Raw genomic sequence first — 886,471 nt, 5'->3', positions numbered from 1 at the left:
CGAGTGTCCGAGAGGGGTTATGACGCCGGATAATTTGTAGCGCAGCACATTGAATTTGAGCAGCAGATGGTGGAGAATAAGCCTGATCTAAGGTATCGATCCATAGAATTAATGCCTTTTCTTGCTCGGTTTCCAATGCTTTGTTGGGTGAGGCACGGTCGTTTCGAGACTTCCGACCTTTAAGCCGTCCTCTTAATATGCCGTAGCTAATACCGAATTCCTCAGCGATGGCCTTGATGTTTGGCTTCGTTTTAGCATAGCAAGCTATTAAGGCATTGGTAATACGATCTTCCAAATCTGGAGACATAATATGAAGAATTGAGGGTGTAGTGAATTTTTAAAAATAGGTGGTTGGGAAAAAATGCAATTAGACCCGGGAACCCGGACACCGCGAAGGCGGTGGCCGCAGTTCGACGACCCGGTTAGCTCCTTTAGCTTAATCCTTAATAGGGGATAGATAGAGCTATATAATAGTATCTTTCTATCCTTAATTTTAATAGTATAATCTAATACTTTCGAGATTAGTAGAATACTTACTTTCTTATAATCGAATATATCGAAATACCCTTCTAATTTAGAGGGTATTTATAATAAGTCTATTACTAAATCGGTGGTATCTTTATCTAGGAGCTAAACTTACTCTAGTATTTTTTACTAGGGTATAAATAACTATCAAGTTTCTTAACAGTTTAGCGAAACGATATCGATTTTCTAACTTAAATAACTTAGTACCGAACTACTAGTAATTTACCCTAGGGTAAAGGGTAATATTAAATTAATTGATAAAGGTATATAATAGAAGTATTAAGCTTCCTTCTATATATAGGTCTCTATTAATATCTATATATAGTCTTTCTATCGTTTTCTTAGTACCTCTAGAGTTTTTTTATTATAAATTCGATCTAGAATACGCTATAGGTACGTATCCGTTCTAGGGCGACGCCTTTTAGAGATAGAGACGAAAATAGAGTAGCGAATTCCTTACTAACTATATTATTTTCCGCGCCTACATTTAGATCTATATAGGTTTCGATACCGTTTCTAAGGGTAATCGGTATATAAAGACGTACTATAGTCCCGATCTATAGGTATAGAGCTAATATATCGGGATTTACTCTAGCTCTTTTACTTTTCCTAACTATCTTTAATTAGTAGAGTAACGTATTCGGTAAGCGAGCGGCCACCCCAACAATACATACTAATTTCAAACACATATATCAACCAAAACTCCATTAAATTAAATACACTAAATTGATCTATTTTCTGGACATACATTTCTTTTATAACCCTGGTTTTTGCACAACCCGCATATTAGTAATGCTCTGATTCGTGGCTGTAAAGGTGGCGATGACCTTCGTGGAGGGGAGGGAGGTGCTTCAATTGCTTCCACCGGCTCAGTAATTAATTGAGAAGCTTCTTGTACTGTTAAGCCTATATCGGTAGGTATCTGTCTCCGGGATCTAGTATACTTTTGTTTCTGCTTCTCGTTAGCGGTACGTAATTCCTTATTTTCTTTGGCGAGTAAGATTGTACCTTATATTATAGGATAGAAGCCTTTTATAAGCTGGTTTAATATACGATCTAATAGGCTAGGCGGGCTTCGAGATCTTATACGAAGTAAAGCTTTAATTGATAAAGCCTACCGACGTAGTTCTTTCTCTATAGCTAGTATTTTTAGTATGAAATTTCGGCTTAATTTACTCCCCCTACTAGGGGGGGGGGGGGGGGGAGTAGGTATTCGAAGCTATATATTAAGCTTTAAAATCACTTAATTAGGTATAAATAGTACTAAACTAGCTACTATAAAGCTATTTTTAATTGCCTCCGATTTAAAAGCTTTAATTCGTACGAGATTAATATTACCTTAATTTACTTATAGATTTTATTAAATTTAGGTATTAAATAACTTCTATAACTATTAAGTATTAAAAGCCGGTATACCTCTTTAATACGCGAAGTACTAAGAATAAAGAGCATTTTATACTAATAAAATCTAATTTTATTAGAAGTCTAGCTATTAAGACTAACTTTAAAGCGCTAATCCTCCGGAAGGCTATCGAACTATAATTTAATAAAGACTTTACCTTTAAAAATTATATACGGAGGAAGTACCTATCTAGAAGTATTTATATATTTAACTACTATTACCTATTTACGATTTCTAGGTTATCAAACCGGCCTCCGACTATAGTATTTACTCTATATAATAACCTTCGTAGTTATAGTTAATCCTATCGCGAAACTAATCTCGTTAAAGTTATAGATATTATAGGAGTCGATTCTAAATTAAAGAATTATGTTTTAAACTAAATCGAACTACTCCCTAATAATTTTAGGGTCTTCGTATTTTATACGCTTATAATTATACCGTTTCGAGAATCGGGAGGAGAGGAGAGGACGTCGTTTTATAAAGTTATATACCTATTTTTCGCCGACCGAAAGTACCGGGGTAGTTCTACGCTTTTAAAGAAGAAGATCCGCTATATCTCGTATTATAGAGGGCCGGGGGGCTGCTCCACGTAGATCTATAGAGAGAATCCATTTTTGAAGCGATTCCTCCTCAATTTCAGTCAATTTAGATAAATTGGCGCGTACAATCCCGCGTTATTGTACTCTATCAATTCGGCAGCGGAGAGTTGTACGTGGGACCGCAAATGTACGTGCAGCAAGAGAAACAAAGCGAATATCTCCATTTTTGAAAGCCTAGATAGCTAATAAAACCCTACCCTCTTGCTCTATCAAATTTAAAGAGGATTGAGAGCGAATTGGTGGCATAGTGGGTGGTTGAATTGACTAAGTGCTAATTGATGGACGCGTTTTTTTGGTAGGGTGGCCGCTCGCTTACAGTGGCCGCTCGCTTACCGAATACGTTATAGTACTTAAATAAGTAATTAGACGGTAGCCCTTTCTAGATATTCGTTTACCTAATAGTTCTTATCCCTATAGGTATAATAAGCGCCGCTTAATATCGAATCGGTACCGTTTCTCTTATTGGTAGGTATAGTTAGTATTCGTACTAGAGGCGGGGGATTTCCCCGAGTATCCTCTATAGTCTCGGCCTCTATCTCTAGTTTAGCCTCTACCTTTATTTAGTCTAACCTTTACCTTTAATTAGACTACAGCACGATCCACAATATCCGCGGATATGGATATTTTCATTGGATATTTGCGGATATCTAATGGATATCAAACAATACAAATATGCCTAGACTCGTGACCTCGAGGGGTATATATTAATTTTATGTTTTCCTCTATATTTTTCGTGTAATAGTATATTATATTAAATAATTAAAATCTGGATCTTTTTAGGTTATATGAATTTAAATATTCTTATTTATTTATATATACTATTTATAGATCTAACTAGAAGCTATCTAGTAACCTTAGCTGTTTTCGAATCCGCCCTAAACGACCTAGTATACTCCTATCGACCGGTATCTCTAGAAACTTATTATCCTCTTTAATAGCCTCGTATAGTCGTTTTTAAGGTTATTTTCCTTTTACCTATGTCGCTTAGTACTATTATTATCCGAGTTATTATTACCGCCTTTAGTATACTAGCTAGCCTCGAGTCTAGTCTCTTAATCCTCCTCCTCGTTATTACTAATAGGCTCTAAGAACTTAAGCTATAGTAATAATCTCCGGGTTTAATCTAGTAAAGTAGATTTACCTTAGGATAGATACTCTTTAATAATCCCTAGCTCCTCTTGCCGAATATTAAAGTTAGTAGTAAACTAATATAGTATTAGGCTACGGATTATACTCGGCTTTAATTAACTACGATAGTAATAATAGATATTACGAGTATAGTTAAATAGTCGTTTAATACTAGTACTACTAGTAGGGATAGATAGAATATATCCCTTACTATCCTAGCTAGGGTTAGGAAGCTCTTCTTATATTCTTTCTAGGAAAGTCGAGGTTTCTATCGCTTAATTCTATAAGTAAGATATCGTATAATCTCGTTATTATCTAGTTCTATAAGCTCTTCTAATAGCTAGTTCTAAGATATATAAGCAGTATTAAGATTATAGTTATTATTCTTATCGATAGCTACTCTAGAAATATCTAGTACCGCTAGGTTATTAGTATTATATATAAGTATCTTCTTATATCGATTAAATTCTCGGCTTAGGATCTCTTAATAATAATTCGTATAATTAATATCGCCCTACTAATTAGTTAAAGAAAAGTACCGAAGTTTTTTTAATAGAGAGAAGATTATTACTAGAGTATAGATATTATTATAAGGCTTATAGTTAGTAGTAGTATAGTACTTAGAGAGCTTTTTCTTTACTATTTAAAGTATCTATAATATCTATTTCTTCTAGATTATACCTTTATTCTTAAGCTTCGCCTCGGCTATATTAAGATAAGAGAAAAGCTTATTATAGATACTGTTAGCATACTAGTATATTATTATGTAAGATATATACTATGGTGTGAAGAAGAGTTGTATATATTTTACCGGCACTATCTAAATGATCCCTAGATGGATGATATATGGTAAACTATATTGTGACTCACTCAATATCGCCATAAGTATTGAAGTCATCTATATTGTCACAAGACAATATAGCATCATTTGGAGGCAAAACCTCTCTTATAATTGCCTCCCAACTAGCTATATAAGGAATCAACATTTCCTACTAGCTGGTATGTTAATTAAGAACAATATGAACAATCGACTTGCCTTTTGCTTACTACTATTGCCTATTCAGCTAAGTATAACCTCTCTCTTACACCTTATATAAACCTATTATATAAGATATAAGGCTTACCTAATATTACTTCCCCATATAATATTATAACCTACTGTTAGGCTATAATATATTATCTGCGTGAGTGCTAACAATAGGTAATAGCCTTACTAAGATACGACCTAGAATATATACTAGATAGTGGCTCGAAGCTAAGGAGAACCTCTCGGTACTCTTAATCTTCGTTAAGAAAGTAGCCCGTTACTACTATAAACGCCTACTAGAATGGCGATGTCTAATAGTCTAGCGTAAGGGAAAGCTTTCTATTCGGTAGTAGACTCTAAAGGAGCCTTTCTTAGTATTTATTAATAAATGCCTTTAACCGCTTACGGATGGTTCGTTGTAAGGGAATAGTTAGTATAGCTAGAGTAAGGCGTGCGTATTTGATTATATCGGCAAACTCCTAGTATTTAAGGAATAAAAATAGAAGATATAATATAGTAATAAGGTTCAGTAGCTTCTACTCCTAAACATCCTACGAGAAGATAGGAGCCGGTATATTTGCTACCTATAGATAAGTTAGTAAAGAAGGTAATATATAAAAATATAATATATAGCTTTCTCTAGACTGCGACATCGCCCGTCCATGGGCACTAGGAAGTGTCCACGGCCCGTGGGCCTTTTGGAATTTAACGCCCATCGCCCACCCTTATGCAAAAATAATGCAAAAATTACCCTATTAGGCTATTTAATGTGTATAATTAGTTCTTGGCAGTACCCACCTTGCCAAGAGTGCCCGCATATGTCTTGGCGACGCTAAAAGTGTCTCCACTTTCATGGGCGTTGTCGCAGTCTATCATGGACCACCCGGAGGGTCACTGCCAGGTCTACCGGGGGGTATATATTTAATAGTATACCCTTCGTTTTCGATTATAGATTCGACTCTATTACCTATACTTCTTTTATTATTATAATAACAGACCCTAATCTTAATTTTTAACTAATTTCGGATTAATACTAAGAATTTACGAACTACTATCTAATATTTATTCTTCTTATATAGGTAAATAAGAAGTGATACCTTATTCTATTAAGATAGAAATAAATTATCTATATATAACTATTATAGGTAGGCTAGTTTTATACTAAATCGAAGTATACTCTCTCTAGTATATTATATATCTAGCCTATTTTTCGGCGAGAGATTTACCTTAGGGTATCTACTAATTAATAAGCTTTATATATCTATAATTCTTTACCTAGATTACTTTTAATAGTAATACCCTTTATTATCTCTACTAATTTAATAATATATACTTTACTAATATAGCCTAAGCGATAGTACTAAAGCTTAATTAAAGCCTCTAATTTTAGCTCCTATTTTAATTTCTTTATTATAAACGTTTATTTAGGCTTTAAATCTATTAATTTTAGGGGTATAAACCCCTTTACTTAGGTAAACTATAATAGCTTCTAATTGTAGTAGATCTTATAGATCTATCGATAGTTATTAATTATCTTAATATAATTAACGTATTCGGTAAGCGAGCGGCGGACGCAAGCGAGTGGCGGACCCCAACCAATGCATTAATTTCAAATATAAATATGTCAACCAAAACTCCATTAAATTAAATACAGTAAAATCATCTAGCTAGCTAGGCATCTATTAATCTTATGTCCTATTTCTCCACAACCACTGCACTTTGGCGGGGCCCGCGTACGTGGTTGTAAAGCCGGCGAAGGGCTTCTTCGTGGAGGGGAGGGAGGTGCTTCAATTGCTTCCACCGGCTCAGTAATCAATTGAGAAGCTTCCTGTACTGAAAGGCCTGCTTCTGCCTGTATCTGCCTCCGGGATCTAGTACGCTTTTGCTTCTGCTTCTCGTTGGCGGCGCGTAATTCCTTATTTTCTTTGGAGAGTAAGATAGCACCTTGCATTGTAAGACGGAAGCCTTTCACAAGCTGGTTTATTGCACGATCTGACGGGCTAGGCGGGCTTCGAGACCTTGTACGAAGTTAAGCTTTAATTGATGAAGCCTGACGACGTAGTTCTTTCTCTGTAAAGGGGGTTTTTGGAGTAAAATTCCGGCTTGATTCACTACCCCGGCTGGCTAGGGGGGTTGGGGTTCGAAGCCGAATATTAAGCTTTAAAATTACTCTTTCCGGGTCAAAAGGGACTAGGCCTTGACAACTCCCATGGGACTAAAAAATTTTTGGTCCCATAACCCTGGTAGTCCTATGGGACTCCCGTGGGACTTATGGGACTCCCATATGGTCCCACGCTAGCATAATTTTGCCAAGAATTTCCTCTTTCGGCTGCACAAATCTGCAAAGTAATCAGATAAAATACTGTTATTTATAGGTATATGAGCGTCCCTACCTTCAATGTCAACCAACGTGGTTTTTTTATATGATATATTCTACAATTAAGTGTATAAATGACTTAAGTCTATATTAAAAAGTATCTTCCTTTGAGATAAAAAGTTGTATAATGGACCATTATCGCCTATAGGTATAAAAGAGATATAAACATTGTATTTAGTGGAAGTGGTTGAGTAAGATATATATATTCATATAAGGTACTAAACTACATTTCTTAAATATTATTACGATTGCAAAAATTCGACAGATATATAGTACAATATAATTAATTCTTATACTATAAGAAACGTTACCCCTAAGTTATTTACTTTCATCTTAGAATTACTATTCTCTACTATATAGTTGTTATAGAATTTTAGGATAAAGTAGGTTTAAAAGTGAAGATTTTCCAATTGAAGTTATAGGGGATTCTAGATACCCCTAGATCTATTAACTTCCCCTTTATATAGGAGTCCTATAGGAGTCCTATTAAATAAACTAATAAGTGAGATATAATAAGTGGGTCGTTACCTATTTGTGATATATAGTCGCGCTACTTATTATTTAGAATCTACTAGTAGCTAGACGCGACTCTCCTAATTATAAAGGTAGGCCTTAGAGATATCCTTTTTATACCCTCTTCTATTTTAATAGAATTATTATTCGAGTATGTCTTAATATAAACTATATACTAAGGCTGGCCCTTTATCCTAGGTTTCGTTCTCCTAAGCGGGAAACCCTCTACCTTCTTCAGTCTATAGTATTAGTATTATTAATAAGCCCCTTACGCTAGATTATTCAATTAGCTAGCAGCCGATCTATAGCGGGCCCGAATCTTCAATCCTCTAAATAGAGCCGAATCCGATTCCTCTAACCCTCTGTCGTATCGGTCCTAAATATCAGAAGTTCTAGGTTCTTTAGACTTTAATAAATAAAACCCACTTTATTAAGTAGTAGCGTTATATAGTAGGTATATAACTATACCCTCCGCTACGTAAAGTGAACTTTGATATAAGGTATACCTCTACCGCTTAGGAGTACTTTGATTAAGTAGCCTACTTCTAAACTAGAAAACTAATAGTACTCTATCGGAGATATAGAAAAGTAATCTTAAATCTATCCTTATTAGTAAATAGTTTAAAGTCACTCGCTATATATTATTTATTTAGTCGCGTATATATAGCTATATCGAAAAAGGGGTTTATATAATAGGATATATAGTAATCACTCGAACTTACGGTATTATATATATCTAATTCTATATTCTATCTATCTAATACTAATACTTTTATTATATTTAATCTACTCGCCTAATTACCTATAATATCTTTAACTAATAGCAATTCGAAAGAGTTTAAGTTAAATTTATAGCGAACTTACGTCTTTTATTTGAGGTCCTTTAGTATAAAGAATTTAAAAATCTTATTATAGAGGCTTAGCTTTCTTAATAGAAGCTTACCTTTCTATTACTAAAAATCGCGCGGTATCGGCTCTAGTTAATTATCTATATAGAGTAGTAAAAGCTTCTTTCTCTACTCCTAGCGGGAGTAAAGTTATTAATTACCCTTAATTATTAGACTTCGCCCTTCTAATAGGTATTTATAATAGTTATAGGCTATTTTATAAATACTAATTAGGATTATTATAAGATCCTTCTAGGTTTTATACTAGTTTATAGCTAGTATATAGGCTCTAATCTCGTAAATATTTTCCTTAAGGTTCTTTAGTAGTAGAATATTATAAATCGAGTAATTATAATTACTATAGATAACGTGTTAAATAATAAGACCTTAGTTAATAGTCTATATAATTTAATCGAACGGATAGAGCTTCCTAATTTTACCGAAATTATATAGATTCTATATCTTACTTATATAATTTAATTAAGTCTAAAAGATCTCCTTAGCCTACCTAATAAAGGCTAATCTAAAAAATAATAAAGCGGTAATAGTCTAGTTAGAAGAAAATAGGAGTATTCTTTAATAAATAAAGAGATAAAAGGGAATTATTTATATACTAGCTAAGGTAAAGTAATTAAAGTATTCCTATAATTTTATTTTATACTAACTACTATATTACTAGATACGGGCCTTTAAAATTTTTATTAATACTAGTCTATAGCGATAGGAGGTATTTCTAAATCTATAAAGTAAATAACCGAGGCTTACTCTAATTTAGGATATACGAACTCGGTAGAACTTAATAGTATAGATTCCTCCTAGTATAATATATATAAGACGTCTCTTTATAAGTATTTAGAGGAATACTTAAAACGCTAGCTAGAAAAGTAAGTACTTACGAAGGTAAAGTCCTTCTTGTATAGTATAGATATAATAATAAGTCTTCTCGAAGAGGATTAGCTAGAGCTACTACTATAGCCGAAGACTAGATAATAAGAAGAACTAAAGGAATATCTTACTACTAGTATATTTATATTTATATAATTATAAGTTAACTAATCTAACCCTATATAGAACGGAGCTTAATTAACCTATACTACTTTTAGAACGAGAACGAGTATCGGTTTCCGATATTTATAGCGGTCGTATAGGATATTTTCTCTATCCTAGCTACTAAGTTTGATATTAAGAGCGAGGAAACTAGTCAAGATTTCTAACCTAAATCTATTCTAAATCTAGACGAAAGGACGGAGGTTAATAAGGGAAGTAAATCTTCCTAAGTCTATATTAGAGGGAATTAGCGAGGGTAAAGATAATAAGGGCTTAGATAAAGTCGGAGGTATTAATATTAATATAGATTAGGAGGCTACTAAGGAGTTAGAGGATGATTCGGCACTATATCTATTACCTCTTATTATTATTAATAGTATAAGTTAAGCTCAACTCTAAAGAGATTGTAAGAGGCGTAGGGATAATAATCTATACGAGTATACTAGATAGTTTAATTATTAGATTCTATTCTACCCTATATTCTAACCGCGGTTAGAAATCCTAGTTATAGAAAGTATGGTTTAGGTTTACGGTTTTTAGCGTACTCTACTCTTACTATAAGCCAAATACCTATTAATATAGGGTATTTCTTTATATCTTATATAGGTCACGTTTTTCTATATGTTTATATTGTTTACAGTCCTATAGGAGTCCTATCATAGTCCTATAGGACCGGACTGGGTACCCTAGTCCCATCTCTTAGCACTCCTATGGGACCATATGGGAGTCCCATCTAGTCCTATGGGAGTGGTCCCATGGGACCAAATGGGAGTCCCATCTAGTCCTATGGGAGTGGTCCCATGGGACCAAATGGTGGGAGTTAGCAAGGTCTACTACCCGCTAAATCATTACTAGCCTTCGTAAAAGTGACCTAGATTTATATATATTACCTAAGGATATTAATAACCTACGAATAAAGCTAAACTAGGACTTCCTTAGTAGCCGTACCCTAATCTAGGCACTACTATAGGAGCTTCCGAAGGATAGGAATTAGATATTTAAGTACGAACTTAATAATAATCTATATATAACTGCCCTCTTTTATATATATAACCTATATAATAATACTTTAGATAAATCCCTAGGTTATCACTATAGACTATACCTATAAGATAAACTAATATAAACTCCCCTTACTTAATATTATTAGCTTTACCTCTACTAGATCGACTATATACTTAGATTTATATTTATTTAGGACGAGAAATAAGACACTTACGAAGTTATTCTTAGTTGTCTTACCGAGGTATATAATTCCTTAGATCTTAAATACCCCTATATAATTCTTACTAATAAAGAAGACGGGCTTATCGCTATAATTAAGACCGTCTTTCCTAAAACGAAGTCTATAGTTTATATCTAGTATATTAATATAAATATTATAAAGAAGGCCCGTCCCCTCCTCTCGGAATAGATCTAATAGGCTATTTTATAAGCTAATTCCGAAGCTACTCCCTCTTAATAAAGGATAAAGGCCTAGATATTAAAGGAAGTTCGGGAGTAAGTTAATAAAGGCTAGAAGAAGATACTTAAACGGTAGAATCGTATTATATACGCTATTATACCCGAAGTAATAAACTAATAGTAGGAATACTTTAAAGAGAATTATAATAACCTAATATTCTAGCCTCTTATTTAATATCTCGAAGATAAATAGCTTAATAATTACCCAGAGCGGTTTCTCTATATTTATACTAGGTAATACCTTTATTTTAATAAGAGAGCAACCTCTCGGGTAGAGGGATCCTATTAGCTTCTAAAGTATAATCTCTATATCTCGATAAATAACCTCCTTATCGTTCTCCAGTATTTTAAGCGGGTTATTTAGCGTTAATTTATAAAGGCCTAAGTAGATATAAGTAGACTGCGGCACGATCCACAATATCCGCGGATATCCACAATCCATATCCGCAAACTGCGGATTTGGATATCAAACAATACAAACATGCCTAGACTCGTGACCTCAAGGGGTGTGCATTATTATTATACATTCCTATGTATTTTTCGTGTAATACTTGGTACTCGAGGTTATTGAATATCACCAGGTAAACCGTAAGTATAATTTCTGACTAGACCTTGCCAACTCCCATGGACCCACTCCCATGAAAATATCTTGGCATGCCAAGAGTGGTGATCTTCGTCTATTTAGGTAATTTTATTACTTAAATAGGTTTAGCTTAGTCCCATGGGAGTGATGGGACCAGGAAATGGGACCAAAATTTTCTTAGTCCCATGGGAGTTGGCAAGGTCTATTTCTGACCTCGGTCAGAAATTATGGGTAGAAGGTCAAGTACTGTTCTACTCACAGTAGTATACAATTGGAATCTCTGACCACGGTCAGAAATTCAGTCTATGCATTTTTTAGGGGGTTTATGAATTTGGATCTTCTAGGCCCTATTTGCTATTCATAGATCTAACTAGAAGCCATCTGGTAACCTTGGCTGTTTTCGAATCCGCCCTGAACGGCCTAGCATACTCCCATCGACCGGCATCTCTGGAAGCTCATCATCCTCTTCAACAGCCTCGTATGGTCGTTTTTGAGGTTGTTTTCCTTTTGCCCGTCTACGTCGCTCAGCACTATCATCATCCGAGTCATTATCACCGCTCTCAGTGTGCTGGGTAGCCTCGAGTCCAGTCTCTTGATCCTCCTCCTCGTTATCACTGATAGGCTCCAAGACCTCAAGCTGTGGTAATGATCTCCGGGTTTGATCTAGTAAAGCAGCTTTACCTTAGGATAGATGCTCTTTGATAATCCCTAGCTCCTCTTGCCGAAGATCAAAGTTGGTAGCAAACTGATGTAGCATTAGGCCACGGATTGTACTCGGCTTCAATTGACCACGACGGTAATGACAGATATCACGAGTACAGTTGAATAGTCGTTTAATACCAGCACCACTAGCAGGGATAGATAGAATGTCCCTTACCATCCTAGCTAGGGTCGGGAAGCTCCTCTTATATTCCTTCCAGAAAAGTCGAGGTTTCTGTCGCTCAATTCCACGAGCAAGATATCGTGCAATCTTATCGTCATCTAGTTTTGCAAGCTCTTCCAATAGCTGGTTCTGGGATGCACAAGCAGCATCAAGATCACAGTCATCATTCTTATCAATAGCTACTCCAGAAGTCTCTAGTGCTACTGGGTTATTAGTATCATAGGTAAGCATCTTCCTATGTCGATCAAACTCTCGGCTTAGGACCTCTTAATAACGATTCATATAATCAATATCACCCTACCAATTAGTCGAGGAAAAGTACCGGAGCTTCTTTGATAGAGAGAAGATTGTTGCTAGAGTATAGATGTTACCATAAGGCTCGTAGTCGGTGGCAGTGTAGTACTTAGAGAGCTTTTTCTTTGCTGTTTGGAGTGCCCGTAATATCCGTTTCTTCCAGATCATACCTTTATTCTTAAGCTTCGCCTCGGCTGCATCGAGATGAGAGAAAAGCTTATTATAGATACTGTAGATATTATATACGGTAATATCTTTTATCTTTAACAGTATTATCGTGAAATTAAAGAAGGGCTTTGTTAGAAGAAGAAGATACTCGACTTAACGCCACTCTTCTAGATCGAGCTTAGACTTCCGCACGACCCAGTTTGGGTCGAAGGTCTCGACCCAGAACCCAACCCAGTCTGGGTCTGGGTCGAAACCTCATAACCCAGGCCCAACCCAGACCCAGTGACTGGGGCCCCAGAAAACCCAGTATAGCCCCAGTTCGACCCAGTTTCTGCATAAATTATGGCATAAATATTTAAATAACATACTGTCATTTTCCCCTGTTATGGTTTCTATATCGAAATGCTACACTCTCTACCAACAAGGCAAAGGAAATTTTAAGAAATAACCTCGTTCTTCAAAGCAATATATCTGGTTCAAGATTAATTACTTCTTCAAATGCTTTATTTCATATGGAAAGGTGGTATGTGTTGGCTGCTGGTTTTCTCAAGCGTAGGATAGCATTCCATTTAAAATACAAAGTATACCCTAAGTTGCAGATATATATATTCAACATACATCAACATAATATATATTTTCATCTACAGAGTAAAATAATTTTTGAATTCATTTATTTCTCTTCTTCTGTTTAATTTTAGAGCTTATATAACTATGGATAGATATCTAGTAAACTTTTATATTCAAAACTACTTACTACCTCTTAATCTACTTGGTATATGCGACTTGAAGGGAGGGTAGGAAGAAATATTTTGAGAAGGATTAATGGAACTGGGGTGGGAATTGGGGTTTGACTGGGGTTTGACTGGGTTTACTGGGTTCTTACTGGGTTCTTACTGGGTTCTTACTGGGTTAAATGGGTTAAATGGGTTCTTACTGGGTTCTTACTGGGTTAAATGGGTTATGACTGGGTCTTGACTGGGTCTTGACTGGGTTATCTCAGGGGTATTTCTTTAGACCCATATAATTTTAGTATAATAGACCAATCAACAAGAGTAGGATAATTTACTATATTTGATATATCAATATTCCTAGACACTTCTACAACTTTAGTGCATTTCTACCTTTGTACGTTAAAGAATTTCTCCCCTTACATCCCTTTGTATATATTATATGTCATTCTTATGTTATGTCTCAAAGCCAACTTTCCGACTTTGCATCGTCGCTCTATGGTGGTGATCTTGACGATCTCTCATATATTTCAACTGGACAAGTCACACCATCCGCAAGTCAACACACAATCGACTCAAACTTCCGAAGACCAGATGATCCCCTCCCAATCCCCCCTTTATTGAAACGCGTTGGACCCGACCGTAGGAAAGGGTTTATTCTATACGATACAATGTCACATAACGATTTTGTGGACTGGTGGTTAGAGACTGACTATGGGAGGAAAAGCAAGCTTAAATGGGATTCGAACCGCCATACAGAGATCTGGAATAGCTACCATCAGGTAGCTCAGGGTATTGATGGCGCACCAAAGGTTATGTGCAAGCGCTGTGGGAAGATCCTAGAGCATCCTTATACACTAAGCCCGAACAGTATAGGCAAAGCGCAGTATCATGGCACATCAACCATCCAGAAACATCGGAAAACGGCTGGTTGTTTACGGTCGGAAAAGGGGAAGAAAGCAGAGATTACAAACTTCCTACAAAGAGAGGTATATTTTATATCATAAAACTAAGTAACTATACTAATTTATTATTATTCTAGGGAGAAGTTTCAGCAAGCATACCCTTCTTACAAGAAGATTGGGAGGAGGATCTCCTCCAATTTCTTACTCTCAACCGGCTCCCATTCCATCTGATCGAGCATCCATCATTCAAACGCATCATCAATAAAGCTCGTTCCGCCCCATCCCCTCCAGTGATCCCATCTGCCGATACCATCCGTCGCCGATTGGGCAGTCTAGTCAAAGACCGGCAGCAGCGTATCCTTCGTACGCTGCCTTCTGGCTCAAAGATATCCATTGCGCTTGACTGCTGGACATCTCCATTCTCGCAGGCATTTATGGCTATTACTGGCTATTTCATTGATAGTGATTGGGTATATCGTGAGGTACTACTTGGGTTTAAGCCGCTTCATGGTACACATACCGGCTCTTACCTGAGTAGTGTTCTTATAGAAACCCTAGTAGAGCACAATATTGAAGATAAAGTATTCGGGTTAACAACAGATAATGCATCAAACAACAAGACATTAGCTACTGCTCTCCAACAGGCTTTGTCAGATGATACTATTATCACCCGAATACCATGTCTTGCCCACGTTATCCAGCTCAGCCTAAATCAGCTTCTTGCTCGGATCAAGGCAGTTCCATTAAATGAATCAGCCGAGACAAGGTGGACAGAGAAGCAGTCAAGGCTAGCCCAAGAAAATGCGAAGCAAAGTCAGATCTCCTCCACACTGAACAAAGTCCGTTATCTTGCGATTTACGTCAATACAAGTCCCCAGCGCAGAGAGACCTTTTACAATCTTCAGACAACTAATATCAAGATCGTTCCAATCCAAGATGTAAAGACACGATGGAATTCTACGTTCCTCATGCTTCGCCGGGCAAAGAGGCTACGTGCTATCTTCTCTTTATTCTGTACAGAGTATGATTGTGAGGAGATGCTACTCAGCGAGCAAGAGTGGCGTCAGATCGACTATCTTCTTTGTATCACCGAGCCCTTCTTTGATTATACAACACAGCTATCAAAGACTCGAGATGTCACTGCCCACTATGTGTTCAAGATCTACAACAAACTGTTTGATCATCTTGAGCGATCACAGGCACAGCTACGCCGAAAGCGTGTCCCATGGAAGAAACAGATGCTAGAGGCCCTTGAAGCTGGTCGGTCTAAGCTTGATGAGTATTACTCCCAAGCTGATGATCTTCGAGGGAATATCTATACAATCAGTACAATGCTTGCACCGGTGAACAAATTCAAATTCTTCCTCTCCAGTGATTGGGATCAGAAATGGCGAGATACCTATCGACTTACTTTTGAACAAGCCCTTGTTCCATATCAAGCACAAGTTAGAACAAGCAGTCGTGATCTACAAAGCTCTCTAACGATAGCCCATCCAAGCTCAAGGCTAGAGGAGATGCTTGATGGAAGGGATATACAACCACGAGCCATTACTGATGAAATCAGTCAATATCTTGACAGCGGTAAGTAAATACAAAGAGTATATGCAATAATAATACTAATATATATATAGATACTGTTTCTGTTAGGCCGCTTACTTTCTGGAAAGAGCACCAGGCTCGCTTTCCGGCCATTGCTGCCCTTGCGCGAGATACACTCTCATTTCCAGCAACTGGCGCAGGAGTTGAACGCCTCTTTAATACCGCTCGAGATATTTGTCACTATCGTCGTGGTAGAATGAAGAGTGAGACTGTCGAGGCATTAATGATGTTTCTTTGTACAACGAAATTTGATATGGAGGAGCAGGAAGCAACACTTCTTGAGAAATTCTTCTCCCAGGATGAGCTTGAGGCGGCAAAAGAGGAGAGGGAAGAGAAGCTCAGTGAGATTGAGGTTGATCCAATTAGTGATACAGAGGAGCAGGAGAATGAACCGGAAGATAAACCAGGGGATACAATTGAGATTGTAGTTGAGGATAGACCAGAGGATGTATCGGAGGAGAGGCCCTTACCTACAAGTGAACATGGTCGTCCTTGCTCGCCATCATTACCACCAACCTGTACACAGACACGAGCATCAGGGAGAAAACGTAAAAGCAGGGAAGATGATTTATTTGAATACCATTAGCTTGCTTGACAAAGAATCCTCAATTATACGCATCTCTTTTACCCTTTTTACAAATAAAATTAGATATAATCAAGTAAAGCAAATACTCAAAATTACCGCGAACAAATGCATAAGTTATACATTTAGAATCCTTAGCATGTTTGTTTAGTTTGTAACCCAGTTTGGGGCCCCAGACCCAGTACTGGGTCGAACCCTCCGACCCAGACCCATTACTGGGTCGAAGGGTTCGACCCAAAACCCAACCCAGACTGGGTTGGGTCTGGGTTGGGTCTGGGTTTTACTGGGTCGTGCGGAAGACTAATCGAGCTTAAAATAAAGATATTGATAATCAGTACAATACTGATTATAGAATGGCTGGAGCTTCTTAGCCCGGTTGAGTATCAAAAATGTTGAATTCTATCGTATCCGAATATTTTAGATTAGAATTAATACAGGCTCCGGCTAAAGGGCCATAAATACCTCCCGACGTTATAGGCTTACATTAATAAAGACTGCTAGTCCTCGGATCTTCTATACTTTTATTAGTCTAGCTATTATAAGGATCTAGGGGTAGAAGATATACCTTTTTTAATATATCTATAATCTGGATACCGCCGGAGGTATTACGCTTATTCTGGAAGGAGTGGGTTTTTTCCTCGGACCACTCTAACTCGATCTCCTTATTACTTAGCACTACCTTAAGCTTCCTAAGAAGCTCATTCAGACTCAGCTGGATCACATACGCGATACATAGGACACGGAAGATTGAGATATCTAATAAATGCTGAGACTGAAGGTAGTCCTAGATACTCTGCATTAAAGTATTGTTGTTAGTTGCGTTATCTGTAGTCACTAACAGGACACGATCCGAGATACCATACTCTATTAGGATCTAGGTCACGGTTTTACTGAGATTTTCACTAGTATAGGAGCCATAGAGAGGCTCAAAGCCTAGAAGAACCTTACAGTAATCCCAGTTATAATCGATAAAGTAACCAGTGATAGCCATAAAGGCCTACTAGAAAGGAGAAGTCCAACAATCCAAGGCTATTGATAGCCGACACCCCTCTGGAAGTCTCTATAGAATCCCCTTCTAGTTATTCTGGATTGTTATATCGAGATGACGTCGAATGGTTCGTACTAATAGAATTGTAAGTTTAGTGGATGATTGTTAAGCAACCTCTAATATACAGTGGAATTGGGGGTGTTCGATCACTCGAAAGGGTAGATATACAGTCGAAATAAATCTTAGAATAGTATTAGAGAGATAGTCTTGGGTAAATAATATACTAGTAGTACCTAGCTAGATCAAAGTACTTAATATTAGCTGCTAAATTATAAAGAACTTAACTACTATAGTAATACTAGTTAAGTGCCCTAGTTAATATACCATTCTTTTAAGAAGCTGGTCGATTCTTAGGCCACTTTTTTTTGAATATACTCTAGTTTTGAGGTATACTATTATAGGCGAAGAACCAACACGCCGGAATCTTAGATAGCCAATCGTACAGAGACATACCTTATACATAACCTTCGGCTTTCCATTTTTATCATTTGTAACCTAGTAGAAGCTGTCCCAGATATCCGATTTGCTTTTTAATTCCCATCGAATTGTATTCTTAATATTAGACTGAGATCTATACTCAGTTATAAGCTACTAACTAACGAATTTATTACGTAAGTCCTCTATATCATTATATATAGAATCAGATAGATATAAAACCCAGTGCTTTTAAAGGGGAGGTCCGACGCGAGTAAGGGATAAGGGCGTAAGGGTTAAACAAGTTAAACGAGTCGGCGATATCGATAGGACTAGTGTTTGGATACCCAAAAAATCGGAGAAGTTGTTAGGGTAAATCCGATTAGAAGCTAAATCTATATCTGAATTAGTGAATGAGAACTGTGATTGAGACATTAAGAAGTTAACAATTATAATATATAGTATAGTAAGGTACTTAAAAGAATAGAGAGGCTTATATCTAAAGTAGTAGAGGTTTTCAGGGGTAAAGTAAGCGTACTAGGATATTCTAACTTAGACTTACTTTTGATATAGTTTACCTAAATGATTGGCTGTATTGTATATTAGTGCGGATAATTGGAGGATATCCTACGGATTTTGAGGATATCTTACGGATATTTTGTGGATATTTTGTGGATATCCACAAGATATCCGCAAGACCTCGAAACTCGCAAAGTCCGTATTTCAAGAACTTCTATCTCGGATTTCTCAAGTTCTAGTAGTCAGAATAAATTAAAAAAATAATCAGTAGATAGCTAGGACTCTCGGCTTTTATTTAAGCCTAAGGTTGAAATATTTCATCCAATAATAAAGGTTTTGATTTTCCATATTCTGTTTCTTACGAAGTTCATTATTGTTAACAGTAGTTAAATATATATTTCTACATGTAACTTATAACAAAATCGTCAATCTACGGCTATCTTTACAACAAAACGTCGGACTAAGAAAACTACGACACTACCTACAAATACTGTATAAGGAGACCTTCGATACATATCTATTTCCTAAAATTTTAAAGGGCCGACCGTTGATTAAAGGGGTTGGTTCTGTCAGGACCAAACATGCGTTTATTTCAACGGTAAGGAAATATTGGTAAGCTGCATTAAGATCATGTGACAGGCTATAAGGGGGAAAGTAAGCGAGAGTTATGCTAGTGCGGATGTGGATATCAACTCATATCCAATATCCGCAAATTGCGGATATAAGGATCGATCTGATATCCATTGGAGCGGATATGCCGCAGTCTAGATATAAGCGAGAAGTAGACTGCGACATCGCCCGTCCATGGGCACTAGGAAGTGTCCACGGCCCGTGGGCCTTTTGGAATTTAACGCCCATCGCCCACCCTTAGACTTCGCCATAAACCGCAAAACCCATAAACCGCCCCACCCCAAACCGCAATTGGGGTGGGTTTTGGGGCGAGGTCTGTAAACCGCAATGGTTTATGGGTTTTTACTTTCAAACCGCAATGGTTTATGGGGCCCCAATTGGTTTTTAAAGTGGAGTAGAATTGTAGAGCATGTGACCTTCATAATTTATGCAATTTTCCTTGAATTCTTCTGTATTTCATTTACATATCTAAGATTATTTTGATAAAAAAACAAGATTGTATGATTGTATTCTCTCCCTAATGATAATCATATACATCCTCATCGCGTCTCACACGCTTACGAGCTCGTAAATTAGCCCGTAATTGAGTACTACTCTCCGAATTAGAAGGTAGTGTAGGCTCAGCTGTGTGATCCACTATATCAACTGTACTATCTAGATCCTCTATATCCTGCCCTTCTTCGTGACTAGTATCTTCCTCTGTATCACTGATTAGATCAATATCAACCATATCAGATGTAATCCCCTTCTCTTCCTTAGCTTCTTCAATCTTATCCCGTGTAAAGAACTCCTATAACAATGCCGAGTCCTGTTCTTCTTTGTCGAACTTCGATATACATAGATATATCATCAATTCCTGGATTGTAGACGTATGTAGCCTACCACGGCGGTAGTGACAGATATCCCGAGCGAGAGCTGAAAGAGCGGGGAAGCGAGGTACATTAGTCCTCTAGAACTCCAAAGGGGCTATATTAATAGTAGCTAGATTAGTTAGTTTAATAGAATAAAGGGCAAAAGCAGAGGCGAGGACATACCACTATCTAAGTACTATATAATCTCATCGCCCGAAACCGCAAGATATGGACGGTTAGGCTTTAACATAGAGGTAAGGCGGGACTGTGATCCGATTGACGAAGGCGCTTCGGAAGAATTTGGCTAAAGATTTAGGCGCTTTTTGTATGGAGATAGGTGATCTTCTAGACTTTATCGGTATATTACTCGCCAATCATTATCCCAATCGTCAGTTTGAAAGAACTAGAACTTATTAATAGGATTAAGCATTATACTGATCGCATATAGATGTCCCCGAATATTATCAGTCTCAGAGTAGTACTGACCGAGCTTCTTCCGGGATACTTATAAGGCCTATAACATCTATCGCTTCCAGCTAGTTCGTTTCCTAGTAAGCTAGGAGATTGATTTCTCAAGGTATTCAAATAGCTTATTATAAATCAGGAAGACATAGTGTGTTATAGCGTCACGTATCTTCGAGAGTTCAACTGTAAAATCGAAGAACGGCTAGGTGAGAAAGAGAAGGTAATCAACCTAACGCCATTCTTTATTACTAAGCGCCATATCAGCTCGCTCATACTTATCACAGAAAGGCTGGAAGATTAGCCGTAGGCGCTTTACACGTCGAAGCATTAGGAATGTTGAGTTCCAACGCGTTTTCACATCCTGTAAAGGCATAATCTTAACAGTATCGCTTTATAGGTTATAGAATGTCTCTCGGCGTTAAGGGCTTACGTTTATATAAATAGCAAGATTTCGAATCTAATAGTAACAATAGTTAGTAATATATATTAAGAGAATTAAGGAATATATATTACCTTCGAAAGTATATAAGCAATATCAATCTTCCCCGAATTAGTATACGTGGACAGTGATCTCTGCTCATTCCATCGCGTATCTGTTGATTTATTAAGCGGGCAAGCCTTAATATAACCAAGCAGCTCATTCAGACTAAGCTAAATCATATATATAAGGCATAGAACCCGAATAAGAGTAACGTCTTCAGACATAGACTCTTTTAAGGCATCAACCATTGTTTGGTTATTTAATACATTATCTATCTATCATAACTACAAAGACTCGGTCCTCAATCTTATACTGTTTTAAGATATTAAGGAGGACGACACTTAGATTCATACCAGTATGCGATCCATAAAGTGGTTCAAACCTAAGAAGAACCTCACGGTATCTCTAGTCTATATCAATAAAGTAGCCGGTAATAGCCATGAAGGCCTATATAAAGGGTGAGGTCCAGCAATCAAGGGCAATAGATATCCTTATGCCTTAAGGAAGTGTTCGTAAGATCCCTTCTTATTAGTCTTATATAGAGGCCTTAAGCCGGCGCCGTAATGTCTTTGCTGAGGGGATAGATAGTATAAGAGGGGCGGATTAGGCTTACTAAATCAATTTATAAAATACGGGATGTTTAATCAGCTAAAAGGGAAGCCGTATATCCGTAATAAAGGTAAGAAGGCCCTACTCCTAGCGTTCCTAAGAGAATTCTTCGACGTCCGGTATATTCTACTTATAGTAATTAGAGCCTAAGTAATTATGATTGTATAGAATATCTACATACCTTTTATAAAAACCGAGTAATATCCGATTTCTAACCCTATAAGGCCTTAATATAAGCTACAGTTTTAAGGTGTGTTTTCATAGTCGAGGTTCCTTAACGCGATTTTCTTCCATCCTTAGTCTCTCGGACAAAGTTTGGATACTTAAGAATCTGACCACAGCGCTTATATATAACTTTTGGTGCTCCGTCCGAGATATTTGCTACTTATTAGAAATCATTCTAAGTAGTAGATTGATATACTACGTCCCAGGGTATATTATACTTTTTCCCAAAGCCAGTTTCAAGCCACCAGCTTACCCATTCGTTATAAACCATCCCGTCGTAAAGAAGATAGTTTTTCACGCGATTAGGGCCAACACGGGTTAAGTACGATAGAATTAAGAAAGAAATAGCCGGTCGGAGAAAATCCTCGGTTAGTAGAGTCTCCTAGCTCTCTAAGAAATCGGGAGTAAAATGATTATATAGAATAAGATTGTCTAAATCACTATCGTAGATAGACGAAGAGAAGGTTGACTGCTGAGTTTAAGACATAATAAGTTATAGAAGGTAAAATATAAGGGGAAAATAATAGAACGGAGGGAATAATACCTATAGAAAAGCTTTAGATCCTTACAAACGCGACTAATAAACAGGAGAAAGAAGAATTAGTTGATATATCGCGTTTCTAGCCTATATCTCGCTACTAATTAGTTGACTAAGTGGGTCAAGCTCCACTATAAACCGTAATAAACCACTATAAACCACTACAAACCGCAATAAACCACTATAAACCGCATATAAACCGCAATAACCCATCGATAAACCGCAATAACCCATCGATAAACCGCAATAACCCATCGATAAACCGCAATAACCCATCGATAAACCGCAATAACCCATCGATAAACCGCAATAACCCATCTATAACCCGCAAAAAACCACCAACTCCTCTCAACACTTCGCAACCATATATGATCATCAAAACAGCAGCTTTAAACTTAGATATAGCCTTACCTCTAGTACCTTTCTAGTTAAAAATAATACCTGATTTTAAACTATGGAATTCCCTATCGAATGATACTAATAAGGTATAATAATAAGGGAAATCATAAACTATAGAACCCCAGCTTTTACTTCGAGGAAAATCACTCAGCTTACACTATATCAAATATATATCTCCATGGCAAAACATATAAAAAATTACAACACTTAATTCAACACACTACTTTTGCTCAAAACTAATAGGAAAAAAGGCCAAATAATACAACTATAACTAAATTTTAATAATATCTGTAAAGCAATATAAAATTCGAATGTTTTGTAGCCCATCCAAGATAATAGTTGGAAGAGTACCTAATACAAGGTTAAAAAACAGTAATTTATGGTGATAAATAAGCAGAATTATGTATGCCAAGACCTTGAGTTTATGCAAAAATGGGTTGTAAATGGGTTTTTTGGGGCCCCAACAGAACCCATCAAAAACCGCAGTGCGGTTGCGGTTTGGCCGATTCCAAACCGCACCCAATGCGGTTTGGGGGTTGGGGCGAAGGTTTGGCCCCAATTGCGGTTTATGGCGAAGTCTACCCACCCTTATGCAAAAATAATGCAAAAATTACCCTATTAGGCTATTTTATGTGTATAATTAGTTCTTGGCAGTACCCACCTTGCCAAGAGTGCCCGCATATGTCTTGGCGACGCTAAAAGTGTCTCCACTTTCATGGGCGTTGTCGCAGTCTAGCGAGAAGATATACTAGCTAACTAAAGTTCTCCCGCTTTATAAGCTAATTAATACCTAAGTATCCTATATATTTATTTAATTAAGTAGTATTATAATAAAAATAAGAGTCTTAAACCTTCACTTTTCTATTAATAATAGTACTTATATAGCTCTTGTGACGATCGGGACTGGACCGTACTTTCTGCCGTAACTAGCCGCCCTGACTTTAGAGTTTTCTGCCAGATGTTTCCGACTTGTAGATGTTTGACATGTTTGTACGAAGAGACAGGACGAGGATCTACAAAGGTCCTGTCGCACACGTTTCCTCTCTTCTTCTTCTTTTCCTTCTTTGTACTTAGTATTTTCGTTTAATGTACTCTTTACTTTGAAGAATTGGCTGGTAATATAATACTAAGTACCATTCTCATTTCTAATAAAGCAGTACGACTGTACAGACTATCATCCTAATTGGTCTCGGTCACGCTTTACCCCACTCTCCGTTCCTTGGCACCGTACAGCCAAGACTCGAACCGAACCTAAACTGAAATCCGACCAATCAAGATGGTCGGACCGAAACGAAACCCACCCGCGACCCGCGGTAAGCAACCCGTTGTTGTGCCTGATGAAGAAGATAGCAATGAGTAGGATATGACTGCTTACGATCCGAATACCCCGAGTCCTGAGACACTGAGACTAGTTGGTACTGGTAGACTTGATGAAGAAAATGATGCTAAAGAAGGGTCCTCTATACGTGAACGATTGTATAAGACCCTAATAAAGGAGCGATTCTATGAACTCGCAAAAGAATACTAGAAGCTGAAGGAGAGAATTCGCGAACTCGAAGACGAGGTCACTGTCCTTTATACCGAAAAAATTGAGACCGACATTGTTATCGAGTCACTTAGTTAGGAGCGCGACGAAGCTATCGCTTACCGGGATATCGTAATCCGTAAGAGAGGTGACCTTGCCTACCGTTTTGTCAACCTCTAAACTTAGAGCAGTTCCGGTATACCGATTGTGGAAGCCGTTACTACTCGGAAGACTATAAAGATGTTAGATACTCCAATGCTTAATAATGGTAAGGAAGTCCGATTCGAGACCTAGGAGACCGTGATACGATAGAAGCTCGAAGTAAATGCTGATTACTACCCGTTGCCTGTGTACCGTAAGCTCTATGTGCAGAGCCGTTGTAAAGGGAAGGCTCAGCTATATATTGTACCCCGAATAAGTTCCGACTCAAGCAACCCGTATATAGACGCCGAAGATATGATTGTCTACCTAAAGACCGTTTTTACGAATCCGAATCGACGCGCTGAAGCCTATACCGTATACTATAAACTAATAATGAAACCGAAGGACAACTTTACCGACTTCCTTACTGAGTTTATATAGCTTACTAAAGAGGCTGCCGTGATTGAAGAGAACCGTAAGCGTGATCTATACTCGAAACTGCTATACCTACTCTAAAGCTAGGTGATATGGGCGGTCAACCATAACACCATAACATTCGAATCTTTCTCTAAGACCTGCCAGAGTATGTCTTATAAGATTAACCTCTAGTAGGAGGTAAAGACTACTTCCCGTACGCGAGCTATAGCCATCCTTAGCAGTAGTGTAGGAATAGGAACAACCACGAGGTCGATATATACTCCTCGTATAAAGCGCGAAGAAAGTTCTAACCCCGGTAGACTTTTAAATTCCGAACGAGATACCTTAATAAGAGAAGGTCGATACTTTAGCTGTAAGGAATAAGGATATATAACCCGTAAATGTCCGAAGAAGAAGCTAACTGGCATTATTACTATAGTTCACCTATCCCCCCGTATTATTGAACTTAACGATAATGAAGATAATAACTAGGGAAAAGTCAATACCTAGGCTAAGTCTCCTGCCTAGGTAGATAGAAGGTATTACTGTACTCGCTAGATTTATACAAATTAATTAGCGGTCCTAGAGATAGTTTAGTTTTCAATACTAGACTAATACACAATAGACGCTCTTTTTCTATTTTAGCACTAGGTGATACTGGAGCAGATAGATATGTGTTCTTAAACCGAGGATTAAGTGTACTCCTCGGTAAACGATTCGGATTAAAAGCAGAAAGCATAGGACAGGAATGTCCTATTTAGACTTCGGCACAACCCACTCTAACCCGGACCCAACCCAACCCAACCCAACCCAACCCAACCCAACCCAACCCAAAATGGGTTTTGGGTCCATTGCTTCGACCCAACGATGGGTTTTGGGTTATAGCTCATAACCCAAAACCCATTGGGTAACCCATTGGGGCCCCAATATAGTGTAAACCAGACAAACAGACTTCTAGCGTGTAGCTGCATAATTAATGTATTTTTTGCTTGTAATATTTAGTATTTTACTTACAGCGCTCTTCTAGAATAAATTGAGAATAAATTGAATAATTGAATCAGGATGTATTTCTCTAATATTGCTCGAAATCCTCATCTGCCCTGCTCTTACGCTTCCTCCCTGAGGCCCGTCTCTGAGTTGCAGTCTCTGGTAACTTAGGCTCTGTTACCTCTATATCTATATCTATTAAATAAGGAGATGTCTCTTGTAGTCTATTATCTACTCCTTCTTCCTCTTTATTATTACTAATTAGGTTAAGCTCAGTATCCTCTGTATATTCATCGTTCTGCTCCTTCGCCGACTTAATCTCAGCTAGTGTAAAGAACTGCTTAAGCTGCTTTGCCTCGGTATCCTTAATATTGAATCTTGTTGTATATAGAAATAACATAAGCTCCTTGATTGTTTTAGACTTCAGACGACTACGGCGGTAGTGACAAACATCCCGAGTAGTATTGAAGAGCCGTTCGATACTAGTACTAGTTGCTGGAATAGAGAGAATATCGCGAGTAAGTAACGCGATCGTAGGGAAACGAGATTGGTTCTCCCGCTAGAATTAAAGAGGTTCAATATCAATTAGATCTAGTAGTATAAATATATTAGTATTATCCTATATAGGGAAGAAATAGATTATGAATATACCACTATCGAGATATTAAGTTATCTTATTACTAGCTGGCTTTATAGATATCTTATTACTCTTTAGTATCTTGTTTAGCCTAGAACTAGATGATACTACTGTTAGAGTATTGGTCGATCCTTGATTTATTATAAGACGCTCTTAATACGGAATTAATAATTCCTAGAACGATTTCCGGTAGGTATCACGCCAGTGAGGCTCCTAATTATTAGATAGAAAGAACTGAAATCTGCTATCAGGTGCCAGCATTGTCCCAACTACATAGATATGTCCTTTAAGATTGTCGGTTTAAGAGTAGTACTTATTAAGTTTTAAGCGACTAGCTATGAGTGCTTTGAGTATATCTGATTTCTATAGAATACGCTTACGTTTAAGCAGCGCCTCTGCTTCAAAAAAGTGATTAAAGAGGGTATTATAAATCTTAAAGATAAGATATATAGTGACCTCTTTTGTCTTCGAGAGCTCTGTTATATAGTCAAAGAATAGCCGAGTGATTTGTAGAAGATAGTTAATTTGACGCTATTCTTGATTATTAAGCAACATCTCCTCACAGTTATACTCCTTATAGAAGGGCTGGAAGAAACTACGTAGTCTCTTTACACGACGAAGTATTAAGAAGGTAGAATTCTACCGAGTCCTTACGTCCTGGATTGGAATAAGCTAGGATCCCTTTTCTTAAAGTCGGAGAAAGGCCGCCTAGCGTTGCGGACTTATATAGATATATATAGTAAGATAACGGACCTTATTTAAGGTATATGAGATCCTCCGTGTCTAGTGCTGAGTATTTACCTTTGCTACAGATGACTTCTAGTCAGTCCACTTTGTTTCTATATTCTTATTTAGAGGGATGGCCTTTAAACGATTAAGGAGCTAGTTCAAATAAAGCTGGATAATATAGGTAAGATAGGGTATTCGGATTACTATCATATCGCTAGAGAGCGCCTACTGAATAGCCTCAACTATTGTCTTGTTATTGGTTGTATTATCAGTTGTAACTCTAAATACCCGATCCTAGATCTTATGCTTAACTAGAGTTTTAAGGAGTATATTACTTAGATTTAAACCGGTATGGGAGCCATAAAGTGGTTTAAATCTAAGTAGAACCTCTTGGTATACCTAGTTACTATTAATAAAATAGCTAGTAATAGCTATAAACGCCTAGTTATATAGAGAAGTCTAGCAATCTAATACGATCGAGATTTTTATATTGTTAGGTAGTGTTTAGAGGATAGATTTCTGTCGTTCTGTGATAATATTATATAAACGACGACGTATTGTGGGGAATTGATAGGGACACCCCAACTTTTGTTAAGGACACCCCATATTATGTAATTTGAATTATTAGATAATATAAAATATCATGTGATATGTATCTGAAATACCCTTATTCTCTCCATTATTTACACAGTACACGACCTTCGTGTATGCCCAACTATACCGCATGCAGTACATTTTGATGGTGCTTTTTTCCTCTTCTGTATAGGCTCTTCAACTTTCTTTTGCTCTATCTCATCCCGCTTACGCTTCTTAGGCTTCGGCAATGGAACCAGGGGCTCTAAGAGTGGAAGATGCTCTAATATGTCCTCTGTATCACAAAGGCCAATTCGCCAGAACGGGTGGATATCTGATAATGGAATAGCTGCATTACCCTCTAGTAAAGTAGCAATCTGATGTGCGCAAGGTAGACCCATCGTTCTTGAGAATGTATTTGTACAGGGAGGTATAGGAGCTATTTCTGTAGCTCTTTTAGCCTTTGAAACTTGCTCACTAATTCGTCGGATTGAATATCGAGAGGTCCTAGTCATGATATTAGTATAAAGCTGTTGTGATGGTACTATTACCTTTTCAATTTGATCTCTTATAAGGTCATATTCAAGCGTAGCATGTTGGGCTTGTAAAGCTTGTGAAATCCTTTCAAATACAAGTAACATATCCCCTGTTGAAGCTCCTATATGCTTTTTTAGAAAGGCATGCGAGCCTTCAACTCGGGATGTCGCAGAATTACCTAGGTGTAGGTATTGTTGTGTCCACGCAACTATAAATTTCTCTTTATAAATTAGCTATGTATCTTTAATATATCGAAGGGGTAGGGGGGAGGATTGATATTGCTTTTCAAATTCTAAAAGCCTTATATTATAGATATCCTCGGTACTAGAATAGATTAGCTGAATCCACGATTTGAGAAATTCTTGATGCTTATTATTCGTATCGAAATACTGCTTTGTATTTTGTGTCACATTTTTATTAATATGCCATATACAAAGTAAATGCGGATATCTAGGGCATACAACCCTAAGTGCACCTAATAGAGCGAGATCTCGATCAGTACAAAGAACTGGTTTAAAGGGTAGGGGATTTAGGAAGGAGAAAAAGGTCTTTAAAGCCCAAATATAGCTCTCTTCCTTCTCATTCTGCATAAAGCAGAATGCAATACTAAATGTCGAATTTGAGGGTGATATGCCAATGATATGTAATAAAGGCATCTGATATCGATTCGTTTTATAAGTACAATCTAGTACGAAAACCCTATTATACTTATTAGCATACTTGATTGATTCTGGATGCGCAAACATAAAAAAGAGGATATGGCCTTCGTGATCCTGCTTAATAGCATATTTCCAATAATCTTCCTGTAGAGTTTTGATTAGAAGCTCAAGGGGAGTACTATTACCAAGCTTTTGTCTTCGTAAAGCACTTCGTGCATTATAGATATCCCTAGGGGTAACTAGGGTATTAGGATGCTCTCTTTTAATTAGAGCAAGGATATCACGGGGCTTCGATCCAACCTCAGACATATGAAGGATAATTTGAAGCTGCTCCTCTGTGAATTTGCGAGCTATAGGGTGACCTATCATATTATTAGTGGTATGATTATGACTAGGGTTACGTACCTTCAATTCCCACGTCTCACTATTTGGAATTCTTCTTCCATATAGTCTAAATGGACAACTAATTCGACGTGTAGTTGTTAATCGTCGATTTGCCCCATCTGGCGCATTGATTCGATCATAGTAGGTGCCACCACGATCACAACCTAGGCATATATTTCGATTCGCATTTGATCGTATAGTAGTGATAGCATAGCCGTGGGAGAGAGCATGCTGACGTACAGAGGCCATTAGTAGCTCTCTACTATCAAAGATCTGCTCTTTAGGGGGCTCCATATCTGATAAATCTGAGAGGTAGAGATCTAAAGAGCTGAGAGAATTAGGGGGCGGAGCTAGGGGATTTATACTAGACTATGGTATAGGCATTTAGAATGATGTTGCTATGGTAATTCTAATACAGATCACATGATATTTTATATTATCTAATAATTCAAATTACATAATTTGGGGTGTTCTTAACAAAAGTTGGGGTGTCCCTATCAATTCCCCGTATTGTGGTAGTAGAGGGTATCGGAGGGAGAGATAGTGCAGAGCGGGCTAATCGGAATAGCTTATAAAGTGTTAGATGTTCGATAAGGTGGAATGGAAGTCGATTGAGGGTGAGAAATTAGAGAAGATACTCTTCCTATACTAATTGTGAAAAGGGAGCCTCTAGTAAGCTATGATCCTATATATCTAGGAGTATTAGGGAAATCGGATAACTAAATAAAGAGGTAAGGAGATACTACTTTTTAAAGGAACTAGGTAATTTCTCCTTTCCCTCCCTATTAAGCTTTGTGACAGCCTACTGTCTTTAAATGCTTTAATATTGTTGATATACTATAATAGCCCTTTCCACTAGGTGATAGAGAATAGGGATGCTCTAGGATCTTTAAGTAGCGCTTATATATTACCTTTAGCGCTCTATCTTTAGTATAGGCAACTTGGTCGAAGTTACTCTATATATTTAAATTGCGATTTGAATCCTAGGAAATCTTACTTTTCTGCCTATAGTCGGTTTGTAGCCACCACTTAACCCATTCTTCATATACTATATTGTTATAAAGTATATATGCCTTTCTCCGATCGGGGCTAACGCGAGTAAGAGAGTGTGGAATCGGTAGAAGGGAGGGCCGAAGGAAGCTAATATCAATAGCATTAAAAGGCTCAATTGTGAGCTGGCTACTAGATAGGGTTGGAACTCGAGAAGAGGGTATAAGATAGCTAAGGTTATCTATATCCGTATCGTAAAGAGTAGGTAAAAAGTCAGAATGCTGGCTTTGGGATATTGCGACTGAAAAGGGGAATGCTATAGAGGTAAGGGGGAGAGACAGAGAGAGTATATACTTATAAGAGAAGGGTATATAAATAGTAAATACCTTAGTCCTATAGTAAAGTAGATAGATTAAAAGGTAGAAGCTATAATATTATATGATTGGCTATATAAGCTCTATTTAAATGGGTCTAACCTAAGAGAACCTAATAGGACCCAACGGGACCCATCGAAACCCGAGAGAACCCATTCATAACCCATCGAAACCCATAAGAACCCATTCATAACCCATCGAAACCCAAGAGAACCCATTCATAACCCATTGAAACCCAAGAGGACCTATTCATAACCCACTCCCTAGAAGATTCCTTAAAAATGTTTCATTTACCCTCCCAGAAGAGCTTTTCTAACCGCGGTTATAAGTTATAGTAAATACAACCCCCCTAAGAAGAGCTTTTCTGACCGCGGTCAGAAATAATGACATATACACCTGCCCTCCCAGAAGTGATTTTCCGACCGCGGTCAGAAAATATAATTTAGAGCACGTATAAGAAGTTAAATATAAGAAAAGAGAAATATAGCTTTAATATAATATCAATTATATATAAAATAAAATAATAATAAGATATTTCTATTTACATTTATAGTTATAGTTATCCTGTAATATATACATACTCACCTCTACCACAAATATATATTTTCAACAGTCCACAGTCAATAAATACTTAACTTAATAGAACACCACTATACCATGATTAATGTCAATTTTTATCGGTAATCAATATAATATAAAGCCTATTAGCTTCAAATTCAGAGCAATTACATAAATTTTCCAACTCAATATTGTGATAATGTAGCAATATTCGATGAACAAACCAGAACAGTTGTAAAAAACAGTCATTTATTTGAATGACTTAGCATCGTTATGAACGCCAAGACCTATATTTTATGCAAAAATGGGTTCAAATGGGTTATTATTGGGTTATTGGGTTTAACCCATTGGGTTTTGGGTTGGGTTTTGGGTCGGAGACTCCGACCCAAAATGGGTTCTGCCGAAGTCTAGGTAACAGCTCTAGAAGTACTCCGCTAATTAATCCTTTACTCTTAATCTAAGATCCTCTCTAGATATAAAGCTGGGGGTATCCCTATAATATAAGGAATTCTATATAGAATACCTAAGTTAGCTAAGTACCTAGGAAGCTACCTAATCTTCCCCTAATCCTCTTACTTAGGATCGATTAACCCGACGAGACCTCTCTAAATTTAAATATATACTATTATAGGAACGGGGACGGGGGCGTAGTCGGCCGCGAGGATAGGGACGCGGATAGGGGCGTAAAAGTAGACGTAGATATAGACGTAGGGCTAGTATAACTATAACTTCGGGTACCGAGAGTAGTACTGAGAGTATTGATACTAAGAGGACGTGGTCGAGGACGAAAACGCGTATAGCGAGGGGTATAAAAAGAAAAGAAGTATATACAATTTATAGAGTAGATCAGTATAGAAACTAATAAAATGTATGATTTTTCCTAATTAGAATGTAGTGTTTTTTACTATATAAACCAGAATTATATAGGGTGGTAGAATATATGGCAGAAAACTCTGCACCTAGCAGAAATGTGGCAGAATCTAGTGTCGCATCCGATTAGGAAGGCGGTTACTGAATTTTCAGGCAGGTTGGGGGGGGGGGGGGGGTCGCTGTAGTTATAAAAGGAATAGATCGATAACTACCCGGAGAGATTTCTTTATTACTATACTGTATAATACCTCTATCCTAATAAGATCGCTATATCCTATATAGAGAGCGCGTATTAGCTACTAAAGTAGGGTCTCCGGGTCTTAAAAATCATGATTTACTAGGAGTTCTCCGTAGCTTTAACCGGTCTATAAAGTATTAATTCTCTAAAATCTAGTATAGAATTAAGGAGTAGAAGATTCGAAGGCTAGTATATATCCTATAGCTTTATAAGCTCCTTTATACCCGGATTTTAATACGTATAATTAAGCTTACTAAAGAGGTTTATATACAGTATCTACCGCTAGGAGATAATAAACCCCTAGTTCTACCAATTTACACTTATAATTCTAAAGAAACAGCTGGTTTTCTATATATCTATATTATTTAGCAGTACAATATAGAACAGCGATCTTTAGAACTAGTGCTAGACCTTGCCAACTCCCATGGACCCACTCCCATGAAAATATCTTGGCATGCCAAGAGTGGTGATCTTCGCCTATTTAGGTAATTTTATTACTTAAATAGGTTTAGCTTAGTCCCATGGGAGTGATGGGACCAGGAAATAGACTTCGGCAAAACCCATTTTGGGTCGAAACCTTCGACCCAAAACCCAATGCCAAGAACCCAAAATTAAAGTTTAGGCATAAAAATGCCAAGACCTGCCTAATTAGGTATATTTATGCAGGTTTTGTGCAGGTTTTATGTATTTTGGGTTCCGATGGGTTCCGATGGGTCCTTGGCATGCCAAGAATGGGTTATAAAATGGGTTCTGCCGAAGTCTACCAGGAAATGGGACCAAAATTTTCTTAGTCCCATGGGAGTTGGCAAGGTCTAACTAGTGCTATACCACTAGTATTAGCACTTAGCTAGTATCAATACCCCCCCGCTTAACCCGATACTTCTAATCTAAGATCCCCTTCTAGTACGTCGACGAGGGCGCCCTCGCGGTACTAGGAACCTTCTAAATATATAGGCAAGCATATAGGCAAGTACCTAACAACCGCAGTCTTCCCCTGATCCTCTTATATAGGATCGTTCTGTATACCGAGATCCTTCGCTATAGAAGGAGAGCCGAGGATAAGGACGAGGACGGCCGCGGGGACGGGGAAGGGGACGTAGGCGTAGAACAAGCAGTAGTGATACCGAGACTAGAGGATAGGGACGGGGGAATCGCGTGCGGCGACCTACATAAGAAACCTATTCAACCCGTATAAGTATACAAATACTTAAATCAATGAAAATGTACGATCTTTTCTGATCAAAATGTATGTTCTTTTACTATGTAAACTAGAATTATATGGTGGTGGCAGAATTATATGGCAGAAAACTCTGCACTAGTAGAAAGTATGGCAGAAATCCTAGTCGCACCCGATCGGGAAGGCGGTACTGAAAAATCAGGCATTTTCAGGCAGAGGGGGGGGGGGGTCATATTACCAATCCCCTATAAATATGAAGATTTCTAGTATCCGGTATCCGGTAGTATTCTATTTAAAGACAATATAATCTATAGAATTAAATTATAAAGTCCGAGATAAAGAACTCCTAGTAATTATCTATATATTATAGGAGTAGAGACCTAAGCTCGAAGGATTATTATAAAAGGATCGTTTTAAGATCCTTATTAACTACTAGTCGTTAGAATACTTTATAATAACTTAATAGATAAACTAGCGGTAAATAAGATAGAGTAAGTTCTTATTATAGTTCTACTTTATAATTAAGTATTATCTAGGTAAGAAGAATATTAGTACCGATTCTTTATTAAGAAAAGAAATACCTTATATAGATAAGAGTTAAAATTTTATAATATTATTAAAAAGACTATCTAGATAAAGGAGTTCTATTAGCCTATCTAGCTCTAATTTAACCTAAAGAACTAGAAATTACTTATTAAGAGAGTTCGAGAATCTAATTATTGAAATTTAGAATTAGATAAGTTCCGCTAGATAGTATAAATAGGAGATAGTTCCTAATAGATAATATAAGATAGATTACTCTTCTATAAAGAACGATTTAAAGTACTAAATAAAAGAGATCTCCGTACCCGCCTACTTAATAAGATATACTAATAGCTATTAATAGCTTATCCCGGAATTAAGAAAATAAAGAAGCTAGTCTCTATAAGATATTACTAGTATAGATAGGTAACTAATATAAAACGATATATTAATAATTATTTAATCTATAAATATATAAAAGCTTAGAGAGATTATATACCTAGACTACTATAACCCCTATGGGTACCTAAATAACCTTAGTAATATATCTCTATAGATTTCCGATTATTCTCGAAAGACTATTACGGATATAATACTATTTTTATAATTATAGACTACTTAAGTAAAAGACCGATATCTATCCCTTATTAAAAGGATATAAAGGCTAAATAGATAGCCCGCTTATTTATTAATTATATTATCCGAATCTTAGGAATCTTAGAGACAATTATATTAGATCGCGGAGTATAGTTTATCTTAGAATTCTAGATTAAGTTCTATAGGATCCTTAGGATTAGGAGAAAACTATTAATAGCGTATTATCCTTAAATAGATAGATAGTAAGATTATAAATTAATATATAGCTTAGAGATTACGCCTATATATTAAATAAAACTAGGATAACTAGTCTAAACTCCTATTAATAGTTAACTTTATAGTATTAATCCTTCCTTATAATATAATAAAGAAATCTCTATTCTTTATAGAGTAAGGTTATAAACTAGTAATAACATTTAATTAGAAGGACTAAAGAATAATAAAGCCGAATAAATAAGAGGCTATCTAGATACTTTTAGATTTATAAGAGATTTAGACCTAGATAAAGAAGTAAATTGTAAAGTTAGTAATTAACGTATTTCACCACCGAGCCACCACCTCACCCAAAACGCGCCAATTAATTTAATCCCTTCTTCTTCAACCACCCACTATGCCACCAATTCGCTCCCAAAGCTCTAAAATTTCAATAGAGCAAGAGGGTAGGCTTTTATTAGCTATTCAGGCTATTAAGAAGCAAGAAATTCGTACTATTGCTGCCGCTGCCCGTACTTTCAATATACCCCGTTCTACCCTACGCGATCGTCTTGACGGCCATACCGAACGAAGCACTACACGCGCAAATCCATATAAATTGACAGAGACTAAGGAAGAATCTCTTCAAAAATGGATTCTCTCTATAGATTCTCGTGGAGCAGCCCCTAGACCCTCTATAGTATAAGAAATGGCGGACCTTCTTCTTTAAAAGCGTGGAACTACCCCGGTTCTTTCGGTCGGCTAAAATTGGGTTACGAAATTCGTAAAACGATATCCTCTCCTCTCCTCCCGATTCTCGAAACGGTATAATTACGAGCGTGCGAAATGCGAAGACCCTAAAATTATTAGGGAGTGGTTTAATCTGGTTTAAAAGACGATCCTTTAATTTAGAATCGACCCCGACGATACCTATAACTTTGACGAGACTGGTTTCGCGATAGGATTAACTGTAACTACGAAGGTTATTACGCGGAGTGAATACTACGGTCGGAGGCCTATTTTATAACCTAGAAATCGTGAATAGGTGATAGTGGTTGAATATACGAATGCTTCTAGATAGGCCCTTCCTCTGTATATGATTTTTAAAGGCAAAGTCTTTATTGAATTATAGTTTAACGGCCTCCCGGAGGATTGGCGCTTTGAAGTTAGTCCTAATAGCTAGACCTCTAATAAGATTAGACTTCGTTGGCTTAAGAAGCTCTTTATTCCTAGTACTTCGCGTACAATAGGGGTATACCTACTTTTGATTCTTAATAGCTACGGAAGTTATTTAACGCCTAAATTTGACGAAATTTGTGAGCAAAATAAGGTAATACCAATCTGTATACCAGCGCATTTATCTCATCTTTTACAACCTCTGGATATTGGTTGTTTTGCGGTATTAAAACGTGCCTACGGTCGGATAGTTAAAATTAAGATATGGAGCGGGTTCAATCATATTAATAAACTTGACTTCCTTAAAGCATACCCTCTCGCACGAATTGAAGCTTTTAAATCGGAGACGATTAAGAATAGCTTCGGAGCAGCTGGTTTAGTCCCTTTTGACCCGGAAAGAGTGATTTCAAAGCTTAATATTCGGCTTCGAACCCCAACCCCCCCCCCCTGGCTGGGGAAGCGAATCAAGTCCAAATTTTACACCAAAAATACCAGCTACAGAGAAAGATCTACGTCGGCAGGCTTCGTCAATTAGAGCTCTACTTCGTACAAGATCTCGAAGCCCGCCTAGCCCGTCAGATCGTACATTAAACCAGCTTGTGGAAGGCTTCCGTCTTACAATATTATTTTCTAATAGTTTATAAGATATAAAAGGGGCTAATAAAGTAAGATATTAATTTTTTATTTTCTTTTAATCTAAGGTTTTTAATTAAAAGGCCGATAAGATCTCCTTTTTTAAACTATAGAGGAATATAGTCTTTATTATATTATCTTACTATAGTTTCGTTTACTTTTCGCTAATATTCCTTTTATCTCTAATAAAGTATTTTAAGTTTTTTAATTTATATAGATACCGCTAGGACCTTTCTATAAGATGTTTCGCCTTTAAAACGCTATCTAAGATCGGGTAAATATCTAAGGCTTAAAATAGAGCTATACTAGTTATTATATTAATAGTATTATTATATATAAATTTAGTAGATTTTAACTAAGATAGCTAAAGAATTTATTCGTTAGTAATAAAGTATCGAAGGTAATATTCTAGGATCTAGTTTATATATTCTATTTAGCTATCGGTTTAGGGGTAAAAGGTAGTCGAAAGTAGGCCTTGACAAGTCCCGCAGCACCAGCCAATTTTTGGTTCCGGTGCTGCAGCACTAAATAGAATTCTGGTGCTGTGGTGCTGCGACCATACCTATTTAGGTTAGAATATTACCTATATAGGAAGGTGATCGGCACGACAATACCAAGACAACACTGAAACTAGCGCCTTGGCGCCTGCTTGGCGCCAAGGCGGGACCAAATCGGCGGGACTTGTCAAGGCCTAGTCGAAAGCCTAAGATATATTCGTAATAAATAGTATAGATTTAACTAGAATTTACTTATAAATAATAATCCTTAGTTAGATATAATACCTTTAGATAGGCTAAAACGTAATTCGATATATTTATAGAAGAGTTCTACAAGTTCTCTAGTAGTAATCGTTATAGAAATAGGTAAGAATAGTAACTATTTCGTAAATCTATTAACGATAATAAGGATTATATCGACTAAATTTCCTTTATAAGTTACTAGAGGTAAATCTATAATAAAGTCTATTAATAATTCGATAAAAGGTTATAAGGGAATTAGGAGAGATTATAATTCTCTATAGAGTTTATATCTTTTTAATATAACGCCTTAATACATTTAATAATCCTAGATATATTCGGTAACGTCTAGATAGAGATTCGGCTAGTAGTATTTTCTTTTTATTAATTTAAGCGTTTTTATATATCTAAAGTAGTTAGTAAGGGGATTATTATAGTAGATACTTAATAATTTACTTCTTAAGTTACTCCCTATAGGGATATAAATTCGATTTTTAAATCGTAAAAGGCCCTTAGGTATAATACTCTAGCCTTTAGACTCTAGAGTTAATAACTTTACGGCGGTCTTTCGGCGCTAAGTCTTTAGGTCTTCCTTCTTCTTAAAGTCGCCTAATAAGCTTCTTAAGGTCTATATCTACCTCGGTAAGGTATACCTACTCGGAGGTATAAGCTAGCTCGAGCTATATATTAAGGAGATAGCGCGTACGCCTAAGCTCCCTTTAATCGATTAACCGGGTCGTCGAACTGCGGCCACCGCCTTCGCGGTGTCCGGGTTCCCGGGTCTAATTGCGTCCCGGGTCTAATTGCATTTTTTCCCAACCACCTATTTTTAAAAATTCACTACACCCTCAATTCTTCATATTATGTCTCCAGATTTGGAAGATCGTATTACCAATGCCTTAATAGCTTGCTATGCTAAAACGAAGCCAAACATCAAGGCCATCGCTGAGGAATTCGGTATTAGCTACGGCATATTAAGAGGACGGCTTAAAGGTCGGAAGTCTCGAAACGACCGTACCTCACCCAACGAAGCATTGGAAACCGAGTAAGAAAAGGCATTAATTCTATGGATCGATACCTTAGATCAGGCTTATTCTCCACTATCTGCTGCTCAAATTCAATGTGCTGCGCTACAAATTATCCGGCGTCATAATCCCTCTTGGACACTCGGTAAAAACTGGGCTTACGACTTTATCGCTCGTCTACTACCACGCTTTGAGTACCTTACCTAAAAACTAATAGAGAAAGTACGGTTTTAGGCTGCAGAACCTGGCTATATTGTCACTTGGTACGATTGTCTGTAAATTACGCTCAAAAGCTACAATATTAGCCCGAGAAATCTATATAATTTCGACGAAACCGGGTTTCGAATTGGCGAAGGGAAGGCTCAAAAGGTTGTTTCAGCCCGGGGCAATTTATATAATAGTACCGGTAGTCAAGCTGAATCGCTTACCGGTACTGAATGTATCTCAGCTACGGGTTAGGTTATACCGCTATGGTTTTTAGTAAAGGGACAATTCTATATAGAAAGTTAGTTTATCGATACCAATTTACTAGATAACTACACAATTTGTCTAACCCTAAATAGCTGGACTAATGAAATCATTAGTTTTATATGGCTCTAGGTATTCGATAAATTTATATTATTACGTATTAAAAAGGGGGAATATCGTCTTCTTTTAATAGATAATTATGGTTTATATTTGACCTATGATTTTATTGAATTTTGTTAGATAAAACGTATTATTCCTTACTGCTTTATTCTATATATAATATATAGTTGCTAACCTCTCGATGATATACCTTTCTCGGTCTTAAAGTATTACTATAAACAATACAATAACGAGACTGCTTTTTGGGGTAGTAATACGAAATATAAAGCCAATTTCTTCGCGGGTATTTATAATATACGTATACGATTATTAACTGAGCGGACAATTCGATATAGGTTCCGAGAAACTAGAATTTAGCCTATCAATTCAGATAAAGGTCTTGAAAAATTGAAGTTGATAGACAATGATCTTCCCGAAATACCGGGGTTTATAGTTCATAATATTATATCTAGAACGACACCACCCCCACTATCAAGTTTACTACCAAATTCACTACCTACGACCGTTTAAAAACTCCGAAAAGCGAGTAGTAAGGTCGTGAAGCATATATAAAACGATGCTATAATTTCTCCGAAGGTACGGGATAGTCTTTCTCGCATTTTAGAAGGTAGACTCGCTCTTGCTGAGGTTAGTGCTCAATTCGCGGAGGACAATGTTCGCATTTTACGACGGAAAAAGCAGTCCAATACTGCTAAAACAAAGCGTAGGCTGCCTGAACTAGGCCCTCGTTTAGTAAAGGACTGCAAAAAACATATCTCCGACCGTGCCGACCGAGAAAGACTACAGATATTCAACAGATCTAAGAAAGCCTGGCGGGAAGCAGCTATTTTGAAAGCGATTGACGACGGCGACATTGAAAACCCGGGTGATATTGAGAATGATGATGGTGCAGAAATGGCCCGGGAATGGATAGATGATCTTTATTGTGTTGATTTAGAAGGTGATGCTATTTAAATTCAATGAATTAGTTGGTGTTGGTGGACAAAAATGCAATTAGACCCGGGATGCAATTAGACCCGGGAACCCGGACACCGCGAAGGCGGTGGCCGCAGTTCGACGACCCGGTTATAGATAATTTAACCCGAATCCTCTAAGACGAATTTATAGAGGAAGGTATAACGATTTGATTGATATAAAAATAATAAGATTTTAACTATATCCTAGTAGTTTTCTTTAGACCTGGCTTTGAACCGCCCATAGGTTCCAAATCTCAGAACCTAAACCTAACCTCAAGAGGTTAGGTTCTAAACTTTTTAACCTGAACCTAACCTTAACCTTAAGGAGGGTCGTTGAGGTTCAACCTCATGAACCTACATAAACCTGTATATACATAATTTTTCGACGCTTTTCCTCTTTTAGCTGCATAAACTTTTATAGCTATTTCGTTGATCTGGCGGTATTTATCTGATTACTCTGTCAACGTGGTGAATTATAAAGAAATAATTATTTAGAAGTAAATAGAAGGCACAGTTATTAATAAATTACAAGTAATATTCGATGATATCGACGTGGTAGGTAGTCAATAGAGGTTATTAGCGAAATTGTATATAAAGATATAGATATATATATTCTGAATACTATAGCCTATATGTATCTTTACTAACAGAACTACAATTTATTAAGAAAACCACTAGGATATAGTTAAAATCCTATTATTTTTATATCAATCAAATCGTTATACCTCCCTCTATAAATTCGTCTTAGAGGATTCGGGTTAAATTATCTATATATATTATAAAGCTAGTTTAAAGGTTCTTATTATTAGACTTAGCTAATTTTAATAAGACGATTTTCCTAACTCGAGGTTAACCTCTAGGTTCTATACGGGTAAGTTAGGTTAAATTCTAGGTTCTTTACGGATAAATAAGGTTAACTTTTAGGTTCTATACGGGTAAGTGAGGTTCTCTTCTAAAATGATCCACTATAATAGCCAATTAGATATAGGTCGATAGATATAAAAGACGATAGATCAATTCTAGTACGTAGAATAGGGTCAAACGGATCCCCTAGGAATATCGCGTATCTTTTTAAAAGAACTAATAAGTGAGTTCCTTATTCTCTTCCTCCTTAACAATTATACCCTTTACTAGCTTACTAAATCTATTATATCTTAGCCCTCCGGCGCCTACGCGTCGTCTAGCTTCGATACTATAGATAGTTTACTATTTAACGCGCTCTAATACCTTCTCCCTAACGATTTACTATCCTAACGCGAAAGCCAGAGCTAAATACTATCCGAAGGCTAATTTGACTTAGTTCTAGACCTTCTAGACTATTAATATCGCGTAGTATATCGGGCCCTAAGTACCCTACCGCGAATTAAGCCTAATTGTATTAACGAATTTATTATCTATATACCCGAAATAACAGCGGAATTTATAAAGTAGTAGCTTAATACTAGCTATAGTAAGTCGAAACGGATTAACTAGGATATAAACCTAATAAATCGTCGAGCAGAGTACTAGAAAGGGTTCTAATAAGTTATAAATGCTAAAGATAGTAAGCTAGACGTTATATATAATAAGTGCCGTATAGTTCTTATATATCCTACTACGAATTATACTAGAACGTTATCGATATAGAAATATCTTAACAGTCTAAGGTACCGAAAGTAACTACCGAAGAGGGGTACTAGTAGTATCTAATAATTACTTAGTGACGCGGTATATTCTCTATAGTCTAAATCCTATATTTATACTAATAATGAATTTACTATTAAATAGGCTAAGAAAAGACTAGCGCCTACCTTTACTTAATAAATATAGGAGTAGATACTTCTTAATCTTATTACTATATCGAATTTACCCTTTCTATTCGTCGAGTATCAAAAATTCTATAACCTCTTTTCCTTCGTACGGCTAGTACCTAAGCTACCTAGCTTTCTATCGAGAAAGGTAATTCGCGAGCGCCTCCGGGGTTTCGTGCTATAATATTAATAAGAGATACTATAATTACTCCTATCTAGAGTAAAGCTATCACTCGCACTTAACTATTAGACTTTACTATTCTATAACGCGTTTATAGCTATAATAGGATACTTCCTAGATAACGAATAGGAGTATCGCGAGGTCCTCCTTAGTTTCGAGCTACTTTCTAGAACTTATTCTGGCTTAAACCTAGGTAAAGTTATTCTCTAGATTCTATAGAAGTATAGAATCACAGATCGTATACTAGCGGTAATAACTAATAATACGTCTAATAATAAGACGCTTATAGCCGCGATTAATGATTCAATCCGGGAACTATAACTAAATACGGATTTAACGATCATTTAAGTGCCCTACCTTACTTATATTATCCAATTGAGTCTAGTTAAATTACTTAGTAAAATCAAGGCCTCGCTAAAAAATAATAATACTGAATTATAATAGTCTAAGGATCGTATTCGATCGCTTCGTACGCGCTAGTAGAAGTGAGATATCGCTAATACCCTAAATAAGGTATACTTCTAGTAGATAATATTCTATATATTTAATATACTAACTATTATTATAGGTTCGAGGTCTTATAGTCTTTATTAATAGAAGTCCTTAACGTAAAGAAGGGTTTCTAAAGCTCGAGTCTAATAGGTAAAAGCTTATCCTAATCTAAGACGTCTATACGCGATAGAATTTAACGTTTCTTATACTTCGCTAGGCGAGAAGGCTTTATACTATATTCGACGAGTACTATTCTATCTCGTTTTTTAACTAACCCTATTTTATATTAAGTACGGAGGGGTAGCGGTAAATCGACTATCTACTTTATATTCTCTAGCCCTTTTTTATATATACCACCCTAGTCTACTAGACTAATAACTCGAGTATTTATCTTATCTTTAGTATTTATAATAGGCTCTTTGATTATCTTAAAAGATTGATATATCAGCTTCGTCGTAAGAAAGTTGCCTAGAAATAGCTAATGCTTTCCTCCCTTAAGGCTATAAAAGATAAGCTGTTAAAGTACTACGGTTAAACAGATCTTATTAAAGGTGATCTCTATACTATTAGAACGATCCTAGATCTATCTAATAAAATAGAGTTCTTTTTAATAAGTGATTAGGCCCTAGATAATATAGGAAGAGACTATAAAAAGGAATACTGTCGGAGTCTCCAATCCCTTTTTAAGAAATACCGCCTTCGTATACTATTAAATATATCACCGTCTAATAGTTTATTATTCCTAGCTAAATCAGCGCTCGAGAGGATGATTAAGGGCGATTCCTTATAACGATCAACTAGTAGTCCGTAGTAGGATAAGCTTACTAGGTACCTCTAGAGTGGTAAGTAAGGAAGTGTTCGATATAAAGTATAATACTAATCTTCTTAGCTACTATTAATAAATCCGCTTAGATCTTCTAGAGAAACCACGAGAGGGAGTTCCCTATCCTTATAAGTATTACTCGTGATATGATATCTATCCTAGCGACTGGTACCGGTGTTAAGCGTCTTTTTAACTCTACCCGGGACATTTGCTACTATCGCCGGGGGTCGTTAAGCCCAGAGACTATCCGTGATATCATGTTATATATATGTACAATAAGATTTGATACTAAGGAGGAGCAGCGGCAGATTCTCTAAGAATATCTTTCAGAGTAAGAGATCGCAGCTACGTCCGAAGAGCTTTATATTGAAACATATTGTGCCGAAGCTATCAGTGACACTAAGGAAGATATCGAAATGCACCTTGATACCCCGGCCTAGACTTCGGCACGACCCACTATAACCCGGACCCAACCCAACCCAACCTAACCCAAAATGGGTTTTAGGTTATAGGTAATAACCCAAAACCCATTGGGTAACCCATTGGGGCCCCAATATAGAGCAAACCAGCCAAACAGCCTTCTAGAGTAGAGCTGTATAATTAATACACTTTTTGCTTATAATATTGAGTATTTTGTTTACAGACAGGTCTTCTAGAATAAATTAGAATAAATTGGATGATTGTATTAGGATGTATTTCTCTAATATTTCCTAAAATCATCATCTGCTCTACTCTTACGTTTCCTCCCTAAGGCCCGTATCTGAGTTGTAGACTCTGGTAACTATGGCTCTGTCACCTCTATATCTATATCTATTAGATGAGGAGATGTCTCTCGTGGTCTACTGTCTACTCCCTCCTCCTCCTCCTCCTCCTTATTGTCACTAATCAAATTAAGCCTAGCATCCTCTGTATGATTATTAAGTTCCCCCTTTAATGACTCGAGCTCAGCTAATAAAAAGAACTGCTAGAGCTGCTTTACCTTAGCTTCCTTAAGATTGAATCTTATTGTATATAGAAACAATATAAGCTCCTCGATTATTTCGGACCTTAGACGACTACGGCGGTAGTGATAAATATCCCGAGCAGTATTAAAGAGCCGTTCGATACTAGTACTAGTTACTAGGATAGAGAGAATATCGCGAGTAAGTAACGCGATTATAGGGAAACGGGATTAGTTCTCCCGCTAGAATTGAAGAGGTTTAATCTCAATTGGATCTAGTAGTATAAATGATTAGTATTATCCTCTATAGAGAAGAAATAGATTATTAATATACCGCTATTAAGATATTATATTATTTTATTACTAGCTAGCTTCGTAGATATCTTATTACTCTTTAGTATCTTATTTAGCCTAGAACTAGAAGCTATTGTTAGAGTATTAGTCGATCTATAACTTATTATAAGACGCTCTTGATATAGAATCAATAACTCCTAGAACGATTTCCGGTAGGTATTACGCTAGTAAGGCTCCTAATTATTAGATAAGAAGAATTGAAATCTACTATTAGGTATTAGTATTGTCCTAACTGTATAGATATATCCTTTAAGATTGTTAGTTTAAGAGTAGTACTTATTAAGCTTTAAGCGACCGGCTATAAGTGCTTTAAGTATATCTAACTTCTATAGAATACGCTTATATTTAAGTAGTGCCTCTGCTTCGAAAAAGTGATTAAAAAGGGCATTATAAAGCTTAAAGATAAGATATATCGTAACCTCCTTTATCTTCGAGAGTTCTATTATATAGTTAAAGAATAGCTAAGTGATTTGTAGAAGATAGTCGATTTAACGCTATTCTTAATTATTAAGTAATATCTCCTTATAGTTATACTCCTTATAGAAGGGCTAGAAGAAACTATATAGTTTCTTTATATAACGAAGTATTAGGAATATAGAATTCCACCGAGTCCTTATATCCTAGATTAGAATAAGCTAGGGTCCCTTTTCTTAAAGTCGGAGAAAGGCCGCTTAGTGTTAGGGACTTATATAGATATATATAGTAAGATAGCGGACTTTATTTAAGGTATATAAGATCCTCCGTATCTGATACCGAGTATTTGCCTTTACTACGGATAACTTCTAGTCAGTCCACTTCGTTTCTATATTCTTATTTAGAGGAATAGCCTTTAGACGATTAAAGAGCTAGTTCAAATATAGCTAGATAATATAAGTAAGATAGGGTATTCGGATTACTATTATATCGCTAGAGAGCGCCTACTATATAGTATTAACTATTATCTTATTATTGGTAGCGTTATTAGTTATGACTCTAAATACCTGATCCTAGATATGATACTTAATTAGAGTTTTAAGGACTATACTACTTAGATTTAAACTAGTATAAGAGCCATAAAGTGGTTTAAATCTAAGTAGAACCTCTTAGTATACCTAATTACTATTAATAAAATAGCTAGTAATAGCTATAAACGCCTGATTATATAGAGAAGTCTAGTAATCTAATGTAATTAAGATTTTTGCGTCGTTGGGTAGCGTTTAGAGGATAGACTTCTATCGTTCTGTAATGATATTACGGAGGCGACGGCGTATTGTAGTAGCGGAGGGTATTAGGGGGGTGGATAGTGTAGAGCGGGCTAATTGGAATAGCTTATAAAATATTGGATGTTTAATAAGGTAGAATAGAAGTCGATTAAGGGTAAGAAATTGAAGAAGATGCTCTTCCCAAACTGACTGTAAAAAAGGAGCTTCCGATTAGCCGTTATCCTATATATCTAAGAGTATTACTAAAATCTGATAACTAAATAAAATATAAGGGTTTACTACCTTTTAAAGGAACCTGGTAATTTCTCCTTTCCTAGACTGCGCCAAAACCCGAGAATGGGTAAGAGAAATCGACCCGCAACCCGAACCCGCAAACCCGATGGGTAGACTCGACCAACCCGCAACCCGCCCCGCAACCCGCGCGGGTTCCCGCAAAAACCCGCGGCTACATAATTTTCCCAATCAAGCCATGGCGAAGTGTATAAAAATGCTGATTCATACTAATAAAATACAGTAATCTACGGCAGTTTTGTTTATACGTCTAAGGCACTCTTCGACTACCGCTATTTCTGACCGCGGTCAGAAATTACGTCTTTATTAGAGTTATTATAGTATAAGCTAGAAACTATAGGTAGAGTTAGAAAAATATATTTTGTAGATATATATTTTGACAGGGTATTGTAGTTTTCGTGATTTTCTTAGTTCTTACGGGTTTTTACGCGGGTTATACAGGTTTTCGCGGGTTATTTCGCGGGTTATTCGGGTTATACTACGGGGTTTACGGGTTATTATAGGCATTATCGCGGGTTTCTGCGGTTTTATATAGGTTTATACGGGCTCTACCCACTAAAGCTGAATCAGATAAGCCAATTATTATCGTATAAAGGTTTAGTACTACGATCTATCAACCCGCATTCAAACGCGATATAGTACCCTAGGATAGATTGCTAGGGTCTTTAAGATTCTTCCTATACATAAGGTCCTTCTACTAAAATCTTTAACTCTACCCTTCCCCGATACGATATCTCAAAGCCAATATTCTAACGGGTTTTCATTATCTCTATATGATAGTGATATCAACCTTACCTACCTTACGCCTAAGAACGAGCAGCTCGCTACTATTTCCGAACCCTCTACCAGCCAGTTTACAATCAATTCATTTAACCCTAAGTTTCTACGTCTACTAATTCCACTCTTAGTCCCTAAAGGTCTTATACGCGTAGGCCCGGACCGCAGAAAGGCATTCGTTCTTTATAACGAAATAGTTAATAAAGAATTTATAGATTAGTAGATTAGAACACAATATAGGGGTCCTAGTAATACTAAGATCAGATGGGACTCGAAGCATTAGTTAAAATCTTAGGATAAATTCAATCAGGTCGTACATAGCTCCGATAGCGTACCTAAGGTAATATATAAGCGATATAGAGCAATCTTAGAGTATCCTCAATCCCTATTATTAGGGATAACAGCACGCTAAGGCACCTCTACGATAGGAAAGTACCTTAAAGGTACTAGCTATACTAAGGCAGCTCGACACCGTATTTAGAAGTTAGGGATTACTCGGTTTATAAAGGCTACCGTATACTTATACCTTTTATATTTAGTACTTTACTATTACTAATATATCTACCTTCTAGAACTAGGATTCCTTAGCACGGATAACGTTTAACTAGATAGCCTAGGAGGACTAGCTACTACAATTTCTTACGGTCGCTCGCCTCCTATTCCGGTTAATTAAATACCCTGAATTTCATATATTAGTCGCACTTATATAAGCAGCGGATTCCCTACCTAAAATTCCCTCCGCGAAAACAATTAGACGCCGTCTTCAAAGCACTATATAAGAGCGCTAACAAAATATCCTACGAAGGCTACCTCCTAGTGCAAAACTATCCGTTATACTTAATTACTAGACCTTACCGTTTATATAGGCCTTTATGGCAGTTACTAGCTATTTTATTAATAAGGACTAGTAGTACCGTAAGATCCTTCTTAGATTCGAACCTCTCCACGGAACCCACTTTAGTATAAACCTTAGTATTATACTTATAGATATTCTTAAGAGGTATAATATCAAATATAAGGTACTTACGATCATAACCGATAATACTTCGAATAATAAAATATTAGTCGAAAGTCTCTAGTAAGCAATACTAGAAGATACCACTATTATTAGAGTTCTATATATTACCTATATCCTCCAGCTAAGTCTTAATAAGCTACTTAGATATATAAAGGCGAGCCTAGTAAATAAGTTAATAGAGACTCGGTAGATAGAACAGCGGTCTTAGTCCGCCCGAACGAACGCGAGGTAGCATAAACGAGAAATTGTCAATACTTTAAGTAAGGTCAGTTATATCTAATTTTATAATATTATCACCGTTTCTTATACCTTACTAACTATTTTACTAGGTTCGAAACCTCGCTATATACATGAATATAAGCCCCTAGCGACGGGATACATTTTACGCCCTTCAGACTAAATTAGCTAAACTCGCGCCAATATAAGATATTAAAACGCGATAAAACTCTACTTTTCTTATACTCTAGCGTATAAAGCGGCTTCGCCCTTATTTTATACCGTTTTATAATAAGTATAAGCGATCGGACCTTACGTTAGATAACGATAAATAGCGATAGATCGAGTACCTTCTTTAGATTATCTAGCCTTTCTTTAAATTCACCCTTAAACTATTAAAGATAAAGGATACTACTACCCATTATATATTTAAGATCTATAATAAGCTCTTTAAGCACCTTAAGCAATCTGTTATATAGCTCCGACGTAAAAGGGTCCCTTAGAAAACAAATATACTATAGGCTCTTAAGGCTATATAGTAGAAACTTAAAGACTATTACGCCGAAATAGATAATATCCGAGGTAATCTTTATACAATTAGAACTATACTTACTCCTACTAATAAGCTTCGGTTCTTTCAAACCGATAAATAGGAAGAGCAATAGGCTCAAAGGTATCGACGAAGCTTTCAAGACTACCTTATATTATATAAGGCACGTCTTAGAAGTATACAGACGTCTCTACCGTACTAGTCTTCGAAAAGGTCAGGGTCTCGCCTCGATATAATACTCGGAAGTTAGCAACCTAATAACCTATCGCATAATAAGCTCTCACAGTATCTTAAAAGTAGTATATATAAAGTACGACTACTAGTATTATAAAATATAGTACTAATATATAATAGATACTATTAATATATCCCCCCTTTTATTCTAGAAGGATAGCTAACATCGATTCCTAGCTCTTATAAGCCTAGCCCGAGATATGCTTTCGATTCCAGTAACCGGCGCGGGTATCGAAAGGCTATTTAACTCTACTCGGGATATTTATCACTACCGCCGAGGTAGACTTAACGCCGACACTATTCAGGATCTTATAATATACCTATATACATCGAGGTTTAACTTCGAAGAAGCCGAGTATACGTTTCTGAAGGAATTCTTCTCTCGCGATAAGGTCGAGACAGCCAACGAAGAGTAGAATAATGGTCTTTATATATACGAGTTTAATCCGATTAGCGATGATAAGGAAGATGGGATAATAGTAGAGATCAGTAATAGAGGGGAGACCGAGCAGCCTACTCTATCAACTAGTAACGATAATCAAGAACCAGAGTGTGATACCCCACTACCCATACCCAAGGAAGGGAATACTCAGGTACGTGGATTTGTTAGATCCCGGAAACGTACAAGGCAGGATAACGATGAATAGGAATACCATTAGCTTCAAATTAATAACTATATTATTTACAATCTAAGTATATATAGGAAATATAGTATAATAGTAGTAGTCGAGGGAGGTTTTAGGCTTGATTTCTAACCGCGGTCAGAAACAGTATAGACTAAAGTGGCTTTTCACATATAAGTAATTTCTGATAGCCGTTAGAAATAGTAGTGGTATATTGGAATTAGAGCGGGCTGTAGGAGCTTTTACCCTCTTAAGGTGAAAAGGAAATACAATAAGATACAGGTAAGAAATGCACAATTTATATAGATACGACTCTTCCTATGTTTGCACTGTTTAGTAATCCGCATGGGTAACCCGCAAACCCGCGCGGGTTACCCAAGCTAACCCGAAACCCATTGCGGGTTATGAAAGTCGACCCGAAACCCGACCCATTTGCGGGTTGGGTTTTTTCGGGTTTGCGGGTTTGCGGGTTTGCGGGTTTGCGGGTTTGCGGGTTTGCGGGTTTTGGCGCAGTCTATCCTTTCCCTCCCTACTAAGCTTTATAACAGCCTGCTGTCTTTAAATGCTTTAATATTGTTAATATACTATAATAGCCTTTACTACTAGGCGATAGAGAATAAGGATACTCTAGGATTTTTAAGTAGCGCTTATATATTACCTTTAGCGTACCGTACTATCTTTAGTATAGGCAACTTGGTCGAAGTTACTCTATATATTTGAATTGCGATTTAAGTCCTAGGAAAGCTTGCTTTTCTGCCTATAGTCGGTTTATAGCCACTAGTCAACCTATTCTTTATATACTATATCGTTATAAAGTATATATGCCTTTCTCCGATCGGGGCTAACGCGGGTAAGAGAAGGTAGGATCGGTAGAAGGTTAGAGGGCTGAAGGAAGTCGGTATCAATAGTATTAAAAGGCTCGATTGTGAGTTAGCTACTAGGTAGGGTTAGAGCCCGAGAAGAGGGAATAAGATAGCTAAGGTTATCTATATCCCTATCGAAAAGGGTAGGTAGGAAGTCAGAATACTAGCTTTAGGATATGATTATTATAAAGATGAATACTATAGGGGATGTAAGGGGGATAATTAGAGGGAGTATATACTTATAAAAAGGGGGTTTTAGATAATAGATATATAAATAGGCTAAGTAAAGTAGATATATTAAAAGATATAAGATATAAGATCAATTGATTGGCTATATAAGCTATATTTAAATGGGTCCGACCTAACAGAGCCTAATAGAACCTATTCATAACCTATCATAACCCATCAAAGCCTATCAAAACCCAATATAACCTATTAATAACCTATTAAAACCCGAGAGAACCCATTCATAACCTATTCCCCCCGAAGATCACTTAGAAATATTTTATCTAGAGTATATATAAGAGTATAGAGATCATTTATAAACCACCTCAATTTATATAGTATATTAATTACTAGATATATTAATTAAGAATATAAGAAAAGAGATATTTAGCTTTAAAATAATATTAATTATATAGAAAATAAACTAAGATTAAGAAATTTCTATTTCTATTCATATTTATATTTAAATATATATAGACTTACCTCTGCCACCAATATATATTTCTAATAGTCTACATTTAACAAATATATAAATTGATAGAACACTACTATACCATGATTAATCTCAATTTTTATTGGTAATTAATATAATATGAAGTAAATTGGCTTCAAATTAAAAGTAATTATATAAAATTTCTAACTCATTACTGTGATAATATAGCAATATTCGACAGACAAACCGGAATAGTTATATAAAACAGTAATTTTGTTCGATGACTTAGCATTGTTATGAACGCTAAGACCCATATTTTATACCAAAATGGGTTCAAATGGGTTATTATTGGGTTATTGGGTTTAACCCATTGGGTTTTGGGTCGGAGACTCCGACCCAAAATGGGTTCTGCCGAAGTCTACCCCGGCCGTAGCACCACTCTTAGCCGTTGCCGCTAGAAAGGGGCCGGCTATCAATTCTGACGATGAGGAAGACCCTAATACCGATAACATTACGGATCCAGAAGAGACCTCGGAATTACCCTTACCTGATACGCAGCAGCGTGTATCAGGCAGAATGCAGAAGAGGTCGAGACTGTTGGATGGGTATATAGTTTAACAGTTCAAGTCTTAAGAACCTTGTATTCTAGATATAATATAGAAAACTGATATTTGAAATCCCTATCGAAGATAAAGCTACAATATGCAATGTTAGATATACAGTGTCCTTCTGTAAGGCTATAAAGTATAAAAATTTTGGTTTACAGTTATAATGCAATACAGCCTGTTTCTACATAATTTATGCAACTGAGCCTAGACTTCGCCATAAACCGCAAAACCCATAAACCGCAATTGGGGTGGGTTTTGGGGCGAGGTCTGTAAACCGCAATGGTTTATGGGGCCCCAATTGGTTTTTAAAGTGGAGTAGAATTGTAGAGCATGTGACCTTCATAATTTATGCAATTTTCCTTGAATTCTTCTGTATTTCATTTATATATCTAAGATTATTTTGATAAAAAAACAAGATTGTATGATTGTATTCTCTCCCTAATGATAATCATATATATCCTTATCGCGTCTCACACGCTTACGAGCTCGTAAATTAGCCCGTAATTGAGTACTACTCTCCGAATTAGAAGGTAGTGTAGGCTCAGCTGTATGATCCACTATATCAACTGTACTATCTAGATCCTCTATATCCTGCCCTTCTTCGTGACTAGTATCTTCCTCTGTATCACTGATTGGATCAATATCAACTATATCAGATGTAATCCCCTTCTCTTCCTTAGCTTCTTCAATCTCATCCCGTGTAAAGAACTCCTATAATAATGCCGAGTCCTATTCTTCTTTATCGAACTTCGATATATATAGATATATCATCAATTCCTAGATTGTAGACGTATATAGCCTACCATAGCGGTAGTGACAGATATCCCGAGCGGTATTAAACAATCGTTCAACACTAGCACTAGTAGTAGGGATTGAGAGAATATCCCGAGCGAGAGCTAAAAGAGCGGGGAAGCGAGGTATATTAGTCCTCTAGAACTCTAAAGGGGCCATATTAATAGTAGCTAGATTAGTTAGTTTAATAGAATAAAGGGTAAAAGCAGAGGCGAGGACATACTACTATCTAAGTACTATATAATCTTATCGCCCGAAACCGTAAGATATAGACGGTTAGGCTTTAATATAGAGGTAAGGCGGGACTGTAATCCGATTGACGAAGGCGCTTCGGAAGAATTTAGCTAAAGATTTAGGCGCTTTTTATATAGAGATAGGTGATCTTCTAGACTTTATCGGTATATTACTCGCTAATTATCATCCCAATCGTCAGTTTAAAAGAACTAGAACTTATTAATAGGATTAAGCATTATACTAATCATATATAGATATCCCCGAATATTATCAGTCTTAGAGTAGTACTAACCGAGCTTCTTCCGGGATACTTATAAGGCCTATAACATCTATCGCTTCTAGCTAGTTCGTTTCCTAGTAAGCTAGGAGATTGATTTCTTAAGGTATTTAAATAGCTTATTATAAATTAGGAAGATATAGTATATTATAGCGTTACGTATCTTCGAGAGTTTAACTATAAAATCGAAGAACGGCTAGGTGAGAAAGAGAAGGTAATTAACCTAACGCCATTCTTTATTACTAAGCGCTATATCAGCTCGCTCATACTTATTATAGAAAGGCTAGAAGATTAGCCGTAGGCGCTTTATACGTTAAAGTATTAGGAATATTAAGTTCTAACGCGTTTTTATATCCTATAAAGGTATAATCTTAACAGTATCACTTTATAGGTTATAGAATGTCTCTCGGCGTTAAGGGCTTACGTTTATATAAATAGCAAGATTTCGAATCTAATAGTAACAATAGTTAGTAATATATATTAAGAGAATTGAAGAATATATATTACCTTCAAAAGTATATAAGTAATATCAATCTTCCCCGAATTAGTATATATAGATAGTGATCTCTACTCATTCTATCGCGTATCTATTGATTTATTAAGCGGGCAAGCCTTAATATGACTAAGTAGCTTATTCAGACTAAGCTGAATCATATATATAAGGCATAGAACCCAAATAAGAGTAACGTCTTTAGATATAGACTCTTTTAAGGTATTAACTATTATTTAGTTATTTAATATATTATCTGTCGTAACTACAAAGACTCGGTCCTCAATCTTATACTGTTTTAAGATATCAAGGAGGACGACACTTAGATTCACACTAGTATGCGATCTATAAAGTGGTTCAAACCTAAGAAGAACCTCACGGTATCTCCAGTCTATATCAATAAAGTAGCCGGTAATAGCTATAAAGGCCTATATAAAGGGTAAGGTCTAGCAATTAAGGGCAATAGATATCCTTATACCTTAAGGAAGTGTTCGTAAGATCCCTTCTTATTAGTCTTATATAGAGGCCTTAAGCCGGCGCCGTAATGTCTTTACTAAGGGGATAAATAGTATAAGAGGGGCGGATTGGGCTTACTAAATTAATTTATAAAATACGGGATATTCAACTAGCTAAAAGGGAAGCCGTATATCCGTAATAAAGGTAAGAAGGCCCTACTCCTAGCGTTCCTAAGAGAATTCTTCGACGTCCGGTATATTCTACTTATAGTAATTAGAGCCTAAGCAATTATAATTATATAGAATATCTATATACCTTTTATAAAAACTAAGTAATATCCGATTTCTGACCCTATAAGGCCTTAATATAAGCTACAGTTTTAAGGTATATTTTTATAGTCGAGGTTCCTTAACGCGATATTCTTCTATCCTTAGTCTCTCGGATAAAGTTTAGATACTTAAGAATCTGACTATAGCGCTTATATATAACTTTTAGTGCTCCGTCCGAGATATTTACTACTTATTAGAAATCATTCTAAGTAGTAGATTAATATACTATATCCTAGGGTATATTATACTTTTTCCTAAAGCTAGTTTTAAGCTACTAGCTTACCTATTCGTTATAAACTATCCTATCGTAAAGAAGATAGTTTTTTATATAATTAGGGCCAATATAGGTTAAGTACGATAGAATTGAGAAAGGAATAGCCGATCGGAGAAAATCCTCGGTTAGTAGAGTCTTCTAGCTCTCTAAGAAATCGGGAGTAAAATAATTATATAGAATAAGATTATCTAAATCACTATCGTAGATAGACGAAGAGAAGGTTAACTACTAAGTTTAAGATATAATAAGTTATAGAAGGTAAAATATAAGGGGAAAATAATAGAATAGAGGGAATAATACCTATAGAAAAGCTTTAGATCCTTATAAACGCGACCGATAAATAGGAGAAAGAAGAATTAGTTAATATATCGCGTTTCTAACCTATATCTCGCTACTAATTAGTTAACTAAGTGGGTCAAGCTCTACTATAAACCGTAATAAACTACTATAAACCACTATAAACCGTAATAAACTACTATAAACCGTATATAAACCGTAATAACCTATCGATAAACCGCAATAACCTATCGATAAACCGTAATAACCTATTAATAAACCGTAATAACCTATCTACAACCCGTAAAAAACCACTAACTCCTCTTAACACTTCGCAACCATATATAATCATCAAAATAGTAGCTTTGAACTTAGATATAGCCTTACCTCTAGTGCCTTTCTAGTTAAAAATAATACCTGATTTTAAACTATAGAATTCCCTATCGAATGATACTAATAAGATATAATAATAAGGGAAATCATAAACTATAGAACCCTAGCTTTTACTTCGAGGAAAATCACTTAGCTTATACTATATTAAATATATATCTCTATAGCAAAACATGTAAAAAATTACAATACTTAATTTAACACACTACTTTTACTCAAAACTAATAGGAAAAAAGGCCAAATAATACAACCATAACTAAATTTTAATAATATCTATAAAGTAATATAAAATTCGAATGTTTTATAGCCTATCCAAGATAATAGTTGGAAGAGTACCTAATATAAGGTTAAAAAACAGTAATTTATAGTGATAAATAAACAGAATTATATATACCAAGACCTTGAGTTTATGCAAAAATGGGTTGTAAATGGGTTTTTTGGGGCCCTAACAGAACCCATCAAAAACCGCAGTGCGGTTGCGGTTTGGGGGTTGGGGCGAAGGTTTGGCCCCAATTGCGGTTTATGGCGAAGTCTAGCAGCACCGGAACCAAAAATTGGCTGGTGCTGCGGGACTTGTCAAGGCCTATATAAGAATATAGGTATAGTTTATAAACCTCCGGAATTCGTATACTAGATATTAGATATATTAAATAAGAATATAAGAAAAGAGAAATATAGCTTTAATATAATATTAATTATATAAAAAATAAAATAAGAATAAGATATTTCTATTTATATTTATAGTTATCCTATAATATATACATACTTCCCTCTATTATAAATATATATTTCTAATGGCCTATAGTTAATAAATACCTAGAATAGTTATAAAAAACAGTTATTCATTATAATGATTTAGTATCGTTATAAATACCAAGGCCTATATTGTATATAAAAATAGGTTCAAATAGGTTCAAATAGGTTCAAATTATTAGGTTTCAGGTTGGGTCGGGTTTTAGGTCGGGTGCTCCGACCCAAAATGGGTTCTGTCGAAGTCTAGCACGGTGAGTTACTGCATACTACTATAAATAGTAGTCCTAATGATACTCAACCTCTACTACTTTTTAGTATAGTTATATAGTATCTTTGTTCTTCTATATGGGTATCCCTACGGAGGGCTATGTAATTTGAATTCCAAAGTAAATGGACTCCTTCCTCCAACAAGACCTAGCCGGCAACAATCCGAACAAAGCGGAGTTTATTTAAATTAGTCATCGGGGTATTCATCCTTCATGTTACTAACAAACTTCCTGTCCCTCTCATCCCATCGTTTGAAATGCTTACCCGCAATGGCAGTCAAACTACTCGGCAATTCCGTGAAACGAGGCAGAATTATTCCAATATTTTCCTCGGCCACATATCGGACACTTCGATCCGCCACACTATACATCCATTGTTAGCCATTAGCCAAGAAGAGGACACAGGTACAACCCACAGCACATGATAGAAGCTTTGGTGCCTGCCAGCCTCTAATCGATCGATCCCCATTCTCCTCATCCACTGTTCGTCGGCGCCACATTCCAAGTCCCAGCCCGTGATAATAGCCTCGTAATGATAGCGACGATGGCGGAAAATCTGGCCCACTTTGTATTTTATATTTGCATTGCCACCGGTTCGCCTCCGAATCTGTTTTGGGATCTCATCCACAGCCCTCATCACATGAAGGCTCTCCAGTATGTGCTCATGCTCGAACAGTCCATGAAACAGAGGAGCGATGTACTGCTCGACTAGAAACACATCAGAAGGAAAGTCTGTAGTGAACAGTTCCATGAGCCATGGCAACTGATGGCGTAGATCCATCGGCCTCGAATCGCCCGACAGTAGCATCACAGACCAGAGCGCTGCGTACTTTGCGCTCACAACGTCCATCGAGGTGGGTCGCGAGGTCGGATTTTGAGGCTGGACACGAATCGAGTTCAATATGTTCCTACCACAGCGCAAGATAACGCCCGAGGCTGATGCTTCACCCAGAGTTGCGGTCTGGTCCACGTTGGGCATACCCAGGAATGTTAATTGGCTGCGCAGGTTTGAGATAGACGTTTCTTTCGCACCCCGAAACGGGTCCAAATAAAGGGGCTCCCCTGGCTCCATCCCACTCAAAGCATTGCCATTGATGTCTGAGCCCACCTGGGGGGTAACGATCACATGTACATGGAACGGAAATCCACAAGGACGGGCGTTTAAGCCTACCCCCTGCGCAACAAAGCAGTATATCGCAGCTGACACCAACGGCAGTGAGTTATGCTCTGGATCCTTTAGAGCCAGCCCTAAAAAGTTATGCTCCAAAGAATGATATTCCCGCTCCGGATTTATCCCTGTGAGATCATTCACCTCTAACCAGGATGCTATGGCTAGTGCCTTCCCACGAGGGGTGAAGAGGTAAAGGTCCGGGTGAGACGCGACAAAGCGGTTGAGGATCTCATCCAGAGAGTCTCGTATCTGGATCAGAGTCAGGTATAGATTTGTCTAGGGGTTACACTGGGATAAAACCTACTTCATCCAAATCCCCAGTTCCACTTTCAGGTATAAAGAGATCAAAGCAGGCCAAGGCTCTGTCGAGTGACACGGGTTCTCCGCGTTTGAGTTTCGCCCATTCCGGTAGGGCAATGCTTCGGTGCAGGCAAGTCAAGAGCGCGTGGGCATAGTACCTTTTGTGATTGGCACAAGGCACTGGTCAATTCAAGGGAAACACATGCCAACTTGCATAGAATCAGTAGCCCACCTTCTGGCCAAAGAATCCTCCCCGGACTCTATCAGGCTATATCGCAGAAGAGTATCCTTTGTATCGTATCCCATATCGACAACACGGCGAAACTTCTCGATCCGGCCGATCTGGCTCACAAGAATACTATCAAGAAGCCGAGTGACAGATCGATCAACCTGATATTTGAACACAAACAGGGCTTTCCAATTGGTTGAATTCACTGGGCAGGCAAGCTTTCTGGGCATATCATGTCGCCCATCCCAGAACTTGTAATGCGACTGGCAATGGTGACGCCATAGTAAACGCTCATTCGTTACATTTTGAAATCGACTATTGGTTTGTTCGATGGCAGCGCAGGATTGAGGAGAAGAATAACATAGAATCGAATGCAGGATCTCGTCTGGAAGATGGATTAAAGACCGAACCATCCCTGAAGGTGGAATATTGATGATGGTTGGGGGGAGGGTAAGAAGACAGGAAAAGGCAATCAGAACGGAAGAAGAGCCGGTTTACATTCCTTAATAAGTGCAAGAGAAGAAGATCAAATTAAAAAATAGATCAGAGAGTTAGAGGAAGATAGGAAAATAGGACAATAAGAAAATAGTAGAAGGTAAGAAGGCCCACAGGCCTGAAGATGTTTCTCCCCGCTTTTGTTATCTCTCTCTCTCTCTCTCTCTCTATCGAAGACGCCAAGCCTTGAACTCTCATCGTTATGTTTTTTTTTTAACTTCGTTTTTTTCTTCTATTCTTTTGCTTATAGACAACCTATAGACAGTACTTCCACTCTTCGTACCAATGATCTCTTTGAAATATTTGAAATTAATTACTAAAACAAAAAAAACGTTTTGTTTCAACCGCGAGCGAGTATTGCGGTATTCACCATCTTCCCCCCCCACCCCACCATTCTTTCTCTCCCTCTCCCTCTAACACATCATGGGTCAATTCCATTCCACTAGCCAGGCTAGCTCAGGCACTTCAGAACAATCAGGCCAGAAGACCGACTATTATGAGCTGCTTGGTATAACCCGTGGGGCAACTGATGAGGAGTAAGTTCACATGGATATGCAGTTATGGACATAACTAAAAACTGGTCCGACCTCTCAGGATCAAAAAAGCATATCGAAAAAAAGCACTTGTATTGCACCCAGATCGAAATTATGGGAATGTTGACGAGGCTACGAAGCTGTTCGCCGAAATCCAATCCGCTTATGAAGTACTGGCCGATCCCCAGGAACGAGCATGGTACGACTCCCATAGCGATGCATTTTTAGGGACCAGCGGAAATACCGATGATCAGCACTCGTACAATGTTCGAATCACAACAGCCGAAGATGTCCTCAAACTCTTTTCGAAGTTCAGTCCTCGAATGGAATTCTCCGACTCCCCAACCGGATTCTTTGGTGGTTTGCGAGAGCAATTCGAACAGCTCGTGTTGGAAGAAAGATTGGCCTGTCAGTGGGAGAATCAAGATCCTATCGAATATCCATCATTTGGATCTGGTAATGATGATTTTGAGACCGTTGTACGGCCCTTCTATGCCGCATGGACCGGATTCTCCACCCAAAAGTCATTCGCATGGAAAGATGTTCATCGTTACTCCGAAGCGCCGGATCGTCGAGTGCGACGAATGATGGAAAAGGAAAACAGACGTCTTCGGGAGGAAGGCATCCGAGAATTCAACGATGCTGTCAGGTCCCTCGTGGCTTTTGTCAAGAAACGTGATCCACGGTACAAAGTCAATGCCCAAAGTGAAGCTCAACGCCAGGAAACTCTCCGCCAGTCTGTGGCTGCACAAGCTGCAAGATCACGAGCTGTGAATCAAGCCAAGATGCGGGATCATTTCCTCCCCGAATGGGCCCAGTCAGAGCAACCAGTGGCAAGTGAAGACCAGGAGAGCGAAGAGAGCGAAGTCGAGAGTTTTGAATGTGTGGCATGTCACAAATATTTCAAAAGTCAGAAGCAATTCGAGGCGCATGAACGTAGCAAGAAGCATTTGAAGGCAGTCAAGCAGCTATGCTGGGAGATGCGAATGCAGAACCACGAATTGGATTTGGAGTCCACTGATGACCCGAGTGCCAATGCAGTTACAACTAAACCTCTTGAGGTTGATGACGGGGAAGATGAGGTTTCTGCTGCCTCGGATGTCGATCTGGGATTAGATACCTCTGTGAAGAACCACAACATTGATGCTGAGGATCGAGGAAGTTCACACGGTCTAGAGAAAACAACTCCTCTTTCCGAGCTAGAGGCAACAAGTCCTCCTTCCGAACTAGACACCCCAACATCTTCGCACGATGACGATTATGCCTCCAGGGAATATGTCGAGACGAGGCTCCGTGCGGATATGGATTCTTTATCCACGGGCGCCGGAGACTCCTCTGATATACCTGATAATCTGGTCTCTTCGGACCTCACTGAGCAGTCACCAGCTCTCAAAATGGGCAAGGCCAAGCAGAAACGGGCGAAAAAGGCCGCGAAGCAGGCGGGTCAACCCACGGGGTTCATCTGTGCAAATTGCCAGGCTCCCTTCACAACCAAGTCTAAATTATTCGATCATATCAGAGACCTCGACCACGCACAACCCTTGACGGGGTCTGTTGCTAAGAAGGGGAGGAAACACTAGTAATACATACGTGAGCCTCATTTACCGTTTTTCCTTGTACAAAAAAAAAGTCCATCAACTCTTACATTTCTATTTTCTATGGGTTTAACAAGGTATATATGCCGGGGAATCTTCCCTTTCTTCCTAACACAACCCCAAACACCTAACCTAAGCCAGCCCGTGAGTTCTTCACGACCTGCGCGACAGGCTGCAGAATTCCCTTGTTGTCGGCGGCACCCAGAGCAGTACCTGTACTCCACCCCATCTTCTCCAGCATGGCCCGCCCTCGGTTTTCAGCGCCGATTTCCGGAGCAGAGGCGCCAACCACATCGCCATCCATATACGACGCAGCACCGGACTTTCCACGCTTGGCTTGGGAGAATTTCGGCACTTCCGTGCCCCATGACTTGAACAACCGACGGTTGAACTTCCTCCCGGATAAGAGCTCGTCAACGTTGGATATAGTCTTCGGTGTGTATCGCGGGGTGCGTGCCGTCTTATTGAGGACCGGGAAGCGAGAAAGTCCATGGCCGCGTGATTGTGATTTCAAATTCAGCGCATTGGCCAATTCATGTATCAGCTTCCTGCGTTGCTTCGTCATGGGCGGCAAGGACAGGCTATATTGAAGTTAGCTAGGTCGATGAGGATGAGCAGATATAGAACAAACCTATTTTTAGCAGACATGAGGAATGAGCGAATCTCGGTCATAAATTCCTCCATGTTCATTTCCTTGGGGTACTTGACCTTGAGGTCTGGGTGTCCTGCTTTTCTGCCCAGTAATCCCTGCGCCCGGAGCTCTGCTCGCTCCATCTTCCGCAGCTTCTTTTTGGTCCGGTCATTCTGCCAGGCTTCCTGTAGCTCGACTTCAAACTCACTGTCGGATAGTACCACGTCAGGGATGGATTTCTTGCCCTTGGCTTTTTTCCGTAGACTTGGCCGGTCAAAATCCATAATGTCAAACCCGAAATATGGGTCAGACTCAAGAGCATCCGCAAGTGCCGATGCCGATGGAAATGAAGGCTTTCCATAACGGGATGCCTTCTTGGTGGACCCAGAATATCCGATCGCCAAGTCCTCAAGCAGCACGAAGTCTTCCAGTGTGTCGTCATCCGATCCAGATATGACCATATCGCCCTCGTCATCTTCGCTTGATGTTGGGATCGAGTCATGTTCGGTGTCGATTTGCATTTGAGCTAATGATCTTGGCGATTCAATTTTGGAGCCTGTGTGGCTCGGCGCCGACAAGTCTAGTTGTGTTGCGGCTTTTTCGACGTCAATGCCACCTTCCAGGTCAATCTTTGCACCAGATTTCACTTCCTCATGGTAGTCATTGTCGATGTTGGCAATATAATCGGCTAGTGGGTCGGTCTCTTCTTCCGGTGGCCAGTCTGGTCTCTCTGTGTTGGATTCAGGGTTGTCTATAGGGGTAGCGGCGGGCGAAGGATCCCGGGGCGTGGAGCCCAAGGTTGGTGTGTGCGATTTTTGCCTAAATGCAACAGTAGTCGTCTGCACGATTTCTTGAATCTCGTTCTGATGCGTTTCGATGAGAACGGGTTTTGTATTCCTCCTACGGCCGGTGAACACAACCTCATCCTCACTCGAGTCGTCTATGTCCGATAAGTTCGACTGCAATACTGGGTCCGGGTGTTCGGTATGAACAACTCCTTGTCCCTTTGAGTCGAAAACGAATGGGACCTCGAGGCTGGCCTTTTTGTCCTGTATATTGTCGGTCTTTGGTTCTTCCCGGTCCGTGTCTGATTTTGTCTGCTCCTCCTCTGCTTGTTCCAATGTCGGTTCCAGGCTTCCCGCGCTCACAAAGTGAACGGCTTTATGGCGAAGGTTACTATCTGACCATGATCGCTGATGGGTTTCAGTATTCCGAGCTTCCTGCTGCATAGTAAACTGGTGTGGTGATGGGTCTTTTTTTTTAGAAAAAAAAAAAATTAGTATTCATCAAAGGAATAGGAGCACATTAATTACCTCTGCCCATCGGTGCCCGCCTAGTACGGGCCTTGAATTTCCCATGTCGGGCCATGTGTGTTGGTGAATCTGATCTGTTGGGGAAAAAGAAGTGACGGGGGGGAGGGGATTCTTTTGCCTTTGGGTCGGGTCCGGGCGGTGACGGACCTCCAGGGCTGCTACAAAAAGTGTAACAATAACAATCACATAGATAAGTTCTATAAGACCGATTTTTGTCTTTTCTTTTCTGAATTTTATACATTTTATATATTTTCCGCTAAAATGACTTCAATTGTAGAGTATAGAGCACATGTCAAGTGTAGATTGTTGTTTACATTGTACGGAGTACATAGTCGGTGACGTCTTGGCTCGTGACTGAAGATGACCCCCTCATCTGGAGCATCATACCCCCGAGAAAAGGACGAACTTATTGTCTGCATTTACCGTTGGTCTTTTGTATCTTCCTTTTTGTTTGGGTTTTTCACTTGTTCTTTTTATGGTGATCTGGGTTGGTTGCTTGATTTCGAATCCCCGAATTAACTTCCAAGTTGGAGAAAGACGGATATATATATATCTATCTATCTATCTATCTACTCACCTCCGATGTTGAATCACCCACAATAATTATCATACCTACAACCGATCCACCACAGAAAACCAGCACCAACCATGACCGTGGACATGGAAAAATGCAAACGCATAGTACAATACTTTTGGGACCCAGAACCCAGAAATGATGTACCTGCGGCGTCGATATGGTGCCTGGGCAGGGAATATGCCCCCCCGCAGCCATCCAGTGACCAGACCAGTGAGTCTAGATCAAGTGAATATATAACCCCGTACCCTACATCTAACACCCCATACAGCCAGCAACCCACATAACCCCTCAAGGCAGCCCGATGCTAGCACATTGAATGACACAGCATGGCCAAAGGCATTTCTCTCTGATTTTGGATCGAGGATCTGGATCACGTATCGATCTAATTTCACACCGATCCCACGAACAAAGACACCAGAAGCAACATCCTCGATGACACTGGGGGTACGCCTGAGAAGTCAGCTGATGGACCCCCAGGGCTTTACATCAGATACGGGGTGGGGCTGCATGATCAGATCTGGACAAAGCCTTCTGGCAAATACTTTCTCAGTTCTATTACTGGGACGAGGTGAGAGATGCATCCAATCAAAAAGACCCCCCCCAAAATAGAGCTAATCAGATATACTAGACTGGCGCCGGGGGGAGAAAGTGGAGGAAGAGTCAAAGCTAATATCGATGTTCGCCGATCACCCCGAAGCTCCCTTCTCCATACACCAATTTGTCAATCGCGGGGCAGAATCATGCGGAAAATACCCAGGTGAATGGTTTGGGCCCTCGGCAACTGCTAAATGTATCCAGTGCGTGTTACCAAAACTTGAGCCATGGAGGTGATGCTGATGGCGATAGACTACTTTCAACCCAAAGTGAGACCCCCCAACTCAGGGTCTATGTAACCAATGACACATCGGACGTCTATGAAGACAAATTTGCACACGTGTCACACGATAGCTTAGGTCGAATCCAACCAACACTCATCCTGATCGGAACCAGGCTGGGGATCGATAATGTCACCCCAGCGTACTGGGATGGACTCCGAGCAGCACTGACGTATCCCCAATCCGTTGGCATTGCAGGGTAGGTCCATGCACCTGTTCGTACGCCCGATATAAAGTATGCGCTAACGAAAATAGTGGACGCCCATCTGCATCGCATTACTTTGTTGGGGCTCAAGACTGCCACCTCTTTTTCCTTGATCCACATACCACTCGACCTGCAACCTCCTATCGATCAGATGGGCTTTACACCCAAGAGGAACTGGATAGCTATTACACCAGCAGACTGCGGAGAATCCATATCAAAGACATGGATCCCAGCATGTTGATTGGATTTCTCATCAAGGACGAAGATGATCTGGAGGACTGGAAGAAACGAATCCAATCCACGCCTGGACAACCCATCGTGCACATCTTCCCCAGTCAGCATCAGTCAGATCATGGCCATGGTCGGGCGGAGGCTCTGGATGAAGTTGAGGCGCTGGACGATTCAGATGAGATGGAGTGAGGGTTCTAGACAAACCAGAAGATGCAGATTGCTTCTTTTAATTTGCGTGGGGAAATGTTTACCAGGAAAGAGAGAAATAGAATCATGATGCAATGCAATTAAGCATTTGGAATTTCGCGTTCTAGTAGGGGAGGCCAATCCATGCCTGCCCCAGACCCGAGTTATGTTACACCGCATTCACGTATCGAGTGGTAACCATTCAAAAAAAATCACCCATCGGGGAAAAGAAAATTCAAGCCATCCCATGACGCATTAGAAACCCGCAAAACACCCATAACCGACCACCTCAGAGCCCATAACAGATCAAGAGGTAGTAAAAACAAAAGCAAGCTGGAAAGAAAACGTAAAGAAGCCGCTTATTTGGCGGAAGAAGAGTACTTGGTCACAGCCTTGGTGCCCTCAGAGACGGCGTGCTTGGCCAGCTCACCGGGGAGGATGAGGCGCACAGAGGTCTGGATCTCCCGGGAGGAGATGGTGGACTTCTTGTTGTAAGCAGCCAGCTTGGAGGCCTCGGTAGCGACACGCTCGAAGATGTCTGGAAGATGAAGTCAGAAAACATGACGTGACAAGAAAACGCGTGTACGCGTTATTTTTTTTGGGTTATGTGAAGAAAAAACATACCGTTGACGAAGGAGTTCAGGATGGACATGGCACGAGTGGAGATACCAGTGTCAGGGTGGACCTGCTTGAGGACTGGAAATGGAGTCAGTAATGGGCGCGTTTTCACTTGGCCGGGAGGTTGTTTTCAAGAATCGACTCACCCTTGTAGATGTAAGAAGAGTAAGTCTCCTTGCGGGTCTTGCCGCGCTTCTTCTTCTCGCCAGTGGCAGCGGTGGCAGTCTTCTTGCCAGCCTCCTTCTTCTCAGCGGGAGCCTTGCCGCCAACGGGGGCCTTGCCACCGGTGGAGGGCTTCTTCTCAGCGGCCTTAGGGGGCATTTTGAATGTGGTTGGAAAAGTTGGTTGGAAAAAGAGTTGGAAGAGTTAAAAGTGAAGATGGATGAAGCGTGTGGTTGAGAAACAGAGATGGAATGTGGAAGGGTAAGTTAGAGAGACGCGGTGACGAGGGGAGAGAGCATCTTTATACTCGTGTTCCAAAGGCCAGTTGATCCTGGAGGGGGGTGCAAAGGAGGCCGAATTTCAATACAGTAACGCCTTGGTATGATCTGTATGATTAAACTGACATTGACGCGTCTTAAGGTGGTAAAGGTGGGGTATAATCACGCTCAGCTGACTGTCAGGTATGGTAAGGGAGTTAAATTACCACACTATTCCTAAAGCGGAATATCTGATCTGATTGATCATTGGCTGCAACGTCTAAGCGAGACCGTGATCTGGAGGGCCCATTGATGCTGCCCCAACGTCACCCTCACCGCGTCCTTATAAAGGTCCTCCGCTTCCACACGCTCTCCCACCTGCTCTTGCGACTTTACACCATAACTCAAGCTCTCCACCTTCAAACAACTCTCTTCTTTCCCACCAAACCAGCTCCCCTTTTCCAAAAACAAACCATCAAAATGACTGGCGGAAAGTCCGGCGGCAAGGCTAGCGGCAGCAAGAACGCGCAGTCGTAAGTTGTTTACATTTCGCGTCCTATATATACGTTTCATACTGACATCAACATCTTCAGCCGTTCCTCCAAGGCTGGTTTGGCCTTCCCCGTTGGTCGTGTCCACCGTCTGCTCCGCAAGGGCAACTACGCTCAGCGTGTTGGTGCCGGTGCTCCCGTTTACCTCGCTGCCGTTCTCGAGTACCTCGCTGCTGAGATTCTCGAGTTGGCTGGAAACGCCGCCCGTGACAACAAGAAGACCCGTATCATCCCCCGTCACCTCCAGCTTGCCATCCGCAACGATGAGGAGCTGAACAAGCTCCTGGGTCACGTCACCATTGCCCAGGGTGGTGTTCTCCCCAACATCCACCAGAGTACGTTATCTCCTACCAACTGTCCATTTTTATATATATTACGGTACACTAACCTTGTTTCCAGACCTTCTTCCCAAGAAGACTCCCAAGGCCGGCAAGGGCAGCCAAGAGCTGTAAGGGTTCTCTCTTTTTTCGCGGGTTGTTTGTTTTCTTTTCCGGCGCGGATTGGTTCTTTGACACGATAATGGGGTTATGGGACGGGCACGTTATGGCTCTGCGTTTTCTCTTTTTTTCATCAATTTCCTGGTTGTACATTATGTCTACGGACATGGAATGATACCGACGACCTTAACTCGCTTGAGGGATTTCAACTTTCGGATACTAGCCCTGGGCATGAGCCCAAATCAATGAAAACTCCAGGTCTTTCAAGTGTTAACATCTACCAACTTACCTTTCGTACTTCGTACAATGTACAAATAAATGGGATTCCAAAGTTGCCGCGCTTGAGGTGGTTATTGTACATAAAACGAACTTCTTGATTCTCGATTCTGTTTTGGTACTCTACATCTGCAGGAAAGACCCATACTTTATATTGCATAGTTCATGTTTGCAATTGGCCCAATCCTCATATTGTCTTTTGCGATATTGATTTGACTTAGTGTGCACCGGGAGGTTGGGCATCTATATTGTTTCATAGTTAGTGCAAATCCAAAAAAGGTTGCCTGTGGGTGTAAACGTACACGGCAGGATTGGGGCCGGCAGGTTGCGCTCCCATTTGTTGCCGCCGGGCGCAGTAGGTGCCCGGTATGGGTCAGGGTGCTTCCAGGTTACTAAGAGCTTCTCTGTCTCGCGCAGCAAAACCTAGAACATGTGTCAGGTTTGTCACTCATGGATTTTGGTGTCGCATACCTGTTGCTGGCGAGGATCGCGGACGTCCTTGTTGGCTTCGAAAAGGGATCGGATATAGACCGCTTGTCCACGCCAGATCTGTCGGTGGACAGCCCAGTCAAGAGACAGTTTCAGAGAGCGCCGGTAGAGCGACCTATAGTAGATCAGTGAATAGTCCACTAGGGAGACATCAGCCTACTCACTTAACAGCGGAGGTGGACATTGTGCTCAAGTTTTGTTCCGGGTCCAATTCCGGGGAGCTGGAACAGGGGAAGGAAAATAAAAAAGGGTGTATGTTGATAAAACTGGTCTATCAAACAGAAATGACAACCTTGGGGATTGTTAGGGTTCCTGGTGGACAATGGGTCGGGGTTGAGGGTTTCAATGTCGTCAGGTTGACTATTCTGGGCTTCCTAATTCGTTCGGCATCAACTTGCTCAAATGGTCACTGCCGGTCCCCGTACCTTCAAAACTGCTTGAATGGTCTCCCCCCGTCGCCGTAGTGTAAGAAGAATAGTCCGCCTCTGCCGGAAGGGTGCCCGGTTTACCTCAGAACCCGATCCAATCCGAGCTTCATCTTCTTTGCTTCCTCTAATTTTTAGAGTTGAAGCTTTCTTTCCCTCTTACAAACCCCGGTTTGGCTTTTCCCCAACTGAGTAAATTTTGCTTTAATTCATCATGGCTTCCCGAATCTCTATTGCGCGCCTCTCGGGCCAGCGCTTCTCGGCTGTGGCCAAAACCGCTCCTCGGGCATCAAGCCAGTTCCGCAATATCAAGGGATTGTCTACCCTCACGCGGAAGACTTCAGCTCGCTCAGCTTCGGGCTTGCTGCAGGTCTCTTCCTCTGGGTAAGTATCCATGTCATTACCACCTGTCGCAATTTTAGCTCATACAACCCTATAGCATCAATGTCTCACGACTCAACCTTGCTCCCCTAGGAGGCTACCAACTTCGCACCTATGGTAATTACCTTTTCTGAAGCAGTCTCGTTGGTCAATTGCTAATAGTTCTTAGCCGACTCCATCATCAAGGTCCCCAGTATGGCCGAGTCGATTACAGAGGGTACCCTCAAGCAATTCTCAAAACGTATGGTGCTTTAGCCGTGGTTGAACATTTGACGTTTGCTTATTCTGGTATATAGAGGTTGGCGATTTTGTCGAGCGCGACGAGGAGATTGCGACAATTGAAACAGACAAGGTAAATACCACCAACTCTGTCCCCACCCCTCACGACTAGTTATGTCGCTGACACATTTTGTTATTAGATTGATGTTTCGGTTAATGCCCCAGAGTCTGGTACCATCAAGGAGTTCCTCGTAAATGAGGAAGATACCGTTACTGTCGGCCAGGATCTCGTCAAGATCGAGCTTGGCGGCGCTCCCGAAGGTGGAAAGAAGGATGAGGGCGCCGAGAAGCCTAAGGAGCCCGAACCCAAGGAGTCTGAGCCCAAGAAGGATGCTTCGCCCGCTCCCGCCGAGACCGAAAAGCCCAAGGAGCCCGAACCTAAGAAGGCTGCGCCCCCCAAGCAGGCTCCCAAGGCGGAGCCCAAGGCCCAAGCCGCTGAGCAGCCAGCTCTTGGTGACCGTGAGGAACGCCGGGTATGTTGACCGCCGGTAAACCTTTGACCTTGTCTTCAAACTAATTTTTGGTTTAGGTCAAAATGAACCGTATGCGTCTGCGTATTGCCGAGCGCCTGAAGCAGTCCCAGAACACCGCCGCTTCTCTTACCACTTTCAACGAGGTTGACATGTCCTCACTGATGGAGTTCCGGAAACTGTACAAGGACGATGTGCTCAAGAAGACCGGAGTGAAGCTTGGTTTCATGAGCGCCTTCTCCCGTGCTTGTGTGCTTGCCATGAAGGATATCCCCGCTGTCAACGCTTCCATTGAAGGTCCTAACGGCGGTGACACCATTGTCTACCGCGACTACGTTGACATCAGCGTTGCAGTCGCCACTGAGAAGGGTCTTGTCACCCCTGTTGTCCGTAACACTGAAGGCAAGGATCTTGTTGGAATCGAGAAGGCCATTGCCGATCTTGGAAAGAAGGTGAGTAGTTGTTCTTCTGGAGGGGATGTCCAGTTTACTGACATGTAATAGGCTCGTGACAACAAGTTGACCATTGAAGACATGGCCGGTGGTACCTTCACCATTAGCAACGTATGTTTCCCCCCCCCCTGTCTTTGTGTGTTTAAGAATAACACGGCTAACTTGTCCCAGGGTGGTGTCTTCGGCTCGCTGATGGGTACACCAATCATCAACGTTCCCCAAACAGGTCAGTTCTCTCGTACTATCTTTAGGGTTCGCATCTAATTGTGTCTAGCTGTCTTGGGTCTCCACGCCATCAAGGACAAGCCTGTCGCTGTGAACGGCAAGGTCGAAATCCGTCCCGTATGTACAGACAAATCCAGTCACTTTTTCTTCGATTTACTGATGTTTCTAGATGATGTATTTGGCTCTCACCTACGATCACCGTCTCCTGGATGGTCGCGAGGCCGTTACTTTCCTTGTCAAGGTATGTATACCTCCTCGTCCACCCGAATCAATCACTAATCCCATCACAGGTCAAGGAGTACATTGAGGACCCCCGGCGCATGCTGCTTGGCTAGATAGCATGAGTGTTTTGTCCCGCGCCTTTTATTATCTATGTTCTCGTACCTGGAGCGGCCTTGCGCCCTTTGTAAATTATTATGTTCCAAGATATAAATGCCATGTCAAGGACAGGTCTTATAGTGGGCTTTAGGTACTATTCTACTATACTATTCTTTTGTTATGCGTGTATCGCTTTCGATCTTTATCGGCTGTTGAAAAATTGGTTGAGATTGAACGATCAATATGAAGATCGAATTAGTGTACATGTGGTATTTTCACTTTAGACAACTCGTGATCCACGGCGTTGGCTTTTCCTCATGTGGCTGCTTGAATTGGGATCATTACACATCGAAGAAGCACACGGGATGGCATGTTCTCGTATCTTTTGAGTATGAATATCAAATTCCACAATAGTTTCGAACCCACTGTGTCTCCTCCTGGGTCAGGCCTTCCAGTTGACCACGCTCCAGCTGAAGAAGAAGGGGCGCATCCAGGACCTCCATGAGATCCTCGAAGAAATCGACGTAACGATGCTGTAGCCATTGGAGAGGCCACACCTCATCGAGCTCTTCTCGGCTCATTGGATCCACCGTACCAAATGGGGGCGGCATGTACTCCAGGAACATGGTACGGCTAACCTCCCACCATATATCGAGTTCACTGTCGTTTGTTCTCCAGTTGCAGAATCTGTGAAGCTGGTCTGGGAAGCGCACTTGTTCTTCCAGAATCGCATGAACCATGAAGTGGGCACCAAGGTCGAACCAGCGTCTCCGGGATACGTGGGCGACTGCAGAGTGACAGAAGTCCATGAATTGAACTGCGATATCAGACAGGGGGACAAAGTGACCGAGGTCGCGATCTTTGGGAGGGTCCCAGTGGAGAAATTGATTGGACAAGTAGAAGATGCGCAATTTGAAGTCCAGGTCCCAGGGCAAGGGGCCTTCGAGACGATGACCGAGAAGCCGCCGGTGGAATTCTAGAGCTGTAGTCAGTATGAATGATCTGTTGCTGGGAAGTTCTGATGCTTACGTTCAACCAAGAGCGCAGACCATTCAATATCTTCGGTTGGTCTTGCTTGACGAATTGCTTCTATGATCCCGCTGATACACAGGCAGACCAGGTAGTCGAGGATCATCAGATCCACGGTGGCATGAATGGCAGGGCTTGGTTCCGCCATTTTGAAGTCCACACTGAGGCGGGAGAGGGTATCAATTGAAAGGTATGTGGATGGTCCTAGGGGGGGTCCATGGTGCCCTAGAGGTGCAGCTGTCTCCCACGGCGATTGTGTCAACACGCTTAGTCGGCGCGATTGGTCGGCGATTAGTTCATGTCGGACCACTCCAGGGTGTTTTGATATTCACCTTCACGTGACTTGATCCTATCATTCTACAGAAGTATATATGATTGGATATAATTAGATAGTTATATTCACTTCTGATACGTTTAGGGCATACATTATTCCTTTTTTTAAAAAATATTATATTGTATATCACATTCAAAATATAGATTTAACTATAGAAAACTGTTGTAGGGGTCACGTGTGGTGAATGTGAATATCATGGCGTCATTTATATATAACCCGACCTCGTATAGAAATGAGAGTCACACATATGTACATACTATGTAATTAACCACAGACAGGAACTCCTTCCCTCCTACACCCCCCCTCCCATTCCCCAAAAAACCCCCTTCAGTCCATGCTGAATCTATCCATCAAACCAAAATTTAGCCTTAGTAAAGCACGGGCTATGACCATGGCGTGGTATTGTTCTGGATCCACCAACACCGAGTTGATTGAGAACCTATCCAAGGCTGGACTGATCTATAATGAGCGTGTGAAAGAAGCCATGATAGGAGTGAGCTCTATTGATTATTATCTGATTCAATGTCCTCACTAACATATGACCAAGGTTGATCGAGCCCATTATGCTCCATCACGACCATATTCGGACTCGCCTCAACCTCTTGGATATGGGGCCACCATATCAGCACCGCACATGCATGGCCATGCCTGTGAGTATCTGATTGATCATCTCAAACCAGGTGCTCGGGTGTTGGATATTGGATCTGGTTCAGGATACTTGACCCATGTCCTTGCCAATCTGGTGACTAGCCCATCCGGCAACGCTCAGGGACAGGTGATTGGTATTGACCATATCCCCGAGCTGACAGAAATGGCTCGTACCAACATGGACAAGTCCAAGAAAGGTAGTGAGTTCCAGGCATCCTCAACTGTCAAGTTTATCACCGGTGATGGACGCCTTGGATGGAAAGAAGGTGCACCGTACGATGCCATCCATGTTGGCGCCGCGGCCGACAAGCTTCATCCAACCCTGGTCGATCAGTTGCGTGCTCCTGGGAGACTTTTCATCCCAGTGGAATCGGAAGACGATGGGAGTGCCATGGATGGTCTCAGCGGTGGTCAATATATCTGGGTGGTGGATAAAAAGGAAGATGGATCCATTCACAAGGAGAAAGTCTTCCAGGTGAGCTACGTGCCCTTGACGGATGCTCCACAAGGATGAGATTGGAATTCAGACACTTTTCTCTCGTTCTATTTTACAGATGCCCTGGATTTTTTTTCTTCTTTTTTTTTCGAGTCAAAATCAAAATAAAATGACTTCTTCTGAGCTTACGAAAACTATCCATTTTCTATATCGAGAGACTCCAAGAACACCTTGGTATGTGTTTCACACAGCAAAAGACAATTAAATTAGCGGAATCCACCAGGGAATTTGAACCCTCCCTGGAATTGTGGACCACCCTGTTGGAAGAAGAACTGTTGACCACCGCCACCGAATGGGTTGCCTTGGAATTGACTGCCCCGTTGTTGCGATTCAGGATCATTGGGATCGTCGCCGTTGTCAAACCGTGTCCGGAGTTCGGAGTCGGATAAAACCTCGTAGGCTTCATTGATGGCCGCCATCTTTTTCTCTGCTTCCTCCTTGCTTACACCCTGGGCGTTGGCCTTGTCAGGGTGATGTTGCTTCACTAGCTTGCGATACGCGCGCTTGATCGTCCGATCATCCGCATCACGGCTAATACCAAGGACCTTATAGTAATCTTTCTGCTTGGAACGCTTGAGTAAAGTCTGAGCCTTTTGTTGGAGAGATTGCGCCTCTTGGGAACTGGGGTGGTGTTCCTTGGCCGATTCGAGCGTACGTATGGCGTCCTCGAATCGATCCTCGTCCAAAGCGATCTGGGCTTTATACAGGAGCCCGGCAAGCGAGTGAGGAACAAGCTGGAGAGCTTCGGCGCAGTAAGGGCCAGCCTTTTTGATCATACGCATCTGGATATGTTAGTGACAGAGAAACCAAGCTATATGACCATACGACGGTGGGTACTCACTTCACGGTAAGCCTCGCAGGTCTTCTCGACCAGGAATGTGTAAAGATTATCGGGTGCCAGGCGATGAATATGGTTAGCCTGTCTTGCTTCTTCAACATCGGCTTTGACGTCTGCAATCAGTCCAGTGGATTCACTATCGCCGACCATGAGATTTGCCGCATTGCTGAATTTGCGTGCCCCCAGGGCAGTATGCAATTTTTCTAGCTGTTTGGCAAGCTTCCGTTCACGTCGATAGAGACGGTTGCACGGTTTTGAGTCGGGATCCGCATGGAGACATTTACGGATTTGAGCAAGGCCACGGTCACTATCTCCTAGAGAGTAGAACAGCATGGAAGACATCTGCAGGTGAGGTTCGACCAAGTTCGGGGACATTTGCAAAACATGTGCCAAATCACTAAGCCCTTCTTCCGTCTCGCCTTTTTCAAAGTGACAATGGGCTCGAGCTTGTCGCAGAGACAGTGCCGTATTTGCCTTTAGGATGGCCACATTTGCCTCCGAGACACACGTCTCCCAGGCGCCCTGCTTTTCGGCATTGAGAGCCAAGGTTGCCGCATCCCGTGCGGCTTCTAATTCCTTGTAGTCATCCGTTAACTTCTTTCCGGCCTGCTCGAGATCTTGCAAGGCCTCTTGCCAATGCGCGGAGCGTGCGTTCAAACGAGATCGCTGTAGAAGAGCACCCTCGAAGTCCGGCTTGAGCTCTAGAACTCGATCAAAGTCACTCGAGGCTTGTGAGTTCTTGCCGATAGACAGATAAGCCGCGCCCCGCTGGAAGATAGTGATATAGTTGGTTGGGTCGCGCGAGACGGCGGCGTCGAAGTATACCACAGCATCTCGGGGTGAGCCCTGCGCGAGGTGGGCTTTGGCGGAAGAGATTAATTCAGAGAGAGGTGTATCCGAGGGAATTTGAAGGGCGTATCCAGCCGAGAAACAGGCCAGAAAGGCTGTGAGTGATTCCAAGGAAACGAACATCTTGGGAGGTATGCGACGCAGTAACGATGTAGTAATTGGGAGGTGTAAAACGAGGGATTTGGTGTAGAATGAGTCTCCCTAGGAGTACAAGAAGAGGGACATAATCCAAAAAGAAAAAGAAAAAAAAGGTGTAAAAGCGCAAAGAACAAAGTTGGAGACAAGGAACTCGAAGTCGGATTGAAAGCCACATGTGCATACTCCGTGGCCTTTACGCCTCTCGTATTGTTCCGTTACCGTCATGTGACATCGAATTATCTCCAATTGCTTTCGCTCCGAATTTTGGGTCTCTTCATTACTCTGACTCGAAGTATGCTCGTCAAGTCAATATGTCAAAGTATCTTGCGGCCTAGGCTTGGTCTGAAATTGTCGCCTTTGCGAGGTGTACATACCAGTAAGGCTAGCTTGGTTACTCTGTCCGATCAAATGCTAATTGCGACTGCAGCATCCGATTCTGCCTTGTCTCCAGCTCTTTTAACCAGAGCACGTCTACTTGCAGCTGAACATACAAAGCTTGCAGAACGACTGGGAGAGTCCTTTGACGCAAAAACTGCCAAGCGAGCCGGGGAATTAGCACCGATTGCAAACATCTTGAAAGAATGGGTCAATGCCAACGATGTATGCGCCTTGGAGACCTTCATTGGAGCCCTACTAATACCGCCAGTCTATCGTCGAGCTCAAATCTCTATTAACCGACCCCAGCACCGATGCCGAACTCCGGTCTTTAGCAACAGAAGACCTTGAAAGCAGTCGCGATGCCTTGCCTACAATATCAGACCGACTGAAGAAGGCGCTCGTTCCGCGACATCCATTTGCAGACCTTCCTTGCTTGCTCGAAATCAGACCTGGCGCAGGCGGAGATGAAGCAGGCTTGTTCGCTTTTGAAATGTTACGGATGTACGTTGCCTTTTGCTCCCGAAGGGGCCTCCGCCCAACAATCTTGAAGCAGGACACAGAGGTCGGCCCGTCCGACGACCGTCTCAGTGAAGCGGTAATTGAAATTGAGGCCAATGGTGCATACGATATATTACGGACCGAATCGGGGGTACATAGGGTGCAGAGAGTACCTGCAACCGAGACCAAGGGTCGCACCCATACCAGCGCCGTCAGCGTAATGGTCTTGCCGAGTTTCCCAGAGGACGGCAGTGAGATGGATAGTGCCCTGAACTTTGAAGATCCCAACAGCGATTACTATATTGACCCGCAAGAGGTGCGGGTTGAAAAGATGAGGGCCGGAGGTGCTGGTGGCCAACACGTCAACAAAACCGAGTCCGCCATTCGACTGACCCATATCCCCACGCATACGGTCGTCTCCATGCAAGACGAACGATCCCAGCAGGCCAATCGGAGAAAGGCGTGGCAGATGCTTCGGGCAAAGCTGGCCGAAGCCCGGCAAGAAGCCCGCGAGCAAGAGCTTATGCAACTCAGACGAGGTATACTGGGTGGTGTGGCCAAAATGGGTCGAGGCGACAAGATTCGAACCTACAATTTTGGTCAAAGTCGCTGTACCGACCATCGCACAGGCCTCACGATCCACAATCTGGATGGTATTCTTGATGGCGGTGATGGTTTGGAGACTGTAATGGACAGTGTGCGGACCTGGATGGCTGATAGCGAAGTTGAGGCCATGGTTGCCGAGGACATGGCAAAAGCAAAGAGTAAATAGCAGAGTCATTCTTTTTTTTTCATGTACAAAAGATATACCACGTATTCTATTAAGGACCGAGTCTATTGATGTTCTACAAATACTTTCGCTCCGGATCCAAGATATCCAGCCCATCCATAGCCTTCTCGTACCTATCCAGCAGTTAGCAACTTTCATAGTATGACTTGGGGTCGGCCACAAACATGGTGAACACAATTCCTCCACTCATGATCAATCTCGCAAGTCGCGGCATAGCGCCAGACCACAAAGTGAAGACACCTTCATCCTTGACGATTCTTGTTGCGCAAACAATGCTATTCTTGTAATGCTTGCTGGCCTCGAGTGATTGCATTCTGATATCGTTAGTACCTTATATATATATATATATATATATATATATCGCTCTCTCATTAGCATGTGGGGATATTAACCTTGTCTTGACCGTGTCCAATGGTTGAGTCACATAACTGATTCATGTTAGTTTGGATTTGTCTTTTTTTGGATCTCATCTTCTTTAGGGACCATGTCTTACACAGTGATGAGCCCTGCAACTCCACCAATGCCAAAGGTGGCTGCAGTGCCCAGCTTTTCGCCTGGCGCCGTATAACCCTCTGCAAACTGCTTCAATGTTGTGTAGGCTGTGAATCGGGTTGCCGAGTTGGCGGCCTGTCTGGCCGTGGTGGGCACAAAGCCTTGGAAGAAGCCCTTGACACCTCTTTCCTTGAAAATGAGCTTGCTACCGTGCAAGAAACCACGCATCCGAGGGTTGGCAGACTTCCGGTCGTCGATCCTATAGTTTGGTCAGTAGAGCTCAGCAGAAATAGGAGGGGAACTTGCAATTGAGTCTTAATGCTTTCAAAGGGAGTGACGGCGAAAAGAGACTCGGTGAATCCAGCACCAAATCCAGCAACAACCGTCCTTGGCCCTGAGATCTTGCCGTTCTCATCTTGGAGAACCGATTTTATGGCATCGAAAGCGACGAATCCTAGTATGTATTGTATCAGCGGCGGCCCATATAATGCCACACAATGGGGGAGGTAGACGGACGAATTCCAGCCTTGAGTGAGTTTCCGATAATCAGTGTTGTACATCCTGCATACCACTGGCTTCCGAATGGTGGCCATGGTAGCTTTTGGCCTTGGGTAAGCTGGCGATTGAGTTGAGTCCGGGTCTTCGCAACTGCATAGGATTAGCAACAATTGTTGTAAGACATTTGAAGAGTCATACATTCGGCCGGGTATGTGATCGCTGTCAGTATACGGTTAGCTAGTGGCCTGGTAGGGGTCATTGAGCTCTTTACCGATCTCCACGGCTCCGGCAGTGGACCCCGCAAGGATGGAGCGAAGGGCGCTGGGCTATTTATTGGTGAGCATCAAACAGAATATATTATTTCACTGGAGAACGAACCTTTGCCTTTTGATCCTTATTCACCGTCGCCATTTTTCTTTTGGGGTAGTTTGGAGGAATTGTAGTCGCCGAACCTCGGAGATCCAGCGATATACGGCCTTCGGCACGTGCCATTACCGCAGTCGATGTTGGATTAGTATAGAATCAGCTCTTTTACACAACCCTTCATGTATGTATGTATTTTTATATATATAATAAATGTACGAAGACTGCATTGGGTTAATTCAAATCCTACAACTTATTACAGTGGAACAAATTAGAGGGTTATTGTCAATTCACTAGCTGAATCTACTTAGATCCGTTAAGCAACTAGTGCTCCTCCATTTTTTCTTCTTCTTTTTTTGTGGTTTTTTTTTTGAGGGTGAGAGATTGGTGTTCACCGTGTCTCTAACGGTAATCACACAAAGTGAGTGTAGACAGGAATGGGGTTAAGCATGGTTGGTGGGAGGACTCCAGGCTGCCAACCAAAAGTTGGTGAGATCATCACTCGTTGCATAGGGAAAATAAAAAAGAGCCCCCCTGGGTAAAAAAAAAAGAATCGCATGAGACGCTTGTCCTGTGGAACGCCATTTGCCTTGCAAATCCCCGAAACATAGAATACAGCCTCGGAAAAACGTAAGCGTAGGCGCCGAAAATGCATTTTCCTCAAGGATCCAACTCATAGGACCAGGGACCGGGACGGAAAAGACATATGATACATTGCACTCCCGTATCATTATGACCGGATATGCCAGGATAGCCCGGCAAGATCTCGAAGATAGAGCGGAATAGAATAAGAGAATCCAGGAAACCAAAGCGCAGCGATATAAAAATAAAGGGGGGGTTGTTCGGGTGTGTTTGGGGCTAAGAGATGGGCGCCTGAGGTTGACCCGGATTTGGTTGACCAAAGGTGATCCGGTTGGCGTCATTTTGTGCCCCACGACGTTGACCTTGTCCACGACCACGGTAAGAACCGCGTCCCCGATTATTGTAGTATTGGCCGTGTTGTCCACCATGCTGTTGGCCCTGCTGTTGACCGTGTTGTTGGCTATGCGGTTGGCCATTGTGGTTGTTCCGACGAGGTTGACGGTCTCCGTTCATGTTCACGGATCCAGCTCCAGTCTGAGGTGGAGGGTTGGAGATGGGCCGAGGGATGTTCTCGGGAGAATCATAGACATAAAGCTTCTTGTCAATATTCTGAGGGATGGGCTGGATTTCAGTGCCTAGTTCTTGCTCAATCTTGTACAGATTGAACCGATCTTCCCAGTTGATGAGGTTAATGGCGAGACCCAAGTGTCCGAAACGACCCGAACGACCGATGCGGTGAAGATAGGTCTCCGCATTCTTCGGGAAATCAAAGTTGATCACAACGTTGACTGCTTGAATATCGATACCGCGAGTCAATAGGTCGGAGCAAACCAAGTTGCGGCATACGCCATTGCGGAAGTCATGGAAGACTCGGTTACGGTGCTGCTGAAGCATCCGAGCATGAGAGTAAAAGCACGAATAGCCGAGTTCAGTGATCTTTTTGGCCAGAAGCTCAACCCGGTTGGTCGAGTTGCAGAAAATGATCGATTGATTGATCTGAAGTTTGGAGAAGAGAGTGTTCAAGCAATGAACCTTTTGCTTCTCCTCGACGAAAGCATAGTACTGAGTGATACCACGTAGGGTAAGTTCGTCCATAAGGTTGATCTCGTAAGGGTTGCGCATGTGCTTATCCTTGAATGACTTGACAATCAAAGGGAAAGTGGCACTGAAGAGCATGACCTGGCGATCCTTGGGGTGGAAGGACATAAGTTGCTCAATGACAGGAGTGAACTCGGGAGACAGCAATTTGTCCGCTTCATCCATCACAAATGTCGGGCATTCGGCCAGGTCGGCGACACCTTTGCTAGCCAAATCCAGTACTCGTCCGGGGGTTCCCACAAGAATATGAACAGGGTCATTCAACCGGATAATGTCATCCATCAAACCAGTTCCACCGGTGGTAACCATGACATTGATACCGAGGTGTTTGCCTAGGGTCTTGCAGACCTGTGATGTCTGGAGGGCGAGCTCTCGTGTGGGGACCAAGATCAAGGCCTGGGTCTTTGTACTTTTGGGGTTGATGCGCTCGAGGGTGGGAATAACAAAGGCGGCGGTCTTTCCAGTGCCGTTCTTAGCTCGGGCCAAGATATCTCTGCCTGTGAGGGCAACTGGTATCGTCTCTTCTTGGATTGGGGATGGCTTTTCAAATCCAGCCTCAAAAATGCCCATCATGAGTTCACGTTTGATGTAGAAGTCCTCAAACTCGAGGCCTTTCGTAGCAGTAACATCCTATTCAGAGTCAATATTTTGGGAATTGACTGACACCAACAAAATACTCACTTCAGTTTGTGGGCGAGCATCTTTGGGGGGGAGATTCAATGTGTCCTGCAGTCTTTGCTCTGAGGTTGCTTCCCTGGTCAAGTCAGATTTATTTCAGTCCCAAAAAAACCTGATTGACTTACAGCTTAGTATTGCCGAGTTGTGCAGCAAGCGCGTCGGCCATTGTGACGATAAGGTGCTGAGGAGTTGGGAAGCAAGTGAGGTGACCGATTTTGTTTGCGATCAAGGGTGGGTGGGTGTGTGTGAAAGGATGTGTGCGGAAATTGGAAGAGGAATATTTCAGAAGAGGTTTGAGATGGAAATATGAGGAGAGGGGGATGTTCGTCAAAACCAATAAAGTTAGGTTGTAGGGGACGGGGAGATCGGGTATTCAATGATTCAATGAAATGAAGCTTCTGTGTGGAACCAAGAAATATCTCTGATACCAAAGCTGGGAGAGTTCACAGGATAAAGAATGGTAGAAACCAGATTTGTTGACAAGAGAGAGAGAGAGCAAAAGAGAAAAGATGAGGTAGGAGAGGTTGAGATTATGATGGCGGGGAGCGAAGAGGTTTGAGGTAAAGAGTGAAGCTAAACGTTCCACTGGGTAGGGTCACGTGTCACTCCACTACTAGTTATTTACTAACTAACTACATACTAGTTAACTATGTACTATGTACGGAGAGTACACACGGGCAGATTCGCTTAAAGAGAAAGAATTTCAAACATGGCATATCTTCAAGGGTATTTCGCTACAATCAATATTTAACGGACAATTGGTCATTTCAGCGCCGGAAGGTTAGTGTCGTTTGGCCACGCTCTGGCTCTGCCAACTCCTTCACCCTGACATCCGCAGAGATGGTGATATCGGTTTTGCTACCAGGTGTGATCAGAATGAACTGTCGCCCGATAGATCGTCTAGCGGCAACCATCTAGAACAGTTATCAGTCAGCGATAATCCTTAGGAAGGAGAAGGGGCACTTACAAGCATGTCAATCGCCATCTTTCGGTTGATATGATCCATGTACACATCACTTGGTAAGGTCAGCAAGGTAACAAATCAAAATGTGAAGAAAACTTACAATTCATCAAGACAACGGATTGGTGACCCCATGGCTTCCCAGAGAGACAACAACAGACAAACTTGCGAGAACGATTTTTCTCCACCGGACAGTGTCTTTGCACCTCTCCCGGTGCTATCATCTTTGGTAATATCAGGTTCAACCTAGACAGGAGTTAGCATTCATTAGTCCATCCCCCCCCCCAATGCTTTTGTGAACAGGCTTACTTGTAGATCCAGAAGTTTGTTGGTATGGTCCGCCAAAAGCCGACCACGGAAACTTCTCTCACTCAAGAGATAGGTGAACTGAGCTTTGGCCCGAGACGAGATGTGGGATCTGAAGATCTCCCATCTCTTCTTACGGTTCTGGAGGGTATCTTTCAGGGCCTAAACAAATGTTAGACTAGGCCAAAGAGACTAAAGAAACCAAAAGAAATAACACAAAAGGGTAATTACCTGACTCAAGGCTGAAAACTGTTCAAGTTGCTGCAAGGCTCGATCATAGGTTGCTGCAGTCCTGGTTGCCTCAGCAGCAATTTCCTCTCGAGAGCTCCCCAACCTATTGACAAGTCAGTTTTGTGGCAAACAGTAAGCTGCAAGAGACATACTCCAAGTTGTAACGATTCAGATCACGACTTAGTTTATCAAGCTTTTTGTCGAGGCTGCCCGGTGTTTCTCCTTCATCCACAGGAACTCGAGAAGAAACCAAGTTGGCCTTTTCATTGTATTCAATAACCCGTGCTTTTACCACCTCCTTTCTCGCCTCGATTGCAGCCTTGGTCTGTTTATCGTCGTCAATAAGTCTCACAGCTTCGTTCTTCTCGTCAAGGATTTTGGCTTGTTTCGTTTTCACAAGATTTTGCTCGCTTTCAGCAACTTGTAGTTTTTCTCGGAGCGCCCCAAGTTCAGCGTCTTTGGCGGAGAGTTCCCGCATAATTTCCTTGACAGTCTGCAACACGGCTTTCATGGCTGCCTCACTATCTTGGTATGACCCCTCAATGAGCTGCTTATCATCTTCCGCTTCTTTCAATGCTGCCTGAAGGGCGTCAATGCGTCCATCCTCGGCGTTTTCTTTGTCCAAGGCGTCTCTGAGTCCCTCGGCATGATCTTCCATTCTTTGCATTTGAATTTGCAGATCTTTCTCGGTTCTTCCATGTTGAACCAGTGCCTGTCTGCAGGCCTTGACGTGCGACTGGGCAGTTACCAATGACTGTTCGATGTCTTTCTGTTGGCGTTTGAGGTCGGCGATGATGTCGCGTTGTGCGCTAGAGCTGTTAGCCAGTGTCACAGGTTCAAAGAGGGCTTACTTACTTGATTTGCAAGGCCACATCGGATTTCATGCGCGGGCCATCGGTCCATCCCATAACAGGAGCCTGACTCGGTTCTCCGGCTCGGCTGTATGAAAGATGGAGTCCTCGACGTCGATCTTTTGGATCAATGGAGTAACAACGCTTAACGTTCCTTGGTCGTGTACCGTCGAATAGTACAGCAGAGGCTTCCTTTACGTCCTCGATCAACAACATTTGTTCAATCCCATGGTTGATGATCAGCTGTCGCCGCACCAATTCGTTATCGATCTGAAAGGTCAGCACATTCCATAACTTGTGGAAGGGGCGAGGATCGGTACCTGAAGTGTTCGTAACACAGTTTTGTATTGGGAGTCTGGTTCGTGTGCCGAGGTATCCAAATGGCCACCAGAGCCGATGAAGATTGGACAGTTGCTGTTAGGTCAGCTTCGGTTTCAACATGAACCTCTGGCCAAACTCACCATTGAACTCGTCGCATGATATCGAAAAGAAGCTTCATGTCATTTTTGGACGAAACAATGAAACTGGCCAGTGTACCACCAAACACTCTTTCCAAAATGGACGACCACTTTGGTTCGAGCAAAGTGACATGGTAGCCAATGGGGCCGACAGGGGCCGACTCCCAAGACTTTTCCTGCTCAATCGCTTTGAGCAGTGCAGGCATTTTAAAATGAAAACCGGACTGCCTCGACCCCCCTTCTCTAGTGAGGTTTCCAAGTTGTTGCTCCGCTTGACTGATCTCGTTTTTCTTTTGCTCGAGTGGACCTTTTGCTTCGGCAAAGCTTCTCTCGGCGGTTTCGACATCTTCGCGTAAGCGAGCGGCACCTTGCCGATGCTCCTCGTATTCCCTTTGGGCAGCAGAAGCGTCATTGGCGGCTTGTTCACACTCTTCTTGTTTTCGAGCGTAGCCGCCATCGCTCACATCAGCGAGACGCTGGTTCTCATCGTCGACTTTTTGCTGGGTTTCCTGGATTCTCGACTGGGCCGCTTTGAGATAATCCCTAATCTGGCGTTGTTCCGCCTATACAAAACAGTCAGGGAAGGGATTTCATGCTGATTGGAAGGACGTACTTGTAGATCATGCCGGCCGGCCACTTCAGCGTCCAATTTTTCTTTTATTTTGTCCCTTTCATCTTGGGCCTCATTCACTGCCACGGCAGCTCTCCAGGAATGTTCACCTGCGGCTGTTTCCTCCGCGGCGACTCCATCAAAGGCGGCATCAAACCGAGTAAGCCGAGACTCGGCTTCAGCAATTTTCCGATCTGCCTCGGCGATTTGTTCGGTGAGTGAGATTTCCATCTGTCTTGTCAGTCAATCATCAAAAAGGCGGCAGGGTGGGACTGACTCTTTCTTGCTCTTCAACTTGCGCCCAAGCCATTTGGCCTCGGATATTTCTGATCCGTCTTCTCAGAGAATCGTGCTGGTCAGAAATGTCGAGCTTTTTCTTAGCCAGTTCCTTTCGGTTTTGGAGGACTTGTACGTCTTGGGACGATGTTCTGAGCTTTTCTTCAATTGAGTCGAGGGATTCCTCCACCAGCCGATAGTCGTTATCAAGCTGTTCCAACTGGACACCTTTGACAAAGAATTTGTACTTCTCAGCTGGGCTTGATGTACTCAAGAATTGACGGGCCATATCTTGAGAGAGTACGTTCATAGGGTTTTCGATCTGCAGAGAAAAGTAGTCGGTGATAGCATCCAGGTCGCCTTTTTTGGTCGAGACGATGCGCCCATTCTCTGACTTGATCTTGAACCCACTGGTGCCGCTTCGGGAGAAATGACGCTCGACAATAATGGTTTTCCCAAAATCGTCTGACAAATAGGCACCGTCGCCTTGATTCTTGATATGAACGATGATCGCGCTATTTTCTTTGCCCTCTTTGATAAAATTCTTCAGGCTTTGGCCACGATTTGTCGCCGAGGCTTTGCCACCTAGACAAAGGGTGATCGCTGTCAGGATTGCACTCTTGCCGCTGCCATTCTTTCCAACAATGAAGTTGATCAAAGGGCCCAACTCCACGTAGAAGTGATCATGGCACATGAAATTGTAGCACTCGACGCGTTCGAGAATTCCATGTTCGGCGGGCACGTTGGCTTCGTCGATCAGATGCGAATACTTTTCTTGTATGATCTGAGTTTGGCGGAGCTCTAGCTCGTCCTCGTCGTCGAGAAGCGCATCGTCATTGACGGCTAGAAGTGAATCGGCGGCGTTGGTAACAGCGCTAGAAGGCGTGGGAGATTCCGAGTTTGATGAGCTCTCTGAATTTGTCCGCTGTCGTTTTTTCTGTGACTGTTAGTTCTGCTTAAACTCATACTTTGCTGGAATCGTACCGAGGAACTCATGGCTGGCTGGCTGGACCCATCGCTTTCCTCGTCGGAGTCCGGAGACGCCTGCACACGCTTGCGGGATGGCATTTGAAGAAATACTTATCAAACAAAGCCAGTAGCTAGCATAGCGAGCAGACTCGTCAGTCTTAGCTGATTGTCGCGGTTTTCGGCCACCCCCACGAACTGATAGTCCCGAGGTCGCGTCGCGTCCGCGTCAAATAGACTTAGTAATCAAATGGGCACACCTGCCTGGGCACCGAGTAAAAATGTAGCCTTCAGCGTTGTTTTTTGTGTTTTGCTGTCGAATTTAAGAAAGAAGAAACTCGCAGGAGGAAATTGAAGTGCCCTTGGTTTATGAGTAGAAACCGAGGAAACGACGAGATCAAGGTGTTTCTTTGTTCAGTGACCACAAAGAGAATCCGACGCCCAAACTATAGACGAAGTATGTACTCCGAGTACTATGCGAGTACCTGCTGCCTCAGGCAATCTCTACATGTGTTGATGAGACCGATAGGGGAATATTAATTTGATTAACAGCTTTGCTCGATCTACCGCCAGATTACACCTTCCTTCAACTAGAGGTACGCGAGTTGATTGCGCACGTTCTCTAGCCCATCAAAATTAGCCTGTAGAGTAGTGGCAATGATACTTGAACTCTTAATATGCCCATCACTTGCCCATTCATCGCACGCGTGACGAAGCTGCTGATACGCAGCTGAAAATGCACTTTGCAACTCGAACGTCCGTGTACATGACCGGCCTAGATCATTCATGTAATGGGTAGGGTCTTGTATGCATAATCGTTGCGCAACAATCAAATTCCGCTTCGCCGCAGCGGTCCGCTTGGCACTGATCAGCGAACGTTGACCGCGCTGGTGGGCAGGTTCATCACCATCGGAAGCCACAGGTGACATGTCTGCGCCGAAAAGTCCTGGAGGATCCACGGCGACCCCGACAGACTGGAGGTCAACCTGAGTGCCATAGAACCGTAGAAGAGCAAGGAACTGGTTACCCAAGTTATTAGGCCCGGGGAACCGGCCATGGTTCATCTTTAGGAATGCCACGATGAGCATGGCTAGCGCATCCGGTCCAATGCTCGCCTGCGGCGAGCCAAAAAGGCCACGCGCCTCTAGCAATGTGCGTGTTACTGCGTACAGCGGTCGCAGGGCAGGATATTCGGCCTGATAATCTTGCAGATACTCCGTGATCGCAGGGATACCCTCGCCACAATAGAATTCTAGCAACAGTCCAGTCGGCTGGTGGCGAGCGGATAGCGAGGGGTTTCGCTTGTCAGATAGTTTGACATGGTCGCCGAATGTATCGGTGTGCTGTAGAGCTCTTTGGACTTGACGCAGGAGGCGGATGTGAGCATCTTGGATCTGAGGCCGCGTGGGGCTCGGTCTTCGATCACGTTCTAGTGATCTAGGAAGGTCTTCATATGGTAGTATAAAGTCGAGGTCGGAGTGTGCCAGTACAAGACCCGTGCAGTGGGATCCAATCACTCTTGGAGCACGTGGGACCACTGCTTTGAGAAGTGAAGCTACCTCTATCCTGAGCTTCTCTACGCGATCTTGTTCCTGGGCTCTTGGGGTCAGGTATTGATCCAATGCTCGAATTTCTGCATCCAGGGTGATCTCGGCATTGGCACGAGGCAACTCCAAATTTCTCAGCCATGGATTCTGTGCCGGACGACCTGTTCCTGCAGGTCGAATCGGATCTTCTCCATGGCGATTAATGAGTGATTGGTGAGATGATATATCCACATGACTTTTGCGCTTTTTCTGTCGTCTTTTAGACACCGGATCAGGAGCATCAGGTGAATATTCCGAATTCGGTAGCGCTGGTTCCGCGGGTGGTTGGTAGTCGGCACGACTCTCAGGTGGAATCTCAGGTCGCCAGAGTCCCGCGGGATCATCAATGGGGTAAATTTTGCGGATCAAACGAGACCGATTGGTGGACCGATGGGCTTCTAGGGTTTTTCGGAGGCTGTTGGCAAAGACGGGAGTCTTGGCTGCTGCAACGGAGCTATGGAATGGGCGAAAGAGGTGAGAGGGACGAATGCGTAAAGGTACGCTCGAAAGCTGCATAACAGTATTAGGGCATTTAAAGAGAGCAAAAGAGGACACCGGAGTGGATGTCACCATGCCGAGGATGCATGCAGCATCCTAAGATTATTTTCGGTCGACTTTATCCAATGGGTGTGTGCCTCAGGCAGAAACAGCCATGTGACAAAGGGGTATTTACAGTGGCATTTCAGGATACCACATATATAACACTATATACACTATATATACCATATAATAATACATATTCTACATCTATCTCAGTATGTTCAAATGTACCAAATGTTTCATATAGGTCAAAAATATATAAAAGTACGAAGGACTAGTTATACAATATATATGATATGCAATATAGAAAGAAAAAGAAATACATACATGACGTAGCACTGAGGAAATTCCACAAATTCCCCCTCCATACTCTCTCTCTCTATCTTCGTCTTAAAAACAGTTTCTATATTAATATTGTATGAATCTGTAAACCTGGAAGATCTCACCTTAAGGTGGTCTAATCGGTTCCCCCCAGGTCATTTCCTTCGATAACTCGATAACTCTCGATAAGACAACCTCACTTCACCGCTTGCCCCTCCATCCTTACTATCTCCTGTTCCTCCTTCCTTTACCTATAGTCTATCTGTTTTTGATTTGATTATCCTCCTTACATCGTCCATGGCTTTCTTGCGATAGTCCATTTACCCCCCCGAACGTTGCTTATCGACTCAATCCTAACTCCCCGAGGTATGTACTCTTGATCATCTCCTCATCCCCAACCCACCGATGTCCAAGGTTTCCCCGGACGTTGGTGCATGTGACAACTGCAGCCTAACTCCCGCAGTCTAATTGAAACACATCGGATCTCATCCTCGATCTTCCCGTCATATAAGCGCTACTCGGCTGCTCGTCATGTCCGAAGCAGAGAGCCCCGCGCAGGTACCCGATGACCAGCCAAACCCTGTCCTCGTTGGGCCTGGATTAAAGGCTCTCAAAGATGAAGCATATACCGAAGCGACAAATGCGACACCTGGTCTAGAGAAGATGTCGAACGAGGCACCTTCATACTTTGACAATCTCCCCGGGACCAAAGCTGTAACCACCGACTCGTCTGAGACCAAGCCCCAGCCAATGCAGACTGAAGGGAGAACATCATCCGGCGTCGATTTGCTGCGCCGCTTAAGCTTGACTGCAGACTCTCCCATGTCCCCTGAGACCGATCCACGCACGCAACACCCGGGACTTCATTTGAGTGGCCGCCTCATCAGCGCCGCTTTCTGCATACCATACAAGCTCAACTTTCGATCGGGGTCAGACTGGGTACGTGGGTGATTCTTTTTATTTGGAAGATAGTATTGGCTGACCGGATAACAGACGCTCAAGTCGCGCTCCGGTACTTCAGCACTGTTCGATTCATTTGCACATCTTGCATCGGATGAGACTTCTTGGTCACACACATTGGTAGGCTGGACCGGAGAGGTCGAGCCTGATGTGGATGTGAAATCACCTTTGCAGCAAATACATCCCAATTCTGCAGTCAAGGCACCTCTAACCCCCAGTAACCTTGTTGCTAACCAACAATTGAACAAGGCTGCTGCACCGGTCCCCGTGGATGGAACCAAGAAGACACCCGCACATCCATTGGTGGAGGGGATCAGTGTCACCCAACAGGATCGAGAACGACTCGATGAACAATTGAGCTCGGGTCGTCATGGCCGGGTATTGCCTGTGTGGTTGTCGGATGCATCAGAAGAACCAGAAGAGACTATTCTGCTGAAAGACCAAGGGAGATGGCGTCGTTATGCCGAACGTGAGCTATACCCTCTACTTCACTACAAGCAACATGGCCCGACAGATGGCCGGTCTGAGCGGCGGTGGTGGGCCGACTATGTGCGCCTGAACCAGTTGTTTGCGGATCGCATCGTGCAGGAATATCAAGAAGGAGACGTGGTCTGGGTTCATGATTATCACTTATTCCTTCTCCCCAGTCTGCTGCGGCAACGTATCCCGAACATTTACGTGGGATTCTTCTTACATTCGCCTTTCCCCAGCAGCGAATTCGTCCGGTGTCTTGCGAAACGCAAGGAGATTCTGGAGGGAGTCCTGGGTGCCAACATGATTGGATTCCAAACGTTCTCCTACTCGCGACACTTTACTTCGTGCTGCACGCGTGTTTTAGGCTTTGAGTCGAACTCTGCCGGGGTTGATGCCTATGGGGCCCATGTTGCAGTAGATGTCTTCCCCATTGGTATCGACGCACGTTCGATTCAAAAAGCTGCCTTTGGGGCTCCAGATATCGAGAAGACTGTGTTGGGTATTCGCAAGCTCTATGCTGGAAAGAAAATCATCGTCGGCCGCGATCGGCTGGACAGTGTTCGCGGCGTCGCGCAGAAGCTACAGGCATTCGAAATTTTCCTGGAGCGCTATCCGGAATGGCGTGACAAAGTTGTCCTCATCCAGGTGACGAGTCCAACTAGCGTGGAAGAGGAGAAGGAAGACCCAGAAAACAAGATTGCTGGCCAAATATCCAATTTGGTGTCGACCATCAATGGAAGATTTGGCTCTTTGAGTTTCTCGCCCGTCCAGTACTATCCACAATACTTGTCCCCGCGCGAGTATTTCGCTCTGTTGCGTGTTGCCGATGTCGGCTTGATTACTACGGTGCGAGATGGCATGAACACAACGAGTCTGGAATATATTGTCTGTCAGCAGACCAACCACAGCCCTTTGATTCTTTCTGAATTCTCCGGAACGGCGGGCACCCTACCCAGTGCCATCCACATCAACCCATGGGATATGGTTGGGGTGGCTGGGGCGATCAATCAAGCATTGAATATGCCAGCCGACCAGCGGAAGGAGCAACATCTCAAGCTATACAAACATGTGGTGACCAACACGGTTTCTATGTGGTCCAGGCAGTACCTCAATCGTCTACTGACCAACCTTTCGTCCTTTGACCAATCGGTCGCTACACCTGCACTCGATCGCGCAAAACTAATGAAGCAGTATCGTAAGGCTCGCCGACGACTGTTCATGTTCGACTACGACGGCACATTGACACCAATTGTCAAGGATCCACAGGCGGCCATTCCTTCAGATCGGGTACTCCGTACTCTGAAGAGCCTATCAGCCGACCCACGCAATGCCGTGTGGATCATTAGTGGACGGGACCAGGCTTTCCTGGACGAGTGGATGGGCCATATCCCAGAGCTCGGATTGAGTGCTGAGCATGGTTGTTTTATCCGAAAGCCCGGATCTGAGGATTGGGAGAACTTGGCCGAGAGAAGCAACATGGGATGGCAGAAGGAAGTGGTTGATGTTTTCCAACATTACACAGAGCGAACACAAGGTTCATTCATTGAACGGAAACGGGTAGCATTAACCTGGCATTATCGTCGCGCAGACCCAGAGTACGGTGCGTTCCAGGCTCGCGAGTGTCGAAAGGCCTTGGAGGATACTGTTGCCAAACGGTGGGATGTGGAAGTCATGGCAGGTAAGGCCAATCTAGAGGTTCGACCAACCTTTGTGAACAAGGGATTTATCGCTACTCGATTGGTCAACGAATATGGCACGGCCCCAGGGAAGGCACCGGAGTTCATTTTATGTTTAGGTGATGACTTCACTGACGAAGGTAAAAAAAAAAGAAAAGAAATCCTCACCTTGGCCAGTGCTGAACCAGTGAATTGACATGCAATTTAGATATGTTCCGAGCCCTCAAGAAGTTTGATCTACCACGCGACCACGTTTATTCAGTTACGGTGGGTGCCAGCTCAAAGCAGACCGATGCTAGCTGGCACTTGTTGGAACCGGCCGATGTTATTGGGTCAATTCAGATGCTTTTTAGCAGTTCCAACCAAGATCATTGAGATTTGCATATTCTGGACCAACAAACCCATGATTACCCGCCACAGCCAAAGTATACGCCATGCTCCGGGGAGTCTGGCCTTGGCATCCGTTTCAGTTTCAGAATCCACATGGGAATTATCACCACACGGTCTTGATGATGGTTTGATCTATTGCTAGAGGACCATTAGCCCTCATACCAAAGACACTCTGAACTGGTTCAAAGGTTATACGAGCGTTACCTCTTGCCATTGTGTTAGCTTGTTCGGCTTGGGTTTATGCTCTCCTGTTTTTACCCTCCCTAAGACAGGTCCTTTGCCATATTTTTTTTTGTATAGACTCACATGTATGTACATGTTAAAGATAGCTATTGAATTTCCTGAAGTTTTATATCCTTCATAAGATAGAATGTGTAACTCCATGTATCCGAGACAGCCGGTTTTGCGGGGACCCCGGGATTGCGCCATATCAAGTGAGTGTGGGGTCAATATAAGATATATACCTAGGTAGTATATAGTAGATATAGTTTATATAGTATAGCTACATAATATAGATATCAAAGGCTATTCAATTTAGCAAATGGGCGAGGGAAAGATGAGAAATAGTTGGAATAGACTACGATACTACCATCTTATTACCTATATACTCCATACCAACTCTACAAAAGACTAAGATGGTACTAATCAAATCGGATAATCAAATCCTATCTATATGTAAACCACCTAACCACATCACATACATGGGCACATAGAACATAGAACATAAAAAGATATGCTCAGTCGGAAGTGGACCCGTATGCCATCCGAAGGGCGCGGCCATCTCTGCGAATCGGCGAGCAGACAATCGGAACGATCCCCGTTATAAGAAATTTTCCGCTTTGATTTTTGACTCATTGGAAAAATTATTTTGTTATAAGTCTTGCATTTACAAGGCGTCTTAAAGGAGATAAACCATGTCAACTTCGAATATGGTCTCCGATCTCCCACCCTCAAGTATGACCGAAGAACATGAACATGGTCAAGAACAAGCCAACGAAAAGAGCATAGATCCAAGCCATGCTCGCCACTCCTCAGATGAAGAATCAACTATTGGTTATGAACCCAACCTTTCCCACGTACCTACCAACACCAGCGCCTTGACTCGCACATTATCGGCGGTGCGCACTCGGGAATCTGGCAAAGATCTCGGCCCACCCCCGGACGGCGGATTTCAGGCTTGGTCGCAGGTTGCTCTCGCACACTTCGTCATCTTCAATACATGGGGCTACATCAATAGCTTTGGTGTCTTCCAGACATATTATTCCCAGACACTGGGACATCCACCTTCGGATATCTCTTGGGTTGGGAGTATCCAGATCTTTTTGTTGTTTTTTATTGGCACTTTCTCCGGTAGGGCCACCGATGCCGGCTATTTTACATTTACTCTGGCTTGCGGTGCTATCTTGGAATGCTTCAGTATCTTCATGACCTCGCTCTGCACCAAGTACTGGCAGCTGTTCCTGGCACAGGGGGTTGGCCAAGGAATCGGGTGTGGCCTCATGTTCTGCCCAACCTTGGCTTTAGTCTCGACTTATTTCGCCAAGAACCGTGGGATCGCGATTGGAATCGTTGCGTCGGGTTCTGCCACGGGGGGTCTGGTCTTCCCGGCCGTTATCATGAAAATGCTGCCACAGGTCGGGTATGGGTGGACCATACGGACGTTGGGCTTTATCTCGGTAGCCACGCTGACTCCGTGTGTCCTGTTCCTCAAGCAGCGTCTTCCTCCACGCAAGAGTGGTCCGATTGTCGAGTGGGCTGCCTTCACCGAGCTGCCCTACTTGCTGTTCGCGATTGGCATGTTCATGAACTTCTGGGGCCTATATGTTGGGTTTTTCTACATTGGCAGTTTCAGTCGTAACATCATCGGTGTCTCCAGCGATCGATCCATTGATTTACTCCTGGTCATGAACGGAGTCGGATTGGTTGGGCGGTTGGTCCCCAACCTGCTTGCTGATCGGTACACCGGTCCTCTCAACCTGTTGATCCCGTTTAGTTTTGCGACAGCCTTGGTTGGCTACTGCTGGGCAGCAGTCAACGGTATGTCCGGGCTGTGGACATTTGCCACCTTTTATGGACTCTTTGCGGCGGGTATTCAATCCTTGTTCCCAGCGACCCTCAGCACCCTCACGACTGATATGAAGAAGATCGGTGTCCGCATGGGTATGGTGCTCAGTGTGGTCGCCGTGGCAGCCCTTATAGGGTCTCCTATTGCAGGTGAACTAGTTATTCGTGATGATGGCGAGTACCTGTATGCCCAAATGTTCATGGGATCTGCGATCTTGCTTGGCGGATTGACCTTGATTGGGGCTCGAGTGACCAAAGTGGGCACTGGATTGGCTCGAGTTTGAAAAAAAGAACATAGTATAGTATAGATTATATGTATATATAGATATATTAACATAGACATATAATATATCATGATCATAGACATCTGTAGCAAAGGAACAAAGTAACAAATCAACGAGTTGTGGTTTGACGAGAGAAAACCCCACATGTGATTAATGCGAGCGCGGTGACTCGCGGTCACTGCGGTCACTCGTGACGGTGACGGGGTGAACTCCGAACTTTCCCAATCTTGTGTTTATCTTCTATACATTTTGACGTCTTTGCAATACTTTCTATTCTTTAGGTAGGTCCTTTTGGTTCCTTTTTTGGTTTCGATTCTGGCGCAGGAACTGTGAAGCGACATCCCACCTTTGCCCCTCCATTGTGTGCAAAACTGGCGAAACCCCTTGAAAACGTTGAACATCGCTAACTCCCTTCTTAATATAGAGAAACATACAATACTTGAGCCTTCTTTCAAAGTTCTCAAATATTTCCTACATATCAATATGGCACCCCGTGGTCGTGGAGGAAAGTTCTCCAAGCCCACTCGAGGAGGTATGTCGTGTGCGCCTGCAGAGTACGAGATATCTGAAAGCTGATCAGATAATGAATAGGAGGCAAGCACTTCAGCAGAGATCTTCAGCCATTAGACAAGGATGGGAACCAAATGGGTCTCTGGCGGGTATGTGGACTTCAATCCCAACTCAATTTCCACAACAGCACCCTGACCATGTTTATTTTTTTTTTCATAGGAACCCGGTGAGCAAATCAAGTCATCGGGCGACGAAGATTCTTCGTCTGAAGAAGAAAGTTCCGAGGAATCCAGCGAGGACGAGTCCAAGCCCATCGAGTCATCCACAGCTGCTGGAACCCGCGAGGAGCGCCGCGCAGCTGCCAAAGCTAAGAAGGCAGCCGCATTGAAGAAGCGAGGCCAAGGACCCGCCCAACCGGGCGATTTACCCCCTTCAGACTCGGAAGAATCCGACAACGAGCTCCCCGCCAACCCCAACCACACTGCCAAGTCCCGCTCGCAGACTCTGAAGGCCGTCGAAGAGCCCGCCGCTGAGCCCAAGAAGCCCGCCAAGGTCAAGGATATCTCGCAGTTGTCCCGACGTGAACGGGAGGCCGTCCAGGCCCAGCAGGCCCGTGAGCGTTACCAGAAGCTGCACGCCGAGGGTAAGACCGATGAGGCGAAGGCGGATCTGGCTCGTCTTGCCGTTATCCGTGAGCAGCGTGAGGCGGAACGCCTGCGCAAGTTGGCGGAGAAAGAGGAGAAGGATGAGCAAGCCAAGGAGCGTGCTGATGCCGCTCAGGAGCGGGAGGACCGTATGCGCGCCGCAGCTTCGGGAAAGACTGCTAAGAAAGTTGGTGGAAAGAAGAAATAAACTCGTGGATACCGTTTTATATGTTGGTCATGACTTGGGTCGAATTGTTGTTTACACATCTAGACAACAAAACAAAAAACAAAGCAAACGGTTTGAGATATTCCTCACATTGGACATCTGAAATCACTCCGGCAGTAGAAAATATGCCCAATCATGTAAATTGAAATCATGTACACCGACGCCCCCATAGCATTAGAGAAACACCTCTTTGAGCTGGCCTTCCTGGGAAATGCATGAGCCAGTCTCAAAAGAAAAAGAAAAAAAGTCAAGGGCAAAAACATATTTCAAGTTTCATACACGGGATTGAAATCCCAGGGAGAGAATAGATAGCCAGGAAAAAGAGGTCTATTTGCGGGGAGGCTTGATACTTCACACACCCCAAAACAACCCTTTAACGCTGTGGCCTTGCATGACAATGCCCCAACCGGCAATCAAGCTGACTAGCCACATGACGGCAAATATGAGGATGGGCACAAGTAGAAGTTCTGTGTTGTGCAAGAAGGGAAGAGCATTGTACCCTAGAAATGTGATATAGGTGTAGTAAATGAGAGCGGAGAGGTAGAGCGAGTTTCCGAGGAAAGTAGCCAGGAAATCACTCGGGCTACGGGTGAGGAGCGGCAGAAGAAGGAACTGCACCACGTAGAGGTGGAGATAGAGAGGAAAGAAGGCCCGGTTGGATACCTATCCAAGGATAGTGTCAGAAGGTCAGCAGTTCCACAGTATTTGTGGCAGAAAGTCTTACATCAAAACAATATCCAAACTCCAATTGCTCTTTCTCCCCTGGCTGCGTAAACAATCCCTGGGCAGCACCTCGTCTTCGGCCACGAGAGCCCCGCAGGCCAGCCAGAGAGGCGGCAGCTCCATTAGGACCGAATAGATGGCCAATGATAAAGTATCCAATTGTTGAGACGAGCAGTGAGGAGCCGATGAAATGCACGAACACGAAGAGGAAGGTGAGGCGTATGATTGCACCGAAGCCCGGCCTATAGGCGAGGCCCCATGCGAAGGCTGTGAGGAGGAGGAAGAATGATAGTAGGTAGGTGAATGATGGATCAGGCCGGTGCCATGTGTTTTTGGTTTCTGTTCTTGAGTGTCAATAGCTGCTCAATTAGGGCCACGGTAACCTGTCATTGCCAAGGATTGTATGTGTTTGTTTGATCGAGGCACGACCCGAGCTTGGGATAGGTAGACTCACGTTTCTAGATGCGGGGAAGGGGGGCATGGTCAGCACAGTTCGAGGGCCAAGCCAGTTAGAGTTAGGATAGTCCAGGACACTTACATGGTAGTATATCGATTTGAAGACCTTCTTGGGTGCGATCAACAAGGAAGTCATTTCCCAAATGGCCATCTCAAAGTCCATTTGTGGAAATTTGAAGAGCCTGTCCCACATCAGTGGTTGTTTCTCATGTCGAGGTTCTTTGGGTTCCTACCTCTTGAAGAAGCGCGGCATGCGGACACTAGACCGGGTTGCGGGCGTTGAGCCGAAGTTGGCAGGGCCGGCATGTTGGCGGGGGACGGAGATGTGAGGGTTCATGATCTTAGACCCCGTTTTTCGAGAAGGGAAATCAGTCTCGGAGCATACACAATGCAGTCCGGTTCCAAGGTGGTTGTACGTGTATCCGATGCAAGTTGGGCCCGGTTATGTCATCTTGGTCACGTGCTGTGTATATCCCCGGTCTTGATCTTATCCATGGATACTTACATCCATAGTAATAGTACTTAGTTAACTAGTAGTTTAGTTTCCAATACACTATTCCGTATAACATACTCCGTACTCTCCTCTATTGAAATTTGAAGTTTAGATAGATCTTAACTCATGTGTCTTCCGAACAAGTGTCATTTCCGCTGGAAAAGGGTTTCTATCTAGATAATCCACTCTGCAAGGGGCTATAGGATACATATATAGTCAAAATGGATAGATAACCATAATATCAATACATGAATACATGCTTATAAGTCTGGGATTCATATCTGTTGATGCACACATAGTCAGCTATTTAAGTGTCTCTTTCTCTACTCCGTACGGAAGTCAACATCCGATATACAAAGTAGCTCCATCCCCCCACGGCTCCACTTGTGTACTTCTTATACAAAATTGTATGGGAAGGGATTATAATGTAATATTGATAGACTTGTATAATATGCTTATAATGTAATGGTATAGGTCACTAAAATGAGAGTATATAAGCATACACTTAATATATAATATACAATATACAATATACAATGTATAAATGAAACCCCTGAATCGATGCGTTGGCACACCCTAAAAACCACAAGTAATTTCCCCTGGCACATGCATTTCTATTCAATTTCATCATAGATTGCAATCTCTCTTATTCAATACTATATATGTATCTTTCTCATACCTACATTTAAAAAAAAAAAGAAACACCAAAAAGAAAAATACAAGTCCCACCGTTCACCGGAGTTTAAAAGTTCCCGTCAAACCTGACTCTCAGGAGTTCTCGTTCCACCCCGGTTTCTTGTCTCTCTGCATTACTCGGCCCTGTTACCAACCTGTTACATTCCTTTTTTTTTGGGGGGTTCTTTTTCTTTTTTTACATCCCTTGCTTCGTGGGACAATGACCAAGTGAATTAATTACCCTTCAATCCGTCAAATCGGATACTGCAGGGTCGAGACCATCAGTTTATCCAGAACCCCCTCTCCAAATCACTTTGTGAGACCTGCAAGATATCAGGTACGTCGCAGCAGACCTATGTGGTACCATTGGCTCTGATTCCCCTGGATCCCTACTATACTACAATGACCCTGCCCTTTCCCTCGCGTGGATGGGAAATGATCAGCCTGGAATACAATAATTGACTTCTGTTAGCGCAATAATGTCCCAACGGGGAGCGTACTCTCCTCCCCATACACCTCCCTCCCAAACCGCGAGATACAATCCCTCCAAGCGTGGATACCCAGCTCGAGCATCCATCCGTGATGCTTTCCCAGACGTCATGGATAATCCCACGAGAACCAGTGAATCGGGAGATGATCGAGACCCGCATGACCTGTCTCTATCCCCGCAACATGCTACACGGACGTCAATCGTCGACAACATGCTGCTTTCGCTCGATCAATTCGCTCCTAGTTCATCTGTTCTAGACGACTACCGTATTTTCAATTCCGCATTCGAAACCGACCATCACAGTCATTACTCGCAAGAATCTGATTCGCACGGCCGGTACCGCGGACACACATTCTCCTCATCAATGTCCTCAGAACCAGACTATGGATACGAAGATGGGAATGGTCGCTACGCAACAATCATGGCGACCAAGGGCCGGCGCAGCAACAGTAGCTCTAATCACCAGACGACACCGAGGCAGATGGGAAGCTCGCGCGGTGGTACCGGAACCATGCCACGAACAAACACCGCCCGAAAAGGCAGCAAAGGAAGCTCATCCTCCGCCGCGGACTACTCATATACAATTCCCAGAGCACGAACGGATCAAGGCTTGGGCCGACGCTCAGCCAGCTTCGATTGTGGACCCAAACGAGCGTTCGCACCTTATGCCGATTCCAGTGTCGGTCAGGACTCAACCCTGTACGACGATCACGATGCTGCACCTACCCCGAGTGTTCCGGCGGGACCGCGGAAGGTTCACGAGTATAGTAGGACACCAACAACTGCTGCCGCGCGGACACCGGTAGCATCACGACGGAATAGTATAAAATCTGCTCTTCCCCCTCAGGTTCGAAAGGTTCGGCCTGAAAACATTGGTACGGGGACCATCAGAGCTCGGGATAATGACTTCCAAAATATGGATGATACGGAGCTTGACCCCCCTCCGGCCATCGCGGCATCGTTGGATCCTCCCGCTCCCAGCCCGACCATCTCCTATAACAAGCCGGCTTGTCCTCCCCCAGAACCAACCGCAGCTACCACAATCTCAACCAACATCCCAACCAACGTCCCCATCAACCATCCTGCTCCAAGCACAAAAGAACGCCCAGGTTTCTTCCGGCGTGTCTTTGGATCTAAGTATCCGTCCGCTGGACCGGCAGATGCAGCAAGTATAAATGCCACCGATCCATCACACCTACAAGAAGCCGAGAGGAGAGAAACCAATGGGACTGCCAGCCCAAAGGCACGACCGCAGCAGGCAGCCAAGAGCTCTGCAGGTGCTTCTCCGTCCTCCGCTCGCCCAGGACCCCATCAGGTCGTGAATAAGAAATCTTCGTTCTTCCGTAGACGGAAGAGATCGGTGCCTGACCATGCGCCTCCACCAATTGTAATCCCCCAACATCTTGCACCGCAGACTATAGATATTATGACGGCTCCAAGTCCTGTGAGCAGCCTGCGGCAGGTCATGAATCCTTACCTCGACGAGGAATTAGACCGGAAAGAAAATGCAGACTGGGAGGCCAAAATTCGACAACCGGCATTTTTGCAGGCGCAGAAGAAAAGAGAAAGTGTTTCAGCTCCTGGGGCTCCCAAAACGAAGCCTTCTCCTCAGCCCTCTGCTGCCTCTCATGGCCAAGACCTCTCGCCCCTTGCAGAGAAGGATCGATCTTCGAATGGCGAAGTCTCCACAGACATTGCTTTGCAGGAGAAGTCTCATAATGTTGCTGCTTCTGGTACTCTGTCCCCCGTCGCGGAAGATTTTTCGCGCAGAATCAAACCACAGGTCGATATTCCTCAAATCAACATAGCCAGATTAGCGCTTCCATCTGAGGACAGGGCTTGTGAATCTCCCGTTGATTCTATATCAACAGCATCGAACTATCAGACTGCTGCGAACACCCCACTTATTGAGCAGGAAGAGTCTCAACCAGATGATGACACCGAGGATCAGACAGATGGGCCTGGCGAAGCTATTGAAGATGGCCCCACAGCTGCAGACCGAGAACAAGCTCAAAGGCTCTTCGACAGCCAGGATCAGGTGGTAGGCAACGAGCCTGCTGCCGCTTGGCTGGGTGACCCTGATCGGGCAATGGTTCGCGAAGCATATATGCGACTGTACAACTGGTCTAATCTCAACATTGTTGCCTCGCTTCGGGCTCTTTGTGATCGTTTGGTGCTCAAGGGAGAAACCCAACAAGTGGATCGGGTGCTGGATGCCTTTTCGACTAGATGGTGCGATTGCAACCCGAGTCATGGCTTCAAAGCTACCGATGTTGTCCATACCATTTGCTATTCTATTTTGCTACTAAACACCGATCTGCACTTGGCTGACATCGATTCAAAAATGACCAAATCCCAATTCGTTCGAAATACCATGCCCACTATCCACCGAGTGGCAATGGATGCCGCACCGGAAGGATTTGAGACATTGCGTCCAATAAATCGCTCCAAGACCCAACCCCATGAAGCGCACTCTGCCCCTGCATCGGCACGATCTGCAACTTTCCCCCCAGAGGTCACACACAGCTCGTTTGACAACGAGAGTGATGCCAATGTTGATGCTGGGCCTTTGGTTAACACGCCATTCACTGGAACAGTGCGAGCCTGGGAGCAACAAGTTGAAACGGTACTGAAGGAATTCTACACCTCCATCCAAAAACAAAAGTTGCCACTGTTCGGTGCTCAACCAGAACGTGAAGTATCTCGCATGTCGTCCAACAACTTTTTAGGCCCCTCCAGCGGTACTCTCCGTAGGAGTCCCAGCACAATTAGCAAGAGTGGTTCTGATATCTTCCCTCGCGGTCGTTCTGCCAATTCAAGCCATGGAGCTGCGCGATGGTCATCCAAACCCCGCTCCCGGGCTGGGAGGCTTTATCCTCCGTCCATGATGGGCTCCAGCCGTACCAGCCTAGATGACCAATCATCTGTCTGGAGTCCGACTGGGTCTAGTACCTGGAGTAAATATTCGTTGGGCAAGTTCACTTCAGCGTCTGTGGACTCTTTTGGCTCAGACTTCCCTCGCGGCGAATACCAGCAATCTATCGGGTTTGCCAATGCTCTGAGTCAGGCCATCATTAGGGAGGACTCTGCTCCCTCGGTATATAGCTATGAGGAGCCCGAGCGAACGACCCCTCTGCTTGAAGATGACACGTTGGCTCTAGCCGGAGCTCCGTGGGCTAAGGAGGGAAGCCTAAAGCATAAGCAGCACCTAGATGCGGTGGACAAACGGGCGAAGGACCGGAACTGGAATGACTGTTTTGCGGTCATACAGCAAGGCTGGATGCGTCTTTTCTCGTTCAACAACTCCACCAAGTCGATGCGGCAAAAGGCCAAGCACCCCGGAGGCGTTATAGTCGGTGGCGGCAACTGGACGGAAAATGCAGAAGAGCTTTGGAAGTTTATGCTGCGCCAAACCATCGCCAGTGCCTTACCGTCGCCTGGATACTCCAAGTCTCGTCCTCATGTCTGGGCCCTGAGTTTGCCTACTGGGGCGGTTCATCTCTTCCAAGCTGGAACGCCTGAGATTGTCCGAGAATTTGTCTCAACGGCCAATTACTGGAGCGCGCGTCTATCCAAGCAACCACTGGTAGGAGGCATCAGCAACATTGAATATGGATGGAGCGACAGTGTCATTAACAGCGCGCTGATCGGCGGTGAAAGTCGATCCCCGCCGCCTTCGTCAGGCGCACGGCCGAGTATCCAAAGCTCCATCCGAAGCTCCATCGATCATCAAGGTGTGCGACCCCGACTTCCCGCCGATCGGGTCAACATCAGCGACTGGAGCCCACCGCAGCAAAGTATGGTCGCCTCCAACCTGACAGAGGAGGAACAGTGGAAGGCTCTGCAGGCATACGTGCAGAACGTGGAGGATGATCTCTCTCGCCATAATGAACTGCGTTCGGCGATGAACCTTGCATTCTCTCCACGCCACCCCAACGCTGCTAAAGCCATGGCAAATTGGGAACGGAAATCATCATATCTGTTGCGTGAGATAGTTAAGTTCCGCACATATATTGACTCCCTGCGCAACGCCATCGGCTCCAAAGAGAGAATTTTCGCTTCAACCAACTACTCTCAAGAGGATGAGGAAGCAACCGTGGAACCTACCGAGGCTGCAGCGTAATTGCACACCCTTCACCTTCCTTGACTTCGAATGCACTGGCTGTACATACCCCTCCCCTTTTCTTCTTCTTTTTCTTCTTTTTCTTCTTTTTTATTGTGACTTTTGTTTGATACAGCTTTGTCTCGTATACCTTCTTTCCTTCTAATGTTCTGTGATGGCGTGGATTACTGATTATTCCGTTTAATGCTTGGGACGGTGATGTGATGCTATGGATACCATGATTGTCGTTTTTACATGAATATCATCGATTTGTATATTTCCTATCTCCTTCCCACTGTACGGAGTATATAATTAGGTGGTTAGTCTACTTACATACAATGAAGTGATATACGTGTGGCATTAATGTAGTTGATGTTGATAGTGCGTGGCAATACCACTACATAATTTTACCTGGCCGTGTCCATTACCGTTGTATCCCAACCTTGGAATTGCTCTTGCCCGATGACTTTCAGATATGTTCGAATTGCAATTTAGACCCTTTCACTCCCTTGATTTGAATAATACAATAGCTTCATGTTTCTCTCTCTCTCTCCCTCTCTGTGTCAACTTTCTTAACTTGTTGATACATCAAAAATACCACAATGAACGCTCATTCGCCGATCGAAGCGGGTAGCGAGAGGGAGGGAGTGGATACCCAAACACTGGGCGTCATCTCCCCCGTTACAACTACAGTGCGCACCCCCTCTGTGTTGGCATTCCAGACGCCAGATCAGACCTTGAATGATCTCAGTTCAGAATACTTTATGGCAGAGGACGCACCGGGGGGTCTCCCCCGAACTCGGTAACACACTCGGAATACGCGCAACCTCCTTCAGAGCCGGAAGAAGACCAAGACCAAGATCATGAACATGAACATGAAGACCCTGAATTTACCATGACATCGACCCAACTAGATCTAGATGATCACAGCTTTATTCCTTCCTCCGTCGACCGCGACGAGAGCAGTCTATTCCATCCATCGAGCGAAAATGGCGACCACGAACGCGGCAATAACCAAACCTTAATCGAAGAGCACGAAATGCGCCGCAAACTGATGGACATTGAGTCGAGCTTTCTGCCGGAGCCCTCAACAATTGACGTGGCTGCGACCGGTCCTGCTGCTGGCGCGGATGATACCTACCTGGTTGGGGTTCCAAAGAATAATGTTGCAGACACAACACAGGACTCCTCACAGCTCTCATTCATACAACCAGCCGAGACAAACCCGATGGAAGACGAGGGACACAGCGAGGAGGAGCAGCCGAGTACGAATTTGGACTCGGCACCTGACCCTACAGAACAACATGCGGACAATTCCTTGCTTGGCTCCCTCTCCTCGTCACCTACGGCAGCTGCAGCGCTGCGCCGAAATCAATCTACATCGTCCGATAATGCGCGAGAAACCAGCCAGCTCTCCCAGGATGAGCGCCCCTTCAGATCCGAATTTTCTATGGCCGAGAATGAATCGCAACTCACTCCCTCGAAGCTTCGAAACACCTCCCGCAGCCTGTCGCCCGGTGCGTCGCACCAATTTAGTGACCAGAGTGGCAGTGCCCCTGGTAGTCGTAGAGCCAGCCGACCGAAGTACCTAACTAGTCGACAATCAGCCCATCGTCTCTCACATTCCTCGGTCGCAAGTAACAACACTGAAACAACCAACAGCGATGCCACGCTGGGCGCGGACTATGCTCTTCAAACTGGAGGCGCGACATCTGACAGCTATGGAAGCTTGCACCCTGGGAGGCGCGCGCAAATGGCCAGGACAACCAGTCTCGGCAGCATGGCATCTGGGATCTCCGGGTACAGCGAAGAAAATCCACTGGAGAAGAGAAATACGCCTGGTCCAACAGATGGCGGCCTACATACGCTGGAGGAGGAAGGCTCACCACCACATTCTCGTGCCGGTCCGGTTGAACACGAAGACATTTCAACACCAGTGACGCCAAAAGCGAAACCACAAGACAGCAATGTCCCTACCGATACCGCAATTGCTGAGCGACTTAAAGGCATTCAAATTCCCACCACGTTTGCACAACGGTTCCGGGAAGACTTCCAAGCGTCCCCGGAGAAGCGTTTAGGGGCCTCAACCCCTGCATTTGCGAAAAGTGGCCGGAACTTGACCCTCAAGGAACAGAGCAGCACCATTGATCGCCTGGCGAAGGAGAACTTTGACCTGAAAATGCGAATCCACTTTCTCAATGAGGCGTTGAACAAGCGATCCGAGGAAGGCATCAAGGAGATGATCTCGGAGAATGTTGAACTCAAATCAGACAAGGTCAAACTCTCAAAGGACAACCAAAGCCTAAGACGCAAGATTCGGGACTTGGAAAAGCAAGTGAAAGACCATCAATCGGACAAGGACTCTATGGTCAATCATGACCCCGAAGGATCAGAGGAAGGTGATCGCGACTCGCCCCAAGATGAAGAGATTGTCTTCCTACGGGAACGGGTTGAAACCTATGAACTCGAGATTGAGCGAATGAGGTCGGAAACAATTGCACGGGAAAGTGAGAAGCGACGGTTGGCCGAGATGGTCAAGTCGCTCAGCGACAATCGTGCGGGAGAGTCCGATGCAGGCGCGAGAGAAGAGCGAGTAAGTCAAAATCAGATGGGCACAAAGCAATCAGATCAAGCTAATTAGATATGCAGGAGATGTGGAAGGATATGCTCGACGCAGAAACCTCAGCGCGAGAGCAAGCCGAGGAAGAAAATCGAAGACTCCGGGATGAGTCGATTCGTTTGCGGAGTGAGATGTATTCCGTCACAAAGCCTGGCCAATACGACTCTCTTTCGTACACGTCTGATAGAGATGGCAACCGAGTTACCACCGCCCCCAACAGCACGCTTGTGGTAGAGTTAGGGCTCCTTAAACAGGAGAACGCAGAACTAAGAAAAGAAGTTAGTGCTCAGACTTCAATGCTCACATCTCGCAACCGAGAAAAGGAACGTCTTTATCAGGAGATCGAAGAATTAAAGCTCGGAGAGCGTCGTCATGTTGGCCGATCTATAGCTGGAGATAGTATCTTCGACCGTTCTGCCTCACGCAGTCATATCCGTCCATCGTCTCAGGCTAGCGACGGAACAGGTATGTCACGCAGCGACATGGACCGCGATGAACTCGAAGCCCGGAATGGACAACTCCGGGACCTAGTGTCCACCCTGAAGCTTGAGAATCAAGCCATCCGAGCCGAACTCGAGGACTATATTGGAGAACTAGAGGCTCTTGACAAAGCATACCAGGCTGATGTTGATCAAGCTGAGGAAGAGATGCAAAATCTACAGCAAGAACGAGATCAGGCCGTGCATATGGCGAACGAACGAGATGCCGCTTTCCAGGACCTGCGAGCCGAGGCGCAGGAAGAGCTGGATACACTTGGAGACGAACTCGATCAGAAGATTGTAGAGTGCCAACGCATGAACGAGGACCTAAGAAACCAGGATGAAAACCTCAGGGTTTTGCAAGCCGAGATGCGGTCTGCCAGCGAAGGCATCATCCGCCTTGAAGAAGACGCACAGAACAACCTGGCCGCATACAAATCTGTGCAACAAGAGCTTGAGGAGACCAATCGCGAGATGGAGTCTATGGAGAAGAGCCTATTTGAGGCCAACACTAAGGTGCAGCGACTGACGGTGCAGATTGAGTCAAGCCAGAATGAAATTGCTTTCCTTCGTGAAGAGCAAGACGGCGATAAGATCCGCATCGGAGACCTCGAATCGGATCTCAAGAACTACCACATGAGTTTGGTCAGTGAAAAAGAGAAGACTAGAGAACTCGAGCAGCGATTGGCAGATGAACGTCACCAGCGAGAGGTGGTTGGAAGCAAGGAGAAGCAAGATGTTCAGCGTATCATGAATGAATTGAACCGCGAAGCTTCAGCTTCCAAGGAGGAGGTCCGACGTCTGAAGAAGAGCCTTTCAGCCCAGGAGATTGAAACCTCCACCTGGCGAGAACGGTTGATGGACCTCGAAAACAATTTGAGAGAAACTCTAGGTGACCTCAGCGGCAGTCGGTCTAGCTTGATCACCAATATCATGAAGCTACAAAAGGAACTCGAGTCGACCGCCCTTGACTTGGAGAGCATCCGCTCGCAGCTAGACGAGAAAGAATCTCTGCTTCGAAACCGTGACGCTCTACTCGAGAGTCATGGACTTGAGTCACGCAAACTCTCGGAACTCTTGGATCGCGAACGGCATGCGCGCCGAGCTGACAAGCAGTCGTTCGAGTCGTCACTCAAATCTCATCAGCAGGCATCCCGGACCATTACACAAAGCAATTCCCGCATCACAGATCTAGAAAAAGCGCGGACCGAGGACCGCAAAAGATACGCATCGCTGGAACAGCAATTCAAGGACCAGCTTAGCGAGAGGAACGTCATGTTCCTTAACATTTGGAAGAGAATATCCGGGCTCTGCGGGCCGGACTGGGCGCACTCCAACAGTCTTATCAATGGCAATCTTCCGAGCCAGGAGGTCATTGGTAATATTTTGTTCTGGCCTGGCTTCAGCCGCAACCTTCTGCTTGCAATGAAGACTGTCGAGGCCGTGATGGCGAGTTTCAAGACTCGCATCAAGAGCATCGACCACGAGTTGACTAAGCGTTATCACACGCTTGAGCTGTCATATAACGGACGGATCAAGAAGCTCGAGCGCCTCGAGGAGGCTTTGAAAAATATGCGATCCGATCGCGGACAGTCGAGCTCCACCCCGGAGATGTCTAAATTGCGTGGCGAGAACCGTCTGCTGAAGGCTGAACTCAATCTACTTCAATCCAACTCGCGAGGACAGGGTCCTGCATCTGCGGCTGCGGCTGCAGTCATGGCATCGGGACCCCGATCCCCTTCTTTGACGTCAACCGCAGAGTCGGAACGATCCTTGGGACGTTCTAGCTCAACGGTTGGCACTGAAAGACCTCGCCCCGAGAAAGGCCTCGCTCGCAGTGTCACGGGACTCCCGCAGCCCTCTCACTCCTCTTCTAGCAGCACACTGACCAACAACAATGCTGGTACAATGATACCACGCACGCGTAGTTCGCACAGTGGCTGGGATGGTGGCGATGAGAAATGGATTCACAGGCTGCATGAGCTGGAGAAGCGACTCAAATCTGAACGTGAAGGTCGCCTCCTAGACCGCAGTGGTGCTCGCAAGCGACTCGAGGAGCGCGATGCCGAGAACCAGAAACTTCGAGATCAGCTCAGCCGGGAACGTACGCGGCGCGGACCTTCCGGGACCATTGCAGATGGCGGCAGTCGCAATCGCCCTTCTGTCTCAGATGAGGCTCCCAGCTCCAGTGAAGGGGAGGGCATCACGGTCGACATCGAAGTTTGATTTTGTTGTGGGTTTTTTTCCTGTACCATATATACCCCACCGTCTGTTTGTGTTTCGCTTCCACATTACACTTATCGCATATGCTTGTAATGATCATTTACGAGGGTCACGAGACGAAGAAAGGCGTTTTATTTCGTTTTATTTCGTTTTATTTCGTTTTATTCGTTACCAACATCTTATCTTGTTGATGGGATTGTCGGATTTTATTTTTGTGCATTTTATTTTTTGTTTCGTTGTACTTTATACACGTCCATATGCTCTACCAAGACGAATCCAACCTTTGTATGATACATTCCAATCTACCGCAACGATACCTTGAGCGAGAAATCCACGATCCCCGTACCCTGGTGGATTGAGCTGGTAGACAAGATATCGATATCGGCACAGACATATGCCGGCGCATTCTCTTCCGTCAACCCACCACTCACCTCGATCAAGAACGCCTTCTTCGAAGCCCATTCGCGCTTCAGCTGCGCCGCAGCCTCTCGCACACCCTCGGGGGTAAAGTTATCCAGCATGATAATATCAGCTCCAGCGCCAATCGCCGCATTCGCCTCCTCCACACTCCGACACTCAACCTCGACCTTGGTCGAGAACCCACCAGTAGCCTTGGCTGCCTGCACAGCGCGCGGGATCGCTGCCGCAATGGACTCAATCGACGACGGGTCCGCAATACCGCCGTCCGCTGCAGCCCGGTTGTTCGCGCATGCCCACACGTGGTTATCCTTCAGCATGGTCATGGAGCTCAGATCATGGCGGTGGGGATCGGCGCCGCCAGCAAGCATTCCGTATTTCTCTACCAGCCGGAACCCAGGCGTTGTCTTCCGTGTACCAGCCAGGGTACCTTCCCATCCTTGCGCACGCAGCGCAGCAAGCATGGAGGCGCTCTTGCTGGCGATGCCCGAGCAACGAGCGAGGATGTTTAGGGCTACGCGTTCGCCGAGGAGGATCTTGCGGATGGGGCCGCGGACGGTTGCGCAGTGCTGGATTGGGGTGATTGCTTCGCCTTCTTTGATGTGCCATTCGATTCTAGATGGGTTAGAGAGGCTGGGGTTTGAATGGAGGAGTGGAGGACTGGGACACTTACGTGCAGCCTAGTTGGGAGAAGACCTCATCGAAGAATGGTACGCCTGCGACGATGCCCTGGGGGTTGATCAGTTAATGTTCTTCTCGTGGAATAGGTCGGAATGCCGTGTTCTAGACGTCTGCTGCTTTACCTTGCTCTTTCCTAGTAGTCGGGCCTCACCCTCTGACTCGCCGACGACAAAGCCGCCATAGTCCAGACTAGGGCAGTCCTCTTCCAGCCAGGATGTTATGAAGTGCTTGTAGTTGCCAGGCAGTAGATGACGCAGATCTCCGTGAGCCGAGGCCATTGTAAGTATATTTGGAACACCGGAATTAGATCAAGTATAGAAGTTCAGTGTATAGTATGTTGATCTGCGAGTTCGCACGCAGTTCCCCCGCGCGGGGGTGAAGAGGCTCGGGTTGGCCCGGTTTCCGATTGTGGCCGAGGTCACGTGGGGATATACTATAGACACAACACATAGTATAACTATATAACTTGAGTATACCATTATACAATTCCAGGTACGCATTAGGCTAGTATACACAAAAGAGTGAGCCCATAATAACCATACAATTACAGTTGTGCCGTCTTGAAATGGCTTAGATTATTGCAATATAGTTTAACTACATATGTAACTACAGAGCATAAATCATATATATCCGTAACTCCAGTAAAGATAAAATAGTAAATACTACAGTAGTACATATCTTATAGCGCCACATTTCCGGGAATACGGCACACTAAAAAAAAGAAAGAAAAAAAAAAAAAAATAGATCGTCACGGACTTGACATTCCCAGTGGAGATTCTTCTGGAAGGGAGCGGGTCAGTATGAATTGGGAAACTTGAATTGGGTATTGTTGTACTTCTATAAATATTACTATCATACTTAAAAGGTATGTAGTTACTTAGTTAGGTAAGTAACGGGATATCTACCTAGATACATATGTAGATAGATATATTCACATGTCATATCATAACGTCTTACACATCTTAAACATCTGAGTAGGAATTCAAATCCCGGCCCAGAAACGGGCTGCCGAGGACCCGGGACGGAGATAACTTGGTCGGCTTCGGCACTTTTTATTACTTTTTTATTATTTTCTTTTATCTAATACCGAGGTTGTACGGAGTATAATAATCAAATATTGCCTAGGGCCAAGTCTCCACTTATCTGGAATGTAAAAAGGAAATACACTTTATGTACTGCTATACCCATTGGGATCAAGCCTTCCATGCCTTGTAAACAGTCTTGCAGCCAAACAACTGACCCTTCTTCAGCAGAACCATAGACCGCCACTCAGGCTCGTTGATCGCATTCACGAACCGGCTAGGTTCCACACAGAATCCAGCTCCCTCATGGTGTGCCGGTGCACCATTGATCGACGGCACATCGACGTACTTGCCAGTGTAGAACTGGAATGCAGGCTCCGTGCTGTGCACCTCGAGATGCAGGCCCGTGCTTGCGTTGCTGAACTGTGCCAGGCGGCGTAGCGGTAAGCCACGAGTGTCGATCGGGATCTTGCTGGGATCGGACTCCAGCACAAAGACGTCGTCGATGTGTGCGCCCGTTGCGGCGAGCGTGAATGGGGTTGTCACATCGCGGGGGAATTTGGCGATCCCACCTGAGGGGATCCCCGTGCTATCGAGGGGCAGATAGTCGGCTGTAGCGAGTTGAGCGGTGGTGCCCGAGATATCGGGTCCATCGCCGATGTTGAAGTAACTGTAAGAGGTGGAAGGGACGCTTGATCAGCGGGGGATGGCCTCTCCAATTTTGAAGGGGGGGTCAAAGGGTCTGGATCTTTACCTGTGGTTGGTGAGGTTGACTACAGTCTCCTCGCACTCATTCCCAACGAATTCCACCTCGTACTCGGCCGTCAGGACGGACTTGGCGTCACCCTCCTTGCTGGCGGTGTACCACACGCGCACCTCGACAGTCCCGGGGTACCCCTCCTCCCCATCTTTGCAGAGGTACTTGAACAGCAAGGCGTTGTGGCCATTGCGCTGAACGGTGTGGGGACCGTCAAAGACGCGCTTACCCCAACCCTTCTCACCACCATGCAGGGAATTGGGGCCGTTGTTCTTCGTCAGTTGGATCTTCTGGCCATTCAAATCCTGAATCAGGCCATCCTTGATGCGGTTTGCAACGCGGCCGATGGTGGCACCATAGTGCGGGGAGTTGTGCTTGACATAATCCTCTTGCGTGGGGAAACCCAGAACGATGTTCTTGCCACCGACACGGAACTCTTGGATGATGGCGCCCAAAGGCAAAAAGGTGAATGCAGCTTGTTCGGTGGACATGATGGTTTTATTTTATTTTTATTTTTATTTTTTCCCGAGAGAATGGATGGAAAAACCCTTGGGAAGAGTCGAGAGGATGTACATTTTCATTTTAAAGGACATGACGTTACAACCCCGCAATCTGCGGGATCAATCACCGACAATGACACCTTGCAATAACTTTTTTTTTTGGTTTTGTTTAGCATAAATGTTGATATTCAAGGCGTCGAGAAGGATGTTGCCCTGAGAGGGGGCCTGATTTTAAGGTGATTAGGCTAAAAGAGAGAGAGGGAGAAAAAGAGGGAGCTTTGAATTAGCCGGGTTAGGGTTCAAGCTCAACCCGTGACCCGTTGATTCATATAAAAAGCCTCCCGGGTCACCTGGGCCACCTGGGCCCGTCCAAAAGCTATACTTTGTCTACTCCGTATACTTTGGATAACAACCATCCAAAAGGTAAAATGGTAAGACTGTATTGAACTGGTATCCTCCAATCAGAACTTTACACGGAAACTACAATATAATCACGCATAAAGCGGACATAACACTTCGGTGTTAGGGTAAGCCTGCATCCGGTCGGAGGAAACGGGCCCCGGCGTCCGAAGGGATCTATACCCCGGACTCGTGTCGGCCCACTTGAAAGAAACGAAAAGGAAAAAGAATAGAAAAAATAGGAGATATGCCAAGGTTTTTTTTTTTTTATAATTGGCAGGTACCTAAATATTGGAGGGTTGGCATTGGATTGGCATTGGATTGGCATTTGTATTGGATTAACAATGTATTAGGCAGGCATTTTCTTGTTCAACTCAGTTGACAGCAGGTTTGATAACTGGGGCTGTGTCAGGGGTTTGGCAAGACCGAATACGATATACGAATACTTATACGATTTCTATGTGATTATCGGATATGTAGTTCTATAGTTCTATATTCTAATATTTTAGAATTCTAGTATTCTAGTATTCTAGTATTCTAGTATTCTCGTCAATAATAATACGAACATGCATCAGAATCGGAGCAATTGCCCCATAACGGCATATCGGGATTTCGGCGACTTAATGGTTTTGTACGCCCGACGGGTTATAAAGCAAAAAAAGGGTCTCACGTAAGCAGCAAAAATCGCTCAAAAGGTGGGGATTTCGGAGAGAAGAGCAAAGAAAAGATATATCCGCTGAGTCAGAAGATCAATAATCAACTCAATAATCAGCTTGGAAATTAAATATAAAAAATATAAAAAAATCAAACTCCGAATTATTCCCGTTTCATCGATATTAGTCATATTCAAGAACCCTGGAGCCCTAGAGCTAGGGCCCCAGGGAACAAATCGGCATTTTCCTCCGCAAAGAGCTGCTCGATCTGAAACGGGTACCTGGGCCAGATAGAGATAGAGAATGAGATCATTTCCCGTTTCGGATGCTGTAACGGTGACCTCAAAAACTTCAAGTGAAATTGGATTTGGAATTAGAAAGATAAAAAATAAATAATCCAACAAAAACCAGAATAGACGCCGCCTGGAAACCCCGTTTTAAAACTCCAGAGAAAATAACCAAAAGACAAAGAATGACCGAAACTCCAAATCCCCAAAAAAAGTCGGTGCACTGTACAGAGGTGATTAGGATCCCGATTGCGCCTGAATCCAGTCAAAGAGACCTTGGGGGAAAATAGCCCCAGAAGAGAAGAGAGAGAAATCAGAACATGTATAGTATACATGCATCACGTCATACGGCGTTAAAAAAAAAGAGTCCAAAAGAAAGTAACCTTTCAAAGAAAAGAAAGAAAGTGAAAGGCTTGAGACAAGGCTCAGATCGAGGTAATCTCCGTGGGATTTGGATTGAGGAACTGGTTGAAATCCTCATAGTCATTCTTGGAATCCAGATATGACCCTTGAGATAAGCAGTTCATAGGTACTTGGCGATTGAACATAGGTGATGATAACTGCTGGTCGTCAAAGGGCAGATTAGAGTAATCGGCTGTGGACATCAAATCCATCTCGTCGAAAGGATTGAATCCGTTACTAGGCCATTGTTGCGGACCCTGCAAAGCCAATGGGTTGACCACCCCTTGCATGGACATGGGTTGGGCAAATTGCGGGGTGCTGGGCATCTGTGGTTGATGAGGCTGCTCGGTCTTGATCGGCGCATGTGTCGAGGGACTATAGGTGGGTGGCGTGGGTGGCATGTGTTGCTGGGAGAAAGCGTCGGAGGAGAAGCGCGAGCGAGGCACGGGTGACTGAGGGCTATCGGAGCCACCGTCGGAAGATTCCTGGCGTTGCATGCCGGCATTGGTGTGCCATAGATCCTGTTGTAGGGCTTCGGGGTTTTCTTCAAAGCGCTCGCCCTTGGAGCCGTCGAGGGCGCCGAGGCGCATAAGCAGGTCGTGAGTAAGTGGGTGACCGTTGGGTTCAAGTTTCAGGTGCTCGCCGGGCCACCCTTCGCCTTCGATGTTGCGTCGATAGAGTTCCTGGAGGCCATTGACGAGCCAGGATTGTTGCTGTTCGAGCATCTCAACGTATCTATGGGGGGAGATAATGGTCAGTGGGGGATTCTTTAGGGTTGTGAATATAGCTCTGTAGCTTACCCCTTCGGGTACACTTTGTCATGTGCCTTCTTGCGCTCTCCAAAGACACAGATGGCATTATCTGCTCGACACCGGGAACAAGGGCTGGATCCGTCACACTGTCCGGGTCAGTGTATGCTGGGACGATTGCTCGTCTTTTTATGTTTTACATACCTTGGATTTCTTCAAACGACACCGATCGCATGCTTTGCATACTCTTTTACGGACATTGCTGTCAGAATGCGAGTGCTCCGAGGTTGGTGTTGATTGGCGAGCTGCCATGATTTATGAAGTCGAAAGTGTTGATATATAGAGAGAGAGAGAGAGAGAGAGAGAGAGAGAGAGAGAGAGAGAGGTAGAGAGAGGTATAGTAGGGGAATTTGACCCTTAGCTATACTATCAAGCTCCGAGTAGGATCGACGTCAAACTGGGGTCAATGATATAATGATGTTCACAGATCATTAAACGAAATTGAGTTCAGTTCAAGTAGACGGATGCAGGTAGGTAATCCTTGGGACCAAGAATCAGAAAATAATCAAGAGAATGTACCTAGTGTATAGATAACAGGATGGAAGTAGTATGAAGTAATCGAGTAAAAAAGTAACACTTCCAGGTCACCATGGGAGTAGATGTGCATATATAGGAATCATAAAAAAAAGAGGGGGGGGGGCTTTTCTAGTTTCGGATTTATTTTTTTATTAGGATTTATTATTTTCTTGTTTTAGTATTTTATTATAATTTTATCATTTTTTTATTAGAGTCATGGATTGGTCTCCATACGGAGAGTACTTTAGTCTACTCCGTCGAGGCATAAAGGGATCGGATCGAAGATCATAAAATACCATACAAATCAATACAGAGAAAAATTACAAGGATGACTCGGCATTTGCTGACGGAACTCGGAGACTTGGAACTGACGTATATCCGAGTGGACTACATTTCCAGCCACACAGGTGATTGATGCTTATTAAATATAGGATATAGCCTGGAGCCCTGGAGGATATACGAACTATTTTATTATTATTATTATTATAGAATCTAGAATCTAGATTGTACGGAGTAGAATATAACGGTTCATCAAAATATAAAAAACAAAAATTCATAAAACATGAATTCATATTCTTGGCAGCATAACCCTATGTACAGGTATAAAAAATAAAAAAATAAAAAATCGGCAAGCCCATGCCGAATTGCATGTTGCACCCGAGACTCTCTTCATTATATTATGTATTATGTATTCCGCGGCATCTGGTCTCTACAAGGTATCTTCTCTTAACGTGTTAGATAGTTTACAATATACCACCTGAACGGGGATTACAATTAAATAAATAATACGGTTTCAAATGATTCATCACCCTCAACCTTCAGGGCAGGTATTACCAATTGCCAGGGAAAAAAAAAAAGTCCATGACGTGACCATTTGGGGCCTAATAAGGAACTATGTCCCTTTTGAGGATATACTACATCGTGACTGTATTATCAAAGGGCTAGACCGAATTTTTTTTCTTCTAGAAGATATCTGTTTCTCAATGTTTCCTATATTTCCCTATATTTTCCTAATTCCCCCTACCCCCCCAATTTCTCTCGGCTGATATTCCGTGCAGTTCAAAAGCTTAGCTGAATACTTACTACATTTGGAAATATGTGACGACCAGGGCTAAATCCAATCAGATCCAATCAGATCCTATCAAATCCTATCTGATCCCGTCAAATTCAACGCAACTCAAATTCAATTCTCTCAACCCGCGGGAACTCTATCGAGCATCATCTCTCGTATTTGGCGGAGACACATTCCGAGTCCATTCACCATAATCACTCCATTCACCCTATTCACCCCGAAGGTGGGCTTGGGTTGCTCCATGTTTCTCTACATGTTCCCAAGTCAACTCCACACAGATATTGCCCAAAAATATATATGACAGGGTATAGTATAATCTACATCTTTTTTTTATATACAGCCTCATTATCCATCAACAAGAGCAGTGAAAGCACCAGAGCTGACAGACACAGCAACCCCGATAGCACTTTTCACGGGATACCTTCTGTTTTTCGATTCTCTGGATTTCACTTGGTTCCTGACTCTGTTTCCCGTTTGGTTCCGTTGTCTTCCGGTGTTTGATAAACTCCCATGCCCGACTTCGACGAGATCGGGTCTCGCCTGCAATTGCGTCTTCGGTGGTTGTGGGTAGGGAATTGTGCGAGGGCTCGGCGCACTGAGGAAGCGCACCGTGTTGGCCATGAAGTCGGCGGGCTTCGACAACGCGACGGACTAAATCTATCCAGTCATTAGCTCTACTCTCTCCCCCCTCTCTTCCTTGCGGACATGTCATACGGGCAAAGGTCTCCTCAATGTTGACCGTCTCGCGAGCGCTGGTCTCCATAAACCCGCAGCCGTGCTTGCGTGCATACTCGAGTCCATCGCGGGATGTCACCACACGATTATCCTTGAGATCGCATTTGTTGCCCGCGACGATTTTCACTGGCGGTGGCAGGCCAACCTGGCCGACATCCCTTCCACCGGATTTCTTTCCCAACTCCTGGCGCAGTCGCTCGTTGTCCTCGACACGTTGCTCCGCCTCCATATTGATCATGTCCATGAAATGATCCAGCGTTTCAAGACTCGAGGGGTTGGTGATATCGTAGACCAGGAGGAAGGCGTCTGAATTCAATGTCGTGGCGGACCATAGCCCACGGTACTCCTCCTGGCCTGCGGTATCGGTGATGGAAAGGACGTAGGGGCGGCCATCGACGTTGCGGGTGACAGAATAGGAATCCTCTGGGCCCGATTAGAATGGGAATGGCATCGATCGGATGGGCGTAATACCGATAGTTGGATCATATCTAGAAATGAGATATTAGCGCTAGATTTTTAAGATCAATTCGGGGGAGAAGTTCTCACTCGTGAACCCATTGACTACGGACCAGCCGCATGGTGATGGAGGATTTGCCTACATCCCGATCTGATCAGATCTCGATCGCGCGAAACCCGGAAACGTGGCACCGAATCACGGAGTCAGGATATTCCCAGGAGACAAAAGAAACAACATACCACATCCACCATCTCCGCAGATGGTGATTGAGATCTTGTCCATGGCCAATGGACATTGGAGAGAGAGAGAGAAGAGGGGGAAATGGGGAATTGGCCCGGAAAGTATGTTGACAGGGGTTATTAATTATAATAAGGGGGGGGTACTATTTAAGTATAGCTTACTATGTATAGTCATTAGTTTGATATCTCTATCTCTATCTCTCCATCTTCAAGTACCTCATAACGCCATTATTGAATACTCTCTCTATAATTGTCATTGTGATATATCTCATGGGATTTTCTTTTTGGCCTGGCATGAACACGGCAATACTAGAACACTGGACACAATTTCTATAATTGATAATATATATATATATATAGAATAGAATAGAATAAAGAGAAAGAGAAAGAGAAAGAATAATATACATCTTTATATACAAATATAAAAATGTATAGAATAAAAAGATAGACACGAGGCGTATAAGAGATCTATTGGCGAGTGCTTCCCCACATACATTTGTACTTTGGAGACATCAACTCTCTGTCTATCTCTCTCTCTCTCTCCCTCCCCATCTCCCTCTCCCTCTCCCTCTCTCTCTCTCTCTCTCTTCTTTCTTCTACAATTACCCAACACATTCACTTCTTATAAACATCCACACAAATCGGATATTTCAACGCGAACTTCAACTTCTGCCCAGGTTGTCATCCCGCGGGGCGATGGAACTCGGTCTGGGCCTCAGATATTTCAATCATGACCAACATGAACAGCTTCAATTTGGAATATGACGATGAACAGGACTCAAACCCCCCAAACCCTTTATATACAAGCTTTCCCAATCAGGGTAATTATGCCTTCAGTGCTATGCTACCCCAGAATGCCGATCTGCCTCTGCAGAACTTCGCACGATCACAGCCTTCGGACCTGGAAGAACCCAGGTCTAATTTAATGCTCACATACGACGGGCTTTCCACCTCGGGGATCTCAATGCCAATGAATATGAACGCCACAAATGCCTATACCTCCAATATCCCAACCACCTACTCGCCCACCACCATGGGAATGCCTCCGCAGATAGATCATTCACAGTTTCAATCTACATACCCACCCTTCCAACCCTCCATGATGATACCCAATTATCCCCAGCATGCTCCTCCAGCCCACAATGAAATATACAATACAACCACCGACTCGACGGCCAATTTCGAGGATTCCGACTTTTCAGGTCGCACGAGCGACTGGTCACATGCGCAGGCGCATGTGCAGGCGCAGCGGGCTCAGCGACAACCTCTGGAGCGCCGCCTGCCTGCTGGCCAGCCATACCGTGTATCGCAACCGGTGGCTATCCAGCCCAAGAAGCCCGTTGCTACCAAAGGTAAGTTGTGTCTGTGTCTGGCACTCCCTGTTGGACTCTGGCCTATGGTATGACTGACGTGGGAACACGCAATCAGAAGATTTCTCGCCGGGCTTGGAAAAGCCCGAGATCGGCAAGACTGAACATACCGGCATCTACTCAACAACTGGCTTTGACGTGCTGGGCGCGTTGGTATGTCTTTTTATTTTCTCATGGAAGAGTATCTGACAACATATACTAACCTTGTTCAGGGTCGTGTGGCTATGCGACCCAACCCTAAAATCAACATTGGCGCAGTCGACCTCTCATGTGCCTTTGTGATGTGTGATATTTTGATCGAGGATCATCCAATCGTTTATGTATCAGAGGCCTTTGAACGATTGACCGGCTATACTAAAGATGAAATCGTTGGCCGGAATTGCCGATTCCTTCAAGCGCCCGACGGCAAAATCAACGCCGGGGCTAAGCGGACCTTTGTCGATGGACAAACTGTCCATCGGCTACGGTCAACCATCGACGATCGCAGTGAGATCCAGGCTAGTATAATTAACTACCGCAAGGGTGGACAACCCTTCATGAATCTCATCACGATGATCCCCATCCAGTGGGACTCGGGTGTTTATCGGTACTACGTCGGCTTCCAGGTCGATCTGGTTGAAAAGCCCGAGGCCGTGAGGGGAAGAAATCCTGGTATGCTTGGCTGCATTCTTCGTGGCGAGTGCCCTCACTAATATTGTATAGATGGTAATTACAGCATTAACTATCAGCGCGATCAGCTGCCACAGTATATAGTCCCTCCACCAGATATCTACTCCTCACGACCAGACCTCGGGTTGCGATATGGCCATGATGAAGTGACTACCGTTCTCAGCGCCATGAGTTCAGCCGGCAATGATGTCAACCGGCACTACCTGGATCGTATTCTGGTTGAGAATACCGATGATGTGATCCATGTGCTTTCATTCAACGGCGAATTCTTGTATCTCTCGCCCTCTTGCCACAAGATTCTAGAGTACAATCCGGTCGAGCTGATCGGCAAGACCCTGTCCACCATCTGTCATCCCAGTGATATTGGTCCTGTAATCCGTGACTTGCGGGCGAGCACGACAACCGCTCCAGTGAGTGTTGTGTATCGTATCAGGCAAAAGCACAGAGGATATATGTGGTTCGAGAGTCACGGCGCATGGCACATCGACCCAAACCAAGGCCGGAGGCATCTTGTCATGACTGGCCGCCCACGACCCGTCTACACCTTGGATCAGATTGCTCGTCTGGGATCATCCGCCGCGTTGGCTGAGAATGACGTCTGGGCCAAGATTTCTTTGTCTGGCGTCATTCTATTCGTCACGACCAAGGTGAAGCCAGTGCTCGGCCGTTCGCCTGACGAGTTAATTGGTAAAGGCCTACAAGAGATCATGAAGCCCGAGACTGGCGGCACTGCCACGATCACACAAGCTCTGGAGGCCGCCTGTGGTGGACAAGGAGCTGGCATGGCCACCGTTACGGGCAGCGGCAAAGAAACAGATGAACCACCCTCATTCAAACACCAAATGCGGCATAAGAAAGGCCATGCCATTTCAGCGCATACCACATTATACACCGGCGACGCACGGGAGGGAACCAAACCTACGTTCCTCGTCGCCCAGATACGATTTGCTCGATGCTTCCCTCCATCCGCCACCGCTGTCTCAGCCGCCGAAGACAGTAGTCTCGCTACGCTTACCGGCACTGCACGCAACACAACGCTTACTGTCAATAACCCCGTCCCGCCCCAGCAGTACGGTGCCCTTGGTCAACGCATGCCCGATCTACCAAACCTCATCGGCCTCAACGGTCTCCCCACTGGAAACCGCAGGATTTCACCCTCTGCCGACCCGGCAACCTTCTTTACAGAGCTCAACCCCACCCGCGGATCGAGCTGGCAGATCGAGCTGCGTGAGCTGGAGAAGCAGAACCGCACTCTGGCCGATGAATTGCAACGCCTGCTGGCTCGCCGCAGGAAGCGCAAGCGCAAGCAGGGTGCTATGGCGGTCGAGAAATTTTGCGCCATGTGTAACACAAAGAACACCCCCGAGTGGCGACGTGGTCCGAGTGGAAACCGGGACCTTTGCAATAGCTGTGGTCTGCGGTGGGCGAAGCAAATCCGTGGCCAGGCGCAGGCGCAGGCTGCGGCTTCTTCGTCTATTGCGGTGGACTGATGGTAAGTATATCAACTATTTCTTTTTTACTTTCTTTTTTTTTTTTTTTTTTTTTTTACATAAATTGATTTCCTTCTTTGCTTGAAGGGTTGGTTTCTTATACCCCTCCGTTTGACTGTCGAAATAGACACATGCTACTTTTGAGCGCTTGGATTTTTGGATTTTTCTTTCTCACATGTCTTTTCGCATGCAGTCTTGGAAATTGAATGCAGAACAAACATGTTGGCTAAGACTGTAGGATCTACGGCTAGTACTATGGCTGGCAATGACAGCCAAAGCTCGACAGGAACAAGCCTCTTTTATGAGCCGAAATGTTGGATATAATATAATACAAAGGATCCCTATGAAGTATCTACTGTGCAAGCAGGGGCCTCCAGTCTGGTTTCAAAAACCTACGGCTTCTTGGACTTAGAACTGTTTCCACGAACAGCCAGCCACTGCTCCAACCAGCGCCTCTCCAATTCCTCCACCCGTTTTCGGTTTTGAGTGCCAGAAGAGACATCTACACCACCTCGTTCCTCAACTGCGATTCGCACCTCAGTAGCATTCATAGCCTTAACCCCTCCACCAACACGAATCATCCCATCGTCAATAGCCAGGTACTCGGCATACCGCGCCAGCCGAGGCCGGTAGATCAAACCAGCAAGCGATTCGCCCGCAGTCTTGTCATGACGCTTAACTAGACCAAAAACCGCACTGGCACGCAGCACATCAGCGGAGCTCGCATCAGCGACCCAGACAGGATCAGCAAAACGCCCAGCAAGCAGAGCCAACTGCTCCGCACCGCCCGCCTTGAGCAAATGCACAGACCGATCCTTATCCCCAGCAACAAACACATCCAACGCCGCGAGTTTGCGCGCCGTAGCAGCAACGCGCTCCTTCTCTACCTGCGAGGGCACACGGCACGTCGCGGGCGTAATAGCAGAGCCGAAGATCGGGACGATCAGGGGTGTGAACTCGCCGCAGACGATCAGGATCAACGTGAAGGGGATCATGCGGCGGACATCGCGGGCGGAACGACGGATGAGCTGGAACTGTGCGCGGCCGAGCTTGGATTCTTGTGTTATTGATGGCGCGCTGCGGTTGTTGTTGTGTGTGCTTGTCCGCGGCGGGGATACAGGGATGTAGGCGGGTAGACCTAGTTTTCTCCGTAGAGGGAGTGAGGCGCGATAGTTGCGGTAGACATTTTTCAGGCCCGTTTTGTAGAAGGTCACGTATGCGCGGCCGAATTCGACATAGCGTTTTAGTTTGTCTGCTGCGCCTGCGGAGGAAGGTAGAGGAGAGGGGGTTGTGAGGGGAGCAGGGTGTGTGCTGATTGGGGCATTTATTTCGGATTTGGAGGGGACTGAGACGGTGGTTGCTGTAGGGGGTGATGGGGAGGGTCGGCGGGATTGCTGGCTCGGGGCGGAGGTTGAGAAGAGTTGGGATTGCGCGCAGATGGGCAGTAGTTGGGATCGGAGGTGAGAGTGGGAACGAGAGTGGTTCCAAGGTTGGAATTGAGCGTGTAGGGCTCGCCGGCCCCGAGTTATGCTGGCCATTGTTGAGTTGGTGAGAGAAGATGAAACCCAAGCTGATGGTTGCACATGTTGTCAGTGGTTGACACCTTAGGCATCAATATCAAGATGCGAGTGAGATGTTCAGGACTAAGAGGATCAGAGTACTAGAGAATCCTCATATTATATTACTTGAGGGCTAATAGTTTGATCATAATATCTCTCATGGTTCTGGGTTGAAGAAAAACGGAATTCGTTAGAAGCTACTATATATATGCTCGAACTATTTTGTAGGGTAATTAATGTACACCAGTTTGAATCCAAGACACCATCTATTCATCTGCACGGATCTCAATGTTTTCGATGAGCCCATTGCCCAACCGCGCAATCTCGTTCAGAATAGCAGTCTGGTTGATTACGACCTGGCCCTCGGTATCACCTGGGGCAGTCGAGTATGCCGTCTTTAGGTTCCAGGTTCGCGACTTTAGGGTTTGCGGGTTCCAAAGGCCAGCAATCACTGCACAACGATCGTCTCCGTGGAAGAGCAAAATGTTCTGGCCGTAGCAGGCTTGTACATCACAGACAAACGACTTGATGGTCTGCATCATTCCAGCACGGGGCTCGGCCAAGTTCTTGAACTTGGGTGCCGAGGAACCGCTAAACAGCTTTGGGCGAAGATGAATGACAAAGTCGTAGGGGGCAAGCGAGGTATCGAACAGCTCGGAAACATCCATATCGTGGGTCTTGCTTCGTAGTAGGCTTACTGCTGCTTTGGTCAGGCTGGACATCCGGGCAGCCACAACCTTGGAGGGCATCTCATATTGGGTCCAAGTCACTCCTTCAGTATCGAGGTCAGAGGCGACGAAAAGGGCTAGACTGTTCATCGCAGGGTCGATGCTGCGCCAGGCTGTGAAGCGAGTACGGATATTTTCCGTCACTTGTGGGGTCAGATCGCCTCCTAGGTCAACAACGAACGGCTCCTGCTGCCAGTCCCACCGAGAGAGGGAATGGAGAGTTCTCAGGAATCCGGTCATGACAGATGAAGGACATTCCCAGGGGTTAGGTTGGGTGAAGGTGCGAATTACCAGCAACTCAATCAACTCGTCGCTGATCTGGGCAGTAAACAGGTGGGAATTAAACCATTGTTTGGTAAGACGAATGGTGGGCGACAACAAGGGGAAGCGTGTGCACAGGCTTCGGAGTGCTTGTGTTAAGCGCGGGGTTTGGACAAATGTCTTCTTGTAGGCGAAGAGAGCATAGGCGGCCTCTTCTCGTTCCCGGGGGCTCAGATTCCGGTCCTTGAGATTGCGCTCGAGTAGGGTTTGTTCACGTTCGTGGTGGATCCTCAACCGGAACAACACGCCAGAGGAATGGGGAATTTCCAAATACGCATTGTTGATCACCTTGCTCGATTCATTTTCGAGGCCTACACGGCAAGACGAGGCAGCACCGGATGATTCCAGAGAGTCTCCAATCTTCAAAAGGAATGCAATCTTGGTCATTTGGATAGCGGCGAAGTCATCAGGCCAACGCGAGGAGCTTTCAAACTGAAGAACAACGTCGGTGGGCCCCGTTGGTCTGAGGGAGGTATAACGAAGAAGCGAACTGGCCGGCGCCAAGTGACGAACCTCCAGTGGCACTTCATCCATACCGCGAATAGATCTCTCAAGGTCCTTGAAGGCATCGTCGATTGACTGGAAAGCAGGGCTGGAGTATGCCAGTATGCCATCGCCATGCTCTTTGAGGAGCTCGTCATATTCATCACCAACAAATCTGAATTCATCGGTGGTGATCTTGAAGTGCCGTTGGAGTATGTACTCCAAGATCTGGTAGATGATAGATGTCTCCGACTGGTCAGACCACACAAGACTCTCCAGGATGCTGCCATCCTTGAATCGTCGAAGCTCCGACTTTTCACCCCAGAAAGCTTGGAATGAAGCAGACTCTTCTTTTTCTTCGGCAGCTGGGCCGTGGTCGACAATTCGTCCGACATTTTCAGCATTCAACAATAGTCCTACAGACACACCTTGACTTGACCGTTTGGGCTGCTTGGATTTGACTGACCACGAATCAATGGCGTGGCTCGCAATAGAGACAAGCTTGACTCTGTCTCCCAGGGCCCGGGAAAGAACATCATACAAAGCATTCTGTTCGTGAAGAGAGCGGAGCGTGTCTCCGTTGAATGACTTGGGGAATGAGATCAGGCGGTCAAATCGGAGGGCTGGCTCGTCAACCTTGAGAATGAAAACCCTATCGAAGTTGTCCTCTCGTGACTCATTGAGCATTTTTAGGGTGATGGCGGCTTCATGACGCAGTGTTGTGTATGACCAAGGCGTCATTTTGTAAAGAATGTTCAATCCTCTGCGGCCATCAAAGACAACAGGTAACCCGGAAGGGACTGGAACCTCTTGGCCAAAGAATAGAGGAGTGGTCAAATCCCTGCCGGCCAAAAATTGAATGGTGGCCTTGAAAATTTGGTAGCAGCTGTATGATGGCAGCAGGACCGGTTGTCCAGTCGGACCACCACCTTCAAACAGCAAAGACAGAAGTACAGTCCATTCGAAGCCACCAAAGCCTCCATTCTGGAAGGGGGTGTGGAAGCCTCGTTGTTGCAGCCAAGTGCGGCCAAGAATGCATGCATCGCTGAAAGAATCGCACTTCTTGGAGGCCGAATAGATAGACTTGTGATAGAGAGATACTGTGGCGTCGGAGCGGAGGCTGGCATTGTAATACGAGGTCGGTTCGCCGATCTCCGAGTTATTGGAGCCCTGGCGGATATTGCTCTTGAGCGGAAGTGTTCTTGTGATCGGGAACAACGTAGGGTCGATTGCGGTCAGAATTCGGATTGTAGGCACGGACGATTCGGCTTGACGCGGTTCCAACAAAATGAGAGGACGGAGACTGTCTCCATCCTGAGGACCAAATTTGATATCAAACCCGAGGGTGTGCGCGGTGTCTTGAATCCCAGCGGCCACGCACGCGATATAGTAGGCCCGCTTGTGGAAGTATCTGAAGTTGACGTAGTCCTTCTCCTGGAAGAGCGAACTTGGCATGGTGACTGCCAGATCAATTGGGCGCGACTCCAAACTGCGAGCGCCTGTCTTGAGCGCAAAGCTACCTACCACATTGATGTTTGCAGGCTTTGCGTACGCCATGCTGTACTTGACATCCTTGCTCGGCCGAGGCTCAGGCCATGGAACCACCAGACCAGAAGCACGTAGCTCCTTCTCGGCATCGGGAACAGATTGTGGAGACCTTTCGGGCAGGCCTTCAATTGCGGTTTTGATCTGGTGTAGTGTTTCCTGAACCTTTGATAGTTGCTTGCTGAAATTAGGTCTCAATCCTGCCAGTAGATCATCCATCTGCAGTTTGAAGAAACTGGACTTGTAAAAGCCACTGGCCATTGCAAGCTCTGCGGAGCGCTCATCTTTGCCTCGAGTCGGGTTTCGCTTCTCGGTCAATTTCGATGTCTGATTCGTTGAAGGGCTAGTAACAGCATTCTCCGGGGAAGGACTGAGCTTCCTGCGCTTTGATGTGTGGTCCGACATTTTGTGAGCGTAGCAGTTGTTAGTAGAGAGGCCGAGATTTTTTTTTGGGCGATAACGGTATTGTATCTGATACCGTACAGGCTGACTCATTCGTAATTTATTAGGTACCCGGAGCATCGCCGAAATCGCAAGTGGAGAGGGATGGTATCATTTACAACTTTAAGTCTTTTGTTTTTTTTCTCTCTCTCTTTCTCTCTCCTTCATTCTAAAACAAATATCTATAGAATAGATCATATTTTCTTCTAATTTCTATTTTTTTCTTTCAAATTGAACAATGTTGCAGGCTTGTGGAGGACCTGTACCTCCAAACACTGACCATGTATGGTTCAAACTCCCCGCAACCCCTCCATGACTCTTCTAACATTTATAAGGCTGTCAGTGTATCGCTTCCATCATGGCGGGAAAATGTCGGCTACGAAGAAGGAGAAGATTGGGTCATAAGCAAGATGCAATGCGGTTATCCCCGATTCTTCGTTCATCCTATTATCCAAAAGCTCGCCCAGGAGATTGTTCGCCGCGTTGGTGACCCCAACCTCGAGTCCGCAACCCTATTCGCATCAGTCAAGGCAGCTCGCCTCTGTCACTCCTTTCTGCTTAGCAAAATCCCCGCAGATCAGGCATACAAAACACGGATCGTCAACTTCATCCCATCCCCGCATACCGAAGCCGGATCAACAGTGACGTCTTCCTTGTCGAGTGTCATTTACCCAAAAGAATACGCCCCCATTACCAAGCAGGTATGGCAACACTCGGGCAATGGAATCTCCAGTAGACGAGGCGAGTTCTGCCTTAGGGCATTGGAGGACGGGTTTTTGGTGGAAGACAAGGGCCTGGCGACGGCGGAGTCAATCTCCCAGCGTCCTTGCAAGGGACCCCGCAGATACCAAAGCGCCAGTGGAGCGAGAAAGGGCTCTGTTGGGGAATCTCCTCCCAAGTCAAACAACGAAGACGGCCGTGACTATGCTCAATTTATTGAGGAGCGCTTTGGTCGAAACCTCAGCACTTCTCTCGCCAATCAGGCCAAGCTGGCTGTTCGCAAACGTATTGCGGGTGTCTTGACAGCCGATGTTGAACTGCCAGAAGCCCTAGAGGCAGCTTCATCGGAAGGTCGAGTTGCCGGCATTTCTGAGGAGGATGTCCTTCTTTACCCTTCGGGAATGAACGCCATCTTTAGCGCTCATCAGACCTTGCTGGCTACCAGAGGCGATTTGCCGTCAATTTGTTTCGGCTTCCCCTACACGGATACATTGAAGATTCTCCAAAAGTGGGGACCAGGCTGCGTATTCTATGGCCACGGCTCCTCGGAAGATCTGGATGATCTGGAATCTCGGCTGAAGGCTGGCGAGCGTTTCCTTGGACTTTTCACTGAGGCACCAGGTAACCCTCTTCTCAAAACACCGGATCTCAAGCGGATTCGCACTTTGGCAGACCAGTATGGCTTTGCCGTGGTGGTTGACGAAACCATCAGCAACTTTGTGAACATCAACGTTTTGCACCTGTCAGACATCGTTGTCAGCAGCTTGACCAAGATTTTCAGCGGAGATAGCAACGTCATGGGAGGAAGTGCTGTGCTCAACCCTCACGCACAGTATTATGCAGCCATCAAGGAAACTTATAAACGGGAATACGAAGATATCTACTGGGCAGAGGATGCCGTTTTCCTGGAGCGAAACAGCCGTGATTTTATTGCTCGCATTGAACAGATCAATGCTACCTCTGAGGACATTACAGCTATGCTGAAGGAGTCCCCCCTAGGTAAGGGATTCATTTCCTTGGATTGAGATTTATACTAACAATTTCACAGTGAAAGATGTTTACTACCCGAAATACAGCCCCACGAAACCACTATATGATAGCCTCCGCAATCCCAATGGTGGTTATGGTGGTCTCTTCTCTGTTACGTTCCACTCCCAACCCGAGGCGATTGCCTTCTTTGACACCATCGAGGTCTTGAAGGGACCTAGTCTTGGGACCAACTTTACATTGAGGTGAGTACGCAGGCCCCCTACCTTGGATTTTGCTAACTTTTCAGCTCTCCGTACGTTCTCCTGGCTCATTACGGCGAATTAGACTGGGTATGTACACCACTCGTATGTTGACCAGGCCATAACTAACAGGTGTTAGGTGAGATCCTTCAATGTCGATCCGGATCTAGTGAGAATCAGTGTTGGATTAGAAGATGTACCTGATCTGCGCTCCAGGGTACAACGGGCCCTGGATGCAGTGCAAAGTGTTCGGCAGGCAAGTGCATAGTCTACCGCAATTCAATCCAAGGTGGCATCTGTACCACACAAGAATTCGGACTTTTCTTTTAGTATATCCAGATCCGTAAATTGCAGTATATATCACGATATAAAGCAGACTACCATAGTTATCACACTGTACCCATGAAGAAAACGAGATCCTGCTCCGAGCCCCTCACTGTCCAACGCCAAACAAAAGCAGTTTGATTTGACCTGCTAAAATGTACGATCTAGCAGGTCATCCCCTATGGTACTCACAGCTCGACTTGTGATGCCCAGGTCTCCACTGGCGGTTTTTCTCAAAGCCTGTCGCATGGTCTCTACATTGAGGTCTCCCCCAAAACTGGAAGAGACTGGGCTTTGGGCAGCACTAGCAGTAGGGAACCGAGTGGGAGACACATCAAGCCCTCTGAAGGAGGTCGCAATGCTTGTTGGCGGCGAAGTACCAAGTCCGTGCGAAGAAGATGGAGAGCGCAATGGAGACGGGGATTGGTTGAGATCTCCTAGACGCTCCCGAGATATTATGCCAGGATGAGCTTCATGTGTTTCTGCATGCTCGGCGTTGACAACGTCGGCAAAGGAAATGAAGCTCAGCCGACGTACATCTGTCGTGTCTAGTGCTCCATAACTGGACGAGAGTTCATCTCCCTCGGTCTGGCCCAAGAGATGATCGATGCCCGAGGACGACATCGATTGCTCTCCCGATAGGCCACCCGCTGGCTGATGTAGGCTATGTGTGACAATTTCGACCGAATCTGGATCGAGGCGGTCATCTGTGATCGCGACCGAGGATGCTTCTAAGACAGGTGGAATATAGTTATCGGTTCGAATATGCGCGGGTATGGAAGGCGACGCCTGTGTCGGCACTATATCTTCCTGGACATCTCGTTCGAATATCTGAGAGGCGGGGGAATGTATACGGGGTGGCAGATACGATGAGCTTTCGGGCGACGAGGGGTGTCTCATGTATTTGGTCGAATCATAATTTGGTGTTCGCAGAGCTTCGGATGATCTCACGGGTGATATGCAGCCGTCGATTTGATTCTTGTCCCATGTGAGAGCAGCGGGCTTCGGGGCTCGTGTGCTCGCTCCAGCCGTATTTAGCTTCTGATCTGTCTGAACTGTATAGTCTGACATTGCGATATGATAAACTATCAAAATCCGACGGCCATGATGAATGAAGTAGAGTAAATGGGAGTTAGTAAAAGTCTCAGTGATGACATCGGTTGGGAGACATGAGACCAGGTGACGGGTGTCCCAACGGGGATTATGTATTACCTATATGTACTTGGGTACATTAGTAGATTACCTCTTGTATCTGGTACTTTTGATTAAGCTGTGATGAGAAAACATTTCCAATGTACTGGATACATGTGGACTTTAAAATACGGTATGGTAAATACACCCAGGCCAAAGGGGGAGTCACGAGACCAGGGGAAAAAGTTCGGGTTCGAAGCGCGAGAGATGCCAACACCGTCCAGTCCTTCAAACCCCCCAAGTTCGGTCTTACCTTTAGGTCAGTTCATACCATTCCACACAATATCTATGAACATGGACTAACTTTTTCTTTTCTATTATTCCAGTTTCTGATCAATTTCCCTCCTCAATTGACCAGAAGCAATGGCGACCTTCATTGCCGCGACGAAGCGGCCATTTCTCACATTGCCATTCCTTATTCCCTCCTTGTCGGATTCATTGGCACTAGGATTTCGACGAAACCAATCTTCATACCGACGAACCAAGCAACGACTACGTGTGAAGCCAGACTCCTCCTTTGACCCGTCCAACCTGGGTCACGATCATATTATCCACAATCCACCATCCAGTGCTCCCAATGCCTACCACACCCCATCCAAATTCTTGCCTTCCGATGATGTTCGGAAAGCATCTATCCTTTCTTCCACTGCGACCCCCAACGCCGACGATCTTCCCGGTGTCTACAAGTCTATGCCCGAAAGAAAATATCACCTCACCCCTTCAGACATTGAAGAAATCCGCAATCTCCGCAAGAACGATCCCATGACCTGGAGCCGAAACAAGCTCGCTAAACGTTTTGAATGCTCGCCCGTTTTTATTGCCATGGTCTGCCAGGCAAGCCCAGAGAAGAGAGAGATTCAGGCCCGGATCTTGGAGGCGGTGCAATCCCGATGGGGACCTAAGCGCCGCATGGCCAGAGAGGATCGTCAACTGCGGCGCGAGGCCTGGGGACGAGATGCATAGTGACCTGGTCCAAACTCATTGGGGAGAGAGGGTCTGGTCTGTTCTTTTTTATTTTTGTAAAGAAAATCCATGTATTCTAGCTTATTTGTAGCATTGTTTATGTATTCCATACCAAATATCTTTAAATATCTTTTTATTTATTCTATTTCCAGGGTATATAAAATATCAGTAAACCTATAAAAGATATATAAAAGATACCCAACACAGATGTCTCAGACCAAAACCGCCCCCAGTCACATCGCACCAATAAAAAATTACGTGATAAGAAGTCACCTTTCCTTCCCTGCGGTTACCTCAGGGCAAAGACGGCAATGCCCCTCTTTCCCCTCCGTCGTGTTCCATTCAAACTTGCTTCTTTTTCCTCTCGATTTTCTCCAGCTCTTCGTTCTTCTATCTCCTCTCGCCGTTTCTTCTACGGTCATATCAGTGATTCCAAAATGGCGCCCTCTTTAGAGCCCTTTTTCAAGCAGTAAGTATGGCTATCTCCACACAGAGACTCTAACTAACTGTCAAATAGGGTCGACGACTCGTCCAACGATTTCATCGAGCGTATGTAATACTGCTTTCTCGCTTTTTGCGACTTCTCCCAAGGTCCTCGCTGATGCTGGTCAAAAGGTCTACGGAAGGCGGTTGCGATCCCATCTGTCTCGGCACAAGATGAGAACCGACCGGATGTGTTCCGCGTGAGTCTCCCGGCAGATATACAAATTCAGGGTTTAACATTTCTAGATGGGACAATTCCTTGCCGACGAACTCACAGCTCTTGGAGCCGAGGTCGAGCAACGTCCATTGGGCAAGCAGCCTGGCAAAGAGCACCTCGAGCTGCCACCCGTGGTGGTTGCGAGATACGGCAACGATAAGAACAAGCGCACCATTCTCGTCTACGGACACTACGATGTGCAACCTGCTCTGAAGGAAGACGGCTGGGCCACCGAGCCCTTCGAGTTGACCATTGATGAGAAGGATCGGATGTATGGCCGTGGCTCTACGGATGACAAGGGACCCGTTCTGGGCTGGCTCAATGTCATCGATGCCCACCGCAAGGCTGGTATCGAGTTCCCCGTCAACTTGTTGTGCTGCTTCGAGGGAATGGAGGAGTATGGATCTGAGGGTCTGGATGACTTCATTCAGGCTGAGAGCAAGAAGTACTTCAAGGACACCGACGCTGTTTGTATCTCTGACAACTACTGGCTCGGCACTGAGAAGCCCTGTCTCACCTATGGTCTGCGCGGCTGCAACTACTACTCCATTAGCATTTCGGGCCCTGCTCAAGACCTCCACAGTGGTGTCTTTGGTGGCTCTGCCCACGAGCCTATGACTGATCTGGTCAACGTGCTGTCCAAGCTGGTTGACTCCCAGGGCAACATCCTGATTCCGGGTCTCATGGATCTGGTGGCTCCCCTGACCGAGGAGGAGCAGACTCTCTATGGAAACATCAGCTACACTATGGACAACCTCCACGAGTCGTTGGGTGCCGAGACCGGTATCCACCCCAACAAGGAGCGTACTCTGATGGCCAGATGGCGTTACCCCTCTCTGTCCATTCACGGTATCGAGGGTGCTTACTCGGCCCCCGGTGCTAAGACAGTCATTCCCGCCAAGGTTATTGGTAAATTCTCTATCCGCACCGTGCCCAACATGGAGAGTGAAGATGTGAACAAGCTGGTCTTTGATCATATCAAAGCCGAGTTTGCCAAGCTAAACACGAAGAACACTTTGGATGTTTGGCTGCAACATGATGGCAAGTGGTGGGTCGCCAGCCCCAAGCACTGGAACTTCTCAGCTGCTGGCAAGGCTGTTCAGCAAGTCTTCGGAGTTGAGCCTGATATGACTCGCGAGGGTGGAAGGTAGGACTCTGTTTTTCCACTAAGATAGTTTCACGGCTAACCATTGATAGTATTCCTGTCACATTAACCTTCGAGCAAGCCACCGGCAAGAACGTCTTGCTCCTCCCCATGGGAAGCTCGACCGATGCTGCCCACTCTGTCAACGAGAAGCTTGATAAGAGAAACTACATTGAGGGAACCAAGCTGCTGGGAGCTTACCTGCACTACGTTGCGGAAGAGTCAACCTCCTCATAGATATAATCATAGATCCAATCTTTCAACTGCTATTTTTGCAGTCTTTTACTAAAGTACAAGCCATTTCATCATAATTTTGGAGAATAATATATCTATTTGCTCATCACACGGAGAATATACTATCCCTGTATTCGAAAATGGTTGATTACTTATATCACGCTACTTAGGTAGGGGGGATACAACGAAAAACCCCCATGAAGCGCAGACAACTCCAAAGGATGACTAGCCAAAGAGCCATCGAGGAAGATCTATGAAAATGAAAATGCATCAATCGCTGTAGCGGCGCTCGAGAATTCCAACGCAGAAACCAAGTAGACAAACACGAGCAAACGATTAAATCAAGAGCAAGACGCCGTCAAGTGCAAAAGCAATTCGAGATTAGTTGCTATACATCCGTTAGTATCATGTCTAGGAACCAGTAAAGAGGGGCAACTTACTAAATCTCCAGAGGAGAGATCTGATCCAAAGCATAGAGCCAGTTTCCACCTTGCTCCTCTTTCTCGAGCCTGTAAATAGAATTCGTCAGTGGATATGTCCTCGGGTCTAATGGGAACGAAGGGGAAATATACCAGTCATAAGGCCACATGATGAGATGGCCTTGAGTGTTGTTGAGGAGGTCCTCTGCGCGACCCTTATCCAAATACTCATCTGTACCGTGGGGGTCACGCTTCGAGCCAATCGTTGTAGCTCTGCGTCTACGTCTCCGAGACTGGCTCGTCGAGTTCAGATTCAGGTTCACAGCTTCGGAGTAATCGACATGAGCCGGGGTTGATCGTGACTTCTCGATGTCCTCCCCGGCGGCGACGCCATTCTCGTCACTGGTCCCGTTCGGAACATTGGCCAACAGGTTCGGGTCGGACGCCGTCTTGAGTGTGGCCTTCTCATCGATAGACGATAATGTCTCCTGCTTCGCTAGCTGCTCAGACTGAGGACGACCAGCTTCATTCCCAGATCCGACCTTCTCGTCAATTGTCTGGGGGCTCTTCGGGTCTGCCTGCGGTCCTTCGGCCCTTGGGGTAATGAAAGACATCTGAGAAGCGATCGACATAGGAGAGCTGACCGGAGCACCAGCTGGGGGAGGGCCACTTTGTTTCTGTTGAGGCTGGGCTGGCTTGTTGCCTTGTTGATTCTGCATCTCTGCAAAGCGCTCGCCATATGTGGCGTACTCCTTGTATTCCTTCCAGTTCTTCACCTCGCTGTCGGGCATGCAGCGGAACACAGATCGGTAGATTTTAGTGTTCTTCTCGGCGACGGCTTGCCATGTGTCCAGGTAGAAGCCATCGATGATCGGGTCTCTCATGCAGTCGTTATCGATGAAGATATGCTTGAGGTCTGGAACAGACGGATGGTTATGCTTAGGAGTTTCATTTTCTTCCCTGGGCAGGTTCAAACCGGTACCGTTAGTCTCGGACTCGCGGCTCGACGACCCATTAACTCCATGTCCTTGTGATGGTGCATGCGCATTGATCTCGGAGTTAGGATTGGTCTCGCTCGATGACCCAGGTCTGCGGTCCTTGCGGGTCAAGGGTGTTTGAGGAGGCTTTTGCTGCTGCGATGATCTCGGCCGCTCAATAGTACCCCTCCCTTCAGGAGCGATGGGTGAAAGCAGGGCTTCCTTTCCATTGGCCTCTACCTCCGAATCACGACCAACGGCTAAACCAGCCCGAGCAGCGGCTGTCAGATGATCGGGGCCATCCCCTTCCACGTCTTTCCTGTGATCAGGATTTTCAGTGACGCGAGGGTCGGTAGTGAGTTTACGGTTCGATTTGAGGTTAGGGTTAGCACCCTGCTCCCAATCGATATCATGGTTGAAGCTATACATGTCCTCGGAGCGAGAAAGGAACTCATCCTGGACACGATGCCGACGTTCGACCATATCCCTCTCATCTTGTCGTTCGATAGCCGAGGACGCCGAATTTCTTCGCTCTCCGTTGCCAACTGGGTGTTCACTCCCCTCTGCGACCTGGATCTTGCGTAGCTCTTCTTCAGTAGCAAAGTCATGTTCCATGAGTTCATCGACATCAATTCCGAGATGTTCTCTCATCAGACGCATACGCAAAGTATGTGGGAATCGGCCAACAAGGTATGGCTTGCCATTCATGGACGACATGATCATATCAGTGTCTCGCACGACAGATGCAACCTCCGAATCACGCGAACCCAACATGGATCGTTCGTTGATGTTGGCAGATCCAATGATAGCAGCACGATCGTCAACGACCATGCATTTGGCGTGAATATAAAGCTGCTCAGTCACCAGTGCCTTTTGCGGTCCAATCTTGCCCCAAGTTCGCAGACTGTAGAACTGGATATAGTCCTCTGGCTCGATTCCAAGAGCACGAAGACGGCCAAAAATAGATGTCTCGCCACGGCAGATACTGCGGTATTGACACTGCATGATAAGGCGAACACTTGTTCCACCTTCACTATCCACGGTGTTCTGGAAGCCTGGCATCAATGGGATGACAATAACGGCGCGCCATGCTTCCTCATTTTTGGCAGCTCGGACAATACGTTCAACTAGAGCATCTCCAATGAGGTTCTCGATCTTCCGGCCCTCAATCTCACAGGTGCTGATGAAGAACTGATTCTCGATATAGACGAAATGCTCCGATTCCTCAATCAACTTTACATAGGCATTCATGATGCTGTGCTCGACAACATCGGGTGTTCCCGTCGACCACATGCTGCTAGAACGGAGAATTTGTACCTCACAGGTTCCATCAAGACCCAAAGCTTCCAAATCAGCGGGGTTGAAATCGGGTGGCGGCAACAGGAAGGGCGTCGGCCGCGTGGGCTTTCGCTGGCGAAGAATGTAGTTCCAGCGTTGCACGAAATGACGAGTAAGATCCCGGGCAGGCTGGCCCACGACATGCATGGAAATGTCGTGCCATGGCATCCGGGGCACAACATTGCGATCGTACATCTCCTCGTACGGCTTATCCAGGTCATAGAAATCTTGGATTCTAGGATTGGAGTAGTCCTTGCCCGGCCAGAGTTGACAATGATCTGCATCCTTAGGGCCATCAGTGGTTTCAAAGCCAGTAGGCTTGTCATCGGTCAACTGATGCTGAGGAGTATCCCAACGCCCAAAGCACAGATCGATACCTCCAACAAATGCGATGGTGTGGTCAATCAGACAAAGCTTCTCGTGATGGGCCCAGAAGAAAGTGTTTTGGCGGAACTGATTTGGTGATCGCTGAACAAAGATATTGGGGTGAAGATCAAGGAGAGAGAACTTGGAATACTCCGAGTCAATGGGGATGGCGGAGTTGATGTTGCGGTACATGATCACAAAGACTTTGACGCCTTCCCGAGCTTTTTGTTGCAGGAGACGGTCCAATCGCCATTTCTGGCTGATGGCGGCAGGCCGACGCATGTAAAGCTCTGGACTCAGCCACCAGTCATGGATATAAATGACATCCTTTGCCTGGTTGATTGCTCGTGAGACAACCCACATGTGATCTCGTGCATCAACCAGCCACTGCGCAAAGCAGTTTTGTCGCACAGGTGCGAAACTGTCGAACCGGTTGGGGCGCATCCATGGAGTATTGGCAACCATGAAGCGGATCGAGTCCTCAAACTGTTGGAGTTGACGCTCATTCCGGGCCAGCAGTTTGAGCTTGCGTTCAGAGTTCTCAAGTCGGAGAGTGTGGTGCTGAGGGTGTCTCGCAGACTGCTTTGCAGACTTGGCAAGATCCTTTGGATTTTGCTTGCGAAGACTAAGCTTCGGCGTCTGAATCTTGAAATGGGCATCCACCAAGAAGACATCATAAATATTCATCTCCTCGGGAGAGTCCACACAGACTACATAGCTGTGCCTGACCAAAAACCACTTGGGCGAATGGCGCTTTTTGACCAAAGATGGGGTAAGCGCCTTTCGGAAATCAAGACCCTTGGAGGACTGGATTATCAGGAATCCTTCCTTGCCATGGTAACTGCCCTCTGCGGCCAGGCGGACACCGAGAGCGGACAGTTCCAAGAATTTGCACAGGCGATTGCTGTCAGCCCTAAAGATCAGGAACCTAATCATCTTTTGCAGATAGACCTCAAGCTTCTTTCGCTGCTTCCCAGGGTATGTCTCTTTCTTGGCTCCCGACACACCTTCATGGGTGGATGAAGGTCCTGCGGCTGAGTCTCCTTCTTGATTCGTAATACTGGACTTCCTTCGAACAAGTGGACCAGAGGCCCGACGCTGGTGTGGTTGTTGATTCTGCTTTTTCTTTGTCGGAGGCCTCTCTGTACCACTCATCCCCTCCGCACCAGTCTCATAGCCACCTTCTTCATCTTCATCCTCGAATTCACTTTCAAGGCCGCGCACACCTCGCATGTAGGGGAAGGCACTTCGAGGGAATCGAGGGAGACTTGGGCTGTTTTCACTCGTGCGTAGTTGAATGTACTTCTGAGTTCCCAAATGAAGCTTATACTTGAGATGCAGATTGGCAAAGTCTCTTAGCGTGCGGAAGATGATCCATTTCATGCGAGTCATGCCACTTCCGTACTCCATTTCAATTCGGAAGACCAGATGACGGTCACCAGAGTGGGAATCAATCCGGCTGTCCGTGACACGAACCTTCAATTGCTCTAAAAGAATCGGAATTCTTCTACTGCCATGCTCATCTCGTTGGAACGCGCTGGCCAGTATAAGTGCAGCAGGCACGGCCGAGGCGAGTTCAGCAAGCAGCTCTGCGGATTTTTTATTGTCCACTGTGTTCTCTGGCCTTCGTCGCTGTCCAATGAGTTTCAGACCAGCTTTGATTTGCTTCCACCGCTGAGCACTGGCACTGGTGCCTCGCTCGGTTCGATGGCGTCTCCAGCTCGCCGTTAGGCTTTCATCGTTTCCAGATGGTCCGGCGAACCCGGTCAATCGCCTCAAGTTGCTCGGGCGCTGTTCGTCCGGATTGCCATCTACGCGGTCAGTGTAGCTGGCAACCCGAGTATTTGCCCATGGGCGGCTCCTCATCCGCCGGCTGAGCCTCTCACGGCCTTCATCTTCGGAAACACCTTCGCGCGGTTGAGGTGTGAAGTCTGTGGTGCTTGCTCTTCGGGGGAACAAATTAGTGCGATAGTTCTCGAAAGGTGCGAAGGAGGATGAGAAGTGGAAGGATGGTCTGCGCGTTGTTTTGGGTGTTGTAGGGGCGGTGTTGGAGCCAGCTTCTTCCTCCCGTTGCTTCTTCCGCCGTTGCATTTTTCTCTTTTCACGAGGATCACGTTCCTCGGCGCCACTCTCTTCCGCATCCGCATCGATTTCACTGCCCTCTTCTTCCAGAGGCTCCGGGAAGCGGAATTCCCCCCTTTCCGACCCCGGGGTAGCTATATCGCCCGGTGCTGAGCGGAAGTCCGTACTCGCGCCGCTGGGAGACCGTGAGTGTGACGCAAAGTTTGGTGCAGTAGCGAGTAGTTTCAGCTTGCCAAACAACGATTGCTTTCCTTTCACACCCTGATCATCATCGTCACCATGTTGGGAGGCGGGTCGAGAGGGGGGTCGAGATTGCGGCCGGGAATGGGGTGCATCGGGAACCTCTGTGTCTGTATCCCTGAATTGTACACTTTGAGCACGGGATGGAGGAGACATTCCGGGGTTAGACGACTGGCGTTGATGGCGACTCCATGGTTGGTGGTCCTCGGCTGACCGGTTTGGTGGTCGCGTGCTCAGGGATGACCTGCCCCTCGGTGAGCCATGTTTCAAGGATGATGGACGCGCATTTTCCTTGTCGCCTAGTATTCCACCTGTTTCATGATCGTCCGTGGGTTGGGTGGGTTGGGTCTGCTTGATGGAGGCCGGTTTGTTGGATTCGGTGGGAGAAGGCAACGGGGATGCCAATTTTGATTTGTTTAAAGTCAAAGGAGGCTCTTGCTTCTTGGTGTCGACCTTCAGTGAGCCAGTTTCCACATCCTTGTGAATTGAAGAGGCCGACATGTTTGGATTCTGGGACTAATGCACGATGATTATCAGTTGCAGTTCACGAGGGGAGGATCAACCACTTCTACTTTGTACATACTCGATACACGGTCGAAAATGACTATGTAGTGATCATTGTCCTTCTCTAGGAATCCAAAACAAGAAAATGCAGTTTTAAAGAGTTTAAAGAACGTGTGTTGACATTAAAAGGAGCATAGCTAAATTGGTTTAGAGTGGAGTTGCCCAGCTGTTCTCCGACTGGAGAAGATGCGGGCGGTCAGTTTGGGAAAAAGGGGGTTTACGTCTGCTATTAGTGGAGTTATCTACGGAGTGTTAGGAGTACGGAGTGCATATGTGTCTATGTATAGTATTATCTAGTAGTATAGAATACAAACTATTGGATTACATTGAGTCATTCCAAAAGGGACTTTTCCTTTAATTTGAAATAAAATTGTCATCTATGGCCTCAATTGAGGACCTCGGGGTAGCAAAGTAGAATTCAAATATATATATTAAAAAAAAAAAAAAGGATCAACTTATAATGGTGATGAGAATATAGAGAAATATAAGAAAATACATCAATACATCCTAATAATCCCGGAACTACGGAGTATGTTAACCTTGGAAGAGTATCAAGCGAAGGCCTCGGCTTTGGTGTAGTATATACCCGAGTTGCCTTTTCAAGATACTCTCCCATCTTATCTCCCCGCTATTTAACCCACCTTTCTTCAACATATTTCGCCTTATACCTTGTGGTCTTCATATCTATTCAACCATCATGACTGATCCATTAAAATTCTTGAATGATCCAGACAGGCCCATCCCGGCCGCCATCTCCCAGAAGGTCTACGCAATTGCTGGTATCTCAGTAACCGTCTTTGGACTGGAAGAGCTTCGCAAAGAGGCCTCAGAGGTCGCATGTCTCTGGCTTCTTCACCCCAGATTAGCCACTCAGGAGCGTATGACTGGCATTGCCAATTCCGCCATCACCGACTGGAACACTAGAAACCAGGACACACCTTCGGCCAAAGGTCTGATTGCTGTCTCGTTCGACCAGCGAAACCATGGTACTCGGAAGGTCGACCCTCTTGCCAATGAGTCTTGGAAAAAGGGGAACCCTCGACACGCCCAGGATATGTTCTCCATCTTCCGTGAGTGAAAAAGACTGGTAAAATAAGATACGACATTCTAACTATAACTAGAGGGCACTGCAAGAGATACATCGGTCCTCATGGACTACCTTCCCTCCTACACATTCCCCAGTGGTGAGCATAATATCACCGAGAACTTAGTTCTGGGAGTCTCACTGGGCGGGCATGCAGCATGGAGCTGTCTTTTGCACGAGCCTCGAGTCAGTGCCGGGGTCATCATCATCGGCTGTCCGGATTATGTCAATCTGATGGCAGACCGCGCACGGCTGTCGAAGCTGCCATCATGGACTAAGAGTGACCCGCCTGGCGCGGAGGTCCTTGGCTCAGAAGCCTTGCCGACTTCTTTCCTAGAGACCGTCAATCGATATGATCCCGCCGGTATGATGCTGAAGCATGTGGATTGTGGGCCATCGACTGGTCCTTTGCGCGAAGGCCCATTGCCTCAGCCTTCAGAAAGTGAGCAGCAGGTGCTCCGGCCAATTCTGACTCGTGCCTTGACTGGGAAGCGCATTTTGAATCTGTCTGGTGGCAAAGACAAGCTTGTTCCCTATCATCGTGGAGAGCTGTTCCTCAACTGGTTCAAGCAGACTATCTCGTCCGATGGGTGGTTTGGCGATGGTGCGGTGTCGTTTGAAGATATCATTGACCGGGTGGCGGGCCATGAGGTCACTCCTAAGATGGCTGACGAGGCTGTTCGGTTTATCAGTGAGACATTGGCCGCGGGTCCCGAGAAAGCGGGTCGACGGGGTTCGGTGCGAGAGTCGAAGATCTGAGCACTAGGCCATGAACGTTTCGATGTCTACATAGAATGAAATTAGATGTGATATGATTATACTTATCAATTCGGTAGTTTTGCAATCGTAATCGGACATATTGGTAGACCCCAAAATCTACGAAGATAACCGTAGCTTTTAACAGCGAACCTGCACAGTAACCTTGGGGAAGCCTTTCATGTCCCAACAAGGTAGCTTCAGTCATCCTACACGAGCGTGGTTCAAGATGTCAGAACCAACACTTTGCCCTCCAATCATGACAATGGACATGAACAACAGTTGAAAAAAATCCTCCTTATGGTATTTGTTTAACACACTGATGAAATCGTAAGGGCATTCGGAGGCCATATGCTATGCTGATTGCATACAAAAAAACCCTTTTTATTTTCGACCGCCCGAACCGACTTGGTTTCGGTTCGGGCAGATCTCATTTTGAGTTCCGATCGTCCTCCATGCTGGCGAACGAACACAGCTAGGGCTTCAAATTGCCCCTATTCACCCGCCTTCCCCAGAAATTTCTCGACGAATCAACGCTTATGCGACGAGCTCAACAACACCACCGGCGGCCTTGATCTTCTCCTCGGCGTCACGGCTGACGTAGCGGGCACGGACGACGACGGGGATCTGGGGGAGACGGCCCTTTCCAAGAACCTTGGAGTAACCGAGGGGCAGGAGGTCGATGACGGGGGCGACATCGGTCTTCTGACCGCTCAGGTAGGCGTCACGCTGCTCAGCGGGGACGAGGGACCAGAGCTGTAAAAAAAAAAGTCGCAAGTCAGCGATAATTGTCCTTCTCTCAATAAAATTTCCGCAATTCTTCATAATTCTTGTCGATTGGCCTCCCTCCTCTTTTGCATATTGTCGCCATTTGCGCTTCCGCCTCCAGACCAATCCAAAATTTCTTCTCCTTCATATCCGAATCGACTCGCAAGATGTAGATTTAACGTACCTTATCGACGTTGATAGTGGGCTTCCAGAACTGCTGGTTGGTCTTGTGGAAGTAACGCATACCAACCTTACCGAAGTAACCAGGGTGGAACTTGTCGATGTTGGTACGGTGGTGGTGTTGACCACCGGCCATACCGCGACCACCGGGGGACTTGCGGTGCTTGCCGACACGACCGTAACCGGCAGACACATGGCCGCGGCTGCGAGAGAATGAGAGGTTAGTGATATGTTGGTGTGATATTGCGATTGGGCTATGACGAATTTGGCTCTTCTGGTCGCGATCGACGAGAAAAGAATTCGATTCAGACGGCACAGGAAAGGGTGTCGACTCACTGCTTCCGGGTGTTCGAGAAACGGGTAGGCATCTTGTCGGCGGGGGTGTGACAAGACCGTTGATGTTTGGCGTTGAAGGGATCGTTCCGTCTACAGGATGTTGAAATCCAGGCTTAGAGTGTGCGCTAACAAATTCGCTTGTCCCGTGATCGTGGAACCCTAGCCCTGGCTTTGTCAGAACTTATGTCATGTGCGACACACACCGCCCTTTTTCAATTCTGCCAGTCTTTTACGGCTTAGGGCTTTTGCTACATTTGCGCATGCCAAAGTATCCAATGAGCGCGGATTTTGTGCAGAAAATATAATGCTGTATCCTTTTGTAGTGTTATTTTTATTTTTATTAGAGTGCCTATCTCGCTATCGCCCTTTTTCAGCGAAGAATTTAGAAAGTCTTTGCACAGTCATCTGAGCCGCTCGCGTAGGAGGTGCTGGCACTAAGCTTCCTCTAATCCAACCAGGCAGTTTTTGCTGGATCCGTGGCGACTCATACCGGCGGTCAATCATAATGATAGCAGCGTAGTCATTCACGTGTCTGATGGCTCGACCGATGCACTGGTTCACTGCTCGCATGCATGAATTCTCGTAAAAGTCCCTGCCCGCTGCCTTGCCTGCTGCTTTCCTTTCCGGTTCGGACCCAGAAGCCTGTTTGTAGGTTTTCTCTTCCAGGTACTGGATTTTGGCCTGCCATACAGGGCTGCGGATATTGGGAAATGGTAGGCCGATGATAAAGACACCCCGCCCTAGCTTGTCGGAGAAATTAATACCTTCTGACAACTTGCCACCCACGATAGACAGAAGCAAGGCTCCTGATCCTGATTCAACAGCTTCGGTATACTCTCGCAGCAAATCGTCCGTAGTTGTCACTGCTTCGCGAGATTCGTAGAGAATCTTCTTCTTTCGTTCCAGTAGATTGAGAGTACTTTGGCCATTCCCGTTGGGAATGGGCTTCTTCCAGACGCTCAGAACCTGACTGAGATAGTCATAGCTGGGGAAGAACGCGACCACCCCGTCTGGGATGACTTGACAGAGGGTTGCTATCGTACGCCCAAGGTCGGTGATCTAGTTGACATGTAAATAACAAAACTTTCCGTAGTATGGACCTTGGTACATACCATCTTTTCGGAATTTCGTGCCTCATATGTAAAATCAAATTCGTTTCCCATCAGTCCTTGAGTCAAGGACTGCGCCACCAGGTTGGATTTTGGAATAACGTGGCCATAACTAAATGTCCCTAGTCGTTCTGGGGGCAGATATGAAAACAAATGATTCACATAATCTGACATCTGTTGAAAGCATTAGAGAGCTGCGATATCAAAATACGAGCCGTACTTACAGGAGACATAGTACCACCAGCTAGAATGACGGCCCTAGCATCTTCGGCAATTTCTCGAAAGTGGTTCGTAGGGTCAAGAAGCATGTATTTCAACAACACATCGTCTTGACTTTTCTGAAAGAAGAGTCGCCCCTCTTCTGAGGGGTTCATAAGAGGAAGAAGGAAGCTTTGAATATGAAACAAAACCGGCATTGTTGTTTTATCCTTAGGCCGACCGGGTTGTGGCTGTTGCGAGGATTCAAGATAGCCGTCAACTTTCCGGGCGAGCTTGCTCTCTTGCAGATATCTAGAGAGCTTGTAAGGGTTGATTTGGTCAACTCCCTTTCCAGCCATGAGATCTGACGTTTGCACCGAGCCTTCCAGTGGTCCTTTTTGCTGAGAGATTGACTTCATATGCTCCGCAATGGAGCTCACCAACCGGATGACTTGAGCAACATAGTTCCGATTCTTCCCTTTTAGTCTGTTCTTGAACTTGCGGGCATATGTTGTCAGCTGTCCGATGGCAGTCTGCAGTTGACTTAGTGAAACAGTCACTGAATGAATGCCAGATATTGCATCCATGAGGTTGTGAGCTTCGTCGATGATAACAATGTGACCTTTGACGGAGAGATTGAGGGCCTCGCGAGCTGATCTTTGTAGCAACAATGGATATGGAAGTGTGACGATCTAGTCTTGGGTCAGAGCCGATGTTATATCTGTGACTGGGGGAAACTAACCTCGCTGTGTTTGATAACTGGACGAGATGCATAGTAGGGACATATGCCGAGCTTTTTCCCAACCTGGGCAATGTCTTCGATGTCTTTGACCGTCGCCAAAGCATGGTCCCTGAACTCAAGCGCCAGAGCCTCGGTGTCTTTGGAGGGAATAAAGGAACACTTCTTGTCAGCTGCAACACCCGCTTGCTGTAATTCTAAACATCTTTCGTTAATTGCGGTGTTGTTCTCCAAGGCCCGGACTTTTGGGTTGATGCACAGGTTCTTTCTGGACCCTAGCGACAGGTGTTTCACACGCTCTTCAAGTTTGGAAAGGTCGTCTTTGCTCTCTGGATCGAGATCGCTAGGTATACTAGATGGGAAGGTGACTCGTCGCAATTCACCGGAAAACTGGCTTAGCTGGGAATGTGTTCTTGAGCAAAAAAAGATCTTGATCTCGTCATCTCCCTCATCTTCTTCATCTTTCTTTTGTGTTGAGAATTTCCCTTGAAACCGTTCCAGCAAGGCTAAAGTGCTTGCAGAGAGACCATCGGAATTCCCAGAGTCATTCTGTTTTTTCTGATTGTCTGTGTCGCTATCATAGTTGTCAAGAACAAATTGATCGTCATCGTCAACAAATTCCAGTGCTGAGTCGTCAAGTCGCTATTTTCTAGTTAATATGACGATCTTGCATCCATCGGGGGAACACATACATACCTGCTTTTTACGGGGTCGGTCTGCGCTGTCCTGGGCCTGTTTCAGACGTTCTTCCTCTTGTCGAATCTTGGCCAATCGGGCCTCGAATTCTTGTCTCTTTTCGGTAATGGCACGCCTGGATTCCCTTTTGGCATGTTCTATCATCCACTCGGGCTCATCGTCATCGCCTGGAATGTCAGATAGCTGATATGTAGTCATATGTTCCACAGTGGGACCCACATGTTGCATCAACGGTTTCCTGGAAGGCCTTGCGCTTGTGATCTCGAAGCCAGGTCAAAGAACCACAGATTAAACTTAGAGATTTTCCAGTCCCTGTATAACATGTTAGATAAAGATAAAATAAAAATAAAAACAAGGTTACAAGTAGTTCTAGCTTACCAGTAGGGGATTCAAATACAGCGATCTTGCTATCTTCCAGGCAGGCGTAGAGGGCCTGCATAAATTGTAGTTGAATATCGTATGGCGTATAGGGATGGTGGAAATCCATAGTGGAGATGATATCCAGTAAGAAAGGAGGTACGGAGTACTCTCCGTATAGTCTCGTAAAGGAAGGAAAAAGGAAAAGATTAAAATAAAATGGGTCTGTCTGTAAGGCAGAAGGGAAAAAGAAGGAACATTGAAAAAAACAGAATTACATTACCTATACAGAATAATGTTGTGGTACGGAGTAGTACGGAGTACAGTACATATGTTGGAAATATGAGAGACCTGCCACTTGTTCGTTTTAGTCCTCAGGCCTTGCCGCTTTTTGCTCAGTACAGTTGAGCATGGCCCCTCTCTGACCCACCGCTCATCATCTGAGAGTCCTGATTCGTCAAGCCTGAGCTGAGCCACCCTTGGACGGTTCCAAGGCTCCACGGAATGCACCTGGGCAAACACGCTAGTTCCATCATTTTAGCCTCCCATCACGAAAGCCCTGGCTTCATCAACGTGATTATTCATCCTAAACTGGCTGCTTTAATTGTGCTATGGAATCTGCTACTTGACCACCTAATCAGGACATTTGTCGCGCATAAGCTATATTGGTCAGACCAATCTAAATATATTGTCTCTTCTCTCAATGCAATGGAATCCATGGAATTTGTCAAAACTCTAGTCACTTCTTACCAGTTGCCTCGGAATCATGACAGTATATTTCAGCACAAAATGCCCTCAATTCACCTAGCACTCGCATTGCAAGAGCGCTATGATCTTTGATATACTCAAAGAATGAGAAACAGGTTTGGATTCTGTCAATATATTCCTCTGCTGCGTTTGAGTCCAGGCGCTTTGCCTCTGCTGCAAGGGTCAAGGCAGCAGAAAATAAGGCAGAGGTTGTTGCCCTAAAGGAAAGAAGAAGTGGAATATTTAGTTGACCGGGTCTAATGAAAGCAGAAAAAGAATTGAGACTCACCATGGACGATGGCGTGCCAACACAACCTTGTGCTGCTTGACCATGGACACAATCGTGTTGGCCGAGTCTAAACATATTGCCTTTGACCTCGCAAGAAGGACATCTGAAGAGGAGGCCCATCGATGTTGTAGGACTCGGTTGACCTTCATTCGACAGAACAGAAAGGAGAGAGACAAGGTGGTTTGTTGCCACAATACCCAGGGCGGATATTGTTCCCTGTCTTGGCCTGGTCTTCCAGAGATCTCGAGAAGATGAGATGGCAATTGTGAGATGATATTGGCCAGGGCTTCATCCGTTGTCAGAACAAGGTCTTCAAGAAGATTATCTCCACCTAGACTTTCAATGGCCGACATTTGGATTCGAAAACGATAGTTCGATTGTGCTAATAAGATCATAGCATTGTGATAATCCACTGGACGTGGTCTTTTGATGGCTGTATTGGGCTTGTCAATTAATTCTGTCGTTAACTCTTCATCTGACAGGACCAGTGGTAGCCTGACGTTGAAGTCCGCTTCGTGGATGCAGGGTGGATGCGCTGGTATGGACAGCCATTCACAGATGATCAAGGTCCACCAAACTCGTCGACTGATCTCTTGCATAACAGGGTCGCTGGATACCATGGGAGGCTCCTGATCCATTCCCAAGATCTGTCCTATCCGTATTCCTGTTACCTGGAGAACTGGTTGAAGATTAAAGTCCCCAACATTTTTGGCCAGTCCGATAATTATGGCAATGGCCTGTACTGTCTTGAAATCAGGATTCCGCATGAAGTCAGCCTCGCTGAGGAAAAAAAGCGCTGTGCTATACCAGTTTTGAACAAGCTCAGGTGTATTTTCTATAATGCATTAGACTTGAGAAGTATTGACTTGACTGGGGAAAAGCGTGGGGAGTCAAACCTAGAGGTAGTCCCGCTTTCCTAGCTTCATCCTCGTCCATAAACATAAGACTCATCTATGATCAATCAGATTCGTTGCTCATACAAAAAAAAGAGGAAATATGTTCTCACTGCTATGAAGCCAAAATATATAGCAAGCCAAAGAGTATCGCCATCAAGGAATACCCCGCTCATCCAAGCAGACTCGTGCTCCAGCTCGAATGTTTGCAGATGAACAGCAAAATGGATCCACGAGGTCCATGTAAAGCCATGATGCAATAGAACATCACTGCAGTCTTTGCTTGGCATCCGGATGTCTGTTCGATTCCACACCTTCTGATGATAAGCGCTTTTGCCATGTTGCAAATTCGTCTGGGTTTCGAGCATTTCAACAGAGTTTTCCCATCTAGGGTATGTGGAAGAAGTTGATTTCCGCTGTCTAAACAGGTTGGGTTTGAATAGTTCAGCTTTTAGTCGATTATTTTCTTGTTGGAGTTCAAGATACGATAGAACTGGCTCTTTCTGCTTCCCACTGTCTCTATTTTAGCACCGGTTTATATACCATATTGCTTGACACACCTGGTAACTTGGCCTTTGACATTGACAACTTCTCTTGCACATGTGGTTTCAAGGCCTCTTGCAAGACAAGTTCCACATGGGATCTGCTTGTCGCATCTCACCCGACGTTTAGCACAGCTAGAGCAAGCAGTGGGTGCCCTTTGACTCTTTCTGGCTGCCATTGAGAATATAGGGAAAACCAAAAACCCCCAAGATATAAATGCAGCCCTGGAGGTATTTATCTATGACTTGGAGGCCTCTTTCCCAAAGTCTGGGGTTGAGCTGATTGGTCTTGATAACCTTGGGACTTTCGGTGATTGGCTAATACCATTACCCCTTATCGAGGCCGTAGGGCCGCCGAGGTCAGGAGGTCACCGCCAATGTTGGAAGTCATTTTGCTTATAGTGTGATAGAGGAAGTATATTGTGAGTAGTACTACGAAGCCAAATAAGAGTAGTGGGCATCGTTGGCTACGACTGAAATGTGTATAATATCCCTTTAATTAAAAATTCTCGGTTATTCTTTTCTCTTTTTATTATAGAAGTCACGCTCTGAAAAGGATTCAAAATATACACTCTCACGTATGGATGAGACTAGTAACATGAGAGGCCAAGGGTTTAATGTTACGTCAGAAGTAATTGATTGAGATGGGAAGAGGGTAACTATCCATCTAAAGCTGTGGAGGTAGAAGATATGAGCTATGGGCGAGCCAGATGATCTGAAATCAAATATTTAGTAAGGAATTTTCCCTGCCAACTTTAACACCAGGTCTGTCTCAATCGGCTCTTCATTAAGACGCTTTGTCAAATCCCCTTCTTCCTCTTCTGGGCGGTGTTCGTCACTAGTTTCCGTGAATAGATTGTCATGGGGCCAATGGGTCTATTCAAGAAGTCAACAAACTGATCGTTTATGCAGAAGATACAGGATACTTACCGTTCCAATTCGCTGGTCGAACAGTTCACCCTTTTGCTGCAAGATATCAGCTGTTGCAAAGGAAGCTGGTGTATAGCATGCATCTATGACAGTTAGAAAGAGATACCACTTGGATAGAAGAGGAGTACTCACAAACAACGGCGCGTACATTCTGAGTTGATGGAACACAATTGAAATGCATAGTGCGAGAGTCCCAGAGAATCAGATCCCCGGCTTCAGCAGTGACCTTATGAATCTCACATCCTCTTTCCTCGAACCACTTCACCTCACCCTCGTCAAAGCCAAACCAATCGCTAGGTCCCCACGTTTCTCGGCCAGTTGTACCCGAGTGAGTCTTAAAGAACTCGGGCATAAGCTTGGTAGATCCCTTCATGACGAGAAGACCCCCATCCTGAGGACTATTTGGGGCAAAATTGAGAATACCCTGGACACACTGCATGCCCTCTCGCAATGGGCTTTGATCGATATGTGGCCAAGGTTGCGTTTGTGGCAGAGTAGTACCAGATGGAAGCGTAAAGTTCATTCCATCAAAAGAGACCAGAAGCTTGTCTGTTCCCCACAGTTTTGCAAAGGCTTCGATCACTCCGTCCTCCCTGGTAAGATCGATTCTTAGATGTGTATTGTTAGATATGGGAATTGAAGACTTACGTTCGGGCCTCCCATATAAACTTCTCATGTTGGATACGATATCCATGATACATTCCCCCCTTGATGTGTGTGGGTAAATGTTGTTCAGTCCAAGTTGAGCGATTGTTCCTATCAAACCCCAAAGGGAAACTTTCCAACCACTGAAACATCTTGTCGATGTAGTATTCACATCTCTCTGGCGAGATGGCGTTTTTGACCACAACGTATCCATTTTGGAACAATTCATCTCGCCAATCTCCGTGAACTTTAGAATCGTCCACGGTGAGTTGATTGGCCGTTCGATGAGGCATGGTATAGGCGTAAAACTGGTTACAAAATGAAGTGCAAAACCGAGTGATGATGATGGAAATAATTAGACAAAGTATCTTAAAAGGTATTTTATATTTTTTACCTCTTCTTTATTTTAAAGCCCGAGTGTTGATAAACCCGGGGATGTCCCTCGGACTAGTTGACGGAAACTGCCGCGTAGATAAGCCAAAACTCGCGCGAAACTCGCGCGAGTTATAAGGTTTCTCTGTTCTTGACAATTTTCATGGACATCGATAAGTTCTTTGACCATCCTATAATTGTACTCTCGGATACCGTTGATCATGACAAGATATAGGTTTGATAGATTCCTTGGTTCTTCCAGATCAAATCTTAGAGAGATCAACCTCCACTATGACTGCCCCCGTTCAGGAATTCCAAACTCAACGCTTCGCCAAATGGTGGAAAGATCTTGGTCTTCGCAAGCTACTAGCATGGCAAGCTACTATCCTTGTATCACAAATGACCACTGGTTATGATGAAAGCGTGGTCGGAAGTTTCCAGTCTATGAAGCCCTGGGTTAAAGGTCCATAGCTCATTTGTACGATTCTCGAGATAGAAGCTGACTATGTTACTTTCACTAGATATGGGATACCCCGATTCGTCTAGAATTGGACTCATCACATCTATTGTCTTCGTTGGGGGTTTTGTTGGTGCTCTGGTTGCCTCACCCACGGCAGACTACTTCGGACGTCGAGTAGGCATGTTTGTTGGATCAACCCTGACGTTTGTGGGAACTATAATCCAGACAGCTGCACAAACTGCTGGTATGTTTATTGGTGGTCGCTTTTTGATTGGCTTTGGGATTAGCTTCACATGTGTTGCTGGCCCCTCGCTGCTCTTCGAACTGGCTCATCCGGCAATGCGTGGCACAATCTCTTCTTTAGTAAGGCAACCCCTTACTAATAAACCCCAACTCTTCATCACGCTTTCTGCTAATCTGACATTCCTTTTTAGTTCAATGTACTTTGGTACGTAGGCTCCATCATCGCGGCATGGACAACGTTCGGCACGGGATACATGTCTACCAGCTGGTCATGGCGTATACCGTCGCTCATCCAAGGAGTTCCCGCACTGCTCGTCATGATATCTGTTCTTTGCGGTCTACCCGAAAGTCCGCGATGGCTTTGTGCAAACCAGCGTGTAGAAGAAGCCCAACAACTGCTTGCAAAATATCACAGCAACGGCAACTTGCACTCGGCTCTTGTGATCCATGAGATGGAAGAGATACATATTTTGTTGGAGGCTGAAACAGCCGCCCAAAAGAGTGGCCAAAATAGCTGGAGCGTTCTCTACCGGTCACCGGCAAACAGGAAACGAATTGCTCTGGTGGCTACTATTGCCCTCTTGACACTCTGGAACGGCCAGGGTGTAATCGCATACTACTTCAGCCCCATCTTGACTAGCATTGGTATCACCTCTACACCTCAGCAAACCGGCATCAACGGTGGCTTGCAGGTCTGGAACCTGCTCTTCTCCCTCGCAGGAGCTTTACTGGCGGACCGAATCGGCAGACGAACTCTCTGGATGATTTCATTCGTCGGGATGACCCTCGCCAACGTCCCATTGACTATATCATCGGCCATGTATGCCCAACATGGATACAAGGGAGCCTCATATGCCGTTGTTGTATTTCTTTTTCTCTACGATGCGGCCTTTAATTTGGCCAACAATCCACTTCTTTATTGCTATCCGACGGAGCTTCTGCCGTTTGCAATTCGGGCCAAGGGGTTGAGTGTTCAAGTGGCCGTCTCACAGGCAGCACTGACTGTTAATCAATATGTGAATCCCATTGCACTGGATAGCATTGGATTTTACTACTATATTTTCTACCTAGGAATGCTTATCCTCGGGGTGAGTGCAATTTCTCCTACCCTCTCCATTTCTATACCTCGTGACGTTAATGCTCTCTACACAGACTTGTATTATATTTTTCACGTTTCCAGAAACGAAAGGAAAAACCGAAGTTGAGCTTGCAGCTCTTTTCGAGGATCCCAAACTGGATCGTGCAGACCCAATCACGCTTGAAGGGTTGGAAGCAGCACTCGATCATGACCCAAAGCCCTTCGAGAAGAGTGCGGTGGTTACCAAGAATGAGGCGTCGAACTCACTCTAATGTGAGATCTGAGTGTGGAGTGATATGTTAGGTTTACGAGATGGTGTTGTATACCCGTGGACATTGTATACATCGTGTAAATAACCATAGTTTGAATTCTGGTTATGCACATGTGATAATCTGATTGTAGACATATTAAACACTCCAAGGTTATGAAACTGCCTCAATATCCCAATCTACTCCGTACTCCGTACTCTATCTTAAAACACCAACACGCCCAGCTAGTAAGCTGATAGGCACCCCCGAATACATAGCCGGTTTCTCCAAATCAGTCTGCTCCACAGCCCCAAAATAGACCTGTGGGGCTCTAACTATGCCCCATTGGGTATATATGTACATATGTATGTAGGTATTCGTATCGACTGAATATGGACTGGGTACCCAGGTGCTTCGGTAGATTACCTTTGAAATATCAAAATTGGTCAATGCATCGTAATTACTGCATTGCTTACAATATTACCATACCAACGACTTTTTTTGGTAATTATAAGAGGTATAAATACGATGATACGATTAGTCATTCCGTACGACCTCGGAGGATCCATGGATGGACTGAAATTTACTGAGCCTCCAGGACCGGAGAGCCTTAAAGCGGCAGGAGATATACAAAGCCCCACCAGAGGGAATCCTCTACGTCCACGGGTACAAGTCAGGTACCTCATGAGGCTGAAGAATTACATGTATGTGTATACATATATAACTATTATATTATATTATATATATATATATAGTATAGATCTTACAGGTCAGCTCGATTACTATCACTGTATTAAGTGTATAAGAGTGCCTAGATACTAATAATACACTATTAATAACTTCTTATTCAATCCCGTTTGGCCGTTTGACCTGGCGGGGGTGGGGGTCTACTTTTTTTCCCTTAAACCGCGTTGAACTCCTCTTTTCATTTCCCCCTCTTTCTTGACATTCGACTTGAACTATCATTGGGGGGATTGCACAATTTCCTAACAAAATTACAATGAACAGACCACCACAGGGTGGTCAGCAACGCTTAGGTGCAACATGGTATCCAGGGGGGCAAGATGACTTCTACATGCCAGAGGTCATATCCCCATCTCCTCAGAGGTATGGATCTTGGATTCACATCTATTCTGCGATTTACGATTCCCGCGGTCTCTACGATTTTTGCGATCTCTGCAAAATCTGCAAATGCCGAAAATACGAGTACTAATTCATCCCAGAGTGATGCCAGAAGTACCTGAGAACATGCAGGACAATATCGCTGAGATGGAATACCGCGCTGACCCCCGCCGCGGGCAACAACAACAACAACCGCAACAACCGCAATACCAACGCGCCCACACCTATCCTGAGCGCACCTCCTCCGCCGTTCAAGGTCAACCTCAACACACTCAAGCTCACGATCCCAGTTCCTACGCGCAATCCGCGACCTATGACAGCATGGATCACCCCAACTTTTCGCCTTTCCCGGTCTTGCGGAACCCACCACCTAATGTCCCGCCCACCGATGAACAGAGAGAAGCGAACCTAGAGCGCGCGCGAATGGCCGTGCTATCGACTACAGACCCGGAGATGCAACTCGCATGGGCCTTGGATGCCCTCGCCTTTGTCGAGGTCGCCGCGCAGAACGATGTCCGCCTCTGTTTGACCCAACCGCCACGCCCGCAGACCCCGCAGGTGGAACGGCAGCTACGAGTCGACGCGATGAACATCGTCGGCTTTCTCGCCGAGCAGCGCCACCCCAAAGCGGAATTCATCAAGGGCATGTGGCTCGAGTTTGGCAAATTTGGCTGCCCTGTCGATCGCAAGGAGGCATTCCGATCATACTCCCGAGCCGCTGAGAAGGGATATGCGCGTGCCGAATACCGGATCGGAATGCAGTTTGAGAGCTCGGGGGAGCCGGAGAAGGCGATCAAACATTACCAGCGGGGTGTTGCGCGGGCGGATTCTGCCTCGTACTATGTGGGTTATCAGATAGATCATGCAGGGCAGTGGAGACACTAACATACTTGCAGCGCCTCGGAATGATGATTCTTTTGGGTCAGCATGGACAACACCAGGATTTCAACACTGGGTTGGAATACATCCGTCTGGCAGCGCAGTCATGCGACCAGAACGCACCTCAAGGTGCATACGTGAGTTCTATATGACATTTACCTTGGAAAATTATTCTAATAGAGAAAAGGTATACGGCATGCTCTTGGCTCGGGAGCTCCCTCAAGTGAGCGTTCCGGAAAGCTTCCTACCCCTTGATCTGAACCTAGCACGTGTCAATATCGAAAAGGCGGCATATCACGGGTTCGCCAAGGCTCAGGTTAAGATGGGTGCGGCATATGAACTCTGTCAGCTGAGTTGTGATTTCAACCCCGCGCTGTCTCTGCACTATAATGCACTGGCTGCCCGCCAGGGCGAGCCCGAAGCCGAGATGGCGATCAGCAAATGGTTCCTGTGTGGACATGAGGGAATCTTCGAGAAGAACGACGAGCTGGCATTTACATATGCCCAGCGCGCGGCCCAGAGTGGTCTTCCGACAGCCGAATTCGCTCTGGGTTACTTCTATGAGGTCGGTATCTATGTGCCGGTGGATATCAAAGAAGCCCGCTCTTGGTACGCCAAGGCCGCTGCCAGTGGCAACAAGGATGCATCTAGCCGGATTGAAAGTATCTCGCGATCCAAGACTCTGTCCAGAAAGGACCATGAGAAGATCGCGATCTCACGCATCAAGTCCACGCGATATACCGCTCATCAGCGAGGTAATTCCCTGGAATCAACCCCAGAGAATATCCAAATGCCAGATCCCTCAAGAATGAGCTTGTCTGACGGCCCACCATCTGGGGCTCCTTACCCCGATCGTCCTCACTCTACTCGTCCCCGGCCCCAACAAGGTTATCAGCTGTCAGACACTCGCCCAAGCTCTGCTTTCGGCGTCAACCCCAACCTTCGATCCAATGCACCCTCGGGATATGGTGGCCCACCCCCCCAGGGCCAGGGGCCCAGATCTCGCACTCCATCCTATGGGCCTGGTGGACCTGTCGGACCTGGCGGACCCATGAACTACCGCCAGCCTGGTCCTGGAACCCCTCTCAGCGCTCCTGCTGGGCCTGTAAGCCCGCAGGCTAGTAACATGATCGGTCCCGGCGGGGCTCCTCGTCTCGATATCGGCTATTCTGCACCAATGCCCCCTCCAGGTGGTCGACGCCCACCACCTCGACTTGACCCGGTTCCGGATCGCAAGCCTATGAGGCCTCCTGTTTCTGGCCACCCTCCCGGTTCTAGCCACTCCGGAATGTCCTCACCCAGTGTGACATCTCCTCGTCCGCCTGGTTCGCCCTCGTTTCCTCCGCGCATGGAGTCCCGGCAACAGTCTCACGGTTCGGGTGCTTCCACGCCTCAGCCGGCACCCTCAGTCGCGCCCTCAGTCGCGTCGTCGACTTCATCCGCGCCCCAGCAGAAACCCGCTAAGCCGCCAAGCAAGGGACCCAAGACCTTTGAAGAGATGGGCGTTCCTAGTGCGAATAAAGACAGTGATTGCGTATGTAAACCCTACTTTTTGGCCATTGAAACTCGAACCAAAGCTGACTTTTGCAGATTGTGATGTGATACCCCGGGGCTTCCCTTTTTATCCAAGCATGTTTGGCTGTCTCCGTTCAACTTGCGTTTTCTCTACTTTCTATAATCTCGGGGTTTCAAAAAGTTTTTCGCCGTCCGGGAGGCGAATGGTCTCAATGGGTCTCCTTGTTTCCACATAACTGCATTTGCACCCATTTCATTTCTTGAGCTTTGTTTTTTTTCCCTGGACATATTATCATTCGGGTTGTAAGTTTGAGCATGAATTAGATATTAGGAGTAGTTGTAAATCTATTGTTTTCATTCTTGAACCCTTCAAATTCTTCCTATTTGTAGTGTCACTTCCACGTGAGGTCGACGGGTGTAAACTTCATCTATTTGGACCAACTCAGTGAACTCAGTGCAACTTAGTGCAACATCTTCCCAATCTTTACACCATGGCTCCGCGGAAGCCCAAGAGTGATGTTTCTGCCGGAAATGATGGTTAGATATTCTCTGGATCATAATCACCGACTCTGACCTGCTAACCGTGGCCTTCGCAAAGATGCTTCAATGATCCAGGAATACCTTCGTGGGTATTCGGACTGAATCTGAATCCTGACATATGTTCAATGACTTACTTGACGAGCTTGCAGGTCAGCAAAAGTACGTTGGCTCTGATGAGTTGTTTACTCGAGGTGGTGGCTGACATCGCCTGGCACAGTCGTCCATATTCAGTTCGATCCCTCTTCAGGACAGCACAAGGAACAAACCGCTGAGCAAGCATTGTTTAGGCCATTGATGTTTCTGCAAATCTTCACAACAGAGTGACCAAAAGTAAGACTAGTCCTGTGAGCTTGTCTATGCTTTACCTAAAATATGGGTTACTAGCGCAAGCCGCAAAGCTTCTCCGGGATTTGCATGAGAAGAAAGAGATCGAAGGAAGAGTTTCTGGTAAGTTGGGTATACGTCCCAAAAAAAAAAAAAAAAGACATACTAAACCAAATGACGTATAGGCAAACAGACAGTCTACCATGCTCTACAAGATCCCTCGGATATCACAATCCCGGAGGTAGCCGCGGCTCTTAAGCTTGACATTGAAAACCTCGAGGGTGAGATTTCAACCCTGAAGGCAAACGAAAAGAAGGCCCGAGCAGAGTTAGCCGCCCTACATGCAAAGCCCCGGATATCTAATCTCCGGGAGGATATCGGCCGTCTTGAGATCGAGAAATCGACGATCCAGGCTCGCCTAGCAAGTCGTCACGAGGGTGACCCCGTTCAGATATCACCAGAAGAAACAGAAAAGCTTGAAAAAGAATGGAAATACTGGCAGCGGCATGCCAACGTGCGCCGTCGGATCTGTCACGATCTCTGGGGACAATGCTCTGAGGTACTTCCGGATGACATGACTGCGGCGGAGTTGTGGGTGAGTTTTTGAAAATGACGAGTGACGAGTGACATAGCCCGAAGGCTCTCCAATCATCAATTGCTCTGGAATTCTGACAAATGTTTATCAGGAATCTTTGGGGCTTGAAGGAACGCTCCAATAAGAAGTTCTCATGGAGTGGTGATCTTTCTACCTCGTCCCCACTCGGGTCACATCATTTGACATCTACGATGTACACGTTTAGTACGGAGTACCGGAGCTACAGAGGGGTTCTCAAGGCTTTACAGTAAGGCTGTGTATTCTATTTCCGATTCACATCTGATTCGCTGGTATGCATGAGCAGTTCGAGTATGGAATGGAGGCAACGGGAAGAGGCGAACCGTAATATGGGACAGGGTGTGGTGAGATTGTATAAGATAATGGTGTTATATGTTATGTTATTTGCTTCAATTTTTATTCTTTTTTATAATTATATTACTACCTTTCTACTCTATACAACTTCACCTTTTAACAACTTTTTTGTGTTGGGTGAATCATCCAATATCTCTCTTCCCCACCGCCCCGAGAGCCTATCTCTCTTTCCCCTCTCCAATCTCCAACCCCTCCCACTTCTCCATGCAGGTGTCTACTCGTCCTCCGTCATCTCGTCGAACCAGTCACTCAGAGATGAGAGGTCGTGCACCTCTTCCGGTTGCTTCTGGGGCGCCCCAGAATCCCCAGAATCCCCAGAATGGACATTCTCGCAATCCTTCGGCACTTGACGTTGCCCGCAGCCCGCCAAATCAAAGCAATAAGAGTAAGTCTTAACTTGACTTCCGAGTTATTCATATCCATTATTGTAGCTCCCAGAATGCGAGCTAATCTTTTGCAATCGTCTATCCAGACACTAAACATGTTCCGTGCAAATTCTTTCGCCAGGGTGCCTGTCAGGCAGGCCCCGCTTGTCCTTTTTTACACTCCACCGATGCCGGAATTGACTACGCTCCTTGCAAATATTTTGCAAAGGTATGAAATTGGAAGTGTTTCGAAGTTCTCCCTTCGGTACACGTTTTCCGAGGCTGTCGGAAGTTAACGGGGCAATGGATTTTAGGGAAACTGCAAGTTCGGCGCAAAATGCGCACTGGCGCATATCCTACCAGATGGACGAAGAGTCAACCGGCCGACTGGGAACATGGGAATGGGAAGCGGCCACCTCAATCTGGGCGGCCGAGTGAATCCGCAGGCCTATGTCAATCAGGACTCCGCCTTGACCAACTCGGTGCTCTCCCAACAACGCATGAACGGTCACGAGCAGCCTCGATATGCCCCACAGCTGGCCCCGCAGGAGGAGTATGGATCCCTGCATGGCCAGCAACAGCCATCCTATGATGGAATCCCCACGATCGATACGGGCCTGGCCTCCGATGCCGGCTCCAAGTATGGATCTCCCGCAGAAGATGTCCGATATCCCATGTCGCCTAATAACAACCACCTGAGCGCTCTCGATGCGGGTCTCCCGGCTTCATTCGACAGCCAAGGTATTTCTCACGCTGCCCGTTATGGTCCAGTGGCTGCTTCCATGCCCTCGCAGTTTGGATTGGAGTCGCCGCCACCCCAGAGACTGGGACAAGCAGATGTATTCCGGAACCTGCGCGACATCGGCTATGCTACCAGCTTGCGCAAGCCTTCATCGCACATTGGATCTTCTCCTCCTGCTCCCGAAGATACAGTCGGCACCCGGTTCATGCATTCGTCACGCCCCGTCAAGCCACGCATGCTTTCCGCTAGTGTTCCTCGTCCCATGGCCCTAGAGGACTGGGATGAGAACTTCCCTATGGAAGAGGATTACCTACCAGTCAACCTGCATGACGATGTTCTAACTCCGCAGGAAAAACTGCGCCGTCTCTCCCGTACCGACAACGACCTAAGCTCCAGCCACCGCGACATCACCGGCCTTGGTATGACCAGCACCAGCTTCTCTAAGACTGGTTCTCCTCTGGCGTCGAGCCCGTCTCGATTTGGCGCATTGTTTGCCAAGCAACGCCAGCGCAAGGAAGAGGAATCTCATGGCTCTTCCTCTTTCCACATCGGTTCTCCTCTCCGTGAATCATCACTGAACCCAATCACCAGTCCTAGCCTGGGACCCATTGGCAGTAGCCGGGCATCCCACGAAGGGACGTCGTTTATCTCGAGCCCTGGACGTCAGTCCTCCATGTCGATGATTTCTGAGCAGCTTGGCGGGATGGGCCTTCACCCTGGTTCTGCTCGTCAGACGTCTGCCGGTCCTAGCGCCCGCCTTGACCGAATCATCTCCTCTCCTGTCAACACAAGCAAAATTGAGGAGGAAGAGCAGAGTGACCTGGTCTTCGACATGGAGGAAGAGGTCGGCAACAAGCGGAACAGTGCCTCATGGAGTGAGAACAAAGAAAGCTCCTCTTAATCTGTCCTCTTTGTTTCAATTTTTATTACGATACATCAAGTCCAAGTCCAACGTTGGGACATGTTCATATTCACCAAAAACACAGGAAAACGGTTATTGGAGTTCAATTGGGCAACATACATCAGAGACAAAAAACAAAAGAAGGGTCCAAGACAATACATCCTTTTCTTCTCTTCAAGTGAGATGTCTGGTTCGGCAAAAAAACGAAAGGCGACAAAAAGAAAAGCTTCACATCCCCTCGCATAGACTGGCACTCAGCCATCATCTGCCTTGTTTTATTCCTTCGTTTGGAATCATCTAGACCAGTCATATGTGTTTCTCCCGGGCTTTCAGAGGGTTTCTCTGAGCCATTTACTGTATTAATTTCTGCCTTTTCTCTGTTTTTATTTTCCATTTTCTGGATATCGCACTGTGCCTGGGTTGACATATCTCGACTTTTTTTTTACATCTGCTTTTCATGATTTCACGACCACTGCGATCTCTGGTGTTTCCTTGGTGCTTTGTCTTCTTCTCCCTTGTTCTTTGTCCCCTACTGTCGGAATATGTGGTCTTGATTCTCAGGACTGCAGGCATGTACAAACTGGAGATGTGCAAATAAACAATTTCTTGATACTTCTGTAATCATTCAGTAAATAATTATGTAGTGGTTTTCTTGACATGAAGCACGTTGGTATTCAAACAGTCAGGGTGAAAAGAGAGAGATATATATAACAGTAATATCTCGAGTTAGAAGTGACAGAAAGGGAGATTCAGTGAGAATTGCAGACAAAACCTACATATTCTCTTTTTGATAGTATATGAAGGACTAAAATAAAAACCATTTCATGTTCTGCCTAATAATACACCCTAAACTAAAATAGACGCCTCGAGGATTACGCCTTTGAAACCGAATCATGAAACCATGCCAGTATGTTCACCTTTCTTATAACTAAGCCTCATCCAGGTACAAAGCGGTACCTTTCAAATTGACCAAACCATCCGTCGTAGTCTGAGCCTGAATCTGTTGCGTCTGTTGCATAGCCTGGCGATCCGCCACACCACGCTCCCGCGTTCCATCAAGATCCATAGAATCATCCTCCCGAGCACGATGAAGATATCCATAGAGCTGATTCGTACCCGTAATGACGTGTTGCACCAACGTCTCAACCGCCTTACCAGTAAGTGCCTCAGCACGGCCCATAAGCTCAGTCTCCACCTCAGCGCGCCGGCGCTTCGCAGCTTCGTCACGTTCCGTCTGCTCATCGGCCAGTTTGCGTTTCCGCTCCTCGACCTTCTTCTGATGCTCCTCCTTGGTAGCAAGGTATTTGAGGGAATGGCCGAGCTTGTGCTTTGAGGGCGGGATGAAGTCCACCGGCGGCGCGGAGAAGAAGAGCACGCGGCCGTGGTCATCGCAGTGGAATTGGTTGCGGATGTCTTCTGGGATGGCGGCGTTGGCTGCGTCGCTCAGGTGGAAGACTTCCACGGGCCGCGGTGCGTTAGGGTTGTACACGGCTGGCGGGGCTTGCATGCGGTTTGGGGGGTAGCCGGTGTAGGGGGTTTGCTGGGCCGCTGAGTATGGCTGGGCTGGTGGTGAGGGCTGGTATGCGCCTGCTGGTGTTTGCGGGGTGGCGGCAAGGTTGCTAGCGCGGCGTTGGAGGGATGCTGTAAAGGCTTGAGACGGGGTCATTTGGTGGAAGCCTGGTGGGCGGATGGGGGCGGGAGTAGTGTGTATGATGATTGGGGGTGTTGCTGGAGTACGAACGCCTGGGTCGATGACCGTTCTGGGGAGTGGTTGACGAGGTGCTACGGACTGGGGTAAGGAGGGAGGAGGAGGGGATGGGGTTGGCTCGGGTGGTGGGGATTCCTAATGTTGTCAGCTTTCAATGATCTTTTCTCATGTGGAAATAAATGAAGACTTACATTCTCATCTCGTGGACGGCGGTGAACAGCGCCGGCAACAGGAGGTGCATTGTCGGTTCCCCAGGTCGGCCGAGGAAGGTCATCAGTCTCCTTGGAATCCTCTTTCAGCAGATGCTTGATCGGACTAGGAATTTTCTTGATCTTGCGTGGCACATCAAAGAGATCCATCTCGTAGTCTTTCTCTCGCACTTCATCGGGCAGACAGCTGGCCCATGTCTTGATCTTGTTCAACTTGTGCTTCTCTTCATTGTACCGAGCCTCGCACACGTAGATTTCCTTATCCGGTGCGAGATCTCTTGGGCGGCCACGGCTGTAGCGGGTGAAGAACATAACAAAGCAGCGATCCACAATCTCGTCAATCCGGTGGTCTCGGTATTGCCCAGTCTTCACAACTTCGTTAGGGTAGAAGTGCTTCTCGAAGTGATGCACCGTCTGCTCAGGGCGATAATACCAACAGGCGTTGATCCATTTCTCCCCATCGGAGTCCTGCCAGGTTCGGTAGATCTGTGCAACGATGGGCTTGCTCACATCGTTTTGGTTTTGGATATGAACCCAGTCGCCAACCTTCCACAGTTCACCGCGGTGGAGAATACCATCAGGGAGTGGGAAGCGTCCGTCTTCCATCAAGAACTCGCTATCAGGCTTCTTCTTCTCTTGCTCGGCCAACTTTCGTGACTCAGTTTGCAGATCAACTGCATCCTTGAAGATCTGACTGTCGGACTGGTTGTAAGCCTTGGCGTTTTCAAACATGAGATCAAGATCGCGCATGAAATGGTCGACGGAGTTGTACTTCTTGCGCTTGGACTTGCGCTTGATAATGTCGATGGCGATAGGTTCCTTGGTCTCCATGTAGTAGTCCGGATAAGCAGCTTTGTCGGGGAGGCGTTCAAAGTGGGTGATCTTCAGGTGGCCACCGGCGCCTTTGAACTTCCGAATTCCCTTTAGAATTGTCTTGATGCGGATTTCCATAGGTGTGTCCACGCGGGGAGGACGGCCTCTTTTCTTGCGAAGGTCGGGTTCGTGCTTTTGAGTCAATCCACGCTTGAAGCCGGGCTTGGGACCGGGCTTCTTCCTTCGTCGGCCCTCATCCTCAGAGTCGTCATCCTCATCTTCTTCTTCTTCCTCCTCTTCCTCATCGTCGTCAGGGAGCGGATCGGCCTCTGGGATCTCTCCAAGATCGGGTAGCTCTGCCTCATCAGCGGGAATTAGACCTTGGGCGGCCAGCTTTCTGAACTCGGCGGCGAAAACTTCCTGGAAATTGTTAGTTGAATGCATAGGGTGGCCGAGTTTAGTCAAACATACCTTGACAACTAGCGCATCTTCATAGGCCTGCGATCTAGGTCTGTTATATGTTTGCGCATTGTGCGGGATCTAGATCGTTAGCTAGTTGCCAGACCTGGAGGGGCGCAACCACTTACCAAGGCGCAATCGCGAACAAATTCGGAAAAGTGTTTGTATTCCCGTTTGTTGATGCGCGCTTTCAAAATACTCAGGGCCATCGGCTCCTTGATGATATCGTAGTAGTCGGGAACATAGCGCTTGTTGACACTGCGATGGAACAATCGCGACGGGTCGTGGCCACTGCGCAAGATAACCATTAGCCATCGATCATTGTATATCTCAGGGTTCAATCGTACTCTTCTTCTCGGTAGTCATAAATTGCCATGACCACATCCATCATCAGTTTCCATGTTTCGCGGGTGATCGCACCGTCATTCTCGATGGAGTTGACGGGTTGTTCACGCGGGGGTTGCGATAGCTCTTTCTCGGACTCCATGTCGTTGGCGACAAGCGCGTTTCCACGCGGTAATTTTGACAGCCTTTGAGATCAAAGAAATCGAAGCAAGCAAGGCAGAATTCAGGTAAGACAGTAGGGAAGCCCTGGAGAGGTCGGAGAATGTTTTACGAGCGCGTGAAGCTGTCGCTGACTCAGCGACCATTTGACGTTACATACGGTAATTTCATTGAAATGTCATGAAATGTCATGACGATGGTCTCACCTTTGGACATTCTGGACATCTCTTCATGAGAGAGTACCATATCATTTCTATTTGCATCTCTTCTATGGGTCTCTGTGATATGGCTACCTATTGTGGCCAGGGGTTGAAGTTGTCACTCAGGCCCAATGTACTTTCAATATACATAGCTCTTCAGCTATGGGTTGCTATGATTGGCTTGGTACCTGGGTAATCTCACCCTGCTTGCGGCTGTGTTTGCGACTTCAATGTTTTGTTTTGCATCTGAAGGAATAGAGAACTGACTCATATACCAGTCCTAACTCTTCTCAGGGCCTAAGAAAAGGGAATCGTATACTATTTGGCTTACATCGCAGCCTCAGGTATACCCAGGTATACCCCACACGGCAAGTCGTCATATCTTCCTATCAGTGGAACTTCCCACCTGGGCAGGTTCTTGAGATCGTCCAGCTCACAGTTCACTTCGCCTCTTCAGGAATTTATCACAATGAGAATTCGAGTCCGTGGGCCTTCAGGCCAGTCAACTGTTACCTTGGATGACACCGCAACCATCAAAGATCTCCAAACCCAAATTGCGGAAAAGACCGGTCTTGCTACCTTTGACGTCAAATATGGATACCCTCTCAAACCACTTGAGCTTGACAGCTTCCAACCAGACCAAAGGATCTTAGAAGTTGGGGTAAATCTAAATGGAGAGTCACTCATCGTCGCACAGAAAGAAGGGGCCACCCGAGGCGTGAGCGACGATGCGCCAACAGCCCCTACAGCACCCTCACAACCATCACAGCCATCGCAGCCATCGATCTCGCAAAGACCACAAGAGAACACCGCCGAAGACCCACCAGAAATTGCCTCCCCAGACCATGCCGGGACGTTCGTTCTCCGGGTGATGCCCGACGACAACTCGTGCCTTTTCCGAGCAGTGGGCGCTGCAGTCATGGGCGACATGGACACGATGGTTGAGCTACGATCGATTATTGCAGGAGCTATTCAATCAAACCCGGCGGAATATACAGCGGCGATTTTGGGCAAAAAGCCGGACGAATACTGTACCTGGATCCAGAACGAGGACTCGTGGGGTGGCGCCATCGAGCTCAAGATTCTCAGCGAATACTTCAATATTGAGATATGCTCCATCGATGTACAGACTCTGAACATGTTCCAATTTAATGAGGGAGCACCGACACGGTGTATTGTGGTGTACTCGGGAATTCACTACGATGTCCTTGCGCTATCCCCCTCTCGCCCGCCTTATACTCGTGCCAACCCACTGCCGCATGGAGACACAAAGATCTTTGAGGCTGTGGATCCGGTTGTTCTGCAAAAGGCCAAAGAATTGTGCCGGGTATTGCAAGGCAAGCACTACTACACGGACACTTCTGGGTTTACTGTTCGCTGTAACATCTGCGGAGGCACATTCACTGGAGAGAGGGGTGCTACGAAGCATGCCGCGGAGACCGGGCATTACGATTTCGGAGAGGCAAGCTAGTATTACATATAGGATAGATAAGCATACTGCGGGGTTGTTTAAAGTCATATGAAGGCTGCTTCATTGTCATGAATAAAGTGTTATGCAGTGTATGGCATAAAATCGATCTCACATATCGTACAAATGGTGTTGGATCTCATAGCATGGCGACCTCGTCTGCATCATCTTCCTCCTCCTCTTCTCCCGATTCTGCGCTTTCTTCTGGATTACCTCCCCATTCCACGTCATGGTGCACAGGATCCGTGAAGAATTCATGCTGCAGGGCGTCCGCGGCACTGAGGCGCTTAGACGGGTCCAATTCCATCAGTCCAGACAAGAGGCGTGTTGCTTGCTGCTCGCTTTCCGTCAAATCTTCCACGCAGCTGGACCATTTCACCAGCTTCTCCCAGCTGTAGCCTTTCTCGCCGATGGTTGGGATATTTGTTTCGAAAATCTGTCCATGCATTGCTGCGGCGGTCTTCATACGTTTGGTGCCGAAGATGCTCGACATTTCGATCATCGCATCAATGTCGTCGGCAGAGTTGAAGAAGGGGAACCGACGTCCCAGCAAAGTTAGAAGGATGACACCCACTGACCACATGTCAATTTTTGTGGTTTGTGATGTGCATTTAAAGAGAACTTCTGGAGCTCGGAAGCCTCGAGTTCCAGCGCGGTTCGCTCGTCGTGATGGCCGTGAATCATTCTTGGGGTAGCCGGCTGAAAATCCCGTGGATGGGGGGTTCTTCGAGTAGTAACTTGAAAGGATACGGCTTCGCCGGACATAGCTTTGGTGTGTACATAGACATGGGCTGGTGTATTCTGAACCTTGGCGCTGTTGGGACAGTCAGTAAGTGCATCAACATATGGCAACCACGAATCATACCTCTGCAAGCCCAAAGTCAACCAGGACACCTTCTTTCAGGTCTGGGTTGTAGAGAAAGTTGCTAAAAGACATTAGCATAATTCAGGTCACCGATAATGACACACTTACGTTGGCTTGATATCTCGGTGAAGAATTTCATGTTCATGTACCGAGTTCAAGGCGGTCATGAGGGATCGTAGATAATGGCGCATGTCTGCAACCATGAATGTGCGGTATTGAATGCGAAAGTCGGTATGGGGGAAATAGGGCAACACAGCTACCACTTGATCCTGGTATCGGAAAGCAGTGATCAGCGGGCAGACAGACCCGCATCCTCGGAGATCGTGCAACAGTTCCAGCTCGTTCTGGATCCGCAGCGGGCTACTCGTGACATAGATCTTCTTCAATGCGACGAATTTTGTTTTTTTCCGCCCGGTTGGCTCGCCTTCCACTCGCCGTCGTTTAGATGGAGGCTCCGCATAGTTGTCTTGGGCTGGTGTTGAGACATCCCAGTCGTTTTGGTGCGCATCATAATGAAGGTCCTCTGCTTTGTAGACTGTGGAAAATGTACCTATTAGGCCTGTCAGTAAAGAGGCCTACTAATAACGGCTGAACCATTCGTACCTTCTCCGATTCTATTCACTAGACGAAACCGATCCGAGATTCCTGGGAATGTGTCCTCGAGCTTTCTCATATCCTCTCGGACCGATTCGTCTACCTCTTCCTCGTAATCACTCTCCTGATGCGCGTCGCTTTGTGAAACTGGTTCATCATCATGTCCTAGCGAGTATTTGTGCTCTTGGAAGGAGTTGCTGCGCTTTAGCTCAAATACGCCCGGGGCAGCGCGGAGACCCGACATGGTGGCACGGAAGACAATGATGAGTCTATGACTTGGATCTATTGTGTAATGAAGTGGAAAAACAAAGTCATAAGATCGTGTCGCGTGTAGGTCAAGGTCAAGTTCTTTGAATGTTTATCGCAATTGCCAAACACAACAATTACCATGCGGTGACAAATATGACAATACAACTGCCGGGTAAATCGGTCAATACAGGGCGGTGAGAAACAACCTTGGAGGGGTCTGCAGGACTTAGCGGTAAAATGATGACCGTCTGATTACATAAGTTGAACCAAAAAGGGCAAAAGCCAAACAAATGGAGCTTATCAACAAATCGGCTTTCCTCCCCGCTTTCACCTCTTTTTTCTCTCGTTAACCACAATGGAGGACAGAATACAATTCAACATAAATGAATCACTCAAGTACTACTTGAGTGATCCCGCTTCGATCCCGACTCCTGATGCGGACCCGGAACTGCTGGATTGCGAATCGGATCCTGATCAACTTTCGCCAGCGCTGATTGACAGCATCTTGAACCCGATCGTGGATGCCGTGGCGGAGAACCCTGAAGGATTAACACGAGCGTCATTGTTTGACTCGTTACAATTTTTATTAAAGTGCGCACCGGTCCCTTCCCAACTTGCCCATGGAGGCTGGCGCCCGCCTGGACTCGAATCTGACGATCCTTTTCACTCTTGCAGATACGCGACCCTTCTTCCTGCAAAGTACCTCAGCAAACTTTTGGATTTGGTTGTTTCAGGCCTGTCTGTTGAGGCGGATATCATCCATGGAGACCTTGAATCCGACGAGCAGGATGCCATTCAACACCACAAGCAGCTTTTGGAGATGTACGGGTTCCTTCTCCAGTGGGCCTTGTCTGCCGTAGAGGTCAAGGCCGCAGAGAAGCCCACCGAAGCAGCACCCGTGCGACGAGGAGGACCCAAATCAAAGAAATCAGCGAATAATGGCCAGTGGGATTGGACGCCCCAGATCCAAATATCCATGGAGACCATGTGCAAGGTGATGAAGCTCAAGCTAGGGCGTATTTTTTTGACTACTTCGGATCGTGACACTTTTATTACCCTATTCACGCGCACAATCTACCTGGTCCTCGAGAGCGAGCAGCGGGTGAAGAGCATGGCCATTCGCATGCATGCTTTCAAGGTTCTTTGCATCGCAGTCAAGCATCATGGCCAAGCCTTTGGTAGGTGTCCTGACTTGTGCCACGGTTGAGTGATAGCTGACTTGTAGCATAGGAGCTCAAACTTCGATTGTGCAGAGCTTGACTTACTTTGAGCATCTCTCCGAACCTATGGCCGAATTCCTCCATATTCTGGCAGAACAATACGACTATCCACAGCTTTCTGATGAGATCCTGAAGTGAGATTTATACCAGCAAACTGGTCGGATAGTTGCTAACTTTACATGCAGGGAGCTTGGAAACAAGGAGTTCAATTCTAATGATACGAGAGGTCCCAAGTCTGTGTCGACATTTATTATCAAGCTGTCCGAGCTTGCTCCCAGATTGATCATCAAGCAAATGACCCTTCTGGCCAAACAGCTAGATAGCGACGTACGTGACAACTTGCAGTTTCTCCAAAGCTCCACTAACTAGTGCAGGCATATACTCTCCGCTGTGCAGTGATCGAGGTCTGCGGAAACCTCATTTCCGATCTCAGCCGACAGGAGGAACGCAGCGATAATTATAAGACCCAGATCAACGCCTTTTTCGACGTACTAGAAGAAAGATTCCTTGATATCAACCCTTACTGCCGCTGTCGCGCGATCCAGGTATTCATGCGAATCTGCGATTTGGAGCAGAAGTTCCCGAAGAGGCGACAGGCTGCAGCGGAACTTGCTGCTAGAAGCTTGGAGGATAAGAGCAGCAATGTGCGACGCAACGCGATCAAATTGCTGTCCAAGCTTGTTTCTACCCACCCCTTCAGTGTTATGCATGGTGGGCTCCTCTCATACAAGGAGTGGACAGATAGATTGGACACGGTTGACGCCGAGTTGAATGCCTTGCGTCCTCCTGAGACGCCCGGCTTTGAGGGGGGCGACATGACCCAGGTTGACCCCGAATTGTTGGATGACGCCACACAGATCCCAGATGAATCTCCATCGAAAGCGCCCCGGATGAGTGATGAAGAGAAGGCCGCTGCCGTGCAGAAAGCCGCAGAACAGGCGGCCACCTCTGAATTGATGACACGCCTCCAACTGACGAGGAAGTATTACAACGAGGCCATCCGGTTCATTGAAGTGCTTCACTCCGGATCCACCATCGTCACACAGTTGCTTTCATCCCGGAACAAGAGTGAGGTTATTGAAGCCATGGATTTCTTTGTTGTTCTCGATGCATACAAAATTGAGACTGCCCGCAGTGGGATTCGCCGTATGCTGCGCCTGATTTGGACCAAGGGCAACAGCGACGAAGGAAAGGGCGTCCAGACACATCTAATTGATTGTTACAAGGGCCTCTTCTTCGATGCACCAGGCTCTTTCACACCCAACGATGCTGCGAACTACATCGCCCGCAACATGATCAGTTTGACGTTTGGTGCAACCCCTGCAGAACTGACCTGCCTCGAGCAGTTGCTCAGCACGATGATGAAGGCTGGAAATGTATCCGAGGCAGTCATCGCCAAGCTATGGCAAGTTTACAGTATCCAAAAGAAGGAAATCTCACGGACTCAACGTAGGGGCTCAATCATTGTCCTCGGAATGCTTGCCCTGGCAGATCCAGAAGTTGTGGTGAAGGAGATTGAAGCTATGCTGCGAATCGGTCTGGGTGGCTTTGGAAGGGCCGACCTTGTGCTCGCTAAGTACACTTGTATTGCTTTGCGGCGCATGATCCCTGGACGTCAAGCCAAATCAAAGGAGGTTGTTGGCATTCCCAAACTTGCCAGCGACCACTCTGTTTTGGTCAAGCTGGTGGCTATGCTTGAGATCGAGACAGCTAGTAAGGAATGGTATGGAGTGGCAGAGCACGCGCTCAACGCCATCTACACTTTGTCCAAGCACCCCGACGTTCTTTGCTCTGATATCCTCCGGCGAAAGACGAGATTCGTCTTTGCGCCACACCTTCAACAACGCCCACCTTCCTCCCATGCCTCTGTCAGCGGAGATGAGGAGCAACAACGACCTGGGACTGCATCCATTGACGGCCAGGAACCCAAGCCCAAGCCAGCATCTGCTGCACTCTCGCAGCTGCTGTACGTTGTTGGCCACGTTGCAATCAAGCAGATCGTGCATCTGGAGCTGTGTGAGCTCGACTTCAAACGCCGCAAAGTCGAACAAGAGAAAAACAAAGCCGCCACTGCTCCTCAGAAAGAAGACGACGCCGAAGAAGACGAACTTGATCTCATTGGCGGAACGACAGAAGACGACTTCCAGGATGCCATGGCCCATATCCGAGAACGTGAGCTACTCTATGGAGAGAACTCCCTCTTGGCCAAATTTGGCCCGCTAGTAGTGGAGATCTTGGCCAACAACAACGCCTACCCGGATCGTGACCTGCAGGCCTCTGCGACCCTATGCCTTGCCAAACTCATGTGCGTGTCTGCTGAGTACTGTGAGAAGAACCTGCCACTCCTCATCACTATCATGGAGCGGTCCGAAGATCCTATCGTTCGTAGCAATGCTGTGATTGCGCTGGGCGACATGGCCGTTTGCTTCAATCACCTCATCGACGAGAACACCGATTTCCTCTATCGTCGTTTGAATGATGACGATGACTCCGTCAAGCGCACCTGTCTCATGACCCTTACCTTCCTCATCTTGGCTGGTCAGGTCAAGGTCAAGGGGCAACTAGGCGAGATGGCCAAATGTCTGGAGGATGATGACAAGAAGATTGCTGATCTGGCTCGCATGTTCTTCACAGAACTTGCAACCAAGGACAATGCCGTGTACAACCACTTTGTTGACATGTTCAGTCTGTTAAGTGCAGAGCGCAACCTGGATGAAGCGTCTCTCCGCCGTATTGTCAAATTCTTGATCGGTTTCATCGAGAAGGTATGTTCCCCCCCTCTTTAACTTTCTAATGATCCGTGCTAATATTGGCCCAGGAAAAACACGCTCGCCAGCTTGCCGATAAGCTAGCCGCTCGACTTCCTCGCTGCGAAACCGAGCGACAGTGGAACGATGTTGCCTATGCCCTGTCTCTTCTGCCGCATAAGAATGAGGAGATTGCCAAGACCGTCAGTACAGGGTTCAAGGTTGTCAGTGCCGCAGCCTGAGGCTGATATCTGAGATGGATTATGTGTTGATGTACTTGATGATTGGAGTCTGGCGGCGTTAGTCTTTTGGGCAAGAGGTTGTAATTCTTTTTTTTTTATGAATAGGATTAATCGTTCTATTGATCCTATGTATGATATACTATTCTGTTCAAATTTTGTAATTACCATAATAGAATGGCATTGCAGCTATTCACGAAACAAATTTCTAGGGAATAATGTCTAAGTATGTGAGAATAAGAGTATAACCAAAAAAAAAGAGAGATCAACAAAGAGACGCCGAGTTCAATGTTTGTATGGTCGCATGCCAGATACGCCAAAGTTGCTTACACTGTCAAGGGAGAACACAATTATATCTATGCGCCCTGCACTGTACTTTCTGTCAAAGCGAATTCGCCCGTGCGAATCCCCTCCAGAACCTTTTGTCCCTCCTCGGTGAGCTCTGGCTTACCCAGCGGCGTTACCGCGCCAGTGAAGAACCGGGGACTCCACTCAGAACCCTTTTCAATGCGCTCCGCAGCCCGCTGCCGTTGCCGTTCCTCAATATCCTGCTTGAGCTTGGTAGCCTGGTTGAACTGCTTCTCGACAATGGCGTCCGTGACACCCGACCAGAACTTCAATGACTCGTTGGAGAGCTGTTCTTCAGATGGAGGCAGGTCCTTTGTGACGGGGTGAAGCGGGGTGATGTCGATGAGCAGACGGGGCTCCTTGGTGCCCGCCGGAGTGAAGTAGATCTTTCCATGCCAAGAACCGGTAATGCGAGCGACGATGTCGCTCGCCGGTACATCTTTCAGTCGAACGATCGTATCCTTGTCCGGGTTATAGCGGAAGATCACACCCTCGAGCTTATTCTGAGACCGGCCAATCCAGCCTTCCTCCAAGTACTGCAGGATCGCCTTCAGGCCCGTTTTGGGGCAGGTGACGTAACATGTGTCCGCGACTGTGACTGAAAGCGCTCCACGCAGTATTCCTCCCAGGTGAGCGTTTGGGTGAGTCAACTGGTATTCCTCATTGTCCCTCTTCTCGATATTGACGAAGATTCCAAGGTTGTGCTGGCCGGGGCTCACGCGGATACTGGTGCCGGTGAACTTGGCGCTGATCTGGTCGAATCCGCGCGCTGAGACGCCTCGTTCGGGGCAGTCGATATAGAACGCTGATACTGGGGGGTGGTGGGAGGTCTGTTCTGTGAGATAGCATACTTTGACTTTCTCATCGCCGTCGGTTACGGTAGAGGAACCGTTGGAGCTCGCTTTGATGCCGGGGAGGTTTCCTTCTTCGGGGATATTGTCGCTAACTTCCCAGCTGCACTAAAGGGTGTTAACAATGAATTGCCATGAATGAAATGCCGAAGACACTGGTACTCACTCGGAAGAATTCACCCAAAGTTGAGTTGTATGGTTTGCACGGTTTCCCCTTAACGTATTTCTACCCGCAAGATCAGTAAATGGTCAGATGAATTTGAGCATCCGAAACATACCAGATCCTTCGTAAACCAGAACCGCAACACCTCTAACATTCGACCTAGCTCATCATCCGACTTGCCAATGCTGTAGCTCTTGGGTCAGCACATAAGCTTCCACCAAATATGGGCACATTTGCTGACCTCGCAAACGTCTCCGGTCGATCCAAGTAATGCCAGTATTCTTGTCGCCATCCACAGTCAGCACCAACCCCGCACAGCGTAACACGAATAATGACCTACCCAGATTTGGTCGAGGCTCCAGCAGTTGCGCTGGCAGTGAAAAGCGAACGGAAGCGATATCTGCCACACCGACGAACCTAGTTCCCAATCATATTAGCGTCTGGCGTCTGGTTATCTGTGTTGCGCAGCGCAGGCGGTGCGGGGGGGCCAAGGAAGGGTTGCCTACTTTCGAAGGATGGAGAGGAAAGTCTTCAGCTTGGAGGAATCATCTGGTGCCTTTTCAGGCACTGCGGTGGCAGACATGGTGTGTGTTCAAGCAAGGATTTATAGAGAAAGAGAAAGTGAGAGAGATAGGCGTTCAGTCGAATAGAAAGGGTGGCAAATTGAGAGAGGTCGGTGATGAGGGGGGTTTTAGTGTCTCTCGGGCCAGCCTCTATACCGAAACAAGGAAACCAGGGTAATACTGAGGTTCAAGGTCCGCAAGAATCTCACACAAGTCACAGAAACATCCAAAAAAGGAGGTTGGAAAGAAGAAGCAACTCAACAACATTCGAGGCGGTGACGTTTGAACTATTTTTTGCCCGGGGTGGGGTACCTCAGGCCTTAATTTTCCAAGTTTATATATTTTTGATGTCGATGATATTCTTGTTCTTATGTTTCTTTATAATTCTTATGATTCTTATGATTCTTATATGGCTTATTTTTAGAATGGTGGCTGCCTACATGTATATTAGGAACTATTCTCAACACCTTGCAGAATATATATTGAAACGAAATCATTTAAAAAAAGGGAGGTCATCTCACTACGTCACCAGATAAGAACCAGAATCCATATGGATGTCATATTAAGATAGGAAAAAAGGAAGGAAAAAAGGGAGAAAGAGGAATATCCGAGGGTATAACGTGATTTTGATATTCCAAGGTCATCCAATCAGTAGGCCACGAGGGCGGACAGTTCCTGCAACTGCTGTTTCTGCGCCAAGCGTCGAAGCCACGTCCGTACCGCTGGCCCATAGTCAAACCGCCGTCCGGTGGCATACTCGTCATCCGACCGGTGGGATTGCTGTTCTTCACGAATGCGTCCACGAAGTCCTCGTTGTTTCCTGCTGATCGTCTGCTGATACTCCTGCAGCTTCTCATCGGAGCATGTCTGATAATCATCGAGGGTTTCCTGGGGGATCACTGCCGCATCGATATCTTCACGTGTCAGAGATAGGGAAGGGTCAGGACCAAGGACAGTTTCATCCAAAGCGAGTGCATCTGATGATGGGCACAGGGACGTGGCACGCTGGTTGAGAATTTCCAAGGTTCTCACGTTGGCAGCCAAGTCGTTGATGAGATCAGGCAGAGGATCCCGCACGAGTCCTAAAATTGAGAATTCAATTTCTTCTTCTTCGTATGCAGCCATTCGATCCAGAAGATTGGGTTTGACCAGTTCCAACCAGTCGTCTTCAGAACATTCCCCTACTAGAGTTAGCAAGGTCGTCCCAGCAGGTTTGTTGCGGTGCGTACCAAGTGCTCGTGGCTGTCGCTCCAACCCATCAAACTTCCATAGCTGGCCCATGACAGGCATAAATGCAATGAAATGGAAGGTGGCATCAGACTCTTCAGCAGCCGGGCCCTTGGACCCTTTCTTCCTAGTGGTGGCTTCAGTCTTCAGCTGCAGATCTGAATTGAGAATGTCCATTTTTCTAATATAGAGTCAGTATTTGAGTAATAACGGTCAAATCCAAATGGCATACCGGGCATACGAGTTGTGTATCCTTTTGACAAACTCAAAGTTGTTGATTGCATCCCCACGCAGGGCTGGAGTGAAAGGCATAGTGAATTCCTTGAAAGACCGTAGATTCTCTCCCAGATCAATATCCGGGATGTTGTTGACAATGTTTAGTAGTGCTACGCTGGCACAAGCATTGTTGGCGGTCTATACATGTATAATTAGCAGGGAACACATTCAGCAAAAGAATAGGGGACTGACCTGGTTTGCGAACCACAGCCCGTCAGGGCAAGTTGCTTCCTGCTTTCCATCGTTATCTTCACGCCAGCGGAAGAGAAAGATCAAGCCGTAAACTGGATTACTGCTCACGGTCAGCTATCGAATCCGTATGTAAGAGCACAGTGAGGGGTTGCGAGCAACATACTCGAGGAGCGCCATCATTTCCTCATCAAGAGAAACGACTTCTTGGATCTTTACACCCTTGACCCCAAAATCACGTAGCATCACATTAAACAAGGCCTAAATCCCCGTAAGTAAAGAGCTGCTAATACCATTTCCAGACACACACACATACCGGTTCTGATTCGATTTCGCAAAATCCATTCCAGCTGTCTTTTTCCAACTGGGACGCAGGCTGGCAGATATCGTCGCTGAGATCTTCCGGATCCGTCAGGCGGCGCCTTTTGACTCGAGGACCCATGTTGGGGGGGGGGGGGGGGGGGTTCCCCTTTTCTTTTGTTTTCAAAAAATAGAGGTAGAGAGTTGTAGAGCTGAAGCCTTTTAGCTGTTCAGCATGAGATTTAAATGTGAAGCTATGATAAAAGGAGTCCTGAGATGATAATGGGGGGTTTTTTTTTGCTCTTCTCTGCTGAAGGAAAGAGAAACAGAATATTTATAGAAACAGGATAGACACAGGATAGAAACAGGTAAATGATAGATGTAGTCAATCGACTGTAACACATAGAAAAGAGAAGAGTAGGTCATAGGTGAGTGGACCGAGCTTCTCCCGACGCGCTTCCCGCGTCTCCAACATTTTTTTGTTTCTTTCTTTTTCTATCTGCCATAGGCGCGAATTGCCAGAGAGCTTCATACAGCTTCAGTCGGCTTCATTCAACTTCATTTAGACCCTAATACAGCTTTAGAAGGACCACCATTGCGCCCTAACTACATCCCTCATCTGTCGCCAGCTTCGGCAACCACAGCATGCCATGAACGGCACTCCCCTCCTCCCGTCTGCCTTTCCGCAGACGCCTAAAACAATCCCTGGAACTGGAAGGAGAAAGCTCTTTGAGACTCCTTCGCGATCGCAGCCACGAGAGCCCCGGGCTGTGCGAACGCCACTCAGATCAGCATCCAAATCAGCCTCGAAGGCGTCGAGACTACCACCCCCGAATCCGAACGATGTGCCACTGATCCCCACCAATGTGATCGATGCTCCCTCCCAACGACTCTATGTCGTTGCAATATATTTTGCCTTGAATGCCTGGAGGATTTATGAGTCCTTGACCGCATCCGATGACCTGGATTCAACCTGGCTGCTGTTGAAATGGGCCACGATCGATGGAATCTTCCTGGTCGGACTGCAGGCTCTGCGCATACCTTGGCTGGAGTGGGCATTCCCGACCACGCTCACACTATTTCTGCTTCACGCCGTGGGCAATGTGTTTTTGATGTTCCGCATCCCAGTGAGTTTTTTTTTTTTCTCTTGCTTTCTTTTTCTTAGACTGCCGACCGACCCTTGCTAATAGCTACAGATTCCTTGGGCTACATGGATTACTGGACTAGTAAAAGTGGCATACGATCGCGAATTATCGGTTTCTGAGCGCAGAGTCAAGCCGGGCGATATTATTCACAATGCGTCATTGATTCTGGGAAAGCAAATTGTGCATATTCTACCAGAGGGGTAAGTTTATCCGGTCCATATATACCTATCTATAAGATCATGCTAACTTTATAATAGATCCGCCATCCTCAATCCGGATCGGAACTCGCTTTGCCTTGATTCTCTGCAATCCACGATTGACCTGCCCATTCGTGTTAACCAGACCGACCCGGTCCTGATCGAAGTGTTGCGTCTGGATCTTAACACCGGCGAAAATGAAACAATCAGCATTCCGTCGAAGCAATTGAAAACTTTGAAAAAGAAAGCGGAAAAGAAGCATGCTCCGGGTCAACTCCATCGCGACTTGCTCTTCCCCGTGCGCAAGACTGGTGTCTATCGTCTTCAACGGGTGGTGGACGAGTCTCAGCTAGATGTTCATACACGAACATTTGATGCGCTGGTGGTCTCTTGCCCGCGAGCCTTGATCAAAAACTCACACATCGACAAGTGCAAAGGAGAGTTGTCCGACTTCAAACTGGAGGTGGAAGGCACACCTCCGTTGAAGATCAAATACAGTCGCCAGGTCAACAATCTCGATCGTGGATTCTCGGTTCTCAACATCCAGCCCGATCATCTGCGCTCTCCGCTGCTCAATGGAAGAACTACTGCTGCTCTGTACAGCATCAACCAGCCCGACGTTTCGTGGGCGCAGAGTCAAAAGATTGAGGTCCCATTGAACGAATCATTGAATGACGGCGGAGAATGGTTTTACACCATTGAAGAGGTCCATGATGCTATTGGAAACGTGGCCAATTATTCTACTATCTTTGATGAAGGTGACCGACCATCCACCAAGTCGCAATCTCAGTGGTACCAGTTCTCCGTTCACGAGCGCCCGCAGTTGTCATTGCAAAACTGCAATGCTCAGAATCCGCTGCAAGTGGCCAAGGGAGACAGCACGAGGTTCCCCCTCAGCTTCCATCCTGATGGACACCCATATGCTAGGGATGGTCCGTTTTCGGTTGGTTACTCGTACACAGGCAACAACCAAGAAGCAGCACATGAACAAACAGTCGACCTCAAGCATATGAATCAGACTTTGGACATCAAAGAACCTGGTTTGTATGCCTTGACATCAGTCTCTACCAAGTTTTGTCCAGGAGAGATCCTCGAGCCTTCATCTTGCTATTTGCACAACCCGCCTGAGCCAGAATTGACAGTCAAGGCCGAAAAGATATTTGACCGCTGTGCCAACAACGCTATTGGATTACTCGTGGATTTGGATCTCACGGGATCCCCTCCATTCTCCCTCCGATACAGCATTGAGAGCTCCAAGGGCGTCGTTTCCAAAGTACAAGCCATCAATGGAATGCGCACGCAGCTCGATTTCACCCCGTCGGAAGCTGGCTCATACACCTATCGTTTCATTGATATCGAAGATGCCGTCTACTCGCCGCGGTCTCTCAAGATACCGGTGCTTGAACAAGATGTGAAACCCCCGGCTTCAGCTCATTTCCTATCAAGAAAATTGAGAACCGCCTGTTTCGGTGAAGCGGTTTCTGTGGAAGTGTCTTTCCTCGGAGAGGCACCTTGGGTCTTGCAATATGAGATCGTCCACAATGGAAAGAGATTGAAGAAGACACTGGAGTCTGATACCGACGTGGCAACTATTACGACTGGCAAACTGATCAGTGGTGGTGACTACACCGTGTCTCTGACCAGCGTCAAGGATAAGTCTGGTTGCAAACGGACTCTCAAGGACAGCCTCAATATTGAAGCCCGATCACAGCCCCCGCATGTCTCTTTCGGTCAAATTGACAAGAAGAGAAGTGTCTTGGCTTTGCAGGGCTCCAAGATTGAGATTCCGTTGAGGCTGAGTGGCGAACGCCCTTGGACTGTCAAGTATAAGAATGTTGACGTGGACTCGGCGCCCATCCAGAAAAACTTCTGGGATGAAAACAGTATCTTGACTGTTGACAAGCAGGGTCTTTATGAGATCAGTGAAGTATTTGACGTCGGTTGTCCTGGAACCGTGGACCAGTCTGCAAATGAGTTTGAGGTCTCGTGGATCCCACGGCCCCAAATCACTGCCCTGGACGGCTCTCCCATCGGAGCCGCTAAGGAGTTTGCAAAGTCCGAGGTCTGCCAAGGCGACGATGATAGCCTTGAGGTTCGGCTGTCGGGCAATCCTCCATACAGTGTTCAATACGAGAAGCGACGCAAGGCGGACCGTGGAGGATTCTCTGCGGCGAAGCCACGGGCTTTGAGGTCCGCCCTTCATGTGACTTCGATGGAAATGGATACCTCCGAGGCTGGAGAATACAGCTACAAGTTCACACAAGTTGGTGACAGCCTCTATGATCACGATCCCAAGAGCAAAGCTCTGGTTGTGACACAAAAGGTCAACCCGCTACCGTCCGCTAAGTTCGACCAACCTGGCCACGTCTTTGGCTTCTGCAAGGAAGACATCAATGGCGAGGAATCCATCCCCATTACTTTGGAGGGTGTCCCACCGTTCTCCCTAGAGATCAGCATCAAACACCACTCGAACGCCAAACCGGAGATTGTCACGATTCCCAAGATCAATTCCAATCGCCACAAACTGCTGATTCCTCGTCGCCATCTTGACTTGGGACAACACCAAGTCAGCATCCACAAGGTTCGCGATTCTCGAGGATGTCAAAAGACCACCGACCTCGAAGCCTCCTCGGTACGGGTCGCCATCTCCGATGTTCCTACCATTATCCCGCTCGAGTCCAAGGTGGATTACTGTGTGGGCGAACGACTTTCCTTCTCGCTGTCAGGCCATGCTCCATTCGATGTGTTCTACACGTTCGACGGGGCCAAGCGCAAGGCCACTAGTCAAACTGCCAACTTCCGTCGTATTGCGGAGCTTCCCGGTCAGTTCACCATCAACGCCGTCAGTGATGGAGCCAGTGGGAAATGCAAGGCCCACAAGGACATCACCAAGGTCATCCACGCTATGCCCAGCGTGCGGATCAGCAAGGGCAAAGAATCAGTGGTGGACATTCACGAGGGCGGAGAAGCCGAGCTTCACTTTGAGTTCTGGGGTACACCACCATTCGAATTCACGTAAGTCAATAACCTCTACGCATGCCTTCTCTCTACCAACACAGTCTGCTAACATTTCACAGATACATCCGAAGCTCCAATGTCCGCAAGGGAAAGAAGTCGGAGATCCTTGATATCAAGCATGACATCTCCTACGACAACATCAAGACGATCAAGACCTCTGATGAGGGAACTTACGAGGTTATCGCGATCAAGGACAAGTTCTGTTCATTCTCTTCCCAGACTCCATCGGGCAAGTCAGACAGATGAAGATAAATCAAATGATGATGAATGTGGTGTAATACTTGGTGTTTTTATGAATCTTGTTATTTACCTTGCCTTGTGGCTTTCTATTTTTTTTATTTTTTTATTCCAATTTGTTGCATTGCAGCGGCGCTAGCACTTCAATTTCAGATATCTACATGCTTTCTGTCAAACTAATTCAAATTTGTCTACCAGGATGGTCATATCTGACTTTCAAATCTAAGCTCTGTTGGAAGACCATTTCATCTACTCAAGCTTAAACTATATTCCAAAGCTCGGGTTCCAATCGAGACAATGAGGAATATACTTGACTCGGAAGCCTCGATGCACCAACCTATAGAGGAAGTTGTTTAGCGTATATCCACGATTATGGACCAAAAACGAACCCCTTTTTGAATAGTCTTTCCCTTTAAGTAGATGCAAACATTCTGCGCAGGGCCACAACCAGCAGAGATGATATTATATATAAAAAACCAAACAGACAGGCAGTGATGGGCGGCTCGGATTCAGGACTCGTATATAAACTTGTAAAGCAGGATGAGTGCACCCTGGGCATTGAAACCATCAGTTGACAGCCTGGATATTGGCTCTGAAGCTATATAGATGAGGATACATCTCTGATATGAGTGTTTCCAGTCCCAGTTTTTTTTTTTCGTGAAGATGCTCTATGGGGATTTGTTTGCCTTTTTACGTTCAACTGAGAATGGTTAGTATACATATCTGACATATTCCCTTAACTCGGTCATCCACGAGCTCACTCTGTTGGATGCTTCTTCGAAGCGGGCATGGAGCGGCCATGTCCATACACTCCCCGTTCAACATTTAAATCATCACGTTTCTGGTGCATTCACTCGACGTGGGACGATTGACTGATGCTTGAGGATGGATTCCAGGTAGAAGAGGAAATATATAAAGCTTTTGATATATTGTGAGATAGATGGAGGAAGGTTGAATTTGGGGATCAAGTGGTTGGAATTTATAGCACCTAAGGCAAAGAACAAACATTGTTTGCTATTTGAATGCAAATTCTATCGAAATATTTACAATATCTACAGCTCAACCTGTACAGCCACCATACTCTCCGACATGAACCCAGTAACAAAGAGCCAAGCAAGCTTCTTACCACCAGCCTTAGGCTCAATCGGCACCAAAACAGCCGCACTTGCAGTCCGAAGCCTAGACCCATCATCCTCAAACAGCACCTTCTTCTCCCAGACCCCAGTACGCGAATCCAGAGTCGCATACCACACCTGAATAGGATCCAAAGCATTCGGATCCTTAGAATTAGCCATCAAGTGAATAGCCTGCGAGACACCGGCGGTAAGGAATCCACTCGCATCATGCGAGTCGGTGCTATACGGATCGTGGTAGTAAGACGGGTTATCCGCGAGCGAGCTAAAAGCGACCGAGGTATCGATGGAGATTGAGTGGTTGGACTCGTGTCGAGTTGCGAGGAACATCTCGCCACCCATAGCGCTGCAAATGATGACTTCATTATCGGTGCGGCCGTGTCCGAGACCATTGTTGTTCCATAGACCAGTCAGCGCGACGGAGGCTTCGATGGGAGCGTCTTTGCTTGCCAGGTCGGCGATCTGCACGTGGATGATGTTGGACCACTTGGCTGAACGCCAGATGTCTTCGATGAGTCGCATGGGACCCTCACGGTAGAAGTGGTCGTTGGTGACGTAGAAGGAGACGGGACTGATGGCATAGATGTCGTTGGGGGTTTTGATGAGCGGGTGGTTGATTGAACGCACATGTCTGATGGAATCGGAGTTTAGGATGTGGTGGAAGAGCTCGATCTGAGATTGGGCTTTGGGGACGTCTTTGGGCTCGTCGGCTTCAAAGTATGCCGGGTTGGACAAGTGGTTGACGGCGTAGATATAGACTGCGTTTGACTGCTCGGGATCCTCAATGACATCGATTCCATGTGTCAGGAAGGGACCTTGGAAGTTCTCGAATGCCAGACGGGTTGATTTCATAGTCTATGTTTGGAGTTAATTTTCTGAGATTTGTTTTCGATATGAGACATGTTTAGAACAAACTCACCTTGGGATCCACAACATGGATAGAGCCTTGGGCTGTGAGTGGCAGCATGTGGCCCAGCGGCGGGAACCAGCTCAACCGGGTGCTCTTGTTGTCCTCGCAGGCAGTGAATAGCAGGTTCGCCGGGCGGTAGTAGTGTACATCCTCGCAGTGAATAGTATCCTCGATGTAGATTGGGCCTTGGCCTTCGCCTAGTGCTGTCGGATTGGGAGTGAGGAAGTATCCTGTAATATGCACGAAATGGCTTATTGGGCCAGCTAGAAAGGCGACCAGAGCGACAAGGCTGAGGCTGAATGCGGTACCGAATGCCATGCTATTGAGTATCCAAGTGCGAATGAAGATTCTGGAGCAAAGTATGAATTGAAAAAAATGAAAAGTCCTTATTTATGTGCAACTCCATTCTAGCCCCTCACTAAATTGGACCTCGGGAAATATCCTCGGGAATCTCCAGAGATCAGCAAAATTTGTTGCTGTTTTTGACGTTAAATTGAATTTAACATATTCCAGATTGTATAGAATATATTGTGGGGAGTATAAAAAAAGACCTGGGAAACCCTGGAGATGCCCATGGTTATATTTATGCTTAACCTGGGGATGCCTAAATGGGATTAGCGCATTTTATATGCAGAAGAATGAAGAATGAAGAAAGAAGAAGAAGAAGAAGAAGAAGAAGAGTTCAAATGATTACAATAAACAACCTCAAAAAAGAGCAAAGTGCATTAAACTATCCTAGGCAAAAAATGATGCAACTCTTTTTTTTTCTTTGTCAGTTTTCGTAGGCCAGTAAAAAAACCCCCCATTTCTCATTAAGTCTAGTCATGCTCGGAGTGACTAGACCTCAGCGGCAAAGTCCGAAAGAAAAAAAAAGGAGAAGAAAATAAATAAAAAGAGTGCAGTGGCGCAAATTCCCAATTCCATATCGTGTCATGATCAATTTCCACAAACATTTTTCAGTTTGCGGACTGCTTGGCCTCAAGATATTCCTGATCACTGGCGTCAAGAACGTCATATTCTTCGTCAGTCAGGAAGCCAGTGTCGGCATCAGTGGAGGCATCGTCCAGAGTCAGGCTCTCGACATCCTCTAGAACATCCACCTCCGAAGCATTCGACAAGGTCGGTGCCTGCGGCGCAGGAGCCTCGGCTTGGTGAGTGCTTGACTCCGGAGATTCCTTCTCCAGCTTGGGGAAGATCATGCCACTGCCGGCAATTTCAGATACGGCAGGGTATGTCTCGTTGGTGCCGGCTTCTTCTAGAGAAGTAGTCTGTACCTCGACATCACACCACAGACGATGACCGATGGCCACACCGTTAGGGAGTTTCAGACGCCAATAGGAGATAGCAGGGCCTTCGTGCTGAGAGCTGCGGAGGTTGACAGTAAAGTCAGCACTCTCGCCTGGCTCCACAGGGGCAAGCAATTTGTTGCTTTCCATGGCCGAGCGAATAGACTCGACGCTAGATGGGTGGCAGACATCGACGTTGAACATCTTGTCACCGCCGACGAAGCGCACATCACAGCCAACGGGCCATGCTGCAGGACCAGGGTTGTAGAGAGTCCAGGTCTGGCGGAACATGGTGTTTGGAGCCATCTTTGTACCGTCGGTGATAGTGTCGCGGATAAAGAATGCCTTGTAGTCCGACATGATAGAGCCATCGGTCTCGGGAATGGGCTTGCTCATGAATGGCTGGGGCTCAACCTTCTCTACAGGCTTGCTGCTAGCATCTACCTCAACGGGTTCCTGCTCCTCAACTTCGGCCTGGTCAATGGGCCGAGTGGGCCGAGTGGGGACATGAATTTGGTCACCCAGGGGAACTGCTCCACTCAAGCCGTCATCGCCTATGGTGCTCACAGTCACATTGCGGACGGGAGTGTTGAACTTGACCAGCGGATGAGTGCGGTTGTGGTGCTCAGTTGGAAGAGCCTCGCAGCTCGCACAGAAGTCGGTGTCATCACAGACAGCGCACTTGTAGCGAACTCCGCTGATGTAATTCTGGGCAGGTTTGCTCTTGCACAGAGGACCGTCACAGAAGATGCCATAGTGGATTTCATGTTCTCGAGTAGGTTCACCAATAGTATCGTAAACCTGCACGAACCGATGAGTCGGGTGGCTCTGAGGAGCAGTCAAAATGCATTCGGGGCAGAAGTCCCAATCGGGGCAGGATAAGCACTTGTGACGGACACCAACGATACGCTAACAGAAAAATAAAATTAGTCGAGAGCCTCCCAAGTGCGCAGAATGAGTAAATACCTTGTCACAGCCGTCACAGACAGCGGCATGTCGGAACTGCCGACCGGGAAGACAGCGAGAGGTGATCAGATTCTTCAAGCAGAAGTTTCGGTCAGATCCCAGGTGGAAGGTGTGGCCCGGGTGGTGTCCATGCTTATTTCGGAGGAGGCAGCGAAGGCAAAGATCATAGTCCTCGCACTCATTGCAGCGGACGAGGTTGCTTTCGTCGGCTTCTGTTTATTGTGAGCAAAGAGAAGAGAGAAAGGAAAGTGAGAAAGAGAAAACTTACCACGGCAGCATCCATTGCACATTGGCTTGTCATCACCCTGAATGGCTGCATCCAAACAAGCCGGCGGGGCCGCTGGCTCTGGAATCGACTCCTGGATTGACTCTGGGATTGATTCCTGAATCGACTCAGGGACTGGCTCAGGGACCGACTCCGGGATGTGGACCATTGGCTTGGTGATCACCTCGCGCTGAATCTGAGTAGGCAGCATGGGGTTGGACTCCACTGCCGATTGATCCCGAGGAGCAATAGTCTCGGTGGTACTGTTTGTGACGACACCATCCTTGACTGTCCTCTTGATCAACCAGTGACCTTCGCCGCGGCAAGACGCCCCGGCACTGATGCATTGTAGGCACAAGTCATAGTCCCCATTCTCGCAAATGCTGCAGTGATAATGCGCATTTGCGATAGAACGACCACAGTGATTGCAGTCAATGCAGAACATCCCGTTGGACGAGCTGTGGGAGATGACCGGGAACTGATGCTTTTCTTGGTCCATCTCGAATGTGCGGTAGCGAGGTTGATCGAGAGGCAACTCTTTCTCATCGGTGGAGTGAGGAAGTTGGGCCGACTCAATGAGAGGGAGGGTATCGGGAGGTGCTAGAGGACTCATGACCGTTTCGAGATAACTGTGACGAGTGTGGTTGGTTGATTCCATCGGCACAGTGGGTTCTGATGGTACTGGTGATGGTGCAGATGTGTTTTGGGAAGGAAGAGTAGTAACCTTGATACGGAGTTTGGACTTGGCCTTGGCAGCTCGGTAGAGTTGTTTGTAGACTGCGATGTTGTCACAATCTAAGCGAACGTAAGAACCAGCACTGTCGGAATAGCGTTCAAGGATGACGTTGACATCCGCCGGAACCCCGAGCAGTTTCCTAAGCTAAACCAAAAGCGTCAAGTCAGCTTGCGAAAGAAAAAACAAAACAAAAACAATGTGTATCCTTTTGGTTACGGTTGGAAGAAAACATTTGGAAGACATAAAACATGATCTGATGATCGCTGAAGATAAGGAATGGAGTCGGACTACAGATCCGGAGCTTGAGCTTGAGTGGAGACTTACCATCTGGGGAAACACCTGGGCCTTCAGCTCCCTGAGAGGCATCTTGAAGCGACGGTTACTGTCATTGTAAAGTACTTTGACGGTAACCAGATTCTCTGGAGCCGAATGAGAAGTAGTAGATGGGGTTGTCATCGTTGACGATGTGAAAGTCCCAGGGTGGATACACCTTTGAGATAAGGCAACAGTACTAGGGTGATGGGTGGGAAAGGACAAACACAGCAGTTTACGAGTCAGAAAGAAATGCTGGAAGATAAAATGATGATGATTTTTTTATGAAGGAGGAAAAGAAAAGAAGTAGAAGAGAGTCCAGGAAAATAAGAGGGGAGTTGTACAAGAGGCCGTCGAATTGAAGGGAAAAAGCGGAGAGAACGGTCAGCTGCTGCTCACTGACAGGGAAGGCGGTGAGTGATTTATTTCCCTTTCAGGGTGGATTACATAATATCATATGACGTGTTCAACCCGGAGAGAATGCCAAGAGATACAGTGGCTATCATATGTAGTTAGGTGACCTAGGTACTCCGTAGAGTGTCTAGAGTTGTCTACATCGTGGACTTGGTGGAAAGAAGAAATTATTTACAGTATTGGCTTTTTTTTATTCTTCATCAGAACCCCTCGAGAGGGAGTACAAAAAAAGATCATCAAAATAGAAAACAGGAAAAAGATGATGTAATGCACTGAATGCAGAACGGGGATTCGATCGCCCGATTGGAGGAGATTGAGGGGGGTTGGGCTGATAAGGGCTAGAACCAAGACGTGATATTCCCAAGTCTTCGAAGTAAACGTGGGGAAAGTTGCGGAGGGAAAACGCTCAAATGCATTGAAATCCAAAAGGGCCATGAATCAAAACTAGGACAAAAATTAAGGGAGAAAAAAAAAAAAAAAAAAAAAGGGAGCAAAACCTGGCTAGAGAATGTGTGGATGCTGAAAAAGAAGAAAAAAGAAAAAGCAAAGTGAACCAAAGACCCCTGTAGGTCTTGGAGAGAGGTGAAAGAAAACTGAAAGAAAATTGAGAACAAAGAGAGAAGTGGTGGAAATTGAAGATGTGGTGAGATCCAAAAAAAAAGAAGAGAATAGAGAAGATAAGAGAAGAAGGTGATTCATCACTGCCCATAATATTGACCGGATTGTTGAGGATAGTAGAAGGTCGTGCCTGGCGGTGTCATCATCCCACCCATGCCAACCACACCCCCAGGCCCAGATCCTGATCCTGGTGCGGGACCTCCGTACATATTGTTGGCATCATAAAAGTAGACGGTGCCCCCAGACTCATGAGCAACAGTACCCGGTGGAGGGGGTTGCTCCCCAGCTAAATAGGGTATTGCTGGCTGGCCCGAGAAATTTGGCACAGAAGCTCCGGGCCCAACGGGTCCATTGTAACCCGCATAATCGGGCCCCGAAGGCGGGTAATACATGCCCGAAGGATAACTCGGGGGGTAGAAGCCGGGCTGATGATAATTGTAAGGTTGGAAGGGCGGTGCGTGGATCGCCCGCTCCGGAATCTGGGAAAGCGGAGTGGCCGAAGGCTGGCTGGGTGGCCCATGGGCTGGAAGAGGGACTTGGTGGTGGAAAGGCTGCTCATGCTGGGGTTGAGGCGGGTTGAAGGCGAACGGGAAAGTTGCTGGACTTTCAATGTCCGCAACGGAGACCGTCTTTTGAGGACGAGGTTGGTGCATGGGGATCGGGGCGGGGCGGCTTTCGCGATAGGCCGGATGAGGAAGGGACATGGCCATTGCGGGCCCAAATGGTGGGATCCCGACAGGCGGACGAGGTGGAGGGGGAAGGCGGACAACGGGCTTGGGGTCGGTAGGAATTATAGGTCTGGAGTAGACAGACCCAGCAGGTGATGGCCACCCATCCTGAGAAGGCGGCATGCCAAATGAAGACCGACGGCTGACAACACTAGGCGTGTAAGAGGAGTTGGGGTAGTAGCTGGGACGTCGTCCACTGTACCAGCCGCCACCACGACCGCCTCGACCACGAGAGACTTGGTTCGGCCGCAACGCGCGGGGGATGAAGATAAAGGAACGTTCAACCGAGGGGAATATGTATCGGGCTGGCTGGCTGGGAAGAGAAATTCGTACCGGCTTGTCGCGTCGCAGGGGGGGTCGGTGTTGAGGTAGCCGGGTGTGGAGTCTCTTGGGCACGGAAGAAAAATGAATTGGATTGGCCATGCCGGGCAAGGAAACAACGACAGGTACATTCCCAACCAATGTTGTGCTAGAAAAGGACCGGTTGGGCGGGGAGGATCTAGGAGCGGTGGGGACGGATGCGCCAGTATTAGGCATCGCGGATGGTGTTGGGCGCTTTGCTGTAGGTCGATCCTCGCCAGCCACGGTATCGTGGAGATCGTGTGCCCACTGCCCTCCGCTGGCATCGGGCTTGGAAGACCTGAATCATGTTTGTAAGAAACATGATTGGGGGATGGAATGGAACATAACATACCTGCGAGAGCTGCCGTCTACGATCAAGCCGTAGGGGCGAGACTTGCTCTTGAGCCGGTGACCGTTGTCGGTGGATCGCTTGTCATGAAGGAAAAAGCTGCCGCGAGTGGGGACGAAGGCTGGGTTCTGTTCTCGTTCCTTGACATACTTGTCATTCTCGCGGCGCTTTCTGGAAGCCAAATTGTTTCGATTTGGCTCGGTTGGAGGGGCGGAGGGCGTTCTTCCAGTGTGAGCGTCTTGTTGTTCCTTGAGATCGTCGAAATGAACCTCCGCAGCATCGCCCGCACCGTCTGAGATCTTCAGGCCGTTCAACATTGCCTCTGTATCTGAAACAGTTGTCTTGAGTCCCCCTTTTTCAGGCGATGCAGAGCTACTCCGTGTAGATTTGTCTACCCCACGACCGTTGACCTTGCCCGCCTTATCCAACGTAGAAACCTCGTCCTCGCTCTCGTCGCTGACTTCTCCGTCTGCATCTTCGTCCTCTTGGTGACTGTCCGCCGAGCCTTCACTCAAGGAGTCGTCTCCTATGTCACCAGCCATTGAACCCTCTTCTTCACCGTCTTCCTCCCGTCTCTTTCTGCGGCTGGCCCCGATATGACGTCGAAGAGGAGCCATGTTGAAGATGCAAGGGATTAATCACTTGGGGGAGGCGTAGATGTTTTCTGCTGACACACGCTTGACTTGATGATTATCGGGACCGGGTTGGGTTAGAGAACGGAGTATGGTGAAAACAGTGGGCGTTGAAGGACGATAAACCAGTGGAATATAGCAAATGAAATCAAGAAATATCAAAATACCAAGATAGGCTAGAAGAAACAAAAGGACACCTTGTGCAAGAATTATAACCAAAGTGAAGAGAAAGAAGAGAAAGAGCAAGGGGGGGAAGAAGAAAGGAGATGCAGCCCAAGAGAGATGAGAAGTACAGAGAGACTCGAGTACAGAGGAAGGGCATGACATCGCGGGAGACGTCAGGCCTGATCGGGCCTAGTCCACAGGCGGTGAAACTGTTTCTGCCATGATGGGGCCTAGAATTGCTGTCTTAGTTAAAAGGTTACTTGATTTGGTTAGTGCCTGGCAAGCTAAATATTGACATCTATAGAAGGCTTGGATATAAAATATGGAGCTTGTTTGAAAAATTTTGCTTTATTTTTGGTAAATTCGAGGTTGCGCCCTAGTATGCAGGCCGGGATGTTGTGATATCCGGAAGTATACATGCATTTCTTTTTTTGGCGCATTCCACTGCAAGCAGTGCCACCGAGTAATGGACTCGATGACCATGGATATCTGAGAAATCGTACAAATATTGAAAATTATGACCCAGAGGTCCCGTTTGAGTCACAGGGTAGACCACGGTCGGAGTTTGATCCCAATGCCACCTTCGATTGCAGGCAGATCATTGACAGGTATCAGAATTTCACTGATACATAATGTGTATGAGATGATTGAATGGTCCTGTAGAAAGACCGCAGATGATACTCCACGAACCGCAGATGAGTAACTTAGTCAAACGTGGTCTTCTGACCTTGGGCCTCGACAATGGCACCACTGAGCTTCTGGACGGTTTCCTTGGTGTAGCGAGAGTCATCGATGGATTCACGTCTCTTCTTGTGTCGGGGTCTTTCTCGTGATTCGCCATCGACTTCGGTGATAGCGGGTTCATCCTTCTTCTCGGCATCCTTTCCAAAGCGCTTCTTGTATCGTGTAGACGCATCTTCGGCAAATTCCATTCGCATACGGCGGCCCATAAGCTGGTTCACCCAAACCCTTTGCATGCGAGGCTTTAGCTTCTTCGACGTCTTTTTCTTCTCGGATGCTGAGTCGGAATCACTGTCGGAGGAATCCTCTTCACCGTCGTCCTCCTTGACCAACATGAATCCTCTCACCGCTGCTTCTGCGGCAGCGAGTTCTTCAAACTCCACCCACGCATAACCCTTGCATTTTCCGGTGTCTTGGAAAGTCGCCATATGCACGTTGGTAACAGTCCCGCATTTGCCGAAGTTTTCTTCGAGGTTTTCCTTGGTCACATCGAAGCTCAGGTTGCCGACGAAAATTCGCTTGGAGGGGGGGTGGCCAGACTTGGCTGCACCCGCAGCATTCTCTTGGGTTTCGGATTTCTCAGGGCGACCTTCAAAGTTGTTTGCATCCTTAATGAGCACGCGGCGGCCGGTCATGAGCTGCTCGCTTAGGCCAATTGCTTCTTGCAAAGACTTCTTGTCGGTGAAGTCGACATAAGCAAAGCCTCTGTTCTGCGCCCTCCCAAATCTTTCGGGGCCCTTGGGGAGATGGATTCGAGTAATATCGGACTCGGAGATGTCGGAGTTGACGGTGAAGAACATGCGCAGCTCTTCTCTGGTCACAGTGAACGATAGGTTTCCAATCCAGATACCATATTGGGACCGCTTCCCCTCTGTTTCGGCTTCTTTGGATTCGGGTTTGCTGGACTTGCTGGACTTGGGTTTTTCATCATCACCCGCATCGCCTCCTTTGTTCTTTTTCGCTTTGCGCAGGGCCTTTTTTGAGACTGGCTCGGGTGCAGAGACATCGATTTCAAGCTCAGGACCGTCCTGCAGCTTGCGTTTCTTTTGACTGACTTCGGTGAGTTCCGACATGATGCGACAAGTATAAATAGTGTGATGACGACTAGAATAATAGTCAATCTATCAAAAGTCTGAGATTATTTCCGGTCACAAGAAATTCAAAGCAATAATTTAATTTTTTTTACGGCGGCCAGGACCCGCCTCCAACGCAGCCCGATCCGCTTCTTGGCGCGAACGCGCAGGGTGACCACATCCCCTTCATCTCTTCTGAACTTCTCTTCGTCATAACACCATGGCAGAACCAAACGATAACCGTGTGACCGAAAGTTTGCCAAATGCACCAACTGCTGCACCGGCTCCTGCAAAGCAATCAGTCCGATCATTCAAGTACGAGTCCTCACAATCAGCCCATCGGACAATGCTGACTTCTCTTTTCTCTCCAGGAAGAAATATGCCAAGCTGAAAGTCAGGTTCGAGCTAGGAACTCGAGAGAGTGAGAGTTTGATCCGGGAAGAATTGCGCATAGAGGACCTGTCCAAGCGCATTCAGGAACAAAATGAGTATGGGACTTACAAATCGCCCCCCCCCCCCATGTATGAATAATTACTAATGCCTTGGTTCTAGTCAATTGCTAGAGGTTCTCCTCGAGTTCAACGATAGCTTACATGTTTCTCCCGACGTGCGATTCGATCTGAGCATGCCAACCGACCCTCCCTTGCTACCTACTGCCGAGCAGGAAATTGTACCTTTGATCAACGATGCAACACTCGCAAAACAAGCATGGAAGGAAGCCAAAGCCGGCTTGACTGCGGGTAGCATTGATACAAGTGCTTATCGTATCATTGAAGACAACATCAAACGAAACAAGGCGTTTGCACCCGCCCAGCAGTATAGCACCCTGTCACAGACCCATCACATCACGACAGACGCCGTTGAAAAGAAGCCCGACAACGATTGTGAACGCCAACTTGGATACTTTACGCCCGAGCATGAGACTGAGTACTATCTCGCCTTGGACGCCAAGCTTGGCGATGAGGCGGCTGCTACGCAGCTCGCACGCATTCCAGATCGTCCCACGTTTGCGGAGCGTGAGCGGGATCTTTCCATGCGGAATCCCGCATCGGTATACAACTGGCTGCGTCGCAACCAACCGCAAACTCTCCAAGATAATGAGATTGCTTCTGAAAAGTCTGCATCACGACCTTCCAATCAGCGATCTTCCAAGCGAGCGCCGGCTCAACGCAAGGATGAGGACCTGTATGATGAGGATGGGACAGAGGCCCAGCCTACTCCTAAGAACAAGCGCAAGCGTGAAGAGGACACTGGTTATAGACCCAAGGGCGGTAGCAGCCGGTCGAAAAAGAAGAAGGAAGAGCCTACTTCCAACCCAAGCAAAGTGGCCAAAAAGCCTTGAGCAGTTGCTTTATAAAGGGAATTATTCATTTTTTGTGTATTAATACTGGCGTTGGCTGGATTCACTGGTTTCAAATGATATGAATGGATCATTAGTATTTTTTCAATTTCAAAATATAGTATGAATATGTAGTCTCCATGAGATATCTAGGTAAGAAAATACATTTTGTATGGTGTGTCCATATATAAGATACCTAGGATACAAAACTCATATTTAATAACCATTTTTATTAACTCTAGAGCTTGCCAAAAAAAAATAAACAAGAGTACTGAGGTATGGTGTGGGTATAAGTAGATCGTTCTAACACTGAGATCCACATAGTTAACTACAGGGACTTTACATCAATTGATACAAAGTAGAACATTGAACTTCAATATTCTGTTACTTTACTTATATCTTACCGATTATTTATACCAAATTAATTAAAATTCTTTTCAATAACATTGTATATAGATCTCTAATCTCCCTATGTAGCTAACTAGAGAAAAAATACTCCGTACATGTGTAAATATTAAGATTTTTATACCTTTCTGACGACAAGGACACCGACCTATGGGCTCAGCTCCAGTCATCCACAATCGGTTACGGGGCGGTTCCTGGCTCCGACCGATCACGAGGGAATATGGCTACCTTGTACTCCGCTGAAGTACCAAATCTCTTACTGAAACCAAAGGTGTTGATTTCCAGGGCTATGTTCGCATGGAATATGTTTGTGAAACCAGAACACTCGAGATCGGAGTAGAGCGTTTAAACCAATTCCTAAATGACGGTTACGAAGAGGTACCAGTGTCAAAGAAGGTACTCGTGGCGCTGTAAAATATGAATATATACATGTGAGAAATTACCTTTTGAGAGAAGCCAATCAACCTACATCGTTCTTTAGTACAATAGGTAGGTATGTGGATAGATTTCATTTACCCTGACCATTAGCCGGGGCACAAGTTCTGAATTGAAGTACTGTACAAGCCTGATATTCTCATTCTATCTATGAAAGAAAAAGATGAAGCTATTCGTAGTCCCAGCTGCCTTTCTACTGCATGGCGTAGTGGCAGCCTATTAACTTGCCACTTCTAAGCAATAAAAGGAATAAAAGAGAAAGAGAAAAGCGAAGAAGTGGCAGAGGAATTCAAGTACATCCATGTATGTAAGTACCTCCAATCCAATGTGCTTTCCCTTGGAAAGAATGTAGATCTCCTTAAAAGTTCATGGCTATAGTGGAGCTATCACGTGATCTTGATTTTCTTCTCTCGAGCAACCCATCGGGATGCCTCCACTCCCATTTTGAAGTCACCCGCAATCACAGACAACATCCTTTGCAATGGCGATTACTATTCTCCCCCCGGTGGTAGAGGACACCCGTCCCTATCAAGTTGACTCGGATGACGACATCTCCATGGACTCCGAGGAGGACATTGAAATGACTGGCGTCTCTCGGCCTCACAAGCGACCCCGTTTACAAGGAAACTCGAATATTGGCGCAGGAATTGTCACACCAGGAGAAGTGGTCACAGATGATCCACAATGGATGAGGTTGGTGCAACCTTGAGGACTGCGCAGAAAAGAAAAACGCGGGGCTCATATCGTCATTTTTTTTTTTTTTCAATACTAACAATCTCTACAGAGGTCACGGCACCTATATGAACCCGCTCTCGACATCTATCATTGCTACCGTTGCCGGTACAGTTCAAAAGACAAATAAGCTACTCTCTGTTCACCCTCTGCGCGCCCGCTATACCCCCGAGATTGGAGACCTCGTCGTTGGCCGCATTGTTGAAGTGCAATCACGACGTTGGAAGGTCGATGTCGCCGCACCGCTACTTGCTCAGCTCCCTCTTTCCGCGATCAACCTGCCCGGTGGTATTCTGCGTCGACGAACAAGCGCCGACGAGCTCCAGATCCGAACATTTTTCAGCGAAGGCGACCTCGTAGTTGCCGAAGTGCAGAGCGTGCACCAGGATGGGTCGGCATCACTACACACACGATCCTTGAAGTACGGAAAACTGCGCAACGGTGTGTTCCTTGCCGTTACAGGAACCGGCGGCAGCGGAGCGTCTAGCTCTAGCGTTAAGGGCGGTGTTGGGGCTGGGAAGTCGGCTTCCGGCAGCGCGTTGGCTGCTCCTGGAGGTTCTGGTACTGGCGGTGTGGTGCGGTCTCGTCGACAGGTATGGACGGTTCCCACTGCCAATGGTGGTGGTGAGGTGAATATTATCCTCGGAGTGAATGGGTACATCTTTATCTCCAAGCATTCCGAAGGGGAAGATGCCGCATCCTCAACCACGGAGAATGTCTCGATTACGCGCATGGAAGAGATGGTGTCGAGTTCAATCTACTCTAGCCAGAACGACGATATCTCACCACAGACCCGTCGGGAGATTGCCCGGTTGGCACAGTGTATTCGAGTCTTGGTACAGAGCGGAGTGCGTGTGGATGAAGAGACGGTTATGGGTGCCTACAATGCTAGTTTGCAGGTGGATTTGGAGATTGGGGACGATGAAGACGATGAAGATGAATGGCGACAGGAAGGTCGGGAGTATTTGGAGGGCGCCAAGGCCCAACAGATCCTCGAGTTGGTGAAGCAGCAGCTGTAATGGGTTCTAGCTGCTCGGATGTATGATAATGATACCCCTCAAACATAAAAGGGAACACTTAGCAGGCGTAATGTCAAAGTCCATGTTCATACTACGGCCTGAGATTCCAGATTCCAGATGTCACTATATCAACCCGTCTACCCCAGTACTCCAGGTAGATGGAAGAATCCAGTCCACCGGTCTTGTCTTGTAGGATACTGATGTGTCATCGCCTTGACAACCTTGGAAGTGGAAACCTCTGCCGTAAGTGGACCAATAGGCCAATATAAGCCAATTATCAGGGCCCGTGGGGTCAGATCTACCCAACCAGGTAGCTGTATTTTGTAAGAAACGTATGACTTGACATGACTTGGACATGGGCTCATGTGTGAACAATGACGATGAGGGCCCCCCCCTCCCAAAAGAGAAAAATGGTTAGGACAATAGTCCAATAGAACAATAGCCACAATAGGCAATGGATATCTGATTGGAAATTCTGACAATAGCCTGGACAATAGCCTGGAATAATACCCCCAGGGCTACTATGTACAAAGTAGTTATGTATATGGAGTACAAAGTACTGTAGGTGATTAAAAGCAGCCATCTGATAGGCTTACATACGCAGTCACGAGTCCCGAGTCAACTTAAGATTCTATTGTTCCTTTGTTCACTTCTCTTTTCTTTCTTTTCTTTCTTCTTACTATACTCGAAAATCCCTTTTGAGAACATGCCCAATCACTTACTTCTTTCTCTTCTAATTCTCGACTATTGTCCAGTACCCATAGGTTAAAAACAACCCTTTTTTCCGGCTTGATCTTTTCTACTACTTAAACCCACTGGGTTCCCCAATCTACTCCATCTTTTTCAAAGAACTTTTCTTCCCCATCATCTCATAGTCAAGATGCCCGATCTACGTCGCCAGATCTTCGAGAGTGGCAAGACTGTCTCGCGCAAGGCAGCATCTCGTGAAGCATCCCGCACCAACTCCCCCGCCAGTTCGAAGCCGACCTCGCGCCAGGGCTCCCGCAATGCCAGCAGAGCTCCTTCAGACGAAGAAGACTCGGGTTTCCTCTCTGATGAGACATCTATGAGGTAAGCACATATAACCCCTTGCATCTTTTTATCTTTTGTGTGTTTGTCTTTTTTTTTTTTTTTTTTTTTTTTTTTCTTTGGATCTTCACATGGTCCCCACTCCCGTGGCGGGATGATGTCACCAATGATGTCGGCAAGTTTTACAATCAAGGCACTAACCAAATTGGGATAGCATCGGCAGCATCGGATCTCTCGATGATGAGCACCCCGAACAAGATAATCCCGATTGGGAACAAGAACTCGCCGACCGTATTCAAGAAATTCTCGATCGCAAGCGCAGCAGTGTCCAAGGCCGTGAAGAGGCCCTGCAAGCATTCTGCCGCCTGACCAAATACCACTACACAGTGGAAGAAATCCACGGCGCCATCCCAGACCTACTGGCCGCATTTGAGCGAAGTGTCCGCACCGAGATCAGTGTGCGTGAAGCAACCCTTGGCTTGCGCGCTATCGAGTTGCTTGTCATCTCAGCTTTCGATAACACCGTTTACGAAAACACTGAACCCTTGCTCACCCGCACCATCCGTGACTCCGCCTCCCCTCTTGTCAAGACAGCCGCCATTCACTGCCTAGGAGCATGCACTATCTTCGGAGGTGCCGGTGAAGATGGCATGCTTGAACAGATGGGTTTCCTCCTGGACATCATCGCCTCTGATGGCCAATCCATCGATGCCACAGACGACCCCACCATTGTGACCGCCGCGCTCCAGCAATGGGGATTCCTCGCCACCGAAGTCGACGACTTCGAAGAGGAAAGCGAAGAAGCAGTCCAGATCTTTATGGATCAACTCGATAGTTCGGATTCCAACGTGCAGATCGCAGCAGGTGAGAACATCGCCCTACTCTATGAGAAGAGCTACAGTCCCGAAGAGGACGACGAAGACGAGGAGAGCGCAGAGTCAGACGACGACAGCGACGAGCACGAGCACGAGCACGAGAACGACCCCACATCCGGTCCCAAGCTTGTGAAGCGGTACAACGCCTACCACAACACTCCCGAGCTGGAGAGCCAACTTCAGAAACTGGCCACCATCCACGGCAAGCAGATCAGCAAGCGCGACAAGAAGTCACTCCACAGCAACTTCGCCTCGATCCTCACCACTGTCGAGAATCCACGCCGCGGTCCTCGCTACAACACCGCCATCGACCAGAACACCAACCGCCACTACGGCAGCACTCTCACCGTCAAGATTGGCCGCCACGGACTCATGACTATCGACCGCTGGTGGAAGTGGGTGCGACTCAATTCTTTGCGCCGCATCCTGCAGGGCGGTTTTTCCGAGCACTACTTCCAGGGTAACCGTTCCGTTCTCAACAGTCTTCCTGTCATGATGCGCATGGCAGATCAGGGTCACGGCTCGGCGGATCGCCAGAGTGCACGCAAGGCAGCCAAGATGCGCAACTCGCGTCGCTGGACTACTTATCAATCCGACGATGAGGACGAGTAAATGAGGACCTCGTATGCTCACATCGGTGATGGCTTAGCAATTGAATGATGAATAAAAGGAGGAATCAGATCCTTTGCAGTTGTTCTATTTTCGACATGGATGCGACGATAGCTTAGGGTTTTATGCCACATGAAGGATTTCAGCTTCTTTTCTTTGATATTTCTCTGTTCTTCTGCTTTCGTGTATTTTTTCATTTATTTGTCTCTATCCACTCGACTTGTTTTTCATGCAACTTTGTACCCAACGGAATGATACTGCGCATTGAGCATTCAATGCACTTATGATATTCAATAAACTGTCCAAATAAACAACAATCCCAAGGGAAAAGTCCGTATTTATCTTTATATAGAGTGAAGAAGGTCCTGCCCAAAACACCTCGCCCACAGAGCTAAGCCCCATCTCTCGTGTATGTATGATCTTGGTGCATGTCCAATGAAATATAACCAGTAGAATAACCCCCTCCCCCCAAAAAGGTTAACCAACATCAACAACCATCCAGTCCAAGCATCTAATCCTCAAACACAGGCACAACATTAGACCAGCTCCCCCTAGCCCTCTCCTCCCAATATCCATCCTTGCCACCCTTAAGTCGCCAAGCAACCTCCCCATCAGAGTCATCACTAACCCGCGTAAACCAGCGCGGAGTCCAACTCTCCCCAGCATTTTCCATCTCGCGCCTGCGCGCACGTTGGCCCTCCTCAAGCTGCACCTTAACCTCCTCCGCATGGTCAAGGTCACCGTTCTCCAGCGCGCGCTGGTCAGGACGCAGACGGGAGTCCGTGACAGGCAAATGCTTATCCTCGATCGAGGTGATTTCATTCAACGCGGCGGCAAAGGACGTGAGACCGTAGTGCTTTGGCGCGGAGGGAACGAGCGAGCCGGCAGTCCAGATAGTGGTACCGGTGGGGTTACCGTCGCGGGTGAGAGTCAGCGAGGAAGGCCAGGAGCCGGATAAGCCGAGGGATACGGGGTTATTATTTGAGTCGACGGTGCGAGTGGAGACCTCCTCACTGCGACCGGAGAACATGCCGCCGGCTTTGAAGGTTGAGATGGAGCGGTGGCCGGTGGACTCGTTTGTGACGGCTAGCTCGCCGACGGGCTCGACGTATTTCTCGCCTGCGATGATGTTGCGTAGGAAGGATGTTGCGGGCGTCCAGCTGTAGCGGTCGCCGGTGCTGTGTAGGGTAATGCGAACGCGACCTTCGGTTGTGATCTCGGCGGATTTGCCCCAGAATTTCTGGCTAGGCATCGGGGATTGCGAGATGCTCCATTCTTTGCTGTCGGCTTGGTAGGCTAGTTGCACCGGTCGGTGTGAGACTTTCTCTGCGATGAAGCGGAAACCTCGGTCTTCGCGGACGAGCTCGTAGGTCTCGCCTAGCATTGGGTTGAATGGTTTGCGGATGGAGCGCTCGCGGACACGGTTGCTTGAGAGGGAGGATACTGCGAAGGCGGTTACGTACATCAGACGCTCGACAGGGTCTTTGGATTGGGTGGCCTGGTCAAGCAGATTTGAGTACTCCAGGACCTCGGCGGCGCGTTGCAAGAGAGACATGGGCTCGTTTGCGGACACCGGCATCGAGATTGTGGACAAGTCCTTTCCGACGTTCTTGCGCAGGAACCCAATCAAGCTTGGGGGCAAGACTGTTGGGGCGAGGATATTCGCGCGGCGTTTTATTGGGTCCAGGGGCAGCGGGATCAGCGATTTGGGTCTGACTGGGAACAGGCCCGATGCGCTGCTGCTTTCCTGGCGAGTTGCTGCCGCATCGGATTCACCGTCGCTATCAGAGGGGGCGTCGTCCTCGACTTCCTCGGCGGCAGAGGCAGGCCGGTCCTCTTCAGGCCCTTCGTCGTCGCTGTCGTGGATGGTCAGGAGGGGAGATCTGTTACCATCTCCATCTGTTGCATCAAAGAATTCTTGTGACATGTCAGACTCCATGCTCCGCCGTGGGACCATAGATGGCCGAGGCGGGTGCCGTCGCTCCTTGCTCTCGGTAATCAGCGTGGAGAACTCAGAGACTGCAGTGTCAAGATCGCGTAGTACCGCCATCAAATGGTCATGGATCTCATCCATGCTGTCTACGTGACTAGTGACACTGGCAGGCTTCCCCTTGCCGTCAGTTGCAGGTACCACAAGCTGCGAGGAGCTGGAGTTCGTGGTCATGGCCGGTGGTCGCTTGCTGTTGGGATTCGACGGTCCACTTGTCTTGCGCTTCCAGAACGGACGTTTAGCCTCCGCCTCACTAGGAGTAGTCTCATGGGTACTGCGCTGGGGACTAGGGGATCGGCCACGCGAACGAGGCCGGTCGACAGGAGTTGGGAGGGGCGAGGCAAGATACTTGGGGTCGGTATCCTTGGCAAGTCGGCGTATCGCATCTCGCGATCCGGAAATATGGCCGACAAGGCTCTCAATCCGAGTCCATTCACTCTCCTCCGCCGGGGAGGGCTGTGATGGAGCATACAGCCGCAGCTCCGGAGGGGCGGCTAGACCAGCATTGTGTTTATCCTTGGAAGCCTCCTTGGAGGAAGCTTTCTCGAGGGCACTCTTCCACGCACCAAATTCATGCTCGTTATTAGCACGCAGATGCCAGATCTCAGTTCCGGAATCAATAGAGATCTCACGGGTCTTTTCGTTGGTCGCAACGGCCGCTAGCGAGAGCGGGATCGCACCTCGCAGTGCGGACGAGTTGCGGTCGTGATAATATGAGAGCGTGCACGAAGAAAAGTCTAGCGAAAAGAACCGCCGTGCCCAGCCCTGGTGACGCTTTCGTCGCCGCTTCTGCAGCAGTCCCGTGTGGATATTTTGGTTCGACACGTCGAGGTGCTGCGAGTTGAGCGTGGCTCGGCTGTTGCCTCGTCGGCGGGTCTTGGGCTGTGGTAGCGACTCGGTCGATGCCCCTGGCTGAAAGCGTGTGGCAGTCGATGCGGAGCTATGTGGCTGAAGGCCGGTCGGATAGGTGAGGAGAACAAGTGTCAAGGTCTTGGAGATTTGTTTGGAGAATGTGTTATCGAAAACGAGGGCATAGTTGCCTCCTTCGCTGAACGGCACATCGTAGGTCCCCTGGGTAATCTTGTCTGCCTCACACTTGCCCGTCCATTTGATTGTTTTGAGCCCAATTCCCGTCAGCTTCTCGATGATGGCAGATTGTTGTTGCCGTGCGCCGGCAGTCGCCGCCGTTGCGGGGAGGTTCTCGGTGGAATCGGTGCTCTGGGAATCAGAGGCAGGAATATGGGTGCTCAGAGTAGAGGATTGACCGGGGTGTTTGAAGATGCCAAAGTTGACAGACTTCTTGTGAGGTTGAATACTCCAAGAGATAGTGTGGTTGGCGCTGACATTGATCCAACGTACAAAGTACGACTAGAAGAGATTAGTTGAGACCAAGTCTTTTGCTGTAACAAACCCTACCTTGCTGTGAATCTCCAGCTCTTCCATGGCCGCCATAATTGCGCACTGAAGGGTTGCAAGAACCGCAATGTGTCCGTCGCGGTCCGGCTGCGGCTGAACGTGGCGATGCGGGGGATAAGCCACACGATGTCACAGGAACATTCGGGAAGGGCACAGCTTTTTAATCAAAAGGATATACGAGGAATCCGATCAAATACAAGTTAAAATGCAAGGGAAAATAAAAGAGGGGAAGTAAAAATAGAAGTTGAAACCGAGGCTGATAAGTTCACATGGTAGATCTCTGTCTCAGTTCTTTCAGCCCTTTTCGCCTGGGCACCTGAGCACCGGGGCCTATACACAGCCTATACAACCCCGTCTCTACACATCCACAGATGTAGGTAACTCCATAAATCGCTTGAAATTCATTGATAATGGTTACATGTCATGCCAAAGGTGTATCAAATTAAAAAAAAAAAGTAGGAAATTCCATCCCATCTTTTCTGGGGTTTTGGGGTTTTTTGGGAATAGATAGTACACTGTACAGACGAGAAACGCTCATCTCCGGCCGCCCTTGCTCATGTTGCTGAACATCAGCTTAAAGCCGTTGCACAGAGCATGCATGTCCGGGTAGGGGTTCTTCTGCAGTTCATAGCCCTGAGGAATCACCTTGACCGGCCAGTTCTGAAGTCGCGCATGTTCGCCTGCCTTGAAGCAAAGGCAAAAGTAACCGGGGTATTTGGCGTTGATGCAGAACGCATATGCCGAGCGGCGGGGATTGGCCTTGGTATAAGTTTCGAGCCATTGATCTATTGGATTGGATGTTAGTTGGATGCTAGTTGGATGGATAAATTGCCAAAAACATACCTGTCTCGGTCTTGCTGCCTTCTTGGAACTTCTCGTGCAGAATCATCTCGCTAACCTTCTTGGCCATCGCTTTGACGTGATTGACGATCAGGTCATCCAGGTCACTGTAAGTGTACCGGCCACCGACCTTGAGGACACGGCCGACAGAGAACTCGTTCTCTTTGTCTAGCTCGAGAACATCAATGTGCTGGTACACACCTTGCGCCACCTTCCAAGTGACAGCCAGGTGATCGTGGCCCCGGGAGGATGGGCGAATGACAACATCGCCTGGGCTTTGAGAACCTAAGAACTCCTCGGCTTGGGTGGAGTTGAACGGCCGGAAAAGCGGGTGCTTGATAACACGCATAGCTTGACCGCCGCGCTGCGTCTTCTCCTGGAGCGACTCCTTATCGGCTCGCTCCTGCTGCTCGTCCCAATCGCCGAAGCCATGATCCTGGTTTCGATGAGATGGGTGGCTGACTTGATCCTCGCGCAGAGAGACGTTGCAAGAGAAGCCCTTGCGGTTCAAGAACAGGATCTTGGCCGGGACTGTCTGGTGGACTTGGTATGCGTTGCGTACAGGGATGTCGTAGGGAACACCGAGTTCGGTCTCAGCCACAAGCACATCAACTCCGCAATCCAGTTTGGCCTCAATGTGATCCTCAAATACCCGCTTGATGGCAATGGGCACCACCATACCAGGTGTTAAAGAGTCGGGCGTCTCGCCAGTGAGCATTGTGAAAATGTCGTCGGTGCCGAGGAAGACATAGTGCTTGCGCAATTCCTCGTAGGGTTGTTGTAACTCGGCTCGGATCGTCTCAAGGGTGGCACGCTTGCGTTGGTTGAGGTTCTTCTCGAGCTGCTCTGCATACTCCTCCAGAATAAGATCGTTGACACGGTCCTGTGCCTCTTCCCGGAACAGCTTCCGCATGATAGCCCCAGTGCCGTTCTCGTCAGTCTCGGCCTTGATATCTTCCTCGTCCAATTCCAGCGCATCAGCGGCCATCTTACGCGCAATATCGTAGTCTTCGGGATGCACACGGGTGTTGTCCAGCGGATCAGCATCGGGATCAGCATTCTCGAAGTCGATGTAGACGAAACTAGCACAGTTGTTCCAAACCTTGACACCCATAGCCGGGTATGTCGCGTTGACACCAAGCAATTCCACCCGGTTGTTTACAACTCCGCCGTTCATGTTGACAATCTTGAGCAAGTGAGCCGCCTTTCGGGGACCAAGGCCGCAGACATACGGTAAGAGATTGGCTGTCCCCGGGTCGGCCACTGCCTCGTTGAGATCAACACCGACCAAGTTGACCATGTCCACCAGGGCGGTTTCCAACTGCTTGAGAAGCATGTCCTGGGAGACTAGTTGCTGGCCTGGTTTAAACTGGATGGAGACAACATCACGGCCCAAGGACGCATATTCCTTGAGCGGGCTCTGCAAGTACCGGCCTAGAGCAACACAGTAATGGGTCAAAGGTCCAAAGCCTGGATTATCACTTCTGGCGCGAGGGCTATTGTGGTACAACCGGGCAACCTCATCATTGACAATGACCACCTCCAAGGGGTCACTGATCTCCTCATCATGCTCATTTGTGTAGGATGCACCACGTAAGTCTTTTTGGTCGACAATTTCGGATACAAGCTTGTACAGGCGGCGCGTCTCTGGCGTCATGCCTGAAACACCGATGACATCTGGTCGACGACGATCTATCAAATCCACAAAAGCGGCCACGTTGTCACCGTCGGCAATGTCACGGCTCTCATCGCCCACTGAAAGATCGATGAATTTGCCATTTTCCAAGACACGGCCATCTTCTTCTGTGTAAGCCCAGTGAATGGGGTCCCGGCCCACCTGACCAGATCCGGTGGAGAGAGTGAGAACACGGGGCACTGTGCCTAGGACCATGCCCTTGGGTTTGTAAGGGGCCTGGTCGAGACGTTGTGAGAACGCTTCGCGGCACTCCTTGGCCACATGGTTCTCACATTCCTGTCGAATGTTTTCCTTTACACTGCGATTGATCAATTTTTCCAGTTTGCCCACGGCCAAATCCAGCACCTCACGGCGAATACGGTTCCAAGCATCAGCAATCTCACTGTAGTTGTCTGACTCAATATCGGCGTGGAGACGTTTGCGGAATTGCTCAAAGTTTTCAAATCGCACCCGGACATCAACAAGTCCTTCTTCCTCGGCCTTGAGCATGCGCAAGAACATCTCTGGGCGACGAGCAATATCGCTTAGCTGTTGGTTCCGCAGATATTTGAATTCGGCGTAGGGATGCTGCTCATCAATCCGGCGAAGTCCTTTCTCTGTGCGGAAGCAATCGACTACTCCGTTCATGTAGTAGGCCTGACGAATCACCTTGCGCATTTTAGGGCTGACAGCAAGTTCTTCGGCGAACATCGACTTGGCAGCTTTCAGAACATGCGAACTGTTGGAAAAGTCGTTGTCGACAAACTGATCTGCCAACTCTTCGGGCGGCACAGTGGGATCTTCTGTGTATTGCCGGCGGCCTTCCTTGGAGGCATTCTGAGCAAACGCATCTGCAGTGATGCCAAAAGCATGCACGAAGCCATAAGCCTTGCCATTCCGAACCCGCTCAAAGAAAGACCTGCCAGTGGCTTTTCGGCGTTGTGTTTCTCCAGTAGCCTCGCCGTTGACCTGGTTGAGATCCCGTAGTTGTGAGGAATACTGGAAATGGATATAGTCCTGCACATCTTGGAGTTCCTCCATGGTCGCGGCCGCAGCAAGTTGATCCTCGACGTTGGAATCATTCACGTTGAAGAGACTTTGCAGGTTGTCGTATGTCTTTTTAATTGTACCACGCTTGTCGACCAAAGCGCGGAATTTGAGATCATGATCGAAGATATCCCATAGATCAGTCATATTGAGGAGTTTCTCGGCACGGATGCTGTATTGGGCGGTGTCATCGTCGGGATCGGCGCCATTGGCCATATCTTTGACAGCATGAATCATGTAGTCCTTGCGATGCTGGAAAATGAAGGGCACTTCCCAATCGTCCGTGATTAGGAATTCCAACATTTTAGCAACAGAGCGCTGGAATGGTTCGCGCAATTCTGGATCCATGCGCTTCTTGAGCAACATCAAGTTTGCGATCCAGACTGCCTCCTCCCGGAATTGATCCTCGGACAATGTCACATGCTTGTAGGGCTTTCGAGCAACCTGATGGCGTTCGGGTTCGTCGAGGAGACGAATTTCGTTATCATCCTCCGTCAGCATCCTCTCGGCCAGCTCTGATGGTTCAAAGACATCCTTCAAGTCTAGGTGACGTTCTTCGGTTTGTTTGTCTGCGTCTTCTTGGTCTTCCATTTGTAGTGCGAAATCGTACTCTGTGCCGTCACCGAATGCAGCGCGCATATCATCGAGTGCATTTTCATCCAAGCCCGAGGTATCAGTCGGAATCAAGCCGGTCTTGTTGACTCTGGAGGCAGGCGCAACCCCAAGGTCATCCCGTTCGCGCTGGGCCTCGTCGTCGGAGAAAGTGTCTTCTTCAATGAAGTCGTCCATCTCATCGCGCAGGCCGCGGCGCTGGCCTGGTCTAGCATATTGTTGCGCTTCTTCCTCTTCGTCCGAGTTGAAAATATCGTCGACGCCTTGAGACGGTTGGTGGCTCTCGCGATCCTTGCCTCGCTTCAAGCGCTTAAACTTTGACTAATATCAGAGTATTAGAATCTTGTCAAATGATGAGATGCAGCTTACATACCTCAGTGGCTGGTCCACGGTGTTGACTTGGACCATGTCCAATGAGTTCCAGATCTTCTTCATCAAGGTGCTCCTCTTCGCGAGCAGCGCGCGGACGTTTCCTGTGTTTGCGGGCGGCACGTTCGTCTTCTTCGTCCTCATCGACAATGAAACCTTCACGGACCTAAAAATTTCGTCAGTAAAGAGATACAGCCTGGTGAAAGGTCGAAACTCACGGCGCGAGCAGCCTCCTCGTCATCTTCTTCTTCGTCTTCCTCCTCGCTCGAGTCATTGTAGTGATTGGTTGCACCTGCGCCCGGGCGGCCCTCGGCATCATAGTCGTCGGCGACTTCCTCATCGTCGTCATCCATGACCGCCTCACCCTCGATCAGGTCGCGAAGGCTCATCTTGAAGTAAGATCCCTATTGCTAGGGACCGAGGAGAATGCGGTTACGGATGAAAGATTGAAGATACAATTGCGTAAATGTGACACCAGGTAGTGCCCAGCTCGTTGAGACGGTCAAAAGTAAATCAGGGAAGGTGAAATTGAAGCAATAGTTGTCAAGAGGAAGAATCACGGCCATCGGCGAGGAGAGGATGCGGGTGGCGGTGATTGGCTAGTGCTAGTGTGGCTAGACGCTAGTCCTATTGGGGTAGCCTAGTTGTGGCTTGCCCTGTCCATGTCACGTGCAGATGTCTTTTTGTGTACATCGTACATTGTACATTCAACGATGCCCTGGTCGGATCCTTAATATGCAATATATCGCTTTATACTATTGATGTAAGGTCGAGACTATCGAATATGCCCAAGTTCGAACATTATCACCCATCACATTTAGCCATAAACCCCGTTGCGTAAATCCACAAGTACCCAAAGCTAGCCCAAAGGACTGGTGGAACCCCGAAACACTTGTCGTTTCATTGATTATTATAGTGGCTTTCATAGTTCTTGAAGATCATCTCTCATTTTCTCCTCATATCCCCCGTAAAAAATCCAACATACTTCTGTTTGGCGCCGACCGACACATTTTGGTCATAGTTGGTCAAATCGACGCGCCCGCAAGGTCCAATCAGCGTCGCCAAGAACATCGCAAGGTGATATCGACTTCCCCGCTGTTAGCTCGGGGGTTCGTTCTGACCACTCTGATCCCATCGGCTTGGGTAACGCGGACTTGATATCACTCAGGCGACTGGGCTCTTCGTTTTCTTTCTTTCACAACTTTCCCCTTGTGCAACTCCAACCCCTCCAAGCGCCATGACGGACCCGTTTCAGGCTCGGACATTGAAACGCAAGAATGTCAAAGGTCTTGCTCTCAATGCAGCCCCTAAACCCACCTCCAATCCTACCGATGGCGATGCACAAGCGCCTGGGCCTGTTGGGAATAGCGAAGTCAACAACACAGACACGCTCGAAATCGGACTGGAGTTTCGCCTCGATCTTCGCAGTGAAGACCTGGTCACATTGAAGGAACTCGGCGCTGGAAATGGAGGTACTGTTTCCAAGGTGATGCACGCATCCACGAAGGTGGTGATGGCTCGAAAGGTGTGTATTGTGTATTGTGTGTTTCTGCTTGTTGGCCAACTCTAATTTCCTCGTCTCCCCCGCAGATTATCCGTGTGGAGGCCAAAGAGAACGTACGGAAACAAATTCTACGAGAACTTCGAGTCGGACATGACTGCAACTGTCCAAATATTGTCACTTTCTATGGTGCATTCCAAAACGAAGCGAGAGATATTGTACTATGCATGGAATATATGGATCTTGGGTAGGTGGACCCATTTGGGAAACAAAGAGGAAATACCTGACGGGCAATTAGATCTCTCGACCGCGTTTCTAAAGATTTCGGCCCTGTTCGAGTCGATGTGCTGGGGAAGATCACCGAGTCCGTCCTGGCCGGTCTTGTCTACTTATACGAAGCCCACCGCATCATGCATCGTGATATCAAGCCGTCTAATATCTTACTGAACTCCCGTGGCAACATCAAGCTCTGTGACTTTGGTGTTGCTACCGAGACAGTTAACTCGATTGCCGATACATTCGTTGGCACTTCCACATACATGGCTCCCGAGCGAATTCAGGGAGGCGCCTATACGGTCCGTTCCGACGTGTGGAGCGTGGGCTTGACGGTCATGGAGCTGGCCGTTGGAAAGTTCCCCTTCGATCACTCCGATTCTGCTGCCGGAAACCGTGCTAGCGCAGGGCCGATGGGGATTCTGGATCTACTCCAGCAAATTGTGCACGAAACAGCGCCCAAGCTACCCAAGAGTGATGCCTTCCCGCCTATCCTACATGACTTTGTTGGGAAGTGTCTCTTGAAGAAATCCGAGGAGCGCCCAACCCCACGAGAGCTTTATGTATGTTCATCTCTCGTTTTGACCTGCAGCTCTTTTTCACGTGTACTAACTCCTTCCAGGACAAAGATGCCTTCTTGCAGGCCGCGAAGCGCACACCAGTCAACCTCGAAGGATGGGCAACGAGCATGATGGACCAAGAAAAGCGCAAGTCTTACTTGGGACCACCAATACCAACATCGCTCCCTAGAGAGGCCTCGACATCTACCTCAAAATCGACATCATCTCCCGCCGCAGCACCCACATCAACCAATATCGGCAAGCCCCCTCTCGTCAGCAAGCCAACACGGACCCCACAGCAGTCACCATTCCCGTCAAACCCAGTATCAGGCGACATCCCTCTAAGGATCGCCAATGAGGTCCCACCCAGCCACCGTCACTACCCCCAGTCCCAACCCCAGCCTCAATACTACTCATCGTCCTCGTCCCGAGCCACGCGTTCTCCACCACCCCCCTCTCTGGAGCACCTCTCGCTGGAAGCAAACGACGAAAATAGCCGATCCGGTCGTCGCGCGATGCGTCAGCACCTCAACGAACCCGTTTCTGCTGTCGACGCCCCATCTCGCCCATTCATGAGCCCCCGCTCCGCCAGCTCCAACAACTCCAATCCCCGCACGAACCTGCACTCCACGACGATGCCCATCCGCACTGCGCCCCCGAACGGCCCGCCTCCCGCGCCGCCTGTTTCAACGGGCGGAAACTGGCGCATCCAACCAGGAACTACGCCCCGGTAATGTGGTGATGACTAGTTAATGTACTCGGATATGTCTTGGTTCTATTTCCTTTCCTTTGCCGTGTTTATGTTCAGACAAACATGCATATACAGACGAAAAACCGATGCAACACGGTCTCGGCTTTGGCGAATGTGCTATTTCCTTGCTGTGTTGTTCTGTCTGGGGTTTACTCATGGCGCTCTTGATGGAACAAAAGTAGGAGCCACGACAAGCTGCCCTAACAGCACTTTTCTTTTCTTCGATCTATGAGTATTCCTCTCTATTTTTCTATTTTCTCCTTCACTTCTTATTCAATGACTCTGCTTCGATTTAAACATCTGGCAACGAACCCTATTTTGTTCATTTCTGACTCTGTCTTTATCTGCTGGGATGTCTTCCTGCATTACACGGCGTACATAAATACGTGCAATTTCATACTCTTTCAAACTCTGGTAGAAACACCGGGATATGCGTCCCTTCGATATAACTTTCCAATGAAGCACATATATCAATCAATCTAAATTCCAGATTCCTCAGTCACCCAACATGCGGGATATTCGCTGTCCAGGTACCTATAAACGCGCCTGGAGGAAGAAAGGCCGATGAGCGAACGACCTCAACTGTTATAAACAGCCTCGCCAGAATAAACACGACCACGGTGAGGATCAACAAAGAGCCCTCAACCAATTCTAGTATCCTTGGTTGGGTTTCCAGTTTAAACACCTTCAACCAAAATGGATCCAATATCAGATAGGCAATTGGCAAGGCAACGGCCGTTACAACCGAACTCAGACGCCATAGCAGTCTCTCTACGGCTGTAGGGAACTCAAAGTTCCATGCTATGCAGTGGGTGGCACCAAACGCAAAGAAATAAACCAGGCTTATCATGTACCCCGGCACTTTCCCCACGGCATCTCTATGCATGGCGTCATTGGGGATCCAGACGTTAGACTTGAAAACATTACCCACCGGGCCGGCATTGGCCATACAGATCAAGTCTTCCGCAGAAGGATGTCTGACAGCTTTGATAGTACATGATGTCCGGACATCTTGGGGCTTATCGATCAACATGATATACGTGATCGAGGAGCAGATTGCGAAAGACAAGGTAAAAATCTCGAGCTGGCTTGCTGGGAGATTCCGGCCTAGTCTCACGCCGAGTTGAATGAAGATCCACGAGATCTGAAGCAATGCTAAGATCTTGACGACAAGATCACCATTGTTATGGTCATCCAGGGAATCCTGCGGCATGTAGGGCAGTTTGTCGACGATACCAAGCTCACGGGCAAGGAGAAGCTGGTTCGCATCTACCACCCATAGATTGCCACAAAGAAGAGTGAGGTTTCCAACCCAGTTCGTGTATGACATGTTTAAGATCCTTTCTTTCTTTAGGTAGCCTTGAGAAACCATGCTGTTTGCTTTCTCAATGGCAAGGATGTTGGATCTATCCAATTCCCAGTCAACTTTTCCAATCGCATTCGAGATCTTCTGCATTGATCTCTGAAGTACCTGTGGGGTTCGTATTCCCTTCGGGAAATCTTTTATAGAAGGTATCTCTTGAGTACCGGCGGTAACATTGGAGTCGACAAACTGAATAGGGAATCCACCCATGTTAGCATAGTGTATATGGGAGTCGGACCATGGGGCGCCATCTCTCTCCTGAATATCTGCAAATCGGGCCTTGAGCATCCTAACAGAGGACACATCACTGTAGGCGCTCCCGAATGCCCACTCTGGAGCGATAATGTTGATCATCGTCCATTTGAGTTTACTAGAAAACCGCCAAAGCGTTCGCAGATATTTTTGGCGTTTCGTGGACGGTGTCGACTGGATTGGGACATTGAGATGGAGCATGGACCAAGTGCAGAGACCTATCACGCTGAGGCAAGACCAGACAATATCCAGAATCCCTTGAGTATTCGGCGAGGAAACAAAGCCTGCCGTCTCTGGAGGATATGTACAGTTGGTGTGGAATATCTGCATTCTGCTAATGGCTCTCGAGTCAAGGGGGCCGCTATTTTGATATTGCGCGGGGATTTGTATATAAGACCAAGGTGCTATGGGCGCAGCAAATAGTTCAGCCGTTGCAACTAGCCATTCTGTACTGCGCGTCAGCATGGTTTCTTTTGTTCTTTGTGCTTATAGGTTAACTCAATCGTGTTGGGCGGCTAGGTAAAAGAGGGGGGCGAAGTCTATAACACGAAGGAATATAAATATAGAACAGACCAACCCTTGTACTTCTCGTATGTAGAGCGTTTAGTTAGGCACCTGTCTACTTCATGAGCTACTATATCACATATTGGTTCATATTATAGAACATGAAACACTACTGTTGTTTCATAGAAATCAACAACTAAATAGATAACAGCACAACAGACTCCATAGCCGAGGCGGCCGATGATGGCGTAGTCTACAATGTTTCATTAGAAGAATATTGAATGACTGTCTGAAAATTGATATATCCAGCCATAACGACATGACCGAGGTGTACATAAAGAGCTCATGTGTTCGCAAAGCAAACGGTTTCTCGAGACCGACAACTAAAAAAAAAACATAGAATAGACGCAAACCAAACCCATGAGCAAAATGATAGCGCAAATGAATAAGCCAAACAAAGTTATAAAGCTCTGAACACCAAATGAACCCCACAACAAATCAATCAACATGTTCTCTATTTCATCATGAGCTCTGGACCAGCTAGCGGACTAGGAGCAGGGGGTCCATGGATAACACTCGGGGTCGATGGCGCAGGAGCAAGGTCTGGCATCGGGATTGATATAGATGACTTTCCACCCCGAGTGCTGTTAGTCCCACCGCGGCCAGAGGTCCCAGTGCCGCCACCACGGCCACCACGGCTTTCATGGGTAGCGGATGCAGTGGTAGCAGCACGGTCGCTGCCGCCGCTATCGGCCTTCTTATTGCCTCGCGGACGGCGCGAGGTGCCACCCCGAGAGCCGGGTCCACGCAATGGCAGGCCAGTATCTTGGGAGACAGGCACGGCAGCTGCAATAGGAACGTGCGGGTGCGAAGTCACGGTTCGACCCCGACCCGTTCCGCGCCCACGGCCACGGCCACGTTTGATTGTACCGTCGGCGCTGCAAATAATTAGTAAATCTGTAATAAGAAAGTAGTAAGTAGACATACCGTTCCACCTGGACCTTTTCTCCCTCCGGAACTAGTGGCCCACTGTAGACAAAGAACCCATCCTTGCTGGCAGCAGCCTGCTCCTGCCACACCATTTCGGTGTCATCCACAAATGGATCATCACGGTCATATTCCTCGACCTTCTTGCGTCGCTTCTTCTTTCCATCGCTAGCCTCCGAGGGCGCACCGTTGGTTCCTGCACCAGTGCCGCCCATGGGAACATCACCATCCATATCACTATCACGTTCCGCATCGAGGCTCAGGTCCTCGTCAGCACTCTCGCCGGCAGAGATTCCTTTGGCATTTTTATCATTTCGTTCCAACGCGGCCCCGGCAGCTGCCACACGAGCCATGCGTGCCTTGTGCGCGGCCAGACGAGGGTGCAAGGCAGCGAAGCCATATTGCTCTTCTGCAAGTCGTGCAAAGTTAACAATTTGGTTGCCCTTCTGTAGCGGAACATGAACGATGATGCTGGGTGTGCCCCGCGAGTCAGGCGACTTTGCAGAATCATCCCCTCCGCCGAACAGCGCGTTTGTGATCAAGCCAGATCCCTGAGGCAGCTGAGGGGCTTCTTTGGCAGGTCGAGCTGGCTTGGGGGATGAGGCCTTTGATGCTGGTGCAGTAGCTGTACTCTTTTCCTTTTTGGCGCTGGGCGCGGAATTCTCTGTGTGGTCGATTTCCATGGATTCAACTGGTTGCTGTCTAGGCGGAGTCGGCTGCACAGCGGGTTCGGGTTGCGCTGGAGGTTGAGGTTGGCGCACCGCCGGCGGAGACGGTTCGAGTTTAGGGGTTTGTGATGGCGTCGGCCGCTGCTCGGTAGGTGGGTATGGGGTGGTGTATGGGGTGGACTGCGACATGGCCTGCGGGATATGCATGGTTCCACGGGAAGCAGAGGAAATGGGAAGGGGCGATGGTGCTAAGGACGGATGTGAGGGTGTGGAAACCATCGCAGGCGGTGCCGGCGAAGACAAGCCGGACACATGGCCAGAGGAGGAGCGTTGAAGTGTGTTGTATATTGGTTGAGAGTTCTGGGCTGGTGGGTCGATGATGCTTGAGATCGCTGGCGACGCACTGGCACGATAACCATTGCGAGGGGAGATTGCGCGAGCGGGAGGACTATATGATGGTGCTGGAGATGGATTGTCAAACGCAGAACGAATAGGATCGAAGTTTTGTCCGCTGGTTCGTTGAGGTGGTGGTTGCGGCACTGGAGCTTGCGATTGCGGTTGTGGACGAGAAGGTTGCGACAGCTGATACGAAGCTCCTGGAACTGTAGGGGGGTGTGGATTTGAGTATGAAGTTGGAGTATGTTGAGTATGTTGAGTATGTTGAGGAGGTTGAGTAGGTTGAGGAGGCTGAGGAGGCTGAGGAGGCTGAGGAGGCTGAGGAGGTTGAGGAGGTTGAGCTATTTGAGTAGGTTGGGTTTGAGTGGGCTGAGGTAGAGCGGGTTGAGCAGGTTGGGGCGTTGCAGGGGCGTGTGGAGGGCTTCGGGCGTCTACTGGAGCCCTCGTTTCCTCTGCCGCAGGTTCTAGCTTGGGCTTTTTCCGGGAAGTAGTGTTGTTTGATTTCTCCCGTGGGCGACGAGGAGCCCGTGCCGGTTTTTCTTTGACTTCTTTTGGTTCCTTCTCCTTCTTCTTGGTGTCGGGGTCGTCATCCTTCTTACGACGCGACCGCCTGGCGGTACCGGAGGCACGTCGGGCGCCTGTGCCGGGTTTGACATCAGTGCCAATAGACCCTTCTTCTTTAGGTATACCCATATTAGGAGGATCCGACATGATTTGACAAATCACAATCAATAAACTGAAAATTAACAAATTGATGGAATTTGGTCAAAATCGAGATGAGGGATGAGAGTTGAGTCGAAGTGGTGAAACGTGTCGGGTATCACGTCGGCAAACAGAGATTGGGAGGGGGAAAGAGGAACACAAGAAAGATAAGATGGTGACGGAAGAGAGAAAACACCAAGAAAACGCGGGAAAAGCAGAAAAAAAGAGAGGGACGCGGAAAGGGAGAAGGGGAAAATGACAAGAGAAGAGAAGAGGGTAGAAATAAGAAAGAAAGGGAGAAGAAGAAGAAAAAAAAAGGGAAAAAAAAGGGAAGAAAGGGGAGAGAGAGAAAGCAAGCAGGATTGGAATTAAAGCACATTACATGAAGTACTGGATAATCTACTATTTGATATGTCAAGCTCTATACTACTTGGAAATATGGGGGAATTACTATAGAACTCGTCTATAGAGTTATCATAGAGCTATACCTCTTCCAATATTGATGTTGAATTATATTTAACTTGAGGTCATGGTTGAGTATTGGAGATCATATCCATGATTCTCCCCTGCGGATCGTTTAGCCTAGAACCGTAAGTTGTACCTGATACAGGAATGGCTTCATTTACCGAGTGATCTCGTGTTCTTCAGATCAGGTGCTCACTATATTCTGAGGTTTAGATCTGACTTTGCCTTCTTATTTCTTTCCTTTTGTAGATAATATGTTTAAAGTAGTACATGTATTGATCCTGCTTGTGTATCCCAATGGGAGCTTATGATAGGTACGACAAATATCGACTTCCATGTTCGTAAAAACTTTCGACTTAAGAAGAAGGGAAAAATAGACAAGATTCCTCTTTCTCTATCAATCGATATGAATGACCCAATCAGTATTCAATTCGTCATCTATAGCATAAGAAATGATCGATGCGAGCTGTACAACATATAGATGCCGCGGATCAATGTGAGGAACCCAATTGGGACTAGCACATCCGCCACCTCCCACTAGCCCATTCTGGTTAGACTGTTCTGCAGCCCCATTTTAGCTTTGGGAGCCGCATCCATGGGATCTCCCCGCGCTGACATAACTTTTTTTTCCTCCTCTTCACCTTATTTACGCATCATGGCTTTTCGAGGTGAACGCTTCCTCCTGGACCTAGATGAGGAATCTGGTGCTCCAGAAATCCCTTCTCCATTCTCTCTTGTTGGCGAGATTCAAGAACGGGCTCCCTCCACCGCCATTCCCCCCGCGCCTAAACTGCCGACCTTGTCGGCGTCATCAACTGGGTTCCCTGCCCCTCGCCAACGCAAGCCATCTTCTTTCAAACAGCGACGAACAAACCAGCCCACTCCTCCGGCTCCTGTCCCCACTGAACCGACCGCCCAAGATGACAAGAAATCCATCGACGAGGAGAACCGCCGGCAGCTGGCGGCTATGTCGGACGCGCAGATCCAACAGGAACGAGAGGAGCTGATGGAACAGATGGATCCAGGACTTCTGGAACGATTCCTCCGCAGAGCGAACATTGAAGAGGACCAAAAGACCGAATTTGAACCGCCGGCACCCGTGGCCGACGAAAAATCCAAACCGAGGAAATCAGTTTCGTTTGATATTCCTTCGACTGCACCAGTTTCTGCACCAACCGCCCAGTCTCACTCTCTACCCAAACCACCAACTAAACCGCACCCCCGCAATGAAGATCTCGCTCCATCCTCCCTCCCTCAAGACCTCCACCCGGCCTCTGAACGACCCTCCCTCGACCCAGCTACTATCGAAACCTTCCACTTCCCCCAGCCAACAACGCCGATGCCAGTCCTGGACCCTTCTTCGCCATCTTTCCTATCAGATCTCCAGTCTCACTACTTCCCCGAAATAGCCCAGGACCCATCAACGCTCTCCTGGCTGCAGCCCCTCTCCGCCGACGAAGAAGACCCAGACTCGACGTCAGCCTACCACCCAGCCAGCAACGCCATCTCAATGGCACCTTCGGCAATCCGCTTCTCGTTAAGAGGCACCATTCTTGCTCCCGAAACATCCCTCTCCCTCCCGACAACCATGGGCCTGCACCATCACGGGGAGGATCCGCATGCCGCGGGCTACACGATCCCCGAGCTGGCGATTCTGGCGCGCTCGACGTTCCCCGCTCAGCGATGCATCGCTTGGCAGGTTGTAGGCCGGATCTTATTCCGTCTCGGCCGGGCAGAGTTCGGAGAACGGGGCGGGCAGCTCTCGGATGGACTATGGTTTGTCATTGAAAAGGAGGGCATTGTTGCTGGTATGCTTGCCGAGGCCGATGGCGCTGCTGGTCAGACCCAGGGTAGAGATAAGGGCAAGAATACACAAGATGCCGAGGAGGGTAGTAACTTGCCTCTTGCCTCCGGTGTTGGGCGTCATGCTAGTGCTGCTGCATGGGCAGTCGAGGGTATCTGGTTGTGGCAGAAGGGCGGCGGTGGTGATCGTGGGTTGTTGAAGGAAGGCCAGCATCGATCTCTATAGATGGTGTTTTTTTTGCTGCATTACATTTCGATTGAGGAGTAAATAAACACCAGAAAGACTTTTATGAATATAGTAGAAAAAGCCATGATAATGTTCAATTGTAAACCTACAGATCTACAGGTTCTAACTGAAATGTCCCATTATTCCCATTATCACTCGCATCCAACTTTGGCCATCCCCTCCTCTGCCCACTGCGGCTATCGATGTAAGATTCGTCAAGAGACAGATCGGTATCCGCAGTAGAACAGAGACGAAGATGGAATTCCAAAGCCAAACACGAGAATTGCAACGGAATGTTGCATTGCAACATTCAATTGCAATATTAGGGGGTCGTGCAATCGCAGAACTTGCAATGGTAATTGATATATCGCATCCGATACAGAGCTTATTCACCTCCGAAGAAGGAATTTCAAGGCATTGATCTCGCCTTGCGCTCCACCTTACAGCGCGAATAGTATCCTATGATGGGAGAAACGTGAGCACAGCAGAAGCAAGAAACTTGGAGTATGGGTATTAGTAGACTATGACTGAGATTAGGCGAAAACACGGGTCCGCTTCACAGGGCTGCCCATGCGCATGGACGCATTTCCACCGGCCATACCATTCAGTAGACGACCCATTCCCTCCACATCCAGTTCACCTCGTCGGAGCATCAGCTGGTCGGTGTCTTCAGTTTCCTCCTGTTTCACTGCAGGTGGGGTTTCTTCGACGGATTCTGTCAACTTAGGAGCGAGAATCATGATCTGGTGCTCTGCTGCCACGAGTACATCAAAGACTTGCCGCTCTGCTTGCCGGGATCGGCGTGCTGGTGCAGGTAGGTGTCCAATTGCCTGGAAGTTCTGACCCATCAAGTTCACGTCCTGGAAAGGAGAAACGCGGCATCGGTTTGAGGAATCAAATGTGCCGGTGGCTTTGACAGCGTTGCGCCACAGAGACAGTAAACTCGTGATGACCGCGCTCTGTCGGCCGTGACGGAGCAGGATCGACTCGTCGGGCAATACGTCCGAGGATGGATTTGTTTGCAAGACAGAGATTTGGCCGCGGTGGGATGGACTGGCTGTGCTCATCGATCCCTTCAGCAACCCATCTTCGCGTACACGTCTTGTGGATGGTGTCATGGGGGCGAATCGGGGTCGCTGCTCTGTTTCGGAATTGGTGTTGGAAAGTGGAGTCATAATACGACCGCAGACAGCGTATGCCGTCAATGAACCGCCCGTCACACCTTGGACACTCGTCTGACGGTGTAGCGGGCCCTTAACAGCACCAGGACCGGCGCCTTCGATATCCCATACGCCCCATTCGCCGTCTTCGAGAAGTACCATAACTGCTCGGCCGCCTAGCACCCAATCGGCATCAATGATTCTCTTCCGTCGGGGAAGTCCGGTGGGCCCTTGCTCAAAGCCGGGGTAGAGACTGATCAACCAGCGACCTTCCGTGTCGATACTTTCGTAGTCTTCTTGGGGGATCGAAGCCCGCCGTGAGGATTTCGAGGCCTTTTTGACGAAGCAGGAATAAATCTTGACACATCCGCTGTGGAATGCGACAAGCAGGTTGGCATGACGGACGGATGGCCATGTGGACGGGTTAAAGGCAATCGTCTGTGCAGGTGCTGGCAAGAGGCGCCGTTGGGAGACGATATCTTCTTCCGCTAGACGGAAAGAGGATTCTTCGTGGATTGGAATTCGGTGCAGCAACAGCGCACCACATCCCTCAGCAGAATGCGTGGCTACAAGCAGATCCCATTTACCAAAATTTCCAAATCGACCCCGCGACTTGCGCTGGTCTTGCTCATCCTCAAATTCATGACAGGTGAATGCGATAGATACACCTCGTGGAATATCTTGGTGAGTGGTGGCCCCATTGACCGTAAGAGTTTGAATGCGCCAGCTCTTAGAATCCGTCTGTGTAGGGTGAGGAGGCACGAGTGGCAGAGTCACAACTTTCGTCGATAGGTCGGAACAAACTACCGACACAACGATTGTGTTTCTCAGGATAGGTGGGAAGGGGTCTAAAGGCGAGCGAGATTCCTCGGGGAGAACACGAGGCACCGCCACATCCAGCACCCGGCTTCCAAGGGGAATATCAATTTGTCGCAGAATCTCTTCGTATGGAGCAGCAGGATCGACCTCGCTCTCCTCCAGACTGAATTCAACCACGGGCTCTTCTTGCGTTGGTTCAGGTTCCTCTTCATCATCGGAGTCAATAATCATGACTGAATCGGGATCCGCATTGTTTCCTGCAGGCTTCGGCTTTGCTTGAGGCCCAGTCGGCTTTAGTTCTGCAAACCGTTTGCCTCCTCTCCACACAAATTTTAACCCAGTATCGTAGCCGTAAATAATGACCGAGGAGCCATTCGGAGCTCGAAGTGGGTAGCCTTTGGCTGTGTGGATGCGATGGGAGAGCGGATAGCTAGAGATTTTGCAAAAACGAGATCAGCGTCAATCCAAGGATCATAACTAAAGCGCATCACCCGTACCTGATCTGCAAGCCATCTTCCCTAGGCCGGACCAAGGGAGTAGTGGGAAATGAGGGCATTGTGCTAGTTGCGATGCTGTCGAGCTACAGGTAGCTTCAAGCACAGGCGCCACAGGGCACCGTAGGGGTGATAGACAGTCGAAGATTTGTAGTCAAAGTAAGATCTGATAACTGAATGCCTGTTTCTAAACAAAAGCAAACAGAGAGAAGGGCGTTAGAGGTAGGGAGAGTGGAGGGTTGCGTAGATGGAGAAAGGAAGTTGTTTTGGTCGGGAGAGCAAAGACAGTCGATCCAATCCGCGTTCCAGCGCGTCTTCCCAACTTCGACATTCAACCACTCGGCATGTCTTCTGGGCGCACCGCTAATTAATCTTACATGAACGATGGAAATGATTTCAACGATTTTAACCGCAGAACTGATTGTGACGGCGCACCACGATCGCTACCCCGGCTGCTAATCAGCCCACCATGGCGTCAGTTCGCTCTTTGGGCGTCCACGAACCCTCCGCCGTCTCCTACCTAGTCTCGGAGGGAATCCTCCCTCCTGAACCCTCGGAAGACCATTATAACTGGACGTTATGCGTCGACGAAAGCGGATTGACTGGCCCCGTGGACGATGAGTTAGTATGGACGAAACACTGTGTCGTATGGTCCCGCGCAGGGATGGTGAAGAGAGTATTTCGAATGGACCCCGAGAAAGAAGAGATTCGGCATGCTCTGTTCACTCGGTTTGCAACGGAAGATACGAAACGCTCCAAAACCGCGCCTTCAAGTCGACCTGAAACAACTACTAGTACGCAAAAGCAAAAGCGGACTGAAACCTTGTCAACATTGGATCTACATGGAGATGCACGAGTGGCGGTTGTAGCTCCCCAGCACTCCAACGAGGCTCTTTCTAGGGCTTTGGTGGTAGTCCTCAAATCGCAAGCTCATATCTTCTTCGTGGCGGGCAATAGCCATACAATTCCCCTTCCATTTGAGGTTGACTCCATCTTTGCTACACCTCGAGGTCTTATTTTCCAAAGAAAGGTCCAGGATGAAAATGGTGACAGTCAACACCCAACTGCGCCAGCGAATTCCTTCATGTCAGCCTCGCTATTCGACCCCGGTGCCTCTCAGTCATTTTCCCTCAGCAAAAACAAGCGCCCATCAACGAAATCGCCAGCTGCCCCAGGTCCTTCCTGGGTGCCAAATGCCAGCTCAAGTACGGACTTACCCCGGGTTTTCTCTCTCATTAACCCTCATTCCGAGATGGGTCTGGTTGTGACATCGCAAACATCCCGCTGGCTTCAGAGCAGCGTCAATAGCACCAGAAGAAGACCATCCGGGTTAGAGGTGCTAGACCCTGTAGATGAGATTGTGTATATCTCTCCAAAAGACGAACTCTCGGGCACCAACAGACCAAACAGTGGCCCTTTGATTCTAGTGGTTACCATCAACACAACTACGGGTATCTATACGATATGGACTGCGCGCTACAAAGATGATGAATCAGGTGGCTCAATGAAAGATAAAGCCAGGCGGGAAACTGGAGGTACCCGGTCAGTAAGGCGAAGCTCGCATTTCGGGATGGCGACTGGCGCGACAACACCGGCCGCTCGCTCTGGAGCAACCCGAGAGAGCTTTGGGCCTCGAACCGACAACTGGCCTTCCACTCAGTTATCTGAAGGGAAGACTGATGCTGAAGACGACTTGGCTTCGAGGGTAGCCCAAGACTTCGGGGATGTCGGTGTTCCCCTCAAAACATCCAGACGAGTCAGCTCACTGCTCGCCCGAACAGACCTTGCAACTAGTCAGGACCGTATCACTTTTTCGGACTTGGCCACTGGCAGTCAGTCCAGCACCATGCCTCATGGTGCTGGATTCAGACAGTCTGTTGGAGGAGCAAGCACTCGTGCAAGCTTTGGTTTCAACCCTCGGGGCTCTCTGCCTCCAGGCACGGGGTCTGTTTACAGCACTGCAGGCAGCTTTCTGGATACCCCAGTGGACAAGCTACTCGAAGAGCTCAACAATGACAGTCTATCTTCCGGGTTCGAGAACATTGCCCTACGCGAATCGACATCCGGACTCCCGGAAGAACTTATATTGACCAAGGTTGAAAGTTTCTCGTCCCAATTCTCGGGAAGCTTCCAAAAGGAGCCAGCATCCCGCCGGTTGAAGGTCTCTACGTTGGCCTCCACCGAGTTTGGAAGCGCCCACAAAGGCAATACAGCTTCCTTGGCAGTATACATCGTGGACCAAGAGGCGCAGAAATTAACTATTGTGAATCTGAGGGCCGACCGAGAGCCAACCCCCAAGAACCGGAAGAAAAGGTCCAAGGCCGCCGAACAGCGTCCGTTACTCGTGCGTGCGGTAAGGATCCAAAATGTCTCAAATGTCTTGGATGCTTGTAGAATCTCCGATGGGGATCTTTCGCGAATACTCTCACTAAGTGAAACGGACAGCGGACACCGCGAGCTATCATTGCAAACGCTGTGGGGTAGTCCCGTCAAAGTTGAGGTTCCTGTGCCACTGCAGCTGTATGAACCGGATGGCATCTCTGCCAATAAACTCGAGAGTCGCCCGAGAGAAAGTGGTGTCAATCGGGTTATGGCGGATCCCGACCTCGTCTTCAACAAGTTTGATCACGGGTGTTCTCGAGGGAAGATCGACCTGGTAGACACCGATAAACAGCGCCACAGACTCCAAATCCGAATGGAGCCCCGCAACGAACTGGTGAAGAAAATACTCAAGATCTGCAAGTTTGCCTTGCGTGAGTCCGAGAAAGCGGGTGATGGCATTATGGTCGCATGGTGGGAGGTCATGAAATGGCTTCGGGGCAAGGAGGAAAACAAGATTGAGTGGACCGCCATGACAGTCGTCTTGTTGAGTCTAGCAGCCCCATTCGTCGCCCCTCCACAAACGCAGACTCCCAAACGAGCGCGTCGCAAGAAGGGTCTACTCAGATCGAGTAGTGGAGGACACCTGGACCTGGAAAGCTGGGAGTCCATGCTGGACCTGGAGTCTGGCTCATCCGGTGTCGTGGCTCCGTGGATGATGGACAGTTCCTGGGGGTGGATCGTTGAACAAGACGCAATTGAAGGTCTTGCATCGGGAGATGCACATAAAGGTGCCAATGCCAGTCGGTCTACTTATCGCCAGAATTCGTACTTGATCCGGTGCATCGCCCTCAGCCGTGAATTCCTTCAAACTCCTCAAGGCCTCAGGGCTGCTGGTCGTGACGGCTACCTCCCTATCTCTGAAGCATTCTCAGAGAATACAAGATGTACCGCATTGTGCAGTGTTCTTGTGGCCTTGCATCTATTGCGTGAAGAACAGAAGCTCTCCACCTGCGACTCGGAGGAGTCCCAAAGACCTCTGGGGCTGCTTGCTCCTGTCATCGCACAATTGGGCGGCTGGCTAGGATGGGAATCCTGGAAATGGACCGAGGATGCCTATTATGGCACCGAAATGGCCAGTATGGAGCGCTGGCAGTTTGAGGATAATACTCATATCACTGGGCTAAAAGTTCCTGCCGAACCCTTCCCGCCACCGTCCATATTCGAATTTTTAATGGGTGCTGCTGCTCATCGGAGCCCTACGCCGTTTGTTTCTCTTCTCGATATTGTGAATGCATCTGAGCGAACTCCCAGAAAAGGGCGAATGTGGCGCGAATGTTTCAGCATTACACCAAGGACGTGTGCGTTGAATGGTTTCTTCGCCGAAGTTCACAGTGTCTCAACACCCTTAGAAAAAATCAAGCTTTTGCAGCGCTGGGGGTTCACGAAGAGTGTCATTGATAGCTTCCCAGAAGGTGTCAGCGCCCCGCTTTATGAAGCTGTTATGCAATGCCAGATTGAAGCCTCCACGTCCTGGAACGCGACGCTCCTAGAGCTGATTGACAGAGAAGACCTTTACATGTCGATGAACCCGGCTCAAACCAATTCATTGGCAGCACCACAGCAACCTAACCATAATGCCATCCGAGATTTCCATTATATCAGCAGCTCGGCATTAGATATTGATGCCATCAACGCCTTTGAAGCATCTGCAGAGGCTGACCGATACTCAGTCACCAGGCTGATATTCCGAGATGATAAGCGATTTATGGAGGCAGCTAAACTACTCAACCAGTCCAAAGCACCGGTGGCAGAGTGCATAGCCGAACCTGGCTGGAGTGACTCGGACTTGTTAGAGGCGCAGAAAGAAATTGTGCAGCTCGTAACAGTTCGAACGTTGTCTACTCCAGCGGGTCGTGCAATGCTCACTTTTAGTGGCCGATTGCCTTTGTTGACCGAGAAGCTGCCGATCCCTTCATTTTCCCTGCAGTGCGTCATGAAACCGGACAATGTGACTGTCAGCGCGGATAGATCTGCGTTCTCAGAAGAAAAGGTCTGCTGGGCCTTCTTCCACAACGGAGTATCAACCGGTCTGGCAATTTCCAAGGCTTCGAAGGGTATTGACACGTCGTGGATATTGTTCAACAAGCCACAGGATCTTACCAACCGACATGCCGGGTTTTTGTTGGCTCTGGGTTTGAATGGCCATCTTAAATCGTTGGCCAAATGGGTTGCTTTCAAATACCTCACTCCCAAGCATACCATGACATCGATTGGTCTCCTGCTTGGTCTCTCTGCGTCGTACCTGGGCACAATGGATACTCTAATCACACGCTTGCTTTCGGTACATGTTACAAGAATGCTTCCACTTGGAGCAGCTGAGCTAAACCTGTCGCCGTTGACCCAGACTGCTGGAATTATGGGCATCGGTCTACTTTACTGTGGCTCCCAGCATCGTCGTATGAGCGAGGTCATGCTCTCGGAAATCGAAAACAGTGAACAGGACGAGCAAGCCGCTGCCACCGGAGAGGAACTCCGCGACGAAGGATATCGTCTGGCCGCAGGCTTTGCCCTTGGTTTCATTAACCTTGGCAAAGGCGATGACTTGCGGGGCATGCGCGATATGCACATTGTTGAACGGTTATTGTCAATCGCCGTGGGCACCAAGACCGTCGAAATCGCCCATGTACTCGACCGTGCTACGGCTGGCGCGACCATTGCCCTCATGATCATCTTCATGAAGACAAACGACTCGGTACTAGCCAAGAAGATTGATATTCCTGATACCACTGTTCGCTTCGACTACGTGCGGCCAGATCTGTTCCTGTTGCGAACACTGGCACGACACTTGATCATGTGGGATAGTATCAAGCCCACTGCCGAGTGGATCAGCCAGAGTCTGCCCGAAATCTACCGGGGGCGATCACGACTCACGGATGTGCGCCGGCTGCGCAGCGAAGACATGCCATTCTTCAACATTATTGCAGGCCTCTGCTTTGCCGTTGGTCTCCGCCATGCTGGATCGGGACAAACACAGGCCCGAGATCTGTTGTTGTTTTATCTAGACCAGCTTATCCGCATTTCACGGCTACCTGTGCGAAGCTACGATGCTAGACTTGCCCGCAATTCGGTTCGGAACTGTCAAGATGTGGTGGCCCTATCTGCCGCGGCAGTCATGGCTGGCACGGGTGACCTAGCTCTCTTCCGGCGCCTGCGATCGCTCCATGGTCGGATCGACGCGGATACGCCATATGGCAGTCACATGGCGGCACACATGGCTGTCGGAGTACTCTTCCTCGGAGGGGGCAGCTACACACTTGGAACATCCAACCGCGCTGTGACCGCGCTCATCTGCGCATTCTACCCGATCTTCCCAACAACGGTCCTTGATAACAAGTGCCACCTCCAAGCCTTCCGCCATCTCTGGGTTCTCGCTGCTGAACCACGATGCCTCGTCCCTCGTGATCTTGATACCCGCCGCCCAATCTCTATCCCCATCACCATAACATCTCATGACGAGACCGCCCGCACTGTCAGTGCCCCCTGTCTACTGCCAGATCCTAGCAGCATTGCCCGTATCGAGATACGCGGACCAGACCACTGGCCGCTCGTTCTAGATTTCAGCCAGAACGATGCCCTACGCGAGAAATTCCTTCGCGGCGACCCATCCGTCTACCTTCGCCGCAAGGCAACCTACAGTCCAAGCTCCTCAACCTCCGTCTTCGCGTCCACCCTGACCGGCCTCAGTGAAGCCCAAGATATCCTCCCATCAACCACCGGTCCTCTCTCAAACCCAACCAAGGGCCTCCCACCCTCGGCATGGCCCACCCGCACGGCGCTACTCACCGGAAAGCCATCTGCAGCGATGACTCCGTCCCAAAACCCTTGGGACTGGGTCTTCCACCTCCCCTCCCTACAAGACCTCGACATCCGCGAGCGTTCCCTCGTCCTCCCGTCTTCCTTCCCGATGCGCTCCACGCGTATCACCACCGATCTTGTCTCTGTGCCACCTTGGCTGCGTACTTCAGCGGTGGATGCGAGACTCGCTCTATCGCATACTGTACGCAACATCGTGCAATCCGCACGCGGCCGCGGCGCTGATCCGGACCAAATTCGTGATCGGATCTGGCAGCTTCGTCTGTTGTTTGATTGGCTAGATCGTACTCACCCCGGCGATGAACGCGACCATATTTCGAGTAGAGGGCTGCTATCCCCGGCGCAGGGTCAGCCGTCTGGGCTGTGGTTGCGGAGAGACTTTGTTGAGGAAGCTAGGTGGCAGGTTTGGGGTGTGCAGGTTGGTGATCATGAGAGTGAAACTCAAATATAATTGTATTCGCATTAGGAAAAGAGATCAAATCCCCAATGCTATGTGTATTTTCTATTTCTCGTCTGTCTTCTTCTCCAATATACATTCCCCGGAAGTTCATCTCCGCAGAGGGGTAACTGATAACACAATCCACAGCTTCCATCCCGCCATCGCCCTCTACTTCTCTTAGAATCATCCCGATTTAAGTCAATTCAAGCCAATTCCTGTCTATACCTGTCGCAGTCCCAATTGCAATTCCAATTGCAGTTCCAACCATCAAAACCATGACCAATCAACCCCAAAAACAATCCCCTCCGAAGCGGAGTGAGTCTCCAACTCCAACCTCTCAACCAAAACACAAAGACACCGCAGAACAAAGAACTCCAAAACTAACCATCTCAACAGTATGGGCCTCCCTAATAACAAACATGTCCTACCTCCCAGGCCTCCTAACCCTACACCACTCCCTCAATCACCCCTCCCCAGACCAAAGCATTACAAACCAACCCCAACCCTCCCCATCCCCAACCCCATCCCCATCCCAAGGAACAAAATACCCATTCGTAGCCTTCTATACCTCAACCTTCCCAGCCGAAGGCCTCAAAATCCTCCAAAGCCGCAACATCGCATCCCAATGGGTCCCCTCAGTGACACCCGCCGGCACCCGCAACTACGCCAAAGACCCGCGCTTCGCCGAAACATGGAACAAGCTAGTGGTCTTCTCACTCGAACAGTATGAGCGCGTCGTCCTCCTGGACGGCGACATCCTCGTCCGTCGAAACATGGACTCGTTAATGGAATTACCACTCGACGATGAAACCGATGCCGAGGGAAGCCGGGTGTTTGCGGCTACGCATGTTTGCGCCTGTAATCCCATGAAGAAGGCGCATTATCCTGCTAATTGGTATGTAACACCACAACCAACACCAACACCAAAACCAAACACTCTACGCTACTACAACTACCACTACAGTACTAACATGCCTCTCACTAGGATCCCATCGAATTGCGCTTACACAACGCAACACTCCACCCCCGCCGACGCGCAGAACATCGCCCCACCTCCGGGCTCCGGTGTCGGGATGCTGAACAGCGGGGTGTTAGTCGTGCGGCCTTCGGCGCGTGTATATGACGAGATCACAGCTGCATTGCAGGAGACTGCCCGGATTGAGCGGTACGACTTCCCCGATCAGGAGTTGTTGTCTGATGTCTTTGCTGGACGGTGGGTTCCGTTGCCTTATGTTTATAATGCGCTTAAGACGTTGCGGATTGCGGGGGTGCATGATTCTATTTGGCGGGATAGTGAGGTTCGGGCGGTGCATTATATATTTGCTACGAAGCCTTGGCATGAGGAGGTTGTAGAGGGGGATTTGTCTGGGTTGGATGAGACGGGGGTTTGGTGGTGGAGGGCTAATTGGGAAAGGATGAGGGTTGAGAGGGGCGTTGGTGTTTTGGATGAGTTTTCTGGGTCTGGGTGATGATATTTTTTGGATATTATTCTTCCCTGTTAGATAGATTTTACTGTTGTACTTCTTTGTTATAGATTTGTAGATGGGTTATAGTTTTAAAATAGAGATACTCTGTAGAGACATTTCAGTTCCAAGTTCCATATTGATAGTGAGTGATATTGATATTGATATGGATATCCATGTCAATCTGAACAGCTCCTATAACCAAATGCTATACATGCAGGTCGATCTAAGTATATCCATGCAAGGGGCGCAATCTGCATCAACGTCGTCAGGCGTCAAGCATCACGCATGATGCATTCTCATCTGTTCAATTCCAATCAACCATCATACCCAACAGCCTGGAGCTCTTTCCGCACTGCATCCTCAGTCTGGATCTTCTTCATCTGCGTATCCTCCAGCTTCTCACCACCAGCAAGACGCATCTTAAGCTCATCAATGGCGCGGATCTTCTTCAGCAGGCCACGGATCTTCTTATCCTGAGCAGAGGGATCATCGACAGGCACGGGAGCAGCGACAGGGGCAGGAGCCGGGGTAGGGGCAGCAGCAGGAGGAGCAGGGGCAGACTTGGCCGCACCGTTTCCATTCGGGAGGCCAGCATTCTTACCACGGTTACGGTTGCGGTCGGGGCTGGGTCCAGTCGGGGTGTTGGCAACAGGAGCATCAGTTCCATCTTCCTTGGCCTTCTTGGCCGCCTCGCGCTTCTTCTTGTTCTTTGCAGCGGACTTGGACAGGTTCTCGGCAGGCAGGGCGACGCCGCCGCCGGGTGCGGCTCCGGGAGGCAGGTACTCCTCCGAGGGCTCAGCACCGGGGATCTCACGACGGCGGGGCTTGCCGAAAGTGTTCATGCTGGCGCCGGGCACACCGTCGCGGACAAAGGCGGCACCGCCTTCGTCTTCACGCTTGAATGCGAGCGGGGTCAGTTGGCCACGGGCGCCGGGGGGACGGTAGGCACCTGCGGGCTTGACGGGGGCCTTGCGCGTGCCCATGTAGGCAGTGGCGGAGGGGTGGGGCACAGGCACCTTGGTGAGCGGCTCACCCAGAGGGTGCTGCTCGATGCTCTGTGGGCGCCAGGTGACATCGTAGAGCTCGGTCATCTCCTCGTTGTAGGTGAGACCGCCGCTAACGTGCCAGATGCGCACTCCGTTGTCGACGCGCAGGCGGGGGCTGGTCGTCGCGGTGAGGATGTACTGTCCGTCGGGCGACCAGGCGCACACGCTGGCGTTGGAGGCCTCGACGGTGGTGATCTTGTGGTAGTTCTTATCCATGTCGTAGAGGTCCATTTGTCCTGCCAGGTTACCGAAACCGGCAACCAGCACGAAGCGGCCATGGGGCGAGAACTGGATAGTGTTGCGCGGCGCGAGGGGGAAGTTGTGCTTGGGCACACCGCGGAAATTGAAGATGGTCGTCTTAGCGGGCATGTAGCCGTACACAACACCGAATTCCTTCGAGTTGGGGTTCCAGCTAACATCGTGAATAGGACCTTCCTTGTCTGCTGGTTGTTAGTTGAGTTCAACAAGTAGTAAACCAAAAGAGAAAAAAAAAAAAGAAACATACCAAGATCAATGCGCGAGTCGAATGCACCACTGGCGCTCAGCAAGTACAGGGTCGTCTCGCCGTAGTAACTCTTGCCAGTACGATCCACCTCAGTCTGCGCAAGCACGATCAAAGTAGTTCCAGAAGCGTTCCACTTCAGCTGAACCTTATCGCCCTTGAAGAAGCTCTTCTGGGACACGGGGGCAGTGAACTGGGGCACAATGAACACCTTAACCTGGGCAGGCTGGCCCTTGCGCTCAGGAATGAACACGGCAATAGACTGAGTCTGACCAGGCGACAATGCAAAGTCCGCCACTCCCTCCACGCGCAACTTGTTCCAAACAGTGGAGAGGTTGTCGCTCTGGTAGAACTGAACCTCGTTGGTCACGGTGCGGGCGCACAGCCGCTCATCGGCAGTGTACTGCAAGTTCCAGCCGGTCTGCGACTTCTGGACGAAACTTCCCACAACCGAGTGATCGTCTCCGTCCTCAATGGCACGCCACACCTTCAAGTTCTTGACAGCGTCTCCGTTCTCGTCCTTGGATGTGCGCTGCCAGGTGATCACATAAGTGCCGAGTGGCGAAAATCCAAGCTCGAACACGTTATCGGCGGGGATGGTCCCAACGACTTGGCCCACGGAAGGGTCGATAATGGTAACCCTGTGTTGGAGAGGAATGTTAGATTTTGGACGTGAAAGTGGGGGTTAACCAACTTACTTCTCGGGTGATGCCCATGCGAAGTACCGGCCACACGGCGAGTAGGCGCTACAGCGGAGGTTGCCCTCTGGTCTGGAAAACAAGTCAGCGATATCTCCTTTTTTGTTATCTGGCTCAATTCTTACTTCGCGAACCCAGAAAGGGGCTGGTAGACAGGGGCGGCATCCATGATGCTAATGCCCTTGAGCGTGCGGACTGTGCGACTATCAGCAACCATTCATCTACTCGAGGAATGCGGCCCAAATTCAGGAATAAGGATGGGGAAAGGAAAACCACATACAAGCAAGTTGCGTAGGAGCAGCCATCTTGATTTCGACTCGCGGGTCTAGAATGAATCCACCAAAAGAGAAATCGAGTGCTTTTCGGGAACACTAGGTAAAATGGATTCTTCTAGGAAGAATACGAATTCACAAAGCGAACTTATAGGACCAAAATAACCTCGTAGCGAACAACGGACCCGGTGAAATAACGGGGAGTCGAACAAAGGCGAAGCAAAAGGCGAAGCAAAAGGCGAAGCGAAACGGGCTTTTCGGGGGTATTTCTCGGATTGGGATCTCGTGTGGGTTTCTGGGCAAGTGAAAACAGCAAGTCGGCGGAATAGAAGACTGCTAGACAAGTCAATGCCAGCAAAAGAGGTCGGGCGAAGAAAGGTAGTTGGGGTGGTTGAAGAGTGAAAGGAAGAAAATTCGGGTTTGGCGATGTGGCTCAGGCGGCATGCCGTCATCTGCGGTATACGCGTTGTGCCGGGAATCACAACTGTATAGATTGTATGCTTCGGGTTGGATTGGAGCATGGATAGAACTATATACTAGCTTGGTAATTCAGTATTCTATATGTCTAGATATCTAGCTAACCTGAAAATAATACATAATGTGTCCGGATTTACGTGGAAAAGACAGGTGGCAAGGGTCTTTGGAGGGGAAGACCCAATCAGGTACAGACGACACTTGGATATTTGGAAGATATCATGTCTCAATACACAGTTTGCTCTGTTTATAATTACATTCATAGTCATAGCTACTTTGAAACAAAGACACAAAAAAAAGAAGCAATCCATTCGAGGCATCAAGCCACTAAAAAAAAACGCCTTCGTAACCTCTTGAATCTACCAAAACATCAACCAGACTCTAATCCCGGCCTGGCGAGCCAAATCCACTGCTGCTGTGCCCAGGTGTGGAAACCAATCGTGGAGTTCTGGCAGTAGTATCAACAACATCCGAGTCAAAAGTCATACCATCAACCATGCGCGCATCCTCATTCACAGGCTCGGGGGTCACCGACCCAGCCGGTGACGCTGGCATCATAGAGCTCTCCCCAGCATGGTGCTGTTGTTGTTGAAGATATGAAGCCAGCGGAGTCGGGCGGTTGACATTCGAGCTACCCATAGAAGTAGGTCGTGCCCCGATACCTCCAGAAGACACACGGTTCATTCCAGGAGGACGAGAAATCGGTCCACTGTAAGTACTGTTGGCACCCTCGCCAAAACCGACCAGACTGGCATTACCCTCGTCACTGACGTTACCGACACTGGAGGTGCCGTCGTCCTCGTGATACTCGCTCATTTTGTCGGCGTCGTATGTGTCGCTACTACTCGCCCAGGTGGTGCGTCCGGCGATACTTCCCGTCGCGCTAGCGCTGCCAACTGTGCTGCGCTCCTTCAGTGCTTGACTCTCAAAGTATCCTGGAGCATATGGCGGGAACACTTGGCCGGATGTTTGGCCACCGGCGCGAGCTGTGGCAACGCGCTCAAGACCGGCTAGGCGAGAGATGCGGTCTGCGCGCTCGGCCTCTAGGGTTGTGGTGGAGGAGGTGGAGGACTGGTGCGCATGGTGGCTGTGAGGGAATGGTTGGCCCTGGTGGCCGTCTTTGATGGCTGTGGTTGAGAGAGCAGATAGCGACGTAGTGCCGGAGTTGGGGGTGCCTCTGATTTCCCCGTTAATTAGCCAAGTCAGTTAACTCTCCATGTTATATGCAGACACAGGGAAGACGGAGTTATAGAGAGCTCTTACGGTCCCATATCCGATGGAGTGACGGGGTCCGATGGGGGAGGAGGCAAATTGATCAGCGTTGGAGTAGTCATGATGAGATATGAAGATGAATTAACTCTCTGAAAATTAAGCAGAGTCAGTAATTCAGTGAGAGAAGTCCAAAGAGATGGTGGTTGGAGAAAGAGAGAAGGAGAGATGGTGGACTCGAACTTGAGAACTAAATAATTAATTTCCCCCCACGTCATACCTCGGTGGAGACTACGGTAAAGTTTAGTGGCCATTGGGACAATAATGCGGGTCACCATGTTATACAACATATGTAGTCCCAACATGTCTGAGCTAATATATCTAGTATTTTGCTTATAAGGCTCTATCCTGGACGAAACATTGAATTATCCAATTTATTTGGTGGAAGAAGATATTAATTAGTTATATTTCACCTATATTTCACCTATATCATTTATGTCTTTTATACAAACCTAGAGCTCCACTGTCATAGTGGACACTAATTACCACCATACAAGGTCAGTCCCGTCTTTCATCTTTCCCTATATAAAGGTCATTGTTCGGAATTTACCAGAGATCCAATACTGGTAAACACACGCCAAATTCATGCATTCGTTCATTCATGTATACAGTCCTATAATAAAATGTAGAAGAGAAAACAGCCCGCTGCTCCCCCTAATCCCTAAACCTTTCGATTCTCATAATGCCCCCGAAGATCATCCACCTCTTTCTGGAGTTTGGTGAGATCAGCCAGGATGTCAAGGGCATTGGATGGTTGTGGAGCGGGTGTCTTGTTCTCCTTCAACCCCATCACATCACTACTACGGGTAATGGAATCTCGAGTGCGCCGAGGCGGAGGGGGCGGAGGTGGTCCAGTAGAGCCACCCGGTACACTCCCATAAGATGATGCCCGCCGCCCAGCCTTCAGTGATGATGGTCTGGAATTAGTGGGGGGAGACAGGTTCAGCGAGATATCTCCCAACGGGGCAGTCGCCTGGAAGTCTCCCGATGATGGGGGAGGCATGCTGATTCTCTTGTTTTCCAGTGCCCGACTGGAAGGGCCCGGACTGGGAGGCAGAGAGCTATCATTGCTCTCCGAGTCGTAAGAAATATTTAATCTGCTGCTAGTTTTGGACTGTGTAGACTTGGATCTCCGCATCTGGCTGTGTCGGCGACTGAGAGGTGGCGTCGGAGGACGCTTATGCTGAGACTGGCTGCGCTGAAGCGAGTCCGCCGACCCCGTCGCTCCGGGGACCGAGAAATAGTCCGTAGCCGCTGATAGAGACACCGAGCTGGGATGCGAGGCGCCGGGCGTCACATTCCCAGAGCCATGGATTGACAGGCGGTTAGTAGACCGAGACCGGGCGGTCTGGGAGGATTCTGCGGTGGCTGTAGAGCCGATTCTGCGGCCGTGATGACTCCTAGGCGGAGGCGGCGGCTTCTTGTCTTTGGCTCGGCCGAGGGGGCTGCTTGCGTCAAGCTCTAAAGACAACCGTGCTGCAGGACGTCCTGCATAGGAGCTATCTGCAGCTGCTGCAGACCGCATGTTGTGGTCGGGTGATATTGGGGATCCATCTGCTGATGGAGCTTGGTGTGGAGCTGACCCAAGAGATTCTGGTCGATCATCCTCAAGGGGAGCTGGGCTCTTGTACCGATTGGTTTCCTCCTCACTATCGGTCGCAGACACCACCAGATTGAATGGGTTTGTCTCTTCGTCCGAGGAGCTCGAGTCATCTACCTCGCGTTCGAGCGATATGGACGACTTCCTGGGGTGACCGTTCAGGGCTATAGGTGGAGTGGATAAAGGCTTGGAGGGCAAAACAGGGACAGAAGTGCCCGAGTTGGTAGGCAATGGATCTGCGGGATTGCCTGTATATCCAGATTCATCAGCGTTATGTTGGGGATGATCTCCCCGTGTTACCGGAGAAGCCTCAGGAGGGGAAAGAGGGGGAAACAATACTCACCCGGATTTCTAGGGCGAAAGGGATTTGATCTAGACATCGCGAGAATAAATCTGTTAGAACCGAGAGAAAAGGAAGAGAAGAATTGAGGGGTCCCCGCCGAGTTTCTTATCCATTGAGGTTCCTAGTTACCTTACGCGCCGCGTTCCGAGATCGAGTCCGGCTTCCCCGAGAGGCTTTTTTGAATCAAATGCATCAAAGTATACAACCTTGGAAGTTCTTATATTAAGATAATAGTTCAGTCAAATTGGAATATTGAAACGAATGCGTCCCAGTTCCCTATTTTACATGGGAAAAGGGTCCAGGTATGGTACAGAAGCATATAAGAAACAGAAAGAAAAAAAAAACGCTCTCCAGAGAATACAAAGCCCCCCCATATGCCTCACCCAGTGCTGTGAAATAATAATAAAAAAATGATCCCTCCCATATCCAAGCCCCCTCACCGTTCGTTATAGACATGCCATGTCTCTTCATCCTCGAAAAACTTATGTGCCAGGCGATTGCCACTCTCCGTGGGCTGGCTGAAGGCAATTTGACCCTTTGTTATTTCCATTCCGTAAATAAAGTTGATAACCACGCAGTCGAGGAGATCCAAAGCGATTCCCTTTCGTCGCGAAGATCCAGAAGTCCAGATGCGAGAGACTCCGACAATGGCCGGGCGGATTTCATCTCGCGTCGAGACAGAGGAGCCGTTATGCGCGTCGCCATTTGGTTCCTTTACCACCGGTCGCGATTCCCAGATGCGTTCGGTCAGACAGAGCCCGACACAGCGGCTGTCCTTCATGTGTAGAAAGACCCGGTAGCGATCTACTTTCTCGGTCGGACCATCCTGCAAATGTTTGGGTGGTTCCGTTTGACTCCAGAGGGTCTCATCATCGATTTCCGGTGATGAAAGCTCTTTATTGACGACCTCGAGAACCTTCTTCGCTTGGCTCTTGGCGCTAGGCGACGCCTTGCGGTCCACAATTACCACATACCCCTCGTCGAATCGAGTCGCTTCGTAAACCCAGCGTGAGGCATTCGCACGCATAAATGCCTTGCCCAGGTCGATCCCAGTCGCATTCATCTCGTGGAACTTTTTATGCAGTGCTGCATCCTCTGTATTGGACGGGATATATTCCATGCCACAGGTAGCACAGGTCTTTCGTGTATCATTTCCCAAGTCGATCTGCATCTGGCGCATCACGGGTTGTTTCTGACCTTTCTGCTTGGGTGGGTCCACGGATGCGCGTACGCTATTCGAATTAACCTCTGTCAAGGGCGATCCGGCGGTGATTTCCTTGTGCTTGCGCTTGAGAAAGGCAAATGTCGGCTTGCGGGTATTTGCTGGTGGTGGAGTTAACCGTGGAGGTGGCGAGGATGGGGGTGTGGTGAGATCGTCAATATCATCGAGCGTGCCTTCCGATAACAGGGAGTTGCGACGCGACGGGCTCGACAGCACGGCGGCTGAAGACTCGCGGATAGCATATTGCAGGTTGGCCTCAGCTTCATCGGACTCATCCACGCGTCTTTTCTTCGCGGCGCGCTCATCGTCATAGACGCGCCATGTTGGTCGTCCGTAAGTTTTCATAAGTCCTCTTGAAGGATGTTAGTTCTCACCCCCTTGTAAATTGAACCCAATATACATACCTCTTAAATGAATTGGTAACTGTCCACGGCATGACCCTGACTTGTCCAAAATTTGTTCAGGGCAAGGTGGGATGAAGAAGTTGACAAAGTCAAGCTTGACCGGAGCACGCGTGGGACGCTAGTCTTGTTTAGGTCATATTGTTCCAAAGGGAATGACTAATCTCACTGACCTTCAGAGCTTGGGATGAGGTATCCCTTGTCTTGTCTTGTCTGTTGTTTTTGTTTTCCTTGGGATTTTCAGGGCAATTTCAAGTTCAAATAGGAAACAAAAAAAAAGATGATGTGGAAATGATCAACAGTTTCCGGTGGAGAGCTGGGTTTTTGTAGTTTTTTTAAAAAAAGGAGAGTCTCGCCACCAGCCGGGATTAATACCGGGCCAAGGAGAATAGAAGATAAAAAAGAGTCAGAGAAGTGAAGAAGTAAAGATGCGAAATATGTGAAGATGGTGAAGTGCAGATAAACGGAGTATAATAACAATCACACCAGCCTTGTCAAATTCCTGTGGTTGGTATGTCGGGCACTTCTTTTTTTTTATTTTTGCCCCCTTTCTTCATTGATTCACAATAATATAAAATAATGTTTATGGAGTACGGATGGAGTACACAATTGGCAGTTAGCAGACAGGCTCCAATCTCCAAAATTCAACCAATGAGACTATCTTGTGTGCACTGGTGAAAGTCTACCAGGGAGATTAAAAGATGACGCTCTCCTGAGCCCCCCTTGGCCTCTGATTGCCAAGGTGTGCAAGGCTTCCACCCAGTAGGACCTTTCCCATATTGCATTGTGCAAGGAAGTGCACGTTGGGATTGTGATCATCACTATTGACCGCTTGAATACTTCCCGTTCAGCGCTTACAGGATACAGGTTACAGGTTGCAGCAATTCATTTCATCTGAGGGAATATACCGGGCGCTTGGGGCCAACCCAACACGAACTATTCCGTGCTGATTGGGTCAAGACCCGACAGAGATCTTGGATCTTGTCAAGTGATTGGCTTAATGTTAAGCCAGGTTACGAGGTTACCCATCGATATATGGGAGGCCTGGTCCCCCTCCCCGGATTTCACACAGACTGGCCACTGATCACTTGGCATGTCAGAGAAGTATGAGCATTCAGTGCTGGAGCCTACGGAATACGCATTCATTCCGGTCGCTACCGGACCGCGGAGTCCGTATCCACGAGAGGCGTCATAAGCTCCAACTCTGAACAAATGTCTCAGGATTGCCTGAAGAACTACTCCTTCAGGACCCTGGTGACAAAGCTTCCTTGTACCACCTTTGCCATTCTCACCCATTCGTGGCCTTCATATCTGTGCTGACCCTTCTCATCCACTGGATAGGAGCCCCTCGGTGTACGGAGTACGCTGCCCCCTAAGAGGCAATGCTAGGCATGGGCCAGTCAGATCTGTTTGTTCTGAGTCACCCACGCAATTTAATGCATATAATGTTACACATCCTCATCATCTGGTCTAACCATATCCTCCAGTGGTATTCATTGTGCTCCGGGAAGTACTGTAGCTGCCGAAGTTACCAATCTACTAGGATCTGGTCCAGAGGCAGATAGTCTCGACCAAATTTAAGTCGATGTTTTCTTGTCGGGTGCTATGATGTTGTATTGAGAGGATGTTGGACCTATCAACCTATAAAAGAGAAGCCTTCATGTGGCTTTCCTTAGCCGATTATGGCTAGTTCAAACAGAGCTAGGATCGTACATATCATACATTAGTACGGAGTACTCCGTATAAGCATGATACTCCGTAAACGGCAGAACCGGGGGGGAGTATAGTGTCGATCTCTCTGCTGAGTGGCACTAAGCACTAACCGTTGGAGCTAACATTAAAAGGGAATTAAGGGGGAATTTCTAGAAGTATTGAAGATGGGTTATAGTTATACCTATATAGAGTATGGAGTTATATATATATATATTTACTATTCTACTATATCGGTATTTAAAGATTTCCATCTATAAAAAGTCCGAAACATACACTCTGATCTATAAAGAATATAAATAATAAAAAAGAAACATAAACAGGGTTAATATGCAATGTCAGATTCTATATAATTCCATACTTCCAGCTGACTCCGAAGTCCAGGACCTCCCGCAGAATCTCCCGGGGGGCCATTTGGCCGCTTTTCTTTTTTTTTTATCTTCCCCGAGTTTCCTCCCCCCAAAACTCTTCAACTCCAACAACTTTTTGTCAATTATATCAACAATGTCTGACCAAGAACAAGCTGCCGGCAAGAGAAAGCGTGCGAGTAAGTATTGGATCTGCTTTTAATGTTTTCCTCCCTTGCTTTATATCTCATTCGGGTTGAATTTTTCTTTCTTTTTTTTCTCCGGAACTACACTTGAATCACAATGCTTCAACAATCACAATGCTTCAACCTCAATCTTCCAGAATCAATTTTGATCTGGCCCGTGTGACATGTCGCTGGGCACCAATCCATTCGGATTATATCCCAGCCACATCTGTCACATTTCCCCCCTTCCCTTTACCCCTCCCCCGCGCCTAAATCGCAATTCCATCATCTTAAAAAACTTGAACATGTCTAACACCTCTCCTCCAGGGACTCAGTCATGCCCTCCTCCGGAGCTCCCCCAGCTGGTTGCCGAACAGCATGTGCCAATTCCATCCCATGATAAGGACACCCAACGCTTGATTGTGGTTCTGTCCAATGCGAGTCTGGAAACCTACAAGGCTGTCTCCAGTGGACGCTCAGGGACCAAAGATGAGAAATTCTCTCTACTGAACAGCGATGAGCACATCGGTATCATGCGCAAAATGAACCGTGATATCAGTGAAGCCCGACCGGATATTACCCACCAGGTACGATTCAACATCGCCAGTGGCAATACCAAGGTCAAAAAAGAATACCCACTAACTCACCGTAGTGTCTGCTCACTCTTCTCGATTCCCCCGTGAACAAGGCCGGTCGGCTCCAAATTTTCATTCACACCGCCAAGGGCGTTTTGATCGAAGTCAATCCTTCCGTCCGCATCCCGAGAACATTTAAGCGGTTCGCCGGTCTGATGGTCCAGCTGCTCCACCGACTCTCCATCCGTTCGACCAACTCACAGGAAAAGCTCCTTAAGGTTATTAAGAACCCGATCACCGACCACCTGCCCCCCAACTGCCGCAAGGTGACCATGAGTTTCGAGGCGCCCGTGGTCCGCACTAAGGACTACCTGGAGTCGCTGAACCCCAACGAGAGTGTCGCTATTTTCGTCGGTGCCATGGCCAAGGGCCACGATGACTTTGCCGACTCTTTCAAGGACGAAACTATCAGTATCAGCAACTACAGTCTTAGTGCCAGTGTTGCCTGCAGCAAATTCTGCCACGCTGCCGAAGAGGTTTGGGATATCCTCTGAGAACCCCAAATAAAAAAACAAAAGAGAAAGAAATCGCGCCCAGAGAGCGCGCGTCCTTGTTGTCTGTACTGACGGCACATTTGCACCTTTTTTTTTAAATACGGGGATTGATTCGCAGAACGAAGGTATCGGTATCTCTGCATATGCCTGTCCTTTTGAGTATTTTGGCTGTTATTAAGCCCAACTCTACCTTTCTATCTCGGTTTTGTTTGGGGGGGAAACTGGGAATACTGGGACAGCTTCCAAGCATCGGGATTCATCCCAAGGTCTATGGTTTAGAGAGCACCTGGTTCTTTTTTCCTCTTATACGTTACGGGTCGGATGGCATTTGGTTCCTTTTCGCCAGTCCTTGATCCATCTTGCTTCCATCCAGCTTCAACCTCGACTGCTGTGATGTGTAGACCAGAAAAAGTGAACAGCACATAGATCAGGGCCCATTCATTTGGGATTTTCCTGAGACACATATCTTCAACTTCTGTGTTCAATAAAAATATGGCTTTTTTATTTTTTTTTAACTCGTCTTTTTTTATCTTTTCTTTAGTCAAATACTTATAAACTACTCCGTAATAATAATCCTGATTCTTGACGTGGCATGCAATTAGCCCTCGCCTCACTTTGAATGTGCGAATCGGATCGACGGTGGCGATATGAGATGCACTTCTACCCATCGTATATTGGTGATATATATTGTCGATAGATATTGTAGATTAATATGTATTAGATATCATATTATTTCTATATAAATCATATTATTACTTAGAAACCGATGAAAAAAAAAAGCAATCAAATTCTCAATGTACATACGTGTATGACTCAACCATAGCCGTAGCGGTCAGCACATCTACCCAAGTCCACCTGGCAGGACTTTTTCTCCTCCCCCCTCCACTCTCAAGTCTACCATTTGCTCACGAGAGAACAAGTAAGCAAAAAGCCCACTTAACGTCGATAGGCTCCTGCACCTCGCTCAGGGCATCCAGAGCAGACGCCCCATCCGCCAACAGGAATCCACATTGGCTCCCCGCGATGACCTGGCAGGGACCCATCTGCACCCCTCCAGCCATAGAGCGTTTCACCCTGCACGGAGTTGGGCCCCTAGATATCCCAAAGCAGCCAGGAACAGGAACAGCATTCGGTCTGACTACTGTGCCATTGGAAGTACGGACTGACCTTCTTTCTATTCTCACCAAGTACGAAGTACAGAGTATGGGTTTAGGCCTTGAACACGCCTCGTCCTGGGGCTGTTTCAACTTTCCCGTGCAGATCGGGTACTGAGCATTGACTTGATCGTTGGGCCAATCGTCTATGGACCCCCCACTTGCCTGACTCCATACAGAAATCACACGTCCTCAAGTGTCCACCAACGTACTCCGTCCTCCGTACTATCGGAAGACATGCGGTGTTCTGGATGACCCCTTTTTAGCTTGGGCAGGATTTTGGAGGCTAATTTATTCTCTGTTTTTGGATTAGAGTCACACAGCATTTATTCTGACTGGCTCTTGGGGAGCATCGTTCATGTGGCCTCATTTCCTGGCGTCATAGTTCTGGTTATAGACTTGGATTCCCTCACCGTATATATCTTTACCGGTTCCATTTAATCTCTCTCTTTCTCTTTCCATCCACCTTCGTTTTTCCCATTCTTTCTCAACTGTTTGTACGTGCTGGTAACCCAGGCACGTCGACTTCCAACCTTCGCAATGCCCGTTTCGCATATCACCTTGACCGTCTCTCACCTCCCGACCTCCACCTCTTTCTTCTTATCATGTTTACAGCCATTGGGATACCAATTCATCGGTCGACATGACGACTATATAGGGTTCGGGCAGAAGCAGGGGGAACCTGCTGATTTCTGGATGACCGAGACTAAGCCTGGGTGAGTTCTATATACATAAAGAAAAAAACACTCCATCTTTCGACAAAGCTAACATGAACCAAAGATCCCCTCCTGGTGCAGTCCACGTCGCCTTTCCAGCCCCGTCGAAAGACGCAGTCGGCTCGTTCTTCATAAGTGCCCTAAAAGCGGGCGCGAAGATCCACGGCGAACCCAAGATGCGAGATTCGCAGTCAGGGTACTTCAGTGCAGCCGTCATCGACTTCGACGGCAACAGCATTGAAGCCGTGTACCGGCCCAGCAATGCCTCTGTCATATCATCGGAGGCTAGCGGACCGACAATGGCTCTTATAGAGAGTTCCAGCCGCTCTGTGGTCTCAAAGGCGAGCAGCAGAGCTAGCACAATTAAGACAGAGAGCATCGCACCTCCGAGGTCTGAGGTGTCCGAAGCCAGGTCTGTGGCAAGATCTGAGGCAAGGTCCGAGGCACGATCTGAGGCAAGATCTGAAGCTCGATCCGAGGCAAGGTCCGAAGCCCGATCCGAGGCCAAGTCGCGTGCCATTTCCAAGGCACCCACAACCTTTGAGCGGTCTGCACCAACAGTCGTATCCCGCCAATTCCAAGGCCCGCCGCCACCGTCATACACGGTGCAAGCGCCCGCACCGCCCCAGAGCGACGACGGCAGCAAGGCAGCCAAGACGATCGTGGGAACGCTCATTGGCGCCGCGGCAGGCGCAGCCATCGCCTACGCAATGGTCAAGGGTGACTCCCAGTCAACAATCCAAGAACCCGAACAGCCAACGCAGTTCGTAAGCAACTTCCCTCAAATCAAAGCCGCGGCTCAATCCTTCTTCGGCAACGACGACCAGCAATCCCAATACCGCGCCATCGAAGCACCCTCACCACCACGCAGCTCTTACACATCCGCCTCAAACCCCCGCTCAACCCTCACGCGCAGCGTAACCTCCAAGAACCCCCGCGCCAGCACAGTCTACGAGGGCACCGAATACATGCACGATAACCCCCGCCGCGCCTCAGAAGGCAGCATCTACAGTATTCCCGAAGACACCCCGCTCCGGGCAATCGAGTACCCACCAGCCAGCAACGCTTCGCAGCAACGCTACGCCTGTGCCCCGTCAACCTTCATCAGCAGCTACCACGACGAGAAGACCCGGGCTCCAAGCAGCGTGCACAGCTCCTCAACGATCAAAGCATCACAAAGCACCCACCGGCGCCACAGCCACGACGACCGCGACGGATACGAGTCCGTCGTCTCGCAGCGTTCGCAAAAGAGCCAGCAAAGCACGCACTCGCACCGCGCGGCCTCAGTGCGCTCTTCCTCACACGCCGGCAAAGACAACGCTAGCGTTGCATCTTCTTCCCGCTCTGCACGCAATATCCCCCTCCCCGCTGGCTCAAACGCTACATACTACTCCAGCCCGAGTATCCACAGCAAGGATGGCGGGAACTCATATTTGTCTGCACGGAATGTCCCACTTCCCGAAAGCGTGGCGGATCTAGATGTCGACTCGCATGTTTCGCCTGATGACTCGATTAGCCAGGTTGGATCGCGTGCTCATCGGCATCGCTCGCATCGGTCTTCCAAGGGGTCTAGGGCTGATGATCATGTGAGTCCGGCGGACTCGGTGAGTCAGGTTTCGAGGGCTAGTCAGAGGACTGCTAAGGCTGGGGAGGGGTCGAGGGCTGGGAGTCGACGGGGGAGTCAGGTTGCTTGATTGGTGATCATCCTGTCGGGGGGAGATTTTGAATTTTGATACGACAGATTTGATTTGATGCGGTTTCCTACTATTAATCTTTTTTTTTTATTTGCATTTACACAGATAGATATACATACATACATACATGGTGTTTTTGGGAGTTGGGCAATTGGAATGCATTATTCGAGAGTCAGTGTTTTGAAGTTGTAGTTGGTATACCAATGAAGTCCAATAGTTACTAACTAGTCCAATACTACACGATGTACAAACTACAGCCTACAAGTACCGAAAAGCTCATTAACACATAGACGGGCCTGCCTAGATTGTGTTATTTAAGGAAAAAGATAGAAGCCCCTAAACGCAAGACACAAGACACATAATAGGTGATCTCGAAATACTCTCCGAAACCCCCCAAAAGCATTACCCACCGAGTCCGAAGCATCGCCTAGTACAAAGAAGCAAAAGAACTGGAGAAAAACTCGGCAAAGTCCATAATTCAATCCTAGACGCATGTAGCGTTTTGCAAGAGAGAAGAAAAAAAAAATGGATGCCATGAATGCATGAGAATTTGTCATAAGGATCGTTGGATATGAAAAGTCCCAGAAACTCAGCCCAACAAGACAAGGTCAAACCCGGCGCAAATGGAGTTTTTAGGCACGAAAGCAGGAAGCAAACGCGCGCAAGAACAGGTGCATTTGAAATCAACACAGAGAGTTTGGGGGGGGGGATGAAAAAAAGACTGAAAACGTTTCTACGACCACAGGTACGCCAGGCTTTCGCGAATTCTGAATCTAGAGCGGGGGGCAAAGAAAGCGGAAAGATGCAGAGCGACGTTGAGATGACACCGATGAAGAGTGGTCGAGCGAGATAGAAGCCGCAAGGAGGGGGTTATTGAGGGAGGGAGAGATAGAGAAGAACATAAGCGAAGAAGGAATCAGATTTGTCGTTTCACTCAAATAGCGTACTTCCGTGTCCACTCGCGAGCTGTCGCCTCGTAACGGGGTCGGTCGGTCTTGTAGACGTGCGCGATTTCGGGCACAAGAGGATCGTCCGGGTTGGGGTCTGTGAGCATCGAGCAAATGGAGAGCAACACTATGAATGGTTAGAGATTGTGTGTGTGTGGCAGATAGTGAAAGGTGTGGTCTTGCTCACCTTTAGAGATGGTGAGAGCAGGGCTCCATTGGTCTCTCAGGATGTCCAGACAGATGCTGCCGTTGGAGTTGATGTTGGGGTGATAGATGCGAGTGGTGAAGTTGACCTTGGGAGGCTTGAAGGGGTAGTCGGTGGGGAAGTGAATGGCAAGGAAGAAGACACCGCCAGAGTATGGGGAGTCACCCTATATGATCTGTTAGTAAAACGAATCTGGTGATGACTCTGGATTTCGCAGAGGGCCAGATGGCCCCCCAAGGTCCTCCAGAGCAGAGATGAGAACGACTTACAGGACCCATGATGGTCGCTTGCCAGTGGAACTGCAAGAAAAAAAGACAAGTCAGTCATCCATGATCCTCTCATTGATATCAACCTGGTTCAACACCGGGGCGGTTGTGCCCCGCCACACGGCGCCAACCAAGAAAACGAGTATTCATACCAGATCATCTCCAACGGGGCCAGCGGAGCAGGAAGAGGGTGGATCACTAGAGGAGAGTCAGAGTCATGAATCGCAGATGATGGTATCAGGATAGGCTTACCGGCCGAGGTCAGTGAGTTCCTTGTTAATACGCTTGAGAGCCATGACGAAAGAGTGAGAAAGGTGTAAAAAGTAAAAAGAAACTGGGTGATGGATCGTCAGTTGTTGATTCAAGTTAGAGAGGAAGTAAGTCGACTTACGATTACGTCTTTGTGTGGAAAAGAAGAGGGAAGAAGATAATTGGGAGTCTCAAGAGGGGGAAAAGTGCCCCCAGGTGGGCGGAATCGATTCTGTCGGTATTGTACGACCCAATACGGAAATACCGGGCGCCACACTGAGATGACACATCATGATTCAGCTTTGAGGCTTACCTATTATTTAAGGCATTGAAGAATGAGGTAGAAGTAGATAGAATTTTGGATATATATATGTACATATGTCCTTTGAATTAGAATCGTTTGTTTCATGAAAGAAGGCAAATCTTTTGATAGGGCTGAATCATCGAATTTGGCGGGGTTAGGCAAAGGCATGTACACAAGACAGCATTTGCAGATACTAGTTACATATGTATTTCAAATGTTCAGCCTGGTGAATGGAGAGCAGTGTCTAATCAGATAGATCTTATATGTAATACATACATACATATAATTTCAAGTTAAAATCATATTCAAATCTCTTTCTTTCAATATACCTCTGTATTGAAAATCCGTATTACACCGCATGATACTGATACACTGCCCCTCGATGATGTCACGTGCGGGTGAGGCGCCCGCAATTTCCCGCTTGGCCTAAAGAGGAAGGAAGTATGCTTTTGATAGCGTGACCATATACTTATGTTGTACTCAAGGCTACTACTGATGTCCGTACTGGCTACATATGTATTATTATTATAAGTACCGATATAACTCTTTGAATCATTTGATTGGGATATATTCTATATACAAGTACGTTCTTTTTATTTTTAGACAAAGGCCTGCTTGCCCGTAATGGCACGGCCCAAGATCAAAGCTATTGGAATATGCATTAGCCTCAGCCCAACACAGTCAGGCAGGAATCACTTACCATGGATATCACTTTGACCCTCGTAGGTCTGCACCACAAACAGGTTGGCCACATGGCGGGCAATGTGATACTCGTCACTGGCAGCATTGCCACCAAAGACTTCTTGCAGACTAATACCAATGTTAGTAAAGCAAACCAAAAAAAACAAAGCCAAAACAGAGAAACCTACGTTCTGGAATTAGCCAGGGCACGGTCACAGTTCTGACGCTTGATCATCGAGATCATCTCAGGCGTGGCCTTGCCAGCATCCTTAAGACGAGCCACCTGAACCGCAGCCAGGGTTCCGTAAGCAGCATCCGTAGCGGCGTTAGCCAACTTCATCTGAATAAGCTGATACTTGGCAAGTGGGTTGCCCTTGAACTGCTTGCGCTCCAGACTGTACTCGCGCGCACGGGCAAGACAATCCTCCAGGGCACCCATGGCACCAAAGGCAATTCCCAAGCGGGCACTGTTCAAGCACGTAAAGGGGCCCTTGAGACCCTCAACGTCCGGCAGCATATTCTCCGCCGGTACGGGGCAGTTATCCATATGGATCATACCAGTGATGGAAGCACGCAGGGCACTCTTATTCTTGATGGCGGGCGTCTCGTACGACCCGGGCGTCGCACGCTCACGCTCCACAATAAACCCACGGATCTTTCCCGTGGACTCGAGCTTAGCCCAAACGAGGGCAAGGTCAGCGATGGGCGAGTTCGTGATCCACGTCTTGCTGCCAGAGAGCAGGTACATGCCCTTTTGGGTGGGGTGCTCGCGAGCCACGGTCTCCATGGACCCAGGGTCCGAGCCGTGGTTGGGCTCTGTCAGACCGAAGCATCCGGCGACTGTACCCTTAGCGAGGCCAGGAAGGAAGCGCTGTTTTTGCTCCTCTGTGCCAAACTCGTAGATGCCGGTCATGGCTAGCGAGCTCTGAACTGACATGCCTGATCGGTATCCCGAGTCCACGCGCTCGACTTCCTTGGTGATGAGGCCCGATGCCACAGTGCTGACACCGGCGCATCCGTATCCTTCAATTGAAGCTCCGAGGAGGCCCAGGTCGCCCATCTCTTCTAGGATTCGACGGTCGTAATCCTCGTTGCGGTAGGCCTCTGCAAGAGATCACTGACGTCAGTTCACCATTTCATAACAAAAGCAGATTGAACATACCCAAAACGCGGGGCGCAAGCTTATCCTGGCAGTATTGGCGTGCTGTATCCTGGATTGCCAATTCCTCCTCTGTGAACAGCTCCGCTGCGGCGAGGGGATCTTCCCAGTTGAAGATGGCCGAGGAGGCATATCGGCGGCCTGCCACGGAGCTAGGACCAGCCTGAATTGAGCGCGCAGCTGCGCGAAGCAGAGATCTGTTCATCATGGCTAAAATAAAAAAATATACACAATTGTACAGAGTGGAGAGAGAACAGAAAGTTAGAATTGTTGCGGGGGAGCTCAATCAAATATAGCACTAATGGCGGAGACCTCGGCAGTTTGGCAAATTTGGGGTAAATGAAATCACCGAGTGCAATGTACACAGAAAGGATAGAATTAAAAGATCAACAGTATCTCGGCCTTGGAATTTATCCAGGTCAATATGACCAGGCCAATATGATTCGACAGAATCCCCGAGCAATGGCTGTTTGGTTCCGCATGTTCGACCGACTCGGACTTTTTCGGTCAAACCGGGTCTATGCCAAGCGCCGAGATGTACTATGTACGCTCAACCTACATGTAACTATAACTAGGTCTCTATATATGATCAACAGTTGCTATGTCGACTTTGAAGGGTGTACTTCGGCATTTCCAATCCTTGTTGGAATGCGTTTGAGGAACGGTTACCGTCGCGAATGGCCTGATAAATCCCGGAAATGGCGGTTTGGGAGTTTAGCCGCATGGTGGCTATGAAAAAGGACCATAATAAAAAATAAAAAAAGTCATCGCCCGTAGGCGATCCGGCAACTTGAGATCAAACGGCACTCAAGCTGAGGAAAGACGGGGATCCAAAGTAGCGGTGCGCCAAATATCACCAACGACAACCACTAAGCCAAATGCCCGTCCATCCGTTCATATATACCGGCCAGTGCCATTTAGCAGAGAAATGAACTGTTTTTTTTGGGGGATATGGAGATATAGCTCGACTTAATTAATAGTTCACTCTAAATATATGTTTCTAGTATCCATATTCCCTGCAACAACTGTGATCGTCAATCATAGGCTGTTAGTTATCTATGTACAAAGAGAATAATCCAAGGAAAGCATTCCAAGTCCTAGGTAGATCACGCTGGCATCTGGCTCTGAAGGAAGTCAAACACTCCTGTAGGGAAATAATCCTCGTCAAATCCCCAAAGATCTGCCATCATAGGGTCATCCGAGCCCTCTGATAGACCGGGCTCCAGCTTTCCTAGAGTCATAGGAGGCTCAAACCCATTGCTGCGTTCAGCCGATAGCGGCGCAACTCCAAGCAAAGGGGGTGGGTGATTCAAGATGGTGTCACGCTCACCCAGCATTTGCGCTCCGGGGATGACCACCGGCTTGAAGAGAGAATGGGCTTCCTGCGCAGTTGACCCCATGGAATGTTGGGTACCAGCAGTGCGCTTCTCCCATTCCTCAAGCCCAGTCAGCATTTTGCGAAGACCCCGGGCGATGTGGTGGCTCAGGTGGCGCTCGCTTGCCCGCTGGCTGCAGGACACCATGAGCTCGACGACCCGCCCAACGAGAACACGCACGTAGCTCACGTCGACGTGTAGTCCTGCTGAGGCGATAGAGGTCCGTTTGCCCTGGCTCCCAGGAATGGCCCCGTTCGAGCAAACCTTGGCTGCGATTTTTAGCAGAAAGACTGCAGCAAATGTGATCATACTGTGGAGATATAGTGGGACGCCGACAAGCGCCAGCTGGATATCTCGCTCATCCAGGCAAACCTGCAGAGTCGCAATGGCTGATTCAACAGCGATATTGGCACGTTTCCTGCGTTCAAATGACATTTGTCCAGAGGAGGTGGATGAGTGGTATGTGCGCAGAGCAACGGAGTTTAGCTGCAGTCGAGAAAAATGATAATGCATATACACGGCCTTGTAGGGATATGCGCCGACGTATCGGCTCCCCGCTGTATTAACGTATCAGATGATGTAGTTATGTCCTAGGGAGTCAAGACTTACCAAGTCTAGGAAGCCATGCCGACTTCCAGTCCCCGATATCAACGTCGTATTGATCAATCTTGGGGAAATCGCTCTCGGGAACCTCCAGGTCAACATCTGGACCGAATGCAAAATATATACGGGTGAGAATAATGAATAGGTCGACCTGGCTGTGAAGTCGAAGGTCTCCTTGTGAAATTGATGGATTTTGTGTAAAGATATTGTGTTGAGTGATGCTGGCATCTTCGTGTATCATCGGTGGTCGACCGTATGCAATAGAAAAGTGGTGTTCCAAGGTCTGAAAAATATGAGCAAAAACAACAACAATTTGGGTCAAAGATTACTCACGTAGAGGAGATACCATAGCCTCGCCTGTTCCATGTGTTCCGGCGACCCTTGTGTGGCTTTCCGAAAAAATTGGTGCAGGTTGCGCTCAGTTGCAATACGAACTGCATAACCAGAGAGCTTCCAACTAACATCCGCAAGCCAAAATGCTCCAATGCATAGTGCGCGGATATCATCTAAAGTATGATGGTGGCCCAGCATAGACTCCGATGCCAATCTTGCAAACTCGGTATAGCATGTATCAAACGTGCGTTCTTTAGTCGGCATGTGAAGCGCGGTAACGGCCAAAATAGCGGCAGACAGCATTGATGAAGATCGTCGTACAGACGTCAAGTCTTTATGTGCTAGCAAGGCTCCATCCCATAGGTAGCGGTTGAGTACCTGGTCGAACTGATAGAACAGCTCCTCCGCTTCTTGGATATCGACCACTCCGCGCGAGATGAGATCAGTGACTAGTGCTTGGTCGGGGGCAAGTTTTTGTCCGGGCGAGCTCTCGCGGTTTTCACTGAGCTGCGTCACCTCGTATAAACTGCCCATTGGTGCTGTGACCAGAGAGGTTGCGCCAGCTTCCTCCCGGTCCAAAGAATATCGTGGCTGCTGTTGGGGGAAGCCATAGTTTGACCTTGCAGCTGTGCCATTTCTTATTGTATTTTCGACTGGCTCAGCTCTTCTATGTTGTACAGCTCCATTATCATCAGTCGAGACGGTGGAGTCTTTCCGGCCTCTCTTGTTCGAAGGCGTCTCGATTGTACCACCGCCTGCTTGGTAGTATGATAGCTCCGGCAGCTGGGATTTCCTGAGTAGGTCCGTCATTGCCGATTCGATCATTGATTTCCACCTGTCGTAGCCGGCGCAATCAGTATGTGTTACCAATGTAAATAGTGAATATAAGGCACTCACTCAGCTTCGTCCTCTAGTAATGTTTGGAGGCTTTTATTCACAACACACTCTAGTCCCATGCGCTGACATCGAGAGCACACCGAGTCAGTTGCCTTCATGTCACAGCGCACCTTGTGCCGCTTACACTCAGTGCATGCCCGTATCCGTCGAGAGATCTTCGGAACATGGTGAGGGCGGTCTTCCGGAGTGAAGGCACTCTGCGGGGAGAATCGGACGAGGCTTCGCCATTGGCCTCGAATTGAATGCGATTCCGCTTCATATTAGTCTAGAGTGGACTCATCCCCCTGGCGCATTCCGGGGAAGATAGAAAGGCGGGGTCGGAGCAGCTTCACATCCATGGACCGGCCGGTTCTGGCCCGAATTACTCATTGCCGGTTGGCCGCCTGAGGCATACATGCATATTAAGGCAGAAACAAGGCTGGAATTGACCGGTCACCTGATCCTGAAATACACTATACCCAATTGGGTTTAAATGGTGTCGCGCTTCCAGCCCAGCGCGTTCGCGTATTGCGACAGGTCAAGCTCAACTCTCTACACAGACAACAAGATTCCAACTTGAGACAACCTGAGCTCACATTCAAGATGGGTATTAAGCGTAAGTATCTTACTTTCAATTATTCACGCCTCTTTGCTAAATAAATACCAGATCTGTACCAAGTGATCTCCGAGAATGCCCCAGATGCGATCAAGACGGGCGAGATCAAGAACCACTTCGGCCGCAAGGTCGCAATTGTATGAATTGTATAACCTGCGATATATCTTCAGATGCTGACATATAAATTCTTCAAATTAGGATGCGTACGTTATTGGATCACCGTCCCGGTAGCTCAAGAATCTCTAGTCACTAACCCAGAACAGGTCGATGAGCATCTACAGTTTCCTGATCGCCGTGCGCTCGGAGGGTCAACAGCTCATGAGTGAGTCGGGCGAAACCACATCCCACCTGATGGGCATGTTCTACCGCACTCTGCGAATGGTGGATAACGGCATTAAACCTCTTTACGTTTTCGACGGAGCTCCGCCGAAGCTCAAGTCTGGTGAATTGGCCAAGCGTGTTGCACGCAAGGCTGAGGCAACCGAGGCCCATGAAGAGGCCAAGGAAACTGGAACTGCGGAAGATATCGAAAAGTTCTCACGACGGACTGTCCGCGTCACCCGTGAACACAATGCGGAGTGCAAGAAGCTCCTTGGGCTGATGGGAATTCCTTTCATTAATGCGCCGACGGAAGCCGAAGCCCAGTGTGCTGTACTGGCTCGTGCGGGCAAGGTGTATGCAGCTGCATCAGAGGATATGGATACATTGTGCTTTGAGTCGCCAATTCTCCTGCGCCACTTGACGTTCAGTGAGCAGCGCAAGGAACCTATCCAGGAGATCCACTTGGATCGTGCGCTTGAGGGTCTCGATATGGACCGCCCACAGGTACGGTATCCTAATTATGATACGTGTAGTCACAATTGCTGACTATATCTACCATGCAGTTCATCGATCTCTGCATTCTTCTAGGCTGTGATTACCTGGAGCCTATTCCCAAGGTGGGAGCCACCACTGCTCTCAGCCTAATCAAGGAGCACAAGTCTCTGGAGAAGGTTTTGGAGTTCATGAAGAACGACCCGAAGAAGAAATTCGTAGTTCCTGAGGACTGGCCATACGAAGATGCACGAGAACTTTTCGTTAACCCAGACGTCCGGCCTGCCGATCACGCCGAATGCGACTTCAAGTGGGAAGCTCCCAACATTGAGGGCCTGATTGAGTTCCTGGTTGGGGACAAGGGCTTCAATGAAGACCGTGTGCGCAATGGTGCCGCTCGTCTGTCGAAGCACCTCAAGACCGCTCAGCAATCCCGGCTGGAGGGATTCTTCAAGCCCGTCGCCCGCACTGAGGACGAGAAAGCATCTCTCAAGCGCAAACATGACGAGAAGCTGCAGCAACAAAAGAAGAAAAAGAAGGAAGATGCCAAGGCTAAGAAGGAAGCCAAGGCGAAGCCGCGTGGAGCGGCCTAGTTTCTTAATGACGAGAGAGGCATTCTTCTTTTTCCGTCAAAAAACAACTTATGATACAAAATTTTTTCCTGATCTAACATGAGCTGGACTGGCGTGGGCGTTCTGTGGTTTATTTGTTTCATTGTTTCTTATGGATTATTTTCCATTGCGGGGAATGTCCGCTTCGCCTCGGGGATCGGGACAGGGCATGAAGTTCGGTATATCATAGCAAAGTGTGGTCTGATTTAAAACAAAATTGGAGAAATATGTATTCTGATGGTTCTCTATTGTTCCAGTGACCTTTTCCAGCTCCTTGGAGGCCAGGATCAGACAAGATCAAGCAGAGCAGACACGGGAATTTTGTCTGATCCTAGGGGCCACATTTGATAGAAAAGACCAAAAACTGTATATTTGTTATCTTTTATTTGTTCTCTACGCATGAGCATATCAAATTGTCTTTTCAGATGTTCTGGTGTAGCTATATTGTGGGTGTCAATACTCAGCGTTCGCGTAGAAAGTTGTATAGATCGGGTCCGATTAGCGAGATTAGTCGAGGCCTCCCAACACCAACCACGATTGATCTTCATGATGGAAAGCAGGAGACACTTCGAATGCAGAAAATATACGCTGGCACCAGTTACCATGAACAATTTACACCATTCAAATATGTAGCAAGAATTCGTGCAGTGCAGGATCAGCGTTGTCACCATCTGAGCCCTTGATTCGACGCGCCGGTTGCGGATGCAGATACGATGATCCCCGTTACACAGTTATGCTGATGGACCAATAATTGGGGTCATACGGTATGGAACGAGTAGTTTGGTCCAATGATTGTGTATTTTTATTATTATCCGTCTGTGTTGGTTCGGTGTTATGACAAAACGTGCTCATCATATGGGTCCCTATACATCTGTCCCGGGTCGATCCCAGGCCCCCCCTCCCAAGGTTTGTTCTTCCCGGTAACTTTATGAGTGCGAATCAGCGGGGAGAGGTGGGATCGGGGTTATTCTGTGTCTTTTATTGGTTGTGTCTGCTGATCCTGATGTGATTATGTAGTGGCGTTCCCAGGGTTTCCCCTCTCTTGGGCGATATATATCGCGTGCCCTGATCTTGGAGTGAAATTGGGCTTCATAAATCTTGTGGTTTGTTATAGTACTTCTAGTATCTAGCTCTCCTGATAAAATGTATTAAAAAATTTAATCATTTCTCTTTTGGTTTTGATGATATATATGTGGTCATCTGTGTTACTCCTGGTGTAAATGCTCCTTTCTCCACTATCTTTCCTACTATCTTCCTATTATTCTCCTAATAAAAAGACTGAAGTCGAATTATTATCAGTCATATTTCAAATTCGCATCACTTTGGGGTAGATATGCTATAAAATGTTGTTCAGCGTAGACGCGTTCAAAGAGCCGAGTCTCGACATCATCTAGGGGTTGTACCATGGAAATCGAGTCACAAGCCTTTGAAGTCTACAACGTGACCTTTCAGCACGAGGTAATGCAGGTCCAGGTCCCCTCCAAGTAAGGAGGCTTCAGTGCATCAACGTTATAAGTATAAAAGGTCATAATATAACTCCAACTATCTTATCGCTTCTGGATTCCAAGTCTCAAGAAGGGTTCCTGGATCCTCACAAAAGAGGGAATGGTTACCCCAGACGGCATTGGAATGTGATTATAGGAAAAGGATCTCCCAGGCCCTCTCTGAGACGATATGGGCCCCAAAAGTCTCCAAAATAGAGTATGCGCGATTTCCATCGAGGGGAAACGAGACGCGTAGAAGCACCAGCCTACTAGTTGATATGATTATTGTCGCGTTATAATCTTGCAGAATCTTCTGTGATTCTAATAGATATTAAAAAAAGATAATAAAGTATCCTGATATTCTTAAGTATCTCATATCAAAGAGAGAGAGAGAGAGAGAGAGAGAATGTGTAGACATCAACCATCCTTCCAGTTGGGATACGCGAAGGGATACTCGCAAAGAACACAGCAAGACAGGAAAGAAACACAACATTTCATTAAAAAGAAGAACCGGCTAAAAGATAATTTTTCGAAAGAAAATTAGAAAGAAAGTGCTTTTTTCTCTCTCTGATGATCTTCTTGTCAACACCGGTCGCCTATAAATCACGGATGCCCCGCGGCCTTCCCTTTCCCTTCTGCTCTTTTTTCTTCCTCTTCTGCTTTCACTCCCACTACCCTTTTTTTTTTCTAAAGTCTTCTCATCTTTTGATAACTTGACCTTCTTCATCGTCTCCCTTTCTCACTTTAAATCAATCATCATGCCCCCCAAGAAGGTTACCAGCGCGCCCAAGAAGGCGGCGCCTACTGCTGCTCCTCACACCTCTTACCGTGGTATGTTTTCACTGATCCTGAATGTCCACCATATCGCGTAAAAGCGATATGGACATAAATCTAGTCGCGAACATCTGCTGATTCGGTCAATACAGATATGATCAAGGATGCCATTATTAGCGTGAGTTGATCACTGCCGGCGCGAGCCAACCTGGTTGTTGTGATTCGGGTCGCGCGCCCGACCGTGACACGTCTTTGCCTTTGGGCATAGACAACCACAACAAAACCAGTTCGTAGTTTTTATTCATTTTCATTGCTGACTCTTGCCCTTTCTGCGTATAGTTGAAGGAACGCAATGGTAGCAGGTATGTATTCTGGTGTTCTCCTTCGTCGCCGATGCCTCTGGGATCCGTCCCGGCATTTCGGCACCATTTATTCGAAAAACCAGCCACTGACTGAATCTCCCTCTATTTTAGTCGCCAGGCTATCAAGAAGTACGTTCAATCTAACAACAAGATTAACGTCACTTCCCAGAGTGTCTTCGACTCTCAGTTCAACAAGGCCATCAAGGCCGGTGTTGAGAAGAATGAGTTCACTCAGCCCAAGGGTATGTTCCTATGTACCCTGCCTGCGCGCATTGATTCTATCCTACTCTGCGTGATCTGATTCAACTTCTGCATTTCGCCGCATGAGTTTCGGATAGTTCCATCCGTTATTTGACCATTTAGCTGACGCGTCATCCTCTAGGCCCATCTGGCCCTTTGAAGCTTGCGAAGAAGGATGCTCCTGTCAAGGCCGCTCCTAAGCCTACCGTGAAGCCTGCCCCCAAGGCCCCTGCTAAGGTAAGCTCTCATCGAGGATGTATTTCTATGGTCCCTGCTAATTGTGATATAAGGCCACCACGACTACTGGTCCCAAGAAGGCCGATCCCAAGAAGACTGGTCCCCAGAAGACTGATCCCAAGAAGACTGTCACAAAGACTACCAAGACTGCTGCTCCCAAGAAGGCTGCGGGCAAGAAGGCCGCCGCCACCAAGCCCAAGGCTAACTCTGGCAAGGCTCGCAAGACCTCCACTGCCGTAAGTCCATCTGCCCCCCTTGATCGACCCGTTACTGACGAACATTCCAGGCCCCTGCTGTCGTTGAGCAGCCCAAGATTCTGGGAAAGACCAAGTCTGGCCGTATCACCAAGACTACTGCCCCGCAGCCCACAACAACCCGGGCTGCTCCCAAGAAGCGGACCACCAAGAAATAGAGGCTTCGATGTCCTCTTGTCTTTTTCACTAGGTTGAGCTCTCCCTATATTTTCACGTGCGCATTTCCAGGGAGAGTACCTGGTACTGATTCCTTTGTTCTTCTCTTGTAATTTCTTTCTTTGGACTCATTGATCTCTGTGGCTCCAATGGTTTCCTTGGCTTTTTTTTTGCTTCTCTTTTGATTTTTTTTGGGATATCTTTGTTATGATGGCTTTGCTTCTTTCCAAAGTCCTATGGATGGCGTCCTGCGGTGGGGTTTGCAATGGGGAACTGCAGTCTTCTTATTACCTTGATATCGTGATTAATTCCATTGTCACTGTGGAATTCAAATTGATTTTGGCTGAATAAGGGAGGTTAAACTGTAGTAGATACTACCTAGACTGTCGATCGCGTATATTGTACGGAGTAGTCGTAAACAAACTGTAGATCTCTCCACATATTCTCCCGTGTCAGTGATTTATTTTTATCTTCGTATCTTTGTATCATTCTGTTGGACTGAAACAAGTATTATTACCAGAGGATGCTTAGAGTCCTAGCTAAGCCCTGGCTTGAGCTATTTTGACAATAAACCCTCTGAACCCGAACCTGAATATGTATAATACCCGGAGTTTACGATCTCATACTGGGGCTTTATTTAATACATACCATCAGTGGGTAAAGAAACAGTAAATGAGTGTAATAAAACGAGCAAGTAGTCAAGCTATGCCAGACAGAGAGGCTGCGAAAAAGATGACCATCACATCTTTTCTACCATCATTTCTTAACATCAGGGACATATATCGCGACCATGGCATGTGCCACGGAAGAAGCCAAACCAGCACTCAGGCGCATCATCCAAGGACATTTAGAAGAGTCTGAGAGACTATGCCATTTGAACGGAGAACATTTGCCAACATGCCAAAAGCCAGGGTATAAACAAGGCATTCAAACAGGAAGACAACAAACCCGATGGTTTCCACCGGTCTGAACCGGGAGAGGTCGATGCCTGTCTTAATCTCTCTCTTGGTGAATTTGTTCAGCTGTGGTTGGTGAGTGAACTCGAATTTGTTCCCTTCTTTCAAAATCGACGCCCCAAACACGTTGACGAGGACGAACTTCTTCAATACCTGTGAAAAGATATCAGCAATCTGCTGGTAGCTGAACTCATTATTCTTTTCCCGGGAAGTCACCTTCATAAGTATCCGATCAAAGGCTGGAGACAACCGCTGAATAGCAGCAATAACCACAAGAAGTTGGCACCAGCCTCTAAACGAGGCCCTGTAAAACATCCCAGGCCTGGAAAAGCCCACCTTATCCCCCAACTCGTCGCCGCTTAACACACGACAACCAACCTCAATCATTGGCTTGGACACATTGATGCCTGGATAATCCTGTACAGCAGCGACAAAATTCGCTGCAATAGACTTGGAGGACTCTGTTGGCTCAGGATCACACATCATGACACTCTCTATAGTAGCCTTTGATTGTTCAGTGCCGTCGAAGAAGCTATCTGGAGTCCCCATAACATAAGCGATGTATCGGAACAGCGCCAGGAAATCCTCCGTCTCCTGTGGACGGGGCTGGATACCGATCTTAGGGAGTTGACGGAAAAGTGGCATGCAGCAGAAGATAGCTATTGCATGGATTGCGTCTCTAATACTGACAGCTGCGCCATACTTGGCTTCATCAAAGTATGCCGGGTCTTGGTCCATGAGCTTTAGGAGGCGGTTCCGAACCGTAGCGTGCAATAAACGGACACGCGCGGTCGAAGTGTGTCCTTCTCCACCTGGTTGAATAGACTTTAGATCCATTGTTATTTGCAGTAGCCAAAGGAAGGTTTCGACGAATCGTCTAGGTAGCACTCGAATAGAAAAACCTCCTGTTCTGACGAGGGCTTCTATTCCACCTGCAACTGTCTTTTGAAAGTTAGCAATATCCTGTAAACAAATATGTCACCGGAAGGATTTGCTCACTGCAGTGCCTCCTAGAAATCCCTGAAGAGCAAGTCCGGTTAGATTGGGCATTAAGTAACTAGCGGTAGAGAAACTCTTGTCCTCGCTCAATCTGTGCCCAATCAACCCATTCAGGGACTGTGTTCACTTCTTCCCAGAGCTCTTGTAACACACTGTCTGCTCCATGATGTTCCTTCAAAACACTGTACATATCAAATCGACCAAAACATTGTCCCGTATTGCTTTTTTGTTCTTTACAGCAACAGCCTGCAGTCGGCTCACAGCATCAACGACCAGGTCATCGGTCTGCTGTCTCAACGGTAGCAGCTCTTCGGGTGTGAAATGCTTATCCGTCCAGGTGAACTCATGGTTCCACACCTTTCAGGCATTGTCACTGGGCGATTTGTGTGTAGACATGGTAGTTTTGGTCAATATCACACAGTGGATAAAAGTCTTGAAGGGATTGTATTGAAGGATGAGTAGTTATTGGAGACTGTTGCTGGCAGGTTAATGTAAGAACTAAATAGTCCTTCGAAGTTCCCCTGTACACACTGTCACATTCAAGAGCGTTAACCCATAGTAGTGACTCCACCTATTATTGGACGTATAGTTCCTTGTGCCCAGTCGGTTCATGTCGCTTGACTGCGATGGCGGAAAATCGGTGTCCTAGAGAATCATATCACAATCCTACAGATTTGGTGCATGTGACTGACTCAACTGGGAAGCGCACTAGACGACCACGACTGTTGGATTTCCCAAGTTTGAGTTATCACAACTTGGAATATCTGTTCTTACCTGTTATGGGTGCTTGCACCAAGAATCCCTGTAGCAAAAAGGACTTTGGATCCTGCGAGATTTGTTCTGCATTTATTCCCTTTTTTTAAACTTAATTTTGGAAAGATCAACGGTCTACGCCTTGCTTATCTATATCTATGTCGAGTAGGGCGAGTAGGTTGAGTATAGGGCACAAGTATAAAATCGAGTTTGACGCCCAACGATGAAGTAGACCCTCGCCCAAGTCGCATATGATATGTGATTTATGCAAGTGAGGCCACAATATCGAGGCAGGATCATGCACTACGGGGATAGTAGGGAATGGGTTGCGGTGCTGCTTTTCTTTGTTCCTAGATTCAGCTAAGACAGAAATGGCCAACTGCATCACGTAGCGGCTGATAGCTCGGCGGCAAATAGGTACATATGTAGGGATGGAAAAAGCAAATCTAATTACTCCGCACCTCCTTCTTGCTCTGTCGGGTGTGATATTGGGATATTATGGGTACTCTGTCTGTCCCGGGAATGGAAAATAACAAGTAAAGCAAAGGGATTTGTAAAACAGCGAGATATCACTATCTCTTTTTTAGTAGACCTTGGGAGTCTATATGGCTTTGGTCTATGAGTTGACCAAGATTCAAACTTGGATGCACTAGATCGGGACTCGGTGGGGACCGAACCTTAGACGCCAACCATATCCTGAGATACTCTTCCATTGGAAATATTTTATATAGATATATCCATTATATCAACAGATTTTGACAATTGGAGGGTCAAGTTAGCCAAGTGAACTCATATACCTTGTGTTCAATATTTTCATAATGGAGAACGTCCAATTCGAGCAGTTTCTTCTAATTCATGAATGGATGATTGGAGGACGTGTGCTACGATTGAGCTAGAAGTCATATGACGAGGCGGACATTGGGATTTTTCGATCCTACCTTGCCATCTGCCTGCACACATAAGGACATTCACCTCCATCGATGTAACGATCCGTAAGGTTTATGATAGCGATCTCTGAATGGCCATGCGGATACTACAGATTCCATATCGGATATTAAGATAAGTTAAAGTTAAATCCGGTAGGGTCGCGTAGAGATGTGACTGCGCCACATGTTATGGTGGAGTAACCAATGAAAAGTGAGAACCAGGATAATTGGTTTGGCGCATAGTACTCCGTAGGAGTGATAGAGAAGAGCGCATATCTTTAGAGATAGCTCCGATATGGGGATTGACGCTTCAAAGGTTCAAAGTTTGATTTGTACGCGGATGCCCGCCAATATCGGTCCCTCTACGGAGTACTCCGTAGAGATTGATCGTCTATTTTTACTATCGGCTCGGATGTTGGAATTTGATCACGGAGCTCGGGGATGCCGGTCAGGGACTATCCTTATTATATTGTATCTTTGTATCTTCGTACAGGAAGTGGAGAATTTCCCCTGTGGCGCAGACGCGGAAGATTTCATTATGGAGAGCCCTATTTTTGGAACAATTGCTTTTACTGGAGTATGTACGGAATATACCTACTTTGTATATGTATATAACTAGTTAGTTACATTATAGAGACAGTAGAAGCAGATTGTCAGATTCTTTATCTCCCCAGGGCTGAAATCCAAAGAAATTGCCCAGGGACAGATAGGCTGATTGACATTGTAATTGGTCCATCTCCACGTGTATCTGTATGTACTGTATGTACGGAATATGGGTATGGGGAATGACCGTACAGTATTATTATGTGTCTATGCCATTGGTATACCTATACTATAACGACTCGATGTACAGAGTTTATGCAACGATCTCCTTGCCTAAACAACTTGGGTATTGTATTGAAATTAGAAAAAGACTAATAAAATGGATAGTTTTATATTGAAAGTAATGGAAAGTAATATAACAGTATAACAGTATACCAAGAAAAAAAAAGAAAAATCGGAAAAATGATGTGATAAACCGCGCTCATTGAACATCCGAGTTTTTTTTATGCAGCAGCCTGATACATGTACCTAGCCTAGTATTTACCATATTACATACAAACCACAATAATTATATAGGTACGCATATTCTCTAGGTACATAAGGAATTGAAATAAAAGTGTCTATTCTATGTCTATCGGAATATAATATAAACATTTAACACACACGTATATTTATATATATATATATATATATATATAAAAAAAATCTCATGTAGAATAAACGGTGGAGTTATACATTTCGATGTACTCCGTACATACGTGTAATTCCTTTTCTCCCAGACAACCAACCTTCCACCTCCCCTTCCACACCCCCCATATTTTCCCCATTTTAACAACCTCATTTGCGTCTTCCCCTTTCCCTTGCATTGAATTATGTTGATCGGTTGAATATCCTCGCCCTGGGCAACTGGCGCTATACTCTCTTTGTTTCCTTTAATCATCTGGAACTCCGTCCGGTTCACAACTTTCCTCGATCTCCGCCAATAAGGGCGACTGCCGTCACTTCGGGTTGCCGGTCCACGCAGAACTCACGTCACCCCCGTTCCCTGAAAATTCAACATGCCAGCCTTCTCCAACGACGTCTCCTACCAGACTGCCACTGCCACGGCTACCCACCCTCGCTCCTTCGAATCCTCTCGAAAGTCGCACGACAAGACCCCCGTCGGAAATACTTTCCTGTGGACCAACTGGCCCAACGAGAACGACGCCAATCACGACTCCCATCAGAATGACCGACAACTGTTGACCGACCTGAAGAACGGCAGTGCATACTCCCTGAATGGCCCTCGCTCTAGTGTCGGCTCATACACGCGCGAACTGCCCCTGTCCAAGGACGGCAGCATGCATTCGGTAGGCAATGGATCCACGAGGGATCCCCGCGAGAACAGCCGCCCGTCCGCCATGCTGGACCGTAAACCTTCGGACACTGGCCCGGGAGCTATTTCCACAACAGCAGCCCCTTCCAGCCAACAACCCAATGGTACTGCAAATGGCCGACCTGTCCAAGGGAAACTCATGGTCAACGGAGACGCTCATCCACCCTACGCCGATGAGTCTTCAATCTCGCCATCGGCCTCACTCTTACAAATCCCGCAGCAGGATGAGAACGGTCGCTATTCTCCAGACCCTGATCGCCTGACACCTAATTCAAAGCCCGCCCAACCACGCCACTCCTCCCCTCCCGCCTCATCCATACTCGACGCTGCCTCGGTGCCAGAATCGCAGAACTCGAGTATGCGACAACGACATTCATTGCAGGTTCCCAGAACGCCCAGTGTTCGACGAGATAGCCGAGAATATACCGATGATGCTGCGTACAGCAGTGGCCGAATGTCACCGACCACCGGCTTCCGACGCGCGTCAGTCGGTCTCATTAGACGGGCAACGAAAAACAGCACCCAGCAAGATATCACTTTGGATGAGGCACCGCCGGATGAAGATGCGGCTCGATGGGCCGAAGCTATTAAACAAAAGCGAGCCTCACGACGACGCCGTGAAGAGGAGGACGATGATCGGGTCATTGTCGGTACCAAAGTGGACCAGAATCATGTCAACTATGTGACGGCATACAACATGTTGACTGGTATCCGCTTCACCGTCTCGAGAATCAACGCGAAAATGGACCGGGAACTCACCCCGGCGGACTTTGATGCCAAACACAAGTTCTCCTTTGACATGTGCGCACCCCTTTTGATGTTGACAACTTGGATATGACTGACAGCAGCAGAACCGGGAACGAACTGATTCCTTCCGCAAAATACGACTTCAAGTTCAAGGACTATGCACCTTGGGTGTTCCGACACCTTCGCTCCAAGTTCCGTCTTGATCCCGCCGACTACCTTATGTCCCTCACAAGCAAGTACATTCTGTCGGAACTGGGCTCCCCGGGTAAGAGCGGGAGCTTCTTTTACTTCTCACGCGACTACAAGTACATCATCAAGACCATCCACCATTCCGAGCACAAGCTTCTCCGGAAGATTCTTCCTGAGTACTACCGGCACGTGGAGAACAATCCGAACACACTTATCTCACAATTCTACGGATTGCACCGAGTCAAAATGGCATACGGCCGGAAGATCCACTTTGTCGTAATGAACAACCTGTTCCCGCCCCACCGGGATATCCACCAGACGTTCGACCTGAAGGGCTCGACGATTGGTCGTGATCTGCAAGAGTCAGATCTCGAGAGAAACCCCAGAGCGACTATGAAGGACCTGAACTGGGTTCGTCGCAACCGTCATTTGGAATGTGGCCCGTCAAAACGAGACTTCTTCATTGAGCAATTGAAACGCGACGTCGTGTTGCTCCAAAGACTCAAGATCATGGACTATTCTCTTCTAGTAGGAATCCATGATGCTGGCAGGGGCAACGAAGAGAAATTGCGTGACAAGACTCTTCAGGTCTTCCAGCCAGGAGGCAACCGCGAAGAGGACACGACTCCCAACAACCTAATGCGCACTCCATCAAAATTGGAAAATGAACGCAAGGCCCGGGAGCTGCGCATGCTTATCAAACGTGAACGGCCTGTTCCATTGGACAAAGCAGCTGCGAAGATGCCAGATGAAATCCTCGATGAACGGAAATACCATGTCTTCTATGCGGATGATGGAGGTTTCCGGGCTACTCATGAGAATGGCCAACCTGGTGACGAGATCTATTACCTCGGTATAATTGATTGCCTGACCCATTACGGAACCACCAAGAAACTGGAGAACTTTTTCAAAGGACTCTCGCATGACCGGACACAGATTTCTCCAATTCCACCCGAGAGCTACGGAGAGCGCTTCATTAATTTCATCAAGGGAATCACTATGTCGAGGGAAGAAGCTGAACGACGACGCGAAGAAGCTGAAGTCTCCGCCTCAGGCGCACCTCAACAATCAACCGAAAAGCCACGCTCGAGATCCTCTTCTGTCGAGCGCACAATGCAGGCAGCGGAGAAGGAGGCATCGAAAGACGTGTCCGTCACACATCCTCGAACATTAGCCACTGTTTGGGACCCAGCAGACGCTGGGGGCCCCGGTCCAACTTCGACTCTCCCAATCGTGGACGAAGCCGGCGAGGCCAGCAGTGTCGGAGGGCGCAGCTCAAACAGTCGACACGGCACTCCAGCATCAGACAAGGAATTGCCTCCTCTTCCCCGCGACGGCCCACCGGCAACTCCCAGCAAAGGCAAGGAAGTTGATCGGCGCAATTTCGTGAATCCCAGCCCGGTCCAACGTTAGCGACTGCCATCCCTTTGATACCTCTATTCGTCTCTTTTTCTTGTTTTTTGTCTTGTTTTGTTTTCAGCGAGATATCCCCCTTGTTGCTCTTGATAGAACCACCTATTTTGTTTCCTCAGCATGGGTCTGCGCGAGGCATATCATCTTCCTATCCTCATACTTTCCCCAAACACTTTCCGCAAGAAACTGATGTTCACGAGTGACATGTGTATAATTTCTGTTGACGGTTGAGCGACCCTTCTCCGTCTCTTCGCGTGTTTCCTATTTACCTTTGCCCGGATTACTCGGAACATTTGGACAAAGCCTGAAACCCGAAGGCTCAACCTCACCGACTCTTTCTCTCTTTTTCTTCGCCGTCTCAAGCGCCTTCATTCTCTCTAGCCTTGCTTACTACGAGTCTGTACTGTCCGCTGTCCACCCATGGACTGTACAGGTTCCACCTTCATTGATCGAACATACCGTTGCCACACTCTCTATATCATAACCAGATCTCATCTCCAGCCCAATAAGTGTTGCTGTCATATTCTGTGCCAACGTCACATCGATGATCCAATCTTTTCACCAACCATCTCATTTCCTTTTTTTCATAATCCCTTTATTTTTGTTCTCAAAGCACGCCCTCACAGCCAAAGAATACCGCCGGCTCCAGAATCCGGTCTTCACTCCGTTCATCGAACGCTTTTTTTTCCTTATTGTATCTCTCTTGTGTATCCCGCTTCTTCTTCTTTTCTCTTTGATTTGCTTGTTCCTTGATCGAGTCTCTCCATACCCTGTACCAATCACTATACCACATGTTTTCTCTCGATATTCGTGCTTCTTATTTGCTGAGAGTAATCAACTTAGCAGAATTCACCGTGGGAACTTCCTTACTACTTCTTTTTCTGTTGGTTGTAACCTTTTGTAGGTGGTAAAGTCAATGAGTTGTGTAGTAGTAGATGCCTTAGAGCGAACTCCGTGGACCTATTGTGCAGACAGTAACTCCCTGAGTATGTTGCACAGGTGGTATAATATGGTGACTCCGCGGGTGAGACTTGATACTAGAGCTTGACCAGCAGTGCTGCAATGTGCCTACATCCTCTCTAGACCAGAGTAAACAAGCGTAGAACCCAAAGCCAGGTGGGCAATTCATTATTCAAGCACAGCATAGACTGAGCCGCAAGAAAGCAAAGATGGACCTAAGTAAGAGACCACTAAAAAAGACCCCATTCCAACCATGATGGAACGCGAGCCAAACAAGATAAGCAAAGAAATGTAAGACCTGCCCATTCATCACGTAGACGCCATATTCTGAAGAGAATCAATAGAAAGGGTAAAATAGAAACAGAAAACGAAAAACAAAAAGAAACACCCCCGATTTGACCTCCGGGAAAGGAACATGAAACGTAAAGCCAAAGCGAACTGTGCAACATCACTAGAAAAAAAAAGAAGGCAGTCCAGACCATCTGGGCGTAAGATCACAACAGAAGCCGTGATGCAAGTTTGCATCTACATCCTACTCGTTCTTACCCTGAGTGACCTTGGCAGCCTGGATAGCAGACATCTTCTGAGTCCAGCCCTGGGTAGGCTGAGGCTTCTTGACAGTGCGGAGGTCATCGGTAGAGAAGCCCGAGATACGCATGTTGTAGTTGCGCTCGAGGACGAGCTGAATATCGCGCAGCTCGAGGGTCGAGGAAGGGCGCAGCTTTGCGAGACGACAGGCCTGGGTGATGACTTCGTCGACGAAGTCGTCTGCCATCTGGAGGATGAACTGGAGGGAAATATTAACATGCTTGATCTTATTTTTATTTCTCTCTCACTTTGAAGAGGGGCAAGCTCACCTCTTCGGCATCTGGGGTCAGCATTTCTCCTTCGCCGCCACCGGTGACCTGGCGCACGAGGATATCGAGCATCTTCTTGCTCAGAACGCGCTGGCCTTCACCTTCGAGGACGTAGCCCGGGTGTTTCTGGATCGCGGGCTGGCCCATCATGCCCATGGCGCCGTGGCTGGGGCCACCGGAAAGAGAGGGACGGGAGCCTGGCATTGAGACGGGCTCGGGGGTTGAGACGTGCAGGTTCTTGGGAATAGCCATGTTGGTGTTGCGGTTGGGGGTTTCACCTGGACGGTTGGCAAGATAACCCTGGGGGTGAGCTTGCTGGTTAACCTGGGCTTGTTGGTTCATTGATTGCTGTTGAGGGGTGGGGTTGGTGTAGGTTTGTGCAGCTTGTGAGATAGCAGCTTGGTGTGAGAGAGGACGAGGTGGGCCTTGGTTTACCTGTTGGGGAGGCCCTGGGGGTGTGGGGGTGGAGCCGTCAGGATGGGGGTTTTGGCTGAAAGTGACTTGCCCTCCTGGAGTTCCTTGCTGGGAGGGTTGCTGTGGACGTTGCACCTGAGGAAGTGGGGCACTGATTGGGACTGGAGTGTTTCCAGCAGACTGGGCAGAAGGTGGTTGTCCAGGTTGGGAGGTAGAAGGGGACATGGCAGTTTGGCGCGCTGCGTTGACCGCTGAGTTGATAGTATGGGGAGCTGGGGGTTGAGGTTGCCCTGATTGCATGGTGTTTGCTGCCGTTCCTGCCTGGGGATTCGGTACATTTTGAGCCGACACAGGAGGTGCGACTGGGGCTTGGTTCAAATTGACCGGTGTATTTGCTTGTGCTGCCTGGTTCATCGCTTGACTCTGTGGATTTTGTTGCGACTGAATCTTGAAGCTTTCCTGCTGTTCCTTGAACTTGTTCAAGAACTCGCTACCCTCTCGGAAAAGCTTTTCAGCCGCCAACTGCCGATTTTTGAATTCTTGCATTTCCTCTTGGCTCATATTGCCTTGGGCCTGCCGCTGAGCATATGACGCACGAAGATCGGCCATACGAGCCCGTCCAACCTCCTGCTTCTGGAGAGCGATACCATATCGCAACCGAGCCTCGGGTATCCATGTTTGTACCTGCTCAGGGGTCACGTTTGGGGGCAGGAAAAAATTGAGCGCGCTGACCCGGGCTTGAATTTGCGGGATGAGCTGATTGATCGTCTGGGGGTTGTTGGATTGAGTTCTCTGGACGGGTTGTCCCTGTGGTCCCTGCGTGCCCTGAGGAGCTTGTTGTACCGGCTGTGTCTGCTGCCCCTGCTGTGGCTGTTGTCCTGGCTGTCCCTGCACCGCTGCCTGCTGGTGCTGGTGCTGTTGCATTGCCTGCTGTCGGTTTTGCTGGAAAACCCGCATCCCCTTCATCAAGTTCTGGGACAGCTGCGAGAGCTTCGTATGCGCCTGCTGATATTCGTGGGTCTGTGGATCGCGGGTGTTCAGCAAATCCCAGAGGCTGCGCACTAGTTGGGTATGCTGGGCCTTCTGCTGGTCACTGAGATGCGGTAGCTTCTGTACTTGATCGGTTCGGATGAGGTTCGAGTGCTGTGGCTGCGGGGCACCCATTGGCTGGCCAACCTGGCCAACCTGGCCCTGAGACCCATCCATCTCTGCGATGATGATGTACTGGTGCTCTGCTGAGGATTCAAGGGCACGAAGAGTTAAACAGTGTTGGAGAGGATAATCGACGCGAAATAGTCTGTGTTTAGGAATATAGGCGGTCGCAGTTGCCTGAATATTAAGCGAGGCTATACTATACCACACAAGATGATAGATTAGGATAGTCCGAATGCAATGGGCTTCAGCTTTGGCAGATTACAACTTTTGACGGCGGTGATGGAGGTTGGGCCCGGTCTTGGCATCCACCCTTTTAACTAAGGTCAGTGTTGTTCTGTGAAACTACAATCTCGCAGAGATCTTTATTATTTGGTGATTGGGATATCTTTTTAATTGTAATATTCTTTGATCTTCCAGTTTATAACTATATAATCTATGTGGTATTCCAAGGTTGCTGGGGCATATCCTATACATCCTGATACGGGGCATATAGTCCACCTTTAGGGTCAACCCCTGAAGAAAGGCCCCGAGAAAGCCTCCAAGGCCCGAGCCCCGGGGGGCTCCCGGGCTCCCGGGCTCTACTAAGGGTTTACCTAATCAATCTCCCGCTTTAACGCTCCAGGGTTGGAAGGCGGTCAATTTCAGGAGTGTGCATGGACCAATATCATGTGCCTACATACATACTCAGGTAGTCAAAGGGCCCAAAGCGGTGATTTTCATTCTGACTTTAGTAATTAAGTACATTTTGCTTGGAATTCACAATGTGGGTGGAGCAACAATAATAGTGGCCGCTTGTGCGGCCTTGTCATATCTTCTTTTTGGTGGTCTTTTTGGTAGTCCTTTTGCCCTGCTTGTCCTGTTGATGCCAGACTTGGTGTGCGAGATTCTCAATATCCTGATGACTGATGACAAAGTCAGTGTCATTTGGCCCTTTGGGCCTGAGGTGGATATCTTCAAATGAGAGTTGTATCCTCCCCTGGATCTTCTCACAGTTTGGTGCTGGGTTCCTTGTGATCTCAAGTTTCTGAACGGGGAATGGAGTGCGGTTGCCCATCTTCCATTGTTCAATGGATATCTCATATATCTTGACTGTAGGACGATGTTGACCTTTCCAGAGGATTTGTTCAACCATAACTTCACGTCTCTAATCATCTTCCCCAGGGCTCTGAGTACGCGATTTCCACTGCATGAGGTCCGGTCTCCATGCCTTTGACGAGAAGCTCGTTAATAGAAGGATCATAGAACTCCCAAGATTTTCCGAGAGCCCGCACTTTTAGTGGAATTCCAGGGAAGATCGCTGTGTAGATATCTAGAATACTATTAGAAGTGAATCAGTAAGCACGAAGATACTACTTACTCCAGAAGATCATAAAGGAGTTCAAGGGTCATAGACGTTGTCTTCCCCTCTGTGATTCAGAGTATTGTCAGAAGTAAATCAATAATCACAAAGATGCTACTCACTCTAGAAGATCATAAAAGAATTTAGTGGTCGTAGACGTCATCTCTCCTATAATCGAAGAGGTTGAAACTTCAGCCTTGAACTATGCCTCGCTCCGAGCATCTGAAGTCTCTAGGAAGGTTGATTGACTTGATGACTGTACAAGGTAGTCGGCCGCGTGTGCAGCCTCTAATTATCTGATTTATCTGGCTTGAGATGTCTTTCCAGATATCATTCCAGATATCATTCCAGACGTCTTTTCAGATGTCTTTCTTAGTAGTGTTATATGGACTCATCGAGTCATCACTCTACATTATACAAAGGCGGTAAAACAACACAAACTGTAGAGAGGGCTTTTCTATATATGTTATTAGATAAAGTCATTCCCAGTCCCCTAGATCGTTCCCCATACACAGAGTGAAGCCGTGATCCAGTTTAATATTTAGAATTAGAAGATCAATAGCTCTCTACTTAAACTAGCTATAAGGTACTCAAGATGCTTTCAGATCAGTGGGCCGAGGCATAATTCAAGGCCAAACTTCTATATCCTACTTATATTTTTTTTTTACGCTTGCTCTGATTCGTTCCTCTCTCCCTCTAAACTAAACCATGGAGGAAAATACGACGCCTAGGATGGCTTAGGCCTCACTAACTTCATGATTCTGGGAAGTAATTGACATTTTCGTGGCCAGTGATTCGCTTCTTATAGTATTTGAGGCTTTGCGCTCCTTTCCCCGTCCTCCAAACTGCATGGGAGTCTTCAATCACAGAGGGGTAGTAACAACTTCGTGGCCAGTGATTCGCTTCTAACAGTGTTCTAAACCATAGCGGGGGAGACGACGTCTATCTACGTCCTCTGCAATCATTCATGAACTTCCGAAGCAACGAGCCATGTTTGACGCCATTTGAATCCCCGCGCCGACAAAGCCTAGCGCCTGTGCATTTCTATAGGCCAAGACAGACCTGCGATGAGACCAATGATGCCCGCAGTCTTCAACGCCCGCGTGCATTTTCGAAAGACTTCGAAGTAGCTGCATGAAGGTATGCCCACAAAAGGCGGCAAGATGCGAGGCCTAACACTGAACGAGAGAGATGACTGGATAACATTGGAAGAAATAATGGAGGGAATCCACTATATTATACGTATTTTCTACTACGTAGTATGTTGTAGGTAATCCTGTTGATACAGAGCAATAATATTGTGAATGATGGATTGATCTTGATACTCATAACTATCGTAAAGCATGAAAAGCTGTATCATGGACATCTCTCATGGGTAACTTGGCATGAGGAATATGGACACCAGAGGTCGCTGGTGGTGATGACCTTGACGCATGGCATGAGGCGTGTTCTTTCATGACAATTAAAAATTACCCGGCTGTAAATTTTGCTCGGAATAATGGCTCAGTATGAACAGCAGCCTGCAGCACTGGGGAGCCTATTCTGGCCGAGTATAACAACGTGTCAGACCCTGTTGTCACCAATAACACATGGAGACATGGCTAGGGGAGGGTAAACCAGGGGAGAGTCATGAACCCGGAAAGCTCTTTATTGAGAGAGAGTTGTGGTATCCAGCCGGAGGAGGTGTCCACAGAGCAAGATGTCCTTTTCTGGTGGGTAGCGAGGCAGACAAGATGTTAATAGAAAGTCTTCCACAAGGCAGGAATATAGCCACGACGAAAGAAAAGAATCAGCCTATCAAGCCACCCAGATCTCGATCCATGCCTGTAACCCGTTCTTCTAGCCTTCGCTTCCTCTGCTCCAAGTTTCGGATTTCGGCCAACTCTCGCTCAATATCCTCATCAGTGACCTCTGGAATTTCTGGTTGTGCCACCGGTGAAGGGGAAAAATCATCTTCATCGTCTCCATAAGAGTGCCTCATTTGATCTAGTTCTGCTGTGTTTGTTGCAACCCGGCCTTCCAACTGTGCTATGGACTCACTGATCATCTCATGCCGATAGCGAAGGTTGGCAATCTTTTCCTGTGCACCGGCAACCGGACTTTGAGCTGATTAGATTGAATCAAGAGTTATTATCAGATATGTGGCACTCACTAAACGTTGCACAGGATCTCGGCGCCTCGAAGGAGCACTTCAACGTTGACCTCCCCGCGGGGTCCTCTAGTTGAGGTGCCCGCTGATCGCTTGATCTCTTCCATCATATCGTGTCCCAGTACCCTTGCCACTGCAGACTGGTTACGGTTGTCCCGCGCCGAATAAATGCGGCTTGCCATTGATTCCCTTTCGGTCTCAGCGGGGAACATAGTCCCGCGTCGTGTGGCACGTCTTTGTGGTCCATGGGCCTTAGTAGAGGGGTCGACCTGGAAAAGTGCTCGTTCATGGGCTTCGGTGTCCCGGATCAAAGCTGTGATATCGTGGGAGCCCAACAGTGCAGTGGTGAAAATACGTGGGGGAGGAAACCTGTACGCGTTAATGGAAGCAATATGGTTGAAGCGATCACAAGCACTAACGGCAAATCGGCAATAGCATTTGAAGAGAGCGTAATCTGCTCTAGGTGGGAATTGAGCAATGACATGTTTGTGGGTAGTTTGAGAGCTCTGGATCGTGAAGGATGAGTGGTTGAATGTTCTACACTGCACCGCAGTGTTTACTCCAGGAAAGCTGCATATATGCCTGAGGCATTAAATTCAGAATATGTCTGTGTATTAGCAACCACGTCTAGCCACGCTGAAATTGACTGAGCAGGATAGCAGCAATTTAATTTTGATTTACAAGTGATACTCCTTTTTTTGCCGATTTTCTTTTCCATTATCTTTTTGTCGTCTTTCTAACAGCTTCGATAGCAAAAGTGCTAAGTTGAGGCCCGGTAAGCTCCACTGACTAAGCGCTCATCTGGTCTCTTGCGCCCGTTCATCCCATCTCTTGACATCACATCACCCATCCACTTCATCCATCTGTCCGCACCAGTTTTTCTTCATCATACTTGTGATATTGGCAGTTTGGCTCTCTAAATTGCTTTTCTCCTTCCTGTCTTCATATCGTGATCACTCGCCCTTCCCCCTACTTCTTCCGATAGCTTGGTGGCTGCCCAGCTGAGCTCGACAGCTTGAGAAAGATGCCGGCCGAAAGGCGTTCTTTGCGATCAAACAATAAATCCGACACCTCTTCATCCGCTAACGGTGAAAAGGCAAACTCGAACTCTCAGAGCTCGGGTGCGAAAGACAAGGCGCCCACCACTCGCGCCTCCGCCAACAAGGCCAAGTCAGCTCCGACCAAGAAAGACGCAAAGGGCGCATCAAACGGCAGCATGAAAGAGGATGATCAGTCGCATACAAATGGATCGAAGTCAACCGAGAACGGTGTGAATGGATCCGAAGATGTTGAGATGGGAGAGGATACGGCAGGTGCGCCTACATCCTCATCCAACACCAGCAAGGACCGCAAAAGTAACGAGAAGATGACTGTTGTAGTGCCCCCGACCAAGGGTTCCAGATCGTCCGGCAAGGATAAGGAGGATGTGACGATGGAAGGTGTGGAGGATGGCGATGTTCAGAACACCGAGCCAGAGGTGGACCCAGCAACCAAGGCCATTCAAGGTTTGTCTAGTTTTCTTCCTTGCTCAAAATAAGTCCAGATTTCTAACGATGAATGCCTGTTTGTTCGGCATGGGTTTAGACATCAAATCCAACTTCACCTTGCTCGAGCGAGCCGTTGCCCACTTCGACCCCAGATTTACCCTCCGTGTTCTCCGATCGATATCGTCGATGCGGAAACACCTCACCCCGGAGGTCCTCGCCGAAGTCATTGTGGAGACCTATTCCGCTTCTAGCTCGACCGCCTCGTTCCTGTTGGAAGCTCTCGGCCAAACCAATGCTTTCGAGAATGTTCCAGCTAGCTCGCAGATGGAGGTTGATTCGGATAAGAAGCCCATCCCTAAGGAGACCCTTGCCGAAGTGGATGCATATCTCTCCATTCTCGTCCAGATATACCTGTTCGACCAACGGGAGATTCAGAAGGGAGTCCAGTTCTCGACAGACTTGATCGAGCGCCTGCGTGCACTGAACCGCCGTACGCTGGATTCTCTTGCCGCCCGCGTGTACTTTTACTACTCTCTCTTCTTCGAGCAAGTCGCTCCGCTTCCTCCTTCTCCCGCAGCGGCTGTTACCACTATCCGCCAGCCACTGTTGGCGGCACTGCGCACGGCTGTGCTCCGGAAAGATGTCGATACGCAGGCTACTGTGATGACCTTGCTGCTTCGCAACTACCTATCCACGTCTCATATCTCACAGGCAGATCTACTGATCTCGCACAACCCATTCCCCGTGGCTGCGTCTAACAATCAGATTGCTCGGTATATGTTCTACCTCGGCCGCATCCGTGCCATCCAGCTGCAATACACCGAGGCCCACAGCCATCTGATTGGGGCTACCCGCAAGTCACCTGCTAGCCAGGTTGCTCGTGGGTTCTACCAGGCTTCCCACAAGTTGTTGGTCGTTGTCGAGCTGTTGATGGGTGATATTCCTGACCGCGCAGTCTTCCGCCAGCCGGCTTTGGAACGGGCTATGCACCCTTATCTGTTGCTTTCTCAGGCAGTCAGTGTTGCTGATCTGGATGGGTTCCTCAACATTGTCAACACCCACAGCGAGACTTTCCGAAAGGATGGCACATACACCTTGATCTTGCGTTTGCGACAGAATGTCATCAAGACCGGTATTCGCATGATGTCGCTGTCTTACTCTCGTATCTCTCTACGGGATATCTGCCTTCGCCTTGGACTCGACAGCGAAGAATCTGCCGAGTACATTGTGGCCAAGGCTATTCGGGACGGTGTCATCGAGGCCACGCTTGATCACGAGCATGGGTTCATGAAGAGCAAGGAAGTGGGTGACATCTACGCCACTAGAGAACCTGGCGAGGCCTTCCACGAGCGTATCCGCGCCTGTCTGGCCCTCCACGACGAGAGTGTTAAGGTATGTTTTCTATCTCCCTCGCTGAACATTCTTAATTTTGTTGCCCTTACTAACATGAACTCGTCCAATTGCAGGCTATGCGTTTCCCCATGAACCAGCACCGTCTGGAGCTCAAGAGTGCCCAAGAAGCTCGGGAACGGGAGCGCGAGCTTGCCAAGGAGATCCAGGAGGGAGACATGGATGATGAAGATGCCGGTGGTGATTTCGATGCCATTTAAAGAGGAGTGAGGTTGTTCCATAATCGATACAGCATTTTTTTCCCTTCCCCCTCTACCGCACTGGTCCCATGCATGGGTCTCTACCTCGTAGCGGCCTTCTTCAACCCGTGTGTTAATTGTTTTGTTTTTCTTATTCTGGCTCTTTATTCGGACGTGTACGAAGGGGAATATGCAGGATGCAGGACCAAGATGGCCGGCGCAGTCTTCTCTGTGTCTATTATACTGGAATCATTTCTTGCCCTGTGCCTTTATTAGAATTATATCTCAACTGAGTGACTAATGGCTTGTAAATTGTAATTTCCCCTAGGATTATTATCCCCTTGATGCTATTTTCTTTTAAAGTACGGAGTACTCCGTACAAAAGTGTCGATAACAGGTCGGCGAGTCATACTTGGCTGCGTAGCACCGGGTCCGTGCCGACCCGAGAGAGCTCGAAATCTTCCCGCCCGCAAGATTGTTCGTCCTTGTACTCCGCAAACACCTCACGTCGGTATCGTTTCCTGGGATTGGGTTCCTATGGTTTAATTTGGATCCTTTCGTTTATAATTGAAAAGCCCTCGCATTGAGCATGGGAGCTCGAACCGCATCGGCCACCGGGCTGATCCTCTCATCACGAACAACTGTCTGTTCCCAATGCCTCCGCGATGACCTCCGTTTCACGCATATTGCTCTCCAATCCCGCAAATACCACCCGACGCGCCGGCGGGATGCCTCGCCATTTGGAGCTGCCGTGTCAGCGGCCCAGGCCATTTTCAAGGGTATGCCAAAGGCGCCTCCAGGAATCTCCGTCGACCCATTGAGAATGGTTGGGAAAGAGCTCAAGTTCCTCACCAAGAACATCCGACAATTGCTTGGATCAGGTCACCCAGCGCTGGATAAGGTCGCTAAGTACTACACTCATAGCGAGGGCAAGCACATGCGGCCCATGCTTGTCCTCCTCATGTCCCAGGCGACAGCTTTGGACCCTCGCAAGCACCACACCTACACGGATAAACCGAGCCCCGTCGATTCCTCCTTCAGTGCGCCATCCATCCTCGAAGACGCCAACCCAGAAATGAACCCGCTCGTGGCCCCGAACGCCGAGAGCAAATACGATATCGCGGGAGATGACAACATCCTACCTTCACAACGGCGGTTGGCCGAGATCACGGAGTTGATCCACACAGCATCTCTCCTGCACGACGACGTCATTGACAATGCCGTGACACGTCGTGCCAATAGCTCCGCAAACCTCGCGTTCGGAAATAAGATGGCCGTGCTGGCGGGCGACTTCTTGCTTGGGCGTGCCTCGGTAGCACTCGCTCGTCTGCGTGACCCCGAGGTCACTGAACTCATGGCCACTGTAATTGCTAATCTAGTGGAGGGCGAGTTCATGCAACTGAAGAACACTGCGCAAGACGAATCGAGACCCGTCTACACCGACGAGACACTTGCCTACTACCTCCAGAAGACTTACCTGAAGACTGCCAGTCTGATCAGCAAGTCCTGCCGCTCTGCTGCGGTTCTGGGACGGAGTGCCCCGGAGGTGATCGAGGCTTCGTATGCTTATGGTCGTAACTTGGGTCTGGCTTTCCAGCTCGTTGACGATATGTTGGATTACACGGTCACTGAGGCGGAGATGGGCAAGCCTGTTGGTGCAGACTTGGAGCTTGGATTGGCGACTGCTCCACTCTTGTTTGCGTGGAAGAGTAACCCAGAGCTTGGTCCTCTGGTCGGACGGAAGTTCCGCAAGGAGGGTGATGTGCAGCTGGTGAGTTTTCAAAATGAGCGCGTGGTACGATAATACTAATCATTTGCTTCCACTAGGCCCGTGAGCTCGTTTACCGTAGCAATGGTGTTGAGCAGACCCGTGCTCTGGCCCAGGAATATGCCGACAAGGCCATTGCCGCCATCAGCGACTTCCCAGACAGTGATGCCAAGACCGGTCTGATTGAGATGTGCGAGAAGACCATGAATCGCAGGAAGTAGAGGAGATTGCGCTCCCATGTACACATATTTTATCTTTCAGCTTGCCCATCCCTTGTTGTTTCTTCAGGTGACTGTCTTTTTTTCTATATGCCTGTGTACACTTAGATGGTTGGATATATATTTGATCTTCACCAATAGAAAGATTTTCTCTTCTCACAGTGTGTATATGCTGGTTCTTATTTCATGGGTATGTATGTATATATTTGGCTGATCCCAAATAAGATAGCTGTCGAAACATGATGATATCTTGTGAACAAAAAGCAAAAGCCGCCCATCACGATGCTCAACTCCATCAGCGTGATCTTTAGAATGTAGGTTTCTGTATTTTAAGTATGAGGACCCTTATCACGCGCTTTGGTATAAGCTGAGTGGGTCTCGAAAGTCACCGTTGCACTGCATAAAGAGGAAGATTATCGACTCTTTTGCTGAATTTAAGTATTCGGATTCAGCTTGGGCTGAAATACCACCATATATCATTTGAACTGACTCAAGCAGTAATAGGTGAGGTTGTTGATTTCCGAGGATCCTTTCACGTTCCTGACAGCTGGTCGATTCAGGCGGGGTACAAATGGATCTACAAGTAATGATACAGCAAGTATCTAAATTACAATATAAATACAAAATTACTGTACTTTAAAGTGGTAATTTAGATGAAATACAAATACAAAACCAGTAATGCCGAGGTACCCAACACCCTCCGTCATCCCGTCGTGCTTGTGGAAGCTGCAACTCCCTGCAACTCACTCTCTTGCGCGCTATAATTCTTTGTCCCTTATATCGCTCGTTTTTATTCCGGAGCCGGTCTCTTTTCCTTTGCCGTGTCCTATCTTAGCTGTTGGAGGTCGCTCTCCCAAACTATGGAGCTTTCGACCCGCCCGCATTGATCGACTGGTTCCCGATGGGTTCGCTCGCTAGCTTCCTCTTCGTTTACGCCCTCGGTGGAATTACTTTCATTCCACTAGTATTGTCCTCAATCATCCTCTACGCCTACCTGACCCTTCCATCGGCGCCCCAACTGCCGCAATCATGCGAGAACGCGGCCGACCCCGTCCGTCAACCTACCGATGACGACTTTAGTCTCAAGTCTGGCACCGACCAGCTGGCGGAGAAATTCCATCGCACTCACGAGTCCGATGTCGCTGCTGGATATTTTGCTGTCTGTCGTGAATATGTTCCCGGTGGTGTGAATGGGAAGCCCCCCGAGAGAACGACGCCCGCTGGGGAAGTCGTTGCGGCCGAAAGTCCTAGCGTGTATCAGACTATGTACCGGAGTCTGTTTGATCGAAAGCAGGCACCAAGTATCGACCCGGCGAAGGCGAATGGAAAGACCACGAAACGGGCGCGTAATGTCTTTTACATTGTTCTCCGGTATGCCTCTCTTCGTCTGAATGTATAGGTTGTTTGTTAAGCGCTGATTGCTGACGTTGGATGATATGTGATCAGACATGGCCACTTGATGCTTTACGATGATGTAAATCAGGTCGAGGTACGGTATGTCATATCGCTTGCTCACCACGACGTGACCATATACGGGGGAGAAGGGGACATCCCAGAAGGAGAGCTGTGGCTCAAAAGAAACGCTATATGCCTCTCTCGGCGACTGGCTTCGCTTGGGGATCTAGGAGGGCCGACTCCGCCGTTTTATCTCTTCTCTGAAAACTTGTCTGAGAAGGAGGATTTCTATATCGCCATGCTGCAGAATCAAAACCGGCTGTGGGACTCGCCTGATCGCCCGCCCAAGCATCAGGAGTTTGATACCAAGCATATTGTCACATTGGTCCAGCGCCTGCATTCCTCCGAAGAGCAATTGCAGACACGTTGGATCAATGCTTTCCTTGGAAGGTGGTTCCTAGCGATGTACCGGACACCTGAGTTGGAGGAATTCGTGCGGAGCAAGATCGTCAAGAAAATCTCGCGTGCCAACAAACCCAATTTCATTAGTAAGATCGGCTTGCAGAGAATTGATATGGGCGAAGGGGCTCCGTTTATCACCAACCCGAGACTGAAGGACTTGACGGTGGACGGTAATTGCTGTGTGGAGGCCGATATGCAGTACACTGGAAACTTTCGGGTCGAAATCTCGGCAACTGTGCGCATTGATTTGGGCCCTAGGTTCAAGGCCAGGGAGGTCGACATTGTCCTTGCCGTTGTGTTGAAGAAACTTGAAGGCCATTTGTTGGTACGCTTCAAGCCCCCACCCAGCAATCGCATCTGGATGTCTTTTGAAACCACACCAAAGATGGAAATGGACATCCAACCCATTGTCAGCTCCAAACAAATCACATACAGCCTCATCCTGCGCACGATCGAGAGCAAGATCCGCGAAGCAGTGGCAGAGAGCATTGTTCTGCCTTTCTGGGACGACGTTCCCTTCCATAATACCTTTGGCCAGGCTTTCCGCGGTGGTATTTGGCAGCGAGACACTCCAGAGTCGAGTGCTCAGGTAGAGATACCAGAGATACCTGACGAATCTGGCGAAGCCCCCCCGACCCCGAAGAGCGTTGTTAGTGATCCCATTGAAACCCTCAAGTCCAAGGACGATCGCACGATGAGCATGCCTGTCCTTTCTGAGTCCGGAACGGCCAAAAAGAAGCCGCGTAAAGGCCTGAAACCTTCCCTGTCGGATCTGCAATCGAACAGTTCCACTGCAACTTCCACTGGTGTCGAGAGACCGGACATCGCAGCCCTGCCTCGAGCTATTCGGTCACAGACCTTCTCTCATGCTGCAGACCCTGTAGTTACAGCGGACAATGCCAGGGTTGACAAACCTGTGTCGGACAAAAAGGGTGAAGAAAAGAGCCATGCAACAAACGCCATGATAGAGATATCAAACCGGTCCCCACCTACATCCCCGCAGCGAACTCCAAGCACCTCGCCACCTACAGGTGGTCTTATGATGCCAGAAAATGCGGTCCATAGCCGCGAATCGTCGATTGCAGATTCAATTGATAGCGCTAGCTTTACCCATGAAAGTGTTATCCAGAGACCTTCCTCTACCCGCATGGAGAGCGGGTCCTTCTCCAGCCTGAGAAACTCTCGGGGTAGTTCCACCGTGTCCGTGGTCAGCGACACGGCTCCACGACGCAGCACAATCGAAACCATTACCAAAACCTTTACATCTTCCGACGACAAGTCTTCCGGCCCAATGACTCTCGGGCAAGCTACTGCCGCCGCCAAGAAATGGAGTTGGAGCGTGTTTGGTAAAGGTGACCCAAATAACGGACAAGATTCGCCGCGGTCTCCTCCGGGCACGCTTAACCAACCGATTGGGCGAGGCCATCCTCATCCACCACTTGGAACGCCCTTGCCGCGCCCAGACAAATATGCCTTAAAGAGGAACGCAGGAACATTACCCAAGCGTAAACCTGTGGCAGCACACACAGTGCCCGAACGCCCCAAGACAGGAGACCAACAGCCCCCACTATCACATTTACCTCGCAGGAAACCAATGGCTCCTGAAGTGCGTGATGACCAAGGCACTGATGAACTTCTCGTGGTGGAGGCACCTCAAGAATCTGAGCCAAATAGCCCGGCCCCTGGGGACCCCGAATCAGACTCCAGTCTGATAGCCCCGACTCCTGTTGAGAGTGAGACATCATCAAAGGCTGAACAGTTTGAGGCTGATTCCGAAGAGCAAGAGGAGTTGCCTGTTGTTGAATCGTTACGCTCTGTTGATCAGGCGCCCTCTTCAACTTTAGGTAGTCATGAGGCCTTGCCATCTACAGGAAGGGTGGAAATACCCTCATCGTAATTCCCGTTGCCTTCGCCCCGACACGAAAGATGAGACTCGTTCACATACATCCATGCAACTAGCGAATTGGATGGCGAAACCCTTTGGACCTTTTGATTCCTTGGTCATATTGCTGTGCTGGACAGAAGTCTCCATGTCGGGCTGGTCATCCCTACATGCGATCACTCTCTTGCATAGAGTATTCCAAGGCCCCTATGCGACTCTTTTATGCTTGTAGCTAATCCTCCGATATTCAATATATTCATGTCGATCTTAAGGCGTTTCGAACGAAGTAGAACAGCAGACCGTAGAGATTGGCCCAGATGAATATTTTATTCATGCTGCCTGGCTTGTAGTGTGTACATCATATATGTTTGACGCGTAGACTCAGACAGCCTTCGTAAGGGATAAAGCCTCAAAATCCAAGCCCATGGCCCAAACCCGCATCGGCTTAGGCGTCGCCAAGACTCCCGACAGGCGCCAGCTTTCCCGTTCCCCATCAACGTCATTGCTCGAACTCCCACGTGTGTCTTTTTTGGTGCTTCACCAATTTCACTTTGCTTTGCGATTCGAATTATCCGCTTGTTCCGGTCAGCGCAACCTATCTCTGGCGTCTGTGCGCTGTCCGGGTTCGAGATCTTGTCAACACGACAACCCTTTCCGATATTCGTCCACTCCCCTCACCCCTGAGCACACACCCCAACCGCCACGATGAGTCGGTAAGCAGAGATGGACTTGGAATTCTGAGAGTGCTTGTCTGATAAAGGATTGCGCAGAACCGAGGCCGATTTGGCCATCAATATCCGCAAGGCCACCAGTATCGGTAAGTCGTTAGTCGGGGATGAGACCGATGCGGGACAGCGGACATGATGGGCTAACAATTTGACAACAGAGGAAACCGCTCCTAAACGTACGTTCCAATCATATTTCATTGCCCTCCATCGAATTGATTGATGCTATCTCGGCTTTGCCCCGTCCGAATCGAACTGACCATCCCCCGCGCCTGTAGGAAAACATGTGCGGAGCTGCATCGTCTATACGTGGGACCACAAGTCATCGGCGGCTTTCTGGGCTGGCATGAAAGTGTACGTTTTGAGATACCCGGAAGGCATGGAAAAAGGTTGTTGTTTTCGAGATGGCTAACACGGCTTTGTTCTTGACAGGCAGCCCGTCCTCGCCGACGAGGTCCAGACGTTCAAGGCCCTGATCACGATACACAAGGTTCTCCAAGAGGGCCACCCCATGGTTGTTCGCGAGGCGCAACAACATTCCAACTGGATTGATAGCTTGATGCGAGGAGTGGGAGGTGACGGCGTTCGAGGTATGGATTTCACGCAGGACGACTGCGCAATTGCTCTCTCGAGAGAGGTGGCAGCACATGTGACGAACGGAATAATGACAGTTCTGTATAGGATATGCGCCGCTCATTCGGGAGTACGTCTTCTTCCTCGAGGCGAAATTGAACTTCCACCGCAACCACCCCGAATTTAACGGTATGTCGTCCACGGTTGACCAGTTCTGTGAAGGGCGGGTGTCTGACAGTCGCAGGCTTGTTTGAATATGAGGAGTACATTAGTTTGAAGTCGATCAACGATCCGAACGAAGGGTGGGTACATACCTGGTTTTCGTGACAATGGAGATAGGTGCTGACAGTCACATAGCTATGAGACCATCACCGATCTGATGGCTCTTCAAGATCAAATCGATTCCTTCCAAAAGCTCATCTTCTCGAACTTCCAGTCCGGCACGAACAATGAATGCCGGATCTCGGCATTGGTGCCACTTGTGCAGGAGAGTTATGGCATCTACAAGTTCATCACCAGCATGCTGCGAGCCATGCACACAAGTATGTTGCACTTAGTTCTTCGATTTGCTTCAACAGCCGCTGACTGATGTTTCTGTAGCCACCGGAGAGGACGAAGCCCTCGAGCCACTCCGAGGCCGATATGATGCCCAGCACCACCGCCTTGTTCGGTTCTACTATGAGTGCTCCAACCTGCGCTACCTAACAGGCCTTATCACCATCCCGAAGTTGCCACAGGATCCGCCAAGCTTGCTTGCCGAAGATGACGATCGCCCAGCTCTTCCCAGACGACCGGCGAGAGAAGTGGAAGCCCAACCCTCGCCGCCACCGAAGGTCGCTGCTGAACCAGAGCCGATTAATGATTTCTGGACAAACGAGGCCAAACGCCAGCAAGAAGAGTACGAGGCGGAGCAGCAACGCTTGCAGCAGCAGTGGGAGGACCAACAACGCCAGCAACTTCTCGCCCAACAGCAAGCCCAGAACGACTTTGAGGAACAACAGCGTCTGCAGGCGGAACAGCAGAGATTGGCACAGGAACAGCTTCTCCGCGACCAGTACCAGACACACACACAAGGCCGGCTGGCGGAGCTGGAGCAGGAGAACCTCAACGCCCGTGCACAGTATGAGCGTGATCAATTGATGCTGCAGCAATATGACCGCCGTGTCAAAGAGGTCGAGGAGCAGATGAACCATCTGAACTCGAACCTCAACTTGCAGAATGCCTCGAAGGACGAGCAGATTCGATCCCTGCAGGAGCAGGTGAACACCTGGCGATCCAAATACGAGGCATTGGCCAAGTTGTACTCACAGCTTCGACAAGAGCACCTCGATCTTCTTCAGACCACAAAGAGCCTCAAGCTGAAGGCAGCCTCCGCGCAAGAGGCAATTGACCGACGAGAGAAGCTGGAGCGCGAGCTGAAGACCAAGAACTTGGAGCTGGCTGACATGATTCGGGAACGTGACCGTGCTCTGCATGACCGTGACCGTTTGACGGGAACCAACAAAGATGACTTGGAGAAGATCAAGCGCGAGCTTCGCATGGCTCTTGAGCGTGCCGAAAACGCAGAACGCTCAAAGGGCACCGAGATCTCGTCCCTACTGTCCAAGTATAACCGCGAGATGGCCGACCTGGAAGAGTCCCTTCGAGTGAGTAACCGTTCATCTTGCTTAAGTTTGTGATTCATGCTGACCTTATAGGTTAAAACGCGCGCGTTGGACGAACATTCTAGTCGCAACAATGACCGCAAGGAAGACCTTGACCTGGCTCTTCGCGAAAAGGACGAGGAGATTGAGGTGTACAAGGCTGGTATGGACCAGGCGCTTGAGGAACTAGAGGAGCTGAGACTGGTAAGTGGTGATATTGATATCATTCGATGTCTGCATACTGACCATGTTCCACTGTAGAGCCAAGGCGATGTCGACCATGCGCTAGACAGCCAGATTGACACTGTCCTCCACGGCACAGTCGCGAAAATTAATGATATTATCGACTCCGTGCTGCAGACTGGTGTGCAGCGTGTCGACGATGCTTTGTATGAACTGGATTCGTCCATGCAGGCCGGTAACCAGAATGCCTCTCCTCCATATGTTCTTTCGCAGATTGAAAAGGCGTCCGCTTCTGCCACCGAATTCTCAACTGCTTTCAACAACTTTGTAGCCGATGGCCCCAACAGTCCCCATGCTGAGATCATCCGGACAGTGTCCATCTTCTCTGGATCTGTCTCGGATGTGCTGAGCAACACCAAGGGTCTCATCCGCTTCGCCACCGATGACAAGAGCTCCGACCACCTGGTTAATGCTGCGCGCAAGTCTGCTCAGGCGACCGTACGGTTCTTCCGTGGCTTGCAGTCGTTCCGTCTCGAAGGTCTGGAACCACTGCAAAAGACTGATGTCGTTATCAACAACAACCTCGAAGTCCAGCGTGATCTGCAGGCGCTGTCGAAGCTGGTTGATTCGTTCGCTCCTAAGAATACCAAGATCAGCACCAGTGGTGATCTAGGTGACCTTGTCGACCAGGAATTGCTCAAGGCCGCCGATGCCATTGACGCAGCTGCCCAGCGTCTGGCCAAACTCAAGAACAAGCCTCGTGACGGATACTCGACCTACGAGCTGCGCATCAACGATGTTATCCTTGCCGCTGCCATTGCCGTCACTAACGCAATCTCGGAGCTGATCAAGGCCGCGACAGAGACACAACAGGAGATTGTTCGCGAAGGCCGTGGAAGCTCGTCTCGCACTGCCTTCTACAAGAAGAACAACCGCTGGACGGAGGGTTTGATCTCTGCCGCCAAAGCAGTGGCTTCTTCAACCAACACATTGATCGAGACTGCTGATGGTGTAATCTCGGGCCGCAACTCTCCAGAGCAACTCATTGTCGCCTCCAATGATGTTGCAGCCAGCACAGCCCAGCTTGTCGCAGCCAGTCGGGTCAAGGCAACATTCATGAGCAAGAACCAGGATCGCCTAGAAACCGCCAGCAAGGCTGTTGGTGCCGCTTGTCGTGCCCTCGTGCGGCAGGTGCAGGACATTATCAAGGAGAAGAACCGCGACGGTGACGAGGGCGAGGATTATGGAAAGCTGAGCTCCCACGAGTTCAAGGTCCGCGAGATGGAGCAGCAGGTATGTGACGTCCCCTTCCCCCTTGTATCCCATCCACCCCATACTAATATGTATCGTCCCAACAGGTCGAAATCCTCCAACTCGAGAACGGTCTCGCTCGCGCCCGCCAGCGTCTGGGTGAAATGCGCAAGATCTCTTACCAGGAGGATTAGGGAAATCGTCGCATGTGTTTCGCTCTTGGCTGTCTGTGTACATTCCGCATCTCAATTTCAAGGAGTTTTGTTTCGTCCGTGTCGCACTTTGCTTTCATCGGCCTGGGCCATTCTCCCCAAACCCCGTAGTTAGTTTCTTGTTTTGATTTCCCATAGCGAATGCAAGCAACTTACCTAGTTCCCTGAATCATTGTAGTCCATATATCCACTCCCCTGAATGTGTATCTATATTCCGGCTCCAGTAGGCGGCCCTGTAGAGCGTAAGGTCGCACGGTCGCACGGTCGGACATGCGTGGCTCGTCTCCGACATGTCCCCGAGGCTGCATGCCAAGCTTTGGCTCCACACTCGAGTAGTGGAACCATGGATGCAGTGCATGCCGATCCGCGGGTAGAGCCGACTAGCGGCGGGTGTCACCAAAGAGTATCGAGACGTCATCTCGTGCATTCAGACAAAGAATCGAGTATCTTGGCGTCGTTGGGTAATTGGAGCCTCGAGATTAAAGTGACAGGTAGACCCAAATAGACCCTGAGTGAGGCGATGGGAATGTCTGGGTTGGAATCCGGAAAACATGTGATTTGGAGGAACGGGTAGTTGTTTTGGTTGTCGAAGGATTTTACTGAATACCCATGAGGAAAAAGATGCGACCGTATCCTCGAGACACGTTTCTACATATCTGTTTGCAATTTTACATGCTACAAGGGAGAAGGCAGTTTGCGCAAACCACTAATTGAATTGCAAGTTAAAGTACATGGAAAAAACGCTCACGTTGCAGGAAAAAAGTGTCTGGAAAACCCCGTGGGAAAGAAAGCCAGTCAACTCAGTTCCTGAGAACTTGTCATGAACGGAAACAAAAGAATGGAAAGCCGAAACGAGTCGGCGGGAAAGAAGCAGCTAGTAATACAGGAGAATTGTGCAACATGGGGGGAAATAACTTTTTTTTTCGAAGTTTTTGTTTTCAAAAAAAATTTTTTGAGGTTTTTGGAGTTTTGAGTGAAAAGAAAATACGCGCGTCCGAATGTCTTGCTGGAGAAAATTTTCCGTGTTGGCTCATAGGTGACCGGTCAGCGAGAGGAGACAGACAAAGGATTGAAATTGTTGATCATGATTCGTTGGCAGTGGTCATATCAGGTATCGCTGAGCCAGGTCGAGATTGAGAAGGAGCCATATCAAAACACGTCAGGGATGAGCATTAAAGCTCTAGTTGTCGTGTCCGAGGAGTCGATTAAGAGTCGCCATCGTGGAAGAATAACAGGGGTGATTGTTTGGATCATAGATGACAGGAAGGCCATGATCGTGCTCAGTATCCAGGGTGGAGTACATCTCCTCAATTTCGAATTCTTCAATTGGCCACTGAGGAACGTCACCGAGGACCCAGTTCTGAGGCTCCGGAATGGTGGCTGTAAACGAGGGCTCCACAGCGAACACGGCTCCGTCTTGGGTGATGTGCTTCTTCCACTCTTCATCGCGTTTCTGGGCGAAGTTGTGATCAATGCAGTGCTTCACAACTTGGTCAACAGCGATGGATGGCGTAACGAGATTATGCAAAGTTGACGAGGCAATCTTGCGCAAGCTAAGGCTGTTTCCAACGGGCTGGACACTCCAACCAGACGAGGTGAGGTACTGTTGACGAGACAGGAAACCCATCAAAGGCAGGCAAAGGTCAACAAAGGCAGAAAGGGATGGAGTGTCGACATCGAAATGATCACGAATGATCGTGTACGCCTTGGCAAGAATAGCCCAGTGGGACTTCAAGGTATCGTCCTGCCACATTTCGCTGATGGCCATCGACTTGACCTTTTGGGGAATTCCGGGAAACATGGGCGCACAAAAACCTAAACATACTGTTAGAGGTGAATCAATGATGACGAAGATGGTACTCACTCCTGAAGATCATAAAAGAGTTGAGTGGGCGAAGACGGCGTTGCTCCAAGGGAGCGGAGAGTACATCCTGCATCGAATTTCCAACACATCCAGTAGTTGACTCTGGGTGGAGTTGCTGCATAGGCAATGCTTGGTCAATACGCTTCAGTTCCAGCACGCCATTCGTGTAAACAAAGCGTGGCCCGGTGGGCAAGAGTCTAGGCTGCTGGAAGTAGTTTGCAGGAAGATCACGTAGAACTTGAATTGCATAATCTTCCATTGGAGAATCCACGGGCAAACGGTCCAGGACTCGAAGGGCGTGTCGGAAGGGCAAGGTTTCGATGTATCGAAACAGAAGCATCTCACTGTGAGTAGGAGAATACCCCGAGGGGACCGGGATAGCAAGATGATCAGACATTTTGAACAATGTAGTAAGGGTTCAGAGTGAAGAGAAAAGGTGTGGAGTGAAAGAAAAAGAAAGTTGGGTGGGGAGGGGAGAGGGAAGAAAGAAGAGAAGAAAGAAGATGGGGGGTAAATAAATACAGTAGCTGAGGTTGTGGAATCAGCTAAGTGAAGCTTAGTGACGAGATAGGTAATTTCTTTGTTTGCGCGGCAACACCAATCACAAGGTCTTATCCTAGTGAGTGACTTCTTTGTTGGGAATAGTACCACTAGAACAAAGAAGGTCAATTATGGAGGGGTAAGCCTATCTGGGAAAAGTCACTGGCGTCGAATACTATTTCGACAACCAGGTCGTACACTACTGCATATACCATTCGGAGCGGTCACTATACATTATTTGATAAATATGTAGTGTCTCTACGCATTAATTCCTGTCATTAACATGCTATGATACCCCATTAAAATATGATTTCGATCTGTGCTAGATCTGTGCTATGATGGATAACATGTGTGTAGGTCGGGTAAGTGGATCATCACCACGTGGCACTGCAGATCCGGGGTTAGCGCCCGCACCCACAGGTAACCGTGGAACCTTAAAACACATCAAACTTTACACAAAATAGCTTCAGGTTAGTGAGTCTGTTTCTGATTGCATAGAGAGTCTCGATTTTACGAAATATCATAAAAAAAAATATGATTAGATGGGAGGAAATCTAAGACACAATTTCAGTCATAGGAGTGTCGATAACGTACCTACCCAATATGTATCTTTACTTGGACATCCCTATAGCAACATGAAGGTAAACAAAGCACGCAAACGAACATCCGACTAATATAATAATATCGAACAAAGAAACCGAACAAAGAAAACAAAGAGATTAAATCAAGGAAATAAACCATCCCTAATTGAGATGTAAACAACAATAAAAGAAACAAAGGAACAATAAAAAAGAAAAGAAAAGGAACTAAGCGAGAAATGGCATCGCGAACGTCGAGTGCTTGAAACTTAAGGCAGCCAATCTTGGAAAGGCCCAGAAGTCTTTGGTGGAATTTGGGCTATTACTTGCTTGCTGCATACTGCTATTTGGGTACATAAAACCCTCTTACCTAGGTGAATATGTAGCATTACAAAGCGTCTTACTCGTTGCTAGGCGTGTCTTGTTAGGACAAGAAGACTTCAGGGCGTTGGAAGCACTATCTAATAGACATGCATGCGTACGTCTACCTAGCTAGCCTTCGAACGTCTCATATTTGGATTGGCCGGGACTCTCGGAATCCAATCAAGGATATTAAATCTACAGTAAGCATATACAAACCAGGCATATTAAGTGAAAATTGATACTAGACTGTATTATTGAGCAAGTTTGTTGACTACCGAGCGATATCCCCTTCCTAGGACGTGTATTTTATTGCTCTTGCGTCGCAACCGGTGAGTTCCAATCACTGGCCCAGATGAAAGTGGGACACCGCCATTGCGTGCCTTTTTCCTTCTCTCCGCTGGGTCCCAATGGCCGAGGACAAATCCAAAAGGAGCGGCCGCGATTCATTCCGGGTTTCTTCGTTGTCAAGCTAATACACGGCTCTTGGTGTCCATCACACGGTGGAACGGGCTTCTTGGTAAAAAGTTTTGACCAATCCTCCTTGCTGACAATCGGGTCAATTATTGTGTCATCAACAAACTTGCTGGCTGTCGGCCATTCGGTAGAAGTGTCAGCTTCCTTCCTTATGATATCTTCTTGGGACCCCGGAGGTTGCGGATTGATTCCTAAAGCTTTCCCCTGCTCTTGTGGGGTTTCTGATGGTTTGCGATTGAGTGATGGTGTCGAGGGTCCCGGTGAAGCCATAGGTGACCGGGTAGCTTCAAATACATCGACAGATTTTGGCTTGAAGAAGCCTGTTAATGTCTTTTGCCCTGCCGTAGAGGCACTGGGAGACGTCAGTGCGGCGGACTTGAGGCGTTTCGCGAATGTGGTGGGTAGAGGCTGGGAGCGTTTGCGGGAAACAATCTGAGGAGTTTGATTTCTCTCAGCGATACGTGTAGAACCATTTCTGGCCGAGTCAGTGGATCGGAAGGTTGTGTGCGTGGCTGTAGATTCCGTGACTTGAGTCGCAGGCATGTTAGCCAGTGTAGCGGCCAGCTCTACCGACCCCGATGGAATGCTGGCTGGTTTGCGAGCGAACATGTCCTTGATGCTTCTGCGCTTATCAACGTCGAATTCGGGGAGTAAACGCCCCGAAGCGGGCAATGCGCACTCGTTTGAGTATTCCTGTTGACGCTTGCCACAGTTAAACATTCCCGGTGGGTTGAGAATATCCCGAATGTTTACTTCGCCTTCGGGCTGATTCACAGACTCCTTGATGATAGCGTATACAGGACAATGATCTGATCCCTATAAAGCAGTCAATTAATGATTCAACACAAAGGAGAGAAGTCCATACCATCAATCCCTCTTGAATGTTTGAGTCGCAGAACCAGTTCTGCATACCCAAGCTGCACAACACATAGTCAATCCTTGAGCCGTAATTCCCTGGTCGAGCGTTGAGCTTCTGGTCCCAGCATGTATACATGCCTGTACGATCTGGATGAAATGACCTGCAGACATCGAAGAGGACAGGATGTTCCCTGTCTTCGTCACGTTCGCCAATAACCACGCCATCCGATATCAAGTGGTTGAATAGACGTCGAGAAGGGGCGGATATAAATTCGTCCTCTGTCATCGTGCCTTTTCGTATGGCCTCGATTCCATGGGCGGCATCGATGCCCTGCTTCGAAATATTGATATCTCCAGCCACAACTACATTCTTCCCCATCGCAGTCAGGTTGCGGATTCGAGAATCTAGGACATTGAGAAAGTCCATGCGAAAGGTGTCCCGGGTCTCATCCCGATAGGCAGGGCAATAGACACCAATGAGGACAAATGCAGGAAACTCCAGAATGACGCACCGCCCTTCGGAGTCAAGGGTTGATGCATCTATTGTCGTATTGGGCATCGAGCTCACATCCTCCTGCTCTTCTTCTGAGTCAGGCCCTTCAGGATTCATAGCGGGCCTGGAAAGCTGATCCGATGTTGGATACCCACCAATCTGCTGCTCTTCTGGAAGACTGCGGAAAGATGTTGAGGATTTCGGTGGACAGAGCACTCCAGTAATGCCCTCTTCTGCCCTTATTGGAGAACATGTGGCATTGCGCGTGTAAATCACAACACCCGAGTATCCTAAAAGCTGTTAATTTTCTGTATATATAGCGCCGGGATAGTAGCTTGCCTTTTTTGACTCGAGGGAGACTAAAATAACAGTCCCATCCTGGAACCAAGACCATGTCATCGCGAAGGTCTTTGCGCTGAATCTTGGTCTCTTGGAGAATTACAATATCCGCCTCCAGTATATCAAACATGGACTTTGGACCAAATAAGCTCGATATACTTGGGAAATCGAAGGATACACACTTACCTCGAATGTGCGCGTTCCTCTCCATGGCTCATAGGAGAACGGATTTCTTTTTGTTATATTAGTGTTGAGCAGGCTCAACTAGCGGGTTTCTCTCATACCGTATACCATTGACTATAGAGTGATGCACGGTTGGTATATATTCATAACTCCAGTTGCCCCCAACAATTCAGATAGAACTTACCGTTCCATGTGGTGATGCGGAATCCCATGTTGGACGCTAGTGTATTAGGGGACAAGGCAGCATTTCCTGCGATGTAAATGATCGAAAGAGGACGGGATACAAATAGAAAAGCCGAGTCAAGCAAGGACCAGAACCTCCTCTAGTTGTTTAATCTAGGTCACGGGTTGCGGGAGTAGCGTGCATCCCGACGTCCATACATATCGCAAAGCAATCACGTGATGTATATGAATTTTGGCCTTATATATCAGGCTCCATGACATCAGGTTACATAATCCGGGAGATCACGGGGATACGCTAAAGGCGGCTTTGGACCTCATCGCACCACTTTTGACCTCCACCACCAAAAGAACTCCTTAGCATCACCCACCATGTTCCCCCAGCGCAATCTTGGTCGCCTTTCCCAGCGTGCTTCGCAGCAAGTGCGTTCCGCTCCGGTCCGCTCCACCATCCAGCGCCGTTTCAACAGCGCCGAGGCCAAGCCTTCTTGGATCGTCGACAACGAATTCAACCGCGAGAGAGCTGCCGTCAAGCACCATGCTGCCTCTACCAGTGGTACGTACCACCATGACTGAGCTCAATTGATTGTGCCGCATGGCCATTGGCCGTAGACAATATCCGTTACTGACCGAATGATTGAACAGACCTCTGGCGCAAGCTGTCCATCTTGTATGTTTCCAATGAATATCAACACTTGATTTGATGCCCTCACCAACAGAGAAAAATCTAATCACTTCACAGTGCCGTGATTCCCTGCCTGATTGGTGGCGGTCTCAACGCCTACAACCTCTGGTCCGAGCACTGGGAGCACTGGGAGCACATGGCCCCACTCGAGGAGCGTACCGAGTACCCTTACCAGAACATTCGTGTGAAGAACTTCCCCTGGGGAGACGGCGATAAGGTATGTGAATCCAATTATGCTATGTGCCGAAGACTCAAGCTAATCTGTATGTGGAATAGACCATCTTGTGAGTTTTGACTTCCCCGACTATGCATCGTTTGCAGAACAGCAATTGCTGCAATCTTAAATGGCTGATCTGCTTTCGAATGGATCGCATGACATTCTCTCATCACCATGCCACCCCCTGAAAAACGAGGACTAACTCATGATTTACAGCTGGAACTCTGATGTCAACTACCACAACAAGGACAAGGCCACCTAAATTAGGTCGCTCGCAATATTCCCATATACTCGAGACTCCCCTTCGAATCCCGCCAGGAAATCATTGAGTGTGTGTCAGGGCTGGCTTTTCCATGTACATATATCACACTGTCGTTCTACGGTAGTAACACAGTCAAATGCTTGGGGAGCTGAAGGTCCAATTGACAGAATGAGGCGAAGCTTACTATGTACTAGTCAACATTCATTCTTGCTGCTATTTCTTTTGTCTCTTTTTGGATCATTCTTATATCTACTGTCTCGAAACATATGTTTCCGAGATTGTGTCGGCTAATGATCGTAGTGGCTCATCCCGCTAAGTAGGTACTGCGACCAGGCTCTTTAAAGAAGGCACGTCTCGCCCGGTGCCCAGGTGCTTCAAATGGCTTAGAATCATGTCCTTTGAATATTAAAGAATATTTCTTGTCATGAAGAAACTGTGGCACGAAGTCTTGAAAGTAGCCCAACCCATAAACCACATGAAAAGGACCATGACGACAAGAGAAGATTCACAGATGGAATAAAAATGCATTGTCTCTTTGTGGCATAGACTACTGCCCACCATCAATGACAGCCCTGGAGGAAAGGCGCACTTGTATCATAGTAGTCAGTATTTCTAAAGGTCGATTTGAGTACCTCATTGGGCTGAAGAGAGGTTCGTAATGCTCGAGAGCGTTTGGTATACCGTGGAAATTTAATTGAATAGCACGGATTGACAGTCATGGCGAACGTAACCTATACGTGTCTAGAAGTACATATATAACCTCAACCCCGCAAACAAATGTCCAGGTATATAGATAGATGATAAAACTACACAAACAAGGAGCTGTTTGGAGCGAGAAGGTCCAGCCCAGACTCACCTTCGAGGAGAGGGAAGAGGCGACGAATCCGATCATCTAGAATAGCGTGCTCAGCCTCCCAGCGTCGACGATCGAGACTCTTTGCCTCTGCACGGCGCTCGCCGCCAAACCAAGCACCCTTAGCCTGATCCCTACTCTCCTGCTCCTCTTTCCGAGCACGGGTAACAAGGGAAGAGACCATGGTTTTCCAATTCTCTAGCCCAACCTTCAGGCACTGTGCGCAGCGAGTTCGAGCAGTGCGGTCGGCCGAATTACCAAGGTCAAGCATTGTGGACTCGGCCATATCGACTGCATCGCGCGTCCAGGCAAGGCCGGATTCCTTTGACGAGGAGGCGTACAAGATCTCACCGATGTAGGTCATCAATCCTGCTTCTTCGCAGGCGGATGCCGTGGTGCGTCGTGGGGGTTCGTCGCCTGATGGGAGGGGTTCTGGATACTCCACGGGAATGAGGACATTTCTGAGCGATTTGAAGAGAGAGGCGAATGGATCGTTGTTTGATTTAGGCAGGGTCGGGAAGGAGGGGCCCATATCAGAGCCCGAGGATAGAGGGAGGCTGCGTCGAGCTTTGAGAACAGATGTGAAGAGGGATAAAGCTGTTGGAAGGTTGCCCTGACGGGCGTTGTGGACGGCGAGAGCCGTGGAGACACGGAGGATATTTTCTGAAGGTAGATCTCCGCCGTTGTTTTTCAAGATGCCGTTCTTCAAATCCACAATTTTGCTAGCATCTCCTTCCAGCCCACTGGTAGCAATGTCCAATGCCCACTTATACATGTCACCCGCTGTAAGGCCCAAGCCTTTGAAATCAAGCCAATCAGCATAGGCCAAGGCAGCATCAAGTTTCTGCCCTGTGTCAAAGCCCTTGGTTGTCAAAACCTTCATGTAGAATCGCTCTGGGGACGGAGACGCCTGCTCACAGTCCTCTTCCTGCGGGACTTTCTTCTGGCCAGCGGGCATGGGCTTTGGTCGAGGGTTTGAGGGTCCAACAACATATTCCGCGGGCGCAGATATCTTCTGCTTGCGATCTGTCAACCAGCCGTCTAAGTTCTCAGCAGCCTTGGCAGCACCCATCAGGGCCTGGAAATATCCGCGGCGCCAAGGCTCACTCTTTGCGGAGACATCGAATCCAGTGCGGCCGACGCCTTCTACCAGGAACCCACCCTCATCTTGTTCAATGAGACCTTTGCCTTCTCCCTCGAGGTTCTCCAAGCGCTCCAGCAGCTCACGAAGATATCCAGCAACCATGGGCCAATTCGTCATTAGCTTGCCGATCTGCTCCGGATTCTGCAGTGCCTGTGCGGATCGCAGACACCAGCGGCTTTTCCATGACCATTCCGGTGGAGTGGGCCATGAGTGCTCAATGTCTTCTTGGTAGATGCCGAGTTGTATCGCGGAGAATAAGACAAGGATGGCAGACACCGATAGGCCAATCTTGACACCTCGCGATACCCTTCGCTTGTAATGCTCACGGCTCTCCGTAGATATCAAGCGACCAAAGTGCTGGCGGAGATGGATTGACAGGGGTGGAAGTGGACGGGTCGGCGCAAGAGGGGATAGAAAGGGCAGTTGAGGGCGACCCGGCGCCGGAGAAAGAAGAAGTAGGCGTGTGCGGTGGGTGAATGGTCGGAGATGTACATTAGGACCGGAAATCCGAGGTAGATGGGTCAGTCGGATATGACTCGGTATTCGACCGATAGCGTTTCGAGGAGGCAACATGATTGAATTACCGAAAAGGTCGGAAATTGATGAAGCCTTAACATGTTGGGGGATTGGTGGGTGTTTGTCGTGTTTGTCTTACACGTGACTTTTACATTTCCCGGAGAGGCGGTATAGATCCGCATCGAGTCTCAACAAATGCAACCTCATATCTCGTCTGCGAAAGCATTTTGCAGAGTGATTTGTGCTTGGGTATCTTGAAATCAACTTTTGTATGGGCAAGTGGATAATATCCCTCCTTTGAGAACTCGGTTTGAAATGGGCCAACTGAAGATAGGATACAGTTCCTTGGTAGATATACACACATCAGCTTTGAACTAACATATACATTGCATTTAAAATTATATGTCGAACTCATAACGTTGCACTAGTATTCTTCTCGTGGTAGACAAGATTTATGTATCACCTAGCGATTTATTGATTTATTGACACCTGTTGAACGGTCCGAGCACCGGAGTCCAGGATCAGTCTCCAAGCCTATGGTCTGTGAGATTTCTAGGTCACAAAATTAGGGGTATGGTAAGCCCCTTTTCTATTTCTACCGTGAATAGGACGGAAGCACTTGGGCTCTTCCATGCACTACAATCTATTAGAATCATAACTCAAAATGGCACTCTATCTGCCTTGGCTGCACGTTGTAAGTCCCCGCTACGAGAATTTCCAATGAAAAATATTTGCGAGGGCTTCTTCGAATGTGAAATTTCACTTATTTCCTTTGTAACTACTCCGTAGCTGGCATGCAAAATGCACATGTACATAGAATATGTACTTTGTACGAAGTATACAAAAGTGGATCCGACGCCAAGAATAGCGTTGATCGACACGATTAGATAACGTTTAATGTACATAGTGGGGCTATTCCACTTTGGGGGCCTGAGGCTGCCTAGTTGCTTACCTAGGTATGTTGTAGATGGTTTTCCATTTGGCTTCCACGTTATTTCCTTCCTCCTTTTCTATTGTCTCCCTAGTCGGTATTCTTCATTCGTTTTCTACCTTTTCTTTTACTTTCTTGCCGTGTTCCCTTCATTAATACACTCGAGACACTTCACACTTCCAGGGTGGATTCTTTGACACCGACTTTCGCGTCTCATTGTTTCTTCTCTTCTACTTCTTTTCAAGCTTTCAGCGCAATCAAATATTATCATGCCCCGAAAAGAGTTCTTGCGAGACCTCGCAGATGCGGCAGTTCCTGGCCGATACTCCTGTATCTCCGATATCAGAACAGGGGACTACGATGGATCAATTTCCTTCACATTCGCAGCACCTGCGGCAGGCCTCATCCTTGATCTCCAGGCCATAGTGTCGGGTAACAAATACCCCTAACTCGTAGTGGAAAGGCTCTAATATTTTGCTGAACCACACACAGACTCTCACGATTATCCCAAGAACCATGGATTTCTGGCCTTCTCGTCGTCCGAGGACTGTCCTAAGACAGTCACCTCCTCCCTGGAAAACGCAATGCCCTGTTTCACAGGTTTAACCATTCATAATTTGTTGAGCAACATCGAGAACATTATCATCAACTCTATTGTTGATCCTGATTCGGCACCCAGTCACTCAGAGGACCCGGGCACTCATGACTTCAACGACGATGAATCGGCTCCCAGTGACACGGAATCTGACTGGCAGTCTGCTGATGAAAATGGAATGTTCACGTCCACTCAAAGTGAGGCTGAATTGCGAGAGAAGATTCGCCGTGACCTTCGTGCGGCCAAGAACGCGGGATTCAAAGTAGGATACCTTGGGTCAAAATATGGCACCATCATTGTATCAGTGTCTTGCCGCATTCCCAAGCTTGGCATTTCCGAGGAAGCTATGAATGCCTGGACCGTCGAACCCTCGGAGTATGTGGTTTTGTTAATCCGTTATCGGCCGACTTACTTTGATCTCCAAACAATTATCGAGGCAGGAGGTGATTCGAAGGCCGCCCCGGTTCAAATGCATGTTGGCCTCTGTGATTCATATAAGCCATCCTTTGAGCACGCCATGGAAGCCATACAGGGGTCACAGGATCAACAGACTAAGGGCCTAAGTACAACTTCAGACAAAACAATGTGTGGTCATTTTCTCAAGCCGCTGTTCATTGGGAAATCGCTCAATTCACTTCTCGGAGAGCGACTACTTGGGATCATCAATCTTCGGCTGAAACATGGGTTTTCATGGACAGGGGCAGAGCTTTTCTTCCAGACCAACCAAGGTAGAATCTATCTCAGCGCTGATGTCTCTTCCGGGGAGTACTATCAGCTGGACAGTTGGGCCACTTCGACGCCAGAAATCCTTGTGGCTGACCACATGACTGAACCGGATCGCAATGTCTCCAATCTGTCCTTGCCTCTTCTTGCTATGCAGTTTACCCTGCGGCATTTTATCAAGTGCACGGAATTCTGCCTGGTTTGTCACTGTAAGACTGGTGATACCTTCGAGTCACTGAAGCCCTATGTCTGCTCCAACGCGTTGTGCCTGTATCAATACATGGCGCTGGGCTTGGGCCCAAGTCTTGAATATGAGATCCGGTCCCAACCCTTTGTCGTTGACTTGTTGACCAGCCTGGCATACTCGAGGGCTTCAGCGGGGCTCCTTGAAGACTTCCCGACTGGTCTTCGGCTGCGTGTACCCGAGAAATTGCTCCCACAAAAAAACCCAGATCTTACTACATATCATACTGGGCAATTTGATGCAGTCAATCTTCAAATTCGGTTAAGTCAGCCGGCTCCGGTCAAAGTGGGTGATTGGATTGTAATCGTTATTACGGTCCCAAAGGAGGAAGAATGGCACTGTCGCATTGAACACGTCGGTGAGACCTCAAACCATATTCGCATCTCATCTCCAATCAGTAAAGGTCATCAATTACAGCCAAAAGACCTGCGAGATCCGTCCCCGGAAGTGAAGTTTGTTGTTTACGACACCAATCTGGACGATTTGGAACCCGTGCAAAAACAGCAGATGATTTCTTGTCTATTGGGCATGCTCCCTAGTATCAAGGAAATGAAGGCCTTCATCGGAAGCCACGAAAGGGGAAAACTTCTTTCATCATGGAGAGACGTCATATCTCCCGCTGGATTGGACCTTTTACGCTGGGTTATTGCCTCGAATCGATCTTTCATCAAACAAGATGATGATGAACCTCAGCATCGGGTAGTTGGAATGGGCGGTTATATGCAATTCAGACTTGTTCAAGGTGCTGCCGACAAAGAGCAGCGCTTTATCGACGCGGTCAGTTCCAATTCCTTGGCCCAGAACCCAAATCATCCTACGATATTCGCTTGGCATGGCAGCCCTGTGAATAACTGGCACAGTATTCTACGTGAGGGTTTTCATTTCAAGCAAATTCTCCATGGCCGCGCCTGTGGTCATGGCGTTTACATGTCGAACCACTTCCATACCTCACTGGGATACTCAGGCACACGGATTCTTCACCCATGGCCCGACACTCGACTGAAGCTCTCGACGGTGATTTCTCTGAATGAGGTAGTCAATGCTCCCCTTATGTTTGTGAACCACCACCCACACTACGTCGTGCAGCACTTGGACTGGATCCAACCAAGGTATCTTTTTGTCAAGCCCCAAGATTTCAATGTACCTGGCATAGCAGAGAGCACAGGTGCATATGCGTACGAGATCATGCAAAAGAGCTCCCAATCCCAGCCGTCATCTCGCAAAAACGATGAAAGATTTACATACAAGCAAGATCGGCGTTATGTGGCTTTGGGTCCCGACGGAAAATCGATCAAAATTCCCATCTCGATATTTAGCGGCCCACGGGGGCAATTTCTTGGTACTGCGGAAGAAACAGGACTTGCAGACCTTGCGCCGGCACCGAAGAGACGCAGATATTCTGTTAAAAATACTGAACAACATGACGACGACGATGACGACAACGTTAGCATTGAGACGACCATGGAGGATCTCAGCATTCTTTTATCCGACGATGAAATGTCTGAAGGTCCCCCAGGCCCCAGCATGCAAGAAGGAGCTATCCCAGAACCTGGCCTGAAAAACGATTTCCGACCCGGAACCCTACAGAACAGTACTTTGCCAACACTTGCTTCGCCCCAGTTTGCGACAACCTCGGCCACAAAAGTCCTACATCAACATCTCCAGGCTACTATCAAAATCCAGAAGCGAGTGCCACTCCACGAACTGGGATGGTACGTCGACCCGGACTTGATCACAACAGTTTACCAATGGGTCGTGGAACTACACACGTTTGATCCATCCCTCCCACTAGCCAAAGATCTTAAAGCCGTCAACCAAAAGAGCGTCGTCTTGGAGCTCCGCTTCCCCCCACAGTTTCCCATGGATCCACCTCTTGTGCGGGTGATCCGCCCTCGTTTCCTCGAATTCGCCGCTGGAGGTGGCGGCCACGTTACCACCGGTGGGTCTATGTGCATGGAACTGCTTACACACTCGGGCTGGCTACCGACGGCTTCGATTGAGAGTGTGTTGTTGCAGGTTCGCATGGCTATTACCAATACTGAGCCAAGACCTGCCCGTCTGAATCTAAAAACAAATTTTAGTGACTATTCTGTGGGTGAGGCGGTGGAAGCCTACAGAAGAGTTGCGTTGACGCATGGATGGCAGATCTCGAAGGATATCCAGCAACTTGCTTGGTGAATTCTTTATCTTTTATTTTCTCTTCTTTTTTTTTTCAAGAAATATTTGTACGGAGCGGAACTTTGCTTTGAACTGGTTTAACCAATTCTCTTTGCTGAACTTTTCATATTAAGAAACAAACTTGCTACTTTCTTCTCATCTCTGTGTGCATACCGTAGTTTGTAGCTTCGTGTCTAGTATCCCTAAGATGAACGCCCGTTGTACAAAAGAATAGAGAGGGAAGCATGAGTTGATGGAGTGAGTTTAAGAAAAAAGTTCCAATTGAAGAATAAAACTAAGTACGTAGTCCTACAATACGATGCACGACGATCCATGATCCCAGAAACCATACGCCTGCCTATTCACAAACATAAAGCCCCCAGCAAGAGGGCTATAAACAAAACCAATGCCATTCATTGTACATTAGGTGGCCGCAGAAAAATGAAACCTCACACATTGTTCATGTAGACTCAGACGGACCAGCCTGTGGGGTCGTATCTGGGAGCTTCTCGAGTTTGTCCTCCTTGGGTTCGCTAGATCGAGAATCTTCCTGCAGCTCTGCTTCGACGGCGACACTTTGATCGGGGACACTTGTTTCGGTTGCTGTCTCTGTCTTTTCGTCTGCGGTGGGTGTTGATTTTTCTGGTAGACTGGGGTCCGCGGGAGCAGCTGTAGTGGACTCCGCTGCTGTGGGCTGGGACTGTGGATTCTCTGCGGTTGGTGGTGCTTGAGACAAGTCTGGTTCCGCGGGAGACTGGGTATCTAGCTCTTGGCTTTGCTCTGGTACCGGGGCATCTCCCATCTCGACATCTTTTGCTTCTTCTGAGTGTAGACTGGGCTCGGGAGCATCAGAGGAATTTGGTTGTTCGCGCTCGGTAGCTATCGAGGTCTGTTCTTGTGTGCCAGGATGGGAAATCGACTCGCTTGAAATTTGTTGAGTCTCTGCCAAGACATCGGTCGATTCTGCGGTCTGCTCGGGTTCTGAATGCTCACGTACTACAGCGGGTTCTAGAGATTTTTTAAGGCTGACAGGTGACAGGGCAGTCGCGTTTTCCTGCTGACTTGGGAGACCAAGTTCTTCCTTCGGTGCAACGTCAGCCGTTGGCTTTATGGCTTCTTCGCCTTGCACCTTGGTATCTGAGCTTTGGGATTCACCGACCGCAGCTGGAAGCTCAGTGGGTTCACTTGTCGTTACGGCAGTTCCGGCGGGAGAAGTGGGAGTCTTGTCATTCTCCGAAATGACAGGCTTCTCATTTGAATCGGTGACCTCAGCATTCTCTGAAGGAACATTGGCGGCAACGGGGGCGAAATCCACCTCCGAGGTCTTCTCAGGCTGGGTTTCCTTCTCCTTTTCGGGGGCAGGAGGCTGGTTTTCAGGGACGGCATCTGACATGTCGACATCAACTGACTGCTCGGCAGGGGTTTCAGATGAAGGCTGATCCACAAACTCTGTGCCAGACAGAGGCTGGGGGGTATCGGGGGTCTTCGCATCTAACATGGAATCGTCACCATCGTCGCTCTCATCGCCCTCGTCACCGTCTTCATCGTCTTCATCTTGGCCAGCCTGGTCAATGGACATGTGCGAGGAATCCTGCTGGCCTTCTCTCTTGACGCCACCATCCCCACTGCCAGTAGCAGGGCCAACTCCGTGTACTGTCGCGGCATCAGCCCCTTCGCCAGGCGCAAACATGACCTTCTTCTTCCGGCCCTTTCCAATGCCTTTGCCCTTTCGCTTAGGTGGAGGCGGACGTCGCTTTGGAGGTGTCATTACAGCTGCTGATCCAGCCTCCGCAACAACAACACCCTCGGCATTGACAATGCCGACCCCCTCGACGACTGTTCCGGGTGCAGGCGCCTCAGGCTTCACGGGCACTTGGCTCTGCTCGGCAATCGTCTGCAAGTCGCCAGTAATCTCTCCTTCGATTCGATGGCCCTCTGGCACCCACGCCTCGTAGATAGAGATGTTGCCTGTTTCGGGATCAACTTTTTGGAATTTCGTCCTCCTCATAGGCCCAGAAGCCGACCCATCTGTGCCAGCAGTGGCGCCATAAAGGGATGAAAGACCAGGGCGCCTCTTTGCTAGAAATTCTACCTCCGCAGGCTCAAGGTGCTTGGGAAGCGTCATCCATTTGCGAGTTGTGAAGCTCCGATCAGCCGTATGAGATGCCGAGCCTGAGTCTTCCGCATCGGCCACGCTTTTCTCCTCATCATCGGCTGCTCGGCTGCCCTGGCGGATATGGATGCATCCGGCACGGGCTGCTCGAAGGAGTGCGCGACTGATTGGCGGCAAGAGCTGGCTGTCTCTTGGCATGGGGAGCTCTGGTAGGGTTGGTCCTCCGCCTGGACCTTGAACGCCGAATTCCGAGTCGGCGGGCTTGGGCGCTTGAGAGAAGGTGTGCTGCTGTCGGGACCAGCGACGCACTGGTAATCCTTCAAAGACATCGTGATCGATTTGGCCAGTTCGGGTGCGGTTTGGGGCACCGTCGAGGTGTCGCCCTGAGCGCGAGGCTCTGAACTGTGGTAGACTTTAGCCAGCTAATTCAGGAATTTCAAGATCTACTATATCTGGAATTGGCATGTGCCTAGGGCAATCATGCCGGGGCCAGATAAGATAGATCACACCGGGGGCAAGTTGAAACGTACCGTGGAAGGCATGGCAGATGCCCCTGTATTGACTCAAATACAAGTGCGCCGGACCAGGAAGCTTGTAATGTCCTTGTGGGTACCTCCCGGGGAGGATTCTTTGGCGGGATGTGGTGGAGTGGGTGATGGTAGCGGAGCAGTGCAACTCCGTCGCGTTGCGATGCTACAAGACCGTAAAGAGACATCACGTGATACATATTTACTGACCATCAATGCAACATCTTGGTATAGCACCCATCTACATCGGGAAGAATATCCCTCACTTGATAGAGATAAATGCAGTTCAACTCATTGGTATGCATATTGTAACTCAGGAGTGAAATGGAGTGGAATGGAGTGTTTCTGGTTGATAAAATATAGCTACAGCTGTAGCTCCAGCGCTGAGTGTATAAATACAGGAAATGAGCAGGTGTTTAATTAGTCCACCATGGACAAGTTATCGAAACAAATAAAATGGAATAGTTACAAGTTTCCATCCGACCTTCAAGGATTAATCCCAACTACTACAGGTTAGTGCATGCAAAAAAAAAACAAAAGTTGTGCATGGAGCTTCAATTGAATGGCTTACCCAGTGTCCTTCTGGCGAACAATGCCTCCGTGGTCCCCAGTCTCCTTTCCCTTTAAAGATAACAATGTAAGATTGAATCCTGGAGCAAGGCCCTAAGCCAAGGTAGGACTTACACTCTTCTGGCCTTCCACCACCAACTTATCCAACTGGTAGAACTGGCTGATGATCGTTTGTCTCTGTAGTTATGTCAGTATAATTATCCCCCGGAGTTGGATTCAATGATTTGTAGGGCATTGTTGTAAGGTGAGACTCGTCGACTTTCGATACGGGAGGTGGAAAATGGATCACCCATATCTGCCATCGATCGAGTTTCACCTCCAAAAAGCCATGTAATACCACTGACCTTCAACAAGCGCAAGCTTTGAAGTCCCTCCTGGATCAGTTCCTGTACCCGGCGTTCCTCTGTGGTGTTTTGGTGCTCGCGGAACGAATCCCTTGTCTTCCGGCGGGCATATTCGCGGAAGTTGTAGTTGGAAAACTGTCCGGAATAGCGCAGAAGGGAGCGGAACTAAGAAAAAGAGAAAAGACCCCGGTTAGTTTGATGTGTTGAGGATGAAGGGACGAAGTCGAAGCGCATCTAGAGCCAAAAGGACATACCAAAGATCGTGCCTGGAAGGCAGTCTGAGGATGCAAGGACGCGACAGACATGATAGCCGAAGTTATGATAGTAGTATGGAGAGGATTTAGACGGTAATAAGAGTCAAAAAGCCGAAGATGGGGAATGCGGGACGCTTGTTTGGTCAACCCCAGGTTATCACTGAAGCCTTGGTCGCGCGGTCGACACGGGGCTGCGGTGGCAAAAAAATATTCTAAGAGCCGCCGTGTTAGAGCGCTGGCTTGTATTGCGATGGTCGAGATACCAAAATGTAGTTCACATACGTTGGGCGCAATGACTCGTATCAAAGACGCAATCGGAGGTGGCGGTTCAATCTTGCAAGAACCAAAGATCCGGGGGAATTAAGTCACACGGGAATCGATGGTTTTGATATCTCGTAACACAGTCTCTTAAAAGAGAAGAGACACAGTGGGTTGAAGTATGCAAGAGATGAGAAGAAGCGCAGAAGTGGGAAATTCTTTTGCGTTCGGAGACGAATGACGGAGTTACCGGGGCCGAGCTCCTTTGCTCCACGTTTCTTCTGTATCTCAAGCTTGTGGATTTTATTGCATTCAACAAGTCCACACAACTCGATTTTGCAGATATTTGCATTGGATTTCTGCTTCATAGACCTTTGGTCTTTTCCTCCATGTCTCAAATACCCACGCCACCAGCGTCGCGACCGGGCTCGGAGGCACCTGAAGTGAAGGTGAAGCCGGTGGCTTTGGAGGATTCGGTCCAATGTTTGGATACACTTCTTGAGAAATACTTGTACCTGCTTGATCGGCAGCAGAAATTACATTCAAGCCTAGCAGAACAGCTGTCATCGGTATGACTTTGTTAATCATGGTTCATGAAATATGCTGAGACAACGTAGGGGTTTTTTGCTCTCGCCCAGGCCAATTTCTCCAGTCCGGGCCGTCGTTATGGTCCTGATTATTATGATGGGCGCATGAAAGCGACGAGGAAGATGTAACTTCACCCGCTATCATTGATTACTGACGCTTGTTAACTGGCCGAAATTGACAGATCAATCCAATCCGAACGAAACACGGAGCAATCCACGAACGATCCGCAAGATGAAGAGGATATCACTGCGCTACCTGATTATGAATACACATTCTCCGTCAAGACCACACCTAGTCATCCACCAGAGGGGGAGGATGGAAACAACGAAACCAAGGCTTCTTCTCCGGTCCCAGGTGGACACCTTGAGGCCGAGGAAACTCGCCCGGCCGAGGCGGCTAGCTCGGAACCATCTGACCATGCAGAAACGGAAACTACCCCTGTCAAAAACCACAAGCCCGTCTCTAAGAAGTTCCGTTCTGCCGATCCAATTCATTGGTATGGAATATTGGTCCCCCAGTCGCTACGCAGGGCGCAAGACTCTTTCGCAAATGCGATAGAGAATCAGGTGCCGGATTTGGCCAGTACAACAGTCGAAATGCGAGCCCTGGAACAGCAAATAAGCCAATTACGGGCTCGGTTGGAAATTGAATCCTCCAATGCAACTGTGTTGTAGTCATCCGTGACCTTGTCCAACATTACGCGGTTAATCAGCCGTCGCAAGGTCAAGTTGACGTTGACAAGTTGCACAGAGCATTTTATTCCTGATATCCCAAGGAGATCACCTTAGGTGACCGGATGTGTTTAAAATTGGGAGTCGCAAATGCCTCGGATCTAAGAATTAGACTTGCAAAACAATCTACGGAGTACAATATATATATATATCCTCCACATGATCCACGAACCGTTCATGTTTAGTGACTCCGTACTCCGTACGGAGTACTGTGGATGTGTATAAAAATCAAGAGCGGGGAATTGCTATAATTGTACACATGGAGATTTAAAGGGGGCGTGATATACTCCGTATATTATGGCTAGTACCAAGTAGGTTTAAAGATGTTTCAGTGCAAAGCCCCAATCTATACTCCGTCCTCTCCGTACGGAGTACGAAGTGCTTCTGGACTATATAGCCGAGTTGGATGGAAAAGTCCCCGAGCTTTGCTTTTTCTCTATTAAATATCTTTTCTATACATTTCCCACATGGTAATACACATGCAATGTATGAATTTCATTGTGTTCAAACCTCAAGTTTCAAATTACAAAAGGGAGTCTTAATGTGAGACGTTAGCGTCCGGAACTAAGTCCAACCCCACTGATATAGTCGACATATGATTCGTCTACGGAGTAATTTGGCCGGGTCTTATGTTGGCCCCGACCTTTCAGTCCTTTTTTTCCCTTTTTTCTCGTTCTTTTTTTATAAAAGTACAATGTTGAAAAGCTATCGACATGTCAGTATAGGTACGCAGTAGATCCGATACTCGTCAGAATGAGATTTGGAGTATGTATCCGGTATACATGAGTACGGAGACCTCGGATATAAAGAACTTAGATTACAGGACTGAAGGAATTCCAATAAATTAATAGTCCAGGGTTGATGTTTAGCATTAATATACTTCCCGTTTGAGAAGTGGACTAGTATCCATGTCAGAAACCACGTTAACCCTGGGGGGTGGCAGGTTCAAGGCCTCTTTTTTTTTTCTCTCTCTCCTTTTTCCCAACTTCCAAAGAGCTTGAGGCTCTCCCCTTTTTGAAGGTGTAAGTCTACAAAGTACCCAGGTCAAAGATTGGGGCGTTAACCCATCTAGCCTTCCTTGTACGCCAGTTTGATACTAGCGGTTTCTCTCGTTTTCTCCCCTTTTTGAACGGTAGGGCTCTCTAAAGACAATTCCATGATCATTTAGAGCCGGCCCTGACTATTATATCTAGTGGCATTGAATGCCCTTCCATTCATTTGCGATCTGATCCTGTGGATCTTGCTTTTCTAGATCGTGTTCATTGCGTTATCCACTTTCTACAATCCTGTAGTCATTTGCTCAGTGGGCCAGACGCCATCTCTCTGATTTCAATCATTTCGGTATCTTTTCATTCTTTTTCAACTCGATCAAGGTATCGAGCAACCATTCATTACCATCCCTCAATATTCGAGAGGCAAATCCCTCTTTTCAACCGCAGTACCACCACGCCACACTGGATACCCTGCGAGCCCTAACTTCTCGCAAACTATACAAGAGCATCCACCCCGGCATTCGATTTGGCCATACTTCTTTCGACCAGATAACCTTCCAATGAGCACAGAAGTACCAAGCTCCGGGCCCTCAGGGGAGCCTTGCAGGAGTGGATCCGTCAAGCGGGCCAGACAAATGCTGGATGCCGGCGTGCGTCCAGAACGAGCCTCGCCACCCCAGCAGATGGGATATCCTCCAGTCCCGAGGAATGTCTCCCATCAAACACAATGGCCTCTTCCTGATTCGGGTCTCCCACCGCACCCGATCAATGAACATCCTAGGTATTTGGTTCCCCGTGGTCCTCCACCTCCGAGACCACCTCATCCGAGTGAACTCCCTTCGCCATCCATTTACTCAGAAATGGATGGCCCAATCTCAGAAAGGAGCTCGAGTCCAAGCCAAAGACCTCCCCGTTCCTTCTCACAACTTCAGCCGCATCCGCTAGCGCAGTCGCGCCGGCCGGTGAATGATGATGCCCCTACCAGTCCCACCAGCACAATCGACATGACTCCTCGAATATCGATTGCAACAGAGGATTTGTTTAGACAATCTGTGGCTTCGTCAACGCCTTCTGTTCCTAATATGCCCCAAGTTCCACCTACTTTTCTGCTGTCCGAGTCCGGTCTTTCTCAGGATGACCCCAGGCACCGGACGGCAGGTCTTGTGGCACCGCTCAATGCGCGAAAGCCTGGCCGGGCTCGTCAATCATCTATTCCTCCCATCCCAGAAGCATTCGCCGACCCTCGCTTTACAAAATGCTCCGTCGCGTCCAGCCGAGCCATCCCTTCAAGTTGGGGATCTGGTCCCGCTGAATCCGAGATTCTCGGAGCATATCTCGACATGGATTCAGACGATGGCCAGCGCTCACCAGGCCTTCAAGAGGATGATACAAGCCTTGTCCGAAGTGCCAGTGTTGGAAAGCGAGGAAAGCCGACAATGCGTACCATCCTCAAGTCTAACCCTGTTTCCGTTGTCAGCATGCCATCACCCACCCAGGAGGAACCCACCAAGAACACAGCAGTACAATCTATCGGGCCGGGAGCTGCTGCAAGACAAGTGCCCCGTATACCAAGCCAATTACGAAACTCGTCTACTACAGCATCGAGTGAATCAGTGAAAGGCGTGGACCCGGAAAAGCCACCTTTTGCCCCGCATTATGACTCGCCCTCCGATGCGCGCCTCGAAAAAGAGCTCGAGGCCTTCGGAGCGCTGCCTCGCGCAGCGCCAACAATGAGTGACAAGAGACCTGACGGTCGCAAGCCTCCTGCTTTGAATATGCATGCGGTACGGGATGCAGAGGCTCGTGGGAGCCTTTCCAGCCTATCTGATTTGATTCGGAGGGCGACAAAGCTCGCATCGAATTTGGATCATGGGAGAACCGCCAGCAAAGCTAATAATCTGGCTGGTGATGAAGCAGGGTTCAGGGCTGGAATGGGTGAGTCTTTGGGATCTAGATCACCATGTGGGAATCTTGAAATAGTACTAACTGCTGTGTGTGCTTAGGACACCGACCACGCAAGTCTGGCACTCTATCGGACATGCTCGCCTCCTTCCCTCCACCGGGTTTGGCGACACCCGAAGGTCGCGCATCACGCACATCATGGCCCTTCTTTGGACGCTCTAACTTGCGTAACGTTGAGCAGCTTAACTCCAGTGATGACGATCCAAACGTTCCCCGACGCAAGAAGACATGCTGCGGAATGCCACGGAAGATCTTCGTGATCCTCTGCATCGTACTGTTCATCATCGTCGTTCTCGCGGTTCTTCTCCCTGTGTTCCTTGTCGCCGTGCCCCGCGAGAAAGCCAACTCGTCCTGTGCTGAAAAGAACGCTTGTGAGAATGGAGGTGTGAGTGTCTCAGCCGGTTCCCAATGCTCGTGTGTTTGTGCGAACGGTTATACCGGCTCAAAATGCAATATTGCGGGTGATAGTAGCTGCACCACCTCCCTGATACGTAACGGATCGAATGCGACCATGGGCAGTTCACTCCCTACTCTGTTCGAGGAATCCAAAGCAAAATTCGACATCACCCTCGACTCCGTCACCATCATGGCTATCTTCAGCATCAACGACATCTCCTGCAAGACCGAAAACGCTCTCGTAGCTTTCAGCGAAGTCACAAATGACAACACGAGCAAGACCCGCCGATCCGTACAGTCGATAGCCGACTCGGTCCCATCTGTCTCGACAACCGACCCCACACCAGTATTGGCTGTCCGTTCTGAGGCCACTATGAACGGAATCCTATACGACGACTCGGCATCAAGCAAGTCAAGTACGACCACGTCGACACCCACACAAACCGAGACCGCGACGACCGCCTCCGCTACCAAGATCAGCGCTCAATCGACTGCCGTCAAGCCAGCCACGTCCACGTCCACTGCGACCAGCGTTCCCGAGAACGTCGTTGAGTTTTCTCGGGTTGCGGTGTTGTATATTCTGCAGAAGACAGGCTCACTTGATACGGCTCTGTCCTCAGAGGATGACATCCAAGGGTACCTGGTCGATTCCTATACGAACACCACTGAGCCGGCCCTGAAGGTGGGAGCATTTAACGTGGATTTTGAGAAGTTGACTATCACGCTTCCCAATAGCACGGTGAAGGCGCAGTGAAAATATGTTAAGGGAAGGTGTATATAGGGTTGTCTATATGGGTCTAGGGTCAATTTAATTATGTATATTGGGTTATTAGCGTATTCAATGATGTACCTTGTACGGAGTACATAGTCGATGTGGTCCAGATTTAGGGTTTTCAGATCACTTGGTCGATCATTGCCTAATTGGGAAAAGAGATATCGGGAAATGTCGTGATTCCGCGCGGAGGTGACGTGCTTCATCACATGACCTCAGCCTCTGCAGATGTGGCGTTGGGCTAAGACGTTTTTGGATGGTCCAAGTTATACTCCAATTGTACGTTGTACATTATCCACGTACTTCTATAGACTTAGATCTTTAAATACAAGTCATGCAGATGAGGATCTTAGTCAAAGGGATCGTCTATTTGCCCCTGAAAATCCAAAATGGCAGTGTACAAAGTACGGAGTACTCCATATAACATAATATGTTGTAGATCATACTTCCGCGGGAGCTTCGTCAACTCTACGTACACTTCTACCAAGTACTTTGTACAATTGCAAAGACCTACATGTGTACATGTACGGAGTACATATATGAATAAAACCATTCAGGATCCCCGCCAGATAATAATAGCCCTAAGATCCATAATAATAAAACATTAACCGCCTGTACCCCCGAGGAAATCGTCCAGCCAAGACTTCCACCGGTCCCCACTTGTTGACGACTTCTGTTGGATGTGGATGGTGCAATCCACACCCCTCTCTCCTACAGGAAATTTCTTGATAAGCAGTACCTTTTCCCTCTTCTTTTTTTTCTTTTCTACTTTGTACATTACTCTTTTCTTTGATTTTACCTTTTGTCCTTTTTATATTCATCATGGCCAACGCCCCTCACGGTGGTGTCCTCAAGGACCTTCTCGCCCGCGATGCTCCCCGCCAGGTTGAGCTCGCCGCTGAGGCCGAGACTCTCCCCGCTGTGACTCTTTCTGAGCGCCAGCTGTGTGATCTCGAGCTGATCATGAACGGAGGTTTCTCTCCTCTCGAGGGTAAGTGCAATTGTCTCTTTTGAGATTCAAAATGTTCTTTTCTTTTTTTTTTGGTGGAGGGGCATGGACAATAGAGGGGCAATAACTAACCTTCATGCAGGTTTCATGAACCAGGCAGACTACGACCGGTATGTGTGACACGAATGATCCTATTGGAATGAGAAATCTATAACAGCGGCAGCTGACAATATGCATAGTGTCTGTGAGGAAAACCGCCTTGCCGATGGCAATGTGTTCTCCATGCCCATTACCCTCGACGCTAGCCAGAAGGTCATCGACGAGAAGAAGCTCCAAGCTGGTTCTCGCATCACCCTGCGTGATTTCCGTGACGACCGTAACTTGGCTATTCTTACCATTGACGACATTTACCGCCCCGACAAGTGAGTTTCACCTCTTTTTCTCTCCATTTCATGATTCGAAACCGGTCGCACTGTCGATCCTTATTTCTGTATCCTCGGATACCTTGTTTTATTATTTTTATTATGGACATTTGATGTCACATACCTCGAATCCTTACCCAATGAAGTTGGGAGTGGCCTGTGCTATGGTGGGGCTTGCTGACGTGGTTCTCCCCTGATTTTAGGACTAGAGAGGCTAAGCTCGTCTTCGGCGGTGACCCAGAGCACCCGGCTATCGTGTACCTGAACAACTCCGTCGAGGAGTTCTACATTGGTGGCAAGATCGAGGCCGTCAACAAGCTCAACCACTACGACTATGTCGCCCTCCGCTGTATGTTCAATTCCCCCCCGTTCCGCTAGTGAATCTGGCTAATATATCCTTTACAGACACCCCCGCAGAGTTGCGCGTCCACTTCGACAAGCTGGGCTGGTCCCGCGTCGTCGCCTTCCAGACTCGTAACCCCATGCACCGTGCCCACCGTGAGCTGACTGTCCGCGCGGCCCGTTCCCGCCAGGCCAATGTCCTGATTCACCCCGTTGTCGGTCTCACCAAGCCCGGTGACATTGACCACTTCACCCGTGTCCGCGCATACGAGGCCCTCCTCCCCCGCTACCCCAACGGCATGGCCGTCCTGGGTCTCCTCGGTCTGGCCATGCGTATGGGTGGTCCCCGTGAGGCCATCTGGCACGCCATTATCCGCAAGAACCATGGTGCCACCCACTTCATTGTCGGACGTGACCACGCCGGTCCTGGTTCCAACTCCAAGGGCGAGGACTTCTACGGCCCCTACGATGCCCAGCACGCCGTCGAGAAGTACAAGGACGAGCTCGGCATCGAGGTCGTCGAATTCCAGATGGTTACCTACCTCCCCGATACCGATGAGTACCGCCCCGTTGACCAGGTCCCCGCTGGCGTCAAGACCCTCAACATCTCCGGTACCGAGCTCCGCCGTCGTCTGCGCTCCGGCGCCCACATCCCCGAGTGGTTCTCCTACCCCGAGGTTGTCAAGATTCTGCGCGAGTCCAACCCCCCTCGCGCTACCCAGGGTTTCACCATCTTCCTCACTGGTTACATGAACTCCGGCAAGGACGCCATCGCCCGTGCTTTGCAGGTTACCCTGAACCAGCAGGGTGGTCGTTCCGTCTCCCTGTTGCTGGGTGACACCGTCCGCCACGAGCTCTCTTCCGAGCTCGGCTTCAACCGCGAGGACCGCCATACCAACATCCAGCGCATTGCCTTCGTTGCCACCGAGCTTACCCGCGCCGGTGCCGCCGTCATTGCCGCCCCCATTGCTCCCTACGAGGAGTCCCGCAAGTTCGCTCGCGACGCCGTCTCCCAGGCTGGTTCTTTCTTCTTGGTGCACGTCGCCACTCCCCTCGAGCACTGCGAGCAGTCCGATAAGCGTGGCATCTACGCTGCTGCTCGTCGTGGCGAGATCAAGGGCTTCACTGGTGTCGATGACCCCTATGAGGCTCCTGAGAAGGCTGATCTCGTCGTTGACTTCTCCAAGCAGAGTGTGCGCAGCATTGTGCACGAGATCATTCTCGTTTTGGAGAGCCAGGGTTTCCTGGAGCGTCAGTAAAAGTTCTATAAGGTTGTGTGAGGCTTGGTGTCGATTATATGTTTTGCTGCACATGAGATAATGTGCTGGGTCTTTTTTTTCTATGGATTCCCCTGACTTAGATAGTTTCAAGTTGCCAATAGATTTGGTTTGATGGTCTAAACTTCCACACTATAACCAAGCTTGGAGTGTATTATTCCAGGATAGATGAGTAGATCCATATTGTAAGGTGGTCACTTTCAATATATAGAATCAATTCCTCGAATCCTCCAGCTCCTAGAGATAGAGAAGAAACATGGACATATTACCTGTAATTGCATATCCGAAAGATATATATGTACTATATCTAGACTACCATAAACTCTAGATCTACAAGAGACTAAGAAATCCAGGGAAAACCATGTTGAATTTAGAGGCATCTACCCTGGCTATATCAGAGTTGATATCAGAGCAACCTCTCACTTTCATAACCATGACGCATAAACCAAAACTGAAGGAATCATGAAGCCACAGTAAAAATAAAATGCAAGGGGGAAAAGAGCGAAGTGAACAGGGGGAAACGCCAGGGGGAACACACGATGTCGTACAAGGGGGTAAATTTGCCAAAAAAAAACGAGTTTTAGCCAAAATAGAAAAGAATAAAAGATTACCGAGGGAAAAAGATTATCAAGTAGAATAAAAAGAATGGACCCCTGACAAGTGTTGAGGTCAACAGAGAATAGGAGAATAAAAGACTTCCCAGCTGTTGGTTGACAGTCCTGGGATTGCCAAAGAGCAAAAGAGGTGTTGCGGAATAAGTCGGTTCTTTCGAGCGAAGTCCAGACAAGTCCACAAACACGAGGTTGTTAAGCGTAGTATGACCAGACTTCAATCATTTCTTTGCTCCCTTGACAGATTTAATAACACGTCGAGCCGCACTCTTGACTCCCTTACCAAAGCCGCCTTTGGTAGTGCTTTTAGCCTTGGGGGCAGGCTTCTTGGCCTTGACGGGGCTCTTGGCGGGTGTCTTTTTCACAGGCTTGCGGGGAGAATCTCCAGAGCCCTTGGAGGCAGCAGCGAGAATTTTCTTCTTGGTCTCAGCGGAAGGCCGCTTGAGCTGGGATGTGGTCTTCTTGGGAGAAGCCGGGGTTTCCTTGGCTGCCTTCTTAGATCGGGGAGCACGGACAGTGGCCTTAATCCGGCCTGTGGCTTTCACGGTTGGTAGCTTGACATTGGTCTTCGACTTGACAGTAGTTGTGGTTTTGCCCTTGGCCGTTGTCTTGGTCGTCTTCTTCCCACGAACGGTAGCCACGGCCTTTTTCACGCTGGCCTTGATGGCCTTGGACTTGGTCATCTTGGGCTTTTTGCCTCGAGAGGAGTCGTCGCTATCATCGCTATCGGATTCTTTTGTGGCCTTTCGCTTTTTGCCGATGACCTTCTTTGTAGTTGCCTTCTTGGTGCCCTCCTCGGCCCTTCGTTTCTCGAGTTCTTTGGCACGTTGCTGCTTATCCTTCAGCCGTGGACCAAGGAAGCCTCGACAGTTCGTTGACCCACAGCGACATTGTTGAACATTCTTGTTAGAGTAAGGACTGAGATAGTATTAGCACATGGTCAAGTGGCTTGATATGCAAATACTCACTCAAAGTTGTAGTCATAGCTCAATTCCTCTCCCGTCGAGACTCCTCGATCCCCAGCGAAGAGTGCCATGCGTGGCTTGCCAGCAACAGTCCACTTCTCCATACGGCAGTTTGGCTCACAGGCATGGTTAACAAAGCGAGCAATAGACCCGCGAGTAGCATCAATGATCATGTTTTGATCGAAATACATGAGATAGTAACACTGGTTGATGAGGTCAATAAATGGTAAAGCACCAAGAGTCACAAAGGGCACATACGTCGTTGTTTTTGTACACTGTCCTCATCCTCTTCTCGCACTCAAGCTGGGTGAGAATCTCGCCGGTGTACTCCACAATAATCTGGTTGGGCTCGAAGGAACGGTTGCTGCGGACGCCATACCCGCGATCTTTTGTCTTGATGACTTCGACTCCAATGTTATACTTGCCTCCGGCCTTGGTCCGATGCTTAAGACCCTCGAAATTCCGGTTACCGCACTCGGGACCCAGCCTGCAGTTGCCGTTGTCACACTCGTAGAACATATAGCGGTTCTGGCAGTTCTCATCACAGCCAGTGTCCTCAGTACACATACAAGTAGACAGCTCGAGGTTCTTATTCGCTTTCCAGAAACTTCCGGCATCACCAACGAAAACATCTAGACTGTTTGTTAGCCCTCACTTCATGTGAGATACTCGACATGCCACTCACTCTTGTTAGTCTTGCGCCACTCGTCAGGCTTAGGCTGACCAGTTGGTAGTGGCGAGAAAATATCAAACGGCAGCTGGTAGTCTCGTCCAGTCTTCAAAAGGCGAGCGCCCTTGAACATGGGCATGGGAAGGATGGTGCGGTGCATGGGACCGGTTCCGGTTTTCTTCGAATTCTTACTCCGACGCTGCTTAGGAGGCGAGTCCGAGGGTTCTTGTCCTGTATAGAGGCCATGCGACAGCCATATCTTGCGCCTAGGTCGCGGTGAAGCAGGTACAGCCGGTTCCTCTGGTTCAGAAGCATCTTGATCTTGGAGATTCGACAAGTCGCTCTCAGATACTCGACGCTTCTTCGATGCAGGCTCGTTGGCTGTCGAAGGAGGCGCCTCGTCTTTCGACGGGGCAATATTGCGAGGGCGAAGACTAGAACGCCGGCCAAGATCCTTGTCTCCCAGACCTCTCGTGCGCTTTCCTAATATACTGCTGGCCCGGCCGACCAGATCCGAAGCTTTATCCATTAGACCGAAGCGACCTGACCGTCGTAGAGATTTGCGAGGAGAGGTTCGGGATGGGAGCGGCTCAGCCGTGGCCGCTCCTTCATCTTCGGCCAATGCCTTCCCCACACGCTGTCGTAGCGTCCTCTGCTGAAGTTTCATATTCATATCCTCAGATTGCAAGTCATGGGAAGACTTTGAGACCGGTGTATCGGGGGCCACAGTGTCGTCGGCCACGGTATCATCGTCGGCTGAAGTTCCGTTCCACAAGGAAGATTCCATCACTGCAATACTGTGGCGCAGAGAAGAGTGTGATCGTTTGGCTTTAGCAAGACTGTCGACGTAGGCCTCGCTAGATGAGGCCGCGGGTTCCTCGTTCTCGGGTGTGTTGTCTAGTGGCTCACCGGGGCGCAACGATGCGCGTGCAACCCGTGTTGACCTTCGCCGTCCTGCGGGTTTTTCGTCGGTCAGCGCGTTCTCGTTGTTGCTTGACGTCTCTGAGCGGCTATTTTCAGGTGTCAAGAGTTGTTGTGGCACGTCAAGGCTCATATTGTCATCGGTAGGCTCGGGAGCCAGGACGTCGGGAGCCGCGGACGCGATGGATCGGGACGTTCGTGGCGCCATTTTCGAGAGAATGAGATAACAAGAAGGACAATTCCACCTGGAACCGCCCTTTCGCTATCGATGTAGAGCAACTGGCGCGTGTGGTCGGGCTGGATGGGGAAATATCAGGGGAAGGTGTCGGATCGAAGAGGATCAGCTTCCCGCGCGCTTCTTATCAATTTGGGGTGAGGGTCTGACGCGTGCAACAACACTTTCGAACACTCCAATCGTATAATTTCCCGACCTAGTAGAGTACCAATGCAATAAAAAGAATGAAAAAAGCAAGGGAGAAGGAGAAAGTAAGCATCCGCTAGGGCTTACAATGTTAGATCTCGTGCCCTGGTGGAATGCCGAAATCCCTCACTCTCGCCCCCACATGAACATGGGAGATTCTACTGAGAAGAAGCGGATATATGGATTATTCTAGCTGTGAAATACACAGGGTGATATCAAATGTCTAAACAAATGTGAACATATAGTCCTACTAGGACATAGAAAGAAAAGGCTGGTTCGGGATAGGGTTGCCCATTCCCAGGTATGTAAGTCACAACAAGTAACAGGATATAACAGGATAAGAAATAGATCATGAAAGATCAGTATAAAGAGGGGATTATGTCTGCGCCAGGTGTAGCAAATAAAACAGAGATGGCAACAAGAAGGGTATGTGTGTAATGTAGTGATTAGAAAGTGATAGATGTGTCCACGGGTATGAATGGTCCCTAGAAGAACAAAAATAGGGGTGAAGAAGAGGAAATCATGAACATCTTTGCAGATCGTAGCCGCCGAACCAAGACCGACAGGCAAAAAAACGACTTTTTTGTTTTTAATCCTGTTGGGGACCAACATGTTGCATCTCAATGCCTTGGGACTCGACATCTGGGACACGGTACCTGCGCTTTTGTGAGTCCAAGCGTTGATCGCCGTCTTCATACCGCTGCTTGAATTGCATGTAGGTAGGAGGCCGAGGACGCCCAAGAACAGCAATCCAATTTTTGAGGATATTTCCTTGGGTGAACGGTCGATGCCGGTCAGTCTTGGAAAACTTGTGCGAGTTGAGATATTCTCTGGTAGTTTCGCCACGGCCAACTAGGAACAGATGATATGCCCAAAGCGACGTAGGGTATGGCACTGCAACCACGCCATATATCACCATGGCCCATGGCACTCTCCATTTGGAGATTGCCGCCCCGAATGATATGCTTTCCTGGGACCGGTAGACCAAGATATGTGCCAGACTAGCACCGATCAAAAAGAGAGCCAAGAGGGTGCAGGAGCTGACGAAAGTAAAGAAATAGCGATAGTTTCGGCGACCAACACAATTATTGAGCCACACACAGTGATGGTCGAGGGTTTCGACACAGTTGTTGCAGACACGGCAGTGATAGCAGCGAGGAGGCCGCCAAATATTGCATGTCTTGCAGTATTTCACAGGCACGTCCATAGCAGCTACATCTGAAGTAGCGAGCTTGACCATAACCCAGTCATTTGTGGGCGGACCAAGCGCCAGAGGGTCGTCTGAGGAATCTGGCTGAGGCATAGGATGTACATTCCGGGGCATAATCTAGCAATATCATGTTAGCGACCACGAAACCCAATCAAGACCGAGTCACTTACTCCAGGATCGACAACAGACGCATGCACAAACGACGAGAAACACACGTAGAAAATGTAGGCAAACACTATGGGAATAGCAGGAGAGATGTTATTCCACAGCCAGGGAGCCCTAATTTCAGAAGTTAGCCATTGGCCTGATGCTCACATCAAGTGGGTTCACATACGAGAAGGCAAAGAACAACGCCGAGGGCACAACGATTAAAAGACCCGTTGCAATATTGACAGGTTTGTCTCTCGAGTTCTGGAACCGCCCCCCGCCGCAGAAGAATGTGTTACCGAGGAAGTACTCGTAATTATTGCCCGGATTTGTTTTTGGTAGAGGGGGCTTTTTCACGTCGAGGGGACCTGGAGAGGAGCCGGCGGAGGAGAGATGTTCGTGGCCTTGACGGGCCCGAGACTCGTGGGCGTGTCCTGCGCCCCTATTTTGCAATGACAGGAATGACAGGGGTGATTTTGGTGGTGCATCCTGCGCGGCATGTCCTGTATAGTTGGCACCCAGGTTGAGACGCTGGGGCTTCTCCTTTTGATCTCGGTCCCGCAGTAGTCGGACGCTTTCACCCAGACTCCTGATAGTTGTGTTACCAGTGGGGCTAGCGTTGGAGGTATTTCGGTCTGGAATGATAGGATCTGTGAACTCTGTTCCTCGAGACGGAGGAGGAGCTTCCATATCAGCCGGAGGCTGAGATCCTTGCGGGACTGTGCTATTAGAGGCCAAGCTCCTCCTGTTGTTGCTTCCGTGCTCTGTCCAGTCATCGATGGATGAAACCGTCCCTTTAGTCACAGGGCGTGTTCCTCGGTGTGCCTGTAATCGTTGCGAGCTCATGGGCCGAAAGAATGCCTGTGCTGTCAGGGACGGGATATGTGATCTACTCAGTCGACTGCCCGAGCTACCAGGTCTGCTGGTCACTTGGCTGGGCGCATTGATCGAATTCCGGGTTGTGGGTGGACCACGCCTGGATGAAACAGAGGGCCGGGACTGGAGGGGAGGGGGAGGTGATGTGTAAGATGGTGTTCGCTCTCCATCTTCATCTGTCACTCGGGACGAAATTCCGCCTACAGAGGGAGGTCGAGGGATCCCTAGTACATGTTGCGGTGCCGATCCCTGGTTTGTGTCGCCATTATCCGGACGATCTGCCGAGTTTTCCATGGCCGTGGAAAGATGTAAATATTAACAATTGCTAGATGGGAATGCGCGCTATCATATTGCGTCCCTAATTGGCAATGGCGAAGGGATGGAAGCGAATCGCGGTGTAACGTAGGCAGCTAATATCGACGGGATAAGGTGAGTGTCGAAGCGGAGCAGAAAAAGGAGTGACGATGGAGCCGAGACAAGGTCTAATGAGCGAAAGTAAATAAACGGATCAATCAAGGTCCTATTAGTCCCATTAGTCTCAAGTCCCAATGCTGAGTTCCACCAACAAACGCGCCGCAAAGCTGGGGCCAGGGTGCAGAGCCCCTGATGGAGAAAACCGGAACAACATACCTGAGGCATAAAACAGCGATCGAGAGGCCAAACAAAGTGTAAAGGCCAATTACATCACAGAATAAACACCGGAATGATCGTATATGCGTCAGCAAGTCGAATAATTCGAACCACAGAATATCAACCAACAGGAAGCTCGAAAGTCAGGACCCAGATTGCTTGAACCGGTGATGACTCAGCGTCACCTGATATGCCGGCAACATCATTCGACGTTCATGATTCTCTCCCACTACCCCGTCTCCAGTTCTCTGCCCACGAATTCTCCTTCCAACGCACGCTCGAATTGCTGCAACCATGTCCTCAATCGCTGCTCTGGCTACCCGCCGGGCTCTGACCCGCCAGTCCCTCCTCCGCGCTCCCCCGCGCCGCTTCAGCTCCTCCAAGGTCGAGGAGGCCAGCCTCGACAAGGCCGGCAAGCGTGATCCCGAGCTCTACGTACGGATCCCACGGAGCAATTGAACCACGCTCGAGCTTTCATACTAACTGCTATGCGTCTAGGTCCTTCTCGGTGTCATGTCTGGTGCTTTCCTGATTGCCGGATGGTGAGCATCCCTCCCGAAATTGCCCTACAATGCCTCAATGCCCAAATGTCTCGCCCCATTTGCGCCACTGTGACGTATCAGCACTTCTGGGATTTTACCCAATCTACCTACAATCTACCTACTCTCAATGGCGCATGCACATACAATGAAAAGCAAGCACCACGATCGCTAATCAGTTCGGTATTCGCCATAATATAGGTACTTCGGCCGCAAGCCCACCTCCGTGAACTCTGAGAGCAACGTTCGCATTGGCGAGAGCGCCATGCCCTGGCACGGCGAGTCCGAGGATGGCAAGGTCTACAAGTACCAGTACCACCCCCACGGTGACAAGAGCCAGCCCCTCCGCGCTGCTCCCAGCGCCATGAACACCGTCATTGTTCCCAATGTCACCCTTCCCGAGGTATGAATTCGCTAGACCTTTTCTTTTTATGCCATACGAGGGAGCACTCCAGAACTTTTTCACACTATCATGTGTGATTGCCTCGGCTATTTTGGTAGGAAATGCTGACATTAGCTTCTTTCTGACAGGATCTCCACGAGAAGTTCAACAAGTACGGCAAGGAGGAGTGGGACTACTGAACGGCTATTGATTAGCCATAAGAAGTGCCTTGAGAAGTCAAATGAAGCGAACCGCCGTTTCTTGCGGCCGGCTGCTGTACACTAAGACCGGGGAGAGGAGAGTGCTACGTGAACTTGCCATTGGGATAGCAAGAGATTTGTGCATAGTATCCGTATTCAGATTAAGAGTCAATTGGGAATAGCTCTCTTTCTTGCGTTATATCCGTATTATGCTGGCTTGGTTACAAGATTTGAATTATCAATCTAGAACCATACCTTACAAACCAGTTGCCTAAACACTAAAAGTGGCCAACTAACTACCTATGATGTTATGAATATAGCACAAAATCTGCGGATATCAGTGTCAATTATGGCAACACTAAAAAAAAGCTAACATGGAATAGAGAAATGGACAAGTACTCTATGGAGTCTCATTATACATGGCAGAATCCGCTCCCCTCCTACACTTTTATCTTCCACACGACCACTATTTAGTGGCTTCATTACCCTCACTGGCAGGCTTAGCTTCCATGGAGCTTGACTGCTCAACAGAGCGTTCGTTGCCATCAGCCACAGACGCGGGGCTCTCAGGGGGGACGGAGTCCTCGGGTGCACTGCCAGTCTCTGGGTTCTGGCCCTGCACATCCGGGTGCGGGGGCGCGAGCTGGCCATCGACGATGGGGACATCGTGGGCATTCTGCAAAGGCTGACCAGGCTCATAGCGAGTCTCGAACTTCACCTTACCTTCTGCTCGGAGCGAGGCTACCAGGTTCTCGTCAAGAACTTTGCCGTTCTGGTCGCGGTACTCAACACGCGCCATGGACCCTTGGATCTTGGGCGCAGTGACGGCCGCTGGGTCCGATTCTTGGGCAGCCTCACCTGCAGGCTCAGGTGCAGGCTCTTGGGCCTGGACTGGCGGCGGTGGTGGTGGGGGTGGTGCTTGAGCTGCGGTTGTAGGGGCAGCCACAGGTGGCAGACTCGGCACGTACTGAGTGATGTACTGACTCAACTATTGGCATTTAAAAGTCCATGTTAGTTGTGGTCTCGTCGATTCGTTCAATGACCTCGCCGGGGAGGTCTCCATTCCGGAACACTTACGTCACTGTGGAAGGTGTTGCAGTCGAAATCCCAAGATCCGAGCAACTTCACCTGGTTGCAGGCATCCCTAGTCCATGGGTTGCCATACACAAGTGGGGCGTAGAGAGTGAACACAACAATGCTAAGACCCAGGAAGATTGTCATCAGAGTCTTGCCGATCAGAGGCTTCGACGCAAGGCCCAGGCTCTTGATGCGGTTTGTGAGGAAGTCAATTTCTTGGCAGAGGACCATAATGGCGAAGTAAAGGGCGGGGAGATAGTGGTGCAAGAAGAGCTGGCGCGCCATGAGGTAGAATGGGAAATAGTGGAAGAACCAGCCCAAAACGCTGGTACCAACCTCGTAGTCAAAGCGCTTGAACGAAGCGTGCTTGTAGTCACCACAGCTTCGCTGCCACCTAACAATGGAGAGAGCCTTGAAAACGAAATAGATTCCAATGGCCAGAGTGGTTGACCACCAAATAAGCGGGTTTCCGAGGAGGTAAATTTGGCGGTTGTCTTTGCCCCAGAAGTTGATGCCACGAAGGAGGGTAGGCCAGGAGGGCGGGCGAGAATCCCAGGCGTGGGACTCAACCAAGCCTGCGTTCGTAGTCCACATGACCTTCTGCAATTCCCAGAACTTTCCCAGGAAGCCGGGGTTCCGGTAGTTGACTCGCTCGGCGTCAGGGGCCATGGCGGGGTGCTGGTTGGACTCAATATACCAAACGCTATTGGGGAGAGTACCACCCTTTGCGCATGTCACTTCCTGCTGCTCCCATCCCCACTCCGGAAGCTTGACCTTGTGGGAGAACAGGACACAGCCGGTCATGACGTGCACCAGCTTGAACTTGGACTGGATAGTCCGCAGGCGTTTCTTAGACTCCGGAGTCTCGGACAAGGACTTAACAATCTCAACCCTCCATAAGTCGTTGGCATCACCAGGGAAGCCTTCGTATCCGTAGGCAGAGACCTCATACTGCCAGTCGGCCTCGGTCACCGGAGGGCGCTCGTCGTGCGAGTGAATTCTCCGGTGAGTGATCACATGGTAAAGTCTGATAGTCGAACCATCCTCAATGAAACCAGGAGCAGTTAGGTTGTCCCAGGCGAATGGGCCCTCGACCTCTCCATAGGATCCTAGAGGCTGGGTCGAGTTCTCCAAAATGAACACATTGTTTTCATCCTTGTGGGGGTAGAGCGTGATTTGCTGCTGCTTGCTACCTGTTGGGTACATGTGAGGGTGGGAGTGCAGGTAGCCACCCTGTGTGTTCAGATGACGGAGGCTGACTCGGGATCCGAATGAGACATCTGCGGGAACATCTTGCATAGACTTCGAATTCAAGGTTGCCTGGAATTCTGACGACATGAAGCCGTCACCTTCTCCGGGGTTGACCAAGCATGTAAAGTGAATGGCAAACATGGCAAGGTAGAAGCCTAGAGGAATAAAAATGAGACAGAAAACCCGGGAGAAGAAATGCTTGAGCCACAGACGCTATAACAATCCTACTGTTAGCATAAAACACAGCATTATCTGAATCTGGAAACACATACCGGTGTGACATTTTTAGCATCACCCAACAGTACCCACAACTGGAGAACCGTGAGAGATCCAACCCAAGCCATAGTGAAGAGACCAACCCACTTCACACTCAGGGTTGCGCCAAGAGAAAGACCGGTACACACCAGCCAGAACCACCACGGGCCGCGGAAGGCATAAGCCGGTCCCAGCTCTTGTTGGTTGGTGAAGCAGCTGAAGGCCAAAGCTGTCAGGGCGGTAAAGAAAATCAATGGGGAGTCGAGCAGAATCAGACGGGACTGGGTGACCAAAGCGTTGTCAAAGATAACAAGACCAGCACCTAGGAGCGAAGTCGAGGTTCGGCACCCGGTAACCTTGAGGGTGAGGAACATCAATGGGACAGTCAAAACACCCAGTATAGCTGGAAGCATGCGCATCGCCACGTAGGGCACACCAGGCTCCAAATAATCCTTTCCGATATCCTTGAAATCGAAGTTTCCGTCGAAACCAGCAAGCCAGCCAGCCAGCGTAAGCAGCAGTTTAGCTAGCGGGGGGTGCACATCCATGAAGAATTTTCCCTTGATGTATTTGGAAGCAAATCCACCGAAGCTGTTCGAGCGCAAATCATTAGTCTCTGTTCGTTTTTATTTCGATGTATAGCACAAGATTGGTGGGGAACGTACTGGACTTCATCGAAGACCACGCTGGTGGGCTGATAGATTCTGAATAGACGAACAGCCGTGGCTATCAGAGTCACCAGTACAATAAGCTTATAGTCCGAGCCGGGGAGTTTGAAGATATCATTGTTCTTCACACCATCCGAGGCATACGTCTTCTGAGGCACCGGCAAAGGCTTGCGGCTCTTGGGTTTAGGAGACCGACTAGGCGAGCGCCTACCACGGCTCTGCGGCCGTACGGCCAATGTGTCTTTCGCTTTCTGGCCCATATTGTTTCGAAACGACGTCAGAGGTTCAGGAGAATGGCGCGGGATTCGGAATGTCGAGGAGAGAAGATAGGAGATTTGCGTGTAGTTTGGTTATAGTTTAAAAATCGTTAATGAGAGGCTTCTCAAGGTTCAATGAACGAGTGGACGCTGTCGAAAGCTGCTTTCGACTTCGAGCTGTCAACCGTTCAATGGCTTCAGGCACCACACCAATTAATGATTGTGTAGCAATGAGGAAAAAGGCCCCATGACAGGGGGAAAAATAAGAGATTGAAGAAAAAAAAGCAGTTGAAGGGAGAGTAAGAAAGAAAAAGGACGTTGAAAAACAAGAATAGAAGTGAACGCAGATGGACGAAAGCGTGCAGTTCCGCCTTGAGGCCAGATCAACGGCGGCTGTGGAGGTCAACATGTGAGCCCCTTAGTTTTTAGCCCCTCGTATTGTGACGGTCTTTACGGTAGTGAGACTTAGAGTTAAAATTCTACACTTTTTTGATAACTATCCATATATAGGTATATCATTAGTGCTTTAGAGGTCAATTGGCTATATCCATGAACAAAAAAAGAAAGTAAACATTCCCTATTCTGGACTGCATTTCAGTGGAGAATGCAAAGTCACAGGAACATGGCCGCGCACGGGATACACCGCCACCATACTGCCACTGTCTGTGGCGGTGACCCAGAGTGTGGCTAGTGAAGCTAGTCAGCAAGTCCTAGATCGTCTGCGATTCTACTACCAAGACCCCCATTCCTTCATATTCTTGCCATTCACCATGGAGTCGTCAAATGGAAACACACCTCGCCCAGAGGCATCTGAGGGAGCTCTAAAGCCCCCAGAGGGCATGGTTCTTCCCCCCAAGGATATCCGAAAAGCCATCGAGACCACAGCAAGCTACGTCGTTCGCCATAAAGGTACTTTTGAAGACCGTATCCGCCAGAAGGAAAAGAGCAACTACAAATTCTCCTTCCTGACCCCTGGAGACGCCTACGAGCCCTACTATCAATGGTACACAGCCGAGTACAAGGCAGGCCGAGTAGCAGGACCAGGAGGGCGAGCTGGCGAGACTGTCGCCGCCGCGGTACCCGAAAAGCCCAAGGGGCCACCTGAACCGTCCCCGTTCCACTTTTCGGCACGCATGCCTATTATCAATGCACAGGATTTGGACGTGGTCAAACACACGGCACTATTTGTCGCAAAGCGGGGGAAGTCATTCATGACCGCACTGTCGCAGCGCGAGGCCAGAAATTTCCAATTCGACTTCTTACGCCCACAACATAGTCTCTATCAATTCTTCACACGATTGGTCGACCAATACACTATTCTGCTTCGCGCCGAAGGAATCGACGAGGCGACTACAGCCACGAAAAGAATCGCAGAATTGGAACAAAATGCAAAGAACAAATTCCACGTCATGGAGCGTGCTAAGCAGCGCGCAGAATGGGTGAAATACCAACGGAAACAGAAGCAAGAGAAGGAGGAGCAAAGCGAACAGGAGCGCATTGAGTACGCCCAGATTGACTGGCACGACTTCGTCGTGGTCGAAACCGTCGAGTTCACCGAGGAGGACGACCACGCGGACTTGCCACCTCCAACCTCCGCCAATGACCTGCAGTCCGCCTCCCTCGAACAAAGAGCGGCACTTTCCCTCAGCACACGACGCATCGAGGAAGCGATGCCCACCGGCCTCGACGAACCCGTCTACTACAACGCCTACCCAGTCCAACCCGCCCCCGCACCCATGCACACCCCCCAACCCCCAGTCTCGGCCTACCCAGCAGGCCCCTACCCACCCGCAGCAGGCCAGTTTACCAACCCAGAAGAGGACCAGCGCATCCGCGAGCGAACCCAAGCGCGCGACCAAGCGGCCGCCGCTCAGGCAGCAGCCCAAGCCGGCCCGGGCCAACAGCCAATGCGCATCCGATCAGACTACGTGCCCCGAGCCCAGGCGCGCCGTCAACAAGTCCAGATGGCAATCTGCCCTTACTGCAGCCAGAAAGTTCCCTCCAACGAGCTGGACGAGCACATCCGTATCGAGCTGCTCGATCCGCGCTGGAAAGAACAGCGTGCAAAGGCCGAAGCCCGCAGTGCCACTACCAACCTTTCCACCGTCGACGTGGTCAACAACCTCAAGCGTCTTGCAAGCCAGCGCAGCGATGTCTTCGACCCTTCTCCCCTCGAGTCGGAGGAGGAAACTCGCCGCAAGCGACTGGCTATGGGTATCGATGGCTCGGCTGGTCCCCAACACCCGAATGCTGCCGCGCAGAATCCCAACCCTCAGAGTATGAATATCGAAGACCAGCTCAGGCATATTCATCAGCTTGCCAAGAAATGATATCCCCCCCCCCCCCCCCCCATCTACATGAAGTTCAGACTGGATGTTCTCGTTCCAAAATTGAGGTTTCGCGGGGTTTTTCTATTTCGAACGTATCTGTTCTGCCATTTGTGGAGTTTGGGAGGGATGAAATCTGGATGATGAGCTTCTTTTTTTCTATTTGTGTACAATAGCCCTCTTTTACTCTAACCTCACGAAACATCTTGTCTGGTCTATGCTTCTTTTCGTCGTCTTTATTATTTAAGTCTCTCTATATAGCGTACGAAGTAGTGCTGATCCTTTGGACATTGGTGGCTAACATGTGTTACTTACATCTTCTACGGTATATGATCCAAGAACATATGTTGTCTATGTATGTATGTATGCAATTTGATTCAAATTCATCTATCATTTGTCACGATATTCCACCACCAACGGGGCCCGGGACCAGTATCGCCGCAAGTCAAAAGGGGAAACAAAAAAAGGGGAAGAAAGAACAGAAACAGTGAAAATCCATAATACCACACCTGGTCCAAATGTCCGCCGAAAAAGAAAGGGACAAGGGAAAAAAAAGAAAACACATTATTATGTATACATGGTCGAAAGTGAAAAGGTTGATAATAATACAACAGGCCATGCCGCTGAAAGTGAAACAAAAAGGATACCCAAAAAGCCAGAACCAATGAGGAACATCATCAAGATGTAACCCAATGAATGATTAAAGGTAGAGGTGGAGATAGAAACAGAAACAGAAGCAGCATCTCCAAAAGGCAGGTCTATATCAATGACCGGATGAAGTTGAAGAGAATTAAGTAACTGAAGAAAGAATGCAATGCCAAAGGGTGGGGGAAGACATTGGGCGGATCATAAAATGTTGGGTAAACCGTGTAGTCGTTTCACTCGTATTGATCGCTTGTAATCAACCGAGGTTAAGAGTTGCTCAAACCATTAGGTTTGGCGATGTTTGTGTCTGTATCTGTCTCTCGACTCTGAATGATCGAGGGCTCGTTGAGGATGGGTTCCACGGCACTGGGTTGAGCGATATCCGTGTGTGTGTCTGGACTATGAGCGATTGAGGGCTCGTCGAGGACAGGTGCCGTGGAATTGGTAGCCACGTCGGCGCTAGCTTCTTCATAAACGCTTGCTGCTGAATCGATAGAAACTCGCTTTCGTTCCGAGCCGCTCAAGGAAGCACCATCGTCCCTATCATAGATAGAACTTTGAGGTCGAGGGAGATCAGGGTGGGTTATGTGATCAGTAGAGGATTCTGTGATTGGTGTTTCCGGTGCGCGATGATCCGCCGCTGGAGATACTTTCTCCACCCTGGGCTCGAGGTAAGTAACGTCCACGGGATGGAGATACTGGTCATCATCGTCTTCGGGGGCGTCAGGATTAAATTCTGTGCTGGCCAGCTCCGCCTCTGGTTCGCTTGGGCGATTCCACAATGGAACGATGCCTCCTCCGACACGGGACCAGAACATCCTCTCTCTGAGGCGGATGGTCTCATCCCAGATTTCCTTTTCTTCTTCGGTATCGCCAGCCCGAAGATGTCCATCAAGGATGAGACGCAAGTAACCAGTGAACTCGCAACACGAGCGCACTCTCTCTAAGCAGAGAATACAAAGCGAGTACCTTTGAGCGGTCTCGCTATCTGACGTTCGGAAACGATGGGTTCTCTCGTTAGGCGTGCCGGGTCTGCGTTCACCACAAACAGAGCAGGGGAAATCGAATTTCTTGGCTGCTGGGGGCATTGGCTCCACAACAAGACTTCCCTCGCAGATACTACTTAGAACGGTGCGCCGAGTCAACCATGAGATCCCCGGCGCTAGATCTAGTCTCAGTGTAGGTTCAATATCCTCCATGAGCACCCGCTTGTAGAAGCGAGTTTCCTTCAAGGAAAAATTCGATCCCGTTGTGGAAGACGTGCTCCCATTGGGGGAATGGGTAAACCCTTTGGTGGGTGATGAGTTCGACGATGGAGATCCTCCACTAGCAAAGCTTGCCAGACCCATCACGTTCAGGCCTCCATATGACCCACTAGCAGCACGGCTAGGAGGTTTGGAACTTCGAGAGAGTACCAGCAGATCGCGGAAATCCTCATAAGCTTGCAAATCTGTCCGGCATACCATGCGGAGGAGCTGCGGGAAGTTGGAGGAAGGGCCTGGAGTGAACTCCTCGGGGCTGTCAATCAATATAGGAACGGGTTCAAGGTCGGTCTCTTGGGTACTAGATCCTTGCGCTTGTGAGAGCTCATCCGGGGATGATGGAGTAGCAGTGGCACGGCTTTCGATGTCGTCTTTGTGAAGATTCATCGCTTGCATGACGGACTTGAGCTCGGCAAGCTGGTCCTGGTGCGATGCCAGGAGCAACTCGGTGTCTTTGACTTGTGAACGTAACTGCTCATTCTTCTTCTCCACTGCCTCCCGTTCAATCTTAGCTGCAGCCACCATCTAAAGTAGCGTTAGAATTGAATTTGTGTTGCACTTATTGCAGGAGATTACCGACCTTATTTGCTTCTTCAAAAAGAGCCGCAGTAAGAGTTTCCACTTCCTGCTCAATATTCTTCCTGCCCTTCTCGGCAGCGAGACGCTGCGTTGTTTCTTCCGCTAACGCATCCCGTAATTGCGAAATTTCGCGATCAGAGTCGACCTTTTTGATATAGACTTTATTATCAAAGTCTCGCCGATACTTCTCATTCTGGAACTCCAGAGCTTGAATCTTGCCCTGGGCTAGCTCTAGCTCTTGCCGGGTAGCAACCAGGCTGTCATCGAGGTCTGTTTGGTTGTTGATGGCCTGGATCAATTTCACCGACAATGCTGCTACTTCGTTACTCAAATCGGGGTGGTGAGACGATGACGTCGAATGTGAGACCTCCGACCCGACCATCAATCGCGGGTCTTGCAAGGTGCTGAAACTGCTTTCATCGAATTCGGGGGGTTTTGTTCCATTGGAAGAAACGATGTCGGAGAGATTGGTAGTAGACTTCGCTTTGACGACGGTTCGGTCAGGAGATAAGGACCGGTGCTCGGAGAGTGACCTCTTGTGGGCGTTGCGCGGAATCATGTTGGATGGGGAGAAGAAGCTATGATGGGTGGTTTGAAAGGCAATTAGACTGCCCCACCTAAAGTGTCAATAATTGAAGTCCCAAAAAGGACATCTTTGATGGAGACTTACTCGGCCATGATGAGTGACGTAGAAGGCGTTCGGGGGGTAAGGGCAAGAGAGGATTCGCTCGTCACCAGATCAAGACCAAGATCACGTCCAGAAAAGCTCCGGTAGACAAATTGCTCTCCACGCCATTCACAGCCAAGAGGTAAATGTTAGAATAGAAAGGGCGCGCGTGCGCGGTCGAGTAGGTCCACGGGGTACGTAATAAGCTTAAAGATAGTGGAATCCGGATTTGGAATTGGTGAGAGTCGGATTGCCGTAGACACAACAGAAATGAATGCGCTGAAAGTGAAGAGAAGGATTGAATCGCCACAAACAGGTCTGATCGGAGATATCAGTCTGTTGAGGGTGTCAAGGAAGTCAGGGTTGCAGCGGCGAGGATGAATCGAGGCTTAGTCACCCGGATATGAATGGATTAGGCACGGACTATTGAAGGATCGACTGCGCTATGCACTTGTAAGAAGGAGCTGAAGATTTTAATCGTATGAGATGTTGAATATGGGGTTTTTTTTTTCAAAGGGGAACGACCAATGTGAGGGGACAAATTCAGCATTGCCACCCGGAGACGGAACGGGGACACCCCGGGCGCTTCTGATAACCCTCTCGGGGAAATAGTTTGGAGCTAAACCTGAAGCTATCGATAATTAATTTACTTTTTGAGATTTGCCCCTCAAAAGGCGCAGTATTTCGTACATTCGTGATGGATCTACTCCGTAAGATACCGTGCTTTTAGTGGCTGCCTACGTGATAGGCGCCTAAGTACGGAGTACGGAGTACAGGTTAAGGTCTTATCACGCAAAACATGCAATGACAATGCGAATATAGTAAAATACTACTTAGCCCTAGAGGCCAAGGCCAATTACATAAATTGATTAACACATGATTTATATGCATAGGTGTACAAAGGTTGAAATGTAGTTCCACGTGTAATTCCCCCGCAGGCACTTGGTCGCTCGTACTACTAGTGCGGATACGAGACTTAACTCCGAGGAGGGGAATGGCATTTAATATAGAAGAGTATGGTGTTAACATTATATAGTGACTATTTATCTATCTCTTACCTATTTCTATCTCCTATTATTTGACAATTTTCTAGGATTTTAATTGTCTTTTGTAGAAGGTGAGGATGGCTTCATACAAAATATATAGCATAGTTAAATATATATAGCAACAATTATCATTTCCAAGACAATTGGATAATTCAATTCCTAATAGTACCTACATACATGTACATACTCTACCAAGTACATCGTTGTATACATATTCATACATATGTAGTTCAAAACTACCCCGGAATCAAGTATGGTCGTTACACCCCTCCGTACTCAGGCGAGCCCAAGTGGGGTTCACCAATTTAATCCTCGACTCTTCAACATTTGAACAACCAAAGCCCCTCACTCTATTTGAATATCCACAATGGCGGACGCAGAGCTAGAAGAGGTCAGTCCCACAGCCATATTATGAAAGGTTTATGCCTTTTGATTCTAGTACTAAGAGAGGAAATAGATCCGACGAGCTCGTCTCGCGCAACTCCAGCAACAAGGACCCCGCGGAGGTGGTCCAGGCGGCCAGGATGGTGGCGAGCAGGCACAGCAGAGGAGGTAAGGGTTGGAACAAGTCGCAAGAATATACTGTATGCTAACGAACGCAACCAGACAAGCAGAGGGTAGGTCTCAAGATCCTAACGTTTCATCAGTCCACCGATTCGCATTCGATGGACTATAAGCAACGTCCTTATATCGCCGCATTTCTAACCCATCTTTGATTTATCTTAGCCGAACAACGCGCTTCGATCCTGCAACAAATCCTCGACCCCGACGCTGCCGATCGCCTGGGCCGTATCCGCCTCGTTAAGGAATCGCGCGCAACAGATATCGAGAACCGTCTCATCATGCTCGCCCAGTCTGGACAGTTACGGGCAAAGGTAACCGAGACACAGCTCAAGGAGTTGTTGGGGGCTGTCGCGGAGAACCAGCGCAAAGAGGAGGAGGAGCACAAGATCGTTATCTCTCGCCGCAAAGGTGGGTGGGATGACGATGATGATCTCTTGGACCTGTAAGGGTCGCATAAAATTTGATTTATGATCACTTGAGCCCATGGCCCTTTTGTTTATTGCATTCGGATACCTCTGTTGCTATCCGCTCGTGGCCCACTGGGAAAATCTACTCCAGGCGTTATGGTCCTTCTTTCTTTTACACTATTTGCAGTTGGGTTGAAATTGAGGGCAATCAGCCTCGCATCTGCGCATATGCGCCTCGGTGATATGGTTTACAACGATCCAATAATCATACATCTCTCCCTATATTCGAGATCCATCGCAACCCAGCTCAGTTCGAAGCCTGTTGCTGTCTCTCCTTTTCCCGCTTCTGCTGCTGCCTAATCATCTTCCGAATCTCTCTGAGATCCGGCGGACGCTCAATATTCAGCTCGGCTCTAAGCTCGTCCACATCTTTCTCCAACACCTCCTCCCAATAAACATTGATAAGCTCCTTACTCCCCAGCCCACTGCGAATAGCCCACGGGAGATGTAACGAGAGGAACCGCTCTTTCTCAGCGGGCTTCATCCTCACAAAGGCGAATAGACTCAGCCCCGTCATGGGCAGAAGTGTGTTTAGGAACTCCAGCGCCTTGAGGGCCAGCTCGCCCTCCACAAAAATCGGTAGACCCGTCACTGCGTGGTAGAAGTCATGGCACTCGCGGTATCGCTGCATGACATATGCACATTCTTCATTGTCGATGTACTGGACATTATCTCGGGTGTCAGGAGACACACCCTCACGATCTAGCCATTTAGCGTATGCCCGGCCGACGGAGTTCTCGGGGAGCGTGCGGAGATGCGCCATTTTGAGGGTTTCGGAAGTGATGCGGGGGCGATCACGGAGAATGCGGCGCCCTGTTGGGTCTGAGAGCATGGCATCACGGAGTCGGTATATGAAAAATGGTGTCGCGGTGGCTTCGCCCAAGGCCGCAATGAGATCTATATAGTACCATGTTAGATCGTGATCCGAGATCTTATACTGGCTCTGTAGGAAATTATATTCACGCACCCGCTCTTCTAGGGTTGATAAGGGATCCAATTGCCGAGCCTAAGGCCAGAGCCCCGCGTTCGATAGTAGTCAATGGGACATGGCCGGGATAGTTTGGTGGTGGGCGGTTCAGAACGGAAAAGGGCCGTAGAGTGCTTGCAGCTGATATATTTGGACTGGCAGCCAAGGCTCGAAGCTCAATTGCTCCACGCCTCCCGAGTACCGACATTATGAATCCCAAAGCCAGAGGAACTTGTGCATGGTCTGGGAACGAAAGCTGAGGTGAAAGAAGAAGTGGTATGATTATCAGATCGGCAGGGACAGCATAAGTGGCTGTTGTGCCCTGCCGTAGATCATGATAACGCCGTTTATCGCCGATAACCTGCATCTGCTCCACATTGTAGAGTGAATTTCAGACACACATCGACGCGTTTGAAGACTACCAAACATTTCTTTTAGGCTTTTTTTGACTTCAGAAAACAAGATATAATAGAACAGGCCCATCTGAAGGTGTGTTTTAACAAATATATATCTCTCCAACTCAATCCCCATCTCGTAGTATATACTGACTGGAGCAAGCTTCTCAAAGTCTGCCAAGAAGCACAAAAACCATACGATATGAAGCCAGAATGGTGGCCCGGGGAAGAGCATGAGGCCTTCACAGAATGGGCAACCTCCAATGGCATAAACACCAACTCGGTGACCCCAGCCCGGTTCCAAGGACGTGGGCTAGGAATGATGGCTACCCGGAACATCAAAGTATGAATCCTCAAATCTATGTATACTCCTCATTTGTATATTTACTCACCAAGTATCTATTCAGAAAGGAGAGATTGTCCTCCAAGTGCCGACACAGTTGATGCTAAGGGTTGAAGATATCCCTTCCTCCCTTATTGAAAAACTCCCAGAAGACATTGCTGTACACGCACTTTTGGCGGCATATCTCACGCACGGTGCACCGTATGAACTGTCAAAATACGAGCTATGGCAAAAGTCTTGGCCCAGCCGCAAAGACTTCGAAGACAGCATGCCTATCCTCTGGCCAACCGCACTGGGAGGACCGCAGTTGCCCAGCAGCAAAGAGGACGCTTCGACGGACTCGAAGCAGCCAAGTCTTCTCCCCACATCAATTTCAGGGCTCTGGAATACGCTAAACCCAAGCCCAAAGACGAGGAAATACAGCTCAGACTACCAGAACATTCTTTCGCAGCAGGCTCAGCGCTTGCGCAAAGCATGGACGGACGTCATCTCTGCCTTTCCGGATACCAACTGGGAGAAATTCTCATACCACTGGCTGATTGTGAATACGAGGAGCTTCTATTGGATTGGGGAGGGACAGGAAACGCCAGAAGACCCCAACGATGCGATGGGGCTGGTGCCTTTTGCTGATTACTTCAATCATGCGGATGTTGCTGTACGTGCTTTGTCTGAGTTTCATGTTATATTGACCGAGCTAACACATGGAAATAGCGGGATGTCAAATTTGATGAGAATACATACGAATTTCGCGCCACGAAAGATTATGAGGAGGGCGAGGAAGTGTACATGAACTACGGCAGTCATCCGAATGATACTTTACTAGCAGAATGTGAGAAAGCGTTGTTATCTTCTTCTTTTCGACATGCTGACTTTGTCCCCTTCCATTCTATAGATGGCTTCTTCCTTGATGTGAATGAAGCAGATTCGATCTATCTCGACGATATCGTTTTTCGGGACATCCATTCCACCGAACAGCAAGAGGAGTTGTGGTTGAATCAGTATTATGGGTATGTGGTTTGATTTGATATTTTACATGACAATGCGCATTTTGCACGCGATATATATACAGTTATCCACTGACACAGCGCTAGTAACTACCAAGTCACTCCCCATGGACCCTGTTACCGCACAGAGGTCGCTGCATGTCTGAGTTATATGAAGGAGGAGGATTGGCGGAACCATGTTCTTGAAGGCCAATCACAGGGCTTGGATGAGAGTCGATCTGAGGCCACCATCAAAAGGTGGATTCTGATATATGCCGCAGAGGCAGATGCAACTATAGCGGCGCTGCAGAAGGCCATGGAACTCAACACCACGGTTCAAGCACATCGTTCAAAAGCAGAGATGCTGCTGAGACGGTGGAGGCAGATCAAGGATCTCTGCGATCATGCGGCCAAAAATGTCTCTGTATAGAGATTATCCGCAAAAATTTAGATTATTGTTAACCATTTGACCTGCTCACACACAGAGAGATATGACTAGGAGCCAAGGCAGAGTAAGTATTCGACAGAGTAGAAGGTAGTCCAGAGCTGTTTAGACGGGAGGTTCATTGGTAGAGATGACATTGTCGAGGTCGAGGGGAATCGCGCCAGCCTCTCGGCTCCGATGCGTAGCCGCTTTGGCAGCGACCAAATGCTTGATCATGTAGTTGAGTGCGCATTTGATACCCAGTTCTTCACCACGACGCACAATCCATCCGTTGAAGTATTCAATCTCTGTCAATCTCCGCTGGTTGATATCTTGCTGCATTGAACTGTGGTTCTTGGCCGTGTTGCTTGCGATGTTCACGACCAAACGACGCAGGCGTTCTGGAGAGAAGCGGTCTTCGATGCCCGGGATACCTTGGAGTTCAGGAAGAGCACAGATCACGGCGGAGATCTCAAAAAGTAGCAGCCGCATGACACGGGTGAAGCTGAACGAGTAGAGGATTTCGCCATTGGTACAGTCGCTCAGTGCAGTCAGGGGATTAATGACGCAGTTCACTGCCAATTTCTCAAGTTGATATTGCAACAGACCCGCTGGTGTGTCAGCCACGGCGACCAAGGGTGGAGTGAGAGTCAACAGGCGAAGAAGATATTTTGTGGACGGCGCCCACGTATGGTCAGCTTCCGGTGTTGTGGGAGGGATATTGGGATCTCCAACCGGGCTGAAGATTGTGGTCCCAACGCCCAAATGCGAAATCTTGAACGAGTCGTTCCTACCCAGACCATGGCTGAAGACCGTTTGGATGTAATGTGGTCGATTGTTGGGATCGGGGAAAACATTTTGATTGATAGAGTCGAGTACGCCCATGCCATTATGGACAAGACAAATGGTTGAGTCTTTGGTCAGGCGATGACTAATATCTTTAATGGCAAGTTCCGTGTGATGCGCCTTGGTGCAAATAATCAGGCACTCGATGGGACCATTATCTGGTGGAGACTCGGAATTGAACGACGAGGGCCGGTTGTCAACAGGCGGCATTGTGTACCATCTACCTTCTTCATCCACTGTTTCAACGTCAAATCCCGTTCTGACATCGTCAAGGCCATGGGTGCTGACAGAAATTTGTCCCCTTTTTCGAACAAAGGCTTGGTAGAGATAGTCATTGTGTAGGCAGATTGTGATTGGCGGCGGTGACCGTCTCGTGGCTAAAGAATGGGCAAAGAAGCAACCTAGATTGCCCATTCCGAGGATATGCACTCGTCCTGACAGAGGGGCATTGCTATCATGGTTGACCTCATGCAACTCTTCCTTCCATGTTGAGATAAATCGTGTGCTTGGCCCGCCATAGACTTGGAACCGGGAGCGAAAACATGTACCAAGAATGCCAGTTCGCCACAAAGAGCGGGGCCGAAATGTCGACTGCATTCTGAGAGCGTTGAGGAAAAGCTCCCCGGTATATCCGACTGAGTTGCAAGTATGTGTTTGGCGATGGGAGGAGGTCAGAATGACAGGGTTGGTGAAGTATCGATCTTTATGTCATGGGTATTCGCAAATAGGTAAGAGCCCGGCGACTGGTGTGTCCACCAAGGCCTATTTTTAAGCAATCAAGCAATTGTTGGATATGCGTGTGTTCTCGGCGATCTCAGTTGCGCAGATGATAATCGGTCCAGAATCCACACCGCCCGCCGTTACCGCCCGAGTTGAACCCGTCTTATTTTTTTCTTAGATCAAGCAATTTCTCATCTACACCACATCTCACCGCCATGGATCCAACAGATCTACTACCGCTGCTTGAGCAGCTGGATGACAATGTCGATGATTTGGAGGGTGTTCTCCAGCCTCTTTTGGCCAGCACACTCCTCAAAAACTCGAACAAATTGCCTGTTATGGACAAAGCAAAACTTCACGTGTTGATCACCTACACACTAGAATCACTAATATTCTGTACGTCATACTGCAGGCTTCCAAACTTTGTTTATACTAATGAAATTGGACAGCTTATCTGCGGCTTCATGGCGTGGATGCGAAGCAGCACCCGGTGTTCCGGGAACTGACCCGTGTGAAGCAGTACTTTGAAAAGATCAAGGCACTGGAGACCGAGCCTGAGGAACGCCCTATGACTCTTGATAAGGCAGCTGCGGGCAGATTTATCAAACATGGCCTTGTAAGTGTTGACTTATTCAATTGTATTATAATGGCCACTGACCAAGTTTATACAGGCTGGCAATGATAAGTATGACTTGGAACGGGCAGAAAAGCAGGCCAAAGAGCGAGCCCGTGCTGAGTTCAAAGCAACCATGCTCGCCCGCAAGAGCATGGAGGCCTCGAAAGCGCAATCCAGTAACGATTCTGACGATGATGATTCTGAAGGGGGCGTGGACATTGCAACAGCAGCAGAGCCCCAGATTGACACAAATCACCCCGGAAAGACCGAGAAGGATAGCAAAAAGAAATCCAAGGGAGAGCACAAATCAGAAAACAGCAAGTCAAAGAAAGAGAGGAAAACCAACAAGGCGACACTGAAAGAAGAGAAGAAGGAGCGCCGGCTGAAGAAGGAGGACTCCCGAAAGGCCCGCAAGGCCCAATGATTGCACTGCGCCTCAATTTTGGTGGAAACTAAGTACGGACTGCCTTGCGCATCGAATACCAAGGACGGACTGCCGGGCGGTCTCAAAACATAGCATTGGCTATGCGTCATCATTACCAGAACCTCTGTCGACACAACATGCATTGTCGAATCTAATCATCGCTGTGCCAAACCTGTCCGGCCATGAGCTTCCATTTATATGGATGCCTCGGCCATCTCGAGACCACGATGAGTGGCTCTATGTACTACTATGTATGTACGAGACTTGGATGTCTCCATGAATCAAGATACCCTTCCGCAATGGGAACTACAACTAGCTCTTCGATACATTCTATGCGCAAGCTAGTAGATAAAACTGGCTGCTTCTTTCCATGACATAATTCGCGCACATCTATTCTATTGCTTTTAATAGCACATGCTAGTAATTCCCGTGGTAAACCCGTTCCTGACTCCGCGCCGGGCAGCCGGCACCGTAATGTCCGATCCACGTGACAGTCATCCACCAATCAGCGTCCAGGAATCTCCAAGGTTTGCATCGGAGTTTGCCTCAGTGGCCGAACTTACTCATCTTCTAGCTTCTTCTTTCTCCACTAACTAGAACTTATACTTATCTCAACTTGCATATCCTCACCTCCCTTTTACATTCGTCCAAACAAACCCACACACAACCATCAAAATGCCTCGTCAACAACGCCGTGCCGCTCCCACCCCTGCGCGCAGCGCTCCCAGCCGTCCTACCGCCGCTCCTGCTCGGCCCGCGGCTGCTCCCTCGCACCAGCAGTCGCAGCCTCACTCGACCGCTGCTCAACCCCCACAGGCCCAGCAGGCTCCTCCTATGCAGCAGCAGAGTGCCGGCCCTGGACTCTTCGGCCAGATGGCCTCGACCGCAGCGTAAGTTGCAATCCCGGCTTCGTGTTGCCTTCCCCGATAAAATCCGGGGTTAGGATCGACTTTTCCCGAAATATGTGCTAACAGTAATTTCGATCCAGTGGTGTTGCCGTCGGCTCTTCCATCGGCCACGCCATCGGTGGCTTCTTCGGTGGTGGCTCCAGCGCCCCCGCTGAGGCCCAGCAGGCTCCCCCTGCCCAGGCCCAGGCTATGGACAACGGCCTCTACCAGAGCAACGCTTCCCAGACCTCGTACGAGAACCCCGCCTGTGAGGTTGATGTTCGCAACTTCCGCACTTGCATGGATGAGAACCAGGGTAACCTGGGCATTTGCGGTTGGTACCTTGATCAGCTGGTATGTTTACACTTGTTTTATTTCCCCCTGCTTTTTAAATATTGTACTAATGTCCCGCAGAAAGCTTGCCAGGCTGCCGCTAAGCCCTACTAAGGGTTTGGTACCAATTTGACCCTTCGTGGTCAGAAAGACAGATACCATTTTTTTTTAGTAATAAGTGATGGGGTTTATGGGCTTGATTGTTCATAGCCAATCTTTTGCATAGCCATTTCCATATCCCCTCTTTGTACTTTATACCATCTCTCCTCGATAAAGGAATCAATGCTTGACTACCGAATCAAGAATTCGAATGCATGAATTTAACGAATTTCCTACATCTGTAGTTATCTGATGGTGATTTGGACTAATGCCTGTATTAAATCCAAATGGGATTAAAATGGGCACTCAGTAACTTCGTGGACAAGGTCACTTATTATGACTGCCAACTTTACAGTAATCAAAAAGCCAAAAAAAATAGTTAGTGTCATAGTACAGAGCGTTGTAGGTTAATCCGTCCGATCCATGAACGCCATAGATAAATAATGCAAGAACACCAAAGCAAGCTTGAAATACCGCTAGGACTTATTTATCCTTGTCATCTTGGTTCTTCCGTGGCTCGAAGTTCAACTAAGAAATGTGTTAGCCAAACCTGAACAAATATCCTCACTTAGCGTCACCTACCTGGTTCCCATTGTAAAGCTGACTATTCCCACGTCCATCTTGCTGATCTCTCAGCGTCCGAATATTGGGTCCTGTGGTCCTAGGACGTTGAGAATTGCTAGTAGCGGGAGAGGGCGAAGGGGTGGATGCACCGCTTGCTGGTGCGGTGGAGCCATACCCAAGGAATGAGCCCACAAGGCCTGTTGCGGTGCTGGCAGCAGAAGAGGCCAAGTTGTAGACGGCAGAGATACCACGAACAGGCAAGCTACCCGCTGCCGAATAGGCCTCCGTGTATGTTGATACAGGGACCATGACCAGATTCGCGGTGGAACCGAGGCCTAAGTCTCGGAGAGTTTGCGATTCCTGGGCGACGGAAAGAGTTTCACTGGGGAGGGGGGTTAAGATATGTTTCAGGTTATAGGGTCGGTTGTCGTCTTCCATCTTCTGATCAAGCCAAGCCCGTACATCATTTCGGATGGTCTGAGTGGGTGTAAAGCTGGATCGGACGGAGCTTCCATCAAACAGGCGCACTTGTAGCCGGTACTCGGTTGGAGGTCCTCGAGGGACTATAGGTTTTGGCTCTTGGAGTTCGCTCTTTACAACACCCTTGTCAGTGGGCTTCTTAGACCCCATCGGTGCTTTGCCTTTAATGTCTTTATGGCTGATTTCTTTCGATGATAAGTGCTTCTGAGATGTAGAGCCCGCTGCCTTTGCAGGTTCTGCAGCTTTCTTGGGTATTTGCTCATTCTGTGATCGTTTCTTGGTCGCAATTCCGCTTGCTTGGTTTGCGGATTTGCTGGCATTGGATGGCGCCTCAGGCTGGGGTTGGGGCGTGACTGACCCCGGCGTGTTATTAGTTGAAGCGGTAGGAGTGTCATTGCTTGGTAGTTGCTGCGAAGGACTAGGTGTCTGTTCATTTTCCAAAGCTGCAATCAATCGACTGCGGAAGTCATCTTTCGAGATATCTGGCCCGATGTATTCCTTCAGCGTGCCGTTCCTGGAACGAAGTCAGCAAACCAACACTGAGTTGCCCACAGGCGTTGAACAGTTAAGCGTACTTGATAAGAATGACAGTCGGAAATTTTGAAATCGGACAAAAAGGGGCCAGGAATCCAGCTTCCTGTGACCCCGCTGTCAAGCGCAATACAACTGCTTTGGCATTGAGTGCTTGTGCAACCTGCATGGAGTCAGATACAGTCAGACATTCAATTGTAGCGAGTGGACGTACCTCATCATCACCAAAGTAAGCATCTTCCCATTGAGAGCTCAACTCCTCGTCATCTATATGTTCAAGTCCCAAGATCAGCGACATGTCATTCCATGCGGGGAGAAGCTAGCGACCTCTAACAAAGCAAGTAACTGCTTTGGCATCTCTCACTGCAGCAGCAATGCCCTCCTGAAGGGATCCGTTGTAGAAAAGTGTCATGATCGCATTCCAGTAAAGACTTAGAGAACATGAGAAGGCCGGTGCGGAGAGACAAGTATAGATTGGAGTAGCGTGGGCGGTCACGGTAACCCCCGATCCCGAAATTCCAACTGCCGTCGCATTTGCAGCAAGAAACTCCAACTCGTACATCGTCCAAAGCTCAACTCATTCTTCACATTTTCTAAACCGTCAACATGCGGCCGATCTTTTCTGCTTTGCAGAAGACATCCGCGAGGGTCTGGACACCGCCGACTTGGGCTATTCGGAGCCCTCGTGTACCATCGAAGATCGATTCCATCTGCGCCAAATTCCGCCTACAACAATTCCGCCATATCTCGCAATCGCGTCAGCTGGCTGAGGGTCTGAATATCGTGGACCATCCGGCGAGACTTGTCCGGGTTAATAAGAAACATGGACCTGGTCTGATCATTTTGGGTGCGTTAATGTCTAATGCTACATATTCTCGAGAATACTATATTTCAACGGCTAAGGGATAATTACTAACGTATTATTCTACACATATATAGCTCTGATTCCTATCATCTCATTTATCCTGGGAACATGGCAGGTACAGCGCCTGGACTGGAAAACCAAACTGATGGCCAAATTCGAGGACCGTCTCGTGAAGCCTCCTCTGCCACTGCCGCCCCGAATCGACCCGGATGCCATTTCAGAGTTCGACTACCGCCGCGTGTACGCTACCGGCCGTCTCCGCCATGACAAGGAAATGCTGGTTGGACCCCGCATGAACGAAGGAGAGGACGGGTTTATCGTGGTGACTCCCCTCGAGCGAGAGGGACAGAGTACCGTACTTGTGAACCGGGGTTGGATCTCAAGGAAGCTGAAGGACCAAAAAGACCGGCCTTTGGGTGTACTGGATGAAGAGGTGACTGTGGAGGGTTTGCTACGAGAGCCATGGAAGAAGAACATGTTTACGCCGGACAACAAGCCGGAGGAGGGGAAGTTCTACTTTCCCGATATCAATCAGATGGCGGAGAAGAGCGGGAGCCAGCCTGTTTGGATTGAGCAGACAATGGGTAAGGAGGCTAGATTGAACTATCTTGCTAATGCATGGCTAATGATGATTTGTGTTTCCAGTGCCTGACCTCCTCGAATCATATGATCGCGAGGCCAAGGGTATCCCGATTGGCCGCGCCGCAGAGGTGAATTTGAGAAACAACCATTCTCAATACATCTTCACCTGGTAAGTTGGATCCGTTGCATGCTTTTCCTTCCCACTCGAGATTGTCGCTCATACTTTACAGGTATGGCCTATCTTTGGCCACGACCATCATGATGTGGATGGTTATTCGGAAGAACCCCAACGAGGCACTGCGCCGAGTTCGCCAAAACCGAAACTGGTAGTCGGTAGTGGGATTCCAGCTTTACCTTTGCATAATTCATTGGCGTTAAAAGGCGTTACTTTTCATGGAGGATTTTGTTCTGGACATTCATGGAGGCATGGCCAATCTCATGTCTTGCTGAAGTTCTTTGGGTAAATGCTTCTGGGCGAGGGAAAACACTGTCGTTGAGTTGTTGATATGGCGTTGTCTGGAACAAGTCAGCAGTTATTCCTATAAGATGGTTGGCTTCCAAGGAAACTGACCTTCTCAGCAATGTGGTGACATCGCTCTCATCAATGGTCTTCCGTCCTGCATGCTTTGAATATGCAGCCAAATCTTGGCTTGCTTGCTCAAAGTACCAAGAGGACGCCTGTTCGATCGCGGCCAGCGTGGCTTTGTTGATTTTTGCCTTTGGTCCAGCCCCCGAACGCGCGAAGCGAGTCGCCAGCTTTTTTACCACACCTGCAGGCAAGTTCGGGACAGGAATTCCGTGTCGTGAAATTTTCTTTTGCTTGCCCTGGGCTGGGATAGCTTCATCTCGCAATCCACCTCCAACGATCCCAGGGCTCACACTGAGTGATGCTGCGGGCGGGAAGTCGAGTCCGAAACCAAAATCAGCTCCAGCATCGTCATCATCATCGTCTGATGGAGCCGGGGGTGCCTCTGCGGTGGACAGTTCGAAATCCTCCATATCGTTCATGTCTCCGCCAGTGGGATATTCGAGCGGAGCAGCGGCAGGAGATGGAAAGTTGAGGTCAAAATGGAAGCGGCCCAGGTCTTCCGTCTCTCCCCTATTTGTGATATTAGCATTTGTAACATAGACAATCCAACTCTTGTATACCCACCCTCTATCAAAGTCGCCCCCACTCATCATTGTATCCTCTGCCTCATCATCCTCACCCACAATACCAGTCTCATCTGCATCATCGCTCTCTAATCGTGTCTCGTCGAAATCTCCGCTGATTCTGCCAGTAGCTCGGCTCATCATTGATAACCGATCCCGGTCTCTAATGCTAGCGTCGCGAGGGTATTCGACAGACTGATAAGTCATATCCATATCCTCTGCAAAGGCGAGAGACATCCTCGGGGGGTGTATTTCAGGACTCGCTTCTTCGCCTTCTTCCTCGGACTCCTGAATAGGCAGAGATAACCGTGGCCGCTCGATTTCCGGCTCATTATCAAGCTGTTCAAATTCATCAATTGGCTCTTCGATAGGCTCCGGCTTCTCCTGCGGCGAGGAGCGGATAGGTTGAGATACAGGAGCGAGTGCTAATACCGGCCCAAAATAATCAGTTTAATTCTTCATGTCGAACGGTACAAGGTGAGGCTCTTACCTCTGCCCAGGTTTCTGAGAATATCGAATGTGGTCTCCCGCTGCATTCGTCCGCTTTTTCGGCGATCCCGACCAGGGGTATTCGCCGCTCGTTGTTGCCGGGCACGAAGTCCGTATGGTGTTGCTGGCGCAGCTACGCCTCGAGCGCGTGGTGTGTATCGAGAGGCGGACCGCTGAGTGCCCGGGGTGGCTGCAGTAACAAGTCGACTTGGTGTAAGAGGGTAGCGTGTATGGATAGGTAGGCGTTGTAGCTACATATAGACGATACGGTCAGCAATTTTCCAAACTCCCAAAAGGAAATGGGTAGCACGCACTCCGGTCAGTGTTGTATCCCCAGACGGGGTAGTAGTTCCAAATGGTGACCGACGGCCACGCGCATTTGGGGTAGAAGTAGACATGGCTTGGTTTTTTTCTGCAAGAGAAGTGCAGCTATATCATGTAATATATATCAGACCACATATGTGATCACCACAGCAATAAATTCCCAGATCAACTGGGCGAACAGTGAATCACAAGATTGACGTTCATGTTTGTCTGTCGCGTCTAGAAACAACAATTGCGGGCCAGTGCATGATTGGCCCGTGCTTATCGATAAGATTGGCTGAATCAGCCGGCTTTTTTTTTTGCGCAATGAAGTCTTCTCGATGCAATTTGCATTTACTAATTGAAGCTTAAAATACTCGGAAGGTTTTTTTTTTGCCAAGTTCATACTGGCTATCGTCACAATGGCCGACACAAACGCCCCCAAAGGACTTTCCAATAAGCTCCAAAACAAGCGCAAGAGACAAGCCGACGAGGCTGCTCCCAAGCAAGAAAAGCCCGAGGCAGGCACACCCGCAGAAGGATCAAGCAAGAAGAAGCAGAAGAAGAACAAAAACAAAAAGAAGCAGGCTGAACATGAGGAGAGTCAGTCAACGCGCAAAGACGGCATTGACGAGTCCATTGGCAAGATGGACGGCCGGTTGTTGGGCGATTACTTTGCGCAAAAAGCCAAAAGACATGATAAGGAGCTCTCTGCTGTTGAACTGAGTGATCTTTCGGTTCCAGGTATCTATAATTCTATTGTCCTGTCAGCCAAGGCCGAGGGGTGTTCTAGACATTAACACATCTATAGATTCCGCATTCCTCGATACCTCTTCCTTCACCTCCACCCGCAAGCTGGAGCAACTTCCCGAATTCCTCAAGTCGTTCAGTCCCAAGGGCTCCGACCTATCAAAGTCATCCGAGAAGAACGGCACCCCTCATACACTAGTCATTTCGGGTGCTGCACTGCGAGCCGCTGATGTTGTACGGTAAGTGGGCAGCTTTCAATATTTTCTGTGGTATAATTCGAAGCTGGGGCTGACAATTGATGTTAATAGGGCACTGCGCTCTTTCCAAACCAAGGATAGCATTGTAGGCAAGCTGTTCGCGAAGCACATCAAGCTGGAGGAAGCGAAGCAGTTCCTTCAGCGTGCCCGGTCTGGTATTGGGGCTGGTACCCCAACCAGAATCTCTGATTTGATCGAGTCTGGTGAGTTTGCTCGGTTGCTATCTACAGATAGCTCTACTTGCTCGTGTATGCAGATGCTGATAATTGATCTTCTAGGAACTCTCAACCTGTCGGAGCTGGAGCGCATTGTCATTGATGGATCACACGTTGACCAGAAGCAACGAGGCATCTTTGACATGAAGGACACGCATATGCCGCTGTTGAAGCTGCTTACTCGGCCGGAACTGCATGAGCGCTATGGGGTGAAGAAGGGTGTGAAGATCTTGGTGTTCTGATCTAATACGCTGATCATGAACTTTTATACTGGTATATTATTCGAGTACATGCAAAATTGAATGGATGTATTCATACAATAGTTTAGCGTGGTCCATACTAAGTAATAAATTGCGAACTATAAAAATCAAGGGCTTATCGGGAAGCCTATCTTCACCGCCTCCCGAGAACGGCAAAAATTAAATTTCACTTTTCTCTCCGCCCGACTTTTTTTTTGGAGCTTGAGTCTCGTTGCGCTGCAAACTTCCCCACCTATTTCTTGTTTTCCTACACACCCCAAGACTTTCACTCGTCTTGTTTTCTCTCCCATCCCACCATTGTCCCTTTTCACCACAACATTTACCCCACACAAATCACTACAATGGGCGATAAGCGCAAGCTCGTGCAGGATGAGGTGGTCGAGCCTGAGGGCAAGAAGATGAAGAAGGAGAAGAAGGACAAGAAAGACAAGAAGGAAAAGAAGGAGAAGCGCAAGGTTCAGGAGGAGTCTGAGGTTGTCGCTCCCGCCGAAACTGCTGCCCCGGCACAGGAAGAGGTGAAGGAGAAGAAGGAAAAAAAGGACAAGAAGGACAAGTCCGAGAAGAAGGAGAAGTCCGAGAAGAAGGAGAAGTCCGACAAGAAGGAGAAGTCCGACAAGAAGGACAAATCCGAGAAGAAGGAGAAGTCTGACAAGAAGGAAAAGCGCAAGGCCGAGGAACCCGCCGCCGAGCCTGCTGCTCCCTCTGAGGACGCTATGGATATTGACGTGACCCCTGCCGAGAAGGAGGACGCCGATAAGAATGAGAAGAAGGACAAGAAGAAGGACAAGAAGGCAAAGAAGCAGAAGAAGGAGAAGACCGAGCCCGTGGCTGAGACCGAAGAAGAGCCCGCCGCTGAGTCCGCGGAGGCCGAGCAGGCCCAGAAGAGCTCCCGCTTCATCTGCTTTGTCGGTAAGTGATTCCAATCCGATGGACTACCTCGAACCGAAGACACAGGATTAATCAAAGGATATTCGCATGTACAGGCAACCTTCCCTACTCCGCCAACCATGAGTCCTTGAGCAAGCACTTCGAGAAGAACCCCCCGGCCACAATCCGCGTCGCAACCAAGAAAGAAGACCCCAAGAAGTGCCGCGGCTTCGCATTCATCGAGTTTGACAACTACGACCGCATGAAGACCTGCCTCAAGCTGTACCACCACTCCACCTTCGACGATGGAAAGTACCCGCCCCGACGCATGAACGTCGAGCTGACGTGAGTTATCCCTCCCCAATTGGAGAAGATGATCCCAATTTCCGACTCTCCCCCAAGAAAGAAAGCCCAATTGCAACCATAGATCTATATACTAACTATCAATTGCAGTGCTGGTGGTGGCGGCGCCAAGTCCGAACATCGCAATGCCAAGATCCAGGCCAAGAACGAGAAGCTCAACGAGGAGCGCCAGCGTCAGGCTAAGGATATCCAAAAGGACAAGAAGAAGCACGAGAAGAAGGCTGCCCCGGCTGGCGGCTCCGGTGCCAACGCTGCTGGCTTGGACGGCGCGGCTGATAACGCTGTCAGCGCTGACAACGATCAGTGGGCTGGTCTGCACCCTAGCCGCAGAGGCCGTGTTTAAATCAACAAAAGGCCGCTAGTTCACTGCTATGGTTTACGTTAAAACGGTCTCAACTCGTTGGTGGATCGGAACAGTGTACAGCAAGGTGTCCGGAGCATCTGCAGGCAGCTGGACATTTTGATAGCCATGCATTCCCGGGAGCATCAAGTTTGGCCTGCTTTTTCTTCTGTTCCAAAAAGTACTTACTTCATGTCTCTATTGCTTTGATTTTGAAGATACCAATTCATATGTTCTTTTCTGTGCTTCGTTTCCAGCAAATTTCGCCCTAGTGGACATAGATCATCACATAAAACTACAGGTAACTTGGAAATAACCAGGGTATAATGTCAAAATCAAGAACATCGCAATTGAATTGGGACAGACTATGAACAAGGGCCAAGAGGGCAACAGAAAAATATCCCCAAGAAAAACGGTCAATGGATTTCATCACAAAAACAGCACTGAGAGGCCGGCGAAATTAAAAAAAAGCCTCTAACTACCCAGACGCCGTATTAACTATATATTATTCATTATAGCATACGAGAACATGGGGAGACGAGTCAAGCCGAACAAACGTGCTCTACAAGATATTGCATTTGACTGCCTTCCTCCCGGATTTCGTAGCGGGACGGGGGTTGAGAACGGCTCTGTGACAGACAGTTAGAAAAATCGGATTTGGACAGATACACTCCCCGGGAAAGAGAGTAAAAACGCACCGGATGGCTTCATCAAACACGCTCTTCAGGTTGCGCTGTGTCAGCGCCGAACATTCAAGGTACTTATGTGCGCGAATTTCCTTGGCCACAGCCAGGGCTTGTTCGTAGGACACGGTCTCCATCTTGCGTGCGCGGAGGGCTTCCGTAGTCGCGCGGTCGTCTCTCAGATCGAGCTTGGTACCGACAAGGATGATGGGGACATTGGGGGCGTGGTGTTCGATCTCAGGGAACCACTAGAAGCGGGGGGAAACGGTTAGTCGCATTGAAATCGGAAGAGCCTGGTAAGATCTCTTGTGTATATTTTCGACCCGTTCGTACCTTCGCTTTGACGTTATCGAATGATGGTGGGCTGACGATGGAGAAACAGATCAAAAACACGTCGGTTTGCGGGTAGGACAACGGTCTCAGACGATCGTAATCCTCTTGTCCAGCAGTATCCCACAGTCCCAGGCTGATCGGCCGGCCGTCAACCATAACACTGGCCGTGTAGTTGTCAAAGCTGTAATGGAATCAATGTCCGTTCGGGATTTCCAGGTTTTCGCATTGAGGGGCAGGTGGGTACGAACACAGTAGGGATGTATTCACCGGGGAAAGCATTTGTTGTGTACGAGATCAGAAGACATGTCTAGAAGAGGGGGGAATTGGATGTCAGCGTCTATCGCAAGATTATAGTAGGGATGGAGTGTTTTGGGGATGTACTAACTTTGCCAACTGCACCATCACCAGTCACCACACACTGCAGGTCTCGTCAATTCAAGCGCATCCTTGTAGATCTCATGGGATGCCCACCTTCAGTGACTGAGTAGCCGGACCCGTCGCCATGTCGCAAAAATGTAAGACCAAATCAAGCCGAGTTCCAACAGGGGCAGGGCGTGTTGGCGATAAGACGATAACGGAAGGACACAATGGCAACAAGGGTATCTTCAGAAAGATTAGCTTTAGCTTCAGGGGAACAGGGAAAGAAGCTAGGAGGCTGGAGCTAGGGAAAAAGAGGGGGTGGGAAAGATGTGGAGACCAGAATGAAGATGAAAGGAAGAAACAAAGAGAACTCACCAAAAACCAACACAAAAAAAGGATATTATAATGGGTTGAGAAAGAAAGAGAGAGAGAGTTAGAAAGGAGAAGAGAGAGAGAAAAAAAAAAAAAAGGAAAGCTAGTTCCCCTAGTCCAAGTCAGTAAATATGAGAATAGATGAAGAAGAGATCAAAACCCTTTAAGTCGGTCTCCACTTTATTTCTAAATATTGAAAATGTGCGTATCTAAATAGAGATAGCCATATATCCATATATATAGCCATATATATTCCGAGTATATAAGGGCTGATATTATATTGACTACCCTTCAAGGTTGCTTCGTGTGATAGCATCAAAATTCTCATCTCACAGACCTCCTATATCTCTTGGTAAGCCATCACTAATGCACCAATCGCATGACAATTCAATCACGAGTGACGCCGGGACAATCCCATGGCGTCTATTTAATATCGAATCATTATGGGAATAACCCCCCAGGGTGCATATGCATGGGCCATCAATGATCCTATTTATATCTACCCAACCACCCCCAGATATCACCTATAGATGGGACTTTGTTCAATCTGGGCCCTAAAAAAGAAATCCCCAAACAAACAGAACCATCTACAGGCGCGATACGCCCCTCGAACCATTCAGGAACCCACCTGCCCTGATCTCCGCCGGTTTCGTCAACAAAGTGGATAATCTTTTTGAGAAGGTTCGGAAATAGGGTGATTTGACGTGGGTCTGGATCGCCGCCTGGTTTTTGTATCTATTGTAAAGAGCCGATCAGAATCTGGTTGGAAATTGGTGGCAAAGATCCTCTTGCGAATCAGATTGTGCCGAGGCACGGCCGCCCTCTCCCATGCGGGGGAGCCATCAGTGAGAGGCGACCTATGTGCATATCGATACCTGAATGGTTGACTTACCTCTCAACGATCACAATCTCATTCTTGTCCTTGATTTCAAATGCGTAGTAGACCAGTGTGTCTGGTTCGTGTTCTTGTACTTGTTTGATGACGTCGGTTACCAGAGTAGCTACCTAGAGGATAACCCAATATGGTAAGATATTTGGACTGTCAAGGAGTATGAGTCTAGGCTGACCTCTTCAAATTTCTCTGGCTTTGGAATGAAAACCGCGGTAACGTTGATTTCGGACATGCTGACCTGTTGACTTGTCAGCCTGGCGTTAAGGAAGTAGCACCGGTAGCACCAGTAGCACTAATAGAACAACCTACTTTTTCAATGTAAAACTCGATGATATTCAGGTATTTTAGATCGGATATTCGAATGATAGGAGATAAGAGTTAAGAGTTGAAGAGTTAAATATGTCAAATGTATTGAATGCGGATCATATAATCCATCTAATCCACCCGGATATCGACCTCGGTCCATGGCAAGTGGGGCATGAAGTCCATGCAGATATACGGGTATTCCACTGATATATGGCTGGAGTATATTGAAATATCGGCTATGATTTTATATGCTTCTTTTATTCGGTGAAAGTTATCTAATTCAACTTGAATATAAAGTTAAAAAACTACACATATATCTTTATGTGATTTTATTCGATCTACACTTTAGCTGATGGGACAACAACATGCAATATAAAGTCCCCGATGTTTAGCAGTAACAATAACAATCAGCGGCATAGTATATAGAGAGTGTTGAATGGAAGGATTTAAATCCCTACATAGTACACACATGACACCATATTCAACTGCTTCACCTGGACAAAGCTAAGAAATTACATCATCAACTCCTGCCTCAGGCATTAGCTGAATCAGCAACCGCCGAGATTCGTCTCCCGGCCCAATCTCCCACAAATCATCGTCGTCAATCAGCAGACCAGTTCCCCACCTACTGTCCCCCTTCAGCGGGCCGATTTCTCCGATTTACGGCACATGGACTCCACGAGCACTCGTTCACGTTTCGTGGGGTTTTATACCGGCTGAACGCAGGCTGATCTCGATGGATTTGGGGTATCGGAACATACTGGCACCGGATGGGCCGCATTACTCAATCCCGCCCAGCGACTTTCGGTCCCCCACACTACCCCGGCCACCCCCGGTTATCGATTTCATGCAGAGAAGTTCGGAATCTTGCGAGATGGAGAAGGCTCCGCCTGTCACAGGCAAGCGCCGAGGTGGCAGCCGGAAAGCCTGTAATGAATGTAAACAGCAAAAGGTGAGTCATGTGCATATATTACCTATGCGATTTTACCCAATTCAACCCCCGACCGTATCGGTTCTCCGACAATCGCGCTGATGTCTCAAACCTTGATAGCTGAGATGTGATATTGTTCAAACGCCAGCTGCGGCATGTTCGCGTTGTCGTAGGCTTGGAATAGACTGTAAAGTTGAACAGTCGTTCAAGCGTATCTCTAAGAGAAGGTAAATCTTTGTTTTTCTCCCTTTCATGTTTTTGTTTCTTTCGCGTCTTATTGACCCTATTTCCCAGGCGCAATGCTGAAATGGAAAAGGAGATTGCGGATCTCCGCCGTCGCCTGGGACCTAATTCAGACCATGAGCAAGGTGTAGAGCCTCAAGAGTCTCATGGAGGCGATGAAATGTCCCATTGCTCAGAGGATGTCTTTGCTCGCCGTGACTCGGCCGCCATTGATCAATCTCGACCTGTTTCGGTGCCGGTTGAAACCCACTCGTCTATAGCAACTCCTTTGACTATGAAAAGGGATGGTTCTATTATATCACAGGATGAGGGCCAGTGGAGACTGGAAGATATTTGTCTCTCTAGAGCCCGGGTTCTTCGATTATACGAACAGTATGCGCTCTTCATTTATTTGGTCCGGTTCTCCGATTAACATCTGTATAGATACTTTACTTATTATCACCCCTTTCTTCCTCTTTTGAATCCACCAAAGCCCCCAGAGGTGTATCTCAACCGATGCCCTCTTTTGGCGTGGACGATGATCTGTGTTGCGAGTCGACGGTCTCAATATGAGCCTGGGCTCTTGAGCGCACTGTCCGGTCCATTTAGCAGGCTGCTTTGGTCAACCATCACCAGTGTTCCACAGGACTACCGGGTGGTCAAGGCCCTTTGTGTCCTGTGTACATGGCCTCTTCCAACTACAAGCCAGCGCACTGATGCAACCTTCATGCTCAGTGGCTTGATGATGCAGATTGCTATGCAGCTTGGACTACACCGTCCGGTTCAAGCGGAAGAGTTCACAACATTCCGCATGGAAGTTCAAGGTGAAGCTCTAAAGGATCGACTACATACGTGGGTCATTTGCAACATTGTGGCTCAAAAGTGAGTATTTCCCCTTGATATATGGCCGTTTATCACAGACTGATCCAGGATTCGGCAGTGTTGCGACTGGTTACGGCCAGCCCCCGAGCACAATATACGACTGGGCCCTTGAGCCTGCCTCTTTGAGGGATGCCGACTACCGGCTTCCCGATGACCTGGCCACTCGGTTACGTATCGAAAAGTTCTGCGACCGGGTGACCAAGGCATTATATAGTAGTAAGCCCGAGCCTGCGGAGTTCATCAGTGCCGACAAGCTCGTGGTCGTCCAGGTTTTGGAAAGTGAACTCAGAGACATGGATGTCGAGTTTGACGGGAAAATCTCCGGTAAGTTGTTGTCGTATTACTCGAATTTGGCACCGCTCACACTCGCATCAAGCAATCAACACGATCCATCTCCGAGCCGCAGAATTGCACTTCCGATACTTTATGTTTTTGGGGTCCACTGTACGAAGCGATGATCTGATCAAGCTTTTCCTTGCAACAACCTCCTTCCTTGGTCGAGTACTAGACCTCGAAACATCACCAGGTGAATTGATTGGCCACTCCACCAACTATATTCTTCAAATGATTGTATCGGCCGCTTTTGCTCTCATGAAGTTGTTGAAGAGCAGCTTCAGTCGACACCTCGATTTCAACCATGGAAAGCTATTGTTCAATGGTGCGATCTCAGCAATTCGCCGAATCAGTGTCATGGATCACGACCGTCCCATTCGCCTTGCAGACATTCTCGCTCAGATGTGGAATGCCACGAGTCTAGAGCCCGCCGAAGAAGATGCTCTACAGCTTAAAGTCCGCTGCCGGATGAGCATGAGCCATGTCTATGACACGGTTTGGCGTTGGCGTCAGCGGTTCCGACCGATCAAAAGCCTCGAGGAAATGCAAGGTAGGTTTTCTTTGCTCCCCCCCTTTGGTTCTTTTCTCCCAGTTTCTAACAAATGTCTTTTCATAGCTGCTGCCATAGCAGCGAACCAAGATATACTAGGTCCGGCAGGACACATGACGCGGCAACAGCAGGATAGCTCCCTGGAGGACCAGTCTCTAATGATGCCAGCTCAGTTCGATGAAGGCGGAGCATTTTTCAGTGAATCTGGGTTTTCAGAAGTCTTTGATTCCCTCAATTGGGTTTTTGATGGCATTCCCGACTCTTTCGTCGCACCCCCAGTTTTATAGATACCAATTACTGGGTATTACGGGTGTTTTTTTTTGTATAATGTTTGATATTTGATTCCCAGCGACGATACCAGAATAAAAGTGATTTTTACTGTATGCTACAAATAGAATAATGTACATAAATATACCAAATACGTACAACTATACGTACAACGACGTCCAACTACGTACATTAAGTGAAGCCCAAGATCCACTTATGTGGCTGAACCCGCCATTACGTCTTGACCCCAAGAATAAATCCAGGGACTTTGTACGGAGTACAGCCTAAGGACATTCTTATAGGTTCATACCTTTTCAGCCCAAGTGAAACACCCGAAGGCAGGCTGCAGCATTTCCTGTTCCTGGTCCTCATTTTGATCGGCTCCTAACCGCATCTCCACTGATACATAAAGGCGTGGCCCGTGAGGCTTTCCGTTCCCCCCCTCTATTTAACTCCTCCTTCTTGACATTCACACAAAGTCAAGACCAATTTCCATGTCGGATCACGCCCTCCACGAATCCACGGCGATACCGACGCTCGCCGATGCGCCTCCGTCGAGCGCCGGTCGCTCATCCCCTAGCCACGGGGGCGAGCCGACCCAGCCGACCCACGAGGCCATCTCAGATGAGCTGAAGGCCCGCCTGGACAAAGTTATCTACTCTGATGTGAGCAGACACAGCCAATGCCACCGTCAGGCGCATATTAAAAAAAGACGCAATTATATTAATCATAAGTAGATTGGAATAACCACACTCCTGACACGGCTGAAGCAAAGCGTGGCCTCCGCCAAGGTTAGTAGTCGCAAAGGGACTCCAATGACGATTGCAAGCGCTGACACGGTATCTACTAGGATTTCTCAACATTCCTGAAAAAGCGAGGTACCCTCGAAGAAGAGCACGCTCAGGGGCTGAGAAAACTGTCCCGCGTGATCAGCGATGCGTCGCAACGCTCCGAGAACCGACAAGGAACATACAGTTCCAGCTACAAGGACATCCACCGAATCCAGGAGCGAATGGTCGACCATGGCCTCCAATTCGCCGTCTCCCTCCACCAGATGTCAGATGATCTGCACGAACTCGCCGCCAACATCGAGCGCGGCCGCAAGCAATGGAAACAGACGGGTCTAGCGGCGGAGAAGAGAGTTGTCGATGCGGAATCGCTGGCGGAGAAGGCAAAGGCCAAGTACGAGTCATTGGCGGAGCAGTACGATCGTGTTCGCACGGGAGACAAGCAGGGTGGAAAGTTCGGTCTTAAGGGCCACAAGTCTGCGGCGCAGCACGAGGAGGAATTGTTGCGCAAGGTCCAGAACGCAGATAGCGATTATGGGTCTAAGGTCCAGGCTGCTCAGGCGGCGCGCCAGGAGCTGGTGTCTACCCACCGACCTCAGGCTGTACACAATCTCCAGCAGTTGATCTCTGAGTGTGACTCGGGCTTGACCCTGCAACAGCAGAAGTTCGGTATGTGTGATTCCTTTCTATACATGCGAGTTTGATTGTTCATTGTTCATCGGCTAATGATTTGCAGCTACTTTCAACGAGAAACTGCTTTTGGGCCAAGGTCTCTGCGTCAACCCTTTGAAGACCGATGCGAGCAGCGGGGCATTAGGACCTAAGAGCCTTGCCGAAGTTATCCGCCAAGTTGATAACCAGAGAGACCTCCACGAGTTTATTTTAAGCCATGAAGGCAACCCGGGGGCTGTGGCTTCAGAACAGGTCAAATATGAGCGCCACCCTGTAAGTTATAAATTGTTCCTCGAATGTTCCACTATACTAACACGATTAGACACTTGGTGGTGCTGGAGCCGCTTCTTCTGCTTCTGCTTCTGTAGCACCTTCGCAACCAAGCACTCAAAATAAGCGCGCGTCAATCGTGCCGCCAGCATTCACCTCGAATAATGTCTCTTCGCCGGCGCTTCAGCCACCGCAGAGCGGTGATCGATTGCCGCAATCACCTTATCCCGCCGAGAAGACCTTCACTCCGCCCCCGGCCGGCACAGCTCCATACCCAGTCTCAGGACCGCCTGCTCCGGAACCCGCACCTAAGATCCCGCTACCAATGGGAGGACCTCCCCCAATGGACAGGAGTTTGCAATCGAATCTCCCTCCATTGAAGCCAGTGTTTGGTGTTTCGCTGAATGACTTGTACGCTCGGGATGGAACAGCAGTTCCCTTGATTGTGTATCAGTGCTTCCAAGCAGTTGAGTTGTTCGGCCTGGATATGGAGGGCATCTATCGACTTTCCGGTAGTGCCAATCACATCAGCCACATGAAAGCCGTGTTCGACAATGGTAAGCTTGATCATACACATGAGAAGATATAGACAGCTTGCTAACTCTATGAGCAGACTCATCCCAAGTCGACTTCACAAACCCGGAGAACTTTTACCATGATGTCAACAGTGTTGCAGGACTTGTGAAGCAATTCTTCAGGGACCTGCCTGACCCTCTGTTCACCACTCAGTTCTACCAACAGTTTGTTGATGCTGCTCGTAAGTAGTCTTCACAGAGCAGATAATCCCGTATTGAGAAAAGAAACTGACAATGGAACCACAGGCTTCGACGATGACATCCAACGCCGAGACTCGATGCACGCCCTTATTAACAGTCTACCCGATGCTCACTATGCTACTCTCCGGGCCATCATTCTGGTATGATTCCCACCAAAAACCCAGTCCTTGTTTTCATCCAGATACTAACCTAGTCCATTGCAGCACCTCAACAAGATCCAAGAACACTATACCCAGAACCGCATGAACGCTGGCAATCTCGCCATTTGCTTCGGGTATGTCCTTACGCACTCCACATCCTATCCAAATAGGAACGTTATCTGATACAGACCCGCTAATTCTCGCTATAGACCAACCCTCATGGGCGCCAATTCCGGTGGCAGCATCGCCGACGCTGGGTGGCAGGTCCGTGTCGTCGAGACGATCCTGAATAACACATTCCAGATCTTCGACGATGATTGATCAATTCGCCCCCGGCCCGTTCCTAGTTTCTTTTTTGTTTTGTTTATTGGAATATGAGCGTTGGTCCGCGGACCCACGTATAATGATGATCTTGATGCATCGCTTCCCGGTGCTCTTTTGAATCTCTTTTCTTATCCATTCGTACCTCTGTGGCTGTGTGTCCTGGTGTTTCCTCGGAGTGATACCTGTGCTACACATTAATGTTGTGCCTTTGGGCCTTCCGATTGTACATATACTAGTCCTTTTGGTTTTGGCTTTTGCCGGTCATGAACAACGTATAATCGTGTTACCGATGATGTCAGGTTGAGATGCAAATATTAGCCTATTTAGTATCATATTAGTAGAAAGTAGACAATATACTGCCAGCAATGAAACGTCGGGAATAATTGGATAGTTGGAATGGCCGTCTAACCTATTATTCTTCATGCTCTCCTTTCGCGGACTTCTTTTAGGGCATTGAGGCATTCAAAAGAAGCTTGAAACTTGGAACTACATGTTTGGGAAAAGGATAGTAGACTGTGAGAAGAACACTCCGAGACATTGATATTCATTTATACAAGTAACGGCTCAAAAGAAAGGTAGAATTTGATCAAAACAGGTGGCTATGGTACATGAGAGGTGTAAATGCTTCTATATCAGGGGTGGTTTCCTTCACCAAGGAAAGAGAAACAGACCAGAAAAGAAGCTGACCCGAGCCTCTGTCCAGTGTTAGGCCCAAAACGAGGAGTAGGAGTTGCTAAACAGAAAGTAAGACAAGCAGGTGAAATAAAAGGATATATTGTATCACAATTTGAGACGGCGACTCAAATTTATTTCTGGCCCATCGATTCCTTGATCATGTCCAGACGCTCGAGTGCCGACAAGCCAGGCATGAAGTAGGGGTTAGTCCAAGCCTCATGCAACGAGGTGGGACTGATGTGGCCCCAGACTCTCCAGCCCTTATCCTGGTCGTTCCAGCGGAGGTGCTGAATGACAATGTGCTCGACACAGTCCTGCTCCTTGGCGGAGACAATGTTATCTCCCGTGGGTTCCTTTGCGCCGGGGTTCTGGACCTGAGTCGTGGTTGTGGACTGTCGGCTGGTGATGCGCACGATAATTTGACGGATACCAGATTTCGGGATGTCGGGGATGGATGTGGCGCGATCTGAGATGACGCGAAGGCCGGTGAAGTTTGTGCTTGGCTTACGCAGGTATTTCACCAGTTTCCAGGTCACTTGCTCGTTCTTCGGGCGGCGTTCGATACCTGTGCTGAGTTGCTTGACGAGATTGTCGCAGCAGATCTGGCGGATTTTGGGAATGTTGCCTCTATAACAATTCATAGCGGTTAGTCCCGCTCAAAGGTAAACGAGGAGAAGGCGCATGCTTACTCGGCAAATGCTGTGTACATATCCTCCTGGAGCTTTGCGGCGAAGCGGCGGCGCTTGCTTAAAAGAAGAGGAAGGGTGTTTTCGCGCTTGCAATATTGGAGCAGACTGCAATATAGTTAGAAAAGATAATCTTTTGCAGGTATACGGTATATGCAGCTCTTGCCCAACGTGACCGCCACTAGAGCGATAGGGCGTGCCGGATATTCCGAGGACTTGGGGAGAACTAACCTGGCATGGTTGCTCAACCAGGCCTTGAGCCATGTCCATTCCATATGCCATCTATCGCGCGGTGCCGTGAAAACCGAAGGCATATTCCTCCACAAGGGTCGGACAAAGGTACCCGGTAATATGCCGATATCATTTGGCAGATCGGCCAGCTTCATGCCCTGGGTTCTGGTTTTGAAGGACGGCTGCACTTGGCTTGGAGGGCGGAAATTCATTTGTCTCCCACGCCATTGCTGGGAGGTCTCGGAGAAGGCCCGACATTGCACGAAGGAACCAGACGGTACAATCCGAGCGGATGTGCCCACGGGCATTCGTAGGGTAGACGCCATTGCGAATCGGGGTTGAGTAAGAGAAGTTGGTTCCTGGCCGAAGAACAGAAATCCGCGGAACTGTCAGTCACGTGTATCCACTCCGCAGGTCGACAGCAACAACTGGCCGGGGAATTCTTTATGAACGAAGCGCCCTCTTATCGAGTCTACAGCTTATATCTTCCTCGCTTGTTTCTTTAATACTCTACTGTCATATGTAAAAAAGAAGTTGAATGTATAGAATTAAACTGCCCCCCGGGAAAAAAAGACACCGCCCGCCACACACTGGGTCTGATATCTGCCAATTAGGGGACTCGGAAACAGCTTGACAACAACCGAACTTTGAATCTTATCGAGAGCGAACGACTCGATCGTAACGCTCATCCTATACCCCCTTCCATTCCTTGCGTGGCGGCCGCATATGCCGCGATTCAGAATAAAGGCTGGCTCCTCAACGTAATGCCTCTCCTCCACCATACACTCGCCACGACTATCAACATCCACAGCGCGGTCCAGACTTGAATCTCGCGCGATCGGCTCTTCCGCCGAGTTACCTCAACACTTCCCCTGAACTACTACAAAGCCAGTTGGCTAAAGAGGTGGCTTCTCCATCTGCTTCGACTGTCCCGCCTTCCCCGACTTCCTCTACGTCCCACACCCCACTCAGCAGCGATGGCCCTCCGTCAGCACTGCACCCGCGGGTCGCTGTCATACTTGGGGTAGACCGCAGGTGGTATATCCCCCTGCTGGTATGTCGGGCTCTGAGCACACTTCCTGCTGCCTGGTGGGGTTTGCGATGCGCCTTTACTTTCCTCGCCGAGTTGCTGCATATAAGGCCGGGTATGGGACGAGAGGGGTGGGCGGCGGCGATTGTTGGTAGTGTTGGACAGGAATGGGATGTTGAGAGGAGGTTCCGTGTGACGGAGGTGGCATTAGCTATTATGTGGGTATGTGGTATTCCTATCTTGATATGTACAGGTGTACATCTTTTTTTTTTTTTGATATACTACTTGCTGATGTCCTATTGCGTACTTTTATACTGACTACATCGACAGTGCTGTGCATCTGCATATCTTTCCTATTTCTTTGCTGATTGCATGATGTCTCGATGGTCAGTTTTATATTCCTTTGAATATCTCGCTATCGTCCCTGATGCTAATCCGTGATATACTCAGGCTTCTAAACTACACTCCACCAGCTGTTGTGATCCGACTGCTAACAACCAACGGCCTGATTGCATATATTACTTCTTGGGTCCTTTATCTATCTGGTGCATCCTCTGACCCCCGGCTCCTTTTACCAGCATGGATTTCCATAACAACTGTACGTTACCTTGACCCCAATTGTTGATATATCCTACAACACCCACTGACCCTTCACCTAGTCTTTAACTTTTGTCTACCACGCAACACAAAACCATACAACCATCAAACGCGAAACAGCGGCATCGCTACTAGTCGTTTCTGTTGCAAGCTTCCTAAGCATGTCCTCACTCCTCATGCAGTTGCATTTGACCCGTGAAAACGAACCAGAAGTACCTGTCTTCGTCATCACCCGCAAGCTTTGGGACTGGGCTGTGGCTATCTTCCTGCGCATGCGAGTTGCTGATGACCGTATTCCTATTGGAGAGCTGTAGTTTGCTTATTTTGCCTACTGATTGCTGGACTTTCTTTTCTTTTTCTGTTTCGCGATATCTTACAGAACCGATTTCCACAGTCTTGACAAGCTGGACAAGCGTTCTTGGCTAGACAGAGTGGTTGATTTGTACATTTTTGGGATTTGATTTTGATTGACTTGAAGACTCTTTCTTTGTCTTTGAGTTTTTGGACTTTGTCGCGCTTTATACCCCTGGCCTAGGGATGTTTCTTTTCAGACATGGCGATCTTTGATAGATCTAATCTATTATTTTTGTTTCTTGATTGATTCACAATGGAAAATTCCATAATTTTAAACTAACTAGATGATTGAGATCAAGTTCTCATCTCGAATTTACTTTATGTTGCTGCATCAGCTTGGAAGAGTAGATATACTGGATAACAGTTCAATTTCCTAGTTCCAAAGCAATGGACTGCATCCCCGAGAGAGAGGCAACAAAAAGAGTGAGAACAGCATAAAGATTAAATAGACGGTAGAGACCGAGAAAACGGTTCAGCAAAAGCACGCCCTTAGTTCAACCTGGATCTCCTCGATCAGCCAGACTGACAAATTGACCATGAGAATGCAATGGCAATGAGCAATACAGGCAAAGGCAACCCCTTCTCAAAGGATAAAAGAATGGAAAACACACGCAAAGTAATGAAAAGAAAAAAAAAAAGTGTTGTCTGTCTATGCAGATAATGGGTATCTACCAACTCCTCGTTCCGTCATAATCCCGTCCTTAGAATAGCGGTCGAACCACCCCGCTCTCCCTGCCGATCATGCGGGAACGACAGGCAGGAGGCACACAGGTGTAGCGGGTCATTTCGACGAAGGGCCCAGGTCTAACACGCCAAGCACAAAGTGGTGGTGGGAGAAAGCAAGACATTCGATCGATATGAAGGCCAATATTGTATACAATACTGTATACTGTATACGGCCGGCGGATGAGGGATGCTTCCTATCCCACCGCTCACAGGGCAACATAAACCGGGAAGAGGGGACTGGAACAAGGCATGATGTTGGTGATGGGATTAGAACCCGTGGACCTAGAATATAACAGATTAGAACATGGTAATGGTGATGGAGAGCAGGTACTGGGACAGCGACATACCTTGATGGTCTTGGCATCAAGCTCGAGTCCCTCCTTCTTGTCAGTCAAGAACTCCTGGACATCCTTTCTCTGGTCTCCCTGCAGCTGAATCACCTCGCCCATCTCAGTGTCAGAGACGATGGTGCCATTGCAAGCTAAGAGATTGTTAGAATTTGGGCCAGACACACATGCATAGGTTACAAGACATACCGAATTTCTTCTTGATGACCTTAAGAATCTTCTTCTGGTCGAACTTCTTGGGAAGACCCTGAACAGTGGTCAGAGTCTTGCGACCATTGCGTTCTGTTGTGAAACAAGTGGTTAGCATGTACCCCCTTTTAGCGCCGGCGAGTCGCAAGAGTAGCCAGGGGCGGTGAGAGCAGGAGAGTGAACGTACGCTGAATCCGTATGTGGATGTAGTTCTGAGACTGCTTAGTCTCGCCGGTATCTTCGTCGGCTTCGGCGAAGGGGTCTATAAGATGCACATGTCAGCCTCAGTCCAGTACCAAATTTCTACCCCGCCGCCGTGACACTTGGTGGAACAGAGGTGGGGGGAGCTGAAATCTACACGTTGACACTACACATGACGAAAGAGGTATGTCTCTTTCTCATACGTAGTGATCATAACTGTGGATATGCGTGGGTGCGGGGAGGGGGGATGAAGCCCGATACGCGCTCAGGAGGGGGAAGTGGCGAACTTACCGAAGGTCTTGAGGTTTTCGATGGACATAAACTCGGCCTTTTCGTAGTAAACGGCGTTTAAAATGGGTATTGATGAAAGTGAGCGAAGGGCGAGATTCAATATCTCTGTAAAAGATCGGAGCGTGTGTGGCTCGGGGTGAGGAGATGCTGTGGTAGAAGAATGGGAGAGAAGAAGTGGCAGAGCCTTTTGAGGCAAGAGTCACGTTGTGGGGGAAGGCGGTGTGTGACTAAGCGATACTGATCCAAACAGCCATGGACATTGCGATAATGTGCAAGAGCTAAAAGAATAGATGGATACCATATACAATTTTAATTCAGGCTAGGAAATAATGGCAATCATGGTGGCAAGCAGACTTTGGACTTGCTCATTTTGGATCACAAGGGCAGAACTCGGTTTGAATATTGGTACATCGTGGCAAGAATAGCTAAAGGTGGAGATCTCTCAATCCAGACTCAGAATCTGATGACCCGCGAACAATTAATCCATCGTAGTTCAGATTATGAGGCTGTGGAGATTATGATGCGTATGTAGGAGGATATTAAGGAGGTTCGGGCGTTCAAGAGGCCAGCGGAGTCGGTGCGGCGGCGCCGGTGGTACCCCCAGGAGCCTGCGGAGGCAAGAAGAGAGGGAAATAGGTCTGCAATGGTTTGTTAAACTGGGTGCATCGGAATCCTGTAGGTTCGAGATACATACGACAACCAATGCCATCACTATACCACGCCATGATATTAGTCCTGCAAAGCAAGAGGGGTACGGGGAGCAACGAACAGGACATGAGAACCGACATGTAGGCCGGTGTAGAAGCAGTCTTCTTCTGTTCTGGGGATTCACCCAACCAGGACTGAAGTGAGAAGACGAAGGATACCCTGTTTCCGAGTCAGATAACCTGGTCAAAGTATCGACTGCTCGCATCGCTCTTACCATCCGATCATGCTGTGTCGTGACTCTCGTCAATAATGTCCATAGCTTGCGTAATATGCGCGACTCACCGGTTCCGAGTAAACATCTAAGAGATCATGGTCAGAGTCAAGTTATCGCGAGGTCAGATGTTGGGGTGACGACTTACGGCCGCCATGGGCATAGTGCTCGACATTGTGCCTGTTGTATAGCTCAATCAGCCTTCATAATCCTCACACTAAAGAATGCCATTGCTGAAACGAAGGTGTGGGCGTACTGGAGATATCGGCATCGCTGCTGCTCTTGGGCGGATCGACATAGGGGATCGCTTTTCAACGTTAGCTTTGACGAACCAAGACTTGAAGTAATTACTGCTCCACTCACCAAGATCAGCCCTGCGCATATCTTTCTTTGACGACATTGTGTTGAGATATGATATTAAGGTGATGGGTTGAGGTAACCAGAAGGATCGAACTGGCCAACCCCCCGTGCCAAGGCGGTGCCAGTCTGGGCTAGACCGAGAACACCCCGGATTGAATATCTCCGATGGAGGATCATAGATACACACCTCTTTTCTTTTTTGCTTTTTTTTCTTTGTACTTTGAATTCTTTTATGTATCTGTATCTTCTATATCTTCTATTCTGTATCTCCCAAATGGACCATTATTGATTACTTCCCCAAGTCGAGAACACTAGGGACCAGAATACCCAAGTTTGAGCACAACATTGAAATAGATCAACTCTGACAACTCACCGCAGATGTACAACATACGATTCAGATCGAAACAAAGCGATTCGGATCTTGGCTATGAATGTAATAGTAAGACAATACGAGTAAACCCCACCGACATCATACAGGGTTTGTGTAATGATCTAGAGGTGCGTCAAGTCAGTGTGATGGCTGTGCGTCGATTACCTCCTACATATCTGTACGGAGTACAGCGGACTCCGTAGGATCCAACCTATGTATTCACTGAATCCCCCCTTGCAGTTAGCATATTCCAGTCCTCACTGTAATTTCATGGAATCTTGGATGGACATGCAGGTGGACATTGATCAGCACCCCAGACGGCATTTGCCATTAAGCCCCGGCCGAGTCAAACATGCCACGGGTCCAGAGTCAAATTGGAAATTGGAAATGCAAAGACCCGATGGACCCGATACGTGCTTTGCGGAATGTGGACTCATCAAGGTCCGGCGATAAGCCATTTGGACACCCTCGGGGATTATGCTGAGAGAGAATGGGAACGGCCCGTTGCGCTCTTGGACCTCTAGACTGTGTAACAGGTGATGGGTACGTAGTCTTGGATTGGATTGGGGAATCCCCAAGTACTCTTCCACATTGGGAACAAAGAATAATTCCGCGCGGCTAAGACTTCTTGCCGAGGAGACCTATCACCAGATGGGGAGCATTTCCGGGAGCCGACGGATTAAGAGGAGCTGAGACGATATAAGCAAGAAGAGCTGTACGGAGTAAATCCACACTGATTATTATGTAAAGATTCGGACTTGGAAAGGGCAAATAAACCCGGGATATTGCGAGATTGTCATATTGTCAAGAGATCTGGTATTGTCAGCCCATTACTCCCATTACATTACCAAATCATATGATTAAAGTGCCCCCGATGTGAACAAAGTCGATCATTGAACTTTCTGGGAATACTCTGTACATTATTATATTGTTATATTATTATATTGTTATTATCTACGGAGTATTCAAGGTTGTACTTACTTCTTTTGTGTAACGCCATTCATCTCATTCATCTCATTTAATTAAGATTGGTGTTTTCCCCGAATACTCAAAACACCCAGACACCCAGAACACCCAGAACACCGCAGATACCCAGATACCCGAGTTGGCCGTTCCCCGATTCCCCATCAGCTCACCCTGTCAACCCGCCAACTTTCACTTAATTCCGCGCCTTCACCTTCATAATTCAAATTTCAAATATTGACTTGAATCCCTCGAAATTACACGTCGCCTGAATGACCCGAATACTCCATCCTTTGGATACATCATGAGCCTAAGATGATCCCCCATTCCTCTGCCGGCGGCCAATCGTGGGGCCACCCTCTGCGGACCTTCAATGGCGGTCCCGGACGGGTTGATAATGCGCAGATGTTGGGACAATATGACCAGCCCGACAGGTCAGCCTCACTACCCCAGCCGCCAATTCGACAACCCGTCGTCGTTGACCTGACCGCAGGCGGTCCGGAGTCGCAAGATAGAGAACCGCCCCCCAAACGACCCAGATTGGATGTTCCGAGTGCATCCCATACATCGGAGACTGGCGCGGCGGGGGGAGAAACGAGGAGTACGCCCGGAAGTGCAATTTCGCGACCTGCAGTCTCCTGGCGCGGCCGTCCAGCTTGGTCCTTCCAGGCTGTCGTGTCGGAACTTCCCAGCAATGAGAACCGGGCCGATGGCGCTGCCGGATCTAAGCCCCCATCCCCGCCTCCGTTGCCGGCCCAACCTTGGATGAACAATTTCGTGGCCGAACCGGAGGGGAGCGGTGTCGTGAAGTCGAGGGAAAGCTCCCCAGTCGGGGCTGTACAAACGACCCCGTATCGCATTGAGATCCCTTCCGTCGCTCCGGTCTACAAAGGTCAAAGTAAGTGAACACCCCCCGGATTCCTGCATTGTAGCTATTGAGACTAATCACCTGTTTTAGAACCCGCCGATTTCGCTCCATGGACCGGAAACCACCCGGAGGACGTCCTGAGTGAGCAAACCGCGAAACAAGGATATTATGACCGCACACAGGTCTCCCAGAATGAATCGAATACCGCACGTCCGGCATTATATGCGCAGCTCAAGAATCGCACAGGGTTGCAAATGCTTTCGTCCGTCTTCGCCGCGGCGTTGGAGAAACGACAAAGTCACAACACTATTCACGCTCCGTCAACCTTCAAACCGCCACCTCGAGTTACGCTCACCGACAACAAGCGCGAGGCGTGGCTTCGAGATCTCGCCAACTCGTCTGTTCCGCTGCGAAGGTTGAGCCGAACCATTCCCCACGGTATCCGCGGCAAGATCCTCCTGGACCAGTGCCTTGGTAAATGGATTCCGATTGCACGTGCTGTCTGGTTGGCAAAATGTGTGGGCGCGAATGAAATCCGTGCGTTCAAGCGAAAAGGCACCAGTGGGGCTTTGGCTGTTGGGCTAGAGGCGAAATGGGTCCGAGACTGGACGACAAATGTACAGCAATTTGTTGAAGGGGTGTTTGCTGCCCCCAAGTCCTCGGATTGGAAGGCGAAGGTGACATATGCGTACGTGCTCGGGGATTGCCGTCAATTGTGAGCAGCATGCTAACCTTTAACTCTAGAGTCGGGTTGACTGCTCGTTTATTCTCAGAAAACTTACTGGATCACGACCATTTCCTTGAATGGTTTTTGTCATCCTTCGAGGCTGCTTCTATCGGCACAATTCCAGTCTGGCTTTTGATGCTTGGCATATACTGGAATAGCATTATGCGATATCGGCGAAGGGGACGACGATTAGCTGAGCTGCTGCTCCAAAAAGTGCGACAGGTGTGTTCAACTTGCACTAATTACTTTGTAGGTGTAGTCAATACTGACAGCTAGTAATAGGCAACTGAAGCTAAATTAACCCAACTTCAACCTCTTATCGACCGTCTTTCTCGCTTTATCAAAAAGCTTGTTCTCGACCATACCTCCTCGATGATACTTCCAAATTCTTGGGGGACATATCAACAACAGGTGTCATCTGCTCTTGATTTGGGCAATGAGGCAGAGAAAGCTCTTTTCCAGAGTCTAGCAGAACGCAATGCGCGAGTGCAACGTCCTAGACACTCGAAACAGACGACTCAACGCTCACCCCATCAACGCATCGTCCGACTTCTCGACTCCATACACTCCGCTCAGGATCTCTCTTCTGTCTTTGGCTATCTCGACGCTTTTGACGACAAAGCTGTTTTGGTTTTCAAGTTATTGGAATGGCTCTCTACACCCTTCCGCCACGGTCTCTGCCGTGTTTACATTGGTGTTCGTCTGCTCCGCAAATGGAAATCGGCCGGCGTTGATATCGACAGTCACATACTGGCCTTTCTCTCCCGTGGACAAACCAATCAAAAGCTCAACATGGATCAAATCTACCATGTCGTCTCTGAACTTGTCAGGTCACAGACATTCTCAGTTGGCCGCTATCTCCAGTGGCTCATGGCGCGTGGCGTTACCAATGGATCATCTTCAGCCGAGGAGCGCAAGGTAAGATTGAATTTACATACCAAACCCTTCTGATCACTAACCGATGTGTAGGTGAAGGACCTACCAATTGATATCGGATTGATAGCGCAACTACCTGTTGCCCGTCTTCCAGAACACGTTGGGAACTTGCGGAGCACTCTGTTAACCCGTACTGGGCTCTCCCCCTCGGAAGAGAACGCAGCTATCGACAGCGTGAAAGAAATCATCAGTCAACGTCTACCCGGAATTTTCGGCGTCCATGAATCTACATCAATGGCATTAGACTCATTACCACCAAACTTGCCTTGGGCTGTCAAAGCCGAGGTTGGCCAGTGGTTACGCAGAGCAATTGTGGAACACAACCGGAGCGCAGAGTAAGCATTTACACCTTTCTCTCTTTAGCCCGTCACCTGTCCTTACTAACTCGCTTATAGGTCAACTAACAGAGGAGCATTTCCCGTTGGCATTGCCTCTGTGGTGTCTGCGCTAACTCCCTCGGAGTTTTATATCGTTCGTGATGCTCTTGAATCATTCGGCGACATTTCAATGTTAGCAGATGTGTTGAAGTTTGCATCTAGCTGTGGTGATAGCACCGTTCTCGCCTCAGTTGCAGATACCACAAACTGCCATTTCGACTCCCTTTGCGTGATTGGTGCCACAACCGATCTATTCCGGAGACTCATTGATGCCTACGCCGGCATTAAGAGGTTTGGCATGCCGAGTCTTGACCTGATATTCTCTCTGATCGAACTTGGTTTACGCATCCCGAGTGATCTCAACACTGTGTCCATTCTTCGCCAGGATCTCTCTCGCATGGAGAACAAGGCAATCATGGCCGCATCTTCTCCAGTCTCTGACCACATTCCAGATGGTTTTGGTGGCGTCGATCCCTTCTTCCGAGAGAAGCTAGATCAGCTTTTGCAATCAGGAAATGTCATGGATGAGCCCACTCTGGATGCGATTTTCAACACACTCATAAAGCATTTAGAGTCTGATGATGGCCATGCAAACCTGTCAGCAAACGATACCTGTCGTTACCTTGCACAGCTCAGGTCTTTCCATCCAAAGCATTTCGATGGCATTCTTGCCCGTTGGGTCTGTGGTCATTTGCGATCTCCTGAACGTACCACCTTGCTGCGAATTCTACCGCCGCTGATTGGTGTGGGATGTGTTACTATCAGAGCTTTTTTGGCCCTTGCAAAGAAACTCACACTCTCCAAGCCAGTAACGGTTCCCAATGCAGCCCAACTGCCTGCTGATCTTGTCCAACTTCTTGTCTCTGGTGACGAAGATAGCAAGTCCTTTGATTTGGTGTCATATCGGTTCCAGTTGGCACAACAGGAATTTCTCAATAAGAACTCTGAGGAAGCGCTCAAAATTGTTTGCGACGCCGCATCTTCCAATGCCGGGAGCTCTTCCACTGGACACACCGAGACGGAGCGCTCTATAGTCATGCTGTTACGTGATCTTCTTGTGCGACACCCCGAATGTGCGGCACAGAATGGCATGCAAAAGCTCATGGACCAATATCCAGCCGCTTTGAGTATTGTCCAGAAAGCGCTTGACCTTTTATTAGGCATTGAGTCACAGTCCGACGGCAGCTCAGTCCTCTCAAAGGTCGAAAAACTTGCCTGTATGACCGACGACTTCTCACTCCCATTTTGCCAGTTGAAGCTCCAAGTTCTATTCCATGCAGACTCGGGATCTGAAGACCGAACCAATATTGTTGATGCCATGTTCAAAACTGCCGTATCAGACTGTCGTGCTCACAGACTTCACTGGGTTGACCTAGTTGCACTGATGAGCCCGGACGCCGTACGCCAAATCCGAGAACGTGCGGAGAAGGAGTTTTTCTCCATCCCATTGCTTGAAGAGCCAATAGGTGATATTCCCGATTCGCCTGACAAGCTGGGATCATTGGAAACTGCCAAAATGTATCTTACCATTATCGAAGAGCTTGCGAGCAGCATCCCCGATTCTGGAGCCCCATCTGTCGCTCCGGTGCTCGTGGAAAAGATGGATTCCCTTCTCCACAAGATCATCACCATACACAACAGTACACTCGCCAAGGGTGTGGCCAACACAGATCGTTCAAAATGCGAGCGTGCTCTTGCATTTTGGTTCTCTGCTTTGCTGAGGATCATCGTCCTCCATCGATCTGCATTCTCCCAACCGCCCCCAGCTCTCAAGATCAATCCTCTGCACGAGCAGCTCCGACTTCTGACATCAATATTCTGCATTGCACTCTCGCGTCTGCCTGGAGATGTCCTTCGTCTATTCCCTGCAGCCGATTACTTCCCCCACCCGACCCCAACTGAAGGATTCCGTCCCTGTCCAGGAATCCTCCTGCAGACCCACGCCCTAGACGTGGCTGCCTCGTTAATCGACATATTCCCAGACGAAGTCCGCCACCAGTGCGCACGGTTCCTGAAAGAGAAATGCCCATCTTTTGTTCCATTCCAGAACGACTCTCGCTTCCTCTACCTCCTAGGCCCAATCTCAGACCAATACCCTGCAAATGCCCAGCAAGCCTCGGCCCCCTCTCCAGCAGCATCGGGGTCAACCCCAACATCCACACCTGCTCTCTTCTCTATGGTTGGATCGTCCACAGCGCAGCAGTCTGTCACAGCAGCGTCGGGACCATCTACCGCATCGCCCGACTCGAACTCCATGGCCAACCGACTTCGTCTTCAACATCGCGGTCGTGTTATCGGTCCCTATCCAGTCCGTCCTTGGGAGCTACTTGAGGATGCGGCGCCGTTCCTGGGCATCAATGATACAGCTGTCAATCTAGGCTTTTTCGATGCTAGACGTGTGAGAGCTTGACGATCAAGCTAATCACTAATTCCTTGGGAGAGGTCACACTCCTATACATACTTCCGACCCTTCTTCCCCTTACCTATATGTATCTTTCTCGTCATATTTCTCCCTCGGCTCCAGTTCTTTTATCCCCAGCGTTATCTCCTTCATATCCGATCACTTCCCAATTCTCACCTCTACCTCATAACACCATCACAAGCATACCATCTATCCCTACGATTCCCACATCTATTTAACCATGAGCGTTTGCATATGGGAATTTGCCTTTTTTTTTTTTCTTCCTGCGTTCCTTTCCTTTTTGTTCGGCGTGCATTACTATCCCCCACTGGCATTCGGTTTCGGTATCTATGGCATGCAACCTGGCATCGAGAAGCATTTTGTACATATAAACCGGCTTTCGGTCTCGGCGTTTACATGAGCGGGGTTGTCAATCACATCAGATCAGATCAGATCATATTATTATCGATGAGCTACTTCATTCTTTATCTTTTATATCTCATACTTCAGGACAGTTTATGGTAGGTGATTTATGGCACTTGAACCAAGAATACCACTGTTAGGAACTAATATTGATATTGGATTACAGATAGGAATAAGCAAGGTTGCAGAATAAAAATTGAAATTTGATAATTGAATCGAGCATGTTCATCGTAATATACATGCTCTTCTTTTTTTGGTGTTTCTTCTTTTCTCTGAAAAGCAGATACACAGATTCGAATAAAGAATCGCCAGACCATAAAACCAGTTTGGAACAAAAGAAAGAAAAAGATAAGAATAAAACGCCCCGTCATAGCAAGCAAATCAAACCGGATAACTTCCTTCATCCCCATTTCAATCATGTGTCAGTGTCAAACCTACTTCTTTGAAGAAGTACCACTGTCCATACTGGGTCCGAGTCCTCGGCTCTTCCGAATATTATCCCTGCGCTCATTCTCGAGCTCTTGGATGGCCTCTTGCAAGAGATGTTCAGGGACACGCGAGTCTGGGTCGGCTGAGGCGCGCTGCGCATTCACCTCACGGGTGTACTGCTCAACTGTCTTGCCGGTGTCGGTCTTGGGTTGGTACTTTTTCTTGAGGGGTTTGCGATGCTGGAAAGCATAGCGGGCCAGTTGGTATTTGTCCTGTGGCACTGCGGGCTCAAGTCTTCTGCCGCCACTCTTGGTTGGAGTAGGTGTGGCCACTTCCCGGGACTTGCCTTTGTCCGGGGTGTCCTTGTCGACTACCTTGAGGGTCTCGACAGTGTCAGGGGTATTGGTATCGCCTGATTTCAGTGCGTCATCTTTGGTTGGAGTCTGAAGTTTAGCGCTTTCCCGAGACTCCTCGGTGTCTGGTGTTTTGGGGCCGGCTTCAGAAGAGGACCCAGCGCTTTCTTCATGCTTGATGTCGATTTTCAATGGTGGCTTGGTTTCATCAATCAACTCTTCTTTTGTTTCATCGTGAGTTGGAGCACAGGTGGATTCGGTCTGAGGCGGGTTGGACTCGATCTCAGGTTCCGTGGGTTGGTTCTCAGACTCGGTAGGCTCAGGCTCTTCCACAGGTGCAGCGGGCTCAATTTGAACATCAGCGCACTTTCTAGAATATGCCGTGTTAATCTTTCCCGGGGAACCATCCAGAGCTTGCATGGAGACGGGGTCACTCTGGGTTTTAGCAGGAGCAGACACTGGAACCATGTCACAGCCTCCATCGGTGTTGGAGTGGTGTGGCCGAACTAGTTGGCGACCTCTCTCCGTGTCGGGGGTCTGGGCTTTAGTCTGCGTCAAGGTTGACTCGGATTCGTTGGCTCTGGGCGGCGAGTTGGTGTTCTGCTGACTTTCCATGCTAGATTGGCGACTGCAGGGGTATGGGTTGGGCGGGTAGGGCTGGTTGTAGTCAGGCTGCACGAAACAGGCACCTGGGTAACCGGCCCAACCTGGCTGCATATTTGCGACGGGTTCCTCAGTGGGATATGGCTCATAGTAGAGTTGCCTGTGATGTTCGGTGTCAAACTGCGGCTGGCTGGAGACAATCAAGGGACAGTCGGGACGAGGGGGCAGCCGTCGGCGACCGGGAACAGAAGCAGCAACAGGAGCAGCAACAGGCTGGGCCTGAGTGATGATTGGAGGAAGAGTATTAGGAGGTTGGTATGGTTGATTGCCCAAGAACACAGGAAACCCTGGGGTTGGCATAGCAGTGTACTCCGCGTGATATGGCGGGGGTGGGTGTTCATGCATTTGCATTTGGCTGAACATAACAGGGGGATTGGGAAAGGCACCCGCAGCTACGAGGTTTTGATTGGGGTAGTTCTGGGGGAAGTTGTTGCCCTGATAGTTCGGGTGGAAGTTGCCCGGGAAGTTTTGATTGAAGTTGGGGTTGGGATAGCCCTGGTTGAAGTTGTTCTGAGGGAAACCCTGGCCACTGGGGTAGTTCTGATGGAAAGAGCCGTGAGGCGAATGGCCTTGACTATTGAAGCTTTGACTGTGGCCATGATTTGCAAAGGGTGCGTTTTGGTTTCTGGGGGCAGGACCAGGAGCATTTCGGAACCCGCCTCTGTTGTTGTTGTTGTTGTTGCTGCCGCTGAGCCATGGACGATGGAAGGATCTGCGGCCATTGTTGTATCGCTGCTGGTTACCACGGTTTGGGGGAGGTTGATTAGACGGCCTGTGTCCTGCAGGAGGGTAATCCTGAGGAAGCTGGTTGTCGTTGTTGGGGTCCATACTGGATCTGGTCATATAGTAATCGGGGTTGTTGTGGAAATGCTAGAATTATCAAGTGGTCAGTAGAGTCGGAGCAAAATTGGACAATCGACTTACCTGGAGAGCATCTGCGTAATCGTCGGGGTATGCGAAAGTGACAACGCCAAAGGTGGACTTGACTCCGTCTTGGTTGACGAAGTGTTCAATACTAATCCCCTCGAGGCTACCACGTCCCTTCAGGGCTGCAAGGACTTCAGATTTTTCGATAGGAGCATCCGAGAGATAACCGAAGTTGGCAGTTCCTAAGTAAAAAGGAAAGTGTGAGAAGGTATGAAGATGAGAAGGTGAGAAGGTGAGAAAGTGTGAAGGTGCAAAGTGCAAAGTGCAAAGGCAGAGACATGAGATGAAGGGTCCAACAGCAAAATCCACAGGAAACTTACGTCTGGCCTTAGATGATTCCAATCTCAACACTCGATTATGGAGCATCAGATTTCCATTTTGTTTCAATGCAGCATTTGCTGCTTTGGTGTCCTATTTAGTATGTTAGTATATGCTATACACAGTATATATCTTATATATATATCATAGGATATATATATAAAAGAGCACCCACTTCAAACTGTACAAAGCCAACAGGTAATTTCTTCAACCCCTGTGACAGTTTGATCTTAACATGACACCGGCCAAATGTAGAGATCATATCTGTAAGATCTTCTTCCAACTTTTCAGGAGAAACCTTGATGGAAAGGCTATTCAGAGTCAATATAGATGGTATCAAATAAGACTGGGGAATACCTACTTTCCCACAAAAACACAACAATCCGGAAGAAAGAGGCCCTGTGCATTTCCCTTGCTGGGAGTTTGATTCAGTCGATCCGCACGCGGGACGTATACCGGCGTGTCTGCCCCTCCCGGCTTCTTTCCGTCGGCTGGCTTGACTGGCTTGGCATCAGTTTGTTCTGGGGTACTAGGCTTCGAGCTACTAGATCCAGAAGAACTAGATTCCGAAGCTGTATGTTCATGGTCATCTAGCCTGCGGATAGTAGGCTCCGGGGCACTATGCCTAGTGATACTAGGATCAGAGCCGTTTCGTTCGACGTAATGAATCACCATTGGAGACATTGGGAGATATATAATCAACGAAAGTAACTAAGTGTTTGTACTGCGGTAAACGAATGGTTCAACTGCGGTAAACGAGCGTGGTATAGATGTATGGAAAAAAAAGAGAGAGAAGAGGATGAGGTATTGAGATAACTACGTGGGATATTCTCTATGAAAACCATCTCCGTCGCCATATTCGGATAAAAATCGAAATATCCGCTTTCCAGGGCTGGGATTTCCCAGCATGGACAAGTACATTTGAAGCTAACCACGGTATATTTCCGGGGAGCCTTCATAGTACTAGTATGGAGCGGTCTTGACTCAGAATCAAGCCTTACCCAGGGCTCTGTAGTCCAGGGGACCATCAAACCACTGGTTCAAAATCGGACATCAAGAAAACTGATTGGAGCTGGACCCTCATGAAAAGGTTTATAGCGCATCTTGTCCATGAGCCTTCAGATAAAGTTGGCCATGAAGTCTGGATCTCCCTCTGAAAAAGGGAATACGCGTCATACCAATTCAGGTGTCGGCCGGGCGAAGTATATGAGATATTCCTGAGGATCAGAATGTCGTCAGCTATCGGCAAATGCATGGCATTTGATACAGTACTAAGCTCAATAGGGACAAAGGAAGATCAAATCTTCAAGATGTTGGCTTGTGCATTTAGCGTGAATCTTGAATTCTGAATTCTGAATACCAAATCCCGAGTCTCTGGAAAGTAAAGTCGCAACATAATGACGTGTATATTATTGAAAGATGTAGAACAGCTTCCCAAGGGTATAAGTATGTTATAAGAACAATGGAAAATGAAGTATAAAAGGAAGTTAGGGCATAAAGAGAAGAGAGAAGAGAGAGAGAGGAGAGATCAAACATCCCAAACACTTATCTTATCGATCCCGTTCACGCCACCTCGGAAGCGACTGATATCAAGCAACTCCAACTCCAGATGAATCTGGACTTCTCCCTATCCCGAGATCCTCAATTACAATTACAATATGTTTCCAACTCGACGTCTAGCCCAAGGCGGATTCTTCAAACGCAGCGCCGATGAGTTCGGCCGATTATCAAAGATCGGTAAGTTGTGTCAATGTCGTCAGTCTTGCAGCTTAACTAATTTGCCGCAGCTTGGAATACAGAAGCCCTCCATACCCCGACCAAACCTTATACACTCCTGAATTTCGAAGACGAAGGCACCGTTACAGGATGCAAAACCATGGCCGACCGCGCAGTAGGAGGCTTTAGCACAGCCAGCCTAGACTACGAACCAGCTGAACCTTCTTCAAATACTCCCTCGCATGCGCGCTTCCACGGTAACATTTCAACTAAGCTCCCTGACAACTGGCGCGTCGAAAGAACCGGTACGTTTGCTACCCGCCACCTAAGTAGTGACACATCCAAGTGGCCTAGAACACGAAAATAGAAAATGAAAAAGAAAAAAAAAGAAAACAACTAATATCCGCAAACCAGGCTACGCCGCGTTCCGCAACCAAGACCGAGGCTTCTGGCTCTTCGGTCGGCTCTTCTGGGATGTTGATCCCTACGCGTATCTTGCCCTGCGCATCAAGTCCGACGGCCGCCGGTACACGGTCAACGTGCAGACAGACGCGGTCGTTGAGACGGATATCCACCAACACAGACTATACACGCGACACCACCGCCTGCGTGATACACCAAACTCGCAGGAAGACTATGACTTCCAGGCAGACTCACCCGATGCCGTTGAGGAGTTATATCCTACTGGCCTGCCCGCCGCGCTTTCAGACGTCCCACCTGAATCGACGATCATTTCTACCTCTACCAGTACAACGACGTCTGGCTCAGATGGATGGGAGACTGTCCTCTTGCCATTTAACTCGTTTGTGCGCACGAATCACGGCTTTGTCATTGAACCCCAGACCTCTTTGACTCGGCAGCGTGTTAAGAGTATTGGTATTGGTCTCACCGACCGTGTTGAGGGTCCCTTTGATCTACGCATTCATAAGATCTGGGCGACCAATGGCATCAGTGAGGCGGAGATTGAAGAGGAGCGACGTATTTGTGGTGATAATGCGCTGCCTCTTGATGAGGGTGCTAGCTCTGGTTGGACTGATACGCCCAAGAAGTCCATCAAGCAAGAGAGCAAGCAGCAGGAGCGGGATTCAAATAAGAAGGGTCTCAAGGGCTTGAAGTCTGAGTGGGAGGAGTAAAGGTAGGACAAGACAGAGCCATATATGTGTATAATAATCCCTGCTGCTGCCTCCATGGTGAGCCAACCATTGAACATGATACTTGAATTTCATTCTCGTCTCGAATCAATCATAACAAACACAAAAATCTACACTTGTGAATCATATATATCCCTCAATATAGCGGGCTTAACCGTATACCTCACTCTAGATCTTACCACCAGTGATCTTCTCCCAAGCCTCCTGGTACTTCTCCGCCGTCTTAAGGGCAATATCATCAGGCATGCGCACACCCTCCTTACCCTTGAGACCCTCACTGACCAACCAGTCACGCAGGAACTGCTTGTCGAAGCTAGCCTGGCCGCGACCGATAGCGTAAGATTCCTTAGGCCAGAAACGGGAGGAGTCAGGCGTCAGGACTTCATCAGCCAGAACAACCTCACCAGTTTCCTCATCGACTCCAAACTCAAACTTGGTATCGGCGATGATCACACCACGCTCGAGAGCGTACTCGTGTGCTGTCTTGTAGAGCTCAACGGCCATCTTGGCAACAGTCGAGGCGTAGGGTTCACCCAGAATGGCGACAGCTGTAAGTGATGTGTTAGGTGGAGGTCTTGTCTCGTGTATACTATACATCTGGTACTGATATATCAAGGCAACAGATTCGACGAAAAGAACATACCCTGATCCGGATGAATATTCTCATCGTGCTCGCCCTGCTCTGCCTTTGTGCTGGGGGTGTAGATAGGCCCGTCGGGGAAGGCCTGGCTCTCCTGCAGACCGGCGGGGACCTTGATTCCATGCACGGTGCCGGACTTCTTGTATTCGTTCCATGCGGAACCGGTGATGTATCCGCGGACAATTGCCTCAATGGGGAGAATGCGCAGCTTGCGCACTTGCATGCTGCGGTTCTGCAGGACTGGGCGGAGGGATTCCGGGATCTGGGGTGGGAGGTCGAGGGTGATGAAGTGGGTGCGGAGGGAGGGGTTTGCCTCTGTCAGGGCCTTGAACCACGTTTGCGTGCAGAGGGTGAGGAGAACACCCTTGTTAGGGATACCCTATTTCGGAGAAGGACTAGCATTAGCAAGCAGTCTTTAGGCAATTGTGGTGTTGGTGTGGGGAATTGTATACATTCTCCATGATCACATCGTAGGCGGAGATGCGATCGCTCGCAACGAAGAGGAGGGTCTTATCGTCGATTTCATAGAGGTCGCGGACCTTGCCTCTGGCAATAAGGGGCAAGGCACCCTGCAAATCTGTGGTAGTCAGAGCTTGAGCCATTGTGAAATTGTTCAATTGGTGAGTTGCGGAGGAAAGTAGTTATGCGTCATCTTTTTTTTCCCGAGTGCTGTCCCGCATTGCAGCCTTGCGGCCTGAGGTGTCGATCAATTATCCCCAACACGCGCGCCCTTGGAACAATACCGTTGATAGAACGCAGCAAGATGTGGCAGCCATAGGGAAGGCAAAATGACGCGTTATTTGACTCCCTGGAGAGTCTCTTTGCTGTGTCTGGTCACACTCTACACTGAAGGCGTCGTACCTAATTCTTCTGCTATTGACGTCCTCTCGTTCCTCACAGCGGGTCTGTTCCCACTAGATGCCGCCGATAAGCAATGGGAGGAGCATTACTTGCCGACAATTTCAGCGCTTGAAGAATGCCTGTCTCGCCATGAGTCCTCTGTTCCTGGGCGTACGCTCTGGGACTTGTTTCTGAAGAACCTCTGGTCCATCGACTCGCTGGATGCGCTGGAAACTTTCTTCGGCGAGGTTATCCCATCGCTCCTGGCTAAATCGCGCGAGGAGTTGATCCATGATAGGGATAATGGGATTGCACCAGTGGAGGATGATCGCATGCGCCTGTCCAGGAGTTCGCCGCTTGGCGCGTTCGTACGGAGAGCTTATCTTGAATATACGCGGCTACAGTTTCACGACTCCGTGAAGCTCTGGACGGGATTTGTCAAATACCGTCTACCCACTTACAGCTACTGGAGTCGCAGACATCGCGAGGCTGAGGAAATCGCCGTTGATGTTAATCTACGCGATCTAGGACTGGATTCAACTAGCCACCTTTCACAGGTGGTGTATGGTAACATCGAAGATGATGAGGATGGGGAGGCAGAGGTCAGCGTCAAAGATGCAGAGCGACTGATCGAGTTCCAAGTCAGCGAACTGCAAAGTATGCTATTCTTTTCCGGTTTGTCACGCCCATGTGCTAACGGACACAGGGATGGGAGGCAGAGTTCCGGATGGAATGAGGGCTCAGCTGAAACGCATCATGACCTCAGAGGCTTCAGTCCCAGTAATGATGTACTACCTGGAGTACGTTATTGTATGCATTATTATCAATGTACATTGTTATTGACAAAATGCCAGATATCTTGACGCCTGGAGGGCTGGAGACTATACCTCAGCATTTGACAATCTGCACCGCTACTTCGACTACACCATGCACGCGAATCTCGACCGAAGCGCATATCAATTCGCTCTTCTGAACCTGGCTATCATGCAAGCGGATTTTGAGTGTTTCAGCGAAGCTATCTCAGCCGTGCAAGAGGCCGTAGCAATTGCTCGCGAGTCCCACGATATGAACTGCCTGAACTTCTGCATGAGCTGGTTGTATCACTTTGGCAAAGCCTTCCCAGAGCAGATGCGGGAAGTTCAGAACAGTGGTATGCTGGGTAACGAAAAAGAGGGCCTCGCTTTCCTCAAGGCCAAGTCCAAGGAGACTGACATGTGGTCTCTGATGAGTACCACATTACTCAGCGAAGCTAAGTTAGAGATGCAGCAAGTAAGGATTCTTGTTTCCTTTTGACGAAGTGAATGCTAATGACAAACAGGGAGAGAGTCTTGCATCAATTGCCGAATCCTTCGTGCGAGCATCCCACGTCAATGTGACAAAGGGCATGACGACTCCCACAGGTGCATACATGCTATTGCAGGGCTCCATGTACGCCAGGATAGGTATGATACTAAGTGTGTAGTAATTGCGATGGCGCTAATACAGCTAACAGGAGCTACTCACCTTGCTTGGCTGAATACCGAGATATTCCGCGAGTGCTATTCGGAGGGCCAACCTCATGATGACTTTGTCAAGATCACATTCCGAAATTGCCAAATAGTATGTCAGCTGGCTTCCTCTGGAAGTGTATAACAGAAATGCTAATTCATTATCTACAGTTAGCACAGAAAGGCAATTACAAGGAGGCATTCACACGGATGAATAAGATCGACCCAGAGAAGCTCCGATCTTTCAGATACAACAACGCCTGGACTTATTTTTCAGGGCTACTGCAATTGCGGCGACAAATTTGTCGGTAAGTACCCCCGACTATATTACTTCTTACATATCCATTTTTAACAACCTACAGCGACGACAAAGTGGCCGTCGAACACATTCTATCCCAACTCCAAGCAGTACAACTCCGAGACTTCGACATGCGCATGCTTCTAGCCTTCTATTCAATAGAATTCACCATGCGCCAAGGCGACTACGGTCGCGCCCTGAGGATGGTTGAGCAAGCCGCGCACTCCATGCAACCAGAGAACTTCGACATCCACTCCCAAATCAAGCTACTCTGTCTAAAAGCACAAATCCTCGGCAAATCCGGCCAACCGCAACGTGGCTTCTCTCTCGCCATGCGCGCAGCCAGCATCGCGCATCGCTCGAAAGTCCTCGCCGACCTCTGGGAAGCCATCTGCACACTAGCCACAGTGTTACTGAGTCTCCGTGAATTCGAAGCCACGGGCGAACTAGTCGAGAGCGTCATGCCCCAGGTCCTGGAGTCAGAGAACTACAGCCTCATCGCGCAGGCGTATTCACTTCTCGTGGACGCAAACATGGGCATGGCGGGTGAGTTGTGGAGCTTGCAGGGGCGGGACTCGACGTCTGCGAGAAAAGAGTACATTAACCGTGCTCTTGGGTATATTGATTCGGCGTATGATCATTTCGAGGAAATCGAGGATATCAAGGGCCAGACGGAGATGATGGCTAAGAAGGCTACTGTTATGCATCTTACGGGTGATCCGGTACTGGCTAATGATTATGCTGCCAAGTATCTGGATCTGCGGAGACTACGAACTGAAACATGAATACCTCCCAGAAACAATAATATACACTTACAAAAATTGTCTGATTGTCGTAATATAAGAAGATGACTGTTTAATAGGGTTACAGTATGATGATGATATATTCTGTCCTCTCTCGGTTTGCTATCATCTCACTCAACTATCGTGAACTCGATCAAGTTACTAGCCGGAATCATAATCCCAGGCCTGCCTTCATTATCTTTCGGATCCGTGACCCCTCCATAAATCCACACCACAGTATCTTCATGATCTCCAAAATTGCCCCAATCCCACCAGTCAAGTTTGCCTCCCTTATACCCATACCGGAATACATCACCAGGCGCTGCATTCTTCGGGAAATCACTCACTTCCCTCGTGAGCGAGCACGATTCACCCGGCCTTAGTGTCCGGAAACGATCCTGGCTATGACCTACATGGAACGGGTCTGGAAAGCAGAATCGGTAAAGGTGGTGTGTGAGTAAACCATTAAGTTCATGCGGTCTCCATCCGTCCTTTCCTCCAACATAGAGCCGGAATCCATTATTGCGGTTATCTATATCCTTGAAAATGAATGTATGAAAGATAACCGGTTTTTCCTCCAATGGATCAGGAGCTGCATTATATGTGACGGTAACAGTGACTGGATAGCAAAGTCCCCCTGATACATTGCGGTCTTTCATCGATAGCCTAGCGGGCCCAGCGACACTGACACTGAAGACCGGGGCGTCGCTCACCCTGGCAGATGGTGAAAGGGGTCTTGGCGAAGGGCCCGATGCTATATCATCTTCTATGTCACTTTCGATATTGATGATTTCAAGTGACTGATGTTGTCCGCCAGGTAGTACCATCGCAGGGAACTTTGGGACGAGTTGGTCATTATGTTCTACTAATGTTCCCCAGTCCCATAAAGAAATTTGACCACCTGGCCAGAAGATTTCGTACAAGTGGTCTTCAATGAATGAATCAAAGTAGACAGATGGCAAGGCCATCTCCCAGGAAACGGTGTCGCCTGGGGTAAGTTGCTTGAAGCATGGATCTGATGCGGGTACATCTCGTGGGTGGAACTGTTTTGCGGGTAACTGGCTGGGCTCGACCTGGATGGGTCGTAGCTCCTCGTTGGATTCATGGTGGAGTATTATTATACCCGACTGGCTAAATCCATCTTCGACGGGGTCCCAATGGATGATGCATGGTTCCTTTTGTGGATCATCTGAATCCCGTGTAATCTTGAAGGTCAAAGAGTAGGAATCTGTATAAACGGGATCAAGCTCTGGTTTTGCTTCGAAAGTAAGAGTTAGACGGGGAGATCCGGATCTGTTTGATTTAGTTTGCTTGTCAGCTAGTTTGTTGGTGGATCATCGTACTGTCTGTCTGCGGCAGAATATCTGGTAAGGGATGTGAGCTTCTCGTCCATTTGTTCCGGAGTCATTTGGATTTATCGGAATTATCATGGATAAAGAAGGGCAGACTCCAGTGATTGAGATTGAGGAAGTTAGAAAAAGGAAAAAAAAAAAAAAAAGTATGGTGAGGGGGTTGGCTACGGGTCACTGTTACCTAGTTGCCCGGGTGGCTACTATGCTGTACACAAATCATCTCTCGATCTGAATTGCTGATGTGTCTCAGTTCGGTCGATTTGGCATAGTTTCAGTTTTTTTTTGTTTTTTTTGGTGTAGACTGCATTTCAAAACAGACGCCTGTGAGCTTTTGCACCTAGTTCTGACTCGACTTGATTGACAAATTAACGTGGAAGAGTGAAGAGATCGGCAAAGAAGAGGTTATATGCACATACCCCCACACCATCTACGGAAGCTTATATTAAACTTTCGAATGAGAGGGGAAATCTATCTAGAGGTACTCCGTACGGAGTACAGCGATGTCTATTCAATTGATGTTGCACCCGTTGTAAAAGCCCGTGAATCCACGGATATATATTCAACATTATCCCTGGGATTAATCCGTTTGTAGTTCCTGTTCTAGTACGCATATCAGACTGGAACTCCAAACAAGAGACCGATAATGTAAGATAGGCGAGACACACTATTTGCCGTAGTTCCGAAGCAATGGGACAGAGGTCCTTGCCAAACTTTAGTAGATGAATTGCCTTTATTAATCTCACACTCTTTGATATGCTTGGCCGTGTTTAGCCGAGATTACTTTGAAGAATTGTCTGATTGCGTGCGATTTTTGTACTTCTAGCGTGGGGGTGTCCTCCATTCGTATCCGTCGCTCCACAGCCCTATTTCAAGCGTTTCCGCATTCGGCCGAGAAGGTCTTGTACTTGGTAGAATTTACACTATATAGAAGTTCCAAGTGAGGTGGAGTAGTAGAGAATCAATGAGTTGTGTTTATATTTACAGCTGTATATAGCTATATCGTTGATAACTTTCTAGATATCAACCTCTTTTACCTCTTTTATCCTATGGGGACATCTATATAAACCCGCCCCACCTATTCGGAGTTAGGTCAGTGTTCCGGTGCCCGCACGAGAGAACAAGGTTTCGGGATAAAACCCGGAATTCGAAGTATCAAAACATAGTGAATGTCATATTTTCGGAGTTCAGTATAAAACTTATACTAATCTATACAAGTCGGACTATGTAGCCATTAAAATATTATCTTTCATTTACTTCATAAACTCACCTCCATCCATAACTAAACTCACCTACACACCATGTTGAAACACCCATCCCCAACCTCATCATCCTCCCTAGAAACCAAACGGAGTCCCCTCCCCAACTCCAAAAGCTCAATAAAAACCAACCGCAAAAACCTCCCAACCTCCCCACCACTCACATCAGACCAAAACCCAACCCCAACCCCAAAACCCAAACCAAACAACCAAACAACCACTGAACCCCCAGCCCCTCCATTCCGCAGCGTCTCCGCCTGCAACAGATGTCGTCTCCGCAAACACCGCTGCGACCAGCGCCTGCCTCGCTGTGAGTCATGCGAAAAAGCTCAAGTCCGCTGCGTGGGCTACGACCCCCTCACCAAACAAGAAGTACCACGCAGCTACGTAGCCTTTCTCGAAAGTCGCGTCAACTATCTCAACCAGGTCCTCATCGACCATGGCATCGGGTTCAAGCCCGCTATCGCCTATGATGAGGAAGAAGCATTGAAAATGGAAGCTGGGCAGTCGCCGAGGTTTGAATCTCGCGGGCTGAGAGATGCAAGAGAATTACCCGAGCAGATGCAACCGCAGACACAAGGAATGGGCATGGGAATGGGCGCACGAATGTCCCGTAAGAGGAAATTGACCCAGTATGCCGAAGACGCCATCCCTACCAGACAAGTCAAGCGCTTGGCGCAGTTAAATGTCCTTCTCACGGAGTTGTTGACAGATGGATGTCAGCATCGGGAATGTTCCCGTGACCCGACGAGGGGATATATGCGTGCTGCTCGTAGACATCGCGTGCAGGATGATTCGCTTGAACAGAGATTGCCGTGGTCGCCGCGGAGCTTTGATTCGATTGATCATAGTGATAGTCGCACGACGAGATCTGTGTCGCCGGTGTCATTGCATGAGCCATATCAGTATCCCAGGATGGCTGCTGGGCGTGGTTCGTCTCTGCTCAGTGCGGAAACTGTCTTGGGATCAGATCATGGGAGTGGAGTACATAACACGAAGAGACAGCCTGGGATCGAGATTGATTTGGGAGATTTCGAGTCTGAGATACCTAATATCAAGCCTGTGGCTGAGGGTGGTGAAGTGAGAAAGACCAATGTTGTTCGACGGTTGGATGTTTCGAGTCGTGCTTCGTCGCCGGAGAGGGAGGGTGGTTCTAGTCCTGAGCCTAAGTTTGATATTGCTGCTGATCTTCTGCGGGGACGGAGGGAGAGGGAAAGGGCTAATTATGATTTGCTGGATGAGTTCCTTGTTGACTGGGCTGAGTGATTGTTCGTTACCTTTCCTGTGGGGGCGAGGGGCAAGTATGTATATATGAATATAATTATCAGCCAGACAGACTTGATTTAGGACATAGTATGTTGAAGAAAATAAAACAAGTAATTCATTCTGTCAAGGCTAAACTCCGCATAAGCAAACCAATTTCTTAATAATTATCATCACATGCTAAAACGGAACGCAATATCAAACTATATCGTAAATCGTGTTATCTCTTCCCGACTCATCACCAGCCCTACACAGCAATTGCCGTTACCGTAGAGAGACCGGAACCCATGGCGTCCTTGAAAGTGTCGACCTCGACACTATAGTTGTGCCCACCTGTACGGAGAGCGACATTCTCTTGATCCTGGCTGACAGCAACCTCCGCAGGAAGATCGTGCTTCGCAGGCCAAATTTGGTGACCCGCAGCCTCTTCTTTGGCGTGGTGTTCTGTGACGACTTCGCGTACAGTTTTCTGGAAGTGAAGTGGACCCTTCTCCATCTCGGGATGAAGCTGGCCGTTGACGAAGACACCAGCGTTGAGGTTCTTCTGCGAGTGTACACACAGGTACTTGTCCTCAGACATGATTCGTTTGTACATGTCGCTGATGAGATTGAAGGCCTCGTCAGTGGCGTCCTTGTGACGGTAGACTTCATAGCGCATCACACATTGCGTCGGGCTGGTAGGAGTGAATCGCTGCATGAAGAAGAAGTTGGGACTAAGGAGGTTCAATGTTAGTCTTTTGATAGAATCTGCGGAGAAGGATATTATATACTCACGAGATATTGAAAGAGGCATTAGGCCAGAAATAGGTAGTTGCTATCCGGAATCCCTTCTCGATCTGGTCAGGTCGCGGGGCACCGTAGTGTTGGATGTGGCCGGCCTTTGTGTTGACATAGTAGGAGTTGAGGTCTGCGATGGTGGGGATATCGGGGTGAGCGACTTGGCAGTGATAGCACTCATTGTAGTTATCGGCTAGGATCTTCCAGTTGAACTCGCCCTCCATATCCCATGTGTGATCGAAGTTATATTCCTCGAAGTTGTAGTGCTCGAACCGGGGCTGCTCGTCGACGCCCTCGAAGTCGTCTTTCCAGGCAACTTCGGGGGTCTCGCTGGCGTCCAGATTCACCCAGACGAATCCATTTCGGTCAATGTGCACATGCGCGGGGAAGAGATCGTTGCTGTGGAAAGCAGTGATGTTTCCATTGTTGTCTTTGGCGACGATGAACTCGTAGCCGGCGGCGTCGTAGCGGACACAGTCACCGGTGTTGGGGACGCGGTGCTTGTGTGTAGTAAGGAGCCATTTGCGGGAGAAGATAGATCGGCGTTCAAGCTCGTACATATCCTGGGATGTGTACCAAGAAGCGGGTAGAGCACGGATGGGCTTCTTTTCATCCTTCGCTGGGACAGCGGATGTACCGAAGAAGTTCCTCAAGAAGGACATTGTGAATACAAATTTGATGATATATCTTTGTAATTGAATAGGTAATAATGATAGTTGCACTTTTGAAGTTGCTATGGACTAAATTTGAACACGGCGACGTCTACGCTTCTAAATAGCCACCACAATCGCAGTCAACTCACAAACCACGGGGCTTGGAACAATCTCTCCGAAGTATAAACCGGATCTCGACCTTTCGAAACCGAGTCCGGTGACATAGTTGGAGACTGATTGAGTTCAGATTGCCATTTCTGGTGGGCGATATACCTGAACACCGATCAGGTGACCGGAAAACTATAAACCGGACCGAGTGGCTTGAAGCCTATCAAACACTTCTCTCATTGAAAGGAGTCTGATGTGGCAAGACGGGCAGCTGATAAAGCCCCGAACCGTCAACGGTTCGGGGTAAATCCGACCCACGCCGGCGGTTTACACATACCTTAAATGGAAGTGTTTGCCAATATGACGGGGCTGGAAAACCGGGGTATGGGGAGAGCGTCCATAAGTACGAGTATCGCAGGACCTTTCATAAACCACTGGCCATGGCAAGGTAGATTCATTTCCGGAACCGCCGGCACCAGACTATGTTGCAGTAGTCACTAGAAGCAGGGGTTGAGATCCTTTTGCTTTTGCGACATTTTCGGAGGTAAACATCGTTCACCATTTTGTTGCATGATCAAAACAGAAGTTCATCGACTGAACCTACTTGATTTGCAAAGATTCAGAAAGAGAAAGGATTCAGTTGCCAATGAAAAGGATGTTTCAGGGAGAAACATTTGAACCTCCAAGAATATCCGCCAGTGGCGTATTTCGGCAATGAGGGGGGTCGAGACCAACAAAGAGCCAGTCTGGAGGGCTAACGTGTGAGCTAGTAACGAATCCTTGTCTCTAATATTAATATTATATTAATGAATATGAATTCCAAGTCGCTACGTGTCTCGACTTCGAAAAACACGATGAGTCAGTTCGCGTCAAGCTTTCGAGAATATGTCCCGTGCTGCATGAGCACTAGTCCAAGCAACGTCAGCAAAACAGCGGTGATCCTGATAGTTCCCATCAGAGGTCGAAAAAACATGTCCGATAAAAGCGCCAGGTCAGAATACATTGGCGATCAATGCACTAGATAAGCAATACAGCAAGGCAAACCTACGTAGACACGGCAAATGGGGGGTTATCAGGTCTCAATGCAGAATTAATATAAATACATACTTATGTACTGCATACATACTCCGTACGTATGTAGGTAATTTAGATAACCCAGGTAACGCACCCGCATCGGTCCGGTATTAAATCAGCGCTTAGAATGATTGGCTGAAAGGAGATCGAATGATCACCGACTATTTACAGAATAAACACAGCCCCAGCGATAGGTCATTTTTTTATGGAGTCGATCAACATATGTATTTTTTATGTACTCCGTATAACAAAGATGCAATATGCAGTCGTAGATGGTACACCGCAAAGTCACAAAAGCTTAACGCCACTCTCCAAGGTGTAGATACATATAACGCGCGAGATAAAAAAACAAAGGCTTGCAATTGAAGCATGTGACACGTTAGCTATACAGACAGATTTCCAAAAAGTCGCATGTCGGGAAATCATAATTAGAACATAAACGAGTAAATGAACACCAAAATCGTGGCTACGGTGGCAACCGTATATTCGAGCTCGAACCAAGCGGCCTGGCCACCGAAGGCGATCTTTTTACTCTTCTTGGTCGGGTGCGCGACACCAGTCTTAGGGTCGCGGGTCAAAAGTTCCTCACGCTCTGGCATCCTGGGCGGGTCGATCGCATAGGAGACCGGGGTCCACAGCGAAGTACAGATGAAAAGGAAGGTGAGCGGGGGCCAGAAAGCGTGAGTGATGAGGCAGATGATGATATCTCTGAAGCCAGAGTTCTGGGCGAAGCAGCGGTAAGAGGAGATGACGACTCCGACGAGGGTGACGTAGACGAAGGCAACATGGAAGCTGGCCATGTAGTTGAGCAGGATCACGCGCAGACGGACGAACATGTTCTTAGACCTCTTTGGGTCGCGCTCGTTCAGAGCGGAGCCCAGAGAACCCGTTGGCTTGAAGGCTTGGGTTTGACCACCCAACCAGGTGGGCAGGAAGAAGGAGCGCACAATGCAAAGAGCGATGTAGGGCGACATCCAAAGTTGATAGCGGGAGCCTCGTTGACCTGTATGGTAGCCGGCCGGGATGAACAGGGCCATCTCGCAGAGACGGTTGGAGATGGTTGCGGCGAAGCAGGACCAGATCAGCCAGCGGAGTTGCTCTTCAGTCGCGAAGGCGACCAGACGCTTGCCCCACAAGAGGATGATCGGGATGGCAAAGAGGGAAAGGGTCAGCAGGAGGGTGTAGACACTGAGGGTTGCGTAGAGGAAGCCAGAGAAACGCTGAGCAAAGGTCATCTCTCGAACGGCATCACCCCAGAGGCAGAACTTCAGCTTGACAGCGGTGTCGACGGTTCCAATTGCCCATCGCGTACGCTGCTTGAGATGTCCACCAAAGTCTTCCGGCACGGTACCAAATTGAAGAGCCTCGTGAATGTATGCGGTTCTCCATCCTCTGCCAAGCATGAGTGTGGAGGTCGCGACATCTTCAGCCAAAGAACCAAGCGGGAAGTTGCCAATCTCTTCGAGAGCCTCGCGTCGAACAACGTAACCGGATCCAGTACACCAAGCCACACCGAGTGCATCCTTGATCGGCTCAATAACATGCACGAAGAAATCCAGACTCTGGGCAAGCGGATCGGATGCAGGGGTGTTGTAGAAAAGCTGCGGCGGGCATGCAAGGGCCATTTTGGGATCCACCAATAAGTGGGGAAGGATCGCGCGAAGCCAGTCTTGTTCGGGAATCTGCAGATTGTCAGTCAGTACACAAATTTCAATTTTCAATGTAGACTGGGTATTTGTAATTTACCATATCAGCATCCAGGGCGGCCATGAACTGGCCGGCGCCTCCAGGCAAAAGGTTGACTTGATCCAGACCGTAGTTCAGGTTACCTGCCTTGAAGTGGTGGGGCTTTCCAGGGATCTTTTCACGAGCCATGTAAATGACATTGGGGTGATTCACGGCGAGTTCGTTGCAGGCTGCCTCAAGGCTGGCGGACTTGGCGTCATCTAGAATGATGATCCTCATCTGGTCGCGGGGGTAGTCCTGGTCACACGCACCACGGACGGTATCGATAACAACATCGTCGTCCTCTCCACAGCAAGTGATAAACACATCCACCGTAGGACATTCATTACCGGTCAATCTTAGCTTGGCACGGCCTCTCTTCTTCAAAGCCATCATAGTCCAGCAGTTGTGCATGAGGGAGGGGATTGCAACAGTAATTTCGATGGCCACAAAGACCCAAGCTCCAGCGTATGAGACATGGGCAATCCTTTGAGCCATAATAATGCAGAAGATTCTCAGACCAAGGTAGAACAAGTAGATTCCGGTGTTGGCCAATGTGAGAAATGGTACCAGGAAAAACACCCATCTCTTCCACCCTTTCCATGTTTCGGCATCATCGCGGTCGTGAATGCGAGCAATGGATCCGGATTTCACCCAATCCTTTTCAAATGCTGGAGGAGCAGGTGAGGTCACCAGGGGAGCTAGACTCTGGTGACTTTCCTGGACTCCATTGTTTTGGTACTATACGGGAGGAACTTGTTAGGCCGTGATCTATACCGAGAATAAAGAGCACAAAGAAAAGACCGGTACTAACTAAAGTTGGCGAAGCCGACCGGGAGTCATACGGCGTCCGCGAGTCCCAATCAGAGTGACCCGACATTCGAGCGGTGGGTTGAAGCCAAACAGGCTGGCCGTACTCATCGGTAGGGAAATGACCCGGTCTGATTGGAGTAAGAGGTCTTGGAGAGACTGGTGAGGGTGAGAAAGGCTCTGGATGTTCAAAGCTGTTGTTTGGATGTAAGCCGCTTCGATAGGTATTCAGCTCAACCTTTTCGTCCTGATCGTCAGGACCATATCGTTTGTCCATCTCGAGACGAAAGGTTATAGATTATGTCAAGTCAAAAGATGAGGAATGTGGGATATTGAAAACGTTGAGTGTACGTTGAAAACGAGTGTGATCAGCCCAAAGAGCTGGAATGGAAGGATGGAAGAGAAAAGTCTCACATTCCTAGAGTATTTTAGCGTACGGTACCGGCGATCTCAAAGGGACCAGATGGTTAAGCCCTGAGGCTAGTGCGGCCAAGGACCGAGGGTGCATGACCGTTTTTGGATAGTCGCGAGCAAAAATAGATTTTTCCCATGTTTTTCTCAATTTTTTTCAACGTAATGTTTCACTTTCAACAGTGGTTTCTTACGCAATGTCTCTGATTTGGTTAGTATTTTCTGGTTGCAGCAAGCGGGTCTTGTCTTGTTTCTATTTATTTTATTTTATTTTAGTATATTTTTGTAATATTACAAAGTTTCCATTTTTATTTTCCAAGGTTCTATTAAATTGCCACCTAATCGGACCAATCATAATATATCATAATATACTAATAAGTGAAGGTTCCCCATCGGGTACATGATGTGGTTCCCGTACCTGATCTGTACCTGAATTCTCGTATTGGCTCAGCTGCATACGTTGTACTTCCCGTACATGAGCACACCATTACCACGCTAACCTTTCAAAAAAGGACCCCCACTCAGAGAACCCCGTTCTTATCAACAAGACTTGTGTGGTCAACGCTTAGTTCCAATCCGATCGTCCTAAACATACTAACCCGATGCATCTCCCCGAATCCACCCATCCGCCCATCCACATATTGTGTGGGATGTGATACCGAGATTTCGCCTTTGCTATTCGCTGTTCAACTTGCTAGTCGTTTTTCTTTTTTTTCTTTCTTTTTTCCCCCATCTTCGAGTTGCTTATCATTTTCACTCGCTCACTATCGTTGATTTCTTTGCTTTATACCACTTACGTTTGATCATGGTCTTTGGAATAGGGCTGATCGTCAATGCGGTCCTGGTGGCCATCCCAGTCGGGGGAAGCGTTGGGGCTCTTATGGGAATTGACGCCCACCGAGCCGCTACGGGTCAGAAGCCTCTATTCACCGGGGGGGACAATAACGATGGCACCGACTCCGGCAGCAGCAGCGACAGCACTGGCGGTGGCAGCGGTCATGACACTGTCACGAACAACGGCGTGCAGAACACCCAATACTGCGAACTGTCTTGGGGAATATCCCCACCGTCAAAGACCGAGCAATACACCCGTAAGTAACCTCGAACTACCAGCCCAGGTGCTGTTGACCCCTGAACAAAGACTAACCGAGACTATAGTGAACCCCAATCAATGGGGTGTGACAAAGACTTCGACAGGAAACGGCCTGTGCATGAATGTATGCATTGAACATGACCCATCTATACTTTTCATGAGGGCCTACTAATGTGGCATCTTAACTTAGGTCACAACGTTGGTCAACCAGACTTATGCAGCCCAGACTGCTCCCGAGTTCTCCATCACCTGGCAATTCGACCCTGGCCCTCAGACTGCGCCTGTCCACGGATACCCAAATATTCGCGTCGACGATGTGTTGCCGAAGGAGATGGATAAGATCTCAGAGTTGTATCTTGACCTGCATTGGACATATGGACTGGGTGACACCGCTGCCGCGTCAACAGATGTACAAGCGTTGGCAGACGCAAACCTTGCCACAAACGTCGCAATTGATATGTTCTTGGACACCGATTCCGACAAAGCCCTGAATGGAACTCAGGCGAAATTCGAGGTCATGGTTTGGTTCTGGATGTCAAACGAGGAGGCCCAGCCTCATGGATGGGGGAACCCAGGAATCAACAGGACCGTGGGAGGAACGACATTGTGAGTTGAGAGTTAAACTTGTTTGTAACTGACATCCCTGCATACGCTAACATTCATTTTCATCAGCACACTTTACGAGGGTAAAAATGACAACGGACAGTATGTTTTGTCCTGGGTCCCGGAAACGATCGTCGAGAAGTTCACTGGAGACATTTACCCTCTCATTACCGATCTGTACAACTTGGAAGGAAGTTCCTACCCGGCTAAGGACGACTACCTTGGCAGTCTCAGTTTCGGAACAGAAGCCTACTCCGTGGACAAAAATGTCACATTCTCAGCCGAGCAGTACAAGATCGACATCAAGAGCTGAGGATGGAGTATAAGTATATTGTATGATTATGAGCATGTATTTTCCGGCATTTTCTATTCACATATTCACGTCACCACACATCAAGCGTTACACGTCATGTCAGTTCTCAAATTTCATCTTCATTGTCTTATCTTTGATACTTAAGTTCGATACTTAAGCTCGGGTTACTCCGGGCCTAGTCAATTATTTGCCAAGCCTTCAACCCCTGAAAATGAGGACGAATTATCACACTCTTCCAAATCTCCTTTTAGATTATGAGTCCAATCATTCAAGATAAGCTGGTTTCGATGTCCCGAGCTCAGCTACTCACCCGTAATAAGAACGCGCCCATGCCAAACTCGGCCAGTTTCCGAGATTCGTGATTTCTCCGCAATATGAAGCCGCAGGTGCAGGTATGCGCAGATGACACCATCAGACGTGATAATCGTCGCATCTTCCATTATCGAGGCTTGCAACTAGCCAGCAGAACATCCAAGAAATATAAGAGAATACCCGCAAGCAATGGATGTTCACTATCATATAGACACTGGGTTAACTCTAGATTACCGCTTCTAGCTGTCCATCCTGTACGAGCTTCAAGCGACTCGAATACTCGAATATGGAGCATTCAAACGCAATTGATACCAAGTCGATCCATGAAGTATCCGACCATGAAGTACAATCTAACCCCGAGTCACCAGATGGGTTATGGCTCCGATTCCTTACCTATGCCAAATGGTATCCCAAGGACATGTCACACCCAGAGAAAAAGCTGGTCCTCAAACTAGATATCATGATCTTAATATTTGGCTGCCTTTCATTCTTCACCAAATACCTTGACCAGCAGGCGATCACCAATGCCTATGTATCGTATGTCGGCACTATCCTCAGTCTAGCAGACAACTCCGGTTACTAACAACTATCATAGAGGCATGAAAGAAGACCTTAATTTGCATGGCAATGAATTAAACTACATAACAGCGGTATTCTGGGCCTCGTATTGCACCTCCATGATACCAGCCTGCTACTGGTTAACGCGCACGCGGATCAACATCGCACTGCCAACCCTGGAAATCGGATGGGGACTGTTCACATTCGGCTGTGCTTGGGCGCAGAATCTGAATACGATATACGCAATGCGCTTCTTCATCGGGATCTGCGAGTCTTGTTCCTTCACTGGCGTCATCTATGTCATCGGTTCGTGGTATAAACCCGGCGAGGTGACGCGTCGGGTTGCGCTTTTCTTTGTCGCTTCTCCACTTGGGACTATGTTCGCGGGTTATTTGCAAGCTGCTGCGTATACGAATTTGGAAGGGAGACATGGATTGCCTGGGTGGAGGTATTTGATTCTAATTATATATTAAAGATTTTGATGTTCTTGGCACTGACCCGTTGGCAGATGGTTGTTCATTATTTGCACCATTATCACAATCCCTATTTGCATTCTGTAAGTCATATCCTACCCCGGGGCTATTCAATTGTTCATTTATCTAACACAGACCAGCGGATATATCATTTTCCCAGATGTTCCTCATCGCTCAAAGCCACGGCTCCTAACAGCGGCCGAGCATGATATTGCCAACATTCGCCTGAAAGGTCTAACAGCACCAAGCGAACTAAAAGTCTCCCGGGCCATCTTCAAGCGAGTCTTCGGACGATGGCATTGGTATGTCTTTGTCGTGCATTGGACCTTAATGGACCAGAATTTCACGCCATACTCGACGCCCTTTAGTCTATATCTGAAGGCTAAACCAGAAATCTACTCTGTCTCTCGGGTGAACACCTTACCGACGATCGCAACGGCGCTGTCTGTGGTAGCAGCGCTAGTAGCGGGCGTTACCGCAGATCGTCTGCGAAATTTCTGGATTCCTTCCGTGGCGACCAGCATTCCCGTCCTGATTGGTGTGATTTTGCTCGTTGTCTACAACGTTGGGGAGACAGGACGGCTAGTCGGGTTTATCCTCACAGGATTCGAAGGCGGTATGTGGATTCTGAATACAACACACAGGCTCTCTGGTCTTGATGTTATCTTCCAAATAATAATAAAAACGGCCTGGATATTGACTTTTATCACAGCAATTAGTCCGCTCAGTATGAGTTGGGCGACTATCACCATGGCTAATGATGCCGAGGAACGCGCTATCGTCACGGCAAGCATGAATGCGATCGGCCAAGCCATGGCAGCATGGACACAGATCTTTCAGTATCCGGCTATTTCTGCCCCATTCTTTCGAACGGGATTCATCTCGAATCTCGTCACTACTATTGCGCAATTTTTGAGTGTTGGCTTGATCGCCTTTCTTGTGCATCGGGACACGCGAAAGGAGCGGTTGTCTTCGAATGTGTGAGTATTGAATTGCTTCATTATATATACATATACAATATATATAAAAGATTATCCCAGTTGGAAACCACACAATATTGTGCCATTTGTTTAGGGTTATTAACGTGTGGAAATGCCGAAGCTAGTCACAACGTGGTTAAAGAACGTGGCGCGGCCCAAAGTTTTCCATCTGCCGTCTTTGCAATGTCTTGGCGTCAAGCACGACATCCCGGGGACCCACCTTTAATCTAAAATTTTTAAGCAATATATCTTCTTCGTATAATCCCTGTTCTTTCCTTCTTTATTGTTCTACTATCTTTAATATATACACGGTCTCTTGAGAGGGCATACATTTGACCATGGCCCCTCCCATTGAGCCAGAAGTTACTTCTGAGACCCAGGATGACTCTCAGACTATCACCCGGCCTCGGTCGTCTTGGTACCGCTCCATTCCCTTCCAAATTGCCGTTGCTAGTGGTGTCTCATTCACTGCACCTGGAATGTGGGATGCACTGAACAACCTCGGAGCAGGTGGTGCAGCTGAGCCCTACGCCGTCTCTGCGGCGAATGCTCTGGTCTACGGATTGTTTGCCATTGTTTGTGTCGCCGCTGGTGCAATCAACAACCGTATTGGTCTTCGGTACGGCCTGGTTCTTGGCGCGATCGGTTACCCGATCTACGGTGCCGGTCTGTACACTAACAACTACCACCCCACGACATGGTTCCTGCTCTTCGGCTCCGCGCTGTGCGGTATCTCAGCCGGATTTTTCTGGGCTGCCGAGGCCGCAATTATCATTGGTTACCCTAGCCCCAAGGAGCGCGCTTTCTACATTGCTATCTGGCAGACCGCCAAGTCTTCCGGTCCGATTGTCGGCGGTGCAATCAGTCTGGGACTGAATGCACAGAGCTCCAAAAAGGGAACAGTCAGCGCTTCGACTTACATCGTCTTCATTGTCATCATGTGTCTCGGTCTGCCGATTTCTCTCCTGCTCAGTCCCGCCGAGAAGGTGCAGCGCAAGGACCACTCTCTTGTGATTGTCGACAAGAAAGAAACCTGGGCCAAGGAATTTAAGGCTGCCTTTTCTCTGATCTTCACTCGCCGCGTCCTCCTCCTCCTCCCAGCTTTCTTCATCAGCTACTTCTACAACGGCTTCCAGAGCACATTCCTGACCACCTACTTCACCGTCCGATCTCGCGCATTCTCATCGTTCCTCACCAACTTCGCCGGAATCGCGTCTTCATTCATCTGGGCCGCCCTACTCGATCGCCAATCCATCTTCATCAAGACCCGCGCCAGAATCGCTTTCTGCTCCATCATTTTCCTGGTCATCGGCACATGGATTTGGGCTACCGTCCTGCAGAAGCAGTACTACGACGCACCTGAGCCCCCGATGTTCGACTGGTTCACCAGCGGCTTCAACAAGGCCTACGCGCTCGTCTTCTTCTGGAACTTCAGTGGCCAAGCCTTCCAGCAATTCCTCTACTGGCTGGTTGGTCAGTACAGCACCGACATCTCATCTTTATCCTACCACTGCGGAATCCTGCGTGGATTCGAGGCTCTGGGACAAACCGTTGCATGGGCCATGCAGACCGAAGGCGGTGCCAACCACTTCGTCAGCATCGGTCTCAACTTTGGAATCACTGTTCTTGCCTTCGTCCCCACGTGGATTGTTCTGTCTGAATTGGAACACAGCCACGAGGTGCAGGTCACCGTGGAGGATGTCGCGTCCAAGACAGCCGGCGAGTCAACAGCCTGAGCTCGTCACTCGAATTGAGTCATTTGATTCTTCGATTTGCATGGTTCTCCGGATTCAACCCGGGAACCCACGTTATTATTTTAATGATAGATAAGATACCCCCCCACATGCTCTCACTCAACGCCGAGCATTATGTATAAAAATGTTATAGAACTATAGAACCTTTCCACAGTCAAAACTGGGAAATGGACCTCGGCCGATTGGCTATTTTTATTTGAACTTTCTCCAAGGACTTCTGTAAGCACTCATTATTAAATCGGTGTCACTTTAAGTTACGCAAGTATAGAGCTATTGAGACCTAGAGTATATTGGAACAAGAATAACCGGCCGCTCATGCGGCCTTTGTCTTTCGGGACATAAGACTTTGATAATCCGATCTATTTGACCTGAAAGGATATTAGGAACAATGTGTACCAACACTCTGATGTCTTTTTAGATGTATGTGAAGACGGTCAAAAGTATAAATATATGTAATATATATAACCAGGGATACATCCTACATATCACAATCGATCCAACTAGATGGCGGGTCCCTTCGTAGAGGGTATGGGAGGTTGGTGGTTGGTAGTGCGGTACGCTGCGACCACTCTTCATACTCTGCCAGTGGAGAATCAGTCAGGGTAGGTGGAGTCGAGTCCTCGGTGGGATCTGCTTGAGTTGGGACGAGATTGTCTGTCCAGAGGAGAGACAGATACCCACAAAAGTCTAGTGGCTTGTTCCACATAGGCGTCGCCGTCAAGAACCATATAGACCGCCGATTGAGAAGTGCAACGGACTGGTGCTGGTGTGAAGATATCGTCTTGACCCTGTGACCTTCGTCACAGATGACTCTGTGGAAGGATATGCAAAGTTCAGATGTGTAGTGCCTACGACGAGGGGGTTTCTTGGAGCCAGAGGCGGGCGTGGAAGCGTCCTGCAACAGAGCTAGCTCGTCACGCGCCTGAGGTAGAGTAAGAGTGTCGCCTTCCTGGTCGCCTTCCTGATCACTCGTCTGGCTCGTTGTGCGGCTCATCGTCAGTGATGTGGTCCTCGTCAGGAGACCATTGAAGAAGGTTTGGATTAACTTTGGGGAGCGCCAAAAAGCCACCAACGTTTGGCTGCATTAAAGTTTACCGTTTAACCGGGGTATACGCCCTGCGGCATCTATATCGGTCTTGCTTTCAGAGACTACCGGTAGTTTGATAGGCAATTCCATTATTCTAGCGGTCACACTGACCGGATGGAACTTTAGCCTTACGCAGCGTCTCATTTTACAACGCTGGTTTGTCGAGTCGATCGGAGATGTTGTCAAGTCAATGCACTTTGTTGAGGATTTGTCAACTGAAAGTTAAGGTAAACAAATCACAAGTTTGGTTTCTCTTTTTGTGATATCAAAGAGCGAATAGAGTAAGATACTGTATTAGGTGCTGTTGTATTTTGAAGAACAGGTTTATATAGACTCGAGCACTTGGTGATGGGGGTTTGATTGGTGGATTCAGTATCGGCTGCCGTAATTATCCGGGGCCCGGTAGTCTAAAGTGACCCTAACTCAAACGGCTAAAGGTTCCCCATTATTTACAACTGCCGGCCTTGTTGATCATCTATGTAAATCCGATGCTCACTGATGGAGGCTCAATCACCCAATTCACCCGGTGCAGCAACAACTCCCCACCGAATTGGCCAGGCTTGGTATGTGATCTATCAGATCTCGATCTAGACGAGTGCTAATTGGCCTTTAGTGATCGTTGTAGGAGGTAACACATACTCATATCTTTTAAGCAGTCAGTCAGTTGCTAAAAATTGAGGGGATGTAGAAAGAAAATCAAATGTGACGGGGCTTTTCCATCGGTATGGATTTCTATCCCTGTATTACGAAGTGGAATTAATACATTTGCGTAGTGTCGGGGTTGTGAGAAGACCGGACTAGTTTGTGAGGTTTCTGCTACACTGAGGAGACAAACGAAAGTGCGAGGGCACGTAATTATCCGGTAACCCGTTTCTATCTCTGGAAATATCTAACTATCCCCTAGATTCACATCGGATGAACAACGACTAGAGCAGCTTCAGGCCGAGTTGACAAGATGCCAGCAAAAGCTCAAAGCAGAGAAAGATCGAAGCGCAACTCTTCAACGGGAGTTATCCCGTCAAGAACAGGCCATGCTTCCACATAATCCAGAATTAACCACAAGCTTAGTCGAGCCTTCGGTGCCAGTTCAGGCTGAGAGACGTCCAGCTGCCGACCCAACATATGTGATCAAGCATATGGGTCGATTGGTCCATGATGAAAAGGGTGTTGGTCGCTTTGCGGGCTCAACGACTGGTGTTCATTTTGTTTTGACTGTTGAACAAGAATGCCAAAAAGCGCTCAATCTTTCCGGTGTGTTTGCGGAAAGTTGCTTCCGCCTCTTTTTGGCCGAACCCTCTCCCAATAGGGATTTTTCTCTGGCAACAGCCTCTTGGGATGATCAAATCATCAGACAGTGTCTGACTTATCCGTTAACACATTACCGCCAGCAAGCAGATGCTTTCATCCAGAAATGGGAAGCATTCTGTCCCGTCCTCGTGAGAAAACAACTCATGGCAGATATACGGGATTTGATGAACACAATATATAATCCAAGTGGTAACGGTGCTGTTGACTACTCTACTACATTGATATTGCTCATGATCTTGAACATCCATGAATCTACTGCCGATACCACGCACCAACTTCATGAGCGAAGTCTGGATTCCCTCACGAGACTTTCTTTGGCCCATAGCTTGATTGATAAGGTTGTCGGTCAAGGAAACCTTAAGGCTCTGCAGGCTTTATCACTTTTTGCACTTTACAATCAACTAAGTGGTCACTGTCTGACTCTCACAACCCTCAACGGCATGATTGTCAGCCTTGCTCAATCTTTGGGCCTCCATAGACACGCAAGGCGATTCAAAATGGGGGTTGGTGAAATTGAGCTTCGGAAACGCTTGTGGTGGTGGGTCTATGTGTTTGACAGGTAAGCTCCTTGTGTACAATGAACTTACATCCATGCTGATCATCCAGATTTTCTTCTATTCTTCACGGACTACCTCCCCTGATCAACGACGTCGACGTTGATAACGACCTACCTATTGACTGTCACCTAAATGACTTGGAGGCCACGGAGCTTTTTCATCCCTTGCCTGGGGAAAGAACCGCAGTATTTGTGTTCCTGCAATACGTGAGCCTTGGTAAAAAGCTCTCAAGAATCCTTGATCTTCTATATACAACGACACAGCGACGTGATGGTGCAAGGAAAATTACGGACTTGGACCGTGACCTCCGAGTGTGGAATCAAAATCTCAAAGCAAATGGTATCCTTTTTGATATTGGGATTACTGGCCTGCAGCATTCATCCGATGGTACCAACCATTCCTATGAAAGCACGACTATATGGCTTCAACTCATGGCGAACATAACCATGACTTTAATACATCGCCCTGGCCTTTCATTTGACGATACAACACCAGAGTTTGGCAATTGTCTCAGGGCATGTCTCGATTCGGGCAGCGCCATCTTGTCCTTGCTTGAAACATCCAACATCCCGAAGTGGCTTCGAAATCTGAGTCTGGTCGGACCGGCTACAATCTTTCAGTCTGTCCTCGTTCACATCTATTCTCAACTCAAATATCGCACGTTTAAGCCAGATGGGTTCCCAGCGCTCGATACTAGCATGGGCATGGTTTCGAAAGGAATCTCCATCTTGACAATGGAGAGTTCTCGGGCCACCCAAGCGCAGGGAGGCTTTTACTCCGAATCTGTCAGTGAGATTATTAAAACTTTGCAAACATTACTTTTGTCACTGCCAGTTGCGCAAGGCTTAGTGGAGACCCCTCATATGGTGAACGATGGCGTTCCTGTCAGTGATGCGCCCGAGACTTTTGACGAGCAAAACTGGAGTGGCAACGCATTGGACTCTTTGAACTATATGACGGCTTCTGACTGGATGGGTGATCCATCAGGCCCGTTCATGGGATTCATGGATTTGGGCGAGTTGTAATCGGAGATGGCCCGAGCAGTTGGTTAGGGCCGGAATAAGGGCCTTATTCCGAGCCTCCTAACCCTATACCGAGATCGACCCTTCCATTGCTTCTCTATTCCGCGGCGATGCATTGCATGGCCCCGGATCATGCAAGCCAAGCCTGTCATTCTCTATTTAATGGCCGCAATCCGGGGCCCCAGGTTTTGATGGATCATCCGGACTCCTTTCTTCTTTCGGGCCTTTGTCTACTCTACAAATTTGGCTACCTTCCCCATTCCATCCCCAGGATACATCACTCGAGATGACTTCGAGGTTTTGGAATCTTCGAGGAGAGGCGTTGTCTCTTGCTCAGATTCTTTTGGTTGTTTGCCCAGCATATACCCTTTTCGGATACAATCAGTCGGGACTCGGAAGCCTCGTTTCACTCTCGGACTGGGTCAAACATTTCCCAGCCATCGACACAGTCAATACCGAAGGCGCCGAGGCTAGTCACAATGCGACGATTCAAGGCGTGGTGATAGCAACATTCACCTTGGGCGCACTGCCCGGCTGTTTGTCCTGCTCATACACTGCCGACAAATTCGGCCGACGTCCGGTGATTTTTATGGGCGGCCTACTTGCATTAATCGGCCAAGTGCTGGAGGCATCATCTTACCAACTGGCGCAGATGATCGTGGGTCGTACCGTGCTTGGAGCGGGAATTGGCATGCTGAGTGGAACAGTCCCAACCTGGCAAAGCGAGTGCTCCAGCTCCAAAAACAGGGGCAAACACATAGTACTCGATGGTCTTTTTATCGCGCTCGGGTACATGCTTCAAGCATGGATCAACTTTGGTTTCTATCAGTTCAAAACAGGACCTGTCACCTGGCGAGCTCCGATTGCAATTCCTATCGTCTTCGCCATCGTCCTCCTCATATCGATCGTCTTCCTCCCTGAATCTCCTCGATGGCTTGTGCGTCATAATCGCGTCGCCGAGGCTCGGACTATACTGGCTTCTTTGAGAGATCTTCCCGAGGATGCATCTGGGATATCGGGGGAAATCGCCGGTATTGAAAGTTCCCTTGAAGAGACCGCGCAAAGTGCAGCGTCCCTTAAAGATCTTCTCAAGATGGGAGATGATCGTCTGCTGTATCGCTTCTCTATCTGCATCTTGCTCCAATTTTTCCAACAGATGTCAGGCGGGAATTTGATCTCGGTCTACTCTTCGGTGATCTTTGAGCAAGGTCTAGGGCTTGATGCTGAGACTGCCCGGATTCTCTCCGGTGGTACACTTACATGGAAGTTCCTCTCGTGCTTTGTATCCTTCTTCACCATCGACAGATTTGGTCGTCGCATCGCTTTGATGGTGAGCGGAGGTGGAATGGCTAGCTGCATGCTGGGTCTGGCGATTGCGACGTCTTTCCCCCACTCCAATTATGCTGCACAGATCATTAGTGTCCTTTTTGTCTTCCTTTTCAATTTCTTCATTCCGATCGGGTTCCTTGGTGCCAACTTCCTCTATTGCACGGAGGTGGCACCTATTCGTCTTCGTGTTGCTATGTCGAGTATTTCTACCGCGAATCACTGGCTTTGGTATGCACACTCCTTTATCCAAGGGAAATACTCGACCAAACAATTCTAACCTTCATGATAGGAACTTCGTGGTGACTATGATTACCCCAGTCGCAATAAAAACAATTGGGTATAAGTACTACATTGTTTATACGTGCATTGGTGCATTCGTCCCTATAACTGTCTATTTCTTGTACCCCGAGGTGAGTTTCCGTGATTTGCTATCACTCATGAGCCGTTTACTGATAATCCTTAGACTATGGGACGTTCTCTAGAGGAGATTGACCTCATCTTCCGCGAGAGTCCATCAGTGTGGTCAACTGTTCGATTTGCCAATAACCGACCTCTTGAAACCATGCCCGAACTTCCCCGGGGCACTCAAGGGAAAGGTGAAGTGGAGCATGAAGAGTACTCTACCAGATCTCTGAGCAAGTGAAACGTGAAGTTGGTTGGTCGTGCTTTACAAATCAGGCAACGTACGGCCTTTTTGTCTTTTGTTGCTGTAATCCAGCTTTGGAGTAGATTGTAGTTAATTAATTACAATCTATGCCCAAATACATACAGTTTAGTAAAAATATATATGTGTCTAATGAATAAATCTTGCTTACATATATTCAAATGGTTACCCTTCAATATCTTGTCACTATCTTTATAGGGTCGTTCCATCATGTTGCCTATACATTTTTTACCCTGGTATGACAGGGTTTAACCAAGTCTTATGAATTGTATAAAAACAAGAATGAAATTGCCAAGTTCATCTAAGAAGAGCGATCATGGATGGCACCGGACTATGCCCGGGGTAAGCTCCACCAAACCTTCGGAATAAGAGCCTATTCCGAAGCGATCAAACCATCCTACCAACTCCGCATGAGGGGGAAATAAAACTTGAAATAAAATATTTAAAGACAAACAAATCCATTCAATTACTCATTCGCTCATTGTACTTATCACGATACCAAACATACTCAAATACCCTCAACATGGCCGTCTCCGCCCTCGACTCTCGCATTTTCCGCAACTTATTCGGAACACAAGAAATCCGCGACATATTCACAGATGAGGCATATGTGCAGTCCCTAATCGAAGTTGAAGCCGCTTTAGCGCGCGCTGAAGCAACAGTTGGTGTGATTCCAGCCGAAGCAGGAAAGGCAATCACCGATGCTTTTGCAAGCCTTCAGATTGAGTATGTCGCAATCACACGTATCACCGAAATATTACAGAATAGATACTCACCCTTCATTCTAGCTATGAGCGTCTAGCAATCGAAACCGATATTGTTGGATACCCTGTTCTCCCATTAGTTCGGCAATTGGTTGAAGGCACGCCTGACGAGATGGCTAAGTATATCCACTGGGGAGCGACGACACAAGATATCCAAGATGATGCTTCGATGCTTCAGATTAAGCGCGGTGTCATTCTGGTGAAAAGAGAACTCGAGATTCTGAAGGGGGTTCTGAGGGGTCTTGCAGTTACCCATCGTGATACGTGAGTTCTCCTTCCTGGTTTTCAAAACATGAAAAACTAATGATAAATTCCAGTCCAATGGCAGGCCGAACACATTTACAACACGCTCTACCTTGCACATTTGGATACAAATGTGCAGTATACCTCTCCAGCATCCTCCGACATTTGGAACGAATCGAGGAAATCGAGCAGCGGTGTCTACTTGTCCAGTTCGGCGGTGCGGCAGGCACAATCGCTGCACTGGGTGCAGATGATACCGGGCTTCGGGTTCGTGAGCAGCTTGCCACCGAGCTTGGATTGAAGAATCCTGATATCACCTGGCATGTTGCGCGGGATAATATAGCGGAGATCCTCAACTTCCTCGCTCTTGTGGGTGGCACATTGGGGAAGATTGCATTGGATGTGATGATTATGTCTTCCAATGAGTTCGATGAGGTCTCGGAGCCCTTCGTGCCTCATAGAGGTGCTTCGTCCACGATGCCGCAGAAGCGTAATCCTATCTCTAGTGAGGTGATTCTGGCTGCGTCGAAGATGTTGCGTGCCAATGCCTCACTGGGATTAGATGCAATGGTTACTGACTTTGAGCGTGCCTCTGGGCCGTGGCATTTGGAGTGGGTGGCTATTCCCGATGCGTTTGTGACTGCGGTGGGTGCTTTACATCAGACGAATTTCGCTCTTGGGGGGTTGGTGGTTAAGGTTGACTCGATGAGACGCAATTTGTATTCTACCAAGGGGTTGATTGTGGGTGAGGCGGTGATGATGGGATTGGCACCACATTTGGGACGACAGGGAGCTCATGATTTGGTTTATGAGGCTTGCAAGTCTGCTATCGAACAGAATCGGACTCTGCTTGAGGTTCTTGAGGAGATTCCTTCTTTGGCTGGAATTACGACGCCGGAACAGCTAGCTGCTTTCTGTGACCCGTTGAAATATATGGGAGCTAGCCAGTTGATGGTTGATGGGATGGTGAGGCGTGCAGTTTAGTCAGTTCTGCGATCAATAGAAATGTAAATAAACTTAGGGATAGACGGAGGTGTATAATCAGCGAGAATGATGCTCGGGTCTTCTAAAAAGCAACCTTAATTGTAGGAGCGAATGGACTAAGGGCGATTCTCCTAACTTTTGCTTTCAGGTTCGGCCCCAGCTCGCCCACCGATGGTGGGTTTGCCTGCTCCGAGGGATCCCAAGTTGTGATAAGACTTGTCGCTCTAACAAGAAAAGAACCCCATTAGCTAAAGAGGTAGTAATACCAACCTAGGAACGATGGCATTTGGTGACCAGTATCTTTATTGTGAAAATACCCACTTCGGGGGATAAAAAAACTATGGTGACGCGGCTATGGGGATTGCCTTGAGGGGGGAAAAACTATAGAAACTTGTTAATGACACGAAAATACGGTAAGCGCCTCTATATATAGTGCGGTGACTTGTTCCATTCGCACCTCGGATGCATTTCCGAGGAAGAGCGGTTAGAACGATCTTGCCTCGGGTATGCCAAGATCCACAACTATCCCTTCTTTGCCGAGCTCCTAAATCGAGACGACCTACTGTCTGATGACCGCAACGTAACAAACGCATTTTTCAAGGAAACGGTGCACCAGAACAACGGTGTAACGGATTACCTATTCCGTTACCGAAGACCCTCCCAGCAACGAAGGCACGGATTCCAAAGCGTACCTCATACTACAATTGGATAAAAGGGTTACCGGTCAAGCACACATAGCACATGGAGGATTCCTCGCGACTGTGATGGACGAGGTGACTGGTGGTCTGGTTTAGAGCTCGGCAAAGCCCATAAAGCCCATCGCCCAGCCCAACCCAACCCGCAAATGGGCTGGGCTTTGGGCCCTACCTTCGGGCCCACCGGTGGGCTATGGGCCTAAGGAGAAGCCTACTGCGGGTTAATGGGCCCCCAAATAAGCCCAAAATAGTACAAATATGCCAAAAATTCAGAAGTTGAATTAGCTTTTCGGGTTTTTTAAATTACCCTTCGTTTTATCCCCGTTTATGGGCTTTATTTTAAAGATAATATTTTATTGATTTAAATGTTTTAGAATTAATTACTAGTTATCTCTCTAGATCATGTTTAAAAACGCGATAAAACGTAGATAATTTATAAATTATAGAAGTTCACTTATAAAGTAGTAGTACTCCTATCCAGATCCCAAATATATATTAAGCAGTTAAACAACCTTTTTTATAGTATCTCGACCTCTACTAGTCGGATTATCTTTAGAATTAAAATGTATATTTATATAGCTACTGTTATTATGAACACTAAATTTGAATTTTATATGACTAGTAAAAGGGTCAGAATATAATATTGTATACCGATTACAAGATGCCGATTGAACCCTTTTAATAGGCTTTAATGGGGGCCTTATGGGCCCCCATTGATGGGCTGTGGGTTGGGTTGGGTTTTGCGGAGCACTAGTCTGGTTGGCGCCACAGGAATCAATAATGGTCATGGGATGTTCACCTTTTCTATGAAGATGGAGTATCTCAAGCTCGTGTATGCTCCTGATACGATTATGGCAGTGACAGGCATTGCCAAGAGGGAAGACCGAAAGGTCTTTTCGGAGGCTTACATCAAAGATACTTGTGGCGATGTCTGCACAAAGGCGGGGGTTCTGTTCAGTACAAAAAGACCTCACAAGTCCTAGATTTCACTTGAAAGGCCATTTATAGAAAGCCACACCCGTTTGGTACTTAGACGATATTGGCGTTGTGATTGGAAAAGCGAGACTCAAGCTCGGGATTTATGAAAATTAATGACAAAGTGTCGCATGTCTGTATAGAGATATACATTAATCTTTTTTTTGAACATATAAACTATGCCACACTAATTCTTGTGGTAGGAGATCATAGTATATTTAAAATCAAGCAGAATTATAATTGCGTTTAGTACAGTGTTTTGGGGTCACCCGGCCACGCGGGAAATACGTTAGTTAACTACTGTTTTTTTACCTGCTTTAGTTCTACCCTTAGAATTCTGTGATACTTTTACACGGTATGAGAAGAGTAATGATTAAGGATAATGCGATTGGCAAAGCAAATTTCATGACCTCCAAAGACTCGTGGGTGCCTGCTCAGTCTCGAGTCTGCAGATCGAACACATGTTCTACCCAGTATAGCCTGATGCCCGTGTCGAAATCATGGGTCACACAAGACAGACAATGAATGCTAGAGACCCCCTTCATGAACACTGAAACTTTGCAGTTTGAGATCTTGCACACCTAGCAGTGTTTTGGCGACCGATAGAATGAATGATCTAGTGGTTTCGTACTATAACTAGCTCAAAGAAGAGCGTGAATTACTTCTTTATATCAAGCTTATCTCTGCAGGATTGGGATCGAATAGCTGATCGAAGTAGTCACAACCACCGAACGATACGGAGTTGATCGGCAGAGGGCGATTGAACATCGGCGATAGGAAGACATTGTCAATGTTGAAAGTCGGATAGCTGGCCGTCGTCATCGGATTCGTTGAGTCAAAGAGATCGTAAACATTTATATCTTGGCATTGCTGCAGACCACCTTGCAGCGTTAATGGCCTGACAACACCCTGCATGGGCAAGGCAGATGAGGACTGTGGGTTTGGCGGTAGGGAGCTAGTGAGCTCAGCCTTGACGAGCGTGGTGCAGGATGGTGGGCTGTAAGTTGACGGGATTAGAGGCCGACAAAACTGCTTGGGGGATGAGAAGGTCTCTGGGAAAATGCATGGTAGAGAGATTGGAGAGTGCGTAATCTCGGAGCTACTCTCGGAAGACTTCTTGCGCTGCACAGGCTTGAGATTCTCCTCGCAGCACTTGACCCGGCTGTGATCTAGTGTACCGAGCCGGACCAGAATATCGTGGGTAAGCGGGTGGCCGTTGGGCTCGGGCTTCAGGCAGGTGCCTGGCCAGCCATTGCCATCGATGATTCGTTGGTAGAGCTCCCGAAGGGCATTGACCAGCCAATGTTGTTGCTGCTCGATCATCTCAACATACCTAGCCCGGGTGAGTACAGGCAGTTAGCCTGGGGATGGTCTTTGTGTTATGATGGGTATCCCAATGCCATGCTCACCCCCTGGGGTACACTTTATCAATGACCTTTTTGCGTTCCCCGAAAACGCAAACGGACTTATTGGCTCGACAGCGTGAACATGGGCTGGTTCCGTCACACTGGTCCGGTCAGTCCTCTGCGATGACAACGTGTCTCCTACTCTTTTTCCGTTGGCACACACACCTTCGATTTCTTGAGACGACATCTATCGCAGGCCTTGCACACACGCTTGGACACGTGATCTGAATGAACGTGGTCGAAATTCGGCGTTAATCGACGGGCAGCCATCTTGTGTATGACTTTACAAGGCCGGTCTCTGTCTCTAGGAAGGGATGGAAGGTTCTGCGAAGCACAAATTTCTTATAAATCTAGTTGGATCGGATTGAATCAGAACTGTGTATAGGCCCGGTTTCACTCGATGATCAGGGAGTCCAGAATATCCTTCCCCTTTTCATTCATATTTCCCGTCTCATTGGTCTATCCACGAATTGGAGTCTCGGCAACTCGGCATTTCGACTTTCTCAGTAGTTCGCAACGAGAATGCTTAGCTTCGTTTTATGAAACCTCCTCCTTCACGATCGCCTTAGCGGCCTGCATAAAAAAACAAAAAAAAAAAAAAAACAATTAGATGGGTACATTACCCGGCAAGCCCCACAGACTCGCGCAAGCAGAGTGAGTCCCCCGGAAGTAAATGGATATTTTGGATATTTTGGATATGAAATTTTATCCTCTGTTTCAGGAAAAGAACGTTTATCGAATTATTCATATTGCATATTTTCATATTGATCTTAGACGTGAATCTAGTTAGTAGCTGAGAGAATAGGTAGAAAAGAAGAGATGTCTTCTCGGCATCCTGGAACATGGCAGAAAATCAGTAGATTCGATACGTTTGGAGCATTTTACCTTGAAATCGGCGTTCTCATCAACCAGTAAGCCTCCCCCTTAGGAGATACCGTTAATGGCACGACAATTTATTGAACATACCAGTCTTAATTAGGAACCACCTTGCCGTACTGGTAGAACATTCAACACGCATAAATACTGCTAAGGCCTTGTATGCGCATATTTCTATACATAACCCGTTCTAGCAGTTGCCTTTAGTACATTTCTTAACAAAATTGTGTGGGGGCAGCCGGGAATCCTGATCCTGAGGTATTTTCCTATTTGTCTCATCCATGGATGCTGGCCAACTCAGAATTCCTTCTCAGCGCAGTCTAAACACCGGCAACTTTTCTCCGCGAGACTCATATTTTTATGCATCGACATAAATTTCATTAAGCATTGCGCGGGATTGTAGCCATTTCCACTCCAATCGAAATTTGGATCGCGATATTCACGGATAAGCTTTAAATCTTATACTTGAAACCATTGAAATCGTGTTTAGGAGCAACTTAGTAACTATTGCTGGTTTAGAAGAATATCGCATTTGATTGTAACGGCGAGGCTGCCACGGCATCTATAACTTTGAGAGATTCTTGAGAAGCCCAGCTATCAGTGACGGACCCACAACCTGGTACCCTCAACAGAGCATAATGTAATAAAACTATGCATAGCATATTGTGAAGACGTGACGGATGAAATAGCCGAGTACAATCGATTGTCGGTGATAGTGTCAGGTAGTGAGACCGATTATAAATATGGAAAGATTCGTCCAGAACGGATATCTCGGTCACTGTCAATGCAAGACCTAACTCAAAGCCAACATTTCGACACTCTTTTCAAAGTTTTCTTTTCTTTATTATCTCTATCTTAAGTCCTCTATTTTCTTTGCACATCCAACTGTTTCATTTCGCCCTATAATCGCCTCATTCGCCTCATATTTGATTCATTTGCTATCCCATCCCTCCCATCCCTCCTCCCATTCCTCTCTCCTGTGAATTTCTGGATACGACCACTTCGGAGACCATGGCATCCGACGAAGAAAGCAAAACAGCCTACGTCTTCCCAGATGAAAGCAATGAAACGCTGTCGGATGTTCGAAATGAACCAATAGTAGCCCCTCGACCGCGCTCGGACTGGGCTATGGCCCAGCAGGTGGTCGAAATGCAGGAACGAGATCTTGCTGCGGGCTATGCTAAGCGTGAGCTCGGGGTTACCTGGCAGAGCTTGAACGTTGAAGTCCTCTCCGCGGAGGCATCGGTCAATGAGAATTTCTTCTCCCAGTTCAACCTCCTCCAACTCGTGCGCGACTTTCGACAGAAGAAGCCGGTGAGAAGCATTCTGCAAGACAGCCATGGTTGCGTGAAACCAGGGGAAATGTTGCTCTTGCTGGGTCGCCCAGGCTCCGGATGTACCACCTTATTGAACATCCTTTCAAACCGGAGAGCGGGCTTTCGATCGGTCTCCGGCGATGTGAAATTCGGCACCATGAATCCGGAAGAAGCTATCCAATACAAGGGGCAAATCGTTATGAATAACGAAGAGGAGATTTTCTTTCCTACTCTGACGGTGGGCCAGACGATGGATTTCGCTACTCGCCTGAAGGCACCTTCTCATGTCCCAGGTAGTGTTTCACCCTCGGACTGGGCCGGTAACTTCAAACAGTTCCTTCTGGATTCAATGAAGATATCACACACGGAAGAAACCAAAGTCGGAAACGAATTTGTGCGTGGTGTCTCCGGTGGCGAACGGAAGCGAGTCTCCATTATCGAGTGTATGGCGACAAGAGGCTCAGTCTTCTGCTGGGACAACAGCACTCGTGGCTTAGACGCTTCTACTGCACTCGAATGGGCGAAGGCTATTCGTGCAATGACCGACATTCTGGGCCTTACCACCATTGTGACGCTATACCAGGCGGGAAACGGTATCTTCGATCAATTCGACAAGGTTCTGGTACTGGATGAGGGGAAGGAGATTTTCTATGGACCTACATCTGCGGCAAAGCCATTTATGGAAGCCCAAGGCTTCGGTTTTACCGACGGTGCTAACGTGGCTGACTATTTGACCGGACTCACAGTACCAACAGAACGGAAGATACTCCCCGGGTACGAGATCTCATTCCCCAAGAATGCGGAAGAACTCACCAACATCTATCGGAACTCCGATATCTGCAAAGTTATGATGGCTGAATACGACTATGGATCAAGCTCACTGGCCACGGAGCGGACAAATGCACTCAAAGAGTCGGTGGCATTCGAGAGGAGCACGTCCCTGCCAAAGAATAGCCCAATGACCTCCGGATTCCTAGACCAGATGAAAATATGCATTTCCCGACAGTATCAAATCATCTGGGGCGAGATGTCCACATTCGTCATTCGACAGTTCATTTCTCTCGCTATGGCACTGATTGTGGGATCTTGCTTTTATGATTCTCCGGACACGTCAGCTGGTCTATTCACGAAAGGTGGCGCGATATTCTTCGCTCATGTATATCAAGTTACCCAGGCAATGGCTGAAGTCACCGGCTCCTTCAAAGGACGGCCTGTAGTGGCCAAACACAAATCCTTTGGCTACCATCATCCGGCGGCTTACGCTTTGGCTATCCTTACTGCCGAGCTTCCAGTGGTCCTTATCCAATGCACAATCTTCTCGGTGGTGTTGTACTGGATGGTCGGCCTGAAAGCAACGGCTTCTGCATTTTTCACGTTTTGGATCATTCTCATTGCTATCACTTTGGTATGTGTGGCCTCGATCATTTGTTTCCCTTTCCAACTCTACCTACCGGATAAAATCTGGATATAGATAAATCTCCTTCAATAATTGCTAATACTACCACCTGCTAGTGTGTAAATGCCCTTTTCAGAGCCATCGGTGCCGGAAGTAGCAATATCGAGGTGGCTTCTAAGTTGTCTGGCGTGGCGATGAAGTTCCTGGTGATGTATACCGGTTATATGATTCCTAAACCAAACATCCGAAACTGGTTCGTGGAGTTCTACTACGCAAATCCACTCGCCTACGCTTTCCAAGCCGGCCTGACCAACGAATTCCATGACACCACCATGCCTTGCGTCGGCACAAGTCTGGTTCCTTCCGGAAGCGGCTACGATGATCCGAGATACCAGTCCTGTTCGGGCGTAGCTGGGGCTGAAAAAGGTGCCACTTATGTCACTGGTGACAACTATCTCGCTGCTCTCCACTACAAGCACTCTCAGATGTGGCGCAATTTTGGAGTTGTATGGGGATGGTGGGCGTTCGGCGTGGGCCTGGCTATATTGGCTACCTGCATGTGGCGCACCCAAAATGCCGGCAGCAATGTCCTACTTATCCCGCGTGAGAAGATGTCGCACTTCCGTGGACCAAAGGACGAAGAAACCCCACCGACCCAGGAGAAGCAGCATGGCAACAGTCCTATCCCAGGTGATGACAACCACAACGAACCTAATCTGATACGAAACACGTCGGTTTTTACGTGGAAAAATCTCAGCTATACAGTCAAGACTCCTTCGGGAGATCGCGTCCTCCTGGACGATATCTATGGCTGGGTGAAGCCTGGAATGCTTGGTGCTTTGATGGGATCATCTGGAGCTGGTAAAACAACCTTGCTAGATGTCTTGGCGCAGAGAAAAACTGAAGGCACGATCCGCGGCAGCGTTTTGGTTGATGGACGTGAACTCCCATTGTCGTTCCAAAGAATGGCGGGGTATTGTGAGCAACTCGATGTTCATGAGCCTTATGCCACTGTGAGAGAAGCGTTGGAATTCTCAGCTCTTCTAAGACAGCCCGAAGCGGTACCCCGGGAGGAGAAACTGGCCTATGTGGATACCATCATCGATCTTCTGGAGCTTCATGATCTTGCAGATACATTGATCGGTGCTGTGGGTGAGGGCCTCAGCGTGGAGCAACGAAAGCGCGTTACTATCGGTGTTGAGCTTGTATCGAAGCCGAAAATTCTGATCTTCCTCGATGAGCCTACTTCAGGACTTGATGGTCAATCTGCGTTTAATACAGTTCGATTCCTACGTCGCTTGGCGGACGCGGGCCAGGCCGTCCTGGTAACTATTCATCAACCATCTGCTCAATTGTTTTCTCAATTCGACACGCTGCTTCTCCTCGCTCGTGGAGGCAAGATGGTCTATTTTGGTGATATCGGAGACAACGCGTGCACGATTAAGGACTACTTTAGTCGATATGGCGCGCCTTGTCCGATCCAAAATAACCCTGCTGAACATATGATCGACGTGGTCACTGGTGGTATTGAGGCTGTGAAGGATAAAGATTGGCATACGGTCTGGCTTGAGTCCCCCGAGAATGCCGCTCGCCTTGAAGAACTTGATCGAATAGTCTCAGAGAGTGCCGCAAAACCCGCAGCAGAATCTGACGACAGAGAATTTGCGACCTCACTTTGGACCCAGATCAAGATTGTGACTGGGCGTATGAGTATTTCCTTGCTGAGGAATACGAAATATGTCAACAACAAACTGGAGTTGCATATCATTTCTGCATTGCTCAATGGGTTTTCATTCTGGCATCTTGGGTCCGCGGTGTCAGATCTTCAGTTGAAATTATTTACCATCTTCAATTTTACCTTCGTCGCGCCGGGTGTTATCAACCAACTCCAACCCCTTTTCATCCAACGTCGTGATATATACGATGCTCGTGAGAAGAAGTCGAGAATGTACTCGTGGAAGGCATTTGTTACGGGTCTGATTGTCTCGGAGTTTCCGTATTTATGTCTCTGTGCTGTGTCATACTTTATTTGCTGGTATTACCAGACCAAATTGCCACATGCCTCTAAGGATGCCGGGGCCACTTTTTTCATCATGTTGATCTACGAGTTCATCTACACTGGGATTGGACAATTCGTCGCGGCGTATGCCCCGAATGCTACCTTTGCGGCACTAGTAAATCCTTTGATTGTGAATTGCTTGGTTTTGTTCTGTGGTGCGCTAGTACCCCAGCCAGAGCTGAACGTGTTCTGGAAGTACTGGATGTACTACTTGAATCCGTTCACCTACGTTCTGGGAGGCATGCTCGTGTTTGGCATCTGGGACTCTAAGGTCGACTGCAAGCCGAGTGAACTCGCTTACTTTGACCCCGTGAATGGAACGTGTGCGTCCTACCTCAAGGATTACATGGCCACTGCTGCGGGGTCTGCCATCAACCTTCTCAACCCGGATGCAACTTCTCAATGTGAAGTGTGTAAATACTCGCATGGAAGTGACTTCTTGAAGGGTCTCAATATCAAACATCGCTATTACGGCTGGCGGGATGCCGGTATCTGCGTGATCTTTGCTATCAGTGGGTACGTCTTGGTCTTTGGTATGATGAAGCTTCGGACCAAGGCCTCTAAGAGAGCCGAGTAAGCGCTGGAGGGTTTCCTTCTTTGGTACCACTCTTTGCTTTAATTACCTCAGTCTCTTCAGAAGTTGGGAGTATCGTGTTTATGCGGGTGCTTCATCGGAGAAGCAACTCGCCATGTTGGTTTTACGGGGATTCTGGATCCGATCAATTTTGGCCAGCGAGTATGGCATTCACCATGTAAGGGGCTGAAATCTTCTATAGAATTAGATATCTTGGTTGGCGAAGGATTATAGAATTCCTCGTCATTGAATTAGACACCTCATGTACGCAGCGGTATAGGCGCCAGCCACCAAAACCCCATTTCAAGTAAATGTTGATATCTTATGTGCCTAATTTTGGCCTGGATCTTGGCCGCTTTTTACACGGCCCTACACAGTGTAATGTAAATTGTAACTTGTCAACCGCGTAGTAGAAACACGAAGAAATCTGCATTTGTATGGGACTGAAATATTCATTTTTGACACTCGCAAACTGGGAGAAAACATGGAGACATCTCCATTTGCATCATTTGCATAAGGGTGAGAAGCTTCAATTTTCACACTTGCAAACCGTCCAGGAATATCGAGATAGCTCCATTTTTATGGAGGCCAAAAGCTTCATTTTTGAGTTGTAAATGCTAGCAAAATCAGGCTACTTTGATTATCAAGGGAAGCGTCATAGTAATTCAGGTATTTTCATTCTTTTACCGGTCTTAATTCAGGCCGCCGGGTCAAAGCTAGGCAACAAGACATCAACATTGACCGAAACCCACTGGACTAGATTGTCTTTATATAATCGACCTGATGTAAAGCTCTCATAAGGTCTATGTTAGTGAGGCGGTGTAGACACGGAGGGCCTCTTGAGTAGAGAAACGTCAGCGGCATGGTTAAACTACAAGCAGGTTTACAATAAGCGATGAATAACTTGACGAGGTGACGTTTAATTTCGGCGCTATACACCTCGGATTTTTTTAATCTCGTCAGTCAGATCGTCTTCCGTCAGGCTGCCTTGATTGATATCGAATTAGTCATTGGATATCTGGATCTCCCGCCTCATTCCTAACGGCAGGATTCTATCACAATTCACGCAACACTACCACAGCGTTTTTCCAGCTTTCATCTCCTGCTCACTAGTTGATAAGGAACTATAATATGAAGAAGCACCGTAAGCTCGGGTATAAAATACCGTTGTTATAAACTAAAAGGAATTCATTATCAGGTCACCAAGCTGCAAGAATACGAAAGGACGAGTAATGGATACCAATAGCACTGAAGGGGGGAATTGCCTCTGTTGGACAGGTGATATTATCTTTTTTCGTTGCGTCTTCAAGATGTAGAGTCCGATTAAAAAGTAGATTTTATTGGATGTAGCTTACTTAGGCAGCTCGTCCCTACACTCAGTGAGTAGGGTAACTAACTACCTACCTAGGTACTCAGAGGATGGTCAGTAAGCAGATGACATTGATTATATAATGACCCGTAATCAAGCCATGGTACTTCCAAGGTTAGGGACATGCTCAGTTTACTCAGTGGATCTACCCGGTATTATTCCGGAGAATACGTATACTATCACGTACGGTGTCCCTACCTCGGGAGGGCTATGTATGTTATGTACTCCGTACTCCGAATTTTTTTAGATCGGGGCTATTTTTAGCAACTCACACGGGCCAACGGTCCGCGGGTGACTCAACAAGACCCTAAGACGATCCCGAGGTTGATGAACACGCGTATTATTAGTGATTTTAGCTCTACTTTGTATATTCAGTCTAGAAGGGTATCCCGAGGCTGGGAAGCACTAATTACATATGTGTTATTGTGATGCGTATATAGTAATATATACTAATACTCTGTATTTTATTTTTATTCACCAGCCCCCAAAGCGCTTTAAGGTTTGCACAATGTCAAAGGCGTTCATAAGGAATGCATAGGATAACACATCGACGGCATATGATACATAGGAGCTAAAATTAGGCCAATTGGAATAGCCCGGATGATCTGCATCACGCGTGATTCTGATTTTCTAGAATGGCTGGGAATAGGAAAAGTGAAAAGTGAAAATTAAAGTGAGACTTTTAATGAAAGAGAAGGTCGATCCCAAAGGAATCCTAATGTTCTTATACAGAGTATACGGAGTATAAATGTCAAGGTTGGGTTTATATTAGTATTCGGGGTTGTTCCATGGAGTCCTGCTCTAGTAAGAATATCCATTAAGAACATTTAAAGACAATTAACCTACAATATACGCATATATGAACGTAGTTAAATATCTGGACTCTTGCCACTTCCCAAGTTGGGACCGAAGCGGAGGAACATCACCAATCGCAGCTGAGAACCGAATGGTTGTACCATGGAGGAATAGTCATTTAGCGAGAATTTTTGGAATATTTTGAATATTGTTAATATTTCTTAATATTCTACTCCGTATAGAATATGAAATAAGCTAAACAGAAATTGGGCATAAAAAAAAAAAGAAAACAAAAGAAAAAAAAAAAAGACCCAAGCAAAAAGAGAGTACGTATGTACTCGGTAACTTGGAAGTACCTGGAAGCCTTGGATTGCGTGGTCCCGATAAAAACCATTCCATTTCCCTTTTTCTTGGAGAAACGAAAAGATTTTTCTTTATTTTCTTCATTTCTTCGTTTCTGCAATTCTGCAATTCTTGCAATCCTTGCAATCCAGGTCAATTCCTATTGCATCCTGTACTCTTGTACTATTGTAATTCATTTGCTTCCTTGCTCCACTCTTTGACACACTTCACATCTCGCATTTACCCCAACCACTTGGGCAAGCACCTAAAACCACCCTCAAATCACTCCCAGTCACCCTCAGTCAATCTCCATTTATCTCATCGTGCCGACTGGTGACCAGCCTGACCGTGTCTCAAATTGCAAACGCGCTGAACTGTTATCGCCCCTCTTGGCAATTCCTACCTCCACCTACGCTCCACTCCAGCGGTAGGCAGATCACGACCGTTTCAGACCTGCCTTGAATCTCGGACGCTAAAAAGTACGGTGGAACTCCTAATAAAAATGGACACCCCCAAATCTCCCACCTCTCCTAAAAGGAGTCGTGGATTCAGCGTCAAGTCCGACAAATCCGATAAATCGGGATCAACAAGCCACAGACGCGGACCTTCGGAGTCTTCAGAAGACAAAGCTCGTCGCAATCTACACACTAAAGCAGATCCACTCGTCGCCATGAACGAGCTTCAGCCTAGTACGTCCAGTTGAGAGGTTGGGCCTTGATTCTGGCCCGGTCGCATTCTTTCCCATTTCACTTCAACTGACATTTCAACAGTGGCCGTTGCGCTGGAAAAGTCAAATTTGGGCTCACTGCGAGAGATTGAATTCAAAGATCAGTATGGGAATGTCATCAGTTCGTATTCCCTCACAATATTTCGTTCTGGGGGCTGTTTGGCTAACCCTTGCTTCCTCCTAGCCGATCCCGACCTGTCAAATCCCACTCGACCACGTTTGGAGCGCCCCTTGGATACAATTCGATCGTTTGAGGCTGCCATCAACGGCTCATACAATAATAACCGTGCGTCATATGCTAAAACAGGTATTTCTTTGGATAATTCCTTGTGAAAAGTCAGGAATCCGGGAATATGGGCTGATTTCTTTGATAGATGATGCTGCATCACAGATGGGCGACTTCAGCCGACGAACAAGCTACTATGGAGGTATGTTTCTTGTGATTGCCCCCCTTCTATATTAATTCCATCTAATCCTTTCGCCGGTAGGTCAAAATAGCGGTCCTTCAAACAGAAACTACGAACAGAGCAGTCACTACGGCCAACCACAATCGCGACCAGACAGCATCGTGAACGCATACCAAAACGCACCTCTATCACCCGAGAACCCGAACCCCTACCCCTACGCCCAGAGCGGATATAATCAGGGTGGATATAGCCAAAACAGAAGACGCCCATCCCACCATCCACGGGGATCACCCTCGGCACCCCTCACCCCGTCCGAGGGCTACCCAAACACACCCGGCGGCTCACAATACGGCTACCAACGGTCCCGCGACAACGTGGCTGCTATGTCGCATAATAGTTCTGGCAACACGGACCCTTACGGCCAGTCCACAGACCCCAGCTCGATGAACAGCTCCAACGACCAATTGCAGCAGCAGGTTCTGCAGCAACAGCGTCTTGATGGACGTGCTCAAGCCGAGCATGGTTTCAATTTCAACACACCCAAGACTCAGCCCGTCAGTGACTCGAGCTGGGGTGGACCTGCTGGAGGTGCTCCGACTTCCACAGGGGCTCGGCCTGCACAATCGACTCCGCAAAAGAGTGTGAACCAACCTCCGGCTGCGGAGAAGCAGGATAAGAGAAAGAGCTGGTTCAAACGCCGGTTCAGCAAAGGTTAAATGAATCCGAGTGTCTCCAATGAGATGTGAGATGGAGATGAACAATGCTTGATACTGTATCTGGACACTTCATTTTAAGACGCATGATCCTTTCTCTTTTTTTTTTGGGCTGTGCAGACTGGCGTTATTCATTTTGTATGGAACCGGATACGGATATGCGGGATGTGTTTATTATTGTTTTTTTGCTTCTTCATGCCTAGTTGTTTCATTCGCATGCTGTAATGAGGTTATGATACATGGACACATGGGAGACGTCATGGATTGGGATTTGTTGATTTGTTTAGTTTGTTTCTCTCGCTTTCTGTTTATTATTCATATCGATCTGTATCTATTCTACCCATCCCTCCTAGGATATCCCTCACATTCTCCTTACTGTTCCCCATTAGATGTATATGCATACACCTGCAGGTACAAACACCTAGTTATACATACATACCTAGGTATAAGATCCACCTTAAAAAGAGGTGAAAGATAACTAATAATAGGAAACAAGTGAACATCCACCATAGAATCCGGAAACAAAACCGGAGAATAAATTGATACCAGGCTCACCCGCCATCACCACCGCACGAGAGAAATGGGAATCACGAAAGAAGCACAAGACGCAGCAAAAAGAAAGAGTAAAAACCAACCATCCCCGAATTTACCCCTACTTCCGCCCCAGCAACTTATACTTCAACTTATCAGCCAACCCCTCATGCGCAACCTTCTTCTTCTCCTTCTCCTTAAGCGTAGCCTCATCAAGATGAACATTCCCCTGTCCACCACGCTACCATCCGGAAAATAAAAGCGTCAGCCATAGTGTCCTGGGAAAAGAATGTGCCTGGGAATCCTCAATCGGGCAAAGGGGAGAACATAGTCAAAAACCAAGGGGGAACTCCATGGGGTAGAAAAAACCAGGTTCAGAGAATGGGAGAGAGGGAAATTCAATCATAGAATAAATCAAAGGTAAACAAGCGAAAGAGCTCTCTGCTGCTTACCCCGGTGTGGTATGTCTCATCTGTAGAGTCTCGGACCGCAAGCTCGGGAATCATCTCGACGTCGTGGGGGGCTCTGGACGAAGGACGGACCATTGGGGAACCGATATTTCCTGCGCCGCCTCGCTGGGTGGAGTCTCGTGCGTCAGTTGGAGTTGGGGACTTGGGTTTGGGATTGGTGGGGTGAGAGATTGTTGTACTCACGCCGGCGGAGTAAGCGCCATCACCTTGGTCGCCGTAGGGACCTTCGCGGACGATCTCGCCATCGACGTATCTGTGTTGATTCATTAGTGCTGGTGTATATTGTCGCTTGTGCGACTCTTTTGGGACATACTCGGTGGAATCGTGGCCGATGTTTCCTTGGCCTGGTTTTTTGGAGCTTGTTAGTTGGTCGTGTCTTGGGGGGGGTATATCGCGGTTAGGGCTTGGGGGGATTAGGTAGCTTTACCTCCTCGACCGTGAGAAACCAGTGGTGCCTCGGACTCCTTGGTCGCTTTATCGGTTTTCCCGGGCATGGTGGTTGACTGGTTTTCGTCAGACATCTTTTATTTGCGAGTGAGGTAATTTGTAGGTGAGATGGGTTGTAGGTGGGATGGGTAGATGCGAAAGGAAGAAGGATTGGGGTCAGTGGGAAGGTATTTATCGATGATGGGGCGATGGATGCAGGTACAAGATTTGATGGCGGGGAATATCCACGTGCTGGGGGTGTAACTGTGAGCTTACTGTTTCTTTAGGGTCTTGAAATGGCTCGAAGATGAACAGGGGGGGATATAAGATAAGTGGATTTTGGGGGATCTAGATCTATTAAGTATAATCCACCCAGTTGATCGTATCGGGGGAAGCTAGATAATACTGAGGTTCCGAGCCAAGAGGTTCCTTAATTTCGCTCGTTCTCTATCTATATCGTTCAGATGTTGTTATTCAACTACATTGAACATTTATATTCGCAGACGAACTACATTGGTGACGTCGCTGATAAGATAACGATCTCCGATTGGTGGAGGTGTGACAAACTGCAATTGGCCGATAGCGAGCTTGGCATTTACTTTATATTCATATCAAGGGAATACTAGGGAATAATAGGAGAGGAAAGTATGTATTGAACTGGTGCAATAGAATATACCTGAGAAAAGACATAAAGAGATCAGCGTAGTCACGGCCCAGATGGTAAAGGATAGAATCATAGAAGCTGCGCATGCTACCCGCGGAATCAAGCTAGACACAAACTTAGTTCGTCTTCTTCTTGTCTTCGCTTGAGCCACCCGTGGTAGGAAGTCCCATGAAGATCTTGAATGAATCATAGCTGTAATATTAGAGTCAGTATATATCCAGCACACATACCAAAGGAAAGCGAGACCATACATCATCCATTGGAGTCCGGTCTGTACATCGGAGTCTTGTTAGCACCTAAATTAAACCAGTTGAACACATGAGAACAACTCACCAAGGTACCGATCATCACAATACGAACAGGAAGTCCGTTCCACAATCCCCGGAAGCCAATGTCACCATAGATGCGGCTCATAGCAGCGCCAAATGCCTCACCCGCCTGTCGATTCGCGTTCAACTTACTAACCATGACATCGGCAGGGTGCGATACCGCAGCACACAGAATACCAGCGAGGTAACCACCCGAGAACGCAACGGCAGTCTGAGCACCCTTGTTGTAGTCGGACTTCTGACCTGGCAGATTGTGGTAGATCATCTCAACAATAGTCTCGAAGGAAGCGAACTTCATCATCGTGTAGGGAACCTGACGGCCCCACAGTGGGTAAAGACCCTTGTACAGACTGATTTAAGAGTCAGAAGACAGAGACTTGGCTCAAGAAAGGAAGACGACAGATGTCGAACTCACCCAGCAACGCCCTCCTTGGCAACAACGCTCGAGATACCGCTGAAAGTACCTGTAATCTCAGGAGGAATGGTAGTCTGGCCGCGGACCTTGACAGACTCGAATGGACACAGCGCGATATCTGCGATCAGCTCTGCCGAAGCACTGGCTGTCAGGTAGATGGCGGTCTTGAACCGGCTCGCATTTTCCTGACCGACTAGGTCGCTGTAGAAGACCTTGAAGTACTCGTATCCTCCATACTTGAAAGCTCCTTGGGCCTGTTATTACTGTAATTAGTATAGATATTTAGGGATCCGCATGTCGCTCAGGCTTACACTGTAGCCGAAGAAGGTAGGACTCCAGCCCGTGAAGACGCCGCGAATACCTTCAGCTGCACGGATAGTGCGGAAGGCTTGTAGGTTGCTCTTGTAGAGCTTGGAGTCAACTTGGCGGCGACATTTGATCAGGTCGAGGGGTGTCACGGCAGTGTGAGTAAGACCCTAGTATATATGTGAGTATCTGGTTCATATAGCCCTCATAATTCAGGTAAAAGGAGATACTGACACATGCCAACATTCCACCAAATGTACAAGCTGCATAGTACTTCAGAGAGCCAGGCTGGATCTTGCCGGTCTTCTCCTGGGCCTTCTGGCTTGCGGCATTAAATTCCCGGCTCGCCTCGTGGGCAATGTCGTCGGCCTTTGTTTTCACATCGTCGAGTGCACTCCAAGCCGTGAACGGTCTGTTTTTCACAATGGAGCTCTCTTTGTTACTCACAGCACCTAGAGGATGCTGGGCGGCGAAAGCGTTGATCCAGTCGGGAATCATGGTGTACTTCGGGTGGAGGTGGGTATAAGTGGAGTCGACTTGGATATCCGGCGATCTCCACCAAAGGGTGGATTTCAAGTAACACTGAGTGTATTTCCTTCTAATTGAATCTGTATGAGAGATTGAATCGGGATGAAAAAGAAAGGGACGGGGGAGTAAAGAGCTCACAAAGACAATGACGTGTAGAGGTGGTAAGTCCTGGCGGGGTGGCAAGGCACTTCTAAGGTTTACAGTACGTTTGAGGAGTAGAGATTACTTTGGATGCGTACTCCGTACAACATACTCTGTAGGATTAATACTTGCACTTATAAAACAGCCATCGGAGTTAGGAGTTAGTACTTGTAGTTCCTCCGTGTGGGTCTGTGAGTCTGAACACCCTAGTAGTTAGTTATATGCACCAGGCTAGGATTACAATCCTCCGGCCCCTGGGGCCAAAAGAGAAACCGGTTTGTATATAAATTTAAGGATATGTGACTGGATTCTATAAAGCTACACTGAGGGCATTTATTGTATCGTTTCATAATAAATATCTCTAGTTGCCAATGGACTGGACATTTAGCCTGGATATTCACTCTAGATATACTCCGTAGTTGGGTGAGGGTATCCATCTGGGGCTGTCTTAGCTGCGTACGAATTTCCTCTTTTTATTTAGGCCTGATGGTGGAGAGCACTCTATATTTGAATCAAAAGTAAGAACCTTGGAAGCAAAAATAAAATAGATATGTAGGTATGAATCTGATATGCTCCGTGGCCGCAAGCGTTTGCCGTAGTGGAGTTAAAGAGATGCCAAGATTGACATCAAAAAGTCATCCCGCAACGGTTGAAAGCTCTTGATCCTACACAACTTAGGTATACCCTACTGAGAACTTCTACTTGACTTCTCAATATTTACACCTGTGCCAATTCTTCTCCATCTTCCATATAACTGTCTTCTTATCGACTACCCTCCAACCTATCCACTGCCCCTCACCAACCCCTCATCGCGATCACAGCCAGAATGGCATCATACCTGACCGGCAGCGAGGCCTTCACTCGCGAGAAGCAAGCCACCCCCGAAATAAGCACATCATCTACAGCAGCCTGGGCCGACAAGTACCGTGGTGTCCGTCTTTCCCAATACAATCATCCGGCCCCCCCCCAAACTAACACAAAACACAGGCAACAATTGAAGATCTCGATCCTCCCCCGGCGCTCTCAATCTCCTCCAATGACCCCATTTCCACAGCCTTAATGGCCGCCTACGAGCGCGACTACACGCACCTCACCGTTATCTCCCCGACAAAGCGCTCCCTGCTGGGCTACCTCAGCATCCCACGGTTACGAGAGCTGTTGCAGAGCGGTGCCGTGAAAGAAAGCGACCCAGTCTCAGCAGCGATGCAGCGGTTTAACCGCAAACGCGGTATCTACCAGGTCATCACGATGGACACGCCGCTCGAGGATCTCGAGCAGTTCTTCGAGAGCGAGACGGGGCCAAATGGCGAGAAGCGTGAGAAGCAGCAATTTGCTGTTGTCACTGATGTAGCACGCAAGTTCGTGCTTGGTGTTGCTACCAAGGCGGACTTGGAGGAGTTTGTCAAGCGCAGACCTACCTAAGTCGATAGCTGTTAAGAATGGGAATATGTGAGAGCGATTTCTGTTTGGTACTGCATATCGGCGTATCTGTCTATACCGAGGGCATGGGTCGAGACCTTTTTTGTCTCTACATGCGGTTCCTTCAACATGAACAGCACATTCTTAATATGAGCCTTGACTACCGGGATTGAAGTGTGAAGCTTGATATCCAGGGAATATCCGGGATATCTAACAGTCAGATGAATTGCTCGGTCAATGTGTAGTTTTACAATTGAGTCTGTAGATGGTCGAAGTTGTTCCATCCCAATTATACAAAAAAAAAAACAAAAACCCCAACCACCCGAAGAATGCCGTAACGCCGAAAAGAGTAATCGTTATCCGAAATCCCCCAGGTCGAGTTTTATCCCACCTACTGGGCTTTCTTTGAATCTGACTTGCTGGCTGCTTGTCTGTCCTCCTGGTCCTCCGTCCAGGCGACATAGATATATGCGAACAAGACCACGTTGGCGGTAACGGCGGCGGTGATTCCGGCGAGTGTCGAGCTCCCTAGATAACATCAATTCAATCAGTATACATCATTGCAAGTTGGGAGGCGGAGAAATACTCACCACTGAAGATTGTATTCACAGTCAAGAAATACATGCCAATGGGGCCAGCGATCATGGCAGCTGTAAAGCCAAGGAGCTTGTATATCACATCTCTAGATATCAAAGCTAATAAGAATGTGTCTTCAAAGATCAACTTAAGCTTCTAAGGTTATTATCTTACGCAGGAACAGCTGGGGCCACGTCGGAAGTGCCTTGCGGCGCAGGTTTCGCTGTAACATCGGCATAGGACTGGTTGTGGGGGCGACGGGCAGACATCCTTGTTTTCTCTTGGAGTAACAGTTATTTAAAAAATAAGAAGTCCAAAGCCAGAGGATGAAAAAGGGAAGGCCTATGTTGAGAGAACAAAGGAACTGAAGCTATCTCCAGTGCGGAGATCACTTAGTGCCCGCCATCACATGCTGGGGTTTGATTGGTGGATTGATGTATATGCCCCATGTGACTTTCTTATTGTTGCGTTCGCATTTGGTGAAGCTAAGATCTATTGTTCATTCACTCACTACAGAACTAAGCCCCATTTGACGGGCTTAATGAGGTTAAACTTCTTCATATGTCTTACTTCTTTGTTCTAATTCACAGCTTAATTGACCGATCTCACACGTGATTGGGCGCGTCCACGGTCGCGCGTGTCCGCTTTGGCAGAAAAAACGTTCCTGAATAGCGCAGAACAATTAGATGGCCTTCTATGGTTCAATGTCATTGTTAGTATTGTGAGCGATGGATGAATCTGTCAATAATACTCCTCCTCGAGATATAAAAACTATCCCGAGTACCCCCCCTGGCGAAGACTACGAAACTATCGCCACCCTTCCAGCGATAACCCCGTCGCAAAGATTGACCCAACCAACACAACTACTTGAACATCCTTACTCGCGGCAAAATAACACTGTCATTCAAGTTGCTGCGTCTTCACCAATAGGCCCTGCCTCTTCTCCCCCCCGCCGAGTCCAAGGCGGTTTACTTTCATCCTTAATCGCTCCTTCTGGGACGCAATTCCGACCTCCTGCCTCTGGTCCTACAAAACGAACACCAACATTTGATCTCGACGACGGACCGACATATCGAGGTGGATCCTCAGACGAAGAGTATCTACGAAACACAGATATCAAACCATCTACCTTTGCGAAAACCATTCGGAGTCCCGAAAAAGAAAAGATCATGGAGTCGCCCGTCCGCCCTGACGCCGGGCCAATGGATCGGTTCCGAGAAATTACAGCCTCTGCCATGTACGATCCGAAGAATGCTGGAACCGCAGTCAAGCGGACTGCAGACCAGATGAGTCCGCCGGCACCTAAGGGAGTTGCCATGAAAAAAGCGCGCCAAGATGCACCCTCTCGCGCACAGCCTGTGGGAGTTCCAGACATCCTGCTTCATGAGATCAATGACTTCAGACTCCGCGTCAAAGTTGAGCGCATTCTCAAAGTTATGCCGCATATGACTGTTAAAACCTGTCAGGACGCGATGTTGAAAGCAAAGGGCAACTACGACGAGGCCCTCCAAATTCTTGCCAAAATGGATGCTGCCGACCAGGAGAATGATCCCGTGGTCATTCAATCCTCCGATGATGAATTGAGCGCCTCCCCGGCTACGGGCCCGGTCCCTATGGCCAAGCAGAACATCAAAGCCCGTGGTACCATTCAGGACAAGTGGGCAGCAATGAAGCAGCCCAAGGGGCAGGATTCCGATGACGAAGGAAAGCCTCGCCGCCGACTCATTCGTGGTCCCAAGTCTGAAGGCTCTTCCCGTGCTGTTTCTCCTGTTCGTTCTATCACAATCGACGATGACAGTCCCCCGAAAAAGAAGCTGGGACGGCTCCAGAAGGGTCGCAAAGCTCCTTCGCCTGACCGATCCGAGTCCCCCGAGGCTATGATGAGTGATTCCGACGATTCCAATGTTCAGGTCCAAGAATCCACCGCTGGCGGTTTGGATTCCAAGGTCTTGAAATTTTTCAACACATGCCGTGTTCAGGATCTCGCTGATATCGCTTCAATCCCCGAAGAAACCGCTCAAATTATCATCTCGAACCGTCCATACGAGACCCTCGATGCGGTTCGTGTTGTCTCCGCTCCAGTTGCAGAGACTGTGAAACCCAAGGGCAAGAGAGGAGGCAAGGCGCCCAAGCCCATTGGAGACAAGATTGTCGACAAGTGTATTGATATGTGGACTGGATATCTGGCCATTGACGCGCTTGTTAGCGAGGTCGCGGCACTCGGCAAACCAGTCGCTGATGAGATGAAGAAATGGGGTGTCGACACTTTCGGGAAAAAGGGTGACCTGGAAATTACCAACCTTGCTCCTGCTCCTGCCAAATTAGAACACGACTCTGGCATTGCTACTCCTGCGTCTGAACGCCAATCTTCCGAAAGTGACGAAGAAAGCGGAAAACTGGTTGTTTCCAAGCGCAAATCTCGTTTTATCTCGCAGCCCGCTATCATGGCCGACGACCTGGTGATGAAGGATTACCAAATTGTGGGCATCAACTGGCTGGCATTGTTGTTTGAAAAGAAACTCAGTTGCATTCTCGCTGATGACATGGGCCTGGGCAAGACTTGCCAGGTCATTGGATTTCTCGCACATCTGTTCGAGAAGGGCATCAAGGGCCCTCACCTGATTGTCGTCCCATCTTCCACCATTGAGAACTGGCTTCGCGAGTTCCAGAAGTTCTGTCCGGTCTTGAACGTCATGCCCTACTATGCTGGTCTCAACGAGCGTGCTCTTATCCGCGAGGAGATTGAGGAACGACGTGACGAGATCAACGTTGTGATCACTACCTACACGATTGCCAAGGCAAAGCTTGATGCCAAGTTCTTGCGTGACATGAATTTCACTGTTTGTGTCTACGATGAAGGCCACATGCTCAAGAACCATCAATCTCAGCTGTATGAAAAATTGATTCGAATTCGGGCGCGTTTCCGTCTGCTTCTCACCGGTACTCCTCTCCAGAACAACTTGCAGGAGCTGGCATCTCTTCTCGGCTTTATTCTTCCCTCTGTCTTCCAGGAGCACAAGGAAGATCTTCATGCTGTGTTTTCCAACAAGGCAAAGACGACCGACGAGTCCCATGCTACTCTCCTATCTCAGCAGCGCATTGAGCGCGCGAAGTCCATGATGAAGCCCTTTATCCTCCGACGCAAGAAGCATCAGGTCATTGACCTTCCAGCCAAGCACTCTCATGTTGGTTGGTGTGAAATGAAGCCTTCTCAAGTCAAGATTTACGATCATGAAAAAGAACAAGTGCGCCAGCTGTTGGAAGATCGTGCCGCTGGAAAGAAGACTGGCTCGAAGTCTGCCAATATTCTGATGAAGTTGCGCCAGGCCGCTATTCACCCCCTCCTTGCACGTCGTCATTACACCGATGAGATTCTCCAGAAGATGTCTAAGGCCTGCTTGAAAGAAGACAAGTGGTCGCTATCCGACCCCAAGATCATTCTGGAGGAGCTCAAGCCATACAACGATTTCGAGTGCCATCACATGTGTGTGGAAAACCCCAATTCCCTCGGCAAGTTCAAGCTCAAGAACGACGAATGGATGGACTCCGGCAAGGTGGAGCACCTCAAAGAGCTTCTCACCCGTTTCATCACCAATGGTGATCGCACCCTCATCTTCTCTCAATTCACAATGGTCATGGACATCCTTGAGCATGTCCTGGAAACCCTGAAAATCGAGTTCGTCCGCCTGGATGGTCGCACCAACGTCGAGGACCGCCAATCCATTCTCGACGCCTTCCACGAACGCACCGAGATCCCCGTCTTCCTTCTGTCCACCAAGGCTGGTGGTGCCGGTATCAACTTGGCTTGTGCCAACCGCGTGGTCATCTTTGACTCTTCTTTCAACCCACAGGAAGATGTGCAAGCTGAGAACCGTGCCCACCGAGTCGGCCAGACCCGCGAGGTCGAAATCTACCGTCTGGTGACCAAGAGCACCATTGAGGAACAGATCTATGCACTGGGCCAGACCAAGCTGGCACTTGATCAGGCCGTCGCTGGAGATGATGAGGCTGGCGCCAAGAAGGGCGAGGAGGCCGGCATGAAGGTCGTCGAGGGAATGATGATGGCCGAGTTGCAGGTGAAGGCAAATAAGTGAATGAGCACAAAGAAAAAACAAACAAACAAAGGACAAAAAACAAGGGTACACCGGAGTTTCTGTTGTGAGGGTCTGCACGGCGATGCAGATGATGCATTTAATACCGTGCCGAACATGGCACAGTGAGTACATGGTGTTTGGTGGGATCAATATCATGGCGATTCTTCGGAATCGCATATCATTTGTTAGATTAGAGGATCAACAATCCAACTATCATTGATTTAGTGCACAATTTTTGTAAAGCGTAAAGCGTAAAGTGATATTGTATTGTACTAGACTAGGTAGTCATTCAAGGAAGCACGAGATATGTAAGTTGGGGAATAATTTTTGGATAGAACAGATGGAAGCAATCAAAAACACCTCAGAATGCGGATATGAGCAAGATGAAAAGAACAATTAGGTGAGAAAAAGAGAACCGAAGGCTATGCATGTGGGTCGAGGATAAAGCACGAGAGGAAGCAATGATAGACGATAAATGGAACAAAAGGTGCAAAGCAATATTTACACCGTCACCTGAGATGGAGCCTCAGTCTGTGCAGCAGGAATAGGAGCCTCAACAGCTGGCTGCTCAGCATCAACTTGAGTAACCTTAGCCGGCTGAGGAGCAGAAGACCGCCGAATGGGACCACCTCCATGAACAGCTGGCAAGGGCGTCTTAGTCCGAACAGCACCGCCACCAGCCGCACGAGCAGTCTCAGACTCCATAGCATTCTGCACAGCCGTAGACTTAGGCTCAGACTGAGCCGGTGTATCGGGTTCAGACAGGGTCGGTGTAGAGGTCACATGGGGGGCCTCCCACTTATCATCGAGACCGAGGATTTGATCAAGACCCGCAGCAGCAGGAAGCAAATCATCGAATTTCAACCCGCGACAGATATCAAGATACGTCTTCGACAGCTTCGTATCCTTGAATTCTTTGTCCTTGCCGGGGATCAGCATGTTGAGCAGGTACTTGGTATTTCCCAGACGGTTCTCCGACTCGATACAGAAGCGCAGGTACTCGTAAACGACCTCCCGCCACGGGGCGAGGCCGCCATCCTCCTTAGTGCGGAAACAAGACGAGTTATTCTCCGCGGAGGTCGCGATCATCGCACCGTCAACGCTGTACTCCTCCATCAACGCAAGTCCCTGGTCACGCGAAGTCACATCGCCGTTCATCACGCACGCCACACCGGCCTGGTGGCAAATGGACGTTATCATTGGGAGCTGGTCACGGATTGCGGCTTCGCGTGGTCGCATGGGAGTAGTGCGACAGTGTACTGTCAAGGATGTGATACCTGTCTTCACAAGACGGGAGACGAGGGCCTTTGTTTCTTCGGGGTTGGAGAGAATGCGAATCTTGACCGAGATACCGATTTGGTAAGGCTCGCCAACTTCCTTGACGAGGGTCTCTAGGATGCAGACGAGGAGGTCCGGGGTGCGGAGGAGGGCAGCGCCCATGCCACCGCTTGTGGAGAAGGGTTTGGGGCAGCCGGAGTTGAGATCGATGCCTGAGACGTCGTCGGCCACGACACGGGCTGCTGCGACTGCTAGTTCCGGGTTGGCCGTGCCGAGTTGGAAGATCAGTCGGCCTTTTTCGCGCGCTGGGTCGATGCGGTAGATGACTGATTCTTTGGTTGGTTTGTTGGGGCGTCCGCCGTTGCTGGGCATGCGAGTGAATTCGATTGTGCCATTTCGTGGGTTCACGCGTCGCTCGGCACCGATCAGAGAGCGGTCAACTGTTTCAGGGCCCCAGACTAGGTCGGCGCCGTATTTCAATGCCAGGAGGCGGGAGGGTAGTTCGCCTGATCGGACCATTGGCGCGAGGACGATTTTGTTGCGGTAGTCGACGCCCTTGGCGGGGATGGGAACGCGCGGCACAGCGGCCCCCACGGGGACAGGTCCAGGTGCGGATGCGCTTGCGAGAGTTGCCATTGTCTTGCGGAGAGTTCTGATCATAGCATTCCCAGGTGCTGCGGGGAGAGGGGAGTATAGAACGGTCTTTTTTTTTCTGGGTCGGACCCCCCCCCGATAGAAAGTTTGGATCACGTGAAGATAGTGGCGATAACTCTCTTTTTTTTCTTTTCAGGGCAGATGGTCATTGGATTTCATGTTTTGATGTAATTTAAATCATCATGGTATTTTTTGAGCACCTTGTAATAATTCTAAGCCCGGTGAGATCAAAGCAACCAATGATTGGGCTCTATTCCCTGCCAAGGATCACGACATGTCCTACTCTGAACATTGAGAGTGTTTGTCTGCGATTTTTCTACTCTGTAAAGGCTTGATGATTCTAAGATTATAATGCTCTACAATTGAAGTGAACACAATTGCAATTGATCTATAGGCCGCGTGTACTTCCGACATCGGCGTGTCTGACAGTATGGGGTCGGGTATGTACATGCAGTGCACATCCTACCAAATAGTTAAAAGATGTAGCGTACATGCACCTACATATGTGTTATAATATGCCTTAATACGTAGTGAGAGCACGAGACTTCAAGTGGTATACAATGTATTATCCGCAATTAATTAGATCAGTCGGGATATCAATCTAATTCGGGTTGATCATAAACATGCCGACTTTCGGAACTGCCATGTTTTTTTTTTGGTATTTTCTTTTTTTTAAAATACAAACTTCCGACACAGTCAAAGGGGTAACACCACCACGCATCACAACATTGGAACTTATACCCGTGTGATTAAAAGGTACAATTTCAAGTTTTGTATCAGAAGTACTCAATAAAACAAAAAAACAAAAGACATTAAACCCATTTCCAACACAGCCAATGACTCGTCCTCCCTTGGCCCGACTGGGAAGTGCTACCTCCACCGCCTCCCGCTCTGTTTGGCGCACATCAGCAACACTGGCTCCCCCCACTTTGACTGCCCCTCTCTCTTCCTCCTCTTCTTCCTTTTCTTCTCCCTTATCCCGCGCGGCCCAAGTATCTAGACACTTTTCGTCCGCTTCACCCAACATGTCTTACTCTATCCGCAAGATCGGTTCCCCATACACTCTCGAGCACCGTGTGTTCGTTGAGAAGGATGGCGTCCCCGTCTCTCCCTTCCACGACATTCCTCTCTACGCCAACGAGCAGCAGACCATCTTGAACATGGTCGTTGAGATCCCTCGCTGGACCAACGCCAAGCAGGAGGTACGACAACACAATATACTTCAATTGACCCCGCCACGTACTAATCGCATCATAAACAGATCTCCAAGGATGATTTCCTCAACCCCATCAAGCAGGACACCAAGAAGGGCAAGCTCCGTTTCGTCCGCAACTGCTTCCCCCACAAGGGTTACCTCTGGAACTACGGTGCCTTCCCCCGCGTAAGTTTTGGACCTCCCTCCCCCACCCGTTGATATGAAGAGGGTAAATAAAAACTGACATGTTACGAACCAGACCTGGGAAGACCCTAACTCCATCCACCCCGAGACCAAGGCCAAGGGTGACAACGATCCCCTCGATGTTTGCGAGATTGGTGAGCTTGTTGGCTACACCGGCCAGGTCAAGCAGGTCAAGGTTCTCGGTGTTATGGCCCTGATTGACGAGGAGGAGACCGACTGGAAGATCATTGTCATCGACGTCAACGATCCTCTTGCTCCTAAGCTCAACGACATTGAGGATGTCGAGCGCCAGCTTCCCGGCCTCATGCGCGCCACCAACGAGTGGTTCCGCATCTACAAGATCCCCGACGGAAAGCCCGAGAACCAGTTCGCCTTCTCCGGCGAGTGCAAGAACAAGAAGTACGCCGAGGATGTCATCCGCGAGTGCTCCGACGCCTGGGAGAAGCTTGTCTCCGGCAAGACCCCCCGTGGCGAGATCAGCCTGTGAGTTCTATCCATATACATATATCCTTGTTTGTTTTTTAGGATTTTGAAGCTAACCAGTGCCAGTGCCAACTCCACTGTTGAGGGCTCTGCCGACCGTGTTGACCAGGCTCAGCTTGCTGCTATCCCCCGCAACGAGACTCTGCCCCCTGCTCCCATCGATGGCAGCATTGACAAGTGGTTCTTCATCTCAGGTGCCGCAGTATAAATGGTATTTTCTGCAAAAGAAATATAAAACTAACCAAAACTTTCAAGCCTATGATCGTCTACCTGGTGGAGATTACGTTCTTCGATTTCCCGAGGACAGGACCCATTTTTGAATTGTCAATGAATTACTCCCAATACTTATTCTTTACCACCAAGGGCGTAGAGAAAAGTAGTCTCTGATGGGCGGAATGCAAATCTGAGCAACTGGATATGTAGCAATGAAGCAGTCACCAAATCCAACACCATTGTGCAAGATCTTCAAATCTACTCCACTAAGCCTAATATCAGGTACGAAGCATACATAAACAGCCTATGTTCTCTACCAAAGTAAGAATAATTCAAGTATTTCGACATGCCCAACAGCGCCAAAAATCGTCAGATGAAACAAATGATAGGTAATATAATACACGAATGCACAGCTCGAACAATATAACCTTCCCCTAGTTCTTCAAGCTGGCCTCCCGCTGCAGAGCTCTGCCAACACGGGATACCTCCTCGATAACATCGCCAATCTTCAGCCCGCGCTGTCCGACATCCAGCGTAAGCTCCTTGCCGCCCTTAAACCCGACAGTCATGGTCGGTGACTCGGTGGAGTTGCGCGGCAATTGCTTGACCTGAATATCGATGTGGGTCGGGCTGCTTGTTGGGATAGTGTCTGGTGTGCGCAGCATACCCAGGAACAGGCGGCATGGCCGGGATGCGCGGGAGAAGGGGTTGTAGGCGGTCCGGAAGGTGGTTATCGTAGCGATGGGGATGGTCATTGTTGCGGTTTGGGGTTGGTGGTGAGAGGGGCGCGGGGAGGGTTTGTGAACTGGTAAATTGATTAGTTTTTGATCTTTCAAGAGGGAATTATATCCTGTAGCTCTCTGTCTTGGTTCTGTTGTTGCGTACCTGAGTGGATGAGGACTGGCGGGAAGTTTTTTAAAGATGGTGTTTGCTGGGGTTGGTTCCGCGGCGGTTGGACAGATGACTCTCTGTGAAAGGCTGATCCAAGGAGAATATTCTGTGGATCTCAGTCGGTCTGCGACAAGTCTGACAGGTAATGGCGCAAGTTCAATTGGGAGTTCTAACCACACTAGAGTCTCCGTTGCGAATTGCGGTTGAAGGAATGGGGCATGTTTGACTCCGATGCAAACATAACGCCAAATGACGCCCGTCTACATGGCAACTTGGAGTTGAACAACTCGACACTTTTAAAGCAACTTATTACTTCAAATCTCTCAGGATATTCTCCGCTAGTATCTATTTTCAAAACCATTCCTTCAGTTCCTCGAACAGACAGCACTTGAATGCGTCACATCGAATAAATAATACTTTCATCGCAAAGATGTCCCCCACGACAGCCCTCCAGGGTCGTGTGAAAGAGCTCTCAACTTCCCTGGGACAAATCCACCCCCTCGTGGATCGATTGCGCAATTTTACTGCTTCTATCGGACAGGGCGATGAAGCCCGCCTGGAGCTTGGGAGTGAAATACATTCTCAACTGAAGGAAGCCGAGCAAGAGCTAGAGCTGCTGCGTGTGGAGGTCGAAGCGCTGGAAACTGGCTCAGATAGCAGGCGCAAGGCCCCTGCTGTCCACGGACATAAGGAGGCTGAGAGGGAGCGGGTCGTTTCGATGGTGGGGCGATTGGCTGAGGATCTCAAGAGGTAAGATACCCTTAGACGACTTGCACATGCCGGGGAGATTTTCTTGTCATGGTCCACTGGCTAGTCTTTGAATATTCAGCATATGCTAATCGACCCTCCAGAACACGAGCTGAATTCAGAACCGCCCAATTACAAGCGAAGCGGAATGCCGAACTCGCCAAGCGGAAGGAGAGAGAGTTGCTGCTGTCGAGGTCGCATTCATCCGAGAAGAAGCAGCCAACAGAGAAATTCACTCAGGATGATCTTACTTTGAACGCCTCGAACGACGTGACATCTGCGCTACGCAGAACCCATCAACTGATGCAGGCGGAGCTCTCCCGCAGCCAATTTGCCCAATCGACTCTTGGTGAGTACCTCCTTCTTTTCCCTGATCCTACTAGACGCTAATACCTTTCCCTTAGAACAATCCACAGCCGCCATCTCATCTCTGTCCGAGTCCTATAGCGGCCTTGATACACTTCTCTCTTCGTCCCGCAGCCTGGCTAACTCCCTTCTCCGCTCCCAAAAGTCCGACACGTGGTACCTTGAGACTGCTTTCTACGTTCTTCTTGCCACAATTGGCTGGCTTCTGTTTCGACGTGTCTTCTATGGTCCTCTCTGGTGGCTTGTATGGCTGCCTTTGAAGCTCATCAGTCGGGTCGCGTTTGCAACACTAGGTGCAGCCGGGCTGTCTACTACAGATGTGCGGTCTGCTTCCCAGTCTCTCGCAGGGGATGTCTCGACGGCTATTCATCAGATGTCTACGGCGGCTACAACAGGAACCGTGACAGCTAGTATCACTGCCTGGGAGCAAGAGCCGTCAGCACCGATCGACAGCGATCGTGTAATTGACAAAATTGGTGACATGGTCGAGCAAGAGAAACAAACAAGTGTAGACATTGACGATGTCACCCTAGAGGAGAGGGCAAGACAAGCAGAGCTTCCCCGGAATACAAAAAAGAGGATGTTCGAGGCCGGAATGGAGGAGCCGGTGCGAGATGAGCTATAGATATTGATCCAAGCATTAATGAGATACCATGCAATCATGAACTTTGCAACCTTGATCTTTGTAGTTTATAAGATCATCATCGAAGGTGATAATCGGGTGAAGTATACCTAAGTAGTGAGCTGCTCTCATTGGTCAGTGGGTTTAAGTGCTGCGCGTGTCACGTGGAGACGCGTCTTGATTGTGGAGGGCGTCAGAGAGAGATCTTCAACACATCGCAGACCAGCTCTCGAGATAACCCTGACTTTGCTGATTTCGGGCTGTTCAACAACAATGGCTGCTTCTTTTTTCAATAATAAGGCTCGTGCCGCTGCCGCCGCAGCATCCAGCAGCTCCAAGTCTAAAGCTGGCGACAACAAGGAAGACTCAACTCGACTCCAGCCGTGGGTTGAGAAATAGTAAGTCAATGCTTCATGTTGAGCTCACCGAGCATTTGACTAATATTGATTAGCCGTCCCAAGACCCTGGACGATGTTGCTGCGCAAGACCACACAACCAAAGTCCTGCGGCGCACTCTGCAAGCTTCAAACGTAAACCACCCAACCCCGAACAATTGAAACAATGAAATAACACCAACTAGCTCCCCCACATGCTCTTCTACGGACCTCCTGGTACAGGAAAAACATCGACAATCCTCGCCCTCGCCAAATCCCTCTTCGGGCCCGCCCTCTACCGCTCCCGAATCCTAGAACTGAACGCCTCCGACGAGCGCGGTATCGGTATCGTCCGCGACAAAGTGAAGAATTTCGCCCGAGCCCAACTCTCCCAACCAACAGGCCTGGACGCCGCATACCGCGCACAGTACCCATGCCCACCATTCAAGATCATCATCCTCGACGAGGCAGACAGTATGACGCAAGACGCACAGTCCGCTCTGCGCCGCACGATGGAGACATACAGTCGGATCACGCGGTTCTGTCTTGTCTGTAACTACGTCACGCGAATTATCGAGCCGCTCGCTAGTCGATGCAGCAAGTTCCGATTCAAGATGCTGGATAATAGCGCTGCTGGTGACCGGATCTCGAATATTGCGCAGCAAGAGGGCTTGCAGCTTGAGGACGGGGTTGTTGATACGCTTATCCGGTGTGGTGAGGGTGATTTGCGTCGTGCTATCACGTATATGCAAAGTGCGGCGCGGTTGGTTGGTGCTACGAAGCCGCCTGCTGTGAAGGATGCTGATGATGATGCTGAGATGACGGATGCTGGTAGCAATTCTAGTGTTATTACGGTTCGCAGCATTGAGGAAATTGCTGGTGTGCTGCCGGAGGACATTTTGGATTCTCTTGTGGACGCTATGCAGCCCAAGAGTGGTGGGTCGGTTTACGAGGCTGTCTCGGGGGTGATTACGGATCTTGTGGCTGATGGCTGGAGTGCTACGCAACTTGTTGGACAGGTTTGTTCTTCTTTTCTTCGTATTCTGATTACATCTGGCTGACCTCTTTTTAGCTATACCGACGTGTAGTGTTCAACGAAGCAATCCCCGATATCCAGAAAAACAAGATTGTCATGCTCTTCTCGGAGATGGATAAGCGGCTGGTTGACGGCTCCGATGAGCATCTCTCTATGTTGGACCTTGCATTACGCATTGCCGGAGTACTGCGTGGAAATTGAGAGGCATTCTTTTGTCAAATCTCGGTGACCCTCCTGGTCAGCAGTAAGACTCCCCGAATACTTGATTGAAAATAGAGATGGCGTTCGGGACAAGGACGGCCTACATGTTCGAGGCGTTATATTCGGATTTTCTTAGCACTCAGATCTTGTTCGAATGGAATGATCATGATACCCTTCCACTTTTCTTTTTGCGCAAACTACTGGCGCCAATAAACAACATTACAATCCTCTAAAGTATAGACAATGATTATGGTCTTATTCCAGGCCTTTGTTTCATTTTAGCAGCAATAAAGCAAGAGATAAATGCAGGCAGCATTAAACAAAAGGCCAGGCCAGGCAGAGCCATAGGAGACTAGAGGAGCTCATCTCTCTTACTCTGCTTAAAACCAACCATGAAATTTAGAAGTTTGCCTCGTTTTAACTCTCACTTTCTACCAACTTTCATCTGCGGACATAAAAAGCCTGGAATTTCCAAGTCTTAATAATCAACATATTCTGCTGATTCTACATCAGGACTCGTATTTTTGCTCATCTTGATATGGATTCTAATTACCCTGCCAGACTGCGCCCTGGAGCTAGTCGTGACCCCCGTCGTGCTGGTAGAGCTAACCAAGGAGCCGGTCGTGATGATAGACAACAGCATCACTACCGAATCCAACAATACCAGCACCAAAGCCAACACCACCACCAGGTAAGCTATAAGTTACAAAAAAATATGTGCTCCCCACTGCTGTGTCACTACCACTAGCATTAGCCTAGAGAGTGTACTTGATGATATTTACACTGCATCTGTTGCCTTCTATCTTCTCATCTTGTTCTTCGGTGTGTCGCTCTCATATTGTATATGCTATTTTAAGAATGAACCCTTTTGACCAACCACTGACAAATAAATTGAAAACTTATAGAGCACTACCACCTTGACTTGTTACCTCTGCCACGACACCAGACACCTTCAACGGAGTTGTCCACTACTCGCCCTGTGGAGATCTGTCATCGAGACACTTTGCCGCGTACAAAACACCTCCCAGCACAAGTTCTTTGGTTAATTGCTGACATTATATTCTTAAGGACCGCAATATCGACCCAATAAGCCTTCTTGAACTAATAGATGTCGTGAGTATTGATCCTGGAAGGATCTGGACCTCCTGCACCATAACTAACCTATCGATATAGGGGATCCTTGTTGCTGCTCTAGCTAGCGCTCTTCCCGATGGGGATGGCGATATCCCTATGCGGTAAGTCATTCTATAAGGGGTTATTTTTCTGGTCAACCGAAGACTCGAGTTTTAGGATGCGAGAAGGAAACAACAATTAAGCCCTAAATGGTGCATGCATAGTATTTTCGACTTTATCAAGTCGTAGAATTAACCTTGACCCAATTGAATGCCTTGGGCTTTGAGGGAGCTTCCTACTTGTTAACAACCTGGTATATCATTGATGGCTAGTTCCGTCGTTCTTAGGGCTTTGGGGAATGACCACCCACCCAGGGCCCCGGGGCATCATACATACTGTACTCCTTAGGAAATTGTGGGGATATAAAGGACTCCACTTAGGCAAGGCCCGCCCCCGAGCCGAGGGGCCGTGGAACTGGACATCGCCAGTATGGAAGATCCTATCTGCCTCGGGTATATTGGTGATATTAATATATCTCGTGACTACGACTTTGTAATACATAAGTGGGACCTGGTCGGCATTGCTTGAAGAGTATAATTGTCCATATGAAAGGTGTCTCGTCAACGAATGTGCCGAATGCGCCGAATGTGCCGATATATCGTCCTTCGGTACTCCCCCGTAGGTACGCTTTGCGCACTTTAACGACAACACGGCGCAACCAACAACATTGAGGGTATGATAAAACGAGCAAGTCCACTGTCTATTTCGTCATGCTGATGAGGAGATCTCGGCGTTTCGGCGATTCTAAGGGATTAAAAACAAACCCCGGCACTCGGGAGCCGAGTGCCGAAGAACAAAAACGAGCCTACACCCCCGCTAATAAAGCAAACCTTGGAGTGTGTAGAGAAGAAATTCACGAATTCCACGTGCAGTTGTTGAAAGAGTTACAGGGACGATCAGTGACAAACAGAACATCGAGAGACACCATGGGTACCGAATACCGTTTTGAACACACGCTCCAAGAATCCACCGGTGGGAATGAGGCAATGTCATACCAACGAGTCGAAAAGAAATTCCGACCAAGACGAGCCAAATGGGCTTGCTATGCTTGCCACAAACGAAAAGTGCGTTGCGATGCACTAAACCAAGGCACATCTTGCACCAATTGCAGACTTGATATGAAGGAATGCGTTGCTCCGCCGCGAAGGAAAAAAAGGACAACAGCTCCAACTCCATATACTCCTAGCGAAGCTAGGGCAGTTAACACGCCACAATCAACACATGTATCACAACATCCCACAATGCCAGACTCTAAGTGCAATGACGTCCAGTCAAATAGCGCCGATGCATCATCACGGAAAAGGAAAAGCGAGCCTCGAAGCTTAACTTCTCCATGTACCAGTCCACAGAAAAAACAACGTGCTAGTGAAGGCCCCTTACACGGTGTGGACAATGAAGTCGGGCTATGGATGGGAATGCTACCTCGAAACGTTCCAGAACAGCTCGAGCTACGTTCAACCAAAGACAATTCGAAGCCCCATCAAGATACCATTGATGGACTCAATCCGGAACAGTTTCATCACAAATGCTCCGAAAAGTTACTTCAGGCTGTAGACATCCTGACCGAAGTCATCATCATGCACAATTCACTTTCAACACACACTACTGAGTCATCCGTTCCTATCATCCACCCAGCAGCTGATATTCATTCCGCCGAAAATCAAATAGATGATGATGCACTAAAGAAAGAGAACATGGAATACTCATCTGTCTGTCATCAGATCGGGGAGAATATATGGGACAGTGAGACCACATTGGATGCAAGTCCGGCTTTGACACCCGAGTCCCTCGAATTCGTGGCTGCATCGAATTACAATATTTGGTTGGAATTGAATGACTTTGACCTCGAAGGTCCTTCATCGCGGGGTTCATATGATGCTGAATAAGTTGGGTTCTGAATGGTGGTGTGTATAAATAAACCTTTGAAATCCATCCTCTTTGCAAAGAAACCCAGAGCAATGTTTTCGAAAGCGACTCTTCATGTCATTTGAAATCAAATCAAGGAAAAAGAAGCTTTCAAAGTTTCTGTGAATCGGTAAACCTTTCCTTGATGTCGATGAAGCACCAGGGGTCTCAAAACAATCGTACAAGGTTGAATGTTGCTATTGAATTACAATGGCACAGTTCTAATCTGCCAGGCAGCTCAGTGAATCGATATGGACGTTAAGATCGTATTACTATAAAATATGGTCATGTTAATGACCTCATGTAGGAAATAGCACCCTTTTCTCTATGACCTGTATCCTCCCCTCTCCATCAAAGTGGTGGAGTGTATAATTCAACCAATTCCGCGTCTTACCATCCTCATCCATAACCGACGACACACTGAAATCACATGTGCGATACCGAGCTGGTGGGATATGCCCCGGTTTGGCCAGCAGTTCATATACTTCCGAGACTTTTCCTGGCAGGTTATCCGGGTTCTCCTCTATCCCAATGAGAATAGCCACGATATGAGCAGTCGGGGTGCACATAAACAGCCCCTGTGCCGGGGGAGCCTCAGACATGTACCGTAATGCCTGTCGACGTAGCTCGGGGAAGGGACAGTTGAGCCCTGTGATGAAAAGTGGGAGGAATACGCCCATTTCAAACATAAACGGCGGTTGTTTCCCTTCCGAGCTGCGTGTCCATGCAACGGCGGTGGGGGCCAAGTCGATGATTTGCGCGAATTCGGATTCGTAGGCGTCGTATACACCTTGATTGAAATCCAGCATGGCTTCTGCTTCGATGAAGACGCTCGTATATGTCATTAGAAGAAGCGCGGTTGCACCATCAACGTTCGAGCCGTGCATAGATTTCAAATATGTAAAGAGGCGGTACCATTGAACGAGTCGGGTTTTCAAGTGCTGTTGTCTGGCCACCAGCCCTGATATCTCGTGGAGTTGGCCATCTGCTGGTCGGCGTATATAGGCTTTGCAGTCAATGTTGAGGGCCTTCATTTCGGCTACAATGCTACACAGAACATTTCTTGCCTCTTCGGTCGATGTGAAGCGCTCGTCTGGAACAGCCAAATGAAGACCCCGGTTTTCTTCTGATAATCCATTGGTGATGAAGATCCACGTTCCCAAGCGGCGGAAGATGGGCTCGAGGGCGGCGATGGTAGGGGTTGCTGTTGACGAAGCACCAAAAATCAGTTGCGCACCCTGTTTATATAAGACCTGGGCACCTTTGCGGCTCCCCTGTAAGAGCTCGATGGCAATGAAGAGAATGCAGCTGATCAAGGCCACCACCAGGTCTGCTGTACCCTGACTAATACGTTGCTGTAGGAGAGCCAGCGAGCGTGAGTACCAGACCAACGCTTCGCGATGGTGCTGGTGACGCACTGCAGCTGGGTCATTTAGAAGCAACCAGGGTGACGTCTCGTGAATGGGAGGTCGTTCGTAGAGTGCGCTGAGCGAGATGATCGCATCCCAAACAAGCGGCTCTACCCGGCAGATTTGGAGGACTGAGCCTCTCCAGAAGGCCTGGTCCAGGACTCCTGAAAGTGATGGGCCAGCTTTGTGGAAATAATATTCAAAAGCACGACGCTCTCGTGATCTCTGACATGTGAAGGTCGTGAGCTCCAGCTGGGGCCGCCCAATAGTCTTTCGAGGACCGATGTTATACTCGCACCGGCGTCCTGTGCTGGTACATCTCAGGCAGTGTGGTTTCTCCTCGCCACATTTTACACGGCGAATTCTGCAAATCTAATGTCAAATACAGCGACTGATTAAGTTCCTGGGGGCCAACTGACTTGCACGTGTCGCATCCGGTCTTGGACTTGGTGCCTCCGAGGCGACCAGGGCGCTTGGCGGACGAGTTCATAACCAAAGGGGTAGTATATGGGGACAGTTTCTTCGATTTCTGTGGTATCGCTTGGTCATGTCCTCATCCCAAATCAGTCCCGTAAGTAGGAAGTAGGGGGGAGCAAAGTCGTGTATCAAAACTTTCTGTAATATACAGAAAATTACATATTCCATACGGAGTATGATGGATAAAGATTCAGACAATGAATAGATCAAGATAAAATGTACTCAAGAAAAAAAGGAAGAAACTGATAATTGGAGATATTTATAGCCCTAGAGATTTAAAGAGGAAAAAATGGGTTGTATACATATATGTAGAGCACTTGAGGGGGGAATCTGATGAAAGCTTGTTATTTATTGTGAATTAATACAGCTCTTTGTAAATTTGATTGGTAGGAAACTATACGAGATGGTATAAATTACAATATACACATATGTTTTTACACCCCTATAGCCCCACTTAGTTCACCGCCAGGATATATCTATACCATGAATATAATCACCATAAAATAGTACATAGCGTTGATTTTTCGCGACCAAATGGTATATCCTGCATTCCTAGACCTTTATAAAACGAATGTTTTTATTATATGCTGTTATTAGTAAAGATAATTATAATATATGCTTTTTTTTTGACTGGCAGAATATTACATAATCATAGGGGTGTGGGGCCAGGGGTGTAAAAACTCATGTCCAGTCACTGTACACTCGTGACTCGTGTAAAAAGGGCAGAATTCAATGTGATCGATCCTCTTCCGACTTGATCTACTCTTGATCTACTCCGTACTACAGCTAACATTGCCCTGGACCCAACTTGATTTCTTCTAAAATTTCTTCATTTCCTTTTCACTAAATGATCCAAGACTTTTTCGGAAGCAATTATTCAAGTGTTCCAGCCTTTCGACTCGTTCTATCCGTTTTCCTACTAGAACTAGCCCTTCACAGCTCACCGAATTACTCTCAAAAGCAATAAGTTCCTCACGCATCCCAGATTATAAAATCGAAGAACCATGAAAACGGGATCCTACCATAGAAACATGCTTAAACGCCGCAGATATCCTAGAACGGCTTCTCCTAAAAAAACGGATTCACAAAGTGGGGCTTCGTTATCTATCGCTATACATATCAAAGCCAAAAAGACTGGGAAAGATTCATGACTCGCTTCCTCTAATCCGTTACGGAATACCTTGAGTCCAGTAATGGTCTAGATATGCTAGAAGGGTTTACCCCAACGGTCCTTGAAGACCCCTCATTTGATAGTGCGACCATCGCTGTTCTCCGCACATTTTAGGAAGTGGGCTACGACTACACCGCTACAGGAACAGGGTGTCGATACTTTCGGAAAGTCGGGTTGGTACAGAACTTTTGGTCGACCAGGAGGTGCTAGAGTCTGTCTTGAACTCGGACCCGGATTCCATAACGCAAACCGGGTTTGTTCGTCTGTTTTATGGAGAATCGGAACCGGAGGTAAATGAAGATAGCAAGGAGTCAGTCGATTTGGATGAGGAGCTTGTGCCCCTAGAGGGATGCACGCAGGAAGATGTTGGTTGGATGAGAGTGTCTTACGGTGAGGTGCAGGGGATTGGAGGGCAGTCTGGTGTTTGCATTCAACCACCTGAATCGAATTGGAGGCTGTATGCAAACATCACTGAGTGAGCACCAGCAGGCAAGAACGGGATCGCGCTACGTCCATGAGACGTTGACCACAACACTCACCCACGGCAAAACTCGCGACTCACCAAACACACGTCTGCGCCCTGATGGAAGATGAATTCTATTGCAGTGGAGGGACTATCGGACCGCGGGCTATCATGGCAGCAGGGTTCGGAATACGGCACTCGATAGCGAAGGTTTATTCTTGAATTTATGATCCTGGTGATTGGTTTACATCTATCTAGGGCTCAATCTTTCTCGCCAATGGCTAATTTCAGAATACGAAGAACATAAAGATGTTGCGCAGTCTTTGCTTCATCGAGCACTCTTGGGGTACTCAAATGCTGGTCCTTAATATCACGAAGAGGTGCCTGCACGTCGCCAGGGGCCTTTTTGTCGCAGCACTTCCCTACGAGGAATATTGTTCACATAGCACCCTCCTGCGGGGATTATTGTGTTATTAGTATTAGTATTCTTTTTATTCTGACTATCTTTGGAAATCAAAAAATGAACACGTCAATCTTGGCACAACTTGCGTGGTGCTTGAAGGATACTTGTACCACATAGCACACCGTATAAGGTTGATTGGTTGGTTTCATTCTATCTTTATATCAAAAACCCTTCCCCAAGGCCGCGAATCAATCGCTTACGGTCAATCCTTCAGGAGAAAAGAGCATTTGTTTCCTCCAAGCTCTGGCCAGCAGTTTCAGGGAGCAAAAGCAGTGTCCATAATAAACCAAAGAAAGTCATCACCGAAAAGAACCAGAATGTTCCCTTCGGCTGGAGAGCATTTTCGAGCAACATTGATGGAACAGCCTGTGTGATTTAGTGACTAAGTACCAGCTTGGGACCTCTATCTCGAACATACCTTGGAAATACCATACCGATTGGCATAGTGAAAGGTCATCAAAAGACTCGAGCCAGTCGACCGAACCGGCAGTGGGAATATTTCTGCATTGATGATATACTGGATGGAATTCCATCCCATCGCCCAACCAATCCCAACGACATACATGAAGATAATTGCCGCAATGGCCGCTCTACTCGTAGATCCTGATTCGTCACCGGACCAGTGCGATCTCACCGTGAGAAAAATGGCAATATAAAGGATCGCAACTTGCTGAACCAAAATCCCCGATGTCAAAGATCGCTTGCGTCCGATGTGATCGATCAAAAGAACACCGCAGAGAAGAGACGCGATGAGCTTAACGGCTCCAAATACCGCAGTCACAAATAGCTTTGTGGACTGTCCTTGTATCCCGAAAAGTGAGAAAAGCTGGGGTGCATATGCTGTACTGCCGTGAGAATCAACGATCGGAAATAGGGGGGGTTGATCCTTACTGGTGAGTGAATTTGCCCCAGACCACTGAGCGAGAACCTGGGCAGATATCACGAAAAGGAGTCTTCTCTGGTTTTCCTTGACCATCAAAAGCTCCTTCAAAGGTTTGATCCAGGATCCACCCAAACTCTGACCATAGTCTGTGTGGAGCTGAGCCTGAATCCCTTGAATTTCTGATACTAACTCGGGATTCTCGATCGACAGCCCCCATATGTTTCCCAGTGCATGTTTCGCCTTTTCCCATTCTCCGTTCTTTCCCAAGTGCCTTGGACTCTCTTCGCACATGAACGAAGACAGGAACAAAAAACCTGCTACGATAATCTGTATGCTCTGGGGAATAATCCACTGCATAGCACTAGAACTTGGTATATGCAATGAAGCGCCCCAGGCCGAGAAATACTAAAAAGGTCAGTAAAAACGGCACTGATCAAAGCCCTGATGTACATACTCCAATCATGATACCAACGTATTCCGACATGGCAAAAATGCTAACCAGCATTCCACGAGCATGGGCAGGTGCAATTTCGGCCAAGTACGTCGGAGCGACAACGCCCGCTTGTCCAATTCCCATCCCCATTATGAAGCGACCGGCATACAATTGTCCCAAATTCCCGGTCGAAGTGATCACAACGATAACGCCTGCTAACCAGAGCAGACAGAGCTGTCTCATCGACCATAAAAGGCCAATTCTTTCGCAGAGGATAAAAGCAATCAATGCCCCTGGTATACTGCCGATATGAACCATGGATGTGATGTTGGATAGTCGATTGGCCCGTTGTGAGGAATTGAGATAGCTTGCGTTCATATCAAATTCGTCGATGAAAGAATTTTGTGCAACAGTTGTTGAAATGAGGCCTTCGTCAAGTCCTGGTTCTTCGTTTCAGTCTCAACCTTCGATGGGGGATGGGGGATGGGAGATGGGCGATAGATGAGAGCTCACCTCTTGACATTCCCGATAGCCCGAAAGTGAATGCAGCACAAAGTAGCTTGGAGCTACAGCCTTTAAAAATTGAGTATGCATTTTTAGGTCTGGTTGGACGAACTGGCCTAAGCCAGGATCTTTTCGGTCCTTTCATGGTATATTACTGGACTAAACAGAGTTGTTTAGAATGTGTCAATGCAGCATCCTGTAACGGGGACGGCCAGGTTAGAAAAAGACATGCTACTCGTCACTTGTTGACTAATATTCATCTCTTGCTCATCATAATGGACCAATTCTGTGTGGTTCAGGGGAGGGAGGATGTGGCAACATAACATTGACTAGCAAGGTCCTCCCCCCACTCAGCCCTACAGGGCTGAACCTAGAACAAGCTTTGAATTACCGTCTAGCAGGATGAGCCCGGTAATCGTTAGTAGGATAATCCTGCTGCCTACGGATGATGGTTAAATTGGCTCCACATATACTCAATAACCGGATGACGTGGTAACTGTAAACGGTAAACGGCTGGTATTTTGATTGTGAATAGAGCGAAACTTCATCCAGCAATGGCCTTAGTGAGCACGTTTTTGAAAAGCGCGAACACTGGAACAAAGGTATGGAAGGAAACAAGAGTTTAGTGGCAGAACCTTAGAACCCATACTCGAGATCACCAGGTATACCAATATTGCCCTAAGCCCCACAGGTAGGTAGTGAGGCGTGGTGGCTACCAACCAGCCCCTACAGGACGGAACTAGTGCGCCAGGGGGTTAAACAGCGCGGGAGAGTGATCAAATCGAAAAGAAGAAAAAAAGAAATTTTGATCAATTGCGTGCGGAATGAAATACTAGTTCAATGTGGTATTATTCCTGTAGAGGAAGGTAATTTGTTATTCGTAGCTAATGCCCCGGAAAACCCAGCAGATGCCGGAAAATCGTCCCACTTTCTGTAGGGCTGAAGGCACAGACCTCGGTATCCCTGGTGACCCTGTGATAGCGCTGCAACGATACCCTTTTAGACAATTGGATTACCCAAGGTAAAGTTGTATCTTTTTAATTTCAATGTCATTGTTTCCATATTAATATTTTCTAATTATATTTTACTTTCGTGCCGCCTTCCAAGCAAGGTAGCACCAAATTCGTAGCGCCTGTGAAGGCCTACAATTAGCCACGGGAATGGCTATTGCCAACTCAAGTAGCAAACTGGCGCAATATTTGCGGTATGGGTCACATTGCTATTAAAGAGGACATAGTTGAAATCTAATGGAAGATACCCGTCCCATGCTTAGGAGAACGAGAAGGAACAAACCTACAACCATAAACCACAGGTAGGTCTCTTGAATCATTCTGACATACATAACGAGAAAATCACAAGTATGAGGGATCCAACAATACTACTGAAAATACCGACGCGGCCCATGCCTTTCAAGACCCAACTATTTCCCCAACGAGTATCCACAGGGATACAATGAGAGCCGTATGACAGCAGGCGCAACATTTTTTGCTCATGATCGGTAAACTCGGATGCCAAGGACGTGACGCGGCTTTGAATAGAGCTAACCCAGTTGTCAAGTTCAGCAGATGACGCAAACGAGGGTAATCCTATGAAAACGTTGGTCTTCCCGTTCATAAGGTACTCTGCTCTGATAATTCTTTGACGGCATCTATAAATGCGCATCAACATGATGTGAATATCCTTTGATGAATTGAAAATTGTCCCGGCGGTCAGGACACCGACCTCTCGCTCGACTTCAGAAGATAATGAGCTGAATGAATCAATAACACTGTCACTATGAATGACGTTAGTTCGAAGGTACATCGTCGGATAAAGAAACCTCACATGATGATACAGCGTAGTAAATCACCGTTCAAATCCATGCTGCACCGGAGCTCCTCTATGTTTTCCAAAATTTTGACCGTGTCTAGGCCTTCGCGAAACGTAAAGCTGAGAATACCTCTGGGGAAAACAAGGATATACGCGTTCCACGGCGACTTTCTCATGTCGGTTGTGTTCTCGGCGAGACGAAGAGATAGGAAATAGTATCCCGAGAACAGTTCTACCTTTTCCTTCGTCTCGTGGGAAATGATGTCTTCCGTGGTCAACGCATGAATAGCGAAATGTTTTGAAAGTGCCTGCATATCATCTACGGTGGGACATGCAACATCGAGCCACCACCATGAATGGCCATGCACTGTCGAATTGTGAAGCTCGGGGGAAAACCCGGTCTTAGATGTTAAATCCCGAATCGATTCTGCATACACAGCTGAACCACAGGTCGAAGACAGGAAGGCGTATCTCGTCCGGTGTGGGGAAGCTGGGTCACAGCGGCGCATGTCGACTGCCCATCTTTGTAGCAACATTGTTCTCCCACTGTGAACTGTCCGTAAATCACAAAAGCCACAGTATTAAAGCTCGCCAACAATCAGGGCGACCGTTGGGGTTGACCGCCTAAACTTAATTTAATAAGTGTAACGGAAGATTTGCTTACATGTTTTTACCCGAGTATGTTTTACGGCATCGATATCACTGGCAGACCCCTCACATAACAGTGCATGCCTAGACCTGTAGGTATAAACAGTGGTCAGAATGTTCTGTAAAGTTATACAATTTCATAATGTTTTAGTTAATTGTGGCCTGGTCGGCGCAAAGACGGGCGTTGGCAGAAAGAAAACGACTCTGGAATCGACAGGAGAGACTGACAAGAACTCAAACCTACCCCCAGGGGCCTCTTCACATTTCCGGGAAATTGAAAACTACCAGACCTCAGCCCATATTTCAAAATTGGCTTTAGGAAGACTCTGGAGGGCCGAGTGGGTCACGAGAGGAGCCAATCGGGCCAATCAACTAGCCAGACTTTCCGTGGATAAGCCGAGATTACGGCAACAGTACCAGGGGTTCCAACCTAGGGCCCTATAGGGCTGAGTGGGGCCGACTGAGCACATTAATTAACCACAAGGTCCCCTTGAAGTATTTTTCGTCTCCACCGGGCATAATTTTGAACAGGGATGACTAAATTGGATCCAGGGCAAATATATATGTGTACCACATCTTTCTCGGGAATTCTTATCAGTTTACACCTCTTTTGCTCAGTGCAGCATCCCAGGCAGCAATGCATACGAGATCACCGGCAGGAGAATCTCTATACTGACTCTATTCCATACATGCCACCTGACAGGTGGAAGATTTCGGCAGGCTCTAATTGGAGCATGGCATTAACGAAAAGCGGGATAGAAGACCTGTGGAACGTGTAATCTTTCACCTGGTATATCTGTCAGGATTGAGAATTGATGCACTGGCTAGTACTGAACATCTTCAATAGATTATTGAAGGCCTCGAGATCGGTTGAACGACCCCAGGGGTTTACAAATAAACTAGGCCGTGTTACAATACCGTACTTCTGAGTCTGTCCGAAATACCGTACAAATATTATAGAGAATTGGGTGAACGAAGAGTCCTAGTGGTATTTGACCACTCCTCAGTTCGTTATCTTCCCGTAGAAGATTCGGATCTGCCTGGAAAATTGAGAAGTTCTGTTCCCGATAGTGAATTACATTTGCTCCAAGTTTAGGATCGATAACTAGTTGGGAAGCTGGTTAAAAGTTAAGACCTAAATTGGTATTTCTTTTGGGGGCGGGCGTAATAATGCACCTCTTCGATGTTCTTGAAATTGATAATATAGTATTTAAAATTATTGTATGACAGGTAATGAAATAAGTTGGTTATTTTGGTCTAAAGACGATATACCAAGTTTCTGAACAAGGTCAGAAATAGTAGTAGTAGAAGGGAGCTCTCAACATATGATGAAAAGGTGACTACTAAGATATAAATAATTTGCATATTCTTTCCATTTAAAACATGCTGCCCAGGTATGCTTTTCCGGGAAGGTGAAGCGATAATCACATCATTCTTAAATGGCTAAATGCTCGGAGACACCAACCAACCCTTTCGACTTAGGGTAGTGCTCACTGAGTATGTACCTGGGCAGACCCACAATGTATAGGCACAGCATACACGCTGTCTGGCGTCTCTAGAGACAAAACTCCTGGTTGGATGTTTGCTCATGACAAAAGAAAAACTAGAACGTAAATTAAGGGAAGTTTCCAATGTGATGAAGTACATTATTCAATCTGAGTTCGAATACGCTTTAAACCAATTCTGATGTCGCATTGTATCCCGCAAAGTACATGACTCTCAAGCAAAGCCATAACAATGTCCACCTCTTTTCTCAATATGATAATTTACATCTGGACAGACCCTCGCAACATAATAACTTCACAAATCAAAGTCTGCAGATCCATAATTACAGCAACTCTCTCAGCTTCCCGAATCACTCTTCACATGCGGTCGCATTCACAAACAACAAAAGCGGAGCACAGATCAACCGGCCGTCCATCGACTGACACCCAGGTGCGCTGAGCATCCAGTGTTACGGCAAAGCCCGACTCTTCGGTAATGGTGCATACCGTGGTTTGATCGAATGCAGTGAGCTGGGCGCTCGACGCGAAAACAAGACCTTGCTGTGCAACCGCGGTGTTGCCCCAGAGCTCTTGAACGGAGTACTTGACACCGTCGATAGGGACGGGAACGTTGGCATTGGCGCCAGACTGATCGTTGGCGAGTTGCACGGAGGCAGTGGTTTTCCATCCAGCCTGAGGGGTAGGAGAGGCGAGTCCAGAGACCCAGAGGAGGTTAAAGGCAAATGCAGAGGCGTTGATTAATTGCATCTTGTATGGATGATTGAGGGTTTTCTTTGGTAGGAGTTTGTGGGGTTATTGAAAGACTTGAAAGTTTGGTAGATGTGCTTTAATAGAATTGCTTGTTGATATCACTTTTACCACGGATCTTCGGAGATTTATATACATGTTGATGGAGGCTGGTTATTCAACCGGATTTGGTTGTTTGGTTGGTAACAGTTAGTTAACTGTTTGGGAAGGCTAGTTATTGAACCGGATTTGGTTGTTTGGTTGGTAACAGTTAGTTAACTGTTTGGAGAGGCTAGTTATTGAACCGGATTTGGTTGTTTGGTTGGTAACAGTTAGTTAACTGTTTGGGAAGGCTGGTTATTTCAACCGGATTTGGTTATTTGGTTGGCAACAGTTAGTTAACTGTTTGGGAAGGCTAGTTATTCAACCGGATTTTGTTGTTTTCGTCAATTCTTGCTCGATACAAATTCCAAGTAATACATCACTTTTACTACCCTTTTACTACCCACCAACATGCCTAAAAAAATCCCAGATTTGGGAGATAGTATGAGCCATGCTATACCTGGCACACGCGAAAAAAATCAAAAATCGCTCTATTAGCGCGGGAATATTATGGCATTGCGGAAATGAATCAATTTGATAGTTTACTATTGTCCATACTTTAGATTGTTTGAAGGATTAAGGCCACGAAACATGATGTTTATGCCACTTTGGGCGCTATCCAGAAATATGTTAGTGTTCCTGGCTACCTGGCAAATTAGACGACAGAGTCACGATCATCAACAGTCCTTACTAGTCATAGATGACGAGCGCTACAAATGGTACGAAATGCCCATAAAATACTGGTCATGTTGTCCTCGCCGATCGCGATTAAGGGAGCTTTGTGTTCTGGCCCTCCCTTGCAGCACATTCTAGTCGGTAAATTGGCCCGACGAAACAAACAAGCACGCGGCCAGATACCTTCTTCACCTGCGCCTTGGTTGCTTTCAGCAAGACAGCTAAAAAAAAAAATCAAGATTGGAACTCGTCATTCAGATTCTGCACAATTTTACACCTCGAGGTCTTTGCAATGAATGACCTTGTGGAGCGGCCATGGCCTATCCGACCGTCATTCCATTTGAGAATGATCGTTCCAACGGACCTCGGTGCTATGACACCTACCACCGGTACATATGAGTGTATACATGTACGCAATTTGAATAAATGAGATTAATGTTATGCTCCGGATTCAGGGTGGGGATCAAGTTCTCGTGGTTGGCAACTATGTCTAACGCAAGGGCCCGCTGTTTTCAACGGGAGAACGGGAGGAATGTGAGGATTGTGTGGCTGAGCAACTATTAAGGAGTTCAGCACGGTTTGTTTATAAAACTGGCAGGGAGGCATTTGCTGGACGCGGCTTTCTTGGAGAAAATCTTTCGCTTCAATATCGGGTTTACACCACCCAACTCCACAAAATGACACACACGAAGTCCCTGTTCCTGACTTTGATGGGTGCTGCTGCTCTGAGTCAGGCAGCTAAGGTTCATTACGATCTTGACCTCACATGGAAGAGGGGCGCACCGAACGGGGTCGAGAGGGAGATGATCTTTGTCAATGATCGTTTTCCAGGCCCGCCATTGATTCTGGATGAAGGAGATGAAATCACCGTGAGTCTGGTCCTGCTTTGCTTTAAAGCACATACTGAGAGAAATAGATAGACGTGACCAACAATTTGCCCTTCAATACATCTGTCCATTTCCACGGCATTGAGTAAGGCCTCCGGACATACCTCTTCGAGAACCGCACGATACTGAACCACACCAGGCAAATCAACACCCCATGGGCGGACGGAGTATCAGGTCTATCGCAATGGGCCATTAAGCCCGGTAACAAATACCGATACCAGTGGAAAGCCAACACCTATGGTACATACTGGTACCATGCCCACGACAAGGACAGAATAATGGATGGTCTCTACGGTGGAATTAGAATTCGGTGAGCATGCAGCAGCCTGTGTTTATTACGTCTCTAACAAGGAATCAGTCCGTCTGCCGACCGAGAGTCACCATTCTCAATGATTTCTGATGACCCCGCCGATATTGAGGCCATGACCAAAGCCGCCCATGATGCGCAGTTGGTCATGATGTCTGACTGGGACCATCTCCCGTCCAATGAATACATGGATGCAATGAAAGAAACAGGCTATGATATCTTGTAAGGACCCAAATATGAGAACCAAAGGAGGACCGTGCTCATAATTACCAGTTGCTCAGATAGCATTCTCATCGATGGTGCAGGCTCTGTATACTGCAAAGACCCTGAATATTTGACAAACCTCCAGTCGCCCCAGGTCAGAGCAGTCATAACTGAGCCTTTGACGGATAAGGGGTGAGTCTATACTTCACGAGGCTGATTTGAAAGCCACTAACACTAGCCAGATGCGATCCATTCATGGCAGTTCTTCAAGGTAATTGGGAGCACCACCCAGAGCTACTTCCTGAGGGATTGAACTCCGGATGTAAGCCCAGCGAGGGTCCAACGTCCTCCTTTGAAGTATCACCTAAAGATGGATGGGCCAGTTTGAACTTCATCAGTGCAGCAAGTCTCAAATCGTTGATCTTCTCCATTGATGAGCACCCGATGTACATCTACGAGGTGGATGGACGCTACATTGAGCCGCGTCTTGCACATCAGGTTTCCATTTACAGTGGAGAGCGCTACTCTGCCATGATCAAGCTGGACAAGGAACCCGGCAGCTACACGATCCGTGTCGCTGGTCATGATAACCAGGTCATCTCTGGCTACGCTAATCTCACCTACAAGGGCGGCGAACAAAACAAGCGCGAATCAACGGCATACATCGATTACGGTGGCAGTAACACCACAGCCTCTGTGATCGATCTGAACACAACGAACCTGCCGCCATATCCTGCCATCCTACCTGCGGAGGACGGCGATGATTTCCATCTCCTGACCCTCGGACGGATCAACTCATCCTGGGAATGGACTTTGGATGGAACGACCTTCCTCCCAGCCAATCTGAACCAGATGGAGCCAGTCATTCTCAACCCCAAAGCACCGGGCCTGGATTCTGCCCTGAAGATTGAGACCCAGAATGGCACCTGGGTCGATATTGTGTTCCAGCTCGCCATCCCAGAGCCAACCAAGCTTCAGCCACCCCACCCGATGCACAAGCATTCCAACAAGGCCTTTTTGATTGGCAGTGCGATGGGCAAGTTTCAATGGGGCTCTATCGCCGAAGCAAAAGAGAGCAGCCCGGACAGCTTCTTCGAGACCCCTGTGTATCGCGATACATTTGTTACTGCACCAAATGGAGAAGCCTGGATCGCTATTCGCTACCAAGTCGTGAACCCAGGACCATTCCTGTTGCATTGCCATATGGAGACGCACTTCTCGTCGGGTATGGGCATGGTCTTGCTGGATGGTGTCGATGCTTGGCCTGAAGTTCCTCCCAATTACCTATAGTGTGTTTTTGATTGTTTTATCCTGTCTTTGATATATGCGGTTTGAGCCTTCCAATTGGCTGCTTAATTATGATCATCTGCCAACGTTAAACCTGCTCTGGTACTTAAATACATACCCTTGACGTCATTGTTTGTTTAGAGAACGGGGTCTCGACCTATTCGGTGAATACGAGTTTAGACTCAACTCTATAGCAGGCCGCGACCCGACCAGGTTTATGGATTTGCGATAATCTTTGTAAAAAGATAGTCCACATCTCCGTCCCTTGAAGGCATCGCTTGATCGTTTTTTTTCTGCCGCTGCTGAACATCCCTATCTCTCTCTTGGGTAATTCAGGCGTTCTATCCTTCCCTGGATTCTGTAGTTTCGCCTCAAAGCTCAATGTGGAAGCTTGGAAAGATACCATAAGGATCTCGATACGTCATGATAAACCTTGTCCAATAACTTTGTAGCATTTCAAGCATTTCAAACGTCAATTGTGTCATGTGATTCCTGTTGCGGCAGGGTGCAACCAATCCATGGTGAAGTTCAGCAAGAACAGAATTTCGATTTGCCGCACAATTTGCCCCCGCTCGCTTGTGATTCATGTGCTGAAACTTGGGCGAATCTATTCAAAATGCAGGATGTTGTCGTAAAATCGCTGTCTTTTTTCCCCAAATCCGAAGATATCTTTCGATACCCTTGAATATGACGCCCATCAGTCCTGAAGAAATCACCACCGCACTTGAATTACTGGATAATGTAGGACCCACCGTCAACACAATCGCAATCAACCTTGAAGCCAATAGACTCGACAGGAGGAGCTTCCGGAAATACCTTTGCGATTACGCTGAGCGCGCTGCGTCCGATGGCCAACTCATTAATGCTTCGAGGGGAGACACCCCTCAATGTTCCAACCGTGGCTTGCTTCTAGCATATTCACATATGGAGTTGATATGCTGGCTTGCAGCGAACAACTATACCATCTCATCTACGTCCGTCAAATGGTACAGCTGGAGAAAAATATACTCGAAATACCGGCTCCCCTTCCTTCAGATTTCGCCGCAAAAGTCCCATTTACCAAGACAATTGCAAAATATCAAGAATATAGCAGATCGGGTATACGGGGAAGTTGATGCAAAAAATGTAAGCATTTTCCTATATCTCTTTAGGTATAACCTAACAAACGACAAGATTCCTTTCTTACAAGACTCTGTGAAATACCGCAAAGTCTCATTGTGTACGTCGGTTGATCCTCCACCAGGTGTGTTCATACTCTTTCATTTTGCACGATGAAATCCGCGTTTCTAAGTTTCCTTTCGGTCATAGGAATGGACGATCTTGTTCATCGGGCCACCCTTGCCCACAAGCAGCTCTCCCAGTGATTCGAGCTTTGCACTTTTGACTTTCAGGCTTTGGAGAAATAAGAAAAATACGTTGCACTTTCGAAATATGATATATTTCCAATGTATTACCAACAACCTTTGTCACGCTCAGAAATGATAGTCGGTCGCATGTACAAGCCTATGATCAGAAAAGAGCACCATAGCACAGCTGGTTTTACGGTCTCACTATTGATCTTACGATGACCAGAATTTAAACCTCGTACGGCCCTAAACTCGAACCAATGAATCGTATCTAGAATGAGCCTGTATCCGAAAGTAACAAATCCCACGGCCTATTCACAACTTCCTAGGCTCTGGGCATTAGGAAACAACTACAAGGTGTAGTGCAGCAGCAAAGCCCAGGAAAGCATCGGAAATAATAGCAGGGGGGGGGGGGTTGAACTGGAAGTCCCATCAACTATGATACGCCACGGAGTATGAAGGTCACTTTGAGCAAACTGACAATCAGCTATTGGGTATTCTACAAATGACCGATCAGGATGTTCAAGAGCTGGTCAACAGGTTGCGGAAGAAGCAGCTGACTAGCGGCTCGTTGCTCTTTCAATTAGATGCAAATACCAAATGTATACTTTAAAATTATCAGTGTTATCAACTCGGGAAATGGCCACGGGGGTTAGGACCAGACAAGAATGATAACATACATCTAAGCTTTTATTAGCCCTCTTTATCCTTTCAAGTGCAGTAGACAACGTTTTCTCTTATTCTAATCTAAAAAAACCGAGAAAAACCATGGCGAGAAGTTAATCTCTGCCACTATTGACTGAGATAATCCCATCCCTCCAAACCCAAGCCGATGTCCTCAGCATGTTGAAGATACCGAGGTCTTCATATGATGTTTAAGATTGTTAATAACTTACGTAGGATTTCATCCGTTGGTGAATTCTTTCGTTCGATAACACCACAGGTCGCTCCACCCCGAGAAGCATCCTGTAAAATATTGGTTGCCGAATGCATCGCAGCAATCGTCACTCGGCAAGTTTTTGTACTTGTGGTAGACGTCGGACTGCGGGTTACACTGCGCTGAAGCCGGAAAGTTCTTGGTCGTTGATAATATTTTGCTTCCGTCGGAGGCCTTGTATCCGACACCGTAGTTATTTGTTCCACAGCTTTCCCAGTAGCATTTCATATTCTGATTGTCGTCATCCGACCGCTGTTCACACCATCTGGAGGCACCGGCAGAGACGCCAATGGCCAGAATCGCAGGGACGAGCAGGCTTTGTATATGCATTCTGTACGTAGTGTGGAGATTTCGTTGGCCTTTGCGGAAACTGGAAGCTTGAATATCCTAAACTTGTAAATATGGCATTAGCAAGCTCCGAAAAGTGATGGGACCAAAAGATGGCGACTTACTGGCGACCCGTGGTGGGCGGAAAATAGACTAGCGATGTGAGGATTCTACTCAAGCCGGACGGTGACAAGGTATTTATAATTTTCTCGGTCAACCTTTTTCGGAGCTTCCCTTGGCAATGGTATCTAATACATGCCTATATTGACCTCCATTCAATCGAAAAAATATGTACATCAGCCAGCCTCAATCTTCAATCTAGGGCTGTGAAACCTGATCTGTACCTAGTATGTTGTACAACATAATCTAATCCCCCACCGGGCCTGCATAACTATTGCATTACCCACTTGTGGCTCCTATGATCAACCCACCGATCAGATCGTCTTCCTCAAGGGATTGACTAATAATGGCCCTTAGAATAGGGGCAAGGAAGTGAATCTACCATTCTTATGTAGGAGCGCTAAGTGGGTAACGCAACAAGCAAGGGAAATATCCCCATGTACATTAATTGATCCACAGTTATGTAGATTAGACATACTCAGGTACGAAATCTCGCGCCATGTAGTCTCGACCTAATGATAAGCAGGGGCAACCAAATCCCCTTCTATAAACATATGTTGTACAAGATGTATGGGCTGCCCCCCTGGCAACAATTCTGTCAATGTAGATCCCGCTGATATTTATAGTATTTTTGTCGTTTTTAAACAACCGAGTACTATATTTTATACCAATTACAGTTATCCTCTGACTACATACTAGGTATAATTAAGTGGTGCCTGAGTAATCACCCTGTGCTGTAGTTACTCAGTGAGCGGGAACATACAGCCACATATTTATATTCAACAGGCTTAAATCGTATAGTCACCATAAGTTCTCATGAAAACATTCGCAAAGTAATGGTTTGAGCTATAGATAAATTTCATTGTGGAGAGAGCCTAAAAAAGGAAATATATATTTGAAGCTCTTTTGGGATTAACCATCTTCTCCCTCAAGGGGCTAGACATCGGACGTAAGTGACGAATTCATTTATTTGTATGCGTTTATATCTATCGAACATCTAATACATATCTTTCAGCCCACTCTACTCCTAGCCCAGCAGATCAGAAAGCTTATCCAAATAAGCATGGGGCCTGACATCGCCAGAAACAAAGTCCTCCTTAGAAGAGACACCAGTCAAAACACCCAGCGTACCACCAAGCTTCCCCTCAAGTCCAAAGCGAATATCCGTATTCGCACGATCACCAACCATGCAGGCCCGGCTACGATCAAACTTGAACTTACCCTCGATGGAATCCATCATAGCCTGGCTGGGTTTGCCGAGCGCGATTGGCTCCTTATTCAGCATCATTATCAACGGTGCGCTCATGGAGCCAGCGCCAGGGAACAGAGACCCAGAGTTCGGCAGGGTGGAGTCGATGTTCGTAGCAAGGAAGACGGCTCCGCGTCTGATGTAGTGGTATGCCAACGCCATCTTGAGGTAGTTCATGTGGAAATCAAGACCGACGAGCACGACACCGACTTCGGGGTCTATAATGGATTCATCGCCCGCCGCAATCTTCTTGTAGTCGTCTGGTGTGACGTCGCGGCGGTATGCGGGGTCTGTGCCGCCAATGAATGGGACGTTCTCGGAGCGGAGCTCTTGCTCAATGCCTGTCTCACCGATCACGTAGACTTTGCGCTTGTTTTCGGGGAGCTGGAGGATGCGAGAAATGTATATAGAGGAACTGTATGATGAGGAGAAGATCTCTTCCTATTTGGTTGTGAGTCACGGCCCCGGGGTTATCTGACATGAGGTAATGGTTGGTATCACCTACCACTGTACTGGGGATTCCCAAGCCTTCAAGTTTCTTGCGGTAGTCTGCGCGCGACTTGGTGCTGTTATTTGTCACGAAGACCACTTGCTTTCCTGCGGGGATTATCAACCTCCGCTTTTTGCTGACTTGAGATTTAACGCGCACCATTGTTTCGGAGAAGCTCCAGTGTCTCCACTGTTCCGGGGAAAGAGGTGGTCGCCGGACCATAGAACACCTAAATTGTCATTGTCTCAGCGGTTGTTGCGACGCGGCGGGGTGGCTGCGGGGGACCTCCGCGGAGGGACAGCTGGGATAGAGCGAGCACGGGGGACAGACCATCACAGTCGAAAAGGAATACCTTTACATAATCAAATCAGTAAATAGAACATCTCTGGTACATCAATGCGATCAAAAACGTGTACTAACATCAAACTTGGCCAGGAACTCCTGGAGGCCGGCCTTATCGCCGGTCAGGTAGCGGGGCGTGATTTGTGAGGATTCTTGCGCCATGGTACCGGTAGGATTGGAACACACAAGTAAAGTACAGTAAGAAAGAAGAACACAAACGTAACGAAGGGAAGAAGTCAGACTTGAAGTAGATCGGAGCAATGAGTCAATGACCAGAGTCCGTACCACCCGAAGCGACTCCCCGGTGAATTGCGGGGCTCTTTGTCTTCCTTGGCATTCGATCGTCAACTATCTACAACATACAACATACAACATGCCTAGGTCTACTATTTTCTAGGCAACGCGGTCGAACTGAACTTTCTCCTTTTTTGCACCTCGCCCGCCGTTTATGTCACCCTGTTTCTGGAATTGAGGTTGCCTGATTGCCGCCAAACTGACACCGTGCGGGCAGTCTCTCTGATTGTAGGGCTATTTCTGCTTCTTCGTCTCGCTCTTCCTGGGACGTGTCAGGCCCCTAGAATAGGAAGAATATAATGAAAGCCCAGACTGCGCCTATGAATATGCCAATCAACTTGCCATGATTGAACTGTGCCTTTTCATCGGGCTCAGGTGGTAACGGAAATCGCTCGCCGATGATGGATTAAATCGTGGCCGAGGCGGAAGACCCAAGCTTTGCAAGCTAGTAGGGTAGTCCAACTATGAGGGAGCATAGCGTGGCTAGGGAAAGCCTGGGAAGGTAAGTTGGTGCCGGGGTTCAGACCGTCAACTAGAAATTGCTCTAGTAAGGCACAGGCTGCAAGCGACATGTTTTGAGGCAGAATTTATGCAGGGCTAATGGCACTTCCCAGCACACAAGACATAAGCATGGTAGAACGCCTACCAAAGAATGTACCGATGTGCCCAATTGTGTATCCATCGATCAAGGCGTCAGTCTGACCCACGACAGTGACAACTGTAGGTTGAGTGGCCTCCATTCCCACCTGATCCTAGAGGAAGACCGGGTAAAAGTCTTGAATTCGATGGTCGCACAAGTTGAAGCCTGCCATCAGCACCATCAGGTATATGAACGACACCAAATTGTTACCCAGGGCCTAAGCTGCATCACAACGGAACACGCGCAAATCCATTGAGCGTGCGTTTCGTTGTGTTGGTTATCGCTTCATGCTCTGCTTTCACCTCTTGGAAATGTTTCGGTCCTGGGAGGAACCAGCGGAGGGCTGCTCCAAATCAGAACAAACCCATAGGTCGTTGGCGGGACAAAGGCTCGGTAGCAGTCTGCGGCAAGAAGACATCCTGTCACATATCCCATTTCGAACAAACCGGAGAGCAATCTGTGCACGTCATGCAGTAGGTCCTCGAGGGCTGCCGTGACTGCTGGTTCGAACAGAACTGGTAAAAGTTGAAGTACATGGCAACCGGCCAGTTGGCTACTTACCTGGCGATTCAACACCAAACCCCCGTACACCCAGGAACTTGAGTATATTTGGGCAGAACCCATAGTAGAGCTCAAAGACAACGACCAGAAACAGATTAATGGTCATCAGCCGCCGCCGGTTTGGAACCTTGGAAGACCTTGCGGGACCCACATCATCCCCAGATCGTCCCGTAGATGTTCCTGTCTCCGTCATAACAATGGCGTACCGCTAACCTGGGCTTATGGATTGATGATGTTGTCGTCCTGATATACCGTCCTTGCAAAGGTTAGAGTCTCGGGCTTTCCAGAGTTCACCGGGTGGGTATCGCCCGGGTAAGAAATGGGTGAGAAATACCGTGCGATTGCCGCATTGAAACTTCAAGCTGATCATGGATCTAATATTATCGGGCGAAGCACCCAGTCTCTTGGCGCTGCACATATCCACTAGCTGAGAGAGTCCATGGGTGCCCGACCTCTATTCGTATTATGTCAGCCCCTTTAGGGGCGGCTCTGGTGTGCGTTGGTCATTCCTTCCCTGTCGTGGGATGGCACCTGTAGCACGGACTTCTTCCTTTTATATTTCATTCGTCGTTTAGACACTCGATTCGATGAAGCCATCCATGACTTTGAAAGTTAATAAGCTAAAAAGTTTCTTCCGCCCAAGAAGCAAGTCACAAACTGGACATTCAGCTTCACAGCAAGCAGAATCGTCGTCTAGTACTCTCTCGCAGGGAAAAGTTCAGGAAAGACACACACACAAGTTACACAGCTACCTGGGGATCTAAGCCCTCCATGTTCTCAGCAGATGAATGATAAGCTGTGGGCAGAAGCTCATAGCCGTCTTTCCAACAAAGAACAAGAAGTGATAGCGAGGTCTTTGACGGCCGATCGAAGTGACACTGATTTGATACCGGAAATACTTCTGCGAGATGTACGAGCCAAGCGAGAAATCTGCGACAAAAAGAGATGGACCTTCCGATGCGGCGACCACACCGTTCAATTGAGAGACACGGTAGATAAAGTTCTGGACTGGCTGGACAAATTCAAGGCAGCAGGAGACATCGCGTCGAATGTCGATCCACTCCATGCTGGAGTGCCCTGGGCCGGCATTAGGTTTTTAATTCAGGTACTTGTGCCTTGGACTTGCGCTTTCCAATCTCTAACCTGACGCAGGTGGTTCAATCAGAGCGAAACCAGATGGAAGCTCTTTTCCGTGGCCTTAATAGGATCTGCTATATCCTCTATCGGTGCCGACTGTATGAAGTTCTCCTCCAATCATCCCAGGGCTCGGCTCTAGCACGCCAGAACCTCCAATTGGCTTTGACGGAATTCTACACCGTCATATTGAGATTCCTGGCCCAAGCAGCTCATGTCTACGAGAAAGGTTCTCTGCAAAGAGCCTTTGCTGCATTCTGGTCGTCTGATGACATTAAAGCCTTGGAGAACCAATGTCGAGAGCTCGAAACTCGTGCAGAAATCGAAGCACAGAACTGTGATAGATCCGAATCATCCGAAGCACGAAAACTTCTACTGGAACTCCCGATGATGAAGGATTTATCGGACTCGATTTCTTCCACGGTTACTGCTATTTGGAAAAATCTACAGGAAAAAGAAGCCGGATAGATCCTTAAGTGGGTTTCTAGGATTCCGTACGAGGATCATCACAAGACTGTTTGTAAAGGACGCACAGCCAACACTGGTGGATGGCTATTTGAGCATGGACAATATAAGAAGTGGGAATCATCTAAAAAGTCAACAATATTATGGTTGCACGGCATTCGTGAGTCACCCTAGAGCTACTGAGGCCCGAGAGATACAGCTAACATTTACTCACCAGCCGGCGCCGGCAAGACCAAGCTTACTTCTCGAGTCATCGACCATGTCACCGATCATTGGTCAGACAATGCTATAGCTTACTTCTATTGCAATCGCTACGAGGCTTCACGTCGTAAACCAACGCACATCCTGCAAAGTTTTGTCAAGCAACTATCCAAGTCTCCATCGGACGGTGCTATTCAACAGGCTCTCGTTGATGCCTATAAAGAGAACCAACGCAAAGGCGCAGCATCAATAAAGCCGGGTCTCGAAGAGAGCGAAAGCCTTGTTCTTGCATTGACCAAGGCTTATTCCGAGACAATATTGATTCTGGATGCCCTGGATGAAACCGATGTAGAAGATCGAGAAGATCTCATGGATACAATCGATCGCTTGGTATCTCAATCTGCCAATCTCAAAGTTTTGATTTCTAGCAGACGCGATAACGATATCAAGCGACGGCTTAAATTGAAAGCAAATCTCAGTGTTGAGGCTACCGACAATCGAGACGATATCAGCAAGTTCGTCCGGGAGAAAATCGAGGATGCACAGCAAGGCCGACACCGGAACAAGCCAATCTCCGAGGGGCTACGAGATGAAATCGTTAGAACTCTTTTGGAGAAGAGTGAAGGAATGTAAGTTGTCATTACTCTTGATTCCACTTTTTCGCGATTCCCGCTAATTGGAGCTATCTAGGTTCCAATGGGCAGCCCTGCAAATCAAAGAAATTCTAGATCTCCAACTCGAGAAAGACATCCAGAAACGGTTGGGACGGTTGCCGAAGGGCTTGCAGGCAGCGTACGCTGAGATTTTCAAAAAAAGAATCAAAAGATCTGGGGGAAGCATGCCGGAAATTGCCCACCGAGCATTCCAGTGGGTCCTTTTTGCCTTCGAACCGCTGTCTTCAGATGTATTGGTTGCGTTTGTGAGTCGAGACATGGCGGATGGAAAGGCTGAGTATGCCCGACTTGGATATACACGATGTGCTTGATGCCTGCAGTAATCTTTTGGACGTCGACAAGAATCCTAAACTCTGCCGCTTCTCGCATTTGTCAGTCCAGGAATACTTGGAAGAGCACCATTACCAGGCCGACAAATATGCCACAGGTGGTAGCTCTCATGATGGGCTGGCGATGGTGACGATCCAATATCTGCTTGAAAAGTCCAATTTGTTGATGTATTGGGTGAGGAGGTTAGCCTGAGCAGGACCCTGATCGAAATGTCTGTCTCCGGTCATTGATGATAATTCCGCTAGGGAGGGTGGTGGTCACTTTGAGTTTGTCTTTTATTCTACACCTCTTTGTTCTCATGCATCATAGCCTATCTCATATGACAGGCTCTGGGCGATTAATTAATAGTGAAAATAACCCAATTTTGATGCCAACAAGCTTGCAGTCAATCTATGGGCACCCTTTTCTTCAATTTCTCACTGTCACAGCCCTGAGAATCGGGCACAAGTAGACTACCTAGGTATACGTAGTTAGGGCATGCTTGCCTACATGTGTTGGAACCTTAGACCAAACTAAGTAGTTACATATAACTATGTATGACACAATATTAATATCAATCCAAGGTTCAATACTCCATCTAAGCCAAGAAACCCATGAAGCAAACATACCCGATCTAAAATCTAGATCTTCGTAGAATTATGACCCATCACCCACGATGACATCTCACTAGTCCTGCAGAACACACCGCATTAGCGTGCCAACCCACCTATGTACCTACCCACATGTCCCTTCATCCACATGGAGCGAAGTACATCACATCCGAAAAGTCGGTGACAACTCTCATCCAAAATGAGGGGTTATCCAGAAGCCAAAGCACACTCCCCCCAAAACCTGATTGAAGTCCTGTACCACAACATTCCACAAACTATCATCAACGAACAGCTCATCGAGACAGACACCGCTAGTTCTAGCGCGAACTACTTATCGACACGAGGTTGTGGTTACACACACTCACTCGGAAAATGGGGGTTTTCTTCTCGAATTGTTGTTACACTAGAATCGACGAGATTTCATTCATGTGTCTGGTTTACCCCTCATTGAGAATTTAGAATCCAGTCTGGTTTTTTGTCTAGATACATTATTTGGACAGACAGGCCTGCAATATAAAGACCCTTACCCTTACAACCATGTACCAATGGGAACATACAAAGTCCAGTAGGTGAGATGTAGGTTCGACGACTAGACTGGGCCGGAGTGGACTTAACATTTGGCTGGGAAGGCGGATGTGTATTAAATATGACTGGAATGATTGCCTGACAGTGGCGATCCACGTTGGTCATCTTGGATTGCAGGATGTATGTACATGTATACATGTAAGAAACCACGCATACTAACTAGATGCATCTGTATAAATGGTTTGATATAGGTGTTGTGCAGATAAGTTTAATTGCGGGTTACTTGAGTTTAATGATGCAGTTGAGTATCCGAGATTGAGGTGGTGAATTCGAAAGCTAGTGTTGATGTTCATGAAATCCAAATAGGTAATAATTCAAATTAAAGAGCTGAACCGGACTTTCAGTCTAGAGTCAGCGGCTCAACCTATGTTAAGCCAGAAATCCTCGCTCAGAAAACGCCTGTAAAAGTCTACAGTATTGACAAAGGTCCCAAAGGTTGGCGAAAATACATAAAGAAATAGAACATGGTATGTAAGGAGAGCTTGATAGGACATAAATGCCCAAGTAGAAAGGAAATGAAGGAACATAGAAAATTGAGAGGCGAGTGAAGATAGAATGATCCAGTCAAATCCAAAGCAAGAACAAAGTTGTAAAGCGAAGAGGGTATAGGTATAGGTATAGATATGATATGTTGGTCGTGAGATGTCATGAGATGAGTAGTGAGTGCTGAAAAACAATAATAAAAAAAAAACAAGAAATGTCAAAGTAGTTTCAGCAAGGCAAAAGCCAAACCTCAAACCCATGAATCACCTTGCACATAAGTATGTGGGTTGACGGGCCCAACCAACTTGATCTGAGCCTTCAACTGCTCTCTTCTGCGATCATCTTTCGACGCTGCAATCTTCTTCGCGCCCAGGAACACCCCTCGGGTATTATTCTGGGACTGCTTCCGCAGCGGAGACAAAGAGCTGGCCTTGGCATAAGATAAGTTGGGGGCCGAAGATGAAGATGGCTCTGCAGGCGAGCCGGGCGAAGATTTATATCTCGGGAACTGAACGTTCCGCTTCTTGGATTTGGACGATTCCCAGATCACGGGCCCGTGTTTCTGGTACGCGGATAGGGGAACCGCTAGTTGTTTCGGGCGGGGCGTTGTCGGCGTTGAGATCGAAGTAGGCGACGTTGGGGAGATTGGTGTTTGAAGATGGAACTTGTGATTGGTATAGTCATACTCGCTACTCGAGGATGTATCCACCGATGTAACTCGGACAGCGACATTCGTGTCCAAGACCAAGGAGGAGAGCTGTGGTGTTGGCGCAGTGCTGCCAAGTGCACCTCCTACATCATTGAGGTGACGGTCCATGGGAGCTGTCGCCGGGCGGGGGATTTCCTTGGACTTATTATCTGCTGTCGAGTCGCGCGATAGAGTGCGGTGGACGTAAGTCTTGATCGAGTCGCGCATTCCACCGAGACCACCGCGGTCGAGCGAATGCCATCGGTACTTTCCCTTGGCGAACTCTAGTGGGTTTCCCATTTTGCGGGTTTTATTGTTCGGTGTAACCATATTCGGGCTGATGCGGCCACTGGCCTGTAGAGCGGAAGGCGCCAATTCGGGGAAATAATCCCACTTTTTCTCGCGGAAATAGTGATTTGTGCCTGTGCGATTTTGAGTCCAATGCGATGGACGTCCGTACTGTGTATCAGAAAATGAAGAGGCAACCGATACTGAGGGCTCAGCAATCGAGGGCGGGATATTGATATCGATCGAGTCCGTGCGTTTGTGTGGAGGTTGCGGGGATAGTCTCAGAAGTTGATCGGCGGATGGAGCCGGGTGATCGACTAAGTCGTCGAAGTCGGAGCCCGAACTGACGAAGATGGGATAGCTATCTGCTGAGTGGCGGGGTTCACTTCCAGTGATGCTATCGAGTGTACTTTCGGTGTCGCTGTCGCTGGAGTCACTCCACATTGCCGAGCATTCTGGTTCTTCGGAGAGGGGTTTTGCGGGGAGTGGTTTGTTGAGAAAGAGATCGGAGCGTGTTGAGAAGGGGTTTTGCGGTGATAGTGGTGAGGGTGGTGGGATTACTCGCTCGAGTCCTTCTAGTGAACGAGATGGTCGGACGGGGGGTGCCATTCGACTGTGATTCGAAAAGGTTGGGGAAGGCATGTTCGGGATTCGAGAAGGTCGAATCAATGGGGAAGTATTAAAAATAATCCATCAAAGATAAAGTAACAAAGAACAGGGTTGGAGAGGGGAAGAGTGAGTATATTAATATCGGATGTAAGGAGAGTACCTAGGTATATCAGATAATATATAAGAATAATATACGGTAATATCATATATCATATATACCATACCCAAACCACAAACCACCAAATACAAAAGACAAAAGTAAACATCGTCAAACGAACTGACGCAAGGATTTTGGATCGCCCTTGCTCCGCTTAACAGGCCATCTGATTGGTTTATTCCTAGGTATACATTAGGTACCTAGATACTGGATATACTTGGGCTTAATTCCGAGAGACTTAGGCCTGACATGTTCCCTTTCTGTTCCGCACAGTCCTCTTCTAACTAAAGTTTGGCTGCCTTCTCTTCTAATCGGCCCAACTGACGAAGTCGAGCGATCATCTCCTCATCTCCAAAATGACTGTTATGTTCAAATTCCGGTTCCTGCGCGTATGCGACACGGGCTGCATCGACAATAATTCTAGCGGTCATGCCAAAGATACGATAGGCATGATCGGCCTGTTCTTCCCCATGTTCACTAATTTCACGAACAAAGAACTGGTGCACTAGTGGCGTTCGTTAGTATCCACATGGGTTTTTCTCTCTCTCCTTTTGGCCCCCTTATTTTCCCATTTAGGAAAACAAAGAAACTAAATTAAACATTCTATGTCATCCACCCTCGGCATGGTATTCCATATGGAAAAAAAGCAATCTCGAAAAAAAAAAAAAAAAAAGACTTACTTCTCCATTGTGAATTATGCCACATCCCCCAAGCCCCACGATACCATTCATGTCCATTCTGGACACCCTCGCTTAAAAAGTCCTGGAATGGCGCAGTAAAAACAGCCTCAACTTCTCTCGCATCCAGAATAGGAATAAGTGACACCTCAGGATCGGCATTCAGCCCCGAGTGTGGATCATAGCTGTGGAGGAGAGCGACGCAGGGACGTACAACCACCTCCGTTTTGGCCAGATTAGCCGGGAACTCGCAGAGATGCTCCACGCTGAATGGGGGTGGAAGCTTTTGGTTAATGTCGGGGAGGCCGATCTCCTCACTTGCCTCGCGGCGCGCCGTTTGGAAGGCTGTTTCGTTGTTATCTGCTCGGCCTAAGGAGTAGAAGGAAGCATCAGTTTATATTTTCTTTTTATGTTTTCTTCTTCTTTTTCCCAATTCATATTAAGGCGACCAACTTGACTCAGCTTTCGGCCTTTTTCTTTTTCTTTTTTTCTCTTTTTATTTTGGGGGAAAATGTCAACTTACCACCAGGCAAAGCAGCATCGCCTGCATCTACACCCGAACAAGATTAGCCTACTCCCGAACAACCAACCCATGTCATGCAGCCACCTGAAAACAGGGCTGATCCATGTATCTTTTCCCCTTGGAAGACTTACACGAACTTAGTGTCATAGCCCGGATCGTAACAACGACCTTAAGGTCACCCTTGGCATCGGCGAAGAGCAGTATCAGCACAGCCGCCCGTCTGCTGAGCGGGACCGAATTGTACATTGTTGGCGGGGGGATGTAGTTTCGAAGTCTGCTGATTGCTTCCTATAGATACGTCATAAGTGTCAGGATATTCTTAGAATACTCCTAAGGGGGGTTGTGTTTTAACATCGGGATGGACATCCACGGGGAGAAGGAAAGAAGTAACGGTGAGGTCTCGGTTGAAACAAAACAACCAAAAACCTTCTTACTCGTGAAGAAGAACTTGTCTTAGACACACGGGAAGAAAAAAATGTTCCATCTCGCTCTTTCCCCCAAAATCAAGAGGCAACATGTAAGACTTGAAGCCGAAACTCAAATGACCCTATCTCTCCCATACCTCCTTGGATACACATCCAGGTATGATCGTCCTTGGGGAAAAAAGAAAAGAAACATGGCAATTTAAGACAACCCGTGGCTTAAGGGGGAAAACAGGGGGGGTAAAAAATATGGCAGGGATGATACGCATGGCAAATTGGACACAGCAGATTCATATTACACAGGTGGACACGCGGTCATTTCGGATAGCTGCAGAGAACAAGTTACACATACCTGCGATGTGGGATTTAGGGGCGCCATTATTTTGGAAGTTCGGGGTTCGGGCTTGGGAGTGCTGGGGTTGGAGTGGAAGAATTTGAGTTGGTTTTGGTTTTGGGGGTTGGTGGTACTGAAATGAAGTCGTCGGAGGAGGTTGAGCTGTCGTCTCATCTCAAAAAAAAAAATAGTTCGTTATACCGAACTATGTACTTAGTACTCCCGTAGGGCAATTGGCTATACTGGGGAAAGATGGGGGTTGGCCTGTGTAGTAGCCGAGGTAACTTGAGAATGCCGGTGTCGGTGACTAATAATATAAACGCATCGGAGAATAGTTTACGGAGTACCTCAAAGTGTTATAGGTACTTGATGAATGAGAGAAATGCACTGGAGTTATTGGGTCCACTCACTTTACAGATATCCACTTGATGCAGTTGTACAGTATTCGAGATAGGAAATAGCCAAAGGGAATCAATAGAGTACACCAGTCAGATCACATGGAGAAGAGAGCAATAAAATAAGGTAGAGAAGCGGGGATCAAATGGTCTATCAACATAGCGAGAATAAATAAGACAGGATGAGAACTGAAAGGGGGAAGAAAACCAAGTGAGGGCCAACCAAAACACAACAACCATCTATATGACAAGTACAAACCAAATGGCTTAAATCAAAATACAAATCGCCAGCATATTCATATCAACTACGAGCTTTCGCTCTTCTTCGCGTCCTTGGACTCGGCCTTCTCGGCGCGCTCACCTTCCACCAAGGCCTCATTAGCCTCAGCAGACTGCTTAGCGCCATCAGCCACAGCCTCAACCTTGGCCTCCTCCTTCTCGTCGATATCCTCGATATCCTTAGGCGCCGAAACACCCGTGCTCTCGTTCTCGCTGTTCTGCTCGTTCTCCTCCTCGATCAGCTCCTCCTGCTCCTTGATAACCTCAAGACGCTGCTTGTTGGTAGCAGCACCCTCGGCATTGTGGACCTCGAGCTCGATCTCGTGGAACAACTCCTCAGGAATGCTAGAGAGCACAGACTTGAGCGCATCGATTTGCGACGCAAACTCGGACTCCATGCCACCCTGCGTGTACAGGTAGGCATTGCTCAAAACCAACAGAGTGGAGGGAACACCCTGCTTGAGACGCAGCTCGAGCCACATGCCGAGATCTTCGCGCAGGCGCGCGGGGGAGACGCCGTGTGTGCGGATTCCACGCGAGGCGCTGGCCATCTGTAGTTCGGGGACGGAGAGCGAATCAACACCCTCGTAGAAGATCGCGCGGTCATCACGCTTGATCTGGCGCATGCGGTGTCGGATAGTGTACCGGAGCATGGCGTCGGTACCAAAGGAGTTCAGGTTCATGTAGCGGCAAATGCCAACCAACTGGGGTCGAGACAGGTTGTCAAGGGTCAGGTCATCCTTGAAGATCTTGCAAACCTTGATGACATCCTCTGTTGAGGGCGATTCACCGGTGGTACGGATCTTGCGGAAAAAGTCTGTGAATTCGTCGTTCTTGACGGTGGCGGCGGTCAAGGGCAAACCGGTCTCCCGGATGGTGTTGCGCAAGAATCCAGAGACTTCTTTGCGGGTCGATCTGAGGTTCAACGCTTTAGCATCGCGGGCTTTCTGTCCCTCGTAGGTGCTGGGGAGCATGTTGGGGAAGAGCTTGAGGGCGACGGGGAGCAGGAGTTCGGCAAAAGGAACGATGAGGAACATCGAAAATGGAACCAGACGTCCTAGATCCTTTGTAGTACGTTGGAGCTATAATAAAGCCTGGGTTAGCCAAACGGTACAAAATATCGAAATATTCCGGGTGGCGCAAAGCATACCTGACGGTGCTCTCGGCGACTGAGTTCATAACCACCGGCCATCTTCAACGCCAGTCTCGAACTAATCTTGACCTCAGTGGAAAGCAACTTTGTGCCATCCCAGTAGTGCTGCAGCTCCTTCTTGACCTTTTGTCCAAGTGTCAATTTCTTCGCGCTCTTCTTGTCGGCCAACTTTTGATCCTCAGGGTTTGTCTTTGTGGCAACTCCAGCGGACGGTGTCTTGCTAACAGTTGACTGTGTCTCGGCGGGCTGGGCCTGCGCAACGGTAGATTGTGACTGCGTGGTCTGTTCTTGGGAGAGCGGCTTCTTGGCCTGCTCGGCATTGAACCCGGGGGGAGGATAGTTCTGAGAAGAGTTGGTCGATGTAGATTGCTCGGTCGCATATCCACGCTGGGGCATCAGAATGGCAAGCGCCGATATTTGGGATGGCAGGTCGCGGCCATTTTGTAGAAGGCTGCGGGCTGCAATGGAGGCCGGGCTCAGTGCACTGGAACGACCACGGGCTGTCCAGGAGGGAAATATCAGCAACTGCCATTGCCGTCTAGTTCCTCAATGTTCTTCAACACTTACCGATCAGCGCAGACCGGAAAGCAGGTGTTCCGCGGACCAATCCGGTCGATCTCATCGTAGCGGACATTTGCGGGAAACGTTGGGTAAAAAAAGTTAAGTGCTCGAAGCAACGAGTAAAGGGTTTATAGGCGCAACAACAATGGAATAAATGATCAAGCCTAATGTTCAAGGGATAAAATAAATAAATCACAGCAATAAATTGATGATCCTGAAAGTTTGGAATGTCCTGGAACCGGATCCGATGAGAGATGTTGTGATGTACTGCCGCAGTCATCTTGCACGTGACGGCCGATACCGCCTCGGGTTTTGCTCGGGGTTAAACAGATATCCGGGCAGGTCTAGAACAGGCCGAACACATGCACGAGATTGTACAAAGAGGAAGTATTTCATTGTGCAAATATAATTCAAAATAGTTAACATCAATCTGAATAGCCAATTTTGTACATTTATATGGCTAAAAAGAAAACTCGCTCAGTAATCTCAAGCTTCTTGAATCTTAACAAAAAAGAAACCAACAAAACGAGGGTATATAAGGACTGGCGTAAACGATGGCAACAAAAGATTACGTTTCTTAAGGTTCAAATTCGCTCTCTAACGAGAGAGTCCTTGTTCAAACTTTCCTGTTTGATATCGGTAGAAGAGGCCTCGGCGGTATCCAACAAGGGAATTCGATCGACGCTGGATCGCTTCTCGTCGCTGTGTGCATTGATGGCTTCACTGAGAGGACTGGGCTCAGCGGCAAGCAAAGGACTAGTTGTTCCTTCGGGAGAGCTCTGCCAGCGTGCTACATCTGTCTTGAGCTGCTCCAGCTCCTTCTGGAAGCGCTTTCCAAAGACGTCGATGTAGTAAGTTGCTCCATTGTGGATGCTCCAGACAAACAGCGCAGACATGAACAGACCGCTGGCCCATTTGGACCAGAACCAGATCGGGCAGGGGATCATTGTGGACAAAGCAAACCCATACTGGATGAACATGAAGCATGGCTCTTGCAGTGCTTCGGGTAGACTAAGCACAAATCGCCCAATCCACGCCTTGGCGTATGACTTGCGCAGCCATGTGAAGCTGGTCGGACGACCCGCTGCGATCTTGTCGCGGCGGCGCACGGTAATCAGGAAGTGGTACATGAGCTGCCATACCACATAGGGGGCCGTGGACCAGAGTATCATGGCACCAAGGCCATAATGCTCTGGGTCCCCGGGCTGACTGAACTTGATGTTGTAGACAGCAGGGAAGCGTTCCTTCAGTTTCTCAACCGGAGTCAGGTGTACGATGCAGTGCAAAGTTACGGGTGGCATAATATGGATGAAGAGACTGCAGAGACATGAGCGAACGAACTGTGTACCTTTCGATATCTAACATACCTGACAACCTTGTCCATACTGTGGAAGACCATGGAGTTGCGCCACATGGCGATTGCAGCCGCATTGTTTCCGAAGGTCAAGCAGAAGGTGCTAATAAAGAGCCGTTTCGAGTTGGGGAAGACCCAGATACTCAGCATGCAGAGCAAATTGACAAAGTAGCAGAGATCGGCCAGGAAGTAGTGGTAGCCCTTCGCATGGTACGTGAAGTAGCGGATGGGCATGAAATATGCCAGCTGGGCGCTAAACCATATATAAAAGTACTCCGGGCAAGCACCGATCAGGTAGCCGCTGATGAAGATATTGAGCACACCAGCAATAAAAGACATCTTCTCTCGGAGGGTGACAGTTGCCGTCTTGTTCCACTGCTTTCCCAGGCGCTCTACACCCTGCTTCATCCGAGCACGATATTTTTCCAGCTTCTCATCGGCGGTCGGCGCTCGGCGCTTCCATTCACCCACAACACGATCCTTGGCATTCAAGGAAGACGACTTGAGCTTCTCCCGCTGCTTGCGCACCTTCTCCTTTTGCATGGTGATTGTCTGCTGCCATTTCTCCAGGCGCTGTGAGAGCTGGATGTTGTCAAGTAGGTCGAAAACAGTCAGCTTGTCCAGCGGTGGAAATGACTCCCAGTCCTCCTGATACGAGCTGCTGTTTGAGAAGGAGCCGTTGCGCGACAGACTTCCCGGGGTTGTGGAAGGAGAGCCGAATTCATCGTTGTCGGTAAAGTCGTCTGAAGGGAAGGGCACATTGATCTCGTCCAGGCCTGGCGTAGAGACCAGCGGCTCGGCTGACATGGTGGGATCAGACTTTCTTCTCGAGCTAGTGCTTTCCATCAAAAACTGTTGCTGGAAGAAGAGTATTGTCGGTCCGTCCCTGGTGTTGGGATATGGTCGACTGAGGAAACGATGGAATGTTAGCATCCCCATAGTTGCAAGCCCAAAGAGCACAGCTTAGTACAGATGTGCCAGACAGGCGCGAGTGCTCCAAAATCACAGCCATTATGTAGACATGAGGGGCAATTTAAAAAAAAACGACGGCAATCTTACCTTATCAGTAGATCACGCGTTTGTTGGACTCACTGGGCGATGATGGCGAACTGTGGTTGGCGATCCACAAAGTCAATAACTCCGGATTCACTGGCGCATGGCACGAAAACGGCGATATAGAGCTGCTGCTGTTGCTTTGATGCAGTCACAAAGGTTGAGGATATACTCGGACAAGAGCCAGCGAGAAGGTGAGAATTTGACGTGTGCTTGTGTTGTGAGTGTTGGTTGGACGGTGAGCTGCGCTGGGGGATCGGCATGCGGACCCAATCAGCGAGCTGTCTTGGCCCAGGTGGGAAGTTGTCGCCTGAGGCAGCAAAACTTTATAAGTCGGGTTTTATAGTTTTAATTGCAACTGTTCTAATGTAGTGTTTCGCCATATTTGAGTTGTCCCATTCATTTATTGCACATTCTCCCTGACTTCTCGTATATGAAAGCAAGGTGATAAACCATCCCAAGTAAGAAAAGAAATATAATTATAAAGAAAAAAGCAACCAATGAAACCCCATATCCGTGTCCAGCCAAACGCTCACAAACTCCAGGTATGTACTGGTGAAAACAAGAGAGGGAAGGAAACAGAACAATATTAATATCCAAACTGCGGTGCAGGGTTGCCGTGTGGCCAGAACCCGGGCCCTTTATCAGACACAAACGGTTGCGAGTAGTACCCGGACAGGTAACTCGGGTCTGGATGCATAGATTTTGTGACATTTGGGGACTCGAGAGGGGGGATTACATGCACTGATGGTGCTACACCCATTGGGTAGCCGAAGCTACCTGTCGGGCTGTGTGGACCACTTGACTCGCTAGTGGTGGGTGAGAGGGGCAGATTATGCGAGTGATGTAGCTTTGAGTCATCTTCTTCCAGCGTGGAAATGCTGGGGTTATCACCTGCATCCTGCATGTCATGTTCGGCCTCCATCATAGACGCTGTCACTGGTGCTGCGTGTGCACGAGATGATATTTCATCGCCGTCTTGGAAGATTGCTTCTGGTAAATGTGTTTGTGTTACCTGAATCAAGGTACTGGCGTCTGTAATGACAAAAGCACAAACAGGGTTAGTGGAACTGCTGATTGGGTCTTGTGTTGGGATAGGGTGACACGTACCGATTTCACCATCCAGGAACTGTTCTTCCATCTGTCGCACAAAGTAGATCTCGTCTAGAACCTGCAGCCTGTTGGCAGGGGTAATCTGGCGTCTCACGTCTTGGCCAGCGTCTCGCAGTTTGTCTGTTGTGACCCCGTGGCTATCTTTTAGTTCACAGAGGATATGAACAAGAAGTCGCAGTCGGTCTATGGTCAGTTAGTATTGGCCCATGTTCTCATATCATTGATACTAAAAGGATAGATGCTCACCAGGCTTGAGCAGATGATCAGGCTCCTTGTGTAAGACACCAGCAGGCCACCAAGCAGGCTTGGTGAACTCCGGGTCAACCCGCTGTGAGACACCGGCAATAACCCTGCGTCCATTGTATGGGTAATGGACCTGCTTCCTCGGCTCGACAAGCTTGATATAGGACTTTGCAATAGCGCGGCAGTTGAGCTGCTGGAAATCCTCGAATGCCTTCTCGTAGTACCGTCGCAGCAGTGCCCGGTTACCGACACGAAGAACGGTCCGTCCAGGTGGAGGTGTGGTAGGTGGCGGCGAGCTAGATTTAGGTCGAGACCTGGGCAAGCCGCTGGAACGCTTTGACTTTTTTCGGCTTTGCTGTGAGGACCACTGGAATGGGATCATCTCAGCCTGCCTCGTCTGGCCAGTTGGCCCCCATCCAGAAGGCGGTTGCTCATCCCAAGGTGAGTGGGGTGTTTGGGCTGGGTCTGCAAGGGGGCGGGAAAAGAAGTCAGTGTTGCCGCTCTGAAACTTTAGATTCTAGAAATCTGGCTCACTTGTGAACTGCGGACTCGTTTGTGGGGTCTGGCCCGTCATTTCGATAAACCGGTCTGTAACATCTGGTGTGAAGATGGCACCTTCACAGCCTGCAATTGAGGGTGAGGCTTGTAGTTGCCATTGGCCGTTGTGGTCAAGGTATATCATGGCGAAGTGTGGGTGTGTGTATTCGGCGGTATGAGGTTGTTTAGGGGTGATCGGCTATTTAATTATTAGCCAAACTTGATACATACTTGTTGCCTTCTGTTTTGCAATCGGGAAGTTCTATTACCATGTTCATCGGCGGTTGCTGCGGGATGCACGTATCGGAGTGTCTTCGCTCCAGCACCTCTCCAGGAAATGGATATCCACGATTCATATCCATCTTGTGAGATAGTATGGGGTATGAAAATCGAATTCACAAGATCAAGGCTCACTGCGCTTGTTAAAACGTAGTTACTTGCAAAATACAACTTGTGAAATACAGAATGGACCTGGAACTCTCAACAATCGGCCCACGGTGTCAATTTAATAGAAAAAAAGAGTCACCGCAGCTTGCCGATGGATAAGAAATCCGGGGCCATTCGATTAGGGGCAGGGTCCAGGCGAGATAAATATACCACGGAGTAATAATACGGGATCATGTCCATGATCTCCCAATTCCGACGTCCGACACCAGACCCCGAGGATTGGCATATTTCTCCACATGACATTGATGTCTCCTGAAAGCGCGAATGGGCTTTTTTTGGTGCTAATGCAAGGAAAAATGAATAGCTGCAAAAGCCGAGCGTGTGGCAATACGAAAGCTTCCGTATCACTTCTTTCTGCATCTTGTGATTGGACCATCCACTTCTGCCCCTTTGAAATGTTGTAGTCGATGGGTCGAGTCCGTTCTGCGCATTGACGCTTAGGGCTGTGATCCATGGATGAGTGTCACATAACCTTGTTCGATCCATGGTTCCGTCGGGGGATCCGTGATCGGCTGCTTGGAACCTTGGAACGTCTCAACTTCAACGCTTAGAGAAAACAGCCACAAAGATCGTCAAATTGTTCACAAATCAAATGTTCCAAATATTGTCCAAATTTATCAAAAATGGATCGCCCTCACAAAAAAAAAACATTTGCTCCGCTATCTACGCTACTCGTAGGCTATCTGCAACAAGCCGTTGTATCCATAAATATATTTCCCGCTCCAATACACCAAGTTTACCCTCGAATCTTCTAATATTCTAATCTATCAAGAAATAGTAGACATACCGTCGCAAGCTGTACCTAATTGAGGGGCGGTCCAATAAGCCCAAGGTGGAAACTATCATCTATCCAATCGTATTAACCGATCGGCGATCCCTAGGCCACATCAGCCACGACAGGTGATAGAGAAGAAGAGCGGTCATTCCTCGACGCCTCTGAGATCATCACCTGCAAGCCAAGAGAGGCTAATAAACCACTGACTAATGCATGGCCTGGGTGAATCTCTCCAACTTCAATGGATCATCTCCGTATGGATACTTACTTGCGTTGTCAGTGCGTCAGCGTAGTGGGCTTTTTCAACTACATCTACATCGTACGCGCAGCTGCGCCCACAACTCAATGTTTTTCTTTGTTACACTTTCTTTTTCTTTTTTTCTTTTTTCCTCGGGAATTTGTGGGTAAAATAGTAATGTTAGGCTTCCAAGTACTCCGTACGGAATACTACAATGTTTATCTCCACCGGGCGCTTGGTCCAAGTACCATTGTCCGTGCGGCCCTTCAACCTAATCTACAACGCGGGTCTGAAGACCTGGAGATAAATGCTTTCCGTCTGCCTGGGTCGGGAAGTTGAGGCCCCCAGGGGTCAAAGCCGTAGACGCGACGCGACCATCGAATCTTGAGCTTATTTTCAAGTTCGGGGAAGTTGGTTTGCGGTTCCGGGCGTGCGGATACAACCCCCGAGCATTATCCTAGTCAATCTCCATTGTTTCTTTTTTTTTTGGCCTCTTGGTCTCGCTCGCGATCACTCCCTTTTTTTTCTTTCTTTTTCTTTTCAGCATGGTGTCAATGCACTGACTCGAGGTATGTATCGAATCACCACTAGCATGGATTCTTCAAGTTGGTGATTCCAAATTCTGCTTCCCTGCGGCATCGTACATGAGCGGACGTGGCAACCCGGAGCTAGAGTCAAAGCATTCATCGAACCCGAAGGACAATTATTGTCTACAAAGTATATCCATAAGGAAAAGGAGCCCCAAGGTTAATTGGATTTGAACCACCATTGGGATCGGTTCCCTGCTCCCGGATCGACAGTGTCTACTGGGAGCGGGGGACCGCGGATGGCAGACCAAGAAGCTGATCATTACGAATTCGACCAACCGTTCCATTTTCCCCTATGGCTTTTATGGAGTAGGCATTGTTTCTTTTTTTCTCGGCCCTGTGGTATACGACATGGCCAACAATTGAAAATGGGCATGATTAACCACCTAGGTAGCGCCACCAGGATCTCGGCCTGCGGCAGCAGCGGATTGCAGCTGTAGCGAGGCCCAATGTTATGAGGTTGTGCCGCTGTGTACTCCGTATTATCATTATTATTCCTCCACCGTCTCTTTGGCCTTGTTTTATTTATTTATTTGCTTTTTCTAGGGGGCTGGTCTCATTGCTATCCAGACTGGGCCCACAAATCCGGAGAAGGTAACCGTATCGCGTTATTTGACGCTGTTCGATGGGCCTGCGGGCCGCATATTCCTGCCACATAACGGTACTCGCAATTTCACTTTATATTGCAATGAGGAGAGATATCGAGGTTTTCGATCTTGAGAAAAGCCAGCCCTTGACTACAATTGAAGATAGGATCTCAGCAAGTATTTGCCTTTTATCCTTTTTTTCTCGATCTTCTTGATGCCTTTTGACCTACGGAGTATGCATCTTTTAGTTTGAGGTTTCGAATATATTGGATAGTCCATGGCCGATGCTCTTTACCAGGCAGCCTTATTATCATCGACAAAAGCAAGAAAAAAATATTAATAGTAAAACAATATTAATTCCACGCAATCAATAACACGGGGCTAGGTACCGAATACGTACGGATACATCGCAGCCAAGCAGCCAAGCAAAAATATACACATTACTATCCCCTGAGCCGCATTGGCCCCAAACTCTGTAATACCCAAGGGTGTACAATCCCCACAAGAGAATACACCTCAAAGCCACCTTAGCAAGTGGCTTGGAAAAGACATGCGTCCCTTGCGTAGATGTGCGGGCCGCAACACCCAAGAGATGAAATTATCAACAACGGAATACATACGGAGTACAATATTACGGTCAATTCTATTATTGTATGTTGTACTCTTTATTCTATGGAGTACTCCGTACATTTTAGAGAGAATATCTGCTCTTATAATGGCCGCATTATACGCATGAGCAGATCACCATCTGCCCGTGGACGCGAGCTGCTCCTGTATGTACTGCTACCGTTGCACAACACATTGAAGGATTGCGTATTTGCATATTTGGAAATACAGCTTTTTTCTTTTTAATCCTCGGTAACAAAATATCCAGTGTTCCTGCTGTACAAAGTGTACTTACACCGCGCAATGTTTATGAATATGTGCGTCTCGGCGGGTGGTGCTCCCGGGGCTCCCGCCTGTTGACATTCCGTTACCATTGCTAGCTGGGTGCAGATGGTTAGATCCTGGTACCAGGATAGTGGTGCAGGAAACCTGCATTATTGGAAATTTGGCCTCGGGTCGCCTTCGTGGTGTCCGGGGGGGTTGATACTGGGCATGATTTGCAATGTTCGTTGGGGTTACAGTTACTTGGATGGTGGCGGTGACTATACCCAAGTAGACTGCACCTGGTGACTCCGTTGTTCCTCTCACCGTACTTGGCGTCGGGTTGCCAGAAAGGAGATTAGAGCCATTGGCTAAGGACTCCGTCGAAGCTTGGTTTTATTCTCAGTGGTCCCTGATTCCGTCGCTCTCGCCTTCCTCGGTTATCATCCTTGTACTTGTAAAGCGCTATATCAAACCTCGCCACCTCGGGGGCTGTCAAGGGGGAGTCTAGAGCTTATTCGACCCCGGATTATAGATAAGGGGTTGTCTGTCCAGATGCAACCGAGCATAGAAAGTCGGGGTCAAGCACACTGACGAGTCATGGTAGCTCTGGATGTATAGAGAAAGAATTACAGTTCATTATCAGTCTGGAGCTGACTTTAACCCCATATACCAGTGGGTCCGACTTGATCCCTTAAGCTTTCCAAATACCTTTGGACCCATGGGCACAGACCCAAGGTCGAGATCAGATCTGCTCCCGTATCAACTTAACTGACCAAGAAAGCTCAATTTTAGGCCTTTTGATCGCACCGACTGATTTTTCAATCGTGTCCTTTCTTTGCCGCACGGGCTCGCCGTCTTCCAATGTGTAGTTATACGACCAGCCATCCTAGATAATGGTAGTGATCGCGAGTCAACTAGCAACCTGTGATGAGTTCGGGTTCTGGGTCAAGTTTGAACTCCAGCCCAAGCCCTCGTTTTTGTAATTATACTGTTGCAAACATATCACAGGAATCAGGGCCAGCCCATTTTTCTTTTAGTAGAAGCAGATCCCGAGCTCGATCTCGTCGCTGTTTGGTCACTGTTACCGCAGCAGCTGGGGAATTGCCATAGTATGGGCGGTAGGACCTCCCGGAGTCGGTTCCGACTATGTATGCGAGCGGTTCCGACTGTGGTCCTATCCGGTCGAGCGGGTTGCCATGATCCACGATAGTCCGTGTCTTTGTGCATGTGCCCTTGGTACACGGTGCTGCCGTATCTTGATTGGGTCCAAGCTATTGGTCAGATTCACAAATTATGGCGCGATAAGGTTATATTTAGCATCCGTCGCCATAGCAGAGAACTCCGCTCTAGCTCTACCCGGCGCTTGACTGCTCGTTCCATTGATAGCCAGGTTGGTCGATTAGTCGCTCCCGATCTAATTCACAGGGCACAAACAGATCAGGTCTCTGTACAATGCTAGTGCAAGCAGTTCCCGCGGCTCTGTACTTACATACAAAAGAATTGTCTCCGATCCGGATATGGGGTCTCACGCCTTGGAGATCATCGAATTTGTCAACTACGCTCTTAAGAAATTTTTCGATCGGAGGTCTCCTGCAAACAGCATTAATCACTCTGAGCTTTGATGATAAATTTGGCCACTTCATGAACCTGCGAGGTCAGGGAAGGAGTAGAGCTCAATCAAGGAGGACGTGCAGATCCTGTTGAGACCTTCGCCTTTGAGATTTAGGATCTTTGCAAAGCTCTCCATCTCGATTTAATAGCATAGCCCAATCCATAGTTTCTGTCCTTCTTTCCCTTCGCAGTTCCGTTTTTAGGATTGCAGCAGGCCCCTCTAAAAAACAAAAATTGCCTTGGACTATAAGAAGCCTGAAGGTCATGTGTATAATTCTATGTCTACAACCATGAAAGGTCCATCTGGAAGTTTCATACATTTTCCCCAACGTCTGATGACACTTGTTCCTGAAAGTTCGACTGCGGACGCAGCAGATATACTCCTTGTAACCGAAGTCAACTTTTCAGGATCATGGTCTACCTAAATATATTTCACTAGCCATAGTATTTTCTTTTTATTTGGTTAGTTGAAGTAATAAGACGAGAGGAACCATTATATATATCTGAAGACTTCCCAGGTGGGCAAATCTTGGCTTTCATTTTCCATTCGCTGAGCACCTCAGTCAACTGGACAATTCGTTCTTTTAACAGGTGCTGTGCAACGGATAGAAGAGATTCTACTCCGTACTTAGATTTGAATTTGCTAGTAAATATTAATGTAACAGGCTGATAGTACTCTGTCTTTATCCGCCCATGAGCTGTCTCGCCTCATGATCCGGATCGCGTATAGTCCTCATATCACAACTCTCACAATTTCGTCTTCACAGCTCCATCTTCACCGCGATGCACCTCCAGAATACACAATCCCCTTTAGATTTTCAGGGTGAGCACGCCAGGCTTCCACGGTAGGGTATTGTAGTTGCCACCGGCGGTGGGATCTCGTCCCTGGTAGAGGAGTTGCAGGTTGCATGGATCGATGGTCATTGTTTGGTCAGGGTTGGTTCGAACCAAATCACCGTGACTGATATCGTTGGTCCAGGTTGCACCGCTATTGGTCTTTCCGGCGAAGGGCTTGCTCTCGCTTGCTGCCTGCGCTTCCCACAAACCGCTGAGACTGCTGGAGACGAATGAACGGAAATACCGCTGCCCTTGTGATCCAATTGCTTCGACAATCATAAGGTACTTGTTTTGGCCCTTGACGGTGTACACTTGAACTGCCTCGAACACGTCGTTCGTAGTGCCGCTCAGTACAAGTTCTGAACTTGTTCCGAAGTTTCCAGGGAAATTGTTGATAGACATGCTGCTGCGATAGATCTTGCCATTGTCACCCGCAAAGAAGAGATACATATGCGTAGAATCACCGATAACGGTCTGATCAATGGCGCCAGTATCTGAGCTAGTGATCTTTCCGGAAAAAAGAGCTTCCTGCGATGACCATCCATTGGCATTGGTAGGATCACTTGATGTTCGATAGCTAAACGTGCTCGAGCCCCACTGGTAGGCCAGGACCCAAATGTTCTTTGGCTGAAAGTAGAACAAAGTGGGTGCAACGGCTGTAAAGCTCATTCCGACTTGACTTGCAGTTTCCATGTCAGACCAATCCGAAAAGGCGCCGAAGTTCATCGAGCCGTAGTTCCCACTTGCATCGGTTGTTGATGCATATACGAGGTGTTTATTGTTAAAGACCACGTTGGTGAAATCCTTGATTGCGGTCCATCCGGACTTTGGATTCGCTAGAGCGCTAGTTGATGTCCAAGTATAAGTTGATGGAAGCGCGCAGTCGGCGAAGGCAACTGGTACTGATGCGAGCAACAATATGCCAGATGACACTAGGCCAGCTTTCGCCTGGGAGAATCTCATTGTCGTTGAGATCCTAGTGTATGGTGGTTTATTTGATTGAAGACAGATACAAACCACCTTGTCAGGAACCTACCTTGTTTAAATACTCCAAAGACGGCTTATAAATTGAATGGTTTGGTCTGTGTCTGTCTATTATAAATCGATACATTGAGCTAATCACTTGTCTTCGAAGGTGAAGTTCCCAATGTTTCAGTTGGAAAGGACTGACCCTTAGTGTGTTTCTGATTTGCTGACTTCAGGGAGATTGACCAAAATAAACTATATCAGCTAGAGACATCAGTCCATAGGAAAATTCAATTTCTAGAAATAATCGCGAGCATAAACTCCACATCGAATTAACCTTTCCAAGCCTGTGTTCAGGCTGAGATTGGGTAAATGCATCGAAGAGATCATGAGTCTAGCCGTGGGTCTTGGTGGTATTGCTAGGCGGATTGATTTCTTACTGATACATTATCATTATACGGCTGTTTCACTATCGAACACACTAGTTTCAAGCAACTTTTTCTTGGTGGTTATACCATCTCAGTGTGGGTTGTGCCTTGTTGAAACCTCTTTGAAGAACGTCAGATGTAATCACAGGCACCTCCGAGTGGGATTTGGCAGGGGAGATGTAAATAGCTGAACGAGGAAGTCCCTACTTAACGAAGTTGGAGCTAACTATTGTGGTTGGCCTTCGACGTACGAATTACACGCAGTAGATGTCATCTGCACCCCTGAGGACCCCCTCTTTGTTTCAACTAAACAGATTATTCCACCCTTGAGCACAAGCCAAGATTTGTGGGCCCTGTCGTTACATGTGGGGGTTAGGACTTGCAAGGGTCCTCTATACCTGAAAGGACAACTGGAGCTTGGTGGTTTGCTAGTATTCATGGAGAGTACAATTTATACTACTCCACATATCTTCCGGGCTGAGACCTTCTATGCGAACATTTAGGCTAAAAACAAAGATCAAATATTATCCCATCCAAGTTATTTACTAGAGGCTTGGATAAAATACAACTTCCGTTCCCCATTAGTGAAAAAAATAGATGATACAGCCCCGTTTTGCATCGGGGAAGGACTTCCCCTTTAGCTAGCATTTCAACTGCCAACTTCTCTTCCCAAAGAAATGTAGGCACCTGTCCTATATAAATATCTTCTCATCCTCCCAGAAACTGTCTTCTACCAGTCTCATTTCCATTTATCGACTTGAAGAACCAACATGTTTCCCAATATGATTCAAGTCAAGACAGCTGCTCTAGTTATGCTTTTCGCTGGCCAAGTGATTTCCGGACCCGTTGAATCCCGACAAGCCTCTGTGAGCATTGATGCCAAATTCAAGGCCCACGGGAAGAAATATCTGGGAACTATTGGTGACCAGGGCACCTTGAACGGGAATGAAAAGACCCCAGCAATTATCAAGGCTGACTTCGGCCAACTGACTCCGGAGAACAGTATGAAGTGGGATGCTACTGAGCGTAAGTACAACTGTCCCGGGATAATTAGAGTATGGGAAGTTGATTTGCAAAAATAGCAACCCAAGGACAGTTCTCCTTCACGGGGTCTGACTATCTGGTATGGACCCGACCTTTTCCACAGCAATTGCTTCTTTGCCTGATTCTTACAAATTCTAGGTCAACTTTGCCCAGTCAAATGAGAAACTGATCCGCGGCCATACTCTCGGTAAATCCTCGAAACTATAGAACTCAAGCATGTTACAACAAGAGAGGCTAAACTCGTCAAGTATGGCACTCCCAGCTCCCATCATGGGTATCTTCTATCTCAGACAAAACAACCCTGATCGATGTCATGAAGAATCACATTACCACGGTGATGAACCACTACAAGGGCAAAATCTACGCCTGGGTACGTTGTATCGATAATATTGGATTTACAAAGCTACGTTACTAACCAACCTAAGGACGTTGTAAACGAAATATTCAACGAGGATGGTTCCTTTCGTAACAGTGTCTTCTACGATGTCATCGGCGAAGACTTTGTACAGATCGCTTTCGAAACAGCTCGTGCTGCAGACCCAGATGCAAAGCTCTACATCAACGACTACAAGTGAGTCGCAGCCCTCGGCTATTTTCATTTTGCTTGGATTCTAACATTACACAGCCTGGATTCTGCCTCTTATCCTAAACTGAGTGGTATGGTTAGCCATGTCAAGAAATGGATTGCTGCCGGTGTCCCAATTGACGGAATCGGTAAGATACCTACCATCGCAGCTCACCGTATATGATTGCTCACACCTTTCAAAGGCTCTCAAACCCACTTAAGCGCCGGTGCCGGTGCTGCAGTTTCAGGATAAGTACCCACTTGCTTCTTGTCGACCGAAAATTGGCTAACAACCTCTCACAGCTCTTGATGCTCTAGCCAGCGCAGGAACGAAGGAGGTCGCTATCACCGAGCTTGATATTGCTGGCGCCAGCTCTACCGACTACGTAAATGTGAGTCCCACAATGCTATGACTGGTATTTTTGACTCCCTACTAAATCCCAATTTTTTGTTTATAGGTTGTCAAAGCTTGCCTGAACCAGTCGAAGTGTGTCGGGATCACCGTTTGGGGAGTTGCTGACCCGGTAAATGCTCATTCCTCCCTGGTAAATCATATTGTATACTAATACTACATACTTTGTTAGGATTCGTGGCGCTCCAGTTCGAACCCACTGCTGTTCGACGGGAGCTATAACCCCAAGGATGCATATAACGCCATCGCAAATGCCCTCTAGGAAATATGCTTTCGGCATCTATCAGAAGTTGAGTAGGCTACACTCCAAATCGAGAGTGCCCGGATGACAGGAAATCATCGATTTATTTGGTTAATAGAAATTGAATAAACCAAGATATCTCGCGGAATGGGTCCGGCGATGTTTCAGGGCCCCACGGTGGAGCATTTACTCGGGTGAAGAACAGAATCCTCAGACAGAGCTAGCGTACCTCCAACTCAAAATCTACATGGAGACATACTCCGCGTTTTGGACCATGGCCTTAAACCCCACTTAATTAGGTAGGCTGATTTAACAAGTAATACGGTATTTGAGTGTCGGCATTTGCCGAACAGAGTGCAGGGTCCTCCCCTTCAATCTCAGGGGCAAAGACCCTGAATATGACAACCCAGATTGTCAATTATCCCAAATTAGGCCAATTACTGGTGAAACGCTAGGCTAAATTCGTGTTTTGGAAACGGCGCTCGAGTCTCTATTTCTTCGTGGCCGCTATATGTAATGCTCATCGACCAACATCTTCTCCCAAGCTGCTTATGCAGGACGACCTGTGAAACATTCCGGCGACCATAGCTACGGTAGAGAATATATACAATACCCAAACGGATATTAACAGATAGAATTGTCATCCCGTTTCGCAGCACAGGCTGTTGAATGATATACTACTAAGTAATATACTAAACAGCATGTATGTAGTAACGGAATTGAATATTTCACAGGTGTAGAAAATAAATTGTAAAAATGTCTAATCTCTTCATATATGGAAATGAAGCCATATTTATGCCTTTCCTTTCTATAAAACTTACTTTTTATGATAAGAGAACTAGAAAGAATTGTAGGCAATAAGCGGTGTCATTCCTAAGCGCTATATTCTCTATAACTCTATAACTCAGTGGTTCGCATATAGATTAATAAAGGCGACGATATATAAGAAGTAGTCTGAATTCCAATGGTATTTATGATTCTAGGATCCTTAAATTTGTATAGTGGAATAGGTGATAGAGGCGTCAAACTATATCAACGCCGCTAGTCTCGATTTCGTAGAAGTCCTGAATCTTTAGCATATAAGAATTAACATGTTGCAAAAGAAGCAAGGTATGCATGAAATCAATTAGGGTTTAGCGTTGAACAAATCCAAGGACATGTTAATTATGACAAATTAACTTGGATTTTCAACACAGGCAGTGATACAAGCTCTCATGATACCAACACCACTCTCGCTCCCTTTGACATCTTTCCTAGATGAGTCAGCTGTGCGGTGCATGGCGAATACTATCTTGGGTGGGTTTCTGTCTAAGATTAGGTCGAGTCACTTGTTCAACAGTAGGCCAGTATCCGGAGTATGCACCGGCGGTCACGGGTCACAAGTGTGAGACAACCATACTTTGAGGTAGAGTATGTGCATCCCAATATATCTGGACCAGATATACGTATATTATATAGAGTTTTCACTTAACTCGCACTTTCACGTTACTTAAGGGATATTTGTAGGCCCAAATAGTCAGGCCAAGGTAGAATCAGCAATAACAATATATCGAACTAGATATACGTGTGTTATATGGACCTTTTCACCTAACTCGCACTTTCGAGTTACTTGAGGTACATATAGTGTAAAATTCCCCTTGGATTTATGTATGTAGACACCTAGTAATGGGCAACCCGCGCAAATGTTTGCCTTGATCGGGATTTTCCATCGACTATCTGAGGAAAATAACAGAAGCCTATGATGTACATGAAGTTTGTATATATATATGTATGTTTGATGACCTACGCACAATTGGATTTTAGGTGAGGCTTCTTGGTCTGATTTGCGAATTCTAAGACTTTAACCCTCCACGCCTCGTTACTTCTTTCCTGTCACATCCTCCTTGTCACTTCCTTCCTCTTCTACACATTCACCGACTAGTTCTATCTCTCCACCAACTCTTTCCTCGTACGCACGCTATCATGGAGACAACCACAAACTACCTTTCGCTTCCCGCAATTGCGGAGTTCATCACCGCATACGAGACTAAGCCAACCGCTGAAAATGCCAAGATCATGGTTAGCGGTCTCCTCACTTACGCCTTCGATTCGAATGATGGCTGGGTCCTCAAGTGGCAAGAGGATGAGGAGAACAATCACTCGAACTGCTTCATTGTGAGAGCCGTCGGCGAAGACAGGTCCCTGCACGCCATCGTGAAGGTTATTCTCGACCCCTCCGGTTCAATCAAGGACAACTGGGATCAATCCGTTCCACGCTTGATCAGTGCCCCGCTCCCCAGTGAGCGATGCTGGGCCATCCTCATCCGTGGCATCAAAGTCCGACTCTACGAATACCACCGCGACCAAAAGCCCGACGACCGTTTGGTTCCCTGTGACTTCAAGCTTGCCGACAAGACAAGGCATGCGGTTCATATTCGCAAGAATGCTGATGCAATCAACAACCTTCTCACCAGCATCCCTAACCAGGCCCCCCTGCCACTCGAAGAGGGCAAACACGGCAACCCGTCTCTGAATGACTGTGCCACCGACATTGCAACGGAGTCGCAGGTTTCCCTGGATGCTACCCTTGAGAGTGTCCCTACCTCTGGCGCCTACGTGGAGTCGTCCTCTGAGGATCCTCCCACTGAGGCTAGCGAGGAAAAGACGCCCACTAGTGAGGACAAGACGCCTACCGTGGTTGAGCCTGTCACTCAGCATGAGGCCGCTACCCAAGCCAAGGCAGTAACTGAGGCCGATATTACTACCTCCCAGACCAAGCGTACCCCCGAGGCCTACGCAACCCAGGCTAAGATCACTCCTCAAACCAAGGCTGCATTTCTAGCTAAGGCTGCAGCTGGGGTCAAGAGTACTACCCAGGCCAAGACTGCTACTCAGGTTAAGCCTACTGCTCAGGTTAAGCCTACTGCTCAGGTTAAGCCTGCTGCTGGGGTCAAGAATGGCACTCAAGCCAAGACTGGTAATCAAGCCAAGGCTGCCCTACTAGCGAAGGGGGTTTCTGGGATGAAGATCACTCCGAAGGTCAAGCCTGGGAACGTGACTGAGGTTGTAAGACAGAAAGACACAGACTAGAAGGTATGTGGTTTATTGGGCCTCGATGACTATCTACTTCTTGCTAATTGTAGTACCTCCAATAGGTCGCAAGTCTCTCACAGAACAATATTTTCAGTTCACGATTCACGATTCACACTTAACGGTTCACACTTCACGGTTCTCGGTTTTCGGCGTTTCTTATGTTACTCTTGTTTCTTCTTTTCAGACATTGATTTGTCTCATCCAACACCGGTACTTTCAACAAGTGCCAAGTCTTGTGCATGGTGGAAGTCGGGTTCCTGGCTTTTCACAAAAGTGCATCAAGATGAAGCTGAAGTCCGTTGCTTCGTGGTTCCACAGGTGGACGGTTCTTTGCTGTTTCTTTTTCTTTTCGCGAGGCCTTACTATCTCTTATCTTTTGCCATGAAGTGGTGCATTTCCTAGGGGGGATTTAACATGGCGGCCTCCACACATCTATTAAGATGGTCTTAATTGAAACCTTTTCATCATCTACTTTCAGGAGATGCTCTAAGAAACATCATCCAAAATCAGTAGAAGTATATGAACAGTGGACATGTGAGTTGTTCGGAAGCGGAGGTTTTTAGGGTTACCCGCAGCTACGACGTGCGAGAACCGTTGGAACGACTTGAAAACCACAGTACAGAAACTGGTATCAATTAACAGCCTTGTCGATAGAAATAATTACCCAGAATAGACACTGGGTGGTTTCAATAATCTACAAAGATGAAAAAATAGCAAGCAAAGTAAAAGCAAGGGGTTATCACACAATCCGCATAAATCCCACCTGGAGGGTTTAGGTGTACTTCCGAAGCTGTGAATGATCATTGTCAGCATATTTCCATATCGGCGTATACAAAAGACATCTTCAAAACTCACATCAAGTGTCAACGATTTGCTGCTGTTCTCGACCTGGTCCCGGTAGATACCGACCAGAGCCTCACTGTTCTGGAACAGTCCGGTTTTCAGACTGATCACGATAAACTGCATGCCAGGTGCGGCATGGTCATGGATATAGTTGGCAATGCGGGCAACGTTGGTGTTGTCCAGGGCTGCGTCAACCTCGTCCAGCACGAAGAATGGAGACGGCTGGTACGAGTGGATAGCGAACAGCAAAGCGAGTGCGGCCATGGTCTTCTCGCCACCTGAAAGGTGTTCCATGTCTCGGAAACGTTTGAGAGGAGGCATGGCGTGGTATTTGATGCCGTCCAAGTAGGGCTCGTCCGAGTCCTCAATATCGAGGTAACTGTTGAAATGTTAGTTATCTTTCAGAGCTAGAAGTTAAAAAAAAGAAACCTACGCTTGACCACCTAGGGGGTAATTGGCACTACGCGTGAGTTCACGGTAAATCGGCCCGATTTGCTCGGAAATGTGGGTGAATGCCTTGTTGAAGAGGTCGGACCGCGTCTTCATCACGGACTCAAACTCTTCCTTGGCCTTCCGTGCGGACTTCCGGGCGTCCTCGAAGTCCTTTTCGGTGCTGCGAAGTTTGTTCTCGACACTCTCCAAGCGCTCCATGGCACGTGCATTTGGTGCCATCTTGTCGAGGTCGCTGTTGAGAACACGGACCTTTTCGAGCAGTTCATCCTCGAGCTTGTCATCGGCCTCCTGTAATTGAATTAGTATGGGGGGAGTAAACCGACAGGAGCAAACACTAACCTCTTTCAGGGTCTCGCCCAGAGAATCGAAGTCGACTTCAATGCCATAATCGTGCACCGGAGGAGCCTCGTCCAAACCATCTCCTTCATCCACTTCCATGGCATCCGGGTCTGCTGCTTGCACAAGGTCATCGATTGGAAGCTTGTCAAGCGAATTGGAAGACTCGGTCAAAGGAACATCAATGTCTTCAAGCTTGCAGCGGCGCAGAAGAGCGTAACGACTGGAAGAGTTTCTCTGAATCTCTGCTTCAAGCGCATTGACGTTCTTCAACGCTGTTTCAACGTGCTTGCTACGCCTCTGGAGTTCACGGCGCTGCTCTGCCAAGTTTTCTGCTGATTGGCCATAGATTTGCTTCTGCTTCTCGAGTGCTTCTCGCAGGAGCTCAAGTTCCGCTTCGAATTCATCGAGCTGGTTGCGGATTTCTTCTTGCTGACTTTGCAGTTCTTCAATCAGGCTCTGGTCGCGCTCGTATTGGGCTTTGAGGCCATTGATTCGGTCCTCGGTGGCTTGAATACGCTGTTTCTCAAAGCTGAGCTGGTTCTCGATTCGGCTCTTTTGGGTGGTGAATTCAAGCTTCTTTTGCGCGGCCTCTTCCTGCATAGAGCCCTGCTGGGCCTCATATTCTCGGATATCATCATACCCTAAGCGCTTGCAGAACTTGCGGTAGATCTCATCCTCAACAGTGCTAACCGAAGCTTGTGACGTTTCGATTGTCTCGTCTAGCTCGTCAAGGTTTTCCTTACGCTCGGTGTATTTGGGTCGCAGTTCCTCCATCTGGCGCTTATCGAAGTCCAGCTCGCTACGCTTGCTCTCGAGGTTCCTCTCGAGGGCCTTCAACTCATCACGGGAGTAAGTGAGGCGCTGCTCGAGACCAACGAGCTCACCCTGGAGTGTCTCTTCTTCAGAGCCTCGGCGGTGACTCTTGGGGAGGGTGGTGAGATCACTCATGAGCTTCTCCTTTAATTTATACAGGTTCTCGACCTCAGAATCTTCCCAGCGCTTGGAGTTCTGCTGGAGACCACGTCCACCAGTCATGAGACCACCTTTGTGGATGACAGTTCCATCGAGGGTGACAGCCTTTGCGTCCACATTTCGTTCGTAGCAAAGATACTTGGCCGTCGCCAGATCGTCACAGACAATAGAGTTGCCGCATGCGTAGCTGATTGCTCGCGCAACTGAATCATCGTAGTCAACAGTCTCAATGGCAGGCCGCATGCCCCGATGCATGCCCTTCAAGTTCGAGTTGAATGCCTTGACTTGAATAGTTTCTAGCGGGATGAATGTGGCCTGACCTGCTCGTTGGTCGCGTAGGTGCTGGATGCACTCTTTGGCAGTCTTCTCGTTGTCCACAACAATGGCGTCGAAGTGTCGACCTAGTACGGTGCTGACTGCATCGGAGTATTTCTTCTGCTTCGGCCGGCAAAGATCACTGACACGGCCTTTGACACCGGGGAAGATGCGCTTCAAGGCTGAGATCAACTCCTTAGCCCGGAGTTCGCGTTCAGTCTGCTTCTTACCATCATCAGCCTCCAGAAGTTTTCTCAACACCACCTGAAGCTTTTCTTCTAGCTCGGTCCGCATTTGCGAGACCTTTAAACGCTCGGAAGTCAATGCGTTCAGCTCCTTCTTCTTGCGGTCAATGTCTTTAGAGGTGGACTTGATGGCTTCATTGAGAGACGACTTGCGTTCGGTCATGTTCTGGACATCGGATTCAACAGATTTGAGTTGCCATTCAGTGTTCTCAAACTTGCCCTTCAAGCTGTTGACTGCTTCAGCTTCGGTCTTCCTCTGCCGGCGCAGATTGTCCAGGTTCAAGGAGTCCGCCGAGGAACGCCGATTGACTTCTTCTCTGAGCTTGTGGTACTCCTGCTGATCGGCTTCGCTCAGCTGGCCACCCTTCTTGCTCATCGCCTTCTGCCATTCGACCTCCCACTGAGCCTGGGCTTTCTCGACAAGCTTGAGATCTTTTTCTAGTTGCTTGCCATTGTTGGATTGTGATGTGCGCTCCTTTTCGATCTCGGTAATCTTTGAAGAGTATCTCTCAACCTTCTTCTGAGTGATGTCGATCTTCTCGTCGACAGGCACAAGCGAGTTGTTGAGTTCTTCAATCTCCCTCTCCTTTTTCGTGATGTTTTTCTCGGCCTTGCCGACATCTCTGCCGACTCGAGCATGGTCTTTCTTGGCGTCTTCGACGTTCTTCTCATATTTCTCGACGCCACGACGGTACTCCTTGAGCTCATCTTGATATTTCTGGATATCCGCACTGGAGTCGTCGATCAATCGCTGGAAGTGAAAGAGCTTCCATAGGATATGAGTGATAATGGCCTGGTCGCGTTCTTCGGCCTTTTTCGCATAGTTCTCGGCCTCTCGCTTCTGTTCCTGGTATTGCTTGACTTCGGAATTTATTCCTCGTCGACGGTTGAGCTGGACAGTTTGCTGTTCCGCGGCCTCCTCCGCCTCTGCCTTGAACTTTTCATAGTCGGCTTTGTGCTCCAGACTGCCGGAGATCTGCTCAATCAACCGAGTAAGGTCTTTGGGCGACTGGGATGCGATCGCCTCGACATCACCCTGGAACACCAGGAAATTTCGCGCCTTGATCAGGATATTCTCCTCCTCCAAGGCCTCGTTATATTGGTGGGCGGAGACGATTCGGTTGTTGATGCGGTATTCGCTCACACCCTGGCTAGTAATAGATCGGCGCCATTGCTGCTCCTCGCCTGCATCATCCTCATAGACTGCCATCACCCAAGCGGACTTCGGGTCGTTTCCACCGGCATCTTGGGAGACGTCCATGCTCTCTGGCTCCTCCTCTTGCTCGCCATCCTGCTCATCGACAGCAGGCTCTCCATCCACTTTAGATGTGCGCAAAACACGTCCACGGTACACAAGGTCACGGAGGTTCGTCGATCGCAGGTGAGAGGATTTGATTCCTAGAACGAAAGATATGGCATCCATCCTAATGCGCATTAGCCTAAGGCTCATTGGGCTGATACCAGCAGGCACTCACGAGTTTGATTTGCCAGACCCGTTCGGGCCAATAATCGACGTGAAATACGCATCGCCGAATAGTAGGACATGATGTCCCTTGTAGGACTTGAAGTCTAGTGACAAAGTTAGCTACTGCCTGGATCGCATCTTCCGGCCGTACATACTGAAAAGCTCCAAACGAATGAGTTTTCCCATATTGCCAGCGGCTTCCCTGAGGGAGCAACGCGCCGAGAAATTCAAGGACCCTGTTATTTAAACAAGAGATTGAGTTGTGGGCAAGATGTGGGAGGGGCGCGATAACGGGTGAACCGCGTCCACCTAAGACGCGCCGGCCATCACGTGGCACCCCCAAATTTAGTGATGCATAAACCTTAGAAGACCCTACGACATTACATACATATATTCTAACAAGCAGTAGGACTCTTATAAGATACTTTTTCGTGGTATAATTGAAATCGCCGTCTTGACTGGTATTACAAGTCCTCTATCGCTATCTAAGAGACAAAGCCAAAATGATGTACAGAACGTAACTAGATGCGACACGACACGAAGAGACCTTCGTGATACTTGGATAATGATCACCAATTAATCTCTGAAAGGCATCTTCACATTCACCATGCGCCCAAAGTGTAGGAGATCATCCGAGATGTATCCATTGGAGTCCAATCGGAAATGGGTTTTGTGACCCGCCAACTGCACAATGATAAAGTCCTCGTTCGTGAAAAGTTGCCGCACGCTCTGGAAAATCCGGCGAGGCATGGATTTCACCGTCCTGATGAAAGTTGGCTCAGTTTCCAATGCACGGCCGAGTTTGGTACTATCCTCGTAACGCTTCATGGTTTCTGGAGAGACCGAGATTCTGCGCTTGAAAGAGAGATCACCCGGTGCCACTTCGACCTGGTAAGGCTTCTTGAAAGGGACCATGCTTCGGACACTGAAGAGGACGCGCATACGACCATCGGAGTTGATCGCTCTGATATTTCTGACTAGGGAGCCAGTTCGGGCGACGAACAAGGTGCCACCAAAACTCATCATGATACAGATACCACCAAATAGAGTTTTCTGCCACATTGGAAGAGGAACCAGAGGATCCACGAGAACCGCGTTCGAGTTGTAGATAGAATAGGCGAAGCAAAACGCGGATAGACCGTACGCAGTTAAGACATATGGGCGATGAGAAGGAGCTTGGAACAAAAGCACTTGTCCGGCTTTGATTACTTTCGCTTGCAGCTTCGCAAGGGCACGGGGGTTCTTGTTCCCATAAGGGCTTGCGGCCTGCCACGCGGAATCGACAGTTCTAGCCACACCCTTGGTCTTGTAATGAGGCGAACTAGAATTGAAGTAGCGCAAGGGTGATGTCGAGTTCACCTGAAAGCCAGGTCGCATTGGACTTTGTAGGCATTGGCGCCAGAATATTGAGAAGGTGGGTGTTCTGACGGACATAGCTGTACTGAGCCTATGGATGCTCACGTTAGTAAAGTGATGAAGACCATGACGCGCGGCCAATTGACGCTCATAACTCCGGAGGGGAATTGGCAGAGAATCAACGATTAAATAGCTTCAGTCGATAACTTACTAGGACAAGAATCAATTGACCGTCGTTCTGATCGGAAATCGCCGATAATGGCCAAAACAGCAAGCGGCAGAAAAATGTTCCCGTCCCGGCCGCCGGTGAAAGCTCCCAACGCCCTCAACACCTCCAACAGCTGCTTTGAATTACCTCGCCAAACACACGACCTCAAAAGAATTGACCTCGGAGATTTGTGCGCTTTGACGTGGTGGTGGGCTCTTCGTTGATCCTGCTCGTTCCTTTCGAATCCAACGTCCGCGGCGAGTTGCGACACCGGCCGAAGATCCCAATCGGCACCGCAGCACTCCCAATCTTCCAAAACTCCAGAATCACTTAGCAATGGCAGCCAAGATCACAGTCGGTCAGGTTCCGGCCATGTTTGCTCGCCGTCAACAGAAGGTGTTCGGTGTCGGCAGACGTGAGTTTCCCATCCATGGTCATGGCAAACGGCATCTCCGCAACGGAAAGCCGCTCCTCGAGGCTCAGGTCTACGGCGGAAACTACTTGCGATATAACGAGCATTGCTTAACTAGCGCTAACACCGACACCCCTTCTAGGCCTGCAATCCACCGCTCCCACAACCCAGAACCCCGCCTATCCGCTCTACCCCTCCGTCGCCCAGCTCCTCCGTGAGAAAGGTATCCCCAAGTCCGATGTCGACAAGATCCCAGCCTCGGGCCCCAAGGGTCGTCTCTTGAAGGGTGACGTGCTTGCATATATCGGCCAGATTCCCGCCAACTACCCATCAACCCAGGCCGCCACTCTGGCCAAGCTTTCCCACCTCGATCTGAGCAACATCAAGATCGCCCCGGCCCCGGCCCCGGCCGCGCCGGCCGTCGCTGAAGAGGAGATTGTCGCCAAGCCTCTGCCCATGACTTCCGTCGCCATCTCTGTTTCCCTGGCTGCCGTGTTGTCTACCCAGAAGAAGCTCCAGGATAACCTGGGTGTCACAGTCCCGCTGTCCCGCTTCCTTGCCGTCGCTACAGACCTTGCCAACGACGACCTGCCCCGCTTGGCTAGCTTCAAGCCCTCCGCTGATGAGCTTTTCGACGAGGTTCTCGGCGCCCAGCCGATCAACACCTCCCGCGGTGATTATATTCCCGAGCTGAACGCTTTCGAAGCCCCCAAGACTGTCCGCTCTAAGCCTGTCACTGAGGACCTGATCGACTTCCTTAGCGCCAAGTCGCCCAAGAAGTCTGTGCCTACAGCTTCGGTTGAGAGCTCGGCCGGTGTTGCTTCCAACGTTTTCAGCTTGACCGTCCCTGTTGGCGAGGAGACCCGCGCCAAGGCATTCCTGGAGCGAATCAAGACTCTTCTGTCAGTTGAGCCAGCGCGGTTGGTGCTTTAGATTTCCCTTGGTGTTTTAAATCTCCCTTCTTCGAGCTTTTTGTTTTGTTTGTTCCCGGTCATCTGAGCCAAAAACTGGGCAGGCGAAGCTCATTCATGAATGTATACAGTATAGCATAGTTAATCAGATATTTCCTTGATTGGGTTACTTCGCTTGAGAAAAAGAAACTAGATAGATGACTATACGAGAAAAAGGTTCTTAGTCAAGTTGAAGAAGCAAAGGGCTTAGACCTCCAAGAAACATATAGGTGTTTATCAATTTCGATTCTCATTTCGTTTCAGGCATGGTTTAGATCCCATGAAGGTTGGTTGGCATAGCTAAATCCTCTGAAATGGGAACATAGGCACAAATTCGTGCCGAAAAAAAAGGGTCATGTCATCATCAAAAGCAACCGTGCAAAAGACAAATTGAAATGAGAACACCCCCCGCGCAACACCGCATACCGGCAACCAGGAAACACCGCAAGCGCCGCCGCTCAAAGCCTTGAAGAAACGTGTGGATGTAGAAATTCTCGCTCGACTCCAGAGTGGCCGGCCAGTACGGCCAGAGTAGGGACGAACGAATGGAAGGGATCAAAGAAAGCAAGAAGCAGAAAAAGCAAAAAGAAAAAAGAACTCAAACAAAATGCCCATTCCGAAAACGAGCGCCGGACGTCCACCCGCGAAATGCTTTAAACCGCCGATGGAAAGAAACATGCAATAGATGCCGACGCATAAAAAGATGAAGAGTGAGATCCCCTCAGGCCATGCGATATTTTTCCCCCAGTGACCAAATCGAAGCGGACCGAAAACGCCATGTCGAATGCAGATGAAGAGACAAATTAGAAAGTAGACAGTATTAGCCGAACTACCGGATGGTGCCCCATTCAGCCAGTTTGCTGCCTTCCCGACGAGTGTCTCTTGTAGCTCGTCTATCAAATATTTTCCAGAATCTGAGTGTTTCGTCGCCTGCTCCTGTTACGACAGTCTGGCCGTCAGGGCTCATGGCGAGGTAAAGAACGCGGAAGGTGTGACCGGTCAATGAGACGATTTGTTCCATGCGGGGGTACTTCCAGATGACGATTTGGTTCTGGCTGTAACCGTGTGTGCTGATAATCTCGTCTGAGTTTTTGGACCAAGAGAGGTTGCAGACCTGGCTACCGGTGTCGACCTCTTTGATCATTGAGCCGGTTTGTGTGTTCCAGAACTTGATGGTGCGGTCGGCGGTACCACCACCAGAAGCGAGAAGATGGTGTTGATGAGGAGACCATGCAATGGCCTTGACTGCTGCGTTGTGGTCGGAGAAGCGGTAGAGGGGTGTCTCGCTCAGCTTATCCCAAACCATCAATTTGTTGTCGTTGCCGCCGGATGCTAATTGGCCATCTTCGGTGTTCCACTTCAAACCACAAACTTCTTGTTTGTGGCCAGAAAGCTTTCGAATGTACTGGTCTGGAGACCGAACATCACGGTGATAAATGAGACGGTCTCGAGATCCCGATGTGAGAATGTGATCGTTCCACGCCAAAGCACCAACTCGATTGGTATGTCCAATCATTGTTCGTAGCCGCCGGCAATGCTCAGCATCCCATATTTGTACTAGACCTTTACCCGTGCCAATTGCAAGATGTGTACCCTGTAGTCGTTAATGTTAGTATAATGTATGGAGCATTAACATGCAGATTTCTTGCTTACCCTTTGAATCCAGCTCACGCTGGTCACAGTATCATCTTTCAGCTCGCACAGCCTCGTAACTCCACCAGTGTGGGAATTCCACATGTAGACAGAGTTGGCCAATCCAACACCAAGGACATTACTACTGCCCCAATCGACCAGGTTCAGATAGAAATCATCTTGAAGATCCGGTGCATCTAGAACCTTGTATGGCACCTTGTTTACATACCGGGCCTGTTTCCGAGGTGTTTCGAGAATACGCTGACTGTCGTATCGAATGGGAGAAAGACTGTAGAGCTCAGAGCGCACGTCTAAGTTGGGGCCATGCACACTTCGAGGGGTTTTAGAGGGAGTTGGATGTCCTGATCCGGGCCGTGAAGGTCCATAGTTGAAGAGGTTCTTGTGAGGGGTGGTGGGGGTGATGCTAGCGGGAGGGAGATTGGCAGCGATATGAGCGGGTGGTGTATGGGATCGAGTCTTGTCATTGATTCCATTGCTGAAGCCGAGCAATGGGTCGGGTGGCACAGAGTTCAAGTCGGGCTGTGGAACCGTGTTTCCGAACAGCTCGCTGCGCAAAACTCGGGAAAATGTAAGGTTGGCTTCCTCAGCTGCGGTGAAAAGTCAGTTCCCATGTACAACGCATTGGATTCCCAGATGTAACATACTCTTTTGGAAATGGAGCTCGGAGTGAGGGGGGCGTTTCTTCGCTTTGGAAGGAGTCGATGGGCAACCATCTTCATGCAACAGACTATAAGTCGCTTGTAGATCTTGTCCGTCGCGATTGGGGATGAATCTGAATTATGGTCAGCAGCTGGGTCATAGATGACTGCCATTTCTTTGTCGCGGGCTTTCTGATTGAAGACGACCAAAAGTGTGGCTTACCGGTCCCCGTAGACCCGCTGTCTCTTGCGACACGGACTGGAGGCCGGGGTTCTATCCCTCCGGCTTCCAGCGGTCTCATAATCCTTCAATGCTTTTGCAAGCGCACTAGGGTCGACTGGCTCTGCTCCATCTTGCCGTTGGCGGCTGCCCGAATTTGAATTGTCTGGGAAATACATCGTGCGCTTTGATGGCATGCTTGGCGGAGTTTTCGATCCAGGCGGTGATGCAATGTTCGATATCTGCGATATTTGAGGTTTTGATGCCGACCTATTCCCGGCCTTCTTCGAATTCTGAGGTTTGTCCGCCATGGCGATGTCTGGTTGTCTGTCCTCGCCCCAGAGACAAAGTGCAACCGATCAAGACAGAGATAAGAGTTGCATAAGATAGAAGTGAAGTGTCTGTCAATCGAGGATGTCGAACGGTCAGAGATCCGGGTGTCGGGTCAAGGGTATTTGAAGGGCGATTCGCAGAGGGTCCGTTGTTGTTGATCCAGAGGCGGAATGATGGCCCCAGCCGTTGACGCCTGAAGACAGAAGATGTTCCAGGATAAAGCACGACCAAGCCCTGTTTCACCAGGTAGACCAACAAAGAAGTGTCTGAACGGCAGGCATGTGAATGAATGAATGTCTTCAAGGGAGTGACGGAGTTGCGCAGGGCGACTCTCTGGGTCACGCGTCGGGTACGCTAACCCGATTTAGCGAAGGCAATCGGGCCCCATCAACCAGGTCAAATCGGTATTCTTCACCGTTAACCACACCGATTTCTATTTTATATTATTTCAAAAGTGGGGTCTAGCTCTTTGGTTTACTTTCACAAAGCAATCTCATGCTGGTTGCCGAGAATATTTAAAACCTTCTGCGTCAGCATGGCTTTGTTACAATTGAAACTGATCTCACACTGTTAGTCCTGTTGTTTACTTGGAGGGACGCGCCCAAACTGGTCTAACTGGACCACTGAAAGTGGGGGGGTATGTGAGGGATCTGTAATCTGTATGGGTCGATTTTCTAACGCGAAATGGGCAGATTGGTTTGATATACGCGCTTGCTTCGACTCGACGCGACGCGACGAAGCTTGGGCCATGGCAACGACAATACTCCGTACCCATCTTGGAAATTATGCCCCAAAGCTTCTATAGTGGGGTTGACTTTACAACCAACAATCTATATACTACAGAGTACTCCGTAGAGTAAATGTAATAGTACATGTAATAATAATAATAAATGAAACCTACAATCTCAATCTGATTACCTAGAATATAGTTCCGAGACTAACTAGTATCCTCTAGTTCAGTGGCTTTGTTACGTGACATTGCCATCCGCAGTCACCGCCAAACCAATAAAACCTCCGGCGGCAAAAGCCAACTTTCTTTCTTTGTGCCCCCCCTGCAATGGTCCTCAGGCGTCTTTATCCTGATATTATTGGTTGTTCGAAACGTTATTCTACAATGCCTGCCAAGCAACCTGCTCTGGACTTCTTGTCCTTTGTCAATTCTGCTCCTACCCGTATGTAGTCCCCATCCGATGACGTGGAATGTCGCTGATTTGTCTTATCTACAGCTTTCCATGCTGTCCACGAGGCCAAGCAGCTTCTGGCTAAGGCTGGATTCCAAGAAATCAAGGTCTGTTTAAACTGAACCCGGAGTGGTAAACATGTGGCTCATCCATCAATAGGAGAGAGACTCTTGGGCGTCGACCTGCCAACCGGGAGGCAAGTACTACTTGACTCGCAACACTACTACCCTCGTGGCTTTTGCGATCGGCAAGAAATGGCAGGTATGTATCGATTGCGGAATTGCAAAAATAATCTTGAATTAATATCATGGATATAGCCGGGCAATTCCATCTCTATGATCGGTGCCCACACCGACTCTCCGGTGTTGAGGGTCAAGCCCGTGAGCAAGAAGAGCGGGGAAGGTTTCGTCCAGGTCGGTGTTGAGACCTACGGTGGAGGCATCTGGCACACTTGTGCGTGCCATTGATTACCCTCAAACTATCACCATCGCTAATTTCATCCAGGGTTTGATCGTGATCTGGGTGTCGCTGGCCGGGTTATGACTCGTGAAAGCGATGGTTCCATCGTGCAGAAACTGGTCAAGATTGACCGCCCCAGTATGTTCTATGTTGTTGACCCAATAGTTAAATGCGCCTTCCTAACATGTTAGTCCTCCGTATTCCAACACTGGCCATCCATCTCGACCGCCAGGAGAACTTTTCATTCAACAAGGAAACACAGCTGTTCCCTATCGCTGGCCTTGTTGCTGCCGAACTCAACCGCAATGGGGGAGCCGACACCCCTGACACAGACAAGGGTGGGGAGTTGTTCTCACCTTTGAAATCTGTCACGGAACGTCATCACTCTCACTTTGTTGACCTTATTGCTGCGGAGGCTGGTGTCAATCCTAGCGATATTCTAGACTTCGAAATGATTCTGTTCGACACTCACAAGTCCTGTCTCGGCGGTATGCTGGAGGAATTTATCTTTTCCCCTCGCCTAGACAACCTGAACAGCACTTTCTGTGCTACAGTTGGTCTGATTGACTCCGTGGCCGACGAATCAGCCCTCGATAACGAAGAAGCGATCCGCCTGATTGCCTTGTTTGACCACGAGGAAATCGGAAGCCGCACGGCACAGGGTGCGGACTCGAACATTCTTCCGTCGATTATCCGCCGTCTGTCCGTCCTCCCGTCCTCCTCCTCCAAGAGCACTGACTTGTCAACTGCCTATGAGCAAACTCTGTCCACCTCCTTCCTTGTCTCTGCCGACATGGCCCACTCGGTCAACCCCAACTATGCGGGCAAGTACGAGCCGGACCACAAGCCGGAGATTAACAAGGGCCCGGTGATTAAGATTAACGCCAACGCTCGCTATGCAACAAATTCCCCTGGAATCGTTCTCCTTGAGGAGATTGCACGCAAGACCACCAAGGAGACTGGTGAGCACGTTCCTCTCCAGCTCTTTGTGGTTCGTAATGACTCCAGCTGTGGCAGCACCATTGGCCCTATGCTGTCTGCTGCGCTGGGTGCGCGGACATTGGATCTGGGCAATCCCCAGCTCAGCATGCACAGTATCCGTGAAACAGGCGGTACCTATGATGTCGCCCATGCCATTCGTCTGTTCACTGGGTTCTTCAAGCATTACTCAGAGCTGTCGAAGACGATCCTTGTGGATTAAGCTTACCATGAATAAGCGTATGAAGTGGTACAAACAATAAGCTACATCCAAACGGAGTAGCATTACATAGTATTCAATTTTAAAGCATCGAAGTGTTAAATTGATGGTACATAACACCAGAACATCTTAAAATAAAAACAGAAACGTGCTGTGCATGTACCTTGGGAGAAGCACGTGGTCCGGACCGAGGAAAGTCCGCCTCGACACATCTCCCGTCTCCAACCCATCCATAGTTACCCCAGCCGCCAAAGCACGGGGAGTCTCCACCTCGACTCCTTATATCCCGTTTGTTGCATACTGTTCAAGCCCTCATGACCCTCTATGACAGACGTTGATGCCTATCGGGATGCGGAATACATCGCTGACGTGTCCGGCATATCCTATGACGATGCGGAACCCCCACAGCCAACAGGCACGCTCAGCAGCCAAAACGCGCGTGTGAAGAAAGTCAAGTCGACCGCCAAAGTCGCCTTCATTGATCGATTGCTGCGCGATCTCGACATATTAATTTATTGTCAACTCTCCGCCCTGTATTACATGGAGTATGTCCCACCCCAACCATGATCTCCATCCCTCTTTCCACCCACGACAGACCCCTAACATCTGTTTCTCTCCGTCTAGCTGCTCGATTGTCTTATTTGCCATACGTGCCATCATCGAATTGATCTTCTTCACACCAAAAGCACCCCCCTTTGAACCCACACGCAGTCAGCCGTATGTCGGCGCCATCATCGGCAGTAACCTCATCTGCATGTTCTTCCATGCCTTCCTGATCCGTCCTGAAGCTGGCGAGGAAACACGCGGCTACCTGCATGGAGGACTGTTCATCGATTTCATCGGGCAGGCTCCCGTCTCTGTTTCCCGGCTTCTCTCGTTCGACCTTTTAATCTTTCTAATCGATTTCATCATGCTGGCTTTGGTTATCGAGCGGGTGAAGACTAATGGAACCCCTGCACCAGCGCCTACAATACCGAATGCAGATACAGTCACAGAAACAAGCCCAGAGACAAGCCCAGAGACATCCACAGAGACATCCACAGAGACAAGCCCAGCCTCGGAGGAGTCCCAGCCACAAGACCATGATGCCGAAGAGCGTGGCATTCTACGACAAGAGGATGGCGAGGAAACAATGTCCCCCGCCCATTATACTTCCGATTCACATCACAGTAGCGGCATCGATGAAGAGGTTGAAGAAGAGCGCACGACGCTCTTGGCCGACCCGGCTGACGCTGAATCTGGCAGTGGTGCTCGGGGCGAGCACCCGATGGATACATTCGCGGCTGGAGAGGCTGTCATTGTCAACATGAGCTTCCTAGGTACAATTCGTGATCAGTGGCGCCACTCAAATGCGGCTGCACGGCCGACGTCCGGCTTTGTCCCGTCCCCCGAGACGGCAACGTTTCTCCGGCAGCGCTTTGGTCTCCAGGTTGGGACTAATGGTCGCATAGAGCGTGCGAATACAACATGATGCAAATCTGTACTACAGCTGCTTCAGTAAACTATATATATATATATATATATGTACTAGTAAATTCCCATGAACAAAACTTTCACTCCCATACTCTCAAGTTGTTTTATTCGATTCATATATACCATCAACATATCCCTTCTACCCTTCTACTTAATGGTGAATAAATTTACCTTATATTGGGGCAGCCAGGGTCACATCAGAATCATCACACATTCATAGAAATTACCTTGTGCAATGTCAGATATCCACGCTAATGCTTTCATTTATAATGCTGAAAACCTGGCCCTTGCGAGAAAAACGCTTACTCTCAGATTAGAAGGAGGTGTCTTGAATTTAGATATATCACAACAGCATCCAGAATCAAATTTTACGAAAATCCCCGAAGTATAAGAGAGAAGGTGATCATGATCGATTTTATTAACACGCAATTCTATAAAGCAACCGATAAGGTCTTATGGCTAAACAGGGTGACACCGAAACCCCTTGTATATACCAAAGCACCATAGAGACATTATGCAATTTATGCAGTAGGGGGCTTAGACTCCTCCCCAGAACCCTCCTTCCCCTGGACTCTACGGTCCAGAATCTCATCAATAACACCCAACTCGAGCGCCTCATTGGCACCCATAAAGTAATCGCGCTCCATAAGCTTCTCAATCTCATCAAGGGACAATTGCTTCTTGCCAGTAAGATGGCGTTGGTAGATCTCATTGAGCTGAGTGCGCACACGAAGGATCTCCTTCGCATGGATAGCGATGTCGGACGCCTGTCCGAAGTAGCCGCCAGAGGGCTGGTGCACCATGATCGAGGAGTGCGGGAGACAGTAGCGCTTGCCTGCTTCGCCGCCGGCGAGAAGGAGGGAACCCATTGAGGCGGCTTGGCCAACGCAGATTGTGCTCACGGGAGAGGCGATATATGTCATTGTATCGTAGATCGCAAGGCCTATGGAATTGTTAATCAGTATAGGTCGGTGATAGCCATTGGGGTAGGTCGCGTACCGGCTGTTACTGAGCCTCCGGGGGAGTTGATGTAAAGGTGAATTGGTTTGGTGGGGTTATCAGCTTCGAGGAAGAGGAGTTGTGCGACTATCGATGCGGAGAGGGTGTCGTCGACTTCGCCGTTGAGGCAGATGATGCGTTCCTGCAGGCTGGGTTAGTATGGGTAGGTTGCGGGGGGAGTGTCCTCCTGTATCTAGTTACCTTCATTAATCGAGAAAAGATATCATCTGCAGTGCGCCATGTAGGTTAGTAGGTTGATCACGTTTTGGGTCATGCAAGCTCCGTTGACGAATGCAATTGCGCAACATACAAGTGTGCCAGCCGCCTCCCTATTCAATGTTATCAGTATGTGCGCATTGAGTACTTTCTGTGCCCATATAGGGTATCAAACATACCACTGTCTCTGTCACGAATGGCGTCGGTGTCCAACTCCGCGGGGGCTGCGCAAGCGACGGTCCTTGGTTCGAGAAGCATCGTGCGAATACGGCGGCGGGCCGGGCGATAGCAACGGGGGAATTTGGGATAGACCGCCCTATCTGGCGTACGGAAGCTCTTGAAAGCATCTTCAAAAATATGCAAAAGCGATCTGGTTGTATGAAGTTGGAAATACAGAGTCGGAATCGGGAGACCCTAGACGGTGAATCGTCCGATGCGATAAGAGAGGCGCTAAGATAAGGAGCTAAGGTGAACCTTCACCCGGGCAGTGGCAGCAACAATGCCAGCTGGTCTAGTACTAACTTTCTCTGGAGAATAGGATTCTTCTCAAGAGAGTTTTTGATCTAGTATTCGAGAACCCCAATTAGGTCATCCCACCCCCTGTAACGCTATTCGGCAACCACTGCTCGGTCAACAACTTCTCCGCAAATAAGGGGCTCCGATTGGCTCCTGCAACAGCTCCGAGATCATCTTTTCCGCCCTGAACTGAACTTAACTCACCATCAACTCTATTCTCCCAATCATCCAAACAATGGAGTGTGTGGGCACGCGAATCCCGTACGCGAAATGGCGCCTGGGTGCGTTCCGACAACTGCTAGCAACGTCGCAGGCTCAGGCAGCTAGTCGGGGCATCTCGACCTCGCGACAAACCGACCAACTCAATGATATTACTTCGGAAACAAAGACAGACAATTCGAATCCGAAATCGATACCTCCTTCGCAGAGGCTTCCGCAGTCTCCTCTCCTCACACGTCCTCGCTCGGGGACTGAGAAGAATCGCAAGAGACGCCCCACGACACAAGAGGAAGCTGACCTGCTCAAGAACCCATGGGCCCTGATGCTGGCTTCCCCAGCGCGTATGTGCTCTGTAACTGGTGCACGACTTCCATCTGCCCTGATGGGGACTTGGGGGCTTGTTAGACAACCAAATTCAGACAACCTTCATATGATGCCTGTGGGTCTGCTGCAGGACTCGCTGCAAAGCAATAAGACCAAGAAGCTCAGTTCATCACCAGAGCCAACCATCCCAGGTCAACAAGAAAGCCCAGAAATTGAGAAACAAGGCCAGGAAGAGGATGTATCACCAATCCCAACATCTCTAGACAAGCAGACTGGACGCCAGCTTGTGCTTCGCATTGCTGAGATTCTTCCACTCATTCAATCTATTTCAGCACCGCTCTCTAAAAAGGGCGGGAAAAGACCACCGATTATGCGCCTGTTGCCATTCCGATGGAAGCACCCCCAGGGCCCTGTGACGGCCCATGAAGAGAAAAGAATCGTCTGGTCGAAGGATACGCCGGAATTTATGTTGCGGAGTATGAGGGATGTCGTCGTTAAGAATCTAGGTGCAGTCCTCGAGAAATACAAGCGCGTCGGTACCTCCAATGGAGTCTGGAGGGCTCTGGATCTGCCCGAGTACTCGGATGCTGCGCTGAAAGAAGCCCTGGGAAGCCTGGAGCGATTTGATCGTATGGAATGTGGCGGAGTCCTGCTTCTTGGCCCAAAGAATTCTGCGGCTGCCGGTCATACGTCTCAGTCGAGTGGCTCTTTGGACTCGGTGGCTCTCACGCAAACCGGCTCGAAGGTTCCTGTGTTTGATCTGTCAGTGCTTTTTTCTGAGTCTGATATCAACAAACTCCGTGAATCCCACGGTCAGTTCCAGCACACTGCACTGTTCTTCAGACCAGAGGATCAGATCGGTATTGATGCGATGATATCCCTCTGGAAAATCAAACGCCTCCTTGAGGGTGTTGATCCAACAGAGAAATGAAGCCGCTTTATAATCAAATAATAAAGTGATTCACTCACTCATACATTGATGCTCGTGTTGTGAGAATTATACCGATCTGTCAGGCCACAGTTATGCATATAGGGATTATGTTGAAACGGAACTCAATCGATGGGACTCAGAGTCACATGCATTGCATTACCTTGAGCAAGACCATACCGAGATGAAAAGTCAATGAAAAGTGCTGCATGACAATTACGCCAGGGGCAGCTATATTACAATGAGAAGAGCCCTGTGACGGTGAGGACTGCGCCGATGAGCGCACTTGATATGAACTAGTGTTTACAGCCCACTTAGACTTTTCTTATTGGATTAGTTGCCAATAATCATATGTCGCATGGTATCTGTATCTGAAGGTTGCACTGATATCCCTTCCACTCCTGCGGAGTCAATGTTTGCTTTTGCCTGCGTTTCTGCCTTGCAGATCAGGTCTTCATTTCAGCCCAGCGCATATAGATAGAGCCATTCTCATCAGCTTCTTACAAATTCCACTGGCCTACCTCCACCCTCTGTTCATTATAATCAAATACCTATATTTCTATATATTTCTATATAGTATTGAGGTAGCCTCTCGGGGCTTGCTAGCATCCTCAGAGTTTGAACATGTATAATCGTTGTCTCCCTCCAGGGCTGCGACAAGGGCCTTGAACTTTGTCATGGCGTAAGAACCATGCAGTCACCTACACGCCGAAAAAGAACAACACCATGGTTTGACTTTCGGCTCTCACCCATCATTCCTTGCATATCAGTCAGAAACCTCCCGCTGAGCCTATAGCAAAAGCACCCCAGACATACTCGAATTCTCATACTCATGACTCCAGGGATATTATAGCGGTCAAACCTGAACCGTTCAGGCCTCATATATCGCAATAAATGGTGGAACATCATATTATGGTATGCAGCCTTAATCGAATGGGAAAGTATTGTTACCATTCTGTTTACCATTTCTGGCATAGACGACAAGCACTAGGGGTAGGCCCCTTCCGTCATAAGTCATTCAAGGATACAGATTTGACGGCAGACTGAAGCGAAAGAGAACCAATGAGCTTCTTTCCATTGACTTTCTTTTACTTGATTTTCATTTGCTACAATGTTTTGTTCAAATTCAGGAATAAAATAGCTAATAGCTATGATAAGACGATTTTTCCCTCGTTCTCGTATCGTCATGACCTTATCATAGCATAAATTCGCTGTAAGTGAATCTTCGTTATAATTGTAAAGTCCTAGACTGACTTGTTCCTTTCAGTGTCATTAGAGGGAGGGAGTCGACTCATCGGCCGGAGTAATCTCAACGGCATTTTCAGCAGCCGGAGTAGTCTCGACGGCGTTCTCGCTAGGCACTGAGGTCTCAGAGTATTGGGCCAGCGGTGAAGATTTTGGTTTGAAATCGCGGGATCGTGGCTGGAGGACTTTATGCCTCTTCTTCAGAGCCATGAGCCGGCTCTGGGCATAGGAGACCGGTGCTGTCTTGGCGACAGGGATCTGGGACTATCCAATAGTATTCAGTATAGGTAAGAAACAGTATTCAGGACGATAAAATTACCAAGGCTGGAGAGACCTTTGGCTGCGTTGGGTCATCAAAATTCCGGAATGTACAATCTCTTAGCTTGTGGCCGATCTGACCACAGGCTGGGCACGGACGTCTGCCTGCCTATAGGTACACGCAGATAAAGTCAGTTGCCGGATTATAAATGAATAATGCCTGCGTATTAAAGTCTGTATGGCAGTTTCTCCCGATCTGGATGGGACACCTCGTGATGGTTGAGGTGGACCCATCCAGGATGTTGGGTAGAAAGCAGCAGCACAGCATAACGGATAGAATGAAAGAGCTTACCATGATAGTGGCTGTTGCTTCTATCTGGAGTGGATAGAGTGTTGAAGCTGATGGTATGGAGGAGAAAGATTGATCGAGGTGCCCTCTGATGAAAGGGGATGAGATCTTGAGGTGATTGTGGAAGAAGGAGAAGAAGACAAGAGTTTGAAAATATAATACCTAGTATTTTTCGATATATCTAGCTGCGAGTAAAGACATACAGATACTAATTCATGGCAAGCCAATGACAAAGTGAGCTAATGAGACCTCAGTTTCCATTCAACTTCGAATCGGATTTCATCGACCAATACGGGTCACTGATCTCCCATCAGATGCGAACGCTTATGACATTTGTTTAATCAAAGTGAAGATCTACCATATCAGTTGGGGCTTTCTTCTTTGTGCTGTGTATGGTTTCTAGTGGTTGGGATAAAAGGGAAAAAGACAACGTACAAGTCATAGATATAGAAGGTATCTGACTACAAATACAGATATAATTTCCAATGCTACGGCAAACCAACGCCAAAGTGAGCTGATAAACTCTCACCTTCCATTCAACTTTGAATGAAATTTCATTTGTCAATATCTTCTTGCTCGGGACCTTCACAGGAAAGGCTGCTTTACCTCCACTGAAAAGCTACTTCGATGCAGACACGTTTATCCGACGGCTACAGGATTACGGAATCCGTCTAGAACCGGCTGTCAATGATCGCGAATCGCCCTCTGAGAGCCCCTCCACACGAAACGAGCCACCACAGCAGAGCCCGTCGGTTACGTCGCTACCGGACACCCGTAAGCGTAAGCACGGCACTACGACAACCGACATTCGCCGTATATTCGGGTCGTTTAGCTCAGACCTCGTCGACGACTGCAATTACATCGACGCGATTGCAAACAAGCTCAGAGCGATCGGCGAAGTAGAGGCAGAGCTTGACACTCCCGAAGCAAAACGCATCTTACGAATGAATGAGGAGATCATCGACTATCACCAAGAATATGACGATATGATGGCCCAAATAACACAAAGCTTGAGCCAGAGGGAGGAATGGCAGAAATGCATCCTGGCGAGAGCGCTTGACACCACGCGGGAGATATACGGTGCACCAGAAACGAACACAGACAACCGCACCTAATTCCTCTAACGCCGCAACCTGCTGGCACTGTGCAGCCGCATTCTCCTCGCGGAACAAAATCCACAAGCACCTAAAGGAAGACACACACACAACCCAGCAAGCAGCATCGGACGCTGTCGTCGGTGAGGACAACAGTGTCTACAAACCCATCATTTAATCAGACCGCACACACTCCACCACACCAGGTCAAGCCTATAAGGCGTGGGGATATCTCTCCACGGTGGCCGGCATTGGCGCGCCAGACATGCGCCGTCGACTTCACATATGCACTTTTATTTGCTTTAATGCGTTTTCTTTTCAGTCTGACCACGTCAACGACTTCGTTTGGGGTCAGACGTGCGTCGTTGATTTCGCAAATATGTACTTACCGGTCAACCGAGGGCGGCGTGGTGGAACGAGCAATGGGATTGCGGAGTCCACATGTCGCAATGCACGGGGTACAAGCGGCACCGGTGGGCGATGCACAGGAGAGTCGCCAGATCGTGGGAAGGAGTCGTTGAAAAATGGCTGATCAACCACATTTAACTCGAGCTACTCAGACTTTATTAGTAACTGTACTCTGAAGTCTCGTTGGTATAAACATAGATAGGGGCTTTTATCTTACCTGGAAGGTCATAATCCCGCCTCTGAGACTAAGGAAGGTAGGGAATGGGCATTCCACCTTTATGTGACCAGATTTCGCAATGTGTACACGCCTTCTAGATATATGCACATGTGATATTAGTCGGTGGTCAAATATCGAAGAATATTGTAAAATGGTATAGCATTATGCATGCCAGAACAGATGTTACGCACTGTCAATGTACAAACTTACATTTGCAGTATCGCTCTCACTAGCGCCATCTCGGTGGTGCTGATAACCCCCGTTGCTAGAAGGAATTGGGAGTGTCGTGATGAATGGTTGATATTGAAATGGTTGACGATTAGTATTTGAGAGAGGGAAGGAAGGAAGGGAAGAAAGGGAAGAGAGAGGAGCAAAATATCAGTCATTGGTGACTTACCAAAGGCAGATGGATCTGAGCCTCAAGGACGTTAAGTCAAAAGGAAAGTCTAAAGACAGGCATCCGAGCCTCAAGCTGTCTAGGATCCTGTTTTCGAGGGCTACTTAGATAGTATCCTTTCAGAACCACCGCATGTCACTTTCCATTCAGATCTGAATCAAATCTCATTTTCCCATAGGGTCCCTATGTGTCTAGATGGTTGTGCGTGGTGGGATAAGCAATGGGAGTGAGGAGTCCGAAACCGAAAGCTCCCGCCCTACCAAAGACGAATGTGACACGCTACGCGAAGCACACCGATGCAGTTTTCGTACGGTTTATGATTCGCCTCATCGTATCCGGGGATGTCGTCTTTCTTAAAAAAGGTGCGAGGAACGACGTGTGTGGGGGCGAGCAAAATATCAAGCGTAAGTGACTTGTTAAAGACAGATAGACATCTGAGCCTCAAGGTACATTGGGTTCAATTTTCGGATGCCATTTACATCCTACTCAGATTGTACTAACTTCATCTAATCTACTTCTTTTGCGTTGCTCAAGACAGAGTCTTAGCTTCTGCATCAGTTCCTATTTCTTTCATTGAGCACCTCGCTACCATCACCCTCTTCGTCGAGCTTTCACTCACCACCGACCACTGATCATCCATAACAAGTCACATCCACCCCTCGTACATACCTGTCAAGAGATTCTTACCACACTTCACAACAACTCTCACGCCTTTCTCAAGGCCTCCGGATCACCACCTATCCATGGATAGCCACGCTTCTAGGTGCCAAGTAAAAGCCCCCCAGCGCGCTTTGCGACCACGACGATCCCAATACCCCTCAATATCCCACCCTCTCGCATTAAACCCTACAAGTATTGATACCATTTCATCGCCGCCATTCAGGACTTCGCCATTGCCTGGTTATTCAAACGCCAAACTTGCTATAAAGGCGCGAGGTATTGGCGTGAAGTCCGTGGGAGTGATCGCATGTCTGGCTTTTACTTCAGTTTCAAACCAGAAAGGCACGTGGTACAAGTACTCTCAAGTCTATACCTTTCTTTGTCTCCCCAGGGTCTATAAGTTGATCGTTGCCTACCCATATTTGTGCTGTCACAGTATACTGACATGCGGCTATGTCATAATTTGTCTAATCCCAAGACACTTCGTCAGCCCTGTAAGGCTCTTCAAGTGGCTTCATTGAATGTAGTTCACGTGGGATATGTACCTCTAATAATGATAACCCTCAGAGGCCTTGGAACTTTTAGTTTATCTCGGGGAGATACATTTACCCCGGTACATATATCAAGTCTGCTAGCATCGGCGATTAAGCAATTCAGCATCGAACACAACCTAAACCCCAATATTTCCTACCTTTCACCAAAATGTCTGGATGGGTTATAGCTGCTATGGACGCACTCAACTACGCGGGTGCAGTAAGCTTCACACCCGAAAATGATATTCCAGATCTGGCCGGGAAGGTCATCTTGGTCACGGGCGGTAGGTTAAACCGTATATCAATGGGGCATTAATACCACATCTAACGCTATGCACCTCCACAGGAAATGCAGGTTTGGGCAAAGAAACAGTCCTCCAGCTGGCCAGGCACAATCCGAAGAAGATCTTTCTCGGTGCGCGTTCAGAAGCAAAGGCAGAGGAAGCCATCAAGTCGGTAAAATCATCCGTTCCAAACGATGTCGAAATTAGCTGGATACCGTTGGACTTGATGTCAGGTAAATCGATCAAGAACGCAGCGGAGCAAGTGAACGCCCAGTCGTCCCGTCTCGATGTCCTAATCCTCAACGCTGGTGTGATGGCTCTACCGCCTGGCGAGACCGAAATGAGCCATGAGATTCAACTCGGCACAAATCACACCGGACACTTCTATCTCACCAAACTGCTGCTTCCAACACTGCTCAAGACGGCTGAAGAACCCGGCTCGGATGTCCGCGTCGTATCGCTCGCTTCCGTGGGACATAATTTCGCGCCGGCATTCGAGAAAATCGTGGATCAAGAGAAGCTCAAAAAGGTCAGCACAATTGCTCGGTATGGAGCCTCGAAGGCTGCAAATATTCTCTTTGCCGCGGTCTTTGCCGCGGAACTGAGCAGGCGTTACCAGTCAATAACGTCGGTGGCGGTCCATCCAGGTATCATCGTAACGAAGCTGTATGACGCTTTGAATTCGCATTCTATAGTTCTTGCTTTGGGCTCTAAGTTTTTGCGTTTCTCTGGCTCGACAGTGTACCAGGGCGCGTGTAACTCACTGTGGGCGGCTGTTGGTGCAAAAAAGGAGGAGCTCACCAATGGAGGATATTATGTGCCTGTTGGAATTTTGAAACGTCGAAATAAATGGGCGTGCAATGAGGATATGGGGAAGCGCCTTTGGGAGTGGACTGAGTTGGAGCTTACCAAGGCCAATCTCTGATAAGATTCGTGTATTTACCTCTTCAGGGCTTCCTACATAAGCTAGTGCATGATTTCCGCCCAGATTTCCAGTTGATAATACTGTCGAATTATTCTTATCGCGTTAAAAAAAACCTATGAACTAGCAACCTTGACAACCACCTTCCCGAGACCTCCCTTCCCACTATAAACAATTTGGCATGCTGATCGCACTGCTTCAATATCAGAAAGCTCAACAGTGTTTCCCACCACCGTTCTCAACCTGTGTTCCTCAACATGGTTTCTCAACTCGTCCAGATCTTGACCAGTCGATTCCAGGAACATATATGAATACTCAACACCATACCGCCATGCCCTCAGTTTACGGACACAATCGAAAGTATTAAGTGCCATTCGTAAAGCAATGGGGATGTTCTGCTTATTGGGCAGATCGTTCATTGAAGATTCCTGGAGCTGGTTTCCCGATGGCATGGTCGCAACCGACACGATACGTCCAGATTTTGGTTTCATTAGGCAGAGATACTCCATAGCAGAACCAACTGTGTCGAAGAGGAAATCCACGGAGCCAGACTTGATGACCTCTCTAGGGTCGGATTTCGTGTAGTCAATTACTGTAAGTGTGTAAGTAAAAGTTTACCCAAGCGGATTTTGAGTTCTTACTCTCATCGACCGTTCCTTCACCTAGGAGCTCCTTGACCTTCTCCACCTTTGAGGTCGAGACTGTGGTGATGACCTTGCCTGCATGGAAGACATTCTTTGCCAATTGGCATGCAAATAGACCTGTTCCACTCACTTTAATCATGTTAGACTCATACACAACAGTTTGGAGGACAAAAACAACATACAGCCAGCGGGCACAAAGACAGTCTTTCCAGCCAGATCTCCTTTGTACTTTCTGAGTGCTTGAAGTGCAGTCATTGCTGCCAGAGGTATCGAAGCTGCATCCTCAAATGACAATGACGGCGGCTTCAGGGCGATGTATTTCTCTGCACATCTGACAAATTCACTGCAAGATCCTAGTGATCCAATATTCAGTGGGGTCCTATCTAACCACCGGGGCTGCACGTACCTCGAGAAATCTCCGGTAGTCTCGTATAGACTTCATCTCCGACTTGGAACCGCGTCACATCCAATCCAGCCTCTGTGACTATACCGGCACAGTCATAGCCGATTCTATATGGAAAGCTATTGATGTCAGGTACGATTTTCGCAATTTATATGGAATCACATACGAGTCTTTCACCGCCAACTTCAGCATCCCATCAGCTTTCTTCACGTCGATTGGGTTGATGCTCGCCGCATGAACCTTAATGATCACATCTTTTGGATCACTGAGCTCCGGCTTGGTCAACTCAGTGACCTGGTAGCCCGATGGCTTCGAGTACGATGGAATGTTCAAGGACAACATCTCCAGTTGAAATTTTCAGCGAAATATGAAAATGCTAAAGTGAGGGTCGCGACCACACTATATAAATCGGCTGAACGTTGAAGTGAAATAAGGCCCGGATGCCGGATCCGTCCATAGTTCATCTCTGGACCCACAGCAACGGGTCAACTATCTATCCGGTGCCATGCCAGGTGTTGAGATTATTCAACACGCCACGGGTCTCGATCAATTCTCTTACGATGACAAGTCGCAGAGATTTAATCAATACAGAATCTTCGAGATATTCTTACTCAAAATCAATGGTATTGCGGGAAGAAGTTTTAGACACTTTTTGTTCACGTACTTAATGCCAAGAGCCCCACAGACAACGGCGACAATACTCTACGCAATATATATCGCGATACAAAACTTGCAATCAATGGCCTAGAGGCAGTAGAAGAAGCATATTAACAATCAAAGCATATATATCTAAGCTTTTGAACGACTGCGAGTTTGCATGCCGGCGAACCTTCCAAGGTAGGAAGTACGCAGGTCCACAGGTGGATACGTCACTGAGCCTCGGTTCCTTATTTTGCTACTCCATACATATCCATGGATATCATCTACTCACTCAACACAAAATGCACCACATTTCAACTCAAGCTATACAATAGGTGTCATACGACTTGGGAGGCCATTGTGCGAAACTGACTTTCATATTAACTAGACATTCCATATATGTTGCAGGTATTTATATTGTAAATCCTGACGCTGAACTATATATATAACTAGCGCACGCTACAGAGCAGACCTGGGTCTCATGTACGATGCTGATAAAAGCCATTTATATCAGCATGGAGTGTAAGCTTTTCGAGTACGAGCCTTGCGCAACCCAAGGTAGATGGCTATAAGCGAAAACGACTCAGCCTGGTAATGACGATTCATTGATCGGTCCCTGTGCTAAGAGGATTTTGAACTCTACATATGTACTCTGTACTCCCTGAGGAGCACAGACATTGTCCGTATGATGTCAGGCTTCTCCCTATATTGTACGTTGTACATCATCGATAGGGGAAAGGGGCTGGGATTCTCAGGGGCTGGGTTAGATGAGGCTGTTTGGGCTGATCATTTAATTGAAAAGATGGCTGTAAAGTCTAGTCAATGTTGCAGGTGACGATCATGGATCTTCACGGGGGACTACGAAGTACAAGACGCCCTTGAAATAAGTATCCGCTGGTATATTGATTTCGGCTGCGCGTACGGAGTAGTATAGATGGGATTTGCGGACCTAATTGTCTCTGGTAAAATTATTATTGATATTCTGCATATCAAAGGATGGTTCACCTTAATCATCTTGGAGTAATTCGAGGTCTCGAGGCAAGGTTGTTTCACCCATACTAGAGACACCAAGGTCAGACTTCAAGCAAAATAGAATGTGCCAGAATCCTTCATGAAAAGGCTAAATATATGATGCATATATATAGCACCCCGTGCTCCCTATACAATGATTTACCCACTATTAGTGTCAAATGCCTACGCCGTGCTCCAGTCTTGCTCAGCCTCGGTCTCAGCCACTGTCTTGGATTGAAGCCACTACGTACTTCGATTAATTTTTGAAATAATATTAGCAGAACAATTTTGAAAACACAATTTCGTGTAGAAAACAACAGTGGCAATTAGCTTCTTGTACAACGAGTGACCACGTGGACGGAGTAGTAATTGGGATCCAAACACTCCAATTACTGTCTAACAGCGTCGGATGCCAGCTGTATTCGCCATGTCTTGGCGTTTCTGGCTTCTACAATGGACTAAGCCAAGACGGAGCTGGCAGCACTCATTTCGGAGATCAGGTGGCCGTTTGTTCGTATATCTTAACCAAATATATACAATTTTGAATATAAATTGCTACGGAGTAATATCTGAATGAGTTCGAACATACAAATATTCAAGGTTTTCTTGTAGGTCATTGCAGGCTCTTTGAGGTTCGTACGATCAGCGACTGAAGGCATAAATTTGGACCCTTGATATGCTAGCAATCTCTAATATGAGGTGATTTTAAAAATGTCGATCGTAATTGCAATGCGAACGTGCTACAAAGCGGTCATAGATCATTGATGGCTGGCGGATAGGTGGGCGAAGCGGAGTAGGTCTTCAGTCGATCACTGTGCTTCCTGTGCATAAGACGTCGCATTGAATTGCATGGATTAGCCTCGGAAGTCCGAAGCCACATTTGCGATATTTGCGATGAAGGCCGGGCACTGGAGGCGGTCAATCCGACCGAAATCATTGATAGATCCATGATGACTCCGAAGAGTACAAAGTAAATGTACAACATAAACTCTCCCGAGGTCAAAGTGAAAGAGAACAAATGAATAACGGTGATCTTCTTTCACCTTCTATTGTGGGTTAGGCTAAGCGGAGAAGTACGCGTTAATGATTAAAAGAACTTTTGTTCTCCCGGTGAGCCTGTCCCGAAGTAGGTTGATCGTCCCTGCTGCACTATGGATAACACCATGACATCGTGTTCGTGTCTTGTAGTGTGACTTGTGCATTAATTAATAATTGCAGGGTTGGACGTGGTCATTGCAAGCGTAAAAAGGTGAAGCTAATGGGGCCGAAATGCTGTAGCCCGGGTAGAACTACAATGCATGATATAGTCCATGAGTGGTCTTAATAGGACTTTATGGTATCAATTAAGATCATCTACTTCGTATTCATCCCCGTAAGAAATGAACGAAAAAGATCAATTTGTCTTTGTTGAAGTGAGACCACAGTCCGCTTAGTCCAAGTTAGGCAGGCTGCCTGACAAAACAGGCAACAATCAGCCACCAGCGCCTCGCCGGTTATTCGAACATTTCGATGCAACCCAACACATATTACCATATATTACTTCCCCTCTTTGTTTGTCTTATTTTTTTTGGTGAGACAGAAAAGGTCCCACTTTCTTAGTTGCAAAGCAATTTATTTGTCTACTATTCGAGTTCAAGTCCGAATGTAATAAAGTGATAAAGTGCTGGATGCATGGATACCCGTCACATGCAACCCCTGGAAGCGTCCGTGGACACAGGTAAATGTGAATCATCCAGGTACCAGGGGAGAAATTCAGGAACACAACACACAACCAACCGGAACTCAAATGCTTTCTCCCTCTGATCAGCCACCCGAAGAGCCAGAAGAGGGGGCGAAAAGGACGAACTTCGCCATCGGAGTTCCACATGGATGATCCTAGCCTCCCCACACAGGGCCAATCATCAACCCACGAATGGGGTGATGAACGCCAATGAACGCCAGCATGAACTCGAAGGACCAACTAGCTTCGTTCACAGGGGCTTAATGCTATCTGAAACCGGCCAATCGCCCCTTAACCAAGCGGCTGGATCCCCTCTCGGGCAGTGTTTCAGCCCTTACAGGTACTATACCCTCCCGCGCAAGGCCCAAAGCCCGCTATTGGACCACTTTTACAGCCACCTCTGAACGTAATTCGATTCCGCTGCGGGCCTCGACTGATCACTTTACCAAACGAGAAAGGAAGGGCAAAGGGCGCACAGCTACTGGTGAGTACATATACTTTCGTTCCCCGTTTCTTCTTTTCTTTCTCTCGACCGTGCAAGCAGGGCTTCTTCCACAGTTCTATATCATTTCTTTGTCGCTTCAATTTCGTCGTATCCCCTCATTCCCTTTATCAAAATGTTCTTTCCTTCATTGGTATGTCTATATATACTTCGCATGAACCGGTGGTCGAGCGCGACATGGTCCACAGCTCCACTCCCAACCAACCATGCAAACATCGCTAATTTCGCACATAGATCCTGGCTGCTGGCAGTCTGTCTACTCTCATTCAAGCCATTCCTCATGGCGCGAAGTCCCACCACCACTCTTTGCACCGTCGCGCTGCTGCCACTTATGCTGTCATGGGTGGTAACGGTGATGCCTCCGACGGATGGCCTTCCATGAGCCAATGGTCGGAGTACGAGACTCTGTGAGTAGTAGATTAACCCGAAAAGAAAAGCAGAGCGCCGAGCTAACCGTTTTTTTTTTCTAGCTGGAGTCTCAACCAAATTCTGATTGCCGCATCATGCGACAACTCTGACGACGAAACAAGCGACATTAACACTAGCATCAAGTCGATCGCCAGCGAAACTGGCGTCGACGCTCGATTCATCCTTGCAATTATTATGCAAGAAAGCAAGGGCTGCGTTCGCGTTCAGTCCACCGACAACGGTGTTGTGAACACTGGTCTCATGCAGAGCCACGCTGGCGAGGGCTCCTGCAATAAGGACGGCAGCAAGACAACTCCCTGCCCCTCCTCCATGATCAAGCAAATGATCCAGGACGGCACCGCTGGAACCACCCAGGGCGACGGTCTCAAGCAGTGCTTTGAGGCCCAGAGCGGCGCCTCTGCGACCAAGTACTACAAGGCCGCCCGAACCTACAACTCTGGCTCTATCGACTCATCCGGCAACCTCGGCCAGGGCGGCGCAACCCACTGCTACGCCTCTGACATCGCCAACCGTGTCCGCGGCTGGGCCGGCGACGTGACCGAGTGTATCGAATCTACCATTGGAACCATTACTAGCGGCCTGGAGTCGGCCCTCACTGGTGACGATGACTCGAGCAGCTCCTCTTCCTCGACCGCTGCTGAGCAGCCCACCGAGACTGCCGAGCCTGCCGAGCCTGCCCAGACCTCTTCCTCGACCGCTGTTGAACAGCCCACTGAGACCGCTACGCCTATCCAAACAACCTCCGCCCCTGTCGAGGCCGCCCAACCAGCCGAGACGTCGTCCGCCGCATCCACCGAGACCACTCCCGTGGCACCTGCCCCTACCTGGACCCCCAGTGCGAACGTGCACTTGGCCGCGCAGACCACCGCTACCCCATCCTGGATAACTAGGTCCACACCAGCCGCGACAACTGCACCAGCAGCCCCCAACCCCTCATCCGGAACAGCCCCTCTCTACCCCCACGCCACCTCATCATGCCAGAAATACTACACCGTCACAAGCGGTGATTTCTGCGCCAAGTTGACCGAAACTGTCGGAATCTCTTTCTCCAATCTCCGCAGCTTGAACCCTGGCCTCGACGAGAACTGCTCGGATCTGTGGCTCGGATATCAGTACTGTATCAAGGCTTAAGTTCAAGCCTCTGATTGATCTACTTTTGGATCGATTTGTCTCCTTTCACTGATTCCCAAGATCTTTTGGATCTACTTTTACCCTTCTTTCCCTCCTTCAGGCGGTGCCTTCTTTGTATATAGCATGAGCTTGCTCTGCAAAAATTGGCTGTGGGTGATGCTGGCACCCGCCCATGGTCTTTTTACGATGAATGACACCAGCGAACATTTTTTTATGCTTTTGGACTTGACACCCTTCTTTGATCATCGTAAAGTATGTGTAGATATGTGACGTGCCATTTTGGCAGGCTTTATTCTCTTCCAGCAGAGTATATGAAAGCATGTTGGAAATTTGCAGTCCCTAGAAGTGGGAATGTCTGAGTAGATCTACCAATTGAGGTTTCCTAGCCTGTCGCTGGGGACTAGGCTCATTGTGAGTATGTACACTAGAGACAAAAGAGGACAAAGAGCAACCTTGCCTTTGACCATATGAAAAACATTGGGAAACCTGACAAAGCTATTGTTCAAATGCAATATCTCTATCAAAGGCCAGAACACAAAGAAATGTTCTAAAATCCATTATGACTGTCTCTGATCCTCCTATTTAAACCGGCCTGAACCCTGGGTACTTGCTCATAAATATCCATTCCATTCAGCAATTTAATCTATCATACAATTAACCCAACAGCAAAGCAAGCAAGTTCCTCACCAAACCCTCAAGATGATGCAACCAGGTATGTTCAGATATAAGTTTGGTGGTCCAGGTCTCCCCGAGTGGGAGGTGAGAGACTATGAGTGTGTTTATTTTGTGACAGTGCATTTCCACGAGAGATATAGATCATATCCCAGCGAGAAACTCATGCGAAGTATGATCCGTCGAATTAAAGATGGGGACGCCGAGGTCAGCCTTAAGCCTCTCCATCGCCTCACTCCGCGATGTATCTCAATGCCAGTCTATGGTCCCTATGATGCCCCAAGTGCCGTTATTCTTGCAACCGCTAGGGAGGTTGCAGAGAAGCAATTGAATGAAATCCACCAGGGATTTGTGGAGATTGATATGGATCTCGTTTTCGGCCGTGGACGTTAGAAATATCTGGCTTCGATTATTTTCGGGCTTGGTATTTTAGCTTGCAATCTATGAATAAAATCTTCAGCTATTCCAATCCAATGCTCTTCTGTCCCCGTAGTAGATATTTGATATGTTGTATACTTCTTCTCTGGCACTCGTATAAAATGTATCTATCTAGTAGAAAGCCAGTGATTGTCTGTTGTACCCTGGAGTGTAACATCCGACCAACTCAAAAAGCCAGCATCCTAGTCTAACTAACTGCTTAGTTGCAAACGCAAGATAGTATATTGATTGCCTCATCTGTAAGTTCTTGCCATAATAGTAGTGAGCCTGTTACCAGGTAGATTGTAGTGTTAATGAACAATGAAAAACAAATCATTTTAACTGAAATTCTCCTCCTTCCACCACCAGCCGAATAACCTCCTTATTCAATCCTTCCCAACGAGTCCGTCCCTTAATAAACCAATATACAAAAGCAAACGAAGTAGTGGCACCAAAAATCGGTGCGGCATAATTCATGTTCTCCCCAGTAACCGGCAACGCTGATGGGAATGCCAGCCACACTGTTACCCAGGCAGTATACACCAAAGCAAAGACATTAACCGGAAGTCCCCAGATACCCATATTCCAGTTTCCAAGAGGGGCCAAATGCTTCTGAAACCGGTTATGAACTATGCAACTAATAGCAATAAAATACGACACAAAGAGGCCAATCGAGCCGAGTGCGACAAACGCCCCAAAGGCTGCACCGTCAGCGATGTTCAAACACGCTAGAACCATGACAACTAGTACTGGGAGCCAAACAGCACGAATTGGCACGTTGTACTTCCGGTCGATCTGCCGTTCTTGTCAGCAATTATCCTCTGCGTTATCTTATATCTCACCGTCTGGTTTGAATGATACATACATAACTAAACCACCGGGGTAGGGCTCCGTCGCGAGCCCACGCCCACGTCAACCTTGAGACAGACGCGATGCTCGCCAGATTGACCGACAGCGAAATTACAAGTAACCCGCTCACCATCGCGGTGGCGGCTTTCACGGACCCAGTTGCTTGCCGGCAGATCTCGATTATCGGGAAGCTTGACTTCTGGGCTTCCTCCACCGAGCCCATTGTGAAAAGCATGCAGACGACCATTGCGTATGCCACTATACCGTTGGCGACGACGGTATAGAAGATAGACCTAGGAACGGCTTGTTTTGCCCGACGGACTTCTTCACTCATGTGGACTGCGCCGTCAAAGCCTCCTTAGCTTAGCTTGCTGTCTTTGCTTTTTTCAAGGTATGTAGTGAGCACGTACCGACAAACCCCCAGACAGGAGTGAGCAGACCTATATTCCATGCGGGGAATTCTGCCCAGCCCGAGGTGCTTTGCGTGTGTAGAAAGACAAACTCTGGTGTGTGACGAGGTGCTAGAGCTGTGAATACAACCAGAAACACAATCAGAAGGCAGATGTGCAGAATACCCGCCAGCATTTCAATCCACGGAATCAGCCAAAATGTATACATGTTCATCAATGCTTCGACAATAAGCATGCCGATAATGATGAGGGTTATGTGCCATTGTTTCGCCTCGTACTCTGGGTAGTTCACACTCGCTAGGCCCTGGATCATCGTGGCAGTGGTGTTGGCAACACCGGCGAGTGTGGAGATCCACGCAAACCAGGTCACCCAGCCTATATAATGTTAGTATTGAGCCAGGCAGTACTCGATAATTGACACACCCTGCATCCAAGTGATGAATTTTCTCTGGCTCGGCGGTGCCAGGTAATGTGTCCAGTGATATTGAGCCCCGGCGATTGGTTGCATCGATGCCATCTCGGCTAGCGAGGCAGATTGGGCCATTGCGCCGAATACTACGATTACTATGCCCCAAGCTAAGGCCTCAGGACCGCCATTTGAGAGTACCGTACTCAAATTCCTAAACAGTAGCTGTGTTATTAGTGCTGAATCGTAACAAGGGATAAGGCTCTCATACAAAGCCTGAGTTTCCCAGCTTGACAAGTAAGTAAGTGAGAAGAAGAATATCTGGGTGAAATTGAAAAGTCGCTGTATACTGTCTCAGTTGGGTACACTTTATTGACTCAACAAATTGTATCGTACCTTAGGTGAAGCCTGCTCCGTGGGTCCAGTCTTTTTAAGGGGGTGGTTATAGGCATTGGAGACATTTGCACCTTGGTCTAGTGCAGCCTTTCCAATGACTTTATTTTCCCTTTCCAAAGAGAGCATCTCCAGGCGCTCCATTTGTTCTCGGCAGTGCGAAAAAGACAGTTGATGACAGGAAACAGAACATTGGACAAGTCCCGAAGGAGGATCGGAGAAAGAAAAGGCAAAACTGACGTGGAAGCCATGAATCCAAAAACAAGGATTATGCAGAATCCTTGTATCACGGTAAATTGTCCTTGTCTTGCCTGGATGGGATCGGTGTATGCTGCAGAGCCAGTATCCGGCCTGCTTTGGAGGTGGGACCGAAAGATGCACGGTTGTGGAATGTGGAACTTGAGATAGACTGATCAGTCGCGAGACTGGAATGATCGTGCTCGTGTGCCTCTAGTGGTCTGAAAGATCCAATAAAGAACCCGATATGAGGGTACTCGGACAGTGGTTGGGTTCTGCATATATCATGTAAGGTCTCTTCTGCTAACCTTTGGCATAAACATGCTCCTGTTCAACTATGTCCAACGATAATCTTTCGACGGCCATGTCATCCAGCATAACGGTTCTCTTGCCGCCACTCTTACCTGTCACCAATAATGATCATAGTGCTTGGGTTATCACCGTCAGTACTATTCTACTTATTATCACTATTCTCGCGACAACAGTGACTTTGATATCTCGCATTCGCGTTTTGCGCAAAATTTCCTGGAGCGATTCAACTCTATTTCTCAGTTGTGTAAGTGCCTTTTCCTTTAATAATTGATGTTTCTAATCAATCTACTAGATCATATTTATTCCTCAGACTGTCTGTGTGAATGTAGCCAGCTCTCATGGTATTGGTAAGCACCGATATGCATTGAGCAATGCCTCATTTGAAAAATACAGCAAGGTAATAATGTCAAGCACCTTTTTCCAAGCCTAGAAGCTATATTCTAACATAATGAAGACACTCTTCGCTAGTCATCTTCTCGCCGTTCTCGTCTTAGGGTGTTCCAAGGCCGCCGTTGCACTTCTCGTCCTGTCCTTGCAACCATTTGAAAGAATAACGCTTGCATGCAAGGTTTTTTTGGGTTTGATCAGTACTTGGACCCTGGCTGCACTCATAGCACTCGGAAAACAGTGCGATGAACCACAGCCGTGGAACTCCAGCCCCGAGCGATGCGTTAATCAACAAGTTCTATATATCGCGTTGAGAAGCATGCACATGTTATTAGATGTGGTAATAATTGGACTGCCAGTTGCTCTACTACATCAAGTCCAGATAATACGGTGGAAACGCCACCAAATCTCTGCCCTGTTCGCGATGCGGATCCTGTGAGTAGTCGACCTCCCAACCTCGATACAATCTCCATCTAATCCCACGCAGCGTCCTAGCTCTCACCATTGCTGGCCTACGATCCCTCCAATCACTCTATAATTCCAAACCTCTAGATGAAACATGGAATGCCCTCATGCCAGTCATCTGGCTACAATTAATCCTCAGCTCCTCAATTCTCTGCACGTGCATCCCGACCCTCAAACGTGTCCTCGCCGAGCTCCAGACAGGCATGATGGCCGGTGTGGTTTCGGACTTTTTTGAGAATTCTGTCTCGGGTCACACCAACTCAGGAGATCGATCAGCGTCCAAATCCGATAATGCCGTTGGACAGAGATCAGGATCGGGTTCGGCGTCTCGCTCCCCAAGTCTAAGAGACTCACTAGATGTTGAGCGCGTCGACAGTCAAAAGAACCTGCGCGAAAATACCACCGTTCAAACGATCAACTATGAGGCCTTTTACGAAGGCCCTGGTTCTTCTAGGGCCTCATCTTCCCATAACCATGAGAGCGATGGTTTGAGCATATATTCACATCGTGGAACCTGAAGGGAGCTGGCGCTAAAAGGTTGGGAGTATTCATGAGAAAGTATACCTAATACTGGGTCTATCTAATTGTTTAGAGGTAGCGTGATTATATACCCAATTAGATTATCACTATCCACGCTACCCAGCTTGGGCGAATGGACAAGTATGTAACGGAGTGATATAGGAGAATTGGGAGGAATGTGGTGATGCTATGTCTACCTCTGTCTCCAGCAGTGTCTTGTTTAACTGGCATGTTTTGGGATTCTTTTATTTTAAAAGGCCTGTGGTGGCCTAATCGCGGTTCTCGGTTTTAGGCTGCCCTTAGATGGCGCAAATTTCAAATCTTTGTGATACCTTGGCAAAGTCCAGCACCTCGTTGACTTTGCTGGCCCGTGAACCATTGTCGGACTTGCCACCCCTGCCCTCCTTCACTCCTACCAAAGCCCAAAAGCTGCCCTAGCCGAACCATCGAGGTAGTCTCTTGGCCAGCATTACTATAACCAACGAATCCAAACTTCGCGTACAGCGAGGCGCCATTGTTACTGGCACTCACATACATCCCAAGCCCCTCGATGTCGGCAAGATCACATCCCTATTGAACAAGCATAAAAGCAGCCCTCTGCCGTTGATAATCTGGATGCGTAGCGACCATATCCAAACCTTTACCCCATGCCACGGTTAGTACAGCTACCCAACTCAGAAACAGAGAGGGAAAACACACAGAAGTGTCTTAGATCACCCATAACACGTTTTCTATTGCTCTCACCTCTACTCACAAAAGCTTCGCAAAGCTCCTTCGGCATATCGTCATGCCACGGCGGATAGCGGGGTCCACGTTCTTCGGGCGTGGATTAGTTCAGCATGGTTCTGTGATTAAGAAATAGATCTACAAATATATCAGAATTCAACTCTTCAGTATTATTATCAAATTGGAGCAATTTCTGAATGATTCGCGTGAGCAATTTTGACTCATAAAGACTTGGTGGGGTAACGTTGGTTATATATCCGCCCGGCAGGAACAGAAGACTTCAGAGACGTCAAAACTGTTTTCTCTAAACAATGGCAAACGACGTTCTTGATATACTAGGTCAGACTCCTGGCCTCTACAAACTGTACACACAAATTTGTTCCATTTACCGTGTTCCCGAGGCATCTTCTCATGACACCATCATCGATACTCTAACAAACGGACTTGACCGATTGGCAAAGAGTTTCCCATGGCTTACTGGCCAAGTTATCAACGAGGGCGCAGGGGATGGTAATTCGGGCGTCTTCAAAATAACTCCCCTCGACAAAATCCAGCTCGTGGTGAAAGATCTACGGCATGACTCCTCCGCACCGACAATGGACGGGCTTCGCCAGGCCAAGTATCCTTTTACCATGCTCGACGAGAATGTCATTGCTCCTTGCACGACTCTAGACCTACCGGGTAATTTGCCAAGTATCACGACCGAGTCAGCTTTGGTGTTTTGTGTCCAGGCAAATTTCATCGAGGGCGGTTTAATGCTCACGCTAGTCGCTCAGCATAATGTCATGGATATGACTGGCCAAGATTTTATCATCGGATTGCTGTCCAAGGCTTGTCACAATGAACCTTTCACTAGCGAGGAGCTTACAGTCGGTAACATGGATCGGAGCCATGCCATTCCATTACTGGATGATTCGTACACCCCGGGCCCTGAGCTCGCTCACCAGATTGTGAAACCCCCACCAAGCGTCAAAGATGTTATCTTGGATCCTGTTACACCCCCAAAATCTACATGGGCTTACATCGAAATCTCCGCGGCACAGCTTGGTTCCCTCAAAGCTCTCACCACGAATACATTGCCCGCCTCCACGGACTTCATCTCTACGGACGATGCTGTCAGCGCGTTTATCTGGAAATCCATCGCTCGCGCCCGGGCTCCTCGTCTGGAAGTGACGTCTGAATCGTTGTTTACGCGCGCAGTCGACATGAGACAGCGTTTTGGTATTCCCCAGGGCTATCCGGGTCTCCTGCAGACCTTGACATACAACACCGACACTATCCAGAAACTATCTAAAGAGCCTTTGGGTATCGTTGCTGCCGAGCTTCGATCGCAGCTGGATCCCAAGAAGAATGGCCTTGTATTCAGTACCCGTGCCCTCGCCACATTTCTCAGCCGCTCGGCTGACAAGACCAAGGCGTCTTTTACCGCCACGGTCAATGTTTCATCTGATTTTATGCTTAGCTCGTGGTCGAGAATTAGCTGTTATGATCTCGACTTCAATCTAGGATTGGGTAAGCCTGAAGCCGTGCGGAGACCACACTTTACCCCCGTTGAGGGCTTGGGGTATTTGATGCCTCGATCGGCTGCTGGTGAGATGCCTGTTGGTATCTGTCTGAGAGATGAAGATTGGGAACGGTTAATGGGAGATGGGGAGTTTACGAAGTACGCCAAGTATATTGGGTAATAGATTTGTGTTGAAGCAATATAAATAATTATCAAAAGACTTTAATATCTGGAGTACATATGTATCCAGGCACATAAGGTACCTAAGTACATAGTTGAGGGTCTACGGTAGCACTGTCGAGCACCGTCTCCGCATCCGTCATGCCTCCGCATTTGGGAACTTGAGAGTCTCCTTCCTTCATCTCTCACACTCTGCTCTTTTACTCAGTTCCTTATACTACTACTACCACTACTACTTAGTTTTTCGTTCAATCATATTAAAACATCGTTGCTTGTTGTCTTTTCCTAACAATCTAAAACCGTCATCATGGGTGGGGAAGTTCCCTTTCGCCCCGCTCCTCCAGCTTTACCCCAGTTAGCTGAACGCCCGGTCGGCCAACGTATCAAGAAGATCTACACCGATCGCCTGAACCAGTTCACATCGAACGGCCAGTATGAAGGCCAGAATCTCGTCTCAAAGTACCACGAAGCTACAAATTCCGACGAAGACCATGTCAAGCTCTCTGTTTACTCGGTTCCTGACCTACAGCGACCGACCTTCAAAGAGGCGACCTCCCAGGAATTCAAGCCAACTCACATAGGTGCCTCGTTTGGCCCCAGTTGGTCCACACATTGGTTCCGGATTCACCTCACAGTGCCCGAGGACATGCTTCAACGAGAGCATCTAGAGTTCCACTGGGATGCCAACAACGAAGGCCTGATCTGGACAGAGGACGGCCACCCGCTGCAGGGCTTGACTGGAGGCGGAGAACGGACTGAGTTTGTTCTCCCTAAAGGCTGGTGTGATGGGAAGGAGCACACCTTCTATATTGAAATGGCTTGCAATGGCATGTTTGGCAATGCTCCTGGTGGCGATTCGATCCAGCCACCAAACCCCGATAAACACTTCACGCTCAGCACGGCACGAATCACCGCGGTAAATCTAGCAGCCCGAGCACTTTTCTATGATTTCTGGATTATTGGAGATGCCGCCCGGGAATTCTCAGGGGAGTCGTGGGAGTCGCATGAAGCCAATGTCGTGGCAAATTCTATCATCGATACCTTCATTGCCGGCAATGGAAGTAATGAGGCTATCAACGAGGCGCGGAAGATTGCTAGAAAATATCTCGGCGACAAAGTGGATTCGTCCGATGTTTACGACACAAACACGCAGCCAATAGTTTATGCCATTGGTCATTGTCACATTGATACCTGCTGGCTGTGGCCTTGGGCTGAGACTAAGCGAAAGGTAGCACGGTCGTGGTCCAACCAATGTGATCTGATGGAACGATATCCTGAGCACCGTTTTGCTTGTTCTCAGGCTCAGCAGTTCAAATGGCTTAAGCAGTACTATCCATCCGTCTTTGATCGCGTGAAGCGCTGGGTAAAGAAGGGCAACTTCCAGCCTATCGGCGGGAGCTGGGTCGAGCACGATACGAACATGCCAAGTGGAGAGTCGCTGGTCAGACAGTTTTTGTATGGACAGCGATTCTTTGAGGCAAATTTCGGTAAGCGAAGCACAACTTTCTGGTTGCCAGATACCTTTGGGTACTCTACCCAGATCCCTCAGATATGCCGCCTCGCTGGGATGAGCCGCTTCTTTACCCAGAAGCTCAGCTGGAACAACATCAATAACTTCCCTCACACTACATTCCAGTGGGTTGCGCTTGATGGCAGCCAAGTCATGTGCCACATGGCTCCTGCCGAGACCTACACGGCTGAAGCACATTTCGGTGATGTCAAGCGCAGTGTCACTCAGCACAAGTCGTTAGACAACGACAAGACATCGCTACTTGTATTCGGAAAGGGCGATGGAGGTGGTGGCCCGACCTTTGGGCACCTCGAAAAGCTGCGTCGCTGCCGTGGTCTCAGTGATCAGGTCGGCTCATTGCCCCGAGTGCAAATGGGCGAGTCGGTAGATGACTTCTTTGCAAAGTTGGAGGCAAAGGCTGCCTCTGGCACTGATTTTGCTACCTGGTATGGCGAGCTTTACTTTGAGTTGCACCGTGGTACATACACCACTCAAGCAAATAACAAGCGCAATAACCGCAAGTCCGAGTTCCTCCTGCGTGAGATCGAGCTTCTTGCGACCTTTGCAACCATCAATGCTTCTGATGATGGATATCAGTATCCCAAGAAGGAGATTGACGAGATGTGGGAAGGAACCCTCCTTTGCCAGTTCCACGATTGCTTGCCGGGTAGCTCCATCGAGATGTGCTATGACGACTCAGACAAGTTGTATGCCGAGATCTTTGAGACGGGAGCCAAGCTGCGAAAGAATGCTCTCGAGGCTTTGGGACTCACTGGCGATTTCACCAGTGGAAATTTAATGGCCCTCAACACCTTGCCATGGCCCCGATCAGAAGTCGTTGCAGTTCCTCCAGCGGTGTCCGCTTACAATGGATCCAGATATGCCGTGGCTGATGGTACAACTGGGGTGATGCACGTTCAGCCGGCTGACTTCAAGACAACCACTTCGGTGACCGTGGCCGAAGTCAAATCTGGTGTCTTCCGCCTGGAGAACGGTAAGCTCAGGGTTGATGTTCAGAACGGGGTTATCACATCCTTGTACGATGTGGAAGCCGATAGAGAGATCGTTGCAAAGGACCGGAAGGCTGGCCAGCTAGTCATCTTCGACGACAAGCCTCTTTACTGGCAAGCATGGGATGTCGAGGTATTCCATCTTGAGTCACGAAAGGAGTTGCCCGGGGGTAAGACGACCATTGTAGAAAATGACCCGCACCGGGTGAGTGTCATGACTGAGACACAGATCAGCGACAAGAGCTGGATCAAGACCACAATCAGCTTGTCGGCATCCACATCTAATGAGCCCTCGTATGTGGAAATGGAAAGCGAGGTGGAATGGCAAGAGACCATGAAATTCCTCAAGGTCGAGTTCCCAGTTGATATCACCAACACTGAGGCATCCTACGAGACCCAATATGGCATCGTTAGGCGTCCGACCCACTATAACACAAGGTATGCACTGACATTCTACAAACTTCACAACGATACTAATTACTCTGCAGTTGGGACATGGCCAAATTCGAAGTCTGCTGTCACAAATGGGCCGACCTCTCTGAAAACGGCTATGGAGTCTCTATTCTAAATGACTCTAAATACGGCTTCGCAACATGCGGTAACCTGATGCGCCTTTCGCTGCTCCGTGCCCCCAAGGCACCAGACGCCCACGCCGACATGGGCCGCCACCACATCCGTTATGCAATTCTTCCTCACGCTGGTGCCCTTGATGCCCGAACAATCCGCGCAGGCTTCAATTTCAATAACCCACTCGTCGTTGAAAAGGCCGGCCCTAAAGCATCTGCTTCCAACGCCCTATTCAAATCTCTGTCTATCAAGGGCGCGCCTTCCTTGATTCTGGATGTTGTCAAGCGCGGCGAGGATGATGCTGATGTTTCGTGGGATGGTACTCCTACCCGTCCTGGGAAGAGTGTTATCCTGCGTGTCTATGAATCACTTGGTGGTAAGGCTCGTGGTACCATTGAGACGACACTGCCTGTGAAGAGTGCTTTCAAGTGCAATATTCTCGAGGATATTGAGAATGACGGGCTCGATATTGCCACTGAAGATAGTCGTTCGGCGATAAAGATTGAGTTGAGGGCGTTTGAGGTCGCTACGTACCGACTGCAGCTGTGATTGTAAGGAACATATTTGAGTGGCAGGCTTTAACCAAGCCTACCTAGGGAGTATCGCAAGATACCCATTGTATGTACCTAGCTCGTGTCGCATTCAATCGGAAGCAATGAAACAAATGATATATCCGACAAACGCTGTCTGTATAAGTTCGTGATTTACATGATATCGCATCGTAGGTGTAATAAGACAGATAAATCCTATTCCCATTTCCCGCTACGCCCGCAACACAACTCCTCCCAGGAGTCATGTGAAAAGACAAACCAACCAACTCCGTAAAAGCCAAGCAGATGCAAGACGAACGCAGAATATAAAGAGTGAATCCCCCAACAAGACTCAGTCTCTCCCGTAGCTGATTTTCAACCGCTTAACAGAAGGCTTGTCCTCGTCGGATATATCCTCGGTCTGGTTCTTGCCCTTGGTATTCTTCGACCCGCCCGTCGCCTTCTTCTTGTTTTTTGACGAGCCATTCGAGCTCTTCATCCCGCTAGCCGAAACGGACAACGGGTCAATCTTCATGGACATGCCTCCGCCAGTCGTAGATGTCGGCGTCGCTGCGTGGGAAGGCGTTGTTTGTACGGACGAGGGTCCTGGGGAATCCTGTGGACACAAACAATAATCGTTAGTCCCCAGTTCAAATAAAAAAACATCATACTTGGTATTCAAGGCGGGTAGCTCCTTGGTAAGTTCGGTTCAGCATACCAGCATGTAACTCGCCGAGCTCCGCGAGAAAACTCGATCCGATTCCGTCACCTGCGCCTTTCGCCTCGACCCGGCCATGCTACCGCCCAGACCCAGTCCTGCGGCGCCGAGACTCGACCCGTTCGCGGAGCCTTTGATGTAATTGTCGAAGCCCTTGATGATGTTTCCAGCGGTGGTTTCTTCCAGGTATGATTGTTCGAAGCGGAAGATTTGGTCTTCGAGTTGGGCCTGGGTGAAAGGTATGTTAGCAACACATCACGGTAGAACGGTTTACATGCCCATGGGTGGATATTGCGAGACGATGCGAGATTGGAGAACATGCTCGCGCAGCAAAAGAACAGAATTCTAGAAAGGTAACCACGTCCGGTCCCTAGAAGACGAGAACGCGCGAGACTGCACTCACCATGCTTTTATCCATTAATCGCTTTTTCTGTAGTGTGTCCCTCAGTTCGCGGCGCAATTTCTCGTAGTATGGTAACCCGCGATTCGCGGCATTCTGATCGGCAGGCGCATTCGGTGCCCCTGCTGTTGCGCCGGCTGTGGGCGCCGCAGCTCCGGTGGTCGTGGACGCGGGTGTTGGAGCTGGTGCTGTATCTGCCATTATTGGAGGGTTGAAACGCAATGGAAGGGATATTTGCTTTACGTCAAATGGACGTATGGCATGCGCAGAATGGGCGAAAGAAAGTTGAGATTGGGGTGGAAATTGTGTCAGTGCGTAGTCGATGACCGCGTTGGGGACTAAGAGAGTTATAGCCGCTGGGAGATCTTATCAACGTTTGTCTTGTTTGCATTCCCCTCCTTGATCGTCAGCTATGATGTGCTTTGTTGGTTGTCTCTCCTCGTACTTCCTACTATCTTACGAGTACATTGTCATTTGTTTTATTGAGACATAGGAGGTCTCTTGCTACTTTTATTGCGTATTTATTTACTACTATTCAAGATGGACCACTCGATGCATATGGACATGGGTCACGGTGATATGGGCCACGGCGATATGGATATGGGTGCGAAATGCAATATGAATGTGAGATATAGCCTTCGGTCTGCTTTGATCCTATGCTAATATCGAATGTCTGAATCGTAGATGCTCTTCACCTGGTCCTCCGAGAATTTGTGCATCATTTTCCGCAGCTGGCATGTCACCGGTCCCTTCTCCTTCCTCTTCTCCCTCATCGCTATCGTTATCCTTGCTGCGGGCTACGAGGGAGTACGATCAGCGACTCGGAAATACGAGGTTGCCCATGCACAGCGGCTCAGTGCGTTCCTGGGCACTACTGCCACTACTGGGGGTAAGTGATTTGCTTTTTTTTTGTGGGTCAAAGTACAATGTCAAGCATACTACATTTCCAATAATTCCTGCTATGTTTTGGAGATATGATAGGGAGATGGTATACTCTGAATGAGCAAGGTTCTTTCTTATTGATGCCTTGGCTCTCTGCAGACGCTGAGATCGCCGACCCTATCATTGCCAACGGCCTGGCGGATGCAATCCCTCACACTCACCACGAAAGCTCACCACTGCTTGTAGGAAGGGATAACAGAGCGGCGTTGGTGCGCAAGGGCAAGCTTATCACGGCGGCCTTGTATGCCATCCAGGTGTTCTATAGCTTCTTCATCATGTGAGTGCCTCGCAGCAATCCCTCTGGCTTCGTCCTAGCTTGCTGACTTGCTGGTTTAGGCTGCTCTTCATGACGTATAATGGGCAGGTCATGATCGCAGTTGCAGTGGGCGCGTTTGTTGGGTACTTGGCTTTCTCCGAAGGGACACCAGCTGAAAAAACAATCGCGTGTCATTAAAGGATGCAATCCAGGGCATTGGCGTATTTGCAGACCCAGAGGCAGGTGTAGAGAACAATGGCCGGTCAGAAATTTGAACTGGTTTTCAGATTGGAATTGATGGGTTTAGAAGCCCTTTCCGGCGGAAGACGGTGCTGGTTTGTGGTTCCAACAATCTCTCCATATTGCAGTAATAGTTCATATAGTTCATGGAACTTCAACATCACTCCCATCATCGCCAAATCCAAAACTGAATCCACCTCCTTCGGTATCTTGCCCATCAGGGGTGTCATCTGTTTTCCCATGAACAATATCCTCCCACTTGCGCTTTTTGCCTTCGCTCTTCTTCTGTAACTCCTCCCAAGCCTGCTCCAGCAGGTCGGGATATGCTTCGCGCATACCGGTCATAAACCGCTCACATGGTTTAGCCACGTTCTTCCGGAAACCAGACACCTGGTCTGGCTTGTTAGACAAGAAATCTAAGGCAGCTCCGAGATGGCCTCGGGGAACAAAGTTCTGCGTGATAGCGATCGACGGCTCTAGGTTCACGACCAAATGCCACCACCCAGATGGAACGTGTAAGATCTCACCCTCGCCGCAGATCCCTTCCACACAGCCTGGAGTCCGGCGTGCCTCAGCATGGAAGCCCAGTAACCATTCGGCAATGCTTAGCGGAGAAGTCACCTCACTCTGGTCATCCGACACAAAGACACCTGGAGGCGGGGGCTGTTTCGTGCTGGACGGGAACATAATCCAATATTTAGGACCACGTAGAACGGCATTCCATGCGCTGGTAGCATTGGGGTCTTTGTGGAACTTGCTGCCGGACCGCTCGGGGCCGATAATCAACCACTGATGATCAGGGCGGTCGTCGCCGAGCACGGAGAAGAAGTCTTCGGCGAAGCACGCTGGGGGCCAGTACGATGCGTCGGGTGTGGTTTCTGGAGATCCCACGGACAGTCCCATCTTGGAGACAAATGATCGGTCGAATAGGTAAAGCGGGCTCTCGTCGGAGTTGTCCGCCATGTAGTCGCCGTAAGTGCGCATGGCCCAGTCCACGGCTTCGGCACGGAACTTGGTCTTCCCGTATCGAGCGAGTAGTGATCCCACAGTCCAGTTCTTATATGCTGGCCAGGCCTTGACAGGCTCAGTCAGGATGAATGGTCGGTCGGTCCAATTTGCTTGGAATTCCTCTGGTGACAGGTCTGGAAGTCGGGCAATCTGGTTCCGCACCGGGATCTTGGAGACATACGGGTCGAGTGAGATGTGTGCGCAGTTGAACGGCCGGTAGATAGAATCGGAGAATAGCTGGGAACAGTCCACCATGGGCACTTTGGAGGCGGGGATATTGAGATATGTTGATCGCCATGTCCCTCGCCATGTGAAATCTTCTCTTGGGTCACTGCAACCAGATTTAGTATGGATATCATTTGTGTTCATTGGGAAATTATTATATTATATGAATAAGGGTAGGGTTCAAGACCAAAAAAAAAAAAAAAAAAACATGACTCGGATCTACATAATTCAACTTGGATCTGCTGGCTTGTGGCTTACCGAACAAACAGCGCCTTCCACAGTTCTTCAGCCCGGGTAAAGGCATAGAAGGCCTTGCATGTCCGCCCGATTCTCAACAGGCTTGGCCCATCAAAGCCCTCCAACAACAACAGGATTAGTTCGTCTGGCAGATGTTGAAAGGTCCCTATGGCGTTACGAAGACTCCAGGTAGCCAACAGAGCATTCCCACTTGGTTTCACACCTAGTGGGTGGGAGGGAATGGCCTCCCTTATGATCTCTGCATCCTGTGGTGGTGGATGACTCGGCAACGATGTTATGTCAGGCATGATCTGAGGTTGGCACTTTTAGGGCTTCAAAGATCCTGTTTAGTGGCAATCTGACCAAACTAGAAGGTAGTTCACCAAATCAATGGGAACAATAGAAACTGAATTGATAAAACCAAGGAAACTGATTCGAACAACAATTTGCTCACATCAAAATCAATTCAAACGAATAAAATATAGTCAACAAGAGGGATGTTTTTGATGTTCATGTCGCCCACTCTAAACTCGCTTGGGCTTGGCCACACCCAATCAGGTAAGCGGTGGGATAATGCCCCGTAAAAAAAAAAAGCGTAGCAAATGGCGCCGCAGTTGTGGCCATTCGATTTTTTTCGCTTTTCTTCTCTTCCTCCTCCCACCCCATTTGTGAATTTCACATCCAACCACTTTTTTCAACCTTTCCTAGTATCCTATAAAAAGACTCTTTAATAAAGAGTCTGAGGTACTAGAAGTCAACTTCCCACGCAGCGAACCTCGACAAGTTCGCTAAAACTACCCCACCACACCGATCACAGAAGCCTGTGATCCTTTCTATCAAACCGCAAATATGGCTGACAAGGGTCTTGAGGATCTCGCCGAGGGTATGTACTACATTCCTGTCACTTTTTGATCAAAGATCCGTTACTTTGCTTTAACTGGAAGTCGCAACCGCGAGCGCATTCAGTTCTGGGTGGCGTCAGACACGGAAGGTGCTATATGAAGATGGAGGCTAATATTGCATTTTTCTTTCAACAGGGCAGATCGAGTCTAACTACGATGAGGTCACCGACTCCTTCGACTCCATGGACCTGAAGCCCGAGCTGCTTCGCGGTATGTACCCCCTTCGCCTTATCAGGTGGGGTTAAAAAAAATTTACTAACGGTGGGATACCAGGTGTCTACGCTTACGGTTTCGAGCGTCCCTCCGCTATTCAGCAGCGTGCCATCATGCCCATCATCAAGGGTGAGTTTTGTTTCATTCCAAACCCATTTTTGAAATTTGCGCCTAACCTGTGAGGTCAGGCAACGATGTTATCGCCCAGGCTCAGTCCGGTACCGGTAAGACCGCTACCTTCTCCATCTCCGCCCTGCAGAAGATCGACCCCGAGGTCAAGGCTTGCCAGGCTCTGATCCTTGCTCCCACCCGTGAGTTGGCTCAGCAGATCCAGAAGGTCGTTGTCGCCATCGGTGACTTCATGTCCCTCGACTGCCACGCCTGTATCGGTGGTACCAACGTCCGTGAGGATATGAACGCTCTCCGCGCCGGCCCCCAGGTCGTTGTCGGTACCCCCGGCCGTGTCCACGACATGATCCAGCGCCGTGTTCTGTCCACCACCGCCATGAAGCTCTTCATCCTCGACGAGGCCGATGAGATGCTGTCCGTAAGTTATTACAGTTGATATTATGTGTATCAAATCGGTTCTAACTTTTTTTTTTCAGCGTGGTTTCACCGAGCAGATCTACGATATCTTCCAGCTGCTTCCCCAGTCTACCCAGGTTACCCTGCTCTCCGCTACCATGCCCCAGGATGTCCTTGAGGTCACCACCAAGTTCATGCGCGACCCCGTCCGTATCCTTGTCAAGAAGCAGGAACTTACCCTTGAGGGTATTAAGCAGTTCTACATTGCCGTTGAGAAGGAGGAGTGGAAGCTCGACACCCTCTCCGATCTCTACGAGACCGTCACCATTACCCAAGCTGTCATCTTCTGCAACACCCGCCGAAAGGTCGACTGGCTCACCGACAAGCTCACTGCCCGTGATTTCACTGTCTCCGCTATGCACGGTGACATGGAGCAGGGCCAGCGTGATGTTATCATGAAGGAGTTCCGTTCCGGTTCCTCCCGTGTCCTGATCGCCACTGACCTTCTGGCCCGTGGTATCGATGTCCAGCAGGTTTCCCTGGTCATCAACTACGATCTCCCCGCCAACCGTGAGAACTACATTCACCGTATCGGTCGTGGTGGTCGTTTCGGTCGCAAGGGTGTTGCCATTAACTTCGTCACCGCTGACGATGTTCGCATGCTCCGCGAGATCGAGCAGTTCTACTCCACCCAGGTTGAGGAGATGCCCATGAACGTGGCTGACCTCATCTAAACACCCTAACTCTTGACGTCTTGATGCGGTTTACGATCGCAGAATCTGCGTTAAAAGTGGCTTTCTGCGTTTCCGCCTGCAGTGTGCCGGGTAAATGAATGGGGCTATGCTTCCGCATATTGAGTCGACAAGTCGACGCCCCGGTCATTTTCCCGGCCCTTGCTATGGTTTCCTATGTCTTGCACCAACGGAGATGAGACATGTTTGCGTTCACCTCTTGCTGCTCCGTTTTCTCTTATTTTTTTATGCATTTCCCTCTGTTTTTCTCCTCGTCTGTATCTAGCTCGCTCTTGTTGGTTAAGGATGCTGCCTATTCTCGTACTTAATCAATAGACCGGGCCAAAATGTGACTTGTTCCTCAGGGCGTCGTCCTTGAATGATATTAAAATCCGTATTCTGTTTATTGAATAGATGTGCATAGTGTAACCGTCATTAATTCTCACTGTGTGTTCAATACCTGTCATAATTCAAGTGTGGCAAAACTCCAGTGGCACACAAGCGCAATTCGAGCCCCTTGGACAGCCATTGAACCTCTCATCCTCTCGAGACCTGCAGATTTGCCCTCGGTAGCCTAAACCTTCGTCACGAATTGGAGAATGAACACCTAGTTTCTTGAGGCCCCATACCATTCAAACTCACGTACTCTCATAAAACGGAACCCTGTCCGACCAAGAGCCACATGTTCCGAACTCGCAAGCAAAGCCAGAAGTTGTCATCCAAGCGTTCTCCAGAAATAACCAGCTACTACAGTGGTATGTCAACGCTTAGAATGCATGCCCAGGTGGGCCATGAATGGGCCCTCCAACTTATCATTTCTGAATCTTCGGAGTATTTGCAGTGCTGCCTGGCTCTATATCTGTCACTTTATTTGTCTTCTGTAGACGTGAATTACTCGGAACATGTTCCGATGCTCGGACGAGCGAGCCGATGGTTGTGTCTTGATATGGAACCGTTATATCAATTCTTGAAGAACGAAGGTTGTAAATATAAGGAGAAGACTTTGGTGGTATTTGGACCTTTGTGCGCATAATACCATAGTACACCATTTAGTCCAACCTCAGAAGTATAAAGTTCTTTAATCTATGTAGTAGTCATGAAATATATAACAGGTAGCGGAGGCTGACAATATGCTCAAAAGTACCCTAAATTATTATGTATCATTACCTTTTATATTAGTATTAGATATATTAATTAGGTATATTTCTCCCCTTTTTTCACCTATCTTTCACCATCTTAGGCCTCTACAGAGTGGGTAAAGATACAAGCGGTCGGCGCAGAAACCCGTCATCTCTGGAGTTCTCCGCATCTTTCGGAGAACACCCGAACCTCCGATGAACCCCCACGACTTCTTTCCTTAATTCCTCTTCTTTGTCAATCGCATAGCTTCAATTCCCTCCAAAATGGCTTCCATCCGCGCCAACTGTCGCAAGATTATGTGCATCGGCCGTAACTACGCGTGAGTCTCCTTGTCTCCCCGCGCCTTGTTTCCCTCGGGAGTTCCGACAGCGGCGTTGCTTTCTCCCTCCCTCGGCCACAATTGCTAACAGGATGGATTGATACAGCGATCACATTACCGAGCTCAACAACACAGCCCCGAAGCAGCCATTCTTCTTCCTCAAGCCCCCATCATCCATCCTCCTCCCCGGCTCGGGACCCGTCCTCCGCCCCAAGGGCGTCAGCCTGCACTATGAGGTCGAACTGGGTCTGGTGATCGGCAAGACCGTGCGCGATCTCGACCCCAACGATGAGAAGGCCGCATTGGACGCGATTCAGAGTGAGTACAGCATACAATCCGGATCTGAATGCGCATACCGCACCTGTACACCGCAGCGATGGACCAAAGGATATGGGCTTGAAGCAGCAAGTCGCTAACAAAACAAACCCATTGCGGTAAACAGGCTACGTCCTCGCTATTGATATGACTGCCCGCAACGTGCAAGACGAGGCAAAGAAGAAGGGCCTTCCCTGGTCCATCGCCAAGGGCTTCGATACCTTCCTCCCTATCTCGCAGGAGATCGCCAAATCGCGCATCCCTAACCCGCACGAGGCATTCCTGCGCCTCAGCGTTGGTCAGACCGAGCGCCAGGCTGACTCGACTAGCTTGATGCTGTACCGCATTCCACAGCAGCTGGCGCAGATTTCGCGCGTGATGACGCTCGAGAAGGGTGATATTGTTCTTACCGGTACACCTAAAGGTGTGGGGCAGGTCAAGGCGGGTGATGTTATGAGGGCATCGATCGAGGTTGGTGGGAAGGAGATTGAGGAGGGTCGGATTGAGGTTGAGGTGCAGGATCGCGAGGGGCGGTATGAGTTCAAGGAGACTTAGATTTGTCTTTTGAGGGTTGTATATTTTGACTTAATAGAGACCTGAAGTATATATGGTGAAATATTCTATGATCTACCGGGGATACACCTAGGAAATGACCAAAAAAATATGAAACTCATTATTTAATCAAATCCAGGGAGCATCCATAGCAATATCTCCTATCAGAATCGAGAATGAGGTTCCCTGTCTGCCAAGACATTGCAATGTTTGGCTCTGACTTCCAAGAACACCTATCTCTCTCTCGACTCAAACATCACTAGCTCCATCAACATGCAAGTCGCAGAGATTCTCTCAGACATCAATTCCCTCCGCGTCTGCGTAAGTATCATGCTTCCTTCTTCCAGAAGGCTGCCCCACTACACGAACGCGTGTCCAAGCCGCGTCTTGGATAAAGAGACAGTACCCCACTAGACAGGATGGCAATGCTGACAACATGGCACAGGGTCACCACGAGGCCCTGGCACTGGTTAATGTGCACAAAAATATCACAGGCTCAGATTCAACCGATTCTGGTAGCGCATTGGCAGATAAGAGCCCAACAGACGACAAGGCCGATCTTCGTCGTGCAAAGGAACTGGTTGAGCTACACTATGAGGTGAAGGCGAGACATGCCAACGGAACCGTTGATGAGGAGTTGAGTCAAGCTCGGCAAGATGTCCGGCGAGTTTTAAGAGAGCTGTCGACTGTCTAACGTCATTCACCGGGACCTTTCTTTCGCGGGCGTTGAGATTGCTTTTTTTTCCCCTCTTCCCTCTCACGATTTATATGACAGAGTGCGTGGAATTTGGTTGAATAGTTTGTGCCAAAATATCTTATTAGATTGCTGTTGACTGGCTCTTTTTTACACACCCCCAGCCCTCGAGAAAAGGACCGTGGGAGCCCATGAAGCCCATGAATCAATGAATGCATTACAAAATTTCACAAATCTTTCCGGGCATACTGTACGATCCGATCATGAGCAACTACACGTCCTTCGGTCGTCTTGCACAAATCTCCAATGGCCCTGGCTCGCGTCTGAATCTCTTTATCCTTTAGCACTCGCAACAGGGCTGAAGACAGTTCTGATCCGGTTATTTTCGGTGCTGAGTTGCGGCTTCCGTGTAACCCAATACCTAGCCACTCTACTCGGGCCGGACAGTCGTATGTGTCGAACCACTGGGGCAGAATGACCTGCGGAACACCGGCCCTGGGAAAAGGCATCAGCAACCTTTCCTCCATTAATTTGTGGCTCTAAGAAAATCTTACTTGCATGCCTCGAAAAATGAGTTGGCTCCTCCATGGTGGACATATGAAACTATATTACCGCCTTCCAAAATAGATATAATCTCTGGCTGGATCCATGGAAGAATCCTCACTTTATCGGTTTTAACGAGAAGTCCGAGAATATTCTTGACCGTCGGGGAGTTTTCCCACTCATATTTGAGTTTCCACAAGACCTGCATATTAGGAAACTCACGCATAACAGCCTGTATTGCCACTGCCATCTGTATTGCATCATTCTCTGGAGCTTGAACATGAGATCCGAGACATATCAGAATCGTTGGTTCCTTCAGCCACGAATCCAGTGCTGGATCGCTTTCTATAAGCGACGAAAATGACCGGACGATCGGACCGCAGCTGATGACATTTTCTGGCACGTATAATGGAAAATCCATCTCTCGGAACGAAGGCGAGAGGTGCAGATGGTTTTCGCAGTATGGCGCCACATGGGGAAACGTAGTCCGGATTCCTGTTTTCTTCCGAATGTCCAAAAGATCGCGCATGGGTTTTCCCAAACGAACAATCCATCCGAAGCAAAATACCATGTATATATTTGCAAGGATCAGTCTCCATGGTAGGGGATATGGATATCCTGATCCGGTGCTGAATATTCAAGTCAGCAAGATCCTCGAACTCTTCCCGAGAGATATGAGTTGCTTACAGGGGGTATTTCCAAAAAATGCCAGCGTTCGGCTGGACAGTTACAACCACATCTTTCAAAGGCACAGGCCAAAGTATCACAATTCGCGAGTCAACACTGCGAGCGGCATCTAGTCCTAGATGCAACAACGGATCTGCAACCACGACGACTGGACGGACATCTTTCAAAATCTCGAGACAGCTTCGGTATGACAGTATATACTCGTTAGGTGTCCATCCCAGCACAGAGATGTTGATTATGTTACATGCATCATGGGTTCCGGCAAGCCCTGGCCGATGAGATATATCCGGTGTTGTACGGGGCACGATCTCAGACAGGGACGGACCTGCAATTGGATGAAAGTGAATCAATTGCTCGTACTCCGCTTTGTCATTTATCGCTTGCACACGAGCTGATAATTCCTTGAACGAGGCGATGTGGACTTCGAACTCGCCGCGGTGTAGGAACTCTTCGGCCACTGCAAGTGCGACGTTGGACTGTCCATGCTCAGGGCTTGTAAGGAAAAGGATGGGCTGTTTTGGATGTGACATTCTGGAGGGGTTTTTTTTTCGCCCAAGTTTTTGTATGGGCCAAATCAAATGGGTTGTTCCTGGTCGTTAGTTTTATTTTAAGTATCTGAACACGCATCCCACCTTTATGAGATTGCATTGTCGTATTCTATGAATACTAGCCGATTTATGGTTACTCGGTGCTTATAGAATGGACAAAAGGGGGTATTGATGGGTTGAGTGCTTTGGTATTGATTCAATGGGGAAGGTAGTAGCCGGTTGTCATATTCGTGGGTAATCTCTCATAAAAGACCCGGATCGAATCCTTAGGCTTTAGGGAACTCGCTTGTGTACCACTAGACATCCTTTAATCAATAAGAAATAATTACTCCTATAGTAGTGGGAACATGGATCTCGGATAAGTAAGAGAAAATGAACAAATTAAGGGCCTATATCTAATTTTCGACCTAAGTATCCAAGTTTCCGCAAACAGCCAAGAGTGATGGCCAAACCGACCAAGTTCAGTGAGAACAAGAACAAGAATGCAGTCCGATAGCCGCTCATCCATATCTCTGGGGAGTCGTGCAAAGAATTCCTTTGGTTAGGCGTCTGGAGTAGCTGTGTGCTGACATCGTTTGAAATAAGCGTAGTCAGTGCCATACCTACAGAGGCTCCAACCATTGCCACAGTGCATAGAACTCCCATTGCAAGCCCCTGGGTTTCTGAAGGCAAAGACCCAGCAACCATCATTGTGACGATTGGAATAACTGAATTTGATGCTACCGAGTTTAATGAAACAGCGGGCATTGCACATTTCCAGTAAGGCCAAGCTAGGTTCAATGTAGCCATCAAAAGTGGGGAGAGACCAGAGAGCCCTATTGCAATGATGAGGATATTGTTGGCTTCAACACGAGATAAGAAATGTCCAGTGAGCAGAGTGCTCAGCGCGCCGGCGATAGGGACTGTTAGATATCGCCAAGAAGATTGTAGAATCGAAAGCCCTTGTGCTCGTTGGAATACGAAGATCATAAGCTGCGACGTAGAGTGAGAAGACGCGTAGACGAAGAAAACAACCAGACACATGGAAAGGAAATGGCAGTTTGTCCAAAGAGAATTCTGAATGCGTTGCGTGCCATCTCTTTCCCAACAATCGTGCCAGAACAGGAAAGCAACAAGGAGGATCCAACCAAGAGCAAGAGGAACGAAGAGGCCCGATCTGCCAATGTTTGCCACATTGTTTGTTATGACACTAGTTTTTATTTCATCAGCGTTCTGAGAATATAAACCGTCATTAGGGTGGGGATGCGTACGCCAATGCAGAGAATAGGAGCGCCGCCAATGAACTAGCGAGCAGAGTTCCAGACCACTCGATATCTTCAGCCAGCTCTGTCCATGGGATATATTTTGGTTCGTAGGGCTGTTGGGGAATCGTCCAGATTGATAGGAGAAACCCAAGTTGGCTTAAAATTGCAGCGCAATAAAAGCCCCATCGCCAACCAGTAGTCTCTGAGAGTACCCCACTAAGGACGATGCCTACCCCAGAGCCAATATATTGACTCGCACTGGTACAGGAAAATGCCAAATTGCGTAACTTCCCAATCGGAAGATTTTCCCCGTGAATGCTCATTGCAGAAATGAAACACATTGGGTAAGCTACGCCAGATATGAATCTGACAGCAATAAGCTGCGCGCCGGTCCGGGCCAGTCCGCTAGCCAGATGGCAAACAGTCTGTAGAAAGCATCCATATAGAAATGTTCTCCTGCTGCCTAGGACGTCTGCTAAATAGCCTGCCAGCAGGAATGTGCAGGCTTGAGCAAGATAGTACATTGATATTGGCCTGTCGAGTTGTGAGCTTGGCGTATTCTGTGTAACCAGATACAAAACTGGTTTGGGTACTGGAGATGTCTCTCTCACCATAATTCCACTCCAGGGTCTAATCCAAATTCGGATGAAAATTGTGTGATATTGAGGGTGATCAGGCCGTTGACTGCACTGGCGATAAACAATACCGAGGCCGTGCAAATTATGATGGCGAGTCCCTGAGAGTGGGTGTCCGAGCGGGTGAAGGGGGACCCGAGAAGCGGCTGATCCTCAGGGATCCGGAGATCATCTAAACATTGATATTCCGACACGAGATTATGTCTACCCTTTTGCATCATTGAATGAATGTTGAGATGCCTGATATTCAGGGATAAAAATGGTTTCAAACTCGAAAAGGAAAAGAATCAAAAGGAAAACAAATTCCCCCGAAGAGCTGGACGTATTGTATATTTGAATTTCAGCTACAAATCACATGTCGATCCACTATTCAAGGTTGCCCCTTACTGGCTTATTATCCTATTGGCCCGGCTTGGTTTGCACTTGTCAGGTAATTTTGCTTTGTTTTGCGGTATTTTTCAACTTCCAAGACTTTAAGGGCGGGTTAATAGTGGGATATCTTGGTCTATATGTTACATGGCCAGACTAGAGCAATTGGTCTGTTTATTACCTAGATACCTAGGTATTTATTGAAGAATTAGAGTATTATAGAACCTTTGGAACTAGAATGGTTTAGTGTCCCTTAAATCTACTATATATGAGTCTACTACGGAGTAGTGACGGTGGACACGATCCTTCGAAGAGTTTAAATGGACCTTTCCAAAAAAAAAAGGCCTGTGTAAGCAAGGGTGACTGCATTATTCCCTTCCAAGACAAATTCACAACTTCACTCTTCTACCTCCAACACCCAAGAATACTCGTGAGAACGGCCGGGAACCTACCATTTTCCCAAGTCAAGACGCACCTTGATAGTGTCTACTTCTCGACTTATATCCTCGGCAGGTATTTTCTATGTTCTTGTTAAATCCTTACATGTTGTGACAAATTCTATGTTGAGATTCTCGACATACCCCACACCAAAATGGTTGCACAGCATGTACTTTCGGTGCAAGAGGTGATTAAACACAGGGGGGCAGATGATTGCTGGATAGTAGTGAGAAATAAATAGTGGGACTTCACGCAATTTGCAAGCATTCACCCAGATGGGTTCCAACAATATCCAATTTCAAACACGGCTAGCTGAAGCTCAGCGATGACTGACTTAATATAGTCATTCTTCAATGCATGGGTCATGACGCAACACATTTGTTCCACCAGGTCCACAGCTATGGCCTGATCGAGAGAGCACGCTGTCCTTGCCTAAACACATGGGAGATCCTGATCCTAAGTACCGATGATGCATGGCGACAGCGTCGCAGAGGCTTGTCATCGAAGAGAACCCAAGCTATAAACATGATTGGTTATTGGAAGAATACATCGCAGTGAAGAAAGTGAAATCCTTACCCTCAAATCAACAAAATCCAGAGAAACCAAGAGAGTTATCGAAAAACACCATATATCAAGCAGGAATGCGCATTTCCAAAAGAATACCGATTAAATATCCCCTAGATCTGCTGCATTGCTCGCCTCCCATGGATATTTCTGCTCCACTGAACGAATGAGGGATTCATGAGCCGTACTGCGAGGTTCGATGTGGAACCTCCATGGTTCAGGATGACTGATGACCCCAGGCTGGAATTTTGGTTCGACCTCAATTTCCTTCCCATCTTCGACATCTTTCCTTATATTGAAGACAGCAAGCGACTGTGCTGCACTCAAATACAATGTGTTATCTGCTAAGATACGCGCGGGACAGATGCGACGCCCAAATCCAAAGGCAAGATCATGAGGATCTAACTCGGGCTCACGTCCATCAATCCCTAGAAAGCGCTCTGGTTTGAATACCATGGGATCGTGATAGACAGCAGGATCATGCATCATACCCCTTTGGTAGATGTCAGTAGACCTTCATAGATTTGAGAGTCAGGGCATTAAATGGGGCCTTGGACTCACCATATGTTAGGCATAAGAAATGAACCCTTTGGGATGAAATATTCTCCCCAGGTATCATCTTCAGTTGTCGCGTGGGGAAGACCCATAGGTGCCACCGGATGCCACCGCAGAACCTCCTTCACCACAGCATCGATATACGGCAAACGCGAGCGATCGGCGACTGTTGGAAGCTGGCAAGGTCCCAAAACCCGGTCGATTTCATTTTGTGCTTTACCTTGAACATCGGGATACAGTGTCAATGCAAGGAAAAGACATTCCATAGCGCACACAGTCTAGAGAAATTTAGTCAAAGGATAGAAAAGAAGGTATCAAACATCTCACAGTATCAGCACCACCTGCATAAAGTGACGCAGCTGACCACTTGGCAACAAACTCTTCTTCCGAGCCAGGTGGAGGGCACCCCGTTGTTTTGAATAAGTTAGAAAGATAAGAAGGCTGATACCGACCTTCTTCCGTTTGCCGATGTGCGAATGCGTAGGGCTTTTCCGCCAAAATCATGAGATTCTTCTTCCATGCTTGAGCAGTGCGCTTGAAGCTTGCTCCGGGAAGCCAGGACGGGACGTGTTTTACTATTTTCTGTTAATACTACCTCAGCAATTAGGGCAAGGCCAATATAGAGACATACGAGGTGGAATAATATCAACCAGCCAGGTACCCGGTGTACTGGCCTTAGAAAAATGATCGAGGGCCAGGTTTGCAATATGCACTAGCGGATCCCGCCTGTGTGGCTCAATGGTATATCCGTATGCAATTTTAAGAATGATCGCACCAGCCTCTCTGTGAAAACATAAGATTCAAGGTCTTTGCGTTGAATGAGATAATTGGAATATCTGCTCACGTTTGAATGTGTTCTATGAGCTTCCTCGGATCTTCGAGGACGCGAAATAGAAAGCGGTTTGTTTCTACTTCTTGTAGAGGATTAAACTGGGCCACAGCCGACTCAGATCCAATATATGGTTGCATTGCCTTGCGATAGGAGCGAAATCGAGCAGAGTATTTTTGCATTGCCAAAAAGTTCTCCCATCCCACCCTGCATTAGTTATCAATGCGTCAGCTCTATGTCCAGATCTGAACGGCCATGTATACTTACATTTCGGACGCAAAGACTAGATTTGGCCTAGAGGAGTATTTTGAAGAGCGCTTTGCTAGAAGTTCCATGGCTGGTTTTGCATCATTCAATATTACGATTGTTTGTCCCAGAACCGTGATAGAGCTGACCGGACCTGGGAATTCATTGAATCAGTGTGTGTTTTGGAAAATAAGAATCGCCGTACCGTAAGCATCTTTGTGTTGAAGCCAATGCATCCAATCTTGTGTCCCCGGTGGCGGTAGATCAGATATGTTGCCAAGCACTGGCGTCGGCCTCGGACCTGGTGGCAGTGGGCCAGCAAGCCTCTGGCGGCTCAACAGCATCTTGGCCACATAGAGGACGAGGGCTCCCAGCAAAATACTAGAGATAACGGTGAATAACAACATCGAGGCGAGTGAGTACTAAGAAACGAGAATGGCGGAGGAAATAAAGAAGTTTATAACACAAACAATATGACATCTGCCAACCCCACTTGTAACCTGTACGTCCCACCCTGCTTGGGTGAGAAAAAAAATCAAGATTGTATGGATATGACCGTGCTGAATTTCTAACGTTCTCCTATTGGGTTTCAGTTTACGAGAGTCCCCGCATGTACGTGTCCCTTGCTTCCCCGCTGCATCATATCGTAACTAGAATGTGTTAAGTACATATGCAAGTACATAGGTAAATCCTACAAGAGTACACCTTTGGTATGTGGATAAGTGCAGGTGGCAGCACCTCGGAGCATGTTACCAGCAGCGTGTCCCACCAGTTCCTCTGTTCCTCACTACGGAGTCGATCAAGGCTAGGACACGAGGTTGCCTGCATTCAATGTCAGTTCAAGACTTTCACGATTAGGGAATGAACTTTCATAAAGAAATCCAATGTGAAGTATATTTACATATCGTGATCACATTCTTGGATGCTAACGGCCCGGCGGGTAATTTTAAGCCGCTTGTGCAACCTTTTCTTTTCCCACGGTTTTGATCACCAGTGGTCCATGGTCTGGGGCTCCAGTTCCAAGATTGAGCTGAGCTTATTTAAATCTTGGGCAATTAACGATTCCAAACATTGCTCAAAGTTATATTTTTTTCTTTCGCATTTCAAGCTCTGGAGGAAGCTATTCGGTTCTAACTAACTGGCTAATAAATTGACATCGGGTCGGGTGTGGGTCCAACTCAAATTGTGATGAGTGTAAATCCAGACCTCATTCACCTCTCACACTAGACGCAGTGATGTATGGGCTGTATCACTCAACAGGTGCAAACATATTAGAATTCTTCTGCTTCTACCTGGTTCAGAATGTGGTCCCTGCCGCTCTCATCATCACCACGCGGAAAAGTTCTCCCCTGCGATACCTGTGCATTCCAGGGATGATATGGATCGCGAGCAGGTTCATCCGTCCCTTTGGCTCGTCTGGCAGTCCCACATGGTGCCAGGCCATAACACAACTTGTCATTGCGACTTTACAGGCAATAAATCTGTTGTTGCTCAATCCTCTGGCCAACGCAGACATCTCACGGAGTGCAAAAAGCGTTCAAAACTTCGGATCTAGGTTGATCACAGTGTTTCGCTTGCTTGCTCAAACCCGCGCTGTCAATACACAATGGCAGGTGAAGAATGTGCCTTATCATCCAAAGTATTACCTGCGGCGGGGTATGCATATCCCAACACGGGGTCGATTTTTGCTGCGACAGTTAGCAATCATCGTATGGCAGTGCTTGGTGCTGGACATAGTGCAAACGGTGTCGCTTCAGCAGGCTAAGGAACGCGGTCTGCCTGAACCCGCATCATTGGAACTCGAATGGATTGTGCCTGTGGGACAATGGGTAGAGCGAATAGCTACGCACCTGTCTATTTGGTTTGTGGTAAACCGTCTAATCAGCGATCTTGCGTATCGAGTACTGTCAATATTCTTCGTCGGGATCGGGCTAGATTCTCCTGAAGACTGGCCACCAGCCTTTGGGAGTATGGCGGATGCATTTACATTGCGCAACTTTTGGGGGTAAGCCATATTTGTTTACCAGGGTACATACTTATGTTGACGCATTTTGCAGGAAATTCTGGCATCAATTCATGCGCCAGCCCTTTACTTCTATTAGTAACTTCATCGCACGAGATGTTTTAAATCTCACCAGGTCTTCAATACTCGAGCGATACACCAATCTTTTCATTGTCTTTCTCATCTCTGCGATATTTCATGTCATCGTCGATATACTGCAGAGCATTCCGATGGAAAGGTCCGGCTCGATGCTATTTTATTTAGCATTTGTCTTCGGGATAATGCTCGAGGATGGAGTGCAAAATATTTGGAAACGGGTACAAACACCTGGCAGCAGGAAAGAGGAGGCAAAGCAACCATCAGACATCGTGTCGCTTTGGAAGCGTGTTGCTGGGATTGTATGGGTTATGCTATGGCTTGGGGTCACCTCGACATGGTATTTCACTCCGATGATTCAATCCACAAATGATGATCTGCGGGTGATTCCTTTCAGCATTGCAAAATATATCGGCTTCCAGTCGCTTATAGGTATTGTCGTGGGTAGTGGAGTTGGCATTGTGGTTATGTTTGAAGTTGAGATATGAGACAAAAATATCCGGTCTCAGAAGAAGGTACAAGGACACTAATCGCCGGATGGAACCTGGGAGTATACAGGTGTTGTGTTACACTGTTAGTACCGGCGAAGCAGAGGGTACTTGTAGCGCCTCCAACGTCGATCCCATCAAGTCAGCCGAACCCCTCGGGCGTTCCTCACCTCATCAAAACTCCAATTTTTCAACTCCAAACTATAAACATTCTTCACATGACTAGAACAGCCCAAAATGGACGTCCCAATCCAAGTCCTTACCAATAGCGCCAGCGAGAGTACTCGGATCATCAAGGCAACCCTGTCATTCGCGGCAAAGTATCGAGAGCGCAGTCGTTTAACGCGCCAGAAGGGAAGGAGAAATATACAATTCAAATCTACAGCAAAACTCCGATTGAACCTGCGGACTTCGAAAGCCTTTATGAATACCTCTAGACGAGATGGAAGAAATTATCCGGAACTACACTGACTGGCCAGAGGACGCAAAGGACTTAGGGTAGCGGACCTCTATCCAGCAAGAAGATGATCGTAACTTCACTTTCCTTGGGACAGAAAGTCGGATATCATTTTACGAGGCGGATCTGCTGCCGCGAAACCGACCGGAAATATATGCTACCCCACGGGGATGGGAAGCTGGATCTTGAATTTGAGGGTAATCGCCAGTTGATCAGTGAGGATGATGTTCAACGCTTCATTCAAAGTCTGGAAGCAGTGTTGACTGTCTCTTGATATGCGACGAGAACAGCCTTTTAAATTTTTTGTTATACTCCAAATTTCAATGTTATCAAGTTCAGAGGATGTCTCGAAATCTAGTAACCGTTTTAATTTATTGGTCTGATCTGTAAACACACCAGGCGTACCAACAGCACTCCTTGAATAACACAATTCAGTGGGATGTTTCAATCACTCTGTACCTCTGAAGCTGTTCCGACCTTCCCTCTCGTAAGCCTGTAAGCCCACAGGGCGGCAGTCAAACCCACGTCAACAAAGTCGAAAACAAGAGCTCCGCCAAAGATGATTGCATAATATATCCACGCTAAAGACTTCGGCAAAGATATGACTGTAGCGACAATCGCCCAAGGCAGCATCCAAAGGAAGTTAGATCCAAGTGATTGGTAGAGGTACCATCGTGGCGATGTCGCCAGAAGAATTGCCGCAATCTGGCAACTCAACCCATAAAATATGTAGGTCCAGTCGATATTCTGTTTGGTGTGAATGGATATTATAGTTCTCATTCATTCTTTTCAGTACTCACCTTCCACATCTTTTGAGTGATCTTTGCCACAACTGTCGAGTCAGATAGATAGTGCGCAAATGCCTCTACCCCACGCAGCGATAGTGCAATGCACATTATGGTCTCAAAAACTAATGCAATCAGGCAGGAGTGAAGCGCTGGCCGAATCAGTTCTATGGGGGCAGTTCAGTAAGTGACTACCACAAGTCCCGGCATCACACCTACCAATAATGTCTTTCCTAGTTGCCTCGGGGTATGCAGTGCCACTTTGAGCACGAAATTGGCCCCAGTTATGACCCACAAAAGCCAAAGTGGAAGCCTCCAATGCCTGCACGGGAACCATGACAAGCCCCCAGCGGATCGTGTTAAAGACTCCCCATGAAGTTGCATAGTCACTTCCCAACAGAATGATTCTATGGACAAGCCACAGATAAATCGCATTTCGAATAGCGGACTCCGCGAATGTGTAAGCACTAGGTCTGATAAGTATCAACAAATCGGAAACTCTGCAGCGCAGTCTCTGCGGGCCATCTGTATCCTTCTGGCAACGTTTCACGACAACGGTGAGAAAATATATCAGTCCGACCAAAGACGATACACTATCGCAAACAAGGCGAATGATGGCTTGCATGACAATTGTAGGTTTCCAGCCACCTACATGCACCTTTGAAATGACTAATAAATCGAGCACGATATTGATGAGGAACTTTGCAGAACTGATGATCAACGGCACGTCGGGGTTATCCAGTGCCCTTGTTGAAGCAGACAAAGCGGCTTCTATCGCAGACGTCACGGCTTGTACAGATGAAAGTCGTACATATGTGATGGAGGTTTGTCGTACTTCCACTGGTACGAATCCCGAGGCCAGAGACCTGGAGGCAGCCAAGAATATTACTGTCATTGTTATTCCAAGAACAGTCTGTGCAAGGATCATTGTGTAGGCTAGGTTCAGTCGTGAGGGAACAGTGCGTGTAGACTTGTCCCCAATTACAAGCCATGCAGAGCGGGGTAGGCCCTCGTTAAGCACTTCCACAATCACTCCAATGTAGGTGTACATATCTGTCGTGACGACTTGCTTCGCGTTGATGTTCGCCACCCACAGCTTGCTGAGAGTGCTGTACAAGGCTGGAAGGGCAAAGGCTCCTAGGTTGAACAAAAATGAACCGAAATATCTGCCAAAGTCAAATTCCCTGTTCGGGTAGGTGAGAATATAAACTCACGTTTTGCGACTCCATCGCTTAGGCTTTGGTACAATGTCGGGTTCCTCTGTCAGCTCCTGCTCTCTCACCATATTGCCTCGTACAGTCGGTTTTGTAGAATCGGTTTCCATTTCTGATGATACATGCGTCATGTCGAGAGGCGGAGGAAGGGGTTTGAAAGAGGGGAATCATCTTGGCGCGTGATGCTTGTCTATATGTGGGAATTTTAAGGTATTGGGCGTTAATAGACGCCTGTCTTGGTAAGGGCAAACAAGCTAGAAGATCACCTAAGGCATAAGACAGTCATCAGACCGACAATGTTACAACCTGCCCCTGGACTGCTGAGTTACCAACTAGGCCAAAAAGACCACTATATCTGAGCATTACGCTCAGATAGTCCATGCTCCGATATATATAGTGCGTGTCATGACAGACAACCAAGATGATTATCAGAGATCAATCTGTGAATATAATAGCACTATATATTTGTTGAGGTCCTAATTTCCCTTGAAAAATGATTCAATTCCTTGATGACTACACCGTACTTGGTAAGGGTTCGTGCGCCCAACAGAGCCGCATGTCCTATCCCCCTTTCTTCCCGAGAGGTCCACATATCATTTTCTTTACATTTGGACTAGAATTTCCAGTATGCCACAAAAGTCCGTCTCAAAGTGTGATCATAAGTCTATCTGTTTATCCTCCTCTCCTCATGCTACTGTAGCAGGTTTCAGAAGACAAGGCCCACGGCAACGTCTCGCTGCTATCAAAGCAGACAATCGAAGCTTCCCACGAGAAGACAAACTCTTCCTTGAAGAAGACGACAGAGTTTTCCCCGCCCCCTTGTTGCTGCCTGGAGATGATCTTGCCGGGGATCCAGAAGACCCGCAGAGTTTTCAAGAATGGCTTGATGAGGAACACCGCAATCCAGTAACCGCAAAACAAAAAACCGCCTATATCGTTCCATCTCCTCAAATTGACTCAAATGTCGACTTTATGCGAACATGGACAACACCAAAATGTCCAGACGATGGGCTTTCCACAAAGCCCCCTAGTACGAAGGACGTCCGGGATTATCTGACTGCCTTCTATCACGGTCTTCCTGTCAAGATGATGCCACCATCTACCTTGCGGTTTATTCCATGGGAAGAACCCACAAAGAGACCTCGGAAAAAGACAGGCCCGCAATACCTGGGTCTGCAATCCGGCGACGAGTGCGTGCGCATTCGCTCACGTACCTTGTCCGATGGGGCATATGGGGGCCAAGTCAATCTAGACGATCTTCTTGATGTTGCCATTAGTATTTTACCGAAAGATGCATATGCCCTCTTGATTCTCGTTGACTTCGATCTTTACGAAGACGACGATGACGAGTTCGTATGTGGCCGTGCATACGGAGGAAGTCGCGTTGCAGTGGTATCCAATGCAAGATACAATCCCATACTGGATAATATTCAAGATGTTGAGCGTCTCCATGCATGGCCTGCTTCGCATTGCGATAAGTACATGTCAGCATGTGCTTCGGCAGAACCAACTGCAAAGAGACAGAAAAGATCTCAGGTCAATAGTCGAGGATCACACAATTCAAGTTTGGAGCTAAATGGTCCTGTGAGGGATGCAGTATCAGTCTACCGCTCCCTTCCAGAAGTAGATTCATCGCCTTCATTACTGTCTGCGCTCTGGTTGGGTCGTGTTTGTCGGACGGCGAGCCATGAATTGGGTCACTGCTTTGGGATTGCCCATTGCGTGTACTATGCATGCTCAATGCAAGGCACTACGTCTATCAGCGAGGACGCAAGACAGCCACCTTATTTCTGTCCGGTCGATCTGGCGAAGATACTTTGTGCCACTTCAACGTCTGCGTCTGAGCGGTATCGTGCTCTTTTGGCGTTTTGTGACCGGCCTGGTAATGATGGTACACATTTCTTCACACCGTTCGCTACTTGGATCCGAAGTAGGTTAGCCCAGATCAAGGACTCTATTTGAGTTTCTTGATGGCGATGCTGTTCTTTGTTTTTCCATGTTGATGATAGGTGGGGGTTTTGGATGTAGATAAGCAATACCGACGTATCTCTTTCACAAACTCAATTATGGAATATAGTGATTAGGGCTATGAATAAAGTTGGTCAAGAACCTTGGAACAGGAATTCTAGAAAGACTCTAAATCCCTGGCAACCAGTGTACAACAACAGTAGCTGGTTATAACATAATGTGTACCATGGCATGTATGTTGTACTATGTAGATAGAACCAACCTCGGCACTGCCAAAATGGATTCTGCCCTTCGAACCCCACTACCCCTTCCCTTGCATGTGATATGGGACGTCTCGTCTTGTCCGCGCTGGTGAATTCCGGAAATTCTTTGACTTTGGTTTGAATTTGGTATAACTGCCCGTCGTGGTGTGGGATGGGTGTGGGGACCGTGGACACAGGAGCTCACCTTAGCGTTCGCTGTATCAGAAAATGTACTCCGTATGGGACGATAGATTGAAGAGAACTGAGAACTCGGTCGAGAGACCGGCAAACAGATCCGATCCCTGTTTCGGCTATCTCAACAAAAAAAAAAAACAAGCCGTCGTTTCAAGTCTTGCGATCCGAGGACGTTCCACGGTTTCCATTAGTGATGGTTGGGGTCATTCTTCTTTTTTTAGCATTCAACAACGGGAAACTTGTGAGCGAGGTAGTATGAGAGGTTTATTTGGATGCACTTATTTTTCTCCAAGTATACTATCTCGAACGGGTGTTCCTGACGGCCGACCTTGCCAAGCTGTTTCAAGTTAAGAATTGGGGGTTTGAGGATGTCTTTCAGCGCCACCCATACACGGGAAAGGTCGGCTAATGGGGCGTAAAACTTTGTACTCCGTACTCAGTATGTACAAAGTATGGCCTTTGAAGCTTGGAAGCTTAAAAGGGTTTTACCAACAGATCTTGGCGTGAACTGGTGGATCCCCGATCAGAGCTGCCGGAGACAAAAATAGCAACCGTTTCAAGTAGAGTGAGGTTCCTGACGGATCGTGGATCTGAGCATTGTTGCTAAGGTTCGTGGTTGAACTGGTTTTTGGTTTTTGGGGGGGTGTTTTTTGGTTATGATTCACGATGAAACATCCGACTGTTTCCGAAAGGGTGGGGAATACGGAGTATACCACCTGAGAGATCGATTCTATAGGAAACTTGAAGGATGTAGTGGCTTTTCATCTTTTGCGACTTCGAACAAAACTGCTCGAATCAAAAACCCAATAGCCCATCGTACCTTGTAGTTATTCTAAGACTATCTTCGGCCGATCATAAGACTATCTTCGGCCGATTGTTCCGAATAAACGACTATCGCAGAGAGGCGTTGGACTAGTTGAGCCTAATGGTTTTGGTTTTTTCTATTTTTCGAATGGGTTTCTTTGTTTTAGACCATATTGGGTACTTCGTACTCGTATGTTGTACCTCGGATATTATTGAGACTTGGTGCTGGCGGAAGTCGAATTATTGGAGGATCCATCAGACCAGCGATGGAACACACGGACTTTGTCTACTCCGTACAACAATATTTGTCTTTCGAATCTTTCGAATCCCAAAGGATCTTTCAACATTTTTTTCCATTTACTTTTAGTCATTTTTCCCGACCCGTAGCAAAGATACTCTGCATTGGATGGATCCTGATGGGTCGGGAAGCTGCAGCTAGAGATGAGAACTGCAGCTTGCAGTCCCATTTCTGCTCAGGTGGCATCGACCTCTTACAAATCAACCCATCGCAATTTCCAAGGTGCAGGTGCTAAGGTATCCTGCCAGTTGAGAGGCTGACCATCACATGCACTGTCTGCACTACTCCGTGCTCGTGGAGCTCTTCCGCGTGGGGTGAGACATTTTCATTTATGCAGATCACGGCTTTTAGTGTTGTTTGAGAACCGGTAGTTTGTGGAGCAGTGGAAGAGAAGCTTAATGGCTAGGGATTATTTCTCGAATTCAATGAACCGTCCCCTATCGACTGTTTTCGGTGTTTATTTGGTTGACCCCTGTATAGAACATCCGGTGCCATCAGCACAGTAAACAAGTGGTTCAAAGACAATTTTACAATTTTAAGGGATAGGGCTTTATCCACTCTGCGGCCGAAGGCACCTTTAGCTTGTTTTGATATTAATCCATCTGGAATAGAGGATTCTGATTTGACTATGCAACCCACAAAGTGGAGATGCTCCCATGCGTGAGCTGCATAACTTCATATTTATTTCATTCACATTTTAAGCCCGACTAAGTGGCGTCCTAACTAGTGCTGTCAACATTGGAAAGGCCTAGATGCTGCTATCCTTGTTTTTGTGTCGAGTACGGAGTAGCTCTGTCTGGAGCAGACTCTTCGTGAAAAGCCGGGTTCAACTGCTGGTGTCGGCTCTGCGTGATACTATTATGTACAATAGTTGGTCAAGGACGTACTCTTCACAACCTGTAGAGTGAGTGTAATTATGTTCATTTATGCCGACCGTATACTTTGGGACTGTCTCTGACGTTGTACTTTGTACTCTATAGTTAATGAAAAGTACATATATGATCCGAGTTCGTCAAAAGTACTCCCTCAGAAAGCACTGAAAATTCAGTTGGTGGCTAACAAGTTCCCCTCCGTAAATAGCCTTAAATTGTTTTATCGTGTATCTTGAGTTGACAGGTGCAAGTTTGACGGAATCGGACATGTCCATCTTTGCCTGATATGGTCAAGAGCATGCTGTACCTGCGCTAATTCCCCGGGAGCAGTGGAACATGCATTTTGACAACGGACCACTCGGAATGCCGCATACACTTTCTTCGGACAGGGTTGAGAATCAGATACTTGGACTTGGACTGTAAGGCGGTACTCCATCGTAGATGTGTATAATATACTCCGTAGAGTAGAATATAGTTCCGACTGTGGAGATAGAAAGGGGGTTAAACTTCAGATACACAAAAATGACGAGGTTAGAACGTTTCAACCGTCCCAAGGTTGATCTTTTGTTGATCTTTTTCCCGTTATGACTTGGCAGTTTTTTCTTTTCTTTTTTTTTTATGTGTTCTTTTTTGGGGATGTTTATTTCCCATTAGGGTCTTCTTCCTATCTCTACCCGAATAGACAGAGTTCGGACTACGGACTGGTTAACATTCAGATGGTGTGATAAATATGATGAATATGATTAATATCGTAAATATCGTAAATATCATCCATGGATAAACATGATAAATACGATACATTTTCCAACTCTACCAAAAATAGCTCGGAGCATGGCCCACAAGTACGGAGTACTAACCTGTTAGCCCCCTCAGGAGTCATGATCCACTTGAAAGATCCCAAGGCTCCATCTTCTCATCCCTGAACCCTAAGGGGTCGATAGCTCCAAATGTGGAATTGGAGACCGGGGTAGAACCAGTATGAGTGTGTTCCGATGCGGATGCAGTTCAGTACCTGGAAGTGATGCCCGGAACCCTCCCGGCTCATAGTTGATCAGGGGGTATATAAACAACCATGGCGATCACCTCTTCGAATCTTCAATTGTTCAACTGTCTTTCTTCTCTTTTCTCTCTTTCCAGTCTATCGTTAATTCCTTTGGCGGCTTCTGCCTGCCTGTCCAGTCTTTCGCTTCTGTATACCCTTGTTCAGAAGACTTTATACATCCCATAGATTTGGGCCTATTACATTCGTTAATCCAACACGAAAAAAAAACGCAACATGCGTTCTTCTCTCGTTATGCTCGCCGGCCTGGCGGGCGCAGCTCTCGCCTACCCTACCGACAAGGCCGTGGAGCCCCGTACCCTGGGTCTCCTCGGTGAGATCCTCGGCGACATCACCGTCGACGTGACTTCGATCCTCAGTGCCGTCCTCGGTGGCCACTCCTCCCACTCCTCCGTTGAGCTTCTTGCTGGTCTGAGCGCTGAAGGTGCTGCCGCCCTCTCGGGTGGTGCTCTTGGCTGCAAGTCCGGTGTCATCCACCACAAGGCCAAGGCCGCCCTCAAACTTTGGTTGCTCTTCCACGCCGACCTTGACCTCTCCCTCAAGAAGTCACTGATCTCCTGGTGTGAGGGTAACGATGAGCTCGTCCTCTCCGAAGACATCCTGGCTGCTCTGTCCGTGTACATCCCCGGATGTGCCGATATCGCTGCCCAGGGCCAGCTTTACGTGACCGTTGACGGTATCTTTGATGCTGCCAGCCTCGAGTCCGCTCTCGTCCTGAGTGCTAGTGCTCAGGCTTCCCTTTCCGCTTGGATTGAGGCTAGACTTGATCTTGATGTTGGTGTCAAGGTCGGTCTGAATGTCTGCGCCGCTGGCGGCGTTGTCGGCAGTCTGGCCGCTGATATCAAGGCTTCCCTCCTCGCCTGGATCAACAGCAAGGAGTGTGACCTTAGCGCTCACCTCAAGGTCTCGGTTCTTGCCTGGATCAACGGTCACGCCGGTGGTGACCTTGTTGAGATTGGTGCTTTTGCTGAGACCGCTCTCTCTACCATCTCCGTTGGTGCTTCCGTCGGTGTGCACGTTCTGGAGTCCGGCCTTCTGTCTATTGGCGGCCAAGCCACTCTTGCCGCCTTCCTCGGCGTTGATCTCGCTGCTGGTCTCACTACTGATGTCAAGCTCGCTCTCGAGGCATGCGCCAAGGGTGAGCTCGCCACCGCCGTCGAACTTGACATCCGCACCCAGCTCGCCATCTGGCTCCACAGCTCCGACTGCTCTCTGGGCGTTGAGCTCAAGGCTGTCGTCCTTCTTTGGCTGTCCTTCGCTGTTGAGGCTGATGTCTCCGCTTCCCTCGACCTGGTCGGTGGCCTCGTCAGCGATGTCACCGGTCTCCTGACCGAGACCGTCAGCGGTCTCAGCGTTGACCTCCGTGGTGCCCTTTCCCTCTGCGCTGCCGGCGGTAGCTTGGTTGACCTGAGCTTCGCTGCCCGTGCTGAGCTCGCTGCCTTCCTCAGTGGCTGCACTTCCATTGATATCGATGTCACCATCCAGATCATCATCATCCAGTGGTTCACCGGCTGCAGCATCCCCGGTGCTCCCTCCGTCCCCCCCTCGTCTTCCGTTCCCAGCCTGCCCTCCAGCACCCCCTACCTGCCCGGCACCTCCGCTGTGCCTTCCGGTCCCAGTGCCTCTGCCTCCGTCTCCGTTCCCGCCGGCACCCCCGCTGTGCCTTCCGGTCCCGGTGCCTCTGTATCTGTTCCCGCCGGTACCCCGGTCCCCAGCGGCCCTGCTGCCAGCACCACCCCCTGTGATACCGAGACCTCGGAGATTGTCGGCTCTACTGTGATCCCCGGTGGCCCCAACGGTTCCGGCTCTGTCACTGTTCCTGCTGTTCCCACCGGTACCGCCCCTGCTGAGACCCCCTCCGGCCCTGCTGGCACCACCGATGTGCCCGTTCCCTCCGGCCCGGCTGCCAGCACCACCCCCTGTGACACCGAGACCTCGCAGATTGTCGGCTCTACTGTGATCCCCGGTGGCCCCAACGAGTCTGGCTCCCAGACCGCTACCATCCCTGCTGTCCCTACCGGCACCGCCCCCGCCGAGACCCCCTCTGGCGTCGCTCCCACCGGTACTCCCGTCGCTAGCGTTCCCGGTGCCAGCACCACCCCTTGCGATACCGAGACCTCGGAGATTGTCAGCTCTACTGTGATTCCCGGTGGCCCCAACGAGTCCGGCTCCCAGACCGTTACCGTGCCTGCCGTGTCTACTGGCACCGCCCCCGCTGAGACCCCCTCTGGCGTCGCCCCTACCGGCACTCCTGTCGTTACCGGGCCCGCTCCCTCTGGTCCTGCCCCTAGCGGCCCCGCTGCCAGCTCCACCCCATGCGACACCGAGACCTCGGAGATTGTCAGCTCTACTGTGATTCCCGGTGGCCCCAACGAGTCCGGCTCCCAGACCGTTACCGTGCCTGCCGTGCCTACTGGCACCGCCCCCGCTGAGACCCCCTCTGGCGTCGCCCCTACCGGCACTCCTGTCGTTACCGGGCCCGCTCCCTCTGGTCCTGCCCCTAGCGGCCCCGCTGCCAGCTCCACCCCATGTGACACCGAGACCTCGGAGATTATCACCTCCACTGTGATCCCCGGTGGCCCCAACGAGTCCGGCTCCCAGACCGTTACCGTGCCTGCCGTGCCTACCGGCACCGCCCCCGCTGAGACCCCCTCTGGCGTCGCCCCTACCGGCACTCCTGTCGCTACCGGGCCCGCTCCTTCCGGCCCTGCTGCCACCACCGACGTGCCCGTTCCTTCCGGTCCCGCTGCCTCCACTCCCTGTGACACCGAGACCTCTGCGATCGTCACCTCAACTGTCATCCCCGGTGGCCCTGCTCCCTCCGGCCCTGCCCCTACCAGCGCCCCCAGCGTCCCCTCCGGTGGTGACGTTGTCACCGTCACCAAGACTGTGACTGCCACCGTCTGCGGCTGCGAGTAAAGCAGACACCATCCCTGGACATATTCCGAAGACAAGGCCCTTAAAAGGTCTCTCTCATAGAATTTTCTTCGTCAATTGTTAACCTTTTTGCTTTTTGCTTTTTGAGCCCTATCCACGACAAGATGATTTTCGACACACGTGGGGTTGTCAATGTGGCTGCCCATGCTTCAGATATACCCTTCCATCCCACCCTGTGATCTGCCGTCTCTCCGCCTCTGACGTCTCTGTAGATATATAATTCTAATTCTAATCTGCTTGTGTGGTGATTGAAATATCCTGTTCATCATGTGTATCGCATATCTCATGTTCTGGTGTGTTTATGTATGGTTCTGGATATCGGCATGCTTGAAGATCATCCAGATCCCTTGTCAACTGATGACTTGTGTGTATATATATCTTTCCCTTTAATGGAGTACATTCCTTTGTGTTATTGTTAGCGATATGTTTGGCTCAACTTAGGATAGCATCATCTTTTCCTCCAGTGTATTCTGCCGTCGGGCCTTACTAGGGTATACAACAGAGCACATAAATCTGATTTTCAAAAAAAAAAAAAGAAACAGTAATTGGAATTGTTACAAAGTACATACATGTACAGCGCTAAAACGCACTCATTTCGTTGGGGTAAATCTCAAAGTTCAAGTCACAAATGGCCAGTGTCAATCCCTCCCCACTGGTTCTTGCTGCTCTCGTTTAGTCCTGCTTTGGCTGTGAGGCATTGCTCGGCTTCTCGCTAGATCGGCGACGCATAGCAATACATTTCTCACGGAGTAACTTCTCACGAAATTCAGTTGAATGGATCCACGCAGAAAGTGGTTTCTTGGTCTAAGTGTTGCGAGTTTGTTAGTATCCGATTCAACATAGCAACTTCAGAAACAACATGACATGTGAAATTTTTAGACGAACATTAAGTAGGAATTGAATCTGGGTGGTAAAGGATACAAGGTTGAGGTCGATCCAGGAATCTCTATTTTCAATTACCAACCTGCTCGGCAACTTTTTTCTCACTGTCATCGGCCTTGGTGTCGTCAGCCTTGGTGTCATCAGCCTTGGTGTCATCAGCCTTGGTGTCATCAGCCTTGGTGTCATCAGCCTTGGTGTCATCAGCCTTGGTGTCATCAGCCTTGGATGGGTCATCAGCTTTCAAAGGGGTTCGGGTGGAATCATCGTTCTCATCAGCCACCTTGCGTCGTTTCTCATCAGGGTTGTATCTTTCCAGAGAGCGGCGCCGCTTGCCGTCGGTGTCCTTCTTAGGGCTGCGACTGCGGCTACGGCTTCGACCACCGCTGGGGCTGCGGCGTCGACGGTTCTCACCACGATCACGTGTACCAGTACGGTCAGGGCTGCGAGTGCGGCTGCGGCTCAAGCGACGAGAATCGCGGCGGGCATAGCGTCCAGATGAGCGGTGGGATCTCGAGGGAGATACGGACTTGGGAGAGTCTGCCTGGCGCCGGGTGTGGCGGGGCTGCGATGATACACTGCGGCTACGAGAGACGGAGCTTCGTCGGCGGCGGTCTCCTCTGGGGGAACGTGAGCGCGGGGAACGGCTGCGGGAAATGGGTCTTGCTTTAACACGGTCACCGTAATCCGGACTGCTGCGTCTTCTCGCTCCTCCGCGGTTGCGTCGCTCGGGAGATACTGAGTTGCTTGGGGAACGGGGGCGGCGTTCGCGTCGTCTGTGGCGTGGCTCATTGCGGTTTCGACGAGATGGTGAGGATGGCTTTGGGGATCGAGATGGAGAACGGGTGCCGTGTGAAGAAGTGGATGGTCGGCGGCCGCGACGATTACCAGGCGGAACGTAGGAGTCAAAATCACGTCGCGGAAGAGGCTCGCGGAATCGGTCTCGGCTACGGTCTTGGTCTCTGGGAGGCGAAGATCGTCTGTTGTTGAAGTCTCGTCCTCGGCCACCGCGATCACCGCGATCACCACCTCGACCTCCACGTCCGCGGTCTGGTCCACGGTCTGTTCGCTCACGGCGTCTCACATCGTCCAGCTCTCGTTCGCGGTTTTGGTCTTGTTCCCGTTGGCGTCGAAGTGCTTCACTAGCTTTCTCGGCTTCGAGCTATATTGTAGTATGGTTAGAACATATCCAAGGTCGAGGGCACGCTTACAATCACCTTCTCTTGTATGAGCTCAAGCTTCTTAGCCTCCAGGAGCTCCTTCGGAACGCCCTGTGGATTGGCCTGACCGCTCAGACACAACGACCATAACTCTTGGCAGAACTTGGGAGTATCCTTGTCGAGGAACCCAGTAAGTTGGATTTGGAGAGATTTGATATCGGGCTAGAATCAGAAACAGGTGTCAGCAAACTAGGGTCGAGACGCTAGATATCCGACGGCCCAACATACATAGCGTGGTCCCTCCAGATGGGCGAAACAGAGCTCGATAACAACGTCATCCTCGTTTCCCAATATTTTGGAGATTTGACTTGCGATCCATCTACGTAGGTGGGGAAAAAAGCAATGTCAGTAAACCGGAGATCCGAAAAAACGCCGGGGAAAGCCACTTACTTCTTCATAACCTCGATATTGACCTTGGTCATATCCACCTTCTTATTGAACTCAGGGGGGAACTTGGTCCGCCTAATTAGCTTCGCATCCACGCTAGACGCCATTTTTGCTAGAGTCCGAGATGAGGGAAGGAAAGTCCATGACGAGCAAACGCGAGATAGATGTCCGCGGTGTTCTTATTGCACTTATGGTCGCTCGCGGGTGCCGTAGTTGGAGTTTTCGCCCGATTCCTAAGGCGCCGAACTCACCAATATCTAGGAGTTCGACAACATCCATAACTACTACTATACTATCTAGATAGATCTAGATGTCTGAGGTTTTTATTCTTGTATATGATCATTTATTTTCCTGTTCTTAAATCCTATTTTAAAAGAACAAGAAGAAAATGATATGCTAGGCTGGTCCTTTATTTTCCCTCTTGAATGAAGTATATATAACACGCCGTTTTTCATCTGCGGCATTGCCTTTGCCGTGCTGGTACAACTGTCGGCATGCTGTTTCGAGGATTGCCACTTGACGAGTTCCGGCGAAGTCATCTTGTTGAGCTTTCTGGAGATTTCTGTGTGGAAGGTATCAGAGAGTTTGTTGCTCTTGATATTCTTCTTATCGGATATCTTTTTAACTTCTCCGTTTCTGCACAATTCAAATAGTCTGATGTCTGTGCCCCCATAAACGACTACCATATATGTAGGTCTCATCCCTCTTTGGTACTTATATAGCCGTAAAGTGTTAAATTTAATTCGTTTATAAACTTACTTCATCACGAAGGCTCTGTAAGCTAAGATATATAACAGTTTCACATTCCTTTTCGGGGTGACTAGATTAATTCATAGTGGTCAAACAACTGAAAGCTATACTTCTTATACGATAGTTTTGCAGGGCTACTCCGATAGTCTAGTATATATAGAGAGGAGATGACTTAAGTACATCTGAATTATCAGGTTTCGTTGCAGCTTCGGATTTTCCTATTGATATATCAATCATACCGAATATTGGAAGGCAGTGATGGCCATTTATATTGACGATAACCTCATGTGCATCATTTGACACTTGTTTAGATTCACAAATGTACGATAAAATTCCCCCATTGAGGAGTATGGCAACATTGCCAACTTTAGTCTAATAGGTAGTCTATAACTAGAAGGATACTAGTAAGTGGAGGTTATCCGGCCGATCCCAAATCGGGTATAAGGGACTGATTGTGGCCTTGGGATTTACTTAAGGTACTGGAACACCCTTACTAGAGAAAACCGGGGTATTATCAGCCTAAAGCTGTGTCCGCCTTTTGTGAAATCTTCTCCACTCAAGCGCAGAATCAATTCTTTCAAGTATCTGTGGTATGTTGTGGTGTAGACGTCGCCATAGCAACAACAAACACGTGATTATGTAGCGCGCCCGCGACGAAACCTCCAGACTGGGCTTTATCCAGGATCAACAAAACAATCGACAACTTTGGAGGGGCCACATTGATCCGCGACTTCAATGTAGGTATTATCGCCATGGCGTCCCCGAATTCCCTCCCAGCATACAACGAACTGTACCGACAGCCATCCCGACCGATGTCCCGATCTGCGGTTTCACGCTCGGGTTCCAGACGGGTATCTCCATCAACACAAGCTATGCCCAAACACTACTCTGGGGACAGCTCCGACGAAGAGGTCCCGGAACCTAAATTCAGCGCTTCTGTAAAGGCATTGCTGCATGGGGATGGATTAGGTTCTTCGCCTCATTCGCAAAAGGCACACATGTCGCACGAACCTCGAATTGAAACATCAAGACAGCAAAGCCGCTCACCCCGGAATTCGTCCCCACACAACTCATCTAATGGTAGCCCGGCTCCAAGAGTCGTTCGTGTAGGCGCTATCTCTTCAGCTTCTCGATTCTCACGCGAGAGCTCCCCACTATCAAATAGCCAGAGTGCCGAACAAGAGCACCATAGCCGGCCCAATGATTTTATTACTCCCGCCCCACGCCAGCGCAGTGTTCGTATCAATGTTTCGCGCAGCAACACACGATCCCCTGCCTCTGTCTCGCCTTCAGGAAAGCGCTCATCGGAACGCAATTCGGGTGACGAGTATGGTAGTGCAGAGCGCTCGGATAGTGATCGGAAATCGCAATATGACGATGATCCAGCGTTGCGATATGGCCTTTCTTCCGCATTGCGAGGCCGCGGCGGTGAAGAAATCGCTCCACACAGCTCACTGCGTGTCAAGCGGGTTGGTCGACTTGCTGGTACCTTCTTGAACGGCCCTGCCCGGAGGGGCGTGCTACGCCGTCAGAGCGAGGAAAGCAACGAGGAAAACCACCAATATCTCTCGGCTGACGGGGTCCGGGAGGATGTCGAAGGAGAGGAGGAGAATGCCGAATACCGACCTCGCAACTCAGCAAAACCCTCATCCCCCAAGGTGTCATGGGCCGAACCAAGCCCGCCTCTCGTGCGTGAATCCAATCGACCAGAATATCCTCTTCGCCCTGCTGAGGTTGAAGGACCGTTTTCGAGGTCGTCTTCGCCAAAATCGTATGGCTCAAAGTCTACACCAGCTTCATCAGACATGTCTTCCAAATCATCAATTGCGAAGGAACAACCTGTATTCAAGGTTCCTTCAATACCGGCTTTGCCATCGGTCCGTGACCAAGAGAATGAACCACCGCCAACTTTCCGGCGTACAAAGCCCCAAGGGTTGAATGTGTTGGATAGACCTGAAAAGTATAATGTTGTCTACGACACCGAGAAGAAAGATGTAGCAGAGACTCCAGCAACCAACTCTGCACGAAAGATACTGGCCACACGGAGCAACAATACCCCTCATAGGGCCGCCCCTCCTCCCCCGAAAATGTCGGTTCTTGAGACTGCCACTTCCACGGGAGGCGCATCGACATCCCAATCTCGAAAAAAGAAGAGTCAAGTCGCGATTAATGGCAAGCATTTCACTCGGCTCGATTGCATTGGCCGCGGTGGCAGCTCGCGTGTTTATCGAGTGATGGCAGAGAATTACAAGATTTTCGCTCTCAAGCGTGTCAATCTTGAAGATGTCGATCCAGTGACTTTGACTGGATACAAGGGTGAAATTGACTTGTTGAAGAAGTTGGAGAATGTGGACCGTGTGGTGCGCTTGTTTGACTGGGAGCTCAACAATGACAAACATGCTCTTAGTGTGCTTATGGAGATTGGAGAGTCTGATCTTGAAAAGATTCTTACATTCCGTTTAAACGCTGAAGATGCCGTGTTTGATATCAACTTCACTCGATTTTATTGGAAGGAGATGCTCGAGTGTGTCCAAGCTGTCCACGAGTACAACATCGTTCACTCGGATCTGAAGCCGGCCAACTTCCTCATGGTCCAAGGCCGGCTGAAGCTCATCGATTTTGGAATTGCCAATGCGATTCAAGATAACACGGTCAACGTTCATCGTGAACAGCAAGTCGGCACACCCAATTACATGTCCCCCGAGGCATTGGTTGATTCCAATGTGTCGCTTGGTCTGCCTTCAAGTGTTGGAAAAGTTATGAAATTAGGAAAACCCAGTGATGTTTGGAGTTTGGGTTGTATTCTGTACAAGATGGTTTACGGACAACCACCATTCGCCAAGATCGCCAAATATTATGAACGCATCATGGCTATCCCCAACCCCCGTGTACAAATCGATTTCCCGGCCTTCGGCGTCGGTGGAATTCCTGTGCCTCCTGGACTTGTTCGGACTCTCAAGCGCTGTCTGCAGCGTGATCAGACCCTCCGACCAACGATTGAGGAGATGCTTGGCCCGCGCGACCCTTTCTTGCACCCAGATGCTCAGCTTGAGGGCGCTGTTCCAGTCACCCAGGATATGCTTGGCCGTATCCTAGCCAACGTCGTCAACCACTGCAAGGCCCGCGGTGTACCCAGAGAAGAAGAATTGGCTGCATGGCCCGCAGGCTTCTTCGCAAAAATAAAAGCGGCCCTTGAAGAAGAAAATCCATGACAACACCCGACCACTCCTTTCACTTTATTTCCTTTGTTTTGACTGCCTATCGGCCTTTTTTCATGTTCCCTTCTTGGTTAGAACGACTTAATGACTGGTGTTGGATATGTTGATTTTTTTTCTGTCTGGGTCTGGTTGGCTTAATTTGCGGGATATATGGCTGTCTGTGTTTCTTTGCATTGTCTCTTCTCTTCTTTCTGCATCATCCTTCGGGGTGTTTGTCCGACCCAACCCTGTTGCCTTATGGTGGGTATTTATTGACGACTCTCGGTTCAGCGCAGCGTGTTGATTTTCATTCCCGTACATGATCCATTTCATTAGCCTTTTTCATCTTTTCTCCTTCATCCGAGTGGGTACTGTTCTAGTATAAGCGTTATTAGAGTGACAATAACATTCAATTTGGTTAGGATGTTTAATTGACAACCTTTGTTTATCTTCATTGCTTGGATACTATACTGCGTCCACGTGTTATTTATCCTATGGGCTACTTGGAAATCCGATCATGTCTTTGATCCATGATCTTATAATCTCTTACAATGGAGATGCTGCTTGTCTTCATAAAATCATAGTTGATAAATGCCTGACTATCTAAAAACTAGCTATGTCCATTCAAAAGCCAAACATGCGGAATACTTTTCGTTTGAAATCAATGGACTTGACTTTGCGCCATTAACACCGCCCAAGAATAGAACAGTCTTGATAGACCGTATGTATCAAGAAAGGGAAATATAGAACTGCCTGAGCATGGAGGTATCGAAGACAGGCGGGTGCCTGCCGGGAATGTAGAGGAAGTGCTTGTGGTCAAATTAGACAAGGAGGACCCTATTTCAGGTTAGTTTGAGATATAACATAGACAATAGGAATGATCGAAGTAACTCACGCATTGACACAACCGTCGTTCTCAGGGGTGTTGGTCACCTGGGCCCATTTACCCCAGACAACCTTACCGGAAGTGGTAACAAGACCCAACTCGGAGACGTTGACCTCAATGATTGTTCCCTTGGTCAAGACACCCAGCTGGGTATAGAGAGGGTTCTGGGGGTTCTTCTTGACGGACAGGATGGGGAGCTGCACGGTGACAGCAAGCTCGGGACTGAAAAAAAAAGTCAATATACCATATCCAACCAAAATAAACCGGAGAGTGGGCATTCTCCCGCCAAGGGTAAAACATACTGTGTGACGTTACACTTCTTGTAACGCAGACCCATGGGACGAATGAACCGCTCGTACTTGACGGGACGACGGGTGAAGTCGTTACCGACGAAAGTAGGCTTGGTGATCATACGCTTCCAGGCCTTCTTGTGAGTCTTCTTTCCGGTGTTGATAACCTTGAACATCTCCTCCTCGCTAATACCCTTGACCTTAGGCAGGGGAACAGCGAACTTAGCAGCCTTCTCGTTACGCTTGTTCTTGATAGCACTGGAGAGGGCCTTGGCGTTGGTCTCCTGCGAACGATCGAGCAGGTACTGGGGCAGAGGAGTCTTGGAAGGCTCGTCGGGTGCGGCGGACTTGACGTTCTTCTCTTCCTGGGCCTTGATGCGCTTCTTCATTTGAATCTTCTCCTTGTGGCGATTCTGCTGGTACAGCTTGGCCCGCAGACCACGCAGGTTCTGGGCATCGTGGGACGCCTTGTGTCCCTCACGAGCCTGACGCTTGCGCATGCGCTCATCGTGATCGAGGCGCTTGCCGTGCTGCTTCTGCCAGCGCTCGATATACCTGGAGGGAAAATGTCAGTTGGAGATCGGGCGGTGGCTGGCGGGGAGGGACGAACTCGTTCTGAGGCTGTAGGTAGGAAAAAAGTTAGTGAATTGATGAAATTGAACATTGGGAGATCGAGAAATCATTAGAAGCTTACCATGATGAACGACGAATGAACAACACGAGGTGAATGGGTGATGAAGTTCTTGCCTTGAAGATCTAATCGAGACCGAAAAAGTTGTGATGCGGGAAAAGATAGCGAGGCACGTGACGCTTCTTATCGTAAGGTCGTTTCTCGACCTCTTCAACTTGTAAATATTAAAAGCAAAAAAAACCGACGAACGGCAGAAAATTGGGGGTAGAAAAGTAGCTTCTTTGAAATTAGAAGATATAACTCACTATCACCATATTGGTCTCTTCTCGCTGCAAATCTACACTCTCGAGTCAGCTGGAGGAACATCACGTGATACTACGGGTGACAAAGCGGCCATTTGCGCAAGTAGTGAATTTCTCTAGTTACGGGGAAGCCGCTCTTCTATCTCGGATATCAACCTCCGTGAACCACTTCCACTCTCGATCATTGAGCATTGGCAAGCGGTCAGTCAACATGTTTTCACGCTCTGCTCTACGGAGCCTCGCCTCCGAACTGCGCTGGACTGCGCCATCTACAATTTCATCCGCGGCTCCCCTGCAGCAACGAGCATGCCTTCACCAGAGTGCATCTTTGATGAATTCGCAACAACCTCAGAGCCAACCGGCATCTAGTCACCCTGAATCACCTCTCAGCGCCACTCCCCGGGCCCAAGATACCCAACCAAAGTCTCACCAGGGCGTCAAGGCCTCCACTTTCGACGAAACCACCATGACACCCCAAACACGCGCACACGTCCCCATTGCAAAACAACCCGTTGCCCCGACTTTCAACTCCCCTCTCGAAGTGACAAAATCTCTCATGTCACAGCTCCCCCATCTTGCCGGCCAGAAGCCGCACTACGTCGTCGCTCAATTGCACGCACGACCATACCTCTTGACAGAAGGTGATCACATTCGGTTGCCTTTCCTCATGCCCAAGGTCAAGGCGGGCGATATTCTGCGCTTCAACCGTGCTTCAGCACTTGGATCCCGCGATTTCACAATGAAGGGTACGCCGACTATCGACGAGCGTATCTACGAGTGCCGTGTTCGTGTGACGGGTGTGGACGCAGAGCCGCTGCGCATCAAGGAGAAGACTAAGCGGAGACAACGGCACGTTAAGCAGGCTAAGAGCAAGCACCGCTACACACTCCTGCGTGTCATGGATGTGCGGGTGAAGACGCCGGATGAGTTGTTGGCTGAAGGTGCGGTGGTCGTGGAAGACTCAGCGGACAGCTCAGTAATTGAACCCCGGTCATAATTGGGTTGTTCGGTGTTTGGGAGAAGCTTTTTTCAGGCGAAAATGTGATGCCGGACCATGATCCGACAGTAGTTTGAGGCATTGACGGTATTACTCGAGATATGGTCTGATCTTTGGGCTGTTGGTAATTGTCTTGCCGCGATGCATTGGTATCTTTGCGGCATATTGTACAGATAGATCGATTTGGGCTGTTCTCTGTATGCATTGTATTCTATAGTATTGAATTTTTTCAGAAGACCTGTTTATTGTCGTGGTGTAGGGTGTCATTAAATAGATATAGGCTCTTCCCGGTGCTTGAGCTAGTCATCATGGCATCAACGTTGATTTTCATTCAACAAAGCCCAATATATCCTCCGCAATCTTCCCAGCGAATGTATACACAATCGATTGGGGGTGGCCCGGCGGCAGAATGGGAGACTGCTGGCATCGACAACTTTCAACCCTCGCACACTATACACATTGGCATGGTTGCCAACCACAGCCATCGTGTCATTCTTGCGTCCCATCATGCATGTCGCTGATGCATGGTGGGTAACCATTCCAGTTCCGGCCAGTCGGATGGGAAACTTGATAAGGCGAGGCGAATTTCGATTCACCATTTCAAATGATCAGAGATCATGGGGATCGGAGATCGTAAGATATTCCCGTTTGGATATCGAAGTATTTGGTTGAGAGGCTGAGAATTCACAAGGTGGCAAGGGCTTGGAAACGCCGAAGTTGTTTCTGACAAGAAGCTTTGCTTTGAATGAATAGCTAATAACACCGTAGACATGATTATATGAACAGATTCATTATATATGGATACTCCGCTATAAACGTGAATATCAAAAGCACCACCTATGGAAAGCTCAACCGCTTAATCATGATATACCGAAAAACACATTCGTGTTTAATAAAAGTGAGAATTCAAATAGGCGCCGTTACTATAAAGCGCTTCATTCTATAATCTCCTTTAACCGCAGTTTCTCTCGGCAAGTTTCCAATGATTTCTGTTGCATCTCGGCATATAGATGGAACTCATCTGCCACACATTTCCCAAGGAGGTGCTGGAAACCATCGAGATCCGGATCCGCGCTCATTATCAGTTGCTTGGACTGGGAGACACCACCCAGGTTGGAATTGAAAATTCCTCCCGCAGACAAAGGAAGGAAGTCTTCGTATGTGATGGCCTCATAACTCAAGATCTGCTTATCCAGAAGATCCTGAAGTGAGATGGGCTCTTCCGATAATACAAAGCTTTCGTTGACCGACTGATCACCCAGTGGTGTCAACCGATAAGTGAAATATCCCAGCCTCAGATCATGAAGCTCTGAAAGACTATCGGGAAATTCTTTGAAACGCTCTTCCAGTAGCGTGTCATAGGTCTTCCCTTTCAATCCACTCTCCGCGGCTTCTGTATTGACTCGGTTCAAGATTCGATCGTAAAGCTGGCGCCCTTTTCGGGTCAAAGCATAGCCTCGTTGCTCCACTTCACCAAAGCGTGCTGTGTGGAAGCCCTTCACATAGGAACCGGACGAGTCCCTGAAATAGACAGTTTCCTCCAGCGCTTTGAAGCTTGTTTGCCGTAGAAGAATTGGACACGATCGTTTTGGCGGTCCCTCGATACGATCCTTGGCGGGCATTCCGTGATCTAACATCAATTGTTGTACAAGATCGATATCAATCGTTCGGGGCGTTAAGTGGTTGATATGGGAGTTGGGAAAAGAGACGACATCCGCAACCAGAGGATGCTCGGCTTTGAGCTGCTCGTATTCTTCAAGGGTGACTGTTGCTTTCGAGTGCCATCGGAATGTCTCTAGACCATTACTAATGAGCTCTTTGCATTGATCTGGTGTCAAAAAGCCCTGGCTCTCTGCGATATCCAACAGGGCAAGCAGTCTGGGTGTGAAGATGTTTCTTTGCTCTAGCGCTTTCTGCGCTAGTTTCCGAGTGCTTTCTGTCAACAGTTCCATCCGCAAGACTGTTGTGAATACGCGAAATGGGTTCTTATCAAGCGCCTCTTGGGTGTTTGGTCGGAAGGCGGTAGCGTGCATGGGGAACCCAGCGAGGCTGAGGTCGTAGTAGCCCACAGGGTGCATGCCCATCACAGCAAACATGCGACGAATTGTGGCCAGTTCATGTGCTGTCCCCAGTCGAATGGCTCCATGTCTCTCGACACGATGCCGAGCGGGCAAGATATCATCTGGGTTTATAACGCGATGACCCTCGATATTCTGGCTGTTTTGAACAGTTTTTGCGTCTGCCTCCCAGACTACATCGATTAGATCTCCGTATAGAGGGACTTCGCTCTTATACATTTCCGAAAGCGCATGGCAGAAGTGCGATCGTAAAGTGTTCTGATCGAAGGCCATGTTGAAGGTTTGTTTGAATGGATAGGAAGCTGATCCGATAATCAATGATATAAGATTGGTAGAAGTGTGTTAGGATTGAGTATGAATTATAAAATATACTATTAAACGGGATACCACGCATGTTATATACCCTGGAGGTGTATTGAGTCCAAGCTGATATCAACTCGCCTGGTTTACCCGCTATCTGACGCCTTGCATCGGAGTAATCGGGGTATCGGAGAGATAAGTCACCTAGTCATCCATGGATCTCCAGGGCTAATCTTTGATAACTTATTTAACTTAGTTATACTATAGATAATGACATATGTAGATTCCATATTCTAATATTGTTAAAACTACTGATAACCCATACATCTGTGTCAATGTATCCATGTATGACTTGAAGGTGCTGAAACTACGTCGAGTCTTATCCGTCGGAAGATTGTCTTCCGTCGGAACAGCATATATATGCCCAGGTGGTACTTCGTACCTTGGTATCACTCAAACATGTTCTTAAATATAAAACTAGTTAACTATGTACTTATAAGTGAAAGCCATAGACTCAATATTCCAATATATTCCAAGTGAATAACAAGGGAGAAACCAACTATCTCATATGGGGCTCATGGCCCATTCCTCTCAATAACATATATACCTTTGTAGTAGTGAGATCAAAATATAGAATTCCTTTGTATAAATCCCCTGTTTTCTTCAAACAGACAATAACATCCGAATTATTCCCCAGACCCCGCAAAATCCCCCCACGAGAGGTGAGGAAGTTGAAGATTGGCGATTGGTTCGGTAAAGGGGGTGTTCCACTTGGGCCAATTTTCATGAGATTAGGCGGGGGGAGATCACCGTTCGCTTCTCAAAGCACATAAATCTGTTGTAATAGCCATGAGCGCGTCCGAAGGGAAAGCACGATGGGCTTCGCAACGCCGTGTGCCGCGGGCCTCGCGGGCATGCGAAACCTGCCGTGCTCGGAAGACTAAGGTAGGACGAACTCCACGTTGAAATTGCAGTCTTTTTTTTGTGCTGCCCTTTCCCAAGATATATCTACTCTAACAATGAGAACTAGTGCGATCAAGCCCAGCCCTGCTCTTATTGCGCATGTATCAGTCCCGCGTCCTGAAATACCAAGGCAATAGTTGACCCAGAGACAGATCACTCGTTTGACTGCGTATTCCGCACTTCTGGTGGGCGCGGAACCCCCGTGGATTCGAATAAAAGGAAACGAGATGCCAAGGAATGTGATCAAAGGTTAGGATTTTCATCGTATCTATTTCCAAGCGTCTCTGACTAGATGCAAAGCCAAAGTAGCATTAGGCCATCTCCATGGCCGGGCATACATCAAACTGAGACACTCAGAGGCACGAACAACCCCGAGAAGACACTATCAATTGGCTCTCCCCAGGCCCAGTCTCCAAGTCTGTTGAGGGGCCGTCTCGACACCACACCCAAAACAACGATCGGATCGACCGGGCTATCCGATACTTCACAAAGTAAGCACCTTCCGCAATACCAGAATAACTAAACTGACTGCCTCTCCAGTCTCAAATTCCGAGCTAGGTGATGCTGCCTCAAGAGATGGGTTAAGCGGGGTCAATCTGCATACTAATGGGACCGAGTTTTATGGTAACTCGTCAAACCTAGCCTTTCTGGGGAATCTATACGCAAGAGCACACCATCAAGAGCTTAGAGATCAAACTCGATTTGATGAGACCCCTCGACAAATTCCAGCTTCACCCAACTATCCTAATCCACCATCTCAGCCTTTATCGCCAGAAACGAGGCACAGCAAAGGTAACAGGAGATCATGCAAATCACAACTTTCAATTGTGAATTTGCTTTATAATGCAGATTACATCGGGCATCCTTCGCCCCAATCCCATGATGGAGTGGACTTCGCAACAGAGAGAAGTCCGCCAGATTTAGACGGCCTCAGAAATAGGACCCCGACAATGAGCAATGGTAGATGCCCCTTTTGCCTTTCAATGTCTACCACAGTCCATACGAGAAGTTTCTGACCAGGATTAAAAGATCAAGATACCAGCCTGGAGTCATTATTCCCTCGCCTTACAGAGAGTGCACAGACGGAGATCGAGAAAACATTCATTGGCAGCTACTTTGCGAACAAGCATTACATCCACCCACTACTTTCTAAAGGCACTTTTATGCAACGCTGTGAAAATGAAGCTTGGTCAATTTCAACTCGCCAGGGACTCTTCCGAGGGGCCACGAAGTTTGCCGGTTTATACTTTGCGGTCGTTGCTTTGGGCGCGATCAATGCGAGCCCGAACGAGACCTCCTTACTAGAACATTTTTGTCAGCAATTTGTCGATTCGAGTCAGATACAACGAGCTCGGAGAGGACCTAGGTTCACAGCTCTTGACTTTGCAAAACTCTTCTTCGGCCTCGCAAAACGGACTCTAGGTGATGTTTTTGAGAGTTCCTGTTTGGAGTCTGCTCAGACTCTTCTTCTTCTGGTACGTCTTTGTTGATCCTATATCAGAGGGAGACTGACGTTTCTCTTAGAGTGTGTTCCGTCAAAATTCGTTGCAGCCCCATAGCTGTTATATGTACAGCGGGATGGCTGTCCGCACAGCAGCGGCTATTGGTCTCGGCTCGAGCATGTCTTCTCTGCCTCCCAGCGTGAGACGAGAAGCTAGACGCACCTGGTGGTAAGTCTTGACCCCAAAGCTAGCATAGATAGTAAAATACTAACGCTTCTATCTAGGTGTATCTACTCCCATGAAATGTGAGCGCCTATCTCGAGGATTGTACTTCCCGAAAATGATACTAACATCGATCCCCAGAGAAATGTGTTGTTCCTCGGGACGTCTGGACAGCATGAAAGAGTTACATTATTACCAGACCTCCCTCCCCAAACTAAAAGTAGGTGCCATTCCTCAATTTGCACTGTGCAATCCTGACAGAATCAGGTTGATGCCGATAACCTCGACCCTGATGCCGAAGACAACGACATAGCGATGATCCCGGCAATGGTTGCCCTAGCCCAAATTATGTCCGAGGCATCTCATCAACTATACCACTCCATGCGGCGGACAATGGCCGATAAGTCCCGCCTAGCTATGGCACTTGACCAGCGACTTCTTGAGTGGAAAGAAACGCTGCCGGCTTTCTTGAATCTAGATGCACATGCACTGAATGACCCCGAATGGGCGTTCAAACAGAAATTGGTCCTGAGGTTGAGTGAGTTTCCCTCTACACGCTCCATGTTCCAATTCAACACATCCTAGAAAGAGTCCCTAATCGAACTTCGTGTTTAGGATATTACAATACTCGAATCCTCATCCACAGGCCATTTCTTGTAGCAGCAACTGCAAATACGGGCACTTCATCTCCGGACCTTTCCATCCATTTACATACGTGTCTCACTGCCGCCCGGATGAGTATTAATATGCAATACGAGTCCTTCATGCATATGACCTATATTCGCACTTGGTCAGTCGCCCTACCTCTTACTCCCGTGGGAGAGCACAATTAACAACCCAATTTAACAGGTGGTACAACACGACCTATGCACTCTACGGGTCAATGATACTCCTCCATCTCATCCTCTCAAACTACCCAGGCCTCCCAGACGACGAGCTCCTCGAAGACGTCGAAAAATCCCTCGAAATCTTCTCCTCCATGGGCGACATCATCGTCGCCCGTCGCTGCGCCGAGATGCTCCGCGAAGTCCTGGAGGTTGCGCGCACATGTCTAGCTAGAAGACGACGGTCTCCCCACGGACCAAACCACACCCAAGACCGAAGTCAAAGTCAAAGCCAAAGCCAACTTCCTAGACTCGGAGGGCCATATTCATCCCCAACAAGAATCATAAATTCGTCTCGAGTAGCTGCAGCTGCAACCCCATTAGCGCGAAAACATTCGGCTCCAAATTCAATGCCAATAGGAGGCGAGATCGCCTTACCAGCAGGGACATTGCCTACAAACACGCATGAATTATCCCTCGACACACCGTCGTCTATTCTGGAACAAAATACGGATCTGGACGACGGGGATTTTTTCTTTTCGCTGTTCAGCAATGGCACACACACACAACCCGATCGAACACGGGCAGAGATGCTGGCTAATTTAGTGGATCCGAGTGTTTTGGAGGATTTCGCGTTTGGGGGTGGGAATGAGTTCTCTTTCTTTTAGTTGAGAGTATACCAAGTGTGTCGAAGAAATAAATCCTCCCAACCACTGGGTCTGAGCGTACTGTTAGTGCTACCTTCGTGTATTATATGGAGACATCCCATGTGTAGTATTTATGATAGGAATAGTGAGAAGGGTCAGACTAAGAAGTCACGGGAACTATAGAAACCATCAAAACAGTGACCTCAAGAGACCGATACCTGATAGGGCGAGGGAGGGGAGACGGGAAAATGATAGCAAAAGTCCTAATTGATGAAGCATATTTCTACCCGTGGACTTTTTTGATATCCATCTATTAGGCCTTTTCAGAAATCCTTCCAGGTATCTTTTCGGAGGTCTTTTCAGGTGTCTCCCAGGTATCTCTTGGGATGTCTTTCATGGTGTAACACAATCCTCATCTATAAATACCCCCATATCCAATGATTTCATCACGAAGGCCCAAGATGGTGTCAATACACTTGAAGTCATCAATGATCCAGAACAAAACCCAGCCGCCTGCTCAGGCATATTCATGAGGGAGACCTTGAGATACTCTATTACCTTCTCACATTCTGGCAACACTGCCTAGGCATACCACGAGAGCCTGGAGACCCCCGACTACCTTGATTACATGTCTGATGGCGAAAACCTGCCGCAGATCGAAATCACCACACCGGTTCCGGTGACAGCGCTAGTGCGCTTGAAGTCACCAATGACCCGGTCTTCTAAGATCTCGGCTTCCGCTCATTTCGATTTATCCTGATTGCCCATTAAAACCAGCAGCTTAGTGAGGGGTATGACGGGAGTGAAGTGGTCAAGCTTGAATTCAAACTGCCCCGGAGCTTGCATCGACATCAGACTCGATGAAGTTGGAAAAGGGTGTTCTAAATCCCGAGTGTCCGTCCTACAAAGGCAACTTTCAAATGTTCAACGACCAAACACAATCTCTTGAGTGGCTCCTTGTCATCTCTAATGTAAGTTCAATTTGCTCTTTTCACTTGACCTATGAATGTCTCGATGGGCATTACTGACTTCATCTTTTTCTTGGATTCCACCCAGAACCCTCCGATATTTGCCGATGCCCCGAACGCCATTGTTCCGAGGAGAGAGGGGCTTCTCTCTATGGACCCCGACAAATTCAAGAGCACTTAGGTTGCCAACCTGATCAAGAATAACCAGCTTGGGGTGGTCTGTATTAGAATGAAGACATCGGAATGCGACGGGTTGGATTTATGTACCAAATCAAGCATCAAACCTTTGCCATCTTGCGGTTCGGCATCGGTTTAATCAACCTCACACGTACATATGGCATCCAGACAAAGACCATGTATGACTTCTGCCCCAAAGAATATCCCTTCTATGTTGTGCTGAGGCATCCATTAAGGACCATGGCATCAGCGACTTCAGAGTCTCCATGGATAACGCTTCTTGACTTCCATTAGCTACATATTTCGGAAAGCACTCGGACATAACACCGAGGGAAAATCGTCCAAATCTCAAAGCTGAAACCAACATCGCTTTGCGAGGAGATTACTATCTAGGTACTACACTCAGATACGCAGGGCCAACATCATTGTTAAAAAATAAAATCATAATTCATCATCCAATCTATATACATAATTCCTGTCTAGAGACATTGGCGAAAAGTAAAACCCCAAAGCAAGCACGAAGCATAATCAAAATCCGGTCCAATCCAGATATTCCAAAGCCAGGGTAATTCCGTCGTCACAACGTAACAGGTTTTAGTCCGCGGTGCAAGCAGACTCGGTGCATGGGGTAGATGCATCCATAATCAATAATTTCAAAAAATAATCAAGCGCTTCATCTCAGAAAATCAAGAACAAATTCCCGAGAAAACGCCAGAGCAGAAGGGGAGTCATGAGAAGGAGTCAAAAAAAGGTTGGAAATGAGGTAAGATGTGAGGTCGGGGCGGAGGTAGGGAAATATGAAGCTGAGGCGAAAAGATGGAAGAGATGGGAGGATAGGTGGTCGTGATCACAGGGGCGCCATGGACGCCTCCCCATCATCCTCCATATCACTAACAGAGGTAGCTGGCGACGCAAGCCCCGACATAACCGAACTGGAAGCGGCCGTGCCGGCGGCATCCATCATAGCCTCATCGTAAGAGCCAAGCGCCGAAGTCGGCATGCGCGGCGGCGCGTTCTTGCCAGATGAAGCCATGAGCTCTGCAATCCCCGGCTTTTCGGGGACGTGCTTGTGGAGCGCGGTGGCATTATCCAGACTTCGCAAGGCAAAGCCCATGAATTCGGCGTTCTTGTGGCTAACTCCTAGAGTCCAGCGGTATTCACACAGCCGGACGCGGTAGAAGTCTGCCTCCTCGTTTGTCGGGGCGGTGATGCGAAGGAGCATGCCGAAGGAGCCGATGAGGGAGAAGTTGGTGCGGGCGGAGGCGGGCCAGAAAGAGCGGAGGTGAGCAGGGCGGAGACGGTTGACAAAGTCCATTGCGGAGATCAGGCGGGTCTTTGCGGCGGAGCGGCAAATGTGCGCGAGGTACTGGTCTGTGCCTTCGGCTAGGAGGGAGCGAACGATGCAACGGTGTAGGGTTATTTCGGTGGCGAAGTAGGCGAGGTGGAGGGCGCCGTTGCGGGCGTGTTCGTCTGTTATTGTTTCGACGAGTTCGCCAGTTGAGGTTTCCATCTTGAGGGATGGTGGGAGGGAGGAGAACCAGTCCTTCAGACGGATTTGGGCTGGTTTGGCCTTTTCTAAAATCATGCGTGTACGCTGGTTTCCGGCGGCGGCGAACTCTTCGATGGCGTGCAATGTATAGAAACGGTCGAGGATGTCGGAGAGAATGGTTGTTAGTGCGACCATGTGGCAGAAAAGAAGAGGGCCGTGGCCGACGGCGGTTTCATCGTGCGAGGAGTCAGTGCCGGAGGCAAAGGCATCCGAGAAGTCCTGCTCCACGAGATCCTTGACCGTCCAGTTGAAGGCGAAAATATGCGAGGGTCGGCCGTGCACCAGCGACGACCATTTATCCTGCATATATAAAGCCCACGCGAGACGTTTCCTCAGTCCCTTCTCCCAAGTCTCCATACGCCAGTTCGTGCAGTCCTGATGCAGGCCTAGCTCGAACGCGGCCGTGACTAGTTGACCATTTAATGATGCCGTAGCTAGAGTCGACTTCTGTGTCAGCAGGAGCCCGGCTTGGATAGTCGAGACGCTGGGGAATTGCAAAGAATCCATCAGCAGCTTCAATGCCGAAGCCTCTAGCCGTGCGGCATCGGGTTTGCGCGCAGTTTGTGAGGCGGCACCGACATCGACGAACTTCAATGTCAAGACGTAGACTGCGGCGAGTAGTAGCGGTGAAAGGCCACGGCGCTCACGGTATGATTGGCGGAACACTTCCTCTATCAAAATTGGGAATGAGGGGTGTACATGATCGAAGAACTTCTCGATCAGTGTTGAGCCGTAGGGAGCGACCAGGCTCTCAATAACATCAAGTGACACGGCCTGCGAGTCACCGCCAGGCACGGTGTCGACGACACGCATGAAGGTACCGTCGTCGGCACATCTCCGCACGCGCGAGTTCGAGACTGTGCATTCGTCGTATTGGTCAAGTGGAAGATAATCCAACAAGGTCGGCTCCAGCTCAGTGGTCATGCCAATATGCTGGGTTGACTGGTTAAAGAAACCGGGGCGAATCATGTTCACTGCTGATGTGTGAGGCTCGGTCTCCGGGATAGAATGCGTCGGTTGTATTGTTGAGGGTCTGGAGATTGTTAGGGCACAATTTCTCTCGATATAGGGAGCTGAAGTATATCCCCAGCCGGTTGGAATTCCATACCGCTTAATTGCTTCTGTGGGCTCCTGCCCCTCGTCCAATTTCCTTTTCTTGGATGTAACCTCAGATTGGGCTGTGAGAGTGAAGGTACAATCCTGGCGATGAAAGTCGCATGAGTAGCACTTGTGGACCATTTCGTTCATGGCACACCTGCTCTTTCTGCGGAGACAAGCGTCACAGCTAGCTCCATTCCGTACGCGGGGAAGGGTCGAATTGATGGAGATGGGGGATGGCGAGAGCGTTGGGGTCGAGCCCGTCTTTCGGCGGAGATCAGGGGAATGGGTTTGGGCATAGCCCGAAGGCTGGATAGTGATAACGGTAGCCATGTGGACCGGAACTAGCCCTGGAGGCACGGTAATCGGGCAAATAAGAGCGGAGATAAAGACGAGATGATAGGGTCTTCACGGAGCTCCCTCCGGACGTGTTACTCTGTAATCTAGGATCTCTATCCTAGACCTCTTATTTTTCTGATTATACAGCGTCAGTCATTGGATGAGATCATGGTGATAAGAGAGACACATACTCTTATCAGAAAAGAAAGAAAAAAAAATTGGTTATCTCCGGAGTAAGTTCACGATAATCCCAAAGCCGGCACCGGAGATCGAAAAGAGAGGTATATCAGGCAGATGAACCTGCAAGTGACTGCAGCAAGATGAGATGTCGAATAGTCCGCTCCGTCATTCCTACCCGTTACAGATCTGGGGAATCAAGCGAAGTTGAGGAAAAGAGATGAAAAGAAAGAATCCAGAAGTGCACTTGGGGCAGAATCCATGATGACATGGATCTACGATCTAATAGGTAATATAAACTATTGGGTTGCCCAAAACTCGTTACTTTTCCGAGTACCAGGCGATCAGCTTTTTTGCTCTCGTAACAAAAACCTCTATTAAGTTAAGCAAGTGACCCTCAATTATGACACTTTAATTGTCAAAGATAAGCTGTCCCTTGCTGATTGGTTCTGAAACCAGACATTGCATTACGTACTGAATATCCTTAGGTCATCATTGGCACTTTAGTTTCTGACAGAGGGATATAGATCAAATAGTTAGATAATGAGAACCTCAGAATGGCCCGATCTGATTTTAGTTTTCATTTAATTTTTGCTCTGCCGTTCCCCAGGGATTGTCTTCCTGCAGGACCTGACTGTCTGACTGGTCGAGGTACTGTTGTACAAGGATCTCCCGGACCAATCACCATCCAGTGATAACGGCTTCCTCCCCAACCAATCACAGGCTGTCCCATACTAAAAGTCGCAGTAGCGCCCGAGAAACTCTGCAATCCAAAACTGTGGGGTGAACGTAATGTGGAGGGAAAAAAGCCTAGGCTATATTTACTCTATGGAATCTATGCACTCTATGCACTTCTACCTAGGTACCTAGGTATTCGTACATAACTTCGCTGTGTTCTCTGACCGCTGTGCAATCTCATATGTAATACATTTCCAAAAGAGGATGTTTTAGCTTCCCAAATGCTAGTCCCCGGAGCGGAACACCCCGGAGTCAAGAAACACATTCCCCGGCACATGCGAAATTACTATTCCGGTGGCAAACGGAAGAGCACGGACTTGGCTAAATTAGATAGAGTATGTAATAAAAATTGAACTGCAATGGTTGGCCCGGGGAGGTTTCTATTATGAATCACCAGTTCCCCTCCATGTACCTATGTATGTATCTATGGTATGTTAATCCAAGGAATCCGTTCCAAAGGTTTAGGATCTACACTTGGAAATCCTGCCACCCAAACTAAGAGAAAAAAAAAACATAACGCCTTCAAACTCCATGCTCCTAAAAAATGAGGCATCCACAGTGAAAATGCGACCGGGCTATGTATGGCGTATGTTTTTACTCAGTGAAGTTGCGCAACTTGGTCAACTCATCCAGCAACTCTTGCAAGTCTCCATCGGAGATCTTATTCTGAAGACTCGGAATGAGAGACTTGGCCTCCTCGGCATTATCGCAACACAAACTACCTGTTCAGAGGAAGACGCAAGTCAGTAAATCTGAGAATACCAAGTCTTCCTCCCAACAATGATATCCACATGCAAGTACGACGGATAAAATGAGCTCTTGGCTGGTTGGAGGAGGGCAGTGCAAATCAAAACTCACCCAGCTGTGACCGCTCAAACATCTCTAGCTCGGTGTGAGAGTTCAAGAGGCGTTCGACTGCCTTGATGTTTTCCTCGTCCTTGAACCGGGCAAAGACATCCAAGTAATCCAAAGTCTTGGTCAAGTTTCTGTAGAAAACATGACAGGTAAGTATTCGATCTCGAAATCGAATGGTCTGTGGTCCACTTACTCCGGCTCCTCGTACTTGTTGCCCCCGCGCCGCTTGTTCTCCAACACCTTGTGGATAACGAGTCGGGCTTCCGAAAGTGAGAGGGTGTGCGTGTGTTGATCAGCGCCCAGCTTGAGCGTGGAGGCTGCTTCGAGCTCGCCTTGCGGCAACGCGCGCTTGCGGTGCGTAGGTGGGGGAAGTTGGACGCTCATGGTGCGATTTGGAAGGCGGGATTTCGTAGGTTCGGGTATGCAGCCTAGCGCATTTGAATTGAATGTAGTGGTGAAAATAACTTACCCGAAGATACTTCGTCGACGCCGTGTATCTGCTGTAAAGAAGATGAGGTGACTTGTTTGGCGCGACGTTGATCTCTGCAGTTTCACTTCCGGCATTTCAAGGCGGTGAAGGCATTACCGCCTCTTCTTCCAGAAGTAAAACAATAAAACCCGCCGGGAAACCAAATTCATCGTACTTATTTATTACTACCAACTAATACTATAATGCATGTTGTTTCGTGGGGTAACAGAGTCTTATTTTTGTTCATGGGGCAAGCCCCAAACACCTCATATATAGCTATGCAACAACTCTATACCTTCCGAAAAGCGACCTCCCGCGGCAGACGGAAGCTAGCACAGAACATCTGCTTCTTGGGACTAACCAGCCTCACATTGTGAATGGCGAGTTCCAATTCTTGGTTACCCTTGCCTCCCACACAATCATCGACAGTGATCTTGTGCCCGATACGCTCGGAGATTCTCTCGCAGATATCGATGTGATCATCCACCTCGTTATCGGAGTGTCCCGAGAAACAGTAAACGTGGATCATGGGCAGTTTTTGCTCCGTGTTCGGCGCAAAAATCTGCTCCTCACCAGCATAGATCCCGGGGAAGGCATCAAGGAATTCAATGGCCGTAGCAGGCAGGTTCATAACATAGTGATTGACAATGGTAGGACGGGTGTATACCTTCGGTGCGGGTACCGGGGACCCCTTGCCTTCGGCGATCTTACGCTGCTTCTCTCTGCCCACCTTAGGGCGGATAGTAACGGTAAGAGGCTTGTCGCTTAGCAACAACCGACCCGAGGAACGGATAAACTCCCGGCCATCCTGGTTGAAGGGAGTAACGAAATCTTGCACCTTATTACGAGTGATAGCATCTTGCATAACTTCAAATCCATGGGGGTTGAGATCGTTGGCCCAGACGAAAATCTTCTTCCGGCCTGCTGGCACCGCGAAGGGGCCGACACCGGCCATCACGTCGCAGACCATTTCACTGGGCGCGAACTTCTCGACCAGGCGGCGATGCTCGGTCTCCAGACGGCTGTTCCAGTAGACGCGAGCATAGTCGAATCGGAACTCGCAGTCCTGTTCGTGCTGGATGACATTTAGGTCATTCTCGCCAGTCAGCAGTTCAAATGGGAAGGTGCGGAACTGGCTGTGGGAGCCGACGTCTTCAGTTTTATTGATGACGGTACGGACGGTCGGGTTCTTGTCCATAAGAACCTCGGCAAGTATGTGCTTATATGGGAAGTATTGAGCGCGAAGATTTAAATGCACTGTTTTCGTCAGAATTGGGTTTATAGGCAGTGAGTCAGGCGAACATACAGACATGCCCCACTTGAGTAAAGCCTTGAGGGATCTCTTCCATCAGGTCCTCGGGTAGAATTGATGAGATGATCTCAGCTATGAGAATGTTAGCATGGAATATTTAGCTGAGGAGAAAACATGATGGCAAGCATACCATATGACCAGTGATCATATTCCAATAGCAATTCATAAGGTCCTAGGGCGACAGTTCCCTTATTAACGAGCTCGTTGATAGTAGGCGACCATGTTGCCTTATCTATACACTTCGATTAGAACCCATCGATCAATGTTGGGCCCAATCCAAGCCCAATAAACCTACCATCAACCTTCAGATCTTCGCGCAACAACATAGCCTTCCACGCCTTGCCATCTTGATCCTTGACCTCACGGATAGGGCTAATACGTGGTAAAAGCAGGATGTCACGGCTCTTGACCAACTCCTTCCGCACGTTCGAAATATCGCTTGTTTTAAAAACGCGGGCGACGGAGAGGGGCACATTTCTTCGGAAAAATGACCGGTCGAGTGTGCGCATGGCACGGTTCACGGGTGGTCGGAACATGGCAGGGGTCTCGTGAAGAGTAGCCTGCTCGGAAGCTGTCTCTGTCGGTTTCATTGGAAGTGGAGATTGTTTATTTTTGGCCTGCTAGGGATTTGTCTCCTTGTTCGAAGCTCGAGGCGCATTGCGGCGCGATAATTTATTTCTTATCAGCCACGTGACATCCTTATCTAGATCTAGATCTTAAAGAGTACATGTGAAATGTAGAACGAGATGTGTCGGAATCAGTCATAAATAATTATCGATATTGGTTATGTGATGAATATTTAGAGGGATATCTGAGTAATAGTGGACTGTAGTCCATAGGGTAGTATTTGGCTTTATTCCTCCCCTATGCGTAATATTGCTAGGCCCAAATCCCGGGTAGGTTGGACAAATGACTTTTTACTAGACTGGTAAAGCTTGTATTTCTCATTGGAGCATGCTTATCTGTCTATCAAGGAAACAGGCTCATGATTGCCTGATTTCACAAAACGTTCACACAATAACACAGTAATCACAGATCGCAAAGCTATCATATCGTCGTAACAGTTCGTGAGATAGGTGGCCTACGCTGAGCCAAAAGTATACTGGACATCCGAAAGTCAATCTCTGAAATAAACACTGGTAGTGTCTGCTGCATGTGGAATGCGATTCCAAGGTTGCCCGCTCAATAGGGTTTCATCCCCTCAATAAGAGAACGATCCAGTTCTCTCTGGGCTTCCAGGTTAGAAACCCGGCCTTGCAGCTTCTTAATTTCTTCATCCTTCTTCTTCAATGCCAGCCGCGTCATATCCCGCCCACGAATAATCCCCTGCGTCTTCAAGTCCTGCCGATTAAGCAGCGAAACAACCTCGTCATGGGCTTTGTTCGGCAAAACAACACTATGTTTTTCTATAATATCGAGTAGACTCTTTGCAAGGTCCGAGGTGTCAAACTTCGAGTCTGCGGAGAGTACGTCGTTGTATTTGCTAGGCGTGGGTGTCATGCATAATTCGGCAGACGAGGGAGGGAACATCTCGGTGCGAGACGAGCGAGACGAGAAAGGCGTCGCGGGTGCAGACTGGTCGTAGGAAGAATCATCATTCGTGACTTCTGCCAGTTTGCGCTTGCCGGGTGAAGTCACCGCGGCGGTGCGGGGGGTCTTGAACGGGGATTTGGGATGGAAGTTGGGTTGCGAGATGAAGCTCTCGGTCTGGCTGGAAGAGAGTGCTTTGACAAGCTCATCATTATCATCCAAGTCGTCGTTCCAACCAAAATCGTCTGACGCTTCTGAGATCATTCTGGCCTTAGCTGTCTTGGGGGGCGACTTGAAGTTGCGTTGCGGGGTGTCGATAAATCTACGCTCAGTCTGTGGAGTGAGTAGCCCGTTATTCATACGTCCGGGGGTACGCCTTGATGGAGTGAGCGGGCTAGGATCGAGTTCGGATCGAGAGTTGGCAAGAACGGCTGCTTGCTCACGCATTGTAGCGTCATCTGCCCACAGGAAGAACTTGCATCTAAGATGTGGAGGTTGCGCGCAAGTCCAAACTATTTTTCACGTCAGTTGCTAATTTATATGGAGATATTTCCCAAGCATCATCCTTGAAGACTTGGTAGCAAGATTCAACATACACCATTTCCCAAGGTTTGGTCCCTGTTTCTTAGTTTCACGGCGGACCGCAACCGGCCTTTCTGGGCAGTTACAGCACCAAAGACCATCTTTGAAGAGGCCACGGCGTAGATTCGCTGTAGTTCCTGGCGAAGCTGGGTACTTCTGAGGGGACGACATTTTCGACAGTTTCTTCCCCAGATGTTGTTCACAAAGGAAGATGAACGTTATCGCCATGGAAACCTGCTTATCTTATCCGGACTCCACGAGGTCTTGGCAACTTTAAGACATTCTATGGAGTCGTCCAAAGGTGGATTATTAACATTATAACAGTGCTATGAATAGAATTTAGGAATATGGAGAATTATCTGAGACAATATTGCTTACTTTATACATTGATTCCGATCACAGATGACCTCATATACTATTGAGGCTGAGGTCAGATCTGCACACAAAACGCCATTATTATAAAGAAGCTTAACCCCACATCGAGTCTATTCTTATATATACACTCCTCCAACCAACCCCCATGATCAAACCCTCATGCTTCGATACCCTTTTAAACGCCCCAAATGCATACACTATGTATAGACCCACAAGGACCCCTCTCAACCCTCCCTAAAGAACTATACCTCGCAATATCCGATTTCCTCCCATCATCAGACCTAAATGCCTTCACATGCACCAACACAACAACCTACAACCTTCTAAACACCACCCTCTATAAACGCGATGCAACCTCACCAAATCCAAAATCCCTCTTCTGGGCCTCAACAACCGACACCCCCTCAACAGCCCTAAAATCCCTCTCCGCAGGCTTCGACATCCAATCAAAAACAGACACAGACCCACGACTAAAAGGCTGCACCCCAATCATGCTAGCCGCTTTACACAATAGCATCGCAGTTCTCAAACTACTCCTGCTAAACGACGAAGCAAACCCAAACACCCGCGACAGAAAATGGATCCGTCCGCCGCTGTCCTGGGCCGTCAAAGAGGGCCACTCGACCATAGTGCAGACCCTGCTAAATGACGACCGTACAGACGTCAACTTGCAAGATAAGACGGGCGATACCGCACTCATGATGGCCGTCAACCATCAACCCAAGATGATGATAATACTTCTCTGTAGCGGGCGGGCGGATCCGCGCGTGCCAAATCGGCAGGGATGGACGCCGCTCAGTCGTGCTGCGCGGGAAGTAGATGGGGATGTGGGATTACTGCTTGCGAACCATTTACGGTTGATTCTTGAGGGGGATGATGGCGCTGTGCATTGCCAGCATGTGTTTTTCTATGCGGCTATCATGGGGCATGTTGATATTGTGCGGTATTTGGTTAAGTATTTTGGGGAGAAGCTTGATCCCAACGCTGAAGGACAGCAGTATGGGCGGGGAGCATTTTCAATTGCGGCTTCGGCGGAGCGAGTGGATGTTGTACAGTTTTTACTGGAGTGGGAGGTTACCGATCCTAATTTGCAGACGCATTGGAAGAGACAGACGCCTTTGTTTGTTGCTGCGGAGAATGGGCACGAGGAGATTGTCGGCTTGTTGGTTGGATGTGAGAGGGTTGGACTGGAGATTCCTGATATGCATGGGACTACGCCGTTGGGAGTTGCGACAGAAAGAAACCACGAGGGGATTATTAGGCGGTTGTTGACTGGGTTTAGGCGGGCTGATCCCAATGCTCGTGATGAGAACGGTCAGACACCGCTGTTTAATGCTGCATTTTATGGTCACATAGGTGTCGTGGAACTACTACTCGAGGCACCTGGCATTGATCCACAGTTAGGGGATACAGATGGGAAGACACCGTTAGAGGTGGCATTGGAGAATGACAATCAGCAGGTAGTGGAGGCACTGCGGAGATACATAAGCAGCCCATCATGAATATTCTCGTCTCAATTATCATGACCGATCTGGCGTACGGTCCCTATCATACGCTATACCTATCTAGTCCTCCCGGCCCCCTCGGCGCAGCCATGAGCGAGTCGGCAAGTAGAAACAAGCGAGCAAAGGATCGGTGTATGAAAATAAAATAAAATAGTGGGAATCAAACGGGAGAAGCCATATCTATGGCGGTATCACGAATGTAGCAAAACAATTCTAACATCGGCATCTAATCGGCAAGTACATGCCGCAACATCGCACCAAACGGATCAGCAAGCTTGAGAATCTCCGTAACCTCGGGCTTAACGGGTTCACCCGCAGTACGGCGAAGTTGGTCCTGCTTCTTTGTCCGCCGCCGGCGCTCTATGGCGATGGGATCGTCCATGTTCTCATCTCCAGAGTCTTCATCAGAGGCATCAGATGCCTCATCCGAGATAGTGAGGTCCTCCAGATCAGCCTGTAACCCCAGAGTTAGCTTTAAAATCCAAATTCATTTTTTTGAAGTCGAGTGGGTAAAAACATACCTCGTCAAGACCGAAATCACTACCCCTGAAAGTTGTAGCTCCTGGCATAGTCTCCCCAGATGTACCTTCAGCAGCCATCTTCTGGCGAGTCTTGTTCAGATGCCAGCGTTTCCGGTCCTCTTGCCACTTGATAAGCTGATTGATTTCCGTGAGAGCGAGCTCTTTGTCGATCTGACCAACTCCAACAGCTCCTTGGAACAAAGCGTTAATGTCCATTTTGCCTCCGGTGGGACCGTTGCGCAGGAAATCGAGAATTTCCTCAATCCAACCCATTAGAGACTGGAATAGGCCGTTATCGTGCTGGTGCACTTCGTGAATGAACTTATAGAAGTTGGCCTCGTGGCGAGCGCATAGGTCGATGAAGGCCTGTACTGTTTGGTTCGGATCGGCAGAGGCATCCTGGCGTTGGGCACTCTCAATCACACTAATAGCATCGTCGGCAAATAGAGCAAAGTCCGTAATGCTGTTGTATACGTTGGCAGATTTGTAAACGCGGACGAGCGGCTCGTAGAAGATAGTGAACAGATCGCGGAAGAGTTGCAGTGTGACCGGCTCCTCAACAATGCCCAGCATCATCGCCTTGTCGCGCTGGCGGGTGTAAAGCTTCAGAAGCTGCTTCATGTGAGCGAACCATTGGGCGCCTTGTTGCATTTCCAGATCTACATTCTCCACGGCATAGTTCCAAGCGACGTAGCCATTGAACACCTTGCCAATCTGGTCCGGGGTGAGTTCGGGTGACAGTAGTTCGGAGCGAAGGATGGCCACAATAATGTCAACATCGTCGGTAACAGCCTCTTCTCGGATCACATTCTTGATTTCTTCCTCGGCATCCGCGAAGCTCTTGAGCTTCTGAGTAAGCACAGTATCTTCGACCTTGGAAGCCAGAGAATCAATTGATTTTTGGAAATCTTTGATGCTTTCGTTTAGTGTTAATGAGAAAATGCGTTGCAAAAGGGACCGCGAGCCGAAGGGCTGGGCCATGAAAAGGTCTAGAACACCAGACATGACTGCAGCAGGGTTGGCGATGCGAATCACATTTTTCATTAGCGTGTAAGGGACCAGGCCGTGGATTCTCTTCGCCTGTGCAAACAGCTCAGGGGAGTTATCCTCGGCAAGGAACAGATGGTATATTGTTGCGGCAACCCTATTTAATGTTAGTAGGGGGAATCACTCAGAAAATCAGACAACATACTCAATGCGGAGCCACTCAGCAAATTTCTGATATTGTGGGCTGAGGTCTGCAATTGTGGGCTTCTCTCGGATCTCGGCGAAGAGCTTTGTCAATCCATCTAAATTCCAACTGAGATTAGCAAACCATGTTTATGCTGGAAGGAGCTCACGACTTACTGCTCTCCACAATGTCCCGCCGGAACCGCTCCATGTACACGTCCAGCTCTGCTGCTCGTTGCCTAGCAATCTCATAGAATCTCTTCTGTTCCTCAATCCTCACAGCATCCATGTTTTTCCGTTTCTGAACATCGATCAACTCTTCCTCATTCAACTCGATGGGGCGAGCAGTCAAGAATTCTTCCATGACCTTAGATTCTGCGATACGCTTGTTCTGCAATATAGTGCGCAGGAACGCGCGCAGCGACACACGCTGCTCCTCTCGGTACAGCACAGTCGCCCTCGACACGTCGCTCGTTGATGCACGCGGCGACTTCGTTGACCGCATTGATCCTCGGGAGATCGATCGCCGGAGGCCCCCTGCGGAAAGAGTTGGTGCGGAGAGCCGATCCTCAGCAACACTCGTGTCCTGTGTGGACAGAGATGAAATAGACGAAGCGTCATCATCTGCACTAGAGCCCCACCAGCTCGAGGTGGAAGAAGACTTGTTCTTACGAGGAAGAGGAGGGAGTAGTTTTCCTGGCAGCTCGGTCCTCAATCTCTTGTGAAGTTTGACAAACTCTCCATATCTCCTCCCAATATGAATCTCTTGTTTGTTGTGGTGACGAACTCGAATAACGAATTCCTAGAACAGATTCTGTTAGCAAAAGATCCTTCGGAAAAGAACGGAAGATCCAGAATTATGAAACTTACTGCATGTTGATGGTACCGGACTGTCCGCTTGACAGAGGTTGTCCGAACAGCGGCCACGTTCACATCCCAACCATTGATTGAATTACCCTCGGGCATATTAGCCAGCAGACCTGACTCCTGAGCACCACGCTCGACAATCTCCATCTCCGAGAACTGGATGCGCTCCTCATATCCCGACGCGGTCGGGACACCCGAAACCATCATCAGCTCCACGAGCTTCTCGCATTTCCTCGCCAACTTTCGGCGCTTCGTCTCCTCCAGTCGATCCTCCGAAGACGAGACATGTTTATTGGCAAACGATTCCAAGAACTATATCCCTAACTGTCAGCCACACTTCGTTCCTCCACAGTTATCCATTCAGGGAAGCGAAACACCCACGATTTGTAGCTTATCCTGCCAAAACTCCTTTTCGCGCGCTTGGTCGAGAAATGGGAAATTCCGAACGTGGTGAACAAAAATATACCGAAGAATAGGCAGCTCCGAGTCGACCGGTGCGACCTCGCCGAATTCCGATCTGAATGGGGCGCCGAATCGCTGAAGCGCGGTAGGGGAATTGAGCTCGAAGATTTCACCACGGACTTCACGAGCGATGAGCTCACGCTTGAGGTCTGCGCAAAATACCTACATGTCAGCAACTGTGAAATCTGAATCCGATCATCATATCGTCCAACTTACAGTGCTCTTGCTTGCCTGTCAAGACCTGGCCTGGTGGCGGGGTTGCACCCACATTTCCCTTCCCGCTAGGGACTGCGGAATCAGGCGATTGTGTTTCCGGCATGTTGAGCGGTAATTCTCCTACTCAGTTGAGAGGGAAGCTGAGTCCCTAGGAAATTGAATCACACGGCCAGTGTCCTAGGTGATGTGATGAGAATTGCAGGAAGCACAGAATATGTCTGCCTAAAAAGGCTAGTTGGCGCCGCAATCAAATAGACAAGACTGAGAAGTACAGAACACTGGGTCTCACGGTGTTTGCTTCTGGGAAAAGGTGGAACAAAGGCAATGGGGGGAGGGGCTGAGCGGAGCAGGTGTCGGGAGAGAGAAGATGATGTCGTCACCTCCCGAGATCTTTGAATATTTTACCTGGGGGATCTTGACACCTATAAGGCTATATATAAGGCTATAAGTATTCTAAGCCTCTATATGTGTTATACTGCCTATTTATACTATTTTTTTATTCAACTCCGCCCCCCACCGATTTTGATCACCATGACCACTTGCCGTAGTCCATCACTAAATCTCCATGAGAACTCGTACGCCAAGGCTAATTATAGTGTTGCCTATATGGGACTCCGTACTCGTACTAGTTCTGCGCCTTACGAGGCGAGGTTTCTCTCGGCAGTGTCATCAAACTATCCCTGTGGATTCTGGAGAAGCAAGTGAGGGGACTAGGATATCTCATGGACTTGGATTGGTAGGAAATTACTTGGAACGGGGCTCGGACCGAGGCCTTTCACCTGGCCAATTTATCGAGGGCGCTTAACCCAGGTAAAGGCAGGCAATACAACAACCACTATACCCAATATGAAAGAAACACATATACTTCAGCCATGTTATTTGGAGTAGAAAGATTAAGATAAAATCAAAACGGAAAAGATAAAAAAAACCCGCATTTCCATCGCTTGGGAACATTAAATTCGCTTCAGAAAATAAGTGTTGAGAAGAATATTTGCTTTGAACTCCAGGGGTCCCCACCTTTTCACTTCATGAATTCCAGCTCCATATCGCGAGGCAGGTAGTGTCCCTGGGGTTGCTGGCCATTCCAAGGCTGCATGCTCTGCAGAACGCGCTCGTGCTCAAGGGAGGGGAACATCTGCTGCTGAGGCTGATGGTATTGAGCTGAGTGGTCGCTAGGAGTTTGCATCATGGGCTGAGCACGGCGACCCATCTGAGCGCTCTGGTTGTAGAGGGTGAAGTCGTTGCCCGCCTGGGCCTGGAGTCCGTATTCGTAGCGCTCAGAAAGAGTGTCGCCCACGTTACAAGAGTCCGGTGAGTACAACATGGCGTTGCCCTGTGCACCAGGGGAGAGGCCAGAGGGCTTTCCAGAGGCATCGTAGGAACAGTGGTTGAGGTTCATTTGCTCGTAATCATTCGAATAACCCTTCATCACCTCGAGGGAATGCCCCTGAGGGAGATGCGCAGCCATTGCAGTGTAGTCCTCGTTGGTTGGGTAGTCCAAATTACTCCAATCCAGGTCGAAATTGATGCTTTCAGTACCGGTGAGTGGGGATCCGTCAAAGGACACGGGTCCCATCAGGTCGGGGACCGATTCGGCAGATGGGATGGACATGGAATTCATAGATTGGCGGTGCATCTCCAGGGCTGGAATCAAGCCATTGGGGTCACCGGCTTCAAATTGACTCTGGAACCCGCTCAGGTTCACCGAAGTTGGGAATGAGTTAACATCGGTCATCAGATAGGGAGATGTTTCGCCGAAAAGGGGGAAATCCTCTCCATGAGCAAGCGGAGGAGGGTCAGCAAAGTTGAACTGAGGATTCTCAGGCCAGTTGTAGTTCTGGTCGCTAGGGGAAGGACTGGGGCCAGGGATTGGAGAGGCAAAGTCGGTCGCCTTCGAAGCAGGAGTAGACACACTGGGGGTCTGAGGAGTGGCCTGGACAGAAGAGCCTCCCTTGCTGCTATTGCTGCCATTGCGGCCATTGTTCTTTGATCGAACGTAAACCCATCCATGGGATTTTTCCATGTGCTGCTTGCAGTTGCTGGCGCGCTTCGAAGCATAGGGGCACTTGTGGAATTGACACTTGAAGAGGGTGGGCTTGTCCGAATGTCTGTCATTCATGTGACGATCACGTTCTTTCTCGGTGGGCCAACCCTTGGTGTGGTAATTGCAGTCAGAGTACTCACACTTCCAGGGGCGAGTATGTGTCTTCTCGTGTTTCCTATGAATTGATTAGCATTTCAACCCTGATACTTCGATTCAATGAACAGGACAACTTACGTCAAGTCACAAGGACGCTTGAAGACCTTGTCGCAATCGGCGCACTTTTGATTGATGTTCATGGGAGGAGCATCCTTCTTGCGGCGGGCCATAGAGCGCTCGACGCCCTCATCGATCGCATCATCAAGAGTGATAGTACGCTTGGCAGCACCAGAAGCATCCGCCTCGTAAGGCTTTCCCGTGGCCATGGAAATTTGCTTTCCGTCTTGCATGATTACAAGTTCGGCAGACTTCCCATTCTTAGACAGACCACCTGCCAGGGTAGCCTTCGGGGTGCTGTTTTGAGTTAGATAGGTTCCGCGGTCCATCAGATGGGATATCACATACGCAGAAGAGTTAGGCTCCTTGTTAGGCTCGGAGCCCTGAGTCGCCTGGACTCGTTCACGTTCAGCGCGAACCATTGCTGCGTATCTTCGAACCTGCGAAACAAGATCAAGGAAGTATCCGTTAGTGTAAGGTCGATCCGCTGGTAGTCGTTGATCACGATCGTTGAGGTGCGAAGTCGAAGTATGCAAGCACTGGATCGTAAACTCGCAAAAGTTGAGATAGGAATTCCGAGAAGTGGCGGAGTTCTTTAAATAAAGTAAAAAATAATAATAAGCAACCAGAACTCCATAAACCCTTTGAATAGAACAATGCATTGACTTACCGGTGCCAACCACAATAGGGTTTTCTCGAGATCACGCAGACACACAATCTGCTTATTGATAATGCGCTGGGGAACGCTTCGGACCAATGGGTGGAATGGTTTCAATCGGGGCTCTTTCAAAATAGGAACGAGCACAAAACGTTCAATCTGTTTGCAGGCAGCAGGGCCCAATTGACGTTTTGGTGACGAACCAGTATCAAAAGCCGAAATAGAGCTTGTAATGGCAGATTGATTGTCATGAATACCATCATTCACTATTCATTGTTAGGGCTCAAATAGGAAACAATAGGGGGGGAAAGAGCGACAATGTATTGTTGTGGCATGTGACACTCACCTTTAGTTTGCGAGTCAGCCAGCCCCTCTTCGCTACTAACAGAAGTCCCTAGTCCACTATCGGACTCGTGGCTATGCTGTTGGTGGGCCTTTTTCTCATCTAGTGGGATGGGAATACTGCGGCCCTCTTCACTTGAGGGGCGTGGGGAGTTAGACATAGACTTGGAGTTACTGCGCACCAACCCACTCTCCATCAGACTCTCACCGCTAGCAACCTCAGGGCTCTGGTCTTCGGTGGGTTCCAGAGTCAGACGGCCTAGGATGGAAGTCATGCGCTCTTCAGCAACAGCGATTGCTTCCAACGAAGTGGCCGAGCGATGAGGTAGGGAGCGGAAGTTCAAGACAGGGTCGCGATCGCTTGGAGGAGAAGTGGGGGTATGGAAAGTCTCTCCTTTCTTCAGAGGCATCTTAGAGTCAGGCGAGTCGCTCGACAGGGTGGGAAGGGCGGTGTTTAAGACAGGCCGACGACGCGGGTGCACCCGCGATGGCTCAGTCTGGACGGCAGACATTATAGGGCGTAGTACTGTGTCAAACTAAAATTTAGCATACATGTTCGGACAGGAAAGGAGCAGTGGATTGCGGCTGATTGGCCCATGCCATGACTCACCGTAGAGTTGTCCAGATGATTCGAGAAGTGACGTACAGTCGAGTCAGAGATGCAAGCCTCGATTTGATGCGGATTATCTCCGTTCTTCGGTATATAACAGCACCACTTCTCTTGGATATCCACCAAGAGTGTTTAAAGTTGACACACTTGAACCAGTATGAGGCCCTGAAGGTCTATCACGATAGCGCGATCGTCTGATAGTCTCTGGATGAACATGCACTCCTAATCCAATGTGTCGCGGGGGGGTCGGAAAACTTCAAAGCGGGGTTCGACGCAGAGAGAGGATCAAGAACACCAGCTCAAATGGCTTTTTAATCAACGATAACAATATCCAAAGGTGAAATGAATTCCCCGGATTTCAAATGCTGATGGGATTCCAATGCTGAGATATAACGTATAAGATGGGTTCCCAAGCGGTGAGCCCCACTAAATACGAAATGTGTAGTATCCTTAGACTGAAGGCAGCGATGAAGAGCAAAATAGGATTGAAAATGAAGAATAAACCCGAACACAGACGATGGGGGAATAAGCGGATCAAAGGAAGAGAAGGGACTGGGAGGCTCATTGCGTGTTGGATGTCTGCCTGATAGACGAAGACGCTAACACCAAAATGGTATAGAATGCGAAGGCTGAGCACATTCTACAGTCGGTGATTGGCTTTAGAAGACGTTTGTATGGTAAACCTATAACAGTAATTAAACAGTCCAACCATATAGGTGGTTCCCGCGTGGCCCCCAGCGGGTATCGTACCGTTTCTCCACTGGTTCCACTGGGTTTCTTAAAATGGAAACTCGGGTCCCGGAAAGATGAGAAATCCGTTCCAAAAGAGCCTCACCTTCCAAGGTTCTAACGGAGAGAGTCCAGGCAGCCTTTTTTATTTTCCTACGCGTCAATTTCGAACAGAAATTCTTGGGATTTTCTACAGCTATACCCCCATAGTACCGATGGTAAAATCCGGAGTCAGCATTTTGATTTTCAACCATGTCTACGTCACCTATTACTAGGATCATGCCATAAAAAATCTGGGCAAGGAAGATCACTAGGTCACGCTGATTTAGCATGGAACAACCCAACGCCCCAGGGTCTTGGCCCCTGATTGACCGGAAAACCACAAAAAAAAAAACGGACCCACACGGCCAACAAAAAGTGAACAACGTCGACTACTTTTTGAGATATGCCAACTCACCCATCTCTTCTGCACCAATAGTACGGAGTACTTCGGAGTACTTCGTACTCCGTACTGGCTCATTGATTTCACGCCAAATATGAGCTGCACATGCACACTTGAGCCTCCCATCACCGCTTTTCGTACTTGCCCGGCCCAATAAGAGTTCAATGTTGGTCCTGCTCAGCCTGCGTCTGTCGGACGAAAATGCACCCGTTTACTGATCGGACGGGCCAGACACTATGCTCGTATCGACCCCTCAGCTGGCTCCGCCCTTGTCTGACTCCTCCTTCCCGGTGCACAGCCCACCTGTCAGTCCCTCAAAAAGCTCCAGCTTTCCAAAGAGTACGATGTACTTTATATACTTGAGCCAGGTGTTTGTAGCCTCTCATTTACTTTACAATGTAGCATCTCATTTACTTTAAAACTGTACCTGAAATCAACAGCTGTCGTATCTGCAAGGACCGACAACGCCAACCTTATTCGAATATTGTATAGTTCATTGATATGCCAAACTCACATTCATGGCTATAGTTACTATTTATTATTCCAAGGTTGGCATGTAGCTGATCACTCTACAATGACTCTAGATCATGGATAGGATTGGTATGGAAGTCTATTCCCTGGCAAGCATCCGGGGAAAGCAATCAGTCAACAACATTTCTTATTCCCCGCCTGAGCAAGAATATACCTCCTCTACATCACCTTCGGCACACTCGCCCGTCATCGCCCTAACTATTCCAGGCTGCGATATTATTACCTCAATATGCAACTGCCTAATGGGTTTCTCTGGTAATCTACTAAATAATGTCGCATCTGCTAGAAACTTTAGTACTAGAAATAAGTCTGCCTTAACCACCTGCCCAGGCATCGAAGAGAGCTGACAAATATATATTTCTGGGGAACCTAATTTGGCTAAAATTGTTTCAATGACAGAAAAAAGCAGTAAGCCCCCAAATATAAGCTCTTCCGTCCGTTCAGATTAGTTGAGACCTCGGGACTCAATTGGAATGGACCTACCCCGAATGATGTCAGCCATTTGGAGCCCCAGGGCTGGGGGAGCTTTTGTTTCACGCGCTATCACAAGCAGACAACAGCCAATGACGTTAGAGCACGCTTGCGACTGAGATTGGGCATAAAGCCATACATTGTTGAGTACTACTGGAGTTATCTTTGTTAATTCAAAGAAAGTGCAGCAGAACTATATTGTACATATATATATATATATTCTCTATTCATCCTCCGCACATACTTGCGTACATTGTCCCCGGTCGATTGGACCTCGGCTTCGGGATATGGCAGAACGACGGGCGGTGCCGAGATGCCCGCGTGTTGATTTCCCCCGGATTCTGGATCCGGCGAACCTCGTCTTCTCCCCTCAGTAGTTCGCTAAGTCAGGCGCGGGATTATATAGGACATTTTCTCATGGGTGCTTGTTAAACAGATGATTTGGTGATTGCATTCCGTTCATATCTCCTCCTATCTCCCCCGCTTCATTTACCGACACCAACCGGACAAGACACCGCATCCATGGACTTCGAACAGTATGGGCAGAACTCCCAACAACCTAGACAACGGAGAAGAAGAGCCGGAAAGCGGCGATTGAACAATAAGGCACCTATCGCAGCACGTTTGGCTCTGGATCCCCAGCTGCGCGGGAAAGTCGGCATAGTATCCGAGGATCTAGCGAATGACCTCTTCCAGCAGCAGGCCCTCCAAGGTGAGTGTGAAGCCCATTTGACTGTTCTTAATAAGAATGTTAACCAATCCGTCTTCTTCTGACCAGATGTCACGACCTCTGACGATGGAGTACTTTATGTTGCAATTGCCCCGCATACCCCGACTTATACCTCGGTGGAAGATCAGGCCTGGACGATACTCCCTGTGCGCATCCAGCCAAGAGAGAGATCGCCAGGTCTAATGTCACACTCGACTGTGCTGTTTCCTGAATCAGCAGACTCACTTCAGCCTTTCCTCCAGGCTTTGGGAAAAGTTGACTCGTCACGCAACTCCCTACAGGCACACCGTTCCGTAGAGATTCGGATTCTGGATGTCGCCCCAATTCATCTCGATACAATCTTTGTGACCGTTGAGCGACATCTACTCCGCAATCATGATGATATTCAGAGTAAATTCGGTGGTGGATTCACGAATGCGCAAGGGCCGAATGGACTCTGGGGGAAGTCGGGGAACTCGGTAGAAGCCAAGAAGTATTCGAAAAGGGCTGCAGCCGATGCCGAACAACGCCTCACTGCAGCAGTCCGTGAAGCATTGGGAGCTCAGCGCATTGTGCATACCGGAGACGTGCTGCCCCTTCCACTCCCTTCTCATCCCATAACCTATGCGCCACCACCACCTGCACGGATCTCGTTCTGCGAGCCCGTTTCGCAAGGCTTGCTGATGTCAACGACAAGGATTGTGCTTGTCCAAGCTCGTCCTCAAGGTCTCCGCGCTCAACAAACCGTGCCCTCGAGGTCTGCGCTTCTGAAGCAAGTGGCCGAGGACGAAGCTGATGACACTTCCAACGAACAATTCTATTCTGCAGCCGAAGATAAGCCTGGCGAAAGTGGGACAGAAATGGAAGTAACGTCAGCTGCTGAGGAGTCAGAAACAGAGGGCTCAGTAGGATCCATGAGTGACTCCTCGGATGATTCTCTGGAAGACATGATTTCCCTTAGTGCACCTGAATTGCCGCAGCCACCATCGGGGATGATGTCTTCCTTGACTTCGGCGACCCCTAGAGCCGGCGGTCGACGATCAGACGGGATCCATACCCCTGGATCTGTGGCATCGAATTTCACATCGGCCACCATGCGCCCTGGCCGTGGCGGAGGCAAGACTTTCAAAGTGGAAGGTCTCCTGCAACAAGTCCCAAATGAGGTGCTGCACCCCCGGCCTCGCGACGATGAAGACGTCGACTCCTTTGTCTTTGTAGATATCAGCACGCTCGCCAAGATCGGATGCTTTTCCGGTGATTGGGTTAGAATCGAAGCTGCCGAGGAGCCCCAGCTGAACATGTTCGCCTCGCTCAAATTCGGAAGTTTCAACGACTCCCCTGAAGACTCGGGCGATTGGCGCCCAGTTAAGATTTTTGGTCTATCGGGTCTTCCGTCCTCCAAGCCGCGGTATGCCATTAATCACTCCGGTGAACGCCGGTCCAGTGTTTCGCAACGCGCACCCACCCGCTTGACCCCTTCAGTTTTCGTTCCCCCGTTGCTTCTTGGTAACATTGAAAATCCCAAGTACCTGCGGATCTCTCCCATGACCTTCGCTACTCCTAACGGATCCTCCAAACCTGGTCTTTTGCATCAAATGAAGAACACTGCTGCTAAGAACCCACCTTTGGCGAAAGAGGTTACACTGCTCAAGGTTTCCACTCCTCTCTCAATGGACCGGGTCCTTCAACCAGCGCTATTTGCAGGATTGAAGCAATACTTTGAATCACGCCGGCGTATCCTTAAAAGTGGTGATTTGGTCGGAATTAGCGTGGACGAAGGACTTGGCAGAGCGGTGTTCTCTGGCACCGCCGGCGGTGACAGTGCCAGTCAGGAGGAAGACATCACCATCCGGCTGGGCCAAGGTGTCAATGCGAATAATGCCGGAGCCCGCAAAATCGGCGTCGCTTGGTTCCGTGTTGGGCAGGTAGCCCCGACTACTGTAGAGGAGCTAGAGGAGACAGGCGAAGATCAGTGGGGCGGAGTTGCTGTACTTGACCCGGCGACTACGCGCATGGTACAGGCTGGAAGCGACGTGAGCCGAGTTCCTGGTGTGTTGGGCAACGGGTGGGAGTACTGGCTCGGCGTCAAGACGATCCCAAAGAGCGTCCATGACGCCCCAACGCCTCATGGAATTGTTGCTGATCCACCTCAGTCCTTTATCCCATCACTGCAGCAGCGAATTCGTGACCTGTTGTCCGCTGCCACAAGCCCGCGGGCTATTCAGCTTGGAATGAAACCCGTCTTCATTCTCCTCAGATCTCAGCAAAGACATATCGGCAAGGCAACCATCGCAACTCGAGCGTGCTCAGATATCGGGCTGCACACATTCCCCATCGATGCGTACGATATCTTGACAGAAGGCGGCGCGAATGGTGGCGATGTCAAGACCGAAGCATACCTCAAAGCCCGAGCAGAACGGGCTTTCCACTGCGGAGCAAACTGCACCGCATTGCTGATTAGACATATTGAGGTTTTAACCGCCGATCGCATTGTGACAGCAATGAGTGATATCTTGAACGATGCCAGAGTTGTCATTGCGACTACCACTGATGTGGAAACTATCCCCGAAGGTATCCGCAGCCTCATCACCCATGAGTTTGAGATGGGTGCCCCTGAGGAGAAAGAGCGTGAAGGCATTCTGCGAAATGCCGTCGCGGAGCGCAGTATCAGACTGTCCGCGGACGTGGAACTGGGCACCATTGCTCTGAAGACCGCAGCTCTTGTTGCAGGAGATCTGGTTGACGTTGTAGAGCGGGCTGCCGGGGCAAGAACAGCTCGCCTCGAAAGTCTGGCCGAGGCTAGCAAGAAGCTTTCCGGATCGGAGGTCTTCGTCAGAGACGTCCTGCTGGCAGGAGGCGACGGTGCACGAGGTGTCACCAAGGCAGACTTTGACGCCGCTGTAGAAGCTGCGCGGAAGAACTTTGCCGATTCAATCGGCGCACCTAAGATTCCAAACGTTGGCTGGGACGATGTTGGTGGATTGACTAACGTTAAGGATGCCTTGGTCGAGACCATCCAGCTGCCACTCGAACGACCCGAGCTCTTCGCCAAGGGAATGAAGAAGCGTAGTGGTATCTTGTTCTATGGCCCGCCCGGCACCGGAAAGACCCTCCTCGCCAAGGCCATTGCCACCGAGTTCTCTCTCAACTTCTTCTCTGTCAAGGGCCCCGAGCTGCTTAATATGTACATTGGTGAATCTGAGGCAAACGTGCGTCGAGTATTCCAGCGCGCTCGAGATGCTCGTCCCTGCGTTGTGTTCTTTGATGAGCTGGATTCCGTTGCGCCCAAGCGTGGTAACCAGGGAGACAGCGGTGGTGTTATGGACCGTATTGTCAGTCAGCTGCTCGCAGAGCTGGATGGAATGAACGGCGGCGAGGAGAATAGCGGTGGAGTGTTCGTCATTGGTGCGACTAACCGTCCCGATCTGCTTGACACTGCGCTTCTCCGCCCTGGTCGCTTCGACAAGATGCTCTACCTGGGCGTGTCAGATACACATAGGAAGCAGGCGACTATCCTTGAGGCTCTGACGCGGAAGTTCGCTCTCAACCCCGATGTCTCACTTGACCGCGTTGCGGAACAGCTTCCTTTGACTTATACTGGTGCTGATCTGTATGCACTCTGCTCTGATGCTATGCTAAAAGCTATCACCCGAAAGGCCACTGCGGTCGACGAGAAGATCAAGACTCTGCCAAATGGTCCCGTCAGCACTGCTTGGTTCTTTGACCACCTCGCCACGAAGGAGGATGTGAATGTGATGGTAACAGAGGAGGATTTCCTGTCTGCTCAAGGAGAGCTTGTGCCAAGTGTTAGGTATGTGTCCACCCTCTTCCCCATCCTATCCTACCCCTTTTCTTCTCCTCTTGGTGATATACCATGATACTAACCGCTCGCAGTGCCAAGGAACTTGAACATTTCGAGCGCATCCGTCAAACCTTCGAAGCAGTGGATAAATCAAAGCAAGACCCCGCCGCTGCCGCGCCACAGACAATTGCAGAGGCAATGGAGGCATTCAACCTGGGCGGCTCGGCCACACTAGAAGAGGCACCGGCCACGAATGGTGACAGTAACACAACCGAGAGTCTTCCCGGTCGTATCAAAGGCTTGACCAAATGGCCAGGCAACCTTGTCCGCAGTGCCAGCGGTCAGTCAACAACCAGCAGCAAAGGCAAAGGAAAGAGCGTCAGCAAGAAGGGAAAGTCCCGCACCGGCGCGGAATCTGATGGATCTATTGATGGTGACGACGAGGATATGGCAGATAGTGCTAATGCCCAAGAGGATGAAGATGAGGATGATTACGTCGTTCGGACTGATCACTTGATGAACCCAATGGAGGAGGTTGAATAGAAAGTCTGGCACTGTCCGTATATTTTAGCGTGCTGGCACTGTTCAGCTGGTCGACCAGACGGCCTTTGTATCTACTATGCTGATTTGATATACCTATTGCTTATCTGTACATGTCTACTTCTTTTCTCTGCTATTACCACATCCCTAGCCCATCACGAGGAGCGCACCTAGGCCAACGCTGCGGTGCTAGACTAGCTGAAATCCTGAGATATTTCAACGCACGACTCTTTATTGATTGCCTAAGATTGGCAAGGGTATCGTATTGTTATTCCGAATTTCCTTGTGATCACAGTATTCCAAGGTCGTTGCCTGTCACGACGTCGCGCCACAGTTGGACTTGAAATAAGGTTAGCCGTTGATATTGAGCCACCATTACCCGCGCGTCTACGAACAGTACCATGGGTACCTAGGTATTTCTAGGCATGTTCTGGAACCTTGGAAGCTTGCCTAGGGAACTTAATCTACCTAGGTATTTACCCCATGACACCTTCTGTTGCCGTTGCAGTCATCATCGTTCTCGTCCACGGGTCCTTCTTATCGTCTATCAAAACAAAAGCAATTGCGCGTACCGAAATATGGCACTCTAAACGCCACTACTGTATTTCAGCTCATTAGTCGAGGCTTCTTTATACTGATATATGCATGGTTCCTTTCTTCCGCTTCTCATAAGAACTGGGACGCGCAGAACGACATGTAATACCTTATACTTTTAGGGGCGACCACAACCAATCAACTGCAAATTTAGATGCTCGTCATCATCAGGTGTGGCGCATTCATATCGATAAAGGTCGAGTTCTCATCGATCCAATCAAAGCTCCCGTATCACACGCAAAACAAGATCCCAGCTTTCGTGTGCATGTGGTGCACGGAAAGCTCAACCCACTGATAGTTGACATAGCCGGTAAGAATGTCTCGCGTATGGCATAGAAAATAGCAAGGGTGGTCTTTCCTCTTTCTGTCTATAGATATATACTGTAGTTTGCCTCATATATTTCTACTATAGTATCCAAAGTCCTAACTAGGTGCCATATTGGGTCACACTATTGTGATGTTTTCGCATACGTGCCCTCTTAATTGCCTTACGAGAGCCATACCCCTAAGGCGATGGCTAAGGCGGACTTAACAGGGACTAACCAAGCCGAATCACTCTCATCATTAAGTGGTAGTCGTGGGTCGTGGATTTTGTTAATATTCTCGACATCACAGGTATTAAGGCCAAAGATTTTCATAGCGTCATCGAGGTTGCAGCACCAGTATGCCTGGTTAAACCGCATACATCCCATACATATTCGCTCCATGGTGGGTATAAATATATGGTCAGACAACTCTCCGCAGGACACACAGTTTTCGGCTCGAATTGCGGCTTCAAGTTGTCCAATGGTCCAGACATGCTCGGTCATGGTATTGCGAATAATCTTCGGCAGTCCTGGCGCCCACTGCTTCAGGAAGCGCAAAGAACCGGATCCTTTGACAACCTTGTTTGCAGAGCGGCAGCTTAAGGAAAATTTCCACAACATCCATTAGTCTCATTCTCTTCGTTGCAGAGCAACTCTATCATTTCATGGTCGTATATAGTAACCTTCCTTCAAGGGCCCATCTCCCTCTTTGTAGTGGGCTCCGAACCAAGCTGCACCATCCCAGGAACTAGTGTATGTTGGCACCCATGCACTCACTCCGGATATGCCCAAGCAGGTCAGAGTGAGAGCGCACATGAAAGGCTGGATGGTGCAGAATGACCTCTAACTGAGCCTTGTCCACGACCACGAGCGCACTGAAGGCCTCGCCACCAAACAATGTAGTGTATCATAAATAGATATAGCACAGTATCACTTCCCACCTGGCTGGCATCGCGTTTGCCATGCCAGGCCGCAGTCTCGCACTTTCCGATTCACTTCGCTCCATAAATTGGGGTTTGTTCCTCTCTCTCCTTGCCACTTCTTCTCCTCACTCTTTCTCTTCACATCTTCCTTCCTTCTCAATATCCTTTCATCCATTTCCCACCCTTCTCAATCCAAGGGTTTGTGTTTATCAGGTTTGAGTTATCATCCACATGGAGTGTTTATCACATCATCCACTGACACGATACTGATAGTGTTCTTCCATTTGTTGACCGCACGTGTTTTTCACGTGTTTCTCCAACCGGAGGCCTCTCTTACTGCGTTCTCTCCAACACATTCTATCTCACATTCTTGTGATTTGCACGCCGTCTCGCCACAATGCATCTCTCGCTGGACCCGGAGCAGTTGTCCTGGGGACAGGATTTTGCCAACAGCCGGGAGCCGGCGAAGATGCTCAAAATCATTGCCAAGAGCCCCCGTACCCTGGAAACTGGAATCATCGATATCGAGGTGAAGCCTGTGCCGGAGCCCATCAGACCCAAGGAGAAGGCCACGGAGGACTTGGGAGATATGAGATGTCTCCCGAACGAAATCTTCGACATGATTGTCAACAAATTGGACATGCCTAGTGCCATCAGTCTGTCGTACGTCAACCGCATCGCCAATCAGCTTGTGCAGAAAAGCCCGGTTTCATTTCTGAGGCAGTGGGCCCCCGGCATGCCGAGGATTCTCAGAAAGACTCAGATCTATGAGAACTGGTCCATTCATGAGCTCAAAGAGGCAATTATGCGTGAAAACTGCGTGGTATGCGGCGCGTCGTCCGTTCAACTCTACCTACCTACAATGGAGCGTATCTGCCACCCTTGCCTGCACGAAAACCACTCATACTGGTGTCTCCCCATCGAAAAGGCAGCCATAATCTTTGGTCTTGACCTACCCGATCTCATTAATACCCAAACCATGTACTTGCCGCGGCTGAGCAGGAATGAATTTGATTTGGGAGATCTTGGCGCTTGGGTTATTCCTGTCAAAGTGGCGCTGACCAAAGCCCTGGAACTGTACGGCACCCGCAGGGGTATTAAACATGCTGTGGAGGGCACCGCGTCAAGTACTGATGGAGAAGAAGAAGAACCTGATACCTTCGATGACGAAGACGAAGAATTTGTGGTCGAAAACCAACATGACATTTATCGCGCTGCTCCACTGGATTCACCCAACTCCGTCAAACTGCGTTTGCTCATCTCCATGGGAAATTATCATCAGCATGCTCACCACCATGAAGTTGCCTGTCGGGTTTCTGTCATCAATCGAGACAATACGCGCAGAAATCTTTACTCGTGCCGTGGTTGCACTGCCATGCTCACGCACCCGAAGATGGAATCAATTTCCGACAGCCAGATGAAGATGATGAGACTTGACCCCGCCCTTGACAAGTATGAGCGATCGTTTGCAATCTTCCGTCGCGCTTTTAGTGTGTGGACCGAGGCCGATATGATTGAGCATATTCGAACCGAGTGCATTGGGGGTTGGTTCCTGCTGCATGCTGAAGGACAGAATGAGTAGTTCTATGTGACTCTATGGCCCTGGATGCAAGAAGTGATGCCAGCCAAGCCTCGTTGTCTCTAAAACATTGTGATGGATAGGGGAGTTGGAGGAGGAACAGTGGGTCAAAGGGGTTCTTGAGTCATTTACATGTCTGCCGTTTGAACCAGGAAAGGTTGGGAATTTTGAGTTTCAAATTTCCATGGATGATGTCAACCTTGGAAGGTGTGGTTTGGGGATGGGCAATGTATGTACATGTGTGCTTTGTACATCCTAGGATAATGAAAGGGGCAAATTTTGTTTTTTGTTTTTTTTTGTTTTATGCACCCTTCGATTCTCAATGTTAATTTCGTTATTTTCCCTTTCTTTCATTTTCTCTCGCAGTAACTCCTCCCAAAAAGCAACTGGCATGATATCTATGTTTCACTTTATGAGTGGAGTGATTTAAAACACTTTTGGAGAATATTGCGTATTCTGAAGAGCAAAACATAGATACCCAGTCATAAGCGATGATACGCTCGGAGCACACTTGGGCACTTGAATAAGGCCAAGGTCAAATATGGAACCACACTTTCCCTCCAAGGGTACTGATAGACGATTTAATATGTGGCGGATAAGAAAGGGCATCGGAGTCTACCCGGTGAAAAAGATATCTTTTTACATAGGAGTATTTGTCTCTCGAGATAACCTTCGAAGGTTTACGGCCCACCGCTCCACACAAATTCGTTTCCCTTGGCATCTTGGCTCAATTCACTCAAACAGCGGGAAATACAGTAACCTACAACAACAAGTAAAGCCAAAGATGCTAGCCAAGCCCTTGGAAGCAATATACCTTCATTTATCATGCACATCCCACACTATATTTTCGCCATTTATCCGTCTCCAAAGATCGTCCACTTCCCCCAGTAACTTTCCTTCCCGCTAGTCAGGCATATGGGTCCAAATTGGACCAATCATACGTCGACCAGGGCATAAGCACTGGGGCTGCCGCCGCAAGCCATGGATCGTCCGTCCGCGACAATCCAACCTGGGAAGGGCCCGATCAGCTCGCAGCTTGTAACTGGCCGAAATCGCCGCTCTCGGTCCGCCGGACCAGTCACAGACACGGCCGGTTATCTTCTTCTGAACGCCCGAGGTTCCATACCCCAAATCCTTTACCTAACACTACTCCGTACTCGGTCTAATTCCCCGCGGGGAGCCAACGGTAGTACAGAATGCTCGGAAGATTGGGCTTGGAAATTGATATTCGAAAATCCGTCATGCTATTATTCTATTCAGGGCCTGCTTAAGATCCCTGTTCCTCCTTGTCTGACCTTTTTTTCCTTTTCATCACTTGTTGCACGTGGTACATAGCACTTACTATGGACAAAGGCGAATACAATAGCGATGATGCTCAGCTGGCCCAGCTGGGCCATAAGTCTGAGCTGAAGCGAAACTTCTCCATGATGTATGTGCTACAATTGAACACGAATTCCTGGATTGTGCTAACCTCTGTGTTCGTTCTTGAAGTTCCATGCTGGGTCTTGCTTTTGCCATTCTAAATGTACGTGACGCGACCGGGAGTATTCAAAATTTTATAAGCATCAACGATTAACACTGAACAGTCATGGACCGCTTTGTCGGCAAGTTTGGGACTCAGTTTGTCCTCGGGAGGCAGCGCGAGTGTTGTCTGGGGTATGTATCTGCTCGGCTCTCTATCAATTCCTCAAAATAGAGCTGACATGAGTCCCAATAGGTCTTATTACAGCAGGAATCTGTAATTTGTGCATGGCCACTTCCCTGGCCGAGTTTCTTTCTGCATACCCTACCGCCGGAGGCCAATATCATTGGGTCGCTGTGACTTCATGGAGAAAATGGATGCCAATTCTTTCCTGGATTACGGGTTGGGTCAACTGCTCTGGCTGGGTTGCGCTGGTCGCAACTGCTGGTCTCTTGGGCAGTCAGCTCATCCAGGGTGTGATCTCTCTCATGAACCCGGTAAGTTATTCTAGCCTACAATATTGATATATTGATATATTTGACTGACCTTCACATCCAGAGCTATAACCCCCAGCGCTGGCACCAATTCCTAATCTACTGCGGCTACAACATCGTTGCCTTCCTTATCAACGCCTTTATGAACAACCTGATGCCTTATGTCACCAAGGGAGCTTGTGAGATACCCTATATCGAGCTGTCGGAGATCTTCTACTAATTCCCACAGTCCTCTGGTCACTGACAGGATTTGCCGTCATTTGCATCACCGCACTTTCATGTGCTTCGCCAAACTATAACTCTGGAAAGTATGTCTTATCAGGTCGACACTTCCCTAGACGCCAAATGACTGACAGAGAACAGGTTCGTCTTCACCGATTTCATCAATGAAACAGGATGTAAGTTTCCCCAATCACTATCTATGTTTCTTGAGCTGACTCTTGTTAGGGCCTGATGGAGTTGCGTGGTTGCTTGGGGTATGTCGTTTGATACGAAAATTCATGAGTATATCTAACATATTCATAGCTTCTTCAAGGTGGTCTTGGTGTTACTGGCTTTGATGGTGTCGCTCACATGATTGAAGGTAGCTTCTAGAAGTCTGTCCTTAATCATGAATCTGAGGCTAATGGACTACAGAAATTCCCAACCCTTCGGTTGAAGGACCCAAGATCATGATTGCTTGTGTCCTTATCGGTACCTTCACTGGATCAGTCTTCCTTATTGTACTGCTCTTTGTGGCTGGCGATATCAACAAAATCATTGAGTCTGCGGCAACTCCGCTCCTTGCAATCTTGAAGAATGCCACTTCGAGCAATGCCGGCGCTATCTGTCTTTTAATGTAGGCCTCACTGCTCTTCCGTCGGTTTGTTATTGTACTAACAGCCTTTCAAGTTTCCCCCTAGTCTGCGCTCTGTTCGCTGCTATCGCAATTATGACCACTAGCAGTCGTATGATCTATGCCTTCGCGCGGTACGTTTGTTTCTATGGGCATTTTATCTTCAAATTTAGCCATTATACTGATACTACTTATAGGGATGGCGGTCTCCCTGCGTCTCCCTTCTTCTCTCGCGTTCACCCCAAGCTGAACGTCCCCTTGAACTCGTTATATCTCAATCTGGGTCTCATCACTATCTTTGGTTGTATCTTCTTGGGCTCATCCAGGTAAGCATGTGCATAACGTTTTATCCTGAATCTTGCTAACGTCTCCAAGTGCTTTCAATGCTATTGTCTCAGCATCGGTGGTGCTGCTCGGCATCTCATATGGAATGCCAATTGCGGTGAACTGCTGTCGAGGAAGAAGAATGCTACCCGAGCGCTCATTCGTCCTGCCAGAAATCGTTGGCTGGACCGTCAACCTTGCATGAGATCCTCCCCTGCGGCTTCATTGAAACCATTACTGACTCAAAACTTCTCAGGTCTCGTTGGCGTACATTGCTCTGACTACTATCCTCTTCCTCTTCCCCCCTGAGCTGCCTGCCACTGGTAGCAACATGAGTAAGTTGGCTCTCTCTTTTTGTGACGCAAAAGCACAAAACTAATTCAATGTGACAGATTACTGTGTTGCGGCATTTGGTATTGTCTTTGTCATTTCCGTCATCCAGTGGATTGTAGATGGACGCAAGAATTTCGTCGGTCCCCGTATATCGGTGGAAGTCTTCAATGGAGAGGCTGGGGCTCAGCCAGAGCAACCGATTCCAGTTGTTGAACAACATAAGGATTAAACCTCTAGATTGCCAGGATATATTACATATAATGTGACTTCATGGCGCAAAATCTAGGATTTTCAAATAGAATACCTCGCAAGCAAGGGTCTCCAAAACCTTGGAATGATAAAAGTATCCGTGTCTCAAATTTGATAACCATCGTATATGCTTTTGAACTATACTGAGAATATTGATCCATCCCAGCCGTCATTTCCATCAAAATAGTGACTTCATATGTTTGCATTTTTTTTTGGAGCAAGCTGAGTAGGTAGCCATCGCTCGATGGAATCATGCAATTTATTAGGTTGTCATGTGACCAGATTGATAACCCAAAGTTTCCTACGTCATCCATGGATATCAACTTCTGCTTCACGTGACGATTTCCCAACAATCCCATCCAAACAACTACACACAGCCTCGCTCATCGTCACAATGTTTACTGTTCGGTGGCCATCATTACCATCTCTTGGATTGTTTTCATCCTCGCCCACCCAAGCGATTGATCTGCCACCGGTCAACGTCCATGAAACCGAGACAGCTCAAGACAAGCCGGCCCGGGCATTCAAGCACCTACTGAAGTTGAATCATGTGGAGAACTCGCTATTCGATTGTCGGAACTTCCCTAACCAGTTAATACACGTGAGTCATCTGCATTGCCTTCGTAACAAGGGCTTTCTATGTATGCATTCCTCGCCATTGGTCCATATCATTAACCTGCTTGCAGCTCTTGAGCTCCTCCTTTTTGCAAGGCGCAGACGCCGATACTTTAGGCCGCATATATGAGGAAGAAGTGTCTGATCTAGTTAAATGGAAGGGATCGCCGGCTGAAATCAGTACTCTTGACTGGCGAGGCCACCTGGGATGTCGAGGGTGGGTTGCCGGACTTGTCTCGGTCTTTCTTCCGCTTGAGACTCTTCGTTAACACCAAGCAGATTTGATCGAGCATTCGTGGATTTCTTTGAAGATGAAATGGTCCACCTCGGCTATGACTGGAAGGAAGTCGTGGCCGAGTACCTGTTTACCGGCAAGGAGCCCATGTTTGATTCTATAATGGCTTGTCGTATGTTTCAATGCCCATCGAGAAAGCTAGGCTTGACTTTGCACGTGCTAACCACCTGTTTAGTCGGATTGCCATTGATCCATCTTGCGTACGCGTTTGAAATGGACAGCCGTGAAATCGCGATGGAAGCACTCGGGCTTGCAGCAACCTGCCACAATGACATATACAAGTCCTTGGAGGACCCTAAACACTCGAAAAACGAGGCATCGTATGAATCAAAGTCACTATTTGCAATTCTTGACCTGGTCCGGAAAGATAAGGACTTAGATGGCCTCTTTCCCACTCCCGGCAGCGACAACCTCGATACCCTTTTCGTCAGCCGGAACGTCGTGCTTCTCAACCACTGGAAGGCATGGAAGATCGAGAACCCAATTGAACAGTTCCGCGAGAGCCAAGAGCTTGCAGCTGCTTTGCTAGTTGGAACGGCTGCAGTTGATTCGACCGGGCATTACGATTGGTTCTTCGCTTTGAACCTCGCAACCAGCCACGCTGTCCGTGTCATGCTTCCTTTCATACCTCCCCAGTTCCAAATTTCTCTTCTTCGACAATGGTGGTTAGTTTGCGTCGGCATCTACGTCGCGCAACTGCGGCCCGAGATCAAAATGGACCAAATTCGGAATTATGATCTGAACGGAAAGGACTGGGAATGGGTTGCTGGGAAAGCTGTCAATGGTGAATTCTCGTCCAATGTGTACTTTGTAAAGACCACCCGAGCACTGAAGGAATTAGCCTCGACTTGGGGCGATTCTGATAGCTTCTTCTTGAAGGCTGCTGTGCGATTCGTGACCGAGTTCAAGCGTTGGCGAGGTAATTTTGTCGGATATGAGCTGTAGGTTTTGTTCACTTGTTTTGTTCACTCCTCTCAGCTCAAATTTATATACGATTTAATGAATAATTAAACAAAATATGTTAATTGATAATCGTTCTTGCATTACGACCTTGTGAGGGAAGTAAAGATTTACAGTTGTGCACGGGTTCACGTGTTGACGTGATTGGTGTTTGCACTGTTTGCATGTGAGAAACGCGGACCCTGGGGCCGAGATCACCACTGACATCAAATAAACTCCTCTAAGCATGACATGTTTCTCATGGCCTTAAGACAGTCAGAATTCTCACTTCTGCATGATTGCTAAATAGTTGCCCCGGTTACTCACTCTTTCCCCCCTTATCCTTCTAGCCAAGGAGCATCACACACCGCCAGTTATCGAACACAATCCCTGCTTGGGACACATTCGCGTACACAACTTCCACAATGCAGGATCCCGATGTGCCCCTCTATCTACACGCAGAGTTTCTACCAAACATCCGTCAGATAACCCTTTACGTGTCCCTCCCTGGGACGGCAAGATTTGATGGAATCCGACCGGACATCCAACTTTCAGAATCAAGAAAAGCAGTCACAGTTTCCCTATCAAAACCATTTGAATATGTTACAGAAACGATCAAACTGCCAGCGCGCGTTAATGACGCGTCTCGGCGCGTGTTGAAAACATCATGTGGGCCAGCACCAAAATCGGATCCCAATGGCGCTGGGGATTCCAGCTATGATTTTTCTTTCCGCATGCAGGTCGATCCCGACGAAGGGGCGCTGGCGCCTCGCGATGAACTAATTGATGAATTTGTACCATGGACAGCAGATGAAATGTCGACCTCGACTCGTATCCGTTGTCGAGAGTGTGCACAAGTATTTCTTGACTCCTCGTTGATATCCAAATCGGTTGATCCGGGGACAGGAGAAAGCCCTACCACGGGATGGATCTGGAAAGACCTTCCCAGTGGAAACTGGGCTGAAATGATGGATTTCTGGCATTGCCACAAACCAGACCCCCATGAAGGCCATGAGAAAGACGAGAAAGACACTGCGCTCGAGATTGAGGAACAAACTGCACAGACTAAAGGATATGGTGCGGACAGCCACGTTGTGGCTATTTCAGGGACAGTTTTTGTTGATGTTGCTACTTTCCTTCTCGCTGAAACAGACTACACAGGATTGAAAAAGGTAAGATTATTACGTCCCTCTCTTCTACCCCCATTGTTTCAGTCTGCTTTTTATCCCCCCGGAACCGGGCAACTTAGAAGGGGACCACTCAGTCTTCAGTGGGGTGGCCTCCGATACAATTGCCCAAGATGGACGATATGCACTTTGTGTAGTTGCAATCCAAGGAGAGGGTGGCCCTCTCACAGGAACAGGATCACGGACTAGAGGGGTAGTTATCCTCTCTCTGCAGATGGATTTCGCTCTTTGCGTTTGCGATAATGGACTTGTGTGAACTGCTTTTTCCTTGTTTTGCCACTCAAGGTGTTCTCTATTTTCAGCGCCGGCTATTTGAGCAGTGGAGTGGGCGTGATTACAAGAGTTACATTATATTATTCTCCTTGCGTGATGTGATGTGTGCAATATCTATATAACTGCGAGATTGAATACAATGCCTTTCCCTTCACTTCCAAGTCTTTTATTTCGCGCAATAATTCCAATTACGTTTCGATCACAATTTCCTGACAAGCAATGCAATTCAGGGCAATGACGAAGAGCAAAAACAAAACATCGAAGTCTCAATACCACGAACCCTCGACTGCGCAAACTGCAATTCCATAATTGGCATGGAAGATCCAATCGCCAAGGGATGGCGACTGCTGAAGGCGAACGTATCCCTGAATACCAGTTCACTCAGCCATGAGGCAGATATCGAAAAGTGGGAGGTCCACCCAACAGAAACGATCGTTGCTGCACAGTTACTTGAATTGATCGAGAGAGAAAGCGCCCGGCGATTCGTTGTTCATTGTGGTCAGAAGAGCGGTCTCGTGGTAAGTGATATACCATTCCACTCCAGGTTCCTCCGAATTTGAGGCATTGTCGAGAGTAAAACCTATAGGCGACACCGGCTAACGAATATTTTACTTGGCAGCTTTGGGTCTTCAATCCAGATATGCGATACTCGATTTCTAGCGCAGGCCGTAGTATCATGGCTCAGCAAGCGATGAAAGTATTCTACCAAAACTCTCCCGATGTGGATGAGCTGCTCCATCCAGAAATTGGGAATCCCTCGCCCTTGTCAGTGGAAGAGTTGGAATTGCCATCTATGATATTTGACGCAATGTCGCAAGCGTTGACTGGGAGTACTGAGATGCTCCCACTCTCTGCTAGGAGGTTTAACGAGTGGAATGTTGGGCTTTTGAGTCGTTTCAGGCGCGAGAAAGCGTGAGTTGTTGGGTTTTTTCATATGATACAAACTACGAAAGCCTATGACGGACATGCAGCATATTCAGGCTAATAATGCAGACGTGGGAATCAAATTATTCCTTGTTATTCGTTTCCTCTCAATTCGGGGTTGAGATTATCGTAGCTATGTGTTATTTTAATTTCGAAGGCTTCCAGCGCCCCATCTAACCATCAAAAGGTGTCTCATAGGGAGGCTCAGCTTGGGGTGTGAGACGAGCGATGTGTCGGCGCTGGCCATCCTCCCAGTCGAAAACGGCAGAGTGGCATGCCACACGGTTCTGCGAAGGTTAGCCTCTTTTCTCGTTGAAGAAAGAACAGGTTGGTGCTATAACTTACATCCCAGACAACGACGGTACCAGCCTTCCAGCGAATACGAGCCTGCAAGTCCTGCGACAAGGCGATGTGGTCGTACAGGAACTTGAGGAGGTGGTCTGACTCCTCTTTCTTGTATCCAACAATGTAACGGGTGACTATGCGAGAAGAACAAGACATGTCAGCTTTACAAATCATTCACCAAATGCGTTGATCCAGACTTACACTGAGGGTTCACGTAAAGTGCCTTCTCGCCAGTTACCGGGTGAGTTCGGACAATGGGGTGCTCCGAGGTAACAGGATCACGGCGGGCAATACCGCCGCCATTCAAACTAGCATTAATCTGCTCGAGGCCGGAGTGTACAGCCTTCAATCCGTGGAGTCGTTCCCGGAAGCCAGGTGACAGGCGCTTGTATGCCTGGACCATGTCGGCGAACAAGGTGTCACCACCTGTGGTAGGGCCGTCGAGCGCGTACAAGAAAGTTGTGCCGGGGGGCTGCTTCTCGAAGGTAATATCCGAGTGCCATGTGATAGTATTGGTGCGCTGCTTCAGGAAGGTATCACCGGTGCGGTCGTCAGCACCGCGGAAGACAAGGTGGATCTCTGGGAACCCCTTGGGGGCCCCTGAGGTCTGGTGGATGTGGTGTCGGCCGAAGTAGCCGGCATAGTCGACAACCTCTTGAATCGGGCGGGATGCGAAGTCTTGGTCGCGGAAGGCTGTTTAAATGTGTTAGATTCGTGTTTACAAGAGCGATGGAGAAACGTTTCTGAGCACATACCGACAACTCGTCGCTGTGCAACATAGAGGGCCAATTGATCCTTGCCCTTGTCAGACAGTTGGCTTAGTTGCACGCCGTGAATCTCAGAGCCAATGAAGGGAGTGATCTGGTCGACCTCGGCCTGGCCCTTGGGCAACAGGTCTGGGAAAGAGGCGTCGGCATCTTTGCCGTGGTCGTAGTGCTCAAAGAGCTCCAGAGGAGGGTATCTAGACGTCTATTAGATATGATATTCATGGGAATGCGGGGCGGCATTAGGGCCGGGGTATAGGTATACCTTTCTGTCTCGTTGTCCCAAACGGGCAGATATTCCGGATAGGATACAGGAGGTAGCTTGTCTGTGCCCTTAATCTCACGCTCCTTTTCGATCTTGTATCCTATCAAGTTCTCCTTGTTGAAGCCACCATCCGACTTCAGCGGAAGCGTAACAGGCGGGGCCCGAAGGCCTACTGATTCAGTGAGGGAGGGAGCCATGTTTTAGGATTGAAGTTTAAAAAAGTGAGTGTGTTTGTATTGCCTCTGTGAGCAGATCTGTGTGTCCGTATCTTCGTGTCATGGAGGGTTAACCCCTGTCAATATATACCCATTTCGGCACGATCAAACCGAGATAACGCGAATTACGCCATCATTGCGGGGGTTTACGGTTTTTGTGGGATGACAATTCAGCATCAACTTTCCGTTGTCATCGCGAGCGAGCCGACGAGCCTGCGGGGTTACGCGAGGAAGGTACTATGTATATTTGTTGTAGTATTCGATAACCAGCGTCTTAGCATGTTATGTTGAGGATGACGTGATAGAAGAATGGCGTGCGTCCACTGACAATCGCCGTGATTTGAAAGAATCAAATTCATTCGTAGACTCGACATTGATGGGATATGCCATTGGGGCTACTATGGCGTGATACATAACTCCCCTCGCGCAACATTTGAACAATCTTTTTTTTTATTTACATTTCGTTATTTTTGACTTAGCCTTTTCACACAATCTATATCATGTTTAATAACGTATCATAAATCATATACTCTGTAGTCAATGTCTTAAGATTGAATAGATGCTAGGATAGGGTATGAGGACTCCACATAGTTAATATAACTAATATAGTTAATATAGCTAAGATAGCATAGACAACTCCGTAACCGTACAGTAAAATATTATACTATTATACTTTCTATGGAGTATATCTTGTAAATCTTCATGAAACTGGTTGAAGGATACGAAACATCCCTGCTTGATATGGCTCTGCCGACTCGTGGACTCTAACGTCACTCCCACTACACTTGCGTGATTCAGCCAAGCCAACACCCGACTACACAACATCTGTCGGCTCTATGTCTATTTTTGAATACTTATCCATAATTGCTTGAAATTTCTTATAACCGGACAGATTCCGATCTATAATATCCACGCTCCCGCAGAAGGCGCTTCCACTTCGAGCCTAGGCCTCCCTAAGTCAGCCTACTAGGTCGCAATTGGGACTCTAAATCACCCACACCTTGTCACACTCGGCAATTGTAAAACTTTCTGTTATCAATGTTGTGACTTTTACCTTCTTGGATGGCCCACACGTGGAGCTGCCAACGCGAGACATGTGCTGAATATGGCGTGATAAGTAAATGTTCATGTCTCCTTGCTGCCTTTATAGGGGTTAATGCCCATTCAACCAAGCAATGCTTCTTTTCTTCCATCCGTAATCTAAGTTCCGATCCCGATACTGCGAGATGACGGCCGAAGAAGCCAAGATAACGGCCTCCGATGCCGAGGGCCTTGACTCTAAGGCTGCACCGAGAGTCTCATCTGCAGAGTCTTCGTCTTCGTCGACGTATGACGGTCCTCGCGCCAAGCAGACCGACTGCGCTTTCGATACCACCGAGGACCCGCGGTTCTACAAGCCCATTCCTGAATATGAGGGTGCCCATCGCTGGGACCCGGACTTTGAGTGGACAGAGCAAGAAGAGACATCCGTTATCAGAAAGGTATGAGTTACTGAAGCCCACATGTACTGTGTTCATAATAACTGACCCGTGTAACAGATTGACTGGCGCATTTGCACATTTGCCTGCTTGACTTTCTTTGCGCTCCAGCTAGACCGTGGAAATGTCGTCCAAGCCACATCAGACAACATGCTAGACGACCTTGGCATGTCCACAAACGACTACAACACTGGCCAAACAATCTTCTACCTAACATTCCTCTTCGCCGAGCTGCCCTCCCAGCTCATATCGAAATGGGTCGGTCCCGATCGCTGGATTCCCGTGCAAATGGTAAGCTGGAGTATCATCGCTTCGTGCCAGGCATTTATCCAAAACAAGAGCGGATTCTTCGCCACCCGCGCTATGCTCGGTCTTCTCGAGGGTGGATTTATTCCAGACACCATCCTCTTCCTTTCATTCTGGTACAAGTCCAAGGAGTTGCCTATCCGACTCAGCTTCTTCTGGATGACATATGAAGCAACCGCAATTGTCAGTGCTTTCCTTGCTTTCGGCTTCCTCCACATTCGCCAATCGGACGGCACCGGTGGCTGGCGATACCTGTTTGCCCTGGAGGGTTTGATTACCGGTTTGATCGGTATCGCCGCTGCATTCTGGATGCCCGCCTCGCCAACGCAGACCGCTGGCCGGTTCCGCGGTAAGAATGGTTGGTTCACCGAGCACGAGGAGAAAATTATGGTTAATCGTGTGCTCCGCGATGATCCTAGCAAGGGATCCATGCACAATCGCCAGGCCGTTACTCCCAAGCTCCTCTGGCAGGCCCTGAAGGACTACGATATGTGGCTCATCTACCTGCTCGGCCTGACTTGGATGATCCCCAACACACCGGCTACCTCGTACATCAGTCTGGAACTGAAGTCGCTCGGTTTCAGCACTTTCAACACGAACCTGCTCACCATCCCGGCCTATGTGATCTTCATTGTGAATCTGCTATTGTGGACTTGGGTATCAGAGCGCTTTAATCAGCGACTTCTGCTTGGTGTCGGAGCTGAGCTTTGGGCTCTGGTCCTGTTGATCGCGTTGGAGACGATTTCTGAGAATGCCAGTCCTTGGGTTCGTTGGGTTCTGCTGATCATGTTGATTGGCATGCCTTACGTGCACGCTATTATTGTCGCAATTACATCCCGCAATGCAGGCTCTGTGAGGACGCGAACGGTTGCTACTGCTGTCTACAACATGATGGTGCAGGCCAGTAGCATCATTGGTAACAACGTGAGTCCTTGTGCCGGTTACCTTATGTGCTCAAGCTATGATGACTAACCATCACATCCAGATCTACCGTGCCGAAGATAAGCCGTATTATCACACCGGTAATAGGGTCCTTATGGCTCTTGCGGTGTGGAGTGCGGCAGTATTCATCGCTGCCAAGATTTACTATGTGAGACGTAACAAGTATGTTAACCTCTACACTCTGATCGGTCGAATTGCATTTGCTAATATTTGCTTCTAGACAAAATGCTGCTATTTGGGATAAAATGTCCAGCGAAGAGCGGTCGCGATACGTGGCTGAGAACAAAGACCTTGGAAACAAGAGGTATGTCTAGAAGTTGTCTCTTTTGCTGTGCGAGTAAATGCTAATGACCGCGCTACAGACTTGATTTCCGATTTTTGCATTAGATACAACTACATTGTCTGGCACGTATAGTTATGGTTGGATTATAGAGGCATCAACTAGACTTCAAAATATACAATAGAACAAAACAATGAGCTGAGCTCATTCGGCATTAATGTCATCAAAACATTCGTCAATGAATCTTCAAAGCGGTTGAAATTGATCAATATATTGAGTAGAAACAAAAGTGGCATCCTTCCTACTCTCCAATCACATACTCACACCCCTCATTCCCAATCCAAACCTCATGAACTTTTCCCGCAGGAACATCAACCCTCTCTCCAACATGAAACGTCTCCTTTTTAACCTCCCCGTTATACAATTTAGCATTATCATCAGGGTAAGTGATTGTCAGAGATCCACGGCGGATAAGGTGTGTTGTCAGACCGCTATGCGAGTGCGGGGAATAATGGGCGTTACTGATGGACAGGGTCAGCATCGGTATATACGCTCGCCGATGAAGGACCGATTTGCTGCCGGTGATTCAAAATCGGGTACTCCCAATTTTGGGTGAATCATCTCCACAAAAAAAAAACATCCCTGTACGTACCTTCCATCTGTCCAGGTGAAGATATGTCGAAACCCCCATTCGCGGACGAGACGCTCGCTCTCAGCGCGTGTTCCGGTGGGATACTTTTCCATCATGACGGCTTGGATTATGATCTCCAGTGTCAGTTTCTTGCGGATGCAATGAAATATACTAATGGAAGTTGAAGGGTGACGTAAACGTACTAGATAAATGCCAAGTCCGGAATATTTCCCTTGCTGTTTTGGGGCTTACCGCTTGCCGCTTTATGAACATCGAGCCTAGAAGTACAGCCTTGTTGGCCTTGTTTTGACCTGACTTTGTTATAATATCACATAAAATGTCTAGGTGATAGTATGAGAGAACATTGTAGAATACGACTAACCCGGAAGAGCTCCATCACTTCGAGATCTGTCGAGTGTTGTAAATAGACCCGGCCATAACCGACGGCGTGAGAACGAAATGGCAAGACGAATCTACAAAAGTATAAGATGATGAGACTAGTGACCTGTTATATTGGGACTTGCACTCTTTGATTTCCCAGAGTCATTCGTGTTTGTGTGGGTTGACATACTCTGTTTTTAGTAGAGGGCTATATACCATCTGAGCGTTTTTATTAAACCGTCTCTGCCTACCCCAGAATGCATTTTCTCTGATATCCTGCCCAAAATATAGAGATAGGATATATCATAAGCATACTAGTCATATGGATGCATGTATTCAGCTCCACATCAGTACCTACCTAGGCAGTGGCTTACGGAACGCCCGTTCGCGCTGCACTCACTAAGCAGTAGTTATACACTTTCCTGGTTTGAATACAATTATTCCAGGGTAGATCTGATCCCGTATTGATATCTGAGCTCTAGGTCCACGTGTACCTAGGTAGTGAGCCTGCTCAGCTGAGCCTAGGCGCCCATGGACCTTGGCTAAAACAGCCTTAGGTCAGATAAGAAACCACGCTAGAGGTATTCAAATATGCATCATAGCTATATTCACACCCATGCACATATATATACATGTTAGAGTTGGATTGTTCCTAAATGCACTCTCTGTATATTGTAAGGTATGGGTGAATGATGTCACAGAATCTGGAAACTCCCACGTGGGACTATCTACTATTTTGTATGCACATATTGTATATGCAGGACAAAAGTACTTGAAGAAGCCCAATTGAACGTGAGTGGTTCCTCTACCTGATCCGATAAAGCGTTGTACTTGGCACAATGGTAAAGATAGCACCCGATTATATTTGTAAACACTATCGACTGAAGGGAAAGCAAAAATGTCGTATCTCATGATCAGAAAACGCTAAAGAAAAGAGAAACAGAAACAGAAACAGAAACACCACGGTAGAAACCTATTGCGCCTTTCGCCTGAGGTTTACCCAATGCCAAATAAATATGGGGTGTCGATCTCCAGAATATTCGCAGGTCCTCCCTCCGTGTGGTCGGATGTATTGAATTCATTCTTGAGATTCAAGAGTCTCCACATGATTGGGAGATATTATGATGTGAGGGAATCAGATCATGTCCGGAAAGCATGGGTGCATATGACTGCACACGGTCTCTTTTGTCATGGGAGATGTGCAACACAGGATCCCGGGCCTATCATGCACAAGGCGTGTGACAGATGTGACAATTCTTGCCTGGGATAACCCAAACTTCTTTCCCCTGCGCTTGGCAATTGGGGCATCGCACACCTGGCATCTGGGGGATATTTAGTATGTTTTTATAAAATTACTAGAAATACCACATTCATGACGCAGCATGGGAATACGAACCTTGGTGACGGTAGAGGTGTTTGAGCACACCGGAGCGGTACACTTGGAGGAAGCCATGGTATTCCGGTAGGTATTTCGGTCAAAGAAAGGAGAGAGAAGGGTTTGAATAGAGTTCTTTGCCGAAGTCCGAGGATAGCGTTATATTTCTCTTAGGTTGAAGTCTGGAGACAAAGTCATGGGAATAGGATGAGGAGGGGTCCTTATAAGACCTGGAAAGCAAGGGAAGAAAGCGAAAGCGAAGAATAGATCTTGTTCACACCAGCTAATCAAAGGTAAAGAAATGAATCAAAGAAATAAAATAAAATAAAAACAATAATTTAATTAAAAAAAGAAAAAAAGAAAAAAAGAAAAAACAAAAAATTGCAATCTCAAAATTAATATCAAAAACCCTACAACACTCTCGGTAGGTCCCGCTCAGCTCACTTCTTTATTTCCCCCCAATGATATCATCCAGTGACAGTAGATGGATGTTCGTCTTGACGGCTTGGCTTTTTGTTGCACAAACATCAGCCCCAAAAATGAGCCAAAAACAGAGTATCACGACCCCTTTTTGTACGCCACTGGCCCACTAAAGCCAATCACAGTAACGTCCTCGGTACCTCCCGAGGCCTCCGGGCCTTGTAAGTTCGTGATGTTTGCTTCCTAGAGATCAAAGGATCAGCAATTCAAGGGGATGAGACAAAGAAATGCGTTAAATGTGCCTCGGCAACTTGCATCAATTCACCGATACTTGGAAAAAAAAAAGGGGGGAGACTAAGATTGCAACTCTCAGCACATTTAAGAGTTGACGTATCAACCCCAGAACCCTATGGCAGATCCAAGATGGGTCTAGTGCTCGGTCGTCTTCGGTCGTGTTAGTATTGTGATTGGCTGATGATATTCGACATGGGTCCCCTCCACTCCTCAAATGACGATCCGGTCCGATCATTGGCTATATCGGTGTAGCCCGTTTGTCCCAAGACATATTATCACCCTGTTATGCATGCAAATTTCATGAACGTGACGCATGAACCCCTCCACCATCTGTCAAATGACAAATACTTGTCTGAAGAACCACATCGAAGATTGTATCGTTCACCAACTACCTACTCTACGGAGTATAGAGGTAGGAAAGGAGAACAGCCGTAGACGTCTCATATTATCCTTCAAATGACGTGTGATCATATTTGGCCACAACTCACAACTCTATCGGAGGATTTACCGGTCAACTTGACTTATCCCTTAGTCCCCACTAGCCATGTTGATCAATCTGATGCATATCGCTTGGCACATTGATCTCTCTTAATGCTGTGCTTTTCAAAGTGATATTATTATACTCCGTGGTGATTCCAGACTTTACAACCTACACTCGGCCTCACCGATCTTCTACATGATATGAGCCCCACGGTGGGGTGGGGGCTATGGCTCGCAGCATGCAAGCATTTTTTTAGTTCACCGACCTACTATGTATCTGTACATACATGCAGGCTAACGTGACTCGAAGTCAAAGGTCAGACTGCTACCCCACGTTCTTACGCATGTCTTGCCAACAATCCTCTTTGTTTAACGCCCTTTTGCCCGTTGTAATTCGTCTGATCTGTCCTCGCTACTTTTCTCTCGCTTCGTAGGTTGTCAGATAGCCGACCTAGCGAAATACAGTGACTATTCAGATCTCGCTGAAGTAAGAGATCGCGATATGCACATCTACCTTGGCGCTCCTCGGGAAACTGACATATTGAACCCTGTTTCATCATACTCATGCGCGGCATCGGTACAATGCATATCATGCGGCTAATAATTAAATGGTTTCTAAGGTGATATATGACACTAGCACAACAACGCATACAACACGGAGTAGGACCTCCATATGCACCCACTTCGGATGCTAACGGTACCGCCTAGCTAAAACAAGATATGATTTACTCCAAGCTCGGTCGTTATGCCTTTACTCGGACACTCTCGGCATGAAAGTGTAAGACTAAGACTAGTGAGTTATTTCTGGTGACTGTTTATTTTTCGCCAAACTGTTGTCTCCACGGCTCTTCACACTGCAGTTTCGAAAATCTAGGAGAGTACTCCGTACAAATGCCAACGTGCCATTGTTTCTGTGTAACGTCCTCGAATCGGATATGCACGCTGACTGGAATTATGGCATCTCACAATCACGATCGCTAATCTGTAGCCTGTCGCTTTTGGTTATACCGAAAATGAGATCGAAATGAGCTTGTGATACACATGCCGAAGGACTTATCACATTTGTCAGATGCTGACGTGCCTTTCTGTAACCTTTTTGTTCCTGATTCTCCTAATGTGGAAGTGCGCTGTACGACATGATGCCCAAACTCTGCCCAAAGACAAACGGCGGTCTTAGCGCTGTATTTCTTTGAATGGCCTCTTTGTTTTCCAAAATGTCACAAGTTGTCGTATTACGCTAATACTATTAACAATTGAAAAGACTAATGCAGACACTTCGGTGATAACATATTCTAGCTAGTTAAGTAACCTGCTTGACAATATTAACTAGCAAAACACCACCACTCTTCTCACCAGCGCATTCGTGGAGATGAATCAGCCGATAGCCTTCCCGCAGCCGGTCAAGTCGGATGCAAGCCCATGCAGCCAATGGATCCCGACCGATCTCGTCGTCCTTGATCTTGATCCTAAAAAGAAAGCAGATCGAGTCAGTGGCTTGTTTATACATAATGCTTGCATCTTGGAATGTGAAACGCATTATAGGGCAGTGTGCATGATAGTGGGGGTGATGCTAAGGGAAGCTACAGGCCGCCCCGCTGAGCCCAAGTCCAGATAATGCATCGTGTTACCAACGGGGAAGCCTGGAAGAAGCAAATACCAAGCCCTGTCGTCATGTTTATGTGATGCGGGGAAGTGCATGCATTATTTGACGGGTATCACAATGCAGTGTTTATGCCTGCATACTCAAAAACGGACTCATGTGACGGAAGGTAGAAAGGCAGCAAGGGGAAATCTTGTAGAGCAAGGAAGAGGACAAAGCCCGATGGAAATTGCTCGATACATCGATGTGAGCAAGAAATCGAAAAGAAAGACTGACCGTAGGAAACTCAACTCCTCAATTATCCCCGTCACGGTCGGGAACTCCAATTTCTGGCCCTTAAAGTCCGGGTTCCGACCCGAAGAACTCTTCGTGCACCGTTTGTAGCTGCTCTTCTCCGTGTCAGAGCTGGCGTCGTCCTGGTCCGGGGTAGCATCGCCTTCGGGTTCTTCGACGTGCAGCTGGCAGTTCACATAGGGTTTGAATCCCCTTTCGCTGTGGTCGCCCGGTGGCAGAGAGAGATCCTGCGCGGCGTATATCTCGATTGAGAGGGTCAAATTGCGGCGCTCGATAACATCTGTCGGAGAACCTTTGCCACTTCGGTAGCCAGAGGGCTTCAGTCGCCAGCCGTGGGTTCCGACAAACATTCCGTGGTTGAGCATCATGCCCTTATCAAGGTTCTGCCAGTTCAATGCTACCAATTGAGCACCACGCCGCCAGTAGAATGTTGGATCAAGGTTTGATGAGGTGACTCGGAATGCGTACGGGTAGATACGCATCATAGCTGTTCGGTTGTGCTCGAACAAAGCGTCGCGATGGGTGACATGGGCTTCTCGCGCTGCTTTCTCTGAGAGCGAGAACACATGGAGAGGAACTTTGGCCTCTGTTAACCGAATTAGCATCGTCTCAATGGCCATATTTTGCAATGGTGGTGCATACCAGGTTGATCGAAATGACTGAAATGATACGCGCGAGTATAAACCGCCAGCTTGGCCAGAGCGTCGAGAATCTTTGATGGCTTCGCCGGCTGCTCCCCTGATGACTTATCATCGGATTTCTGCGGCGTCAGAGCTTCTCCCTCGGGTTTCTCGTCCTCGGCACTGAATGGAATGCATTTGCTCTTAATCAAGATCTTCTTCTTCAGATCAGCTAGCGAGGGAAGTTTCCCATCATCTGGAGGAGCATCCACAAGCAGTCCTTTCCACGCCTCCAACATGATGTCAACCATCGTCTGTTGCTGCTCAAGAGACGCATGGACCTCGAGACTAATGACCAGTGGAAGATCACTAGCAACAAATGCACTGTCACGGATCGCATAACAGATTTCACGGAATGTAGTTCCCTTGGTTAGAGTATGGCCATGCAGAACACGAGGCTCAGCAGCAACAGGCATGTGGCTCGTCGCTGTCTCTTCGTCCGATGGTCGCTGAGGCGACTTGACGGATTTACGACGAAGGACGCCACCAAGTTTAGCTTCCAATCTCGACGAGAATGACGCTTTCTGTTCTTTACCGGGCTTTTCTTGACGGCTCTCCCCACCCTTCGTCTTCTCTTCCGCCTCCGAATCACTGCTGCTACTGTCGCTATCTCTCTCACTGTCGCTTGAGTTTGGGGTGTCCGATTCTCCATCCCAGACATCAATCTCGACGGACCTGCAGCCGCGGAGGAGGACCTGTTGGGGCATGAGTCAATCATAGATTCCAGGTCTTATGAGGTCGTAACATTCATGGGGCGTAAATGGTAGGACCATTCTTCGAAGTATCCACTTACAGATGTATAGGCACTAGCAGCAGCGTCACTGTACAGCTGATTACCCGTCAAATAAGTGTTGTGGCTCGACGAAATAAAGTAATCTGAAATGGGCGCAGAAAGATCGAGGGCGTCTTCTAGTGCCATCGCAGACGAGTCCGCGTCCTTCATGTATGCACGAAAGGCATCCAGAGAAGCCAAAACGTCGGCAACTGGCTCGGAAGAAGTTGCAACGGTAGTATCATGTTGCATTTCTTGGAGGAAGTAGTTGGTAGTTGGAGCATATGCACCAACAGACTTGTAGATCTTCTGGATATGATCGTCCAAAGATGGGTGGAATTTGTCCACGGTGTATGACGGTGTCTCGGGTGGCTCGTGGAGTACTAGGTGTTTAGCACGGTCCACGAGAGCTTCGACTTTCTCCATTTTGCACTGGTATATTGTTGGTAGGCTATTCTGTTCCGGCAGGGAGTATGCTAGGAGATACAACCTTATGGATTATGGATGTTGGGTAAGTGGAGGGGTAGGGTTATTGGCAAAAGATTGCCCCGCTTGTTTCAGTTGCCAGTTATGTATTTGTGAACTTAGATCGAATAGAACATCAATGTACCACGATGTAGAAATGACATGTCGTGGATGTCAGGAGAAAATCCTAAAGTGACCCGTGCGTCCAACTCCCCACTGCCAACGTGGTGCCCCTCTGCCTATATCATCGTGGAGTACGCTTTCAACTTTCAACTTACAAGTGTCCAAATGAATTCCTGATATATTTATTTTTTAGTTCAAGTATGAGCATGGCTTGTATAGAAAATATGGATTTGTTCAATATTATCTCCATGGCCTCATAGCTCCATAGCTTCATAGCTTCATAGCTTCGCACAAACCAATGTTAGGATCAGATTAATAGCAAGGCCATTAGCTATTAACTATTAACTATTAGTTATTATCTATCAGCGAAAGACCAAAAAGCCTTCTTATCAGCGACTTCGTATTATTCCCTGACTTTCTAAACCCCATTTCAGCTGATAAATCAAATGCCCCCGCTCCAGATGTCTGTTGTTATATATGTTGTACATAAGTAGAACTACCTCCCAAGAATCTGGACACTCATTTCAACTTCAACTCTAAAGATACATAAATTACATACAATTACACAATGACTGAATCCAACATCCATTTCTTCGACCTCCTATCAGACCTACCCGGTACGGAGCAGCCCCGAAGTTCGATGACTCTACAAACAAACTTCTAACCCGACCAGGCCCTTCCAAGTCATGGTCTCCCTACACCCTCCGGACCAGAATGGTCCTTAACTTTAAGGGAATCCCCTACACCCAAAGCTGGGTATCATACCCCGACATTGCATCTTTACTCAAGGCTCATGGCGTCCCACCTGGCGAGTCAGCGACACCTTACACACTACCGGCAATCAGCCATAAGGGGTCGATAACGAGCAACCCAGACGGTGTGCTCATGGATTCCGATCCGATCGCTATGTACATCGACAAGCTGTACCCATCGCCCCCGCTCTTCCCCTCCGGCGATGCAAGCTACTCGCTCATGATCGCCGTGCTGAAGATAGTGAGCTTGATCTCACCGAGTTACAGGTCGCTGATTATTCCAAACGTTCCATCTGGACTAGATGAGCGCGGACGGGAGTACTTTATCCGGACGCGCACTGTGGCTTTCGGGAAGCCGCTTGCTGAGGTTAGGCCGACGGATGAGGCAGAGTTGCTTGCTTTGTGGCAGATTATTGAGAAGGAGGCGGAGACGCTGATTAAGATGCTGAAGGGTAAGGAAGGGAAGCAGGGGCCCTTTTTGGAGGGTGAGAAGGCTGGCTATGCGGATATGATTCTCGCTTCAATTTTGGCTTGGTTCCAGCGCTTTGACAAGGGTACCTTTGATCAGATGCTTGCTCTTGGAGAGGGGGAGCTCAAAACGCTCTATGAAGCTTGTTTGCCCTGGCTTGAAGGGCAGGGGGAGGAGAAGGATTGGCCGATTCCCCAGTAAGTTACATACCTCGACTTTCTCAGCGATGGGGGTGGCTGTTCGGGAAACTCTGCGACAAGCTTAGATCTAAGACAAGTATCATTTGATATATAGCACAATCGAAAAACAAAAAAATGTAATAATACATCCCGGATGCTCCAAAGAGCCCGGTCTATCCAATATCCAACAGTATTGAGGCGGTTCTGGGCGCCCTGCGACACAACCCCAACAAGAAAAGTACAATCGCTTTCATGTGTTCCACTCGAATTGACATAGGATGAGCTTACAGACCGCGAAGGAAGTTGGACTCCTTGATGGCCTTCCGTCTGGCATCGCGTGCACTCTTGATAATCTCCGAGCGCTGCTCGAAGCCTTCGGTGGCATCGGCCATGGCATCCGCTGAAGGAGCGTCGCGGTTGTAGGGTGCGGGGGTGATATCGTGAGCGTGGTGGTGAGTGGGGATCTTAGCGGCGAGAGGGCCAGTACGGGCGGCCAGCTTCTTTTCGTAACGCTTTCGTTGCTTCTTGTTCAAGGCTGCGACAGGGTAAGCATCTTAAGAAAATCCGGAAATCCAGGGGGTAACTTACTGCTTGGGTCAACACCACCCTGCTTGGTCTTTGCGTCCTTGGTGGAATCTCCCAAGAGGTTCCATAGCCAATCTGGGTACTCAGAATCCTCCTTGGCGAAGACATCCGGCTTGTTCTTGAAGTAGTTGAGTCCGTTCAGTTTGGTTCCAGCCGGGCAGCTGCTTGGTGGGCGCACGGCAGTGGGTTTTGTTGAAGCTCCGGGGTTGGCATCGGTGTGGACACCTTCGGGGGTGCTCAAAGGCTGAGAAATGCCGGGGGTAGCGGAGGAGATGGCGGACGGGGTTGTGAGGTCGCCGACCGTGGGTTGGCGGGGGGAGGGCGGAGAAGGAGTAGCAGCCACAGGGGGGTTGTTATCACTGCTATATGAGCGGAATTGACTGCGAACCAGAGGCAGCTGGCGCGCGCATGCTGAAGCCGTCCGGATCACTGGCTGTTGGTTGAATCGGGACAACATCGTGGTGCGGCAGCTTTTGCAGATCATTGTGACGGGATAAATCAGAGAAAGGCAAAGAATAGGCTAGGACAGTATTAAAAGGTCCAAGAGAAACCCTGGACGACAATGAAACCCAATTGCGTTGAAGATGCAATAAGACACGCGCGGAGACAGAGCTGTCGCAGAAAACTGCGGCCATATTTGATGCCAAGACGGAGATGGGTCACGTGATGCGCCAGCATATATGGCGTACAACAGCTTCATTTCTTGCCGCAAGGCTCTGATCAGTTCGTATGTTATATTTGTCGCAAATTAATATCTTAAGTACACTACGACTCCCAATATCTCTTATCCTGACGTCGTCACCCACACCGGTTGTGTCCAGACGTAATATTCTATATCACGTGATAACACACATCTCATCCAGTGAACATCTAGTTCTCGTTTACCAGTGTTCTCTGAGAATACCTGCTACAAATTCTAAGGATCAAATGCCAACTTTTGTTCAATTTGCATATCACGAGAATGTGACATATATAAATGACTCTGTACACCCAAATGGGAAAACGTCACACGGACCGACCTCGCGAGTAATGCAACTCTAACCAACATGCTAAAAAGACCAAAAAAAAAAAAAAACCGACAATGACCATACTAAAACACATGCCTACAAATGGTCATTGTTCCAGTGAGTAGGTATATTAAGAACAGGTGAGAAAGCAAACAAAACACAACTGTGGTATCAGACCAACAGTACGAGGACCGCGCTATGAAGACAGACCGCTGACATCCAAGAAGTTGCAGATGTCCTGGCATGCATCCTTCAGGCTCTTTTCTGTCTTCCATTGAAGCTCTTCCGTCGATCGTTTGACGACCGCAACGCAGGCTCCAACATCACCTTCGCGACGTGGCGCAGCACGTCGAGGAATGGGCCTCTCAATAACAGACTCCATAGTGCTGACCACATCCATCACGGAATTTCCCTTTCCAGTTCCGAGGTTGAATGTGCGGAAATTCTCTGTCAGCTTGCCCTCGTTGGCCGAACTGAGCGCGGCAATATGCCCACGAGCCAGATCACTAACGTGGATGAAGTCACGGACGGCAGTGCCATCTTCGGTTTCCCAATCTGTCCCAAACATCGCAAGTTCGGAATACTGGCCGGTCATGACTTTGACAACGACGGGAAGCAGGTTTGTTGGTGCCTGTCTTGGGTCTTCGCCCAAAAGACCGGAAGAATCACAGCCAACGGGGTTGAAATAGCGGAGTGCAACGATAGTCCATTCGGGGTCTGATGCGGCCAAGTCGGCCAGGATGGTTTCACACATCCATTTTGTGCGTCCGTAAGGGTTGGTGATTCCGGTGCATCCAGGTTGGATGGATTGTTGTGAGCCTTCGTGATCTGTGTACAACTCTTCCTTGTGAACACAGAGTTCCTCCTTCAATGGAAGACCTGAGGTTGCGAGAGTTCCGTATACAGTGGCGGAAGACGAAAAGATGAAGGTCTTGATGCCGAAGTCTCCAAGTGTTGTGGCAAAGTCGACAAGGCCGCTAACATTGTTGGAGTAATACTTCAATGGCTTCCGAATGCTCTCCTCCACCGCTTTATACGCCGCGAAGTGGATGACTCCGGCGATTCCCGACTTGGGAGTTCCCCACCTGGATGGGAGCTGGTACTCCTCAAGCAGTGGCTGAAGAGCTTTGGTGTCGCGATAATCGTGTGCATGCAATCGGAGAGATGGCATTTTCGTGCCATTCTCCTCGTGATGCTTCTTAGCCAACAGGCTGATACGGTCAAAAACATTCTCGAATGCGTTGCTAAGATTGTCGATCACAATAACGTTATAGTTTGCCTTGAGCAGCTCAAGCGTGGTGTGACTACCAATAAAGCCAAGGCCACCAGTGACAAGAATGTGGCCTTGCAAAGGGATTCTGCGCAACAAGTCATGGAGATTGTCGAATGGGTCTCCAGCCTCTGTTGCGGGCGTGTCGAGGGCGATAGGAGATTGCACAGGACTGCTTGCATCGGACCTTTGGGGGCTGTCCGATCTTGAAGAGGAAAATGACGTTGGCTCAATCATGGCGGAAAGTCGACAATGAAATGATAGGTAAGTTATGCTACCACCTCAAATAATGAGAGAAAATGTTTTATGCTATTGTATGACCAAGACTGAGATATCCTATTCTTCGGTGGGCCCCTAACCAAGGTTTTATACCAAACAAGCGAGGTACTTGCGTTGGCTCACTCGGATTCTCTGTTTGAGTTCATCTATTATGCCATCCCTCCTTGGCGAATGAGGGTCTAGCACAGTGCCCCCGGCAAAAATAGAAGAAAAAGAAACAAAAGGAACAAGCATAAGCGGAATAAAAAAAAGCACAAAGGGAGCGTAAGAGGGGGGCAGTAGGCACAACCTGGAACAGAACCATCGGGCAGGATGCCCCTTGGTGGGCCAGACATGCGGCTGGGCCTATATCATTTTGTACCTCCAAATGCCCTAAGTATGTCTCTACCTGTACGTTAGGGCCTCAGCTCAAGCTAGTATAATAATGGAATAATGGAATTATTATTGTTTTTCTTTTTTTCTTTTTATCTTTTTTTTAATAATATTAATATTTTCTTTCTATTTTCTTTCTATTTCCAACGTCTCAGCCAAGACCCTTTCTGCATATGGTCGAGGCCCCAGATTCATTTTTCGCCGGAGAGACACTCAGCCTAAAGTCGTGTTGACCAGCAAGTTCTTTCGACGTGTATTTTTTTCTTTTTTAGTTGGCCACCCGTCTTTCGAAACTTCTTGCTCATATGTAACCGGTAGTGCTCGCGAACCCACTTTCTTCATTTCGTCTTTCTTTCTGTAGCCAATATGTCTGACCCCGAAAAACACGTGAGCAAGCGGACATGTCTTAAGTCGAAGCGTTCTCGTTTCATCTTGGCAATCGTGGTTCTAATTGTGATTATTGCGGCCGTTGTTCCCTCCGTTGTCGTTACTACTCTTAAGAAAAATAACATGGGTCCCAAGGCAAAGGTCTTCGTTCCACTCTACGTGTACCCTGCTCCTGAGGCGTGGGCTCCGCTGGAAAATGTGTATGTTTCTATCCCTCAATTCCCTTTCCCTCCCAGTTACTGGATTGCTTTCTATCCCGGCCGGCAGCCCGCCACAGGCATTATGCCGCGCCGTTCGGGCGTCAAACCATACCATCACATACAGCTACTGAACGCCACAGGATATCTACCCACCCCGAGGTCAACTTTACCGTCGTAATCAATCCAGGAAACGGCCCAGGGCCTGACTCTCTCCCGGATGGCAATTACACCCGTGAGATTCCAAAGCTCACTGCTTACCCAAATGTGCGTCTTTTGGGCTATGTGTATACCTCATACGGAAAGCGCAACGTTTCTGCTGTTCGCAAGGATATCCAAACATATGCCGACTGGCCGACTAATTCCTCCAACCCGAACCTGGCGGTCCGCGGAATCTTCTTCGATGAAACACCTCAGCAATACGAAGCTCAAACCTTGACGTATTTGCAAGGGCTGACGGACTTTGTTAAGGACCTTAAGGATCTTGGTCCCGATCAATTTGTGAGTATTGCAATTCATCCGAAACTGTATTTCCCTCCCCCATACCATACATCCCCTGTCTCGCATCATCTTAGACCTATTTTTTCGTTTCTTTATTGTTTTATCCAGTTTTGCCTTTTTAATTCCCTCGGTTTACTATTCCCATGTCACTTGAGCCACACGATGGCTTTATTAACTTTTATCCCAACACCACATATTCCATCCCGGCCTGTATCATAATGGTTTCCCCTTCTGGGCTACATAGGCGAAATCCATTGAGCTAACTAAAACCATCAGGTTGTCCATAATCCCGGCGCTGTTCCGGATTCTCGGTACCTAGCAACAGCAGATTCAACCGTTGTGTTCGAAGCTGCCTACACTACGTTCCAGGAACGGCAAGGCGCCAAGCTGTTCACCAATATCGCGGACAGCAATCGTACCCAATTATGTGCTATCGTTCACTCCGTGCCTGATGCTGTCGAGGGCAAGGCCCTCCGCAGTCTGGTCAAGCAGGTGCGCCAGGTCGCGGATGAGGTGTACATCACCCATCTTAGCAAGGACTATTATGCCTCCTTTGGTGCCAAGTGGACTGAGTTCGTCGATCTGATGGCAGCTTAAGCTTTTGAATTTCTGTATTTAGATTACTTGCTTCAGCATGGTGTGCACTGGTGAGGTAAATTGGGTCAAGCGAGTATGTGCACATATTCCTTTTGGTATAGCTAGCATGTTTTCGGTTTTCACTCATTTTGTTTTATGATTTTACGAGTTAATTTTTAGATTACTTAGTCCATTTGAATTTTCATGATTTGCAGCAAAATATGGAATGAAAAATTTTCCCTTCCACCTTCTATCCTATCAATGCACAATTAAGCCGTCTTTGTTAAGAGGTGAGCTATACTTTTGAGGTCAAGGTGGAGTCCACGGGTGGAGAATACGTGTATTGTAGTAATTTTCAATTGTCTTTTTTTTTACTTTCGTCTTTTCGTATTAAGAATAAGATACACTAATACATGTCACTACGCCCCAACGGTAATTTATTCCGACTACCCGTCAATTGGAACATGCGGCAAAGCGAAAGTATGGTTGGATCGCGGAGCATAGAGATATATCTAAAACGGGAGAGGGTGCCAGAGCATCTGCCCGATACGAGGTATAAGCTAAACGTGGCTCAACCTAATCTAGCATGACTTAATTTGACTGACGATGTAGAAATGCTCAAACACCTTCCTTTCCTGGGTCTCGATCTAGACCAGACTTTTTTACAATGTCTCTGAGTTACCGCCCATCCGATCGATCTATGAGACCCGCAGGTAGCATTTTATAGGCCCAGCAAATGCCATCTCAAGGCTCGGAGAAACTCCCAAGATATCCCTGTAGGATTGGCTCTCAACTATCTTGGCAGGGCAAACAACAAGCCACCGTTTCAATTAGCGATGGACGCCATTCTTTATTTAGAGCCGGAATATATTTAACTGGAACATCTTGAGACAAAGTCTAAATTGTTATAGTAAGCCAATTCCTTAGTTAAGGTACAACGCATGATCCAAGGATCAGATAGTGTAAAGTGGCCAAAGACTGAAACAGCAGTGTGGGACATGACCTGAACAACAGACTTCGGGTATGTACGGAGTATTAACATTTACTATTGGCGTAGGTAATCGCTATAATGTCAAAACTCAGTTTCCCGATACAACGCTGCATTGGAACAGGAACAATGTACTCCGTACGGAGTACTCCGTATGCATGTAGCTTTAACGTGATACAACTGTGGCTATGTCGAGTTACAAACCCGACCTGTCCCATTCCAACGGGGTCATATTCCAGGAACCAGGCCGGCGTGGGATGTTGTTACACCAAGATATGACACACAGCCGGCAATTTAAATACACCACTCACCCGTCCCCATTCCCAGTCCTTGGAAAAATAGGAAATAATACAGTTGCGGGCAATATTTATCCTTTGCCTGGAGATGATTCTGTATACATCCTCTGCCTCTAAGGAACCGGGTTCTTCCCTGGTAGCCCGCTGTAAGATGTAGTTTGCGGAACCCACCCTGCACACTTCACCCTTGTTCTTCAGCTTATGCGTACTATCTTTACTCCGTAACTCGGGTGGTACCCCTGAAATTGAGCGCCGGTGGCGGTGGTCGAAGCTACTACCTCGTGGCATGGCCGGGTATTTCGGAAGGAAAGGATCTTCGATCGATCTCTTGGCTGCAGTGCTTCTTGTAGCCGCCAGGAAGAACTGGACTAATACAGTAAGAGTATTGCCAATCCTTCCTACCATGCATCGCTGGATTGTTTCTATATGACCTTGAACTAAAAGTGATTTGACTACTTACAGACTGCAACTAGTCGATCGCTGGGCGCTAACAACACAAGTGCCAAAGACCAGCATTTGGGGGAAGTAATGGAGGACGCCGGGGTGGGTTATGGCTGCGGCACGATCGAGCAGCTATGAAGATGCGTGGGTGGACACGTCTAAATCTGAACAAATGGCGAACGGTTCTCTACGCGTGCATCCCGGTATGAGGTTCGGTTTGCATGGCGTTTGCATGGCGTTTGCATAGCGTTTGTCATGTAGCCTTTCAAAAACCCACCAATTCAAATCGGACATTCACATATTTCGGTGAACGATAGGTCGTGAATAGTCCGATCTTGAATAATTCTCACTTAGTGGGGCCACTAGATCGAGTCGCTATTCTTAGTGACCCACTATCCTCCCACTTCGGGTGTTAGTTTCCGCTACAGGAACCGTGAGCCGTGTCGCAGAGATTTGCACCGATCGGAGTGAGCATTAACACGAACAAGTGGAGCGAACACATACATAGCCGCCGAGGAACCTAACCACTCATCACTGGGGTTGCGGTCAGGAACGGGGAGATCCCCCTGGGAGAGCCACTCGGGTAACCGATCTTAGCGCCTTTTCATCCCTTGGGTCCTTGCATGTGGTGACCACGCGAGGCGGGCAGGTTCCAAGGTTCGCCTATTGTTGGTAGGCGGGTATATCACACGTGCTATACGGAAAGCAGACATGCAGAGAGTGGGAAAAAAGCCACTCCAAAAGTGATAGTGCATTTCTACTGGCTATTCTGATCGGGAGTGAGCATCGCAACTGGAGACCCAAAGTATTCTCGTGTTCAGCCGTCTTTGTATTGAGGTCGACTGTGAGACATGCAAACTTTGTCATGCGATGAAACAAGGTTGAACTATGGTTGGTATTAGAAAAGAAGAGCCGTTAGACGCTTGACCGTCCAACAATTGTTTCCCCCAAGTGGTATGAAGTGCAGCAAAACAGGTAAAAATAGTACGACATACCTATCTCGATAAGTAACACATGACCTCAGTTTCAACCCCAAGGGGCTTATGCAAGGAGCTCCCATTAGCATTTATGATATGTCCATCGTGGCAAACACAGTCTAATCCACACTAATGGTGGAAAATACTGAGAAAGTTGAGGTTTGAGCAAATACCTGGGTACCTGACAAAAGATACGTAAAATACATATAAATAACAGCATCGACAAATTGGTATGTAATTAAACTTCCAAAAATACATAAAAAATACCCCCAACACATACTAGTAGTATGAAGCAAAGTTACCGGCTGAATCCACTTCCCCAAAGGCCCCAAACGAACGGAACCGAGAATTCCAAGGATGAGCTCTCGAACCTAACCAATCAGACCAGTGAAGAGCTTCGACCCGCCGCTCCAACATATCCATATGCCAAGACTGCCAAGACCAGCATAACATCGTCTGTTACTGATCAAGTTCTTCTTGGGAAACTCCATGCCACCTCATTGCGCTAGAACTCCTGTTTTCTTGTTTCATTGAGGCCGATTGGGCAAAGAGAGCGAATTAGTAATTGCTATGTTTTACTCCAAGGCTAGAAACAAAGAAGCGTATAATTATACCTACGGTGGCAAAATACAGTTGGAAATGGACATGGATCATGTCCTGTTACCTAAATATTCGACTTGGCGTGTACCTAGGTATCCGGGTGTTCCAAAGCTTTAGCTAAGTAAGCTATAAGCAATACCTAATACATTGTAAATAAAAAGGAGGAAAAAGCAGCCATTGCCGGATGGCGGATCCGGCACAAAAGCCAAGCCTTAGGACAGTAACCTCCGATTTCTCCGTCGCGTCACGCCATAAACAAACCGGGCAGACGGAAGACTCGGGGAATTGGACACATATACTAGCGACAGTAGTCACAGCCACTAGAGTCTATAGTCTATGCATAAAACGCCGCTAGAAGTAAGAGTAGTTTTCGCCGACGATGGCGCTGGTTGTGGTTGCTCTACGATGAGCTAATTGCTTGGGCTAGCATCGGTGCTGGTGTCACCCAGTACCAATGCGAACTTACGACATGTGCGCTAGAAACAAGCTGCTTTTGTCAGAGTAAGTGAGCCTAGGCTGGGTCCAGCGCATACCCTGGGAAGGAAGCTGTCGGGTGACTGTTGTAAGGCTAGCGGGCTCCAATTCAGGTATAATGTAGCCACTAGTTATGTGCTCGCATTAGACTTAATTATTGTGATGGGCGTGCTGCGTCCTCAACATGGCGTTTTTGCTTTTGCTTCTTTAGGCTTACAAGTTGTTGTATCCCTGATCCTGCGTCTCGTTGCTGACATTGAAGGCAATGAGAGCCGAAGGCGTTATTTTGAGGGTGTTGATGAATTAGACACGGAGGGAAAGGCGCTCTTTGAAAAAGTATCAAGTGCTGACAATGACAAGTTCGTTCCAGGGACTTTTGATATCTGGGCGTCATGCACTTCGTAGCGACTTGCCAATTTACTCCTTCTGTTCAGCCCCCGGGACCAGTGAATACACAGCACTTAAACACGATGAAAGAAAAGAAGTTATGGATGATGGAACTGAAAATATCACGTCGTATTACTTATACATGATTGCCAATATCAATTCTTGGTTAGATGTGACGAGCCCACTCCAAGCACAAAACCCCGATCACGGGCAGTATTCAACCCAATTATCCAAGTCCATGTTTTTGATAACAGTTGAAAAGTTGCCAGAGCTGTTGGCCGTACAAGCAGATTTCGCTTGGCTAGTTGTCACCGACTTGTTGTTGTTGGTAGAATCGCCCTTGGGGTACTCGATGTGGAAAACAGGCTTGTCTGCCTGGATGAAGGGCGCATAGGTATCACACTCCTTGTACTCGGCGCACTGTTCATTGACACACCATTGCATGTTATCAATAACAGAGTCGATAATACCTCCGCCATTCTTCAATCCAACCGAGAGACCACGGCTGTGAGACTGGGAAGCAAGCCAGTTCACGTAGTTGATGGCCTGAGCCTTGGTGAGATCAAGACCGTTCTCGTTGTCGTACCCGTCGATGTTGTCAGGATCAACACCGTCGCAGCCCTTCTCCACTGCAATATCGAGACGCGCCTGCATGATTTTGCGAACGTTGGGGGACGTGACGTTGAGCCATTTCTCGCCGGGCCATCCGTCGAGATTTTTGCCCTTATCTGCGCTGTGGAAGTCGCCGGCGTCATCGCGCCAGTCCTCGAACGAGCCGGCCGAGAAGTAGCAGATCACTTTGCGGCCCATTTTTTGGAGATCTGAGATGACAGTTTTGTTGTTGTCGAAGAGATCAATGTCGTAGATTGGTGCGTCCACCGAAGTGGAGATCGGTGTACCATCCGCAGACTTCAGTATAATCTGCCACTTGGTGCCAACAGCTGGCTGCCATTTCACGGTTGTATTTGTTGGTGTTGTCGTGTTTGTCGTGCCAGAACCGGTGCCCTCATTATCGTTATCATTGTCATCGTCTCCGCCGTTCTTGAGGCCAATTCCTAGTCCAGCGCCTAGGCCGACACCCAGAGCAACGATGACAAGAGCGACGGTTCCAAAGATAAGAACCTTCTTCTTGGTCGACCAAGCCCACCAGCCCGTCTTGGATGACAAATCACCCATTAGGGTAGATTTTGAAGCGAGAGATTAAACGATGGAAGAAATTTAGTTGTTCGCGTGTAATATATTATTGGTGGGATCAAATGTGGTGACTCAAAGCCGCGGGGTATTTGGATTTAATGAAGGAGTATGGGGTAGCCCAAGGAAAAGAGAAAAAAAGAAAGACGAAAAGATCAGCAGACACTAAGTCGGGAGATAGGCATCTTTAAGCTCAAAATTAAAGGGTCCGGGGGCTGAGGAAGATCCTCCAGGGTACCGGAAAGGCCTGGATGTTACCTTGGAAAAAGCAAAACTCAGCCTTAGATCCTGAAAATGAGTGTCAGAAGTCCCTGAAATCACTTGAGTGTACAACATACAACGTAGGAAATGAGGATGCCTAGACGGTTAGAGGGGGCCAGGGAAGGGGGCGGCGGTAAAGACCCCCCACTCACCTGTCCAGATGGTCAAGTCCCAAGGCGAAAGATAAAATAAGGTGGTGGAACCTGCTGATCTGATCTACTAATTGGATCATCTTACTTAATCTTGATATAGTTATTATTATCTACATAGTACAGTAGAATACTACTTTTTGTCAATATTGGGACAATCAGTAATGAAAAAAAAAGGAGAATGACAAGCCACAGGAGCTCAGGGGTTGACAGTTTGAATTTCAAATTGCCAAGGATAAAATTTTAGAACAAAGCTACAATAGGCTGGTCTGTCGCCCAAAATAGTCACAAAAAAGAAAAAAGAAAAAAGAAAAAGAGAAATCTCAGTTTGCCAAACACTACTCCGTACTCCGTACTCTACTTGCTACTCCATGTGCTAGTTAGATTGGGGGCTAGTGAAACTTCAGTCATCTTGTCTTTTTATAAACAAAAGTGCCGACATCACCAGACGATTTTGAGAAATCAAAAGATTTTGCACTTCCAATGTTCCTGTTTGGAACATTGCCAATGACCAAAAGGATAGATGCATGTGCTGGCAAGCGCCTTAGCCCTAAGTGTTGTAGAATCACAAAATCAGGGTTGGGTGTTTTTAGCCGGCACATTCACGGTACTGATGTATTGCAGTATTATATTTTAGTAATTACCATGAAACTGTAACAAATATCGTTTTTGTAAACACCCCTCAAATGCAGGTATTTTACTAGCCCTAAAAAGCTTTTGACAGCCTAAATCAATTTGAAATGCTGATGATCAGTCATTTTAAAAACCATCCAATACTAACTTGCCGGGCTTCAAGGACAAGGATACCCCATCATCTGATGCCTCGAAATCTTCTCTGGATGACGCTTATGTGCAGACATAAAATAATGAATACTTGCACCTATCGTAACTTTGAATATCACTAACCAGTATTACTACAACATATAGAGTGCTACTGTTACTATTATTGTCATCTCACTATTCTGTGTTTCAAATTGAACGCTTTTGTTGACTTTTCACTCTCCTACATGACCCGCTCTCCCCACAATCCTTTGAGGGTTTAGCATACATATCGAAGACGCTAAAATAGACTACCAGAGAAAAAGCCAAATCCGAATCCGATGGCGCTAGTCCCAGATAACCCAATCGCCTGATTCTTCCCTTCCCTTGAATCTCTTGGACGCCACACCCGCTAACCGAAACAGGTCCACCGGACCGGGCAATTACAAATCGGATCCGGTCTATACGAAATTCATTACTCCCGAGTCTCGGTTTTTGCCCGGGAATTTGAAACCCTCGAGCCCATGCCAAGATCGCGCTTAACACTTTCCAAGGCTCACTGTTTGAAAACTCACCTTACGCTTGACCCATTTGATGATTCTTGATTCAGATGAGTGTCTCGCTTAGCATGCACGCCAAGGAGGGTTTTGTTTCTCTTCTAGCTCATTCCATGATCTCGTAATATTTACCCCCGGCACCTGCCGCTGCTAGGGATAGTAAGGAATTAAAGAAAGAAGAAAAAAGGCGACGGTAGCAGCGGAAGTCAGAGTAAGCTTCAAAAGCACAACTCAACCCCAGCCGCTGGCTTACATGACATACATTTTTCATGACTATCAGGTACGGAGTAGAGCGCATTAACTCCGAGGCCGACTGGCTTTAATGTCCAGGAATCTACGGAGTCTGCCAGCGGAGATCCCCGAAATGGTGCCATCTTATGCCCTTGATTCCAAATTTAGCATTGAGCCTCCTCGTCTCTGGAGTATAACTCGACTGGATACTGAGTATGGAGTAGTTTGATGCGGTAGCTGCATGAAACCCCGTCGTATACATGCTTCCCCGCTGTACGGAGTAGGCCTGGAACCGGATATCGGGACTGAATTAGATTGCCTTATGCATCATGCAGGTGGACTATATAGGAATATGTGCGTATCAGTATCTCAGACATTTACAGCAGCCAACACTTGCATTTGCGCTACATCCACCGGCCTCCGGATTCCGAGACACAATCGTTATTTTCCAAATTACTTGGCTCAGCATCCATTGCCCGGATGGTGGTCATCGGTTGGGCAATATGAATAGAGTGGTTGTGGTTTAAGGCGTGATTGATGTTGAGAGACAAGTTAGGCCCTAAGCTCGCTGCCAAGGCTGTTCTTCTGTTTTTGGCCTCCTCTGTACGGGGGTAGACGGGATTGAATTGCTAGTCTTTATATTTGCCACAATTGAATGGTTTAGTCTCATCGGTAGAAATCACATGTCTTTTTCTTGCTGCATTTGGTTACATGACTCATGTACAAAATGTGTGGGAAGTATTTTCCACGCGCCGGATCAGTCGGACAATGGCGTCCCTTGCCTCGTACAACATTGTCAATGTTGTCACCTCGGACCTGCAGCGCGAAATTGCTAACACCATCACGCTCTACCAGACCGCCAGATGACATGTCCGAGGGTAGTATCGAGAATAGGCTTCTGTTTTTTTTTTTTTTTTTGTCACAACGCTGTTTACTACTCCATACAGACTGAGCCTTGAGTGCAAAAACCGGTCGGGAAAGAATCATTGTATATTATCGTATAATTATACTTGAAATTTCCAGACATTAGAAAATACAGGACATTCAATATTCGTATCAACAGAAAAGCAAGGGTTCCGTTTCCTTCACATATATATAAACCATTATTGACATCTAAAAGAGATATCCACAAGATAATATGAAAGCGATGTGTGATCAATAAAGCTCGAAAAGGTACATTAACCTGTCAAATGGAGGCAAGTCAATCATCTTTACAACCTCTTAAAGGGCAATGGGGGTGGAAAGAGTGAATGTGACAGGGGAGCCAGAGAGCTTGACCCAGACGGTAAGGGGGTCAGCACCGAGCTGCTCAGTGGCGAAGCCCTGGGTGCTGGTAGGGGCAACAGGGAAGGTCACCGGGATAGGGTCAGTGCAGGTATTGCCAGTGGCAGACACAGTGATGGCAGTGATTTTCTTGTTGCTGGTGGCATAGCTTAGAGAGTAGCCGCACTTGTCGCGGTTGAAACGGGCAAGGAAGGAAGCGGACATCTATGAAGAGTCAGTGTATGGACGAGAGATTGCAGCGTATTTGATGGGGTTTATCTTACCTCCTGGTGGGTGAGTGTGATGATGGGCCATTCAGCCAGGCGGACAAACTCCTGAACTTGGGTTTCCACCCAAGCTTGCATAATGGAGTACTTTTCAGACACACCGTTAATGGTGATCGGGTCAACATCGATGTTGCGGAGGTTGGCCTGGTGGAACATATAACCATCGTGGAAGAGGCCGAAGAGGTGACGCATGGTCTCAGCCTTCTCGATGTCCAGGAGGTCCTGGAAGGTACCGGAACCAGCAGAGGTGGCAATCCATTCCGCAACGGTACAGGCAGGAGTGTCGCAGTTATAGTAGATGCGAGAGGCCCATCGAGGGTTGACCTGCATCCCATCGAAACCGTTGGCAGCAACAGTTGTGAAGAGAGGCCACATGTCATTCTCTTTGTTCAGAAGGGCAGAGCGGGTGTTGTCACCAACACAGTTCGTGATGCCGTTCTCCCACCAGGCCCGAAGAGCATCACCGTTGTGCAGACCAGTGATGGCAGGAGGAATGATACCGTTGGAAGTGAACTTGGTGGCCTTGTCGATACCGACGGCCTTAAGCCAAGCCTGGTTGAAGCTGATCTCCTTGTAGACATCGCTGTAGGTGGCATTGTCCTGCTCCTCGTGGGTGAAAGTGTGGGAAATGTGACCAAACTTGTTGAGGTTGCTTTCGGTGGTCCACCAGGCAAGGAGTTCATCCATGGCAGTGCAAGTAGCAGTCCAGTCGTAAGTAGTGGGGACAGCGGGCCACAGGTCAGTGCCAGTTCCGAGAGGCTTGATCCACTCAAGAGGAGTGTCAGCAGGAGATTCATATTCGATAGCAGCCCCGCAAGCATCCCAGCCAGAATCCGAGGTGTCGGAAGAGTTCTCGATGTTTCCGTTACCATTGTGGCCAATTTCGACGAAGTAAGAACTGCCGGCGGGCATCTTGGCGTTTATCTCATCAGTCCAGCTGGCAATTTTGCTCATATCCTGGGCGCGAATACGGAAGTTATTACCAGCGGGTGAGTATATTTCAGTCTCGAGGAACATATCATCAATCTGGGTGTTCAGGTTGACACGGCGGTATCCGGCGTACAGACCGCGGGTGACCCAGGTGATCCATGCGTGCTGCAGGTAGCTGGATGTAGAGCTCCAAGTAGTATCGAAACCGATGAAGAAGGTCATCTGCTGACGACCATCGAAGTCGCTAATCACAGCAGCGACACTCTCAGTGGTGAAGCCTTTGGTGGGCGCAAATGAGGCAATCTGCTTGGTAGAGGTGGTGTTGGTGATTGTCGCAGGGTAATGCCACAGACCACTGGTGCTGATACCAGCGCCAGTCTTCAAACCAGATGTGGGGAAATCACTAATATCGGTGAATGAGACAAGTTGCTCAACGCCGCTGTCACAGCATCCGCCGATAGCAGATGTACCAAATTTGGGACCTGGGTAGACATCGTATTGGACCATACGAACACCGTATTCAAGCTGGTAAGCATAAAGCTGGTTCCACTGATCGGTGGTCAGGGCACTCTGGAAGCCCAGGGTACCACCATACTCATAGCTGACTTCAGAGGCAACGACAATACCTCCGAAGTTTCCTCCAGCGGTGCCATTGAGGTCGGGAAGAGTCACACCAGCAGAGGGAACAATCAGAGTGGTGAATGGGATACCGTATCCATTGAGGCCAGAGCTGGCCACACCTGCAGAGGCAGCATCTCTGGCAATGACCAGAATATCGGCTGCAACAGCCGCGTGGTTGAGCGGGGTGGCAGTGGCAGAAGCCGAAATCGAGATGGCGGTGGACGACATGCTAGGAGTAGTCACAGAAGCACTTGTGGAAACAGGTGCAGACGAAACAGCCGAAGATGAAACGAGTGGGGAAGATGTAGCACCCGAAACAGCGGACGAGGCAGATGAGTTGGCTGAAGAACTTTCGGAATGCGAGACAGCAGAGCTAGAGGCGGATTCCGATGAGACAGACGACGACCCACTCTGGGTAGGGATGCTGGAAGAAGCGGATGAGACAGTAACAATGACTGATCCCGAAGCAGACTGTGACGGGATTATGCCCGACGAGGTGAGAGTAATGAAGGTGGATTCTGCAGAAGTGCTCGGTGCGACTATGCTAGACGAACTGCCAATAGGGGTAGAGGACAGAGACACGGAGATAGAGACAGAGGTGGTCAACGAGTGTGTAGAAGTAGCGAGCGTGATTGAGCTCACTCCAACAGAACTGCTAGGAGTACTAGAAGGAGTAGAGACTGGAGGGTGATATGCGATGACAGTCGGCGTGTTCTCAGGCCAAACACCGGGGGCAGTGTCGCATGTTATAAATGCGTAGTAGCAGCCGACCTTCAAGGCCCAGACTGGCACGGCAACCATGATATTGACCAGGTTCTCGATAGGGCAGGTCACACAGTATGCAGGTCTGCAATACTAACGACTGACAGCTAAGAAAATAAAATAAAATACGGAGTATAAATGAACGAATGGAATTGGCTTGCGTTTGTCCCACATGTGCATGATCGTCGTCTTTATACATAAAACATTTATAGAGTAAGCCAAAGGTTTCAATCCAAGGCCTATCGCCTTTTGTGTCTAGTTAAGTTCGGAAGTAATCTAATCTAAAAAAATCATTCTATATAGGTCTCCGTGTGGCGCTGACGGTTTTGGGAGCGTAAAGCGAGTTCTCATGTTTTGGGGGTCTGAGGTCCGGTGATTTCAAAATTGAGACACATAGTCTACCTAGGTACTGTGTTGGCACCCCATGCTAGGTATGCGATTGATTGGTCAATCAACAATTGGTCTTGGCAGGGCCAGGGGAGAATTTATTTTGCATTTTTCATTTTTTTTGGTTAAAATCATGAAAATGGACAATAGGTGGGGGAAAAAAAGCGACGCTAGGCAATTGAATAGACCGAGACCTGAAGAACAATATACAGGGGCTAGAAACTCCGACAACACATAGTAATGTTCAGCGCCGAGCAACGCAAAGGCCTCTTATTTCCGAGGCTCTAACGGGATCAGGTACAGTTCGAACATTCGCCAGGGGGAAAAAAGACTCGTCAGATCCGAAAAACAATTGACATGGGGAAAGGAAATGTCTTAGTCTAGATACCAAGTACCGAATTTGTATATATAAAATACAGGGTATTTCGGGTGACTCGGATACATCGTATTTATAAACACTGGGTAATTTTCACTTACCCGTTTGTACAACGTATATCTCGTCTTTTATTTCGATCGGGTTCTTCATTGTCCCAGTTCCACTCTCCATTCGTTTCATCAGCTCCTAGTCGGCAGCTTTTCCATGTATTTTCCATTTTTTTTCTTTTTGATTTATCTTTTTTATTAATTATTATATTATTATTTTGCCAAGACCTCGAGTTTTATCCGCAGATTAATATGATGCTTCTAGCCCGCGTCAAACCGCATCCTTTTTAGCTTATAGACTAAGCAGACGAAAACCGATATAGATACATCCTGAGCGGGGGAAACATGATGTGTTCAATGTTAATATGATGTGTTCAATGAGAACAGATTTGAGAAAACAGACAGGGCCCATCGGGGTAATAATTGCCACGATATGAATCGCATGGCTTTGCTACACATGGTAGCATATCTGCCATAGAATGTGTACATATGCTTGGCTCCACCCAGTCTGTCTCATCGGTCAGCTCTGGTGCATTTGTTAGTGGCTTCTTTTAGTCTTGCATCTAATGAAAACTTTAGTGTGTGCTATTTTTGCCCCGTGTTTCTGAGAGCTTTTCAATAGACGCCCAGACACCTACCCTTTGTCCTAAACGGTCCAAAAGAGGCGAACCCACTCCGTGTATACATTTTTTTTCTTTTTTCTTTTTTCCCCCCAACCCCCTGACAACTGAGCAAGGGAAATCCTAGGAGGCAAAATTGTCTACTTTATTTATGCGGCTTGGAGAAGTGGGTATTCACTTTAGTCCTTCCCCCACTACTCTTTTACCTTATCACCTTGCCAATACTTGAGCTCCCCTGTGCTCTCCATTTTTTGCTCTACGCCGACATCTTTGCCTTTTGCAAAACATACCAGTCACTCGTTTAAGCATGTCACTATAAGCATTTGCAGTTGAGACTCATCTCTACTTTGCAACTGGTTACCTCTTTATATTGTGCCTAGAGAGATATCGAGTCGAGGACTCAACATCTTGACATAATGGCAGTAGAATCACTCCCGGAGAGGCCATATCCTCTTGGCTGGGATGCCATGAAAGAACATTGGTGGCAATTTGTATGTTGATTCTGGTCCTCTTTACAACTTGCCGTTCAGCGCCCTCGTTGCAGACACAGAACATGAAGATAGGCTGACCATTTCCCCTAGGTATTCATTGGAGTTTTGCTACTCACAGTCACCATTGGCTCTTTATCAATCATATATTCCGGAGTAAAGAGACTTATCGAATACTACAAGGTATGATACAGTGGCCACCCACAAGCCTTTTTCTTTTTCTGGTTTGGATATTAATTCTAGTCTATTTTTAGTCGAGACCGCTACCCGATAATTTGCCATTGAGTGTATCCAAACGGCTCACCAAGCTAGCCAACCGAGAACTCAACTTGGTTGACAGACGTCCCCACAAGGGAAAGCCCACGAGCTTCGGAGTATACCTGGGAAGCTTCGAAAACCCACCTACTGTCTCACAAGAAAGACTTTTGAATGAATGGGATGTGTTGGTTGTGGATCCCTTCCAGGTAGGGGTCGCCAAAGCTATTTCCAGACACGAGCGCAGCCAAGTGCTAGGACGTGTTGATTTGGGGAAGGTCCTTCCTCCCAAGGCATCTGCTTTGACCGTCATCGAAAAGATCGAAGAATTGCTCGCAAGCGGATTTCATGGTACCTCATTTTCCGGTGTTCTCCTCGCCAATTGGGAAGATGTGCTCCGTCCTACCGCTCGAGGAAAGCTTATCGAGGCCATCAGCAGCCTCGGCCTGGCAGTCTATCTCGAGTCGGAGCCACCGCATTTCTTGAAGGATCGAAAGGCCGTGCAGAGCGACGCTGTGTCAGGCTTGGTCATCCGAAACGCGAGCATTATGCCTCAGGGCGAAAAGCGGGATTATTTCCAAATGGCCGAACTACAAGCAACAATCAAGGCCTTCGTTTCTGAGTCTTGCATGAGAGACTTTGTAGTAATGGCCTGGGAAACCGTCGACGACAATGTCACTGTTCCCAATGCCCTAGTCCGCAGATCTATCCAATGGTGTGGCTTTTACAGCGCAATTACCTGGATCGGCCCCGAAGCTGCTCTTCATGATGCAGATCTTAACGTCACGACTCTTGAACCCCTTCCCGCGTTTGGTTGGTTGAAGGAGGCAGAAATGATGAAGGCCCACGATATCTGGCGGGCCAACCTGAACATATTGCCTTCCCCGGATAAGAAGGCTGGCTGGGACGTTCTCAAGCCAATTTTCCCTGCTATTGATGCGCTGCTGGATTCGTCGGAGTACGACTCCAAGGCCCCCGATAGCCCAACTTCTCGAATGCGTGATCCCCCAGAATGGGTCGCACAGGTCAAGTCACAGGGCAGTCCCCTCTCCATTTCCATGTCAGGAATGGCCTACAATTCACTTGGTTGCTTCCCTCTTGGTTCAGACTCGACTCCACTGGCATTTGCCGAAATTGTCCAATCTCAACAACGCCTTAAGTCTCTCAACCTTCTTCATCCCGTCCCGACAACCAAAATCCAAAGCATTGGACTCCTTCTGCGCCAATTCTATGACTCTCTGGATCTCTCCGAAGATGACGATCATTTGGCCAACACAATCAAGGAACTTGCAAACTGGGCATCCAATGATCTGTTACACGTCAATCTTTGTCTCGACTCTGGTCTCCGCAAGAGCTCTGATTTCCGCTTTTGGGCCGTTTTTGAGATGGAACATGATGGTATTGAGATTTATGTGTCCAAGAATGCGCAAGGCCTAGCTGGAACTATTCTTCACACCTTCCTATCGGCAAAGGGATTCCCTCGGCATGTCTGCTTCGAGGCTGAGGCGACCTTCGCGGCCTGGTCTCAAGATGTTTCCCACGATACTGGCCTCCCCCGTCGACTGATTCAAGACATCGATGTTCTCAGCCCTGAAGAGCGCCTCCTTCTCTTGCAGCACCTCTCTCTCACTGATTCTCATAGCGAGCTATCTGAAGCCATCTGCACCTACATTCGCAAGCAACTAGTGGATACCCCTTCTTTTGCTCAGTTGAAGGCGCTTAACACGGTTGGGTATCTCGAGAAGTCTACATCTGCTGAAGACCTGATCAAGTCTCGTATCAACTGGTACATGGACCAAGGTTGCAAATACCCGTCTCTCGATGCCTGTCTTGATCTTTTCCATCAGGCTGACAGTGTACTCTCCGATGTTTTGAGGTATCGCCGCGAGGATGACCTTGCCGCCATTACTAGTGGTCTCTGCGCGCTTCTTCAAGGTGGCTCCGTTGATACATATGTGGATATGATGGCTCTTGCGCTTTTCTGTGCCGCAAGACAGGGAGCCTTCGATGAGATTTACGCAGAGGTGACCGATCGGAATCCTCTATTTAACAACCATACCGATCAGGCTGCCGCCTTCGCAGAGTCATTTGCCCTTGGATCGCGTTGTGAAGCTTACTTCGACGTGGCTCCCAGTGTTTTCGGAAAGTTGCTATCGGACCGGTTCAGAGCTTACTACGGAGACCATCAGCCGCCAAACTGGGTGAACGGTGCTCCGGAGCTTGCTACATCCTACGCCGGAGCTCAGATTGATGTCAACCCCGATGAGCAGCGTAATACTATGCCTGGATACCAGCGATTCACATTCTTGAGTGTCTTCGCTATTCCTGCTTTGATTGATATCATTCTGCTTACCATGGTTGGCCGCGGACTCTATCTCTCTGCCGCCATGTCTCACGCTGAACAGGACAGTGCGACTATGGCGCTGATGATCTCTCTGCTACTTTCCGGTGCAATTGGTACCTGGATTGCGTGTGGTGGCCCTTATTACCTCATTTCGATGGCATTCGCAGCAGCGAACATGTTCGTTCTCATTCGCCTGATCGCTGGTATTGCCTTCACTGTGGCCGGTGGCTTGATCGGTTTTGTTGCCATTTCAAGTGTTCGAGGCCCGCGGGCTGGTATCATCTTCTACCTCTACCTGATCGCTCTGACAATCTACTTCTCAACATTCGCCGCGCTTGCAAGCTTCAGTTACCCCGGCTCGACCTTTTTGTCTGGTCGCAAGCCAATTATTATGTGCATTCCGATCCTCTTCTTGGCGCCGATCATCACAGCCTGGAGTGGCCACGACTCGGCTGTCTATCTCGCCATTATCTATGTCTTTATTGGTGTGCTTTTGCTCTGCCTTCGTTCGGTCACCTCCAAATGGGTCACTTGGTACCAATCTGTGCGACGCACCGATGATACCGAGATCCGTAAGTGGTATATCACTGCCTATGGAAATGATGACGAGAAGGTGTTCGCGAATATGAGTGACCCGGCCGCCCTCAAGCTGGCGAGAGAAGCCCTGTCGAAGGACGTCTTGGCTGAGACGAAGCGCGGCATGTTCTCAAAAGCATCCAAGGATAAAATGGTCGTTGAGCTTGCCCAGGACTGGGAGTCTACGAATTTCCTTCTTGACTGGTACTGTCGCCATGCAGATGTGCCGAGGCCGATTCCGTTCAGTTCTGGTTGGAACATCCAAACCAAGGTAGCACTTGATACCCTGCGCAACTCTCAGAAAGGTCTTCGTCTACACAATGCATTCGTTCACTGGCGTCAATCGAGCAAAGAGATGGGATGTGGTGTTCTCTACTTTGTGATTGCGCTTCTCGACAAATGGGCACAACTGCTGAGTGGCGACCGTATTCTTGGCATCACTGGCGCGGTGAATGATGCTAATCGAATGGCCGTTGGCTTCGCCCTTGCCTACTATTTGATCGGAGCAGTGCTCATTGATACCAAAGCCCAGGAGCTTCATGATGCTCTTGGTAAAAATGCGCCTTTTTCCGTCAGATCTGCAAAGGACATTCGACTCGCACAGAAACAAGAGGTGCAACTCCGGCGAAAGGTATACTGGCGTGTCCTTTTTAGATTCCTCCTGTGGCATGTCTGGAGTCTTGCCCTTGCCACTGCTCTCATTTGGACCTTCCAATCATCGATTGAAGGCATGATTGTTTTCTTCTCGTACGTTCTCGCCTACACTGGTTTAATCTGGTACCAATATACGAAGATCTTCACGGGCCCCCATGCGCTGAAGCCTCTCCTCATTGGTATCTGTATCGGATTGCCAGTCGGTATCGCGCTCAAAGTCTCTATGCCGAGTTTCCTGTACTCGCAGATTATTGGACTCGGATCTGCCACCTGGACCGTTGCCATCCTCTCGATCTGGAATGCCAAAATGGGTATGCCAAACAAAGTGGACTCTCCAGTGGAACTTGGCCGCACCTTCCATGCGTTTACAACGCCCTGGTCGGACCCCGACTGGTCTCAGCAAGAGCTTCAGACTTTCTTCGAAAGCTATTCATTACTTCCATCTGATTCTCGATTCAGGCTCAATCCTGGCGTCCATCCTGGCGTCGAGATCAAGAGTGCTATGATGTCTTGCAAAGAAGAACTCAGGATTGAAGAAGCGTTTCCCGGCTCCAAAACTATTGTGAATACCGCGATCGCATCGTGGGAGAAGGGCGACATTGTCATTGAGCTTGTCTCTTCTGGCTCTCTCGGTCCCGGTATTCGAGCTCTCAGCTGCAGCACCGGAAACCAGTTGAAGTTGGCCATCACCGTGGGAGGACTCCTAGACGAGCGCCTCGATATCAGCGCAAATTGTCAGGTCATTGCTGAAACCTTGCTTCATGCTGTCACAGAGCTTATGATGGGTGTGCCTCATGAGTACGCATCATTGGCAGGATCCATTGTCTCCGGTGGGGTAACTCACACAATGGCTCGACAGCTTCGTGAGGAGGCCAACACAACTACGGTCGTACGCTGGGCTAAGAAAGAACTCCTTCGGCAGCTTTGCCTTGGTTTTGAGCCCGATCTCCATTGGGACAAGCTCCCAACCGAAGTTCGGGATGTGCTGCTGAAGCGTTGCTTGGGCCAACAATGCAGTCTCTCCAATAGCCAACGCCAATGGCTCCAGCAAAGCCTTTGCACATTCGATACCAATGATCTCGATATCCATGTTGCCCGTTGCAACCTTGGAGCTGCCACTGCAATTAGCGTTCTCGACTATGCTCACTGGGGAACTGGAGAAGCCGCTCTTCCCAAAGAGCCCGAGACTTCGAAGTACATCTCCTACATACCTCGGAAGCTCCCGATTGCATTGTCGCTAGTCCGATCACCAGCTAGCTATATTTACCACAAGTTGGGAACAATGGTCAAATTCTTTGTGGTGGCTTTGGTCGCAGATCCGGAATTCCAGAGAGAGTTCAATCACGTCACTCAAACCCTTCCGACAGTTGTCCGTGTGCCAATCGTATTCTTACTCAATATGGTCTGGGTTTATTCTAAGATCGTTCAAGACTTGGGATTGTCATTCTTTCTCTTCCATGGCCGCAAGAATGTCAAGCGGCTGTGGGAAGAGACCAAGGGCATGACGATCCATATCAAAAAGAGCCGGGTCATTGTCCAGAGTCTGGATGGCACCTTCACAGCCTTCAGGCACCACGAGATTGATGGCGGTTTCAAGATCTACCACTACGCTGGTGAGCATAAGACCGAGCCCAAGGAGGTCAAATCCCTGAAGTACGTCAGCACCTATTCGGGTGAGATGTTGCTTCTGGTCAAGCAGGAGTTCAAGGACGGCAAAGTGATCAACGAATACCACTACGACTACCGAGTCCCGACTAAGAAGGGCTTCAAGCTTAGCAAATCCTCAAACCGCATTCCACTAGGACGACGTTGCGTGTCAGGAGCAAACCATCTACAAAGCGTCCAGTACAACCGCAAGGGTCTTATTGAATCGGGTTCCTACATGAAGGATGGCAATCTTATCCGCTTCAAGTACCACTATCGCAAGAACCCCCGTTTCGGTGATGAGTTGCTGCGAGCCGAGTTCGTCTTATCCCACATTAGCTGTACAGTGTCTTGGTGTGCGCCTCCGCGTCGCCATCCCGAGAAGATTGAGCGCTGGATTCCTCACTCCAAGGTCACCGAGGCCAGCTTTGTCCAGGGTGCCGATGTCTATGAAAGTCGTTGGCTGTATGATCACAAGTTCCATCCCACCATCTTCACTACTATCAACGGACAGAAGATGCAGACTCCACCCATGATTGAGCACGACTATCTAGGTGTACTTGCCAAGCCGAAGTATACCAGCTTTGCGCATGATAACCCATTCGTCTACTGCGATAGTCTCCAGTCAAATTTTCTTACCCGAACACTGGGTCTCACGAAGAAGCGCTTTGTGGTGTCAACTTCTCGGGCACGCTCCTTGATGTGGAAGGCATGGAAGGATCGTGTTGACTTCGACGCAATTATTGTGCGCTGGATGGACGATCGCATTCTTCGCAGAGATAAGGTTCTTACCCCTTACTGGCGTAGCCGTGACTGGGGCAATCTTGGATCTGCGAAGAAGTACGTGGATCTCCGCGCTGATGCGATCATGGCGAGTGCAGATCTGGACGACAACATTTCCAGCTGGACCCCTCTCGCTGTTAAGCTCACTGATCTGCTCAACTTCGGCCCTGGAGGTGATGCTGTTGCTAACACCCGCTCCAAGAACTTTGGCACCGATACCGACAAAACGCTCCATGTGATGGCGGCAGACAACGGTACCTGGCCCAATGAAGGTGGCGGTGTCTCTGCCTGTCGACGAGATATGATCAACTCCCTGCGAACCATCAAATGGCACATGATTTGCGAGTCTGCAAACGACTTTGGTGTCCCCAAGCATCAAACCGAACAGAATATCCAGTCCCTCAAGCTCATCCCGCTTTGGGGTATGGACTTCCTCACTCCAACTCACGGTTTGTTCCATAACAAGCTGGATGCTGAGGTTGATAATGTTACGTCGGCGAGCGAGTTCGACATCAAGATGAACTTCATTCCGATTCTGACGGCTTTGGTTAAGGGTGCCCGTGCAGTTCATCTCTCAAAGTCGGATATCCACCAGGCGACTCGCGCACTTGTGAATTTGAACACATACTTCCAAGAGTCCCGTCATTGGACTCAGGTCTGGAACAGTGAGATAGTAAAGCAGAGTTGGCGCGATTTGTGGCTGACCCAGGAAATGTCAAACACCATCCCGTCATCCCAGTGGTTCGACACTGAGCTTCCTACCCTGGCATCTCTCGATGTCGCCCTGGAGCTCTGGTACCGCTATCTCTTCATCTTCTCAATCCCCGTTCCTGAAAAGATCCCTTCAACCTTCCAAGCCTCGCATCACAGCGTCAGTGCCTCTTACGGTGTTGTATGTAAGATCAAGCGCAACTGTACGTTGCAGATTTGGGACCACGCCATCAGTTGGCGTGAAACCAATCTCTGTCTGTCGTCTGCTCTCTGCAAGCTCTCGCCATTTGTTCGAAACGCGCTTCTTGGATTGATGCGAATTACCTCGGTCTTGACTCTTCATCACGCAGACATCATCCTTCCCTGTGCAGACTTCTTCAACCCCGGTTGGGAAGTCGAGATTGGTACCTGCCAGGGCACAATTGAGCACCGAAACACTTTCCGCCGAAAGATCGATCCTGTCGTCAACGGTATCACTGACATGCAGAAGTTCTCTCCAGTCAAGGAAATCAAATCCGAGCGTCCGACTGTGACCATGTTGTCCCACGTTTGGTATGCCAAGGACATCAAGACTGCCCTTCTTGCTGCAGACATTATCATCAACCAGTGGAAGTTCGATGAGTACCATCTGGACATCTATGGTGCCATTGACAAGGCCCCGACTTACTCTACCGAGTGTCAAGAGATTATCGCATCAAAGGGTCTTCGTGGCAGAGTCACACTCCGTGGAACTGCCGACCCCATGAAGGTCCTAGAGAACACATGGCTTTTCCTAAACTCATCTCTGTCTGAAGGTCTCCCTCTCGCCCTAGGAGAGGCTGCTCTGACTGGAGCTCCCGTCGTCTGCACAGATGTCGGTGCTTCCCTTCGAGTACTCAGTGACCCAGATGATTTCTCCCGCTTCAGTGCCGTTGTCGCACCAAACGATGCCCTCGCCCTAGCAAAGGCTCAAATCGGCATGCTTGCCATGCTCGGCGAATGGAGCAAACACAGCGAAGACACATCGCCCGCACCAGTTCTGACCTCCTCTCCCACACCTGAGGAAGTAGCAGCCATTACCCGCCGTATGTACGAGAAGAGCGAGCACCGTCGCAAACTCGGCATGATGACGCGCAAGATTGTTCAGAAGTCCTTCAGTGGTGACCGGTACCTCCGCGAGCACGAACAGATGTTGTGGATTGGCAAGTCCGCCAAGATGATGGCCAGCCGCGCAGCTGGCGACCCGATCGAGCCAGCCGACGTGGCAGCCGCCATTGAGACTGGCATCGATGAAGAGATCATCACCATCCCACGCGGCGCGGTGCACTCCTGGCGCTCTTCTGCCCAGTCCGGTATCTCCACGGTATACAGTTCTACGTCCCAGTTACCCGGTCGCGGCGGCTCCCACCGTCCCATGTCTGATATCACGGCTATGAGCATGAGTATGAGCAATGTCTCTACCGAGTCCTTCGCTCGTCTGCCTGTCTTTGCGCCAAGGCCTACCGCGATGTCCAACGGCGGCTCCCCGCGTAATAGGTCACCCGCATGGACCTCCAACAACCAGTTGTCTCTGCTGAGTGCCCATCGTCCCACCCACTCTCGTTCTGGGTCCTACTCGCGCTCCGTCTCAACTGTCGGTCGGGAACAGCTACGTGGCTTGCAACGCGAAGACTACCTTCCGTACCGAAATTCTGATATCAGTGTCGCGAACAGAGATGACTTTATTCGGGCTGGCGGACTTTCTCCTAATCACGCGTCTTGATTTGTGCTTTATACTCCCTCCTTACTACTCCCTACTTGCACATACTGCACTCCTGTATATTTTTCTCGCTGCATTTTGTTCATACTTGCATTATTCGGTGTCTGGCTTGGTTTCTTTGAAAAAGTCCTCTGTTGATATGTTTTGCCTGATCCTTTTATACCAGTTTTGTAGTTTTGATGTGTCGAGAAATTGTGGCGTACATCAGCGACTAGTTACAGCCTTTTTATCCTATGTTCTTAGCATTAATCATGAGAATATATTGAATTATGATATGCAAACATTGATCCCTAGAGCTATATATATCTAGCGGAATATAATCTACCCAAGCGGGGTGTAGATAATTGTAAAATAAATGTATTTACCCCGAAAAGCCAAAAAGAAAAAGCACAAGTCAATGAACAGCCCGAGATCATGCGTCACGTCGACTCCTGTGGTTTCGGACTCGTGATCCGATGCCATTCACCGTTGAACGCATTGATGAGCCAGCTCGAAAGACCTTGATTCATAATTAGTCGTGTTCTCTTCCAACATTGGGAAGCCATGGAATGGAAGCGGATGAGAAATCGACTTACGTTCATAAACAAGCGCATGCGCCATATGGAATTGTATACTATGATCCGAGTCAGGGAAGACCTGCATATCGTAGTTGTCGATGTTCTTCAAATCCAGCTTGTCGATCAACACAAGGGTGTTTTGAAGATGAACATTGTCGTCGGCAACACCGTGCATGATCAAAAACCGAACACTGTGGCCTAGGGCCATAACATCACTGACGGAGGCATTTGCATAACCTGAGGGGTTGTGCTCGGGTGTATGCATATAACGTTCTGTATAGATAGAGTCTATGAAGAAGTAGCATGTTAGTATGTGCATGTAGGAAAACAAACAAACCATTGGTATGTAATTTGGATGAGCTTACCATAGAACCTCCAATCAGTGACGGGTGCCACGGCCATGCCATATTGGAATGTCTCGCCCGCATCTTGTTCAAGGACCTTCAGGGTCATGTAGCCACCGTAGCTCCAGCCCCAAACTGCCATGCGGCTTTCATCCACGTAACTCTTGCTAGCCCAGATCTTGGCTGTCTCAATCTGATCGAGAGCTTCGTAGTGGCCGATATTACCACGAACAACGCATCGAGCTTCTCTCCCGATGAAACCGGTTCCCCGACCATCCACAGTGACGACAATATAACCCAGATTCGAGGCGACATAGGTCTGGAAGTCAATTGTGAACCTGCGGTCGACCGTTTGCGATCCTGGTCCACCATATAGGAAGAAAAGCACGGGGTATTTCTTTGCAGAGTCGAAGTTTGGAGGGCGGCGCTCCAGAACTTGGAGCGTGTAGCCATCGATGGTTACATTGGTGTACACCTCTGTTGGGAGAGCGAAATCTTCCACCATCTTGGCGAGTTCAACATTCTCCTCGATGAGGTTTAGGAAATCAATTTCGTCGCCTTGGGTGTTGATCACAGCCTGCCACGGCACTGCTGGGCCTTTATAGCTGAGTAAACCATAGCCCGCTCCATGAGAAAATGAAACATCGAAATATCCGGGCGCAGATACATCCGTCAGAGGTCGAAGATCGGATCCATCCAATTTGACCGAGTATACGTGACGCTGAGTTGGAGCTTCCTTTGTGGCAACAAAGTATACCAGGCCCTTCTTCGGGTCAACAGCGGACGGTGCCTTGACAACTTCCCAATTGCCCTTGGTCAACATCACAGGCTCTGGGTTATCGAAAGGTGTGAAATAAGCCAAGTGATCATAGCCTTCATATATAACGGTGTCAATATAACCATCGTGTGGTCGACCATTTTTGGGGTCAGCGGGAATAACCCGAGTCGACTGTGAAGGCTCAACCCAGCCACCGTCCAGAGCTGCGATATCATCAGACCGCACCAGTTTACCTGTTCGGGCCTTTGTGTCCATAACAAAGATCTTCACAATATCGCTTTCGCGGTTGGTCTCTCGGATCAAAACCTTGCCCTCGGACGCCCAGACAATCTCGATGATAATTCTTTCAGTGTCAACAAAGTCCTCTGCCATCTCAAATGAGAAAACTTCATTTTTCTCGACATCATAGAACTGCAAGTTGACAATCGGATTTGGGCTGCCGGGTTTCGGGTATTTGATCTGCCTGACTTCGGGGTAATTTTCAAGTCCCGGCGGTGGCTCTTTGCCAGATGGCCGTGAAAGGAAGTATTGAATAGGATATTCAGGAACTGATGACTCGTTTGTTCGAAGGAATGCAACAAACTTCCCGTCATCGGACCACCAGGTGCCGGTGTTGCCTGCAAACACTTCTTCCTCGTACACCCAGTCTGGAACACCATAGAAGAGGTTCTCGTTGCCATCCTTGGTGATGGGGGTGACCTCCAAAGATGCCAACTTACGCAAATATAGGTTGTTCTCACGAACAAACACAACTCCATCAGAGGTTGGCGACCAAGTTGCAAGCTGTACACGTCCACTCAGGTTCCCAGGATCCAGCGGCTCGGCCTTCTGCGTCGCCACATCAAAAATCCAATATTTCCCAAAATACGAGTGTCTCCAATTGGACTGGATGTCAGTCATGATCAAGACCTTGTTCATATCAGGACTTGGCCACGTCTTGGCCGGTATCATGGCCTCTCCCTCAAACCAGATGTACGCCTTCTTCATCAACACTCTGGTGTCGAGATTATCGACGCCATCCTTACTACTGCGGATGTCTTTCACCCGCAAAAAAGCGTCTTGTTTCTCGCCCTGCTCAACCAGAAGACCATCCTCGCCGTCCGGGCCTGCAATCCAGGAGATCGCATGGGACCTCGGAGACCAGGTACCACTCAAGACTTGCTCGAGTGTCACTGGTTTCCCGTGACTCTGAACACCGGGGGCCGAGTCTGGTTCATGGATCTCCACGGTTGGTTCATGGATCTCCGCGGTTGGCGCGGACGAAAGTGCCGCGGTATCGGGTCGTTTCTGTGTGAGGAACAGTACGAAGGCAAGCACCCAGCCACCGACGCAGAGCAAAACCAGTAACCAGATGATCTGGCGCAAGCGACTGGACGAGCCTGCTTTCTTTCCGCTTGATATAAGAGGCTCATCTGAGCCAGTTTCCCCTCCGTCTTCAATGTCACGGTATCTGTCCCCATCCTCTCCCTGCATCGGCATTGCGTTGCCCCCCTTGTGGTTCTTCATAAATGATTCGGAGGCGATCGACAGGCCGGAGTCGGTGGATGTTTGTGAGGCGACGGATTCCGACCGTTGTCGATTCAACGGTACGGACTCTGAGTTCCCTTCATCTTCGAACTTCCCCATGGTGGTTGTTGATCGGAGTTCGTCGCGGAGCTGACGTCCCGATCGTCACGCTATCTCTTATCGCCCGCAATTCGAGGCGGGCAAGCGCCAGCAATCACTGTCTTGGTGATAGTAGATCTTTATGTGTATATATAGAGCCGCCAAATAACTAGGACAGTGTATGAAAAAGCAGAGACGACTTGGTCGAGAGCTTTCAATGTCGGGGGATCTTGTGAAACGGCCCGACGCCCATCTCTTGGCGCGAACAAAGGGTTATTGATGTCTTTACCTTCAAACCCATATCCTTATTCAATTCCATTTTGGGTTTTAATATTGACAGTGATTGGTTTACTTCTTACTCACTAGCTTTGTTGCTAATGTGTACACTGTTCATGGGATTATTGGTTGTTCATCGGGGCAATTGGTCAAAGGCTTGCTCTATATATTTCAGTACACATGCAGGTGTTGTATTGAGCTATACTACGTATCATTTTCTTAAAGAATATATGGCAGACGTGCCCTTTATATATTGCATAGCCGGAAGTTCCCAAGGAATATAATCCCATAGTAAATATAAAAAGATGCATCTATGCTTAACGAAGATGTTGAGCTTCCAGTGTTGACTCTCCATCTGATTATATTCTCTCAATTTGCTCGAGACTCATGTATTTAATTAGACGGTAGCAACCAAGTTAGAGAGCGAAGAATGAACTAAAGAAAGGCTATTGGAAAGTGTGCACATAGGGAGGTGCAGTATCCTCCCTTATGCCCTCAAAATGCGCAATACCCTAAATGGCCCCAATTTCAAAACTCCCATGCCAATATGCCATCCCTGAGCCTAAGCACACACCGATTTTCACCTTTTACATTAGAATTTGGGAGAATAGCATTACAGGGAGTTCGTTTCGCCATATACATTGCACAAGAAGTGTTACAAGTCTGAGAGTGATTCTATGCAGGAACGGGATATTTTTTTAATTACTCGTCGCGATCAGATCGCTTTCCATAATACAGCTCACGTTAGCGGCCGCCGAGGGCGTTTACCGCGACAGAGCAATGTCATCAATTCTCATGATCATCTTCACAGTCTCCGCAGCCAGCTCAATCGCACTGGTGCTGACTAGCAGGGGTTGGAGAATGTTCTCCTCTGTGATATCATCCTTCACACCACCGCTGCGAATGCTGACACCAGCATTGTGCTGGCCCTGAGCGTGGCGGTGGCGTAGTTCAGTCACAACCTTGATGGAGTTAAGACCGGCGTTCTCAGCGAGAGTAGTGGGGATGACCTCCATGGCATCGGCGAAGGCCTTGAAGCAAATAGCCTCAGTACCAGTAAGCTCACGAGCGCGCATGGCGAGTGTGTGGGCCACTTCAATCTCGGGAGCACCACCACCTGCGATCATGGCACGCTTCTTGACGAGGCAGCGAATGACACAAAGGGCGTCGTGCAAAGATCGCTCGGCTTCATCCAAAATCAAGCTGTTGGCACCGCGGGCGACAATTGAGACAGTCTGGTTGTAAGAGGCAAGAGGAGCCTTGATACCGGTGATCTTGACGTAACGAGCACCAGAGGCCTGGACTTCCTCGACGAGGTCGGCGGTGCCGAGCTTGTCTTCGGTGAAAGAGTCGACGTTAGCGACGGGCTTGCAGCCAAGACTCTTGCACAGGAACTCGACCTCATCACGCTCAATATCCTTGATGGCGAGAATCTTGAGACGGGAGAGGAAGTGCAGGGAAAGTTCGTTCACGGCGTCACGCAGGATGGACTTCTGAATCAAAAGAACGTTACACTTGGTCTTCTGGATCTTCTTGACCATGTTGAGCATGTATTGGCGCTCCTCTTTCAGGATCTTGTCCATCTGACGGTAGTCGTTAACCACGATTTGGTTTTCCATCTAGGATCTGATTGTTAGTTTTGTTCGAATAACAACTTGAGGCACGAGTAAACATACGTCTGGCTTGGGCGGGCTCAGTTGGAACTGGATCAGACCTATCCGCGCCTTCTCGATTCTTATGGGACCACCACTGCTCTTGATCACGGGCTGGTTGAGAACCACGCCATCGACCATCTCACTATCCTCGATTGTGCCGCCAACCTTCTTCACAATACGGATGTCCCGCAAGTCCACATTCTCTGCGGTCTTCGGGTCACAAACCTTTAGGACCGAGTCGACGGCCATCGGGCCCAGAAGTCCGGAGTGCTGGGACACGATCTTGGACGAAAGCGAAGTAGAAGCGGCTTGGAGGAGGGTGGAACGATCGGAAAGATTGATAGGACGGGACATGTTGTGGAGGATCTCGACGGCAGCACCGGCGGCTCTTTGGAAAGACTCGGAGATGACAGTGGGGTGAAGGCCCTTGCCTAGCAACTTTTCAGCAGCGCCGAGCAGACTGCCAGCAATGACAACCACTGATGTCGTTCCATCACCAGCTTCAACATCCTGCGCCGAACTCAGGTCGACGAGCATACGGGCAGCGGGGTGCATCACGCTCATATCCTTCAACATGGTGTTTCCATCGTTGGTCTGCGGGGGTCAGTTGGGCTCCCGATATGTTCGAATGGAATTGGGCTGCGTACGATGATGGTCTGTCCCTTGGCCGTTTGGATCTAGAAAGAGATTAGCACCTTGATAGGATGAAAACCCGAGATGAACTCACCATCTTATCCATACCCCTGGGTCCCAACGACTATATTCTTGTTAGCCCCTCATCTAGGTATTTGCAGATCGTTTGAGCAGGCGTACTGTTCGAATGGCATCGGAGACAGCTATGGTATTATTAGCATGGGTGCCTTTAACACAATGAGAATATACATACCCCGAGCAGCGAGAATGTTGGAGGCCCGCACGGCCATCGGCTTCTCCTTGTCCTGCATGCAATCAGAAATCAGTGGCTCACACATATCTTTTCGAGGCCTCGCACCTTGAAGGAGTTGTTGCCGGCGGCTCCCTGTGCTACTGCGGCGGCCATTTTGAAAATTTATATTCAAAATTAACCTTAAAAAATGAGTGAAAGAAGATAGTTGAGTTGTTGTGGTGGAGGACACACAGGAAATTCTGCGAGGTTCTGGGGCGGTGATGAAGCTTGGCACCTGATTAGTGAGGCTAGCTCGACTACCCTACCGCAGCTCTGCTACATCACCGTCCTTTGCTCTCCCAATATCCAACCTATCTATCTTTTTTCAACTTGCCACTGTTCTCAGAGCACGTCGAATTTGTTCTATTTGCATATACATTTTCGATTTTATTGTTTCCTTGAACCCTCCCTTAGCTCGGCCTTGGGCTGTCAACACCTTTCATCATGCCTAGCGCCACGGGTCAGAACTGGGAGAAGTTCCAGAAGAACTACGCAGACGATGAGGAACCAGAGAAGAAGATCACACCCCTTACAGACGCGTGAGTTCCCGGCGTGTGTTGATTCAATCTACACAAAGCGCGATGGCAATAATTGACTGACGTCCATCACAGTGACATCGCAGTACTCAAGACTTACGGCGCCGCACCTTACGCGAATGCGCTGAAGAAGCTCGAGAAGGATATCAAGGACAAACAGAACAGCGTCAATGAGAAGATCGGTGTTAAGGTGATAACTTGTCCAGCTCTTTCGGCCCCTTGAACAACTGGAGCTTACGCCTTACCAGGAATCTGACACCGGTCTTGCGCCTCCACACCTTTGGGATGTTGCCGCCGATCGACAACGCATGGCGGAGGAACAGCCGCTACAGGTCGCTCGGTGCACAAAGATTATCCAGGATGAGAAGGACTCGGACAAGAGCAAATATGTGATCAACGTCAAGCAAATTGCCAAGTTCGTTGTCAACCTAGGAGAGCGCGTTAGTCCGACAGATATCGAGGAAGGCATGAGAGTTGGGTAAGTTATCTGGTGGATTATATGCCATTTCTAGGTACTGACTAGGCTTTGCAGCGTCGACCGTAATAAGTACCAGATCATGCTGCCCTTGCCGCCAAAGATCGACCCTAGCGTGACAATGATGACTGTCGAGGATAAGCCCGATGTGACCTACGGCGATGTTGGCGGATGCAAAGAACAGATCGAGAAGCTACGAGAAGTCGTTGAAATGCCCTTGCTATCGCCAGAACGTTTCGTGAACCTCGGTATCGACCCACCCAAGGGTGCCCTGCTTTATGGACCCCCAGGAACCGGAAAGACCCTTTGCGCCCGTGCAGTCGCCAACCGAACGGATGCTACCTTCATTCGTGTCATTGGTAGTGAACTGGTGCAGAAGTACGTTGGTGAGGGTGCTCGGATGGTCCGTGAACTTTTCGAGATGGCCCGTACCAAGAAAGCATGCATCATTTTCTTCGATGAAATCGATGCCGTTGGTGGTGCACGTTTCGACGATGGTGCTGGTGGTGACAACGAAGTCCAGAGAACCATGTTGGAACTGATCACACAGCTGGATGGATTCGACTCTCGTGGTAACATCAAGGTCATGTTCGCTACCAACCGTCCGTCCACACTTGACCCAGCCCTGATGCGTCCCGGTCGTATTGATCGTAAGATCGAATTCTCGCTGCCGGATGTCGAGGGCCGTGCCAACATTCTCCGAATCCATGCCAAGAGCATGTCCGTTGAGCGTGACATCCGTTGGGAGTTGATCTCGCGATTGTGCCCCAATGCTACAGGTGCCGAACTTCGCAGTGTTGCGACTGAGGCAGGCATGTTTGCTATTCGCGCTCGTCGCAAGGTGGCTACCGAGAAAGACTTCTTGGCCTCTGTTGAGAAGGTGATTAAGGGCAACCTCAAGTTCAACTCGACGGCGACATATATGCAGTACAACTAGAGATTCGGATTTGCATTATGGATGGGATGTACGATCACTATTGTCTTGTTACGTGGGAATTTCTTCCTGGTCAATGCAATATAATTTCAACCAAATTCCCTCTTGACTACCAATGTAGTACCATATAGTCCATCTAGGTACTTTCTCCTGATTGGTGAAAACACCGCTGGTCATGTGACACCTCGTGACCGTCTCGATCTAGATGTACACTGCAACTGAAGTGTGTGTGTTACATCTAGCAATTGTATGTCGTTCCACCAGTAAATGTGGGACTAAAATCAGAAAGAATAGCCATATATAGTGATAAGACCCCGTAATTCATCTTAGCGGCTCTCTTCAAACTCCCTGACACTCTACCGTATCCTTCCGGTAGCCTGTGCTGGCCGGCAAAATGAATCGTGGACACGTGCCATCTGGCCAATCACGGACGGCCGGCTGCCCGAGGTTGATTTTCATTGCGCAGCCGCTGATTGGCTGGTTCGGCCCCGGTCCTCCCCGTCGGCAACTGCGAGAATGATTATGTCAGCGTGAAACCGTCAACCGTAACCCGATTCCAGATGAAAGTGTTGCCCTGGAAGGAGTTCACTATTCCACAATCTCCCCTCTTTGCTAAGCCCGTCACCGACCCTCGGTGTCCTGCAATTCTCTTGGTTCATTAGGGAAACTCAATTCTCTTTTGACCCGCCATCATGAGCTCCATGAGCCTGCGGAGCCTAGCTCCTGCATCCAAGGTGAGTAGCCATGCAACGATTTTCGGCCCATTCGCGACACCCGTAACATACTCATACCTCTATTTCTCCAGGTTTCCCGCGTTTTGAGGGATCAAAGACGTCTTTTCTCATCTTCAAGGCCCGCAGGTACGCATTAGAGCACTTAAATTGTTCACCCATGAATGCACCACTAATTACTACTGCGCCAGCCCGGATATGGTCCAACCAGCCTTTGCGCGCTAAGGAGTCCAATGGCTACCTGACCGACAAGTACCCTATCATTGTAAGACAATACCGCTCTCCGAATGGACAAGAGATTGATTGGGTCTGACTTGCGCAGGATCACGAGTACGATGCCCTCGTTGTCGGTGCCGGTGGTGCCGGTCTGCGCGCTGCTTTCGGTCTGGCCGAGGCTGGATTCAAGACTGCTTGTGTTTCTAAGCTGTTCCCCACGAGAAGTCACACTGTCGCTGCCCAGGGTGGTATCAACGCTGCCCTCGGAAAGTAGGTTTCCCACACAAGCACTCAAAGGTCGCGAATCGAATCTAACTGGATTTTAGCATGCACGAGGATGACTGGAGATGGCACATGTACGATACCGTGAAGGGTTCTGATTGGCTTGGGGACCAAGATGCCATCCACTACATGACCCGCGAGGCTCCGGCCAGTGTTCGCGAGCTTGAGGGCTACGGTTGCCCCTTCTCGCGTACCGAGGATGGACGTATTTACCAGCGTGCTTTCGGTGGTCAGTCCAAGGATTTCGGCAAGGGTGGTCAGGCGTACCGTTGCGCCGCCGCCGCCGACCGTACTGGTCACGCCCTTTTGCACACCCTCTACGGACAGTCTCTCCGCCACAACACCAACTACTTCATCGAATACTTCGCGCTCGACCTGCTGATGGAGGATGGTGAGTGCCGTGGTGTCATTGCCTACAACCAGGAGGATGGTACTCTGCACCGCTTCAAGGCCCACCACACTGTTCTTGCTACCGGTGGTTACGGACGTGCCTACTTCTCCTGTACCTCTGCCCACACTTGCACTGGTGACGGTATGGCTATGGTTGCTCGTGCTGGTCTCCCCAACCAGGATCTCGAGTTCGTCCAGTTCCACCCTACTGGTATCTACGGTGCCGGTTGCCTGATCACCGAGGGCTCCCGTGGTGAGGGTGGTTACCTGCTCAACTCCGAGGGTGAGCGTTTCATGGAGCGTTACGCTCCTACCGCCAAGGATCTTGCCTCCCGTGACGTTGTCTCCCGCTCCATGACTCTGGAGATCCGTGAGGGCCGTGGTGTCGGTCCCGAGAAGGACCACATCTACCTCCAGCTTAGCCACTTGCCCGCTGAGCTCCTCCACGAGCGTCTGCCCGGTATCTCCGAGACTGCCTCGATTTTCGCCGGTGTTGATGTCACTAAGCAGCCCATTCCTGTCCTGCCCACTGTCCACTACAACATGGGTGGTATCCCCACCAAGTACACCGGTGAGGTTCTGGATGTGGATGAGAACGGCCAGGAGAAGGTTGTTCCCGGTCTGTACGCCTGCGGTGAGGCCGCATGTGTGTCTGTTCACGGTGCTAACCGCCTGGGTGCCAACTCCCTGCTTGATTTGATTGTCTTCGGCCGTGCTGTGTCTCACCGTGTTCGCGACATTGCCACCCCCGGCAAGCCCCACAAGGAGCTTTCCTCCGATGCTGGTGCTCAGTCCATCAAGGACCTCGACTTTGCCCGTACCGCCGATGGCCCTAAGTCCACCTTCGAAGTCCGCAACGCCATGCAGAAAACCATGCAGACCGATGTCAGCGTCTTCCGTACTCAGGAGAGCTTGGACGAGGGTGTCGAGAAGGTCAACAAGGTTGACCAGTTGTATGCCCAGGTCGGCACCAAGGACCGCAGCATGATCTGGAACTCCGACCTGGTGGAGACCCTTGAGCTCCGCAACCTGCTGACTTGCGCGTACGTAACCCCGATCAAATGATTTAGGATCCCTTGCTAACACAAATCTCACAGTACCCAAACCGCTGCTTCTGCTGCCGCTCGTAAGGAGTCTCGTGGTGCCCACGCCCGCGAGGACTACCCCGACCGTGACGACGAGAAGTGGATGAAGCACACTCTCTCCTGGCAGAAGAAGCCCCACGGCGAGGTCAAGCTAGGCTACCGTGCCGTTGAGGCTAACACCTTGGATGAGGCGGAGTGCAAGGCCGTCCCTCCTTTCAAGCGTACCTACTAAGCTCGCTATTTTGGAGTCGACCCGCAGAGAATACGGAGGATACCACGGAGTTGTTTCAGATGGACCCTATCGACGCCCTCTCCCAACCTCGTGGTTTTGAGGTGGAACTAGGGCTTGTGGCGTCACAAGGCCCCGTTTCAAGGGGAAATATCTATGAAAAAGACCATTTTTTTTTTGTTGACTGTGTTACTTACCATCCTGTATAGCCATATTTTTTTCCTTTATCTTAACAGGCGAAGAGTTGGTGTGCTGAGTGCTTTTACCCTCAGTTTGTCTCATATGATTGGATTTATTACTTCTTAATGTTTTTCTGTTCGCCATGATAGATCTCTATTGTAGTTTCTTTTCCCCCCTTGTCCTATATCGAAACTTCCTTTCTTTGTCTGGTTTGGCTAAACATCCTCAGGGGTTCAGTCCCCCCTGTCTAGTCAACAAAGACACCAAACCCTAGCCTCTTCGAGTCTCATTTCGAACCTTGGTTGATTCGTGGCTGGTTTCTTGCTGACTTGCTGGATTCTGCGATCATTTATCACTGAAGTATCCAAAATAGCTATGCCTCGTCAAAGAGCCGAAGAGCCTACCCACACGAGCCAAAGACAAACTAACCCTACACAGGTGAAGCATATTGGCGACAAACATACGAAGTACAAGGATCTATAAATTGACATCTAATTGCCACCCCACACCATCAACAAAGGGACCCTTTTTCCGCTTCTTTCGGGAACAGGGTCCTGCTCTCCATTCGAAAGACAATGAATGGCTCTTGCAAGAATATCTGTCGAGGCATGACCCAGGTAACCTCTATTATCATTTCTGCTGGCAGATCCTCAAATCTCGTTGAAAGGACGAGACTTCTCGCTTCCAGTCGTTCAAGCTTGTGCTATCCAGCATAATTGCTGTGTCTTGCGATTTGATCAGGTTGTCTTCGGATTTGGTGAATGAGACTTGATCCTTGAGGATGATGTTCGAGATAGAGTCTCTCGAGTCCCTCGAGTCTATCATCCCTCGAGATTTTAATGATTGCACCGGGGACAAGCTGTGGTATGTCTGCACGGCAGGCAACTTTCGCGGGTGCTGCTCAAGTGATCCCTGTACGACGGGTATTTGTCCAGATGATACACTCTCGTTGACCACAGCTGGGGTCATTGGTTTGTTGCCCAATGTGCCGAGAACCACTACCACTTCCTCCACGTCCACTTCCTCCACGTCCACTTCCTCTACGTCCACTTTGTCTGGGTCAACTACCGTCTTGTCAACGGATCCGTCTACGACTGCATCTCCACCTTCTTCGACAGCCTCCTCTATTGCTTCAGAAACACCGGCAGGCTCGGAGACATCCAACACCCCAAGTGCTCCATCCTCAAACCTGGGCGCAATCATCGGGGGTGTTATTGGAGGGATTGTGGTCTTGGTAATATGTGCCGTTCTACTTTTCTGTTGCTGTCGCCGCAAGAGAGAATATGGGAAACGCGAGAAGGGCTCAACTCTCGTCTCATGGTACCCATCCAGTTTTAAGCACAAAGATCGAGCAAATGCACCCGAAATGAAAGGGGCTCTATCGCCGTCAGACAGCGAAACAAATAGTGAGCACAAACACATCCAATAACTAACTGGCCAAAGAGGCAAAATAACATTTCACTGATACCAGACGTTTCATTAACAATAGACTCATTGAGCGCAGTCTCCCCATTCACCCCGGATAACATACGGGGAAGCAAAATTCTCACACCAGACCTAGCATTGGGGTCATCCTCACTAAGCTTTATCTCACACTCTCACCACAAATCGCCTCTAGTCCCGCCAACCAAACCGCACCCAAGCGAGCTCATCGCTTCAGTCCCTCCCCGGCAAGGATTTACCCCAGAGCTACCAGACACGTGCTTCCATCGCCTGCGCGCCGAACTAGCCTCCTACTCCCAGAGCGAGCTGATTAACGTACCCATCGAGCAACGACAGCGACAGCAGAATAACACCAAGTCGAGGACCAGTCCGCGGGCTTGGGAATCGCCCGCCTTGGCGCCTATACCTAGTTCACGCGCAAGCTCAGCAAGAGGAACCGGTAACGGCAGTGGCCACAGCCATAGCAATAGCAATGGTAGCAGTCCTGGGAGAAACCAAGCTGGACGGGTCATCACCGCCGAGGGAGTTGTCCTAGGCGCGAATCTGGATCGATACTCCAATGGTATGGAAATTGGAGACTCTCAGGCCCAGGGGGAAAGGGGAAGGAGGGCTGAGCGTGGCGAGACAGACCATGTTATGAGTTTTATGCAGTATGCTGGGAGACCGGAGGATCGGGGTGTGGGGAACGGGCTTGGAATCACAACAAGTGACCATACTTCCAATCCCCAGACACGTGGGAGCAGTGCGTCCAGGTTGAGGCCTAGGCCCGCGGAGCGCAGTTTGGAAGATGATATTGTGGCTGCGGAGGGTAATATTGACGTCCCACCTGCTTATGAGGCGGAAGAGGGCGCCCCTGGACACGAAGTTAAGACTCCGTCAGGGAGGATGAGTATGAGCCCAAGAGGGGGGAGTTGAGGAATTGGGTTGGATTTTGATTTTGGGGGGTTAATGCTGGTTATTTCCATGCTAGGGTTGGAGTCCCGGCGTCAGTGTTTTGATGAGATTTGAACGATGGTCTGATTGGTATGTTGAATGATATCCCCTCCTTTAATAGTACCACATAGCTTAAACATTTTATTTTTGGAATACACCTAAACAAGTCAATTCATACATTCATTTTTGTCTAACCGAAAGCCTAACATTTGTTTTCTTAATATATCGTATCCAAAGATTTACAACAAGTTCTTCAGCACGGCGGTCTGCTCGAGGACTGCACGCTTGCTGGTTCCGCCAATGGCATCCTTGAGCTCGACGGCACGCTCGTAGTCAAGGCAAGCCTGGACATCAGCGTCGAAGCGGGCGTCGACTTCCTGGAGCTGCTTCAGAGAGAGTGTGTCCATGGGAACATTGGTGTTCTCAGCCAGAGCAACGACACGGCCGGAGATGTGGTGACCCTCACGGAAAGGCACGCCCTTGCGGACAAGGTAGTCGGCAATTTCGGTAGCCAGCATCTCCGGGGCCAGGGCGGCGATCATCTTCTCGGGGATGACAGTGAGAGTAGAGAGCACACCGGTTGCAATCTGGATGCTGTCGCTGACAGTCTTGACGTGGTCGAGCATTGGCTCAACACTCTCCTGCAGATCCTTGTTGTAGGTAGTGGGGAGACCCTTGATTGTGCACATCAGGCCGGCCATCTGGCCGAAGGCACGGCCAGACTTACCGCGGAGCAGCTCCAGGCTGTCTAAATTGCGGAACATATATGAGTACGCTGCTTCATATTAAAGAGAAAAACGGAGTTCAAACTTACCTGCGTTCTTCTTCTGGGGCATGAGCGACGATCCAGTCGAGTAGGCATCTGACAGACGGACAAAGCCGAACTCCAGACTGCTGTAGATGATCAGATCCTCGGCCCAGCGGGAAATCTTGAGCATGAACGAGCTGCCCCATTGCATGGTCTCCATAGCGAAATCACGGTCCGCAACAGCGTTCATGGAGTTGTATAGCAAGCCATCGAAGCCAAGCTCCTTGGCCATAGCCTCACGATCAATGTTGAAGCAGTTACCGGCAAGGGCACCGGTACCAAGAGGGCTCTTGTTAACGCGACGGATAACCTCACGCAGACGCTCCAGCTCGCTAGCGAAGGCAGTGGCGTGTGACAGGATCCAGTGGGACCAGCGGACGGGCTGGGCCTTCTGCAAGTGGGTGTAGCCGGGCATGAGATAGGCGATGTCGTTCTCAGCGCGGGCAATGGAGACCTTAATCAGATCAGATAGGTGGCTTTCGATCACACGGAGCTCATCGCGGAGCCACAAGCGCATATCCGTAGCGATCTGCTCATTACGCGACCGACCGGTGTGCAGCTTGCCGCCAATGTCCTTGCCAATGATCTCGCCCAGACGGCGCTCGTTGGCGGTGTGAATGTCCTCGTCGTTCTCCTTGGCGACGAAAGTGTTTGTTTGCCATTCCTGGGCGATCTGCTTGAAACCACGCTCGATCTCGGCGAACTCTTGTTGTGTGAGGATACCGGAGTTGGTGTTGGCGCGGGCGAAGGCAATTGAGCCGGCAATATCCTGCTTCCAGAACACACGATCGTAAGGAAGCGAGGTGTTGTACTGCACCATAAGGGGGTCAAGGCCCTCTGGAGATTTTTTTGTATGAGTCAGTGGTTTTTTGGTGGGATGGAGGGGTTGAGGTACTCACGGGTGAAGCGGCCTCCCCAGAGCATGTTCTCAGCGACGCCTTTAGGGTTACTCATTTTGAAGGAACGGAGATTGGTCAATTGGCTTGGAAATGAGAGAAAATAGAGAAGTTTGAAGTGAAGTTCTCCCTGCATCTCGAGGAATCAACCGGCAACCGATCATCCGCTAAACCCAATTGGGAATATCTGGGGACAATGTTTACTATGAGTCACTTATCTCCAGAGATCTGACAGACTGACATTTTCCCCATCCACATTTTTATGGCGTTCTCAACTAAAATAAACATGGAGCTTTTGAAAGGTATAGTTATGTATAGACTTTTTTTTATACTCCAGAACAAGTACGGTCTGTTGTACTCGGATCTAACTTCAGAATATAATATTAGCTGCTAAAAAATAAATGACTTGGCATAAGCACCCTCAATAAATTCTCCTTAGTTCATAACAATCCCTCCCTAGCTAGCTCAGAAGGCCCTAAGCCGATGAGGGCACTCACTGCACTGATTTATCCGACTGGGAGAACAGCCACAAGCGTTATGGGTATTCGAGAGATTCAAGCATCATGAAGTCAGCGGCCGATATCGGTAGTATTCCAAAGTTATCATCAGGCCAAGAATCCAAAGTCTGCGGGGGTCGGAAAGGAGTCGCTTGGATTTGGTTGGAGGTATCGTGTGAGGGCTGAACCGATGTATCGCTGATGGATCGGCTGGATTGCTCGTTGAAGTGGGTGGCAGTTCTCTTCTGAAGTACTGTTTGGTACCAACTTCGGATCCCTTTCCACTGGTTCAACAACCGATGAAAATAATGAGTCTGTCCCTGCGGCGTGTTGGTCATGGAGAACAGTTCCTGTGTTCGTGTATATACCACCCCGAGGTAAGAATCCAACCGAGCAATGCGTGCTGTTGATTCTTTATCAGAGGCAATCACATCGATTGATACCGAGATTTTGCTTGCTAGCATGATCGTATAGGTAAGCTGTCGCCAGTCAAAAGCAGTCCATGTTTGCATGTCGTCCGCTGATATCGCCAAGGCACGTTTCATATAATCCTCCACATGTGCCAGGCAATCGAACATAATGGTTACCCGGGTCGCAGAAAAGGGCTGATTCCGAAGGTTACCATGAAGCCCAATTTCGTGCGTGTATGCCCCTGCTAAGTCACCCCACGTATTAAGTTGTGCTTATAACTCCAAGTCAGCTTCGTTTTAACCGATATTTTCAACCACAAAGGCAATGAAGACCCACCGTGTTGGGATATTTCAGGTGGAAGGCCTTCCCGCCACGAATGGAGTTGGCCTTCGAGAGCTTTCACAACCATTTGAACTTTATCATCACCCATCGAAAGACTATGGTCAGGGTCACCATATTCAAAGACGCTATAGACTTCATTCATAATTCGCAGCAGCTTAATGAAGTGTATCAGCGTCTTGTCGGTGTCCACCTCGCTATCCTCTTGAAGAGAGAAGGCACATTGCTCCATATAGGTGGAATATGCAATTGGTAATTGTTTTCGGCACATGAGTGCGCATCTGATTCTGTGTCAGCAGGTAAGCCCCCAGTAATTGTGGACCTACGATGCATACAGTGTTGACTGGATATAAGCCCCGATCAGCACCCTTCTTGCCTCATGACTCCAAAACTCAAGTGGATGAGTTGTCATATGTTCTGCGGCTGGTTGAGAATTGAGAATCAGATCGTGTTGTGTTGTTCCTTGTGGGGGTTTCTTGTTGAGTCCAAGATCTACAATCATTGTCACACACAATGAAGCTAATCGATATGCATGGTATTGCCCAGACTCGGTCACGTTGAAATGATACCTGAACAATTAGGCCGATTGCAAACAGTTTCTTTAGACAAGGGATCACGTACCATGCAAGATATACTAATAGCCCTTGGAGTATGTCCAAGCTACGTTCGCCATTAAAGAATCTCAGCCCTAGTTCCTTCACATAAAACTTCTCCAGAGCGATCTGTCGGGGCTTGTTTTGCCACGATGATACAACCAGCATAGCTTGCAAAAGCATCGGTCGTTCCTGCTGCAATTCCAACACCCCAAGCCTCCCAGGGACAACAACGCAGGGGAAGTGCTGGTGCGACATCTTTTGATAAGTCTGACACAAGGTTTCTGCTTCTGGAAATGTGACAAGGCCACATGTTAAAGGATCCTGATTCGTGGAGGTTGGTTCGCTGAGCCCTGGCGATGCAGTAAATGCTGCAGGTGTAATAACATCTGACATAATTCGATGTTGCGATCGATCAGGGAGCCGGTCCACCAAATTACCCATCATTTCTTCTAACTGCGACATCCGATTATGTACTGTTATCCAGTGAGCTTAGGGTTTCATCTATACGAGCTCGCAAATGTAGGGCCACATACATCGACTCTGTCGCTTCCGAGGGCGTATTTCAGGGAAAGTGCAGTCCTTTCCATGTTGATGACACCTTTTAAAAATTGAATTTTGAGTTAATATAGGTCCTCGACTCTAAGGACATTAAACTATGGTAGAAAGAGTCGAACCTATGGCAGACGCTGGGCACCTCGCGACTGGCAACACAGCGGAGCTTTTTCGCCTTGCACTCAGAGCATGCACGCCGCGGTGAAAATGTCTTATCCATGGCAGAAGTACGGATCAAGAGCCTCCGGTACGTATGTTGGCTTGGGAGCAATGAAAGGAGCAGAGGTTGCTACATTCGACTCGGCCAAGGAGACTCAATGGCGCCGATTCCGACCACCGGGTCACGTGTATGACCCGCTTTCTTCGGCCTCGGCGACAGTTTAAGCTCCGAACTCTATTTTCGCTGAATATCACGACTGCCGGGGCTCTGATATCACGTATTCTTCTCGGCGGATGTATAAATTAACGTCAAAATGACCGATATTGGATCAAAGTTTTGTAGCGGAAAGTACACCATGTCTCCCTATTTATATTGCCCTGAGCCCTTTTATTCAAGGGTTTGGTGCAATATACGTTTACAACCCCGGCTTCAATCAACATGGGCTTCACACCATCCAGCAAGACGCCCCACAGCCCGAATGACTCCCATAAATATGTTTTGACGAGACGCCCATGGCGACTCAATGTGACAGATTTCCAAATGATCATTGACTTTCCTTATCGTGGTAGCGGGACGTCAGACGACCCATACATTGTGGAGTGGCTGGAGAACGACCTCGAAAACCCTAAAAATTACAGCGAGGCCCTACGATGGAGTACCACGGCATTGATAGCAACCATGACACTTTGTGTTGCCCTTGCATCGTCTGCATACTCGGGCACCGTTGGCTCGCTCCTCGCTGAATTCAAATGCAGCCATGAGGTGATTACCTTAGGTCTTTCGCTCATGGTCCTCGGATATGCCGTGGGACCGTTGCTGTGGGCTCCCATCTCTGAGTCCGTTGGTCGCCGCAATATCTTCCTCCTTTCTTATACTGGATACACGATTTTTACTGCTGGTTGTTGCGGCTCACAAAACGTTTGGACTCTCATTATCCTCCGGTTCTTTACTGGTCTTTTTGGATCCAGCGCCTTATGTATTCCCGGAGGTCAAATCGCAGATATGTTTAAAGCAGAGCTCAGAGGACTTGGAATTGGCGTCTTTTGTCTTGCGCCATTCATTGGGCCGGCTCTCGGTCCCATCATCGGTGGGTTCCTAGGCGATGCAGCTGATTGGCGCTGGGTGATGGGCCTGTTGGCTATATTCGGGGCGTTGTTGACATTGATGGCATTCATCTTTATGCCTGAAACATATGCCCCGGCGTTGTTAAGAGCACGCGCTGAGCGCCTGTCGCAAGCCACATCAAAGGTTTATCTGACTGCCGAAGATGCGAAGAACCCAATCATTTTCAAGGAATTGGTTAAGCACGCGCTGCTTCGACCGTGGGTTTTACTATTCCGTGAGCCTATTGTTTTTAGTCTGACGGTTAGTGACTTCCTCTCGCTCACTCCAAAGTCTGATAACCACTAACAGGTCTACGAAGCTTTACATGTCAGCCATCTACGGCACTCTTTACTTGTGCTTTGCTGCATTCCCGATCGTGTTCCAGGAAAATCGTGGTTGGAATGCCGGTGTTGGAGGCCTCGGGTTCACAGGCGTCTTGGTAGGCTTAATAGCCGGAATCCTCATTATTTGCTGGGATAACAAACGATACGTCCGGATCTACCACGCAACCGACGGATTTGCACCTCCAGAATGTCGTCTACCAGCAGTCATTGCGGGTGGAGTATCTATTGTTGTCGGGCTGGCCTGGTTTGCCGCCACCGACTCTCCTAATATTCATTGGGTGGTTCCAATCATGGCTGGAGCTCCGTTTGGTGCAGGATTCGTCATGGTGTTCATATGCTGCGCCAATTATCTGTAATATCCCCGCTGTTCCTTACACCTGGTAACTGGCTGACTTTCTATCCTTAGTATTGATGCGTACGTGATATTTGCCGCCTCAGTACTTGCTGCCAACTCTGTGATGCGCTCCATCTTTGCTTGTGTCTTCCCTCTCTTTACCACCTACATGTTCAATGTACGTGTAAAATATGGCGCAATTTGTGATATCGCCTGCTAACAGGATTGCAGGACATTGGGATCCACTGGGGCGTAGCCGTTCCTGGATTTATTGCACTCGCCTGCCTTCCGTTCCCCGTTCTGTTCTATATTTACGGTGCAAAGATCAGAGCGCGTTGTAAATACGCTGCACTAGCAGAAGAACACCTCCGGAGCACTAAAGTGAACGGGAACTTGAGCTCACAACCCTCGACTGACTTTGAAGAAAATGCGATTACCAAAGTGTAGGGAACATTTGAGCATATCCGAACCCGAACATCAAAGGGCATCATGATTTACATTGGTTTCAACGAGCCCGGTGGTTCAGTGTCCTTTGCCGGGATATTTGCTTAGGGGGTTTCAACCCTGCATGGACTATACGTAATATTAAATAGATGGTTATCAAAAATTTTAAAACATAATTTACCCCTAAAATTGTCGCCTGATGTAAATGCGTCAGATATTTATGTTATCAGTGTAAAGACACACAAATGCAGTTATGTGACCCCATTCTCCGCCATATATATTCCGTTTACATAAATAAAACCAAAGATATGAAAAATATTTAATCAAGCAGCTCAATCACAGCCCAGGTGACAGTTGTCAAAACCTGACCCCCAATCTTTTCCATGACCCTCCGACTCGCGTTATTATACCCAGCCACCTCGGTATGCGCCCAAGCTCCAACACGCTCTCGAGTCTGACTATCCTCAGAGTTGACACTTCCAGCTCCAAAAACACCATCTACTGCCATTCCACGACGCATGATGGCCTTAGACAACGGAGCCGCAAGTCCGCGACCCCGATGCTCCGGCTCAACATGCAATGTCGCCAGCGCTCCATCCACACCCAAGAATCCCCATGCAATAGGCATTTCATCAGCATCACTAGACGTAGAATCCAAATAAATCGCCATACCGGGCATTTTAGATAGCTGTGTCCTTGGCCTGGGGATATGTGTCCGACTCTGCACAAGATCTAGGTGCTTACTCAGAACACCCTCCCTACCCTCTCGGTCATGGAACCTATATCCGGATGGGAGGGAAAGATCGGCGAACGGCAGATCGGCAGATCTTCCAGACTCTGCCTCGGGGCTGAACTCAGATCTCCGGAAAAAGTACTTGTAATAAGGCGGATCATCGAAGCGATGGACCCGGATATTGGGTAGCGGGTCAGATAGGGTGTAAGAGCCCGATTGCTGTAGGAGCGAGAATAGACCTGTATGAAGGCTGCCGATGAGAAAAGCCTGTGGATCTGGCGCGGGGATCAGGGGGACACTAGTGGGACTGGTGTTGTTTGGGGTCACCGAGGACGTCGATACAGGAGGAGTTGTTTCAGCTGCCACGGAAGTGGCTTGGGCTGACTTCGCCAAATATGATAGGTAGGATGGCAGCATATTGGTCTTGACATATTTCAGCAACGCCAATAGCTGCGCGCGGGCCAGGGCTAGGACGGGTGGGTTGGCGGGAAAAGCGGAAACAATGGATTTGGTGATGGTGTTGATATCAGCATTGTTGGCATCATTATTATCATTGTTCTTGCTATTATTGGATGTCGAGTCCACATTTAATATCTCCGTACTATCGCTGACAGGGGCGATCGGCAGAATTGACGTGTGCTCCGCTTCAAGGCTTGAGTAGATGATCATTTGTGTTGTGCGGCCAGCGAAAAGATCCACTCGCGCAGCCAGCCATGGCTGTCCAGGCTCAGGGGTTGAACCGGGCGGGAAAGTTGCCAGTATATGGGCGGTCTCATACGGATACGCGATTCCATGTTGGATTCGCCGAAGCAAAGTTGTGGAATACGGCAGTTCAGATACAAGTGCCGGTATTATTGTGCCTGCATCGTGCTCGTAGATGCATATCGCCATTCCGATCGTGGATGTGTTGGGTTCCCGGGAACCTGGATTCAGGGGAGGGGCTGGATTTCTACACGGGTCGATGAAGGATCTCAAATCATAAACTTGCAAAAGAGACTATTGATCTTCAATTTATTCGCAAGTGACAGGTTGACAGTCATGAGGGGGTCGTGAGTCAGAGACTTGTGGATCCCTACAACATAGTTAAATTGTGCCTAGCTAAGTCTGGTTAGATACCTGACTTGCGAATATTCGATTAATAAACCACGGAGTCCGACGCATGAATCGCTACTTCTCCGAGTCGCTTAAGTATTTGTCATTTGGGTTAATCTCCAAGACTGGTCCGTGGCTGTGGCGGTGCGGCACTATCGATTCTGACGCGAGACCCGCGGGCGATCTCTGTCAACTCTGCAGAAGCGTGCGAGACGAAACAAATTATTTTTTAACCCTTTTTTTTATTGAGACTTGCTTATGATTCTGTATTGCTATGTTATAGGCTTGGCAAAACTTCCCCAGGGCACATAGAGTGAAACAAAAAGAAAAGGACCGCCTCGTCATTATACTCCACTGTGATATGACATCACAGGCACTATATTTTTTTTGAGAAACGAGAAACATAAGAAAAAAAAAACGAAAAGAAAAGAAGAAAATTCGTGCCTCATAACCGCGGCATCCTACCAGGGACTGCGCGCTCCGACCATCCAATCCTCCATTGCCAGCCATTCGCTCCACCGTGCTTCGGCTACTCGAATCTCATCCTCCGAGGGGTCGCGCAGGGGCCTCAAGAAGGGAGTCTCTTCATCTGGAGAAATGTCGTAGGCAGCCTTGGTAGATGCCCACCCACTGCTCTTAGCCGTGAACATATAGTTCACCCGTTCTTGTTTGTAGATACAGCCAACGCCAGCCTCCCAATCACCACCGAAGAAGCCTTGCATCACAGTCGGTGAGTCCTGCGCCGTGACAATTAACCGTCTAATATATGGCCGTAGCGAAACAAAGGATGATGGTGTAGATCCAGACATGGGTGCGCTAGACTCGGAAGGTCGTTGACAGGGTAGTCGAATATTGATGAACGCGGCAATAGACTGCACTTGGGGTGTGTGTTGGCTATAGTCGACGAAGTGCTGAACACAATTATTGTAGTGTGGGAACCAGCCCGTGGGATCCACGCGACCAAACTCGGCGTCGTTCAACACCGACTGAGCCTCTGGGTTGGTCATCCCCTCTTCATAAGAGCGGTCGCGCCTATCCGAAATTCGTTCAGCGTCTCGTTCGACGGATCCTGGAACAAGGGCAAAAAGTCTCAGAATATTGATCATTGTGTAACCGGTGCAATAAGCAAGACCGGAGTAGAGGGAAGCGAGGGAAGTGACGGAAGAAAGAACTCACTTTGAGCGAGTTGTTCGCGAGAATAAGGATCGCGCATATCCATATGCTGAGATTTTTCCCAGCACTCTCTTCCAGAACCCTGCATGCTCAGTGACATGTTCGACAGTCGACATATGTTGTTGATAGGATGCACAAAGGAAGAATGTTTGAAACTGGAAGTGGATTTAGACTTGAGTTGGAATAGTCTATAATTCTGGGGGAGGCGAATGCCTTATAGCTCCGCGATCCAGCGCGGACGGGGAAGACCGAGCCATCAAGGGTGCCCAAAATCGATAACCTGTGAAGATCAAGGGCGGACTAGTTCGGCTTTTCGGAGGTGAAGGCAGGGTGGGGTGGATCTGGGAAGCTATCGAAGAGAAACCAAGCTTGAGCCACAGATATCGTCACTAGCCACGGTGAGCCACGGGTTGAGCCACGGTGAGACCGAAGATGTGGCTCGTGCGCTTATCCTCAAATAGCAAGGGGTGTGTGGCTGTGTCCCGATCCGACAATGGAATTGTCCACTAGTCTCAATCAGGCAACCCACATGGTCGATCTAGATCTCTTACGGAGTAGTGTATCAATAGTTCAATACATTCGAGGCTAGTCTCTCGCACTATCTCGCCCTAGATCACCCTGAAATGATTTGGAAGCCTTACAACTAGCGGAAGATCAGTGATCTCAACTTTCCCATACTATTTAGTGTTTAATCTTGTCTACTATACTCGCTTAGGTAGTCTCTGTTCGTGACCTGTGCGACATGGCTGACACTTCGAGCTCCACTCCTCCAAATAATAATTAAACATATTGATAGTTGTTCATTGACCTAAAGAGGTAGGATCCCGGATCTGTTCGGGGGTGGATCTCATATCACATTTGGAATCCATGGATCTGCGAGTTATTCTCTGGTCTTCCCTGGTCCTATCTATAGCACATGTTTTTGGACTCCATAAAAGAAAATAAAAAATAAGACAACAACGTGGAAGGAAAAAGAACCAAGAGAAAAAAAAAGATATATGCAAGGGGGAAAAGTAGAACGAGATGACACAGTTCGTGGGCATATGCAGGGATGATCCAAGTTCAAACGAGTTCCTCGTATAGAGACTTCCATATCGGGGACCCCGACCGATCGGCCCTGACGCTCAGACAGCCCCTCCATCTCATCCAATGAGAAGCAAGCCATTCACCTTCGTCCAGTCTGAAAACCCGACTACCCGGGTATAACAAAATCCAATCTATGAAAAATCAAACTAGGCTACTAGATGCGGATCAGCTTGACGTATGATCTCCCCCGCTTCCAAATTTCTGCGGCTGAGCATTTCGACTTGATTTAAATGCAGGCTGGTTCGCTTCTGGTCAAACCTGCATCTCAACACACTCAACACACTCACAGATTTGAATCCTTCTTAAGGTTTCGTGATCAAGTCGTCATCTTGCATATACGACTTTGTGTGATATACAAAAGCACTACTCCGTACTTCAACGCAATACCCACCCACTTAATACCCCACCATGAGTTACAAAACCAACTATGAGCTTTACGTGAGTAAAACCCATTCTTTACTTAACTTAATCAATCTGACTTATATATTTTGTTCAGTCTCGAGGAAGCATCGACAGCAGACGGTCACCCCCGCCAGATGAGCTTCTCTCACCATTGGCAACGCTCTACCCGCATGTTGCGGCCCTGCAGCCACAATATAATCCCAGCAACTGCACCTTCACCGGTTACCGTGACACGGGATATTGGGCCGCGGCCTACACAACACAGACTATCGATGATTCATCCATGTCCATGCGTCGCATTGGTAAGCTTAATCCTGTCTCTTCTTTTTTCTTCGGTCGCGTTTAGTTCTAACATTACACTAGATGGTCGACCATGCCGATTTGTTTCTAAACTACGCCGACTCCTCAGCCGAGATGATTTAAAATATCGTCGAGGATCTCGGGCGACTGCTCGAACTGCATGAACTGCGTCTGTCTCTCTTTCAATCTTTTTTTTTTTTTTTTTCCCTTGGCGATCTACTCGAGCAACATGCAAACGACCAGCGATTCACTTCTCGACATCCTATTGTCCTCTTATATGAGGCTACTATTTTTTGAACCTTTCGATACTCAGCATCAAGGCCTTGACAACCACGACTCCGCATCCACCTTTTTTTCTTTTGTTTGATCTTGGTTTTCATTCTTCCAAGCGTATCTTGTTTTTTTCCTCTGGGTTTTTGGGCAAGCGACATTCCAGCGAGGAGTTCTTTGGCACATATTGGCAACATACGTACATTGGGGGCTACGTCTTTTCTATTCTTGTGACTTCATTTGATTGCATATATTTTTTCTGTCAATGTATATAGCGGCAGATTTACCTACAGATATCAAACAAAGGACCAATTCAGTCCACTTTTTTTTACCAAGAATATCTACTTTGTTACTCCACTAAGAAAATCCCCAAGTCGTAATCCGTACAATTCTAAATATCGGCAAGGGGGCTTTTCTGCCAAAACGCACGTTTTTCAATCAGGCAGTTACCAGGTAATCGGGGCCCAGTGCCCCTTGTCCACATGAGTAGGAGAAATCCACATGCCAATCTTGGAAGCAAGGCACAGCTGAAGCAATGACGGCATAGAATGTTTGCTTTTTCTCGAACCATAGCCTTACGGTTCCCAATCCCACGGTAGCATTCGTAACCCCTGCAGTCCCGGAGGAAAGGAACAGGATCAGTACACATGATGTACCTGGGTGCCTAGGTAGGATCGCCGAGGGTGCAATCGCGCCAAATCCCGATCACTTGCATCAGGCCCCAGTAAACCGCTGATCACCCCAAACATTATCACCTCAGCAAGTAATGATCGGCGAGCTCCACACGCCCATGGAGTTCTAGCCACCGCATAACTACAGCCCTGGAGCCTTAGAACCCGGGTGATTGTTATCAATTATTTGTGGAAATGGTGAGATACCTGCAGGTATGGGCAGATATGGCAATCCCAATATTGCAATCACCTAACGTTCAGCACGAGATGCTTTGTTCCTGCAGAACTATATGATACAAAGTTTCAGGGGTGACACAAGCTACATATGCATGTACTGCCGGGATTTGAACCTTGTTCTCTATCTATGGAATCTACTTCCCTGGATATTGTGAAACTCCCACGGACGTTTGAAGACTAAGGGCCGACCCGTGTCGATCATATGGCCCCCACAAGGTATTTGAAATATGTACCTCACGCGTGCTTTGGGCGCAACGTTGTGGATTTGTTATCTTTCTCTTCCATGTTTGCTTTTGGTTTCTTCTTCTTGATTATCTTGACGCTAGGGCAGATCGGGAAGGACCATCGCATTGCGCCAGGGTGAGAGTAAATGCACCTAACAGTATATCTTTTTTTGAGTTTGAAGAAATTGAATGAGAAGGGGATAGAGGCTATAGGAGCCATGAATTATTGGAATAAAAATATAGAGAAGGGTCCATACTGGTAGTCATCAACTACAATATAGTACCTGGGCAAGGTGAGGATACTCCATGATCATCACCATTGCTCTCCGCGCTCTCCGCGCTCTAGCCTGCAATATACCGGTTTGTATGCAGGGGCCCGGGGGCAATTTAGTATTATTAATCTAACCCGGATGACTGCCACGAGATCAGAGTATCGTTCAATAAAAATACAATAGAATGCAATAATAATAAAATAATAATGTTCCCGATCGAGCTTGTCGATGACGTCAATGGCCTGAATAACGAGTTGCGAGATTATAGTTATGTTTAGCTCTACCTGCGTAGAATATATCCCTGCGCCACACTTCAACTAATAGTATCAAAGGTAAATAGTAGAGTCCTCGCCCTAAGTATAAACCTGGAAAGCCAAACAATAGAACAAAGTAGTAATCGCTTTTAGTGCGATTGGGTCAAGTGTGTAGTACGACTACCGGTAGTTATATGTAAGTTAATATAACCTTGGAAAGTATCCTTGATGATTATACCCTTTTTTTACTTCTTTCTTTCTAGTGATCAGAAGAACACATGGGATGCCCATAATGTATCACGTAGCATAAGGCAACAAAGTACCGAGTAGTCGGCATATGTTTTTAAGAAATGTGAAGAATCATAGACCGACGCCCAATTACCGATCAACGCAGCCGCGCCAGAACTCTAACATTTATCGCCCCACCGCTCTCCCCGCGACCATTCCCCCGGACATTGCCCCGGACTTGGACCAGAAAAAGATTTCTGTTCAAAAATGTCAACTGAATATCCTTTAGCAGGAAGCCCCGAGACATCAGAATCCCCAAAATACGAGTGCACATTATGCCTCAAGCGGTATAAGCGACGTGAGCACCTGTTTCGCCACATCGGCTCCCATACATCACAGCGGCCATACCAATGCAATTCGTGCGACGGAGCTTTCCAGCGCGCTGATGTTTTGAAGCGACATCTGCGGACCTGTGATGGCGGCGCTTCGAGAGCAAGCACCCGAAGACGGGCTTGCGATCGTTGCGTTCGTCAAAAAAAAGCTTGTAGTTCCCATCAACCATGTCACAGCTGCTCCAAAAAGGGTGCTCAGTGTTGGTATTCTACAGACACGGGGTCTTCATCACGACTAAGCCAGCACAGCCCAACGAAGGATACACCGAAAGACCAAGACCTGAATACCCAATTCACGGACCTACCGCCACCGCCATCGACATCGACATCTAATACAATGATGCCGTGGGGCCTCACTATGGAGGACTTGCAGAATTTTGGCACAAGTCCAACCAATACCTTCTTTGATCCTGGCTCTATGCAATACACTAGTCCAACTTGGCCGGACTTTTCGGCATTACCTTCCGAAGGCCCGGCAACTTTCGAAACACCTGTTTCTAGTGACAAGCCCCGGAAATCGCTGCACTTTCTGGATAAATTTACTAGCAACACGGGTCTAGTGTCGAGCTTTGATTGCGGCACTCACGAGCAAAGAGAACAAGTTGCTGCCAGCTTAGACCAGCACCTCTTGTCTGAGTTACAGCAGAGAATAATGTCAATGCCGGCCTTAGGCATGGATATTCCATCTCCTTTGATCCTGGAAAGTAACAGCGATACAAGTTCAACCAGCGAATTACCACTGGATTGGTTCAATGACCCACTTTCCTTGAAGACACACGAGATTCTTCTTCTAGTCGAAGAAGTGGTCACGATCAAACCGCGCAACAGTTCCGTCACCTTGGACTGGTCATCAGCACTCAGGGATGCCTGTCTACAATTTTTCTCTCCTTTAAATATAAGAAGGTTTCTGGGGTTCTATTGGGCAATATGGCATCCTAATGTGAACTTTGTGCACCGGCCTACCTTCGACATGCTGGCAGCGAAACCGACAGTCCTAGCTGCAATGGCTCTAATCGGTGAGACAGTCTCCTATTGTAGGGCCTGGTAAACGCTAATTATTGGAAGGTGCTTGCGTATCACCAGATATGCCTGACAACGAAGATGCGCGCACTTGGTTCAACTGTGTGGAAGAAATGGTTTTCATTGACGACGATTTCAACAGTGATTTGACCTACCAATCCTCTGGCAACATGGCTATTCAAAGACGCAAGATCCAGGCTGTACAGGCAGCCTACATAGTATGTCTCTATCAGAATTGGGAGGGTGCGGATGCTAGCAAGAGTCGCATTCGACGTTACCGTTTTGCTACTCTGGTATCTGTAAGTGTACCTTTCAGCTTGTATCTCATCAGTCTATTAATGTACCAAAGACCGCTCGTGATATTGGAATTACGGCGGCAAGACATCTGAACTACAGCGAGCTAGGCCGCCATGAGTTCGAATGGAAAGAATATGCAGCTAGAGAGGAACTCATTCGGTAGGTATCAATATTGCACTTGAAGAAATAGCCCACTGATACCCCTAAACCATAGTCTATTCACTTGGATCTTTTTACTAGATTCAGCATTCGTCATTTTTAACAACCTCCCTCCGCGGATGGTCATCAAAGAAATAAGGATGCATATGGCAACACCAGAAGCTTGCTTCCAAGCAACAACGGCAGACCAATGCCACCACCAACTCCAACTCTTCCTACCTGCAAGAAGTCTCTACTGGACCACCTCATTCCGTGGATCCTTCGAGTCACTATGTAAAGACGATTTATCCGTCAATATCCGCCATCTCCTCGCTACCCTGGGTCCATTAAACTTATTCGCATTAACATCAGGTAAGCTACAATCCAACCCTCCATAATCCAACCTTGTTAATACTGGAACCGTTAGCAATTCATTCACAAATCTTCCAATTCCGCAGCGCGGTAGGCAGCTTCCAACTCCGAGCCCCGATCCAAAATGCCCTCAGCAACTGGCGAGACATCTGGCAGTTGTTCTCGTCGACGTTCCCCCAAGGAATCACACCACATGTGACAATCGAAGACCCTCACATTCAACCCGAAGAGCTCTGGAAACGAATGGGATTCTTCCGCTATGCCCCCGAGTACTGGCTCCTAGCCCACCTGATGGCAGATCGATTGGCAGTACTTGGCACATCCAAGCCGGAGACTGAGTTGGAGCCGCTCGACGAGGGTCCGCTGGACCCAATTCTGAACCGATATGACCAAACTAGTATGCGCCAGATTAATGATCTGATTATGGGCTTTCAGACATTCCAGATTTGAAAGATGGGCCTTGCTGTACAATGTCTCACTACCAAGAAATGGGTGAATGTCATGATTTGCTTTTTTATATATAGTTATCTTTTCAAGTCCCGGATTATCTTCAGGACACAGATCGCTATTGCTGAAACGATACATATTTTGAACAAAGGCCAAAACTCAGGTGTTGGGTAATCACTGGAAAATTCTGTTAGTGACTAGCTAATCGCAAGTGGATACAACGTTTACCTCTCATGATGGGAAATCTCATGATGGGAACTCGGAAGAAACCCGGCCTCACGTTCTGATTCTAGTCTGAGAGACTCAGACCCATCCTCTCTCCAGTCGATTGTTGTTTCGTGGAGTCCCGGTATTATGCCATCATCTTCATGTTCGGATCTCGGAGGAAGTGCAGTTATTGATGGTGCATCGTGGATTGGTTGTGGTTGTATTATTGTCTGAGTCGTAGCTTCGAGGGTGTTTCCAGGCCCAGAAATCCCCACCGACCGAGCACCTATAGCCGCGCCTGTAACCAAAAAGCTGAGGAGGAGGACAAATAATGTGGTAAATAACGGGCGAAAGAACATTCTGGTCGGTAAAACAGGAGGCCGTCGAAAGGTTTGAAGTCCAGCTTTGAAAATGGGTAAGTGCCCAGGTCCCAAGAAATGGGTTTGGGGGGGTGTTAGTTTGGTTATATAGAGACTTCCAAGGTTATTTTGAGTTTGGACCTAACTTAGTAGTCTGGAGTTGGATTTAGCTTGGAATTTAGATTCCCCAAGGTTTACAAGTTTGGCCCATGAGGATGACCTCTTGGCGCTTATTGGATGATAACGTATTAGGTGGCTGAGTGGTCTTGGCACGGACTTAAGCCGAGCTTATCGGCGTTGATGACGGACATTCTTATAACAACCTTGGAAAGAGTTGTCTCACGATTGTTTTGAGGTATCAGAAAGTTCGTAGGATGTAGGCTTTGCTCTTCTTGTGTCACACCTAGCATTTCGGGCAACTGACAATCTCCTAAAAAGAAACTGTGACTGACCATGTACGTACCTACGTAATGTTATATCCAGTATCACATAAATCCTAGAGATTGCCGCTCCCAATTTTAATCAGTCATTGATAGCAGAACAAAGGTATAATCGTTTGGGAAGGCAACCGGATTTTAAAATCGAACACCTGGGCACCTGGGGAGCTGGGCACCTTGGCATGATGCAAGTTGCTGACGTGCCAAGGGATCCACCGGTTAATCATAAGCAAATCACATCAACAAGTCAAAATTACCTTAATTCTTCCTGATTACAAATTCACATCACTGGGAACCTTCCAAGGTTGGAAACTATTTTGGTCTTTGATTTTCGAATCCACAGCCCGAGGCAACCAAATAATTTACGATGGATTTATGTATGGCGCAGCTATTTTCGTGTGCACTGGGGCTCTTTTATTTTGTGCTTGGCATTTCCAAGTGGCTTAGGCATACAAGCTTGATTGAAGGTCATGCAATCGATTATAGATATAAGTTGGTGACATATGACCTGACTATATGATATGCACACAATATGGAAAACCGAGAAGACAGTGATCACATATCAAAAATATGGAATGGCTCACGTACAGGAATACAGTCAGCTTTTATGCAGGTAACCATCACAACCCTACTATAGAAAGGATACCTGGTCATTGTAAAAGCCCTAAAAATTGCGGTGAAGGTTCTGGGGGGCCCGATATTCGGATGGCCCCGCGACTGACTGGAAAGCCATGATCGGTACCTGCGTCGGTCTGATTGGCCTGGTTTTGGTCCTGTGATTTGGTGTGTGGGCCATCTGGTATATAAAGCCTGCTTTGTTCCCTCTTATTATGTCCATATGAGAGACATGTGCAGAGTCAATGACCCCAGCGTACTGCTCAAGTACCCTCGGAGGCGCTGGCGGGAAGTGTAGATGTTAGAAAAGATAACTATGCTAACCAAGAGTGTCTATCTCTAGCCTCTCAGTTCGCTGCTGGTAATGTCGACACCGGCTTCTATCCCTACATAGGACAAGACCGGCCCCAGAACGAAGGCAAGGGATAGGGACAATACCAACCGGAGAGTCGGCTCCGAGGACAATGTCGATCGAGTCGGGCCTTAGGCATAGGCAAAGATGTACCCGATACGAACGGCATCAGCCCCGACATCATATCCTTGATAATACCCCCGGAGATTCGGCCAATAAGGATGAGACCATGGCAAAATATACCGAGTCCCACGGCATTTAGGTGCGGTCTGTGGGCCCCGCGTGGTTACTGGCTGCCACCACAACCAAAAGCGTCTGAGGAAATAACTCTGTCATAGATAAATCCAAGAATAAAGAGCCAGAGAAGGGAAAGGAGAGGGGTGGCCGTTATGCACATGTTTACTGTCAAATCTGGGGAAGGTGGTCTTGCTTGCGATGAATAGGATACTCGATGCTGCGACTCTTAACACGTATCAATGAACGAATGAACGAATGAACGAATGAATGAATGAATGAATGAATGAATGAATGAATGAATGGGGGCATCAACATAGAAGGAAAAAAAATATGTGGTGGAGATACTCAAACATAGTGCGATTCATTGTAGACTAAAAAGATTATTTGCCGCTGGTCAGTGGACTTGCTGCCGGTCTTTGGGGTGTGGAACTAAATTTGACTCGATTTCGAACTCTCGTCATTGGTATAACCCCTTTTGAGAGCATTTCGATGATCAATTGTTTTACAATGATAGGTTGCCACAGCCATTGAAATTGTGGAGGGTCTTTCGGTGAAAGTGATGTACCCCCACATTCCACTCCGACGCCCACCTCCGCATCCGCCTTTATACACACATCCCACTCCGACCTCCGAGATCGACCAACATACTGGGGTTGAGCCATGCTAGAACACGAAAATATGGATCTAAGCAATAGTATTTATAAAGAAAGGGATATCTCTGGGGATACTCGGATCGCAATATCAATTTTTTTCTTTTCTTAAGAATGCACCTTTGATTCACTCCGTTGTGAAAAGAATCCTAAAATAGCCCAGATGTTACCAGTTACCGCGATAGTAGGGGCAGCTATTGCTGTCCTGCTTCTTTCTCGTGTTCTCAGAATCGGACGTCGACCAAAGAACTACCCCCCGGGACCTCCAACATTGCCCATTTTGGGGAACATTCATCAGGTATGCGATAAGGTGCCTCAGACGAAGATCTTTGAACTAAGTTGTTGCTTTTAGATGCCATCTCAAGATGCCCATCTTCAATTTGAAAAATGGGCCCGTGAATATGGCCCAATCTACAGTTTGATCCTAGGCACCAAGTGTCTGATTGTGCTATCCAGTGATGAGGCAGTCAAAGAGCTTTTGGATAAAAGAAGTGGTATATATTCGCACCGGCCAGAGTTATATATTGGCCAGATGTTGTGCAGCGGTGACCTCAGAATGTTGATGATGGTAAGCCGTGAAGCGAGCCCTGGAGGCAATATGATTTTCGGATTGTATCTCGTAGCTAACCAATTCTTCCATTTTTAGGGCTATGGACCAACATGGCGTGGAGTATGTATTATTACTCATTATCATTTCGATATTTGCGCTAACTTGATTCCAGTTCCGAAAAATGGTGCATGGCTTGCTTAACGTCACAACATCCAAGAAATATCTACCCTATCAAATGTTGGAGAACCGGCAAATGTTATATCAGTTCCTGACGGAGCCCGAAGGATTCCTGAAGCATATTCGACGGTACTCCAATGCCCTCACGACCACGATGGTTTTCGGATGGCGCACGCCTACATACGAAGACGAGAAAATGATGCAATTGTTCAACGGCTTCTCGGAATTTGCAGATCTCAACCAGACCGGAACAGCAGCGATCATTGACTTCTTCCCGTGGCTGCGGAAACTACCCGAATTTCTTCTCCCAGCACAACAGAAAGCAAAAGACCTCCACAAAAAGGAGAAAGCATTGTATCTGAGCCATTGGCTACGCGCAAAGGAAGAAGTTGAACAGAACACAATCAAGCCATGCTTCTCTGCGGGAATGTACAAAGCGCAGAAAGAAGACGGTTTCAGCGACGACCAAGCAGCTTATATCTCCGGAACCCTCCTAGAAGCCGGCTCTGACACTACATCCAGCACATTATACGCCTTCGTCCAAGCCATGCTCCTGTACCCAGATATCCAACGCAAAGCCCAAGAAGAGATCGAAATGGTAGTAGGTTCGGGTCGCCTACCCGTCATGGAAGACCTGTCCAAACTACAGTACGTACGAGGCTGCATGAAAGAAACAGTCCGCTGGATGCCGACAACCATCCTCGGAGCCGTTCCACACGCAGTCACACAAGACGACGAGTACAAAGGGTACTTTATTCCAAAAGGCGCTGGTGTGATGAACAACGTGTGGGGCATCCACACGGACCCGGCTCGTCATCCCAGCCCGCGGGTATTCAACCCCGATCGGTACCGCGACGACTACCAGAGCTTCGGAGAGGCAGCGGCAAACCCGGATCCGTCGAAGCGGGATGTGTTCACCTTTGGCGCGGGCCGTCGTATATGTCCCGGTATTCATGTTGCCGAGCGTAGTCTGTTCCTTGGCATGTCGCGCATTCTGTGGGCGTTTGATATTACGCCGGAAACTGATCCCGCGGGAACTCCGATTTTGCCTGATCCTGATCGTTTGACGCAGGGATTTGTGTGTATGCCTGAAGAGTTCCCGGCGAAGATTACGCCGAGGTCACAGGAGAGAGCGGAGTTGGTCATGAGTGAGTGGAAAGAGGCAGAGAAAGAGTGTCTTGATCCTAAGACAAGACAGTGGATGCAGTCACCTGTGGAGGTATGATTTGATGGATTGAATGACTGTTTGCTGTGTTATTTACGTATTTGCGGTGTCAGGGTTAGGGTCAAGAAGAGAACCTTGGAAACATTTGTACTTTAGCAATTTTGACCGGATGGGATAAATCTAACTCAAATCTTCAGACTAAGCGCTGTCAGGCAGCCAATGAAATGTAGATATAGAGAATGCGCCACACAAGATGTACATCCTGCTTGAACCCACTTCTATCATCTTAGGGGCTGGAAAAGTTGATATAACTGGTATTCGTGTAACCCGAGTTCTGCACATGAGAAGAATGCAAATAGGGGCTTGATACCTCATTTGTCCGAGATGTAAGTTCCGGTTTCAGACCTCGGCTAACCTTACACCCTGACAGGTCTTGGTCAGCATGGAGTGAGATACGGATGGTTGTGTATGGAATCGAGATATTGAGATATGTGTTAATGCTAGTGTGCGGTGCTAACTCTACATTGGTCAAATAGTCGGTGTAACTAGGTTTTAGTAGCAACTATGCGGTGAAACGAAACACCCGATGAGGGTATTATCACCGCCATATAATATCCGATCTGACCCAGGGGGGACGAGATATTGATATGAGCCATATAACTCAACGAACGGGGTGCTCTTCCCGCACACATATCTCATGTCATCCTTGCAATGTAAATGACATTGCTCGTTCCGAGGGGAATGCTGGGATACTAATATAAATAGCCATGTCCGCACCTTGCGGTGGTCTTCTTGAGACTCTCAGGATCATATTCTGTTGACATGATAGCCTGCAGCCATCTAGTTAACGCAAGTTTCAATTGTCACACGAGCGATCGCAGGCATTGGTACGAGATAATCAAGACCGGCCAAACTCTTAACTTGAAATGTGCGTGTCTTGCAGACATTTGGGAGATCGATCATGATAATTCAAATGTTTATGAACCGTTTCCTAGCCGACAAATCCCCCCGAAGATATATCAGTGGGAAGACAATCATTATCCCGATGTCCAAGAAGAGTATAGCGTCAAATCCTTGACTTGGAATCAGAGATCAGAGATATTGAAGAAGCTACCCCTTGAATGCTTAAGTGCAAATCCCCCCCCCTTTTTTTTCTCGGACGAGATAGGCGATTTCCGGTACAGAAAGGGAAAAAAAAGAGCCAACGCACAATGTGCCGTGTGACCCAACAGGCGACAGAATTCTTTGAAAGTGAAAGGATCCCGCTTTTGAGGGAAAACCAGTGGAAAGGAAAAATGCCTCAGGTTTATATAAATGGCGCATATGCGGAGCCCTGAGATTTGGTTTTGGGGGGCGGTTATGATTGGTTGGACACTTGAAACCTGAGAGAGAGCTTGTTTTTTCTTGTTTTTTCTTTTTTTTTTTTTTTTTTTTCTAATGTTCGTGTATGACTGAGGAAGAGAAAAAGATGGAGATTGAGGATAATTGACAAATTGACAAAATACCTCACTGATACAAAAGGAAGATATGAAAAATTGATGGGAAAATGAGGGAAAATGCCCTAAAACAGCACAGCCACCTCCAGATGCAGACCCTGGTCTTTTTCTCTCTTGGCGTGTCCATTTACATCAGCCCCATGGTGGAACGGGCGTCTCGATTAGTGAAATCCACAAAAGTAGTTATTAGTCCAGATCCACGTGAAAAGAAAAAGAGGTATACTAAAAAAACAAATGTATGAGGCATTTCTATCTGGCATGGTAGTATTGGGGAAATTGGAGACTTTCCAATTTGTCAATTTATCAATTTATCGCGTGGATGAACTCCAACCGAGCTACGAAAATGCCTCATAGCTATAGTACGGAGTATACGGGGTACATATAGTTAGCTAGAACTAGGTTAACACATGGATGTACATATGTACTTTCTTACCGTTTTACCCTTTTTGGTGTATTCCGTCGGAGACCCACACGTCCGCAACAAAAGTACCGCATAGTAGCATGAAACTATGGCCCAAGCTCCAGTCAAAATGCATCAAAATAAGAAGAAAAACCCTGAAGCCACAAAGCCACAAAGTACAGAACCCTCGGAATGCACGAGCCAGTCGTAGTCGATCCTGTGGCTGTGACTACTTGATCGAATCATAGGGTTGATTTCTAGCGACACACACATGCCTATTCCGAATAGAAAATGTAATAGCAAGAAAAAAAAAATATATATGTTCCTGTGTCATCATAGCTGTCAATATCCCGGTTGACCCCTCAGTCCTACCTGACTACCTTACCACGGGACGCGATCTAAGAAAAAAAAAGGTATATAAGCTCCTCCCCGTCCACCCACCAGGACCTCTCATCTTAACGAGGAATGCTTATCGACAGTCAAAAGTGGGCGTGTGAAGCTTGTATACGGGGCCACCGTGTGACCAGCTGCAAACACCATGGTTAGTATCTAAATTAGCTGGCATTTCCCCCCTTTTTCTTTCCCATACCTCGCTGGTATACTAACCCCATACTCTCCAACACCTCCATTGCTCTAACCCATAACCCATAACCCATAAAGCTCTTAAAAACCAAAACTGACCTGGACAAAACCCCCACCTAGATCGTCCATTGATTCGCATCAAGCGCAAAGGCCGACCTTTCGCAACATGTACAGTGTGCAATGCCACGCCCTGCACATCTCCAATCGAGCACGCGCGCGCAAAACGCGACGCAGAGCTCAAATGTCCTTCAAAAGTAACGCAAACACAAACACAGCCAACCGGAAATCCATATCTTCGCGCATATGGAAAGAAGAAAAATTGCAAACGCCATGGTGCTGATTGGTGTTTTGCTCTTTTTCTAGAAAGCCTCGAGCCACGGAAGACTCTATCCGCGGCACAATCCGACCGGTTTCCTTCCCATTGCCCCTCGTCCAAGTCCCGGTCCATCGGGCTCGATTTCGGGTTCCGGGGGCGGGAAGTCTCTCTCAACCGCTGTGACAAAGTCGAAGTCTAGGTCCGGGTCAAAATCGGCCTGCTCGACCTCGTCGGCTTCCTCGCCTGCGAAGACCCCTAACTACCATGATGCGGTTGGCGCGGGAGATTGGTCGGGATCGGAGGGCGAGATGTCGAGGAGTGAGTCATCAAGACACACGGTGTCTTTCTCCGGGTCAGTTATGTTCGGTTTGGACTCGAATCGGACACTCAGCGCAGAGCACGCAGAGCAGGCTGGCTCCCTTTCCCATTCCGCGCCGGGATCGCTGTATGATTATCCCGTTACCTCGGAGGCGGAGGCTGCTGCTGCTGCTTTGTTCGATCCTGCTTATTCTCTCCAGCCTTCTACGCTGGCTGTTTCGGGTTCGCAGATCGCGCAGACGTTGTCCATGGTTAGTCCGCTAGAAGGGGCGCATCCCTTTGACTTCTCACTGGACCCTGCGCTGGAATTGGGTGATAATAACTTGGGATATTTGAACGAGGTCGACCTAAATATGGATTTGGAGTTGCCGGCTATGGAGGAAGTGTTTCATGTCGAGGATTGGTCTAGGTATATGTGGTCGGCTGAGACAGGGTTTGAGCATTTAGATACTGGATTTCCACCTGTGTCCCAATAACAGGAGGGGTCCAGGCTGCGAACCTGGTTAACAACTCGCAAGATGATTGATGATTATGATTTTATTGATTTGAGGTTGAAGACGGACATACAAAATGGAGGAGCGGAAGCATGGGCTCGGGTGCTGTTTGTGATGATCTCTTTTACTGCATCTACACTGCTATCTACAACTGGAATAGTTCCAAATTTCATGTGGATTCAATGGAAACAACGTGTCCTATGCTCTATCCGAGACTCCGAATGGATGCCAAGCACGAATGCCCCCAATGCTCCTCGCTGATGTAAAATAATGACGACAAACGGCACTGATGACGCCGACTATACAGGAGAATGAACAAAAATTCAACAGAAAGCAGGCCTAGATTTCCAAGGCCACACAAACAGACAAGCGTTAACCGCTTAGAAAAATGTACGAAGGTCAATGGGTACTACATAGACGTCCCAACCTACACCTCCTGGATGTAGTTCGCCGGAACGCTCTTCGTAACACCACCCCGTTCCACATCGGCCCATCCATCACCACTATCCCGGTTGATGAGGACAAATCGGTCACCCTCTGCCATATTCCACTCCATATCGCTGCGGGCTTCGTACTCGTACAATGCCTCGACATATTGCAATTTCTTCGCTCCTCGTCTGGGTGCGACAGCCGGCCCGACACGTTTCGGCGCAGCACTTCCCGCCAGGGATGCCGAGGAGTTTGAGTACGTTGACCCAGGTCGCTCAGGCATACTGGGACTAGCAGATGGCATGGGAGATGGTGTTGGGGCAGCTTCGACATACGCGGCCGGAACAAGTCCTTCGTTGGCTCCAGATCGCACACGCAGCCATCCAGAACCATCTGTGTGATTGTTAGTAAATATTGGATGTAAACGATAAGACAATAGGACGTACTATCTGGTTGGAGGATCACCACTTCGTCCCCATCTTCCACGCTGACCTCATCTGAGCCCGTGGCTTGATATGCGTACAGCATCTTACCTCGCGGCTCTTTGGATCTTGAGACCATGCCAGAGTCGCTTGGCGGAGGGGCAGTCACGTATGCTGTCGGAGGCGGTGCTAGCACCCGGTTCCTCTTCGCGGCAGCGGCAGCGGCAGCTGGCTTTGTTTCTGCAACGGGAGCTAGAGGCTCCTCTGCTGGGCTTTCGGGTGTCGGTTGAGTAGCAACATTCGATACCGACCGAGCTGTACTGGCCGCATATCCTGAGCTAAGAGAGTTCATTGTGTTTTGTCGCGTCAGGGACGGGGCGGCAGTGGAAGCTGTAGGGGTGCCGACATCCACAACAGGCATAGCACCAGCCTGTTCCTGTCGCAAGACCTTGAGTTTCTTCTTGTCTTCCTTGGTTTGCTCGCCTGGGCACTCCGCGGGCACCTTCATTTGGCATTTACTATGGCAGGTGTAACCACAATCTCGACAATCAAAGCCCTTGGCGGACAGGCCCCAGATTCGCTCGCCGCAAAGATCACAATTTGTCGGGATCTTAAATGTCTGAGTGCGGAAATTGTGATTCTGGGCTCCCAACGACAAATCTCCAGCCACTGCCATGATAGTCGCTGTTTCTACCTCGGCTGTAACCCATTTGCGATCAACTTCGTGCAAGGATTCTTGGGTGTAGAAAATGGACCGCACGACATCTAACTCGTTTCGATTATCTTTACCCTGTTGAATATTTTCCCGTACTTTCTTGCTTCCTTCAACCTCACGCTTCTTCCGGTCTGACTCAACTCGTAATTCGCGGATTTGAGTTTTGCTTTTACTCAGGACGTTGCGCAAGAAGACCTTGGCTGCCTCGTCGGCGACGATTGAAGCATCGTCGTGCCATACTGGACTCGGCTCAAATCCTAAGTTTGCAGGTTCCTGTGATTGGGTCACATTGTGTTGGAGGAACATCAAGGAGTCCAGGTGCGGGTTGTTCCGAGGAATTTCGACAAGAAGATTGGCTATGTGCTCCGTGCTATTTGAAAGAGATGATTTCTCAAGTTGGGCGGCGAGTGACCACATCAAATTCATTTTTGCGACTCGTGTTTCATTGAGGTTTTGTAAACCCTGACCGGAAGTATAAGTACCATTGTGGATCCAAGATATGGGGGGTGGCAGGTTCATCTTACATCGATCACCTCAGGGACATATTCATGGTAAAATTTCTCCTTGAGCTTATTTGTCACATTGATGCTGATGAGATAGAGGTTCTACCCGCAAGTTAGCATCAGAACACGGGGGTTTCAGTTGAATGAGCCATGCCTTATAGTTGTTCATCTCCAGTATTTGTTGTTGATATGCTGCTTGTGCTTTGCCCTTGCCATGATCGAAAGCGGACTCCATTTTCTTTCTGCGAGATTCAACCTCCTGGCATGCGCCATCGTATTTACCCTTCGCTTTTTTGAGATCGCCATATGCTGCCTCACGTTCCTTCTCTAACTTTCCATGATATTCAACATGGCATTTGCGGATCTCTTCATACTGGGTGGCAGCTTGTTTCAGAGGATCCGCCACTTGCACTACCAACTCTGAGGCAAACTTGTCTCGTTCGGCGGCGTGAGATTCTACAGCGTTCAATTGTGTAGTCCATGTAGTGAGCGATGCGCTTTCGAGGGAGCCGGGGGTTAAGGTGGGCGTATCGCCTACACTCAAGGGGCTGATCTTCTTCGACTTGCGGTCATAGTACTTTTTGCACAGGGCCGTTAACTTGGATGCGTATTCCTTCTCAATGGCACTACGCTCGCGGTAGAATTGGTGTATTTCGTCTACCCATGATATGCCATTTGATACCTGTGCAACATGTTTGCATTAGCTCCACTTCAAGCGTATAAGGTGATCTGACGGGTTGACTGCGGGGAAACGATATCGGGACCATACCCAACTGTTGACCGGTTTGAAGGAATCCTAGATGAATTAACCCTGTTAGTTATGCACCTGCGACCATCACCTTCCAGTAGAGATACCTTTAGCTCTGCTCCGAATTGGGGAGCAACGTCTGCGGCCGCCATGGCTAGATTGAGATCCCAAGGCAGACGCGCATGGGACGGCGCGGGAATGGAAGACCGAACAATGAGGCGGGGTTGCCTGGTATCAGCGCTCGTGAATGAGCCACTTGTCTTGGTATTGATTCAAAGTATTCAATATCTCCAATTAGGTAATGTTCAATGGGCTATTGAGGCCATTCAGACAGGAAGAATGAGCTCAATGGCCAAGGCGGGGAGAAGGCCGGTCCCTGTGACAGTACCAAACATACACGTTGCTGGTAGTCAATATGTGACTTGGTCATTTATTACAATACCAATACAGTTATTTCACTTTGACTCAATTGGGACTAGTTCCTATCCTTCGGCGTCATCTGTTTTTGCTCTTCCATTCAGAAGAGCTATTGTTTCTTTTTGGTTATTGCTCTTCTCTTGGTGCTTGGGCTTTTAATTTCCTCCATTCCCCCCTCCTAAACTTATCGGTCGGCCCCGTCTCAACACTCAACCGTGAACTCAGCCATCTAATTTCATTTCGAACTTTTCTTTACCCCACGACCAACCCCTCCACCTTTCCTTCTCCAACTCTTTCTGGTTTTCTGAGATACCCACCAGACTTTTGAACCATGTCTGAAAATCCAGAGACTACCCCTGCTGGGGGTTCCTTGGCTGACCGTGTCACCAAGCCTGACGAGTCGAAGCCTACCGGTACGAAACGAGACCACGACCACCGTCGCTGATTCCTCCAGTCCACACGACCGGGGAACGCGCGATATCCCGGCTGATAACTAATGTTTTTTTTTCTTTCACTTTACAGATTCCTCCAATGTCTCCGCTGCTCCCAAGGAGGACGGCGCCTCTGCCCCCGCGCAGGGCTCGGCAGAGCTCGAGGAGCCGGACTACACTGTTGCGGTGAAACTGAGCGACTTGCAAGCGGACCCCAACAACCCCCTGTTCTCAGTCAAGAGCTTTGAAGACCTGGGCCTGTAAGTGCTAATCATGGATAGGTGCGGATGAACGTCTCATAGCTGACTTGATTGACAATCCAGAGATGCGCGCATTCTGAAAGGTCTCTCGACCATGAACTTCCGCAAGCCATCCAAGGTGCAGGAGCGCGCTCTTCCCCTATTGATGAGCAACCCCCCGAAGAATTTGGTTGGCCAGTCGCAGTCCGGTACCGGCAAAACTGCGGCCTTCGTCCTCAACATCCTCAGTCGCCTCGACCTCTCAACAGAGCAGTTGCAGATGACCCCTCAAGCTCTAATCCTCGCTCCTACCCGTGAATTGGCTCGCCAGATTGTTGGTGTGATTCAGATTATGGGTCAGTTCCTTGAAGGTCTCGTCATCGGCACTGCTGTTCCTGCCGATTCCAATGCTCGCCCGTCGAAGATGGATTGCTCAGTTGTGGTCGGCACACCTGGTACTGTTCAAGATATGATCAAGAAGCGTATCATGAACCCTACTGGCTTGAAAGTGCTTGTCCTGGACGAGGCGGATAACATGCTTGACCAGCAAGGCCTGGGAGATCAGTGCATCCGGGCCAAGGCGTAAGTACTTTAAACCCCCAACACTCAAAAGCTTTCAGCTAATAGTTCCCCCCGGGTAGGATGATTCCCCGAACTGTCCAAATCGTCCTATTTTCGGCAACTTTCCCCGCTCACGTCTACCGCTACGCGAACAAGTTTGCTCCTGCCGCAAACGAGATTACCCTCCAACACGAAGAGTTAACTGTTGAGGGCATCAAACAACTCTACATGGATTGCAACACTGATGAAGAGAAGTATCAAAACCTCGTCCAGCTCTATGGTCTGCTTACTGTCGGATCCTCAATCATTTTCGTCCGGGTAAGTACTATCTAGGATTTAGATTGGAGTATTGCTAATCTCCGTATAGACCCGTGCTTCTGCTGTCGAGATCGAGAAGCGTATGGTTGCTGAGGGTCACACTGTCGCCTCATTGACTGGTGGTGTTGAGGGATCCCAGCGTGACGCGGTGATTGATTCCTTCCGCAGCGGTGATGCTAAGGTTCTTATCACAACCAACGTTCTTGCTCGTGGAATCGATGTCTCCACGGTTTCCTTGGTTGTAAACTACGTGAGTTCATTATTTATCCCCTTTCGCATTCAAAACTAACCTTTCTCGCTTTCAGGATATTCCCGAGGAATACTCTTCCGGTCAGCGCACCAACACACCCGACTTCCAGACCTATCTGCACCGTATCGGTCGTACTGGTCGCTTCGGTCGTATTGGCGTGGCAATCTCCTTTGTTTCCAACCGCAATGAGTGGGAGATGCTTCGTAAGATCCAAGACCACTTCCAGTGCGTTATCGACCGCATTGATACCAGCGATTGGGATGAAGTGGAGGAAATGATCAAGAAAACCATCAAGAATACCCGAGCTCAGGCCGACTTTGTCCAGAGCAACTAAGATACATTGGTCCCTTTTCTCAATCACAACTTTCTGATTTGAAAAAAATCATTCCACATTCCATGTTTTGAAGAGTGACGAAATCTCTTCTTTTCTTTCCTTTTTTGCGGGCCAATGGGGCTGAAGGGAAATTAGATACCTATTTGCGCGCATGGCTGCCCCTGCAGACCATTTTATCTCTCCTGGGCTGCATTTGCCAGGCATGCCAAAAGAAGCAGCTGGCTTCAAATTAATGAAGTCAATTGCTACTCATGGGAAAGAAACACCATCTCTTTTTCATTTCAAGCTGTTTGTAGGTTCTTCTTTTCTTCCTTTCGTGTCACTATGAATTCTTCCTGTGGGTCGTTCTTTTGGCACCTGTTAATCTGTGTTTTCTCGCATCTTCCTCATCCTGCCATGGAACCACCTTTCTGCTCAGTTCATGGAGCTTTTAGCAATAATGTCAACGTAATAATCGACGCGAGGATGAAGCACGCAGAGCATATTGTTCACTCGACTATCGACACAGCCACCATTGCCTAAGCAACTTAGACCCCACCTACAGTTCCGCGGGCTTTTCTTGGGAATGGAAAGACAAAATCAAATAGCGCAAAACTTCCAAGAGTATATCTTCCAGCGCAATTTTGGGAGGAGCTGCTATACACACTACTATACTGCTGCCACTACCACTTCCCCGTATCTCATGGAGATGCTCCAAGCATACCACCTCCGGCTTATTCTCTGCGGGGGTATTTTACTCCGTCTCTAGTGAATGAGGGGCACACAGCCCAGCCCATGATGGTGGCATTGGGCAAGACCAAGAGGACTTGACTGCATTTCTTATGGAGTGAAGTGATGTCTGTCATGAGATCATTGATAGCATGGTCTAGGTACCTGTTTTGTTTTATGTATTCTGGTGGATTCTACCATATCCATAAGGATTATGAGTATTCCTTTAACGGAGGCAAATTAACGAAGCAGGCCTGCAGCCCGATTCGAATACCCAAGCCCTTCTATTGCGACTATATACATGAAACCACAACAACCCAGAGAATCCCCTTAAAACAACCACTGATTAAATGCAACCCCAAAATCCATATTATTAAACAAATCCAGGCCATCAACTTCAATCATTGGATCAAATTCGAAAGCGGAAGTATCCCCAAGATCCGAGTCCGGAAGAATTGACTGGGGCTCCAGAATCTCATCAATGATCCTAGAGAACAGTTGACTGGCCCGTTGAAATAAAGCATAGTTGGCATTATCCGGCCGAACGATAGATTCAAGGTGCGAAATGAAGACACTTAAATTGCGGATAAGTGCCGATCTCGACCCTTCGTAGAGGAATGGCTCGCCTGTGCGCTTTTGGTGCTGCAGGGCTTTGATGAGTAGACTGGCGCTGGGAAAGCCGTAGAGCAGGACCTGTCATTCACTGAGTGTTAGAATGGGTAGAATTATTTTTCTGTTTGATAGTACATACCGTCCACGCAAAATCTGGCCGGAGATCGACCATTTGTTCGCGTTGCATGCCTAAGGTCAGGACTGTTGATAGTATGTCGGCGCTCACGGACAGCAGTGCTGTGTTTCCGCGCGGGTTATTCTTCCCAGCGATCAGTCGTTGGATGAGGAAGTCATTGTAAAGATATCCCAGATATGAAATAATCATCATGAGGCATACTGCTACATGTAAGTTTTGATCCCAACATTGTGGGCTGTAGCGTAACCAATTGGGGAGCGAATCCCATGCTAGATGACATCGCTGCGAGATATTCCTGTATGGTATCAGCTGGTGAACATAAAGCAGAAAGAATGTGATGATGTACTGAAGCATATTTTCCATCTCCGGTGTCACGTTCTGCAAAGAGACCTCGAGAATCTCATCCCGAAATGTACTGATGATAAATCGCACTCGTATCCATGATGACCGCTGGACTACTCCGTTGCGACTCCAGCCATTCTCGTCAATGTAGTCGTGAGAGTAATTTAATACCATATTATCGGTGGCGAGTGCTTCATCGCTGATATCAAGGGGCATGCGACAATCGGCGTATCGCCACGGTATTCTTGGCGGCCGACCTAAGAATGTGGCAATGCTCTTGTCAAGCTGATAAGCCGCAGCGAACTGACGTCTGCGCGACTCCAAGAGAAACTCGGGCACATCGCTCGAGGTCTTGGAGTCACGGTGGAGACCAAGTGCGAAGATATCGGTGGAAAGCTCGCCTAGTCGCTTCCAACAGGCGGGGCCTAGAAGGTGTCAGGAAAGGCAAGATGGCGGATGGATTGGGCTGAACAAACTTGAGTCGCCGTATACTAGATCCGATAACAGGAGAATCTCATGTAACAGCCATATTGTCAGGTCGTTGAGTGGCGTAAGGATTTTGCAAATGTGCAGTGCGGCATCGCTGGCTGCAAGCATCTTACGCGCATATTGAGACCGCGAAGTTTGGTCCTCATCGAAAATGTTACTAACAAGCCCTAGATATCTTGCCCGACCAGCGAGAGCGCAGAGAAGCCCAATAATTTCAAGGCGGATTGCTGGACCCGTGAATAGCGTGTGGAAATCTCGCCCTTGTGTCGTAGACGGAACCTCAAAAATCTCAGATGTGTTTTGTATTATGTTCACTGTTAGTGAAGATGTGAAATCAGCAAGATTATGGTCTGATATGCTCTCTTTGCACATAGACCCAACCGGGCCAAGGCTGTTGAGCACGAACGGCGCCGCTATAATCGCGCTTTGGCTCAGTGAATAATACTCGCGGATCAGGGCTTCAACTTTCCCAAAATCGCTGAGTGTTAATAGAACTTCGGAGATCTTGTGGACCCAGTATGGTGGCAGGACTCTCTGGGCAGATTCGATCTCCAGGCCCAGAACATGACCTTCCGAGCCCAAGTCGACATCCTCGGTTAGGGGGGAAACGAAGCTCGTTGGGCCGAAGTACCCAGAAAGCAATGGTTGGGTACGGGCTATGTGCCCAGAAGAGATCTCTTGTTCCCAATTTGACGCATCAGGGTTGAGCGATGTCTCGCTTGGATGTGGGTTCCTGCGAAACAGCAATTATAAGAGCCTGATATGTATACATATGGATATAGCTACGAAAATGCATTGGGGTGGTAATTGACCACTGCCAACTCAATAATGTAGACTCAAAAATGAGACAAAAACAAATGAGTGAATTTATAATTGACACACCTTGCTGATGGAGGTCGATCAAAGGGAACTCCCTCTGCCAATGGGAAGATACGGCGACCCTTGGCCCTCGTCAGGGGAGCGGGGTGATAGTAACATCGCGTGGAAACCCCACGATCTCTACAGCGAGTACATACAGGTAATGCATGGTCGCAACGGACTTTGTCTTTGCGACATGGCTCGCAGGAGGCTGGCTTGCCATTCCGACGACGCGAGGTACTGCCGTGGGTATATTTAGTTAGCGGGTGGCATTAAAATATGAACACAAATCACTTACCTCATGGGGAAATACAGGTCCTGGCTTCATGGTAGTGTTTCCCCCAAGGCAAAATGCAATTCAGGGAGTTTCGGTGTTCGCTACTCCGACCAGTTAGATTGAACTCCGAAGAACTCCGGTGGAAACCGGTGGGTGGATCTTCTGTAACTAGAAGCTGGGGAAAGCTTTAGAATAGATGTATACCGCTCTTTCTCTACTCCGTACAATACTACATATGATGATCAAAGCCAAGAAACTAATACAATACAATCTATGGGATATCCCCCCCTGATTGTACAAAAACCTGCAGATAAGCCCCTCAGATAACGTGAGGAGAAAGATAGGGAAGTCACATGGTGACGCTGTACTTCCCCTCCTCACAGCGCTCTTTCCCCCTTCCATTCTTCTTTTCTGTTTCTTGCAAACTATCTTCAATATCTTTGCTTCATCACTCTAAATCATCTCCTCTCCAAGTAATCATGTTGAAAACAGAACCCGTTGCCACTGTCTTGCCCGTATCAACGGAACCATCTCCAACAGCTCCCCCCACCGACCCCAATCCCCGATACAGCAACCATATTATCGTAAGGAAGATCAGATATCTTCAGATATCTTCTGACTTCAATGTTCGTATGATGCTGATATCAAGTATAGTTGACCACTTACCCAGGCCAGAGCGGCATCGAACCCGTCCCCCTTGAGTGGGGCGCTCCCGACGCCAAATCCCGGGGTCCGGTAGTTGTATCCCGCAGTGGGAACCTCGTTAAGCGCCGCAATGCCATCGGCGCCCACGGTGGCAGTTACAGCATCTACAATGCCCTAGCCATTGCCGCTGGTGACTTGGATGCGGATTTCCGACCGGACTTCCGTAACTCTGAGCCGACTTTCAATTTCCCCCCGCAGCCTGCCTGGGCGGATAAGAAAAAGATCGTCTCTATGGATCCTTACGGCCATGACATTGTCAACCAATTCAAGGCAGAGCTGGAGGCTGGCTGGGATATCCGTCCAACGATGGCGGTCACTCGCGCTAACATGAAACTCGCGGAGATTGCCGATGATGTGAAGAATGGCCTGCTCGAGGTGGACGGGTCTATTCTTGTTGATTCATCTGGTGAGGTCCGTGTCACTAAGGTAGCAGCCGAGCCTGTCTGGTATCTACCCGGTGTAGCAGAACGATTTGGTGTTGACGAAGGCACTCTTCGTCGCACTTTGTTTGAGCATACCGGTGGGAGCTACCCCGAGCTTATCACTCGGCCTGATCTGAAAACATTCCTGCCACCAATCGGAGGCCTTACCGTATACATCTTCGGCCCACCAGAGCGGATCGCGGACGAGAATGTCAAGCTGGCTCTGCGTGTCCACGATGAGTGTAATGGCAGTGATGTCTTCCAGTCAGATATCTGTACCTGTCGACCATACTTGGCGTTCGGTATCCGCGAAGCAATCCGAGAGGCACAGAACGGCGGCAGTGGTGTGGTCATCTACTTCCGCAAAGAGGGTCGAGCCCTTGGAGAAGTGATTAAGTATCTTGTGTACAATGCGCGCAAGCGTGGAGGTGACACCGCCGATAAGTACTTCACTCGGACAGAGAATATTGCCGGTGTCCGCGATGTAAGGATCCTGATCATTTAACGTGGCTCGCATATACTGACTTCCTCCACTGTAGATGCGCTTCCAAGCTCTTATGCCCGATATTCTGCACTGGCTCGGCATCACGAAAATCGATCGCATGCTGTCAATGTCGAACATGAAGCATGACGCCATCGTGGACTCTGGCATCAAGATTATCGAGCGTATCCCTATCCCCGACGAGATGATCCCTAGTGATTCAAGGGTCGAGATCGATGCCAAGATCCAATCGGGATACTTCACTACCGGCAAACAGCTGACAGATGAAGAACTGACCCAAGTCCGTGGACGTGGCTGGGAGAAATGGGAAGACATCTCGGTAGGTCGAACTGGCTCCTTGGATACACTGTAGACTCGCGTGACTAACCGTCCCTGCAGCACTAAATTGAGCACGTCGAGATCGCTTCAATTTCGGTAGTCCATTTTTGGGTAATAATTTGGTCAGTATAATGTGTGTACCAACGCACGTTATCATAAACCGCTTTGCCAGGAGTTCATAAAGCATGGATCCATATTTAATAAATAAATTGAAAAAAGAGATTGTTTGTCTCCAATAACAAATTCTACGTTGCAGTTTGGGTGAGACAAGTAGCAGTAGCAAATCGCAGGGTACTCACTATATGACATTGGGGTATTTCAGGGTTTTAAATGAACTGGCATCCGGCACAGGACCTTGGTAGCCTGATCATCGGCCTGGACACCGGTGCGGACTTTTCCCCTTATCTTTCCCCGCCTGATATACAATCTACAGCTCGAGCGAGGCCAACTAGAATTGTCGTTGTCAACCAAAGTGTTGAAACCCAAAGTGTTGAAAATGCAATTCCAACGATCAAGCCAGGTCCTTCCGAAGAAGCTGCTATGGCTTCCACAGACACTAACAGAGACCTACTGATGAGCTGACACGTCTAGTGCAAGGATATCCTCTTGTGAACGTCGAGACCAAGGCAAAGCAGACATATAAGGCACGAATATGCCCCCTACAAAGGGCAAGGATCCACGAACGGGGTACATCGGCGGAAACCCAAAATTTACCTAAACGACCTCGCCAATGGAGTATAACGCTCAGGCCTGCACAGCCCGATCTAGGCTCCACGCCAGCCCGTTATTGGTCGTAACGAATAGCCTCTCACTAGCTTAGATGTGGTTAATGACCTCGGGAGCTATCCACATATGTATGTCCACTGCATTGACCAAATACGCGGTGGAGAATGTGTTAGAGAGGCTCAAGCCTCGTGCTCCATACGAAGCGGACGGTGATGTGATGAAGAAGTCGGTGAAGGAGTTAATGAGAATGATTAAGTAGAATATGTTGCTCACTAGTGCCATCTGATAAGATTGAGTGCATAGTCCGGCTTTTTGTATGGAGTAAGTGGATAAAAATGGATAATACTGAGACTAGTCGCCTGTTTCAGGAAGGTTTGGGACCAAACAGCCGAGTCCCAGCCGAAAGCAGTCTGATTGGAAGTGAATAGGGCTTCAAGAAGCTAGAGGATCATGACGCAGGGTGGATGTTGTCCGAAGAGTAAAACGGAAAAGTTTATTTAGAATGCCTGTCAAAAAGTGGTCGCGAGAGCCCAAGTGCTTCTGTTAATGTAAATCAATGCGGTCTACAACACCGGATTCGAGATCCACATATCCTGCTAGGTTGTGTGGAGTACCATTGATCCCATTCGCCTCTTGCGCCGTTCCTCTACCTATGCAGATGGGTTCCGGTGCTACCGGTGAGGCAGGAGTGGAGACTAGCGCGATCAGATAAGATCATAACACGCCCAAATTTTTCCGTGTCGTCTACCTGCGGGGCGCCAAGACCTCACGCGATGACGTGTCAAGATGATCAGAGTGGGAAAAAAGCCCGAAATTTGGTTGACTCCATTTCAGTAATATAATATTGAACGTTCAGAAAGGAGATATCGAGATATAACAGAGCAGAGAAGGGGATGTAAGAAGTTGAGCAAGTTTCCGAGGTTGGAAATCACATGGGGCAACCTTGGAGGGCAAAGAAACAGAGTGGGGACAGTAAGGCCAATGAACATTGGCCATTGATTATTGTAATGAAACATTAATTACAGTATTACAAGCCCAAATAGTCATGAGTCAGCATAATTAACAGCCGGGATACCGTCAGGGGGTGACCGGCGAGCCGGAAGTGCCGCCAGCCGCGATCATACGACGAGACTTTCCTTCCCATTTGGCTGCCTGGCTGGTGTACTTTGGTCCATACAACCTCCCCTGATCTTCATGCATGGAGACTGGAAGCTCGATCTCAGTTTGAAGCAATAGCTTGTATCTCCAGGGCTGTCTCTTCCCATTACGTCGTTTCCTGTATTCCCAAGGGCTACCAAAGTGATCCACCTTCCCTTTATTGCTCAAAGATCACCTATGCACAGCGGGTTTAGAACCCACCTAGTTCCTTGGGCCTAGGTGATTGCACCAAGTCTGTTTTATGTGGGTATCTTACACACCCCTGCTTTTTGCTCCTCCAATCGCCTAGCACCGCCCGTGACTGTGACTCTCACATTCCCCTCCTCGCAACTCAGTCTTTACATCTCATATTGCAGAAAGCACAGAGTACATTCACGCCTGTTAAACTTCATTCATTTGAGTTCGAGCATTACACTTGAAGTTGAACCCAGTTAGTATCATCTATCTCCTTACCGCTGTCATTGGATCGCCGCTAGCCTGTATCGGCCTAGCTGCCTGCCTTGCCTCCAAGATGGCTGTGCAGGCAGCTAAGTTCTGTTCTTTTAAAGAAGCAGTGGCTTTTCTTCTATTACTGGAACTAACATGTTCTTTAGTGCCAACCATCTAGAGTGCCCAATACATCATTCGGACTTAGACTGCCTCGGGCATTGGTCGAGGATCCAAGCGTGGAATACTAGCCAAAATGTCCGGTCCCAATATGGAGAATGACTTTCAGCTTTTTTCTTCACGGACTACTGATGCGGATGAGGCGCGAGGAAATGGTCACCTGTTCACACATCCAACCGGAGAAAATGTGAACCAAGATTGGACTCAATGGATGAGATGGGATGAGCCAATGTTCTCGGAAGGAGATCAAAAGCCAATGGCTTCATCTATAGATCTACCATCTATTTCCCCACACACAGATATGAGCTCCCCGAGTCATTTGAACTACAAAGACTTCTCGCCTAATCTTCCGCTCGGCTTGATGGAAATTCCATCCGAGCCCAATGCCGGGAACAACCTTGGGTACACCCAAAGCCTGCCTGGACCAAACCATCACACCAGCCAGCAACAACATTTAGGTCTGGTATCTCCAATCTCAAGTGTTGGGACAAGCCGGAAGCGAAAGACGGGCAGCGATGACGACGCCACCACCGTGACTGGACCAGTACAACCGGGCAAGAAAATGCCCGCCAAAAAGCGGGCTCACAACGTCATCGAGAAGCGATATCGCGCCAACTTGAACGATAAAATCGCCGAACTTCGCGACAGTGTTCCCAGCCTTCGATCGACCAAGAATCCGAATGGAGGCTCACCCGATGATGACGACGAAGCGGAGGCAGCAAATGCTGCGAACAAGCTCAACAAAGCATCCATTTTGTCGAAAGCGACGGAGTACATCAAGCATTTGGAAATTCGCAACCAACGTTTGGAAGACGAAAACACTGATTTGAAGAACCGGCTCCGCCAGGCTGATAAAGCAGCAGATCAGGCCGCTACATCCTCGGCATCTGTGTCCTCTCCCAGCAACTACGCCTCGACGGACTCGGGCTCCGGTAACTCACCTAGTGTGTTTTCCCAGGCGGAAGAGGGGCCCAGCGACGGTTCATCCACCTCTCAGAACCCACCAGAAGGCCTCCTTCCGGTTCCTGATGCGTGGAAACGTATGCGAGCTGAGACTGCAAAGCAAGGAGCCTTTGCCGAATCCTATATCAAATACCCCTCGTCATCATCCTCATCTCATCAACCGCAATATGCGAGAGAAGATACCTCCACTCGACGTTCAAGGATGCCCAACAAGTATATGTTGGGTGCCCTTGCCGGTCTGATGGTTCTTGAAGGTATGGGTTCTGACGATTCCGAGTCCGAAACGAAGGGTCTGTTTGCACTCCCTATCAGGCTTCTCGGCCGTTTCCAAACACCTGCACTGGCACACTGGGAATTCTACCTGAAGCAGTTCTGGTACTCGTGGCAGGCTCGTGCATTTTCTCATTTCCTCATGCTAGCAACGCTGGTCGTTGGTAGTGCCTTCATTGTTTTTGTCTACTTGTTCAATGCACAGCCCATCACCCGACGTGGCCCATCCAAATCGGCTTCTGAGGGCCCAACTGCGCCTCTTACGTCTAGTGATTTCCGCCGGCAGGCTTGGCTAACTAGCATGCAACGGGCCGGTGTTCCACGTCATAGATTCTTCCGAGAGTGGTATGTCGTTACTTCGAGATGCTTCGAATACGTTTTACGATGCTTTATGGGATGGAAATTCTACTCATGGGCCACTGGAATCACCGAGGAAGATGAGAAAGGGCGAGTCAAGACTTGGGATATCGCAATTGATGCTCAACTCACTGGTGGGGATGCTGAGATCAGCAAGAGCCGCCTTGTGCTTACTATCTTCGCTGCCGGCACACTCCCCTGCACTCCCACAAGAATGATAATCAAGGCCTTGCATGTCCGCATTCTTTTGTGGAACGTCGGAGAGGCAGGCTCCTGGTCGTTCCATGTGTCAAACGACATTGCGCGAGCTCTTGCCAGATTCCAGTGGGGTGTGGCTCGAGAAATCAATGCCGCGCTCCCTGAGGGTCACCCTGATCAGCTTCCCCCTCATCTTGCTGCCTTGATCAAACTGGATTGCGAAGATGTCATGATTGACAATATCATTCAACGTGCTGTGAATCTGACATGGAACCGACCAACTCAAGAAGGTACTGGCGACGACGAAGTGCTGCTTGATGTTGTGGACGAGGACCCGGCCATCCAATGTTCCCAAGATGCACTTGCGGCTTGGTGGTCCAGCCACCTTTTGCAAACCGCTCTTCTCAATTATTTCGAAGCAAGCGAGAAGGGCCCAGTATCCAAGGCAAGTCGTGATGCATTCAAAGAGAAGATTCGTATGTCTCTTGATGTGGCGCCAGTGCTTTCTGCCGCCCATACCCGAGCACTCGTTATGAAAGCCGTATTCTTTGAACAAAACCGTATTGAAAATGTCGGGGCAGTTCTTGCCGCACTGCCGAAAGAGAAGAGAAAGGGAAGTCAGAGCCACTCATCCAACTTCCTTGATTCCTCGCTGCCCGTTTCTGTGCGGGACGAAATCTCCATTGCCGTGCGTTGTGCTATGATCGCCGCCATTATCACCGAACGATCCACAGGTGACGCCTCCTCACTACCCGAGTCTTTCACCATTCAAAAGGCCATCACTTGGTTCAATCAGCTTCCGATCGATCCAATCGAGCTTTCTCTCATTGGGTTTTCGTCTGTCTATCACCTCCTACACCTCCTTGCCTCTGACGTGGATTATATCGCGTCATCCGATTCATCCTCCCCTTCGACTCCAACCTCAGAGGCTGCCTCCTCCGCAGACGATGAAGCTGAAGAAAAGCCCCGTTCGACTCATAACCTCTCCATTTGCCCCCGCGACATCCCCAACCTCGGGCGGGTATCAGCAGAACTCATTTATTGGGCCCGAAATGCCTACACCCCAGCTTTCTACGGCTTTTCATCTACTCTTGTGGAAGTGATCGTCAATTCGTGCACAGCAGTTTGCCAAAACGCAGGCATCAATGTCGATGACTTTGTTCACACTGCGCCTGACAGGGCTTTGTCTAAGAAACGCAGGACACGTCGGCGCAGGGGAGAATCCCAGTCGTCTCAAAGCGACGCTGATCAAGATCTAGTTGATTATCCTGCCCAAAGACCGCCTCTGCGTCGGGGACGATCGGCCAGCAACGACACCGGGTATGGCAGCCTCTCTGTTGAGGAAGATGAAAAGCCAGTCCCCCATACCCCTCCCAATGTGCAGGAGGTACCCGGCTGAGATCTCCAATGACCACAGCACACTGTGTCACTTATGCAAACCCAATAATGACGGCGTTTTCGGCTTTTGTATCTCTAATTTGGTTATGGTCAAGGGTTCTTTTTGGTCATCAGGAAAAGAGGGGGAAATGGAATGGTATCAAGAATAGCGTGTTTGTATAAGCTCTAGCGTCAAATAGAATGGCATCCTCATAACTTTTACAATAAACTCACATAGTTCAAAACTGTATGTGTATTGTATGAATTTAGGCAGCATAGAGGTTATTTTCCTATGCTATACAACATAGAGCCAGGGCTACTAACACAGAACAATTCTGCGTTCAGCCTATTCTAGAGCTGAGAGTCATTTGCTCTGATCTAGATGAAACTTTTCTCTCTCTTCTATGCATAACCTGTCATGGACTTTTCTTTTTAACACAAGCATCAAGCTTTACAGTGGGATGGCTCTACAAGAACAGTAACGATTAGCCTTCCAATGCTTGCAGCAGTGTTCTCTTGACATAGCGCAAGAATGTCAATGGGAGGTGGTCTGTGCATTGGATACTTCAAGTTGTTTCCGGTGATCATAGATGAGATCCATCTCGTTTGAGTATGTCTTTTTACATATGGATGTTGTAGGTGGTATTGTTGTATGGATCAATCTAGGCCCTGAGAAGCTCGATGTAACAGAACCTTCTAAAGGAAGCACTCAAAAAAAAAAAAACCTTGGATAGGATTATTGATTACCTAACTTGTCCATTCGCCTTTCGTCTCTGTCAGCTTCTGCTCGTTTTATTAGTAGATACATGTAATCGTCCAGTTCAGATTAAATGGAAATCAAGCTCAGATTTTGGGAATCCCAATATCATTGGTCCACACATGTAAAGGCTGCATGCGAAGAAACTGTTATTCGTAAGATGTAAATATTAAGGCATCAAGGCACCAATTCCCTTTTGCCAGGAATCTAAGGCCATCAATCCCATTCAACTCTCACTAGCAACCCATGGACCTCCTGACCTGTAGTCACGATACCATATACAGCAAGTACTCGAGCTTTGACTCATCTGAAATGTTCTATTCCTTTATCTTGCATATCGTCACATACTTGGTTTTTCCGAGGTGGTGACCCGGCTTGCCTCGTCATTTTACTGTCCATCTGGTTCAAGGCATCAGCCCCGCCACCACCCTCACCCCGTTTCGGGCAGTTTGTGAAGCGGGATGGTCAGCGGTGCTTTCGAGAGCCTCAGCTCAATTGAGCTCACTGAACTGGCGAGAATGCCGAGAGAAGTCGTTTGGTAATTGTGTCCATCTGGTATCATTCTATACACACGGACCCTTACCTAGAATTTCTCGAGCCAATTCAGCAGTTTGTGCGGCTCCGCATCTTACTATAGTGTACTATGGCGTCATATATACAAGGTTTCAAGATTGCTACGCTGCAGTTTCCACCTCGAACTTGAGCATTGTCTCTAACGTTGCAGTTGCATCCCATTGAACCGAATGTTCGAGGCTCGAGTCCACGTTAAAAGCGTCTTGTTATCGAGAGTTCTGAAAATTTATCTGCAAGTATCAAGCAGAGTCGACCCAATTCAGGAACCAAATTGGTTAATTTTTCGATTTTCTCATATCTTTGTTCTTATCCCATGACCGATTTGGGGACGAAGAATGCTGGAAGTGACAGCAGGTATCAACATTCCGTTTTCGGGTTGCCGAACAACGGCTCCGTCTATACGGCCACCCCCTCGTCCTATCCAGAGCCTCTACGCCTGCAATGATGATCCAGCCCGCCACATCATCCCGAGGTCCACATGCCCTTTAATTTGGTCATGACAGGGCAGTTCCCAGAGATTTGGAATTCTTCACTACTCAGCCGAGCGCATCATCTCCACTCAGAATAAACTTCGCACCCATGCCAAGGTCCATTTCGCCCGATTCGACGTTACACTGACCATGTGAGACCCAATTGTCTACGCTTGCCGTGTAAACGTGAGGGTGGGTTCGTTCATCTTTGCAAAAGAATAAACTTGCGGGACCTGCACCGGTCAATGACGGCATGTCTCCATCCATGGATGGCTGATCTGGAAATTAATACAACGCCAATGATGCCCACGTCTTACTTTCCTTTCCACGCGATCCCAGTGCCATTTGAAGCATATCCCGTCCAAACCTTGTGTTCTCGCCCTTTCTCGGTCTTGAGCTCTTCCAGGGTTGGATAATATATGCTCGTTGTGGTTGACGGTCTTCCTACCTGAGCGGATCTGCAGCTCGAGCTCCCCTTGCCTATTGAATGGCACGATGGGCGTCGAACTCGAAGGAAATGGCCCGGGGGAGCCGCCTATGAACCCCACGATTGCGGTCCCTCTGTTCGTTGTCAGTGGACTGGTAGCATTTTTATTTGTCTGGAAAACCGTCATTCGCATCCGACATCGTCGACGATCAAAGGCGGCACGGCAAGGAACCGACCAGACGGAGCTATGTCGGACAAATCGCTTCAATGCGGCCCTCAAAAAACATTTGCTATATGCTCCGATATGGGGCAATCGCCATAGCCGCGAGTTCCGCATCTTACGGCTGCATATGGGGTCTCTGCCGCTACGACTGGAAGTGATTTGCCTATTGATCTACCTCAGCTTGAACATAATTTTCATTGTCGTGACCGTCGATTGGTGGATTAGCGATTACTCCGAGAAGATGTACCAGCTCAAATACGCCGCGGGCCATCTGGCGGTCATGAATACGCCAGGCTTGGTCCTGGGCGCAGGACGGAACAATCCGTTGGTCCAGCTGCTGGGTATCTCGTTTGATACGTTCAACTTCATGCATCGTTGGGTGGGACGTGTGGTCACAGCCAACGCGATCATTCACATGAGCGCCGTGCTGGCCGACCTGGTTCGTTCGCGTGAGTTGTCTTAAAACATATACGATGCAATCATTCACTAACATCGACCTATTAAACTTAGATGGTACAGACTATGTTCTATATGTCATATGGCAACAGAGGCTCTACCTATGCGGCCTTCTGGTACGTGATGCAGTTCACCAGCGTTTCAAATGGTCATCTAACATGTATATCTCCGTAGGCCATCCTTGGATTCATTTTCATTTTTATTCAATCTTTGTCGCCGACCCGACATGCATTTTACGAATTATTCCTTCACCTACACATAGCCCTGGCCATATTCGCTTTCGTGGCACTTTGGTATCACCTGAAAAACCTGTTGCAACAGCGTGTGCTTCTTGGCACCTTGATCCTGTGGGGTCTTGATCGTGCAGGTCGACTTGCAATACTACTTTGGAGAAATCTTAGCTCAAGGCCCACAACTGCCACCGTCGAGGTTCTGCCTGGGTCTGTTGCTCGTGTTGATGTTGCCGTGGCTCGGGCATGGCGCTTCCGTCCCGGCCAGTATATGTACCTCTACATGCCGTGTCTGGGCTTGTGGACATCACATCCCTTCACGGTTGCGTGGTCGTCGACATCGGATTCGTTGAATAGGAACGAAAAACGCGTCTCGGGTGACTCTTTGGACGCTCTCACCGGAGGCTCACCGACTACAACCATGTCCGTCCTGATCAAGGGCCAAGACGGATTTACGAAGAAGTTGCTCCAGAAGGCGGAAGACTCCGCCGAGGGACGCATTCAGGCTATAGCATTGGCAGAGGGGCCATTTGGTATGGATCCCATACCTTAAACAGTGATTGTTGATGATTTTAAACATATTTGCTAACATCTCACAGGCGGTATCCATTCTCTCGAATCATATGGTACTCTACTGTTGATAGCTGGTGGAATCGGCATTACCCACCCAATGTCATATTTGAACGAGGTTATCGCCACGTTCACCGAGAAAAAGACAGCTACTCGCAAGGTACATCTGGTCTGGATCGTCCGCAGTCTAGGTATGACAACAAACCCCGCCTGTTACATGGAATTGACCACTAACATAAAAAAAAAGACCATCTCAGTTGGATTCAAAGTTTCATGGACGAAATCCTAGGCCATGAATCCCTAGCCAGCCCACCAAACATAAACGGCCACTCATACTTCCAATTTCCACGGCTCCTCCTCTCCATCAGCCTCCACATCACATCACATAAGGACACGGTCGAGGAATACATCCCACAACCAGATTCGCTGTGGATGCAATGCGCTCCGCCCAACGTACCGGTCAACATCCACCACGGCAAGCCGTGTATGCAAACCGTGCTAGAAAAAGAAAAAGAAGATCAGATCGGTGCGATGGCGGTTAGTGTCTGCGGTCCTGGTGGCCTAGGCGACAGTGTGCGGGAGGCTGTTAGAAATGTACAAGGGGAGAAGACGGTAGATCTCTTTGAAGAGACATTCTCATGGTAGCTGACTTGTACCTCGGAATATGTTATCTAGTGGGAAGCTCTGCGGGTTTTGCGTTATATTTCTATGTAAACAATTATGAGTTGAGCTCTATATTAATACCCTCTGTGAGGTTTTAAGAATCGGTTCTAAACGTAGTTCAAATTTATGTTTTCGACTAGAAGTCTAAGATATACATTATTTCCGACGCTAGAGTGGTGGTTTGTAGACGCTTTGTATATACTAGGTCTCAGTTGGCGAATCCGTTCCTTGTATAGAACCTACATTCCTTTTTCTCTTCCCTGTTCTTGCCATCCATCCCCCTAGACATTGGACCAAAAGAGTTGATTTACGGATTCGTCCAAGGATTATTTTACGTTCTTATTTGGGGTATGATCATCTGCAAATCATTACCGGTCGCACAGATCCTCATCATACATTCCAACACTCTAGGGTCTCTACTCTATTTTGCAAGCATCGAAAACTCTTAACAGGTTGGTATCTCATTCTTCATTACACGCTCCATTTTGGCTAGAGCACGGTCTATCAAGTCTTCCACGAGTTCCTGGTCAGGTGTACAGGTAGCCTTCGCGTCACGAAGGCCCTGCGTCCATATATCCCACCTTTCACGTTCAAAGCCCTTCCAACCACGGTGTGAATACATTTCCCCCGGTCGACCATCGTATTTGTTGTATCTTCGACAGTTGAGTACATTTTCCCACAGCCTATCACCGGCACAGATTAGCCAGTAACACACGCCGACCAGACCAGCTGTAGAGGCCACTCGTTCAGGAAGAATGCCCTCTTCGAACACATGGCGAAGTCCACGGAGTCCCATATGAGATTCATCCATAGCATCGCTGATCCACACCTGCAACGGGGAATTGTACTCAACATCGGCAGCCTGCGTCACTTTCGCGAGGAAGATATTGAGCTTTGCCCATCTGATTTGGTGTTCAGGCTCCATATCTGGGTCGTTGAGGACTAAGGACATTGATTAGCGCTACAGAAGGCAAAAAAAAAAAGAAAATACAGAGTCCGATGTCTCTTACATTTCATCTGGTGAGACCATATTTCGCGGGCCCAGAAAGTCAGGGACGGTAGATGTGACCATACTCTGCTTCCATCTTGTGTTTTTAGGACCAACCCAGTCGATGAGTCGACGGCATTGTACAGCTTCAACTCAGCCAGGAATTTAACCAATGGATCATACTGAGTGGTCTCGATTTGCATAGCCAACTCAAAGATAGCTATGAATGTTATTGCGTCGGCTTTCTCAATAGTGCCTCCTGCGCCATGGTTTTCCAGTCTGTCCATTGTCGTGGCTATGACCCATTGTACAGCATCATCCACTTCGACATCTCCATTGACAAGCGCCTCGAATAACTTGAACTCCTTGGACTCTTCGGCCCGTGTGAGCTTAAGCATCTCATCCCACATGGTGAATATTGGTAATTCTGTTCTCTTGAGATGAAAAATCTTTTTCGATTTACGAGTGGGCGGAAAATCCCTGTCTAGCGTGGCGTGCTTAGGGCTAGACTAGGCTCTTCCAGATAGAGTTTATGTATTTTCGAATGTGGATTCGGTAGAATGTACGCTGTTTGTAGTGGAATAAGTAAATAAATATCATTGAAGTGAAGCAATAATGATAATAATGATAATGTGAATATCAAAATACCAAGATAGGTAGTGGATCGAAGGATCGTAAGGATCGTAAGGAGTGAGGGGGAGTTAAATTGACCCCAACGCACATTGACCGTGCGGCACAGTGACCGTGCGGGGGAGACTGGAAATCCGAACCCAAATTTTGCAGTTCCACTGTATATGTTGTATGTCTATCCCAAATACCGAAAGGTAAATGTTTAAAAAAGAAAAATTGAGATCAATTAAACCATCACTGTGAAATTTGACTCTGTGCAGCAGCCCACTGGAAAAGTTCGGCGATCGAGTTGCTCACCGCAGCCGTCCGAGGAATTTCATGTCCACCCCCATGATCATAGGTGCGACGTTTCGTTGGTTCACAGATACCAGAGAGGTGCACACCAGCCGCCCACCGAGGATCTTTCGAGCCGTAAATATGTACCGTGGGAATGTTGATGTGGTAGGGACTTGTAATCTCATTCCGCAAGTCGGCCTCCGAGAGCCCGCTATCTAGAGTTTTAAGACCAGTCCACCGATCCCCACCCTGGGCCAAGAGGGCCAACGAGCCAGCTTGTTGATCTAACGCAGACCGGGATGCAAGATCACGTCTGCGCGCCTCGGCAGAAACATGGAAGCCCATCTCCTCAAGAACACCCAACGATGCACCACCGCACACAAAAATAGCCGCTTTGAACGGCGGCGGGAGGTGGGGTGTCTCTTCTTGGTGGAATAGCAGGGCACTAGATCCCAGGGCGCAGCCTTGAGAGAACATGAGCGCGAGATCGTATGGGCCATTTTTGGCGATATGATCAGTCAGCCAGTTGTAAGTGGCTCGGACGGATTCAACCTCGTCATTTTGCCAAAAAGAGTAGTACGGTGGACTGTAGAAGATATCTACTCCCGGAGCGGCGTCGGCCTCGAATGGGCCATCGATAAAGTCAAATTGTATGTCGTTGGGAAGTTTGGCGCGGAATGAGGCTGGGAGATGATATCAGTTATCTGGACAGACCGGTGGGCTGCGGGGGAGGGGCTAACAAATTTGGGACTTGAAGATAGAGCCACTAGTCCCTCTTCCATGGAGGCAAAGCACTTTCATGATGATCTTCTGGTTGAAGTTGAATTAAGAGGAGGGGAAATTCTGTCGGAGGGGTTCAAGTTAATGCAGATAAGCACTAACCGACTCGACCCCGCGATATGACGATTCAGGATAACGCTTTACTTTGAACAGTCAAAAGATGTCAAATCCGTTGGTTTGGACTCGAATCACAGGATATAGGTCTGACCATTATTCTCAAATTGCTTTGAACCCTGGTTTTGTTTCTAGTCTTGGCTGATACCCCTTGCGCCGGTCAGGCGGAGAACCTCATTTACACCTGATATGATGGCATGTCAGACATGCTTGACATGCTTGCACATTGAAAAGAAATTAATAGAATAATAGAAATCTCCAATGGTGAATTTAAAGTTACTATGGCTTTGGTAGTTTTCCTGCCGGTTTGCTCCGTATATCAAGCCTAGTATAACTATAAAGTGATCGGGGTATGATATCATTCTTTTCTGGACATCTTCCAGGTATTTCTGGCACTTTATTTCTGAATTGTATTTATATACCAACGTTTACAGATCTACAATAGTCACAGTCTTCGTTTCAAATGAATGATTGACGCAATATGGCCAATTTGAATGCATCAAAGCCTTGACGGCATTCGTGTTCATGTCAATGATCCCTGTACAACATTGAAAATTGGCCAAGAGACCAAATCAAAGCCCAGAGTACGGAGTAGGCAGAAGGAGTATCGATTGGGGCCTACCTCTCAGAGGGAATCGAAAGATGCCCAATGTGGGCTTTCCGTTTTCGCGTGATGAAGGCTGCGTAGGCTGTGTAGCATATTCATGCGTGGCACACACAAACATAAAACACACTGTTCCAGGGGAAACGCTGTTAACCAACTATGTACTTTGTAGAAGCGGATAGATTAAGACGGAGTCGGTGCAATATTTGTGACGATCCCAAGAAAGTGTCCAAGTGGAGGTATAAAAGTGGATATCCCGAGACTTTTCCCAAGGTTTCTCTTTCGTCATACTTCTCCCAATTTGTAATCAGCAAACTATTTAATACTCTCCATCTTCTCCATATTCCATATTCCAGTTTCCAGTTTCCTTTCTCTATCCCCATACTACCACCATGAAGGCAGTCGTCATCACTCAACCCAAGACCGAGGGCTTGGTCACTGATCGTCCCATTCCCAAGCTTCGGGATGACTACCTTCTTGTCAAGACCGTCAGTGTGGGCTTGAACCCCACCGACTGGAAGCACGTTGCTTACCTTTCCCCTCCTGGTGTTCTCATCGGATGCGACTATGCAGGCACTGTCGAGGCCGTGGGCAAGGATGTCAAAAAGAATTTCAACAAGGGTGACCGCGTGTGTGGATTCGTGCACGGTGCCAATGCAGTGCAGCCTGAGGATGGCGCTTTCGCCGAGTACATTGTCGTCAAGGGTGACGTACAGTGGAAGATACCCGAAAATCTGAGCTTCCAGGAGGCCGCCACCCTCGGAGTGGGCATCAGCACCGTGGGCCAGGGTCTGTACCAGAGTTTGAAGCTTGCACTGCCCACCGAACCCATTAAGGATGCGACTCCGATTCTGATTTACGGCGGATCCACCGCGACCGGTACCCTGGCCATCCAATTTGCCAAGCTCTCGGGCTACAAGGTCCTGACCACTTGCTCGCCGCGCAACTTCGATTTGGTCCGCAGCCTTGGCGCCGATGATGTTTATGACTACAAGGACGCCCAGGCCCCCGCTAAAATTCGCAAGGCCACCGATAACAACCTGAAGCTCGTATTCGACTGCATCTCGCTCGAGTCCAGCGCTGCGTTCTGTGACAATGCTATCTCCACTGACGGTGGCGAGTATAGCGCTCTGTTGAGCGTCAAAATTAACCGTGCCAATGTGAATGATCGCTTCACCCTGGCTTATACCACCATTGGCGAGGCATTCTCCTTCGGAGATATTCCCTTCCCCGCCAAGCCAGAGGACAAGGCTTTCGCCGAGAAGTTCATTCCCATTGCCGAGAGTCTGCTCGCCCAAGGAAAGGTTAAGGTTCACCCTCCTAAGGTCGGCGAGCATGGATTGAAGGGTGTGATCGAGGGTCTGAAGTTGCTGAAAGAGGACAAGGTCAGCGGCGAGAAGCTGGTCTACAATGTCTCCGAGACCCCGGAATAAGACACTACTTTCTGTCTACTGGATGATTTAGAGAACCAACAAAGCTACCATTTTTATTCCCACATTCTTGAATTACCATGCGAGTTTCATCTATCCCTGTATTCCAAGTGATATATATTTCCCATTAGTTGTCATTGACATCGTCAATGTAGAACCTTCAGAAAACAGGCTTGAATTTTCCGCTCGTCACCTGCCCCTCCTTTGTTATCTCAAACCTGATTATCAATCGAGCCATTCTCCTGCGTTTCGTACAGGGAGGGTCCCTCGGGTTCTCGCTTTAAATCCCACGTCCAACTAACTGTTGTCTTGCCAGCCCAGACTAGTTCCAAACTAATTGCGATAGTTATCAATCGAACTTTTGCCCAAACACGCCAGGAAAATCAGGAAGCATATCAAAACTGATCACACAACGTTGAATAAACGTAAATTTATCATAACGGTCTTTACCACACTTCTAAATTAGGGCGCGGATACCTCGGCACTGGAGAAGCTCCCCGAGGTTTAGACAAAAGCCAATCAGATCAAGGCTCTGTCCGCATTAGGCTTAGTCTCCGCAGGAACAAACATCCCTGGATCCATAACTACGGAGTAGTTAATTACGTAGTTACTATATCCACATGTGGAGAGCATCATATGTGTCGTTCTCAGATTGGCAGTGATTTGAGAGCAACAGGTTGATCGGTAACTCATTGACAACACTGCTATGAAAATAAAAACCACGCACTCCAGGGCTGCCGGGGCACCTGCAGATGCCCCGGCAGAGACCCGCTTAGTAGTCAACATTTACGTCCACTGGACTGCCCAGAATTTCCTCTTTTTCAAAGGCCTTAGATCTTAGTTGGATATCAATAAATTTATTCCAAAAAATAACCTAGCGTGCTCTCCGTTTCTTTGGGGGTGAGGTATTGTTTGAATAGGAAGGACATAACCATTTCAAGTCCCGGGAAATCCACGCTAGTTGAAGATATATCAAATAATTTCATTCTGGAAATATAAAGTTAGATAAGAAAATGAATAAGTAGCAGCGTGTTGAACACCTTGGAGGCAGCATTTCATGGCCGACTTGGTGTTGAACCAGTCAGACAAATGTTCCAAAATCACTTCAGTTCCACGCTCGCATTCGCACTTAGTGATAGTGGCGTAAGAGTAGCCAATCCTGCCCGAGTCTCAGCATCCTCTAGAGTAAGAGTTGCATTCTTTCCGCTCCCAATGCCCAGCGACCTCTTCACAGCCTTCCAGCTCTCAACGCACAACAGGTAGACACAGGTACAACCAAGGACCACTCCCCATTCCCATGTGATAGCATGATGCTTGAAGACCACTTGGTTGACAACTGGGAGGTAAATTACGGGGAAGGCAACGACAAAGCCAGCCATGACCGCCCAGAATAGGAAGCGGTTCTTCCAGAGGGTAGGGAAGACTGAGAATGTCTTGGGATTTCGGATGGGATCCATGTTAAACAGGGAACGAGAAAAGTGCTTCACCTCCCATGCTGTAACAAGGAGAAGGAAGGTGAGTGTCGCGTATGTTGTGGCGCGAGCGCGGAACACTGCGTCGCAGCTTGGATTGTATTCTTGATTACATCCATCGCCTAAAGAAGACGTTCCCGATCCGGCGGCGTAAATCACGCAGACAAATGAGACGAGGCAAAGTGTGCCCATGAAGCTTCCGTATATCATTTTATCCAGGATGAGCTCACGGGTAAACACACCTATGCGTAGGTCGTGTGGTGGTCTATACATGATATCTGGCTGGGCCTCTTCAAGTCCAAGACCGACGGCTAAGAATGAAGACGTAACAAGATTCGCCCATAGGATCTCCAGTGGAGATAGAGGGAAAACCGAGTCACCTCCCTCATCTTTAAAAGCAAGAGCGATTAGCAGGAGGATGACTTGTGCAATGTTTGAAATGAGTAGATGCATGAGGAACTAAAGGCGATGTCAGTAAATCAACCTAAAGATCAATGAGGATATTTTTACCTTCTGAATGTTATCAAAAAGCCGTCTACCTTCTTCAACTGCCTTGACAATAGAGGAGAAGTTATCATCTGTCAAAACCATATCGGCGGCCTCCTTGGCAACATCGCTGCCATTTTTGCCCATGGCAATACCAACATCAGCCCTTTTGAGAGCAGGGGAATCATTTACACCATCTCCCGTCATGACACAAAATGCCTGACGCCGATGCATCGCATCTACCATCCGAACCTTGGTGGCAGGGCTGCAGCGTGCAATCACAAGAGGCAGTTCCTCAATCGAATCAATTTCTGCATCGGTCAACTTGTCGAATTCATCTGCAGCCATTACCAGTCTGCTGGATTTGACAACTGCTGTGACACGGTCAAGGATACCGACTTCTGACGCAATTGCTGTGGCTGTTTTAATGTGGTCACCAGTGAGCATATGCACTGTGATCCCTGCCATTTGGCATCTGCGTACGGCTGCAGCTGACTCAACTCGAGGGGGATCATAGAGTCCTACAAGACCCCCAAATCGTAGGTGTGATTCAGCAGAGCTTCGTGGAGATATTTGAGATTCGTCGTCGGCTGGGGGTGTCTTGTATGCGATGCATAGCACCCGAAGTCCTTCGCCCGCCATCCGGTCGGCCGTGTCTCGTATGTTTTGCTTTTCTGCTTCATCAATATTGAGATAAGGAATAATAGTCTCTGGAGCACCCTTGGTGTACACCTCCCTGACCCTATCCCGTGGATTGTCATAGACAACGGTCATCTTCTTGATAGCAGAATCAAATGGATACTCTGTATGCAATTGAAGTTGTCTTTTCTTCATCACAGAGACTTTTCCAAAATCAAAGCGCAAAGCCAGAACATGAAGAGCAATTTCCGTCGGTTCACCCACAGCACTCCATACTTGATTGTCATGGTGGACAGTGGAAAGGTTGCAGAGAGCAAGCGCTCGTAGGAAGGTATGCAGTGCAGGGTTATCTTCGATAGGTTGATTTGAGCTCCAATCAATCTCATCCAGTTGGACCAGACCACTGGTCGGATCAAATGGATCTGTAGTCTGGCTCACAGTCAACGTCCCAGCACTGGGGATCCATGCAGAGCGGGCTACCATCTTTCCCTGGGTCAAGGTCCCTGTCTTGTCAGAACAGATATTCGTGACACCGCCAACTGCCTCAAGACATTGGAGTTTTCGGACGATCACATTTCCCCTGGCCATTGCTTTTGTTCCCACAGCTATTGTGATGGTGAGAACAGCGATCAATGATTCCGGGATGACGGCAACGGCAACACAGATGCCATATATGAGAACCTCGCCCTGAACATCCCATTTATTGACCGAAAAGACAATAATGGCGAGCAGAATTGCTAGTCCGAAAAGCAAGAGTGCAAATTTGCTCAGCTTCACTTGCAACGGCGTACCAACCAACCCCAACACATTCATGAAAAACGCCTTGACGCGTTTCCCCGCCTTACCAAGACGGCTCGAGTCACCGTGATTGGGCTGTGTTTGTAGTAGTTGTGCAATCTTCCCAACTTCTGTGTTCATCCCTATTGCAGTGACTATTCCTATTGCACGACCTTGTGTAGTGCTACAGCCAGAATAAGCCATGTTGGTTCGATCACCGATAGGAATATCAGACAATGATAGGGTTATATGAGGAGTTTTGAGGACGGGGAGGGATTCGCCTGTCAGAAGTGCTTCATCCATTGAAGCATTCATGCCATCGAACAAGCGTAGGTCGGCAGGGACGATATCCCCAACTGCTAGCTGGACTATGTCACCGACAACCAGTGACTCCGCTTTGACAGAGGCAATGCGACCCTCTCGGATGGCCTTGCATATTGGGGCGGAGAGACGATGCAGCGAAAGGATTGTCTGTTCGGCACGGTAGTCTTGAACGAAGCTAGAAGACGAGTATTAGCACAAGTAGTGTACAGTTTTTGATTCCGAAATACTCACCCCACAACTATATTCAAAACAATCACTGCCGTGATGACACCCCCCTCAATGTAATCGTCGATTCCAAAGGATAGGGCCATGGTGATCAGAAGAACCTTGGTCTGTGTCAGCTATATCTTGTTGGTGGCATTGATAGATCTATGCAGTTTAACATACTAGTGTCAGACTGTTAGACACCTGCCTTAGCAGTATCCCCCAGACGGAGACACCCTCCATTTCACGCACGGTATTCGGACCATCGCGCTGGAGGCGGGAGGCCGCTTCGGTGCCAGAGAGTCCATTTCTAACGCGTTTGTTAATAAAAATGCCTGACCATACTGAGGTACACCAGATATTAACGCACCGGAGATCTGTACGGAGGAGGGAGGCGAGCTCAGATGGTTCTATAAGATGGGCGTTCTGGCCGGGCCCTTCTTTACTTGCTTGGGTCTCGAAGGGCGTAGTATTATCAGTGTGCGAGATAGACCTTTTGTCGGTATCGCAGGGCTTAGTATGTAGACGGTTTGTCACATTGGGTTGATTGGTTTCCGTAAAAGGACATATAGGAGGCTCTGTCGATTCCTCGACATCGGGGGTTGTCTCTACGCCCATTCAATAAGATTTTGGGAAGGAAAGCGGTGGAAATAAGCTAGATGGTCTTTAAATCCCCTGATGAATGCCCGTCAACCTTGAGAGTAGGGAAAATGTATGTTCGCACTAGGGGGCGGGGGAAGGTGGAAGTAGCAAGATGAGGGAAGGATCTAGAAATGGAATTTGTATGTAAGAAGTAGCCATTTACATCAAACGTTCACATGTTCACTTGCTTTCAATCAGAAGAGGGGGTTCCCCAGGCTGTGAGGGGCAGCTCTGATCACATCGTGAAGCCACGATATCATTGGGGCGACCTATTGTTGGAAATGCTTGGCTCCTCTGGAATCCGGCTTGAATTTTCAAAGATACTGGCGTGTAGTCCAGTTAAATCATGGGACCCCAGATCCTTACATTAGGATTGGTGGCGTTCCAGTCCGGGGTTGAAGCCCCAATGCATTTGGCTTCTAGGCAGTCGTGGCGTGCTATTCCTGGATTAAGGCTGACGGCTTATCGGAATTCCAGCGATGCTCTCTCGTACTTTGACTGTTAGAAGCTCAATTTAGGTCTGACGTAACGAGCCAACTACCGGATAACAGAAATGCCCTATTTGTTGAAATTGGTGATTCCACGAAGTCCAGAACTGCATGGTCCTGTACGAGCACAGCCGCCTTGCCAATACTTCGGCTAGTTGAATAGGCTACATTCCAAGAACTCGGCATCTTGGGACTGACACGTCCACTCTCGCTGCAGCGACCTTATGGGAATTGGTAGCGAATCGGAGATGACAGTCGAAGCCGGCCACGGTCAGAGAGCGGTCAGAGTGTATGTGGCCATGTCCAAAGTCGGGTTAGAAGAAGGTTGATGACTCCTTACCTACTATGCACATAGTACATAGTACATAGGTAAATAAGTAGTTAGTAACTAGGAATATTCCATGTATGTAAAGGGAAGGTAAAGGAAAGGAAGCAGCAAATGACAATTTGTAGTTGATACCACCGAAGTATATGATGGACCGGTGACAAACAAAGTACCAAGTACAAGCCCACCCAAGGCGGCCAATCAAGTAGCGGCCCGCACATGAAAAATCGCTGCCGACAACTTTGGAACTCTACTTTTTGCTCTTCGAACAACAACCTTGGAAGCTTCCCAATCTTCTTATCTTTTCTATCGTCAATATGGTCGGCCCCATATCATCCCTCTCACAATTAAACCGTGCCGACGGTTCAGCATCATACAAATGCCCAGCTACCGGTTACAGCATTCTGGGCGCAGTCAACGCGCCCATTGAGCTCCCAGCACGCCGTGACGCATTGAAACCCGAAGAAGCTACAGTGGAGGTATTTGTCAAACCTGGTACGACAACTGCCGGTGTCGGTGAAAGATATATCGAAGGAATCCTGCGGTCTGTGCTGGGGAAAATTGTCCTCGGGCGGGAGAAGGGCTTCCCCCGTCGCGGCGTAGTCCTCACCTTGGCTATTGTTGGAGGAGAGAACGTGGCACGCGGTGACTCTGTGAGTATTTCAAAGCTTCGCTTCGCCCTGCACTGTGTCGAACTGTCAAACTGATCTATCTAGTACCTTACTATCCTCCCGGCTCTCCTACATGCTGCCTTGCTTGCTATGATATCTGCCTCCGTTCCTCTGTCGATGACCTTCTCCGCAACCCTCCTCGGTGTAACCAAGTCTGGTGATATTTTGCGGGACCCCTCCCCGACTGCCGCCAAGGCTGCTGTGTCCCTCCATGTTTTTGCCATCTCCTCAAAGAATCACCTTTTGCTCAACGAAAGCGAGGGTCGGTTTGGTTTTGATACCTGGGAACTTGTCCGTGAGCGCGCGCTCTCCATTTGTCAGGGCGTGGCAACCGCTAGCGATGATGGCGACGTTACTATGGGCGAAGGAACGACCAGCGCCAATTTGAACGGTTTCATCCGGGAGACCGTGGAGGACCAGGTCTACAGCGACTACGCCTACAAGCTGGACTCTATCTGAGACGGACTGCGCCCACGGCAAATTTGCGGAGAGTTAGTGAGACGCGATAAAATAGGACAGGTTGATCGGTCAGCCCCTGGTCGCCTTCTCTAGTGCACATGACTTCTCTGAAGCACTCGCTATATCTCCCCCCTCGACTAGAGATACGACGGTGCCACAAATCAATGATCGAGTACGACACCCGGTTAAGGCACCGTCACCTGACTGCCGCTGCATGTACAACACACTTCATTCAGCTGCCACAAGCGACAGCCTTGCTGCATATGAGGCTTGTTTTCGGGTTCCCCCACTGTTGGATTCTGGACGGCCCCCATCGGCTTTGATATTGAACGGGTTGGGCCGCCCAATCTTGCCAAGTGATTTAGCGGTAGACGATTGGAACTACAGACTCCTAACAGGCGCAGCCAGAATGATGGGTCCGTGGCCCAGTTCGAGTCAGGATTGGAAGGAATACATGTTTAACCGACATTCTGGCAAAGACAGCAAGTAGCGTGGAGAATGGAGAATTTAATACCAAAAACAAATACCAACCCATCCATGGAATACCTCTTAAGCATTTGAATCATTCTGTATCTTTGATATCACAGTGTAAACGTCATTTATCTGAGCGCACTGCGCGAGTGTACGCATTTGGCGATTACTAGGCTAGTTAAACTCACCAATAGAATTTCCTGGGGAATCTCGCCAATGTCAGAAACTAATAAACCCGTAAACTAATAAACCACCAATCTAATGAATCTCCTAATTTAGTGTGATTCTTGAGGTCCGTGGTCACCCTAAAAGGGTTTCCCTTTATTTTTCCGCTGTATCCCTGCACTTTGTCAATCTTTACCCTACCAAATCATTACTCTCAAGTTTATTCGCATCCTTGTCGATATGCGACATATCAAAAAAAGAAAAAGCAAATATCCCCCCAAAAGCTAAAGAATTGTGGAAGACGCTAGAATCAATATCAACTGGGTCCACGACTGACACAGCTGCGATCTCAAGACTTCGGATCCGCAAACCCCGTTACATCCGAGCTCTTTTTCCCTCCTCCCCCCCATCTTATTTACCCGCCTAAGCCGATGGCGTCCAGCCGTGATAATCTACGGTCTGACACACTCGAGAGTGTTTCCACGCAACCCCCATCTCATCCGTCTCATCCATCTCATTCTCACCCCTCTCTATCCCCGAAGGCCCCACTCCCAACTGCGGTGCTCCGCGATGCTCTCATAACAACCCAGGATCGCCCACATCTCCCTCAAGGAACCAACAGCGGTCTTTCTACACCAATATCAGAATCGACCGAAGAGGAGGACGCAGGCTTGTCGCTGCCTTCCTCGACATTACGGTCGTTCCGCCGGAAGTCGATTAATCGGCGATCAAAGAAAGCGTTGTCGACCGACTGTATACCGCGACAGACAATTTTGAAAGCCCTGGCCTCCCGGGCTTCGATCCTCGGCAATAACACCAATATGTCGACGAGTTCCTTGTCGAGTATGCTCGCGAATAAACCCACCCAGGCTTCCCCGCCTCCCGACAGCCTCCAACGGCGGGGGAGCAATGATTCCTCCCACAACCTCTCCACCGCACTATCAAATCTTCAATTGAGCGGGTATCTCGATCGATCACCTACCACGGCACGTCTAATACTGCAATCGCCATGTTATTTTCATCAGCGCTTTGATGATGCTGTCAACATAAAAAAGGTGTTGGAGGAAATTGCCGATGACGAGTGGCTGTCCCATTCGCGACTAGTTCAGACGGCAACTGGAGTTCGTGAAGTATCGAAGCAACTACAGCGCCGACCTATCAAACGGGCGGTGCGAAATGTCATGATTGTCACTAAGGCGCGTGATAACAGCCTGGTGCACTTGACTCGGGAAGTTGCCGAGTGGCTGCTTTCAACCTCAAGATACGGAAATGAATTAGGAGTCAATGTCTACGTAGATGCGAAGCTGCGAAATTCGAAGCGATTTGATGCTCCGGGCCTATTGCAGAAAGACCCCATGTTTGCGCAGATGTTACATTTTTGGACCCCGGATCTTTGCTGGACATCACCAGATAAATTCGACTTGGTGCTGACGCTTGGTGGTGATGGTACCGTTCTCTTCACATCTTGGCTCTTTCAGCGCGTGGTTCCGCCCGTGCTCTGCTTTTCGCTAGGCAGCCTGGGATTCCTGACAAATTTCGAGTTTTCCGACTACAAATCACAGCTCAATGCCGTTATGGGCGAAGTGGGCATGCGCGTCAATTTACGCATGCGATTCACATGTACCGTATATCGGAAAGACCGAAGCAAGGGAGCAGAGGTGGGCGCTGTTGAGGAGGGCGAGCAATTCGAAGTATTGAATGAGCTCGTCATCGACCGCGGCCCATCCCCTTATGTGTCGAACCTAGAGCTCTACGCCGACGACGAGCTGCTCACAGTCGTCCAAGCAGACGGCTGTATCTTCTCCACGCCGACTGGTTCCACGGCATACTCTCTATCCGCTGGCGGTTCTCTTATGCACCCATCCATCCCTGGCATCCTCCTTACCCCAATATGCCCACACACCCTCTCCTTCCGCCCAATGGTCCTCTCAGACTCCCACCTCCTCCGTATTGCAGTCCCTAAGTCCTCCCGGTCCACCGCTTACTGCTCCTTTGACGGTAAGGGCCGCGTCGAACTCCGCCAGGGCGACTACGTCACTGTCGAAGCTAGCCAGTACCCATTCCCAACAGTTGTTTCCAACAACAACGAATGGTTCACAAGCGTCCAGCGTGCTCTACGGTGGAACACCCGCGGCGCGGTCCAGAAGAGCTGGGATGGTGGCGATGCCGACGCGGATTTGAACAGTGATCCCAATGAAGATGAACAGTGGGACATCGATATGGATACCGTGCTTGCTGGCACAGATAGCGGCATCGGTCCCAGTGAAGATGGGGATGCTTTGTCGCCCAATCCCATGCGTCGACAAATGAGCTTGCTCAATATGTGATGTTCTTGTGCATGTTAGCGATTTTCGATTTCCTTTTGTGCTCTATACCTTATTTTTAACGTCTGGGTCTCGGTGTTTTTTTTTTTTTTTGTTTTCATTTCTCAACCCCAGCGTGATGAGGTTCGCTCGGTGTTTGATTTGCATTATAACTATGTTGTTTCCGACATATCTCGGGCAGGGAAGCATCCGCATCACCCCTCGTCTTGGATATCATGTCCATAGATCATGATATATTGCCTCTACGGCTTGAATAGAAAGCCTTCGGCGGGTCGCCTATGATTTTGTCTCGCTTTTAAATGCTGCAATTTAATCTGGAATGGTGGTGATATCCCAAATTCTGCTCGTTGTAAGTATTTCTACTTTTCGTTGGACCGTGAGTAGCGTCAGAAGGCAATTATTGACCGTCATTTCTCTCAAGGCCGATATGCACATTTTACATATAGCTCCATGATTGATACTAAGGCAGCTTGAAATAAAGTTCGTTCCAGGGCGTAGGTCCCCTCAGTTCAAAACATGGGAAGTACGGTGTAAGTTTGTCGGAGATGAGATTCAGTTTCTTGTAGGAGACCGGTGTGATAAGACAGTTGGTAGTCGAGCAGTAATCATCGGTTATCGTCTTTGTGATCACAAACACAACTCGTGCTCGGCCGAGCGAGCTTATGGTAGGTGCTGCAAAGCATCCATGGATGATGGCGAGCGTTAGAGTTAGCAGACGAAGAATGTCATAAACTGGCCGGAGACATTTTTATATTGGCCTGCGGGCATACTAGCCTGACGGATTGCTTCAGCTTAGATGTTTGACTTTTTGCCCTTTCAAGGCACACAAATATTTGGAACGGTAGAGTATTGTCATGGCTTAAGCATCAATACTTACCAGAATATATAGTAGACATTACGTCTATAGGTTGCGGATTACTACTTGAAGTAGGAGCTGTACAGATTGTTGCCACACTATGCTTGTATTGGGAATAATAGCTAGTTAATCATGTAGTGTTGAAGGTTTCATCAAGCAATATCTCTATTCTCCCTTCACCTCATGTAATTGCTGAGCAAGCACTTGGCCAGGCCAGCCACTTTCGAGCCTAAAGCTTCCAGATCGCTTGAATCCTTGGGACTCATAGTATTGGACCAATTTGCCGTCGCCACCTGCGTAGCAATCCACCCGTAGTAGTGCGACTCCAACCTCGTTGGCAAGATCACGAGCATGTGCCAAAAGGCGTTTACCAACTCCTTTCCCAGCCCATTGTCGATCGGTAACTACCAATCGCACGTAAAGCTCAGGCTCAGAGACAGGTGGTACATGGGACCCCCTCTCTCCAATAGCAAGTGCTCCTATGATAGTCCGTGGAGCTTCTCCGTTCATACCTTTGGAGTGTTGATTTTGGCCTATTGGCGTGCCATCAGCGACCTTGATAGCGAGCCAAATTCCAAGCCCGGTTGTTGTGTATTCTTCGAGTTGTTTAGTGTGTCGTGGAACCTCTGAAAATGGCGTTGTTCCACACTGCGTGGTTTCGCCACGCGATACTAGCCATTTAACCGTGGCATCCAGGATATTGAGGACCACTGGAACGTCGTCCGCTGTTGCGCGCATGATAGCAATCTCACCAGATCCATTGTGGATAGTACTTGCAACAATTTAGTGAATATTGGTGAATTGGGGTTTCACTTTTGTTCTTCGTCCTCTTCTTATCTGGTTCTTCTTGGGTGGGTTGGCCCTTCAAAGAATACTAGCACTTACTTTGAAACCATATGTCCGACCAGGATTGATTTGAAGAGAGGTAGTCATCGAATAGCCTCAATACACTAGGGGTTGGGAAACATCTGAACAAGGCATCACCCTATTCTTACCCCATAATTCTACTTCACTACGCTTAGGTCTCTCAATCTGACTCACTTTTGGGGCATGTGTCCAAATATTATTGGCTGAGCATGCTTTTCTGCCATAGTGTGTAGAGGTTGACCTTATAGGTTACGGCATATCAACCAGAACTGAGATGAGCGCAGGTGCGCCGCCGGAGCTGAGCTTACTTACTCCACATTCAATAAATTACCCGATCGTATCTAGGTATCTACCATATCGACCGATATCTCTCTAGCACAGATCTACAAGACAAGAAAGGTGACAGCAAGAGCTCAATCCTCAATACGATCTTCGACTTTTTCTTCGGTTATTCCCGTCCAAGGAGAATGGGTGGGCGCATGAAACCTCGAGCACACCAGGTATCCGCTCCCTTGTCGATATTGCATGTTTCATCAACGATCTGTGCAAGACAAATGCCGACATACGACTTTGCTAGGAGCCTTGATTCCCGGCAGCTTTCGCAGCTTTCCAATGGAAAAGACATGCTTGTTGGGTGTGTTGAAGCAAACCTACCTCACTAAGGTCAGATTTCAACGCTTTTTCGTTCTGGTAGGATTTAAGATACCCGATACGCAGAACTAGGTCCGGCAAAGTGGCTGGCCACGACAAGTTATTTATCCATGAGTCGTTGACGCATGTGTAGAATCTCGCGTAATAGTGATAGCAAGCTCTGCGTAGGAAGAAACCCTACTAGGCTTTGGGCCCAAACAGCTAACAGCAACCACTCAGATGTATGATCATAAACCGAACAATTTCATTTTAAGCCCGTGTCTTTCGTAAGCATTATAAAAGATAAAAAAAATATTATGTTCCCTTTTACCAGTCGCAGTTCTCAGCCAGGAAGGCGGCCAATTTCTCAAGATACTTTTTGTCCTCCTCATCAAATCCAGAAGGCTCGGTGCAGTCGATGTCAATAATAGCGACAGTCTATTAATGAAGATGTGAGTATGTTCCTCTAAACATAATTGTATCTCCTGAGAATGCGCCAGGGTCATTAGGGAATGAGTACTAACCTCTCCATTAACCAAGATAGGCACAACAATCTCACTGCGACTCTCCGCATCGCATGCAATGTGTCCAGGGAAGGTCAGAACATCAGGAACAATAACAGTCTCCTGCTTCGCGGCAGCAGTGCCGCAAACGCCCTTGCCGAAACGAATCTCCTGGCATGCGGGCTTTCCGTGGAAGGGCCCGAGGAGAAGAAGCTGGTCTTCCGAACAAGAGTATGTGGTTGAGATAATCACACCACCAGAATCGGGTGCACCAGGCAATGGCGGCGAGGTGACCGGGGATGCGAGAGCAGGGAATTTGTCATCGCGAATGTAGAATCCGGCCCAGTTGACGGATGAGGAGGGGGCGGGGAGGGAGGCATAGGCGTGCCAAAGCAGGGAGGAGACGTTGGAGAGGTTGCTGGTGGGTCGTAAGCGATCATCCTTTCAAGGGTTCGCGCGGTTGTCGAAGCGCGCATATTTGTGATTGTGCTGTTGTGACTCACCTAACCCAATTCCGTTGGCCGTCCAGAAGACCTTGTGTTGACAGCAGGAGCTGTTCGTATATATCGGCCTTGGAGCTACCGGGCATGAAATAGGAGGAGTCGGCGTGAGGCTGTTAGACGCGATTGTGTTAGCGCTGTGTTTCGGTCTGCAGGGATCTGCGCGATACCCTGGGCTTGTAGTGGATCAGGAAATTCGCAAAGATCACACGGGGCTGAACATACCATGACGATTCAATGAATATAGGATGTGTGCGCAGAGATGCGAGATGACAAAAAATGCGATGAGGAATTGATCGCGCTAAGTGGCTTCCTTAGAAAAGGGCAGAATCGGAGAAGCGGGGCGTTTAGACGTTCAACGAAAAACAAAAAGCTTCCTACTTTCTTTGACCTTGGATCTTCCCAAGGTTAACTTTCTCGCCTCTTGTCCTTTGTTCTTCGTTATTTTCTATCCCCGATAAAGCCCGACTCTGTCGAGATGCACTAGACTCCGAGAGATGCTTCATGTCGGATTGCGGATGGAACATGCTGTTGGTGGAATTGCCCATCCACTCGCCTCAAAAAGAGCCGAACTCCACATTTTCGCAGGGTTAATTATATATGTGCAAGCTCAACTCTCATCGGGTCTTTGTCAACATTCATGTGTCAATCCCGGAACCCATTCCTTCGAGTGCTTTGGTTGACTCCACCTTGGCACCTTGGAGTCCAGAATACGGGATGATATCGGAGATATCAAAGTGTCGGGGTAAACTTAGATTGCGAAGTATCCCCGACTGGCTGAACTTTCTTCTCACTCCAAGGAGAGACAAGAAAGAGACCAAGCCTTGAGCTAAACATTCTATGCGCTTGATGCTTCTCGATCAAGGTGTTGATAATATGATTGACTTCTACCCGGAGTAGAGATCGTGCTCGGGAGATTGATGGTCTCTTGTACTGGAAACTATGGACGCTGCCACCTTGATAATGGCCCGATTCCAGTTCTCCGGTACCTTTGATCCAGTCATCGGAATAGCTGGAAGTCCGGAACGGCTCTTGGATGTGAACCTCGTCGGGAGTAATACGAACAACAGGACCTAGAAAGGGTCAGATTCAATAACTTTTTTTTATGTAGATACCAGATGGCATACCAAACTTTCGGTGCATATTGTCAATCTCATACTCAAAAATGCCAGGACCCCAGACAGAAAAGTAAATCTCATACAACCCTGTTGCGGCAGCAAGGCGAGGCCCTGGGAACCTGCTGAGCTTGTGAAAATGAAGACGATAAATAATCATGACTATGTTATAGGCCACAGCACTGCCTAACAAGAAACAGACAAACATGATCACTGTTGGTTACGATCAAGGTTCGTTATACGGAGTAGTGAAGTTGAAAAAAAAAAGAGTAGAACACACTCCCCACTTTCCATATTAAAAATAAAGTCTAGCCCCAGGGCTGTTCTCTTCATATAACTTTCGACGATGAGATCTCTAGGGGCTAAATATGAAAACTATTCCCCCCACTACCTTTCCCCAGCCCCACGACAAGACCCAATTGGCCAAGTCCATACCGCATGTTATACCACATAAACTTTTCCCACTAGGTCGAACGCCTCCCCACGGGCTAGTAGGTAACTTAGTTAACTTAGAACAATTGCTTTGCCCTAAGATCCCCGAACTGAGTGACCCGATCTTCGAAACAAAGTCTACGATGTTTCTGTCCGCGACCAAAAAGAGCCACAACCCCGTTGATATCACCAATATTAGTTTAATAGGCCAAACTCTCCCATTATACCGCTCTTCTCAACAAACCTCAGCATTTACGATGTACACCGGTAGTGGGATCTAGTGCCGATCTAATGTGGCTTGGGAGTTCGAGTTTAGTGCTGATTTGACGACGCTGGAAGTGGGGGGTTGATCGTAGATTCAGACCGCCAGTTGGCTTTGCGCGTCCCCGCCACTGGGTGATCTGTCGATTTCTCGATTTTCTTTCTCGAAGGATATCTGTGGTGTGGAATGGCGGTGGGCGTCATTGTGCATCAATTCTAGTTTGCACTCGGCTCTGGCCATCCTTGATTCGGGCATCCTGTGTCGTTTAGGCGTCAAGGTTTGAAGTGTGTGCGAGGTCCATGCACATGCACTGACCTGATAAGGTTTGGAATGAAATCATTAGTGGCAATTAACCAATTCGATAAGGTTCCTAGAGCTGACCCGGAGGATTGGCATGTGTTTCACGATCTGTGAGCTCGAGGATGGAGAACTGCAACTAATAGAAATAGGAAGGCAGGAGCACTCTATTACTACCTACCGAGATATGTACTTTATAGGTGCATTAGACCAAAAAGACTTTGGTGCATGACATGAATATTCTGATTTCTTATGCACGACAGTAAGGATGTCACGCGCATATTCCCTCAAGAGTCAACATCCATAGTCACTCAAGGTAGTAATCAAGAATAGGCCGTATGGCAGACTGCCAGATTCCACCAGACGAAGAGGTGAAAAAGAGAGAAAATGGAGGGGGGGGTTTATACTCGCAGGTAGGGACGTCGCGCCTTCCCGATCCATGGATAACTCACGGTTGCCAAACTATGGACCGTTTGATGTTTGATGCTGGTGCCGTGATCTGATCTCCGTACTCTGGCACATAATAAGTGGATTGGTCGAACGTAACTTCCTCATTATCACTGCGCTGTCATACCATAATCGTCTAGCGCGGTGCTCTTTCGTTTTTGGCTTCCATCTTCCACATATCCTGAATGGTGTATCGAAGTGTCTTCTTCTGAGATACAAGCCTCTATCATTACTGGTCATACAATCACTTCCCCCATCACGAGCACCATGTACTCTCGCGAAGCCATATGCAAGCCGCATGCTCGCGGCACTCGTCGTCGTGGTTGCTGTAGAACGACAGCATCGAGCCAGTAATTATTATCTTATAATCGTTCTCTTTGTATCCTAGTAGCATATTCTCACATACTATCAAGGGACAGTGTAGACCACGAGACCAAGGGTAAGATATCCAACCTCTCTATTGCCACTTCAGAAGCTAAAAGCAGAGCTGGAGATAGGTCAAACACCCCCTGTTCATGATGCTTTCGATCTTCCGCCACCCCCTTCGGCTGCCAATACTGATTTATTATTGACTTCACCTACTCAAGAGCCTTACACACCTCGTCATAATCTTCTATCGATAATTCACCTTTCTACCCATCATCTATTCAGTTCTCCCAGGGCAATGAGCCCTCTTCCGTCGCCAAACCAGATACGGCCTGTGTGCCATCATCTCTACGGCCCGCTACCAACGATAATGCTGATGCTAATGCCAATGCCAACATCGAAACTAACAACGAGAAACTCCTGATGTAGACAAAAAGCCCTTGGAGTCGCGCCTTCCTGTTCGCACCGCTTCCCCTACTACCACAGCCCTGAAGGCAGTCCTGCTACGGTCTTGTGCCTCTTTGAATGACGAAGAGAAGAAACATGGTGAAAAGGCTGCTCCAGAGAGCAACGAGATCTTGAGGGTTAAAGATAAGGTTGACACTCTTAAGATCAAATTGGAAGATGTCAAGTGGGAATACGAGAGGACAAAGGCGGAATTCGAGGCGCATGAACAGGAACGAGTTGAGTTCAGGACTAGACATCGTGAGTTCGACGAGGCTGAGAGGGAATTAGAGGAGTTGTGCCATTCACAAGAGACGCAGGAAGTTGAGTAAAAAGGACTTTTGGGCCTTGGGACTATGGTAGTTAAGTTATGAATGAGGACTCAAAAAATCTTGTATTTCCCAGCGATTTAACATGAGCCGAGCTACCACGAAGAGTAGATATCTCACCTCACAGCCCATGGAGGCTGGTGGCTCCACCATCGAGAGGCTTCCAAACACGCATCCACGGGCTTTAAAGGTGACGCAACATAAGTTGATGGTGTGGGAGTGGGCTTTGTCCATAAGCTCTATTATGAATTACTCTAGCTATAATTGTTTACTACAATGTAGGTAGGGGAATGTAGTTAACTAACTGGTTACGGATCAGGTTATAGATATGCCCTAAACAGGAAACAAGGGCTTAGGGCTCTCGGATAGACACGTTTCCGGGCATTGAGCTCACGTGATTATGAAAGACTTCAGGTCAATATTACACCCGGTACCTGGATGTGTATTACACGTCACTTTATAGGCCAACCCATCACAGGCGAAAAGAAGCTTAAATCCTCAATCGAACTCGATTGTCTCTCAACATATCACAAAAAAGTAGCCCGAGTCTCTTGATTAAACTTGATCCTCTACAATTTTGTACAATTTTGTACATTTCCAATTCTAAAATAAACATTGTACACAGCCCGCATCTCACTCCTATCTAGACCCATATGGAGACCTGTATCCGTATCCGTTGTTAACGTTACCACTCGGCAACGCCAGCTGCCATGGGTGGTCCGATATCTTTAGGCCGCCCGTACCCCAGAAAAGCTGGCCGCCTAAGCCAACGCTATCAAGCGCAAAGTGGATTCCACCGTGTCCAAGGTGAGCGGAAAGCGGGTAGAAAGCCTTCCGTCGCCAAAATGGAGAATAAATATTTAAACGAGGTCCAGTCTTGATTTCAATTGACGCTGCCGAGAACTCATTCATACCATTATTCTTATATATCCATACTCACCACTCACAATGCCTGAACAAATCCTTGCGGGAAAGACATGTCTCGTCACTGGCGGTGGCGGCGGCCTAGGCAAAGCAATTGCAACCCAATTCCTCGAAGCTGGCGCCAGCGTTGTAATCTGCGATGTGAACGAGGAACGTCTACAGAAGACCTCGGCTGAGCTGTCATCCAAGGGGCCCCTGAAGGCCATTAAGACCGATATCACTAAGACCAACGAAGTGGAGAGCCTTTTTGAAACGCTGATTGGCGAATTCGGCAAAATTGATGTCCTGGTCAACAACGCCGGCATCATGGACCGCTTCGACCCAATCGGCGATCTGGACATGGAGCTGTGGGATCGCATCATGGCAATTAATCTCACTGCCCCGGCTCTGCTGAGCAAATTGGCTGTTCGCAACATGCTGGCGCAGCCGAAGCCCGATGGGCGCATTATTAATATTGTTTCGGTTGCCGGAAAGGCTGGATGGGCTAGTGGTATGTTATAACCAAATTGAGAGGTGCTACTAGATCTGACATTAACTAATTCTTCCAGGTGCTGCCTATACTGCCAGCAAGCACGGTCTTGTCGGATTGACTAAGAGCACTGCTGCCTACTACGGCAACAAGGGCATCAAGTGCAACGCTTTGATGATGGGTGGCATGGAAACCAACATTGCTGATGCGCTTAGCACTGGGATGCATATGGAGGGTTATGAGAAGATGGTAAATATCCTCAATGCCATTCAAGCTCCCCACGTCGATGTGAATGAGGTTGCTGGGTTCTGTGTGAACATGACATATGGAAAGGGCGCTGGTCAGATCAACGGCGCAAGTATCGCTATTGATAATGGCTGGACATCTATCGTTGGGTAGACTGCAAGATCTTGGGCAGCTCGTTGACGGGGGGTATACTTATGGCCATGTTTCTCTCCCAATTGTTTATGGTTATTTTATGACATACACATGTTTCTTGTAACTACTTGAAAATAAACAAACGAATCAATTTGGATACGTCTCACATCGCTTTCAAAACACAAAGAGACCTAAATCACCAAGGGATTTGGCTGAGGGGGTCCCTGATCCCACTTCTCCACGCCTTCGGGAATATCAATAATCGCCTCTTGACACCAGATATGAACTGCGCTTCGCAGCATCTCTTTGTTCAGATCCTCCAAGCAGCCACCTTTCACATTGGTAATTGCAGAAAATTCGGGCTGTTCACCAGGCGCAGGTACAGTATCCCGGAAGCGATGGAAAAGCCGCGCACCACACTCCTTGCAGAAAAGGCACTCCATATCGCGCCCCTTGAGGGTAAGACGAGTGTAGCTGCTGACTAGACCGGAGACTGACTCAGGGAGCTCGAAGTACGGAAATGTTGCGGTGATGCCGAACGCGGACGAGCTTTGGTGCTGGCATTCTGTGCAGTGGCAGATCCAGAGTTTCAGAGGTTTATCTGTCGGTGTTGTGAATTGAATCTTGCCACATTGGCAGCGAGCTTTCATCCCCATGGTGGGTTGTGAAGAATGCAATTATTCCAAGGTGAGGGGTAGATCCAGATTCCACAGATGAAGCTCGGGACCGGGTGGACCTATACGTGCTTAGGAGACGATATTTACTAAAAGGCCCGAGTTGGATAAATCTTTAGATATAGGTATCCTATTGGGCTTAAAGGTTACAATTGTCGTCGAAATTCGAAATATCTCACATATTATACAAGTAATTGAGCTTTTCGCCTCGTGAATTCTTCATTTCATTGTCAATCGTTTTCATACTTCTAGCTAAAAAACAAAATAAAAGAAAAAGAAAAGAAAAGGCAGTATATTTTTATCTTCATATATTGTCCTTTTTATCATTATGAGCTAAATCTGATTACTGAAGTCCTACATCGTCAAGTATAACGGTCATCGAAGTGACGAACTGTTCTTGTTTATATATAAATAAATGTAGGGGTTACTGTTTCCTTTATGGAAAAAACCAGGACGACACCTAAGATAACCGGGAAGGTATATTCTACCATTTTCATTTTTTTGGATACATAATCATTTCCTTTTGATCTTCGTCGAAGGGAAAATTGATAGAAAACCTCAAATCTCATCGTTAAAAAAGGCTATCCCGAGAATTCGTCACTGCACCGTACTTATTGCGCAGAGAACAACCTTGATCATAGGCAACCGAACTTAGATTGCGTAATGCTCGAAGACCGGTGTCACCATCCTCGGATCTCATACCAACCTCGGAATATCTCTCATTGGCGGGAAACTCCATCGAAGTTTACCCTCGATGGCCATCTGAATAACAGCAATGGCCCCAGGAACCTCTTGCCATGCTTCATAGGTCAAATTCAAGGCCATTCGCATCTCTTCCACACCCCCAATCGAGTACATTGTGGTTTTGGCCTCCAAGTGTTCACCTGGGTCCACAAGGGCCGGCCAAAAGTGGGGGTTCAGTTTATGGACATTCTCGTACAAAGCGCGAATCTGGGCCTTTAGTTTCACACTTTCGAGCCGTCTGTCCTCACAGTTGGCGATATTGGGGTTTTTGGCGATAGTCGAAGGTTTCTGTTTGAGTCCCAACATGTGGGCAACACTTCCATCAGCAGGTCTCATGCCTGTGAGGATCATTTGAAGCACTTTGATCTTCACCAGAGTCACAGAAACGATATGGGGAATATCAGACAACTTGCCACAGAAGATATCGACTGGCTCGAGCGGATTGGCGTTCTTGATGTCAAGGTACGGCAGAGTGGTGTTACCCCAATCATAGTTGTGATTCTGGCCGGTCGTAGCCCACCACTTCAGAAAATCGTAGCACTCCTGGTCCTGCTGGAGACGAATCATCAGGCCGGGGATGACGTCTCGCGAGCCCAGGCTATCACTTCGGCAGAGCCGCAGGTCCCCCATCAATAGGTCGAGTTGTGCTTCAAGCGATTCGGCATGCGGAACACTGCTCATGGTATTGCACAGGGCAGCGCGGGATTGCATGTAACGGCGTGTCTCGAGGATCTTCCAGAAGTTACCGACGCCATGGGTGTAGGGATTATCTGGAAGAGCCCGTAAGGCCTGTTCTTCCTTCTCCATAGCAACACGGCATATTCTGATGACGCTGCAAGCAGACTTATGCTCTTGGCGGTGAGCGGTCTGGTGTTCGACACCACAGTACATCATCACTTTGCAGCCAGAGCAGCGGAGAGCTCCGTCTTCCTTGCCGCACACACCACAGCCAGACGGAAGAGACATTTTCTTATCGGAAAGGCGTAGGAAGAAGGTTGGCAGTGTTGATATTCTTGATGGAGAATAGGTTCACAGTGAAGGGAAAAGATGATCAGAGTGGAGGAAAAGGTTCAACTGGCTTGCTTTGCAGAGGCCAGTGAAGGCTTTTCAAGTTCTGTAAGAAGACCAGCTTGTTTTGGGGGTAAATGAGGGAGGGAGTAGCGAGAAGGGTGGGGAGAGGGAGAGATGGAGAAGGTGAAGGTGACGGTCGGTATTTATTATGGATTTCCTTTGGTTGCCAGAATAGGAATTGAGTATTCCTTGTTTGCCTTCAAAGCCAGGCCATAGGATAGCAAACAAAAACTGCGATAACATGCCCTTCTCAATCGTTCTGGTCGAACATCTGCTGAAGACAAGATGCATCATTTTGATTATGTTTTCTCCACAAGTACTTATTTCCACAGCAGTTAGCATGAAGCGTTGAAGCTTTGTATACAAAATCCATTTCGAGACCTAACTTTCTTATATCACATCAGAAAAATAGGAAGAGTGGAATTATACACAGGTTATACACATTAGCTATTGCGGGCCGATGATAGGCCTAATCCCCGGACCACGTGAGGTGCATGTGATCTTAAGCATCTGATTTCCCTCGGAATAACTGTTCATCCCCTTCAGTCCCCACTTCTACCTTTGCTCGCCTTCGCAAAAAGTACTAGGTCAGACGACTCCTTGCTCTTTCTGCTACTCAATCAATTCATTACATGAATCACCGAATGCCATCATGAAGTTTTTCGAAAACAATTTCACCTACGATTACTCCTTCCCCGCCGTCTCGCTCGCCTATTTCCTCCGCTATCCTAATCCTCATTCTCGCCATGTCCTCACAACAGATGTCATCGACAGATACGTCGACCCCAAGACCCAGCGTCTTCACACAATCCGACTGCACCTAAAAAAGTCCAAGGTCCCATCTGGAATCCTAAAGCTTCTACCGAAAGGCATGGGAGGCTCAGACAGTTCCGGTCAGAGCTATATCCTTGAGAAGACCATTGTTGATGCCAAGGAGGGGTGGATGGAGACCGAGTCCCGCAACATGGAGTGGACGGGTATCCTGAGCGTGGTTGAGAAGCAATGCTACAAGCGGCTTCCATCCGAGGAGGGTCGCCTGGCTCTCGATGGTCTTGCCGTCGACAAAAGTTCCGAACAGACTAGTGTCAAGACCACGGTCACCTTCCGCTCCCGACTCGGACAGGGCAAGCTTCTTGGGAAGAAAAAACATGACACTGGCGACCATGAAGACGAAGAGCCTCGCAAAGGGTTCTTCTCGTCCCTTTCCACTGCCGGCATCCAGCGGACTATTGAGCTCATTGGTGTGAGTCGAACCAAGGAGGCCGTATTGAAGAGCAAGGAGGGCATGAACATTGTCCTTGAGCGCCTGCGCAGTGGTGGTGTTGTCGGTGTCCTAGAAGGTATGCGCCAGGACCGAGAGGCAGCTTTCGGACCTGATGGTACTTGGAAGCGTGTCTGGCTGCAGGGCAAGGACCGGTCCATTGAAAACGACAAGTCGTGATCGACATCCATTTCTGGTTTGGATTGTCTTGTTTTTGCTTGGGTGATCTACCCGTCATTGCATTTTGATTTCAAGCGCGGAGTTCTGGTGTGGGGATATGATCGAAACTCTCCCACAAATCTTTTCTGATTGTTGATATTTGAAATTGTATATGTCGTTATGTTGGCATGAGGCAAAGCCTCTGGGATGTACATTAAGGGGCATGTTTTAACGCTCATTTGGAGGTTAATTGTACAATATGCATCAATTTTCTATCTTTGTCTTCTATGTGCTTTTTCTTGGGGGTTTTCCATCACCGATGCCTGTCTGTCTGGTCTAGAGTTTATGGAGCTGGAGGAAACCGGGGTTGTGGGTGCAACCACTGGTCATTAGGTATCAAGTCTCGGAGGTTTCCGACGCGTCAACGATATCACTTTTGGCTGAACGTGTCTTGTTCCTCATATCGGCCGAGGCCGAAACGAGCGTTGAAGTATGTCTATATACCCTGACGCGACTAGCCTTCCCACTCCTGACAGTTAGACCATCATTAAGTTTTCAATCCCCTTCGTTTACGGTCAATTCTTTATTAGCATGGAGATCAGCAAGCTGACAGTCACGATGGAGACCAGCACCAATAAGCAGGCCATTGCGGACGTCATCACCAACGGCGGCTATAAATGAATGCCTGGCCCCCAATCACGACTAAGAGAGCTTCGCGGATGGCTCCCGTCGAGCCCAAGCAGTTCCAAGCATGGAAGCCAGAGCCATTGCACGGGCAAGAGATGTGGCATGTTCTGCGTCAACAATGTGGCGTTGCCGGCGGTAGCGCCTTGGTTTCAGATGACATCCATGGCATTGGTACACCGTTCGTACGTGGATCGGCTGTCATCGGGACAAGGCACTGTCAAAGTACTGTCAAAGTACTACTCCGTACGGAGTACTTGGTGAATGACCCACTTGACAACTTGAACTAGGCGCAAACCCCGAGGTCCTGCAGCTGATCAACTCCGCTGCCGAGGGCAGCCTTGTGTGTGAGAGCGGTAGATTGCGCAAACTCTTTTAATCAATGGATCGCCGGCTGTGCTGTGAAACCGTATGGATGGCATTTGGAGATTGTAGCGTTGTTCTAAAAGCCCCAGCCTGGTATTGGCTCGCGGTCGTTTTAGGTTAGTATTGTTGGAAACCATACGGAGTACATTATATTTCGTCCACGGGTTGTTATTTTTAATTACGTGACTCCAATCTAAAATCGTCCTCTTGTATTCGTTGAATTTTCGGATATTCTTTGAATTGAAGATGACCGAGAAGGTTATAAGGAACCTTTGAAGGACATCCCTGGAGGTTCAGCCCGACAACTACATATGTACATAGCATGCATACCGAAGATTTAGGTAGGTATGCCGACATTCCATTTTTCCTATGTATTTTATTCCCAAGCATCTTTGGAGGGACTGAGACCGAAAATAATAAATAGCCCCGGAGGATTGCTGGGTTAAGTGGATTCAGGCGTCTTGCGATACACATAATTGCACGCTAACGGGCAGCCGAATCAGCCAAGGACCCTTGGCTGAAAACACGCGAACCCGAGATTCCAACACCAATGAGAGTTGTGTTTAGACCCTCGAAACCAAATGACGCAGTAAGATTCTCCAGAGCCGATTATTTCTGATCGGGTTTCTTCCTACGTCAGAGCTGTTGCATTGTTAAGCCTATCGGAGGACAGGCAAGGATTCTACATATCTGGCAATCGGTGCTATGCATCACGGCGTCTTGCATATCGCACAGATCTCATATTGGTATTATTGGCTATTATACGTGATTATACGTGGGTTGTACTCCGTAGTATTACTCGGTAGTATCACTTTGTACTATTACTCCGTGTCCAGAATGTGCATATATATACTCCGTATCCGTACTGCGTACCCTGTTTGATATGAAACATCAGGAATGAAGATGAGGTCATGCAAATCTATGATCTGAGGATGATCTTTTGACCTTAACTCTGAAAAGAGAAAGGATCGATATAATACCAATACAACCGTACAACATACCTGTGAGGCATATGTCGCATATAAGTGGCTGGACCCTGCTTTACCCTGTGACTGATCGTCGTTGATAATTTCCCCTTTGGGGATGGTAATGCGGGGACTGTTGGTTTTAGCGTAGAAAATAATACATCCCAATCAAGGGGGTACCTAATGGAGACTTGGCCACTCCCTGAATCCACTACTATGCATCAAGTACCTTTCAGGTACCCAGCAGGTACCCGAGTTTCACAAATCACACCTTTTCAAAAGGAATGCTCGGAGGACAATTTAATAAATATACCTACCTAGGTAACTAGTTACTGTTGTACTGTTGTACTCCGTACTCTCCTTGAAATAATACTTTCCTTGTCTTCCGAACTCCTTGGCAAATTACTCGGCATTTCTGTTTTCTTTTCCTTTTCCAAGGTTCTCTCGGAAGCTCCATTATTCGTCTCCTTGGGACCCGGTGAAATAACACATCCACAGACCCTTTTTTTATTTGGTTTTTACTGAGACTAGCCTCATTTTCCCTCACTAAGAACACCCTAGTAGGTATTGCGGGGACCCGTTTCTCTCTAACTTTCCCTGGCTTCCGTTGACATTTATCAGTTAATCTCCCACCCTTCTTTTTAATTACCTCCTTTCCCCGTAATGAACTTGCAATACGTCTGCTCTCGATTATCCTGACTCTGAGGGCCTCCGCGGTCACTCTTGCTGGACATATAACCACACCGGATATGCCTTTCAATCTGAGCCTCGGGCCCCTAGCCCTGTGGATGGTATTGCTACAAACTGCATCGGCTCAGTTCTGCTCGTTCTGGAATAACGGATGCATCGACTCACTCGCTCAAACTGCAATTCGCTTCGATCTCAACCCTCTCTTTCCGGACCCCGTCACGCTCTACTATGGTTTTGATGCCAGTTCTTCCGGCAAGGGCAACGGGCCCATGACCAAGACGGCGTTTTGGCTGGGATATCAAAATAACAATATCAATGTGAATGCTGTCGACTCGAATCGCACCTCTGAAATCGGCCTCAGAGTCGGCAACTTGACCGGTACCCCTTCTGGGGCGAACAATGGATGCGATGGGATTTGGGGGGATGATTGTTCCCGTGATCTTAAGAGTGCCTTACGGGATGGCATCTATCGTCTTGCTGTGTCGGGCGAGCCCTATTCTAAGCCTCTTGAGGTCGTTCTCAACAAAATGCTGACGAAGGCGCCGTCGCTGCCTTCGTGCCCGCCACCCACTCTTGATGTCGCGGCTATTCCAGTCCAAGGTATGTTAATTATTCTTTCTTCTATCATTATGTTCTAACCTTCCTAGATTTCGCTAGAGAACGAGTCCCCGATCGGAACGTCACCATCATGCCACCTGGCTCGGGCGCTTGGCCTTGGCAGGTCTGGTATCTTGATAACATGAACGCCCACAACCAAGCTTCCCAGGTCGCAGTTGGCATCATAAGTCGCGCCCCTGCTTTCAACAGTTCCCCACCGGACGGCCCAGACGACATCATGGTTGAACTTGTCTGTGTGCAGGCTCCTTCTAGTGGATCTTCCAAGAGCTCTCACGATTAACCTGGGATGTAGAGGCCGATCTTCTGATCGTCCTCGGGGGTTTTTATTTTTCTTTACTCTGTCTCTCTGGGTGGCGGGTGATACACTACGCCATTTGACCTATGGCGCTTCTCGGTACTTGCAGTTTTCGTCAACGTGTACCAGGCCACGGTGACATTCCATCGCGGGAAAAAGCAAAAGCAAGTCTAAGCAAGATCCCAGGGCACCTATTTTCTTGGTACAAGTGCATTCGATGACTAGCTTGAAACGGCAAAATACTTCAGCAAGCCAATCCTTTTCTCCATGCCCACGGTACCGTCCTCGTCACTTTGAATACTTGGCAAGTTCCAGATGAACAAAGTACAAAGTTGATTGATTCAATGCAAAACGTGGCAGTCCGGTACCTACGTTGTCTAGCGATATGTCAATACCTTTGATCTTAGTCGCTCGCTTCTTGGAACCCACCAACTTGCTCTTCATCGCCGCCGAATCGAGTCTGTCACCTCCGACATTCAAACGGCAAGCTCAACAGGCTTTGGATACCCCAGCCTCCAGGATTCCAAGACACCAGCTTGCTCACTCAACAGCACGCGACCTGTCTGGCTCCCAAGCTTCGCAAGCCCACAACACTTCTCTGTGTCTCACTCCAATCCCGCTTATCACCATGTGCATTCTCCCCCTTCTCCCAATGACCCTTGGGAGTGTTGGACAGGATAGTGCCGTTCATGTGCGGATTTTCTACATGGGCGCGAACAGATCGTTCCCATCTCCTCGAGTCAGCTATACTATCACCTCTCTCCCGCCCGGATACACCAGTAATCCGCCGTCTGGAAGTTGACATGTCTTCCCATCCCCGCCCTGAGCGGTGTATTTGGCACAGTTTTTTTGTGCATGTGCCTTCAGTCGCATGGCCCTATATGATATGACGGTCACACAGAACAGAAATTAAAGGCTAAGCCTTTTCGGGATAACTAGATGGGAATTTTGACTAGGCTCGTGGGATCTGGAAGTGGGATACTATTGTTTTTCAAGTCTCTGAATCCAAGGTCTTTTAAGAGACTGGCCATTGAATGGAAATTATGTATGCTAGATAGCAAGTCACTACAAATCAAAATAACATGTTTGTTCTAGCGTGGATTGTCAACATCACTTTCCACTCACATCCAAGCTCTCCGCCACGTGCATCGTACCTGCATCAAGTCTGTAAACATTGACCAGAATCACCACTTTTGTTTTTGTTTTTTTGTTTTTTTCCTTTCTTCTTTGCTATTCTCTCAATTCTGCTCTAGTTTATCTCATTTACCTACATCAATGGGGTACTTGGGTTTATTCAAGATGCAAGCCCTCCTGCCCCTACTGGGCACTACATATCTAATCTTGAATGTTGCCTTCGCTGTCTCCCTCCCAGGAGACTCATCATATGTGGCTGCTGCTGGGTTTCCGACCTCTGTATTCTCGTATGATTACTGTTAACAGTCCGGTGGCCCAGGCACATAGATATGCTAATGTGAATGGCAGATCCTACTACCTTTCCCCGGCCCAGCCAACCAAACAACCCCAGCCGATCATCTATGATCCAGTGTTGGACCTCACCTTCCCTTATGAGTTGACAGATCCCGAGAATATCCCAGATAATCAGGATGAGGTCTACTTCCCTGTGCCGCGAACCCATATGCCTGCCAAAAAGAGGTATAAGCTAGTTCAGGAAGCACTATCCAATGTGACCAACATCATCAAGTCGAGTAGCTCAGCAAACAACTGCACCAAATGTAAGAATGCCCTAGCTGCAGCAAAGCCTGCAGCGTTGTATGGACCAGCTTTTGTTCCAGATGCCATGGTCAGCCTGTGCAAGGCCTTTGGCTTCCATGCCGATGAGACGTGTGAGCAAGATTTTGCCACGAACACATTCGGCGCTATCTGGACTCAGGTGCTGGCATACGCTGATGTAGAAGGGTTGGATGGTGAATACATCTGCAATTCTCTCAACAGCAAGTATTGCAGCGCGCCAAAGACCGGCCCCCTTGACACGACCAAGCTTTTCCCCAAACCCAAACCTGCAGATGCCCAGGCCCCCAAGGCAAGTGGGGAGCGGGTCAAGGTACTACATCTGTCAGACTTCCATCTCGATGCCCGGTATGCCGTCAGTTCTGAAGCAAACTGCACGTCTAGCCTCTGCTGTCGGAGTGACAACTACAACGACCTTTCCGAGGACAATCCACTGGTTTCTGCCTCTGTGTATGGCTCTTTCCTGTGCGATACCCCATATGACTTGGGTCTTGCCGCTTTGCAGGCTGTTGGTCCTCTGACTGGAACTGGTAAAGGAAAACACGACGACCACCTTGCATGGACACTCTATACGGGCGATCTTGTATCGCATGATCCCGCATCCCAGATATCCATGGCGTTGACTCAGTATACCGAGACCAGCATTTACGGCATGTTCAAACACTATCTCTCCGGTCCTGTCTTTGCAGCACTTGGAAATCATGACACCAGTCCTGCAAACATCGATTCTCCTCACAACCTCCCTGGGCGTCTGGGGGAACAGCAGAGCTGGAATTATGAGCACTTGGCTGGACTGTGGCGCCATGAAGGATGGATTAGTCGTGAGACCGCCGATGAAGCTAGAACGCACTATGGCGGTTACTCTGTCAAGACACACCACGGACTGCGTATCCTTACATTCAACACTGGTATGTTGTCACCAACTCGTTTGGGATTTATTCACTCACTCTCATAGACTTGTGGTACCGATCCAACTTCCTGACTTTCATCAACACCACTGACCCCGATAACTCTGGGATGTTCTCGTGGATGATCGAGGAACTGCAAAAGGCCGAGGATGCCGGTGAGCGTGTCTGGATAGTTGGCCATGTCCTCAGTGGCTGGGACGGAACCAATCCACTCCCCAACCCGACCGATCTATTCTACCAGATCGTGGACCGCTACTCGCCTCACGTCATTGCCAATATCTTCTTCGGACACACCCACGAGGACCAGTTTATGGTTTACTATGCGAACAACGGGACAGTGCAGAATGCAGACAATGCCCTCACTACCGGTTGGATCATGCCCAGCATCACCCCTCTGACAAACCTCAACAGTGGATTCCGTCTGTACGAGGTCGACACGGGTGACTTCAACATCTACGAAGCATACACCTTCTACAGTAATGTGTCGGAGTACCCGGCGCTGGAGCATAAAGGTCCGACATTTGAGATTGAATATTCCACTCGCGATGCATATGGACTGGCAGCTGGGTGGGACGAGGATGCACCGTTGAACGCGACCTTCTGGCATCGGGTTACCGAGGCCATGGAGAAGGATTTGGACCTTGTCAGTCTGCATAACACTTACCAAGGGAAGCAGAGTGTTAAGAGCCCTAACTGCACTACTACTGCGTGTCAGGAGGCCAAGGTTTGCTACATGCGCAGTGGTAGTGTTGCATTGGGTAGCCAGTGCCCTCAAGGGTGAGTTTTTTTTTACATGGGTGAATTTGAAATATATATATGCTAACCTTTCTAGATATGGATCCGTGCAAAGTGCCTTTGAGGCAAACTAGTGAAGGATCGTTATGCGAACCGGTGGTAGTGGAGCATAGTTGGTGCAATTGAATTATATTTTATCCAAGGAGAGATTTGTATTCCTGTATTGTAGGTATCTAACTAGAACCTGGATCGATGGAGATCATCTGTGTTTTCTGCTCATGGCATATCAAGCGATAAAGGGCAAATGTTTTCATCAAATACGAGTTCCACAACTTAGTTGGTTAAGAGTGTGGTGATAATAATGCCAAAGTCGAGGATTTTCTTTTTTTAAATTTTTAGTATTATCTTCTAGTTTAGCAAGATTATATGTCTTGTATTTTTGTGGTTGATTACATATGTAGCTCTAAATCAACCTTGGAAGTCGTTGGTGCTATCAACTACAAAATCAACCAGGTAGGTCTACATACCATACAAAGCTGCACTGTTCCGAGTAAATGAGGGCAAATCCACAAAATGGAAATGATAGACATTGCGATGAATGGAACCTAGATTCCTCTCAGCAGAATCTGCAAAACTGGAATGTTGGAGAAAAAAAAAAAAGAGTTAGGTGGATCAAGGAAGAAAAAGCAAGGCCTCAAAGAAAGACTCTAGTCAAGAACTCATCATTGACCCAAGTGCAACCTTCATGATTTCATCTCCGATATGCTATAGCTGTACATCCAATGTAGTCCAATAGGGCCGCTTGATCCCGGATGCATGACGTAGCGAGTTTTTAGGTTTTGGGGATGTTGCTTTTCCATGTCATCACTGACCTCCGGAGCATCCGATTTATAACCTCGTCAATTTCCCAGAGGCTTTTATATACTGTTGGATCGACCTAATAGCTTATTCTCTTAACTCTTATCCAATACCTCTACAACCTTCTCTCGCCGACGCGACATCTAATTAACCTCGACCTCAAAATCTAATCTAAATCTATAAAATGGGTCTCCGGGGTGTGCAGCTAGGTCTCAGAGCCTGGGAGGTATGTGCAATCACATCAGCTAAAAAGCCATGAAAAGAAATCACAAGTTCAGTACTAACCAAACGCAAAGTTCTTATGGACCCTGCTCATTATGGCCCTCGTCGGTAACATGATCGCCGAAGCCTTCTCCGGGAACCCTGGGACCGTGAACTACGCCATCTACGTCGCGGTGTTCTCAATGTTCACGCTGATCTACCTGATCCCGGCCTCGTTCAACATCGACTGGGCCGGCCACCCGATCATCATGATCGTCATCGATGCGCTGAACTGCGTTTTCTTCTTCTGCGCTGCCATCGCACTCGCCGCGAAGCTGGAGTGCCACTCTTGCACCAACCAGGTAAGTTGAAGTTGAACCTAAGATCGATCGTAGCGAATATGCGAGATGCGAGCGAATAGGCGCTAACCTCTCTTCTAGGATTACCTCAGGAGCAACGAGATCACAAACGGCGCACGCAACATGACAAAGCGCTGTCGTGAAGCCCAGGCCTCTGTTGCTTTCCTCTGGTTCGCATGGGCGGGTTTCTTAGCCTCCGTTGTCGTCTCTGTGTTCATGTCCCGTTCTGCTGCTGGCCCCTCGCGTGCCAGCCGTTCTGGCAGCCGCCGGGGAGGCCGCCCCAACATGACCCAGGTTTAAATGGGCCTTTTGTCATGGCAGGCGGGTGCGTGGTGTAGATCGAGCCTCGAGCTTGGTTGTTGTCGCTCTCGTCTGCCGTGGTTATGTACTACCTGGTAATTTGTGATACTATTGGATCATGGTTATAGTTATAATTCTGGTTCTGGTTCTGGTTAATGGCGTTGAGGGGGTGATGTCGGTATACGGTTGAGGTGTTTGTACGAAGTGTGGTTTGTACGACCTACGAGCTTGCGGCTCCTTGGTTTTGATGTCTTCCCATGGTCTCATGCCTGCAACGATTCGACGGAAACGCTGCCTTTTTTAGTCTCTACTCGATCATGAGAGAGATACTTTGATACTTAATGTGCTACTTATTTCATTAATAATATTTGTTTGGGTCACCTTCGGGTTTTACCTGGCGTTGACTATTATTTCAATCGCTATATCTCCCTATCTTTACTTTACCCAAGAGTAGAGTAGCCTTGTGATGTCTTTTTTTGGTGGTTTTTCTAGATGTTCTTTCCGAATGTTCTATCCAGATGTCATTTTAGATGTATGTGTTTTCTATGGGTTTGATAAATGTTTTGACTAAGTCTCTAGGGGCTAGCAGGGTATAAATTGGGCGGTTTGTGCAGGAAAATTCTGAAGTTGGTAGGTAAAGACATAGCAAGACGTATTGTCCTGACACAAATTGTACAGAGCCAGTAGGAGTTGCAAAAATCATCAACCGAGGAGAGACTTGAGGTGGTCAGAAAATGAGTGCGTCTTGAAGCCAAACTAGGAAGCACACAGTCAGTCGTCTCTCATCGTCTAGTTTGAAAAGCGTTATTTTATGCGTTGATTTCGCCAAATATTACAATTACAATAATCCATGATCTAAAAGGTGGGTTAAATTAATATCTAAGGTAGCCATTTTTGGCAGCCTATGTACCGTCAATTAGCGTTGTAGCATAGTAGGGTTCTAAATCTGTGCGTGAGGCTCTGATGCCAGCTTTGCTAAGATTCTTATATGCATGGATTCTAGAGAGCTGTAGATGCATGTGCTTCGTCATGGGGGCGAGGGTTGACTCATTCAACGCCCCGTGCGCAAGAGACAACCCCTGGGATATTTGGGAATTTCTAACAGAAACAAATACATGCATATCTGGAATCAACTTCGATATATTAAATCCTAGATCTCCACGTTTACTCCGTATATTGCTAAGCTTAGGGCTTAGCGGGGCAAAACTCCCCTCCGCTCCACCCAAAGAATTTCTCCAGAGCTTCCGCCCTGACACTTTTCCCCATCCCTTCATTTCACATCTCCATCAATATGCCTGTCCAGTGAGATTATCCTACAGTCATCCTATATTTGCGACCACTGACCCCCTCATTAGCTACCTGATTCTACTCTCCCGACAGGGCAAAGTGGTATGCCTCGTCACCTACCCAAGTACATAACACCTGGCCGAAGCCCCCAACTAACAACATTTCTCTAGCGCCTTGCCAAGTGGTTCACCACTCTCTCTCCCAAGGAGAAGGCCAAGATCATCAAGGATGTAACCCAGCTAGTGCTGTCCCGCCGGACGCGGATGTGCAATTTCCTGGAATACAAAGGTGACTTTCCATCCCCGCACGACCCCTTTTCGCCGACGGGCTGGAATTGGACTGACAGGAATTGCACTACTAGATTCGAAAGTCGTCTACCGTCGCTACGCTTCTCTCTTCTTCATCGCTGGCTGTGCCTCGACCGATAATGAGCTAATCACCCTCGAGGTGGTGCACCGCTACGTCGAGCAGATGGACAAGTACTACGGCAATGTCTGCGAGCTAGACATCATCTTCAACTTCCAAAAAGCATACTTTATTCTCGATGAGTTATTGATTGCGGGGGAAATGCAGGAGACCAGCAAGAAGAATGTTCTTCGCTGTATCAGCCAGCAGGACAGTTTGGAAGATATGGAGGTGAGTTAGGACATGTTTCATTTCATTTCCATTATATGGGATTGGCACTTTCTTTTTATCAAAGAAAGAATCTCCACAGGAGGTACTGCTATATGGCTATATTTGGACCCTTTATCCCATCCTCCCCTTGTTCCCCCAGCCATGGCCAAGATTCAGCCGGGCTAATTACGTATTCCCCAGGTTGAGGAAGATGTGGTCACCAAGATCATGTAACATGAGCAAGCAGGATTCTTGCTCCTTTTGTTTTGTGGCGTACATAGGAGTTTTTTTCACACGATACTAATCAATACAACTTGTTCACTCAGGAGTCGGAAGATATAACACGCAACCTGGATCGAGTTGGCCTATGAATGTCCTTTCCATGGTTGGACTGCTCGTGAGGTCAGTGCGGGTTCCTACTGGACCACGCCTTCCCACACGTGACTATTTCCGGCATCCTCCCCTCTCTGATCATCTCAGACCATCCCCTCCTGCCTCATTTTCATCTCCTTGTATAATCCCCTCTTTTTGGCGGTGTTGACTTGCTATAAGAACTGCGATCTATCTTGTATAGTTCGTGTTGTCCCCCTTATCCCTGCCCTGGTCGCCGTTATCGCCGATCGACATCATCGAATCTCCACCTTCGGCTCAATCACCCGTTGTGATAACAACGCTTTCCCTCGTCTATCTCTCTCCCTTTCTCTCTCTCTCTTTGTCTTTACATCAAAAGAGAGATTTGAGCTCGTCTCTTCAAACCGCAGACCGACACGTCATCTCAAAGCGCTTATCGGCTTATCTCGGGATCTCCACTACCCCGGTATAACCTCACGATGAAGGTAAAGTCGCAACCCCAACGTGTCTTTCAATCAGTTTAGTTTACTTACCATCCCCATCATATAGTTTCTCCCCCTTCCAGAGTTTGAGGACGTGACTAGTTCTCTCAATTTCGACACGGCCGACTGTCATATCGTCGGTGGCTGTGACATCTACACCACCAAGGCGGCACGCTCCGATCGGAAACTGTACAATCACATCGAACAGTCACTTGAGGCTCAATATGAATCGGTCCTTCGATTTTCGGCTTCGCTGTCACCTCCAAATGCACACGATGCCGCCGAGACCCTCAACCTATCGCGATCTAGCCCGTTCGGACCCCTGAGCGACCATTCGAGCCGACGGACCTTTGCCTATTTGATCGCCACTCTGAACGCAAGTCATCCGGATTACGACTTCTCACACGTCCTGCGCCCCACTGATTTCCGACGCGAACGGAATTTGAAGCGCGTCATGAACACGGTGGATTCAACGCTACTCAACCTGCGCCCGCGCGAGAACACCAACTTGTCTCCTGCATCCCCCGCGACGCTTTCTGGATCGTACACAGCAGGATCATCTTCTGCATGGGGCCCGCGGGTGTGGAAAACAATAGATGAACACATGTCGCTCAAGGAGTGTTCGATCTACTCATATTCGCCGGAGGAGGACCCATCCGATGCCGATGATGGGGCTATCTGGAGTCTACATTTCTTTTTCTTCAACCCGATTCGCAAGCGTGTCTGTTACATCTTCCTGCGCGCGATTCCCATACTCAGCCACACTCCAGACGAGATGGCAACCACGCCTACTGGGAAGCGGACCTACGACGACGGATACCTCACGCCGGACCTCAGCTCCAGCAAGCGTGCCAAGTTTTGGTTTGGAGAACGCGCCAGATCGTCCCTTATCGCCAGCGACAGTGATGACGAGATGGATCGCCCTCCCAAGACGATTCGGAATAACTCAGTTGACTATGACACTTATTTGATCAGTGACGATGAGGAGAATCTGCCAATCAACCCTCGGGGAGTTCGGGCAATGAGTGAGGAAATTGCGGACTCGATGGAAGTCTAAGATATACCAAGTGATTTGCCTCGTGTGTGCTTTTGTTTTTTGTTTTTGTTTTTTTTTTTTGTTTTTTTTTTTTTTTTTTTTTTTTTTCGTTTCTTGTATGTCTTCTTTTTGGCCCCGTTGATCGGGTATGATGTTTCCAGCCGGAGGTGTTGGGTTAATGCTTCCTTTTTTTTTGACTGGCGCAATCAACTTGCATGGAATTTTGTTCACAAGGGGAGTTGTTGAATGGGCGTTGTTGAACGGCCAATATTGAAATGATGCCCCTCAACTTTTGTGTGACTTACTGCCTAATATTACCCTTGTCTATTTTTTTTTTGGATTTGTACTGGATCATGCAGATGTATTAATTTTAGGAAGTAAGCCTTTTTGTTTCTTTCTGAAGACTCCTACCATACGTTTCAAATCATATCATTAGACATACCCCGCGCACTCGTGCGACATATACCGCTGGAATGAATCGAGGTATCACCGCTCACTGGGCGTGGGGTCGACCTGGCTTGTGTCTAGTAGCCGGCGAGCGATTGTTCCATATGCGGAGGGTGAGATTGAGAGTTGTGAGGGTAGGACTTGACTTGCTTTGCGAAGGGCTCGAGCCGGTATTCGCATGTTATTTTGCCTCTCGTACACAGACGACAGGATGGGTCGGCTTCGTCGCATTTCTTGTGGTAAATTCTATTTGCGACTAGCTATGAGCTGCAGTTCCAGAGTTCGCTCAGTTTTATGCTTCTGCTTTTGGATGGTGCGTAGGGTTGATTGACAGGGGTTGAGACGCCTATGTGGCATCAACATCTCTCTTGCTGATATTACCTAGTAAGATTCAACAAAATCCAATATCATAGCCCATAGGTGGTTATAAGTGATTATCTAGCGCATCAATTTCGAGTTGGTAGTACCTTGTACCGTTGACATCTCATTCGGGCATATAGATCAGACACGTGGTCCGTGCATCGGGGAAAGCTGTCCATTCTCTCCCTTCCACTTCATCATCCTCCCCATTTTATTATATCCATACAATTCAAATTAATTATGGCCGACGACGAGGAGCGCATTAAAGCCGAGAAGCTGGCTGCAGCCAAGAAAAGGGTAATTCCTCACGAGTGACAAGATGACGTTGTTTTGGTCGCTAACTGGACTGTTGTTCTTCAGGTTGCCCAGCTCCAGAAGAAAAAGAAGGCTAAGAAGGCCCCCGCCACTGGAGCGGATACACCCAAGGAGGCAGAGGCCCCAACAGAGACAAACCCTGCGGAAGATGCCCCGAGCTCAGAGACAGTGCAGGCAGACCTCCCCGCGGAGGAGAAGCCAAACACACAAGATGAGCCGGCCGCACAACCCGAAGCCGCAGCCCCCGATCAACCAGCGGAATTAGAAGAACCAACTCCGCAAGTTGCTACTGATACGAACATCGAGTCTCCCACCGAACCGATGCCTCCAGCGCCCACATCTCCTGATCCAGAGGCTGAGCCGCTGCCAGTCCGGCTCGATACACCCCGCGCCAGCCACGGCCGACAACCCTCGCTATCAATCCAGTCAAAGATGCGCTCATCTTCATTCCGCAAGACCTCCGTCTCCCAGGGGAGCGTCTCCCCCTCTCCGTCTGTTACAAACAAGTCCCCCGCACAATCATTACCGCCCCTAACCGGGGACGGGGATTCGGTTCACGAAGTGTTCCGCAAACAGTCTACTAAGATTGAGGAGCTTGAGAAAGATAATAAACGCTTGGAGAAGGACCTCTCGGATGCAACTATGCGCTGGCGCAAGACTGAGGAGCAAGTGGAGGATCTGCGAGAAGCGAGTGTTGATGGCGTGGAGTTGAGAGAGAAATTGAAGAAGGCAGAGGAAAAGGTTGCAAGCATCGAGTCGTTGGTATGAAACCTTGTTTCCTGTGACAGCTATGTTTTCTAACCTGCGGAACAGAAAGAAGAAATTGCTTCCCTCCAGCGGCAGAACTCACAGCTCCAGACCCGGTCACATCGAAACACAAGTGCAACAGAGTCACCGCCAGCCGACCTTGTTCGTCAGCTCGAGTCCAAATCGGCTACTATTGAGGCTATGGAGCTAGAGATTTCAAATCTTCGCGCCCAGGTCACCTCCCAAACGTCCTCTAACGATGCACACGAGTCTCAGGTCGCAGCGCTAGAGGAGAAGGTTTCAAAGACCCAATCATCACTAGATGAGTCCCAGCGTGAACTGGCAGACATCAAGCAGGCATTGACGCGGGCCTCGGAGAAAGCAGTCAAGGAAGGCGTCGATAAGACATCTACCGAAACGCTGATCAAGAATCTCCAGCGTGAGATCGAGGAGCACAAGAACGAAAAGATCGAATCGGAAAAGAAAATCGAGACGCTAGACAAGAAACTCCTGGCAATCGGCAATCTTCACAAAGAAACTGAAGCCCGACACCAAACACGGTTACGTGAGAGCGAGAAATCCGACAAAGAAATCGCTGTCATGCGGAAAAAGATCGCCAGCATTGAAAACGAGAACCTCCGCCTACGCGAAGAGAGTGATAGGATTCGGACTCGCCAGACCGGCGGAGGCGCCGACGATGACGCCCTGGACGAGCTTGAGGACGAAGAACGCCAGCGCCTTGAGCGCCGAATCCGCGAGCTGGAAGGGGAGGTCTTCGATCTGCGCCGCGGTGTCTGGCAAGAGAAGCGCCAGGAGATGGAACACTACCCGGATGACGGACCAAGCCCTGCCTCCGGCGACGCGGCCAATGCATTCGACGACGTCGACCTCGTCGGCGGACGACCCGACCATGCCCGTCGCCGCAGCATGGCCCAGCAGCAGCACTCCTCCTTCTCTACTGTGCTTTCTAGCGGCTTTGCTGCCTTCACAGGAGCTGCTGGCAATCGCGCCCGCGCTTCATCGTCTAACCCGTCTCATCCCCCTGGTACCCGTGGTAGTCTCGAGCTTGTTTCCGAAGAAAACTTTGATGACGAGTTCGATGAAGATGCATTCGCGCGTGCGCAGGCCGAGGAAGAAGGGCGCAAGCGTGTTGAGTGGATGCGTGATATCAAGAGCAAGCTGCGTGACTGGAACGGCTGGCGTCTGGATCTGGTCGACAGCCGTGCCGGCGCAGAAGGTGCTGGCGTAGGCATGGGTGAGATATTTGAGGTTTAGCCTTTGCTTCCTTTACTTCACATCATGTGTGCGGGATGTACGATCATTTACTATATACCACGAGGTCGAACTCAACTTTACCTGGGAGTTGACCAATGAACTTTGATGCAAAGAGTGAACTTCTGATGCAATTGACGTAGGATATTTGATGGGGAAAACCGATAATAATAAGACACAGAAAACATTCGAACTGAAACAAAACCAAAATAATCTTAATCCATCTTAATCCATAGAAGGCTTGCCCGTCAAATACCCCTCAGACGACCTATTCTTCCTACGTCCCCAGATATCGCCAGCCCAACTAGTAATCTGATAAAGCCAGCCACCAGTAACAAGCACACCTGAGATGGTGTTAATAATCCGAATCAGCAGCGACAAAAAGCCCGCTCTCTCCTCGCTGACCAGCAACAGGATCGGCTCAATGTTATACTTGAAGAAGATGCCCGGGACAACCATCGGCGACTCAGGGATCGCGCTAGACTGACTCGTTGCCGCGTATTGGTTCGTGTAGACCGTGTTACGCCCGTACCGCGCAGCCGCAGTCTCCGGCGAGCGCGTGTACGCGTCCAGCGCACCCTTTCCTCGACTGTACAGCGTCGGCACAATGGAGAGGAAGTACTGGAACTTGTAGTAATGATCCTCGATCTCAGCGATAGTCTTGTCAAGCGGGTTCTGCAGGGTTGGGTAATGCGGCCCGAAGGAGAGCTCCGTGATCATGTGGGAGAAGTTGAAGGCTGAGAGCTGTTAGCGATCTTGTACGGGATGAGAATGGCTTTGGGGGAGACCGGGGGTGGGTAGGGGAACACATACACGAGTGATCCAGATGCGGTGCGTTCTCGCGATACCCATGGCCACGCGCGGTGATTTGGAAGTCACCCTGCACCTTATTTCCCTCGAGGCTTCCGTATATGCGACACGCGTCTGGGGCGACGCCGCGGCGCATGCGCGGGCCCTTGGGGAACTTGCGGCGTGGGTTATTGCGCACCTCGCCGAGGACGTGGCCGACGTGAGCATCGGCCTCTTGCTCGGCGAGACGGTCGGTTTCTTCGTGGGAGAGGGTTTGGTATTCGTGGGCGCCGTCGCTGGTCTCGTAGTTGCGCTTCTCCATCCAGAGTAGCCAGTTTGTGTCGTCGCGTTTGAGGAGCTCGCCGGCTAGAATGCGGTCGCCGGCTGCGTCTTGGATGTTCACGCGGAGCTGATCGCAGGGCATGTGCACGACCATGTCGAGGTTTAGCTGGAGATCGTGTGAGACGCCCTTTTCAACGCTGAAGTGGTAGTTTTCGGTGCCGCGCCACCAGGTTTTTAACTCGGACCAGCTGAAGATCGTGCATATGAGGAGGATTAGGACGGTCCATTGGCCGCCGCTGCGGGTTGGGGTTGTGTAGGCGGCTTTGGTTTTGGCTGGTGAATGTGAGTAGCTTGCCTAGATGCTCGAACTTCGAGGTACTTACGAAAGGCGTCGAAGGTCTTCAGGGCAGCCAAACTAGACTTTTCCCCGAAGGCATCTTCGTTCAGACCCTTAGATTCGAAGCCATTCATCGCGAATCAATTATCCATGAAGGCCAATGGAAGTTGTTGTCGGAGAAGTGGAGTAAATAAGATAAGATGAGGCCAAGTAGCCCGATTGCCCAGTGGGGACATGCCAGTCCAACGTACGTGTGTATATCGTGTCTTCTTTTATATTTTATATTTAGATTCTTTATTTATAGAAGTCCTTTCTTAAAATAAAAATCACATAGTCATTAATTCAGCCATAAAAGCCACTTGACACAACGTTAAATCGCTCTACCCATGAGCAACACATCGTAAACTCTTAAGAAATGCAATGAGAGGTAACAATGTACAAACACAGGGACCAAACATGGCCCTGAATGGGGGTCATCAAGTATAAAAACGAAGGGAAATGCATAAGCAAGAGCAAAACGTAAGGTATAAGCGATACTCAGGTCATCATGGGCGCAATGCAAATGCAGGAACAAGGGGGTATAACATGAATGCATCTCAAACAGAATGCTGACATGACAACCACCCGATGCAAGGATGAGAAAGTAAAAAGGAAAGGATTAGTATTACAGGGCATTCAACAGAAAAAAAAAAGAGAAGCAAGAAATCATTTCCTCTGTCGGCTAGTCAGCATCCCATTCTTTGGCCCTGGTTCAGATCGCCGGCCTAACTCACCAGGCTTGTCGCAGCCGCCGCAGTAGCGAGGTCTGGCTTCCCGCTGATACTCCGCGCCGAAACGCGAGGAAGCGCGGACCCAGCAGTAGTAGAGTTGCTGGACCCTCGCTTGCCGGGGCTGGACGGAGGACCGTTCACGGTCGAGTGTCGTTTGCCGCTACCCTTGACCGGGGAATTGGCTGAGACATCGCGAGTGCGCATGAACCCGCTCTTTAGCGTTGTGCCTGGAGGATCAGGGAGAGGACGAGCCGCAGACGTGACACCTCGCTTGGAGGGCGAGTTTGATGTATACATTCTGGGCCGGGGGGGTTTGACACCAGTGAGGAACTCGTGTTTCAGGGCGTCATGAGGCGAGATACGACGAGCAGGATCCCAGCGAAGGCAGCGAGTGATGAAGTCAAGGAAGGCTTCATCGTCACACTTCAAAGCCTGTCGGAGCTCCTTGGTACTCGGACGACGTCGACGTCCCTTGGATGAAACAGTCAAACGCGGCTTGCCGAGAGAATCAAAGAACAACTTCTTGCGTGAGCTCTTCTCAATGAGATGCTTTTCCGGAGGACCAAAAACTTCCATGATACAAGCAAGCTGTTCTTGCTCATTCTCTCCTGGGAAAATGGGATAGCCGGTGAACAGCTCAGCCAAAATGCAACCCAAACTCCACATGTCTATCGGCATGCCGTACGACATTCCGAGGATGACCTCGGGCGAACGGTAGAAGCGACTTTGGATATAAGTATAGACCTTTTCATTCTCAAAGCAACTTGAACCAAAGTCGATGACTCGAATTTCGGAGTTCAACGGGTGAACGAGAAGAATGTTTTCGGGCTTCAAGTCACAGTGAATGACCTTCTTGGCATGCAACAGCACGAGACTGCTCAGCATCTGCTTGGTGAAAACACGGATCAGCTTCAACGAAAAGCCCCGGAATTCATGGGCCTTGATGAATTCATAAAGATTCATGCCAAGGAGTTCGGTGGAAATACACAGATGACCACGGAAATAGAAGCTTTGGGTGAAGTTGACCACGCTATGCTTGCCATGAGGATCCCATTCCTTCAGTTTTTGTAGGAGGTTGACCTCAATCAGGGCTTGTTGGTGGAACCGCTTCTTGTTGCGAATGATTTTAATCGCAACCAGAGCCCCAGTCTTGTGGTCGACGCATCGCACGACCTGGCCAAAACTACCCTTGCCCAGGACATCAACAACTTCGTATCGGTAAGCTAGATGGTCGCCGATGATGATGTTATAATCACCACGGTCGTCATCGTACCCAAAGTTTGCTGCACTGGAATGGAGATCTCCAACATGTTTCTTGGCAGTGTGGGTACCACAGAAGAAAATATCGCGATAATCGATGATCTCACCGCGTTCAAAGATGTTGAGCGTTGCCATCTTTAAGGCCTGGGCCGGACTGACACGATCCTTTGGACCAGCCTTGCGGCGCAAGTCGTCTAGCACACGCGCCGCCTTTTCAAAGTCTTTGCGTTTAGACCCAAGTCGCTTCATCTCTTCATCTGCAATCGCCACATCTGGATCAACAGTGCTGTCGGTAGGCCGGGAAGCAGCCGCAACACTAGATCTAGCGTTATTGATCATCTTGTGTACCGGAGAGATGTACGTGCTCTGCACGCGTCTAGATCGGTCGCTTTCGCCCGACTCATTGGACGGAGTTGGCTCCAGGGCGAGGCTTTTCTCGCTGCAGACACTTGGTTTCCGAGTCGTCGGATTGGTTATACTTGAAACAGAAGACTGTCGGCGAGGGTTGAGATGCGATGGCTTGGGATTAGGGCTTGTCGAGTTGACCGAAGACAGGTTGTTCCATGTTGCAGAGGCTGGAAGTTTAGGCGGCGGCATATGATTGTACTTGGTTGGGTCAGCATCGGCTTCTGCCTTTTGGGGCTTCGAGTTGCTGCGAAGCCGTGCCACCTTAAGCCGGTCCCGAAGAGAGGTGCCGGACGAAGTGACAGCGACACTCTCAGGATCCGAAGGTGTCGATATCTGGCTGAGTCGTTCTGGAGCGGGAGTGAAAATGGCACTTTGTGTTTGAGGTCGTGGGCCATTCAACTTGTGTGCTTGCGTCCGATTCGAGTAGTCGGCGCTGGCCTGGTGGCGGAGATGGTTGAGTTCGGCGCCACTCTTGGGCAGCGTGTATGAGGCATAGGGAGATATGTTGCGAGCTGCACTTGGCGTGTCAAATGACTCAAACGCACTTGTACTGCTAGAAGCTCGCAACGCGGCGGTTGATGAGCTGACGGCAAAGTGAGAGGTGCTGCTTCGTGCTTGAGTGAGGGGCAGTTGGTCTTCTTCATCACGGTACCAGAAATTCGCTTTGGATGCTGTCATCGGAGTACTGGGTGTCTTTGAAATCACTTGGTTGGAGGGGGTGTGAGCTTTGCGCTCGTCGTCCCTGTCCTTGAGTGCCTCGATTTTGGCCGCCATGGGTGTGCCCAAAGGCAACAAATTCAGCGGGGGCAATTTCAAGGGCTGTAAACCCTTTCGTCCTGCTAGAACAGTAGAATTTCGTGATCGCGAATCAGGAGTTTTTGTTTCGGTAGAGTCAACTTTTTCAACTTGGGCGGTGGCGTGCGCTTCCGAGTCTGAATCTTTAATGTTCAGAAGGCCCATATCCACAGGAATACTTGATTTTCTGGGCGCAGGGAAAACAGGCGCATCCAGTTCACCCTTGGGCGACTCGTAGGCCTTGGGGATCGCTGGAACCGGCGGGACCTCTTCCCCGTTGGAGTTTGTCTGCTCTGTGCGTGGCTTAGGCGTCGGGAGTCGGGACGAGGATAGATTTTGGGACAGCCGATTTTGAAGAGAGCTCCCGGAAGTTCGCGCCGAGTTATAGCTGGTGTTTGAAGAAACAGACAACCCTGAGCTGTACGACTTACGATTTGGGTCAGGCGTGGTTCGGTTCGAGGAAGGTGTGACGCTTTTCCTCGGAATTTGAGAGGGAGATTGGGTTGATGATAGAGGACGGGTGGGCATAGGTTCTGTCTGGGTGGGAGGTGTATGTGGCATCGGAGGGGCAGGAGGCGCAATCGACATTCGCTTTAGTCGTCGTGCGTCAGTAGGACTGATCGTTCGAGCACCAAGTCCAGTGGCATGTGGCGGCATAACAGAAGCCCGCTTAGATGCAGAGGAAGGTGTCGCCACGGCGCCAGAAGGGTTTCTTACCGGGGTCCGCACGGCGTTGGTGGAATTCGATCGTGTGTGGTCAACGACTCCAGAGGCAGTGAGAAACTGACTACGGGGTTCCCTTGGGCTGGGCTGGAATGATTTTGCCTTGAGGTTTCGAACAGACGAGGGAACCTTGGCATCAGACTCCGGAAGTCGAGGGCGAAGCAAGTTATTTGTTGACGCAGTGTCAGTGCTGATTTTGCGGGCACTTAGACTGGCGCGCCTAGCCGAAGCATTGGTAGGCGCAAATGCCCCAGAGCTGATAGATTTGCGAGGACCCCTTGAAGCACTTCCAGCAGACGGCTGGGCTATACTCTGGCGGCGAGCGCGGGTATTGGCAGAGGATGCTGTGAGCCCTGCAGCGGCATTCGCACCATTCGTACCATTTGGGCGTTGCACTTCGCTCTTCCGTCGAGCGGAAGGACCCCGTGTACGTTCTGATATATTGCCCGCATAGGTGTGGTTTTCCCAGGGATTTGTTAGAGGGCCCGTTTCACGATTCTCACCCGAAGTGCTGTTCCCGGGCATGGGGAAGTGGTTCAAGCTGGGTTCACCCATGATGCTGTTATGGAAATCATCAAAGTTGACTGGCGCTAGAAAGTCCATGTTATCCGCATGGTTGGGATCAGCCTTTGACAGGTTGCCCACGCTCGTAGATCGAAGGTTAAAGCTTTTAGTTGAATCAAGTGTAGAATCAACAGACGAATTCCCAGAGTGAGGGTACGGGCTAGGTTTACTAGATATCGAGTTAGTTCAAAGCCAATCAAGCCAATCACGAGAACAGAACTGGACATACCTCCATCGCGAACTGTCCTGCGGTCGTGGGCCCTGAGGAACCCTTTGGTCACGAATTGAAAGTCTTCTCCTATTCATCCCACTTGCGCGCGGTCCGGCGACCCCATTTGTGGTGTCAAAATTGGTATTGTTCGAGGGAAAGTTGGTCGAGGCTGACTTCTGCAGGCGCCTGCGGGCCGGAGCCTCTGCTGTTTCTTGTTAGTATCTAACTGCACCTTCCCGACATCTTTCATTCTTACCTCCCGAGCCCGAATCATCGTTTGAGGGATTGTACGCTGCTTCGGTCCGCGCTTGACCCCTCCCCGGTGTTTGGGGCATTGTCGGCATTGTTTGAGCTCTCGCGCGTTTTCAGAGGAAAGTCGGAAAAGGAGACTGGACCGTGCCAGAGATGCGATCGCAATTGCATTCAGGAGAAGTGCGAGGTCTCCAACCAAGAGATACGTGAGCACCGTCGCGCGACTCTTGAAAACAGCTACCGTTCCATTGCGAGTTGTGAAAGAGCAATGGCCAAGGCAGAGGTTCTCTTTGACAAATAATTTTGGGGGGAAGCAGGGTTGCTGGGGCAAGTCCACTAAGGCGGTAACAGGGAAAAAGAAGGTAATTTGGGGGGGGGGGCAGGTGGATTTTATAAGTAACCCCGTCAACAAAGGGGATTTTTAGATAAGATCGAAGCTATATGTGAATAATCGCAGAGAGAATATATGTATATTAAAGATAAACAAGAAAAAAAGACGGAAAAAACAAAAGTTAGACAAATGAAGGCCAACCTGCTTTCTTTTTTAGTGTGAACTATCCAACTTCGACGTTCCCCCCCTGATGCAAACAGGATTATGTCAGCTTCTTTCCCCGTTCCAGATCGGCAAAGCACATGCTTGGGTTCTTGACAGTTAGAATTCCCGTTTCTCTTTACACTTCATTTCTTCTTCTTTTAAGATCCCATGTCTAATCATGGATGGATTTACAGAAGCTCTGAACGACGAACCCAAGGTTCCAAGAAAACGGAATAGACCTGGTTCGCCAGACAGTTCGCATTCGAGATCTTCCTCTCAATCCAAGAATTCACTACAAGACCGCCTATTTACAAAGTATGTTTGGAACGGATTTATTCCTAGATAGGTCCAATAGATCTGTGGGGAGTTCTAACAGCTGACGACTGCAGACTTCTCCAACAAGTCATTCCCACAGACGATGAGGATGAAACCGATTCATTGGGAGACAAGGCCTTGGCCTCTCCTAAGAAACCGGCATTTAGTTTGCCTGTAATGGCAAATAATTTCCGCCGCTTTAATGCAAGGTAGGACTGAATCATCTCATGTGATATCCATGGATCAACTGAAACTAAAACCACTATAGAATCGGTGTGGTATTTCTATTCCAAAGTCGTCTTGAGCAACTATTCACTTGGGACACACCAACCCATACCATCTCTTTCCTTTTTGTCTATTCTTTCATCTGCTTAGAACCTCATCTACTTTTGGTCTTGCCCCTAGTGGTTCTCTTGCTCTTTATAATGGTGCCGGCCTTTGCAACTCGTCACCCACCACCCCCAAGCACCTCGACATCCAGCACCACTCCTTACTACTCCTATGATGGACCAGCCCTGGCACCAGCCACGACTATTAAGCCAGCCCCAGAGACTTCCAAAGATTTCCTTCGGAACATGCGAGATCTACAGAATTGCATGGCTGATTTCTCAGATGCCCATGATGCGGCTATCTCTGTTGTTGCGCCGCTGACGAATTTCTCCAATGAGAAGCTCTCTTCAACCCTATTTCTCGGATGCACAATTGCAATAGTAGTATTGTTTATCAGTGCGCATCTGCTACCCCTCAAAATTGTGCTGCTTGTTGGCGGCAATGCGCTGGTTCTCTCCATCCACCCAACGGTGGGGCAGTTCATATCCGGTCTGATGCAAGATATGACTGGGGATTCCAGTGACACAGATTCGGATGAGAAAGATGGGTTCGCCTCATCGGTCCCTGCAGACCCATCTGCAGCAATGTCGGCCATGGAAAAGCTCGCAGATATCTCCTTGGACACATATCCCGAAGAGCGGGAGGTGGAAATTTTTGAGCTGCAGCACCGGGCCGCAGGAACGTCGGAGTCTGGGTGGGAGAGCTTCCTGTTCAGCCACGCGCCATACGACCCGCTATCACCATCTCGCATCGCTGGGGACCGACCTCGTGGATGTCGATTCTTTGAGGATGTCCGTGCCCCACGTGGCTGGGCCTGGAAGAGCAAGAAGTGGGAACTAGACCTAGACTGCCGTGAATGGGTGGTGGAGCGCATGATCACCAGTGTTGGGTTCGAGGTCCCAGGCGTAAATGCCGAAGGGAACGCCATTGTCGGAGAAGTTGGTGGTTGGGTTTGGGACTTGCCTCCAACTCGGCATGAGTCAGATGATGATTTGACACTGGCCTACGGAGACCTACCTGATTCACTATCTCCCAAGGAAACCAAGGTCAAGGAAAAGGTGAAGGAGAAGGTGAAGGAGAAGGCGAAATCACGGGATTGGGAGGAAGGGACTGCGTCCTACGGAGTGGGAGAATGGAGACGCCGACGATGGGTGCGAGTGGTGCAACGAATAAGCCTTCCGCCGGCGGGGGTTGTTACCTACTCGACACTCAGTAGTAACAGCTAAAGGAAACACGAGATAACGAATCCAAGCGGCTCAGTTGCCGTCCAATAATATTTACTTCGGGACACATGCATCCATGTAGACACTTTTAATAAACAGAAAAAGATAAACGCCAGACTCGCCCTAACCAGATGCTCAGAACAAATGAACAAGGCATTACGACTGATTCTTCTTCCACTTGTTAATTCTCCTCCGCAAATCACCCTCGCTCTGCTGCATAGGATTCAGCTTGCGATCACGAGTCATGGCAGTGAAATTATCTCCGTGCTTCTCAATCAAGCGCTGAGCCCACTCGCCCTCGCGCGAGCTCTGGTACCGGGGCTTCTTAGCACGGACAGTCTTGCCTTCTTGATCCGCCTGGCGCTCAAGCTGCTGCACAATCACTGAGTCGGTGAGAGGGTTGCTTTCGCCATTGCCTCCCAGGATATCATTCAGAGGGTCGTTGAGAGGGTTGTTGCGCGAGCGCTGAAGGCCCGCCACTTCGATGTTGTCTTCGTCGTCGTGGATAACACGCAGAATCTTGCCAGTCTCGGGATCACGCTCGACTCGCGTCTCACCGAGGTCAAGCTTGGCTGCGGCTGCTTTGGCGCTGCCGCGGATGTGCAGCGAGTTCTTGTTGTCGGGGTATTCGTCCTTGTTTCCGGGGAGGCGTTCGCGGCCACCGGATGGTGCGTTCAGCTTGTGCATCAAACCAAGGCGCTGGTAATTTTGTGTCAGGGTCAGATCACGATCCCTATATTCGTTAGTGTTTTGCACTTTTCCAAGTGGGCAAGATGCGCATACCAGTTGTCGGCGATGATCTGATTGCCCAGCACATTGATCTTCTTGTGGCCGCTCTTGAGGCGGCTGTCCTTAGCACGGGCCGTGGAGCGCCCAGAGCGGGCCTTCTTCTTTTGCAAAACTTTACCCATTGCGAATTGTGAAGTGAGTGTAGAGGTTAAATTGGTTCTTCTTGTCTGTAGTCGGCGATAATAAAAAGCGTTATCGAAACTTTTTTTTCTGAGTTTGCATGTCTTGGCATGTTTGCTCACAGTCCCGCGATAAACGACGATAGCGGATAGCTGTACTTCCGTGGGTTGTATTGCTTGTCACTTAAACAAAACTTTGGCCAATTCCTTTGCAATGGCTTCTCGCTTTTTCCCTTCGCGTAGAACAGGCATTGCCCTTGTTGCAGGATGTTTTTTGTTCTCAGCCTTGGCCGCAGCTAATGTTGGCCCCGGAGAGCTCTCCGTGAGCCAGATCGAGGAGCAGTTGCAGGTATGCTGTACAACGTACTGTTTGCCTTATATGTGAACTAATCTGTCATAGAGCTGCCCACTTGTCGAATCTCTAAATGAGCACAAGCGTGCAACCCGCCCAGAGACTACTAGCTTGACGTCGAAGATCTTCGCTGTCCTCTTCCCGAGCACCCCAGCCGTGAACGCGCTTCTAGCAACTTTGTATATCTCCGGTCCACCGAGTAAGTCTTCCCCCTCAATACTCGCGATAGACCTCTACTAACTATTTTAGACTTCCTCCTGGCACTATGTCCACCTAACATTGACCCCTCCTCGCTTTCAGTGATGGTCGCATTTGCCGTCGGCGGCTTACTTGGCGACACCCTCTTCCACCTACTTCCCGAGATCTTCGTCGGCGAAGCCTCTCCCGACCACGTGAGCTTCGTAATGGTCGAGCCAAACAAGAACCTCCTTCTAGGCTTGGGAATCATGGTTGGATTCTTCACCTTTGTTGCAATGGACAAGGCCCTGCGCATCGCGACTGGCGGGGAGGGCGGCCATGACCACTCGCACAGCCACGCGCACGCCGAATCAATTGATGCAGTTACATCCAGCGCCGAGACCAAGAAGCCCAGCGGCGAGCTGAAGAAGCGCAAATCTGCTGCGAAGGAGTCCTCTGAGGTCGTTCCCGAGAAGGAAATTAACCCCAGCGTCAAACTTGGCGGTTACCTTAACCTCATCGCTGACTTCACCCATAACATCACCGATGGCCTTGCCCTTTCCTCTTCCTTCTATGCCTCGCCTACCATCGGCGCAACGACCACTGTGGCTGTCTTCTTCCATGAAATCCCCCATGAAGTTGGTGACTTTGCTCTGCTTATTCAGTCCGGCTTCTCGAAACGTAGGGCCATGGGCGCGCAATTCGTTACTGCTATTGGTGCATTCTTGGGTACTCTTATTGGAATTGCCGTTCAGGAGTTTGGTGGCAACGGCACTATGTTGGATGATACCGAGCCTGCTGGTCTCATGGGAACTAGCCTCACTTGGGGTGATATGCTTCTTCCGTTCACGGCAGGCACATTCTTGTATGTTGGCACCGTGGCTGTGATCCCGGAGTTGCTGGAGACTGGTAAGGACAAGGGTGTTGAAGTGCGGAAGACTATCACACAGTTTTTGGCTGTTGCTCTTGGAGCCGGCATTATGCTTGCGTAAGTATCCGTTCCCCCACCCCCGGGCCACAAGGCTTCGGTCGTACAATTATCACTAACACACTTCATAGCATTTCTTGGGATTGATTCAGTTGTATTGGGCATTGGTATATGCTGATATACACCAGTAATATCATATTGTGCCCATGACTGTTAAGCCTAAGTGCAACGACAAAAGTCGATGCCTTTGGTTCAGCAAAGAATACATAAGGGATGTCCGACTCTGGTAAATAGACCAACGCCCCGTTTAACCACATGCTACGTTGATTTTTATATATGACTTGCACAAATAAGTAACCGTTCATTCGATATGGCGATAGCCATGTGAGAGCCAAAATAGATGCACAAGAACCTTCAAGCCAGCAACGCCCCTAGACCTAACCCCTCTCCAACGTGAATGAATAATACCCAGTCATATTCCTTGGTAATACACAGAATAATGCAAAATCAATTTTGGACTTGTGGAAGGAACCATCCCAGGTACGTATGAAATAAAAAAAGCCTCGACGGAAGGACGGATACCGAGGTGAATGTTGTTAATGGATCTCTCGAATGGCGAAGAGAGGCGAGAAAAAGCTTGAGATGCGCACAGCGCAATGTATGCAAGCGAAATAGACGTTAGACGAGGCAGGAAGCCATTTACTCGTTATAATGGTAGACCTGGAAACGTGTCAGCAAAATGATCCCCTTATCAGCCGAATTAGGCGGAAATCGAAACATACGAAGTAATCTGGGAGTCCAATGACCTCATATCCCAGTCTTCGAGCCATCTTCGCAAAGCCCTCCGTCTCCACCAAATGGAAGAATGGGAAGGCGGGGAACATAGCACCATCACGATGCACATCAGCCTTGACCAACAAGGCGGTACCACCAACACCATCAAGAGCAAGCATCTTCTTCGGATCGAGCTTTTTCATATCCGGCAAGTACGCCATCAGGGTGCGATACGTAGGCATCTCAGCGTAGCCTTCCAAGAGAATCTCATCAGGCCCCATGTTCGCGGCGAGGTTCTGCGCGGTCTGGCTATCAACCCAAGAGTTGAAGTCATAAGGCCTGATATCCCACTTCTTCTTCGAGGTATCATAGTAGCGCTGGAAGCAGTTCGGCACAATGACCGGTTGATTGAAGGCTGTTAGATCCTGAATGAGAGCAGCCGGTGTCTCAACGACGTCACTGTCCAGCCAGAGGACCCACGAAGTCCCGGGGCCGAGGGTTGTAAAGACCAGACTGTTTCTCGCACGACTCATCGACTCGCGGCGCTCTTTCTGCGCCCCCATAGCATGGCGGGCCTTCTCATCCTGGGATTTCAACGGCGGATCGAAGTCTTGGCGAAGGATGCTGATACTCGCGAAGCGGTTATCGATTGGCCCCGATTGCGTCTTGGAAATGGCCTTTTCCAGAGCCGCAACTGCGGCGTTTCCCTCGCTTGTCTTCGGTGCGATGAAGCCCAGGGAGATCAGCTCATGCGGATAGCTCAGCTTCTCGATGTTATCCCAGTATCCTTGGTAGAAGCGGGCTAGCGGAGTCAGGATAAGGACCCGCTCGCCGTTGGCAACTGAATCCGCGGTGTTGGTTAGGCTGTTGAGGTCATAGTGGACAACCGGGGGAGCTGCCTTGTGTCCATCGCTTCGAACGGGCTGCGATTTGAAGAAGGGTTTTGTGGGTGGGGATAAGGGGTGTTCGGCGGCGTTTTCCTGGCGCTGTTGGGAGCTAGCGGATGCGGAGGATGCGGAGGGAGTTGAGGGCGAGAGCATGAAACATATGAAACCGAATGCTAGCAGCGCTGCTAGCACGAGGCTGATTGGGCTCGTGCGGCGCATGGAGCGTGCAACGGCCATGGCCGATCAACGATAAACGTTAAATTGGAGATTGAGAGGTGTGTTGCTGGTCCAGCGAAGCCGCTGACGTTCTGACTGCGTTAATGCCTCAGGCACCAAGGAACCAGATTCAACCTTGCCTCAATTCCTCCCCTGGTGACAACTACGGGAAATTGATTCTGGCGTGAAAGGGAATTAAAAAATGTCAAAGGGAACTACTGTGGATGATGGATCACTTTTATTCTTTGCCCTGTCCGGAAAGAGACAAACCAAGACGACCCATGTCACCTCACTATCAAAGACCCTTCAACGGCGGCCGAGATCACAACTTGAGCTGCATGGTCCAATTACGAATCGACATTCGCTCGGTCTTTGGAACGTGTCCGTTTTATCGCGGGATACCTCAAAAGAGGGTCCCGAAGGGTCTCATCGCCGAATGCGGCCCCGTCACTACATGGTACATTCCTGATCATGAACTACCACGAGCCACGATTGACTTTCCTCAGGGGAAAATAATGCATAAAACAATGGGTATGTTCTTCTAAATAATTATATAGCCATGAGACTTCAGTATATTCAATCATTTTGGGTTCATGAAGGCCATGGAGGAGTTAGGGCAAGGTACGCATCACACCCTCGAACGCAACCAGAGCCATTGCATTCGCCGGGAATGCCCTAAGGAAGCATGGCACAAAGCCCCGCCAGTACCCTCTCCACCCACGCTCACGCCATACGGCGACCGCAGCGTCCTTCCAGCCACGGAACTGGCGCTTGCCATCATTCAGCGCACCACCCATGGGGTCAGTCATAAGACGCTGCTTAACGACATCGGACGGGTAGGAAGTGAGCCAGAAGCATTGTGCGGAGATACCACCGGCCCAGAAATTGATCGCAGGGGCGGACAGCGTAGTGTTCTTTTTGAAGTAGCGAGTCAGGACGTCATAGGAGCCCCACCAGACGAAGAAAAAGGAGCGGAAGAAGACCGTTGCCCAGAGGCCGCGGTATAGGCCGCTGATGCCATGCGTGCGGAGCTGTCCATGTTAGTTGGTGTGTATAGTATGGAGTCATTTGCACTCACCAGCTTGCGTAGGCAGTCGACCGGCCCGCTGTACATGCGCTTCGATTTGTCGGCGGCGTATTGCACCTGCAGGCGTGCCTTGACGTGCTCCACTGGGGCAGCTATGAAGCTGACCGTTGTACCAGCCAGGATACCTGCAATGCCATGTCCGAAACTAGGAAGGGTTGCGAGGTCTGGCTGGTAGCGCGAGAAGGGGAGGTAAGGGCGGAAGTGAGGTTTCGAGAAGACATTTTCGAGTAGTAATCGGCGATATAGAGTCAACGAGCCCAGCATGCTGCAGGTGGTCAGCAAAATTCCTCCTAAATAGTGCGGAACACTTACATAGAGTCCATCATCATCCATCCGACCAGCGGCGGTGTAGCTCCCTTATAAAACCCTTGTAATCCTTCCTTTCGCAAAGTCTGCAACGTGCAATCTAACGGTCCTCGGAACTGTACATCTTTGCTGGTTTGTAGGCGAACCTTGATGGTGTCGAATCTGTGCAATTTCGTTAACAATTAACCCAAGGCGAAGGAAGTAGTTGATTATGCATACGGATGGCCAACTGTAGAAAAACAAAATTAGCTCCAACCCCAGTCAAAGCACAGAAAACAACTTACCGCTGAGCTTTGCAATGCCTGAAAAAACGCCCGCCACAAAACCCTTGTAGTTCGACTTCGATGTCCCAGACTGAGCAAGCGCGTGTTCCGCCTTCTGTTGACCCGTCATATCAGATGCCGAAACAGGTAAAGGCGCCGGCGCCGATGACATCGTCTAAGAGCCCCAAATATTTCCCCTAATCTCTAGTCGCGGATCGCAGATCCAATACGTCACAAAATGGACGCCACGCGCAAATTGTAGAGTGCTTGTGCGCAACGCGCAGGTGATCAAATCGAAATGCGGTGACGGATGCCGATAAGGATAGAGTGGTTTGGGGTTGCTGGGTTGCTGGGTTGCTGGGCTGCCAAGGAGGATTTTCCAAGCTGGCGTGTCTTTTCTGGGGAAGCCGGGGTATATATATGACTGTAATGGAGTAATCGAGAAAAAATATTGAGGGAAGTTGGTTTAATGATACTAGTTTGGGCCCCGCAGATTCCTCTCGGGGAGAGTGGGTGTTCCTCCGAATCGCGGGTGGTGCCTTAGGCGCATATTGGAAGTGGCTTTTCAAGCTAACCTTATATGGAGTAGTAAATCTGGGGATTAACTTTAAGAGTTTACCTGTTCAGGTGTATATCATCTCTTATCTGATCCTGTAGAACATGCGTTACCTAGGACCAATCTCAAAGACAATATGACAAGACTGGGTGAAAAACTCGCTAGGGAAAGTCGTCCAAGGTCCAAAAATAATAAAAAAACCAAGATGAAAAGTTGTCGCTCGGATTACCTGGAGATCAGAAAGGTGCTCCAGATATGGGCAACACGCAAGGAACGGCGTCAGATCAGGCGGATATAGCCCAACGGACACATCCCAGTTTCAACCCGCTAGGCTAACATGTCCACCACGCCTCAGCGGACATTGGCCCTATAACCATCAGAGTTGGAAGAACCCCAATCATAACGCGCGCTAGGTAGTTGTTACTGTGGTGTAATTACACCGAGAAACAAAAATACGAAGCAAATATCGTATTGAAGGTTGATACTTGGCTTCTACTTGGATATGCCAAGCAAGGTCCGAGGCTGGACTAGAACAGGGTATATAATTTAGATACATGATATCGTGATGCAGGATCAAACGCAGTAGTCGGCTGAAGCCGAGATTGTTTAATCACGGAGTGAGAATGACGAGAATGCAAAAATCAGAACCAAAGAGGAATTAAAAAACAAAAACAAAAAGCACCATGCACACTGTATCAGGCGTGTGGGGTGAGCTCATTTTGTTCCAGAACACCAAAAGCAGATATAAAAACAGGCACGAAATAAAGGCTCCAAGGGAATCCCACTTCTCTAATGGATAATAAACAGAAACAACATTTTAATGTAAATCCGGGTTAGGGTAGATCTATTACCGGCCCTTGGCGGACTTTCGAGCGATCTGCCGAGCCTTCTCCTCATAGGCAATGAGCTTCTCCACCAGCTCCGCCGGAGGGCCGGAGTTCTTTGGGACATCTCGTGGAGTCCGCTCAGATGTGTTGTTCATCGAGCCATGGGCGAGGTAGTCACCGGCCTCTAGCGCCAGGGGCGTTACGGGACCCGGGCTAACCAGAGGATCCAAACGGGGCGCCGAGGGACCTTGGTGGACGCCCTCAATGAACTCACGGTACTGCCACATCATGTCGCGTGACCCGGCTGCAGTGCGGTAGGTGGGCTGTCGAGATTGGCGAGGAGATGTAGGCTGAGCAGTGGCGTTGTGAGAAGTACTGCTCGACTGATATACAGCGGGATGGAACCGGGGCAGGCTGCCGAGATGGAAATTCTGGGTTTGCTTGGTCTTGGATGGGTTCTGGGTCCGAGAGCGAGTTGGTTGAGGGGAGTTTGAGCGCCGTGGAGACATGATAGGTGAGGCAGCCGGTGAGTAGTAAGGTGAGTTATCAGAACGCATTCTTGTCGAGGATGGCGGGGGCCGCGGTTGAGACTGGCCGCGACGGGTAGGCCGGATTGATGAGATTTGTCGGGACTTGGCGGACTGAGACGCACGTTCCCAATCGTCAAAATAAGAGTCGTGATCAAATCGACCGGTGAGTGGTGTCACTGGAAGGTCCTCGTATATTGGACCAGAGCGTCTTGGGATAGGAATGGGTCTCGTGGGTGAGGATAAGGTAAGCGAGTCAAAAGGGTCGATCGGAATGGTATCCGGATAACGGGTCCGACGAGGTGGCGTAGGGGGAGTATAAGTAGACGAGGTGGCTGTCAGATCTCGCAGAGAGGAGAGTGACACAGGTGTGGGGTAGCCGTGTTTGGTGATCAGACTTTCAAGATGATCTCTTGGTTGGAATGCGGAAGCCCGGTGCGAGGCCGATGATAGGCCTAATTTTTTATTAGCATGGGAATGAGAATGCCACACGTGTCTAGCGAAGAATGTCTGACAGCGTGTCGCGATAGCCGACAGAATATTGTTTTAATACATATATGTAATATATGTAATAAATATCAAAAGGGGAAAGTTTGAGAATATAGAACCCGTCGGGGGTGTAGGCCAATGGTGGAAGAGGGGGTAAAACACCCGGAACATGGGAAAAATAATCAAATGGGGAATTGAGCCACTTACTTGGGGAAAATGAACTACTATGTGATGAAGGGTAAAGAGAAGATGCAGAAGATGAAGAAGATGAAGAAAAGGAAAATGAAAAAGGAGAATCTGAGGGAGAATGTTTTCGCATCTGTTGGTTTTTAATTTTTCCCGGTTAGTGTGCATTAAGCACTTGCGGGGTGGGCAACTCCACCAAGTATTTAACCAAGTAATTAAGGATAGAATCAAAAGAAATTGCAGACAAAATAGGATAAAAAAAAATAAAAAAACCCGAGAAAGATAAAATATGATATAAAATATAAAAAAAGAATCTCTTACTAGGTATAATTGTGAGTCCGAGGACTCCGATGTCCTGTCACATCCAGACTCAAGGCTCAGACGGTAACCCTGGAAGATCCAAGGATGGGGAGAGAACGGGATGACGAATGTGCCGCTTTAATAGTGGAGTCTCCTTGAGATTTGCCTAATTAAACACGGCTCTTAAGAGAAATCAGGGAAATTGGGAGAGAAAAAGAAGGAAAAACGTCCTTTCTTAAAAGCTCCGGGCCAGGCACCTGTGAAACCAAAATATTTCACCCAGGTATATACATATCTATCTCTCCACGCGCAACCGCCCGGTGACCCATAAGTTTCTTCCCAAAAATAAAAAAAGGAAATTATAAAGTAATGACTTCTTCATATCATAAATTGAGATAATCCAGTTTTGATTTAACGAGATTGGACCAGAGTGAAAATAGGGTGAAGATCCCCGTCCAGTTGCGAGTGATTAACCAGGGGTGTCATGCGTCAAGATGGTCATTTCTGATTCGCACGCCTCTTGACTCAACGCAGTGATGTTCCAACTACCGACTCATGTCATCTGTCGACGTCCTTCTGTTGAAGTTAATCTAATCCCTAGGCTGGATAGGAGATTCCATCCAGCCAACCACCACCCATGTTGCCTGGTCCGCCGCATCACCCGACACCTATCACTACGCGTGGAGGGAGGGAACCGTCAACGCTGACTGGCTGGTACACGGGGTTCATGAACCCCCTTATAACATATTCTGGGTGCTGGATACAACCTCATGATGGCTTGGGGTGTTTGTATGTCTTGGATTACTGTCCAAGCTCCCGGCCCATCCATCCCTTTGCCGACTCCGTACAAGGCTGCAGAATTGGTTATCTTTAGAACAAAAGTGAATACCATATTTAAATGAGGTATTTATCTTATATTTGTATTGGGTGAACCACAATCCCCTAGACAGTAGTGACATTCGAACGATACGAGGACCCAGTAGAATCACAGACGAACTAATGAAGACACAAAAAGTAAATTGGGGCAACCTACCCATTAATCTTGATTGAGCTAGCTGCAGAATGGGCTGGCCTTGGTTTCAGTACCGCGTACTTTACGTAGGTGGATACATATCTAGAGTTGATCTTCTTCACCTCAACCCACTTAAAATATGTGTAATTCGAATCAAATATAAGGGTTGTACTCCGTAAGTGGCGAATAATATATTGATACTAACGAGTATGCCTACGGAGTACCATTCCTAATATTGAAAAGTAAATCGAGTAGGTTTCGGCAGCTTTGTCCTTTGCCCCTGCATACTGTGAGTTCTACACCTCTTTGGACCTTTCTGCTGTACTCCGTACTACATGAGAAAGAAGAGTGAAACTGACTAGCGAGGAGTCTATAGTCCAAATTCAAACTCAAGTCTTAAGGTCCACGGGAAACAAAGAATTATGAGACCATGGCCTCGGCCCCTCCCCACCCCACCACGGAAATTATCTGACGCAGTGAAACCGACCTTGGAATCCGATTCAAAATAGATTCCAATGTCAAAACCCCTGACCAACAAAGCAGGCGGGTCTCCTTTCCTACGGCCCTCAACCATCCAACATGACAAAGCTACGTGTCAATCGGACCCCTCCCAAGTTCCGACAGTCCCAAAAATTGGCATCAAATCCCAACTCTTTCTCCCTCATAGACCAAACTATCGATAACGTGTCCCATCCTTCTCCAAAAAAAAAGCAACTCGCATCTGCAGCAGACCGGAAAGACAAGCTTACCGGCATAATATCAAATATGACTGACCCACATATCCGCGGAAGTCTACTACGTTATCCTGACCTGATACTAACCGACACATGTCACCATTTATACAGCCTGTTAGCTTCCGTATTGTGGAGATTTACTCGATAGCCCCGTGTAAGGGGGTTCTATGTCGTATACAGTAGCTTACAGGCATCGAATAAGGCGTGCTTAGCGGCGGCTTGCTGCATGGAGTTTCGGGTCGATGGAAATCTACGGTGGAAAGGGGTGGTACCCGATGCTTGTGCGCGGGGAAAGGTGGGTTGTGGTTGGTGGGTTGGAGTAAATGTTACTGTGAGGTAGAAAAGTGGACTGATATACTCCGTACAGCGCATCTATATCACACTTGGACTGGGATTATTGGGCTCGCAGCATGCAGGAAGCCGGGATGCCCTAGCGGAGTGTTCCACTTCCACCAGGGAGAAATGGCACAGCAATCTTTGGATCATGCCGATTCTAGACCGTCGCCTTTTTTTTTTCGAAACTGCATGGAATCCCAAAAGATGGCCAAGCTACGCTAGCAAGCATGTGAAACTAACATTTGCCCATCTTGTGCAGAACTAGAAGCGTAGCGGCCTGGATGCCAGGGCCCAATATTCATGGGACGAGGTTGGAGATTGGTCCTGTAGCGGCGGGGGAGTTTGGGTGGATATCCACGAGGAACATCGTGTCTGTCTGATTGGCAACTAACCCCCAAAATCCAAAGACGATCTCCAAAGTCTAGACAAAATTGATTGGGTATTTGTATTTAAGCAGCCAGCCAAACATAACGTCCGACGTTAGTTAGGATCGATTCTTTGAATAAGGAATTGGCGCATACTATTGACATACCATCCACAGCTAGCTCGGAAATAAGAAGCCGAAGACTCAGCTTCTTAATAGTAAACTCCACTTAAGACTGTATATCATGTCCTGATCTAGGTTCAGCTCCCGCGCCCGTTGTCGAAACAGCCAGTCAGGAATGCTCCAGTTGTGAACGCCGAAAAGACAGTGTCTCCGCTGCATACGAGGAAATACAACATATCTGTTCGCTGTGATCGCCATACACATCATGCATTGCACTCGGGATACTTGTCATGGGAGCATAGAGACTACAATAGCTTTGAGCAATGATCATCAAGATCAGAAGGGATTTTAGATCGGTGTGAATAAAATATAGGATAGGCAGAGGGTTGCTAAGTCTGGATCCTGTTGATTGCTGCTCGAATTTGCGAAGTGAAAACCACATTCCAGTGTATGTATCAGCCCGTGGCCGGTGTTTTTCTGTGAAATGTCTCGCCTACTAGAGCGAAAGAATGTTGGTCTTAAATTACAGCAAAACACTAGAAGATGAACGTCATCTGGCTACATAGTCATTATCTTGGAAATTTGGTGTGCTCAACTGATAAGTCCACGAGGAAAATGACACTACTTCCCTGGGAGCTTTGAATAGCCCGAAGCCCAACACACTCGAGTTAGGGTTACCTGACACGGACAGGCGCCTGTAGTAGCCACGAGTACACTTTTTTAAATGATCCAGCCTGTCTAGCTGACTTGTTGGTAGCTCCCTTGTAAACATTTAGAATAGTGCGCAATGTGACTTTTGTGTCTTGCAGCCACTAATAACGCAGATAAAGGAAACCAGGTTAGACTTCCTACATTGATGGGTGAAAGCCACGGTTATCCAAGTCTCTACTATGTACTATTTCCGGGATTCTAAAACTTATCTCTACATGAAATTAAGAGACACAAAATATATTTTATCCATTTTCCTTTGTTGTTGATCAAAAAATAGTTGTAGTCCTGGAGTGAGTGTTCAGTTATATACTTCCGGCAGATCGCTCTTGATGCACTTTATTTGCAAAGATCAACTTTGAATGCAACACAGACACAACGGAGATATCTACCTCATCCAATGGAGAGTCCTATACTTTCATCGACTCAAATTTAATTGAACAAGACAGCAGTAAGAAGCACAAAGGGAGGCCTTCGCGGGGTTAGAAGCGGTCACCTGATAATGTATAGAATGGACCAATCAGAACACCCACTGATAGTGGAATTTCTGACTCATCCCGCGATATTGCAAGAGGGGCAACAGAAGAAATTCACGATTTCCTCAACCATAGAATAAAGTGAGAACCGGCCTTAGACTGCTGCAATTGAAAACTTAGAACTGACCAATTTCCACCAGACGAAGAAAAAAAACCATGGCTAACGAAGCAACCCAGCCTCCGGCGCTCAGCTCGTTGAGCATCGACGAGAAATCCTCAGACGGCAAGGCCGTTGGCCAGATCGTGACGCCCTTCGATGTTTCCGGTGGAGTTGATGAATCTGGCAAACTGTTGCCGGTCGACTATGAGAAGCTCACGAGGGAGTTTGGAGCCACACCCATCAATGCAGCTCTATTGGAGCGCTTTGAGAAAGTGACTGGCCACCGCCCACATCGTTTCATGCGCCGGAGTATCGTGTTCAGTCACCGTGACCTGTCGAAGATTTTGGATAAGCACGAGAAGGGCGAGCCCTTTTTCCTCTACACTGGCCGTGGGCCGAGTAGCGACAGCATGCACGTCGGACACACTGTGCCGTTCGAGTTCACCAAGTATGTTTAGTCTCGGATGACCACCTGTGTAGATACCGGGAACTAATTCAATTGTAGATGGCTCCAGGACGTCTTCGATGTTCCCCTCGTTATCATGATGACCGACGATGAGAAGTTTATGCACTCTCAGAAGATCGAGATTGAGGACGCCAAGAGATACACAAAAGCAAACGCCAAGGATATCATTGCTGTTGGATTCGATATGAAGAAGACCTTTATCTTCAGTGATTTCCAATTCATTGGTGGTGCTTTCTACGAGAACATGTGCCGGATGGCGAAGAGAATTACAATCAACCAGGTTAAGGGCACATTCGGGTTTAACGACAGCAACAACATTGGCGAGTTCCACTTCTGTGCCACCCAGTCTGCTGCGGCCTTCTCGACCAGTTTCCCTCACATCTTCGGTACCGAGACGAAGAAGGTGGCGTCGATTCCCTGCCTGATTCCATGCGCCATTGACCAAGATCCCTACTTCCGCCAGTGCCGCGAACATGCGGAGAAGATGAAGTACAAGAAGCCCTCTCTCATTCACTCTATCTTCCTTCCCGCCCTCCAGGGTCCTGGATCCAAGATGTCCGCCAGTATCGACAGTTCCGCCATTTTCATGAGCGACACGCCTAACAAGATTAAGAACAAGATCAACAAGCACGCTTTCTCAGGTGGCCAGGACACCGCGGAATTGCAGCGCGAGCTGGGCGGCAACACCAAGAACGATATCCCATTCCAGTACTTGACATTCTTCCTCGAGGATGATGAGGAACTGGAGCGCATCCGTACCGATTACGAGGCTGGAAAGATGATGACCGGCGAGATCAAGCAGAAGTGTATCGCTGAGCTCCAGACTTATGTTCAAGGGTTCCAGGAGCGCAGGGCACAGGTTACGGATGAGATCATGGCTGAGTACATGCGTCCTCGCTCTCTTGAGTGGAAGGGCAATCCCAACCCAGTGGTGGTTGAGAAGGCTAAGAAATAGGCCTGGATGGGCAAGGGGGCATTTTCTGGAGCAATCAAGTTGAAAAATACGTACGATTTCATAGCCTTTTCATCAATTTACCAATACCATTCAAACATCGACTATTTCACATATACACCTATCGAAGTAGGTGCATACAATACATACTATGTTGTATGGGGTTTATTACTTGGCTATAACCTGGCCTCGAATGAATCCCCTTACGCCGTTGCTCAACCAACACAACTCGCCATCCACAAGCTCATCCCGGGATATGGTGTGTTCTAGACAGAAACCTTGAGATAACGCATACCTCCGTGTTGTCCCCGCATTGCCACCACTGCTCAGCGGGGGCGTAATCCACATATGGTCCCGCAAGAAATACGGCGTAGTGATACTGCCCTCCATAACCTCGCCATCCGGGTTCACAACCAGTACTTCCGCAAGGTCTGTCGGCGAATTAATTCCCGCTCTCAGCCGCGCAGAGGTATAGTCATCACGCGCAGTGGTTTTGTGTGTGGTGAAGGCGGAAGGTATTGTCGATTGGGTATCGACATAGACGCGCCATATCGGTGGGCTTGGGTTTGTATGTAGAGAGGGAATGAACAAATTCATTAGATCAATGCTCGCTGTTGGGTTCGCCTCAACCCTCGCCTTCCCTTTGTTGTTCACTACAATCCGAAGCCTCCACGCTTTGCTTCGGTCCGCAATTGACGCGTCGAGGAAATCCTCGAAGCCTTGCAAGTCTTGTTGCAGCCAGTTTAGAGCCTCGTCCCATTGGAAATGAGCCGCAGCAGCTATGAGCCGGGCTTGATGGTAGGCGAGGAGGTAGTAGGGTGATTTGTGAGGATCAGGATAGCACGATGCATGGCGACAGGCTGCGTCTGAAAGGCCCGGGTCAAAGCGAAGGGAGGAAAAGATCTCGAAAGATTGTGCGCTTGCAGAGTTCTCGGTCATTTTTCCGAAAATCAATGGCTTACGGTCGCTGCTGTAGTCACCAAGTCAGTGTTGTCAAATAGTAGATGAATCCAAACGACGTTGCTTCGGACGGAATTCGAAGAAGAGGGGGGAAGAATACGAAAAGATCCGATGAGCCAGCTCTGTTCAATCCGGACAGGTGGTGTGGAGAACTTGAGTGTTACCGGCGTAGGGCGCGTGATTGGCCGGTCCGGCCAGCGGAACCCTTGACTTTTCCTCTGAGCTTCATCATTCCCGAACTTCCCCATCTCTAACTCCTTCTGTCGAGGTCTGGTTAGTGAACCCCTTGTCTTCCATCTCAGCATAATTGCGTCTGACTTCACGATTGAATACTGACATCTGCCTACATTCAAAGAACTAGCCGCGTCGCTCCCTTTGCCTGGTTCCTTACACATCATGTCGAACGAATTGCCTTTACCTACGCCCGCCCAAAATGTGGTGATTGATACATCAAAGCTGACCGAGTCATCATCGGCATCGGTCTGGGATCGCATCACCAACTGGGTCTCAGACAACAAGGCCGTTGTCTACACCATTGCCGGTGTCGCCGTTGTCGTGACCGGCGCGGGTGTCGTTTACTACCTCAACGATTCCAGCAAATCCCCCCCCTCAGCACCCAAGAAGAGCAAGAGCCTGCGACGGAAGGAAAAGAAGAAGGCTGAGGAGGAAAAGGCTGCATCAGTGAAGGATGGTATGTGGCCTTGTTTATACACGGTGGTCGTATGACTGACAAGGTTTTAGAGTCTCCCAAAAAGGCAGAGGAGCAGCCCACTGATGAGCTTCCCGAAGTGGATGAGGCGACTGTTGGAGAGTTGTCCGAAGAGGTATGTTAAGCTATATTCTTTCTCAAACTTTCGCTGACAAGTTAAGACCCGGAACGCCTACGCGGCCAAGCTGAAGGCTGCTGGTAACAAGGCCTACGGAATCAAGGACTACCCCAACGCAATTGAGTTGTACGGCAAGGCCATTATCTGCAAGCCTGATCCCGTATTCTACTCCAACCGCGCCGCCTGCTACAATGTCCAATCCAACTGGGAGAAGGTCGTCGAGGACACCAGCGCCGCTCTCGCCATGGACAGCGAATACGTCAAGGCCCTCAACCGAAGGGCCATTGCCTACGAGCACCTCGAAAAGTACAGCGAGGCTCTTCTCGACTTCACAGCTAGCTGCATCATCGATGCCTTCTCCAACGACGTGAGCCGCAACTCGCTCGAACGGCTGCTGAAGAAGGTTGCCGAGAAGAAGAGCCAGGCTATTCTGGAGGCGCGCACCAAGAAGTTGCCTAGTGCCACTTTTGTCTCCAACTACCTCCAGAGCTTCCGCCCCCAGGTTCTGCCCGAGGGATTGGAGGAGTCGGTCGAGCTGAGCGATGAGTCCGGCTTGGGCCAGCTGCGTAAGGGTCTCATCGCTATGGGCAAGAAGACTGCCGATGGCTACGAAGAGGCTGCCGCCGCTTTCGAAAAGGCCCTTGAGCTCGGCGAGCTCGGCGAATTTGAAGGATTGGCCCTCAACATGCGAGCCACCTTCACCTACCTCGGCGGTAACGCCACTGGCGCTTTGGTCGACCTGGACAAGAGTGTTGAGCTTTCACCCTCCCTGGTTCAAAGCTACATCAAGCGCGCCAGCTTGCACCTGGAGCTTGGTAACAAGGACGCCGCGGCCGACGACTTCGAGCTTGCCATTACTCACAACAAGGACGACCCCGATATCTACTACCACCGTGCCCAGCTGCACTTCATCCTGACCGAGCTTGCCGAGGCCGCCAAGGACTACCAGAAGTCGATCGACCTCGACCGGTCGTTCATTTACTCCCACATCCAACTTGGTGTGACACAATACAAGATGGGCTCCGTCGCCTCAGCGATGGCCACTTTCCGCCGGACAGTAAAGAACTTCGAGGAAGTCCCCGATGTATACAACTACTACGGCGAGCTTCTGCTTGACCAGCAGAACTACTCCGAGGCTATTGAGAAGTTTGACAAGGCCGTTGAGATGGAGAAGCAGAGCAAGCCCATGGGCATCAACGTCCTGCCCCTGATCAACAAGGCTCTTGCTTTGTTCCAGTGGAAGCACGACTTCCAGGAGGCTGAGAACCTCTGCCAGAAGGCTCTTATCATTGATCCCGAGTGCGATATCGCTGTCGGAACCATGGCCCAGCTTCTCCTCCAGCAGGGCAAGGTCTCCCAGGCTCTCAAGTACTTCGAGCGCGCTGCTGAGCTGGCTCGCACCGAGGCTGAGATCATCAACGCCATCTCCTATGCCGAGGCCACACGCACCCAGTTGGAGGTTCAGGAGAAGTACCCCCAGCTGGCTGCCCGTCTGAACACCATGGGTGCCATGAACGGTGGTGCCCCTGCCATGTAAGAAAGTCAGCGGATCATCTTCGTCCTTCGCTTCTTCTCTTTCTTCTTTGCCCCGGTTTGGGTATTTTTTTTTTGTCTAAGCCTTTTTCTCTTCCGGTTTTGGTATCTTTGGATCCCCGGTCCACTATTCTCTCCGCATGTATTTACTATCGGTTGACATATTCCCCGTCCGCCTTCTTTTCTTTTCTTTTTGTTTTGGTACTGGGTCTGTCTGAGATAAGACTCGGGATGGGATGGGCCGATTGGCGGCAAACCGAGCCCGAGTAAGTGCATTGGGGTTTGACCATGTAGTAATTTGTGTACCATAGAGGAAAATGAGAGTGCTCATTAACATCAGATTAGCTCACTGTATACTTACAAAATACTTCCAAGGTTGCTATTGCTATATATGAAGTGTACTGTATCACTACCTGCATAGGTGACTAGTTCCCCCTAGTGTACTCCGTCCACGGGCACATGTGCGGATGACCATGACGTGCGTCTCCACATCAGCTGACCCCACCCCTTATCGGCATCTCCGGACTCTGTTTTTATTTTATGCCTGAAAGTCGAAGAAGAAAGGGACTGAATCATCAAAAGGTTCAATAAGTAAGTTGACACATAGACATGTACTCTCTCTATTTAGCCAGTCTATATCCAGTAGGGAAGTCCCGTTGAGCCAGGGTATATGCGTATTGAAATAAGCCCAACGGCGTCATTTGCTTATCTTATACTATCACTTCTCATACATACCTCATTGTTCCTAAGCTTCCGGATACTTTACTTCTTAGTTTCTTGTTGAATTCTGACATTCTTGAAATTTGAATAGGTTTACCGATAACTGAGGCCCAAGTTGAGTCATATTTCAAAGCGGTTTTACCACTCCCAAACGACCGCCTTGTCAGCGGTGAACCTAACTTCGACCTGATTCATGAACCTACCCCTCTTCCTTCCCTTTCCCTTCCACACCATCTTGTGCTTTAAACAACTTCTCGTATTTGCTGCTCTGCGTTGATCTGCTTGCAAACTACTTTTTCTACAATACATCTGCTATCTCCCGGCTGTCTCAACTGGTCCATGTGATCGCGTTGCAGCCTGGAAACACCCAGGTAAGCTGCCTTTGTCTCCAACTCCCTTAACCTCCTACCCCCCACGCTTCATCCTCCCATGCTCCGTTATTCATTCTACCTTGCTGTCATGATCTCTCTCATCACATATGAAATTCTATCTCTCAGTCTGACCGTCGTTTAGAAACAAACAGCTTCCTTTCTGCTTTCCAAATCCTACACACATTGGTATACCTTTAGCCATGTCGGGCCCACGCGGTAAGTACTCGGACATCTCAACAGTCACCTTGCTTCAACTGACACCTCGAATTCACAGTCACTGTGACGCTTGTCCCCCTTTTCGACGACACCTATCCTCTGCGTACCCTCACCATCACCGACAATGATAAGACCGTGGCCATCGGACGTGCCTCGAAGCGTGAGACCCGAAAACGGAGTCCCGCAACAGAGAACGCTTGGTTTGAGTCTCGGGTGATGTCTCGTGATCATGCCTATCTTAACATTCCGCCGGACCAAAATGTTAGTTCCGACCTCCACAAATCTGACTATACAGCCTCGCTGACATCTTTGATAGATGGTTTTCATTACCGACTGTGGCTCAACGCACGGAACATACTTGAATGATGTCAAGCTGGTGACAGATGTGGATACCCCGCTGTCCAGTGGAGATATTATCCGATTTGGCGTCGATGTGGACCGTGGTCAGGGTAAGTGATGATTAATCTCAGCCTAATAGTACTGGAACTAACCAAGTACAGAGGTGTTTGAGGCCATCGAAGTCCGGTGCAAGGTTCAGTGGCTCAAACCCCAGCATGTGGCCATTCCAGATGATGGCATTGCTATCAAACTGGATCCAAGTCCGCCAACCAACAGTTTCTCTGTCCCCGAAGACGATAGTGATGTCGAGGCTGCCGATATCACCAGTGATGACTCCTCTAAAGAGTCGGTTGCTCCATCTTGGGAAACTACTGTTCTGCAGCCTGTGGATACATCCCTAGTCTCTCCTGTCTCGAGTGTCCAATGCGAGGAACATGCAAAGGAAGAGCTGGAGCTCCATTGGGGAGGTTTGTCTTCTACTGAGGGGTCTATCACAAACGCTGTGCTCGGTCCTACACCACTGGTCTCAGATCGTCCTAGTCCGCTGTCTGATACCAAACCGGTCTCCGACACTAAACCATCTCCTGCCAAACCGGTCTCAGATGCCCAATTATCTCCCGCGAAGCCGGCCTCTACCGAACCTCCATCTGCTCAACTACCACACGAGGCAGACAGTCTCCCTGCAGTCTGTTACCAGAAAGTACCGGAAATCCAATACAGCGATTGGACCATCATGCGGCCGATGTTCATGCGCCTGGCAGACATGGCTTGGGGTGAATCTAATATAATACCCGATGTTGACCATGGCAGACGCATTATTCACGCTGCGCGCCGTTGTTCTCTTTCCAAAGATTCTTACTGGGTAGACGACTCCCTTAGCTTCAAGCCTTGCATTGGGACAGAAGTCTGTTGGGAGCCTGACTCCGAGGAATCAGACACATCATTCCATCGTATGCCCGGCAGCCTCCTTAGGTACTGGTCAGTCGATAAGCGAAGGTATTGGATCATCTACGACGACGAAGACGGCCAGGATATGAGCAATTGGTGGTGGATCGTTGAGAAGCCAGAGGAGCTTCTCAGCGAGGAGCTGAAGGAAGAGCTCGAGACTGAATCCGAGGTTGAGGACTGCCACAAATGCTGGATCGTGAGGGCCTGGGAGCCCCAAATGATCGGAGATCGATGGTGCGAAGTGACTCCTTACTGGGATCCGAGATTTTACCATGAACATATGCTCTCTGAGGACGAGTCCGTTGATTCAGACGAAGAAGCCCAGGGCAGTGAGGGATACGGGTCTGAGTCAGATGGTCTCAGTGATTCGATCGCAGAGGACTACGGCGGATATCCGTATGAGATGTACGACGGCGAATCGATTCATGGAGCCGACTATGAGGTGTCGGTACAAGACTTTGACGAAGATGATGAGGAGGAGGATAACAACGAGGACCTGGAGGAAGATAAAGAGGTCTCCGATGAATCCGAAAACGACTCTGATTGTTCCTCTGGGGACGAACATCTTGAAAACCGTATTTTGCAGAAGCCTGATTTCCGCCCCTTGCTTGATCTGGAGTATTTGAAGGAACTTGGACACGCCAACCCCACTGATGCCGTCGAAGTGTCCAAGCATCTACCCGAAGAGACTGACACAGGACCATTGTACCAAGAGGCTCTTGGGGGTCAGTCAGTGAACCCCGCACAGATCGAGAGCAATCCATTGATGGTACCTGCCCTTGGTATGACAAACCCAGGTGCTCGGTTCCCGACACATGCTGTTTCCGGCGAGCTGCCAAGATCATGTCAAAACAAATACCCACCAATGCAACGGAAGATTGAGAGCACTGTTGGGATTCCGTCCTTGTCCCATGGATTCGAGAATCGCTATCATGATGGACCGTTCTCGACCAGTGCTTCCGTGGAAGATGTCTTTGCGCCCTACCTGGTATCGTCTAGAACACCCAATTTGAAGCGTACTGCAACAGAGATGCAATCGTCGTCTCCTGAACCCAGTCTTTCTCAAGATGCTCAGCGGCTGCCTGTAGAGCCAGCTAGTCAGCCAGATCTCAACCCCAACACTATTCCCTCCGAAGCTAAGGATGCGATCAGCTCTGCACTTGCCGAGAATGTCTCTGCATTTACTGAGAATGCAAATGCAGAGAATGAGCGTCCGGCAAAGCGAATCAAGTCTAATCACCCAACCTCAAAGTCCTTGGCAAGCCATGCCACCACAGCTGTCGTCAGCGCTCTGCTGGGTGGTCTGGGAACTATCGCTGTGCTAGCAGCCTTGCCCAATGAATACTTCCAGTGATTGGGATCACTTAGTTTCGTGGTTCGGTTGCTTTTGCTCTCCGATTTTTCCATATTTTATGATTTAACGCCGACACATGAGTTCGGCGTCATTCCAACGATTTTATGATCTCGGGATTATCCAGGCGTTCTGGCTTTGGGTGAAAGGATGGATCAATGTGTTTGTTTGTTTCCCCTCGGCGTTCCCCCGGCTCCCACCCCCCTGTCGCTGCTGTTTTTATGTCGTGGCTCCATGGGCAAGCACACGGGATCCTCACCCAATCACCGCAGTGTGCTTATGGAAGCTGCCACTAGTGGGCGTTTTATTAGCTGGATAATTTGTTTCTGCCCTATTTCTTTGCTTTTTCCCTTTTTACCGTGGCTACACACACAACCATTAGGTCAAATACGGTGACTAAGATGGAACGCCACGTAGCGCCTTATTATTTTTCTATGTGGTAGCTATGCAGATTGTAATGGATAATGACAATCCTTCATTTTTGTCTACGCATCATGTAATCTTATGAACCAACAATGGAGCTTGTGGTCTCCAAGGCTACAGCCTTTTCATGCCTGTCAGGTACCAGTTTTGGTCTTGAGTAGCCTCATTTAAAAATGCACCGTGATATCATTCCACTGTCGCCGATAGTCAGCACTTGCCTAGCATGTGAGTTCATTTTATGCTTCAGGGGATCTATAAAGTGCCGAGTTTCGGAGAATAGTCGGTATCTGATGTTCTACGGTGTTTGACCTTTTATATCTGCATATACAACGTATCATAATTCTTTTTTGGCAGTAAAAAAAAGAAGATAGCCATCTCATTTGCAACATAGAAATGGATTGGAACATTCCATTCTCACAGGTCATTGAAGAAAAGACGACCATGACCCAGACTCACCTCTTGCAGTGACAATGGGAACTGGGCTGCAGGTATCCCATAGGTTCATATCAGCTGACTTACAATTGAGTCGCTCTTTTCCCATTTACGTGCAACCTCATAATTTCTTTTTTCTTTTCTTTTTTTCCCGGCATGCTCGGGGTTCAACCGTGACACTGATTGCCGAAGAAAATTTGCAACCGTTCTGGTTCCAGGACACTCTTCGGAAGTCTCAGATAGCCCATTTGAGACATCGATGGAAACTTCTTCGTTGTAACGATTGATGCAACTTGCCGCTCGCTCATGCGAAGCCTCGACTCCAGCCCGAATTCCAATTCTCGACTTCGAATCCTGGACTAGCGTGTGATTGGAAGTGGCTACCTGCATGTCTACTCCCCAACAGCGAACTGGTTGAACGAGTTCATGGAGTTTGAAGTAGCTGGGCTGTCTTGGTTCCATACAGTATGATGAATCGGAGGCTGATATCTTTAGTATACGAATCCACAGCCCCGCCTAATGACGCGCATACCCGTTGCTTCTACTTGAAGTCGTATTTGGGTTACATCCTTTTTGACTGATGGCAGATTGCATCCATGCAGACCCCGAAGATGAGTGAATTTATTTTGAGCTGTTCATGGATATTCTGTCATTTCCACAGGATTCAGTCTGCATTTGACCAATCTGTAGAAGGGCGTCAGGTCAGATCATACAATGAATTCGACGCAAAGTCAAAACGGCTGCAAGGAATCCTTGTAATGTTGAAATGAGAATGTTAAAGGGGAGGGTTCGAGGTTTTTCTCCCCCTGTCCTTGCAGCCGCACCCCCTCCACGGTTACCTGCTTGAGGCTAAGTGTCACACCCACGGCGCTTCGGGCTTCCTGTCTATGAACTCATGCGATTGGTTGTGAGGTCAAATTTTGATTTCTCCTTCTTTCTGCCTATTGGTAGCTCATACCTCTCGCAGCGCTTTCTTTTCACCTCAATTACAGCTGCAGCTTTTTTTTCTTTTTGTTTTCTTTTCAGACTTCTTTATGTCGGCACCACATGTGCTTTTCAGATGCATCCGCAGTCTCCGGTGATCATCGGAGATTGTGTCTCTAAAGGATTATTATCTTTAAAGGTTGGAATGTGATATGCGGATTATAGGAGATTATTACGTCGATTTGATCCCTGCACGACATCGTCACCGTGCGTTTTTCTGATTGCTCACGGCAGATACGGCAGATACGATTCGAGAGCGTACTCCGTAGAAGCCCTTGAATACTGTTCCTGATTCGGTATATGTTAAGCGAACTGAACTGGTGACCATCTAGCTGTCAATTCAAACTTCCATGCACAGAACTTTACTCTATTCGGTTGGGATGGAAAGATCATCTCGACACAAGGAAAATACGACAAGAGCTGACGACGAAATCCCTCTATAGGGAAAAAATCATTTAAAAGAATTCAGCCAATATGATCATCTATACATCATCTCGGAGATCAGATCATGGTTGCATGGTCAAGTGCAGCTATCCGTGGCTGGAATTTTCTCGTCTTATACTCGTGGGCATTTCAACAGTCCTGACCCACGAGGATAATTGGTATACCAATTCTTGCGGTCAAGATTTGTGACACGAAATGGCGGCCACGCCCCTGGGACATCTTTTCCGCTGCACATGAACGACTATCTGTATAACACTAGATCAACTTTGATTTGCCAATTTGGTGGCATTTTACTTTCACTGCAGGTTTTTTTGCTCTACAAACCCTCCCACAGAATGGCCAGCGAATGAATCCTTTTCCAAAAACGTATGAACGATGTAGGCCCAGTCGTGTGGATCGAGAAACACCAGAATCCCCCACCAGCTCCTGTTTCATAAACCCTGCATTTCCGTACCTTAGCTTGACAGGCACAAGCACCTGGGCAGCGGGGTCTGACAACTCAGCTAAGTCCAGAACGGTTTCTGTGCCGTTCCCCTCTCATGTTGGATCTATTTTATTTTATTTTTAGTCGGGAATAATCGAAGGATTCGATTGAAATGGCCCCCGAGTGTGTAAATGAAATATCCACGTACATGTCCCTGGTGAACTGTCCTATCACCGTCCCTCTCACTGTCCTGCTGATCATCCCGGTGGACTCAATCCTGATTCCCGTCATCAATTCCACGCTCCGTGGCGCATATCATATGTGACACTTGGAAACTCTCGGGAACTTAGTTGGTGGCACTGATTACTTTCTTCTTGTATAAGAAATCCATTGTTTCTCCGTCTATCATTTCTAGCTTTGTTATACTTTGGCCTATACTATTGTCTTCCTTTGTTCTCAACTGTTTTTCCAGGGTTCACAATATCCTGGATATTCTTTATTGACCAATTTTCCCCTGAGAGAAAGAAGAAAGAAAGAACCAACGGGAAGAATACTACAAAGCCAGCTGCACTTTATATCAGGTGGATTTAGATCATACTTCACTCTCCACATCTGCACCCTTTACCTTCCTTTTTTTCCCTTTTTATACCCTGTACATCCATACAATGGCCAGTTCCACTCAGTCCCTGTTGAACCTTGACCCCGAGCATATATCATGCATCGGAGGGCGGACAGTGGTTACATGCAAAGGTTGCGCAGGGAATGCCCCGAGGTATATATACACCAGCCCCCAAGATAACCCTTATATCTCCCAATACTAACCCGATTCCCAGAGGAGCAATCTGTCTCAGCTGCAACGGTCGCGGCTTCAACATCTTCGTCTGTGCACACTGCAACCCTGCAGCTGCAGCAGCCGCAGCCAGAGCAACGGCGAACCCCACAGCTGCATCTGCAGAAACACCCGGATCCTCGGCCCCGTCATCCCCCGGCTCTCTAAGTCGCAGCTCGTCTGGTTCGCATCCTTCACATATCGATCCAAACGTTGCTCGTTCGTACGCAAAATATGGGGATGGTCGTGATAGTACGAGCTGTGGGCGGATTGATAGCAATATGAATAAGCCGCGGAATCCGTGATCTGTGACAACGGTTATACGTGCGAGGGTATCTGATACAGCGAGGGCGGGGTTGGATATCTCATGGCAAGTCCGACAGTTTCACGGGTGTGATTGCCCACCGCTTGGGACTAAGCGGGGGATTACTCCTGGTAAAGGAATTCGACTGCGGTTTATAGCGATTGGAAGGAGTTTTAGGTTTGGTTTCATGAGATGTATGTGATATGGTGGCCACCTGGTTGTGGCTTTGTCTTCGGGGTTTTCTTTGTCTTTGGACCTCTTTCTTATTTATTTCTTTTGGATTCTATTTGGTTGATCTACTCGGCTTGATCCAGTATCATTTTCGTCGTTTCATGGTGAATGCACTGGATGCTACCATATCATGCACATACCCTTTCTTTCCTTGGATGAAAGAGGCAGAGACCATGCTGTATACGAGGGACAACTATCCTTTTTGGCTTGCGGGCATTTTTATTCTTAAAATTTTGGTATCCTCATATCATGCTAGAATATATGCAAATCTACTTAGGAAGCACTTAGTTCTCACAAAAGGCCAAAAGAAATGCTTCGCAACTTCCACTAGAAATATCGAAGTCACCAGGTGACGTATATATCACAAATATATACTCAAGGTTTATGATTGAATAGAAAACAGATACATAGGATATTACTATGCTATCATAGTGAGGCTACTAACTAAAACCCTCGTCCCCCTCACATCTATAGGCTCGGAGTATCAGTGCAGAGAGTTGCCATTGCCCTATGTAGCTGGTCAGTACTCCAGGCCCTAAAAAAAGAAGGAAAGTGATACTCACGCAGCAGGGTACTGAGTACCTTCAATATGAATGTTCTCCACCAGAGTACGGATCTCTTGCACTTCCTGGTCACTCAAATGAAGAACTGCAGACGCTGCATTTTCGTTCATTCTGGCAGGCGACTTGGTACCCGGGATGGGAATGATATCTGGACCTTGTGCAAGAAGCCACGCAAGAGCAACCTGCGCCGGGGTACTCTGATGAGAACCGGCAACATTTTCCAATGCCTGCAATAGCTTCAAAATGTTCGGGAAGTTCTTCTCCGAGTACTTTGGGTACAGACGGCGTAAGTCACCTTCAGGGATGTCTGTGTAAGATCGGAACTGGCCGGTTAGGATCCCACGCCCAATAGGGCTGTAGGCCACGACAGTCACACCTAGCTCTCGACAGGTTTTCAAGATATCCGAAGATTCGATGTCCAGTGTAAAGAGACTGTACTCCATTTGCAGAGCGGAAATAGGGTGAACGGCATGTGCTCGACGTAGTGTGGCTACTGAGACACCTGACAAACCGAGATGACGGATTTTTCCCTCTCTGAAAAAGGATAATGTCAAAACTCATTCAGTTAGGTGGTATTTGAGGTTAGATTGACCCACTTCTTCAGCTCTACCATAGCTTCGACGGTCTTTTCAATGGGTGTTACCCCATCTACTCGATGACAGTAGTAGAGGTCAATGGTGTCTACCCCGAGTCTCTGGAGGCTCTTTTCACACGCAGCCTTAACGTAGTCGGGATCCGATCGAAAAGTGTGACCTCCTCCTGGCTGGCGCTGGAGCGCAAACTTGGTGGTCAAGAATATGTCATCTCGCTTACCAGATCGCTTGAACCATTCACCAGCGACATCCTCACAGTCGCCATAGATATCAGCCAGGTCCCAAAAACGTAGTCCTGCAGAATGGGCATGCGATAGGAGAGCCACTTTCTCGTCGAGGGTACCAGCTGGTCCGTAGAATCCGCTGAGGCTTCCGAACCCGAACCCGACGGCAGAGACTTGGGGTCCATCTTTACCTAAAGTGCGCAAGGGAGTATACATTTTGAGGGAAGACTTGGAAAGTTCAGAAGAAAAGGAAAGGGTGGTTGTGTCCAGAAAGGTAATTGTTGTCTATGTAGGTTTTATAGCAAATGCAGACTAGAATAAGCACTATTCCCTTTTGGCTTCCCGACAATGACTTAGGACCTGGCTAAATACGAGAGCTAATGTGCAAAGCGTATCAGGGCCGTGGGTACTATATTTATTGGATTTTAATTAATGCAACACAAGGATAGTCGGCCGCTTATACGGCCTCTGTAAGACTTTAATAATCCGATCCATCTATTTGGCCTCGGATGATATTAGGAAGGTTATATGTAAGAACATACGAACGTGTTATTACTCGTTCTTTTCAGATGGACTTTTTGGATGTATACAAAGGCCGTAAGATGTATAGACTATGCAGAGGATCTTTCTATGTATAATCAAGAATTCGTAAGTTGCCCATGGAACTGTCATCTGTATTGCACATCGCAGAACTCTTCCAAGGCTTTTTAGCATGTAAGCTACAAAGTACGGGGAAGTGTATAATCATACCACATATTATGAATTATCAAGGGCCTCGTCTGAGTGTTTGATTGCTTGACCGTCTGAGTTGAGGTTTATACATCATCATCTGCTCACCTACTCATCTACTCGCCTTTCCCCTTTCGCCTTTCAACTCTCATCCTTCATCCTTCATATTTCAAACCATGGCAGATAATCCTGTCCTCTGAAACATGCCAATAGTGGAACATCTATCCCTAGGAGTGTGCTTAGCTGCTTTGGATAGAGATGAGAACGTCGCTCTGCTCATATGAGGAAACTAATAAAGTGAGTCCAACCCCAGCCATACTCTCTCTGAAGTTTTGCTTTATCTATCTCAAAGCCCTTTCGCCTTTTACAAAAACACATCACACCCTCAACTTCTCACTGCGCTCAATTATTTTCTGAGTCTCACTTACTGACCTCACCTTGGTTTTTAGCATACCCGTTTCTGTTCTTACTATCCTCACTCCGTGACAACTCTGCTATCTCAGTTGCTGCAAGCTGATCAATTCTCTTTCTTTTCTCCGTTCCACTGCAAGCTATCTCTCAAAACCCAACACTGCCAGTCAGAAACGCAGCTTGCACCTTGCACCTTGACATCTATCCACTGCTCTCGTTGGCAGCACCCGACTGCCACCATGCCAGAATCTGTGAACCGCTGGTACGCTTGGTTCACCAGTCCTGCAAAGCCATATCTCAAGATTGGGGAACTTCGCGCTGCAAACTCTCGCCCAAAGATTGACACCCAACGAAAGAAAACTACATTTGCTTGCCGAGAGGAATACACCGTCCGTGTTGGGTTCTCGCTGATTTTCGACCATGAATATGCCACCCACCAAACCGTGGATGCTGAAACAAGAGAGTGCAAGGACATTCGGACACTCATGAAAATGTTCACGCTTCCCTCCAACAATAAATTTCACTTCGCTTATATCCAAATACCCGAGAATCTTGCTTTCAAGGAGGATGACAATTTCGATGCCAGGCCCTTTGGTGTCAGTTCGAACCACTTCCCCGAGGTTCGTACTGTTATCATTGAAAAACACCACCTCTGCCCCAATGGATGGGGCACCGCTCGCATCTCTCAATCGTGGAATCCCAAAAATGCACAATTCATGTCACCACGATATACTCCTCTTTTCTTGAATGAAAAAACAACCCTCATTGACGTGGAAAGGCATCCTGCTCAGCATATCATTTTAAAACAACACCTGAGCCCTCGGCCATTCGAGCAACAGATTGATGCACTCTACCGACTTTACGACAAGCGCGAGTCATTAATGGACCTGTGGAAAATGCTGCTATCCGGAAGCTTTGGACATTTTCATTCATTGAATCTATATGGGAAACTTCGCCAGGACTTGTTTCAAAGCTTCCAAGAGCGGCTTTCACGATTTGCGCAGTTCAACAGTCATCAACAGGAGGCTTTCCGACATTTACATGAGCTGTCTGGTCCTTTTGCCTTGATACAGGGTCCCCCAGGAACGGGGAAGACGTATTGGTTGCTGCGGTGTCTGCTGCCGTTTCTAAATGAAAATATCGAGACCGACACGAAGCATCAAATTCTCATCGCAACACCAACGAACGACGGTGTTTGTCGAACAGCAAAGGATATGCATGAGGCTTGCCTCGGCATGTTTGGTCACAAGGGATCAAGACAGGTCGCTGTTGTCCGCGTGCAGCACCTTCCGGGCAGTGACCCAAGAAACTCGCCCATCCAGCGAGAGGCTCTGGAGATTCTCAACAACATGGCTTTTACAGAGGCAGTCTTGAATTCCAGATTTGGCGCTACTCCCGAGAGCCATCAACGCAAGGCCGGTTCCAATGTTGAACTTACATATGCGCACTGGATGTTACGTCTTTCGGGCGTCATTCCAGAGGCTGGCAGAGAACCGGACAACAAGTATAAGTCATTCCGCAAATCGTTTGAGATGTTCCGAAATAGAACGTCTCTTGAGAGAGGGAGGCAGGTCGAATTATGCAGCGACATCGACGCCCTTCTTCGCACTGTACTTCAGATGGCCGATGTAATTGTTTGCACACCCTTTACAGCTGGTCACCCCACAATTGTGGGCGCCATAAAACCAGCTGTAGTTGGTATCGATGAAGCTGCAAAATTCACGGAACCTGAAATGTGGCCAATTCTCGCCAACTACTATCCAAGTCCTATCTTGATGGCGGGCGACCACTGCCAGCTAGGGCCCACGGTGACCTCGAGCTCACAGACAAACCCGTTTGTTTATCAGCTACGTTTGTCATTGTTTAAGCGCTTGATTGAAGGGAAAAATGGATCGATTATGCTTGAAGTGCAGCATCGTATGCATCCAGACATTTCCAAACTCGTGAATCGGCAGTTCTACCAAAGCAAACTCACGGATCATGAAAGCACAAGCAACGAGACTGCTTCGTTCTTGCATGACTTTAACAAGAGGCGCTTTGGGGTGGAAACCAATCTCCTCTTTCTTGACATCTCTCGCAGCGAAGTCGAGATAGAAAACCACTCTAAGAAAAATAGAAGCCATGCAGCGGCTGCTATTGCCTTGTGCAAAGAATTGCTTGCCTTGAAGAGGTTCTCACCGAGGGATATCGTCATCCTTGTACCATACGAGGCGCAATTCCGAACCTACTTGAAGTTTCTCACACACGAGCATCAGATTGACCATTCTCTTGACCTTGACAAACTGTCTGTGAGGAAAATCGACTCCTTCCAGGGTGGAGAGAGCCCGATTGTGATCTTCGATATGACAGTCACCACCCACGCTGGATTCCTCGATGACAAAACCCGCTTGAATGTTGCGCTCAGTCGAGCCAAGAATGCTCTTTACATTGTGGGGAATATGATGGCCATGCGATTGAGCATTTGGAGCGATGAGTACGAACAGAGATACGCAACGTTGATACGAGTTCTAGATCATATTGAAGTGGATAAGCTGTACGTGCGAGACCCGAAACTGGGTGAATCTGCTAAGAGGCAATTTTCCACGCGCGGGACCATGGCTTGTCGTTGATGGCGTGTTCGAGGGTTGCCTCCGGGTGGGGGAGTTCGTGGCTTCACTATGACAGTTCTTCCACAAAGCAAACTCTGGTAAATAGAATAGAATAATAGATATATTATTCTTTGTTTCTCTCGAAACACCAACATGGCACTAGGCAAATATATACAGAATGGAAATGTTTAGGTATATAAGATGTTGGAAATATGTCGTCTACATTTCCTTTGCAGTTTATACCTACCCAAATTACTACTGCGGCACATCCCACACGTCCAAAAGCCGAACAATCCTATACTCCATATTTAGGAGATCCGACAGATATCCCCAGATCTTGACATGAAACCAAATTGATAAATGTCTTTCCGGTCTGATCGGATGCCAAAGCGGATAAGGAATTTCCCATCCCCACGCTTGTGGGGAAGGCTAGTCCGCACCGGTGTGGGGTCTCACCTTGACTTCATATAATACCACTTGCACAGTTCTTCTTCTCTCTTGGATTTATTTCTTTATATCATTTTACACTATGGCCAATGAATTAGAAAAGCCCACAGGCGAGTACCGCCAGTACCTACCCGACCTCAGCCTCCCTCGTTTCCAGGGGATGTGCCAGCAGGATGCACACGAGTACGCACACGAATTCAAGGCCGGACGTCAGCCACCCTGGCTGCATGCGCTGTATATGCATTGGTTAGATCTATTACAGGAACCCTTCAAAGGCGTGACCACCGATGGTATGAACCAAACCGAAAGAATACTAGTAGAATTCTTCTAACATCTATAGGAAACGTCCGCCCGGGTCTATTCACATTACAAGAAGAAAACGTCCCAATTCAACAAATTGTAGAAGCCACAGAAGCCGTAACCGCCCTACTGGATGATAAGCAAAAAGAAGCCATCAACTACCACATCGACTCCCCACAATGGCGCACATGGTCGAACCCCGAGTTCCTACTCGCGAACAAGGGCATTCGACTCGACGAAGTCAACACCAAAACCCGGGATGCAGTGATGAACGTCCTCAAAACAACCCTCTCACCAGAAGGCTACGAAAAAGCCGTCAGCGCAATGCACATCAACCACTTCCTCGGCGAGCTTGTCAAGTCACCAGCAGTGATGAACGAATTCTCCTACAACTTCGTCCTCTTCGGCCGTCCATCAACCACCCGTCCCTGGGGCTGGTCATTCTACGGCCACCATCTCTGCCTAAACATCTTCCTGTACAAAGGACAGATCGTCGCATCACCGTGGTTCACAGGCGCAGAGCCAAACGAGATCGACGCCGGCCCGCACGCCGGCACGCGCATCATGCAGATCGAGGAGAAGCTCGGGTTGCAGTTAATGCAGTCACTCTCGACGGAGCTACAGGCTTCCGCTCGTGTCTTCGTCCACATGAAGGATCCGGCTATGCCGCCCGGCCGCTGGAATAAGGATGACCAGCGCCATCTGTGCGGTGCGTACCGTGATAACCGGGAGGTGCCGTATGAGGGGATCCTCGCTTCGACTTTTAATGCCGCGCAGAAAGAGCTCATGTACGGCATCCTGGAGCAATATCTGCTTTATCTGCCGGCTCAATCGCGGGCTATGAAGATTGATCAGGTGCGCGCGCATGAAGCGGAGACGTACTTTTGTTGGATTGGAGGGTATGGTGATGAGGATCCATTCTATTACCGTATTCAGAATCCGGTGATTCTTGTCGAGTTTGATCACCATTCCGGTGTGTTTTTGAATAATGAGGAGCCGAAGAAATTCCATATTCATACTCTGCTGCGCACGCCGAACGGGGGTGACTATGGTCAGGCGCTGCGGCCACAGATTCCGGGGGTTGAGGGATTGAATGGGAAAGAAATTGTCTGGTAGGTCGACTCAGCCTATCGGAGGGAATGTACTGTATGAGATGAATGATGAAGCTTCTTTCTACGTCACATTGCACTTTTCTACCTATGAATCTTTAGATGGGGTTATCACTGATGGTTTTGTGTAAGGTCACAAAAACGGTTCACGAAGATATAATTCGAACCATGATAAACTGAACTTGGCTGTAGATACACAAACCCGCAGAAAGATATTTTATTCAAATCGTTATCCATATTAGTTGTTCCTACCATAGCCTGGAAGGATAAAAATGTATACAGCCCCAACGCCGAAGCACGAGATCAAAAGATAGAAAAGCGTCAACAATCTGCAACGGTCGAAATAGCAGAATTATGAGAAGTCGTCAGAGACCAATGATACCTGGATAGGGTTCTTTCGCCTGTTTGCGTAACGCGTGATTCGTTCAGGTGCCATGAATGCTACACAGGGCACCATCAAGTGACCTGAAACTCATCATGATCAGGAATCAACTCATACCCACCCTCTGAAGGTAGGACTCTAGCAGCGACAATAACCGTGCCTGCGCAGAAAACACTGAGGCACCAGCTAATAGTGCAAAGGATCCAGGACTGGTCAAGTTGCCAGCCGACGAAGAACCGGTCCTCGTTATCGAATAGATATGCCTGTAAGCCCAATCATTAGGACAATTCATCTCGGGCCCAAATATAGGGGAATGTTATCAACCCACCACTATCGACATGCCGGCTGCCTGCACAATGGCAGATAGACCAACCATCAAACTAAGGAAGCTCCACCCATTTTCGCGCAGCCGTTTCCCGCCACTCAAGATGACGAGGTAGGTGACTATGCTTATGCCCTGCAGAACGACAGCAAAGGACACCAAGAACCCCACGGAGCGCCACATGGAGCAGAAGTACCGGTCTTCGCCATGGCAGTCTTCGCGTTGTGGGAAGCTCTCGCAGGTATCGGTGAGGGAGGAGCAGCGGCGGTGAAGGCCGTAGGAGTAATGGATATCGGGCTATAGACCCATAGTGTTAGTGGAAGCTTGTTGGTGGGTGGGGATAAACATTGTACCTTTTCGCTATGGTAGCTGACCCATTTTGGAATGACGATCGAGGATACTGTCAAGCCAAATGCTGGGAGATTTTGTTAGTAAATGCAGATGTCTAGCTGGGCGCTGAGAGCTGCCTACAGGCTAGAAATATCACCAGTGTCCCGGTGTAGACTATTGTCTTTGTGAAGAATCCTGTGTAGTTCCGATCGGTACCGCGAGGCACTAGGTGGAAGTCCATCGCTGCGGGAGATGCGATGGCGTGGAAGGTTCACGATGCTTGGTGCCAGCCCTGCACATCGAGTGTAGAGCAGTGAATAGTTTAAGAAGTCTCAATAGACCCCAAGCAAGACACAGGAAATAGAAACGATGCGGGCAAGGGAAGGGATGGGGAAGTACTAGACGGGGTGGGCTAATCGGGTCAGATAAGAGACAGCCCCGAAGGGTCACGCGGTTGGAGTTTAGGGAGTTTAGGAAGTTTAGGAAGGGAATGTATAAGGGTATGAGGTAGATAACAAAGAGTTATATTGTTTGGTCACAATAAATCGCTCTGTGCAACATCTGAGTTGTATCAAATGGATTTCTTTCCCCGCAGACATTCAAGGCCAAGGAGGCCAAGTAGGCCAAGCCGATTGACGTCAATGCGCACTGCACACCTATCGCGACACCTAATCCAATCACACTGCTGCATCGAGATAATGTATAACATATATAACATATATAACATATACAAGAATTTCTGGCCGCCCAAGCTGAACTCCTTGCTGGAATCTGTAGGAACCTGGTTATCTAAACGCTATAAAGGCAGATCATTGTACTACTAACTATCGTCTTATGACTCTATATAGAAGAGACTTCCACAATTTTCATAAATTCCATAAATTTCAAACCCTTACCAAAAAGTTGACTCCTCCCAGAGGAAGCGCTTCGGGAGGATTGTACATTTTATACTTCGTACTGTTCAGCTAAAACCGTCTACGACACTTCGGGTCCGCGTGCTGTGACAATCTGAAGTTGTTTGTCTCGTTTGTCTCGTTTGTTTTAGCGAGGGAGTTTGATGTTTGATGTTTGCACTATTTGCACTGTTTGTACTGTTTGTATTTGTATTACATACTCCGGGGCGGGACCCATAAATCCCGGAACCCCCACAGGACCCCTAAAATCCCTGGACCACCAAATACCTACATGTGATGTATGTGATGTATGTGCTTTCCTTTTCCTCTCTTTTCTTTTCCTTCTCTGTACTTCGTATTTTGAATTGAATGCAATCTTTTTGAAGAACTGACTGGTAACAATTTTGAGCACTCGAGCACTCGGTCCACGATACTATGTTGTTAAAGCAGCTTTAATACTCCGTAGTTAGTTCTAACAGAGATTGGATTTGAGGCCTAGGGAATATGGGAGAAAGGTGGATAGAGCACGGGCTTTTCTAGGAGTACAAAGTACATGTAGGCAGAGTGTGAATTAATTCTTGTAGCAGGCTTGGGGGCGTGTCTAGGTATTAGGAAATACGAGTGACTTAGTGTCGTGAGTGTTTTCTGGCCAATCATATATTTAGTAAACACCCTACTTCGTACTTATTTTTATTATATTTCTTAAGATCTCGGGAAAATGCGCAGATTAATCATTGTAGTTCTCCTTTCGACCATTCTGCACTCGCATTTCTAAGATACGCAACTGCCTGGTTAAAAATACAACGGCAGCAATCGACTATCATGCGATTTGCCAAAAGCCTGTGGGATTCCTTTACAGGAGTTACTGCCCTCCGACGACGCGTAACTGTGACTCCCATCCCAGCCCAATGTTGGGATGCCTGTAGTACGTAAAAGCCCCTCTATCATCCGTCCAACCCAATCCATCCCATCTCACTTACCATCCCCCAAAACAGACGGGGCAGCTACTAAAGCTCAATCGACCGGCAAGACCCCCGAACTATGTGCCTCCAACTCCACCTTCCAGGTGGCCCTCGCCAATTGCCAAGATTGCGTGAGCGCCGACTCCAACCAAACCAGCAGCGCGGACCAACAGCTAAGCCCAACGTTTGCTCAATGGCTCAATTTCTGTGCCACCGAGAATGACGACAGTCCCGCTGCCAGTTTGGAGAGTCTGCTGTCGTCAAAGTCTTCCATTGCCGCAGCGGAATCCTCCATCGACGCCCGAATCGCGTCCCTGCAAGGCAATAATAGCATCGCATCGACTTCCGCGACGACAACTCTTTCGGGGGATGCGACATCCGCAACACAGCCCCCCAATCAAATCACAGTCTATGCAACCTCGTCAAGCACAAACCCCCCCAGCGGTGACTCGCCCCGGGTAAGTGTCATTGTACCTGCAGTGGTGGCCCCGGTCGTGGTCGTCATTGTCGCGGCTGTCGTAGGCGCTGTGTACCTGCGACGCAGACGCCGGTCAAAGCGAGCGCAAATGGGTAGCGCGGTCGTGGCGGCGGAAGAAGAATGCAAAGGGAAGCCGGAGCTTCATGCGGATGAGTTCCGACCAGAGCTTGAAGACAACCGCACAGTGGAGTTGGATGTGGTCAAACCGACTCAAAGGGAGGCGGCGGAGTTGCCGGCCAGGGAGGTGGTGGGCAGTGAGATGGATGCTAAGGGGAGGGATCCCACGGGATAATTGTGGTTTGCATTCATGATATTATACCCCTCGGCGGATAAGCCCTCCCTGTTAAGTGTTAAGAGAAGGTTACCTAACTAGTAAGATAAGCTTATAGGTTATCTTAATGTTTATATATAGGTATATTATAAAATTTAAAACTATAACATATACTAACTACTTAAAGATACTTAAAGAACCGATAATAATAACCTATGTATGGAGTACGGAGTAATAGAACTACCTATAAACGGTATGAATTATAAGCCAATAAACGCGACGAATAGAGAAATCGAGTCAATGGGAAGCGGGAAGCGGTTGCAACAAAAACAAGACACAAGGATGTATGGGATAGATATATAATTGTTACAGTCAAATCTAAAGAAAATCAGTGCAAAAAAAAAATACCACATAAGATCACCACACAACTTTCAAGTCATCGCGGGCAATGTCTCAAGAGACAGCCCTTTGGAACAGACATCATCATTAGAACTAAGAGCAAGATACAGTCATAATGTACACGACGGCATGTGCCATAAACAATAAGAGATCATGACGCAAAAGACCGACCCGAATGAATACATGCGGATCTAAAGGAAGCATCAAGATGACCTCCAGAAAACAGAAAAACGCCTGCCGAATACATGCCGTAGAAAAGAAAAAAAGGAATTGCGCCAGGAATTGTCACTGTCACTGTCATTGCACTCGCACTTCATTCCGCACGCTTTTGTTGGAGCATAGCGCGGAAATCATCGTTGCTCTTTTTCGGTTTGCTCTCGCCGTCGGCAGTCGTGTCCATTTTGTCACTACCCGGATTAGCTGCAGGTGGGTTCTGACTGGGAGGTGCGATCTGTCGTTTCATCCCAATACCACCCTTTCGAGCGCCAGGCTGCTGCGGGCGTCTAATCGGCCCAGTAGGTTGTAGGTTCGTCTTCTTCGTTTTGTTTTCTTGCTTGACGGATTGCCCTGGGTCTGTTTTGACTTCTGGGTGCAAATTCATCATCTCTCGAACTGTGCCGATATGAAGGGGGCGTCCAGCAGTGATCTCCTTCCCTTCGAGCGCCAACGTAGCTTTGCCGGCACTCTGAATGTCGACATATTCCACAATAGCACCTTGATGTTCTGGGCGCAAATTGATCGCGACTAAACGCCCATATGGCTCGACAAGGGCACGGATGCGGGCTTGATTGACGGTATCGGGAACGTTCATCAAAGCAAGTGTACGCTCTGCATGATCACCAACCGGCACTTCAAGGCCAGGGACGCCGTATTCCGCCGGGTGTGCTGCAACTCTCGAGATAATGACTTGGTTTCCACGCCGAGTGTCGGTGGAAGCAATTTCAACACGCAGAGGACGTGACCTGAACACTTGTTCATTCATCGCGACGGCGTCTTTGGCAGCCTCCTTGGTAGCGAAAGTAACAAAACCATATCCTTTACTAACACCGGTAACCTTTCGCTCGAGCAAGACCTTCTCGATTTCACCGAATTTGGAGAATAGTTCTTTCAAATCTTTTTCACTGGCATCCCAGGAAATATTTGCAACATAAATTTCTCGTCCTTCGTATCTAGGACCACTGCGGGGAAGTTTTAGTCCAGGGTCGGATATCTTAACACTGAGCCTCGTGCCATCTTCAAATCGCATTCCATGAAGCTCCGTCGCATGGTGCGCAGCACTGGGGCTATCCAACTGCAAGTAGCAGAAGCGTCTGGAGGTGTCAAACTTGAGAGACGGCATTCGAACATCGAGTACTTCGCCATACTGCTAAAGTTAGCGATGTCACAAAGGCTAGGGTAAAGCACTTACCTTGCTGAAAAGGTTGCGGAGGTAGTCCTCATCTGCAGTGGCCGGGTAATTGGTGATCCAAAGTGTCGTCTTTGACCCGACTTGGACGTCGATGACGTTATCAGTGTCGTTGAAGCGCTTTTGGTCACGAGTGAGAGCGGCAAGAGCGTCTTCCTTGGTTTCGAACTCGATGACCGCAACCTCAGACTTTTTCTCGTCTCTACGGAGCATTTTGACAGTGTTGATAGTACCGATCTGTTTGGTCAGCTAAGTCGTACCGATAGAGATAGTGATGGGGAACTTACATGACGGAAGAATTGGCGAACTTGACGCTCAGTGGTACCTTTAGGCAAGTTTGAGGCGATAACGGTCGCATTCTCTCGATCGCGTGCAGGAGGGGCGGGAGCCTCCGCCAGGACCTCTTCGTTGCGGACCTTTTTGGTTTCCGGCATCTCGTCCTTTTCGTCTTGGCGTTTTCTCTTTTCAGGCGAAGGGACTGCCTCCACTGCGGCCTCCCACTGCTGTTGCTGTTGTTGTTGCTGCTGTTGCTGGGCTGCGGCTGCCTCTCGCGCTTCCCTCTCTCTGCGGGCAGTCACGGCTCGCATTGCTTTCCGAGTCTCAATCACGGCTAGCTGGAGCTCATCTGAGTCCTCATAGTCCTCGCAATGTGTAACGTATGTCTGAACGATCTTGTCAGGCCAGTCCAGGTCTGTTCTCTTGATCGCTTGTTTGAGCACGGCAGTAGCAAAGCTTGGGTTCGGGGTTCGGCGCGCTGCGTCGACTGTTGCCTCGCCTTGCACAAATTTACTCCAGCAAATCAACTCCCATTCGTAGTAGGCGAGCCAGAATTCATAGCTACTGCCACGGCGAGCCACTAAACCCTTGAAGGTCTCCCGCGCGCTGTCCCAGCTGCCGCTTTCGCTGAGGAAACGGATGTAAATTCGCTCCAGACGGAAAAGAGGGTCGCCCTGATACGCCGGGCCGTACTTCTTTTCGCCTAGTTCTTGCACGCTTTCGATTGCGGAGCGAATGCCAACTTCCGCGACATCAAGATCTTCGTCGGTTGAGTCAGACAAAAACGCGCGTCGGCGAAGGTAGCTGCACCAGGTGACGTGTACCTTCAAGACTTCCTCCAAACCACCAGCATCAAGCAGTCCAGTGCTAGTCGCCTTGTGCTTGATACTCGAAATCTTGTTGAACGACTGGCTCTCTCTTTCCGAGCTTAGAAGATACTGGGACCACAAGTTTCCAGACCACGGGCAATGACGCGTGGCACGGTCTAGGGTAGAGATCGTCGTGGTAGAGGCGCGGCGATGAAGAGATTCGCCGATCAAAAACATGACATAGTCTTCCCAAAGCGACACATCGGTCGGGAAATGAAGAACGGCGCGTTGGTAGATGGCATTCGCCAAATCGAAGCTGAAATCTCCTCGTTTCCGGCGGTTGCGCGTCAATTCCCAATCAATGTACTCGGAGTAAACTGTCCATTCGAGAGTGCGATCGCCCGACTCTTGCGCTTTCGCCAGGCGGTGTTCGAATTCCTCTCGTGCGTTGTAGAGAGCCTTTGGCTCAGCTGCGCGGGCAACAGTCTCAGACATGATTTCTTCATACTTGCTGTCGCAATAAGTTGAAATGAAGCTTGAGAACTTTTGGAAGGTCTGGTCCCAGGTGGCGTGGGGAGTTTGCAGACGATGGCCGTAAAGTCCATGAAGATGGTTGATCTTTTCTTGGGAAGGTGCACGAGAAATGTCCTGAGCATAGAGATCCAAAAGGCGATCCCAGACCAAGTGGCTGTTGTTGATTCTCCATTTGGTAGCGTCTGCGCCCCGCTGCCACACCTCTACGACCGAGTCCCATGTGAACACCTCGCGTCCAACCATGCGATCCTCTTCGGTCCACTGCGAACTGGCTTCGCCATGAGCGGAATTGTAAAGATAGAGCACCCATTCGCCGTAGATATTCCACAGTTTTGTGCTTCCAAACTCCTCTTCGACGGATCTCTGGCAGAGTTCTAGAACAGCAATGCGCCCGTCGACATCTTGAGCTAACATACTTTCATCCTGAATCCATTCAGCCCAAAGATCTTCTCCCATGGCGAAAAGCTTGTCCATTTCTTCGCGTGCCGTTTTCAAATCGTTGAGTAGATCATAACGTCGTGGGTCACCGTGGACATCTGGGTTATTCGGTGGGTAGACGTGGTTGACAAATCCTGCATGCAGTAATCCGATAAATTGCACGTGCGCGTCATGCGTGTGGGGGTTGAGCGAGATTTGATGAAAAAGCTCGGTCGCCGACCGTTGCGCATCCGGGTCAAGCGAAGTCGCGGCGTAGGTCCTCTTCGCGGGCCCATCGCGCCCTTCCGACATGGCGATCTCGAACGACATCCGAGAGGTAGGGGTGTTGTGGGTGATAGAATTGACGTGTGGGTGGATAGTAGATGGAGATAACTGGTGCTCATAGGATTCGGTACTCCGGAGCATGCTTGTCGGTGTTGGACGTTGTGGCTGGTGGTGTTGCATCGAGGCGAGATCCGCCAAAGTGTCCATTCCCGGTGTGGATGCTTGTCTTGGGGGTACTTCAGTCGGAGAAGTTCCGTTCCCTCCGCTAGGTCCTGGCGAAGATTCTCCAGTAGGAGCGTACACCTGCTGTGCGAGAGGCGAAGAAGTTTTGCCCTTTCGTCTAGAGCCTGTCCGAGTTCTCTCGATAGCTTTGTGGGGGGATGGCCCTGCAGAGATGGCCGGTGCGTTGTTTGGTGTAGGACCAGACACGGGCGTGGAATTTCCAGACTTGGGATTTGAGTCCGGCGAAAGAAGCGAATTGATGTCCATGTTTGGATACAGCTTTGGGAAGAACGATGGGATACCGGGAAATGTCGTAATGGATACCCAGATGCTTTTCAAGCAGAGATCCAGATCATACGACAGTCTTGATGTACCTCAACACGTCCATTCCTGCATCGGCCGGTCGTATCCAATACCCCCTCGTTGTTGTTCCTGCAAATGACGTAGATTTACACTTGCGCAGCTGCTTTTGGCGGGTGGCTAAGAGTCTAAAGGAATGCCTGGAAGGAACGAGAGCGCTTTAATCGAGAGGGCAAGCTGAAATCTCAGAGATCTCAGGTATTGGAAAGGGATAGAAATGACAGGCTGATGGCCTGGGAAGTGAAGAGAGGGATGAGGGAAGACGAAAAAGAGAGAGAAGAACTGAAAGAGGGAAAGATGAGGGCTAGTGGATACTGTGGAGATGGTTGAGAAGAAGAAACGATAATGTCGCGAGAATGAAATACGAAAAAAGACCTTCAAAGATACGAAATCAACTCCATCTGTAGATAAGCCTGTTCTTGCTCTATAGCCTCGTGCAGTCGCAAGTCGCATCTCTTGAAGCTATTCTCATCGATCAAGTTCAAGGTGCCTCAGGCTCCGGTATCCCGCACAGACCACAAGCGCAGGGAACTTTCACCTTTTTTCCCGGCGTGAACTTCTGACAACAACATCCCAACAGCCACAATGCTCTATCCCTCAGGGCAATTGGTCCGGACAGGTATGTTGTATTCATATATCTTATGCTTGGCCTCCCTACTGACTTACTTCCCACCTTTAGCTGCCCGGACCGTCTCCTTCGTCCCTCGCCGAACATTGACCTCGACGGCCATCCGTTACGCTTTGAACGATGGCGAAAGCAAAAAGCCGACCGGTTTGTTTTCTTCCTTGAAGAACATGTTTTCGGGAGGATCTAGCCAAAAACACAAAGTCGCCCACCGACCCTCGGCCCCTAAGAAGGAAGATGGTTTAGGCACCTCCATCTTCGGATCAGACTTCACCGCACCAACAGCCGGACCCATGCCATCCCGGCCAACGGGGGAACAACAAAAAGAAAGCATCTCCGGAAAGTTGGAGGACCGCGACTTGAGTCGTCTGCAAGTGGGACTGGGACCCGACCCCAAGGCCCAGCTGCGATGGGAGAGGAAGATGGCTGTCCGCGAGGTCCGGAAACGAGGCCGCGTACCGACAAAGGTGCAAATTAAGCGCACAGAGCGCGAATCACTTTCCAAATCTCACTGGATCAAGACGTCCCTGAAGAAGCTGGGTCCTCTAGCCCGCCAAATCGCCGGCAAGAATATCGACGAAGCCATCCTCCAGATGCGCTTCAGCAACAAAAAGGCCGCCAAGGACGTACTGGAACACCTGGAACACGCAAAGAACGTCGCCATTGTCCGTGCCGGCATGGGCCTTGGGGCCTCGAACACCGAGCCATCGAAACCCATTACTGTCATACTCAAGACTGGCGAGCGACAGAAGATTGCCAACCCCACTGACATCTACATCCAAGAGGCCTGGGTCAACCGCGGTCCCTATGGATATGAGATGGATCACCGTGCCCGTGGTCAAATCAACCGCATGCGTCCCCCTACCACAAGTATCTCGGTCCTATTGAAGGAAGAGAAGACTCGTATCCGCGAGTGGGAGGACCGTGAGGCCAAGGCCCAGCGGGAGCGCAGGTCTCAGCTCTGGACACAACTGCCGGATCGCAAGGTCTCTGCGCAGAACCAGTACTACAGTTGGTGATCAATGCTTTGGCGTTTGTATTATTTATATCTAGATCTTTCGCGTGGACAGTGGTTTTTCATTAGCCGATTGGAGGCGACAATTGCATTTGTGAGAAGTCGCTCTCATCTTTCTTGAGTAAGAGCGACTCATGTACAATACTGAATCAATTTCTTGGATATCAAACCATTGAGACCGGCTGTATACCTCTTAATATTCAAATGTTTATCAACCCAGCAGCCATCTCAGTTATATACTTGCTGCAATCCTCGAAATTGACTTCTGAATCATGCGAGCTCTACAATGTGTGTGACTCCTGCTGCGACGGGGCCCCCTTTTCCACCGAAACGAGCACGGGAATCACCGCACCAGTCGCCAAGGGAAAGCGGCGATGGCCCAAAACTTCCAGAATGCTAGTGATGGCACCTGAGTGAGCCGTTAATGAAATGTATGTACTTTCGTCGTGGGCCAATATATCGTTCAAAAGACCGCGAAGCCGATCGTTGCGATGCTCGTTTGACTCGCGGACCTTAGGATCCCACAACTTGTCTTCCTCGGAGAATCCTGCTTCAAACTTGTACTCCGGGTACTCTTCTGCGATTTCCGAAGCCGTTGAGCGACGGTCACAGGTGTGCTGACCCATCGTCTCGCGGAGGAGCTAGTCGTGTTAGACATTGTAGGTTATATAGTAGAAAACAAACACACCTCTTTAATGATCGGCTTAAAAGGATCCGTGTTAGGGATCGCAAGTCCCTGAAACGTAATCTGCGCCGTTTCAAGGCACCGGTTCAGGGGGCTCACGTAGTAGGACTCCGGTGACGGGATGCCAGCCTCGATCTGCTGGTTCCAAGCTGAATGCGCAACTTGTGCCTGGCATCTGCCCTGTTCAGTAAGACGAGCATCGACCCAGTTACCGTCCTCGTCTCCATCTTGGAGAGACCAGTAATCCTAGAGGTCTAATTAGCGTCTAGTCCACGGAAGAAATGCCCAGCCACTTACATCCCACTTCTTGGTGCCATACTTGCGCTCAGCAACGTTGTGGACACCCTCGCCGTGCCGTCCAAGAAAGAGTACTTTGAACTTTTTAGTCTCGCTGGCGTTCAGGCGCTGAATGTGGGCGTCAAAACGGCGCCACTGGCTGTCAGTTTGGTTCACTCCGAGGTGCTCATCGTAGTGTTTTTCGATGAGTCCGAAGTTTGATTCCACCTTTCCAGATCATCAGACAATTGTTTGATGGTTTGAACAAGGATATTGGGGTCTCTTACGTAGTCGAAGGAGTCGGAGTCAGTGGCGGGGTCATCCTGGAGGAAATACCCCGTCACTGCAGTGAAGCGTAGCAGCGGAGAACCCATAGTTTTGAAGTTGAATAAAGTACGAGTGTTGGTTTGAACCGTAAAAGAACAAGGAAAAAGGGTTGGTTGGGGCGGGATTAGGGAGATTTAGGGCTGAGGTGGTGGAGACGGCAAAAGGTGCAACTTGAATTCATATGAGAGGGGTTCACTACTGAAGGCATTTTTGAAAATTACCCCGACACTATGATCGTTGGACATGAGAGATTTTGAAATACTTTTTATTGGGTGCGTATATCGGTTCCCATCCATTGGTAGCCCCGAGAAGGAAGCTATGCCTATAATCACAGTAGTGGACATAGCATAGTCGGCACAGGACTCTCTGTATGAATGCTCAACCGTACATATTTACATAGTTATCTACCAAGTACCGTACCTTGGGTTTATATAAAAGCGTCCGTGTCTTCACGGCATTGGTTACTGCTGTTGAAACCATACATAGTTGTACTTGCGTCTTCTAGATTATTACTTTGAACATACAGGGCTTGGTGGACGTTAAATGCAAATGAAATCTTATTTAATCATGAGGGACCATTGTAATGTGACAATAGTTGTCACCTATGTATGTCCTCTGCAATTAAGTATCGTTCAGAGCCAGCTCAGCCAATTATCAAAAGTTGATCCATCCAGTGCCGAACGAACAGACCCGGCGATTCGAAAACAAGCGGGTCAGTCCAGGCGCCAAGCGCTCCGCAGTCCACCCAGATATAAGCTTTTCTTCGTAGAGCCAATGTGTCGGCCAAACAGAGACAGACATTTGTAGACCATGCCCTCAAGCCCGGAGGCTAGAGACATCGATGATTGCCAGGCACCAGCAAATGCCAAGGCAGTACTGGAAAGCAGGCGGCCAACACTTTCAACAACTGGCGGAACGAGAAGACCTTTTCTACTGATGAGCAGTGGCCGATTCTCGGTGTTATCCCGTAATCCGTTTCCAAAGAGATATGGTGATCCACGCCGAGCTGGCGAGACCAGTAGATCCTTTGGCACAGACTGCAAGCCAGAGAGTATTGCAAGTTGCTTGGCAAGTTTTTCTGAAACTCCCCTGTGATCTGGCCCAGGTACCTGGATTCCAGAGTTGCGCACGAGCGGCGTGGAATGGCGCATTCCAAGGTTGCCAGCAACAGTAGTACCTGGCACCACAGAAATCTCCATGGTGCGGGGGGACCTTGTTCGGTGCACACCCAGATCTGGAGTGTGACGGACGCCGGTAGTTGGATGGTTCGTCGAGGATGCTGTCTTGACATCGACCCTCTCTGAACTTACAACACCAACCGACGAGGTCGAAACGCGCCAGCGCAAGCTCGAGCTGCCAGATGGCAGCCCAGCTGCGTGAACCGGCCGAGGTGCGCTTGAACTGCATGGATCGTGGGGTTGTCCACTTGCTGGGTTCTTCGAGATCCTCTCTTGTGTGTAGAGTATATCGTGTCCCGCGGATGAGTGGTTTGCGATGTTCTTTCCAGATAGGAGTATGTCGTGTCCTGCAGCCTGACCCTTCGCAGCGCTTCTCCTCGATGGGAGAACGGTGTCTTGGCACGGCACGTTCTTGGAATCTGGCTTGCCAGATAGTAGAACAATGTCGTGTCCCGGCGGAGTACCCTTTTGAGTATTCGTCCTGATGATATGCTTGGCGATTGGTACTGCCACGGGCAGTCCCATAGATGGGTCGATCCCAGATGAGCTACTTGTTGGTTTCCTGATCGCCTTGATCGTTGGAAGCGCTTGGGATGAGTTGAATGATGTATCGTAACCCGGCGAGTCCGAGTAGCGCGACTCTTGAATTGGCACTTGGAGCATCGGCTGCCTCGGCCTTTCTTGGAGTGCGGCGTTCATCGGAACATCGCTAACAGCGGCACGAGCAGCAGCCTTCTCCAGGCAGTTGCACTACTCGAACGTTAGCGTGCTCAAATGTTCAATGTGAATGGAAAACTTACTCGCTTGTGCTGCTTCTTGTGCTTCTCACAAGCACCGTATTTCCGAGCCTTGATGTAGTTCTCCTTCTGTGCCTGAGAGCGAGGCTTCTGTTTCTTGGGAACATTGGCTGCGGTGTTCATATTCAAGTCGAGAACCATCTCCATGCCTCCTGGAGGGGGCGCCTCGGAGACAGATGTGTTCTCTGGGCTAGGACGCGGAGAGATGCTCCCGCGAACGTATTCTGACCAGCTTGGGGATGAGAAGCTGGTGTTGGAGTCCGAGGACATATCCAAGTCAAGGGCAGTTGCGTCGCAAAGGCGCTGCAGGTGCAGCGCAATCGCTGCCTCACGGCGCTTCTCCTTGATACTAGCAACGCGCGGGTCGGCAGCGGCCTGCGCCTCAACTAAGTTTCGGAACGTGTTGCTGCTGTCGTATGGGTTGTACTCCAAGAACGCAGCATCGTCGAACAAAGGGGCAGCCGGGTCTTGCATGAAACCTCCATTCATTCCCATGAACTCTTCTTGTGGGAGATCATAGCTGGTCATGTCGAAGGGGGATTGCATGAAATCAGACGGGGAGGTGAAGATCCCATCTGCCTCATAAGGCAGAGCCAGATCCTGGGGTGAGACGGTGGTGGCGGTCGACTGGTCGTCGTAGCCTGAAGGGAGATCGAGGAATTGATCGAAGTCAACCCATTCATTGAGGGTTGTCGCATCCATATCAGGGAAGAATTGATCCGCAACAAAAGCCATTGGAAAATAAACAAAGAGTGGGTATCACTAGGGGTATCTATTTAGGAAAAGATGAAGAACACAAAGTCAAAGAGAGAGAGGCCCGTTTTAGTGAGGCCAAGGTTAGGGATCCTGAGGCAGTAGGATACTAGAATAGCGAGGAGGTCGTAGAGAAGATAAAAGGACAATAGCTGGCTTCCGGGGAAGGTGAAGAACCCAAGACCTGAGGCAACCGTTGATTCTATGTATGCTCTGCCTCGCTGACTCCCGCCATTCCTGTTCGGGGTCCCCGACTTGACGCTAATCCTCTTTGGGACCCCGACACCCCGCTCGATCGCTCTAAGCCGCAGTATGACTCAAAGTACATACCCCCGGGGTACTTCCAAAGCTATACAATTTACTATGGAGATCTAGGTACCTACAAAGTATCTTTTAGTGGAAGAAAATTCCATATACCCTTGGCTTTTTATACCTATGTTGTAGGTAGTATAAATTCTATAGTGGATATTTCTATATTTCTATGATGTAAATACACTAACTTGAAAAGTTTCACTCTTTACAATACAAAAAGATATCTCTTTTCCGAATTGCTCAAGATTGAGAGGCTGTGTTGCACAGCCCGGCTAGATTTGCACTAAAACATACACGGGGATAATGTTGCCGGCACGTTGTATCTACAAACCCAACATATATAGTCAGCTTAGGATCCAAGAAAACAAGCAAAATGCATTATTATATCTCTGGGAAATGTGAAAATAGCGAATAATCTCGATCAATTGACTTTCAGCCACAGTCTTTAAGGGTTTTATTGACCCACTGCGTATGACACAGCTTTTCTCGGAGCTTCGGCGAAGATTCTTTTTTTTTTTTTTAAAAAAAAGAAGCTTTAATTATTAACTCTAGCTAGATGATCTCCTGGTCATATACTACGGAGTACACAGACTAACCTTTGATCTAAGATACACTGCATTAGGGCTAATACAAGGATATAAAAAGTAAAAAGAATATATTATGCCGTGTTGACCGACAAAGCTTGGCTGATATAGGATGTCGAGGTGACCTTGGGAAGGTCCAAAGCATTATAGTAATTGAGAAAAAAGTATATATTTTAATAATATAGAGATTTATATGTTATTTATAGTAGCTGTATAATAACTGTGCTCTTGACATCCATGGATGTATTATGGTACACAGTATGGTGGCGATGTGCCCCAGTGCCCACCTTGAAAGTAGCTTAGGTAAGGTCTAGAACTCCCGCAATCCAATCGAGATTCCTAAACGAGGTTGATTGAGAGTCTTCCCTTCCCCAGATCTCATTGATCTTCCAATTTTATTATTGATACCGAGTAATTACCCAACCTCTTCCATTTTTGGTTTCTTCACTTCTTCCGCTTACCCCTGACAAGCAAATCTACCCCTCCATCCCCCCACCGACAAACAGCTGTCCAGCTCCACTCTCGGTTCTGTTGTGGGGAGGGTCGAGACTGATCAACTGATTGGCGCCTGGCAAATGTTTCGAGAGAAAAAATAGAAAAAAGCCCCTACTTTACCACGGTCTGTACAGTCAGCAGGCCCGGACCGCTGAACCGTCTGGAAAATCAATCACGTCACGTTGTCATTCTTCCCGACCATGGCCGCTGCATTCGATGAGGAAGACCTCGCTATCCCCCTCCCCTCCGACCGTGATCGTCCGCGTGAACGTGCTAGGACTCCCGCATCCAACCACTCCGCCATGGCAATGCCCCCGCCCGCGAGGCCGACCGGCAAGGCCGAGGACCCATTGCAGTTGCAGTCACCATCGACGACCCGAGATATGCAACGCCTCGATCAGTACCAGACTATAAGGGTCTTAGGCGAGGGTTCCTTTGGCAAGGTAAAACTTGCTATTCACCAGCCAAGTGGACGTCAAGTTGCCCTGAAGATCATCTCACGACGCAAACTGCTCTCCCGAGACATGGTTGGGCGGGTGGAGCGAGAAATCCAGTACTTGCAATTGCTACGACACCCTCACATCATTAAATTGTACAATTTCCATCCAAAATTCAATTGGGGTTTCAGTTGGCTGACCAAGTATGTTTTAGGTATACGGTAATTGCGACCAAGTCCGATATTGTGATGGTGCTGGAGTACGCAGAGCGAGAGTTGTTTGATTATCTCGTGAGGAAGGGAAGATGCGGTGACGACGAAGCCCGGAAATTCTTCCAACAAATAATTTGTGCGGTGGAATACTGCCACCGACACAAGATTGTACACCGTGATTTGAAGCCCGAGAATCTACTTATCGACAACCAGAAGAACGTCAAGATTGCGGATTTCGGTTTGAGTAATATTATGACAGATGGCAACTTCCTCAAGACCAGCTGCGGTAGCCCGAACTACGCTGCTCCAGAAGTCATCTCCGGAAAGCTCTACGCCGGTCCCGAGGTCGATGTATGGAGTTGTGGTGTGATTCTGTATGTGTTGTTGGTAGGCCGATTGCCTTTCGATGATGACTACATTCCAGCCCTTTTCAAGAAGATTGCAGCCGGCACCTTCCACATACCTGGGTATATCTCATCCGGGGCAGCTCGCTTGATCCGGGCAATGCTCCAAGTTCACCCCGTCCACCGCATTACAATTCCTGAGATCAGGCTGGACCCATGGTTCACCAAAAATCTCCCCCAGTACCTGGAACCGCCACGGGAGGAGTTCATCGCCCCAGGGGCGGGCTCGAAGAAGGTTGATTCTGGAAAGCTTGATGTGGCAAAGCCTCCGCCAGTCCAGCACAAAATCCATCGAATTGCAGTTTCTAAGCTCGAACGAAGCATGGGATATGGCCGAGAGGATATCGAAGAGGCATTGAGACACCCGGAACCCAGCGCGATCAAGGATGCCTTCTCCATCGTTGTTGAGAATGAGATGATGCAAACCAACTGTAAGAACTGAAATATTTAATTTACTTACCTCTCCGCTAACGACAACAGCACCCACGGAAGATAATTTGTTAGCTCAAAATGTCCAGAAAGGAGCTGCGCCTTCATCTGCGGATCGGACTCCTGCGCCTCGTCATCAAGGGTCCTCTGCCTCCGCCATGGACAGGACCGTCAGTGCATCGCGCCGGAGGGCATCGGAAGATCCACAGCAATCAGAATCCGAAGAAGAACCCCGCCTTAGCCACGTCCGGATCCTCCCTACTAGCTTGCCATATGTTCACGACCAACTCATGGAACAACGTGATCGAGATAAAAGAGCTCGCAACGAAATGCTCGAGCAGCGTCGCCAAGAAGCTGCTCAACTTGACCCAGAGGGGCATGGATCTGCCTATCGGGACATGTCTCCTGAAGAACAGGCCGCCACAGCCCGTGCATTGAAGCCCCACGCACGTAGTGTGGTCGACTTCGACAAATTACGATTTGAGCCGCCAACCGGTCAACCCCTCGAAAAACAGCCAAAGCGGAGCCGCAAATGGCAGTTTGGTATTCGATCCCGAAACCAACCATATGAGGCCATGCTGTATCTGTACCGGGCAATTGCTGCCCAGGGTGGATTGTGGGATATTCAACCGGTGGAATCAGGTATGTTTCCACTTATTACCTGTTTCGAGCTCATTCTTACATCCTCTAGGCACTAACATCGGCCCCGATGCGACTCCCTCTCCTGATAAACCCAAACCCTTGCAGAGCAAATACCCCGACCTCCCATCCGACTACTACATTCCCAAGGATCCATGGTTTATCCGTGCGCGTCTGCTGAAAGAAGGCATCAAGGCCCCTGGGGCCTCCACCAGTGTTTACAATAGCCGCAGCGACCTCGAAGAGCTACGCCGCCGTTTCAACATCTCGGGGATCTCTGCCCCAACAGAAGACAGGAGCCGAGACCTCCAGTCCTCCGTACCCGACAGCGGTCTCACGAGCGGGGCTTCCTCGGTTAATGGGCCAAGTGGACTCCCGCACATCACCTACGGTGTCTGGGTCTTCCTTGACATCCAGCTCTACCAACTCGAAGAAAACAACTACATGGTTGACTTCAAATGTGATGGCTACCAGAACGTGATCCGCGCCGAGGGCGACACCGAATGGCATCCTATTAGCAAGCGCTTCAAGAACAAGGAGAAGGAGGTGACCAGCCCTTACCCCTTCCTTGATGTGGCGTCTGATCTCGTCGCCCAGCTGGCTGTGGCAAGCTAGACCAGTCTGTTTATCTGAGAGCTGGATTTGGCTTTTGTTCATACAAAAACTACCATGATAATTATCTTACATTAATTTCTTATTCATATTGCTTGGGTGGTTGCATAGGAGCTTTTTGTTTCTGCTGCATTTTGGTGTCTTTCCAGCAAGCGAGTCGTATTGTGGGTTCTATCTATATTGTACCTTACATAGGTACGGAGTATGTGTCTGATTTCTTTTTTTCCTTTCTTTCCCTTTCGCATGCAAATATTCGTTCAATTAACTTTTTACTGTTTAACTGAGTATACAATTACATAGGAACTGAGTCTTTTGATGAAGCTAAAAAAGAATGTGAGACCAATAAATTTACGAATGTCGTTGAAATAGCCTCAAACCGTCGAAGCCACTCCCATGGATCAGCGTAACTACCTTCCAAGGTTATGCCCAGGTGTTTATCTATAATTAATCAAGACAGCCAGTTATTGACCAAGTCTTACAATGCAATGAAATTGAATCAATTGTATTGAGTACAGTGCTATCAAAGTTTACAGAGCTATATCTGCTGAATGCACTGAAATTTTTCCGCTCTCCAGCACCGTGGCATATGTGTGTGTGTGTGTGCGCGTGTGTGTTTTTGCTTTTCTTACTCTTATTTCTCAAAGTCTTCACCACGTCTTCACAAAATCATCAGGCTGACTTCTGAAAGGTCCGTATCTGAAACACAATGAGCAATCGGTTGAGGCTACACCCCAGCGGAACATGGTCTGATATCACTCTGACACTCTGACACTTTGTATTTTTGTATTTTTGGATTTTGTTTTTTTTAGGTCTTTTTACATAAGATGGTGCTGTATGGATACAGCAAATACATTTTCCCCCATTTTCCACATTCATTTGGGGCTTCAATTGTTCTTCTACAAGTTTTCCCATCGCGGCGGCGTGCAATCGAGGAAGAGAGAAACCCCTTGAGTGTATTGATTATGCCTTTTTTTTCCAATCGATTTGAAGGTTTCCATTCTTTTTCTGTTCATGAGCTGATGTCAACGAGTCCATTCAGTATTCCCATCAACTCGGCTTCTCACCTGGGCACTGGAACGTGCTAGCCAGGAAATATTCTGACAATGGATTTCTTTATTTGTTGGTTTTCGTTTTAATCTTTTTTTTCTCTTTCTTTTTGAAATGATCATTGGCTGATATGAACTGAGCACAGACTTAAGTGATAGTCAGACAGCAGATTGGGGAGTAGATGGAAGGCTATTTATCACCATCCTTGCCAGGTTTCTTGGTAGAACCCTGCCCAGGAACACGGTCTATGGCCTTAAGGTAGACCCGTTCGCTGCGTCGTCGCTGGCTCTCAGACTGGCCACGGTTTGTCCCAGCCCTGCCGATGTGAGGCTGCGTCAGTGAGAGATTGGCCCCAGTCATCTCAATGGGCTCTGAGCTTTGGTCATCACGGCGCGGGGTTGCTTGGTTAGTCGCGGAATCGCCGTTTGTCGGCTGAGTTGATTCGGCCCGAGCATTGGTATCATGAGTATCGTGGACTTCTCCAATGATGCGTCCCCCTCCAGAAATTCTCTGCTCTGGCTCATAGCCTCTGCTATCCCCTTCGTTCATGGGGTAGTTAGTGGCAGATCGCTGGCGTAGAGCGGCCTCCTTGACCCATGGCTTGAAATGAGGGAGGATTTCAACATCAGGGAAACGAACAGTGCTAGCACGCACGCGTAGGGGGTCCCGATTGGTGGGTTTACCCACACGTCCTTTTCGGCCGTTAGAGGATGCACCTCGACGAGGGCTTCCTGGAGCACTTGGGGACTTGGGAATGTGATTGAGCTGTTGTTGGGCTCTTTCTTGGTTTCGCAGCCTGACCATGTGATCACGCACAAGTTCGATAATTTGGCGGATTTCTCGAAATGACTTGCCGTGACCGACGTGTTGGCGAAGCCAATCTGGGACCGGGGCGATGATGGCAGTAGGGTGCTTACGGCCTGGACCTCGAGGCGCGATGCTCGAAGACTTGTCTTGGTCTTGGCCCTGGCTAGCCGAGGGAGTAGCCTCCTGACTGGATGTCTCGGTGGTGGGTTCGCCTTCGGTTTCACGTCCGACACGCATGTTCTCTCGTCGGCGGAGGATGAGTTCGAAACTCTCCACTCCATTCCAGCTCTCCATTCGGCTCAGGGATTCTAACAGGAGGTCACACTGTGTAAACGGCCATTGGTCTGCACGATACCGGGCACGCTGGTAGTGCTTTCGGCAGTAATGGACCCAGACGCCGAGTGGGAACAGCTTGGTAACAGCCTTGTTTCTTCCAAACACGTGCGACACAACCTTTCGGTAGTGCATTCCATCGGGCGAGGGATGCATTCGACACGGAGCGGCAAATTCACATAAGTGATCTTCCTCGTTGTCGTTGGTATCTTTGGCATCCTCCTCTTGGTTGTTGGCCGGTTCTGTGTCGGGTGCTGGGTCATACCCCTGCACTTGTTGCTCCTGGTCGTGGCGGTATCCATACAAGTTGCTGTTATCAAGAGAGTCAGACTGTCCAGTAGAGTCCCCTGCATGGTCTAGAGCATGCCCATGACGACCACGCTGGATATTTCTCGGGGATAGTGTTGGGGAGGAGCTAGGTAGGGTTTGTGGCATCAGGTCATTGATTCCGGGTGGGATATACATCTCCCGGGGATAGTGATTGAATCCCATAAAAGGACTTTGTGGTAGTTCTCGGGCTCCAGGAAGGTCAGCGGGTTGAGTTGGGTGGCCAGGGCTTCTACTACGAGCCCGTGTGGTTCGCTCCAGTCTGTCCCGATATGGGTTGGCGGAGTCTGCAGCGCTCCGAAGCTCTGCTCCTCGGTTAGGGTCATATGCATGATACGAACCATTCGTGCTGGTGAAACGGGGACCTGGTGGCTGTGCTGTGCTGTATTGGCTGTATTGCTGGAAGGGACTAGAATCCATTGTGTCCAGAGGGATCAACGGTGAAGTAAGTGGGGGCGAGAGAAGTAGCGACAGGGGTGGGTTTCCCTGGTGAATCGTTTGAGCAGACCTGCCGGGGCTGATATTTTGATTAGCTGACATTCTCACAAAGCACGATGCTCTTGACACCCGAGACGGGCTTGTATCGCAGATCCCAGCTCATAGGCAGTGAGAAAGGAAGGTGAAGGCAAAGGAATAATGAAAAGCCGAATAAAAGGTAGGGCTCTAGATATCATATGCTTGGATGCTAGGAAGATAGCGACCCCAGGGAATATATCGTATACTTACGGCGAAACCTGTTGGTTGGCACGGGCAGCGTTGCTCGGCCTAAGCTCTATACGTTAGCATCTGATCTCAAGACGAACGGAAAAGATGTGCACGCCAACAAGTCATGGGGGAAGGGTGAGCAAGGCTTAGTAGATTCAGGGGATGTTATGTATACATACATTCTCATGTCCTCCTCCGGGAGGTGGCCCCGATCACCTGGGACATCAGGGTCCTGGTCCTGCATGCTGGAAGCTATGATGCAAGAGAAGATGGGGATAATGGAAGATGGGAAAGTACGCCCTTGATAACGGACGTAGCTGGATAATGATGAATGTTGATAGCAAAGCTTGTTGTCGATGATGCACGAGCTATCTGATAACGTGAAAGGCTTCAGGTGGTGGGCAAAAGTGGAAAGTAAAACAGTGCGAGGATAGGACAGAGGAGGAAGAGGCGTACTACAATAGGATGGGTTTTTATAAGTTTGTAGGAATTTACCTACAATGTTTGTACTTGATCGAGTTCAGATGACTTTTTCCCTTTGTTGGATATTGGGATATCGCCATCCCAACATCTACATACAGTATGAGTTTGCTCATCATGGGTGCTATTTAGTAACCCGATAACAAGGATTGGAATAGCCGAGTCTCTAGAACCGATTTACTGAGCATGAGAGAGGTGCTTATATCCACAGAGACATGATACGGGACCTTGTAAATCCAATGGGAATCACCAGATTCTAGAAGAGTGTAAGAGTAATGAGGTTTTTGGCTCACGGCGTGAGCGTCATATCTTCTTATACGACAACATGCGAAGAGACAACCACCGATAGCCACCTAGACAAAGCTAGCGGAGTGAAATAAAACCCACTGGAGAAAGTGGGAGATCAGGAACCCTTATATAGGCAACGCCGAGGACTAATGTCAGACCACCGAGCAACTACATCAATGAACTTGTCAAACTTAGTCTCAAATCTATGGAGGCACCTATCTGGTAAGAGCCAAGGTGTCACTTTAAGGTATCATTGCTTATTCTTGCTATGTGTACATCCAAAAAGCTATATCCCCCGTAGATCAAATACATAACGCCATCTTTGCCGGATATCACAGTCTGAAACCAAAAGTTGAAAAGAATTGGGCAAGGGTCCAAAATAAACATAGCAGTACATGAGTCATCCATAAATGTAAAAGGAAAATCGTTTTACCTGGCATAGCCTATCGACGCTGGTTGCCTTGGTACGTACTTTCGAACGGCCCCCCGGCCAGGGCTGCACGCCGCAGAGCCAATGTCAATCGTACTCAGCTCTCGACTCAGGGCATCCATGCGGCCATTTCCATTTGCATTGCCAGACATGACGGGGTAGCTTGGAGTTCCTCCGGTGATTGGCACCTTGTTTGGAATCGGGGGGCCTGGGCTGTAGTCATACAGTGGCGTACGAGACCCCGGAGAGGGCGAGACAGAGCCCCGAGAAGAGCGCGGCCGCTCAGTCGAAGTGGGGGTGTTGTAGGCCCGACTTCGCGCATAGCTATCAGAGCGCTCACGCGCGTAGTCCGGGCGAGGTGATGTTCGAACCATTGCCCCCGGACTTGCATGCATATGGGTGGGTGTGTATTGAACCGGACGATCCGAGGGGTAGGTAGTGGTCTCTGCTCTAAATCCGACGCGTGGCGGGCCTGTGCTGCGCGATGAGGGAGCGTCGTTTCCTCTAGAAGTTGGCCGAGACGAGTGTTTGAAGCGGATGATAACTTCTGGCTTGCGGTTCTTCCTCTCTGGTTCAGGCGCCCATGTATCGGTGGGAAGATGGTCAGATGGGTCAATCTCACGACCATCATCCCCGATGATTGGGTGATCTATGTCTCGTTGAGGTTCAGTCTTTCCGCGTATCACGGCATCTCTAGCTTGCGAAGGCGAGTCGTATGCTGGGGAAGGATCTCGGCTGGGAGTGTGAGAGGCATTTGGATTTAGAGAGATGTAAGAGTCCGGAGAGAAAGGGATTGAAGAGCCACCGCGGACGTCTGAAGAAGAGGGTCGCGGACTGACTGACTTCCGGGTCACAGCCCGCATATTAGGGCTGACAGATCCACCTCTGCTAGAAGTGGGTCTTTGTTCGATAGGCCGGGGCGATGTTCGCAGGGGATAGACAGGAGCATCGTAGTGAGCAGGTGCCGATACAGGAACTGGTGCAGGCGGCTGGGAAATCATCATCTCATCGTCCCAGTGGGTACTGCGTCTGTTGACTGGTCGTTCGAGTGCTGCTCTCTCGGCTGAGTCTTCCACTTCATACCCTGCGACGAGACTTGCGGGCATTGCTGGGGAGGTTCCCATTGAAGATGGCTCCTGATAGCGATCACGGTGGGACGGGGTAGGCATGCTCGATGGCAGATGGGAGACTGAGGATCGAGCAGTAGATTGGGGTATGTAGGGTGCATAGGGGCGGGGCGACGTTTTCGGTGTGGGCAGCTGAGAGTGCGGCCTTCGTGAGCGGTGTGCCGGTGGAGGAGGGGGTGGTCCGTCATCATCTTCATCCTCTACTCGTGGTTGCATTCCGGCATACTCTGGGTGGTAGTCATGACCATGAGCAGTGATTTGTAGAGGCCGAACTCTGTGTGGATGGTACCTTGGGTCATCCACTGGCCCTAAAGAGGAAGGCACAAAGTCTGAAGCTGGCACCTCGTGTGTATGCGTTGCCCCATATGACATGGGATCTGGATCGTATCGAGGTTGCTCTATTTGAGCATAGACACTTTGACGTGTAGAATTGTATGGCACTTCCTGATGAGGATCTGCCTCGTAATGGTTTTGCCTGGCGAGGCGATAGTCTCTCGAAGGTGGCTGATCATACTCGGGATGATTCCGCTGTTGTTGCTGCTGTTGTTGCAGTTTCTGTTGCTCCAGTTTCTGTTGCTCCAGTTGCTGCTGCCCCAGTTGTTGTTGCAGAAGTTGTTGCCGCTGTAGTTCTTGTTGCTGTTGTAGTTCTTGTTGCCGTTGCAGTTCTTGTTGCCGCTGCAATTCTTGTTGCCGCTGTATTTCCTGTTGCTGTTGTAGTTCTTGTTGCCGCTGGAGTTCTTGTTGTCGCTGCTGTTCTTGTTGTCGCTGCAGTTCTTGTTCCTGCTGCTGTTGCAGTAGACGCGAGTCATATGGCGTTTCAATAACTTCATTGGAGGCATAAGGCAGTTCGTGGGTGGTTTGTCGGCGGAGAGGAGCAACAACTGCAGTGTCCCATTCTGGAGTGTAGTTATCGGCACCATCATACCCGCCCCGAGATGGAGGTGGGACAGGAGAAGGCGCGCGATAAGATGATGCATCGTATACAGGCTCTGAATGTCTTGGGGCATAGGAGGTGGTGTCTGGAGCACCAGATAGGGTGTTTGAATGTTCAGGAAGGGCGGGTCTCGACGGGGCCGGGTGGTGAAGTGGAGGAGCAGAGTGAGCTTGTTCCAGAGGGGCTGGTCTTGGTGGGGCCCCTGCAGGGCCGCTGGGCAAGGGTCGTCGCTTGACATCTTTCAATTGTCGTGGACCAGATAAACCCGTGTTGCTCGGAGTACTAGGGACTTTGCCTTGGACCCGGTCAGCGGCTTCTTGTCGGCGTCCAATCAGAACTTCATCTTGTTGTCTGGTGTCGTAGTAAGTCATTTCCATTCGGATATCTCCTGCATATTTCCCACGGTATTGAAGTGGGTGCCAGTGATCATTTTGGCTACCGCCTGGGATGATCAAGCTTTGTAAATCGATCCAGGTCTCGCCGATCAAGTCGGTCTTCTTATCGTCATTGAACACCGAGACCTTTAGCTTGAAGTAATCGGGGGATTCATGTACGGTGAATCGAAGTTCCGAGTCCCTAGGCAAGTAAGCTACAATTTCCACATCTATCAGGCTAAAAGCTTACCATCGCGGCGTTTGTCCTCCTCGCAAGTCTGTTTGTGTCTTCTTTGCTTCCTTGCCTAATCGTGCTGCAGCATAGGGATTCTGTTTGCCCATAGTCTTCCGGTTGGGTAGGTTCTTGGCTCGATCGATGATAGCGACCAAGGTACCGATAATGGGGCCATCGACGGAGATGTCAGCGAAGATGCCCGCCGCATGGTTAACCTTGGAAACCTTCGACATTGTCCAGGATTCTAATCACTGGAAATATTGAATATAAACGGAAAATACCATTGACGCCAATGGTTTAGGGAGAGGGGAAGAAGAAAAGAGAAAAGATACCTCTTTGGAATGTCCGAAGTGGGTATTGGAGGTGGCTGGGGTTGTATCAGATCTTGCCAATTGATTGGTTGTTACCCCTGGCGGTGTCTGGATGGTGATGTACCAACCATACCATGGATACACAAACCTTGCATATTCTAAGTAAACAAGGAAACTACGACCATCACTTCACTTCATTACATTACATAGTATGTACATTTCAAGGCTGCTATATATTATCATCCTCATATACTCCGTATAGTTCAGTATATTGTATGATGCCATTGAGGCCATCTCTACCCAACCCCAGTCAGGTATTCCACATGAAGTGGATCTCCGTCAGCTCGATCGGATCCCCAGCCACCACAAATTCAGAAATTGGCGCATTTCCTGGTGGAACAGTGCGTAAACTGCCGACCATTCCACGGTCCAGACAAGATCGTCATCCCTCTATACTCCGTACTCCATACTCTTGCTTGTGAATCCGGTTTCAGCTGCATTGGGGCTTCAATAAGCTGTCAAGCCGTCGCGGCTCCCCCACCTTTAGGGTTAGGGAGCTGCACCACGATGGATCTCCGTCCCCCCCACTGGATTGCCATAGCGACCACTCACAGTCCTAATCATCCTGTGTACAATGTGAGTCGGATTCTAGGTATGCCCTTTTCTTTTGGTACTGCATGTCATACATTGGCAATATTACTGAGACTGTCTTGTTTGCCTGTTCTGCACACATTATCCCTACCGACGACTCCAGATACTTTTACGATTAACGATGTTGCCTGCCTCACTGCCTCAGTGGGTTCGCTGGGCAATCAATCCCCGCCAGGGTTACTATTATTAATATTACCAGATACCAGATGGTTAGAAATGTGGAAGCCTACGATGTACAACCTATATCCATCAGATTTCAGATTTATCTTTAGACGGGTCAATTGATGGGTAACGTTAGGCTTACAGAGTACTTGAGGGAAGATCTCTCGAGGTTGATCGACCATGACGAAGGTGACATAGCTGCAAGCATCAATACCTCGTACAAAATATATTACCCGAGAATTGAATCTGTCACCTGTACGGAATAAATTAGGAATATTATGCAGATGGTCTGCCTAGGAAAGTTGAGTAGCTCAGGGTATGGTCCTTGTAGCCTCATTCATGGAAATCAGAGGCAGAAAGCTTGCAATGGCTCACTCGAATCCGAGGAGAAAGCATCAGTCTAGAGGTATCTTGCAAAAATAATTCATCCTCGGGACTTGTCTCACGGGGGGCCTGATCTAGGCTCTGGCTGTTGTTAGCCTGTCGCATACCTTTGATGCACGGGCAAAGTCACATGTGCCAACCTTGGACCGATGCCCGGTGGATAGTGCCAAAAGCTTAGTTTCTGCCTTGTTGCCTCAGGCCTGATTTCAGACCTTGATGCCCCAGGCATCAAGAGCTACCGCCACCTTTCCCGATTGGGCGAGACGAACTTTTTTGATCGGCAGAAAAAAGATGGTCTGAATGAACTTCACGATAGCACTCTAGTCGGCTTAACTTTACCACCCATTGCTCATCCCGGGCTACCTACCTAACTAATACCCCTCCGAACAACTACTGTCTATCCACAACTGCAACCATGGCGGCGCCCGTCCTGCCTCTGCAGCAGGTCAAGCTCGCCTCGTTACCCTCGACGCAGTTAACGCCCGAGCAACAATACTGGCGAACATTCAAAAACCCGCTCCTGATCCCGTCTCCGGCCAATGGACCGGTCAATCTGATCACTCAGCCTTCCGTCCCTTCCTCTGCCGCGGCATTCCCTTCTCTTACACAACCTCCCGATGTCTTCACCGTGACAACGGGCGCACGAGTCCAGATCTATTCGATTCGCACGCGGAAACTTCTGCGAACACTCACACGATTTGACGATACCGTACGCGGTACTGATGTTCGTCCGGATGGACGTGTCTTGGTGACAGGTGACGACACCGGTTCCGTGCAAGTTTTCGATGTCAAATCGCGCGCCATCCTCAAGACATGGAAGGACCACAAGCAGCCCGTGTGGGTGACCAAGTTCTCTCCCAGCGACCCTACTTCGGTCCTCACAGCCAGTGATGACCGTACAGTGCGGCTTTGGGACTTGCCGTCGCAAACTAGTGCGCGCACTTTTGTCGGCCACAGCGATTACGTGCGCAGCGGTGCATTCATGCCTGGTTCGATGGCTTCTTCCGGTCTGGTGGTTTCGGGTTCTTACGATCGTACTGTTCGCCTGTGGGATCCCCGAGTTGGAAACCGTGCCGCTATGACGTTCAAGATGGGTGCACCGATCGAGACCATTCTGCCCATGCCCGCCGGAACTACAGTTTTGGCCGCGGCCGATAACAAGATTGCGGTGCTGGATATTGTGGCTGGTAAGCCGCTGCACATGATCCAGAGCCACCAAAAGACTGTCACTGCCCTTGCGCTGGCCTCCAACGGTGAGCGATTGCTCAGTGGTGCGCTCGATGGACACATGAAGGTCTTTGAGACCACTGGGTGGAACCCCGTCTCTGGATCCAAATACCCGTCGCCCATTCTCTCCCTGCGCGCGATTACTTCCGGAACCGAATACGAGGATAAGCACATTGCTGTCGGTATGCAGTCAGGTCTTCTGTCTATCAAGACCCGGCTGTCTGGTCAGCAGAAGATCAAGGAGCGGGAACGCCGGAAGGAAATGGCAGCTTTGCTGGAGGGAAAATTGGAAGAGCACGACCGGGAAGTCGCTAAGAAGAAGAAGACCCGTGGCTCTGGATGGGAAAAGCGTCTGCGTGGACGCGATTTCATCGGAGAAGGTGTGGAGATTGTCATTGAGGGCCAGGACCGCAAGAAGCGGAAGAGAGAGCAGCCTTGGGAGAACGATCTCCGTAAGGCACGCTACTCTGTTGCGTTGGACCAGGTCCTCACCTCGGCGGACAAGACTGCGCAACTTACACTGCTCACGGCCCTGCGCCACCGCTCCGCCCTCCGTGCCTCTCTGAAGGACCGCGATGAGGTCTCCCTCCAGCCCGTCCTGCAGTGGGTTCACAAGAACATCCGTGAACCCCGTCTGGTCGATCTCAGCGTCGAGGTCGCGATGAACCTTCTCGATATCTACTCTGGAAACCTGGGCCAATCCGCACAGGTTGACAAGATGGTGGAGCGTCTGCACCGCCGGGTACGCGATGAAGTGGAGATGGCCCAACAAGCGTGGCAAACGAAGGGAATGCTTGACATGTTGAAGGCAACCTGATCTGACGGCCTTGAATCGCAACTTGGAGTTCGGGGTGTCTGGGATTCGCACACTCGGTGTATATGGCGGGCCATCTTTTGTACAGGATTTGCATAAAGAATAAAAGTCGAACTATTTACCATATTGGCCGTAACATCATTCATTTGTATTCAGACTGTGTATCAAGCATTCAACTTTGAGAACCCACTAGCAGGCGGCTGCAACCAATTCCGTGCATCATACCCCCACCCCTCTGCACCCTCAATAACATGGAAGGTATAGGCATACCGACTATTCAAGCTGGTATTCTTCTCGCTCTTATGCAAAACATTCCCATGAATGAGCACAAGGGATCCAGCCTTGATATCAAGAATCTCTAGATCCTCATCTGTAGCCTCCGAACTCTTCTCCTCCTCCATGCCTTTGGGGAGTGAAGGTCCCCGATTCTCAATAAACTCCGTACCCGTACCATTCTCCTTCCTCACAAACCTCCTAGTAATGTGACCACCCTTACTTCCCGTATGCGACCCCTTGTACATACCCAGCGTCCCATTCGCCGGTCCCGCATCCTGCAGCGCATACCACCAGCCTACGGCAGAGGGCGGGTCCGTATACAAAAACTCCGAATCACGATGGGACGGCACAGCCCCACCAATGGAGGGTTGCTTGCAGATAACCATACTCTGCAGCACGCGGGGATCGGCGAATCCCAGGGACTGCGCGACGGCAGCGTTCCGCTCGTTAAGTGATATGGCCTTGAACGGAGGCGACAAGGTATGCAGCGAATGACCGATCTTGTTGACAGCGCGGTTTTTGGGCTTCAGTAGCGCGGCGCGGCCGGTCAATGGATCCGGCTCAGTACTGAACGCGTCTGGCTCGAAGAAGAAGCGGATCTTGTCGCCTGAGTCCAGGAAGTAGTCGTCGCCTACATGGTCGACGGTTTCGTCGCCCGTTGTGAACTGGGTGAGGGGGTGGGATTCTAGTGGGAACTCCTCGAGGAGTTTGTTTGTTTCGGCGAGGAGAGCGGAGACCTCGGTTGGGGTGAGGTAGTCGGGGAGGACGAGGTACCCGTTCTCCTTGAAGGAGGCGACTTGAGCTTCGGTAAGTCCAGCCATGAGGTGCTTTATGTTCCAAAGTTGAAGATGAGTTGGTTTCGATGTTGAAAAGCGGGGGAGAGGTGATAAGCCATTTTGATACGCCCAGTACCTTATCTGGGGCTTCATCCGTGCACCCGGCATCTATGGGCAACGACTACATGATCAATATATGCTTCGTTTCCCCGGCTCAGTGCTCGTGGGGTATCTCCAGACCCCTCGGCGACACCGATGGGTCTTTGCCTCTTCCATAGAGGTTAGTTGCCGCAGGAGGCAATGATGCAAGAGGCAAGTAAAGCTTGCCACAGGACAAGACAAGACAAAACTATATAAACATATCGGAATTGGGCAGGTTGGACTTTGAAAGCAATCAATACAACTTGCACAGTGCCGATGCCAACATTATACACAGAGAAGCTTCTACAAGCAAACCAACATCAAGAAATCTTCCCCAAGGTTTAGTATCAACCTTCCTTTACCCAACTAAACAAACTCAACTGCAAATCATTCCAAGTGGACCAGATCAATCTTTTCCTCTCCCACATCCCACCGAGCGCGACCGTTCATCACAATGTCCGACTCTTTCACAAGTTCCTCGTACTACTACAGTTCCACAACCAACGGCAGCGACGGCAAGACTACAACCGGACACAGGTATTCGACAACCTCATACACCGAATCCGACGGCACAACAATCGTACGTACCGCCCAGCAAGATTTAGGCCAACCAGCAGTCGTTGAAGAGCGACGTTACGACAACACAGGCCAGGAACAGCTGGCTTTACCAGAGCCCGCAGGCGTTACCTCTGCAGGTGGAGTACGACGCATCACTGAACTAGAGGATGATGTTTCAGATTCCGAAAATTACACGTCCCAAAATTCCTCGCCCAATGTCCTGGCTGATATTGGGGGTGCGGCGGCTCAGCTCTTGGATGGGGACGGCGAGGACGATTCGTTTAATTTGGTTTCTTCGCCGCTGGGGTCTAGGGTTTATGACCCCGTGACGGGCACTTATAATGACCAATCTGAGTATGATATCGGTGGGGTTACTAGGCGTCATAAGGAGATGAAGGATGCTAGTGGTCGGAGGTTCGGAAGCAATGTGGATTTTGCGGCGGATGGCCTCTCGTCTTCGGCAAGGGAGAACCGCCCATGTGAGAATCCTAGTACAGGTACCAGGCTGCGGAGAGAGAGTGACGTGGATGTTAGAAATGTGCTCTAGGGTGAGTAAATTTGTGGGTATTTGCATTGCTTATGGTAAGTAATTGCACTTGCTATATATAAAACCAAAAATGATATATCCGGTGTATTCTTCATGCATATGTTGTGAAGGATATCAGGAGATTTATAAACCAAAAATTTCCACATCAATGTCTGTTTAGTCACGTAGACGCAAGCGTCCCTCTGACCACCGGCTACGCGCCTTCTCCCACCATTTGGGAATGTCGTAGGACCAGTGGCAAAGCATACCAGCGATGAAGCCGATCGCATCATTTTTGAACCCTACCAATAATCCCACAGTGACCATCATGACAGTCCAGCGGCGACTGCGTTCTTCGTCGGTAAGAACAGGGCCAATATGCTCCACATTTGACAAAAGGCCAGCACCGGCCTGGTTGAGGTCCCGAGCACCAGTGGTGTTGAGGCTCTCGCCCACGCTAAGCAGCTCCGCACCAGCTGCAACAACCATCACGCCGAGCAAGGCAGCAGGGAACCGCTTCAAAAGGTCAACCAAGGTCTCTCCAAAGAAGAAGCCAATAATAAGTTTCAATAGGCCGAGGAATATCACACTTGCTCCTGAGCGAGCTCCGAACCGATACTGCGCTGCAAGACCACCAGATCCATGGCAGACAGGCATAGCACCGAACCAGCAGCCAATCAAGTTCATACCCGCCACACTCAGCCCGATATGGGTGATGGAAGGAGTGCGCACATCCGGTAGCAGATCATTCGCTAAGTGGACAACCGCCACAATGGAGTTCAGCGTAGTAAGAGGAATTTGACCAATGCCAGCATCGACAGCACCGACACGCCATTGAAGTGGGGTTGGAACCAGGGCGAAAGGATGCCACACCTCGAAACTGGGCATATGTCCCGCCAATGCAGTCCGAATGATGGCAAACACCAGACCCAGCACTAACACGGCGAGCGCATAGGGTACTCGGCGATAAATATTGGTGAGCAGAAGCGCAACAAATGCAGCAACTGCCCAGATACGGTTATCGGCCCAGGAGGGGCTGATCCAGCCCAAGGGATGAAGCATGCTGCTGCAGGCTGCGATGATCAGGGATAATCCCGCCCCGACTTGGATACCCTTGATAACTGGAATGGGAATTACACTGGCGAACCAGTGTAAGATACCCGTCAAGCTGAAGACAAGGATACAGGCACCGACGAAGATCCCCGCCGCAGCAATCGTGCCGTTTGAGAAACTACGCGCGATTGCCACTGCGGCGATGGCCTTCATCGGCTGGACTGGCAGTGGAATACCGAAAAACACGCCCGTTAGAATATTGAAAATCCCCGAGAAGATCAATGTGCTAGCGAGGGAGACGGTGCCATTGGTAGCTAGCGCAATCGCGATGGGCAGGAATGTGCCTAGGTCGCCAAGCGACCCTGAGATCTCGGAGACATAGTGGCGCTTGAAGGTGCGTAGATTATAAACGTTGATTTCGCGTAGCGATTGGATAGCCATGGCGAGATGATTATTCCGAGTTCATGAAGAGGGAGAGAGCGCAGATAGCCAAGCTTGCTTTAATCACATCGGAGCCCGCCGATCTACCCCGCCCGCTAATATCGCTCCAAATTGAATCCAGTTTGGATTTGGATTCTGACGTATCGCTTAATTTATATATAACAAGAATAGTCGACTGCTTATGCGGCCTTGTCGTGTCTTTTTGGTGGTCTTTTTAGATGTATACGAAGCTGGTAAAAAGCTTGAACTGTGTAGAGGACTTTCTTATATATATATAATAGAGATTGCTCAAAAATTTAGACTACTTACACTTAAAGCATCCCCAGGTCCGAAGGCGTCGTAGATTAATATGATCTTTCCGTACTTCAATGCTGTAATTTTGCCCTGGAAGTATTCTCTCTCGTAGCAACGACTCGGGAGCGCTGAATCTGTTCTCTATCTCAGTGATTAAACACTCTGTGGGAACTAAGGGCACTTTCCGAGCAGTGTTTGAAGCTTCGACTAATTTTTGTGAATTGAAAAAAGTTTCTGCGAAGAGCATATTGAGCAAAAAACATGTTTCCATTGGAATATTGTCTCATTGCAAGGTCTGAACTAGCAAAGTCCAAACAGGCTACTCCCTAGCAGTCATGCCGGTCTTGAAGTGAGAATAAGCAAAGTTGACGGCCACGCGTCCCTAGCATATACCTAGAATAATCATCTGTGTTCTTAGCAACGTAGGATATTTAGATTTGCCAGAGAATGACCAGTCCCCTGGTAGCCATAATCTAGGGGTATATCGGAGACTTGTTCTTTGTTTGACTGTAAATCCCAGGAGTTCCCAGCTTCTCTCAGAAAATTTTGACAACCAGGCGTTCCATTAACTAAAATACGAGCCCGATAAAAAAAAGTACCAAACTCCAACCAGCCAACTCTCTTCGGTTATTATCTACCAAGTTTTTCGTCGCCTTTAGCCCTTACCACGGCTATGCATGAATATATAGAAGTTCGACTTGAAGCTTGAAGTGCAGCGCGGATTTTATATGTGGTCACCCAGTTGAAGATACCGTAATACTGCCCCATTGCAATCAACCGACATCGGGAGCTCCCCGGTCCGTTAGATTTCCGACTTCCGACGGAAACGGAGGAGAATACATGGATGTATAAATAGCCAGTCTCCCAGGCTATAGCTTCTCCACTACACTTCTTCCACTTAATTCTAGACCCCCAATTCGAAACAACGTAGTCTCAATATGGTATGGCGGTTGGTCCTAGGTTCCCACTACTAGATACTAGTAGAATAGCCGTTGATCATACACATCCTACTGTACCACTCCCGGGGTGTGCTCTCTTCTCCTGTACTCCGTACACCCCGAATGAATATCAGGCAGCCATGGGTACCCACTGTATATGCCTTCGTATTGTGAAACCGTTGAGTCAAAAGTCACTTGAAATATGTGGTCATTACTGCAGGTCGCCTAATATATGACAGTATACGGGGTACTCCGAGCTTACGTGCTACATATGCAAGATGTCATAAAGCACTGTAGATCATCCCCTTTTTCTGTAGATATGCAATGCTGAGCCATTATAGTGGTGAGTTACTTGATGTTTGCAAACCAGTTGTCTTCTATCTGATATCCTTCGATATTTTGCTTCCAACAACTCAAGTATCTCTTCTGCCTCCTCGTGCTCGTTGTAACAGCTTGTCTACGACACTGCACAGCACAGCGCAAAAGCCCTGTGAACTGCATCAACAAGGAACTGGTGAAGGAGAACGCAGATTACAAACTTCGTGACGACGAGCTCAAAAGAATAATAGAAATCGTGGATCGGGTGGTCATGAAAGAGCCTGTCAAATCACATATCACAGAAGAACAGAAACAAATCCTTTGGGAAATCAAAGATACCATGGGGAAATGGCTTTCGGCGGATGTTACGAATGACACAGTGCAGAAGATAATGAGAGCAATAACAGATCAGGGCGTGCGCTGTACTAAGGAGGTGGGCTCGTAGTGAGCGATGTTCGTCTTTTATAGGGGGAGGGTTGAATAGGGCAGAAACGTGTGTCGGCTGTCTTTCAAATTGCCATTGGAAAGGGGTAGAGTAGGACACTTTTACCACACCTGTAACCCTAAGATGCCTTGGTTTACAACTCCAACTAGCTTCACATCCAACAGACATCTATCAACTTCATATTTGCTGGAGACACTGTTCTCAACCCTAACAAACTCTTCAGCAAATAGTTGCCACTGGTTGTTCTAGTAATTTTTCAACTTGCAGCTTGCTTTCTCGCTCGAGTTCAATTCGCGTGGGGGTGATGTTGAAGGAATGACTTTGGCATGAATCATCCATGGATAAACCCTATTTACATAAGATCATTATTGAGTCTTAGTTATTCATCCCTTTGGTTTTGATTTACTAACATATAGATGTAACCCTGCGTGAGTTCTATTTCCACGATTTTTAGGCTATGTTATTGACTCGGTTTTACAAGGCAAGCCTTATGATTAGCACCCGCTCTTGGCTCTTGTTATGGACATAGCTCATAAAATTGATCACTTAATTAATGAATTCCAAGGTTATTTGTTATGTGTCAGTTCTATGAACAAAGAGTACAGTCAATTCAAAATACTAGAGATGAGGATAGTAGGGGGCGAAGGGAAGGTACATTGTAATCCTGGGTCAATCTTAGGCCGCTACCCAGAGGTCCTAAGGGATTACATAAGAGCATTTGAACGCTAACTAGGCCAAAAGATATAAGGACAAACAGGAACCTCTTGTTTGTCTTTGCAGCGGTATATATATTAGGCGTTAGGGACCACAACATGAATGTAGCAAACCCACTTCGTCAAACCATGCCCGGTGCAAACACCTATATATGACTAAATGAGAGCAAACAGAGCAAACAAAGAACAATCTTGAAGCATGTGATAGCATGTGATCGCATGTGATCGCATAATCGCGAACATTATTTCGAGACACTAAGGGTGAATAGTCACATACATGGTTAGCTAGTGGATCTGCCAAGTGCCACTAAGTATTTATTTGGTACTGTAGATAGCGTTGCTGCAAGATCGATAGTCGATCGAAAACGGTATTTTGTTTATAGGGCACATTCGAAGGTTAAAACAATAGTACTCCGTACCTATGTAGGAATTACGCAAGACCCATGGATGGTTGCCGGGATAATCTGCGGTTCACCAGATAAATATGTCCCGAAGAAGCGGCAATCAATATTGGAATATTTATGCTATCAGATGCACAAAACATGGCATATCGGGGTGCGTTGTACAACTGTTCTCGGGGAATAGAAAGAGGTCCAGTGAAATCAGTGCAATCACAAATTGTGATAGAGAATCTCGGGCTCGTTTCAAAGTAAAATGGACCGGTTTGTTCCCGAGCCGATACCCAATTCGACCGAATTTTCATCCGTCTTACATGGGGGTAATCTTATAATAATTCATAGGGGGGTATTATTAATCATTGGGGGAAATTAAGGAATATCTTAAATAAAATAAAAAGGCATGTGGAGTAGGATGATTCCAGAATCCTTACCAGGTCGCAAGCTCTACTGTGTTGATAGGCTTGGCCACCTTGCGGCCCGATCATAATTCCAATATTATGATATTATGCCCAGGTGTGCACACGGGTGGATCATCCATGGCATAGCGCAGGGTTTCCGACCACGGGTGCCGAGTGAAAAGTGGACCGGGGGCTCGGGATCTCCCAGATCCGTCCTGCCGGCTCCTGGGGTTCAAGAAAGATCCGCTGAGTCAGCGCGAGGCTTAGAAAATTGCAAGGTTCTTTTGAGTTTGATGGCGTCAAGTCGAGAGCGTAGGGCAGTTAAGGCTAAGGCGACTCTAGGCTCCCTTGCCTCAAAATTGCCAAGGATCCCAATTGAGCGTCGATCTACCCAATCATCACCCTGGGAATACTAGTCAGGCCCAACTCCACTCGTATATTTTTCATATTTTTCAATTTTAATTTCAATTTTCGCGATTTTCTCTTCAATTGCTCCGACCTCCGACCCGACCCACAGTTCCCATTACAATGGAAGATGTCATCTAAAAACGGAAATAGCCCCAGAACCCAGAACCCAGACTTTAAATACCTGATCATGCCCCTCCCCCCTTAGACTGATTTTACCTATTATAATTTGGTTTCGAATACTTCCCGTTAAATATCCCTGCGCATAAATTTCCCCCGTGATCGTGGTCCATTATATCTCGGCACGATGACATCGGACACAAGCTCCCTGGAGCTGAGGGAAAAGCGTGAACCAACGCCACCTCATACCGGAGATGCCTCAACTCTCGGCGACTCTCCTATGGCATTCATCGATCAAGACGATGTTGAGACCCTCACTAAAATAGCTACTCAACGGTCTCGCCGACAATCCACCCCTGGAACCACAGATACCCTAGCAGCCCTCGCTAAACAGGATCCATCCCTCGATCCCCAATCCGGAAAGTTCGATTTGCAAAAATGGCTCCAAGCAGCTTTCAATGATATCAGCCGAGACGGCCGCTCGGGCCACACATCGGACGTCGTTTTCAAAAAGCTTAATGTATATGGATCGGGCGCGGCGCTGCAGTTCCAAGATACAGTTACATCCACCCTGACTGCCCCTTTTCGGTTGCCTCAAATCATTCGTGAATCACACTCTCCCCAAAGGCGAATCCTTAAGGATTTCAATGGTCTTTTGAAAAGTGGCGAGCTGTTGCTTGTGCTTGGTCGGCCAGGTGCCGGTTGTAGTACACTTCTGAAGTCTATGACCGGAGAGCTGCATGGCTTGAATATGGATAAGGAGAGTGTCATCCATTACAATGGTAAGACCCACGCCCTAACAACTCTACAATAGAGCTAACAATCGCCAGGAATTCCTCAACCTCGCATGATTAAAGAGTTCAAGGGCGAACTTGTATACAACCAAGAGGTACACTCCCGGACATTCGACTATGCCCATAGACATATTGCTAACTTTGAATTACACAGGTTGATAGACATTTCCCTAATTTGACCGTCGGTCAGACTCTGGAGTTCGCAGCTGCAACACGGACTCCCGCTCATCGGTTCCAAGATATGTCGCGCGTAGAATACGCCAAATACATGGCTCAGATCATCATGGCTGTTTTCGGACTGAGTCACACATATAATACGCGCGTCGGAGACGATTTCATCCGTGGCGTTTCAGGTGGTGAGCGAAAGCGTGTCAGTATTGCAGAGATGGCCCTGGCCCATGCTCCAATCGCTGCCTGGGACAACTCTACTCGAGGATTGGATTCCGCCACGGCATTGAAATTTGTCGAGGCTTTGCGCCTGTCCGCTAATATCACTGGCTCGTGTCATGCAGTCGCTGCTTATCAAGCAAGTCAAAGCATCTTCGATGTATTTGACAAGGTGATTGTGCTTTACGAAGGTCACCAGATCTTCTTCGGACCTGCTGCCGCAGCCAAGTCCTACTTTGAGAACCAAGGCTGGGATTGTCCGACTCGACAGACTACTGGAGATTTCCTCACTTCGATTACAAATGCTCAGGAGCGGCGAGCGAAGCCCGGCATGGAAAACCGTGTTCCTCGTACTCCTGAGGACTTTGAGGCTGCATGGCTCAAGTCCCCTGAATACAAGCAATTGCTGCAAGAAACTGCTGAATATGAAGGACAAAATCCCGTTGGACATGATGTGCCAGCCGTCGCTGATCTCCAGGAATGGAAGCGTGGCGCGCAGGCCAAACACAGCCGGCCCAAGTCTCCATACATCATCAGTGTTCCTATGCAAATCAAACTCAACACCGTTCGCGCCTATCAACGACTCTGGAACGATGCTGCTGCAACCATCTCTACAATCGTCACTAATATCATCATGGCTCTGATTATCGGATCAGTCTTCTACGGGACCCCGGATGCAACTGCAGGCTTTACATCCAAGGGTGCAACTCTGTTCTTTGCTGTCCTTCTCAATGCCCTCACCGCAATGTCCGAAATCAACAGTCTCTACTCACAACGCCCAATTGTTGAAAAGCACAACTCCTTTGCCTTTTACCATCCTGCCACAGAAGCCATTGCTGGTGTACTCAGTGACATACCAGTAAAGTTTGCATTGTCTGTCGTGTTCAACATCATCCTATACTTCCTGGCCGGTCTGCAGCGACAAGCATCCAACTTCTTCCTCTACTTCCTCATCACTTTCATTATCACGTTCGTCATGAGTGCAGTCTTCCGCACATTAGCCGCTGTCACCAAAACTATCTCACAGGCAATGGGTCTGGCAGGTGTCATGATTCTGATCCTCGTTGTTTACACCGGTTTTGTCCTCCCTGTTCCATCTATGCACCCGTGGTTCGAATGGCTTCATTATCTCAATCCGATCTACTACGCCTTCGAGATTCTGATTGCCAACGAGTTCCATGGTCGCGAGTTCCCTTGCTCAGCCTATGTTCCCTCCTACGCCGACCTATCAGGCGATTCATTCAGTTGCACCGCAGCTGGTTCGGTGGCAGGCTCGAGAACTGTCAACGGTGACCGGTACATTGCACTGAACTACTCCTACAGCTACAGCCACGTCTGGCGAAACTTCGGTATCCTGATAGCCTTCTTGATCGGTTTCATGCTCATCTACTTTATCGCAAGCGAGCTGAACTCCGCTACTACAAGCACCGCCGAAGCTCTGGTCTTCCGCCGCGGTCACGAGCCTGCCAGATTCCGCCAGGACCACAAGTCTGGATCCGATGTCGAAAGTACCGAGGTGTCCAAAGCTCCTGCTGCGGATACTGAGGACAAGGGAATGGGTGCTATGGAGGCTCAGACCGATACCTTCACTTGGCGCGATGTGAGCTATGATATCGAGATTAAGGGCGAGCCACGTCGTCTCTTGGATAACGTTTCCGGATGGGTTAAGCCTGGAACGCTGACTGCACTTATGGGTGTTAGTGGCGCTGGTAAGACGACTTTGCTTGATGTATTGGCACACCGAACATCGATGGGTATTATCACCGGTGATATGTTTGTCAATGGCCGTGAACTTGATGAGAGTTTTCAGCGAAAGACAGGTTATGTCCAGCAGCAGGATCTTCACCTCGACACTGCTACTGTGCGTGAGTCTCTTCGATTCAGTGCTATGTTGCGCCAACCTGCCTCCGTCTCGGTTAAGGAGAAGTACGACTATGTTGAGGATGTTATCAAGATGCTGAAGATGGAGGAGTTTGCCGAAGCCATTGTTGGTGTTCCTGGTGAAGGTCTGAATGTCGAGCAGCGCAAGCTGTTGACTATCGGTGTCGAATTGGCCGCCAAACCCAAGCTGCTACTCTTTTTGGATGAGCCTACCAGGCAAGTACCCTGACCAACAAATTCCCATGCCTTTTCAAATACTAACTCTGTTTTAGTGGTCTTGACTCTCAGAGCTCTTGGGCTATTTGTTCATTCCTTCGCAAGCTTGCCGAGCACGGCCAAGCAGTTCTTTGCACAATTCATCAACCAAGTGCCATGCTCTTCCAACAATTCGATCAGCTACTCTTCCTCGCCCGAGGTGGTAAGACTGTGTACTTTGGTCCGGTCGGAGAAAACTCTAGCACAATGCTCGAGTACTTCGAGTCTAACGGTGCGCGTAAGTGCGCGGATAGCGAGAACCCAGCTGAATACATGCTGGGCATTGTCAATGCTGGTAAGAACGACAAGGGTCAGGACTGGTTCGACGTGTGGAAGCAGAGCAACGAAAGTCAGCAGGTCCAAACAGAGCTCGAGCGAATTCATAAAGAAAAGGCAAACGAACCCTCTGGTGTTGATGATTCCTCACAAGGCCACTCTGAATTTGCCATGCCGTTCTGGTTCCAAATAACCCAGGTCACCTACCGTGTGTTCCAGCAATACTGGCGCATGCCAGCCTACATTCTGGCTAAATGGGGACTTGGAATTGTGTCTGGTCTATTCATTGGTTTCTCGTTCTATGGTGCCAAAACGTCGCTGCAAGGCATGCAGACCGTCATTTACTCTCTCTTCATGATTTGCACAATCTTCTCGTCATTGTCGCAACAGGTATGCTCAAATCCAGAATCCAAGCAAGTGAACATCCACTAATCTCACCAGATCATGCCCGTGTTCGTCAGCCAGCGATCTCTCTACGAGGGACGTGAACGTCCTAGCAAATCCTACTCCTGGAAGGCCTTCCTCATCGCAAACGTCATTGTGGAGATCCCCTTCATGGTTGTAATGGGTATCCTGACCTATGCCTCCTACTTCTATGCTGTCGTTGGAATCCCCGACTCGACAACACAGGGAACCGTCCTCCTGTTCTGCATTGTCTTCTTCATCTACGCCAGCACCTTTACCCACATGGTCATTGCTGGTCTCCCAGACGAAACAACCGCCAGTGCTGTAGTCGTTCTTCTCTTCGCGATGTCTCTGACGTTCTGCGGTGTGATGCAGCCCCCATCTGCCCTTCCCGGCTTCTGGATCTTCATGTACCGTGTCTCGCCATTTACATACTGGATCGGCGGCATGGCTGGCACACAGCTTCACAATCGCCAAGTGGTATGCTCGACCTCCGAACTATCCATCTTCAATCCTCCCTCTGGCCAGACTTGCGGGGAGTACCTCATGAAGTATGTCACCGCCGCTGGTGGTCAGTTGCTCAACCCCGAGGCTACGAGTGATTGTAATTACTGCTCTCTCCAAGTTGCAGACCAGTACCTGAGCACCGCCGGTATCTCTTATGGCGACAGGTGGCGCAACTTCGGTATCATGTGGGCTTTCATTGGTTTCAACATCTTCGTTGCCACTCTTATGTACTATCTTGTCCGTGTGAAGCGGTGGAGCAGTGCCGATATGAAGGAATCCGTGATGAAGCTCATTCCCGGCAAGAAATCGAAGGCCGGCAACTAAATTTTGTCAATGCCTTCTTGCTAATATTCGCCATTATTTGTCTATATTCTACATTTCCTTATCATTTTTTTCTGATCTTTTTGTCCGTTCTCTCAAATGCCTTTTCGGCCATCCACTGACCTCGCTGTTTATCTCTCATACATTTTGTCACTTCAAGTCTCTTGCGCTGCACTGCACGAAGGGAAAATACTTACTTAATAAACTATACATATATACATTACTAGAAATCACTTTATTATACGCATTTCAAGTTCACTATACCCAGTATCAACTGTAACCTTAAAGCTACTACGTTATATCCTGCAACCAAGTTCTTTTACACCCCTAACAATGGCAGTAATCGTATCACTACCAGGCTGTCACCCTAGAAGCGGGTGATTGCCAGTCGCTTTCCAGTCTGTGATGTCTGTTCGGACTTCATTGCCAATTTCCTTGTAGTATGTGGCTTGGATGATGCAGTTGCTATTGTTGCTATGTCGCAAAGAGATCTAGTTTTAAGATAGCTAAAGTAAACTGGTTGTTCATTAGGGGTTTCGGCTTAATTATAGCTTTAATGTGACAATAATGGACGAGGAATTGACATAACCTGTCTCTAGTTCATATGCCATTATCAAGTAGGTATCGAGGTCCCTTCCCGATTCAGAAGTTATGATCTTTGCTCCCAACATATAAATACCCCCTTCTCTTACTTCTCCTCCTTCCCTCTTTCTCTCTCCCTCTCCCAAGTTGTATTACTTTACATGGACTTCGACACCAGACTCACCTGGACCGACGGAGGAGGATAATTGGCGGGGGGCATTCGACAGCAAACTCACCTGTGACGAGCGGCACTGAAGGGGGACGGGCAGCGGGCTGCCACGGTTCAAGATGCCAGTGAGGATACATAAAGAGGAGGAATATCTGTTACTGGTGAGAGAAGTAGAGGGTATGCTGCACGGGCGACCGTTTGAGCACATCAGGGTAGGAAGCACACCAGTACTCTTTTCTCGGACACAGTGGGCGCTCGTCTTCTCAAGCCTCGGCGTTCGCTTAAGCAACAGTTAAAAGGGAACTGATCTCCTGGTGCTGTGGACTCTGGTGAAGTGGGTTCGAGGAAGAAGGCGGGTGGTGGGTTATTTTCTTTTTGCTCTGTGATGAATCGGTCTTGATGATGTTTCACATTCATCGGACGTGGCGACACCCTCTGTGGCGGCCGGGCAAGCTTGATCGGAGGCTCGCAATTTGACCTACTGAGAGCAAACTCTTGTAACTTGATTCTTTTCTTGTGTGGTATCCTTGTGGGCCTGTGGGTTGTGGGCAATTGACTAGTGAATCCGTCTATTTGTTTCAAGGACAATCGAACTCGACCAGCAAGTGGGCTTGACTTGTTCGTAAAATATATAACACATGGAACACTACTTGACTAATCATTCTCTTGCCCCAAGACCTCGAAATACTTGATCTGTCAATCAAATAAAGCCTTTCAACCGTTGGATCCATTTTATAGATTCGAGGATCGTCCGAACTAACCTTATCTGTCTTATCATTAACGCACGGACCAACGGCCCATCGGCTGCACCAACGTCAGGGCCGCCGTAACACCGTGCAACGAACCAACCAATCGTCCGACAGCCTCCCAGGTCCCAAAATACCAACATGGATCCCGATACCGGCATCCCCGCTGAACCCGAACCCTCCGTCTTCAGCTACGTTCTCTCCTTCCTACTCGTCGGTGTCGCATGGGGCTTCACAACCCCCTTTATCCGCCGCGCAGCAGCAGACTTCAACGCCCGACAAGAGAAGCAAGCAAACGAATCAAACTCCCGAGGCCGCTCACAAGAATCGCCAGAAACCGGATTCACGGATGAGGGCGAGGGACAGGAATTGCTCTCTCGGGAGGAAGAAGACCGTGACTCCGGTGACGAGGAAGGTGTGCGGAGACGGAGTACGAGTAGCAATGATGTGAACCGGAAACCGAAGACTGCGGATGCAGACACGGGACTGGATGGTGGAATTGCTGGACAGAGTGCTACTACGGAAAACAGGGAAGGTGGCGCAGATGAGGACCAGGATGATATACCCACGCCGGCGTGGAGACGTGGGGCACCTGTGAAGCAGTCGTGGCTGCGGACGAAGATTGTTACTATTTTCTGGACGGTTGTTAATCTGCTTCGCACGCCTGCGTATGCTATTCCCTTGGTTATCAATCTCACGGGTAGTATTTGGTTCTTTTTGCTTGTTGGGAAACATGGTAAGTGCCATTCGTTGGGTTTCTTGGCTTTTGATGCTGTGGGTTTTAGGTTTGGAGTCGCTAACAAGTTGCTTTGTAGAACTCTCTTTGACTGTGCCGCTTGCAAACTCGAGTGCGTTCTTGTTTACTGTTCTTGGGGAGTGGTATGTTGAGCGCAAGGTGATTGCGAGGCAGACCTGGTTGGGCATGGGCTTGGTACTTGGAGGGATTGCGTTATGTGTGCATTCTAAGAACCAGGCTTCTTGAAGTTGATTCGATTTTGGATTAGGGAGTTGGTGCTGATTTATATGGTGTCAATATATTTGGTGCTAGACACTTAATGGAGCAATGTAGCTTGTTTGGAGCCTCCGAGGGAATTTCACAGCTGATAGAAATGGCACTACATTCACTCATTACTTGAAACTTCGCATATCCAACTCTGACTACACAGTTCCTGCCTGTGACGCCTCGGATTTCTCTACACACTACTTCTTTTCAATAAACACAAAGTTTGCGGAATAATCAATACTCCATATCTACAGATACAGTACACAAATTCCCAACCACATAAGAAACACAAAAATCATCAGCCCAGGTATACATATGCAAAGGCAAGCACATGCAAAGGATGCACACCGGATTGAACGATAAAAGACAAAAACCAGATAAATCACGATACCATGTCATTCCGCGTGTCACTAAGGACGAGAGGGATATCGCGGGCAAGTCATCAAACGTATTACATTTTCCATTTCCATTTTTCATTTGCGTACCAGACCGGGCCCGCCGTGGTATTGTAACCAAATCCAAATCCGGATAAAAATCAGGGGATATATGAAAACATAGCATTGCTGCTGGCGCAAAAGAACACAATCATCATGCTTAAAAGTACACTAAATCAAACGCCACGGAACTAGAGTGTGAATGTTAGTGGGCGGTCAACGAAAATAGTAGTGCAAGGAAGATAACTCACCATACGAACAACCAGGTACCACATTGCGCCTATGAACTTGAACATTGACAGACCAGCAACACTCCAGAGAACAACTTCCATGTAGATCATGGAGCGTTCAGTCTGCGCATCGTCATCAGATGTGTCCTCGAAGGTTTCCAAGCCGGCAGCACTCAGAACAACGGCACCAAGAGCAAAGTTGCAGAATACCCAGGCGAGTACGACGGCACTGCGGAATCCCTTGTAGTAGTCGGCTTGCTTCTCTTCCTCGGAAATAACCTGGATCTCCTTGGGGGGCTTCATGGCGAACTTGGCCAACTCCGACTCATACTGCGCGTTAAGGTCGCCATCGTCTTGCGGAATGTTGACGTCGACTTTACCGCCGGGCTTAAGGTGGGCAGAGGGCAGTTTCTCGGCCTTGTCGTCTCCCTTGGTACCCCATGTGATATCGTGGGTGTTGCAAAATGCGTAAATGTTGAGGACGTTGATGTAGGTTGGCGTGAGCAAGATGTATTGAATGAACTGGAGGATGTTAGAAGACTCATCAAAATTAGATTCACAGGATAACTTACACTGGTGAACATGTGCCATGGGTCCAGGAAGATGAACGAGGCGAGGAACCACATGACATAGGTCGATCCAAGGGAGACAATGATAGAAAAGAACGTCTTGTTGGTAAATAGTTCGCTGACCGTAAAGGTGTTTGAGGCCACCTCTGTTTGGATCGATTTCACCGTGACGAAAATGGCAGCGAATGCAAGATATATCATAATCACGATCCAGAAATAGACCATGGTCATATAGAACTTGTTGGATCCGCCGGGTCGATTACCAAGAGCTAAAACGAAGCACGTAACAAGAGTTGCCAGGTATAGCCATTCAAAGACAATACCTAGAACCTTACCAGCAGTACCCAGTAGATCATCTGAGCCCAAGTATGTTGTCAAGATGTGGAAAACCAAGAAGAAATTACCCTGCGCAAGGTGTTAGCATAGATAAAAAGATAATGGTCTAGGGGAGGGATCGTACAATTCCGAACCACGCGAAAATCATCGCAATTGTTTGATAGACGAACTCAACCATCAACATACACTTGCGAATCATGCTGTGGTCACTCCGGAAGATCTGGTAGAAATGGGCAATGGCGTAAACTGCAGCGAAGAAACTGCCATTCAGCCAACGACGACGCTGGAGAATGAACTCGGCCATCTGATCAGGCACATCGGTTTCACCAGTTGACGACTTAACGTACTGAAGGAGCCATCGGCACTTCCGCTTAGAGACAATCTCGAAACATAAGATTCGATCCTCGGCCAAGTACATGTTGGCTGTGAAGATACCGGCATTGGCACCGTGCATCTTCTCACCTAGGAAGTACCGCTCTAGTGGACCTTGGCCGTTCTTGTCGTTTTGGAGTGCGACGAACCGGTAGGCGGAGAACGCACCGGGCAGCACAGTAATGAAACCGAATGAAGACTCAAGCGGTTTATCGAGAATGTTGCTGAGCTTGTACTCGAAATTTTGACCAGCCACCAGCGGGTTCAGCAATTTCTTGCCGTGAGACAACATGACCTTGATCTCACCACATGCACCACCGCACATGGGCTCGACATCGAAGGCCTTCCAGAGGTGATAGATCGAGTCCTTGCCAGGTTTGGTACCCGCATCCAAGAGGACACAAATGTTGGGGTCCAAAACACGACCGAAGGCTTGGAAGAACCATCTATGAGAGTTGATTTTTTTCTGATTCTTTTCCTTCAAACAGAAGATCAGCTGCACAGGAGGACCAGATCGAGGCTTGAGATGCACTTGGGTGCCCTTCACCTCCAACCCAACTTGAGTAGTGTACTCGTAGATGTGCGCGGTAACGTCCTTTCCGTTGACTTGTTGCTTCGCAATGCCGTCCTGATAGACACCCAGACCTGCCAGCACAGCGCGCGTCCGAGGGTTGATCTTGGCACGACCATCGCTAATGATACAGACTACAATCTTCTTCCACGAATCCTTGCCCCACGTTTTGCTGCTTGTGCGCGAACACATGTAATCAATGTTCTTGAACACACCGGACATGGTGCGCGCAAAGAGGAAGTCATCTTCATTGTACATGGTCACGACGATGAAGAGTTCGGTGTTGCGAGGCTTTGCGAAAAGCTTCTGGCGGAGGGTAAATCGCTCTTCGAAGAAATCGGCAGGATCGCATGTCGCTGCCGAATATCGCATGTGCGTGAATTCATCGCGACCTGGTGGCTCTGCGTGGGGTACTTGGCTGAGTAGTCTCGGCGCAATGGGACAATCGAGGACGAGGTTGCCGTTGAAAAGTTGGACTTCTTTCACAGTCTTCCAACGGCGTATAGGCGCTGGGCTGGGAGTCGGGGCCGGTTCATCCTGGAACTCAGTATACGGGTTCGGCTCGAAGGGGTTTTCGCTCGGTTGCAGCATAGGCTGATCAACTTCAAAGGGAGTGTGTCCTCCCTCTGGGTACTGGCCTAGGTCATAATCATCATGTGGGGTATGTGTAGGCTGGTAGGGTTGGGTGTAGTAGGCGTCGTGATGGGCTTCGGGGTCGACCGCATACTCCTGGCCAGGATAAGGATGGTGTGCGTCATATGGGTCATGATGGCCATAAGAGTGATCAACATTCTCGACGGAGTACTATTTCCAAGGTAGATTGTCAGTATTCATTCCTACACAGCATATTTCGCTGTGGTCTCGTAATACTCACTGTGGGTTGTTCGGCCAAGCGATCACTGGATGGCATGGGAAGATGCGACTGGGGCCCATATGGGTTGTCCGAGAGCTGGTAGCCATGCTCCAGTGGTCGCCCGGGGGAAGGAGTGCGATTGCTGTATCCCGTAAGATGGGAGGGATTCAAGATGGGCGAGGTATGCTCGTCTCCGAACGGGTCTGGTCGTGACATGGTTAGTTTTGAGACGTCAAAGATTCTTTAATGAAAGCTTGAAAGGCAATAATTTGACGTCGCAATTTGTACTGAGACCATTGAATCAATGACCTGCACTGATTTGCGCAGTTTCAGAAAGATGGAGAATGCGTGGGTAATATGAAAAGAGTGAGAGGGAGGCGGGGGGTCCAATAAGGCGAGAGGAGTACGTACCGGCGCCCACACGATTGTAGGCCATAATGGAGGAGCCTTGGGATCAAGTTCAGATTATCCCGCCCCAAGTTTGTAGCAGGGGGTTGTTGGAGATTGCGCCAGGAGCGCCGAGTGGAATATTAAGCGTCAGCGGGAGAGATCACTAGTCCGATTTAACGGATCCGAATTCTCGGCGTCGTTTCAGATATGAAGGAGGATTGCAAGCGAAATTCGATCCAAGGAGAGGGTATATGGATTATGGATTGTCACACGATAGCGCCGAAGGTGAAGAAGAACAGCGATCAAAAAAAATGTGGAATAAAATCCGGGTTGCCCTCTTGTTTACGACGCCTGTCGATTCCTGGCAACGATATGGTGGATATGGGGACGAATCAAAAGTGTCCGTGCTGCTCCGCACTGCCTTGTGGAGATATCTTCACACGCTGATTAGGCCTGTTGTATAGAGATGCAGGGCACAGTCTCTAGATAAAAAAAAAAGAGAGCAAAATCTTCAGGTGCTTCGGAACAAAAGCTCCAATGATATTGCAGTAATCAAAGAGCCTTGGGAAGTCCTGAAACCTTTGAGCCACGGGTTGATGTTAAGAGGAGAAACTCCACTTGAAGTGGACGATCTTGTTACTGGGCCAACTGACTGGAACTCAGCCACATTAGGCTTGTCATATGTGGCTCATCCATTATCTCAGCCCTAACCAAGTCCACTGCCTCAGTGGGCAGCCAGTGGCAGTCAGTTCTATGGAGTACCATACTCATTTCCTGTTTCTTTTTTTAGCATCTGAGGTCATTGGGGGTCACTGTTCCTTTTCTTTTTCTTTTGAGTTAAAAAAAAAAACAGCTGCCTGTTCCTACTATGAATAGGTAATCTACCTCTAGCTTCAATATGCTAGGTTTGTGCCTTGTTCTGCACATCTTGTAGTTTTTGCTTTGTTCCTGCTTTCTTTTGGTGTACGACATATATGCAGCACGTACTCCGTACTGAGTAATGCAAGTGAAAACATCTCTCCAAGGCTGGTGGAGACCCCAACTTAGGGCCTATCGATAACCCCCCCCCCCCCGCCTTGCATCGTCAAACTCGAACCAGGTCGTTCCTTGTATACTATTGTCTATTACTATTGTGTCACTTACTTCCTAGCTCTGCATATCCTTAAAAAGAATCATAAAAAGATTCCTTTGATCCCCGCTACCCCACTATGGCTTCCAACTCGAACGCGCGCCCCGCCAAGGTGTTATTTGTCTGCCTGGGAAACATCTGTTCGTCATACTCGGTTTTTTCTCCGCCATTACGATATACTAATCCAGTTTAGGTCGTTCCCCCATGGCTGAAGGAGTGTTCCGCAACATGGCCGGGGCTCACCCCTCTGTCGGTGAGATCGACTCCGCCGGTACAGCCGCCTACCACAGCCTCGAGCCGCCCGACTCCCGCACCATGTCTACTTTGCGCCGCCACAAAATCACCGATTACGAGCATGCTGCCCGTAGAGTGACAAGGGAAGACTTCCTCACATTTGACTACGTGCTCGCTATGGACAAGTCGAATCTCCGCGACCTGCAGGATGTGCGCGATTCGGTCATTGCGACACTGCAGAGGAAGACCGACACCAAGCCAAGCTCGAGGAGTACGCGCTCGCACGTCGATGCTGCCATCGGTGCATACGGGGCTGATACGAAGGTTGCCGATGTGCGGTTGTTTGGTGATTTCGGCAAGGGTGGAAAACTGCACGATCGTGTTGGCAGCGGTGAGGTGGTTAAGGATCCTTACTATGGGGGTGCTAATGGCTTCGAGGAAGTGTACCAACAGGCTGTCCGATTCTCCCAAAACTTCATTGAATACTTGGAGCAAAACCCCATTGACTCTTGAGTGAACGGTGCTGGCCACACTACCGGGGGATAAAAGTCAGACACCAATGAACCTAAAGAAGGCGGTTATTTTATTGATACCCTGCGACGAGAAATAGATTAGATCGGGCACATAAATTGGAATTAGAATATACAATGTTGAATATAGCTAGCAATATCGAGATGAGTAGTCGGTATAGTACATAAGAGTCCTGGATGGCAGCAGGATATATAAATGGCGACGCAACCCCGGCACATGCGTCCCACGAAATTGTCGTATCAAAGCTTCTCGCTGATCTTGATAGCGGTCCTGCATCCAAGACGAATGACATCAACGAGCGGATCGTAGGGCTTCGCCTCCTTTGAGTCGTTGGCCACGGCATGGTCGAGATGTTCTAGTTCCTCGTCACGAATTCTCCGGAATGTGGCCAACATTTCTTTAAGCTCCTCATCTAGCTCCTCCCCCCGCCTTTCAGCATCTGCCTCCCAAGACAGAATCTCTCTTACTTGGTCGTTGTAGTGTGATCCAATTTCAGTCTCCACGGCTTCGGTGCACGCCATCGCAGCTTCGCGACCCAATGCCGCTGTCGACCAACCTAAAAATGTGGCAGCTACCTCCCATGCCGGATACATGGCGGTCGGACGGATCTGGTGCTTGGCGATGAGGTGATTGAAAGTCTTGAGGTGCCCGGCTTCCTGGTCGTACATGTGTTTCATCAAGGGTCGGAGGTGTGGGTATGAGCGGACGATCTGAGGTGTTTGCGCTTTGTAGATCAGCGTTGCGGCAAGCTCACCGGCCTGATTCACTCGCAGGGCGCTGTCCATGAATTCTCGCTGCTCTTTGCTAAGAACATATAGAGGTTTGGGGCCACCGGAGGTGCCGGTGGTGGTTGAAGCCTGCCGACATTGGCCATGGTGAGATGTTGACGGCGCGAGGAAATCGAGAAAAATAGGAGTTGTTGCAGGTGCAGAATAACGGCAATGCGACAAGGCGCACCTGCGCAGAATAGGTAAAGGCAACATCGAGAAATCAAATTGGACTACTAATGAAGCCAATTCCAGGGACGAAGCTCAAGAGGTCGCGTATTGGTCGCTTATACCGCCTTGGCGCTGCCGCGCGCTTACAATCGGCTTGGCATTGAACGTCATGAAGTTGACGGCTAAGGCCAACTTGCGACGACCATCTACCTGTTTTTTACGATACCCTCCATTACGTTCTCCCTTCGTCCCGTGTATAGAGTGTCTGTTGAACTTGGGACATTACTCCATCTGGAACAGACGTTTTGGACCACCTTTTGCAAGTCTTGCCAACTTCTCCATTTTTGGAACGACTCCTGGAAAGGAGGGAATAAGTCCACAGGAGTACGAATACTCCTATTGTTTTAGGGCTGTTGAATGCCTATTGATATATAGGCACTTTGTTCATTGAGTTCTATTGAGGGTATAAGTATATTGAGAGATATTCACAATGGCGGACGATTTGGATGCTGAGCTGCTCGCTCTGGCGGGTGACTCTGAGGAGGAAACTTCACCACCCCCCAAATCACCAGCGCACTCCGCTTCTTCACGCGACCAAGATCGAGATACCTCACCTGCAGCCATGGCTCGCAAAGGAACTGCCAAATCGGTGGGGCGCCGATCCCGCAAGCCTGCGAAAGATGAATCGGAGGGTGAAGTGTGAGCAGCGCCCCTCTATTTTGATAATTAAGAGCCGAACTGACCCGGCAATCTATACAGGTCTGACGATGGATCCCGTCACTCGCTTCAGTCTGCCCCAATGTCCGAGTCCGAGTCAGAGGCCGACAACTCCGACGACAACGACGAGGATCGCCCCATCTTCCCATATGACAAGTTATACTACTCGGCTCAGGACAAAAAGGACATCATGGCTATGCCTGAAATCCAGCGCGAGGAAACCCTGTCCGAACGTGCCCAGCAAGTCGATCGCCACAACCAGGATCTGGCTCTACGCCGCCTTCTAGCCTCTCGCTCGCGCGAGGAAGCACGGGCAGCTAAGAAAGCCAAGCGAAAGGCAGGCTCCGCCGGCTTGGATGATAATCAACGCAAGAGCTCGCGCCAGAAGACCACTCTTGGAGGCCGCAAAGTCGGAGAAACGTCCGGGGCCATCGAGGCTTACAAGCGCCAGCGTGAGCAGAAGGGCAAGCGGGATGAACTCCGTCGCCGAGACCCCACAAAATCGCGCCGCCGTTCGCGCTCCATGGGATCTGATGTTTCTGATGAAGATGCTGATGCCGAGAGTGATCTTGAATTGGATGACCGCGTTGGCCGTTCTGTTTCCATTCCCAAGGATGACCCGCCCGCCGAGCTTCGGGAAATCCGACGTGCTCAAGTTGGACGTAATAACTTTGCCAAAGTGTGCTTCTACCCCGGATTTGAGAACGCTATGATCGGCTGCTACGCTCGGCTGAGCATTGGCCCGCACCCCGAGAGTGGTCAGAATGAATATCGCCTGGGCCTGATTACTGGTAAGAACTTATACTGCCTCGCTTGTTTATGCATGCTGACCTTTCTCTAGGAATCTCCCAGGGCAAGCCATACGCCTTGGAGGGCGAAAACGGTCGCTCATTTGTCACCGATCAGTATGTCAAGTTGGCACACGGAAAGGCTGTCAGGGACTTCCCATTCGTCACTTTCTCCAATTCTCCACTTACGGAGGTTCGTTTCCCCCCCCCTCTAATATCTCAAATCTTGCAAGCCAACTAACAGACAACTAGGCCGAGTACCGCCGTTATGTTCAGACCCTCGCTGTTGAGGATTGCAAGCTGGCTACAAAGGGCAAAGTTGAGTCGAAAGTTGCCGATATCAACCGCCTCCTCAATCATACATTCACTCGGGAGGAGCTGAACGAGAAACTCCGTCGCCAGGGTACTTTCGACCAAAAGAAGAATGTGCTTAATCGTCTGGAACTTGAAAGAAATCTGGAATTCGCTAAAATGAACGGAAACATGGAGGAAGCCGAGAAGATTGAGGCAGAATTGCAGAAAATGGTTAATCCGACCTTGTCCTGGGGAACAAGCCTTGTCAAGAAAGAGGTCGACAGGGGTCCATCGGAAGCCGAACGAGTCCACCAGATCAACCTTCGAAACCAGAAGCTTAACATTGAGAACGGTCGTCGTGCTCAGCTCGAGGAGAGAAAGGCTGCTAAGAAGGCAGCCGAGGCCGTTGCCCGCGGAGAGGCTGCTCCAAATCCCTTTATGCGCGTCCGAACAGTGGCGAAAACTCACCACGATCTCAGCGGGGCAGCTAAATCCGCTGCTGCCGACGCCGCTTCTGTGGACGACCAGAAAAATACCCCCGATACCGCAAAATCCAACGGTAGTCCCGCACAGAAGGGAACTGCTGCCTCTCGCGTCACTCCAAAGAAGCCCAAGAATGGCTTCATGATCAGTTACCGCAACACCGATGATGAGAACATTGCGGCCCTCGATATGGACATTGACATCGAGATTTAATCTCAGTTAGAAATGCCGTTTTGTCCTGCGTTTCCGTTCGATGCCGTATGTTCGGCGAACCGATTTACTTGAGAAGTTTCATTGGTTCTGATTCCATGATTCCCCCGAACAATTCTAATTTCTTAAGGACCCGTGGCGGTGATTGGCTCAAAGCCTCGCCCGCATTGTGATTGTATCTTTTTTTTGCTTCTGTTTTTTTGTTACGCGATATTTGAGGAGTCCGTGGGTGATCTCGGCGTCTATTCACAAAATAGCATCCAGCTTTGTATTATGAGATTCCTGCGAAGAACAGCATGAGCAACACTCCCATCGTTGTTAACAGCGCAGCATTGATCTACCGAAAGAGGTGCTTCCACCAGAATCACACAAAAACCCCCTACAAAAAAATATTAAAATGAGAAAATATCACTTGCTATTACAATACTCATTTCCATAGTTGGCCGTAGCAATCATAAATCCAATTAACGCCCACTTGGGAGAGAAACTAGGCGATAAGATAAGGTCACGTGTGGGGCCTAGCAACGCGAGGAACGCGCATCGCGTTCAGACTATGCGCCCTTGAACCTGGCGTCCACTCCACCTTATTCCGGACCTTGGAAGTCTCAAAGCCCGCCCATAGGTACAATCGATATCACCATGGACATTATTTCCTAAAATCTACCATAATTCACCATAATATTCACGACATGTCCTCACCATCCACACCACGGTCGACGCGTTCCGCGTCGCCCACAGGTGATTCGCCGAACATTATTACGCCCGGCCAGAAGATCAAGGCCATGATGGCAGAATTCGACAGCGACTCGGAAGACGACACCCAAATTGCCAAATCAACAAATGCTGTCTCGAAGCTTGATCTAGGGCGTGATTCGGTGCCGGCTGCCGATACACGCGAGAATGGCCCATTGCACGACTCAGCAGACGATTCAGACAGCGCAGATGAGATTTTCCGACCAAAAGGCCGTATGGCTGCCCGTTTACAGGGTAATTCTAGACCGGCTGAACCTGAGAACGAAGATTCAGCATTTGCTCGCGTGTCAAAGGCGATCCGATTAGAAAAGAAACAGGACGAGATGCCCCAGCAGAAAGAATCACAACGCACACCCATCGGCGAATCTAGTGGTGATGATGATGATCTACCTATGGCCGGTCCGAGGAGAAAGCATAAATCCACAACCAACTCGCCCAGGGCCGACAACAGAACAAGCCAAAGCCCTCCCCGTTCTAGACCCGACTCTCCTCTCTTCGTATCCTCTCCAGGCGAACCGCATGACGACCCAGACACCCAAAATGAAGACACAGAAAATGCCACCGAGAACAAGCCCAAAGGAAACGCCCGTTTCCTGTCTCTTGTCGCTCAAAAGCGTAAGGAACGTGAGGAGCGAGAGAAAGCCGAAGCCGAAAAGAAGAAGGCCATCCGAAGAGTTCAGCTTGAGCAGTTTAGCTCACAGGTCCTCTCAGGTGAGGAGAGCGGTGCTGATGATCCTCGTTCTGCGAGCAAGCTCTCCCAGAAGGCTCGTCAGCCCCGGAAAGCCAGCAAGAAGGCACTGGATGAAATGAGGCAGGAGACTCAGCGAATGAGCCGTAACATGCAACTAGCTCACCAGGCCCAGACAAAGAAAAAAATTACCAAGGAAAGCCTCTTCGCCAAATTCAACTTCATGCAACCCGCTACCCCGGCCGAGCAGCTCGTGGCAAATTCATCGTCAGCAGTCGGATCACAAAATTCCTCTGACGGAGAACTACGCAACAAAACCAAAGATACTCCACATACTTCTCCAGTTCTCGGGAATTTGGACGCCACCAAGGCGACTGCTGATTCTGAGCATGCCCAAGTTCAAGCAGCTGGTGTGGATATGGATATGGATGCCGACGAAGAAGATTTACCTGCCCCGAAAGACCTCCTGGCGTCAAACCAGCATCCTGCATTGTCAAAGGGCCCTGCAGTCCAAGAGGTCCCAACTTCCGTACCTGAGCCCAAACAAGAGGGTGCCAAATTGAAGAGGGTTTCGCGCCCACTGACGCAACCACCTATCCGCGTGCTGCTTTCCAGGCAAGAGGTTGCCGCGCACCAGAAAGACTTGGACGATTCCGATAGCGATCTTGAGGTGGTGACGTCCCCTGGCAAGTGCCGTCGCATTGCAGCATTCGAAAACCTGCCTACTAGGCAGATGCATGAAGACCCCTCTATGACCAAACTCAAGGCATTGGCGTATCTGACATCTCCTACCCGAAAAACGGCTTCCATGAATTCCGCAGAGCTTTCCGCAAGTCTATTATGGCGGGCCCGACAGCAAGCGGCCAAGGAGCGCCGGGAGCGCATCGAAGAACTCAGGGCCAAGGGAGTGGTCATTGAAACAGCCGAGGAGCGTGCAGCGATGGAGGATGATATGGAAAATCTCGTCGACAAAGCACGCAAAGAGGCTGATGAAATCCGCCGACAGGAGAAAGCTGCTAGGAAGAAGGCTGGCGGCGACGATGACGAGGACGAAGATGATGACTACGAGCTTTCCGGTTCTGACCAGGAGGGTGATGGCAAAGGAGACGATGAAGACGATGAAGACGACCAGGAGGAAGAACATGAACGCGTGAATGGCGGCGGGAATCTCATCGAACAGGAGGCAGATGAAGAAGACGATTCCGCTGACGATGAGAGTGAGGCGGCTCCTTCAGATGCAGAGAACGAGATGCCTACCGCAAGACGGAAGCGACCAACTCGCGTGATTAGCGACGACGAAGACGAAGACCAACCACAACCACCTTCAACGCCTGTGAGAGCCCCGAGTTATGTCCCACAGTCCGCCGAACGACCCAACTTCCTCGGGATGGGAACACCGGGCGATGTGTCCTTAGGTCTTACCCAGGCATTTGCCTCCACATTGGATGGCAATGGTGCTGACACTCAAGTTGAATCTGCCACCATGCCATTCTCTCTTCCAGACCCTGGTCGACCTGTTCCTCAACTTCGAAAGGAGGAATCAGAGGTTCTTGTTCCAGACAGCCAGCCCCAGCCTCAGGACAACGAGTTTATGGAGGGCTACGCGCAGAGTGTGACCCGAGTCTCAGAGTCGCCTGCGCCATATGCCTTCTCGGAGTTTTCCCAATCCCAGCTGCCAGACCCAACCCAAGACGAGGGCTTTGTATTCTCACCATTCGATCCAGCAAAAAGATTTAGGGGTACCCCGCCCATGTCTACCGTCGACACGGTCCTTGTGGGTCAAACTCAGTCGCCCATTGCTGACCGCAAGCGCAAAATGTTGCGGCGCGGACGTGCGACTGAACTTTCTCAAGTCGACGAGAATGAGAATGAAGGTGACTTTGAAATCGACGCCAATGCCTTCAATGTCATGAAGAAGGATAAGGCCGCAAAGAAGAATCCTGCTCCGCAATACAACAAGAAAAACAGCAAGGCGAAAGACATTGTCGATGAGGCCGCCGAAGAGTCTGAGGACGAATACGCAGGCCTTGGAGGTCACAGTGATGAGAGTGACGGCGAAGAAAATGCCATTGATCGCCAGATGATCAATGACAACAGTGGCGAGGTGGTCGATGAGAAGCAACTTGCCGCACTCAATGCGTATGTTAAGAGTCTTACATGGCCAATGGAAAGATACTAACATTCTTCTAGGGTTCATGATCGCAACCGTGACGAGAAAGATGTCGCCAAGTTGATGAAAGATATCACCACTGGAGCCCTCCGTCGTCGCAAGAATGTGGATGATGACTTTGACCTCGACGACTCGGACGATGAGCACCTAGCACGCCGTCGTGAGAAGCAACGCGAGTTCGCTAAGATGCGCCGCGCTCTCCTGGCAGATGAGAAAATCGGCGAGATTGCTGAGAACCCCAAGAAGGCCGCATTCTTCAAGGCCGTCCAGGACCGTGAAGTTGATGATGACTTCAATATCGACTTCCTGGAGGAAGAAGAGGACGCCTCCCAAGGAGCAGCATCGCAGGACCCCGCTTCAGGAGAACAACCCAATGATGCGACGAGTGATGGTCAGAACCGCAAACGCCCTCTCGAACCATCAGCTGAAGATGCAACCAACCGTCCGGCGGCTCGCCTCCGTCGCACCCCCGCCAGTGCAATGTCAAAGAAACCAGCCACCATAGCAGAGATTCGTGAAACGTTGTCCTTCCTCACTGAAACTCCCGAATACGACTCCTTCCATGACGATGCTTCTCTCGATGATGCAGAACATGAGCAAGAAGATGAAGATACCCCCGGCGCGGACGAAGGCGATGACGATCAATCACAATCGGACACCACCTTCGCCAAACCCAGCCATCCACGCCGCACGCGCGGAGTAGTGGTCGACCGTCTTGCACTCCTCCGACAAGCATCCTCTAACTCCGCCACGGGCACCAACACTGCCTCTGCAAACTCCAAGCTTGCATTCCACAGTGGCAGCGGCGGAGAGGGTCCTATTGGATTCCGGCCTCCTCAACTTCTGCGTCGTGTTACAACTGGCTCTTCATCTTCCAGTAGCTCGAGCGCCTCCAACCGTGTCTCCAAAGCTGCCGCTTCGGGTCCCAAGAAGGGCGGTGCCGTCAACTCCTATACAGCTGCACGTGAGCGTGAGCGTGAGAAGGAACTCCGCATCAAGCAACGCAGCGGGGGATCTAACATTGCCAAGTTGCTGGGTAAGCATACTGGTGGTGGTTTGGGTGGCCTGGATAAGGGCCAATGGGACTGAATGGATGTCTCATGGAATTATTGATGTCTTGCTTTCTGCATGGGTGCGCAGCTGCTCGTTTTTTGTTATGGTATGATGGAATGGGATTGGTATCCCGGAGTTTTAAGGTCACATATGGCTTTCGAGCATTAGGCGCATTGTTCATGATTCACGCTACATATTCAATCAAACATTTAGATTGCACATTTCTCTACTGATCTTTCTTCGCGCCGGGGTTTGAGTAATTTCTGTGTTCTTCTTTTTGCTCCACAACGACGCAAAACACTAACGGCTAACGGGTCCGTGGAGTCCACATACAAAAACCAAAAAAAGATGTGCATCATCCGTGAATCGAACACGGGCCTCGTCGATGGCAACGACGAATTCTACCACTAGACCAATGATGCTGAAGGACCAGGCGAATTTGAGAGCTGATTCGCTGGTGATGTGAGGGAACTCGCTATTGAAGTAGAAGAGGGGAAAGCATGTAGAACTACACATGGTACGAAATGTGCCATGATATTCAAACAGAATGGATGTAAATCAACATGGACTATAGAAAGATTTATTTCTTTTGTTCTTCATAGTCGTAAAATCCTCGGCCGTTCTTGACACCCAGACTTCCACCCTGAATCATCTCCCGAAGGTATTCCCGCGGCTCTGTAGGAATACCACTCCGGGATTCGGCGTAGTGATTCTCAATGTCCAACACAACGTCCAGGCCGACAACATCCATCTGTTCACATGGGCCCTTGGGTGTCTTCAAGACGTCTTTGAAAATGGCATCGATTTCTTTGGGTGTGGCAACACCTTCGGACAATGTGAGAAGAGTCTCTCGCTTGATAGCAGCCCAGATTCTTGAAGACGGTTATAAACTTTATCGTGCAGTAATAGAGAGAGAAGAATAACTCACCTGTTGTATATGTAGCCGATAGAGTCTTGTTTGACGTGGAAAGGTGAGAATCCATGTTCTTTACATTGCTCCAAGACTAGATCAATCAGTTTAGGATCGCTATCCTTGTGGCCCATGATTTCAATTGCTGGATTCCAAGTTAGCAAATCGAAAAAGAAAATACTATAATTTGGATTAGGCATTACCGGATGTCTCTGGTGGCCAGTCTGATACCAATTATTAGCGAATTATTCCCTTAGGCATTGAATAGTCACCTACAGCAGTGCGCGCTCATGACTCTTTTGCTGTTTTTCAAACTCATACCCTCGATAATCTCAAAGATTCCATAGCTACTCGAGTTCGAAGCAATAATTGTGCGTTCAGGTGCAAGTTCATCAAGTTGGGTGATCAATTTTCGCTTGAGCTGCAAGTTCTCCGGCACACACTGGTTTCAAGTCATGTTAATCAACTGGTTCTATCGGTAAAGGGTCAAGTCATACCTCAACAACGAGCCATGCATCTTGCAGTGTAGATTGCAAAGAAGAGGGTTGGGAGGTCTCAATCTTCCCCCAATCTCCTTCATGGTCTGTAGCATCTGCACGAAGCTGTTCCACATATTTCAGACCATCCTGGAGTTGTTGCTCTTGAAAATCTACCAGGCGGACAGTGCCACCTCGGCTTGACCACTTTAATAAGTTAACACCAAGACAGATGTTCATGATCTTGGATATCAGTACTTACCATATGTGCAAGACGTCTACCTTGTGTACCAGCTCCAATGATTACAACAGAACCCTGCGGCTTTTGAATACCTTCCATCTTTAATATTAAAACAGAGTGCGTTCCGTTCCGCGTTGAGTTTCAGGACTATGATCAATTTCGAGACAATGCAGCAGGACCAATTCGTCAATTCCCCCGGGGAGGTTTCACAGCGAAGAGGACAGAGATCACAATATAAGTTCGGAGTTCAATGCGCAGTTCGGTCCCGCACCAGTAGCCGACGGATATGCGGGGTGTACAGCGGGACATGGCGGCACACTGAACGGGCATTTGATTGGTGTTGTATATATCCCGAGGCATTCAACATGGAACTAGCCATTTTCGGTTTGATCGTCGCATTGTAGAATGTCTTGGTAAAAATGAGTTAAATGAGTCTAATTAATCCCTGCTTTGAAGGAAATGCGAGTCCAAAAAAACGCTAAAATAATACAACGAAGAAGCTTTGTAGGAAATGAAAAAAGAAAGAAATAGACACTGTCGGTAGATGCGAACACACTGAACTATAAACCGGGTCGGTCATCTAGCCGAATAGACAAGAACAAGCGATAGGTCAGGGTCTCCGGTACCATCTGCAGATGCGTTATGCCCAGTGCAAATTTAGGGCGTGGTGTCGAGATTGCGCTCCGTGTGCTGGCGGAAAGGAAAGTCTCTCTATGCGGTAATTGCGCGGGAAAAGCTTTCAGAACCAAATAAAAAGCCGGTTGCTATCAAGGAAGCTCTAATGGTAGAGAAAAATGTGGTGTGTGGTCTGTTCCAGAGAGCGAAGCACGGTGCTGAAGTGCCCGAGGGTGATTAGCACAGACTCATGATCTCTCAAGGGGTTCGGATGTTGTCGTGTCAGTTTGAAACATGGAATAATCCGTTTCCCGAAGCCCAAGGAATTTCAAGGCTATCTTCTTGACTTGTGGTTCGATACAAATTGTCGGAGGTTGACTTTGATCAAGTTCAACTGTGCATCTGCCGTCTGTTGACAGTGCTTTTATGGGAAACGCTCCAATTTATCTGCTAACTTCAGGAGATCTGGGAGTGTCTTGTTCGCTTCAGGGTCATCGGTACCAAGACGATGTCGAATAAGAAAGTAGCTCTCCCAGCCTGCATCCCCTGCAGCCTTGAAATCCTTTTTATAATCATCCCCCACGTGCACAGAGATGAATTTGGTTCTACTGGTCAACCATGGGCGGGAAACCTTTAGGGCCTGCCGTCTCGCCACGTCAAATATCAAACGATGAGGTTTCTCTTGGCCGGCCTCATAACTCGTGATGACCATATCAATATCAAGTTCAAAGTTGCGATGTGTATGGTCTTTGTTGTGTTCACTGGCAGTATCTTGTTTGATACTTCGTTCCTCGAACCCTGGAAGATCCATACTCGATTTATCCTGGTCGGCGCGCATATCACCAACCGTCAACCCCAACGACTTCAGCACAGCGGGAACGCGGTCATCCGAATTGGATATCACCCCAACAACAATCCTATCAAATGACCACTTATGCTCGGACTTGAGTTTGCGCATTCGACGGAAGAAGGGTAGCACATCGTCATAGAGCGCGTACCCCTCGGCACCAGCAAACCGATCGAGTAGGGCTTCCACCATGGCATCAGGAACATGCTCTTCGGGGGTTTCAGGACGCGTCTCCCCATTCTCTGTGGACAAGACACGTCTGAAACTCCCCTTGATTACCTCCTCCCACCACTGTCTCGGTCCCCCATATTGGCCTCGGAGAACATCCGCGCGACCGTAATTTGGGTACTGTCGCATCTGCGCACGATATGTGTCCCGGAACGCTGTTTCGAGTTTATCCGGGGTGACGGTAGTGCGCGATAATCCGAATTGGTGCGCGGCCGCGGCATATTGCTCGGGGATGGGGAGACGCGGGTGGAAAAGGGTGCCGAACGCATCGAAGGTGAGGAGAAGAGTACGTGAAGATGCCGGTATAAGGCGGGTAGTTGGGGTCGACATTTCGTGCCTGGAGAGGAGTGGTTTCAGTTGATACAAGGGGTGTTGGAGATGTGTTGGAGATGTTGAGCTTCGCGCCCTACGCAACGGCCCCACTATTTTGTTGACTCCCCTCATCTTCCCCGTCTTTCCCATCTTCAAGATGGAATTTGTGAAACCCTCAATGTTTCAATGCTTGTCGCTGTCAATAGTAGTAACAATTACTCTTCTTTGAACTCTACCCATATTTTAGGACTGGTTATGCACTTGTTCGAGTCAAAACACAAGCAAAATGATCTCATCGCGCATGACATCAAGTTCTATATGTACTACACTTTTAGTGTATGTCTCCAACTAGATCTCTATTGATTGAATTGGGTTAGAAGCAAGCCTGTCAAGTTAATGAAATTAGTGAGGGGAGAAATGCCACAGTGAAGACGTACAGCGAGCAGAGCATCCATATAGCTGTTGAAGTTTAGAGATATATAAATAGCAAATGCCTTCGTTCCACTACGAACGTATTGGATTATATATTTTTATGGACACCCTGCACTCTTATTTTTAGGTTATATCTAATTTGATTATTCGGGATTCGAGCTACTTTACACTCCTACATCGTAATCATTAGCTCCACCGGATGATCCTAGTAATAGAGCCACTTATGACTACTTCGGTATTAATGCCTGCGTTGTGAGAATCACCCGATCATCTGTCACTTTGCCAGCATCCTACCTAGGTATGTCACAGGGCTTAGCCAAGCCTCACCCCGTAATATATGAAACGAAGAACGTGTTTCATAAAACCACAGGACTCCGAATATCCGGTGAAAGAAATTTATGGTTCGGTCTATCGTCGGCCCTACATCGCTGTATCGCTTTAAGGGCAGATTTGGTAGTCTCGCCCGATTCTGTGTGGGTCAACATGTCTAATAGCAGAATTTCGGTGCTCGAAAAATGATGATATGAGCTTGCCTCGATTTGGAACTTTTAGGGCCACCGAAGGCTGTTCTTCCAAGGGTACTTCTAGAAGATGATTATGCATTATTACTTGAAGTGGGTCCTGCAATGTGATTCTGCTTATGCCATGCTTGGTAAGGACCTCGGGACGTTGGGAGGGTTTTCATGATCTCCACTCTCCACTTGGCAAATGTTCCAGAACTTTATTCTATGAGTATCCAGGGTGCCTAGGTACATATGGAACGGTGGCTGAGAGACAAAGGACTTGAGAAACGCCTCTTCCGTAGAGTACACTGGAATACACGAATCAAACTTGAGGGAACATGTACCCCGTAAAGCTGCAGCTTGATTATATCTACGTCAGCGGCAGAGCCTGGCTGGGAAAACGCTCTCCCGGGAGAGTAAACGGATACCAAGACATTTCGGTGTGTTTCCGCCGATAATTTGCCTAAAGACTACCCAGGCCATGATTGAAGTGGAGCTATGTTTAGTCGATCTGAGACTTCTTCAAACAGTGGCAATTTAAACGCTACAACACCCAGGGCCAATACACCCCATCTGTACAAAAATGTATGTTGTAGACGAAGTAGAAGTTCTTTTCTTACTTCTTTGTGATCGTGTGCCGGCTAAACGCTCAAACGGAAACCTGGGAGGCTGTGCCTTTTCAGCAACCAGAAAACTTAGTGCTCTTATCTGATCGCACTATACCTAATCGGTGACATTTGAGGAAATTAAATCTTCACGACGAGCCATGTTTCGCCATGTTTCTGACCAAGTCTTCAACAATTGATCCACCGGGTTTGACGGGATGGGTCCGGCACACTTGTCGCGAAATAGTTAAAATGGCCAACTCCCGTCCCTGACAGGGGTTCTAGATCGGGATTTCGTAGTGAGATCTTATTCCTTCATAAACGTCAAAATGAAGATCTTCCAGGCTGGCCCTCTCGCCATTGCTCTTTCTGTCTTTACAGGACTTGCTTCCGCTTCCGTCTTCCAGAACCACACCTATGACTACATTGTCGTCGGTGGTGGCCCTTCTGGTATCATCAGCGCCGAGAAGTTCGCCAAGGCAGGAAAGAAAGTTCTACTCCTTGAGCGAGGTGTCGGACCAACTGTCGCCACCGGTAACAATGAAACCCTCACATGGGACGACTCATTGACTCCCATCGATCTTCCGGGCCTATCTGCCAACATCGGCGCGCTCGATGTCTGGAACCAGTACATGTGCACCGACACTGCTGGCAATGCTGCCTGTGTGCTCGGCGGTGGTGTGACTGTCAACTACATGGTCTTCGTCCACCCGCCAGCCCGTGACTTCGACGACAAATGGCCCAAGGGTTGGAAGTGGAAGGATGTTGAGTCGGCTGCAGACCGACTCTACAAGCGCAACCCCGGAACTACCCTGCCCTCCGCCGATGGCAAGCGATATGACCAGAGTCTTTACGCTGTACTGTCCAAGTTCTTCGGTGGCCTTGGTTGGAAGTCGGTGGATATGATCGAGCAGCCGGATGAGAAGCACCAGATCTACAGCTACCCGTCCTGGAACGTGCAGGATCAGATGCGCGCTGGCCCTGTTCGCACTTATCTCCCCGATGCTGTCAAGCTGGACAACTTCCACCTTGCTCTCCGTACCAAGGTGATTCGCTTGGTCCGTTCCGGTGGTCATGTCACTGGCGTCGAGATTCAAACTGCCTCGGGCCGCTCCGAGGTCATCAGCGTTGCTCCCCACGGTCGCGTGGTGCTGGCTGCCGGTGCTCTGTCCACTCCTCGTCTGTTGTGGAACTCCGGTATTGGTGGCAAGACCCAGATCGAGATTGCGAAGAAGAGCGGTGTTTCCGTTCCTCCCAAGGCTCAGTGGATTGACCTGCCTGTCGGTGTCGGTCTCATGGACCACCCCATTTTCCCGATCACCTTCAGCACCAACGCCTCATTTGGTCTTGTTGATTATGAGGGGGTCCTTAACGGATCCGATTCTCGCGATATCTCCCTCTACCGCAAGGACAGCGGTGTCCTGACCCAGGGCAAGCACCGCGTGATCTTCTTCACTTCGGAGGAGATTGATGGCCACACTCAGTACTACCAGGGTTCGTGCGCACCTACTGATGAGGGCGTGGTAACCATCACCGCGTATATGACCCATGGACTCACCTCGACCGGTGTCCTGGGTCTTGATACCAGTGGAAAGACTGTTATTGAGAAGTCGCCTTACCTCCAGACCGCTGCTGACCGGAAGGCCGCCCGCACTTTCGTTCAGAAGATGGTCAAGGACATCACGGCACCCTCCACTGGGTTCGAGTTGGAGACTAACACCAATGTCTCGGCCATCATTAAGGCCCAGACTCCTGGTACACACTACACCAGTACTGCTAAGATGGGCACCGATGATGGTCGCAAGAACGGCACTTCCGTTGTCGATACCAACACTAAGGTTTATGGAGTGGATAACCTCGTAAGTGGCCCGGAATAATTTATTCGCTCAAAAGATGATGCTAATCTCCTTTCCTTTTTTCTTAGTTCATTGTTGATGCCAGTATCCATCCCGACCTCCCGACCGGTAACATTCAAGCTGCCGTCATGGTGGTTGCTGAAGCCGCTGCCGCTAAGATCTTGTCCAACTAAGCTAGTCATTATTGGGGAAATTAGGTAGCCCCGGAGGCGATCAGTGAAGATTCAGAACCCGCCAAGTCGTGGAGGCCTGCAATCCCACCACACATTGTATTATATATACTCGGATAGAATGTAAAAATTCATCTCTAAATTCAGGATTTACAGACATATCCAAAGATGAAGAGAATGGTAACATTTACCAAAATTGATATTGTCCATATACATAATGTAAATGATCAACCTTAGAAATGTTGTACCCCTGAGTTCCCCAGATCCATCGAAAAGTTTAATTTCTCCAACTCAACGGCTTTTTGACTTTCTCCTTTTTCTCCTTTTTCTCCATTGAATGTTCAAATACGGAGTACATGTTGACGATAGCCCCTGTACGCAGCGGTATAGGTTCCATAAAATCCTCTTTTCGGGTATTGTTGATGCCTTAATGTTAATTCTTGGAGACATAATACACCTGAAAAGGGGGTTCTGTTGCAGAATTAAGAAATGCTCCTATATCTAAAAGAGTAATCCCAAAAGAGTACCCCCACCAGGTAGCCGTAACCTGGCGGCGACACCTGCGTAGGGAAAGGTGGGAGCATCCATCAGCTCCCCCCCACGGCAGAATCACAAAATGCTCGCCGGTCAACCCTCCGCATCAACAGAAGTGGAAACGCTCAATCTAGATACCATTGGGGTAGAGAGGCTTTCCCGCTCATCCTCCCCGAGGACAACAATGACTATCATTGAATATTTGGACCCTCACTTAATAATGGGTGTTTCTTTTTTTTTTTTTTCCATGACGAAAGAGAGTTCAAACGTGGGACTTATCTCAGGGTATTTTCAGGCCGTTCTTTTCTTTTCGACATTATTTCATTCAAAGCAGTTCAAAGGCAAACAGCTGCGCATGTTGTACCCCTGTTACCCCTGTCAATCTCCCCTAAGGATATCTGAACCGATGATATCATTACCAATGCTTAATCCTGCAATTTGCCGACAAACAAATAACTCACCGCAACGAACGGACTAACGGGCATCAAGCCCACTGGACTATTTGACATTGCTTAACCCACTGTGGAGGACTAAGATTACAATCAGCGTTAATATTGCCCACGTGGAGTTTAACCTTCTTTTTGCAATTCGTTCTGGCAGACAGACTGCTGATCTTAAGGGACCTTAGCACGGGAGACCACCAATCATTGGCTATTTCGATCAGCAAGGTTGGCAGTCGTGTCGATCCCCAGTTGACTTCTAAGGTTTGCTCCCTACGACACTATCGATAACAAGTGCCGGTGAATTTGAGCTAGGAGCCCTCATTGCCATGGTGGTATGGAGTCCGGAATACTTTGAAGGCCAAACAGAATATCTGGCAAGGTGCGCCCTATAATTGAGATGCTTCTTTATGCCTCGACTAGGGGGATTTCCCGACTCAAAAATGAGCTGAATTTGACCGACAAAAATGCCGATGCCATCGATGTCTTGGCCTTATCCTGACAGTTCGAGCGGGAACTACCCCCCGGCTTTCTTTTAGAGTCGAGTGGGTGATCTGCAAAGTGGCTAATGAAGATAGGCCTCATGTGAAGCTTATAGCGGAACTAAAACTGTGTGCCGGACCCAATTTCATGTGGCGGCGGTTTCGTTGGCCACTCAGCGTGAAGTTTCCGTTTTGGTAGATGAAACAGGAACGCTATTGCTCCATTCTCCCATCGGACTCATTTGCGAGACGAGCACCCCCTCTGTCAAGGCATCTGTTAGCTCAGGAGTACACCCAACGACGTCAACAGACGAGGGGTCGGACTCGTATCAACGCTGATCCCCTACCAACAGTTATCGTATATAACCCGAGATGCCTTGCCGTGATGTTTGAACTCTAAGAGCTTTCTTCTTGTCATTCCTTACCAAGTCATTCCTTAATCTCGGTTTATACCGTCCATTCATTTGTACCAAACAAGTCTTTGAACTTATTCCACTCACTAAACGACAAGATGAAGACTTTCGCCTTCTCCGCCGCCCTTCTGGCCTCAACTGCTATGGCCTTGCCAGCCAACATCATCCCTTCGGGCACCACCGGCTCTTTGCCTTCTGGAATTCCCTCTTGCCTGCCCTCCGGCGTCATCCCCTCGGGAATCCCTCTGCCCGTGGTATCTCTGATCCCCACCTGCTCCGGTGCCGCCGCATCCTCGATCTCCGCCTTGCCCATCCCTACCGGCGCCGCCTCCGGCATGACCGAGGGCGCTGGCGCCGGCCAGGTTCTTTCCGTCCTCAACCAGGCCGGAACCTCGAACTTCAAGATGATGGCCGAGTCCGAGCTCCAGAGTCTGATGAGCAAGCTGCCCCTCAGCGCTCTCGAGAAGCCCGTTGGCCAGGTCGTCCAGACTGCTCAGTCTGTCGACCAGCTCGACACCAGCAGCAGCTCCGGCCTCACCCACGTCACCGCCGTCCTCGAGAATGGCAACGCCGCCCTCATCAAGTTGACCCAGGAGGTTGTCGATCTCCTCTCCAGCCTCGGCCTCGGCGAGGTTGGCAGCCTTCTTGGCTCCATCGTTGGCGGCCTTGAGTCCATCACCGGCAACGTCAAGCGTGCCGACCCTCTCCAGAATGTTCTCTCCATCACTGACGTGAACGGCCTCGCTGGTGGCAAGGACCTTCTCGTCCAGGTTGAGCCTACCCTCCTCGGTCTCCTCGGCGGTCTTACCCCCTCCACCACTCAGGGCCCTGTTGGCAACGTTGTCGCCATGGCTCCCTCCGTCTCCGAGCTCAAGTCTAAGATCCCCAGCATCCCCGGTGCTGACTTCATTGCTGTCAACGCCGAGGACAAGGCTTCCGTCCTTCTGGTTAAGGTTAACAGCGCTGGCCAGGGTCTTCTCTCCACTCTTGGACTCGGCAGCGTGGGCACTGCCGTCGGCTCCATTGTCTCCTCCGCCAAGGGTGTTGCCTCCCAGTAAATATTCTACCCTTGATGGGATGATCGTTCTCTTCTACCATTCACCAATTTCATATTTTATATAAAGGGAATACGACCCCGTGGTTTGCTTTGGAACTAGCGCATGCAACAATGATGAACACAATGGTCCCCCTTCTACCTACTTCCTGAGCATTATTATGTTTTGTATACTGTATATACCCTTGATAAATGTTCTATATATCTGAATTAAGCTAATTATGTCCAAAATAAAAGTCCGGTTGTAAGGGAATTCAAAACCCGAACTTGAAAATAGACCAGTGATCCACTGTAGGTCGTTCAGTGGCGCATTCCACCCCAGTAACTGTCTCCGCCCTGATCGTATGGGTTTGATGCATCCTTGCATTGAGGGTTCTCATAGTCCTGGACCGTACCCATGGGCCAGATAGGCACGACACAAATCTCATTCGCCGCACAACCACTGCACTCCTTCCATGTCGCCCAATCCAGATAACCAACCAGATCCCGAACAACCTGGACCGCAGACTCAAGGCCCTTTTCCTTCCCAGCCTCAATCAAAGACGAGCAGATTTTGTGAGCAACACCGTGAACAGCCTGCGCCGCAAGAACCCCACTTTTCAAAGATCCCGCCGGCAAGAACTGAGTCGCACAACGCTCACTCTCAGCAACATCATCACGCTCACTGTAATCAATGAACGGAGACAGAACACGCTCAATCTCAGACTGCAGCTTCTCGATTGAATCAATGTTACCGGAAATAAAGTATGACAATTCCTTGCTGTACCGCGTCACGATCATATCCGTAATCGCCTGCCAGTCCTCGCTGACATCGGTAGGATTCTGCGTCAAGATCATAGATGTGACCTCCACACGGAGGAAAGTGTGACTCCAAGGAGGGAGGTTGGCAAGTCGTGGGAGGGTTGAATTGTCTTGGAAAAGCTCTACGTTGCGAGAGAAGCCTGTCACGAAGTGGTTGAAGTTCAGCGAAACTCGGTTTCCACCGATTCCGTTGTAGCGTGCGGTGATTGCGCGCATCCATCGCGATGAGTCAGGGCCGCCTCCGGGTCCGCCGTGGGGAGGGCCTCCAGGACCTCCAGGACCACCGGGACCTCCAGGACCACCGGGACCACCGGGGCCGTGTGGCTTTCCATCATGATCATCATCATCCTCCTTCCTTGGGCCGTGACCGCCGTGATGCTTGTCATCGCCCTCTTTGTGAGGACCATCCCGGTCACCATGTTTACGGTTACCCCTCGGTCCACGCTGTCCCTCGGAGTTCTGCTTGACCTGCGTGATCCGCACAGGGGTTAGATCGCGCTCAAAGTCGCACAGGATAATCTCAAAGCCAGCTTCCATGCGCAGAACGCCGTCAATGCGACCCTCCCATTCATTCTCGGCCATCTCGCAAGCCAGTCTGGCACGTTCTTTCTCCTGCCCATTACCCCGACTCGGAGAATCATCTAGCCCGCCGCTGAACAAAACCACATCCTGAGAATCAAGCGTCCCCTTCGATGTTTTAGCAGCAGACATACCATCGAGATACAAAAGACGGAGATCTTTGGCTGCAGCATACGTATGCAAATACCCGGACTCATTCTCATCGAATACCTTGGCTGGGCGACCACCTGGCGGGCCATGATGTTTCTCATCTGCGTCATGGTGTTCCCGCTTCCGCAGTTCACCATGGCCTCCATCCTGTGACTCGGTATCATCATCATCGGACGGTAGGTGTGGCGGGGGCCCGCGTCGGGGGCGGGCGAAGACCATGGCATGTTCAGGCTCGAATGCCAACCACTCGGTGCCATTCACTGGGGTGGCCTGGGAGGTTCCGTGGTAGAATTGTGTACCGGCGGGAACACTGGCGAGGAAGAACGACATGCCGTTGTGATGCAGAGACGATCCCCATTGGCGCATTGAATCTTGGATCACGTTGAAAATGTAATTTTCATTTTTGATCGGGACTTCGTTGTCTGGGACCTTTGAGAAGGCGGTTGATAAGCCTAGAAGCCCGCATAGCGGGATGAGCGATAGTGGTCGCATTCTGGAAGAGACACTACTCTGGTAGGAGAAGTGCGAAAAAATGGACTATTTTGGAAATTTTTATCAGATTGTAGATCCGGCTGCATTGGCGGAAAAAGCGCCGTTCATATATCACAAGGCTACAATAACGTACTACATAGAAAGCCGCGTCATCAATTCGTGGCTATCCGCTTTCTGGTAGTTCGGCCCGACGCTAGGAGATAAGCAATGGCGTGTGGAGAATCGGGTCTGTTGGCCGAGTTGGATGGACATAATCCATGACCAGAAACAAAATATATTACTAGTACAATTATCTAGGTAGGTCGACCTCAAGCTAACTCAAGGGTAGACTTTCGTTATTCCCGAAGCAATGCAATTGGTTTCTCCCGAAAGCCTTCGGAAGGTTCTGCTGTAGTTAGCGTACTGATTGATCAACCCATACATTCGAACATTTTGATCTCGGGATCAAAAAGTATGCTTTTTTCTACAGCTTTCGTATACATCTAAACAGGCATCTAAAAACAATATCCAAAAATACTACCAAAAAGACATGACAAGGCTGCATAAGTGGCCAACTACTATTGTTTGTAGTAAAGAGAAACCCGATTCCATTAGAGCTAAGAATGACTCCTTAAGGATACATTGTCATCAACTAGCTAGGTTAAGTGTAACACGCAGGGGACAAATCAGCAACCTTGCAAATAAAGCCATAAGAAGTAAAAAAAAAAAAAAAAAACACCAAGAAAAAGCAGACTTCACTCAGGATCTGTTGCAGGAAGTCTGCACTGCCTTCTGACAGCTTGCAGTAGATACCTAGATGTAATGAGCACAGATACGATTATAATCACATAGGCGGGTGTGATCTCTCGGAATTTGACAGAAAATGAGCCAACATTGCGATACTTGAGATGCGGTAACGGATTCCCATGAGAGCCTCCAGCGCATCATTGGTGTATGAGCGGATTGGCTGGCTACCGGACATGTTGCATATTCGAAAGATGATCTTAATTGCAGCGTGGTTTATCGGCTTTCCGTCCATACCTGTCTCAAACTAATTATCTCTTCTATCTCCTGTTGAAACGCAAGAATGGTGTGGGTAATCGTCATGCGTGGCTCTATACTGGGTATTATACGGGAAGCTCGTGGTATCCCCATTAACTTTGGTATCTGTTTATCGCAGCTGTTTGTACCCATATACCGGTTACCGATTTTGAGTAATCGGCTGATGTTGTTTATATTGGAGTTTGTACCATGGTATTTTAACCCATGTGAGTGGTAGCCGTAAACGCAACAGCTTGGATGCTAGCTGTGCTGAAGCTTGATCTGGTCGTCAGATCACGCCTTATTTCACACCCATGTCAGTTTATTGATCTATTTTGTTATTGGCTATTTCTTCAGATCCTGTTCCGACGAGTCGGTAACTAGGGCTGTGGAGATAGCGTGACCAGGGTGCAAACAAAACATACATCTGATTTGATATTTTGATTTCATCCACAAGGATCACCAGCTCTAGTCTGTGTCCACATATCATTGTGTAACGGAAGGTCAGCCGCGGAGATTGATATCATAGGCGTGGACCTGACTAGCGAGGATGATAACCACGATATGCAACTACCGACAGAGACCTCGTAGAGATGGAAAGTTGACTAAGGTCTATGTTAAAATAAAAATATACAAGACGGTAGCCCTACCTGACGGCCCAGCCGTTGCTTTCATGTTGGAACCCGGCTTCAATGCTATACGTTCTACTGGGGGCGTGGGAACCACTAGCTTGAATGTAAATACTAATTGCTAGTGGTTTACCGGAGACGGCAAGACGGCAATTGGTCCACGGATACCGGGCCTCCGCGAAGGCAACACACTGCTTTGCGTTCAGTCCTGGTACCTCGATGGGCATCTGGTTGTGTCTACTGGACTGAAATCTGGAAGGCTTCCCCTTCACAGACTTTATCTTAAGGAGGAGCCCAATAATTTGAAAATATTATCGGCATGTGATGCGGGATGTTATGGGCGCATCAGTTGAAAAAGAAAAGTCTGCTCAAAGTTAGCTTCAGTTCTCATATAGACGGCTGCAGATACACCATCCAGTCGGACTGTCTAGCTCGTCGGAAGTCCCCTTTTCCGGTAGAGTGTGAGACATTTAAGACGAATATTGGGGGATTGGCCTTTGTGAAGGGACATAGCGGCCAAAGGCCGCATGTCTGATTTTGCAGGGTTAATGCCTTAAATGTCTGAATGATGCCTTATTTTAGACTGGCAGAAATCCTGAATTACTATGACAGAGGTCTTAGTAAACAAAGTACCTAACTAAGTTCCCGAGGTCAGTCCTAAGGTTGGAAGCGTCTAAAGAATGTCTTCAAAAATGAAGTTATTCCCACCACGTGAGTCTTCGTATATACCCGTTTCTGGGCGTTGAAGCTGTCGCGACCGACTAGATCTCTCTAGTAAAAAATCGAAGCTATTCCCGCTAGTTATAGTTATAAATCCTTAAATTCTATTTTTTCTTGACTTTAAAGCCTTCTACTATATAATCGTCCTTCTCTATTTATATCGTATTTGTCTTAAAAGGAGGGTCTGAATAGTATTATTTGTGTTATAAGGGAGAAGATAAAGGATCTTGTCTTTGCAAGGCTCGAGATTGATATATAGAGCTATTTTATACGGTCGGGGGCGGTTTTCAACGCTAGGGATTCGAAGAAACTGATGATTTGTGGGGTGGGAATAGCTTCAATTTACAGTACACGGTAGTTATAGAGCGGTGTCGAAAGCGGCCCATAATTCAGGCATCAACACTGCAAAAATCAGGCATCCGGCCTTTGCCCGCTCTGCTCCTTCGCAGGCCTTTGTTATTGTTGATTGATTGACCACTTGTTATACATGGAAAAGTCGATTTGCATATTTCAAGCCGTTATTACTCCATTCTAGCTGTAATACTAAGCAAAAAGATCACAGTGAACCCCCGTTATAACGAATCAATTGATACACGGTGAAGAATTCGTTAAACCCAGGTCCGACATATGATATATATTATATATAATATGTAGTGTAGTATTTCTGGTTTTAATACAAATTTATCCCTAAAATGGTCCCTAATATTATTCTTTTTATACCCTTGATTCCCTCACTTCTACTAACTGACCTTTTATGTCTATCAAGCACACTATTAACTCCTCTCGTAGAGCCATTTTCTGGTATTCGTTATATCCACGTTCGTTATAACGGGTTTTACTATATTTAAAAACAGTAAAAAGAATTCACAAGACCCACTCTTTTCCATCGGAATGTTCAAAAAGAAACGTCCCCGGGAAGGCTTGAACTTCCAACCTCCCGATTAACAGTCGGACGCGCTAACCAATTGCGCCACGGAGACATTGATTGGTCATCGAACATTAGAAAAATGTATATATAGACATCCTATGTAGGATCTGCCCCCTTCGCACAGCAGGTGGCTGGGAGTGAGGATTCCCTGGTAATTGGAAATTTTGAAGGTATGTTGCATATTTTCTTTTATGCTGCTTTTGTTGCAACTACTGAGCTGGAAGATCTCAAAAGGGAGAGGGGGAAAAGGAGGAAGAAATCTTGATTCCTGATCTATAGAAAAAAAGGTAGGGTTTTTATTCCGTAACGACAAACGTACTGGCAAACAAAGCTGTCAAACACACAAAGACAGACACCAGACAAAATGCTCAGTCTGTAAGCATGTGGCTGTTTTTGGGAAGATTTAACAGCTCTGAACGGTGCTCAAACTCAGGGATTTTTCTCAAGCCAAGGGTACTCCAGTGAAGAGTGATAGTAAACGCTTAGATACACCCCCGTCTTCTCCGTATAGGCAAATGATACCCAGCAAATTAGGCGATCCGTTTGTTGTATATCAAACCCAGGGCTTATTCAATTAGTTTCGTAAGTTCTTTCATCGCAAAATAATCGGAAACACTTACAACAAGTCTCGTACAGCTCGCTCGTATTCATTCCCATGAATGTCAAGTCCGATTTCCTTGAGATATTGGGAAATAGCATGCACATTCTTCTGGTCATTGAGACCATAGACAGGGAAGTAAATCTTGGTAGCTGGGACCTTCATACCGGCCTTTGTTTCATAGTTCCACACCAAATGAAGGCCAAGGGGATGGGGACCATGACCAATCTCCAATAGTTCCCACAATCGTTGAAGGTAACCAAGACCTTTGCTTGACTCGGGTGAATCAATTCGCCCACCGAAATCCCAAATCTCCTGAACCTGGTTCCAAGACATATCTTTGGTACGGCCGTATACCTTGTGGCGGGACTTTTCGGGAGTCGTGCAATCATGCGAGTAGACGAACCCGAAGTTGGCTCTCGCCTCAGTCGTTTCGATATACTCTTTCATCAAGCCGATTGTATTGTAGCGGTCGGCATCTCCAAGATATTCTTGGATGGATTCAGTGACAACAGAGCACATGTCTTTGCCTGTCAAATGGCACTTCAAGCCTGGAAAAGTGTATCCCTTGACAGAGATCTTATCGGGTTTGAGATCGAAACCAAAAGCCACTTGGGAAAGTTCACGAATGGACTCATTCTTCTGCTGAAGCTTTTGACTTTCACTTTTATCCAAGGTATGCTTAGGATAAAAGTGCTCGAACAGACGGGGATCATACCCTTCAATATTGAGCTTCTCCAAATGGGAAAGTATGTCACGGATAGGGCTCATATTGTATGGATCTTCCTTAGTTCCAGAGATGGAGGTGACAGGTTCCACCGCAACTCGAATAACTGGTCTGGCACCACCTAACTGTTGAAAATTGATGCTGAGTTCCAGGGGGAGTTCATTGTGGGTCATCGCGCTGGGGAACTTCTGAGGGTATGGCCCTAGATACGGGACGACAGATGTGTAAAAGAGCATCAGATGCTGACGTTGGGATTCGTTGGTATAGCCCGCCGAAGTCATCAAACTGGCCAGTAAAGGCCCAGTCCTCTGCCACCATTCTCTTTGATCATCAGCTGGACAATTCAGAGACTTGTCAAGAAGCTCGAATTGGAGCTTATCTGCCCCTTGGACGGCCATTTTGTCATTCACAACAGTCATGTTGGAGGTGTTTGCTGTTCATCAAATGTGCTGAACGACAGAGAGAAAGAAAAGTGAATGAGGCGGCCAAGAATGTTTCCCCCTGTTGGGCAAATATTTATGAAGGAAGAGCAAAGCGATAGAAAGTGATCATCCTAGCTACGCTAGTTCTTTTAGGACAGCGATCAGTCTAAGGTTACGTATGTTGTACATGCAAGTTTCAGCTACAGATGTTGAGAGTAAGGGGGAGGTGATAGATCGACTTCCAGAGATATAGATGTTAGTGATTTAGATCAACGTGTGATTCAGCCGCCCAATGACAAAACTTAAAAGGGTTCAAATACAACATAATGTGAGAGACCAGTTGACACTAGGGATCTACTACCCTGCCATACTAGCTCGGGAGAGAAGGGACGCTAATGCAAGCGCCCCTACTTGCTTTTTTTTTTTGCCAGTACTAATGCCATAATTATTACTTGTGGCGTGTATGCACTAGCGCGAGTTTTCGAGATACGTAGCACGGCAGTGTATACGGAATAGTGAGAATGCAGAAGTATCAGCATCACCGCAGCCCCACAAGTGTATGTGGCTTGCATAAATATGCATGCGAGCGTAGTCTGAACTTATTACTACCCTCCAGCCGCTACAGTATATTTGGGGGGGAAATCCAATTCGACGATTGTGAAAAAATTTAGATTGGCCCGTTAGAAACGAATGATTTGAATTACAGATACATGACAATACCTCCGTTTAATTTTTATATATAGTCAATTAAGGTGTACTATCTTCAGGAATACATCGTCCGCAGCACACCCGATATCCAAGCTCTCTAGCATTTGAACACCCCCTTTGTCCATCGATTTCCATTAATCGAATTAAAAATGGCAAAAACGACAGCCTTGACTCAATGGCAACAGTTTCACGCCAAAAACCCAGACGTAGACTTCGTTTGGGTGTTTTTCACAACCTACATTGGCACCAATCTGGTCCGCATAGTTCCTATGCTAGAGTTCAAGCGATTGTTGGAGACGGACCAAGGAATTTCGGTTCCAAAGGTCATACTTCATGTTCTCCCTCACGATAATGTGGCCGAAGGTGGGACCCTGACGGGGTCATTCTTCCTAAAACCCGATCCTCGATGCCTTTCACCCTACATGGATAAAAACAAGGCAATTGTGATGTCTTCGTGGACTGACAAAGAAAAATTGCCCATGGGAGAATGTGCGCGCTCTAAGGTGGACACTTTGACACGGTTGATTGAACAGAAGTCGAACTGCTCAATTCTGGTTGGGTTTGAGCTAGAGTTCTGTCTCTTACGGCAACGCACACTGGACAACGGAAAAGTCGAGTACGAAACGGTCAATGGAGATCATTCGTGGTGTAGCATGACTCGGGAGGACGAGCTTCTACTTGGTATCTTGGAAGAAGCTGTTCTGGCTTTGCACAGCGTTGGAATCATGGTTCAACAATTCCATGCGGAATTAGCTCCTGGTCAATGGGAATTTGTTCTTCCACCAGACTCCCCGCTCAGAGCTGTGGATGCTCTGGTTCTTGCCAGACAGGTTGTTATGAAGGTTGCAAACAAGCATGGATACCGAGCAACTCTTCATCCCCGATTATCACCCGAACTGCCCGGCACCGGAGCCCATGTTCATATCTCGCTCAATTCTGAACAGGTGGATTTGCCAGTTGTGGAGTCGTTCTTTGCTGGTATCCTCGACCATTTTACTTCCATTTCTGCTTTTACGCTTCCCCAAGAAATCAGCTATGGCCGGGTTGTCGGAGGCATTGGAAGTGGGGGTGACTATGTGTGCTGGGGGTGGGAAAATAGAGAGACCATCTTGCGGCGAATTTCCAGTGAACGTTTCGAAATCAAGATGATGGACGGTCTAGCTAATCCCTATCTGGGGCTCTGCGCATTGCTAGCAGCTGGACTAGATGGTTTACTTCAAGGCTCGTTTCTGAACGCCGGCCCTTGCACCATCGAGCCGAGCAAGATGTCTGACCAGGAACGAGCTGTGCTGGGGATCAAGACGATGCCTTGTGAGCTGGCCCAAAGTCTCGAGAATTTGGAGGCGAATGAACGCCTCAAGCAAATTCTGAGTGATTCTATGGTGTCGACGTATCTTACTGTGAAGAGATCTGAGCTAAAGATCGTGCAACAGATGACCCCTGAAGAGAGTCGTGCATGGTTCATTTCGAAATATTAGATCTAGTTAATTACAGACAATAAGAGACTGAGATTCGCCCTTGAAGTATTAGAGTTTTCAGTATTCTTTACGGAGTAGCATTTTGCATGCTCTATTCTCACCTCGTACAAAGTTCAAAGAAACAAGCTGGTTCTAAATATATCTATTGATTTGGAGCTCACATGGCAGCAATGTAACAAGAGTACCCACATACAGTAACACAGCGTGCCAACCGATATTGCCGCCAAATGAAGGAGTATTCACTACATCGAACAAGTGACTAGTATGTATTGAAACGTGTCATCTCACTCGACCGTACCATTTTGTGAGTATCAGCTGAATCGAGAAATGTGATCAAGTGCATGTGAGGTATGAGATGCATCCATGCGAGAACATGCAGCTGTTGTGGAGACAGTAGCAAGAGGCGAAAATACGTATGAGTGTTATAATTTAGAGTGGTGCATGTAGAAGCGGTCTAGGACTGATGCAGGACTGATCTAGGACTAGTTAGTGCAAGCGTGGTGGATGTATAACATTCCAATGTTCATGTTAGGAGTAGGAATGGTGGTCAGCGTTGGTAGGAGGTATTATCTCTTGTTTTCTTATCAAATATTCGAGTGCTGTTATAAAAATCTCCGACTCTGTTTGAAAAAAAAAAATGTTCTCCGTTCAAGCTCACACTACATTAATCCCGACCACATATGCATTCTTCTCTGTAAAGTCCTGCAGCTATGTACGTGTTCTGCTTAAATTGACAAAGATCATTGATCCAAGTTGATATATACCCCTTCGCTATCTTATCGCCCATGAAACTGATTTATTCTTCAGATATCTCAATATGGGTTCCATTGAAGCAGAGGAAAGGTCAGACAACGAACTGTCCGAGATCATGTCGGAGGCGGAGTCTTTTCTGCTTCGACTTCTCACGATCAATCCTCCGGCCCCGTCTGACCCCATTGTTCAAAAGCTTCACCCGCACGAGATACAAAATATGCAGCAGGAAGTCATGCCTGGTGACGATCCTCAAGATATTTCATCCGTCCTTCATCAGGCTATGACGGTCCTCGACAACCGCATGCGCCTCACCCACCCACATTGCTTCTCCTACATCCCAGCTTGCCCGACTTCCATTGCCCGTCTGGGTGACCTTCTTACTTCTGTCTGCAACGTCAACGCTGTTAGTTGGGATGTGAGCTCTGGTCCGAATATGGTCGAAAAAGCCATGATAGCCTGGCTAGGTGGCCAACTTGGAATGCCAGACTCAGTTGGAGGGTGTTTTGTCTCGGGTGGCTCTATAGCAAACATGACAGCCATAGTTGCAGCCCGGGATGAGATTCTACATCCTACGCAGCGAGCTGACGCGGTCATTTACACCTCCGACCAGACACATATCTCCATTCGCAAGGCTCTCCATATAAGCGGCTTCATGGATTATCAGGTCCACAAGATACCCAGCGATGAGACATTCCGCATAGACGTGGACCTCCTACGACAAGCGATCAAAACAGATCGCGACTCGGGACGTGTGCCGTTCCTTCTGGTCGCGAATTGTGGGAGCACCAACACAGGCAGCATTGACCCGCTTCATGAACTAGCTGATGTTGCACGAGATGAAGGGCTATGGCTACATGTGGACGGTGCATATGGTGCATCCATTGCGCTTTCTGACAAGCATCGCCACCTTGTTGATGGGATTGGTCGTGCGGATAGCGTTTCTTGGGATGGACACAAGTGGCTCTTCCAGACATATGGATGTGGGATCGTGCTCACGCGAAAAGTCGGCTCTCTCTTGCGTAGCTTCGCCGTGGATGCCGAGTATCTCAATGGTGTGTTGGCACCACAAGGCACCACCAACTTTTACAATCTGAGTCCAGAGCTCAGCCGCCCAGCACGTGCTATCTCTTTGTGGCTCACTATCAAGTCCCTGGGTCGTCATAACATGGGCGAGATGATCGACCAAGGTTTCCTTCTTGCCCGTACCGCAGATCATAATATCCGTCAGTACAAGAACTGGATTATTGCGGCCCCAACAGTTGCGAGCATTGTGGTTTTCCGATACACACCTCGTGGACTCGACGAAGAAGCGGTGGACGCATTAAACACGGCTATTTCACAGCGACTCTTGGCGGAGAATATTGCTGCTATACTCACGACCAAAATTCGCGGAAGAACCACACTGCGAATGTGTATGATAAATCCCCTTGTGACGCCTGAAACTATCGACAATGTTATTCTCCAGGTTGACAAATTAGCCCAATCTGAGCTTCACAATACTTATCCCAAGATGGTTACCATGTCGCATACTCTTTGTCGAGAATGTCCTGGTGTTGATGTTCTTCAAGGTGCTAGTTGATGCCTGTCCCAGGCCACATGGGCAATGCCGAGCGCACCGGAGATATTGGGGTTATTGGGGTTCTACATGAAATTCTTTGATTATGTTGATTATTAATGCTTGAATTGGTTTAAAGGGTACTTAGGTAGTAATGTCAATCCGGGAATGCTTGATAGATGAATTTTGACTGATGAGTTTTGGGCTTGAAGTCCCTGAATTTAATGTGAAGTTCTTTAGACATAGTTCAAGACTCGTTCGGCCTGTTGAAAATCAGATAATGCGATCGAATTTTCCAAGGCAGATAGCTACGTATGCACGCAATGTTCTGCTTTCTTTCTATTCCTTCCTACGCATATATATCACCCCATTCTCTACAAAGTATATATCTCGCTCTACGTCATACTTCCTCTACAAGTGATATCTTTAAATTCTCCGTAGGCATCTAGAAGGTGGAACTGCGGTAAGTGATCGGTATTTCTGAGCCCACAAAAATACTAGGAGCAAGGCTTAAACTGAGATCATCACAGGTATCCCAGACAACCTCGGTTCATAGCACATTCCTAGTACGGAGTACTCCGTAGCGTCGTAGCTTTACAGATCTATTGTCTATCTGGGTAGCATGTAAGGCGCAGTCTCGAACATATGCTAGGGAGGAATGTTGTGATCGGCACATGGCTTAGCTGATCTCTGAACAAAATAAATAATATTAAAATCCATGCATTTGTAAATTGGTAAATCCATGTACTAAATTTAGTTCCGGTTCAGTTTTCCGTACATTTGTGATCATCACCCTCCAGTGACTGGACATGCACCCATTAGCCGCGATATCCCTTGCTTATATAATATACTGACCGTCAAAAGCACCAATATGATATGTAGGACACGTTTTAGGTAGGCGGTATCAATCTATAGTGGCGGTGAGCAAATGACTAGTATTTGGTAAATGTTACAATACTTGGTATGTATACGGAGTAAATACAGTCTGTTTAATTCACCAAAATCAAAGGAATCACATCAAAGACTTTTTGCACTACAAAAGCTGCAGGGTGGAAGAGCGGTGGCCTTAACCGTGCAAAACCCGAAATCAGCCCCGGGGGCTGAATCTGGCATAAAAGCGGCGGGGTGGGGGGGGGGGCGGGGCGCTTTCTCCTTGCCGGACGCATAGCTGAAAACTCCGTTTGTGTACCCATAGATCCATGCACATGTCTATGCAGTGATAGTAACTAGCTATTATCATATGACTTATCTTTAGGAGTCCACAATTTTCAGTCGATGACGAGATTGCGTAGACATCCCTACTTAGCAATTAAATGCAAATTGAGGTATGTCTGACATAAAAAATTCTAGGTCCTCTACAAGCTTGTGATCTTCCTATTCCCTCAACTATTTCAACCGCACATGTGCAGAAGTCGATTTAAGCCAATACAGGAGGCACTAAAATGGCTACCGAGCGATGGTTTTACCTTGACTCTACTTATGGGGGTCTTGTCTTGGGAGTGGTTGTTGTAACCCTCCTGATCCTTGAGATAAGGGCAAGAAGGTTCAATCCATCCCGATTGCCAGTATTCAATGACCGCAAATGGTGGGAGTTTGGCTACGGTAAAGCAACAAAACGGTATATCTCTGATCCAGAGGGATTGATAAGGTCCGGGCTTGAGAAGGTGTGCAGGAGCTCTGTTCACGCAATCGCGACTCATCTACATGTATATCGCTGACCTTGGGGGTACCAATCTGACAATAGGGCGGAGACGCATTTTATCTGTGCACCGAGGCCCATTTTCGCTTGATCCTAGGCCCGAAATATGCCGATGTGATTGGAGAGGATAATAGATTTGATTTGGGAATGTTTATAGGAGAGGTTAGTATTTTCGCTTACGGTGCGCAATTGAATGCAAAGTATTTACCAAGCTTTAGGACTTTCATGCAGGAGTACCGGGATTTGAGCCAATCTCGAACATTTCCTTGCCATCCAAAGTTCTACAGGTCGCTGTCAAGACAAAGCTGGCACGTCAGACTCGTAAGTTGATCGAGAATTTCAGACATGTTTGCAATATTAGCATTTGATTGACACTCGAACTCAAAGCCAAACTCGTCGATCCGCTTTCCAATGAAACAGCGTTGGCCCTGGATCGTCACTGGACTGAACAAACCGGTATGCCCTCCCGCCTCAAATTCTCCGAACATTATGATACCTGCGGGAAATTTCTAACTTTAAAGCAGAATGGCATCAAGTCAACCTGAGATACACAGCGAGTCAAATTGTGGCACAAATGGTATGCCGAGTATTTCTCGGCGATGAAGACCTGTGTAAGGACCAACACTGGCTAAATTTGATGTTTGAATTTCTGGAAAACACCTTTATCGCCGCTCATGAATTACGCCGATGGCCAATTCCTATGAGATGTCTTGTTTCCCGGTTTAGTCCAATCTGTCGGTCAGTTCGGACACAACTTCAAGAGGTCGAGACATACCTAAAGCCTCTGCTTCACAAAAAAATTGGCCCTGATTCAGAAACGAATGCTCTTGAGTGGGTCATCGAGGCGAGCAAAGGCTGCTCATATGACTTTACTACATTGCAGCTCACACTTGCGCTCGCCTCACTAGATACGTCCAGCGATTTGATTTCAAAGGCTATCTGTGACCTCTCGGCCAATCCAGCTCTGGTGGATGACATTCGAAAGGAAATCATTGAGATTGTCGGAAAAGAGGGTTTGACCAAGTCGTCTGTACAACGGCTATACCTTTTGGACAGTTCATTAAAGGAATCCCAAAGACTCAGACCACTCGGGTATAGTAAGTGATCTATGAATGCTAATAACATGCACCAGCTCAATTCATTGACTAATTGTAATTAGGCAACATGGAACGACTGGCCAAAGAGACAGTTGTTTTACCTGATGGGTTGATTATCCCGAAGGGAACTGCAATCATGGTATCGGCCTGTCATATGATGGACTCGTCAGTCTGGCCGGATGGAGAAAAATACGACGGCTACCGTTTTGCAAATTTGCGCAAGAACGCGAAGAATTCGTTGACAAGCCCCTACCAGCTTGCCTCCACGAGTCCGGATCATATGGGCTTTGGACATGGCAAACAGGCATGTCCTGGAAGACATTACGCTACAATCTTCCTCAAAGTAGCGCTATGCCACATTATCATGAAGTATGATTTCAATGTGATCCTACCGGAAGACGGTCCCACTGAGTTGCGTGGGCATAATATCCTACCGCACTCAAACATCAAAATCAACCTGAGACGACGGAAAGAAGAAATATCTTTGTGAAGGAGGTGGCCTCGGGTTCTTTAATGCACTTGAGACTTTCTTCAATGAGGTTCTGGTACATTATTGCCGTTTTTACGACCGTTTTTGGGAGGGCTTGATCATTATGGGATAGTTTAGTTCAGATCTGAAGCGAAAATGGCGCTGTTCTAGGAATTTGTCATAATTTTTTGTTTTTGTTAACCTGGTGAACCCGGAGTTTGCCAATTGAAATTCCAGAAGAATAGAAATGAGTCCTCAAATTTAGATCAATAGTTTTGCGTCTCTTCGTCGATCATTTGCGGGGAGTGTTAAATAACATCAATAATAGCACTTATTTCGTACAAATTGCCTTCCTGGACTCAGCGTAGATGATCAGCTATATCTATAGCGTTGTGTATTTTACTTACAAATACCCCTTCAATTCCAAAATCACGCAATAAAAAGGTGTTCTGTCTTGTCATATTTTACCGCTATTTAGGATGCACGTAAGTGGAGATGACGCGGTATGTTAGTACTACCTAGGTACATGCAGGTAGTTATCCCTATCGGTGATACATTATGTTGTAGCATACATATGTATTTATCTCCCTTAATTGAACCCATAGCTAGGGTGATAGCCCTCCCTTTCCATCCTCTCCATCCCCTCTGCCCAATTTGCTACCTAGGTTGCCTGTTGAAATTGACTTCTCGTCACAACTGCAACCCTCAATTCAGAAAGTTCAGGGAATGGTGGAACACGAATTGTCGGACCTTTCCGCGGGCCCAATTGGCCATGACAAAAATGGCGAAAAAAAAGGAGACTATCTGAGCAACGAAGACTCTCCTAACAACGAAGCCTCTCTGAAAAATGAAGCCCCTCCGAACAACGAAGCCCCTCCGAACAAGGAAGACTCTCCGAACAAGGAAGACTCTCCAAACAACGAAGACTCTCCGAGTAATGAAGACTCTTCAGATGAAGTCCAGAAACCAGGAATGGATTACAAGTTCTTTATTACCGGACTATTAGGCAAGTCAGCTATCACATCCAACAAGAACCCTCTGGAGCTGTAAAACTCGATCTAACCTGACATGGATAGGCGTCTTTCTTGCCTTTGCGGACGATACTTTTGTTTTCACTACCTACGGTACGATCGCGTCTCACTTTGGTCACGGCTCCATGGGACCATGGCTGGTCACGGCATACAATTTAGGATTTGCCGTCTCGTTACCCGTCGTATGATTGCTATTTCTGATACCTTTGGCATTACTGGGCCTGACAGTGGCAGTACGGACGTATCTGCGACATTTATGGCTACAGATACCCAATTCAAGCGGCGTATTTGATCTTCTCTATTGGATGTGCAATGTCGTGAGTTGGGACAAGTAAAATCCCCAGGCCAAGAAGGTGACTTACTTTTCTTAAGTGGATTTGCCAGCAATTTGTGGATTGCCATTGTTGGAAGGTTTCTTTCTGGTGCTGGTGGCTCGGGGATGACGGATTTACTCGTTGTCATTGTCAATGGTGTGTGGGATTCTACCCCGGAAACGAACCAGTCAATATAAGGGCTATGGATTGTACTGATGATCGAAATACAGACATGGTGCCGCTAAGAAAAGCTACAGGTTTACGTGCATACATATCGATCGTCATGACTATTGCTGTCCCGGTCGGTGCCCCGTTGGGCGGTGCTTTGACTCAGTGGATCGGCTGGAGATGGGCCTTTGTTTTGCAAATTCCAATCGGCCTCCTTTGTTTAGCTATGGCTTCCTGGCGACTGAGAAGAATCAAAAAGAGGAGCGACTCTCAGAAGCAGGGAGAGGTATATCCTCGACCGGATTTTAATTTACTAGGGATCTTTCTTCTCGGTCTCTCCGTCGCTTCAATAATGACAATTTGTCAGTTCTCAGGTGAACTGAAATCCAAATTAACTATTGGGTTACCAATTGCATCGTCGATATTCTTCGTCACCGTCTTGCTTTTTGGAATCAACGAACGGTACTGGACAAATGCCCCATTGGTTCCGATAAAGTTGCTCAAGACGAACAACATCGGTGAAATGTATCTTGCACAAATACTTCTTCTATTCAGCTACGGAGGTGTAGGTCAGCCCTACCTCACATAACGCACTTTAACTGACCGGCTCGCACAGATCTCCAGTCATATCACAGAATTTTGGATCCGGACAAAGAACTACAACAACAGCCTCGCTGCTGCATGTATCCTGCCAGTCGTATTTGGAAACGTTCTGAGCGCAGCTATCGGTAGTAGAATCGTGCAGAAGTATGTATGCCGTCCTTAGGTGATCCCCGATAATTCCACTAATCCACCATTAGGACTGGGAGATACAAGACAATTTTAATTACAGGCTGCGTGGTTGCGATAGCCAGTAATGCATTGATAGCCGGACGATGGCCACATCGACCATTATATTGCGATATGATATTTTATGCTGGCATGGGCCTCGGAGTGGGTAGCATTTTCGTATGTACCTTCACAGCATTGTCAGTATCGGTCCCAAGTCAGATGACAGCCACTGCTATGACGAATTATTATCTCTGCCAGCAGTTGGGACTGGTAGTGGGTGTGTCTGTGGTATCTTCAGCCAGTCGGGCGGTTTTTGAAAAGGGTCTGTCCCAGGACATTCCCCTGAGCAAAGATAAATCCCAGGTTTGTGTTCAAATTTTGCTTGGCCCCTTTTATCTAACGCTTCTAACATGGTCACAATTCACAGCTTGTTGGGCACGTTTTGAATGATTTTCGATTTGCTTTTACCTTGTCTGAATCCATTCAGTCGATTGTGAGACATTGTTTCTTGCAGTCTTTTGGGGTCATGGCAGGTATGGCAGAACTTCTCGGATCGCTATTTTCCCAGCTAACTTCGGTATAGCAATATCCTGCGGCGGCTTGGTTCTGGTCCTTCTTATATTCTTGAAGGTGCCTGAGAAGCGACTTGCAAAGTAGTGTTGAGGATCTAGTAGATGTTTTAGGTGTCATTCGGCCATCTACCTATCTCAATCTGACTATGTCGAAAAAATCTCGGGCCGCTTCGGTTTGGAAACCTGTAAGCCAGTTGCTACGCCTATGGATGAAAAGCAAATTTTGATCCTGTGATCCGGCAGCAATGCTACAAAAGCTGAAGAGACAGCATTCAAGGTTTATATTGTTATGTGTAGGGGCCGTATAACCCCTCCGACGATTCGGCTTCTACAGAAATATGCATATCTCGCACCGATTTATAGCCAGGGCAGAGTTATAAGGGAAATAGAATCAGCTAGAAGTGTTAATATTTAATATACCGACAAAGGCAATACATTAACAAGAAGAGAATATGTAACAAGTAAACATTTGAAATTCAGAAGTAGGAAACATTGCATAACTACGTCAACACAAGCGAAAATTTGATCTCAAATCAAAACCATTCGGCACCCAACGGCATGGCTTTGATGATTGTGCCAACGTGTGATTGTTGGTATCCATTTCCTTTAGTTCGAATATGAACCAGGGCAGCGAGGAATGGGAGCGGACTTTTAACAAAGGCCGAGTCGACAGGCCATTCGAGTTCCAGGCGGGCAAAAAACTTGACGAATCCCTCATTGGTCATGCCACCCTCTGGAATGTCACCAAGACCATCTGTGACAAGTCCCAAAAAGGAACGGAAATTCTGGTAATCTTCGAATGAGGCGAAGTAAAGACTCCCAGAAAACATCTCTAGACATCAGGTCATGGTGTCGTTAGGCTGCGTTGGAATGTTCGCACCAATGCCAAAGAAGTCAAGATGGCGGAACGACCGCATGGGCTTTGTTAGCCGCGGGGCGTAGATGTTAAGTCTGGCATTCTGTGATTTGCGAACGATATTTATGAGCTCATTGGCTTCCCACTGACTCACGATAATGAGAACATCGCTGTGGACACTGGACAGAATCCAATTCACCTGCTTGCAGAAGTCATCCATGGGGTCGTTTGGGGAAATCTCCACAGTTTCATTGAAGTCCAAAGTGGAATACAACCCGGAGCCCAGCGAATGTGGATGATACAGCTTCCCAGCAGATGTGTTGGCCAGACCGTGGAAGGCTAATGTGACAGCCTTGGACGGTTGATTGCCGGGGAACTCGCCGAATTTGGCAAAATGCCGGATATCGTCATGAAGATTGTGTTTGCAAGGCGTGTATGACGGTGGTCGAGAAACTTGTTGTTCTCGCTCCACCTCACATGCGAGTTCTCGTTCCTGTTCTTCGTGAAGATACGCAGATGTCACGACGTGTTCCGCAGTGGACTGCAACGTTTTCAACAACTCCTGAACTTCCCCGTACTTCAAATCCCCTTCTGTTATGTTGTAGGTGTGTGTACTCTCTTCATACTCATTCCATGGTGCGTAAAGCTGGGAGAGTGTCCGGGCTTCACGCTCCTGCATAGAGCTGGCTATTTCCCTGGCGGGGTTCCTTTGTTCCACAAGCAAATCCCAAAGGCTCATTTTCTTATGGTATTGAAGTCCCTGGTTTGCCCAGAGGGGGCGTAGATTGTCCAGAGTCTGGCATGTTTGAATCATAGACCACTTTAATACGTCTGCTGAAGTGAAGTCTCTGTCGGAGGATATCCCCAAAACAAACCTCATGTTGTTGCTGACCTCCGGCGGGATTAGAAATAGAAGCGACTGGCACTTTTCGAGACCGCGAAGTCGGTTGCAGGCTGAGACAAAATTAGAACTTTCTTCAAAACATATTGAGACTGTGCAGCTTACCTTGTACAAGTCTATCCTTCGTTAATCTGGGTCCAAGAGTGACTGCAGCTCGCGTCGTAGGGGGTAACTTCAAATCTACCCCACGTGAGTGATGCTGATCAAGGAACACCAGGCAAGCTCCCATTCGTTGTCGGAACGAAGATGAAAAGAGAGTCTCGACATGTCCCTCCCGGTCAATAACCATAATCTCGTCACTGTGGTTGAAGAAGATTGCCGCCTCAACATCTCCCTCGGGGGTCATTGAAAGCCACTTTTGAGCGACCGATTGGTTCCCAGCCTCCAGGATTTGGGCGCCAACATCAATCAAAACTCGAACAGGCCGGGTCATGGTTGAGTGCTGACCGGTGCGGACTACGAGCTTCAAGAGCCCATCAACATCCAACTGCAAGCCTTCCTCGTCCTCCGCCAAGATACATTGTCTGTTGACCTCTCGCAGCAAAAGGCCCAATACCATAGCATTGATGTGAAGAAGCTCATCAAGATCCCGTTGGCGAACTGACAGGGGTAGGAGAAACCGGTTGTCATTTGTACCACTGAATCCTGTCGTCAGTTGCAAACCACGGCATGCAGGGATATCCCACGCAGAAGACGAGAGCTTCCGCGGAAACTCCCTCGCTTCTCTGGAGAAAACAAAGTGAGATAGGTAAAAATCCAGTATCTCTTTCTGGTATCGTAGAAGAGGGAACGGAGTTTGACTGAAGGTCTGATCGTCCTGAAGGTTCACACCCGAGTTTGTCTGTAAACCAGCGGGCAGATCATCGAGGCAGAGGGAGACCCAATTCTGGAACTCCGTGGAGGGATCGTTTAGTTTAGCCAAGAGAATGAAGCAGTCTCTCAGTTGCTCCTTTGTCAGTCCCTCGTAGTAGTAACTTAGACAAGTCAAAGTCACTGCTACATCAGGGTGTCCAAATTCTGCACTCTCGGATGGGACACCCTTCGCACGATATGGCACAGCCATCAAACATCGGGAAGGGTGAAGTCCATATTCCACTAACCAGCGTTTATCGGCAAGCGAGAACCTCAGGATGCGATGAGCAAAGAGCCCTCGTAAAACGAGAAGCTTGGTGAAAAAAATACTCTCGTCGAACTCCTCCCGGATGACGGATTCATCCTCCGTGGTCAGCTCAGAATGTTCGATGAATCTCAGCACGCTGCTTTTGATCCGTGAAGTCCATTGAATGAAAGGTAAACCGGGAATCCCATTTTCTGAAATCGACTCGAGAGTGTAACCGATCACTTGTTCGATAGCACCGGGTTTCAAAAATCGCAGAATAGGGTATCGGTAACCTGACTGATCAACCTCTATACATCTTGGATCATCACGATGAAGCCGTTTCGCCTGTATCGAGACTAGACGAAGCAAATGCTGTATCGTCTCCCAGCGACCGCTGAGCCCATCGAGAGATTGCTGTGTGCCCATGGTGTAAACCAGCTGAAGCTTGGTGTCCATAACTTCATCACTTTCGTCAATGATATCCCGGCATTTTCTTTGTAGCCAATTCTCAAGGCTGATCAGTGGCGCAAAAACACCGGGGTTTCTTTCCGCTGCATCTAGCCCAATGAGCCCGAACGAGAGTATTTGTTCAGGAAGTGCGACCAGAATCCCCCTGTTCCGCCAACATTGCTGATATATCAACTGCAGCTGGCTAACTGTGCTAGAACTAAGTTCACTCTGTCGGGAAAAGGGGATGTGGTAAACGCGTCGATTGACCAGACCCCCAAGCCGCTGAGAAAGAAGCGCATCACTTTGCCTCAAGAGAGGTTTCAAGACGATTATTCTGAGAAGATCATGGCCATCTGCTAAAACTGCAGCCACCATAGGTGTAATGACAGAAGTCTTACCTTCACCCATGTTGAGTTGAAACACAGAACTTTTACCATCGTCTGGTTTAATCATCCGAACTGCGACTTCCACCTGGCGCTTTCGAATGGTGATGTTGTTTTCGATTTCTAAAAGTAGCCAAGTAGGATAGATCAAAGGGTCCCACTCCTCATAACCTGGGTTTTCTGCATCCCTTAAGAACCCGTCGATATCGTGCTTTTCAATGCAGGAAATCAACCGCTCGCAACGACGCAAGGCAGATATTGACTTCCCGAATGCCACAAGCAACGACCTCCACTGGGCGGGAATTCTGGTCCATTGGTCAGAAGCCAAAATAGAAAGAACAGACCACACGGTAATAGACGGGCTGACAGTGTCAGTGTATAGTGCACCTTTCTTCCCACTAATTGTCAACGCGTGAATTATCTTTTCCCAAAGCGAGTCCCTGTCTTTCTGGATCTCCCTTTGATGTGAAAGAAGTGAATTAGTTTGTGTCCCCCAGTCAAAAGACTCGGAAAATTCAGAACTTCCAGTTGAAGGTACTGAAGGTGAGAAATCATGCAACGCTTAGACGCTGTGATTTATCCCATTTCCGTACTCTTGTTCGCATGGGCTCGAGCTAGCCTGGAAATATTTTGCAAGGGCCCAAAGCTCAGGAGTCGGTCGAAAAATGGAAGAAGCCCCATGGTAAGCGATTGGACTAAATAGAGACTCAGGAGGATTTGGGCAAGACATCTGGACTAGGTCAAAGAGACTGGGTGGCTGAAACGAACTGTATTCAATCTCCCTGGGGGGTGGGTACATGGGATGTGGGAACAGGCTCCACGTTGTAATTTCCAGAGTTGGATGGTGGCACTTGGCTTTGTACCTGGCGCAGAAACTCAAGGAAATTCCTATTTTGGGTCCAGTTGCTGCAGAGTATTTTGCATTTTTCGTATGCCACCGCTCTAAGAACCCGTGGAATCAAATTTTGAGATGGAAGCTGAGGAGCTTTGCACGGCCACTGCTCTCTTATATGCGACGCACATAACTGGACAACCCTCTTCTTTTGTCCTTCCCACTCGGCTTCAGCCTTTCGGTCGTTCTCAGCTTGTTGTGCTCGAGTGAGATGTGGTTTTTTGATCTTGGTGAACATTTGATAAGACTTTTCAATTGCATTCTCAACTTGAGCAAGGACAAGATTCTCCCCTAGGGTAAGATCCAGCAATATCATCGAGTCGCGTGGCACTGCAACATTTTGGCATTTCTCTGAAAAAGCAACCTGGAGTAACTGACGGAGGATCGACTGGTCGATTTTCCTACCAAATGCAAGGGTAGAGAACAAGGAAATCAAGAAGTAGGTGTGTCTAGCTCGAGAGCTTGACCGACAGACTTTGTACAAAGCCACCCAAGAGCTCTGAACCGACTGCGCTAGAATTTCCGAGAAAGAGGAATAGGTAAAATCAAGTGAAACTAAAGAAACATCTTTGAATTGCCTCATCGTTGCCACCAGGGTTGATGAATGATCAACGGTAGTAGGCCAATCTCTAATCAGAGCCGTGATGCGATAAACATCCTTGCTGCGGACACTTGTGATGTCGCAATCGCGAGATATGTAAATGTTCTTGGTAAACAAAGTAGAAGGTCCGCTGAAGCCCGAGCTTCTCAGCTGCTCGTTTCGGCAACGGGCACGCCTCAATAGATCCTTACTTCCCGGGTAAGAAACGTAGGTTTCCCTCAGTTTGGAATCATAAAAGTGTGAACATTGTTCAGATGACTGAAGGATCTCTTGTGACAAGAGCTGGAAGTCGTCATGTTGGGCAAGTTGACCTAAGTTACTAGACCATATGACAGTTTGCATGACACTGAGGTGTCGAGGATAATAGTCGCGGCGCGGCGTAAGGGCTGCAATCCTTTCCAGAGTCTCGACACAATCATCGGGAAGCGGGAATGACGATCTTAAAGATTCTTGTCGTAGAATACGGATAGCCTCTTCAGTACCTGGGCGGCGAGTCAACCCATCAGGAACAGGGAAAGACGTGAGCGTGTGTAAGTGGGCTTGGTACAAGATCGCCAGGGAGTAAGATCCTCGGAGAAGTTGCAGATGTTGGTCCAAGGAGTAATGCATGTATTTCACCCGATTTCCCGTCGGAAGTTTTATGTTGACCGCAACATGATGATCCTTCCTGGTAACAACTGGGTATCCGTAAGGAACAATGACCGATTTGTTATTGGAGGGATCGATGAGGACCAGTTTATTGTTCAGGCCGTAGAGGCAGCCGATGTCTTGGTCCACATCAATTAGGGCACCGAACTCTTTCGATGCCACACATCCATCAGCCCTGACCAGAAATTTCAACCGCAAGCGGCTCAGTTCTGCCTCCAACGTTCCCATGGTTGTCTGGATGACAACAATTTCCTCTTCTGCATCAAGAACCTTCAATATGCGGGCGATTTCTGTAAAAAGCGGGCTGCGTATATCAACCAAGCTCTTGGAATCTTGTTGCATGACCATCTTGCTGGGTACACAAGGATCAAAGGACAAATGCCAGTTGCGGTTGCAAGGTTTCCATGGTTGGTTCAAAGGACGAAATTCAACAACCCCAGTCTCCAAATCCAGCCAATGGAAGCTTTCAGAGATGAATACTCGAGGGAAGTCCTTTTCGAGGACATCTTGTGGTATAAGTTGCAAGATCCGTGAACCCTTGCGAGTCTTGATCGAAAGCCTTCCACTCTGCATCCCAAAGTGAACCTGTGTAAATTGTCAGATTGCATTTTATAGATCCTTTTAGCTGCAGAAGGCTTACTTCAGATTCGTCAATGGGGTGTGACAGGACGAAAGATGCCCCGGGCAAACTCGACGGTATCACCGGAATAATCCTCTGCTGAAACATTAATACACCTTCCCGGATACAATAGAAATTTGTTGTAAAATTACCGCCCCGAAAAGACGTTGGTAGAGAGCGTTGGCCGTGAATTCAGCTGGCAACCTCCCCGGGGGATTTCCATCCACCAGAAGTTCACCTGTGAGATAGTTGAAGTGGACTCGTTGCTCGAATCCTTGGATACTGTTGCTTGTTGTTGTGGTTACCCAGCTACCACCCTCTCCGCAAATACTCCAAGTCCTGGATACTTCAAGACAGCTTATGCTACTCTGAATTGCTTCATTCAATCCAGAGGGGCATTTCGTAATCATGCAGATCATCTGAGATCTTGATAGGGAACGGATCCTTTCCGCATTCTCCAAGCAGACCTTTATCCTGTGAGGAAGGGTGTCTTTTTCCGAAGGTGAGTTTTCGAAGAGCAAAATGGAGCATCGAACGAAGAAAAACACGTCTCGGGGAGTTTCGATAACCGTCTTCAAAAAGATCGAATCGACATCGTAAGTGGCCTGGCAGGTTGCGGCAATTTGAAGTATGAGCCCTTGTTGATCTCCTTTTCCGTTCTCTCCATCATGAAGATAACTTTGATTTAACTCATCGCACCAATCCATCGCCACTTGTCGACATTGACGTAGAAGTTCAACCGCCTTCTCAACCGACGGCGATCCGCCCGACAACGCGAGAACACGAAGACCAAGTGTGACGATGAGATCAAAGGTACAATGCTCATTCCAATTCTTCTTGATTGTCATCAACCTCTCCTCTAAAAGGTTAAGCAGACAGTCACCAAAGCCTGTATCCTCAAAGGCTTGGTGTGTAACTCTCCTCACAGATCCGGACGGTGTTCCAAGTTCCCAAGCAGCTTGTTTAATAAGAGAGACAACGGCTTCCTCGTTTAGTGACAATGCTGACGATGCTAGGTTCCGCACAATGTTGTACCATTGAAGGTGCTCCCCAGAGCGAAGGCACCCGTATGCCTCGAACTCATGCAAACTGAGGATTTCGTCACAATCCGTTTGGGTTGCCATTACCTGATTCTGGGTGTGAAAGGTAGAACTCAGGGTGTGTTGCAGATTGGAGTACGCACCAGAAGGGAGTTGGATAGTGCACATGTCCTTGACGGTCGGGTAATCGGTCTGCTCAATCACCCAGCCGTTCGCGACGTTGTCGAAAAGCCTCAAACGAAGTCCGTTGTGTATGCATATCTGATCGCATGAAACGGGGAATTTGTGCCTTCTGTAGTGAGTTTTGCCCCACGATTTCGTATTTGAGGCCAGAATGAGGTTCGAGTTTCGTCTGACCGCGAACGCTTGAATCTCTTCATATTGAAGCCATTCGACTTCCTTGTCGTCAGCAACTACTGTTCCCCTTCTTCCAACCTCGTGGAGAATCTTCCAGGTAGCGTTCCGCCACGATGCAAACCAAATGGGAACATTCAGTTCAAATACAGCAGTCTTTTTCTCAACCGGATTTGTTGGAAGTGGCCATTCGTGGACTTGTATGGAAAGGGACGCAGCTTGTCCATTCAATGAACACTTCTCGCATTTGTGGTTAAAGTGAACATATTCGTCGTCCTGGTTGTAGCCATAATAATGCGACAGTCGTTCCCCTTGTTCGCATAGCCGTTTGTATTCGGTACTTAGCCTCTCCCATTCCGCGCGTTTTGATGATCGAGCTTTATCTGCATGCTCCTCGATTTTGCACTCAAGTATTTGATGTTCTTCTGAGCTTTCAAAATACTGAAACCCAAAGCAATTCGGTGCTGGGTCACAGAAGATGCTAGGATTTGATTTGACCGCTTCCTCGTACCGTGCGTTGATGTGGTACTCGATCTGTCTCGCACGTTTCATTTGATCCAGCTTGGGAAGCAGTAGAGGCTTGAGGAAGTTCTGGGGGATTCCAGGAGAGAACTTCCCCAGCAGGGGACAGAGCCGAAGGGCCATTCTGTCAAGCACTACCCACAATTCCAACACTACAAGGATCATCAGTGACGTGGCTTGTGGGTTGAAGGTGTACTTTGGCCGCGCGAGATGCAAGTACTGTGAAATGGTGTTTTCAAGGCCACGACACGCCTTTCCGTCCTTCCAAGCGGGCTGACAAATGAACCAGTACTCCAGGTGCTCGTCAACCCATTGCTCGAATTCGGCGAGAGCCGTGATTGATTCAAATTCCGGAACAGGAAAGGCATTGCTCCAATTCAAGCGCGGGGTATAAGTCGGACGAAATGCTGTGGGCTGTACCTTCTCGGGGGACGAACGCATTGCGACTTGAAAATAGTCTTTACAATGGAGCAGTGATATGTGAAGATCGTCTTGCGAGGCTGATGGTGGAATCGGCGGGATCGTCACTCGGTTGGATGCCTTGATATGTTCTTGAATGAAACCCAATCTTTCAAGCAAATCCGTGCTTGTGGAATGTACCCGTTCAGCAACAAATGGAAACACTTCGTCTTTCAGCTTGCAAATCCGACGGCCAATCCGAGCATGACTGATTTTCCAACAGTCCACAACTTCATCGGAATACGCGGACAGAGCTCACTTTGCTGCTAGTGTTGCCATGAGGTACAAAATAAAATTCTTGTACTGAATGCGACATTCTGTTTCGGGGAAGCATCGCCGAAGAACCAACTGAAGAGCGACTCGAAGGGCTAGCCAAGCTGGAGAGCGCCTCCACGGTAGCAAAGCAGACATCCAGTTGACCTCATCTCGCACACATTTCACAAGCTTTGTCTCTTCATTCTGTGTTCCGAGTGCCAGAAGTTGGGTCATCAACCCTTCTGTCACGAAGCCAGGATGGATGGTTTCGCGGATTTCGTCGACTTGGGTTCCGCCTTTCGTGCTTTTTGGCAGCATGTCAGATACTTCTTCGGATGCCAACTGCGAGATTGTGAAGGCCAGGTAGGAGCGGAACATCGAATCGACAAGCTTATCTCCTGAGATGGCGACACTAACTCCAGGGAACCGACGTAACAGTCCCCCAGAAGAGGATAGCACTGGTTTACATTGAGGGGACACCTCAAAGGCATCCACGAGGAGACTATCCTTGTATCCATCATAGAAAGCAACCCATCCGCAGTTCTGCGCTCTGATGTGACAGGCAATAGCCCCTAATCAGGTTAACTCTATGTCGCCACCTCAAATGTACTTTGGACAGAAGATCCAAGTGCGTGAAATATGGAAGAACACAATCAGCTTACCGGTGATTTTGATTTTTGACAAAGAATTCTCCAATCCAAGCTGTGAAATTCCCTGTTCTCTATGCAACTCAATCCAGCTATCCAACATGTTCCTGGCCAAGGCCCATCGCTGCTGGAACTCAGGGCTGCCATTCTGGATAAAGTCTTGTAACACACTCCTAACCACGACGATCATGCGGTTCTCCAACTGAACGAGGTTGTCTTCAGCCTTCTGTGGGAGCTTGAGGGGGAAGAATATGTGATGAAAAATGAAGGAGGACAGATCCTGATCGACATCCATGGCCTCACTTTGAGACATGTTGAGAGAGGTATGCTTGAGAAGAAGAGGTGTATGGCAGGTTAAGTCGAAGGGATCAAGAAAAGTACAGTGAAGGAAGAAATGGGGAGGTGGTGGGGATTGGGAAGGTGCGAGATCTGAAGGAGAAGTGAGTATGTATGAACACCCCGCGCTCCTCAAAGCGGAGAATTACTTCAGAATTTGCTGTGATGATATTCATAGATGTCTCATTCTCCAAATTATTTGTTATTATCCGAACTTTAATAATAGCCCTGGAGACTACCTACGGAGTACGTCTGGGCATACATAATCCGATACCCATTTGGGAAATTGGAAGATATATAAGCACTCAGCACTCATGTATATTCTATCTTGCCTAATGGTATTCAGGTCTTCAGAAACTACCTAGGGACAAAGTTATTACATACAACCAAAATATCACCCAAAATAACTTTCGAGGGATTTTGCCTTTCATCCCATTCTATAGGTTGCAACAAATCGTCTAAAGAGGCATCTACTCAGAGCCAATCCCACTCCATTTGTGACCCACGATACTAGAGATACCTCCACTGTGGTGCCCTTCATCTTTCGTGCATTTTACTGTTTTCTTTTCTCATGGCAGTGGAATGAACAGAGTAAAGCCCTACCCAGAATAATCAAACGACACTTCCCGCTTCGAGGCTGCGCCTACTGCACAATGTATGTAAAGCGATACAGCGCAGTAACTATTTAGGCCAACTAGACAAAGCTTATTCATCAAACACGTTTACATAGGTAGCTCATAGTGCAAGACATAACAAACAGTTTATGTTGTGTTATGGAAATATTAGTTAACAGAAGGTACTACGTCAAGACATGTAATATTCGGACTCTGGTTTGCTATCCAATATTAGGTATGGGATTTGTTGACGGTGAATGATAAAGCAGAGAGGTTAATGAACCAGATACCGAGATGACAAAGGTTTATCATCCCTCAATTTCAATCTCGAGGATGTGACAGTCCCCGTCTTGAGCGTGGCCAACCTGGGCGGGAGCTTACTGCATCTGCGAGGGAATGTGCTTGGATATCTTTGGGCAGGATCAGACGATATCTTCAAAGGCCAGAATCACATTCACTTTGGCCCCAACTTTGTCAATTACATCACTTTACCCATAATTCCGAGATAGTTTATTCCTGGTTTTGTTTTACAGATATTAGTCGTAGCACATACATGAGCCCCCCATGAATTGGCTGTGGGTTGGGTTGGGCTTCAAAGGTTAGGCTCATAGCCCTCTGCTGGTTGGGCTTTGGGGCCGAACCCCGGGCCTATTTATGGGCTTTGCGGAACACTAGGCCAGACGTGAGGGTCAGCCGGAGATATTGGGCAATTGGAAGTTTGATATGTCATCATTATTACAGCCCCTTTTCCCTTCTGCATATTGATATAAATTTAATACATTAAATAGTGATAAAAGCTAGTGTATGGTATTTGGATCGCTCATTTGTGGGAGCCATCGATTCGGGCCGATTCCATCCCAGCTCCGAATTTATTGCCACCAAGTTCGGTGGTGTAGGGGGGCGACCTAGGTATCTATAGATGCCCAGGTGGATACCATACTACATTACATAAGATGGTCAAGAACCCTGCCCGTCAATAGACTGCGGCTAACTACGTAGGTACGGTGGACATAACTACCTAAAGCAGTATATGTATGCCGCAAGCAAAGAATGTGCCCCCCGTAGGCTTTCTTATTAATTGAATGCACTTCTAAGTATCAATTAAATGCTCGTGTAAAGTATTAACTAAATGCACATATATGGCATGTAAGTTGATACAATTATAGATGTACCTAGAAAGACTGTATGACTGTACCTAGGTACCTAAATTACTGCCTGGCAATATTAACCAATGAGAGAGTTATGTGCCGGTGGCATACAAGGTTAGTCGCCCGTAGTGGTGGGGACCTCGGGAACCTCAGATATCATGACGTCCGCATTGCCAGCCTGCGCCCGTGATCATCCCCAGAACTTTATTAAGGCCGTCGTACGGTCAGGTCTGCTCCATACATTTTTATCTTTCCGAAAAAAACTACCTCATTCCCTCAGGCTTCCAATGGTTATCGATCACTTTTTCAAATCGAACGAGTCCTTCAGCTATGAAGCGCTTCGTGCGGCAGGCTACAGCAATTATGGTGGTGCAGATCTCGCTGAAGTGATAGCCATCTGCTCCAAAATCCGACCTGGCAACGAAGATGACTGGGTGCAGGAATGGCAAAAGGCTGCGGAACGCGCAGCCTCACGCGCAGTGAAGTCCAAGTCTGTGAAAAACTACGAGAGCGCCTATCAGGGATACCTTCGTGCATCGAATTATTTTCGCACTGCCGAGTTTTTTCGACGAGACAACGTTGAAGAAGACAAAATATCGCAGTTTCTCTATGCAAGCTCGGAGAACTCGTTTATAGAGGCCATGGAAGTGTCTTCGTTCACTTACGAATCCATCGCTATTCCCTATGAAGGGACAACGCTTCCAGGATATTTCGTCAGCCTCGACAACACGAAGACGCCACGTCGTACCATTATTTTCAATGGTGGTTATGACTCGACTATGAGCGAAGGGTGGTTTGCGATTGGAGCGGCAGCTCTAGCAAGGGGTTATAATTTCCTCGCCTTCGATGGCCCAGGACAAGGGGCGGCTATTCGGAGACAGCACCTGTATTTCCGACACGATTGGGAACATGTACTCACCCCTGTTGTCGACTATGCTTTGACTCGGACAGAAATTGACGCCAATGCTATAGCCATCTTTGGGTGGAGCATGGGTGGATATTTAGTGGCAAGAGCAGCTACGCAGGAACATCGAGCCCGAGCCCTTATCCTGGATGATGGAGTCTACGATTTTGGTGCCGCGTTCCGAGCCCAACAGCCCGCATTTCTTCAAAACCTGATTGATCTCGAATATGATGCAACTTGTGACTGGATCTTTGGCTGGGCGCAATCCTTTTCGACAGGTGCTCGCTGGGGTCTGCAGAATGGAAAATGGACGTTTGGAGTGCGTTCCGTCTCGGAATTGATGCGCGCAGTTAAGAATTACACCTTGGAGGGGTTGAGTCAAAACATCGTGACACCCTGCTTGGTACTTGATGCCAAGAATGACCATTTCCTGAAAGGACAGCCAGAGGAGCTTTGTAAAAGTTTGCAGTGTGAGCACGAATTCGTCAGCCTGCCAACAGACGAGGGCGGCGACTCGCATTGCCATCAAGGTGCTTTCTTTCGATTGCATCAAGTCATCTTCGATTACCTGGAAGAGCGCCTTGTGTCGGACGACCAAAGGACTAGTTAGCCGTATTGTTTATGGTTTTTGAATAATGCACAGATTTCACTTTGTCTGAGAATAACGCTTTCCTGAAGTTCAGTCGTTGATGACTTAGGAGTCAAAATTTACAGACAGTCGTAAATTGCGTGACACCTGTAGGACTAGAATGCCATCTAAGATCTAGGCGCTGAAAAGGAAAATGCTGAAATAATCATAGCAACTTCTCCTAGCTCGAAACAAGAGATGACATCCCATTATTTACAGTTTGAGACCATTCTTTGAGTAGAGAATTCTAGCTAAGTGTATAAGCGGACTTCTTCGCCGGGGCCGTCTAACTTATTGAGATATCACACCTCATCATATTTGGATATCCCCTCTGACACCAAATTTATCCTGAGAAATGGCTTCTCTTCCGGATACGCTCCCCATACCTATAAAATATATACCTGAAACAAATCATTATCTATTTGACATCTGGTCCGTAAGTCAGAAAAGGCTTACTCACGGGAAAGGCAACATTGCTAAAGTGAGGAATCCAAGCCGACAAGATGCCCAGTGTGTGCCCAATCCATTGTACACTTACCGGGAAAAGAAAGCTAGTAGAGATCTATCATAAAAGGTATTTCTAGCGAATTTCGTACTTTGGGTACCGAAAAAGGGAACAATTCCCGCAAAAGTGGATCGCGTGAGGCTATTTGCGGCCAAGGCGCTTGCGGAATATGCGGGATAGGTATCCACAATAAGTAAGTATACCGGAAAAGACAAGAACGGTCCTAGTGAATGGAAAAGTCATGTCAGGATCAAGGCAACAAGATAAAAAGGCAGGAATATGAATAATTCATGGGTCCTTTTCCTCTGCTTTGGTACCCATCATAATTTTGAGCACGTGCCCTGCACCAAATCAACTGCTTCCAATTATGGGCACAATCCAATGGACGTTTGGATAGGCTGTCCACCAAATATAAAAAGGCCGATAGTGACTAAAGGTGTACCTACTGTGGCTACCTATAGTCTTCATCGGGAGTCTTTTCTACTATCGTACGGTCACTTATGGTCGGGCCAAGATGATCAATCACCCGACATCCTTCTAATATTGGGATTAGGGGTGTGGATTAGAAAGTTGCCGGATGCTTACCTCTTATACTCTGAGATATCTGTGCCTCCAGTGAACGTTAAACAAGCTACGAATTATAATCCATATCAACCAAATTCTACATTATATTACCCATTAAATACTTAAAGTCGCACTCATACCCTACTGTATGTTGGAGTGGATTCAAACTGATGGCTTCGATTGAATAAAATCAATTGCTGGATCCAGGAGGAGAAATTAATCGAGACAGAAAAAGTGCTGAGAACTAGGAACTGGCACAACGAGAGATAAACCCAGAAAAAGAGATGAAAGCAAAGACGGGATCAGCTTTAGTTTACATTCACTCAGCCTGGCTTGTGTGGATTGAAGAAATCAAGCCTGGGCCCATCGAGTGGATTTCATCATTTGCACAGTATTGTAGACGTTACGCCAAATTCCATGGTCAAGCTCCCGATGAGCAGCAAGAATATCATCCACGATCTGCTGCAATGGTCGGTCCGTTGAGGTAGTAGCAGTGTTGGCTGCAGTCAGTTGGTCTCGAAGGCCCTCCAGCTGACGTTCAATACCTCGGCTTTGCCTTGTCAGCCGCGTCTGCCCAACCAAGTGCCTGACAATTTCCAAGCGCTGCAATGGCTGTGTAATGGTGTCACTGGCTGTACTATCCTCTGTGCGGGGGGTGTGGGAGCGAGAAGGGAAGGGGATGCGTGTGGGATTTTGAGGGAAGGTCGTGGAAGCGTTATCTTGGCGAGGGTTCACAGGACCAGGTTCAGCTGTAGGTGGAGGGAAAGTTGCGAGTGGCTGCATGTATTCGCAACAGTGGTCCTGTTCTTCCCAATGGCAGTTGGCGCAGGCTGAAAGGCCACCGATGTTGCGAACCGAGACACACTGAGAGAATATACCTAAATGTGTAAGCATCTCGTGCATTGTGGCGCATTCTGTTGGCCCACCACCTGCATCAATGCCGCTTCCACACGGGGCAGGTTATCGTTCATTTGTCGCTGGAACTTCTGGGCTGTCAAACTGATTCCAGGACGCAGGTACGGTTCTCGCTGATTGGGCATCGCATTCAAGGTGTTCAAATATCTCCCTTGCAGAATATCACCGTCTCTGGCCACTCTGAAGGGCAGTTTGTGGATATGGACAGCCCACGGGCCAGGTAGTCTCATCCCATTACCTCGCGCTGGATTGGGAGGAAGGAAAGTTTGTCGGCTTCTCAGTCGACCCCCGCGGCGGAAGTTTGGGCTATTGGTATGAGGGTATGTGCTCTTCGAATGCTGACCCAGGAAGGGGAAGCGTGACTTACTTGGTATCCATGCTGACCTGTATGGGGATAGGTCAAGGGGATAGATTGAGAGTGAGCCTAGTGAGAGGAAGTGACATCGTTAGTTTTCTAAACCCAGAGGAGACTCTGAAAGATCGAGACGGGAATAACTTACCACGCGGTATAGGTACAAGTCGTCAATGTGTGGATATGATGAAAAGCAATCTGAGATGAAAACCAGATCTCGTGGTCAAGATTGAGGAGAACTACGAGAGAAGTTTGCTCAATGAGCTCTCCAGTCGATGACCCTCCTTCCGAGTGTTGCCTACATTATGTTTGCTCAGCAACGATTGTTTCCCCTAATCCAAACATTCAGCTCACAATTTGATTCATTTTTCTGTCGTGCCTCAACTTACAACGGACTTGAAGCAGTCAACCTATCGAAGATAGCCCTACTGCTTGCCTCGGGCTATTGCATACTTCTATACACGCTAGTCCCAATACGGAACACTACTCCTTATGGCTTAGCCTTGATTTGAACATGGTCTTCGTGGTCGCCAGTCGCCAGTTAGCAAAATGGCCAAGTTCTTCCAAATTTGATTCCAGATGTGCTCGATACAATGACTAATACAATTCGAGATAAATTTCCCGTTGGATCTTATCATAGGATGACTTCCACTGTTGTAATGTTTATTCTTGGGTGTGGGAATGATTGGCCCCCATGATTGATACCGAAGCCACCTCCGAGCTCTCGGACGCGTCCATTCAAATGTCGGCAGTTTGCAACCTCAACAGCAAGCCGTGGACTAGACTTTCTCCGCAAGATTATCGGCTTCACCGGGGTAAGTCCGGAGGTTAAAACTGTGGGGAAGCTTCTAGGGAGATTCTACTGTGCGATCAACCTTGGAATAATCTCCCACTTACCCCATCTCATCAAATGTCCAGAGCGGATAAAGTCCAAGCAGGGAATGATGAAATTGCCCCGAG

General features: G+C 48.2%; 328 protein-coding genes across 328 annotated transcripts; 165 read left to right on the top strand and 163 right to left on the bottom strand.

Annotated features, from left to right (window-relative positions):
- Window positions 1–56,461: 56,461 nt before the first annotated feature.
- N7455_008539 (uncharacterized protein) lies at window positions 56,462–58,386 on the bottom strand (the record flags this gene model as incomplete). Its single annotated transcript, XM_040960459.2, has 4 exons — window positions 56,462–56,636; window positions 56,690–57,693; window positions 57,749–57,902; window positions 57,977–58,386. 4 exons carry the CDS (start codon window positions 58,384–58,386, stop codon window positions 56,462–56,464), a joined length of 1,743 nt encoding a protein of 580 aa, XP_040809095.2.
- A 505-nt stretch (window positions 58,387–58,891) lies between these two features.
- N7455_008538 (putative C2H2 finger domain protein) lies at window positions 58,892–60,581 on the top strand (the record flags this gene model as incomplete). Its single annotated transcript, XM_040960429.2, has 2 exons — window positions 58,892–59,004; window positions 59,063–60,581. 2 exons carry the CDS (start codon window positions 58,892–58,894, stop codon window positions 60,579–60,581), a joined length of 1,632 nt encoding a protein of 543 aa, XP_040809083.2.
- Window positions 60,582–60,723: 142 nt separating this feature from the next.
- N7455_008537 (uncharacterized protein) lies at window positions 60,724–62,456 on the bottom strand (the record flags this gene model as incomplete). The annotated part of the gene is made up of 2 exons (XM_040960430.2): window positions 60,724–61,177; window positions 61,228–62,456. The coding sequence occupies 2 exons, from the start codon at window positions 62,454–62,456 to the stop codon at window positions 60,724–60,726; spliced, it is 1,683 nt and encodes a 560-aa protein (XP_040809123.2).
- Window positions 62,457–63,188: 732 nt separating this feature from the next.
- On the top strand, window positions 63,189–64,617 carry N7455_008536 (cysteine protease ATG4; the record flags this gene model as incomplete). The annotated part of the gene is made up of 5 exons (XM_040960444.2): window positions 63,189–63,327; window positions 63,386–63,685; window positions 63,746–63,914; window positions 63,964–64,191; window positions 64,248–64,617. The coding sequence occupies 5 exons, from the start codon at window positions 63,189–63,191 to the stop codon at window positions 64,615–64,617; spliced, it is 1,206 nt and encodes a 401-aa protein (XP_040809093.2).
- Window positions 64,618–64,973: 356 nt separating this feature from the next.
- N7455_008535 (histone H2B family protein) lies at window positions 64,974–65,553 on the bottom strand (the record flags this gene model as incomplete). Its single annotated transcript, XM_040960485.2, has 3 exons — window positions 64,974–65,152; window positions 65,239–65,310; window positions 65,379–65,553. 3 exons carry the CDS (start codon window positions 65,551–65,553, stop codon window positions 64,974–64,976), a joined length of 426 nt encoding a protein of 141 aa, XP_040809073.1.
- Window positions 65,554–66,131: 578 nt separating this feature from the next.
- N7455_008534 (histone H2A) lies at window positions 66,132–66,654 on the top strand (the record flags this gene model as incomplete). The annotated part of the gene is made up of 3 exons (XM_040960479.1): window positions 66,132–66,184; window positions 66,245–66,537; window positions 66,602–66,654. The coding sequence occupies 3 exons, from the start codon at window positions 66,132–66,134 to the stop codon at window positions 66,652–66,654; spliced, it is 399 nt and encodes a 132-aa protein (XP_040809085.1).
- Window positions 66,655–66,976: 322 nt separating this feature from the next.
- N7455_008533 (NADH dehydrogenase [ubiquinone] 1 beta subcomplex subunit 9) lies at window positions 66,977–67,784 on the bottom strand. The gene is made up of 4 exons (XM_040960421.2): window positions 67,569–67,784; window positions 67,387–67,519; window positions 67,218–67,338; window positions 66,977–67,158 (listed from the first exon to the last, which is right to left on the bottom strand). The coding sequence occupies exons 1-4, from the start codon at window positions 67,586–67,588 to the stop codon at window positions 67,133–67,135; spliced, it is 300 nt and encodes a 99-aa protein (XP_040809112.1). The 5' UTR covers window positions 67,589–67,784; the 3' UTR covers window positions 66,977–67,132.
- A 140-nt stretch (window positions 67,785–67,924) lies between these two features.
- Window positions 67,925–70,159, top strand: N7455_008532 (uncharacterized protein). Its single transcript, XM_040960440.2, has 11 exons — window positions 67,925–68,213; window positions 68,269–68,327; window positions 68,380–68,451; window positions 68,507–68,562; window positions 68,630–68,962; window positions 69,019–69,411; window positions 69,463–69,522; window positions 69,583–69,637; window positions 69,686–69,753; window positions 69,806–69,877; window positions 69,927–70,159. The coding sequence occupies exons 1-11, from the start codon at window positions 68,044–68,046 to the stop codon at window positions 69,969–69,971; spliced, it is 1,383 nt and encodes a 460-aa protein (XP_040809132.2). The 5' UTR covers window positions 67,925–68,043; the 3' UTR covers window positions 69,972–70,159.
- A 193-nt stretch (window positions 70,160–70,352) lies between these two features.
- Window positions 70,353–71,131, bottom strand: N7455_008531 (uncharacterized protein; the record flags this gene model as incomplete). Its single annotated transcript, XM_040960483.1, has 2 exons — window positions 70,353–70,930; window positions 70,984–71,131. The coding sequence occupies 2 exons, from the start codon at window positions 71,129–71,131 to the stop codon at window positions 70,353–70,355; spliced, it is 726 nt and encodes a 241-aa protein (XP_040809104.1).
- A 512-nt stretch (window positions 71,132–71,643) lies between these two features.
- Window positions 71,644–72,527, top strand: N7455_008530 (protein-L-isoaspartate O-methyltransferase). The gene is made up of 2 exons (XM_040960471.2): window positions 71,644–71,810; window positions 71,865–72,527. Exons 1-2 carry the CDS (start codon window positions 71,652–71,654, stop codon window positions 72,477–72,479), a joined length of 774 nt encoding a protein of 257 aa, XP_040809119.2. The 5' UTR covers window positions 71,644–71,651; the 3' UTR covers window positions 72,480–72,527.
- Window positions 72,528–72,667: 140 nt separating this feature from the next.
- N7455_008529 (DnaJ and TPR domain protein) lies at window positions 72,668–74,271 on the bottom strand (the record flags this gene model as incomplete). Its single annotated transcript, XM_040960447.2, has 2 exons — window positions 72,668–73,243; window positions 73,303–74,271. The coding sequence occupies 2 exons, from the start codon at window positions 74,269–74,271 to the stop codon at window positions 72,668–72,670; spliced, it is 1,545 nt and encodes a 514-aa protein (XP_040809135.2).
- A 309-nt stretch (window positions 74,272–74,580) lies between these two features.
- N7455_008528 (putative mitochondrial translation release factor (RF-1)) lies at window positions 74,581–75,934 on the top strand (the record flags this gene model as incomplete). Its single annotated transcript, XM_040960439.2, has 3 exons — window positions 74,581–74,662; window positions 74,714–74,886; window positions 74,933–75,934. The coding sequence occupies 3 exons, from the start codon at window positions 74,581–74,583 to the stop codon at window positions 75,932–75,934; spliced, it is 1,257 nt and encodes a 418-aa protein (XP_040809089.2).
- Window positions 75,935–75,991: 57 nt separating this feature from the next.
- Window positions 75,992–77,359, bottom strand: N7455_008527 (putative mitochondrial tricarboxylate transporter (Ctp)). Its single transcript, XM_040960467.2, has 9 exons — window positions 77,321–77,359; window positions 77,214–77,268; window positions 77,141–77,161; window positions 76,961–77,092; window positions 76,751–76,898; window positions 76,446–76,703; window positions 76,345–76,380; window positions 76,117–76,266; window positions 75,992–76,065 (listed from the first exon to the last, which is right to left on the bottom strand). Exons 1-9 carry the CDS (start codon window positions 77,351–77,353, stop codon window positions 76,008–76,010), a joined length of 891 nt encoding a protein of 296 aa, XP_040809120.1. The 5' UTR covers window positions 77,354–77,359; the 3' UTR covers window positions 75,992–76,007.
- Window positions 77,360–78,163: 804 nt separating this feature from the next.
- Window positions 78,164–80,196, bottom strand: dhh1 (DExD/H-box ATP-dependent RNA helicase DHH1; the record flags this gene model as incomplete). The annotated part of the gene is made up of 3 exons (XM_040960432.2): window positions 79,789–80,196; window positions 79,667–79,739; window positions 78,164–79,615 (listed from the first exon to the last, which is right to left on the bottom strand). Exons 1-3 carry the CDS (start codon window positions 79,827–79,829, stop codon window positions 78,164–78,166), a joined length of 1,566 nt encoding a protein of 521 aa, XP_040809077.2. The 5' UTR covers window positions 79,830–80,196.
- Window positions 80,197–80,430: 234 nt separating this feature from the next.
- Window positions 80,431–84,424, bottom strand: N7455_008525 (DNA repair protein SMC6; the record flags this gene model as incomplete). Its single annotated transcript, XM_040960443.2, has 12 exons — window positions 80,431–80,577; window positions 80,631–80,679; window positions 80,728–80,870; window positions 80,934–81,092; window positions 81,162–81,264; window positions 81,314–81,970; window positions 82,017–82,282; window positions 82,333–82,426; window positions 82,474–83,033; window positions 83,084–83,311; window positions 83,358–84,293; window positions 84,341–84,424. 12 exons carry the CDS (start codon window positions 84,422–84,424, stop codon window positions 80,431–80,433), a joined length of 3,426 nt encoding a protein of 1,141 aa, XP_040809068.2.
- Window positions 84,425–84,912: 488 nt separating this feature from the next.
- Window positions 84,913–86,424, bottom strand: N7455_008524 (uncharacterized protein; the record flags this gene model as incomplete). The annotated part of the gene is made up of 1 exon (XM_040960477.2): window positions 84,913–86,424. One exon carries the CDS (start codon window positions 86,422–86,424, stop codon window positions 84,913–84,915), a length of 1,512 nt encoding a protein of 503 aa, XP_040809071.2.
- Window positions 86,425–86,957: 533 nt separating this feature from the next.
- orlA (putative alpha,alpha-trehalose-phosphate synthase subunit Tps2) lies at window positions 86,958–90,502 on the top strand. Its single transcript, XM_040960470.2, has 4 exons — window positions 86,958–87,135; window positions 87,233–87,708; window positions 87,763–90,019; window positions 90,088–90,502. The coding sequence occupies exons 2-4, from the start codon at window positions 87,301–87,303 to the stop codon at window positions 90,252–90,254; spliced, it is 2,832 nt and encodes a 943-aa protein (XP_040809102.2). The 5' UTR covers window positions 86,958–87,135; window positions 87,233–87,300; the 3' UTR covers window positions 90,255–90,502.
- A 681-nt stretch (window positions 90,503–91,183) lies between these two features.
- N7455_008522 (putative MFS monocarboxylate transporter) lies at window positions 91,184–92,617 on the top strand (the record flags this gene model as incomplete). Its single annotated transcript, XM_040960428.2, has 1 exon — window positions 91,184–92,617. The coding sequence occupies one exon, from the start codon at window positions 91,184–91,186 to the stop codon at window positions 92,615–92,617; it is 1,434 nt and encodes a 477-aa protein (XP_040809118.1).
- Window positions 92,618–93,100: 483 nt separating this feature from the next.
- N7455_008521 (PDGFA associated 1 family protein) lies at window positions 93,101–93,979 on the top strand (the record flags this gene model as incomplete). Its single annotated transcript, XM_040960460.2, has 3 exons — window positions 93,101–93,149; window positions 93,209–93,276; window positions 93,347–93,979. 3 exons carry the CDS (start codon window positions 93,101–93,103, stop codon window positions 93,977–93,979), a joined length of 750 nt encoding a protein of 249 aa, XP_040809076.1.
- Window positions 93,980–94,348: 369 nt separating this feature from the next.
- N7455_008520 (unc-50 family protein) lies at window positions 94,349–95,513 on the bottom strand (the record flags this gene model as incomplete). Its single annotated transcript, XM_065605892.1, has 4 exons — window positions 94,349–94,660; window positions 94,722–95,059; window positions 95,255–95,358; window positions 95,410–95,513. 4 exons carry the CDS (start codon window positions 95,511–95,513, stop codon window positions 94,349–94,351), a joined length of 858 nt encoding a protein of 285 aa, XP_065460841.1.
- Window positions 95,514–96,823: 1,310 nt separating this feature from the next.
- Window positions 96,824–100,957, top strand: N7455_008519 (Sec7 domain protein; the record flags this gene model as incomplete). The annotated part of the gene is made up of 1 exon (XM_040960478.2): window positions 96,824–100,957. One exon carries the CDS (start codon window positions 96,824–96,826, stop codon window positions 100,955–100,957), a length of 4,134 nt encoding a protein of 1,377 aa, XP_040809117.2.
- A 581-nt stretch (window positions 100,958–101,538) lies between these two features.
- N7455_008518 (putative anucleate primary sterigmata (ApsB)) lies at window positions 101,539–106,261 on the top strand (the record flags this gene model as incomplete). The annotated part of the gene is made up of 3 exons (XM_065605891.1): window positions 101,539–101,722; window positions 101,773–103,529; window positions 103,586–106,261. 3 exons carry the CDS (start codon window positions 101,539–101,541, stop codon window positions 106,259–106,261), a joined length of 4,617 nt encoding a protein of 1,538 aa, XP_065460840.1.
- A 299-nt stretch (window positions 106,262–106,560) lies between these two features.
- Window positions 106,561–107,634, bottom strand: N7455_008517 (nicotinate-nucleotide diphosphorylase (carboxylating); the record flags this gene model as incomplete). Its single annotated transcript, XM_040960484.2, has 3 exons — window positions 106,561–107,290; window positions 107,349–107,404; window positions 107,479–107,634. The coding sequence occupies 3 exons, from the start codon at window positions 107,632–107,634 to the stop codon at window positions 106,561–106,563; spliced, it is 942 nt and encodes a 313-aa protein (XP_040809072.2).
- A 915-nt stretch (window positions 107,635–108,549) lies between these two features.
- On the bottom strand, window positions 108,550–109,626 carry N7455_008516 (aldose epimerase family protein; the record flags this gene model as incomplete). Its single annotated transcript, XM_040960455.2, has 2 exons — window positions 108,550–109,048; window positions 109,133–109,626. 2 exons carry the CDS (start codon window positions 109,624–109,626, stop codon window positions 108,550–108,552), a joined length of 993 nt encoding a protein of 330 aa, XP_040809084.2.
- A 1,756-nt stretch (window positions 109,627–111,382) lies between these two features.
- On the bottom strand, window positions 111,383–112,475 carry N7455_008515 (Zn(II)2Cys6 transcription factor domain-containing protein). Its single transcript, XM_040960462.2, has 3 exons — window positions 112,330–112,475; window positions 112,177–112,274; window positions 111,383–112,111 (listed from the first exon to the last, which is right to left on the bottom strand). The coding sequence occupies exons 1-3, from the start codon at window positions 112,435–112,437 to the stop codon at window positions 111,400–111,402; spliced, it is 918 nt and encodes a 305-aa protein (XP_040809128.1). The 5' UTR covers window positions 112,438–112,475; the 3' UTR covers window positions 111,383–111,399.
- Window positions 112,476–114,107: 1,632 nt separating this feature from the next.
- N7455_008514 (putative RAS small monomeric GTPase) lies at window positions 114,108–115,321 on the bottom strand. The gene is made up of 4 exons (XM_040960454.2): window positions 115,055–115,321; window positions 114,980–114,996; window positions 114,488–114,931; window positions 114,108–114,430 (listed from the first exon to the last, which is right to left on the bottom strand). Exons 1-4 carry the CDS (start codon window positions 115,084–115,086, stop codon window positions 114,126–114,128), a joined length of 798 nt encoding a protein of 265 aa, XP_040809127.2. The 5' UTR covers window positions 115,087–115,321; the 3' UTR covers window positions 114,108–114,125.
- A 613-nt stretch (window positions 115,322–115,934) lies between these two features.
- On the top strand, window positions 115,935–118,733 carry lreA (uncharacterized protein; the record flags this gene model as incomplete). The annotated part of the gene is made up of 4 exons (XM_065605890.1): window positions 115,935–116,556; window positions 116,636–116,727; window positions 116,787–117,225; window positions 117,277–118,733. 4 exons carry the CDS (start codon window positions 115,935–115,937, stop codon window positions 118,731–118,733), a joined length of 2,610 nt encoding a protein of 869 aa, XP_065460839.1.
- Window positions 118,734–119,125: 392 nt separating this feature from the next.
- Window positions 119,126–120,271, bottom strand: N7455_008512 (uncharacterized protein; the record flags this gene model as incomplete). The annotated part of the gene is made up of 1 exon (XM_040960489.2): window positions 119,126–120,271. One exon carries the CDS (start codon window positions 120,269–120,271, stop codon window positions 119,126–119,128), a length of 1,146 nt encoding a protein of 381 aa, XP_040809115.2.
- Window positions 120,272–120,558: 287 nt separating this feature from the next.
- N7455_008511 (rRNA-processing protein UTP22) lies at window positions 120,559–123,774 on the bottom strand (the record flags this gene model as incomplete). Its single annotated transcript, XM_040960431.2, has 1 exon — window positions 120,559–123,774. One exon carries the CDS (start codon window positions 123,772–123,774, stop codon window positions 120,559–120,561), a length of 3,216 nt encoding a protein of 1,071 aa, XP_040809116.2.
- A 252-nt stretch (window positions 123,775–124,026) lies between these two features.
- N7455_008510 (cystathionine gamma-synthase) lies at window positions 124,027–126,099 on the top strand. Its single transcript, XM_065605889.1, has 5 exons — window positions 124,027–124,093; window positions 124,146–125,529; window positions 125,579–125,762; window positions 125,807–125,849; window positions 125,899–126,099. Exons 1-5 carry the CDS (start codon window positions 124,049–124,051, stop codon window positions 126,025–126,027), a joined length of 1,785 nt encoding a protein of 594 aa, XP_065460838.1. The 5' UTR covers window positions 124,027–124,048; the 3' UTR covers window positions 126,028–126,099.
- Window positions 126,100–126,233: 134 nt separating this feature from the next.
- On the bottom strand, window positions 126,234–127,154 carry N7455_008509 (uncharacterized protein; the record flags this gene model as incomplete). Its single annotated transcript, XM_040960468.2, has 1 exon — window positions 126,234–127,154. One exon carries the CDS (start codon window positions 127,152–127,154, stop codon window positions 126,234–126,236), a length of 921 nt encoding a protein of 306 aa, XP_040809109.2.
- Window positions 127,155–127,637: 483 nt separating this feature from the next.
- Window positions 127,638–128,237, top strand: N7455_008508 (mitochondrial 54S ribosomal protein mL58; the record flags this gene model as incomplete). The annotated part of the gene is made up of 1 exon (XM_040960475.1): window positions 127,638–128,237. The coding sequence occupies one exon, from the start codon at window positions 127,638–127,640 to the stop codon at window positions 128,235–128,237; it is 600 nt and encodes a 199-aa protein (XP_040809107.1).
- Window positions 128,238–128,548: 311 nt separating this feature from the next.
- Window positions 128,549–130,378, top strand: N7455_008507 (M20 family dipeptidase; the record flags this gene model as incomplete). The annotated part of the gene is made up of 5 exons (XM_040960481.2): window positions 128,549–128,706; window positions 128,755–128,786; window positions 128,853–128,920; window positions 128,967–130,084; window positions 130,135–130,378. 5 exons carry the CDS (start codon window positions 128,549–128,551, stop codon window positions 130,316–130,318), a joined length of 1,560 nt encoding a protein of 519 aa, XP_040809125.2. The 3' UTR covers window positions 130,319–130,378.
- Window positions 130,379–130,696: 318 nt separating this feature from the next.
- pld3 (phospholipase D) lies at window positions 130,697–136,238 on the bottom strand (the record flags this gene model as incomplete). Its single annotated transcript, XM_040960436.2, has 3 exons — window positions 130,697–130,703; window positions 130,756–130,824; window positions 130,888–136,238. 3 exons carry the CDS (start codon window positions 136,236–136,238, stop codon window positions 130,697–130,699), a joined length of 5,427 nt encoding a protein of 1,808 aa, XP_040809101.2.
- Window positions 136,239–136,998: 760 nt separating this feature from the next.
- On the top strand, window positions 136,999–138,144 carry N7455_008505 (uncharacterized protein; the record flags this gene model as incomplete). The annotated part of the gene is made up of 2 exons (XM_040960465.2): window positions 136,999–137,371; window positions 137,423–138,144. 2 exons carry the CDS (start codon window positions 136,999–137,001, stop codon window positions 138,142–138,144), a joined length of 1,095 nt encoding a protein of 364 aa, XP_040809087.2.
- Window positions 138,145–138,678: 534 nt separating this feature from the next.
- On the bottom strand, window positions 138,679–139,457 carry N7455_008504 (60S ribosomal protein uL15; the record flags this gene model as incomplete). The annotated part of the gene is made up of 3 exons (XM_040960476.2): window positions 138,679–138,897; window positions 139,094–139,292; window positions 139,426–139,457. 3 exons carry the CDS (start codon window positions 139,455–139,457, stop codon window positions 138,679–138,681), a joined length of 450 nt encoding a protein of 149 aa, XP_040809069.1.
- Window positions 139,458–139,782: 325 nt separating this feature from the next.
- Window positions 139,783–142,654, bottom strand: chl1 (DNA helicase; the record flags this gene model as incomplete). Its single annotated transcript, XM_040960449.2, has 7 exons — window positions 139,783–140,484; window positions 140,538–140,708; window positions 140,759–141,424; window positions 141,475–142,113; window positions 142,168–142,334; window positions 142,387–142,479; window positions 142,546–142,654. 7 exons carry the CDS (start codon window positions 142,652–142,654, stop codon window positions 139,783–139,785), a joined length of 2,547 nt encoding a protein of 848 aa, XP_040809088.2.
- A 609-nt stretch (window positions 142,655–143,263) lies between these two features.
- Window positions 143,264–145,200, bottom strand: N7455_008502 (fungal specific transcription factor domain-containing protein; the record flags this gene model as incomplete). Its single annotated transcript, XM_040960490.2, has 4 exons — window positions 144,567–145,200; window positions 144,457–144,511; window positions 143,561–144,395; window positions 143,264–143,489 (listed from the first exon to the last, which is right to left on the bottom strand). The coding sequence occupies exons 1-4, from the start codon at window positions 144,819–144,821 to the stop codon at window positions 143,264–143,266; spliced, it is 1,371 nt and encodes a 456-aa protein (XP_040809124.2). The 5' UTR covers window positions 144,822–145,200.
- A 524-nt stretch (window positions 145,201–145,724) lies between these two features.
- On the bottom strand, window positions 145,725–146,863 carry N7455_008501 (phytanoyl-CoA dioxygenase family protein; the record flags this gene model as incomplete). The annotated part of the gene is made up of 4 exons (XM_040960452.2): window positions 145,725–145,871; window positions 145,926–146,008; window positions 146,058–146,518; window positions 146,574–146,863. The coding sequence occupies 4 exons, from the start codon at window positions 146,861–146,863 to the stop codon at window positions 145,725–145,727; spliced, it is 981 nt and encodes a 326-aa protein (XP_040809111.2).
- A 370-nt stretch (window positions 146,864–147,233) lies between these two features.
- N7455_008500 (sugar porter family MFS transporter) lies at window positions 147,234–148,995 on the top strand (the record flags this gene model as incomplete). Its single annotated transcript, XM_040960425.2, has 4 exons — window positions 147,234–147,405; window positions 147,464–147,765; window positions 147,837–148,733; window positions 148,798–148,995. 4 exons carry the CDS (start codon window positions 147,234–147,236, stop codon window positions 148,993–148,995), a joined length of 1,569 nt encoding a protein of 522 aa, XP_040809090.2.
- Window positions 148,996–149,971: 976 nt separating this feature from the next.
- On the top strand, window positions 149,972–152,574 carry N7455_008499 (uncharacterized protein; the record flags this gene model as incomplete). The annotated part of the gene is made up of 5 exons (XM_040960463.2): window positions 149,972–150,078; window positions 150,195–150,936; window positions 150,990–151,109; window positions 151,160–152,506; window positions 152,563–152,574. 5 exons carry the CDS (start codon window positions 149,972–149,974, stop codon window positions 152,572–152,574), a joined length of 2,328 nt encoding a protein of 775 aa, XP_040809100.2.
- Window positions 152,575–152,978: 404 nt separating this feature from the next.
- Window positions 152,979–154,070, top strand: N7455_008498 (uncharacterized protein; the record flags this gene model as incomplete). The annotated part of the gene is made up of 8 exons (XM_065605888.1): window positions 152,979–153,024; window positions 153,086–153,112; window positions 153,177–153,186; window positions 153,245–153,257; window positions 153,315–153,357; window positions 153,412–153,474; window positions 153,537–153,946; window positions 154,038–154,070. The coding sequence occupies 8 exons, from the start codon at window positions 152,979–152,981 to the stop codon at window positions 154,068–154,070; spliced, it is 645 nt and encodes a 214-aa protein (XP_065460837.1).
- Window positions 154,071–154,522: 452 nt separating this feature from the next.
- N7455_008497 (putative spindle poison sensitivity protein Scp3) lies at window positions 154,523–156,326 on the top strand (the record flags this gene model as incomplete). The annotated part of the gene is made up of 3 exons (XM_040960486.2): window positions 154,523–154,703; window positions 154,791–154,912; window positions 154,998–156,326. 3 exons carry the CDS (start codon window positions 154,523–154,525, stop codon window positions 156,324–156,326), a joined length of 1,632 nt encoding a protein of 543 aa, XP_040809106.2.
- Window positions 156,327–157,230: 904 nt separating this feature from the next.
- On the bottom strand, window positions 157,231–160,099 carry N7455_008496 (putative RSC complex subunit (RSC1)). The gene is made up of 5 exons (XM_040960423.2): window positions 159,863–160,099; window positions 159,644–159,806; window positions 159,528–159,596; window positions 158,226–159,476; window positions 157,231–158,169 (listed from the first exon to the last, which is right to left on the bottom strand). The coding sequence occupies exons 1-5, from the start codon at window positions 160,000–160,002 to the stop codon at window positions 157,255–157,257; spliced, it is 2,538 nt and encodes an 845-aa protein (XP_040809110.2). The 5' UTR covers window positions 160,003–160,099; the 3' UTR covers window positions 157,231–157,254.
- Window positions 160,100–160,688: 589 nt separating this feature from the next.
- Window positions 160,689–161,690, top strand: N7455_008495 (ubiquitin-specific protease OTU1; the record flags this gene model as incomplete). Its single annotated transcript, XM_040960448.2, has 1 exon — window positions 160,689–161,690. One exon carries the CDS (start codon window positions 160,689–160,691, stop codon window positions 161,688–161,690), a length of 1,002 nt encoding a protein of 333 aa, XP_040809074.2.
- Window positions 161,691–161,826: 136 nt separating this feature from the next.
- N7455_008494 (serine/threonine protein kinase CDC7) lies at window positions 161,827–163,390 on the bottom strand (the record flags this gene model as incomplete). Its single annotated transcript, XM_040960461.2, has 4 exons — window positions 161,827–162,501; window positions 162,553–162,613; window positions 162,661–163,102; window positions 163,156–163,390. 4 exons carry the CDS (start codon window positions 163,388–163,390, stop codon window positions 161,827–161,829), a joined length of 1,413 nt encoding a protein of 470 aa, XP_040809122.1.
- A 360-nt stretch (window positions 163,391–163,750) lies between these two features.
- On the top strand, window positions 163,751–167,604 carry N7455_008493 (condensin subunit YCS4; the record flags this gene model as incomplete). Its single annotated transcript, XM_065605887.1, has 6 exons — window positions 163,751–163,986; window positions 164,071–164,573; window positions 164,626–164,749; window positions 164,801–164,942; window positions 164,990–167,380; window positions 167,434–167,604. The coding sequence occupies 6 exons, from the start codon at window positions 163,751–163,753 to the stop codon at window positions 167,602–167,604; spliced, it is 3,567 nt and encodes a 1,188-aa protein (XP_065460836.1).
- A 353-nt stretch (window positions 167,605–167,957) lies between these two features.
- N7455_008492 (putative oxysterol binding protein (Orp8)) lies at window positions 167,958–169,546 on the bottom strand (the record flags this gene model as incomplete). Its single annotated transcript, XM_040960433.2, has 6 exons — window positions 167,958–168,908; window positions 168,967–169,026; window positions 169,079–169,148; window positions 169,205–169,244; window positions 169,304–169,380; window positions 169,470–169,546. 6 exons carry the CDS (start codon window positions 169,544–169,546, stop codon window positions 167,958–167,960), a joined length of 1,275 nt encoding a protein of 424 aa, XP_040809092.2.
- A 628-nt stretch (window positions 169,547–170,174) lies between these two features.
- N7455_008491 (ubiquitin C-terminal hydrolase 37) lies at window positions 170,175–171,660 on the bottom strand (the record flags this gene model as incomplete). Its single annotated transcript, XM_065605886.1, has 5 exons — window positions 170,175–170,934; window positions 170,986–171,167; window positions 171,222–171,321; window positions 171,385–171,479; window positions 171,535–171,660. 5 exons carry the CDS (start codon window positions 171,658–171,660, stop codon window positions 170,175–170,177), a joined length of 1,263 nt encoding a protein of 420 aa, XP_065460835.1.
- Window positions 171,661–172,168: 508 nt separating this feature from the next.
- Window positions 172,169–176,124, top strand: N7455_008490 (uncharacterized protein; the record flags this gene model as incomplete). The annotated part of the gene is made up of 4 exons (XM_040960464.2): window positions 172,169–172,645; window positions 172,715–172,863; window positions 172,921–175,875; window positions 175,938–176,124. The coding sequence occupies 4 exons, from the start codon at window positions 172,169–172,171 to the stop codon at window positions 176,122–176,124; spliced, it is 3,768 nt and encodes a 1,255-aa protein (XP_040809131.2).
- A 1,043-nt stretch (window positions 176,125–177,167) lies between these two features.
- N7455_008489 (serum paraoxonase/arylesterase family protein) lies at window positions 177,168–178,476 on the bottom strand (the record flags this gene model as incomplete). Its single annotated transcript, XM_040960437.2, has 2 exons — window positions 177,168–178,103; window positions 178,168–178,476. 2 exons carry the CDS (start codon window positions 178,474–178,476, stop codon window positions 177,168–177,170), a joined length of 1,245 nt encoding a protein of 414 aa, XP_040809098.2.
- A 568-nt stretch (window positions 178,477–179,044) lies between these two features.
- On the bottom strand, window positions 179,045–182,070 carry N7455_008488 (ZZ type zinc finger domain protein). Its single transcript, XM_040960473.2, has 4 exons — window positions 181,736–182,070; window positions 180,679–181,555; window positions 180,411–180,622; window positions 179,045–180,353 (listed from the first exon to the last, which is right to left on the bottom strand). Exons 1-4 carry the CDS (start codon window positions 181,865–181,867, stop codon window positions 179,115–179,117), a joined length of 2,460 nt encoding a protein of 819 aa, XP_040809097.2. The 5' UTR covers window positions 181,868–182,070; the 3' UTR covers window positions 179,045–179,114.
- A 765-nt stretch (window positions 182,071–182,835) lies between these two features.
- On the bottom strand, window positions 182,836–184,791 carry N7455_008487 (uncharacterized protein; the record flags this gene model as incomplete). Its single annotated transcript, XM_040960435.2, has 2 exons — window positions 182,836–184,123; window positions 184,178–184,791. The coding sequence occupies 2 exons, from the start codon at window positions 184,789–184,791 to the stop codon at window positions 182,836–182,838; spliced, it is 1,902 nt and encodes a 633-aa protein (XP_040809086.2).
- Window positions 184,792–185,675: 884 nt separating this feature from the next.
- N7455_008486 (putative RNA binding protein Rnp24) lies at window positions 185,676–186,785 on the bottom strand (the record flags this gene model as incomplete). Its single annotated transcript, XM_040960472.2, has 1 exon — window positions 185,676–186,785. The coding sequence occupies one exon, from the start codon at window positions 186,783–186,785 to the stop codon at window positions 185,676–185,678; it is 1,110 nt and encodes a 369-aa protein (XP_040809099.1).
- Window positions 186,786–186,951: 166 nt separating this feature from the next.
- On the top strand, window positions 186,952–188,212 carry N7455_008485 (uncharacterized protein). Its single transcript, XM_040960422.2, has 3 exons — window positions 186,952–187,100; window positions 187,157–187,273; window positions 187,338–188,212. Exons 1-3 carry the CDS (start codon window positions 187,006–187,008, stop codon window positions 188,125–188,127), a joined length of 1,002 nt encoding a protein of 333 aa, XP_040809070.1. The 5' UTR covers window positions 186,952–187,005; the 3' UTR covers window positions 188,128–188,212.
- Window positions 188,213–189,445: 1,233 nt separating this feature from the next.
- Window positions 189,446–190,715, top strand: N7455_008484 (exosome non-catalytic core subunit RRP4; the record flags this gene model as incomplete). The annotated part of the gene is made up of 2 exons (XM_040960451.2): window positions 189,446–189,657; window positions 189,749–190,715. 2 exons carry the CDS (start codon window positions 189,446–189,448, stop codon window positions 190,713–190,715), a joined length of 1,179 nt encoding a protein of 392 aa, XP_040809121.2.
- An 848-nt stretch (window positions 190,716–191,563) lies between these two features.
- N7455_008483 (IFRD domain-containing protein) lies at window positions 191,564–193,250 on the top strand. Its single transcript, XM_040960488.2, has 2 exons — window positions 191,564–191,786; window positions 191,959–193,250. The coding sequence occupies exons 1-2, from the start codon at window positions 191,596–191,598 to the stop codon at window positions 193,229–193,231; spliced, it is 1,464 nt and encodes a 487-aa protein (XP_040809134.1). The 5' UTR covers window positions 191,564–191,595; the 3' UTR covers window positions 193,232–193,250.
- Window positions 193,251–193,739: 489 nt separating this feature from the next.
- N7455_008482 (oxysterol-binding protein related protein OSH3) lies at window positions 193,740–196,670 on the bottom strand (the record flags this gene model as incomplete). The annotated part of the gene is made up of 2 exons (XM_040960458.2): window positions 193,740–196,586; window positions 196,635–196,670. The coding sequence occupies 2 exons, from the start codon at window positions 196,668–196,670 to the stop codon at window positions 193,740–193,742; spliced, it is 2,883 nt and encodes a 960-aa protein (XP_040809096.1).
- Window positions 196,671–197,168: 498 nt separating this feature from the next.
- spt6 (chromatin-remodeling histone chaperone SPT6) lies at window positions 197,169–201,566 on the bottom strand (the record flags this gene model as incomplete). Its single annotated transcript, XM_040960427.2, has 4 exons — window positions 197,169–197,419; window positions 197,478–201,129; window positions 201,182–201,343; window positions 201,396–201,566. The coding sequence occupies 4 exons, from the start codon at window positions 201,564–201,566 to the stop codon at window positions 197,169–197,171; spliced, it is 4,236 nt and encodes a 1,411-aa protein (XP_040809108.1).
- An 848-nt stretch (window positions 201,567–202,414) lies between these two features.
- ste7 (MAP kinase kinase Ste7) lies at window positions 202,415–204,245 on the top strand (the record flags this gene model as incomplete). The annotated part of the gene is made up of 4 exons (XM_040960457.2): window positions 202,415–202,702; window positions 202,768–202,925; window positions 202,977–203,514; window positions 203,574–204,245. 4 exons carry the CDS (start codon window positions 202,415–202,417, stop codon window positions 204,243–204,245), a joined length of 1,656 nt encoding a protein of 551 aa, XP_040809094.2.
- Window positions 204,246–204,761: 516 nt separating this feature from the next.
- On the bottom strand, window positions 204,762–205,979 carry N7455_008479 (uncharacterized protein; the record flags this gene model as incomplete). Its single annotated transcript, XM_040960469.2, has 1 exon — window positions 204,762–205,979. One exon carries the CDS (start codon window positions 205,977–205,979, stop codon window positions 204,762–204,764), a length of 1,218 nt encoding a protein of 405 aa, XP_040809136.2.
- Window positions 205,980–206,767: 788 nt separating this feature from the next.
- N7455_008478 (uncharacterized protein) lies at window positions 206,768–209,143 on the bottom strand (the record flags this gene model as incomplete). Its single annotated transcript, XM_040960438.2, has 2 exons — window positions 206,768–207,319; window positions 207,369–209,143. 2 exons carry the CDS (start codon window positions 209,141–209,143, stop codon window positions 206,896–206,898), a joined length of 2,199 nt encoding a protein of 732 aa, XP_040809075.2. The 3' UTR covers window positions 206,768–206,895.
- A 1,111-nt stretch (window positions 209,144–210,254) lies between these two features.
- On the top strand, window positions 210,255–211,628 carry N7455_008477 (RPAP1 family protein; the record flags this gene model as incomplete). Its single annotated transcript, XM_040960482.2, has 1 exon — window positions 210,255–211,628. The coding sequence occupies one exon, from the start codon at window positions 210,255–210,257 to the stop codon at window positions 211,626–211,628; it is 1,374 nt and encodes a 457-aa protein (XP_040809129.1).
- Window positions 211,629–212,161: 533 nt separating this feature from the next.
- Window positions 212,162–214,163, bottom strand: N7455_008476 (uncharacterized protein; the record flags this gene model as incomplete). Its single annotated transcript, XM_040960480.2, has 2 exons — window positions 212,162–214,037; window positions 214,105–214,163. The coding sequence occupies 2 exons, from the start codon at window positions 214,161–214,163 to the stop codon at window positions 212,162–212,164; spliced, it is 1,935 nt and encodes a 644-aa protein (XP_040809091.2).
- Window positions 214,164–214,570: 407 nt separating this feature from the next.
- On the top strand, window positions 214,571–220,747 carry N7455_008475 (anaphase promoting complex subunit 1; the record flags this gene model as incomplete). Its single annotated transcript, XM_065605885.1, has 1 exon — window positions 214,571–220,747. One exon carries the CDS (start codon window positions 214,571–214,573, stop codon window positions 220,745–220,747), a length of 6,177 nt encoding a protein of 2,058 aa, XP_065460834.1.
- A 263-nt stretch (window positions 220,748–221,010) lies between these two features.
- On the top strand, window positions 221,011–222,204 carry N7455_008474 (Glycosyl transferase family 8; the record flags this gene model as incomplete). Its single annotated transcript, XM_065605884.1, has 3 exons — window positions 221,011–221,050; window positions 221,132–221,630; window positions 221,721–222,204. 3 exons carry the CDS (start codon window positions 221,011–221,013, stop codon window positions 222,202–222,204), a joined length of 1,023 nt encoding a protein of 340 aa, XP_065460833.1.
- Window positions 222,205–222,515: 311 nt separating this feature from the next.
- Window positions 222,516–224,752, bottom strand: N7455_008473 (translation initiation factor 2A; the record flags this gene model as incomplete). Its single annotated transcript, XM_040960446.2, has 5 exons — window positions 222,516–223,687; window positions 223,753–224,390; window positions 224,448–224,519; window positions 224,573–224,642; window positions 224,728–224,752. 5 exons carry the CDS (start codon window positions 224,750–224,752, stop codon window positions 222,516–222,518), a joined length of 1,977 nt encoding a protein of 658 aa, XP_040809067.1.
- Window positions 224,753–225,574: 822 nt separating this feature from the next.
- Window positions 225,575–226,527, bottom strand: N7455_008472 (uncharacterized protein; the record flags this gene model as incomplete). Its single annotated transcript, XM_040960487.2, has 2 exons — window positions 225,575–226,370; window positions 226,457–226,527. The coding sequence occupies 2 exons, from the start codon at window positions 226,525–226,527 to the stop codon at window positions 225,575–225,577; spliced, it is 867 nt and encodes a 288-aa protein (XP_040809114.1).
- Window positions 226,528–227,123: 596 nt separating this feature from the next.
- N7455_008471 (uncharacterized protein) lies at window positions 227,124–228,442 on the bottom strand (the record flags this gene model as incomplete). The annotated part of the gene is made up of 2 exons (XM_040960456.2): window positions 227,124–228,310; window positions 228,406–228,442. 2 exons carry the CDS (start codon window positions 228,440–228,442, stop codon window positions 227,124–227,126), a joined length of 1,224 nt encoding a protein of 407 aa, XP_040809082.2.
- A 399-nt stretch (window positions 228,443–228,841) lies between these two features.
- N7455_008470 (ESCO family N-acetyltransferase) lies at window positions 228,842–230,063 on the bottom strand (the record flags this gene model as incomplete). Its single annotated transcript, XM_040960426.2, has 2 exons — window positions 228,842–229,979; window positions 230,032–230,063. The coding sequence occupies 2 exons, from the start codon at window positions 230,061–230,063 to the stop codon at window positions 228,842–228,844; spliced, it is 1,170 nt and encodes a 389-aa protein (XP_040809126.1).
- A 2,044-nt stretch (window positions 230,064–232,107) lies between these two features.
- N7455_008469 (18S rRNA pseudouridine methyltransferase) lies at window positions 232,108–233,995 on the top strand (the record flags this gene model as incomplete). Its single annotated transcript, XM_040960474.2, has 3 exons — window positions 232,108–232,285; window positions 232,598–232,857; window positions 232,923–233,995. Coding segments are annotated over 3 exons (915 nt in total), but the record flags the coding sequence as incomplete, so codon positions are not given.
- Window positions 233,996–234,422: 427 nt separating this feature from the next.
- On the top strand, window positions 234,423–234,671 carry N7455_008468 (uncharacterized protein; the record flags this gene model as incomplete). The annotated part of the gene is made up of 1 exon (XM_065605883.1): window positions 234,423–234,671. One exon carries the CDS (start codon window positions 234,423–234,425, stop codon window positions 234,669–234,671), a length of 249 nt encoding a protein of 82 aa, XP_065460832.1.
- A 422-nt stretch (window positions 234,672–235,093) lies between these two features.
- N7455_008467 (VOC family protein) lies at window positions 235,094–236,963 on the top strand (the record flags this gene model as incomplete). Its single annotated transcript, XM_040960442.2, has 2 exons — window positions 235,094–235,269; window positions 235,334–236,963. The coding sequence occupies 2 exons, from the start codon at window positions 235,094–235,096 to the stop codon at window positions 236,961–236,963; spliced, it is 1,806 nt and encodes a 601-aa protein (XP_040809079.1).
- A 934-nt stretch (window positions 236,964–237,897) lies between these two features.
- On the bottom strand, window positions 237,898–238,677 carry N7455_008466 (putative ubiquitin conjugating enzyme (UbcD); the record flags this gene model as incomplete). The annotated part of the gene is made up of 5 exons (XM_040958957.2): window positions 237,898–238,037; window positions 238,098–238,281; window positions 238,385–238,414; window positions 238,534–238,579; window positions 238,634–238,677. The coding sequence occupies 5 exons, from the start codon at window positions 238,675–238,677 to the stop codon at window positions 237,898–237,900; spliced, it is 444 nt and encodes a 147-aa protein (XP_040810575.2).
- An 856-nt stretch (window positions 238,678–239,533) lies between these two features.
- N7455_008465 (acyl-CoA dehydrogenase) lies at window positions 239,534–240,982 on the bottom strand (the record flags this gene model as incomplete). The annotated part of the gene is made up of 4 exons (XM_040959012.2): window positions 239,534–239,580; window positions 239,635–239,744; window positions 239,804–240,719; window positions 240,778–240,982. The coding sequence occupies 4 exons, from the start codon at window positions 240,980–240,982 to the stop codon at window positions 239,534–239,536; spliced, it is 1,278 nt and encodes a 425-aa protein (XP_040810517.2).
- An 898-nt stretch (window positions 240,983–241,880) lies between these two features.
- Window positions 241,881–244,242, bottom strand: N7455_008464 (fungal specific transcription factor domain-containing protein; the record flags this gene model as incomplete). Its single annotated transcript, XM_065605882.1, has 5 exons — window positions 241,881–242,707; window positions 242,760–243,036; window positions 243,087–243,921; window positions 243,984–244,045; window positions 244,108–244,242. The coding sequence occupies 5 exons, from the start codon at window positions 244,240–244,242 to the stop codon at window positions 241,881–241,883; spliced, it is 2,136 nt and encodes a 711-aa protein (XP_065460831.1).
- Window positions 244,243–244,565: 323 nt separating this feature from the next.
- On the top strand, window positions 244,566–245,984 carry fen1 (multifunctional nuclease RAD27; the record flags this gene model as incomplete). Its single annotated transcript, XM_065605881.1, has 5 exons — window positions 244,566–244,578; window positions 244,630–244,715; window positions 244,777–244,781; window positions 244,842–245,403; window positions 245,463–245,984. The coding sequence occupies 5 exons, from the start codon at window positions 244,566–244,568 to the stop codon at window positions 245,982–245,984; spliced, it is 1,188 nt and encodes a 395-aa protein (XP_065460830.1).
- A 2,260-nt stretch (window positions 245,985–248,244) lies between these two features.
- Window positions 248,245–249,511, top strand: N7455_008462 (histone H1/H5 family protein; the record flags this gene model as incomplete). Its single annotated transcript, XM_040959004.2, has 7 exons — window positions 248,245–248,317; window positions 248,413–248,438; window positions 248,600–248,622; window positions 248,734–248,864; window positions 249,005–249,099; window positions 249,153–249,335; window positions 249,386–249,511. 7 exons carry the CDS (start codon window positions 248,245–248,247, stop codon window positions 249,509–249,511), a joined length of 657 nt encoding a protein of 218 aa, XP_040810492.2.
- Window positions 249,512–250,342: 831 nt separating this feature from the next.
- Window positions 250,343–251,302, bottom strand: N7455_008461 (oxygenase MpaB family protein; the record flags this gene model as incomplete). Its single annotated transcript, XM_065605880.1, has 1 exon — window positions 250,343–251,302. One exon carries the CDS (start codon window positions 251,300–251,302, stop codon window positions 250,343–250,345), a length of 960 nt encoding a protein of 319 aa, XP_065460829.1.
- Window positions 251,303–254,744: 3,442 nt separating this feature from the next.
- N7455_008460 (1-phosphatidylinositol-4-phosphate 5-kinase) lies at window positions 254,745–257,410 on the top strand (the record flags this gene model as incomplete). Its single annotated transcript, XM_040959057.2, has 2 exons — window positions 254,745–255,862; window positions 255,913–257,410. The coding sequence occupies 2 exons, from the start codon at window positions 254,745–254,747 to the stop codon at window positions 257,408–257,410; spliced, it is 2,616 nt and encodes an 871-aa protein (XP_040810532.2).
- A 1,492-nt stretch (window positions 257,411–258,902) lies between these two features.
- Window positions 258,903–260,970, bottom strand: N7455_008459 (putative transcription initiation factor TFIID subunit 12; the record flags this gene model as incomplete). Its single annotated transcript, XM_040959003.2, has 2 exons — window positions 258,903–259,157; window positions 259,228–260,970. Coding segments are annotated over 2 exons (1,998 nt in total), but the record flags the coding sequence as incomplete, so codon positions are not given.
- Window positions 260,971–263,924: 2,954 nt separating this feature from the next.
- N7455_008458 (uncharacterized protein) lies at window positions 263,925–264,768 on the bottom strand (the record flags this gene model as incomplete). Its single annotated transcript, XM_040959059.2, has 3 exons — window positions 263,925–264,234; window positions 264,288–264,653; window positions 264,704–264,768. 3 exons carry the CDS (start codon window positions 264,766–264,768, stop codon window positions 263,925–263,927), a joined length of 741 nt encoding a protein of 246 aa, XP_040810500.2.
- A 540-nt stretch (window positions 264,769–265,308) lies between these two features.
- N7455_008457 (proteasome regulatory particle lid subunit RPN3) lies at window positions 265,309–267,381 on the top strand (the record flags this gene model as incomplete). The annotated part of the gene is made up of 3 exons (XM_040959024.2): window positions 265,309–265,789; window positions 265,869–267,163; window positions 267,238–267,381. The coding sequence occupies 3 exons, from the start codon at window positions 265,309–265,311 to the stop codon at window positions 267,379–267,381; spliced, it is 1,920 nt and encodes a 639-aa protein (XP_040810573.2).
- Window positions 267,382–267,949: 568 nt separating this feature from the next.
- On the top strand, window positions 267,950–269,349 carry N7455_008456 (trans-hexaprenyltranstransferase; the record flags this gene model as incomplete). Its single annotated transcript, XM_040958960.2, has 2 exons — window positions 267,950–269,131; window positions 269,188–269,349. 2 exons carry the CDS (start codon window positions 267,950–267,952, stop codon window positions 269,347–269,349), a joined length of 1,344 nt encoding a protein of 447 aa, XP_040810512.1.
- Window positions 269,350–270,099: 750 nt separating this feature from the next.
- Window positions 270,100–273,100, top strand: N7455_008455 (SMP domain-containing protein; the record flags this gene model as incomplete). Its single annotated transcript, XM_040958977.2, has 2 exons — window positions 270,100–270,717; window positions 270,793–273,100. Exons 1-2 carry the CDS (start codon window positions 270,248–270,250, stop codon window positions 273,098–273,100), a joined length of 2,778 nt encoding a protein of 925 aa, XP_040810522.1. The 5' UTR covers window positions 270,100–270,247.
- A 690-nt stretch (window positions 273,101–273,790) lies between these two features.
- Window positions 273,791–277,654, top strand: N7455_008454 (putative cytoskeleton assembly control protein Sla2; the record flags this gene model as incomplete). Its single annotated transcript, XM_040958972.2, has 12 exons — window positions 273,791–273,798; window positions 273,856–273,902; window positions 273,972–273,989; window positions 274,089–274,164; window positions 274,243–274,400; window positions 274,492–274,572; window positions 274,628–274,685; window positions 274,741–274,925; window positions 274,984–276,029; window positions 276,081–276,230; window positions 276,288–277,502; window positions 277,568–277,654. The coding sequence occupies 12 exons, from the start codon at window positions 273,791–273,793 to the stop codon at window positions 277,652–277,654; spliced, it is 3,129 nt and encodes a 1,042-aa protein (XP_040810569.1).
- Window positions 277,655–278,852: 1,198 nt separating this feature from the next.
- Window positions 278,853–279,933, bottom strand: N7455_008453 (uncharacterized protein; the record flags this gene model as incomplete). The annotated part of the gene is made up of 2 exons (XM_040959062.2): window positions 278,853–279,487; window positions 279,537–279,933. The coding sequence occupies 2 exons, from the start codon at window positions 279,931–279,933 to the stop codon at window positions 278,853–278,855; spliced, it is 1,032 nt and encodes a 343-aa protein (XP_040810536.1).
- A 1,390-nt stretch (window positions 279,934–281,323) lies between these two features.
- On the bottom strand, window positions 281,324–283,576 carry N7455_008452 (DNA-(apurinic or apyrimidinic site) lyase APN2; the record flags this gene model as incomplete). The annotated part of the gene is made up of 6 exons (XM_065605879.1): window positions 281,324–282,307; window positions 282,357–283,132; window positions 283,182–283,314; window positions 283,368–283,413; window positions 283,466–283,478; window positions 283,549–283,576. The coding sequence occupies 6 exons, from the start codon at window positions 283,574–283,576 to the stop codon at window positions 281,324–281,326; spliced, it is 1,980 nt and encodes a 659-aa protein (XP_065460828.1).
- Window positions 283,577–283,868: 292 nt separating this feature from the next.
- N7455_008451 (cytochrome c oxidase subunit VIa) lies at window positions 283,869–284,708 on the top strand (the record flags this gene model as incomplete). Its single annotated transcript, XM_040959025.2, has 5 exons — window positions 283,869–284,100; window positions 284,190–284,214; window positions 284,287–284,446; window positions 284,506–284,513; window positions 284,663–284,708. The coding sequence occupies exons 1-5, from the start codon at window positions 283,917–283,919 to the stop codon at window positions 284,706–284,708; spliced, it is 423 nt and encodes a 140-aa protein (XP_040810591.1). The 5' UTR covers window positions 283,869–283,916.
- An 806-nt stretch (window positions 284,709–285,514) lies between these two features.
- On the bottom strand, window positions 285,515–287,278 carry N7455_008450 (uncharacterized protein; the record flags this gene model as incomplete). The annotated part of the gene is made up of 1 exon (XM_040958959.2): window positions 285,515–287,278. The coding sequence occupies one exon, from the start codon at window positions 287,276–287,278 to the stop codon at window positions 285,515–285,517; it is 1,764 nt and encodes a 587-aa protein (XP_040810498.2).
- A 1,143-nt stretch (window positions 287,279–288,421) lies between these two features.
- N7455_008449 (putative ubiquitin conjugating enzyme) lies at window positions 288,422–291,892 on the top strand (the record flags this gene model as incomplete). The annotated part of the gene is made up of 2 exons (XM_040959043.2): window positions 288,422–288,584; window positions 288,645–291,892. The coding sequence occupies 2 exons, from the start codon at window positions 288,422–288,424 to the stop codon at window positions 291,890–291,892; spliced, it is 3,411 nt and encodes a 1,136-aa protein (XP_040810559.2).
- Window positions 291,893–292,331: 439 nt separating this feature from the next.
- On the bottom strand, window positions 292,332–294,526 carry N7455_008448 (uncharacterized protein; the record flags this gene model as incomplete). Its single annotated transcript, XM_040958969.2, has 2 exons — window positions 292,332–294,386; window positions 294,515–294,526. 2 exons carry the CDS (start codon window positions 294,524–294,526, stop codon window positions 292,332–292,334), a joined length of 2,067 nt encoding a protein of 688 aa, XP_040810588.2.
- Window positions 294,527–295,004: 478 nt separating this feature from the next.
- N7455_008447 (LYR motif-containing protein) lies at window positions 295,005–295,730 on the bottom strand (the record flags this gene model as incomplete). The annotated part of the gene is made up of 5 exons (XM_040959034.2): window positions 295,005–295,014; window positions 295,083–295,132; window positions 295,196–295,258; window positions 295,426–295,590; window positions 295,680–295,730. The coding sequence occupies 5 exons, from the start codon at window positions 295,728–295,730 to the stop codon at window positions 295,005–295,007; spliced, it is 339 nt and encodes a 112-aa protein (XP_040810602.2).
- Window positions 295,731–296,110: 380 nt separating this feature from the next.
- N7455_008446 (uncharacterized protein) lies at window positions 296,111–297,386 on the top strand. The gene is made up of 3 exons (XM_040958979.2): window positions 296,111–296,506; window positions 296,555–296,649; window positions 296,707–297,386. The coding sequence occupies exons 1-3, from the start codon at window positions 296,327–296,329 to the stop codon at window positions 297,197–297,199; spliced, it is 768 nt and encodes a 255-aa protein (XP_040810533.2). The 5' UTR covers window positions 296,111–296,326; the 3' UTR covers window positions 297,200–297,386.
- Window positions 297,387–298,808: 1,422 nt separating this feature from the next.
- Window positions 298,809–301,360, top strand: N7455_008445 (uncharacterized protein; the record flags this gene model as incomplete). Its single annotated transcript, XM_040958965.2, has 2 exons — window positions 298,809–300,183; window positions 300,252–301,360. 2 exons carry the CDS (start codon window positions 298,809–298,811, stop codon window positions 301,358–301,360), a joined length of 2,484 nt encoding a protein of 827 aa, XP_040810564.2.
- An 840-nt stretch (window positions 301,361–302,200) lies between these two features.
- On the top strand, window positions 302,201–304,350 carry sC (sulfate adenylyltransferase; the record flags this gene model as incomplete). Its single annotated transcript, XM_040959042.2, has 5 exons — window positions 302,201–302,369; window positions 302,470–302,497; window positions 302,567–302,749; window positions 302,953–303,098; window positions 303,155–304,350. 5 exons carry the CDS (start codon window positions 302,201–302,203, stop codon window positions 304,348–304,350), a joined length of 1,722 nt encoding a protein of 573 aa, XP_040810565.2.
- Window positions 304,351–305,200: 850 nt separating this feature from the next.
- Window positions 305,201–307,743, bottom strand: N7455_008443 (putative histone-lysine N-methyltransferase (Ash1); the record flags this gene model as incomplete). Its single annotated transcript, XM_040958986.2, has 4 exons — window positions 305,201–305,897; window positions 305,948–306,147; window positions 306,203–306,576; window positions 306,630–307,743. 4 exons carry the CDS (start codon window positions 307,741–307,743, stop codon window positions 305,201–305,203), a joined length of 2,385 nt encoding a protein of 794 aa, XP_040810505.2.
- Window positions 307,744–308,545: 802 nt separating this feature from the next.
- erf2 (palmitoyltransferase ERF2) lies at window positions 308,546–310,483 on the bottom strand (the record flags this gene model as incomplete). Its single annotated transcript, XM_040959058.2, has 3 exons — window positions 308,546–309,283; window positions 309,337–309,445; window positions 309,501–310,483. 3 exons carry the CDS (start codon window positions 310,481–310,483, stop codon window positions 308,546–308,548), a joined length of 1,830 nt encoding a protein of 609 aa, XP_040810567.1.
- A 630-nt stretch (window positions 310,484–311,113) lies between these two features.
- Window positions 311,114–311,940, top strand: N7455_008441 (uncharacterized protein; the record flags this gene model as incomplete). The annotated part of the gene is made up of 4 exons (XM_040958989.2): window positions 311,114–311,254; window positions 311,318–311,361; window positions 311,560–311,761; window positions 311,890–311,940. The coding sequence occupies 4 exons, from the start codon at window positions 311,114–311,116 to the stop codon at window positions 311,938–311,940; spliced, it is 438 nt and encodes a 145-aa protein (XP_040810525.1).
- Window positions 311,941–312,406: 466 nt separating this feature from the next.
- On the bottom strand, window positions 312,407–315,451 carry pmt1 (protein mannosyltransferase 1; the record flags this gene model as incomplete). Its single annotated transcript, XM_040959048.2, has 4 exons — window positions 312,407–312,928; window positions 313,018–314,481; window positions 314,541–315,114; window positions 315,189–315,451. The coding sequence occupies 4 exons, from the start codon at window positions 315,449–315,451 to the stop codon at window positions 312,407–312,409; spliced, it is 2,823 nt and encodes a 940-aa protein (XP_040810606.1).
- A 767-nt stretch (window positions 315,452–316,218) lies between these two features.
- Window positions 316,219–317,778, top strand: N7455_008439 (SURP domain-containing protein; the record flags this gene model as incomplete). The annotated part of the gene is made up of 1 exon (XM_040959019.2): window positions 316,219–317,778. One exon carries the CDS (start codon window positions 316,219–316,221, stop codon window positions 317,776–317,778), a length of 1,560 nt encoding a protein of 519 aa, XP_040810491.1.
- Window positions 317,779–318,686: 908 nt separating this feature from the next.
- N7455_008438 (guanine nucleotide exchange factor SEC2) lies at window positions 318,687–320,939 on the bottom strand (the record flags this gene model as incomplete). Its single annotated transcript, XM_065605878.1, has 3 exons — window positions 318,687–320,207; window positions 320,263–320,869; window positions 320,932–320,939. The coding sequence occupies 3 exons, from the start codon at window positions 320,937–320,939 to the stop codon at window positions 318,687–318,689; spliced, it is 2,136 nt and encodes a 711-aa protein (XP_065460827.1).
- Window positions 320,940–322,341: 1,402 nt separating this feature from the next.
- On the top strand, window positions 322,342–322,984 carry N7455_008437 (DNA-binding protein; the record flags this gene model as incomplete). Its single annotated transcript, XM_040959060.1, has 4 exons — window positions 322,342–322,365; window positions 322,432–322,526; window positions 322,581–322,591; window positions 322,701–322,984. The coding sequence occupies 4 exons, from the start codon at window positions 322,342–322,344 to the stop codon at window positions 322,982–322,984; spliced, it is 414 nt and encodes a 137-aa protein (XP_040810531.1).
- A 268-nt stretch (window positions 322,985–323,252) lies between these two features.
- Window positions 323,253–324,214, bottom strand: coq4 (ubiquinone biosynthesis protein COQ4; the record flags this gene model as incomplete). Its single annotated transcript, XM_040959069.2, has 2 exons — window positions 323,973–324,214; window positions 323,253–323,902 (listed from the first exon to the last, which is right to left on the bottom strand). The coding sequence occupies exons 1-2, from the start codon at window positions 324,178–324,180 to the stop codon at window positions 323,253–323,255; spliced, it is 858 nt and encodes a 285-aa protein (XP_040810506.1). The 5' UTR covers window positions 324,181–324,214.
- A 355-nt stretch (window positions 324,215–324,569) lies between these two features.
- On the top strand, window positions 324,570–326,130 carry N7455_008435 (uncharacterized protein; the record flags this gene model as incomplete). Its single annotated transcript, XM_040959028.2, has 5 exons — window positions 324,570–324,710; window positions 324,775–325,365; window positions 325,422–325,539; window positions 325,603–325,717; window positions 325,802–326,130. 5 exons carry the CDS (start codon window positions 324,570–324,572, stop codon window positions 326,121–326,123), a joined length of 1,287 nt encoding a protein of 428 aa, XP_040810540.2. The 3' UTR covers window positions 326,124–326,130.
- Window positions 326,131–326,243: 113 nt separating this feature from the next.
- On the bottom strand, window positions 326,244–327,560 carry N7455_008434 (ketopantoate reductase family protein; the record flags this gene model as incomplete). The annotated part of the gene is made up of 1 exon (XM_040959051.2): window positions 326,244–327,560. One exon carries the CDS (start codon window positions 327,558–327,560, stop codon window positions 326,244–326,246), a length of 1,317 nt encoding a protein of 438 aa, XP_040810560.2.
- Window positions 327,561–327,898: 338 nt separating this feature from the next.
- On the top strand, window positions 327,899–328,723 carry N7455_008433 (Sas10/Utp3/C1D family protein; the record flags this gene model as incomplete). The annotated part of the gene is made up of 3 exons (XM_040958946.2): window positions 327,899–328,079; window positions 328,133–328,299; window positions 328,355–328,723. 3 exons carry the CDS (start codon window positions 327,899–327,901, stop codon window positions 328,721–328,723), a joined length of 717 nt encoding a protein of 238 aa, XP_040810555.2.
- A 675-nt stretch (window positions 328,724–329,398) lies between these two features.
- Window positions 329,399–330,057, top strand: N7455_008432 (coiled-coil-helix-coiled-coil-helix domain-containing protein; the record flags this gene model as incomplete). Its single annotated transcript, XM_040958973.1, has 3 exons — window positions 329,399–329,613; window positions 329,712–329,964; window positions 330,025–330,057. The coding sequence occupies 3 exons, from the start codon at window positions 329,399–329,401 to the stop codon at window positions 330,055–330,057; spliced, it is 501 nt and encodes a 166-aa protein (XP_040810608.1).
- Window positions 330,058–330,434: 377 nt separating this feature from the next.
- Window positions 330,435–332,058, bottom strand: N7455_008431 (UBX domain-containing protein). Its single transcript, XM_040959044.2, has 5 exons — window positions 331,945–332,058; window positions 331,832–331,884; window positions 331,662–331,780; window positions 330,625–331,600; window positions 330,435–330,570 (listed from the first exon to the last, which is right to left on the bottom strand). The coding sequence occupies exons 1-5, from the start codon at window positions 332,027–332,029 to the stop codon at window positions 330,526–330,528; spliced, it is 1,278 nt and encodes a 425-aa protein (XP_040810550.2). The 5' UTR covers window positions 332,030–332,058; the 3' UTR covers window positions 330,435–330,525.
- A 165-nt stretch (window positions 332,059–332,223) lies between these two features.
- On the top strand, window positions 332,224–333,394 carry N7455_008430 (cytochrome oxidase assembly protein SHY1; the record flags this gene model as incomplete). Its single annotated transcript, XM_040959031.2, has 4 exons — window positions 332,224–332,464; window positions 332,557–333,066; window positions 333,128–333,233; window positions 333,295–333,394. The coding sequence occupies 4 exons, from the start codon at window positions 332,224–332,226 to the stop codon at window positions 333,392–333,394; spliced, it is 957 nt and encodes a 318-aa protein (XP_040810563.2).
- Window positions 333,395–333,448: 54 nt separating this feature from the next.
- On the bottom strand, window positions 333,449–335,103 carry N7455_008429 (uncharacterized protein; the record flags this gene model as incomplete). The annotated part of the gene is made up of 4 exons (XM_065605877.1): window positions 333,449–334,163; window positions 334,218–334,641; window positions 334,707–334,956; window positions 335,020–335,103. The coding sequence occupies 4 exons, from the start codon at window positions 335,101–335,103 to the stop codon at window positions 333,449–333,451; spliced, it is 1,473 nt and encodes a 490-aa protein (XP_065460826.1).
- A 327-nt stretch (window positions 335,104–335,430) lies between these two features.
- Window positions 335,431–336,472, top strand: N7455_008428 (uncharacterized protein; the record flags this gene model as incomplete). The annotated part of the gene is made up of 4 exons (XM_040958991.2): window positions 335,431–335,752; window positions 335,820–335,997; window positions 336,067–336,218; window positions 336,294–336,472. 4 exons carry the CDS (start codon window positions 335,431–335,433, stop codon window positions 336,470–336,472), a joined length of 831 nt encoding a protein of 276 aa, XP_040810592.1.
- Window positions 336,473–336,831: 359 nt separating this feature from the next.
- On the top strand, window positions 336,832–338,063 carry N7455_008427 (RNA-binding protein; the record flags this gene model as incomplete). The annotated part of the gene is made up of 3 exons (XM_040958999.2): window positions 336,832–337,399; window positions 337,474–337,702; window positions 337,811–338,063. 3 exons carry the CDS (start codon window positions 336,832–336,834, stop codon window positions 338,061–338,063), a joined length of 1,050 nt encoding a protein of 349 aa, XP_040810489.2.
- Window positions 338,064–338,377: 314 nt separating this feature from the next.
- On the bottom strand, window positions 338,378–339,909 carry racA (putative Rho GTPase Rac). Its single transcript, XM_065605876.1, has 7 exons — window positions 339,812–339,909; window positions 339,548–339,679; window positions 339,462–339,494; window positions 339,325–339,383; window positions 339,077–339,257; window positions 338,759–338,991; window positions 338,378–338,689 (listed from the first exon to the last, which is right to left on the bottom strand). The coding sequence occupies exons 2-7, from the start codon at window positions 339,578–339,580 to the stop codon at window positions 338,623–338,625; spliced, it is 606 nt and encodes a 201-aa protein (XP_065460825.1). The 5' UTR covers window positions 339,581–339,679; window positions 339,812–339,909; the 3' UTR covers window positions 338,378–338,622.
- Window positions 339,910–340,117: 208 nt separating this feature from the next.
- On the bottom strand, window positions 340,118–341,042 carry N7455_008425 (putative quinol monooxygenase; the record flags this gene model as incomplete). Its single annotated transcript, XM_065605875.1, has 3 exons — window positions 340,118–340,813; window positions 340,876–340,938; window positions 341,010–341,042. Coding segments are annotated over 3 exons (213 nt in total), but the record flags the coding sequence as incomplete, so codon positions are not given.
- Window positions 341,043–341,618: 576 nt separating this feature from the next.
- On the top strand, window positions 341,619–344,211 carry N7455_008424 (transcription factor domain-containing protein; the record flags this gene model as incomplete). Its single annotated transcript, XM_040959040.2, has 7 exons — window positions 341,619–341,958; window positions 342,058–342,164; window positions 342,232–342,552; window positions 342,604–343,041; window positions 343,100–343,365; window positions 343,418–343,924; window positions 343,991–344,211. Exons 1-7 carry the CDS (start codon window positions 341,743–341,745, stop codon window positions 344,209–344,211), a joined length of 2,076 nt encoding a protein of 691 aa, XP_040810547.2. The 5' UTR covers window positions 341,619–341,742.
- Window positions 344,212–344,685: 474 nt separating this feature from the next.
- On the top strand, window positions 344,686–347,158 carry rgd1 (putative Rho GTPase activator (Rgd1); the record flags this gene model as incomplete). Its single annotated transcript, XM_040959029.2, has 9 exons — window positions 344,686–344,856; window positions 344,929–344,982; window positions 345,042–345,648; window positions 345,716–345,924; window positions 345,974–346,478; window positions 346,535–346,678; window positions 346,743–346,837; window positions 346,901–346,971; window positions 347,047–347,158. 9 exons carry the CDS (start codon window positions 344,686–344,688, stop codon window positions 347,156–347,158), a joined length of 1,968 nt encoding a protein of 655 aa, XP_040810612.1.
- An 809-nt stretch (window positions 347,159–347,967) lies between these two features.
- On the bottom strand, window positions 347,968–349,079 carry N7455_008422 (uncharacterized protein; the record flags this gene model as incomplete). Its single annotated transcript, XM_040958958.2, has 3 exons — window positions 347,968–348,463; window positions 348,526–348,630; window positions 348,754–349,079. 3 exons carry the CDS (start codon window positions 349,077–349,079, stop codon window positions 347,968–347,970), a joined length of 927 nt encoding a protein of 308 aa, XP_040810507.2.
- Window positions 349,080–349,549: 470 nt separating this feature from the next.
- N7455_008421 (uncharacterized protein) lies at window positions 349,550–350,773 on the top strand (the record flags this gene model as incomplete). Its single annotated transcript, XM_065605874.1, has 4 exons — window positions 349,550–350,005; window positions 350,114–350,169; window positions 350,234–350,381; window positions 350,443–350,773. Coding segments are annotated over 4 exons (912 nt in total), but the record flags the coding sequence as incomplete, so codon positions are not given.
- A 954-nt stretch (window positions 350,774–351,727) lies between these two features.
- Window positions 351,728–352,516, bottom strand: N7455_008420 (translation initiation factor eIF1; the record flags this gene model as incomplete). The annotated part of the gene is made up of 5 exons (XM_040959000.2): window positions 351,728–351,742; window positions 351,808–351,941; window positions 351,997–352,089; window positions 352,184–352,258; window positions 352,489–352,516. 5 exons carry the CDS (start codon window positions 352,514–352,516, stop codon window positions 351,728–351,730), a joined length of 345 nt encoding a protein of 114 aa, XP_040810529.2.
- A 529-nt stretch (window positions 352,517–353,045) lies between these two features.
- On the bottom strand, window positions 353,046–353,807 carry N7455_008419 (uncharacterized protein; the record flags this gene model as incomplete). The annotated part of the gene is made up of 8 exons (XM_040958980.1): window positions 353,046–353,126; window positions 353,183–353,199; window positions 353,258–353,355; window positions 353,411–353,422; window positions 353,479–353,495; window positions 353,556–353,587; window positions 353,664–353,714; window positions 353,771–353,807. 8 exons carry the CDS (start codon window positions 353,805–353,807, stop codon window positions 353,046–353,048), a joined length of 345 nt encoding a protein of 114 aa, XP_040810488.1.
- A 1,608-nt stretch (window positions 353,808–355,415) lies between these two features.
- On the top strand, window positions 355,416–360,418 carry N7455_008418 (mediator of RNA polymerase II transcription subunit 12; the record flags this gene model as incomplete). The annotated part of the gene is made up of 6 exons (XM_040959056.2): window positions 355,416–355,998; window positions 356,059–356,656; window positions 356,713–356,917; window positions 356,978–357,613; window positions 357,665–357,966; window positions 358,027–360,418. The coding sequence occupies 6 exons, from the start codon at window positions 355,416–355,418 to the stop codon at window positions 360,416–360,418; spliced, it is 4,716 nt and encodes a 1,571-aa protein (XP_040810576.2).
- Window positions 360,419–361,266: 848 nt separating this feature from the next.
- On the bottom strand, window positions 361,267–364,206 carry N7455_008417 (uncharacterized protein; the record flags this gene model as incomplete). The annotated part of the gene is made up of 5 exons (XM_040958976.2): window positions 361,267–363,147; window positions 363,202–363,386; window positions 363,525–363,615; window positions 363,698–363,833; window positions 363,884–364,206. 5 exons carry the CDS (start codon window positions 364,204–364,206, stop codon window positions 361,267–361,269), a joined length of 2,616 nt encoding a protein of 871 aa, XP_040810528.2.
- Window positions 364,207–365,180: 974 nt separating this feature from the next.
- Window positions 365,181–366,371, top strand: N7455_008416 (CIA30 family protein; the record flags this gene model as incomplete). The annotated part of the gene is made up of 3 exons (XM_040958955.2): window positions 365,181–365,259; window positions 365,310–365,543; window positions 365,653–366,371. 3 exons carry the CDS (start codon window positions 365,181–365,183, stop codon window positions 366,369–366,371), a joined length of 1,032 nt encoding a protein of 343 aa, XP_040810497.1.
- Window positions 366,372–366,557: 186 nt separating this feature from the next.
- On the bottom strand, window positions 366,558–367,631 carry N7455_008415 (phosphoribosylaminoimidazolesuccinocarboxamide synthase; the record flags this gene model as incomplete). Its single annotated transcript, XM_040958982.2, has 3 exons — window positions 366,558–366,937; window positions 367,033–367,408; window positions 367,482–367,631. The coding sequence occupies 3 exons, from the start codon at window positions 367,629–367,631 to the stop codon at window positions 366,558–366,560; spliced, it is 906 nt and encodes a 301-aa protein (XP_040810586.1).
- Window positions 367,632–367,817: 186 nt separating this feature from the next.
- On the top strand, window positions 367,818–370,439 carry N7455_008414 (putative anaphase-promoting complex subunit Apc5; the record flags this gene model as incomplete). The annotated part of the gene is made up of 7 exons (XM_040959009.2): window positions 367,818–368,526; window positions 368,576–368,669; window positions 368,724–369,138; window positions 369,188–369,311; window positions 369,362–369,468; window positions 369,528–369,664; window positions 369,719–370,439. 7 exons carry the CDS (start codon window positions 367,818–367,820, stop codon window positions 370,437–370,439), a joined length of 2,307 nt encoding a protein of 768 aa, XP_040810551.2.
- A 128-nt stretch (window positions 370,440–370,567) lies between these two features.
- N7455_008413 (uncharacterized protein) lies at window positions 370,568–371,829 on the bottom strand (the record flags this gene model as incomplete). Its single annotated transcript, XM_040959036.2, has 2 exons — window positions 370,568–371,729; window positions 371,780–371,829. 2 exons carry the CDS (start codon window positions 371,827–371,829, stop codon window positions 370,568–370,570), a joined length of 1,212 nt encoding a protein of 403 aa, XP_040810590.2.
- Window positions 371,830–373,086: 1,257 nt separating this feature from the next.
- On the top strand, window positions 373,087–374,310 carry N7455_008412 (uncharacterized protein; the record flags this gene model as incomplete). Its single annotated transcript, XM_040959005.2, has 1 exon — window positions 373,087–374,310. One exon carries the CDS (start codon window positions 373,087–373,089, stop codon window positions 374,308–374,310), a length of 1,224 nt encoding a protein of 407 aa, XP_040810604.2.
- Window positions 374,311–374,398: 88 nt separating this feature from the next.
- N7455_008411 (RHO alpha subunit C-terminal catalytic domain-containing protein) lies at window positions 374,399–375,788 on the bottom strand. The gene is made up of 2 exons (XM_040958978.2): window positions 375,082–375,788; window positions 374,399–375,020 (listed from the first exon to the last, which is right to left on the bottom strand). Exons 1-2 carry the CDS (start codon window positions 375,744–375,746, stop codon window positions 374,555–374,557), a joined length of 1,131 nt encoding a protein of 376 aa, XP_040810605.1. The 5' UTR covers window positions 375,747–375,788; the 3' UTR covers window positions 374,399–374,554.
- A 1,545-nt stretch (window positions 375,789–377,333) lies between these two features.
- Window positions 377,334–379,731, bottom strand: N7455_008410 (glycosyltransferase family 2 protein; the record flags this gene model as incomplete). Its single annotated transcript, XM_040959065.2, has 3 exons — window positions 377,334–378,601; window positions 378,666–379,385; window positions 379,459–379,731. The coding sequence occupies 3 exons, from the start codon at window positions 379,729–379,731 to the stop codon at window positions 377,348–377,350; spliced, it is 2,247 nt and encodes a 748-aa protein (XP_040810493.2). The 3' UTR covers window positions 377,334–377,347.
- Window positions 379,732–380,347: 616 nt separating this feature from the next.
- On the top strand, window positions 380,348–382,014 carry N7455_008409 (glycoside hydrolase family 12 protein). The gene is made up of 4 exons (XM_040959061.2): window positions 380,348–380,956; window positions 381,024–381,082; window positions 381,149–381,564; window positions 381,631–382,014. Exons 1-4 carry the CDS (start codon window positions 380,671–380,673, stop codon window positions 381,872–381,874), a joined length of 1,005 nt encoding a protein of 334 aa, XP_040810578.1. The 5' UTR covers window positions 380,348–380,670; the 3' UTR covers window positions 381,875–382,014.
- Window positions 382,015–382,472: 458 nt separating this feature from the next.
- Window positions 382,473–384,201, top strand: N7455_008408 (uncharacterized protein; the record flags this gene model as incomplete). The annotated part of the gene is made up of 4 exons (XM_065605873.1): window positions 382,473–382,723; window positions 382,782–383,192; window positions 383,253–383,300; window positions 383,358–384,201. The coding sequence occupies 4 exons, from the start codon at window positions 382,473–382,475 to the stop codon at window positions 384,199–384,201; spliced, it is 1,554 nt and encodes a 517-aa protein (XP_065460822.1).
- Window positions 384,202–384,535: 334 nt separating this feature from the next.
- Window positions 384,536–385,933, top strand: N7455_008407 (uncharacterized protein; the record flags this gene model as incomplete). Its single annotated transcript, XM_040958985.2, has 1 exon — window positions 384,536–385,933. One exon carries the CDS (start codon window positions 384,536–384,538, stop codon window positions 385,931–385,933), a length of 1,398 nt encoding a protein of 465 aa, XP_040810574.1.
- Window positions 385,934–386,429: 496 nt separating this feature from the next.
- N7455_008406 (Helicase C-terminal) lies at window positions 386,430–386,945 on the bottom strand (the record flags this gene model as incomplete). Its single annotated transcript, XM_065605872.1, has 1 exon — window positions 386,430–386,945. The coding sequence occupies one exon, from the start codon at window positions 386,943–386,945 to the stop codon at window positions 386,430–386,432; it is 516 nt and encodes a 171-aa protein (XP_065460821.1).
- Window positions 386,946–387,536: 591 nt separating this feature from the next.
- N7455_008405 (fungal specific transcription factor domain-containing protein) lies at window positions 387,537–389,928 on the top strand (the record flags this gene model as incomplete). The annotated part of the gene is made up of 4 exons (XM_065605871.1): window positions 387,537–387,601; window positions 387,652–387,666; window positions 387,943–388,905; window positions 388,953–389,928. 4 exons carry the CDS (start codon window positions 387,537–387,539, stop codon window positions 389,926–389,928), a joined length of 2,019 nt encoding a protein of 672 aa, XP_065460820.1.
- A 283-nt stretch (window positions 389,929–390,211) lies between these two features.
- Window positions 390,212–391,897, top strand: N7455_008404 (sugar porter family MFS transporter; the record flags this gene model as incomplete). The annotated part of the gene is made up of 3 exons (XM_040958996.2): window positions 390,212–391,482; window positions 391,544–391,664; window positions 391,718–391,897. 3 exons carry the CDS (start codon window positions 390,212–390,214, stop codon window positions 391,895–391,897), a joined length of 1,572 nt encoding a protein of 523 aa, XP_040810580.2.
- A 544-nt stretch (window positions 391,898–392,441) lies between these two features.
- Window positions 392,442–393,909, top strand: N7455_008403 (class-II fumarase/aspartase family protein; the record flags this gene model as incomplete). Its single annotated transcript, XM_065605870.1, has 2 exons — window positions 392,442–392,644; window positions 393,078–393,909. 2 exons carry the CDS (start codon window positions 392,442–392,444, stop codon window positions 393,907–393,909), a joined length of 1,035 nt encoding a protein of 344 aa, XP_065460819.1.
- Window positions 393,910–396,245: 2,336 nt separating this feature from the next.
- N7455_008402 (Zn(II)2Cys6 transcription factor domain-containing protein) lies at window positions 396,246–397,255 on the bottom strand (the record flags this gene model as incomplete). The annotated part of the gene is made up of 3 exons (XM_040959018.2): window positions 396,246–396,912; window positions 396,989–397,086; window positions 397,151–397,255. The coding sequence occupies 3 exons, from the start codon at window positions 397,253–397,255 to the stop codon at window positions 396,246–396,248; spliced, it is 870 nt and encodes a 289-aa protein (XP_040810541.2).
- A 1,617-nt stretch (window positions 397,256–398,872) lies between these two features.
- N7455_008401 (uncharacterized protein) lies at window positions 398,873–403,209 on the top strand (the record flags this gene model as incomplete). The annotated part of the gene is made up of 2 exons (XM_040958948.2): window positions 398,873–400,582; window positions 400,690–403,209. The coding sequence occupies 2 exons, from the start codon at window positions 398,873–398,875 to the stop codon at window positions 403,207–403,209; spliced, it is 4,230 nt and encodes a 1,409-aa protein (XP_040810546.2).
- A 3,005-nt stretch (window positions 403,210–406,214) lies between these two features.
- N7455_008400 (DUF2406 domain-containing protein) lies at window positions 406,215–407,562 on the top strand (the record flags this gene model as incomplete). Its single annotated transcript, XM_040959014.2, has 5 exons — window positions 406,215–406,401; window positions 406,483–406,560; window positions 406,624–406,746; window positions 406,814–406,867; window positions 406,928–407,562. 5 exons carry the CDS (start codon window positions 406,215–406,217, stop codon window positions 407,560–407,562), a joined length of 1,077 nt encoding a protein of 358 aa, XP_040810598.2.
- A 649-nt stretch (window positions 407,563–408,211) lies between these two features.
- On the bottom strand, window positions 408,212–409,054 carry N7455_008399 (DUF3602 domain-containing protein; the record flags this gene model as incomplete). The annotated part of the gene is made up of 5 exons (XM_065605869.1): window positions 408,212–408,331; window positions 408,543–408,665; window positions 408,744–408,813; window positions 408,874–408,904; window positions 408,988–409,054. 5 exons carry the CDS (start codon window positions 409,052–409,054, stop codon window positions 408,212–408,214), a joined length of 411 nt encoding a protein of 136 aa, XP_065460818.1.
- A 712-nt stretch (window positions 409,055–409,766) lies between these two features.
- N7455_008398 (putative mitochondrial phosphate carrier protein) lies at window positions 409,767–411,198 on the bottom strand (the record flags this gene model as incomplete). Its single annotated transcript, XM_065605868.1, has 6 exons — window positions 409,767–409,842; window positions 409,902–409,921; window positions 409,984–410,329; window positions 410,395–410,648; window positions 410,706–410,870; window positions 410,935–411,198. 6 exons carry the CDS (start codon window positions 411,196–411,198, stop codon window positions 409,767–409,769), a joined length of 1,125 nt encoding a protein of 374 aa, XP_065460817.1.
- A 950-nt stretch (window positions 411,199–412,148) lies between these two features.
- N7455_008397 (putative cystathionine beta-synthase (beta-thionase)) lies at window positions 412,149–413,012 on the top strand. Its single transcript, XM_040958962.2, has 2 exons — window positions 412,149–412,300; window positions 412,357–413,012. Exons 1-2 carry the CDS (start codon window positions 412,196–412,198, stop codon window positions 412,789–412,791), a joined length of 540 nt encoding a protein of 179 aa, XP_040810593.1. The 5' UTR covers window positions 412,149–412,195; the 3' UTR covers window positions 412,792–413,012.
- Window positions 413,013–413,100: 88 nt separating this feature from the next.
- N7455_008396 (vacuolar ATPase assembly integral membrane protein VMA21) lies at window positions 413,101–413,679 on the bottom strand. The gene is made up of 3 exons (XM_040958967.2): window positions 413,539–413,679; window positions 413,379–413,470; window positions 413,101–413,316 (listed from the first exon to the last, which is right to left on the bottom strand). The coding sequence occupies exons 1-3, from the start codon at window positions 413,631–413,633 to the stop codon at window positions 413,180–413,182; spliced, it is 324 nt and encodes a 107-aa protein (XP_040810594.1). The 5' UTR covers window positions 413,634–413,679; the 3' UTR covers window positions 413,101–413,179.
- Window positions 413,680–414,092: 413 nt separating this feature from the next.
- N7455_008395 (DEAD/DEAH box helicase) lies at window positions 414,093–417,458 on the top strand (the record flags this gene model as incomplete). The annotated part of the gene is made up of 1 exon (XM_040958998.2): window positions 414,093–417,458. The coding sequence occupies one exon, from the start codon at window positions 414,093–414,095 to the stop codon at window positions 417,456–417,458; it is 3,366 nt and encodes a 1,121-aa protein (XP_040810600.2).
- Window positions 417,459–417,959: 501 nt separating this feature from the next.
- N7455_008394 (tRNA-dihydrouridine(20) synthase (NAD(+))) lies at window positions 417,960–419,396 on the bottom strand (the record flags this gene model as incomplete). Its single annotated transcript, XM_040959020.2, has 1 exon — window positions 417,960–419,396. One exon carries the CDS (start codon window positions 419,394–419,396, stop codon window positions 417,960–417,962), a length of 1,437 nt encoding a protein of 478 aa, XP_040810558.2.
- An 830-nt stretch (window positions 419,397–420,226) lies between these two features.
- On the top strand, window positions 420,227–421,720 carry ipp1 (inorganic diphosphatase IPP1; the record flags this gene model as incomplete). Its single annotated transcript, XM_040959045.2, has 4 exons — window positions 420,227–420,592; window positions 420,652–420,771; window positions 420,845–421,272; window positions 421,339–421,720. The coding sequence occupies 4 exons, from the start codon at window positions 420,227–420,229 to the stop codon at window positions 421,478–421,480; spliced, it is 1,056 nt and encodes a 351-aa protein (XP_040810599.2). The 3' UTR covers window positions 421,481–421,720.
- A 199-nt stretch (window positions 421,721–421,919) lies between these two features.
- Window positions 421,920–422,240, bottom strand: N7455_008392 (mitochondrial 54S ribosomal mL53 protein; the record flags this gene model as incomplete). The annotated part of the gene is made up of 1 exon (XM_040958953.1): window positions 421,920–422,240. The coding sequence occupies one exon, from the start codon at window positions 422,238–422,240 to the stop codon at window positions 421,920–421,922; it is 321 nt and encodes a 106-aa protein (XP_040810495.1).
- Window positions 422,241–422,806: 566 nt separating this feature from the next.
- Window positions 422,807–424,114, top strand: N7455_008391 (putative protein transport membrane glycoprotein Sec20; the record flags this gene model as incomplete). The annotated part of the gene is made up of 3 exons (XM_040958975.2): window positions 422,807–423,126; window positions 423,228–423,472; window positions 423,528–424,114. The coding sequence occupies 3 exons, from the start codon at window positions 422,807–422,809 to the stop codon at window positions 424,112–424,114; spliced, it is 1,152 nt and encodes a 383-aa protein (XP_040810561.2).
- A 270-nt stretch (window positions 424,115–424,384) lies between these two features.
- N7455_008390 (replication factor C subunit 2) lies at window positions 424,385–425,722 on the top strand (the record flags this gene model as incomplete). Its single annotated transcript, XM_040959027.2, has 4 exons — window positions 424,385–424,509; window positions 424,563–424,641; window positions 424,692–425,504; window positions 425,558–425,722. 4 exons carry the CDS (start codon window positions 424,385–424,387, stop codon window positions 425,720–425,722), a joined length of 1,182 nt encoding a protein of 393 aa, XP_040810610.2.
- A 538-nt stretch (window positions 425,723–426,260) lies between these two features.
- Window positions 426,261–426,961, top strand: N7455_008389 (uncharacterized protein; the record flags this gene model as incomplete). The annotated part of the gene is made up of 4 exons (XM_065605867.1): window positions 426,261–426,413; window positions 426,628–426,732; window positions 426,791–426,835; window positions 426,896–426,961. The coding sequence occupies 4 exons, from the start codon at window positions 426,261–426,263 to the stop codon at window positions 426,959–426,961; spliced, it is 369 nt and encodes a 122-aa protein (XP_065460816.1).
- A 1,175-nt stretch (window positions 426,962–428,136) lies between these two features.
- N7455_008388 (uncharacterized protein) lies at window positions 428,137–428,781 on the top strand (the record flags this gene model as incomplete). The annotated part of the gene is made up of 1 exon (XM_040959023.2): window positions 428,137–428,781. The coding sequence occupies one exon, from the start codon at window positions 428,137–428,139 to the stop codon at window positions 428,779–428,781; it is 645 nt and encodes a 214-aa protein (XP_040810570.2).
- Window positions 428,782–429,099: 318 nt separating this feature from the next.
- On the bottom strand, window positions 429,100–430,699 carry N7455_008387 (Zn(II)2Cys6 transcription factor domain-containing protein; the record flags this gene model as incomplete). Its single annotated transcript, XM_040959033.2, has 2 exons — window positions 429,100–430,573; window positions 430,629–430,699. The coding sequence occupies 2 exons, from the start codon at window positions 430,697–430,699 to the stop codon at window positions 429,100–429,102; spliced, it is 1,545 nt and encodes a 514-aa protein (XP_040810503.2).
- A 991-nt stretch (window positions 430,700–431,690) lies between these two features.
- On the top strand, window positions 431,691–432,336 carry N7455_008386 (uncharacterized protein; the record flags this gene model as incomplete). The annotated part of the gene is given in 3 exon segments (XM_065605866.1): window positions 431,691–431,775; window positions 431,941–432,030; window positions 432,041–432,336. 3 exon segments carry the CDS (start codon window positions 431,691–431,693, stop codon window positions 432,334–432,336), a joined length of 471 nt encoding a protein of 156 aa, XP_065460815.1.
- Window positions 432,337–432,993: 657 nt separating this feature from the next.
- On the bottom strand, window positions 432,994–434,622 carry N7455_008385 (uncharacterized protein; the record flags this gene model as incomplete). The annotated part of the gene is made up of 4 exons (XM_065605865.1): window positions 432,994–433,149; window positions 433,202–434,071; window positions 434,121–434,539; window positions 434,613–434,622. The coding sequence occupies 4 exons, from the start codon at window positions 434,620–434,622 to the stop codon at window positions 432,994–432,996; spliced, it is 1,455 nt and encodes a 484-aa protein (XP_065460814.1).
- A 1,801-nt stretch (window positions 434,623–436,423) lies between these two features.
- N7455_008384 (uncharacterized protein) lies at window positions 436,424–436,948 on the bottom strand (the record flags this gene model as incomplete). The annotated part of the gene is made up of 1 exon (XM_065605864.1): window positions 436,424–436,948. The coding sequence occupies one exon, from the start codon at window positions 436,946–436,948 to the stop codon at window positions 436,424–436,426; it is 525 nt and encodes a 174-aa protein (XP_065460813.1).
- A 1,974-nt stretch (window positions 436,949–438,922) lies between these two features.
- Window positions 438,923–439,312, bottom strand: N7455_008383 (uncharacterized protein; the record flags this gene model as incomplete). Its single annotated transcript, XM_040959008.2, has 1 exon — window positions 438,923–439,312. The coding sequence occupies one exon, from the start codon at window positions 439,310–439,312 to the stop codon at window positions 438,923–438,925; it is 390 nt and encodes a 129-aa protein (XP_040810487.2).
- Window positions 439,313–440,745: 1,433 nt separating this feature from the next.
- abr2 (laccase abr2) lies at window positions 440,746–442,756 on the top strand (the record flags this gene model as incomplete). The annotated part of the gene is made up of 6 exons (XM_040958987.2): window positions 440,746–440,937; window positions 440,985–441,040; window positions 441,095–441,265; window positions 441,314–441,484; window positions 441,536–441,658; window positions 441,709–442,756. 6 exons carry the CDS (start codon window positions 440,746–440,748, stop codon window positions 442,754–442,756), a joined length of 1,761 nt encoding a protein of 586 aa, XP_040810556.2.
- Window positions 442,757–443,440: 684 nt separating this feature from the next.
- N7455_008381 (uncharacterized protein) lies at window positions 443,441–444,117 on the top strand (the record flags this gene model as incomplete). The annotated part of the gene is made up of 3 exons (XM_065605863.1): window positions 443,441–443,878; window positions 443,927–443,996; window positions 444,062–444,117. 3 exons carry the CDS (start codon window positions 443,441–443,443, stop codon window positions 444,115–444,117), a joined length of 564 nt encoding a protein of 187 aa, XP_065460812.1.
- Window positions 444,118–445,003: 886 nt separating this feature from the next.
- N7455_008380 (uncharacterized protein) lies at window positions 445,004–445,366 on the bottom strand (the record flags this gene model as incomplete). The annotated part of the gene is made up of 1 exon (XM_040959039.2): window positions 445,004–445,366. The coding sequence occupies one exon, from the start codon at window positions 445,364–445,366 to the stop codon at window positions 445,004–445,006; it is 363 nt and encodes a 120-aa protein (XP_040810490.2).
- Window positions 445,367–446,510: 1,144 nt separating this feature from the next.
- Window positions 446,511–447,726, bottom strand: N7455_008379 (uncharacterized protein; the record flags this gene model as incomplete). The annotated part of the gene is made up of 4 exons (XM_065605862.1): window positions 446,511–447,173; window positions 447,238–447,329; window positions 447,382–447,451; window positions 447,643–447,726. The coding sequence occupies 4 exons, from the start codon at window positions 447,724–447,726 to the stop codon at window positions 446,511–446,513; spliced, it is 909 nt and encodes a 302-aa protein (XP_065460811.1).
- Window positions 447,727–448,783: 1,057 nt separating this feature from the next.
- Window positions 448,784–449,252, bottom strand: N7455_008378 (uncharacterized protein; the record flags this gene model as incomplete). The annotated part of the gene is made up of 2 exons (XM_065605861.1): window positions 448,784–449,013; window positions 449,060–449,252. The coding sequence occupies 2 exons, from the start codon at window positions 449,250–449,252 to the stop codon at window positions 448,784–448,786; spliced, it is 423 nt and encodes a 140-aa protein (XP_065460810.1).
- Window positions 449,253–449,843: 591 nt separating this feature from the next.
- N7455_008377 (uncharacterized protein) lies at window positions 449,844–451,844 on the top strand (the record flags this gene model as incomplete). Its single annotated transcript, XM_065605860.1, has 5 exons — window positions 449,844–450,164; window positions 450,212–450,616; window positions 450,662–450,818; window positions 450,876–451,488; window positions 451,550–451,844. The coding sequence occupies 5 exons, from the start codon at window positions 449,844–449,846 to the stop codon at window positions 451,842–451,844; spliced, it is 1,791 nt and encodes a 596-aa protein (XP_065460809.1).
- Window positions 451,845–453,771: 1,927 nt separating this feature from the next.
- On the bottom strand, window positions 453,772–455,106 carry N7455_008376 (uncharacterized protein; the record flags this gene model as incomplete). The annotated part of the gene is made up of 1 exon (XM_040959017.2): window positions 453,772–455,106. The coding sequence occupies one exon, from the start codon at window positions 455,104–455,106 to the stop codon at window positions 453,772–453,774; it is 1,335 nt and encodes a 444-aa protein (XP_040810566.2).
- Window positions 455,107–455,547: 441 nt separating this feature from the next.
- N7455_008375 (NUDIX hydrolase) lies at window positions 455,548–456,751 on the bottom strand (the record flags this gene model as incomplete). The annotated part of the gene is made up of 4 exons (XM_040958950.2): window positions 455,548–455,768; window positions 455,944–456,309; window positions 456,464–456,490; window positions 456,595–456,751. Coding segments are annotated over 4 exons (771 nt in total), but the record flags the coding sequence as incomplete, so codon positions are not given.
- A 1,168-nt stretch (window positions 456,752–457,919) lies between these two features.
- N7455_008374 (MRS7 family protein) lies at window positions 457,920–459,680 on the bottom strand (the record flags this gene model as incomplete). Its single annotated transcript, XM_040958995.2, has 3 exons — window positions 457,920–458,975; window positions 459,044–459,546; window positions 459,614–459,680. The coding sequence occupies 3 exons, from the start codon at window positions 459,678–459,680 to the stop codon at window positions 457,920–457,922; spliced, it is 1,626 nt and encodes a 541-aa protein (XP_040810609.2).
- A 511-nt stretch (window positions 459,681–460,191) lies between these two features.
- On the bottom strand, window positions 460,192–462,277 carry N7455_008373 (glycerophosphocholine acyltransferase; the record flags this gene model as incomplete). The annotated part of the gene is made up of 3 exons (XM_040958954.2): window positions 460,192–460,924; window positions 460,975–461,868; window positions 462,054–462,277. 3 exons carry the CDS (start codon window positions 462,275–462,277, stop codon window positions 460,192–460,194), a joined length of 1,851 nt encoding a protein of 616 aa, XP_040810552.2.
- Window positions 462,278–462,603: 326 nt separating this feature from the next.
- N7455_008372 (DUF2841 domain-containing protein) lies at window positions 462,604–464,269 on the bottom strand (the record flags this gene model as incomplete). The annotated part of the gene is made up of 5 exons (XM_040958984.2): window positions 462,604–463,049; window positions 463,125–463,310; window positions 463,374–463,835; window positions 463,905–464,106; window positions 464,177–464,269. 5 exons carry the CDS (start codon window positions 464,267–464,269, stop codon window positions 462,604–462,606), a joined length of 1,389 nt encoding a protein of 462 aa, XP_040810603.2.
- A 5,563-nt stretch (window positions 464,270–469,832) lies between these two features.
- On the bottom strand, window positions 469,833–470,822 carry abfI (putative alpha-L-arabinofuranosidase; the record flags this gene model as incomplete). Its single annotated transcript, XM_040959050.2, has 1 exon — window positions 469,833–470,822. The coding sequence occupies one exon, from the start codon at window positions 470,820–470,822 to the stop codon at window positions 469,833–469,835; it is 990 nt and encodes a 329-aa protein (XP_040810494.2).
- Window positions 470,823–472,023: 1,201 nt separating this feature from the next.
- N7455_008370 (endo-1,4-beta-xylanase) lies at window positions 472,024–473,536 on the top strand (the record flags this gene model as incomplete). Its single annotated transcript, XM_040959002.2, has 10 exons — window positions 472,024–472,279; window positions 472,336–472,376; window positions 472,436–472,484; window positions 472,546–472,667; window positions 472,723–472,868; window positions 472,923–473,011; window positions 473,066–473,095; window positions 473,166–473,254; window positions 473,321–473,386; window positions 473,447–473,536. The coding sequence occupies 10 exons, from the start codon at window positions 472,024–472,026 to the stop codon at window positions 473,534–473,536; spliced, it is 978 nt and encodes a 325-aa protein (XP_040810504.2).
- Window positions 473,537–475,477: 1,941 nt separating this feature from the next.
- On the top strand, window positions 475,478–476,584 carry N7455_008369 (uncharacterized protein; the record flags this gene model as incomplete). The annotated part of the gene is made up of 1 exon (XM_040959053.2): window positions 475,478–476,584. The coding sequence occupies one exon, from the start codon at window positions 475,478–475,480 to the stop codon at window positions 476,582–476,584; it is 1,107 nt and encodes a 368-aa protein (XP_040810582.2).
- A 775-nt stretch (window positions 476,585–477,359) lies between these two features.
- On the bottom strand, window positions 477,360–481,405 carry N7455_008368 (cohesin subunit SMC1; the record flags this gene model as incomplete). The annotated part of the gene is made up of 6 exons (XM_040959001.2): window positions 477,360–477,377; window positions 477,443–477,809; window positions 477,864–478,171; window positions 478,223–481,178; window positions 481,230–481,323; window positions 481,375–481,405. The coding sequence occupies 6 exons, from the start codon at window positions 481,403–481,405 to the stop codon at window positions 477,360–477,362; spliced, it is 3,774 nt and encodes a 1,257-aa protein (XP_040810514.2).
- A 390-nt stretch (window positions 481,406–481,795) lies between these two features.
- Window positions 481,796–482,653, bottom strand: N7455_008367 (uncharacterized protein; the record flags this gene model as incomplete). Its single annotated transcript, XM_040959068.2, has 1 exon — window positions 481,796–482,653. The coding sequence occupies one exon, from the start codon at window positions 482,651–482,653 to the stop codon at window positions 481,796–481,798; it is 858 nt and encodes a 285-aa protein (XP_040810557.2).
- A 466-nt stretch (window positions 482,654–483,119) lies between these two features.
- Window positions 483,120–484,128, top strand: pdx1 (uncharacterized protein; the record flags this gene model as incomplete). The annotated part of the gene is made up of 2 exons (XM_040958988.2): window positions 483,120–483,198; window positions 483,338–484,128. The coding sequence occupies 2 exons, from the start codon at window positions 483,120–483,122 to the stop codon at window positions 484,126–484,128; spliced, it is 870 nt and encodes a 289-aa protein (XP_040810601.1).
- An 846-nt stretch (window positions 484,129–484,974) lies between these two features.
- Window positions 484,975–486,967, bottom strand: N7455_008365 (WD40 repeat domain-containing protein; the record flags this gene model as incomplete). The annotated part of the gene is made up of 4 exons (XM_040959035.2): window positions 484,975–485,739; window positions 485,799–486,385; window positions 486,443–486,570; window positions 486,660–486,967. The coding sequence occupies 4 exons, from the start codon at window positions 486,965–486,967 to the stop codon at window positions 484,975–484,977; spliced, it is 1,788 nt and encodes a 595-aa protein (XP_040810545.1).
- Window positions 486,968–488,103: 1,136 nt separating this feature from the next.
- N7455_008364 (M18 family aminopeptidase) lies at window positions 488,104–489,830 on the top strand (the record flags this gene model as incomplete). The annotated part of the gene is made up of 6 exons (XM_040958971.2): window positions 488,104–488,161; window positions 488,216–488,277; window positions 488,330–488,431; window positions 488,488–488,623; window positions 488,675–488,767; window positions 488,821–489,830. The coding sequence occupies 6 exons, from the start codon at window positions 488,104–488,106 to the stop codon at window positions 489,828–489,830; spliced, it is 1,461 nt and encodes a 486-aa protein (XP_040810568.1).
- A 321-nt stretch (window positions 489,831–490,151) lies between these two features.
- Window positions 490,152–491,298, top strand: N7455_008363 (DSC4 family protein; the record flags this gene model as incomplete). The annotated part of the gene is made up of 2 exons (XM_040958981.2): window positions 490,152–490,372; window positions 490,452–491,298. 2 exons carry the CDS (start codon window positions 490,152–490,154, stop codon window positions 491,296–491,298), a joined length of 1,068 nt encoding a protein of 355 aa, XP_040810554.1.
- Window positions 491,299–491,793: 495 nt separating this feature from the next.
- Window positions 491,794–492,862, bottom strand: N7455_008362 (ATP-dependent Clp protease proteolytic subunit; the record flags this gene model as incomplete). The annotated part of the gene is made up of 5 exons (XM_040958945.2): window positions 491,794–492,243; window positions 492,300–492,441; window positions 492,501–492,526; window positions 492,610–492,628; window positions 492,695–492,862. 5 exons carry the CDS (start codon window positions 492,860–492,862, stop codon window positions 491,822–491,824), a joined length of 777 nt encoding a protein of 258 aa, XP_040810571.2. The 3' UTR covers window positions 491,794–491,821.
- A 404-nt stretch (window positions 492,863–493,266) lies between these two features.
- N7455_008361 (uncharacterized protein) lies at window positions 493,267–494,505 on the top strand (the record flags this gene model as incomplete). The annotated part of the gene is made up of 1 exon (XM_040958961.2): window positions 493,267–494,505. The coding sequence occupies one exon, from the start codon at window positions 493,267–493,269 to the stop codon at window positions 494,503–494,505; it is 1,239 nt and encodes a 412-aa protein (XP_040810524.2).
- Window positions 494,506–495,774: 1,269 nt separating this feature from the next.
- On the bottom strand, window positions 495,775–495,957 carry N7455_008360 (uncharacterized protein; the record flags this gene model as incomplete). The annotated part of the gene is made up of 1 exon (XM_065605859.1): window positions 495,775–495,957. The coding sequence occupies one exon, from the start codon at window positions 495,955–495,957 to the stop codon at window positions 495,775–495,777; it is 183 nt and encodes a 60-aa protein (XP_065460808.1).
- Window positions 495,958–496,839: 882 nt separating this feature from the next.
- Window positions 496,840–497,469, top strand: N7455_008359 (uncharacterized protein; the record flags this gene model as incomplete). Its single annotated transcript, XM_065605858.1, has 2 exons — window positions 496,840–496,863; window positions 497,011–497,469. 2 exons carry the CDS (start codon window positions 496,840–496,842, stop codon window positions 497,467–497,469), a joined length of 483 nt encoding a protein of 160 aa, XP_065460807.1.
- A 2,363-nt stretch (window positions 497,470–499,832) lies between these two features.
- N7455_008358 (uncharacterized protein) lies at window positions 499,833–500,872 on the top strand (the record flags this gene model as incomplete). The annotated part of the gene is made up of 2 exons (XM_040958994.2): window positions 499,833–499,947; window positions 500,010–500,872. 2 exons carry the CDS (start codon window positions 499,833–499,835, stop codon window positions 500,870–500,872), a joined length of 978 nt encoding a protein of 325 aa, XP_040810534.2.
- Window positions 500,873–500,985: 113 nt separating this feature from the next.
- Window positions 500,986–502,328, bottom strand: N7455_008357 (NADP-dependent oxidoreductase; the record flags this gene model as incomplete). The annotated part of the gene is made up of 5 exons (XM_040959037.2): window positions 502,083–502,328; window positions 501,920–502,035; window positions 501,696–501,866; window positions 501,511–501,642; window positions 500,986–501,461 (listed from the first exon to the last, which is right to left on the bottom strand). The coding sequence occupies exons 1-5, from the start codon at window positions 502,256–502,258 to the stop codon at window positions 500,986–500,988; spliced, it is 1,071 nt and encodes a 356-aa protein (XP_040810581.2). The 5' UTR covers window positions 502,259–502,328.
- Window positions 502,329–505,799: 3,471 nt separating this feature from the next.
- On the top strand, window positions 505,800–507,620 carry N7455_008356 (LysM peptidoglycan-binding domain-containing protein). Its single transcript, XM_040959049.2, has 3 exons — window positions 505,800–505,921; window positions 506,023–506,195; window positions 506,259–507,620. The coding sequence occupies exons 1-3, from the start codon at window positions 505,904–505,906 to the stop codon at window positions 507,346–507,348; spliced, it is 1,281 nt and encodes a 426-aa protein (XP_040810523.2). The 5' UTR covers window positions 505,800–505,903; the 3' UTR covers window positions 507,349–507,620.
- Window positions 507,621–508,047: 427 nt separating this feature from the next.
- On the top strand, window positions 508,048–508,413 carry N7455_008355 (uncharacterized protein; the record flags this gene model as incomplete). The annotated part of the gene is made up of 2 exons (XM_065605857.1): window positions 508,048–508,060; window positions 508,091–508,413. The coding sequence occupies 2 exons, from the start codon at window positions 508,048–508,050 to the stop codon at window positions 508,411–508,413; spliced, it is 336 nt and encodes a 111-aa protein (XP_065460806.1).
- A 357-nt stretch (window positions 508,414–508,770) lies between these two features.
- On the bottom strand, window positions 508,771–510,639 carry N7455_008354 (Amino acid/polyamine transporter I; the record flags this gene model as incomplete). Its single annotated transcript, XM_040958970.2, has 6 exons — window positions 508,771–509,232; window positions 509,303–509,640; window positions 509,697–510,071; window positions 510,120–510,316; window positions 510,374–510,444; window positions 510,499–510,639. 6 exons carry the CDS (start codon window positions 510,637–510,639, stop codon window positions 508,771–508,773), a joined length of 1,584 nt encoding a protein of 527 aa, XP_040810579.2.
- A 430-nt stretch (window positions 510,640–511,069) lies between these two features.
- Window positions 511,070–512,414, top strand: N7455_008353 (uncharacterized protein; the record flags this gene model as incomplete). The annotated part of the gene is made up of 4 exons (XM_040958952.2): window positions 511,070–511,288; window positions 511,337–511,441; window positions 511,499–511,866; window positions 511,919–512,414. The coding sequence occupies 4 exons, from the start codon at window positions 511,070–511,072 to the stop codon at window positions 512,412–512,414; spliced, it is 1,188 nt and encodes a 395-aa protein (XP_040810538.2).
- Window positions 512,415–512,942: 528 nt separating this feature from the next.
- N7455_008352 (uncharacterized protein) lies at window positions 512,943–513,196 on the bottom strand (the record flags this gene model as incomplete). The annotated part of the gene is made up of 2 exons (XM_065605856.1): window positions 512,943–513,053; window positions 513,113–513,196. The coding sequence occupies 2 exons, from the start codon at window positions 513,194–513,196 to the stop codon at window positions 512,943–512,945; spliced, it is 195 nt and encodes a 64-aa protein (XP_065460805.1).
- Window positions 513,197–513,452: 256 nt separating this feature from the next.
- On the top strand, window positions 513,453–514,826 carry N7455_008351 (uncharacterized protein; the record flags this gene model as incomplete). The annotated part of the gene is made up of 1 exon (XM_065605855.1): window positions 513,453–514,826. One exon carries the CDS (start codon window positions 513,453–513,455, stop codon window positions 514,824–514,826), a length of 1,374 nt encoding a protein of 457 aa, XP_065460804.1.
- Window positions 514,827–515,132: 306 nt separating this feature from the next.
- Window positions 515,133–518,461, top strand: ams1 (alpha-mannosidase; the record flags this gene model as incomplete). Its single annotated transcript, XM_040958974.2, has 2 exons — window positions 515,133–517,783; window positions 517,834–518,461. The coding sequence occupies 2 exons, from the start codon at window positions 515,133–515,135 to the stop codon at window positions 518,459–518,461; spliced, it is 3,279 nt and encodes a 1,092-aa protein (XP_040810544.2).
- A 333-nt stretch (window positions 518,462–518,794) lies between these two features.
- Window positions 518,795–519,761, bottom strand: N7455_008349 (chromatin modification-related protein EAF6/MEAF6; the record flags this gene model as incomplete). Its single annotated transcript, XM_040959021.2, has 3 exons — window positions 518,795–519,058; window positions 519,161–519,388; window positions 519,564–519,761. 3 exons carry the CDS (start codon window positions 519,759–519,761, stop codon window positions 518,795–518,797), a joined length of 690 nt encoding a protein of 229 aa, XP_040810527.2.
- Window positions 519,762–520,100: 339 nt separating this feature from the next.
- N7455_008348 (low-affinity Cu transporter) lies at window positions 520,101–520,956 on the top strand (the record flags this gene model as incomplete). The annotated part of the gene is made up of 4 exons (XM_040959015.2): window positions 520,101–520,184; window positions 520,245–520,449; window positions 520,602–520,779; window positions 520,839–520,956. 4 exons carry the CDS (start codon window positions 520,101–520,103, stop codon window positions 520,954–520,956), a joined length of 585 nt encoding a protein of 194 aa, XP_040810526.1.
- Window positions 520,957–521,142: 186 nt separating this feature from the next.
- Window positions 521,143–522,776, bottom strand: N7455_008347 (putative F-box and JmjC domain protein; the record flags this gene model as incomplete). Its single annotated transcript, XM_040958951.2, has 2 exons — window positions 521,143–522,337; window positions 522,490–522,776. The coding sequence occupies 2 exons, from the start codon at window positions 522,774–522,776 to the stop codon at window positions 521,143–521,145; spliced, it is 1,482 nt and encodes a 493-aa protein (XP_040810562.1).
- A 541-nt stretch (window positions 522,777–523,317) lies between these two features.
- On the top strand, window positions 523,318–524,842 carry tif1 (putative eukaryotic translation initiation factor 4; the record flags this gene model as incomplete). The annotated part of the gene is made up of 5 exons (XM_040959041.1): window positions 523,318–523,351; window positions 523,506–523,580; window positions 523,644–523,712; window positions 523,772–524,130; window positions 524,189–524,842. The coding sequence occupies 5 exons, from the start codon at window positions 523,318–523,320 to the stop codon at window positions 524,840–524,842; spliced, it is 1,191 nt and encodes a 396-aa protein (XP_040810499.1).
- Window positions 524,843–526,242: 1,400 nt separating this feature from the next.
- On the top strand, window positions 526,243–527,168 carry N7455_008345 (fumarylacetoacetate hydrolase family protein; the record flags this gene model as incomplete). Its single annotated transcript, XM_040959030.2, has 3 exons — window positions 526,243–526,298; window positions 526,405–526,616; window positions 526,741–527,168. 3 exons carry the CDS (start codon window positions 526,243–526,245, stop codon window positions 527,166–527,168), a joined length of 696 nt encoding a protein of 231 aa, XP_040810548.1.
- Window positions 527,169–527,438: 270 nt separating this feature from the next.
- On the top strand, window positions 527,439–527,859 carry N7455_008344 (uncharacterized protein; the record flags this gene model as incomplete). The annotated part of the gene is made up of 2 exons (XM_040959064.2): window positions 527,439–527,486; window positions 527,611–527,859. The coding sequence occupies 2 exons, from the start codon at window positions 527,439–527,441 to the stop codon at window positions 527,857–527,859; spliced, it is 297 nt and encodes a 98-aa protein (XP_040810513.2).
- Window positions 527,860–528,086: 227 nt separating this feature from the next.
- Window positions 528,087–529,619, bottom strand: N7455_008343 (glycosyltransferase family 1 protein; the record flags this gene model as incomplete). The annotated part of the gene is made up of 3 exons (XM_040958956.2): window positions 528,087–528,354; window positions 528,414–529,031; window positions 529,090–529,619. The coding sequence occupies 3 exons, from the start codon at window positions 529,617–529,619 to the stop codon at window positions 528,087–528,089; spliced, it is 1,416 nt and encodes a 471-aa protein (XP_040810501.2).
- Window positions 529,620–530,018: 399 nt separating this feature from the next.
- Window positions 530,019–531,734, bottom strand: N7455_008342 (uncharacterized protein; the record flags this gene model as incomplete). The annotated part of the gene is made up of 3 exons (XM_040959011.2): window positions 530,019–530,826; window positions 530,888–531,415; window positions 531,493–531,734. The coding sequence occupies 3 exons, from the start codon at window positions 531,732–531,734 to the stop codon at window positions 530,019–530,021; spliced, it is 1,578 nt and encodes a 525-aa protein (XP_040810521.2).
- A 1,095-nt stretch (window positions 531,735–532,829) lies between these two features.
- On the bottom strand, window positions 532,830–534,924 carry N7455_008341 (cytochrome P450; the record flags this gene model as incomplete). The annotated part of the gene is made up of 7 exons (XM_040959067.2): window positions 532,830–533,380; window positions 533,449–533,720; window positions 533,770–534,017; window positions 534,074–534,225; window positions 534,287–534,478; window positions 534,539–534,671; window positions 534,723–534,924. The coding sequence occupies 7 exons, from the start codon at window positions 534,922–534,924 to the stop codon at window positions 532,990–532,992; spliced, it is 1,590 nt and encodes a 529-aa protein (XP_040810572.2). The 3' UTR covers window positions 532,830–532,989.
- An 828-nt stretch (window positions 534,925–535,752) lies between these two features.
- Window positions 535,753–537,103, top strand: N7455_008340 (wax synthase family protein; the record flags this gene model as incomplete). Its single annotated transcript, XM_040959047.2, has 2 exons — window positions 535,753–536,522; window positions 536,575–537,103. The coding sequence occupies 2 exons, from the start codon at window positions 535,753–535,755 to the stop codon at window positions 537,101–537,103; spliced, it is 1,299 nt and encodes a 432-aa protein (XP_040810607.2).
- Window positions 537,104–538,004: 901 nt separating this feature from the next.
- Window positions 538,005–539,669, bottom strand: N7455_008339 (uncharacterized protein; the record flags this gene model as incomplete). Its single annotated transcript, XM_040958997.2, has 4 exons — window positions 538,005–538,307; window positions 538,361–538,512; window positions 538,565–539,511; window positions 539,560–539,669. 4 exons carry the CDS (start codon window positions 539,667–539,669, stop codon window positions 538,005–538,007), a joined length of 1,512 nt encoding a protein of 503 aa, XP_040810589.2.
- A 517-nt stretch (window positions 539,670–540,186) lies between these two features.
- N7455_008338 (uncharacterized protein) lies at window positions 540,187–541,521 on the top strand (the record flags this gene model as incomplete). The annotated part of the gene is made up of 1 exon (XM_040958993.2): window positions 540,187–541,521. One exon carries the CDS (start codon window positions 540,187–540,189, stop codon window positions 541,519–541,521), a length of 1,335 nt encoding a protein of 444 aa, XP_040810510.2.
- A 3,693-nt stretch (window positions 541,522–545,214) lies between these two features.
- Window positions 545,215–547,917, top strand: N7455_008337 (putative cell wall protein; the record flags this gene model as incomplete). Its single annotated transcript, XM_040959063.2, has 1 exon — window positions 545,215–547,917. The coding sequence occupies one exon, from the start codon at window positions 545,215–545,217 to the stop codon at window positions 547,915–547,917; it is 2,703 nt and encodes a 900-aa protein (XP_040810553.2).
- Window positions 547,918–548,607: 690 nt separating this feature from the next.
- On the bottom strand, window positions 548,608–550,528 carry N7455_008336 (PWI domain-containing protein; the record flags this gene model as incomplete). The annotated part of the gene is made up of 5 exons (XM_040958983.2): window positions 548,608–548,739; window positions 548,900–549,976; window positions 550,032–550,196; window positions 550,263–550,353; window positions 550,425–550,528. 5 exons carry the CDS (start codon window positions 550,526–550,528, stop codon window positions 548,608–548,610), a joined length of 1,569 nt encoding a protein of 522 aa, XP_040810597.2.
- Window positions 550,529–551,923: 1,395 nt separating this feature from the next.
- Window positions 551,924–554,383, top strand: N7455_008335 (serine/threonine/tyrosine protein kinase MPS1; the record flags this gene model as incomplete). Its single annotated transcript, XM_040959122.2, has 1 exon — window positions 551,924–554,383. The coding sequence occupies one exon, from the start codon at window positions 551,924–551,926 to the stop codon at window positions 554,381–554,383; it is 2,460 nt and encodes an 819-aa protein (XP_040810430.2).
- An 806-nt stretch (window positions 554,384–555,189) lies between these two features.
- Window positions 555,190–556,241, bottom strand: N7455_008334 (rRNA-processing protein NSA2; the record flags this gene model as incomplete). The annotated part of the gene is made up of 5 exons (XM_065605854.1): window positions 555,190–555,205; window positions 555,264–555,476; window positions 555,557–556,099; window positions 556,155–556,165; window positions 556,239–556,241. 5 exons carry the CDS (start codon window positions 556,239–556,241, stop codon window positions 555,190–555,192), a joined length of 786 nt encoding a protein of 261 aa, XP_065460803.1.
- A 447-nt stretch (window positions 556,242–556,688) lies between these two features.
- On the top strand, window positions 556,689–557,474 carry N7455_008333 (mitochondrial 54S ribosomal protein bL21m; the record flags this gene model as incomplete). Its single annotated transcript, XM_040959165.2, has 1 exon — window positions 556,689–557,474. One exon carries the CDS (start codon window positions 556,689–556,691, stop codon window positions 557,472–557,474), a length of 786 nt encoding a protein of 261 aa, XP_040810427.2.
- A 935-nt stretch (window positions 557,475–558,409) lies between these two features.
- Window positions 558,410–559,825, bottom strand: N7455_008332 (VOC family protein; the record flags this gene model as incomplete). Its single annotated transcript, XM_040959092.2, has 1 exon — window positions 558,410–559,825. The coding sequence occupies one exon, from the start codon at window positions 559,823–559,825 to the stop codon at window positions 558,410–558,412; it is 1,416 nt and encodes a 471-aa protein (XP_040810433.2).
- A 1,282-nt stretch (window positions 559,826–561,107) lies between these two features.
- Window positions 561,108–563,971, top strand: N7455_008331 (fungal specific transcription factor domain-containing protein; the record flags this gene model as incomplete). The annotated part of the gene is made up of 10 exons (XM_040959118.2): window positions 561,108–561,306; window positions 561,356–561,607; window positions 561,665–561,775; window positions 561,845–562,290; window positions 562,340–562,485; window positions 562,542–562,562; window positions 562,621–562,699; window positions 562,747–563,017; window positions 563,095–563,269; window positions 563,329–563,971. The coding sequence occupies 10 exons, from the start codon at window positions 561,108–561,110 to the stop codon at window positions 563,969–563,971; spliced, it is 2,343 nt and encodes a 780-aa protein (XP_040810435.2).
- Window positions 563,972–564,810: 839 nt separating this feature from the next.
- N7455_008330 (uncharacterized protein) lies at window positions 564,811–565,099 on the top strand (the record flags this gene model as incomplete). Its single annotated transcript, XM_065605853.1, has 2 exons — window positions 564,811–564,921; window positions 565,007–565,099. The coding sequence occupies 2 exons, from the start codon at window positions 564,811–564,813 to the stop codon at window positions 565,097–565,099; spliced, it is 204 nt and encodes a 67-aa protein (XP_065460802.1).
- Window positions 565,100–565,942: 843 nt separating this feature from the next.
- Window positions 565,943–568,075, bottom strand: N7455_008329 (putative C6 transcription factor (OTam); the record flags this gene model as incomplete). Its single annotated transcript, XM_065605852.1, has 2 exons — window positions 565,943–567,677; window positions 567,753–568,075. 2 exons carry the CDS (start codon window positions 568,073–568,075, stop codon window positions 565,943–565,945), a joined length of 2,058 nt encoding a protein of 685 aa, XP_065460801.1.
- Window positions 568,076–569,590: 1,515 nt separating this feature from the next.
- On the bottom strand, window positions 569,591–570,235 carry N7455_008328 (DNA-directed RNA polymerase II subunit RPB4; the record flags this gene model as incomplete). The annotated part of the gene is made up of 3 exons (XM_040959086.2): window positions 569,591–569,718; window positions 569,855–569,982; window positions 570,045–570,235. The coding sequence occupies 3 exons, from the start codon at window positions 570,233–570,235 to the stop codon at window positions 569,591–569,593; spliced, it is 447 nt and encodes a 148-aa protein (XP_040810474.1).
- A 374-nt stretch (window positions 570,236–570,609) lies between these two features.
- Window positions 570,610–572,263, bottom strand: trm5 (tRNA (guanine) methyltransferase; the record flags this gene model as incomplete). The annotated part of the gene is made up of 4 exons (XM_040959147.2): window positions 571,928–572,263; window positions 571,763–571,864; window positions 571,627–571,704; window positions 570,610–571,577 (listed from the first exon to the last, which is right to left on the bottom strand). Exons 1-4 carry the CDS (start codon window positions 572,220–572,222, stop codon window positions 570,610–570,612), a joined length of 1,443 nt encoding a protein of 480 aa, XP_040810398.1. The 5' UTR covers window positions 572,223–572,263.
- Window positions 572,264–572,814: 551 nt separating this feature from the next.
- N7455_008326 (uncharacterized protein) lies at window positions 572,815–573,915 on the bottom strand (the record flags this gene model as incomplete). The annotated part of the gene is made up of 2 exons (XM_040959130.2): window positions 572,815–573,674; window positions 573,759–573,915. The coding sequence occupies 2 exons, from the start codon at window positions 573,913–573,915 to the stop codon at window positions 572,815–572,817; spliced, it is 1,017 nt and encodes a 338-aa protein (XP_040810422.2).
- A 392-nt stretch (window positions 573,916–574,307) lies between these two features.
- N7455_008325 (ankyrin repeat domain-containing protein) lies at window positions 574,308–575,621 on the top strand (the record flags this gene model as incomplete). Its single annotated transcript, XM_040959167.2, has 1 exon — window positions 574,308–575,621. The coding sequence occupies one exon, from the start codon at window positions 574,308–574,310 to the stop codon at window positions 575,619–575,621; it is 1,314 nt and encodes a 437-aa protein (XP_040810410.2).
- Window positions 575,622–575,850: 229 nt separating this feature from the next.
- Window positions 575,851–578,963, bottom strand: N7455_008324 (PX domain-containing protein; the record flags this gene model as incomplete). The annotated part of the gene is made up of 7 exons (XM_040959083.2): window positions 575,851–576,078; window positions 576,146–577,289; window positions 577,338–577,434; window positions 577,493–578,117; window positions 578,186–578,494; window positions 578,564–578,793; window positions 578,861–578,963. 7 exons carry the CDS (start codon window positions 578,961–578,963, stop codon window positions 575,851–575,853), a joined length of 2,736 nt encoding a protein of 911 aa, XP_040810418.2.
- Window positions 578,964–579,881: 918 nt separating this feature from the next.
- On the bottom strand, window positions 579,882–582,629 carry ace1 (putative C2H2 transcription factor (Ace1); the record flags this gene model as incomplete). Its single annotated transcript, XM_040959123.2, has 5 exons — window positions 579,882–581,079; window positions 581,139–581,414; window positions 581,466–581,710; window positions 581,788–582,041; window positions 582,122–582,629. 5 exons carry the CDS (start codon window positions 582,627–582,629, stop codon window positions 579,882–579,884), a joined length of 2,481 nt encoding a protein of 826 aa, XP_040810431.2.
- A 2,793-nt stretch (window positions 582,630–585,422) lies between these two features.
- Window positions 585,423–589,954, top strand: pex6 (AAA family ATPase peroxin 6; the record flags this gene model as incomplete). Its single annotated transcript, XM_040959124.2, has 3 exons — window positions 585,423–585,612; window positions 585,679–589,420; window positions 589,504–589,954. The coding sequence occupies 3 exons, from the start codon at window positions 585,423–585,425 to the stop codon at window positions 589,952–589,954; spliced, it is 4,383 nt and encodes a 1,460-aa protein (XP_040810459.2).
- Window positions 589,955–592,170: 2,216 nt separating this feature from the next.
- On the top strand, window positions 592,171–593,355 carry N7455_008321 (uncharacterized protein; the record flags this gene model as incomplete). The annotated part of the gene is made up of 1 exon (XM_040959108.2): window positions 592,171–593,355. The coding sequence occupies one exon, from the start codon at window positions 592,171–592,173 to the stop codon at window positions 593,353–593,355; it is 1,185 nt and encodes a 394-aa protein (XP_040810423.2).
- Window positions 593,356–594,695: 1,340 nt separating this feature from the next.
- On the top strand, window positions 594,696–597,029 carry N7455_008320 (GABA permease GabA; the record flags this gene model as incomplete). The annotated part of the gene is made up of 15 exons (XM_040959160.2): window positions 594,696–594,781; window positions 594,844–594,877; window positions 594,939–595,008; window positions 595,070–595,311; window positions 595,373–595,487; window positions 595,538–595,616; window positions 595,672–595,706; window positions 595,756–595,784; window positions 595,834–595,891; window positions 595,945–596,146; window positions 596,200–596,277; window positions 596,341–596,469; window positions 596,519–596,666; window positions 596,724–596,802; window positions 596,860–597,029. 15 exons carry the CDS (start codon window positions 594,696–594,698, stop codon window positions 597,027–597,029), a joined length of 1,554 nt encoding a protein of 517 aa, XP_040810440.2.
- Window positions 597,030–597,443: 414 nt separating this feature from the next.
- N7455_008319 (questin oxidase family protein) lies at window positions 597,444–598,904 on the top strand (the record flags this gene model as incomplete). Its single annotated transcript, XM_040959096.2, has 4 exons — window positions 597,444–597,650; window positions 597,736–597,881; window positions 597,944–598,071; window positions 598,135–598,904. 4 exons carry the CDS (start codon window positions 597,444–597,446, stop codon window positions 598,902–598,904), a joined length of 1,251 nt encoding a protein of 416 aa, XP_040810480.2.
- Window positions 598,905–599,323: 419 nt separating this feature from the next.
- On the top strand, window positions 599,324–601,274 carry N7455_008318 (HECT-type E3 ubiquitin transferase; the record flags this gene model as incomplete). Its single annotated transcript, XM_040959153.2, has 3 exons — window positions 599,324–600,070; window positions 600,589–600,876; window positions 600,978–601,274. 3 exons carry the CDS (start codon window positions 599,324–599,326, stop codon window positions 601,272–601,274), a joined length of 1,332 nt encoding a protein of 443 aa, XP_040810471.2.
- An 84-nt stretch (window positions 601,275–601,358) lies between these two features.
- On the bottom strand, window positions 601,359–602,979 carry N7455_008317 (TauD/TfdA dioxygenase family protein). The gene is made up of 5 exons (XM_040959090.2): window positions 602,657–602,979; window positions 602,383–602,588; window positions 601,829–602,320; window positions 601,628–601,761; window positions 601,359–601,569 (listed from the first exon to the last, which is right to left on the bottom strand). Exons 1-5 carry the CDS (start codon window positions 602,851–602,853, stop codon window positions 601,456–601,458), a joined length of 1,143 nt encoding a protein of 380 aa, XP_040810388.1. The 5' UTR covers window positions 602,854–602,979; the 3' UTR covers window positions 601,359–601,455.
- Window positions 602,980–604,097: 1,118 nt separating this feature from the next.
- On the top strand, window positions 604,098–605,984 carry N7455_008316 (putative transporter; the record flags this gene model as incomplete). The annotated part of the gene is made up of 5 exons (XM_040959134.2): window positions 604,098–604,352; window positions 604,410–605,579; window positions 605,641–605,759; window positions 605,818–605,901; window positions 605,960–605,984. The coding sequence occupies 5 exons, from the start codon at window positions 604,098–604,100 to the stop codon at window positions 605,982–605,984; spliced, it is 1,653 nt and encodes a 550-aa protein (XP_040810394.2).
- A 194-nt stretch (window positions 605,985–606,178) lies between these two features.
- Window positions 606,179–606,624, bottom strand: N7455_008315 (uncharacterized protein; the record flags this gene model as incomplete). The annotated part of the gene is made up of 2 exons (XM_040959135.2): window positions 606,179–606,398; window positions 606,530–606,624. The coding sequence occupies 2 exons, from the start codon at window positions 606,622–606,624 to the stop codon at window positions 606,179–606,181; spliced, it is 315 nt and encodes a 104-aa protein (XP_040810466.2).
- Window positions 606,625–610,758: 4,134 nt separating this feature from the next.
- On the bottom strand, window positions 610,759–613,230 carry N7455_008314 (putative phosphoinositide-specific phospholipase C; the record flags this gene model as incomplete). The annotated part of the gene is made up of 4 exons (XM_040959072.2): window positions 610,759–610,924; window positions 611,335–611,938; window positions 611,995–612,727; window positions 612,826–613,230. 4 exons carry the CDS (start codon window positions 613,228–613,230, stop codon window positions 610,759–610,761), a joined length of 1,908 nt encoding a protein of 635 aa, XP_040810416.2.
- A 730-nt stretch (window positions 613,231–613,960) lies between these two features.
- Window positions 613,961–614,814, top strand: N7455_008313 (glutathione S-transferase family protein; the record flags this gene model as incomplete). The annotated part of the gene is made up of 2 exons (XM_040959094.2): window positions 613,961–614,009; window positions 614,066–614,814. 2 exons carry the CDS (start codon window positions 613,961–613,963, stop codon window positions 614,812–614,814), a joined length of 798 nt encoding a protein of 265 aa, XP_040810386.1.
- A 262-nt stretch (window positions 614,815–615,076) lies between these two features.
- N7455_008312 (mitochondrial 54S ribosomal protein mL54) lies at window positions 615,077–615,861 on the bottom strand (the record flags this gene model as incomplete). Its single annotated transcript, XM_040959120.2, has 2 exons — window positions 615,077–615,327; window positions 615,381–615,861. The coding sequence occupies 2 exons, from the start codon at window positions 615,859–615,861 to the stop codon at window positions 615,077–615,079; spliced, it is 732 nt and encodes a 243-aa protein (XP_040810462.1).
- Window positions 615,862–616,580: 719 nt separating this feature from the next.
- N7455_008311 (NAD-dependent epimerase/dehydratase family protein) lies at window positions 616,581–617,891 on the bottom strand (the record flags this gene model as incomplete). Its single annotated transcript, XM_040959161.2, has 1 exon — window positions 616,581–617,891. The coding sequence occupies one exon, from the start codon at window positions 617,889–617,891 to the stop codon at window positions 616,581–616,583; it is 1,311 nt and encodes a 436-aa protein (XP_040810482.2).
- Window positions 617,892–618,603: 712 nt separating this feature from the next.
- N7455_008310 (spherulation-specific family 4 protein) lies at window positions 618,604–620,135 on the top strand. Its single transcript, XM_040959121.2, has 3 exons — window positions 618,604–618,892; window positions 619,033–619,390; window positions 619,667–620,135. Exons 1-3 carry the CDS (start codon window positions 618,672–618,674, stop codon window positions 619,985–619,987), a joined length of 900 nt encoding a protein of 299 aa, XP_040810429.2. The 5' UTR covers window positions 618,604–618,671; the 3' UTR covers window positions 619,988–620,135.
- Window positions 620,136–624,333: 4,198 nt separating this feature from the next.
- Window positions 624,334–625,305, bottom strand: N7455_008309 (endo alpha-1,4 polygalactosaminidase; the record flags this gene model as incomplete). Its single annotated transcript, XM_040959102.2, has 1 exon — window positions 624,334–625,305. The coding sequence occupies one exon, from the start codon at window positions 625,303–625,305 to the stop codon at window positions 624,334–624,336; it is 972 nt and encodes a 323-aa protein (XP_040810413.2).
- Window positions 625,306–628,498: 3,193 nt separating this feature from the next.
- On the bottom strand, window positions 628,499–631,179 carry agd3 (putative extracellular serine-rich protein; the record flags this gene model as incomplete). Its single annotated transcript, XM_040959174.2, has 2 exons — window positions 628,499–628,765; window positions 628,825–631,179. 2 exons carry the CDS (start codon window positions 631,177–631,179, stop codon window positions 628,499–628,501), a joined length of 2,622 nt encoding a protein of 873 aa, XP_040810453.2.
- Window positions 631,180–632,686: 1,507 nt separating this feature from the next.
- On the top strand, window positions 632,687–641,766 carry gtb3 (glycosyltransferase family 4 protein; the record flags this gene model as incomplete). The annotated part of the gene is made up of 3 exons (XM_040959078.2): window positions 632,687–633,061; window positions 633,152–633,241; window positions 633,313–641,766. The coding sequence occupies exons 1-3, from the start codon at window positions 632,987–632,989 to the stop codon at window positions 641,764–641,766; spliced, it is 8,619 nt and encodes a 2,872-aa protein (XP_040810443.2). The 5' UTR covers window positions 632,687–632,986.
- A 416-nt stretch (window positions 641,767–642,182) lies between these two features.
- On the bottom strand, window positions 642,183–645,068 carry dapB (dipeptidyl aminopeptidase dapB; the record flags this gene model as incomplete). The annotated part of the gene is made up of 3 exons (XM_040959089.2): window positions 642,183–642,262; window positions 642,339–642,608; window positions 642,686–645,068. The coding sequence occupies 3 exons, from the start codon at window positions 645,066–645,068 to the stop codon at window positions 642,183–642,185; spliced, it is 2,733 nt and encodes a 910-aa protein (XP_040810420.2).
- A 1,019-nt stretch (window positions 645,069–646,087) lies between these two features.
- On the bottom strand, window positions 646,088–648,017 carry N7455_008305 (chaperonin-containing T-complex subunit CCT4; the record flags this gene model as incomplete). The annotated part of the gene is made up of 7 exons (XM_040959137.2): window positions 646,088–646,942; window positions 647,000–647,572; window positions 647,626–647,655; window positions 647,706–647,735; window positions 647,792–647,814; window positions 647,865–647,916; window positions 647,970–648,017. The coding sequence occupies 7 exons, from the start codon at window positions 648,015–648,017 to the stop codon at window positions 646,088–646,090; spliced, it is 1,611 nt and encodes a 536-aa protein (XP_040810454.1).
- Window positions 648,018–648,347: 330 nt separating this feature from the next.
- Window positions 648,348–649,851, top strand: rpt1 (proteasome regulatory particle base subunit RPT1; the record flags this gene model as incomplete). Its single annotated transcript, XM_040959093.2, has 4 exons — window positions 648,348–648,442; window positions 648,515–648,629; window positions 648,688–648,917; window positions 648,972–649,851. 4 exons carry the CDS (start codon window positions 648,348–648,350, stop codon window positions 649,849–649,851), a joined length of 1,320 nt encoding a protein of 439 aa, XP_040810481.1.
- A 575-nt stretch (window positions 649,852–650,426) lies between these two features.
- On the top strand, window positions 650,427–653,089 carry N7455_008303 (succinate dehydrogenase [ubiquinone] flavoprotein subunit). The gene is made up of 6 exons (XM_040959143.2): window positions 650,427–650,582; window positions 650,654–650,708; window positions 650,771–650,844; window positions 650,902–651,065; window positions 651,122–652,510; window positions 652,565–653,089. Exons 1-6 carry the CDS (start codon window positions 650,541–650,543, stop codon window positions 652,782–652,784), a joined length of 1,944 nt encoding a protein of 647 aa, XP_040810445.2. The 5' UTR covers window positions 650,427–650,540; the 3' UTR covers window positions 652,785–653,089.
- A 653-nt stretch (window positions 653,090–653,742) lies between these two features.
- On the top strand, window positions 653,743–655,319 carry N7455_008302 (uncharacterized protein; the record flags this gene model as incomplete). The annotated part of the gene is made up of 2 exons (XM_040959081.2): window positions 653,743–654,367; window positions 654,451–655,319. 2 exons carry the CDS (start codon window positions 653,743–653,745, stop codon window positions 655,317–655,319), a joined length of 1,494 nt encoding a protein of 497 aa, XP_040810437.2.
- A 257-nt stretch (window positions 655,320–655,576) lies between these two features.
- N7455_008301 (argininosuccinate lyase ARG4) lies at window positions 655,577–657,099 on the bottom strand (the record flags this gene model as incomplete). Its single annotated transcript, XM_040959116.2, has 3 exons — window positions 655,577–656,085; window positions 656,152–656,982; window positions 657,045–657,099. 3 exons carry the CDS (start codon window positions 657,097–657,099, stop codon window positions 655,577–655,579), a joined length of 1,395 nt encoding a protein of 464 aa, XP_040810387.1.
- A 477-nt stretch (window positions 657,100–657,576) lies between these two features.
- On the bottom strand, window positions 657,577–659,656 carry N7455_008300 (uncharacterized protein; the record flags this gene model as incomplete). Its single annotated transcript, XM_040959155.2, has 6 exons — window positions 657,577–658,220; window positions 658,286–658,569; window positions 658,624–658,857; window positions 658,910–659,357; window positions 659,418–659,482; window positions 659,559–659,656. 6 exons carry the CDS (start codon window positions 659,654–659,656, stop codon window positions 657,577–657,579), a joined length of 1,773 nt encoding a protein of 590 aa, XP_040810428.2.
- A 358-nt stretch (window positions 659,657–660,014) lies between these two features.
- Window positions 660,015–661,953, top strand: N7455_008299 (MFS transporter). The gene is made up of 4 exons (XM_040959145.2): window positions 660,015–660,961; window positions 661,020–661,396; window positions 661,451–661,556; window positions 661,610–661,953. Exons 1-4 carry the CDS (start codon window positions 660,035–660,037, stop codon window positions 661,823–661,825), a joined length of 1,626 nt encoding a protein of 541 aa, XP_040810484.2. The 5' UTR covers window positions 660,015–660,034; the 3' UTR covers window positions 661,826–661,953.
- Window positions 661,954–662,141: 188 nt separating this feature from the next.
- N7455_008298 (uncharacterized protein) lies at window positions 662,142–663,682 on the bottom strand (the record flags this gene model as incomplete). Its single annotated transcript, XM_040959104.2, has 1 exon — window positions 662,142–663,682. The coding sequence occupies exon 1, from the start codon at window positions 663,444–663,446 to the stop codon at window positions 662,142–662,144; it is 1,305 nt and encodes a 434-aa protein (XP_040810486.2). The 5' UTR covers window positions 663,447–663,682.
- A 407-nt stretch (window positions 663,683–664,089) lies between these two features.
- Window positions 664,090–665,136, bottom strand: N7455_008297 (uncharacterized protein). Its single transcript, XM_040959139.2, has 2 exons — window positions 664,824–665,136; window positions 664,090–664,716 (listed from the first exon to the last, which is right to left on the bottom strand). The coding sequence occupies exons 1-2, from the start codon at window positions 664,918–664,920 to the stop codon at window positions 664,109–664,111; spliced, it is 705 nt and encodes a 234-aa protein (XP_040810436.2). The 5' UTR covers window positions 664,921–665,136; the 3' UTR covers window positions 664,090–664,108.
- A 1,178-nt stretch (window positions 665,137–666,314) lies between these two features.
- Window positions 666,315–666,772, top strand: N7455_008296 (uncharacterized protein; the record flags this gene model as incomplete). The annotated part of the gene is made up of 3 exons (XM_040959097.2): window positions 666,315–666,344; window positions 666,403–666,610; window positions 666,672–666,772. The coding sequence occupies 3 exons, from the start codon at window positions 666,315–666,317 to the stop codon at window positions 666,770–666,772; spliced, it is 339 nt and encodes a 112-aa protein (XP_040810438.2).
- A 2,231-nt stretch (window positions 666,773–669,003) lies between these two features.
- N7455_008295 (putative C2H2 transcription factor) lies at window positions 669,004–671,463 on the top strand. The gene is made up of 5 exons (XM_065605851.1): window positions 669,004–670,172; window positions 670,222–670,475; window positions 670,526–670,632; window positions 670,688–670,983; window positions 671,039–671,463. Exons 1-5 carry the CDS (start codon window positions 669,032–669,034, stop codon window positions 671,431–671,433), a joined length of 2,193 nt encoding a protein of 730 aa, XP_065460800.1. The 5' UTR covers window positions 669,004–669,031; the 3' UTR covers window positions 671,434–671,463.
- Window positions 671,464–674,450: 2,987 nt separating this feature from the next.
- N7455_008294 (cytochrome P450) lies at window positions 674,451–676,239 on the top strand (the record flags this gene model as incomplete). Its single annotated transcript, XM_040959141.2, has 4 exons — window positions 674,451–674,585; window positions 674,640–674,855; window positions 674,934–674,957; window positions 675,010–676,239. The coding sequence occupies 4 exons, from the start codon at window positions 674,451–674,453 to the stop codon at window positions 676,237–676,239; spliced, it is 1,605 nt and encodes a 534-aa protein (XP_040810444.2).
- A 2,301-nt stretch (window positions 676,240–678,540) lies between these two features.
- On the top strand, window positions 678,541–679,767 carry N7455_008293 (uncharacterized protein; the record flags this gene model as incomplete). Its single annotated transcript, XM_065605850.1, has 3 exons — window positions 678,541–678,616; window positions 678,778–678,911; window positions 679,021–679,767. 3 exons carry the CDS (start codon window positions 678,541–678,543, stop codon window positions 679,765–679,767), a joined length of 957 nt encoding a protein of 318 aa, XP_065460799.1.
- A 445-nt stretch (window positions 679,768–680,212) lies between these two features.
- Window positions 680,213–682,754, bottom strand: N7455_008292 (putative actin polymerization protein Bzz1; the record flags this gene model as incomplete). The annotated part of the gene is made up of 6 exons (XM_065605849.1): window positions 680,213–680,607; window positions 680,661–681,813; window positions 681,876–681,956; window positions 682,009–682,536; window positions 682,624–682,650; window positions 682,710–682,754. The coding sequence occupies 6 exons, from the start codon at window positions 682,752–682,754 to the stop codon at window positions 680,213–680,215; spliced, it is 2,229 nt and encodes a 742-aa protein (XP_065460798.1).
- A 596-nt stretch (window positions 682,755–683,350) lies between these two features.
- On the top strand, window positions 683,351–685,152 carry dbp5 (ATP-dependent RNA helicase DBP5; the record flags this gene model as incomplete). The annotated part of the gene is made up of 6 exons (XM_040959076.2): window positions 683,351–683,432; window positions 683,542–683,710; window positions 683,774–684,271; window positions 684,331–684,568; window positions 684,618–684,818; window positions 684,874–685,152. The coding sequence occupies 6 exons, from the start codon at window positions 683,351–683,353 to the stop codon at window positions 685,150–685,152; spliced, it is 1,467 nt and encodes a 488-aa protein (XP_040810391.1).
- A 1,038-nt stretch (window positions 685,153–686,190) lies between these two features.
- N7455_008290 (uncharacterized protein) lies at window positions 686,191–688,600 on the bottom strand (the record flags this gene model as incomplete). The annotated part of the gene is made up of 5 exons (XM_065605848.1): window positions 686,191–686,553; window positions 686,612–687,375; window positions 687,427–688,172; window positions 688,322–688,537; window positions 688,596–688,600. 5 exons carry the CDS (start codon window positions 688,598–688,600, stop codon window positions 686,191–686,193), a joined length of 2,094 nt encoding a protein of 697 aa, XP_065460797.1.
- A 453-nt stretch (window positions 688,601–689,053) lies between these two features.
- N7455_008289 (putative GTP cyclohydrolase II) lies at window positions 689,054–690,587 on the top strand (the record flags this gene model as incomplete). The annotated part of the gene is made up of 4 exons (XM_040959148.2): window positions 689,054–689,158; window positions 689,229–690,185; window positions 690,241–690,522; window positions 690,582–690,587. The coding sequence occupies 4 exons, from the start codon at window positions 689,054–689,056 to the stop codon at window positions 690,585–690,587; spliced, it is 1,350 nt and encodes a 449-aa protein (XP_040810407.1).
- Window positions 690,588–693,087: 2,500 nt separating this feature from the next.
- On the top strand, window positions 693,088–696,198 carry N7455_008288 (basic helix-loop-helix domain-containing protein; the record flags this gene model as incomplete). Its single annotated transcript, XM_040959152.2, has 1 exon — window positions 693,088–696,198. One exon carries the CDS (start codon window positions 693,088–693,090, stop codon window positions 696,196–696,198), a length of 3,111 nt encoding a protein of 1,036 aa, XP_040810473.2.
- Window positions 696,199–698,471: 2,273 nt separating this feature from the next.
- On the top strand, window positions 698,472–700,527 carry N7455_008287 (NADPH oxidase family protein; the record flags this gene model as incomplete). The annotated part of the gene is made up of 5 exons (XM_040959107.2): window positions 698,472–699,075; window positions 699,137–699,198; window positions 699,257–699,845; window positions 699,912–700,073; window positions 700,130–700,527. The coding sequence occupies 5 exons, from the start codon at window positions 698,472–698,474 to the stop codon at window positions 700,525–700,527; spliced, it is 1,815 nt and encodes a 604-aa protein (XP_040810465.2).
- Window positions 700,528–700,990: 463 nt separating this feature from the next.
- On the bottom strand, window positions 700,991–701,943 carry N7455_008286 (DUF3632 domain-containing protein; the record flags this gene model as incomplete). Its single annotated transcript, XM_040959080.2, has 2 exons — window positions 700,991–701,487; window positions 701,556–701,943. The coding sequence occupies 2 exons, from the start codon at window positions 701,941–701,943 to the stop codon at window positions 700,991–700,993; spliced, it is 885 nt and encodes a 294-aa protein (XP_040810426.2).
- A 454-nt stretch (window positions 701,944–702,397) lies between these two features.
- On the bottom strand, window positions 702,398–703,240 carry N7455_008285 (putative EF-hand calcium-binding domain protein; the record flags this gene model as incomplete). Its single annotated transcript, XM_040959159.2, has 2 exons — window positions 702,398–703,122; window positions 703,180–703,240. 2 exons carry the CDS (start codon window positions 703,238–703,240, stop codon window positions 702,398–702,400), a joined length of 786 nt encoding a protein of 261 aa, XP_040810449.1.
- A 1,089-nt stretch (window positions 703,241–704,329) lies between these two features.
- Window positions 704,330–705,370, top strand: N7455_008284 (zinc-binding alcohol dehydrogenase family protein; the record flags this gene model as incomplete). Its single annotated transcript, XM_040959106.2, has 1 exon — window positions 704,330–705,370. The coding sequence occupies one exon, from the start codon at window positions 704,330–704,332 to the stop codon at window positions 705,368–705,370; it is 1,041 nt and encodes a 346-aa protein (XP_040810406.2).
- A 1,097-nt stretch (window positions 705,371–706,467) lies between these two features.
- On the bottom strand, window positions 706,468–709,887 carry N7455_008283 (putative potassium/sodium P-type ATPase; the record flags this gene model as incomplete). The annotated part of the gene is made up of 5 exons (XM_065605847.1): window positions 706,468–707,298; window positions 707,350–709,240; window positions 709,297–709,391; window positions 709,453–709,579; window positions 709,640–709,887. The coding sequence occupies 5 exons, from the start codon at window positions 709,885–709,887 to the stop codon at window positions 706,468–706,470; spliced, it is 3,192 nt and encodes a 1,063-aa protein (XP_065460796.1).
- Window positions 709,888–711,041: 1,154 nt separating this feature from the next.
- N7455_008282 (putative exosome complex subunit Rrp46) lies at window positions 711,042–711,854 on the top strand (the record flags this gene model as incomplete). Its single annotated transcript, XM_040959162.2, has 2 exons — window positions 711,042–711,377; window positions 711,441–711,854. 2 exons carry the CDS (start codon window positions 711,042–711,044, stop codon window positions 711,852–711,854), a joined length of 750 nt encoding a protein of 249 aa, XP_040810477.2.
- Window positions 711,855–712,921: 1,067 nt separating this feature from the next.
- On the top strand, window positions 712,922–714,817 carry N7455_008281 (putative NAD+ kinase Utr1; the record flags this gene model as incomplete). Its single annotated transcript, XM_040959125.2, has 1 exon — window positions 712,922–714,817. The coding sequence occupies one exon, from the start codon at window positions 712,922–712,924 to the stop codon at window positions 714,815–714,817; it is 1,896 nt and encodes a 631-aa protein (XP_040810442.2).
- A 1,018-nt stretch (window positions 714,818–715,835) lies between these two features.
- On the bottom strand, window positions 715,836–716,566 carry N7455_008280 (GNAT family N-acetyltransferase; the record flags this gene model as incomplete). Its single annotated transcript, XM_065605846.1, has 2 exons — window positions 715,836–716,442; window positions 716,556–716,566. 2 exons carry the CDS (start codon window positions 716,564–716,566, stop codon window positions 715,836–715,838), a joined length of 618 nt encoding a protein of 205 aa, XP_065460795.1.
- A 928-nt stretch (window positions 716,567–717,494) lies between these two features.
- Window positions 717,495–718,398, bottom strand: N7455_008279 (GAF domain-containing protein; the record flags this gene model as incomplete). The annotated part of the gene is made up of 4 exons (XM_065605845.1): window positions 717,495–717,605; window positions 717,692–718,088; window positions 718,174–718,283; window positions 718,396–718,398. 4 exons carry the CDS (start codon window positions 718,396–718,398, stop codon window positions 717,495–717,497), a joined length of 621 nt encoding a protein of 206 aa, XP_065460794.1.
- Window positions 718,399–718,902: 504 nt separating this feature from the next.
- Window positions 718,903–719,313, bottom strand: N7455_008278 (uncharacterized protein; the record flags this gene model as incomplete). Its single annotated transcript, XM_065605844.1, has 2 exons — window positions 718,903–719,243; window positions 719,298–719,313. The coding sequence occupies 2 exons, from the start codon at window positions 719,311–719,313 to the stop codon at window positions 718,903–718,905; spliced, it is 357 nt and encodes a 118-aa protein (XP_065460793.1).
- A 1,215-nt stretch (window positions 719,314–720,528) lies between these two features.
- On the top strand, window positions 720,529–721,865 carry N7455_008277 (uncharacterized protein; the record flags this gene model as incomplete). The annotated part of the gene is made up of 2 exons (XM_065605843.1): window positions 720,529–720,538; window positions 721,519–721,865. 2 exons carry the CDS (start codon window positions 720,529–720,531, stop codon window positions 721,863–721,865), a joined length of 357 nt encoding a protein of 118 aa, XP_065460792.1.
- Window positions 721,866–722,796: 931 nt separating this feature from the next.
- N7455_008276 (SDR family NAD(P)-dependent oxidoreductase) lies at window positions 722,797–723,654 on the top strand (the record flags this gene model as incomplete). Its single annotated transcript, XM_040959077.2, has 2 exons — window positions 722,797–723,276; window positions 723,335–723,654. Exons 1-2 carry the CDS (start codon window positions 722,811–722,813, stop codon window positions 723,652–723,654), a joined length of 786 nt encoding a protein of 261 aa, XP_040810402.1. The 5' UTR covers window positions 722,797–722,810.
- A 170-nt stretch (window positions 723,655–723,824) lies between these two features.
- Window positions 723,825–724,289, bottom strand: N7455_008275 (GFA family protein; the record flags this gene model as incomplete). Its single annotated transcript, XM_040959173.2, has 1 exon — window positions 723,825–724,289. The coding sequence occupies one exon, from the start codon at window positions 724,287–724,289 to the stop codon at window positions 723,825–723,827; it is 465 nt and encodes a 154-aa protein (XP_040810452.1).
- Window positions 724,290–725,003: 714 nt separating this feature from the next.
- Window positions 725,004–726,017, bottom strand: N7455_008274 (zinc finger MYND domain-containing protein; the record flags this gene model as incomplete). Its single annotated transcript, XM_040959111.2, has 1 exon — window positions 725,004–726,017. One exon carries the CDS (start codon window positions 726,015–726,017, stop codon window positions 725,004–725,006), a length of 1,014 nt encoding a protein of 337 aa, XP_040810463.2.
- Window positions 726,018–726,774: 757 nt separating this feature from the next.
- Window positions 726,775–727,563, top strand: N7455_008273 (MSF1 domain protein; the record flags this gene model as incomplete). The annotated part of the gene is made up of 1 exon (XM_040959140.2): window positions 726,775–727,563. The coding sequence occupies one exon, from the start codon at window positions 726,775–726,777 to the stop codon at window positions 727,561–727,563; it is 789 nt and encodes a 262-aa protein (XP_040810417.1).
- Window positions 727,564–729,988: 2,425 nt separating this feature from the next.
- Window positions 729,989–731,213, top strand: N7455_008272 (uncharacterized protein). Its single transcript, XM_040959095.2, has 3 exons — window positions 729,989–730,121; window positions 730,179–730,847; window positions 730,895–731,213. The coding sequence occupies exons 2-3, from the start codon at window positions 730,307–730,309 to the stop codon at window positions 731,143–731,145; spliced, it is 792 nt and encodes a 263-aa protein (XP_040810479.2). The 5' UTR covers window positions 729,989–730,121; window positions 730,179–730,306; the 3' UTR covers window positions 731,146–731,213.
- Window positions 731,214–731,545: 332 nt separating this feature from the next.
- Window positions 731,546–731,962, top strand: N7455_008271 (uncharacterized protein; the record flags this gene model as incomplete). Its single annotated transcript, XM_065605842.1, has 1 exon — window positions 731,546–731,962. One exon carries the CDS (start codon window positions 731,546–731,548, stop codon window positions 731,960–731,962), a length of 417 nt encoding a protein of 138 aa, XP_065460791.1.
- A 497-nt stretch (window positions 731,963–732,459) lies between these two features.
- On the top strand, window positions 732,460–734,686 carry N7455_008270 (PPN1 endopolyphosphatase family protein; the record flags this gene model as incomplete). Its single annotated transcript, XM_040959150.2, has 4 exons — window positions 732,460–732,581; window positions 732,643–733,817; window positions 733,865–734,594; window positions 734,650–734,686. 4 exons carry the CDS (start codon window positions 732,460–732,462, stop codon window positions 734,684–734,686), a joined length of 2,064 nt encoding a protein of 687 aa, XP_040810439.2.
- A 908-nt stretch (window positions 734,687–735,594) lies between these two features.
- N7455_008269 (MARVEL domain-containing protein) lies at window positions 735,595–736,270 on the top strand (the record flags this gene model as incomplete). Its single annotated transcript, XM_040959117.2, has 3 exons — window positions 735,595–735,636; window positions 735,707–735,973; window positions 736,052–736,270. The coding sequence occupies 3 exons, from the start codon at window positions 735,595–735,597 to the stop codon at window positions 736,268–736,270; spliced, it is 528 nt and encodes a 175-aa protein (XP_040810403.1).
- A 1,291-nt stretch (window positions 736,271–737,561) lies between these two features.
- Window positions 737,562–738,406, top strand: N7455_008268 (AP-1 complex subunit sigma; the record flags this gene model as incomplete). The annotated part of the gene is made up of 5 exons (XM_065605841.1): window positions 737,562–737,572; window positions 737,626–737,659; window positions 737,728–737,845; window positions 737,919–738,193; window positions 738,374–738,406. The coding sequence occupies 5 exons, from the start codon at window positions 737,562–737,564 to the stop codon at window positions 738,404–738,406; spliced, it is 471 nt and encodes a 156-aa protein (XP_065460790.1).
- A 596-nt stretch (window positions 738,407–739,002) lies between these two features.
- Window positions 739,003–740,062, top strand: N7455_008267 (RNA polymerase III-inhibiting protein MAF1; the record flags this gene model as incomplete). Its single annotated transcript, XM_065605840.1, has 2 exons — window positions 739,003–739,008; window positions 739,073–740,062. 2 exons carry the CDS (start codon window positions 739,003–739,005, stop codon window positions 740,060–740,062), a joined length of 996 nt encoding a protein of 331 aa, XP_065460789.1.
- A 465-nt stretch (window positions 740,063–740,527) lies between these two features.
- N7455_008266 (uncharacterized protein) lies at window positions 740,528–740,719 on the bottom strand (the record flags this gene model as incomplete). Its single annotated transcript, XM_065605839.1, has 1 exon — window positions 740,528–740,719. The coding sequence occupies one exon, from the start codon at window positions 740,717–740,719 to the stop codon at window positions 740,528–740,530; it is 192 nt and encodes a 63-aa protein (XP_065460788.1).
- Window positions 740,720–741,088: 369 nt separating this feature from the next.
- N7455_008265 (uncharacterized protein) lies at window positions 741,089–743,185 on the top strand (the record flags this gene model as incomplete). The annotated part of the gene is made up of 3 exons (XM_040959105.2): window positions 741,089–741,145; window positions 741,209–741,925; window positions 741,977–743,185. The coding sequence occupies 3 exons, from the start codon at window positions 741,089–741,091 to the stop codon at window positions 743,183–743,185; spliced, it is 1,983 nt and encodes a 660-aa protein (XP_040810464.2).
- A 222-nt stretch (window positions 743,186–743,407) lies between these two features.
- On the bottom strand, window positions 743,408–744,724 carry N7455_008264 (endoplasmic reticulum-Golgi intermediate compartment family protein; the record flags this gene model as incomplete). Its single annotated transcript, XM_040959109.2, has 3 exons — window positions 743,408–743,919; window positions 743,996–744,586; window positions 744,637–744,724. The coding sequence occupies 3 exons, from the start codon at window positions 744,722–744,724 to the stop codon at window positions 743,408–743,410; spliced, it is 1,191 nt and encodes a 396-aa protein (XP_040810424.2).
- A 571-nt stretch (window positions 744,725–745,295) lies between these two features.
- Window positions 745,296–749,665, bottom strand: N7455_008263 (putative protein kinase; the record flags this gene model as incomplete). Its single annotated transcript, XM_040959163.2, has 4 exons — window positions 745,296–745,304; window positions 745,364–749,279; window positions 749,340–749,526; window positions 749,578–749,665. The coding sequence occupies 4 exons, from the start codon at window positions 749,663–749,665 to the stop codon at window positions 745,296–745,298; spliced, it is 4,200 nt and encodes a 1,399-aa protein (XP_040810421.2).
- Window positions 749,666–750,093: 428 nt separating this feature from the next.
- Window positions 750,094–751,979, top strand: N7455_008262 (PEX28-32 family peroxisomal membrane protein; the record flags this gene model as incomplete). Its single annotated transcript, XM_040959154.2, has 4 exons — window positions 750,094–750,120; window positions 750,272–750,423; window positions 750,498–750,632; window positions 750,692–751,979. The coding sequence occupies 4 exons, from the start codon at window positions 750,094–750,096 to the stop codon at window positions 751,977–751,979; spliced, it is 1,602 nt and encodes a 533-aa protein (XP_040810472.2).
- A 153-nt stretch (window positions 751,980–752,132) lies between these two features.
- Window positions 752,133–752,887, bottom strand: N7455_008261 (nucleolar protein 16; the record flags this gene model as incomplete). Its single annotated transcript, XM_040959128.2, has 2 exons — window positions 752,133–752,709; window positions 752,760–752,887. 2 exons carry the CDS (start codon window positions 752,885–752,887, stop codon window positions 752,133–752,135), a joined length of 705 nt encoding a protein of 234 aa, XP_040810385.2.
- Window positions 752,888–753,098: 211 nt separating this feature from the next.
- Window positions 753,099–754,488, top strand: N7455_008260 (Zn(2+) transporter YKE4; the record flags this gene model as incomplete). The annotated part of the gene is made up of 4 exons (XM_040959115.2): window positions 753,099–753,233; window positions 753,285–753,435; window positions 753,486–754,401; window positions 754,473–754,488. 4 exons carry the CDS (start codon window positions 753,099–753,101, stop codon window positions 754,486–754,488), a joined length of 1,218 nt encoding a protein of 405 aa, XP_040810458.2.
- A 552-nt stretch (window positions 754,489–755,040) lies between these two features.
- N7455_008259 (mannosyltransferase complex subunit MNN9) lies at window positions 755,041–756,239 on the bottom strand (the record flags this gene model as incomplete). The annotated part of the gene is made up of 2 exons (XM_040959172.2): window positions 755,041–755,061; window positions 755,124–756,239. 2 exons carry the CDS (start codon window positions 756,237–756,239, stop codon window positions 755,041–755,043), a joined length of 1,137 nt encoding a protein of 378 aa, XP_040810404.1.
- A 590-nt stretch (window positions 756,240–756,829) lies between these two features.
- Window positions 756,830–758,046, bottom strand: N7455_008258 (uncharacterized protein; the record flags this gene model as incomplete). The annotated part of the gene is made up of 5 exons (XM_040959138.2): window positions 756,830–757,249; window positions 757,297–757,570; window positions 757,618–757,773; window positions 757,831–757,840; window positions 757,896–758,046. 5 exons carry the CDS (start codon window positions 758,044–758,046, stop codon window positions 756,830–756,832), a joined length of 1,011 nt encoding a protein of 336 aa, XP_040810456.2.
- Window positions 758,047–759,057: 1,011 nt separating this feature from the next.
- Window positions 759,058–760,986, bottom strand: N7455_008257 (uncharacterized protein). The gene is made up of 3 exons (XM_065605838.1): window positions 760,781–760,986; window positions 760,481–760,592; window positions 759,058–760,239 (listed from the first exon to the last, which is right to left on the bottom strand). Exons 2-3 carry the CDS (start codon window positions 760,590–760,592, stop codon window positions 759,278–759,280), a joined length of 1,074 nt encoding a protein of 357 aa, XP_065460787.1. The 5' UTR covers window positions 760,781–760,986; the 3' UTR covers window positions 759,058–759,277.
- A 3,742-nt stretch (window positions 760,987–764,728) lies between these two features.
- Window positions 764,729–766,093, top strand: N7455_008256 (tryptophan--tRNA ligase WRS1; the record flags this gene model as incomplete). The annotated part of the gene is made up of 2 exons (XM_040959114.2): window positions 764,729–765,120; window positions 765,178–766,093. The coding sequence occupies 2 exons, from the start codon at window positions 764,729–764,731 to the stop codon at window positions 766,091–766,093; spliced, it is 1,308 nt and encodes a 435-aa protein (XP_040810476.1).
- Window positions 766,094–766,258: 165 nt separating this feature from the next.
- Window positions 766,259–767,029, bottom strand: N7455_008255 (uncharacterized protein; the record flags this gene model as incomplete). Its single annotated transcript, XM_040959112.2, has 1 exon — window positions 766,259–767,029. One exon carries the CDS (start codon window positions 767,027–767,029, stop codon window positions 766,259–766,261), a length of 771 nt encoding a protein of 256 aa, XP_040810441.2.
- Window positions 767,030–767,215: 186 nt separating this feature from the next.
- On the top strand, window positions 767,216–769,745 carry tom70 (putative mitochondrial outer membrane translocase receptor (TOM70)). The gene is made up of 4 exons (XM_040959149.2): window positions 767,216–767,323; window positions 767,406–767,741; window positions 767,792–767,874; window positions 767,921–769,745. The coding sequence occupies exons 2-4, from the start codon at window positions 767,447–767,449 to the stop codon at window positions 769,412–769,414; spliced, it is 1,872 nt and encodes a 623-aa protein (XP_040810483.1). The 5' UTR covers window positions 767,216–767,323; window positions 767,406–767,446; the 3' UTR covers window positions 769,415–769,745.
- A 956-nt stretch (window positions 769,746–770,701) lies between these two features.
- N7455_008253 (FHA domain protein) lies at window positions 770,702–773,358 on the top strand (the record flags this gene model as incomplete). The annotated part of the gene is made up of 4 exons (XM_040959088.2): window positions 770,702–770,717; window positions 770,776–770,978; window positions 771,034–771,166; window positions 771,218–773,358. The coding sequence occupies 4 exons, from the start codon at window positions 770,702–770,704 to the stop codon at window positions 773,356–773,358; spliced, it is 2,493 nt and encodes an 830-aa protein (XP_040810467.2).
- A 3,369-nt stretch (window positions 773,359–776,727) lies between these two features.
- On the top strand, window positions 776,728–777,196 carry N7455_008252 (uncharacterized protein; the record flags this gene model as incomplete). The annotated part of the gene is made up of 2 exons (XM_040959146.2): window positions 776,728–776,834; window positions 776,896–777,196. The coding sequence occupies 2 exons, from the start codon at window positions 776,728–776,730 to the stop codon at window positions 777,194–777,196; spliced, it is 408 nt and encodes a 135-aa protein (XP_040810455.1).
- A 698-nt stretch (window positions 777,197–777,894) lies between these two features.
- N7455_008251 (uncharacterized protein) lies at window positions 777,895–779,022 on the bottom strand (the record flags this gene model as incomplete). The annotated part of the gene is made up of 3 exons (XM_040959170.2): window positions 777,895–777,934; window positions 777,990–778,523; window positions 778,586–779,022. 3 exons carry the CDS (start codon window positions 779,020–779,022, stop codon window positions 777,895–777,897), a joined length of 1,011 nt encoding a protein of 336 aa, XP_040810451.2.
- Window positions 779,023–780,185: 1,163 nt separating this feature from the next.
- On the top strand, window positions 780,186–782,555 carry N7455_008250 (DEAD/DEAH box helicase; the record flags this gene model as incomplete). Its single annotated transcript, XM_040959166.2, has 1 exon — window positions 780,186–782,555. One exon carries the CDS (start codon window positions 780,186–780,188, stop codon window positions 782,553–782,555), a length of 2,370 nt encoding a protein of 789 aa, XP_040810468.2.
- Window positions 782,556–783,063: 508 nt separating this feature from the next.
- Window positions 783,064–784,397, top strand: N7455_008249 (DUF3500 domain-containing protein; the record flags this gene model as incomplete). The annotated part of the gene is made up of 2 exons (XM_040959119.2): window positions 783,064–783,271; window positions 783,322–784,397. The coding sequence occupies 2 exons, from the start codon at window positions 783,064–783,066 to the stop codon at window positions 784,395–784,397; spliced, it is 1,284 nt and encodes a 427-aa protein (XP_040810461.2).
- Window positions 784,398–784,846: 449 nt separating this feature from the next.
- Window positions 784,847–785,884, bottom strand: N7455_008248 (uncharacterized protein; the record flags this gene model as incomplete). Its single annotated transcript, XM_040959098.2, has 4 exons — window positions 785,566–785,884; window positions 785,448–785,509; window positions 785,101–785,391; window positions 784,847–785,035 (listed from the first exon to the last, which is right to left on the bottom strand). The coding sequence occupies exons 1-4, from the start codon at window positions 785,663–785,665 to the stop codon at window positions 784,847–784,849; spliced, it is 642 nt and encodes a 213-aa protein (XP_040810448.1). The 5' UTR covers window positions 785,666–785,884.
- A 1,255-nt stretch (window positions 785,885–787,139) lies between these two features.
- On the top strand, window positions 787,140–788,049 carry N7455_008247 (uncharacterized protein; the record flags this gene model as incomplete). The annotated part of the gene is made up of 2 exons (XM_040959168.2): window positions 787,140–787,242; window positions 787,313–788,049. The coding sequence occupies 2 exons, from the start codon at window positions 787,140–787,142 to the stop codon at window positions 788,047–788,049; spliced, it is 840 nt and encodes a 279-aa protein (XP_040810390.2).
- Window positions 788,050–788,740: 691 nt separating this feature from the next.
- On the bottom strand, window positions 788,741–792,642 carry N7455_008246 (U6 snRNP complex subunit PRP24; the record flags this gene model as incomplete). The annotated part of the gene is made up of 3 exons (XM_040959158.2): window positions 788,741–789,790; window positions 789,836–790,069; window positions 790,120–792,642. 3 exons carry the CDS (start codon window positions 792,640–792,642, stop codon window positions 788,741–788,743), a joined length of 3,807 nt encoding a protein of 1,268 aa, XP_040810392.2.
- Window positions 792,643–793,320: 678 nt separating this feature from the next.
- N7455_008245 (mitochondrial 54S ribosomal protein uL22m) lies at window positions 793,321–794,379 on the top strand (the record flags this gene model as incomplete). Its single annotated transcript, XM_040959071.2, has 2 exons — window positions 793,321–793,354; window positions 793,415–794,379. The coding sequence occupies 2 exons, from the start codon at window positions 793,321–793,323 to the stop codon at window positions 794,377–794,379; spliced, it is 999 nt and encodes a 332-aa protein (XP_040810395.2).
- Window positions 794,380–794,656: 277 nt separating this feature from the next.
- Window positions 794,657–795,710, bottom strand: N7455_008244 (histidine phosphatase family protein; the record flags this gene model as incomplete). The annotated part of the gene is made up of 4 exons (XM_040959103.2): window positions 794,657–795,016; window positions 795,064–795,306; window positions 795,358–795,564; window positions 795,624–795,710. 4 exons carry the CDS (start codon window positions 795,708–795,710, stop codon window positions 794,657–794,659), a joined length of 897 nt encoding a protein of 298 aa, XP_040810412.2.
- A 525-nt stretch (window positions 795,711–796,235) lies between these two features.
- Window positions 796,236–798,554, bottom strand: N7455_008243 (uncharacterized protein). The gene is made up of 3 exons (XM_040959127.2): window positions 797,642–798,554; window positions 796,270–797,591; window positions 796,236–796,248 (listed from the first exon to the last, which is right to left on the bottom strand). Exons 1-2 carry the CDS (start codon window positions 798,371–798,373, stop codon window positions 796,377–796,379), a joined length of 1,947 nt encoding a protein of 648 aa, XP_040810405.2. The 5' UTR covers window positions 798,374–798,554; the 3' UTR covers window positions 796,236–796,248; window positions 796,270–796,376.
- Window positions 798,555–799,560: 1,006 nt separating this feature from the next.
- On the top strand, window positions 799,561–802,823 carry N7455_008242 (serine/threonine-protein kinase). The gene is made up of 4 exons (XM_040959133.2): window positions 799,561–800,374; window positions 800,434–801,266; window positions 801,316–801,906; window positions 801,956–802,823. Exons 1-4 carry the CDS (start codon window positions 799,983–799,985, stop codon window positions 802,516–802,518), a joined length of 2,379 nt encoding a protein of 792 aa, XP_040810425.1. The 5' UTR covers window positions 799,561–799,982; the 3' UTR covers window positions 802,519–802,823.
- A 928-nt stretch (window positions 802,824–803,751) lies between these two features.
- On the bottom strand, window positions 803,752–805,978 carry N7455_008241 (putative pathogenicity factor; the record flags this gene model as incomplete). The annotated part of the gene is made up of 3 exons (XM_040959082.2): window positions 803,752–805,546; window positions 805,756–805,794; window positions 805,914–805,978. The coding sequence occupies 3 exons, from the start codon at window positions 805,976–805,978 to the stop codon at window positions 803,752–803,754; spliced, it is 1,899 nt and encodes a 632-aa protein (XP_040810446.2).
- Window positions 805,979–806,931: 953 nt separating this feature from the next.
- On the bottom strand, window positions 806,932–809,835 carry N7455_008240 (uncharacterized protein; the record flags this gene model as incomplete). The annotated part of the gene is made up of 2 exons (XM_040959100.2): window positions 806,932–809,569; window positions 809,618–809,835. The coding sequence occupies 2 exons, from the start codon at window positions 809,833–809,835 to the stop codon at window positions 806,932–806,934; spliced, it is 2,856 nt and encodes a 951-aa protein (XP_040810400.2).
- A 1,690-nt stretch (window positions 809,836–811,525) lies between these two features.
- On the top strand, window positions 811,526–813,154 carry N7455_008239 (snoRNA-binding rRNA-processing protein UTP15; the record flags this gene model as incomplete). Its single annotated transcript, XM_040959085.2, has 1 exon — window positions 811,526–813,154. One exon carries the CDS (start codon window positions 811,526–811,528, stop codon window positions 813,152–813,154), a length of 1,629 nt encoding a protein of 542 aa, XP_040810397.1.
- A 161-nt stretch (window positions 813,155–813,315) lies between these two features.
- Window positions 813,316–814,248, bottom strand: N7455_008238 (phytanoyl-CoA dioxygenase family protein; the record flags this gene model as incomplete). The annotated part of the gene is made up of 1 exon (XM_040959157.2): window positions 813,316–814,248. The coding sequence occupies one exon, from the start codon at window positions 814,246–814,248 to the stop codon at window positions 813,316–813,318; it is 933 nt and encodes a 310-aa protein (XP_040810478.2).
- A 550-nt stretch (window positions 814,249–814,798) lies between these two features.
- On the top strand, window positions 814,799–815,449 carry N7455_008237 (uncharacterized protein; the record flags this gene model as incomplete). The annotated part of the gene is made up of 1 exon (XM_040959144.2): window positions 814,799–815,449. The coding sequence occupies one exon, from the start codon at window positions 814,799–814,801 to the stop codon at window positions 815,447–815,449; it is 651 nt and encodes a 216-aa protein (XP_040810485.2).
- Window positions 815,450–815,605: 156 nt separating this feature from the next.
- Window positions 815,606–816,922, bottom strand: N7455_008236 (putative sulfate/molybdate transporter; the record flags this gene model as incomplete). Its single annotated transcript, XM_040959110.2, has 1 exon — window positions 815,606–816,922. One exon carries the CDS (start codon window positions 816,920–816,922, stop codon window positions 815,606–815,608), a length of 1,317 nt encoding a protein of 438 aa, XP_040810408.2.
- A 1,556-nt stretch (window positions 816,923–818,478) lies between these two features.
- Window positions 818,479–818,917, top strand: N7455_008235 (uncharacterized protein; the record flags this gene model as incomplete). Its single annotated transcript, XM_065605837.1, has 2 exons — window positions 818,479–818,497; window positions 818,628–818,917. 2 exons carry the CDS (start codon window positions 818,479–818,481, stop codon window positions 818,915–818,917), a joined length of 309 nt encoding a protein of 102 aa, XP_065460786.1.
- A 2,221-nt stretch (window positions 818,918–821,138) lies between these two features.
- Window positions 821,139–825,780, top strand: N7455_008234 (uncharacterized protein; the record flags this gene model as incomplete). The annotated part of the gene is made up of 5 exons (XM_065605836.1): window positions 821,139–821,733; window positions 821,782–821,840; window positions 821,900–824,229; window positions 824,286–824,934; window positions 824,986–825,780. 5 exons carry the CDS (start codon window positions 821,139–821,141, stop codon window positions 825,778–825,780), a joined length of 4,428 nt encoding a protein of 1,475 aa, XP_065460785.1.
- Window positions 825,781–827,415: 1,635 nt separating this feature from the next.
- N7455_008233 (uncharacterized protein) lies at window positions 827,416–828,319 on the top strand (the record flags this gene model as incomplete). The annotated part of the gene is made up of 2 exons (XM_040959087.2): window positions 827,416–828,010; window positions 828,090–828,319. The coding sequence occupies 2 exons, from the start codon at window positions 827,416–827,418 to the stop codon at window positions 828,254–828,256; spliced, it is 762 nt and encodes a 253-aa protein (XP_040810409.2). The 3' UTR covers window positions 828,257–828,319.
- Window positions 828,320–828,887: 568 nt separating this feature from the next.
- chsA (uncharacterized protein) lies at window positions 828,888–832,078 on the bottom strand (the record flags this gene model as incomplete). Its single annotated transcript, XM_040959169.2, has 6 exons — window positions 828,888–828,902; window positions 828,963–829,463; window positions 829,514–829,915; window positions 829,971–831,593; window positions 831,664–831,845; window positions 832,054–832,078. The coding sequence occupies 6 exons, from the start codon at window positions 832,076–832,078 to the stop codon at window positions 828,888–828,890; spliced, it is 2,748 nt and encodes a 915-aa protein (XP_040810447.2).
- Window positions 832,079–833,240: 1,162 nt separating this feature from the next.
- On the top strand, window positions 833,241–833,908 carry ltpA (tyrosine protein phosphatase LTP1; the record flags this gene model as incomplete). Its single annotated transcript, XM_040959142.2, has 2 exons — window positions 833,241–833,301; window positions 833,355–833,908. The coding sequence occupies 2 exons, from the start codon at window positions 833,241–833,243 to the stop codon at window positions 833,906–833,908; spliced, it is 615 nt and encodes a 204-aa protein (XP_040810401.1).
- A 257-nt stretch (window positions 833,909–834,165) lies between these two features.
- Window positions 834,166–834,909, bottom strand: N7455_008230 (demethoxyubiquinone hydroxylase family protein; the record flags this gene model as incomplete). The annotated part of the gene is made up of 1 exon (XM_040959073.2): window positions 834,166–834,909. The coding sequence occupies one exon, from the start codon at window positions 834,907–834,909 to the stop codon at window positions 834,166–834,168; it is 744 nt and encodes a 247-aa protein (XP_040810469.2).
- Window positions 834,910–835,354: 445 nt separating this feature from the next.
- On the top strand, window positions 835,355–837,359 carry N7455_008229 (RNA polymerase-associated protein; the record flags this gene model as incomplete). The annotated part of the gene is made up of 4 exons (XM_040959074.2): window positions 835,355–835,563; window positions 835,624–836,372; window positions 836,423–836,562; window positions 836,622–837,359. The coding sequence occupies 4 exons, from the start codon at window positions 835,355–835,357 to the stop codon at window positions 837,357–837,359; spliced, it is 1,836 nt and encodes a 611-aa protein (XP_040810384.2).
- A 686-nt stretch (window positions 837,360–838,045) lies between these two features.
- Window positions 838,046–842,056, top strand: N7455_008228 (uncharacterized protein; the record flags this gene model as incomplete). The annotated part of the gene is made up of 2 exons (XM_040959136.2): window positions 838,046–840,936; window positions 840,988–842,056. 2 exons carry the CDS (start codon window positions 838,046–838,048, stop codon window positions 842,054–842,056), a joined length of 3,960 nt encoding a protein of 1,319 aa, XP_040810414.2.
- Window positions 842,057–842,600: 544 nt separating this feature from the next.
- On the bottom strand, window positions 842,601–843,746 carry N7455_008227 (3-hydroxyacyl-CoA dehydrogenase family protein; the record flags this gene model as incomplete). The annotated part of the gene is made up of 6 exons (XM_040959132.2): window positions 842,601–842,892; window positions 842,949–843,075; window positions 843,134–843,154; window positions 843,207–843,372; window positions 843,428–843,613; window positions 843,669–843,746. 6 exons carry the CDS (start codon window positions 843,744–843,746, stop codon window positions 842,601–842,603), a joined length of 870 nt encoding a protein of 289 aa, XP_040810411.2.
- A 940-nt stretch (window positions 843,747–844,686) lies between these two features.
- N7455_008226 (uncharacterized protein) lies at window positions 844,687–845,667 on the bottom strand (the record flags this gene model as incomplete). The annotated part of the gene is made up of 1 exon (XM_040959084.2): window positions 844,687–845,667. One exon carries the CDS (start codon window positions 845,665–845,667, stop codon window positions 844,687–844,689), a length of 981 nt encoding a protein of 326 aa, XP_040810393.2.
- Window positions 845,668–847,518: 1,851 nt separating this feature from the next.
- N7455_008225 (putative cellobiose dehydrogenase) lies at window positions 847,519–849,218 on the top strand (the record flags this gene model as incomplete). The annotated part of the gene is made up of 2 exons (XM_040961532.2): window positions 847,519–849,048; window positions 849,114–849,218. 2 exons carry the CDS (start codon window positions 847,519–847,521, stop codon window positions 849,216–849,218), a joined length of 1,635 nt encoding a protein of 544 aa, XP_040808051.2.
- A 1,964-nt stretch (window positions 849,219–851,182) lies between these two features.
- N7455_008224 (uncharacterized protein) lies at window positions 851,183–852,142 on the top strand (the record flags this gene model as incomplete). The annotated part of the gene is made up of 1 exon (XM_040961505.2): window positions 851,183–852,142. One exon carries the CDS (start codon window positions 851,183–851,185, stop codon window positions 852,140–852,142), a length of 960 nt encoding a protein of 319 aa, XP_040808027.2.
- A 296-nt stretch (window positions 852,143–852,438) lies between these two features.
- Window positions 852,439–854,160, bottom strand: N7455_008223 (uncharacterized protein; the record flags this gene model as incomplete). Its single annotated transcript, XM_040961531.2, has 1 exon — window positions 852,439–854,160. One exon carries the CDS (start codon window positions 854,158–854,160, stop codon window positions 852,439–852,441), a length of 1,722 nt encoding a protein of 573 aa, XP_040808056.2.
- Window positions 854,161–855,826: 1,666 nt separating this feature from the next.
- Window positions 855,827–856,036, bottom strand: N7455_008222 (uncharacterized protein; the record flags this gene model as incomplete). The annotated part of the gene is made up of 1 exon (XM_065605835.1): window positions 855,827–856,036. One exon carries the CDS (start codon window positions 856,034–856,036, stop codon window positions 855,827–855,829), a length of 210 nt encoding a protein of 69 aa, XP_065460784.1.
- Window positions 856,037–857,886: 1,850 nt separating this feature from the next.
- Window positions 857,887–859,201, bottom strand: N7455_008221 (uncharacterized protein; the record flags this gene model as incomplete). Its single annotated transcript, XM_040961514.2, has 2 exons — window positions 857,887–858,022; window positions 858,078–859,201. The coding sequence occupies 2 exons, from the start codon at window positions 859,199–859,201 to the stop codon at window positions 857,887–857,889; spliced, it is 1,260 nt and encodes a 419-aa protein (XP_040808055.2).
- Window positions 859,202–860,061: 860 nt separating this feature from the next.
- Window positions 860,062–861,390, top strand: N7455_008220 (FluG family protein; the record flags this gene model as incomplete). Its single annotated transcript, XM_040961526.2, has 1 exon — window positions 860,062–861,390. The coding sequence occupies one exon, from the start codon at window positions 860,062–860,064 to the stop codon at window positions 861,388–861,390; it is 1,329 nt and encodes a 442-aa protein (XP_040808033.2).
- An 817-nt stretch (window positions 861,391–862,207) lies between these two features.
- N7455_008219 (pyridoxal phosphate-dependent decarboxylase family protein) lies at window positions 862,208–863,722 on the top strand (the record flags this gene model as incomplete). The annotated part of the gene is made up of 1 exon (XM_040961500.2): window positions 862,208–863,722. The coding sequence occupies one exon, from the start codon at window positions 862,208–862,210 to the stop codon at window positions 863,720–863,722; it is 1,515 nt and encodes a 504-aa protein (XP_040808050.2).
- Window positions 863,723–865,140: 1,418 nt separating this feature from the next.
- N7455_008218 (cytochrome P450) lies at window positions 865,141–866,984 on the top strand (the record flags this gene model as incomplete). The annotated part of the gene is made up of 6 exons (XM_040961522.2): window positions 865,141–865,362; window positions 865,443–865,559; window positions 865,616–865,718; window positions 865,785–865,853; window positions 865,922–866,494; window positions 866,557–866,984. The coding sequence occupies 6 exons, from the start codon at window positions 865,141–865,143 to the stop codon at window positions 866,982–866,984; spliced, it is 1,512 nt and encodes a 503-aa protein (XP_040808037.2).
- Window positions 866,985–867,689: 705 nt separating this feature from the next.
- N7455_008217 (uncharacterized protein) lies at window positions 867,690–869,333 on the top strand (the record flags this gene model as incomplete). The annotated part of the gene is made up of 8 exons (XM_065605834.1): window positions 867,690–867,897; window positions 868,040–868,176; window positions 868,229–868,311; window positions 868,367–868,464; window positions 868,539–868,762; window positions 868,844–869,041; window positions 869,093–869,223; window positions 869,309–869,333. The coding sequence occupies 8 exons, from the start codon at window positions 867,690–867,692 to the stop codon at window positions 869,331–869,333; spliced, it is 1,104 nt and encodes a 367-aa protein (XP_065460783.1).
- A 1,019-nt stretch (window positions 869,334–870,352) lies between these two features.
- N7455_008216 (uncharacterized protein) lies at window positions 870,353–870,649 on the bottom strand (the record flags this gene model as incomplete). The annotated part of the gene is made up of 1 exon (XM_065605833.1): window positions 870,353–870,649. The coding sequence occupies one exon, from the start codon at window positions 870,647–870,649 to the stop codon at window positions 870,353–870,355; it is 297 nt and encodes a 98-aa protein (XP_065460782.1).
- Window positions 870,650–870,658: 9 nt separating this feature from the next.
- Window positions 870,659–873,533, bottom strand: N7455_008215 (DUF3638 and DUF3645 domain-containing protein; the record flags this gene model as incomplete). The annotated part of the gene is made up of 2 exons (XM_065605832.1): window positions 870,659–871,629; window positions 871,682–873,533. The coding sequence occupies 2 exons, from the start codon at window positions 873,531–873,533 to the stop codon at window positions 870,659–870,661; spliced, it is 2,823 nt and encodes a 940-aa protein (XP_065460781.1).
- Window positions 873,534–874,281: 748 nt separating this feature from the next.
- On the bottom strand, window positions 874,282–879,858 carry N7455_008214 (uncharacterized protein; the record flags this gene model as incomplete). The annotated part of the gene is made up of 4 exons (XM_065605831.1): window positions 874,282–876,234; window positions 876,421–878,851; window positions 878,903–879,470; window positions 879,561–879,858. The coding sequence occupies 4 exons, from the start codon at window positions 879,856–879,858 to the stop codon at window positions 874,282–874,284; spliced, it is 5,250 nt and encodes a 1,749-aa protein (XP_065460780.1).
- Window positions 879,859–881,930: 2,072 nt separating this feature from the next.
- On the top strand, window positions 881,931–883,157 carry N7455_008213 (alpha/beta hydrolase family protein; the record flags this gene model as incomplete). Its single annotated transcript, XM_040961534.2, has 1 exon — window positions 881,931–883,157. One exon carries the CDS (start codon window positions 881,931–881,933, stop codon window positions 883,155–883,157), a length of 1,227 nt encoding a protein of 408 aa, XP_040808023.2.
- A 1,438-nt stretch (window positions 883,158–884,595) lies between these two features.
- N7455_008212 (uncharacterized protein) lies at window positions 884,596–885,027 on the bottom strand (the record flags this gene model as incomplete). The annotated part of the gene is made up of 1 exon (XM_040961517.2): window positions 884,596–885,027. The coding sequence occupies one exon, from the start codon at window positions 885,025–885,027 to the stop codon at window positions 884,596–884,598; it is 432 nt and encodes a 143-aa protein (XP_040808053.2).
- Window positions 885,028–886,471: the final 1,444 nt, after the last annotated feature.

This window comes from Penicillium solitum (assembly GCF_028829755.1).
Source record: "Penicillium solitum strain IBT 25940 chromosome Unknown utg000005l_segment0_segment0, whole genome shotgun sequence".
Taxonomy (NCBI): Eukaryota; Fungi; Ascomycota; class Eurotiomycetes; order Eurotiales; family Aspergillaceae; genus Penicillium; species Penicillium solitum.
This window is presented reverse-complemented; position numbering and strand designations above follow the sequence as displayed.

Coding starts and splice junctions, on each gene's coding strand:
- N7455_008515 (XM_040960462.2), bottom strand. CDS start 112,437: ATGGCAGCTCGCCAATCAACACCAACCTCGGAGCACTCGCATTCTGAC. Junction 112,275..112,329: donor GTCGTTTGAAGAAATCCAAG/GTATGTAAAACA, acceptor TGACCCGGACAG/TGTGACGGATCCAGCCCTTG. Junction 112,112..112,176: donor GACAAAGTGTACCCGAAGGG/GTAAGCTACAGA, acceptor CTCCCCCCATAG/ATACGTTGAGATGCTCGAAC.
- N7455_008483 (XM_040960488.2), top strand. CDS start 191,596: ATGCCCGATCTACGTCGCCAGATCTTCGAGAGTGGCAAGACTGTCTCG. Junction 191,787..191,958: donor TCTGATGAGACATCTATGAG/GTAAGCACATAT, acceptor AAATTGGGATAG/CATCGGCAGCATCGGATCTC.
- N7455_008299 (XM_040959145.2), top strand. CDS start 660,035: ATGGGCTTCACACCATCCAGCAAGACGCCCCACAGCCCGAATGACTCC. Junction 660,962..661,019: donor CTATTGTTTTTAGTCTGACG/GTTAGTGACTTC, acceptor AGGTCTACGAAG/CTTTACATGTCAGCCATCTA. Junction 661,397..661,450: donor ATATGCTGCGCCAATTATCT/GTAATATCCCCG, acceptor TTCTATCCTTAG/TATTGATGCGTACGTGATAT.
- N7455_008397 (XM_040958962.2), top strand. CDS start 412,196: ATGGCATCATACCTGACCGGCAGCGAGGCCTTCACTCGCGAGAAGCAA. Junction 412,301..412,356: donor GGGCCGACAAGTACCGTGGT/GTCCGTCTTTCC, acceptor CACAAAACACAG/GCAACAATTGAAGATCTCGA.
- racA (XM_065605876.1), bottom strand. CDS start 339,580: ATGGCGACGGGTCCGGCTACTCAGTCACTGAAG. Junction 339,495..339,547: donor CGGCTACTCAGTCACTGAAG/GTGGGCATCCCA, acceptor CGAGACCTGCAG/TGTGTGGTGACTGGTGATGG. Junction 338,992..339,076: donor TCGATAACGTCAAAGCGAAG/GTACGAACGGGT, acceptor CCCCGCTTCTAG/TGGTTCCCTGAGATCGAACA.
- N7455_008295 (XM_065605851.1), top strand. CDS start 669,032: ATGTCAACTGAATATCCTTTAGCAGGAAGCCCCGAGACATCAGAATCC. Junction 670,173..670,221: donor AGCTGCAATGGCTCTAATCG/GTGAGACAGTCT, acceptor AATTATTGGAAG/GTGCTTGCGTATCACCAGAT. Junction 670,984..671,038: donor CTTATTCGCATTAACATCAG/GTAAGCTACAAT, acceptor TGGAACCGTTAG/CAATTCATTCACAAATCTTC.
- N7455_008533 (XM_040960421.2), bottom strand. CDS start 67,588: ATGTCCACCTCCGCTGTTAA. Junction 67,520..67,568: donor ATGTCCACCTCCGCTGTTAA/GTGAGTAGGCTG, acceptor GATCTACTATAG/GTCGCTCTACCGGCGCTCTC. Junction 67,159..67,217: donor GCCGGCCCCAATCCTGCCGT/GTACGTTTACAC, acceptor GAAACAATATAG/ATGCCCAACCTCCCGGTGCA.
- N7455_008297 (XM_040959139.2), bottom strand. CDS start 664,920: ATGTCACTGAGCATGCAGGGTTCTGGAAGAGAGTGCTGGGAAAAATCT. Junction 664,717..664,823: donor TCGCGAACAACTCGCTCAAA/GTGAGTTCTTTC, acceptor CCCTTGTTCCAG/GATCCGTCGAACGAGACGCT.
- N7455_008257 (XM_065605838.1), bottom strand. CDS start 760,592: ATGCGAAAACATTCTCCCTCAGATTCTCCTTTTTCATTTTCCTTTTCT. Junction 760,240..760,480: donor TAGTAGTTCATTTTCCCCAA/GTAAGTGGCTCA, acceptor ATAAAAAATTAG/GCCTATCATCGGCCTCGCAC.
- N7455_008514 (XM_040960454.2), bottom strand. CDS start 115,086: ATGCGGCTGGTCCGTAGTCAATGGGTTCACGA. Junction 114,431..114,487: donor CATTGAGGAGACCTTTGCCC/GTATGACATGTC, acceptor ATGACTGGATAG/ATTTAGTCCGTCGCGTTGTC.
- tom70 (XM_040959149.2), top strand. CDS start 767,447: ATGTCGAACGAATTGCCTTTACCTACGCCCGCCCAAAATGTGGTGATT. Junction 767,742..767,791: donor GGCTGCATCAGTGAAGGATG/GTATGTGGCCTT, acceptor ACAAGGTTTTAG/AGTCTCCCAAAAAGGCAGAG. Junction 767,875..767,920: donor TTGGAGAGTTGTCCGAAGAG/GTATGTTAAGCT, acceptor TGACAAGTTAAG/ACCCGGAACGCCTACGCGGC.
- N7455_008303 (XM_040959143.2), top strand. CDS start 650,541: ATGAGCTCCATGAGCCTGCGGAGCCTAGCTCCTGCATCCAAG. Junction 650,709..650,770: donor CTCATCTTCAAGGCCCGCAG/GTACGCATTAGA, acceptor CTACTGCGCCAG/CCCGGATATGGTCCAACCAG. Junction 650,845..650,901: donor CCGACAAGTACCCTATCATT/GTAAGACAATAC, acceptor TGACTTGCGCAG/GATCACGAGTACGATGCCCT.
- N7455_008485 (XM_040960422.2), top strand. CDS start 187,006: ATGGCAGAACCAAACGATAACCGTGTGACCGAAAGTTTGCCAAATGCA. Junction 187,101..187,156: donor CAATCAGTCCGATCATTCAA/GTACGAGTCCTC, acceptor TTTTCTCTCCAG/GAAGAAATATGCCAAGCTGA. Junction 187,274..187,337: donor CGCATTCAGGAACAAAATGA/GTATGGGACTTA, acceptor CCTTGGTTCTAG/TCAATTGCTAGAGGTTCTCC.
- orlA (XM_040960470.2), top strand. CDS start 87,301: ATGTCCGAAGCAGAGAGCCCCGCGCAGGTACCCGATGACCAGCCAAAC. Junction 87,709..87,762: donor TTCGATCGGGGTCAGACTGG/GTACGTGGGTGA, acceptor ACCGGATAACAG/ACGCTCAAGTCGCGCTCCGG. Junction 90,020..90,087: donor TGATGACTTCACTGACGAAG/GTAAAAAAAAAA, acceptor CATGCAATTTAG/ATATGTTCCGAGCCCTCAAG.
- N7455_008317 (XM_040959090.2), bottom strand. CDS start 602,853: ATGGCTCCCTCCCTCACTGAATCAGTAGGCCTTCGGGCCCCGCCTGTT. Junction 602,589..602,656: donor TGGGACAACGAGACAGAAAG/GTATACCTATAC, acceptor ATAGACGTCTAG/ATACCCTCCTCTGGAGCTCT. Junction 601,570..601,627: donor GTACCGTCGTTGTCTGGGAT/GTAAGTTATAGC, acceptor TAACCTTCGCAG/AACCGTGTGGCATGCCACTC.
- N7455_008396 (XM_040958967.2), bottom strand. CDS start 413,633: ATGTCTGCCCGTCGCCCCCACAACCAGTCCTATGCCGATGTTACAGCG. Junction 413,471..413,538: donor GTGGCCCCAGCTGTTCCTGC/GTAAGATAATAA, acceptor TTTGATATCTAG/AGATGTGATATACAAGCTCC. Junction 413,317..413,378: donor TGTGAATACAATCTTCAGTG/GTGAGTATTTCT, acceptor GATGTTATCTAG/GGAGCTCGACACTCGCCGGA.
- N7455_008530 (XM_040960471.2), top strand. CDS start 71,652: ATGCTGAATCTATCCATCAAACCAAAATTTAGCCTTAGTAAAGCACGG. Junction 71,811..71,864: donor TGAAAGAAGCCATGATAGGA/GTGAGCTCTATT, acceptor CATATGACCAAG/GTTGATCGAGCCCATTATGC.
- N7455_008310 (XM_040959121.2), top strand. CDS start 618,672: ATGTCTGACCCCGAAAAACACGTGAGCAAGCGGACATGTCTTAAGTCG. Junction 618,893..619,032: donor TGGGCTCCGCTGGAAAATGT/GTATGTTTCTAT, acceptor TGAACGCCACAG/GATATCTACCCACCCCGAGG. Junction 619,391..619,666: donor ATCTTGGTCCCGATCAATTT/GTGAGTATTGCA, acceptor TAAAACCATCAG/GTTGTCCATAATCCCGGCGC.
- N7455_008532 (XM_040960440.2), top strand. CDS start 68,044: ATGGCTTCCCGAATCTCTATTGCGCGCCTCTCGGGCCAGCGCTTCTCG. Junction 68,214..68,268: donor CTGCAGGTCTCTTCCTCTGG/GTAAGTATCCAT, acceptor ACAACCCTATAG/CATCAATGTCTCACGACTCA. Junction 69,523..69,582: donor GTACCTTCACCATTAGCAAC/GTATGTTTCCCC, acceptor AACTTGTCCCAG/GGTGGTGTCTTCGGCTCGCT.
- N7455_008510 (XM_065605889.1), top strand. CDS start 124,049: ATGTTGCAGGCTTGTGGAGGACCTGTACCTCCAAACACTGACCAT. Junction 125,530..125,578: donor GCTGAAGGAGTCCCCCCTAG/GTAAGGGATTCA, acceptor ACAATTTCACAG/TGAAAGATGTTTACTACCCG. Junction 125,763..125,806: donor GGGACCAACTTTACATTGAG/GTGAGTACGCAG, acceptor CTAACTTTTCAG/CTCTCCGTACGTTCTCCTGG.
- N7455_008272 (XM_040959095.2), top strand. CDS start 730,307: ATGCCTTTCAATCTGAGCCTCGGGCCCCTAGCCCTGTGGATGGTATTG. Junction 730,848..730,894: donor CGCGGCTATTCCAGTCCAAG/GTATGTTAATTA, acceptor TAACCTTCCTAG/ATTTCGCTAGAGAACGAGTC.
- N7455_008243 (XM_040959127.2), bottom strand. CDS start 798,373: ATGGCTTTTGTTGCGGATCAATTCTTCCCTGATATGGATGCGACAACC. Junction 797,592..797,641: donor ACAAGAAGCAGCACAAGCGA/GTAAGTTTTCCA, acceptor ACGTTCGAGTAG/TGCAACTGCCTGGAGAAGGC.
- N7455_008431 (XM_040959044.2), bottom strand. CDS start 332,029: ATGACACTTTTCTACAACGGATCCCTTCAGGAGGGCATTGCTGCTGCA. Junction 331,781..331,831: donor CTTACTTTGGTGATGATGAG/GTACGTCCACTC, acceptor GACTCCATGCAG/GTTGCACAAGCACTCAATGC. Junction 330,571..330,624: donor AGCTTTACAATGGGAACCAG/GTAGGTGACGCT, acceptor CACATTTCTTAG/TTGAACTTCGAGCCACGGAA.
- N7455_008446 (XM_040958979.2), top strand. CDS start 296,327: ATGTCTCAAATACCCACGCCACCAGCGTCGCGACCGGGCTCGGAGGCA. Junction 296,507..296,554: donor TAGCAGAACAGCTGTCATCG/GTATGACTTTGT, acceptor GAGACAACGTAG/GGGTTTTTTGCTCTCGCCCA. Junction 296,650..296,706: donor ATGAAAGCGACGAGGAAGAT/GTAACTTCACCC, acceptor CGAAATTGACAG/ATCAATCCAATCCGAACGAA.
- N7455_008527 (XM_040960467.2), bottom strand. CDS start 77,353: ATGGCGACGGTGAATAAGGATCAAAAGGCAAAG. Junction 77,162..77,213: donor TGCCGGAGCCGTGGAGATCG/GTAAAGAGCTCA, acceptor GTATACTGACAG/CGATCACATACCCGGCCGAA. Junction 76,066..76,116: donor GGAGGAATTGTGTTCACCAT/GTTTGTGGCCGA, acceptor ACTGCTGGATAG/GTACGAGAAGGCTATGGATG.
- N7455_008409 (XM_040959061.2), top strand. CDS start 380,671: ATGGTCTTTGGAATAGGGCTGATCGTCAATGCGGTCCTGGTGGCCATC. Junction 380,957..381,023: donor AAAGACCGAGCAATACACCC/GTAAGTAACCTC, acceptor CCGAGACTATAG/TGAACCCCAATCAATGGGGT. Junction 381,083..381,148: donor GAAACGGCCTGTGCATGAAT/GTATGCATTGAA, acceptor ATCTTAACTTAG/GTCACAACGTTGGTCAACCA.
- N7455_008242 (XM_040959133.2), top strand. CDS start 799,983: ATGGCCGCTGCATTCGATGAGGAAGACCTCGCTATCCCCCTCCCCTCC. Junction 801,267..801,315: donor TGAGATGATGCAAACCAACT/GTAAGAACTGAA, acceptor TAACGACAACAG/CACCCACGGAAGATAATTTG. Junction 801,907..801,955: donor TATTCAACCGGTGGAATCAG/GTATGTTTCCAC, acceptor TACATCCTCTAG/GCACTAACATCGGCCCCGAT.
- N7455_008411 (XM_040958978.2), bottom strand. CDS start 375,746: ATGTCCTTCTTGAGGAACTTCTTCGGTACATCCGCTGTCCCAGCGAAG. Junction 375,021..375,081: donor AATGCCTCTTTCAATATCTC/GTGAGTATATAA, acceptor GAACCTCCTTAG/TCCCAACTTCTTCTTCATGC.
- N7455_008488 (XM_040960473.2), bottom strand. CDS start 181,867: ATGACAACCCCATCTACTACTTCTCATTCGGCTCCAGAGAATCTGGTT. Junction 181,556..181,735: donor CCCAGGTGTTTCCCCAGATG/GTAAGTCTCCAC, acceptor CTTTTGGTTTAG/CTTAGGAAACTGCTCGGGGT. Junction 180,623..180,678: donor GTGCAATGGATGCTGCCGTG/GTAAGTTTTCTC, acceptor CACAATAAACAG/AAGCCGACGAAAGCAACCTC.
- N7455_008356 (XM_040959049.2), top strand. Junction 506,196..506,258: donor TGGTCGGAGTACGAGACTCT/GTGAGTAGTAGA, acceptor TTTTTTTTCTAG/CTGGAGTCTCAACCAAATTC.
- N7455_008496 (XM_040960423.2), bottom strand. CDS start 160,002: ATGGAGTCCGAGAAAGAGCTATCGCAACCCCCGCGTGAACAACCCGTC. Junction 159,807..159,862: donor TATGACTACCGAGAAGAAGA/GTACGATTGAAC, acceptor TATCTTGCGCAG/TGGCCACGACCCGTCGCGAT. Junction 159,597..159,643: donor TTGTTCGCGATTGCGCCTTG/GTAAGTGGTTGC, acceptor CTAACGATCTAG/ATCCCGCACAATGCGCAAAC.